The 1,153,433-nt window shown below is 44.0% G+C and overlaps 3 protein-coding genes and 1 pseudogene across 10 annotated transcripts; 2 read left to right on the top strand and 2 right to left on the bottom strand.

The window, feature by feature from the left end:
* The first annotated feature begins 155,072 nt into the window (after nucleotides 1–155,072).
* LOC138672280 (transcription factor Sp5-like) lies at nucleotides 155,073–162,122 on the top strand (annotated as a pseudogene).
* Nucleotides 162,123–270,500: 108,378 nt separating this feature from the next.
* ARHGEF25 (Rho guanine nucleotide exchange factor 25) lies at nucleotides 270,501–811,259 on the bottom strand. Of its 3 annotated transcripts, none has more exons than XM_069758578.1 (17): nucleotides 810,959–811,259; nucleotides 699,155–699,398; nucleotides 424,297–424,616; nucleotides 389,564–389,662; nucleotides 345,205–345,338; nucleotides 338,899–338,965; nucleotides 333,656–333,759; nucleotides 329,061–329,130; nucleotides 325,839–325,928; nucleotides 323,991–324,083; nucleotides 298,786–298,836; nucleotides 296,779–296,856; nucleotides 296,431–296,622; nucleotides 284,482–284,662; nucleotides 275,630–275,850; nucleotides 275,381–275,530; nucleotides 270,501–271,489 (listed from the first exon to the last, which is right to left on the bottom strand). In XM_069758578.1, the coding sequence occupies exons 1-17, from the start codon at nucleotides 811,061–811,063 to the stop codon at nucleotides 271,385–271,387; spliced, it is 2,304 nt and encodes a 767-aa protein (XP_069614679.1). In that variant the 5' UTR covers nucleotides 811,064–811,259; the 3' UTR covers nucleotides 270,501–271,384. The 3 variants fall into 3 exon arrangements, with proteins under 3 accessions (XP_069614679.1, XP_069614680.1, XP_069614678.1); XM_069758577.1 differs by having other exon boundaries at nucleotides 271,245–271,486; nucleotides 810,959–811,191; XM_069758579.1 differs by lacking the exons at nucleotides 699,155–699,398; nucleotides 810,959–811,259 and adding an exon at nucleotides 577,426–577,789.
* Nucleotides 811,260–1,049,792: 238,533 nt separating this feature from the next.
* DTX3 (deltex E3 ubiquitin ligase 3) lies at nucleotides 1,049,793–1,153,141 on the bottom strand. 6 transcript variants are annotated; one of them, XM_069758572.1, is made up of 5 exons: nucleotides 1,153,041–1,153,141; nucleotides 1,130,270–1,130,330; nucleotides 1,073,929–1,074,680; nucleotides 1,065,062–1,065,279; nucleotides 1,049,793–1,056,638 (listed from the first exon to the last, which is right to left on the bottom strand). In XM_069758572.1, exons 2-5 carry the CDS (start codon nucleotides 1,130,280–1,130,282, stop codon nucleotides 1,056,563–1,056,565), a joined length of 1,059 nt encoding a protein of 352 aa, XP_069614673.1. In that variant the 5' UTR covers nucleotides 1,130,283–1,130,330; nucleotides 1,153,041–1,153,141; the 3' UTR covers nucleotides 1,049,793–1,056,562. The 6 variants fall into 6 exon arrangements, with proteins under 6 accessions (XP_069614673.1, XP_069614672.1, XP_069614674.1 ...); XM_069758571.1 differs by having other exon boundaries at nucleotides 1,152,852–1,153,062; XM_069758573.1 differs by lacking the exon at nucleotides 1,153,041–1,153,141 and adding an exon at nucleotides 1,130,592–1,130,648.
* LOC138671725 (formin-2-like) lies at nucleotides 1,151,973–1,152,842 on the top strand. The gene has a single exon (XM_069759877.1). It carries the CDS (start codon nucleotides 1,151,973–1,151,975, stop codon nucleotides 1,152,840–1,152,842), a length of 870 nt encoding a protein of 289 aa, XP_069615978.1.
* Nucleotides 1,153,142–1,153,433: the final 292 nt, after the last annotated feature.

Genomic DNA, 1,153,433 nt, shown 5'->3' with positions numbered 1-1,153,433 from the left:
CATTCTACGTTTATTCGTAGTCAGTTCATAGCTGTTCTCTCTTTGTTTTTAGCTTTTCCTTTTTTTTATTTTATTTTTGATTTGAGAAATACTGCATTGATTAGATACTTTACATGCCCATCACATGGCTATTATTAATGCACAATCTTTAGATTATTTTGTCTAAACTTATTATATTTTTTGTGGTTCACTTATACTGCAGGACAAATGCAATGTCTATTTGTTGTTTATTTAGATAATATTTTACTTCTTAATTAAAAGGACATGTTTTTATTGATCCTAAATTGGCTAATGTAATTTTCTTTCAACAGTTACAGTTATGAGCCAGAGGTGGAGAAATTGTATGGAGCAGCTTAAACTAGAGGTCCATGAAAGCACAGTGACTCAGGCAAATAAGAAAAGGCCCAGCATCTACTATATAATTGTCTGAGGGTCACTTCCGACTGTCTGTCTTTCTGTCTGTCTGTCTGTCACAGATATTCATTGGTCGCGGCCTCTGTCTGTCATGGAAATCCAAGTCGCTGATTTGCCACGACCAATCAGCAACCGTCACAGTCCGGTGGAAAAATGGCCGCTCCTTACTCCCCGCAGTCAGTGCCCGCTCCATACTCCCCTCCAGTCAGCCCTCACACAGGGTTAATGCCAGCATTAATGGACCACGGTGTAACGCACTCCATTAATGCAGCTATTAACCCCGTGTGACCAACTTTTTACTATTGATGATGCATAGTAACATAGTAACATAGTTAGTAAGGCCGAAAAAAGACATTTGTCCATCGAGTTCAGCCTATATTCCATCATAATAAATCCCCAGATCTACGTCCTTCTACAGAACCTAATAATTGTATGATACAATATTGTTCTGCTCCAGGAAGACATCCCGGCCTCTCTTGAACCCCTCGACTGAGTTCGCCATCACCACCTCCTCAGGCAAGCAATTCCAGATTCTTACCGCCTTAATAGTAAAGAATCCTCTTCTATGTTGGTGGAAAAACCTTCTCTCCTCCAGACGCAAAGAATGCCCTCTTGTGCCCGTCACCTTCCTTGGCATAAACAGATCCTCAGCGAGATATTTGTATTGTCCCCTTATATACTTATACATGGTTATTAGATCGCCCCTCAGTCGTCTTTTTTCTAGACTAAATAATCCTAATTTCGCTAATCTATCTGGGTATTGTAGTTCTCCCATCCCCTTTATTAATTTTGTTGCCCTCCTTTGTACTCTCTCTAGTTCCATTATATCCTTCCTGAGCACCGGTGCCCAAAACTGGACACAGTACTCCATGTGCGGTCTAACTAGGGATTTGTACATAGGCAGTATAATGCTCTCATCATGTGTATCCAGACCTCTCTTAATGCACCCCATGATCCTGTTTGCCTTGGCAGCTGCTGCCTGGCACTGGCTGCTCCAGGTAAGTTTATCATTAACTAGGATCCCCAAGTCCTTCTCCATGTCAGATTTACCCAGTGGTTTCCCATTCAGTGTGTAATGGTGATATTGATTCCTTCTTCCCATATGTATAACCTTACATTTATCATTGTTAAACCTCATCTGCCAACTTTCAGCCCAAGTTTCCAACTTATCCAGATCCATGCAGCATCAATAGTTAAAAGATCTAATGTTACAAATAATAATAATAAAAAAAAGGTTATTCTCACCCTCCGCCGTCGCATCCTGTCCTCGGCAGTGCAAGCGGCAGATTCCGGTGGCAAGGATGCCATGCGAGAAGGACCTTCCATGACGTCACGGTCATGTGACTGTGACGTCATCACAGGTCCTGCGCTCATACCAATCCTGGGACCAGAAGCTGCCGCGTGCACCGCATGCAGGCGCCAGGACTACAAGGGGCCCTCGGAAGGTGAGTATATGTTTATTTTTTATTTTAAGTCTTTTTTAACCTGTTACATATGTACTACGTGGCTGGGCAATATACTACGTGGCTGGGCAATATACTACGTGGCTGGACAATATACTACGTGTCTGTGCTGTATACTACGTGTCTGTGCTGTATACTACGTGGCTCTGTGCTGTATACTACGTCGTTGTGCAATATACTACGTGGCTGGGCAATATACTACGTGACTGGCCAATATACTACATGTCTGCTGTATACTACGTGGCTCTGAGCTGTATACTACTTCGCTGTGCAATATACTACGTGGCTGGGCAATATACTACGTGACTGGGCAATATACTATGTGGCTGGGCAATATACTACGTGGCTGGGCAATATACTACGCCGCTGGGCAATATAGTACGTGACTGGGCAATATACTATGTGGCTGGGCAATATACTACGTGGCTGGGCAATATACTACGTGGTTGGGCAATATGCTGCGTGGGCTGGGCAATATACTACGTGGGCTGGGCAGTATACTACGTGTCTGTGCTGTATACTACGTGACTGGGCAATATACTACGTGGCTGGGCAATATACTACATGGCTGGGCAATATACTACATGGCTGGGCAATATACTACGTGGCTGGGCAATATACTACGTTGCTGGGCAATATAGTACGTGACTGGGCAATATACTACGTGGCTGGGCAATATACTACTTGGCTGGGCAATATACTACGTGGTTGGGCAATATACTACGTGGGCTAGGCAATATACTACGTGGACATGCATATTCTAGAATACCCGATGCGTTAGAATCGGGCCACCATCTAATTCATTATAATCTCCTGTTCCTGCAGTCTGTTATAAAAATAAATCTGAAAGTGATTCATTTGTTTATATTTTTTTATTTGATATTTTCTTTTCTTATATTTTTGTTATATTTTTCCAGACTTTTAGACTTTTAGACCTAATTTTAATCAATATGCTAGTCAGAATATTAAGTGAACAAGTTGGGGGTCACTTGAGTAATAGTGATCATTAGTGTTGAGCGATACCTTCCGATACTCAAAGGTATCGGTATCGGATGGGATCGGCCGATATCCAAAAAATATCGGATATCGCTGATACCGATACCCGATACCAATGCAAGTCAATGGGACACAAGAATCGGAAGCTATCCTGGATGGTTCTTAGGGTTTGAAGGAGAGGAAACTCTCCTTCAGGCCCTGGGATCCATATTCATGTAAAAAATAAAGAATTAAAATAAAAAATATGGATCTACTCACCCCTCTGGCGGACCCTGGCTCTCAGCGCTGCAAGTGTCTGCCTCCGTTCCTAAGAATGCAGTGAGTGAAGGACCTTCGATGACGTCGAGGTCAGGTGACCGGTCACCTGACCGCTCACGTGACCGTGACATCATCGAAGGTCCTTCACTCACTGCATTCTTAGGAACGGAGGCTTCCGGTTGCACCGCTGAGAGCTACGGTTCGTCGGAGGGGTGAGTATAGCCATATTTTTTATTTTAATTCTTTATTTTTTACATGAATATGGATCTCAGGGCCTGAAGGAGAGTTTCCTCTCCTTCAGACCCTGGGAACCATACACACCGCACACACCGAAGATGACTGGGAACACTTCCGATTTCCGATATCGCAAAAATACTGGAACTCGGTATCGGAATTCCGATACAGCAAATATCGGCCGATACACGATATTTGCAGTATCGGAATGCTCAACACTAGTGAACATAAAGTAATTTGTTTTCAATAATCCTTTAATAAGATGCATAGTAGATGGGCTGCAAGGACACCAGACTTCATGAAGGCTAAGTAAGTATCTTGTTGTCATAAAGTTGTGAAATGTCCTCAAAACTGAAAATATACAAAAGAAAATGGGACATCTTTAAAGGCATCTTTCGTAGGTCATGTGCACAATATACTATAGGAATAAACAAGTTAGAAATATAAGAATACCACTATCTGAATAAGTGTGGTCGCACAAGTGACTTGTATACAGGTAAAATTATAATCTCCTCATGAGCATCTATGCCTCTTTTAATGCATACCATTATTATATTTGCCTTTCCAGCAGCTGCCTGACACTGGCCACTGAGGCCGGTTTCACACGTCAGTGGCTCCGGTACGTGAGGTGACAGTTTCCTCACGTACCGGAGACACTGACTCACGAAGACACATTAAAATCAATGTGTCTCTGCATATGTCAGCGTGTTTTCACGGACCATGTGTCCGTTTGAAAAACACGGAGACATGTCAGTGTTTGTGGGAATGCACGGATCACACGGACCCATTAAAGTCAATGGGTCCGTATAAAACACATACCGCACACGGATGCTGTCCGTGTGCCATGCAGGAGACAGCACTACAGTAAGTGGTGCTGAAGCCCCCAACGCTGCTGGGAAGAAGGAATGAATTCTGGATTCAGCACCCAAAGCAGGGGACAGCGCTTAACTCTAGCGCTGTCTCCTGCACGGTGCGTGTGGTACCCAGTCGGCACACGAACGGCACATGGCTGCCGCACGTGTGCCACACTGATGTGCCACGTGAGCACACGGACACGGATAACTCCGGTACCGATTTTTCCGGTACCAGAATTATCTGGACGTGTGGGACAGGCCTAAATGTGAGTTTGTCATCCACCCATACCCCCAGGTCTTTTTCAGTGACCGTTTTGCCCAGTGTTTTACAATTAAGCACATAGTTATACATCTTATTACTTCTGCCCAAGTGCATGACCTTGCATTTATCCCCATTAAAGCTCATTTGCCATTTATCAGCCCAAGCTTCAAGTTTACATAAATCATCCTGTAATATAAAATTGTCCTGCTCTGCGTTGATTACTCTGCAGAGTTTAGTGTCATCAGCAAAAATTGAAATTCTACTCTGTATGCCCCCTACAAGGTCATTAGTACATTTTTCTGTTTTTTATAGTGATTACCAATCGGGTTAATTACTTTTATATTTTGTTACATCAGCCTTTTATGTACGTGGCGATTCCACATGTATATAATTTTTAAAAAATTATTAACTTTATTTTTAATAGGGGAAAGAGAAGTGATCTTAACTTTTAATTCATTTTTATATTTTCATATATATATATACAGTATATTTTTTTTACTGTATTTATTAGTCCCCTTAAGGGACTTGAACATGTGATCATCTGATCATTTGTGCTATATACAACAATACTACAGTATTGCTGCATATAGTAAAAATCACAGGCTGGGTTTCAGAGGAGTTCCCTGATGATAGGCATGGAGGTTTTCAACAGACCTCTGGCTGTCATAGCAACCCATCAGAGCCCCATTATCATTTCATAGAATGTGTGCTGTTAAAGCCGCTGTCAGAGTTTAACAATCACGGACTGAGCTCGGCTCCACCCGCAACTGCTGGAGGCAGGTCCTGGCTGTGTCACAGCCGTTATCTGATGGACATGGGTCGGGCTCATCAGATGAGCTCGCTTCATATATCTCCTACCGACTTGCACCCTATATGCAGAGCAGATGTCAGTAAGGGGTTAAAGGGAAGAGTTGTAGTTTTCAGTGATACTCCTTGGGGAATTTAGGACTTATTAAATACATTTTATTTCTATTCTTTTGAGAAAAGAATAAAGAAAATTGCAATGCCACCTTTTTTACCCTGTGAAATTAAGTTATTGCAGCAATAGCAAGTTACCAGCATGGTAATACAGCAACAGAGAGATCAAACTTGTAACTGAAAGCAGTGAACTTGCATGTCGATTGCCTTCCACCCTTCCTATCAGAAGTCACTCCTGTTTTAGTGTTAAATTTTGTGGTCAACCTTGATGTCTCTGTGAGATGGTTGCAATTCCGGGTTTGATTCATTTTATTAGCACTTTTGCTATAGTATTCTGACTAATAAGTTAAAATTTGCTGATCTTCTTGTAGCCTTCACCTTTCTTGGATAATGAAATTACTTTTTTTTTTCTCAGATTTTGTGACATTTCTTTTCCATGTGGTGCCATTACTAACAGCATGACATTGGAAATGGCTTTGTTCATTAATTACACCCATTATTAATCAACTGTCTTCTTGAAACCTGTTTACAGAATAATTAGACTTACCTGTGGTTGAATCCTTGCTAATCAGAATGTTGTAGTTTAGCTTTGCCCCTAAGACTTACATTGGGGTGTCCACCACAATAAAGGAGAAAAAGTGATCCACACCGCTGGACCCACAATAGCCTAGATTGCCAGCTCGGTGTTTAACCCCTTCATGACCTTGGGATTTTTCGTTTTTCCGTGTTCGTTTTTCACTCCCCTCCTTCCCAGAGCCATAACTTTTTTATTTTTCCGTCAATTTGGCCATGTGAGGGCTTATTTTTTTGTGGGACGAGTTGTACTTTTGAACGACATCATTGGTTTTAGCATGTCGTGTACTAGAAAACGGTAAAAAAAATTCCAAGTGCGGTGAAATTGCAAAAAAAGTGCAATCCCACACTTGTTTTTTGTTTGGCTTTTTTGCTAGGTTCACTAAATGCTAAAGCTGACCTGTCATTATGATTGATTCTCCAGGTCAGTACGAGTTCATAGACACCTAACATGACTAGGTTAATTTTTATCTAAGTGGTGAAAAAAAATTCCAAACTTTGCTAAAAAAAAAATAAAAAAATTGCGCCATATTCCGATACTCGTAGCGTCTCCATTTTTCGTGATCTGGGGTCGGTTGAGGGCTTATTTTTTCGTGCCGAGATGACGTTTTTAACGATAGCATTTTGGTGCAGATACGTTCTTTTGATCGCCCGTTATTGCATTTTAATGCAATGTCGCGGCGACCTAAAAAACGTAATTCTGGCATTTCGAATTTTTTTTCTCGCTACGCCGTTTAGCGATCAGGTTAATGCTTTTTTTAATTGATAGATCGGGCAATTCTGAGCGCGGCGATACCAAATATGTGTAGATTTGATTTTTTTTTTTATTGATTTATTTTGATTGGGGCGAAAGGGGGTGATTTAAACTTTTATATTTTTTTTATTTTTTTCACATTTTTTTTAACTTTTTTTTTTTACTTTTGCCATGCTTCAATAGCCTCCATGGGAGGCTAGAAGCAGGCACAACTCGATCGCCTCTGCTACATAGCAGCGATCTACTGATCGCTGCTATGTAGCAGAAATGGAGGTGTGCTGTGAGCGCCGACCACAGGGTGGCGCTCACAGCCACCGGTGATCAGTAACCATAGAGGTCGCTAGGACCTCTATGGTTACCATCCTGATGCATCGCCGACCCCCGATCATGTGACGGGGGTCGGCGATGACGTCATTTCCGGCCGCCCGGCCGGATGCGGTAGTTAAATGCCGCTGTCTGCGTTTGACAGCGGCATTTAACTAGTTAATAGGTGCGGGCAGATCGCGATTCTGCCCGCGCCTATTACGGGCACATGTCAGCTGTTCAAAACAGCTGACATGTCCCGGCTTTGATGCGGGCTCACCGCGGAGCCCTGCATCAAAGCAAGGGATCTGACCTCGGACGTACTATCCCGTCCGAGGTCAGAAAGGGGTTAATACTGCTACAGGCATGTAACCTGAAACGTCAGGTGCTCTCCAAGAAAAAATACAGTACTATAAGTCCAAATATGTAGAAAGCAGAGGTGGCACTCACCAGTCTTGAAAATCCATGCTTTATTGAAGGAAAAAATGGTTAAACATCTTCAACGGGAGAATGGGAGATGGAATATGCGAGTGACGACTGCTAATTCACGCTGTTGTGCTTCTACGGCCCATTACTAACAGCATGAAATTGGAGGTGGCTTTGTTTTAAGTAACACCCATTATTAATCAACTATTTGCTTCACACCCGTTTACAGAATAATTAGACTTACCTGTGGTTGAATCCTTGTTAATTAGAATGTTGTAGTTTAGCTTTGCCCCTAAGCTTTCATTGGCGTGTACTAATCTTTTCAGCAAAGTATTGAATTAGTTTGTTTGGAAAAGTACTTTTTTTGCTATACATATAAGGTGGTGGTGGGGACCCTCGTCTGCCCCCTCTCTCCTGTGTGGTGGGCCTGTGCCCCTTATGCGGTAACCGAACATTGTACCTGTTTATTAATGCTATATTCATGTGATGTCTTTATACTGTATCATTGTAATGTATGTTCTCTGATGCTCCTTGTGTTTTGCATTGTTATTAACATGTACTGTATTGTGCTGTGTTAGCCATGCACATCTTAGAAGCAGGGACAGAATGGGTTAACCCAGCAGGCTGGGCTAGCAGCTTCCAAGCAGACAGGAAGTTTCTGTCTGCAGTTCAGTGCCCAGGCAGGCTTGCCTGTGGCCGGGTGTGTTACCCTGCTGGGAGCTGGCCATACCCCTGGAGGGGAACAGAGATGTCAGTAGACTGTCGGCAGTGGGCACAGGGACTGTGTGTGTGCCCCACAAGAGACTTGCTGCTCCTGAGATCTGCCTGGGAGTTACCCAAGAGACTTGCAGCTCCTTGAATTTGTCTGGAGCTACTGCCTCTGCTGCTGTAGCCATTGCTGGAGATAGGGACAGCTCAGGAATGGTAGCTTCCTTTCTTCATCACTTTTATTAAATACAAGTTGCCACTGTTGGGCTCTACAATGTGTGCGTCCGATGCAGCATGGAAAGGAGCCAGATGTCTGAGGTAACCCACTGTGACCCGGGTGCTCACACACTGTGACCTAGTGGACTTGGCTATGACTACAACCCCATGCCACCTTGTTACATTTGGCGTAGTTGGCAGGATCGACCTCAACCCTGAGACTGATGGAGGAAATGCCTAAGATGTGTGCATTGTGGACCGCCGTGAAAGAATTGGAGATGGCGACTGAAAGTGACTTTGAGCCCAAGATTTGTGATTTGCTGACTGCTATGAAAGAGTCAAAGATGGCAGCTGACAGTGACTTTGAGCCTGAGATTTGCGATTTGTTGCCCGCCATAAAGGAATTAAAGATGGCGGCTGACATTGATTGCAAGATGGTGCCGAACACTGGCCAGAAGATAGAGGTCAGTGGCGCGAAAGTGCAGGAGGGTGCTGCCTTTCATGGCCATCATGCGAGAAAATTGGAGCCAAATGAAAGAAGGCTGCACCCAAATGTGATGGATGCCCGCCCAAAATGGGTGCGGGTGAAGAGAGAGCTCCCGCCCCTGCAGCAGAATCTGGAGAAACAGGTGGAAAAGCAGGAAGTGTCCCCACCCGTGAATGGGTGGAACCCGAAGAGACCAGACAGCATGTATGCAAGAGAGATGCCATTACCTGCTGATATGGAGAGGTGCAGCAGAGCTTTCCGTGGCAACATTGGCCACCAGGAATGGAGGCAATCTGTGACCCGGGAGGATATGGGCCTGCATTTCGAGGTCTGGTGGTTGGAGGAGCTGAGAGAGTGTCATCCTTTCAAGCGGCCAGTGGAGAGTGAGGAACGTTGCATTGTCAGAGAATTGAAGCGCCCCAGCGGGGGAGCTGCATCTGGCCGGATGACCAGTGGAATGGTCCAGCACCTCGACCTGGCCAAAGGATATGGATTCATTCAGGAGACCCAGACATGAGAAAAAGTCTATGTGAATGCTGGGTCTGTGGTCTCCAGAGGTCCCTTTCAACTACGGGACCACGTTACTTTTGTTAAAGAGCAGGGACCCCGAGGGCCATATGCGGTGGCTGTGCAGAAGGCCTTCATACCACAGAGGGCCCCACCTGATGAGCGGCTGGTTGCTGCGGCCGCAGTCTGCAGATGTGCAGGAGAGAGCCTAGACACAGTGGGGCAGCTGCAAATGTCACAGCAGAGCCGAAAGGTCTGGAAACTGTGGGACCGCCGCTGGAGGAGGTGCGGAGCAGAAGGAACAGTGGTGACTCAAGCAGATCCTCATCTCACACCTATATTGTGGTACAAGGTCCGCATGCGGCCCATTACAGTAACCAGCGGCCGTGCATTGATTGACGTGGCCCCTTTAAGGAAAAATGTGAGTTGTGCTGGTTGCATCTGTACAGTGAGAGATGGGATTGTTTTGCATCCCTTAAGAGGGCCGTGAGCCCTGCATGGTGCCAAGGGACTGAGGCATCAGGAGTGGCCACCACGGTCACAGAGTAAGGACTGTATTCGTTTACTTTTCCTTTCCTCCCAGTTGTTCGCGCCAATTGGTGCACCCCTTGCCAAATCACAGGACCGAAAACCCTATGAGAGTTAACTGACTGTGCGAGCGGCTGTTGCAAGGACTATATTCTCTTAAAGCGAATCTGTCACCCCAAAAATCGTATATGAGCTAAGGCCACCGCCATCAGGGGCTTATCTACAGCATTCTGTAGTGCTGTAGATAAGCCCCTGATGTAACTTGAAAGGTAAGAAAAACAGGTTATAATATACTCACCCAGGGGCGGTCCCACTGCTTTCCAGGTCCGATGGGCATCGCTGACCTTTCCCGCTGCCTGCGCACTGCAGTACCTTGCTCTGCCCTCAAAAAGGCAGACAAAGTATGCCTGCGCCGGAGCCGCGGCAGGAAGGCAAGATGAGGACGTCATCGTATGAAGCTAGGAGGCGCTGGGATGACTGTTTGCTGGTCACAGGAGCAAGGAGACCAGGGTCAGGTGGACTCGCTTTGAGCGAGAGACTGGGACTCTGCTACTGATGTTACTTGAAGTTTGTTGCACTGATGTTTATTTTTTATAAATGTGCTGTTTTAAATCCTGTAGGGGTCATCATGGCCGGGGATGGCTATGTTTTAGGGGGGAAGTGTAAGGAGGTGGCGGGGTCACTTGTCTGCCCCCTCTCTCCCATGTGCTGGACTCATGCACCTTATGTGGTACCCGGATGGAGTACTTGTTTATTAATGCATTAATGCTATATTCATGTGATGTTTTTATGCTGTGTTATTGTAATGTATGTGCTGTGATGTTCCTTGTGTTTTGCATTGTTATTAATGTGTAGTGTGCTGTGTTTGCCATGCACTTGTTAGAGGCAGGGACAGAAGGGTTAACTCAGGAGGCTGGGCTAGCAACTTCCAAGCAGACAGGGACAAGCAGACAGGAAGTCGCTGTCTACAGTTTAGTGCCCAGGCAGGCTTGCCTGTGGCCAGGTGTGCTCCCCTGCTGGTTGCTGGCCATACCCCTGGAGGGGAACAGAGCTGCCAGTGGACTGTCGGGCAGCGAGCACAAGGACTGCGTGTGTGCCCCACAAGAGACTTGCAGCTCCTGGGATTTGCCTGGGAGTTACACAAGAGACTTGGAGCTTCTGAAATTTGTCTGGAGCTACTGCCTCTGCTGCTTCAGCCATTGCTGGAAATAGGGACAATTCAGAAATCGCACCTTCCTTTCTTCATCACCTTTGTTAAATACAAGTTGTCACTGTTGGGCCCTACAACATGTGATGCGTAGTGCATCCATTCCAGCATGGAGAGGAACCAGATGTCTGAGGTAACCCACTGTGACACGGGGCTGGGACTAGAACTGTCATTTCATGTGCAAGGGGACAGGGTGCTCACTGACTTTGACCTAGTGGACTCCGATATGACTACCACCTCGTGCCACCTTGTTACATACACTATAGCAAATCTTGCTTGCAATCAATGGCCCACATTTGTGGGAGTATTTTGTAGTATAGTACGGCATAGAAAATGTTGATTCTAGAGGAACATTAAAGGTTTGCTGACACAACTATTTAGGTATTTTAATTTATGCTGAGCACTGTACAATGTATCTGTGATCCGTTACTTCTCTATTGGTTAGTGCTCTATTAGATGTACTTACACATGGCATGCTGATAAATGTACTATCGGAAATAAAATGATTCCTAATCATATGAGCACTATATACATTATCCATAGCCAAACATAGAGAGCCCAATTAATCAAGACCAGCATTGTTCGCATCGGTCTTAATGAGGGAGTGTGCTGGAGTCAGACGCTCATGATTCATGAAGAGGTGCATGCCACATGAAAAGCTTACTCTAGTTAGGGAACGCCACAGCTCATCATGATTATAACTAGACGGATGTCCCACCTCTACCAGTTCTCTGTCCCGCCCCAGCTCCTCCTATTTGTTAGAGCTTGGAGAAAATATTGGCGTAAAACCATTGATGAATTGAGGTCACATTAAAATCATCCTTATTTTTACATCCACGGCATCCCAAAGTAATTTTCTTATGTGAAACAGAGAATTTTTCATGGAATATCTAGTTAAGTTTCAGAGATATTGGAGTTAGGGACCACCCTGATTGGATACACCGTGCTTCGGTGGAATGGCTTTTATGCTCTTTTGATCACAATAGTTTCAACTAAGTACCCTATGTTATTTACATGTACTACCACTATTTCATTATTTAGTGCAGGGCGTTTGCTCATTGTTTTATTCTATGGTTTGTACATTAATGGCCACAGTATGAGTGTGAACCTACACATTGCACTTGTACCAACAGGTGAACCGGCCCATTTTTTTTTTTTGTTTTGCTTTAGTTCCTTGTATTTTGTACATATGAGGGCATGGCAGACCATTTTTTATACTTTGAATCTTGTCCATTTGGCTTTCCACTGGCAGTCAGGTCTAGACCCTGCTCTACCCCCATCTATTTTGAGGCCTACTGGTACATAGTGAGATGAGATACTGGATTTAAGGAGTATCCTGACTGGATACACCTTGTTGCGGTCGTATGTCTTTTACACTTTTTTGATCAACATAGTGCTAGCTAAGTATCCTGTATTTTCTACATGTACTATTACTATTTACTTAATTATTGACTGAAGAGTATTTGCTCATTGTTTTTTTTAGGTTTTATATGTTATCCAAGGAGAAATATATTCATTGTATGTTACTAGGTTTAAATTCATCCCTGTTTGTACATCCAAATTTAGGGATTATTTCCAGAGCATCCCAAAGTTATTTTCTCATGTGAAACAGAAACTGTTCATGGAATAGCTAGTACAGTATCATAAAGAGTTCTCCAAAAAGAAAAAAGCTGATTTTTTTTTTCAGTGGAAAAGAGGTAGAGATTCACTTGAACTTTCCATTCCTTCTCCTTTCTTCTCTCCTCATGGGACAAGGCAGAGAACCTGCTGCTGACTGTGTTTTATCTGTCCTCTGGTGGAATGGTTGAAGATTATTGAGGAAAGCAGGGTTAGCTCTCAGCCAGAGATAAGAAAGCCCAGCCAGTCCCCTATGGTTTTCGGATTGCCATGTCTAATTTGTACACCCATCACTAGAGGAGCCTTTGAAGCTGATTTGGTGAATATAATAAAATGGTTTTGCATTCCAGATAAAAAAGTTAAATAGAGAACCTGTGTACGCAGCTTTCAAAATCATGAAACCTGTCCGATCAACAGGCTGCATTTCAGGGACAAGCATGATCTTCGCCCCTTCCTAATAAAATGGGTATGCTTTTCACTGTGGTGTGAATAATGCTGTAGAATGCTTATATATTCTTAAGCCTGGCTCATGTGTGCCTTATTAATGATGTCATAAATGTATTTCTATAAAGGTGTGTTCTGATATTGTATTATGTAGAACATAGGGACAGTATAAGGCCATGTTCACACGTTCCTGATTTCCCTGCTGTTTTTTCTGCACTAAAAACCGCAGCTCTTGGCAGAAAACGCAGGTGCGTTTTTTGGTGCTTTTTGGTGCGTTTTTTGATGCGTTTTTTGATGCGGTTTTTAGTGCAGTTTCTGTGTGTTTTCTAGGAAGTTTTTTTAGGGTTAAAATGGCTGAAAATACCCTACCCCTACCCCTAACCCTACCCCTAACCCTACCCCTAACCCTACCCCTAACCCTACCCCTAAACCCTAACCCTACCCCTAACCCTACCCCTAAGCCTAACCCTAGTTCTAACTGTAGTGGGGAAAAAAAAAAATTCTTTATTTTATTATTCTTACTACCTATGGGGGTGATAAAGGGGGGGGGGCATTTACCTTTTTTTTATTTTGATCACTGTGAGGTTATCACAGTGATCAAAATGTGCCTGGAACGAATCTGCCGGCCGGCAGATTCGGCGGGCGCACTGCGCATGCGCCCGCCATTTTGGAAGATGGCGGCGCCCAGGGAGAAGACGGCCGGACGGACACCGGGAGGCCCGGTAAGTATAAGGGGGGGAGATTAGGGCACGGGGGGGGCGTCGGAGCACGGGGGGGGTGGCGTCGGAGCATGGGGGGGTGGGATTGGGGCACGGGGGGGCAGCCACACTCCGCCCACGCACTTCCTGTTGCAGCGGTTCTGCACCACAAACCGCAGAAAACCCGCAGATATTTTTTTCATCTGCGGGTTTTACTGCGGGTTTGACCTCACAATGGAGGTCAATGGGTGCAGAACCGCTGCAGTTCCGCAAAAAGAAGTGACATGGTACTTCTTTTTTACCGCAGCTATTCAGCGCGGCTTTTTTCGCGATTTTCCGCAATGTGGGCACAGCAGTTCCTGTTTTCCATAGGGTACATTGTAATGTACCCTGCATGGAAAACAGCTGCGGACCCGCAGCGGCAAAATCGCGGCGGTTCCTCATTAAAAAAAGGATTGTGTGAACATGGCCTAAGGAATAAGGATAAGATTTAGTGATAAGTATTAGAGATGAGTGAGCGGCGCGCTAAAAGGCTCGGGTGCTCGTTGCTCAAACCGAGCAATTCCTAATACTTGAATGTTCATTTCGAGTAACGAGTATAATGGGAGTCAATGGAAATGCCAAGATTTTTTCCAGCAGTCCCTACAAAGAGGCCTGGGGAGCAGTGAAAATGTTCAAATGGATGGGAAAAGTGATGAATGGAAGGAGAACAGCATGGGGAGAACAATGGTGTCACATTTTTAACTCCACTTTATGGAGTGACAGTAAAACATTCCAAACCAACGAAAAAATTGCATTTTATAGGAAATATATGTTAAGAAACATTTTTTTCCTGTACAATGACATATATAAAGCAAAATTGAAAAAAAAATTTAAAACATGTACAAATCAAATTAGCAAAAATTTACAATTTTATGAAAAAATATGACATTTCAGTTTAATTTATGAAGGAAGCGAGAACTGCCAAAAGTAAGGGACTTAGATACACTCTGTATTAGGCCGGTTTCACACGTCAGTGGCTCCGGTACGTGAGGTGACAGTTTCCACACGTACCGGAGACACTGACTCACGTAGACACATTAAAATCAATGTGTCTCTGCACATGTCAGCGTGTTTTCACGGACCGTGTGTCCGTTTGGAAAACACGGAGACATGTCAGTGTTCGTGGGAGCGCACGTATTACACGGACCAATTAAAGTCAATGGGTCCGTGTAAAACACATACCGCACACGGATGTTGTCCGTGTGCAGTCCGTGTGCCGTGCAGGAGACAGCTCTACAGTAAGCACTGTCCCCCCAGCGTGGTGCTGAAGCCGCCATTAATTTCTTCTCTCCAGCAGCTGCATATTCATCACTGTAATGGGCGGCACCACGTGACCGCTCATACAGGAGAAGCTGCGGCGAGTAGAAGAAGCAGCGAGGGAGCTGGGTAAGTATTTTATTAACAGCGGGGGGGGGGGGTGCACAGGGGGTGGGAGGGGGTTGGGGACATGGATCTTTTTTTTAAACACCAAAAAAAAAGAAAAAAGATTTTTCATATCTTCTCTCCAGCGAACGCTGCTGGAGAGAAGAAATGAATGGCGGCTTCAGCACCAGATGCAGGGGACAGCGCTTAACTGTAGCACTGTCTCCTGCACGGTGCGTGTGGTACCAAGTCGGCACACGGGTGGCACACGGATGCCGCACGTGTGCCACACTGATGTGCCACGTGAGCACACGGACACGGATAATTCCGGTACCGATTTTTCCGGTACAGGAATTATCTGGACGTGTGAGACTGGCCTTATACATAAAGGACGGCCTCATACACATACTGTTCAAATTGTCATGTATTGGTGGTACACCTAGACTCATAAAGGCAATGCACTTTTGAGGGTTATATACCAAGGAAATATTCTCCAGACCACAGAATAGTCTAAGGCTGTTTGCACACGTTGCATTTTTTTGCGTTTTTTCAATATAAAAACGCATAAAAAACCGCATACATATGCATCCCATCAATTATAATGCATTCTGCAATTTTTGTGCACATGATGCGTTTTTTTCACAGAAAAAACGCATTGCGGTAAAAAACGCATCATGTTCATTAATTTTGCAGATTTTTCACATTTTTCCTGCTATTTAATGCATTGGGAAGCTCGAGAAAAAAAAGCATCAAAAACGGAAAAAAAAATGCATGCGGATTTCTTACAGAAAATGTCTGGATTTCTTCAGGAATTTTCTGCAAGAAATCCTGACGTGTGCACATACCCTAGGCTATGTGCACACGTAGGAAATGTCGTGCAGAATTTTCTGCACAAAATCCGCATCTCCTGGCAGAATCCGCAGCTGCGGATTTGCCGCATTTTTTATGCGGATTTTGTGCGGATTTGCCGTGGAATTGATGTGGATTTTGTGCGGATTTTCTGCTGTTTTTGCCACTGCGGATTTCTATAATGGAGGGGTGCAGAAATGCTGCAGATCCGCACAAAAGAAGTGACATGCACTTCTTTTAAATCCGCAGCAATTCCGCACTGATTTTTCCGCACCATCTGCACAACTTTTTTTTTTACCCATTGATTTACATTGTACTGTATATCACAGTGCAGCTCTGCAGCGTTTCTGCGCGGAAAAATCAGCTGCGGATCTGCAGCAAATCCGCATCGTGTGCACATAGCTTAAAGGTGAGCAGTATAATACCGATAAGGGTATGTGCACATGTTGAGTAAAAAAAATGAAAAATTTTTGAGCTGGCTTTTGGAGGGTTGAATACCACTGAAATGCACCTAAGAAGACATAATACCCTATGGATGATCAATATAATACCAATACATTTTAACAAGCTTTTGGAGGCTTATATAAGGCTGAAATTTACCCAAGAATACGTAAAAGTCTATGGATGAGCAATACAATGCCGATACATTTTGAGTGTTATATTCCAATGAAATGTACCCAAGAACACATAATACTGTATGAATGTGTAATATAATAACAATACATTTGTGAATGTGTTTTTGAGAGTTACAGTATATACTCGAGTAGTGTTGAGCCATCCTTTAGTGTACGGTTCGGTTCGTCGAATTGGGGCATGTTCGACGAACACCGTCAAACCCCATTAAAACCAATGGCAGGCAAACACATACAAACACATAGAAAACACCTTAAAAGGTGTCCAAAAGCTGACAAACTGCTCAGAAGACACAACAAACACATGGAAAAGTCACAAGTACATATAGTCATGCGAAAAGAAAAGAGGTGGAGGAGTAAAAGGAGGAGGAGACACAGATATAGGCATGTCATGCCCTTCTAAAATCAAGAAAGAAGAAGAAAGGCTGAAGTAAAAATCCAAAATCAGCCTACCAACACCCAGACGTCGTGACAAAAAAATTTAAAAAAGAAATATCTTTAGGTAGAATGGCGGGTCCATTCAGAACACTTTCCTTAGAAGACGTAGTGGTATCCCCTTTGGGAGTCGTGCCAAAAAAGGAACACAACACATTCAGACTAATCCACCATTTGTCATATCCAAGGGGCAGGTCAGTAAACGACAATATAAACGCGGAGCCAAGTACAGTACTATATACTGTACCTCCTTTGACGAGGCAATCAGGCGGGTCAAGAAGTTGGGAAGGGGCACCCTAATGGCCAAAACAGACATTGAGGGGGCGTACCGGTTACTACCTGTGCCTCCGAATAGTGTCCGCCTACTGGGCTGCTTCTGTGAAGGAGCATACTACATAGATCGCTGTTTGCCCATGGGGTGTTCCATATCCTGCTCACTATTGGAGGCGTTTAGTTGCTTCCTCGAATGGGTCGTCATGGACGTTTCTAGGGGGGCACATATTATCCATTACCTCGACAACTTCTTATGCCTGGGCCGAAAAGATTCACCACAATGCGAATACACGCAATAGTCCACCTGTGAGAAGGAGAGAGCTGGAGGGAGAACGGACACCCCAGAGCCGAGGGGATAGATTGAGAAAGGAAGAAGGCGGTGTAGCTTGCTTAATGGGTGGGGTACTCTGCTGAGTAGCAGACACTGCTACTAGGCCTAAAGTATTGCCTGGGCTAGATTCAGTTAAAAATTAGTAATTAGATAAACAGGCGGTGTAGCTTGCTTCATGGGTGGGGTACTCTGCTGAGTAGCAGAAACTGCTTCTAGGCCCGAAGTATTTCCTGGGCTAGATGCAGTTAAAAATTAGTAATTAGATAAACAGGTGGTGTAGCTTGCTTCATGGGTGGGCTACTCTGCTGAGTAGGAGAAACTGCTACTAGGCCCAAAGTATTGCATGGGCTAGATGCAGTTAAAAATTAGTCATTAGATAAACAGGCGGTGTAGCTTGCTTCATGGATGGGCTACTCTGCTTACTAGCAGACACTGAAGCTTTGGAGCAGACCTCTGAATCCCAGGCCAATGAATGAATATGTATGTATGAATAAATAGCTCTGCAGACTCAACCATCAGTGTTACCCCAAGCCATAGTGTATCTAGTTTCTGAAGGTTAAAAGGGGGGGAGCGACCCCACCCACCTGGAAATGAAGATGTCAACGTCATGTAAAACAAAGCAGGGGGATTCCAAAAAGAGTCTCCATTTTTTCCAAAAATTGGGCCACAGACACCAATTAAGTGGCATCAATTTCGCCAGAGTTTCTTAAAATGGTTGGTGAGGTGATTTTCAAAAATCATCAAGCTTTTAGTCTCCCCAGGATGATACAGGGGTAGAAAAGTCCTTGCAGATTCAAGATTTGTTCATCTTGATGAACGTTAGTCTGTCTACATTGTCACTGGACAGCCGCGTGCGCTTATCTGTCAGCACACCACCAGCAGCGCTGATCACACGTTCAGAGAGAACGCTGGCTGCGGGGCACGACAAGATCTCCAAGGCGTGAGTGGCGAGCTCGGGCCATTTTTCCAGATTGGAAGCCCAAAATGAGCAAGGGTCCAGTTCCCCAGTCAAGGCATCGATGTTAACTTGGAGATACTCCTGTACAATCTTCTCTAGGTGTTGGCTATGCGTGAGACTTCTTGTCTCCTGTGGCATTGCAAAGGATGGTCTAAAAAATTCTTGAAGCGTTACGGTTTGAGTGATGACTCGACAGTCCCACGGTTGGCAAGTTAGAACTCAGAGATTCACTACGTGCACCACTGGTGTTTTGTGGAAAAGCAGATGTAAGATTCTGTAACAGTCTCTGCTGATACTGCAACCCTCAACCTACTGTCTCCTTCCCCATAATCCTGTAGAATGTAAGCCCGCAAGGGCAGGGTCCTCGCCCCTCTGTATCAGTCCGTCATTGTTAGTTTGTTTACTGTAAGTGATATCTGTAATTTGTATGTAACCCCTTCTCATGTACAGCACCATGGAATCAATGGTGCTATATAAATAAATAATAATAATAATAATACTCCTGCATGCGTGAATCCCTTTCTATGGCAGGAATTATTTCGCCAAATTTACCTTTGTACTGGGGATCTAAGAGTGTGGCAACCCAGTAGTTGGCATTACTTCGGATTCTGACAATCCGAGGGTCATGTTGCAGGAAGTGCAGCAAGAAGGCACTCATGTGTCTTACGCATCCAGGAGGACCAAGTCCTTGTTGTCTTGGTGGTGGCGAGGTGAGAATCATGCTTCCTTCCTCTGACCTCTCCCCCCAACCTCGCACAACAAAAATTTGATCAAGGTCTCCCTCATCTGATGAGTCTTCCATGCCCAGCGCCAGTTCGTCCTCCACTTCTTCCTCGGCTCCTGCATCTTCCTTAACAAGAGGTAATCCCTCTCCCCCACCCTCCAATGCCAGTCGCCTTGGTGCTGCCGACCGTCTGGACCTTGAAGATATTATCCCTTCTGCATACGACTCCTCCTGTTCCTCCTCCTCTTGTCCCACCACCTGACTCCGAACACTGTTTAAGGTGTGCTCCAGCATGTAAATGTCCGGAATAGTCATGCTGATAATGGCATCATCAGCAATAAACAACTTCATCGCTATTTCAAAACTGTGCAGAAGGGTGCATAGGTCCCTGATCTGAGACCACTCCTGCAGCGTGATTTGCCCCACCTCTGGATCTCGTTGGCCCAGGCTATACATCATAACGTATTGCACCAGGGCTCGTTGGTGCTGCCACAGTTGCTGCAACACGTGTAGAGTTGAATTCCACTGTGTGGCATATCGCATTTCAGCTGGTGAACTGGCAGGCCCAACGACTTCTGTAGAGATGTAAGTCGTTGAGCTGCGGGATGCGAATGGCGGAAGTGAGCACACAGCGACCGTGCCCTCTACAGAAGCCCATTTAGTCTGGGATAGTGGGATAAAAATTGCTGGACAACCAGGTTCAAAATGTGAGCCATACAAGGCACGTGCGTGACATTGCCCCGGCGAAGGGCCACACCCAGGTATGCAGCATTGTCATACACGGCCTTCCCTGGCTGCAGGTAGGGTAGAGACAACCATTGATGGAAGTCGGTCTCCAGAGCTCACAACAACTCCTCAGCTGTTTGACTCACATTTCCCAGACATTTCAAGGTAATCACCACCTGATGGCGTTGAGCCCTAGTGACAGCATAGTAAGGAGGTGTGCACGATTCCTTCTGCGCAGTTAGAACGTGGGTGGCATTACCAGACAGGCTTTGGTCATTTTATGTTTGTGTGTGTGTAGCCCATTCACTATCTCCATCTACACCCCACCCCCTGAAGATGGCTGGATCATCATTGTAAATACATCATTGTAAATACACACCTGTACTTTGTATCTCCCCCACCTCATTGTAGATTGTAAGCTCTCACGAGCAGGGTCGTCTTATTTTGCTTTATTACTGTATTGTTAACATTGTTACCTATGACTGTTGTGTTTGAAACTGTTAAACTGTAAAGCGCTGTGGAATATGTTGGCGCTATATAAATAAAGATTATTATTATTATTATTTGGGTGCAGGTGGAGGACCGAGAGGAGGTTGAGGAGGCAGAAGCAGTGGAGGAACTTCTAGATACAGAGGATCTAGGCACAACCCGTGGGGACGGCAAGACTTGGACAGCAGCCCCTTCTCCTGCTGTCACCATAGTTACCCTGTGCCCAGTCACCGACATGTAACACCCCTGTCCATGTCTACCTGTCCAAGTGTCTGTGGTGAAATGCACCCTGTCACACACAGAGTTTCTCAAGGAAGCGGTGGTGTTGTGTACGACATGCTGGTGTAGCGCAGGCACAGCTTTCTTTGAGAAGTAGTGGCGACTGGGCATCTGGTACTGGGGCACTGCGACGGACATAAAGTCTCGAAAATCCTCTGACTTCACCAGGCGGAAAGGCAGCATTTCTGTAGCCAACAGCTTGCAGATGGTGAAATTCAACCCCTTAGCTTTGCCATGGCTACGAGGAAATGGTCTTTTACTTGTCCACATGTGAGGGACCGAGGGCTGGCTGCCGTGCTTAGACGGGGTTGAGTAGGGTGTCCCCGGCAAACTGCTGGTCTGTGAGGAAGGTGTTGGCGGAGATATTATGCTGCCTTGATCAAAATGTGGTGGTCTCGATGTCAGAGAGCACTCAACACCAGCAGGTGTTTCCACTTGCAAATCTACTGATGACCTGCCAATCACACTGGCTGTTGTGGGTAAAGAGGTGGAAGGTCTGCATCCAAAACCATGTGAGACTGCTGTCCCCACAGTCACAGGATGAAGAGGCCACGGATGCACTTGATGGGGCAGACTGGTTGGCCCGGCCCACTAGGCTGCATTGTAGCACAGTGAGCTTCCCCCTCAACTTATGCCTCATATCCATGTGAAGGTTCATGCATGAAGTACTCAAAGTATTCATTTTTTGGCCTCTACTGAGATTTTGGTGACAAATCTTGCAGACAACATGAGTTGGGTCATCCTTTGCAATCTCAAAAAATGCCCAGGCCATGCAAGGCTTAGAGCCCATGCGACCTGAAGAGCCACCATGACTTGAGGATGCAGTTGTTGAGGTGCTTCCAGTACTCCGTCTCTGTCCAGGAAGGCGCAACCTAACCTCGTCATCACTAGCATCCTCCTCCACCTCCTCTGCTGACCTCATGGACTGGCGAACTGTGGGTTGACAGTAAGTGGGGTCTCCAACCTCGTCATCATCACCCTGTGTGTTCTCACACCCATCGTCCTCAGAGCCAACCTCTTCCTGCCCTGACCGAAAAGTCAAGTTTTCTTTGCAATCAGGTATCTCAGTCTCATCATCATCTTCCTCATTGTCTCCACCAACAGGAGTTACAGTTTGGGAACGAGGGTCTACATTATGCTCAGAACCTTCTTCATCTGGGCCTGGATCTAACTCACAAAGATCCTGGGCATCAGTGCAGATCATTTCCTCATCTGGATTCACAGAAGCTCTGGAGAAGGCTTCTGATTCCCAGGCTATAGTATGAGTAAACAGCTCTGCAGACTCAACCATCTGTGTTCCCCCATACTAAGACGGGCGGCTGGAGACTTGGGAGCTGTGAGGAAGCAAGTGCGATTGGGGTGACACCTCTGAGGACTGGAGTATTTGTGATGTTGAAGTTGAGGTAGAGGAGAGCCCACTTGAACGAGCACTTGATATCCATTCAAGCACGTGCTGTTTTTGTGCCTCATCTGGAATTTGTATCGATGCTCGTAGCGATGGTGGTAAGAAAGGGATCATATCAGATTGTCCACGAAAAGAAGTAGACATCTTACTTTGGCTGGAAGATGGTCTTTCTTCTGCAGATGTTACTGTTGCTTTATCACCTACCCCACGGCACAAACTTTTTTTCCTTTCCAACACGCCTATTCCCCTTTTCACCAGTAGCAGGCCTTTTGCCACTCATTTTGGTGCTTAACTAATTGGCAACTCTGTAGTTGTTGGCACAAAAAACGATGGATGGAAACCGAGCAGAGCTGAGTGGCCAAACTATGGTACTAGCCCAAAACAATTTACTGAGTTAGATGCAGTAAAAATGTGGATACACAGGCGGTGTAGCTAGCTTCACAGGCGGGCTACTCCGCTGACATGCAAACACTGCTCCTAGGCCCAAAATCATTTACTGGGTTAGATGCAGTAAAAATTTAGATACACAGGCGGTGTAGCTAGTTTCACAGGCGGGCTACTCCGCTGATGTGCAGACACTGCTACTAAGCCCAAAATGCTTTACCGGGTTAGATGCAGTAAAAATTTAGATACACAGGCGGTGTAGCTAGCTTCACAGGTGGGCTACTCCGCTGACTTGCAGACACTGCTACTAAGCCCAAAACATTTTACTGGGTTAGAGGCAGTAAAAATTTAGATACACAGGCGGTGTAACTAGCTTCACTGGCGGGCTACTCTGCTGACGCGCAGACACTGCTCCTAGGCCCAAAACGATTTACTGGGTTAGATGCAGTAAAAATTTAGATACACAGGCAGTGTAGCTAGCTTCACAGGCGGGCTACTCCGCTGCCGTGCAGACACTGCTACTAAGCCCAAATGATTTACTGGGTTAGATGCAGTAAAAATTTAGATACACCGCAAATGATTTACTGGGTTAGATACAGTAAAAATTTAGATACACAGGCGGTGTAGCTAGCTTCACAGGCGGGCTACTCCGCTGACGTGCAGACACTGCTACTAAGCCCAAAATGATTTACCGGGTTAGATGCAGTAAAAATGTAGATACACAGGCGGTGTAGCTAGCTTCACAGGCGGGCTACTTCGCTGACGTGCAGACACTGCTACTAAGCCCAAAATGATTTACTGGGTTAGATGCAGTAAAAATTTAGATACACAGGTGGTGTAGCTAGTTTCACAGATGAGCTACTCCGCTGATGTGCACACACTGCTACTAGGCCCAAAACTATTTACTGGGTTAGACACAGTAAAAATTTAGATACACAGGTGGTGTAGCTAGCTTCACAGGTGGGCTACTCTGCTGACGCGCAGACACTGCTCCTAGGCCCAAAACGATTTACTGGGTTAGATGCAGTAAAAATGTAGATACACAGGCGGTGTAGCTAGCTTCACAGGCAGGCTACTCAGATGACTACCAGACAATGCTACTAGCCCAAAAGGATTAGCTGAGCTAGATTACATTAAATGCTGTGACAAACACTTGCACAGTACTGGCACAGACCTGCCTGGCAAAAAGTGCTATGAACTGCTGTAACCTACCCTGAAAAGGGCTGATATTCAGGGCTGCCGCTAAGAAATTTCGGGGCCCCATACTGGCAAAATTTTCGGGGCCCACTTGAGACTCTGCCGAGGCTCCACCCCAGCCTTGCCTCCACCCCTCAAACTGTCCACAGTCCCACCGCTCTCTCTTGAAAAAACTCCACTTCTCACCAATCACACATTAACAGTTCCCATCACCAGATCACACATATAGCCAGCAGCTTTTGTTTTAGCCAAGAGATTTTTCTAATCTGCCACCAGAACAAGGTAGACTCTTTTGGCTGAGCTCTACGCTACGCTAACCTATTAAAAATTTGTTAAAATATGCAATACAATTTAGGTATATTTTTATTTATTTTTCAATTTTAAATATGACCAATAATATCATAGACAAGGGACAAATACACTGCACCATGACCAGATCACATATTACCACCACAGTGACCGAATAATACCAGATACTAGATACAAATACCACCACACCATGACCAGACCACATATTACCACCACAGTGACCTATACCACATACAAGGAACAAATACCACCACACCATGACCAGACCACATATTACCACCACATGGTGACGAATAATACCTCATACAGGGAACAAATATCGCTGCACCATGGCTGGACAACATATTACCACCACATAGTGACTGAATATTCAAATACTGATCATTAATAAAAAAAACACAATACTATCACCAAAAGGGCAATTATACACAGGAGATCTGTACTAAGTATGCAGTGTCTGTGTACAGGTAATACAAAGATTACTGGTGACATTATACACAGGAGCTCTGTATATAGTGTCAGTGTAAAAGTAATACAGTGATCACTGGTGACATTGTACACAGGACCGCTGTATATAGTATACAGTGTATAGTCTCAGTGTACAGGTAATACACTGACTCACCAGTGACATCTCTAGTTGTATTCTTTCAGCTTCGCTTTTCATCTTAATCCAGCACAGACCACCATCACTTCTTCCTGCCAGGAGTCGTCTCTGCAGGAAATAATACAGTTATCTAGAGCTCCGCTTGCAGAACGCATTACTTAATTTTACTTAACATAGTGTCGCTCTGCACAGTAACAGGACCGTCCCCCCATTTAAAACAGTGACCTCAAAAAATAAAATAAATACATCATTGCAGTAATAATATCTCTTAATTAGCCCCTATGGTAATAATATCCCCAAGCCTGGCCCCGTGTATCTCATTCCTGGCTCCAGCCACATGTTTTCCCATTCTGCCCTCATGAGTATCCATCCTGCCCCATCTGTCCCATGATCCTGCCCCATCTGTTCCCATGACCTTGCCCCATCTGTCCCCATGATCCTGCTCCATCTGTCCCCATGATTCTGCCCCATCTGTCCCCATGATCCTGCCCCACCTGTCCCCATGATCGTGCCCTATCTGTCGCCATGATCCTGCCCCATCTGTCCCCATGATACTGCCCCATCTGTCCCCATGATCCTGCCCCATCTGTCCCCATGATACTGCCCCATCTGTCCCCATGATACTGCCCCATCTGTCCCCATGATCCTGCCCCATCTGTCCCCATGATCCTGCCCCATCTGTCACGATGATCCTGCCCCATCTTTCCCCATGATCCTGCCCCATCTGTCCCCATGATCCTGCCCCATCTGTCACCATGATCCTGCCCCATCTGTCCCATGATCCTACCACCCCATCTGTCTCCATCGTATCCATCCTGCACCATGATCCTGCCCCATCTGTCTCCATCCTGCCCCCATGTCTCCCATCCTTCCTCCGTGTATGACATTCTGCTGTCTCCCATCCTGCTCCCGTGTCTCACATCCTACCCCCTGTGTCTCACATTCTTCCCCGTGTCTCACATTCTGCCCCCTGTGTCTCACATTCTGCCCCCTGTGTCTCACATTCTGCCCAGTGTCTCACATTCTGCCCCCTGTGTCTCACATCCTGCCCCCTGTGTCTCACATCCTGCCCCATGTCTCATTCTGCCCCATGTCCCACATTCTTCCCCTGTGTTGTTTCCATTCATTCTCCCTGTGTTTTCATTCTGCCCCCTGTGTTGTTCCATTCCTGCCCTGTGTTGTTTCCATTCCTGCCCCGAGTTGTTTCCATTCCTGCCCTGTGTTGCTTCCATTCCTGCCCCGTGTTTTCATTCTGCCCCGTGTTGTTTCCATTCCTGCCCCCTGTGCTTTCATTCTGCCCCCTGTGTTGTTTTCATTCTGCCCCCTGTGTTTTCATTCTGCCCCATGTTGTTTTCATTCTTCCCCGTTTTCATTCTGCCCCGTGTTTTCTTATTTCTGCCCCCTGTGTTTTCTTCATTCTGCCCCGTGTTGATTTCATTCTGCCCCATGTTGTCTTCATTCTGCCCCGTGTTTCCATTCTGCCCTGTATTGTTTTCATTCTGCCCCCTGTGTTTTCGTCATTCTGCCCCCTGTGTTTTCTTTATTCTGCCCCGTGTTTTCATTCTGCCCCCTGTATTTTCATTCTGTCCCCTGTGTTTTCATTCTGCCTTGTTTTCATTCTGCCCCTTGTGTTTTCTTCATTCTGCCCCCTGTGCTTTCTTCATTCTGCCCCCTGTGTTTTCATTCTGAAAAACCAAATCACAATAATGCGGAATCCCAGAAAAACATATACACCAACTTAGAAAAAACAGAGATCCCTAAAAAATAACCTTTATTAATATAATTAAAAAAGACTATATTTATCCACAATCAATAAAAAAGTATTAAATGTACCTGGTGGACCCTAGACCGAGCTACAATGCACCCTGCCTAACAGTGGAGGTTGGCACCCTACTTTACCGCGGTAGGCGCCCCCACTCCTCGGCGGCTAGCCCTTACAAGCCCTATAAGGACCTATAGTTAGAGAAAGACTAATTAGCCCTACTGAAATCTATACTAATACCCTACCTAACAGTGGAGGTTGGCACCCTAATTTACTGCCGGAGGCGCCCCCACTCAACGACGGCTAGCCCTAGGGTCCCTAACAGTCCCTAAGGTTCGGGATAGACAAAGAGATATGTCCCACAAACACCACTAATACCCGTAATGGAGAAAAAACAAAAATAGAAAAAATATTCAAAACAAAGAATAAATGTATATCACAAAAATATATATATACTAGCACCTTACAATACTAGTGTAGAAAGATGCTATGATGGAAGAAACATATACCACAGGTGCTGTATAATAAAGATACCTTAACCCAAATACGGGTATACTGGATGCAATAATATGTCCAAACAAGATAATACACAGCACTTAGATGAAGTCCATTTTCTGTTACACTTCAATGGTGCAAATGTTTGATGTAAAATAACCAGTAGTGCATGTCCATAAAATATGGCACAATTACAAATGACAAAAAAATGGACCAAAAGACAAAAAAAGAGGAAAATACCTCTAAAAGGCACACAGTCAGAACCACAACCACCACTCGATAATAATATTGCGAGAACTCCTCAGAGTACTTATAATGAGGGTAAAAGGGCTCAATCGTCCTTTTTATGCAAATAGACAATCAGATCCATATTATAACCAATATACTCATCTATTTGCTGAAATCTCATGGTGTGGGTCCGACTGTAGCCAAAATGACACAGGGCGATTATGTGTAGATGAACATCACCAGCGTCTGTCAGATACTTCCCCAGCAATGCCCAACGCGTTTCCCCCCCATTCTGCCCCCTGTGTTGTTTTCATTCTGCCCCCTGTGTTGTCTTCATTCTGCCCCCCTGTGTTGTGTTCATTCTGCCCCGTGTTTTCTTAATTCTGTCCCCTGTGTTTTCTTCATTCCTGCCCCCTGTGTCTCCAATCTGCCCCGGGCTTGCTGCATTCAGTAAAAAAAAAACAGCTTTCTTCTTACCTGGCCGGGCTCCAGCGCCGACGTCCATCCCAGACATTTCAGCGCGGACTCGCCGGCGAATGACAATGACGTCATACGCTGGTGACATGCACGCTGACGTCGGCTGCCAGCCTCCGATTGGCTGGCGGCTTTAACTATTGCGTTGTGGGTCAGGACGGGCCCGCAAAGCAATAGAACCTGCGTCTTGGGGCCCGGGCCCGATGGGCAGATGAGACGGGGCCAGATGCGGGCCCCCTCTGCCCACTGGGCCCCATACGCCAGTCAGGGCAGTAATGCCCTGATGGCGGCCCTGCTATTACAACTAGTACTAGCTCCCTAAAACTATCTATCTCTATCTAACAGCAAATTTGCTCGCAATTCACAATCTGAAAATGTATAGTGCCCAGAGCAGCAGCGGTGCCGTCTAACACTAAGCTGCAGCAGTGAGGAAATGGTGGCGGCGGGGAAATTGGCTGGTTCTTATAGGGCATGTGACATACATAGCCAATGACACATGCCCTTTTTTGTGTGCATCACATGCACATTGCTGTGTGTGTGTGTGCACTGCTGATAGGCTGAGAGACTGCACCGCCCCACTGTAAATGCGGGAAAGATAAAAAATGGATATCGGCATTATTTCAGCACATATCTATTACCCCCCCTGCACACTATACACTGAAACAGTCTATTAACATTGAGAAATAGATACAGAGAAGACAGGAGAGATGTTGATTGAGAAAGGTCCGATGCAGCTCCTGCCGGGTGCCTCAGGAGAGGAATAAACAGTGAGTTGCAGGATACTCCGGTCACATGGGAGCGCACAGGACACAGATGAAAGGATTAAAAGTTTCTTTGTTTATTGAAAACAACGCGTTTCGACGGAACAGCTCCGTCTTCATCAGGTGGTAGTATACAGATTGTACGTCGAACAACTCGAACACAATCCAAAACAGCTCGAATTTGAAATTGGCAAACAGTTCTACTCGAACACCGCTCATCTCTATACTCGAGTATAAGCCAACCCGAGTATAAGCCGAGACCCCTAATTTTGCCACAAAAAAATGGGAAAACTTATTGACTCAAGTATAAGCCAAGGGCAGAAAATGCAGCGGCTACTGGTAAATTTAAAAAATAAACATAGATACCAATAAAAGCAAAATTATTGAGACATCAGTAGGTTAAATGTTTTTTAATATCCATATTGAATCAGGAGCCCCATATAATGCTCCATACAGTTCATGATGGGCCCCATAAGATGCTCCATACAAAAAACATGCCCCATATATTGCTGCACAAAGGTTAATAATGGCCCCATAAGATGCTCCATATTAAAATATGCCCCATATAATGCTGCATAAAAGGTTAATGATGGCCCCATAAGATGCTCCATAGAATAATATGCCTCATATACTGCTCCATAAAGCTTGATGGCTCCACAAGATGCTCCATAGAATAATATACCCCATATGCTGCTCCATAAAGGTTGATGGCCACATAAGATGCTTAATAGAATAATATACCCCATATGCTGCTCCATAAAGGTTGATGGCCCCAAAAGATGCTCCATAGAATAATATGCCCCATATGCTGCTCCATAAAGGTTGAATTCCCCATAAGATGCTCCACAGAATAATATGCCCCATATAATGCTCCATAAAAGTTGATGGCCCCATAAGATGCTCAATAGAATAATATGCCCCATATGCTGCTCCATAAAGGTTGATGTCCCCATAAGATGCTTCATAGAATAATATGCCCCATATGCTGCTGCTGCTATTAAAAAAAAAATGACATACTCACCTCTCATCGCTGAGAGCCGCGAGGACACATCGGCATGCTATGGGGCCAGGTGCCGGTGTCGCCACTTGCTCAGGCCCCCGGCACTTGCGATATTCACCTGTTCCCTGTTCCACCGCCGCACACCGCCGTGTCTTCCGGGTCTTTGCAGTGACTGTTCAGGCACAGGGTGCACACTAAACACGTCATTGTGTTCTCTGATCTGAACGTCACAGCTAGAGGATGCAGAAGACACAGCCCAGCTGTGGAACGGGGACAGGTGAATATAGCATGGCTCACCCTCCCTCATCATACTCACCCCCTCCTGGCGCGGTTTCTCCAAGTCCCTGCTTCTCTGATCGTCTCTCTGGCACCGGCAGCTTGTTCCTGTGTTCAATGAATATGCGCTCCACGCCTAAAGAAGTGGAGGTGCATCCATATTCATTACTTTAATGAGCGGTACCACGTGACCGCTGAACACAGGAAGAGCTGCAGGCGCAAGAGACCATCTGAGAAGCAAGGAACTGCAGAGACCGCATCAGGAGGGGGTGAGTATGATGTGATAGCAGCCACTCCTGCCGCTCCCCCTTCAACGCCGACCCCCTGGGACAATGACTCGAGTAAAAACTGGGCTGAAGATCTCAGCTTATACTCGAGTATATACGGTATATAGAAACAAAATATATCCCAGAACACAGAATAGTGCATTGATGAGAAATTTAACACAGCAAAAAAATGTTTATTCTTTTCTTGAGTGTTATATATCACAAAAGACGTATCCCAGAATACGGAATAGTAATTTAGTGATAAATGTAACCCAGCTGAATTTTTACCACTTTTTGGGAATATTATGTATGCTATAGAAATGTACTCAAGACCACATAATACTCTATGGCTGCAAAATTTAACCCAGCAAAATGTGCAGCTAACGCTTTTTTCTAGTGTTACATATATGACAAAAATGTACCACAGACTCCAGAATGCTGTATGGGTAAGAAATGTAACCCAGCAAAATAGTTAAATAATTTTTTGTAGTGTTATGTATCCAAGAAATGTAACCCAGACCACAGAGCAGTGTATAGGTAAGAAATGTAACCAAGCCAAATTTTTAAAGTTTTTTTTGTACAGTTATAAGCCACCAAAATGTGAAAGAAGGCACATAATAATAAGTAATCTAATACAGAAATATTTTTCAAGCTTTTTATGAGTTTTACATATCACCATAATGCAATAACAATATCCATGTTAAACTGTCTGGATGATTCATTGAATCCATAAGAAAATTTAGAAAATAAATATTTTGAAAGTGTAGTTGATGGACTTAGGACTATAGTCCTAAAGGCTTTGCAGAATGTGCAAAGCTAGGCAAATATTATATGGAGATTCATCTGTAGACCCCTGGAAGGCAGCATCTCGCGGGCCTCATTCAAATATTGAATATTAAAACAATTTATGTTCTGCTGTCATCTGATGGTGTGGAAAAGTGTGGGCTAATCTAGGTTTTGTTAATTTCTATGTGAGTGGGCTTGTCAGCATTTTCAGGCGACAGGCAAAAATGCCTGATTGTTATGCCCCCCCCTTCCCCTCCAAGCGGCACTAAAAACCCTTTCAGACAGGATCCTAGCGGCAGGGCAGGAGTAGGCTGGTTTGGTCAGCCAGGTATTGCTTGACATCTTTAAAAACTTTTCTCTCCTTGTCAAAAATAACCCGTCATGAAGCCCTGGATGCTGGGCTAGTGTCATGAATTGTACCAAGCCTTTGAGAGTGTAACCCTACCTCTGCTATGTGTCTCCCTGATCTCTCCTCTTCCCTTTCCCCTGTCTCAACCATGATGATGACTCTACATTTCCTCCTCCCTCTTTTCCTCCTCATTTCCATCCTCAGCCCATCCACATCAGGGAGACACGATGAAGGTTGTGTGGCTACTAGACTCTGTTGTGCTAGCCACCAGCTCCAGTTCCAACTCCTCAGCTTCTGCCTCCTCTTGTTACCCAATCTGCGCTGAGCAGACTAGATGAGGCTGGGCTGGCTGGGCTGTCTTTCTCCAGCCCCACCTGGTCCACATTCAAAGCTTCACGTTTAATTGTAAGCAGCGACTGTTTAAGTAGGCAAAGAAGCTACTGTGTTCGGTCTATCATGTGTTAAGGCAAATTTATAAGAAAATTAGGTTCATTGATTCTGCCATCATATTCAATTAACTAGCGAATTCACATAACAACAAAACAGAAGAAGGCGCCATTTGTCATTCAGATGCTGTATTGAGTCATTTCCACCTCCACATTTGGAACATCCCATTGTAGAAAAACACCAGATTTTGAGATTAATGTAAAATTCAACTAAAATCTTTATTTCTGTAATATTGAGATAAATCAACTAATTTGTTAATAACCGTATTTTCTGGTGTATAAGACGACTGGGCGTATAAGACGACCCCCAACTTTTCCATATAAAATATGGAATTTGGGATATGCCCGCCGTATAAGACGGGGGTCATCTTATACGCCCAGTCATCTTATACGGCGTGTGGTTCCCAGGGTCTGGAGGAGAGGAGACTCTCCTTCAGGCCCTGGGATCCATATTCATGTAAAAAATAAAGAATAAAAATAAAAAACATGGATATACTCACCCTCGGACGGCCCCTGGCTCACAGCGCTGCTAGCGTCTGCCTCCGTTCCTAAGAATGCAGTGAGTGAAGGACCTTCGATGACGTCGCGGTCAGGTGACTGGTCACCTGACCGCTCATGTGACCGCGACGTCATCGAAGGTCCTTCACTCTCTGCAGAGTCTCCTCTCCTCCAGACACTGGGAACCACACGCCGACATCCAGGATCGCTCCCTGCATACGCCATACCCGGCGTGTAAAACGCCCCCCGACTTTTGGGACAATTTTTAGGGGTCAAAAAGTTGTCTTATATGCCGGAAAATACGGTATATGTATCTGAGAGAAGCCATATAATTTCATCTGCAGTCACTTGTGTTTTTTCCAGAACTAATGGGTCCCCTTTAAAGAAGTTACTATGCCCTTTCAGGTAATATGGATGTCAAAAAAGGAGTTCCTTTGCTTTGTACCTCCTCTATGAACTAGCGCAAAAAGCTGCAACAGGCAGCAACTCTGACCAGTTCAGGCCATCTACACATTACCAAGATGGTAATTATAGTGGCTGCTGCAGGGAAAATATGGCTGACCATGAATTCTTGGTAAAAACAGTTTCTCTCTAAATGTATCCCCAAGCCAGAACTGAAGTGACCAGCTGACTGTCACCATTGCTGCCATTTTAAGGCTAGGGGTTCACTTCGACATTGGCTGTGATATCTGTTGCGCGACCAAGGCTTGCCCAATGGAGCAGCTACATCACAGTGCTATACGAATTAATGGGGTCACATTGAGACCCCAAGTGTACTCTGTGACAAGCAAGTTGCAAAGAGCCCAACCTTGTTGTATTTTTTGCGACTTGCTTGTTTAGGTCTCAGTACCCGACGAGACCCCATTCACTTGTATTACCCTGTGATGTAGCAGCGGCATCAAGTGAACCTTGGTGACACAACAGGATTCATGGCCAAAGTATCCGTAGCCTAATGGTGTCATGTTTGTGCTAGATGTTTTCGAACCCACAAATAAAGGAAATTAAAATATAGTAGCTATGAGAGGATATATGGATGTCACAGTAGAAAAAATTTATTAAAGACTTTCAGACCTTATTATGAATAGCTGGATTGGGGAAAAATGGAAAGGATGACACAAATATTAGGACATAGGATTTTCTAGAATTATCCAAGTCTTTTGTAGTAAATAAGTCTAAAGTACTCATTTATTCCATATATTCGTATTCTCTATATTTTTTTACTTTGTGAAATTCATAGGAAAGGACTGATACAATAATTTACATCTATGAAAGTTGGAAAAGGTATGTGGCTCAATGTTTGGCACTACCACCTTACAGCACCGGATACAATGGGAATATCAGCATGTATATTCTCCCAGTGCTTGTGTCTTTTCTCTGGTTACACTTGTTTCTTCCAAACTCCAGAGCACACAAGTAGTATTAATTGGCTTCCTATAAAGATGTCTCTACTGAGCGTGTGTTTGGCATAAAAAGATGACATTGTGAGACCCCAATGGGAATTGTGTCTGATATGAATGATTACAATTTACTGAACATGGTGGTAAATTGAAAAAGAGAAATTATAATAAGATAATGTTTCCATATATACTTATGAGACGGTGAGCTACAGTGCTTGACTTTTGGATATAAATTGCTCAGGTGGACACTACAGAGAAAATAAAGATCTCATTCTTTGTTTTTGGAGTTTTTAGAAAACACATTTTATTATTTACAGGTCCTTCTCAAAAAATTAGCATATAGTGTTAAATTTCATTATTTACCATAATGTAATGATTACAATTAAACTTTCATATATTATAGATTCATTATCCACCAACTGAAATTTGTCAGGTCTTTTATTGTTTTAATACTGATGATTTTGGCATACAACTCCTGATAACCCAAAAAACCTGTCTCAATAAATTAGCATATTTCACCCATCCAATCAAATAAAAGTGTTTTTTAATAACAAACAAAAAAACCAACAAATAATAATGTTCAGTTATGCACTCAATACTTGGTCGGGAATCCTTTGGCAGAAATGACTGCTTCAATGCGGCGTGGCATGGAGGCAATCAGCCTGTGACACTGCTGAGATGTTATGGAGGCCCAGGATGCTTCAATAGCGGCCTTAAGCTCATCCAGAGTGTTGGGTCTTGCGTCTCTCAACTTTCTCTTCACAATATCCCACAGATTCTCTATGGGGTTCAGGTCAGGAGAGTTGGCAGGCCAATTGAGCACAGTAATACCATGGTCAGTAAACCATTTACCAGTGGTTTTGGCACTGTGAGCAGGTGCCAGGTCGTGCTGAAAAATGAAATCTTCATCTCCATAAAGCATTTCAGCCGATGGAAGCATGAAGTTCTCCAAAATCTCCTGATAGCTAGCTGCATTGACCCTGCCCTTGATGAAACACAGTGGACCAACACCAGCAGCTGACATGGCACCCCACACCATCACTGACTGTGGGTACTTGACACTGGACTTCAGGCATTTTGGCATTTCCTTCTCCCCAGTCTTCCTCCAGACTCTGGCACCTTGATTTCCGAATGACATGCAAAATTTGCTTTCATCAGAAAAAAGTACTTGGGACCACTTAGCAACAGTCCAGTGCTGCTTCTCTGTAGCTCAAAAGTGGCTTTACCTGGGGAATGCGGCACCTGTAGCCCATTTCCTGCACACGCCTGTGCACGGTGGCTCTGGATGTTTCCACACCAGACTCAGTCCACTGCTTCCTCAGGTTCCCCAAGGTCTGGAATCGGTCCTTCTCCACAATCTTCCTCAGGGTCCGGTCTCCTCTTCTCGTTGTACAGCGTTTTCTGCCACATTGTTTCCTTCCAACAGACTTACCATTGAGGTGCCTTGATACAGCACTCTGGGAACAGCCTATTTGTTGAGAAATTTCTTTCTGGGTCTTACCCTCTTGCTTGAGGGTGTCAATGATGGCCTTCTTGACATCTGTCAGGTCGCTAGTCTTACCCATGATGGGGGTTTTGAGTAATGAACCAGGCAGGGAGTTTATAAAAGCCTCAGGTATCTTTTGCATGTGTTTAGAGTTAATTAGTTGATTCAGAAGATTAGGGTAATAGGTCGTTTAGAGAACCTTTTCTTGATATGCTAATTTATTGAGACAGGTTTTTTGGGTTATCAGGAGTTGTATGCCAAAATCATCAGTATTAAAACAATAAAAGACCTGACAAATTTCAGTTGGTGGATAATGAATCTATAATATATGAAAGTTTAATTGTAATCATTACATTATGGTAAATAATGAAATTTAACGCTATATGCTAATTTTTTGAGAAGGACCTGTATATCCATGACTTGTTTTCAAAGTGAATGTTTCTAGACTTTACCATTTGAAAACATAAGAGTGTCTCATATCGACTTATTTTGCAGGCAGGTTCAATCATTACCTGTTTTAAATCTTCCCCCTCAACAGGACCCCTGCTGCCTCATCTGACAGCGGGAGAGGCAAAATCTTACAAGTGGTGATGGACCCTGCTCTACAGTCTCAGCTGGGTGCCTGCAGACCTAGTTTGCTATCCAAAAACAGAACACTCTTTGCATATGATGTGGCAGTGGCAAATATGGGTCCTGAATGATACACAGAAATTATTCCAATGCAGATTTTATCCAACATTATCAAAGTTTCTACTAGTTTTAGATAGTATTTACAATTTTTTCTGTTTTATATTGCATTGCGATAATGTAGGTCAATGATAAATCAGAGTTTTACAAATGTCTTACAGAGAAACACATGTATTAACACAACTTAAAACATACTCATCAATTTAAAAGTGGTTAAAAATGATTGTCCTGTACATGACTCGACATTCCTTGAAATATGTGGCTCGACACAAGGATGGGGTGGAATCAAGCTTTGTAAGGCCAACCCAAGATAATTTTCAAGATTCTCTATACATCATACACCAAAAATATATTGTGACATATCCCTCCTTCAAGTTGGAAAAACATCAATGATAATCAACATATCCACCAGTTTATTACAACCTTGCATGTTACTCGCTTCACTAACAGATAGAAATAGAGAAATGCCCCAAAACACCCTCCTTTGTACTCGCTCTAGTTCCATTATATCTTTCTTGAGCACCGGTGCCCAAAACTGTACACAGTACTCCATGTGTGGTCTAACCAGAGATTTATACAGAGGCAGTATAATGCTCTCATCATGTTGTATCCAGACCTCTTTTAATGCACCCCATGATCCTTCTTGCCTTGGCAGCCGCAGTCTGGAACTGGCTGCTCCAGGTAATTTTATCATTAACCAGGATCCCCAAGTCCTTCTCCGTGTCATATTTACCGAATGGTTTCCTGTTCAGTGTGTAATGGTGATATTAATTCCTTCTTTTCGTGTGTATAACCTTACATTTATCATTGTAAAACCGCTTCTGCCACCACTCGGTACAAGTTTCCATCTTATCCAGATCCACAGAAATAACTTGAATCTAGCAAAAGTAATAATAAATTAAAAATCTATGAAAATGAACAATTGAAAGTCAGAAATTGCATTTCAACCATGCCTCCACAGAATTAAAAAAAAATAAAACTCATGAAATAGGCCTGGACAGAAATGATTTTACCCTTAACTTAATATTTTGTTGCACAACCTTTTGAGGCAATCACTGCAATCAAACGATTCCTGTAACTGTCAATGAGACTTCTGCTCCTCTCGAGGGGTATTTTGGCGCATTCCTCAAGAGCAAATTGCTCCAGTTGTCTCGTGTTTGTAGGTTGCCTTTTCCAGACAGCATGTTTCAGCTCTTTCCAAAGATATTCAATAGGATTTAGGTCAGGGCTCATAGAAGGCCACTTCAGAATAGTCCAATACTTTCCTCTTAGCCATTCTTGGTTGTTTTGGGTCACTATTCTGTTGCAAGACCCATGACCTGCGACTGAGACCAATCTTTCTGACACTGGGCAGCACATTTCTCTCTAAAATCCCTTGATAGTCTTGAGATTTCATTGTACCCTGGACAGATTCTAGACACCCTGTGCCAGATGCAGCAAAACAGCCCCAGAACATAACAGAGCCTCCTCCATGTTTCACAGTAGGGACAGTGTTCTTTTCTTGATATGCTTCATTTTTCCATCTGTGAACATAGAGCTGATGTGCCTTCCATTTTTGTCTCACCTGTCCATAGAACATTCTCCCAGAAACTTTGTGGCTTGTCAACATGTAGTTTGGCAAATTTCAGTCTGGCTGTTTTATGATTTTTTTTTTCAACAATGGTGTCCTCCTTGGTCGTCTCCCATGAAATCCACTTTGGCTCAGACAACGTCGGATGGTGCGATCTGACACTGATGTTCATTGAGCTTGAAGTTCACCTTTAATCTGTTTAGAAGTTTTTCTGGGCTCTTTTGTTACCATTCGTATTATCCGTCTCTTTGATTTGTCATCAATTTTCCTCCTGCGGCCACGTCCAGGGAGGTTGGCTGCAGTGCCATGGATCTTAATTTTCTGAATAATATGTGTAACTGTAGTTACAGGAACATCAAGCTATGTGAAGATGGTCTTATAACTTTTACCTTTAACATGTTTGGCTATAATTTTCTTTCAAATCTCCTGAGACAACTCTTTCCTTCGCTTCCTCTGGTCCATGTTGAGTGTGATACACACCATGTCACCAAACAGCACAGTGAGTATCTGTAGCCCTATATATAGAGGTTTTTTGTATTCTGTGGAAGCATGGTTGAAAAGCCATGTCTGACTTTCATTTGTTCATTTTCATAGATTTTTAATTTATTACTTTTGACAGATTCAAGTTATTTCTGTGACGATTGTGGGTTTTTCTGTCATTAAACGAGGGGTATCAACAATTTTCACCACACGTGTACATGCATGTTATGTAGGCAATCCAGTGACACAGTGTGCCAGCAATCAGAGCACATACAGTGATCTGACAATAACCCAAAAACAATAGAACGAGCTCTGAGACGTGGAATCTCTGCAGACCGCAATACCTGAACCTATCCTAAACACAACTAAAGGCAGCTGTGGATTGCGCCTGACACTACCTATGCAACTCGGCACAGCCTGAGGAGCTAACTAGCCTGAAGATAGAAAAACAAGCCTGACTTGCCTCAGCGAAATACCCCAAAGGAAAAGGCAGCCCCCCACATATAATGACTGTTAGCAAGATGAAAAGACAAACGTAGGGATGAAATAGATTCAGCAAAGTGAGGCCCGATATTCTAGATAGAGCGAGGATAGCAAAGGGAACTTTGCAGTCTACAAAAAACCCTAAAGCAAAAAACCACGCAAAGGGGGCAAAAAGACCCACCGTGCCGAATTAACGGCACGGAGGTACACCCTTTGCGTCTCAGAGCTTCCAGCAAAACGAATAGACAAGCTGGACAGAAAAAGTAGCAACAAAAGCAAAGAAGCACTTATCTAAGCAGAGCAGCAGGCCACAGGAAAGATCCAGAAGCTCAGATCCAACACTGGAACATTGACAAGGAGCAAAGAAGACAGAATCAGGTGGAGTTAAATAACAAAGCAGCCAACAAGCTCACCAGAACACCTGAGGGAGGAAGCTTAGAAGCTCCAGTACCACTTGTGACCACAGGAGTGAATTCAGCCACAGAATTCACAACAGTACCCCCCCCTTGAGGAGGGGTCACCGAACCCTCACCAGAGCCCCCGGGCCGACCAGGATGAGCCACATGAAAGGCACGAACAAGATCTGGAGCATGGACATCAGAGGCAAAAACCCAGGAATTATCTTCCTGAGCATAACCCTTCCATTTAACCAGATACTGGAGTTTCCGTCTAGAAACACGAGAATCCAAAATTTTCTCCACAATATACTCCAATTCCCCCTCCACCAAAACCGGGGCAGGAGGCTCAACAGATGGAACCATAGGTGCCACGTATCTCCGCAACAACGACCTATGGAATACATTATGTATGGAAAAGGAGTCTGGGAGGGTCAGACGAAAAGACACAGGATTGAGAATCTCAGAAATCCTATACGGACCAATAAAACGAGGTTTAAATTTAGGAGAGGAAACCTTCATAGGAATATGACGAGAAGATAACCAAACCAGATCCCCAACACGAAGTCGGGGGCCCACACGGCGTCTGCGATTAGCAAAAAGTTGAGCCTTCTCCTGGGACAAGGTCAAATTGTCCACTACCTGAGTCCAGATCTGCTGCAACCTGTCCACCACAGAATCCACACCAGGACAGTCCGAAGACTCAACCTGTCCTGAAGAGAAACGAGGATGGAACCCAGAATTGCAGAAAAATGGAGAGACCAAGGTAGCCGAGCTGGCCCGATTATTAAGGGCGAACTCAGCCAACGGCAAAAAGGACACCCAATCATCCTGGTCTGCAGAAACAAAACATCTCAGATATGTTTCCAAGGTCTGATTGGTTCGTTCGGTCTGGCCATTAGTCTGAGGATGGAAAGCCGAGGAAAAAGATAGGTCAATGCCCATCCTACCACAAAAGGCTCGCCAAAACCTTGAAACAAACTGGGAACCTCTGTCAGAAACAATATTCTCAGGAATGCCATGCAAACGAACCACATGCTGGAAGAACAAAGGCACCAAATCAGAGGAGGAAGGCAATTTAACCAAGGGCACCAGATGGACCATTTTAGAAAAGCGATCACAGACCACCCAAATGACTGACATCTTTTGAGAAACGGGAAGGTCAGAAATGAAATCCATCGAAATATGTGTCCAAGGCCTCTTTGGGACCGGCAAGGGCAAAAGCAACCCACTGGCACGTGAACAGCAGGGCTTAGCCCTAGCACAAATCCCACAGGACTGCACAAAAGTACGTACATCCCGTGACAGAGATGGCCACCAGAAGGATCTAGCCACTAACGCTCTGGTACCAAAGATTCCAGGATGACCAGCCAACACCGAACAATGAAGTTCAGAGATAACTTTACTAGTCCACCTATCAGGGACGAACAGTTTCTCCGCCGGACAACGATCAGGTTTATTCGCCTGAAATTTTTGCAACACTCGCCGCAAATCAGGGGAGATGGCAGACACAATGACTCCTTCCTTGAGGATACTCGCCGGCTCAGATGAACCCGGAGAGTCGGGCACAAAACTCCTAGACAGAGCATCCGCCTTCACATTTTTAGAGCCCGGAAGGTACGAAATCACAAAATCGAAGCGGGCAAAAAATAACGACCAACGGGCCTGTCTAGGATTCAAGCGCTTGGCAGACTCGAGATAAGTAAGGTTCTTATGATCAGTCAATACCACCACGCGATGCTTAGCTCCTTCAAGCCAATGACGCCATTCCTCGAATGCCCACTTCATGGCCAGCAACTCTCGGTTGCCCACATCATAATTACGCTCAGCAGCCGAAAACTTCCTGGAAAAGACAGCACATGGTTTCAACACTGAGCAACCAGAACCTCTCTGTGACAAAACCGCCCCTGCTCCAATCTCAGAAGCATCAACCTCGACCTGGAACGGAAGAGAAACATCTGGTTGACACAACACAGGGGCAGAACAAAAACGATGCTTCAACTCCTGAAAAGCTTCCACAGCAGCAGAAGACCAATTAACCAAATCAGCACCCTTCTTGGTCAAATCGGTCAATGGTTTGGCAATGCTAGAAAAATTACAGATGAAGCGACGATAAAAATTAGCAAAGCCCAGGAATTTTTGCAGACTTTTCAGAGATGTCGGCTGAGTCCAATCCTGGATGGCTTGGACCTTAACCGGATCCATCTCGATAGTAGAAGGGGAAAAGATGAACCCCAAAAATGAGACTTTCTGCACACCGAAGAGACACTTTGATCCCTTCACAAACAAAGAATTAGCACGCAGGACCTGGAAAACCATTCTGACCTGCTTCACATGAGAGTCCCAATCATCTGAGAAGATCAAAATGTCATCCAAGTAAACAATCAGGAATTTATCCAGATACTCACGGAAGATGTCATGCATAAAAGACTGAAACACAGATGGAGCATTGGCAAGTCCGAGCGGCATCACAAGATACTCAAAATGACCCTCGGGCGTATTAAATGCAGTTTTCCATTCATCTCCTTGCAGGATTCTCACCAGATTATACGCACCACGAAGATCTATCTTAGTGAACCAACTAGCCCCCTTAATCCGAGCAAACAAGTCAGATAACAATGGCAAGGGATACTGAAATTTAACAGTGATCTTATTAAGAAGGCGGTAATCAATACACGGTCTCAGCGAACCATCCTTCTTGGCTACAAAAAAGAACCCTGCTCCCAGTGGTGGTGACGATGGGCGAATATGTCCCTTCTCCAGGGATTCCTTCACATAACTGCGCATAGCGGCGTGTTCAGGCACGGATAAATTAAATAATCGACCTTTAGGGAATTTACTACCAGGAATCAAATTGATAGCACAATCACAATCCCTATGCGGAGGTAGGGCATCGGACTTGGGCTCTTCAAATATATCCTGATAATCAGACAAGAACTCTGGGACCTCAGAAGGAGTGGATGACGAAATAGACAAAAATGGAACATCACCATGTACCCCCTGACAACCCCAGCTGGATACCGACATAGAGTTCCAATCCAATACTGGATTATGGGTTTGCAGCCATGGCAACCCCAACACGACCACATCATGCAGATTATGTAGCACCAGAAAGCGAATAACTTCCTGATGTGCAGGAGCCATGCACATGGTCAGCTGGGTCCAGTACTGAGGTTTATTCTTGGCCAAAGGTGTAGCATCAATTCCTCTCAACGGAATAGGACACCGCAAAGGCTCCAAGAAAAACCCACAACGTTTAGCATAATCCACATCCATCAGATTCAGGGCAGCGCCTGAATCCACAAACGCTATGACAGAATACGATGACAAAGAGCATATCAAGGTAATGGACAGAAGGAATTTGGATTGTACAGTACCAATGACGGCAGACCTATCGAACCGCTTAGTGCGCTTAGGACAATCAGAAATAGCATGAGTGGAATCACCACAGTAGAAACACAGACCATTCAGACGTCTGTGTTCTTGCCGTTCAACTCTGGTCATAGTCCTATCGCACTGCATAGGCTCAGGTTTAATCTTAGACAATACCGCCAAATGGTGCACAGATTTACGCTCGCGCAAGCGTCGACCGATCTGAATGGCCAAAGACATAGACTCATTCAAACCAGCAGGCATAGGAAAACCCACCATGACATCCTTAAGAGCCTCAGAGAGACCCTTTCTGAACAAAGCTGCCAGCGCAGATTCATTCCACAGAGTGAGTACTGACCACTTCCTAAATTTCTGACAATATACTTCTATATCATCCTGACCCTGGCACAAAGCCAGCAAATTTTTCTCAGCCTGATCCACTGAATTAGGCTCATCGTAAAGCAATCCGAGCGCCAGGAAAAACGCATTGACATTACTCAATGCAGGGCGCCAGGAAAAACGCATTGACATTTCTTAATGCAGGGTCTCCTGGCGCAAGAGAAAATGCCCAGTCCTGAGGGTCGCCGCGCAAAAAAGAAATAATAATCAAAACCTGTTGAATAGGATTACCAGAAGAATGAGGTTTCAAGGCCAGAAATAGCTTACAATTATTTTTGAAATTAAGAAACTTAGTTCTATCACCAAAAAACAAATCAGGAATAGGAATTCTTGGTTCTAACATAGATTTCTGATCAATAGTATCTTGAATCCTTTGTACATTTGTAACGAGATTATCCATTGAAGAGCACAGACCCTGAATATCCATGTCCACACCTGTGTCCTGAAACACCCAAATGTCTAGGGGAAAAAAAAGACTGAACACAGAGCTGAGAAAAAAAAATGATGTCAGAACTTCTTTTTTCCCTCTATTGAGAATCATTAGGTTGGCTCCTTGTACTGTTATGTAGGCAATCCAGTGACACAGTGTGCCAGCAATCAGAGCACATACAGTGATCTGACAATAACCCAAAAACAATAGAACGAGCTCTGAGACGTGGAATCTCTGCAGACCGCAATACCTGAACCTATCCTAAACACAACTAAAGGCAGCTGTGGATTGCGCCTGACACTACCTATGCAACTCGGCACAGCCTGAGGAGCTGACTAGCCTGAAGATAGAAAAACAAGCCTGACTTGCCTCAGCGAAATACCCCAAAGGAAAAGGCAGCCCCCCACATATAATGACTGTTAGCAAGATGAAAAGACAAACGTAGGGATGAAATAGATTCAGCAAAGTGAGGCCCGATATTCTAGATAGAGCGAGGATAGCAAAGGGAACTTTGCAGTCTACAAAAAACCCTAAAGCAAAAAACCACGCAAAGGGGGCAAAAAGACCCACCGTGCCGAACTAACGGCACGGAGGTACACCCTTTGCGTCTCAGAGCTTCCAGCAAAACGAATAGACAAGCTGGACAGAAAAAGTAGCAACAAAAGCAAAGAAGCACTTATCTAAGCAGAGCAGCAGGCCACAGGAAAGATCCAGAAGCTCAGATCCAACACTGGAACATTGACAAGGAGCAAAGAAGACAGAATCAGGTGGAGTTAAATAACAAAGCAGCCAACGAGCTCACCAGAACACCTGAGGGAGGAAGCTCAGAAGCTGCAGTACCACTTGTGACCACAGGAGTGAATTCAGCCACAGAATTCACAACACATGCATACATACATTTCCTTGAAGAAGTGTTTACAGTTTTGTTGCATTATGACTTGGAAATAAAATGTTTTTTTGGGGGGGTGTTTTGGTAGGGAGTAGAATGACTTAAGATATGAAAATATGATTTTCTCATCATGCCTACACTTTAAAGGTGTACAATATCTTTAATGTGACAAAAAACATAATACAAATATGAAAATTCTATAATGTACATTCAACCCCTTAAAGTCAATACTTTGCAAAGTTACATTTTACTGCAATTACAGGAACCTGACTATTGGAGTATTAGCTTGGAACATCTGGGCACTTAGATGTTGCCCATTAATCCAGGTAAAATAACTTCCAACTCCTTCAAGTTAGATAGGTTGGTGTATAGTAATCATCACGTCATGCCATATTTTTCTTTGGATTGAGGTATGGGCTTTGACATTTAAGAGTGGCAACATGTTTATGGTCATTGTTATGCTGGGATTTGAATCTCCATCTCCCAGTCCAAATCTCTGACAAACTGAAACAAGATTTCCTCAAGCTTTGACATGCATTAACCCCCATTTGTCTATCATTTAATCCTGACTTTTTCTCTAGTTAATACCAATTGAAAATATGACCACAGCATGATCCTGCCACCACAATGTTGCACTGTGGGAATGATGTTCTTGGGGTGATGGGAAGTGTTAGTTTTGTGCCAGGCATAACTTCTCTTTTGATGGCTAAAAAGTTTAATGTTGCTCTTATTATACCCAACGACCTTCTTTTATGTGATTGGGAAGTGTTTTCTCCCAAGCAATGTCTTTTCTTCTCGCAACTTTTACATAATGGACAGTACTCTATGATTTGCAATCTGTAAAAGAAAGAGCTGCTTGGTGCAGCTGTTGTTAGTCTCATAAATATAATGAGAATTATATTTCTTTCTACAACAGTAGTTGTGAGTAAAAATTGTTGCTTAAAAAGAACTCCCAAAAACCAATAATAAAAATCAGCAATAACTGAAAAGTGTCAAGAAGAGTTGGGATTAGTGCGAATTTGTTCGGAAGAGGATTGCCAAACATAAATTTGGCACGAATATGGCACATTTGGATTCGTGATCGGAAACACGAGCAAAATTTTATAAAATCGGAAAAATCGGTAACAAAGCGCTGGAAAATATTTGCCTTGCCTCAAAAGTATTTTCAGCACTTTAGCAGCGATAATGGTGGTATATCATGAGCATTTCGCACATACTTGATGAGAGGAAGGGGTTTGCAGAGCTCAGAGGCATGGCGTTCTTGTAAACAGTAATTTTGTTTTTCCTAAATTTATGTGTGCACATTGCGTTTGGCCAATCAAGGTGCAGTAAAAACCCACAATGTCCTGACACAACGCCTTGTGTCATTGGCTGCTGAAATCACATGTCCCTCTCCATATAAATATATAAAGAATGGATATCTTGTTTTAGCGCCATTTTGACACTGTAAATGCACAGAGAGGCTGCTCCTGACTCTGGCACTATTAGCAGCAAGATTTTAACTATCGTAGTTAGCTAGGCGGTTGTATATCAGTCCGATACTGTAGCTAGCTAATGTCCAGTGTGGCTGTTAAATTTACCTTCCTGCATTTTGTTGCCATTACTGAGGTCCACAGACAAAGCCAGCAGGGCAAAAGTCCTACAAGCTTGTTGTGCACAAGTATGAAATTGGTGAAATTAATGCCACTTTGGTGGTGTCTGCCGGTAATTTTTAGAAATGTGAAAACTCCTGGTTGGTTGTCCTTCTCCTGGATTGAGTGTAGTGAAAGATTTGTCGGTCCCTATTACAATGGAGAAAAAAAGTAGTTATTCAGCCACCAAATGTGCAAGTTCTTCCACTTAAAAAGATGAAAGGGGCCTGTAATTGACATTATAGGTAGACCACAACTAACAACTATGAGATTCAAAATGAGAAAACAAATCCAGAAAATCACCTTCTCTGATTTGGTAAGATTTATTTTGCAAATTATGGTGGAAAATAAGTATTTGGTTATCTAAATACATGCAAGATTTCTGGCTCTCACAAAACTGTAACTTCTTCTTTAAGAGGCTCCTCTGTCCTCCACTTATTATTTGTAGTAATGGCACCTGTTTGAACTTGTTTTCAGTATAAAAGACACCTGTCCACAACCTCAAACAGTCACACTCTAAACTCCACTATGGTGAAGACCAAAGAGCTATCGAAGGACACCAGAAAAAAAATTGTAGCCCTGCATCAGGCTGGTAAGACTGAATCTGCAATAGACAAGCAACTTGGTGTGATGAAATCAACTGTGGGGAGAAATAATAAGAAAATGGAAGACATACAAGACCACTGATAATCTCTCTCGATCTGGAATTCTATGCAAGATCTCACCCCATGGGGTCAAAATGATCACAAGAACGGTGAGCAAAAATCCCAGAACCACACGGGGGGGACTGTTGTGAATTCAGCTTTTGGGCTCCCTCCGGTGGTTGTAGAGGGTAATGTAGTTGTGCCTGGACTGCAGGAGTGGACATGTGTATCTACTAATTGCAAAACTGACTGGGGTATATAGCTTTGCAGGACTCTTTAGTCAGTGCCAGTTGTTCATTGTTTTTGCAGGATTCACTTCCCTGCTGGTCTCTCCAGTTTGCTGTGCTTTTCTACAAAGATAAGTCCTGGCTTTGTTTTTGCTGTCCACCTGCTGTGGACCTTATAGTTCTGTGCATATTGATGTTTTTGTCTTGTCCAGTTTTGTCTGTGAAGGATTTTTTGCAGCCTAGCTATTTCTCTGGAGATGCAGATATACCCCCCATGTCTTTAGTCAGATGTGGTGATTCGTATCTTCTGTGGTGGATATTTTCTAGTGTTTTTATACTGACCGCATAGTACTCTGTTCTATTCTTTCTTTTTAGCTAGTATGGCCTCCTATGCTAAAATCTGATTTCATATCTGCGTATGTTATTTCCCTCTCCTCTCACAGTCAATATTTGTGGGGGGCTATCTATCCTTTGGGGATTTTCTCTGAGGCAAGATAGGTTTCCTGTTTCTGTCTTTAGGGGTAGTTAGATCTTAGGCTGTGCCGAGGGGTCTAGGGAGTGTTAGGTACCCCCCACGGCTACTTCTAGTTGCGCTGTTAGGTTCAGGGTCTGCGGTCAGTACAGGGACCACCTTCTCCAGAGTTCGTCTCATGCTGCTCCTAGGCCACCAGATCATAACAGGGGACCTAAGGATTGACCTGCATAGAGCTGGGACCACTGTAACAAAGGCTACCATCAGTAACACACTACACCGCCAGGGACTCAGATCCTGCAGTGCCAGACGTGTCCCCCTGCTTTAACCAGTACATGTCCGGGCCCATCTGAAGTTTGCTAGAGAGTATTTGGATTATCCAGAAGAGTAATGGGAGAATGTCATATGGTCTGATTAAACCAAAGTAGAACTGTTTGGTAGAAACAAAACTCGTCGTGTTTGGAGGAGACAGAATGCTGAGTTGCATCTAAAGAACACCATACCTACTGTGAAGCATGGGGATGGCAACATCATGCTTTGGGGCTGTTTCTCTGCAAAGGGACCAGGACTACTGATCCGTATACAGTACAGACCAAAAGTTTGGACACGCCTTCTCATTTAAAGATTTTTTCTCTATTTTCATGACTATGAAAATTGTATATTCACACTGAAGGCATCAAAACTATGAATTAACACATGTGGAATTATATACTTCAGAAAAAAGTGTGAAACAACTGAAATTATGTCTTATATTCTAGGTTCTTCAAAGTAGCCACCTTTTGCTTTGATGACTGCTTTGCACACTCTTTAGAATTGAAAGTTCTCAGTGGTTGATACCTTTTAATGGCTAACTGAAAAGATGGTAACAAATTGCAAGCTTTCGAGACTACACAGGTCTCTTCATCTGGCTAACATGGTACCAAGATATATATCTTTCCTGTTGCACACTCTTGGCATTCTCTTGATGAGCTTCAAGAGGCAGTCACTGGAAATGGTTTTCACTTCACAGGTGTGCCCTGTCAGGTTTAATAAGTGGGATTTCTTGCCTTATAAATGGGGTTGGGACCATCAGTTGTATTGTGCAGAAGTCTGGTGGATACACAGCTGATAGTCCTACTGAAAAGACTGTTAGAATTTGTATTATGGCAAGAAAAAAGCAGCTAAGTAAAGAAAAATGAGTGGCCATCATTACTTTAAGAAATGAAGGTCAGTCTGAAAAATTGGGAAAACTTTGAAAGTGTCCCCAGGTGCAGTTACAAAAACCATCAAGCGCTACAAAGAAACTGGCTCACATGAGGACCGCCCCAGGAAAGGGAGACCAAGAGTCACCTCTGCTTCTGAGGATAAGTTTATCCGAGTCACCAGTCTCAGAAATCACAGGTTACAGCAGCTCAGATTAGAGACCAGGTCAATGCCACACAGAGTTCAAGCAGCAGACACATCTCTACAACAACTGTTAAGAGGAGACTTTGTGCAGCAGGCCTTCATGGTAAAATAGCTGCTAGGAAACCACTGCTAAGGACAGGCAACAAGCAGAAGAGACTTGTTTGGGCTAAAGAACATAAGGAATGGACATTAGACCAGTGGAAATCTGTGCTTTGGTCTGATGAGTCCAAATTTGAGATCTTTGGTTCCAACCACCTTGTCTTTGTGCGACGCAGAAAAGGTAAACGGATGGACTCTACATGCCTGGTTCCCACCATGAAGCATGGAGGAGGAGGTGTGATGATGTGGGGGTGCTTTGCTAGTGACACTGTTGGGGATTTATTCAAAATTGAAGGCATACTGAACCAGCATGGCTACCACAGCATCTTGCAGCGGCATGCTATTCCATCTGGTTTGCGTTTAGTTGGACCATCATTTATTTTTCAACAGGACAATGACCCCAAACACACCTCTAGGATGTGTAAGGGCTATTTGACCAAGAAGGAGAGTGATGGGGTGATATGCCAGATGACCTGGCCTCCACAGCCACCAGACCTGAACCCAATCGAGATGGTTTGGGGTGAGCTGGACCGCACAGTGAACGCAAAAGGGCCAAAAAGTGCTAAGCATCTCTGGGAACTCCTTCAAGATTGTTGGAAGACCATTTCCGGTGACTACCTCTTGAAGCTCATCAAGAGAAGGCCAAGAGTGTGCAAAGCAGTCATCAAATCAAAAGGTGGCTACTTTGAAGAACTTAGAATATAAGACATATTTTCAGTTGTTTCACACTTTTTTTGTTAAGTATATAATTCCACATTTGTTAATTCATAGTTTTGATGCCTTCAGTGTGAATTTACAATTTTCATAGTCATGAAAATACAAAAAAATCATTAAATGTGAAGTTGTTTCCAAACTTTTGGTCTGTACTGTACATGAAAGAAAGAATAAGGCCATGTATCGTGAGATTTTGAGTGCAAACCTCCTTCCATCAGCAAGTGCATTGAAGATGAAACGTGGATGGATCTTTCAGCATGATAATGATCCCAAGCACACCGCCAGGGCAATGAAGGAGCAGCTTCGAAAGAAGCATATGAAGGTACTGGAGTGGCCTAGCTAGTCTCCAGATCTCAACCCCATAGAAAACCTTTGGAGGGAGTTGAAAGTCCGTGTTTCCCAGTGACAGGCCTAAAACATCACTGCTCTAGATGAGATCTGCATGGAGAAATGGGCCAACATACAACCAAGAGTGTTATGACCTGGTGGTCAGGACAATAATGGACCTGGTGGTTAAGAGCACACGGAAAGACCTGATAGTTACTGATAATAAGGACGAGCTCTGGGACGTGGGAACTCTGCTGACCGCAATCCCTAAATCTATCAAACACACTAGAAATAGCCGTGGATTGCGCCTAACGCTCCCTATGCAACTCGGCACAGCCTAAGAAACTAGCTAGCCCTGAAGATAGAAAAATAAAGCCTACCTTGCCTCAGAGAAATTCCCCAAAGGAAAAGGCAGCCCCCCACATATAATGACTGTGAGTAAAGATGAAAATACAAACACAGAGATGAAATAGATTTAGCAAAGTGAGGCCCGACTTACTGAACAGACCGAGGATAGGAAAGGTTACTTTGCGGTCAGCACAAAAACCTACAAAAAGACCACGCAGAGGGCGCAAAAAGACCCTCCGCACCGACTTACGGTGCAGAGGCGCTCCCTCTGCGTCCCAGAGCTTCCAGCAAGCAAGACAACAAATTAAATAGCAAGCTGGACAGAAAAATAGAAAACCAAAGAAATACAAGCTGGAACTTAGCTTCTGATGGGAAGACAGGTCACAAGAACGATCCAGGAGTGAACTAGACCAATACTGGAACATTGACAGGTGGCATAGAGCAAAGATCTAAGTGGAGTTAAATAGAACAGCAGCTAACGAATTAACCTAGTCACCTGTGAAACTCAGAAACACCCACCAGAGGAAGTCCATGGACAGAACCAGCCGAAGTACCATTCATGACCACAGGAGGGAGCCCGACAACAGAACTCACAACACAAGAGTGTGTGCCAACCTTGTGAAGACTTACAGAAAATGTTTGACCGCTGTCATTGCCAACAAAGGATATACAGCTCTGGCAAAAATTAAGAGACCACCACATCAAAACCCTGTCATGGGCAGCCTAATCTCCAGACCTGAGCCCCATTGAAAACCTCTGGAATGTAATCAAGAGGATAATGGATAGTCACAAGCCATCAAACAAAAAGAACTGCTTAAATTGTTGCGCCAGAGGCAGTGTAAAAGACTGGTAGCAAGCATGCCAAGACGCATGAAACTGTAATTAGCACCTTAGTAACAGCCAATTTGCAGCTTAATGACCAGGCCAATTTTTACAATTCTGACCACTGTCACTTTATGAGCTTAAAACTCTGGAACGCTTTAATGGATCCCACTGATTCTGAGAATGTTTTTGCGTGACATATTGTACTTCATGTTAGTGGTAAAACTTCTTCGATATGACTTGTCTTTATTTATCGAAAACCGGAAATATGGTGAAAATTTTTAACATTTTACAATTTTCAAACTTATAATTTTTATGCCCTTAAATCAGAGAGATATGTAACGCAAAATAGTTAATAATGTACATAACATTTCCCACAAGTCTGCATTACATCAGCACAATTTTGGAAACAAATTGTTAGGAGTCGAGTTTCCTCTGCTGCACAGGGGGAATCTCGATCCATGTCTGTTGCGGTCTCCCACTCTGCTTCAGCTGCAGTGGGCTCTGCTCAGCGGAGGCGTCGCTCCCAGCGTCTCGCTGGGACTGATTCTGTGCAGAGGGTTACTGCTGCCTTTTCTGGCTCTCCTGTTGTACCCTGCACTGATCTGCGGCGAGCGAGCTTCTCTGGGACTAAGTCCTTATTTGCACACACTGAGCATGCCCAGGGCAAGATCTCCCGTTGGAGATCGAGGGTCACATGCTCAGGTACTGCAGCACATCCCATTGGTCCTTTTGGCAGGTCCTGAAAGGGCAAAACTTCTGTAGCTGTTTCCTGTGCTACAGCTATATAAACTGCGCATGACCGCACGGCCATGCGCTAGTATTGTCTTGATATAATGTGTGTGTAGATGGATGTATGTCGATGGATGAAAGCTCCTAAGTATCCCTCCCTAGTGTTGTTGACTGCTCGCGGATGATGGTAGCTATCTAGCGCCCGACTAGCCATCTGCACGTAACACACATCACAGCGTCCAGTTGCTGTGTCCGCCAGTACGGCGCCGTGCGCTTCCTCTGCGCTTTCCTTACCCAAGCCTGGGTGGTTAGTGGCGTCCGTCAGTGCGGCACCGCATGCACTCTCGTGCCTTTATATACTATTTAATAGTTTCCTTACACACCCAGTTGTGGTGTTGTGCCAGCAAGTGGTCTAATCGGACTTCAATCCTGAGTTGGGGTTGTGTTCGCTGACTTCTTGCTCGCGCTCTATGTGCGGTACCGCGGTCCTGTGGCGCAACAGGATCGCTTCCTTCACACTGGGTGGAGTTAACCCATGTGTGTGTATTCCTATAGTACCGCCATATAGTCCGTCTTTACTAGCAGCAGGGTTTTTACCTGCACGGTGGACCTCGGACTGCGAACGCACCTGGTTCCATATCATCTTATACTTGGTGCGTTCTGCCAGTCCTTAACATAATACTAGCGCCAAGGTCTGGCTAGTAAATGGCGGACATTCAGCAATCTTTGCGGTATATCCAGCAGCTGGAGGGTAGGTTGATGGCTCTCGAGAGCTCAACCTCGGCTGTGGATGTTACCGCAGTTGCTGTACAGGCTGCTAGCGTGGCTGCAGCAACCTTGTCCACTGCCACCCCTGTTCTGACATTATCTCGCCTCCCGTTGCCAGAAAAATTTTCTGGAGATTGCAAAACTTGTAGGGGATTCGTGAGTCAGTGCTCTATCCACCTCGAGCTCCTGGCTGCACGTTTTCCTACAGAGCGGGCTAAGGTGGGATTTATTGTCTCTCTCTTGTCGGACAGGGCGTTGGAGTGGGCTACGCCGCCGTGGGAGCGTGGTGATCATGTGGTGCAGAGTGCTCCGTTGTTTCTGAGCACTCTGAAAAAGGTCTTTTTAGGACCTCAAGTCACCCATGACACAGCGCTCCAACTACTGGCATTAACTCAGGGTGAGTCCTTGGTCAGCCATTTTTCCGTCCGCTTCCGTACTTTAGCTTCTGAGCTGGAGTGGTCGGATAAAGCCCTTATCCCCATATTTTGGAGGGGCCTTGCTGATCACGTTAAGGACGCTCTGGCCACTAGGGAGATTCCTGCCACACTGGAGGAGTTAATAACTGTCTCTACTCGTATTGACCTCCGTTTTAACGAGCGGAGGTTAGAGCGAGCCCAGTGTAGGCAGAGGTTTCGGCTGACTCCCACCTTTGCCAAACCTTTGGAATCTCCAATCCAGGCATCTGAGTCATATGAGGCCTTAGAGGTGACACGAGCGGGATCCAAATCTCAGTCCGCCCGTGCACATAGGGTCCGTCATGTTTGCCAGCAGTCAGGACATCTTGCCTCCAAGGGTCCTCAGCGGTCGGGGAAACGTCAGCGTCTAGTGGCAGTTGGAGGAGGTACACTAGACACGGCGACGTTTGCCTCAAAGTTGTCCTTCAAGGGGACAATTACCATAGTCCCATCCACTCTTATGGTCGAGCTATGCGTGGATTCTGGGGCAGAGGGTAATTTTATGTCTTCCTCTTTTGCCCAGCGTCACGCAATACCTTTGGTGATGCTCGCCAAGCCTGTAACCGTTCGAGTGGTAAATGGGTCAACACTACCCTCACAGATTACCCACCAAACCATTCCTTTCACGCTTTCTGTGTCTCCATCACATCAGGAGATAATCTCGCTATTAGTCATTCCTGAGGGAATTGATGAGGTCCTGTTGGGGATACCATGGCTTCACTACCATTCTCCTCATATTGAGTGGTCCTCTGGGAGAATATTGGGATGGAGTAAATCCTGCAAGGGTAGATGTCAGAGGGAGTGCGTTCAGGTTGCTACTACACAGGTACCCGCAGATCTTTCCTCTCTCCCCAAGCACTATTGGCCCTATGCAGACGTGTTCTCCAAAAGAGCTGCGGAGACCCTTCCGCCTCACCGCCCCTATGACTGTCCTATTGACCTCTTGCCTGGTGCTGAGCCTCCCCGGGGTCGAGTCTATCCGTTATCTCTCCCGGAGACGGAGGCAATGTCTCAGTACATCCAAGAGAATCTGGCAAGAGGATTCATTAGGAAGTCAGTGTCACCGGCAGGGGCTGGGTTCTTCTTCGTACAGAAGAAGACTGGAGACTTACGTCCATGCATAGACTACAGGGGTCTTAACGCCATCACCGTTAAGAACAAGTACCCATTACCCCTGATATCTGAGCTGTTTGATAGGCTACGGGGAGCGAGGGTATTTACTAAGTTAGATCTGCGGGGTGCTTACAACCTGATTCGCATCCGTGAGGGGGATGAATGGAAGACGGCTTTTAACACCAGGAATGGGCACTATGAATATCTGGTGATGCCCTTCGGGCTCTGTAATGCCCCAGCCGTTTTCCAAGACTTTGTGAACAACATCTTCCGGGATATGCTCACCACCTCGGTCGTAGTCTATCTGGATGATATTCTCATTTTCTCTCCAGATATTGACTCCCATCGGAGAGATGTTCGCAAAGTCTTCGACCTCTTACGGGCAAACTCCCTCTACACCAAGTTGGAGAAGTGTGTGTTTGAGCAGGAGTCCTTGCCTTTCCTTGGTTATATCATCTCTGCCCAGGGTTTGGCTATGGATCCTGCCAAGCTACAGGCTGTAATGGACTGGCAGGAACACAATTCTCTTAAAGCGGTGCAGCGCTTTATGGGGTTCATTAATTACTATCGCCAGTTCATTCCACACTTCTCAACTTTGATAGCTCCCTTGGTTGCCCTCACCAAGAAGCTAGCAAATCCCAAGTTGTGGTCAGAGGAGGTCTCCAAAGCCTTTCTCTCGATCAAGTCACACTTCGCTAGCGCTCCCATCCTACATCGCCCCGATGTTGATAAACCATTTATCTTGGAGGTGGATGCCTCATCCGTTGGTGCTGGAGCAGTCCTTTTCCAAAAGGATGCTCAAGGTCGGAAGCATCCTTGCTTCTTCTTCTCCAAGACCTTCACACCAGCGGAGAGGAATTATTCCATCGGGGACAGGGAGTTGCTAGCCATGAAGTTGGCTTTTTCAGAGTGAAGACATCTCTTGGAGGGAGCTCGCTTTCCCTTCCAAGTATTCACTGACCACAAGAACTTGGTATATCTACAAACGGCCCAGCGGCTGAATTCTCGCCAGGCTAGGTGGTCCCTGTTCTTCTCCCGGTTCCATTTTACTCTCCATTTCCTCTCCGGGGAGAAGAACGTTCGTGCTGACGCTCTCTCCCGCTCCGTAGTGTCATCGGAGGAGGAGGAACCTCGGCTTATTGTCCCTTCTGAGAGCCTGAAAACTGTAGCTCCGGTTTCGCTAGAGTCTGTGCCCCCGGGCAAGACTTTCGTACCAGCTAACTTGCGACCGGAGGTTCTCTCTTGGGCTCACTCCTCCAGAGTGGGTGAGCATTTTGGGACCAAGAGGACATCTGAGCTTTTGGCGAGAACATACTGGTGGCCGCATATGGCCCGAGATGTCAGGGACTATATTCAGGCGTGCATTTCTTGCGCCCAGAATCGGTCTCCTCGGCAACGGCCTGCTGGGTTGCTTTACCCTCTACCGGTGGCAGACAGGCCCTGGGAGATGGTCGGGATGGACTTTGTGGTGAGCTTACCCAAGTCGCGTGGCTGCTCCATTATTTGGGTTGTCACCGACCATTTCTCTAAGATGGTGCATTTGGTGCCGCTTCCTCGGTTACCCTCAGCACGGGCCTTGGCGGTGTTGTTCATTAAGCATGTTTTCCGATTGCATGGTATGCCTGATAAGATTGTCAGTGATCGTGGTCCCCAGTTCGTGTCTCGGTTTTGGAGAGAGCTCTGCCGTTTACTCAGCATAGAGTTTAACCTCTCCTCTGCATACCATCCCGAGACGAATGGGTTGGTGGAGAGAACCATCCAGACTCTGGTGACATATTTGCGACATTTCGTCTCTGCTAGGCAGGATGACTGGGCATCTTTGCTACCTTGGGCGGAATTTGCCTTGAACAACGCCGTAGCCGATTCCACTGGTCAAACTCCTTTTCTCCTTAATTACGGCCAGCATCCACGTGTCCCTGTGCCCATGCCCGTGTCATCCACCGATTCTAGGGTGGCAGACTGGGTGGTGGAGGCACGTGACATCTGGGACCGCACACAGGATGCCATCCTGGCCTCCAAGGAGAGAATGAGGGTTTCGGCTGATACACACCGGCGCTCCGCTCCGGTCTTTGCTCCTGGCGACTTAGTGTGGCTCTCCACCCGTAACATCAGGCTGCGAGTTGAGTCCACTAAGTTTGCTCCTCGCTACATTGGCCCTTTTAAGGTTCTGGAACAGGTCAACCCTGTGGTCTACCGTTTGGCTATTCCTCCACGCCTTGGTATCACCGATACTTTTCACGTTTCCCTCTTAAAGCCCTTTCATTTGTCCCGATTTTCTGAGTCATCTGCTGGGACATCGGGTTCATCCACGGATGAGTTTGAGGTGAATGCTATTGTGGGGTGCAAGGTGGTACGTGACAAGAAATTTTATCTGGTGGACTGGAAGGGTCACGGCCCAGAGGATAGAACCTGGGAGCCTGTGGAGCACATTCGGGCTCCGCTGCTTATTGCAGCTTTTGAGCGTAGTGAGGCTCAAGGAGGGGGGGGCCCTAGGAGGGGGGGTAATGTTAGGAGTCGAGTTTCCTCTGCTGCACAGGGGGAATCTCGATCCATGTCTGCTGCGGTCTCCCATTCTGCTTCGGCCGCAGTGGGCTCTGCTCAGCGGAGGCGTCGCTCCCAGCATCTTGCTGGGACTGATTCTGTGCAAAGGGTTACTGCTGCCTTTTCTGGCTCTCCTGTTGTACCCTGCACTGATCTGCGGCGAGCGGGCTTCTCTGGGACTAAGTCCTTATTTGCACACACTGAGCATGCCCAGGACAGGATCTCCCGTTGGAGATCGAGGGTCACATGCTCAGGTACTGCAGCACATCCCATTGGTCCTTTTGGCAGGTCCTGAAAGGGCAAAACTTCTGTAGCAGCTTCCTGTGCTGCAGCTATATAAACTGCGCATGACCGCACGGCCATGCGTTAGTATTGTCTTGATATAATGTGTGTGTGTAGATGGATGTATGTCGATGGATGAAAGCTCCTAAGTATCCCTCCCTAGTGTTGTTGACTGCTCGCGGATGATGGTAGCTATCTAGCGCCCGACTAGCCATCTGCACGTAACACACATCACAGCGTCCAGTTGCTGTGTCCGCCAGTACGGCGCCGTGCGCTTCCTCTGCGCTTTCCTTACCCAAGCCTGGGTGGTTAGTGGCGTCCGTCAGTGCGGCACCGCATGCACTCTCGTGCCTTTATATACTATTTAATAGTTTCCTTACACACCCAGTTGTGGTGTTGTGCCAGCAAGTGGTCTAATCGGACTTCAATCCTGAGTTGGGGTTGTGTTCGCTGACTTCTTGCTCACGCTCTATGTGCGGTACCGCGGTCCTGTGACGCAACAGGATTGCTTCCTTCACACTGGGTGGAGTTAACCCATGTGTGTGTATTCCTATAGTACCGCCATATAGTCCGTCTTTACTAGCAGCAGGGTTTTTACCTGCACGGTGGACCTCGGACTGCGAACGCACCTGGTTCCATATCATCTTATACTTGGTGCATTCTGCCAGTCCTTAACACAAATTTTGTTTTGTTAGGAAGATATAAGGGTTAAAAGTTGACCAGCGATTTCTCATTTTTACAACAAAATTTACAAAACCATTTTTTTAGGGAACACCACATTTGAAGTCACTTTAAGGGGTGTACATGACAGAAAATACCCAAAAGAGACACAATTCTAAAAACTGCACCCCTTAAGGTGCTGAAAACCGCATTCAAGAAGTTAATTAACCCTTTATGCTTTACTTGCTTCACAGGAACTGAAGCAATGTGGAAGGAAAAAATTAACATTTAACTTTTTTTCACAAACATTTTATTTCAGAACCAGTTTTTTTATTTTCACAAATGTAAAAAGAGAAAATGAACAACAAAATTTGTTGTTCAATTTCTTCTTAATACGCTGATACCCCATATGTGGAGGTAAACCACTGTTTGGGTGCACAGCAGTGTTGGGAACGGAAGGAGCATCGCTTGACTTTTTCAATGCAGAATTGGCTGGAATTGAGATCAGACACCATGTTGCGTTTGGAGAGCTCCTGATGTGCCTAAACAGTGGAAACTCCCAACAAGTGACACTATTTTGGAAACTAGACCCCCCAAGGAACTTATCTAGATGTCTGGCGAGCACTTTGAACCCCCAAGTGTTTCACAGAAGTTTATATTGTAGAGCTATGAAAATAAAAAAAATCATATTTTTTCCACGAAAATGATATTTTCACCCCCAAATTATTATTTTCCCAAGAGTAACAAAATAAATTAGACCCACAGAGTGGTTGTGCAATTTGTCCTGAAAAGCCAGTACCCCATATGTGTGGGTAAACCACTGTTTGGGCGCATGGCAGAGCTCGGAAGGGAAGGAGCGCAGTTTGACTTTTTCAATGTAGAATTGGCTGGAATTTAGATCGGATGGCATGTCGCATTTGGAGAGCCCCTGATGTGCCTAAAGTGTAGAAACCCCCCACAAGTGACCCCATTTTGGAAACTAGGCTCCCCAAGGAACTTACCAAGATGTGTTGTGAGAACTTTGAACATCCAAGTGTTTCACTAAAGTTTATAGCGCAGAGCCGTGAAAAAAAAATATTTTTTTTCCACAAAAATCATTTTTTTAGCCCCTAATTTTGGATTTTTCCAAGGGTAACAGGAGAAATTGGACCCTAAAAGTTGTTGTCCAATTTGCCCTGAGTATGCTGATACCCCATATGTGGGACAAAACTACTGTTTGGGCACACGTCGAGGTTCGGAAGGGAAGTAGTGACATTTTGGAATGCAGACTTTGATGGAATGGTCTGCAGGCGTCATATTGCGTTTGCAGAGCCCCTGATGTGCCTAAACAGTAGAAACCTCCCACATGTGACCCCATTTTGGAAACTAGACCCCCAAGGAACTTATCTAGATGTGTTGTGAGAACTTTGAATACCCAAGTGTTTCACTAAAGTTTATAACGCAGAGCCGTGAAAATAAAAAATCTTTTTTTTCCACAAAAATGATTTTTTAGCCCCCAATCTTGTATTTTCACAAGGGTAACAGGAGAAATTGGACCCCAAAAGTTGATGTGCAATTTGTCCTAAATACGCAGGTACCCCATATGTGGGAGAAAACTACTGTCAGGAATCCCACTGCTGCCACCAATATGTCAGGAATCCCACCGCGCTGCCACCAATATTTGTCATGAACCGGGGTTGTTTGGTTGCCCCTGTTCCCAGTTCCAGTTTGGAACGTAGAGCTCTCTGGCGCCCCCATACCCTCAGGTCAGTCAGGGTACTGCACCTAGGGTAATTAGTCGCCAGAAACCAAGTGGTGGGCCTCTAAGTGTTTGAGGACTTTGAGGACATAGGAATATAGAAGGGCACTTTTTGCTTTCATTGTGGCACATGTTATATAACTTTCGAAGGTATATGAAAAAACTGTGAAGGGATGTGTACTATTGATTTGGTTTTGCCTTATATGTCCTATGTGTTTGATGGGAGATCAAATAAATTATAAGAAATTATATTAAGTCCATTCAACTAATTAGAACCTATTTTTGAGTTCCACATATATGGTCAATTTGTATTTGGTACATGATCTACTGTATTTTTCGGAGTATAAGATGACTGGGCTTATAAGACGACCCCCAACTTTTCGGGGGTTATCTTATACACCGGGTGTTGTCTTATACGGCGTGTGCAGAGAGCGGTACCGGATGGTTCTCAGGGTCTGGAGGATAGGTAAGTATATTCATATTTTTTATTTTTATTCTTTTTTTTACACGAATATGGATCCCAGGGCCTGAAGGAGAGTCTCCTCTCCTCCAGACCCTGGGAACCATCCGGGACCCCTCCCTGCACCATATGGGGCGACTTCAGAGCTCCACGCATGCCGTACCCAGCGTAAAAGACGACCCACGACTTTTGAGAAGATTTTCAGGGGTTAAAAAGTCGTCTTATACGCCGGAAAATACGGCATTTGTAATTTGTTGTTCATTTCTTGCTTTTGACCTATAGGGTCTTTTAAGGAATTATTAAAAGGACCTGTAACTGGAAGCTGTACTGTTCATTTGGAATGACATGGAATGTGATAGGGAGATAGATGGAATATGATGGGGGGAAAGACATGAAATGCGATTGGGGAGAGACATAGAATATGATGGGGAGAGGAAGACATGATATATGGTGAGGAGAGACATGGAATGTGATGGGGAGATACATAGAATATGATGGGGGGAGGAAGACATGAAATATGATGGGGAGTGACATGGAATGTGATGGGGAGAGACATGGAATATGATACAGGGAAAGACACAGAATGTGATGGGAAGAGACATAGAATATCATGGGGAGAGACATGGAATATGGAGGGAGATATGTATTATGAGGGCTAAAGGGACATATTCTCATATTCCATATCTCTCCCCCATCTTATTCCATGTCTTGCCCCTCATACTTTTGCCTATGCACAAAAGCACCATGCCTGGCTCTTTACAACCACAGTCCTGGTATGCACAGTGCCGCAGCCCTAACACTTACCAATGGATGATGTCAACCCCACGCTCCTGTCATCGCTGCTTCTTCGGTCCACGCTGCTCCTCCTCTTGTGATAACCCATAAAGTGCTGCGAGGGGTTAACAGCCAATTAGTTTAACCCCTTCATGACCCAGCCTATTTTGACCTTAATGACCTGGCCATTTTTTGCAATTCTGACCAGTGTCCCTTTATGAGGTAATAACTCAGGAACGCTTCAACGGATCCTAGCGATTCTGAGATTGCTTTTTCGTGACATATTGGGCTTCATAATAGTGGTAAATTTAGGATAATTTCTGCGTTTATTTGTGAAAAAAATGGAAATTTGGCAAACATTTTTAAAATTTCGCAATTTTCACATTTTGAATTATTATTCTGTTAAACCAGAAAGTTATGTGACACACAATAGTTACTAAATAACATTTCCCACATGTCTACTTTACATCAGCACAATTTTGGAAACAAAATTTTTTTTGGCTAGGAAGTTCTAAGGGTTAAAATTTGACCAGTGATTTCTCATTTTTACAACGAAATTTACAAAACCATTTTTTTAGGGACCACCTCACATTTGAAGTCAGTTTGAGGGTTTTATATGGCTGAAAATACCCAAAAGTGACACCATTCTAAAAACTGAACCCCTCAAGGTGCTCTAAACTACATTCAAGAAGTTTATTGACCCTTCAGGTGCTTCACAGCAGCAGAAGCAACATGGAAGGAAAAAATGAACATTTAACTTTTTAGTCACAAAAATGATCTTTTAGCAACAATTTCTTTATTTTCCCAAGGGTAAAAGGAGAAACTAGAACACAAAAGTTGTTGTACAAATTGTCCTGAGTACGCTGATATCTCATATGTGGGGATAAACCACTGTTTGGACGCACGACAGGGCTCGGAAGGGAAGGAGCGCCATTTGACGTTTTTAATGAAAAATTGGCTCCAATCTATAGCGGACACCATGTCGTGTTTGGAGAGCCCCTGTGTGCCTAAACATTAAAGCTCCCCCACAAGGGACCCCAATTTGGAAACTAGACCCCCCAAGGAACTTATCTAGATGCATCGAGAGCACTTTAAACCCTCAGGTGCTTCACAAATTGATCCGTAAAAATGAAAAAGTACTTTTTTTCACAAAAAATTTCTTTTAGCCTCAATTTTTTCATTTTCACATGGGCAACAGGATAAAATGGATCCTAAAATTTCTTGGGCAATTTCTCCTGAGTACGCCGATATCCCATGTGTGGGGGTAAACCACTGTTTGGGTGCATGGCAAGGCTCGGAAGGGAAGGACCGCCATTTGACTTTTTGAATGGAAAATTAGCTCCAATCGTTAGCGGACACAATGTCGCGTTTGGAGAGCCCCTGTGTGCCTAAACATTGGAGCTCCCCCACAAGTGACCCCATTTTGGAAATTAGACCCCCCAAGGAACTTATCTAGATGCATAGTGAGCACTTTAAACCCCCAGGTGCTCCACAGAAGTTTATAACACAGAGCCGTGAAAATAAAAAATAATTTTTCTTTCCTCAAAAAAGATTTTTTAGCCCGGAATTTTTAATTTTCCCAAGGGTAACAGGAGAAAATGGACCCCAAATGTTGTTGTCCAGTTTGTCCTGAGTATGCTGATACCCCATATGTGGGGGTAAACCACTGTTTGTGCGCACGGCAGGGCTCGGAAGGGAAGGCATGCCATTTGGCTTTTTGAATGGAAAATTAGCTCCAATCATTAGCGGACACCATGTCACATTTGGAGAGCCCCTGTGTGCCTAAACATTGGAGCTCCCCCACAAGTGACCCCATTTTGGAAAATAGACCTCCCAAGGAACTAATCTAGATGTGTGGTGAGCACTTTGAACCCCCAAGTGCTTCACAAAAGTTTATAACGCAGAGGCATGAAAATAAAAAATAATTTTTCTTTTCTCAAAAATGATTTTTTAGCCCACAATTTTTTATTTTCCCAAGGGTAAAAGGAGAAATTTTACCCCAAAAGTTGTTGTCCAGTTTCTCCTGAGTACGCTGATAACCCCATATGTGGGGGTAAACCACTGTTTGGGCACATGCCGGGACTCGGAAGTGAAGTAGTGATGTTTTGAAAGGCAGACTTTGATGGAATGCTCTGCGGGCATCACGTTGCGTTTGCAGAGCCCCTGATGTGCCTAAACAGTAGAAATCCCCCACAAGTGACTCCATTTTGGAAACTAGACCCCCAAAGGAACTTATCTAGATGTGTGGTGAGCACTTTGAACCTCCAAGTGCTTCCCAGGAGTTTATAACGCAGAGCCGTGAAAATATAAAATCATTTTTCTTTCCTCAAAAATAATTTTTAGCCCGCAATTTTTTATTTTCCCAAGGGTAACAGGAGAAAGTGGACACCAAACATTGTTGTCCAGTTTCTCCTGAGTACGCTGATACCCCATATGTGGGGGTAAGCCACTGTTTGGGCACACGTCGGGGCTCGGAAGGGAGAGAGCACCATTTGACTTTTTCAACGCAAGAGTGGCTAGAATCAATGGTGGCGCCATGTCACGTTTGGAGACCCCCTGATGTGCCTAAACAGTGGAAACCCCTCAATTCTAACTCCAACACTAACCCCAACACACCCCTAACCCTAATCCCAACCCTAACCACAACCCTAACCCCAACACACCCCTAACCCTAGTCTTAACCCTAATTCCAGCCCTAACCCTAAGGCTATGTGCCCATGTTCCGGATTTGTGTGAGGATGTTTCCGCGCCGTCTTTGAAAAATCTGCAGGTAAAACACACTGCGCTTTACCTGCGGATTTCCAGTGTTTTTTGTGTGGATTTCACCTGCGGATTCCTATTATGAGCAGGTGTAAAATGCTGCGGAATCTGCACAAAGAATTGACATGCTGCGGAAAATACAACGCAGTGTTTCCGCACTGTATTTTCCGCACCATGGGCACAGCGGATTTGGTTTTCCATAGTTTTACGTGGTACTGTAATCATGATGGAAAACTGCTACAAATCCGCAGCGACTAGTGTTGAGCATTCCGATACCGCAAGTATCGGGTATCGGCCGATACTTGCGGTATCGGAATTCCGATACCGAGATCCGATATTTTTGTGATATCGGGTATCGGTATCGGAAGTGTAAAATAAAGAATTAAAATAAAAAATATTGTTATATTCACCTCTCCGGCGGCCCCTGGACATCAGCGGGAGGATCCGGCGTCCGGCACGGCTTCTTTCTTCAAAATGCGCGCCTTTAGGACCTGTGGTATGACGTCCCGGCTTCTGATTGGTCGCGTGCCGCCCATGTGACCGCCACGCGACCAATCAGAAGCCGCGACGTCATTCCTCAGCTAAAGTCCTAGAATGAGCGCCTTCTAGGACCTGAGGAATGACGTCGCGGCTTCTGATTGGTCGCGTGGCGGTCACATGGGCGGCACGCGACCAATCAGAAGCCGGGACGTCATTCCACAGGTCCTGAAGGCGCGCATTTTGAAGAAAGAAGCCGTGCCGGACGCCGGATCCTCCCGCTGATGTCCAGGGGCCGCCGGAGAGGTGAATATAACAATATTTTTTATTTTAATTCTTTATTTTACACTTTAATATGGATCCCAGGGCCTGAAGGAGAGTTTCCTCTCCTTCAGACCCTGGGATCCATGAGGATACATTCCGATACTTGATGTCCCATTGACTTGTATTGGTATCGGATATCGGTATCGGCGATATCCGATATTTTTCGGGTATCGGCCGATACTATCCGATACCGATACTTTCAAGTATCGGACGGTATCGCTCAACACTAGCAGCGACCAATGCGCTGCGGATCCACAGCCAAATCCGCACCGTGTGCACATAGCCTAATTCTAACCCTAATTCCAACCCTAGCCCTAATTCTGACCCTAACCCTAATTCTAACCCTAGCCCTAAGTGCAATCCTAGCCCTAAGTGCAACCTTAGCCCTAAGTGCAACACTAACCCTAAGTGCAACCCTAACCCTAAGTGCAACCCCAACCCTAAGTGCAACCCCAACCCTAAGTGCAACGATATCCTTAAGTGCAACCCTAACCCTAAGTGCAACCCTAAACCTAAGTACAACCCCAACCCTAAGTGCAACCCCAACCCTAAGTACAACCCTAAGTGCAACCCTAACCCTAAGTGCAACCCTAGCCCTAAGTGCAACCCTAGCCCTAAGTGCAACCCTAAGTGCCACCCTAAGTGCCACCCTAACCCTAAGTGCCACCCTAACCCTAAGTGCCACCTTAACCCTAAGTGCAACCCTAACCCTAAGTGCAACCCTAACCCTAAGTGCAACCCTATCCCTAAGTGCAACCCTGTCCCTAAGTGCAACCCTGTCCCTAAGTGCAACCCTAACCCTAAGTGCAACCCTAACCCTAAATGCAACCATAACCCTACCCCTAACCCTAATGGAAAAACAAAAATAAATATATTTTCTGTATTTTATTATTTTCCCTACCTATGGGGGGATAAAGGGGAGGGGGTTTATTTACTATTTTATTTATTTTGATCGCTGTGATAGGTTCTATCAGAGCGATCAAAATGTACAGGGAACGAATCTGCCGTCCGGCAGATTCGGCAGGCGCACTGTGCATGTGCCCGCCATTTTCCAAGATGGCGGCGCCCATGCGAGAAGACCGAGGACACCGGGAGGGACACCGGGACTTGGTAAGTATGGGGGGGGTGCGATCGGACAGCGGGGAGGGGGCGGAGGGGAGGACGGGGAGGGTCAGAGGGGAGAGGATGGCAGTGAGGACATAACGGAGGGGTAGGGAACACTGATGGCGGCTGCAGATCACCACCGTCAGTCGGTGGGGGGGACAGATCGGGGTCTCCAGCCATGGCCAATGCTATTGCAGCATCGGCCATGGCTGGATTGTAATATTTCACCAATTTTCATAGGTGAAATATTACAGATTGCTCTGATTGGCTGTTTCACTTTCAACAGCCAATCAGAGCGATCGTAGCCACGGGGAGGGGGGGGTGAAGCCACCCTCCCTGGGCTGAAGTACCACTCCCCCTGTCCATGCAGAACGGGTGAAATTGGAGTTAACCCTTCCACCCGGCCTGCAGGGACGCGATCCGACCATGACGCATATGCTGCATCACAGGTCGGATTGGCACGGGTTTTCATGACGCATACGCTGCGTCAAAGGTCAGGAAGGGGTTAAAGGGATGGGTTTTTGTGGACAACCATAGAGTGAGCGAGAGGATGTCCACCTTATTTCCACCCCAGAGTGTGGCCTGGGGCTTAAATAGCTGAGCTCCAGAGGAAGTCAGTTCAATAGGGCTGGAGAGAGGATTTTCAGCGGTTTGTGTCCTGTGGAGGAAATACTGAACATGTGGTATCCCTGTGTTGCTCCATAGTGTGCAGCTATTATTATTATTATTATTATTATTTATTATTATTATTATTTATTTATATAGCACCATTGACTCAATGGTGCTATTCATGAGAAGGGATTACATAAAAATTACAGACATCCCTTAGGCCACTTTCACACTATTAGGACTGGTGGAACGCACCAAATGTTCTTCTCCCCGAATAGGAAATGAAGGGTGTGACAAAACACTCTGGGATCGCCTTTGCTGGGGTCAAAGGACACGTGGTTTGTGCATTGAATCTGAGGCGTACAGCAGGTTTCTGAGCAGGCTGACCTCAGGTCAGATTTATTAACGTGAAAGCAACACAAAAAACAAAACATAAAAATAAACCCTAGCCTGTCCGGCACTAACTAAACAAATACGTTGCTATCTCAACAACTGGGGGGGCTTCTCCCACCCAGCTAACATCATACAGATCTTGAGCAGAGCTCTTCACTCACGTTTGTCTCACACAGGCAGGCAATCTGTGTGCCCCAGGCAGACACTGGAAACACCCAGCTGGTCATCTTTTATTCCTGCAATCATTAACCCATTAGCACCCTGAAGATACTGAGTGGCCTAATTCACATAGGACAAACACCTGGGTGAGATATACCTGCCTCCATCTACCACACCAGCATGAGTCTTACATATCCCCCCCCCTTGCTCAGACCACTCCGGTCGAGCAAGAACACTTTTGAAACAGTGCACTCGGGATAGGGCATCGGCTTTCCCCATCTGCACCCCAGGTCGGTGCTCCACCGTAAAAGAGTAAGCCTGCAGGGCAAGGAACCACCTGGTTACCCGACTATTACGGTCCTTGTGGAGGTGCATCCACTTGAGAGGGGCATGGTCTGTGACCAGCCTAAACTTCCTACCAGCCAGGTAATACTTGAGGGAGTCGAGAGCCCATTTAATGGCTAGGCACTCTTTTTCAACCACGGCATACCTCTGCTCATGTACATTCAGTTTCCGACTGAGATAGAGGACCGGGTGTTCGACTCCGTCCCTCACCTGGGAAAGTACAGCTCCGACACCAGTATCAGAGGCATCAGTTTGTACCACAAACTCGCTGCTGAAATCAGGAGTCACTAGTACGGGCTGAGAGCACAAAGCCCGTTTCAGGCTGTGGAAGGCCTCTTCAGCAGCTGAGGTCCATTTTACCATGACGGAACCCTTCCCCTTGGTAAGATCCGTCAAGGGAGTAGCCATGGCTGCAAAATTGGGTATGAACCGGCGATAATAGCCGGCAATCCCCAGGAAAGCCTGCACTTGTTTCTTGTTCACTGGTTGTGGCCAGCCCTGAATTGCCTGTATTTTGTCGATCTGGGGTTTAACCACTCCTCGGCCAATCACGTAGCCCAAGTATCGGGCTTCTTCAAACCCGATGTGGCATTTCTTGGGGTTTGCCGTTAAACCTGCATCTCGCAGGTCATCAATCACGGCTTGTACCTTCTGGAGATGAGTTTCCCAGTCTGCTGTAAATTACGATGTCATCCAGGTAGGCAGAAGCGTACTGTCTGTGAGGCCTCAAGACTCGATCCATCAATCTCTGGAACGTTGCGGGAGCTCCGTGAAGTCCAAACGGCATATAGACATACTGGAACAGACCTTCCGGTGTAGCAAATGCCGTCTTCTCTCTGGCCGCCTCGGCCAGAGGAATCTGCCAGTACCCCTTTGTTAAATCCAGGGTCGTAATGTATCGGGCTTTACCAAGCCGGTCGATCAACTCATCGACCCGGGGCATAGGGTACGCATCAAATTTAGAAACTGCATTCAGTTTCCTAAAGTCATTACAAAACCGGATGGAGCCATCCGGTTTAGGTATCAACACAATTGGACTGGACCAGGCGCTGTGTGACTCCTCAATGACTCCTAAGTCCAACATTGCCATCACTTCCCGGGAGACGGCTTCACGGCGGGCTTCCGGAATCCGGTAGGGCTTCACATGAACAGTGACGCCAGGCTCTGTGACAATCTCATGTTTCACCAACTTCGTCCGGCCAGGTTTTTCGGAGAAAAACTGTCGGTTCTGTAACAAAAATTGCTTAACCTCAGATTTTTGTCGTTCTGAGAGAGTCTCAGCAACCTGCACCTCTGGTACAGTAGGTGAACAAACCGGACGGGGCAGATCCGCCGTTAGGGCAGAGCGGTCTTTCCAGGATTTTATCAGATTCACATGATAAATCTGTTCCGGTTTTCTCTTACCCGGCTGGTACACTTTATAGTTCACTTCACCAACTCTTTCTCGGACCTCAAATGGGCCCTGCCATTTCGCCAGGAATTTACTATCCACCGTAGGGATTAGGACCAACACCCTATCGCCGGGTGCAAATGTACGGACCTTAGCGCCTCTATCATAACTTTGCCTCTGGGCTCCCTGGGCCTGTAACATATGGTCCCTAACAATGGGCATGACAGCGGCAATACGATCCTGCATTTGTGTTACATGGTCGATCACCGTTTTAAAGGGAGTGACTTGACCTTCCCAGGTTTCTTTTGCGACGTCCAGCAGTCCCCGGGGACGACGGGCGTACAACAGTTCGAAAGGCGAAAATCCTGTGGAAGACTGGGGAACTTCCCTAATGGCAAACAGCAAATAGGGTAACAAGTAATCCCAGTTCTTCCCATCTTTGTCTATCGCCTTCCGGAGCATCTGTTTTAAGGTTTTGTTGAAGCGCTCAACCAGGCCATCTGTTTGAGGGTGATAGACAGACGTACGCAACGGGTCTATTTGTAAGAGCCTGCAGAGCTCCTTCATTACCCTCGACATAAAGGGAGTCCCCTGGTCGGTGAGTATCTGTTTTGGAATTCCCACCCGACTAAACACTTGTACCAATTCCTTGGCGATCGTCTTGGTAGCTGTGTTACGCAAAGGGACGGCTTCCGGGTAACGAGTGGCATAGTCCACGATGACGAGGATATGTTGGTGCCCACGTGCGGATCGGGGAAGGGGCCCAACCAAATCCATCCCAATTCTCTCAAAAGTGACCCCGATGATAGGAAGGGGTACCAAAGGGCTACGGAACTGAGATTTAGGGGCCGCGATTTGGCACTCTGGACAGGACTCACAATAGTTATGCACATCACAATGTATTCCAGGCCACACAAAACAATGCAATATCCTTTCTGTGGTTTTCTGTACCCCCAGATGTCCCCCCATTATATGTCCGTGGGCCAAATCCAGTACCTTCCGCCGATAAGGTTTGGGTACCACTAACCGTTGCACTGTGTCTTCCCCTTTTTTTTCTACCTGGTAGAGCAAATCATTTTCAAGAACCATATACGGGTACGCTAGCCTAGTGTGAGGTTCTACGGGTACCCCATCTATCATTTTTACATTTTTCCTAGCCGGAGTCAGGGTAGGATCTTTCATTTGCTCGCTGTGGAAGTCATCCACCTGGACTCCCAAATCTGGCAGGCAGGGTGCCGGATGGCTGTCTGCCTCCGCCTCTCGCTGAGGTTCCTCAGTTTCCTCTGTTTCCCCCGCCATGACGGAGAAGGGGTACTGAAGGTTAGATTCATTAACCTCCCCAGCAACATCTTCCTGTGGGGTCTCCTCTAGGGACTCGGGACCTCCAGATGGCATGGGAGAAGATTCACGGGTACAGCTACCGTGAAGGAGTAACTGATTCTCCCACAACTGCCAGAAATAGGGAAAATCCCTGCCCAGGATTACATCATGTAACAATGCGGGAACGAGTCCCACTTTGTGCTGCACTGACCCATAGGGAGTAGAAATCCATATGACCGCTGTTAAGTACGAGCGGGTGTCACCATGCACACATGTCACAGAAAACTTGTCAGATGGACCAGACGGAAGTGCCACCAGACTAGCTTTCACCAGAGTCACCACACTTCCAGAGTCTAGTAATGCCACAACATTTTTCCCATCAACAGATAATTCACACAGGTGTTTCACTGTATCATTTTGACCCGCATTCACACTCACTAGCTGTGTAACCAAAGACATGCGTTTTCTAGAGTCTATAACGTCGCACTGCATGGGTTCAGCGGTAACAGGACAGTTCGCAGAAACATGACCCTTCTCATGGCAGCGGAAACACCTAACAGGTCCCCTACTGAGACCACCGTCCAATACTCTTGGTCTCGGAGTGCGAGCAGTCCCGGACTCCTCCCCCACAGTTTTAAGCGATTTTCCTTCACCCGTGGTCCCTGGAACAGTCTTACCGGTTCCACGAGGAGGAGGCACAGTCCGGGGTTTGGCGGTGTCGTCGGGAAGTCCTTCTGCCACGGAATAACGCTCGACCAACTCCACAAGTTGATCCGCTGTCGTGGGATTTCCTTGGCTTACCCACCTTTTCAGCGCTGGGGGTAGTACTCTCAGGTACTTGTCCAGGACAACCCGCTGGATTATTTCGGGTATTGTCAGTACCTCGGGTTGCAGCCATTTCTTTGTCAAGTAGATCAGGTCGAACATCTGAGACCGCGCTGGTTTATCTTGCTGGTATGTCCACTGATGTACCCTCTGTGCACGGACAGCCGTCGTCACACCCAGCCAGGCCAGGATCTCAGCTTTCAGCTTCTCAAAGTCCTGAGCGACCTCCGGGTCCAAATCATGGTAAGCTTTTTGGGCCTCGCCGGAGAGAAACGGGGCAATCAAATCGGCCCATCGTGCCTTCGGCCACTTCTCTCTCAATGCCGTCCGCTCAAAAGTTGTCAGATATGCCTCGACGTCATCTTCTGCAGTCAGCTTTTGCCAGTATCGACTCACATGGATCCTTCTGGACTCTGCTTCCGGGTCAGCGTCAGGCATGCTCACCAGGCGCTGCGCCACCTGTTGGAGAAGTTGGCGGTCTGCAACCGTCATGTCCACTAACTCCTTCAGCTGTGCGGCCATCAAGCGATTAGCTTCGTGCTGTGCGGCAGTGGCCTGCTGCTGTACGGCAGTGGACTGTACTAAGGCTTTCACCACGTCTTCCATGCTGTCGCCTGTGCCACGGTTTGCCCGCATTCTCCACCACAATGTGACAAAACACTCTGGGATCGCCTTTGCTGGGGTCAAAGGACACGTGGTTTGTGCATTGAATCTGAGGCGTACAGCAGGTTTCTGAGCAGGCTGACCTCAGGTCAGATTTATTAACGTGAAAGCAACACAAAAAACAAAACATAAAAATAAACCCTAGCCTGTCCGGCACTAACTAAACAAATACGTTGCTATCTCAACAACTGGGGGGGCTTCTCCCACCCAGCTAACATCATACAGATCTTGAGCAGAGCTCTTCACTCACGTTTGTCTCACACAGGCAGGCAATCTGTGTGCCCCAGGCAGACACTGGAAACACCCAGCTGGTCATCTTTTATTCCTGCAATCATTAACCCATTAGCACCCTGAAGATACTGAGTGGCCTAATTCACATAGGACAAACACCTGGGTGAGATATACCTGCCTCCATCTACCACACCAGCATGAGTCTTACAAGGGTGAATTGGAATCGGGAGAAGAAAAGGGACCATCTAGCCTGGCGAGAATTTAGCCGCTGGGCTGTTTGTAAATACACCAAATTCTTGTGGTCAGTGTAAACTTGGAAGGGAAAGCTCCCTCCAGAAGGTGTCTTCACTCTGAAAAGGCCAACTTCATTGCTAGCAACTCCCTGTGCCGATGGAATAATTCCTCTCCGCTGGAGTGAAGGTCTTGGAGTAGAAGACGCTAGGATGCTTCCGACCCTGAGCGTCCTTTTGGAAGAGGACCGCTCCAGCACCGACGGATGAGGCATCCACCTCAATAATGAAGGGCTTATCTACATCGGGACGATGCAGAATGGGAGCGCTAGCAAAATGGGACTTAACAGATAAGAAGGCCTTGGAGACCTCCTCTGACCACAATTTGGGATTTGCACCCTTCTTGGTGAGGGCTACCAAGGGAGCTACCAAAGTGGACAATTGGGGAATGAACTGGCAATAATTAATGAACCCCATAAAGTGCTGCACCGCTTTGAGAGAATGAGGTTCCTGCCAGTCCAACACTGCTTGTAGCTTGGCAGGATCCATAGCTAATCCCCGGGCTGAGATGATATAGCTCAGTCTTTAGAAATACCCTGGTTTAGGGAAAGAGGGGAAAAAAAAAAAAGAGACAAGTGCGGCGCTTCCTCTGAGCGTAATACGTTTTTACCAACAAGTTAAAAACATTTCTTTTATTTGTAGTTATGCTCACCTTCTATCGGTAAGAAATGCACGTTGAGATTCTCAAGGAATCAATTCTTTAGGCAACTCTTCTTCGTATGTTGTATAATCCAATAAGGTGTGCAGCTCACTTTGGAGAACTATGTGTTGATCCTGCTTCAGATCCACATAGGTGGCAATTTCAAAGAGAAAAAAAAAAAAAAAAACTCCAAGTAAATGTGGCGCTAAGCACCTACGGATTTTTTTAAATTCATCCACTTCAAGTGAAAAATGTTAAAAAATTCATTTATTTTCTCAAAATAAAATAAAATATATTTGTAAATTTTTTTAAAAAACAGTACAACGCGTTTCGGCTGCTATTTTTACAGTGCAGCCTTCATCAGGTAGTAAAAAACAAAAAGAACAAACAATACAATAAGCACTTATAGTGCTTATTGTATTGTTTGTTCTTTTTGTTTTTTTACTACCTGATGAAGGCTGCACTGTAAAAATAGCAGCCGAAACGCGTTGTACTGTTTTTTAAAAAAATTTACAAATATATTTTATTTTGAGAAAATAAATGAATTTTTTAACATTTTTCACTTGAAGTGGATGAATTTAAAAAAATCCGTAGGTGCTTAGCGCCACATTTACTTGGAGTTTTTTTTTTTTTTTTCTCTTTGAAAATGATATAGCTCAGGAAAGACAAGGACAGTTCTCCAACTTGGCATAGAGGGAGTTTGCCAGTAGGAGGTCGAAGACTCTGCAAACATCTCTCTGGTGGGAATCTATATCTGGAGAGTAGATGAGAATATCATCCAGATAGACTACCACCGAGGTGGAGAGCATATTCCCGAAGATGTCATTCACAAAGTCTTAGAAGATGCATGGGGCAATACAGAGCCCAAAGGGCATCACCAGATACTCATAGTGCCCATCCCTGGTATTAAAAGCTGTCTTCCATTCGTCCCCCTCACGGATGCGAATCAGGTTGTAAGCACCCCACAGATCTAAGTTAGTAAATACCGTTGCCCCTCGAAGTCTATCGAAGAGCTCAGATAATAAAGGCAGAGGGTACTTATTCTTAATGGTGATGGCGTTAAGACCCCGGTAGTCAATACATGGACGCAGTTCTTATTTTGTACAAAGAAGAACCCCGCCCCCGCAGGTGACTTCCTTAATGAATCCTCTTGCCAGATTTTCCTGAATGTATAGTGACATTGCCTCCATCTCTGGGAGAGACAGGGGATAGACTCATCCCCGGGGAGGCTCTGACCCAGGCAGAGATCAATAGGACAGTCATAGGAGCAGTGAGGCGGAAGAGTCTCTGCAGCTCTCGGAGAATACGTCAGCATAAGACCAATACTGTTTGAGGAGAGAGGTAAGATTTGCCGGTACCTCTGTTGTGGCAACCTGAACGCACTCCCTCAGACACCTGCCCTCACAAGATTTACTCCATCCCAGAATTCTCCCAGAGGACCACTCTATATGTGGAGAGTGGTAACGCAACCAAGGTATCCCTAGCAGAATCTCGTCTATTCCCTCAGGAATGGCAAGAAGGGAAATGATCTGATGGGATGGAGACATGGATAATGTAAACGGGATAGTCTGGTGTGTAATTTGTGAGAGCAGTGTAGACCCATTCACCACCCTTACGGTCACTGGTTTGACTAGCATAACCAGGGGTATTGTGTTCAGTTGGGCGAAGGCTGAGGACATGAAAGTTCACTCTGCCCCGGAATCCACACAAAGCTCGACCGTAAAAGTAGAAGGGCCAAAGGTAATTGTCTCCTTGAAGGACAATTTGGAGGAAAACGCCGCTGTGTCTAGTGTACCTCCTCCTACAGTTACTAGATGCGGTCGTTTCCCCTGCCGCTGTGGAAATTTCTTGGTATAATGTCCTGACTGTTGGCAGACATTACAGACCATGGGTATTCGAGCTGCCCGAGACTTAGGACCCGCTCGAGAAACCTCCATGGCCTCTTAGGGCTCGGATGCCTGAACAGGGGACTCCAGAGGCTTGGCGAAGTTAGGTGCCAGCCGAAACCTCTGCCTACACTGGGCTCGTTCCAACCCCCGCTCGTGAAAACGGAGGTCAGTGCGAGTGGATATGGCTATCAGCTCTTCCAGGGTAGCGGGAATCTCCCTAGTGGCCAAGGCGTCCTTCACATGGTCAGCCAGTCCTTTCCAGAACACAGGGATAAGAACTTTATCCGGCCACTCCAGCTCAGATGCCAAAGTCCGGAAGTGAACGGAAAAATGACTGACCATGGTTGAACCCTGTGTTAAAGCGCCGAATCATGGGTGACATGAGTTCCCAAAAAGACCAGCCTCAGAGGGTCCAGAAACTTTGGAGCACTCTGCACCACATGATCGTCAAGCTCCCACAGTGGCATTGCCCACTCCAAAGCCCTCTCCTGACAACAGGGATACAATAAATCCAACCTTCGCCCGCTGCATGGGAAAATGTGCAGCCAGCAGCTCAAGGTCTATGGCACACTGACTCACGAATCCCCGACACAGCTTACTGCCACCAGTAACCTTATCAAGTAGCGGGAGACGGGATAAGGTCGGAGCAGGGGTGGCAGTGGACAAAACTGGCTGCAGCTATGCTAGCAGCCTGAACAGCGACTGCGGTAACATCCACAGCCGAGGTTGTACGCTCAAGAGCCGCCAACCTGCCCTCCAGCTGCTGTATGTACCGGTGTAGACGCTGTTAGTCCGCCATTACAAGCCAGACCCTGGCGCTAGTGTAATGTTAGGACTGGTGGAACGCACCAAATAATAGAGATGATATAAGGTGCGTTCACAGTCCGGGGTCCACCGTGCAGCTAAGACACCTGCTGCTTGGTAATGACGGACTATATGGCGGTATAATGTGAGTACACACACAGGTTAGCTTCACATGGTATGAAGGAAGCGAACCCTGTTGCATCACAGGGCCACGATACCGCACCAAGACCGCAAGCAAGGCGACACAGAACTCTGCCCCAAGACTCAGGGTAAGAGTCTTTCTAGATCTCTTGCGCTCGACACTGCTACTGCGGTGCAAGGGAAAAGTAAATATTTACTGCACAGGAGTGCGTGCAGCGCCGCTCTAGCGGACGCCACTAACCACCCTAACTAGGCCCAGGAAAACAGAAAAGGAAGGGGTGTGGAGGGCACCACTATATAATGTTGATTTAAATTTTAAGAATGGGGTTCACCCATGGGCAACAAGGGTTGAGAACATACAAAAACACAAGAAAAAGAATGCCCATATATATAGGGAACACCCAAACAAATTAAACACTCAATTTATTGTAAAAAAAAGTCATAACACTAAGGACACAACAGTTTAAAAACATTTAAAACAATTATGAAAATCCAAAAGAGCCATGCCCAATAATGTGGATCATGGACACCCCGTAACTACCTAAACATGCTCGATGCTGTAAACATGGACTCAGAAATAAATATCAAGATACAAAAAGATATATAGATGTGAGCGGCCCCTATCTATTCACAGTACCATATAGAAAAATATGTGGTGGAAAAAAGCAAAAAAATTGCAAAAGAGGTTTTTATATATGCCTGTGCAAAAATCAACGTACATAGACATATATATCAACAGGTTTTAGCAAACAGTAATGACCATATCCGGGCAAATGGGCAATATAATATCAACAGTAACAGTGACGTAACTACAAAGTTATGGGCCCCCGGTGCGAACTTCCAAATGGCCTCCCCCCTGCAGCCCTGCCATACAATTTAATGTAACCCCGATAGAATACAATGCAGCCCCCCTCATAGTATAATGCAGCCCCTCCATACAGGGGCAGTGAGAAAGACACGAGCAAATGGTGACGAGGGGGCAGGGGAGAGGGCACAAGGTTAACATAGGGGGGCTAGGGAGCAAGGAAGACAGGCACAAGGGGACACATGGGGGCTAGGGGGCAGGGGAGAAGGTTACAAGGGGACTAGTGGGCAAGGGAGACTGACACAAGGGGATTAGTGGGCAAGGGAGCCTGACACAAGGGGCACACGGGAACAAGTGGGCAAGGGAGACTGACACAAGGGGGACACGGGGACTAGTGGATAAGGGAGACTGGCACAAGGGGACACAGGGACTAGTGGGCAAGGGAGACTGACACAAGGGGACACACGGGGACTAGTGGGCAATGGAGACTGGCAAAAAAGGGGACACACGGGGACAAGGGACAAGCACAAGGGGACAAGGGAGACAGGCACAAGGGGACACACAGGGACAAGTGGGAAAGGGAGACTGACACACAAGGACTAGTGGGCATGGGAGACTGACACAAGCACAAGGGGACAAAGGAGACAGGCACATGGGGACACACAGGGACTAATGGGCAAGGGAGACTGGCACACGGGCACAAGGGACACAAGAATAAGGGGACAAGGGAGACAGGCTCAAAGGGACACACGGGCCCCTGACCTGCCAGAGCCGCTTGCAGCGGTGTCCACTGCGACTGTTGTAGTTACGCCCCTGCCTCAAACACAGACACACACTACAGATATCACACACACACACTACAGATATCACACACACACACACACACACTACAGATATCACACACACATTACGATATCACACACACACGCACACATACTACAGATATCACACATACTACAGATATCACACACACTACAGATATCAGACACACCAGATACCAGCTCATAGACACAACTCACAATCTCCTCTCTGGTACAGGGGTGGCTGATGTAAACCGGCTGCAGCTCCTCAGCTTCTCCTGATTAAGTGGCTCTGTCCCGCACCTCCCCCCCTGCTCTGTCCCAGGGGTTATTTTGGTTTTCTCTTAAATACGATCTCATTCAGACATACATGAGATGTATGAGGGGGGAAAAATACAGACTGAGAAGCTGTCTCACCATGATGACTGGAGCTGCTTCCTGTCTCTCACGTGCCCCGGCTGCCCCCTCCCCCTAGATACGCCTCGGACTGTTGCCATGCAGGAGGAATCTCCTGCACTGCAACATGGTGTTGGGTGCCTCTGACCTGCCGGGCCCTGACCGGCTGGGCCCAGTCGCACTGGCGACTGCTGCGACCGCGGTAGGTACACCACTGAACAGTAAAAGCAGAATCCTAAAGTACTAGAGTACAGCCATATAATAAACCCAGCTGTGTATACCTAGTCAAATGCTCCAGTCATGAACAAAAATATAGCATGTAACCTGGTCAAGGAGACGTATATATCTGCTGCTATACAAAACCTGTAATCCACCTAAGGGCTTGTTTCCATTTGTGAGAAACACGTCCGTGTCTCGCATGTGGAAACAAAGCTCTGGCGCCGGCACTTGGGAGCGGAGCGTGCGGCCGCATAGCAACACATGGAGCCGCACGCTCCGCTTCGGAATGCCGACGCCAGAGCTTCGTTTCCACATGCGAGACACGGACGTATATCTCGCAAGTGGAAACAAGCCCTAAAGGTAAGGAAAGAAAAAGGTAGGCCAGAGCTCAAATCCCACAAATGGGGCATGCAGATATCGAACAGAGCCATGTGAGCAAGGGGTAATGGCGGGTGAACCCCACGCATATCGCCACTAAAAATGTGGCTTCTTCAGGGGACCACGTTCATGTGCACTGTGTCAGACAAGTGTTTTATATATACAGTTATATGAAAAAGTTTGGGCACCCCTATTAATCTTAAGCTTAATGTTTTATAAAAATTGTTTTTTTTTGCAACAGCTATTTCAGTTTCATATATCTAATAACTGTTGGACACAGTAATGTTTCTGCCTTGAAATTAGGTTTATTGTACTAACAGAAAATGTGCAATCTGCATTCAAACAAAATTTGACAGGTGCATAAGTATGGGCACCCTTATCATTTTCTTGTTTTAAATACTCCTACATACTTTTTACTGACTTACTAAAGCACTTTTTTTGGTTTTCAAACCTCATTGAGCTTTGAACTTCATAGCCAGGTGTATGCAATCATAAGAAAAGCTACTTAAAGTGGCCACTTGCAAGTTGTTCTCCTGTTTGATTCTCCTCTGAATAGTGGCATCATGGGCTCCTCAAAACAACTGTCTAATGATCTGAAAACAAAGATTATTCAACATAGTTGTTCAGGGGAAGGATGCAAAAAGCTGTCTCAGAGATATAACCTGTCAATTTCCACTGTGAGGAACATAGTAAGGAAATGGAAGAACACAGGTACAGTTCTTGTTAAGGCCAGAAGTGGCAGGCCAAGAAAAACATCAGAAAGGCAGAGAAGAAAAATGGTGAGATCAGTCAAGGACAATCCTCAACCTCCAGAGAGCTGCAGCATCAACTTGCTGCAGATGGTGTCACTGTGCATCGGTCAACTATACAATGCACTTTGCACAAGGAGAAGCTGTATGGGAGAGTGATGCGAAAGAAGCCGTTTCTGCAAGCACGCCACAAACAGAGTCGGCTGAGGTATTCAAAAGCACATTTGGAGAAGCCAATTTCTTTTTGGAAGAAGGTCCTGTGGACTGATGAAACCAAGATTGAGTTGTTTGGTCATACAAAAAGGCGTTATGCATGGCGGCCAAAAAACACAGCATTCCAAGAAAAACACTTGCTACCCACAGTAAAATTTGGTGGAGGTTCCATCATGCTTTAGGGCTGTGTGGCCAATGCCGGCACCGGGAATCTTGTTAAAGTTGAGGGACGCATGGATTCCTCTCAGTATCAGCACATTCTTGACAATAATGTTCATGAATCAGTGACAAAGTTGAAGTTACGCAGGGAATGGATCATTCAGGCTATGTGCACACGTTCAGGTTATTTTTGCGTTTTTTTCGCAGTAAAAACGCTATAAAAACTCATTAAAAACGCATGCATTATGCATCCTATCATTTAGAATGCATTCTGCATGTTTTGTGCACATGATGCGTTTTTTTCCACACAAAAAAGCGCATTGCGGTAAAAAAAGCAGCATGTTCATAAATTTTGCAGATTTTCTGCGTTTTTCCCGCTATTTTATGCATTTAGGAAAAAATGCACAAAAAACGCACCAAAAACACGTAAAAAACGCATGAAAAAACGCGAAAAAAACGCATGTGGATTTCTGGCAGAAATGTCCGGTTTTTGTCAGGAAAATTTCTGCAAGAAATCCTGATGTGTGCACATACCCTCAGCAAGACAATGATCCAAAACACCGCTCCAAATCTACTCAGGCATTCATGCAGAGGAACAATTACACTGTTCTGGAATGGCCATCCCAGTCCCCAGACCTGAATATTATTGAACATCTGTGGGATCATTTGAAGAGGGCTGTCCATGCTCGGAGACCATCAAACTTAACTGAACTGGAATTGTTTTGTAAAGAGGAATGGTCAAAAATACCTTCATTCAGGATCCAGGAACTCATTAAAAGCTACAGGAAGCGACTAGAGGCTATTATTTTTGCAAAAGGAGGATCTACTAAATATTAATGTCACTTTTCTGGTGGGGTGCCCATACTTATGCACCTGTCAAATTTTGTTTGAATGCAGATTGCACATTTTCTGTTAGTACAATAAACCTCATTTCAAGGCAGAAACATGAAAGGCAAATGGATAAGTTCCCAAGAGTAATCCAAAGCCGGGTAGGGGACTTCTGTGGTGATCCATTCAGATAAGTACAGGCTCCTATACACAGAGAAGATGAAGGGTCGATAACCATCCTAGACTTCAGGAGTAGAAGACGACCAATGATGGACATATATATGTATCAGGTGAAAATCATAGACCGGAGGATCTTAGGTGTAATTTTGGATAGAGAAGAGGCTCGTAGCATGAACGGATGACCTACAGTAAGAAAGAGAGGGAGACCAATAATAAGTTATTGCCAAAAAAGGGTCTTTATCCAAAAGTAGATTTTGATGTATTTTTTCTCAGATATTTTCATTTTTTCAAGAAAGGGAAGCAGGCAGGGGGAACGGGGGAGATAGCCAACAACAGTTATCCATAAAAACCAGAGAATGACAGTTCTTCATTCAAACCATTGGGTGTGGTGCTTTTCAAATCATAGATCCAACGTGATTCTTGGCGGAGTAACTCCTTTGTTAGATTTCCACCCCGGATATTACCCTGCGCTTGACCTACCACCATCACACGTAAACCCTGTTGTCTACTCCCATGGAATTCCAGGAAGTGAGAAGCCACCGAAGGGATGGGCTTACCCTTCTCTAGGTCTCCTTTTGCTTTTCCAATGTTGGATATGTGCTGCTGTATCCTTCGACAGACTTCCTGACTGGTCTGGCCCACGTAAATCCTAGGACAAGGACACACCAGAAGATAGACCACGCTTCTTGAGCGGCAGTTTGCATAGAGCTTGGTCTTGATGGTTTCTGGGAAAATAGGGAGGGTGATGTTGTCACTAGCAATCATATACATGCATATATTACATCCTCCGCAAGGAAAAGTACCTACAAGCCGACTGCCTGTGCCCAATCTGGTAGTAGTCCTCCTAAAGTAGTCACTTGTGAGATGGTCTTTGAGATTTCTTGCTTTTATCGCTATCATCCTGGGAGTGTCAGAAATAAAGGGCCGTAGCTTCGGTTCACTGAGTAAGATACCCCAATACCTACTCAGTACATCCCTACTCTCTCTCCCTCTCTCTCCTCTTTTCCCCGGAACAGGAAGTCCAAACTCTATCCCCTGGTTCATTAAAAAAAAAAAATGGATCCAGCAGAAAATGCATCCATTGCATTAGTTTTTCACAATTTGCAATGGATACGGTTTTTTACAAATTTGCCGGATCCTCTCTGATGGCAAAAAGCTCATGTGTGAAAGTAGCCTTACAGTAAGGCTACTTTCACACTAGCGTCGGTACAGGTCCGTCGCTAAGCGTCGTACGTAGTGATGCACATTGTGAAAATGTGCCACGACGTGGGCAGCGGATGCAGTTTTTCGACGCATCCGCTACCCATTCTAAAGTCCGGGGAGGAAGGGGCAGATTTCCGGCGCGCATGCGCAGTAGAAAGTGGCGGAAGCGACGTACAAAAAAAAGTTACATTGACCGTTTTTTCACGCCGATGGTCCGCCAAAACGCGACGGATCCAGTGCACGACAGACGGGATGTATGGCCATACATACATTTGCAGGATCCGTTTTTTGCCCAAAACCATGGATTGCGATGGATTGCTAAAAACGTAAGAGTGAAAGTAGCCTAAGCAAACTAACAATGACAGACTGATACAGAGAGGAGAAGACCCTGCCATTGCGGGCTTACATTCTACAAGATGGTGGGGAAGGAGACAATGGGTTGGGGGGTTGCGGCAATTTGTTTGTTTCCCTGTTTTGCCCAGAAGTGATGTGTTTATTTTTCCCTTCATGTTGGTTTATGGCAGCTATCTAATAAACCAACAGAAGATTTAAAGAGACATTGTTCCTGTATTCTACCTCCATGTACTGCTGAGTGAGCTGAACTACCACAGTGTTATAGAGCAGCACACACACTAAGGGTTATGCTCACCACTTAGCTGGTAGGTAAGGAATAGCTTTGTGGCTGGAGTTTGGGGTACAAAACTGCTGCAACCATGGTTCATAGACTAGTCAGACTCACTACCGGTGTTGAGGGAGGATCTAAATTGATCCTTCACGGTTGACTCAGTGATTTCCAAATTAATCTATAGGGCATTGCCGGCAACTGAAAATGACCAGACGGAGATGTATGCCTCTGTATGGGGGATCGAGCAGATCTCTGGCCCCCCGTTTATTGTGTAAGACTTTTCATAGTCATAGAAATTATACTTCAACCAATCAGCATAAGAACACGCTCACAGTTCTTAACCTATAAGAATGCAGGAAAAACTTAACCCATGAGGATACAGGAAAAATGGAAACTACAGATATGGTCATGTCTTTTTGGCATAAAAAACATATTAACAGATGCCTCAGTCTTGTATAGCGATACACCCCCGAGTCTCTTATCTGGCTCGGCTCAAGTTAGAACACTCAAGGTCTTTATACCAATTATGAACCATAGCCTAGTTTAATAACAGGCTTGTGAAAAACAAGATAAAATTAATTCATGGCAGCTGTAACCTTCTACCTAATTAAATAGCAGAATTTATCTTTGACCAACAAGAAAATGGAGTCAAAGCACAAAATGGAGAATCTACCACAAAATGGAGAATCTTTCATAATTTGTTCCTTCACATTCCCCCCTCAGATAAATTTTGTTAAGTAATGTCCAGCATCAGAGATACTATCCCAAGCTATAAGCTCGAGGGGTACTGGTCTTCACATGACTGGTGCCATGTTACCAGCCATGGCTGTTGCTGCGTACCCATCCCCCTGTATACTAGAATTTACGAATAACAATTATTGGTGAAAGTGGTGGGGATCTTTTGAAGATAGCCATGCGCTTGGCTTCAACATCTTCATCAGGTAACTTTATAAAATCGGTGTAGAGAAGAGCAGGGGTGGCAACGCTTTTGGTATCATCATTAGTTGTCTTAGTGCAGAATTTCCTAATACATACAGAAATACACCAAAGAACAAGTTTTAGTATTACATACATGACAAGGATAAAGGCAGCGATGTGTAACAAACTTTGCAAGATTCCAGCTATCCAGCCCCAAGTCCCTCAAACCAATTGGCTCGATTAAGAAAGGAGAAGGTGTCTGCCCACCAACTGTCCATATTACGGTCATTGTCTTTATCATATTAATCTCTGAGTCTTTGAATGTCTTCTAACTTTAACTTTAGAGTACTATTGGGATCTGTATAATGACGGAAAGCGGGTCCAATAATCTGACACATGCTACCCTGTGCTGCTGTTAAGTAGTCCAGTACTACAGTGTGTTGATTAGTGACTATGATAAGTTGGTTTTGGACAGCAACAGTAGTATTAAATATATCCAATATATCCCAAATTTGATCATCTAGATAGTCTGTAGCCCTAAGCAATTTATCCCACATTTGTGTAATCATAGGGTAAATGAACTGACAATTTTATTGGCTATACCCATCTGTACTACTAATCTTTCATAATATTGTACAAACTTATTCAAGGATGTTGGTGAATTTAGGCTGTCCCATGCGGTTACCAATATTATTATGGGAAATACGAAAAACTAAAACATTATGTCCCCTTATTTGCTACTAGTCTGTTTGACCAGCTTGCATTGCGATGCGTGGATCCAATCAGTGGAAGAAGCTGCTGACTGCTAAATCCAAGGAGCAGCCATTCCACTTAAAACCACCGGAGGGAGCCCAAGAGCAGAACTCACAAAAGTGCCACTTACAACCACCGGAGGGAGCCCAAGAGCGGAATTCACAACAGTACCCCCCCCCCTTGAGGAGGGGTCACCGAACCCTCACCAGAGCCCCCCAGGCCGATCAGGACGAGCCAAGTGAAAAGCGCAAACCAAATCGGTGGCATGGACATCGGAGGCAACAACCCAAGAATTATCCTCCTGGCCATAACCCTTCCACTTGACAAGATACTGAAGCCTCCGCCTCGAAAAACGAGAATCCAAAATTTTCTCAACCTCATATTCCAACTCTCCCTCAACCAATACCGGGGCAGGAGGATCAACTGAGGGAACAACGGGCACCGCATATCTCCGCAACAAAGATCTATGGAAAACATTATGAATGGCAAAAGAGGCTGGAAGAGCCAAACGAAAAGACACCGGATTGATAATTTCAGAAATCTTATAAGGACCAATAAACTGAGGCTTAAACTTAGGGGATGAAACCTTCATAGGAACATGACGAGAAGACAACCAAACCAAATGCCCCACACGAAGCCGGGGACCAACACACCGACGGTGGTTAGCAAAACGTTGAGCCCTTTCCTGAGACAACGTCAAATTGTCCACCACGTGAGTCCAAATCTGCTGCAGCCTGTCCACCACAGAATCCACACCAGGACAATCAGAAGGCTCAACCTGCCCAGAAGAAAAACGAGGATGAAAACCAAAATTACAAAAGCAAGGTGAAACCAAAGTAGCCGAACTAGCCCGATTATTAAGGGCAAACTCGGCCAACGGCAAGAAAGCCACCCAATCATCCTGATCAGCAGACACAAAGCATCTCAAATAGGTCTCCAAGGTCTGATTAGTTCGCTCAGTTTGGCCATTAGTCTGAGGATGAAACGCCGAAGAAAAAGACAAATCAATGCCCATCCTAGCACAAAAGGCCCGCCAAAACCTAGAGACAAACTGAGAACCTCTGTCAGACACAATATTCTCCGGAATGCCATGCAAACGAACCACATGCTGAAAAAACAATGGAACCAAATCTGAGGAGGAAGGCAACTTAGGCAAAGGTACCAGATGGACCATTTTAGAGAACCGGTCACAAACAACCCAGATAACAGACATCTTCTGGGAAACAGGAAGATCCGAAATAAAATCCATGGAAATATGCGTCCAGGGCCTCTCAGGGACCGGCAAAGGCAAAAGCAACCCACTAGCGCGGGAACAGCAAGGCTTGGCTCGGGCACAAGTCCCACAGGGCTGCACAAAAGCACGCACATCGCGCGACAAGGAAGGCCACCAAAAGGACCTAGCAACCAAATCTCTGGTACCAAAAATCCCAGGATGACCAGCCAACACTGAACAATGAACCTCAGAAATCACCTTACTTGTCCATCTATCAGGAACAAACAACTTCCCCACTGGACAGCGGTCAGGCCTATCAGCCTGAAATTCCCGAAGCACCCGCCGCAAATCAGGGGAGATGGCAGAAAGAATCACCCCTTCCTTAAGAATGCCAGCCGGCTCAAGGACTCCAGGAGAATCAGGCGAAAAACTCCTAGAGAGGGCATCAGCCTTAACATTCTTAGATCCCGGAAGATACGAGACCACAAAATCAAAACGGGAGAAAAACAGGGACCATCGAGCCTGTCTAGGATTCAGCCGCTTGGCCGACTCGAGGTAAATCAGATTCTTATGATCAGTCAAGACCACAATGCGGTGCTTAGCTCCCTCAAGCCAATGTCGCCACTCCTCAAACGCCCACTTCATAGCCAACAACTCCCGATTGCCGACATCATAATTGCGTTCCGCAGGCGAAAACTTTCTGGAAAAAAAAGCACACGGTTTCATCAAAGAACCATCAGAATCCCTCTGAGACAAAACGGCCCCTGCCCCAATCTCAGAAGCGTCAACCTCAACCTGAAAAGGAAGAGAAACATCCGGCTGACGCAACACAGGGGCAGAAGTAAATCGGCATTTAAGCTCCCGAAAGGCCTCCACAGCCGCAGAGGACCAATTCGTCACATCAGCGCCTTTCTTCGTCAAATCAGTAAGGGGCTTAACCACACTGGAAAAGTTGGCAATGAAACGGCGATAGAAATTAGCAAAGCCCAAAAATTTTTGAAGGCTCTTCACAGATGTGGGTTGAATCCAGTCATGAATAGCTTGGACCTTAACAGGATCCATTTCCATAGTCGAGGGAGAAAAAATAAAAGCCAAAAAAGAGACCTTCTGAACTCCGAATAGGCACTTAGACCCCTTCACAAATAAAGCATTATCACGAAGGATCTGGAACACCATCATGACCTGCTTCACATGAGACTCCCAATCGTTGGAAAAAATCAAAATATCATCCAAATATACAACCATGAATTTATCAAGATAATTGTGGAAAATATCATGCATGAAGGATTGGAACACAGATGGAGCATTAGAGAGCCCGAATGGCATCACAAGGTATTCAAAATGGCCTTCGGGCGTATTAAATGCAGTTTTCCATTCGTCACCCTGTTTAATACGAACAAGATTATATGCCCCTCGGAGGTCAATCTTAGTAAACCAACTAGCCCCCTTAATCTGAGCAAACAAATCAGAAAGCAAAGGCAAGGGGTATTGGAATTTGACCGTGATCTTATTAAGAAGACGATAATCTATACAGGGTCTCAAGGAGCCATCCTTCTTAGCAACAAAAAAGAAACCCGCTCCCAATGGTGACGAAGACGGCCGAATATGCCCATTCTCCAAAGACTCCTTAATATAGCTCCGCATGGCGGCATGCTCTGGCACAGACAGATTGAAAAGTCGGCCCTTAGGGAACTTACAACCAGGAATCAAGTTAATAGCACAATCACAGTCCCTATGTGGAGGAAGGGAACTGGACTTGGGCTCATCAAATACATCCTGGAAATCTGACAAAAACTCAGGGACCTCAGAAGAGGGGGAAGAGGAAATTGACATCAAAGGAACGTCACTACGTACCCCTTGACAACCCCAACTAGTCACATAGTTTTCCAATCCAGCACCGGATTATGTTCCTGTAACCATGGAAAACCCAGTACAACATCATGCAGATTATGCAACCAGAAAACGGCAATTTTCCTGATGTGCAGGAGCCATGTACATGGTCATCTGCATCCAGTACTGAGGTTTATCCTTGGCCAATGGAGTAGGATCAATGCCCCTCAAAGGATTAGGGCTCTGCAAAGGCTGCAAGGAAAAACCACAGCGCCTGGCGAATTCTAAGTCCATTAAGTTCAGGGCAGCACCTGAATCCACAAATGCCATGACAAAAAAGGACAACAATGAGCAAATCAGGGTCACAGATAAAAGAAATTTAGGCTGTACAGTACTAATGGTAACAGACCTAGCGACCCTCCTAGTACATTTAGGGCAATCAGAAATAACATGAGCAGAATCACCACAGTAAAAACACAGCCTATTCTGACGTCTGAATTCCTGCCGTTCTGTTCTAGTCAAAATCCTATCACATTGCATAGGTTCAGGACTCTGCTCAGAGGACACTGCCATATGGTGCATAGCTTTGCGATCGCGCAAACGCCGATCAATCTGAATGGCTAGAGACATAGATTCGCTCAAACCAGTAGGCGTAGGGAAGCCCACCATAACATCTTTAAGGGCTTCAGAAAGACCTTTTCTGAAAATAGCAGCCAGAGCATCCTCATTCCATTTAGTGAGCACAGACCATTTCCTAAATTTCTGGCAGTATAATTCTGCCGCTTCCTGACCTTGACACAAGGCCAACAGGGTTTTTTCTGCATGATCCACAGAATTAGGCTCGTCATACAATAATCCGAGCACTTGAAAAAATGCGTCTACATTCAGCAATGCCGGATCCCCTGATTCAAGGGACAATGCCCAGTCCTGAGGGTCACCACGCAGCAAGGATATGATGATTTTAACTTGCTGAATGGGATCACCAGAAGAACGGGGTTTCAAAGCAAAAAACAATTTGCAGTTATTTTTAAAGTTCAAAACTTGGATCTATCCCCAAAAAACAAATCAGGAGTAGGAATTCTAGGCTCCAAAGCTGGAGTCTGGACAACATAATCTTGGATACTCTGTACTCTTGCAGCAAGTTGATCCACACGAGAAAACAAACCCTGAACATCCATGCCAGAGCATAAATCCTGAACCACCCAGAGATCAAGAGGAAAAAAAAGACAAAAGAGAGCACAGAAAAAAAAATGGCTCAGAATTTTTTCCTTCTTTTGAAATGCATTTAATTCATTTTTGGCCACTTGTACTGTTATGATCTGGTGGTTTAGGAGCAACATGGGACGAGCTCTGAAGGAAGTGGAACCTGTACTGACCACAGTCCCTAAGCTCAACACAGCACTAGAAGTAGTCGTGGGATGCTCCTAACACTCCCTAGGCACCTCGTCACGGCCTGAGAACTAACTACCCCTAAAGATAGAAACAGGAAAACTATCTTGCCTCAGAGAAAATCCCCAAAGGATAGATAGCCCCCCACAAGTAATGACTGTGAGTGAAGAGGGAAAAGACATACACAGAATGAAACCAGGATGAGCACAGGAGGCCAGTCTAGCTAGATAGATAGGACAGGATGGAATACTGTGCGGTCAGTATAAAACACTACAAAAAATCCACACAGAGTTTACAAAAATCTCCACACCTGACTAAAGGTGTGGAGGGTAAATCTGCTTCCCAGAGCTTCCAGCAACACTGAATTAATTCATACTGACAAGCTGGACAAACATAGAAAGCACAGAACAGATAAGTCCACAACCTGTGGACAGAAAAGAGCAAGCAAGGACTTAGCTTTGCTGAACTGGTCAAGATAACAGGGAAATCCAAAGAGATGTGAATCCAACCAGGAACCATTGACAAGTTGCACAAGCTGAAGGAAAGAGCCAGGCTAAATAGCCGAGCAGAATAGACAATCAGTGGAAGCAGCTGCTGACTGCTAAATCCAAGGAGCAGCCATTCCACTTAAAACCACCGGAGGGAGCCCAAGAGCAGAACTCACAAAAGTGCCACTTACAACCACTGGAGGGAGCCCAAGAGCGGAATTCACAACAGGCAGGGTCCTCGCCCGTGTATCAGTCTGTAATTGTTAGTTTGCTTACTGTAAGTGATATCTGTAATTTGTATGTAACCCCTTCTCATGTACAGCACCATGGAATCAATGGTGCTATATAAATAAATATTAATAATAGCAGTATAATGCACCCCCATAGTATAATGCAGCCCCATAGCAGTATAGTGCACCCCCATAGTATAATGCAACCCCATAGCAGTATAATTCATCTGATAGATGAATGCAGCCCCATAGCAGTATAATGCACCCCTATAGAATAATGCAGCCCAATACTAGTATAGTGCAGCCCCATAGTAGTATAATGCACCCCATAGTAGTATAATGCACCCCACAATATAATGCAGATCCATAGTATAATGCAGCCCCATAGTAGTATAATGCAGCACCATAATAGTACAATGCACCCCATAGTATAATGCACCCCATAGTATAATGCGGCCCACAGTATAATGCAGCATCAGAGCACTTTAATGAACCCCATAGTATTATAATGAACCCCTATAGCATTATAATGCACCTCATAGTATAATGAAGCACCATAGCAATATAATGCATCCCCATAGTATAATGCAGCCCCATAGCAGTATAATGCACCCCATAGTATAATGCAGCCACATAGTAGTATAATGGCCCCCATAGTATAACGCAGCCCCATAGTAGTATAATGCACCCCCATAGGATAATATGCCTCCATAGTAGTATAATGCAGCCCATAATATAATGCACCCCCATAGTATAATGCAGCCCCATAGCAGCATAATGCACCCCCATAGTATAATGAAGAACCATAGTAATATAATGCACACCCATAGTATAATGCACCCCATAGTAAAATGCACCCCCATAGCAGTATAATGCACCCTCATAGTATAATACAGCCCATAGTAGTATAATGCAGCTTTACAAAAAAATCTAAAAGTTTCTCCTTACTTGGCCAAGATTCAGTAGTGTACTCCCCTTGATATATCTGAGTGGACCTTCGTTCTGGCGTATGACAGTGAAGAATATGCTGGCAACATGCCTGCTGACATCAGCTGCCTGCCTGTGATTGGCTGGCGGCTGTTAACTTTTGCCATGCGGAAGGAATCTCCCTCACGGCAACAAATTTTAACTTGCCGGTGCATCTGAGGAAACACGGGCAGTTACTTAGCCAGCAGAATCCTGCCGCTGGGGCCCACTGATCAGAGGAGAGGGGGTCTGCTGCAAACCCCTGTGCTCATCAGGCCGCTTATGCCAATAAGGGCATTAATGCCCTAATGGCGGCCCTGGTCAAGCTGCATCTAGGCACTTCAGCAAGTTCTCTGAACTGCCGTACGAAGATCCAGTTAGAAGATGCAAAATGGTGTAATCAGTGCTAAGAATTGCAAACAGGAGCATTTTTAACCATCCATAGTGCAAACATTTTGGAGATGGGCATTGTGGAGGAGTATCGCATTTGTTCAGAAGATGAATGGACTGTTATTACAGACAGAGAATGAGAGTGGTGAGGTAACAACAATTAAATTGGATTAATGACTGTAAATGTAATGGGTTAGAATAGCTCCATGTGTTTATGTATAGTTATGTATCTACTGTGCATGGCTTGTGTATTCGTCTGATAGGAAAGTTTAATTGGTCCATGAGAATTAAAGAATATCCTCCATTGAGCGCAGGTAGACCAAAATGATCCAGTAAAAAATTACACCATTTGGAGCTGACTGTAAGTCAAACATTTTGCTACTAAGCTGTGTTTGGATGCTTGATTGATTCTCTTCCTCTGGTATGATGAAGAATCATTGTCTGGCTGTATAGGAAAGATGTATTTGTATACAAGGAAAGGATCGACTTCTTTTAATGACCTGTACTTTGAAAGAATTAATACATTGCAGATTTTACATAGAACTTTTTTTTACTGTTTTTGTTTTGTTTGTTTTTTTAACAGCCGTCTGCTCATCTCAAGTCACAACCACTTGATGGATGAATGATCTCTAGGAAGGTCTTGTGGTAGCCTAGATAGCTCCACCAGGGTCTTCTTATCTTGATTGCGTCAAGCCATGGAATTGGTGGTCTTCCTCTTCGCCTTGTTCTTTCTAGTTTTTTACTGTACTTGAATAAAATGTAACAGATCATTAAATGCAACTAATTCTGAGATTAAAGGTACCGTCACACTAAGCGACGCTGCAGCGATACCGACAAACAACGATCCGGATCGCTGCAGCATCGCTGTTTGGTCGCTGGAGAGCTGTCACACAGACAGCTCTCCAGCGACCAACGATGCCGGTAACCAGGGTAAACATCGGGTTACTAAGCGCAGGGCCGCGCTTAGTAACCCGATGTTTACCCTGGTTACCATCGTTAAAGTAAAAAAACAAACACTACATACTTACCTACTGCTGTCTGTCCTCGGCGCTGTGCTTTTACTGCACTGACTGTGAGCACAGCGGCCGGAAAGCAGAGCGGTGACGTCACCGCTCTGCTTTCCGGCTGCCCGGCGCTCACAGCCAGAGCAGAGAAGCAGAGCGCCGGGGACAGACAGCGGTAGGTAAGTATGTAGTGTTTGTTTTTTTTACTTTAACGATGGTAACCAGGGTAAACATCGGGTTACTAAGCGCGGTCCTGCGCTTAGTAACCCGATGTTTACCCTGGTTACCAGCGAAGACATCGCTGAATCGGCGTCACACACGCCGATTCAGCGATGTCAGCGGGAGAGCCAGCGACGAAATAAAGTTCTGGCCTTTCTGCCCCGACCAGCGATATCACAGCAGGGGCCTGATCGCAGCTGCGTGTCACACTGGACGGTACCTTAAAGGTACCGTCACACTTAGCGACGCTGCAGCGATACCGACAACGATCCGGATCGCTGCAGCGTCGCTGTTTGGTCGCTGGAGAGCTGTCACACAGACAGCTCTCCAGCGACCAACGATCCCGAGGTCCCCGGTAACCAGGGTAAACATCGGGTAACTAAGCGCAGGGCCGCGCTTAGTAACCCGATGTTTACCCTGGTTACCAGTGTAAAAAAACAAACAGTACATACTTACATTCAGCTGTCTGTCCCTTGCCGTCTGGTTCCTGCACTGACTGCTGGCCGTAAAGTGAAAGTGAAAGCACAGCACAGCGGTGAGTCACACAGCGGTGACTCACTGCTGTGGCTGTGCTCTGCTTTCACTTTATGGCCAGCAGTCAAGGCAGGAACCAGACGGCAAGGGACAGACAGCTGAATGTAAGTATGTAGTGTTTGTTTTTTTACGCTGGTAACCAGGGTAAACAGCGGGTTACTAAACGCGGCCCTGCGCTTAGTTACCCGATGTTTACCCTGGTTACCAGTGAAGACATCGCTGAATCAGTGTCACACACGCCGATTCAGCGATGTCTGCGGGGAGTCCAGCGACGAAATAAAGTTCTGGACTTTCTTCCCCGACCAGCGATCTCCCAGCAGGGGCCTGATCGCTGCTGCCTGTCACACTGGACGATATCGCTAGCGAGGACGCTGCAACGTCACGGATCGCTAGCGATATCGTCTAGTGTGACAGTACCTTAAGGGTACCGTCACACAGTGGCATTTTGATCGCTACGACGGCACGATCCGTGACGCTCCAGCATCGTAACAATATCGCTCCAGCGTCGTAGACTGCTGTCACACTTTGCAATGTACGACGCTGGAGCGATAATTTCATGACGTATGTGCGATGTAGAAGCCGTTGGTTACTATGCGCACATCGTATACAATATCGTGCACACCTTTGTTACACCATGCGATCATGCCGCCACAGCGGGACACTAGACGACGAAAGAAAGTTTCAAACGATCTGCTACGACGTACGATTCTCAGCGGGGTCCCTGATCGCAGGAGCGTGTCAGACACTGCGATATCGCTGGAACGTCACGGATATATCGCTGGAACGTCACAAATCGTGCCGTCGTAGCGATCAAAATGCCACTGTGTGACAGTACCCTAGCACTAGGAGCGAGATAACTAGTAATGAAGCATGATATATGAATAGAAATCCTCATGACTACATATACAAAAAAAAGATGTCAATGATAAAATCTGGAGCAGACAATGAGCCATATGTCATCCTCACTGTCCATTGTGTCTCATAGACACCTATTTATTATCTGTGACTGAAACTGTCCTGCAAACTATTGGAGAACAATGAAAGTAAATGTGTCTCTCTGGTCCTGCAGATAAAGAGTTTCTGGAGCTCTCACAAAGCTCAGGATCTACAGTAACCCTGGCAGAGGGTCACATTAGCAGAACAATAAAGTAAAAATTAGTTCTGGCTATCTGTAGTGTTGGGTGTAATTAGCATGGGAACAAAAACTCAGAGGGGGTCTTCAATGGACCAAAGATAGAAGTGCATTCAAATTACTACAGTAATTCAAGGGGCGATATAGCCATGTGTGAACTGTTCCAACATAAAGGCCAGAACTACACAGACATATATTTAGACTTTCTGAGGCTGGCGCAACAATTTATTATATCTATTTCTATTATATTAATGACTCATTTATATGCATCCCATTCCGTAGTGTCAATGTTGGGCATCCTAATCAGAGAGACTCAGGAGGATGATAGTGACCTTAAATGGTCTACAGTATGTAAATGGATGGAATAATTACCTTTTTTTGCATGGAGAAAGGTATATCCATTGTAACAGTGAATATTTGCAAAATGATGTTCATGTTGTTAGCACATCAAAGAACCCAGCTGGGCAATGCCATGGAAGACAGGAAGCTAGTACTCAGAGCAATTAACAACTTCTCCCCAATAAAACACATTAAAGAGACTCCCAGCAGCCTCCTTAAAGAAACACAGATGCTTCTCTCTATCTTATTTAATAAAAACCCTTTGATACAGTTTAGCCCTCCTCCTGATTTGCGGATCCTAGGAGACTTAACTCTTTCACTAGTGGTGCAGCTTCTCAACTTCTACTATAGAGCACGTTTTCCTAGTCTAGGCTTTCATGCTGCATCAGTGTCTGAGGTTTCAAGAACATCATGGGAATTTCCAATTAGACGCTGATAGAGCTCGGCTGAAATGTTAAAAATCCTAATGTGATTAATCAAGCAACCTGTTTAATAAGATGGAAAGTAAGTTACGGGTTTTTGTATATGATCTACCAAATAGCATTTGTTTTCTTACGCACACAGTCAAGGATGATGGAGGAGCTATATAGAAATGAGTTACAAATGAAAAAGGCCAATTAGAAATAATTCCATATAAATAAGAAAGTAACATTATTTATCATAAATAATAAACCTTTATAAGGGAGTGGATCATTGTGAAATCTAAAGAATGGGAAGAAAGCTTATTTTTCTTAAGATCTAGTAGTTAATAATGAAAGTGCCATAAAGAAAATCTTACAAATCATATAATAAATGCATTTCATTCTGCAATTTTATTGGAATTCATAAATGTGTCACTCTCCCATAGAAAAGTATATAAATTCATACCCTGCCTTGTAACGTGAGGCTCAATATATATATATATATAAATATATATATATATATATACTGTATATTCCTGTCAAGATGACAAAGATGTAAACTGTTGGTTGGTTCCCATTATACCTGATATTTTGTCCGCACATCTAATATAATTATATAATTCTGTGTAGGAGCTATTCACATATCTGCCTTTCATATATTCTTATTCCTACAGGCATTTTAGATTTCATTAATATTCAGCATATTCCATCAGATGTCTTATAACGGGAAATCCTCTGCAGAACTCTTTGGAGCCTAAAAGATATGAATACGTATTTCTATCTGCAAATTATTTCGAATTGAGAGTCCTCTGCAAATTGACGCTACAGATAAAAAAAACCTGAGAAAAGAAATGCAGACTTTTTTTGTATTTTTGTCAGTATATTACTCTGCAGAATAAAGTGAATGACATATTAGGATGATGAATGCACATGATTGTGCCAAAGCTGTGATAAGATTGTGCTACAGTCCAAAGACTACTTTTACAGATAATCTATAGAAACACCTGAACAGCTAATAGTTACATATTTTTTAGGTACTTTTTGAAGCAGAGTGAGTAATAGATCAACCCGTGTCTTGGAAAAAATGCAGCATGGCGTAAGGAACACATGATTTGTAACAAGAGAGTGCAAATACTTTCTGCGACTATTTCCATTTTTTAGTTGCATTTTTATATGAGAAATATTCTATCAGAAAAATAGAGAAATCTGATTAAACTCTGGTAGTATAACACTGCTGAGGGTTCTCTTTCATGTTTTCTCTTATATATCTGCATGTGCTAATAAAAACCATTTAGTTGCCAAATACAGTATTAAAACTCTAAAATGAATAATATTTACATGACAATGTATCCGAGGAAAGGTAGTCTAATACATATATTATTTTTTCTGTTATTTAGGAAGTGTGTGACTTTATGGAGAATCCAGATATTCACTAACCTCATGAAACTGTCATTTTACAATGGAGAGCGTAACATTTGAAGAGTTGATTAATGCACCAGGCATAATAAAGATGCAGTGATGCTCGGAGGAGCCATGCAGATCCTCTTGAGTTTTAATAGACAATCTTCAATTCTCACTCAGTGATGGATTGGCATTTCCTAAAAAATATCCTTTCTGATGGATTTGTCTGTCTTCATCAGGTTCATAGATTTGGACTATGGAGGCAGCACAGATACTTTACTGCCGCTCCATCCAGACTTCGGCTATTTTCACACATCAGGTTTTTGCCGTTAGGCAGGATCCGGCAAATTTTTGAAAAAACGGATCTGTTGCAAATTGTGAAAAACTGATGCAACGGATCCATTTTCTAGCTGGATCTGTTTTTTTTCCAATGAACCCTGGGATAGAGTTTGGACTTCTTGTTCTGAGGAGAGAGAGAAGACAGAGAGGAGAGGAGAGAGACCCCAGAACGGAAAATCTGCTTTATATGGAGAATGCATGAAAAAACAGAATCGGAGGCCGGATTCATCATTCCACATCTCAGTTTCATCCGTTTATCACTAGAACCATCGCTGGGCATTTTTTCGCCGGACAGAAAAAAAACGTTCCTCTGGACGTTTTCTCCGGCCACCGGAAAACTAATTTTTGATGGATCTGGCAAAAAACGGATGAAATGTGTGGCCATCAGGTGCAATCCAGCGCTAATACAACTCTATGGGGAAAAAACGGATCCGGCAGAAAAGAAAACGGATCTGTTTTTTTCAAAACTTGCCGGATTGTGCCTGACGGCAAAAACCTGATGTGTGAAAGTAGCCTTCTACTCACTGCTGTCTTGAGGAGCGAAGTAGATTCATTGCTCATAATTAGTGGTGTACTGGTAGAAATACATAAGGGGACTTCTCATTTCTGGAGTTCAAGGATCACTTAAAATTATTTCATTTTGGTTAATGTGTATCTCATAAAAATATACAAGATTTTGGCCTAATTCAGACTTTCATCACGGTGCGAGATCAGATTTTCAACTGTTCCGATTTTCAGTGTTTGGTCAGTGTGTTAGTTTTTACCATCAGTGTTTTGTAAATTTTTCTCATATCCTCCAAAAAATTATCAATTGTATAACGTGGATATGCTTCGTCCATGAAAAACATAGATATAACTTGTACGTGAAAAAACTGACATTTTCATCAGGTCTTAGGGTATGTACACACGTTGTGGATTTGGTCCTGCGGATTCACAGCAGTTTTCCATGCGTTGTACAGTACCATGTAAACGTATAGAAAACCAAATCCGCAGTGCACATGCTGCGGAAAATACAGCGCGGAAAAGCTGCGGTTTATTTTCTGCAGCATGTCAATTCTTTGTGCGGATTCCGCAGCGTTTTACACCTGCTCCATAATTATAATCTGCAGGTGTGAAAACGCAGGTGAAAAATGCACAAAACCGCGTAAAATCCACAGTAAATCCGCAGGTAAAACACAGGGCAAACAGCTTATTTTTCAGGCTCATCCTCTCGAGAACTCACCTGAAAAAGTTCAAAAGAACGAATAGGAACGAATAAATGCACGGCCATTTTGAGCTTCTTTTAACTACTTCATTCTTCCAATGCCACAAAGCAATTGAAAGAAGTGACCTGACCATTCTGCTGACTTCCAATTTGCGAATACAATAAAAAAAAGTCTGTGATTTTCAGTGTTGGAAAAGACGTAAAACGAAAAAAAGATGCTTCAGGGAAATCACTGCTTGAATATTCTTGAAAAACTCAGCAGGTATACCGGTGTCTAAGGGTATGTGCACACGTCAGGTTTTTTTCCTGACAAAATCCTGAGAATTCTGCCAGAAATCCGCATCTTTTTTCGCGTGGATTTCTCGCGGAATTTGCGCATTTTTTGCGCGGATTTTGCGCAGATTTTTTTGCGGAATTTTTGCGGATTTTTTTTTTTTTCCGGAATGTCCTTTTTGATAGGGAATCCGCAAAAAATCCACAAAAAGAATGAGCATGTCCGTTCTTTTTGCGGAATGCGTTTTTTTTGCGGAAAAAAACGCTAACATATGCACAAAAAATGCGGAATGCATTCTAAAAGATAGGATGCATAATGTTAGCGTTTTTTTACCGGATTTATAGCGTTTTTATAGCGAAATTCCGCAAAAAAAAAACGCTAAAAATCCGGACGTGTGCACATACCCTCAAAGTGTCGTGTGCACATACTCAGTATAAGTTATCACAAGTCATACATTGTTTTTAGACTAAAGAAAGCCCATCTGTTCCACTATAACCCCAATAACCATGGAGTAGACAGAATAAACACAAAGTCCAAAATTTGTCTTTAGAATTAACTAAACAAATTTTATTGACAATAAAATTTCATTACAAATCTATGAAAACCTCAAGTAATGAGGGACTCTACATGCTAAGAACTCTTTTAAACACACCATGGAGTATATGGAGTGTAATAAACACTGTTGTTCTAGGGCTAATTATATTAAGTTCATTAAATAACAATTTACATAGAGGAGCCACATGATACTATATGTATATCGCGTCTTTTTACAAAATAACGCCTATATACTGAAGGATATACAGTTCAGTGGTTCCACTTATTTTTATACATAAGCCACAATTATAGATATAAACAGAGTTTCACAAAACATTACTTACTCTTGTGTGTGTTGTTAGTGCTGTGTCCCTCCACCCAAACGCGCGTTTCGTCCACACTTCTTCCAGGGGCGAATTTTGTGAGATTCTGTGTTTATTACACTCCATATACTCCATGGTGTGTTTAAAGGAGTTCTTAGCATGTACAGTCCCTCATTACTTGAGGTTTTCATAGATTTGTAATAAAAAAATAAAGATTATTATTATTATTTGTAATGAAATTTTATTGTCAATAAAATTTGTTTAGTTAATTCTAAAGACAAATTTTGGACTTTGTATTTATTCTGTCCACTCCATGGTTATTGGGGTTATAGTGGAACAGACGGGCTTTCTTTGTTGAATTGTGCACAAAATAATTTTTAGGAGGACATTGATTGAGATAATTGTTTTTAGACTGTGGCAATTAAAGTCCTTTGAATTTTTAAAAGACAAATATGGACTTTGTGAATCTGGACATTTTTAATACGGGATATGCAAATATAACATACTGTGAACTCAATGAACAGTGTATTTTAGCCCCTTCCTAAAATACTAAAATGTATCTAAGCCACAAAACTTGCAATTATTTCGGAACTGCTATATTTCGCTTGGTGTCTTCTCCCTGGTGTCTCATTACGTGGTAGTTACATTATCATACTTTCATGCCCTGCATAGACAATACAACATATAAAGATACAGAGGATATCTACAGATTAGACACTAGGGTGCACACATACTGTTTACCTTCTACTTATTCCTCTGTAGTAATACAATGATCTTATTGACTGCTGATCATTGTGTTTATTTTTGCTCTTGTTCTCAGCATTGTATTTTAATGAACACTTGTTTTCTATTACTTGTCTGTACAGTTCACATTGTTTAGGGTTTGCGCGAACATCTTATGCATACAATATGTCTAGTAAAGAAACCTTATTTCAGTCAAATGGATGATTTCATAAAGCTCAAGGGCTGATACTTGGCAAATAAGTGTTCTTTAGCCCCCTTGTTCTTGAACATGGGCCTCTTTAAACATGCTGACAATCACAAAGTTAATCATCATTGTTGTCAGCGCAGCTTCCAATATCAACAAGGATTTTGTGGATGGACAGAACATATTTTTTTAAATGTGTTAATGTACCATAATTTTGCAGAGGTCTCGGGGCCCCACATACACATTAGACTAATGTCGGATTAACCCGCAGATATCAATAGCCCTGCAATAAGGTGTATTGGGAACCCCCAAGCACCGGATAGTTGTCGATCGCCCATGTCCGATTTCAAACTGCCACTTGCATTGTTCTCCTTCAACTTTCTCATAGAAAACACCAGAGTTCTCGACCGCGGGACTGCTCCTATGTGAGTCAGCTGAGATGGCTGTAGCCCAAACAATCGGCCAAAGCATCCTTCGCCTGGCAGCCATTTAAATGTATATGGACAGCTTGAGTTAAGAAACAAAGCTTCTACTCACCCTTTCCTGGTCCAGCGCTGCCTCTCCGTTACTGCTTCAGTTTATTCTGATCGACTGCAGGGGTGACATTATGCCTACAGTGCTATTATCCTTTGTAGCTAAGCTGCTCTGCCCATGTAGACGGCATTAGCCAACGGCACCCAGCAATTGGCTGTCTGCAGATATGGCAGCATATCTACTACAGTCCTCATAACTGCTGCAGCCAATCAATGGGCACAACAAAACTGCAAATGTGGATCGCATGAGCCACTGAACCCAGTGATTGGCTGCAGTAGTTACGAGCACTGTAGACTTAAAAACTCTAGTGCAACCTATCAATAAAGACTGGAGCAGATGCAGAAAGGTAGCGCCGGACTAGTGAGGTGTGAGTAACAGCTCCATTTGTTAATTTAGATTTCTACCATAGTAACATAATATTTTAACAGGGATAACCCATTTAATGATCATTCTGTTCCAATACAGTTTTGTTGGTCTGTGTGAACAAGGCTTAAACTAGCATCAATCAACTAGTAGATCAAAGCTTATTTAAGACAGATATAGCCCTTTGTAAGTAAAACAAAATTCTTAATGCAAAACAACCGTGGACTCTAACACCTTGGTAATATATATGGCACAACCATTTTTCTATCTTACAGAACAGAGAGATTCAAGCTGACCATTTCCAGCAGTCACTTTGTAAAGTCCATTTACAACATTTGGTCAGTGAATAGGCTGAAAGGCAGATGGTTTATCTACTCCCCCACCCCTGTAACTTCCCTCACATTCTACCAGATTTTTATCACCAAGCAGCCATAGATTTTCACAGAGCCTACATATATGACCACACATATGTTAAGATAATGATTTTTATTTCATCAATACATAAAATGTACATATGCGATAAAAAGTGGGTGATAACATTACAAGTAAAACAAACATAGCATGTATTATAGCATATAATATATAGAGAGCATATATTGTATACTATATTCAAGGGCAATAAAAGAGAGGTGTCAACATTACATTTCAATTATCGCTTTCCAAAGGTACTTATGAATAGATACAATCTTGACTCATGTGACCTAGGCAAAAATAATAATACATAAAATTCATATAACCTAGGCAAAAAATAAATAAAAACAGATTGTCACGGGGCTACCGTGACAGAGAGGTTCCAGTGAACCGCAGCGCTCTGGGCCTCGTTCACACACAGTGAACAAAAGCTCTTCTCCTGTATTCTGACCTGGCTGCTTTGTGCCAGCAGTGCAGGAGTTAACCTTGTTGCTGAGTTGCTCTGAGCTGGGTCTCTCAGCTGAAGAGTATTTTGTAATCTTCTCCTCTTTATAGACCCAGCCTTGACTACAGCTATTGTCAGTGACCAGTTCTGCTGCCTGGTTTGGAAGTTGAAGGAGCATAGTGTTGGAGCTTGGAGGTTTATTTACAGAGATTGGTGTCTGCAGTTTTGGTTGCATGTTAAACCTGTTTTCCTTCCTCGTTTTTTTCCTTCTCTTCCCATCTCTGTGTTTCCTCTGTGGTTGTGTGAGCATTTGGTGAGTTTGAGACTTTTAGTTACCTTGTCTGTATACCCTGTTTATTGTTGTATTTATACACTGGTGCAGTCCACCTCCTTGGGGGGGAGAGGGAGCCACTGATAGAGCCTGCACAGGAGACAGGGATACGCTGGCGGCTCAGGCCTCCTAATCATCATAGGTACCCCTGAGATAAGGGAAAGCCAGGGCCCCATTATAGTGGCAGGGACATGTGCGGGTCCCAGTACGCCGTCCTGCCCTTATCGCCGTTATCGGCGTGACAGTATCACTGACCTATTAAATTTTCTTGGTCCAACATGGACCCAATTGCTGTTTTAGCTGGACAATTACAGCAGCTCAGTCTAGAGGTGGCTGACCTTCGCTCGGCGGTTGTACAGCGCACTCCAGTGGCCACTGCAGGGGTTGTTACACCACCACAAGCTTCTCTGGAGCCTAAGATTGCATTACCTGACAGATTCTCTGGGGGGTGTGACAAGTTTGTTACATTCAGGGAAGCCTGTAAATTATACTTTAGGTTACGTCCTCACACTTCAGGTTCAGAGGAGCAGAGGGTTGGAATTATAGTATCACTTTTACAGGGTGATCCCCAGACGTGGGCATTTTCACTTCCCGCTGACGCTTTGCCGTTACGGACTGTGGAGGAGTTTTTTTGAGCCCTAGGTAAAGTGTATGATGATCCTGACCGCGTCTCCCTTGCTGAGTCCACAATACGCCATCTTACACAGGGAGACCGGCCAGTAGAGGAGTACTGCTCTGAGTTTCAGAGATGGGCTACTGACACAAAGTGGAATGACCCTGCACTCCGCAGTCAATTTTATCAGGGTCTATCTGATAAAATAAAAGATGCCTTGTCCCTACAGGAGACACCAACCACACTGGAGGCAGCTATGTCTCTTGCGATCCATGTGGACCGCCGCCTGCGCCAGAGACTTAATGAATCGCCGCTATTCAAGGGTAATTCAGTTTTGGACTCACCAGAATCTGAGTCTCTAGGAGAACCTATGCAGTTGGGTGGCGCTTCTCATTCTAAGGGGGCGGCGGTGGTACGGCGTAAGGGAGGTACATGTTTTTTTTGTGGCAGAAAGGGTCATTATGCGAATGTGTGTCCATCTAGAAGACAACCGTCGGAAAACTATCGAGCCTGGGTTGCGGGGAGGTTGGCAACTGGGGTGTACTTGTTTCCTCCATAGGTAAGCCACAATTTTTCTTACCAGCTGAGATTCGTCTTGGTGATAGTAGGCTCAATTTACTTGATGCTGGGTTTGTTCAGGCACACGGGCTTAAGACTCAAGAGTTGTCTAGACCCATACCTGTAATTGCTATTGATTCTGCACCTTTGAGCCAGGGGACTTTCACTCAGATCGTCCGTGGGGTGAGTCTACAAATAGGGGCGTTGCTCTCTGAGTCAATAGATTGTTATGTGTTGGGGGATTGCCGTCGCCTGTAGTACTCGGTTTACCATGGCTCACGTTACACAACCCGGTGTTAGACTGGCAGACTCGGGAGATTACTAGGTGGAGTGAGTTTTGCCAGGAACATTGCCTGGGCACTCGGTTGGCCGGGTTGAGTTCTCAGGTTCTGCCAGAGTTCATCTCTGATTTTGAGGATGTATTCTCTGAGAAGGGGAGTCAGGAGCTACCTCCACACCGCCCTTATGATTGCGCCATACGTCTCATTCCTGGTGCTAAACTGCCTAAGAGTAGGCTATACAACATCTCTGCCCCAGAGACACATGAAGGACTATATCACGGAGAGTCTGGCCAAGGGTCATATCAGACCCTCGTCATCACCCATTGCTGCTGGGTTCTTCTTTGTAAAGAAGAAGGACGGGGGTTTACGCCCATGCTTAGACTTCCGTGAATTGAATCAAATTACGGTCTGGGATTCTTTCCCGCTCCCTCTTAATCCGGACCTCTTTAATCAAATTGTGGGGGCTAAGTGGTTCTCCAAATTAGACCTCAGGGGGCATATAATCTCATTCGGATGAAGGAGGGGGATGAATTGAAAACGGCGCTTAATACTCCAGAGGGACATTACGAGAACCTGGTCATGCCTTTTGGGTTGTGTGGTGCTCCTGCGGTGTTCCAATATTTTGCCAATGATATACTTAGTCATCTGATAGGTAGGTTTGTGGTGGTATGTCTCGATGACATCTTAATTTATTCCCCTGACCTCGAGTCCCATCAGGTTCATGTAAGGCAGGTCCTTCAGGTACTCAGGGACAATATACTATTTGCCAAACTTGAGAAATGCATGTTCGCGGTCAAAGAGATTCCGTTCTTGGGTTATTTCTTATCCTCCACAGGATTTCGTATGGATCCGGCTAAGGTCAAGGCGGTCCTGGAGTGGGAGCGTCCTGAGGACCTTACAGAGGTTTTTAGGTTTTGCAAACTACTATCGCAAATTTATTAAAGACTTTTCAGTAGTAGCCAAGCCTTTAACAGATATGACCAAGAGAGGCACAGACTTCTCTGCCTGGTCCAGTGCGGCCTGCCAGGCTTTTGAGACATTGAAGAAGTGTTTTTCCACTGCACTTATACTAATACAGCCTGACATCACGCAGCCATTTGTGGTAGAGGTGGATGCCTCTGAGGTGGGGGTGGGAGCTGTATTGTCACAGGGGATTTCTCCGAGTAAGTGGCGTCCATGTGCATTTTTCTCGAAAAAATTATCTCCTACTGAGAGGAATTATGATATTGGTAACAGGGAGCTGTTGGCAATTAAATGGGCATTTGAAAAATGGTGCCATTTTTTGGAGGGAGCACTTCACCCAGTCATGGTGATCACAGATCACTAAAATCTGTTGTATTTAGAATCTGCGAAGCGTCTCACACCTAGGCAAGCTAGGTGATCTCTGTTCTTCGCCAGGTTCAATTTCTACATTACGTATAGGCCGGGAAGCAAGAATGTCAAGGCCGATGCGTTATCCCGTTGTTTTCCAGGGGGTGGGGATAACTGTGAGCCAGGTCCTTTACTGCAGAAGGGTGTAATTGTCACCGCAATTAATTCGGATCTTGAGAGAGAGGTGGTAGAGGCGCAGGGGGACACCACAGCAGCCTGTCCTTTAGGTAAACTGTACGTTCCTGCTAATCTTCGTCTTAGAGTCATCAATGAACATCATGATTCGGTTTTGGCCAGACACCCTGGAAGTAAGGTTACCGCGGACCTTCTCTCTCGGCGTTTTTGGTGTGCGCATTCCAAGATGCCTCGTACTCGCCCGTCTGGGTCTCTTCAACCTCTGGAGATTCCCAATAGACCTTGGACCCATTTGTCAATAGACTTCATCACTGACTTACTGGTTTCTGAGGGTAATATAGTTGTTTTAGTCGTAGTTGACAGATTTAGCAAAATGTCACATTTTATTGCTCTTCCCGCGTTACCTAATGCCAAGACTCTGGCACAGATCTTTATCAAGGAGGTTGTGAGATTGCATGGTGTTCCTTCAGATATTGTATCAGACCGTGGGGTGCAGTTTATTTGTAAGTTTTGGAGGGCTTTTTGCAGCCGGTTGGGGATTCATTTGTCATTTTCTTCAGCTTTTTCATCCTCAATCTAATGGTCAAACAGAACGTGTAAATCAAAATCTTGAAACTTATCTCAGGTGTTTCATTTCTGAAAATCAGGAGGACTGGGTTAAATACTTACCGTTGGCAGAGTTTGCTATTAACAACCGTACTCATGAGTCCACTGGTAAGTCCCCATTTTTCGGGGCATATGGTTTTCATCCTAAATTCAGTTCTTTTAATAGGAAGGATTCCTCAGGGGTGCCTGAAGAGGAGAAGTTTTCTTCGTCCATCACATCCGTTTGGCAAGGGGTTCTTGATAAATTAAAGAGGATGGGTTCCAGGTATAAGAATGCGGCTGATCGGAGACGTGTGGAAGGTGAGGACCTGTGTGTGGGTGATTGGGTTTGGTTGTCCTCGAAAAATATTAAGCTGAGAGTTCCCTCGTGGAAATTGGGCCCTAGGTTCATTTCATTGGCCCTTATAGGATTATGGCCGTCGTGAATTCTGTTGCTTCTGGGCTGGCTTTGCCTCAGTCATTTAAGATCCATAATGTTTTTCATCGCTCCTTACTCAAGAAAGTTGTGGCGTCATCCAATCCGTCCTCTTCACCTCCATCTCCGGTCCTTGTTGATGGAAATCTTGAGTTCCAGATTTCCAGGGTTATGGATTCTCGTTTAGTTCGTCGGTCCCTACAATATCTGGTACACTGGAGAGGGTACGGTCCTGAGGAGAGGACGTGGGTACCTGCTGCCGATGTCCATGCGGTTAGGTTGGTTCGTGCATTTCATACAGCTCATCCTGAGAAACCTGGTCCTGAGGTTCCGGAGGTCCCTTGTAGAAGGGGGGGTACTGTCAAGGGGCTACCGCGACAGAGAGGTTCCAGAGAACCGCAGCTCTCTGGGCCTCGTTCACACACAGTGAACAGAAGCTCTTCTCCTGTATTCTGACCTGGCTGCTTTGTGCCAGCAGTGCAGGAGTTAACCTTGTTGCTGAGTTGCTGTGAGCTGGGTCTCTCAGCTGAAGAGGATTTTGTAATCTTCTCTATATAGACCCAGCCTTGACTACAGCTATTGTCAGTGACCAGTTCTGCTGCCTGGCTTGGAGGTTGAAGGAGTGTAGTGTTGGAGCTTGGAGGTTTATTTACAGAGATTGGTGTCTGCTGTTTTGATTGCATGTTAAACCTGTTTTCCTTCCTCGTTTTTTTCCTTCTCTTCCCATCTCTGTGTTTCCTCTGTGGTTGTGTGAGCATTTGGTGAGTTTGAGACTTTTAGTTACCTTGTCTGTATAACCTGTTTATTGTTGTATTTATACACTGGTGCAGTCCACCTCCTTGGGGGGGAGAGGGGGCCACTGATAGGGCCTGCACAGGAGACAGGGATATGCTGGCGGCTCAGGCCTCCTAATCATCATAGGTACCCCTGAGATAAGGGAAAGCCAGGGCCCCATTATAGTGGCAGGGACAGGTGCGGGTCCCAGTACGCCGTCCTGCCCTTATCGCCGTTATCGGCGTGACAGTATCACTGACCTATTAAATTTTCTTGGTCCAACATGGACCCCATTGCTGTTTTAGCTGGACAATTACAGCAGCTCAGTCTAGAGGTGGCTGACCTTCGCTCGGCGGTTGTACAGCACACTCCAGTGGCCACTAAAGGGGTTGTTACACCACCACAAGCTTCTCTGGAGCCTAAGATTGCATTACCTGACAGGTTCTCTGGGGGGCGCGACAAGTTTGTTACATTCAGGGAAGCCTGTAAATTATACTTTAGGTTACGTCCTCACACTTCAGGTTCAGAGGAGCAGAGGGTTGGAATTATAGTATCACTTTTACAGGGTGATCCCCAGACGTGGGCATTTTCACTTCCCGCTGACGCTTTGCCGTTATGAACTGTGGAGGAGTTTTTTCGAGCCCTAGGTCAAGTGTATGATGATCCTGACCACGTCTCCCTTGCTGAGTCCACAATACGCCATCTTACACAGGGAGACCGGCCAGTAGAGGAGTACTGCTCTGAGTTTCGGAGATGGGCTACTGACACAAGTGGAATGACCCTGCACTCCGCAGTCAATTTTATCAGGGCCTATCTGATAAAATAAAAGATGCCTTGTCCCTACAGGAGACACCAACCACACTGGAGGCAGCTATGTCTCTTGCGATCCATGTGGACCGCCGCCTGCGCCAGAGACTTAATGAATCGCCGCTATTCAAGGGTAATTCAGTTTTTGGACTCACCAGAATCTGAGTCTCTAGGAGAACCTATGCAGTTGGGTGGCGCTTCTTGTTCTAAGGGGGCTGCGGTGGTACAGCGTAAGGGAGGTGCATGTTTTTTTTGTGGCAGAAAGGGTCATTATGCGAATGTGTGTCCCAGGTTGCGGGGAGGTTGGCAACTCGGGTGTACTTGTTTCCTCCATAGGTAAGCCACAATTTTTCTTACCAGCTGAGATTCGTCTTGGAGATAGTAGGCTCAATATCTCTGCCTTTCTGGACTCTGGGGCAGGGTTTAATTTAATTGATGCTGGGTTTGTTCAGGCACACAGGCTTAAGACTCAAGAGTTGTCTAGACCCATACCTGTAATTGCTATTGATTCTGCACCTTTGAGCCAGGGGACTTTCACTCAGATCGTCCGTGGGGTGAGTCTACAAATAGGGGCGTTGCACTCCGAGTCAATAGATTGTTATGTGTTGGGGGGATTGTACTCGGTTTACCATGGCTCACGTTACACAACCCGGTGTTAGACTGGCAGACTCGGGAGATTACTAGGTGGAGTGAGTTTTGCCAGGAACATTGCCTGGGCACTCGGTTGGCCAGGTTGAGTTCTCAGGTCCTAGTACGCCGTCCTGTCCTTATCGCCGTTATCGGCGTGACACAGATGCATCCTAAATGTAGATTATACATAGTGCTAAGTAGCAGGGATAAATGTTAAGATAACGCTAAAATATAGTGATCATAGGCCCTATATAGTACAGACCCTAGTAATAGCCATATGTGTTTGTCATGGATCAGCACTATAGTGGAAATATATATTACCTTGTGGTGCCCGACACGTGTTTTGCCATCGCTTCTTCCAGCATTTGCCCCTTGGGGGAAATCACCTAAGTAGTTACTCCCCAAAAAATATTTTTGCAAAAAATGGGGAAGAAGCTGATACATAAAGAAAATTGTGAGTAATTGAAGCTAATAATCTTTCTTAAACAATTTGTACCTTTTGTGCTTATCGTTGCGTAGGATTCTACTGGAGGAATTCACCCTAGATGCTGGTCCTCAAAAAATTAATTTAATAAGAAATTATCTAAAATCAGAGACATATTCAAAAATTTTATTCATGGAAGCCAATCAATCTTGTTTTGAAAACATTTCCACATTTTATGCCCTGACTTATGCAGGGGTCCAATCCCGCATAGGGTTCTATTGGGGGAATTATGATGATGTCCTTAGAAAATGTAATTTCATTTTAAATTATCAAGAATCTCAGACATACCAAAAACTGAGCTATGGCGGTCAAAGAATTTTGGTTTCAAAAATTGCTTTTTTGCATTTTGTGCCCACACCTAGCAGGGGCTCAATCAGCATGCCGTAGATGATGAGGCTGACACCAATTAGTTCCGAGAAAATTTAGAACTGCAAAGTCAGGAAACAACCTCTTAACCCCTTCCCGAACTGTGACACCACGTAGGCATCATGAAAGTCGGTGCCAATCTGACCTATGATGCCTATGTGGCGTCATGGAGGGATCGCATCCCTGCAGATCGGGTGAAGGGGTTAACTTCAATTACACCCAATCTGCAGGGACAGGGGGAGTGGTTCTTCAGCCCGGGGGGGTGGTTTTGCCCCCACGTGGCTACGATCGCTCTGATTGGCTGTTGAAAGTGAAACAGCCTATCAGAGCAATTTGTAATATTTCACCTATGAAAAGTGGTGAAATATTACAATCCAGCCATGGCCGATGCTGCAATATCATCGGCCATGGCTGGAAACCCTGATCTGCCCCCGCCACTGCCACCGATCTCCTCCCCAGTCCTCTGTCCTGTCCCGTACTGTGCTCCGCTACCCTCCGCCCTCCTGTCCGCTACCCCGTCCTCCTGACCGCACCCCCCCTGCTCCGATCCCACCCCCTCATATTTACTGAGCCTCCCAGTGTCCGTCCGTCTTGTCCATGGGCGCTGCCATCTTCCAAAATGGCGGGCGCATACGCAGTGCGCCTGCCGAATCTGCCAGGTACATTTTGATCACTGTGATAGAATTAGGGTTTGAACTAGGGTTAGAGTTAGAGTTAAGCTATGTGCACACGGTGTGGAGGGTTAGGGTTAGAATTAGGGTTACAACTAGGGTTAGGGTTAGAGTTAAGCTATGTGCACACGGTGTGGATTTGGCTGAGGATTTGTAGCAGTTTTCCATCAGGTTTACAGTACCATGTAAACCTATGGAAAACCAAATCCGCTGATTCTTAGGAAGGAAGGCTGCTGGAAAGAAGCAGGGCGCGTCCGAGGGTGAGTATATACCTAATAGGAATATACTCACCCTCGGACGTGCCCTGCTTCTTTCCGGCAGCCTTCCTTCCTAAGAATCATCGCTTGAATGACCTTCGGTGACGTCGCGGCTTGTGATTGGTCGCGTGAGCGGTCACATGGGCGGTCGCGCGACCAATCACAAGCCGCAACGTCATCTAAGGTCCTTCACGCGCTGATTCTAAGGAAGGAAGGCTGCCGGTTAGTACCAGGGCGCGTCAGAGGGTAAGTATAGCAATATTTTTTATTTTAATTCTTTATTTTACACTTAAATATGGATCCCAGGGCCTGAAGGAGAGTTTCCTCTCCTTCAGACCCTGGGAACCATAGTATCCCATTGCACTGCATTGGGTTTCGTGTTTCGGCCGACCCCGACTTTTCTATAGGATCGGCCGATTTCACTCGACCCGACTTTTGAGAAAGTCGGGTTTCGTGAAACCCGACACGATCCTATAAAAGTAAAAGTCGCTCAACCCTAGTTTCGGGCATTACTAGGTTTTCCTGTTGTAGCAAACTTGGAGTCATCCTGAGTGACATTTAATACAATGTTCTGCCCTATTGTTAGCGTGAACTAAGAGATGTCCATTGAGGTGGATCTGGTGAAAGTACATAATCTTCACCTGGTGTGGAGATATCACCTCTAACTAACAATGAGCCCGCTATGGTCGTGCATCACCCCCAAGCAAAACATTGTCTCAATAGTTCCTAAATTTTGACCCAGAGGAAGGCAAAAATCCCATTAGGCAGACACTAATAGCTTAATATTAGTGAAAAATTCCTTCTCGATTCTATATACAGGAATCAATGGGCAATAAAATACTTTTAAATTCACTGGCTGTAATTGCTGTTGTTGATAACAATGTCAATTCCAAGGAAAAGACCACGTCCCACGCATGTGAAGGTATATAGCGTTTTTTTCAATACGTCGCAATGCGTTGTTTAGGGGAAAAAACGCATCCTGCAAAGTTGTCTGCAGGATGCGTTTTTGCCCCATAGACTAACATTAGCGACGCATTGCGACGCATTGACACACGTCGCAACCGTCGTGTGACGGTTGCGCCGTGTTATGGCGGACCGCCAGGAGCAAAAAACATTACATGTAACGTTTTTTGCTGCCGACGTTCCGCTTTTTCCGACCGTGCATGCGCGGCCGGAACTCCACCCCCACCTCCCCGCACCTCACAATGGGGCAGCGGATGCACTGGAAAAATGCATCCGCTGCCCCTGTTGTGCGGTGCTTTAGCTGCTTGCATCGGTGCGCCGCAACGTCGCATAGCAACGTGCAGTGCACGACGCAAGTGTGAAAGTAGCCTTATACAATGTGATTTTCTGGATTTTGTTTTTGATATTCTATCTCTCAATGTTAAAATTAACCTACCCTTAAAATTATAGACTGTTCATGTCTTTGTCAATGGGCAAATTTACAAAACCAGCAAGGGATTAAATAATTATTTCCTTCACTGTATTTGAGAGACTGAGTGCCACCTTTGATACCTCAACAGTCTCAGAATTAAAAATGCAGATCATTTGCAGAAAACAGCAGTTTAATGAGTCACTCCTTTTGCTCTTTGCTTGCAAGAGACACTGAATGCAGATAGACCCTCATGAAGCATTGAATGCAGATACCGTTCTAATGAACCAGTTTGTAGAGGAGGCAAGGACAGATTCTATCAAGACTCAACTGAGAACACTGTCAGTACAGAACCCAGATGACTAGAGGAGTGAAGGTCATGAAAGAAAACCATCAAACCTTCAGTAAGCATTCCATGGTTTTTGGGAAAGTGGAGATCATCCAGCACACTATCCTTACTCGTTCACACCCACCTATCTGGCAAAGACACATGCCCATCCCTCCATCAACGTACCAGCCAGTGAAAAAGTTAATCCAGGACATGAAGAGCATTGATGTTATCAAAGACAGTCACAGTTCTTTGGCGGCACCACTTGTCCATGTGAGGAAGAAAGACAGGAACATCAGCTTCTGTGTGGACTATAGAAAGCCGAATACTGTCACCCACAAATATGTCTATCCCATGCCACGTATTGAAAAATCCTTCACAGCCTTAAAGTAGGCTGCATTCTTCTCAACACTGTACTTGACCAGCGGGTGTTAACAAGTGCCTGTAGCCCCAGAAGACCAAAAGAAATCCTTCATAACACAGATGGGCCTGTCTGAATTGTATTGTACGCTATATGGGCTATGCAATGCACCAGGGACTTTTCAAAGGCTAATGGAATACTGCCTAGGACAGAACTTAGGGGCGGTCCTGATTTTTATGGATAACGTGATCGTGTTTTCCAGACCTTACACAGAACATCTCGAGTACATGTCAGATGTCTTCAAGACACTCATCAACTATGAGTCAAGCCCTCCCTTTAGATACAAAAGGAGATAGCTGGAGTGTGTAGCACAAGCTGCGCTCCAGCTATGGCAATGCAAAGTTTCCCAACCGACTATCTTCTAACTTACTACCTGGCCTTCAATAATCAGGACACAATGCTACAGCATCCTAGATAAAGAAGCCTACTCTACAGTCTAACACAGTTAACACACAGTTCTGTAGATTTAGAAGAAAGCATGGCAGCTGTTACTTGGTCCTGATGCAGATACCACAGTGTTATTTTCCTCTCAGGTTACAAGTGTTTCAGGAAAACTGTCCTGGATGTACGATGTGTCTGTTTCCCTCTTTGGACACGGTCCTGGTGATGATTCATGTAGTGGATCGGCACCATCTTCTACCTTGAAGCAGTTAGTTCACTTTTATCAGAGTCTCACAGCAAAAACTCATCTTGTCAATCTCTCTCAGATATGAGGTCCTCTTCACTTCCTGCTTCTTGTCAAAAACTAGCACACATCAAACTGCAGAGGAGAAAGGACTAGTGTTCTGCCCATCTTAATGTGCAGAAAGTTAATTATCTTGTTATTCAAGTTGTGGCCACTGGAGGTCATCAGTTACCTACTTTTCATGTTGTTTACCAACCTTTCCCTCCTAGAGCAATGTCTTCTGGGTTAGTTCCGCCCACATTCTTCTTGTGAAGACAAGCTTCAGTAGCCATTTTTCCTCAGATCTGAACAGAGGCACACGTGCTCCTGTCTCGCTTACTTCCTTACCCCTGTCCTAACGGATCTCGGTACGTTTATAAAGGTTTAATGCATCTTATGTTTTGTGTTAGAATTTAAGCCTTATGCAGCTCCTATAGTCAGATATAGTTAGGCAGATGTGCTTTGCAGCTTGCAGTTAGGTTCAGGTGTACTCTGCATGTAGATAGATGCATTCTTGTATAGAATAGGGCAGTGCTGTTAGAATTACTGTGTAATGCTCTCTGTATAATTCTTGCTGTAATGTCCCAGTTATTTATGTGATTGCACCCTGTATGTGCATATACTGAAATGCTGTTATTCTTTACAGTTTTTCACCAGTCATCCACAATGATCAGTCATCCACTATGATCAGTCATCCACTATGATTATTCACTGAACATCCACCTTGTACATCAACATCATTCACTATTCGATCATCTACTATGAATACTGTCCACCATTGTTGTTCAACGTTATAGTTTTGGTTATCATCACCCTAATAAATAAGACTTAAGCGTCAACACAGTCTGTTTACTGGGATGTGGATGAAGGTTTAGCCGTATGTTGGAATCCACACAGCATCCTACGTGGAGCAAGACAGAACAACTAGTCCAAGTGCAGACAACTCAAAGGGGAGCATCGACTCTTAAAGCCACAGCATCATTCAGTACCTCCTACAGTTTCATCGATTACATGCTTTATTATCTGATATTTGGTCGACAAGGAAGGCTACCAACAGATGTTGCCTTGGAATAGTTACACCAGAGGTGACAAGTACCGAGAGTGGACCCACTGGACCGTGATACCGACCCTCCCCCGAGTGAGTGCACCAGATTTGACCAAGAAAACTCAGGTACCTCTAGAACTATGAATGCCGGGACCAGGTATCCACTCAGGGAAAACTAACGAGAGAAATTGAGAGAAGGCTAGGTGGGAAGGAGCGAAGAAGGCCTGAGCAAGTGGGAGCCAGAGAGGTATGGAGGCTGAGGAGAACCTAATGGAGAGGTAATAGGGCAGAGGGCAGAGAAGGTGGAACCGGTAGCTGACTGAGGAGGGCGGAAGTTGAGATGGTAGCTGCACTGTGGAGAGATGAAAGGCAGGTACCAAGGACACACAGGAGCGAACTCTGGAAGAAAAAGCAAGAAAAACTAGCGTTAAGTAGCAAGCTGAGCAGCCAAAAGCAAGCCGCATCTAGATGACCTAACTAAGGCATTAACAACACGATAATCAGGCACCTCCACTAAGGGAGGGCGGCCTGAAATACCTGACGCCTGTCTTCTATTGGACAGGAAACATTGTCAGGTCAGGTCACTCAGGAGCAGAAGAGTGGGGAGAGCGCACGCGGTTGGGCCCTAAGGCGCCTGCGCAACCACAGGAGCGCGTGGCCGGCAGCAAAGGAATAGTGCTCCGGAGTGCCCATGCAGACTCTCGGCGGGGAGCACAGGCAAGAAATCGGGACAGCGAGGGAGAAGCGGCTCAGGAGGCAGCCGACCCGGACTCGGCGGCGGTAAGCAGAGAGCACGGGGAGCGAGGAGAGGTAACAGTACCCCCTCTCTTACTCTCTCCTCCTCTACCCTTAGACAAAAACCTTTTAAGAATGCGGGGAGCATTAATGTTCTCCCGGGGCTCCCAAGACCTCTCCTCGGGACCAAAGCCCCTCCAATCTATTAAAAAGAACATCTTACCCTCTTGGAAGCTAGTTATCCTTAACCTCAAAAACATTATCTGCACTGACCAGAGGAGGAGAGGAGCCAGGAGCAGGATGGAAACGATTCAGTATGACTGGCTTCAGGAGAGAGGCGTGGAAGACATTTGAAATGCGGAGCGAGGCAGGCAACCTCAGCTTATAGGCTACATTGTTGATGCGTTGGAGGACTTTAAAAGGGCCGATGTACCGAGGTCTTAATTTGTAAGAGGGCATTTTCAATCTAATATATTTAGAGGAAAGCCAAACCTTCTCACCTGGAAGATAAGTTGGAGCATCTTGTCGGCATGCTTCTTCATTCGTTCTCTGGCTTTCTCGAGTACCTCCTTAGTCTCTAGCCAAATTTTGCAGAATTCCACAGTTACGGAGTCAGCTGCATGCAACCCTGAGGTGGCAGAGATGGGCAAAGGAATACCGGGATGCATGCCAAAAACTACAAAAAATGGAGGAGATTTGTTTGAGGACTCGTTGGGATGGTTACTATAGGCGAACTCGGCCCATGGGAGAAGGCCGGACCAGTCATCATGTTGTGCGTTGGAGAAACGAAGATAGGATGCCAACACTTGATTGACACACTCCACTTTGCCGTTGGTTTGAGGCTGATATGCAGAAGAGAAGTCCAACTTAATCTAGAAGAGACCACACAAGGCCCTCCAAAATCGAGACGTAAATTGCACTCCATGGTCAGAAACAACATGTAGCGGGAATCTATGAAGTCAGAAGACATGCTGGACGAAGACCCTTGCGAACTCAGGAGCGAAAGGCAGCCCTTGTAGCGGGACAAAGTGCGCCATTTTAGAGAATCGATCTACTACCACCAGGATTGTTGTGTAACCGGAAGAGCGAGGCAGATCTGTGATAAAAATCCAAGGCTATGTGTTGCCAAGGGGTCAAAGGAACAGGTAAGGGAAGCAGAAGCCCCAAAGGCAATCTTCTGGGAACTTTGACCATAGCACAGGAGGAACATGAGGCAGTGAAGTCAGCCACATCTTGGCAGAGAGAGGGCCACCAATAAAACCGGGAGATGAGATCAAGAGTCTTTTTAACCCAGACATGACCAGAGATCTTGGCGGAATGTCCCCAACGCAACACCTCTGTCCTATCAGCAGCAGGAACAAAGGTTTTACCTGGCGGCAGGGTAATCAACCTCAAGGGAGCCACAGTGATGATCTTGACCAGCTCAATGATGTGAGAGGAGCCCTCTTCCAAGTCTTGGGGCTGAAGAGACCATGATAATGCATCTGCCTTGACATTTTTCTGACCAGGACGGAAACGTAACTCAAAGTCGAAGCGAAGGACCACCTAGCCTGTCAGGGGTTGAGCCTCTGGGCTGACTAAATGTTGACCAGGTTCTTATGGTCAGTACAGATGGTAAAAGCATGGACAGCCCCCTCCAGCAAATAACGCCACTCCTCCGGGGCCATCTTAATGGCTAACAACTCCCAATCCTCGATAGAATAGTTGCACTCCGCTGGAGAAAAGGCCTTAAAAAAAGAATCCGCAGGAGACCAACTGACCAGAAGAGGACCTCTGAGACAACACTGAGCCGGTCCCAGTGGAAGATGCGTCCACTTTCAGGACAAACGGTTTGCTCGCCTCAGGCTGATGTAGCACAGGCGCAGCTGCAAAAGCTTGTTTTAGGCTAGAAAGGCCTCTTTGGCCTCAGGGTACCAGGTAGCGGAGCTGAATCCCTTCTGAGTGTGGCATGAGATTGGCTTGATTGTAGATGAGAAATGCTGGATAAACGGTCGATAGTAATTGGCAAATCCAAGGAAACGTTGGATAGCCTTTACCACTACTAGACGTGGCCACTGGAGGATCGCAGACATAATTTCTGGATCCATCTCTATTCCATACTCAGAGACGATATACCCTAAAAAGGGCAAGGAAGACTGCTCGAAAAGACATTTCTCCATCTTAGCATAAAGACGGTTCGCCCGCAGACGCTGCAGGACCAAGTGGATGCTCCTTCTGTGAGACGACAAATCTGGGGAGAAGACGAGGATGTCGTCTAGGTAGACCACAACGCACGAGTAAAGCAGATCCTGGAAGATGTCATTGACAAATTCTTGAAATACTGTGGGGAGCGTTACACAGACCAAAGGGCATGACGAGATACTCATAGTGTCCATCCCGGGTGTTAAAAGCAGTCTTCCACTCGTCCCCGGAGTGAATACGAATGAGGTTGTAGGCTCCACGTAGATCTAACTTATAGAAAATCTGAGCCCTTCTCAGGCAATAAAAGAGCTCCGGAATTAGCAGCAGGGGGTACTTATTCTTTATCGTGATGTTGTTCAGGCCTCTGTAATCGCATGGCTGAAGGGAGCCATCCTTCTTTTTTAAAAAGAAAAAACCGGCACTGTCAGGCGAGGAGGATTTTCGTATAAAACCCTTGGCAAGATTCTCTCGGATATATTCAGACATGGCAGATGTCTCAGCTGGAGATAGTGGATAGATACGGCCCCTGGGAGGGGTGGTTCCTGGCGTAGTTTGACTGGGCAGATAGGGCCGATGTGGCGGAAGGATCTCAGCCTCCTTCTTATCAAAAACATCTGCAAAGGACCAATAGGCAGAAGGCAATCCCACAGGACCGGAAGACGGTTGAGAGGTGGAGTCAGAAACCCGGGATGATACCTGCAAGGAAGCAGACTGCAAGGAAAGCAGGTGGTCATCCACTGAGGCCATATAGGACAAGATATGAGCCTGGGTATCACGCTGCTGGAACAGCTCCTGCTGGAGACTGGCTAGCTGGGAGGCATTCCCGGGATCTGCGGTCTGTAAGGCAGACAATCAGGAATCCATTGTCTTCATAAAAGACATGATACGAGTCTGGTTTTCTCGCAAGTATACCAACTCCTTCTGGGCAGAGGTCCCGGCGGGGTCCATGGCCTGATTTTGCTGTTACACTGGAGGTGGCAAGTACAAAGAGAGGACCCACTGGACGGTGATACCGACCCTACCCTGTGCGAGCGCACCAGATTTGATCAACCCCTATACAGGGATCGTTTGGGAGCAAGCTCTGGGACCTCTAGAACCACGGATGCCAGGACCAGGTATCGGCTCAGGGAAAACTAATGAGAGAAATGGAGAGAAGGCTAGGTGGGAAGGAGCGGAGAAGACCTAAGCAGGTGGGAGCCAGAGAGGTATGGAGGCTGAGGAGAACCTAATGGAGAGGTAATAGGGCAGAGGGCAGAGAAGGTGGAACCGGTAGCTGACTGAGGAGGGCGGAAGTTGAGATGGTAGCTGGACTGTGGAGAGATGAAAGGCAGGTACCAAGGACACACAGGAGCGAACTCTGGAAGAAAAGGAAGAAAAACTAGTGTTAAGTAGCAAGCTGTGCAGGCGAAAGCAAGCGGCATCTAGACGGCCTAACTAAGGCATTAACAACACGATAATCAGGCACCTCCACTAAAGGAGGGCAGCCTGAAATACCTGATGCCTGTCTTCTATTGAACAGGAAACATTGTCGGGTCAGGTCACTCAGGAGCAGAAGAGTGGGGAGAACACTTCTGAGGTTCGCGCAGGCGCCCTAGGGCCTGAGAGTGCCGGAGTGCCCGTGCAGACTACCGGCGGGGAGCACAGGCAAGAAACCAGGACAGCGAGGGAGAAGAGGCGCGGGAGGCAGCAGACCCGGCGGAGATAAGTGAAGCGATGGCCGGGGGACCACCACGGTGCAGGAAGACTACCATACACAAGATGATGTTCAAACAACAAATGGTAGATTTATTGGAAGGGAAGGAATTAAGTGGATGAGGAAGATGCAAAAAGGGGTATGCAATGGCAAAAGATAATTTACAAGAGTTATATTCTTTAGCTTGTCCGTAAATAGCACGGTGCTCCAACTGTTACACAATCAACATACGTCATACAAGTAAATGCAAACATTAAACAAATAATGATGCTACGTATAACCTCCCTGGCCTTTACTAAGCAGGCCACATGGCTCCTGTGTACTGACTATTGAGACTATTGAAGCCTACACTAGGCCCTAACATGAGCACAAAACAGAAACAAACTCACAGTGATGTTGTGGACTGAGATCCAATCCCGGAGGGTCCCCAACAGTCTAGTTCTGTGGTGTGCATGGCTTTCTGCCAGCTCAGTGAAACATGGTCTTCTCCTTGCTTCTGGGTCCTGGAAGTGCTCCTGGAAACTGTAAATCCCTTTCTCGGTATCTTCATGGCTTCTCAAACTCACACAGGACAGCCACATGAAAAAGTCTGTCAAATTTCACATGTTCACTCTGTTACAGGCTGTGGGTCCTCTCTTGCAGAAAACAGCACAAAGTTCTCTCTGCAGCAGCTTCAGCTCACACAAGCTGTTCAGGCTTCACCCCCACCCTCTGCACAGTCCAGTTCATTCACAGTCTATTGCAGGGGAGAAGCAGAACTTTCCATCACACCAGACAAGGGGGTGACAGCATGTTCCTTACTGTCCATAACAGCACCACCCTCTACATGCCTCCCTTCTTAATGATGCTCGTCCTCAGCCATCATCACAGCATCAAGGTCAAAGTGTAATTAAGGAAAGTGCAATGCAGAAACAGCACCTATAGAAGAGGCAACAATGTTGGAGAAACAGACAGAGCACACTGTTCTACATATCGGACTGGTGGAACCCCTGCATTAGACCTCTGGGATCTCCCAATGTGGATCTCCACATTGGGCGTGCACTAGTGATGTGCCGTCATTTGAGTGACAGACCGCGAACGCTGCAAGCAGCGTTCGCGGTCTGTTCCTCGCTAGCGCAGATCGGGGATCTGCGCTAGCGGGATCGGCTAACGCGATCCCTTTTGTGACATTGCATTAGCACAGGCCGTAGCGCTATGCGCTAGACGGACTGCCCTAACGCAATGTGACCCTAGCCTAACTTCCGCACACTAAATGGTACATGGCATGACAAAGACATCCAGGATAATATGTGACTGGTGTAATATCTGATGTAGTCTTAAGGTACCGTCACACATAACGATATCGTTAACGATATCGTTGCTTTTTGTGACGTAGCAACGATATCGTTAACGAAATCGTTATGCGTGACAGCGACCAACGATCAGGCCCCTGCTGGGAGATCGTTGGTCGCTGGGGAAAGTCCAGGACTTTATTTTGTCGCTGGATCTCCCGCTGACATCGCTGAATCGGCGTGTGTGACGCCGATTCAGCGATGTCTTCACTGGTAACCAGGGTAAACATTGGGTTACTAAGCGCAGGGCCGCGCTTAGTAACCCGATGTTTACCCTGGTTACCATTGTAAAATTAAAAAAAAAAACACTACATACTTACATTCCTGTTACGTTCCCCCGGCGTCAGCTTCCCTGCGTCCCCCAGTGTCAGCGCAGGCCGGCCGTAAAGCAGAGCACAGCGGTGACGTCACCGCTCTGCTTTCCGGCCAGCGCTTACACAGTGCAGGGAAGCTGACGGCGAGGGACGGGACAGGAATGTAAGTATGTAGTGTTTTTTTTTTTACTTTTACAATGGTAACCAGGGTAAACATCGGGTTACTAAGCGCGGCCCTGCGCTTAGTAACCCGATGTTTACCCTGGTTACTGGGGACCTCGGGATCGTTGGTCGCTGGAGAGCTGTCTGTGTGACAGCTCTCCAGCGACCAAACAGCGACGCTGCAGCGATCGGCATCGTTGTCTAGATCGCTGCAGCGTCGCTGAATGTGACGGTACCTTTATTGTAATATATTACTATCCTGTGTACACTATCTGATTTGTGAAGTCATAATATATCATATTCCAGTAGAGATGAGTAATAATAATAATAATAATTTTATTTATATAGCGCCAACATATTCCGCAGCGCTTTACAAATTATAGAGGGGACTTGTACAGACAATAGACATTACAGCATAACAGAAATACAGTTCAAAACAGATACCAGGAGGAGTGAGGGCCCTGCTCACAAGCTTACAAACTATGGGGAAAAGGGGAGACACGAGAGGTGGATGGTAACAATTGCTTTAGTTATTCGGACCAGCTATAGTGTAAGGCTCAGGTGTTCATGTAAAGCTGCATGAACCAGTTAACTGCCTAAGTATGTAGCAGTACAGACACAGAGGGCTAATACTGCATAAAGTGTATGAGAACATGATGCGAGGAACCTTTTTTTTTTTTTTTTTTTATTATAAATAGGCCACACAGGGATCGTTAGGTTAATGCATTGAGGCGGTAGGCCAGTCTGAACAAATGAGTTTTTAGGGCACGCTTAAAACTGTGGGGATTGGGGATTAATCGTATTAACCTAGGTAGTGCATTCCAAAGAATCGGCGCAGCACGTGTAAAGTCTTGGAGACGGGAGTGGGAGGTTCTGATTATTGAGGATGCTAACCTGAGGTCATTAGCGGAGCGGAGGGCACGGGTAGGGTGGTAGACTGATACCAGGGAGGAGATGTAGGGTGGTGCTGAGCCATGGAGTGCTTTGTGGATGAGGGTAGTAGTTTTGTACTGGATTCTGGAGTGGATGGGTAGCCAGTGTAATGACTGGCACAGGGTAGAGGCATCGGTGTAACGGTTGGTGAGGAATATGATCCTGGCTGCAGCATTCAGGACAGATTGGAGCGGGGAGAGTTTTGCAAGAGGGAGACCGATTAGTAGAGAGTTACAATAGTCCAGACGAGAATGAATAAGTGAAACAGTCAGAGTTTTTGCAGAGTCGAAATTAAGAAAAGGGCGAATTCTAGAAATGTTTTTGAGATGCAGGTAAGAAGAGCGAGCCAGTGATCGGATGTAGGGGGTGAATGAAAGGTCAGAATCAAGGATGACCCCAAGGCAGCGGGCATGTTGCTTTGGAGTAATGGTGGAACCGCACACGGAGATGGCAATGTCAGGCAAAGGTAGGTTAGTAGAGGGAGAGAACACGAGGAGTTCAGTTGAGTAAATTGATTCTCGGAAGTAAACATGTTAAGGATGGGCCGCTATTCATGGGCCAGTGCTCTGTGCTTGTGCCCCAGGCAAAAATTTGCCAGTCAGCACCTGGCCGGAACAGCTGGTGGCAGCAGTACCAATGGAGCTACTGCTAATGCTAGCAGCTCTCAGTTTTAGCAGTGACATTTTTTTTCTATTACACTACCACATCCTTTTTCCTCTGCCATGCATTTTGGACACAAGTATGCAGTTTACAAAAAAGTTTAATAACACATTACACCCTGGAAAAATGTAAAACAGAAATGGTAATAGGGTACATGTGATGGCAAAAATGCTGACAGAACAACAGCAGAATTGGTATGGCATGTATTTTCTGCCAATTGGCAACCTTAACCTCTCTCTGCCATCCGACGTACTATTCCATCCATGTGACCTGGGACTTACTTCCCATGGACAGAATGGTATGTCATCGCTGCTAGGTGTCAGCTGATTCTCACAGCTGACACTCGGCACTAGGTCACAGACCGCTCCCGGCACTTTAACCCCCGAAATACTGCCATCAAACACGATGACAGCATTTGGGAAGCCGGCGCAGGGGCTGACAGCCCCTCTGCCTTTGCATCAGAGACCCCGCAGAGTGACGCGGGATCCTCATCACTGCCATAGTAACCCGATGTCATCATGATGACATCTGGGTTACCAGAGCTAAGAAACTTCCTGGTCATACGCAGTGCATGATCAGGAAGTCTCAGTGTCAGTGCACTGAGTGCAGCGCTGACAGCTTCTAAAGCATGCAGACGCTGCTTCAACTGCATGCTATAGAAGCAATCAGCCTGCAAAAAATGATTGTCCCATAGTGGGACAAAGTGTAAAAGTAAGAATGATGTAAAAAAAATAAAATAAATTAAATAGTTGTAACAATATTTAAAAAAATAAAATAATAATAATAAAATCAATATTTATTCTATCACTAAATAAATATTTGAATGATAAAAAATCTAAACAAATAAAAGTACACATATTTAGTATCGCCGCGTCCGTAATGACCCGATCTATAAAACTATCCCACTAGTTAACCCCTTTAGTGAACACCATAAAGAAAAAAGGCAAAAAACAATGCTTTATCATCATACTGCCGAACAAAAAGTGGAATAACACGCGATCAAAAAGACAGATATAAAGAATCATGGTACCGCTGAAAACGTCATCTTGTCCCGCAAAAAACAAGCTCTGATACAGCTGCATGAGCAGAAAAATTAAAGTTATAGCTCTTAGAATAAAGGGATGCAAAAATAATTATTTTTTATATAAAATAGTTTTTATTGTATAAAAGCGCCTAAACATAAAAAAAGATATAAATGAGGTACTGTTGTAACCATACTAATCCGAAGAATAAAACTGCCTTATCAATGTTACTACACATGGAACGGTATAAACGCCCCCTCTAAAAAATAAATTCATGAATTGCTGGTTTTTGTTCATTCTGCCTCCCAAAAATCGGAATGGAAATGATCAAAAAATGTCATGTTCCCGAAAATGGTAACAATAAAAACGTCAACTCGTCCCGCAAAAACGAGACCTCATATGACTCTGTCGGCCGAATATAAAAAAAAAAAAAGCTCTCAAAATATGGCAATGAAAAATCTATTTTTTTGTAATAAAAAGCGTCTTTTAGTGTGTACAGCAGCCAAACATAAAAACCCGCAATAACGTCTCTTTCACACTTCCTGATATTTCCGGTACCGGAGATGTCAGTGTCCGTGTGTAATACTTGCGACACATGTGTGGCATGCATGTGCTGCATCAGTACCACAAGGATGGGCGCCAGGGAAGAAGCGTTACAGTAAACGCTGTTCCCAGGCGCTGGGTGCTGAACACGGCTCTCCTTAATCTTCCCTGCTGTTCCGGCGATCGGCACGAGCAGGGGAGAACGATGAGTTACATTTAAGTAATAAAAGAGACAGCAGGCGGCTGCTGATGGGACTATTACTCCTATCAGCCTACCTTTGCTGCTGCTAATGACAGTATGGGCAGCATGGTGGCTCAGTGGATAGCATTGCAGCGCTGGAGTCCAGGGTTCTAATCCCACCTTGGACAACATCTGCAAGGAGTTTGTATGTTCTCCCTGTGTTTGCGTGGGTTTCCTCCGGGTACTCCGGTTTCCTCCCACATTCCAAAGACATACTGATAGGGAATTGTGAGCCCCATCGGGGACAGGGATGATAATGTGTGCAAAACTGTAAAGCGCTGCGGAATATGTTAGCGCTATATAAAAATAAAGATTATTATTATTATAACAGCAGGAGCGGTGGATGCGATTATTCATCTGCCGCTCCTGCGCTGTACATAAATACGGTAATTTAAAAAAGTCGGCGTTGGTTCCCTCCTATTTTTGATAACCAGCCAGATAAAATTCACAACTGGGGGCTGCAACCCTCAGCTGTCAGCTTTAGCAAAGTTGGATGTCAAGAATAGAGGGGTCCCCACGCCATATTTTTAAATCATTTAAATAAATAATTTATTTAAAAAACGGCTTGGGGTCCTCCCCATTTTTGATATCCAGCCTTGCTAAAGCTCACAGCTGGGGGCTGGTAATCTCAGGATGGTAAGGCGCCATGGATATTGATCCCCTCAACCTAAAAATAGCAGCCCGCAGCTGCTCAGAAAAGGCCAATTCTGCGCCAATTCTGGTGCTTTGCCTGGCTCTTCCCAATTCCCTTGTAGCGATGGCAAGTGAGGTAATAGTTGTGGGGTTGATGTCACCGGTAAGACAACTATCCATTACTAATCCTACGCTATAAACTTCTGTGAAGCACTTGGGGGTTCAAAGTGCTCACCACACATCTAGATAAGTTCCTTAGAGGGTCTAGTTTCCAAAAGGGTGTCACTTGTGGGGGCTTTCCAGTGCTTAAGCATCAGGGACTCTGCAAACGCAACATGGCGTCCGATCTTAATTCCAGCCAATTTTGTGTTGAAAAAGTAAAACGGCGCTCTTTCCCTTCTGAGCTCTGCCATGCGCCCAAACAGTGGTTTACCCCCACATATGGGGTATCAGCATACTCAGGACAAATTGCGCAACAACTTTTGGGGTCCAGTTTCTCCTGTTATCCTTGGGAAAATGCAAGATTGGGAGCGAAAAATCATTTTTGTGAAATAAATGATATTTTATTTTTGTGGCTGTACGTTATAAACTTCTGTGAATCACTTAGGGGTTCAAGGTGCTCACCACACTTCTAGATAGGTTCCTTAGGGGGTCTAGTTTCTAAAATGTTGTCACTTGTGGGGGGGGGGGGGTTTCCATTGTTTAGACGCATCTTAATTCCAGCCAATTTTGCATTGAAAAAGTCAAACTGTGCTCCTTCCCTTCCTAGCTCTGCCATGCGCCCAAATAGTAGTTTACCTACACATATTGGGTATGAGCGTACTCAGGACAAATTGCACAACAACGTTTTGGGTATAAATTCTCCTGTTACCCTTGGTAAAATACAAAAAAAATTGGTCTGAATCAAATGTTAATTTTTTTTTTTTTTTTTTTAAACATTCAAAAAATTCCTGTGAAGCACCTGAAGGGTTATTAAACATCTTGAATGTGGTTGTGAGCACCTTGAGAGGTGAAGTTTTTAGAATGCTGTCACTTAGAAACTACCCAATCATATAGACCCCTCAAAGTGACTTCAAATGTGAGGTGGTCCCTACAAAAAATGGTGTTGTAAAAATGAGAAATCGATGTTTAACTTTTAACCCTTATAACTTCCTGACAAAAAAAAATTGGTTCCAAAATTGTGCTGATGTAAAGTAGACATGTTGGAACTGTTATTTATTAACTACAGTTAGGTCCATATATATTTGGATAGAGACATTTTTCTAATTTTGGTTATAGACATTACCACAAGGATTTAAAAAAAAAAACAATTCAGATGCAGTTGAAGTTCAGACTTTCAGCTTTCATTTGAGGGTATCCACATTAAAATTGGAGGAAGGGATTAGTAGTTTCAGCTCCAAATATAGTCTCTGTCCAAATATATATGGACCTAACTGTATTTTGTGACATATTTCTCTGTTTTAAGGGCATAAATATTCAAAGTTTGAAAATTGCAAAATTTTCCAAATTTCAGTTTGTTACACAAATTAACGCAAGTAAGATCGAATAAATTTTACCACTAATGTGAAGTACAATATGTCACGAAAAAACAATCTCAGAATTGCCATGATCAGTTGAAGCGTTCCAGAGTTATTACCTCATAAAGGGACAGTAGTCCGAATTGTAAAAATTGGCTTGGTCATTAAAATGCAAACCACCATTGGGGGTAAAGGGATTAAACAGGTGTGCCAATACAGACCTGTGAAATCAAATGTCTTAATTTAATTTTTTTTTTTTTAAGATTGTAGCAAAGCAAATGAAATCCCCCTGGTCACAACTTCTAAGTGTGGCAGCAGCCCACAGTATAGTTGTGAGGTACTCAAATGCCAAAAATAAGTAAAACGTGTATACATTTTTAATTTTCTAATTGTAAACACTATTCCTCACCTCTGACAAAAAAAGGTAGTTACTAGAGTTGAGCGACTTTTACTTTTTTCGGATCGAGTCGGGTTTCGCGAAACCCGACTTTGTCACAAGTCAGGTCGGGTGAAATCGGCCGATTATTGCGAAAAGTCGGGGGCCGACTAAATCACGAAACCCAAAGCAAGTCAATGGGGAATCAAAGTCGGCAGTGAGTGGAGAGCAGGAAAACACCTACAGTGCCCATTTTAATGCCAAAAACATCAATCATTATTACCTAAGCTTGTCAATCTTAATTTACTTTATAATAATAGTTAGGCATTGAAAACTAGGAGTCATTTGGCTAAAATTGTGGAGGGGTAGGGCTGGCTCAAGATTTTCGTGGGCGCAGGAAACGCGGAATACGTCACGGCTGTGGAGCAGGGAAAGGTAAGTATTTCAACTTTTCAAGTGCTGTGATCCTGAGCAAGCAGGGGGGCCCACTAGTTGGCACTGGCACAGGGCCCCTCATAGTACGGCGGTGTGTTTGACGGTGGGTGGCGCCTCCCAGTGGCAGAGACACTTTTGCGTACTATGAGGGGCCCTGTGCCAGTGACGTCGCCAACGAGTATGACACCCACCTGATGAAGGAACCTGCACTTTCATCTGCACCTTCCTCTTTGCCCCCATGTAAGGTGGTATAGTATGCGGGAAGGGGAACCTGACTTTCATCAGGGTCAGATTCTGGCTGCGTAGAGTGCAAGGGGAATGTAGTGGTCTGGGTCAATGTACTAGCAGACTCATCTAGCAGTGGCTGGGCAATGGGCAGGATGAGGAGGAAACACAGATATAGGCCCAAATAATAAAGTAGGCTAAATGCAGTTCAAAATTGGTAACAGAACTAAACAGGTGGCATTGCTTTGTTCAGTGGAGGACAACTGTAATGAGTGGCAGACACAGTTAGTAGGCCCAATTACTAAAGTAGGCTAAATGCAGTTCAAAATTGGTAACAGTACTAAACAGGTGGCATAGCTAGGTACAGGGGTGGGCTCCTCTGCTGAGTAGCAGACAGTGGTAGTAGGCGCAAAGTATTAACTGGTCTAAATGGAGGCCAGGGCCCCAGTATATTTTAACTATCACCTATCATTTCAACAAATTAGTATTGGCAGTGCCATTGAAGGATTTAACAGCACAGACTACACTGTGGTGGAGCAGGGAGAGGCAAGTATTGCAAGACATGTCCTTTTTTCGGTCAGTATTGAACCAGCAGCACTGAAGACTCTTTCTGATAGTACGTAGAAAAGCCGCGGAGACACCATCACGTGTTTCTCAATGCAAGCAATAAATAGCCAGGTCTTTCACCGGGAAGGAACAACCACGGGAAGGGCAGCATCCCAAAAGGGAAAACCACCTATGCCAAAACATGGTATCCATCCACAGACAGCTGTTTCTTTTTTTTTTTTTTTTTTCCCTCAGATGGGAAAATCCACGGTCCAGAAATCAAAGACCAAAGAAAAATCCCAAACAGCTGCGTCAAATCCAAAACACAAAAGCTGTTCCCATCATCATCTGAAAATTTCAGTTTAATACAACATCAGAAAAAACAAGTCAAGACATATTTACAAGGTATCTCCACTTCTTCACCTTCCAAATCCCTTCGGCATCCACCTCCCCCCTTCTTCTTTTATCCCATAGAAAACACACATACATCTTCCCCAAAATCACTTTTAGACTATTCTTTACTACAATTTCCTTTCTCTTAAAAACATACACATTCCTCACATCCCATAATACTTCCTTTATACATGCAACTATTAACCACAATACTCTCTTCCTTCACTCCATCACACATTCCCAAGCCAAACATGAACAACTCGAATGATAACAACCTCACACCACACAATTCTTTACACAACGATCCCATTCTTCCAATCACCTCCCTAGCATAATGACAATTCCAAAACACATGTATTACACTTTCCCTTCCACCACACCCACCTCTTGGACACATATCACTTCTCCCCAACCCACGATTCTTCTGAAATTCTCTAACTGGTAACACTCCATGCAAAGACTGCCACACAATCTCACTCTGCCTATTCGTAATACCGTCCAACCGCACTTTCTTCCATACTTTTTCTATATCATTCCGTCTAACCATGTTTATTCCACACTCTGTCTCTCTACATTCAATCATCCTATACACAGCCTTCTTATTACTCAACAACCTAACATCCACATCACACAACTCATACTTCACCAAAAATTTATAAACCCACACATACCATCTAGGCACGTCAAAAGCAACCGGATACCTCAGATCCCTCTCTCGCCACCTTAAACGAAATAAATACGCCCCAAACAAAAACCTACACAGACAAGAAAACTTCCCATCCATCCTAATCACCCTCAAAACAAAAAAACACAATATTTACACCAAAAAGCACCTCAAGGTTTGGAAAACCCAACCCACCTTTTTCTAAACGTTTCACCAAAACCTCCCTCCTAGCCCTCTCCATTCTAGAATTCCACAAAAACACAAACAGAATCCTATTTAACCCTCTCATACACATATACCCCGGCGGAAAGACCACTGCAATATATAAGAAAATAGGCAAAATCACACTTTTAATAACCAAGATTTTTCCAAAAAACGAAAGACTTCTCATCTTCCAAAAACATAACTTCCGCTCAACCTTTCCTTTCGCATCATCCCAACTTTCTTTCCCATCCAAACTCTCTGAAAATTTCACACCCAAAACCTTAATAGACCCAGTCACCTCATTCACTCCTACATCCTTACTTAAAACCCCTCCCCCAAAAACCTTACACTCACTCTTCTCCCAATTCACCTTAAATGCTGACGCACCACAAAAAATAGACGCTAATAACTTCACCCGCCTCACAGAATACTCTGAATCACACAACACACACACGTCATCCATATAAGCACTAACCTTCCATTCCCTCCCTCCACCTCCTGGCACTTGTACACCTCTAATCACTTTATCTTTCCTCAACATACAAAGCAACGGTTCAATCGCACAAATAAAAACCACAGGAGACAAAGGACAACCTTGTCGCACACCTGAAAAAACATTCACTCTTCTACCCACAGAACCATTCATCAAAACACAACTATAAATGTCTTTATATAAGCTCCTCACCCTCCAAACAAAATCAGGCGGAAACCCCATTCTCAATAATACCCGGAACAAAAAACTATGTGCTAACCGATCATACGCCTTTTCAAAGTCCAAACTCAAAACAAATACACTCTTCTTCCGACTCATACAGTCCCACAAACAATCTCTCAACATACACACGCACTCATGTATACGTCTCCCAGGCACCGCACAACACTGTTCATCCCCAATCACACTCTCTATCACATCACGCATCCTATTCGCTATTACTTTCGCATAGATCCTATAATCGCAATTCAACAACGTTATCGGTCTTCAATTTTTTAAACTCTTCAAATCTCCTTTTTTAGGTATTAACACAACCATCCCTGCACGCATACTCTCAGCCACCTCCATACTAGACCACATATACTTACACATATCCACAAAATCCTTACCAATCACATGCCACATCACCCTATAAAACTCTATAGGAAGACCATCCTCTCCTGGAGTCTTATTTAACGCCATGCTATTCATTACCTTCCATACCTCATCACCTGTCACCTCACTCATCACTCTCTCTCTCTCTCTCTCCATCTCACTCAATTTATTTTCTAATACACTTAGTACATCCTCCTCCAAAGCCTCATCCCTCCACTTCACTGCATACAGCTCCTCATAAAACTTAGCCCCATGTTCACACATATCCTCCCCACTTACCTCTCTTCCATCCACTGCATTCAAAACACCCATACTCTGCTTTTTCCCAAAAACCTTGTTAAAGAAAAACCTCAAACACCTTTCATCTTGCTCCATTCTATCAATTATTGCCCTAAAAATAATACTCTTCCCTTTCTCTTCCAAAAACTCTTTAATTTCTTTTTTAACCTTTTTTATCCCCTCCTCCACCTCCATTCCTCCTTCCCTCAATTTATACAATAAACATAAACGGGCATTCAACTTAACAAACTTTTCCCTCTTAATTGCCGCAAATTCATACCCCATACTTTTAAAAAACTTTTTGTCTGCCTCTTAACCCAATCCCACCACTCACAAACATTCCCAAAACTTTCCTTACTTTTACACCACTGTTCATACTTTCTCACATACTCCTTCCTCACAGCTTCATTTTCCAACAATTTCACATTTAATTTCCACAAACCCTTTCCAAACACACCACTAACATTAATATCTAACTCGCACAACACACAAACATGGTCCGAAAAAACGACCCTATCCTGCTTATATCCAACAGGAATAATATTTTTAGAAATAAAACAATAATCCAACCTGGACTGTGCTCTTCCACTATCAGAAAAAAAGGTATCTAACAAAGGGTTAACCTTACACACACGCTGCATATCACTCAAATCAAAGTCAGTAACTAAAGGTACCGTCACACTAAGCGACGCTGCAGCGATACCGACAACGATGTCGATCGCTGCAGCGTCGCTGTTTGGTCGCTGGAGAGGTGTCACACAGACAGCTCTCCAGCGACCAACGATCCCGAGATCCCCGGGTAACCAGGGTAAACATCGGGTTACTAACCGCAGGGCCGCTCTTAGTAACCCGATGTTTACCCTGGTTACCAGCGTAAAAGTAAAAAAAACAAACACTACATACTTACCTACCGCTGTCTGTCCCCGGCGCTCAGCTTCTCTGCACTCCTCCTGTACTGGCTGTGAGCACAGCGGCCAGAAAGCAGAGCGGTGACGTCACAGCTCTGCTTTCCGGCTGACCGACGCTCAAAGCCAGTGCAGGAGGAGTGCAGAGAAGCAGAGCGGGGGACAGACAGCGGTAGGTAAGTATGTAGTGTTTGTTTTTTTTACTTTTACGCTGGTAACCAGGGTAAACATCGGGTTACTAAGCGCGGCCCTGCGCTTAGTAACCTGATGTTTACCCTGGTTACCAGTGAAGACATTGCTGGATCGGTGTCACACACGCCGATCCAGCGATATCTGCAGGGAGTCCAGCGACAAAATAAAGTTCTGGACTTTCCTCAGCGACCAACGATCTCCCAGCAGGGGACTGATCGTTGGTCGCTGTCACACATAACGATTTCCTTAACGATATCGTTGCTACGTCACAAAAAGCAACGATATCGTTAACGATATCATTATGTGTGAAGGTACCTTAACTCCAGCAAAACTTTTCCAGACACATCCACATTCACTCCCCCCACATCACAATTCATATCACCCACAATCACCACAGGCACTCTTCCTGGAACAAAAAGCTTCACTTTTTCAAATAATAACTTACGCTCATTTTTTTCTACTGGCGCATAAATATTGATAACACAAAACTTAGCATTTTTATATTCAAAATTTGCTAAGATACACCTCCCCACCTCCACCACCAAATAATTATTCAAAACAACCTCCTGCCCCTTAACTAAAATACCCACACCATCATTTCTATTATTTGCACTACCAGACCATACAGACGCACCATAAGACCACTCATCCCCTTTCACACCATCCACAATCCCACATTCTTGCAAACAAAAAATAGATGCACTCTGCATAGCTAAAAAATCCAAAATTGCTGCTCTCCTCCTCGCTTTCTTAAAAACTCTCACATTTTGAGAAACTATAGAAAAACCCATACTATAAAAAAACACAATGCAAAAATTACCACAAAACTACACACATTACACAAAAAGCCCTTGACAAAGGTCAAGACTCACAGAAAGGAGAGAAAAAAAAAACAACAGATCCACTGAGCTTTTATTTTACCCAGTATCACCATTGTCCTCTGCCATTCGGACTGAACAGCAAGTCTCTGAACCACTAACCCCTTCGTGCTCACTCCATTTTTTTTAGCTGGCCCAATTTTCCTCTTAGGCATACTACTGCATGCCTCATCACTTTCCCCATCCTCCTCCCTCTGACACTTATTCCCACCCCTGTCCTCATCTGAAGAAAGCCCTCCAATATTCTGAGGATCTGAGGGGTGCACAGGGCTCTCAGCTTCAGAAATGCGCACGTCTTCTTCCGTTGCATCCATTGCTTCCTCAAGAGAAAACATTTCAGGCACAGTAGAGTCATCATCTTCTTCCTCATCTTCTTCCTGATCTTCTTCCTTCTTCATAAACCCCTTCTCTACTTTTTTTGCCGCCAACCAAAACTCCTTATCTTCCTTCTGTGCATCACTCATAGCACCACGGGGTGCTAGCACAATGTCATCTGGAGTCACAGAGCGTCTTTCCCTCTCCCTCTCCCTCCTTTCCTCTCTCTCCATTCTTTCAGATTCCTTTCTGCTAATCGCCAACCTCCTCCTTCTCTCCTCCTCCTCTCTCCATTCACTCTCTGAGCGTCTAGGCGCCCTCCACGGACAATCCTTATACATGTGGTCACTACTACCACACACGTCACAGGTCTTAGCCATCGGGCAATCACCAGCCATATGCCCCTCCTTCTTGCAGTTTCGGCAACACTGGCCCTTCTGGCAGTCTGGCTGGACATGTCCAATGAGAATGCTTGGTCTGGGGGAAAATGTGTGTAAATGGGTTAGTAACTGGCTTAGTGATAGAAAGCAGAGGGTGGTTATAAATGGTATAGTCTCTAACTGGGTCGCTGTGACCAGTGGGGTACCGCAGGGGTCAGTTTTGGGACCTGTTCTCTTCAACATATTCATTAATGATCTGGTAGAAGGTTTACACAGTAAAATATCGATATTTGCAGATGATACAAAACTATGTAAAGCAGTTAATACAAGAGAAGATAGTATTCTGCTACAGATGGATCTGGATAAGTTGGAAACTTGGGCTGAAAGGTGGCAGATGAGGTTTAACATTGATAAATATAAGGTTATACACATGGGAAGAAGGAATCAATATCACCATTACACACTGAATGGGAAACCACTGGGTAAATCTGACAGGGAGAAGGACTTGGGGATCCTAGTTAATGATAAACTTACCTGGAGCAGCCAGTGCCAGGCAGCAGCTGCCAAGGCAAACAGGATCATGGGGTGCATTAAAAGAGGTCTGGATACACATGATGAGAGCATTATACTGCCCCTGTACAAATCCCTAGTTAGACCGCACATGGAGTACTGTGTCCAGTTTTGGGCACCGGTGCTCAGGAAGGATATAATGGAACTAGAGAGAGTACAAAGGAGGACAACAAAATTAATAAAGGGGATGGGAGAACTACAATACCCAGATAGATTAGCGAAATTAGGATTATTTAGTCTAGAAAAAAGACGACTGAGGGGCGATCTAATAACCATGTATAAGTATATAAGGGGACAATACAAATATCTCGCTGAGGATCTGTTTATACCAAGGAAGGTGACGGGCACAAGGGGGCATTCTTTGCGTCTGAAGGAGAGAAGGTTTTTCCACCAACATAGAAGAGGATTCTTTACTGTTAGGGCGGTGAGAATCTGGAATTGCTTGCCTGAGGAGGTGGTGATGGCGAACTCAGTCGAGGGGTTCAAGAGAGGCCTGGATGTCTTCCTGGAGCAGAACAATATTGTATCATACAATTATTAGGTTCTGTAGAAGGACGTAGATCTGGGGATTTATTATGATGGAATATAGGCTGAACTGGATGGACAAATGTCTTTTTTTGGCCTTACTAACTATGTTACTATGTATGTTACTAAAAGAGAAACATCTCCTGCAAAACAGAGGCTGCCCAGGGTATGTGAGGAAACCCCTATGCCCTGCCACAGAGAAGTTCGCCGGAGGGTGTCTGAACCCACCCACACTGCCAGGATCTCTTCTGAACCTTACACGATACTTGTATCGACAATTGAAGATTCCTAAGCAGTTCACTTGCTTCTCTCCCTTTGAAACAAAGTCACAATACTGTGAGAGGAAGCTCTCCAACAATGCAGGTTCAGTAAAGGGGTTATAGACAGTGATAGTCACCTGCCTTTCCTGAAGACCAAACAGTGGTTCACATTTCACTCCCTTCAAACAGGGATCTCTGGCATGATTCCGGAACCACTCATAGATATTCAGGCAATAATGCTCTGACATAAAAGTAAGGTCGTAGTTACCTTGATTAGGGAACTCATTGATACTATAGATGTTTTCCCGCTTTCCTCCAGCCTTTTCCTCAATAAGGTCACGAACAATAAAGACCACACTGTTCCTTGCCCGGATAGATGGCTCCAACGACACTCGGATGGTGTTCTTCACGTAACTCATCTTCAAAGCTGTCGGTACAAAATACCACAGAAAAAAAAACAGAATTCTCTGCAAAAGGGTCTGGATTCCTCCAGAAAACCTCACTCCTGACACCTGTTTCGGGGTATTTGCCCCTCCTCAGTGTGGAGTAGGAAACTGGCTATTAGGAGCAGTGCCTAGTAAAAGGACTATAAACATAAGGATGAATGACCTCGGGGAGATCAAAACATCCAACACCGCGGAGACACCATCACGTGTTTCTCAATGCAGTGATCCAGAACACTGCCCCCATCCCTTATGGTCATTCATCCTTAGACCTGGCTATTTATTGCTTGCGTTGAGAAACACGTGATGGTTTCTCCGCGGCTTTTATACATGCATTTGCATCTTTCCCATAATGGATGGGGGAAGTGTTCTGGATCACTGCATTGAGAAACACGTGATGGTATCTCCACGGTGTTGGATGTTTTGATCTCCCCGAGGTCATTCATCCTTATGTTTATAGTCTTTCTCATAGTACACTAGCACCAGGGCAAGCGAGCTCCTGTAATGCATATTCTGCCAATTCTGGCCACGTGTCTATTTTAGATGCCCAGTAATCAAAGGGGAATGACCTGTGAGGGAGAACATCGATAAGGGAGGAAAAGTACTTTGTAACCATACTGGACAAATGCTGTCTCCTGTCACTTTGAATCGATGCAGCAGTACCTGTCGTGTCAGCGGTCATTGCGAAATCACTCCACAAACTGGTCATAAAACCCCTCTGTCCAACGCCACTTCGGATTTGTGCACCTCTAACACCTCTGCCATGTTGCCCCCTATGGCTCGTGTGAGAACCATCGCCGCCGCTGTGTACTGGGAATGCCTGAACCAAAAGGTCTACAAGAGTTGCTTGTTTGCTAGCCAATATTTTCTCAAGGTTCTCATGTGGCATGATATTTTGTAATTTTCCTTTATATCGTGGATCCAGGAGGCAGGCCAACCAGTAATCGTCATCGGTCATCATTTTGATAATGCGGGGGTCCCTTTTTAGGATACACAAGGCATACTCAGCAATGTGGGCCAATGTTCCAGGTGTCAATTCACTGCTTGTGCTGGGTTGAGGAGCACTTTCTTGCAAATCAACATTACTTGTGTCCCGCAAAAACCCTGTACCTGGCCTTGCAACGCCACCAGTTTCTATTGCCCCCCAAGAAGCATCCTCCTCCCGTAAATATTCATCCCCATCATAATCCTCCTCCTCTTCGTCCGCCACCTCGTCCAGGAGAGTTCCCTGAGCAGACAATGGCTGACTGTCATCAAGGCTTCCCTCCTCCTCGGCTGCAGACGCCAGCTCCTTAATTTGCGTCAAACTTTGCATCAGCAGACGCATTAGTGGGATGCTCATGCTTATGATGGCGTCGTCTGTACTTACCAGCCATGTGCATTCCTCAAAACACTGAAGGACTTGACAGAGGTCTTGTAGCTTCGACCACTGCACACCAGACAACTCTATGTCTGCCATCCAAGTGCCTGCCCGTGTATGTGTATCCTCCCACAAATTAATTACTGCATGCCTCTGTTCGCACAGCCTCTGAACCATGTACAGTGTGGAGTTCCATCTTGTTGCAACGTCGATTATTAGGTGGTGCTGGGGAAGATTCAGCGATTGCTGATGGTTCTGCATACGGCTGGAGTGTACGGGCGACCGGCGTATGTGCGAGCAAAGTCTTTGCACCTTCAGGAGCAGGGCTGGTAACTCCAGATAATTATTGAGGAAGCACTGCACCACCAGGTTCATGGTGTGAGCCAGGCAAGGAATGTGTTTCAGTTCTGAAAGGGCTATGGCAGCCATAAAATTCCTTCCGTTATCACTGACTACCTTGCCTGCCTCAAGATGTACACTGCCCAGCCATGACTGAGTTTGTTGCTGCAAGTACTTGGCCAGTACCTCCGCGGTGTGTCTGTTGTCGCCCAAAACACTTCATTTCTAACACAGTCTGCTGACGCTTACCACTAGCTGTTCGATAATGAGACACCTCGTGTGCAACACTGGCAGCTGCGGATGGAGTGGTCGTGCGACTGCGCTCTGTGGATGAGCTTTCGCTTCTGGAGGAGGAGGAAAGGTGGCGAACGCCTACAGCCAGCTGTTTCCTAGACCATGGGCTAGGCAGAACTGTCCCACTATGGCTGTCCCCTGTGGACCCTGCATCCACCACATTACCCAGTGTGCCATGATGGACACGTAACGTCCATGGCCATGCCTACTGGTCCATGCATCTGTTGTGAGGTGAACATTTCCACTGACTGATTGCCTCAGTGCATGGACAATGCGGTCTTTGACATGCTGGTGGAGGGCTGGGATGGCTTTTCTCGCAAAGAAGTGCCGACTGAGTAGGTCATAGCGTGGTACTGTGTAGGCCATCAGGTCTTTGAAAGCTTGGCTTTCAACCAACCGGTAGGGCATCATCTCTAAGAAGATTAGTATAGCAATGTGGGCGTTCAAACCCTGTGTACGCGAATGAGAGGATGAGTACTTTTCCTAACGAGAGTCTCTTGTAGGGTGAGCTGGACTGGAGAGCTGCATAAGGTGGAACTAGCGGTGGTGGTGGACATGGCGGATTGAGAGAGGGTTGGTGATGGTATTCTTGATGTTTACCTACATACAGTATTTCCTACCAATAACCTTATGATTCCCTGACTGCTTTGGCCTTGCGACGATACCTCCACATTTGCTGCTGGTGGTGTCCTAACCGATGGCCTTACAGTGAGGGAAGCAATGTAGCGTTGCTGACTACCTTCATTCTGAGCAGGTGCACCAACAGTACGGGACGTTTGGTAGTTAGTCCAGGCTTGCAAGTGCATGCTGGTTAAATGTCTAAGCATGCACATTGTATTTAAAAATTGAAGATTCTTCCCTCTGCTAAAGGTCTTTGAGCATTTCTTACAGATAACTTTTGACTGATCATTCGGATCTTGGTTAAAAAATTGCCACACTACACTCTTCCTACTATGGAAAACTTTTTCAGGCATTGCACGCTGTGCTACTTTCACCGGATGGCCACACTGTCCTAAAACTGTTTTTGGTTTTTGACACACGTTTTTGGCCTGATACGGGCCTGCCAGATGACAGCTGTTGCAATGTAGATGGCTGCTGCAGATCATCCTCCTCCGCTTCAGAGCTACTGGCAGCGGCACCCTCTTCCCCCAATGGCTGCCAATCTGGGTCAACAACTGGGTCATCTATCACCTCCTCTTCAATGTCATGTGCACCTTCCTCGGTGTCACCGTGTAGGGTGCTATAGTGTTCGGGACAGGGCACCATAGTCTCATCAGGGTCAGATTCTGGCTCAGTACACTGCGAGGGCAATGTAGTGATCTGAGTCAATGGAACAGCATAATAATCTAGCTGTGGCTGTGCACTCCATGTCCGATTCATCTTGTAATGGGCAGTTAACAATTTCCCTTTCTAACCCAGTCACGGTATGTGTAAAGAGCTCCATGGAGTAACCTGTAGTGTCGCCTGACGCATCCTTCACTTTTGGTTTGGGTGAAGGACACAAGGAAACGTCTTGTTCCTGACCGGGAGCATCCACTCGCTGCATTTATATTTGGAACTTTCTGAAGAGGAGGCGAAAGAGCTAGAGGCTGAGTCAGCAAGGAAAGACAAATTTTTTTCCTGCTGCTCCGGCTTTAAAAGCTGTTTTCCTACTCCCAGATAAGGGAGCCTTCGAGGCCTTGTGTAGCCAGACGATGACGCTGGCTCAACACCTCCAGCCTTAGGTACTATTGTGCTTTTGCCACTACCACCAGATGCTGCACCCCCACCACCATCAGTACCAGCTGGCAACCACCGCCCACGGGCTCTTCCACCAGACTTCCTCATTTTTTGGAAAATCTAACCAAAATAACAACTGTTATATGGTACTGTAAAACAAGGTAGAAGGTGTATATAAACTAGTTGAGAATTTAAATCTCTCTTTTCGGGGGGGGGGGAGACTGAACCAAAACTCAAGCCCTGTGCATAAAACAACACAATGTAAGTGGTAGAAAGTAGCTGACTGACATACGACAAACTAACAGGACTGCAGAATATCCACTTTGTGAGAATTTGAATCTCACTTTTTTTGGGGGGAGACTGAACCAAAACTCAGGCCCAGTGTTAGGAGTCGAGTTTTCTCTGCTGCACAGGGGGAATCTCGATCCGTGTCTGCTGCGGTCTCCCATTCTGCTTCGGCCGCAGTGGAGCCTGCTCAGCGGAGACGACGGTCCCAGCGTCTCGCTGGGACTGATACTGTGCAAAGGGTTACTGCTGCCTCTCCAGTCTCTGCTATTGTACCCTGCACTGATCTGCGGCGAGCAGGCTTTTCTGGGACTAAGTCCTGCTTTGCACACACTGAGCATGCCCAGGGTAAGATCTCTCAGTGGAGATCTAGGGTCACATGCTCAGTACTGCAGCAACTTCCATTGGTCCTTCTAGGAAGGTCCTGTACGTGCTGCAACTATTTAAGGCTCGCATGGCCGCACGGCCATGCGCTAGTATCTTCCTATGTTATGTGCTTTGCGCCAGTATGGTCATGTGTTTGTATGTGTTCAGGGACCTGGCTGAAATAAGCCCTTAGAATGCTGGCACCTCTGGCGAGGTGATTGTGTTTGTGTATTCAGGGACCTGGCTGAAATAAGCCCCTAGAATGCTGGCATTTCCGGTGAAGAGTTTTGTGTGCATGCATGACCACTGACTGCTCTCGTTTGGGTAGTTAGCCTGTGCCTCTGTGAAAGTCTAAGGCTAGGGTCACATGGCACGCGCTAGTGCTGCGCGTTCCCATTGCCGTGAATGGGCGCGCTAACGGATGCGTTGCACGGCGTTAATTTCGCAGTGCAACGCTGTCCATTAGCGCGTTCCCATTAACGCAATGGGAACCTAGCCTAACAGGGCACAGAGCTTTGCTTTCTTGGCTGCTCTGTGAAGCTAACAGAGCTGGTTCTTACCGCCATATAGTGCCGCCATTTACTTAGCAGCAGGTTCTCTCCTGCACGGTGGATCCCGGGTTGCGAACGCACGAATCCCATCTAATAAATATATTCGGTGCGTTCCGCCAACCCTAACACCCAGTGCATAAAACAACACAATGTAAGTGGCAGAAAGTGGCTGGAAGATATATGAAAAAATACAAGGACTGTAGTACAATTTCAATCTCCCTACAATGATCTCAGGAAAAGTATGGCAGCAATAAAAAGGACTGCTGCACACAAAAGGATTTTTGCTTTTTAAAAAGCAGTTGCAAACAGCAATGCAGCTATCAGGGAGCCTTATAAGGCAGCTTAATAAGCTACAGAGCTGATGCACAAAAATATAGCCTCCACTGTCCCTGCAAAAAAATGGTGGTGTTGGACAGTGGAAATCGCTACAGCACAAGCAGTTTGGGGGTTAATCTTCCCTCCCTAACTATATCCCTTCTTCTGATGAAGCTGTGGCAACCTCTCCCTATGCTAAGATCAGCAGAAGTAAGATAGCGGCCGGCGTGCACGCCCCTTTATAGCCCCTGTGACGCCGCAGAAAGCAAGCCAATCACTGTCATGCCCTTCTCTAAGATGATGGGGACCGAGACCTATGTCATCACACTGCCCACACTCTGCGTCCTCCTTCATTGGCTGAAAAATGGCGCTGAAAGCGTCATACGAAACGTGACTTTTGCACGCAGATCACCGACTTCATGGCCGATCCCACACTAGGGTCAGGTCTTATGAAACCTGACTTTGCCGAAAGTCGGCGATTTTTGAATTTGTCCGATCCGTTTCGCTTAACCCTAGTAGTTACACATCCATAAAGGAAACTGCGGGAACCGCTCACAGTATTGTGGGAAGGTGTACTGTTGCTGAAATGGATTAGGCCAGGTTCATATTGCATTGGTGCAGTCAATGAATGCGTTAAACGGACTGGACCAATGCTACTGCCTTTTTAAGATCGTGTTGTGTGATAGCGCAGATGCTCCACCTACGGTAGCGGTGACGGACCTGGAAAAGCTGCAGACCGCATCCAAGGGTCCATCACAGAATGACGGCACTTCGCTAACGCATGCTGATTATGACATGCCTTAGCGATGCGCTACATAATGGAAGTCAAAGGGTGCGCTGAAGCATCCGTAACATTGCATTAGTGCCGCTGTGTAAAGGATGCCGTAAGCACATTGCCATTGACGCAATGTGAGCCCTGCCTTACAGGTATGCCAAAAGGAAAATGTGTGTATAATTTTGTTTTTCTTTTCATTTGAAACATTATTCTCCTGCCCAAAAAAGCTTAAACAAGACAGGTAATTGTTTGGTAGATATATGCACGAAAACTAAGATGCGGCAACTGACTGCAGTATTGTTGTGGCTCTAAGGAGAAGACCCGAACCAGGCAGATCTTTTCCGTGAAAAGTCTGGAACCAACTGGACTGTCACCCAGGTTATACAGGGAAGAAGGGAGTATGGGAAAGCTAATAGGGCTGCAGTGTGTGAGAGACCAGGAAGATTTGGCGGGAAGGCAGAGCACCCAGTTGGGGAGAAAAGGGGTGGAGCTTGGTTAACAATTAAAAAGAAGGACGTGCGTCAGGTTGAGAGGAGGTTGTGCTGACAGGATGGGAATGAAACGCTTGCTGGACTGAGGTGGTTCCCGTTACATCGAGGTACCAAACTGACAAAGATAACTGGGGCTGTGCGTGTGCCTTTAGATAGAGACTACCGACCACAACGTCCCGGGTTTCTGCTGACACCGTGTACCATGAGTAAAAGATCCCAGAGACAGGACGTAAGCGCCCACACGCTTAGATGGGGGAAATTAGATATCGGCTTTGAGGAGATTTCTTCCGCGACAACGGAGACAGGTGACACGAGATCTCGGTATTCTGAGGGGAAGAGAAATTGTGTGATACCCGGCTCATCACATCCTCATCGATTGCACACCGACCGTACTCCGGGAAATCCCCAGGAGGATATACGACAACGTTAAGAGAAATACTCCAGATCCCAAAGGATTAACACCATCACCAGGATCAGAGATGTCATCATTCTGACGATCATAACAGAGATCTATGCGTCATAGTTTTAACACCAATGAACTCTCTGTAACAAACCGGTTTCCTGAAGTCGACGATAATTGAAGAATTTATTTTTGTTTTCCTTTATCTTCTCCCCTGGAACTTTTTTTTTTTTCTTTTCTTTTTTTTTTCCCCCTCCACACCCATTTTTTCCTTGCTCCTGATTCCGTGTCCTGCTAACCTGTTATCCCTGTTGTGTTTTCTCCCAGAGGGGAGTAGTTATTGTAAATAATTAAATTTTGTGTTAACCCTTGCTCTGCCTCTGTTTGTCATTGCATCCCGTAACCTGCTTACATGGCATGTAGGATTGTTAAATTGGGCTAGTCAAACAGGTATGCAAAATGCTAAGTTACTTTATTTGTTAATTTATTTACTTTAAACTCGCCCCTGTTGCCAAAATTTCTGCAAACAAAAAAAAAAAATCTACATTGCTAAGTCACTACATGCTCAGAAAGGAGCCTGGCAAAATGCACACAATCTTGTTAGGAGGAGTACAATACCCCTCTTTCCGGCCGGCGTCACACTCAGCGTATGCAAATACGGTCCGTATATTACGGCCGTAATACGCTGAAAAGTCCCGAAAATAGTGGTCCGTAGCTCCTCCGTAGGCAGGGTGTGTCACCGTTTCTTGCGCATGGCATCCTCCATATGTAATCCGTATGGCAGCCGTACTGCGTGTTTTTATCGCAGGCTTGCCAAACCGACATACGGCTATACAAGGGATCCATGTGTTAAAAAAAAATAAAAACATATATACTGTATATATATATATATATATATATATATATATATATATATATATATATATATATATATATATGTCAGTAGACACATATATATATATATATTATTCCTTCATACAGCGCGAGATAGCAAAAAGCCGGTAATTCAATTACCGGCTTTTGCTTTCTCCTTCCTAAACCCGACATGATATGAGACATGGTTTACATACAGTAAACCATCTCATATCACCAATTTTTTTGCATAATCCACACTACTAATGTTAGTAGTGTGTATCTGCAATATTTGGCCGTTCTAGCTCTTAAAATAAAGGGTTAAATGGCGGAAAAAATTGGCGTGGGCTCCCGCGCAATTTTCTCCGCCAGAGTAGTAAAGCCAGTGACTGAGGGCAGATATTAATAGCCTGGAGAGGGTCCACGGTTATTGGCCCCCCCTGGCTAAAAACATCTGCCCCAGCCACCCCAGCCACATTGAGCAGGCACTGGTAAGCCTCCAGCAGTGCACGTCAGATCGCTGATATGACACAGTGCACTGCAAAGTGTCAGATCAGCGATCTGACCCTATAGTATCATGTCCCCCATCCTGGGACAATGCAAAAAAAGTTTAAAAAAAAAAATTCACATGTGTAGAAAAAAAAATTATAATAATTCCTAAATAAAGAAAAAAAATTGTTCCAATAAATACATTTCTTTATCTAAATAAAAAAACAATAAAAGTACACATTTAGTATCGCCGCGTCCGTAACGACCCCACCTATAAAACTGTCCCACTAGTTAACCCCTTCAATGAACACCGTCACAAAAAACGAGGCAAAAAACGCTTCATTATCATACCGCCGAACAAAAAGTGGAATAACACGTGATCAAAAAGAAGGATATAGGCTACGTTCAGACTAGCGTTGTGCACCGCTGCGTCGGCAACGCAACGCACAACGCACGCAAAAACGCGGCAAAACGCACGCAAAAACGCTGCGTTTTGCGACGCGTGCGTCGTTTTTTGCCGAAAATCGGACGCAAGAAAAATGCAACTTGTTGCGTTTTCTTGGTCCGACGCTTGCGGCAAAAAAGACGCATTTGTCGCAAAACGCAACAAACAAAAACGCATGCGTCCCCCATGTTAAACATAGGGGCGCATGACGCGTGCGTCGCCGCTGCGTCGCCCGACGCTAACCCGACGCACACTAGCACAACGCTAGTCTGAACGTAGCCATATATAACCATGGTACCGCTAAAAACGTCATCTTGACCCGCAAAAAAAACTATGTGCCATACAGCGTAATCAGCAAAAAAATCAAAAAGTTATAGTCCTCAGAATAAAGCGATACAAAAATAATTATTTTTTATATAAAATAGCTTTTATCGTATAAAAGCGCCAAAACATAAAAAAATTATATAAATGAGACATCGGTGTAATCGTACTGACCCGAAGAATAAAACTGTTTTATCAATTTTACCAAATGCGGAACGGTATAAACGCCCCCCCCCCCTTCCCCCCCAAAAGAAATTCATGAATAGCTGGTTTTTGGTCATTCTGCCTCAGAAAAATCAGAATAAAAAGCGATAAAAAAATGTAATGTGCCCAAAAATGGATCCAATAAAAACGTCAACTCGTCCCGCAAAAAAACAAGACCTCACATGACTCTGTGGAGCAAAATATGGAAAAATTATAGCTCTCAAAATGTGGAGACGCAAAAACTATTTTTTTGCAATAAAAAGCGTCTTAGTGTGTGACAACTGCCAATCATAAAAATCCGCTAAAATACCCGCTATAAATAGTAAATCAAACCCCCCTTCATCACTTCCTTAGTTAGGGAAAAATAATAAAATTAAAAAAATGTATTTATTTCCATTTTCCCATTTGGGTTAGGGTTGGGGCTAAAGTTAGGGTTGGGTATAGGGTTAGGGTTGGAGCTAGGGTTAGGGTTAGGGTTGGAGCTAGGGTTAGGGTTGGGGCTAGGGTTAGGGTTGGGGCTAGGGTTAGGGCTACAGTTAGGGTTGGGGCTAAAGTGAGGGTTAGGGTTGGGGCTAAAGTTAGGGTTAGGGTTTGGATTACATTTACGGTTGGGATTAGGGTTAGGGGTGTGTCAGGGTTAGGGGTTTGGTTAGGGTTACCATTGGGATTAGGGTTAGGGGTGTATTTGGATTAGGGTTTCAGTTATAATTGGGGGTTTCCACTGTTTAGGCACATCAGGGGCTCTCCAAACGCGACATGGCGTCCGATCTCAATTCCAGCCAATTCTGCATTGAAAAAGTAAAACAGTGCTCCTTCCCTTCCAAGCTCTCCTGTGCACCCAAACAAAGGTTTACCCCCAACATATGGGGTATCAGCGTACTAAGGACACATTGGACAACAACTTTTGGGGTCCAATTTCTCCTGTTACCCTTGGGAAAATACAAAACTTGGGGCTAAAAAATAATTTTTGTGGAAAAAAAAAAAGATTTTTTATTTTCACGGCACTGCGTTATAAACTGTAGTGAAACACTTGGGGGTTCAAAGTTCTCACAACACATCTAGATAAGTTACTTTGGAGGTCTAGTTTCCAATATGGGGTCACTTGTAGGGGGGTGTTGTGAATTCTGTGGCAGAGCTCCCTCCTGTGGTCACAAGTGGTACTTCGGCTGATTCTCTCTGTGAGCTTCCGTTGGTGGAGGAGAGTGGTACTGCGGCTTCTGAGTTTCCTTCCTCAGGTGATGTGGTGAAGTCGTTAGGTGCTGCTCTATTTAACTCCACCTAGTGCTTTGATCCTGGCCTCCAGTCAATGTTCTAGTATTGGACCTGTTTCCTCCTGGATCGTTCCTGTGGCCTGCTGCTCTGCATAGCTAAGTTCCGCTTTGCTATTTTGTTTGCTGTTTTTTCTGCCCAGCTTGTCTATTTGTTTTATTTTGCTTGCTGGAAGCTCTGGGACGCAGAGGGTGTACCTCCGTGCCGTTAGTTCGGTACGGAGGGTCTTTTTGCCCCCTTTGCGTGGTTTTTTGTAGGGTTTTGTGTTGACCGCAAAGTTACCTTTCCTATCCTCGCTCTGTTCAGAAAGTCGGGCCTCACTTTGCTAAATCTATTTCATCTCTACGTTTGTCTTTTCATCTTAACTCACAGTCATTATATGTGGGGGCTGCCTTTCGATTTGGGGTATTTCTCTGAGGCAAGGTAGGCTTATTTTCTATCTTCAGGCTAGCTAGTTTCTCAAGCTGTGCCGAGTTGCATAGGGAGCGTTAGGCGCAATCCACGGCTGCCTCTAGTGTGGTTGGAGAGGATTAGGAATTGCGGTCAGCAGAGTTCCCACGTCTCAGAGCTCGTTCTATGTTTTTGGGTTATTGTCAGGTCACTGTATGTGCTCTGACCTCTATGTCCATTGTGGTACTGAATTACCTTATCATAACAGTACTGGAGGCCTAAAGTACTAATGATTCTCAATAGAGGGAAAAAAGAAGTTCTGAGACCATTTTTTTTTCTCTGCACTGTGTTTTGCCTTTTTTTTCCCCTAGACATTTGGGTGGTTCAGGACACAGGTGTAGCGATGGACATTAAAGGTCCGTCTTCATGTGTGGATCAGCTCACGGCAAGAGTACAAAATATTCAAGACTTTGTGGTTCAGAATTCTATGTTAGAACCGAGAATTCCTATTCCTGATTTGTTTTTTGGAGATAGAACTAAATTTCTGAGTTTCAAAAATAATTGTAAACTATTTCTGGCTTTGAAACCTCGCTCCTCTGGTGACCCAGTTCAACAAGTTAGGATCATTATTTCTTTTTTACGTGGCGACCCTCAGGACTGGGCATTTTCTCTTGCGTCAGGAGATCCTGCATTAAGTGTTATCGATGCGTTTTTCCTGGCGCTCGGATTGCTGTACAATGAACCTAATTCAGTGGATCAGGCAGAGAAAAATTTGCTGGCTCTGTGTCAGGGTCAGGATGAGATAGAGGTATATTGTCAGAAATTTAGAAAGTGGTCCGTACTCACTCAATGGAATGAAGGTGCGCTCGCAGCTATTTTCAGAAAGGGTCTCTCTGAAGCCCTTAAGGATGTCATGGTGGGATTTCCTATGCCTGCTGGTCTAAATGAGTCTATGTCTTTGGCCATTCAGATCGGTCGACGCTTGCGTGAGCGTAAATCTGTGCACCATTTGGCGGTATTACCTGAGCTTAAACCTGAGCCTATGCAGTGCGATAGGACTTTGACCAGAGTTGAACGGCAAGAACACAGACGTCTGAATGGGCTGTGTTTCTACTGTGGTGATTCCACTCATGCTATCTCTGATTGTCCTAAGCGCACTAAGCGGTTCGCTAGGTCTGCCACCATTGGTATGGTACAGTCAAAATTTCTTTTGTCCGTTACCTTGATCTGCTCTTTGTCATCGTATTCTGTCATGGCATTTGTGGATTCAGGCGCTGTCCTGAATTTGATGGACTTGGAGTATGCTAGGCGTTGTGGGTTTTTCTTGGAGCCCTTGCAGTGTCCTATTCCATTGAGAGGAATTGATGCTACGCCTTTGGCCAAGAATAAGCCTCAGTACTGGACCCAGCTGACCATGTGCATGGCTCCTGCACATCAAGAGGTTATTCGCTTTCTGGTGTTGCATAATCTGCATGATGTGGTCGTGTTGGGGTTGCCATGGCTACAAGTCCATAATCCAGTATTAGATTGGAAATCCATGTCTGTGTCCAGCTGGGGTTGTCAGGGGGTACATGGTGATGTCCCATTTCTGACTATTTCGTCATCCACCCCTTCTGAGGTTCCAGAGTTCTTGTCTGATTACCGGGATGTATTTGATGAGCCCAAGTCCGATACCCTACCTCCGCATAGGGATTGTGATTGTGCTATCGATTTGATTCCTGGTAGTAAATTCCCAAAAGGTTGACTGTTTAATTTATCTGTGCCTGAGCACGCCGCTATGCGGAGTTATGTGAAGGAGTCCTTGGAGAAGGGGCATATTCGCCCATCATCGTCTCCATTAGGAGCAGGGTTCTTTTTTGTAGCCAAGAAGGATGGTTCGCTGAGACCTTGTATAGATTACCGCCTTCTAAATAAGATCACGGTTAAATTTCAGTACCCCTTGCCGTTGTTATCTGATTTGTTTGCTCAGATTAAGGGGGCTAGTTGGTTCACCAAGATAGATCTTCGTGGTGCGTATAATCTTGTGCGTATTAAGCGAGGCGATGAATGGAAAACTGCATTTAATACGCCCGAGGGCCATTTTGAGCATCTAGTAATGCTATTCGGACTTGCCAATGCTCCATCAGTGTTTCAGTCCTTTATGCATGACATCTTCCGAGAGTACCTGGATAAATTCCTGATTGTGTACTTGGATGACATTTTGATCTTCTCGGATGATTGGGAGTCTCATGTGAAGCAGGTCAGAACGGTGTTTCAGGTCCTGCGTGCTAATTCTTTGTTTGTGAAGGGATCAAAGTGTCTCTTTGGTGTTCAGAAGGTTTCATTTTTGGGGTTCATCTTTTCCCCTTCTACTATCGAGATGGACCCTGTTAAGGTCCAAGCCATCCATGATTGGACTCAGCCGACATCTCTGAAAAGTCTGCAAAAGTTCCTGGGCTTTGCTAATTTTTATCGTCGCTTCATCTGCAATTTTTCTAGTATTGCTAAACCATTGACCGATTTGACCAAGAAGGGTGCTGATGTGTTCAATTGGTCTTCTGCTGCTGTGGAAGCTTTTCAAGAGTTGAAGCGTCGTTTTTCGTCTGCCCCTGTGTTGTGTCAACCAGATGTTTCGCTTCCATTCCAGGTCGAGGTTGATGCTTCTGAGATTGGAGCAGGGGCTGTTTTGTCGCAGAGAAGTTCTGATTGCTCGGTGATGAAACCATGCGCCTTCTTTTCCAGGAAGTTTTCGCCTGCTGAGCGAAATTATGATGTGAGCAATCGAGAGTTGCTGGCCATGAAGTGGGCATTCGAGGAGTGGCGTCATTGGCTTGAAGGAGCTAAGCATCGCATGGTGTTCTTGACTGATCATAAGAACTTGACTTATCTTGAGTCTGCCAAGCGGTTGAATCCTAGACAGGCTCGTTGGTCACTGTTTTTTGCCCGTTTTGACTTTGTTATTTCATACCTTCCGGGCTCTAAAAATGTGAAGGCGGATGCTCTGTCTAGGAGTTTTGTCCCCGACTCTCCGGGTTTATCTGAGCCGGCGGGTATCCTCAAAGAGGGAGTAATTGTGTCTGCCATCTCCCCTAATTTGCGGCGGGTGCTGCAAAAATTTCAGGCTAATAAACCTGATCGTTGCCCAGCGGAGAAACTGTTTGTCCCTGATAGGTGGACGAATAAAGTTATCTCTGAGGTTCATTGTTCGGTGTTGGCTGGTCATCCTGGAATCTTTGGTACCAGAGAGTTAGTGGCTAGATCCTTTTGGTGGCCATCTCTGTCGCGGGATGTGCGTTCTTTTGTGCAGTCCTGTGGGATTTGTGCTCGGGCTAAGCCCTGCTGTTCTCGTGCCAGTGGGTTGCTTTTGCCCTTGCCGGTCCCGAAGAGGCCTTGGACACATATCTCTATGGATTTTATTTCAGATCTTCCCATCTCTCAAAAGATGTCAGTCATTTGGGTGGTCTGTGATCGCTTCTCTAAGATGGTCCATTTGGTACCCTTGTCTAAATTACCTTCCTCCTCTGATTTGGTGCCATTGTTCTTCCAGCATGTGGTTCGTTTACATGGCATTCCAGAGAATATCGTTTCTGACAGAGGTTCCCAGTTTGTTTCGAGGTTTTGGCGAGCCTTTTGTGGTAGGATGGGCATTGACTTGTCTTTTTCCTCGGCTTTCCATCCTCAGGCTAATGGCCAGACCCAACGAACCAATCAGACCTTGGAAACATATCTGAGATGCTTTGTTTCTGCTGATCAGGATGACTGGGTGTCCTTTTTGCCTTTGGCTGAGTTCGCCCTTAATAATCGGGCCAGCTCGGCTACCTTGGTTTCGCCGTTTTTCTGCAACTCTGGGTTCCATCCTCGTTTCTCTTCAGGGCAGGTTGAGTCTTCGGACTGTCCTGGTGTGGATACTGTGGTGGACAGGTTGCAGCAGATTTGGACTCATGTAGTGGACAATTTGACCTTGTCCCAGGAGAAGGCTCAACGTTTCGCTAATCGCAGACGCTGTGTGGGTCCCCGACTTCGTGTTGGGGATTTGGTTTGGTTATCTTCTCGTCATATTCCTATGAAGGTTTCCTCTCCTAAGTTTAAACCTCGTTTCATTGGTCCGTATAGGATTTCTGAGGTTCTTAATCCTGTGTCTTTTCGTCTGACCCTTCCAGATTCTTTTTCCATACATAACGTATTCCATAGGTCATTGTTGCGGAGATACGTGGCACCTATGGTTCCATCTGTTGATCCTCCTGCCCCGGTTTTGGTGGAGGGGGAGTTGGAGTATATTGTGGAGAAGATTTTGGATTCTCGTGTTTCAAGACGGAAACTCCAGTATCTGGTTAAGTGGAAGGGTTATGCTCAGGAAGATAATTCCTGGGTCTTTGCCTCTGATGTCCATGCTCCCGATCTTGTGCGTGCCTTTCATATGGCTCATCCTGGTCGTCCTGGGGGCTCTGGTGAGGGTTCAGTGACCCCTCCTCAAGGGGGGGTACTGTTGTGAATTCTGTGGCAGAGCTCCCTCCTGTGGTCACAAGTGGTACTTCGGCTGATTCTCTCTGTGAGCTTCCGTTGGTGGAGGAGAGTGGTACTGCGGCTTCTGAGTTTCCTTCCTCAGGTGATGTGGTGAAGTCGTTAGGTGCTGCTCTATTTAACTCCACCTAGTGCTTTGATCCTGGCCTCCAGTCAATGTTCTAGTATTGGACCTGTTTCCTCCTGGATCGTTCCTGTGGCCTGCTGCTCTGCATAGCTAAGTTCCGCTTTGCTATTTTGTTTGCTGTTTTTTCTGTCCAGCTTGTCTATTTGTTTTATTTTGCTTGCTGGAAGCTCTGGGACGCAGAGGGTATACCTCCGTGCCGTTAGTTCGGCACGGAAGGTCTTTTTGCCCCCTTTGCGTGGTTTTTTGTAGGGTTTTGTGTTGACCGCAAAGTTACCTTTCCTATCCTCGCTCTGTTCAGAAAGTCGGGCCTCACTTTGCTAAATCTATTTCATCTCTACGTTTGTCTTTTCATCTTAACTCACAGTCATTATATGTGGGGGCTGCCTTTTCCTTTGGGGTATTTCTCTGAGGCAAGGTAGGCTTATTTTCTATCTTCAGGCTAGCTAGTTTCTCAGGCTGTGCCGAGTTGCATAGGGAGCGTTAGGCGCAATCCACGGCTGCCTCTAGTGTGGTTGGAGAGGATTAGGAATTGCGGTCAGCAGAGTTCCCACGTCTCAGAGCTCGTTCTATGTTTTTGGGTTATTGTCAGGTCACTGTATGTGCTCTGACCTCTATGTCCATTGTGGTACTGAATTACCTTATCATAACAGGGGGGTTTCTACTGTTTAGGTACATTAGGGGCTCTGCAAATGCAATGTGATGCCTGCAGACCATTCCATCTAAGTCTGCATTCCAAATGGCGCTCCTTCCATTCCGAGCTCTCCCATGCACCCAAACAGTGGTTCCCCCCACCTATGGGTATCAGCTATCAGCGCACTCAGGACAAATTGGACAACAACTTTTGGGGTCCAATTTCTCCTGTTACCCTTGGAAAAATACAAAACTGGGGGCTAAAAATAATTTTTGTGGGAAAAAAAATAATTTTTATTTTCACGGCTCTGCGTTATAAACTGTAGTGAAACACTTGGGGGTTCAAAGTTCTCACAACACATCTAGATGAGTTCCTTAGGGGGTCTACTTTCCAAAATGGTATCACTTGTGGAGGCTTTCAATGTTTAGGCACATGAGTGGCTCTCCAAACGCAACATGGCGTCCCAACTCAATTCCTGCCAATTTTGCATTGAAAAGTTAAACGGCGCTCAATCCCGTCCGAGCTCTGCCATGCGCCAAAACAGTGGTTTTCACCCACATATGGGGTATCAGCGTACTCAGAACAAATTGTACAACAACTTTTGGGGTCCAATTTCTTCTCTTACTCTTGAGAAAATAAAAAATTGTGGGAGAAAAGATAATTTTTGTGAAAAAATATGATTTTTTATTTTTACGGCTCTGCATTATAAACTTCTGTGAATCACTTAATGGGTCAACGTGCTCACCACACATCTAGATAAGTTTCTTAGGGGTTCTACTTTCCAAAATGGTGTCATTTGTGGGGCGTTTCAATGTTTAAGCAAATCAGGGGCTCTCCAAACGCAACATAGCGTCCCATCTCAATTCCAGTAAATTTTGCATTGAAAAGTCAAATGGCGCTCCTTCACTTCCAAGCTCTGCCATGCGCCCAAACAGTGGTTTACCCCCACATATGAGGTGTCGGCGTACTCAGGACAAATTGTACAACAAGTTTTAGTGTCTATTTTCTCTTGTTACCCTTGGGAAAATAAAACAAATTGTAGCTGAAATAAATTTTTTGTGAAAAAAAGTTAAATGTTCATTTTTATTTAAACATTCCAAAAATTCCTGTGAAACTCCTGAAGGGTTAATAAACTTCTTGAATGTGGTTTTGAGCACCTTGAGGGGTGCAGTTTTTAGAATGGTGTCACACTTGGGTATTTTCTATCATATAGACCCCTCAAAATGACTTCAAATGAGATGTGGTCCCTAATAAAAATGGTGTTGTAAAAATGAGAAATTGCTGGTCAAATTTTAACCCTTATAACTCCCTAACAAAAAAAAAATTTGTTTCCAGAATTGTACTGATGTAAAGTAGACTTGTGGGAAATGTTACTTATTAAGTATTTTGTGTGACATATCGCTGTGATTTAAGGGCATAAAAATTCAAATTTGGAAAATTGCGAAATTTTCAAAATTTTTGCTAAATTTCCATTTTTTTCACAAATAAACCCATGTAATATCAAATAAATTTTACCACTATCATGAAGTACAATATGTCACGAGAAAACAATCTTAGAATCAGTGGGATCCATCAAAGCATTCCAGAGTTATTACCACATAAAATGACACTGGTCAGATTTCTAAAATTTGGCCTGGTCATGAAGGTCAAAATTTGCTTGGTCACTAAGGGTATAAAACAAACCTGCTAAATGATTCAAGTTGTAGACACAACATCTTTTGGGCCACGTGCACACATTGCAGAAAGTGGTGGGGATTTTTCCGGACTGATTTTGGTAAATCTGCAGGTAATCTTCACTGCGGATTTCCTGCGGATTTACCGCGATTTTTTTGCGGATTCCACCTGCGGTTTTACGCCTGCGGATTCCTATTATGGAGCAGGTGTAAACCGCTGCGGAATCCGCACAAAGAATTGACATGCTGCGGAATAAACAACGCTACGTCTCTGAGCTGTATTCTCCACAGCATGTGCACTGCGGATTTTGTTTTCCATAGGTTTACATGGTACTGTAAACTCATGAAAAACTGCTGATCCGCAGCAAAATCCGCAACGTGTGCACATACCCTTAGACTTTGGTGTACTTCCTTAGTTTTTGCAGGCGAAGATACTTCAGGAAAATGCTGACTGTTTTTAATGAAGTATCTTCGTTGGTGTATGCTCATATACCCAGCAAAAAAAAACACCAGTATACAGGCAAAGATGCTTACCTGTTCAAGGCCTCCAACAATTGCACTAACCAGGGTGCAGCGGACCCAAGTTAAGATGGCAAATACACAGGTGCAATAATACTGATAATGCAGCCACCCTACAATGAGGAATTGGCTGCTTGGTGCACCTGTGCAAACAAACAGTCTGTATGTGGCGTGTTCACACAGCAATGCAAAGTATATGGCTCAAAGCCTATTAATGACGCCATATAGCGGGCTTACCATAATGCATCCTGTGCGAACAGAGGCCACAGTGTACAGAGCCATCTAGGGCCCAGCCGCACCCTGGAAAAAATATACAGTGCACCAAAAACATAACAATGTATGCAAGGTATTGGTCGATATTATGGCCACAATATTTAAGCTGCCAACCCACGTCAAGGGTCCTTACATATTGGCAGTCAAGCAGCCAATTCCTCATTGTAGGGTGGCTGCATTATCGGTATTATTGCACCTGTGTATTTGCCATCTTAACTTGGGTCCGCTGCACCCTGGTTAGTGCAATTGTTGGAGTCCTTGAACAGGTAAGCATCTTTGCCTGTATACTGGTGTTTTTTTTTTTTTTTTTGTTTAGAATAGTGGAGGTCTTTCCTCTTATGGTGTTTTTTTAGATTAGGACTGCCAATATGTAAGGACCCTTGACGTGGGTTGGCAGCTTAAATATTGTGGCCATAATATCGACCAATACCTTGCATACATTGTTATGTTTTTGGTGCACTGTATATTTTTTCCAGGGTGCGGCTGGGCCCTAGATGGCTCTGTACACTGTGGCCTCTGTTCGCACAGGATGCATTATGGTAAGCCCGCTATATGGCGTCATTAATAGGCTTTGAGCCATATACTTTGCATTGCTGTGTGAACACGCCACATACAGACTGTTTGTTTGCACAGGTGCACCAAGCAGCCAATTCCTCATTGTAGGGTGGCTGCATTATCGGTATTATTGCACCTGTGTATTTGCCATCTTAACTTGGGTCCGCTGCACCCTGGTTAGTGCAATTGTTGGAGGCCTTGAACAGGTAAGCATCTTTGCCTGTATACTGGTGTTTTTTTTTTTTTGTTTAGAATAGTGGAGGTCTTTCCTCATATACCCAGCAGCCATTTTCTTGGTGCCTTAGCAGCCGCGTATTTTTTTTAATAACCTGTATATATAAATTAGTAGCAAAGACAACATATGCACAGCAAGTAGTTTTGACATTACAATGCATATGTTCATCAATTTAGCATTTTTTTAAAGGGAATAAGTTCTCAAAGCAAAATTTTTCAAAAAATTGAAAAAAATCTAAAGTATTAATATCTTCTCTTTTAAAACATATTTGACTTTTTTAATGATAGGCACTATGAAAAATTATTCAAGTTTAGTTTTTGTTTTCCATTTTTAAAGCAAACCTGTCAGCAGGATTGTGCTCGGTAACCTATAGGCAGTTTCAGGTTGGTGCCGTTATACTGATTAGGCCATGGTCACACTAGCGTAGAATACACAACCCCTCATTTCATGACCCCCTGCACTGCCCCTAATTTCATGGCCCCTGCAAAGCCACTCATTTCATGGCCCCACCACACTACCTCTCATTTCATTCCCCCCTGCACAGCCCCTCATTTAATGCTCCCCTGCACAGCTCCTCATTTTATTCCTCCCCTCTGCACAGTGCCTCAGTTTATTTCCCTATCTGCACAGCCCCTTAGTTTATTCCCCCATCAGCACAGCTCCTCATTTTATTCCCACTCATCAGCATAGCCCCTCCCCTCATTTTATTATCGCCATCAGCACAGCCCCACCCATCATTTTATTCCCTCATCAGCACAGCCCCTCACTTCACTTTATCCCCCCCATTAGCACAGTGTTTCCTCTCATTTTATGCCCCTTTGCACATTAAGAATGAAAAGAAAAAAAGCTCATACTCACTTAATCCCGGCTCCCACCTACAGTCTCCTCTTTTGTAAAGTGCAGAAGGACACGCGATGAAGTCACTCCAATACTCACCCAAATACAATGACTGACCTTCATGCCTGCGCCCTGACTGTCACTTTACTGAATGTCTGTGGCCGCAGTAAGATGTAAGGCGACCACAGACATTCAACATTTTTTTTTTTCAAAGTGCGCCTCCCTTGGGTAGGCAGGAGGTATCCCCCCAGGCAGGTGCCCGCCTATCCCTCGTCCCAGCCCTGGCTACAAGGCATTATGCAAAAATACACACAGCCATGCTTCACATCATGTGAGTTGTTCTCTGGCTTCGGCGAGAGACTCGTGCGAGTTTCTTGCATTGCACTCACAAGTGTGACCCTGGCTTTATTCTATCTTCAGCAATGTGTCAATTGGCATGTGCAAAAGAGAAAAGAACAGCAATCCATACAGCTAAAATGTCCATCCTAATGTGTAGAGCACATTTATTGTCAAATTTAGACACCATGGAGAACTTATTTTATTACCGCAATGGTCCACTTTTGGAGATGAATGTATCGATCTGCTGCAAATTGACTTTGAATCACATTTATGAAATTTACAATTGCGAATTGTTTGAATTTGCCGGGACGTATAAACTTAATTTAGAGGAAGATTTCTGCACCTCGAGGCCAGACTTGCGAGAACAGCTGATGTGACATTAGGGTGGGGCTTAGAGAGGACACAACAATAGTAGTCCATTTCAGCTGAATGTCTAGAACAGGCCGGCTGTTATGGGTGTGGAAATAGATAAACACATAAAGGGGGCATTCTTTGCGTCTGGAGGAGAGAAGGTTTTTCCACCAACATAGAAGAGGATTCTTTACTGTTAGGGCAGTGAGAATCTGGAATTGCTTGCCTGAGGAGGTGGTGATGGCGAACTCAGTCGAGGGGTTCAAGAGAGGCCTGGATGTCTTCCTGGAGCAGAACAATATTGTATCATACAATTATTAGGTTCTGTAGAAGGACGTAGATCTGGGGATTTATTATGATGGAATATAGGCTGAACTGGATGGACAAATGTCTTTTTTCGGCCTTACTATCTATGTTACTATGTTACACCAATGAGCTAAATTAGAAAGCCTACAAAAATGCAAAAAGCCAAATGGGTGTTATAAATATAATTCTTTATTGGGAAAAGATTATGAAAAAGGTTTAAAATGGCGGAACATGAGCTAAGTTGTAGATTCCGCTCATGTATGAGAATGTAGGAGTGAAAGTCTGAACAGCTCAGGGACGAAAGAGGTGCCAGGTGATAAGAGCCAAAAAACCCTCAAATCAGCAATGTGAAAGTGTGACTCGGTGTGAGAGGCCTGCAACATCGCCAATCCAATGACCATATCCATGGAGTTTGGTTGGAGAGGGCCACGTGATCGGTGGTACAAGAGTGAGGACTAGTGAAGTGCCATTGTGTGCGGATGCAGAAGGAGACTCATTGCCGAGATGGTTCCGTTCATTTTGGCAAATTTTTGATTAAGGATTGTGCCACTAAGCAGAACATTCAGTAAATCAGGAAGAAAGGAAACAGTCTCCAGTGTTTGGCTCCACTGACCTGTCCTTGGTAGGGAATCCCCAGATGAGGCCGGTCCTGTGCATCGTTTTCTAGTTTTAAGTTTAATGAGAAAACTACTAATAACATCAATGAAAATGAGATATGAAGAGGCTGACAGTATTGTTAAGTGGCCATAGAGGTGAAAGGAACCTTACCAAATAAACCAGAACCTTTGTAATTATGATCCAAGGTGCAAAGAAAATACCCGGCACAAGGCCAAATAATAATGAGACTTGTTGAAAGAAGAAATTCTTAATGCTATTATGCATGTGGTTAATAAACTGAATGGACAGAGTGCAAAGAATCATTGTCCTTATTTTTCCTTGCGTTCGATTATTACTCAAAAATTGCAAAAAATATTAGGTTATTCATGTGATATATTAGAAAATGTACCTTGCTCCACCACGGACGCCTCCAGTATGAAGGTATTAGAGACAGATGTTTACTGCTGCTCTCCATTGTTATTAGGATTCAGAAAAGAGATGTACTCACTTATTAGCCAGGGGAATGATGCAGCTTTTAACCTCTGCTTTGCCAGTGCTAGACAATATAACAGACTTGTGGACAGTAATCGCATGCCTTTTATGCTTTCTTTCTTACAGAGCATTCAATTAATTGTGACAAACCTGCTCTGGACCCTTAAAAAAACATTAAATGACAAAAAAAAAAAACACAAAATCCTTAACAAAACCAGTATATACATCCTGATCTGAGCAGAGTCAGCCTTCTGCATACATAACAGAAACCCCCAGCAGGAGGTCTGCGCATAAACTAGACCCCACTTTGAAAATGGTTCAATCTATTTTAATGATTGGTTAGCTTCCTCACTTCAAAGACAATACAAAAACACACTCCTGATTGGCTGATAGGCAGTCCAAAAAAAAAAAAAAAAGTTTGCACAAGGGTGATCAAACAGTGTAGAGGAGTTAGGAGAGAGGGAAGTAGTGTCTCTTCTGCTCTGAGGATGATCTGATCCTGAGAATCCGTCACCTACCATGGATCAATCTCATGGCCACTGTGGTTGCTCTGCACAGAGACAACACCTTACCAGCTCATTTACAGGTATGTTCAAGCCTATATTTTCTCTTTATGCTTTGCCGAAAACATGAATTGTCACGCAATATTCCATCCATCAGCTGCAATGATTACAATAATATATGGAAACTGCTATTGTACATATGCATGAAATAACTATCTAAATCATCATCAGAATCAAAGTGTGTATATATATATATATATATATATATATATATATATATATATATATATATATATATATATATATATATTGCAAAAATCAATGTGATTGTGCTTTACTGCCTTTTCTTCTCCCTGGCACTGAGCTAGGTTTTCCCAAAACATTTCAGGAGGGGTAATTCTTCTTGAAACAGCAAAAGGTTCAGTGAAGCTCTATTATATAGTCCTCTCAGTCGCTGTAGAAATGTATTAAGTGTAATACAATTAACGGTTATAAGGGAAGACAAGAAAAAAGTTACAGTAATTAGATATATGAGTAGTTTAATAACCCATCAGAACGTGTTAAAAAGCTTTTTCCAAGCTCATTTTAATCAATAGATTTTGGAATAATAAGAGTATGTGCACATGTCCAGGAATTGGAAGTGCTTTGGACGCAGCACATGTCTGCTGCGTCCAAAGCACTGCAGGCTATTGAACGCAGGTGAATCCGCATGTGTTCATTGAAACGAGGAGTCACCACATCCAATACATTGTATGGGTGAAATTTCTGTTGTGGAGGCTTGTCTCCCAAGAAAAATAGACATACTGCGGTCTGGAAAGATGCGCCGCATGTCCGTCTCCGCAGGTGAGCCACGGGCATCTGTGAACGCATAGTGGGCATGGGATGTCTTGAAATCCCAGACATAATTGTGTAACATTTGGACGCTGCACATGTAAACAACGTCCAACCCACAGCGTTTATTTATTGTGTGCACATACCCTAATAAGTTCCACAATTGTGGTAAAAAAAATGTGCCTGTCCTGAGATAATCTTATAAATGTGCCCCTGCTGTGTACTGTGTAATTGCTTTGTGTGACCCTGCAGGGACATGGTCTGATCATACCACATCTCCTGGGCATGGGATCACAGCTGATTCTTTCTGTGAGGTAAAATATGCTTTTAAACAGGCAGTAAAATGTTTTCACTCACAGAAAGCAGCAGCTGTGATCCCCTGCTGTCCGATCTGTTTAGGGTATGTGCACACGTCCGGATTTTTAGCGTTTTTTTTGCGGAATTTCGCAATAAAAACGCTATAAATCCGGTAAAAAAACGCTAACATTATGCATCCTATCTTTTAGAATGCATTCCGCATTTTTTGTGCATATGTCAGCGTTTTTTTCTGCAAAAAAAAGCATTCCGCAAAAAGAACGGACATGCTCATTCTTTTTGCAGATTTTTTGCGGATTCCATATCAAAAAGGACATTCCTGAAAAAAAAAAATGCAAAAAATCAGCGCAAAAAAATGCGCAAATTCCGCGAGAAATCCGCGCGAAAAAAGACGCGGATTTCTGGCAGAATTCTCAGGATTTTGTCAGGAAAAAAACCTGACGTGTGCACATACCCTTACTCTCTTGCTTCCTCCCTACTCAGGAGCTGTGGTATGATCAGACCATGTTCCTGTACGGTCAGACACGGCCATTACACAGCACATACACATTTATAAGATTATCTCAGTACAGGAACTTTTTATCGCATCCAATTGTAGTAATTATTATTATTCCAAGATCTAGTAAATAAAATGTACTGTGTTCATGGGAAAACTCCTTTAAGGCTATAATCACATGTCCATTGTAATTTTCTGTGTGCTGTCCATTTTTTAAATGGACAACACAAACCCATAGAGTTTCTTTGAAACATACACACATCAGTTTTAATACCAGATTTGTGTGTCCAATCCATGAGGCTCAGAGCATGTTGTCCTATTCGTATTCATTTTGCAGATCAGATTCGGCCATTAAAGCAAATGGAGATCTGATTAAAAAAAATAAAAACCAGAAAACATTATTTCGACTTCAGAGTTCCACCCGTGTTTCATCTGTATTTTTAACTGATCTTTTGTTAAAAGGAATCTGTCAGTTGGATCAACTCTCCTAAGTTCTCCATATGAGCATGTAGGTCATAGGAATCTGAATAAAATTATACCTTGATATCTGTGATCCGATGTTTTATTTGAGATAAATCAACACTTTTTTTGTATGTAAATTAGCCGTTAAGATCTATGGGATGGACACTGATCTGCATGAAAATCTGCCTCCAGAGGTTATTTTTAGTAAAAGGGGGATTTACCCATGTGGGACCAGTAACTAACACAATACAGTAGAACTGAACTTTGTCTCACTACAAACACACTTGCTGTAGCTCTCACATCTCTGCTGTATTGCAGCAATATTGCAACATCGGCTGCCTGCGAGATGGAAGCTGAGAGGAAACTGCAGATATGTCACACACCACTCTGAGGTGAGATCAGGAAAGCAGAGAGCAGCCATTATTATTATTTATTTATATAGCACCATTGATTCCATGGTGCTGTACATGAGAAGGGGTTACATACAAGTTACAAATATCACATACAGTAAACAAACTAACAATGACGGACTGATACAGAGGGGCGAGGACCCTGCCCTTGCGGGCTTACATTCTACAGGATTATGGGGAAGGAGACAGTAGGTTGAGGGTTGCAGGAGCTCCGGTGTTGGTGAGGCGGTAGCTCCGGTATTGCATGTCATTGCATGTGACACTGGAAACTCCCCCTTTTATTTATTATAATCTTTGCAAGCAAATTCTCATGCAGATCAGTATCCGGCCCATAGCCTGGAAGAGGTCATTTACATATAAGAAAAAAAGTGGATTTCTCTGAAATAAGAATTCGGATCACAGATATCAAGATATCATTTTATTCAAATTCCTATGCCCATATAGAAAACTTAGGAGAGTTGATCCTACTGAGAAATTCCCTTTAAGAGTCAATAAATAGATGAACTTTCAGACCTGTTTCAGTTTTTTAAACAATGGATGAGGAAAACTCAGATGCAAAATACACGAGAGATAAATGGTCTGTTTAGCATGGATATAAAAATAGACAAGGATGTATGAATGCAGCCAAAAACTTGTATCAGGAGCTGCAAGGTGTTTTAAAGGGACTCTGTCACCTGAATTTGGAGGAAACAATTTTCAGCCATAGGGGCGGGGTTTTCGGGTGTTTGATTCACCCTTTCCTTACCCACTGGCTGCATGCTGGCTGCAATATTGGATTGAAGTTCATTCTCTGTCCTCTGTAGTACATGCCTGCACAAGGCAAGATTGCCTTGCGCAGGCGTGTACTATGGAGGACAGAGAATGAACTTCAATCCAATATTGCAGCCAGCATGCAGCCAGCGGGTAAGGAAAGGGTGAATCAAACACACCCGAAAACCCCGCCCCTATGGCTGAAGATTGTTCCCTCCAAATTCAGGTGACAGAGTCCCTTTAAAACTGCACTTGTAAAACTATTAAAGGAGTCTTTCACTACTTGGACATCCCCCTTCTCAATCCATATTCTTCCTCCTTTTTAAAATAAGAACACTTAGGCCGGGGTCACACTTGCGAGTGCAATGCGAGAAACTCACGCATGAATACCTGGCACTGCCGCCGGCACTCAGGACCGGACTGTGCGGCTGCATGTATTTCTATGCAGCTGAACGCTCCGATACCTAGTGCCGGTGGCAGTGCCGGGTTCTGAGGCGAGAGACTCGCATTGCACTCGGAAGTGTAACCCCTGCCTTATACTCACCTCTGTTGCTGGTGTCGTTCCAGCAATATCTGCATTGTCGCATAATAGTGTGACGTCCTGTGAACCCTGCAGCCAAGCAGCGGTTGCTTCACTCCTCCTTCCTTTGGACAAATAGCTTACATCTGGAGGAAGTGAGAGCTGCTGTGATTTGTCTGAAGGCAGGGAGAGTGAAGCGGGCACTTGGAGGCCACAGGGTTCACATGACGTCCCGATATTACGCGATCCCTGGGAGAGACCGTGCTGACACCGCTGGAAAGGCGCTGGCACCAGAGGTGAATATAAGTGTTGTTATTTTATAAGGGGGAAGCATACGGATTGAAAAGGGGTTGTCCGAGTAGTGCACAGCTCAAAAACTGTTGTAAGGGTATGGTCACACATTATGGAGATTTTCCAGGCTGAAAGTTTACAGGGTATTTTAATAGCAGCAAAGTGAAGGCGATATTACCAAATCCAATCTCAATCTACTGCAGAAAGTGACCTGTGGTGCCAGTTGCGTAACTTGAAACTCATGAGCTCTGAATATTTTAAATATTTAATAGCAATAGTCTTTTTCTATAGGCCAAAGGGACTTTTATGGCTCCCTAGGCTCCAGGGCCCGGGTGCGATTGGAACCCCTGCACCTGTTGTAGTTACACCCCTGTGTGGTGCGTTTTATCAATCCACAGCATGACAACTTATGTTGTCAAATTTCAATGGAGATTTCGCTCTTTGTAATTCTAAGAGCATGTGCACACGTTTAGTATTTGCACCAGAAATTTCTGCACCAAAAACTCTACAGTTTACATTACCAGCGAAATGAAAGAGATTTCTGAATTCTCTTGCACATGTTGGTTATTTTTTTCTTGCCAGATTTGAAGCCATTTGAAATCTACAGTATATCAATTTTTTTCAGTGTTTTTTGCAGCATTTCACCTATTTTAAAGAACAGGGGGAATAAATGCATCCAAAATGCATACAAAATCATGTGGCACAAAACGCACATGTTCCATACAGTGATTTTCCTGTCAACGCATCAGTATTAGCAGCAGATTTTTCTGCAGCAAATGCTGAACATTTGCACATACCTTTTTGTAGGTTTTGCTGCATTTTTGTGCATTTTTTTTTTCCTGTATTTTTCTCATGCTACATTTCTCTTGTACATGCTAATAAAGTTTAGTACAAAATAAAGTCTCATTCTAGTTAATCACTTCTAGTTAATCAGGTTTTGGCATAAAAGAAGCTGCAAAACCTGATACCTGTTTTTGCTGCGACTTTTCACCCATTACTTTCAATGGGTAAAATAATGCTGAAAGAAGTAACATGCTCCTTTGTGTAAAAAAAAACAACAACAAAAAACATGCAAAGCCCAAAATACTGATGAGAAAAAGATCAATGTGTGTGCATGAGATTTGTGAAATCTCATAGACTTAAAAATAGGATTCCACATGAATTATCCAAGTGGCATCCAATTTTTACGATATACCTAGGAAACTATTTTATCATGTACACTTTATAATGTAGATGTCTAAAAATGGATCGCCCATGGATGTCACACAGAAATCACACACATGGCGCATGGACGAAAATTAGAAGAAAATTGTTTTCTGGATGAAATTTGGACAATTTTTAATGCGTTCATTCACAGCCGCCCATGCCCTCATTTCTTTCTAATAAGCAAACTGATAGTGGTCTGTCTGTCCAAAAAATGTTGGCATTCCTATATTGATTGGTAAAATGATACACATTGCACAATAATTAATTTAATTGATTGGGAGATTTTACCGGTGTAAAAGCCTTCTGATTGTTGTAAATCGCCAATGACATTTTAAAGCAAATCACTAGTCTGTTATCCTTACACGTACGTGTATTTCGATCGTCTTCTTGGCTCTCCGCCAGGGTCTTGGCGTACCCTGGCGGGGCAGATCCAAGGACCTCACTAAACCATCCAATCGATAGTAGCGACGGGCGGTGTGTACAAAGGGCAGGGACGTATGTAGGTGTATTTGTGGCAATTTTTTGTCCAAAATCTACATTAACCTCGTCAGTGACGCCATTATCATGTTAGTATGATTATTTTTTCAGACATCAGTTGTTCATTTTACACTTCTGAAATACAAAGTTTTTTTATTTCTCCTATCGGAAGAAAGAGGTAGCATGTCAAAAGAGACGCTTTGTAAGTAACCTTTTCCATTTGGAGGATGCAGTCATCATTTTCATAGGTGAACATTGAGAATAGCTGTAATTGTAGTGCGAGCAGATCATATCTACTGGTATCAAATTGATATACCGTAGTTGTATATTAACCCATGAACTTAACTTTGTCTTTGTTTATTTTAGGACAGGACTCCTAATTCATCTACGGAAACACGACCTAAACCCTCCCTGAACCTTCTTGCCACATTCTAGTTCCTCGGGCTTCCCATAATCCTGTCCCAATTCTATTGGACCTGCATCAGCTATGTTTCAGCTCTGGAGTAATGAAGTTTCTCCAAATACAGGAATGGGTTCGCATACTGTGGCTTTTGGTGTACCTAAAATGCAGTACACTCACTTGCAGACGGTAGGATCCCATGAACTACCCTTGACTCCTCCAGCTGACCCAACTGTTTATTCATTTGACTTATCTCCAGTAAAAGTATTAGCACCGCAAGTTCCGACCAACACCACATACCATTTCCAGGACCCAAATACTATGACCCAGGACTTCTCCACTTACATGCCAAATGCACCCCCATTGCCCCAAAGACATATGCCAGCTGGACACATGGATGATCAAACTTGGTGGAGTTTGCAGCAGACAACCCCAAATAACCTTCACTCCTTCCACTTGACAAACTCATTGGTAGTTGGACCCCAGCCTCAACTTGCAGCACTTCTTCAGAGCTCCTCTAAAACATTATTAAGCAACACCAGACGTTGCAGAAGATGTAAGTGCCCAAACTGTCAAGCCTCTCCAAGCAATGAGGAACCAGGCAAGAAGAAGCTTCATGTATGTCATCTTCCAGGTTGTGGCAAGGTATATGGGAAGACGTCTCATCTAAAAGCCCATTTACGTTGGCATGCTGGTGAAAGGCCTTTTGTGTGCAACTGGGTCTTCTGTGGTAAAAGTTTCATCAGATCTGATGAGCTCCAGAGGCATATTAGGACTCACACGGGAGAAAAGCGTTTTGGGTGCCAAGAGTGTGGAAAAAGATTTATGAGGAGTGACCACCTTTCCAAACATACAAAAACCCATCAAAATAAAAAAGGGAAGTGGGCAGATTCTCCCGTAGACAGTATTAAGAAGGAATAAATGCTATTTATTGAGCTCATAAACAAAGGACGAAATATCGACAACTAATATTTTTATTTGGTAAAATAGAATTCCTTCTTTTTTCACAATGGACAGTTTATAAGGTTGTATGTTTCCACATTACATTCAATTTCACATGTACAGCAGCATGGAATCAATAATGCTTAAAAATAAATAATAAATAAATATGCTTATTTTTTTTACCAAAGTGGCCTGCAAATTAAAGGGACTCCGTGCCTGAAATAATTTACATAACAAATGTATTATAATATTTATAAACATGTAAAATACAAATGTACAGTGACTTTAATTTTTTTTTTTTTCTTCTATGCTAAAAAGATGTCCTCCTCCTTTTGAAGAATGCCCCTGGTTCCAAACTAAAGCTCTATTTCACCTGTTTGGAATCTGCTGCTAAAATGTGCTATTTAAAAATGAAATCCTGTGTTTTATGTTTACATTCATTTTCATGTAGAGTTCTTTCTTTTTATTTGTTCGTAAAAAAAAAATGTTGTGTTGTAAGAATTGTAATAAAAATGACATGTTTTCTTCACATGAGATTTCTTGTTTTTGTTCCTTAAATATTGAAACAGTATAAGGCCCTGTTCACAAATTCGTGTTGCCAGTACGTGTGGTGTCAGTTTTGGCGTGTACCGGAGGATTGTACTCACGCACACCCATTATAATCTATGGGGCTGAGAATATGACCATGTTTCCACGCGGACCGTGTGTCCATGTGACCCATAAGTAGACATGTCAGTTTTTTCTGGCAGCGCGGATGACAATGCGTACCGCAGACTTGCACATGGATGATATCAGTAGCCTTACGAATGACATCAGTAACATTATCGCTCATTAGAGCGGCAACTCTGATGAGCAGTAACTAATGAAGCTACCCATGTTTGGATCTCGTGCAGCGCAGCATGACTCAGCAGTAGATGTTTGCAAAGACTATGGAACCTCAGAACAAGGCTCCGTAGACTTTTTATGGAGGATTCGATGGACTTCACTGGATTTTCTTGGACTACATAGGATTCGGTGGACTATGTTGGACCTGCATGGGAACTTTTTTTTTTTTTTTTATAAAGTGGTGATCGAGGTAAAGTGTCTGTTTTTATTTCTCTGTTTTGTGTGTATGCTCTTTTCAGGTTTCCTTCACTGAACTATGTCAGGTGTGGTGGACTATTGTGGACATGCGTGGGTTTTTTGTTCTTTTTTTTATTAAAGTGGTGTAATCCACACCTAGGTATATCAATAGAGTTCTGTGAAAGCCAAATACCAGGAAGTATCAAAAGCAAAGCAGCTTAATTTAAAGCATGGCACCAAAAGAGCCAAAAAATACAGAGTCAAAAATTAGATAAAAACGCATTTAAAAAAAAACACAATGAAAAAACGCAAGTAACCTAATTTAAATAATAGGTGTAGAAAGAAATTCTGCAGCTTCTAAAAATCCCCAAAGTTCATCGTGGGAATGTAGCCTAAGTCCACGTGCCCACGTTGAGTATTTATTGAGTTTTTTACATCAGTATTTGTAAGCCAAAATCAAGAGAGGAACAATCAGAGGAAAAAGAGGAAAGGTATAATAGAAACACGTTGCCACATGTATTTTTCACCCTCTCCAGGTTTTGGCTTACAAATACTGATGTAAAAAACTCACCAAATACTGAACATGGGAATGTGGCCTAAAGGTTCCATGTTCTGTATTTTTATGCAGTTTTTCAAGACACACCCAAGAGTGGAATAAATCTCAAAACTGAGATGTGAAATGATGATGTGAAGGAACAAATTATGAAAGATTCTCCATTTTGTGCTAGATTCTCCATTTTGTGCTTTGACTCCATTTTCTTGTTGGTTAAAGATAAATTCTGTTATTTACTTAGGTAGAAGGTTACAGCTGCCATGAAGTAACTCTGTCCTGTTTCTCACGAAGATAACATTTTGTTATTCAACTAGGCTATGGTTTATAATTGGTATAAAGACCTTGAGTGTTCTAACTCGAGCCAGGGAGGGGACTCGGGAGTGTATCGCTAGATAAGACTTTGAGGCACCTGTTAATACATTTTTTTATGCCAAAAAGACACGACCATATATGTAGTTTCCGTTTTTTCCTGTATCTTTATGGGTTAAGTTTTTCCTGCATTCTTATAGGTTAAGAAATGTGAGCGTGTTCTTATGCTGATTGGTGGAAGTAGAATTTGCTAATATGATAAAACTGCAACACAATAAACAGGGGCCCAGAGATCTGCTTGATCCTCCCCATACAGAGATATGAGTCTCCGTCTGGTCATTTTCAGTTGCCGGCAATGCCCTGTAGATTAATTTGGAAATCACTGAGTCAACCGTGAAGGATCAATTTAGATCCTCCCTCAACAGCTTGGCGCCTGTAACGTGGGGCCCCAAACAGGAACGCCTCTGCCCCCCGGAGGACAACCAGACAAGGACCCTCGGAGCGGACACAGGCACTGGAAAATTGGGACTGATCATCCCCCACAACAACCACGGTAAGTTGGCAGTTCTACTGTCCAGACTGACCGTTTGGTGTGGTTTTCCTGTGTTTGTGCTGCAAAGAGGATCTGAGGTTTGTCCCCGATGGTGGGTGATTTTTGGGTGGAATCATATAGAGGTGTAGTTCCGTTGGGAGCCCAGTGATCGAACCATACCTCATAAGGCACGGACACCCCGGATTGACCAGTGATGTAATTCTCTTTATAGTCAAAATATCCTGAATTCCTGATCATTGTTAGAATCAGGTGTGGTGAGGTGATCGAAGATTGGGTAGGATACGTAACTCAGGAATATATAGAAGTATACAGTATATATATCCAGAGGTGTCCGGAGGGATGGTCTGAGACGCCCTCCTCCTTTCACTGAGTACCGCGTTTTTGGGTTGTCCCAGCGGGGGACAGGTAGACCCAGTGGAATAGACTATATACGGCCGCTCTAGTACTATGCACGACAAAGTAAGGATATTTAGCTCTAAAGGAGAATCATGTTTCCATGGAAGTAAGAGAAGACTTTGAATTTGTGTGATGAATCTGATATTGTTAGCCCAAAGATGAGGAAAATATTCTCAATCATTGGTTTTTCTAAGGTGGTCTGGTTTTTCATATGAATTGTGTGCTGAAGGTTTTGTACAAATTAATTAAGTCTGAGAACTGCTGTATTCCGTTTCTGTGTGAAATTTTTAAGATACCCGATGGTAGAGGGGAGTCAAACAGCTGCGTTATTGTTTTCTTTTGTGTTGAGGAATGTTGTGATATTCTTATCTCTGATGTGTCTCTGGTATGGAGGGGGCACGTAGCTGCCTCCTCTCTGAATTTTATGTCCTTGGTGTAGAACACGCTGGGAGATCTGTGTTTTGTTTAAAACAACAATATTGTATTGAATTAGAAAGAAATATTGTAAGTTTAAAGTAAAAAATGGCGCCTAGTTTTAGAAGGAAACTTATAAGAGGTTGTTTGGTTATCAGTGTAATTGAAAGATTGGTAAAATATTCACCTGCTTCAAGTTGAGTGGTTGATATATAGCAAATTAAGGATTAACAGAGGAAGTGAATTCTGAATTGTTTTTGTTACGTGGAAAAAGGAAAGTTGTCTATTACTATGACAAAAACTGGATGTTTGTGGTGCAAGAAGGAACTGAGAAAGTGACTGAGATTAATGTGTTGGGAAAGCAAACAAATAACAATTTGGGAGAGGGGGTCTCCCTGCTAGATAATATGGTCCCTCCCCAGAAAATTAAGTCTCTTCTCCCGACTGTAAGCCCTATGCCCCTTAACCCCAAGGCACCAATATATCCTGGACTGCCAAGAAGTTCTATGGGCGTCTTATGGTAGTATTTAAAGATTTGGCATTTTCACTGTCTAATAAAGCCCATTCACACCTTTTTGTGGCAGCTTTGATGTCCGGCCTTAAACCTGAATTGAAAGAGGCAATAATGTCAGTGAGACCTGATATTGAGATTTCCATTCTGGACGATGCATTGAAAAAAAGTAGTACAAAGTTTTCAGAAGAACACAACCCGCTCTGCATCAACAGGGAAATCAAGGGTTAAATCAGTAGCCGCAGCGACTTCTGCTCCAATCTCAGCCCCCCCCCCCCACACACACACACACAGTTACAAGGACGCAGCTGGTTCCTTATCAGTGGCCCAGACTCCAGCTCCAGCCCTCCTGCCTTACACAAATCCAGTCCCATACTCCAATATCCCTTTTTAACCCTATGTCTGGGAATCTCCCTCACCATGTTAATTCTCAGATCAAGAGCTTGTTTTAATTAGAATAGATGGCAGACCCAATAAATATACTCTCAGAAAACCCATCCCTGTGGGACCTTTCCCTGAAGTTACTGCTCAGTTCGTAATCTCTCCCTCTTGTCCGGTAAATTTACTGGGGGCAGATTTATTATCACAGTTCCGCTCCAGAATACAATTCCAAGATGATGGTCAGATGGTTCTTACGTTATCTAACCCCTATGCAGATGAACATAATGAGATGTGTATCTTACATGCCCTTCCCATGGTTATGATGGCCCTGATAGGCCCAGATTCACCCCAATAATGCTTGTAGGACCAGTAAAAGTGTTTCTCAAACCTGGTGCCCCTTTTCCCAAAGTCCATCAATACCCTTTGAAACATGATCAGGAGCGGGGCCTCAAGGGGCAAATACAAATGTTACTCGATAATGGTACTGTGTTTCCCCATGTAACACGCCTTTGTTTCCCATTAAGAAAAATACCCCACCCGGCTAACCTTCAGGGTGCCAGACACCTCACAGAAGAAAAAAAAATAGCCGTCAGCTCCCTTCCATTCCCAAAAGATGAGACTGAACTCCAGCGTTTTCTTGGACTATGTACTTATTGTTGTCAGTGGATACCGGACACATCCCGCATAATGCAACCTCTCTACAAGGCCCTGAATGACTGTTCAAGATATGCTGATGAGTTTGGCAGATTCCACACCGGATACCCTGTTACTACGGAAGATACTGTAGTGCACGGAGCTGCACTCCCTCCCTCCCTCACAGTCGGCACAAGAAGCAGAACTTCAGGCTCTGTCTACTGCATGTGTTCTAGCCAAAGACAGGCGGGCTAATATTTACACGGACTCACAGTATGCATTTGGTATTGCTCATGGTTTCGGAGCCCTATGGGCTAATCTAGGGTTTATTACTACTGCCGGAACTCCAGTGAAGAATGCTGAAGCTGTTAAAACCCTCATGGACTCAATCAAATTACCTACCCAGGTGGCCATTATCAAAGTTAAGGAGCACGGTCCTAGGAACAGTCCACAGACTGTTGGTAATGCCTTTGCGGATATGCAAGCAAAAGCTGCTGCTCTCCTACCCGTTGAACAGACCATACCAGCTATGATGACCACACGCTCTCAGCGTAAACAGTTACAAGAAACACTGAGTCTACAGGACCTGATGATCCAGGACAGACTGAGGTCTTCTGCCGGACCCCGCAAGACAGCTTAATGATGATGCAGAGAATGTCCCCAAAGGAAGAAGTGAAGCAGTGGAAAGCTAATGGAGCACGTATGGACAATGGTCTCTGGAAAAAGGACCAACTTGTGTGTCTCCGTTAGTGAATGTACCCTGCTATTGCCACGTGGGCACATGGGCCCACACATCGAGGGAAAAAAAAACAGGCCAAAAACAGGCCCTTGCCCTGGTACAAAAATTCTACTGGGTTCCAGGTATTTCTACAGTCCTGACAGCACTCAACCATGCATGTAATATCTGTCAGACCTGCAATCCCGGTCAACTTCAACGTGTACCACCAAAGCATCTTGCAAAGCCCGACTATCCTTTCCAAAGGCTCCAGGTGGACCACATCACGTTGCCTAAGTCTGGAAAGTATGAATATTGTCTGGTGGTTGTCGATATGTTCCCCAATTGGCCGGAAGCATTTCCCGTTACCAACATGACTGCAAAGACCACAGCAAAGAAACTGGTGATGGAAGTTATATGCAGATATGGTGTTCCAGAAGTTGTTGAAAGTGACCAAGGCCCGTCCTTTTCTTCTCGTGTATCAGGAGGTTCTGACAATTCTTGGATCCACTGTAGCTCTCCATACTCCGTACCATCCACAATCCAGTGGGAAAGTTAAGAGGCTGAATGGCACACTGAAGGGACAATTGACCAAAATGATGCAGGAGACTACGGCTCCATGGCCAGGGCTCTTACACATTCGTACTACCCCTATTGCAAAACATGGTCTGTCCCCATATGAGATATTGTTTGGTGCTAGGTTCTCAGTTGCAAATTTTGAGTCTCAGTAGTTGTCAAAAGAAACTGACCGTGCTGTTCAATATGTTATTCAGCTTAGTAAAAATCTTGCTAACACCCATGTTTTAGTTTATTCTTCCCTTCCAGATTTAGCAGAAACCGACACTTGTCACAATTTGAAGCCTTGTGGTTTTATGGTCGTGAAAAGCTATATCAGAAAACATGGACTAGAACCCTTGAATGACGGTCCCTACCAAGTCCTCCTCATCACTCCTATGTCAGTAAAGCTGGAAGGAAGGCCAACGTGGATCAACGTATCGCACTACAAGCTGGTCAAAGAGACTAGTAGCAAATAAGGGAACATAATGTTTTAGTTTTTCGTATTTCCATTTAATAATATTGGTAACCGCATGGGACAGCCTAAATTCTCCAACATCCTTGAATAATAAGTTTGTACAATATCATGAAAGATTAGTAGTACAGATGGGTATAGCCAATAAAATTGTCAGTTCTATTTTCATTTACCCTATGATTACACAAATGTGGGATAAATTGCTTAGGGCCACAGATTATCCAGATGATCAAATTTGGGATATATTGGATATACTTAATACTACTGTCGCTGTCCAAAACCAACTTATCATAGTCACTAATCAAAATACTGTAGTACTGGACTACTTAACAGCAGCACAGGGTGGTATGTGTCAGGTTATTGGACCCGCTTTCTGTTATTATACAGATCCCAATAGTACTTTAAAGTTAAAGTTAGAGGATATTCAAAGACTCAGAGATCAATATGATAAAGACAAAGACCGTAATAAGGACAGTTGGTGGGCAGACACCTTCTCCTTTCTTAATCCAGCCAATTGGTTTGAGGGACTTGGGGGCTGGATAGCTGGAATCTTGCAAAGTTTGTTACACATCGCTGCCTTTATCCTTGCATTGTATGTAATACTAAAACTTGTTCTTTGGTGTATTTCTGTATGTATTAGGAAATTCTGCACTAAGACAACTAATGATGAAACCAAAAGCGTTGCCACCCCTGCTCTTCTTTACACCGATTTCACAAAGTTATCCGATTAAGATGTTGAAGCCAAGCACATGGCTATCTTCAAAAGATCCCCACCACCGCCATCAACAATTGTTATTAATAAATTCTAGTACACAGGGGGGACGGGTACGCCTAAACAGCCATGGCTGGTAACATGGCACCAGTCATGTGAATACCAGTACCCCTCGAGCTTATAGCTTGGGATAGTACCTCTGATGCTGGACATTAATTAACAAAATTTATCTAGGGTGGAATGTGAAGGAACAAATTATGAAAGATTCTCCATTTTGTGCTAGATTCTCCATTTTGTGCTTTGACTCCATTTTCTTGTTGGTTAAAGATAAATTCTGTTATTTACTTAGGTAGAAGGTTACAGCTGCTATGAAGTAACTCTGTCCTGTTTCTCACGAAGATAACATTTTGTTATTCAACTAGGCTATGGTTTATAATTGGTATAAAGACCTTGAGTGTTCTAACTCGAGCCAGGGAGGGGACTCGAGAGTGTATTAATACATTTTTTATGCCAAAAAGACACGACAATATATGTAGTTTCCGTTTTTTCCTGTATCTTTATGGGTTAAGTTTTTCCTGCATTCTTATAGGTTAAGAACTGTGAGCGTGTTCTTATGCTGATTGGTGGAAGTAGAATTTGCTAATATGATAAAACTGCAACACAATAAACGGGGGCCCAGAGATCTGCTTGATCCTCCCCATACAGAGACATGAGTCTCCGTCTGGTCATTTTCAGTTGCCGGCAATGCCCTGTAGATTAATTTGGAAATCACTGAGTCAACCGTGAAGGATCAATTTAGATCCTCCCTCAACAATGAATCTGGCCTCCGAGTCCGTTTTTTCATGCATTCTCTATACAAATCCTTCCTTCTTTCCTTCCTTCTTTCTTTCCTTCCTTCCCACTATTTGCACCGGATCCGTGTTTTTTTTTTTTTTAAATAGCCGGATTATGCCTGAAGGCACAAACCGGATGTGTGAAAGTAGCCAAAGGCCGGGATCACACATACGCGAGATATGGCCGAGTCTCGCAGGTAAAATCCCTCCTCTGGCGCCGACACTCCGGAGCGGAGCGTGCAGCCGCACAGCAGCACATGGAGCTGCACACTCCGCTCCCTAGTGCCGGCACCAGAGGTGGGATTTCACCTGCGAGACATATGTGTGATCCCTGCCTCATAGTGAGAGCGAGTGTACTTGTTTCTTGGGTTTTCCCAAGCATGCTCAGGTGGTCTCTAAGTATTTGTAACAGCTCGGAGATTTAGTTTTTGTTGACGCTGCTGCAAGATTTACGGCTGCTAGCCAGCCTAAGTACATGTGGGGGTTGCCTGGTTGCTAGGGAATCCCCACATATATTCAAGCTGTCTAGTAGCTGTAAATCATTCAGCTGCAGCAATGAAAACTAAATCTCCAGAGCAGTCATAAATACTCGGAGACCACCTGAGCGTATGAGTATACTCGCTCATCACTATTTATTTATCATCCCTGACATTGGTTCAAAAAACTGAATTAAAATCTTTGAAAGAGAAAATCCAGCATAATACTAATACAGCATCCCACATGCTAAAAAGAATCTCATGGATTCCATATTAATCCATTAGAAAAAAAATGTGTCTGCCACCAAAACTAAAATTGGAGCCACACAGAGTCACAGCATTGACTGACTACTTCGTTTTCATGGATGTTATATTTCTGATCCCCTTGGCAATTTGCACGAGACCTAAATACTTTTGGCTCTCCATTTTCTCTTCTGGATTTTCACTTTAGAAATGGAACTGGATACAAATAGAAGCAAAATTCGGGACCTATTTTTTAATTGGAAGGGAAAATGTGGAACTCTAATTGGAACTAGTTCTTATACTTTACATCTGTTAGTAGTAACATAAAAGCAAGGTTGATAATTAAGTTTCCTTTTAGGTTGACTAGCAACCCAATGTGAGAACGCACCTGAGGGCTCTTTTCCATTTGCGAAAAACACGTCCGTGTCTCGCATGTGAAAACCAAGCTCTGGCGCTAGCACTCTGGAGCGGAGCGTGCGGCCGCATAGCAATACATGGAGCTGCACGCTCCGCTCCCAAGTGCCGGCGCCAGAGCTTGGTTTTCACATGCGAGACACGGACGTGTATCTCACAAATGGAAAAGAGCCCTAGCTATCTGTCTCATTTACTTGGTGAGGATGCCCCCAATTCAGACATAGATTTCACTATTTGTCACTAAAGCTACTCTATTATGAAATATTTAAAACGTCTTCCTTAAAGTATAATCCACTTGATGCCTCTTTCACACATCTGTGTCTCTGGTACGTGTAGTAACAGTTTTCACACGTACTGGAGACACTGACACATGTCAGAGTATTTCCACGGACCGTGTGTCCGTGTGCCCCACACGTAGACATGTTTGTTTTTTACCGTCACACGGAGAACACAAATTGATGTCATCCATGTGGCACGCAATGGCACCAGGGAAGAAGCGCTACAGTAAGCACTGTTTCCCGGCGGCAGGTGCTAAAGAATGCTCTCATGATTCAACCCTGCTCTGCCAGCGATTGGCACAAGCCAAAGAGAATGATGAGGTTATATTAAAGTCAGAACGATGATAGCAGGTGGGGTTTTTGGGACTCTTACTCCCATCATCCGACACCTGCTGCCGCTATTAACCATGACAGCAGGAGCGGATGATCAGGGTATTCCTCAGTTGCTGCCTGCGATATAACAAAATAAAAGAATGAAAAACCCGGCGTGGTTTCCCCCTTATTTTCTTGAACCAACCATGCAAAACTTACAACTGTCAGCTTCAGCAAGATTGGCTATCAAGAATAGAAAGTTCCCCACGTTTTTTTTTTATTATTTAAATAAATAATTAAAAAACCGGCATGGGGTTCCAACCCACTTTTGACAACCAGTCTTGCTAAAGGTCACAGCTGGGGACTGGTATTGTCAGGCTGGTAAGGGGCCATTGATATAGGCCCCCCCAGCCTAAAAACAGCAGCCCGTAGATGCCCAGAAAAGACGCACTAATTCCGGCGTTTTCCCGACTCTTCACACTTGCCCTGTAGCGGTGGCAAGTGGGGTTCATATTAGTGGGGTTGATGTCACCTTTGTATTGTCAGTGTTGAGGGAGGATCTAAAGTGACCCTTCACGGTTGACCTTAGTGATTTTCAAATTAATTAACAGGGTGTTGCTGGCAACTGAAAATGACCAGACGGAGACTCGTGCCTCTGTGTTGGGGATCGAGCAGATCTCTGGGCCCCTGTTTATTGTCTGACTTTTCATAGTCATAGAAATTATACCTCAACCAATCAGCATAAGAACACGTTCACAGTTCTTAACCTATAAGAATACAGGAAAAACTTAACCCATGAGGATACAGGAAAAATGGAAACTACAGATATAGTCATGTCTTTTTGGCATAGAAAAACATATTAACAGATGCCTCAGTCTTGTATAGCGATACCCCCACGAGTCTCTTATCTGGCTCACTCGAGTTACAATTACTCAAGGTCTTTATACCAATTATGAACCATAGACTAGCTGAATAACAAAATGTTATCTTCATGAGAAACAGGACAGTTATTTCATAGCAGCTGTAACCTTCTACCTAAGTAAATAACAGAATTTATCTTTAACCAACAACAAAATGGAGTCAAAGCACAAAATGGAGAATCTTTCATAATTTGTTCCTTCACATTCCCCCCTAGATAAATTTTGTTAACTAATGTCCAGCATCAGAGGTACTATCCCAAGCTATAAGCTCGAGGGGTACTGGTCTTCACATGACTGGTGCCATGTTACCAGCCATGGCTGTTGCGGCGTATCCGTCCCCCCTGTATACTAGAATTTATGAATAACAATTATTGATAACAGTAGTTGGGATCTTTTGAAGAAAGCCATGCGCTTGGCTTCAACATCTTCATCAGGTAACTTTGTAAAATCGGTGTAGAGAAGAGCAGGGGTGGCAACGCTTTTGGTTTCATCATTAGTTGTCTTAGTGCAGAATTTCCTAATACATACAGAAATACACCAAAAAACAAGTTTTAGTATTACATACATGACAAGGATAAAGGCAGCGATGTGAAACAAGCTTTGCAAGATTCTAGCTATCCAGCCGCAAGTCCCTCAAACCAATTGGATGGATTAAGAAAGGAGAAGGTGTCTGCCCACCAACTGTCCTTATTACGGTCTTTGTCTTTATCATATTAATCTCTGAGTCTTTGAATATCTTTTAACTTATGTGAATACTGGCAGCCATCTTAAATACAGTTAAATTTGCATTAGCAAGCATAAGGGGAAAAACTTATTGTTTCACAGCATAAGAATATATAAAAGTACAAAAGAGTATACAGATATATATTTTCACCTTGACAATCCCCCCTATACACTAAGTTTTTCCCTAAAAAGAAAGATCCTTCGAGACTGTCCATGTGATGGGGAAAGGGGAGGTGGATTGCTTCATCCAGACACCTCAGAAGCTCTCCCCTTGTGAGAGGCCTCCAGGCAGCTGAACCCTTCACTAGCTTCTCATGAAGTTCTCCCGCTGTCCCTAAACTAAATTTCTTAGCATCATCTGAGAGTAAGGGGTTTTGTCTAATTTCTTGAGGGGGACATACTTGGGGATCTCCCCTGGATCAGTGCCATCGTACTCTGGTGAGTCTACTTCTTGGTTGAGGAAGGTGCCAGTCGGAGTTGCCTCAGTGATAACCTTTTTATACAGGGGAATAACACAACAGAGGATTATCGATCCAACTACAAGAAGGGCAATCAGTACCAGACAAGCTTGTTGAAGGAATCCTTTGAGCCCATCCAACCAACCGGAAAAGAAAGATGTGTCCACTCCAACATTAGATTTTAATTCTGCTGTCAACCCATTTATCTTTTTAAGGGCTATCATGGTCTTTCCATTTACCCCAGAGTTCTGAGGGATATAGGTACAACATTCCTCTCCCACCATCCCACAGACTCCTTCTTTCTCAGCTAAGATCATATCAAGGGCGAGTCGGTTTTGAAGGGTCATTCTAGTATTAGGGCCCAATTCCTCAACTATACCCTGGAAAGCATCACAGGTAAAATTGACAAACCTTTGTTCACTGTAATATATGTAATTGATCCAATCAACATTTTTATTAATCTGCACCTGTGGGATTATGGAAGCAAAGCCAGCATAGATCTGGTTCTGGGCTTTAAATTGGTCAGGCACCCCCCTGGGCACTCCAATGCCGTCGACATATACTAATGGATCTTCTTCATAACTCATGTGGAGCTGATCGAGACTTCTCCTCTTTCTGGTATATTCATCAGGTGTCTCTGGATCCCAAGGTAAAATCTTGAACTGCATAGCTAGTTTAACAAGGGTACATTGACCTGTCCAGGCATTAGGCAACCTAGGACGGAGCTTACCATCTCCACATAACCAATAAATGTCGTACATATACTGTGTATGATTAGCTAGCAAGTCAGTATCCAGGGAACTGTTCTCTTTGCAGAAACCTGTCTCGAAGACCCCTACTGGTGTACCTGTAGTGTCGTGGGTATTATAGCAGGTATAATTATCAGCTAATACAGTTATCCCCCCTGGGACCTTTAGTTTAGGTGCTTCATGAATTAGTGGGACATAATCTGAGCAATCAGTGGACTTTAAACCCTTCAACAGATTCATAACACAGGCAGTGGTATTAAGTATATCCAATATATCCCCAAATTTGATCATCTGGATAATCTGTGGCCCTAAGCAATTTATCCCACATTTGTGTAATCATAGGGTAAATGAAAATAGAACTGACAATTTTATTGGCTATACCCATCTGTACTATTAATCTTTCATGATATTGTACAAACTTATTATTCAAGGATGTTGTGGAATTTAGGCTGTCCCATTCGGTTATCAATATTATTAAATGGAAATACGAAAAACCAAAACATCATGTCCCCTTATTTGCCACTAGTCTGTTTGACCAGCTTGCACTGCGATACGTGGATCCACGAAGGCCTGCCTTCCAGCTTTACTGACATAGGAGTAATGAGGAGGACTTGGTAGGGACCGTCATACAAGGGTTCTAGTCCGTGTTTTCTGACATGCCTTTTCACGACCACAAAATCACCAGGCTTCAAGTTGTGACAAGTGTCTGTTTCTGCTGGATCTGGAAGGGAAGAAGAAACTAGAGCATGGGTGTTAGCAACATTTTTACTAAGCTGAATAACATATTGAACAGCACGGACAGTTTCTTCTGATAACTACTGAGACTGGAAATTTGCAACTAAGAATCTAGCACCAGACAAAATCTCATATGGGGACAGGCCATGTTTTGCAATAGGGGTAGTATGAATGTGTAAGAGCCCTGGCCATGGAGCCGTAGTCTCCTGCATCAATTTGGTCAATTGTCCCCTCAGTGTGCCGTTCAGCCTCTTAACTTTCCCACTAGATTGTGGATGGTACGGAATATGGACGGCTACAGTGGATCCAAGCATTGTCAGAACCTTCTGATACACATGAGAAGAAAAGTCAGGGTCTTGGTCACTTTCAACAACTTCTGGAACACCATATCTGCATATAACTTCCATCACCAGTTTCTTTACTGTGGTCTTTGCAGTCACGTTGGTAACGGGGAATGCTTCTGGCCAACTGGAGAACATGTCGACAACCACCAGACAATATTCATACCTTCCAGACTTAGGCAACGTGATGTGGTCCACCTGGAGCCTTTGGAAAGGATAGTCGGGCTTAGCAAGGTGCTTCGGGGGTACACGTTGAAGTTGACCGGGATTGCAGGTCTGACAGATATTACATGCACGGTTGAGTGCTGTCAGGACTGTAGAAATACCTGGAGCCCAGTAGAATTTTTGTACCAGGGCTAGGGCCTGGTCTTTCCTCGGTGTGTGGGCCCATGTGCCCACGTGGCAATAGCAGGGTACATCCGCTTAGGGAGACACACAAGTTGGTCCTTTTTCCAGTGACCATTGTCCATACGCGCTCCATCAGCTTTCCACTGCTTCACTTCTTTCTTTGGAGACATTCTCTGCATCGTCATTAAGCGGTCTCGCGGGTTCCGACAGAAGACCTCAGTCTGTCGTAGATCATCAGGTTCCTGTAGAGTCAGTGTTTCTTGTAACTGTTTACGCTGAGAGCGTGTGGTCACCATAGCTGGTATGGTCAGTTCAACTGGTAGGAGAGCAGCAGCTTTTGCTTGCATATCCGCAAAGGCGTTACCAACAGTCTGTGGACTGTTCCTAGGACCGTGCTCCTTAACTTTGATAATGGCCACCTGGGTAGGTAATTTGATTGAGTCCATAAGGGTTTTAACAGCTTCAGCATTTTTCACTGGAGTCCCGGCAATAGTAACAAGTCCTCGATTAGCCCATAGGGCTCCGAAATCATGAGCAATACCAAATGCATACTGTGAGTCCGTGTATATATTAGCCCGCCTGTCTTTGGCCAGAACACATGCAGTAGACAGATCCTGAAGTTCTGCTTCTTGTCCTGACAGGGAGGGAGGGAGGGAGTGCAGCTCCGTGCAATACAGTATCTTCTGTAGTAACAGCTTATCCAGTGTGGAATCTGCCAAAATCATCACCATATCTTGAACAGTCATTCAGGGCATTGTAGAGAGGTAGCATTATGCGGGATGCGTCCGATATTCACTGACACAATAAGTACATAGTCCAAGGAAACGCTGGAGCTCAGTCTCATCCTTTGTAGCTGACGGCTATTTTTCTTTCTTCTGTGAGGTGTCTGGCACCCTGAAGGAGACAGTGACCCAAAAATATCACTTGACCAAGGCAGAACCGAAGTTTCGAGGCCGAAACCCGACAGTTCAGATCTGCCAGATACTTGCGAAAACTAACAGTGGCAACAATGGCTTCCTGCTCTGTCTATGCACACAACAAAAAACAAAAAATTACCCACATACTGAAGCAGCGTGACATAAGGATATTCTAACTGCCAGGGTTAGAGACACTATCCCCCCCCCCTTTTTTTTTTTTTTTTTACAAACTGATTGGGAAAGGCGTGTAAGATACACATCTCATTATACTCATCTGCATAGGGGTTATATAACGTAAATACCATTTGACCATCATCTTGAAATTATATTCTGGAGCGGAACTGTGATAATAAATCTGTCCCCAGTAAATTTACCGGACATGAGGGAGAGATTACAAACTGAGCAGTAACTTCAGGGAAAAGTCCCACAGGGATAGGTTTTGTAAGAGTATGTTTATTGGGTCTGCCATCTACTCCAATTAAAACAAGCTCTTGATACGAGAAATAAATAGGGATATCCGTAGGTACATCTGATGACTTGATTATAGAGTTGGCCGCCCCAGTGTCTACCATAAACTTAACAAGAGTGTCCCCGACAGGAAGCGTGACAGATGAGCATGCCCCAGGTTTGGTGGAGGACATTGTGATGGCAGACCCTGGTTGGCCACCCCTTCAGTATGGGCGATTATCAGGATTTTGAGGTTGTCCGTAACTAGAGTATCCCCTAGGGATTCCAGTATTCAGATTGCGACTGGAAGGGGGAACTTGAGGGTAGCATCTGTCAGCAGGGGTGTGACAATCTCTCTGAAAGTGACCGAGTCGGCCAGAGCGCCAGCACTGCGAGAACTGGTGCGGCGGGGCTGGGGAGCGAGATTCCCAGACATAGGGTTAAAATAGATATTGGCGCGTAAGACTGGATTTGTGTAAGGGAGGGGGGCTGGAGCTGAAGTCTTCTGCTTGGGCCACTGATAAGGAACGAGCTGGGAACTGTGTCCTTGCAGCTGTGGGGGGGGTGGGCTGAGAGCGGGGGGGTGGGGCTAGAGAGCGCAGCTGCTGATACAGAATGGGTTAAGTTCCTCTGGAAACTTTGTACTACTTTTTTTTTTTTTTTTCAATGCATCGTCCAGAATGGAAGTCTCAGTATCGGGTCTCATTGACATTATTGCCTCTTTCAATTCAGATTTAAGGCCGGACATGAAAGCTACTGCAAAAAGGTGTGAATGGGCTTTATTACACAGTGAAAACCCCAAATCTTTAAGTACTACCATAAGACGCCCATAGAACTTCTCGGCAGTCTCCCCCTTGTCCTGTGTGACATCTGTGAGGGAGGTAGCGTGGTCCGCTACTCTATCTTGTGCCCAAACCTTTAAAGCATTACAGAAATCAACATCACTCTCATAGGTTCCCCCTCAATAATTTGAAAATACCCCTCCCCAGCCTTCACATGGAGTAAGTGTAACAGATCTCTCCAGGGAGTGGAATAAATCTCTCGATTCGCTGCTATTTGTCTATAGGAGGCCATGGGGGATATTTTTGAATCGGGTAACTAAAGTAGGAGGGGGTGGATACTCATAACCACTAGCAATACTAGGCATACCAGGGACTGGTGCTGGCGGTGGCTGATAATAAGTGCCGTCAGCGTTTAGCAAGGGAAAGGTGGGGACTACGACCCCGGGTCTCCTCGCTCCACAATTGTAACAGACCTGTCTCCACTGAGAATTAGTAACTCCGCATACATCACAAATCCACCCGGCAGGATCATAGGGTGGGGGCGCACTGAGTTTTGGCAACCCAGAATATATTGGTGCTTTGGGATTGAGGGGCACGGAGCTTACAGTCGGGAGGAGAGGCTTGATTTCCTGGGGAGGGACCATATCATCTAACAGGGAGCCCCCCTGTTTCAGATTATTATTTTTTAATTATTTGTCTTTCTAACACATTACCCTCAATCACTTTCTCAATTCCTTCCTTCACCACAAAACATTCAGCCACTTTCTCAGTCTTTGTCATAGTAGTACAGCTTCCCTTTTTCAACGTAACAAAAACAAATCCGAATTCACTTTCTCTGTTAATCCTTAATTTGCTATATATCAACCACTCAACTTGAAGCAGATAAATCTTTTACCAATCTTTTAATTACACTGATAACCAAACTATCATACAAGTTCCTTCTAAAACAAGACACCATATTTTACTTTAAACTTACAATAATTCTTACAACACAAGGAGAGGATGCAGCGACTCGCCCCCTCCATACCAGAAACACGGAACAGATAAGAACATCACAGCATTCCTCAATACAAAAGAAAGCCCCCCTCCCATCGAATATTTTGGAAATCTATACACAGAAACAGAATACAGCAGTTCTCAGACTTAATTAATTTCTACAAAACCTTCATCACACAATTCATATGCCAGAACACCTTAGAAAAACCAATGATTGAGAATATTTTCCTCATCTTTGGGCTAAGAGTATCAGATTCAACACACAAATTCAAAGTCTTCTCTTACTTCCATGGAAACATGATTCTCCTTTAGAGCTAAATATCCTTACCTAGTTGTGCACAATACCGAGAGGCCTTTACGGTTTGTTCCACTGGGTCTCTCTGTCCCCCACTGGGACAACCCAAAAACATGGTACTCAGTGAAAGGAGGAGGGCGTCTTAGACATTCCCTCCGAATACCTCTGGATATATATATATTGTATGCTTCTATACCTGAGTTACGTATCCTACCCAATCTTCGATCACCTCACCGCGCCTGATTCTAACAATGATCAGGAATTCAGGATATTTTGACTATAAAGAGAATTACATCACTGGTCAATCCGGGGTGTCCGTCCCTTATGAGGTACGGTTCGAGCAGTTGGCTACCAACGGAACTACACCTCTATATGATTCCACCCAAAAATCACCCACCATCGGGGACAAACCTCAGATCCTCTTTGCAGCAACAAACACAAAGAAAACCACACCAAATGGTCAGTCTGGACAGTATAACTGCCAACTTACCGTGGTTGTTGTGGGGGATGATCAGTCCCAATTTTCCAGTGCCCGTGTCCGCTCTGAGGGTCCTTTGTCTGGTTGTCCTCTGGGGGGCAGAGGCATTCCTGGTTGGGGCCCCACATTGGGCGCCAAGCTGTTGAGGGAGGATCTAAAGTGACCCTTCACGGTTGACCTTAGTGATTTTCAAATTAATTAACAGGGTGTTGCCGGCAACTGAAAATGACCAGATGGAGACTTGTGCCTCTGTGTGGGGGATCGAGCAGATCTCTGGGCCCCTGTTTATTGTCTGACTTTTCATAGTCATAGAAATTATACTTCAACCAATCAGCATAAGAACACGTTCACAGTTCTTAACCTATAAGAATACAGGAAAAACTTAACCCATGAGGATACAGGAAAAATGGAAACTACAGATATAGTCATGTCTTTTTGGCATAGAAAAACATATTAACAGATGCCTCAGTCTTGTATAGCGATACCCCCACGAGTCTCTTATCTGGCTCACTCGAGTTACAATTACTCAAGGTCTTTATACCAATTATGAACCATAGACTAGCTGAATAACAAAATGTTATCTTCGTGAGAAACAGGACAGTTATTTCATAGCAGCTGTAACCTTCTACCTAAGTAAATAACAGAATTTATCTTTAACCAACAACAAAATGGAGTCAAAGCACAAAATGGAGAATCTTTCATAATTTGTTCCTTCACATCAGGTTGACATCAAGCCCACGGCTTTGTAATGGAGAGGTGTCTATAAGACACCTCTCCATTACTAATCCTATAGTTATATCTAAATGTTTAATATATTTGTCTATATTTGCCCCCTTTTTCACTTGTAAAGTGCCATGGAATAAATGGTGCTATAACAATGTGTAATAATAATAAATAAAGACACAGCCAGAATAAAGTCCTTTAATTGAAAAAGTGACACAGACTCCTTTATTAATCTCAATTAAACCATACTTACAACCTCGCCTAATTCCACCGAAACCCTTGATCTCTTATAATAAAAGTAAAATAAAAAAAACAACAATATACTATACCTGTCAGTAATTCTGTTCCACGCTGTAATCCATGCCAACCTGGCCAGTGCCAAGATTCAACCATCCAGGCTGAGAACCAGTGGTGAATGAGCTGCTGAGAGCGCAGCATCATTCCCCAGTGGTGACATCATCGAGGCCGGCTGAACTGCTGTGACCTCAGGACCGTGGGAAAATGCCAGTGATGATTTCATCGCTGGTGAATGATGCTGCACTCTCAGCAGCTCATTCAAAAGTGGTTCTCAATAATATAACTCTGGATTCCCTCCTGACCAGGATTAAAGCACTCGAAAATTCTCTTTTGTCCTCTCAAGATCCTACGACCCTTTCAGATTTATTGAAAAGTCGGAACCAACTACGCGCTTTCCTTCTTTTGCGAGTTGAGCTCCAACTGAAAAAAACCAAATCCATCTATTATAGCATGGGGGACAGGGCTGGTGCCCTCCTTGCTCGTAGAATTAAAAAAACAGATCCAATCCAGAATTTCGCACATCATCTCCCCCCGTGGAGACACAATTCGTAACCCTATTCTAATCACTGAACAATTCCGCACCTACTATAATGATCTCTATAACCTGTCCTCCTCTCCCTCTATGCCGCAACCCTCCCCTGACGCTATTTCTGCTTTCCTCGCAAGAGCCAAACTTCCTTCGTTGCCCTCAGACCAATTAGAATACCTAAATAAGCCTTTCACCCTCCCTGAAATTCTAGAAGTCATTCGTGCCTCCAAAAAACGCTCTACCCCTGGCCCAGACGGATTCCCCTATCAGTACTATTCCTCCTTCTCTTCCCTCCTTGCTCCTCATCTATTATCTCTTTTCCAGTTCTGGCAACCTGAGGGATGCATCAAACCTGAGGGACTAAGAGCGTCTATCTCTACAATTCCAAAACCGGGGAAGCCCCCCACGGACCCGAGCAGCTATTGTCCGATAGCTTTGCTTAACTCTGACTTGAAAATTTATTCTAAGCTACTAGCGGACCGTCTCAAAGTTGTACTCCCGTCATTGATTGCTTTGGACCAGGTGGGATTCATTCCTGACCGCCAGGCAAGGGATGCCACAAGAAGAAAAATCTCTTAGAGATACTAGAGGGGAGAGATTTCCCTGGCGTGCTCGTGTCCCTGGATGCGGAAAAAGCTTTTGACCGTGTGCACTGGGGGTGCCTGGTGGTGGTACTGGATAAATTTGCCTTTTGTGGTAATATTAAGTCAGCCATTATGGCCTTATACTCGTCCCCTTGCGCCTTTGCTAAAGCGGGTGGCTTTTCTTCCTCCACTTTTTCAATAACCAACGGGACGCGCCAGGGTTGCCCCCTTTCCCCCCTCATTTTTGCCCTTGCTATGGAGCCGCTGGCGGCTATCATTCGCACTCACCCTGATATTTCAGGTATTTCTGTGGGCCCTGTGGACCATAGAATCAGTCTCTATGCTGACGATGTTCTCCTCACTTGCACGAACCCTTCTATCTCTATACCAGCTATCATGTCTGTTCTCTCCGACTTTTCTAACGCTTCTTTCTATAAACTCAACCTTACCAAGTCCTCGATCTTCCCAGTCAACCTCCCCTTCTCCTCTCAACAAGTGCTTTCCGCACAATTTCCCTTTAGCTGGACTCCTGACGGCTTTCGCTACTTGGGGATCCACATCTCCTCCCTTAAAAGCATTATTAGAATTAACTGCGACTCCTTACTTTCCTCTATCCGTTTGTTATCTGCGGAATATTCTGCCCACCAATTATCTTGGGTCGCCCGAATCCAAACTGTTAAAATGATGCTCCTCCCTAAGATCCTATACCTTCTCCACTGCATCCCCCTTCCCTTCCCCAAAAAGTACCTAAACCTCTTCCAATCGGTTCTGAGTCGATTCATTTGGAGTAACAAACCACACCGTGTCGACATGTCCACTCTGACCCTCCCATACACTAGGGGTGGCTTTGGAGTTCCTGACATCGCATGATATCACTCATCAGTTGTTCTAGATGTGGCGAGGATTTGGTGGTTGGAGTCTCCTACTTTGCTACGGTTACAGATTGAGGCGTGTTTTGCTCCTCGTGGATCGACCAGACTTCTTTTGGAAATGAACCTTCTTCGCTTCTCCTCTCCGCCCACCACCGTTCGCTCTATCCAAAGCCTCCTTTTGACTTGGCATAAATTCAAAAATTTACGTTTCCCTTTCCTTTATAAGCATATTTCCCTGCAAGCTGTAGAAACCCTTATGGGGGAGATCTCCTTTGCAACATGGGGCGTCGGACTCACACCCACACTCTCACTCGCCGACCTATTGGATCAGGGTCGTCTTCCTCCTTATTACGCCCTAGCTTCTAAATTTTCCCTCCCTCCCTCATCTCTGTTCTCCTACATTCGGCTCCGACACTTTCTTAACACGGTGTCTATCCCAGTTTGCGATCCCATGGAGATCAATGTCTCGTTACAAGCTCTCTTTGGACAACTCATTCGAGCCCGTCGCGGGGTTTCTATCATTTATAAAGCCCTTCTTGCATCACCTTTTACTGCTAAACTTCCTTATATGCTCAGGTGGGAATCCAGACTTGCCTTCTCAGCTTCTTTAGAACAATGGCAAACAGCCTCGGGTCATGCTTCTCCTTTTACGCGCTGCATTAACCATCTGGAGCAATCAAAAAAACTTATGTTCAATTGGTATTTAACTCCGACTCGAATCGCGAGATTTGGTGGACCGGGATCCTCCCTCTCCCCCTCTTGTTGGAAGGAATGTTCTGAGTCGGGCTCAGAGGCCCATATGTGGTGGTCCTGCCCAGGTGTGAATCAGTTCTGGACTGAAGTGGGCTCCCTTCTCTCCTCTCTGACGGGTCTTCCCATGGTGCTAACGCCCTCCCTAGCTTTACTGGGCTTGGACTTGGAGTCTTTTCCTCTTACTCTAAGACCTATTATAACAAATACCCTCATAGCGGCCCGTCAGACTATAGCAGCCCATTGGAGGACTCCGGCTCTCCCTACTCTACCCGAGACTATATCTCGCTTAAATTTGCACTGTGCATATGAGATCATGCTGGCGCATGACTTGAATCAAAAAATAAAGATTTTGAATTGGTGGGACCCGTGGATCTCCTCTATCTATAACACAGTTGATGTACCTCCCTGATTCCCATTGAGTCTCGATTTATTGTGTACTCTCGGCTTTGCAGTTGGATCCTCTATTTGTGCACCATGTATCTTATATGTGATAAGCTGTATAGCTGCATACCTTCCCTTCCCCTCCTTTCCCATTCCTATTGGTTAAACCAACCGTTCTCTTTTTTGTTTCTTTGGTTTGTATTTCGTAATTGGTGACTGTTTGTTACTTATATTCTTTGAATTCCTTAATAAAAAACAACTGGTTTAAAAAAAAAAGTGGTTCTCAGCCTGGACAGTGGCATCTTGGCACCATCCAGGTTGAAAACTATTTAGCCCCCAGACATGGATTACAGCGTGGGACAGAACGATAGACAGGTATGGTATACTGTTGTTTTTTAATTTTACTTTTATTACAGGAGATCAAGGGCTTCGGTGGAATTAGGCGAGGTCGTAAGGAATTGGAGTATCCTCAAAGAGCACATTGCTCCGAATGTTAGGTTTCACAAGTCTGCAGTCAAATACTAAGGCCGAGCAACCCCTTTGCACATTGGCACAGAGTTTGATACTTGGTACTTTATGCACAAAAATAGGCTGAGACTGAGGGCTCATACTCATTTGTGCAAGAAACGGATGAGTGCAATCCGATAAAAAATCGGATTGCACTAGGACCAATGTTATTCAATGGGTGACATCTCATCTGCGATTTTTTTTTTTTTTTTTCATGCTGCGATTTGCTGCGTATCTCAGATGAGACTCGCCCATGCAAGTCAATGGGTGCGAGAAAAAAATTGCACGGCATACAGTCCATCTGTATGCCGTCCGTTTTTTACAGGTACCTTACCATTCTGTGGCATAGAACACTGTAAATAGTCCCATAAATGATTGTGGAAAAATAGTTGCAGAGAAAAAAAACGCATGGCATACGGATGTCATACAGATGCTATGTGACAAAAATCGCATTGTACTCGCATGACACTCGTCCGTTTTTTTTCGGTCCAGATTACGGACCGTTTTTTTTTCTTGCAAATGGGTATGAGCCCTGAGACAAATATCGGCTCATAACTGTTTCTTTTTCTCTAAGTAAAACAGAACTGATATGAGTCTTTATATTATATTATCTTGGATGTGCAGTTAAGAACTATTCAGCATTGTAAGTATCTAGTACAATGACTTGTTATCAGTGATCTCTTATTTCTGCAAACCATTAAGCTGCACGTATTGGATGCATTGACCAGGGGATTTGTAATACTGGAAGTGTGCTCTTTACTGCAGGGTGCTCTCTAGGCCGGACCTGCACAATATATGGTGCACTGGCCACATGCGGCCCACCGAAGGATATTGTGCAGCTCATGGAGTTGTCCGGAAGACGCAGTTCTCTTCTTCCGGTATTCCATTCAGCAGAGGAGCAGAGATGATGTGTGCACCAGTAAGTGCTCTATCAAGGTACTGAAGATTAAATGCAAATCATTGTGGATGATGGGGTGTGTGACATACTGTTATTTGTGGGGGGACAATGTGAAAGGGGGTGTAATGTGCATGGGGCAGTAACCATGGGCAATGCTACATGGCATGCTACATGAAGATAAGGGTCCTGGCTGGCTGTGTAGGCTTCATCTTCAGGGGAGTTAAGCCCTTGCAGGCCGCATGATGCCGGTGACTTTGGCTGGCTAGGACTAGATGTTGAAAAGTTCAATGAGGGAAACCACCAGTCAACAATAAAGCCTTTTATTGATCAGTAACTTGATGGGGAATATGTACAATAGATGGCGGGTGCTTAACTTCACCAACCTCTCCTTTACAACATAGAGCATCTTCACACACGGTCCTTCTACTTCTTACAGGCTTACTTGCTTCTGTCCCTAAGGTCCTTTGCCTTCACCACCACCCAGTACTGTACTACAATCCATTAAGAGTCCTATACTTCAGCCTTCAGTTCCATGTCCTTGGAACTCCCACCAGGGGCACTCTATTCGTCTCACAATCCCTGTTCCATCCTGGCCCGTTACCTCTCTAAGTTGTAAACTCGGGCCGTACGAAAAGGGAAGTCTTCAGATAGGAGCTCTGGGCATGAAATCCCATCATGGTATCTGTGCTAAATTGAAACAAAAGGGATGGGAATGACTTCAATCAGAAAAAATGTCAAATATAAGGTACCTAGAGGTAAATGTTTATTTGTGATCTTGATTCTTGACTACCTCTCATCAGTGCTGTGGTTCTTGTATGGTCCACAAGCTTATGATGACGGTTATCAACAACTCCAAGTATCTCCTTACCATTGATATAGACATACTGGGAGTTGATCGCTGTAATAACCTGGTTGATTTATTCATGAACTGATGGTGGTTCTGACGCTGGTCTTATGTATTGATATTGATTCTGGCGCTTCATTCACGTACGGACGGTGGTTCTAATGCTGAATTCATGTACTGGCTGTGGTTCTGGAGCTACATTCATGCGCTGATGGTGGTTCTGGCACTGCATTCATCTGCTGAAAGTGGTTCTGATGCTGCATTCATCTGTTGATGTAGTTCTAGCACTGCATTCATGGGCTGATGGTGGTTCTGGTTCTGCATTAATTTGCTAACTGTGGTTATGGTGCTGCATTCATCTGCTGATGGTGGTTTTGGCTCTGTACTCATCTGATGATGATGATTCTGGCTCTGCATTTATCTGCTAATGGTGGTTTTGGTGCTGCATTCATCTGCTGATGTTATTATTAAGGTACTGATGGTTCTGGTGATGTATTCATACCCTTTTAAATTTATTGCAGCCTTTGGGATTGGTTCAGTATGACATTGTGGCCTTTGAACAAAAAAATGTTGTGCACCCCTGCTCTAGGCTAAACTTCGGAGAATTTTCATGCCCATGACAGATTTTGGAAATACACAGCTTGAAGGTAGGGTGTAATCATTTTAGCTGTATGTTACAAATCTCCGAGACTTAGGCTACTTTCACATTAGCGTCGGTGCGGGGCCATCGCGCTGCGTCGGCCCGACGTACAGACGCATACTGTGCAAGCGCCGCACAACGGGGGCAGCAGATGCATTTTTCCAGCGCATCCGCTGCCCCATTGTGAGTTGCGGGGAGGTGTGGGCGGAGTTCCGGCCGCGCATGCGCGGTCGGAAATGGCGGATATAACGCAGCAAAAAACGTTACATGTAACGTTTTTTGCTGCCGACGGTCCGCCACAACACGGCGCAACCGTCGCACGACGGTTGCGACATGTGGCAAAGCTTCGCAGTGCGACGCTAATGTTAGTCAATGGAGAAAAAAGGCATCCTGCAAGCAATTTTGCAGGATGCATTTTTTCTCCTAAACGACGCATTGCGACGTGCAGTGCACGATGCTAATGTGAAAGTAGCCTTAGTAACATCATACTTATATTCATTAATTTTTAAGTCCTGATATTTTATGGAGAGGTTGGAATACAAGTTTTACATACAATATTTTAAGTAGCTACTAACTGTAGACATTTTCATCATTATCAATAGTTATTAACTCCTTTACGACGTATGGGTACGTCATAAGTTGCCTCCTTCTCTTTGATGCGGGCTCCGTTGCTGAACCTTCATCTTTTCAGGCACTGTAAAAAAAATAAAAAAAATAAAAAAAACACAAAATTGTGGAATTGCACTTTTTTTTTGCAATTTCACCACACCTGGATTTTTTTTTTTCATTTTCCTGTACACTATATGGTAAAATAAATGGTGTTGTTCAAAAGTACACCTTCTAACGCAAAAAAACAATCCCTCACACGGCAATGTTTAAGAAAAATAAAGTTATGGCTCTCGAAAGAAGGGGAGCAAAAATAAGAAAATGCAAAAATGGAAAATCCCAAGGTGGTGAAGGGGATAATCCAGTGTCCAACTTGCCAAAATGTTGTCTTTCAATCAGTCTTTATTAAGCATATAAGTTACAAACATACTGCCTAGTTTCCAATTGTCCCAAAGTCAGCAGGACAATCTTGATTCAGAGTTGTAAGTAATAAAAATGTAATGCTGAGTCTGTGTTCACAGGTAGCATAAATGCTACATTTTTTCTGTTGCTTTTTTTCTGTAGGTGTCTGCACCACACTATACAATTACAATTTTCTTAGATTTTTGCTATGGTTTTTTAATGTATTTGATGCATTTTTGGTGCTGAGTTGATGCAGCATTTTAATGTTTTTTTTAATAGCACAGAAAAGCTCTGATTCTGCACTTAAAAATGCAACTGTGTTTTTTTCATGCATTTTTAAGGCTTCGCACAGAAGCTTACAGGGAAAATATATATATCAAAACTGCATAGTTCAACAGCATTTTCAGATGCACAGTGGGCAGGAGTTTTCATTAAATCAGAGGAGAATGTAGGAGAGTCAGCTTACGGGCTCATACTCACTTGCTAGAAAAACGGACCAGCGCAATTCAAGAAAAAAATCGGCTTGCACTTGAACCAATGTTATTCAATGGGAGACATCTCATCTGCGATTTTTTTCTCAGCCGAAATTGGACTGAGAAAAAAATGGCAGCATGCTGCGATTTGCTGCGTATCTCAGATGAGAGTCGCCAATGCAAGTCAATGGATGCGAGAAAAAATGCACAGCACTCGCATCATGCACCTTTTCTGGGGTGGCTGAGTGCTGATGTTTTTAGCCGGGGGGGGGGGGGGGAATATCCATGGTCCCTTCCTAGGTTATTAATATCAGCCAGCAGCTCTCTGCATAGCCTTTGCTAGTTATTAATTATGGGGGAACCCCACGTCATTTTTGGGGGGCTCCCCCATTTTAATAGCCAGTAAAGGCTAAGTATACAGCTGTGAGCTGATATAATTAGCCTGGAAAGCTCCATGGGTATTACCCCCTTCCCAGGCTATAAACATCCGCCCCCAGTCGCTGGCTTTTCCTCTGCTGGTTTTGAAAATTTGTGTGGAAGCCCATACAATTTGGTTTAAAAAAATAACCGTCCCATAATTTGCACACATACTATATGTACTAATTGTATTGATCACACACATATATATATACCTAACTATTCTGCATGGATATACTGTATGTAAACCATGTCTTCTATCCTGTTGGCTCCTGCATTGATTTTTACAGAAGCCGACAAATGAATCAACAGCTAATCTTCTATCTATATCTCTATGGAATATAAAAATATACATATACAGTGAGGCAAAAAAGTATTTAGTCAGTCAGCAATAGTGCAAGTTCCACCACTTAAAAAGATGAGAGGCGTCTGTAATTTACATCATAGGTAGACCTCAACTATGGGAGACAAACTGGGGAAAAAAAATCCAGAAAATCACATTGTCTGTTTTTTTAACATTTTATTTGCATATTATGGTGGAAAATAAGTATTTGGTCAGAAACAAAATTTCATCTCAATACTTTGTAATATATCCTTTGTTGGCAATGACAGAGGTCAAACGTTTTCTGTAAGTCTTCACAAGGTTGCCACACACTGTTGTTGGTATGTTGGCCCATTCCTCCATGCAGATCTCCTCTAGAGCAGTGATGTTTTTGGCTTTTCGCTTGGTAACACGGACTTTCAACTCCCTCCAAAGGTTTTCTATAGGGTTGAGATCTGGAAACTGGCTAGGCCACTCCAGGAACTTGAAATGCTTCTTACGAAGCCACTCTTTCGTTGCCCTGGCAGTGTGCTTTGGATCATTGTCATGTTGAAAGACCCAGCCACATTTCATCTTCAATGCCCTTGCTGATGGAAGGAGGTTTGCACTCAAAATCTCACGATACATGGCCCCATTCATTCTTTCATGTACCCGGATAAGTCGTCCTGGCCCCTTTGCAGAGAAACAGCCCCAAAGCATGATGTTTCCACCACCATGCTTTACAGTAGGTATGGTGTTTGATGGATGCAACTCAGTATTCTTTTTCCTCCAAACACGACAAGTTGTGTTTCTACCAAACAGTTCCAGTTTGGTTTCATCAGACCATAGGACATTCTCCCAAAACTCCTCTGGATCATCCAAATGCTCTCCAGCAAACTTCAGACGGGCCCGGACATGTACTGGCTTAAGCAATGGGACACGTCTGGCACTGCAGGATCTGAGTCCATGGTGGCGTAGTGTGTTACTTATGGTAGGCCTTGTTACATTGGTCCCAGCTCTCTGCAGTTCATTCACTAGGTCCCCCCGCATGGTTCTGGGATTTTTGCTCACCGTTCTTGTGATCATTCTGACCCCACGGGGTGGGATTTTGCGTGGAGCCCCAGATCGAGGGAGATTATCAGTGGTCTTGTATGTCTTCCATTTTCTAATTATTGCTCCCACTGTTGATTTCTTCACTCCAAGCTGGTTGGCTATTGCAGATTCAGTCTTCCCAGCCTAGTGCAGGGCTACAATTTTGTTTCTGGTGTCCTTTGACAGCGCTTTGGTCTTCACCATAGTGGAGTTTGGAGTCAGACTGTTTGAGGGTGTGCACAGGTGTCTTTTTATACTGATAACAAGTTTAAACAGGTGCCATTACTACAGGTAATGAGTGGAGGAAAGAGGAGACTCTTAAAGAAGAAGTTACAGGTCTGTGAGAGCCAGAAATCTTGATTGTTTGTTTCTGACCAAATACTTATTTTCCACCATAATATGCAAAAAAAATGATAAAAAAACAGACAATGTGATTTTCTGGATTTTTTTTTCTCAGTTTGTCTCCCATAGTTGAGGTCTACCTATGATGTAAATTACAGACGCCTCTCATCTTTTTAAGTGGTGGAACTTGCACTATTGCTGACTGACTAAATACTTTTTTGCCCCACTGTATGTGTGTGTCACAGACATTATATATATATATATATATATATATATATATATTTATATATATATATATATACAGTACAGATCAAAAGTTTGGACACACCTTCTCATTTAAGGATTTTTCTGTATTTTCATAACTATGAAAATTGTACATTCACACTGCAGGCATCAAAACTGTGAATTAACACATGTGGAATTATATACTTAACAAAAAAGTGTGAAGCAACTGAAATTATGTCTTATATTCTAGGTTCTTCAAAGTAGCCACCTTTTGCTTTGATGACTGCTTTGCGCACTCTTGGCATTCTCTTGATGAGCTTCAAGAGGTAGTCACCAGGAATGGTCTTCCAACAATCTTGAAGGAGTTCCCAGAGATGCTTAGCACTTGTTGGCCCTTTTGCCTTTACTCTGCGGTCCTGCTCACCCCAAACCATCTCGATTGGGTACAGGTCTGGTGACTGTGGAGGCCAGGTCATCTGACGTAGCACCCCATCACTCTTCTTCTTATAATAGCCCTTACACAGCCTGGAGGTGTGTTTGGGGTCATTGTCCTGTTGAAAAATAAATGATGGTCCAACTAAACGCAAACCGGATGGAATAGCATGCCCCTGCAAGATGCTGTGGTAGCCATGCTGGTTCGGTATGCCTTCAATTTTGAATAAATCCTCAACACTGTCACCAGCAAAGCACCATCACACCTCCTCCTTCATGCTTCACGGTGGGAACCAGGCATGTAGAGTCCATCCGGTCACCTTTTCTGCGCCGCATAAAGACACGGTGGTTGGAACCAAAGATCTCAAATTTGGACTCATCAGACCAAAACACAGATTTCCCCTGGTCTAATGTCCATTCCTTATGTTCTTTAGCCCAAACAAGTCTCTTCTGCTTGTTGCCTATCCTTAGCAGTGGTTTCCTAGCAGCTATTTTACCATGAAGGCCTGCTGCACAAAGTCTCCTCTTAACAGTTGTTGTAGAGATGTGTCTGCTGCTAGAACTCTGTGTGGCATTGACGTAGTCTCTAATCTGAGCTGCTGTTAACCTGCTATTTCTGAGGCTGACCTCAGAAGCAGAGGTGACTCTTGGTTTTCCTTTCCTGCGGCGGTCATCATGTGAGCCAGTTTCTTTGTAGCGCTTGATGGTTTTTGCCACTGCACTTGGGGACACTTTCAAAGTTTTCCCAATTTTTTGGACTGACTGACCTTCATTTCTTAAAGTAATGATGGCCACTTGTTTTTCTTTACTTAGCTGTTTTTTTCTTGCCATAATACAAATTCTAACAGTCTATTCAGTAGGACTATCAGCTGTGTATTCACCAGACTTCTGCACAACACAACTTATGGTCCCAACACCATTTATAATGCAAGAAATCCCACTTATTAAACCTGACAGGGCACACCTGTGAAGTGAAAACCATTCCCGGTGGCTACCTCTTGAAGCTCATCAAGAGAATGCCAAGAGTTTGCAAAGCAGTCATCAAAGCCAAAGGTGGCTACTTTGAAGAACCTACAATATATATATACACACACCTATTCTATATGTATTTAATTGTTCTATCTATTCTATTAAAACCTATTCTATTCTATACTGTACGTGGCAGATCATTTGCCGGCTTTTAATCTATCTAATATTTATATATATTATATGTAAATATATATATACACTGCTCAAAAAATAAAGGGAACACTAAAATCCCACATCCTAGATATCACTGAATGAAATATTCCAGTTGTAAATCTTTATTCATTACATAGTGGAATGTGTTGAGAACAATAAAACCTAAAAATTATCAGCATAAATCACAACCAATATCCCACGTAGGTCTGAAGTTGGAATGATTTTCAAAATCAAAGTGGAAAATGAAGATACAGGCTGATCCAACTTCAGTGGAAATGCCTCAAGACAAGGAAATGACGCTCAATAGTGTGTGTGGCCTCCCTACAACGCCTGGGCATGCTCCTGATGAGCTTGTGGATGGTCTCCTGAGGGATCTTCTCCCAGACCTGGACTAAAGCATCTGCCAACTCCTGGACAGTCTGTGATGCACTGTGACGTTGGTGGATGGTGCCAGACAAGTTGTCCCAGATGTGTTCAATCAGATTCAGGTCTGGGCAATGAGCTGGCCAGTTCATAGCTTCAATGCCTTCATCTTGCAGGAACTGCTGGCACACTCCAGCCACATGAGGTCTGGCATTGCTCTGCATTAGAAGGAACCCAGGCCAACCGCACCAGCATATGGTCCACAAGGGGTCTGAGAATCTCATCTCAGCACCTTATGGCAGTCAGGCTACTTCTGGTGAGCACGTGGAGGGCTGTGCGGCCCTCCAAAGAAATGCCACCCCACACCATTACTGACCTATTGCCAAACTGGTCATGCTGAAGGATGTTGCAGGCAGCAGATCGCTCTCCACGGCGTCTCCAGACTCTGTCACGTCTGTCACATGTGCTCATTGTGAACCTGCTTTCATCTGTGAAGAACACAGGGCACCAGTGGCGAAATTGGCAATCCTGGTGTTCTGTGGAAAATGCCAAGCATCCTGCACGGTGTAGGGCTGTGAGCACAACCCCCATCTGTGGACGTCGGGCACTCAGACCATCCTCATGGTGTCGGTTTCTAACCGTTTGTGCAGACACATGCACATATGTGGCCTGCTGGAGATCATTTTGCAGTGCTCTGGCAGTGCTCCTCCTGTTCCTCCTTGCACAAAGGCTGATGTAGCAGTCCTGCTGCTGAGTTGTTGCTCTCCTATGGCCCCCTCCATGTCTCTTGGTGTACTGGCCTGTCTCCTGGTAGCGCCTCCAGCCTCTGGACACTACGCTGACAGACACAGAAAACCTTCTGCCACAGGTCGCATTCATGTGCCATCCTGGATTGGCTGCACTACCTGAGTCACTTGTGTGCATTGTAGTGTCCGTCTCAAGCTACCACAAGTGTGAAAGCACAACCAACATTCAAAAGTGACCAAAATATCTGCCAGAAAGCATTGGTACTGTGATGTCGTCTGTGGTCCCCACCTGCAGAACCACTCCTTTATTGAGTGTGTCTTAAGGTACCGTCACATTAAGCGACGCTGCAGCGATATAGACAACGATGCCGATCGCTGCATCGTTGCTGTTTCGTCGTTGTGTGGTCGCTGGAGAGCTGTCACACAGACAGCTCTCCGTCGATCAACGATGCCGAAGTCCACTGGCAACCAGGGTAAACATCGGGTTACTAAGCGCAGGGCCGCGCTTAGTAACCCGATGTTTACCCTGGTTACCATTGTAAATGTAAAAAAAAAAACACTACATACTTACATTCCAGTGTCTGTCGCGTCCCCCGCCTTCAGCTTCCCTGCACTGTGTAAGAGCCGGCCGTAAAGCAGAGCGGTGACGTCACCGCTGTGCTCTGCTTTACGGCCGGCCGGCCGGCGCAGACACAGTGCAGGGAAGCTGACGGCGAGGGACGCGACAGACACCAGAATGTAAGTATGTAAGTGTTTTTTTTTTTTACATTTACAATGGTAACAAGGGTAAATATCGGGTTACTAAGCGCGGCCCTGCGCTTAGTAACCTGATCTTTACCCTGGTTACAAGACGCTGCAACGTCACAAATCGCTATCGTTATCGTTCTAAAGTCGCTCAGTGTGAAGGTACCTTAATAATTGCCAATAATTTCCATCTGTTGTCTATTCCATTTGCACAAAAGCATGTGAAATTGATTGTCAAACAGTGTTGCTTCGTAAACGGACAGTTTGATTTCACAGAAGTTTGATGTTTGATTTACATGGAGTTATATTCTGATGTTTAAGTGTTCCCTTTATTCTTTTGAGCAGTGTGTGTATGTACTGTATGTATGTGTGTGTATATATATACCGTATATATATATATATATGTGTGTGTTTTGAAGAATATTTGGTTTTAAAAGGATGTGTACAGTTGAGTATTACAATGCGATTTTAACATGAGCTTTTACTTTCAGAGAACTGCTCTATGTAAAAGCTCATGTTAAAATGGCATTTCAATCGAATAGCAATCGCAAGGCACTCGGATGTAAATCGGAAGCTGGGTGTTAAAACTCGCATTGTACTCGCATAGCTCTCATTCGTTTTTTCGTTTTTTTTTCTCACATATGGGTATGAGCCTTGCCTCAGGTTCCTGGAAAGACCACAGATGATTCCCAGCACGCAAGTGTCAGATCAACACAGGAGGTAACCATCAAGTACAGTATATACTCGAGTATAAGCCGACCCGAGTATAAGCCGACCCCCCTAATTTTGCCACAAAAAACTGAGAAAACTTAATGACTCAAGTATAAACCTAGGGTGGGAAATGCTGCATCTACCGGTAAATGTCAAAAGTAAAAATAGATACCAATAAAAGTAAAATTAATTGAGACATCAGTAGGTTAAGTGTTTTTGAATATCCATATTGAATCAGGAGCCCCATATAATGCTCCATAAACATAACATAGTAACATAGTAACATAGTTAGTAAGGCCGAAAAAAGACATTTGTCCATCGAGTTCAGCCTATATTCCATCATAATAAATCCCCAGATCTACGTCCTTCTACAGAACCTAATAATTGTATGATACAATATTGTTCTGCTCCAGGAAGACATCCCGGCCTCTCTTGAACCCCTCGACTGAGTTTGCCATCACCACCTCCTCAGGCAAGCAATTCCAGATTCTCACTGCCCTAACTGTAAAGAATCCTCTTCTATGTTGGTGGAAAAACCTTCTCTCCTCCAGACGCAAAGAATGCCCCCTTGTGCCCGTCACCTTCTTTGGTATAAATAGATCCTCAGCGAGATATTTGTATTGTCCCCTTATATACTTATACATGGTTATTACATCGCCCCTCAGTCTTCTTTTTCTAGACTAAATAATCCTAATTTCGCTAATCTATCTGGGTATTGTAGTTCTCCCATCCCCTTTATTAATTTTGTTGCCCTCCTTTGTACTCTCTCTAGTTCCATTATATCCTTCCTGAGCACCGGTGCCCAAAACTGGACACAGTACTCCATGTGCGGTCTAACTAGGGATTTGTACAGAGGCAGTATAATGCTCTCATCATGTGTATGCAGACCTCTTTTAATGCACCCCATGATCCTGTTTGCCTTGGCAGCTGCTGCCTGGCACTGGCTGCTCCAGGTAAGTTTATCATTAACTAGGATCCCCAAGTCCTTCTCCCTGTCAGATTTGGTGATATTGATTCCTTCTTCCCATGTGTATAACCTTACATTTATCATTGTTAAACCTCATCTGCCACCTTTCAGCCCAAGTTTCCAACTTATCCAGATCCATCTGTAGCAGAATACTATCTTCTCTTGTATTAACTGCTTTACATAGTTTTGTATCATCTGCAAATATCGATATTTTACTGTGTAAACCTTCTACCAGATCATTAATGAATATGTTGAAGAGAACAGGTCCCAATACTGACCCCTGCGGTACCCCACTGGTCACAGCGACCCAGTTAGAGACTATACCATTTATAACCACCCTCTGCTTTCTATCACTAAGCCAGTTACTAACCCATTTACACACATTTTCCCCCAGACCAAGCATTCTCATTTTGTGTACCAACCTCTTGTGCGGCACGGTATCAAACGCTTTGGAAAAATCAAGATATACCACGTCCAATGACTCACCGTGGTCCAGCCTATAGCTTACCTCTTCATAAAAACTGATTAGATTGGTTTGACAGGAGCGATTTCTCATAAACCCATGCTGATATGGAGTTAAACAGTTATTCTCATTGAGATAATCCAGAATAACATCCCTCAGAAACCCTTCAAATATTTTACCAACAATAGAGGTTAGACTTACTGGCCTATAATTTCCAGGTTCACTTTTAGAGCCCTTTTTGAATATTGGCACCACATTTGCTATGCGCCAGTCCTGCGGAACAGACCCCGTCGCTATAGAGTCCCTAAAAATAAGAAATAATGGTTTATCTATTACATTACTTAGTTCTCTTAGTACTCGTGGGTGTATGCCATCCGGACCCGGAGATTTATCTATTTTAATCTTATTTAGCCGGTTTCGCACCTCTTCTTGGGTTAGATTGGTGACCCTTAATATAGGGTTTTCATTGTTTCTTGGGATTTCACCTAGCATTTCATTTTCCACCATGAATACCGTGGAGAAGAAGGTGTTTAATATGTTAGCTTTTTCCTTGTCATCTACAACCATTCTTTCCTCACTATTTTTTAAGGGGCCTACATTTTCAGTTTTTATTCTTTTACTATTGATATAGTTGAAGAACAGTTTGGGATTAGTTTTACTCTCCTTAGCAATGTGCTTCTCTGTTTCCTTTTTGGCAGCTTTAATTAGTTTTTTAGATGAAGTATTTTTCTCCCTATAGTTTTTTAGAGCTTCAATGGTGCTATCCTGCTTTAGTAGTGCAAATGCTTTCTTTTTACTGTTAATGGCCTGTCTTACTTCTTTGTTTAGCCACATTGGGTTTTTCCTATTTCTAGTCCTTTTATTCCCCCAAGGTATAAACTGCTTACAGTGCCTATTTAGGATGTTCTTAAACATTTTCCATTTATTATCTGTATTCTTAATTCTGAGGATATTGTCCCAGTCTACCAGATTAAGGGCATCTCTAAGCTGGTCAAACTTTGCCTTCCTAAAGTTCAGTGTTTTTGTGACTCCCTGATAAGTCCCCCTAGTGAAAGACAGGTGAAACTGTACAATATTGTGGTCGCTATTTCCTAGATGCCCGACCACCTGCAGATTTGTTATTCTGTCAGGTCTATTAGATAGTATTAGGTCTAAAAGTGCTGCTCCTCTGGTTGGATTCTGCACCAATTGTGAAAGATAATTTTTCTTGGTTATTAGCAGAAACCTGTTGCCTTTATGGGTTTCACAGGTTTCTGTTTCCCAGTTAATATCCGGGTAGTTAAAGTCCCCCATAACCAGGACCTCATTATGGGTTGCAGCTTCATCTATCTGCTTTAGAAGTAGACTTTCCATGGTTTCTGTTATATTTGGGGGTTTGTAACAGACCCCAATGAGAATTTTGTTACCATTTTTCCCTCCATGAATTTCAACCCATATGGACTCGACATCCTCATTCCCTTCACTAATATCCTCCCTTAAAGTGGACTTTAGACAAGACTTTACATAGAGACAAACCCCTCCTCCTCTCCGATTTTTACGATCCTTTCTAAACAGACTGTAACCCTGTAAGTTAACTGCCCAGTCATAGCTATCATCTAACCATGTCTCGGTTATTCCCACTATGGCAAAGTTACCTGTAGATATTTCTGCTTCTAGTTCTTCCATCTTGTTTGTCAGGCTTCTGGCGTTTGCGAGCATGCAGTTTAGAGGATTTTGTTTTGTTCCAATCTCCTCGCTGTGGATTGTTTTAGAAATGTTCTTACCTCCCTTCTGAGTATGTTTTCCTGGGTCTTCTTTGTTCGAGTCTAATGTTTTTCTTCCCGTCCCCTCTTCTTCTAGTTATAAAAGTTATAAAGTTTATGATGGCCCCATAAGATGCTCCATATTAAAATATGCCCCATATAATCCTGCACAAAGGTAATAATGGCCCTATAAGATGCTCCATAGACACATTTGCCCAATATAATGCTGCACAAATGTTTATTATGGCCCCATAAGATGCTCCAAAGAGATATTTGCCCCAATATAGTGCTGCACAAACGTTATGGCCCCATAAGATACTCCATACAGACACTTGCCCCATATAGTGCTGCACAAATGTTGATTATGGCCCCATAAGATGCTCCATACAGACACTTGCCCCATATAGTGCTGCACAAACGTTGATTATGGCCCCCTATAGACACTTGCCCCATATAGTGCTGCACACACGTTATGGCCCCGTAAGATGCTCCATACAGACAACTGCCCCATTTGCTGATGCTACGATAAAAGAAAAAAAAAATCACATACTCGCCTCTCCGTAGCTCAGGCCCCCAGCACTTTCAATATTCACCTGCTCCTCATTCCGGGGCCGCTCCATCTTCAGCGTCTTCTGCACTGACGTTCAGGCAGAGGGCGTGCACTAACCACGTTATCGCGCCCTCTGGCCTGAGCGTCACTGCAGAAGACGCTGAAGACGGAGCGGCGGCTGGAACGGGGAGCAGGTGAATATCACGCAGTGCTGCGCTTCCCCTCTCCACTATACTCACCTGCTTCCCCGCTGCTGCTGCTTCTTCCTGTACTGAGTGGTCACCGTTACCGCTCATTGCAGTAATGAATATGCGGCTCCACCCCTATGGGAGGTGGAGCCGTATATTCATTACTGTAATGAGCGGTACCGTGTGACCGCTCAGTACAGGAAGAAGCTGGGGCGCCGGGCAGCCAGGGACCTGCAGGGACCGTGCCAGGAGCAGGTGAGTATAATTAGACAGCCCGCGCTCCCTCTCCCCTGCCGACCCCTGGGTATGACTCGAGTATAAGCTGAGAGGGGGACTTTCAGCCCAAAAAATGGGCTGAAAATCTCGGCTTATACTCGAGTATATACGGTACTTTGATTTTTTTAATCCACGGGCTTTCCAGCTGGATCTTCAAATTCTTTATTTCATGTTTAAAATCGTGGTACAAAAAATTGAAGTGCAAGCCTACAAATTTCTGCATTAAGCCTTACTAAAAACGCTACATGTGAGCATGACCTAACTGACCAAACAAAGTGGATGTGATTCCATGAAAGGAAGTACTTTTGAAGATGCACTGTACTAATTATATATGTAACTGACATCTTTATATCTATCTATTCTACGTGTATATATTTATTCTATCTATTCTATTCTATTCTATTCTGTCAAGTCACTCTGTTATTTTACTGCACACAGCAGATGAGTTGACAGGCCTTTCAAAGGACATCGGTGTGTAAAAATCGGATAATAATAATAATCTTTATTTTTATATAGCGCTAACATATTCCGCAGCACTTTACAGCTTGCACATATCATCGCTGTCCCCGATGGGGCTCACAATCTAGAATCCTTATTAGTATGTTTTGGAATGTGGGAGGAAACCGGAGTACCCGGAGGAAACCCGCACAAACACGGGGAGAACATACAAACTCCTTGCAGATGTTGTCCTTGGTGGGATTTGAACCCAGGATCCTAGCGCTGCAAGGCTGCAGTGCTATCCACAGTCACCGTGCTGCATTGTCCGAGTGCTGTGCGATTTTTTTTTTCTCACACCCATAGACTCATTGGCAAGTCTCGTCCGAGATTCGAGGACAATCGCAGCACGTTGCAATTTTTTTCTCAGTCTGATTTCAGCTGAGAAAAAAATCGCAGATGAGCTGTCACTCATAGCTTAACATTAGTCAGAGTACAATTTTGTATTGGATTGCACTTGTGTGTTTTCCTTGCAGATGAGTATGATCCATTTTAAAGTATTTTCACATTGCATTCTGGCACACGTTCAGCGGCTCTGAAGGGGCTTGCGTCTGAGCCTCCCATAAAACAGGATTAGGACGTATGCACCAACGGAATCAACTTGCTTGGAGCAACAGCAGCATCAACCTGCTCGTAGAGGGAGGGGGTTCCCTCTCTGCTCCAAACTGCACAACACGATTCCGATGGCCATGTTGACTTCAGGCATCACTCTGCTGAGAGATTCGATTTTCCTGGCTCTGCCAAGTGTAACGAGTCGAGTCATAGGGCAGTAGCCATGGGTGAAGCACTCATTTATTACACACCAGCACGTTGCATGAAAGTGGTGGTCCTGGCTGGGTGTGTAGACTTGTGCTGTGGGTGCGCTATGCCCTTTTAGGCCGCATGTTACCGATGACATTGGTTTGCCAGGACCAGATTTTGAACAGTTCAATGAGGGAGACCGCCAGCCAAAAATAAACCTTTTACTGAATAACTTGGTGGGGATTACTTGCAGTAGATAGCGGGTATGCAACTTTATGAACGTTTCCTTTACAATAAGGAGCATTTTACACACCGCTCCAACTCCTTTCTCGCTGCTCGTTCATTCTCTATCTCCACTGTTTCTGTCATGCAGTACCCTTGCACTGTGGGCGCTAGCCAGGACCCTAGAGTTAGGGGTGCCCTAGTCTATTCCTGTTCCCTGTATTACTCCTGAATGTATAGGCATCAGGTTCAAGTGCCTTGTTATGCTCCTATATCATCCCTTATCTGTCCCCTCTCCCACTCAGGGAGGTGGGAACCCAAAATGTATATGATAACACTAATCAGACAAATAAGGACAGACAGGGATAAATGAAAATAACATACAACATTCACTCACCAAACAACAGAGTGGAGCACAGGGGAGTTAAAGGAAGGAGAAACCAAATAGGAGAGGATGAGGATGTGACCACAAGCAAAACTCCAAGCAACAATCTCCTGAAAAAATCACCAAACGCCAACTCCAACCATGAACTACACCTCAAACTCCTAACCAGGCAGCAAGAACTAATACTGGCAATTCCTAAGTGCCACAGGTGAGCATATATAGCAGAGGGGAGTGGCCAACCCTAAACAGCTGAGACAATCCAGGTAGGAAAGCCCCAAGAGCATCAATTGAACAGATTAACCCTTGCACTGCCAGCAAGGAAAAAACCTGCACTGTGTAATAAGATAGTGAAGTATTTTTAACCAGCGCAGGAGTTCCTGAAACCAGCTGCAGTGATCTTCGAGCCCCTCTCTGTCGCGGTATCCCCATGATTGTTTCACTTTCCTTCACCACAACCCAGCTGAGTACTACAGTCCAGTTAGCAAGAGACCTATCTTCTTTCCTCTCAAGGGAACTATGTTGCCAGTATGGTCAGTACTTCTCTGTCACTGACACCTTGGAACTAATGCCCAGGGCTCTCTCCTTGTCTAAGGTACTCTGTCCTATCTAGTCCCATTACCTCTCTGAGTTATAAACTCTGAGGCATACTGCTAGGTGTCCTCTCCCATGATCCATCTCTGATTCATCACTTGATCTTCCTGTCATTTTTCCTTTTCTCTTTACTCTAGTTCACAATAACCACCGTCTCGGTCTCTCCTCACTTCAGGACACATACAACATGCAGCACTGTTTACTGTCCTGACCTTAGGTCTACTTCTGACACACACTGGGCCCTATCTGATGTTCTGACAGGAAACTGCCTCTTTGTCTTCAACTTAGCCCCTCTCACTCTGGATTAGTCTTCAACCATTAACTCTAATTTTCCTTACCAGTAGCGCAGCTACCATGGGAACAGAGGGGGCCAGCGCCCCGGGCCCCACGCTCTGAGGAGGCCCACACGGAGCTACGCTACTGTAGCTGCAGTTACATTCTGCGACAGAGCAGGGAGAATCAATCTCCCTGCTCTGCCGCTATGGGGCCCCTGAGCAGGCACGGGGGCCCAATGCCAGCAGTGGGCCCCCCGCCGTCATCGCATGGTGAGCTGTATCGGCTACTGCTGATACAGCTCACAGCATTGATGAGGGAAGGAGTGCTGCGCTGCGCTCCTTCCCCCATCATCCCCCTGTCCGCGTCTGACGTCACTCGCAGACGCCGACACTGATAGTGGGCGCAGTGACGTCACCGCCCTGCGCCCTCTGTCAGGACAAGAGCGGGAGCAGGGAGCTCCGCTGGAACAAGGAGGAAGAGAGGGGAGTATTGTGTATTTTTTATGGGGGCTGCCTTATACTCTACAGGATCCGCCTATGGGGGGCTGCCTTATACACTATAGGATCTGACTATGGGGGGTGCTGCCTAATACACTAAAGGATCTGACTATGGGGGTGTTGCCTAATACACTACAGGATCTGCCTAATACACTACAAGATCTGACTATGGGGGGCTTCTGCCTAATACACTACAGGATCTGATTATGGGGGGCTGCCTTATACACTACAGGATCTGACTATGGGGGGGCTGCCTTATACATTACAGGATCTGCCTATGGGGGGTGCTGCATTAGGTTAGGGTCACATTGCATTATGTGACCGCGTTTAACAGACTACGTTACACCGTGGCATAACGCGGTGTAACGTAGTCCGTTAATGCCGCCATTGCCTGTAATGGCGAACGCATCGCTGGCGCACGCCCACACTGGGCGTGCGCCAGCGATGTGCCGTCATTTGAGTGATCGGGGATCTGTGCTAGCAGCATCGGCTAACGCGATCCCTTTTGGGACATTGCGTTAGCGCAGTCCGTAGCGCTATGCACTAAACGGACTGCCCTAACGCAATGTGACCCTAGCCTTATACACTACAGGATCTGACTATGGGGAGTGCTGCCTAATAGACTACAGGATCTGCCTATGGGGGATACTGCCTGATACACTACAGGATCTGCCTAATACACTACAGGATCTGACTATGGGGGGGTGCTACCTAACACACTACAGGATCTGCCTATGGGGGGGGGGTGCTGCCTAATACACCACAGGATCTGACTATGGGGGGTGCTGCCTAATACACCACAGGATCTGACTATGGGGGGCTGCTGCCTAATACACTACAGGATCTGACTATGGGGGGGCTGCCTAATACACTACAGGATCAGACTAAGGGGGTGCTGCCTGATACACTACAGGATCTGACTATGGGGGGGTGCTGCCTAATACACAACAGGATCTGCCTAACACACTACAGGATCTGACTATGGGGGATTCTGCCTAATACACTACAGGACCTGACTATGTGGGGTGCTGGCTAATACACTACAGGATCTGCCTATGGGGGGTGCTGCCTAATACACCACAGGATCTGCCTAATACACTACAGGATCTGACTATGGGGGTCTTCTGCCTAATACACTACAGGATCTGACTATGGGGGGGGCTGCTACCTAACACACTACAGGATATGACTATGGGGGGTGCTGCCTAATACACTACAGGATCTGACTATGGGGGGTGCTGCCTAATACACAACAGGATCTGCCTAATACACTACAGGATCTGACTATGGGGGGTGTTGTCTAATACACAACAGGATCTGCCTAATACACTACAGGATCTGACTATGGGGGATGCTGCCTAATACACTACAGGATCTGACTATGAGGGGTGCTGCCTAATACACTACAGGATCTGCCTAATACACTACAGGATCTGACTATGGGGGGTGCTGTCTAATACACAACAGGATCTGCCTAATACACTACAGGATCTGACTATGGGGGGTGCTGCCTAATACACTACAGGATCTGCCTATGAGGGGTGCTGCCTAATACACTGCAGGATCTGACTATGGGGGTGTGCTGCCTAATTCACTACAGGATCTGACTATGTGAGGATGCTGCCTAATACACTACAGGATCTGACTGTGGGGGCTGCTTAATACACTACAGGATCTGACTATGGGGGGTGCTGCCTAATACACAACGGGATCTGCCTAATACACTACATGATCTGACTATGGGGGATGCTGCCTAATACACAACAGGATCTGCCTAATACACTACAGGATCTGACTATGGGGGATGCTGCCTAATACACTACAGGATCTGCCTAATACACTACAGGATCTGCCTATGAGGGGTGCTGCCAAATACATTACAGGATCTGACTATGGGGGTGTGCTGCCTAATTCACTACAGGATCTGACTATGTGAGGATGCTGCCTAATACACTACAGGATCTGACTATGCGGGCTGCTTAATACAGTACAGGATCTGAATATGGGGGGCTGCTTTATAAACTACAGGATCTGACTATGGGTGGGGGTGCTGCCTAATACACTACAGCATCTGCCTAGTACACTACAGGATTTGACTATGGGGGGCTGCCTAATACACTACAGGATCTGCCTAATACACTACAGGATCTGACTATGGGGGGTGCTGTCTAATACACAACCGGATCTGCCTAATACACTACAGGATCTGACTATGGGGGATGCTGCCTAATACACTACAGGATCTGCCTAATACACTACAGGATCTGACTATGGGGGGGGGGGGGGGTGCTGCCTAATACTCTACAGGATCTGCCTATGGGGGGTGCTGCCTGATACACTACAGGATCTGCCTAATACACTACAGGATCTGCCTCTGGGGGGGGGGGTGCTGCTTAATACACTACAGGATCTGCCTATGGGGGTGCTGCCTAATACTACAGGATCTGCCTATGGGGGTGCTGCCTTATACACTACAGCATCTGCCTATGGGGAGGTGCTGCCTTATACCACAGGGTCTGCCTGTTATGGACCTGGTGGTTAGGAGCACCCGGCACGACCTGATAGTTAAACTCACACAGGACAAGCTCTGGGATGTGGGAGCTCTGCTGACCGCAGGCCCTAATCCTATCACAACAACTAGAAATAGCCGTGGAGCGTTCCTGACACTCCCTAGACGCCTCTTCACAGCCTAAGAGCTAGCTAGCCCTAGAGATAGAAAATAAAGCCTACCTTGCCTCAGAGAAATTCCCCAAAGGAAAAGGCAGCCCCCCACATATATTGACTGTGAGTAAAGATGAAAGTCACAAACGCAGAAATGAAACAGGTTTCAGCAAAGGGAGGCCAGACTTACAAAACAGACAGATAGGAAAGGTATCTTTGCGGTCAGCACAAAAAACTACAAAAGACCACGCAGAGTGTGCAAAAAGACCTCCGCACCGACTAACGGTGCGGAGATGCCACTCTGCATCCCAGAGCTTCCAGCTAGCAAGACAAAATCATGATAACCAGCTGGAGAAGGAAACAATGAACAAATAATAACTATCAGGAACTTAGCTTCTGCTGGAGAAGACAGGTCACCAGAAAGATCCAAGAGCGAACTGAACCAATGCAGGAACATTGACAGCTGGCATGGAGTAACGATCTGAGTGGAGTTAAATAGAGCAGCCAACCAAAGGATAAACCACGTCACCTGTGTAAGGAACCTCAGAAGCAGCAGCTTCACTCACAGCCACCAGAGGGAGTCCATGGACAGAACTCGCCGAAGTACCATTCACGACCACAGGAGGGAGTTCGACAACAGAATTCACAACAGTACCCCCCCCTTGAGGAGGGGTCACCAAACCCTCACCAGAGCCCCCAGGCCGATCAGGATGAACCAAATGAAAGGCACGAACTTGATCAGCAGCATGAACATCAGAGGCAAAAACCCAGGAATTATCTTCCTGACCATAACCCTTCCACTTGAACAGGTACTGGAGTTTCCGTCTCGAAACACGAGAATCCAAAATCTTCTCCACCACATACTCCAACTCCCCCTCGACCAACACCGGGGCAGGAGGATCAACGGAGGGAACCATAGGCGCCACGTATCTCCGCAACAACGACCTATGGAACACATTATGGATGGCAAAAGAAGCTGGAAGGTCCAAACGAAATGACACAGGATTAAGAACTTCAGAAATTTTATATGGCCCAATGAAACGAGGCTTAAACTTAGGAGAGGAAACCTTCATAGGAACATGACGAGATGACAACCAAACCAAATCCCCAACACGAAGTCGGGGACCAACACAGCGCCGGCGGTTAGCGAAACGTTGAGCCTTCTCCTGGGACAATGTCAAATTGTCCACCACATGAGTCCAAATCTGCTGCAACCTGTCCACCACTGTATCCACACCAGGACAGTCCGAAGGCTCAACCTGCTCTGAAGAGAAACGAGGATGGAAACCAGAATTACAGAAAAAAGGAGAAACTAAAGTAGCCGGGCTGGCCCGATTATTAAGGGCGAACTCAGCCAAAGGCAAGAAGGACACCCAATCATCCTGATCAGCAGAAACAAAGCATCTCAGATATGTTTCCAAAGTCTGATTAGTTCGTTCGGTTTGGCCATTAGTCTGAGGATGGAAAGCCGAAGAAAAAGACAAATCAATGCCCATCTTAGCACAAAAGGACCACCAAAACCTCAAAACAAACTGGGAACCTCTGTCCGAGACGATGTTCTCTGGAATGCCATGCAAACGAACCACATGCTGGAAAAACAATGGCACCAAATCAGAGGAGGAAGGCAATTTAGACAAGGGTACCAAATGGACCATCTTAGAGAAGCGATCACAAACCACCCAAATGACCGACATCCTTTGAGAAACAGGGAGATCAGAAATAAAATCCATGGAAATATGCGTCCAGGGCCTCTTCGGGACCGGCAAGGGCAAAAGCAAGCCACTGGCACGAGAACAGCAAGGCTTAGCCCGAGCACAAGTCCCACAGGACTGCACAAAAGAACGCACATCCCGTGACAAAGAAGGCCACCAAAAGGATCTAGCCACCAAATCTCTGGTACCAAAGATTCCAGGATGACCAGCCAACACCGAACAATGAAGCTCAGAGATAACTCTACTAGTCCATCTATCAGGGACCAACAGTTTCTCTGTAGGACAACGGTCAGGTCTATCAGCCTGAAACTTCTGCAGCACGCTCCGCAAATCAGGGGAGATGGCAGACAAAATTACCCCCTCTTTAAGAATACCCGCCGGCTCCGGAACACCCGGAGAGTCAGGCACAAAACTCCTTGACTGGGCATCAGCCTTCACATTCTTAGATCCCGGAAGGTATGAAACCACAAAATCAAAACGGGAGAAAAAGAGCGACCATCGAGCCTGTCTAGGATTCAACCGTTTGGCAGACTCGAGATAAGTCAAATTCTTGTGATCCGTCAAGACCACCACGTGATGTTTAGCTCCTTCAAGCCAATGTCACCACTCCTCGAATGCCCACTTCATGGCCAACAACTCTCGATTGCCAACATCATAATTGCGCTCAGCAGGCGAGAATTTTCTAGAAAAGAAGGCACATGGTTTCATCACCGAGCCATCAGAACTTCTTTGCGACAAAACAGCCCCTGCTCCAATCTCAGAAGCATCAACCTCGACCTGAAACGGGAGCGAAACATCTGGCTGGCACAACACAGGGGCAGAAGAAAAATGACGCTTCAACTCCTGAAAAGCCTCTACAGCCGCAGAGGACCAATTGACCACATCAGCACCTTTCTTGGTCAAATCAGTCAACGGTTTAGCAATACTAGAAAAATTAGCGATGAAGCGACGGTAAAAATTAGCAAAGCCCAGGAACTTCTGCAGGCTCTTCACAGATGTCGGCTGAGTCCAATCATAAATGGCCTGAACTTTAACAGGGTCCATCTCGATAGTAGAAGGGGAAAAAATGAAACCCAAAAATGAAACCTTCTGAACTCCAAAGAGACACTTTGACCCTTTCACAAACAAGGAATTTGCACGAAGGACCTGGAACACCCTTCTGTCCTGCTTCACATGAGACTCCCAATCATCCGAAAAGACCAAAATGTCATCCAAATATACAATCATGAATCTATCCAGGTACTCTCGGAAGATGTCATGCATAAAGGACTGAAACACAGATGGAGCATTAGAAAGTCCGAATGGCATAACCAGGTACTCAAAATGGCCCTCGGGCGTATTAAATGCTGTTTTCCATTCATCGCCCTGTTTAATTCGCACAAGATTATACGCCCCTCGAAGATCTATCTTGGTGAACCAACTAGCCCCCTTAATCCGAGCAAACAAATCAGACAGCAGCGGCAAAGGATACTGAAATTTGACTGGGATCTTATTAAGAAGGCGGTAATCAATACAAGGTCTCAAAGAGCCATCCTTCTTGGCCACAAAAAAGAACCCTGCTCCCAATGGTGACGACGACGGGCGAATATGACCCTTCTCCAAGGATTCCTTTATATAACTCCGCATAGCGGCGTGCTCTGGCACAGATAAATTAAACAGACGGCCCTTAGGAAACTTACTACCAGGAATCAAATTAATAGCACAATCGCAATCCCTATGAGGAGGTAGGGCACCGGATTTGGGCTCTTCAAATACATCCCGGTAATCTGATAAAAACTCAGGGACTTCAGAAGGAGTGGAAGGCGAAATTGACAACAATGGAACATCACCATGTACCCCCTGACAACCCCAACCGGACACAGACATAGATTTCCAATCCAACACTGGATTATGGACCTGTAGCCATGGCAACCCCAAAACGACCACATCATGCAGGTTATGCAACACCAAAAAGCGAATATCCTCCTGATGTGCAGGAGCCATGCACATGGTCAATTGAGTCCAGTACTGAGGCTTATTCTTGGCCAAAGGTGTAGCATCAATTCCTCTCAATGGAATAGGATACTGCAAGGGCTCCAAGAAAAAACCACAGTGCCTGGCAAACTCCAAGTCCATCAAATTCAGGGCAGCGCCTGAATCCACAAATGCCATAACAGAATAGGACGACAGAGAGCAAATCAGAGTAACGGACAAAAGAAATTTAGACTGTACCGTACCAATGGTGGCAGACCTAGCGAACCGCTTAGTGCGCTTAGGACAATCGGAGATAGCATGAGTGAATTCACCACAGTAAAAACACAGCCCATTCCGACGTCTGTGTTCTTGCCGTTCAGCTCTGGTCAAAGTCCTATCACACTGCATAGGCTCAGGCCTATGCTCAGAGAATAAAGCCAGATGGTGCACAGCTTTGCGCTCACGCAAGCGCCGATCGATCTGAATGGACATAGACTCATTCAGACCAGCAGGCGTGGGAAATCCCACCATGACATCCTTAAGGGCTTCAGAAAGACCCTTTCTGAAAATTGCCGCCAGGGCACACTCATTCCACTGAGTAAGCACAGACCACTTTCTAAACTTCTGACAGTACACCTCCGCTTCATCCTGACCCTGACACAAAGCCAGCAAGATTTTCTCTGCCTGATCCACTGAATTTGGTTCATCATAAAGCAATCCAAGCGCCAGAAAAAACGCATCAACATCACGCAATGCAGGATCTCCTGGCGCAAAGGAAAATGCCCAGTCTTGAGGGTCACCACGCAATAAAGAAATAATGATTTTTACTTGTTGAACGGGGTCACCAGAGGAGCGGGGTTTCAAAGCTAGAAACAGTTTACAATTATTTTTGAAATTCAAGAACTTAGATCTATCCCCAGAAAATAAATCAGGAATAGGAATTCTAGGCTCTAACATCGGATTCTGAACCACAAAATCTTGAATGTTTTGTACCCTTGCAGTGAGATGATCCACACAAGAGGACAGACCTTGAATGTCCATATCTACACCTGTGTCCTGAACCACCCAAAGGTTTAGGGGAAAAGAAAGACAAAACACAGTGCAGAAAAAAAAAATGGTCTCAGAACTTCTCTTATCCCTCTATTGAGATGCATTAATACTTTGGGCCAGCTGTACTGTTATGGACCTGGTGATAAGGAGCACCCGGCACGACCTGATAGTTAAACTCACACAGGACAAGCTCTGGGATGTGGGAGCTCTGCTGACCGCAGGCCCTAATCCTATCACAACAACTTGAAATAGCCGTGGAGCGTTCCTGACACTCCCTAGACGCCTCTTCACAGCCTAAGAGCTAGCTAGCCCTAGAGATAGAAAATAAAGCCTACCTTGCCTCAGAGAAATTCCCCAAAGGAAAAGGCAGCCCCCCACATATATTGACTGTGAGTAAAGATGAAAGTCACAAACACAGAAATGAAACAGGTTTCAGCAAAGGGAGGCCAGACTTACTAAACAGACAGAGGATAGGAAAGGTATCTTTGCGGTCAGCACAAAAAACTACAAAAGACCACGCAGAGTGTGCAAAAAGACCTCCGCACCGACTAACGGTGCGGAGATGCCACTCTGCATCCCAGAGCTTCCAGCTAGCAAGACAAAATCATGATAACCAGCTGGAGAAGGAAACAATGAACAAATAATAACTGGCAGGAACTTAGCTTCTGCTGGAGAAGACAGGTCACCAGAAAGATCCAAGAGCGAACTGAACCAATGCAGGAACATTGACAGCTGGCATGGAGTAACGATCTGAGTGGAGTTAAATAGAGCAGCCAACCAAAGGATAAACCACGTCACCTGTGTAAGGAACCTCAGAAGCAGCAGCTTCACTCACAGCCACCGGAGGGAGTCCATGGACAGAACTCGCCGAAGTACCATTCACGACCACAGGAGGGAGTTCGACAACAGAATTCACAACACCTGACCTTGTTAATTTTGTCCAACGACCGCATATTCCTCCAACGCTTTCGCGGCATGATCTCCGACCAAACCACCAATAATCCAGGATACAAAAGCCACAAACGCAACAAATCCTGCTTTATATCCCTAATTAATTCTCTAAAGGGCCTCACCCCCAAATCGTTACCTCCCATGTGTAACATCAATATATCTGGCGACTTATCCAAAATAACAGCGTTATGAATTTTCCTCAATACCCTGTTCCAGGCCATGCCTCTAAAGCCAATCCACCGTACCACCGCCACTGACCGATCGAAACCAAGCTGTCTACCCTCCGACTGTACATCCGCTCGCAGGGCTCCCCAGTATACATAGGAATGGCCGAAAATCCACACCAATAGCGACAAGGAACCTGAAAAATACAAATGCAAGCAATCAAACCCACAGCTAAATCCTTAACTTAACAAAACAACTGATGAAGCCAGGTAACCCGATCACACCCCATTTAACACCTAACATAACTGCGATATCTATTCGACTTCCATCTACCAATACGCTTAATAACCTCGTTATCCAAACCTCCCGCGGCCGCATCCATTGCCGCCCCAATGCGAAACGAATGAGGAGTAAAGTGAGTATCATCCAACCCCAACACGTTAAGCGCCTTTTTAAAAACCATATGAAACTGTTACCACGAAAGAGAGGAACCATCCTCGTGGCAAAGTAACAAACCCGCCCTGTGAGGCACAAGCCCCCAAAAACATCTCAAGCAGTTGACAGGACACATTCCCGAACCGGCGACCGAACCCAGCACGACCTTCCTACCTTGCCCTACCTGGTCAGTCTTAGAGTGACGTAACCAAAACTCTACGCGCCCATCGGACAAGAATATGTCCCACGCCAAAACTCCTCCCACCACTTTTTTGTTGGGGGACACCAGCTCCCCGATTCTCATCGCACCGAAAAATGCAAAAGAAAAGGCTAATCTGAACAGACGATGTTCAAAATCCGACCCACAACAAGCCACCAACACCTCTCCCAACCGCTCCAACATCGCAAAAGACACGGGACGACTTGAATCCAACCGACCATATTTTCTGTGGGAACCTTTTACCGCCTGCCTCACCAAAAACACTTTTGACAAATCTTGCTGCCCCTCAATTTAAAACCAAAGGCCAGCATGGCCAACATACGCGATACCTTCGTCCATGACCAACCTTCCGAAAACCCACGACTCAGCCAGGACAACAATACACCCACTTCCTCATCAGAGCCACCTAAACCCGGGCAAGATGCCAACACCCTTTCCCAAGACAACCAAACAGCCTGGTAAGCCTCCCATGTTTTTGGAGCCAACGACAACTTTATCAACTCTTCTGCATCCCGGATACCACAAGCCAAAGTTTCGCAAGGCATTCCAAACCGACAGTCTCTGCTTCCGGAGCCAAGGACCGAAAACGCTCGAACTGAAAACGAGAAAGAGAGTCATCTATTGAATTACGTACCCCATGAGTCGCCGTAACCTGCGAGTTCAATTCCAAACAAAATAGAACTAACTGTCGAAGAACCCGCACCACGGGCGGTGACGACGCTATGAGACCATTTACTGCACACACCACCCCCATATTATCACTGTTAAAACAAATGTGCCTGTCATGAAATTCATGCTTCCACAAATGAACTGCCACCAAGATAGGAAAAATTTCCAATAGCGCGATGTTACGCACCAGCCCCGACGAGAACCACTCCGCAGGCCAGGGTGCCGCACACCACTGCCCTCTAAAGTATGCTCCAAAACCATATACCCTATGAGCTTCCCCAATAGAGTCCATATAACAAAACAGGCCCGAACAGTTCTCCGGCGCCTTCTCCCCAATCACACTCGTCAAAATAGCAAAAGCCTGCAGCCAATTAATGAAAGTCTGAGGAATCAAACGCCACCTACGTTTTTCTTCCTCCTCCTTCTAACTGTCCTCTTTCTTCCCCTTATCCAGGTTGAATTTCTCCAAAGGGAGCAGCAAAAATATTTCCACATACTCATCTTTCAAAATCTTTTCTGTCACCTCTTTTTTAAGATGCGCCCCCAAAGGGCCCTCAAAACAGACATATACCTCCCCGTGAGCCCTATCATCTCAGTGAATGCGACACTCCTTCTCTTTCTCTGTCTGAACCGAAACTGAAACCGGTGCCAAGGGGCCCACCGCCACTTCCCTTGCACCACCAACCCCCCTTCCTGAACCGATCCAAGCCGCCAAATGCCTTTGATCACTCATACCCCTCTCCAGCCTTGCCAATAAATCCCTCACATTCCTAATACTGCACCTACACTTCCTACATCCACCTCACCCATGACCCCAGCCCCAGGAATAGGACCCACATCCCCATGCAGACCTCGAACAGCAGGAGAGGAGAATAACTGTGAAGATAGCAAGGACAAAGACACATACTCACCAGGCTGCGAGGGAGCTGTGATCCCTCCAGCCGAAGTACTGGAGTCCTGACGCCACTGTCCAGGGAAATCCGATCCGAGGGAGACTGCCATTGGGGTCCTTGGCTTAGATCCTGTTGTAACCCCTGCGGCACTGCAGCAGCCAGAGATGAAGAGGCAGTCACTCGCTGGCTGTCGAATGGCTGCTGTACTTGCGACGATGCTGACGAAGCGACAGGGCCCCCATCATCTAATAGTAAGACCGCCACCGCATCCAGTGACCCAGGCGCAGGGGAAGACCCTGCTGCAGCAAATGGGGCCAGCCCAACTCCTCGTACCCCAGAGCCACCCGGTCTGGAACTGCAACCCCGCCTGCTCGTAGGGGACGCTGAGGCAGGCCGCGCGGCAGGCACATCACCGCTACGGCCTCCCGACATGCTAGGCCTCGCTCGTTGTCCGGCTTGCGCTGGCTCCTCCCCCACAATGCTGCGAGACGAAGGCCTGACAGCCACTGACGGACCCCGCCTGCGATCGGATTCTTCCCTGGCCAGGGCCTGCTGGTGCAGCGCCCCAGAGACCTGGTCATTGCAGTATGGCACTCTGCCGCTAAGGAGAGTGGCGGTACGTCTGATGGCACTAAGGAGTTCTCCTGACCAGGTATCACCAGAACACATTACACTTCACACTCCGGCCACTAGGGGGAGAAAAAGGCTTTATTTATTGGGCCACTCCTCACACTGGTAAAACTAGGGGCTGGGGAGGAAGTTAGTCAGAAGCTGACTGGGTTGGAACCAGGCAACATCCCGTGGCAGGGGGTGTTGCAGGGAGAATGCACAGGGGGGTACCTGTCAGGCGTGGGAACCTGGCAGGTGCCTAGCGAACAGAACGTAACGGAACCACGCCTGCACACCCTGCGGCGGTATCCAGGAGAGAGACATGAAGGGAAGGATATTGTGGAACAGTGTAAACGAGATCAAGCACAAAGGAGAGCCAGTAAGAGTCGTGCCGAGAGAGAGAGGCAACATCTTACTGAGGCGCGTAGTCGGTGGCCGGAACACCGCAGGAGTAACTGACTTCAAGCCTTTCTTTAAACTCCGCCGGACAGTCAATTATAGGTTGGCTGTCTACCTTAAATTTCCTAAGCAGACATAGGGGGCAACATTGGGAGAGGGGCGTCTCTAGAGTCCCGGAAGACCTCCAAGCCTTCCCGTCATACGGGTGCGTCCTAGCCAAAACATACTGGGGGACGAGAAACTAGTAACATCTGGAACTGAAGAGAGAGAGCTGTAGAGAACGAACGAGGACAGCAGTTGTGAGGACTATTCCGAATGCTCAGCAGGGTAGGACTACAACACACAGGCACTAGTGGTAGGCAACGATTTCCATCTGCGAAGGAAACTCTGGATGTGCCCATCGGACCGGCCAGTCTCTGATAGCCCTGTTAAACGTGCTCTGGATTGAGGATCCTGAAGTCTTCAGTAAAGAGACTGCAACCCTGTGTCCTCGTTATTGCCTGCACCTCACACCATCACCATCCACCTTACTGGGAAGCCCTGGGGACACACTTCACCTGTGGGAAGTTATACCATCCAGCTGCCATTCCATCAACCCAGCGGACCCCACAGCAGCGTCGGTCACCCTGACCGAACACCACAGGTGGCGTCACGAACCCCTGACAGACTGTATCACCACCTTCATTGGACGCCCCTTAGCAGGGTCGCGGACCGGGCCTAGCCACCGTGACAGCCTCAGAACCGAACCAGAGAGGCCCAGTACCGAGAACCCGTGGCCCTGTGTCTGGGGGCGATCCACTGGCACCGGGACTCGATGGCGCCCGGCCTGGAGGGTCCCTAGAGGGGCTCCTGCGCTTGCGGGGGGCCCGGGGAGCCGAGTCGGGAGACAGCCGCTCAGGAGGCCTCATCCAGCGTGAGCGCCGTAATGGAGACGCCGCCGCCGCTGGCCCGCCGCTCCCAATTATGCCTGCCACTTGCTGCTCCAGCCAGCCCGGAGGGTGCGATGCCGCTGCAGCCCTCAGGCTCTCTGGGATCCGGTCGACGGTGGCCGTGGTAGGTGCTGACCCGTTACCCAGAGAGCGGGAACTGCTAGGCCATATCCCCCCACCACCAGATAAACTCCTGATTTCACCCCAAGCCCCCACCTATTAACCCTGACCCCTCCCTCCATTCCATGGTCTTGATGTCCTCCCCTTACGCCGTGGGGGGGGGAGGGAGGGGCGGCTCAGCTCCGGCCATTACTTTACACAATACAACAATACACATGTTCTTCAAGGGGGAACGTGGGCAGTATGTCCATCTCAGTGGCTCAGTTGTTAGCACTGTCGCTTTGCAGTGCTGCTATACTAGATTAAAGCCCCACCAAGGACATCTTTAATGAAGTGTCCTCCCACACTCCAAAGACTTACTGATAGAGAATTTAGACTGAGCCCCACATTTATGTAAAGTGCTCTGCAATATATAAATGTAAACTATTAGTCAATTCTCTAAAGTTACTCCATTTTTACTTTTCAGAGGCATTTACATAGCAAAATAATCATGAACATTGTTAAAGATTATCGTTCTTGGTGGTGCATCATCCTATGTAAACAGCACTCACACTGCTGAGAACTACGGCAGCCTTTGTGCACATCTAGTGTACATTTAAACAGACCTTAAAGGGGTGGTCCGAAGGTCAAATACATTTTAATCTAATTCCCAACTTTTTAGTTCCGTAATCTAAACTAATTTCTAATATGCTTGCATTGGAAATTCCCTACTGTTCCCTAACTACACTATCTAATTGCTATTGTATTTTTTCCTTACTGCACTGTTGCACTATTTGAGTATCAGAGTGCATCCTGCGATACTCAAACAAAGCTTCATCGGAGGGCAGAGGCTACAGCCACTGCTGCAACACCTACCCACTAACTGAAACAAAGCTTCATCAGTGAAGCTCAATATAGGGGTGCAGCTCGACCTAGTCCCAGTGTGCTGTGCTCTGTGCACAATCACAGCGCGCTCTGTGTTGATGGCTTATATCAGTAGTAATGATCTGGCTACATAGAGGAAAGTGCACTGTCAGAGCATGGTTTCAGAATAACCAGCATTCAGAGATCAGCAAGTGACGTCAGTGGCCTTTGATCGCCAGGTATTCAGACACTGCGCACTGACAGTGCACGCTGCTCTGTTGCTGGGTCATTACTACTGATCTGAGCTGGCTGCACAGAGCGCGCTGTGATTGTGCACATCGCACGGTGCACAGCGCGCAGACACTAGCCGCACCCCAGAAACAAGTGTCACTGATGACGTTTCATTTCAGGGAATGAGCTGAAGGCGCGACAGTGACCACAGACTCTGCTTCCCCCGATTAAGCTTTGTTTGCATATCCCAGGATGTACCGGGATACTCCAATGAAGTGTCGTCACAGAAGAAGTAGGAACAAAAATGGAATAGCTGTTAGATTGTGTAGTTATGGAACAGTAGGGAATTTGTAAAGCAAGCATATTATAAATTAGTTTAGATTATGGCACTAAATAGATAGGGATTAAAGGTACCTTCACACAACGATTTCGTTAACGATATCGTTGCTTTTTTGTGACATAGCAACGATATCGTTAACAAAATCGTTATGCGTGACAGCGACCAGGCCCCTGCTGGGAGATCGTTGGTCGCTTGGAATGATCAGGACCTTTTTTTTGGTCGCTGATCACCCGCTGTCATCGCTGGATCGGCGTGTGTGACGCCGATCCAGCGATGTGTTCACTGGTAACCAGGGTAAACATCGGGTTACTAAGCGCAGGGCCGCGCTTAGTAACCCGATGTTTACCCTGGTTACCATTGTAAAAGTTAAAAAAAACAAACAGTACATACTTACATTCCGATGTCTGTCACGTCCCCCGGCGTCAGGTTCCCGCACTGACTTTGTCAGCGCCGGCCGGCCGTAAAGCAGAGCACAGCGGTGATGTCATCGTTGTGATGATGTCACCGGGGACTTCGGCATCGTTGGTCGCTGGAGAGCTGTCTGTGTGACAGCTCTCCAGCGACCACATAACGACTAAACAGCGACGCTGCAGCGATCGGAATCGTTGTTTATATCGCTGAAGCGTCGCTAATTGTGACGGTACCTTAAGACTAAAATGTATTTGTTCTTTGGACAACCTCTTTAAGTACATAGTAGTGAATATGAAAAAATAGTGAAGAAAACAAAAATAATAGAGAACTGTTGTTTTTGACAACATTTCACTGTTCGATTCCAATTAATTCTATTTGATCCATTATGGACTCACCTACATATTAACTGGTTTTTACGTACATACAAGATCCTAGAACTGAAAGTTTTATATTGGTGAATTCCATTGTTTTCTACTAATGTGGGGAACAAACCTGGACATGCTCAAGTAATGAGAAAAGAGATGAGACAAGTTGTACTTTTACCAGTCCAATCTTTTATTTTTATAATTATTATTTATTTATATAGCACCATCAATTCCATGGTGCTATACATGAAAAGGGGTTGCAGCAAAATACAAATATCACTTACAGTAAGCCAATTAACTATGACAGACTGGTACAGAGGAGAGAGGACCCTGCCCTTGCGGCCTTACATTCTACAGGATTATGGGGAAGGAGACAGTAGGTCGAGGGTTGCAGTAGCTCCAATGGTGTTGAGGTGGCCGTGTGGTCTTTACAGGTAATCATCAGTTCCTTTTGAGATAAGTGACATCAGTTGACTACTTATTCAACTCCTAAGCTATACAGTATAATGTACATTTTGCCAAACTAAATGGACCTCTTAAGTGGTTGGAGAATGATTAGGTCAAGAGGTGTATGTGTAGGCTAGGTTCATGCTAATACAGTGCTGTACTTTCCACTGAGAAACACAATAGGGTTTCTATCGAAATTCCTGAAAAACAGGAGACCACTTTTGTGTGCATACAAAAAAGATGAATATTGCCAGGTCGGAAGCCAGACAGTGTCTGCAGTGACCACCGTCAGCTTCATTTAACTGATTGGCTCTGTCGAGATTCCCATTGGAACCTTGTGTTTCGGAGAATTCAGACAGAACCTTCACAATAGAGATCATGGTATGTGCCTGAACCTAACAAGATTCATACATATTGACTGACATTGATCTGCTATGGCATTGTACATACTAATATAGGATTGTTTGTCCCCATGGCATTCCGTGATAACTTAAAAGTCTAATAAAGGAGAACTATAATAACCCGAGTTCCAGCCTGTCTTACCACAGGTGCAGTCGCATTAAACCTCATTGCATTTCATAGTCCATTCACAGTTTACTTGTTATGTAATAAGGACCCCAAATGCAATAGGGACATGTCAATTGTAGAAAAAAAAATCAATTTAAGCTTTATCCTGTCTTTTCATACATAAGGATTAGCAGGTTACCTTAAGGTCAGGACACTTTGTAATAGGGTCTTATATTCAATAAAGAAAGGCTGGCATGCTTTGAAATACTTCTGGTAAGGAGGCCTGGTGAGCATTTGTCTGCGGGTGTAATAGTATTGGAAGAGTTAACCTTTATCAGTAACGTGATGCTTCACAGTATGAAGTGAATAAAGGAGCAAATAGACAAACAAAAGAGAAACAATGGAGCACAGGAAGCGGGGCTGCTGGCCCATTTGATGTCTAGGATCCCCCACCAGGCTCAGGCTCAGCTCTTTGGTCTCATCCCTTTGTGAATCTGTTTAACTTCCCAGCACATGAAAAGTCTCCATTCTGCTCTCACTGTAGATTTATTCTTATTTGTGATAAAGGAAATATTCTGCATTAGCCAGTGAAGTAATCATGCCTCCTACAGTGATGTGTAAGACGAACCGGTGACTGACTGCACATATTACCATCTTCCTTACCTGTTCCGAGATTTGTCTGATAGCTTGTAATCATCATTGTAGAATAGTACTAAAGTGATTCACCTTTCTGCAATGTGGGGAGGTTCTATATCGTGGTACCGTGGGAAAAAATGCTGCAAAGTAAAACCATATTTAAAAATAGATGCGTTTTTGGTTTTATTTTATGAGTTCAAAAATTGCAAAGAGAATGAAAAAAGAGAAATCAAAAGTATATTATTATTATTATTTATTATTATTATTTAGCACGTACACTCATCACTTGTGACAATTCTTTGGCATCAAATCAGCACCAATTCTTCTACATTTGTACAAAGACAGGGATTGTGAAGGATTATAATTAGGGCTAGTGCAGTCGACCGTATAAATCTAACCATTGCAATCCGATAAAAAAGGGATTGCACTCATACTAATGTTATACTATAAGCCAGTTCAGATGAATGTATTTTTTTACCGACAATCTGTCTGTGAAGAAAAACCTCAGCATGCTGCAATTTTATGCAGAAATCAGAATGGGTGCGAGAAAAATTGGATGCCATGGTATGGCATCCCAATTTTACTCATACATTACAATTTTGTAGCATAGGAAACTGTAAATGGTCCTGTAAATAATTAATAGCTGCTCAACTGAAAAAAACCATTAGTGATATTTTTTATTTTCACGGCTCTGCATTATAAACTTCTGTGAAGCACTTGGGCATTCAAAGTTCTCACCACACATCTAGATAAGTTCCTTGGGGTTTCAAGTTTCCAAAATGGGGTTACTTGTGGGCGGTTACTACTGTTTAGGTACATCAGGGGCTCTGCAAATGCAACATAACGCCCACAGACCATTCTATCAAAATCTGCATTCCAAAATGGCGCTCCTTCTGAGCTCTGCCGTGCGCCCAAACAGTGGTTTACCCCCACATATGGGGCATCGGCATCAGCGTACTCGGGATAAATTGGACAACATCTTTTGCGGTCCAATTTCTCCTGTTACCCTTCTGAAAATAAAAACTTGGGGGCTACAAAACCTTTTTTGTGGAAAAAAAAATATTTTTTATTTTCACGACTCTGAATGCCCAAGTGCTTCACAGAACTTTATAATGCAAAGTTCTCACCACACATCTAGGTAAGTTCCTTGGGGGGGTCTAGTTTCCAAAATGGGGTCACTTGTGGGGGCTTACTACTGTTTAGGTACATCAGGGGCTCTGCAAACGCAACATAACGCCCACAGACCATTCTATCAAAGTCTGCATTCCAAAACGGCGCTCCTTCCCTTCCGAGCTCTGCCGTGCGCCCAAACAGTGGTTTACCCCCACATATGGGGCATCAGCGTACTCGGGATAAATTGGACAACAACTTTTGGGGTCCAATTTCTCCTGTTACCCTTGTGAAAATAAAAACTTGGGGTCTACAATATCTTTTTTGTGGAAAAAAAAATATTTTTGATTTTCACGACTCTGCATTATAAACTTCTATGAAGCACTTGGGTATTCAAAGTTCTCACGACACATCTAGATAAGTTCCATGGGGGGTCTAGTTTCCAAAATAGTGTCACTTGTGGGGGGTTTCCACTGTTTAGGCACATCAGGGACTCTCGAAACGTGACATGGCATCCAATCTCAATTCCAGCCAATTCGGCATTGAAAAAGTCAAACGGCACTCCTTCACTTCCAAGCTCTGCGGTGCGCCCAAACAGTGGTTTACCCCCACATATGTGGTATCGGCGTATTCAGGAGAAATTGCACAACAAAATTTATGGTTTAATTTCTGTTTTTACACTTGTGAAAATAAAAAAAATGGTTCTGAAGTAAAATGTTTGCAAAAAAAAGTTAAATGTTCATTTTTTCCTTCCACATTGTTTCAGTTCCTGTGAAGCACGTAAAGGGTTAATAAATAAACTTCTTGAATGTGGTTTTGAGAACCTTGAGGGGTGCAGTTTTTAGAATGGTGTCTCACTTTGTTATTTTCTATCATATAGACCCCTCAACATGACTTCAAATGTGATGTGGTCCCTGAAAAAAAAATGGTGTAAAAATGAGAAATTGCTGGCAAACTTTTAACCCTTATAACTCCCCTAACAAAAAAAATTTGTTTCCAAAATTGTGCTGATGTAAAGTAGACATGTGGGAAATGTTATTTATTAACTATTTTTTGTGACATATCTCTCTGATTTAAGGGCATAAAAATAAAAATTTTGAAAATTGCAAAATTTTAAACATTTTCGCCATATTTCCGTTTTTTCATAAATAATCACAAATAATATCGAAGAAATGTTATCACTAACATGAAGTACAATATGTCACGAAAAAAACATCTCAGAATCAGCAGGATCCGTTAAAGCGTTCCAAAGTTATAACCTCATAAAGTGACAGTGGTCAGAATTGTAAAAATTGGCTCGGTCATTAAGTACCAAATTGGCTCTGTCACTAAAGGTACCTTGACACTGAGCAACTTTCCAACGAGAACGACAGCGATGCGTGACGTTGCAGCGTCCTGGATAGCGATCTCGTTGTGTTTGACACGCAGCAGCGATCAGGATCCCGCTGTGACATCGCTGGTCGTAGCTAGAAGTCCGGAACTTTATTTGGTCGTCAGGTCGGCGTGATTTCTCATGTTTGACAGCAAAAGCAACGATGCCAGCAATGGTTTTTCATGGAGCTAACAACCAGCAAGAACGATAAGTACGTCACTGGATCGCTCCTGCATCGTTCTGCTGTTGCCGGTGTTTGACGTCTCCTAGCGACCTAAACAGCGACGCTGCAGCGATCGGCTCGTTGTCTATATCGCTGCAGCGTCGCTTAATGTGACGGTACCTTAAGGGGTTAAACAGCTGATAAGCTGTCACAATAAAGCAAAAGACACAGGATGCCTCTTGTCCTGCTATTGCTTTTCTTTCTTCCAACCTTTTATGATCTGTCTGATAATAAATTCCTTTGTTACATCTCAACAACCCCAAAGTTTTAGCATGAAAGCTACTCCTGCTAGCCTTTTTGGAAGGTAAAACCCGACAAGCCTCTACTCCTCCAAACTTCCAACAACAGAGTAGTTTCTAAATGAGCCCTATCACTCGAAGGAAACTTGCCCCCCCGGCAAACATCATCCACTCACTACACGCTGTACCATTCCACATTGAGTGAGCCACCAACGTCTGCACTAGTGCACCAAATCCGCTCTATGATGATCCACAAGTGGTCTGGGCAACTGAAACCTGTCTCTTCTGGCCATGATTGCAGCTCCCTGAAAAGCTCCATCTGTGAACGAGACAAAGCATCCGCAACTTTATTATCCACGCCCATCTCGTGACGCGCACTAAGCCATATTTTCAGCTGAAGGCACTTGAGAACTAAATGCCTTAGCAAAGCTAACACCAGCAAAGAAGAAGATGATAAGGAATTAACAGCATTGACTGCAGCCAAATTATGGGACCAAAAATGGATCCGTCTATTTTTTAAGACCTGACCCCAAATATCGATAGCCACAATGAGAGGAAACAGCTCTAAAAAAGTAACATTCCTTATTAAAGGCAGGTCATGCCACGCAGATGGCCAATCTGACCTACACCACTGCGAATCAAAAGCTGCATCAAAACCGCAACGACCCGTAACTAACTATAAATTAAAATTTAACACTTCGTCCTCCTGGCATATTGATTTTCCATCAAAAGAGTGTAAAAAGGTTTGCCATGCAAACAAATCCTCCTTTATGGACCTAGAAATTCTGACAAAATAGTTGGGCCTCTCTACATCCTTTGTCGCCAAAAACAAACGTCTAGAAAAAACACGGCCAAAAACATAAAAGGGATTTAATCTGCTTTAACCTGGCTTTGCTCACCATCATGAACTGATCTATAAGAGTTGTCAATCTTACCAATTTCTCATCTGGTACACGAAAAACCATAGCCACTGTGTCCAACTCAATGCCTATGGCTACGTTCACATTGGCGTTCCGCCAATGTGCGTCGCTGTTGCGCCGGCGACGCAGCGGCGACGCGCCCCTATGTTTAACATAGGGGACGCGTGCGTTGTTTTGGTGGCGTTTTTCGCCACGTGCGTCGTTTCCGACGCTAGCGTCAGACGCAAGAAAACGCTACATTGTAGCATTTTCTGTGCGTCCGATTTTCGTCAAAAACGACGCACGCGTCGCAAAACGCGCGCGTTTTTGCGCGCGTTTGCGCGCGTTTTTACGTGCGTCGCGCGTTGCGTCGCCGACGCAGGGCGGCGCAACGCTAGTGTGAACCTAGCCTAAGAAAGAGAGATTTGTAACCGAACCTTCCATCTTTTCACTCGCAATCGGAAACCCTATTATATTAATCAAATGGTGGAAGACATGCAACATATAAGCACAAGTGTTATCGTTGCCTGAACGATATAGAGAAAGCTATTTAGCTAATGTATGATTGATTGGATGCATGACTCAAAACGCACCATCCACTCAAGGAATGAAGAAAAAATCTCCTTCTCTACTCCCCTCTTATCTCCTCTTCCCACAATCGCATACAAGATTTATCTCGCGCATCACCCCTACTCTGGACTCAGTATACTGCATGGGTCCATCCTATACTGTTTGGAGCATTATATGGGGCACATTATATATGGAGCAAGATATGGGGCCCATGATATACTGGAGCTTTATATGCAGCCCTTTGTTTATGGAGCATTGTATGGGGCCCATCATATACTGGATGGAACATTATATGGGGCCCATTATGTATGAAGCAATATATGGGGCTGATGAAACTATATGGAACATTATATGAGCTCATTATTTTTATGGAGCATTATATGGGGCCCATTACACTGTATGGAGCAATATATGGGGCTTATTATACTGCATGGAGCAATACATGGGGCCTATTATATACTGTAGGGAGCAATATATGAGGCCCATTGTTCTGTATGGAGCAATATATGAAGCCCATTATACTGTATGGAGCAATATATGGGACTCATTATTCTGTATGGATTAATATATGGGGCTCATTATATTTTATGGAGCATTATATGTGGCCCATTATTCTGTATGGAGCATTATATGGGGCACATTATTTTGTATGGAGCACTATGTGGTGCTCATAATACTGTGTGGCGGACTATACTGTTCGGTTTCTGAGCTATTGTAGAATGTACAATAGATATCACTCATGTAATGTAAGAAGTAAGTGAAATCTTTGGCATTGTACTACACCTATATTTCTCTGCCGTATCGGTGCATCATGAATAGTAGCATGTGTTAAAGGGGCCCACTGAGATTACTTCCAGACATGCACGGCCTCGCTCAATACAGGTGAATTGAGAGAGTCCACGATGTCTCTTCGGAATGTGGCTGGAAGTATGGAGATCACGTCTTTGCAGTCACAAAACCGCTCAGTCTTGCTGTAGGCATCGGAGAATCCTGATATCATGCGTTGTGCACGCTGTGAGAATTCACAAGTCGGCAGTCACATATTCTTTGCGTCTGGAGGAGAGAAGGTTTTTCCACCAACATAGAAGAGGATTCTTTACTGTTAGGGCAGTGAGAATCTGGAATTGCTTGCCTGAGGAGGTGGTGATGGCGAACTCAGTCGAGGGGTTCAAGAGAGGCCTGGATGTCTTCCTGGAGCAGAACAATATTGTATCATACAATTATTAGGTTCTGTAGAAGGACGTAGATCTGGGGATTTATTATGATGGAATATAGGCTGAACTGGATGGACAAATGTCTTTTTTCGGCCTTACTAACTATGTTACTATGTATGTTACTATGTTACTATATTACACCGCATGTCCAGGACCCCTATATCACATCCTTGTTTTTAGAGAAAATTGATCTTTTGTTTGAGATTGTGGAAAAACCTGCTGATCCCCGCTAACCTGACATAGTATTATTGCGGCCTCATTTGTTCTACGTCTGTAGATAATTAAGCCATAAACAAAGAAAAACAATAAACAATGCACAAAAAGAAAAACGATAACAAAAGAAACAAAAATAAAGCCAAAAGGGAGCAGAATTTCCATCAGATACCAGAGCACTGAATTAGAGGTGTTCACATGCAAAATGGACACATTACAATTCAAATAGATGAGGCACCTTCAAGAAAACAGGAATATTCACTGCTCACAAGTGACTGAAACACAAGGTCATAATTAACTCATTAAGGTCCGAGCTACTTTGTACGATAATGACCAAGCCTCATTTTCCAAATCTGATCAGTGTCACTTTATGTGGTAATAACTATGGTACGCTTTAACCCCTTCACAATATGTGCCGTACATGTACTACGCATGTTGTGTCCCTCCCTTTAATGTGGCCTCTGGCACTGAGCCCACATCTTTCCAGACACTTGTTCCCCTAACAGCTAAGGGTGTAATCGCGATCCACCCGTGGCTTTTAACCCGATAAATGCTGGTCAATCTCTGACAATGGCAATTAATGTGGTTGCGCCGTAAGCGTATCACTAATCCAGTCCATCGGTGCCCGTGTCACATGACCGTGGCTCGCCGATAGGTTGGCATGACAACCTGGGGTCTGCAGGAGGTCCCTGTGGTTGTCATTGCCGGATTGCTATGAGCGCCGCCCGGTGGTTGGCACTCATAGCAAGTGAGTATTTGTGCTACACACAGGCGATCTCATCATCGCTTGTGTGTAGCAGAGGCAATCAGGCAACTGCAGCTTCTAGTCTCCCATGGAGACTACTGAAGCATGCAAAAACTAAAAAAAAATGTTTTTAAAAATATTAAAAAAAATAAACAAAATATAAAAGTTCAAATCACCCCCCATTCGAAATAAACAACAAAAAAATCAAATATACACATATTTGGTTTTGCCGTGTTCAGAATCATCTGATCTATCAAGCTATAAAAAGAATTAATCCAATTCGTAAACAGCGTAGCAAAAAAAAGGTAAAAACACTAGACTTACATTTTTTTAGTCGCCACAACTTTAACCCCTTCATGACCCAGCCTATTTTGACCTTAAAGACCTTGCCGTTTTTTGCAAATCTGACCAGTGTCCCTTTATGAGGTAATAACTCAGGAACGCTTCAACGGATCCTAGCGGTTCTGAGACTGTTTTTTCGTGACATATTGGGCTTCATGTTAGTGGTAAATTTAGGTCAATAAATTCTGCGTTTATTTGTGATAAAAATGGAAATTTGGCGAAAATTTAGAACATTTCGCAATTTTCACATTTTGAATTTTTATTCTGTTAAACCAGAGAGTTATGTGACACAAAATAGTTAATAAATAACATTTCCCACATGTATACTTTACATCAGCACAATTTTGGAAACAACATTTTTTTTTGCTAGGAAGTTATAAGGGTTAAAATTTGACCAGCGATTTCTCATTTTTACAACGAAATTTACAAAACCATTTTTTTTAGGGACCACCTCACATTTGAAGTCAGTTTGAGGGGTCTACATGGCTGAAAATACCCAAAAGTGACACCATTCTAAAAACTGCACCCCTCAAGGTACTCAAAACCACATTCAAGAAGTTTATTAACCCTTCAGGTGCTTCACAGCAGCAGAAGCAACATGGACGGAAAAAATGAACATTTAACTTTTTAGTCACAAAAATTATCTTTTAGCAACAATTTTTTTTATTTTCCCAATGTAAAAGGAGAAACTGAACCATGAAAGTTGTTGTCCAATTTGTCCTGAGTACGCTGATACCTCATATGTGGGGGTAAACCACTGTTTGGGCACACGTCGGGGCTTGGAATTGAGGGAGCACCATTTGACTTTTTGAATACGAGATTGGCTGGAATCAATGGTGGCGCCATGTTGCGTTTGGAGACCCCTGATGTGCCTAAACAGTGGTAACCCCTCAATTCTACCTCCAACACTAACCCCAACACACCCCTAACTCTAATCCCAACTGTAGCCATAACCCTAATCACACCCCTAACCACAACCCTAATTCCAACCCTAACCCTAAGGCTATGTGCCCACGTTGTGGATTCGTGTGAGATTTTTCAGCATCATTTTTGAAAAATCAGCGGGTAAAAGGCACTGCGTTTTACCTGCGGATTTACTGCGGATTTCCAGTGTTTTTTGTGCGGATTTCACCTTTGGATTCCTATTGAGGAACAGGTGTAAAACGCTGCGGAATCAGCACAAAGAATTGACATGCTGCTGAAAATACAACGCAGCGTTTCCGCGCGGTATTTTCCGCACCATGGGCACAGCGGATTTGGTTTTCCATAGGTTTACATGGTACCGTAAACCTGATGGAACACTGCTGCGAATCCGCAGCGGCCAATCCGCTGCGGATCCGCAGCCAAATCCGCACCGTGTGCACATAGCCTAATTCTAAAGGTATGTGCACACGCTGCGGAAAACGCTGCGGATCCGCAGCAGTTTCCCATGAGTTTACAGTTCAATGTAAACCTATGGGAAACAAAAATCGCTGTACCCATGCTGCGGAAAAACTGCACGGAAACGCAGCGGTTTACATTCCGCAGCATGTCACTTCTTTGTGCGGATTCCGCAGCGGTTTTACAACTGCTCAAATAGAAAATCGTAGTTGTAAAACCGCAGTGAAATGCGCAGAAAAAACGCGGTAAATCCGCCATAAATCAGCAGCGGTTTAGCACTGCGGATTTATCAAATCCGCAGCGGAAAAATCCGCAGAGGACCAGAATATACGTGTGCACATACCAAAACCCTAACCCTAGCCCTAGCCTTACCCCTAGCCCTAACCCTACCCCTAACCCTATTCTAACATTAGTGGAAAAAAAAATTCTTTATTTTTTTATTGTCCCTACCTATGGGGTGACAAAGGGGGGGGGGGGGTAATTTATTATTTTTTCATTTTGATCACTGAGATAGATTATGTCTCAGTGATCAAAATGCACTTTGGAACGAATCTGCCGGCCGGCAGATTCGGCGGGCGCACTGCGCATGCGCCCGACATTTTGGAAGATGGAGGCGCCCAGGGAGAAGACGGACGGACCCCGGCAGGATCGGTAAGTATGATGGGGTGGGGGGAGCACGGTGGGGGATCGGAGCACGGGGGTGGATCGGAGCGCGGAAGGGGTGGAACGGAGCACGGGGGGGTGTGGAACGGAGTACGGGGGGTTGGAACGGAGCACGGGGGGTGGAACGGAGCACGGGGGGGTGGATCGGAGTGCAGGGGGGGTTATTGGAGCACGGGGAGGGTGATTGGAGCACGGGGGGAGCAGACAAGAGCACGGGGGGAGCGGAGCACAGGACGGAGGGGAGCCGGAGCAGTGTACCGGACAGATCGGAGGGCTGGGGGGACGATCGGTGGGGTGGGGGCACATTAGTGTTTCCAGCCATGGCCGATGATATTGCAGCATCGGTAATGGCTGGATTGTAATATTTCACCAGTTATAATAGGTGAAATATTACAAATCGCTCTGATTGGCAGTTTCACTTTCAACAGCCAATCAGAGCGATCGTAGCCACGGGGGGTGAAGCCACCCCCCCTGGGCTAAACTACCACTCCCCCTGTCCCTGCAGATCGGGTGAAATGGGAGTTAACCCTTTCACCGGATCTGCAGGGACGCGATCTTTCCATGACGCCACATAGGCGTCATGGGTCGGATTGGCACCGACTTTCATGACGCCTACGTGGCGTCAAAGGTCGGGAAGGGGTTAAAAAGGGGAAAGGTCTTTTAAGGGGGAATTGTAATAAAGTTTGTGTTTGTGACGCCACCTGTGGTTCTCGGTCAGAGGGGACCAACGCTGCTTAAAAGGGTCCTCTGCGGTGATGTTAATGCAGCAAAGATGGTGACGCTTCCCACAGGTGAAGTGGGGTCCCCAGGGCTCCCAGTGTGCTGGGCAGGTATATGCTGGCAAACAAATGGAGGACACAGAGTTGTAACGTCTTTACCTGGTTTACTGGTTGTAAGTAGCTGCAGTTCAGGGTACCAGCAACAAGTGGTGATGTGGTCCGGCCAGCCTGGAGGCAAAGGTGATCCCTCTCCCAGGTGAGGTCCGTAAGCCTTCATACTCGCGCTTGTATGCGAGGTCCTTGCTGCCTGTGGCTTGTTGGCAAAGTCCTCTCTCTACTGTCCTGGGACAGTTAACCGTATGGTGGGCAGTGTGAGCCTTTTTATAGGGTCTCTATCACGACCCGGGCTCTTAGTGTCCTGCTGCACCTTCAGGTGTGGGTGCGGGCAAATTACATACAGTCCTATGCCCTCCGGTTTTGCCGTGTGACCTGGAGTACAACACACCCTCGGGTTCCCGGTGCCCGGTTCCTGCGCTTTGGCTCAGTGTGCCCGGTCACAGTTCCCCTCCAAGCTGTTTCCTGATTCTATGCTTCGTTCTTCTGATGCTCACTGACATGCAACCCTTCAGGTTATCTTCATTTTCCTGGAGCTGCAGCACAGTCCCAGCTGCACGGTTCCACTCTTTGCTCTAACTCCTCTCTCTTCCTCCGTCTGCTCCAGACTGTCTCGACTCCTTGGTCTCCCTGGACCAACTAACTCCACCTCCAAACCAGAATACATAAAGCTGGGAAGCTCCCCTAAATCCGGGTTCAGAGCTCCCCCTTCTTACCTGGATTCAGAATGTGTTGTATGTAGGTGCGTTACCTGGTAAAGGGAATCCTCCTTGCCTCCAAGAATGATATCGCCCTCCCCAAAAGGAAGGCAACATCACTGTAGCAACCAGTTACCTGGGGTGTTACATATGCGTCCTATGTTTCCCTGCGTACCTACCTTTAACATTGGGTACGCAGAGACATGCGTTGTATGCGGATGCGTCCGCATGCGGCGATTTGACGTGTGTGGCGACTGCACGGAAACACAAAATTTAAGGTGTACTAAAAATATATTGATCCATATTACATTATGTTATGAGTTTCCAATAGACTATAATGTTAAAAAATGTTAATGTGCAGTATATGTTTTTGCGACAGGACAGACACATGTAGTATATGTTTTCATGTGTGTTAAAAAAACATATATTGACCAAATGTATGACCATTTAAACATGCGATGACATCCATTCACTTCATAAAAATCTATGGGTGTGTTTAAATATACGTTGGAATCCTTTTGTAGTGGTTTCTAACATATACGTCAGATGGAAAATGCAATGAGAAAACATCCTAAGGCCTTGTTCACACGTTCAGTATTTGCTCAGTTTTTTACCTCAGTATTTGTAAGCCAAAACCAAGAGTGGGTGATAAATACAGAAGTGGTGACGTGTTTCTATTATACTTTTCCTCTGATTGTTCCACTCCTGGTTTTGGCTTGCAAATCCTGAGGTAAAAATCTCACCAAATACTCAAAGTGTGAACGTGGCCTAAGGGAACAGCAATCCTCATAAATTTCCCCAGTGGAGCTGGGGGAATAATAACCTAGAACGTTTTAGTGGTATGTTTTCTGCTTTTCATCATTCATCACTCCAAATGCCTCTTTTACTTGGTATAAAATTATTAGTTTCAGTAAAGGTCAGATTCTATGTACAGCACTGTCTTTCTTATCCAGTTCAAGACTAGGCTATTGGTCCCTGTCCCTAACCCTGTGGCCGACCTTCTGATTTTTACTGTACATGTACAGGGTGGTCCAAAAGTAGGTGGACAGATAATAATAACATTTATTTTGATTTATATTTAAAATTATATTTACTAACACAAGCATAACACTGACAATTACATTTTATTCTGAACAATCATACAAAAGCCCTTAAATTTTATCAACGCAGGTGCTAAAGCTATTTTTCATCACAATTTGCACAGCTTTGAAGTCTGCCTCTTACGCTTCGACAAACATTTTTGCAGAAGTCTCTTTGGGTATTAATTTCTTGAAATGCATCTCTTATGTCATTTTTCAAATCACTGACACTTTTTGGTTTTCGACTATAAACTTTGTCCTTGAGTACTCCCCAAAAGAAAAAATCCATTGGGGTCAAGTCTGGTGAACATGCCGGCCAATCAAGTGGGCCTCTTCAGCCAATCCATTTATTAGGAAATGTTTCATCAAGATACTCGCGGACTACTCTTGAATAATGTGGGGGGGCCCCATCTTGTTGGTAATAAAGGTCATTGATTCATTAGAATTTTGAGATACTTATCTCCTGTGACTGTTCCATAAAAAAAAAAAAATGGTCCAAAAACACCAAAACTTGAAATACCACCCCAAACATTGACACCAGGCTCATTTAGTTGTTGCTCTAAAGGTACCGTCACACTGAATGATATTGTTAACTATATCGTTGCTTTTTGTGACGTAGCAACGATATCGTTAACTAAATCGTTCTGTGTGACAGCGACCAACGATCAGGCCCCTGCTGGGAGATCGTTGGTCGCTGGGGAAAGTCCAGAACTTTATTTTGTCACTGGATCTCCCGCTGACATCGCTGAATCGGCGTTTGTGACACCGATCCAGCGATGTCGTCTCTGGTTACCCGGGGACTTCGGGATCGTTGGTCGCTGGAGAGCGGTCTGTGTGACAGCTCTCCAGCGACCAAACAGCGATGCTGCAGCGATCGACATCGTTGTCGGTATCGCTGCAGCGTCGCTTTAGTGTGACGGTACCTTAATGTTAATTGCATGTTCTCATTATACCAGTAAATACAATTATGTCCAGCTAATTTGAAAGAAGCTTCATCACTCCACATAATGTTATCTAAAATGACTGGATTTTCTTCAATTTCGTTAAGCATAATCTCATTAATGCAGCCGCCTGTCTGGATCATCCTCCAATAAACCATGAATTAGACGTGGACGATAAGCTTTCCACCCAATAGATTTCAGGATTCGCATGATGGAAGCTCGTGAAATTCCCAATTCTAAAGAGACTCTTCTGGTGGACTTTTTGGACTCAGAACAAAAGTTTCAGCAACAAGTTATTATTTTCTGTACAGGCTGTTTTGGGTCGACCAGTTTTTGGAGCATTGAGGTTGAGCCAGTGGCATTGAATTTGTCACGAATGCGGTAAATGGTTTGTCTCTTTGGGGCTTGAGTACCAAATGTTTCAACCCAATTTGCTCTAACTGTTTCAGCATTTTGAAATTTCCAATACTCTTTTAATATCCATTTTCTTTGATCTCTATTTAAATTATTTGCCATTATGGGTTATCTGAATTATCTGAAAAGAAAACAGATTTGTGGGAGATTCATCTGTGAAAACTGGATCTGTGAAACTGATTCCACCTTTCATTTTCCAAAGAGTCTGTGAAGAATGAAAAGTGGAATCTGATTGGTTGCTAAGGGCAACTGAGTCAATTTCACTTTACACCATGTTTGATAAATCTCCCCCTTCATAACCATATTACACATACTGTCCACCTACTTTTGGACCACCCTGTATAATAGATGTATATTGTACAAGCAATCAAACGATCACCGATTCAAGTCCCCTATGGGGATTAAGAAATACAGTAAAAAATCAACAACAAAAACCCTTTACAAAATATGAAAAATATTAAAAAAAACCCATAAAAGTTCCAATTACCCCTTTTTCATCCATTAAAAATAAAGATAATAAAAAATAAAAAAAGCTAAAAAAAAATGGACATATGTGATATCACCGCATCCCGAAAAGCCCACTATATCAGCATATAAAAATGATTGACTCGATCGGTAAACACAGCAGAAAAAAATTCTAAATTCCGAAATTGCGTTGTTTTGGTCGCCGCAAAAAATGTAAGAAACTATCAAAATATCATATCTATCCCAGAATGTAATCAGTAAAAACATTGTCTCTCCCCGCAAAAATAAGCCCTCACACAGCTCCAGCGACCAAAAAAATGAAAACGTTATGGTTATGGGTTTCAGAAAATGGCGTCACAACAAGAAAATGTTTTTTTTTTTTCAAATGTGATGTTTTTCGCAGCTAAAATAATTTAAAAAAACTGGACATGTTTGGTATCGCTGGGGTCATACAGATGAGAATTATATTGCCAGATAATTTTTACCTACGCCGTGAAAACCATTCACAAAAAACACTGTTGGAATTTCATTTTTTTTTTTTTTTTTGCAATTTCACCGCATTTGGATTTTGTTCCCGTTTTCTAGTACACAACTAGGTAAAATAAAATGTCACTCAAAAGTACAACTTGTCCCGCAAAAAAGCAAGACATCACACGTGTCTGTGGACAGAAAAATGAAAATATATGGCTCTTGGAAGAAGGGGAGATAAAAACAAAAAAGAAAAAAACGCTAATTGGTTGGAAGATGTTAAAGAGTCATAAATTTTGATTATATCAAAATGACAATATGCAGACAAATAAGGGATACATTGCTGGAATCAGGGTCTCGGCCCCTACATCATTGTGCAAATACCTAATAACACACTCCCTTCAATGTGATAATGTATTAGTTAGTTATGGATGTCAAAAAAATTTTTTGGGGCCATAATAAATGTATCTTTGCCTATGGGCAGCAGGGTGGCTCAGTGGTTAGCACTGTTGCTTTGCGGCACTGGGGTCCTGGGTTCAAATTCTACCAAGGACAATATCTGCAAGGAGTCTGTATGTTCTCCCCGTGTTTGCGTGCGGTTCTTGGGTTTTGGGACAATGATGATGTCTGTAAAGTGCAGTGGAATATACAATCTGTTCACTGTCCACTTAAAGTTGTGTTCTTTTTAACTTGAAAATTCAGCAATCTGCAAAATATAAAAAGTCATTTGGCTTGCAAATTTTTTTTGCAAAGTCGGTTATAAGTAGAACCAAAAAAAGCACACAAAAATAGACTTCAAAAATTCTTCCTCTAATACATGGTACCTAAGGAGTAAGTTTTTTCTTTATGGAGACTGACATGCTAGGCCTGGCATGTCAGTATTAACACTAGAACGCATATTGGGGGGCCTTTTAGGCCCCCATGCTTACATTTTTGCTATTATCTGCAAAATTACTTTAGTTAGAATTTTGAAACTCCAGATATTCCTCAAGTATGTCGTTGTTGATGATATCCAGTTGGTCATATATTTTTTTTCATAGGCATTATGGTGTAGCAATGCTTGTTTGGTGAAAACTACATCTGTACGAATTGGGGGCCTTTTAGGCCCCCCGCTATTTTTATCATGTTCTCAGTAGTGTTTGTGTCTCAAGTTACTTTATTTGTACTCAGTAATGCTGGTGGAGGGGCCAGGGTGTGGATAATAACATGTGAGGATGTCATGTGATTTTTGGAGGGAGTGATAAAGCCATGACATCACCTCAGGTCCTTCGGAACACAGTAATGAGCTGTGTATAGAGTACTGAGGACAGTATACACTGTGAGCTAACTGCTGAAGGATCTGTGATAAGATAAGCTGCTGAGAGGAAATCTGATTCATTTTCAGTTTCTGTTTCTAAGAAGCTTGCAAAGGCTAGAGCTTGTGAGCCACAAAAATCCAGAGAATTGTACACCACCTAAATGTATAAAAGGTAAGAGCTGCTGAGGGTGAGAGGAAGAAGGGGGGACATTACACTTACAGTGTGTCACACACAAGCAAAGAGTGGACAACCCTGATTCTGTTCATTGTTTTTTCTTTTAGTTTGCTAACATCTAGTCAGCAATGGCACAGTCTTCCTCCAAGTGTCTGACTGACCAAGAGATTGAAGCGATTATGTTTCAAAGCGATGATGAAAGTGAACTCTCTTTGTCTGATGAAGAATATCTGCCACCAGCTAATCAAACATCCTCATCCAGTGATTCTTCTGATGATGAAGAAGTGAATCTAGTGGATCCTCAAGAAGTGATAAGTAGAACATCCAAAACGAATGTTTTTTGGGACAGTAATCCTACATTAGTCGGACGTACTGCAATCCATAATATTGTGAGACAGGCTCAAGGAGCTGTGGGAAGTCCCAGTTACTTTTCCCCTAAAGACGTATTCTGTACTTATTTTTCTGACAATATTGCAGAAGAGGTCCTTTTATGTTCAAACCTAGAAGGAAGACGTATCACTTCTGCAAAAAATAAGTCCTGGAAAAATATCTCAAAAGGGGAAATTTATGCATACATTGGACTTTTACTGCTGGCAGGGAGTCAAAAATCGTATGATGTCCCAATACGAGAATTATTTCTGGACCCACTTTCTGATCCACACTATAAGGCGACAATGTCAGTGGGCAGATATGAGGAAATTAGAAGAATCATTTGCTTTGATGATAAGCGAACTCATGCAGCGAGGTTTGAAACAGACAAATTAGCCCCTATCAGTTATATCTGGAACATATTTATCAAAAATTGCACAAAACTTCTGAAAAAATAACATGTCAGAATTGTTTGGAAGACTAATATAATAGAAAATAAAGTTAGAATAAAAATGTAGCTGCAGCTAGTTTGCTATAGATTTCTATGTGTTTTTGTGTGTTTTCATGTCTTTGTGTGAAATTTGGGAAAAAAAAGATTTTTGGGTGTTTTCTGTGAAAAATTATAAATAAAATTTTGTCCACTATTCATATTTTATTGAGCAATTTTGAAATAAACTTGTGAAAGTTATTTAAGTGTGTTTTTCTATATTATGTGCATGGGGGGCCTTTTGGCCCCCAATACGTTAATATGTATATTTTTAACGTCATGCGTTCTAGGGTTAAGAGACATAAATGCCTTGCCTGCTCCTCTGCGAAATTAAATATGCAAATTGTCTCTTCAGAGAGGAAGAGAGCTTGAACTCTAGCACCACCTATTGGAAGTAATAATCCTTCAAGTCAATAATGAGCCTTACTGTATGACTTCCAATAGGTGGCACTAGAGGCTTCTTCTTCTCGGAAGAGAGAGACAATTCTCTGATACATGAAGTCTAAACTCATGTATAATACAGACAGTTATGTTAATGTCTAAACACTAGAGGGCAGCAGAGTACACACAATTAAACTCTTATTCGAGGCCATAAATGTAAGTTTGCTGCACTTACCTTGTACTGTTTTTTTACATAAATATATAAGTCAAATAAAACGATTTCCCAGCGTATGTAACCTTATAAGCAAACAAACACATTATCTCTATAGCAATTATATTTCTACTATAGGTTTTGTTTGCATCATTACTACTAAAGACTCACCAACAAATGATTATTTTCAATATAGAGCCATTCATGAGGCATTATTGCCCTTCCTAGTATTCCTTAGGCTGAAACCTTAGGAAATTGCTTACAATTAAAACCGATAATGCAATTGGAGCGCAATAAAATAACAGAGATTACTTACTGCGCTCCTGGGAAAACGGAGAAGAATTATGAAATTTGTATTAAATTAGGTCTGAGTCACTGATCTTCTCCTTGTCGCTGGGTCATCTTCCTCCTAGGGGATTGTTACTGTCACTGAAATTACATTAGACCTCTTCTGCCTTGTGCTTGGTGCTGATGTTTTCATGTATCTTTTATATGTCTGGAATTTACAGTATTTTATCATGTCAGACCATAGTTCCATCGCTTTATCATAATTGATAATTATGGTCAACTTCGAGCCAAGTGATTCCTAAATATGTCCTCACAATTTTAAACACAGCACCGAGGGCATAGTGTATCAATTACATGGAAATGATTTGAAGGCATTAGTAAATCTCCATGTAATAAATGTAAAAAAAAAAACTCCACGACATTTTTCCAGCTAGTTCATTCTCAGAGGACACAAAATGCCAACAAGGCAGGTTGCATCAGCCACTCAAAAGTAGTGCCCTCATGTGACATCACTTTTAGGATGGTTTCGCACACGTTTTTTATTATTATCATTATTATTTATTTATATAGCACCATTAATTCCATGGTGCTGTACATGAGACAGGGGTTACATCAAAATACAAATATCACTTACAGTAAACAAACTAACAATGACAGACTGGTACAGAGGGGCGAGGACCCTGCCCTTGTGGGCTTACATTCTACAGGATGGTGGGGAAGGAGACAGTAGGTCGGGGGTTGAAGTAACTCCGATGGTGTTGAGGTGGTCATGTGCTTTTTTGAAGAGGTGGGTTTTCAGGTTCTGTCTGAAGGATCCAAATGTGGTGGATAACCGGACGTGTTGTGGCACAGAATTCCAGAGGATGGGGGATATTCGGGAGAAATCTTGGAGGCGATTGGGTGAGGAGCGAAGAAGCTTGGAGGAGAGAAGGAGGTCTTGGGAGGACCGGAAATTACGGGTAGCCAGGGCCACGGGCTGTTCAGACACTGTGGGCCCCCCGGTCATGTGATGGGGTCATGTGAAAGGGTCATGCGACGGGGTCATCATATACCTGAACCAGATTATTCCAGAAAAATAGTTCCTGTGTGAAACTATAACCTGTCAAACATTCATTGATCTAATCAATTTACCCTTCAGTTAGGAAGAAAAAACACAATACAATCACCATAAGTGCAAGTATTCACAGGAGATCTGTCCTTAGTATGCAGTGTCTGTGTAGAGGTAATACAGTGATCACCGGTGACATTGTACACAGGACTTCTGTATATAGTATACAGTGTATAGTGTCAGTGTATAGGTAACACTGACTTACCAGTGATGTCTCTAGGTGAAGTCCTTCATCTTTCATCCAGCACAGGCCGCCATCACTTCATCCAGCCAGATCTGTCTCCAATCCTGCCCCATGTCTTTCATTCTGCCCCATGTCACCAATCATGCCCCATCTGTCTCCAGTCCTGCCCCCAGTGTGTCCAGCATCTCAGCCCCCAGTGTCCAGCATCTCTGCCTCCAGTGTTTAGCATCTCTGCCCCCAGTGACCAGCATCCTGCCCCCAGTGTGTCCAGCATCTCTGCCCCCAGTGTCCAGCGTCTCTGCCCCCAATATCCAGCATTTCTGCCCCCAATGTGTCCAGCATCCTGCCCCCAGTGTGTCCAGCATATTGCCCCCAGTGTGTCCAGCATTCAGCCCCAAGTGTATCCAGCATTCAGCCCCCAGTGTCTCCAGCATTCTGCCCCCAGTGTGTCCAGAATATTGCCCCGTGTGTCCAGCATCCTGCCCCCAGGGTGTCCAGCATATTTCCCCCAGTGTGTCCAGCATCTTCCCCCAGTGTGTCCAGCATATTGCCCCCCAGTGTGTCCAGCATATTGCCCCCAGTGTGTCCACCATATTGCCCCCAGTGTGTCCAGCATATTGCCCCCCCAGTGTGTCCAGCATATTGCCCCAGTGTGTCCAGCATATTGCCCCCAGTTTGTCGAGCATATTGCCCCCAGTGTGTCCAGCATATTGCCCCCAGTGTGTCTAGCATATTGCCCCCAGTGTGTCCAGCATACTGGCCCGGGCCCCCCGGATTGCCGTTCGCAATAAAAAAAAAAGAGTTCTCCTCACCTGTCCGTGCTCCAGCGGCGAAGCTCTCTCCAGCAGCGCGCACTCGCCGGCGACAGACAATGACATCAGACGCCGGCGACGTGCATGCTGTGGCTGATGTCAGCTGCCAGCCTCTGATTGGCTGGCGGCTGTTAACTATTGACGTGCAGGCGCGCGCCCGCACTTCAATAGCGTTTAACTGCCGCAGAGCCGGTAGGGGCCCAGTGAGCAGATGAGACTGGGCCCGATGCAGGCTCCCTCTGCCCACCGGGCCCATACGCCAGTGGCGGCGGGCAATCTGAGCGGTAGCCCAGGGCCCCCCCACACCACTGGGCCCTGGGCTACCGCCCAGATTGACCCTATCATAATCCACCCCTGTGCGCAAGCATTTTGGTAGAGTGAGGGTTGAGGAAAGCACAGATTCTGGAAATATTTTTGAGCTGAAGGCGACAGGACGTGGCGAGAGCTTGGATGTGCGGTTTGAAGGACAAGGCAGCGGACTCCGTGGCAGCGTATTTCCGGGACAGGGGAAAGTGCGATTTCATTTATTTTGATAGATAGATGAGGTAGGGAAGATATGCGAGATGGAGGAAAGATAATTTGTTCAGATTTGTCCATATTGAGCTTGAGGAAGCGAGAGGAGAAGAAGGAGGATATGGCTGATAGATACTCTGGGATTCTGGAGAGCAGAGAGGTGACATCTGGACCAGAGAGGTAGATCTGAGTGTCATCAGCATATAGATGGTACTCGAAGCCATAGGACTTTATGAGTTGTCCCACGCCAAGGGTATAGATTGAGAAGAGAAGGGGTGCTAGGACAGAGCCTTGAGGGACACCAACAGAGAGGGGCGAGATGAACAGGTAGTATGGGAGTAGGAAACGCTAAATGTGCGGTTGGTAAGGTATGAGGAGATCCAAGATACGGCAAGGTCTTTGGAACTAAAAGAAGAGAGGATCTGTAGTAGGAGGCAGTGGTCAACTGTGTCAAAGGCAGAGGACAAGTCTAGAAGGAGGAGTATAGAAAACTGTCTATTAGCTTAGGCTGTAAGGAAGTCATTAGTAATTTTGGTCAGGGCAGTCTCAGTGGAATGGTGGGGACGGAAACCAGATTGTAGGTTGTCTAAGAGAGAGTTAGATGCAAAGTGAGAGGAAAGTTCAGCATGGATGTGGTGCTCAGGGAGTTTGGATAGCTGGGCATAGCGCTCGGGTCAAGGGATAGCTTTTTGAGGATAGGTATGATTGTAGCATATTTTAAAGCAGAGGGGAAGGTACCCGAAGTAATTGATAGGTTGAAGAGATGGGTTAGGGATCGGATTAGTGTGGTGGTGAGGTTGGGGAGGAGGTGGGATGGAATGGGGTCAAGCGCACAAGTGGTGAGGTGTGATTTGGAGAAGGGAAGTTGTGGGGTTAGGACATTGGTCTGGTATACAAAGGGGTTGTCGTGGTTTGACAACAAAGAATGCCTTGTTTGGTCTATCTTATTTTTGAAGTGTGTGGCAAAGTTCTCGGCAGACATTAGGGAACTCGGAGGGTGCAGTGGTGGGTGGTTGAGAGAGTTAAAAGTTAGAACTAAAGTCTAAAGTGGCATCAAAAGAAATGAGAAACATAAAGGAAGAACTTATACATCTTATTCTTTTCGGACAAACTTCTGGTTTTGCTTCAAAAATGTTATCAAAACCGACTAAACCACAGAGTCCATTTATTACAAGAAACAGATTTTATTACAATCAGCACTTTTTACACCAGTCTTAATTAAAATTACTAAGCCAATATGCAACCACTACACAAAATAAGGGTCTAACAAAATTAACAAATGAAACCTAAAAACGAAAATAAAAATTTCTGAGATTTTACCAATACTAAATACAAAGGGGCGCAGGGACGCATCATCCACATGAAGCAAGCAGGAGATCGGGGATTGTAAGAAGATGGGAGGCGCTGGACCAAGAAGAGCAACACCTATCGGACTGGACCGCCCCCGGGTGAGTATAATATAACTTATTTTTCTTGTCTTTCAGGTTGGACCGGGGGCTTATCTACCGCATTATAGAATGCTGTAGATAAGCCCTGAAAGGGGGTGGACGTAACTCGTATCGGCCAAACCTGGTGACAGGTTCCCTTTAATATTGAGTATGCAAATTAAAACGTAATGACAAAAGTCATACAAAAAGTAGTAAAACTTTGGAATCACCGTAATCGTAGTAGACCAGTTTTCAGGATCACCGGGGGCTGCAGAGATAAGACTCCTAAATATCAGTAAGATAACCCCTATCCTATAAATAGGAGGTAACTTTGAATTCCGGGAATACTCCTTTAATACTATTTTAATGTTAGACAGCATAAAATAAACCAAAAAGCAGAAATTTTGCCATATTATTCACAATGGTGCACAGTGATAAATTTGGCACATTTTGCTAGACACATAATGGTCGACTTACTTTACTACAATATTTTGAGCCTTTTCAAAATCACATTTTTACAATTTGCAATGTCCCCCTTTTCTAGAAACTTTACAAAACGATCTAGTGAGGTATGAAAAGTATTTAAAACATAAAATGAATGTGTTATACAGCATATTTGTCAGTTTTTGATAATATTTCAACTAAAAGTTTGGTGCATTTGCTTAGTAAATCTCCCATCTTATTGGATTAATTTAGCATCTAATTGATGAGAAAACAATGAATAATTAAAAGTATGGGCACAGATGACGGTTACATTGCCTGGCTGGACTCAGAGAAATTTTTACCCCTCATTTGAGGCTTGTATAAAGAGAGCAAAGGGATGATGGATCCGTTCAAGAAATACAGAGTGTCCGTATGGTCATGGTGCACTTTTATAGTTTACATTTTGGCACCCTTTCTCTGGCCCAATCATATGAGACCTGTTCATGAGGAGAGATAACAAGAACCAATTAAACAACACAAACTTATTAAAGCTGTTGCTGAACCCCCAGTCAGATTAACCCCTGATAAACTGAACTCTGATTAATACACTGCCAGGTCTGTGACATCATGCATCACAACCACAAGCTAATGCCAGCTGTGTGGTTTTCCATGCCAGTCGAGATGTGGATGGTACAGAGGAAAGTGCAGTGTGTTCTGTGGCTCGCTAAATTCAAATCCGTGACCAAAGTACTACGTGAATATCGGCACATTTATAACGAAGCGCCACCACATAGGAATAACATTACTCGGTGGGATAAGCAGTTGAAGGAAACTGGCAGTTTGGTGGAGAAACCCCGTTCTGGTAGGCCATCAGTCAGTGACAAGTCCGTAGAGGCTATACGGGATAGCTACCTAAGGAGCCCTAAAAAAATCTGTGTGTGTGGGTCGCCCCCCCAGGGCCATCGGGTTCTAGGTATCGGGTCTGTTACTTAAAGGGGATGTCACGGTGGCGGCGACCCAGTCCGTGGCCCTGGGCGCCCAAGTAAAAGGGAAAGGGGATTTGTAATAAAGTTCATGTTCGTGATGCCACCTGTGGTATTCGGTCAGTGGGGACTGACGCTGCCTAAAGGGGTCCTCTGGGGTGATGTTATGGCAGCTAAGATGATATAACTTCCCACAGGTGAAGTAGGTCCCCAGGGCTCCCGGTGTGTAAGTGAAGATTGTGAGTGGTACGGTAAGAAACGGAGGACACAGATTTGCAGTCTCTTTACCTGATTTACTGAAGGCTTCAGGCAACCGCACTCCAGGGCACCAGATCACAGGTACAGGCAGGGTCTGGCCGGCTTGGAAGCAAGTTCAGAGTCTTCTTTACCAGGTGGAGTTAGAAGCCTTCCTACCAGTGCTTTGGTGTAGTCCCTTGCTGCCCGTGGCTTCTATCAAGGTCCTCACAGATCTCTCTGTCCTCCCTAAAGGTGGGACACATACCCGTATGACAGGTGACTCGAGCCTTTTTACAGGGTCTCTATCATGACCTGGGCTCTATGTGCCACTGTGTCTCCTGGGTATTAGGGCAGACAGGTTACATATAGTCCAGCTGTCCTGCCGGTTTCTGCTGTGCCTCCTACAGTCCGACACAACCCCAGTCTTCCGGCTACCGGGAATCTGCGCTTTTCAGGGAGGTAGCCCAATCGCTGCTGTCCTCCCCTGCACGCTCACTACATGCTGTTCTTCCTTCTCAGTTTATCTGTCAAGGAGCTGCAGCTTTCTCGTGGCTGTGCGTCCCCTCAGTCCTTTTTCTCTCTTTCTGCCAGGAGCTGCAGACTCCCACGTCTGCTCAGCTATTCTCCTTACCAGCTCCGCCTCAGCTAAAGTTCCATGACAAGCTTCTCTCTGGCATTCCCCAACTCTCATCTCAGCCTCAGATGGCTCCAGTCTGCTGTCTGGCCTTCTCTCTCTTCCTACTTACTGACTGACAAACCAGAATGTATATATAGGGAAGTTCCCCTGAAAACCAGGTTCAGAGCTCCCCCTTCTGGCCTGGAGTGTGAACATGTTGTGTGCTTTGTGTTTACCTGATAGAAGAGATCTTCCCTTGTTTTCAAGCGTGACATCACTCTCCCCGTGAGGAAAGCAATGCCACTGCAACAACCAGGACCCTGGGGTGTTACACGTGCGTGTGCTTGACAATTAAACCTAAGCAAGACTACAGTTCATAAGGTGTTAAAGAAACTTCTCTGTTTTATGGGGTACAAATTGCGGCTGTTGCACGCTATCAAACCGGCAGATAGACCCAAACAATGCGTGTTTGCTACAGATATGCTTCATGAGATCAACAATGATGCAAGATTTTTGCAGAAGATTGTGTTTAGCAATGAGGCGACCTTCCATATCTGTGGACATGTTCATCGCCATAACGTCCAAATAAGGGCTGCTGAACATCCTCATGCCTACGTTGAGTACGAACGTAACACCCCTAAAGAGACTGTGTGGTGTGGCCTGATGCATGATAAGGTGGTAGGTATGAAACTGGGAGAGTTTTTCTTTTATTTGGAGCATATTTCACATTTCTATCATTTTTTGTTGCTTTCCAGTGACTGGTCAAAAGTGGACGATGACTTTACGGACACACTGTATTTAACTTTATGGGTACTGTCGGCTTAACCAGCTGCTGATGTGCAGTGCCACCTTGAGATAGAGCTGAGAATTGACTTGAATTAAAAAAGGATTTCCATGTATTGTTATTATTATTTTTTAGAGCATCATTGAATCCATGGTGTTGTATACATGAAAATGGGTTTCCTGATAGTTATAAATGCCCTTTATAAGCTTTAAACCCTAACCACTTTTGTAATTTGCTTTCTTTTATAAAATTCATATACAGCTTAAACTGGGTCAGCATACCTGTGAGTATAAGTGCAAGGTGTAGGTGCACATTCATAGACAAGGTGCACAGCCAAAAGAGGGGTGGCCCTTTCAACAAATGCACCAAGTAGAAGAAACGAAAACAAAACCAAACTCATAGGCCAGCTATTGGTATAAGTGCAATGTGTAGGTGAATATTCACAATGCGGCCCTCAACAAACAAAACCCTATACATCCAGGGTTGGACTGGCCCACCGCGACACCGGTGAAATGCCCGGTGGGCCCTGCCCCAGAGAGAAGGAGGAGGAGGAAGGAAAAAAAAAGGATTCGGGCTCTTTAAATCTTTGGGCGGCGCCGATCGCCGCCACGACCAGGGCCCCCCGTTGCCAGTTCTGACATTGGGCCCCCCTTCTAATACTCACCTCTCCTCATTCCAGCGGCAGCTGTAGATGTCTTCAGCGCCCTCTGACTCTGCGACGTCTCAGGGCAGAGGGTGCGATGACGTCATCACTGCACGCTCAGCCTCTCTGTCCTGAGCGTTGCAGAGTCAGAGAGACGCTGAAGACACTGCAGCTGCCGCCGGAACGAGGAGAGGTGAGGATTTTACTTTTTTTCATGTTTTTTTTTCTATGGGGCCCATAGTAATGTATGGAGGAGCCGGGGGGGTCATAATGCTGTGTGGAGGAGTGGGGTCCCATAATACTGAATGGAGGACGTGGGGGGCATAATACTGTGTGGAGGAGCTGGGGGGCATAATACTGTGTGGAGGAGCTGGGGGGTGTAATACTGTGTGGAGGAGCTGGGGGGCGTAATACTGTGTGGAGGAGCGGGGGGCCCATAATACTGTGTGGAGGAGCTGGGGGGCATGATACTGTGTGGAGGAGCTGGGGAGCATAATACTGTGTGGAGGAGCAGGGGGGCATAATACTGTGTGGAGGAGCTGGGGGGCCTAATACTGTGTGGAGGAGCAGGGACCCATAATACTGTGTGGAGGAGCGGGGGGCCCATAATATTGTGTGGAGGAGCGGGTGGGTCCCATAATGCTGTGTGGAGGAGCGGGGGTCCCATAATACTGTGTGGAGGAGCGGCGTTCTATAATACTGTGTGGAGGAGCGGGGGGACATAATGCTGTATGGGGGAGCGGGGATCCCATGATACTGTATGGAGGAGCGGGGGGTACAATACTGTATGGAGGAGCCGGGGGGGGGGGGGCATAATACTGTATAGAGGAGCAGAGGGGGGGGATAATACTGTGTGGAGGAACGAGGTCCCATAATACTGTATGGAGGAGCGGGGATGCATAATACTGTATGGAGGAGCGGGGTCCCATAATACTGGATGGAGGAGCGGGGTCCCATAATACTGTGTGGAGGAGCAGGGATGCATAATACTGTATGGAGGAGCAGGGTCCCATAATACTGTATGGAGGAGCTGGGTCCCATAATACTGTGTGGAGGAGCGGGGTCCGATAATACTGTATGGAGGAGCGGGAATGCATAATACTGTATGGAGGAGCTGGATCCCATAATACTGTGTGGAGGAGCTGTGGGACATAATACTGTTTGGAGGAGCACGGGGCACACAATACTGTATGTAGGAGCAGGGGGCCCATGATGTGCTGAATGGAGAGCATTATATGGGGCCCATAATACTGTATGGAGGACTATGAGGTGCCCGTAATACAGTATGGAGCACTATGTGGTTTGCCATAATACTGTATGGAGGACTATGAGGTGCCCGTAATACTGTATGGAGCACTATGTGTTGACCATAATACTGTATGGCGCACTATGAGGTGCCCGTAATACTGTATGGCGGACTTTATGTTGACCATAATACTGTATGGAGGACTATGAGGTGCCTGTAATACTATATGGAGCACTATGTGGTTGCCCATAATACTGTATGGCGCACTATGAGGTGCCCGTAATACTGTATGGCGGACTATATGTTGACCATAATACTGTATGGAGGACTATGAGGTGCCCGTAATACTGTATGGAGCACTATGTGGTTGCCCATAATACTGTATGGCGCACTATGAGGTGCCCGTAATACTGTATGGAGCACTATGTGTTGACCATAATACTGTATGGCGCACTGTGTGGTGCCTATAGTACTATATCTGTTTTTTTATCTGTGCATCAGGAATCGTGGCATGTGTTAAAGGGGCCCACTGATACTCTTTCGCCCGAGGCCCGTGAAAACCTGGAGCTGACCCTGGCGACAACGCACATCAAGATGAATGCCGGCTGCAGCTGTGACAAGCCGCTCTACTCTGTGACAGGCCATGTGTTGAAGTCACATAGCAGTTTTGTTAAATGACTCCTGCAGCCTTTGATAGGCCGGCAGCCTTTCAATGTTACTGCTATGTGACGTCACCACGCGGCCTGTCACAGAGCAGAGCGCCCTGTCACAGCTGCAGTTGGCAGCCATTGTAACGACAATGCCGAATATGAAGCCACAAGAGGATGCTGGGGAGCGCAAGAAGGTGAGAAGAATCTCCCCCTCTGTAGTTGGGCAAGGTAGTGGCTATAGGGATGGACATAGGGGCCCAGGGAGGGTACATTAAATAAAGGGGCCCAGTATGAGGACATTTATTACAGGAAGGGACCCAGGATAAGGACCTTATTAAGGTGGACATTGGGGTCCAAGATGGAGACATTAAATAAAGGGGTTAAGGATCTGGCACCTTATTAAATAAAGGGATGACATAATTACTGTATTGAGGTCAGGATGAGGAACATACATTATTGGTTTATGGTGGCAAGTGGGGACATAATTACTGTAGGGGCCAATCAGGGGACATTATTACTGCTGTAATTTACTTTTGAGCTTACTGTCTTCCATGGGGAGAACAAAAGGGGGTCCTACTACTGTGCAGAGTGGCACTATGTCTTTTTTTTTCTTCATCTGACTTAGTATAGAAGTCGAGGAAAATAGTGGGGAATGTGCTCTGGAAGCGATCAGCTATAGCTAACTGTGTTATTTTCTGCAGAGACGAGTCTTTGCTGGAAGAAGTAATGGCGGTCTGCACTGGAAGAAGAAAAAAGACTTCAACTAAAAATGTCACCGGTGAGTCAGTGTGTTGCTTGAACACTTACACTATGTACTGTATACTGTATATAGAGCTCCTTTGAATATTGTCACTGGTGATCACTGTATTATGTGTACGCTATACACCATATACAGAGTTCCTGTGTATAATGTCACTGTATTACCTGTACACTGACACTATATACAGAGCTCTTGTGTATAATGTCACTGGTGATCACTGTATTACCTGTACACTATACACTATATACAGAGCTCCTGTGTATAATGTCACTGGGGGTCACTGTATTACCTGTACACTGACACTATATACAGATCTCCTGTGTATAATGTCACCTGTGATCACTATATTACCTGTACACTGACACTATATACAGAGGTACTGTGTATATTGTCACTGGTGGTAATAACAGTGTTGTTAGTATTGTGGTTTGTATTCATAATCAGTATTGTAGTATTCAGGCACTATGTGTTGGTAATTTGTGGTCTGGTCACGGTGTGGCAGTATTTCTCCTTGTATGTGGTATCATTTGGTCACTATATGCTGGTAATATTTATTTTTATTTTTACTCAATTATATAGCGCTATTAATTTCACAGTGCTTTACAGACATTTTTGCCACTGTCCTCGATGGGGCTCACAATCTAGATGCCCTAGCAGTATGTATTTGTAAATGTGGGAGGAAACCAGAGTACCTGGAGGAAACCCACGCAAACACGGGGAGAACATACAAACTCATTGCAGATGTTGTCCTTGGTGGGATTTGAACCCAGAACCCCAGAGCTGAAAGGCTGCAGTGCTAACCTCTGAACCGTGCTGCCCTAATATGTCATATTATTCGGTCACTATGTGGTGGTAATATGTGATCTGGTCATGGTGTAGCGGTATTTTTCCCTTGTATGTAGTATTATTCGGTCACTATGTGGTCTGGTCATGGTGTGGTGGTATTTCTTCCTGTATGTGGTAATATTGGTCTTGGTATAGTGGATTGTGATGTGTATGGCAGTCATTTGTTCTCTCTGATATTAATTAGGAGAAGATTCTTTATTTCCACTAGAGTTTTAATGCTTTATACACAGCGGCGGAGATGCACTTACAGGGGGTTTCCTGTGGGAAAAAAGTAATCACCTCTCCACAGGATAAGTGATAACGTATTGATTGGTGGGGGGGGGTCTGACTGCTTGGACCCATTCAGCAATATGAGGAACTTTTTGTCCCCATTAGACTGGAGTGGCATGTCCGACTAGATCACTAATCCATTAATTCACTCTGTGGCTGCACTTGTTTTTTTCTGGAAGCCCCAAAGAGAATGAATGGAGCTGCGGTCAGAAATCCCACCTGCCGCTGCATTTTAAAATAGTGATAAAAGTGTCCTGTCAGGGATAAAACTTCCCCATTCTTCCGATCGGTGCAGTTTCTAATGGTCAGACCTAAGCGATCACCTATCCTGTGGAGCCCATGGATCAGTGATAACTTGGTTTAACCAAGAACCCCATTAATGTAAACTATCCTGATTATACATCCCAGTTATGGGGGCGCACAGTAGCAGCAGCCACCTGTGTTTTACAGCTGATGCTCCGCTATAATGACAGATATTTGCATATAGCTGTAGGGTGGGCCCCTAGAGTCCATTCCCCTGGTGGGCCCCAGACACCCCAATCCGACCCTATATAGATCTAATCCATATATCTGACTTTCTTTTCTTTACTTCCTGTGATATTTAATTTGAGGGGAGTTTCAAACAGGACGTCACTGGAAGACAGTCCTGCAGTAACATTCCCACAGCTTATGTCACGCCCATGAAATAAGATGTCATTAGGGGATGACACTGTGGTCACTTACCATTGGCTTTTGTCATAACTGTCCTTTATGTCTTTGTTCAAAAGAAAGGGGGGTGGAGAAGTGACTGCAAGATTTGTCCATACCACCCACATCTTCAGTTGCCGCCTCCACAGTCCCAGCTTCTGGCACCATAATCTCTTTCCCTGAAATGCATTATCATCAGGGGCGGTGATAGAAGCAGTGTGAGTGACAGCATGGGTAAAATCTTATTCAGTGAAGACCGTTTCACGTTACTGAGATAGGAAATGGTAATAATTATAATCTTTATTTTTATATAGCGTTAACATATTCCACAGCGCTTTACAATTTGCACACATTATAGTTGGTGCTTTTAAAATTCTATGGAAATGGGAGCTGAAGCAAGAGCTAGAGTCAGGCACAGACATTATACTGTAAGTTCTTCTAATACGACAGTTATAGTTCTCCATTTTATGACCACCAACTGTCATCAATTATCTCAGTAATAGGAAAAACTGTATTCACTGGTGACAGATTTTGCCCATGAAATGAGTTGTTTCAGAAAGAATGACCAGTCCAGAAGGAGGAAAAAAAGAGATTTCTCTAAGATATATTATAAAGTTTCTTATTTTCACGTGAATCATTAATTTATAAAAAAAAAATGTAAACAACAGTTATTCTTCAAAAAAATAAAAGAAAAAGTGTAAACGTGGGCACATAGCCTATTTATTTGGGTTAAGATAGGATTTTAAAACTCATAAATATGTTTAAAATATTATTTATAATCTATTTCTCTAAAACAAAGTCACAATTTCATTCAAAATGAAATATCTTATATAGATAATGATAATGCAGACTGTAGCAGCTTAATGGATTAACTTCTGACATTTGAACTTTTGTCTCTCATTAGTTGTTGGAAACTCAGACACATTCTTTTGCTACTAATAAGATGGTATTTGCAGAAATACTGACAGTTTCAGACAAGAATACCATGGATTGGCCATTTCAGAGGAATCTATGAAGCTAGATGGGCTCAGACTTGCACCCGTAATACGCTCGTCTGACACTGACCTTACTGTAGCAATATTTAAACCAGAAAGTAAACTTCATTAATATGATTCATATTAAAAGGAGTCGGTCAGCATTAAAAAACTGTTCGAAACCAAGCACAGGATTTCAGTGCATACTTAGTGTGGAAAAACAACTCTGTGCACCGCTCCACTTACCTGTTTTCAGTCTATCTCCACCCTTCAATCAACCATGAAAGTTTTACCGGTAACTGGATTTTTTGGAATAACAGCACAGCGAGAGAGGGGATCCGCCCTTCAGAGACAGGAAATCTACAGTCTAAAAGGACGACACCTCTCCCACGTATCACTACAGAGGACCTCTGATGGTTCATGTAAAAACACAAATTTACCAGCACCACAAATCACAACTTAATATGTGAACTTACAACACTAGTGAAAGAAGTGCTCACCCACACGTGACGGGAAGAAATATAAGGGTCTTGTTATGGGTTCCAAAAAATCCAGTTACCGGTAACTAATGAAGACATTATCAATCACCCATGACAGCACCACAAGAGAATTGCAGAGAAAATTAAGAATTCAAGGAGGGACCACAATAAGGAGCAACGTTCTCCCAAAGGTGGGGACGGAAGAGGAACCCATATTCAGACTATTATGCTTACAGTGGAAAAAGAAGACCAGAATGCCGCCCTACAGATATGCTCGATTGAGCCGTCCGATCTCTCAGCCCAGTAGGTTGCCACAGCCCTTGTGGAGTGAGCCTTCAGACCTTCCAGAACAGCTTGTGGGAGCGGTGCAGCCCTTTTAGCCTGTAGGTTTCCTGTGCGGATTTCCTCTGTCATGGTGCAGTCATGGGTGATCGATAAAATGCAGCCCAATCTGCAGGCACAATGTGATAGAGCAGGGGGATGAGTTGAGCAGATTGATATATACAGTTAAGTCCATATATATTTGGACAGAGACAACATTTTTCTAATTTTGGTTATAGACATTACCACAAGGAATTTTAAACAAAGCAATTCAGAGGCAGTTGAAGTTCAGACTTTCAGCTTTCATTTGAGAGTATCCACATTAAAATTGGATGAAGGGTTTAGGAGTTTCAGCTCCTTAACGTGTGCCACCCTGTTTTAAAAGAGACCAAAAGTAATCGGACAGATTAAATAAAATGTTCATTTTTAGTACTTGTCTGAAAACCCTTTGTTGGCAATGACTGCCTGAAGTCTTGAACTCATGGACATCACCAGACGCTGCGTTTCCTCCTTTTTGATGCTCTGCCAGGCCTTCACTGCGGTGGTTTTCAGTTGCTGTTTGTTTGTGGGCCTTTCTGTCTGAAATTTAGTGTTTAACAAGTGAAATGCATGCTCAATTGGGTTGAGATCAGGTGACTGACTTGGCCATCCAAGAATATTCCACTTCTTTGCTTTACTAAACTCCTGGGTTGATTTGGCTTTATGTTTTGGGTCGTTGTCCATCTGTAGTATGAAACGACGACCAATAAGTTTGGCTGCATTTGGCTGGATCTGAGCACACAGTGTGTCTCTGAATACCTCAGAATTAATTCGGCTGCTTCTGTCCTGTGTCACATCATCAATAAACACTAGTGACCTAGTGCCACTGTCAGCCATGCATGCCCAAGCCATCACACTGCCTCCGCTGTGTTTTACAGATGATGTGGTGTGCTTTGGATCATGAGCTGTACCACACCTTCGCCATACTTTTCTCTTTCCATCATTCTGGTAGAGGTTGATCTTGGTTTCATCTGTCCAAAGAATGTTCTTCCAGAACTGTGCTGGCTTTTTTAGATGTTTTTTAGCAAAGTCCAGTCTAGCCTTTTTATTCTTGATGCTTATGAGTGGCTTGCACCGTGCAGTGAACCCTCTGTATTTACTTTCATGCAGTCTTCTCTTTATGGTAGATTTGGATATTGATGCGCCGACCTCCTGGAGAGTGATGGTCACTTGGTTGGCTGTTGTGAAGGGGTTTCTCTTCACCATGGAGATTATTCTGCGATCATCCACCACTGTTGTCTTCCGTGGGCGCCCAGGTCTTTTTGTATTGATGAGTTCACCAGTGCTTTCTTTCTTTCTCAGGATGTACCAAACTGTAGATTTTGCTACTCCTAATATTGTAGCAATTTCTCAGATGTTTTTTTTTGTTTTCACAGCTTAAGGATGGCTTGTTTCACCTGCATGGAGAGCTCCTTTGACCGCGTGTTTACTTCACAGCAAAACCTTCCAAATGCAAGCACCACACCTCAAATCAACTTCAGGCCTTTTATCTGCTTAATTGAGAATGACATAACAAAGGGATTGCCCACACCTGTCCAAGAAATAGCCTTGGAGATAATTGTCCAATTACTTTTGGTCCCTTTAAAAACTGGGTGGCACATGTTAAGGAGCTGAAACTCCTAAACCCTTCATCCAATTGTAATGCGGATACCCTCAAATGAAAGATGAAAGTCTGAACTTCAACTGCGTCTGAATTGTTTTGTTTAAAATTCATTGTGGTAATGTCTATAACCAAAATTAGAAAAATGTTGTCTCTGTCCAAATATACAGTGGGGCAAAAAAGTATTTAGTCAGTCAGCAATAGTGCAAGTTCTACCACTTAAAAAGATGAGAGGCGTCTGTAATTTAAATCATAGGTAGACCTCAACTATGGGAGACAAACTGAGAAAAAAAAATCCAGAAAATCACATTGTCTGTTTTTTTAACATTTTATTTGCATATTATGGTGGAAAATAAGTATTTGGTCAGAAACAAACAATCAAGATTTCTGGCTCTCACAGACCTGTAACTTCTTCTTAAAGAGTCTCCTCTTTCCTCCACTCATTACCTGTAGTAATGGCACCTGTTTAAACTTGTTATCAGTATAAAAAGACACCTGTGCACACCCTCAAACAGTCTGACTCCAAACTCCACTATGGTGAAGACCAAAGAGCTGTCAAAGGACACCAGAAACAAAATTGTAGCCCTGCACCAGGCTGGGAAGACTGAATCTGCAATAGCCAACCAGCTTGGAGTGAAGAAATTAACAGTGGGAGCAATAATTAGAAAATGGAAGACATACAAGACCACTGATAATCTCCCTCGATCTGGGGCTCCACGCAAAATCCCACCCCGTGGGGTCAGAATGATCACAAGAACGGTGAGCAAAAATCCCAGAACCACGCGGGGGGACCTAGTGAATGAACTGCAGAGAGCTGGGACCAATGTAATAAGGCCTACCATAAGTAACACACTACGCCACCATGGACTCAGATCCTGCAGTGCCAGACGTGTCCCACTGCTTAAGCCAGTACATGTCCGGGCCCGTCTGAAGATTGCTAGAGAGCATTTGGATGATCCAGAGGAGTTTTGGGAGAATGTCCTATGGTCTGATGAAACCAAACTGGAACTGTTTGGTAGAAACACAACTTGTCGTGTTTGGAGGAAAAAGAATACTGAGTTGCATCCATCAAACACCATACCTACTGTAAAGCATGGTGGTGGAAACATCATGCTTTGGGGCTGTTTCTCTGCAAAGGGGCCAGGACGACTGATCCGGGTACATGAAAGAATGAATGGGGCCATGTATCGTGAGATTTTGAGTGCAAACCTCCTTCCATCAGCAAGGGCATTGAAGATGAAACGTGGCTGGGTCTTTCAACATGACAATGATCCAAAGCACACCGCCAGGGCAACGAAGGAGTGGCTTCGTAAGAAGTATTTCAAGGTCCTGGAGTGGCCTAGCCAGTCTCCAGATCTCAACCCTATAGAAAACCTTTGGAGGGAGTTGAAAGTCCGTGTTGCCAAGCGAAAAGCCAAAAACATCACTGCTCTAGAGGAGATCTGCATGGAGGAATGGGCCAACATACCAACAACAGTGTGTGGCAACCTTGTGAAGACTTACAGAAAACGTTTGACCTCTGTCATTGCCAACAAAGGATATATTACAAAGTATTGAGATGAAATTTTGTTTCTGACCAAATACTTATTTTCCACCATAATATGCAAATAAAATGTTAAAAAAACAGAATGTGATTTTCTGGATTTTTTTTTTCTCAGTTTGTCTCCCATAGTTGAGGTCTACCTATGATGTAAATTACAGACGCCTCTCATCTTTTTAAGTGGTGGAACTTGCACTATTGCTGACTGACTAAATACTTTTTTGCCCCACTGTATATGGACTTAACTGTATATATTGTTGTGAGAAGATAACTCGTGTTTTTATCATATAATTGTGAGGGATCTCACAGGGGAAGAGGGGCTCGACGTCGCTCACCTTGGGAGAGGAAAGAGAAGGACCCAGCAGGGGTAGGCTCTCTGGTGCCACCACTTGCCTCAGGCCCATCAGGAAACTGCTCCTAGGGCAAATAGTCACCGGAAAGGCTTCCTTTATAGGTATAAGTTAGTATGGCGCTGCCAGTGAGGGGGGATATATATCACCAGTCCAGCCTGGAGATATACATCTAAACCTCCTGGCCGTCACTGCCAGAGCTCCTCACTAAAACAGTACGGTATTCTACCACCAGTTCCTCATTTAAAATAAACCCCATCCGACAGCAGACTTATATCGGGTCAGGAACCAAACCCTGCGGTAGCGTATAATAACCAACGGAGCGTGTGGATGTGGCAATTCGTGGATCGAGTTAAAAGAGCAGTCCAAGATTAATTTTATATTTAATCGCTGAGGAGGCACACTAGAAAGTACAGCTATACATACAAGAGCAAATATATACAGTCAAGAGTGTAGCGCAAGGATAGGGTATAGATAGGTTGCAATTACCGTGTTATGTAGCCTGTGACCACAGGGAGGCGCTGATCGATCACAGGTCCAAATCTTAGTTACAGGCTTTCCGGGCTGCATCAGCAAACGTATCCTCCGGCCATCAGAAAACTCAGTCCAAAATGAGGGGCTGCCTTATATCTCCTAGACTGCTACCTCACACATCTGCTCCCACCCCTGGGTGGTGCAGCCTCTCTCCTCCCATGTTTGAGAATGATTTTCTACCTAGAACTGTGGTTGGCCCATAACTTGGTTGTGCCGGTACTGGATTTCGCTGGATTTTATCTGTGCATAGAAACTAAATATGACTACCGTATGTAATTACTGTTAGCTATGCTTTATAACTCCATAATCCAGAGTGCTACAAGTGGCTAAATAATATGGGCGTGTGGGGAAAGGAACGCCGATTCGGAATATGTGCTCGGATCATCTTAGAGATATTGCATTCTGTTATTATAGGTCATTTTCCAGATTCCATACCTCAGTCTGCTGTTATGACCTGGTGGTTAAAAAGCCACACTGAAATGACCTGGTGGCTAAAACGCAACATGGAATGAGCTCTGAGAAGGTGGTATCTCTACTGACCGCAGTCCCTAATCCTAACAACACAACTAGAAATAGCCGTGGGATGTTCCTGACACTCCCTAGACACCTCGTCACAGCCTCAGATATAACTACCCCTAAAGAAGGAAATAGAAAGCCATCTTGCCTCAGAGAAACCCCCAAAAGGAAAGACAGCCCCCCACAAATATTGACTGTGAAAGGAGAGGGAAATGACGAACAGAGAAATGAAATTAGATTTCAGCAAAGGGAGGCCAAAACTAAACTAGATAGACAGAGAGCAAAAGATACTGTGCGGTCAGTATTAAAAACTACAAAATCCACGCAGAGTTTACAAAAATGAACTCCACACCAACTCACGGTGTGGAGGGGCAAATCTGCTTTCCCAGAGCTTCCAGCTAGCCTGAATAAGACATAGTGACAAGCTGGACAAAAGAGACAAAATGCAAAGCAATAGAGTCCAAACAAATGGACAAACAAACTAGCAAAACTTATCTTTTGCAGACAAGGACTGGCCATATGAGAAATCCAAGGGAAGAATCAAATCCAACCAAGAACATTGACAGCAGGCATGGACTAAAGCCCAGAGCAGGTTTAAATAACAAACCCAGGCAAGGTGATTAGTGAAGGCAGCTGCTACAGCCACCCAACGGAGCAGCAGTTCCACTTGAAACCACCAGAGGGAGCCCAAGGGCAGAACCCGCAAAAATACCATTAGCAACCACAGGAGGGAGCTCCAGAACGGAACTCGCAACAGTCTGCTGTGACTTGTACCATGTGCTTAGTCACACAAAGAGGTTCAGATTGCTATAGCTGCAGAAGAGTTCACACCCTTGTGTTAAGAGCTTCAAAAGTTTGAATTAAAGGTAAACGCTGCATGGCATTTTATGGCCTTGGGCAACGCCAAGGGAGGGGGCACATTTCAGGAGTGGAGAGACATTTACTTTGTCCCTCACAATAATTTTCTGCTCTTTCTGGAGTTTTGGGTCCAGTGGGCAGTCCTATCAGTGACTAATAGCTATTTGTATGCACAGTTATACAGAAAAGTCACTCATAGGACCATCCACTCTACTGAAAATCCCCTAAGGAGCAGAGGCATAAATGATGAAAACACAGGTTATACTGAATCCTTTCTCACAAACGGTATATCTCCATTCCCCTTGCTCCACAAGTTGGTGCCTGCAGATTGAACAGAATTTTTATTTTGACAAGTTCCCTTTAATCAAGGAAAATTAGGCCAGAGATAGATGGAAAACAAGTAGGTGGGAACGTGCACTGAACCATTTGTCTACATCAAGTGCGCACCGTGCTACAGTGCTTGGTTTGAACAGTTATTTTATGATGACAGACTACCTTTAAGGCCTTCTTCACACACTTTTTTTTATAAACATTATTAATCAATTGTATACAAGTAAAAGCCCATCAAGAATTTAAGTGTTTCTATAACCTTATTTACAAGTGTTTTTAGTTTTCTTTTATTCTGTAACATTTTTTGCATTTTATTTCATCTTGTTTTTCAAGTCTTAAAGAAAAGCTTATGAGAAAAAAATTACACCAACCAAAATATATTCTTTTAGTATTTTTTTGTAGTCCAGAAGCTTTAAAAAAATTGCCAACTTTTATTATGTTATGTTGTATTTCATAAATGTTAATGTAACATGTGACTACAAAAAAAAGCCATTAAAAAGTTTATAAAAATACATGAAAATCATGACATATTGTAGAAGTTGAATTGAAAGTGACTGACTTGTTATTTCCAGAAACGCTAATCATAGGGTCAATCTCTAGGTAAATAGCTTTAAAATCATGTTATTCTGCCTTAGTGGAGCAACAACTACAGGGGGATACCGATCTCATATCCTCCATGCGCTGTTATCCTCCAATTATAGGAGCGGTGCAGGAAGGTATTAGCCATGGCTCACTATATCATAAGCATGACAGTAATCATTCCATGCCACTTTAATTGACAGCCTGCTCTTCACACACACTGCAGGCCAAGCTGTCAATCAAAGTTCCGGGAAGTGATTATAGCCGTGCCGTAACCGCTCCCTGCACTGTCCTGTTGACTGGAAGTATCAGCCACAGGGAGGATATGAGCTCATTTTCTCCCTGTAGCCGATGCACCAGTTAGGCAACCAAGCATGATTTCAACCCTATTTATCTGCAGATTAATCCTATAACTATGGACCCAACAGGAAGAAGCAATAAGCAAAACGCACGTCGGGGTTTTCCCTCCTAAGCAACCTCAATTATACAGGTACTGGCAGCACTTTCACTATTTACCTTATGCCCCTGGATCCCATCGTTGGAATGTCATTATGTATTTGGGTGTCCCCATTTGTTATACACTTGCACTTTAGCACACTGCGCCCTCATCTTGTGTGGATTACTCCCTTCTGACTTTTATATGCAACACTTTATTACTCTCTTGATCCTTGAATACTTTCATCTGCCACTTTAGTGCTTGCTGGTATAATTTTTTATTCATGCGCTACTTTGTTGCCATTATACCCATTTGGTTTGTATTGCCATTTAATATATTGTATGTGGCTACTTTTACTAGATTTCTACTTATGTGCATTTACATGTTTTACTTGGACTACTGCGATTTTGGATGCTTTGAGGTCACTCTGCCTTGTTCTATGCCCTTTTTTCAAGTACCTACTTGTATTATTACCTTCCTTTAATTAAAGATTTGTTTTAATTAATATACTAAAAAAAATTCTTATTTTATCTTGGGTTGTACACCTCTCTTCTTTTGGGTATATTACGAATTTTGGAAGTCTCCCTCTATATATTTTTATGGTCATTACTCAGTATTTTAATCCTATATCTTCAGGCAAAGAGCATTTTTAGACATGACAGGCTCCCTTTAAAGCATTTGCTTACTACTAGACAGTGAGAATAAGTTATCAATTATCTATTCACAAGATAGGTGATTGACTGGTGGGTGTCTGACTGCTGGGACCCCCACTGATCGGCAGTGTGCGTGCTAGACCACTGCTCCATTCATTCCCTATAGGGCTCCACATTCAGCTTTTCCTGGCAGCCCCATAGATAATAAATGGAGCAGTGGTCAGGCGTGTGCATACATACTCCATTCTAACAAGGATAAAAGTGCCCCTTCCGGAGTAAAAGTTCCCCATTCCGCTCATCAGCGGCAGAGCCTAGCAGTCGGACACACATTGATCAATATGCTTTTTTGCTATAATTTAGTACATGTAATTTCATAATACATGCAACAATTATCTTAGAAAGGTAATCAACCCAGTCCCTAACCAGTGAAGAGAAAAAAAGTTATATCATATCTATAATATAACGGTGGGAGCGTCACTCTGTCCGAAGCCTTTATAGACTGCGCAAGCGTGATGCACCTGCGCAGCCAGAACCCCACAGACAGAGTGACGCAGCTGGGGACCCGCACAATTTCCTTATCCTCCCCCAATATACCGGCCATGCGGGCTCCGTGCTCCCCTGCATAACCGCAACATACCGGTCATGGGGGGCTCCTCACACCCCTGTATCCCTCTCAATATACCGGCCATGGGGGCTCCATGCTCTGCAGCTCCGTGCTCTGCAGCTCCAGGACCTTCGATGATGTCACCACCATGTGACAAGTGTGGGCGGAGTCAACCTTCCGCTATGCTGGCTTCAAAGGTGCTGTATCTTATATAGCCACACTCAAGCTGTAAGTATAGCCGCCCTCAGGCAGCACAGGCAGGCACGCTCCGCACAGCCGCCCTCAGGTAGCACAGGCAGGCACGCTCTGCACAGCCGCCCTCAGGCAGCACAGGCAGGCACGCTCCGCCAAGCCGTCCTCAGGCAGCACAGGCAGGCACGCTCCGCACAGCCGCACTCAGGCAGCACAGGCAGGCACGCTCCACACAGCCACACTCAGGCAGCACAGGCAGGCACGCTCCGCACAGCTGCACTCAGCACAGGCAGGCACGCTCCGCACAGCTGCACTCAGGCAGCACAGACTGTGCACTCAGGCAGCACAGGCGCACTCAGGCGATACAGGAACGCTCAGTATAGCTGCACTCAGGCAGTACAGCCATGCTCAGTACAGCCGCACTCAGTATAGCAGCATTCAGGCAGTGCAGGCACGCTCATTATAGCCGCACTCACGCAGCACAGCCGCACTCAGGCAGTAGAGCAGGAGAGAGAGAGATGGGAGCAGAACATGACAGAATGGGGGCGCGGGATGGGAGCAGCACATGACAGAATGGGGGCGCAGGATGGGTGCAGCACATGACAGAATGGGGGCGCAGGATGGGTGCAGCACATGACAGGATGAGGCGCAGCTTGAGAGCAGCACATTAGGAATGGGGGTGCAGGGTGGGAGCAGCACATGACAGAATGGAGGCACCGGGTGGGAGCAGCAAATGACACGATGGGGTCCAGGATGGGACCACCACATGACAGGATGGGAGCACTACATGACAGGATGGGGGTGCTGGATGGGAGCACATGACAGGATGAGGGCACCAGAAGAGTAGCACATGACAAGATGGAGGTGCAAAAAACAGGATGAGGGTGCAGGATGGGGGCTGCACATGACAGGAAGGGGGCGCATGATGGGAGCAGCACATACCAGGATGGAGACCATATACCAATATAAATGCTCGCCACCCGGGCGTAGAACGGGTTTAATAGCTAGTACAGTATGTTGCAAGGGAGACTGGTAATTTCACCCCTACAGTGCCAGGCATCCCATATTTCTGATCAATAAGTTATCATTAGTGAGCGTGCTCGGATAAGGTGTTATCCAAGCATGCTTATGTCCTAATTGCGAATTTTCGGCGTGCTCAAAAAAAAAATGCTCGAGTCGCCACACCTGCATGCCTCGTTGCTGTTCAACATCCGTAACACATGCAGTGATTGCCTAACAAACGAAATCTCTGCATTTGTTGCAGCTGTCAAACAGCCACGCGACATGCAGCCACAGATAGAGATGGGCGAACCTGAACAGTAAAGTTCGTCGTCCTCACCAAACATGGAGTTCACCAGGAAGTCAGTGAAACTGTTTGGATTCGGCTCCCTGAACACTGGGAGTTGTCGCGCTGTCATGTGCATGACAAATTATCTGCTAATCCTAAAACCTTCACATGCATTTAGGCTATATTCCCAAGTCGCATTTTTGCTGCATTTTTTTTTTCCTGCAGGCAAAACCTGCTCTCGTCCATAAAGAAGCTGATTACAAAAAGCATGTTCTACTGTTTTTATTGTCACTTATGCATGTTGATAAAGTTTAGTGCCCCCCCCCCCAAAAAAAAAGATGCAACTTCCTTAGGTTTTTGCACCAAAAATACCGGATACCTGCCTTTTTGCTGCGTTTTTGCACTTACCCATTGTTTTCTATAGGTGATAAAAACGCTGCCAAAACACTGAAATAAGTGGCATACTGCTTCTATCAAAAACACAACACTTTTCCAATTCAGCCAGGGAAAAAAACAATGTGTGTGCACGAGATTTCTTTTGCCGATACTGTAAAACATGGGTTAAAATTTGCGCAGCAAAAATGCAATGTATGAACATAGCCTTAGGGCTCGCTCCTACTTCCAATTAAATCAGACAAATGCAATCCAATTACTTTTTCTGTCTCCTCTGCAGCTGTACTCTGATCCAGTCATGCGAGAGGATCGAAACACAGAACATTGACACTTGGCTCACGCTGTCAGCAGAGCAGGAGTCGAGGGATGTGATTAGTAGTCCCACTGATGTCAGCGCGAGTGCGGTGGGAAAATTTTCTACTGCGCTCACACTGGCGTCAGAAAGGTGGAGTTCATTGGCTGTGAACGCCCAGGACCTGTCAGACGGCACCACGAGCGGGAGAACTTTCTCACACTCGCTGTGCCATCACAACAGGAAATAGGAGTTCACATGGAGACACTGAGCACACGCTTTTCAGTGTATCTGCTGAATGACAGGCTGTATGGTCGCATCAAGCAACCGTGCAGCCTGCCATCTAGATGTAGCAGAGCTAGACCCGTCCTGGGACAAATGAATTATCATCTTCTCTGCAGAAAGGTGAGGGATATTGTTGTTTGTTTTCTTTAACTCTTTTGCAGATGAAAATGGCATTAGTGCAATGGGCGAGGTCGTAAGTATGGTTTAATTAAGATTTATTAAAGGAGTCTGTGTCATTCTTTCAATTAAAGGACTTTATTCTTGGTGTGTTTTTATACGATGTAACTATGGAGTTAGTAAAGGTGGCGTCTTATTGACGCCTCTCCATTACTAACCTTGGGGCTTTATGTCATATGACAGATAATACAAAGGTGACATCAACCCCCCCTCCAACTATCACCCCACTTGCCACTGGTAAAGGACAAGTGGGAAGAGCAAGGCTAAGTTCCAGAAATGGCACATCTTAGAGATGCGCCTTTTCTGGGGAGGCTGAGAGCTGATGTTTTTAGCCTTGAGGGCAGTATCCATGGCCCTTTCCTATCAGCCCCAGCATCTGCATAGCCTTTGCTGGTTATTATAGGGGGACCCTATGTCATCTTTTGGGGTGTCCCACATTTTAATAGCCAGTAAAGGCCAAGTATACAGTTGTGATCTGATATTATTAGCCTGGGAAGCTCCATGGGTATTATCCCCTTCCCATGCTATAAGCGTCAATAACAAAATTACGCTGGAGCCCATGCCATTTTTTTCAGAAAATTAATCTTTTATTAATTAGATACATATACAATAAGGTGCACACTTACTGCACTAATGGTATATGTCACTGACATTTGTATAGCTATCTATTCTATGTATATATACTGTATGTAATCCATCTATTCTATACTGTTGGCTCCTGCTGTGATTTTACACTATGCAGCTGCTGAATTGACGGCTTTTCTTCTATGTCATATATATACATATATGTGTCACTGAGATCTATTAGGCTACGTTCACATTTGCGTTGCGTCGGGCACAACCGCGGCGACGCATGCATCATGCGCCCCTATATTTAACATGGGGGCGCATGGACATGCGTTGTGCTGCGTTTTGCGACACATGCGTTTTTTTTTCCCGCAAGCGTAGGGCGCAGAGGACGCAGCAAGTTGCATTTTTTTTGCGTCCAAAAATCGGCAAAAAAGGACACATGCGTCGCAAAACGCTGCATTTTAGCGTGTGTTTTGGTGCGTTTTGTTTTGCGTTGCGTCTCGGACGCAACATCGCACAACGCAAATGTGAACGTAGCCTAATATCTATGTATTCTATGTGTATATATTCTATGTATTGTATTCTAACCTGTCACTCTGTGATTTTACTGTATGCGGCATATGAATTGCTGGCTTTTATTCTACCTATCTATCTAATCTATATATATGTGTGTTTTGAAAAAAATATTTTCTTTGAAAATGATGTGTAAATGACAGAGAATTGCTGTATGTAAAAGCTCATATTAAAATTGCATTGCAATGGGAAAGCAATTGCACTGCATTCAGATGTAAATGTTGCTAGGTACTTGCATGACACTCATGTGACTCACGGCAGTGAGAATCGCACCGATTTTTTTTTATATGTTTAGTGTGACTCCTAAGTCTGATATTCTTCGCTGATTTGTTTCTCTTTATCTGCTTTTAGAACTTTTGAGAACATCTGATGTACCGTATATACTCGAGTATAAGTCGAGAATTTCAGCCCATTTTTTTAGGCTGAAACTGCCCCTCTCGGATTATACTCGAGTCATACCCAGGGGTCGGCAGGGGAGGGGGAGCAGCAGCTGTGTAATAATACTCACCTGCTCCTGGCGCGGTCCCTGGTTCCCCCGTCACCGCAGCTTCTTCCTGTAGTGAGCGGTCACATGGTACCGCTCATTACAGTAATGAATATGGACTCCACTCCTATTGGGGTGGAGCCGTATATTCATTACTGTAATGAGCGGTACCATGTGACCACTCACTACAGGAAGCTGCGGCGCCGGGGGAACAGGGGCCACGCCAGGAGCAGGTGAGTATAATGCAGTGCGTGATATTCACCTGCTCCTCGTTCCACCGCCGCCGCGTCTTCCCCGTCCTCTGCACTGACGCTCAGGTCAGAGGGCGCGGCGACGTGATTAGTGTGCGCCCTCTGCCTGATCGTCAGTACCGAGGATGGAAGACACAGCGGCGCCCGTGGAATGAGGAGCAGGTGAATATAGCAAGTGCCAGGGGCCTGAGAGGTATGTGATTTTTTTTTATCACAGCAACAGCATATGGGGCAAATTACTGTATAGAGCATCTTATGGGGCCATAAGCAACGTTTGTGGAGCATTACATGGGGCAAATATCTTTATAGAGCATCTTATGGGGCCATAACCAGCATTTGTGCAGCATTATATGGGGCAAATGTATGTATGGAGCATCTTATGGGGCCATAATCCGCATTTGTGCAGCATTATATGGGGCATATTTTAATATGGAGCATCTTATGGAGCCCATCATAAACTATATGGAGCATTATATGGGACGTATTGTGTATGGAGCATCTTATGGGGCCCATCATAAACTTTATGGATCATTATATGGGGCTCCTGATTCAATGTGGATATTCAAAAACACTTAACCTACTGATGTCTCAATTAATTTTACTTTTATTGGTATCTATTTGTATTTTTGACATTTACCGGTAGCTGCTGCATTTCTCACCCTAGGCTTATACTCGAGTCATTAAGTTTTCCCAGTTTTTTGTGGCAAAATTAGGGGTCTCGGCTTATACTTGGGTCAGCTTATACTCAAGTATATACAGTAGGTTTAGGTCAAATTTATTCAGAAATCTGAAAAATTCTGAAGGGTTCAGAAACTTTCACCACCACTGTATGCAATCAGAGTGCGATAGATGGAGGGAAAAAAAGACACCAAACTCAGAGGTGAAAGTTCACCTTTGATATAACAAAAGCTTTATTAGTAAACAAAAACATCTCATATTCTGCACCCCTACCCTGCTACCATCCCCAATCTGAGCCTCCGTTTTATATTTGTACAACATAGTGCTGAGATCAGACAGTATTTCATAAAACATGCATATACAAGATTATGATACAATGACCTGACTCCGGGAGGACAGAGGAGGAGCAGGCGATAGAAGGACAATGAGGTCCGGAGATCTCCCTGTGGGTGCTACTCTGTGGTTTTCCCAGTAGAAACAGCTTTGTTTTGCTTTTTTCAGTTACGCCTAAGTGCAAACACCCCGTGGCACCCGCAAACATTAGGTGTAAGGCCGGGATCACACACAGCGAGATATGGCCGAGTCTCGCTGGTTAAAACCAAGCTCTGGCACCGGTACTCCATGGTGGAGCGTGCGGCCGCACAGCAGTACATGGAGCCGCACGCTCCACTCCGGAGTGGTGGTGCAAGAGCTTGCTTTTAACCAGCGAGACTCGGCCGTATCTCGTTGTAGTGTGACTCCGGCCTCATAGTGAGGTGGCTGTGCAGTGACACCACAAATTACTTTAAGTTCAAGGACAGGTGCATGTAGCTCATAAGTATATTGTCACAAACATGTCTCTGCCGTCACTGTACTCCGAGATGCTGGGGTCACAAATACCAAAATAAATGTACACAGCCAGATTCCATCTTTGTTATGCTGGCACTTATATGAGCACAATTGTCCTAAAGTTCCAGACTGCTATACCCTCTCCTAAAATCCTACCTACATTTATTAGTAATTAAGTACATTCACATGTACCAGGCTAGTTGTTGATTTAATCAAGGTTTTCAAAAATATCTTTAAAAAAATCCTTGCACACCCTATATGCAGTCAATGTTTTACCCCTTAGACAATAAAAGGGAAAATAAAAACTTAAACTACAGTACCAAGAAATGGTACTGCCAATGTGATCGATCTATCTATCTATCTATATATATATATTATATACCGTTTATACTCGAGTATAAGCCTAGATTTTCAGCCCATTGCACGTTTGTGCAGCACTATGCGGGGCCGTAACGTTTGTGCAGCACTATATCGGGCAAGTGTCTGTATGGGGCCATAACGTTTGTGCAGCACTGTATGGGGCCATAACGTTTGTGCAGCACTATATGGGGCCATAATGTTTGTGCAGCACTGTATGGGGCCATAACGTTTGTGCAGCACTGTATGGGGCCATAACGTTTGTGCAGCACTTTATGGGGCCATAACATTTGTGCAGCACTGTATGGGGCAAGTGTCTGTATGGGGCCATAACGTTTGTGCAGCACTATATGGGGCAAGTGTCTGTATGGGGCCATGATCAACGTTTGTGCAGCACTATATGGGGCAAATATCTTTATGGAGCATCTTATGGGGCCATAATCAACATTTGTGCAGAATTATATTGGGCAAATGTGTCTATGGAGCATCTTATGAGGCCATTATTAACCTTTATGCAGGATTATATGGGGCATATTTTAATATGGAGCATCTTATGGGGCCCATCATAAACTTTATGGAGCATTATATGGGGCTTCTGATTCAATATGGATATTCAAAAACACTTAACCTACTGATGTCTCAATTAATTTTACTTTTATTGGTATCTATTTTTACTTTTGACATTTACTGGTAGCTGCTGCATTTCCCACCCTAGGCTTATACTCGAGTCATTAAGTTTTCCCAGTTTTTTGTGGCAAAATTAGGGGGGTCGGCTTATACTCGAGTATATACGGTATATATATACCGTATTTTCCGGCGTATAAGACGACCCCCAACTTTTCCAGTTAAAATATAAAATCTTCTCAAAAGTCGGGGGTTGTCTTATATGGCGGGTGTCGTCTTATAGGGTGGGTGCGGAGCAATCTGCGGTCGAAGTATATAGTGGGGGGGGGAGTGGTCCTGATGACGAGGTGAGGGAGCGCCTCACCAGGAAGGTGTAAGTGAAGCAAACTGTCAGCGTCTGGGATGCCTGGGTTATGCAAAAAAGAGAGAGAGCGGTGCTGTGTCTAGAAAAACACTCCTCTTTCACTAATCTGGCTCACCCTTGTATCCTATTATGTCCTTCTCTGCCTCTGCTTCACTTACACCTTCCCGGTGAGGTGCCCCCTCTCCTTGTCATTGGGGTCGCTCCCCCCACAATATGCGGCGACCGCAGATTACTCTGCACCTGCCCTATAAGACGACACCTGGCGTATAAGACGACACCCGACTTTTGAGAAGATTTTCAAGGGTTAAAAAGTAGTCTTATACACCAGAAAATACAGTATATTATATATATATATATATATATATATATATATATATATATATATATATGTACTGTATATATATCTAAATATATATCTATATATAATTAAAGGGAACTTGTCAGCAGGATTGTGCACAGTAACCTACACAGTGTCAAGTCGGCACCGTTATACTGATTAAAATGATACCATCTTGTGGTTGTTGTTTAATCTTTATTTGTAGTTTTCAGTTAATGATATGCTTGTGTGTATGGCTTCTGACAGGTCACTGATCTCTCACTGACCTGCCCCTTATGAATATAATATGTTTTGAAAAAAAAAAAATTGCATTATCGGTGGAGCATGTCTTGGTGGAGACACATTTTTGTTCCTATTGCAAAATGGCGCCGGTGGCGCCTGCACAGTAGTATCGAATCTGATAGATGCTACTGCACAGACGTGGCCGGCGCCGTTTCGAGAGAGATTTTTTTTTCTGAATACATGTATATCACCAAATAAAATAATTATACGTACATTATACATGAGATCATGCTGCAGTGCCCGCCTACTGAAGGCGACTTTTTTTTCCAAAACATATTATATTCAATACGTAAACTAGGGGGGCAGGACAGTGAGGGATCAGTAACCTGTCATAAGCCATAAAAATGAATATCTAATCAAAGCACCACCTGAAGACCCCCCACGGGCCCGCCCTGGAGCACGAACATATCATTAACTGAAAACTACAAATAAAGAATAAACAACAACTACAAGACGGATTTCATCAACCAAGGTATTATTTTAAGGAGTATAATGGCGCCGTCCTGACACTGTGTGTAGGTTACTGTGCACAATCCTGCTGACAGGTTCCCTTTAAAACCTGTGACCAGACCACATATATTCAACACAGCGCCTACTACTGGTACATGTGAACACAGCCATATACTATACTGACCATGAACTTAATTAGACGGGTAATACAAAACTTCTATCCATAGAGATGTGCTCTCAGGACGTGTCTGCATCACATGAGCTACTTCATCATGGCCGCACATAGAAACAAAACACAGTAAGCAAGACAAACTGAGAATGTTATAGAAATAATCTCCGACTGATCTATTTTACATCTTAGTCCTTTACCATCAGGGTGTTTCCAGGAGGCTGAACAAACTGCTAGCAATAGTAACTGCTTACTCATAGTCAGTGATTTTCTAGTTTACATTTATTAAAGGCCGGGATCACACATGCGAGAAGTACGGCCGAGTCTCGCATGTTAATACCCGGCACTGCAGCCAGCACTCAGGAGCGGAGCGTGCGGCCGCATAGCAATACATGGAGCCGCACGCTCCGCTTCAAGGTGCCGGTTATTAACATGCGAGACTCGGCCGTGTTTCTCGCATGTGTGATCCCAGCCAAAGAGTGACTAAAAATTTTTTTTATTATCATTTAATTATCCTCCTGGCATTGAAGAGTTATGAATTTTTATCTTGATTGCCTTCTTTCTCTCGCAGACACTATTTCACATGCCCAGTTTATGCTCCTTTAGAGGCTGCTTTCAACTGCTTCCCATTAAGCTTCTTACTCTATTTACAATCGGAGTGGGATTTCATGTCTGAGTGGAAAGCAGAGAGGTTCAGGAAGAGGAATTCCCATTCTCTGATTGCTTGTATGTAAAGGATGGATCTTGCTGAGCAGCATTTGAGAGCAGTCTGTAAAGAAGCATGAACTGGGCACATGACTAAGCACTGCAAAATGGTGTTTGGGGAAGTTTTAATAAATTATGGGGGATTTAGAAAAACGGTTTAAAAGAGAAACTAAATCACCAAGGCAATAAATTATAACACTTCCTTTAGTGGTGCATGGTTACAATTGGTATCATAGACATTCTTGCTCTTAAACAGTTTTCTTGAATTATACCCATTGTCTCTTGAATGTTTTTTTTCTTACTACCAATAATTTGTAAACATATTATCATTCATATTCATTGATGGGTTTTTCTGAGCCTCCCTCTGCCACTTCTGACATCGAGTCTGGGCGGGACATTTGCTAAGGGAACCATGGGGTACTTATCTGGTCTTCTCTAATTAATAGTATGTCCAATAGATGATTATTACCTTACCAGCATACACTTGACGCATGTGGAGAATATACAAGCTCCATGTAGATGGTGTCCTCATTAGTTGATTCCATGATCTTTCAAAAGCGACATTTATTATGATCCCATTATGGAATGAAACTGGGACCAATGGTCTAGCATTGACTTTCTGGTATTGCAGGTATACAAACTTACCAACATTAGTGTTTGGCAAACAGGGTCTTAATGTTCTGTCCCATCTAAACACACTTCCAACCCTCCCGGGAACACTCCTGGCCCAACCTGGGACACCCACTTGCGATGGGATTTACTCAAACCCAACCACTTTCAGTCCAAGACTCCTCCAAATTGCCAGGGTGGTATTTGAAGAGTGGAACAGTTGGCGAGCATGGATCCATACTAAACATACCTGATAACATGGCCATTCATAGACCAATAAGCCTCTTCATATGTGAACTTAGTCGCCTATACTGTACCTAATCCCTCACCAACCCCACCTCGGTCAGCCATGGGTATTATGTCGTGTTACTGATGGCAAGCACCTCACTATTATTACTTTTTCTGATTTTCTTGAATCTGAGAATTAAAATGAATCTGTAAAATGTCATTGCATTTCTACAATATACAGTACATGCTATCTCCTATCAATAGTTTCAAAGAATCTACTCTTTACTGATAAATGGATGTCAGCGCTATAAGGGGATAAGACTCGGATTTTGCATGGTCTCCTTTAGTAATTGAAGAGGAATCTCATATTCAGTCATAATCTCATATACGTGACCCGCACTACTACTATAGGTCTATAGAGAAATATACACAGCAGATTGCATATCTTCTACTATTTGGCACAATGCTGCTTATAATATGGCTTTGGATGAGGACACGTAGTAGCGTGTGATGTCTGTGTCATTAAGGGGAGAAGGTCAATTGTAGCAGATACCCCATTATTGCAATCTTAGAGTATGATGGCTATGGCTTATAAAGTTAAGGGAAGCAGCAATCTCATTTTTGTGCCGTCTGCATACACTACACTCCATGACCTATTTAAAAGCAAAACTACCTGCTGATAACTTCTATCATGTGGAGCCCATAGGAAGGTAATTAAAGGGGTTGTACTTGATGCAATCACAGCTGCTTACTTGCACAAACAGCACTACCCCTGTCCATGATGTACTTGCTTTTGCAACTTTGCTCCAATACAGTAATAACCTGTAGACACAGGTGGCACTATTTCTGGAAGAAAGCAGCCATGCTTTTCTAATCCTATACAACCCCTTTAAGGGAAGAATGAATGAATTAGAATCACTCCAACATAGGGGCATTATCTTATAATAAAATGACTTTCTTTGGTTAATCTTTCTTTGGCTGCTATCACTTTTATTATAGATTTTATATGTAGGAAGCATCAGCTGGACTTCCCAAGTCCTCGCTCTGACTACTCGAAATATATTCCTGAACGCTGGAAAAATAGATCTGAAGGAGCTATGCCATACAGATGAGATGAGTCCCTTTCTAGATTATCAGCGACTTCTTTGGGTTTCTCCATTACATTATTTAGCTCCTTTTTTATTAATATGACAACGTTTCCTTTAGAAACAACTATAAGAATTAGGAGTGCGGTAATTTAAGGAAGAAGTATTAGAAATTATAACATTCATACAAAACTTTTGGTCTTAACGCAGATCAAATTTCTAGATTACAATAGTTTAGTAATTACATGGGAAATCTACAGATTAAATGCAGAGTTCATGATCAGAAATCGGGACTATAAGGAAATCTTCGTTTCATACCCAAAGGAGACATCCATGATACCTTTAGGTACAAATTTGTTACAGAGCTCCTGGATGTGACTTATGTCTAAGGCGCTTATTCGGACCACCGTTATTTTTGACATTATTTACCAATGCCAAGTTCTTTGGCAGTCCACAACCATTGACGGCTATAAGTATTTAGTGCTATGCACAAATACCGCAGCTATACATGGCATCTATAACTGTGGTTAAAACATAGCGGAACATTTACCGAGTGACTTGCGTCATTTAAAATTATTCAAATCAAAAACTGGCACAAATCTGCAGATTTTCTGGTACCTGGACAAGCTGCGCCTCTTAATAAATGTATGTCATTATACTCCATCGAGTTCTGGATTTAAGGGGTTCTTCCGGGATCTCTCTATGTGACTTCAAACTTCTGAAACTAACAGTGTGCGCACTGCACACTGTCAGGATTCTCCAGTGTTGCTGGGGATAGCGGGCGTACATATGACTGCATGTATACGATAATCCTGGCCCCATTTGCCTGGATGTGTCCAGCCTCGCTCAATTAAATTGTATCGAGCAAGGCTGAACCCGGCACTTTACCGCATGTATCCAAATTGCATACTTCAGTCCCATGAGCACTGGCTCTTTCCAGCAATACTGGAGATTCCCGACAGCGTGTAGTGAACACTCTGTAAGGATTCTTTAAACAACCCCTTTAAGACTACAGCGTATTGTATATCACACCAGGTTAAGTAAATTCCCCTATAGTTTTTATTAACAGAAACAAGGTCTCATAATAGTAGAAAACCCAGGGTTATAACCTATGTATTCATCCAAAAGGTGTAAGTGTTAATACTGTGTAGAGTAAATTGTCATACATAAATATTGCACGGCTGTTTAGGATATCTGTATCTTTGAAGGACAGTGTACTCCTCCCACAGGTCGTAGAAATTGGTGGGTGTATAGAGTGTACAATTGGAGATCAATTCACTTTAATAGAGCCTCCATAAAAATGGCTTTTCCACAGAGCACAAGGTACCCACTTAGGTAGTTTCAGGCATGGCATTTCCATCACTTCTCAATAACAGTCAACCGTTACTCAGTGTGAGAAAGGTTTTAATGTTTTGCCCAGATTCCTTGATTGTCAGATTGCCAGTAGAAAGCTCTGTATCCAATGATCACTTTCTGCTGAATTTGGTAATGGATGAAATAGTTACACATTTTCTCTTCGGTCTTGAGAAACAAATTGTCCATTTAATGAAACCCATTGTCACAGAGCGCCGTATGTTGGCACCCACAAGTTTCCTTCAGTCTTTCTGAAATTAGAATAAGAAGAATTCTTCTTATGCTTGAGCACATAGTAAACACGGGATATCACCCAAGCAATTCTGGGGCTTGCTTGGCCCTTCCTTAAAGAAGTCATTATATAACTCATCATATAAACAAAGTTTGCTTTTTTCTAGAGTTGACATCGGATTGTAGACTGTGCTGGATATGGAAAAGGCCAAATAAGGTGAGTTCCCTTCCCACATGCTTCCAAGCACAGGAGTACAAGGCTTCTCTTTACTCCTCTCAGGCCACAGATCCGTCCTGATAATCCAGGGAACTACTTTGACCCCATACAAAAAGGACACAATTCACAGTTCATCCTCATCCAGCTTTGCAAGTCGAGGAGTAGGTAAACTGACTTCATCCGAGGGTGAGGCGTAGCCAGGGAGCTCCCGGGACAATGTACTTAGCTTCTGGAGGAAACAGACAAGTCAGGAGGCTCAAAACAAATGTTCAATGCATACAGTCAGAATGTAAAGACTGTCCTAGATTAACAGAAAAAAGCAACACCTATGAAAAGCCGATACACGGTGCTACAGCGAGTGTTGAGGGGCATTTACACTACAAGATATTCGTGAACAAGCCTTGTTAGAAACACAAGTTCACAATTCTTTTGCCATATAAACAGGATGTCAATCACTCTATGAACAAGCCAAATTAGTGGTATCTTCCAGTCGGGTGGTCTGTGTAAACAGACCTTTAGGCCCTAAGTGGCAGAGCAAAACATAGGGATTGTCTCTTTGATATCCTTTAAATCCTTGTGTCATACCCCCTCCTAATGCCTTTAGGTATCTTACATATTTCTCATGTTTGTAGATGCTGCACTTCAGTATGTAGCCTATTAACTTAGAAGAAGTAAGTGATCTTACTCCCACTCTTCCCAAATACTACACAATGTCTAAAGATTAAAGGGGTATTCTCAAGTTTGGAGCTTATACCCTATCCACCGAATGACTTCCCGTTTGCAGGGGGTCCAACCTCTGGATGAGCCACTGATCCGAAGAATGAGGGCTCTGAAGAGCCCTCTGTGAATGTAGCACTAGTTGCGGAGGAAAGACCGGCAATACTGCTCCTGGAGTGTACATGCATGAGGAAAGGACCGCAGTCCTGATTTAATGTAGGCCAAAAATATCAGCACCAAAATGACGATGGAGAACAAAGATCTTGATGGGTCCAGTCTTTCGACCAACAAGTTCTTTATCAAGGATATCTAAAGTGCATGCACAGTGAGTACGGAAAGTGTTCAGACCCCTTTAAATTTTTCATTCTTTGTTTCGTTGCAGCCATTTGGTAAATTCAAAAAAGTTATTTTTTTCTCATTAATGTACATTCTGCACCCCATCTTGACTGAAAAAAAACAGAAATGTAGAAATTTTTGCGAATTTATTAGAAAAGAGAAACTGAAATATCACATGGTCATAAGTATTTAGACCCTTTGCTCAGACAATGATATTTAAGTCACATGCTGTCCATTTCCTTGTGATCCTCCTTGAGATGGTTCTACTCCTTCATTGGAGTCCAGCTGTGTTTAATTAAACTGATAGGACTTGATTTGTAAAGGCACACACCTGTCTATATAAGACCTCACAGCTCACCTCAGACCAAATGAGAATCATGAGGTCAAAGGATCTGGCCAAGGAGCTCAAAGACAGAATTGTGGCAAGGCACAGATCTGGCCAAGGTTACAAATGAATTTCTGCAGTACTCAAGAGCACAGTGGCCCCCTTAATTCTAAAATGGAAGAAGTTTGGGACCACCAGAAGTCTTCCTAGACCTGGCCGTCCAGCCAAACTGAGCAATCGTGGGAGAAGAGCCTTGGTGAGAGAGGTAAAGAAGAACCCCAAGATCACTGTGGCTGAGCTCCAGAGATGCAGCAGGGAGAAGGGAGAAAGGTCCACAAAGTCAACTATCACTGCAGCCTCCTCCAGTCGGCTTTTTTTTAAGCTTCTCCTCAGTGCAAGACATATGAAAGCCCACATAGAGTTTGTACAAAACACATGAAGGACTTCTAGACTATGAGAAATAAGATTCTCTGGTCTGATGAGACGAAGACAGAACTTTTTAGTGATAATTCTAAGCAATATGCGTGGCGAAAACCATGCACCTGCCCAATACAATCCCAACAGTGAAATATGGTGGTGGCAGCATCTTGCTATGGGGGTGTTTTTCAGCTGCAAGAACAGGACAGCTGATTGTTATTAAAGGAAACATGAATGCAGCCACATACAGAAATATCCTGGATGAAAACCTCTTCCTCTGGTGCTGAACCTCTGGTGCTCTGGACCTCAGACTTGGCCGAAGGTTCACCTTCCAACAAGACAATGACCCTAAGCACACAGCTAAAATAACAAAGGAGTGCATTGAGAACAACTCTGTGACCATTCTTGACTGGTCCAGCCAAATCCCTGACGTAAACCCAATTGAGCATCTCTGGAGAGACCTGAAAATGGTTGTCTACCAACGTTCACCATCCAACCTGACGGAATTGGAGAGGATCTGCAAGGAAGAATGGAAGAGGATCCCCAAATCCACGTGTGAAAAACTTGTTGCATCATTCCCAAGAAGACTCATGTCTGTACTAGCTCAGAAGGGTGCTTCTACTCAATACTGAGCCAAGGGTCTGAATACTTATGACCATGTGATATTTCAGTTTTTCTTTTTTAATAAATTTGCAAAAATGTCTTCATTTCTTTTTTTAATTTACCAAATGCCTACAATGAAATAAAGAGTGAAAAATGTAAAAGGGTCTGAATACTTTCCGTACCCACTGTAGGTACATCCTAGATATATGTTAGAACAAACGTGATAAGCACAAGACTAAGCAGAAATGAAAATATGGTGGGGGGAAAGGGTGTTTGAGAAAGGTTAATAAAGCAGGTAATAAATGTTTAAGGACATCGATCCCGCTACCCCTCGCAATATTCACTTATTGCATCAAGATCTTGGTTCTCCATCGTCATTTTGGTACTGAGATTTTTTGGTCTGTCATGCAGAGTGTCACTCCAATCATTCTTAAGAGAGCACTCAGTTGGTCTTCAGCACTCTTGTAAAAATGAATGTAGCAGCAGTGTGCATGATAAACTACCTCTCCATTCACACAGAGATCTCCAATCTCCGGTTGTAGGCATTGTTGGAGGTCCCAGTGCTTGGACTCCCAGCGATCATGACATTATACCATATCCTATTAATAGGGGAGATAACTTCCAAATTTGAGAATACCCTTTTACGTCTCACACATGTGTGAACTGTGGCGTGTGCTTCAAGTGTTGAGTAATAGAAGGGGGACCAAAGAAGTCACTTTGCCTTAGATGATAGGCTATGGTAGAAATCTACACCCATTCCTTGGGTGAAAGAAAGCCTGGATGAAAAATATGGAGGCATATCTAGTAATGGATGCATCCTCATATCATTAATTGTAAAGACCCCTAGTGTGCTCCATCTGCCACTTGGAAGCAATTGTACGGCACAAATAACTGTGATATAGAACATGACGGAGCCTAACAAAAAACATTGTTTTTTATGGATTCTTCCAGAAATGATGTGAAAAAACCTGAGAACTTCCATGAAAGGCTCAGAATAGACAGATTGATAGATGCAGGGAAGATAAGTAGAATGTATTTTTTCTGATGGGAGCCAGGCATGCCAGGATGGGGAAGGGGGCCAATCATACCAGGATATGTATGGGGCCATGCAAACCAGGACGGAGATGGGGTCATTGCATACCAGGATACGGATTGGGGCCAATCATACGAGGGTAAGGATGGGACCATGCATACAAGGACGGAGATGGGGTCCCTGCATACCAGGATAGTGATTGGGGCCAATCATACCAGGATAAGGATGGGGCCATGCATACCAGGATGGAGATGGGGGCCATACATACCAGGATGGAGATGGGGTCCCTGCATACCAGGATAGGGATTGAGGCCATACATACCAGAACGGAGATGGGGGCCATACATACCAGGATGTAGATGGGGTCCCAATGTACCAGGATAGGGATTGTGGCCATGCATACCAGTATGGGGATATGTGCCAATCATACCAGGATAAGGATGGGGCCATGCATACCAGAACAGAGATGGGGGCCCTGCATACCAGGATAGGGATAAGGGAGCCATGCATACCAGGATGGGGAATATTAAGTACAGAATTGACTACATTTTTTGCTTCAGTTTTGTTTTCTAATTTCCTCCTCTAAAACCTAGGTGCGTCTTCTGGTCCGTTGCGTCTTAATAGTCCGAAAAATACGGTAATTTGATTGAACTTAATGAAATGCCCCTAAGTATTGAAGTACTCCTTACCCGACTGGTAGGGTCACTTTGAGGGTTTCCATTGGAGACAGTAGAAGTGGAGGACTCCGGATAATGATTTAAATCAAGATTGATGTGTGCTGGGGTAAGAACCGCTGGGGGGAGGACATCTGCGTGTGAACCCTTACGAGGAGCGTGAGCCTGTGATATTATAGGAAATTGACAGTATAAATTAAATTACTGTTTTTATAATTATGTCAATAATAAACCATATAAGAATTACAAAACTTTAAGACCTACCTTGCTTCCAAGTCGGCTTTCACGGGGGTTGCTAGGCAAGTAAAGGGATGGCAGGGAAGAGTTGTATGACTTGAGATTGGGCACTTTATTTCTATCCATAGATGCAGATGAATGAGGTCTGAGACCCCCACGACTTGTGTCCATCATGCTGCTGTTACTAGATCGACCAAGACTATTAGACTTGCTTTCTCGCCGTTGGTACTCAATAGGTGACTGAAGTGCTGGAAATGGAAATACCATTACATTTAGTGTATTGTAATAAACATCCATTTCTGATATACTTTCTGGTTTGCTATAGTTTATTTTATTTTTTGTTTTCTTATTCTCAGTTTGGATGCACCAAACATGGTGTGCAAAGATCCTTTCTCCCAGGGTCATAAAGTCCTACTGACTCAAAAGATTTCAAGACTTCTCTTACTGTGGGACAGACCCCTTATGCCTTTTAATTATGGCTCTACAATCCATATCTCCGAAGTTGGGAGTGTTCTACATAGTAACATAGTTATTAAGGTTGAAGGAAGACTTTAAGTCCATCTAGTTCAACCCATAGCCTAACCCAACATGCCCTAACATGTTGATCCAGAGGAAGGCAAAAAGTAAGCTCCACATTGGGGAAAAAAATTCCTTCCCGACTCCACATACGGCAATCAGACTAGTTCCCTGGATCAACATTCTAACAAGGAATCTAGTATATATACCCTGTAACATTATACTTTTCAAGAAAGGCATCCAGTCCCCTCTTAAATTTAAGTAATGGATCACTCATTACAACATCACACGGCAGAGTTCCATAGTCTCACTGCTCTTACAGTAAAGAATCCGCATCTGTTATTATGCTTAAACCTTCTTTCCTCCAGACGTAGAGGATGCCCCCTTGTCCCTGTCTCAGGTCTATGATTAAAAAGATCATCAGAAAGGTCTTTGTACTGTCCCCTCATATATTTATACATTAACATAAGATCACCCCTTAGTCTTCGTTTTTCCAAACTAAATAGCCCCAAGTGTAATAACCTATCTTGGTATTGCAGACCCCCAGTCCTTTAATAACCTTGGTCGCTCTTCTCTGCACCCGCTCCAGCTCAGCTATGTCTTTCTTATACACCGGAGACCAGAACTGTGCACAGTATTCTAAGTGTGGTCGAACTAGTGACTTGTATAGAGGTAAAATTATGTTCTCCTCATGAGCATCTATGCCTCTTTTAATGCATCCCATTATTTTATTTGCCTTTGTAGCAGCTGCCTGAAACTGGCCACTAAATGTGAGTTTGTCACCCACCCAGGTCTTTTTCATTGACGGTTTTGCCCAGAGTTTTAGAATTAAGCACATAGTTATACATCGTATTACTTCTACCCAAGTGCATGACCTTACATTTATCCCCATTAAAGCTCATTTGCCATTTATCAGCCCAAGCTTCTAGTTTACATAAATCATCCTGTAATATAAAATTGTCATTTTCTGTATTAATTACCCTGCAGAGTTTAGTGTCATCTGCAAATATTGAAATTCCACTCTGTATGCCCCCTACAAGATCATGAATAAATATGTTAAAAAGAAGAGGGCCCAATACTGACCCCTGTGGTACCCCACTGCTAACCGCGACCCAGTCCGTGTGTGCTCCATTAATAACCACCCTTTGTTTCCTATCCCTGAGCCAGCTCTCAACCCACTTACACATATTTTCCCCTATCCCCATTATTCTTATTTTATGTATCAACCTTTTGCATGGCACAGTATCAAAAGCTTTTGAAAAGTCCATATACCCTACGTCCACTGGATTCCCTTGGTCCAGTCCGGAACTTACCTCTTCATAGAAATTGATTAGATTAGTCTGACAGGAACAGTCCCTAGTAAACCCATGTTGGTATTGGGTCATAAGGTTATTCCTCTTCAGATACTCCAGCATAGCATCCCTTAGAATGCCCTCCAGGATTTTACCCACAGTAGAGGTTAAGCTTACTGGCCTATAATTTCTGAGTTCAGTTTTTGTCCCCTTTTTGAATATTGGCACCACATTTGCTATACGCCAGTCCTGTGGTACAGACCCTGTTATTATGGAGTATTTAAAGATTAAAAATAATGGTCTATCAATGACTGTACTTAGCTCCTGCAGTACTCGGGGGTGTATCCCATCCGGGCCCGGAGATTTGTCAATTTTAGTGATTTTTAGATGCCGACGTACTTCCTGCTGGGTTAAGCAGGAGACACTTAATGGGGAATTTTAGTTATCACTGATCATATTGTCCGCCATGGAATTTTCTTGTGTAAATACTGAGGAAAAAAAGTCATTTAGCATATTGGCTTTTTCCTCATCCTCATCCACCATTTCACCCAGACTATTTTTAAGGGGGCCAACACAATCATTTTTTAGTTTCTTACTATTTACGTAGTTAAAGAATATTTTGGGATTATTTTTACTCTCTCTGGCAATGAGTCTCTCTGTTTCAATCTTAGCTGCCTTGATTTGCTTTTTACAGAATTTATTTAATTTTCTGTATTTATTTAATGCCTCATCACTACCTACTTCCTTTAATTCTCTAAATGCTTTCTTTTTGTCCCTTATTGCGCCCCTTACAGCTCTATTTAGCCATATTGGTTTCCTCCTATTCCTAGTATGTTTATTCCCATACGGTATATACTGTGCACAGGTCCTATCCAGGATGCTAATAAACGTCTCCCATTTTCTTTGTGTATTTTTATGTCTCAGGATATCGTCCCAGTTAATTGCACTAAGATCATCTCTCATCCGTTGAAAATTTGCCCTCCTAAAGTTTAGTGCCCTTGTAACCCCTCTACTACACATCTTATTAAAGGATACATGAAAACTTATTATTTTGTGATCACTACTCCCCAAGTGACACCCAACCGTATATTTGATATGCGGTCTGGCCTGTTGGTTAATATTAGGTCTAGCAGTGCCCCCCTTCTTGTTGGGTCCTGAACCAACTGTGAAAGGTAATTGTCTCTCATAGTTGTCAAAAACCGATTACCTTTGCTGGAACTGCAGGTTTCTGTTCCCCAATCTATTTCAGGGTAGTTGAAGTCCCCCATAATAATGACTTCTCCTTGAGTCGCAGCTTCATCTATTTGCTTTATGAGGATATTCTCCGTTGCTTCCATTATTTTTGGAGACTTATAACAAACCCCTATCAGTAATTTATTATTTTTTCCCCCTCCCCTTATCTCCACCCACAGGGACTCCACATTTTCATTAGATTCAGCTATATTATCACGCAGGATGGGTTTTAAGGATGATTTTACATATAGACACACCTCTCTCCCTCGCTTATCCGTTCGGTCATTTCTGAACAGACTATAACCCTGCAAGTTAACAGCCCAGTCATGGCTCTCATCCAGCCATGTCTCAGATATCCCCACCATATCATAATTATGCTCCAACACCATTAATTCTAATGTGTCCATTTTGTTGGCAAGGCTTCTGGCATTAGTAAACATACATTTTATGTATCTCTCTGCACCTCTATTCTTTCTTAAATTATTAATTGATCTAACCCCACCCTCCATGCCACCGCCACCCCCAACTTCCTTATTTGTGCCCAGGTCTCTATCTGCACTATCTTCCCCTCCTATAAAATGAATACCCTCCCCCCCCCCATTCCTTAGTTTAAACACTCCTCCAACCTTCTAGCCATTTTCTCCCCCAGCACAGCTGCACCTTCCCCATTGAGGTGCAGCCCGTCCCTAGCGTAGAGCCTGTAGCCAAATGAGAAGTCGGCCCAGTTCTGCAGGAACCCAAATCCCTCCTTCCTACACCAATTCTTGAGCCACTTATTAACCTCCCTAATCTCCCGTTGCCTCTCAGGCGTGGCGCGTTCTAGCAGGATAGATATAAGTAAATGCTAAGTCCCGAAGCAAAATAGGGATTTTTGTGTACTCACTGTAAAATCCTTTTCTTCGAGCCAATCATTGGGGGACAGAGACCATCGGTGTTATGCTGCTGCCACCAGGAGGCTGACACGAAGTAATACAAAGAAAGTTAGCTCCTCCTCAGCAGTATACACCCTCATGCTGGCTCCGAGAGAACCAGTTCGGTACAAAAGCAGTAGGAGATCAATAACAACATATACTGTAAGAGTATAGCATGTCAAATTAGAGAACAAGCACAAAGCCATTAATTGGGTGGGTACTGTGTCCCCCAATGATTGGCTCGGAGAAAAGGATTTTATGGTGAGTACAAAAAAATCCCTATTTCTCCTTCGCCTCATTGGGGGACACAAACCATGGGACGTTCCAAAGCAGTCCCTGGGTGGGGACAACATGACAGATCAGGCCTTGCGTAACCACTGCCTAAAAGCGAATTACCATGGCAGGCAGAGTCCGCCTGCCAAGACTCACATCTGTGGAAGTCTGGTTGTGAATATTATAGTGTTTCAAGAATGTGTGCGGACTGGATGAAACCGCAGCCTTGCAGGCCTACTGTGCCGATGCCTGGTGCCTAATGGCCCAAGAATCCTCTATCGACTGAGTGGAGTGTGCCCTGTTCCCCACTGGGATAGGCTGACCTCTGACGTGGAAGGACTCATGGATGGTGGAACGAATCCACCTAGTGATCATAGTTGATAAAACGGCTAAACCCTTTCTGTGACCATCAGGAAGCCCGAATAAAGCGTCCGACCTTCGGAAGGATGCCGTCCTCAACTCATACCTTTTGAGAGCTCTCACTTCGTCCAGAGTATGGAGAACCTGTTCTGCTATGTGGACTTGTGCCGAACAAGATGAGGGAAGAACGATGTCCTCATAACGGTAGAAGTACGATAACACCTTGGCAACAAGGAACAGGACCTGCCCGAGGACAACCTTGCCTTGATGGAAATAAGGAAAGGCGTCTGAAAGGACAGAGCGAGTAGCTCCAAAAAGTCGCCTGAATGACGTGATCGCAGAGAAAAAAGGCGACCTTCCATGACTGTAAACTCAGTCCAGATCAAAAGGAGTCTCCTGTAAGACCCCAAAGACCAATTAAGGTCCCAAAGATCTAGAGGTATGCGATAGGGAAGTACCACATGAGAAAACTCTCTGCGTGAAAGTCCTTACTTGCAGTTATGTTGCAATAAGACCGATCAGGCCAAAATCTGGAAGTGAGCACCTGGCCTGAATCCAGATTGATTTGAAGGAAAAAAGGGGAAGGCATCAGTGATTCCTGCCCCAAGCAAAATGCGTACTGAGGCGGGCTTACAGCACTAGTCGCCCACAACTTGTTGTGAGAGTCCCGCCTGGGTCAGAACTCGAGTACTTTGGCGTTCAGTCTGGATGCCGTCAGATCTACATCAGAGTTCCCTAGAGAAGGCAGATCTGTTGGAAGACTTCTGGATGAAGTTCCCACTCGCTTGAGGTGAGACCCTCATGGTTGAAGAAGCTTGCTGCCCAGTTTCCTACTCCTGAGATGTGCCCTGTCGAGATCATCAGAATTCGGATGGGGTGACCCGCCAGAAGGCAGTGGAAATGCTGTAAGGCTAGCCATAAAGCTCGGATCTCCAGATCATTGATCGGGAGCCTGGATTCCCGAGCTGACTGGCGGCCTTGACCAGTGTGGTGAAGACTGGCATCGGTAGATACTATTAACCATTGAATCAGGAGAAAGGATCTCCCCTAATTTGAGTGAAGAGCTCAAAGTCCACTATCTGAGCGCCTGTCTGACCCACAGAGACAAGTGGAGCGAGGGGGACTGTTTCCATTGAAGCCCCCATTTTTCCCAGAACCCTCATGGCAACTCAGATGGAAGAGGGGACGAGGGACAAACTGCGCAAGCTCACTGTTGGAGGCCCAAAGCCTTGTCTCCAGGGAGAAGCACCAGCCCTCAGGAGGTGTCCAAGACCATCTCCAAAAAGGATATCTGCTGGGCTGGACATAGGGAAGACTTGTTTAAGCTTATGTGCCAGCCCAGGCGAAACAGGGTATCGCAAGTGATACAGACAGACTCAGCGCAGACCTGGAAGTACGGTCCCTTGACTAGAAAGTCATCCAGATAAGATATCATGACCAAGCCACGAGAGTGCAAGATGGACATGACAGCTGCCATGGCCCTTGTGAACACTGCGGAAGCTCTAACAAAGCCAAAGGGCGAAGTTGTGAACTGAAAATGCTGTTCGCGAATTGCGAAGAGCAGACATTTTTGGTGAGGGGAAAAAATATCGGAATGTGGAAGTAAGCATCCCAAATGACGATGGATGTTTGAAACTCCACCTTTTTCCATAGAAAGTAATAACCGAACGGAGGAATTCCATCCGAAAAAGGCGGACCCTGATAAACTTGTTAGAAATTTGAGGTCCAGGATCGGTCTTACTTTTCTGTCCCTTTTTTGGGACCTAGATCCCTTAAATCTAGACTGTCTTGGACAACCCTTCCACTGCTGGTTGGGTCCACAGGAAACATACGATCCTTTCTTCCTGCATGGGGAACGCCCTGATTGGGAAGAAGTAGTGGTCCAGCCTGGATTTGTTCCAACTTCTCGGCGAATAACCGACCACTCTGGTAAGGGAGTGATGTCTTTTTTGGAGGCAGAGTCCTCTTTCCATTCTCTGAGCCATGATGCCCTTCTGATTATTTGGGCATTTGCTGCTGACAGCGTCGCGCAACTAGTTGCATCCAAAGAGGCGTGGACCACATAGTCTCCGGCTTGAGAGATTTGATTGGCTAGCTGTATTGCCTCCGGGAGAAGGTTACTGTTCCCAGTCGGGATACTGGTGGGTCTACTACAGGAGATTCGGCCCAATCTCCCTCAGATCTCTTTTTTTTTTTACAGGTACCCGGAGAAGCTGCCAGGTGGTAGAATGCGCAGCTGTATCCAGCAGGTCAGGATACACCATCTATTGCTGTTGCTGCTGTCTTTAGACGGTACAGAGTTAAAGGTGATGAACCCTCAATCCATCATCGGTGGAGAGGGACCGTTTGCCTCCTTGCATCATCCACTAAACAGTGGTGATGCAGTGGGGGCTGCTCGGATGCCAAAAGGGGGGTGCCTCTGTACATCCACGAAGTTCGAGCCCCCGGGTGGACAGAGCTAGTTGTCTGGCAATGGCCTGGCTGCAGAAGAGGATACATGGAGGTGACACTCCATGTGCTCGTCTGTTGGCTGAAAAAGCATACTGTGCTGGCTTCCCGAGTCAATCGCTTATCCGGACGCACCAGGTCCTGGTGAATGGTAAATGTTCTATGAGGGAGTTTAGTCATTTTGAAGGACACTGTGTGATCCGGAGCAGGACCGGAGTCCTCACCAATCTACAGAGATTGGTTGACGGCCACTGGCAAGACCAGATCCAGTAAACCTCCGAATCATACTCAAAATCATGTTCGCTACACACCTCTGGTGCCAACGCAGGAAAGGGCCAATACGCGCCCCCCACTGCCAGGATGGCCCCCCTTATCCAACACCACCCCAGACTGCCTATATGGAGCCCTCAAGCCATGGCACTTACCCTGAGAAGCTGCCGGTGGCAGGTTAGCCAGCTGTATGATGCAGGTCCTCCTGCTGCTGCTGGTCTTGGATGGTGCAGGGGATAAAGGGGTAACCCTCAATCCACCATCCCTTTAATAGGGAGATGGAGAGGGACCGTCCGCCTCCTTGTACCATCCGCTTTAACAATGGTGGTGCAGTGGGGGCTGCTCGGATGCCAAAAAGGGGGCCACTGTACATCAAAGGGGTTAAATCCCCTAGGATGAGACAGGGCAGAATGTCTGGCATAAGGCCTGGCTGCGGAAGAGGATACATGGAGACTACACTCTATGTGCTCATCCGATAAGGGTGTGGAGAGATCGGTGCCCTTTAAGGGACCTGTCGCCTCTAAAATCAGCTCAGGGATGGCATCCCACGTCACAGGAGAGAATACGGGGAGGCGACACTCTCCGTGCTCACCTGTTGATGGTTTGTGGAGATCAGAGCCGTGGCCCCTTCACTTGAAAAAGTTAAATCAAAAATGTAAAAATGTAAAATTAAAATAATAAAGAGTTTTTGGTCTGTATGGCAGACCCATGTGCCTCCTACGAACACTAAGCAAGAACTGGTTTTCTGAGGGTGTATACTGCGGAGGAGGAGCTAACTTTCTTTGTATTAATTAGTGTCAGCCTCCAGGTGGCAACAGCATACAACCCATAGTCTGTGTCCCCCAATGAGGCGAAGGAGAAACATTAATTTACAAAATTACCCACAAATTACCCATTAACTACTGATACTGATTACGGCCCTTGGATAGAAAAACTTGATTATTACTAGATTCTTGAAACTCCATTTCATAGATCTACAAGTTACAACAAAAAATGAATATATGAAGATCAATGATCTACATTCAAATTTGCACCAAAAACGCAAAGCAGCAAAAACACTGCAAAAAGGCACGTTGCGTTTCTCCTGCCAAGAGATGCAGACATGTTGCAGAAATTTCTGCACCAAATACTCAGTGTCTGTAGATACCCCAAGAGTCTGTGCACACGTTACGTATTTGGTGCATCTCTTGGCAGGAAAAATGCTTTGTAAACATGCGTTTTTGGTGCAGATTTTTCGCCACTTATTAGTGTGGTTGAAATCTGCTGCAAAAACACTGCACTGACATGCTGCAGATTTACTCTACACCGAATCTGCACGTCACAAATAAGTATCGTGTGCACGAGACTTGTGTCGTTCCTTTGTTACTAGTTGGAGATGTGGCCATGCACAGTCTCACAGCGTCCAATCAGAGCGGACAGTATCTCACTGTAGGGACACGCCCCTTTGACAAGGGGAACAGTAAATCCCAGTTGTCACTTTATTAATTATTAGAAGGAAGAACTGAGGTACAATGCAGAATTCTTTTACTGTAATTAATGTGAAATGGATGACATCCTCGGTATACCAGTTACTCACCATTAAGAAAGTTACGCTGGCTCTCCAGTATCTGCCCAATGTCTCGCACCCAGGCCATTCTAATGTCAGCGGAAGAGGCTTGCAATGTGTAACGCATTAAGCTGCGATCTGTACCTCGTGATGTCAGTGCAAATTTAGAGGGGTCATTATCCACAGAATCTTCAATTCCTAGACAGCTTATCTAAAAAACACAGCAGCAAAATATTTCATACTGAAAAAATAATCTTCCAAGTCGGACAAAATTCTGACTCAAGAGGTATCTAGAGCAATGCAAGTAGAAGAAAAATACATTTTTATATATGATATTTGTAATTATAAACAGTAGTTTTATTTTTTTCGCTTCTGGCAGAGTTCCTGAAGAATCTTAGCCCATTTGTTAAAGGTTATGGCTTGCATTTCACTAATAATCTTGAATTGTCAACAAAGTGGTCCAAAAAAGTTAAGGAAGAAATCATTGTCTTGTTAATACAAGGAAGACGATACGAAAAAATAGCAAAGGCATTCATTGTTCCTAGAGATACAACTGGAACATATTTCACAAAGTCAAAGGAATACTGCCTACACAACCTGGACTTGGGAGAAAAAGGCCACCACCGCGTGCCACCAGATTCCTCAAGAGGCATCAAGCGAGAGCTTGTTAAAAAGTTAGAACAAGACGTTGCGTTGATTATTAGGAAAAACTTGATAAGTTTCCTTTAATTCATGTAAAATAGAAATACAAATTGAATTCCTTGGGTATAATTGTGCTACAAGAGACTTGCCATGATTTATCATATGGGTGCAACATACATTTAAATTCGGCAAAATAAATCAATATCCCTAAAGAAGTGGATCCATAGCCAAAAAATTTTTTTCAGTGGAACTTTGCAAAGTGGCACAAACTTTTCAATGCCATCATATACATTATTTATCTACTCTAATGATGGACTTGGAAGATTATCAAAGCACTTAACAGAGTTCCAGAACACAATCCGCAGGAGCGCTCTACATCTGGGGGTAAACTAAAGATTACAGCTTGTTATTCCACTCCGCAGGATATTGCTGCCACTTTACAATGGCGCATGTATCTGCAAAATGTGATAATGTGCAGTGTTATACATTCTGTCCTCAAACTTCTAACCCAGAGAATGGTATTATACATAAAGAGAAAACAAATGGACGAGAATGTTCCTCACACAACCGCCTCCAAGATTTCTCCCGAATATCCCCCATCCTCTGGAATTCCATGCCTCAACACGTCCGACTATCCACCACCCTCGGCTCCTTCAGACGGAACCTGAAAACCCATCTCTTCAAGAAAGCCTACAGCCTGCAATAACCATTCTGCCGCCTCACCATCGCCAGAGCCACCGCCTCGCCATCACCAGAGCCGCCGCCTCGCCCCTACCTTCTGTCTCTTCCCCACTATCCCATAGAATGTAAGTCTGCAAGGACAGGGTCCTCTCCCCTCTGTACCAGTCTGTCAATGTAAACCTGCTTACTGTAATCGATATCTATAACCCTGTATGTAACTCCTTTCTCATGTACAGCACCATGGAATTAATGGTGCTATATAAATAAATAATAATAATAATAATAATAATGTCACCTGACTAATAACAAACGAGCTGGTGGCGAAAATGTGTGTGATTATAGCCTTTAAGAGGAGAAATCTCATACTTTTCAAAAGGTTACTAGTTAAAGGGAATATGTCAAAAAGTATTAGCTATTTAATCTAAGAACAGCATGATGTAAGGGCAGAGACTCTTATTCCAGCACTGTATCTATAATATAACGCTGGGGGCGTCACTCTGTCCGAAGTCTTAATAGACTGCTCAAGCGCGACGCGCCAGCGCAATCTGGACCCCACAGAGTGACGCAGCCCAGGAGATCGCGGTATGCGTAAGCACTGAACGCATACTGCGATCTCTCCGGCACCCGCAGCTCTTCCTGTGTTCAGCGGTCACGTGGTACCACTCATTAAAGTAATGAATATGGACGCATGTTCATTACTTTAATGAGCGGTACCATGTGACCACTCAGCACTGGAAGGAGCTGCCTGCCCGGGTCGATGGAGAAGCAGGGATGCGCCATGATGGGGTGAGTAGGACCGGAAGGGTGAGCCATGCGATATTCACCTGTCCACTTTCCACCGCCGCGCTGTGTCTTCCGCATCCTCTGGCTGTGACGTTCAGGTCAGAGGGCGCGATGACGTGGTTAGTGTGCGCCATCTGCATGAACAGTCACAGCCAGAGGATCCGGAAGACACAGCAGCACGTGGCAGTGGAACGGGGACAGGTGAATATCGCAAGTGCCTGGCCCCCATAGTGCGTCGGTGTCCCCTCCTGCTCAGGCCTCCGGCACTCAGCGATGAGAGGCGAGTATGTCATTTTTTTTTATCGCAACAGCATAGGGGGCATATTACGCCATGGAACATCTTATAGGGGCCATCAACCTTTATGGAGCAGCATGTGGGGCATATTATGTTATGGAGCATCTTATGGGGCCATCAACCTTTATGGAGCAGCATACGGGGCACATTATGCTATGGAGCAACTTATAGGGCCATCAATCTTTATGGAGCAGCATGTGGGGCATATTATGCTATGGAGCATCTTATAGAGCCATCAACCTTTATGGAGCAGCATATGGGGCATATTATTCTATGGAGCATCTTATGGGGCCATCATTAACCTTTGTGCAGCATTAAATGGGGAATATTTTTGCATGGAGTATCTTATGGGGCCCATCATGAACTATATGGAGCATTATATGGGGCGTATTTTGTATGGGGCAACTTATGGGGCTCCCGATTCAATATGGATATTCAAAAACATTTATCCTACTGATGTCTCAATCAATTTCACTTTTAATCTATTTTTATTTTTGAAATTTACCAGTAGCTGCTGCATTTCCCAACCTAGGCTTATACTCGAGTCAATAAGTTTTCCCAGTTTTTTGTGGCAAAATTAGGGGTCTCGGTTTAAACTCAGGTCGGCTTATACTCGAGTATATACAGTACCTATTAGGTATTGCCACGGGGTCTCTTCGGGCCGGGACATGAATCCTCCGTCGGAAATGGCGCATGCGTATAGTGCACTTCAAGCGCCATTTTGTAAGTTGCGCAATCGGGGGTTGAGGATTGTGGCCCACGAGGGTTGTGGCGCCGACGCTTGCGCAGTCCGCGCTTTCCGGCACCATTTTTATATACTGAATCTATATATAAAATACGTCAACGGAGCAATCCAGCCACTTTCTACTGAATATATATAGAAGATACATCAGTGCAGCAAGCCAGTGACTTTTTAATGCACATGACAGAATGGGAGCGCAGGATGGGAGCAGCACATGACAAAATGGGGGCGCAGGATGGAAGCAGCACATGACAGAATGTGAACGCAGGATGGGAGCAGCACATGACAGGGTGGGGGCGCAGGATGGGAGCAGCACATGACAGAATGGGGGCGCAGGATGGGAGCAGCACATGATAGAATGGGGCGCATGATGGGAGCAGCACATGACAGAATGGGGGTGCAGGATGGGAGCACATGACAATGGGGGCGCAGGATGGGAGCAGCACATGACAGAATGGGGGCACAGGACGGGAGCAACACATGACAGGATGGGGGTGCAGGATGGGAGCAGCACATGACAGGATGGGGGCACAGGATGGGAGCAGCACATGACAGGATGGGGGAGCAGGATGGGAGCAGAACATGACAGAATGGGGGCGCAGGATGGGAGCAGCACATGACAGAATGTGAACGCAGGATGGGAGCAGCACATGACAGAATGGGGGCACAGGATGGGAGCAGCACATGACAGAATGGGGGCACAGGATGGGAGCAGCACATGACAGAATGGGGGCACAGGATGGGAGCAGCACATGACAGAATGGGGGCGCAAGATGGGAGCAATACATTACAGAATGGGGCGCAGGATGGGAGCAGCACATGACAGGATGGGGTCGCAGGATGGGAGCAGCAAATGACAGGATGGGGGTGCAGGATGGGAGCAGCACATGACAGAATGTGAACGCAGGATGGGAGCAGCACATGACAAAATGGGGGCGCAGGATGGAAGCAGCACATGACAGAATGTGAACGCAGGATGGGAGCAGCACATGACAAGATGGGGAGCAGGATGGGAGCAGCACATGACAGGGTGGGGGCGCAGGATGGGAGCAGCACATGACAGAATGGGGGCGCAGGATGGGAGCAGCACATGATAGAATGGGGCGCATGATGGGAGCAGCACATGACAGAATGGGGGTGCAGGATGGGAGCACATGACAATGGGGGCGCAGGATGGGAGCAGCACATGACAGAATGGGGGCGCAGGACGGGAGCAACACATTACAGAATGGGGCGCAGGATGGGAGCAGCACATGACAGGATGGGGGTGCAGGATGGGAGCAGCACATGACAGGATGGGGGCACAGGATGGGAGCAGCACATGACAGGATGGGGGAGCAGGATGGGAGCAGAACATGACAGAATGGGGGCGCAGGATGGGAGCAGCACATGACAGAATGTGAACGCAGGATGGGAGCAGCACATGACAGGATGGGGGAGCAGGATGGGAGCAGCACATGACAGGATGGGACGCAGGATGGGTGCAGCACATGACAGAATGGGGGCGCAGGATAGGAGCAGCACATGACAGAATGGGGGCACAGGATGGGAGCAGCACATTACAGAATGGGGGCACAGGATGGGAGCAGCACATGACAGAATGGGGGCACAGGATGGGAGCAGCACATGACAGAATGGGGGCGCAAGATGGGAGCAATACATTACAGAATGGGGCGCAGGATGGGAGCAGCACATGACAGGATGGGGTCGCAGGATGGGAGCAGCAAATGACAGGATGGGGGTGCAGGATGGGAGCAGCACATGACAAGATGGGGGTGCAGGATGGGAGCAGCACATGACAGGATGGGGGTGCAGGATAGGAGCAGCACATGACAAGGTGGGGGTGCAGGATGGGAGTAGCACATGACAAGATGGGGGTGCAGGATGGGAGCAGCACATGACAGGATGAGGACGAAACATGAGAGCGCCACATGACAGGATGGGGACGTAGGATGAGAGTGCCACATGACAGGATGGGGGCGCAGAATTGGAGTAGCACATACCAGGATGGGGGCAGCACATACCAGAATGGGGGTGCAGCATGGGAGCGCAGGATGGGAGCACATGACAGGATTGGGGTGCAGGATTGGAGCACATGACAGGATTGGGGTGCAGGATGGGAGCACATGACAGAATGAGGGCACAAGAGGAGAGTAGCACATGACAAGATGGAGGCGCACAAAACAGGATGAGGGCGCAGGATGGGGGCTGCACATGACAGGAAGGGGGCGCAGGATGGGAGTAGCAAATGACAGGATAGGGGTGCAGGATGGGAGCAGCACATGACAGAATGGGGGTGCAGGATGGGAGCACATGACAATGGGGGCGCAGGATGGGAGCAGCACATGACAGAATGGGGGCGCAGGACGGGAGCAACACATTACAGAATGGGGCGCAGGATGGGAGCAGCACATGACAGAATGGGGGCACAGGATGGGAGCAGCACATGACAGAATGGGGGCGCAGGAAGGGAGCAATACATTACAGAATGGGGCGCAGGATGGGAGCAGCACGACAGGATGGGGGCGCAGGATGGGAGAAGCAAATGACAGGATGGGGGTGCAGGATGGGAGCAGCACATGACAAGATGGGGGTGCAGGATGGGAGCAGCACATGACAAGATGGGGGTGCAGGATGGGAGCAGCACATGACAGGATGAGGACGAAACATGAGAGCGCCACATGACAGGATAGGGACGTAGGATGAGAGCGCCACATGACAGGATGGGGGCGCAGAATTGGAGTAGCACATACCAGGATGGGGCAGCACATACTAGAATGCAGGATGGGAGCTCAGGATGGGAGCACCACATGACAGGATTGGGGTGCAGGATTGGAGCACATGACAGGATTGGGGTGGAGGATGGGAGCACATGACAGAATGAGGGCAAAAGAGGAGAGTAGCACATGACAAGATGGAGGCACACAAAACAGGATGAGGGCGCAGGATGGGGGCTGCAGATGACAGGAAGGGGGCACAGGATGGGAGCAGCATATGACAGGATGGGGGCGCACGATGGTAGCAGCACATGACAAGATTAGGGCGCAGGATGGAAGCAGCACATACCAGGATGGAAATCATATACATACATAGTAACATAGTTAGTAAGGCCGAAAAAAGACATTTGTCCATCCAGTTCAGCCTATATTCCATCATAATAAATACCCAGATCTACGTCCTTCTACAGAACCTAATAATTGTATGACACAATATTGTTCTGCTCCAGGAAGACATCCAGGCCTCTCTTGAACCCCTCGACTGAGTTCGCCATCACCACCTCCTCAGGCAAGCAATTCCAGATTCTCACTGCCCTAACAGTAAAGAATCCTCTTCTATGTTGGTGGAAAAACCTTTTCTCCTCCAGACGCAAAGAATGCCCCCTTGTGCCCGTCACCTTCCTTGGTATAAACAGATCCTCAGCGAGATATTTGTATTGTCCCCTTATATACTTATACATGGTTATTAGATCGCCCCTCAGTCGTCTTTTTTCTAGACTAAATAATCCTAATTTCGCTAATCTATCTGGGTATTGTAGTTCTCCCATCCCCTTTATTAATTTTGTTGCCCTCCTTTGTACTCTTTCTAGTTCCATTATATCCTTCCTGAGCACCGGTGCCCAAAACTGGACACAGTACTCCATGTGCGGTCTAACTAGGGATTTGTACAGAGGCAGTATAATGCTCTCATCATGTGTATCCAGACCTCTTTTAATGCACCCCATGATCCTGTTTGCCTTGGCAGCTGCTGCCTGGCACTGGCTGCTCCAGGTAAGTTTATCATTAACTAGGATCCCCAAGTCCTTCTCCCTGTCAGATTTACCCAGTGGTTTCCCGTTCAGTGTGTAATGGTGATATTGATTCCCTCTTCCCATGTGTATAACCTTACATTTATCATTGTTAAACCTCATCTGCCACCTTTCAGCCCAAGTTTCCAACTTATCCAGATCCATCTGTAGCAGAATACTATCTTCTCTTGTATTAACTGCTTTACATAGTTTTGTATCATCTGCAAATATCGATATTTTACTGTGTAAACCTTCTACCAGATCATTAATGAATATGTTGAAGAGAACAGGTCCCAATACTGACCCCTGCGGTACCCCACTGGTCACAGCGACCCAGTTAGAGACTATACCATTTATAACCACCCTCTGCTTTCTATCACTAAGCCAGTTACTAACCCATTTACACACATTTTCCCCCAGCCCAAGCATTCTCATTTTGTGTACCAACCTCTTGTGCGGCACGGTATCAAACGCTTTGGAAAAATCGAGATATACCACGTCCAATGACTCACCGTGGTCCAGTCTATAGCTTACCTCTTCATAAAAACTGATTAGATTGGTTTGACAGGAGCGATTTCTCATAAACCCATGCTGATATGGAGTTAAACAGTTATTCTCATTGAGATAATCCAGAATAACATCCCTCAGAAACCCTTCAAATATTTTACCAACAATAGAGGTTAGACTTACTGGCCTATAATTTCCAGGTTCACTTTTAGAGCCCTTTTTGAATATTGGCACCACATTTGCTATGCGCCAGTCCTGCGGAACAGACCCTGTCGCTATAGAGTCACTAAAAATAAGAAATAATGGTTTATCTATTACATTACTTAGTTCTCTTAGTACTCGTGGGTGTATGCCATCCGGACCCGGAGATTTATCTATTTTAATCTTATTTAGCCGGTTTCGCACCTCTTCTTGGGTTAGATTGGTGACCCTTAATATAGGGTTTTCATTGTTTCTTGGGATTTCACCTAGCATTTCATTTTCCACCGTGAATACCGTGGAGAAGAAGGTGTTTAATATGTTAGCTTTTTCCTCGTCATCTACAACCATTCTTTCCTCACTATTTTTTAAGGGGCCTACATTTTCAGTTTTTATTCTTTTACTATTGATATAGTTGAAGAACAGTTTGGGATTAGTTTTACTCTCCTTAGCAATGTGCTTCTCTGTTTCCTTTTTGGCAGCTTTAATTAGTTTTTTAGATAAAGTATTTTTCTCCCTATAGTTTTTTAGAGCTTCAATGGTGCCATCCTGCTTTAGTAGTGCAAATGCTTTCTTTTTACTGTTAATTGCCTGTCTTACTTCTTTGTTTAGCCACATTGGGTTTTTCCTATTTCTAGTCCTTTTATTCCCACAAGTTATAAACCGCTTACACTGCCTATTTAGGATGTTCTTAAACATTTCCCATTTATTATCTGTATTCTCATTTCTGAGGATATTGTCCCAGTCTACCAGATTAAGGGCATCTCTAAGCTGTTCAAACTTTGCCTTCCTAAAGTTCAATGTTTTTGTGACTCCCTGACAAGTCCCCCTAGTGAAAGACAGGTGAAACTGCACAATATTGTGGTCGCTATTTCCTAAATGCCCAACCACCTGCAGATTTGTTATTCTGTCAGGTCTATTAGATAGTATTAGGTCTAAAAGTGCTGCTCCTCTGGTTGGATTCTGCACCAATTGTGAAAGATAATTTTTCTTGGTTATTAGCAGAAACCTGTTGCCTTTATGGGTTTCACAGGTTTCTGTTTCCCAGTTAATATCCGGGTAGTTAAAGTCCCCCATAACCAGGACCTCATTATGGGTTGCAGCTTCATCTATCTGCTTTAGAAGTAGACTTTCCATGCTTTCTGTTATATTTGGGGGTTTGTAACAGACCCCAATGAGAATTTTGTTACCATTTTTCCCTCCATGAATTTCAACCCATATGGACTCGACATCCTCATTCCCTTCTCTAATATCCTCCCTTAAAGTGGACTTTAGACAAGACTTTACATAGAGACAAACCCCTCCTCCTCTCCGATTTTTACGATCCTTTCTAAACAGACTGTAACCCTGTAAGTTAACTGCCCAGTCATAGCTTTCATCTAACCATGTCTCGGTTATTCCCACTATGTCAAAGTTACCTGTAGATATTTCTGCTTCTAGTTCTTCCATCTTGTTTGTCAGGCTTCTGGCGTTTGCGAGCATGCAGTTTAGAGGATTTTGTTTTGTTCCAATCTCCTCACTGTGGATTGTTTTAGAAATGTTCTTACCTCCCTTCTGAGTATGTTTTCCTGGGTCGTCTTTGTTCGAGTCTAATGTTTTTCTTCCCGTCCCCTCTTCTTCTAGTTTTATACCAATATAAATGCTCGCCACCCGGCATAGAATGGGTTGAATAGCTAGTTACTTATAAGGGTATGTTTCCACGGTCAGGAAACGCTGCGGGTTTGACACTGCGTACAGCCGCAGTGTCAAACCTGCAGCGCCCAGATGTTACAGCATAGTGGAGGCGATTTCAAGAAATCTCATCTCCACTATGCGTTCGGAGACGCAGACCTGAGTATCCGGACATGCGACGCGTCTTTCCAGAATGCAGCATGTCTATTTACGATGCGGAGATACTCCGTCCCCACAGCGTATATTTCCCATAGACTAACATTAGATGCAGTAAAACCGCATCTAATTATTAGTCACATGCGTAATAACTGTGTAACCGCAGCTTACTACGCATGCAAACTAATTTAAATAATCTTACCTTGTGACTGTCGGAAGTTCGCGTCCATGGCAGTTCTCGCGATCACTGAGCTCACGAGAACTGCCATGCGCATGACCGCCGAGGTTATATCCGGTCACTAGGCAAGTAAGTTCTCCCGGTCAGCTGATCAGCTGATTGTGAGAACTGCAGTACAGCTGACCGCCGGAGTTATCTCCGGCGGTCATCTACAAGCCCTGCTACATCTGGAGCGGGGGCGGCTGTGAGATGGTGTTTTTGGTTTGTAGCCAGGGGGCGGGCAATATCCATGGTACCTTCCTAGGCTATTAATATCAGCCCGTAGCTGTCTGCCCAGCCTTTGCTTGTTATTAATAACAGGGGGACCCCACGTCATTTTTTTGGTGGGGTCTCCCTATTTTAATAGCTAGTAAAGGCTATTAAAGTATTCAGCTGTGAGCTGATATTAATAGCCTGGGAAGCTCCATGGGTATTTTCCCCTTCCCAGGCTATAAGCAAAGGCCCCTAGTCGCTGGCTTTCCCTCTGCTGATTTGGAAAATTGCGCGGGAGCCCACACCATTTAAAAAAAAAAAAATATTTAGTAAAAAAAAAAAGGAAAGAACATTACGTATTCCTGTGTGGTGGGGTCACACTTGCGAGTGTGATGTCAGAAACTTGTGCAAGTCTCTTGTATCAACACCTGGGACTCGGGAGTGTGCGGCTGCATGCATTTCTATGCAGCTGCCCATGTCGGTCTGAGTGCTGGCGGCAGTGCCCGTTGTTGATGTGAGACACAAGATTCAACATATGCAAATTAGTACACATGCGAAGTAAGTTGCGTTCCCGAAGTTATTACGCATGTGACTAATAATTAGATGCGGTTTTACCGCATGTAATGATAATCTATGAGAAATTTACGCTGCTGGGACGGAGCGTCTCCGCAACGTAAATAGACATACTGCGGTCTGGAAAGACGCCCCGCATGTCCGGATACGCAGGTCTGCTGCATGCCTTTTTGAACGCATAGTGGAGATGGGATTTCTTGAAATCCCATCCACTATGCTGTAACAGCTGGCCACTACGGGTTGGACGCTGCAGATGTACGCAGCGTCCAACCTGCAGCGATTACTGACTGTGAGCGCGTACCGTATCTGCAAATAGGAAATCACTTATTTTTCCTTCCCAGAAGTCAACTTTCAATAAGCTTTATTTCAAGTGATAAAAAAATGCATGTAATGAAAAAACGCATGCGGAAAAAATGCATCAAAAACGCAGGTGACCTGCCAGTGACCTCAGATACAGATTTCACCTGCGTCAAATCCTGAGCAAATACTGAGCCAATCCTGACCGTGGAAACATACCCTTAGGCTGCTTCTTATAGCAGCAATAAAATCAGTGTTTTTTCAGAAACAGATTATCACTAGATAAATAATTGTCCTGTGCCTTGTAGTCCTCCTGCTCTAAATAACCCCACCCTCACCAGTGATTGTCAGCTTTCTGCCTATTCACAGTGTACACAGAAAGCTGTCAATCAGTAGTGTGGGCAGGAATAATAATATTCTTCATTTATATAGCGCCAACATATTCCGCAGCGCTTTACAGTTTAACAGTTTCAAACAAAACAGTCATAAGTGACAACGTTAACAATACAATAATTAAAGCAAAATAAGACGACCCTGCTCATGAGAGCTTACAATCTACAATGAGGTGGGGGAGATACAAACTACAGGTGTGTATTTACAATGATGTATTTACAATGATGGTTCAGCCATCTTCAGGGGGTGGGGGTTAGACGAAGATAGTGAATTGGGCTACACACGCACCCTTACACATAAAATGACTTTTATTAGGGAACGTGATAGGCTGCTGCAAACAAATATGTTTTGAGCGAGCGCCTAAAACTATGCAAATTGTGAATGGTCCTAATTTTCTTGGGGTAGAGCATTCCAGAGGATTGGCGCAGCACGGCAGAAGTCTTGGAGACGGGAGTGGGAGGTATGGGTATACAGAGCTCAGCATTCAAAGAACTGGTTGGTAGATCTTCAGCAGATAAAACTGTGATTTTATAAAAATTACACCAAGTAGCCCAGTAAGTGACAGATCGCTGGAATCAGGGTCTCTGTTACTACATCATGCTGCTCTTAGATTACATTCCAAAAGCCTCTTGGCAGATTCTCTGTAAGTCAGTGAGCTTGGTCGAGCACTTTATGCTGAACAGTGGCCAAGTATATATGAATAATGGGAATTGAATTACTGTGAACATCCTGCATAGCAATGAGCACAATGGTCATGACTTTAGTTTCCACACCAAGGCTGGGTGGCAAAGCGAGAGCGAGACCATCTACCAATATCCAACACTTACCTTGATGCTGTTTTTAAAGATGTACCCAGGCAGTGAAAACCCCTTCTTCTTGTCAATGGGTTCACTAAAGATGATGAGCTGCTCAAAAAGGAAGACTCTCCGCTCCTTTCCCCTTGTCAGAAAACTGCATTCCTGTTCTGTTACCATGAAAGTGTCTTGTTGGAGAAGCTTCCCCTGAGCTGTGATTTTCCCCTAAAGTATGAAGATTGATCACATTGACAGAAGGGAAAAGTGTAGATAATATACAAAATGGGAGATTAAAGAATCCAGTTAGTCAAACAAATCAAGCAGACAACATTCCTTGCTTGGCCTGTTTGCATCTGCTATACAGGAGAGGAAGAGCCATACCTCAAATCCTTGCAGCCGGCCGAGGTTCATCATGTCATTGCACCTTTTAGGGACAAAACACATCACTTCCACGGCTTTCTACAAAGAGACAATGGAAGGAAAGACTCTATTAGTCTCATCAATACCTTTATTGCTAGGAGAGCCATTTAACAGCATAGGCCTTATAGTGGTTGTCTCACGACAGACAAGACATATCCGAACTCTTATAGTATTGGGGACGGCTAGAACAATGGATGGAGAGATCCGATGCACGCGGTGCCACCTCTCCTGTCACTGCATGTCAGGCACCAGTCAGAACAGAAATTGGGGGACCCATATTTGAAAGATAGGTTCAAGTCCTATAGGTGGGCCCTAAATCAGTTAGGCATTTATGCCAATCCTGTGGAAATACTAAAAATGTCTGTCCTGATACAACGCCTTTAACACACTTTTTTTTTGTTTGGGCAACTATTCAGTGACATTAACTAATCCTGTAGCTGAAAAAGGGGATCTGGAAGGCTGGATTTTTTTTTAACCTTTGGTTGGACATTGTCACTGTAGACTTACCTGGAAAGCACCGGCGACCATTCAAGCCAATGGGCATGCAAGTATTGGGCATAGAATACAAGTTTTATTAAAAAGTGTAAGGTCGGGAAAATACACTACTGGGACCCCACTGACTCCTTGTTCATCCTCACTTCTTCTAGCAATGAATGGAGTGAAGGTGACGCATGCATGACACTGTCTACGATGCTGATGAAGATATCGGAGTGCACGCTTATATAGACCTATCAACTGAATGGGTATATTTTACATAAAAAACATATGTGAGGTTACAAGTACTGTAAATTGATTTTTAATTTGCCCTTATATTGGCAAGTTTGGTCTTTGACTCTGATTTTAAGTAAATCGGATCCCATTTTCTATCATTACAAGTGATTGGAATTCCACAATCAACAGTCAAAAAGAGATAAAGGAAGACATAAAGCAGTCTGCAGAGCTCTTGAGCATCTCAGGAACGAGACACGGCAGCACACCAGCTATGCGCGGGAGCACCGCTACAAGCATCTACTACACAAGCCTCTGCTTTTTGGCATTACAGGGATCTTATCCCTTCGCACTGCATCCTTTCCCTTTACTTGACATTGGACTAAGCGATTATGTGATTAAGGCTCCGGCGGAGCCGAAACGTCTTCTATAATGATCTGTTACACTGCATATTTCTGTTATGCTCCCTATGATTGTTCACATATTAACATTTATACTATTGTGAAAGATAATTCACAAGAGTGTGCGGTGAACTTTTATTAATCTACGGTATATTTCGACCGTCTGGTCTGTTACACCAGCACCTCATACTTATTTAGACTGAGTGCACACTAAAATCCTTTCTTACTCTTCTTTTCAAACACACTCTTCTCCTCTAGATAAACGCCAACTCTCTAAAAATAAGGAACTAACTCCCATTGCCTACTTACCCCTCCTCAAACCCTGGGCTGGCTCTATAGTGAACCCTGTCTATCCCTGTAACAGGAGCCAATAAAACATTTATCACAAAAATTACATAAAATACACATTCAAGAGTCTTCAGAGAGGGTAGCCTGAATCTTCTCCACTGGCTTTATAGCATAATGTAATGGAATAATATTTTGTACTATTACACGTTATAGTCATTATAATAAGGCAGCAACAACCTCACCACAAATGAAAGGAAAGTCTATGTTTTCTCAGGGTGCGCGCCGAACTATCCGGGCTGCTGCTCTCCTGATCATACACTACAAGGGATAATGGTGCACAGTAAAATTTGTCAGCTACAACACAGGGCTGGATCCTTCACTACAATATATTTAGTCATTTATTTTTAGATATTTTTTGAAAGCTGCCAGAGTTTTTCCATAAAAAACATTGTACTATACAGTACTTCAGATTGTAGCCAACAAAATGGCTGCCAGCCATCACAGCATCCCAAAGTGCAGTAATCATCCTAATCCACATAATGAAGCAACACATTGATATGTCAGCACCAACCTCCAGTTCTGTTGTGTCTTGTCCAGCTTTGCTGAAATATTTGAGGAAGTCCTGGTTTAGAAAGAAATATGCATTTGTTTAACATTTTGATTTTTATCTACATTCTACTTTACCAAAATAAAATGTTTAGCACACCTTTTTTTAATGAAGATGGTGTCACAGCCCTGGTTTGTTGACAATGTACGGTAATCCTAAAGGCCCCGTCACACATAGCGAGATCGCTAGCGAGATCGCTGCTGAGTCACAAGTTTTGTGACGCAACAGCGATCTCAGTAGCGATCTCGCTATGTGTGACACGTACCAGCGATCAGGCCCCTGCTGTGAGATCGCTGGTCGTGTCGGAATGGCCTGGGCCATTCTTTGATCGTTGAGGTCCCGCTGACATCGCTGAATCGGCGTGTGTGACGCCGATTCAGCGATGTCTTCACTGGTAACCAGGGTAAACATCGGGTAACTAAGCGCAGGGCCGCGCTTAGTAACCCGATGTTTACCCTGGTTACCATCCTAAAAGTAAAAAAAACAAACGCTACATACTTACTTATCGCGGTCTGTCCTCGGCGCTCTGCTTCTCTGGTCTGGCTGTGAGCGCCGGTCAGCCGGAAAGCAGAGCGGTGACGTCACCGCTCTGCTTCCCGGCCACTGTGCTCACAGCCAGACCAGAGAAGCAGAGCACCGAGGACAGACAGCGATAGGTAAGTATGTAGCGTTTGTTTTTTTTTACTTTAACGATGGTAACCAGGGTAAACATCGGGTTACTAAGCGCGGCCCTGCGCTTAGTTACCCGATGTTTACCCTGGTTACCGGGGACCTCGGGATCGTTAGTCGCTGGAGAGCTGTCTGTGTGACAGCTCTCCAGCGACCAAACAGCGACGCTGCAGCGATCCGGATCGTTGTCGGTATCGCTGCAGCGTCGCTATGTGTGACGGGGCCTTTAGTCTAAAGGTACCGTCACACTCAGCAACTTTGCAACGAGAACGACAACGATCCGTGACGTTGCAGCGTCCTGGATAGCGATCTCGTTGTGTTTGACACGCAGCAGTGATCAGGATCCCGCTGTGACATCGTTGGTCGGAGCTAGAAGGCCAGAACTTTATTTGGTTGTCAGGTCGGCATGTATCGTCATGTTTGACATCAAAAGCAACGATGCCAGCAACGTTTTACATGGAGCTAACAACCAGCGAGAACGAGAAGTGAGTCGCCGTTACGTCACTGGATCGCTCCTGCATCGTTCTGGTGTTGCTGTGTTTGACGTCTCTACAGTGACCTAAACAGCGACGCTCCAGCGATCGGCTCGTTGTCTATATCGCTGCAGCGTCGCTGAGTGTGAGGGTACAGTAAGGGCTCATGGAGACATCTGGGAATCTCTGCAGACAAGCAATGGCTGCTCTTGGGCTGCTGCCCTCTCACTTCTTCCCAATAGTGCCCCTTTATTGGTTGTGGAACTGACGTGTCGTAACAATGCCATGCAAACCCTTGTGGATCCAGCATCGCTGGACAATTAGGACGGAACATAGAATTCTTTTTAATGGGACTTCTTCTTTAATCAGATGTACCGCAAATGAAATAAGTATTGAACACATCATCAATTTTAAATATAGATGTGTATATATATATATATATATATATATATATATATATATATATACATACACACACCAGATGTCAGTAACAACCCATCCGATCCACAAAGGCAAAGAAATCAAACCACAGATGTTCATAAATTAAGTTGTGTGTAATAATGAAAAATGACACAGGTAAAAACAATTGGACACAAAATTTATTTAATACTTCCTACAAAAAAACTTTGTTGGTGATGACAGCTTCAAGATGTCTCCTGTATGGAGAAACTAGTCACATGCATTGCCCAGGTGAGATTTTGGCCCCACTCTTCCATGCAAACACCCTTCAAATCCTGGAGGTTCAGTGGGCTCCTTCTATGAACTCTGAGCTTTAGTTCCTTCCTTAGTTTCCTTATAGTTTCTATTGGATTCCGGTGAGGTGATTGGCTGGACCACTCAAGCAGCTTTATTTTTTTTCTCTGAAACCAATTGAGAGATTCCTTGGCTGTGTGTTTGGGATCATTGTCTTGCTGAAGTGTCCGCCCTTGTTTTATTTTCATCATCCTGGTAGATTTTTATCAAGAATGGTTCAGTACATTTGTCCATTCATCCTTCCTTCATTTACCGTATATACTCGAGTACAAGCCGAGAATTTCAGCCCATTTTTTTAGGCTGAAATTGCCCCTCTCGGCTTATACTTGAGTCATTCTCGGGGGTCGGCTGGGTAGGGGGAGCGTTAGCTGTCTAATCATACTCACCTGCTCCTGGCGCGGTCCCTGCAGGTCTCTGGTTCTCCGGGCGCCTGCAGCTTCTTCCAGCGTTGAGCGGTCACATGGTACCGCTCATTACAGTAATGAATATGGACCCGACTCCACTCCTATAGGGGTGGAGCCGCATATTCATTACTGTAATGAGTGGTACCATGTGACCGCTCAACACAGGAAGAAGCTGCCGGTGCACGGAGAACCAGGGACGTGAAGGGACCACGCCAGGAGCAGGTGAGTATAACGGGGGCACTGCGCGATATTCACCTGTCTGCGTTCCACCGCTGTGTCTTCCGCGTCCTCTGCAGTGACGCTCAGGTCAGAGGATGCAATGACGTGATTAGCGTGCGCGCCGCCCTCTGCCTGAACTTCAGTGCTGAGGACGCGGAAGACACAGCGGCGCCCAGCGGTGGAACGGGGAAAAGTGACTATAGCGAGTGGTGGGGCCTGAGCGACGAGAGGTGAGTATGTGATTTTTTTTTATTTTATTTTATTTTTTAATCGCAGCAACAGCATTTGTGCAGCATTATATGGGGCAACTATCTCTATGGAGCATTTTATTGGGCCATAATCCGTATTTGTGGAGCATTATGCGGGGCAAATATCTGAATGGAGCATCTTATGGGGCCATAATCAGCATTTGTGCAGCATTATATGGGGCAAATGTCTGTATGGAGCATCTTATGGGGCCATAATCAGCATTTGTGCAGCATTATATGGGGCAAATGTCTGTATGGAGCATCTTATGGGGCCATAATCAGCATTTGTGCAGCAATATATGGGGCATATTTTAATATGGAGCATCTTATGGGGCCCATCATGAACTGTATGGAGCATTATATGGGGCTCCTGATTCAATATGGATATTCAAAAACACTTAACCTACTGATGTCTCAATTAATTTTACTTTGATTGGTATCTATTTTTATTTTTGACATTTACCGGTAGCTGCTGCATTTCCTTCCCTAGGCTTATACTCGAGTCATTAAGTTTTCCCAGTTTTTTGTGGCAAAATTAGGGGCCTCGGCTTATACTCGGGTCGGCTTATACTCGAGTATATACGGATATACGGTATATGAAATTTGAGAGTGACGTATAATGAAAAACAGCCCCACACCATGATGTTCCCACGTCCAAACTTCACTGTTGGTATGGTGGTTTTGGAGTAATATGGGGTGCCTTTTGGCGTCCTAACATGGTGTGTCTTATGGCATCAAAAGAGTTCAATTTTGGTCTCATCTGATCAGGCTATATTCTTCAAGTATTTCACAGGCTTGTCTAAATGTTGTTGAACAAACTTTAAATGTGCTTGGACATGCTTTTTGTTCAGCAATGGAGTCTTGAGTGGTGAGTGTGCATACAAGCCATGGACGTTAAGTGCATTATTTATTATTTTCTTTTAAACAATTGTATCAGCTGATTCCAGGTCTTTCTGTAGCTCTCCACAGGTCCTTGGCTCTTGAACAACTCTTCTGATAATTAATTTCACCCCTCTGTCTGAAATCTTGCACTTGGTTGTGGCTGATTTTTTGTGAAATTATGTTTTTTCTAATTCCGAATTATTGCCCCAACACTGCTCACTGGAACCTTTAGTAGTTTAGAAATGCTTCTGTAACCGATGACATCAGTATGTTTTGCAACATTAAGGTTTGTGACGGTCTTGAGATAGTTCACTGGTTTTACCCATCATGAGATGTTTCTTGTGTGGCACTTTGGTAATGAGATACCTTTCTATAGGCCATCAGTTGAACCAGCTGATATTATTTTTCACTAAGTTGCAGGATTGCTTTCTAATTACTGATAGGTTTCAGCTGCGGTTATGACTTTCCATTTTTGCACCTCTCTTTCTTCATATGTTCAATACTTTTTTTTCCTCATTATTACACACAACTTAATATTTGGCCATCTATGGTGTGATTTCTGTGCCTGTGTTGATTGGATGGGTTGCTAACAATATCTGGTGATAATGTCATGTCATTAGCACCTTTAAAAATTTGGTATATTTACTTTGAAAATTGGTGACGTGTTCAATAATTATTTCACCAGCTGTAAGTCTGTAAAAATAAAGTAACAGCTCATATTTATTGGGGTTTTATATGTCTAAGTGCCCATACACTTATTAGCTTTCTGTCATATCAGGTACATTGAATAGGATGAAGAATGAGGAGAAATAACACGAATGCCTCTTAGAAATCCTAGAAGAAGCATCAAGAGATTACAAAGAAAAGCTTTCATTGAGAAAGTGGAGTACATCAAGGTAAATGTTGCTTTTTTTTCAAATTCAATTTCTTTTTAAAGATTATGACATTTTCATAACAAAAGATAAAAAAGAAAAAAATCTGTCAACAGATATGTACCATATGATAGGATTACAAAATAAAATGAGATAATTGGATAGGGGAAACGAGTAAGAAGGGAGGAGAGGAATTGAAGATATTACATCACCATACACACTACAATAGAAAGGTTATTCAAAATCCTATGTGAATGTTTCTCACTGCAGTTGAGAGTGGACCAATACAGTGCGAGACTAACAAAGCAGTATCATGTCCTGGAGAAGAGAGCATTCTATCCAATTTCTTCAAGTCATACAGTATCTATCTATGTCTGCAGATGATTGGGCATTTTCAGAGAACCATTCCACTAGGGTAAGGGAAGAATTATATTTCCAATGATGAGGAAAAACATTTTTAGCTGCTATTAGGGAGCTTATCAATGATCTTTTATATTGGGAGAGTTAGGGATACGAGTTAGAGCCTCGGGGGAGTTTGGGATAGGAGTTAGAACCTTGGGGGAGTTAGGGATACGAGTTAGAGCCTCGGGGGAGTTTGGGATAGGAGTTAGAGCCTCAGGGGAGTTTGGGATAGGAGTTAGAACCTTGAGGGCGTTTGGGATAGGAGTTAGAACCTTGGGGGAGTTTGGGATAGGAGTTAGAACCTTGGGGGAGTTTGTGATAGGAGTTAGAGCCTCAGGGGAGTTTGGGTTAGGAGTTAGAGCCTCGGGGGAGTTTGGGATACGAGTTAGAGCCTCAGGGGAGTTTGGGATAGGAGTTAGAACCTTGGGGGAGTTTGGGATAAGAGTTAGAACCTTGGGGAAGTTTGAGATAGGAGTTAGAACCTCAGGGGAGTTTGGGATAGGAGTTAGAGCCTCAGGGGAGTTTGGGATAGAAAGAACGATCATCTTTTTAATAAGTATTATTACGCGAGTCCAGAAATGATTTATTACAGGGCAGCTCCACCATATGTTTGCCATTGTCCCCTCCGCCACGCCATACCTCCAGCATCTGTATGACACCACAGCGTACCATTTATAGAATCAATCTAAATTATGTCCTTAATCTCTATAGCTGAATAGAATATGTAGCACAGCACTTCAAGCATTACATTACAGTACTCTGTTGCGTATGCATAAATATCATTGCATGGGGAGGGTAAAAGAAGTGAAACATGAATCCTTAAAATAAAATTTTATTAGTAAATAGTTACCGTAAATAGCATATAAAATATAAAAACATAGGTGCCTCCTGTGATGAGAGTTTCGTCCTACTTCCTCTGAGGGGGAGTGTCACGGTGGGGGAAAAAAAGCATTTTACCCCTTAAGCCCCAAGGGTGGTTTGCACGATAATGACCGGGCCACTTTTTACAATTCTGACCACTGTCCCTTTATGAGGTTATAACTCTGGAACGCTTCAACTGATCTTGGCGATTCTGACACTGTTTTCTCGTGACATATTGTACTTCATGATAGTGGTAACATTTACTAGATATAACGTGCGTTTATTTGTGAAAATAATGGAAATTTGGCCAAAATTTTGATGTGTTTTGACAGCTTTGAACAGTTTATAATGCAGAGCCGTGAAAATAAAAAAATAAAAATTTTCACAAAAAATATTTTTTAGCCCCCCAGTTTTGTATTTTCCCAAGGGTAACAGGAGAAACTCGACCGCAGAAGTTGTTATCCAATTTGTCCTGAGTACGCTGATACCCCATATGTGGGGGAATCAACGTTTGTGCGCATGGCAGAGCTTGGAAGGGAAGGAGCGCCATTTGGAATGCAGACTTAGATGGATTAGTCTGCAGGCGTCACGTTGCATTTGCAGAACCCCTGATGCACCTAAACAGTAGAAATCCCCCACAACTGACCCCATATTGGAAACTAGACCCCCCAAAGAACTTATCTAGATGTGTTGTGAGAACATTGAACCCCCAAGTGTTTCACTACAGTTTATAACGCAGAGCCGTGAAAATAAAAATTAATTTTTTTTCCACAAAAATGTTTTTTTTAGCCCCACAAATTTTTATTTTCCCAAGGGTAACAAGAGAAACTGGACCCCAATAGTTGTTGTCCAATTTGTCATGAGTATGCTGATACCCCATATGTTGGGGTAAACCCATGTTTTAGCGCACGGGAGAGCTCGGAAGGGAAGGAGCACTGTTTTACTTTTACAACGCAGAATTGGCTGGAATTGAGATCGGACGCCATGTCGTGTTTGGAGAGCCCCTGATGTGCCTGAACAGTGGAATCCCCCAATTCTAACTGAAACCCTATCCCAAACACACCCTTAACCCTAATCCCAACCATAACCCTAACCACACCCCTAACCCTGACACACCCATAACCCTAATCCCAACCGTAAATGTAATCCAAACCCTAACTTTAGCCCCAACCCTAACCCTAACTTTAGCCCCAACCCTAACTGTAGCCCTAACCTTAACTTTAGCCCCAACCCTAACCCTAACTTTAGCCCCAGCCCTAACCCTAACTTTAGCCCCAACCCTAACTGTAGCCCTAACCCTAACTGTAGCCCTAACCCTAGCCCCACCCCTAACCCTAGCTCTAGCCCCAACCCTAGCCATAGCCCCAACCCTAACCCTAGCCCCAACCCTAGCCCTAACCCTAGCCCCAACCCTAACCCTAGCCCTAACCCTATTCCTAGCCCCAACCAAAACAATAACCCTAGCCCTAACCCTAATGGGAAAATGGAAATAAATACATTTTTTTATGTTTCCCTAACTAAGGGGGTGATGATACTTTTATAGCGGGTTTTTTAGCAGATTTTTATGATTGGCAGCCGTCACACACTAAAAGACGCTTTTTATTGCAAAAAATATTTTTTGCGTTACCACATTTTGAGACCTATAATTTTTCCATATTTTGGTCCACATAGTCATGTGAGGTCTTGTTTTTTGTGAGACGAGTTGACGTTTTTATTGGTAACATTTTTGGACACGTGACATTTTTTGATCGCTTTTTATTCCGATTTTTGTGAGGCAGAATGACCAAAAACCAGCTATTCATGAATTTCGTTGGGGGGGGGGGGGGGCATTTATACCGTTCCACGTTTGGTAAAATGGATAAAGCAGTTTTATTCTTTGGGTCAGTACGATTACAGCAATACCTCATTTAGATTATTTTTTTATGTTTTGGCGCTTTTATACAATAAAAACTATTTTATAGATAAAATAATTATTTTTGCATCGCTTTATTCTGAGGACTATAACTTTTTTATGTTTTTGCTGATGATGCTGTATGGCGGCTCGTTCTTTGCGGGACAAGATGACGTTTTCAGCGGTACCATGGTTATTTATATCCGTCTTTTTGATCGCGTGTTATTCCACTTTTTGTTTGGCGGTATGATAATAAAGTGTTGTTTTTTGCCTCTTTTTTTTTATTTTTTTTTTACGGTGTTCATTGAAGGGGTTAACTAGTGGGCCAGTTTTATAGGTCGGGTCGTTACGGACACGGTGATACTAAATATGTGTACTTTTATTGTTTTTTTTTTATTTAGATAAAGGAATATATTTATGGGAACAATATTTTTTTTTCTCTTTATTTAGGAATTATTTTTTTTTTTTTTACACATTTAAAAATTATTTTTTTAACTTTTTTACTTTGTCCCAGGGGGACATCACTGTATAGCAGGGGTCAGGAACCTTTTTGGCTAAGAGAGCCGTAAACGCCACATATTTTGAAATATAATTCCGCGAGAGCCGTACAATATGTTTAAAGGGCCATTGACAGATCAATCGCTCCAATGTTCACTTAGTACAGCAAGGAATGCTCCTCCCTGCTGTATAAAGCCACAACTGGACTGAAACAATGGTAATTAGCAGTAAAAAATTAAATAAATAACTTACATTGTGAGCTTGCGATGCATGACATCAGTCCAGCAGTCTGGCTTCTTCTTTTTCCTGCGCATGACTGGAAGCTGGCATTCTTCCCACCTGATGTTGAGAGAATGCCAGCTTTGAGGCATTCGCAGAAGAAAGAAGCTGGAATGTTGGACATGTCACACAACGCATTGTCAGTTATGTCAATTGTCTATTTTATTATTGTATCCATCCTGCCCCATGTCTCCAATCATGCCCCGTGTCTACATTCTGCCCATGCCTCCAGTCCTGCCCCCAGTGTGTCCAGCATATTACCCCCAGTGTGTCCAGCAATCTGCCCCAGTATGTCCAGCATATTGCCCCCAGACAGTGTGTCCAGCAATCTGCCCCAGTGTGTCCAGCATATTACCACCAGTGTGTCCAGCAATCTGGCCCAGTGTCTCCAGCATTGCCCCAGTGTATCCAGCATTGCCCCAGTGTGTCCAGCAATCATCTGCCCCAGTGTCTCCAGCAATCTGCCCCAGTGTCTCCAGCAATCTGCCCCAGTGTCTCCAGCAATCTGCCCCAGTGTCTCCAGCAATCTGCCCCCAGTGTCTCCAGCAATCTGCCCCCAGTGTCTCCAGCAATCTGCCCCCAGTGTCTCCAGCAATCTGCCCCCAGTGTGTCCTCCAGCAATCTGCCCCCAGTGTGTCCTCCAATCTGCCCCACTGTCTCCAGCATTGCCCCCAGTGTGTCCTCCAATCTGCCTCACTGTCTCCAGCATTGCCCCCAGTGTGTCCTCCAATCTGCCCTACTGTCTCCAGCTTTGCCCGCTTAGTGTGTCCTCCAATCTGCCCCAGTGTCTCCAGCATTGCCCCCAGTGTGTCCTCCAATCTGCCCCAGTGTCTCCAGCATTGCCCCCCAGTGTGTCCTCCAGCATTGCCCCCCACTCCCCCAGTGTGTCCACCGATAACTGATCCAAAAAAAAACAAAAAAAAACAAGCAGTCTCCTCACCTGTCCGCGCTCCAGGCGGCGAGCTCCCTGCAGCAGCGCACACTCGCCGGCGACTGACAATGACGTCAGACGCCGGCGACGTGTGCGCTGCGGCCGACATCAGCCGCCAGCCTCCAATTGGCTGGCGGCTGTTGTTGTTAACTATTGATGTGCGGGCGCGCGCCCGCACATCAATAGGAAACCGCCGCAGCGCTGCAAGGGGCCCGGTGAGCAGATGAGAAGGGGCCCGATGCGGCCCCCTCTCTCCGCCCACCGGGTCCGGGGGGCACATAAACGCCGGCGGCGGCGGCCGGCACGGGCCGGCATTCACAAATGATTATCAGAGGGTTAATCTGCGGTAGCCCAGGGCCCCCCCAGACCACTGGGCCCTGGGCTACCGCCCATATTGACCCTCTGATAATCCGCCCCTGGAAGTAAGTGACGGAAGTGTGCGGGAGCAGGAGGCGGACATAGTGCGGTGACCAGGGGCGTCTGACTTGCCGGCCCCGGGCCCCCTGTCTGCGAGCCAGATACGGCCATCAAAAGAGCCATATCTGGCTCGCGAGCCATAGGTTCCCGACCCCTGCTGTATAGTGACAGATCGCTGATCTGACGTGCACTGCTCCTGGCTTACCAGCGCCTGCTCTGAGCAGGCACTTGGTAAGCCACCTCCCTGCAGGACCCGGAAGTAGCCCCGCGGCCATTTTGGTTCAGGGGCCTGCAGGGAGGAGACGCTCAGTACATGGTGAGCACATCGCCTTGTACCGATCGTCTCAGAGAAGCACGCAGGGAGCCCCCTCCCTGCGCGATGCTTCCCTGTACTGCCGGAACTGCGATCATGTTTGATTGCAGTGTGTTGGGGGTTAATGTGCCGGGGGCGGTCCGTGACCGCTCCTGGCACATAGTGCCGAATGTCAGCTGCGATAGTCAGCTGACACCCGGCCGCTCTCCCCCTGTGAGCACGTCCAATCGCATATGACGTACTATTCCGTCACTGGGAATTAAGTCTCAGGTCACCATGATGGGATAGTACGTCATATGGGATTAAGAGGTTAAAGGGAACCTGTCACCCCCAAAATCGATGGTGAGGTAAGCAAACCGTCATCAGGGGGTTATCTACAGCATTCTGTATTGCTGTAGATAAGCCGCTGATGTTACCTGAAAGAGGAGAAAAAGAGGTTAGATTATACTCACCCAGGGGCGGTCCTGCTCCGATGGGTGTCTAAGGTCCGGAACAGCGCCTCCCATCTTTATTCCATGACGTCCTCTTCTGGTCTTCACGCCGCGGCTCTGGCGCAGGCGTACTTTGTCTGCCCTGTTGAGGGCAGAGCAAAGTACTATAGTGCGCAGGCGTCGGAAAGGTCAGAGAGGAATGAAGATAGGAGGTGCCGGAGCTGACCAGAGACACCCATTTGACCGGACCGCAGCGGGACCGCCCCTGGGTGAGTATAATCTAACCTCTTTTTCTCCTCTTTCAGGTTACATCGGGGGCTTATCTACAGCATTACAGAATGCTGTAGATAAGCCCCTGATGACGGTGAGCTTACCTCACCATCGATTTTGGGGGTGACAGGTTCCCTTTAAATAGAGTGAATCAGCCACTAATTGCCTCACTTATGTGTTACGTCACAGGAACGGGTAGAGGTGTAATGTCGGGAAAGGGCAAGCAATGCATTGTTGGTGCATGACGTCAGGGATCAACCTCCACAAATGTTAAAAGACTTCTGGCTCATAGCAGGGGGTTGATTATGATGAACCTGGAGGTCTCTTTCAACTATTATTATAGCGCCATTAACTCCATAGCGCTTTACATGTGAGGACGGGTATACATAATAAAAAACAAGTACAGTAATCTTAAACAATAAAAGTCATGACTGGCACAGGAGGAGAGAGGACCCTGCCCGTGAGGGCTCACAATCTACAAGGGATGGGTGAGAATACAGTAGGAGAGGGAAAAGCTGGTCATGTAGCGGTTTGGTGGTTACTGCAGGTTGTAGACCTGTCAGAAGAGGTAGGTCTACTCTACAACTCTAACATTCTATGATTCTATGAATGCAAGCGAGCCGCGTCCCCATGGTGATCAAGTAGGCAGTGGCTTCGCTCGCAATCCAATGATGCCATGAAGGCGGAATCCCTGTGGGGATAGTCCAATGTCCATGGGCCCAGGAACATCTTTAAGAAGTCTCAATGCGATTATCAAACAGATGGATATTTGGTTGAGTATGAACCTAAGTAGAAAAAGAGAAAGTGGCGGGACCTAGAGTGGATACATTATACACTGGGGGACCCAGAGCGGCTACATTATACACTGGAGGTCCTAGAGCATATACATTATACACTGGAGGTCCTAGAGCAGACACATTATACACTGGAGGTCCTAGAGCATATACATTATACACTGGAGGTCCTAGTGCAGATACATTATACACTGGGGGACCTAGAGCAGATACATTATACACTGGGGGACCAAGAGCGGATACATTATACACTGGGGGACCTAGAGCAGATACATTATACACTGGGGGACCTAGAGCGGATACATTATACACTGGGGGACCAAGAGCGGATACATTATACACTGGGGGACCTAGAGCGGATACATTATACACTGGGGGACTCAGAGCGGATACATTATACACTGGAGGTCCTAGAGCACATACATTATACACTTGAGGTCCTAGAGCATATACATTATACACTGGAGGTCCTAGTGCAGATACATTATACACTGGGGGACCTAGAGCAAATACATTATGCACTGGGGGACCTAGAGCGGATACATTATACACTGGGGGACCAAGAGCGGATACATTATACACTGGGGGACCTAGAGCGGATACATTATACACTGGGGGACGTAGAGCAGATACATTATACACTGGGGGACCTAGAGCGGATACATTATACACTGGGGGACCTAGAGCGGATACATTGTACACTGGGGGACCAAGAGCGGATACATTATACACTGGGGGCCCTAGAGCGGATACATTATACACTGGGGGACCCAGAGCGGATACATTATACACTGGAGGTCCTAGAGCAGATACATTATACACTGGGGGACCTAGAGCAAATACATTATGCACTGGGGGACCTAGAGCGGATACATTATACACTGGGGGACCAAGAGCGGATACATTATATACTGGGGGACCTAGAGAGGATACATTATACACTGGGGGACCTAGAGCAGATACATTATACACTGGGGGACCTAGAGCGGATTCATTATACACTGGGGGACCTAGAGCGGATACATTGTACACTGGGGGACCAAGAGCGGATACATTATACACTGGGGGCCCTAGAGCGGATACATTATACACTGGGGGACCTAGAGAGGATACATTATACACTGGGGGACCTAGAGCAGATACATTATACACTGGGGGACCTAGAGCGGATACATTATACACTGGGGGACCTAGAGCGGATACATTGTACACTGGGGGACCAAGAGCGGATACATTATACACTGGGGGCCCTAGAGCGGATACATTATACACTGGGGGCCCTAGAGCGGATACATTATACACTGGGGGACCTAGAGAGGATACATTATACACTGGGGGACCTAGAGCAGATACATTATACACTGGGGGACCTAGAGCGGATACATTATACACTGGGGGACCTAGAGCGGATACATTGTACACTGGGGGACCAAGAGCGGATACATTATACACTGGGGGCCCTAGAGCGGATACATTATACACTGGGGGACCCAGAGCGGATACATTATACACTGGAGGTCCTAGAGCAGATACATTATACACTGGGGGACCTAGAGCAAATACATTATGCACTGGGGGACATAGAGCGGATACATTATACACTGGGGGACCCAGAGCGGATACATTATACACTGGAGGTCCTAGAGCATAGACATTATACACTTGAGGTCCTAGAGCAGATACATTATACACTGGGGGACCTAGAGCAGATACATTATACACTGGGGGACATAGAGAGGATACATTATACACTGGGGGACCATGTTATGACCTGGTGGTTAGGAGCACCCGGAATGACCTGATGGTTAAACTCACAGGACAAGCTCTGGGAAGTGGGAACTTTGCTGACCGCAATCCCTAATCCTATCACACACACCAGAAATAGCCGTGGAGCGTACCTAACAGGCCTAGACGCCTCGGCACAGCCTAAGAACTAGCTAGCCCTAGAGATAGAAAATAAAGCCTACCTTGCCCCAGAGAAATTTCCCCAAAGGAAAAGGCAGCCCCCCACAAATATTAACTGTGAGTTAAGATGAAAGTCACAAACACAGAAATGAAACAGGTTTTAGCAAAGGGAGGCCAGACTAACTAAATAGACAGAGGGTAGGAAAGGTATCTTTGCGGTCAGCACAAAACTACAAAAGACCACGCAGAGTGTGCAAAAAGACCCCTGCACCGACTCACGGTGCGGAGGCACCACCCTGCATCCCAGAGCTTCCAGCTAGCAAGACAAAATCATGAAAGCAAGCTGGACTAGAAAACCATGAACAGAAAATAACAAACGGGGACTTAGCTTCTTGCAGGAAGAGACAGGTCACCAGAAAGATCCAAGAGCGAACTGAACCAGCACAGGAACATTGACAGCTGGCATGGAGTAACGATCAGAGTGGAGTTAAATAGAGCAGCCAACCAAAGGATAAACCACGTCACCTGTGTAAGGAACCTCAGAAGCAGCAGCTTCACTCACAGCCACCAGAGGGAGTCCATGGACAGAACTCACCGAAGTACCATTCACGACCACAGGAGGGAGCTCAACAACAGAATTCACAACAGGACCAAGAGCGGATACATTATACACTGGGGGACCTAGAGCGGATACATTATACACTGGGGGACCTAGAGCAGATACATTATACACTGGGGGACCTAGAGCAGATACATTATCCACGAAGGGACCTAGAGCAGATAGATTATACATGCGCCCCACATAATTTCTGCAGTTTGCAGATACAGTTTGTATCGTACAACTTTTGACCATGATTGCATCGTATTTCCTCTTTAATTGGAAATATCTTGGTGGTTGTCATTTATACAGTATAATAAATCATACAAAGGGTGAATATAAATTCTATCATGCCAAACCATATTAATCATCAGAATATTATACATAGCAGTTTACATCTCCATTTGATAAAGAATACTAGGACGTATATTTTGACAGCTATATATACAGAATATTCTCTTTAAAGGGAACTAAACTTTTAATATGGGCGTACAGGACATACAATGCTGAAAAAGTCCTACCTGTATGCCTCATATCAGATGCCTTATTGCTGAGAAATCATCTTTTATCACTTTATATAAATGACCTCTTCCAGGCTATTTGGAGGACACTGCCTGAAAAATAACTCTGCCTCCGGAAATTATTTTACATGAAGGGGGAGTTACCAGTGTGAGACAAGTAACTAACAGAACAGGAGCAATTACATTTGTCTTCTTGCAAACGCATTTTTTCTTCTCTCAGCTCTGCTGTATTGCAAGAATATTGCAGCCCTGTCTGTCTGTGAGATGGAAGCTGAGAGGAAACTGCAGATGTGTCCTCATAATCACACACAGCTCTGCAGTGAGATCAGGAGAGCAGAGAGTGGCCATTATATATCACACTGGTATCACTGGTATTCATCCCACTGGTAACGCCACTTCTATTTAAAATAAGCTCTGGAGGCAGAGTTATTTCCAGGCACCATCTGCCCCTGAGCCTGGAAGTGTTCATTTATATAAAGTGATAAAAGATGATTTCTCAAAAACAAAGCATCTGATATGAGACATACAGTTAGGACTCTCCTCTGCAGTCTATAACCTGCATGCCCATATTAATAGTTTAAATAGGTCAAATGAGGTGACAGAATCCCTTTAACCCCTTTCTGACATCAGACATAATAATCCATCCATGTGACCAGGGACGTTGTCATGGTGACCCAATGTCATGACGACATCTGGGTCACTAGAGCTAGGAAACTTACTGATCATGTGCAGTGCATGATCAGAAAGTTTCTCTGTCAGTGAAGCGCTGACAGTTTATACAGCATGCGGATACGGCAGAAGCGATTAGCCTGCAAAAAATGATAGTCCCATAGTGTGACTAAGTAAAAAAGTTTTTAAAAAAGTAAGAAAGTTTTTTAAAAATAGTTTTCTACTATATAATTGTCTAAGGGTCACTTCCATCTGTCCTTCTGTCTGTCTGTCTGTCACGGTTATTCATTCGCTGATTGGTCTCGCCAGCTGCCTGTCATGGCTGCCGCGACCAATCCGCAACGGGCACAGTCCGGAAGAAAATGGCCGCTCCTTACTCCCCGCAGTCAGTGCCTGTCACCCGCATACTCCCCTCCGGTCACCGCTAACACAGGGTTAATGCCCGTGGTAACGGACCGCGTTATGCCACGGGTAAGGCACTCCGTTATCGCCGCTATTAACCCTGTGTGTCCCCAACTTTTTACTATTGACGCTGCCTATGCGGCATCAATAGCAAAAAATGTAATGTTAAAAATAATTTAAAAAAAACCTGCTATACTCACCCTCCGTAGTCGCTCGCGCCGGCCGCCATCTTCCGTTGCAGGTTCCGGTGCCAACGATGGTGTGGGAGAAGGACCTGCCATGACGTCACGGTCATGTGACCACAACGTCTTCACAGGTCCTGCGCTAATACCAACCCTGGGGCCGGTAGCTGCCGTGGACTACAAGGGGCCCTTGGAAAGGTGAGTATATGTTTATTTTTTATTTTTTTAACTGACAAACCTGGCTGGGCAATATACTACGTAGCTGGGCAATATACTACGTGACTGGCCAATATATTAAGTGGCTCTGTGCTGTATACTACGTCACTGGGCAATATACTACGTGACTGGCCAATATAACACATGGCTCTGTGCTGTATACTACGTCACTGGGCAATATACTACGTGACTGGCCAATATACTACATGGCTCTGTGCTGTATACTACGTCACTGGGCAATATACTACGTGGCTCTGTGCTGTATACTACGTCCCTGTGCAATATACTACGTGGCTCTGTGCTGTATACTACGTCACTGGGCAATATACTACATGGCTCTGTGCTGTATACTACGTCACTGGGCAATATACTACGTGGCTGCGCAATATACTATGTCACTAGGCAATATACTACGTAACTGGGCAATATACTACGTCACTGGGCAATATACTACGTGACTGGGCAATATACTACGTGGCTGGGCAATATACTACGTGGCTGGGCAATATACTACGCGACTGGGCAATATACTACGTGGGCTGGGCAATATACTACGTGGACTGGGCAATATACTACGTGGACTGGGCAATATACTACGTGACTGGGCAATATACTACGTGGCTGGGCAATATACTACGTGGACTGGGCAATATACTACGTGGACTGGGCAATATACTACGTGACTGGGCAATATACTACGTGGCTGGGCAATATACTACGTGGCTGGGCAATATACTATGTGGCTGGGCAATATACTACGTGGACTGGGCAATATACTACGTGGACTGGGCAATATACTACGTGACTGGGCAATATACTACGTGGCTGGGCAATATACTACGTGGCTGGGCAATATACTACGTGACTGGGCAATATACTATGTGGACATGCATATTCTAGAATACCCGATGCATTAGAATCGGGCCACCATCTAGTCGTAAAAATATTTACGGTAAAAACAAAAATAAAAAAATCTAAAGATATTGTATCTATAAATATTTGAAAGAAAAAAAATATATAAACAATAAAAGTACACATATTTGGTATGTCAGTGTCCACAAAGATCCGACCTATAAGGCTATGTGCACACGCTGCGGATTTTGCTGCGGATTTTGCTGCGGATCCGCAGCGTTTCTGCGGCTGTGGATCCGCAGCAGTTTCCCATGAGTTTACAGTACAATGTAAACCTGTGGGAAACAAAAAACGCTGTGCAAATGCTGCAGAAAAAAATGCGCGGAAACGCAGAGGTTTACATTCCGCAGCATGTCACTTCTTTCTGCGGATTCCGCAGCGGTTTTACACCTGCTCCAATAGAAAACCGCAGTTGTAAAATCCGCAGAAAAACTGCAGTAAATCCGCGATAAATCTGCAGCAAAAAGGCGGGTTTTTGCCCTGCAGATTTATCAAATCCACTGCGGAAAAATCTGCAGTGGACCATTCTACGTGTGCACATGCCCTAAAACTGTCCCACTAGTTAACCCCTTTAGTGAACACCATAAAAAAACAAGGCAAAAACAATGCTTTATCAACATACTGCCGAACAAAAAGTGGAATAAAACGCGATCAGAAAGACAGATATAAATAAACATGGTACCGCTGAAAACATCATCTGGCAGCCATACAGCTCCATCAGTGAAAAAATAAAAAAGTTATAACTCTTAGAGTAAAGCGATGTAAAAATAATTATTTTGTCTATAAAATAGTTTCTATTGTGTAAAAGCGCCAAAACATAAAAAATATAGAAATGAGGTATCGCTGTAACCGTACTGACCCGAAGAATAAAACTGCCTTATCAATTTTACCACAAACGGAACAACATAATCCATCACCCCCCCCCCCCCCCCCAAAAGAAAAAAAAAAAAAAAATATTGCTGGCTTTTGATCTTTCTGCCTCCCAAAAATCTGAATAAAAAGCGATCAAAAAATGTCATGTGCCCGAAAATGGCACTAATAAAAACATCAACTCGTCCCACAAAAAAGAAGACCTCACATGACTCTGTGGGCCAAAATATGGAAAAATTATAGCTCTCAAAATATGGGGATGCAAAAACGATTTTTTGCACTAAAAAGCATCTTTGACTGTGTCACAGCAGCCAAACATAAAAATCTGATATAAACCTGGTATCGCGGTAATCGCACCGACCTGAAGAATAAAGTCGCCTAATCACTTATACCGCATAAGGAATGACGTAAAAAAATAAATAAAACCAATTCTTCACCTGCTGTTGATTTTTTCATTCTGCCTCCCAAAGATCACAGTAAGGCTCGGCGTACATTTATCCTGCGCTCAGCACTTGCTTCAGGATTTCCATGTAAACCTCTGAAATACGTGATTCAGACAGAGCCTCTGGCAGAATATTCCCTATAATGAGGCAGATGAAGGCACTGTGAACGCCGTCTGATCTGCTATCAGGCGGTGTCCTTCATTTTAGGATTGCATAAAAGTGCCATTGTCCACAGTTTTGTGCACATCTGAAAAGAAGGACACCGCTGAACAGAGGCCAGACAGAGTCCAGAGTAACTCTGCTGCCTCATTATAGCGAATGGATTCCTCGGGGGTTTCATCTGACTCACGTCACTCAGAGATTTAGATGGAAACCCCAAATTAAGTGGTCACCTTAGAGTGTCGGATAAATGTGATCCAAGACGTTATGTAAAATGTTCCCAATAAAAGCTTCACCTTCATCCACAATCCAAAAAGCAAGTCCCCACACAGGTCTGACATCTGTAAATGGAAATATAGGGGGCTTCCACGTTACTGGTAGCACAAAGGCTCTGGAAAAGTGAAATGGCTCCTCACCCGCCAAAAGAATTTCAGCAAATTCTCCGCTCTCAAATCCAAAAGCCCACTCCCTTCTGAGCCCCACAGTGAACTTAAACCAAATATTGTGTCCACGTTTGGCATTTCTGAAGCAATGAGAGCCCGCCTAACTTAAAGGGACACTGTCACCTGAATTTGGAGGGAACAATCTTCTGCCATGGAGTCGGGGTTTTTGGGTTTTTGATTCACCCTTTCCTTACCCGCTGGCTGCAATATTGGATTGAAGTTCATTCTCTGTCCTCCGTAGTACATGCCTGCACAAGGCAATCTTGCACAGCGCAGGCGTGTACTAAGGAGGACAGAGAATGAACTTCAATCCAATATTGCAGCCAGCATGCAGCCAGCGGGTAAGGAAAGGGTGAATCAAAAACACAAAAACCCCGCCTCCATGGCTGAAGATTGTTCCCTCCAAATTCAGGTGACAGTGTCCCTTTAAGTGTGCATACCTCCAGAAGCACGGGCTGGGCAGAACGTACTGGTGACTGCAACATACTGGTCACTACAGTACACCGGTCACTACAACGGCAGTTTGCAATTTTCACTCGGCAACATTCATTGCTTCTGTAAAATACCCATGGAGTCAAAATCGTCACTACACCTATAGATAAATTCCCCAAGGGGTATAGTTTCCAAAATGGGGTCACGTGAGAGGGGATTCTGCCATACGGATTGACTCGGGAGGAATGGGGCAATTAAGGGCTCTGTATATGGAGTCCGCAAACTGTTTTAGGAAAATCTGCAATCTAGGATGCAAATAGAGCTCCATTCTTCCCGAGTCAACCCGTATGGCCAACAGTACTGTACAGCCACATGTGGGATATTGCCACTTTCAGTAGAAATTGTGGGACAAACTTTGGTGCCATTTTTACCCACTTCTTGTGTGAAAATGTAAAATCTGGAGCTAAAACAAAATTTTGGTGGTAAAAATGTAGTTCTTTTTTCTTCACTGCCCAGTGCTATAAAATTCTGTGACACACCCATGGTGTCAATATGATCACAGCATGAATTCATTGAGAGGGGTAGTCAGTTATAAGGAGTTTTGCTGTTTTGGCACCTCATGGGCTCTCCCAGTGGGTCACAGCACCTGCAAACTATAACAGTAAAATCTGGCGCTCATTGCCTTCTGAGCTTTGCACTGTTCCTGAGAAATATATCCCGATTACATGTAGGGTATTGGCGGACTCAGGAAAAAATGGACCTCAGTTTGTTGTAAAAAAAATTCCTATTAGCCCTTAGAAAAATTAAAAACTTGGGGCTAAAACAACATTATACTGGTAAAAATATATTTTATTCTTCCTTCACCACTCAGTGGTATAAAATTTTGTGAGGCACATGTGGTGTCAATATGATCACTGCACCTCTAGATGAATGGGGAGTGTAGTTTGTAAAATGAGTTCACATATAGGGGGTTTCTGTTCTGGAACTTTAGGAGTTCTGCCAATGTGACATGGCACCATCAAACCATTACAGCAAAATCTGAACTTCAATATGGTGCCTCTTCCATTCTGAGCTTTGCACTGTGCCTTAAAAGTAGTATTCCCTCACATATGGGGTATCGACGTACTCAAGAGAAATTGCAAAACAAACTGTTTGGTGAAAATTCTTTTGTTACCCTTATGATACTGCAAAATTTGAGGCCAAAATAACATTTTTGTGGGGAAAATTTGATTTTTTTTATTTTCACGGCTCAATGTTATAAACTTCTGTGAAGCAACTGGGGGTTCAAGGTGCTCACCACGCATCTAAGTACATTCCTTGAGGGGTCTAGTTTCCAAAATGGGGTCACTTGTGTGGGGTTTCCACTATTTAGGCACATCAGGGGCTCTCAAAATGGGACAAGACGTCCACTAATAACTCCAGAAAATTTTATAATCAAAAAGTCAAATGACGCTCCTTCCCTTCTGAGCCTTGCCATGCGCCCAAACAATAGTTTTTCCCTCATATTGGGTATAGGCATACTCAGGAGAAATTGCACTAGAAGTTGTATGGTGCAATTTCTCCTGTTACCTCTTTGAAAATGCAAAATATAATTTTTGTGAGGAAAATATGATTTTATTATTTTCATGGCTCAACGTTATAAACTTCTGTGAAGCACCTGGGGGTTCAAGGTGCTCACCACGCATCAAAATAAATTCCTAGAAGGGTATAGTTTCCAAAAAGGGGTTACTTGAGGGGGGTTTCCACTGTTTAGACACATCAGGGGCTCTTCAAATAGGATATGACATCTGCTAATGATTCCAGGAAATTTTACATTCAAAAAGTCAAATGACGCTCCTTCCCTTCTGAGCCCTGGCGTGCACCCAAACAGTAGTTTTCTCCCTCATATTGGGTATCGGCGTACTCAGGAAAAATTGCACAACAAACTTTATGGAGCAAATTCTCCCGTTACCTTTATGAAAATGCAATATTTTGTGCTAAAAACAGACTTGTGGGGAAAATTTAGTTTTTTTTATTTTTACGGCTCAACTTTACAAACTTCTGTGAAGCACTGGAGGGTACAATGTACTCACCACACATCTAGATCAGTTCCCTGAGGGGTCTAGTTTGCAAAATTGTGTCATTTGTGGGGGAATGTCATTGTTTAGATGCATCAGAGGCTCTCCAAACGCAAAACGGCATCCACCAATTGTTCTAGCAAATTTTGCATTCAAAAAGTCAAATGGCGCTCCTTCTCTTCCGAGCTCTGCCGTATGCCCAAACAGTGGTTTTCTCCCTCATATGGGGTATCGGCATGCTCAGGAGAAGCCACACAACAAATTGTGGTGTCTTTTTTTCCTGTTACCCTAGTCAAAATAAAAAAAAATTGGATCTGAATTTAATTTTTTTGTGAACAAAAGTTAAATGTTAATTTTTTTTTTCAAAAAAATTCCTGTGAAGCACCTAAAGGGTTAATACACTTCTTGAATGTGGTTTTGATTACCGGTGCAGTTTTTAGAATGGTGTCACTTTTGGGTATCTTCTATCATATAGACCCAGCAAAGTGACTTCAAATGTGATGTGGTCCCTAAAAAAAAAAAGGTTTTGTAAATTTTGCTGGAAAAATGGCTGGTCAACTTTTAACCCTTATAACTTCCTAACAATAAAAAATGTTGGTTCCAAAATTGTGTTGATGTAAAGTAGACATGTGGGAAATGTTATTTATTAACTATTTTGTGTGACATATCTCTGTAATTTAAGAGCATGAAAATTCAAAGGTAGAAAATTGAAATTTTCCAAATTTGCTTTTTTTTTTCACGTCATACTGAAGAAATTTTATCACTATCATGAAATACAATATGTCAAGAAAAAACATTCTCAGAATCACCTGGATCCGTTGAAGCGTTTTAGAGTTATTACCTCATAAAATGACAGTGGTCAGAAATGTAAAAATGTGCCCAATCATTAAGGTGCAAACCACCTTCGGGGAAAAAGGGGTTAAATATATGTAGCAGCATCCACAGACTGTGTAATACATCATGCCTATGTAATTACAATGTAGCACACAAATCAAGAGAGCCACTAATAGAACCATATTACACTGCAGATCTGTGTACCACAATAGGAAACTGCATCGAGATTATCATACACCACTAGTCCATGTCCAGGAGCATATCATAGACTCAAAACAGCAAGTAATACCGTATATTGCACATGTGTTGTGCTCTCAATGCAACTAATTGTGATTTAGGTAAATATAGAGTGAGTATCTGCCTATGAAAGTGACAGAGCATAAATTATAGAAATTGAAAAGCTTCATAAATATGAAGGAACCACCTATGTTTTTTTAGATTTTATATGATATTTAACTATGTACTAATACAATTTAATTTTAAGAATTCATGTTTCACTTCTTTTAACCTGGACATGTAAAGATATACTGTATAGGTGCATCTCACAAAATTAGAATATCAAAAAGTTAATTTATTTCAGTTCTTCAATACAAAAAGTGAAACTCATTATATAGAGTCATTACAAACAGAGTGATCTATTTCAAGTGTTTATTTCTGTCAATGTTGATGATTATGGCTTACAGCCAATGAAAACCCAAAAGTCATTATCTCAGTAAATTAGAATACTTTATAACACCAGCTTGAAAAATGATTTTAACATCCAAAATGTTGGCGTATTGAAATGTATGTTCAGTAAATGCGCTCAATACTTGGTCGGGGCTCCTTTTGCATCAATTACTGCATCAATGCGGCGTGGCATGGAGGCGATCAGGCTGTGGCACTGCTGAGGAGTTATGGAAGCCCAGGTTGCTTTTATAGCAGCCTTCAGCTCGTCAGCATTGTTGGGTCTGGTGTCTCTCCTCTTCCTCTTGACAATATGCTATAGGTTCTCTATGGGGTTAAGGTCAGGCGAGTTTGCTGCCCAATCAAGCACAGTGATACTGTTGTTTTTAAACCAGGTATTGATACTTTTGGCAGTGTGGACAGGTGCCAAGTCCTGCTGGAGAATGAAATTTCCATCTCCAAACACCTTGTCAGCAGAGGGAAGCATGAAGTGCTCTAAAATTTCCTGGTAGACGGCTGCGCTGACTTTGGTCTTGATAAAACACAGTGGACCTACACCAGCAGATGACATGGCCTCCCCGAACCATCACTGATTGTGGATACACCTGTCCACACTGCCAAAAGTACCAATACCTGGTTTAAAAACAACAGTATCGCGGTGCTTGATTGGCAGCAAACTCGCCTGACCTTAACCCCATTGCGAATCTAAGGAGTATTGTCAAGAGGAAGATGAGAGACACCAGACCCAACAATGCAGATGAGCTGAAGGCTGCTATCAAAGCAACCTGGGCTTCCATAACTCCTCAGCAGTGCCACAGACTAATCGCCGCCATGCCACGCCGCATTGATGCAGTTATTGATGCAAAAAGAGCCTCGACCAAGTATTGAGAGCATTTACTGAACATACATTTCAGTAGGCCAACATTTCGGATGTTAAAATCATTTTTTCATGCTGCTGTTATAAAGTATTCTAATTTACTGAGATCATGACTTTTGGGTTTTCATTGGCTGTAGAACATAACCATCAATAACAGAAATATACACCTGAAATAGATCACTTTGTTTGTAATGACTATATAATATAGGAGTTTCACTTTTTGTATTGAAGAACTGAAATAAAAACTTTTTGATGATATTCTAATTTTGTGAGATGCACCTGTATATATTTATTTAAAATGGGGAGGCCGGTCCAAATCTTGCAGCGGGGCCCATCTGACTCTAATTACGCCACTGGTGAGCTTGTGGCTGTTTTCAATTTTTATAGTACTTCTCCTTTTCGCAGTTTATGAAAATTAAAGACAAATCTTAATTTTTAGTTGTAAAACAATAGAAAAACAAGAAAAGAAAAACAGAAATTGTTGCAGTGGGATGACAAAAAGTGAATAAATAATAGTATAAACCTGTACAGGAGAGAATATTTTACATTTCTATCCTTCCTTCAATGATACTATGAATATGTGTCCAATATCACACCGTCGTGGGAATGTACAAGAAAGGTGTTTCATTACTGATAATACAGTGATAGTAATACCACCTTTTTGTGCATGTCTGAAAAAGACGAACACTGCCCCAGGGCAGAGGCCAAAAAAGTGTCCATAATGACTCCATTGGGTTTGTTGAAGTGAATGACTTCGTTGGGGTTCCTGCTGGAATCCTCTTTTTTTTAGGAACTACGACGCTCAGTCATGTGTGTGAACCCAGCGTAAGACAAATCTGAGCATTACGTGTTTCGTTGAGATCTAGGGAAAGGCTTTTTTTCATTGTGGTCGCACTGCAGAGAAATCTCTAACCTGCTTATTTTTGATGGAACCTTCTAACAAAAGTTCCTACTGCTTTGTAGCTGCATAGAGATGGTTCTAATAAACGTCTGAGAAGAGATCTAAAAGTAGCTCCATTCAAGCAACTGAGGTTATGGAGTTGGGCTGAATTTCTCTTTATTCTGGTGGTGTGGAGCCAAGCTGAGCAGGGAAAATCTCCATTTTAGGATTAGTGTAGTAGTTCCCTAACTAAGCAGAAAGAGACATTACCTAGCAACATGGTTGATACATCCCTTTAATAGCTTCAGAATCCACATATAGAAAACAATCAAAAATAAACCATTGAGGGTGCCATAGATAGACAATGTATCTTACTTGTCATACTGGAGTGTACAAACCATAACTCATTATGACAGGTCCCTTGATTGCATAATCTGATTTGTAATCTAATGTGCATTGCGCCCTGTGAACAATTCGGGAGGATTAATATGTCCCATACCTTTAGCAGCAGCTGGTACTTCATGATCCTCTGCACGGGTTTGATAAGTAGGTCATTGAGTTGCAGGCGATGTGACAGCTGTTGCCTTAATTCCTGTAAGTAATGGGTAGGACCATATTACGGAATTGGAAAGATGGACATATGTCTTCTAAAAACAATGTAATAGGTTAATTTACCTTGATATACAACATTTTGTTAGAATGAAAGTATTTTTTTTTAATTATAACTAATGAATAAGAATACATTGGGGTGGTTTGTCCAAAACAAGACAAACAGTATGGTCCGCGTATGCTTGTGTCACGAGCCTAAGGGAGCATGCCTCTCTTGTGCATCTCTCTAGTACTTGCCATCAACTTATCATCAGTGGAGGTCAAAGTTGTGTAAACCCCAGTAACCCTGGGAAATAAAAGAAAATACCACTGGTGTAGAGCTCAGTTCCCTTCTACATGAATGGAATGCAGCTTCATTGACTTGCGGTGCTGCGCCCCCTGGTGGCATAAACTCATATGAACTCTAGCGTGAGAAAATAGTCAGAAAAATTCCCACGCTAGAGTTCATATGAGTTTATGCCACAAGGGGGCGCAGCACCGCAAGTCACCGAAGCTGCATTCCATTCATTCCCCAGTTTTTACAGCCAGGGGCAGCTGCATTAGCAGTCTCCTCGTTGTAAAATTATTTAACCCCTTCAGATGGATTTACATCGTGGGACATGACTGTATGGCGGACAGCTATGTGATATTGGCGATTTTTTATTTTTCAATTTTTTTTCAGAAGATCGAGGGTCACAGTTGGATTGAGAGTACAATAAAGATATTAAAACCCATGTGTATTTATTTCATTAAAATACTTTATTCATAATGTGTGTGTTTTTTAACCCTTTATTACTATTGGATTAATAATGGATAGGTGTCTTATTGACAACTCTCCATTATTAACCTGGCTTAATGTCACCTTACAATAGCAAGGTGACATTAACCTCTTATTACCCCATATCCCACAGCTACTCGGGAGTGGGAAGAGAGTGGCTAAGTGCCAGAATAGGAGCATCTTATAGATGTGCATTTTCTTGGGTGGCTGGGGGCAGATGTTTTTAGCCAGGGGGGGGCCAATAACCATGGTCCCTCTCTAGGCTATTAATATCTGCCCTCAGTCACTGGCTTTCCCACTCTGGCGGAGAAAATTGCGTGGTAGCCTACACCAGTTTTCCGTGATTTAACCATTTATTTTAACACCTAGAGCTCCCAAATTTTGCACACACACACACTACTAACATTAGTAGTGAGGAATATGTAAAAATATAACGGATACGAAATGGTTTACTGTATATAAACCATGTCTCATATCCCATCGGGTTTGAGAAAGAGATAGGAAAAGACGGCAATTGAATTACCGGCTTTTAAGCTATCTAGCTCTGTAATAAATATGTGTGTGTGTGTGTCAATGACATATACATACATATATATACCTATACTATGTGTAGACACTTATTTTAGCTATTCTATTCTAACCTGTCAGTGTGATTTTACTGTACACTGCACTGATTTACCGGCTTTTCTATAGGACACCGGTGCGTATTTCTCGCAAGTCACACGCATGGTCCATGTGTAATCCTTATTTTTCTTGCCTCCATAGACTTTCATTGTCGGATTTTTTGCGCAATACGCTGACAAACGCAGCATGCTGCGATTTTCTCAGCCCGTAAAATACGGCCGAGAAATATATGACTGATGTGAGCTGCCCCACAGAGTAACATTGGTCCGTGTGCAATGCGTTGTTTTTGCGCCTCTCATACATCCGTATTTCTCTCTAGTGTGACCCCGGCCTAACACAGAGATTATTCCTTCTCACCTCAAAGTAGGTATCGATGTATTCTGACACAATGTGCTCCGACTTGGGCTTGTTCTGGCAATATACCACATACATGTGCAGCCTGCGCTCCTACAAAAGGAGAAAATAAAGAAATAAAATAAATCCATCCACAAATTATCACGCACTATGCGGTAGAGATGCTTATATTGTCATGTCAACTGGTATACTAAATCACTGACGAAACAGTATGCAAACTCTATTTGTTACAATGGACTTTGACTTTTACATGACAGAGCAAAGCCACCCAACAGGTCCAGTGAAGTCGGAGCAAATCGTAAGCGTGGAGATGGACGTATAGAACAAGAAAAATGTCAGTCATCTGCCGCCTAGCAGGATAGCACCGCTACATCACATTAGGGAGAACACTCCTACAACACTCCTCTAGTAGCTGCTTATCTCCCAGGGGAACAAGATGAGAACAAAATGTTATAAAGTCAACACCACCCAAAATACTGGAGCTGTCCATTCTACCATTGACATTATTAATGATGGTTAAAGGGTTATTCCCAAAATAATAAAGCCAGTGCGATACACATTAGATGGTCATTGACCGATTGTTCAGCCGCCAGGCATGTCAGCCGAGTCTCCCATACACAGGAGCGCTGGCATGTGTTCTTCATGTCTGGAAGTGGCATTTCTCTAGAGAATAAAAAGGACCGATCAGTAGTCAGAAATTGGACATACTAGATCCTTTACTTCCCCCGACAATCAATTGTCCAGAACGCCAGTAAGCATTAGTCTAATGTACCGTATATGCCGGGCTTACGTTTTCCCATATCCATGGGATAATGCAGTGTTCTCCTAATACAGTCTGCAAGAACCAGCAACAAATCATGCTTCCAGGATTTCTTTATTATTGGCCAGGTGATAATTCTATCACCTGTGTAATACTAAGGAAATCCTGAAAACATGATATGTAGGTGGCTCTTGAGGACTGGAGTTGGGAAAATTGCGAAGAGGGATAAATTACTGATCTCTGGAGCCCCCAATAATCCCAGGGCTCTTCTGAGAACTGTGCTCTACAAAGCCCCATCCTGACTGGAGCTGAGATACTCATGCTCAACCTCCATTAATTGTTGATGTGACTGCTGGAAATAGCTAAGCCCAGAGCTAGGCTATACAGCAGTCCCATACACAATAAACTGTGTTGAGGTTGAGCATGAGCATCTCAGCACCAGTTAGGACAAGGCTCTGTAAAGTCCGGTTCCTGGGTTCTTGGGATCTCTGTAGATCCCAGCAGTCAAACCCACAGAGATCAGTAAGTTATCCTGTATCACAAGCATAGCGGAAAACTTATTACCTTGATAACAACCTTTTAATACATGGCTGAAAAATAGATGTCAGTGTGCAAAAACCAAAAGCCGCCTGCCTTGTTGTATTTTTAATAAACTGTAATAATTCCAAGCAAATTAGCTCATAAGATTTCTATCTTCAGGGTTAGACGATTGGCACAAGAAAAGCTTTCTGTTCAAGTAGGTTTAAGACTGTATACATGGCAAAGCAAGCCACATTAGAAAGCAAGATAAGGACTGTTTCACATTGTGCTTATCTTCACATTCGAGGGTTTGGACACAAGCACTAAAGGGGCCCACAAACGGGTGTCTGAAAGCAACGTAAAAGCCCCTAAATCCTGGGCACAAATTTACCATCAAGAGGTTTTCTCACACATACAACCAAACAATATTGCCTTCAGTAGGTCAGACTTCCCCAGCTCATCACCAAGGCTTCCTTGTCTGCTTCCGACCCAGTCTGCACAAGCTGTAGGCTATATCTGATCCCAGCATTTTCATCTGAGCTTAAGGGTATGTGCACACGTCAGGATTTCTTGCAGAAATTTTCCTGAAAAAAACCGGACATTTCTGCCAGAAATCCGCATGCGTTTTTACCGCGATTTTGACGCGTTTTTTCCCAAATGCATAGAATTGCAGGAAAAACGCAGAAAATCCGCAAAAATAATGAACATGCTCATTTTTTTACAGCGATGCGTTTTTTTCGCGGAAAAAAAACGCATCCATGTGCACATAACATGCAGAATGCATTCTAAATGATAGAATGCATAATGTATGCGTTTTTAATGAGTTTTTATAGCGTTTTTACCGCGAAAAAAACCTGAACGTGTGCACATAGCCTAAAGGGAATCTGTCTGCTCCCCAGCCCCTCGTAGACCGCTACCATAACTTTATATAAGACTTCCTGGATTATGTGCCATACACTTATTTCTAAATCTTTGAAATCAAGTTACAAATCTGGATTGTGGTATAGAAATTATCCAGGACTCGTCCGGTGGGGGCGTTGATTTCCCAAGACTAGTCCTGCCTCAGATCTTGTAATCACACCCAGGAGAGCATGATTAATATCCAGCACTCGTCACCATCAGGGCTCAGCAACTGTTCTACCTCACACGCCATAAAGCCGGGTGTACACTCTCCAGCTCTTTAAAATTCCATCAACTGTGCAATACTAAGGAAATCCTGACAACCCAAATTGTTCCTGGGCCTTGAGGACTAGAGTTGAGGAACACTGAGATAAAGAATAGTGATGAGCGAATAGGCTCATTACTCGAGATTTCTCGAGTATGCTCAGGGGTCCTCCGAGTATTTTTTAGTGCTCGGAGATTTAGTTTTTCTTGCCGCAGCTGAATGATTTACATCTGTTAGCCAGCATAAGTACATGTGGGGATTCCCTAGCAACCAGGCAACCCCCACATGTACTTATGCTGGCTAACAGATGTAAATCATTCAGCTGCGGCAAGAAAAACTAAATATCTGAGCACTAAAAAATACTCGGAGGACCCCCGAGCATGCTCGAGAAATCTCGAGTAACGAATATATTCGCTCATCACTAATAAATAACCTTCTTATAATCCAGTTACAGGCTTATATAACGTCATGTTGGCGGTGTAGGGAGGACTGCAGAGCTGACAGGTTCCCTTTAATGAGAACTGATACAACTCCATACTGAAGCGAGAAGGAGTGGTAGTTCTCAATACCAACCCAACTTCCACTTCCGAAAATTCCAGGCTCTGATATAACACTTTACCATCAAACAACCAACAAACTAATTTTGCTGAGAAATAATCTCTCCTGGATTCCTTCATCCAGTTCGCCTGTGGGCTGATCAGATATTACTTATTAAAATCTTTAAAAATCTCTCGATTTTCAAGTGGTTTGTAGCAAACACAACTGTAATCGAAGAACTCACATGTTTTATGAAGAGATGTGCTAATAGGTTTGGATCCTCAAGGCACTTTTGAAGTTCACCTAGGAAATAGCTGTAATGTAACAATACATGAAGAGTCAGTACAAAACTAAATCTACAGATAATACACGTATGCGATATAAAGAAGATTGTCTCCAGGTCAGAAGTGTTCAGGCTTTGCTTTTCCCCATTCTGGTTTGGTGTTTTTTATTTGTTTGTTTATTTATAATTTCGCCTTTTGGCTCCAGAGATTTAGGCCATTTTTATTTAGTGGTACAATGGGGCGTGGTTTCAGGGTAATAATGCAGAGCAGCATAAGACACGTCCCCAGAGAATCCTGCGAGCCACACCCACTTAGTAAAGACCCTAAAGTTTATCACTAAATAAAAAAGCCCACCTCTCTATAACCGTATGATGGATTTAATTTAAAGGAAAAAAAACATCCTGATTACTTAGGGGAATAAAAATAAGGGCAAAAAACATTGGTGCAATGTATACAGGGGCCCAAAGGGTAAGGGGACTCACTTTCAATTCCAAATCAGCAAGCAGGTCCTGTCACAGGCACAAAGAGACGCCCATATAGGCTATGTGCACACATGTTGCGGATTGTATGCGTTTTTGCCACGAACACAACACAACCTACTGAATTCAATGGGATTCCACAATGCTGTGCTAATGCTGCATATTTTTCCGCGGCGGAATCGCATTGCGGAAAAATACACAGCATGCTCATTCTTCCTGCGGAATCTCACATTATATCTTTTACTATTGATGCTGCATAGGCAGCATCAATAGTAAAAAGTTGCTCACACTTGTCAAACACTATGTTAGACAAATGTGACCAACCTGTCAATCAGTTCTCCAAGCGATGCTACAGATCGCTTAAAAAACGCTAGTGTTTAGCGGGAACACGCATGCCAATTCCGCATGCGTTCTACCCGCGGCAGGGAGTTGCAGAATTGCCACGGAAATTTCATAAGCAATTCCGGAACGTGTGCACATAGCCACACTGTTCTTGCGCAAAGGCCCTCTTCTGTCTGTGTTTGCCAGTGGCAGTAGTCAATTTTGACCTCGAGACAAGTCCTCTTTAGGTCAGGGGGCAGAGCCAAGTATTGCCCGAGCTACACAATGGCCCCAATTCATCCAGGTCTTTGCATCTTTAATCTGGAGGAAAAATGGATCTAATAAAGTAACTTTTATGTTTGCACTTATTAAAGATTAATAAACATTACTTGGCTTTGACTGTTGTTTTTTTTTTGTGCATATGAGACTAATCATAAAAACCCCAAATAAATTTTATTTATAAATATCTAAAAGGCCACCAACCTGTGGCTGCCCCAAGAAAAATAAAACAACAAAACACACCGTGACAAAAACTAGTGTATGGGGGAAAGATAATCCCTAGATCGTGTCTAGAATGGTCGCTGCCTACCAGCGGGGGTTGGCACCCTAGGGGGAACGTTATGGCGCCCCCGCTCCGCGACGGCTTGCCCTAGGGTCCCTAGATAGCCCTAGTATTTTCAATGGGTCCCTCTACCCACACAATATAATATATTATATGCACGGTGTTGGGGCTTAGGATTCCCTATACATAGGTGTGTCACTTGTCTAGCTTATTAGGGGTACCTTTAGCACATCATTATTGTGTGGGTAGAGGGACCCATTGGAAATACTAGGGCTATCTAGGGACGCTAGGGCAAGCCGTCGCAGAGCGGGGGCGCCATAACGTTCCCCCTAGGGCGCCAACCCCCGCTGGTAGGCAGCAACCAGTATAGACACGATCTACATAGTAACATAGTAACATAGTTAGTAAGGCCGAAAAAAGACATTTGTCCATCCAGTTCAGCCTATATTCCATCATAATAAATACCCAGATCTACGTCCTTCTACAGAACCTAATAATTGTATGATACAATATTGTTCTGCTCCAGGAAGACATCCAGGCCTCTCTTGAACCCCTCGACTGAGTTCGCCATCACCACCTCCTCAGGCAAGCAATTCCAGATTCTCACTGCCCTAACAGTAAAGAATCCTCTTCTATGTTGGTGGAAAAACCTTCTCTCCTCCAGACGCAAAGAATGCCCCCTTGTGCCTGTCACCTTCCTTGGTATAAACAGATCCTCAGCGAGATATTTGTATTGTCCCCTTATATACTTATACATGGTTATTAGATCGCCCCTCAGTCGTCTTTTTTCTAGACTAAATAATCCTAATTTCGCTAATCTATCTGGGTATTGTAGTTCTCCCATCCCCTTTATTAATTTTGTTGCCCTCCTTTGTACTCTCTCTAGTTCCATTATATCCTTCCTGAGCACCGGTGCCCAAAACTGGACACAGTACTCCATGTGCGGTCTAACTAGGGATTTGTACAGAGGCAGTATAATGCTCTCATCATGTGTATCCAGACCTCTTTTAATGCACCCCATGATCCTGTTTGCCTTGGCAGCTGCTGCCTGGCACTGGCTGCTCCAGGTAAGTTTATCATTAAGAGGATCCCCAAGTCCTTCTCCCTGTCAGATTTACCCAGTGGTTTCCCGTTCAGTGTGTAATGGTGATATTGATTCCCTCTTCCCATGTGTATAACCTTACATTTATCATTGTTAAACCTCATCTGCCACCTTTCAGCCCAAGTTTCCAACTTATCCAGATCCATCTGTAGCAGAATACTATCTTCTCTTGTATTAACTGCTTTACATAGTTTTGTATCATCTGCAAATATCGATATTTTACTGTGTAAACCTTCTACCAGATCATTAATGAATATGTTGAAGAGAACAGGTCCCAATACTGACCCCTGCGGTACCCCACTGGTCACAGCGACCCAGTTAGAGACTATACCATTTATAACCACCCTCTGCTTTCTATCACTAAGCCAGTTACTAACCCATTTACACACATTTTCCCCCAGACCAAGCATTCTCATTTTGTGTACCAACCTCTTGTGCGGCACGGTATCAAACGCTTTGGAAAAATCGAGATATACCACGTCCAATGACTCACCGTGGTCCAGTCTATAGCTTACCTCTTCATAAAAACTGATTAGATTGGTTTGACAGGAGTGATTTCTCATGAACCCATGCTGATATGGAGTTAAACAGTTATTCTCATTGAGATAATCCAGAATAACATCCCTCAGAAACCCTTCAAATATTTTACCAACAATAGAGGTTAGACTTACTTACGATCTAGGGATTATCTTTCCCCCATACACTAGTTTTTGTCACGGTGTGTTTTGTTGTTTTGTTTTTCTTGGTGCAGCCACAGGTTGGTGGCCTTTTAGATATTTATAAATAAAATTTATTTGGGGTTTTTATGATTATTTTCAACTATCCCATTACAGAGTGATAAAACATTAGGTATTCTGCATATGAGACTAACATACACCATTTTATAGGATCATGCATCTGTTTGCACCAAAAAAGCATAAAAAAAATGGTCAAAGATATAAAGAAGAGCAATTATGATTTGGAGCAAAATTCATCAACCTGTGTTGAAGAATTTTGCACAATAAACGGCACAAATAACAGAAGGCAAAAAAAGTATCTATACACAAAAGATGAATTGGGGCCAATAACTGCAGAGTGAGGAAACAAGACTTTAGACTGGCTGTAGTTTTACCCATCAAAACTTTTTGACTGCCGACTTAAAGTGGTATTCCTATCTCCAAGATAATATCCCAATATATAGTAGGTGTAATAATAATAATAATAATAATAATATTACATCTACTACATACATATTATAATATTAGCAAATACCTCCGATTAGAAGTGTAGTATAGTTCTTCTGATTAGCTATGTTGCTTACCCCCATGTACAGGGCATTGCAGTAGCACAGGTATCCATGGTTATGACCAACCATATAGTAATAGCTGGTTAGATAGCCGTTAGTGGTCGTAACCATGGATGCCTAAACTACTGCAATGCCCTGTACATAGGGTAAGTGACATAGCTTATCAGAAGAACTATACTACATTGAAGGTATTTGCTAATATTATTATTACACCTACTACATATTGGGATAGGATCTTGGGGATGGGAATACCCCTTTAAGTATAATTTTGTGTGCATTGGAGACATTTATATTGCCTCCTTTACTAAAATCATACACATATGCAGCCAAATGTACAAGATAACAGGCATTTCAGTAGAGATAGCTGTAATCTAAGAGTCTGTAGTCACTTAAATCTAGGGAAAGCCCGTACTGTGCGGTAAGGCCGGGTTCACATCATATTTTAGCCACACATGCATCCAGTAACAGGGCCATTGACTTTCATGTAGCAGACGGAGTCACTTTATGCCATTTTGACTTCATTTACAGCAATGTCCGTTTTTTCTGCAAAGCACAAAAATATGGTTGATTGCTTTTTTTTTGTTCAGGTCTGAGAAAGGTGGATAGTGCCGAAAATGAATCCCATTATTCGGGGATTCAGACGGAAGCCTCGATGTGACCCAGCCTAGATTGATTATTCTTTTTTGCCTATATATAGTCGAGTTGCTGTGTTCAGGATCATGACCTCCAGGGCAGACAAAAGCCACCTGGGCAACACGAAGAAAGTCTTGTAGCCAGGTAATTTTAATCATGGTCAGTACACCTACTCTTTGTGCCAGTCGTATATCTGGTGAATATTCCCAAATACAATTTTGTCTTTTCCCTTCATGTCCTCAGGAACTCCATGAGCATTCATGGTCGCCATATAACCCTGCAGAAAAAAAAGGTGACACTCGGCATTAACATCACATTGTACCATGATAAGCAGAATCTAAAAGAACCACAACTGTACTTATATGAGAGGAAGCTCCTGGGAATTGCACATCCTGGCTCTAGGGAAGCAAAATACTGATGTGTTTTGGGGCCATTTTTTGAAATATAACTATAGTTTTCGCCTTCCAGACATAGGACTGCAAATGGATGTGTAGAGCTAAGACTAGCCATGTCATTCATGCTATATCAGCAATCATTCTTTCTGAGACTTTGCTGTATTCTGATAAAAACTATTGACGTGATGAAGAGCCGACCGAAAACACAGAATTGTACAGATTATGATTCCTCTAGTGCAGAGTTGTCATCCAATGTCACATGTTATGACTCCGCGGGTCATGCCGTTCCGGAACAAATGAGTATAAATATCCAAGTCCCAGCATGAGGCTACACACATCCCAAAGGGCTTTAGCTGGAGACCCCCGGCCCCCAATGTTCCTGATTTCTATTGGCCCCAGCAGCCCTGTTTCCTGCTTGTGTTATATCAGCTGGGGTCTGTTTATTTCTCTTCTTTTCTATTAGTGTCGCGGTAATAATGAACTATCCTCACAATGAACCTTTCGAGCTGTAGTAAACTTGCACAAGCAATAAACCGCTGTCATATTAGAGACTTTGATGGGAGGATTTCCAGCCCGATGGCCAGAAGCGCGCGTTAAATTCCGCTGTCAGAGTTTGACAGCGGCATTTAACTAGTTAATAGCTGTGGGTGGATCGCGATTCCACCCGCGGCTATTGTGGGCACATGTCAGCTGTTGAAAACAGCTGACATGTCCTAGGAAAGATGTGGGCTCCGTGCCGGAGACCACATCAAAGGGAGGGAAGCGACCTCCGCAGTACTAGTATGGTGGAGGTCGTAAAGGGGTTAAGGGAAAAAGAAATCCAAATCTACAAGGCTCTGTGTGCAAAAACGGATTGCCCCAACCTTCTGAAAACATAAATTAACTGTGGTTTATCACACCTTTAGGAAGCTGAATTCAAATTCCCTAGCCACATGCAGGCCTGATTACTGTCACACATGTTCTCAATCAAGAGATCACTTAAATAGGACCTGCCTGACAAAGTGAAGTAGACTGAAAGTTTCTCAAAAGCTAGACATCATGCAGCGATCCAAAGAAATTCTGAAAAAAATAAGAAACAAAGTAATTTCGATCTATCAGTCTGGAAATGGTTATAAAGCCATTTCTCAATCTTTGGGACTCCAGCAAACTACAGTAAGAGCCATTATCCACAAATGGCAAAATCAAGGAACAGTGGTGAAACTTCCCAGGAGTGGCTGGCCGATCAAAATTATGCCAAGAGCACAGTAACGACTCATCCAAGATGTCACAAAAGACCCCACGACAACATATGAAGAACTGCAGGCCTCACTTGTCTCAGTTAAGGTCAATGTTCATGACTCCACCATAAGAAAGAGACTGGGAAAAAATGGCCTGCATGGCAGTTTCAAGACCAAAATCACTGCTGAGCAATAAGCACATAAAGGCTCATCTCAGTTTTGCCAGAAAACATCTTGATGATCCTCAAGACTTTTGGGAGAATACTCTGTTGGCTGATGAGACAAAAGTTGAACTTTTTGGAAGGTGTATGTACCATTACATCTGGCGAAGAAACACAGCATTTCAGAATAGGAACATCATACCAACTGTAAAATATGGTAGTGTGATGGCCTTGGGCTGTTTTGCTGCTTCAGGACCTGGAAGACTTGATGTGGTAAAAAAAAAACCATGAATTCTGCTGTCTACCAAAAAATCCTGAAGGAGAATGTTTGGTCATTTGTTCGTGACCTCACACTGAATCACATTTGGATTATGCAACTGGACAATGATCCAAAATATACCAGAAAGTCCTCCTCTAAATGGCTTAAACAAAAGAAAAATTAAGACTTTCGAGTGCCCTAGTCAAAGTCCTCACCTTAATCCGATTGAGATGCTGTGGCATGACCTTAAAAAGGCGGTTCATGCTAGGAAACCTTCCAATGTGGCTGAATTACAACAATTCTGCAAAGATGAGTGGGCCAAAATTCCTCCAGAGTGTTGTTAAAGACTCATTGCCACTTATTGCAAACACTTGATTGCAGTTGTTGCTGCTAAGGGTGGCCCAACCAGTAATTAGGTTTAGGGGGCAATCACTTTTTCACACAGAGCCGTGTAGGTTTGGATTTATTTTTCCCTTAATAACAAAGACCTTCATTTAAAAACTGCATTTTGTGATACTTGTGTTATCTTTGTCTCATATTTAAATTTGTTTTGTGATCTGAAACAGTTAAGTGTAACACACCTGCAAAAGAATAGGAAATCAGAAAGGGGGCAAATATTTTTTCACACAAATGTACATTGCTTTTATATTGTGAGCCCTCGCGGGCAGGGTCCTCATTCCTCCTGTACCAGTTATGACTTGTATTGTTTAAGATTATTGTACTTGTTTTCATTATGTATACCCCTCCTCACATGTAAAGCGCCATGGAATAAATGGCGCTATAACAATAAATAATAATAATAATAATAATACAAATAGAGTATGTGGATAATGAGAAGAATTACTGGTTATTCCAGAAAAGGAATCTATCACCTGCAGAGATGACCCTATTTATTCTGAGGTAGAGGTCCTAAGGACACCAGTCTAAAGGGCACCAATGCATTTATTAAAAAGGCCCAGTGTGTCCAGAGTCTGGGTGATAGGCAGTCGTGTGAAGTTGTAGCTGGAGTTGGTGTCCATTTTGGTGGAGTCAGTATAAAAATGGGCTGACTCCAAAAATATATAATACATTGGTACAGTAGTACAATGCATGATGTGCTGTAAATGTTTTTGTAAGAATTTGGGAAAGTTATGAAATGTCCTATAAATGTCTGTTCTGTTCCTCATCAAACTATCTCGGCTTTTAGTTGAGATGAATCTGTGCTGCACTTTATGTCCATGCTCAGTAGTGAGGCAATGCTGTGGAGTCGTAGTGGAGATGAATCTGTGCTGCACTTTATGTACATGCTCAGTACTGAGGCAATGCTGTGGAGTCGTAGTTGGGATGAATCTGTACTGCACTTTATGTCAATGCTCAGTAGTGAGGCAATGCTGTGGAGTCGTAATTGAGATGAATCTGTGCTGCACTTTATGTACATGCTCAGTAGTGACCAGTGCTGTGGAGTCGGGTCAGGGAAATTGAGGAGTTGGAGACGGAGGTTTGGCTTACCGACTCCACAGCCTTGGTGATAGAATGGTATAAATGACACCTCCTTCATCTCTATGATTCCAAGCTAACCCATCAGTAAGCCAATAGGAGGTCACATAATTTACTGTAATTCCTTAGGTAATAAGCACCAGCACCTGCTTGTGTTGATCCACCAATACTGCAATGTTTATTAGATTAGTTGGAGTATGTCCTAAAACAGATTGGGGAATTACAGATCTAGGAAAGGTTAAGGCGCATTCACACTGGCAGACGTTAACGACCCATCGTTAATACACCAGTTCACTGTGCAAAAAAAATCTTGTTCATCTTTCCAAAACTGTGTAATGTAAGTGGAGGTTGTTTGCATGTCCAACGATTACACCAGAAAAAGGAGAATTGGAAATACAAGTCCGGTAGCTGCAGCTGGCTATCTTAGCCTTTAGGCTATGTGCACACGTTGCAGATTATTTGCGGTTTTTTAGCGTTTTTGCGCTATAAAAACGCTATAAAACCGCAAATAATCTGCATACATTAAGCATCCTATCATTTTTAATGAAATCCGCTATTTCTGTGCACATGATGTGCGTTTTTCCGCATGAAAAACGCATTGCAGAAAAATAATGAACCTGCTCATTAATTTTGCGTTTTTTTCGCGGTTTTCCCACTGTTTAATGCATTGGGAAATGTCCGGAAAAAAACGCGCAAAAACCGCGTCAAAACAGCGCAAAAACGCACAAAAAACGCATGCGGATTTTATGCGGAAATCTGGCAGAAATGTCTGGATTTTCACAGGAATTTTCTGCATGAATTCCTGAACGTGTGCACATAGCCTTACAGCGGTTGTGTCTTCACACATCCTTTTCTGTCTGTGTCCGCCATTGGTGGTTCAACCTTTGCTACATCTGTAAATGGTGCCTGGTTCTGCATAGGTGGAAATTAACCCTGTAACTCCCCTAGAGGATTACACACATTACTTTCTATAACATTTGAACTTTGAGAAAAAGACAGCAACCGCCCCCATAAAGCAGGTAGTGGGTGCACAGCCATGTTTTGCCACATAGTCAGTGAGTCTACAGTACACAATAAAGCACCAGGGTAATAATTGTTATAGTATAAAAATATGATGTGCTCAGCAAAAATGACATTTGTAATTAGAATGTATTTGTACAGAGAATCTGAAATAAATGTCTGAGTGAGGGCCAAAAGAGTAATCTCTAGGAACTTCCCATCATCATTTATTTATCAGGATGCAGCCCAAGGGACCACACATTCACTTTGTAGAAACACATTTAAAGATGGGGAAAATAATTAGTAAGGATTTTGCTTTTGTCAGAATATACAAATCTCAATTAATGGTATCTCAAAGGATTCATACATAAGCAATGGCTCATTACTAGTGATGAGCGAACGTGCTGGGATAAGGAGTTATCTGAGCATGCTCGTGTGCTAACCGCGCTCGAACAATATGTTCGAGTCTCCGTGGCTGCATGTCTCGTGGCTGTAGCACATGCACTGATTGCCTAACAAACAGACAATCCCCTCCATGTGTTGCGGCTGTCGAACAGCAGTGAGACATGCAGCCGCGGTGACTAACATATTATTCGAGCACGCCAAAGACACTCGGTTAGCACACAAGCATGCTCAGAGAACACCTTATCCCAGCACATTCGCTTATCAATACTCGTTACACATCTCGGCCATCGGCCCCAGTCCTGTTACAGTGGAACACAGTTATCAAAGAGCGAGACAAGTAATGGCACAGATGTCATTGATATTTGCTGGAAGTGATGAGGCACAGCAGGGTCCGGATGAAGCATTAGAAATATATTCAGTCATTGCTAGATAAGAATAAAAGCTGACTTTTCTGAAATATCCATACACACTGTACACACCAAGATATAGAGAACTTCATCTTACCTCTACTATTTGGCCCAAATCTTCCACATACATCTTTTCCGTTTCTACTAATTCCATTAAGACGTACCTGCAACAAAGCGTCAAAAATGTAATTAATAAAACCTACTAAAAGGCATTAGGCTATGTGCACACGTTCAGTATGTGCAGCAGGCTTTTCTGCTACAAAAAACAGATTGTCAATAGGAAAAATGACTCGTAAAGTCTGAGCGTTTTGTGGATGTTTTTGATGCATTTTTACTTAGGATCATTTACCCCATTCACTTTAATAGGTGAAAAACGCTGCAAAAATACTGAAAAAATTGACATGCTCGAAAATGCTTTGAGGCCATGTTCACACACGTTCAGTATTTGGTCAGTATTTTACCTCAGTATTTGTAAGCCAAAACCAGGAGTGGAACAATCAGAGGAAAAGTATAATAGAAACACGTCACCACTTCTGCATTTATCACCCACTCCTGGTTCTGTTTTACAAATACTGATATAACATGCTGACCAAATACTGAATGTGGACTAATGACTCAAATCTGCAATTAAAAAATAAGCAGCACATGGATGCGATTTACAGAAATCTATTTCACTTTGCTGTTACTGTAAAACAATGTAGGTTTTTTTTCTACTGCAAAAACAAGCAGTGAAAACCGTAAGTGTGAACAAGCCCTTACAGCAGGGGTAGGGAACTTTTTTCTGCCAAGGGCCAATTGGATTTCCATACCATCCCTTGGGGGCTGTACGAATTGTGCGCTAACTCCACCCATAAAGTACATCCTGATGCTGGCACTGGTGCCAGGACAATCCTTCATTGCACGTGCCTCAGCACTCAGTAGTGAACCATGCATGCGCGTACTCACAGTGCCGTTCCAAGCACTGCGGTCCACGGGAATTTGCCCAAGGGACGGATAAAAGGTCATCCAAGGCCATAAGCGTCCCGTGGGGCTGAGGTTCCCCACCCTTGCCTTAGCAGGCTGCAGATGGCAAACGTCACCAAGTAGCCTTAATCTAGACTGAACTGCCGCCAATATGTCAGACCTCAGTCTCTGCAGATATATATATGCCCGCATGAGATTACATTTTAATTACCCTGTTTAGCCGGCCAGTGAATCCTACTCGGTGCAGCCCATGGGGGATGGGAGACATACCGAGCACACTATTAGTGCTGTGCCCGGTATTGTCAAGGGCTACTACGGGACAGACCCAGTGAGTGAGCGGTGTGCTTCCCGTACTGGTCACATGCTGCCTAAAAACTGAGGCGTTATGTACCAGCTGTGCCCACTGCCATTAGAGGAACTTTAGGAAAGAACTAAAACTAACGTCATAAAGCTCCATTCTCAAAGTCCTCAGACAGGCGTCCATGTTCAGCTGGGGAACTTTACTTCCACAGTGAAAGATGTTTGGGCAGTGCCACAAGGATGACTGGCACAACTTACTGACGAAGCGCAGGCGACACTCGGCATTGCCCTTATCCGTTTTTTAACAAAACTACTTAAGTGGTGTACTGTATAAAGTGAACCTGTCAGCTCTGTACATGCTGCCATTTTTGTGAGCTGCAAAAACTAGTGACAAATGTTGATTCCATCGCTCTACGTGGGGGTTGTCCAGCTTTGGATACCATTTTTTTTCTTACTTACATGCATGTAATTAGGGCTAAAAATAATTTTTGCAATTGTGTTTCATTAAAAATTTCACAGCGTTTGCTTCCTGTAGCCGCTGTATTGCACTGTCTATTGCTGGCTGAAGAATGAGTTATCGGGGTTGAGGAAGCAGCCAGAGGCAAACTAATGGCACTAGGTAGGGAGACTATACATGACAAATCTAGAGTCACTTTTCAGTTCAGTGTGGAGGGTCGCTCTAATGAGTGGTCTCCAACTTGGAAAACCCCTTATCATGTTTGGTCTCGTTATAATAAAAAAGCCTATACTCATCTTTGGTTCCGGCGCCGTTCCAGCAGTGTCGGCACTGGTGTTCACGGGGCTCTCATGACGTTGTTATGTTACACTATCCCTGAGCCCAATCAGCACTGACATCACCGTCGCTGCCTTCAGATGTATAAGTAATTAACAGAAAGTGAGTGGCCAGTTGCAGATGTCACCCCTTGTTAATTACGTATATGTCTGAAGACGAGGACAGTGACAATGGGCTCATTAGGCAGAGGGTTCATGTGTTATAACAACCTCACGTGAGTGCCGGGAACACGAGTGCCGACACCGCAGGAACGGCATCGGCACCAGAAGTGAGTATAAACTATTTATTTTAATAACATGTGGAATGAGAAGGGATTGTCCTAGTGGTGGACAACCCCTTCAGGAAACCGTTGTATTCATGATATGCAGACATCCCCTGCCAGGGTTGTCAATTAATCTTTTTTTTTGGACAGCTTCTCAAAAAAATCAAGGACAGACAATAGTTTTTACAGGCACATTGGAAAACCATAATAAAACATTATGATTATAAGTGATATATGTCTACGACCCATAATTCTGATATGAAGACATCAGATGCATTCACTGTAAAATGATAATTACTGTATTTTCTGGCGTATAAGACTACTTTTTAACCCTTGAAAATCTTCTCAAAAGTCGGGTATCGTCTTATACGCCAGGTGTCGTCTTATAGGGCAGGTGCGGAGTAATCTGCGGTCGCCGCATATTGTGGGGGGAGCGACCCCAATGACAAGGAGAGGGGGCACCTCACCGGGAAGGTGTAAGTGAAGCAGAGGCAGAGAAGGAGATAATAGGATAGTTTCCTCTCTTTCAGACCCTGGGAACCATAGTATCCCATTGCACTGCATTGGGTTTCGTGTTTCGGCCGACCCCGACCCCGACTTTTCTATAGGATCGGCCGATTTCACTCGACCCGACTTTTGAGAAAGTCGGGTTTCGTGAAACCCGACCCGATCCTATAAAAGTAAAAGTTGCTCAACCCTACTGGCTGTGTCTTTATTTATAATACAACTATAGGATTAGTAATGGATAGGTGTCTTATAGACGCCTCTCCATTACTAAGCTGTGGGCTTGAGGGCACCTGACAATACAAAGGTGACATCAACCCCACAAAGATGAATCCCACTTGCCACTGCTACAGGGCAAGTGGGAAGAGCCGGGCAAAGCGCCAGAATTGGCGCATCTAAAAAGTGTGACTTTTCTGGGCAGCTGCAGGCTGGTGTTTTTAGGCTGGGGGGAAGGGGGGGCAATATCTATGGCCCCATACCAGCCTGAGAATATCAGCCCCCAGCTGTCTGCTTTAGCAAGGTTGGTTGTCAAAAATGGAGGGGACACCATGCCCTTTTTTAAAAATTATTTATTTAAATAATTAAAAAATACGTCGTGGGGACCCCTCTATTCTTGATAACTAGCCTTGCTGAAGCTGCTGAGGATTGCAGCCCCCAGCTGTGAGTTTTGCCTGGCTGGCTAACAAAAATACAGGGGAACCCACACCGGGTTTTTTTTTAATTATTTATTTACAGCCCAGGAGCGGCAGATGAATACTCCCATCCGCCGCTCCTGCTCTCGCTGTTATTAGTGGGAGCAAGTGTTGGAGCGGTTGTCCCATCAGCTGACACCAGTGACCGCAGGTAAACTTTATACCTCCGATCACACCTGAGCGCTCACGCTGTCTTTTGACAGCGTGAGAACTGTGGCTCTCTGACCGGCAGGGATGATTTCACCGCCGATCAGAAGCGGTGTTTGCCGCGCTGTCATACACATTACAGTGCAGCAAACACTGGATGTTCGGGCCCCCCATTCAAGTGAATGGGGTCCATGTTCGGGTCCAGGTACTGTTCTGGTACCCAAACTTTTTGTAACTGTTCGGCCGAACAAGCCGGACTCAAAAATCCAGGTGTCCGCCCAACTCTAATACTGAGGACTCCTTAGTATGTAAGTTCACTAAAAATGCTACATAGGAACACTTAAAGGGAATCTGTCATGTTCAAAATGGTGTCTGATCTGCAGGCAGGATGTTGTAGACCAGAGCTGATCAGATGGATAGACATTTTGATAGGAAACGTTTCTGTAAAATTTACATTTATTCATTGCAATCCCTGATGTTTGAATGTCTAGTAGTCCATTGGGTGGTCCTACTCAGTGACTGACAATCTTTCCTGTATATCTGTGTGCAGAGGAAGTTGTCATTGAGCTGGACCACCCACTGGATTCAGATCCATAAAAACACTAAGTATTTTAGTAATACAAAAAATACAAGTTATACTAACTATTTTCCTACAAACCTATAAATCACTCTGTTCAGCTTCTCCTACTGAATACCATGCTGCCTACAGATCGGACTGCATGTATGCCATGAAAGACTGACATCAAGGTGTCTATCACTACTGGGTAAATGGCTGTATACTGGGCAATCTGTGGACCTGAGGTTGTAACCCTTTTTTGGGTGTCTTATTGTCTAACAACAGTGGGGTGCTTCCAGTCTGGTAGATCCAAGTATAGCACCACCACTGCCATATCATAATGGCAGTGACGTGTTCCAAAAACATATTTTATAAGAAACTGTGGATGAAGTATTGCATTCAATACGTGGCAGCGCTGCATTTCTCATGTATCTCTTTATGATTTATAATACCTCGATAATGATGTAAGGTAACCAGGTATGCTTACTCCAAATCCAAAGGAAAATCACATATCACAATGTCAAATCCAAGCACGACTACTCCAGCAAAACCCGTCTGTTATATGTAGACTTTTTGCAGGCTTGTGTGTGCAGAACTGATTAATCCCAGCGATCACGAGGATCCCGCTCCCTAGTTCTTAAATTAGCAGCGTTACGTGAATGTCATCACTTACATAACTAACAGGAGAACTCAGGCTGCAGTGACAGCGCCCATTACACACAACGGCTCAGTAATCACCGGCCTAAGCCATAATCTGAATCAAAGGCGGAGGGTGGTGAGGAAAGAGCCACAGATTGGTCACGTTCCCCGGAAGCCACTTCTATTGCCAGGAAGTAGGAAAGTCTGAATTTCTTTTCCGCAGTCACTTATCAGAAGATCAGTCTTTCCCTCCGTGCATATAATCAGCCAAGCTATAGCTATATATACCACTTGCCCCTACATCCTATTTGAAGAGAATCTCCACTCTGCTTGAGCTGTTTTTACTTACATTTGTTTCTGGGGAGGTTGAATGTCAGGCAATATGCTCAGCCATCTCTACCTCAACCTAGCTTTGCTGCCCATCAAATCCAAATATCTGTCAATTTTCCCAATCCCAGTTTTTCAACACTAGAGAACATGAACTAATGGTAAATGATGGCATCTGTGAACAACACAAGAACTCTGATGGTGTGTGCAATCAAAGCGTTAGGAGATTTTCACCTAAAGGCTGGGGTCACATGAGAGAACATTGACTATGGGTAAATGATGGCGTCTGTGGACAGCACAAGACCTCTGAAGGTGTGTAATCAAAGTGTTAGGAGATCTTCACCTAAAGGCTGAGGTCACACGAGAGAACATTGACTATGTGTAAATGATTGCGTCTGTGGACAGCACAAGACCTCTGAAGATGTGTATAATCAAAGTGTTAGGAGATCTTCACCTAAAGGCTGAGGTCACACGAGAGAACATTGACTATTGGTAAATGATGGCATCTGTGGAGAGCACAAGACCTCTGATGGTGTGTATAATCAAAATGTTAGGAGATCTTCACCTAAAGGCTGAGGTCACACGAGAGAACATTGACTATTGGTAAATGATGGCATCTGTGGACAGCACAAGACCTCTGATGGTGTGTGTAATCAAAGTGTTAGGAGATCTTCATCTAAAGGCAGGGGGACACACGCGCATTAAAAAATCGGTCTGATATTCATCTAGAAAAGTGGACGACTTTTTTTTTCACTTGTAATCCGTATGCAATTTGTTTTTTAATTCAGCAGCTATTAATCACTTACAGGGCCATTTACAATTTCCTATGCTACAGTATTGTAATGTATCAGCAAAAAATCAGATGCTTTACTGTGGCTCCGCATGGTATCCCATTTTTCTCTCGCACCCATTCGATTTCGAAGTGAAAAAAAATAAAAGTTCATTACCACTGTCCCATTGAATAACATTGGTCCAAGACATGATAGTACTTATCAAATTTATACGGTAAAGTGAGCGAGTCCTAAAGGTGTCCTCCGAATGACACAAGATATGAACCATGCACAGGATAAGAACTGATTGCTCACTTGTTGCCTAATATATGTCACCCCTTGACAGATGCATTTCTGATGAGATAACATTATTGGGTGTACACACAGTATATAATACAAGATAACAAAACCGATTGTCTGCCCCCATTTACCCAAAAAGGACTCACTTACATACTCTTTTCTAAGGCACTCTTCCTTTCTTCTTCTGTTTCTTCAGGGGGATAGGAGGAAGCAACAGATGTTGATATTTCAGAAGCTATAGACTCGTTCTCCTTGGGGTCTGAGAGGTAGGACATGTGCGGATCCTGAAAAGAAAAGAATCATCTATCTATGTCAATGAAGCATAACACATTCATGATGTTGTTTATCCATTTATCAGAATGATTTACCGTCCTGACTCACTGCCGGGCTGAAGTTTGAGAAAGATAAAATACTTCTTGCAGAGCAGATCGGCTTCAAGAGAAGGTACAGACAGAGCAATCATAGCATTCATGGCTCTTTTTCCCTATTTTTTTGGTGCTGCCTATTTTTTTCGGCCTTTAGTGTCTGCTGTATTGTGGCTCGTTAATGAGCATGCAGTGATTTCTTATTTTGAGATTTAAAGGGGGTTGTCCCCCAATTTAAAAGTTAAACTTAATAGGCCTAGGGTGTTGTATGGAATAAAGACTATACAAACCTCCTGGACCAGCGTTGCCCACCACACTCGGTACTGTGCTCTCTGCCAGTCTCCAGACACTAACACCCGATGTGGGATGACCATTTCACTACTGCAGCCAATTAGATGCCGCTGATCGACTGCAGCCTTCACATTTGGTCCATAATGAGATGTCTGTTGCTGTCTGGATTAAATCTATAGTGGTCACTTAACATCAAAGAAGAATGTTGACATCAGGAATTTGACGGGAGACACAGTACTACAGAATGTGGAGGAGCGACCCAGGTCCAGGAGGTGAGTAGTTTTTTTTTATTTCTTACATGTATCTGGGCCTATTATTTAGCTTTTAAAGTAGAGGACAGCCCCTTTATCAATATAGTACCCGTTCCATATACAAGGCTGGGTTCACTTTTGAATTTTTTATCAATTTACTACTGTAATGAGGTTTTGAAACAAAGTGCAGATTTATTCATTGTAAATCTAGAAAAGGATGCAAATTTGGAAATATTGGTGCAAATCTAGATTTCACTTAGAATTAAAGACAGCACAAATCAAGTAGAAAAAAAGCCCCAACGTCACGAAATATCCTTCAATGCCGTGAACAGAGCAATACTAGGAGGAGAATACTCCGCATGAATTCTGTTGTGTACTACTCAGCGCGCCTCTACAGAAAATAGATAGTGACTATAGACACGTAAGGTAATTGCCTCTCAGTCCTATACATTATTAATCAGCACAAGAAATGCTGGCACTGGAGACATAAAAAGGATCTGTCAATGTCATAATAGCTTCCTTAAAAGAGTATAAACAGAGGAACTCTGGGGACTGAAGAGCTTGCTTTTCTGAAAAAAACAAACCACAGTGTGTAGATTCCAGACCTGGCTGTTGTGTAGATCTCTACATACCATCTGACAACTACAATATAGAGGTATAGTGTCATCACTGACGTGCCTGACGCAGGGTCTCCACATTACATGGTCAATAGGAAATGCTCTGTGGTCCTTTAATAGCTGGTTTACACAGTAATGGATCTTTCAGTGCAGCAGGTTGCCATTGTTCTCAGCAGCATGAGTCCTATTTACACAGGATGACATGCATCCGAGAACAACAATTTGTAGAGCAAACCAAAAAGATCATTTCCCCTAGTGAATGAGTATTTTTCATGTTCATCATCGCCTGTTTACACTACACAATTATTGCAAAAAGAATTATACAAGAATACCAGTTCTACATTGTTAGTACACCTACACTGTGTGCAGAATTATTAGGCAAGTTGTATTTTGATCACATGATACTTTTTATACATGTTGTCCTACTCCAAGCTGTTCAGGCTTGAGAGCCAACTACCAATTAAGGCTACTTTCACAATAGCGTTTTTTGCAATACGTCGTTTATGGGAAAAAACGCATCCTGCAAAGTTGTTTGCTGGATGCGTTTTTGCCCCATAGATTAACATTAGCGACGCATTGACACACGTCGCAACCGTCGTGCGACGGTTGCGCCGTGTTGTGGCGGACCGCCGGGAGCAAAAAACGTTACATGTAACGTTTTTTGCTCCCGACGCACCACTTTTTACGACCGCGCATGCGCGGCCGGAACTCCGCCTCCACCTCCACGCACCTTACAATGGGGCAGCGGATGCGCAGGAAAAATGCATCCGCTGCCTCCGTTGTGCGGCGCATTCACTGCTAGCGTCGGAACCTCGGCCCGACGCACTGCGACGGGCCGAGTCCTACGCTAGTGTGAAAGTAGCTTAAGTAAATCGGGTGATGTGCTTCTCTGTAATGAGGAGGGGTGTTGTCTAATGACATCAAAACCCAATATAAGGTGTGCTTATTAGTCAACTTCCTTTCCTTTGGCAAAATGGGTCAGAAGAGAGATTTGACGGGCTCTGAAAAGTCCAAAATTGTGAGATGTCTTGCAGAGGGATGCAGCAGTCTTGAAATTGCCAAACTTTTGAAGCGTGATCACGGAACAATCAAGCGTTTCATGGCAAATAGCCAACAGGGTCGCAAGAAGCGTGTTGGGCAAAAAAGGCGCAAAATAACTGCCCATGAATTGAGGAAAGTCAAGCGTGAAGCTGCCAAGATGCCATTTGCCACCAGTTTTGCCATATTTCAGAGCTGCAACGTTACTGAAGTAACAAAAAGCACAAGGTGTGCGATACTCAGGGACATGGCCAAGGTAAGGGAGGCTAAAAAACGACCACCTTTGAGCAAGAAACATAAGATAAAACGTCAACACTGGGCCAAGAAATATCTTAAGACTGACTTTTCAAAGGTTTTATGGACTGATGAAATGAGAGTGACTCTTGATGGGCCAGATGGATGGGCCAGAGGCTGGATCAGTAAAGGGCAGAGAGCTCCACTCTGACTCAGACGCCAGCAAGGTGGAAGTGGGGTACTAGTATGGGCTGGTATCATCAAAGATGAACTTGTGGGACCTTTTCGGGTTGAGGATGGAGTGAAGCTCAACTCCCAGACCTGCTGCCAGTTTCTGGAAGACAACTTCTTCAAGCAGTGGTACAGGAAGAAGTCGGTATCGTTCAAGAAAAACATGATTTTCATGCAGGACAATGCTCCATCACATGCCTCCAACTACTCCACAGCGTGGGTGACCAGTAAAGGTCTCAAAGAAGTAAAAATAATGACATGGCCCCCTTGTTCACATGATCTAAACCCCATAGAGAACCTGTGGTCCCTCATAAAATGTGAGATCTACAGGGAGAGAAAACAGTCCACCTCTCGGAACAGTGTCTGGGAGGCTGTGGTGGCTGCTGCACGCAATGTTCATCGTAAACAGATCAAGCAACTGACGGAATCTATGGATGGAGGCTGCTGAGTGTCATCATAAAGAAAGGTGGCTATATTGGTCAATAATTTTGGGGGTTTTGTTTTTGCATATCAGAAATGTTTATTTCTAAATTTTGTGCAGTGATATTGGTTTACCTGGCGAAAATAAACAAGTGAGATGGGAATATATTTGGTTTTTATTAAGTTGCCTAATAATTCTGCACAGTAATAGTTACCTGCACAAACAGATATCCTCCTAAGATAGCCAAATCTAAAAAAAACCCACTCCAACTTCCAAAAATATTAAGCTTTGATATTTATGAGTCTTGTGGGTTGATTGAGAACATAGTTGTTGATCAATAATAAAAATAATCCTCTAAAATACAACATGCCTAATAATTCTGCACACAGTGTATATATTTTAGCAACTCATCTTAATATATGCGGTATATAACTAGAAAGACTAGAGTCAGAATATGCTAAAAAATATATCAACGTTTATTCATTACAATAAAAAGTAACACAAAGAATAATCACAAGATACATAATAATACATAACTATAGGAACAAATGTGATCCCTACGTAAAAAATAGGCCAGGGAATAGGTCAGGACATGATAAATTAAATACCTACAACATGAAATCGTGTTTTACGAGTCCTATGGTATCATGAGAAACATAAGTAATCTGGTGGCCATATTCAATATAGCCCTATAATAGGGAAATAGGTATAAACAATAGGACAATAGTCCAGTGTCCTTTAGAAGGCAACAACAGACTTGTGTTGGATGTACTACGTATTAAAGAAGTAGTAATTAAAAAGAGTATTCACCCATTATGAATGGTGGTCCTCTCTGCTCCACGGCCACGTTCCCCAACGCTCGTTTCGCGTCGATGTCGCTTCCTCAGGGGAAGGGAGCAACATTGTGATGTGATCCCTAGGCCTATCTTTTGCCTAGGGATTACATCACATTTGTACTTATGATTGTGTATTATTATGTATCTTGTGATTGTTATTTTTTGTTGTAATGAATAAACTTTGATATATTTTTTAACACATTCTGACTCTAGTCGTCCTTGTTATAATTATCGTGAAAAGAATGGAATGCTCATAGGGACCATGCAGTGTAAATATACCCTTACAATATCTACTTGTAAACTAGATGAAGAAGATACAAAAGATATTGTGCGCTATATAAATAAAATTTTTATTATTTACGTCATTGGACGTGGTATATCTCGATTTTTCCAAAGCATTTGATACCGTGCCGCACAAGAGGTTGGTACACAAAATGAGAATGCTTGGTCTGGGGGAAAATGTGTGTAAATGGGTTAGTAACTGGCTTAGTGATAGAAAGCAGAGGGTGGTTATAAATGGTATAGTCTCTAACTGGGTCGCTGTGACCAGTGGGGTACCACAGGGGTCAGTATTGGGACCTGTTCTCTTCAACATATTCATTAATGATCTGGTAGAAGGTTTACACAGTAAAATATCGATATTTGCAGATGATACAAAACTATGTAAAGCAGTTAATACAAGAGAAGATAGTATTCTGCTACAGATGGATCTGGATAAGTTGGAAACTTGGGCTGAAAGGTGGCAGATGAGGTTTAACAATGATAAATGTAAGGTTATACACATGGGAAGAAGGAATCAATATCACCATTACACACTGAACGGGAAACCACTGGGTAAATCTGACAGGGAGAAGGACTTGGGGATCCTAGTTAATGATAAACTTACCTGGAGCAGCCAGTGCCAGGCAGCAGCTGCCAAGGCAAACAGGATCATGGGGTGCATTAAAAGAGGTCTGGATACACATGATGAGAGCATTATACTGCCTCTGTACAAATCACTAGTTAGACCGCACATGGAGTACTGTGTCCAGTTTTGGGCACCGGTGCTCAGGAAGGATATAATGGAACTAGAGAGAGTACAAAGGAGGGCAACAAAATTAATAAAGGGGATGGGAGAACTACAATACCCAGATAGATTAGCAAAATTAGGATTATTTAGTCTAGAAAAAAGACGACTGAGGGGCGATCTAATAACCATGTATAAGTATATAAGGGGACAATACAAATATCTCGCTGAGGATTTGTTTATACCAAGGAAGGTGACGGGCACAAGGGGGTCATTCTTTGCGTCTGGAGGAGAAAAGGTTTTTCCACCAACATAGAAGAGGATTCTTTACTGTTAGGGCAGTGAGAATCTGGAATTGCTGGCCTGAGGAGGTGGTGATGGCGAACTCAGTCGAGGGGTTCAAGAGAGGCCTGGATGTCTTCCTGGAGCAGAACAATATTGTATCATACAATTATTAGGTTCTGTAGAAGGACGTAGATCTGGGGATTTATTATGATGGAATATAGGCTGAACTGGATGGACAAATGTCTTTTTTCGGCCTTACTATGTTACTATTATTAAAATAAAAATATGACATTGTAGGTGTATTCTGATCTTAGATATTTATGACATTAATCCACTGGATATGGCAATAATTATTTCTTATCGATGTGACTCCCACCTGTTGAGAACAGGTCTATTTTCAGAACTGCCTTAAAAAAAAAGAAATGGAGAGAAACACAACTGCATGGCCATCTCTCCCATCACAGTGATGAGGTGGGCCGCATCTATCAGACATTTATTGCATATCCTGTGAATATGTCATGAATGTCAGAGATGGGAACAATGCTTTAAATCCCCCTTCAGCACAGTTATATGTACACACTGCAGCCAATGAGATTTTAGATTATGGGGGAACATCTACATTTAAGTGAGTTCAAATGTTTTTTAGAAACTGCACGGCTTTTCATTATAATAAGATTCTGTTCACATCACAGCTTGTCTCCATTCAATCAGGTTAAAGAAAAGCGTAATCTGTTCATGCTGTCAAAAAATAAAAGGGGAAACTGACTGGCAGGAAATTTTAATTGGGATCCAAGACATTTGTTAGTTTCCATTTTTAGAATGACTTAATTAAAGCGGTCATATCACTTTTAGTAACGGAAGTAATGACGCTATTGATCCTACTGTAAATTGTTTACATGCTCACACACGAACACGCACACATATACCGTACATATATACACAGTTACACACAGAAACATACATCATATACAGGGTGGAGCGCGGTAATTTGCTTTTTTGCACTGCATGCTGTGGCGGCACTGTCGGTCGAAGAGAGGGGAGAGTGGGTGTGGCTTACAGTGGCTGATGGGAGATTTGTATTCCTCTGCCTTTCAGTTGCCATCATGCAGTGGACACGTGAGGAGAGGTCATTTTGTGTTGAAGCGTATTTTTCAAATGCCCACTCGATCATTGCAGTGCAGCGTGCTTTTCGTTTACAATTCGCTGTTCCTCCACGCGGACGTGTTCCTGGACGGCAATCAATTGTAAATTGGGTGAATGCATTCAGAACAGCAGGGAATGTGTCATGTGTACGAAGGGGACCTGAGAGAAGGATTACAACACCACAAAACATCGAGAGAGTTAGAGCAGCAGTACTGCAATCTCCGAAACGCTCTGCTCGGAAGCAATCATTTGCTCTTGGCATTTCAAGACGTTCTCTCCACCGGATTCTTCATGATGAACTGAATTTTCACCTGTATAAAATGTGCGTGGTCCAAAATTTGTCAGCATGGGACTATTTGACACGGCGGACCTCTTGTGAAGACATGTTAGCAACGATACCCCGTGACGCAATTGTGTTTTTTTCTGATGAGGCACATTTTCACCTCAGTGGGTGTGTAAACAAACAAAATATGCGTTACTGGAGTGAAACAAACCCCAGAGAAGTTCACGAGAGACCTCTGCATTCGGACCGCGTCACTGTGTGGTGCGCCATATCACGAGTAGGCATCATTGGTCCTTACTTTTTTCAGGATAATGGTCGTGCCATAACTGTGAACTCCGAACGGTACTTGTCTATGATACAGGATTATTTTCAGCCGGCTCTTGAGGCAATGGAACTAGAGGATACATGGTTCCAACAGGATGGTGCCACTGCACACACAGCGAGGGTTACCATGAATTGTTTGAGGCAAATGTTTCCTGGACGGCTTATCTCTTTGAGGGGAGATGTGAACTGGCCAGCACGCTCACCAGATTTAGCCCCATGCCATTTTTTCTTTGGGGTTACCTGAAGTCTAAGGTGTATATCAACCGTCCCAACACCTTGGAAGACCTAAGGAACAATATTGAAGCTGAAATTGGCAGAATACCAGTGGACATGCTTGTTAGAGTTCATGAAAACTTCAGAAAACGTATGCAGCAGTGTGTGGATAGCGAAGGTCGACATTTGCCAGATACACTATTTAAAACCATGTAATTTAAAATTTCCATTACTGTTCAGTATAATTAAAATATAAAATAAATTTTTCTAATGATCATAATTTTTTTATTTCATTCCCAAATCAGCAAATTACCGCGCTCCACCCTGTGTATATATATATATATATATATATATATATATATATATATATATATATATATATATATATATATACATATACATACACACATATATATATATATAGTGGGAGAAATAAGTATTTGATCTCTTGCTGATATTGTAAGTTTGCCCATTGACAAAGACATGAACAGTCTATAATTTTAAGGGTAGGTTAATTTTAACATTGAGAGATAGAATATCAAAAATAAAATCCAGAAAATCACATTGTATAAATTATATAAAATTGTTTGCAGTTTGCAGTGAGAAATAAGTATTTGATTCCCTACATCCATTGAGAGTTCTGGCTACTACAAACCAGTTAGACGCTCCTAATCAACTCGTTACCTGCATTAACCCCTTCACGACATGCAACGTACTAGTTTCAGCTGTTTTGTACAGCTGACATGTGCACGCAATAGCGGCGGGTGAAATCGCGATTCACCCGCCGCTATTAACCTGTTTAATGCCGCTGTTAAACGCTGACAGCGGCATTTAACTACCGCTTCCGGCCGCCGGCCGCGCAGCCGGAAATGAGTGCATCATCAGGCTATTGAAGCATGGCAAAAGTGAAAAAAAATGTTTTTAAAAATATGAAAAAAAAAAATACAAAATATAAAAATCAGCCCCCTTTCGCCCCATCCAAAATAAAACTATAAAAAAAATTCAAACCTACACATATTTGGTAGCGGCGCGTTCAGAATCGCCTGATCTATCAACAAAAAAAGCATTAACCTGATCGGTAAACAGCGTAGCGAGAAATAATTAGAAACGCCAGAATTACGCTTTTTTGGTCGCCGCGACATTGCATTAAAATGCAATAACGGGCGATCAAAAGAACATATCTGTACAAAAGTGGTATAATTAAAAACGTCAGCTCGGCACGCAAAAAAAAAAAGCCCTCACCCAATCCAGATCACGAAAAATGGAGACGCTAAGGGTATCGGAAAATGAAGCATTTTTTTTTAGCAAAGTATTTAATTTTTTCTCACCACTTAGATAAAAAATAACATAGACATCTTAGGTGTCTATGAACTCGGAATGACCTGGAGAATCATAATGACAGGTCAGTTTTAGCATTTAGTGAACCTAGCAAAAAAGCCAAACAAAAAACAAGTGTGGGATTGCACTTTTTTTGCAATTTCACCACACTTGGAATTTTTTTCCCGTTTTCCAGTACAAGACATGGTAAAACTAATGGTGTCGTTAAAAAGTACAACTCGTCCCGTAAAAAATAAGCCCTCACATGACCATATTGACAGAAAAATAAAAAGTTATGGTTCTGGGAAAGAGAGGAGCGAAAAACGAAAACGCAAAAATGAAAAAGGGCGGCGGCGTGAAGGGGTTAAAGACAGCTGTCTTACATAGTCACCTTTATAAAAGACTCCTTTCCACAGACTCAATTTATCAGTCAATCTCTAACCTCTACAACATGGGCAAGACCAAAGAGCTTTATAAGGATGTCAGGGACAAGATCATAGACCTACACAAAGATGGAATGGGCTACAAAACCATAAGTAAGATGCTGGGTGGGAAGGATACAACTGTTGGTGTAATAGTAAGATAATGGAATAAAAAATGACTGTCAATCGACATCAATCTGGGGCACCATGCAAAATCTCACCTTGTGGGGTATCCTTGATCATGAGGAAGGTGAGAGATCAACCTAAAACTACACGGGGGAACTTGTTAATGATCTCAAGGAAACTAGTACCACAGTCACCAAGAAAACCATTGCTAACACATTACGCCATAAAGGTTTAAAATCCTGCACAGCACGCAAGGTCCCCTGCTCAAGAAGGCACATGTGCAGGCCCGTCTGAAGTTTGCCAATGAACACCTGGATGATTCTGTGAGTAATTGGGAGAAGGTGCTGTGGTCAGATGAGACAAAAATTGAGGTATTTGGCATTAGCTCAACTTGCCGTGTTTGGAGGAAGAGAAATGCTGCCTAAGACCCATAAAACACCGTCCCCACTGTCAAGCATGGAGGTGGAAACATTATGTTTTGGGGGTGTTTCTCTGCTAAGGGCACAGGACTACTTCACTGCATCATTGGGAGAATTGATGGAGCCATGTACCGCAAAATCCTGAGTGATAACCTCCATCCAGTCTTTGGTTCATCCAGCAAGACAATGATCCAAAATGTACAGCCAAGGCAACAAAGGAGTGGCTCAAAAAGAAGCACATTAAGGTCATGGAGTGGCCTAGGGAGTCTCCAGACCTTAATCCCATAGAAAACTTATGGAGGGAGTTGAAGCTCCGAGTTGCCAAGAGATAGCCTCAAAATCTTAATGATTTAGAGATGATCTGCAAAGAGGAGTGGACCAAAATTCCTCCTGACATGTGCGCAAACCTCATCATCAACTACAAAAAAGTCTGACTGCTGTGCTTGCCAACAAGGGTTTTGCCACCAAGTATTAAGTCTTGTTTGCCAGAGGGATCAAATACTTATTTCTTACTGCAAAATGCAAATAAAGTTATACAATTTATACAATGTGATTTTCTTAATTTTATTTTTGATATTCTATCTCTCAATGTTAAAATTAAACTACCCTTAAAATTATATATAGACTGTTCTTCATGTCTATGTCAGTGGACAAACCTACAAAATCAGCAAGGGATCAAATACTTATTTCCCCCACTGTATATACAGGTGGCAGGTATTACTAAGGTGGTTTTTATTTTGACTGGATTTGGGGTCTGTGATCTAGGAGCAACCAATAGAGCCTGAATGGCAAAGGTTGCTCCAGTACTTCGGTCTGGGTCTTACTGGCCTAATAAAATGCACCTGGTCTAGCTCAGGTAGGAGTAGTGTGCTATGCTGGAGAAAGACACAGCTGGTGGACAGTCTGTCCTGCAGCCGGAGAGGTTCCTGTAATACCTAGTTGGTGAGACCGTTTTACTTATTAAGGTACCGTCACACTGAACGATATCGCTAGTGATCCGTGACGTTGCAGCGTCCTGGCTAGCGATATCGTTCAGTTTGACAGGCAGCAGCGATCAGGATCCTGCTGTGCCATCGTTGGTCGGAGCAGAAAGTCCAGGACTTTATTTCGTCACTGGACTTCCCGCAGACATCGCTGAATCGGCGTGTGTGACGCCGATTCAGCGATGTCTTCACTGGTAACCAGGGTAAACATCGGGTTACTAAGCGCAGGGCCGCGCTTAGTAACCCGATGTTTACCCTGGTTACCAGCGTAAAAGTAAAAAAAAAAAAAACACTACATACTTACCTTTCGCTGTCTGTCCTCCGGCGCTGTGCTTCTCTGCACTGTGAGCGCCGGCCAGCCGGAAAGCAGAGCACAGCGGTGACGTCACCGCTCTGCTTTCCGGCTGGCGCTCACAGTCAGTGCAGAGAAGCACAGCGCCGGGGGACAGACACCGGAAGGTAAGTATGTAGTGTTTGTTTTTTTTTACGTTTACGCTGGTAACCAGGGTAAACATCGGGTTACTAAGCGCGGCCCTGCGCTTAGTAACCCGATGTTTACCCTGGTTACCAGGGGACCGGCATCGTTGGTCGCTGGAGAGCTGTCTGTGTGACAGCTCTCCAGCGACCAAACAGCGACGCTGCAGAGATCGGGATCGTTATCTGGATCGCTGCAGCGTCGCTAAATGTGACGGTACCTTTAGTCTTAACCAGGAAGAGGACTGTTTTGTTCTTCGTTTGTGCTAAAGAAAGGCACTGCCATTTTTGGACTTGTAAATATGATATGCACCTAAGCGTAGCGCCTACGAGGCAAACTGTAATGAGTCTGAGATGCTAACAACCAGCCAGAGCTCTGATAGTATGGTAAATGCTTATAGAGGACATCACCCATGTAAAATGCATAATGAGTAAAGATTAGGATAAGAGTAAAACATTTAACATGTGTGATAAATCTGAGACAGACAGTCTGCCTAGACAAAAGCTCTAGATTGTGTTGGCCTTGGACCTATGCTCTGAATTATTAATATGCCCATATTACACAAGAACAGAGGGTTCACAGGTGAGAAAAGACTAAGGGATATGTGACAATGTGGCCTCAATAGGTGCGGTTTATGCCCAATCTTTCATTCATATCTGAAACTGATAGACATCACCAAGCACATGCCCCTATATAATATCGCCCACTACGGTGTGACGGAAGGGTCAGTCTTAGAGCCGGGATGAAGGCTTTCGAGACATTCTGTAGTTGCCTGGTTGATTGTACGTGATATATAAAGGTTTGGAAATATTAGTCCCATTTACTTCTAGGTCTTATTTCTGTACATTGTACGCAGTCATGTTATCTCCTGTGCACACCACATTAAGAATACATGATGGATACCGAATATGGACAGTAGCCGTAATACTATAACACATTGCCGCAAATACGATTGTGTCAGTGTGACAGCGCCCCAACCATGGGCAGTATGAATGAGACGCTGGCTCGGTCATTTCAGACAGGTATTTTTTTTTACTCTGCTTCCCTTAGAAGTCCCAACTGCTACAGGAGATTAGTGTAGGTATTCTGTCACCAGCTTTCACAATACAAGCTGTTTTGACAAGGGTGGTGTACTTACTGGGAAATCAATAACTGTATTATCCTGATATTAAGAGGATCATTTGACATTGCAGCTGGACATTGACAAAGGATTGTACAGCCATTCTGACATGGACTGGCAAAGTAAGCACAAAATAAGTATGCCAGTCTCAGCTGGTCTCAATTATTTATTAATATAAGATGGGAGTCTGTCATCGATATCTGAAATGTCCTGTAGAATCCATGTCTTATTATAGTCATAGCACCAACAGTACAGTAGAGAATCACACAGTCAAATTTATGGAGTGGCATAGGACTCGGACTGTCTGCCACGGTTTTGTGCATGACTGACAAAAGATAAATCCGGAAAGAACGGAGGCCAGAGTCCAATGTGACTCCATCGACTTCACTGAAGTGATTGGCTCCGTTGGGGCTCAGTCGAGGTTCCCGTTGAAATCCTGTGTTTTGGGGATTCCGACAGAAACCCTGATGTATAGCTGAGAGGAGACCACTGTACGTGTATGAATCTAGCCTATCTTCATTGAGTTTCGCTTTGAAATCGACCTAGAGGATGTTGAGGAAGAGGAGCCAAGGTAACAAAGATCACATGTTCACAAGAAAGGCAAAATCACCAGTCATCAGCTAAGTATTGCCTCATTTTACTGAAAGAAGCCATACAAGTACAGTAAAATGAGAACAGTGTGGCCATCTTTGTAACCCCCTAATAGGGAAGAGCGGACCCATGGAAGTTCAGGTTCATTGGGTTTGGCCGAACTTGAGTCCAAAGTTCGGTTCGGGTACCAGAACATGTTCCAAACTTGACCCCGGACCCAATCCCAATAGAAGTCAAAAGCGACCCAAAGTTTGTTACTTTAAAATGGCTGTAAAATGGTCATAGTAAGGGCTAGGGGGCTGCAAAAGGAAGCAAAATGGGGGCAAGAGCAGGACAATTACCATGCAAACAAATGTGGATAGAAAAATAATTTAACATAACATAGAATAAAAAAATAATAATAATCTTGAACCAGGAGGTGGAGGTTCAAGTGGAGAAGGTTGAGGAGGAGGTAAACGTGGCGGTGTAGGTGGAAGAGGAGGAGGTAGCCAACACTGTTTTTGAGGGTTTTTTTGGAGGGGGGGTACTCTGAAAACAGGCTCTGCGGGGGCCCTTTAACTACATACAGGCAGTGTAATAATCTGCTGGCCTCTCTGTATGCAGGCAATGTAATACGCTGCACTTTTTGGGGTGCAAAGAATGTGGATAGGTAAATGACTTAAAGGGGTTTTCCCACGAACAAAGCTAATTTTAAAGTTGATTTTAATCAATACATCTTGGAATAATAATAATTTTCACAATTGGATGTATTTAAAAAAAAATGTTACTGTGCTGAGATAATCTTAAAAATGTGCCCTTGCTGTGTACTGTGTAATGACTGTCTGACCGTACAGGGACATGGTCTGATCATACCACAGCTCCTGGGCAGGGGAGATGCAAAAGAGTACACAGACATGATCAGATGTGTATCTGGGGGGCCTAATGCGGCATTCCGAAGTGTCTTCCCCTGGCGGCTGCATTCTGCCGCCCACCAGACTGGGAAACGGCAGTTCTTTGAGCTGGCTGACAACCGGCTTAGAGAAGCAGGAACGCTTCGGCTCCCAGGAATGAATTGTACTCGCGTCTTTGATTAGAGCAATGTCGGCAGGTCATGTGATCACGTTGCTGACATCACTCGCCGACGCGTAGAGCATTGGTGGTAAGTGCTTAGCGGAGCTGGAGACACTGAAGATGGGAGTGAGGTTTAGTGTAATGCGGCTGGGAGGTATTTACAGTGTGGGGGGGTTATTTACTCTGTGTGGGGGGTATTACTATGTGTGTGGGTGTTTTTACTGTGTGGGTTATTTACTGTGTGTGGAGGGTATTTACTGTGTGTGGGGGGTATCTACTGTGTGTAGGGGGTATTTACGATGTGTGGGGTATATACTGTGTGTGGGGGGTATTTACTATGTGTGGGGGCTGTATTTACTGTGTGGGGGTATTTACTATGTGTGGGGGCTATATTTTCTGCATTTGGGAGGTATTTCCTGTATGTGGGGGAAGATTTACTGTTAAGGGACTAGGGGAGATTTACTGTGATGAGGGTATTTAGTGTAATGGGGCTAGGGGAAATTTATTATAACGGGGATGATTTGATGACACAAGTTTCGGTAGCAAACAAAGGGACAGGTGCAGACAATATGAGGAGTGGGAGAAATTTGAAGACACAATATGAGGGGAAGGGGTCAGATGGAGGGCATGTAAGGGTGCAGATACAGTATGGTGACTGTCAGTATGGGTATGGACACAGTATGAGGAATGAGAGAAAAATGTATGCGGACACAGTATGGGGAGCGAGGGTGACGGGATGGGTGTGGACACAAAATGGGGAGTCGGAGAGATGTGTGAGGAGGCAGTATGGAAAGTGATAGGGTAAATGTATGAGGGAGGGGGAAACATGTGAGGAGACTATCAAGGGGAATAATGCGAGGAGACAGTATGGGGGAGAAAAGTTTGAGTAGGCAAAGAATAGAAACTGAGTAGTGTAGGGGGTAGTATGGGGGAACAGTGTCAGGGCACAGCTAAGAGGGCACAGTATACCAAGGAGGGTGGTACAGAGACTGGGCCCTATAGGGGGCCCCAGTGTGAAAAGGGGGACCAGTATGGAAAGGAGAGGACAGTGTGGAGAGCATGTACCAAAACAGGGAAAATGTGGGGATCATATTTTGTGCGGGAAATATAGTGAGGGACAATTATTTATTCAGGGGCTCAGCATAAGGCAGATATTTTTATTCAGTAGATTATAATGACACTACTATCTTTAAGGGCATCGTGTGTGGATGTTCTGCACAAGAACATATGTGCTTGGGTGAGGGGGCTAAACCTAATTCTTGCCCCGGGTGCCAGAAAACCTAGATACACCTCTGGACAGGACAGCATGAGATCACAGCTGATTCTTTTTGTGAGATAAAGCATTTCCCTGCCTGTTTTAAAAAAATATTTTACCTCAAAGAAAGAATTATTTACGATTCCATGCTGTAATGTCTATATACTTTTTTGCTTCCTCCCCTGCCCAGATGTATTATCATTCCATGATGTATTGATTAAAATCAACTTTCTTCATGGGACAACTTCTTTAAAATAACATAGAATAAAAAATAAAACAATCACTGTGTAGGTGGAAGAGGAGGTAGCCAACACTGTTTGTTATTTTTTTTTTTTTTACTTTTTGTTTGGAGAGGCCCCAAAACATTGGGAACCGAAAATAGAATGAACAAACTGCAGTGGAGTATAAGAATGGATGGGTGCGGCAGGTTTACTTCTCTAGTCAGCCAAAGGTAAGGACAATTCCTGTGGCATTCACACACGGTTCATAAATGTCAGCTTGACCACGTTGGCTGTGGACAGGCGGATGTACCTGTCTGTGTTCACACCCCTAGCCTTGCTAGACATAAATTCCGACAGTACACTTGCCTAAGGGCCATGTGTCCAATTTGGAGAACCAGAAGATAAATAGGGCAGACTCATCATTCTGTATGTGGAGACTTGTGAACATGTACTCTTGCACTATGTTGTTGAAATCCTGCCTCCTGCTATTACGGAGCATATTAGATGGTGCCGGATGTTGAGGCATGCTGAGGAAGGTTTTCCACATATCGGCCATGCTAACTCTCCCTTCCGAGGCAGTGCCGATGCCACGGCTGTGCTGGCGACTTCCTCCTCCGCCCCTGCCTTATACTTCCACTGAGCCCCTGTTTTCAGGTAGGAATGCCATCAGTAGTTCCCACCAGTGTACACTTATATTCCTGTATTCTCCGATACTGCTCATCAGTGGTGGTAGAAAATGCGCTTTCCGCCTCAGGCCCAGCCATTACTACATTTAACCAATTTGTGCAGGAGGCACGGTGGCCCCTGACGGCAAGCCTCTCTTTCCCAATATCCGAGCCAGTCCGCTGGTGTGTCGATGAACCCCCGTGGCGAAGGAAGGTGTAAGGCTGACGGAGGCATCTCATAGGCCCCCATGCCCTCGCCCCTCTACCGAGCCACCTTGTGCCTCGCCTTGGGTGCGGTGGGTGACGAAGCAGGGTGGCCATGGTGTCCTCTGGAATCCAGTCGCCTCACCCTCCCCATGCAAGGGTGTTTTTCTGGACACCTGCTGATACAGGGTCTGCCCACACACCGACTTGCTCTCCCTTCCGACAACCCCCCCCCCCCCCCCCCTCCATGCCATACAAGCTCTCTTCCAGGGTGAACACGGATAACGGAGAATCAGAGGTCAATTCTGGACGAAGAGCCTGAGAAATGGCGAGGTGATACAGTGAGTAAAGTGGATTGGATTTGAAAAAGTTTGGAAGACAAGTCCCAATTCTATGACTACTGCATACACAAGGATGGTACAGCGAAACTTTGAATGGTCATTAAATGAGTTTATTTTGTCTCCTTTTCTGAATTTCTGTATACAGATCACCAAAAAAGCATGAATCGGTCAATGAGTGCATGGAAAAAAGCTATTAGTTCTGGACTGTGGAAGAAATATATGTGACCAGTATGAACACTCATTTACAGCAGATGATACTGATATGGGATAAGAAGAAATAGAAAAAGATGCCAATAAGCAAGAACTTGACTTGCCTCTGAAAAAAAAAGAAGAAGAAGAATTTAAAAAGATTGTGAAGTGTAATGGATTTGAAAATGTTTGGAAGATGAAGCGCTCTCCCAAAATTACTGTGAACACACGGCTGGTACAGTGAAACTGCAAATAGTCATTAACCCCTTTCTGCCATTAGACGTACTATCCCGTCTATGTGACCTGGGACTTAATTCCCATGGACGGCATAGTACGTCATGGGTGATGAGCCGCGTTCACGGGGGGAGCGCGGCCAATCGCGGCCGGGTGTCAGCTGATTATCACAGCTGACATCCGGCACTATGTGCCAGGAGCGGTCAAGGACCACACTCGGCACATTAACCCTCGTAACATTGCAATCAAACATGATCATAGTGTTCAGGTGGCATAGGGAAGCATCACGCAGGGAGGGGGCTCGCTGCGTGCTTCCCTGAGACCCTTAGAGCTACACGATGTGATTGCTTTGTTCCGAGGGTCTCCTCCGTTCTCCTCCCTGCAGGCCCCGGATTCAAGATGGTCGCAGGGGTCCTTCCGGGTCCTGCAGGGAGGTGGCTTGTCAGTGCCTGCTGAGAGCAGGCGCCGGCAAGCCCCCAGCACTGCATGTCAGATCGCTGATCTTACACGGTGCTGTGCAAAGTGTCAGATCAGCGATCTGACACTACATAGTAATGTCCCACCCTGGGACAATGTTATAAACTAAAAAAAAAAAAAAGTACACTGTGTAAAAAAATTTTTTTTAAATTCCTAAATAAATAAATAAAAAAATATTGTTCCAATAAATACAATTCTTTATGTAAATTAAAAAAAAAACAATAGAAGTACACATTTAGTATCGCCGCGTCCGTAACGACCCAACCTATAACACTGTCCCACTAGTTAACCCCTTCAGTGAACACCGTTAAAAAATAAATAAAAAACGAGGCAAAAAACAACGCTTTATCATCATACCGCCAAACAAAAAGTGGAATAACACGCGATCAAAAAGAGATATAAATAACCATGGTACCGCTGAAAACGTCATCTTGTCTCGCAAAAAAACAAGCGGCCATACAGAGTCATCAGCGAAAAAAAAAAAAAAAGTTATAGTCCTCAGAATAAAGCGATGCAAAAATAATTATTTTTTATACAAAATAGTTTTTATTGTATAAAAGCGCCAAAACATAAAAAAAAGATATAAATGAGGTACAGTGACTTGCGAAAGTATTCGGTCCCCTGGAACTTTTCAGCCTTTTCCCTCATATCATGCTTCAAACATAAAGATACCAAATGTAAATTTTTGGTGAAGAATCAACAACAAGTGGAACAAATTGTGAAGTTGAACGAAATTTATAGCTTATTTTACATTTTTGTGGAAATTCAAAAACTGAAAAGTGTGGAATGCAATATTATTCGGCCCCTTTACTTTCAGTGCAGCAATCTCACTCCAGAAGCTCATTGTGGACCTCTGAATGATCCAATGTTGTCCTACATGCCTAATGATGATAAATATAATCCACCTGTGTGTAATCAAGTCTCCGCATAAACGCACCTGCTCTGTGATCGTCTCAGGGTTCTGCTTGAAACACAGAGAGCATCATGAAGACCAAGGAACACAACAGGCAGGTCCGTGATACTGTTGTGGAGAAGTTTAAAGCCGGATTTGGATACAAAATGATTTCCAAAACTTTAAACATCCCAAGGAGCACTGTGCAAGCGATCATATTGAAATGAAAGGAGTATCATACCCCTGCACATCTACCAAGACCCGGCTGTCCCTCTAACCTTTCATCTCAAACAAGGAGAAAACTGATCAGACATGCAGCCAAGAGGAACATGATCACTCTGAATGAACTGCAGAGATCTACAGCTGAGGTGGGACAGTCTGTCCATAGGACAACAATCAGTCATACACGGCACAAATCTGGCCTTTATGGAAGAGTGGCAAGAAGAAAGCCATTTCTCAAAGATAGCCATAAAAGTGTCGTTTAAAGTTTGCAACAAGCCACCTGGGAGACACACCAAACATGTGGAAGAAGGTGCTCTGGTCAGATGAAACCAAAATCGAACTTTTTGGCAACAATGCCAAACGATATGTTTGACGTAAAGGCAACACAGCTCATCACCCTGAACACACCATCCCCACTGTCAAACATGGTGGTGGCAGCATCATGGTTTGGGCCTGCTTTTCTTCAGCAGGGACAAGGAAGATGGTAAAAATTGATGGGAAGATGGATGGAGCCAAAAACAGGACCATTCTTGAAGAAACCTGTTGGAGTCTGCAAAAAACCTGAGACAGAGACTGAGATTTGTCTTCCAACAAGATAATGATCCCAAACATAAAGCAAAATATACAATGGAATGGTTCACAAATAAACGTATCCAGGTGTTAGAATGGCCAAGTCAAAGCCCAGACCACAATCCAATCGAGAATCTGTGGAAAGAGATGAAAACTGCTGTTCACAAACGATCTCCATCAAACCTCACTGAGCTCGAGCTGTTTGCCAAGGAAAAATGGGCAACAATTTCAGTCTCTCGATGTACAAAACTGATAGAGACATACCCCAAGCGACTTGCAGCTATAATCGCAGCAAAAGGTGGCACAACAAAGTATTAAGTGAAAGGGGCAGAATAATATTGCACGCCCCACTTTTCAGTTTTTGAATTTCCACAAAAATGTAAAATAACCAATAAATTTCGTTCAACTTCACAATTGTGTTCCACTTGTTGTCGATTCTTCACCCAAAATTTACATTTGGTATCTTTATGTTTGAAGCATGATATGTGGGAAAAGGTTGAAAAGTTCCAGAGGGCCGAATACTTTCGCAAGGCACTGTATCGCTGTAATCGTACTAACCCGAAGAATAAAACCACTTTGTCAATTTTACCAAACACGGAAAGGTATAAACGCCCCCACCCCCCTCAAAAGAAATTCATGAATTGGTGGTTTTTGTTCATTCTGCCTAACAAAAATCAGAATAAAAAGCGATCAAAAAATGTCATGTGTCAGAAAATGGTAGCAATAAAAACATAAACTCGTCCCGCAAAAAACAAGACCTTACATGACTCTGTGGACCCAAATATGGAAAAATTATAGCTCTCAAAATGTGGTGACGCAAAAACAATTTTTTGCAATAAAAAGCGTCTTTTATTGTGTGACAGCTGCAAAACATAAAAATCCGCTATAAATAGTAAATCAAACCCTCCTTTATCACCGCCTTAGTTAGGGAAAAATAATAAAATAAAAAAACGTATGTATTTCCATTTTCCTATTAGGGTTAGGGTTGGGGATAAAGTTAGGGTTGGTGCTAAAGTTAGGGTTGGTGCTAAAGTTAGGGTTAGGGCTAAAGTTAGGGTTAGGGCTAAAGTTAGGGTTAGGGCTAAAGTTAGGGTTAGGGCTAAAGTTAGGGTTAGGGCTAAAGTTAGGGTTAGGGCTAAAGTTAGGGTTAGGGTTGGGGCTAAAGTTAGGGTTGGCGTTAGGGTTTGGATTACGTTTACGGTTGGGTTAGGGGTGTGTCAGGGTTAGGGGTGTGGTTAGGGTTAGGGGTATGTTGGGGTTAGGGATGTGCTGGGGTTAAGGGTGTGGTGAGGGTTGGGATTAGGGGTGTGTTGGGGTTAGGGTTGCAGTTAGAATTGGAGGGGCTTCCACTGTTTAGGCACATCAGGAGCTCTGCAAGTGCAACGTGACGCCAGCAGACCATTCCATCAAAATCGGCATTCCAAAACTCCACTTCTTCCCTTCCGAGCCCCAACGTGTGCCCAAACAGTAGTTTTCTCCCACATATGGGGTATCAGCATAATCAGGACAAATTGGACAACATCTTTTGGGGTCAAATTTCTTCTATTACCCTTGGGAAAATACAAAACTGGGGGCTAAAAAATCATTTCGTGGAAAAAAAGATTATTTATTTTCACGGGTATGCGTTATAAATTTTAGTGAAACACTTGGGGGTTCAAAGTTCACACAACACATCTAGATAAGTTCCTTGGGGGTCTAGTTTCCAATATGGGGTCACTTATGGGGGTTTCTACTGTTTAGGTACATCAGGGGCTCTGCAAACACCATGTGACGTCAGCAGACAATCCTTCAAAGTCAGCATTCCAAAATGGCGCTCCTTCCCTTCCGAGCTCTGCCATGTGCCCAAACGGTGGTTCCCCCCCCCCACACACACACACACATATGAGTATCAGCGCAGTTAGGACAAATTGCACAACAACTTTTGGGGTCCAATTTCTCCGGATACCCTTGGGAAAATAAAAAATTGGGGGCGAAAAGATAATTTCTGTGAAAAAAAATATAATTTTTTAATTTTACGGCTCTACATTATAAACTTCTGTGAAGCACTTGGGGGTTCAAAGTGCTCACGACACATCTAGACAAGTTCTTTAGGTGGTATAGTTTCCAAAATGGGGTCATTTGTGGGGGGTTTCCACTGTTTAGGCACATCAGTGGCTCTCCAAACGCGACATGGTGTCCAATCTCAATTCCAGCCAATTCTGCATTGAAAAGTCAAATGGCGCTCCTTCCCTTCCGAGCTCTGCCGTGCGCCCAAACAGTGGATTACCCCCACATATGGGGTATCGGCATACTCAGGACAAATTGTACAACAGCTTTTGGGGTCCAATTTCTCCTATTACCCTTGGTAAAATAAAACAAATTGGATCCGACTTAATTTTTTGTGAAAAAAGTTAAATGTTCATTTTTTTTTTTTTTTTTAACATTCCAAAAATTCCTGTGAAGCTCCTGAAGGGTTAATAAACCTCTTAAATGTGGTTTTGAGCACCTTGAGGGGTGCAGTTTTTAGAATGGTGTCACTTTTTGGTATTTTCAATCATATAGACCCCTCAAAGTGACTACAAATGTGATGTGGTCCCTAAAAAAATGGTGTTGCAAAAATGAGAAATCGCTGGTAAACTTTTAACTCTTATAACTCCCTAACCAAAAAAAATTTTGGTTCCAAAATTGTGCTGATGTAAAGTAGACATATGGGAAATGTTACTTATTAAGATTTTTGTGTAACATATCTCTGTGATCTAAGGGCTTGAAAATTCAAAGTTGGAAAATTGCAAAATTTTCATCAAATTTCCATTTTTTTTCCACAAATAAACGCAAGTAATATCAAAGAAATTTTACCACTATCATGAAGTACAATATGTCACGAGAAAACAGTGTCAGAATCACCGGGATCCGTTAAAGCGTTCCAGAGTTATAACCTCATAAATGGACAGTGGTCAGAATTGTAAAAATTGGACCCGGTCATTAACGTGCAAACCACTCTTGGGGGTTAAGGGGTTAAATCAGTAGATATTACATTTTTTTGTGAATTTATGTCTACAGATGACCATAAACAGCCAGAATCTGTCAATGAATTAATTGAAAATAGCTATTAGGTTCTGAACTGTGGAAGAGATGTATTACGGACACATTGCACCAGACTGTATTATGGACACGCTACACCAGGCTGTAATACGGTCACACTGGCCCAGCCTGTATTACCAGCATGCTACATCAGCCTGTATTACGGTAATGCTGCACCAGTCTATATTATGGAAACATTACAACAGCCTGCATTACGCTTATGGCACTTTACAGACTGTTATGTCCCGCTACACAAGGCTGTCATGTCCCGCTATACAAGGCTGTCATGTCCCGCTACACAAGGCTGTCATGTCCCGCTACACAAGGCTGTCATGTCCCGCTACACAAGGCTGTCATGTCCCGCTACACAAGGCTGTCATGTCCCGCTACACAAGGCTGCCATGTCCCGCTACACAAGGCTGTCATGTCCCGCTACACAAGGCTGTCATGTCCCTCTACACAAGGCTGTCATGTCCCGCTACACAAGGCTGTCATGTCCCTCTTCACAAGGCTGTCATGTCCCGCTACACAAGGCTGTTATGGCACGCTGCACCAGGTTCTTATGGGACTGTACACCAGGCTGTTAGGGCACCAGGTGTCAGAATAGTGGTGCAAAGCACCATCCAGCCTTCATACAGGCTGAGTCACATGGTGCACTGGCCAATCACAGTCATGCTTATATTCCGCATGCGTGTGATTTGACTGGAAGTGTTCACAACCTTAGAGCTTGATGGCTCGCTGCGCTGCAGCCTTTCAACAAGTTTTATTAGGCTGGTGAACTTGATCAGTAACACAGACTTCCGCTTGGAAGTCCGAGATCGGGGTTCGGTACAGGACAATATGTGTCCGGTATAAACCCCAAATTTTACCATTCGGTTTTGCTCATCCCTGCTGCCTATAAGAAAATGTCAAAAGTATCCATTATGTGATTAGATAACGTTGGCTTTTAGCCTAAAAATTGATAATAGAAACAAATTCTGTTTAAAGAACCTGACAAAATTTTGCCTCAGTCACAGTTGTATGTAATATTCAATATGTTATCTTCAAGGAAAGTTTCCATAGCAACTAAACGGCCGAGTGATGAGTTGTGCAGGAATGGCCGCCTTCTGGATTGTAAGAGTCAAAAGCTATTTTGTTTTCAGCAAGAAAAAGAAAGTCTTATGAAAGGTCTATGGAGGACTAAGGAACTTATGAAAGGTCTATGGAGGACTAAGGAACTTATGAAAGGTCTATGGAGGACTGAGGAACTTATGAAAGGTCTATGGAGGACTGAGGAACTTATGAAAGGTCCATGGAGGACTGAGGAACTTATGAAAGGTCTTTGGAGGACTGAGGAACTTATGAAAGGTCTATGGAGGACTGAGGAACTTATGAAAGGTCTATGGAGGACTGAGGAGCTTATGAAAGGTCTATGGAGGACTGAGGAGCTTATGAAAGCTCTATGGAGGACTGAGGAGCTTATGAAAGCTCTACGGAGGACTGAGGAACTTATGCAAGGTCTATGGAGGACTGAGGAACTTGTACTAGTTTATAAAATTTTAGAGAAATTCACTGAATTATGATGTCAGATATCTGACAATCAAATAAATGGCTTACAATGGTCATAGACGTACAGACAATTTGGCCCGTATGATTGGCTACAAGAATTTAAAGGCATAATCCGCAGCTGTGACAATCTGATCAGTCAGTAAATTCATCAGACGCACCTGACAATATCTCTCTACAGAAGTTGATTATTATAAGGTCCATAGTGATTACAGGCAGATATGTGTACTGGGCCCGGGACTATATGTGTGCCACTTTCTTATGATGTGAAGATCAGATTTAGTAAATGCCTGCGGCTGTGTTAGACATCAGCGTTGTACAGAATTGCAATATGGCACCAGGAGCCTGCTAGGAGTCAATATTCTGATTTTACATAGAGCTGGAACAATTGATGGCAAGTTCCATGACGCGCTGCATAATGCAGGTAGTCTGCACCGGAAACATAGCTATACAGAGGCTGATACCATGCCTATAGGTCTAGGATATGGTTTTTCCGGCTGTACCGCCACTCTCCTCAGCGCATGCGCAGATTTAGATCTCAATTAAATCTCTAACAGACATAATTAAGTTGAGATCTCAATTTGCACACGCACCGCCGCTGGCGTCATTTTACTGAAAACTGCCAAGAGATCAATCTGCACAAGCACAGCCAGCAGTGAGGACAGCGCTGGCGCAAACCTTACAAGAGGAGGCAGGTCACTCACAAAGCACCAGAGGCAGGCGGAGGGGCCAGGGCTGTAACCAAAGACCCTACCCACTGTCCTGCACCTAGGAACCAAAAGCTTATTAAACACAAACTTCAAATGCTGATTAAATATATCAATTTAATAAGTATAACAGCACCATTAAGGCCATAACTTTACTTTAAGGGCTCATTCCCACTAGCGATGAAATCGGAAGAATGCAATCCTATTAAAAATCAGATTGCATTCGGACCAATGTTATTCTATCATTGTGTGTTCATCTGCGTTTTTTTTTTTCCAGCTCGGATCAGATCACGATCAGACTGGAAAAAAGTCACAGCATGCTGCTAATGTAATCAGAAAACAGATTGCATCCCGCAATAGAACTCAATGGGTGTGAGAAAAAAAAAAAAATTGCACAGCACTCAGACCATGCGAATGCTGTCACATTTTTACACACCAATCTCCTTGGAAAAGCCGGAAATTCATGTGCTGTATACAGTAATATCACAGAGTGACAGGTTAGAATAGAGTAAATATATACACATAGAATATATAGATGTCAGTGATATATCAGACATTATCAATGCTGTCCCCGACGGGACTCACAATCTAAATTCCTTATCAGTATGTCTTTGGAATGTGGGAGGAAACCCACGCAAACACGGGGAGAACATACAAACTTCTTGCAGATGTTGTTCTTGGTGGGATTTGAACCCAGGACTCCAGCGCTGCAATGCTAACCACTGAGCCATCGTGCTGCCCCATAGATAGATATGCAGCGCCCCAGAGACCTGGTCGTTGCAGTGTGGCACTCTGCCACTAAGGGGAGTAGCGGTACGTCTGATGGCACTAAGGAGTTCTCCTGACCAGGTATCACCAGAACACATTACACTTCACACTCCGGCCACTAGGGGGAGAAAAAGGCTTTATTTATTGGGCCACTCCTCACATTGGTAAAACTAGGGGCTGGGGAGGAAGTTAGTCAGAAGCTGACTGGGTTGGATTCAGGCAACACCCGGTGGCAGGGGGTGTTGCAGGGAGAAGGCACAGGGGGGTCCCTGTCGGGCGTGGAAACCTGGCAGGTGCCTAGCGAACAGAACGTTACGGAGCCGCGCCTGCACCACTTGCGGCGGCATCCTAAGAGAGAGACACGAAGGGAAGGATATTGTGGAACAGTGTAAACGAGATCAAGCACAAAGGAGAGCCAGTAGGAGTCATGCCGAGAGAGGCAACATCTTACTGAGGCGCGTAGTCGGTGACCGGAACACCGCAGGAGTAACTGACTTCAAGCCTTACTTCAAACTCCGCCGGACAGTTAATCATAGGTTGGCTGTCTACCTTACTACACCTACGAAGACATAGGGGGCAACATTGGGAGAGGGGCGTCTCTAGGGTCCCGGAAGACCTCCAAGCCTTCCCGTCATACGGGTGGCGTCCTAGCCAAAATATACCTGGGGGACGTTAGAAACTAGTAACATCTGGAACCAAAGAACGAGAGAGAGCTGTAGAGAACGAACGAACGAGAACAGCAGTTGTGAGGACTATTCCGAATGCTCAGCAGGGTAGGACTACAACACACAGGCGCTAATGGTAGGCAACGATTTCCATCTGCGAAGGAAACTCTGGATGTGCCCATCGGACCGGCCGGTCTCAGAGAGCCCTGTTAAACGTACTCTGGATTGAGGATCCTGAAGCCTTCAGTAAAGAGGTAGAGACTGCAACCTTGTGTCCTCGTTATTGACTGCACCTCACACCATCACCATCCACCTTACTGGGAAGCCCTGGGGACATAATTCACCTGTGGGAAGGTATACCATCCAGCTGCCATTTCATCACCCCAGCGGACCCCATAGCAGCATCGGTCACCCTGACCGAACACCACAGGTGGCGTCACGAACCCTTGACAGACTATCTCCACCTTTATTGGACGCCCCTTAGCAGGGTCGCGGACCGGGTCTAGCCACCGTGACAGCCTCAGAACCGAACCAGAGAGGCCTGGTACCGAAATGCGTGGCCCTGTGTCTGGGGGCACTCCAGATACATAGAAGAAAAGCCGGCAATTCATTTCCCGTATACTGTAAAATCGCTGCAGGAGCCGATAGGATAGAAGAGAAGGATTACATACAGTACATACACATACAATAGATAGTTATACAGATGTCAGTGACATATACAATTAGTACAGTGTGTGCAGCTTACTGTACATGTATTTAAATTATTAAAAGATTATTTTTCTGAAAACAATGGTGTGGGCTTCCACTTAATTTTCTTAACCAGCAGAGGGAAAAGCTGGCTGGGTGCTGATGTTTATAGCCTGGGAAGGGGGTAATACCCTTGGAGCTTCCCAGGCTATTAATATCACAGCTGTATACTTAGCATCTATAATTAATTACCAGCAAAGGCTATGCAGACAGCTGCGGGCTGATATTAATAGCCTAGGAAGGGGCCATGCATACTGCCCCCAGGCTAAAAACATCAGCTCTCAGCCGCTCCAGAAAAGGCACATCTCTAAGTTGTGCCAATTCTGGCACTTAGCCTCGCTCTTCCCACCTTCCCTATAGCGGTGTCAAGCGGTGTGATAGTTGGGGGGGTTGATGTCACCTTTGTATTGTCAGGTGACATCAAACCCCGAGGTTAGTATTGGAGAGGCGTCAATAAGGCTAATGTGACTATTACTAACCCCACAGTCACATTGTATAAAAACACACACACCCAGAATAAAGTCCTTTAATTGAAAGAATGCTGCTGCAAGGTGTCTCCTTTATCTAATAATTCTACAAAAATTTTACAAACCCATCAGACCTAATGCTCAATTGTAAGAGCTCTCTCTGCTTTCCCCTGTTCTCCTCTCAGAGTAAGGCCACATTAACATGTTCAGTATTTGGTCAGTATTTTACATCAGTAATTGTAAGACAAAACCAGGTGAGGAACAATCAGAGGAAAAGTGTAATAGGAACACATCACCACTTCTGTATTTTTCACCCACTCGTGGTTTGGGATTATAAGTACTGGTGTAAAATAATGACCAAATACTGAACGTGTGCACGTGACCTTAGAGATAGCAGCTCTGTCTCCACAGCATGGAGACGGGATACAGAGCAAAAGTGTTGTAGACAATGAGGAAAGCAAATGAAAAATAAATAAGTGTAGTCTAAAAGCTGTGAGGATATGTGAGCTACTAAAGGCATCAGCACCCTGTATATACACAGAGCTCACATCCAACCTGTATTACTGGGAGAGACACTCTTAACAAATAAATCTGAAACTTATAGCAGGTTGCAATCTGCAGGGGGGTTTAAAATTAATGAATTTGGATCAAAGAATGAATAGCAGTGCAATGTTTTTTTAACTAGATGTAACTACTAACGCTGGGTTCACAATTGCACATTTGAAAATATATGTCTGTGTCGGATGTACACATTAATAAAAATGTATGTACGTGTGTGCCATCTATGCCTGTCTGAAGTTCTACACATACTATAAACGTATGCAATGGGTCCATCGCAGGAAACACTTGAGGTGTGTTATAGCATTCTCCTTTGTTCCCCACGTACAGAGTGCATGGGTTTGTCTAGTGGAGTAAAAAAATCCCACCAAACTAATAAGAACAAAAATATATATACGGTATATACACAAGTTTTAGATGTATTGAAACGTACTGCTACGTATGTGAGAATAATGGAGAAAAAAAAAAACACATATATTTTTAAAACTACTTTTTTTTTAAAACATTTTTTCTTATTATTATATGTCTTGCCCATTTTGGCCTATGGTCGACAAAAACATAGTTTTCCGTGATTTTCTAAAATTAAGTAAAAACGTTGTGGTTTTATCAAGATTGTTGCAAAGAACTGCACCACGGTCGCAACATGGGAACGCAACTTAAGGAAAGCAATAGATTACCATTATGTCACGCCCAGCAATCTCACCACATTTACAAAAATCCCATCCAGAACAGGAGCTGAAAGCTTCTTTCCTGCATTTACATTGGACAGCGCTTACTTATTAAACCTTTCATTACAAAAAAAAATGGAGAAAAATATTGTAAAACTTTTAGTTTGTAGCTTAAAATAAGCATTTTACCTAAAGTGTGTAAATAATGATCACCACGTATGGTATGGAGGTGTAACAGCTTCTACCCACATGTCATAACCACAAACAAAGTAAATCAAATAAGTCAAATTATTGTAGAAAGGAGCTGGGACAGTGTTGGTTGTCCTGCCAAAAAGTGGTTTTATCATTCTCACCCAAGAGCCAACTGTCAGTGATATGATTATTAGCCTGTAAACTGTCAGTATGGCTCTGACCCTGGTGCCGAAGTATATCAAAGGGGAGGTCGGACACCCAAAATATGTTTTCTTACTATCCATCCTTACACCTTAACCACTTTTGTAGCTTGCTTTATTACACAATCTAATCCCCAAATGTGTTTTCTTTTTCTCTAATTCCTGTGACATTTCATTTGAGAGGAGTCTTAAACGTGACATCACAGGAGGCTGGGGCTGCACTCATTTTCCTACATCATCTATCGCCCCTCTTGGAACAAAACTTCATTGTGTTGCAGTTACTCACTAGTTTCTTGCATGATTGCCCCCTCTGAAGGCATCCTGGATACTAGGTGACAGACGCTGTGGAAGAGATGAGCGCAGCACCCTCAAATACATTGTCATCAGAGGGCAATGCTGGTGTCAGTCACTGCTTCTAGCACCACTCTCAAAGAAATCATCAGCAGGGGCCAGTGATAGAAGCAGTGACTGACACAAGTGCCACCACATTATGGCGATACGTTTGAGGGTGTTGCTGGAGATAGTGAGAGATACCAGTGCTGCCCCCTGATGACGATACGTTTGAGGGTGGCGCTAGAAGTAGTGAGAGACACCAGTGCTGCCCCCTGATGATGATACGTTTGAGGGTGGCGCTAGAAGTAGTGAGAGACACCAGTGCTGCCCCCTGATGATGATTTGTTTGAGGGTGGCGCTAGAAGTAGTGAGAGACACCAGTGCTGCCCCCTGATGATGATACATTTGAGGGTGGCGCTAGAAGTAGTGAGAGACACCAGTGCTGCCCCCTGATGATGATTTGTTTGAGGGTGGCGCTAGAAGTAGTGAGAGACACCAGTGCTGCCCCCTGATGATGATACATTTGAGGGTGGCGCTAGAAGTAGTGAGAGACACCAGTGCTGCCCCCTGATGATGATTTGTTTGAGGGTGGCGCTAGAAGTAGTGAGAGACACTAGTGCTGCCCCCTGATGATGATACCTTTGAGGGTGGCGCTAGAAGTAGTGAGAGACACCAGTGCTGCCCCCTGATGACAATATGCTTGAGGGTGGCACTAGACACAGTGAGAGACACCAGTGCTGCCCCCTGATGACAATATGCTTGAGGGTGGTGCTAGAAGTGAGGGACACCAGCGCTGCCCCCTGATGACAATACGTTTGAGGGTGGCGCTAGAAGCAGTGAGATACCGGCGCTGCCCCCTGATGATGATACGTTTGAGGGTGGCGCTAGAAGCAGTGAGAGACACCAGCGCTGCCCCCGGATGACGATACATTTGAGGGCCGTGATAAAAGTTGCTAGAAGACTCACTAGTTGAACCTAAATCATTGTCTAGTTCAATAGAATTTGACATGTATTTTCACCAATTTTGCCATCTTTGTTCTAATGTGTAGATTCTTAAAGCTGAACACAAATTACAGATTTCAGAAAAAAATGTTGTTATTAACCCCTTCATGACCCAGCCTATTTTGACCTTAAAGACCTTGCCGTTTTTTGCAATTCTGACCAGTGTCCCTTTATGAGGTAATAACTCAAGAACGCTTCAACGGATCCTAGCGGTTCTGAGATTGTTTTTTCGTGACATATTGGGCTTCATGTTAGTGGTAAATTTAGGTCAATAAATTCTGCGTTTATTTGTGATAAAAACGGAAATTTGGCGAAAATTTTGAAAATTTCGCAATTTTCACATTTTTAATTTTTATTCTGTTAAACCAGAGAGATATGTGACACAAAATAGTTAATAAATAACATTTCCCACATGTTTACTTTACATCAGCACAATTTTGGAAACAAAAATTTTTTTTGTTAGGAAGTTATAAGGGTTAAAATTTGACCAGCGATTTGTCATTTTTACAACGAAATTTACAAAACCATTTTTTTTAGGGACCACCTCACATTTGAAGTCAGTTTGAGGGGTCTATATGGCGAAAATACCCAAAAGTGACACCATTCTAAAAACTGCACCCCTCAAGGTACTCAAAACCACATTCAAGAAGTTTATTAACCCTTCAGGTGCTTCACAGCAGCAGAAGCAACATGGAAGGAAATATCGTAGTTACTTACCGATAACGGTATTTCTCTGATCCCATGACGGCACTAACGAGAGAGAGGGATCCGCCCTCAGGGACAGGAAACCCACAGGTTAAAAAGGCGGGACCTCTCCTCCACCTCAGTTGGTTTAGAGAGCCTTGGAGGGAATTTCTGCTGTAACTTAATTGGTTATGTTTACACAACAGAATATAACTGTATAACTTATATAAGCTCCTCTATATATATATATACATTTTTTTTTTTTTTTTTTTATGCACACCTCGTGACTTAATTTATAAGTAGTGTGGACACCCATACGTGAAGGGAGGGAATATACAGGTGCCGTCATGGGATCAGAGAAATACCGTTATCGGTAAGTAACTACGATATTCTCTTACCCCATGACGGCACTAACGAGAGAATTTCAAAGAATGAAAATTTTAGGGTGGGACCACTGCCTCAAGAACTCTCCTACCAAAAGTTAAGTCTGAGGGAGAAGATAGATTAAGCTGATAGTGCTTGAAGAATGTAGAGGGGGAAGACCAAGTGGCTGCTCTACATATTTGATCTATTGATGCTCCACCACGTTCAGCCCAAGAGGTTGCCACCGACCTGGTTGAACGAGCCTTAATTGTGTCCGGAGCTTGTTCTCCGGAAGAGGTATATGACATCTTGATGGCATCTCTTACCCACCTCGCCAACGTGGCTTTCGATGCCTTGTGACCCTTATTTGGTCCCTGAAAGCAGACAAACAGAGCCCTCCCTTTTCTACACTCCCTTGTGGCTGATAGATAGTGTGTTAGACATCTCTTTACATCTAGAGTGTGTAGAGCCTCCTCTTTTTTGTTTTTTGGATTGGGGCAAAAAGATGGTAACGCTATCTCTTGAGATCTGTGGAATTTTGACGCCACTTTGGGAAGGTAAGAAGGGTCAGTTTTGAGGATTACTCTGTCATCTAATATTTGTGTTAGAGGTGGGTAAGCTGATAAGGCCTGCAGATCACTAATCCTGCGAGCTGAGGTTAGGGCCACCAATAAACAGGTTTTCCAAGATATTATTTTTAGTGAAGCCTGAGATAAAGGTTCGAACGGCGCCTTAGTTAGTGCTGAAAGGACTAAGTTCAGGTCCCAGGGAGGAGCGGTGAGATGTATAACTGGTCTGGACCTAGTAGATGCTCTAATAAATCTTTTTACCCAGTGATTCCCCGCCAAATCCTGATTATAAAGGGCACCCAATGCTGCAATCTGAACTTTCAGGGTGTTTGTTGCCAGGCCTTTCTCTAATCCTTTTTGCAGAAATTCTAGAATTTCCTGGATTGGCATCTGATCTGATAGAGTAACTGCTGATGTGGATAGGAACTTTTTCCAGACCTTGCCGTATGCTTTGGTAGTTACAGGTTTTCTACTAGCCAGCAGGGTAGAAATTAGATTTGAAGAAAACCCTCTTTTTGTTAACAGTTCCCTTTCAAAAGCCAGGCCGTCATATGTAAACTTTTTATTTGTGGGTGATTCACTGGCCCTTGATGCAGGAGGTCTGGGATATCTGGGAGTACCCATGGATCCGCTATGGACATTAGGCGTAGCCATGGGAACCATACTCTTTTCGGCCAGAACGGGGCTATCAATATCACTTTGGCTCTGTCCTCCCTGATTTTTTTCAAGACTAAGGGAATTAGAGCTATCGGAGGAAACACATAAGCTAGATGGAATTTCCATGGAATTAACAACGCGTCTATAGCCACTGGACTCCCCCGAGGATCTATCGAGCAGAAGGCCTCCGTTTTCCGATTTTGATTGTTTGCAAATAGATCTATATCCGGGGCCCCCCAAAGATCCACTATGCGTTTGAATATTCTTGTATTTAACTCCCATTCCCCCTGTTTTAATTGGGTTCTGCTTAGAAAATCTGCAGTTTGATTTTCTGACCCTTTTATGTGAAGGGCTGTCAGGGAGGACAAGTTGGCTTCTGCTTGTGACATGATGAAATTTGTCACTTTCATTAGGGATTGAGACCTCGTCCCTCCCTGATGGTTTAAATATGCTACTACCACCCTGTTATCCGTCAGTACTCTCACGTGGTGGGAACGGAGGGAAGTTAAAAAATGATTGATGGCGTACTGAACTGCTAAAAGCTCCTTCATGTTTGAAGTAAGGTCTTTTTCTTCTACTGACCAAGGACCTTGGGCAATTTGCCTGTTTAGGTGGGCCCCCCACCCCCAAGGACTTGCGTCTGTGGTCAGGATTATCGAGACTGGCCATACCCATGGAACCCCCCTCCTGAGATTGGACGGGTCTGTCCACCAAGCTAAGGAAGTTTTTGTCCGAGAGGATATTTTTAATTGCTTTTCTAAATTTCCTCCTGCGTGGGATACTGCCTCTAGTATTTCCCACTGGAGATCTCTCGAGTGGCTCTGAGCCCACTGTACCGCTGGGATACAGGATGTCATCGACCCCAGTATGGACATGGCTCTCCTTAGAGTGATCAGAGGAGAGATACTCAACTGATTCACTAGATGTATCATGTTGGATACTTTTTCTTCCGGCAGACGACACTCTTGCTTTGTTGAGTCTATTACTATCCCCAAGTACAACTGTACTTGAGATGGGATAAGCCTGGATTTTTCCAGGTTCAAAAACCATCCTAGATTTGATAGGGTTACCATCACTCTGTTTAGTTGCTGGCTGCAATGTAGAGAGGAACTGCCTATCACTAGGAGGTCGTCCAGATAAGGCACAATCAATATGTTTTGTTCCCTTGTTTTGAAACTAAACCTGTCAAAAACTGAACTCCTCGTGTTTTCTCCCTCTACTAACCTACCTTTGCCTGACATTGCCATCTCTGTTTGCGGTTCCACCATTACTCCAAAGCAACATGCCCGCTGCCTTGGGGTCATCCTTGATTCTGACCTTTCATTCACCCCCCACATCCGATCACTGGCTCGCTCTTCTTACCTGCATCTCAAAAACATTTCTAGAATTCGCCCTTTTCTTACTTTCGACTCTGCAAAAACTCTTACTGTTTCACTTATTCATTCTCGTCTGGACTATTGTAACTCTCTACTAATCGGCCTCCCTCTTACCAAACTCTCCCCGCTTCAATCTGTCCTGAATGCTGCTGCCAGGATCATATTCCTCACCAACCGTTACACCGATGCCTCTACCTTGTGCCAGTCATTACACTGGTTACCCATCCACTCAAGAATCCAGTACAAAACTACTACCCTCATCCACAAAGCACTCCATGGCTCAGCACCACCCTACATCTCCTCTCTGGTCTCAGTCTACCACCCTACCCGTGCCCTCCGCTCCGCTGATGACCTCAGGTTAGCATCCTCAATAATCAGAACCTCCCACTCCCGTCTCCAAGACTTTACACGTGCTGCGCCGATTCTTTGGAATGCACTACCTAGGATAATACGATTAATCCCCAATCCCCACAGTTTTAAGCGTGCCCTAAAAACTCATTTGTTCAGACTGGCCTACCGCCTCAATGCATTAACCTAACGATCCCTGTGTGGCCTATATAAAAAAAAAAAAAAAAAAAAAAATTAATTAACTGGTTCATGCAGCTTTACATGAACACCCAAGCCTTACACTATGGCCGGTCCGAATAACTATAGCAATTGTTACCATCCACCTCTCGTGTCTCCCCTTTTCCTCATAGTTTGTAAGCTTACGAGCAGGGCCCTCACTCCTCTTGGTATCTGTTTTGAACTGTATTTCTGTTATGCTGTAATGTCTATTGTATGTACAAGTCCCCTCTATAATTTGTAAAGCGCTGCGGAATATGTTGGCGCTATATAAATAAAAATTATTATTATTATTATTATTATTCCCTTATATGGGCCATTACTTCCGCCATTAATTTTGTGAATACTCTCGGGGCAATGGCTAGACCAAACGGAAGAGCCCTGTATTGGTAATGTTTCAGTTCCCCTTGTATTATTACTGCAACCCTGAGATATTTCCGGAAATCCGGATGGACTGGCACATGATAGTATGCGTCCTTTAAGTCTATAACAGTCATGAAACAAGACGGGATAAGGGATCTGACACATGATTTTATTGTCTCCATTTTGAATTTTTCTATTACCAGGTATCTGTTTAGTTGTTTCAAATTTATAATTACTCTGAAAGTTCCGTCCGGCTTTGTTCGAAGAAAGAGCGGAGAATAAAACCCCTTTGTCTCTTCCTGTTGCGGAACTTCCTGTAAGACTTTCTTCTCCAGAAGACTGAGAACTTCTCTCTGGATACTCAGCTGCTCGATCTCTGACTTTCTTCGTGGTGTGACCACAAACTGATTGTGTGGCATTGAGTGAAAGATTAGTCTTAGGCCCGTCTTTATGATGTTTAGAGTCCAGGCACTTCCAGAAATTTTTTCCCAGGTTGGAAGAAAGTGGGTCAGTCTCCCTCCTACCTGGGGCACACCCTCATTGTGGCTGTTTTTTATTATCCGGCTTGTTGAACATGAAACCTCCTCTTTTGAATTTTCTGTCTTCCCACCCCTCCTTTTGTTTTTTTGGGGGGCGTCTTTGTGTGAACCTCCTTCCTCGAAAGGGCCGTCTATAAGATTGATTTAGGAATCCCGGAAAGGCTTTCTTTTTATCAACCGCTTTTTCGAGGACATCGTCTAGGGTGGGACCGAACAAATATTCACCTTCACACGGAATGGAACACAACTTAGCTTTAGTTTGCAGGTCCCCCGGCCAGCACTTTAGCCATAGTGCTCTCCTAGCCGCATTTGAGAAGGAAGCCGATCTTGCCGTCAGTCTAACTGAGTCTATTGAGGCATCTGCTAAATACGCAGCGGCACCTCTCATCGCTGACACAGAGTCCAATATAGACTCTCTCGGGGTTTTATTTTTTAATTGAGTCTCTAAATAATCCAGCCAGACCATTAGTGCTCTAGCTGTACACGTAGCAGCTATCCCGGGTTTTAGCCCCCCGCTGGCGGCCTCCCAGGACCCTTTTAGGAAGACATCGGCCTTTTTATCCATAGGATCCTTGAGGGTCCCCATATCTTCAAAAGGCAGAGCGAACTTTTTAGAGGCTTTCGCGATGGCGACGTCTAATTTTGGCGCTTTTCCCCATGAGGCGCAGGCTGGGTCATCAAATGGGTATTTCCTTTTGGGTGTTAACAGTACTTTTTTGTCTGGTCTTTTCCACTCCTTTTTTATAAGGGCTTGAATTTTGTCATTTAATGGGAACACTCTGTACTTCTTTTGTTCCAGGCCACTAAACATAAGATCTTGTACAGATTTTTTGGAACGAGTGTCTGCCAGACCCATTGTCGCCCTAACCATTTTTACCAGCGCATCCGTTTCATCTATTGGGAAACAGTTGCGACCGCTTTCTGAAGATGCGGAGGAGGATGATGAAGCTGTAGAGCTATCAGAATCCTCACTCGAGCTATCTCCCTCGCTGGAGCTGTAATCTGGAGATTTTTCTTTATGTTTTCTTTTACGGTTTTTTACGCTTTTTAATGCGTCCGCTACTTGGGTTTTAATTAGATCTTTTAATTCAGATGTGAAACTTGGTGTCTCCTCATCAATGGTGTTCTTAATACATGTCGCACAGAGTTTTTTAACCCATGAATCCGGCAAATCAGCTGAACAAAGCTGGCATACTCTATTTTTACTTTTCCCCTGGCATTTCTTTCCCTAGGAAACAATAAACCCCTATTAGAATTTCCACTTTCACGGAGGTCACTTACCCTCCTAATGTGAGGAAGATACCGGTTGTGGCTTTGAGGATGCCTCCTCCAGTTGAACCACCGTCTCCCTCCTGGATCCACCAGAGCCTCTGCTACGCTGGGATCCTGAGCTGCTGCGCTGCGTGGGTTTTCTTGAAGAATGGCGCTCCTTCGGGTTCTTTGTCACAGGGGCCTGTGAAATTTCTTCCACCGACTGCTCTATTCCACTCATGGTGGCAATCTCTGAGCAGCGGTATGCCCCTTTCCTTCCGGATATATACCGATGGAGCGGCGCCAGGCAACTTCCGGTTTACCCAGAGGTGCTTTGCGCCGCCCCGGAAGTGACCCCCGCGCCTGCGCAGTAAGTCGCCGGACCTCGCGCGCGCGCTCACTACTTGCCGGCTCACAGGAGGGACGGAGCTTCTGCAGCCGCTGCTGCACCCTGCGTCCTGCCGCTTGTCGGTGACCGGCGTCACCACCCCCTGTGGGATTCTTTACTGTTAGGGCAGTGAGAATCTGGAATTGCTTGCCTGAGGAGGTGGTGATGGCGAACTCAGTCGAGGGGTTCAAGAGAGGCCTGGATGTCTTCCTGGAGCAGAACAATATTGTATCATACAATTATTAGGTTCTGTAGAAGGACGTAGATCTGGGGATTTATTATGATGGAATATAGGCTGAACTGGATGGACAAATGTCTTTTTTCGGCCTTACTAATTATGTTACTATGTTACTATGTTACCTCATGGACCGGCGGAGGAAACCTCCAGGTAGCCGCCGCTACCTATTACCGACCACTCCATTGAAAAGAGAAGAGGCAGGCTCGGTCCTCTTCACTGCCTCCCCTCCGCGCATATCCACGAGGCCCGCCGACCCCGGAACGCGCCTTCAGGGAGGAATCCACCCGTGACCGTGGCAGGGCCCCCCGCTGCCTGAACTCGGCCCGATGGTCCCTGGACTCCTGGATGGTAAGCTGTGGGTCCCCGTCGGGGACAGGAAACCGAACTGAGGTGGAGGAGAGGTCCCGCCTTTTTAACCTGTGGGTTTCCTGTCCCTGAGGGCGGATCCCTCTCTCTCGTTAGTGCCGTCATGGGGTAAGAGAAAAATGAACATTTAACTTTTTAGTCACAAAAATTATCTTTTAGCAACAATTTTTTTATTTTCCCAATGGTAAAAGGAGAACCTGAACCACGAAAGTTGTTGTCCAATTTGTCCTGAGTACGCTGATACCTCATATGTGGGGGTAAACCACTGTTTGGGCGCACGGCAGGGCTTGGAAGGGAAGGAGCGCCATTTGACTTTTTGAATCAAAAATTGGCTCCACTCTTTAGCGGACACCATGTCACGTTTGGAGAGCCCCCGTGTGCCTAAAAATTGGAGCTCCCCCACAAGTGACCCCATTTTGGAAACTAGACGCCCCAAGGAACTTATCTAGATGCATAGTGAGCACTTTGAACCCCCAGGTGCTTCACAAATTGATCCGTAAAAATGAAAAAGTACTTTTTTTTCACAAAAAAATTCTTTTAGCCTCAATTTTTTCATTTTCACATGGGCAACAGGATAAAATGGATACTAAAATGTGTTGGGCAATTTCTCCTGAGTACACCAATACCTCACATGTGGGGGTAAACCACTGTTTGGGCACATGGTAAGGCTCGGGAGGGAAGGAGCGCCATTTGACTTTTTGAATGAAAAATTATTTCCATCGTTAGCGGACACCATGTCGCGTTTGGATAGCTCCTGTGTGCCTAAACATTGGCGCTCCCCCACAAGTGACCCCATTTTGGAAACTAGACCCCCCAAGGAACTTATTTAGATGCCTAGTGAGCACTTTAAACCCTCAGGTGCTTCACAAATTGATCTGTAAAAATGAAAAAGTACTTTTTTTTCACAAAAAAATTCTTTTCACCTCAATTTTTTCATTTTCACATGGGCAGTAGGATAAAATGGATCATAAAATTTGTTGGGCAATTTCTCCCGAGTACGTCGATGCCTCATATGTGGGGGTAAACCACTGTTTGGGCACTCGGCAGGGCTCGGAAGAGAAGGCGCGCCATTTGACTTTTTGAATGGAAAATTAGCTCCAATTGTTAGCGGACACCATGTCGCGTTTGGAGAGCTCCTGTGTGCCTAAACATTGGAGCTCCCCCACAAGTGACCCCATTTTGGAAACTAGACCCCCCAAGGAACTTATCTAGATGCATATTGAGCACTTTAAACCCCCAGGTGCTTCACAGAAGTTTATAACGCAGAGCCATGAAAATAAAAAATAATTTTTCTTTCCTCAAAAATGATTTTTTAGCCTGGAATTTCCTATTTTGCCAAGGATAATAGGAGAAATTGGACCCCAAATATTATTGTCCAGTTTGTCCTGAGTACGCTGATACCCCATATGTGGGGGTAAACCACTGTTTGGGCGCACGGCAGGGCTCGGAAGGGATGGCACGCCATTTGGCTTTTTAAATGGAAAATTAGCTCCAATCATTAGCGGACACCATGTCACGTTTGGAGAGCCCCTGTGTGCCTAAACATTGGAGATCCCCCAGAAATGACACCATTTTGGAAACTAGACCCCCAAAGGAACTAATCTAGATGTGTGGTGAGGACTTTGAACCCCCAAGTGCTTCACAGAAGTTTATAATGCAGAGCCGTGAAAATAATAAATACGTTTTCTTTCCTCAAAAATAATTATTTAGCCCAGAATTTTTTATTTTCCCAAGGGTAACAGGAGAAATTTGACCACAAAAGTTGTTGTCCAGTTTCTCCTGAGTACGCTGATACCCCATATGTGGGGGTAAATCACTGTTTGGGCACATGCCGGGGCTCGGAAGTGAAGTAGTGACGTTTTGAAATGCAGACTTTGATGGAATGCTCTGTGGGCATCACGTTGCGTTTGCAGAGCCCCTGATGTGGCTTAACAGTAGAAACCCCCCACAAGTGACCCCATTTTGGAAACTAGACCCCGAAAGGAACTTATCTAGATGTGTGGTGAGCACTTTGAACCCCCAAGTGCTTCATAGAAGTTTATAATGCAGAGCCGTGAAAATAATAAATACGTTTTCTTTCCTCAAAAATAATTATTTAGCCCAGAATTTTTTATTTCCCAAGGGTTACATGAGAAATTGGACCCCAAAAGTTGTTGTCCAGTTTCTCCTGAGTACGCTGACACCCCATGAGTGGGGGTAAACCACTGTTTGGGCACACGTCGGGGCTCAGAAGGGAAGTAGTGACTTTTGAAATGCAGACTTTGATGGAATGGTCTGCGGGCGTCACGTTGTGTTTGCAGAGCCCCTGGTGTGCCTAAACAGTAGAAACCCCCACAAGTGACCCCATTTTAGAAACTAGACCCCCCAAGGAACTTATCTAGATATGTGGTGAGCACTTTGAACCCCCACGTGCTTCACAGACGTTTACAACGCAGAGCCATGAAAATAAAAAATCATTTTTCTTTCCTCAAAAATTATGTTTTAGCAAGCATTTTTTTAGATTCACAAGGGTAACAGGAGAAATTGGACCCCAGTAATTGTTGCGCAGTTTGTCCTGAGTATGCTGGTACCCCATATGTGGGGGTAAACCACTGTTTGGGCACACGTCAGGGCTCGGAAGTGAGGGAGCACCATTTGACTTTTTGAATACGAGATTGGCTGGAATCAATGGTGGCGCCATGTTGCGTTTGGAGACCCCTGATGTGCCTAAACAGTGGTAACCCCTCAATTCTAACTCCAACACTAACCCCCCCACACCCCTAACCCTAATCCCAACTGTAGCCATAACCCTAATCACAACCCTAACCACAACCCTAATTCCAACCCTAACCCTAAGGCTATGTGCCCACGTTGCGGATTCGTGTGAGATATTTCCGCACCATTTTTGAAAAATCCGCGGGTAAAAGGCACTGCGTTTTACCTGCGGATTTTCCGCGGATTTCCAGTGTTTTTTGTGCGGATTTCACCTGCGGATTCCTATTGAGGAACAGGTGTAAAACGCTGCGGAATCCGCACAAAGAATTGACATGCTGCGGAAAATACAACGCAGCGTTTCCGCGTGGTATTTTCTGCACCATGGGCACAGCGGATTTGGTTTTTCATATGTTTACATGGTACTGTAAACCTGATGGAACACTGCTGCGAATCCGCAGCGGCCAATCCGCAGCCAAATCCGCACAGTGTGCACATAGCCTAATTCTAAAGGTATGTGCACACGCTGCGGAAAACGCTGCGGATCCGCAGCAGTTTCCCATGAGTTTACAGTTCAATGTAAACCTACGGGAAACAAAAATCGCTGTACACATGCTGCGGAAAAACTGCACGGAAACGCAGCGGTTTACATTCCGCAGCATGCCACTTCTTTGTGCGGATTCCGCAGCGGTTTTACAACTGCTCCAATAGAAAATCGCAGTTGTAAAACCGCAGTGAAATGCGCAGAAAAAAACGCGGTAAATCCGCCATAAATCCGCAGCGGTTTAGCACTGCGGATTTATCAAATCCGCAGCGGAAAAATCCGCAGAGGACCAGAATACGTGTGCACATACCGAAACCCTAACCCTAGCCCTAACCCTAACCCTACCCCTAACCCTAGCCCTAACCCTACCCCTAACCCTAACCCTACCCCTACCCCTACCCCTACCCCTAACCTAACATTAGTGGAAAAAAAAAATTTCTTTATTTTTTTATTGTCCCTACCTATGGGGGTGACAAAGGGGGGGGGGTCATTTATTATTTTTTTTATTTTGATCACTGAGATATAATCAATCTCAGTGATCAAAATGCACTTTGGAACGAATCTGCCGGCCGGCAGATTCGGCGGGCGCACTGCGTATGCGCCCGCCATTTTGGAAGATGGCGGCGCCCAGGGAGAAGACGGACGGGACCCCGGCTGGATCGGTAAGTATGATGGGGTGGGAGGGGACCACGGGGGGGGGGATCGGAGCACGGGGTGGGGAATCGGAGCGCGGGAGGGGTGGAACGGAGCACGGGGGGCGTGGAACGGAGCACGGGGGGGCTGGAATGGAGCACGGGGGGGTGGAACGGAGCACCGGGGGGGGGGGGGGTGGATCGGAGTGCAGGGGGGGTGATTGGAGCACGGGGGGGTGATTGGAGCACGGGGGGAGCGGACAAGAGCACGGGGGGGAGCGGAGCACTGGACGGAGGGGAGCCGGAGCAGTGTACCGGCCAGATCGGGGGGCTGGGGGGGCGATCGGTGGGGTGGGGTGGGGGCACATTAGTATTTCCAGCCATGGCCGATGATATTTCAGCATCGGCCATGGCTGGATTGTAATATTTCACCAGTTATAATAGGTGAAATATTACAAATCGCTCTGATTGGCAGTTTCACTTTCAACAGCCAATCAGAGCGATCGTAGCCACGAGGGGGTGAAGCCACCCCCCCTGGGCTAAACTACCACTCCCCCTGTCCCTGCAGATCGAGTGAAATGGGAGTTAACCCTTTCACCCGATCTGCAGGGACGCGATCTTTCCATGACGCCACATAGGCGTCATGGGTCGGATTGGCACCGACTTTCATGACGCCTACGTGGCGTCATGGGTCGGGAAGGGGTTAACTACTTGATGCTTTTGCTTGGTTTTTGAAGATTAATGTTCTGTACTAAATTTCTACATTTGAATATGGCAAACCTCTGATTTGAGATTTGGGCTTACATTGCAATTTGTCACCAGGCTTTTGCCACCCTGTCTGAGGCCTGTTTCACACGTCAGTGGCTCCGGTACGTGAGGTGACAGTTTCCTCACGTACCGGAGCCACTGACACACGTAGATGTTCAGATGTCAGTGATTTTTTGCGGACCGTGTCTCCGTGTGCCAAACACGGAGACATGTCAGTGTTCGTGGGAGCGCACGTATTACACGGACCCATTAAAGTCAATGGGTCCGTGTAAAACACGTACCGCACACGAACGTTGTCCGTGTGCAGTCTGTGTGCCGTGCAGGAGACATCGCTACATTAAGCGCTGTCCCCCCACTGGTGCTGAATCTGCGATTCATATCTTCCCTGCAGCAGCGTTTGCTGCAGAGAAAATATGAATAATAGTGTTTAAAATAAAGATCTATGTGTCCCTCGCCCTCCCACCCCCTATGCGCCCCCCCCCCCCGCTGTTCTGAAAATACTCACCAAGCTCCCTCGTTGGCTGTTGCTGCTTCCTGTCCTGGCCGCATCTTCTCCTGTATGCGGTCACGTGGGGCCGCTCATTTACAGTAATGACTATGCGGCTCTACCTCCCATAGGGCAGCAACAGCCAACGAGGGAGCTTGATGATTATTTTCAGAACAGCGGGGGGGGGGGGGGGGCGCACAGGGGGTGGGAGGGCGGGGGACACATAGATCTTTATTTTAGACACTATTATTCATATTTTCTCTGCAGCAAACGCTGCTGCAGGGAAGATATGAATCGCGGATTCAGCACGATGCAGGGGCAGCGCTAAACTTTAGCGCTGTCTCCTGCACGGTGCGTGTGGTACCCAGTGGGAACACGGGCGGCACACGTGTGCCGCACGTGTGCCACACTGATGTGCCACGTGAGCACACGGACACGGATAACTCCAGTACCGATTTTATACGGTACTGGAATTATCTGGACATGTGAAACCGGCCTGAGAGCAGATAATGTAGGATCAGAGACCTTGATTACAGTGATGATTAAATAAAATCACTGTTTTATCTGCTGAAGCGCTACCAGTTCTCTATATAGCCCTGCCCCCACTGGCAACTTTCTGTGTACACTGTGCACAGGCAGAAAACTGCCAATGAGTGGTGGAGGGTGGAATTACACAGAGCAGGAGGACTACATGGCACGATACAACTAGTCCTCTAGTGATAATCTCCTGGGCAGAACGCTGCCAAACAATGGCGGGGCGCGATATATAGAACTCATGAATTTGGAGAACATCATTACATTGTGTCTGCTGTATGGAGACTCAGTGCACCGGAGACTATGGGGGCTATGTACGGGCTCATACTGCATATAGAGGGGCCTGTGGACGCTTATACTATATTTAGGGGGCTGTGTGGGGGCTCATACTGTGTATTGGGGGTGCTCATACGGTATATAGGAGGATGTCAGCATACTTAATTCTGCTCAATATTAAGTGATATTATTTTATATTAATATTAATTGTAATTATAATTAATATGTTGTTTTCTTCCCTTGGCAGGAGAGAAAGCAAAAGAGAGTATACAGACATTACAGCAGGGGATCACAGCTGATTCTTTTTGAGAGATTTGTGCAATTCGCTACCTATTTTTAAACAATGTTTTACCTCAAAGAAACAATCAGTTGTGACCCCATCCTGCCCTGTCTATACTCTTCCCCCTGCCCAGGAGCTGTGGTATGATCAGACCATGTCCCCGTACGGTCAGACATGGCCATTACACAGTACAAAGCAGGGGCACATTTATAAGATTATCTCAGAACAGGAACATTTTATTTACACACATCCAATTGTGGAAATTATCTTTATTCCAAGATCTATTGATTACAGTGAACTATTGTTCGTAGGAAAACTCCTTTAAGTGATGGGGACACAAACAACACTACGGCTGGAAAAATTCAACAAGTTGGGAATATTTCAAAGACCTATGTTTTCAGGCATATCTGGTGCATTTGTATCACAAAAAAAAGACCACACTTAGGAAAAAGTGCAAAAATCAGAAGAACAAAAAATCACTACAGACAGAAAAAATATGCAAGTATATGGTCAGGAAAAAGTTGTGAATAAAGGCACGGCGAGCTCGCAGTTTTATGGCTTCAGTCACGGCTATAGTATGAGTTAATGTATTCCACAACCATAAAAACCTACTTTTATTTCTGTCAGTATAGTGCAACAATAAAGTCCCAACGTAACAGCTTGTAAAAGATTGAAGTCAATAGCAGAGGGACCAGTATCATACTGGAGATACCCACCTTATTATTGGGTTCTGTGGTCGCCCCTTGAAGCAAGTCACATAGGAAGGATAAGTCGGGCAAGTTATGTTTGTCAGGATTTTCATGTTCTTTCCATTCCTATGAAAGGAAAAGGAGAAATGAGTTGAGAAAAGTATTAATTAAACGGTAAGAAGTGCCAAGTGTATGAGTCACGGTAAGGTTTACAACTAGTTTTCACAGCACACGGTACTGGAGGATTGTGTAAAAATCCCTTGACATGAAACATACGGCGTAGAGGAAAAAGTATGCAGCAGCCTTGGTGTTCCACAATGTGTGGACGAGTCACTGTCTCCCACATGAGGAGAACACTCATCTTCTGCTGCTGTGGACATGATACCTTGCAACATTAACCACTTCCATGACGTATCCAGCAAATTAATGTCTGAGCCTTCACAGAGAATATAGTTATGTCGAACAGTAGCTATATTCTGCATGAAAATACTGATGTGCTCACAATCACAATTATCTGTCAATAAAGTATATATTTCGCATTATCGTGATAGGTTCCTGGGAAGAAATTACGGTAGTTAGAACATGAAATGGCAGTGTCCATGATGTGATGAGGTATGACCATGATGTTATAAATGTTCCTCTTTCAATAAATGTGACTATTAGTAAAGTTTATTGGCAGTTTCCAGTGACAACCAGCAGAATTGTGAATACAGCTCTGGACTATAACAGTCACTAGGATCGGTATAAAACAAGCAATAAATCTAGTTACTCAAGGCAAACATGTGGTTTTAGGTGACTTTTGAAACTAAGCTGTCAGGTGTATTTACACAGAGCCTTAATTGTTATGATACGGTGGTCTAGGAGCAACATGGAACGAGCTCTGAAGGAAGTGGTAACTGTACTGACCGCAGTCCCTAAGCTCAACACAACACTAGACGTAGCCGTGGAATGCTCCAAACTCTCACTAGGCATCTTGTCACAGCCTAAGAGCTAACTACCCCTAAAGATAGAAGAAGGAAAGCTATCTTGCCTCAGAGAAAATCCCCAAAGCATAGATTAGCCCTCCACAAATAATGACTGTGAGTGGAGAGGGAAAAGACATACACAGAATGAAACCAGGATGAGCACAGGAGGCCAATCTAGCTAAATAGATAGGACAGGATGGAATACTGTGCGGTCAGTATAAAACACTACAAAAATCCACACAGAGTTTACAAAAAATCTCCACACCTGACTAAAGGTGTGGAGGGTAAATCTGCTTCCCAGAGCTTCCAGCAAGACAGAATTAATTCATACTGATAAGCTGGACAAACATAGAAAGCACAGAATGGATAAGTCCACAATCTATGGACAGAAAAGAGCAAGCAAAAACTTAGCTTTGCTGAACTGGTCAGGATAACAGGGAAATCCAAGAGATGTGAATCCAACCAGGAACCATTTACAAGTGGCACTGGCTGAAGGAAATAGCCAGGCCTAAATAGCAGAGCAGAACAGACGATAAGTGGAGTCAGCTGAAGACAGCTAACTCCAAGGAGCAGCCATACCACTTGAAACCACAAGAGGGAGCCCAAGAGCAGAACTCACAAAAGTGCCACTTACAACCACCGGAGGGAGCCCAAGAGCGGAATTCACAACACTTAATACTATTTCTGTCCATTACATGACTTATCTTCTGTTTCTCCTTTTCAGGATCTCTCTAAATTTCATTAGTCTATGATTTAGAAAGTCTAAACTTGCTGCTATGTTGCCTCCCAAACACTACCAATAGAGTCGTGAGGGATTCCTGCTCCCCTGTATCTATGTTGCCCATGTTCTAAAGTAGCAATACCAGACAATATCCAGCAGTACTGAGTAGTGTAGCTGTTAATCCAACCCTGGGCTGAGATAAAACACTTACTAGAAGCAGCTGCATGGCCTGTGAGTGTTTGCACCACTCTCTCACTCTGTTTCTCCCTTCTCCACTCTCTCCTATCATAGCAGTCTTCAATAGACAGCTTGCAATATAATATCTCAGCGAGCTGGCAGTCCATCTTGTTTTGACTGATATGAATTTAATTTGTTTTTTTTCAGAGTGCATGATAGGTTCAGATGACAAGGAGTTAAAAGAAGTACATGGAAAGGGTAGAAAGAAACACATTTCACTAGTAAGATATATTATAATTTTTTAGTATTTCTTTCAGGGTGGATTTGATTGATTTAAATCACTAGTCAGTAAGGCTTGATTTAAATCAGTGATTTAAATCAAAGTTTCTACCTAAACTAGTTCTTGCTACTTTAACATGCAAGTAGATGAAGATTTTTAGAATCACTTTTTATATTACTTTTTTCTCCCCAGTTTAATGGGTTAATCATTCATATTTGGACACCACTGTTCTGTTGTACTTAGGAAGGAGAAAAATAATCCTGACCTTAACAATTTAAATAGATTTATTCAACTGAAACAATAACAACATTACAGCATAAGTTATTTGCTTAAACAAACATCCATGTTTGTTAACTAATTTGGCTAAACAAAATATACTGTATATATATTATAAGAAACTTAAGACTGTCAGCCCAGCCAACACATGAAAAACTTAAATACTACTGTCCCTGCTGTCCTCTGTAGCTCACTTGTCGTCATCTTCATCATCATCTTCTTCTTTGTTCCTATTCATAATCTGGAAAAGAAAAACAAGCTTTCCTGCTTTATTGGGTCCCAACCGATTTCTCAATTTAGAATGAATGAGTCCAAAGGAAGAGAATATTCTTTCAACACCTGCAGAAGAAGCTACTGCTGTTAAAAGTGAAATCATTACTTGAACAGTCTCTAAATCCAAGCGCTTAAGTGACTTCCACCAGTTTACTGGTGTGACCTTCCTTAAAATATCTTCAGCAAACATATATTTCTTGAATGGTTCCCCCTTAGCTCTGAAGTTTATTATAGTTGGCATTAAAGATGGATGATTGCTGGATACCCATGTCATAGCTAACTCCTCTTCCTCAGCACTTAGGTTTTGACCCTGATATTGGATATTGACAATATTTGCCAAAAAATGAGCTGGAGTCAGTGCTTGTCCCATTCGTTTGTTTACTGCTTGTAATTTAATTCTGTCCATGTGTAGTTCTGTTTTTAAGTGTTCACTCAGTTCCTTCCAAATTTCAACAGCATCCGCAATAAAACAGCTATTTTTCTGTATTTTGTTTAAAGCTTGAGAGATGGGTTTCAGGAAGCTCAGCATATGTTCAACATTTCTCTTAAGCCCAATGTTGAGGATTTGGGCCGTGACAGTGCCATCTATTTTATCTCGATTTTCTTCACAAAATGTCATCAGAATAGGCCAGTTTTTGATATACTGCTCAAAACAGTCCACCACAGAGTTCCATCTAACATCTTGTGGGAGCGTTAGCTTGGTTCCACCCATCCTTTTCAGAGCTGCTGCAACAAAATGATTATTACGGAAGTATTTAGCAATTTCAACAACATTAGCCTTTATTTCTGGAACACTTAAGTCTTTGGCTAAGAGGTGCAGCAAATGAGCACTGCAACCATATGTTATTAGCAGCTTTGTATTCCCTCCCTGCTCTTCTAAATCTCTTCTCATCTTGGATACGTTTGCAGCATTGTCAGTGACCAAACTGCGTACTAGACATTTGAATTTTTGTTCACATGTCTTTATAGCTTTTACTGCCACTTCTTGTAAGTATTCTGCTGTGTGTGCATTTCCTGACGTATCAGTTGTTTGTGCAAGGAAGACTTTACCTTCTTCTGTTGTTATACAAGCACATACAATAGGATCATTGTGGACATTACTCCACCCATCAATACTTAGGTTAACAATTTAACCCTCCAGAGCTGTTGCACATTGCTCCATTTCTCTGTCATACACTTGATCCAGCAGTTTCCCTGCAACATCAGCTCTGCTGGGTGGACTGTATCCTGGTCTCAGTGACTGAACCATATTAATGAAATGTGGGTTCTCAGTCAGACGGAAAGAAGAGTTTGTTGCATAAATAAACTGGGCAATTTTTTCAATCAATCAACTCTTTTTCTAATCTGCTAGTTCTTATCACAAACCTATCTATGGTGGTTCCAGGAGGTAAAGGTTTTTTCTTCCTTTTGGGTGATGGTGATATGTGGCTGTGGGTGTCTGATGATGATGCTGCTGCTAATGAAGCACTATCCTGGAAGGATAACTCTGAAACTGTAGAACAGGATGATGGTGATCTTGGAGGTGGATAGTTTCCAGAATCCATGAATTCCCCATAAACAAAAAAAGTCAATGCTGTTATTTTATTTTAAACACTGCGGACTACAATAAAGAATCCTTACGCTTATTGGGAGATGAGTGTACATATAAAATACTCAAGGCAGATCCAACTGATAGTTATATCCTCGAAATGCAAAACTTAATTAAAATAGGATTACAAAAAGGTTTTTTAAACAAAGGGGAATATGATTTTATTAATATAATACATCCCAGAGTCCCATGTTTTTACTATTTACCCAAGATCCATAAAGATCTGTCACGTCCGCCGGGTAGGCCTATTATTTCAGCTATAGGAGGCCTCACTACCAATATGTCAAGATATGTCGATTGCCATCTTCAGAAACTTTGTCATTCACTTCCTTCCTACCTAAAGGATAGTGCTCATATATTACGTATATTACAGACCGTTCGGTGGGAGGACCACTATATAATAGGCACACTCGATATTACTTCCTTATATACAGTGATCCAGCATCAGAAAGGCTGTGAGGCCGCTCAATATTTTTTATCTAAGGATGGAAACTTGCCTAGTGACCAAATTTCTTTTATTATTGATTGTATAAATTTTATTCTTACCCACAATTATTTTTGCTTTGGGAGGGACTACTACTCCCAGCAGTGGGGCACTGCCATGGGTACCAGGTTCGCCCCCAGCTATGCCAACCTGTATGTTGGCAGGTGGGAGGAGGACCATATCTATGCGAATGGACTCCTGAGGGCGAACCTGGTCCTATGGCAGCGTTTTATAGATGATATAGTTTTTATTTGGTCAGGGGGACCGGTTTTATTATTAGATTTTATCAATGAACTGAATAAAAATGATTATTTTTTAAATTTTACAGTAAACACAAGCAATAAAGCAATTAATTTTTTAGATTTGAAGATTTTTGTGGAGGACAATGAGATTCAGACTAGCTTGTACCACAAACCCACCGACTCGAATAATTATATTGCATTAAATAGTTGCCACTTACCAAGTTGGCTTTTAAATGTCCCCAAAGGCCAATTCATTAGAGCTCATAGAAATTGCTCCAAATTAGAGGACTTCAGGAAAGAGACAGATATCCTCATAGAAAGGTTTAGTCAAAAAGGATATGACAAAGAAACTCTGATACAGGTGAAGGAACAAGTAGGTAAACAATCTAGAAAAAAACTTCTAAAACCTAAATCTAAAAAAACGAACAACATGGAGAAGGAAATGATACCAATCATAACCTCGTATAATTCTAATAGTTATCTCTTGAGGAGAATTGTCAAGAAATATTGGAATATATTAAAAGAGGATAAAGTGATTGGGGACACAATAGCCGAATATCCCAGGTTCGTTTTTAGGAGGGCGAATAACTTGGGTAATATTATAGCCCCAACTGTGCGGAAACCTGTACCTCCTATGATGCCACTTACATTAAAGACTCGATCGGGCTTTTTTCCATGTGGAAGATGTCTACCATGCAAAAAACTGAACACGAAAAAACAACTGAGTATTACCTATAAAGACAATGAAGTAGAAATCAAAGATTTTATTACCTGTTCCACCCGAGGAATAATTTATGGCATTAAATGCCCGTGCGGGAAATTATATATAGGCCGCACTATACGACCTATGAGCATACGCATTGGGGAACATTTGCGTAATATTAATAAAAAATTTGTGGGTCACCCCCTATCTCAACATTTTGAGAAATTTCATGCGGGTTTAGTTGAAGATGTAGTGGTCACCGGGATAAAAATAGTAAAAAAGAACTGGCGAAGAGGCAATTTTATCCACCAGATGTCGAGGGAAGAAAGCAGGTGGATTTTTGAATTGAACACACTAATGCCGAATGGGTTAAATAGCGAGATTGAGCTTTTTGCCTTCAACCAATAGACTCAGCGCTTCCACTCATGGCCAGATATAAAAGCACCTTTATTCTGCACCGGACCATCCCTGAGGAAGAAGTCTGCCGACTTCGAAACGCGTTGGAGAGACTTTTTGGTCCTAGGTGCATTCCGTTAGCTGATCACGTGGAGTACCACGTGCATGTGACGTCACGCGAGGTCCTGCACCTCGCCGGCAATTCCATTTTCTAAGCGCGACTTCACCGCTGAAGGTCTGGAACACACCGCATGTGAGGTAACGGGTAACTGTCACCGGCCGGGACAGTTTTATACCCACTCCCTCGCATATATATTTTTAAGCACAGCACTTTATACTTATCCGTGAAGATCATCAGAATCAATAGGAAAATACGGTAACCGTTCATATCTGGGAAGACCTCTAGAATTAACAGGAAAACCTGGCAACTGCTTATATGTGGGAAACAGACGCCAAATGCTAAGTAGGTAATTAAGCATAGTGTGAATGTTTTTCTAAAAAGAAAGCTTTTCTTGTTGTATCGGCACCTCCAGCGCGATCACATACATATATATAGTCCTTGTGTTTGCACACCTGGCATTTGACACTTTTGTAGTGGTGTCTGTGTATTTGCTGCAGGAGGGTGACCGAGGAATGTGCAGCGCCTCTGGTTGTTTTGAATTCTGACTGTTATTTTATTGTTTATACAATTTCTGCTTATTGTACACAACACATCACTGCCCCTGCCCCAAAAGGGATATTTGTTTTTCTTCATAACTGTACCAAATGACAGTAACATGCAGCAATAATAAGAAATATAATTTTTCTCACACATGACAGTTCAGTCTTTAGAAATAGGATTCAATAAAAATGTTTACCAACCTGAAGATCCTGCCTGTTCAGAAGTGTTTCTTTGGTCATCTTCATCACCGTACTTCTCATGATGTTGCCTCATTTGCGTCACCAGGCCTTGCATCTCTTTGTTGCATCGTTTGCATTTTGCACGCATGCCTGCCTTACCGATAGGCGAAGGAGCTTCATTAAAATATTCCCAAACTGGGTCTCTTTTACGGCCTGCTGCCATTATAAGGAAATAATGTAATAAACCTCAGATCGTACACACAAACAGATCCAGACTTGTCTGTCTGTGGCTATGCTGCAGTATTGTGCTCAAAGTTTCACTTTCATTTTCTTGTCTGCTTGCCCTTCCTCCTCCTCACACTTAGATTCACATTCTTCTTGTGTTGTGCAGATCTATTCCACTCCAAACAATCAGAAACATATTGTCTTAAGGTACCTTCACACTAAACGATATCGCTAGCGATCTGTGACGTTGCAGCGTCCTGGCTAGCGATATCGTTCAGTTTGACACACAGCAGCAATCAGAATCCTGCTGTGATGTCGTTGGTCGGGGCTAGAAGGCCAGAACTTTATTTGGTCGCTGGCTCTCCCGCTGACATCGCTGAATCGGCGTGTATGACGCCGATTCAGCGATGTCTTCGCTGGTAACCAGGGTAAACATCGGGTTACTAAGCGCAGGGCCGCGTTTAGTAACCCGATGTTTACCCTGGTTACCATCCTAAAAGTAAAAAAACAAACGCTTCATACTTACCTTCCACTGTCTGTCCTCCGGCGCTGTGCTTTCCTGCACTCACTGTGAGCACAGCGGCCGGAAAGCAGAGCGGTGACGTCACCGCTCTGCTTTCCGGCCGCTGTGCTCACAGCCAGTACAGAGAAGCAGAGCGCCGGGGACAGACAGCGGAAGGCAAGTATGAAGCGTTTGTTCGTTTTACTTTTAGGATGGTAACCAGGGTAAACATCGGGTTACTAAGCGCGGCCCTGCACTTAGTAACCCGATGTTTACCCTGGTTATCCGGGGCTTCGGATCGTTGGTCGCTGGAGAGCTGTCTGCGTGACAGCTCTCCAGCGACCAAACAGCGACGCTGCAGCGATCGACATCGTTGTCGGTATCGCTGCAGCATCGCTTAGTGTGAAGGTACCTTAACTTCTTGGACTTGGCACTGAAGGGGTTGATTTTGTATTCATAGGTTTGTAGAACAATAGGATTAAGTGCTTTTTCTCAACTCTGTTCATGTTGTAACATTTTTGCCGTGAAGAAGAGGCTGGGACCTCTGCGGAGTCAAATTCAGTTTTGAGAACTGCGTAAGTAAAGCGAGCGTCTGTGATAATATAGGAGAGAAACTGCCCACTAATTCTACAGAAACCTCTGGAAGAGCATGGCATTGTGAATGTTACACATATACAGCCTTTATTCTACTGAGTTAAACAACTCAGCTTTATCTCATGATGGAAGAACCTTTGGATGGTAAAATATTTTCCTCAAAAAGCAGTTTATTGAAAAAAATCCGATTTAAATAAAAAAAATCTGATTTAAATTAAAAAAATCCGATTTAAATCAAAAAAATTCGATTTTTTTGGTTTTTTAAAAAAAAAAACATTGATTTTTATCCACCCTGATTTCTTTGCATTTTTAATTTATGCAGTTTGCTGAAACTTCAATTAACTATTCAGATAAATTGTATAAGGTCTTTACTATTAAGGGAAAAACAAATCCAAACCTACTGGGCCCTGTGTGAAAAGGGCACAGGATGTCAGGAAAAGAACATCTTGCCAAACATTAAGCATGGGGGAGGATAATGCTTTGGGTTGTGTTGCAGACAATGGCACAGTAAACATTTCAGGGGTAGAAGCAGGGCCGGCGTCAGAACCCGGCACACCGGGCAAATGCCAGGGCCCTGGGAAGAGAGGGGGGCCCACTCACGCTGTCATAGATACAGCTGGGAGAGCAGAGCAGGAGATAACATGCTCTCTCCGCCCACAAAGTCACTGCTGGCTGCGTTCTCTTAACCCCTATGTGCCAGCTCTGACACAAGCATCTTCTCACTCAGTCAGTGCAGCCAAGCAGGCACACATAGGGGTTAAGAGAAGGCAGCCAGTGTGACACTGTTTGTGGGCGGAGAGAGCACGTTCTCTGCTCTGATCTCCGCCCCTGGCTGGCTGCCGTGCTGCTGAAGTTATGAGGCAGATTCAGGAGGAGCTCCTAGTCCTACCAGTGCCTGAGTGAGTGGCGCTGCTATATACTACGTGGGCTGCGCTGCTATATACTACGTGGGCTGCGCTGCTATACACTATGTGGGCTGCGCTGCTATATACTACGTGGGCTGCGCTGCTATATACTATGTGGGCTGCGCTGCTATATACTACGTGGGCTGCGCTGCTATATACTACTGTGGGCTGCGCTGCTATATACTACGTGGGCTGCTGCTATATACTACGTGGGCTGCTATATACTACGTTCGCTGCGCTGCTATATACTACGTGGGCTGTGCTATATACTACATGGGCTGCTATATGCTACGTGGGCAGTGTTATATACTACAGGGCTGTGTTTATATGCGATCATGAATCGGGGTATGTGTTAAAGGGGGGGCCCACTGAGACTCTTTCGCCCGGGGCCCTCAAAAACCTGGAGCCGGCCCTGGGTAGAAGGAACAATGGATTCAATGAAATTTCAACAAATTCTTGATGGAAACATAACACCATCTGTAAAAAAGTTGAAGTTGAAAAGAGGATGGCATTTTACAAATGGGTAATAATTCTAAACACACGTCAAAATCCACAATAGACTTCCTCAAAAGGGCGCAAACTGAAGGTTTTACAATGGCCCTCACTGTCCCCTTATCTGAATAGCATTGAAAATCTGTGACTAGACCTCAAAATAGCAGTGTATGCAAGACGATCAGGAATCTCACAGAACTGGGAGAATTTTCCAAAGAAGAATGGATGAAAATCCATCAAACAAGCATTGAAAGACTCTTGGCAGACTACAAAAAGTGTTTGCAAGCTGTGATACTTTCAAAAGGGGGGGCGACTAGGTACTAATTTTAGGCCTTTTAGAGATAATTCCAACTTCAGCTTGCTTAACTGTTCACAACAACAGTAATTTTGACCGGGGTGCCCAAACTTTTACATGCCACTGTATGTTGTGAAATTGCTATTGATAAGAATACGATAAGCACGGTAGCTGGAAAATATCTTCTAAATTGCTCCCGTCAAGCGAGATGCTAGTGATTTTTGAATTCCTACATGCTAGTATTTTAGAGTGATTGCCATATGTTGTAGCCCCTTTCTTTCTTCCCCCAGTTATATAAAAATATCAAAAAAATTGTATCAGACGCTCAGACTCATAGCGTTCATAGTCTAATCGTGCCTGCATAATGGAAAGATAATAAAATAATGAAAAGTGTAGTAGACGTGAGGGATTTGTCTAGCCATTCATACTGAACACTACACGCTCGAATGGTTAGAGAGAAGAAATAATTATCTCCTGTCACTACAACGGTTCATGACCCCAAGACAGCTTAGCCTGCTATGTTCCTTCAGACAGACTACCTAATCTAAAGTGTCCTGCTCCTGAACCTGGCTGCGCTGTGCCCCTGAGGCCTCTTATACTTTCAGTGCTCATTTCTGCTTTTTACAAGTTGGGTTTTTAGCCTCTTAGAAAGATAAGTGATAATACTGCAGCAGAAGCAAAATGCTTATTAGGAATGGAAAATAAGTTCAGAACTTTCCGCAACCTGTAATATCCAGCAAAGTACTAAGCGCACAAGAGAAATACTGACGTGGCGAGTTGGAGCCCTATGATCTGCCGTGAATATTAAACCCATTTTATTTCACATCGGAAGCCCCTTTAAAGTCGTTTTCCAGTTTTTGATAGTAGTCCTCATATGTTCTCTGTCATGTAAGATATCAAAGCCAGCAGGGACTCAAACTCCCCAGCCCGGCGTCGAATCTCGGGTAGTACTCCAGGTTCTGTGTATTGGCTGCAGCGGTGACGTTACGACCGCAGTGGGCATCACCGATGCAGGCAATCACTGAGCTCAACAGCTCTGTTGATGTAGATGGCATGGGCTCGGTGATTAGCTGTAGCGGTGATGCACATTGTAGACGTGACATCACTCTTAAAATCAAAACTCCGGGCGCTAACGCTGCACCAGAACTGGATTTGTTATTTAACATGATAACAAATGTTTGGCGACACTTTGTTGAAAGTGGGAAACCCCTTTACCCATTTTAGAAGTTAGATGTGTAAGTGATGTTACAGTAAAGAACCAAAACACTGGTTATGCAGCTCAAGATATTATAATACAGTAATTTGTAGTTACCTAGTGCTAGTTAACCAACCACTCCCTGAGGAAGCATCAGCGAAATGTGCGTTGGAGGGTGAGATGGAGGCTTCACGCAGTTATTTGGTGATGGAGACCTCTGATCAGTACTTCTTATAATTATTTCCACACAAATGTTTAGTTATAAATCTTCCCATACTTGTATGGTCTGCATTTTTATGTAACTTTTGAATTGAGGATACTTTCATCTAATTTTGTATAAGGTTTTCATTGCACTCTATAGCACTTATTTTTGTGCCTGCTGTGTCCCAAATATCTTCATACCACATATTTCCCATCGTTTGTTACTTGATATGTAACTCTTTGGGTCTTCACTGACATTTTTGTAGGTTCCATTCAGTTTCATATTGGTGCAGTGGACCTGGTGGAGCATTTTGTTCACTGAAGACTACCCCTCTGATTATTGGTGTTCTAGTTAACCAATCAGCCTGTCTATAGGCCTGCCCATAGACAATTGGTTGGAATGAATGGGCATCTTGATTTCAAATTTATAAAAAATTATAATAGTACAAAGAAGACTTGTCTCCTGGACCATAAAAACTAACCCAACATGTCCAATTCTCATTCCTCCTATAATTTGCTATGGTTGATTCACAGGACCCAGTCCACCAGCCACATCAGTGAAACATCTCTCACAAGGCGGCATCTGTGGCTCCTCTCCTGTGTAACCATCCTGGGGCACGGTCATCGTTACGACATGACACACTTGTAAAGTTGTGCTAGTGGAAAGAAGATTGGCAGATGCCATCAAGTAAGTGGAAGATCTCAGGGCTCCATTCCAAGAAGACTCTGACGTGGCCAATAGACCTTTTCCTGCGAATTAATCGCATCTGAGGCATTTATATATCATAAGCATATGTGAGTAATGCGTGAAAGGTGCCAGTTCCACTTCCATGACTCCAATAAATTAGGAGAATGGGGGTACCGTTATTAACTATTTACACTCCAGAATTATAGAGACCATGCATGCAGTAGGATATCTCCATTGCAGTTACTCCCCTTAAACCATGTTGAAGATAGCTGCCCTGATGTATGGTCACGTCTCCACCTGGTGTATTCTCTTCTGGATGACCACATAGTGCACCATTAGGAATTACCCATCCCAGCTCTTGCGTATACCATTGCTGTTCTCTCTGACATGGAAAATACATGTAGGCAGCCACCAGACGTGTGTTTGTGACCAGATGGTTGAGGGCCACACAGAATGGCATTGTGGGCTGCAAAGATGGCTGGAGATCCCGCCAACATTAATCCAATGTGTTTTCGATGTCCTACACCCATGTGCCAGCTCCTCTCGGAGCCTGAATCACAGTCAGATGCTGCTGGATACACAATGGAATGAATCTTCATGCTGTAATCTTACTACAATATGTTATTGTATTATCATCTAAATTAATGTCACATATCTAGAGCTCGTTTTTCCTATTTGCGCTGTTTCTACATGTGAAGTGTCCTGACATGATGTCACAGCAACATATTTCTACGTATACAAAGTGACACCAGGCAGTGAATGTGTCTTATCTGACAGTATTCCGATTATCTTCTCTTGCTGTGTTCTGCATTTTCCACCTGCCTTCCATAGCCTGTAAGGCTATGTTCCCACTTTGCTTTTTTACTGCGTTTTTTTTTCTGCAGGAAAAACCTGCTCTCTCGGAAGTAAAGAAGCTGCTTACAAAAAGAAGCTTTTGTTGAGTTTTTGCTGCATTTTTTATGTGTTTTTGTTGTCTTTTGCACATGTTGATAAAGTTTCGGCACCCAAAAAAAGCCTTATTTAACTTCCTTAGGTTTTTGAACCAAAAACCCAGCAAAAACTGATACCTGCGTTTTTTGCTGCATTTTTTGCACTTACACCTTGTTTTCTATTGGAGAAAAAAAACGTTACAAATGCGCAGAAAAAAACGCTGAAATAAGTGACAGTCTGCAGTTTGCAAAAACGCAGCAGTTTTCCAAAACAGTCAGGAAAATAAAACAAATGTGTGTGCGTGAGATTTCCGAAATCTCAGACTTTGCTGGTACTGTAAAACGCAGCTTAAAATTTGCATATAAAAGCAGCAAAAAAAAAAAAAATGCTGCAAATACGCAACATGTGAACATAACCTAAACAGAAGAGCAAGGCAAATACAACTGCATTTATGTCAACAGAAACTTATTCCATCCGCCAGTACTTTTTATGTAGTTATTATTATTATTATTATTATTATGCATTGCTTATATAGCGCTGTCATATTCTACAGCTTTACAGACATCACTCACAATCTAAATTCCCTATCAGTAGGTCTTTGGAATGTGTGAGGAAACTGGAGAACCCGGAGGAAACCCAGGCAAACATGGGGAGAACATGCAAACTCCTTGTTGTCATTGGTGGGATTTGAACTGATGAAAAGCAGCAGTGCTAATCACTAAGCCACCATGCTGCCCGTACAGCATGCCATCCTCAAGGTACTTGCCACACATCTAGAATATTCGTTTAACCTCTTAACCCCCGGAAGTATTTTCATTTTTGCATTTTCGTTTTTTGCTCCCCTTCTTCCCAAAGCCATAACTTTTCTATTTTTCAGTCAATATGGCCATGTGAGGGCTTGTTTTTCGCGGGACGAATTGTACTTTTGAACAACACCATTGGTTTTAAGATATCGTGTACTGAAAAATGGGAAAAAAACTACAAGTGCGGTGAAATTGCAAAAAAGTGCAATCCCACAGATGCGCCAACGTCACATAGGTGAAGTGAGCTCACTGGATGTGAATTTGTAGGACCTGTCTAACGGCACCGTGAGAAAGAGAAAGTTCTCACTCTTGCGGTGGCCTCAGATAGGTAATAGGAGTTCACAGAGAGACAATGAGCACACGGTGCTCAGTGTCTGCTGGATGACAGGCTGTATGGTTGTATCATGTAATCATGCAGCCTGCCATCTAGAAGTAGCAGCTAGACCCGTCGTGGGACAAATGGATTATCATCTCTGTGGAAAGGTGAGGAATATTGTTGTTTGTTTTTTTTTTAACTATTTTGCAGATGACGAGGGCATTGGGGGAATGGGCAAGGTCGTAAGTATGGTTTAATTAATAGATTAATTTATACAAAGGACAAAATGTGAGGCTTTACTCAGGACATCATTTATTCTCACCCCACGTGACACTAAATCATGGAGTTTGCTCCCATGCAGCCTGGGATGTTAGATTGTACCATCTGTACCAGTTGTTCCATTGTGGACATCACACAACTCTCATCACTACAAGATTACAATCCCAAAGTGGTCATCACAGACTCAAGACACAATCTCTGTTGGTGAACAAAAACTTGTCAGGTGAAAAGTGGCAGATTTTCTCTTACTGTATTTCCACTGTGCTCCTGAGTAGTCAGCAATCTTTTATTTGATTTAGTGCTCATTTTTATCATCTTTATTAACCCTCCGTCACATACAACTGATCTGACAGGCGCTTCTCTTTTACCTTCATTTCTCCTTCCTCACCAGATTGTGAGGAAACCCCCTCCCTCCAGGTAGTCTCCTGTCTCTTGAAGGTCTGTGAAACCTGATATCACAGTTGGATTTCAGAGCTTCAGGGGAGAGGATATAGCTGCACAGATCTCTCAGGCTCATTGTATGTGAATACGTCACATTCAGTAAGGTTGGTATTTTATGTTTTTATTCATCACAATAGTTTATTTAGCTTGTTTTATGAATGTATAGCACAAAATGTGAGGATATTTCATAGAAATAAGGGAGATTTTATAAAAGAAAGTGTGCTGCTCAGGCATATACAGTAGTTCCCTAACATATTCCTTCTCTTGCTTCAGATTATCTGCTGAAATGGAGAGGAAAATGTACAATTTATCCAAACAACTTGATGTTGAGGAAGTAACAAACATGCTGTTAGATGATAGAGACCTCACACTGAATGAGGATTTAGGAGAGGAAAGTGAGATTGATTCTCATGATGAGGTGGAAGAATGTGTCCTGGATTCTGAAACAGAGCAAGATGGTGACAGTGGTGAGGATGAAGAAGTTGGATCATATTATATTGGAAAAGATAAAAATACTAAATGGAACAAGAAGCCATTCCAGAAAAACGTAGGGAACCTTTAAACATTATTACTCACCTTCCTGCAGTAATAGGAATTGCACGTAATGCAAAAACTGCAGTTGAATGCTGGAACAGTATATTTACCGATGACATTCTGGACTCTATTGGACTCTATTGTCACATATACCAACCAATATATAGACATTATAAAGGACAAGTACATCTGCAACAGAACCATCAAGCCCACAGATGAAATAGAACTGCGTGCTTTTTTTGGATTACTGTACCTTGCAGGAGCTTATAGGGCAAATAGACAAAGTTTGGAGGAACTTTGGGGTAAAGATGGGGATGGAGTTGAAAAATTTAGCCTTGTTATGTCCATAAACAGATTCAAGATTCTAATTCGTTGCCTTCGGTTTGACGACAGAACTACCCGAACCGAACGCAAAACACATGACCGACTTGCTCCAATTCGTGATATATTTCAAAGATTTGTTGCACACATGCTAGCCACCTTAGGGAGAGACCCAAGTTGGGCTAAATGTAGCGGGACGAAAGAGACCGAAAAGCCCTCTACTTAAAGGAAATACATAGTGGATGCTTTCCTGAAACGGAAAGTACTTGCAAGCAGCATAATACAAAGAATAGCAGGTTTACCCAGAATCCTTTGCAGTAGGCGGAGCTATGCAAATCATCTCTTTCCACCCCAGTCTAATCCACAGCGCTTGGAACCGCCAAGCGTGCAATGCTGCGGATTAGTTTCTAAATTTACACAGCCAACCAATTCCTACCTGTGGACACGTGTTTCGGGCTTTAGGCCCTCATCAGCACAGGGCTGGAATTGGTTGGCTGTATGGAGTGGGGCTCGGTGAGCAAGCGATACACACATGCTAGCCACCTTAGGGAGAGACCCAAGTTGGGCTAAATGTAGCGGGACGAAAGAGACCGAAAAGCCCTCTACTTAAAGGAAATACATAGTGGATGCTTTCCTGAAACGGAAAGTACTTGCAAGCAGCATAATACAAAGAATAGCAGGTTTACCCAGAATCCTTTGCAGTAGGCGGAGCTATGCAAATCATCTCTTTCCACCCCAGTCTAATCCACAGCGCTTGGAACCGCCAAGCGTGCAATGCTGCGGATTAGTTTCTAAATTTACACAGCCAACCAATTCCTACCTGTGGACACGTGTTTCGGGCTTTAGGCCCTCATCAGCACAGGGCTGGAATTGGTTGGCTGTATGGAGTGGGGCTCGGTGAGCAAGCGATACACACATGCTAGCCACCTTAGGGAGAGACCCAAGTTGGGCTAAATGTAGCGGGACGAAAGAGACCGAAAAGCCCTCTACTTAAAGGAAATACATAGTGGATGCTTTCCTGAAACGGAAAGTACTTGCAAGCAGCATAATACAAAGAATAGCAGGTTTACCCAGAATCCTTTGCAGTAGGCGGAGCTACTGCAAAGGATTCTGGGTAAACCTGCTATTCTTTGTATTATGCTGCTTGCAAGTACTTTCCGTTTCAGGAAAGCATCCACTAAAGATTTGTTGAAAACTGTAAACAAAGTTATTACCCTGGAGAGAATCTCACTATTGACGAAATGCTCCCTGGTTTTCGTGGTAGATGTGCCTTTCGTCAATATATTCCATCAAAGCCAAACAAATATGGAATAAAAATGTATGCCCTTGTTGATGCCAGTAAGACCTACACTTACAACCTGGAAGTTTATACAGGAAAACAACCAGAAGGTCCTTACTGTGTGAGCAACAAACCCATTGATGTTGTAAAAAGACTGGCTGAACCCTTATTTGGATCGGGTCGCAATATTACAGCTGACAATTGGTTTACAAGTTGTGATATGATTGATTATCTGAAAATTCAGAAGCTGTCATATGTGGGAACTGTAAGAAAAAACAAAAGGGAATTGCCGCCACAGTTTGTAAGTGTGAAAGAGAGACAACAGTACAGCAGTATGTTTGCATTCCATAATGGAAAGGCTTTAGTTTCCTATGTACCACATGCCAAAAAAATCGTACTTCTTCTATCAACACTTCATGATGATGCTGCCATCGATCCTGGGACTGGGGCAGAAAAAAAACCGGAGATAATTACATTTTACAATGCCACCAAAGGGGGTGTGGATACAGCAGATCAGATGTGCTCCACTTTCAACGTCAGCATCAAACGCTGGCCAATGGTCATTTTTTTTGCTATGTTGAATTTGGGTGGTATAAATTCACAAGTAATTTATCTTGAAAACAAGCTTGAACCACTCCGTAGACGATTGTATCTGAAAAAATTGGCTCATGAACTAGTACTTGGAGAGCTACGCAGGAGAAGCGTGAAAACAATCGGTATCCCCTCTCGCCTTCAAGTTCAGCTCAAAAGGTTCCGCCCAGAAGATGATGGTGAAAAGTCACCATCTGCACCACCTCACAAAAGAAGGAGATGCACCACCTGCCAAACGGAAAGCGGAACCAGAAGGCTTTCAAATTATGAATGTCTCAAATGTCATAAAGCAATTTGCCTGACACATGCAAAAATGGTGTGTAATTCTTGCTATTTGCTCTGCAAGTGTGACTTTTCTGGGGAAACCTCAGCATCTACTTCTGATTGAATATGTTTTTAATAGTACTTAAGGTACCTTAAAATTAAGTTTGTGTTCAAAAATTTTCTTTGTACATTTTTTTGAGAGAGTCGAACTGGGGACTATTTGGCGGGAGTTTTGAAAAGTTTGTATTTCATAGTTATTAGTTTTATGTTAACCCCTCTGTGACCTTAGACGTACTATCCCGTCGAGGTGCCCTGGGCTTATCTGACCCTGGACGGGATAGTACGTCATAGCCGATCGGCCGCGCTCACGGGGGGAGCGTGGCCGATCGCGGCCGGGTGTCAGCTGCTTATCGCAGCTGACATCCGGCACTATGTGCCAGGAGCGGTCACGGACCGCCCCCGGCACATTAACCCCTGGCACACCGCGATCAAACATGATCGTGATGTGCCGGCGGTATAGGGAAGCTTCCCGCAGGGAGGGGGCTCCCTGCGGGCTTCCCTGAGCAATGTGATCGCGTTGCTGCGAGGGTCTCACCTCCCTCCCTGCTTCCTCCAGCCCCGGATCCAAGATGGCCGTGGATCCGGGTCCTGCAGGGAGGGAGGTGGCTTCACAGAGCCTGCTCAGAGCAGGCACTGTGAAGGCTGCAGCGCTGCATGTCAGATCAGTGATCTGACAGAGTGCTGTGCAAACTGTCAGATCACTGATCTGTGATGTCCCCCCCTGGGACAAAGTAAAAAAGTAAAAAAAAATTTTTCCAAATGTGTAAAAAAAAAATAAAAAAATATTCCAAAATAATGAAAAAAAAAAAAAATATTCCCATAAATACATTTCTTCATCTAAATAAAAAAAAAAAACAATAAAAGTACACATATTTAGTATGGCCGCGTCCGTAACGACCCGACCTATAAAACTGTCCCACTAGTTAACCCCTTCAGTAAACACCGTAAGAAAGAAAGAAAAAAAACGAGGCAAAAAACAACGCTTTATTATCATACCGCCAAACAAAAAGTGGAATAACACGCGATCAAAAGGACAGATCTAAATAACCATGGTACCGCTGAAAGCGTCATATTGTCCCGCAAAAAACGAGCTGCCATACAGCATCATCAGCAAAAAAATAAAAAAGTTATAGTCCTGAGAATAAAGCGATGCAAAAATAATTATTTTTTCTGTAAAATAGTTTTTATCGTATAAAAGCGCCAAACCATAAAAAAATGATATAAATGAGGTATCGCTGTAATCGTACTGACCCGAAGAATAAAACTGATTTATCAATTTTACCAAACGCGGAACGGTATAAACGCCTCCCCCAATAGAAATTCATGAATAGCTGGTTTTTGGTCATTCTTCCTCACAAAAATCGGAATAAAAAGCGATCAAAAAATGTCACGTGCCCGAAAATGTTTTCAATAAAAACGTCAACTCGTCCCGCAAAAAACAAGACCTCACATGACTCTGTGGACCAAAATATGGAAAAATTATAGCTCTCAAAATGTGGTATTGCAAAAAATATTAGGGCTAGGGTTAGGGTTAGGGTTAGGGTTGGGGCTACAGTTAGGGTTGGGGCTAAAGTTAGGGTTAGGGTTTAGATTACATTTACAGTTGGGAATAGGGTTGGGATTAGGGTTAGGGGTGTGTCAGGGTTAGAGGTGTGGTTAGGGTTACCATTGGAATTAGGGTTAAGGGTGTGTTTGGGATAGGGTTTCAGTTAGAATTGGGGGATTCCACTGTTTAGGCACATCAGGGGCTCTCCAAACACGACATGGCGTCCGATCTCAATTCCAGCCAATTCTGCGTTGAAAAAGTAAAACAGTGCTCCTTCCCTTCCGAGCTCTCCTGTGTGCCCAAACAGGGGTTTACCCTCACATATGGGGTATCAGCGTACTCAGGACAAATTGGACAACAACTTTTGTGGACCAATTTCTCCTGTTACCCTTGGGAAAATACAAAACTGGAGGCTAAAAATTAATTTTTGTGGGAAAACAAAGATTTTTTCTTTTCACGGCTCTGCGTTATAAACTGTAGTGAAACACTTGGGGGTTCAAAGTTCTCACAACACATCTAGATAAGTTCATTGAGGGGTCTAGTTTCCAATATGGGGTCACTTGTGGGGGGGTTTCTACTGTTTAGGTACATTAGGGGCTCTGCAAACGCAATGTGACGCCTGCAGACCATTCCATCTAAGTCTGCATTCCAAATGATGCTCCTTCCCTTCCGAGCCTTCCCATGCGCCCAAACGGTGGTTCCCCCCCACATATCAGGTATCAGCGTACTCAGGACAAATTGGACAACAACATTTAGGGTCCAATTTCTCCTGCTAACCTTGGTAAAATACAAAACTGGGGGCTAAAATATAATTTTTGTGGAAAAAAAAATATTTTTTATTTGCACGGCTCTGCGTTATAAACTGTAGTGAAATACTTGGGGGTTCAAAGCTCTCACAACACATCAAGATGAGTTCCTTAGGGGGTCTACTTTCCAAAATGGTGTCACTTGTCGGGGGTTTCTACTGTTTAGGTACATTAGGGGCTCTGCAAACGCAATGTGACGCCTGCAGACCATTCCATCTAAGTCTGCATTCCAAATGGCGCTCCTTCCCTTCCGAGCCCTCCCATGCGCCCAAACGGTGGTTCTCCTCCCCCCACATATGGGGTATCAGCGTACTCAGGACAAATTGGACAACAACTTTTGGGGTCCAATTTCTCCTGTTAACCTAGGGAAAATACAAAACTGGGGGCTAAAAAATAATTTTTGTGGGAAAAAAATTTTGTTTTATTTTTTATGGCTCTGCATTATAAACTTCTGTGAAGCCCTTGGTGGGTCAAAGTGCTCACCACACATCCAGATAAGTTCCTTAGAGGGTCTACTTTCCAAAATGGTGTCACTTGTGGGGGGTTTCAATGTTTAGGCACATCAGTGGCTCTCCAAACGCAACATGGCGTCCCATCTCAATTCCTGTCAATTTTGCATTGAAAAGTCAAACGGCGCTCCTTCCCTTCCGAGCTCTCCCATGCGCCCAAACAGTGGTTTACTGCCACATATGGGGTATCAGCATACTCAGGACAAATTGGACAACAACTTTTGAGGTCCAATTTCTTCTCTTACCCTTGGAAAAATAAAAAATTGGGGGCAAAAATATAATTTTTGTGAAAAAATATGATTTTTTATTTTTACGGTTCTGCATTATAAACTTCTGTGAAGCACTTGGTGGGTCAAAGTGCTCACCACACCTCTAGATAAGTTCCTTAGGGGGTCTACTTTCCAAAATGGTGTCACTTGTGGGGGGTTTCAATGTTTAGGCACATCAGTGGCTCTCCAAACGCAACATGGCGTCCCATCTCAATTTCTGTCAATTTTGCATTGAAAAGTCAAACGGCGCTCCTTCCCTTCCGAGCTCTCCCATGCGCCCAAACAGTGGTTTACTGCCACATATGGGGTATCAGCGTACTCAGGACAAATTGGACAACAACTTTTGGGGTCCATTTTCTCCTGTTACCCTTGGTAAAATAAAACAAATTGGAGCTGAAGTAAATTTTTTGTGAAAAAAAGTTAAATGTTCATTTTTATTTAAACATTCCAAAAATTCCTATTAAACACCTGAAGGGTTAATAAACTTCTTGAATGTGGTTTTGAGCACCATGAGGGGTGCAGTTTTTAGAATGGTGTCACACTTGGGCATTTTCTATCATATAGACCCCTCGAAATGACTTCAAATGAGACGTGGTCCCTAAAAAAAAATGGTGTTGTAAAAATGAGAAATTGCTGGTCAACTTTTAACCCTTATAACTCCCTAACAAAAAAAAAATTTGGTTCCAAAATTATGCTGATGTAAAGGAGACATGTGGGAAATGTTACTTATTAAGTATTTTGTGTGACATATCTCTGTGATTTAATTGCATAAAAATTCAAAGTTTGAAAATTGCGAAATTTTCAAAATTTTTGCCAAATTTCCGTTTTTTTCACAAATAAACGCAGGTACTATCAAAGAAATTTTACCACTATCATGAAGTACAATATGTCACGAGAAAACAATGTCAGAATCACCAGGATCCGTTGAAGCGTTCCAGAGTTATAACCTCATAAAGGGACAGTGGTCAGAATTGTAAAAATTGGCCTGGTCATTGACGTGCAAACCACCCTTGGGGGTAAAGGGGTTAAGTAAATGGTTTTTTTTGCAACTGATTATGTGTAGTCTCTTTTATTACATCCCTATGAAGGTCACTGATCACTTTTAGAGCACTGAAATTGCAAACATTAGATATTATAGGTATTTTTCCAGCAGGCGCCTGACAGGCACATTGTATGTGAACTCGTTAGTCCGAATATTGTATGTGACGGAGGGTTAAGGGGCCCATCTCACAGTTAATTAAGACACGCCCCAAGAGTATTGTGTCAGCAACGCCCCCTTGGAAAATAAAGATTAGCACTAAATAAAAAGGTCCATATCTATCTCTGGAAAAGTATAGTAGATTTTAAAACACCAATTAACTGCTTACTCGGGACAGGTCTGAATAAAAGAAGAGCAAACACTGGCCACTTCTGTCCGGTCTCTGAGCCTCTTAAGGGATCCAACTTCAACAGCAGCATTAATTGTAGCGGTACAGCACAAGGATCAACTTCAGCTTCACACAGGTCAATGCTGTGTTCACAAAGACCACTTTACCATTGCCATTCGATGCAGCACTTTAAGGCTGTGTGCACACGTTGCAGATTTTTCACGTCCCATTATGCATCCCATCATTTAGAATTCCGCGAAAAAAACGCATTGCGGTAAAAAACGCAGCATGTTTATTAATTTTGCGGATTTTTTGCGGATTTCCCACTATATTATTGCATTGGGAACCTCTCGAAAAATCCGCAAAAAAACCTTACCAAAAACGCAGTAAAAACGCGGTGAAAAATGCGAGAAAAACGCGCAAAAAACGCATGCAGATTTCTTGCAGAAAATGTCCTGTTTTGCTCAAGTGCACATAGCCTTACTCCTCTTTTTACACAGGAGGAGGGATGCTCTTTATTTACTAGGCTTCCAATAATTCATTGGACTTTCCTCACTCTCTAAGATGATGACTAACAGGTCACTAGGGATCGTATCTTCTTTTACTTTAGCTGCTAACTCATTTAAATGAAATCTGTTGCCAGGTTTTTGCAACTTGATGTAGGGACAAAGATCCTGATTCCAGCGATGAATCCCTTACAGAGCTGATCAGCATGGTTTTAATAAAATCACAGTTTTATCTGCTACACATCTAGCAGTTCTCTAATGCTGAGCTCTGTATAACCCCACTGATTGGCAGCTTTCTGTGTACACATTGCATAGGCTGAAAGCTGCCAATCAGTAGCGGGGGCGAAATTATACAGAGCTCAGGGACTATATGGCGCAAGACAACTAGTCCTATAGTGATAATCCCCTGATGATAAAACACTGCATTTATTGAAACAATAAATAACAACAACAGCCCGTAATGGAATCAGAGTCTCAGCTCTTACAAGATGCCGCTCTCAGATTACAAAACAAAAACCTGTTGACAGATTCCCTTTTAGGAGGAAGTACCACACAGCTCACTCTGACCCACCTACAACTTGGCTTAAGTAACAATTCCACATAGTCTTGGAGTAGATCAGTCTACTACAGTACATCGAAGACCATAAGTTGTGCAAGATACATAGACAGGCAAAGTACTACACAATATATATATATGGAGTGGCATATAGGTCAGAGAGGCCCGGCGCCTGCGCACTGCAGTACTTTGCTCTGCCCTCAACAGGGCAGACAAAGTACGCCTGCGCCGGAGCCGTGGCTGAAGATCAGAAGAGGACGTCTTGGAATGAAGATGGGAGGCGCCGCAGCAGACCAGAGACGCCCATCCTACCGGACCAGCAGCGGGACCGCCCCTGGGTGAGTATAATCTAACGTCTTTTTCTCCTTTTTCAGGTAACATCGGGGGCTTATCTACAGCATTACAGAATGCTGTAGATAAGCCCCTGATGCCGGTGGGCTTACCTCACCCGCGATTTTCGGGGTGACAGGTTCCCTTTAAACACATATACCACCCTCAGCACACATTTCATCACACATACACCAACCTTACCACATAAAAGTCGAAACACAAAAGTCGCAAACTACAAGAGCAACAAATGTAACATGTAGGAAATACGGCAGCTGTCAGTCACATGACCTGTCTATTATGTGTATGTGTGAGCTAATATATACTGCCAGGGGGGAGGGCTTCCTGTTGGCTGGGGATTTATCAGGCTGCCAATTTAGCTTACAAATACTGAGGTAAAAATACTGACCAAATAACGTGTGAACGCGGTCTAATACAGGAGGAGATGACATACAGGTACATATTATATACAGGGGAGATGACACACAGGTATATACTACATACAGGAGCAGATGACACAGGTATATACTATATACAGGAGGAGATGAATTACAGGTATATACTATATACAGGAGGAGATGACACAGGTAGATACTATATATATGAGGAGATGACATGCAGGCATATACTTTATACAGGAGGAGATGACTTACAGGTATATACTATATACAGGAGGAGATGACACAGGTATATACTATATATATATGAGGAGATGACATGCAGGTATATACTATATACAGAAGGAGATGGCATACAGGTATATGCTATATAAAAGAGGAGATGACACATAGGTATATAGAGGAGGAGATGACATAGCAGGTATATACTATATACAGGGGAGATGACATACAGGTATATACTATATACAGGAGATGACATACAGGTATATACTATATACAGGAGGAGATGACACGTATATACTATATACAGAAGGAGATGACATACAGGTATCTATATATATAATTGTCTAAGGGTTTTTCCGTCTGTCTGTCCTGGAAATCCCGCGTCTCTGATTGGTCGAGGCCGCCAGGCCTCGAATAATCAGCGACGGGCACAGTATCGACATAGAAATCCCGCGTCTCTGATTGGTCGAGGCCGCCAGGCCTCGACCAATCAGCAACGGGCACAGAAGAGATGACATAAGGTACCGTATATACTATATACAGGAGGAGATGACACATAGGTATATACAATATACAGGAGGTGATGACATACAGCAGGTATATACTATTTACGGGGGAGATGACATACAGGTATATACTATATACAGATGACATACAGGTGTATACTATATATAAGGGAGATGACATACATGTATATACTGAGGGGAAAATGAGAGGTGTGAGGTGAAAATGAGAGGTGTGAGGTGAAAATGAAAAGGTGTGAGTGCAAAATGAGAGGTATGAGGAAAAATAATGGAGTGATCGGAAAATGACAGATGTGAGGTCGAAATGAAAAGTGTTAGGGGGGAATGAGAGGAGTGAGGGGGAAAATAAGAAAAGTGAGGGGGAAAATGAGAGGTGTGAGGGAGAAAATGAGAGATGTGAGGGAGAAAATGAAAGATGTGAGGGGGAAAATGAGAGGCGTGATTGGAAAATAAAAGAAGTGAGGTGCTATAACTAACCACAGATAATTACTATGCCCAGGCAATGCCGGGCTCTTCAGCTAGTTAATGAATAAAATACAAGTTAGGCTGGGGTGACACTTGCGAGTTAAAAGCGAGAAACTCGCGCGAGTCTATCGCCTCAATACCCGGCACTGCCGCCGGCACTCGGGACCGGAGTGTGCGGCTGCATAGTAATACATGCACCCGCAAACTCCGGTCCTGAGTGCCGGCGGCAGTGTCGGGACATGATGCACGAGTTTCTCGCATTGAACTCGCAAGTGTGACCCCGGCCTTATACTGAATACTAGATGGTGGCCTGATTCTAACGCATCGGGTATTCTAGAATATGTATGTAGTTTATTTTTGAAGATTTTAGAATAATACATTGGATACACAGGATTCGGCCATCCTGCACCTGTCGCTGATTGTTCGCGGCCAGCCACGTATTATATAGCACAGCCACGTAGTATATTGCACAGTCACATAGTATATACTAGCACAGCCCATGGAGTATATAGCACAGCCCACGGAGTATATAGCACAGCCCACGGAGTATATAGCACAGCCCACGGAGTATATAGCACAGCCCACGGAGTATATAGCACAGCCCACGGAGTATATAGCACAGCCCACGGAGTATATTGCACAGCCCACGGAGTATATTGCACAGCCCACGGAGTATATTGCACAGCCCACGGAGTATATTGCACAGCCCGAGTAGTACATTGAACAGCCCGCGTAGTACATTGCACAGCCCGCGTAGTACATTGCACAGCCCGCGTACTATATTGCGCAGTCCGCGTACTATATTGCACAGCCCGCGCAGTACATTGAACAGCGTATATTGCACAGCCCACGTAGTATACAGTATAGCACAGCCCACGTAGTATATAGCACAGTCCACGTAGTATATTGCCCAGCCCACGTAGTATATTGCCCAGCCCACGTAATATATTGCACAGCCCATGCAGTATATAGCAATGTGGGCACCATATCCCAGTTAAAAAAAAGAATAAAAATAAAAAATAGTGATATACTCACCCTCCGTTGGCCCCCGGATCGAAGCGGTTACCGACGCTCCTCGCGCGCTCCGGTCTGAAGGGTGCATTGCGGTCTCGCGAGATGATGACGTAGCGATCTCGCGAAACCGCTACGTCATCATCTCGCAAGACCGTAATGCATGGAGCGGTCACCGAGGCGTCACGAGGAGCGGGAAAGGCCGTTTCCTGATTCGGGGGGCCGACGGACGGTGAGTATATAACGATTTTTTATTTTTTTAATTATTTTTAACATTAGATCTTTTTACTATTGATGCTGCATAGGCAGCATCAATAGTAAAAAGTTGGTCACACAGGGTTAATAGCAGCGTTAACCGAGTGCGTTACACCACGGTCAACGCTGCCATTAACCCTGTGTGAGCGCTGACTGGAGGGGAGTACGGAGCGGGCACTGACTGCGGGGAGGAAGGAGCGGCCATGTTGCCGCCGGACTGTGCCCGTCGCTGATAGGTCGTGGCTGTTTTGCCACGACCAATCAGTGACTTGGATTTCCATGACAGACAGAGGCCGCGACCAATGAATATCCGTGACAGACAGAAAGACAGACAGACAGACGGAAGTGACCCTTAGACAATTATATAGTAGATTTGCCAATACAGCTAAACATCATGTTATGCCGTTTGTCCTTCTGTATACCATGATGCCCACCAACCAAACTGCACGTACAATGTGACAGCTGCCTCTGAGGACTTCGTTGCACTCATGGGACATCGGTGCAGTGTTTTACATGGCACCATTTTTGCCCACGCCACAACATATATTTCGCTCAGTAAAGGTGATCCGTCATCGCCTGAGGTGAACACATAATGAATCAGCCGAACTTCCCCTGGTCACATAATGATATGAGAACGTCTGACAGGAAGCGGCTCCTGTGGTAAGCATCTCATCCAACAGACCATAAAATAACATATAATGTGGAAAATATTCTCTTTTAAGCTCCAAGTAACCACATGTTCCATATTTTAGGAATAAAAATGGGAAGTGGAAAAAGTATGAAATTAAAGATAAAATATAGCAGGATTAAGAAGAACGCACAATTTTCGTGGAATAACTGCAGATATATGAGGTATTAATGTACGGTAAGTATTTCTTCCCCAAAGTGCTCTAAACAGATCTTACAACTTGCACTAGTCTGGATCGTCCTTGATAAGGTACATGCCAGTGTCAGAATGGAGGAAGCTTCATGTACTCCAGGGGAGCAGAACCTTTCCCAAGGCCATGTTGTCGCCAATCCCATGGACTGTAACAAAAACTAAAAGGAGTCTCCTCATCTGAGACATTTATGGGCATCAACAGTACATGGATGCAGCGTTTTCTAACATGATGCATATTCCACCATGTGAAAAAAATGGTAATCTTGTCCAGCACTCAATCTCCAAGTTTCCAAGTAAAAAAAGACCTTTATCGATCCATTAAACAGGACATCCTGAGAGAAAACCCTACGCGTTTCAAATCTAGAAGTATGGACGGTTCTTAGTTATCTAGATGTAGAAAAGTGTTTCACAACTACTCAACACCTAACTTTACTAGAAATAAATGTGTAAAACGCAGGACTATTTCTGGGACTCCTACCTGTCAGAAGAATAGGATCGCCATGCTTCCCTGACCAACACTCTACAAAAGAGGAGTCCATATGACTGATACAGAGCAACTCTGAAATTACAATGGAGATAGTCATAAAGCCACCTATCCACCATGTCAACTCATCTATGGAGGGCTGTGCCAATCAGTCATGTATGGAGAAGATATGCCATAAATGTCTGACCTGGGAATAACACTTTACCTGGTCTGCTGCAAATATAATACAATATTTATCAGCCATACAGGTATGCCCCATCTCCTTTACATTGACAATCTGATAATTAACAGCTGCACAGGAAGGCACTGCAGGCCCAAATGGACCCGTTGTGAACCCATAAACTACTCCTATCCCAATTTAGGGGATGTTTGACACTGCTTCATCACTGGCATCCAACAAAGAACTCCTTATAAAAGTTGAAATGGTCTCATGTATATGTGCATAGGAACAGGCTATATCTCTGCTAATGGATGTTGTCAACTTTAATGGGATTCCCTGATAATATAATATGTATACGACAGTCTGTACGTTCCCTGATGACATTTACGGTATACCTGTCCAATGAAGAAAAACTGCACTCTGAAATGCTATAGTATGCAGACATCTTAAAGGGAACCTGTCACCCCCAAAATCGAAGGTGAGCTAAGCCCACTGGCATCAGGGGCTTATCTACAGCATTCTGGAATGCTGTAGATAAGCCCCCGATGTAACCTGAGAGATGAGAAAAAGAGGATAGATTATACTCACCTGGGCTGGCGGTCCGATCCAATGGGCGTATCGGTCCGGTCCGGGGCTTCCCATCTTCATAGGATGACATCCTCTTCTTGTCTTCACGCTGTGGCTCCGGCGCAGGCGTACATTGTCTGCCCTGTTGAGGGCAGAGCAAAGTACTGCTGTGCTCAGGCGCCTGGCCTCTCTGACATTTCCCGGCGCCTGCGCACTGCAGTACTTTGTTCTGGCTTCAACAGGGCAGACAAAGTACGCCTGCGCCGGAGCTGCAGCATGAAGACAAGAAGAAGACATCATCGTAAGACGATGGGAGGCCCCGGACCGGACAGCGATGCCCATCGGACCGGACCGCAGCGGGACCGCCCCTGGGTGAGTATAATCTAACCTCTTTTTCTCATCTTTCAGGATACATCGGAGGCTTATCTACAGCATTGCAGAATGCTGTAGATAAGCCCCTGATGCCAGTGGGCTTAGCTCACCTTCGATTTTGGGGGTGACAGGTTCCCGTTAATATATACTTACCTTGTATTGTCTTCACATCCTGTTCTATCCAGATGTGTCCGGATCCCAGAATTCCAAGCGGCGGAAGTTCACCGACCGCCATATTGGGACACCTAAGTGATGAGTGTCTCAATATGGACACTGCTGGTGGTACCAGCCTCTTGTGCGGTACCACCAGCGGAACACCGTCGCACCACACACACACACACTTTATAGGCCGTACACACCACACACACAAACACACACTGGATATGCCGTACGCACCACACACACACACATACACTGTATACGCTGTACACAGCCTCTTGCGACCACCATCTTTGTACAGGAGGCTAACAAAAGTGGTAGCGGGTGCACCACTATACTAATGGTAAGAATGTATTAAAAGACAGGGTGCTACACTAAGCATGGAAAAAGCAAATGAGACCAAGAAAAAAATAGCCAATGCATATAAATGTGCACACCTGCTACATGATACCCAGAAAATAGTATACATTTTTATTACAATAGCAAAGACAGGTACAGAATATAAAATCAATTAACAACATGTAACAAAGCACAACACCCCTGCCAAACAGCCTGTATAAAGCAATATATAATATAATATGGCGCACACACTGCTAATGCTATAACCAACACACAAGACACTATAGAAATATCACGTATGGTACAAAAGTCACGTGTGAGGCCAACATACAATATATGACAACCAAATGACGTTAAATCATGGCCTGAGAATGACAAGAAATGGGCGTCCCCAATTATGTCAAAGAAATGCCTGTGAGCATAAAGTGTGCTGATGTATAAAATGGAGCAATAACCCTAACAAAATCAGAGGAGGACTGCAAAAAGGATTAACCCAGCCATATGCAGAATTGCAAATGTGACCTGAGAAGTCTTCCAGATTAAGAAACAAGTTCTGGTGTGACAAATAATGATGATGATAATGCATAAGAACCAGCCTAAAGCATGGTGTAACTCAGGGGTCCCCAACTCCAGTCCTCAAGGCCCACCAACAGGTCATGTTTTCAGGATTTCTTTTGCATTGCACAGGTGATGCAATTATTACCTGGGCAAGACTAAGGAAATCCTGAAAACATGACATGTTGGTGGGCCTTGAGGACTGGAGTTGGGGACCCCTGGTGTAACTGATCAGACCTTGGGGAAAGCAGGATCTGTTCAGTGTATGAAAGACAATTACCGCTGAAGTGCAAGTCCAAGAAGTGGTAGGGCAAAGCATGGCTGAAGACGGGGTGTGGGAAGATCCCACGCGTATCGCTGCCAGCAAGCAGCTTCGTCAGGGAGAGTTTGTACAGGAGGAGCGCATTGTCTGTGTCTGAGAGCACATCGGGTACACAGGTCAAAGAAGAGATGAGAGGAGAAGACAGCAGATGGGGAATAGAGAAAGCGCACAGGGGTGAGAGAGACAGAGCACGGGGGAGACAGCTCAAACGGGACAGCAATTGAGGGGAGAACAAAGCACAGGAAGGAGAAAGACAGCAGACAAGGGGGATAGCACATGGGGTAGATACGTCAAAGAAGAGAGCACAGACCGGAGAAGTCATGGGGAAAGAGAGTAGATAGGTGGGTGAGTGTCATGATCCCAATGGCAGGGGATCACAAAAGGACAAGCACAAAAAACAAAACAAGCTCTAGGGTGATGGAAACTGAGCTGACCGCGATCCTGAACCTAACACACAACTAGCTGTAGCCGGGGAACGTGCCTACGATGATTCCTAGACGTCTCGCGCCAGCCGAAGGACTAACTTCCCCTATTAGAAGAAACACAGACCTCTCTTGCCTCCAGAGAAACACCCCACAGAAATAGCAGCCCCCCACATGTAATGACGGTGAAATGAGAGGAAAGCACATACGTAGTTATGAAAACAGATTCAGCAAAATGAGGCCCGCTAAAGCTAGATAGCAGAGGATACAAAAGTGAACTGCGCGGTCAGCGAAAAACCCTACAAAAAACCATCCTGAAATTACTTGAACTCATGTGCCAACTCATGGAACATGAGGAGTAATATCAGCCCACTAGAGCAACCAGCAAAAAGGAATCACATATCTGCAAGCTGGACTAAGACAAAAATTAAGCAAAACGTGGAACAGGAAAATCAAAAACTTAGCTTGTCCTGAAGATTACAGAAGCGGGAAGCAGAGGTAACAAGACACACTGATTACATTGATAGCCGGCGAGGAAATGACAAGAAAGCCAGGTTAAATAGGAAACTCCCATATCCTGATAGAACAGGTGGACACCAGAGACCGCAGAAAACACAAGTCACCCAGTACCATCTGTAACCACCAGAGGGAGCCCAAAAACAGAATCCACAACAGGTGAGCACATGGGGAGAGATTCTCAACGCTACAAAGCCTGCCCCCATCGTAACATTACCGCCCTCCTGATGCGATAGCATCGGGCCTCCATCTAGCTGAATATATGGAATTTGATCTGCATTACTACTATAGACAATACTTAGCGCATAAATTGGCCAATTGTGAGAAACCAACAGCCAGCGACAAGGCATAGCTCTTTTGTTGGGACCATACTCTTAATGTGCCTCTGCCGGGCTGAAACCCTACAAATTAAAGGGCTGTTAGGATCCAGCACTAATTAGAAATGCCCTGGGCTGATGAGGAGTGTGCAGTCAGTGGGAATGTACTACAAATTTAAAAAAAAAAACGGATCGGCACATCCAAACAGAACAAGAGTGAACAGGAGCAAGCTGAGACAACCAAGTAGATACAGTTAAATAAAGTTTAGCTGCGCTCTGAAATAATTAGAGGAGGAGGCAATTCACATTGCACAATGATAATGAACGAGGAGTCGTTACTATTAAAATCTGATGGATTATTATCGCCCAGTGTAAACGCAACTTAAGACCCGAAACTCCTTGTAACCTTGCCCCATAATTGTATCAAACTAAATCTGCTCAGTTTACAGATACTCTAGAACCAAGGTACACAACCTGCCAACCAGGGGCCGCATGTAGCATACAATGTAATTCTGTATATTGAATATTCAAAAAGAAGAAATGCGGCACTCACTGAGTTTAATCAAAATCTAAGTACTTTATTTCACTATGTGAGGCATGGACAATGTGATGGACCTGTCATGGACCTGGTCCCGTTGAAGCAATCACACGCGAAACAGCCGCAGTGCCTCCTTGACCTGCACGTCCATCACATTGTCCATGCCTCACATGGTGAAATAAAGGACTTTGATATTGATTCAACTCGGTGAGTTCCGCATTTCTTCTTTTTGAATATTCACATGTGATTTTTACAGCTGAGCACTAAACACCAGTTGTTGAAAACCTGCGTGGTGTCAGAAATACAGGATCGATCATCTTCTTATGTGGTAGAAGTGTCCCACTGGTGCAGTTCACTTTCTCCTTGTCTTTGAAAAGTCGGCAATGTAATTCTGGGTTGCCATATAATGAGAAGAAAAATGATGCAGCACTCACCCTTGCGCTTCTTCCAAGTGTGCTCTTTATTCAGCAAAACATACTATGCATAGTATGAACCGGCATACGCAGTGATCTGTGAGGGAGCGGGAGTGAGGAGAGACCGGACGACAGCTGTTTCGCGCTACGGCGCTTCTACAGGTCCATGCTCGGACCTGTAGAAGCGCCGTAGCGCGAAACAGCTGTCGTCCGGTCTCTCCTCACTCCCGCTCCCTCACAGATCACTGCGTATGCCGGTTCATACTATGCATTGTATGTTTTGCTGAATAAAGAGCACACTTGGAAGAAGCGCAAGGGTGAGTGCTGCATCATTTTTCTTCTCATTATATGGTCTTGTACAAAACTCTGACGATTGCATAGCACCACCCGCAGCTCACAGCAAGGGAGACCTCATCTGTCCTTCTGAAACAGATCGTTTAAGCGAATCTCCAATTGCGCTATAGTGAAGCTCTGTGCCGATCATCTTTCTGTTTCTTGGTATAACGAAGTTGTTAATTCTGGGTTGCCCCCAGCCATCGTGATACAAATTATTTTCAGTATGTGACTGTTCACATATAGGTTCGGTATTTAGATATAAAAGACTCCCAGCTCGAGAGCAGTAATGGGAAAGAAGTAATGGAGCACTGTGTAGTAATCTGGGTCTCCCATATACCAGGATAATGGCATCCGTTGCCCGTTTTTGGCATTCAAAAAAAGAATATACTGTATAAGAGGGGTGAGCATCTATGCATGGAACTCTGTCTGCTAAAACAACACTCCTAATCTTCAAAGGAAAGAGCCACAAACACGCAAGGTCTCCTCCTCTGGGGAGTTCTAATTTGGGGAGAAGACCCCCATTCCCTGAAAGGCAGGAATCCTTTGATGTGCCATAAATGTAGGATAGTAAAGAACATTTCAGTTCCATTGTGGTACTCTAGTGAGATCGGGGTGGCACAATATGACAGCGCCCTTGCTCTAGAATCCCTTTAGTAACATTATCGAACTGCCTGTAATGAATAATAGTCAAACAAAAAAACCCGCGACAAAACATTCCAAACATATTTAAAGTAACCAAAAAAATAATAATGTAAATCAGTATTGCACAAAGATCAATTGATATCATTACCCGTAGTCGGTCAGAAGTAAGTCCACGAGCGTCCTCCCCGACGCGCGTTTCGGCAAAAATAGCCTTTCTACTGACCGACTATGAGTAATGATATCAATTGATCTTTGTGCAATACTGATTTACATTACGGGAGTTAGATGTTGACTCATTAGGCTTTATGGGAGATGTGCAATATCTGTGATCACATATTGTAGCATTGGAGATGACCTGTTTAGCCTTTTTTGATAATTTGTATAATGTCCTCTGAGTATCCCTTTTGTATATGCTAGTGGGTGTAACCCCCTCTTGTTCTCTGTCTGCTACTGGCTATTTAATAAATTATTTTTTGGTTACAAAGATACAAATATCTTGCTGAGGATCTGTTTATACCAAGGATGGTGACGGGCACAAGGGGGCATTCTTTGCGTCTGGAGGAGAGAAGGTTTTTCCACCAACATAGAAGAGGATTCTTTACTGTTAGGGCAGTGAGAATCTGGAATTGCTTGCCTGAGGAGGTGGTGATGGCGAACTCAGTCGAGGGGTTCAAGAGAGGCCTGGATGTCTTCCTGGAGCAGAACAATATTGTATCATACAATTATTAGGTTCTGTAGAAGGACGTAGATCAGGGGATTTATTATGATGGAATATAGGCTGAACTGGATGGACAAATGTCTTTTTTCGGCCTTACTAACTATGTTACTATGTTATCGGTACTTTAAATATGTTTGGAATGTTTTGTTGCAGGTTTTTTTAGTTTGACTATTATGACTGGCGCGATTTTTCCCGTATAATGCCCACCAATATATGATCACAGCACTATAATATTAGATCAGTTAATACAATTACTGTGATGTATGGTGTCTTCATGAGATGGTTTCATTTCTGTAATGAATAATGGAGACATATGTGTGAAAGCTACTTTTATACCGAACCATCACAGCATTATATTGTTCAACTGAGTTCCCCTTAGAATACAAAATATCTTACTGAACCCTTGTCTTCACCCCGGGTGAAGTCATCCATCTTTCTCAAAACGCCAAGGTCAAAGCTTGCTCTTCCCCCATCATCGGCACTCCTTCTCCGGCCAGGCATGCCTCTTTTTGGCCTGCTTTCAATTTTCTTCTGTCGCTGATCAAGGCGGCTGCCACTGCTTAATTTTCTCACTGGGTTTGTCAGCCATTTCTTCAGGGTGCTCACAGACCTCCTGGATCCTGGGGAACTCGGGGCAGAGCTAGTGGAGGGCTGAGGTTGGATGGAAGCCACCGAAGCTGATATGCTGCCATCACTGCCAGCAATCGAGTAGGATTCTGAGAAAGAAAGAGAATATATACATTAGTGTTCTGGAATAAATAGGTTCTTTCAAGGATTCTGCATCAAGGTTAAGTGAGAAAAATCTGAAAAGAAAACTTTTATCAATAAAATGCTTATGTTTTAGAAAACATTGGAGAATGTGGCACAGCTGGCCACCTAAAGTGTCATGCCACCAATCAAAATACTGGAGATTTTTTTTACTACAAGCGCAAGTGTTTCAGATTGTGACAGATGTAGAGATTTATTTATACAGATATCATAATTCAATTTATTTATCACTCGGTAACAAAATTCATGGTGAAAATCCACAGAAATTCTGGCGAAAATGATACTGTTCATACAATACTCTTAGTTTGTTGTTAATGTCCATAAGACGCGACCAATTGGATTTTCTCACATGCCATAAGAAATGTGCATCAATCCTATGACATCTTCTTTGTAACAATGCAGTTTATAATGACCCACATACACGGGTTTATTTCCTTGCCATGCTGCAAAGACTTGGCATGATCTGCGCCACTCACTAAATCAATGATTATTAAAAGGACGGCTTATTTCTGCATTATTGTTAGTGGAAAAATGTATGAGTGATTGGGAGCTGAATCATAAAACGTGGGACCTGACTTTAGTGAAGTAAAAGAACGGGGTACGAGGCCCGGGTCATATCATGACTGACTCAGACCTGTGTGGGCGGAATTCCACTGCAGGACATGTCACCATGGCAACCCGCGACTACGGAGAAGAACCATGTGTTCATCACTGGTGCGAAAGACAAGAGATGTGTAAGCGTCAAGCCCAGCGTGCCACTGTCATGTAATATTTATCCAGAGATAGATGAACAGACAAGACAGAGAGAGGCTAATAATGTCAGAACGAGAAAAAGACCCACGGAGTGAGCTCTGGAAAAATCATAGACCAAAATGTGGCACAGATCTCACAGTAATAAAGCAATGTCCAATCCAACAGGTGCACCTGTACGGTATTACCAAGCTGAAAGTACTGTGCTGTTTATATACAGTGCAGGCTCGGACTGGCCTACAGGAGAACAGGGGAATCCTCGGGTGGGCCCTTGTGCAAGAGTGAACCACCACTCTCTGATATGAGCAGTACTTGGCACAATATACTTGTATCACTATGAACAGACAAAGGCAACATCTTACTAATTTAACAATCTACACAGTTCATTGCTATATAAATTTGGGATTGAGGATAATGTCACATTTGCATGTAGTTGAAAAGTGGGGCCCTGGAGTTGGTTACTGGAAGGCGCCTGGCACCAGAGTCCGTCACTGAGAGCAGGATATAGCAATAAATGTATGTGAGTAAAGCAGGCCATACATATTAGGCTACTTTCACACTAGCGTTTTCTGCAATCTGTCACAATGCGTCGTTTTGCAGAAAAAACGCATCCTGCAAAAGTGCTTGCAGGATGCGTTTTTTCCCCATAGACTTGTATTGACGACGCATTTGCGACGGATGAGTCGTGCTTCTGTGGACCGTCGGGAGCAAAAAACGCTACAAGTAACGTTTTTTTGCTCCTGAAGGACCGCTTTTTCCGGCCGCGCATGCGCGGCCGGAACTCCGCCCCCACCTCCCCGCACCTTACAATGGGGCAGCGGATGCGCTGGAGAAATGCATCCGCTGCCTCCATTGTGCAATGCGCTAAACGCTAGCGTCGGAATCTCTCTCCCGACGCATTGCGACGGGGAGATTCCGACGCTAGTGTGAAAGTAGCCTGTGATAGCTGTTTACCTAACAGTTTACCTAACAGCTGTTCCTCCTGAAAAACCCCATACGTACGCTAGGCCGAGCGTGCATATGTTCTCAATAAGCAGTGGGATGTAATCCACTGTCAAACCCCCAACGGAATATTATCTCCCATAAAACCAAAATTATTTGGTGTTTCACTGCTCCATTGTGTTCAATATACAGTATAATCTTGAAAACCTTCTTTTCCCCATCACGGGAATCATTAGCTGGTCGGCTGCTCCTGCATAAATTTTTAAAAAGTTCAAAGGACATTCATCTAATATGTATAGTCCCCTTAAGATTGAAATACGGTAAGTATTTTATATGTTTAAAGAGTGACTTAATACTACTTATACAATTATCTTCTAGGCATTGAGCTGTTATGAATTTTTGTAATATAATATATATTTTTGTAATATAATTTATCACCTTATTTTGCTTTATTTTGCTCTAAACTGCAAAGCTGTTTCAATGCCCAGATTATGATATTTTAAAAGCTGCTTTTAACTGCATCTCAGAAAACATTCACACACTAAAACAGGGGTCCCAAACCTCTGGTCTCGTGTGGTCCATGTTATGTGGCTAGCAGCTGTCTGCCAATTTGGTGCATTAGCACAAAGTCTAGCAGACCGCTATGAAGAGAAGCTCTCTAGATTGTGACTTTTGTTCCAGCCGTGTCGATATTCACTTTACCGGGGCTCACATGAGGTTGTCACATCACGTGAGCCCTACACCCAATCAGCGATGCCATCACTGTCCCCACTTTTGGACAAATCGAACATCAAGAAGATTCAGAGTAGCCCTAATTTCCTCTTAATTTTGCACACGTCTAAAGGTGGGGATAGTAAAGCAGACACTGATTAGACACCAGGCTCGCGTAACACAACAACCTCATGTGAGGCCTGGGAATAGGAGTGCCGACATTGCTCAAATGGCACCAGAACAGGAGGTGAGGATAACTGTTATTTTAATGGTTGCAAACATGCAGATTGAGAATGGTTTATTGAACAACATCTTTAAGCTTTTTTCTCCCAACTCTCAACCCTCCTACTCAGATAGGGAATTCCCATGCATAGATTGCTTGAATATGGACCTTGCTGAGCAGCAGTTGAAAGCAGCTCCTAAAGGAGCATGAACTGTCATTGAAACAGGAGTACAGCATAGTGTTTGGGAGCGAAGGAAGCAAAATAAGGTAGTGAAGTATAATTACAAAAATTCTGAACTTAGCAATGCCTGGTGGATAGTGATGAGCGAGTGTACTCGTTGCTTGGGTTTTCCCGACCACGCTCAGGTGGTCTTCGAGTATTTGTAACTGCTCAGAGATTTCGGTTTTGTTGACTCAGCTGCATGATTTACAGCTATTAGCCAGCCTGAGTACATGTGGGGGTTGCCTGATTGCTAGGGAATCCCCACATGTATTCAAGCTGTCTAGCAGCCATAAATCATGCAGCTGAGGCAACGAAAACGAAATCTCCGAGCAGTTAAATACAAGGAGACCACCCGAGCAACGAGTATGCTCATTACTACTGGTGGATAATTGAAAAAAAAAGTTTGGTTAGTCATTAAACCATTTTTATCTCTATATGTGCAAGTTTAGTGCCATTTAGGAAATGACACTATTGCTAAAGAACAAGTTCAAATGAATAAAGTGTACTGAACAGGGAGCTTGTATCTAAGTGAGTATGTACAACACAATATCTGCCAAGAGACGATATGAGAACATTCAATTAGTTAGTGATTCAATGCCCATTTTACTGATGTTATAAAACTGCTCCGTGAAGTAGAGCTCAATCAGAGATGAAAACTGCCAAGCTGTCAGCATGACCAACGATCCTCCTGGGATCCAGAGAGCTCAGAACTGGTCTTCATTATCTCTAATTTCTAAGTGAAGACTTGTAAGGGCATTAGCTTTCATGGTGATTGTTCTTGTATTAGAGACATTCAAAGAGCGAAAATGTTCAGTATTATTGTATTAAGTCATTCTGGAACCTGATGCATTAAAAGCTAAAGCGCAGCATGGATTTTATCACCTTGCAATTGTATGAATGAAATGCATAATGGAGTCTATTTCTGGAAATAATTACCGGTATATGGGAAATTATTAGTAATCCCTTATAGAAAAATCACTCACAATTAAACGTGATTTATAGAGGATTAAAATACACCGCTAAAGGTTTCATAGAAATAAAAAGTCAGAGTAAAATCTCAGCTTATGCACAGTATAAGAATGTCTTAAAGATTCTTAACTAATCAAGATAACCTGCTTCTACACTGCTCAAAAAAATAAAGGGAACACTAAAATCCCACATCATAGGTATCACTGAAAGAAATATTCCAGTTGTAAATCTTTATTCATTACATAGTGGAATGTGTTAGAACAATAAAACCTAAAAATTATCAATGTAAATCACAACTAATACACCACGGAGGTCAGGAGTTGGAATGATAATCAAAATCAAAGTGGAAAATGAAGTTACAGGCTGATCCAACTTCAGTGGAAATGCGTCAAAACAAGGAAATGATGCTCAGTAGTGTGTGTGGCCTCCACGTGCCTGTATGATCTGCCTACAACGCCTGGGCATGACCTGTTGAGGCGGCGGATGGTCTCCTGAGGGATCTAGTCCCAGACCTGGATTACAGCATCTGCCAACTCCTGGACAGTCTGTGGTGCAATGTGACGTTGGTGGATGGTGCGAGACATGATGTCCCAGATGTGTTCAATCGGATTCAGGTCTGGGGAACGGACGGGCCAGTCCATAGCTTCAATGCCTTCATCTTGCAGAAACTGCTGACATACTCCAGCCACATGAGGTTTGGCATTGTCCTGCATTAGGAGAAACCCAGGGCCAACCGCAACAGCATATGGTCTCACAAGGGGTCTGAGGATCTCATCTCGGTACCTAATGGCAGTCAAGCTACCTCTGGCGAGCACATGGAGGGCTGTGCGTCCCTTCAAAGAAATGCCACCCCACACTATTACTGACCCACTGCCAAACCAGTCATGCTGAAGGATGTTGCAGGCAGCAGATCGCTCTCCACGGTGTCTCCAGACTCTGTCCGTTCTGTCACATGTGCTCAGTGTGAACCTTCTTTTATTTGTGAAGAGCACAGGGCGCCAGTGGTGAATTTGCCAATCCTGGTGTTCACTGGCAAATTCCAAGCGTCCTGCACAGTGTTGGGCTGCAAGTACAACCCCCATCTGTGGACATCGGGCACTCAGACCATCCTCATGGAGTCGGTTTCTAACCCTTTGTGCAGACACATGCACATTTGTGGCCTGCTGGAGGTCACTTTGCAGGGCTCTGGCAGTGCTCCTCCTGTTTCTCCTTGCACAAAGGCTGAGGTAGCGGTCCTGCTGCTGTGTTGTTGCCCTCCTATGGCTCCCTCCACATCTCCTGGTGTACTGGCCTGTCTCCTGGTAGCACCTCCAGCCTCTGGATACTACACTGACAGACACAGCAAACCTTCTTGCCACAGCTCGCATTGATGTGCCATCCTAGATGTGCTGCACTACCTGAGCCACTTGTGTGGGTTGTGGAGTCCGTCTCATGCTACCACGAGTGTGAAAGCACAACCAACATTTAAAAGTGACCAAAACATCAGCCAGAAAGCATTGGTACTGAGATGTGGTCTGTGGTCCCCACCTGCAGAACCACTCCTTTATTGAGTGTGTCTTGATAATTGCCAATAATTTCCATCTGTTGTCTATTCCATTTGCACAAAAGCATGTGAAATTGATTGTCAAACAGTGTAGCTTCCTAAGGGGACAGTTTGATTTCACAGAAGTTTGATTTACTTGGAGTTATAGTCTGTTGGTTAAGTGCTCCCTTTATTTTTTGAGCAGTATATATGTCCTATTAGTGCTTATCCATGTAATGTCTTCTAAGAACCTAAGAGCAGCTCTTGCTTTGACAAGCCTGGCACATCCAAATATTTAATTCCTTTGAATGGCTGGAGGGCAATATTACATTTTCCCTGCAGTAGCATCTGCAAGAAAATGTACGGCTGATTGTAGCTTTCAATCGGCTGTAACAGTTGGCTGCCAAGCAGTGCTGAGTAGGATTTGCAGAAAATAGACAAAAAAAGAGACAGTCTTTGTTAGAAAAACCTTTAAATGGAACCTGTCAGCAGGTTTTTGCTATGTAATCTGAAGACAAAAGGAGATAGAGGCTGAAACACAGAATTCAGGTATGTGTTACTTGTCAAAGGTTCGGCAACTAAGCACATCACTGTCTATGCAAATAGAGAGCCTGGTGTGGGCGGGGTTATCTTTCTCAGCTCTGCTTCATTCTAAATCTAAAAGCTCTGATTGTGTCAGAACGGCTGCACCCAGTAATCTAAGTGATACATCATTGCGTTCAGCTCCTCTTTGCCTATCTCATGCTGCTCTCAGATGAGGTAGCAAAAACCTGCTGACAGATTCCCTTTAAGAGGTTTCCCATACTTCTTTTTAATCTGCTAAAAAGAAAAAAAAGGGTCGTTAAAAAAGTAGTCATCAGTTCTGTATTTTGTTTTTTGTTTTATTTTCATTAAAACTTCGTTTCAAGAAAATGTGGAGGTAGTACCAATAGGAGCCAAGTCTGAGACCCCAAATTCCTGGAATGTGGGCTAGAAAAGAAAAAAAAAATCATCTTGCTCTGCGGGCGTAGTATTTTAGTCTTTGTATTTCAATGAATTCCTGAATTTTTTCCTGAAATTGATCTGATGTCAACTGAGGTTTGATTTAAACTAAATGTGCCAGCATTAGGTTTTGGGTTAGCTTCAGTGAATACAAAACTCATTGCCAAAAGGTAGGATTTTTTCCATACTGGAAAACCAGTCAAAGTACTATTCATTAAAAGTTTACATAGCCGTTACTGGGTATAACATAAACTTATGGACTTGATTAAGCTACACAAAAGGTCCAATGTCACACAAAAGTAAAATCAGATGTCAGATCTAACATGGAGAAAAAAAAGACTGAAACTTAATTGGAGGCTTCTTTGCAAAGGGAAAACAAGAAAGTTACCCAAAGATTTCCAGAGAAAATAAAGAGATCATAGGCACATTGTCAATAATGGCTGATCAAGCATCATGATTCTTCGTAAGACATTGTGGGACAGGTCATAAAGAATTATGAAGACATTCCTTGAAATGTGACATTGGAGCTGGTACAGTATATTCTAGCAATGTTTACATCTTTAATCCAATGCGTCCTTGTAGACAATAATCCTTTACAATTCCGAGGGGAAATTACAGTAACTTCATGAATTTTTTTCACTAATATCTATGTCTTCACGGGAAGTTAATAAGAAAGTGGGACTGGTTCCTGCAGATGTCTATCTGTCTCCAGAAGTCTAATGTATCTTAAATGTCCTACAAGATGAGTGGTTTCTTGCCTTTGCTCATATCTATGGTGGGAAAAGAGAAGGATCTGACGGAGCAGGAACTAATGTTAATGTATGGAAATATGAATCATGGATTACAATGAGTAAAAGACTGGATTACTAGTAGTTATCTAAAGTTTAATGTAGGGCTGTGGAGTCGGAGCTCATTTTGGTGGAGTCCGAGTTGTTATGGAAATTGAGGAGTCGGAGGTTTGGCTTACCGACTCATCAGTTCTGGTTTAATGGGAATGAGTCACCCGGTTCTTTCTACCTAATCTATGAGCAGCCTAATGTAGGGGTTGTGCTACTTGCTGTACTTTTGATAAAACACTATTTTATCAGCAGGAGATTATCACTAGAGGACTAGTAAACCTGCCGCCATGTAGTCCTCCATATTCATGAGGTCTGTATAACCCGCCCCCACCACTGATTGGCAGCTTTCCGACTAATCACAGTGTACACAGAAAACTGCCAATCAGTGGTGAGTGTGGGATTATACGGTGAACTTTAAGTTACAATAGTGATTTTATCAAAACCTGCGCAAAGAGCCCAGTAAGTGACATATCGCTGAAATCAGGGTCTCTGCCCCTATCCCAAGCTACTCTCAGATAAAGAAGCAAATATCTAGTTACAGATTCCCTTTAACCCCTTTCAGACATTAGATGTACTATCCCGTCGAGGTGGGGTGGGCCCGTATGACCACCGACGGGATAGTACGTCATATGCGATCGGCCACGCTCACGGGGGGAGAGCGGCCGGGTGTCAGCTGACTATCACAGCTGCCATCCGGCACTATGTGCCAGGAGCGATCACGGACCGCCCCCGGCACATTAACCCCCGGCACACTGCGATCAAACATGATCGCAGTGTTCCGGCGGTATAGGGAAGCATCGCGCATGGAGGGGGCTCCTGCGTGCTTCCCTGAGACCCCTGGATCAACGCGCTGCAAGGGTCTCTTACCTCCTCCTCTCTGCAGCAGGCCCGGATCCAAAATGGCTCGCAGGGCTGCATCCGGGTCCTGCAGGGAGGTGGCCTCACTGCGCCTGCTCAGAGCAAGCGCTGGTAAGCCTGCAGGAGTGCACGTCAGATCGCTGATCTGACACAGTGCACAGCAAAGTGTCAGATCAGCGATCTTACATTATAACATGATGCGGACGGATATAAATAACCATGGTACCTCTGAAAACATCTTGTCCCGCAAAAAACGAGCCACCATACAGCGTCATCAAAGAAAAAATAATAGCTATAGTCCTCAGAATAAAGCGATGCAAAAATAATTATTTTTTCTATAAAATAGTTTTTATCGTATAAAAGCGCCAAAACATAAAAAAAGATATAAATGAGGTATTGCTGTAATTGTTCTGACCCGAAGAATAAAACTACTTTATTCATTTTACCAAACGTGGAACGGTATAAACGCCTCCCCCAAAAGAAATTCATGAATAGCTGGTTTTTGGTCATACTGCCTCACAAAAATTGGAATAAAAAGCGATCAAATAATGTCACGTGCCCAAAAATGTTACCAATAAAAACGTCAGCTTGTCCTGCAAAAAACAAGACCTCAAATGACTCTGTGGACCCAAATATGGAAAAATTATAACTCTCAAAATGTGGTAACACAAAAAATATTTTTTGCAATAAAAAGAGTCTTTCAGTCTTTCAGTGTGTGACGGCTGCCAATCATAAAAATTCGCTAAAAAACCCGCTATAAAAGTAAATCAAACCCCCCTTCATCTACCCCTTAGTTAGGGAAAAATTAAAAAAATGTATTTATTTCCATTTTCCCATTAGGGCTAGGGTTAGGGTTGGAGCTAGGGTTAAGGCTACAGTTAGGGTTGGGGCTAAAGTTAGGGTTAGGGTTTGGATTACATTTACGGTTGGCAATAGGGTTGGCATTAGGGTTAGGGGTTGTGTCAGGGTTAGGGGTGTGGTTAGGGTTCGATTAGGGTTTCAGTTATAATTGGGGGATTTCCACTGTTTAGGCACATCAGGGCTCTCCAAACGCGACATGGCGTCCGATCTCAATTCCAGCCAATTCTGCGTTGAAAAAGTAAAACAGTGCTCCTTCCCTTCTGAGCTCTCCCGTGCGCCCAAACAGGCGTTTACCCCAACATATGGGGTATCAGCGTCCTTCATGGGAGGTGGAGCCGCATATTCATTACTGTAATGAGCGGTACCATGTGACCGCTCAGTACAGGAAGAAGCTGCTGATGCCGGGGAAGCCAGGGACCTGCAGGGACCGGGCCAGGAGTAGGTGAGTATAATTAGACAGCACCCCCCTTCCCTTCCGACCCCTGGGTATGACTTGAGTATAAGCCGAGAGGGGGACTTTCAGCCCAAAAAAGTGGGCTGAAAATCTCGGCTTATACTCGAGTATATACCGTAAACATTCCAAAAATTCCTGTGAAGCACCTGAAGGGTTAATAAACTTCTTGAATGTGGTTTACAGCACCTTGAGGGGTGCAGTTTTTAGAATGGTGTCACACTTGGTTATTTTCTATCATATAGACCCCTCAAAATGACTTCAAATGAGATGTGGTCCCTAAAAAAAATGGTGTTGTAAAAATGAGAAATTGCTGGTCAACCTTTAACCCTTAACTCCCTAACAAAAAAAAATTTTGGTTCCAAAATTGTGCTGATGTAAAGTAGACATGTGGGAAATGTTACTTATTAAGTATTTTGTGTGACATATCTCTGTGATTTAATTGCATAAAAATTCAAAGTTGGAAAATTGCGAAATTTTCAAAAAGTTTTTTTCACAAATAAACGCAGGTAATATCAAAGAAATGTTACCACTATCATGAAGTACAATATGTCACGAGAAAATGTCAGAATCACCGAGATCCGTTGAAGCGTTCCAGAGTTATCTATATATATAATTGTCTAAGGGTCACTTCCGTCTGTCTGTCTTTGTCTGTCTGTCACGGATATTGATTGGTCGCAGCCTCTGTCTGTCATGGAAATCCAAGTCGCTGATTGGTCGTGGCAAAACAGCCACGACCAATCAGCAATGGGCACAGCCCGGAAGAAAATGGCCACTCCTTACTCCCCGCAGTCAGTGCCCGGCGCCCGCATACTCCCCTACAGTCAGCGCTCACACAGGGTTAATGGCAGCGTTGACCGCGGTGTAACGCACTCGGTTAACGCTGCTATTAACCCTGTTTGACCAACTTTTTACTATTCATGCTGCCTATGCAGCATGAATAGTAAAAATATCTAATGTTAAAAATGATTAAAAAAAAATAAAAATAGTTATATAGTCACCCTCCGTTGGCCCCCGGATCGAAGCAGCCGGTTACCGATGCTCCTCGCGACGCTCCATGCATTGCCTTCTCGCGAGATGATGCCGTGCGGTCTCGCGAGACCGCTACGTCATCATCTCGCGAGACCGCAATGCACTCTTCAGACCGGAGCGCGCGAGGAGCATCGGTAACCCGCCGCTTCGATCCAGAGGCTCCGGAAGGTGAGTATGTAACTATTTTTTATTTTAATTCTTTTTTTTAACAGGGATATGGTGCATACCACGCGACTGGCCAATATACTACGTGACTGGGCAGTATACTACGTGTCTGTGCTGTATACTACGTGGCTCTGTGCTGTATACTACGTGACTGGGCAATATACTACGTGGCTGCTGGGCAATATACTATGTGGCTGTGCAATATACTACGTGGCTGTGCAATATACTACGTGGCTGGGCAATATACTACGTGGCTGGGCAATATACTACGTGGCTGGGCAATATACTACGTGGCTGGGCAACATACTACGTGGCTGGGCAATATACTATGTGGCTGTGCAATATACTACGTGGCTGGGCAATATACTACGTGGCTGGGCAATATACTACGTGGCTGGGCAATATACTACGTGGCTGGGCAACATACTATGTGGCTGGGCAATATACTATGTGGCTGGGCAACATACTATGTGGCTGGGCAACATACTATGTGGCTGGGCAACATACTATGTGGCTGGGCAATATACTACGTGGCTGGGCAATATACTACGTGGCTGGGCAATATACTACGTGGCTGGGCAGTATACTACGTGTCTGTGCTGTATACTACGTCACTGGGCAATATATATTATGTGGCTGGGCAATATACTACGTGGCTGAGCAATATACTATGTGGCTGGGCAATATACTACGTGGCTGGGCAGTATACTACGTGTCTGTGCTGTATACTACGTCACTGGGCAACATACTATGTGGCTGGGCAATATACTATGTGGCTGGGCAATATACTACGTGGCTGGGCAATATACTACGTGGCTGGGCAATATACTACGTGGCTGGGCAACATACTACGTGGCTGGGCAACATACTCTGTGGCTGGGCAATATACTATGTGGCTGGGCAACATACTATGTGGCTGGGCAATATACTATGTGGCTTGGCAATATACTACGTGGCTGGGCAATATACTACGTGGCTGGGCAATATACTATGTGGCTGGGCAATATACTATGTGGACATGCATATTCTAGAATACCCGATGCGTTAGAATTGGGCCATCATCTAGTAGCCTCATAAAGGGACAATGGTCAAAATTGTAAAAATTGGCCTGGTCATTAACATGCAAACCACCCTTGGGGGTAAAGGGGTTAAAATATCCATAAAGTTCATATGGTAATTATTACCCATTATAACACATCTAAATGGTTAATACAAGAATTTATCCAGGTATATTTTGCACTCTGGGTCACAAAAGGTTAATTGAGAGCATATGTTTATTTTATGAACAGCAATTTAATTAAAAACTAAGTGAGATATAAAGCCTTTTCATTGTCGTCCTTCTCGATGAACGTTACGTCTTGAATATAGTGAAATGCTGTTTCAATGAAATCTAATATTTTAATTGCAAATTTAATTTACTAGAGCTGAATGGATACATCCTGTTGTGATATGACTGGCCAAACAGGCGTTCAGAGCCGGAGAGGAGATAAATGCTTTTCTTAACACCATCCTCACATAATAGAAACATTGGGACTGACGACCACCACAAATGGCGATTGAATTAGAGAAAAAAAAGTCTTCTACTATACTGTATATAATAATAATAATAATAATAATAATCTTTATTTATATAGCGCCAACATATTCCGCAGCGCTTTACATAGGTAATCATCCTTAATAATTAATAATGACATGAGGGATTAAAGGGGTATTCCCATCTCCAAGATCCTGTCCCATTATGTAGTGGGTATAATAATAATATTAGCAAATAACTCAAATCAGAAATATAGTATAGTTTTTCTGATTCCCTATGTCTCTTCCCTCAAGTGCAGGCATTGCGGGACCTTGGGAATCCTGGCACACTGGTAAGACAACAGTATCACAAAAGTACATTAGCTATTTAGAAGCGTCGCTCTGTAGTACAGAATGGTACCACATGTTCTCTATCAATCTTCATCTGTGCCTAGATGACTATGTTCTTTCATAAAACCTACAAGAAACAAAATGAACAAAAACTCTGCTATACCTAAATAAGTAAAAAGCAAAAGTGCATCTAAATAACACAGAGGTCTTAGTAATACTCTTTTTGATCAAAAATAGCATAAGGGTATGTGCACACGTTGCGGTTTTTGGATGCGTGGAATTGCCTCAAATGTACAGTGCGCTGGGCACACAATGTTAATCAATGGGACATTCAACATGCTGCGGAAAAAACGCGCGGATTCACCTGTATAGTTCATTCTGTACTAATCTATACAGCAAAGCTGAAAAGTGAGCAACAGACAACAAGTAGCACCGGCCTATTATAAATGCTTCACAGGCGAGTGTAAAATTGGGACTAGTTCAAGATTTTTTTACGTGGGTGAATTAAAAGATTAGAAAAAAAAATCCACTGTCACCAAATTCTAAAATCATACCGTATTTAAAATAAAAATGTGATTTGAATTGTTAGATTGCTAGCATGTCGCAGGCATGAGACCTACAAGACGTGGCTAATTTGGAGGATATCCATCACACCCAGGAGAGGCATGATTACAGTATGTGAGGCTGGACCAATCCAAGGTAAGAGATAAAAAGTCCTGACTCATTTGTGTATGAGATGTCATTTTTAAAAGCCAGCAAACTAAGCAACCACATGAAACACCTTAATAGAATCCAGGAGTCACCGTGGATACCGCTAGAAATAGTGGCTGGGAGCAGGGACTCCCTTTAAATGAATTCTATGTCATTTCCATGTTATATACGGTATTTGCTATAAACTGCACAATCCTTAGAGGACAGGATCTTGCAATATGAATGTAGCTGCTCTGACAACACGCAGGCTTGTTCTTCACTAGCACTGTCTTTGATCAACAGTATCCTGATAATACTCACAAGACGACTTCAGGGTTGTACTGGTTACCATGGAAACCTGCAGCTCAATAGAAAGAATAATAAAACTGCACGAACCATCTTGACGGAAAACATATCTCTACAGGGAGATGTGCTGGGGCAATGGTTTTATAATGATAGGTTCCACACAAAAAAATGAAGACTTTAGTGCAAATAAAAAGGTTAGTTGGTAAACAAAGCGGGGCACGTTGGGTGAGATTTCTGAAGACTGGTGTATCGTCTCTGCAGACAGTATTTTTCTGTAGTAATATTGGTTTTTTTACATTTTTATTTGCATTTTTTAATGGGACTGTTGTCATTTGTGTATCCTATGTAGATGAATCAGTAAAGCCATAGGAATTTCTGCAGGAAATATGCCTTGTGTTAATTTACCCTAATAACCAGGGATTTCGTGGAGTCAGTGTCCATTTTGTTGAAGTCAGTTTAAAATGGACCTACTCCGACTCCTAAAACATATAATACATTGGGTACAGTAATACAATGCAGGATGTACTGTAAATGTTTTCATAAGAATTTGGGAAAGTTATGAAATGTCCTATAAATGTCTGTTCTGTTCCTGATATAAGGATCTTGGCTTTTAGTTGAAATGAATCTGTGCTGCACTTTATGTCCATGCTCAGTAGTGACCAGTGCTGTGGAGTCAGAAATGAATCTGGGCTGCACTTTATGTCCATGCTCAGTAGTGACCAGTGCTGTGGAGTCAGAGGTGAGATGAATCTGTGCTGCACTTTATGTCCATGCTCAGTAGTGACCAGTGCTGTGGAGTCGTAGTTGAGATGAATCTGTGCTGCACTTTATGTCCATGCTCAGTAGTGACCAGTGCTGTGCAGTCGTAGTTGAGATGAATCTGTGCTGCACTTTATGTACATGCTCAGTAGTGACCAGTGATGTGGAGTCAGAGGTGAGATGAATCTGTGCTGCACTTTATGTCCATGCTCAGCAGTGACCAGAGCTGTGGAGTCGTAGTTGAGATGAATCTGTGCTGCACTTTATGTACATGCTCAGTAGTGACCAGTGCTGTGGAGTTGTAGTTGAGATGAATCTGTGCTGCACTTTATGTACATGCTCAGTAGTGACCAGTGGAGTCAGAGATGAATCTGTGCTTTACTTTATGTCCATGCTCAGTAGTGGAACATAGCAAATAGATCAATGGCTGCACTCAACTGTACTAAAGCAAGGAAATGTGCGATACATGAAATGTGAATAGCATAATGGTTTGTGAAATTTATGAAAAAACACATGAGATGCTTAGCAAAAGATTTGGCCAAAAAATGTGACCCCATCCACCAAACGTCAAGGTAATCTCAGATCGGATGGGTCCCTGACCTGTCTTCCTAGTGTGAACACTTACCTATGGCTAATAACATGGTAATGCCTGCATTTATAGGAAGGTCGGAACCAACTGTGTTTGGATGTAATTAAAATCACAGCATGGTGAAGGGCGGGGCGTTCAAGTCAGAAAAAATAATACATAGTAAATATAGGTAAACTGACTGAACAGCAATCTAGTCTGAACTGGTGCATAACCATAAAAGACTTACATAGCAAATAGATCAATGGCTGCATTCAACTGTACTAAAGCAAGGAAATGTGCGATACATGAAATGTGAATAGCATAATGGCTTGTGAAATATATGAAAAAACACATGAGATGCTTAGCACATGCTGTGATTTTAATTACATCCAAACACAGTTGGTTCCGACCTTCCTATAAATGCAGGCATTACCACGTTATTAGCCATAGGTAAGTGTTCACACTAGGCAGTCAGGTCAGGTACCCATCCGATCTGAGATTACCTTGACGTTGGTGGATGGGCTCACAACTTTTGGCCAAATCTTGTGCTAAGCATCTCATGTGTTTTTTCATAGATTTCACAAACCATTATGCTATTTACATTTCATGTATCGCACATTTCCTTGCTGCATAGGCAGCATCAATAGTAAAAAGTTGGGGACACACAGGGTTAATAGCAGCATTAACGGAGTGCGTTGCCCGTGGCATAACGCGGTCCGTTAATGCTGGCATTAACCCTGTGTGAGCGGTGACTGGACGGGAGTATGGAGCGGGCGCCGGGCACCGACTGGACGGAATTAGGGAGGGACTAATTCTCGGCCAGGCTGTGGCCATTGCTGATTGGTCGCGGCAGCCAGGACAGGCAGCTGGTGAGACCAATCAGCGATGCGGAATTTCCGGGACAGACAGAAAGACAGACAGATGGAAGTACCCTTTAGACAATTATATAGTAGATCAGAAATGATCTCTTAGTTCTCTCACCTGTGTAATACTAAGAAAATCCTGAAAACCTGATCTGTTGGGGGCCGTGAGGCCTGGAATTTGGGAAACACTGCACTGGTGGAAGAAAGTAGCAATGCTGATAAGGTGTTGATCTGAAGCCTGATCTTCGTTCTCGCACTCACTGATCAGTGGTTTGGGAGTCACCAACTGTCAGCAGCTCTGTAAATTATTTTTTAAGACCGCAGTATAAATTCCCAGTGTGTCTAGAAAATTCTGTAAATTGCTAAGGGTGCCAAAATGACAAATCATAAGAATGAAACATGCAGGTTAGTGGGAAGATATACCACATCACAGCATGCATGGTGATTTATGGAACACAAGAAATTAAAAGGAAACATTACAATTCATTCCACTGAGTACAATTTATGATATGAAAGAGGGAAAGTTAAATAATGTTAAGAGAATCTGTCAGCAGGCTTTTGATACATAGACTGAGAGGAGCATGATGTAGGCAAAGAGACTGTGTCCAGCAATGTATAACTTAGTTTACTTTGAGCAATCATTCTGGCACAATCATAGGTTTTAGATTTAGCAATGCAGCAGAGCTGAGAAAGCTAACCCTCCAACACTAGACTCTGCATATACATTGTATATAGACAGTGAGCTGCTTATCACAGGAGAGGGTGGAGTTGGACGAATGCCTGCATGCCAGATAGTTACAGCAATGATAATCACCAGGTGATAAAACCTTCAGTCTATGTAAACAAAAGCAAACAGCCTGACATGTGGCACATTATTGAATTCTTTGTTTTAAGCCCTACTTCATGCTGTCCTCAGATTATATAACAAAGACCTGCTGATAGATTCTATTTAAGAATAACAAGGTCCACATGTTCATCTGCACACAAAGAAGAAATTCTTCTTCCATGCTGCATGATTATAGTATGGTTTAAAACACGTGCTGAACACAGCAATAGATATACAGTTAGGTCCATATATATTTGGACAGAGACATTTTTCTAATTTTGGTTATAGACATTACCACAATGAATTCTAGACAAAACAATTCAGATGCAGTTGAAGTTCAGACTTTCAGCTTTCATTTGAGGGTATCCACATTAAAATTGGATGAAGGGTTTAGGAGTTTCAGCTCCTTAACATGTGCCACCCTGTTTTTAAAGGGACCAAAAGTAATTGGACAATTGACTTCAAGCCAATTTCACAGACAGGTGTGGGCAATCCCTTTGTTATGTCATTCTCAATTAAGCAGATAAAAGGTCTGGAGTTGATTTGAGGTGTGGTGCTTGTATTTGGAAGGTTTTGCTGTGAAGTAAACATGCGGTCAAAGGAGCTCTCCATGCAGGTGAAACAAGCCATCCTTAAGCTGCACAAACAGAAAAAACCCAACCGAGAAATTGCTACAATATTAGGAGTGGCTAAATCTACAGTTTGGTACATCCTGAGAAAGAAAGAAAGCACTGGTGAACTCATCAATGCAAAAAGACCTGGGCGCCCACGGAATACAACAGAGGTGGATGATCGCAGAATAATCTCCATGGTGAAGAGAAACCCCTTCACAACAGCCAACCAAGTGAACAACACTCTCCAGGAGGTCGGCGTATCAATATCCAAATCTACCATAAAGAGAAGACTGCATGAAAGTAAATACAGAGGGTTCACTGCACGGTGCAAGCCACTCATAAGCATCAACAATAAAAAGGCAAGACTGGACTTCGCTAAAAAACATCTAAAAAAGCCAGCACAGTTCTGGAAGAACATTCATTGGACAGATGAAACCAAGATCAGCCTCTACTAGAATGATGGAAAGAGAAAAGTATGGCGAAGGTGTGGTACAGCTCATGATCCAAAGCATACCACATCATCTGTAAAACACAGCGGAGGCAGTGTGATGGCTTGGGCATGCATGGCTGCCAGTGGCACTGGGTCACTAGTGTTTATTGATGATGTGACACAGGACAGAAGCAGCCGAATTAATTCTGAGGTATTCAGAGCCATACGGTGTGCTCAGATCCAGCCAAATGCAGCAAAACTGATGGGTCGTCGTTTCATACTACAGATGGACAATGACCCAAAACATAAAACCAAAGCAACCCAGGAGTTTATTAAAGCAAAGAAGTGGAATATTCTTGAATGACCAAGTCAGTCACCTGATTTCAGCCCAATTGAGCAGCATTTCACTTGTTAAAGACTAAACTTCAGACAGAAAGGCCCACCAACAAACAGCAACTGAAAACCACCGCAGTGAAGACCTGGCAGAGCATCAAAAAGCAGGAAACACAGCGTCTGGTGATGTCCATGAGTTCAAGACTTCAGGCAGTCATTGCCTACAAAGGGTTTTCAACCAAGTACTAAAAATGAACGTTTTATTTAAAATGATTGAATCTGTCCAATTACTTTTGGTCCCTTTAAAAACAGGGTGGCACATGTTAAGGAGCTGAAACTCCTAAACCCTTCATCCAATTTTAATGTGGATACCCTCAAATGAAAGCTGAAAGTCTGAACTTCAACTGCATCTGAATTGTTTTGTTTAAAATTCATTGTGGTAATGTTTATAACCAAAATTAGAAAAATGTTGTCTCTGTCCAAATATATATGGACCTAACTGTATGTCTGATTAAACAAGGTGATATATACAGACTCTTATAGTGTGGGTAATATACATCTGCTGGGTGGATGAATGGTGGACCATTCAGAAAAATTGTGAGGACCAACAAAAAGAAGCCAAACGTGGTCAAAAGAGAAAACTGGGACAGTTAATATAAGGCTAAAATAGCTTTATTTAGCAAAGAGCGGTAAAGGGTAACACGACAACAAGAGGTGCCCGCACAGTAAAAACCAAACATAGTTATACACAATAAAAGAATACAAACTAAACCACTATGCAATAGGAGAAAACAATATATACAGTCATGGCCAAAAGTTTTGAGAATGAGACAAATATTAATTTTTCCGAAGTCTACTGCTTCATTTTTTCTAATGGCAATTTGCATATACTCCTGAATGTCAGAGTGATCAGCTTAACAGCAATTACTGTACTTGCAAAGTCAATATTTGCCCAGAAAATGAACTTTAACCCCCAAAACACATTTCAACATCATTGCAGTCCTGCCTTAAAAGGAGCAGCTAACATCGTTTTAGTGATTGATCCATTAACACAGGTGTGGGTGTTGATGAGGACAGGGCTGGCGATCAGTCATGATTAAGTAAGAATGACATCACTGGACACTTTAAAAGGAGGCTGGTTCTTGGCATCATTGTTTCTCTTCAGTTAGCCATGGTTATCTCTAAAGAAACACGTGCAGCCATCATTGCACTGCACAAAAATGGCCTAACGGGGAAGAGTATCGCAGCTACAAAGATTGCACCTCGGTCAACAATCTATCGCATCATCAAGAACTTCAAGGAGAGAGCTTCCATTGTTGTCAAAAAGGCTCCAGGGCGCCCAAGAAAGACCAGCAAGTGCCAGGACCGTATCTTAAAACTGTTTCAGCTGCGGGATCGGACTACCAGCAGTGCCGAGCTTGCTCAGGAATGGCAGCAGGCTGGTGTGAGTGCTTCTGCACGCACTGTGAGGCGGAGACTCTTTGAGCAAGGCCTGGTTTCAAGGAGGGCAGCAAAGAAGCCACTTCTCTCCAGAAAAAACATCAGGGACCAACTGATATTCTGCAAAAGGTACAGGGAGTGGACTGCTGAGGACTGGGGCAAAGTCATTTTCTCTGATGAATCCCCTTTTCGATTGTTTGGGACATCTGGAAAACAGCTTATTCGGAGAAGAAGAGGTGAGCGGTCCCACCAGTCTTGTCTCATGCCAACTGTAAAGCATCCTGAAACCATTCATGTGTGGGGTTGCTTCTCAGCCAAGGGAATTGGCTCACTCACAGTCTTGCTTAAAAACACAGCCCTGAATAAAGAATGGTACCAGAATGTCCTCCAAGAGCAACTTCTCCCAACCGTCCAAGAGCAGTTTGGCGCCCAACAATGCCTTTTCCAGCATGATGGAGCACCTTGCCATAAAGCAAAGGTGATAACTAAATGGCTCATGGAACAAAACATAGAGATTTTGGGTCCATGGCCTGGAAACTCCCCAGATCTTAATCCCATTGAGAACTTGTGGTCAATCATCAAGAGACGGGTGGACAAAAAAACCAACAAATTCTGGCAAAATGCAAGCATTGATTATGCAAGAATGGACTGCTATCAGTCAGGATTTGGTCCAGAAGTTGATTGAGAGCATGCCAGGGAGAATTGCAGAGGTCTTGAAGAAGAAGGGTCAACACTGCAAATATTGACTTGCTGCAATAACTCATTCTAACTGTCAATATAACCTATTGGTACTCATAATATGATTGCAATTATATTTCTGTATGTGATATAAACATCAGACAAACACTAAAAAAAACCAGAGGGCAGCAGATCATGTGAAAATATAATTTTGGTGTCATTCTCAAAACTTCTGGCCATGACTGTACAGCTCTGGCAAAAATTAAGAGACCACTGCAAAATGTTCAGTTTGTCTGATTTTTCTCTTCAGAGGAATACTTTTGAGTAAAATGTAATTTGTTCATTTATTCCATAAACTACTGACATGTCTCCGAATTTCCAAGCAATACATTTTGTATTTTTTTTTCTGAAAAGGAGAAATGGTCTTAAAAAAAAAAGGCCAGTGCTTTCAGAGCTAAAATAATGCAAAGAAAACAAGTTCATAATCATTTAGAAACAACAATACTAATGTTTTATCTCAGGAAGTGTTCAGAAATCAATATTTTGTGGAATAACCATGATTTGTAATCACAGCTTTCCTGCGTCTTGGCATGCTTTCCACCAGTCTTTCACACTGCTTCTGGCGCAAGAATGTAAGCAGTTCTTCTTTGTTTGATGGTTTGTGACTATTCATCATCCTCTTGATTACATTCCAGAGGTTTTCAGTGGGGTTCAGGTCTGGAGATTGGGCTGCCCATGACAGGGTTTTGACGTAGTGGTCTTTTAATTTTTGCTAGAGCTGTATATATATGTATATATATATATCCACCTGAATACATAATAAAAATAATGCATAGGTGTCACGTTTATGCCTCACCAAGGCAGAAAGTCCAATGCCCCACAGTGACAGTATAGAATACCAGAGCTGAGACACACCACCAAAGAACAATCAGGATAAGGATAGGTCCCTGATTACCAGGACAGAGATGAGGCCATGAATACCAGGATAGGGATGAGGGGGTAATGCATACCAGGATGGGGGATACTAAGTAATGAATTGACCACATTTTTTGCTTCAATTTTTTTTTCTAATTTCCTCCTCTAAAAACCTAGATGCGTCTAATGGTCCAATGCGTCTTACAGTCCGAAAAAAATACGGCGCTTCCTCTTTTTTTTCTTACATACTGTTAATATAAAAACATGTATCATATTTGGAGAGTAAATTCACTTTATAATTGAAGATGTGACCACAGGGCGAACAGCTGTTTGACTGGGTTCTTCTTCCCAGCACCGTCGCTAAACTTTGATTTTGCCGGGAGGCACAATCAGCTAGGCATTTACTGCATGATATACGTGGCTGGCTCGTGTCACCCATTCAAATGATATCTACTTGCCCTAATAGCACAAATAAATAGGAGCTGTCTTCAAGAGACAACTGCTTTATACGAACTCAAATTAAAGTAGTTCTCCCATTACATTTATTTAGCACTTACCTAGTAAATAAAACGTATAAACTCTGCTAGTTACCCACCAATCCAGAAAATGGTGGACACAAAGTCCCGTGTCAATGGAGCTATAATGTGCATGAATGACCACTCCTCCATTTACTCCTACTGCATGGATGGAGAAGTGATAAAAACCATGGTCACATATGCACTGCTCCATTCATTGGAGACTTAGATCCCCCATTTTTGTGATCTGAAGGAATCTCCGTGATCATACATGTTCATGCGTTAGAATCGGGCCACCATCTAGTGTTCACATATCACCTGTTTAGTTGGAAAGTCCTCTTTAAATACGTGAACCTTTCTCATGAAAAATGGCTTTTACTTTTGAAATGTAGCTGGGTATATTCTCATTTTAGAATTTGTGAATTTACCGTACATTCATTTTCATTTCTTTTTCAAAATTAAGACCCATCCAGCAATCGCTCTTTTATCATACTAACTTAAATAAAAGTACTTTTGTGATGTAATATTTTGGGAGTAATTCAATTCTGCTGCTTTCCCGTAACCCTACAATCCCATTCACATTTAAAACTGACATGCAGGCAAGGCTTAGAAGAGAGCAAGAGGCTAGGCTGTCAATTTGGATGGCGTATATGACAGATGACAAATGGCAATTAATTCCCTAATCCTACCTCTAGCTCAGTGTGCAGTTGGCAAATTATTACATAATTCTCATACAATGCTACTTTCCAGCCAACATTTGTTGACTTCCTTATCCTTCAAGAGACTCACAGCATTTGTAATCCCTGTTATACAAGTAACTGCTCTTGCCTATCTTTTGAATTACCCCTAACGAAGTTTCTAGGTGCTTCCACTCAGATCAGGGGACTGTGAGGGTCATTGTAAAACATTCAGTTTGCACTTTTTTAGGTCATCTATTGTGGATTTTGATGTGTGTTTAGGATCATTAGCCATTTGTAAAAGACATCCTCTTTTCAACGTCAGTTTTTTTACAGGTGGTTTTATGTTTGCAAGAATCAAGAATTTGTTGAAATTTAATCACATCTGTTCTTCCCTCGACGCATGAAATGTTCACTGTGTGCAAGACAACCCCAAAGCATGATTGATCCACAACCATGGTTCTTTTTATGACATTCTGTGCCCTTTTTTCTCCACACATCCCATTGTTCATTGTTGCCAAAGAGTTCTATTTTAACCTCATTGATCCACAGCACTTGTTTCCAAAAATGCATCAGGCTTGTTTAGATGTTCTTTTGCATACTTCTGACACTGAATTTTATGGTGAGGACTCTTCCATGAAGGTCATAATTGTGCAGGTGTCTCTGGACAATAGAACAATGTACCACAACTCCAGAGTCTGCTAAATCTTTCAGCAGGTCTTGTACAGTCAAGCCTCTCCAGAAATCCTATGAGCAGCTCTCATTTTGCTTGGTCTTCCAGACCTTAACTTGACTTCCGCTGTTCCTGTTAACTGTTTCTTAATTACAATTTGAACTGAGGAAAGGGCAACACGCTTTGGCATTTTCTTATAGCCTTCTCCTGCTTTGCAGGACTCCATCATTTTAATTTTCAGAATGATAGCCAGCTGCGTAGAAGAACCTATGACTGCTGTTTTTTAGCACAAAGTTAGAGGAGGCTGGGTTTTTATAGAGCTGGGAAATTCTTATCACCTGACGTTTCCTAATGATAGTGAACAAGCCATAACTCTAAGGCTAGGTTCACATTGTGTTAACAGCAGCCCATGCAACACATGCATTAACGAGCTGCTGTTAACGCAAGTGCCGATGTGTCATCACTCTAGCACAGATAGAGCTAGCAGATACTCTATCTGCGCTAGCAGTGACGGACCTGGAAACGCTGCAGCCCGCGTCCCAGGGTCCGTCACTCAATGACGGCACATCGCTAGCGCACGCCCATTGACACTGGACTCAATGGTGGCGTTAACGGACTGCGTTACACCGCGTTATGCTGCGGTGTAACGTAGTACGTCTAACGGACGCCTGTAACGTAATGTGAACCCAGCCTAACAGGCTAACTAAGGTCTGATACCTTGGTCAAAGTTATCTGAGCACACAAATCTCCAAGGGTGCCCAAACTTTGTATCGGCCCATTTTGTTCTGTAATTTTTAAAATAAAAAAATTACAATGCTTTTTCTTTTTTTTTACCTAAAATCAAAAGTTAACATGTAATCTTTAACTTTAGGCCTTTTAGAGATCATTTCATCTGAAACTTGCTTAACTGTTCACAATAACAGTAATTTTGACCAAGGATGGGCAAAATTTTACATGCCACTGTAATAACTACAACAGGAGGAAAAAAAGAAGGAAAAAACCTCCACTATTCTAGAAAAAACACCACAGAAAAACAGGCAAAGGTGCTTACCTGTCTAGGCCTCAAATCAAATGCACTCTCATGGTGCAGTGGGCCCAAGTAAAGATGGCGACTACACAGGTGTGATAATACCAAATAAGACAGCCAGCCTACAATCAGGGAATGGCTGCTTGGCACACCAAAATTTTACATGCCACTGTAATGTAGCTGTGAACCACCAGACTCCCCCGACAGATGTTGGGGGGGGGGGAGGGAGGAGGATTGGTCATCTTGAAATTCATGGTACAATCGGATCTTCTTCCAGACAAGTCGTTGCCAGAGGTGTCTTGCAGCTACTTACTTCTTTACCCCCAACGCAGAACAACTGAGTATGGGAGTATATGGGGAGGGTTGCAGAAATAGCTGTCAGCCATAAATAATGTATAGGCACTTCAAGGCTCTTGCACTGCACAAATTGTAAAGTACCAAATTATAAGGCGTGAAGAATTGAGGCTGCATAATATAAAACTGAATATCACAATATTCAGTGAGACACTACCAAGCAAAGTGCCTTACTGTACGATCATCTATATTAATGTTAAATACAACTAAAGGAGCAATATTACATTTCAATAAGTAGCCTCTATACTGTAATTTTATTTCAAGAACTTTTAAGTCTACCGACTGAGGAAACGTGCAGGTGTAGCCGTGTTCATATAAAACTACAATCAATTTTATCCTCCAATTATACTTCACTCAATGTTTCAGCTTTGTGACAATTACTGACAAACATTGGAAAATACACGTTCAATGATGGCTAAGCTTCTCATACTGATGTGATGACTTATAAAGAGATAGCACTTTAACTATGGGTGAGGGAATTCATTTTTATTATGGACTAGCTGAAGAGCCCGGCGTTCCCTGGGCATAGTAAATATCTGTGGTTAGTTATAGCACCTCACTTCTCTTATTTTCCCATCACGCCTCTCATTTTTCCCCCTCACATCTTTCATTTTCCCCCTCACATCTCTCATTTTCTCCCTCACACCTCTCATTTTCTCCCTCACACCTCTCATTTTCCCCCTCACTTTTCTTATTTTCCCCCTCACTCCTCTCATTCCCCCCTAACACTTGTCATTTCGACCTCACATCTGTCATTTTCCGATCACTCCACTATTTTCCCTCACTCCTCTCATTTTGCACTCACACCTTTTCATTTTCACCTCACACCTCTCATTTTCACCTCACACCTCTCATTTTCCCCTCAGTATATACAGTGGGGCAAAAAAGTATTTAGTCAGTCAGCAATAGTGCAAGTTCCACCACTTAAAAAGATGAGAGGCGTCTGTAATTTACATCATAGGTAGACCTCAACTATGGGAGACAAACTGAGAAAAAAAAATCCAGAAAATCACATTGTCTGTTTTTTTAACATTTTATTTGCATATTATGGTGGAAAATAAGTATTTGGTCAGAAACAAACAATCAAGATTTCTGGCTCTCACAGACCTGTAACTTCTTCTTTAAGAGTCTCCTCTTTCCTCCACTCATTACCTGTAGTAATGGCACCTGTTTAAACTTGTTATCAGTATAAAAAGACACCTGTACACACCCTCAAACAGTCTGACTCCAAACTCCACTATGGTGAAGACCAAAGAGCTGTCAAAGGACACCAGAAACAAAATTGTAGCCCTGCACCAGGCTGGGAAGACTGAATCTGCAATAGCCAACCAGCTTGGAGTGAAGAAATCAACAGTGGGAGCAATAATTAGAAAATGGAAGACATACAAGACCACTGATAATCTCCCTCGATCTGGGGCTCCACGCAAAATCCCACCCCGTGGGGTCGGAATGATCACAAGAACGGTGAGCAAAAATCCCAGAACCACGCGGGGGGACCTAGTGAATGAACTGCAGAGAGCTGGGACCAATGTAACAAGTTCTACCATAAGTAACACACTACACCACCATGGACTCAGATCCTGCAGTGCCAGACATGTCCCACTGCTTAAGCCAGTACATGTCCGAGCCCGTCTGAAGTTTGCTAGAGAGCATTTGGATGATCCAGAGGAGTTTTGGGAGAATGTCCTATGGTCTGATGAAACCAAACTGGAACTGTTTGGTAGAAACACAACTTGTCGTGTTTGGAGGAAAAAGAATACTGAGTTGCATCCATCAAACACCATACCTACTGTAAAGCATGGTGGTGGAAACATCATGCTTTGGGGCTGTTTCTCTGCAAAGGGGCCAGGACGACTGATCCGGGTACATGAAAGAATGAATGGGGCCATGTATCATGAGATTTTGAGTGCAAACCTCCTTCCATCAGCAAGGGCATTGAAGATGAAACGTGGCTGGGTCTTTCAACATGACAATGATCCAAAGCACACCGCCAGGGCAACGAAGGAGTGGCTTCGTAAGAAGCATTTCAAGGTCCTGGAGTGGCCTAGCCAGTCTCCAGATCTCAACCCTATAGAAAACCTTTGGAGGGAGTTGAAAGTCCGTGTTGCCAAGCGAAAAGCCAAAAACATCACTGCTCTAGAGGAGATCTGCATGGAGGAATGGGCCAACATACTAACAACAGTGTGTGGCAACCTTGTGAAGACTTACAGAAAACGTTTGACCTCTGTCATTGCCAACAAAGGATATATTACAAAGTATTGAGATGAAATTTTGTTTCTGACCAAATACTTATTTTCCACCATAATATGCAAATAAAATGTTAAAAAAACAGACAATGTGATTTTCTGGATTTTTTTTCTCAGTTTGTCTCCCATAGTTGAAGTCTACCTATGATGTAAATTACAGACGCCTCTCATCTTTTTAAGTGGTGGAACTTGCACTATTGCTGACTGACTAAATACTTTTTTGCCCCACTGTACATGTTCGTCATCTCCCTTATATATAGTATACACCTGTATGTCATCTCCTGTATATAGTATATACCTATATGTCATCTCCCCTGTATATGGTATATACCTGTACGTCATCTAACCTGTTGTGAATTCTGTTGTCAAGCTCCCTCCTGTGGTCATGAATGGTACTTCGGCTGGTTCTGTCCATGGGCTTCCTCTGGTGGTTGTGAGTGGGGCTGCGGCTTCTGAGTTTCCTTCCACAGGTAACGAGGTTAATTCTTTAGCTGGCTGCTCTATTTAACTCCACTTAGATCTTTGCTCCATGCCACCTGTCAATGTTCCAGTATTGGTCTAGTTCGCTCCTGGATCGTTCTTGTGACCTGTCTTCCCAGCAGAAGCTAAGTTACTGCTTGTTTTTCTCTTGTTTGCTATTTTTCTGTCCAGCTTGCTATTTTGATTTTTGTCTTGCTTGCTGGCAGCTCTGGGATGCAGAGGGACGCCTCCGCACCATGAGTCCGTGCGGAGGGTCTTTTTGCACCCTCTGCGTGGTCTTTTTGTAGTTTTTGTGCTGACCGCAAAGTTACCTTTCCTATCCTCTGTCTGTTCAGTAAGTCGGGCCTCTCTTTGCTAAATCTATTTCATCTCTGTGTTTGTAATTTTCATCTTTACTCACAGTCATTATATGTGGGGGGGCTGCCTTTTTCTTTGGGGAATTTCTCTGAGGCAAGGTAGGCTTTATTTTTCTATCTTTAGGGCTAGCTAGTTCCTTAGGCTGTGACGAGTTGCATAGGGAGCGTTAGGAGCAATCCACGGCTATTTCTAGTGTGTGTGATAGGATTAGGGATTGCGGTCAGCAGAGTTCCCACGTCCCAGAGCTTGTCCTGTATTATTAGTAACTATCAGGTCATTCCGTGTGCTCTTAACCACCAGGTCCATTATTGTCCTAACCACCAGGTCATAACACTAACCTGTATGTAGTATATACCTGTATGTCATCTCCCCTGTATATTAGTATATACCTGTATGTCATCTCCCCTGTAAATAGTATATACCTGCTGTATGTCATCTACTCCTGTATATAATATATACGTGTATGTCATCTCCTGTATATAGTATATACCTGTATGTCATCTCCCCTGTATATAGTATAAAACTGTATGTCATCTCCCCTGTAAATAGTATATACCTGCTGTATGTCATCTACTCCTGTATACAATATATACGTGTATGTCATCTCCTGTATATAGTATATACCTGTATGTCATCCCTTGTATATAGTATATACCTGTGTGTCATCTCTTCCTGTATATAGTATATACCTGTATGTCATCTCTTCTGTATATAGTATATACCTGTATGTCATCGCCTCCTATATATAGTACATACCTGTATGTCATCTCCTCCTGTTATAATATATACCTTTATGTCATCTCTTCTGTATAAAGTATATACCTGTATGTCATCTTCTCCTATATATAGCATATACTTGTATGTCATCTCCTGTATATAGTATATACCTGTATGTCATCTCCTCTGTATATAGTATATACCTGCTGTATGTCATCTCCTCCTCTATACCTCCTTTATTTGTCATCTCCTCTTTTATATAGTATACACTTGTATGTCATCTCCTCCTGTATATAGTATATACGTGTGCCATCTCCTCCTATATATAGTATATACCTGTAAGTCATCTCCTCCTGTATATAGTATATACCTGTGTGGCGAGGTTTCCATGAGGTGAGTTTTGCAAATGTGGCTAGTTTTGCGTGAGCCTAGTTTTGCATGTGGCTAATTTTGCGCGTGGTGAGTTTTGAGCGGTGACTTTTGTGTTTCGACTTTTATGTGGCGAGGTTAGTGTATTTGTGGTGAAATGTGTGCTGAGGATGTTATATGTGTTCAAGCACGTGGTAGTGTGTGGCGCATTTTGTGTGTGTGTTCATATCCCCGTGTGTGGTGAGTATCTCATGTCGGGGCCCCACCTTAGCAACTGTACGGTATATACTCTTTGGCGCCATCGCTCTCATTCTTTAAGTCCCCCTTGTTCACATCTGGCAGCTGTCAATTTGCCTCCAACACTTTTCCTTTCACTTTTTCCCCATTATATAGATAGGGGCAAAATTGTTTGGTGAATTGGAAAATGCGGGGTTAAAATTTCGCCTCACAACATAGCTGATGACACTCCCGGGGTCCAGACGTGTGACTGTGCAAAATTTTGTCGCTGTAGCTGCGACGGGGCAGATGCCAATCCCGGACATACACACACACACACACACATTCAGCTTTATATATTAGATGACTGCCAGAAAGGCACAGGAGAAAGAGAACACTCTGACTGACAGAGAAATGAGCCTCATACGACTTTATACTATATGATTGACAGTGGTAGATGCCGGAAGCCTAAGACGTACCAGTAAGAATAGTATATGGACTGCACTCAGTTACTGGTCCAGTTCAGATTTAAGAGTGTGCTTAACAACTAAAATGTTTTCTAAATATTCTCTGCTTTCTTCTGTGAAGCCTAATCTTGTTTTGGATTATTTAACATCATCTCGAGGTGAAGTCTTCTGTCCACATAGCCGTGCAGAACATATGGAAGTGATATCGCCACCATACACATTAGGGTAAAGTTTCGACAGAATTTTACACCATCTACTATGTATGGGGCCTCCTGGATCCTAACAGGTGATGTTGGTAGAGAGAAGGATCAGACATGTTGAATTACGTCACCCCCAAAAAATGTCCTAAAAATGTTAGAACTGACTACATAAAGCCCAGACTACCAACCCAAAGAATACAACGAAAAAAGTATTCATGCAGATAAAACAAATTATACCAATGAATATCTAATATATAAAGCGGAGTGTGTGTGTGTGTGTTTCACGGGGCTACCGTGACAGAGAGGTTCCAGAGAACCGCAGCGCTCTGGGCCTCATTCACACACAGTGAACAGAAGCTCTTCTCCTGTATTCTGACCTGGCTGCTTTGTGCCAGCAGTGCAGGAGTTAACATTGTTGCCGAGTTGCTGTGAGCTGGGTCTCTCAGCTGAAGTGGATTTTGTAATCTCTTCCTTTATATAGACCCAGCCTTGAGTACAGCTATTGTCAGTGATCAGTTCTGCTGCCTGGCTTGGAGGTTGAAGGATATTAGGAGCTTTGAGGTTTATTTACAGAGATTGGTGTCTGCTGTTTTGGTTGCATGTTAAACCTGTTTTCCTTCCTAGTTTTTTCCTTCTCTTCCCTTCTCTGTGTTTCCTTTGTGGCTGTGCGAGCATTTGGTGAGTTTGAGACTTTTTGTTACCTTGTCTGTATACTCTGTTTATTGTATTTATACACTGGTGCAGTCCACCTCCCTTGGGGGGAGAGGGGACCACTGATAGGGCCTGCACAGGAGACAGGGATACGCTGGCGGCTCAGGCCTCCTAAGCATCATAGGTACCCCTGAGATAAGGGAAAGCCAGGGCCCCTTATAGTGGCAGGGACAGGTGCGGGTGCCAGTACGCAGTCCTGCCCTTATCGCCGTAATCGCGTGACAGTTTGTGTATGTCCGGGATTGGCATCTGCATCGTTGCAGCTACAGCCACAAAATTTTGTACAGTCACACGTCTGGACCCCAAGAGCGTCATAGGCTATGTTGTGAGGTGAAATTTTAACCCCACGCTTTCCAATTCACCAATTTTGCCCCTATCTACATAATGGGGGAAAAGCGAAAGGAAAAGTGTTGAAGGCAAATTGACAGCTGCCAGATGTGAACAAGGGGGACTTAAAGAATGAGAGCGATGGCGCCAAAAAGTATATACCGTACAGTTGCTAAGGTGGGGGCCCCGACATGGGATACTCACAACACACGGTGATATGAACACACACACAAAATGCACCACACACTACCACGTGCCTGAACACATATACCACCCTCAGCACACATTTCACCACACATACACCAACCTCGCCACATAAAAGTCGAAACACAAAAGTCACCGCTAAAAACTCACCACGCGCAAAATTCACCACATGCAAAACTAGGCTCACGCAAAACTAGTCACACGTGCAAAACTCATCTCATGGAAAACTTGCACAAGCGGAAAAATTGCCATATGCACAAAAGTTTCAACACATGCAAAAGTTGCCTCACACAAAACGCACCACACAAAACTCGCCATGCGCAAAACTTGCTGCACACAACTTGCTACACTAACCTGTCACATGCAATTCGACAAACAAAAAGTTGCTACACGCATGTCGCCACACAAAACTCATCTCACAAAAGTCGCTACATGCATGTTGCCACACGCAACTCAACACACACAACTTGACACATGAAACTCGCCCTAAAAACACAAACAAGTCCAGTATTATCCTTCAAAAATAAAAATCTAATTAATAAGCAGACAAACTACAAGAGCAACAAATGTACCATATATGAAATATGGCAGCTGTCAGCCACATGACCTGTCTATTATGTGTATGTGTGAGCTAATATATACCGCCAGGGGGGAGGGCTTCCTGTTGGCTGGGGATTTATCAGGCTGCCAATTCAGCTTACAAATACTGAGGTAAAAATACTGAGCAAATAACGTGTGAACGAGGTTTAATACAGGAGGAGCTGACATAGGTACATACTATATACAGGGAGATGACACACAGGTACATATATATGCAGGAGTAGATGACACACAGCTATATACTATACACAGGAGGAGATGACATACAGGTATATACTATATACAGGAGATGACATACAGGTATATACTATATATAGGAGATGACATACAGGTATATACTATATACAGAAGAGATGACATACAGGTATATACTTTATACAGGAGGATATGACACATAGGTATATACAATATACAGGAGTAGATGACACATAGGTATATACAATATACAGGAGGAGATGACATACAGCAGGTATATACTACTTACAGGGGAGATGATATACAGGTATATACTATATACAGGAGAGATGACATACAGGTATATACTATATACAGGAGATGACATACAGGTGTATACTATATATAAGGGAGATAACAAACATGTATATACTGAGGGGAAAATGAGAGGTGTGAGGTGAAAATGAGAGGTGTAAGGTGAAAATGAAAAGGTGTGAGTGCAAAATGAGAGGAGTGAGGGAAAATAGTGGATTGATTGGAAAATGACAGATGTGAGGTCGAAATTACAAGTGTTAGGGGGAAATGAGAGGAGTGAGAGGGGAATGAGAGGAGTGAGGGGAAAATAAGAGACGTGAGGAGGAAAATGAGAGGTGTGAGGGAGAAAATGAAAGATGTGAGGGGGAAAATGAGAGGCGTGATGTGAAAATAAGAGAAGTGAGGTGTTATAACTAACCACAGATATTTACTATGCCCAGGCAACGCCGGGCTCTTCAGCTAGTATCAAATAAATGTATTACTCCAAAATACTTATGCTGGCTATCCAGACCTTAAAATGTGGGGGAAAAAAGGATTTAAACCCCAAAACTAAAAGGGCTACATACAAAAGGTGTTTCAAATAAAATACATCTTCACAAATAAAAGTAATAGATACCTTCCCTAGTGGGATATAAGAGGCACAAATATAAGCATAAAAGAGTAGTCATAGGTCAACATCACTAAAAGCATATAACAATGTCCAAATCATCAAAGTAAGTCCAAATAGTACCAACCCAGCGGATTACAAAATCCAGTAGACTCTGATCACATTTTAGAGGGATACTCATTTAGTGGGGTCAGTGGATATATATTAACAGTAGAAGTAGGAAAATAAAGAAGGAGCAGCTGCACTCTCTGGACAAGTGAGCGCTGTCAATCAGAAACAGGGAAATCCTAAAAGTGGAAACTGATCTGGCTACATTTTTTCTGGCACTGAACCACTAAAATGTATAGTGCTAGAATGATTTTTTTATAGGGGATACGTCCCTTATATAACTGTACAGATTTACTTTAAGGCCATGGTTTTCCAGCATAATAATGTAATCATATCAGTTACATATTATGATAACTAAATATTTGCTAGAAATGAAGCACCAATTAAGGCTGATTCAAGTGGTATCAAAGAAAATTAAAATAAAAGCACAATCTCCATTTCTACCCGTTAATTTATTGATCAGCAGTAATTATCCTTTTGAACAAAATGTCATCCTGTAAATACATTTTCCACAATAATACAAATTTAAAAAGTGCATCTAAGTGTGAATTAGGATCAATAGAAATCTGAGGGTTTTTTGTGTTTTTTTTTTTTAATTCATCCTTTTACTAGTCCTGCAAGATGCATTATTCAAAGTAACCATTGCTTTAATATTTATTTCATAAATCAATTGTGCACATAAGAAGTGGGAACTTTGCAGTATATTTATCAGAGAAATCTGTTTCTTTCTCCTCCTGGATTGGTCTATCACTGTCAATTCATTGGTAAAATCTGTATTCAGAGACGGCAGCTATCTGAATTACTGAGATAATAGATGAGCGTTGTTGTTTTTAAAGTTTTATAGAGAGGGCAGGAACTGGAGGCAGACACAGACATGACAGTTACAATCCTCCATAGAACCTTATCAGCACCGACTGTCATCTCCCATCTCAGTTAAGGTACCTTCACACTGAACAACTTAACAACGATAACGATAGCGATCCGTGACGTTGCAGCGTCCTGGATAGCGATATTGTTGTGTTTGACACACAGCGGCGATCTGGATCCTGCTGTGACATCGCTGGCCGGAGCTAGAAGGCCAGAACTTTATTTCGTCGCTGGATCTCCCGCTGACAACGCTGAATCGGCGTGTGTGACGCCGATTCAGCGATGTCTTCACTTGTAACCAGGGTAAACATCGGGGGCCGCGCTTAGTAACCCGATGTTTACCCTGGTTACCATTGTAAATGTAAAAAAAAAAAAAAACACACTCACATTCCGGTGCCTGTCACGTCCCCGGCGTCCGCTTCCCTGCACTCCTCCTGCATCCTGTGTTAGCGTTCACTAAATGCTAAAACTGACCTGCCATTATGATTCTCCAGGTCAGTACGAGTTCATAGACACCTAACATGACTAGGTTATTTTTTACCTAAGTGGTGAAAAAAAATTCCAAACTTTTTTTTTTTTTTTTTTTTTTTTTAAAGCAAACTGTGCCATTTTCCGATACTCGTAGCGTCGTCATTTTTCATGATCTGGGGTCGGTTGAGGGCTTATTTTTTGCGTGACGAGATGATGTTTTTAATGATAGCATTTTGGTGCAGATACGTTCTTTTGATCGCCCGTTATTGCATTTTAATGCAATGTCGCGGTGACCAAAAAAACGTAATTCTGACGTTTCGAATTTTTTTCTCGCTACGCCGTTTAGCGATCAGTTTAATGCTTTTTTTTAATTGATAGATCGGGCGATTCTGAACGCGGCGATAACAAATATGTGTAGATTTGATTTTTTTTTTTAAATTTATTTTGATTGGGGCAAAAGGGGGGTGATTTAAACTTTTACATTTTTTTTTAACTTTTTTTTTTTACTTTTGCCATGCTTCAATAGCCTCCATGGGAGGCTAGAAGCAGGCACAGCACGATCGCCTCTGCCACATAGCAGTGATCTGCTGATCGCTGCTATGTAGCAGAAAATCAGGTGTGCTGTGAGCGCCGACCACAGGGTGGCGCTCACAGCTGCCTGGGATCAGTAACCATAGAGGTCTCAAGGACCTCTATGGTTATAATGTACAAGCATCGCCCACCTCCGATCATGTGACGGGGGTCGGCGATGCCGTCATTTCCGGCCGCCCGGTAGTTAAATGCCGCTGTCTGCGTTTGACAGCGGCATTTAACTAGTTAATAGGCGCGGGCAGATCGCGATTCTGCCCGTGCCTATTACGGGCACATGTCAGCTGTTGTAAACAGCTGACATGTCCCGGCTTTGATGCGGGCTCACCGCCGGAGCCCGCATCAAAGCGGGGCTTCTGACCTCGGACGTACTATCCCGTCCGAGGTCAGAAAGGGGTTGTTATTTAGTTGCTCTTTTCTATCTGGAAATTAATGATATACGGTATATTGTATTACATGGCTTTATGTTCTATGAAGACTAGCCACCATGTCAGTCATCAGAAGTTCCTAAATGATGCAATAGCTTTGACTGAACCATTACAATTCTCCATAGGGGAAACAGAAACTGCTATCACAGATAATGATGATGACTGCATAGTGTCTACCAGCTAATATAACTTAGTAGGGCACAGTTCATCCCCATGCACTTGTGATATATTACTTCACTTAGTGGAATATGGAGTAATTATACTGGCCTCTCAGCTGGCAGAGATGGTTACTGTCTCCAGCATAAATACTGTCCTTTTCTGTGCCCTCATTCTACTTTGTGATATATACAAAGCCAGAACTTAAATTGGTCAAGGGCATATGTCCTTCAAGTTACTATATACAGTTAGGTCCATATATATTTGGACAGAGACAACCTTTTTCTAATTTTGGTTATAGACATTACCACAATGAATTTTAAACAAAACAATTCAGATGCAGTTGAAGTTCAGACTTTCAGCTTTCATTTGAGGGTATCCACATTAAAATTGGATGAAGGGTTTAGGAGTTTCAGCTCCTTAACATGCGCCACCCTGTTTTTAAAAGGACCAAAAGTAATTGGACAGATTCAATAATTTTAAATAAAATGTTCATTTTTAGCACTTGGTTAAAAACCCTTTGTTGGCAATGACTGCCTGAAGTCTTGAACTTATAGACATCACCAGATGCTGTGTTTCCTCCTTTTTGATGCTCTGCCAGGCCTTCACTGCGGTGGTTTTCAGTTGCTGTTTGTTTGTGGGCCTTTCTGTCTGAAGTTTAGTCTTTAACAAGTGAAATGCATGCTCAATTGGGTGGAGATCAGGTAACTGACTTGGCCATTCAAGAATATTCCACTTCTTTACTTTAATAAACTCCTGGGTTGCTTTGACTTTGTTTTGGGTTATTGTCCATCTATAGTATGAAACGACGACCAATCAGTTTGGCTGCATTTGGCTGGATCTGAGCACACAGTTTAGCTCTGAATACCTCAGAATTAATTCGGCTGCTTCTGTCCTGTGTCACATAATCAGTAAACACTAGTGACCCAGTGCCACTGGCTGCCATGCATGCCCAAGGCATCACACTGCCTCCGCCGTGTTTTACAGATGATGTGGTATGCTTTGGATCATGAGCTGTACCACACCTTCACCATACTTTTCTCTTTCCATCATTCTGGTAGAGGTTGATCTTGGTTTCATCTGTCCAAAGAATGTTCTTCCAGAACTGTGCTGGCTTTTTATGATGTTTTTTAGCAAAGTCCAGCCTAGCCTTTTTATTCTTGATGCTTATGAGTGGCTTGTACCATGCAGTGAACCCTCTGTATTTACTTTCATGCAGTCTTCTCTTTATGGTAGATTTGGATATTGATACGCCGACCTCCTGGAGAGTGTTGTTCACCTGGTTGGCTGTTGTGAAGGGGTTTCTCTTCACCATGGAGATTAATCTGCGATCATCCACCACTGTTGTCTTCCGTGGGCGCCCAGGTCTTTTTGCATTGATGAGTTCACCAGTGCTTGCTTTCTTTCTCAGGATGTATCAAACTGTAGATTTTGCCACTCCTAATATTGTAGCAATTTCTCAGATGGGTTTTTTTCTGTTTTCACAGCTTAAGGATGGCTTGTTTCACCTGCATGGAGAGCTCCTGTGACCACATGTTTACTTCACAGCAAAACCTTCCAAATGCAAGCACCACACCTCAAATCAACTGCAGGCCTTTTATCTGCTTAATTGAGAATAACATAACAAAGGGATTGCCCCCACCTGTCCATGAAATAGCCTTGGAGTCAATTGTCCAATTACTTTTGGTCCCTTTAAAAACAGGGTGGCACATGTTAAGGAGCTGAAACTCCTAAACCCTTCATCCAAATATAATGTGGATACCCTCAAATGAAAGCTGAAAGTCTGAACTTCAACTGCATCTGAATTGTTTTGCTTAAAACTCATTGTGGTAATGTCTATAACCAAAATTAGAAAAATGTTGTCGCTGTCCAAATATATATGGACCTAACTAACTATTCGGTATTCCAACAAATGCATATATTTCTGATGTTACAATGAGGAACATTTTGGAACCTTAGCAGCCTTTATAGTAGGGACTTCCATATCAGCAGCTCCCTAAAATATATCTATTATTTCATCTTCCCTTTTAGTTGGGTAATATACTAGGGCAGCTCTATCCTGTGGCCCTTATGGTATTCATTACAGGCTCCATTTAGTGCTATGTTTGTGCCTTTGTGGAGAAAACAGAGAGTCGGTTCCTTACTGCACTCTCTCCACTCACATATAACCATCAGCGTCAAGATAATTTTATATTATAATTAGCACTGCGTCTTTTTGCCAAAATACTGCTATCTGTCAAGTCGGAAAATGCTATTAACTTACAGATATTAGGTTAGTCTGTAGGTTAATAGCTTTAGCAGGTGCCCGGGCACCATACTGAAAGTGCAGCACTCAAGAGAAAATGACCTTTATTTCTATCAGGAGCTGCCGGCTTTCAGTCATGCAGGAATGTCGGCGCAGCTACAATCATCACTCACAGCACTCTAAGCACAGCCAGCACTTTAACTGAGAGCTGACTGAGCTGATGCACTGCAAAGCCTGCTGTCAATCAAAGTGCCAGGGCGGGCTTTCAGATGTCGCTCACACTGCTGTGAGCGGTGACTATAGCAGCACCGCCATGCCCGTATGACTGAAAGTCAGCAGCTTCCTGGAGGATTAAAGTTAATTTTCTCCAGGGTGCCCACACTTTTAGTATGGCTTCTTCCTAGTGCTATTAACCTGCATATGAAACTTATATCTCAGTGGTTAGCACTGTTGCTTTAGAGCACTAGGGTCCTGGGCTAAAATCCCACCAAGGACAACATCTACAAGGAGTTTGTATGTTCTCCCCGTGTTTTCGTGGGTTTCCTCCGGGTTCTCTGGTTTCCTCCCACATTCCAAAGACATCATACTGATAGGGAATCTAGATTGTAGGTTAATTGCGAAGAAATATGATAATGCTATATAAGTAAAGCATAATAATAATATATCGGCAGGATAGTAGCATTATATGACCTGACAGGTTCCCTTTAATAAAATCAGTATGTAGGATGCTGCAGCAGAAATGTGTACGCAGCAGATCTATGTGTATCTACATGCTGCTGTGTCTGCAGCAGTGCTGTGTGTGTGTACTGTGCACACAGCAGGGTTGTCTGTGCGCTGCAGAGCTGTGTGTATCTGCTATGCATGGAACAGTGTTGTACATGCCACAGCATTGTGTGCATTTAGATAACGCACGTATTGCAGAGCTGTGGGTACATGTACTGTTCATGCAGCAGGTCTGTGAGCATATATACAGTATATATAATGTCCATATTGCAGAGCTGAGAAGAGTTTCTGCCTATGACTATGTGGATATACCCCTAAAGGCTGTTATGCCAGGCGGCACTTGAGACACAGATTACAACAAAATTATAACTTGGTAGGATTAGGTATAAGAAAGTGTCCAATAAAAATACTATGTTATGGACTACTTTGTCAAGAAATTGAAGGGAAATATATCAAATCCCAATTCACTTGAAGGCCATGTTCACACAGTGCGTTTTTTACTGCGGAACCGCAGCGTTTTTGCCGCTGCGGTTCCGCAGCTGTTTTCCATGCAGGGTACAGTACAATGTACCCTATGGAAAACAGGAACCGCTGTGCACATGATCCTGAATTTCAAAAAAAAAAAGCCGCGCTGAATAGCTGCGGGAAAAAAGAAGGAGCATGTCACTTCTTTTTTCGGAGCCGCAGCGGTTCTGCACCCATAGACCTTCATTGTGAGGTCAAACCCGCAGTAAAACCCGCAGATCAAAAATATATCTGCGGGTTTTATTGCGGTTTGTGGTGCAGAACCGCTGCAGCAGGAAGTGCGGGGAAGCAGGCGGAAGTGCGTGGGCGGAGTGTGGCTGCCCCGATCCCACCCCCCCATGCTCCGATGCCCCCCCCCGTGCTCCGATGCCCCCCCCCGTGCTCCGATGCCCTCCCCCCGTGCTCCGATGCCCCCCCCCGTGCTCCGATGCCCCCCCCCCCCCGTGCCCTAATCTCCCCCCCTTATACTTACCCGGCCTCCCGGTGTCCGTCCGGCCGTCTTCTCCCTGGGCGCCGCCATCTTGCAAAATGGCGGGCGCATGCGCAGTGCGCCCGCCGAATCTGCCGGCCGGCAGATTCGTTCCAAAGTGCATTTTGATCACTGAGATATAACCTATCTCAGTGATCAAAATAAAAAAATAGTAAATGACACCCCCCCCCCCCCCCTTTGTCACCCCCATAGGTAGGGACAATAAAAAAAATTAAGAATTTTTTTTTTTCCACTAAGGTTAGAATAGGGTTAGGGTTAGGGTTAGGGGTAGGGTTAGGGGTAGGGTTAGGGGTAGAGTTAGGGGTAGGGTTAGGGTTAGGGGTAGGGTTAGGGTTAGGGTATTTTCAGCCATTTTAACCCTAAAAAACTTCCTAGAAAACACACAGACTCTGCATAGAAAACTGCATAAAAAAAAGGATCAAAAAACGCATCAAAAAACGCACCAAAAAAGCACAAAAAAAGGACCAAAAAAAGGACCTGCGTTTTCTGCCAAGAGCTGCGGTTTCAGTCCTGAAAAAAAAAGGATGGAAATCAGGAACGTGTGAACATACCCGAATGGTGCTGTGCTACAGTTCCCTTGAAAAATGGCTGTGATTGCCATAAGCAGTGCGGCGCAGGAAGAACTGATGGGTCCACAGCGGTAAACTTGTCCTACATGGACTGGTAGGAGTCTTATAGGTCAGACTCCACAGATTACAAGGTTAAAGCTTCTCAAATACAGACATAGTTTTCTTTTTCTTTGTCTTTGTCCAGAGCAGGGGCGTAATGACCTCTTCAAACAGAGGCTGGACAGACATCTGTCTGGGATAATTTAGGGAATCCTGCTTTGAGCAGGGGGTTGGACCAGATGACCCAGGAGGTCCCCTCCAACTCTATCATTCTATGGTCGCAGAGGTCGCGACCGGGCTCACGTGAGTAAGGTGCCCACTGGCGTCAGCATGAACTTCAACTGAATGAGCGTTCTCAGGTGAAGTGTATTGTGGCACAGAGACCCGCTGGGTCTGTATGATGCATTACACCCTGCAGGCCAATCAGAGGCCAGCAGCTGAAGCCTGCGTGCATGTGACTGGAGGTATGGCATGGCAGTAACGTCATGTGTTCCCGTCGTTGGCATGCTGAACTCAGCTGACGGCTTCAGAAGAGGACTCCGCACGGAGGGAGAGTGAAGGGAAGGTGAGTAGAATAATTTCCTTTTCTCTATGCACTAAAGAACTGAGGCAGAATAGGGGACATATACCAGGCCGGGGAACATATATACCAGGATGGAGGACATACATACCAGGATTAGGTATATATATATATATATATATATATATATATATATATATACACATACATACCAGGATTAGGTGTATATATACAGTATACCAGGCTGGGGAACATATATACCAGGATGGAGGACATATATACCAGGATTAGGTGTATATATACAGTATACCAGGCTGGGGAACATATATACCAGGATGGAGGACATATATACCAGGATTAGGTGTATATATACAGTATACCAGGCTGGGGAACATATATACCATCTGCTGTATGCAGATGACCTGCTGCTGCTGTCACCAACCGAGAAAGGCCTCCAGGACAACCTGAAAATCCTAGAGAAATTTAGCTCCACCTGGGCTCTACCGGTCAGCCTAAAGAAAACCAACACCATGGTGTTCCAGAGGAGAAAGAGAAGATCAGACCAACACCCATCATTTATCCTCAACAACTGCGACCTCACAGGAACAGACAAATATACCTACCTGGGCCTAGAGATTCACCGGTCAGGGAGCTTCAAACAAGCCATAGAGACCCTGAAAGACAAGGCCTGCAAAACCTTCTATGCCATCCAAAGGAAACTCTACCATCTGAAGCCACCAGTGAGGGTCTGGCTGAAAATCTTCGACTCCATCATCGCCCCAATCCTCCTGTATGGCAGCGAAGTCTGGGGTCCTCACACCTACCCAGACTGGTCAAAATGGGATTCCAGTCCAACAGAAATATTCCACCTGGAATTCTGCAAGCACCTTCTCCAGGTCCATCGGAGCACCTCCAACAGTGCTTGTCGGGCCGAGCTGGGCAGATTCCCTCTACACCTAACAGTTCTAAAGAGGGCGCTGTCATTCCAGGCTCACCTGCATAGGAGCAATCCAAGCTCCCATCACCATAAAGCCCTGATACATGTAGGTGAAAAAGAAAAACCAGAACCCTCGGAACAGCCCAGCCAAACCCAACCGGACCAGAACACCAATCACAACAACCTGACAAAAGCCGGAATTAGGAAGATGGCAGACGAAGGCCAGGAGAGGTATGTCAGTGACTGGAAGAATGATATCATCAGCTCACAGAAACTGACCATGTACCGGAGCCTACAGAGAGACTACAGACTGGCCCTATATCTGGAGAAACTCCCGGACCCCAGAGATCGCAAGATCCTGAGCCGGTATAGACTCAGTGCCCACACTCTGGCAATCGAATGTGGCCGACACAGGCAGAGCTACAAGCCCAGGGAGGAAAGACTGTGCCAACACTGTGACCAGGAGGCCATAGAGGACGAAACCCACTTCCTGCTACACTGCTCCAAATACTCAGCAGTGAGGGACACTCACTTCAGGAGACTCTCACATCTCTTCCCGGACTTCATCACCATGAAGGAGGAAGAGAAAACATATATCCTGCTGGGAGAAGAAGAGAGAGCGGTGGAGATAGCAGCGTGGTATGTGAGCGAATGACATAGACTGCGAGAAAGAGAACTATGATGCCATGGACTATAGCCCCCACAATGGATCTGCCCCATCCACCTCCCCTATGCCATGGACTATAGCCCCCACCCTGGATCTGCCCCCATCCACCTCCCCTATGCCATGGACTATAGCCCCCACAATGGATCTGCCCCATCCACCTCCCCTATGCCATGGACTATAGCCCCCACAATGGATCTGCCCCATCCACCTCCCCTATGCCATGGACTATAACCCCCACAATGGATCTGCCCCCATCCACCTTCCCTACAGCTCCTACCCAACATCCCCACAGTCCCTATCCCTATTGCCTTTATACACTTGCTTTGGCAAAACTGATGTGTATTTGGTCCTGCCAATAAAGCTTCTTTGAATCTTTGAATCTTGAATGTTGGTCATATATACCAGGATTAGGTGTGTATATATACAGTATACCAGGCTGGGGAACATATATACCAGGAAGGAGGACATATATACCAGGATTAGGTGTATATATACACAGTATACCAGGCTGGGGAACATATATACCAGAATGGAGGACATATATACCAGGATTAGGTGTGTGTATCTATATATAGAATTGCCTAAGGGTTTTTCCGTCTGTCTGTCTGTCCTGGAAATCCCGCATCTCTGATTGGTCGAGGCCGCCAGGCCTCGACCAATCAGCGACTGGCACAGCATGGCGACGATGATGTCATAAAGGTTGCCTCGACCAATCAGCGACGGGCACAGTCTGCCGCGAATTCGCCTCGACCAATCACCGACGGACACAGTATCGACGTACATGTCATAATGGTTGCCATGGCGATGATGATGTCATAAAGGTTGTCTCAACCAATCAGCGACGGGCACAGTCTGCCGCGAATTCTGGAATCATCATTGTCCATATACTACGGGGACATGCATATTCTAGAATACCCGATGCGTTAGAATCGCGTTAGAATCGGGCCACAATTCTATCTATATATATAATTGTCTAAGCGTTTTTCTGTCTGTCTGTCCTGGAAATCCCACGTCTCTGATTGGTCGAGGCCGCCAGGCCTTGACCAATCAGCGACGGGCACAGCATGGCGACAATGATGTCAAAGGTTGCTTCGACCAATCAGCGACGGGCACAGTCTGCCGCGAATTCGCCTCGACCAATCAGCGACGGGCACAGTATCGACGTAGATGTCATAATGGTTGCCATGGCGATGATGATGTCATAAAGGTTGCCTCGACCAATCAGCGACGGGCACAGTCTGCCGCGAATTCTGGAATCATCATTGTCCATATGCTACGGGGACATGCATATTCTAGAATACCCGATGCGTTAGAATCGGGCCACAATCTAGTATATATATATATATATATATATATATATATATATATCAGGCTGGGGAACATATATACCAGGATGGAGGACATATATACCAGGATTAGGTGTATATATATATATATATATATATATATATATATATATATATATATATATATACCAGGATTAGGTGTGTATATGTACAGTATACCAGGCTGGGGAACATATACAGGTCCTTCTCAAAAAATTAGCATATAGTGTTAAATTTCATTATTTACCATAATGTAATAATAATAATAATTTTTATTTATATAGCGCCAACATGTTCCGCAGCGCTTTACAAATTATAGAGGGGACTTGTACAGACAATAGACATTACAGCATAACAGAAATACAGTTCAAAACAGATACCAGGAGGAGTGAGGGCCCTGCTCGCAAGCTTACAGACTATGAGGAAAAGGGGAGACACGAGAGGTGGATGGTAACAATTGCTTTAGTTATTCGGACCAGCTATAGTGTAAGGCTCAGGTGTTCATGTAAAGCTGCATGAACCAGTTAACTGCCTAAGCGTGTAGCAGTACAGACACAGAGGGCTAATACAGCATAAAGTGTATGAGAACATGATGCGAGGAACCTTTTTTTTTTTATAAATAGGCCACACAGGGATCGTTAGGTTAATGCGTTGAGGCGGTAGGCCAGTCTGAACAAATGAGTTTTTAGGGCACGCTTAAAACTGTGGGGATTGGGGATTAATCGTATTAACCTAGGTAGTGCATTCCAAAGAATCGGCGCAGCACGTGTAAAGTCTTGGAGACGGGAGTGGGAGGTTCTGATTATTGAGGATGCCAAACTGAGGTCATCAGCGAAGCAGAGGGCACGGGTAGGGTGGTAGACTGATACCAGGGAGGAGATGTAGGGTGGTGCTGAGCCATGGAGTGCTTTGTGGATGAGGGTAGTAGTTTTGTAATGTAATGATTACAATTAAACTTTCATATATTATAGATTCATTATCCACCAACTGAAATTTGTCAGGTCTTTTATTGTTTTAATACTGATGATTTTGGCATACAACTCCTGATAACCCAAAAAACCTGTCTCAATAAATTAGCATATTTCACCCATCCAATCAAATAAAAGTGTTTTTTAATAACAAACAAAAAAACCATCAAATAATAATGTTCAGTTATGCACTCAATACTTGGTCGGGAATCCTTTGGCAGAAATGACTGCTTCAATGCGGCGTGGCATGGAGGCAATCAGCCTGTGACACTGCTGAGATGTTATGGAGGCCCAGGATGCTTCAATAGCGGCCTTAAGCTCATCCAGAGTGTTGGGTCTTGCGTCTCTGAACTTTCTCTTCACAATATCCCACAGATTCTCTATGGGGTTCAGGTCAGGAGAGTTGGCAGGCCAATTGAGCACAGTAATACCATGGTCAGTAAACCATTTACCAGTGGTTTTGGCACTGTGAGCAGGTGCCAGGTCGTGCTGAAAAATGAAATCTTCATCTCCATAAAGCATTTCAGCCGATGGAAGCATGAAGTGCTCCAAAATCTCCTGATAGCTAGCTGCATTGACCCTGCCCTTGATGAAACACAGTGGACCAACACCAGCAGCTGACATGGCACCCCACACCATCACTGACTGTGGGTACTTGACACTGGACTTCAGGCATTTTGGCATTTCCTTCTCCCCAGTCTTCCTCCAGACTCTGGCACCTTGATTTCCGAATGACATGCAAAATTTGCTTTCATCAGAAAAAAGTACTTGGGACCACTTAGCAACAGTCCAGTGCTGCTTCTCTGTAGCTCAAAAGTGGCTTTACCTGGGGAATGCGGCACCTGTAGCCCATTTCCTGCACACGCCTGTGCACGGTGGCTCTGGATGTTTCCACACCAGACTCAGTCCACTGCTTCCTCAGGTTCCCCAAGGTCTGGAATCGGTCCTTCTCCACAATCTTCCGGTCTCCTCTTCTCGTTGTACAGCGTTTTCTGCCACATTGTTTCCTTCCAACAGACTTACCATTGAGGTGCCTTGATACAGCACTCTGGGAACAGCCTATTTGTTGAGAAATTTCTTTCTGGGTCTTACCCTCTTGCTTGAGGGTGTCAATGATGGCCTTCTTGACATCTGTCAGGTCGCTAGTCTTACCCATGATGGGGGTTTTGAGTAATGAACCAGGCAGGGAGTTTATAAAAGCCTCAGGTATCTTTTGCATGTGTTTAGAGTTAATTAGTTGATTCAGAAGATTAGGGTAATAGGTCGTTTAGAGAACCTTTTCTTGATATGCTAATTTATTGAGACAGGTTTTTTGGGTTATCAGGAGTTGTATGCCAAAATCATCAGTATTAAAACAATAAAAGACCTGACAAATTTCAGTTGGTGGATAATGAATCTATAATATATGAAAGTTTAATTGTAATCATTACATTATGGTAAATAATGAAATTTAACACTATATGCTAATTTTTTGAGAAGGACCTGTATACCAGGATTAGGTGTGTGTGTATATATATATATATATATATATATATATATATATATATATATATATATATATATATATATATATATATACCAGGCTGGGGAACATAAATACCAGGATGGAGGACATATATACCAGGTTTAGGTGTATATATATACCAGGATTAGGAGTGTATATATACAGTATACCAGGCTGGGGAGCATATATACCAGGAAGGAGGACATATATACCAGGATTAGGTGTATATATACACAGTATACCAGGCTGGGGAACGTATATACAGTATACCAGGCTGGGGAACATATGTACCAGGATGGAGGACATATATACCAGGATATATATATATATATATATATATATATATATATATATATATACACACCAGGATTAGGTGTATATATACAGTATACCAGGATGGGGAACATATATACAAGGATGAGGGATATCTATACCAGGATTAGGTGTATATATATACCAGGATGGGGAACATATATAACAGGATGGGGAACATATATACAAGGATGAGGGATATCTATACCAGGATTAGGTGTATATATATACCAGGATCGGGAACATATATAACAGGATGGAGGACATATATACCAGGATTAGGTGTATATATACAGTATACCAGGATGGGGAACATAAATACCAGGAAGGAGGACATATATACCAAGATGAGGTTATGGTAAGGGGCATATATAGCAGGATGGGGGACATATATACCAGAAAGGATCCCAAGATGGGAGACATTACTACATAATGGGGAGGTGGTGCAACTCGCATGTCCTTATAGGATTTAGAAAGTTACAAGGGTCCATACATCTGACCAGGCTTGGGCTGACCTACAGGAGAACAGGAGAATCCTCCTATGGACCCCTGTGCAGGAGGGGGCTACCACTCTCTTTTATGAGCAGTACTTGGTAAAATACACTTGATTCACCATATACATACAAAGGCACCATCTTATTAATTTGTGAATGAGGATAAAGTCATATTTACATATAGCTGAAAAGTGTGGCCCTGGAGTTCATGTTACTGATGGGCCCTTGGAACTCCAGTCTGATACTGTATCAGACCAACATGTGGGGTGGGTGGGGGACAACGTCCACATTTTGCACTGGGGCCCATCAAACTCCAGTTATGCCACTGGTCCAGACATTAGTGCAGGCATTTCCTGAGTGTCCCTTTATAAATAATATCATTCCTACAGTCTGCGTTTGTTGGAAAGTTTTATAAAAATTACCATAAGTACAGCTTACGCTGCAAACCACAAACTCCACAGAGTTCTACTATTACCGAAATAAACTGAGCTTTTGCCATTAACATCGACTTTACCATTTTTTTGGCAAGTTTATTCAGTGTACTAGACTAGACTGATAATATAAGAAAGAGGAGACGTGCATTTCAGGCTGGAAAGATGGAATCCATGTGTAGATGTCAAGTCCACAAAAAATAGCCTAAAATTAATTTTCATTTCCAACACATTGGCGCTTTATGCAATTAATCGAAAATCTAACATCTGTGAAATACATTTTGATATCTTTTTTATTGCTTTGCTTCTTTTTCAGTTTGTCTTTACTGACTTTACTTTTGAAATCCCTTTTCATTTAAAAGATCCCATGAAAATAAGCAAATCATAGAATCACTTCTAATCTATGCGGAGAGCCCAGATACAAGCAATCAATTTTCCTGCAGCGCCACCACAGGGGACACTAAGTATTACACAGTGGCCATAAAAATCATTGGAAAAATGTGTAATGCATGAACATGGCGGGTACTAAAGAGAGAGGCATTCTTTGGAGCTGCTTTTCTTCTTGGTGTTGTCCGACTAGAACACATTACCACCTATTCATAAGACAGGTGATAATTTTTAGATCTGTGGGAGCTTAACGATGGCACTGCCACTGATAGCCAAAATTGGGTACTTTCATCCCAGTTAGAATACACTTGCTTGACTGCCACTCCATTCATCCTGTATGGGACTGCCAGAAAAAGGTGAAAACAGCACTACAGCAGTCCTATAAAGAAAGAATGGATCTGTAAAAGTGCCCGGTTTGGCTATTGGTAGGGTTCTCAGTGATTGGACCCCCACAGATCTAAAAATTAGCAGTTATTCTATGGGTTAGTGATAACTTGTTCAAACTGGAACCCTTTTACGGCCGATGCACAAGTCAGTTTTTCATGTACCTGTGCGCTGGCAGTGTTTTTTTTACAGCACACCGACACATAATATTCAATTGGGTAGATGTGAAGAACAAACTCTTCCATTCAAGTAAGTCAGTGAAAAAAAAAGCACACAGACGTTATCTGATTTGCTCAGTATGCTGTCTGATTTTCACTCAATGAATAAAAGGAAGTGTGTGAAAAACCTTCATCTTGAAAGTTTGTAAACTCCTCAGAATAGTGGGTATTTCTTCAAAAATTTGACCATCTACAGATTCTAGAGGGACCCCGAGATTCACCCTTTATCATCTGTACAGTGTTCTTGTCTTTGCAACGGGGGCTACTGGATTGCCTCCATGGAAGGGCTGCCTTCCAAAGAAAGGCTGCCGTCCTGAGAAGGGCTGCCGTCCAGAGAAGGGCTGCCTTCCAGAGAAGGGCTGCCTTCCAGAGAAGGGCTGCCATCCAGAGAAGGGCTGCCATCCAGAGAAGGGCTGCCGTCCAGAGAAGGGCTGCCATCCAGACCATCCAGAGAAGGGCTGCCATCCAGAGAAGGGCTGCCGTCCAGAGAAGGGCTGCCGTCCAGAGAAGGGCTGCCGTCCAGAGAAGGGCTGCCGTCCAGAGAAGGGCTGCCGTCCAGAGAAGGACTGCCAACCAGAGAAGGGCTGCCGTCCAGAGAAGGGCTGCCGTCCAGAGAAGAGCTGCCATCCAGAGAAGGGCTGCCATCCAGAGAAGGGCTGCCGTCCAGAGAAGGGCTGCCGTCCAGAGAAGGACTGCCAACCAGAGAAGGGCTGCCGTCCAGAGAAGGACTGCCAACCAGAGAAGGACTGCCGTCCAGAGAAGGGCTGCCATCCAGAGAAGTGAACCAGAGGCAAGAAAAGTTGCCAAACAGGTTCAAAGCCAATAGGTTACCTGAGAAATTTGTAAAGCAAGTGGTATTCCCAAGTAAAGCTGAGGTCAAAGGATGAGAATAATTAGGCCAAACAAACAGGAGCCCAGCACAGAGGTACACCGGGATAGCAGAGCTATTGACTAGCAGTGTAGTCAGGGCTTCAGGGGTTTAAAGGGAACCTGTCACCCCGTTTTTTCAGATTGAGCTATAAATACTGTTAAATAGGGCCTGCGCTGTGCGTTACTATAGTGTATGTAGTGTACCCTGATTCCCCATGTATGCTGAGAAATACATTACCAAAGTCGCCGTTTTCGCCTGTCAATCAGGCTGGTCTGGTCAGGTGGGCGTGTTCACAGCGCTCTTTTCTTCCCCAGCTTTCCGTTGGTGGCGTAGTGGTGTGCGCATGTCCAAGGTCCGAATTCCCTGCGCCCACGTGAAGACACAGCGCGCGATCTGCGCTGTCATCCCTTTCACCGGTGGGGGCGGCCATCTTCCTGGGGCCGCGCGTGCGCAGATGGAGTGCTCTGCTGCACGGGGCTTCAGGAAAATGGCCGCGGTTTGCATCTCGGCTTTGGGAAAATGGCCGCCGCGATCTCTTGTGCGCACGCGCGGCATCCCGCGATGACAGCGTAGATCGCGCGCTGTGTCTTCACGTGGGCGCAGGGAATTCGGACCTTGGACATGCGCACACCACTACGCCACCAACGGAAAGCTGGGGAAGAAAAGAGCGCTGTGAACACGCCCACCTGACCAGACCAGCCTGATTGACAGGCGAAAACGGCGACTTTGGTAATGTATTTCTCAGCATACATGGGGAATCAGGGTACACTACATACACTATAGTAACGCACAGCGCAGGCCCTATTTAACAGTATTTATAGCTCAATCTGAGAAAACGGGGTGACAGGTTCCCTTTAAGTAGCTGATTGCCCAGTCCAGGGCTCTCAGGAAGGAATGATCAAATCCTAGACCAAAATTAACCCCACAGCTACTTTAAAAAGTCCCAGGTAAAAAAAAAAAATGGACTGGTGCTGTCACTCACTGCATGCAACAAAAACTGTGGCCTTGCCCAGAACGTTTAGGATTAGCAGATAACAAATGAGGGCACAGAGACATGAGCAGAGACACATAGGGAGATATATTGAGGCTATGTGTGCACGATCGGGTTTAGCAGCGTTTGGACTCTGTGCATGTGCGCTGGGTCCAAAATGCTGCGTTCTACATCAGAAGTGCAGTGCCCACTGTGCTTCTTCTATTTACTGCTGTGTAAAATCACCCGTGGCGAATCCGCATGTACTGGCAAGCAAGTGTGGAAATTAGAAAGCAGAGATTTGGATGCAGAGAAAAAACGTTGCTATTCCTGATCGTGGGAACGTAGCCTAACAGTTCTATCAACATCAACTATATGAAAATTTCCCAGTGACAACAAGTTTTCCTAAAACAAATGAAAGACAAATACTGCATATAAAACTAACGGAAAGTGAAAGCTTATAGTTTTTCCTACTGAATCAAATGTTAATTAAGGAATTCAAAATGAAGAATCACCTGTGAATTTCCATCACGCAGTGAGGACAAAGTCGCCTCAGTCAATGGAAAATGTGATATGGCTTCTACAAACAAATCCTGGCTCTTACTCTTGTTTCGGCATAAATTATTTTTTGCCTGGTCCAGTGTACTGTAGGCAAGATTCTGAGAAAACACCGAATTAAAGCTTCTAAAAACATTTGCACAGATTAAAAATGCCCTCCTCCTGAGTCATTTACAGTTCGTAAGTACTAGGAGAAATCATTCCCTTTCTAAATGAACACCCAAATGTTCTTCTAACCTACTCCAAAACCCTGCAGGGAAAAGATTATCGTCCTTACGCCACAAAAGAGATGTGATATTTGATCAATAATTTTATTTATTTTTTGCCAATTTGCACCGATATTTTCAAAAGTGTCGAGGAAAGTGGTTGGGGCTTAGTTGGGTATATTCCCTCTAAGGGCTTAACAGATTTACTATAAAATACACCAGAGAGTAGCATAAATCAGCACAAATTTGTGCCATCTCACAGCTGAAGAAGATTTATTTTCTGAATCACATACAGAAAGATTCACAAAAACCTGGCCCGGGATCCAGGGCAGTATCAATGAAGGCTAACCTCTCTGACTAGCACTTGAATGCCGGCATCCAGGGCTCCTCTGGTAATTACTAGGTTACTGTGGCAGCATGATATTGCGGGGGCCTTATGACGTCTGTAAAGTGCAGAGGAATATGATCGGGGTATATAAGCAAGCATAATAAATAAATAATCACACGATGCTAGCATTTAAGTGCCGGACCAGAAGTTTACATTGCCATGGTCTGCCTGCCATGGAGTACCGAAGTAGAGTCCTGTGAGTCTTTTTGCTTAACCGTAATGGACAAAGATCTCCAAAATTTCTTAGAGGCGCATTTCTCCTCTTCATGTACTGATATTTCTTATAACCAGAAGATACATAAATCAAGATGCTAATGTGAACTGGACGCCTTACAAAGAAAATGACGTAAGTGTAAAATAAGATTTGTCTGACGCCTCAGCATAAAAATATGATTATCCCTTGGGATAGTTAGGAAAGACAGTCTTGTCTTTTATTTCCTGAAACTAACACAATAGGGTCCTAATTTAATGGCGATAATCCACTAATAGTAATAATCATGACAGAACCAGTTCTACTACCTCCGACATCCCAAAAACAATACAAACGTATTTATTCTTCCCTATCGGTCCAAGGGTTAACTCTTCCTCCCACTAGTCGCAGCTCTGTAAAACCTTTGCTTGCGGCCCTGTAGAACAAGCAGCAAACAGCGATAATTTCATGCAGTGCTTCTCCACTTACTGAAGCAGTCAAGGCAAAATTCACATCTTTTGATGTCAAGAGACTTAGAAAAGAACTGTGATTAACTTGTCTGAAATTAGGGCGCAAAGTCAGATCTGACACCAAAAACGCACTCAGCGACTCAGTCGTGAGTATCAGCTCTTTGTCCAAATGAGATGATTACGGTGCGGGTCTATTCTAGAAGGATTAATGGTATATTGACATCCACCGACAAGTCACTGACGAGAGCTGGATCGCTTCCATCACATCGCAATTTAAGACTGGTGTAGATAAGAACCCTAGAACAGCTCCTCCATCAGTACTTATCTCACTGCTCTGTTGTGGTCGACTTGAGTGCTTGACATGTCTAAATCTAATCAGGTATATATTGTCCAGCGACAAGCATCCGAACACTTTATTTCATCCATCTCAATCATTCCATTGAGCAACTAGTGAGTCATAATCTTACGAGAACATGATGGCTTGAGCTGTGCAATTATTTCCCCCCGAAACTACTTGTTTAGTGCTTTCAGGACAGGAGTACAAGAGTCCAACTTTTGTCAATGGCAACATAAATTAAAATGTAATCTGTCCATGTTTTTAATACCCTCAACATTAAGCTGCAGCAGACAATTGGGCCTGAACTCATAACAATCACGTAATGTATAAGGTCAACTCTACACAACCCTGGAATTGATAGATAAATGAGACGTAAAAAATGTGCGAGTCCGAAATGGGTTTCATTTTCAAAATCGGTCATGATCAGTTATGTCCTGTGTTCTATTTGGAGTTCCTAAGTGTAACTAAGCTTTGGTAAATTATACCTTTTTAAGCCCTTAAATTCCCTTGCAATCAATGTGGATTCAGGATCTGAGACCCTTACCGATTGCTCAAAAGACCGCTCAGAACTGCACAGCTCAGGGAGGTGTTGCTCCTGGCTGAGCACACGAGCAGAGTAGAGTACAGAGGCTTCTGTCTTCTAAGTTGTGCACTTCTTAGTGGTCTCCTGATTGTCCTGTAGGGGGTTTCAGGACTTGGTACTCTACCAATCTTAATGGAATTTAAGGCCCTGAAGGGATTGTCCACTTCTCAGACAACTCCTTCTCAATAAATACGTTTCACCACATGCACCCAACGATGCCATTCCAGCGGTGTTTCACGGCTCTCCCATGGCTCATGTGACATTATTATGTCATGGGAACCCTGCGGCCAATCAGTAGAGTACAAATGTTATTATTATAGTGGAGGAAAACATAGGGATCCAGAAGGGGTTGTCTGAGTAGTGGTCAACCCCTTAAAAAATATGTTTTTTAAATTCACAAAGTTCCCTTTATTTTTATGCAGGTCTACAGCTGTAGCTAAAAAATAGGATTTACCAATAATCTAATATAGTAGGCTAGAAACGCAGTAGATTAGTGGTGAGGTGACACCTTACATGATTGTCAGCTGAAGAGATTCCTCCTGACTGCAGTCCATACACTTTTTTGGTGTGATTTGACGAAATGTGTCTTTTTGCCACTTTAGCAATAAGGAGTGATGGACACTTGGTGCTTTACCTGGGTGTTACTTGACCATTCACTTGGACATTTTTATCCACAAAAGCTGTATTTACCCTGCAAAATGCTTGTTCATTGGATGAAGTGATCTTTTGCACAGCACGGAAAAATAAATTGCTGCTCTCGGCAGTGCATCATTCAGCCTATGCTTTATCCCTCGCATTGCTTCCTTTGGTCTGCCTGTGTACGCAGGCATAAACACGGCCACCGACTGGTAAAAGTTTACATTTCGGCAGCTGTATTGTCTGGCGGTGGTGTCACTCTTTCACAATGTTACATTGTTCTTAACCAGAACATTTGATTTCTTTCTTTTTAATTACAAGGGTTTATGGAAACCCACTATCAGCTATTCTAACGTCTATTTTAGTAAATGCTAGTACACTCCATAAAATATTTCTTGAGAACTCACTTTTTTTTAGAAATCTGTGTCCTGGTTTTTCTTCTAGAAATGTATAAATAAATTAAAAAAAATTGATGTTAATATTTCATTATTCAATGGAGCCTGCGAATACACAGTGATGCCAGAGTCCAACCACTGCTGACTGAGAATTTATGGTAGAGTCGTAGGCTTTTTTTTTTTTTACACTGGATAAATATTTTTGCTGCCTCCAGATTGTATCTCTAGACTGTGGCAAAGTCAAAATGTCATTTTGCACCAATTTTCTGGCACTGAACAACACAGGCACATGCCTTCTGGTTAAAGGGTACATCATAATTACAAGCAGAATGGTATTGCTTACATCAAGTTTTATTCATACATTTACCATAACAATAACAGAGGTTTAAGGAAATATGTTCCACTATGGTACTACAGACGTGCTCATTAAATCATATTTCAGAAGATGTTAGGAGGCTCTTTGTACCAGCAAAATCTATTAATCCTGAATTTAAAAGATGTCCGTTGTGGAGAAACGGGGAAGGGTCAGTAGGTGCTCTAGTCTACTGACCTGAGACCGGGATTAGAACAGCTGTGACTTCGAGGCAACGAGGGCTGACTACCCCCACTAGTGGCTCCCCGCTTTTGGTGGGTAACAACAATCTTAGGAAGCTGACAGTCCATTGAGATTCCAGGCCAGGTGACCGAATGGTCTCAACCTTGCTTCTCCAAACGTATCCATAGGTGTCAGGTGACTGGATGGTTCCAACCTGGCAAAAGGACTCCATAGGGCCATGTGAACGGAGGGTCACAATTCTAGGTTACCAAAATGTATTAATGGGTTCCAGGTGACCACAGAGTCAAAAACTAGATTCTCCAAACATCTCCATAGAGCCAGGTGACAAGATGGTCCCAACCTGGCTTTTCCAAATGAATCCATGGGTTCCAGGTGATCAGAGGGTCCCAACCTGGCTTCTCCGAACATATCCATGGTTTCTGTAAAAGTCAATGGAGTAGACCTGTATTCTTCCAGCGAGGACCATGATCCCTTAAGCTGTCATTCTGTACAATCTAAATGTGTGTTCCCCTTCATGGAAATATGTTGCAATGGTAAGAGTGTTCCTTTATGGAATCATTCATAGTGTCTTGGCTGTTGTTCTGTCAAGTCACTCCTGATACAAAGGCATATTTCCCTTATATAGTTCACAAGTGTCCTTCAAGCCATCATCCACAGGACAAGCGGAAGGTGTGATGAGATGAACTCACAGTATTTGAGTATTTAATCAATTTGCCTAGTTTGTCCTCCTCTGTTACGCAGGTGAACAATAATGGGATAATTAAGATTAAATGCTGTGTCGTCACATCCATCTTTGGGGACATTTTTTTATTGCCACAATACAGGAAAAAATGAAATCACAAAAAAAGCACAGTAAAACCCAAAAATACTCTTGCAAAAAAAATCACAGTAAACAGCAAGTGCTAGTAAAAAGATGGAAAAACAGTGTATTTGGTTGATACGTTTTTTGCAAAAAATGCATATTGTGTTTTCAGTCTATTGGTGGTGTGAACATGTCACTACAGGCTTGTTCACTGTGCGCATGGCTCATGTGTTCCTGCTTTAAAAATTGTTTTCTTGTTTCTACAAGACTAGGGAGTTCTCCACCCCTTCTTGTGAGCCATGCGCACAAGAGCCGTTCTATGCAGCGTTGTCCACATTGGAAATTACCTTTCTGAATCCTGCTCATACAGGTGTTATCCATATGACCAGGTTTTGAAATACATCAGATAGGGATTACATACATTAGTTAGGACTGCTCTAATATGGGTATACTTTGACGTTTGGTAGAGCGGCTTAATATACATTTTTTGCAAAAAAACGTATCAACCAAATACCCTGTGTTTTTCCATCTTTTTACTAGCACTTGCTGTTTACTGTGATTTTTTTTGCAACAGAGTATTTTTTGGTTTTACTGTGCCTTTTTTTGTGTTTTCAGTCTCCTGTTGGTGTGAATATGTCCCTCCAGTCTTGTTCACTGTGTGAATGGCTCATGTGTTCCTGCTTTAAAATATAGCAAAAAATGCAATCAAAAGTGATCAAGTTTACATATTTAGGGTATGTGCACAAGTTGCAATTTTGATGCGGATCCGCAGCGGCCAATCGCAACAGTTTTCCATGAGTTTACAGTACCATGTAAACCTATGGAAAACAAAATCCGCAGTGCACATTCTGCGGAAAAAAACGCACGGAAACACTGCGTTGTTAATTCCGCAGCATGTCAATTCTTTGTGCAGATTCCGCAGCGGTTTACACCTGCTCCATAATAGGAATTCGCAGGTGTAAAACCGCAGGTGAAATCCGCACAAAAACCACGGTAATTCCGCAGTAAATCCGCAGTGCGGATTTGCCAAAATCAGTGCGGAAAAATCCGCACACCTTTGCGCAACGTGTGCACATACCCTTACTGGCCCAGAACGATATCAATAAAAACGTGAGCTTGCCATGCAATAAAGCAAGCTCTCATACAACTAAATTCACAGAAAGATTAAAGCATTATCCGCCATGAAAAATAGTGGCAAATAATTTTATTTTCCATACCACTTAAATAAAAATATATACCTGTATATAAGATGTTGGTACTGCCATAATAGTAGTTTGGGGTCATTTTACTGTACAATGAGTGCCATTAATCAAAATCCCCCCCCCCCAAAAAAAAAAATTGAGGAAATGCATATGTTAAATGGTGAAATAAATTTGAGTCATTCATAATCATGACTCCTCTTGCAAAAAATGAGCCCTCGTAAGGCTATAGTCGACGGAAAAATATTATGTCTAGCTTATGGCTCCTTGAAGAAGGGAAGCAAAAAAAAAAAGCAACGGTCGCAAAAACAGAAAATTGCACGGTCAAGGAGGGTTTAAGGAACACAATATGAACCCCATAAAAAATTAAACATGTACAATGTACCAAGAGTAGATGCCCTGCAGCCCTACAATGGGGCACATGTGGCCTCAGTGTCAGCCAGCTCTTATGATGCCAGAGTAAACCTGAAAAAGTAAAACTCCGGAGAACATGGAAGAAATGGTTAATTATAAAATTATAAAAACAAAACTGGCAACAAAACAGAGTAAGTATAAGATTTCTACAGCATTATTCCTGCGGGGTTCCGGCCATTTCCTGTTAGTTATGAATCAATGAGAATGTGGAGCAGATTATGGCTGACGGAAATATAAATCAGGTTATTGTGCTCTTTTCATTTGAAACAATGAGCAATTATGTGCATTATGCGTCTTCTCCTCGGGTTGTATCTTCAGGCAGGGATATTTGACGATTCTTTCTGCTACGAGAGAATGGCAGGAATGACTTAGTATCGTGGCTAAAACTGTTATGGACCTGGTGGTTAGGAGCACCCGGAACGACCTGATGGTTAAACTCACACAGGACAAGCTCTGAGAAGTGGGAGCTCTGCTGACCGCAACCCCTAATCCTATCACACAACTAGAAATAGCCGTGGAGCGTACCTAACACGACCTAGACGCCTCTTCACAGCCTAAGAGCTAACTAGCCCTAAAGATAGAAAATAAAGCCTACCTTGCCTCAGAGAAATTCCCCAAAGGAAAAGGCAGCCCCCCACATATATTGACTGTGAGTTAAGATGAAAGTAACAAACACAGAAATGAAACAGGTTTCAGCAAAGGGAGGCCAGACTTACTAAACAGACAGAGGTTAGGAAAGGTATCTTTGCGGTCAGCACAAAAAACTACAAAAAGACCACGCAGAGTGTGCAAAAAGACCTCCGCACCGACTCACGGTGCGGAGGTGCCACTCTGCATCCCAGAGCTTCCAGCTAGCAAGGAAAAATCATGATAGCCAGGTGGACAAGGAAACAATGAACAAATAATTAACTAGCAGGGACTTAGCTTCTGCTGGAGTAGACAGGTCACCAGAAAGATCCAAAAGCGAACTGAACCAGTACAAGAACATTGACAGCTTGCATGGAGTAACGATCTGAGTGGAGTTAAATAGAGCAGCCAGCCAAAGAATAACCTACGTCACCTGTGGAAGGAACCTCAAAAGCAGCAGCTCCACTCACAGCCACCAGAGGGAGTCCATGGACAGAACTCGCCGAAGTACCATTCATGACCACAGGAGGGAGTTCGATAACAGAATTCACAACAGTACCCCCCCTCGAGGAGGGGTCACCGAACCCTCACCAGAGCCCCCAGGCCGATCAGGACGAGCAAAATGAAAGGCACGAACTAGATCGGCAGCATGAACATCAGAGGCAAAAACCCAGGAATTATCTTCCTGACAATAACCCTTCCACTTGACCAGGTACTGGAGTTTCCATCTCGAAATACGAGAATCCAAAATCTTCTCCACCACATACTCCAACTCCCCCTCGACCAACACCGGGGCAGGAGGATCAACGGAGGGAACCATAGGCGCCACGTATCTCCGCAATAACGACCTATGGAACACATTATGGATGGCAAAAGAAGCTGGAAGGGCCAAACGAAATGACACAGGATTGAGAACTTCAGAAATCTTATACGGACCAATGAAACGAGGCTTAAACTTAGGAGAGGAAACCTTTGAACATGACGAGATGACAACCAAACCAAATCCCCAACACGAAGTCGGGGACCAACACAGCGCCGGCGGTTAGCGAAACGTTGAGCCTTCTCCTGGGACAATGTCAAATTGTCCACCACATGAGTCCAAATCTGCTGCAACCTGTCCACCACCGCATCCACACCAGGACAGTCCGAAGGCTCAACCTGCCCTGAAGAGAAACGAGGATGGAAACCAGAATTACAGAAAAAAGGCGAAACCAAATTAGCCGAGATGGCCCGATTATTAAGGGCGAACTCAGCCAAAGGCAAGAAGGACACCCAATCATCCTGATCAGCAGAAACAAAGCATCTCAGATATGTTTCCAAAGTCTGATTAGTTCGTTCGGTTTGGCCATTTGTCTGAGGATGAAAAGCCGAAGAAAAAGACAAATCAATGCCCATCTTAGCACAAAAGGACCGCCAAAACCTCGAAACAAACTGGGAACCTCTGTCCAAGACGATGTTCTCTGGAATGCCATGCAAACGAACCACATGCTGGAAAAACAATGGCACCAAATCAGAGGAGGAAGGCAATTTAGACAAGGGTACCAAATGGACCATCTTAGAGAAGCGATCACAAACCACCCAAATGACCGACATCCTTTGAGAGACAGGGAGATCTGAAAAAAAATCCATGGAAATATGCGTCCAGGGCCTCTTCGGGACCGCCAAGGGCAAAAGCAACCCACTGGCACGAGAACAGCAGGGCTTAGCCCGAGCACAAGTCCCACAGGACTGCACAAAAGAACGCACATCCCGTGACAAAAAAGGCCACCAAAAGGATCTAGCCACCAAATCTCTGGTACCAAAGATTCCAGGATGACCCGCCAACACCGAACAATGAACATCAGAGATAACTCTACTAGTCCATCTATCAGGGACAAACAGTTTCTCCGCTGGACAACGGTCAGGTCTATCAGCCTGAAACTTCTGCAGCACGCGCCGCAAATCAGGGGAGATGGCAGACAAAATTACCCCCTCTTTGAGAATACCCGCCGGCTCAGGAACACCCGGAGAGTCAGGCACAAAACTCCTTGACAGTGCATCAGCCTTCACATTCTTAGAGCCCGGAAGGTACGAAACCACAAAATCAAAACGGGAGAAAAACAGCAACCATCGAGCCTGTCTAGGATTCAACCGTTTGGCAGACTCGAGATAAGTCAAATTCTTGTGATCCGTCAAGACCACCACGCGATGCTTGGCTCCTTCAAGCCAATGTCGCCACTCCTCGAATGCCCACTTCATGGCCAACAACTCTCGATTGCCAACATCATAATTGCGCTCAGCAGGCGAGAATTTTCTAGAAAAGAAGGCACATGGTTTCATCACCGAGCCATCAGAACTTCTTTGCGACAAAACAGCCCCTGCTCCAATCTCAGAAGCATCAACCTCGACCTGAAATGGGAGTGAAACATCTGGCTGGCACAACACAGGGGCAGAAGAGAAACGACGCTTCAACTCCTGAAAAGCCTCTACAGCCGCAGAGGACCAATTGACCACATCAGCACCTTTCTTGGTCAAATCATTCAACGGTTTAGCAACACTAGAAAAATTAGCGATGAAGCAATGGTAAAAATTAGCAAAGCCCAGGAACTTCTGCAGGCTCTTCACAGATGTCGGCTGAGTCCAATCATAAATGGCCTGAACTTTAACAGGGTCCATCTCGATAGTAGAAGGGGAAAAAATGAAACCCAAAAATGAAACCTTCTGAACTCCAAAGAAGCACTTTGACCCCTTCACAAACAAGGAATTCGCACGAAGGACCTGGAACACCATTCTGACCTGCTTCACATGAGACTCCCAATCATCCGAAAAGACCAAAATGTCATCCAAATATACAATCATGAATCTATCCAGGTACTCTCGGAAGATGTCATGCATAAAGGACTGAAACACAGATGGAGCATTAGAAAGCCCGAATGGCATAACCAGGTACTCAAAATGGCCCTCGGGCGTATTAAATGCTGTTTTCCATTCATCGCCCTGTTTAATTCGCACAAGATTATATGCCCCTCGAAGATCTATCTTGGTGAACAAACTAGACCCCTTAATCCGAGCAAACAAATCAGACAGCAGCGGTAAAGGGTACTGAAATTTGACTGTGATCTTATTAAGAAGGCGGTAATCAATACAAGGTCTCAAACAGCCATCCTTCTTGGCCACAAAAAAGAACCCTGCTCCCAACGGTGATGACGACGGGCGAATATGACCTTTCTCCAAGGATTCCTTTATATAACTCCGCATAGCGGCGTGCTCTGGCACAGATAAATTAAACATTCGGCCCTTAGGAAACTTACTACCAGGAATCAAATTAATAGCACAATCGCAATCCCTATGAGGTGGTAAGGCACCGGATTTGGGCTCTTCAAATACATCCCGGTAATCTGACAAAAACTCAGGGACTTCAGAAGGAGTGGAAGGGGAAATTGACAGCAATGGAACATCACCATGTACCCCCTGACAACCCCAGCCGGACACAGACATAGATTTCCAATCCAATACTGGATTATGGACCTGTAGCCATGGCAACCCCAAAACGACCACATCATGCAGATTATGCAACACCAAAAAGCGAATATCCTCCTGATGTGCAGGAGCCATGCACATGGTCAATTGAGTCCAGTACTGAGGCTTATTCTTGGCCAAAGGCGTAGCATCAATTCCTCTCAATGGAATAGGACACTGCAAGGGCTCCAAGAAAAACCCACAACGCTTAGCATATTCCAAGTCCATCAAATTCAGGGCAGCGCCTGAATCCACAAATGCCATGACAGAATACGATGACAAAGAGCAGATCAAGGTAACAGACAGAAGAAATTTTGACTGTACAGTACCAATGGTGGCAGACCTAGCAACAGCGACGCACATTAGCGTAACGCTAATGTGAACGTAGCCTTAGTGCGCTTAGGACAAAGGCGTAGCATCAATTCCTCTTAATGGAATAGGATGCTGCAAGGGCTCCAAGAAAAAAACCACAGCGCCTGGCAAACTCCAAGTCCATCAAATTCAGAGCAGCGCCTGAATCCACAAATGCCATAACAGAATAGGACGACAAAGAGCAAATCAGAGTAACGGACAAAAGAAATTTAGACTGTACCGTACCAATGGTGGCAGACCTAGCGAACCGCTTAGTGCGCTTAGGACAATCGGAGATAGCATGAGTGGAGTCACCACAGTAAAAACACAGTCCATTCCGACGTCTGTGTTCTTGCCGTTCAACTCTGGTCAAAGTTCTATCACACTGCATAGGCTCAGGCCTATTCTCAGAGAACACCGCCAAATGGTGCACAGCTTTGCGCTCATGCAAGCGCCGATCGATCTGAATGGCCAATGATATAGACTCATTCAGACCAGCAGGTGTGGGAAATCCCACCATGACATCCTTAAGGGCTTCAGAAAGACCCTTTCTGAAAATTGCCGCCAGGGCACACTCATTCCACTGAGTAAGCACAGACCACTTTCTAAACTTCTGACAGTACACCTCCTCTTCATCCTGACCCTGACACAAAGCCAGCAAGATTTTCTCTGCCTGATCCACTGAATTTGGTTCATCATAAAGCAATCCAAGCGCCAGAAAAAACGCATCTACATCACACAATGCAGGATCTCCTGGCGCAAGGGAAAATGCCCAGTCTTGAGGGTCACCACGCAACAAAGAAATAATGATTTTTACTTGTTGAACGGGGTCACCAGAGGAGCGGGGTTTCAAAGCTAGAAACAGTTTACAATTATTTTTGAAATTCAGGAACTTAGATCTATCTCCAGAAAACAAATCAGGAATTGGAATTCTAGGCTCTAACATCGGATTCTGAACCACAAAATCTTGAATGTTTTGTACCCTTGCAGTGAGATGATCCACACAAGAGGACAGACCTTGTATGTCCATATCTACACCTGTGTCCTGAACCTCCCAGAGGTTAAGGGGAAAAGAAAGACAAAAAACACTGCAGAGAAAAAAAAATGGTCTCAGAACTTCTCTTATCCCTCTATTGAGATGCATTAATACTTTGGGCCAGCTGTACTGTTATGGACCTGGTGGTTAGGAGCACCCGGAACGACCTGATGGTTAAACTCACACAGGACAAGCTCTGGGAAGTGGGAGCTCTGCTGACCACAACCCCTAATCCTATCACACAACTAGAAATAGCCGTGGAGCGTACCTAACACGACCTAGACGCCTCTTCACAGCCTAAGAGCTAACTAGCCCTAAAGATAGAAAATAAAGCCTACCTTGCCTCAGAGAAATTCCCCAAAGGAAAAGGCAGCCCCCCACATATATTGACTGTGAGTTAAGATGAAAGTAACAAAGACAGAAATGAAACAGGTTTCAGCAAAGGGAGGCCAGACTTACTAAACAGACCGAGGATAGGAAAGGTATCTTTGCGGTCAGCACAAAAAACTACAAAAAGACCACGCAGAGTGTGCAAAAAGACCTCCGCACCGACTCACGGTGCGGAGGTGCCACTCTGCATCCCAGAGCTTCCAGCTAGCAAGGAAAAATCATGATAGCCAGCTGGACAAGGAAACAATGAACAAATAATTAACTAGCAGGGACTTAGCTTCTGCTGGAGTAGACAGGTCACCAGAAAGATCCAAGAGCGAACTGAACCAGTACAAGAACATTGACAGCTGGCATGGAGTAACGATCTGAGTGGAGTTAAATAGAGCAGCCAGCCAAAGAATAACCTACGTCACCTGTGGAAGGAACCTCAGAAGCAGCAGCTCCACTCACAGCCACCAGAGGGAGTCCATGGACAGAACTCGCCGAAGTACCATTCATGACCACAGGAGGGAGTTCGATAACAGAATTCACAACATAAGACATTCTGCGAGACGTGTCATGGAGAGTTTGCTCTTGTAATTCCAAAACATGAAAATGCAATAGCGCGTGTCGACATCCATCCATAGGCCCACGCGCACTCCGGCACGCCCACAAGCTCTGGATCTCTGATACATTCACAAGCGGGATGCCGACACTTACCAAGGCCTGTGTCCAGCACATAAAAGACAAAGTACAAAATAATATATAAGCCACATCGATAATAGAGGCGTAAACAGGATGTCCCCAAGGAATTCCATATTCTCACTACATACCAGCCGCAGCAACTTAAAGGGAATATATCATCAGAAAATTATCTAGTGTTCAAATCAGGATTTTATGGTAGATGTTTGACAATGTTTTTATTTTTCCTATCCTGAGCTGTTTGGAAAAGAAAAATAGAAATCTTTAAATTTTCACATTGGTCACCGGAACTATTCTAAGCTAGTGATGAGCGAGTATACTCGTTACTCGAGATTTCCCGAGCAAGTATTTCGGTGTGCTCGGAGATTTAGTTTCTGTCGATGCAGCTGCATGATTTGCAGCTGCTAGACAGCCTGAACAAATGTGGGGATTCCCTAACAAACAGGCAATCCACACATGTATTCAAGCTGTCTAGCAGCAGCAAATCATGCAGCTGCGTCGACAAACTAAATCTCCGAGAATACCGAAATACTCAGAGACCACCCGAGCGTGCTTGGGAAATCTCGAGTAACGAGTATATTCGCTCATCACTATTCTAAACTCCTTCTTCCTGTTCTTTTGACCCTATATTTTGTATTGCTTCATCTAATGAGCATGCGCAAAGGTAATTGTGAAGGGAGGAGTCAGGTGTGACATCGCCCATTGTGATTGGTGGATCCTGTGTAATTACTGTGTATAGTACTGTTACCGCTCATTGTAATCCTGCCTGTGATGATAATGAGACTTCTGAAAAGTCTTCTGCATCAGGAATAAGGAAAATATGAAAATCCGATAAAAAAATGTACACAAGAACAAAGTATAAAAAATACAAATTTTATTAAAGAAAAAACACAAAAAACAGTAACATACAAAACAACAAAATACTAAACCTGGTAGGTGTCACAGAGTGGGAAACCAAAAACGGCGCAGGAACCCACCATACTCAATAAAGAGGCACTTCACAGAAAACTAAATGTATAGTTTAGACACAGATTCCCTTTAATGTGTCTAATTACGTAATCGTTTATGAAAAATGGTAAAGAGAAAGGTTCATTTCCAGGAGAAAATCTCAACAAACCGGGACTGTCTCCAGTGACCATATAATGTAAATGACCACGAAAATGTAATTCTCAATAGCTCAAAGGGGGATAGATAGGAGCAAGAAATGGGTGAAGGCGTACTGAGCCCTCCGCTATCAGGACCGACAGATGTGTTATAACCGAGAAATAAGAGCTGTCCGGACTTGGATGCTGGCTATGGAGCCCGCACTGTATGTCCTATCAGCAATTACAGAAAGGAGCACATCCCTCAGTGATACTTACAGGAGACGACTATGAGATTACAGATGTCGCTGGTGTCGTGCTGGGGCAGAACACATATCACAGATAGGGCAGTGCGCACATAATACAGGCCTGCTAGCTGTGTGGGGTCTCTTACAAGACAAAGACTTACACAGTGATAACCTTTGACTCTGGATACTTCTGGGAAAGAACCTCAAGAGCAGGAGGACACTATACGATTATTGTTTTCTTACAATATGTCTGTTACAGGAAGTGTAAACAAAATTACTATTAAAGGGTGTCTCCTTAAGATGACCTAGCGCCTCATGCCCTTTTACAATACACACAGCAGGGTGCCTCGGCTCAGAACCCCCTTTATGTAGTAGGATGGAGAGCAGCTTTGTTGGCACGGCTCCCATTCTGGAGAGTTGATATCTCCATGTGTTACATTGCCGCCATTCAGATGGCCGTCATACAACTCCCATGCAGCATATATGCCAGGATGGCGGTAGCGTACCCTAGCAAAATCAGCTGTTTACTGCGCATCTTCGCAGCAGGGCATTTTTTAAAGAGATTTTTCCTTAATAGAAACATTCCCATGAAGTTTTTTTACCGCCATCTTTTCTGGTATTCAGCGCCGCTCTGCTCCTCTTCTCAGTGACATCACTGCTCTTCAGAGTCTCGGGTCACACATGACTGGGAGGTGGCTTTTACAATGTGAACCCATGGGGCGTCACCATAAGGCTCCAGAGGCTTTCATTGTAAGCAGAGACTCCAGCTCATGCCCAGAGCATAGAGTGATCCGCATAGTCTGAAGAGCGGTGACGTCACTGAGAAGAGGAGCACAACACTGCTGAATACACTACAGTAAATGCACATATACACAGATTTATTGAAAACAAATACGCCATGGGAGTGCATTTTTAATTGAAGCCATAGCATAGCGATACAATCTACTATAAAGCATCGTGAGGTTATTTATGATAAATGAAGCTAGCACCACTCTGGAATATAACCCTTATCTCCATACTTCGCCCCAAGTCTCATGAAGGTACTTTCCTTAAGATCCAGAAATTTATAACAACTACGGTATATATTAACTTTAATGGGCACTGGGTAACAATGGCCAGTGATATTCCAGCAGCCAGATCCTCAGCAATGAGCTTATCAGCGGAGATGCAATAACACTGGTAGACAACCAGAAGAGCCGGCAGACATTAATGAAGCTGTGATGAGGAGTACGGTATATAGACGACACTGCAGGCGGCATGTTATAAAGCAGCAGGGACTGAGAGGTTTCAGCTAGAACAACCTGTCTAATATTGTGTCTGCTCCTTCCCCTGCATTAACCCAAAAACCTTTGATGAGAATACAATTGAGAGCATTAAACCATTTCACTAATCATTTTAATCAAGTAAAAGACAACGAGACGATCCGATAAACACTTACACCTAGTTATTCATCACATCTGAAGCCAATGTTGGCATATTACTGGGAAGACAAATGGTAGGTTAGTGGCCCCGCTGCATATTCTGAACACAACTATTTTTAGCCAGTCCACTTTTCATCTAGACAATGCTAAATTGTGATGGCTCCAAACATAATCCTCATATGGTCGGCCCTGGAAGCGCTGCAATGTCTGCTCTTCATACTCAGTATCTGCTCGGTGTGTTCACTCTGTTACTCTGTCACCTACTGGGAGATGAAAATAAACACGTCTTTCCTTAATCATCATAATCTCAGCTCAATGTTCAGTCCTAATGATCCTCATTTATCTCCACCTCAAAGACTGAATTGTTCAGACCGCAGTTCTGAAAATAGATGTATGCACATACCCATAGGATGCCGGAGCATGGAACAGCTCCGATGCACCATAGAGGCCGACATTGGGTCTAGGGGCGCCACGTCACTCAGAGTCAAGAGGTTTTAGGTAAATCATAAAAAACAAATAGAAGATTTGAGCTGCCACTAAGGCTATGTGCACACGTTCAGGATTTCTTGCAGAAATTTCCTGAGAAAATCCTGAAATTTTCTGCAAGAAATCTGCAAGAAAACCGCATGTGTTTTTTGCGCGTTTTTACCGCGTTTTTGGTGCGCTTTTTTTGCGGATATTTCCGGACATTTCCCAATGCATTACATAGTGGGAAATCTATGAAAAATCCGCAAAATTAATGAACATGCTGCGGTTTTTACCGCGATGCGTTTTTTTTTTGCGGAAAAAAACGCATCATGTGCACAAAAATTGCGAATTCATTCTAAATGATTGGATGCATAATGTATGCTGGATTTTGCGGTTTTATAGCGTTTTTACCGGGAAAAAACGCGATAAAACTGCAAAAAATCAGCAACGTGTGCACACAGCCTAAGGGTCCCAATACGGAGTAACAGAAAGACACATACACGCAATATTTCCAGGTCCGTATCCTTTAGGGTGATACTCGGCTTTTTCTCTGTTAGAGAATCCAAACGGTGCACCATACAGAAGAAATAAGCGGCACTCCCCATTACCTGTTCTGCCAAGTTGCTTTATGCGATAAATGAGTATCATGCTCGCAGCCAGAAATAAAAGGTGATGTCTGCTTAGCGCTGATTGCTAAAGCGAACCTGTCAGCAGGACTTTGCTAAGTAAACTACAGGCATTGTCAGGTTGGTGCTGTTACGCTGATTAAAATGTTACCTAGGGTGAAGAAAGTCTTGTGGTTCTTGTGTAATTAGTGTTAGAAGTTTTCCGTTAATGAGATGCCCGTACTCTGGGGCAGGACTGTAGGCAGAGTCTTATCTTCTTACACTAAGCCAGAGGAACCAAGAAAAGATCTGCCCAGAGGCTGCCCTGGAGCACAAACAGTATGTCTCTCCGTCTCTATGATGAGGAACATGTTTGTGCTTCGGAGCGGCCTGTGGGCCGGCCTTTCCTTGGTTTCTCTGGCCTAGAGTACCAAGATAAGACTCTGCCTACAGTCCTGCCCTAGAGCACGGGCATATTATTAGCTGAAAACCTCTAACCTGATTACACAAGAACCACAAAACAGATTTTTTCACCCCAGGTATAATTTTAATCAGTATAACAGTGGCAACCTGACAATGTCTATAGTTTACTTCATAAATGCCTGCTGACAGGAACACTTTAAGGCCAAACATAAAATGACAGTCACCTTTCAATGCTGCCCGCGCGCGCATGACTCATTTGCAACGTAGTATGCTGTGGAAATAAAACAACTGTGCAAACACACCCTCTGTGCCTAGGACTTTGGTCTAGGGACGGACATACCATTGGTGCAAACTGGGGCCCACTGACACCTCCAAAACGTTTATTATGAGAAGCTATTGGATTGCAAAGGGCCCGTATACTGTTCTTGCAAAGGGGCCTTTTGTCTGTGTCTGCTCATTTAGAGAAGTATAATAGCAGTGGCAAACCCTCAGCTTTGGAAGAAAAACTAAAAAGGTCAAGAGAAATTCAGTATACTAGGAAACTTCCCCAGCTCAGTAATGTGACATATTCGACTACACAAGTAAAGTAAACTACATTAATGTTTAATTATTATTATTATGTTTTAAATCCTTATCGGCCCATTTAAATACCATTATAAATTGTAAGTACCGTACGTCACATACGGCATTATTCTGCCAAAGGTAAGCAGCTGCAAACCCAATGAGCACATAAATGACATGATGCCTATCACCTGGTATCTGGCGAGACGGATCGTGCCTGTAGACAAGCAATAAGAACTTTCCCCGGCAGCCATCAATACTTATTACCAGAATCAATCATGCTTGTGTAGGAAGAAGGGCAATAATAACATTATGGGACAATCATCCGATAGAAACGGGGGATTAAAACACAAACATACAAAGAAAAACCTTAAATGGCATTAAAATAAACATGGCACATAGCAAACAGGAGTGATGACTAGAGTTGAGCGACCTTGACCTTTTTAGAGTCGAGCCGGGTTTTGCGAAACCCGACTATGTCCAAAGTCGGGTCGAGTGAAATCGGCCGATTATGACGTAAAGTCGGGATCGACCGAAACACGAAACCCAATGCAAGTCAATGGGGCAGCATAGTCGGCAGTGAGTGGGGGCCAGGAAAACACCTAGAGTGCCCATTTTAATGTCAAAACCATCCATTCTTCTTAATGAAGCTTGTCAAGCGTAATTTACCTTATAATAATTGGAAGGCATTTGAAATTGGGGGTCATTTGGCTAAAGTTGTGGGGGGTAGGGCTGGTTCAAGTAATTAGTGGGCCCAGGAAATCTGGACCACGTCACGGCAGTGGAGCAGGGAGAGGTAAGTATTTCAACTTTGCAAGTGCTGTGAACCTGAGCAAGCAGGGGGGGCCCACTCGTTGGCATTGGCACTGGCACAGGGCCCCTCAAAGTACAGCGGTGTGTTTGCACGGCGGGGGCGCCTCCCACCGGCAGCAACACTTTTGCGTACTATGAGAGGCCCTGTGCCAGTGACGTCGCCAACTAGTATTCCTCCCCCCACCTGATGAAGGAACCTGCACTTTCATCTGCACCTTCCTCTTTGTCCCCGTGTAAGGTGGTATGGTATGCGGGAAGAGCAACCTGACTTTCAGCAGGGTCACAATGTTGTTGTGTAGCGTGCACGGGGAATGTTGCGTTATGGGTCAATGTACCAGCAGACTCATCTATCACTGGCTGGGCAATGGGCACGATGAAGTGGAAACACAGATATAGGCCCAAAGAAGAAAGTGGGCTAAATGCAGTTCAAAATTGGTAACACAGGAATAACCAGGGGGCATTGCAGTGGAGGACAACTGGAATGAGAGGCTGACACAGAGTAGGGCCAAATCAGTAAGTAGTCGAAATGCAGTTCAAAATTGGCAACCGTAGTAAACAGGCGGCACAGCTTTGTTCAGTGGAGGAGAACAGCAAGGAGTGGCAGACACCGATAGTAGGCCCCAAACCAACTAGTACGCCAAATGCAGTTGTTCCATTTAACCACAATTTAATGAGAGCCTGAAGATAGAAGCTCAGGAAAGGCAACCTGGGGAACACCTTGGAGTGTAACACACCATCTCTCTCCACCCCATACCCATTTTGTATGGCCTAATGCAGTGTACTTTTCTACAACTACTAAACGAGAGTCGGAAGACCGAAGCAATGGCAAGGAAACCTGGGGAACACCTTAGAGTGTAACACACCCTCTCTCTACACCCCATACCCAATTTGAAGGTCTAATGCAGTGTAGTTTCCAAGAACTACTAAACGAGAGCCGGAAGATCGAAGCTCAGGAAAGGCAACCTGGGGAACACCTTGGAGTGTAACACAACGTCTCTCTACACGACGGAAGGGCTGATTCTTAGGAAGGAAGGCTGTTGGAAATAAGCATTGCGCGTCCGAGGGTGATTAGATTCTTATTAGGTATATACTCACCCTCGGACGCGCCCTGCTTCTTTATTTGGAATGAATGTTTATTTGCAATGTGGTGTTGACTTTCTCTATTATTTTGGTAATTAATGATTTTATTATTTTCATTATTTTGCATCTTCTCGGCAATAATATAAAGAAGACGCGACAGGACAACACTCGGTGGATGCCATATGTGTGTTTTCAATTTAAAAAACCTTTCAGTTAACTACTTGCAGGAGAAAGTAATTGTAGCTGGTGGCCATTTTTAGTACTGTACCAGATTTTAGCTGTTTGTTTGTTTTTAATGTCAAAATGTCTGCATTTGATATCTCACCAGTATTTTCTTTTTTATAAGCAAAATCCTTTTTTTTTTATTTTATGATGTTGGTTCAAGGGGTACACGGGCAGCAGTAGACAGGTCAGTGGAGGCCTAGTGGAAGGAGGGACCGCAGACAGGCTTCGAAGCCCTAACATAATAAATTGGGCTGCCTGTAGGCAATTTAAAATTGGTTCCAGGGGAACACGGGCAGCAGTAGACAGGTCAGTGGAGGCCTAGAGGAAGGAGGGACCGCAGATGCGCCAATGTTTCCCCCATACCAAATTTGTAGGCCTAATGCAGTGTAGTTTCCAACAACTACTAAACGAGAGCCGGAATTTCGAAGCTCAGGAAAGGCAACCTGGGGAACACCTTGGAGTGTAACACACCCTCTCTCTACACCCCATACCCAATTTGAAGGTCTAATGCAGTGTAGTTTCCAAGAACTACTAAACGAGAGCCGGAAGATCGAAGCTCAGGAAAGGCAACCTGGGGAACACCTTGGAGTGTAACACACCCTCTCGCTACACCCCATACCCAATTTGAAGGCCTAATGCAGCGTAGTTTCCAACAACTACTAAACGAGAGCCGGAAGATCGAAGCTCAGGAAAGGCAACCTGGGGAACACCTTGGAGTGTAACAAACCCTCTCTCTACACCCCATACCCAATTTGTAGGCCTAATGCAGCGTAGTTTCCGACAACTACTAAACGAGAGCCGGAATATCGAAGCTCAGGAAAGGCAACCTGGGGAACACCTTGGAGTGTAACACACCCTCTCTCTACACCCCATACCCAATTTGAAGGCCTAATGCAGTGTAGTTTCCAAGAACTACTAAACGAGAGCCGGAAGATCGAAGCTCAGGAAAGGCAACCTGGGGAACACCTTGGAGTGTAACACAACGTCTCTCTACACGACGGAAGGGCTGATTCTTAGGAAGGAAGGCTGTTGGAAATAAGCATTGCGCGTCCGAGGGTGATTAGATTCTTATTAGGTATATACTCACCCTCGGACGCGCCCTGCTTCTTTATTTGGAATGAATGTTTATTTGCAATGTGGTGTTGACTTTCTCTATTATTTTGGTAATTAATGATTTTATTATTTTCATTATTTTGCATCTTCTCGGCAATAATATAAAGAAGACGCGACAGGACAACACTCGGTGGATGCCATATGTGTGTTTTCAATTTAAAAAAACTTTCAGTTAACTACTTGCAGGAGAAAGTAATTGTAGCTGGTGGCCATTTTTAGTACTGTACCAGATTTTAGTTGTGTGTTTGTTTTTAATGTTAAAATGTCTGCATTTGATATCTCACCAGTATTTTCTTTTTTATAAGCAAAATACTTATTTTTATATTTTCTGATGTTGGTTCCAGGGGTACACGGCCAGCAGTGCCCTGGTCAGTGTAGTAGTAGTTGAAAGAATGGACCGCAGACAGGCATCGAAGGCCTAAAATAAAAACACATGGCTGTAGGCAATTTTAAATTGGTTCCAGGGGTACACGGACAGCAGTGGTGTGGTCAGTGGAGGCCTAGTGGAAGGAGTGACCGCAGACAGGCATCGAAGGCCTAAAATAATAACACATGGCTGTAGGCAATTTTAAATTGGTTCCAGGGGTACACGGGCAGCAGTGACCTGGTCAGTGTAGTAGTAGTTGAAAGAATGGACCGCAGACAGGCATCGAAGGCCTAAAATAAAAAAATTGGGCTGGCTGTAGGCACTTTTAAATTGGTTCCAGGGGTACACGGGCAGCAGTGGTCTGGTCAGTGGAAGTCTAGTGGAAGGAGTGACCGCAGACAGGCTTCCAAGGCCTAACATAACAAACTTGGGCTGGCTGTAGGCACTTTTAAATTGGTTCCAGGGGTACACGGACAGCAGTGGTGTGGTCAGTGGAGGCCTAGTGGAAGGAGTGACCGCAGACAGGCATCGAAGGCCTAAAATAATAACACATGGCTGTAGGCAATTTTAAATTGGTTCCAGGGGTACACGGACAGCAGTGGTGTGGTCAGTGGAGGCCTAGTGGAAGGAGTGACCGCAGACAGGCTTCCAAGGCCTAACATAACAAACTTGGGCTGGCTGTAGGCACTTTTAAATTGGTTCCAGGGGTACACGGGCAGCAGTGGTCTGGTCAGTGGAAGTCTAGTGGAAGGAGTGACCGCAGACAGGCTTCCAAGGCCTAACATAACAAAATTGGGCTGGCTGTAGGCACTTTAAATTGGTTCCAGGGGTACATGGGCAGCAGTGTATGGTCAGTGGAAGTCTAGTGGAAGGAGTGACGGCAGACAGTCTTCTAAGGCCTAACATAACAAAATTGGGCTGACTGTAGGCACTTTTAAATTGGTTCCAGGGTAACACGGCCAGCAGTGGCCTGGTCAGTGTAGTAGTTGTAGAAAGAAGGGACCGCAGACAGGCTTCGAAGGCCTAACATAACAAAAATGTCAAAACAATGGTATTGTCAGTGCCAGGCATTGAAGGATGTCAGCGCCTAGACTACACATTGGTGAAGCTGTGAGAGATAATTTTGCTAGTGGTAGAGCACTGTTTGAGCTGGGGGGGGGAACTGTCTTGTGGCCGGCGTTACAGGCACAGGGCCCCTCATATTACAACGGTGTGTCTGACGTTGGGTGCGCACCACCACCGCCAGAGACACTTTATTGTACTATGAGGGACCCAGTGGCAGTGCCGTCGACCAAAAGCGGCCACACCCACCTCTTCAGACAAACAGCACTCTCAAGGGTCCAAGCGCAAAGTGGCGATAGCACGGCCCCGTGTGGGGAGTTTGGCCATTTCGTGAGGTGGAAACATGTCGTATGCTGGACAATCAGGTGAAGAAAATTACGAGATTGGAAAAGTCATTCAGAATAGTCCACAGGCAAGACCTTTTCATAGGAAAGCTAGGTGTCAGCCGGGCAGGGTGGGGCAAAAGATTTTGAAATCCAGTTGTGGTTCATTTTAATGAAGGTTAGATCATCTACATTTTGGGTAGCCAGACGAGTCCTTTTTTCTGTTAGTATTGAACCTGCAGCACTGAATACTCTTTCTGATAGGACACTAGCTGCCGGGCAAGCAAGCTCCTGCAATGCATATTCTGCCAATTCTGGCCAGGTGTCTAATTTGGATGCCCAGTAATCAAATGGGAATGACGGTTGAGGGAGAACGTCGATAAGGGATGAAAAATAGTTTGTAACCATACTGGACAAATGTTGTCTCCTGTCACTTTGAATTGATGCTGCAGTACCTGTCCTGTCTGCGGTCATAGAAAAATCACTCCACAACCTGGTCAGAAAACCCCTCTGGCCAACGCCACTTCTGATTTCTGCCCCTCTAACACCTCTGGTCTGCTGGCCCCTGGAGCTCGTGTGAGAACGATCACGGGCGCTGTGTGCAGGGAATGCCAGAAGCAAACGGTCAACAAGAGTTGATTGTTTTGTTGCTAATATTAGTTCCAAGTTCTCATGTGGCATAATATTTTGCAATTTGCCTTTATAGCGAGGATCAAGGAGGCAGGCCAACCAGTAATCGTCATCGTTCATCATTTTTGTAATGCGTGTGTCCCTTTTGAGGATACGCAAGGCATAATCCGCCATGTGGGCCAAAGTTCCCGTTGTCAAATCTGCGGTTGTGCTTGGTTGAGGGGCAGTTGCAGGCAAATCTACGTCACTTGTGTCCCTCAAAAAACCAGAACCCGGCCTTGCCACGCCACCAATTTCCCGTGCCCCCGGGAAAGCTTCCTCATTAAAAATATACTCATCCCCATCATCCTCCTCATCCTCCACCTCCTCTTCGCCCGGTACCTCGTCATGTACACTGCCCTGACCAGACAATCGCTGACTGTCATCAAGGCTTTCCTCTTCCTCTGGTGCAGACGCCTGATCCTTTATGTGCGTCAATCTTTGCATCAGCAGACGCATTAGGGGGATGCTCATGCTTATTATGGCGTTGTCTGCACTAACCAGCCGTGTGCATTCCTCAAAACACTGAAGGACTTGACACATGTCTTGAATCTTCGACCACTGCACACCTGACAACTCCATGTCTGCCATCCTACTGCCTGCCCGTGTATGTGTATCCTCCCACAAAAACATAACAGCCCGCCTCTGTTCGCACAGTCTCTGAAGCATGTGCAGTGTTGAGTTCCACCTTGTTGCAACGTCTATGATTAGGCGATGCTGGGGAAGGTTCAAAGAACGCTGATAGGTCTGCATACGGCTGGAGTGTACAGGCGAACGGCGGATATGTGCGCAAAGTCCACGCACTTTGAGGAGCAGGTCGGATAACCCCGGATAACTTTTCAGGAAGCACTGCACCACCAGGTTTAAGGTGTGAGCCAGGCAAGGAATGTGTTTCAGTTGGGAAAGGGAGATGGCAGCCATGAAATTCCTTCCGTTATCACTCACTACCTTGCCTGCCTCAAGATCTACAGTGCCCAGCCACGACTGCGTTTCTTGCTGCAAGAACTCGGACAGAACTTCCGCGGTGTGTCTATTGTCGCCCAAACACTTCATAGCCAATACAGCCTGCTGACGTATGCCAGTAGCTGCCCCATAATGGGAGACCTGGTGTGCAACAGTGGCAGGTGCGGATGGAGTGTTTGTGCGACTGCGGTCTGTGGACGAGCTCTTGCTTCTGCAGGAGGACGAGGAGGAGGAGGAGGAGGGGGTGCGAACGGCTACAGACAACTGTTTACTAGACCGTGGGCTAGGCAGAACTGTCCCAAACTTGCTGTCCCCTGTGGACCCTGAATCCACCACATTTACCCAGTGTGCCGTGATGGACACGTAACGTCCCTGGCCATGCCTACTGGTCCATGCATCTGTTGTCAGGTGCACCTTTGTGCTCACAGATTGCCTGAGTGCATGGACGATGCGCTCTTTAACATGCTGGTGGAGGGCTGGGATGGCTTTTCTGGAAAAAAAGTGTCGACTGGGTAGCTCGTAGCGTGGTACAGCGTAGTCCATCAGGTCTTTGAAAGCTTCGCTTTCAACTAACCGGTAGGGCATCATCTCTAACGAGATTAGTCTAGCTATGTGGGCGTTCAAACCCTGTGTACGCGGATGCGAGGCTAAGTATTTCCTTTTTCTAACCATAGTCTCATGTAGGGTGAGCTGGACTGGAGAGCTGGAGATCGTGGAACTAGCGGGGGTGCCGGTGGACATGGCAGACTGAGAGACGGTGGGAGATGGTATTGTTGCCGCCGGTGCCCTAGATGCAGTGTTTCCTACTACGAAACTGGTGATTCCCTGACCCTGACTGCTTTGGCCTGGCAAAGATACCTGCACAGATACAGCAGGTGGTGCGCTAAATGGTGGTCCTACACTGCCGGAAGGGATGTTGCGTTGATGACTAGCTTCATTGGCCGAGGGTGCAACAACCTTAAGGGACGTTTGGTAGTTAGTCCAAGCTTTCAAATGCATGGTGGTTAAATGTCTATGCATGCAACTAGTATTGAGACTTTTCAGATTCTGACCTCTGCTTAAGGAAGTAGAACATTTTTGACAGATGACTTTGCGCTGATCAATTGGATGTTGTTTAAAAAAATGCCAGACTGCACTCTTTCTAGCATCGGATACCTTTTCAGGCATTGCAGACTGAGCTTTAACCGGATGGCCACGCTGTCCTCCACCAGGTTTTGGCTTTGCCACGCGTTTTGGGCAAGATACGGGCCCGGCAGATGGAACCTGTGGCGATGTTGATGCCTGCTGCGGCCCCTCCTCCTCCTCTGCTTCAGAACTGCTGCCGCCTGCACCCTGTTCCCCCAATGGCTGCCAATCGGGGTCAAGAACTGGGTCATCTAATAACTCTTCTTGTACCTCCTGCGCAACTTCGTCTGTGTCACCGTGTCGTTCGGTGGTATAGCGTTCGTGATGGGGCAACATAGTCTCATCAGGGTCTGATTCTTGATCAGCACCCTGCGAGGGCAATGTTGTGGTCTGAGTCAAAGGACCAGCATAGTAGTCTGGCTGTGGCTGTGCGTCAGTGCACTCCATGTCAGATTCAATTTGTAATGGGCATGGACTGTTAACTGCTTCACTTTCTAAGCCAGGGACGGTATGTGTAAAGAGCTCCATGGAGTAACCCGTTGTGTCGCCTGCTGCATTCTTCTCTGTTGTTGTTTTTGCTGAAGAGGACAAGGAAGTGACTTGTCCCTGACCGTGAACATCCACTAACGACGCGCTGCTTTTACTTTTACCAGTTTCACGAGATGAGGCAAAAGAGCTAGAGGCTGAGTCAGCAAGATAAGCCAAAACTTGCTCTTGCTGCTCCGGCTTTAAAAGCGGTTTTCCTAATCCCAGAAAAGGGAGCGTTCGAGGCCTTGTGTAGCCGGACGACGAACCTGGCTCCACAGCTCCAGACTTAGGTGCAATATTTTTTCCCCCACGACCACCTGATGCTCCACCACTACCACTACCCTCATTACCAGCTGACAATGAACGCCCCCGGCCACGACCTCTTCCACTAGACTTCCTCATTGTTTTAAAAACGTAACCAAACTAACGTTATTTGTTGCAGTCACACAACTTACACGGTGAGCTATAACTTCAGTATGATTTAGCTACCCCTTTACAGGTTGGTGAGACCACAGCGAAAATCAGGCCCAATGTTACACACTCTTTTTTTGGTGGCTGCAAATTAGAGAGATGCCCCACACGCAGGACTGTCACTGAAGCACAAATGTTAATATTAATGTCACACTATTATTTTTTTTTTATTTTTTTTTTTTTCAGGAACACTTTAGAAACCCCCCCAAAAAAAAAAAAAAGATTTTTGCAGGGAGAATTTAGAAAACAAATGTAACAAACTATATGCTTTCTATGGGCCACTGAGTGAGAGATGACGCACACAGGAATCAGGAGTGGCACACAAGCCCAGAGGCCAATATTTTTCTACCAATGATTGATGGAGTTATTTTCTCTGGTAGATTTTGGAACCCAAATCAAGGAAAAAAAATGTAGGCTTTCTATGGACCACAATTGGAGAGAGAGAGAGAGAGAGAGAGAGAGAGAGAGAGAGAGAGATGGCACACCCAGGAGTCAAGACTGGCACACAAGCAGAAAGGCCAATATTAATCTCCCACTGTTTTTTTTGGTTGTTTTTTTTTTTTTTTTTTCAGGGAGACTTTAGAAAAAAAAATAATAAAAAAAATATGATTTTATCAGGAAGAATTTAGAAACCAAATAAAATAAAATGATTTTTTCAGGGAGAATTTAGAAAACAAATAAAACCAAAAATAGGCGTTCTATAGCCCACTGACTGAGAGATGACGCACCCAGGAGTCAAGACTGGCACACAAGCAGAAAGGCCAATATTAATCTCCCACTGTTTTTTTTTTTTTTTTTCAGGGAGACTTTAGAAAAAAAAATAATAAAAAAAATGTGATTTTATCAGGAAGAATTTAGAAACCAAATAAAATAAAATGATTTTTTCTGGGAGAATTTATAAAACAAATAAAACCAAAAATAGGCGTTCTATGGCCCACTGACTGAGAGATGACGCACCCAGGAGTCAAGACTGGCACACAAGCAGAAAGGCCAATATTAATCTCCCACTGTTTTTTTTTTTTTTTTTCAGGGAGACTTTAGAAAAAAAAATAATAAAAAAAATGTGATTTTATCAGGAAGAATTTAGAAACCAAATAAAATAAAATGATTTTTTCAGGGAGAATTTAGAAAACAAATAAAACCAAAAATAGGCGTTCTATGGCCCACTGACTGAGAGAGAGAGAGAGAGAGATGGAACGCTTAGTACTGGCACACAAGCCCAAAGGGCAATATTAATCTCCCTTTTTTTTTCCAGGGAGAATTTCTAAAACCCAAAAAAAAAAAAAAATAGGCTTTCTATGGCCCACTATTTGTGAGAGAGATGGGACGCTCAGGACTGGCACAGATGGCACGCTCAGGACTGGCACAGAAGCCCAGAGGCCAATATTAATCTCCCTTTTTTTCTGGTAGAATTTATAAAACCAAAAAAAAATTTAAATAGGCTTTCTATGGCCCACTATTTGTGAGAGAGATGGCACGCTCAGGACTGGCACAGATGGCACGCTCACAACTGGCACACAAGCCCAGAGGCCAATATTAATCTCCCTTTTTTCAGGGAAAATTTATAAAACAAAAAAAAAAATAAATAGGCTTTCTATGGCCCACTATTTGTGAGAGAGATGGCACGCTCAGGGCTGGCACAGATGGCACGCTCAGGACTGGCACACAAGCCCAGAGGCCAATATTAATCTCCCTTTTTTTCAGGGAGAATTTATAAAACCCCCAAAAAAAATAAAATAGGCTTTCTATGGCCCACTATTTGTGAGAGAGATGGGACGCTCAGGACTGGCACAGATGGCACGCTCAGGACTGGCACAGAAGCCCAGAGGCCAATATTAATCTCCCTTTTTTTCTGGGAGAATTTATAAAACCAAAAAAAAATTTAAATAGGCTTTCTATGGCCCACTATTTGTGAGAGAGATGGCACGCTCAGGACTGGCACAGATGGCACGCTCACAACTGGCACACAAGCCCAGAGGCCAATATTAATCTCCCTTTTTTCAGGGAAAATTTATAAAACAAAAAAAAAATTTAAATAGGCTTTCTATGGCCCACTATTTGTGAGAGAGATGGCACGCTCAGGACTGGCACAGATGGCACGCTCACAACTGGCACACAAGCCCAGAGGCCAATATTAATCTCCCTTTTTTCAGGGAAAATTTATAAAACAAAAAAAAAAAATAAATAGGCTTTCTATGGCCCACTATTTGTGAGAGAGATGGCACGCTCAGGGCTGGCACAGATGGCACGCTCAGGACTGGCACACAAGCCCAGAGGCCAATATTAATCTCCCTTTTTTTCAGGGAGAATTTATAAAACCCCAAAAAAAATAAAATAGGCTTTCTATGGCCCACTATTTGTGAGAGAGATGGCACACTCAGGACTGGCACACAAGCCCAAAGGCCAATATTAATCTCCCACTGTATTTTTATCAGGGAGAATTTATACACCCCACAAAAAAAAATACAGAAAAATGAAAAGGCTTTCTATGGCCCACTATGTGAGAGAGATGGCACACACAGGGATGGCACTCTAGCAGAAATGCCAAATTGCCAATCTTAATCTCCCACCAAAAAAAAAAAAAAAAAAAAAACAGGGAATGTCCTACAATTACTATCTCCCTGCCTGCAGTAATCTCAGCCAGGTATGGCAGGCAGCTACTATCTCCCTGCCTGCAGTAATCTCAGCCAGGTATGGCAGGCAGCAATAAGGAGTGGACTGATGCACAAATGAAATAAAAAGTGTGGACAAACAAAAAAGATAGCTGTGCAGAAAGGAAGGAACAAGAGGATTTGTGCTTTGAAAAAAGCAGTTGGTTTGCACAGCGGCGTACACACAGCAATGCAGCTATCAGGGAGCCTTCTAGGGCAGCCCAATGAGCTACAGCGCTGAGGGGAAAAAAAAAAAAAAAAAAAACTTCCACTGTCCCTGCACACCGAGGGTGGTGTTGGACAGTGCAAATCGCTGCAGCACAAGCGGTTTTGTGGTTAATGGACCCTGCCTAACGCTATCCCTGCTTCTGACAAAGCGGCAGCAACCTCTCCCTAAGCTCAGATCAGCAGCAGTAAGATGGCGGTCGGCGGGAACGCCTCTTTATAGCCCCTGTGACGTCGCAGACAGCAAGCCAATCACTGCAATGCCCTTCTCTAAGATGGTGGGGACCAGGACCTATGTCATCACGCTGCCCACACTCTGCGTTTACCTTCATTGGCTGAGAAATGGCGCTTTTCGCGTCATTGAAACGCGACTTTGGCGCGAAAGTCGCGTACCGCATGGCCGACCCCGCACAGGGGTCGGATCGGGTTTCATGAAACCCCGACTTAGCCAAAAGTCGGCGACTTTTGAAAATGTTCGACCCGTTTCGCTCAACCCTAGTGATGACTGTACCTAGACTCTTTACAGACAGGACACATCTCATCGTTTAGGTTGTAAGACTGCGGAGACAAGTCCCATGATGGTGACATAGACAGGTGGCAACAAAATTTCCAATTTTATTATAGGCATTTCTAAACGTGATTGATGTGATCGTGCCGTCTTGTTCTGAATTATTAGGATTTCTGTCCTTTTGAACTATTCCTGTGCCCACAGGACTTTTTTACTTGGAAGACAGAAACAATGTGATAATAAAACCAGAACAATAAACAGAAAAACAATACAAATCTTCAGGAGACGAGCGTCACCATGTGCAAAAACATGGAAAAAGAGACAGAAGGGAATAGTGACCAGTGAGCTTTACACAAGCAGAAAGGGATCCATGCCTATTGATAAGCAGGCTGGCACATAACAAGAACATCATGATCCCACCAAACACACGAGCTTCCATCTGTCTTACATTCTGACGGTGAAAAAGAGAACTATATTTTACAATCAGAATGAGAACATCACTGAAGCGTGCAATGTTTTCCATGTGAAGGCTGCTAAACGATCCAAATCATGTTTCAATGGTGTTCTCCAATTAACCCAATATAAAACAAAACACTTCATTCTTTACTTGATGTTCTAAATTCCCTTAAAGGGGGTGTCCAGGGTATAAAACATATGTAAGAGCAGAGAATGGAATAAAAATAAATCATCACGGAGATGTGAAATCTCCTGCTGCTCCAATGCTGGTTCTCTAGTGGTTCCTCTCGGTCTTTGATTATTTTTTTTGCAGGAGTTATGTGCAATACATTCTTGGCAGGTGTCAGTGCTGAGTACAGTGACTGGCAGTAGGGATCACATGCTACACATACCAGCATCACCGCTGAGACCAGTGATTGGCAGCAGAGGCCACGTGCTGTACATGGCAGAATCACCACTGAGTTCAGTGATTGGCTGCAGGGATCACGTGATAAACATGCCAGAATCACCACTGAGTTCAGTGATTGGCTGCAGGCATCACGTGGTAAACATGCCAGAATCACCACTGAGTTCAGTGACTGGCTGCAGGGATCACGTGGTATACATGCCGGCTAGTCCAGTGAATGGCTTAGGGATTACATGCTATATTTGCCAGCATTACAACTGAGTCCAGTGATTGGCAGCAGGGGTCACATGTTATAAATGCGAGCATCACCTCTGAGTACAGTGATAGGCAGCAGGGGTCATGTGTTATAAATTCCAGCATCACTGCTGAGTCCAGTGATTGGCAGCAGGGGTAATGTGCTATTCATTCCAACATCACTTCTAAGGCCAGTGATTGGCAGCAGGGGTCACATGCTATAAATGCCAGCATCACCACTGAATCTAGTGATTGACTGAAGGGGTTACATGCTATACATGCCAGCATTAACTCCAAAACCAGTGAATGGCTGGAGAGGTCAGATGCTATACATGGCAGCATCAACGCCAAGACCAGTGATTGGCTGCAGAAGTTAAATGCTATACATGGCAGCATCAACGCCAAGAAAAGGGATTGGTTGCAAGGGCTACGCGCTATACATGGCAGCATCAATGCCAAGACCAGTGATTGGCTGCAGCAGTTACGTGCTACACATGGCAGCATCAATGCCGACACCAGTGAATGGCAGAAGGCGTCAGATGCTATACTCGCCGGCATCGTGGATCATGTCTGAGTCCAGTAACTCGAACCAGTAATCGTCCCTGCAGTAACATAAGCCAACTCTATTTTATATGTGAAATTGAAGGAAAAAAAAGGTGCCTGCGGAATGTATGCCACAAATGTGACAAAATAGACGACAAAGAAGAACTTTCAGGAAAAACACCGCTGTTGTTTTCCTGAAGCGTCTACTGCATCAAAAACTATGTGGGTACAACCACGTCTATAAGAAGCTGTGTGCACATGAGAATCCAGAAAAATGTATTCAGCTCAGGCGGAGATAAAAGCTCAAATATTTATTTAAGAATCATTCAAATAGTAGTAAGGTCCACAGATTGCCCACAGAAAATCACCCACAAGATGCTGGTGTGTATAGTGCCCTTACTCGGGGTGCTTGGGAGCTTTTGTGAATATTGCCCTTTAAATACCTTTACTTTAAAGTAAAAAAAAACATTTCCATTAGGTGTCCGACAGTTTAAGGCCGGGATCACACACAGCGAGAAACGGCCGAGTCTCGCTGGTTAAAACCAAGCTCTGGCACCGGCACTCCAGAGCTTGGTTTTATACATATACATGCGTGGGGAAATATTCTGAAAAGTTCCCATGCTTGAGTAATGCTTGAGTTCATATGAGTTCATCCAGCAGAGGGCGCATCACCGCAACTCGAGGTAACTACAGTACATTCCCCTGCATTTCATACATTCACCAAGTTTTACAGTCAGGAGCCCAGCTGCATTAGCAGAGCTCCTGGGTGTAAAATGATTTAACCCTTTCAGATGGATTTACTGCGTGGGACAAGACTAACGACGGAACGTATGGAATATTGTTGTTTGTTTTTTTAACTTTGTTTCAGGTGACAAGGGTCTTCAGGTGGATTAAGAGTATAATAAAATATTAAAACACCATGTGTCATTATTTCATTAAAATACTTTTAAATAATGTGTGTGTGTTTTATTAACCATTTACTACTATTAGATTAATAATGGATAGGTGTCATAAGATGTGCACAGATGTGCCTTTTCTGGGGTGGCTGGGGGCAGATGTTTTTAGCCAGAGGGGGGGGGCAATAACCATTGACCCTCTCCAGGCTATTAATATATGCCCTCAGTCACTGGCTGTCCCACTCTGGCGGAGAAAATTGCGCGGGAGCCAGCAACCGGAAAAACGTGAGGTGATATCAGCTTCACTAGGGTCGGACGCAGCAACAGACACAGAGTTCAGCGGTACTCCTGGAGGGGGTAAGCCGATAAAAGGACTCGGGTTGCCCGTCGAACCAGGACCCGGAGGGGACAGATTGGGTCGGCAGCCAGTTCACATACAGCAGCAGGGCCACACAGATATTGCGTACAATAAGAGGCGAAGACCCCGGCAGGGTCAAAGTAACTCAGAGTTCCCATACAGACTCCGGTGACAGGACTGGTTGTAAATCCTTTTTTGTTAAAGTAAACTGGTTAAATTTTTTTCCGGGATTTAACCCTTTAATTTAATAGCATTACCAAAGAGGAATATGTAATAAAAGAAGGTGTACTGTATGTAAACCATGTCTCATATCCTGTCGGGTTTGTGAAGGAGATAGGAAAAGCTGGCAATTGAATTACCGGCTTTTCTGCTATCTAGCGCTGAATGAATATATATATATATATATATATATATATATATATATATGTATATATATATATATATATATATATATATATATTCAACCTCCTGCAGATTTAGCAGGTTTACACATTTGGAATTAACTTGGCATTGTGACATTTGGACTGTAGATCAGCCTGGAAGTGTGAAATGCACTGCAGCAAAAAAGAATGTTATTTCTTTGTTTATTTTTTTTTTAAATTGTGAAAAGTCTTTTCAGAGGGTCATTTATTATTCAACCCCTCAATCCACCAGAATTCTGTTTGGTTCCCCTAAAGTATTAAGAAGTAGTTCAGGCACAAAGAACAATGAGCTTCACATGTTTGGATTAATTATCTCTTTTTCCAGCCTTTTCTGACTATTTAAGACCCTCCCCAAACTTGTGAACAGCACTCATACATGGTCAACATGGGAAAGACAAAGGAGCATTCCAAGGCCATCAGAGACAAGATCGTGGAGGGTCACAAGGCTGGCAAGGGGTACAAAACCCTTTCCAAGGAGTTGGGCCTACCTGTCTCCACTGTTGGGAGCATCATCCGGAAGTGGAAGGCTTATGGAACTACTGTTAGCCTTCCACGGCCTGGACAGCCTTTGAAAGTTTCCTCCCATGCCAAGGCCAGGCTTGTCCGAAGAGTCAAGGCTAACCCAAGGACAACAAGGAAGGAGCTCCGGGAAGATCTCATGGCAGTGGGGACATTGGTTTCAGTCAATACCATAAGTAACGCACTCCACCGCAATGGTCTCCGTTCCAGACGAGCCCGTAAGGTACCTTTACTTTCAAAGCGTCATGTCAAGGCTCGTCTACAGTTTGCTCATGATCACTTGGAGGACTCTGAGACTGACTGGTTCAAGGTTCTCTGGTCTGATGAGACCAAGATCAAGATCTTTGGTGCCAACCACACACACGAGACGTTTGGAGACTGGATGGCACTGCATACGACCCCAAGAATACCATCCCTACAGTCAAGCATGGTGGTGGCAGCATCATGCTGTGGGGCTGATTCTCAGCCAAGGGGCCTGGCCATCTGGTCCGCATCCATGGGAAGATGGATAGCACGGCCTACCTGGAGATTTTGGCCAAGAACCTCCGCTCCTCCATCAAGGATCTTAAGATGGGTCATCATTTCATCTTCCAACAAGACAACGACCCAAAGCACACAGCCAAGAAAACCAAGGCCTGGTTCAAGAGGCAAAAAATCAAGGTGTTACAGTGGCCTAGTCAGTCTCCTGACCTTAACCCAATTGAAAACTTGTGGAAGGAGCTCAAGATTAAAGTCCACATGAGACACCCAAAGAACCTAGATAACTTGGAGAAGATCTGCATGGAGGAGTGGGCCAAGATAACTCCAGAGACCTGTGCCGGCCTGATCAGGTCTTATAAAAGACGATTATTAGCTGTAATTGCAAACAAAGGTTATTCCACAAAATATTAAACCTAGGGGTTGAATAATAATTGACCCACACTTTTATGTTTAAAATTTATAAAAATTTAACTGAGCAACAAAACTTTTTGGTTTGTAAGATTTATGCATCTGTTAATAAATCCTGCTCTTGTTTGAAGTTTGAAGGCTCTAACTTATTTGCATCTTATTAAACCTGCTAAATCTGCAGGGGGTTGAATACTACTTGTAGGCACTGTGTATATATATATATATATATATGGGCAGCACGGTGGCGCAGTGGTTAGCATTGCAGCCTTGCAGCGCTGGGGTCCTGGGTTCTAATCCCACCCAGGACAACATCTGCAAAGAGTTTGTATGTTCTCTCCGTGTTTGCGTGGGTTTCCTCCGGGCACTCCGGTTTCCTCCCACATTCCAAAGACATACTGATAGGGATTCTAGATTGTGAGCCCCATCGGGGACAGTGACGATAATGTGTGCAAAACTGTAAAGCGCTGCGGAATATGTTAGCGCTATATAAAAATAAAGATTATTATTATTATTATTATTATTATTATTATCATCATTATAATATATATATATATATATATATATATATATATATATATATATATATATATATATATATATATATATATATATAGATGGGACAGACACAAAAAGAGGAAGGGGAGGGAAGGCACAGGGATCTGTAAAGGCAGATAATCTAGCAGTTATTTGGTGCCCAGGTCCCAGGGGGCCCACATAGCTTCAAAGCTGTCCACTCTCGCTCCCATTAAAGCCGACATATATTCCATCCTATGAATATCGGCTGTTCTACTCAAACTTTGGTGAGACGGAGGGGAGATCGACAATCTATTTTTAAAAGGGTAAGTTGGGGAGCTTAAAAATTATTGTATTGGCCATGCCTTCATAAAAACTATTAGGATACCATGAATATTGCTGTGTGGGAAGTTACGTCACACATCAGGGGGTGTGGCCTGCACCTGGCTGCTAATACCTGCCTGCTTGTATGCAGTCCGATATTGGAGGTGTGGGGTGGGCATGGCCTGCTGCCTGTACCCTGATACTATCAGCTTGTATGTGGTCAAATATTACAAGGGGACGGCTGCAGCTATTAGCAGCAGAGAGCAGACCACACCCCCATATGTGAAATGTAATATCCCATAAGGGAAGGGGAGCAGTGAGGAGCAGCTGCAGCGTCACATAGAATTACAGGGAGTGACAGGGTGGGATTGTCACGGATCCCCCCGTATATGTCAGGGATCCCACCAATATGTCACAGTTCACAGGGAAGATACCTGTATCATCCCCCCACTCACATCAATTTGTCACTAACAGGGGTTGTTTTGGTTGCCCCTGGTTCCTTCTGAAAGGGAATTTATCTATATCCCACTTCCCAGTCCCGGTTTGGAACTTGCAGCTCTCTGGCACCCCCTTACCTTAAGGTCAGTCAGGGTACTGCACCTAGGGTAATTAGTCGCCAGAAGGGCTGCCTGCTATGTACTGGCTATTGGGCACGCTGCAGCGAGGGCAATATAACTACTCCCACACAGGCGGGAATAATAATTATCAATGCCGCCGGTCGCTGCAAAGACGCCCAATTGCACAGGACAAGGTATGCTGCCACAAGCTCTGATTTTCTTAATTGTTAACGGGTCCGGAGCCAACCCAAATCAGTAGCGTAATTCACCTCAAAGGACACGGCAGGTCGTTCTAGAACAAGGAGACTAGCTAATAAATTGTATATTTTACTCCAAAAAAGGTAATCAGTGTTTACAAAGTATAAAAGATATTATAAAGAAGACAAATCATGTGTACAATACAATTACAAATAAAAAAGGATTAATATTGAAAAGGTCATTAAATTAGTGATGAGCGAATACTCGTTACTCGAGATTTCTTGAGCATGCTCGGGTGTTATGATCTGGTGGCCTAGGAGCAGCATGAGACGTACTCTGGAGAAGGTGGTACCTTTACTGACCGCAAACCCTGAACTAGCAGCGCAACTAGAAGTAGCCGTGGGGGGTACCTAACACCCCCTAGACCCCTCGACACAGCCTAAGAACTAACTACCCCTAAAGACAGAAACGGGAAAACTATCTTGCCTCAGAGAAAATCCCCAAAGGATAGACAGCCGCCCACAAATATTGACTGTGAAAGGAGAGGGAAATAACATACGCAGACATGAAATCAGGATTTAGCATAGGAGGCCATACTAGCTAAAAAGGAAGAATAGGACAGAGTACTATGCGGTCAGTATTAAAACACTAGAAAATATCCACCACAGAAAATACAAAACACCACATCTGACTAAAGACATGGAGGGTATATCTGCATCTCCAGAGAAAGCTAGGCTGCAAAAAAACCTTCACAGACAAAGCTGGACAAAACAAAACAAGAAAATGCACAGACTATTAGGTCCACAGCAGGTGGACAGCAAAAACAAGGCCAGAACTTATCTTTGAAGAAATGAACAACAGACCAGGAGAGACCAAGTATGGATGTGAATCCTCCAAAAACAATGGACAACTGGCACTGACTAAAGGATAAAGCAGGACTTAAATAGCCCAGCCAAAATTGCAAAAAATGGATACACCTGATAAATGCTGCGATCCAACTACTGCAGCACTACCACTCATAACCACCGGAGGGAGCCCAAGAGCAGAATTCACAACACTCGGGGGTCCGAGAAATTTTTTAGTGCTCGGAGATTTTTTCTTGCCACAGCTGAATGATTTACATCTGTTAGCCAGCATAAGTACATGTGGGGATTCCCTACCAACCAGGCAACCCCCACATGTACTTATACTGGCTAACAGATGTAAAAAAAAATACTTGGAGTATATAGAGTATATTCGCTCATCACTAGTCATTATGTCATTGCATCATTATGGCAGCCGTGTGCTCAGGAGAAACATCAAGGTGCATCCGAACAGCTTGCAGAGCTGCTGTTAGCTCGCTTCCTGAGCTAAGACTGATTCACAAATCACCAGGGTTGAGATATGCCCTCTCATTGTGACATCACTGAGTGAGCTGAGTTATGAAATGCACTCCTCTATTCTCAGAATTATGAAAACTATTTTCATGCGTCTTATGAATCTTATACAAAAGACCCAACATTTTATTTGCATATTATGGTGGAAAATAAGTATTTGGTCAGAAACAAACAATCAAGATTTCTGGCTCTCACAGACCTGTAACTTCTTCTTTAAGAGTCTCCTCTTTCCTCCACTCATTACCTGTAGTAATGGCTCCTGTTTAAACTTGTTATCAGTATAAAAAGACACCTGTGCACACCCTCAAACAGTCTGACTCCAAACTCCACTATGGTGAAGACCAAAGAGCTGTCAAATGACACCAGAAACAAAATTGTAGCCCTGCACCAGGCTGGGAAGACTGAATCTGCAATAGCCAACCAGCTTGGAGTGAAGAAATCAACAGTGGGAGCAATAATTAGAAAATGGAAGACATACAAGACCACTGATAATCTCCCTCGATCTGGGGCTCCACGCAAAATCCCACCCCGTGGGTTCAGAATGATCACAAGAACGGTGAGCAAAAATCCCAGAACCACGCGGGGGGACCTAGTGAATGAACTGCAGAGAGCTGGGACCAATGTAACAAGGCCTACCATAAGTAACACACTACGCCACCATGGACTCAGGTCCTGCAGTGCCAGACGTGTTCCACTGCTTAAGCCAGTACATGTCCGGGCCCGTCTGAAGTTTGCTAGAGAGCATTTGGATGATCCAGAGGAGTTTTGGGAGAATGTCCTATGGTCTGATGAAACCAAACTGGAACTGTTTGGTAGAAACACAACTTGTCGTGTATGGAGGAAAAAGAATACTGAGTTGCATCCATCAAACACCATACCTACTGTAAAGCATGGTGGTGGAAACATCATGCTTTGGGGCTGTTTCTCTGCAAAGGGGCCAGGACGACTGATCCGGGTACATGAAAGAATGAATGGGGCCATGTATCGTGAGATTTTGAGTGCAAACCTCCTTCCATCAGCAAGGGCATTGAAGATGAAACGTGGCTGGGTCTTTCAACATGACAATGATCCAAAGCACACTGCCAGGGCAACGAAGGAGTGGCTTCGTAAGAAGCATTTCAAGGTCCTGGAGTGGCCTAGCCAGTCTGCAGATCTCAACCCTATAGAAAACCTTTGGAGGGAGTTGAAAGTCTGTGTTGCCAAGCGAAAAGCCAAAAACATCACTGCTCTAGAGGAGATCTGCATGGAGGAATGGGCCAACATACCAACAACAGTGTGTGGCAACCTTGTGAAGACTTACAGAAAACGTTTGACCTCTGTCATTGCCAACAAAGGATATATTACAAAGTATTGAGATGAAATTTTGTTTCTGACCAAATACTTATTTTCCACCATAATATGCAAATAAAATGTTAAAAAAACAGACAATGTGATTTTCTGGATTTTTTTTTCTCAGTTTGTCTCCAATAGTTGAGGTCTACCTATGATGTAAATTACAGACGCCTCATCTTTTTAAGTGGTGGAACTTGCACTATTGCTGACTGACTAAATACTTTTTTGCCCCACTGTATATCACATTAATAGAACAAAGAGATGCCTGCAGGTTGGAAGTGGCTTTACCAGGAGGAGGGATTGGGTAGTGTAGGGAGACTGGAATTTGCAGCGTAAAGCCATAAAACTTCTTCAGTGATTCTAGTGAGGGTTTTGAATTACACACACAGGCAGCAGGCAGAGTGAGAAGAGGGGGGGTCGGACAGGCCCACAGCATGTCTGTGCTCAGCTTTAAGGTCGGCGTCACAAAATAGTGATCCGTATGTCATCCGTAGGCAGGGTGTGTTAGCATATTTTGCGCATGTCATCCTCTGTATGTAATCTGCATGGCATCCGTACTGTAGTTACCTCGAGTCGCGGTGGTGCGCCCTCTGCTGGATGAACTCATATGAACTCGAGCCTGGGAACTTTTCAGAATATTTTCCCACGCTCGAGTTCATATGAGGACATCCAGCAGAGGGCGCATCACCGCGACTCGAGGTAACTACAGTTCATTCCCTTGCATTCCATTCATTCCCCGGGTTTTTACAGCCAGGAGCACAGCTGCATTAGCAGAACTCCTGGGTGTAAAATGATTTAACCCCTTCAGATGGATTTACAGCGTGGGACAAGACTGAACGACGGAAGGTATGGAATATTGTTGTTTGTTTTTTTTAACTTTGTTTCAGGTGACAAGGGTCTTCAGGTGGATTAAGAGTATAATAAAATATTAAAACACCCTGTGTCTTTATTTCATTTAAATACTTTGTAATAATGTGTGTGTGTTTTATTAACCATTTTGTACTATTGGATTAATAATAGATAGGTGTCTATATAAATCTCGCAGTACGGATGCCATACGGATTACATACGGAGGATGCCATGCGCAAAATACGCTGACACACCCTGCCTACGGATGACATACGTACCACTATTTTGGGGACTTTTCTGCGTATTACAGCCGTAAATAATGGACCGTATTTTCATACGCTGAGTGTGACGCCGGCCACAGTGGATGGGATTTATAGAAATCCCATGCCCACTGTGCTTCTATTTAACACTGTGTAAACTCACGGCAGAGTGCGTTATGAGCCGCAGAATGTTAATTATCTGCCACGCTAGTCTCATCCATAGTCAATCATTAGGTGCGGTAAACCCGCATAATTCAGTGATTAGAAAGCAGCAAAAATACGCTGTGTCCAAAGTTCTGCTATTCCTGATTGTGAGCAGATTGATAGCATAGAAGGTGAATGTATGCATTATTCTGACACAGTGATCCTCCTGAATCTCATAGATTTATCCAAATCAAAATGGCTGTTCAGAAGTAAAACTCCTTAGTATCATTTACTACTATGTAAAACTTCCATGGAAACAGGTCAACATGCCACTATAAATATCAAACCATATGAAAAAATGGTAAAAACAAAAAATGACACATGCAATTTAAAGGCAATCTGTCAGTAGGATCGTCTCTTCTAATTCGTTTATAAGGACATGCAGGTCATAGGAGGCTGAATAAAGTGACACCTTGATATTTGCTTTCAGGAAATTTTTAATGGGTTTTAACTTTAACAGGAACGGGTAAGAAAGGGAGGGGAGGGGGTGGAAAGGGGAGGGGGGAGGGAGAGGAGGTAGGAAAGGAACAACCCCCTGACACCTTGATATTTGCAATCTGATGTCCTATTCTAGAGAAATCCACATTTTTCCTAAGGCTGTGTGCACACGTTGCAGATTTTTCACATTTTTTCGTGTTTTTTCGCTATAAAAATGCGAAAAAAAACACATACATTATGCATCCCATCATTTAGAACGCATTCCGCAATTTTTGTGCACATGATGCGTTTTTTTCCGCAAAAAACGCATCGCGGTAAAAAACACAGCATGTTCATTAATTTTGCAGATTTTTTGCGGATTTCCCACTATATTATTGCATTGTGAACCTCCGGAAATATCCGCAAAAAAACACAGCAAAAACGCGGTAAAAACGCATGCGGATTTCTTGCAGAAAATGTCCTGCTTTGCTCAGGAAATTTCTGCAGGAAATCCTGAACGTGTGCACATAGCCTAAATGTAAATGAGCGGTTAAAACCTATAGGCCGGACATAGATCTCCCTGAAAATCTGCCTATAGAGATTATTTTACATAAAAGGAGGTATTACCAGTGTGATGGCTGCTCTCTGCTCTCCTGACCTCACTGCAGAGCTGTGTGTGGTTATAACTGACATCTGCAGGTTCCTCTCAGCTTCAGCTTCCATCACACAGGAAGACAGGGTTACAATATTGTTAGGGTATGTGCACACGTTGCGGATTTTCTGCGGATCCGCAGCGTTTTTTGCAGTGCAGAAACGCTGCAGATCCGCAATTGATTTACAGTACAATGTAAATCAATGAGAAAAAAAAAAAAATGCTGTGCACACTTTGCGGAAAATCCACTGCGGAAACGCTGCAGTTTAAAAGAAGTAGCATGTCACTTCTTTTTTGTGAATCTGCAGCGTTTTTGTACCCATTCCATTATAGAAATCCCCAGGGGTAAAAAAACGCAGCAAATCCGCAAGAAAACCGCAGCAAAAACGCACAAAAAACGCTGCGGAACCGCACAAAATACGCAACAAATCCGCAGGTGCATTTCTTGCCAGGAGAGGCAGAATCCGCACCAGAAATTCCTAAGCCTAATCCGCAACGTGTGCACATAGCCTTACAGTACAGCAGAGCTCAAGAGCTGCAAAAATGTGTTTGTAAGAAGTAGGGTTGAGCGACTTTTAGTTCAAAAGTCAAGTCGAGTGAAATCGGCCGATTATGGCGAAAAGTCGGGGATCGACCGAAACACGAAACCCAATGCAAAGTCAATGGGAATTTTTTTTTTCCTCTCTCTCTCTCTCCCCACGCTCCTTCATTGGCTGAAAAAATGGAGCCAAGCGCGTCATACGAAACGCGACTTTGGCGCGAAAGTCGCGCACCGCATGGCCGACCCCACGCAGGGGTCGGGTCGGGTTTCATGAAACCCGACTTTGCCAAAAGTCGGCGACTTTTGGAAAATGAATGATCCAATATTGCAGCCAGCATGCAGCCGGCGGGTAAGGAAAGGGTGAATCAAACACCCGAAAACCCCGCCCCTATAGCTGAAGATTGTTCCCTCCAAATTCAGGTGACAGACTCCCTTTAAAGGGAACCTGTCAGGTCCGATAACGCCATTAACCTATACATATTGGGTTAATTTGCAGGTGAATGGCATTAGGAAGTGCGGCAACTGGGAGAAAAGTTATTTTTCTCCCAGGTGCTGCTCTTTCAGTACAGTGGTCGTGCACCTTCATAACGCTATTAACCTGCAGATTAACTCTATACCTACAGGTTAATAGTATTAGGCCAGGATCACACATGCGAGAAATACGTCCGAGTCTCGCATGGTAATACCCGGCATTGCCGCCGTCACTCAGGAGCGGAGAGTGCGGCCGCATAGCAATACATGCAGCTGCACGCTCTGCTCCAGAGAGACGGTGGCAATGCCGGGTATTACCATGCGAGACTCGGACGTATTTCTCGCATGTGTGATCCCGGCCTTATCGGGCCTGACAGATTCCCTCTAAGGCCGAGGACACACACAACGTATAAAAATATGGTCCATTTAACACGGACGAGAATCGCACAAATGTTTACAAAACAGTGATCCGTGTGCACTGCGAGGATGCGATTTCCTCGCATCAAATTATCTGTGTGACATCCGTATGGCATCCGTACGGCGAGATTTTCTCGCCGGCTTCCAAAACGGACATAGAATGGATCCATGGCCTCAAATATTAGTAAAAAGATATATACGGTAATCTAAATATAAATAAATGTCAGTGAGACACATATATATACATGAATATAGTGTTTATGAATATAGTAATATGTATGTGCATACATACAACATACATATAGACATACAGTACATTAAACATAGAGTACATACTCACCATCACTTGTCACTTTGTTCTCCGAAGCCAGTGTCACCTGTAAAAAATATTAAAATAATAAACAAACACTATACTCCCTGATCCGCAGAAATCCAATTAAAACGAGTGTCCCTCACCGATCTCCCGTGGAGAACAGCAGCATCAGCTGATGCGACCGCTCTCCAGGGGCTTCAGGAATACAATGATCGAGGGTATCCTTCCATAATGTATTCCTCACAATGTATTCCTAAGCCCCTGTGAGAAAATAGTCCCTAGTCTCACTTTTGGCATTGCTGTGTGAGAAAGTTCCCACGCAGCAATTGCCATAAAGTGAGACCAGTGAACTACAGTAACCTCTCAGTGATGCAGTGCAGGAGGCATTGTCTCCTGTCAGTGTGTCACTGGAGGTCCTATAGAGCAGTGACATCACCCGATGTCACTTCTATAGGGGAGATCGTCGTGGGACACTCGTTATTAATTGGACTGCGTCGGACAGGGAGTATACGGTTTATTATTTTACGTTTTTTGCAGGCGATCGAGTATGGTAAGTGTGGTGAAATTAAGAATAATAAAATAATTTTTTCTGGCTTTGTCTTTATTTCTTTTTTTAACTCTTTCACTACTCTAGGATTAATAATGGATAGGCGTCTTATTGCCGCCTCTCCATTATTAACCCGGCTTAATGTCACCTTACAATAGCAAGGTGACATTAACCCCTTATTACCCCATATCCCTCCGCTACACGGGAGCGGGAAGAGAGGGGCTAAGTGCCGGAATTGGCGCATCTTACAGATGCACCATTTCTGGGGCGGCTGTGGGCTAGCATTTGTAGCCGGGGGGGATATTACCCCCTTCCCAGGCTACAAATATTGGCCCCCGGCCGTCGGCTTTCCCCCTCTGGTGCAGAAAATTGCACGGGAGCCCACGCCATTTTTTTTTTAATTAAATACTCATTCATAAACATTGGCCTTGCTATTATATATCTACTAGATGGTGGCCCGATTCTAACGCATCGGGTATTCTAGATTCTAGAATATGTATGTACTTTATTTGCGAAGTGGTGTTTAAATCCCGCTGCAATATCGCTGATTGGTCGCTGCCGGCCGCGTAGTATATAGCACAGCCAACACAGATATAGCAGCCACGTAGTATATTGCCCAGACACGTAGTATATAGCACAGCCACGTAGAGTATTGCCCAGCCACATAGTACATAGCACAGAGACGTAGTATATAACACTGCCCATGCAGTATATAACACAGGCCACATAGTATAGAGCACAGCGATGTAGTATATTGCCCAGCTACGTAATATATACCACAGCCACGTAGTATAAAGCACAGCCCACATAGTATGTAGCACAGAGATGTAGTATATAACACAGCCCACGCAGTATCTAACACAGCCCACGTAATATATAGCAATGTGGACACCATATCCCTGTTAAAAAAAAGAATTAAAATAAAAAATAGTTCTATACTCACCCTCTGTCGGCCCCCGGATCCAGGCGAGGCGTCTACCGATGCTCCTCGCGACGGTCCGGTCCAAAGAGTGCACTGCAGTCTCGTGAGATGATGACGTAGCGGTCTGTCAAGACCGCTACGTCATCATCTTGCAAGACTGCAATGCATGGACTGGTCACCGGAGCGTCGCAAGGAGCGGGAAAGGCCTCAGCTGGATCCAGGGGCCGACGGAGTGTGAGTATATAATGTTTTTTTTTTTTATCATTATTTTTAACATTAGATCTTTTTACTATTGATGCTGCATAGGCATCTTATTGACGCCTCTCCATTATTCACCTGGCTTAATGTCACTTTACAATAGCAAGGTGACATTAACCCTTTATTATCCCATATCCCACCGCTACACAGAAGTGGGAAGAGAGAGGCTAAGTGCCAGAATAGGTGCATCTTACAGATGTGCCTTTTCTGGGGTGGCTGTGGGCTTCAATTCAATTATCACCTGTGCAGTACAAGGAAATCCTGAAAACATGACCTGTTTGCTGCCCTCGAGGAGTGCAGTTTGAGACCCCTGGACTAGAGGATCGTATCCTACTACAACTGATGTGGAGCACCAGAATCTATGTAGCAGAGCATCCATCATCTAGAGTAGACTCCAGGCGACACTGCAAGTGCTGGGTTCTGTCTGTACAACTGAACCCTGCAGAGCAGAAGAAGAGAAAACGCTAATCATCCTGGGAGGAGGTAGAAATAAATCCAAACATCTCACATTCATTCAAACAATTGACACCTTCACACATTACACACACAACCATAAGCTCCCTGAGAGGATGCCGCGACGTGACAATCTGAGAAAACATGTTAGCAGATGAGATACTTCAGCAGACTCCTGCTCCTCTTAGGTTTTGCTTATACGGGATCGTTCTGTAAAAGTGATAGAAAGCTGAGCTCAAGCACTATACAAAAAATGTCACGACGCCACAGATTCTACTTCTTGATTTAGAAATGACCCCTATTAGAACTGGAAAATATCTTTTTTACAATTGTGACCATTCAAGAAGGGATAGAACCTCAGCAAAAATACCAGAACTAACAATAATATTAAAAGGTGTATTTTTTGGACAACTGATATAGGCAAATACAGGTTATAGATGTAATAAGAGGAATCCTTTGCTCTGGACCCCCACTAGTAGCTACAACTAAGCAACTAAGATCTGGTATCTGACAATGCATCTAATCTTGCACTATATGATACAACATTGCCACTCCAGCTCCTTCCAGAAAAAAAAACCACATGTATCTGTGTGCAAATTCTTCAGACAATAACAGTTGATTGCAGGGAATTTGAGAGTTCAACAACCTACTTTTGTTGAGCTAACGCCAATTGAAAAGGTTGTCCCATCATATCCACAGCGTATGCTATATATATCCATCAGATGTGTGTCCTTCCGCATCTATCTTGAGAACAAGGCTCTTTTGTATTAGAGTGATCTAGAGTCCTCATGGGCTCTAGAGTGCTCATGTGCTCTTCAGTGGTTGTGTGCTCTAGAGTGCTCTACAGTGCTTGTGTGCTCTACAGTGTTTTTGCGCTCTAGAGTGTTCATGTGCTCCAGAGTGCTCGTGTGCTCTAGAGTCCTCATGAGCTCTACAGTGCTTGTGTGCTCTAGAGTGCTTATGTGCTGGAGTACTCATGTGCTCTAGTGTTCTCATGTGCTCTAGAGTCCTCATGGTGCTGAGTCCTCATGTGCTCTAGAGTGCTCACGTGTTCTAGAGTGCTCATGTGCTCTACAGTGCTCATGTGTTCTAGTGAGCTCATGTGCTCCAGAGTGCTCTAGAGTCCTCATGAGCTCTACAGTGCTTGTGTGCTCTAGAGTGCTTATGTGCTGGAGTCCTCATGTGCTCTAGAGTACTCTTGTGCTCTAGTGTTCTCATGTGCTCTAGTGTTCTCATGTTCTCTAGAGTCCTCATGTGCTCTAGAGTACTCATGTGCTCTAGTGTTCTCATGTTTTCTAGAGTCCTCATGTGCTCTAGAGTAGGGTTGAGCGAAACGGATCGTTCATTTTCAAAAGTCGCCGACTTTTGGCAAAGTCGGGTTTCATGAAACCCGACCCGATCCCTGTGTGGGGTCGGCCATGCGGTACGCGACTTCAAAGTCGCGTTTCGTATGATGCGCTTGGCGCCATTTTTTCAGCCAATGAAGGAGTGTGGGCAGAGTGATGACATAGGTCTTAAGGGCGTGGACGCCTATCGCCATCTTGTCGCTTGTGCGCTGTAGCGATTTGCAATGTGTAACATCAGCTTTTCTGTTCAGGGACGGAGGGGAGAGGGAGAGGGAGAGGGAGAGGGAGAGGGAGAGGGAGGGAGGGAGGGAGGGAGAGAGAGAGAGAGAGAGAGAGAGAGAGAGAGAGAGAGAGAGAGAGAGAAGAAAAAAAAAGTTCCCATTGACTTTGCATTGGGTTTCGTGTTTCGGTCGATCCCCGACTTTTCGCCATAATCAGCCGATTTCACTCGACTCGACTTTTGAGATAGTCGGGTTTCGCGAAACCCGACTCGACCCTAAAAAACTAAAAGTCGCTCAACCCTACTCTAGAGTGCTCACGTGTTCTAGAGTACTCATGTGCTCTAGTGTCCTCATGTGCTCTAGTGTTCTCATGTGCTCTAGAGTCCTCATGTGCTGAGTCCTCATGTGCCGAGTCCTCATGTGCCGAGTCCTCATGTGCCGAGTCCTCATGTGCCGAGTCCTCATGTGCCGAGTCCTCATGTGCCGAGTCCTCATGTGCCGAGTCCTCATGTGCTCTAGAGTGCTCACGTGCTCTAGTGTTCTCATGTGCTTTAGTGTTCTCATGTTCTCTACAGTCCTCATGTGCTGAGTCGTCATGTGCTCTAGAGTGCTCACGTGTTCTAGAGTGCTCATGTGCTCTACAGTGCTCATGTGTTCTAGCGTGCTCATGTGCTCTAGAGCGCTCATGTGTGGCAATACTTTTCAGGGCTCCAAAATAAGTGAATTTAGACAGCCAGGCCTGAGCAGCAAACTCTGCGTTCCCATCGGCACTCGATGGACTATGTTCTCAAGACAGATGAGGGACCCGCATCCGTCAGACATTAATAACATAATCTGTGGAATAACCAAAAATACAAGAATAATTTTCCGATCCCCAGCATAAACACTCACACTGGATACATACATTTTGGAGCATTACAAAACCTACCTCTCCTGTAATTGGCATGCATAAATTAATTGATTTTCTTTAAACATTATTTCATTTTATCTGTCCCAAAAATAAAGTGCTAAAAAGTAAAATATACTTTCGATTAGATTAACATCCTCACAGAACCCATTGCTGCTTGTTCTATTCTTTGTATTTTAGGCTGATTGTTTCACTCCAGTTATTAATATACTTTAGGACTTATGCGAATTACACAGCCGTAAACAAACAAACAAACATGGGAGGCAGTGAAATGTGGCGTCTGTAAAACGGTCTCCAAAATAAATAAAGTAAAATCGTCACATAAACAAAGCAAATGAATAACAATAAACAGGACACAGGAAAATCACATGTGGAGAGAGGTAGGAGATTCACCACACCCCCGGGACAAAACTTGGACATCATGACCACCTAAAGTCGCAATCGAAATCCACCGGCAGTTTAAGGCAAGGTTCACAAGCATTCAGTGCTCTCCGCTGAACACTGCACTGGGGGTTCTGTCGGAAGTTATGATGGCCATAGATATTAGATGGCTGTCAGCTGAACGATGCTTTGGTTGATCATTTAGCTGACAATCCCATATACAGGAGGGCTTGATCAGGGGAGAGCTCCTGTGCTCGTTAAGAGCAAACTGATGGCTGACACTTTGGCCGGAGGCTTATCTCAGGGAAAGTAATGTGATTGGCAGTCCAAAATTCAAATATGTCCAATTGACAGCTCTCCGGACCATAAGCCAGTGTCTGCATAAACATCAGGACGTCGGCCAAAGCCGTTGATATCAGCTGGTTCAGCCGACATTGGCCTAATGTGTATGGCGGCCTTTAGGCTAGAATTTGCCTGAATCCCACAAAGCCCCAACCACCACTAACAACTAAGTCACTTTGGACTGTATCTGGCCTCCACCCCAGCAGTGTTCATCTTTTTCAGACACACTCAAAGTGTTATAGAACATGTATTTTTGCACATATAAAAAGGATGAACAATGCTGAGACAGAGGTCAGACAGTCTAAAGTGACTCAGTCGGCCTTAGAATAGTAAATGGCTCTGTCAGGGCACTGTCGAAGCAAAGTGGATATGATTACATGAAAACTCCTACCCACTCTGCTGTTGAACTGTGCCATTTTGATGCATTTTTTCTCTATTAGCTTCCATGTAGAGCCTGAAAACAAATGCATGCAAAAAAACGCAGTTGTGTTTTAAAGGCAGAATTAAAACGTTTCTATACCGTAAATAAACATTAAAAACGCTGCTTCAAATCTGAACCAAAAAAGCATAAATAAGTGGTATTTTATCTAAGGCAATTTTTTATGGCATTAAAAGAAAGAATCAGTCGTGATTTTTTAAAAATCATTTACTGATCACCGTAACCAATTTGTTCACTGTGTTGTACAGATTGTTACAAATAAATGGATACCAAATACGTTTGGGTTATTAATGCTTATTTAGAAATGGGCATTAAAAATGTCATTGTTGCAATTGTTTTTCATTATTTTTTAGTGATTTCATAGGAAGAAAAACAAATCTGTGATGTTTATTTTACTCCTAGAGTACAGGTTTTTAGACATGCACTGGTATATAGAGATGTATCTGTATGTACCAGTACACTCTGCCTGTAGGGAAGCAAAATACAAGGCACATTCAAGTAGAGAAACTTCGCTTGAAGATTGCAGGGGACAATACATCTCACACAGACTGAATAAAAGTTGGGACGTTGTCCTGATCTTCTGGGATAGCAGGACAACTCAACTAAATCAGGACTGTCCCACTAGGTCCGGGATGTTTGGAAGCTATGCAGAAACCTACAGTTTTGTAAAACACAACTCACATACTGCAGATTTCCGGGTATGAGTTAAAGCCCACAATGTAGCTAAACATTACAGACTTTCTTCTGAATTATCGCATATTTCCAAGCTTTGCACTTCAACTGAAGCAAAATCCACTGTTACACGTGCAAATTACAGGCAATTTTTGCTTCGGAATTTTCCAGTGTGTGAACCTATCTATACTGCCACGTGATAATTGAAGTACAGAGTGACAGATTTTGGATTGGGGCCCAAGAGCTTCAAGTTACACCTCTGTGAGAAAGAATTCCACATGGCCCCAAAATGACTTATTATTTAGTATTATCCAGCGTTTATACTGGTTCATGGAGAGGAGTGTGGACACTTGCTGAGGACTTTGAAGCTGGTTACATAATCTTTTAAAATATAATTAAGGCACAAACATTCATGGCTGGTCTGTATTTACCCGTAGAAACATGCTATAAAGTATTTTGCAGGATCCAGTAACCCATCAATGTACAGTATTTTACATTGCGTGCCTCCTGTTCTCCTGATACCCTTATGGAGCTGGCGCCGGCGTCTCTCTCATTACTCAAAGCTTGATTTTAGGATTACATAAACAAGCTACTTTTAGACAAGGGGGAAAAAAAACAAAAAGTTCCACACAGATCTAAGGCCCAATAGAGAGAAGAAAAGATGTGATTTAAGACATGAAGTAATGTGCCAGCACTGTTGTGGTCTGCGCGGTTCTGCTCATAGGACACGTGAGTGTGTAATAGAGAAAAGGGAGGAATTCTTCATACTTATGTGTATTGCCAATAACATGGCATAAATCAGATCTGAGAGTCACAAAACGAGATCCAAACAGAAAGCAAAGTGAAAAGCAGGGGACAGGGGATAGTCACTATAGAATCATAGAATGTTAGATTTGGAAGGGATCTCAAGGGTCGTCGTGTCCAACCCTGCTCAATGCAGGATTTACTGTCTCAGACACGTGTCTGTCCAGCCTCTGTTTGAAGACTTCCATTGAAGGAGAACTCACCACCTCTTGTCCTGATCAGTTCGAATGAAAACATGTAAAGCAAAGGCGCAGAAGTAGAAAGAAACATAACACCACCCCATTCACTGCATAATGCATGTTGTACAGTAAACGGATCCAGGGTGGGAAATGAGATTTCCTCTAGGCATCAAACGTAAAAGGTTTTTCATCTCAACAGGCATCTCTCCTTGTAAAAGAAAAAATAAAATTGGCCAAAGACATTAGATTTTTTTTTTTATTAGGGAGATCTGTGAATAATCCAACAGTCAATTATCCCACAGGGTTTAGAAAAACTACCTAATATCCATGTCCATCAAAATTGTCCCCTAAAGGGTTGCGGTGAATGAGACATTTCACTACAGACATGCCAGCCTTCAGGCTCCATACATTAGATTAACGTCAGCCGAACCAGGCAAAATCGGTGAGATTGGGTGACCACTTAATGTGCATTGGGCCTTATAGCTCTCTACTCGCTTCCTAGTAAAAGCACATAAATGTTAGGCTGAGCATATTTCTTTGGGGAAGAAGGGAACGATACAATAAAAGTACAGCCAACAGCTATCTCAGGTCTGGGCAGCCATAGAGTAAAGCAGGACTGGAAGGAGATGGGGAGGTGAGATGACCTCAGATGACTTCCAATGGACATTGCACATGAATGGACTCATTGCTTGCAATAAAAACATCTCTATACTGAGCCAGATAACAAAAACAACCAAACATCAATTCCTAATTATAGTGTAGATAATGTTTGTTATTTCTGACAGCTAGCCGCACATACCAGTGAGGCAACATAAAAACGCTGTAGGTTTTAATAACGATTGTGCAATGGCAGTAGAACATGGCCCGTCATCTGCTGAAGCTTTCCTTGGCTCAGACAGGCCCACCACCGTACCTCATTTACTAACTGTCGCAGACGTATATAGAAAGGAGCACCTGCTATTTAAGGATCTACCACTGCTATAAAAAGGAGCCTTTTTATTTTTAACACCAGTAAACTCAGTGGGAAAATGTAAAAACATGTCCTCAACTATTCCTGGAAGTGCTGAAAACAGCCTGAAATGTTCAATATGTGACTCTACCTTCCCAGAGTAAAAGGCACAGTCTTTACCAAGTTTGGTCTCTTTAGTGACTGCAGCCTTCTGAAATGCACAGCGAGATCACTTAGAAAAATAATACGGAGGAAAGGCTCGCCGGCAGCGACAGCCAGTGACCAGCGTCATGCATCTAAAGGGAAGTTATCAAGGACAACACTACTGCTTTAATGTGCTGGAGAGGATACTGGACATATACCGGACAGTAGTCAATCTGCCCCACTGTTTCATGAGATTAGTACCCTAATGTATATTACTGTTTACTTATTTACTTACTGCAGGGTATATGCTCAATTTGTTTGCTTTTCTTGGGTTTTGTCTGTGAAATGACCAGTGTGAATGTGCTCCTACGCTTTGCACATATACCAACTTATGCTCCGGCTCATTTATTTGGTTTTGATATATTTTCTTGTACTCTGTACAAATAGGGACATGTCACCCTTTCTGAGCTAGGCATTTATCTACAGGTCCTTCTCAAAAAATTAGCATATAGTGTTAAATTTCATTATTTACCATAATGTAATGATTACAATTAAACTTTCATATATTATAGATTCATTATCCACCAACTGAAATTTGTCAGGTCTTTTATTGTTTTAATACTGATGATTTTGGCATACAACTCCTGATAACCCAAAAAACCTGTCTCAATAAATTAGCATATTTCACCCATCCAATCAAATAAAAGTGTTTTTTAATAACAAACAAAAAAACCATCAAATAATAATGTTCAGTTATGCACTCAATACTTGGTCGGGAATCCTTTGGCAGAAATGACTGCTTCAATGCGGCGTGGCATGGAGGCAATCAGCCTGTGACACTGCTGAGATGTTATGGAGGCCCAGGATGCTTCAATAGCGGCCTTAAGCTCATCCAGAGTGTTGGGTCTTGCGTCTCTGAACTTTCTCTTCACAATATCCCACAGATTCTCTATGGGGTTCAGGTCAGGAGAGTTGGCAGGCCAATTGAGCACAGTAATACCATGGTCAGTAAACCATTTACCAGTGGTTTTGGCACTGTGAGCAGGTGCCAGGTCGTGCTGAAAAATGAAATCTTCATCTCCATAAAGCATTTCAGCCGATGGAAGCATGAAGTGCTCCAAAATCTCCTGATAGCTAGCTGCATTGACCCTGCCCTTGATGAAACACAGTGGACCAACACCAGCAGCTGACATGGCACCCCACACCATCACTGACTGTGGGTACTTGACACTGGACTTCAGGCATTTTGGCATTTCCTTCTCCCCAGTCTTCCTCCAGACTCTGGCACCTTGATTTCCAAATGACATGCAAAATTTGCTTTCATCAGAAAAAAGTACTTGGGACCACTTAGCAACAGTCCAGTGCTGCTTCTCTGTAGCCCAGGTCAGGCGCCTCTGCCGCTGTTTATGGTTCAAAAGTGGCTTTACCTGGGGAATGCGGCACCTGTAGCCCATTTCCTGCACACGCCTGTGCACGGTGGCTCTGGATGTTTCCACACCAGACTCAGTCCACTGCTTCCTCAGGTTCCCCAAGGTCTGGAATCGGTCCTTCTCCACAATCTTCCTCAGGGTCCGGTCTCCTCTTCTCGTTGTACAGCGTTTTCTGCCACATTGTTTCCTTCCAACAGACTTACCATTGAGGTGCCTTGATACAGCACTCTGGGAACAGCCTATTTGTTGAGAAATTTCTTTCTGGGTCTTAAGGCCCCTTCACATTAAGCGACGCTGCAGCGATACCGACAACGATCCGGATCGCTGCAGCGTCGCTGTTTGGTCGCTGGAGAGCTGTCACACAGACCGCTCTCCAGCGACCAACGATGCCGGTAACCAGGGTAAACATCGGGTAACTAAGCGCAGGGCCGCGCTTAGTAACCCGATGTTTACCCTGGTTACCATGCTAAAAGTAAAAAAAAAACAAACAGTACATACTTACCTACAGCCGTCTGTCCTCCAGCGCTGTGCTCTGCTTCTCTGCTCTCCTCCTGTACTGTCTGGGAGCCGGAAAGCAGAGCGGTGACGTCACCGCTCTGCTTTCCGGCTCACAGCCAGTACAGGAGGAGTGCAGAGCACAGCGCTGGAGCACAGACAGCGGTAGGTAAGTATGTACTGTTTGTTTTTTTTTACTTTTAGCATGGTAACCAGGGTAAACATCGGGTTACTAAGCGCGGCCCTGCGCTTAGTTACCCGATGTTTACCCTGGTTACCAGTGAAGACATCGCTGGATCGGTGTCACACACGCCGATCCAGCGATGTCCACGGGAGATCCAGCGACGAAATAAAGTTCTGGACTTTATTCAGCGACCAACGATCTCCCAGCAGGGGCCTGATCGTTGGTCGCTGTCACACATAACGATTTTATTAACGATATCGTTGCTACGTCACAAATAGCAACGATATCGTTAACGATATCGTTATGTGTGAAGGTACCTTTACCCTCTTGCTTGAGGGTGTCAATGATGGCCTTCTTGACATCTGTCAGGTCGCTAGTCTTACCCATGATGGGGGTTTTGAGTAATGAACCAGGCAGGGAGTTTATAAAAGCCTCAGGTATCTTTTGCATGTGTTTAGAGTTAATTAGTTGATTCAGAAGATTAGGGTAATAGGTCGTTTAGAGAACCTTTTCTTGATATGCTAATTTATTGAGACAGGTTTTTTGGGTTATCAGGAGTTGTATGCCAAAATCATCAGTATTAAAACAATAAAAGACCTGACAAATTTCAGTTGGTGGATAATGAATCTATAATATATGAAAGTTTAATTGTAATCATTACATTATGGTAAATAATGAAATTTTACACTATATGCTAATTTTTTGAGAAGGACCTGTATATAGCTTCCCATGGATGGTTGGCTGAACAGTTGGGGCCCCTGTCGTGCCCAGCCCTTATTCACATTGAGGTCAACTGACACAGGGTAAGGGTTTAACACTAGAGACAGGCTAGGACCGTCCCGACTGGGGACACCTTGTCCATGTGGGATGGCTTTTATGCACTTTTGATTATAATAGCGTTAACTAAGTACCCTATATTATTTATATGACCTATTAATATTAACTTATATACTTACTATAGGGTATATGCTCAATTTAGTTTTGTTTTTTTTTCTTGGATTTTGTCTCATGACCTTAGTCTCCTCTCAAATTCTAATTTTGTGTGGGATCTTGTTAAGTAGTTAAAGGGAAACTGTCATCAGATATTTGATATGTAATCTGATAGCAGTAGGGACAGGGACCCTAATTACAGTGATGTATCACTTAGGTTACTGATTACAGCAGTTGTAACAGAGTCACAGTTTTCTCTGCTGAAGAACTAGCAGAGCTCAGTTGTTGAGCGAGCTGTGTATAACTCTGACCACACCAAAACTCTCTGTGTACATGGTATAGTGGCAGAGAGCTGGAGGCACAAGGCCACATGTCCTGTGGTGATAATCTCCTGCTGATAAAAAACTGATTATATTGAAACTGCAAAACACAGTCCAGTAAAGGTACCGTCACACTAAGCGACGCTGCAGCGATACCGACAACGATGTCGATCGCTGCAGCATCGCTGTTTGGTCGCTGGAGAGCTGTCACACAGACAGCTCTCCAGCGACCAACGATGCCGAAGTCCCCTGTAACCAGGGTAAACATCAGGTTACTAAGCGCAGGGCCGCGCTTAGTAACCCGATGTTTACCCTGGTTACCATTGTAAAAGTAAAAAAAACAAACACTACATACTTACCTTCCGCTGTCTGTCCCTGGCGCTCTGCTTTCCTGTACTGGCTGTGAGCACAGCGGCCGGAAAGCAGAGCGGTGACATCACTGTTGTGCTTACTGGCTGGCCGGCACTCACAGCCAGTGCAGAGAAGCACAGCGGGGGACAGACAGCGGAAGGTAAGTATGTAGTGTTTGTTTTTTTTACTTTTACGATGGTAACCAGGGTAAACATCGGGTTACTAAGTGCGGCCCTGCGCTTAGTAACCCGATGTTTACCCTGGTTACCAGTGAAGACATCGCTGAATCGGCTATAAGGATATTCAGGGTAAGTCGACATTGAGTGGGGGCGTAATTTTAGGGTGCCAACCTCCACGGTCAGGCAGGGTCAGATCAGGGACTTTCCTAGTCTGAACATGGACCTCTTGAGTTCAGGTTTTGCATGTCTCCTGGTTTGTACATTAGCCATGTGAGTGTGTAGGCTCAGTCATAACAACAATATGGGAATAACTGACTTCTGTCCTTGAAGTAGGATGCCCCAACTTCTACCGATGTCTTGTATTTTCTCAGTATAATTTCTTCTAATGCTGCCGACTTTCATTAACAATCAATCTGAATAGTCGGTGCCATTTGTCTTACTCCAATTTAATTAAATTAACAGGGCAGACAGCTTTCTCTTGCTTGATGACTTCACTCAGGACATGACCTTTTCTACATGTAAGACTATTCAATCTTTTTTTATGTGTCTTTCCAAAATGACAAACTCTATATTTCTTCAAAGCAGCAGTCTCACTGCTACTAAATTGAGAGCAGCATCACATTTCCAAGACAGACATGCTTTTATCCAGGCATCATGACTCCAAAGATCTGCTTTGGAGTACCCTCTACTACCTCCTGATGAATCTATATCAAGGATGGGGAAATGTTTTGAGGTCACAGTGAATTGGTAGCTACATGAGGTCCTTTATTTATAAGTGACTTATATTCTTGTTGGGTTCTACAAATTTGGGTTTACCACCTGCTGGATCAAGCAGGGGTTTTCTCTCCAGCTGAACCAGGTGCCTTCACAATCTGGGCACTAGTGGCACTTTTTCTGTGATGCATATATTGTTTGCACTGGCACTTTTATTATGTGGTATCTCCTTGTGGCCCGTTTGGTGCATATGTTTATGCACATGTGTGGGTCATGTATTGCTTCTACATTAATTACGCATACCCTGTTTTTTTAAAGTCATTCTGTCCATATTTATGGATATTCTGTCTATTTGTTCTCCCAAATTCATCCAGATTAGGGTGATTTTTTGTGGGTACAGGGTTCCCTAGGGTCCTCTAGGGTTAGACGACGGTGAGCAGGGGCATCAAATCTTACGTGCTTAATTTAGGGTGCCAGTCTCCAAGGTCAGGTAGAGCAATTCTTAGGGATAGTAATAGGTTCTCCTTTGCCCAATATTCTGACATACTCAGTCCTGTAGTTTGCCTGTAGTTTTCCCAGGCCAACATTATTTGTATATTCCAGGAGCTAGTTTGATATTTTATTTTAATTGTGATTAAGTTATCTTTTACTGGGGTACCTTTTTGTAGTTACATTTTTCACATTTCCACTGTAACCAGTATCATGGAACAGGACAATGTCCAATAAATTGCATCATTTTTCAAAAAAAAAATGATTTATCCAAGATAAACATTATTTAAGGGATTTTCTCAACTCCTTGCCCCAGACAAGCATGCAACAAAAAGATCTAAAACTATTAAAACGTTCCAAAATGATGATATTTGCTTTACTGCAGATATCTCCTTCCTCTTACTGTCTCTGAAAACTTACTTTACTTTTAGAAGATCCTTCATGGAACCCTACATCGGAGTGATTGTATAGAGACACAGAACAAATATTCACTATTGAAATGCATTTTCTTGCTGTCGTCAATCTTGTAAGTAAATCAGGTACTAAGGGCGATAAATCCTAAACCATCCAAAGTCAATGGCATTTTACTGGTAAATAATGGGAATAAACAACCATTTACACTGCAAGAATATCTCAAATTTAGTCAGGAGAAAGAAAAAAAAACAATGTGTGTGCATGAGATTTCAGAAATCTCATAGCTTTTGCTAGTTCTGTTAAAAGCAACTTTTTATTTGCATTAAAAAAACGTAACAAATAATAAAAATGTTGCAAAAACATTGCATGTGAACATAGCCTAAGGACGCTACTGCTTTCCCGACAGCACACCCTAAGAGCACACCCTGGACATTAAGATTCTTCACAAAGATGTCAACAAATCAGGGTCAGTAGTTGCACAATGAGTCTGTTTAGAGGAGTTTCATGTGTTGTCTCCAAAAAAGACCTTGACATCACTGAAGGACAAGCGAAAAGTCATAACGAACAAAATACAGTTAAAACAATGTGGAAGACAGAGAGATTTATTTATGTGTCATTTGACTCTAGAGAGGATTAAGTCTGAGAATTACTTTTCCACTACCCCTTAGGACTCTTTGGCAGCTCCTCAAATGTTGGCCGATTAGCTGCACTCCCACATAAGCTGGTATATAAGAAAGTGACATTAATATTTTGCTCTTACCGTGACACCTTATTAGATTTAATTCCTTGAAATAGTCCAAAAGGTTTAAACATGGAGCCGCAGCCCAGAGATTAGTGATTGCAGAATTATAGATTACCAAATCCAGGTTGGGCACAGATGGATCTGATGCAGCCTGTAGAAGTGTATTATTTAATTATGGCTTTTCCCAAACTGTGTTGTCCACACTTGTCACTTAATGCAGGAGCAAAAGACTGTGGGTCGCCAGCGAAAGCTGCAAGTCAGTGAGGGGCTTACAGGTCTGAACCCCCTGCAATCAGTTGAGGAAACCACAAGAAAACTGTCGGGAAAATTAAAATTAGGGTATACATCACCTATTGAACGAAGACTGGCTATAGTTTGAAAAATATTTAGAAGTGAGAGTCCTCAGTGGTGGATAGCTTTTAATGGCTAACTAAAAACATGGTAACAAATTGCAAGCTTTCGAGACTACGCAGGTCCCTTCATCAGGCAAAGACTAATGCAAAATCTGAAGATTTACATACTTATACACAACACAGCACAGAGAGAAAGAAGGCAACAGATAAGACAAGTGACGTGAAGCAGAATTATCATTATGTGAGAGGGGTAGACATAGTTATTGGAACAGTTCATAGATAAGGAAGTATTTATGTTTTATAGTCCTCTGAATGGGTCTGGTCCTATGTTGTGATGACCCCAGAAGGTCTAAAGAGCAAATTCCTTAATTGATGTAAAAAGACATATCTACTGGCTAACAAAGATAGATATCTTTCCTGTATGGTTATAGTTTGAAAAGTCCTCTCCCCTCATCAGCAGGGTCCAAGGGCATTAAATACAAATCTCCTATGCCATCATCTAAATGGACAGAGGTTAGGACATTTTACTCACTAAAATATTAGAAAACTGGGTATTTTCCTAAGTATTTCATGTAAATAGTTGTTCATATTTTTCCAGGAGCAGAAAAAGCCTGGGGGTCCTGCTTCCCCTGCCCACACACAGTGATTGACAGCTTTTCCTGTTGAAAATACAAAGCTGTCAATTACAGTGTTGGTGAGGGAAGAAGGACTCACAGGTGTTCTCTATGTGTCCTGGAGGAACTGAATATTAAGGCTGCGTGCACACGTTGCATTTTTTCGTGTTTTTTCCCAATAAAAACGCTATAAAACCGCAAAAAAAAACCACATACAATAAGCATCCCATCATTTAGAATGAATTCCGCATGTTTTGTGCACATGATGCGTTTTTTTCCGCAAAAAAACGCATCGCGGTAAAAACCGCAGCATGTTCATTAATTTTGCGGGGTTTTTTTGCGGATTTCCCACTACAAAATGCATTGGGAAGTGTCTGGAAAAAAATGCGGCAAAAACGCGGCAAAACCGCATGCAGATTTCTTGCGGATTTCTTGCAGAAAATGTCCGTTTTTTCTCAGGTATTTTCTGCGAGAAATCCTGAACGTGTGCACATAGCCTAATAAAAATATATAAAAAACAGTATAACACAAGCTCAGCCTTTACTTGCTGGAGGTAAGGCTACTTTCACACATCAGGTTTGTTCCCTCCTGCCCAATCCGACTTTTTTGAAAAACCGGAACCGGCGAAATCAAAAGCTGGATCCGTTTTTTTCTCATTGACTTGTATTAGCGCTGGATTGCACCGAATGGCCTACCGTTCATTCTGTTTTTTCAGAATCCGGCTAAAATTTCAATTCCGGCTTCTGGAAAAAACGTATACAGTAACGTTTTTTGTCTTCGGCAAAAAAGCCGGAAGCACCGGATCCAGCGGATTTTTGCTAGAATGGAAATCTATGGGAGCTGGAAGGTGCCGGATCTGGAAAATGACGGATCCCGGCGCCAGATTCCGGTTTTTTAAACTGAGCATGCTCCAATTTTTTTTAATCCAATTATCAGGATATGCTAGTCGGATCCGTGGAAAAAAAATGATCAGTCGCATCAGTTTTTCACAATCTGCAATGGATCCGTTTTTTTCAACATTCGATGGATTGTGCCTGACAGCAAAAACCTGATGTGTGAAAGTAGCCTTTGGCTACTTTCACATTAGCGTCGGACTCGGCCCGTCGCAGTGCGTCAAGCCGAGGTTCCGACGCTAGCAGTGAAACGGAGGCACAACGGAGGCAGCGGATGCATTTTTCCTGCGCATCCGCTGCCCCATTGTAAGGTGAGGGGAGGTGGGGGCGGAGTTCCGGCCGCACATGCGCGGTTGGAAAAAGCGGTCCGTTGGCAGCAAAAAAACGTTACATGTAACGTTTTTTGCTCCCGGCGGTCCGCCACAACACAGCGCAACCGTCGCACGACGGTTGCAACGTGTGTCAATGCGTCGCTAATGTTAATCTATGGGGCAAAAACACATCCTGCAAACAACTTTGCAGGATGCGTTTTTTCCGCTAAACGACGCATTGCGACGTATTGCAAAAAACGCCAGTGTGAAAGTAGCCTTACTGCGGAAATATGGCCTCCACTGATAAAATTTACGCAAGCCACCTAGCAGATCCCAGAGATACCCCAGCCTTCACCCTTTAAAGGGAACCTGTCACCCCGTTTTTTCAGATTGAGATATAAATACTGTTAAATAGGGCCTGCGCTGTGCGTTACTATAGTGTATGTAGTGTACCCTGATTCCCCACATATGCTGAGAAATACATTACCAAAGTCGCCGTTTTCGCCTGTCAATCAGGCTGGTCAGGTCAGGTGGGCGTGGTGACATCGCTCTTTTCTTCCCCAGCTTTCCGTTAGTGGCGTAGTGGTGTGCGCATGTTGCAGTGATGAATCCACTGCGCGCACGTGAAGAAGCAGCGCGCGATCTGCGCTATTACCCCCTGTCATCGGTGGGGGCGGCCATCTTCCTGGGGCCGCGCGTGCGAGTTTGCATCTCGGCTTTGGGAAAATGGCCGCCGCGATCTCTTCTGCACACGCGCGGCATCCCGCGGCCATTTTCCTGAAGCCCCGTGCAGCAGAGCACTCCATCTGCGCACGCGCGGCCCCAGGAAGATGGCCGCCCCCACCGATGACAGGGGGTAATAGCGCAGATCGCGCGCTGCTTCTTCACGTGCGCGCAGTGGATTCGTCACTGCGACATGCGCACACCACGCCACCAACGGAAAGCTGGGGAAGAAAAGAGCGATGTCACCACGCCCACCTGACCTGACCAGCCTGATTGACAGGCGAAAACGGCGAATTTGGTAATGTATTTCTCAGCATAGGTGGGGAATCAGGGTACACTACATACACTATAGTAACGCACAGCGCAGGCCCTATTTAACAGTATTTATATCTCAATCTGAAAAAACGGGGTGACAGGTTCCCTTTAAGCCTTATACAGGGATCGGAAATTACAATATGAACCCCTGTATTGCATCTAAAAAAAAAAAAAAAAAAGAGTTAAAATACAAAATCAGGAAAAAGAAACGAGGTCAGGAAGTAGTTTGGGTGAGAACCAAGAGGACAGAATCAGAGTCAAATTGGCCAGGCAGTAGACAGGTAAAGTCAGTCCAAGGTCAGAAATCAAATAGGCTGGGTGAGGTAGCTGGATTAAACAGACCAGGGTAGGTATAAACTTATAACTGGCAAATCCTAGCAGTATACTGGGAATTTAAGTAGAGTTTGGTACTGCCCCATTCGCCACAGAAGGGAACAGATTACATTTCTGAGATGCTGGATAGCACATACGTCTATTCTGTGTGGCTGGGCAGCACAACAAGCCCAGTTATACCAGTGCCTGTACCATTCAGTGATACTGACCATGATGTCTCATCCATCACTGTGTGAATACAGCGAAGCCTGGTGATGGAATCGGATGTCCCTGGAGCAAGTCCAGGTAAGGATGTAACACATGACCTCTGATAAGGGTGGACAGGACACGAAAAGCTCTAAAAAAGGCTTGTTCAATCCAATTAATCAAAGTTAGCAATAGAGTAAAGCTAGCCATACACGAGACATGTGATGGCCAGGCTCTATCTATCCTCATACAGATATCTCTTCCGAACTTCAGTACTTATGTGTTTTCCATGATCATATTGGAGAAGACCACTGCCAGACTCTTCTTGTAGCCGCTTATTTCCTCTGAAAACAACTGAATAAGTTGTTTAAATTCCAAATGTTGAAGAGTCACGAGGCCCCCATACACATCGGTTGATTGAAATTGGCAGATTCAAATGACGTTAAGGCCCCCCCTCCATACATGTGAGATTACTGTCGCAGAACCAGCGAATATTGATGGTTTCAGCCAATGGACAAAAGTGTATGAGGTCTCCTGACTGTACCCCAATAGATGATGGTGAGGGATAGAAAGATCTGGTATTTCCAATTTCGGACTGCCGCACCTTTTGTTTTTGAAGGGAAAGGCCGCCACCAAAGATGTCTGACATCATATCTCTTGTAGAGAATGCATGGAGTGGTCGGCCAGCTGAGCACTCTTGTGCGCCTGTATGGGAAAGACAGGGGGTCATTGAGCCGGCAGCGATCTAGTGTCTACGGTGAGGGGCTTTAGTGTAAGCGGGGTCTTATATTGCTTTGCTGAAGCCATAAAAATTCTGATACAGAAAAGTAAAAATACATATGAGCACAGCAGCCGTAAAATCATCAAATATGTAAAGAATACATACATACATACTGCATATACAATCAGTATTGTATACAATATTCCAGCTAACAGATATAGAAAAGCAGTGGATAATAAAACTTTCAGTTTTTCCTTTATTTCAGCAATCGTTTCCTTTTAAGGGGCAAGATGAATCAACACGACGAGATCTGTGCCAAGTTTTAAAAACAGATGTAATAGCATAGACTTAAAACGGAAATAATACTCAAATAAATGATAAATTGAATCATGAAGAGTCATTAAAACTCTTTCAAAATAGAATTAGAAAATAAAGGCAACAACTGGAGAAAAAAAAATAGAAAAAATAGAAAACTGGAACTATTCCAATTCTTTTTAGGATGAAATAAAGTAGTTTTACTGATGTCTGAAGCAAACTTCATTATATATTTTTTTTTCAAAATTGAACCTATAGTATAATGTCTGGTCTAAGAGCGTCATTCATCTGAAATGGTGCAAAGAGTTTTTGTTCTTTGGTAACGCCAGTCAGGCCTAGGTCCGACGGATGTATTTCGTAGTCTGCGTATGAACAGCGTTACCTGGACTTACAGTAGGTTTCCCAACCCGAAATTACAGTCACACAGGCACAAATGAGGGTGTGCGTCTAGGTCAAGAGACCTAAAAATGATCCAACCATTGAAGTCCATAAAAAAGACCATGAAACGTTGTCGTCTGAAGCCTTTTAGAGTCGCAGGTCACCATCATTCTGGGCCCCACTATCCAGCAAATGTGAGCTCCCTCCTGTACTGGAGATTTTGCAACATTTCTCAAGTCCAGTAGAAAAGCCCATTGCAAAAACATCATGTCCACCACATACTACATTTCGTAAAAAAATCTCTCCAAATCTCTCACCACCACCAAAACATGACAAACCAAAATGTATTTTATGTGCTATATCATCTAACCAATTGTCCCCTCCATATATTCATTTGTCAAAAACAGTTCTCAACATAGGGATTCAGGTTAGGGACACTGTTATATTATGACTATCTTCAATTTAGACAGCCTAAGTAAGGCTCATGCAGACATCTGTGGATCTCGATCTGATCACGGACCACAATGCACGGACAGGCCGAGGGTTTCCCAGCCGGAGGATGACAGCCTCATGGAAATACATGAAGCCTTCAATATCTGGTCAGAAGACCCACAGCCAGTCTGTGCAATGTGGTCTGTGATCGAACCGAGATCCACAGACATCTGCATGAGCCCTTCGGGCTTACATTAGTTTTTTTGGGAGGGTTTGCATCATGAATTTCATATACTGGAGACTAGTGATTTGATATCAAAATATATTCACGGCCATTGGCCTCATAAATTTTTAGAAGCCAAAATTTGCAACTTCTATAGCCATAGTGTAGAAGAGATGTCCTTAACCTATGACTCGGGAGCCACATATGGCACACAGGGCCATGAAGCGTGGCATACGGGACCATGAAGCGTCGCTCACGGGGCCATGATGTGTGGCTCATGGCTGTCTGTAGACTTTGTTAATTACACACCAACAACTCCCACCAGTCAGTCTGGACAAGGAGGAAGAATAGAGTGTCTTATACCAAGTAATAATTTTATTTTGATAGAATGCACACAATAATCAATAAACAGAATAAAAAACTGCTGAAGCAGGAGTATTTAATCTGCATTGAGTCTTTGCCTATATTACCCCCATTGATATAGGGATATTTCAGTGTTTAGACTTTGTTAATTAGTATCAGATCTAGCCAACAGGTATGGAGAGCAGGTCTTCATGAGTAGTCCTGCACAGAGGAGCAGATGTGTTATACTTGGGTGTGTTTAACATGGTAGTTTTAAGCTGGAGATAGGATGATACTGCCAGTAGGAGGCTTCCTTAAAGCTAGATGTGTTTGAGAACTTGATGCAAGGAATGGCGATAGTTTCCAGCAGAGAAAAACATTTATAAAGGAACCACACACTGTTCACAGGAGAGGGGGCTACCCTTCCCTGAAATAGTATATGGAGGACGAGGCAGGACTGCTGTCTGCTTAATATCCGTCTCTTATCACCTTACTATGTGCCATGCTCAGCAGACAGGCAGATAAATTCCAGACTCACTGCATGCAGCTCCAGTACAAAGCTGACACCGGATGTGAACAGAGGTTGCTCTCGCTACACCGGCCGCAGTGGGGAAAATGAGGGTATTAATAGACAAGGAAATGAAAGTTGACAATTGTGCTGTGAAATGAAAAAGTAGAGGAAAGCACAATCAGAATTTAATGACTTATAAGTAGAGAAACCTGTATTAATAAATGCCCTAACTATTAAGACGCAATGACCAACCAAGACCTAATGTGATAGGGCGCCAAGTACTCATTACTGACCTATTATTAAGAATTAGAGGGAAGCCCGATGCTGTCACATCGGGAGGGTGGTAATGTCAAGATGAGGTCAGGCTTTGCAGCGTTGACAATCTCTCCCCCCATGTGATCACCCACCTATCCCCTCTCTCTTTCCCCATGTGCTGACTCCTCCGGTGCTCTCTTCTTTGATCTGTCTACCCCATGTGCTATGCGCTCCTCCTGTACAAAGATGGCGGCGGTCAGTGAATCATTCGGCTGATCCCGGCAACGGCGTGTTCGGTGTTCCACTGGTGGTACCGCACAAAACGCTGCGTAAGGCGTATACAGGGTGTGTGTGTGGTGCGTACGGCATATACAGTGTTTGTTTGTGTGTGTGTGGTGCGGCGGTGTTCCGCTGGTAGCATTGCGCAAGAGGCTGGCACCACCAGCAGTTTCCATATTGAGACACCCATCACTTGGGTGTCCCAATATGGCGGTTGGTGAAGTTCCGCCACTTGGAATTCTGGGATCTGGACGGAGCAGGACGTGAAGACATTACGAGGTAATTATATATCAAGATGTCCTTCAAAATATCACAGCCTCTTCCATGAACAAGCAGGTACACCGATATGTTTGTATGTGAGGCTGTGATTGGTACTGCGATCTATGACTGGACCTGGTGGCACCTACTGATGAGTTCGCTACTTGCTGCTGATTGGTGGGAGTCACACACAACTAGTTCGCACATTGAAACTCTACCCTAAAGGCCCATTTAGATGGGCCAATAAACGGGAATGATCATTTGTTACAACACTCATTTGCTGATCAGCTTCTGTTAACAGGCCGGCAATCTCCCGACGAACAAGCACAACGCTCCTTCATCGTGTGACTGGATTGTTCATACCAGTAATTAAATCAAAGTTCTCAGCAGCACATTGTCCTGCTTAAACAAAGCTATGCTGCCGGTAACGATGATGTTCTACACGTTCTATTTATAAATCTTCTCAGCGATTGGCTTGTACATGGCTGATCAGTGTTTTTTATTGGCCGCAGTTGGCTCATCTAAATGAGATTTTTAAGGTTTTAAGAAACTTGATACATTGGGAAATATCACACCAATCAGGAGGAACCATTGTCATTTCGATGGTGCTGTGCACCTATTCCTATGGAAGTGTGTTTTTATGTAACTATTTGCCTCTCATTCCTGTTAATACTAATGTATATAATATATAAAGGAAAACATGGGCGAAGAGCACCCCCATCCCAGAGACAACAGAACAGTAGGGTTGTGTAACCGAAGTTTAGGTGAGTTTCCAATGTAAAGGCCAAAAGTAGCACTGTGGCAGAAGGAGAGGATAACACCAAACTTGTATCTACCTATATGTAGAGTAGAGACAGGTTATGACAAAATGAAGGGAAGGATACACAATGCATCTCTCAAAATTTAAAGTGCACTCCACTCTTTTTTTCACATATATACTACTAATTCACCATCAATATTCTAGATATCTCTTGTTTCATAAAACAGAGAAAAAGTTAAGTTTCAGCTCACCCCCATCAGCAAATCCATGAAGATCCGAGCAAGGAAAACGCCACCGCCCAACGTCCTCTGCTGAGTAAGAAAAAAAAATCCAGCTCCGGAGTAAAAGTCATCAATTTTATTTCCACATATTTAAAATTTGGAAAAAGCTGCTTGCAAGTAACTGCACAACTATGGACAAGCTGCACAGGCTGTGGACAAAGAGCACCATGCGTGCTCGAATCGCGTTCAGCTAACTTATGGCTTCTTTTCTGGAATAGTTGTGCAGTTACTTGCAAACAGCTTTTTCCGAATTTTAAATATGTGGAAATAAAATGGATGACTTTTACTCCGGAGCTGGATTTTTTTTCTTACTTATCTCTTGTTTCATCCCAACTCAGTGGCTAGCAAAGATTTTTAGCCCCTCATTATGGGCATTTGTGTCATGTGATCTACTGTCTTACCACCATAGACAGGAAATCTGTTATGGACTGACCCGAGTTGGAGTAGTGATATTGTAACCACTAGGGGCAGCACCAGCAGGTATCGTAGTCAGGGAATCGGCAGAAATTAGTACACGGAGCAGCAGTGTAGTTGAGCGGATTAGCAGGAATAGTAGTTTGGAAATAGCCAGAGGTCAGTACATGAAGCACCAGTATAGTTGGGAGGATAAGCAGGGATTGTAGTCAGTAAATAGCCACAGGTCGGTACACGGTAGCAGCTGTAGAATCTTGAGGGTAAGCAGCAGGTGGAAAGAAGCTAGACTAAAGACTGGGAGCTCAGTAATATCGCAAGGAAGAAACTGCAGTGTCTGGTTTAAGTAGGGTGTCTAATTAGGAGATCACAGGGTTGAGCCAATCAGGAACTCAGGGTGGAGACAATCAGGAACAACACAAGTACTAGTATCAAGGCAAGGAACTGTCCAGTGAGCTGAATAGCTAAGAGGGAAGAGCTGCCACCTGGTGCACAAGAGCTGCTGGGTTTGAATCCTGACAAAATCAGGAATTATAGAAGGACACTGTGTCCCTATGCAACTAAAGATATATAATTTCTACTTTACATTAGAAAGCAGTGATACAGTGGGATACAATGATTAGCTGATGAAGATTAGAAGACAGTTGAGATAGACTGTATATACTGTACATTGTATACACTGACACTCAGCAGTATACGTCAGGGAACAGCAATTCTATGTCAATGATCTATCACTTGCTGCTATTAGTAAGTACCAAGAGAAGCAATGTGATGAGGCTGCTTCCTCTGAAAGGTTAGAAGCATCATAGGAAATGTACTCCGCTTTAGGGGAACCAGATCAGACAACCCAGAAATTATATGAAATCAATTAAAACAGATACACAAGAAACGCACAAGAGGCCCTACCATATCCTTAAATATTAGCCTACGCAGCATTACATAGGCAAAATGAACAATTTATTAGATACACAAAATACAATAAAAAGTATCTCTCAATACTGTCTGCATCTGAGAAAATACAACTCAGTTCGCTAAACAACCTTTAAATACTTCACTTTCTCTAGTTTGGACCTGCCCTAAGTACTACCAGATCTTATAAGCAGGCTAAAAATTAAACAGTGGAAAATAGAGATAACGAGTCCTTCACTGCGCCTAAAAACCCACGAGCATCAGATAACATCACCTTGTTTCCACATCTAAATCTTTTTTCTTTGGCTTTAAACTATTTTCTTGTTTCAATTCTCTTAGGTTTTCTAAAACAAGGATTTGCCCTTTAAGGAACTTTAACCTCTTTACTGTAGAAAGAAGTGAATTTATCTGTAAAATGCACTGACTTACAAGAGTTCTCAGTAAAACTGAAGGCTGAGTGTAGATGAAGTCATTATGTGTTGGGAATTAGTCTGCAGTACGGAGTTTGATGGGAACTAGAGAAAATCTGTGGTCTTCTGGGAATAAGATATAGTCACAAGGCGCTGCTTCATACTAACAAGCAGCATTATGGGGAAAACGGGTCTCAATATTGCTGCATCTAGACTGCATAGGATGAAGAGAAGAAATCCAAACAAAATTATGTTTTTACATGCCATAGATGGGGGCGCCTGACTGCTGAATCCTGTTACTGCTAATCTCCCATTTCTCAATTTTGGAACAAGTGCAAGTTCTGATTATCATCAGCACCTCTAAAGATAATGGCTTAGACTGTAAAGGGAACCTGTCATGTAAAAATTGCTATTAACCTGCAGATATGAGCCAGCCTTGGGCTTTCAGTCACTGACTGACAGCCGGCTCAGCAGTACATCAATCAGTGTATTACTTAAATACTTAAAACTTAGATGCACTGAAAATTGATAAGTACAACTGGAAATACCGTTGATATAAAAGAGCATGGAAGGAAATTGAGAATATTGGACAATTATTATCTTAAGTTGCACTATGGCTTGGGGGGAACCTAGCAGTGTTACATTATTTCTGACATGTCCTGCTGGTAATGGCTCATATGTGGACACTAGATGGAGGCCCGATGCTATTGCATCGGAGGGCGGTAATGACGCAATGGGGGCAGGCTTTGCAGCGTTGAGAATCTCTCCCCCCATGTGCTCACCCACCTATCCACTCTCTCTTTCCCCATGTGCTGACTTCTCCGGTCTGTGCTCTCTTCTTTGACCTGTCTACCCCATGTGCTATCCCCCGTCTCTCTCTTTTCTGTGCTGTGTTCTCCCATCAAAGACAATACTGACATTACAGCAGGAGATCGCAGAGGATACATTTTGTGAGGTAAAATGTTTTTTAAAAACAGTCAGTGAAACATTTTACCTCACAAAATGTATCCACTGTGATCTCCTGCTGTAATGTCAGTATTGTCTTTTGCTTCCTCCCCTGCCCAGGAGATGTGGTATGCTCCGTACACGGTCAGACACAGACAATTTTTAAAATGAACTTTCGTTCCCCTTTAATGTGACCGGCTTCCTCTGCCTGTAGACACGTCGCACATCTGCCACCAGGATCAGCCGAATGATTCACTGCACCTGCGCGTAATTCGCACGGGCGCAGTAAATCAGACCACCACCATCTTTGTGCAGACAGATAGCGGCGGTCACATTAAAACTGTGCATGCGCGCCTCCTGTACAAAGATGGCAGCAGTCAGTGAATCATGCGGCTGATCCCGGCGGCGTGTTCGTGACAATGTTCCGGTGGTGGTACCGTGCAAGAGGCAGAGTGTGGATGTGAGTGTGGATGTGAGTGTGAATGTGAGTGTGTGAGTGGGAGTGTGTGTGTGTGTGAGTGGGAGTGTGAGAGTGTGAATGTGAGTGTGTGTGAGTGTTTGGTGTGTACGGCATATAGAGAGAGAGCGTGTGTGTGTGTGTGTGTGTGTGTGTGTGTGTGTGTGTGTGTGTGTGTGTGTGTGTGTGTGTGTGTATGTGTATGTGTGTGTGTGTGTGTGTGTGTGTGTGTGTGTGTGTGTGTGTGTGTGTGTGTGTGTGTGTGTGGCAACAGTGTTCCGCTGGTGGTACCGCGCAATAGGTTGGTACCAGCAGCAGTTTCCATATTGGTGTCCCAATATGGCGGCCTGTGAACTTCCTCAGCTTGGAATTCTGGGATACGTTGACATCTGGACAGAACAGGAAATTAAAACATTACAAGGCAATTATATAAATAGATATGACCCCCATGTACCCATACAGCTTTCCTGTGCTCTTATAATTTTGCCCATAGATAAGAAATATTTTAGGACTGAGTTTTACTAAATTAATCCTGAATCCCCCACAAATATCAGGTAGCTGTTAGCTGGTTGTTATCAGCGACAGCCACAGCCTTGGTGTAGCTGGTGTAGAGTTATCTCTTAGAGAACAAACAGATCGGTATTCCAAAATTGTTAAAATAGGATCCTCATCTCCTGGACAAACATCGGTCCCCATACATATCAGACTGTCTGCCGATCCCATTGATATCAGCGAGTGCAGCTGACGTTAGTCTAATGTGTATGGGGGGCTTTAGTCTTATGTAATTTTATAAATTAAATGTGTGACATACTGCGTTTTACTAGCCTCCTACAATGCTAATCACTTTTTATTTTTTTACATAAGTCCTCACCCCTAAGGGTACCGTCACACTATAACATTTCGATCGCTACGACGGTACGATTCGTGACGTTCCAGCGATATCGTTACGATATCGCTGTGTCTGACACGCAGCAGCGATCAGGGATCCTGCTGAGAATCATATGTCGTAGCAGATCGTTTAGAACTTTCTTTCATCGCTGGATCTCCCGCTGTCATCGCTAGATCAGTGTGTGTGACACCGATCTAGCGATCTAGCGATGCGATCTAGCGATGCGTTCGCTTGTAACCAGGGTAAACATCGGGTAACTAAGCGCAGGACCGCGCTTAGTTACCCGATGTTTACCCTGGTTACAAGCGTTAAACTAAAAAAAAACAAACAGCACATACTTACATTCTGGTGTCCGTCAGGTCCCTTGCAGTCTCTGCTTCCCGCACTGTGACTGCCGGCCGTAAAGTGAAAGCAGAGCACAGCGGCTGTGCTTTCACTTTCACTTTACGGCCGGCAGTCAGTGAGTACGGGAAGCAGAGACTGCAAGGGACCTGACGGACACCAGAATGTAAGTATGTGCTGTTTGTTTTTTTTTAGTTTAACGCTTGTAACCAGGGTAAACATCGGGTAACTAAGCGCGGTCCTGCGCTTAGTTACCCGATGTTTACCCTGGTTACCCAGGGACCTCGGCATCTTGGTCGCTGGAGAGCGGTCTGTGTGACAGCTCCCCAGCGACCACACTACGATTTACCTACGATCACGGCCAGGTCATATCGCTGGTCGTGATCGTAGGTAAATCGTATAGTGTGACAGTACCCTAAGGCTGGAGTCACATATGCAGTTTTTACAGTTCTATGAGTCATAGGCAGGAATGGGAAATACAAAGGAAGGCTGTAGGGTACATCCCCAAGTTGCATTTATACTGCGGACCCCCTGCAGAGAAGATGCTGCAGAGATATACAAAACTGTATTTACTGAGGATAATATCAAAATTCTACGGAGTGCCGCACATTTCGCCCCTTGCATTGTAGAGGGTGAAAATTGAACTGACATCAGTGGATCTCAAACCCACAATAATTATCAATTAATGCTGCATAGAATATTCGAGGTATGTGCGTAAGATTTCTTAAAACCTCAGGCACTGCAGCTGCAAAAATGCAGATTTTCCAGAAGAAAATGCACAAATACTTGCTGCATTTTTGCTTCGTGGGGACGCACCCTTAAGTTTCATCTTCTTGCTGGTTTCGTCTTATGGCTTTGACTTAAAAAAAAAAATGCATCAGAAACAGAGTCTCAAAAACTGCAGAGACGAGTGCCCTTTCCATTCATCCCATTTAGATGATATATTTACCCATTTTACTTGTTTGTATATGATATTCCTCTGCAGATCCTGGACCTCCTGTGTCTCAGAAAATATAGAGAAGTTGTGCTAACCTGAACAAAAATAATAAAAGCCTGTGTCTTTCCGTATTTGGACACCTCCTGGGCTTAGTGTCTTAGTGTTATTTTTCGTTTAACGTGGTCAAAGCACTAAGGCTGGACCACGATACACTGTGTTTGTAGTGACTACGAAGATCCTGATCATGTCGAGCCCTAGAACTGTAAAAACAAGGAAGCCACTGTCAACACAATGTATATTCCTGGAACTATAAGTGCATTTCTCTGCACATTACATCCTGATCAAAGCAAATTAGCTATTCTTTCATCACCGCTGGTAACTGGCCGTGGATGATATAAAAGCCACAACTACTTTTGTGTATATCTTGACTTTTCAGCATAATTTCCATCAGTGGGCATTAAACCCTATTTTCAGCAAAATGACATATCAACTAAAGACACAATTGGAAACTGCAGAAAAAGAATCATTTGGTAGTGGTGGTGCTTCGAAGGTCGAAATCCACCTCACTGGTCCCACTGTATGCCATTTTAGGTGTATGGCTTATGGCTTTCTGATGAGCTTTTTATTCTTTTATAGACTGACGAGTTACAATGTTCACATAAAACCAAATGAAAAAAGATCTCAAGTAAGATAAAATAAGCCTAACCCAAATACCGTCCATGCATTAATAACCTTCTGCCATAACAAGCACTCATCCTTATCGGCTGAAGGGCCATTCTCTTCTATGACCATGTATACATTTGTCTGGAGTTAGACAGAAGAGTTATTGGTCCAACGAGTAAACATTGTAAAGAGCGAGTAAAACGCAAATCTGATGAAAAGCAAAGTAAGTAGAAAAGTACGAGGGGATCCACAATACCACTGTCTGTATATACAAGGAAGCAAATCTTCATCTCAAATCTTAAATAACACATGTATAATAAAATCCTAAAAAGAATGTACAGAAGAATTGTCACATCTTTCATTTTCTTGCACGTTTACACTCATTTGTTAGCAATTTTATGAACACTCCAAAACTCTTGGGGGATTTAATTTAGTTCTCTCTTGAGAAGGAGAATAAAATTGTGCCAGTATTGAGATCGTTCAGAGCTCTAGCAGATGCCACCAAACTAATCAATGTCTGAAGATAAAAAAAAATTAAATGAACAGATATGGGGGTGGGCTTAGTTATTGAATAAGCCATTCAGCCAGCCCCCTTGACACACAAAACTGATGATGTTCAGACACAGGAAACTCTTCTTTGCTGAGTACAAGTCGGACCCAGGATTGATGCGGATATTAATAAATGTATCACATTTACATAAGGAACAGATCTAAACTTTTTTTTTTTTTTTTCGAGTGGACAACCCCATTCAAAACCAAATTAGAAGTAACTTTAAAAGGCATATGTAGGGAAAACTATTGTTTGTAAGTTAAATGTGTCTCACGATGATTTTTCTCATCTCTGTCTTGAAAAAAAAAAAATAGAAACCTTGCAATTATCACACTGGCCACAAGATTCATGTTTCCTGCACTTTACAGATGCTTTTTCAGCAGTCTCATTATCAGCACAGACAGAATTACGATGACAGATAACAGCTCTATATGCAGTAGATAACTGCATTCATACGACGTGATGGTCAGAGCTCACCTCACCTCTCCTTTCATAATGATTCATTATTAAATGCTTCAAAACAATTCATTAGGTTTAACAAGGTTTGGGACACGTATATACAGCAAGAGCACAAAGCAGAACAAAACACGTCAAGGGCTTTCTTTAACCTGGAATTTAAATGTACCAATATGTTGGAAACGCAATGTATTTTATTTTTTGCCTTACAGGCAGTTAACCCTAAAATTGGATTAGGATAAACAACTATAATCCAATATCTCATCTCAAGCAAAGCAAACTGCTATGGTGCCACAACTAGGCCAACCACGTCTTAAGTGCCCAATTCCCAGAGTAAAATAAGACAAGTGTACACCGAGACATCCCTCTGACCAAGTACCGATGAGCAGGAGAAGCCGTTGACGGGTGCAGCGCTTATGTGACATAATGTTGTGCGAGCGCCGGTAGATGTGGCACCAACATCGCCAGAACAAGGCCAATGCAGGAGGCGAGTTGTTCAGCCTTTTCCTTCTTATACACTGGATCCCAGAACTGTGCACGGTATTCTAAGTGTGGCCGCACCAGTGACTCGTATAGAGACAAACATCTTGCTTTCTTGTATTCCTCTTTTAATGAATCCCATGATTTACTTGCCTTGGCAGCAGCAGCCTGGCACTGAATTTGAGTTTACTGTCCTCCCATACACCAAAGTCTTTTTTCAGTGATAATTTTACCCAGTGTCTTATAATTTAGAACATAATTTCTCATTGCAGGAAGATTGGACACGATCAACAATAATTAACTATTATTATAATCTAATTCTTGTTCCAGATAGTATGTATACCAACATACTCCAGATACTGATTGCTCCTGTATGTGTGTCTATCTGTGCTAAATAATGCCCCACTACATCAGCCTGTATAAAAGTGCCCTGGCAGGGAGGGCAGTTCCCCAGTCTGCCGATTGGTGCAGGTCCCACCAATCAGTAAGTTAGCACCTACCGTGTGGATAAGTGATGACTTGTTTTCTGGCGATCCACTAGTAGAACAGCTTATCCCCATTAGTACTGACACATTCAGGGCTAAGTAGGTGCAGGGCTTGTATCCTTTACCATCAAGAGATGCTAACATTATAACAGGTGAAATTCGATACAATAAAAAAGGCAAAAATTACATATTTAGGGCCAATTAGCAGCAAGGTGTGAAAAAAAAAACCTCTGGCTTGGTGTTTCTACAAACTTATTCCACTAATTGGACAACCTCTTCCCAATCTGCATGTTTTCCCCTTTTAATATAACAACATTTCTACTCACCTGCGGCCATTCCAGAGGTGTCGGCGCTGTCTCTCTCACATAACAGTGTGATCTCACGCGATCCCTGCGGCCAATCAGCGTCTGCTTCACTCTCCTCGCTTAATAAACTGTGCGTAGCTTTAGACTGCTAGACTCTTAACTGTGAAATTTACATGCCCTAAGCATTAGCAACCTTCACTTGCAAACAAAAAAGTTCTACTAATGATGTCTAAATAAATAGGGCTAGATTGTGCATGTGGTTAAGGCTACTTTCACACTTCCGTCGGTACAGGCCCGTCGCAATGCGTCAGGATGTTGTGAAATTACTGCAGTTTTTCAATGCATCCGCTGCCCATTCTGCAGTCCGGGGAGGAGGGGGCGGAGTTTTGGCCGCGCATGCACGGTCGAAAATGGCGGACGCGGCGCACAAAAAAAACGTTACATTGAACTTTTTTGTGACGACGGTCCGCCAAAACACGACGGATCCGTCGCACGACGGATGCGACGTGTGGCCATCCGTCGCGATCCGTCGCTAATAAAAGTCTATGGGCAAAAAAATGCATCCTGCGAGCACATTTGCAGGATCCGTTTTTTGCCCAAAACGACGGATTGCAACGGAGGCCCCACGACGGAAGCGTGAAAGTAGCCTAACCTTTGTCCATATGTCTGTCTGCAGATGGAGACTTTAGAGCGCGGTTCTTCTAAAGGCCCTCAGACAAACTAGATAAGTCGCCCAAACCCATCAATTTCAGGGGGATAAGCAGACTATCTAATGTGTTTGGGGGTCTCCCAACTCTCCACCAAGTTATCTGTGGAATGATCTGGCCTTTGGAACTTCAACAGCTGGATATTGGTTTGGTGGAAAGATGAGCCCCTGACAGGTAATTCTGGCAGTGGCTCTCTCATACAGAAAACATAAACTTTTGGAAAGACAAGTGTTCCTCTTAATGGTGGGGTCAGGAGACAAAGCTAGACCTGCTTCCATAACATGATTTCACCTGCTACATTTTCAAAAAGAGTAATCTTGGTGAGACAATCACAGTCCACATATGAAACCACTCACTGAGATCTGCTTATTTTTGAGTTCTTCTTGCAATATTCTTTATGTCTGTCTTTTTCTATTGGTTTTTTTACGCATTTTAAAACTCCCTTCATTTACATGCTAGAAGTAAGAAAAAAACTCAGCAGTTTATTACAATTCTTGCATTATTCCTTTGTGATGCAGATTTTTTAATTCTTGGCAATCACTAGAGAACACAAATGACAAATTTTACAAACTGATATCAAGAGACATAGCGCATTTTTTGCATAAATCCACCTTTTCGCCGACCACAACTCCTCTGTTTGATGAAGGGAGCGCTGGCGGATCACTTCGATGTGGGAGGTTCGCGTGTTGTCCGGGTGACTCCAACTGGGAGCTTCCCTGATGCTTTGGAAGAGTTGGCAAGTTTACAAAAGTAACATTAAATCGGTGCAAGTCCAGTCTGCCGTGCAGAGATCATATCTAAGTGATTATTCCGAAAACCTATATTCTAAAAGGGCATTCCCTATAAAAATGCAATAAAGCAATGACTTACAAAAGGCACATACGACAAAGTTATCACACAGATCATCTTTATTTTTGGATCCCTTTAAACTTTCCCAGTAAGGAAAGAAAACTCATTGTACGACCTCCTCTATTTAACCAACTAGCAGTGATTTCCAGCTACAGTCGAACAATACCCAAAATGGCATTTTTATGCAGCTATTATTACATTTTACATGGATGAAGAAAGCAACTCATAACTGAACACAACTGTGTACAGCAGCCCTGGAGGACTTTTCTTCATAAGGACGACATTGCTCTAAATAGAGTTTATAATGAAAAAGGGAACGAGAGCGTCAGTGTGACCATCCGCCGGTAAGACTGAATTTACCGCAAACCCTCCACTTATATACTGGATATAGGCAGGCAACTCGATATGGAAGCAGAAAATGCTCCCCTTCCCTATGGGAGAGCCTGGGGATGCGTAGGGGTTACAAAAACACAGCAAACAGCAGGGAGCACCGGAGAAGAAGAAAGAGAGGAGGAGGAGGAGTGATGAAGAGGCAGATTTGGCATTTTCCCCTAAAACAAATTACAGCAGGAAAACCCCCTCTGCTAAATAGACTACACTCAGTTACTTGTACAATTAGTGCCGGAGCCATTAGCATTATCCCCAGGTCCTGTGCCGCTCTTAACTCCTTAGTCACCGATGCAACAACCAAAAACAGGCCATACTCTCACGCTCCAGTCATTAAGTGGTTAATGCACATACGGTACTTATAGTGATGGAGCAATGTAAGTGCAGACATGGTTGTAACATGGGGAATCCAAAACAGATGTGTTCATATTGCCTGAACAGAGATATTGCTATCTCCTTACATTGGGAATGCGAAAAGAGAGGGCCGCCAGAAGCGAACACAGCGGCATGTTCCCCAGCCACCCCCTGAGATGTGGGATGTGATGTCAGAAGAGAGAGGAATGAGGAGATGATGAATACTACTTTAAATGGAAGGGACTTTATTCACAAGCAACCTAAACACACGATGCACATGATTTACACATTACCCATTGGCCCCAATGCAAACTCCAAAAGCTGCCTCCCCTACCATGTGCCAATTACAATACATGGCAGCAGAGACTATGGTGCCCCCTGATCTGCTATCTCCGCCAACCCTATAGCTGCAGTGTGGCGTCCAGCTGCTGCAGAACTTCTTTATAGATGGAGCACTACATATTAAAACAAATCTGTTACCAGGTTTTGATGCCTCCTCTAGAGGAAAAGAGACCCCGATTCCAACGATGTGTCACTTAGTTTACTGGGTGCAGCCGTTGTGACACAATTAGAGTCTTAGATTTAATATGTAGCAGAGCTCAGAAAGCTGCCCCCCGCCCACACCACTGCTTTCTGTTCACATTGCGTATTGACAGTGAGCTGCTTATCAGAGGAAGGGGTGTGGTTGGACCAGGGCTCACACCAGTATAAATCGTGGCAGTGATAATCTCCTGGTGATAAAAACATTCATTGTATTGAAAAAAATACAGCACACAGCCTAAAAAGTGACATATCCCTGAAATCTGTGTTTCAGCCCCTACCTATTGCTGTTCTCAGATTACATAGCAACAACCTATTGACACATTCCCTATAAGGCTCATCAAAATAAGTGCAGTTATATTCAGTCCGTTTGTGCCATGGACCATGTGCTGAGGGCACACTGACCAATAATAATAATTGTATTCAAATAGCGCCAACATATTCCACAGCACATTATGATTCAAAGGGTACAAGTACAATCGTTACCAGACAGTACAGAGTAACAGCTAGTCACCAACTTAGACAAGAGCGCCCACCTCTCACATTAGGAACAATCAGTAATACAGCAAGACTGTCAACCTTCTCGGAAGCACATGTGCCGTTTACACAGGACTGAGTGCTGCCGAGAAGAAAGATTTTTTAATCAACCTTTTGCTCCTTTGTCGGGTGATTAGCAGCCTGTTTAGACTGTCCGATAATCGGGAAATAAACGTGCCTAGGAACACTCGGTCATGATCATCTGCCAGTGTAAATGCTCATTTTTAACCAGCGGAACAGATAATGGAGTTTCCAGGAACAGCATTTTGCAGCAAATAGGAGCAGCACTCAGTGTCAGTCATCTCTCTATAGCTGGCAGGTTCTGGTATTAAAGTGTCAACCCTCGATTTAACTCCCACAATGCAGAGTGCAATAATTTGATCTTAACAAGGACATGTTTAAATGATCTTTAACAAGGATAAAACCTGAAATGAACCCAGACTGTGCTAACATGATGTCATACTTTCCTTATTAACTCAGCACCTTTATCACAGTGCGGGTACCTGACTGTACTTTGTCTTCCTTCAAACAATGCGCAATAAAAAAATTATATTGTGGTACCAAGTTAGCCAGAAAAATTGATGTACGGTAAATAAAAATCAACAAAAGTATTCTAGGAGTGGTACCTTCATCGGCTAATTAGAAAAATTAAGTTTTCCAGCTGTCTTAGAGCACAAGACTGGTTAGCTAATAAAGGTGTCACTCCTAGAATACTTTTGTCATTTTTGGGCACAGAACTACGTACCTTTCCAACACAATGACACGACACACAACATTATATCATGTGATTGTAGCAGCCAATCGCCAACATATTCCCGCATTGAGAATTCAGTGACAAACCTCAGATGGCTGGCTGTAATCCTCTGACACCTTAGTCCTATATTATTATTAAATATAATATAGGAATGTCAAATCAATATGTCTGAAAAATATTGATCCAAATATTAGTTCATTGAAGGGTTAATCTCACAATGGAATTATTTTTTTTTACAAAGGACATTAGCCACATTACTATTGTTAATATATAGCATAAGCCTGACAAAAAGTTTTTTCTTGTCCTTTTCGGCTTTTTTTTTTCATCATCTTCTGCCTTTCTGTGCACCCATATTCTTATCTGCTACTACTACATTTCCAATCAGAACCCATCTTCCCCTCAGTGCTGCAGGTCCCTTCCTCTGCTCCTCTTTGTGCTTCCTGAGATAGATAGATAGATAGATAGATAGATAGATAGGATTGATTTATGATGTGACCAATGAAAGTCCTGAATGTAGAGATTGTGTCACTTAGTAACCAATATTCATTACTTGTAACAGATTCCACAGCTCAGATCCTGATCATGTTCTCATCCGCATGCATAGCAGGGCTGAGCATAGAATAGCTGATATATTCTACAACATGGTTGTCAAGCCATGAGGATTTTGTGAGAGGGTCTGAGGGATGTTTTAGTAGACAGACTCATAGATGCATCAGTTTTTATTAACAAGACAGGGTCAATATGTCCAAATGCAGCTGATACAAGTGGGATCTTCAGCATTGCATAGCTGAGCTGTGCTTACAACCCAGGTATCAGATGGCATATTCCACAAGGTCATTAGGTGCATCTGGACATGCTCCACTGGCAGCATGATAACTACTGGAGGTCCTATTCCTGGGGTGATTCATCATTAAAGCATATAGTTGCAAATCAGTGTAGATTCAAAAATAAGTCATATTGGCACACGATTGATCATTTTGGGAATAACAGTTTGCGATGCCTGCAAATCGATAAGTTTGCAAGCATTGTGTGCTGCTGGGATTCACTGGTTTCTGACCTGGGACCGGAGGGTTTGTATGAGTTATACATACTCCCGGCCAGTGGATGAGGCCTCGTTCCTTTCACTTGTATGGAGCGAGGCCGTGCCCCATCTAGAGACACGGCAGTGCAGTGGGCATTGCCGACTTAAGGGAGTGGCTCACTCCGAACAAGAGTATGGAATGAGGTCCTTATCACTGGCCGGGGTATGTATAACTCATACATACCCTTTGGTCCCAGGTGAGAAACCAGCGAATCCCTGCAGCACACAGTGCGTGTACTGGGGGATTCATAAGTCTACAATCACAGAAAGTGACAGCAGAATTATCAGTTTGGACGGGACAACCCCTTTAAGTATCTGAAATTGCCCATCTCTAGGCTCAACATTATTGAGCTTTTATTGGACCTCATTTGTGATTACACACAATGTAACCATCTAGATTCCATAACAGCATACCACGAATGAGACTGGTAGTATTACCCAATGGGAACGTCATCAATTAAACCGTCCCCACAGTTTTCCTGTCCTGTACCAGGCAGCTAGTTATCTGTACAGTAAGAGAATGTCAGATGTTTTCTGCTTCTAATTGGCCCTTGATGACACCAATCTATAGTCCATCTGTCTACATATAGCGTGGGAGGAATAGGAGAAGCATACAGTGGGGCAAAAAAGTATTTAGTCAGTCAGCAATAGTGCAAGTTCCACCACTTAAAAAGATGAGAGGCGTCTGTAATTTACATCATAGGTAGACCTCAACTAAGGGAGACAAACTGAGAAAAAAAAATCCAGAAAATCACATTGTCTGTTTTTTTAACATTTTATTTGCATATTATGGTGGAAAATAAGTATTTGGTCAGAAACAAACAATCAAGATTTCTGGCTCTCACAGACCTGTAACTTCTTCTTTAAGAGTCTCCTCTTTCCTCCACTCATTACCTGTAGTAATGGCACCTGTTTAAACTTGTTATCAGTATAAAAAGACACCTGTGCACACCCTCAAGCAGTCTGACTCCAAAGTCCACTATGGTGAAGACCAAAGAGCTGTCAAAGGACACCAGAAACAAAATTGTAGCCCTGCACCAGGCTGGGAAGACTGAATCTGCAATAGCCAACCAGCTTGGAGTGAAGAAATCAACAGTGGGAGCAATAATTAGAAAATGGAAGACATACAAGACCACTGATAATCTCCCTCGATCTGGGGCTCCACGCAAAATCCCACCCCGTGGGGTCAGAATGATCACAAGAACGGTGAGCAAAAATCCCAGAACCACGCGGGGGGACCTAGTGAATGAGCTGGGACCAATGTAACAAGGCCTACAATAAGTAACACACTACGCCACCATGGACTCAGATCCTGCAGTGCCAGACGTGTCCCACTGCTTAAGCCAGTACATGTCCGGGCCCGTCTGAAGTTTGCTAGAGAGCATTTGAATGATCCAGAGGAGTTTTGGGAGAATGTCCTATGGTCTAATGAAACCAAACTGGAACTGTTTGGTAGAAACACAACTTGTCGTGTTTGGAGGAAAAAGAATACTGAGTTGCATCCATCAAACACCATACCTACTGTAAAGCATGGTGGTGGAAACATCATGCTTTGGGGCTGTTTCTCTGCAAAGGGGCCAGGACGACTGATCCGGGTACATGAAAGAATGAAAGGGGCCATGTATCGTGAGATTTTGAGTGCAAACCTCCTTCCATCAGCAAGGGCATTGAAGATGAAACGTGGCTGGGTCTTTCAACATGACAATGATCCAAAGCACACCGCCAGGGCAACGAAGGAGTGGCTTCGTAAGAAGCATTTCAAGGCCCTGGAGTGGCCTAGCCAGTCTCCAGATCTCTACCCTATAGAAAACCTTTGGAGGGAGTTGAAAGTCCGTGTTGCCAAGCGAAAAGCCAAAAACATCACTGCTCTAGAGGAGATCTGCATGGAGGAATGGGCCAACATACCAACAACAGTGTGTGGCAACCTTGTGAAGACTTACAGAAAACGTTTGACCTCTGTCATTGCCAACAAAGGATATATTACAAAGTATTGAGATGAAATTTTGTTTCTGACCAAATACTTATTTTCCACCATAATATGCAAATAAAATGTTAAAAAAAACAGACCATGTGATTTTCTGGATTTTTTTTTCTCAGTTTGTCTCCCATAGTTGAGGTCTACCTATGATGTAAATTACAGACGCCTCTCATCTTTTTAAGTGGTGGAACTTGCACTATTGCTGACTGACTAAATACTTTTTTGCCCCACTGTATGTGTCCGGATGCTATCTGATGTGTCAGGTTTCTGTGGTCCTCTAGGCTCTGTTCACATGTCCAGTAGTTATTTCTGCTTTTCGGATCAGTTTTGTTATCATAGAAATGGAAATAAAATGTTCCAGTAGAACCCATTCATCTGAATGGGAACGGAAGTGTCATATGAGGTCTCCGCTGGCCTTCTTTCCAGCTGCAATCTAATTTTAGCCTAATCAAAGCTAAAGTATGCATAACATTGCTGTCTGGCCCAAAGAAAGGGATAGGAACTAGATTTTTTTTGTTTCTTTTTCAATTGAAGTCTATGGGAGATGGATCATAATGGATGGTTTCCCTTTTGCATCCCCTTTTGCTTCATTTGTAAGAGATCCATTATGATGACAACTGGACATGTGAAAAGAGTCTTTAGCCGTCAGGACTTTTGTCATCTGCCCATGGTTGTTAGGAGCAGCCTATCGCTATGTATGGGGAAAACAGATCCAGATTATTCCCCCTACGGTGGAGATGAAGCCTTGGATGATTGCATCTGCGCAGGTTACGGCAGCAGTATGGCGCACACACATAGCTAAATCCAACACAGGATTTGCAGAAGAAAAGGGCGCTACCTCTTAAGCCATCCTTGGAAAGCTTTTACTTTGAGAATCAGGGCAATCCCAGACAGCGTAGCTCGGTCATAAAGCGGTTTAATTGTATGTTATTATTATTTCATGATATTTGAGCAGATGTTACATTTGGGTCATGCAGGGAAGAAACGCACTGTCTGATCAGGTTTAGTTCTGCAAAAACTGAAAACTGCACGTGGTGTTTCTGACTATGGATGGCGTCGGCACCACCTCACTGCACTGCCCGACCTTACCCTTAGGCTCCTTGTTGACTTCAGAACAGTAAAACTAAACGAGTTTCCATCTGTTGCCGTCTTCTGATTTACCAGTATCCATGAAACAAGAGGTCTTAAAAGAACCAGTTTTTGCTCAGATTTGCTTATGCTGTTCCCGTTAGTATTGTTTTGGGAAATTTTTTGTCCCTTTTAAATCTTCCATTCCAGCAACGCCCTTCAGTAAAGAACATACAAACTATCACTTAACACATTGGCCGCTGCCCACCTACAGCTCTGACAAAAATTAAGAGATCACTGCAAAATGTGCAGTTTGTCGGATTTTTCGCTTTCTAGGTATACTTTTGAGTAAAATGTAAATTGTTCATTCATTCTATAAACTTCTGACAACATGTCTCCGAATCTCCAAGCAATACATTTTGTATTTTTTTTCTAAAAATTAGAAATGGTCAAAATTAAATCAAATAACCCGTGCTTTCAGAGCTCAAATAATGCAAAGAAAACAAGTTCATAATCATTTAGAAACAACAATACTAATGTTTTAGCTCAGGAAGAGTTCAGAAATCAGTATTTTGTGGAATAACCATGATTTGTAATCACAGCTTTCATGCGTCTTGGCATGCTTTCCTCCAGTCTTCCACACTGGTCCTGGTGAAAAAATTTAATCAGTTCTTCTTTGTTTGATGACTTGTGACGATCCATCATCCTCCTGATTACATTCCAGAGGTTTTCAATGGGGTTCAGGTCTGGAGATTGGGCTGCCCATGACAGGGCTTTGATGTGGTGGTCACAATTTTTGCCAGACCTGTATATAGTTAGTTTATAGTTTATTCTTTCAGTGCTGCCCACTGATATATACGCACCCCAATGAATCAAAATTATAGGGTATTATATGAACAATATTAGCGTCCAAGGGACATAGCGCCTCAGTAATGTCTTCAGCAGGTAGTCGCTGATTGGGGGGCAATAATGACGTCAGCGGTCAATGTGTTAACAAAAAGGCCTATATCTCTGAAGCAGTATGGCTTTATAAAAAAATAATACTCGGCAGAAATGGAAAAAAAGAACAAAATCTGCACACTTTTGACCTGGTTACAAAATGGGCTTTTCTACAGCAGGTCATTCCAAGAGATGTCAATTATAGCAATGCTTGAAGCCAACAATTATAGTTTTATACAGCAGTGCCTCCCATTCCTGCAACATGACTGAGTAGATGATAGAAAGTCGCTGCCAGACACCTCAGTCGGCAACTTATTGTACCCAAAAAATTGGGTGTTTAAATTGAAATTGTCGATTCTTTTCTCTCATGCCCATGTTGTTTTTTCCTTGTAGATTTAAAGCACCTCTCCAGTGTAGTGCATTTCCCTGCCCCCAGTATTATGCTCACCAGCCGCCATCTTCAGCTCTTCCTAGTGCCGCCCACAAACCTCTCACTGATCGTAAGTCAGAGATAACGGTCACAAGCTAAGCCTGCCGTCACACTAGCAGTATTTGTAAGCCAAAACCAGGAGTGGGTGATAAATACAGAGGTGGTGCATATGCTTCTATTATACTTTTCCTCTATTTGTTCTACTCCTGGTTTTGGCTTACAAATACTGATGTAAAATACTGACCAAATACTGCTAGTGTGACGGCAGCCTAAGGCCGGCCTCACACTCAGCGTATAAAAATACGGTCCGTATTTTACGGCCGTAATACGACACAAAAGTCAAAAAATGGTGATCCGTAAGTACTCCGTAGTCAGGGTGTGTCAGCGTATTTTGCGCATGGCATCCTCCGTATGTAATCCGTATGGCATCCATACTGCGATATTTTCTCGCAGGCTTGCAAAACCGACATACGGACATACAATGGATCCATGTGCTCCAAAAAACATAAGAACATATACACTGTCTATATAATCTATATATATAAACATTTATACCTATTCTATGTGTACACATTTATTCTACCTATTCTACTGGAAGCTGTCAGTGTGATTTTACTGTACTCCGCACTGAATTACCGGCTTTTCTCTCTAACACCGCTGCGTATCTCTCAAGTCACACGCCTGGACCGTGTGTAATCCGTATTTTTCTCGCCCCATAGACTTTCATTGGCGATTTTTTTGCGCAATATGGTGACAAATGCAGCATGCTGCGATTTTCTACAGCCGTAGCAGACCGTATAATACGGATCAGTAAAATACGGCTGATAGTAGCTGGGCCATAGAGAATCATTGTACCGTATGCAATCCGTATTTTCTGCACCTCTCATACGTCCGTAAAACTCGCCAGTGTGACGCCGGCCTAAGTCTGCGAGACCCTCGTTCTGGCCCTTTCTGTATCTCATAGACTTACATTGAGTAGTGACTGCAAGCTCACTCAGCAAACATTGGAGCGATCCAGCAGGTCACAACCTGCAAAATACTACCGGAGCGGCGCCAATAACAAATGAAGGCGGCGGCTGGTAAGTATGGAACTAGAGGGAAGGGAGCTTATATTTGTGGCACCTATTCCAGTGCACAAATTGAATATTGTTACCTCAGTATTTGTTAGCCAAAATCAGGAGTGAAACACGTCCCCACTCCTCTGTTTTTTCCCCACGGGAAATACTCACCAAATACTTAACGTGTGCACGTGGCCTAATTTGCAGCATTTCAAATCTGTCAACGTTTTTTACCAATTCAAATTAATTGGAAAAATGCATAAAAAAACACTCAAAAGCATGACAAAAATGCACAGATTTTATGCAGATTTCCTGCCAGCGCTTCAGTATATGCAGCAGATTTTTAGGCTAGGTTCACATTGCGTTAGTGCAATCCGTTTAGCGCATACGCTAACGGACTGCGCTATCGCAATGTTCCAAAAGGGATTGCGTTTAGCGATTCCGCTAGCGTAGATGCCCGATCTGCGCTAGCGAGAACGGACCCAAAAACGCTGCAAGCAGCGTTCGAGGTCCGTCCTAAACTAACGGGACATCGCTAGCGCATGCCAAAAATGGCATACGTTAGCGATGCGTTAGTTACATTGCCGTCAATGGCAGCTCTAACGGACCCGTTACATTGCGTTAGTGGCGCTGTGTAACAGATTCCGTTAGCGGACTGCCACTAACGCAATGTGAACCCAGCCTTATTCTGCAAATTCTGAAAGTTTGAACAGAGCCTTAAGGCCACGGTCACACGTTCAGTATTTGGTCAGTATTTTACCTCAGTATTTGTAAGCTAAAACCAGGAATGGATGATAAATACAGAAGTGGTGCATATATTTCTATTATACTTTTCCTCTGATTGTTCCACTCCTGGTTTTGGCTTACAGATACTGAGGTAAAATACTGACCAAATACTGATAGTGTGAACGTGGTCTTATATAGGAAATGCCATTTTTTTCTTGTAAAATTTATTCATTACTTATGTATAAAAATGGATGCCATACAGATGACAATAGGGATAAAAATACAGATGTAAAGTGTTTTCTTTTGGGGATGAAAATGTTAGTCTGAAGTCAGCCTAAGAATTGCAGAGGAACAGCGCAATGTAGAGCTCTAGTCTACTCCATCACATGGAAAGCGAGCATGTACTACTACGGACACGCCAGGAAAACTGACAGACCTAATAGGAGGTGATGAGGTATTGCCAAGAAATGCCAATAGGCACATACCTGTCAGAAATATCTTTTTATGGCCATGATACCTTCTTGCAGAATGTCTTAAGATTTTAAACATAGGCTGTTAATAATACAACCAGTCTTTACTATCAACCCAAAATCTAAAGTGACAATAAAAGCGTCCCAATTAAATGCCTGGTTCAACGAATCTCTGAGATGTAGGACACATGATGCTGCATTTGCCATCTGCTCAATTTCACCTCATCCAGGACAACCCGCCGTGCTACAGTCAAGCACCTTAACTGCCTGAGTAATCATTCTGCTCAATATAGGGTGAAGCTCAGGGAAACACATCGATAAGAAGTAAAAGCTGATCAACACCATTTTTTTCCTAATCCCCGTACAAAGGTTTGCCAACCTCCCCTAATTTACATCAATAAAAGGGTGTTAGAAATATATGTAAATGTAAAGATAAACATATACATATATTTAAGTACTGGCTGTCATAGCACGACAATCCTTAGTGAGTGTTTACCTTACATTAAGCATATATCCTTGTGATGTGTCATCAATATCTGATCGGTAGGGGTCTGACACCAGGCACCCATTGCTGATCAGCTCTTCTGGCACTCATATTACCATGTTCTATTGTTTTCTGTTATCAGCCATGTCAAACAGATGGCAAGCCTAGTGTAGTGATCTAGTGTTGCTCAGAGTAACAGCAGATTTACATGAATTTCAAGAATTCACATCTACTTTTCTGGAGCTCAGGCTGTGTTCACATGGTATGGCCACATTTCATTTTGTCCGCATACACATTGTGTGCTGGCATGCACTACGGAGGACAGAGAATGAACTTCAATCCAATATTCCAGCCAGCATGCAGCCAGCGGGTAAGGAAAGGGTGAGTCAAAAACCCAAAAACCCCGCCTCCATGGCTGAAGATTGTTCCCTCCAAATTCAGGTGACAGTGTCCCTTTAAGTCACCCGTTCCCCCCCACACGCTGTTTTTCCGTCTGCAGCTAGTTCACATTGATTGAGTTTTAGTAAACAGTGATATCGACAATTCCCTTAATTTGCTGCCAAATGAGTCTCCATCGATTTGGCAGTCGTTCAGGTGGTGATTCCTGGATGGCAGTCAGAGTGAGATCAGCAGGAAGCTACTCTCAGATCAATGGCCACTGAGTCAGCACAATCCCACATCTGTGGCTCAGTGCTATTATTCAGACACTATGCTGGCTACGTTAACCTGTTAAGATACCACAGACTCCGGCTTTTAGGATGGCTGAGTACCAGTCCTGGCTATTTAGATGTCAGTTTTCACTCCGATCCTTTCGACTACGTGTCAATGAGACACTTATACAGTCACTATATTATTCCACATACGAGGTTCAATCTCAATGCAAACAGCCATTTTGAGTTGTTCTTTACCAGCCACCCCCAGCAGAAACCCACACACCTCTATATAAAGCAGGATCCCCGACTGATCACTTACATGTAACGCAATAGCCCATGGCCCCCATGTATAATCTGCTCTAACACAGTTACCAGATGAATATGTGGTCGACGGCACAATAGGCGCAATAATGACAACGAGATGATTTACACGTAAACTGTGCAAATGACTGCAGTAACATAAAAGGGTGGAAATGATCTACAACTCACGCGTCTGCTACTTTAAAGGATATATGCATATACGCTGAAGATTACGGGAAGGATATGAGAAGGCTAAGCAACATGTTACATTAGCCCAGAAGAAATAAACGCCCTGATAGAAAACAAACAAAACAGAAGAATATAAAACACTTGTAGGGAATATCCACGTTTAGGCCACGTGCACACGCAGAGTATTTGGTGAGTTTTTTACCTCAGTATTTGTAAGCCAAAACCAGGAGTGGGTAAAGAAAACTACTTTTGCTCTGACTGTTCCATTCCTGGTTTTGTCTTACAAATACTGAGGTAAAAAAAACTCATCAAAAACTCAATGTGTGCACGTGGCTGAAATTAGTCTTTGCGCTTAATTTTTGAAGCAAGAATTCCAAAGTTTTTGAGCAGTTTTGTTTTTTTGAGGAGTAGTTTCTGCTCAGTGGCTATCCGGAGTCTTTTTGATGATTTTTGTTTTAGAAGTAACTGAGCAAAACCTCCTTGAAATCTTCTGTGTGCACATATCTGTACGATGGTGTCACACACACAGCTCTCTACTGTAATGTTTTTCAATGCCACTTAACTGAGTTTTCATTTTTTAGTGTTTTTCTGTGTGGCCAGATGTCACATTAAATAAAAAGTGCAATATGAAATACTTCATTTAAGGCCCTTTATTTGGTGGCATTTTGATACCGTTTGTAGGGATCGAGCGTATAATCGGTCCGTGTGATGTCCGAATTCAAAACATTAATGTTTTTACACCAAAACCGATGGTCCATGTATAAAAAAAATTAGCAGCATGTACTACTTTGATCCTTATTCCTCTACGATTATAAGTCAATGGGTTTGTAAAAAAAAAACAACACATACTGGTTAGGCTAGGTTCACAATGCGTTAGGGCAATCCGTAAAGCGCATAGCGCTAGCGGATTGCGCTAACGCAATGTTTGTTTAGGGTCCGCGTTCGGCGTCCCTGCTAGCGATGGACGGACCTCGGACGCACCTCGGAGCTGCAAGCAGCGTTCGAGGTCCGTCACAAAAGAACGGCACATCGCTAGCGCGTGCTGAAAATGGCATGCGCTAGCGATGCGCTACAGCAAAAAAATCACATTGCTGTCAATGGGGTGCGCTAACGGACCCATTGCACGGCGTTAATTGCGACATTTTTGCCGTGCAACACAGTCCGTTAGCGTTAACCCATTAACGCAATGTGAACCTAGCCTAACCCTCTGTATGTCATGCGCTTCTTATGGATACATTACAATTATAAAGCTAGGAAGCGGTATTTGACCTTCATTATTTATTAAATTGTTCATAAATGTTCACACTTGAAACACTGAAATGTTGTTTCTTTTTCCAGGTGGAAAAAACAGCACCATGGAAAGTTTTCACAGTGATATTAATAGGAGATGTATTCAAAGAATATTTGAAAGGTTTTTTCATGTAGACCTTGGAGCACAATCTGATCTAAAATCCACATCAAAAACCACTTAAAATAACTCTTTAAATAAACCTCCTATTAATTTCATTTTCTGTTCATAGAGTGAGGGTTTTTTTTTAGTGGTTATTTTTTGACATACAGTGGGGAAAATAAGTACCGTATTTAATACACTGCCGATTTAGCAACTTTTCCCACCTACAAAGAAAGGAGAGGTCTGTAATTTTTAAGGTAGGAACACTTCATCTGTGAGAGACTGAATCTAAAAATATAAACCAGAAAAACACATTGTATGATTTTTAAATAGGTACCGTAATTAAATTGCATTTTATTGCATGAAATAAGTACACTGCTAAAAAAAAAATAAAGGGAACACCAAAATGATCAATGTAAATCAAAATTAATATCTCATGGAGGTCTGGATTTGCAATGATACTCATCAATCAAAGTAGAAAATCAACTTACAGGCTGATCCAACTTCAGTGGAAATGCCTCAAGGCAAGGATATGATGCTCAGCAGTGTGTGTGACCTCGACGTGCCTGTTTGACCTCCCTACAACGCCTGGGCATGCTCCTGATGAGGCGACGGATGTTCTCCTGAGGAATCTCCTCCCAAACCTGCATTGAAGCATCAGTCAACTCCTGGACAGTCTGTGGTGCAACGTGACGTTGGTAGATGGAACAAGACATGATGTCGCAGATGTGCATGGTACGTGTGCCATGCTATATTTTTCTCGCACTCATTGACTTGCATTGGCGAGTGTAATCTGATTCTCGAAGAGAGTCGCAGCATGCTGTGATTTTTTTAAATCAGATCCAAGCTGAGAAAGAACTTGCCGATGAGCACTAACTCATTTACTAAAATTGGTCAGAGTGCATTGCGATGTTTTCTCACATTGCACTCGTCCGACGTATACGCCAGTGTGAGTGAGCCCCAACTCCTGTACTCGCCTCCGATGCAGGAGCTGTTCCAGCAGTGTCGGCATCGGCTCTCCCAGGCTTGCGTCACACTGTTATGTCACGCGGACCCTGCGGCTGATCACAGGCTGCTCCTCGCTCCTCTCCTTCGGCTAAATCAGACATCCAGACGAAGAGCAGCAGCCACAATGAAAAATATGAAAGTAACTAGGATGACACCTGAGAAAAAAAATCATCTCTCTTGAATGACAACACATGGATATGTGAATCTAGTCTAGTAAAGATGGATATGAAGACTGGTTAATTTTACTATATGGGATGTGTTTTATTTATCATGGGGGTTTTTTTACACTACACTTTTCTTTCTTTTTCCACCATGGAAGTGCGGCTTCTGGGCAAAAGAAAAATACAGTAAACAGATCCAATTTATATCTGTCACGTCTCATTCCCATGGGCTGTATGACATACGTTATAGCTCTTCAGAGATGCTGCAGATAACATTATTCACTTATAAAAGTGTAAGGTGACAAACATGTCAGCTCTGAGCATTTATAGGTGCACAGTCACTTCTGTGTAGATTGAGAGTTGTGAATATTAACCAGCAGATTATAAAACTAAAAGGCTTCTCCTTTAGAAAATCAATTTTCAAATATCTTATTTGGCAATTTTAAGTTTTGAGTGCCCCATATGGGACCCTCATCTAATACCCAACTAGGAAAGTATCTGCAAAGAGCGTTTCTTACTCTAGAGGTGACAGAAAAACGACTGGCACATCCAAACTAGTGCCAAACTATAGCCAGGCATCCTTGTCTCAAGAAGTCATTGTTCAACCTCTACAAAGGGGTAATCCGCATGGCTGCATTGTGGCTGTATGTTCTCTTGTATTATAGCAGCAATTCTTGGAAGACTCTGGGTCTTGGGATCCCAACACGCAGCCTCATAGGCAAACAGGACTTGATGACATCTACCCTATTTCATAGCCATGTTCTGGAGACGCATTGCTAGCCGACGTAGCCGTCTTGGGGCAGTGGGAGGTGAACGTCTGTAAACAATAATGTTGCACAGGAAACAGATCTGTGTTTATCTGAGGTTTTCATTTCTCGTCCTAAGTTGCTCATTCATATTAGTGGCGGAACTCGTGTCTGATAATCAGGATAATCAGTGCATAGGGTGAAATATATGCCTCTAATTACATACATGTTTGCTACCTGCAGTCCATTTGCAGGAGGCCCCCCGATGTAATACTGGTGTAATATTAGCAGCTGTTTAACCACATACACTTTACTTCACAATGACATCTTTAATAGTCATCATGTCCGTCCATACATGTTGTATGAATAGTGATAGTCCTATCACTATTCCATTATACAGCATTATTCACATAAATCTCAACGTCCAATCCACTATATTCTCCTTATACAGAGACCAAGTACAGCATGTGACGGAGTAATACACCAAGTGAACATATTGGTGGCCTTCCGAAATGAACTAATTATTCAGGCTGTCATCTCTCTGTGTAAAATGGCCTTAAAGGGCTTGTCCTATATTCTGTCCCCAGGAACGCACTACCCCATTGTCTCCTGGCTTCCTGATGACTGACAGCTCGGATGAGAGGTATGGCTTCACCGTTCGCCCAAACCATGCATTCTCTGATGCTGCCAGTAGACACAGCTCTGCCTCTGCAGCATTGGAGGCGTTCATGGGCCATCTGCAGAGCCACTCTCCCAAACTCTATAGAAAAGATCTTGTAAGTGCTGCGCTCCTAGCCCAGACACCGCCCACCACTGATAGACTGCAGCAATAACTGATAACCAAGGTAATGAGTAGTAAACTACAGAGTTAAAACTTCCTCCTTCCTAGAGAAACATCAGTGATTTTTTAATTAAAAGGAAAATTGCAAAGTTGCTTGTTTGTTACAATCCATTTGCAATTTTACCCATTTAAGAGGATGGGACAACCCCTTTAATATTTGGGGGACATGAAGACAAAAGTTGACCTGCGACTGTGATAAAATAGGAGCACAATTTCAACTTTCTTCTTGATATTTACTGCAAATTTATTCCAAGTGATGGACAACTCGACGACGTCACCGGCGAGTATTCTGCGCCTATAGCTAGAGCTGTAAAGCTCTTATATTGTGACCGTCTTGCCTTGGTATCATTTGCCGCTTTCCATTCTCTCATCTCCTTTGATATCTGACCTATAATTTGTTTTTGCATCTATAACAATACACAAGTAAACAGATTTGTTTATGTTGGAAAATTAATTAGAATCATAAATTGCAGCGTTTGCCGTGCACTGTGTGTAGAGTGTAAATTCCCACACTGCTCTAGATTAATTATACATATTAAAATCTTGTATTCACTTTATTCAGCAATGAATTAATAACGGAAATCTCCCATTTAACTGAAGATCCTGTGATTACGAGCGGAGTAATCACATTTAGGGGTCATTCAGACGCCAGTGGTTGTGCTCATTGTTTTTTTTAGGGGGCAAAATATAATGGAGGTTTCTGAAGATTTTCCTAGCACATGGTAAAACGTACAGCGCCACAGATGACAACTGAGAGCTGTACGATATTTTCACTGACCCATAAATTTGCATGGGTGAGCTAGTTGTAATACTTAGGGTACCGTCACACAGTGCAATTTTCATCGCTACAACGGTACGATCCGTGACGCTCCAGCATCGTAACAATATCGCTGCAGCGTCGTAGACTGCTGTCACACTTTGCAATCTACGACGCTGGAGCGATAATTTCATGACGTATGTGCGATGTAGAAGCCGTTGGTTACTATGCGCACATCGTATACGATATATGTTACACCATGCGATCATGCCGCCACAGCGGGACACTAGACGACGAAAGAAAGTTTCAAACAATCTGCTACGACGTACGATTCTCAGCGGGGTCCCTGATCGCAGGAGCGTGTCAGACACTGCGATATCGTAACTATATCGCTCGAACGTCACGAATCGTGCCGTCGTAGCGATCAAAATTGCACTGTGTGACGGTACCCTTAGATTAAAGGGACTCTGTCACCTGAATTTGGAGGGAACAATCTTCAGCCATGGAGGCGGGGTTTTTGGGTGTTTGATTCACCCTTTCCTTACCCGCTGGCTGCATGCTGGCTGCAATATTGGATTGAAGTTCATTCTCTGTCCTCCATAGTACACGCCTGCACAATTCAATCTTGCCTTGCACAGGCGTGTACTATGGAGGACAGAGAGTGAACTTCAATCCAATATTGCAGCCAGCATGCAGCCAGCGGGTAAGGAAAGGGTGAATCAAACACCCCAAAACCCCGCCTCCATGGCTGAAGATTGTTCCCTCCAAATTCAGGTGACAGTGTCCCTTTAATATCGGACAAGCTCCATGCGTTTGAGTGGACCTTATGGTCCAAGATAAAAATCAGACATTATTTACCCACCAACTATCATACTGTCTGAAAAACATAGGTGAATGGAGCCATACAATTGGATATGGAATATTAAGAAGAGAATGTTTGTGTATTAACACATACAGCTAATCATAATGTGTAATATGGTAATAATTCCATCAGACACAAGCAGAAAACATGAGAAAACATTGCTGTTCACAGGATACACATGTGGACGGTACAGAAGACATGTGTTATGCACACTGGGAGGACGTGGACACAAGGATCAGTCACAGATATTCTCCTAATTCTCATTTTCAATTTGTTGCATCACATTGGTTGTCACTATAATCATGTCACACATCCTATGTCTTCACTATCAATATCCATCACACAGAAGTCATCAGACAAGTTACTAAATACTGCTCAGATCTGACATCACACCGGCACCCTGGCATCCCGGCACCCTGGCATACAGGCACTATGGCATACCGGCACCTGCAGCATATGTCATCTTCTACGCCTGGATCCCCTCCAGCCTTACGGGATTCAATACTACAAGTGGAAGTTGGAGGTGTATTCACTAAGGGTGCATGTCCACGGTCCAGATTGCCAGCGCTTTGGACGGAGCAGAAAACCCCAAAGCGCCGCCCCTTTCTGTATGCGCGGTAATTCCGGATGTGTTCATTGCACACATATAAAATCGCCACACCCTATACATAGGACTGTGTTATTTACATTGCGGCAACGGGGAGTCGCCGCAAGGTAAACATACATGCTGCGTTCTAAAAAGACGTGCCGCATGTCAGTAAACGTGAGGCCGCCGGGTGCGTGTTCGCACGCATAGTGGAGACGGGATTTCATAAAATCCCCTCCACTATGCGGTAACATCTGGACGCTGCGGGTTGAACGCTGCGGCTGAACACAGCGTTCAATCCGCAGCTAATCCGGATGTAATCCTGAACACATACCCTAATATAAAACTGGTTTACTCATAGTAAGTATATATACACTTTTATATACTGTATATCTGTATGTATCTATATATCTACACTGTGAGTCTATAGTTGGAATCATGCTGGTGTAAAAGTCTGCAGAAGAACGATTAACAAACACTACAGTTTTGGACAGCAGAAAAAAGATTTAAGGCGGATATGAGTAAAAAAGTCAATTGGATTTTTCAGTTATTCTGAATGTGATCAATTGGTGATTTGTCATTTCAACTTATGATATTGTCGTCCAAGACTACAATATTGAGAACTGATTTTCAGCTGTAGATATTTCTGCAACAAAACTGTCTCATTTTAATACTCCCTTACAATATATTTTCAATGCTTAGGATAGTGCAAACAGATATCTAAAGCTACAGGTACATATTGTGATGCTAGTTTCTACTCAATGTGATGCTAGTCACTAATCACAGACTTACCGTGAGGCAGGATAGTCAAGAGGTCCGGGGACAGTACCAAGAGGGCTCAGAATAGACAAAGGGAAAATACAAAAGTGTAGTCAAGTCACAGTCCGAGGTCAGAGTATCAGGAAGGTAGCAGATCAAGACAAATTGGTAAGTCAAAAAGATGGCCAGAGGTAAATCCAAGGTCGGCAACTGAGATCAGAATACAACTCAGAGCACAAAGCAAACACACACACACCACTTGAGAAAAGCTATAATTGGCAATGGTCTGACCACTGTCAGAGTGCTAAATAGCCCTGTAATCACTCAGAATCAATGACACACACCTGGAGTAGATCCCACAGACCCAGCCAGATTGGACGGCTGAGTAGTCAATCACAATATTCACACCGCTGCCTCAGACTGGGCAGTAGAGCTTGCACTCACAATTAGTGATGAGCAAGTATACTCGTTGCTCGAGATTTCCCGAGCATGCTCGGGTGACCTCCGAGTATTTGTAAGGGTACCGTCACATTAAGCGACGCTACAGCGATATAGGCAACGATGCCGATCGCTGCAGCGTCGCTGTTTCGTCGCTGTGTGGTCGCTGGAGAGCTGTCACACAGACAGCTCTCCAGCGACCAACGATGCCGAAGTCCCCTGGTAACTAGGGTAAACATCGGGTTACTAAGCGCAAGGCCGCGCTTAGTAACCCGATGTTTACCCTGGTTACCATTGTAAATGTAAAAAAAAAAAACGAACAGTACATACTTACATTCCAGTGTCTGTCCCGCGCCGTCAGCTTCCCTGCACTGTGTCAGTGCCGAACGGCCGTAAAGCAGAGCGGTGACGTCACCGCTGTGCTTTACGGCTGGCCGGCGCTCACAGTCAGTGCGGGAAGCGGAGGCCGGGGGACAGACACAGGAATGTACGGTAAGTATGTACTGTTTGTTTTTTTTTACATTTACAATGGTAACCAGGGCAAACATGGGGTTACTAAGCGCGGCCCTGCGCTTAGTAACCCGATGTTTACCCTGGTTACCAGTGAAGACATCGCTGAATCGGCGTCACACACGCCGATTCAGCAATGTCTGCGGGAGATCCAGCGACAAAATAAAGTTCTGGACTTTCCCCAGCGACCAACGATCTCCCAGCAGGGGCCTGATTGTTGGTCGCTGTCACGCATAACGATTTCGTTAATGATATCGTTGCTACGTCACAAAAAGCAACGATATCGTTAACGATATCGTTATGTGTGACGGTACCTTAAGTGCTCGGAGATAGTTTTTGTTGACGCAGCTGCATAATTTACATCTGTTAGCCACCATAAGTACATGTGGGGATTGCCTGGTTGGTAGGGAATCCCCACATGTAATCAAGCTGGCTAGCAGATGTAAATCATTCAGCTGCGATGAAAACAATCTCTGAGCACTAAAAATACTCGGAGGACACCCGAGCGTGCTCAGGAAATCTCGAGTAACGAGTATATTCGCTCATCACTACTCACAATCTGACAGCTCAGTCAGCACTTAAGCCCATAGGGTGGCAGGCCTGTCATTCACAGCATCCCTAGGACACTGAGTGATGGATTCGTGATATACAGTATATAAAGATTATGCCCTATACTAGAGCTAAGCAAAAAGACTCACAGGCTCAGTGGCCGTATCCATAGTCCATGGGAGATGGAGTAAAGCCCGGCAAACTCCTTTCTACCTGCTGACATCCCCGATACCTTTTCTGATTAGTAGGCTTCGCACAACATCATCACACAAATGACATGCACCAGGCCTACTAATCCGAACAGGCGTCCTCTGCTGGATGTCCTTCGAGCGTGGGAAAAATTCAGAAAAGTTCCCAGGCTTGAGTTCATATGAGGACATCCAGCAGAGGGCAACTCAATGCGAATGAAGGTAACTACAGGTCATTGACCTAGTTTCCATTCATTCGCTGGGGTTTTAGGCTATGTGCACACGTTCAGGAATTCATGCAGAAAATTCCTGTGAAAATCCGGACATTTCTGCCAGATTTCCGCATGAAATCCGCATGCGTTTTTTTGTGCGTTTTTTGCGCGGGTTTGACGCGGTTTTTTTCGGACATCACATTTCCCAATGCATTAGACAGTGGGAAAACCGCGAAAAAAACGCAAAATTAATGAGCAGGTTCATTATTTTTCCGCAATGCGTTTTTCATGCGGAAAAAAGCACATCATGTGCACAGAAGTTGCGGATTTCATTAAAAATGATAGGATGCTTAATGTATGCAGATTATTTGCGGTTTTATAGCGTTTTTATAGCGCAAAAATGCTAAAAAAACGCAAATAATCTGCAACGTGTGCACATAGCCTTACAGCCAGGAGCATAGCTGCATTATAGCAGAGCTCCTGGTTGTAAAAAAAATTAACCCCTTCAGATGGCTCTACAACGTGGGACGTTACAGATCCTCGGAAGGTATGTATATTGCTGGTTTATTATTTTTTATTTGTTACAAAGCGAGGGTCTTCAGCGAGTGGATTGAGAGTACAATAAAATATTACAACAAACGGTGTGTTTATTTCATTAAATTACTTTTTAATAATGTGTGTGTGGTTTTTTTAACTCTTTCATGCTACTGGATTAATAATGGATAGGTGTCATAATTGATGCCTCTCCATTATTAATCTGGCTTAATGTCACCTTACAATAGCAAGGTGACATTAACCCTTCATTACCCCATATCCCACCGCTACACGGGAGTGGGAAGAGAGTGGCCAAGTGCCAGAATAGGCGCATCTTCCAGATGTGACTTTTCTGGGGTGGCTGGGGGCAGGTGTTTTTAGCCAGGGGGGGGCCCAATAACCATGGACCCTCTCCAGGCTATTAATATCTGCCATCAGTCACTGGCTTTACTACTCTGGCGGAGAAAATTGCGCGGGAGCCCACGCCAATTTTTTCCGCCATTTAACCCTTTAATTTAATAGCTAGAACGGCCAAATTTTGCACATACACACTACTAACATTAGTAGTGTGGAACATGCAAAAAAAAAAGGGGGATATGAGATGGTTTACTGTATGTAAACCATGTCTCATATCATGTCGGATTTAGGAAGGAGATAGCAAAGCCGGCAATTGAATTGCCGGCTTTAAAGCTATCTAGCGCTGGATGAAATATTAATATATATACATATATGTGTCTCAATGACATATATATATATATATATATATATATATATATATATATATATATATATATACACCTATTCTATGTGTACACATTTATTCCACCTATTCTATTGTAAGCTGTCAGTGTGATTTAACTGTACACAGCACTGAATTGCCGGCTTTTCTCGCTAACACCGCTGCGTATTTCTCGCAAGTCACACTGCTGGTCCTTGTGTAATCTGTATTTTTCGGGCCCCCATAGACTTGCATTGGCGATTCTTTTGCGCAATACGGTGACAAACGCAGCATGCTGCGATTTTCTACGGCCGTAGAAAGCCGTATAATACAGATCAGTAAAATACGGCAGATAGGAGCTGGGGCATAGAGAATAATTGGGCCGTGTGTAATGCGTGTTTTACGGACGTATTTAATGCGCTCATACGTCCGTAAAACTCGCTAGTGTGACGCCGGCCTCAGACGTCTAAAGAAAATCCACTGATGGACTTTTAGTAATCTCTTGACAATGCAAATTCCTTTCAATGGGAATCACTGAGCACAAACATCAAATTGCCTAAATTCCCATAATAAAGAAAAAAAAATGTCATTTTCAGAAGGGGACGCTCAGCACTTAAAATATCATTACCCACAGTGAGAAGTTACATTGTATTTGATCACTTCTCGCTCCTAGCATTTCTTAGAAACTGTTACTTTAGGCAACAATCTTGCCAGACAATATATCGGTCCCTGACAACCAGGACTCCAGAGGGTTCAGTCTATTAGCAGAATCACATTTGAAGACATAAAGGACCGAAACGCGTCAGTAATCATTGTTATAGCTAAATGTGACAAGTCCTACCATTTTGTATCATGCACAGCTGTGATGGCACATGCAAAAGATGCCCAAGAATCAATGTGAATTACCATATGAAAACCATCACAGGTCCTACAGCGTAACCACACATAGGCACTGCCATAATCATCTAACTACCGCATATCATAAACATGATCATTATACCATACATCTGCGAGGAGTCTATGTTCTCCCCGTGTTTGGGCGGGTTTCCTCCCACACTCCATAGACATACTGATAGGGAATCTAGATTGTGAGCCCCGATGGGGACAGTGATGATAATGTCTGTAAACCACTGTGGAATTAATGCCGCTATATAAGCAAGTTTAAACAAATAAACACATTGCGACAATACCAGATAATCACATTCATCTTGTTCTGTGCCCTTACTGAGCAGCGCTAGCTCATCTCTTCTTGCTACCTCCAACACAATGACTTATGGACTGCGCTGTGACCAGAGTGCACTCAGATTGTGCCGCAGCGTACCCCTATATATAACAAGGCCATCTGCATGGGGCATTACAGCTGGCGGGTTACATGATGCATATGATGGGCACTGCCCCATACAGAAGGGTACAGATCAGCGCTCGCACTAACCTACCACCTGGGTATAGCAACAGCTACACTGACTCAGGGCTTTACGTAAGAGGTTTACGCAGGCATGGCCGTGGTGTAGCTGACCCCATTTCATTGCTCCCCAGGAATAGCGAGCATGGTCACTAGCATGCCAATAATGCCGAGATGGCCGCCATACTCACTGTCCTTAGCCCGGAACAGGAGCATAGAGGAGAGGTGTACAGTCTCATCATCGTAGTGCAGGGACAGGCGATGAGAGAGGGGCCAGCCGCTGGCCATAAGCTCACCCGTACCGCGCTCTACACCGCGAGCTTCACCGAGCACAAGCCTCAGACCACCGCCGATCAGAGGGGACACAGGCTCCTCCAGGTGCTACACATCACCCCCTCTGTATATACCTGCTGTATACTCCTCCACCTCACTGTATACCTGCTGTATACTCCTCCACCTCACTGTATACCTGCTGTATACTCCTCCACCTCACTGTATACCTGCTGTATACTCCTCCGCCTCACTGTATACCTGCTGTATACTCCTCCACCTCACTGTATACCTGCTGTATACTCCTCCACCTCACTGTATACTTGCTGTGTACTCCTCCGCCTCACTGTATACCTGCTGTATACTCCTCCACCGCCTCACTATATACCTGCTGTATACTCCTCCACCGCCTCACTATATACCTGCTGTATACTCCTCCACCGCCTCACTATATACCTGCTGTATACTCCTCCACCTCACTGTATACCTGCTGTATACTCCTCCGCCTCACTGTATACCTGCTGTATACTCCTCCGCCTCACTGTATACCTGCTGTATACTCCTCCACCGCCTCACTATATACCTGCTGTATTCTCCTCCACCGCCTCACTATATACCTGCTGTATACTCCTCCACCTCCTCACTATATACCTGCTGTATACTCCTACACCGCCTCACTATATACCTGCTGTATACTCCTCCACCGCCTCACTATATACCTGCTGTATACTCCTCCACCGCCTCACTATATACCTGCTGTATACTCCTCCACCGCATCACTGTATACTCCTCCACCGCCTCACTATATACCTGCTGTATACTCCTCCATCTCCTCACTATATACCTGCTGTATACTCCTCCACCTCCTCACTATATACCTGCCGTATATTCCTCCACCTCCTCACTATATACCTGCTGTATACTCCTCCACCTCCTCACTATATACCTGCTGTATACTCCTCCACCTCCTTACTGTATACCTGCTGTATACTCCTCCACCTCCTCACTATATACCTGCCGTATATTCCTCCACCTCCTCACTATATACCTGCTGTATACTCCTCCGCCTCACTGTATACCTGCTGTATACTCCTCCGCCTCACTGTATACCTGCTGTATACTCCTCCACCGCCTCACTATATACCTGCTGTATTCTCCTCCACCGCCTCACTATATACCTGCTGTATACTCCTCCACCGCCTCACTATATACCTGCTGTATTCTCCTCCACCGCCTCACTATATACCTGCTGTATACTCCTCCACCTCCTCACTATATACCTGCTGTATACTCCTCCACCGCCTCACTGTATACTCCTCCACCGCCTCACTATATACCTGCTGTATACTCCTCCATCTCCTCACTATATACCTGCTGTATACTCCTCCACCTCCTCACTATATACCTGCCGTATATTCCTCCACCTCCTCACTATATACCTGCTGTATACTCCTCCACCTCCTCACTATATACTCCTCCACCTCCTCACTATATACCTGCTGTATACTCCTCCACCTCCTCACTATATACCTGCTGTATACTCCTCCACCTCCTTACTGTATACCTGCTGTATACTCCTCCACCTCCTCACTATATACCTGCTGTATACTCCTCCACCTCCTCACTATATACTCCTCCACCTCCTCACTATATACCTGCTGCATACTCCTCCACCTCCTCACTATATACCTGCTGTATACTCCTCCACCGCCTCACTATATACCTGCTGTATTCTCCTCCACCTCCTCACTATATACCTGAGGTATACTCCTTCACCGCCTCACTATATACCTGCTGTATTCTCCTCCACCTCCTCACTATATACCTGCTGTATACTCCTCCACCTCCTCACTGTATACCTGCTGTATACTCCTCCACCTCCTCACTATATACTCCTCCACCTCCTCACTATATACCTGCTGCATACTCCTCCACCTCCTCACTATATACCTGCTGTATACTCCTCCACCGCCTCACTATATACCTGCTGTATTCTCCTCCACCTCCTCACTATATACCTGAGGTATACTCCTTCACCGCCTCACTATATACCTGCTGTATTCTCCTCCACCTCCTCACTATATACCTGAGGTATACTCCTTCACCTCCTCACTATATACCTGCTGTATACTCCTCCACTTTCTCACTATATACCTGCTGTATACTCCTCCACCTCCTTACTGTATACCTGCCGTATACTCCTTCACCTCCTCACTATATACCTGCTGTATACTCCTCCACTTCCACAGCAGGTATATAGTGACAAAATGAAGGAGTATACAGCAGGTATATATTGAGGAGGTGTATAAGTATACAGCAGGTATATAGTGAGGTGGAGGAGTATACAGCAGGTATATAGTGAGGTGGAGGAGTATACAGCAGGTATATAGTGAGGTGGAGGAGTATACAGCAGGTATATAGTGAGGTGGAGGAGTATACAGCAGGTATACAGTGAGGAGGTGGAGGAGTATACAGCAGGTATATACAGTAGTGTGGAGGTGGAAGAGTATACAGCAGGTATATACAGTAGTGTGGAGGTGGAAGAGTATACAGCAGGTATATACAGTAGTGTGGAGGTGGAAGAGTATACAGCAGGTATATACAGTAGTGTGGAGGTGGAAGAGTATACAGCAGGTATATACAGTAGTGTGGAGGTGGAAGAGTATACAGCAGGTATATACAGTAGTGTGGAGGTGGAAGAGTATACAGCAGGTATATACAGTAGTGTGGAGGTGGAAGAGTATACAGCAGGTATATACAGTAGTGTGGAGGTGGAGGAGTATACAGCAGGTATATAGACCTTCAGACCATGGTGTGATCCATCCCGTTCATTTGTAGCATACACTAAACACATCTCATGGTCATGGTACCATGTAACTCTGTGATACACACAGCCATGTCCACCATGCTTTGCCCACCATGCCCTCCTGTGTGGCATGACAACCATCCCCAGATATTCCTGTGCCACAGAGAACAATATACAACTATGAGGAGAAGACTGCGCTGTCATCAGCCAGACACTGAGCGGTGCGGACACCAGTGCCCACCAGTCCGGAGCCCCCCAGACACCACACATCAGCTGCTGGCATTGCGGCGGGCAGGTGACAGGAGCCATACACAGAAGGGCACAGAGCAGCGCTCGCACTAACCTCTCACCCGGGCGTAGCAGCAGCTGCACTGAGACAGGACTTTACGGAACAGGTTCTGGCAAGCACAGCCGTGGCGCGGTTTGCCCCCTCTCATAGCTCCCCAGGCATGGCGAGCCCGGTCCACAGCATGCCAAAGATGATGAGGCGGCAGCCCCGGTCTCTGCACTCAGCACAGCACAGAAGCACGGAGGAGAGGGAGGGAGGGACGAAGATGGCCGGGAGGAGCCGGCTCACATACTCTGTTATTATTGTACAGACGGGCTATGTAGAGAGGAGCCAGCTGCCGCTGATAAGCTCACCAGACTGCGCGCTACCGGCGAGCTCCAGACTGCGCGCTACCGGCGAGCTCCAGACTGCGCGCTACAGGCGAGCTCCACACTGCGCGCTACAGGCGAGCTCCACACTGCGCGCTACAGGCGAGCTCCAGACTGCGCGCTACAGGCGAGCTCCACACTGCGCGCTACAGGCGAGCTCCAGACTGCGCGCTACAGGCGAGCTCCACACTGCGCGCTACAGGCGAGCTCCACACTGCGCGCTACAGGCGAGCTCCAGACTGCGCGCTACCGGCGAGCTCCACACTGCGCGCTACCGGCGAGCTCCAGACTGCGCGCTACAGGCGAGCTCCACACTGCGCGCTACAGGCGAGCTCCACACTGCGCGCTACAGGCGAGCTCCACACTGCGCGCTACAGGCGAGCTCCAGACTGCGTGCTACAGGCGAGCTCCAGACTGCGCGCTACAGGCGAGCTCCAGACTGCGCGCTACCGGCGAGCTCCAGACTGCGCGCTACCGGCGAGCTCCACACTGCGCGCTACAGGCGAGCTCCACACTGCGCGCTACAGGCGAGCTCCAGAATGCGCGCTACCGGCGAGCTCCAGACTGTGCGCTACCGGCGAGCTCCAGACTGCGCGCTACCGGCGAGCTCCAGACTGCGCGCTACAGGCGAGCTCCACACTGCGCGCTACAGGCGAGCTCCAGACTGCGCGCTACAGGCGAGCTCCAGACTGCGCGCTACAGGAGAGCTCCAGACTGCGCGCTACCGGCGAGCTCCAGACTGCACGGCCTCATATACTGCTGATGGGAAGAGGCACGGGTGACTCTGTACCCTACTACACTGCCTGCTGTATACTCCTCTACCTCCTCACTGTATACCTGCTGTATACTCCTCCACCTCCTCATTGTATACCTGCTGTATACACCTCCACACTATATACCCGCTGCATACTCCTCCACCTCCTCACTATATACCTGCTGTATACTTCTCCACCTCCTCACTATACAACTGCTGTATACTCCTCCACCGCCTCACTATATACCCGCTGTATACTCCTCCACCTCCTCACTATATACCTGCTGTATACTTCTCCACCTCCTCACTATACAACTGCTGTATTCTCCACCGCCTCACTATATACCTGCTGTATACTCCTCCACCGCCTCACTATATACCTGCTGTATACTCCTCCACCTCCTCACTATATACCTGCTGTATACTCCTCCACCTCCTCACTATATATCAGCTGTATACTCCTCCACCTCCTCACTGTATACCTGCTGTATACTCCTCCATCTCCTCACTGTATACCTGCTGTATACTCCTCCACCTCCTCACTGTATACCTGCTGTATACTCCTCCATCTCCTCACTGTATACCTGCTGTATACTCCTCCACCTCCTCACTGTATACCTGCTGTATACTCCTCCATCTCCTCACTGTATACCTGCTGTATACTCCTCCACCGCCTCACTATATACCTGCTGTATACTCCTCCACCTCCTCACTATATACCTGCTGTATACTCCTCCACCTCCTCACTATATATCAGCTGTATACTCCTCCACCTCCTCACTGTATACCTGCTGTATACTCCTCCATCTCCTCACTGTATACCTGCTGTATACTCCTCCACCTCCTCACTGTATACCTGCTGTATACTCCTCCATCTCCTCACTGTATACCTGCTGTATACTCCTCCATCTCCTCACTGTATACCTGCTGTATACTCCTCCACCTCCTCACTGTATACCTGCTGTATAGTCCTCCACCTCATCACTATATACCTGCTGTATACTCCTCCACCTCCTCACTATATACCTGCTGTATACTCCTCCACCTCCTCACTGTATACTCCTCCACCTTCTCACTATATACCTGCTGTATACTCTTCCACCTCCTCACTATATACCTGCTGTATACTCCTCCACCTCCTCACTATATACCTGCTGTATACTCCTCCACCTCCTCACTATATACCTGCTGTATACTCCTCCACCTCCTCACTATATACCTGCTGTATACTCCTCCACCTCCTCACTATATACCTGCTGTATACTCCTCCACCTCCTCACTGTATACTCCTCCACCTTCTCACTATATACCTGCTGTATACTCTTCCACCTCCTCACTATATACCTGCTGTATACTCCTCCACCTCCTCACTATATACCTGCTGTATACTCCTCCACCTCCTCACTATATACCTGCTGTATACTCCTCCATCTACTCACTATATACCTGCTGTATACTCCTCCATCTCACTATATACCTTTTGTATACTCCTCCACCTCCTCACTATATACCTGCTGTATACTCCTCCACCTCGTCACTATATACCTGCTGTATACTCCTCCACCTCCTCACTATATACCTGCTGTATACTCCTCCATCTACTCACTATATACCTGCTGTATACTCCTCCATCTCACTATATACCTTTTGTATACTCCTCCACCTCCTCACTATATACCTGCTGTATACTCCTCCACCTCCTCACTATATACCTGCTGTATACTCCTCCACCTCCTCACTATATACCTGCTGTATACTCCTCCACCTCCTCACTATATACCTGCTGTATACTCCTCCACCTCCTCACTATATACCTGCTGTAGCCTCCTCTATTTTTTTCCTAAATATCTATTGTATGTGGAGTAGTCTACAGCAGATATATACCGAGGAGATGGAGGAGTATACAGTCTGTTTCAGTAGCTCCACAATCATGGGGAAGACTGCTGATTTGCCAGATGTCCAGAAGGCAGTCATTGACACACCTCACAATTAGGGGTAAGCCACAAAAGGTCATTGCTAAAGAAGCTGGCTGTTCACAGAGTGTTGTATCCAAGCATATTAATGGAAAGTTGAGTGGAAGGAAAAGTTGTTGCAGAAAAAGGTGCACAAGCAACCGGGGATAGCTGCAGCCTTGAAAGAATTGTAAAGAAAAGACTTCAAAAATTTGGGAGAGATTCACAAGGAGTGGACTGCTGCTGGAGTCATTGCTTCAAGAGCCACCACATACACACATATCCAGGACATGGGCTACAAGTGTCGCATTCCTTGTGTCAAGCCACTCATGACCAATAGACAACACCAGAAGTTTCTTACCTGGGGCAAGGAGAAAAGGAGCTGGACTGTTGCTCAGTGGTCCAAGGTGTTGATTTCAGATGAAAGTAAATTTAACATTTCATTTGGAAATCAAGGTCCCAGAGTCTGGAGGAACAGTGGAGAGGCCACAATCCAAGCTGCTTGAGGTCTAGTGTGAAGTTTCCACAATCAGTGATGGTTTGGGGAGCCATGTCATCTGCTGGTGTAGGTCCACTGTGTTTTATCAAGACCAAAGTCAGCGCAGCCGTCTACCAGGAAATTTTAGAGCACTTCATGCTTCCCTCTGCCGACAAGCTTTTTGGAGATGGAAATTTAATTCTCTAGCAGGACTTTGCACCTGTCTACACTGTCAGAAGTACCAATACCTGGGTTAAAAAGAACAGTATCACTGTGCTTGATTGGCCAGCAAACTCGCCTGACCTTAACCCCATAGAGAATCTGTGGAGTATTGTCAAGAGGAAGACGAGCTGAAGGCTGCTATCAAAGCAACCTGGGCCTCCATAACACCTCAGCAGTGCCACAGGCTGATCACCTCCATGCCACGCCGCATTGATGCAGTAATTGATGCAAAAGGAGCCCAACCAAGTATTGAGTGCATTTACTGAACATACATTTCAGTAGGCCAACAGTTCAGATTTTACAATAATTTTTCAAGCTGGTGTTATAAAGTATTCTAATTTAATGAGATAATGACTTTTGGGTTTTCATTGGCTGTAAGCCATAATCATCAACATTAGCAGAAATAAACATTTGAAATAGATCACTCTGTTCGTAGTGACTCTATATAATGAGTTTCACTTTTTGTATTGAAGAACTGAAATAAATTTACGCAGCGTCAAACCTTCAGTGGCCAAATGTCACAGCATTGTGGATGGGAATGGATATCTAGAAATCCCATGTCCACTATGCATCCACAGATGCCTGTGGATCACCTGCGGAGACTGACATCTTTCTAGTACGCAGCATGTCAATTTCAATAGCGTCTCCACAAGAGAAATGACATCAATACAAGGCATTGGATGCGGTAAATCTGCACGGTTCAGTGAACACATGCGGATTCACCTGCGTTCAATAGAAGACAGCAGCAAACATGCACTTCGTCCAAAGTGCTGCTAATTCGCACTCGGCCTTAGTCTTCCTCCATCTTCTGCAACCTTCATGTAGATCAAGTAATATACTCTTTTTAGAACTGTTCAGTATATAAAGCACTTGACCAGCCACTGAGCCGAGCCCCTGAGGAAACCACCTCCTGTGGTGATACATGTGGGATCCTTATTTACCTGAGTGACAATGCACATGGCTTTATTGTACAGTGTTTCTGCTTATCTCTTTTATATTAATTTGCTGTTGAATTATTTATACATTATTATCTGCATTGGACATTTTTTTTTGCTTATAGGCTATTTAACTTCACTTTAAGGGAAATATCTAATTATATTATTATATATATATATTATTATTATTTATATTTATTCTTGTGCCATTTTTTTTAAGCTTAGGAAACAGGCACAATGTGCACATTTATAAGTGTTTTTATTTGTCTTGTCTAGGTTATTGTGTTTGCTACATAACAAATAGTTATGTTGTTTAAATTTAGGAAGTGCAACCAATATTTTGTGTGTCTTTTTTTTCAAATTGTGTGTGATTTATACATATTTGCTTAGCACTCCATCAATATACAGGTAGTGCCTACTCCATTGGCAGTTTTTGGTAGTTGATTGGTTGCATGGTTCCCTCTCTTCTTCTAGTCTGTTTTAGTTTTTATTATTTTTGTTTTATTTTTTATTTTCTGCTGATCTGCATTAGGCCGCCGTCACACATGCGAGTTTTACGGACGTAAGAGCGCAGAATCTACGTCCGTAAAACTCGCAAAAAATACGGCACAATTATTCTCTATGCCCCTGCTCCTATTTGCCGTATTTTACTGATCAGTATTATACGGCTTTCTACGGCCGTACAAAATCGCAGCATGCTGCGTTTGTCACCGTACTGCGCAAGAAATACGCCAATGAAAGTCTATGGAAGCGTGAAAAATACGGATTACACACGGACAAGCAGTGTGACTTGCGAGAAATACGCAGCGCTGTTAGAGAGAAAAGCCGGTAATTCAGTGCGGTGTACAGTAAAATCACACTGACAGCTTACAGAAGAATAGGTAGAATAAATGTGTACACATAGAATAGGTATATATATATATATGTCAGTGAGACACATATATGTATATATATTAATATTTTTTCCAGCGCTATACAGCTTGAAAGCCGGTAATTCAATTACCGGCTTTTTCCTTCTCCTTCCTAAAACCCGACATGATTTGAGACATGGTTTACATACAGTAAACCATGTCTTCTCTCCATTTTTTTTGCAGATTCCACACTACTAATGTCAGTAGTGTGTATCTGCAAAATTTGGCCGTTCTAGCTCTTAAAATAAAGGGTTAAATGGCAGAAAAAATTGGCGTGGGCTCCCGCGCAATTTTCTCCGCCAGAGTAGTAAAGCCAGTGACTGAGGGCAGATATTAATAGCCTGGAGAGGGTCCACGGTTATTGGCCCCCCCCTGGCTAAAAATATCTGCCCCCAGCCACCCCAGAAAAGGCACATCTGGAAGATGCGCCTATTCTGGCACTTGGCCACTCTCTTCCCATTCCCGTGTAGCGGTGGGATATGGGGTAATGAAGGGTTAATGCCACCTTGCTATTGTAAGGTGCCATTAAGCCTAATTAATAATGGAGAGGCGTCAATTATGACACCTATCCATTATTAATCCAATACTAGTAAAGGGTTAAATAAAACACAAACACATTTTTTAAAATTATTTTAATGAAATAAAAACAATGGTTGTTGCAGTATTTTATTCAACGCCCAATCCAGTCACTGAAGACCCTCGTTCTGTGAGTAAAACAACATAATAAACCAACAATATACTTACCCTCCGCAGATCTGTAACGTCCAACGATGTAAATCCTTCTGAAGGGGTTAAAACATTTTGCAGCAAGGAGCTGTGCTAATGCAGGCTGCTCCTCGCTGCAAAACCCCAGGGAATGAGGCTAAAAATAGATCAATGATCTATATTTAGCTTCATTTGCGGTGAGGCGCCCTCTGCTGGCTGTTCATAGATCGTGGGAAATTACCTAGAAAGCTCCCAGGCTTTCTAGGCAAGTTCCCACGATCTATAAACATCCAGCAGAGGGCGCCTCACCGCAAATGAAGCTAAATATAGATCATTGATCTATTTTTAGCCTCATTCCCTGGGGTTTTGCAGCGAGGAGCAGCCTGCATTAGCACAGCTCCTTGCTGCAAAATGTTTTAACCCCTTCAGAAGGATTTACATCGTTGGACGTTACAGATCTGCGGAGGGTAAGTATATTGTTGGTTTATTATGTTTTTTTACTCACAGAACGAGGGTCTTCAGTGACTGGATTGGGCGTTGAATAAAATACTGCAACAACCATTGTTTTTATTTCATTAAAATAATTTTAAAAAATGTGTTTGTGTTTTATTTAACCCTTTACTAGTATTGGATTAATAATGGATAGGTGTCATAATTGACGCCTCTCCATTATTAATTAGGCTTAATGTCACCTTACAATAGCAAGGTGGCATTAACCCTTCATTACCCCATATCCCACCGCTACACGGGAATGGGAAGAGAGTGGCCAAGTGCCAGAATAGGCGCATCTTCCAGATGTGCCTTTTCTGGGGTGGCTGGGGGCAGATATTTTTAGCCAGGGGGGGGGCCAATAACCATGGACCCTCTCCAGGCTATTAATATCTGCCCTCAGTCACTGGCTTTACTACTCTGGCGGAGAAAATTGCGCGGGAGCCCACGCCAATTTTTTCCGCCATTTAACCCTTTATTTTAAGAGCTAGAACGGCCAAATTTTGCAGATACACACTACTGACATTAGTAGTGTGGAATCTGCAAAAAAAATGGAGAGAAGACATGGTTTACTGTATGTAAACCATGTCTCAAATCATGTCGGGTTTTAGGAAGGAGAAGGAAAAAGCCGGTAATTGAATTACCGGCTTTCAAGCTGTATAGCGCTGGAATAAATATTAATATATATACATATATGTGTCTCACTGACATATATATATATATATATATATACCTATTCTATGTGTACACATTTATTCTACCTATTCTTCTGTAAGCTGTCAGTGTGATTTTACTGTACACCGCACTGAATTACCGGCTTTTCTCTCTAATATATGTGTCTACTGACACATATATATATATATATATATATATATATATATATATATATATATAGACAGTATATATATATTTTCTTTTCTTTTTGGGACACATGGATCACTTCTATAGCGGTATGTTGGTTTTGCTAGCCTGCGAGAAAACCACGCAGTACGGATGCCATACGGATTACATACGGAGGATGCCATGCGCAAAAAACGCTGACACACCCTGCCTACGGAGGAGCTACGGACCACTTTTTTCGGGACTTTTCAGCGTATTACGGCCGTAATATACGGACCGTATTGTTTTACGCTGTGTGTGACGCCGGCCTTATGGTTTTCACCAATATGGCTTTTGATATGGATACACGGCAGGCTTTGCTGCATAAACAGCCCTCTAGGGGTTTTGTTTGAAGATATGGTGAACATAGATATTATTAGATTATCTATAGAATTAATTGAAGCACACAAACTTGCAAACAGACTGTGGTGGAATATCTGCAGTTTAGAGGATTATAGGTAATGTTCCATGGACTTAGACCCCAATTAATGAAGACTGGTGAATTTCTCGCCGATCTTGATGAAGTCGCGTGGTGGAGTTTTGAAGAATTGCACGGCTCATCATGATCTGGGAGCGTCTGACCATTGGCATGCACCTCTGCCATGACCTCTTAGAGACCGAAGAGTGATTTCTGGTGTAGGAAACGCTACAGCTCATTATGAATTTGATGAGGTGTGTAGTCATGCTCCCGCCATACCCCTGCCCAGCCTATTTCTGCAGAGATAATAAAAATAACTTAAAAAATATAAGGGCCTTTAGATAGAATCCAGGTCAATGCCAGATATAACTTTAAAAAGAAAAAGAGTAATAATGCAGTATCAAATTCAAGTGAGCTTACCAATGATTTATTATAATCGGAAACCAGCAACGCCGAGAGATAAGACAAGGCGGTTCATTCCAAACATAAGAGGCCCGACAACACACTCCAACCTCAACCAAATGCTCTAGAATGAGAAGCAATTGGAAGTAGGGTTGACTTATGATAGGCTACGTTCACACTAGCGTTGTGCGCCGCTGCGTCGGCAACGCGACGCACAACGCACCGAAAAACGCGTGCAAACGCACGCAAAAACGCTGCGTTTTTCGACGCGTGCGTAATTTTTTGACGAAAATCGGACGCAAGAAAAATGCAACTTGTAGCGTTTTCTTGGTCCGACGCTAGCGTCAAAAAAGACGCACGTGTTGGAAAACGCAACAAGCAAAAACGCATGCGTCCCCCATGTTAAACATAGGGGCGCATGACGCGTGCGTCGCCGCTGCGTCACCCGACGCTAGCGCGACGCACACTAGCCGAACGCTAGTGTGAACGTAGCCTTAAATTGATGATTTGTAGACCATCTCCGTACAAATGATTGCACCTTGAAAGGTCTAGGTCTATGCTGAAAAGTAGCCTAACCTTTTCCCCAATGGCGAGGCTGGATACATTAACATTTGTTAAAGATTAGTGATGAGCGAGTGCACTCATTATTCGGGTATTCCCAGCTCGGGTGATCTCTGAGTATTTGTTAGTGTTCAGAGATTAAGTTTTCATCGCCTCAGCTGAATGATTTACAGCTACTACCCAGCCTGAGTACATGTGGGGGTTGCCTGGTCGCTGGGGAATCCCCACATGTAATCAAGCTGTCTAGTAGCTGTAAATCATTCAGCTGTGGCGATGAAAACTAAATCACCGAACACTAACAAATACTCGGAGACCACCGGAGTGTGCTAGGGAAAACCTGAGCAACGAGTACACTCGCTCATCACTATTAGGCTAGTTTTACACTAGCGTCGGAATCTCCCCGTCGCAATGCGTCGGGCAGAGATTCCGACGCTAGCGTTTAATGCACTGCACAACAGAGGCAGCGGATGCATTTCTCCGGCGTATCCGCTGCCCCATTGTGAGGTGCGGGGAGGTGGGGGCAGAGTTCCGGCCGCGCATGCACGGTCGAAAAAAGCGGTCCGTCAGGAGCAAAAAACGTTACATGTAGCGTTTTTTGCTCCCGACGGTCCGCCAAAGCACGACGCATCCGTTGCACGACGGATGCGACGTGTGGCAATCCGTCGCAATGCGTCGTCAATACAAGTCTATGGGGAAAAAATGCATCCTGCAAGCACTTTTGCAGGATGCGTTTTTTCTGCAAAACGACGCATTGTGACGGATTGCAGTTAACGCTAGTGTGAAAGTAGCCTTAAGGTACCTTCACACTAAACGAAATCGCTAGCGATCCGTGACGTTGCAGCGTCCTGGCTAGCGATATCGTTCAGTTTGACACGCAGCAGCGATCAGAATCCTGCTGTGATATCGCTGGTCGGGGCTAGAGGGCCAGCACTTTCTTTGGTCGCTGGCTCTCCCGCTGACATCGCTGAATCGGCGTGTGTGACACCGATTCAGCGATGTCTTCGCTGGTAACTAGGGTAAACATCGGGTTACTAAGCGCAGGGCCGCGCTTAGTAACCCGATGTTTACCCTGGTTACCATCCTAAAAGTAAAAAAACAAATGCTTCATACTTACCTTCCGCTGTCTGTCCCTCGGCGCTGTGCTTTCCTGCACTCACTGTGAGCACAGCGGCCGGAAAGCAGAGCGGTGACGTCACCGCTCTGCTTTCCGGCCGCTGTGCTCACAGCCAGTACAGAGAAGCAGAGCGCCGGGGACAGACAGCGGTAGGTAAGTATGTAGCGTTTGTTTTTTTTACTTTTAGGATGGTAACCAGGGTAAACATCGGGTTACTAAGCGCGGCCCTGCGCTTAGTAACCCGACATTTACCCTGGTTACCGGCATCGTTGGTCGCTGGAGAGCTGTCTGTGTGACAGCTCTCCAGCGACCAAACAGCGACGCTGCAGCGATCCGGATCGTTGTCGGTATCGCTGCAGCGTCGCTAAGTGTGAAGGTACCTTTAATGATGTATACCTCTTTGCAGGCACTATCTTTCAAATTGTTGTATTATCAGCCAAAAGTGACACAAAACCTTTTAGTGGAAGACAGACAAGTTTTCTGGGTAAAGAAAATCTTTAACATAATCCCTCAACCTTTAAGATTAATCTCAAATTGTTTCCAGCTTTGTATATCATCTTTATCTTGGCTTGTAATGATAAGATCATTAGCATTCGAAACAAATGGTGGATTTATCTTGTGAAGAACAAAGTTCTGGAATCCACTACCCCAAGATATAAGGACCATCCACAATTTGCATAGTTTAGGCGCTCCCTAAAAACACTGTTGGAATAAGTTTAAATGCAACAACTCCATTCCTGTTGTAGTCTGCATTGAATGTCTATGAGTGTTCATTTGTCAGCTATGCTGTGATTGTTAAAGTTTGTACAAAAAGGTCAGAGGACTCTCACTGATTGCATCATTCTGCTGCTGTTTCCTTCACAGAGAGACATGTGTTACATGGACTAGATTATATCGGTAGTTACTGTCAAAGCTTTCTTATTTTGTTCCAGTTCAAGCTGCATATATTAAACACAGTTTGCCTTACGTTGGATTCTGCTGCTTATATGAAGTAACACGCGCTGCTGTGGTAATACTCCGGCTAACAGGTTATGGGCCCAGCCACCGGAAAGTAAATGGTAAAAAGCCCAGTCACCGGAATAAGCAGCGAGCCAAGCGCAGACAGCACAGAGGAACCCCCGGAATACAAGGACACCGGAACGCAAAGGTACCGCAGTGTACAGAGCACCGGACAGCGCAGCTTAAAGGGCCAGTAACAAACAAAAAAAAGGTACAAGAGACAAGAATGTCTACAGAAAGGAATGCAGTGAAGTACACAGTGCCAAGTCTCACAAATCACAATTACAGCTCCTGGAAATTCAAGGTAAAGATGTTACTTATAAGAGAGGGTACATGGAAATGTATTGAACAGCCTGTGCCTGACCCAGTACCGGGTGATTGGCTAGAGACTGATCAGAAAGCACAAAGCACTATTTCCCTCAGCATAGATGATAACCAGATTGTACATGTATGCAAATGTGATACTGCAAAGAAAATGTGGGAAGAATTACAGAAAGTGCATGAAAGGTCAAATCTCAGCAATAAGCTATATCTTATGAGAAAGCTGTATCAGTCTAAATTAAGTGATGGCCAGCATATGCAGGACTATATCAGAAACACCCTAGAGATTGTGGAGCGCCTAAGGGGTATTGGTGAAGAAATTAAAGATTTTCATGTTGCTGCATTACTATTAAGTGGTCTTCCAGAAAGTTATGACACGCTTGTGACTGCATTAGATGCCAGACCAGATGATGAACTCACACTAGAATATGTGAAAGGGAAACTTGCAGATGAATACAAGAGAAAGTCAGAGACTATTAGCAATAATATATGCAAAGCAGAAGCAGCATTAAAGACACAGTACTTTTCTAAAGCTCAGAGTCATTTAAAGGAAACTCGTGAATGTTTTGTCTGTAAAAAGCCTGGTCACCTTAAAGCAGACTGCAGAGTGTGGAAAGCAAGAATGAATCAGTTTAAAAAGCAGGACAGTCATCAAAAGGTTAAAACAGCTGTAAAGAAGGAAGATGCATGTATTGCGACTGCATTTGGGGTCAGCACAAGCCCATATGCAAACCATGTTTGGTGTATTGACTCTGGAGCGACTGCTCACATGACACGTGATAAAGATTTCTTCATTAATCTAGATGAAAGCAAGTCTGAAAAGGTAATTTTAGCTAATGGTCACTATATGACATCAGAAGGAATAGGAGATGGTTATCTCCATTGTCAAGTTCAATCCTCAGCACAAGTCAGAAAAATCCCAGTTAAAGACGTGCTGTATGTTCCCAAACTTGAAAGTAACCTTTTATCTGTAAAGAAGCTTGCACAACAGGGAAATATAGTTACATTTAAGGATGACAGATGCATCATTTCAAAGAAGGGTCATACCCTTGCCGAAGGAAAAATCAAAGATGAACTTTATCAGCTGAAATGCAATGAAACTGTTTACAGTGCTAGACAAGATTTTCATAAGGACTGTATTCATGTGTGGCACAGACGCCTAGGCCACAGAGATCCAGAAGCAGTAAAGAAACTAGCTCAACTTGCAAATGGTATTGCAATCAACCAGTGTAATCAAACAATGAAGTGCACAAGTTGCCTAAAAGGGAAAATGTCCAGAAAATCGTTTCCTAAAGTAAGCACTACTAAATCTGCACAGATACTGGATTTGATACATACAGATGTGTGTGGTCCAATGAGTGTTCTTACTCCCAGCAAGAAGAGATATTTTCTCACATTCATTGATGATTATTCCAGATATACTGTTACTTACCTACTTCAAAGTAAAGATGAAGTTCCACAGAAACTTGAAGAATATCTTGCTGCAGTTCTTAACAAATTTGGAAGAATACCAAAGGTACTGCGAGCAGATAATGGAACTGAATATACAAGTGGTAAAGTGCAAACCATCCTGAAAAAGAATGGAATCGTGTTCCAGACAACCGTTCCATACAACCCAGAGCAGAATGGCACAGCAGAGAGAAAGAACCGAACTCTTTGTGAAAGTGGAAGAAGTATGCTATTTGATGGAAACCTACCTACAACATATTGGGGAGAAGCCATCATGACTGCTACCTATCTTCAAAATCGACTGCCAAGTAAAGCTACAAGTAAAACTCCATATGAGCTATGGAACTGTGAGAAGCCCAACCTGAAGCATCTCAGGATATTCGGAAGCAAAACTTTTGTGCATGTTCCCAAAGAAAAACGTTCTAAGTGGGAATCTCATGCAAAGGAAGGAGTTCTTGTGGGGTACAGTGAAACTCAGAAAGGATACAGAATCCTGCACCCACAGACCAACACAGTAACAATCAGCAGAGATGTAGTGATTGATGAAAACTCAGTATCGCTCAAATTTCATGAGGTTACGCAAATAATTCAACCTAAGGAACAAGAATTTCAGTCAGTGATTCCAGACATTGAAGAGAATCTCAAAGAAAATACTGAAGTCTGGATATGCTCTGAAAGTACTGAAAAAGAAACAGAAGAACCAAGCCAACCTCAGGAGATCAGAAGATCAGGAAGATCAAATAAAGGAATTCCAGCTAAACGCCTTTCTTATATGGTCAGATCAATTCCAGAAGAAGAGCCACAGTCATGGCAGGAAATGCAAAAACTGCCTATTCATAAGAAGCAAAAATGGATAAAAGCTGCTGATGAAGAAATGGAATCCCTTCATAAGCTCAAAACATGGGAGCTCACAGAGCTACCTCAAGGCAAGAAAGCAATTGGATGTAAGTGGGTCTTTAAGAACAAATATGACTCCGAAGGTAATGTTCACCGTTTTAAAGCAAGATTGGTCGCAAAAGGATATTCACAAAAATATGGTGAAGATTATGATGCTACTTTTGCTCCAGTTGCCAAGCAAACTACATTCAGAACTTTATTATCCATAGCTGCTGTTCAGCAGATGAAAGTAAGACATTTTGACATCAAAACAGCCTTTCTACATGGAGACATTGAAGAAGAGCTGTACATGACTCAACCAGAAGGCTATGTTAAAAGGGGTAAAGAGAACCTTGTTTGCAGAATGCAAAAATCTCTCTACGGCCTTAAGCAATCAGCAAGAGCATGGAACACTAAGATGAACAAAGTGTTAATCGACGAAGGATTTAAAAGGTCTCAAGCGGATCCATGTTTGTATACAAAAGGTGTATCACAAGATTGGATGTATGTTATTCTATATGTGGATGATGTAATAATAGCGCATCAAGAAGAGAGAGAAATTTCAAAACTAGGTCAAATTCTGAACAAGCATTTCGAGACCAAGGACCTTGGAGATGTGACATACTATTTGGGAATCCAAATCCAGAGAGAGGAAGATGGAAGTTTTCTTCTTAATCAAAATTCTAAAATCTCCACAGTTCTAAACCAGTTTGGAATGTCAGAAGCCAAAGGCATATCAACTCCAATGGATCCATCTTACCTAAAATTGGAAGGAGAAGAAGATCTGCTACCCACAAATGACAGTTACAGACAAGCAGTGGGGGCACTTCTATACATAGCAACCACAACCCGTCCAGATATCTCAGCCACAGTGGGAATTCTCTGCCGACGTGTAAGCAAGCCACGCCAAAGAGATTGGAATGCAATTAAGAGACTTCTTCAGTATCTTAAGGCAACCCAAGAGTTAAGTCTAAAGATTTCTGCATCAGGAGATCTAATTCTCAGAGGATATGTAGATGCAGATTGGGCTGGAGACTCAAGTGATCGAAGATCAACAAGTGGTTACTTGTTCAAGTTAGGACACACTTCAATCTCATGGTCCAGTAGAAAACAAGTGTCAGTTGCATTGTCTTCTACAGAAGCAGAATATACATCAGCTGCTCATGCAAGTCAAGAGTTAATTTGGTTGAAGCAACTTTTGGAAGAATTCGGCAAACCACTAGCTGAACCAACTGTTATCTATGAGGACAACCAAGGATGTATCAAGCTCGCCAGCAGTGAAAGGATAAGTGCAAGAACAAAGCACATTGATGTTAAACATCATCACTTGCGTGACTTAGTAGAGCGTGAAGTTCTAAAGTTCGTTTACTGTGAATCTGACAAGATGTTAGCAGATGTTTTGACAAAGCCATTGTCAAGAGCCAAGTTTGAAGAATTCAGAACTGCAATGGGACTAACAGGATAAGCAGTTGTTGAGTGGGGGTGTTGGAATAAGTTTAAATGCAACAACTCCATTCCTGTTGTAGTCTGCATTGAATGTCTATGAGTGTTCATTTGTCAGCTATGCTGTGATTGTTAAAGTTTGTACAAAAAGGTCAGAGGACTCTCACTGATTGCATCATTCTGCTGCTGTTTCCTTCACAGAGAGACATGTGTTACATGGACTAGATTATATCGGTAGTTACTGTCAAAGCTTTCTTATTTTGTTCCAGTTCAAGCTGCATATATTAAACACAGTTTGCCTTACGTTGGATTCTGCTGCTTATATGAAGTAACACGCGCTGCTGTGGTAATACTCCGGCTAACAAACACATTTGTTCAGAGTGGCTATTCACGTTCCCTAATCAAAGTCATTTTATGTTTGTGTGTAGCCCATTCACTATCACCATCTATCCCCCACCCCCTGCAGATGGCTGGACCATCATTGTAAATACATCATTGTAAATACACACCTGTACTTTGTATCCCCCCACCTCACTGTAGATTGTAAGCTCTCACGAGCAGGGTCGTCTAAGGCTGGTTTCACACTTGCGTTTCAAAACGCATGCGTTTAAAAAAAACGCATGGTGAAAAAACACATGTAAACGCGTGCAAACGCTGCGTTTTTTTGACGAATGCGTTTTTACATGTGGTAAAAAAAACGCAGCGTTTTGACGCATTTACATGCGTTTTTTCATGCGTTTGCGTTTTTTAAACGCATGCTGAGAAATGTGTGACTGCTGCCAATCATCAAAATAAAGTAAAAAACCCACTATAAACAAAAATAGTTAGGGGTAGGGTTAGGGGTAGGGATCATAACCCTAACCCTAAAGGGATCCTAACCCTACCCCTAACCCTAAGCCTAAAGGGATCCTAACCCTAAAGGGGTTAGGGTTAGGATCCCTTTAGGCTTAGGGTTAGGATCCCTTTAGGGGTAGGGTTAGGGATAGGGTTAGGATCCCTTTAGGGTTAGAGTTAGGATCCCTTTAGGGTTAGGGTTATAATCCCTTTATCACCTTTATGGTGGGGGGTGGCATATCAGTGTGTTTTCTGTTTTTTTTTAAATAAAAACGCATGCGTTTTTAAAGCAAACAAACGCATGTGTTTAAAAACGCATGCGTTTCCATTGACTCCAATGTATTTTTTGACACACAAAAAACGCATGAAAACGCATGCGTTTTTATGTGTCAAAAAAAGCCTCTCAAAAATACTACAAGTTGCATTTCTGAAAAAGAATGCATGCAGCAAAAAAACGCATGCTTTTCAAAACGCGACCAAACGCGTACAACAAAAAACGCATGCTTTTTTTGTGCAAAAAACGCTGCAGACAAAAACGCAAGTGTGAAACCACCCTTATTTTGCTTTAATTATTGTATTGTTAACGTTGTTACTTATGACTTTTGTGTTTGAAACTGTTAAATTGTAAAGCGCTGTGGAATATGTTGGCGCTATATAAATAAAGATTATTGTTATTACTACCTGATACAAGAACGTGATGGCCTGATGTTTCCAGCAAATACACTCATTGTAATATGCAATATTGAATTGCTTTATTCCAACATCAAATACAGTCATGGCCAAAAGAGTTGGCACCCTTGAAATTGTTCTAGGAAATGAAGTATTTCTCCAGAAAAAATTGTGTGTAAATATCTTTGTTTCAAGCATGTGATGCTCATTCAAACTCACATGTGGCAAGTAACAGGTGTGGGCAATATGAAAATCACCCCTGAAACCAGATAAATCGGGGAGAAGTTGACTCTTTGCATTCTGTGTTCCACGCTAAGCATGGAGAACAGAAAAAGGAGAAGAAAACTATTTGAGAACCCCAATTTTTGAAAAATATTAACAATCTCAAAATTACAAGTCCATCTCCAGAGATATTGATGTTCTTTGATCCACGATGCGCAACATAATCAAGAAATGTACAACCCATGGCACTTTAGCTAATCTCCCTGAATGTGGAGAAAAATTGATGAAAGGATGCAATGCAGGATAGTCCAGATAGTGGATAAGCAGCCCCAATCAAGTTCCAAAGAAATGTGTCAGGTTGCATCAGTGTCAGCGCAAACTATCTGTCATCATTTGAATAAACACTAAGGGAGGACTCCTAGGAGGATCCCACTGCCGACACAGAGAAATAAAAAAGCTAGACTGCAGTTTGCCAAAATATACATGAGTAAGCCAAAATCATTCTGGGAAAGCATCTTGTGGACAGACAAGATCAAAATAGAGCTTTCTGGTTCTACTGTTTACCGAAAACAGAATGAGGCCTACAAAGAAAATAACACAGTACCTACTGTCAAATATTTTGGAGTTGCTTTGCTGCCTCTGGCACTGGATGCCTTGACTGTGTGTAAGGCATCATGAAATCTTAAAACTAATAAAGAATTTTGGGTGGCAATGTAGTGTCCAGTGTCAGAAATTTGGGTTTGCGTCCTAGGTCATGAGACTTCCAGCAGGACAATGACTTCAAACATACTTCAAGAAGTCCCCAGAAATGAATGGAAACAAAGCACTGGAGAGTTCTGTACTGGCTAGCAATGAGTCAGGATCTAAATCCCATTGAACACTTGTGGAGATCTCAAACTTGCTGTTGGGAGAAGGCGAGAGTCCTGGAGCAATTTGCAAAAGAAGATTGGTCCAAAATTCCAGTTGAGAGGTGTAAGAAGCTAGATGGTTATAGGAAGCGATTGATTGCAGTTATTTATTCCAAAGGGTGTGTAACCAAATATTAAGTTGAGGGTGCCAACAATTTTTTTAGGTCCATTTTTGAGGTTTAGTGTGAAATTATGTCCAATTTACATTTTTTTCTCTGTATAAAGAAATAAACGTGTATAACAAAACGTGTATTTACAATAATTTTCTGGAACAAATTTAAGGGTGCCAACACTTGCAGCCATAACTGATGATATTGAGGCTGTATATTATTTTTTCAGTATACTTTGTCAAGGTGATCACATTAAATTGTCCTTTTTTTCTATCTTCTTCATTTTATTTTGTATCATAACTGCTATTTTGTGTTTCACCATACTTATTACCTGCAGGTATTGGGAACTGCGATGGGTGCAGTTTTATGGCAACTTGTCTTGAAGGGGAAGCACATATACCCAATACAACTTTTCTATCAATTGAATTTTTTGGGGGGACAGGACACTTGGATCTCTGTCAAGAGTTTATTGAGGTAATACATGTAAATTATTGGCAGATCAAATGTACGCAACAGACTTCTTATATCATCGGAGTTCCTGGATCTGGAATTACATCTACACGATGCACGGATGACAATGTAGATATTCCATAAAGCCTCGGACATCAGCAGTTCCAGAAGGTACAATTAAAAGAGACAGGAGAAGGCATGCAATGAATGTTGTGCAGTAAGAAAGAAGTTAACATTGATAGCACAAGGAGGGCCTGACTTGATTTGTGAGAGTGTCTACTGCTCTGTCTGGTGGTAGAGGATGGCTTTTAGTGTTTTATGAATCTGAATAGAGCATGTGAGCTGTACAAGGGAGGAGAGAGAGAGACTGATGTGGATAAAGTGCACTGCATGTGTGAAAGGGCAGTATATTTCAGAGAAAACATCAGAGAATATAGATGAAGAAAATAGATTTAGAAAATTTTACAGCTCAAGTGAACCGGACACTCGTTTAAATATTTTGCCTAGCCTAAGTGTCTCCCACCTGGTCTTAAGGTACCGTCACACTAAACGATATCGCTAGCGATCCGTGACGTTGCAGCGTCCTGGCTAGCGATATCGTTCAGTTTGACACACAGCAGCGATCAGAATCCTGATGTGATGTCGTTGGTCGCTGCAGAAAGTCCAGCACTTTATTTCGACGCTGGACATCCTGCTGACATCGCTGAATCGGCGTGTGTGACGCCGATTCAGCAATGTCTTCGCTGGTAACCAGGGTAAACATCGGGTTACTAAGCGCAGGGCCGCGCTTAGTAACCCGATGTTTACCCTGGTTACCAGCGTAAAAGTAAAAAAAAAAAAAAACACTACATACTTACCTTCCGCTGTCTGTCCCTCGGCGCTCTGCTTCTCTGCCCTGTGTAAGCACAGCGGCCGGAAAGCAGAGCGGTGACGTCACCGCTGTGCTTTCCGGCCGCTGTGCTTACACAGGGCAGAGAAGCAGAGCGCCGAGGGACAGACAGCGGAAGGTAAGTATGTAGTGTTTGTTTGTTTTTTACTTTTACGCTGGTAACCAGGGTAAACATCGGGTTACTAAGCGCGGCCCTGCGCTTAGTAACCCGATGTTTACCCTGGTTACCGGCATAGTTGGTCGCTGGAGAGCTGTCACAGACAGCTCTCCAGCGATCAAACAGCGACGCTGCAGCGATCCGGATCGTTGTCGGTATCGCTGCAGCGTCGCTTAGTGTGAAGGTACCTTTACTGCCATGTTTAAATATATAGCACTTTGTAGATTATGACATTTTGATAAATTCTTCACGAATTGACTTTAGAGTGGTGACGTAGACAACATGCAAAGGTAAACAAGTAAATTTCCAGGCCAGAGGAACGATAAAATTTAAAGCGTGAAAGAGATAACCTTACAGCAATTTGGAAAACAGAACCAGTAACATGAAAATGTACCATTATAAGCTTGCAGAGGTGATTGTCTGGTCTTGTTCTGGATTATTTATGCCTAGACACATTTTTAATTTATGTATGATAAACATTCTTTAGCTGTTATACTACTACAGTTGTATTGGCTACTTATTGAGTCATGTATTGTTAATACTGTACTATTACCACATAGGTGGATACTTTTTTTTTGCAGGTGACCTGTTTCTGGTCTTGATGCTCATCAATGTTCTCACCATTAGAACAATCATGACCAGTTTTGAGTAGAAAACATATATTTAGAGATTGTGGGGATTCTGGGCTAACACCATATATGCTCATTGACTGAGGTTATTTTGAAGTAGTAGAATTTATGTTCATTTAGCATAGCCATTTTGGAATAGAACAAGAAGGCATAAACTTGGCACATAAATGACATTACCTAGAACTGAATGTCCTGAAAAGTTAATGAATAAAAAAAGAAGATTGGTCCAGAAGCAGGGTGGCCAACTCAACTTTTCATTTTTCTTGGCATTGTATAAAAAATCATGGAAGTCTTTTGTTACACAGAATGACATTCAAGCCAAGCTATATTTTGCCAAAAGCTTGTGGGTAAATGTGTCATGGTTTGATGAGATCAAGGTGACCCTTTTGGCCATAATTTCAAAAGGTATGTTTGCCTAAAGCCAACACTATGCATCACCAAAAGCACACGATATCTGCAATGAAGCATTACACTTTGGTGCTGTTTTTCAGCAGCTGGAACTCGGACTTTAGTGAAGGTGGAGGGAATTATGAACAATTTCAACCTTCAGACCTAAAAAGATGAAGAGGAATTTCACCTTGCAGCATAACAATTACCCTAAGCATACCTCCAAATCAACAAAAGAATGGTTTTGCCAGAAGATCACAGTTTTGGAGTGACCCAAAAAGTGCCCAGACCTGAATCAAACTAAAAACCTGTTGGTTTACCTGAAAAAGGCTGTACACAGGAGATCTCACAATCTGACAGATTTAGAGTCAGAGGCGTAGCTAGGGTTTTGGTTCAGGGGGGTTGAAACTTTTGGGTGGGCCCCTAACCAGGTAACCTTGATTACAACTCGGTGACGCCCCCTAATACTGGAGGAGGATCTCAGCAGGTGACAGCGATGTTGCTGAAATAATCTCTATATAAAGACCAATATGGATATTACCGCCATATGGTCAGTGGTAGATACCAGCCCTACAGAACATATAAGAGATCACAACATAGTTACAGATAATAACTTACCACTGACGTTCTTTCTGATGGAATCGTTCATTTTTTCCGTCTTTTCCATCTGGCCCAGACCGACATGACAACTTCTTACACCCAGGACTCGTCTGCCGAGATTACAACAAAGACTCGTTTCACTTCTCACATTCCAGCCCCATCACTATCTATCTCCAACCTGCACAAACTCCTCATCCTGCTGATATTCCAATACTGAGCCTCTGCCGTATGTGTCCCTATTACTGCACCTGATACCCCAATACTGAGCCGCTGCTGCCGTATGTGTCCCTATTACTGCACCTGATACCCCAATACTGAGCCACTGCTGCCGTATGTGTCCCTATTACTGCACCTGATACCCCAATACTGAGCCACTGCTGCCGTATGTGTCCCTATTACTGCACCTGATACCCCAATACTGAGCCACTGCTGCCGTATGTGTCCCTATTACTGCCCCTGCTGTGTGGTTCTCTGTGCCCTCTAAATTCTTAAGCAACTCTCTACTATATAGTAATGCCAGGTGCAAGTGCCCTAGAAAACAGTGCCCATATTTTGCCCCTAGAAAGTAATAATGCCCTGTGTGCCCCTTTGATAGCCACAGTAACCTGAGTTCCCCTATAACAATAAGTGCCCACTTTACATTTAATAATGTCCCGAGTTTCCCCCCTGTACAGCTCCCCTATACACAGCATGATGCTCTCTTATACACAGTATAATGCACCCACACAGTATACTGACTCCTTAGTAGCCCTCAAACTGATGGCTCCAACAAAGTATAATGACCCCCACACTGTAATATCTATACTGTATGATGGCCCCCTAGATAACCTCCATATACAGTAGCATAATGCACCAAATAGTCCACAATATAGTATAATGCACTCCTCATAGGCAGACTCTATAGCATACAGCAGCCCCCATAGGCAGACACCGTAATAAGGCAGCACCCCCTTATAGGCAGACCCTGTAATAAGGCAGTACCCCCATAGGCAGACTCTGTAGTATAAGGCAGCACCCCCATAGGCAGACCCTGTTCCATTGCGTGTGCGGAGTTCGGCACCGGGGATTTACCATCTGCCATTTTATTGCATTTTCATATATTTTGGCCTTATGACTGCTTTCTTCTGAGTATATATTCTTAATGAATGAGCAGTTGGTCTGGTATGGTCCTGTCCAGTCATATAAATATTGCGGCTAATTAATTCACAAATGAGATTAATGTTACTCTATTGACTGGCATGCTTTCCACTAAGTATTCCTGTAATAAGGTGGCAGATCCTGTATAAAGGCAGCACCCCCATAGTCAGACCCTGTAATAAGGCAGCCCCCATAGTCAGACCCTGTAATAAAGCAGCACCCCTATAGTCAGACCCTGTAATAAGGCATCACCCCCATAGTCAAACCCTGAAAAAAGGCAGCCCCTGTAATAAGGCAGCACCCCCATAGTCAGACCCTGTAATAAGGCAGCACCCCTATAGTCAGACCCTGTAATAAGGCAGCCCCCATAGTCAGACCCTGTAATAAGGCAGCACCCCATAGTCAGACCCTGTAATAAGGCAGCACCCCATAGTCAGACCCTGTAATAAGGCAGCACCCCATAGTCAGACCCTGTAATAAGGCGGCAGACCCTGTAATAAGGCAGCACCCCCATAGTCAGACCCTGTAATAAGGCATCACCCCCATAGTCAAACCCTGAAAAAAGGCAGCCCCTGTAATAAGGCAGCACCCCCATAGTCAGACCCTGTAATAAGGCAGCACCCCTATAGTCAGACCCTGTAATAAGGCAGCCCCCATAGTCAGACCCTGTAATAAGGCAGCACCCCATAGTCAGACCCTGTAATAAGGCAGCACCCCATAGTCAGACCCTGTAATAAGGCAGCACCCCATAGTCAGACCCTGTAATAAGGCAGACCCTATAGTCAGACCCTGTAATGAGGCAGCCCCCATAGTCAGACCCTGTAATAAGGCAGCACCCCCATAGGTAGACCCTGTAATAAGGCAGCACCCCCATAGTCAGACCCTGTAATAAGGCAGCACCCCCATAGGTAGACCCTGTAATAAGGCAGCACCCCCATAGTCAGACCCTGTAATAAGGCAGCACCCCCATAGGTAGACCCTGTAATAAGGCAGCACCCCCATAGGTAGACCCTGTAATAAGGCAGCACACCCATAGTCAGACCCTGTAATAAGGCAGCACCCCCATAGGTAGACCCTGTAATAAGGCAGCACCCCCATAGTCAGACCCTGTAATAAGGCAGCACCCCATAGTCAGACCCTGTAATAAGGCAGACCCTATAGTCAGACCCTGTAATGAGGCAGCCCCCATAGTCAGACCCTGTAATAAGGCAGCACCCCCATAGGTAGACCCTGTAATAAGGCAGCACCCCCATAGTCAGACCCAGTCATATAAATATTGCAGCTAATTAATTCACAAATGAGATTAATGTTACTCTATTGACTGGCATGCTTTCCACTAAGTATTCCTGTAATAAGGTGGCAGATCCTGTATAAAGGCAGCACCCCCATAGTCAGACCCTGTAATAAGGCAGCCCCCATAGTCAGACCCTGTAATAAAGCAGCACCCCTATAGGCAGACCCTGTAATAAGGAGGCAGACCCTGTAATAAGGCAGCACCCCCATAGTCAGACCCTGTAATAAGGCATCACCCCATAGTCAAACCCTGAAAAAAGGCAGCCCCTGTAATAAGGCAGCACCCCCATAGTCAGACCCTGTAATAAGGCAGCACCCCTATAGTCAGACCCTGTAATAAGGCAGCCCCCATAGTCAGACCCTGTAATAAGGCAGCACCCCATATTCAGACCCTGTAATAAGGCAGCACCCCATAGTCAGACCCTGTAATAAGGCAGCACCCCATAGTCAGACCCTGTAATAAGGCAGACCCTATAGTCAGACCCTGTAATGAGGCAGCCCCCATAGTCAGACCCTGTAATAAGGCAGCACCCCCATAGGTAGACCCTGTAATAAGGCAGCACCCCCATAGTCAGACCCTGTAATAAGGCAGCACCCCCATAGGTAGACCCTGTAATAAGGCAGCACCCCCATAGTCAGACCCTGTAATAAGGCAGCACCCCATAGTCAGACCCTGTAATAAGGCAGACCCTATAGTCAGACCCTGTAATGAGGCAGCCCCCATAGTCAGACCCTGTAATAAGGCAGCACCCCCATAGGTAGACCCTGTAATAAGGCAGCACCCCCATAGTCAGACCCTGTAATAAGGCAGCACCCCCATAGGTAGACCCTGTAATAAGGCAGCACCCCCATAGTCAGACCCTGTAATAAGGCAGCACCCCCATAGTCAGACCCTGTAATAAGGCAGGACCCCCATAGGCAGACCCTGTAATGAGGCAGCCCCCATAGTCAGACCCTGTAATAAGGCAGCACCCCCATAGGTAGACCCTGTAATAAGGCAGCACCCCCATAGTCAGACCCTGTAATAAGGCAGCACCCCCATAGGTAGACCCTGTAATAAGGCAGCACCCCCATAGTCAGACCCTGTAATAAGGCAGCACCCCCATAGTCAGACCCTGTAATAAGGCAGCACCCCCATAGGCAGACCCTGTAATGAGACAGCACCCCTATAGTCAGACTCTGTAATAAGGCAGCCCCCATTGTCAGACCCTGTAATAAGGCAGCCCCCATAGGCAGACCCTGTAATAATGCAACAGCACCCATTAAAAAAAAAAAAAAAAAAATACTCACCTGTCTTCTTCCTGGTTCCTGCGCTGCTCCCACTGATCTCCTGACAGCGGGCACCGTGCAGTGACGTCATCGCGCCCGCTGTCAGTGTCGGCAATGTCAGACGCCGACACTGACAGGGGGATAATAATAATAATAATCTTTATTTATATAGCGCCAACATATTCCGCAGCGCTTTACAGTTTAACAGTTTCTAACACAAAAGTCATAAGTAACAACGTTAACAATACAATAATTAAAGCTGATGATGATGGGGATGGGGATGATGGGAGAAGGAGCGCAGCCGGTACAGCTGATCTTCCGATGACGGTGGGGGGCCCACTGCTGGCACTGGGCCCCCCCCGCCTGGTCAGGGGCCCCATAGTGGCCGGGCGGCAGAGCAGGGAGATCGATTTTCCCTGCTCTGCCACCGAATTTAACTGTATCGGCGTGCTGCACGCGCCGATACAGTTACAGTAGCGTAGGTCCGGTTGGGCCCCCTCAGAGCACCGGGCGCCCGCACCCTCTGCCCCCCAGTAGCTACACGGAAGGCTGCACGGAAGAGTTGGCAAAATTTGCCAATCCTTGATGTGCCATGAGGAGGATGGTCACTACTCTTTTTATTGAAGGCCTATCTTCAGAATGATGCGACACCTTCCTCCGCTGCTGTTTAGCTGTTACTGGTGGAGGATGGAAGTTCTCAGATGCTGCCGAAACACAGCAGCTCTATATATATCAGAACTACAGTGGCCTTTATTGGGTTTTACAGATCCACCCCTATTAATTTGAATAGGGTGTTGGTCTGCAGCTGAACAGCGAGGGGTGTTGGTGTTGCATCCCAACTGATCAGATATAATAACAGTAATAATAAAAAGTGGTGGCCAACCTCTTTAAGGGTGTGCATATTTATGTAATCAGATTATTTTACGTCTTTTTTTCAGCCTTGCTAACTATGTTACTATGTTATATATAAGGTATATAAAGATATGAACAGAGCCTATACACACAGAATTAAAACTTTTCATGTTGCTGTATTTCACCTAAAATAGTGATTATGATATCATATGAAAGCCGGAAGACTATACCTAGCTAAGCTTTATTTCTAAGGTTCTGCTTGCCACATGTGAAGTCATGACATATTTCATACATTCTTGGCAGTGAAAGTATTCCAACAATTGCAGAAGCTACAAGCTCTTGTGTAAGGTTAGCATTATAACTCTCTGAATTGTTTTGATGTGATACTAAATATACTAATGAATCATGGTACCATTACTTACACTCCAAGTGTCCCATGTTACCTTACCTTGTAGCTAAAAAATGCCAAAAAGCCATGCGGTTCAAATGCAAATCAAGACATGTGAAGCTGAAAAATTACGTATTTTCTGTTTTATAGGAGACATAATCAGTGAAGCCAGTAGCTGGCAAAGCTTCTCAGTCATACTGCATTTTGCACATGGAGACTTTGTAGGCAGGAAACTGGAGCTGGAAGGTGGTGAATAGTGTACCTGCATCTCCCATTGTGTATAAAAGAATTGTGGCTATCACAGAATATATAGGGGGTTATGGAGACACTTTGGCTACAATTCATCAAAGTGCTCTTGGCAGATTTCTGGTGTAAAACATTTAAGAAAGTTGCAAAACTTTTGCGAACTCGAAATTGGGAAAAAATGTGCTTTTCATAGAGCTATAGAATGTTATAGCTGGACGGATCCTCAAGGGTCATCTGGTTCAACCCCCTGCTCAAGGCAGGATTCACTATCTCAGACAGATGTCTGTCCAGCCTCTGTTTGAAGACTTCCATTGAAGGAGAACTCACCACCTCTTGTCCTGATCAGTTCGAATAAAAGCATCTAAAGCAAAGGCACAATGCTGGCTCAATGCAGGAATCACTAAACCATCTCAGATAGATGTCTGTCCAGCTTCTATTTGAAGACTTCTATTGAAAGAGAACTCACCCACTCTCATGCCAGCCTTCCACTCATTGATCATTCTCACTGTCAAAAAGTTTTTTCTAATATCTAATCTTCTCATTTTCAGTTTAATTCCATTGCTTCTCATGTTTCCATGGGCAAATGAGAATAAGGATGATCCCTCTACACTGTGACAGTCCTTCAGATATTTGTAGACAGCTATTAAGTCTCCTCTTAATCTAGCCTTCTTTTTTGCTAGATCCTTTAATCGTTCCTCATAGGAGATACTTTGCAGTCCGCTCACCATCCTGGTAGCTCTTCTGTGAACTTGAACCAGTTTTTCAAAGTCTTTTTAAAAATGTGGTGCCCAGAACTGGACACAGTATTCCAGATGAGGCCTGACCAAGGAGGAGAGGAGGGGGTAATTACTTCACGTGATCTAGACTCTATGCTTCTCTTAATACATCCTAGAACTGTGTTTGCCTTTTTTGCTGCTGCATCACACTGTTGACTCATTTACAGTTTGTGATCTATTAGTATACCCAAGTCTTTTTCACACATGCAGTTGCTTAGTTCTATTCTTCCCATTCTGTAGATGTAATTTTTGTTTTTCTTGCCCAGATGTAGAATCTTACATTTCTCCCTGTTAAATACATTCTATTAGTCGCTGCCAATTGTTCAAGCTTATCTAGATCCTTCTGAATCCTTTCCCTGTCTTCTCTAGTTAGCTATCCCTCTAAGGGTACCGTCACACTGAAACGACGCTGCAGCAGTACGACAACGATGTCGATCGCTGCAGCGTCGCTGTGTGGTCGCTGGAGAGCTGTCACACAGATCCCGAAGTCCCCTGGTAACCAGGGTAAACATCGGGTTACTAAGCGCAGGGCCGCGCTTAGTAACCCGATGTTTACCCTGGTTACCAGCGTAAATGTAAAAAAAACAAACATTACATACTTACATTCCGTGTCTGTCCTCCGGCGCTGTGCTTTCCTCTGCACTGTCAGTGCCGGTCAGCCGGAAAGCAGAGCGGTGACGTCACCGCTGTGCTTTCTGGCTGGCCGGCGCTGACACAGGATGCAGGAGGAGTGCAGAGAAGCACAGCGCCGGGGACAGACAGCTGAAGGTAAGTACGTAGTGTTTGTTTTTTTTACGTTTACGCTGGTAACCAGGGTAAACATCAGGTTACTAAGCGCGGCCCTGCGCTTAGTAACCCGATGTTTACCCTGGTTACCAGTGAAGACATCACTGAATCGGCGTCACACACGCCGATCCAGCGATGTCAGCGGGAGATCCAGCGACGAAATAAAGTTTCAGACGATCTGCTACGACGTACGATTCTCAGCGGGGTCCCTGATCGCAGTAGCGTGTGAGACACAGCGAGATCGTAACAATATCGCTGGAACGTCACGGATCGTGCCTTCCTAGCGATCAAAGTGCCACTGTGTGACGGTACCCTTAGCTTTGCATTGTCTGTAAATTTGATCAGTTTACCTTTTGATAAGATCGGACAAAGTGGGGGGGAGCACGGGTGGGACATGGTGTGGAGAAGCCTGCCCAACATATTCTTCACCAGTTCCTGACTGAAATAACATTTCTGATGAGGTACACATAGGTGCACGATAGTTGTAAGAACCTCCTAATTTATTAAGTTTCATGCAGCTCTTAATAAATTCAATACACTTTATTCCCACACACCTGTCATTAAGACTGGCATACAAATCACCAATCTTAATAAATCGGGCCCATTGTGTTAGTGCAATGTCAGCCACATTCACCTATCTATCAGGGCATGTAACTGACATGATGAACCCTGAGACTACCTGACATTGTGCCTCCTGTGGCTGACATTTTATGGGTGCATGTAGTTGGCACAGCATATGAGAAGCATGTGGGTGATAATTTATCTGGGAACGTTTCTACCACTTTATGAATTGCTTTGACTATCAATATATATACAGCTTATACTTGGCACTTGGTGCCAAAATCAGGCAGGAAAACACAGCACAAAAACGTTGCCATGGAGCACGGAGCACACCACAGACCAGTGTCCGCTTTTCTCTGTCCGAAGGTTGGAAAGCTATAAAACAAGCCTGTCATATTTATCTTCAGTTAAAGAGTTTGGCCACTTCATCTATGTTTAAAAAAATTGAAATGATTTTGCGACACTTTCTAATACATCAGTATTACATGTTCTGCTCCTGCACTTCTTAGTGCCGCCTTCCTCACAGACTGCACAGCTGTAGTGTCCACAAAATGGCTGCTGATGGAGGAGCAGTGACCAGACCTATCCATCAGCCTTCCCTATAAGAAAAAACTTCACATGGCAAAGCCTTTTTGCAATTGGAAGAGTCTGATCACATGCTCCTCCTTCGGCAACCACGCGAGAGCTGTGAGGAAGGCGGCAGTAACAAGTGCTGAAGGCGAAGCTATAATACTTATATATTACTAAGTGTCACAAAATCATGCCCTCAACACATCTATTAAAAGGAACCTGCATGAATCAGAGACTAGCTGCGATTGCAGGTATGTTTTACCTCTGAAACGCTGCAGAGTCTCAGAGACATCATTTGAAGAGCCTTCCGGGGACTATAGGGAGAGGTCTAAAGGTACCGTCACACTCAGCGACGCTGCAGCGATATAGACAACGAGCCGATCGCTGGAGCATCGCTGTTTAGGTCGCTGTAGAGACGTCAAACACAGCAACTCCAGAACGATGCAGGAGCGATCCAGTGACGTAACGGCGACTCACTTATCGTTCTCGCTGGTTGTTAGCTCCATGTAAAACGTTGCTGGCGTCGTTGCTTTTGCTGTCAAACATGACGACTCACGCCGACCTGACGACCAAATAAAGTTCTGGACTTCTAGATCCGACCAGCGATGGCACAGCGGGATCCAGATCGCTGCTGCGTGTCAAACACAACGAGATCGCTATCCAGGACGCTGCAATGTCACGGATTGTTGTCGTTCTCGTTGCAAAGTTGCTGAGTGTGACGGTACCTTAAGTAGTCTGGGGTTGATCCCAGCTGGCTTCTCGCCTCTAGTTGATTGGCAGGTCTCTGCCATTTGTGTCCATTGGAAGCAATCTGTGAATCAACTGGAGCAGTGCCGAGAGAAACTGGGCGGGAGAGGAGATGGTAACACCAGAGTAGTTAGGTCTATTCCTATGGTTCCTGGCCGGCTCGTCAAACTATGTCTTCTCTGAAGCAGTGGAACGTTTCAGAGAAAAAACATACCTGACTGCAGTCGTGAAGCTAAGGCTCATGCTGCCGTGTTTGGACAGCATGAATCAGCTGACGGGTTCCCTGTAAAGTGGCCATCCCCTTTAAGGCTATTCTCAAATAGGAGTCAGATGTCCTGTAATATGTTATGTGCCTTCAGGATGCTCCGAAGCCACATAAAAGCAGATGCTTTTAGATCTAAACAGACCGCTCTGATTTATACTCCATTCACTGCAGTCCTCTATGGTATATATTTGCTTTAGTAACCCTCACAGTGTTAGTGCTTAGAGACATCTGTTCCTCCTGGAGTAGGCCTGGAATCTTAGCTGCACACTGGGATCGGAAAGTTAGGAAATAGTATAAATAGCATGTGACTGTACATCACTAAAAAGGGCCTTCAGCGCACCCATCGTGTCTGTTCAGGCAGGCATCTAGTATTCAGACTAACACACTGAAATAGAGGTACGTTCCCTAAAGTCACCTCTGTGCGTAGAGGTACAGCAACGGTACGGACATTGCATGTTTGTTGTAATTATGTTTACCCCTCCTCACATGTAAAGCGCCATGGAATAAATGGAGCTATAATAATAAATAATAATAATAATAATCATCACGTTTTATGGAATAATCTTCATTTATAAATTTCAATTAACATATTCATCTACGTTCTCCTTCCACTTTTTATCTGTCTCTCAAAATTATTCATAAATTAAACTACTAGTAGTACATCAAAGCACACAAAAAACTACTTAGTGCAGACCTAGGCAAAGTGCGGCCCATGGGCCACATCTGGCCCGCAGACCGAGACAGCAGAAGGGCTGAAATAGTGGCCCACGGGCTGCACTGTCAACTCCCCCGCCCGCCCATTCTCCGCCACCGCTCTTTACAGCCTCTGGATGCAGATAGCAGTGAATACATTGGTGGCGGAGGGATCAATGGCTCTGTCTTCCACAAATCAGTGTGTGAGACAGTAGTCGTAATGACATTATTTCATCACTTCATTTGTGCACTGCGGACAGTCAGTGCATCGGAAAGAGCAAAGGCAGAGTGCCGGGGGAATGGGAGCAAAGTGAGTATGTGTTGTTGGGGACTGTGTGGAGCTCATGCTGTATATAGAGAAGCTTATGCTGTATATAAGAGGCCATGTTGGGCTCATTCTGCATATAAGGGGCTATGTAGGGCTCATGCTGTATATAAGCAGCTATGAGAGGCTTAGACTGGATATAAGAGGCTATCTGGCACTTATACAGTACATAGGGGGCTATGTGGGGCTCATACTGTATATGAAAGGCTATGTGAGTCTCATACTGTACTTGGGGGCTATGTGGGGCACATGATGTATGTAGGGGACCTATATGGGGCACATGCTGTATATAAGAAGCTACATGGGGCACATGCTGCATATAAGGCTACATGGAACAAAGAAAGAAAGTACATGCACCAAGAAAAATGGGATCACCACACCAATAGTTATACTACAAAAAATGCAAAAAAAATGTTATTGATAAACAGCACCACACAAAGACCGTAATTTAAAAACAATTAAAAAGCCTCCATAACAAGCTGGAGGGTTTCAGGTCCATTCAGAATATGAGTTAAATACTCAAGAAAACATTGTACAGGTGTGGACCTTGAGGAAGACGCTTTAAGCGTCGATACGCGTGGGTCTAACATTGCTACAGCCTGCTTTGCTAAATATCTAGATGACCTGCCTGACGGTGTGGGGACACTATACCGGCTCCGATCTTGTTTGAGACTGGTACTATCTGGGTATTTAATCTCTAACATATACTGTGGACGGTGAGGTCTCCCCACCAACTGTGGGAGTTATTGCTGTATGATTTATGCTAACTGACCCCATTTTTTGAATGAGATGCCTGAGATAAAGACCTTGCTTTATTGTTTCTGAAAAGGGGGAAAACAGCATGCATATACTGATTGGTTTACATCATTGTGAGTTTGGTCTCTTTTAGAATTATATATGCATAATAACTGATGCAGACTGTACAATGTTTTCTTGAGTATTTAACTCATACTCTGAATGGACCCGAAACCCTCCAGCTTGTTGTGGAGGCTTTTTTATTTTTTATTAAATTACGGTCTTTGTGTGGTGCTGTTTATCAATAAAAATTTTTTTGCATTTTTTGTAGTAAAACTATTGGTGTGGTGATCCCATTTTTCTTGGTGCATGTACTTTGTCTTTCTTTGTTGCTGGTTGTTATGAATATGCATCAGGTGATCCCCCCTGTCTCTTTCATTTAGGTGGATAGTGCCCGCTCAAATTTGTGTTTTTTGGCTTATAAGGCTACATGGGGCACATGTTGTATATCAGAGGCTACGTGGGGCACATGCTGTATATAAGATTCTACATGGGGCACATGCTGTATATAAGATTCTACATGGGGCACATGCTGTATATCAGAGGCTACGTGAGGTGCATGCTGTATATCAGAGGCTATGCGGGGCACATGCTGTATATCATAGGCTATGCGAGGCACATGCTGTATATCAGAGGCTACGTGAGGTGCATGCTGTATATCAGAGGCTATGCGGGGCACATGCTGTATATCATAGGCTATGCGGGGCATATGCTGTATATCACAGGCTATGCGAGGCACATGCTGTATATCAGAATACGTTGGGCCTATTCTGTATATCGGAGGCTACGTGGGGCACATTCTGTATATAGGAGGCTATGTGGGGCTCATACTTTATATTGAAGGCTATGTGTGTCATATCGTATATAGGAGGCTATGTGGGGGCTCATACTGTATATAGGGGGCTGTATGCCAGCTTATACGGTATATAGGGGATGCTAGTATACTTAAGTGTGCTCATTATTAAGTTATACAATTAATATTAATGTAGAATTATTATAATGAATGTGTTAATATTGAGCAGAATTAATTTTAGTCTATTTGTTAAGCTTTCCACAACACTCAGGGTCTCTTATGTCATCCCTCCGGAAAATTAATTGCACATCCCTGACATAGTGGAACCTGCTAAACTAGTGGGGCACATGCCCCATCCCTGCTGAATCGGGATGTAAACAAACAGAGCTGCAGATTGAAAAGTACTACATGGAAATTTAAAAAAAAAAATACAATTTAAGGCATGTAGGCAGTAAGCAGTGCACCGTAGGTAATAGTATTTTTTGGTTACTTTTAGACATTTTTACACAAACAAAATTAATGTATGAGATTCAAGGGGTGTACACATGGTGCGTAGATGGGTTGCAATGGCAGCTAGGGGTCAGACACTTGTGTCTGCCACCACGGTACGCCTGTGAAGATGACGCGGTGGCTGGCATTCATAGGAGACTTTGATTTTTACTATATAATATACCATATAGCATAAGTAATTACACAAATGGAGGTTCATGCTCCCTAAGGAGACTAAAAAAGTTTAACAAAAATTAAACTATAGAAAAATTAAAGTATATTTGAATCAACCAATTTTCCTCCATTAAAAATAAATAATAAAAAAAATCTGTTATCCTTTAATCTGCAAAGGAAACCCTGATCTATAAAGATAGAAAGCTAACTAGCCCGATCAGTAAGCTCTGTAAAGAGAAAAAAAATGACAGAATGGGTTTTAAAAAAATGCAAGCCCATAGTGGTATCAATAAAAAATGTCAGCTCGGAACGCAAGCCCTCACACAGCTCAATTCACCAAAAACTTTTGTTACGGGTCTTGGAAAATGGTGAAACATACACATTTTGTTTTATGAATTTAAGATTTTTTTTCCCCTAAGTAAATAAGCAAATATGTATTCATTTTAGTATCGCCATTAGTGTACTTACTAGGGGAATCATATTGCCATGTAATTATTTTCCCATGCATTGTTAAATATATGTTATTCAAATCTGCAACTTGTCCTGGAAGACAAGAAACAAACTGTATGGATAGAAAAATGAAACAGTTACAACTCTTGGCAGAAGGGAAATTAAAGGGAGTCTGTCACCCCTTTTTTTCGATTTGAGATAAAAATATGGTTCTATTGTGCATGAGCTCTGCATTACAGCACTACCTTCATATCCCCCACCTTTGCTGAGAAAATACCTTTGCAATCTCTATCCGTTTTCCTATGTAAATTACCCCGGTCTGGTCCGATGGGTGGGGCCTATTCGCCACCTCTCCCCCCTCTCCTCGGCATTCTCGACTTAGGCTACTTTCACACTAGCGTTGTTTGCTGTACGTCGCAATGCGTCGTTTTGGAGAAAAAACGCATCCGGCAAAGTTGCCCGCAGGATGCGTTTTTTTCCATAGACTTGCATTAGCGACGTATGGCCACTCGTCGCATCCGTCGTGCGACGGATGCGTCGTGTTTTGGCCGACCGTCGGCACAAAAAAAGTTGCATGTAACGATTTTTTTGTGCGTCGTGTCCGTCATTTCCAACCGCGCATGCGCGGCCGCAACTCCGCCCCCTCCTCCCCGGACCTTACAATGGGGCAGCGGATGCATTGTAAAACTGTATCCGCTGCCCCCGTTGTTCATTTTTGTCACAGTTTGCATCGGTACGTCGGGCCGACGCATTGGCAACGGCCCCGTACCGACGCTAGTGTGAAAGTAGCCTTAGCGAGATCTGTGAATAGCACAGATCCCGTACAGTTTCTGCACGTGCGCATTGAATTGGCCTCTAGCGCCTGCGCAGTATGCTTTGCCCAACTGTGGTCAAAGCATAAAATCACTATTGCACATGCGCCCAAATTTTTCATTACGTTCTATGCCCCCTTGCATGGCAAGACTTCCGGGGCACAGAACGTAATATAAAATGGTGAGAGGCCACTTCAATGCGTAGGCGCAGGAAAACAACGCCAACGCAGGAAAGAAGAAAAATTAATACGTAGAGCAAGGTAGAAGGTGAGGAGAAACGGCAAATAGGCCCCGCTCATCGGACCAGACTGGGGTAATTTACATAGGAAAACGGAGAGATTACAAAGGTATTTTCTCAGCAAAGGTGAGCAATCAGGGGATATGAAAGGTACAGCTGTAATGCAGAGCTTATGCACAATTGAACCATATTTTTATCTCAAATTGAAAAAAGGGGTGACAGATTCCCTTTAAAGATGAAAGCACAAGTCGGTAAGGGGTTGAGACCTAGTATAATTGGAATTTGTCCTAAACTTAAAGAAGCACTCTCATCAAAGTAATTATCCTCTTAGTGTATTGCAATCATAATATTACCGTATTTTTCGGACTGTAAGGCGCACTCTTTTCCTCTCAAAATTTGGAGAAAAATGGGGGGGTGTCTTAGAGTCTGGATATACCTGCTGTGGCTTTGGATGGGGAGAGGGGAAGCGGCAGCGGCGGAGCAGTGAGTCATTAGAGGCAGGAGCCGCCTCCACGGCTAACACCTGTGCCCACTGCACTCCATGCCCAGCGTCACTGTCATGTGCTGACTGCAAGCATAAATCGGCTGCCGGCATCAGAACAGGATGATGCTAGGGAAGCACAGGGAAGGTAAGTAGACCGGTTTATGGTTTTTTTATGTTTTTCTGATGGGTCCATACTTACCAGGATAGTGATGAGGTGGCCATGCACACCAGAATGAGGATGAGGAGACCATGTATACCAGGATGGGGATGAGGGGACCATATATACCAGGATATATTAGTAAAGAATTGACCACAATTTTCCTTCAATTTTTTTAATATTTTCCTCCTCTAAAGCCTAGGTGCATCTTATGGTTGGCTTATGGACATCATTGTAAGAAGATGGGAGGCCCCGGACCGGACCGCGACGCCCATTAGACCGGACCGCAGCGGGAACGCCCCTGGGTGAGTAAAATCTAACCTCTTTTTCTCATCTTTCAGGATACATCGGGGGCTTATCTACAGCATTCCAGAATGCTGTAGATAAGCCCCTGATGCCAGTGGGCTTAGCTCAACTTCAATTTTGGGGGTGACAGGTTCCCTTTAATTAACAACATACGTGACTAATTAATATGAATATATGGCTCTTCACTAATAGAATATATATACTTTCTAATGGGGTGAGGAAACCTCCCAAAAAATGAAGAAGTCCATGAGGTTAAAAATTATCAATCTTAATTGACTGATTATACACTTTGATTGGTGGAGGTTCTGTATAATTAGGCAACTGCCCCTCACCTTAAGACGCCCCCAGAATAAGCGAGGCAGAACGGGCGTCGGGGTGAAAGCCCCTGCAGCTGACACGCATAGAAGTTTCATATGACATTTGTATTTGGTGTTTTTTTGTTCCTATTGTTGGAATTCCCTTACTTTATGGCACCTTAAGCCATCATGTACATTGTATCATTGTATCTTATCGACTCGAGGACAGACACTCTGCACTGTTTCACTTCATTGTAAGGGATTACTGTAGCTTTATTTTTGTGGGCTATGTGCAATAACATTACTAGTTCTGATATTGACAAATTTTAGATTAATATCTTTCTACTATGATCTGAAATTAACCGCTTGTCAGTACTTGTCTTATACAATCGTTATGATTCAACATTAGGAGACTTTAAACTACTTAGTATTATAATTCTTTCTATATATATTCTTTCATTTTTTCACCCATTATATAAAAATTCTGTACATATATGTAATAGATTACAGCCACTTGAGAATTAATATTGGAATATTAATAGTGGTTTTGTAGTTTATAACTTAGATATTTGTGATATTTATGATATTGTCAGCCTCAGTGTCTTTGAGCATTTCTGTATTTTTAGCATCTTTAATTACTAATTTTTATCATCATAATATTCAATAAAGATTTATAATATTTAACCTCATGGACCTTTTCTTTTTTGGGGGGGTTTCCTTACCCCCTTAAAAAGTATATATGCTGCAAGCCTACAACCTGCAGTGATCCTTAGTCTACTGAACCACCAAATGACCAGCTCTACCCTCTCCTAGTGTATCCTCACCCATCCCCTGCAGACTGTGAGCCCTCGTGGGCAGGGTCCTCCCTCCTTCTGTACCTGTGTGCCTTGTTTTTTTCTCATTTTATTGTATTTTTCTATATTTACCCCCCTTTTTCACATGTAAAGCGTCATGGAATAAATGGCGCTATAAAAATGTATAATAATAATAATAATACTTTTAAAATGTGTATCGGCTGCATTTTCGGCCCCGGTGCTTACTTTTTTTTGCAATTATCTGCAAAATTACTTTAGTTAGAATTTTGAAACTCTAGGTATTCCTCAAGTATGTCGCTGTTGGTAATATCCAGTTGTTCATGTAATTTTTTTGATAGGCATTTTGGTGTAACAATGCTTTTTTGGGGAAAGTCACATCTGTACTGAAACTGAACGGGGGCGTTTTAGGCCCCTGCTATTTTTATCGTGTACTCAGCAGTACAAGAAATGTAGCTGCCTCTAGTTTACTCTAAATTCATATACCGTTGTGTGTTTTTCATATCTTTGTTTGAAATTTGGCAAAAAAAAATTTGGGGGGTGTTTTCTGCTAAAAATTATAATTAAAATGTTGTGCATTATTACTATCTTATTTTGCAATTTTGAAATAAACTTGTAAAAGTTATTTATGTGAGTTTCTCCATATGATTTGCACGGGGGCAAGGTAAAAGTGTAGGTTTGTAACGTCACGCATTCTAGGGTTAAGTAACAAAAACCTGGTGACGGATTCCCTTTAATGTGACTGATTTCAGACTGCATAATATTTAGATGCTAACTATAAAGGGTCATGGGAACTTTTTCTTCCGCGATGTACTCCAGACATGTCTCCTGAATGGGAAATACTCCTGAATGGGAAACCACTGAGTAAATCTGACAGGGAGAAGGACTTGGGGATCCTAGTTAATGATAAACTTACCTGGAGCAGCCAGTGCCAGGCAGCAGCTACCAAGGCAAACAGGATCATGGGGTGCATTAAAAGAGGTCTGGATACACATGATGAGAGCATTATACTGCCTCTGTACAAATCCCTAGTTAGACCGCACATGGAGTACTGTGTCCAGTTTTGGGCACCGGTGCTCAGGAAGGATATAATGGAACTAGAGAGAGTACAAAGGAGGGCAACAAAATTAATAAAGGGGATGGGAGAACTACAATACCCAGATAGATTAGCGAAATTAGGATTATTTAGTCTAGAAAAAAGACGACTGAGGGGCGATCTAATAACCATGTATAAGTATATAAGGGGACAATACAAATATCTCGCTGAGGATCTGTTTATACCAAGGAAGGTGACGGGCACAAGGGGGCATTCTTTGCGTCTGGAGGAGAGAAGGTTTTTCCACCAACATAGAAGAGGATTCTTTACTGTTAGGGCAGTGAGAATCTGGAATTGCTTGCCTAAGGAGGTGGTGATGGCGAACTCAGTCGAGGGGTTCAAGAGAGGCCTGGATGTCTTCCTGGAGCAGAACAATATTGTATCATACAATTAGGTTCTGTAGAAGGACGTAGATCTGGGGATTTATTATGATGGAATATAGGCTGAACTGGATGGACAAATGTCTTTTTTCGGCCTTACTAACTATGTTATGTTATGTTACTATGTTATGTCAGAAGACAGAATCGTTGGAGGCTTTGGCTCAGATATTTCCATATCGCCAAGAAATGATGAGGACGCTCCCTGTGAAATCAATTAGACTACCGTATATGCTTTCTGCTTGCGTCAAAGATGTTCCACAGCAGAGCTGCGCAAAGGCAAAGGGGCAACTGACCAGCAAACTAGCAATGTTCTTAGCTTTCAGACCCCCAGACTTAATAGACCAGTGTCAGAAATAATCTTTTTGGCTTTTCCTTCATTATTTTCCTGGTCCTGTGCTCACAAGTAGTTTTATTTTATACCTTACCCATTACCTGATCTCCAACATCACAGGCTCGGACTGAAATGCGTTGTGTATGTCACACTCACATATAACGCTACACCAGCATACACAGGGGGTTAGGTACAAAATTAAAGTTCCACACTTCTTTAAAAGTAACAGATAAAATCCATCCTAATGATTCTCATCCAGGAATAATGCCAATGAAAGAAAGAAGCAAACTCCAAACCGCAAAATGTACAATTTTCAACTGTGAAACCCTAACCCAATGTTAAAAAAAGCAGCAGGAAGAGAGTCTTTTTATAATGGGCCTTGCTGGAAACTATGCAAGTTCTTGCCAAAGTTTCTGCCTCCAAACAGCATTAGCAAACTTAGTCTTTAACTACTTAGCTGCCAGGCAAAAAAATAAAGACAAGCTGAGTTCTACGATTGAGCTTGAGAAAAACCTTACGCCACACACAAAGCCATCTCTGAACGATGATTTCATAGCAGAGCACTATCCACAAGCCTGGATAGATGATATGTTTAGTGCAATAAGCTCACACTTCTGCAGCAAAATATCTTTAAGAAGGCAGAGACATTCCTTCCCTCCAACAATCCATCTTATTAAACATTGGAATTTTTAGTTATAGGGATTGTTGATGTAAAATGCCCAGCGTCTCATAATCTCTTCAACTGCTAATGATCCTAAAATAGAAGATGATGCACGCTGATATTATAACATTCATAAATGTGTGCGAGAGTTCAGGACTGCCGGCAAGACACCAGAGCATTGCAGGAAAAGCAGATTACTCACGGACACAGGGACAAATGCCAATAATAGATGATGGGCTCTGTGTCATTACATAAGGTTAACTTGCCACCATGAATTATTAAAAACCCTGCTGTTCTGTCCGGTCTGGGGAGACCTATTTTGAACTTTGGTATTTTTTGGGGTGTTCAAGATGCGGTTCTGAAACTTGTGGTTGATTGACTTAAATGAGGATGGGTCGGTCGGCCACGGGTTTCAGAGCCGCATCTTGAATATTTTAAAGAATATTGAAGTTCAAGGTTGGTCATTTTTGACCAACAGAACAGCAGGGTTAAGGCTGCACAAAAAATCGTAAAGTCTAATGGTTCAGAAGTGGTATTTATGCAGTGTTTTTTCGGCACCAAAAATTAGATTGATGGCAGGAGAAACATTGCCTTCAATATGCACATTTTCTTGTGTTTTTCACCCATTCATTTGTATGTGTTCAAAACACTGCAAAAACACTGAAAGAATTGACATACACTACCGTTCAAAAGTTTAGGGTCACTTAGAAATTTCCTTATTTTTGAAAGAAAAGCACAGAAATACACTCTATACATTGTTAATGTGGTAAATGACTGCTAGCTGGAAACGTCTGGTTTGTAATGCAATATCTTCATAGGTGTATAGAGGCCCACTTCCAACAACCATCACTCCAGTGTTGTTATGGTACTTTGTGTTTGCTAACTGTGTAAGAAAGCTAATGGATGGTTAGAATACCTTTGAAAACCCTTGTCCAAGTATGTTAGCACAGCTGAAAACAGTTTGGCTGATTAGAGAAGCTATAAACCTGACCTTCCTTTGAGCTAGTTGAGCATCTGGAGCATTACATTTGTTGGTTCCATTAAACTCTCAAAATGGGCAGAAAAATAGAACTTTCATGTGAAACTTGACGATCTATTCTAGTTCTTAGAAATGAAGGCTATTCCATGCGAGAAATTGCCAAGGAACTGAAGAATTCCTACAATGGTGTGCACTACTCCCTTCAGAGGAGAGCACAAAAGGGCTCTAACCAGAGTAGAAAGAGAAGTGGGAGGCCCCGCTGCACAACTGAGCAACAAGACAAGTACATTAGAGTCTGTAGTTTGAGAAATCTATGCCTCATAGGTCCTCAACTGGCAGCTTCATTAAATAGTACACGCAAAACGCCAGTGTCAATGTCTACAGTGAAGAGGCGACTCTGGGATGCTGGCCTTCAGAGCAGAGTGGCAAAGAAAAAGCCATATCTGAGACTGGCTAATAAAAGTAAAAGATTAATATGAGCAAAAGACCACAGACATTGGAGAGAGGAAGATTGGAAAAAAGTGTTATGTACAGACGAATCCAAGTTTGAGGTGTTTGGATCACACAGAAGAACATTTTTGAGACGCAGAACAACTGAAAAGATGCTGGAAGAGTGTCTGACGCCATCTGCCAAGCATGGTGGAGGTAATGTGATGGTCTGGGGTTGATTTGGTGCTGGTAAAGTGGAAGAATTGTACAAGGTAAAAAGGATTTTGAATAAGGAAGGCTATCACTCCATTTTGCAAAGCCATGCTATACCGTAGTCAATCCAGAAGAAACTCAGCTGACAGCACCACCGTACTAGGGAAATAACTTGTGCCTGCTCACCTGTGATGGGAGTCCTGACCGCCAGATCTGAGGTGCTCCAGCCACTGAACAAGTCCAATATCAAACAACGAAGAAGAAAGGAAAGGCGGCACTCACAGATCCATTCCGAGCGGTTACTTTATTGCTTAAAAAGCCATCACAGCCGGGGGTACTGAACAAACAGTGCGGCAAGCCTGACCATGCTATACCGTGTAGACAGCGCTTGATTGGAGCCAATTTCATCCTACAACAGGACAATGACCCAAAGTACACCTCCAAATTATGCAAGAACTCTTTAGGGAAGAAGCAGGCAGCTGGTATTCTATCTGTGATGGAATGTCCAGCTCAGTCACCAGATCTCAACCCCATTGAGCTGTTGTGGGAGCAGCTTGACCGTATGGTACGCAAAAAGTGCCCATCAAGCCAAGCCAACTTGTGGGAGGGGCTTCTGGAAGCGTGGGGTGAAATTTACAGATTGCCTCAGCAAATTAACTGCTAGAATGCCAAAATGCTGTAACTGCTGCAAAGGGAGCATTTTTTGACGAAAGCAAAGTTTGAAGGAGAAAATTATTATTTCAAATAAAAACCTTTTTTCAAACCTTGTCAATGTCTGGACTAGATTTTAAATTCATTTGGCAACTCATTTGATTAATAAAAGTATGAATTTTCATGGAAAACACAAAATTGTGTGGGTGACCCTAAACTTTTGAACGGTAGTGTATTGCATCTTGGCAAAAATGCAGCAGGGCTCAAAATATGCAAGGAAAAAAACTACAACATGTGCATGAGATTTCAGAAATCCCATTGCTTTTGCTGGTACTGTAAAATGCTGTGTGCTTTCCGCACCAAATATATTCTGCTTCATTTATGCAGCATAAACACACCCTTACAGTGTTAGCAAAGTGGATGTAATTAATAGAAATCTCGTTCCCACTGCGCTTTTTTTTAATACGCACCGTAAACTGACCTGCGGTACATTTTTGAAATCTGCAACATTTCAATTTGTCTTGCAGATTTGATTCATGTGTGTGGATTTTCCCCATAGACTTCCATTAGATGCTGAAAATGCGAAGTTAAAAATTGTCTTTTTTGTGCATCTCCTCTGAGGAAAGGCACTAAAAACAAATGCTCTCCATGCATGACTATATCAATAAAGTTTAGTTAAAACCAAATACCAGGAAATATCAAAAGCAAAGCAGCTTTATTTAACCCATTAATGACTGAGCCAATTTTGACCTTAATGACCAGGCCATATTTTACAATTCTGACCACTGTCACTTTATGAGGTAATAACTCTGGAACGCTTCAACGGATCCCACTGATTCTGAGATTGTTTTTTCATGACATATTGTACTTCATGAGTGTTAAAATTTCTTTGTTATGACTTGCATTTATTTGTGACACAAATGGAAATTTTGCAAAAATTTTGAAAATTTCACAATTTTCAAACTTTTAATTCTTATGCCCTTATATCAGAGAGATATATCACACAAAATAGTTAATAAACAACATTTCCCACATGTCTACTTTACATCAACACAATTTTTGAAACATAATTTTTTTTTTATAGGTAGTTATAAGGGTTAAAATTTGACCAGCGATTTCTCATATTTACAACCAAATTTGTAAAACCATTTTTTTAGCGACCACATTACATTTGATGTGACTTTGAGGGGCCTATATGACAGAAAAAAAACAAACAAAAGTGACACCATTCTAAAAACTTCACCCCTCAAGGTGCTCAAAACCACATTCAGGCCCCTTTCACATGTCCATTTTTTTCCGGTAGTGGAAAAAACGGTACCGAAGATATCAGTGTCTGTATGTCCATGTGTGTACTACGTGCGGCACACGAGTGGCATCTGTGTGCCGCCCGTGTGCCGCATCAGTACCATACGGACAGCCGCTGGGGAAAAAGTGCTACAGTAAGCGCTGTTGCCCAGCGTCTGGCGCTGAAGCCGGCTCTCATCCATTCTCCCCTGCTCTGCTGACGAGCTACTCATGCAGGGGAGAATAAATGAATGAAAAACCCAACGTGGGGTCCCCCTATGTTTTTAAACCAACTCGGCAAAACTCACAGGTGCGGGTTGCTATTCTCAGGCTGTTAAGGGGCCATGGATATGGATAAAAACAGCAGCCCGCACCTGCCCAGAAAAGGCACATCTCTTAGATGTGCCAATTCTGGAGCTTTGCCCGGTTCTTCCCACTTGCCCTGTAGTGGTGGCAAGTGTGGTAATGGGGGGTTAATGTCACCTTCCTATTGTAAGGTGACATTAAGCCTGGCTTAGTAATGAAGAGGTGTCAATAAGACACCTCTCCATTACTAATCCTATAGTTGGTAAAGGGTAAAATAAACACCACACAGTAAGAATAAAGTATTTTACTGAAATCATACATCACACAGTTTTGCCATCTTTATTATACTGCTAATCCAAGCGACGCCCTCGATCTCCTGTAAAAAAAATAACAATAATAAACCAACAATATACCATACCTGTCCGGTTTTCAGTCTCAAGGCGTAATCCATATCTGGGGAATGTACAGTTTACAACCGGAGCGGTGCTAAGATGCCACCGCCCCGGCTGTAAACTAGTGGGGAATGAATAAGAAGCAACGGGCACAGGCTCAGTAACTAGCGGTGACGTCACTGAGTCTGTGCTCGCTGCCGGCATGAACTCCTGTGACCTCAGGACCATGGGAGAATGCAAGTGATGAAGGCGCTGTGACAGAGCTTGAACTGCCATGACCTCTTCACTTGCATTCTCCCACGGTCCTGAGGTCACCGGAATTCATGCCAGCAGCGAGTGTGACACCCCAGGGTCCTGGTCGTCATGGTGGCATTGCTTTCCCCACGGGGAGAGTGATGTCATGCTTGGAAGCGATGAAAGATCTCTTTTATCAGGTAATCACATACGCACAACACGTTCATACTCCAGGCCAGAAAGGGGAGCTCTGAACCCGGATTAAGGGGAACTTCCCTAATATATTCTGGCTGGAGGGGAAGTTAGTGGGCAGTCTGTCAGAGGAGAGTGCAGTGGGACAGTGAATGTCAGCAGGACTGAAGGGGCCGTGTAGCCAGAGTTGCTACAGCTCCTAGAGAAAGAGAATTAAAAAGGATAGGACAGCTTGTGGAAAGTGTACAGGAGAGAAAAGGCACCGGAGAGTGACACCAGGGGAACAGAGCAGTGATTCGGCTACCTCCCTGGCTGAGCGCAGATTCCGGTAGCCGGAGGACTGAGGCCGTGTCGGACTCTAAGAGACATAGCTGAAACCGGCAGGACAGCTGAACTTTAAGTTACCTGTCCACCTTTGCACCCAGGAGGCACAGTGACACATAGGGCCTGGGTCATGATAGAGACCCTATAAAAAGGCTCGAGTCACCGGTCATACGGGTTTGTGTCCTAACCTTTATGGGGGACAGAGAGGAACTGTGAGGACCTTATCAGAAGCCATAGGCAGTAAGGGACTACAAGACCACCACGCTTTGAGGAAGGCTTTCATCTCCACCTGGTAAATGGGACGGATTCACTTCGAAGCTGGCTAAACCCTGCCTGTACCTGTGATCTGGTGCCCTGGACCGCAATTGCCTGAAGCTTCAGTTAACCAGGTAAAGAGACTGCAAACCCATGTCCTCCGTTTCTTTACTGCCCCATTCACCATCTTCACCTATATACCGGAAGCCCTGGGGACCTACTTCACCTGTTGGAAGTTATTCCATCTAGCTGCCATAACATCACCCCAGCGGACCCCTTTAAGCAGCGTCGGTCCCCTCTGACCGAATACAACAGGTGGCGTCACAAACACAAACTTTATTCACCAAAGCCTTTAAAGACTTTTTCCCTTTTAAGTGAGCGCCAAGGGCCACGGACTGGCTCGCAGCCACCGTGACATCCCCTTTAAGTGCGACCGTACCCGGTACCGAGTATCCCCATTGCCAGTGGTGGGCTGGATCGGGTATCAAGGATGCATTTTCCCCCTGGGCCAGTCCTCAGGCAGCTGTTCAGGGCCGCCGGAGAACCAGCACTGTACTTTTGATTGCGGCCACAATATCCTATGTAAGGAGGTGGAATACAAGAAGAGTCCGGGGGCGATTACCTTCTCTGCTCCGTGCCTGGAACCATTGAGCTGGGTTACAGGTTCCCCGGGGGACAGACAGAGACTGGGACAGGAAGGAAGCCGAGCAGAGAGTGGAAAAGGCGCGTGCGCAAGTGGCAGAGCAGCATGAGCAGTGGTCAGGGCAGGATGCAGCTGCGCTCCGGGGAGGAGAGAGGGCTCCCGGTCAGAGGACAAATGCAGGGAGATTGCCCAGAAAGACTGCATCTTGTGAGTAGGGTTGAGCGAAACGGGTCGAAATTGTTCAAAAGTCGCCGACTTTTGGCAAGGTCGGGTTTCATGAAACCCGACCCGACCCCAGTGGGGGGTCGGCCATGAAGTCGGCGATCTTTTGAATCTGGAATCGGAATTCCGATCCCGATTCCCGATATGTTTAAGATATCGGGAATTGGTATCGGAATTCAGATTAAAGTGTAAAATATAGAATTAAAATAAAAAATATTGCAATACTTACCCTCTGACGCGCCCTGGTACTAACCGGCAGCCTTCCTCCTTCGAATCCGCGCTTCTAGGACCTTGCCGTGACGTCGCGGTGACGTCGCGGCTTGTGATTGGCCGCGCGGCCGCCCATGTGACCGCTCGCGCGGCCAATCACAAGCCGCGACGTCACCCGCGACGTCACCGAAGGTCCTGGAAGGGCTGATTCTTAGGAAGGAAGGCTGTCGGAAGGAAGCAGGGCGCTTCCGAGGGTGAGTATATACCTAATAGGAATATACTCACCCTCGGAAGCACCCTGCTTCCTTCCGACAGCCTTCCTTCCTAAGAATCAGCCCTTCCAGGACCTTCGGTGACGTCGCGGGTGACGTCGCGGCTTGTGATTGGCCGCGCGAGCGGTCACATGGGCGGCCGCGCGGCCAATCACAAGCCGCGACGTCACCCGCGACGTCACCGAAGGTCCTGGAAGGCTGATTCTAAGGAAGGAAGGTTCCCGGTTAGTACCAGGGCGCGTCAGAGGGTAAGTATAAGGATATTTTTTATTTTAATTCTATATTTTACACTTAAATATGGATCCCAGGGCCTGAAGGAGAGTTTCCGCTCCTTCAGACCCTGGGAACCATGGAAACCCAATGCACTGCATTGGGTTTCGAGTTTCGGCCGACCCCGACCCCGACTTTTTTATAGGATCGGCCGATTTCACTCGACCCGACTTTTCCAAAAGTCGGGTTTCGTGAAACCCGACCCGATCCTATAAAAGTGAAGGTCGCTCAACCCTACTTGTGAGTACATGAAAGCGGACTCTGCTGTGACTGGAGAGGGGTGCCCTGACACCCGTGCAGAGACAGTGGCCCGTGCAGAGACTGTGGCCCGTGCAGAGACTGTGACCCCTGGTACCCACGGTATCAGTGCAGGGCCCTTGATTCCTGTTAAGAGACTTAATGATAGACTGAGCATCGTTTTCCCGGGATAGGCTGTGCTGCAAAAGTTAAAGACTCAGAGCCTGTGCATATCATATTAACTCCCGAAACCCCAGCCAGCGGGCTCCTAGAGACTACTCAGCCCACGGACAACAGAGGGACGACAAGTGCCGCTGTTTCTCGGTGCCTACATTGGAGAAGACGACCCTTCAAGCAAGTCCTCATCAGACTGATAAGTGTTCTTTTTCTCAAGAAATCCCGCTTAATTCTGTTACACTGTTTGACTCCCATATTTTGCACCGTTATCTTTTCAGTTCACATTCTACTGTTTTCTCCCTGCGAGGAAAATATTGTCCCTGTTAATAAATTGCCCCCCACAGTTGGTCTGTCTGTTCAATGGTGACATACTCAACCCTGCACTCTATTACACCTACACAGAGCATCGCATTTTTTCCCGCTCTGCGGCCTAGCTTGCAGCAGTGATTAGGTCATCATGTTGCGACCTCGTAACACTGCCGCTGCTGGTGACACAGAGCATTTCGGAAGAGTCGGGGACGCGGAACCGGCGCCTGGTGGGAAGAATGGAGCAGCAGGAGCTGTGCTGCTGAAGATTAGAGATGTCATTTGCTGTGCATAGGGTATGGGGCATGAATCCACGGTGTTAGTAGTCCATGAGGGCAGCTGCACAACATTGCTAGCGTGTGTATGAGTATGTGTGTATGTGTATGTACGTATGTATATATATATATATATATATATATATATATCTGTGTGTATGAGTGTTTGTGTATGTGTGTGTGTGTGTGTGTGAGTGTATGAGTGTGTGTATGTATGTATATAACTATATATATATATATATAATCGCCACGAACTGGGTGTCGTTGCTACGCATGCGTGGGAATAGCGGTGACATGTATGTCACTTGCACTTGCGCAAGTGACATTCATGTCACCGCTATTCCTGAGCATGCGCAGTAACAGCCACAACATCAGTACCCCCCCACCGGCCCTCACATCAGCCCCCGGCTCCTACCTCCATGCCTCCCAGCGGCCCCGACCTCAGTGCCCCTCACCGGCCCCGACATCAGTACCCCCCACCGGCCCTGACATCAGTACCCCCCACCGCCCCGATATCAAACCCTGGCTCCAACCTCAGTCCCCGGCTCCAACCTCAGCGCCCCTCACCGGCTCCGACCTCAGTACCCCCCACCGGCCCCGACATCAGCGCCCCCTCACCGGCCCTGACATCAGTAGCCCCCCCACCGGCCCTGACGTCAGTACCCCCCAACAGCTCTGACCTCAGCGCCCCTCACAGTCCCCGACATCAGTGCCCCCACTGGCCCCAACATCAGTACAAAGTATCACACAAGATAGCATTAGATACAGCTAGATAGTATGTATTGCACATGGCACATGGGCCCCTGTCGCTGCATTCATCTACTAATGGGGGTTCTGTCCCTGCATTCATCTACTGATGGTGGTTCTGGCGCTGAATTTATCTATTGATGGTGGTTCTGTCCCTGCATTCATCTACTGATGGTGGTTCTGTCCCTGCATTCATCTACTGATGGTGGTTCTGTCCCTGCATTAATCTACTGATGGTGGTTCTGTCGCTGCATTAACCTACTGATGGGGGTTCTGTCGCTGCATTCATCTACTGATGGGGGTTCTGTCGCTGCATTCATCTACTGATGGTGGTTCTGTCCCTGCATTCATCTACTGATGGTGGTTCTGTTGCTGCATTCATCTACTGATGGTGGTTCTGTCCCTGCATTCACCTACTGATTGAGGTTCTGTTGCTGCATTCATCTACTGATGGTGGTTCTGTCGCTGCATTCACCTACTGATGGTGGTTCTGTCGCTGCATTCATCTACTGATGGTGGTTCTGTCGCTGCATTCATCTACTGATCGTGGTTCTGTCGCTGCATTCACCTACTGATCGTGGTTCTGTCGCTGCATTCATCTACTGATGATGGTTCTGTCCCTGCTTTCATCTACTGATGGTGGTTCTGTTCCTGCATTTATCTACTGATGGTGGTTCTGTCCCTGCTTTCACCTACTGATGGTGGTTCTGTCGCTGCATTCATCTATTGATGGTGGTTCTGTCGCTGCATTCATCTACTGATGGTGGTTCTGTCGCTGCATTCACCTACTGATGGTGGTTCTGTCACTGCATTTATCTACTGATGGTGGTTCTGTCACTGCATTTATCTACTGATGGTGGTTCTGTCGCTGAATTTATCTACTGATGGTGGTTCTGTCCCTGCTTTCACCTACTGATGGTGGTTCTGTCGCTGCATTCATCTACTGATGGTGGGTCTGGCGCTACATTCATCTGCTGATGGTGGTTCTGTCGCTGCATTCATCTACTGATGAGAGTTCTGTCACTGCATTTATCTACTGATGGTGGTTCTGTCGCTGAATTTATCTACTGATGGTGGTTCTGTCCCTGCATTTATCTGCTGATGGTGGTTCTGTCCCTGCATTCATCTACTGATGGTGGTTCTGTCGCTGCATTCACCTACTGATGGTGGTTCTGGCGCTGCATTCATCTGCTGATGGTGGTTCTGGTGTTGCATTCATCTGCTGATGGTGGTTCTGTCCCTGCATTTATCTACTGATGGTAGTTCTGTCCCTGCATTTATCTACTGATGGTGGTTCTGTCCCTGCATTTATCTACTGATGGTGGTTCTGGCGCTACATTCATCTACTGATGGTGGTTCTGTCACTGCATTCACCTACTGATGGTGGTTCTGGCGCTGCATTCACCTACTGATGGTGGTTCTGGCGCTGCATTCACCTACTGATGGTGGTTCTGTCCCTGCATTCATCTACTGATGGTGGTTCTGGCGCTGCATTCACCTACTGATGGTGGTTCTGTCCCTGCATTCATCTACTGATGGTGGTTCTGTCGCTGCATTCACCTACTGATGGTGGTTCTGGCGCTGCATTCACCTACTGATGGTGGTTCTGTCGCTGCATTCACCTACTGATGGTGGTTCTGGCGCTGCATTCACCTACTGATGGTGGTTCTGGCGCTGCATTCACCTACTGATGGTGGTTCTGTCGCTGCATTCACCTACTGATGGTGGTTCTGGCGCTGCATTCATCTGCTGATGGTGGTTCTGGTGTTGCATTTATCTACTGATGGTGGTTCTGTCCCTGCATTTATCTACTGATGGTGGTTCTGTCCCTGCATTTATCTACTGATGGTGGTTCTGTCCCAGCATTTATCTACTGATGGTGGTTCTGGCGCTACATTCATCTGCTGATGGTGGTTCTGTCGCTGCATTCATCTACTGATGGGAGTTCTGTCACTGCATTCATCTAGTGATGGTGGTTCTGTCGCTGCATTCACCTACTGATGGTGATTCTGGCGCTGCATTTATCTACTGATGGTGATTCTGGTGCTGCATTCATCTGCTGATGGTGGTTCTGTCCCTGCATTTATCTACTGATGGTGGTTCTGTCCCTGCATTTATCTGCTGACGGTTTTGTCACGTCATTCTACTACTGGTTCTGATCATGTTCACATGTAGCAAACCATAATGTGCTTCATGGCTATGTTAAAACTGAAAATGATATGGTTCCATATGTGATATCTGAGGTTCTGTAGGCAGGTCCAGGTGTGCCCAGCATAGAGCATAGTTAAAAAAAAATTCCTAGGTAATGATAAGAAGCATAACATATTTTGCTTCACTACATATCTGAAAATGTGTATCCAGTTTAAAAATAATACATGAGCATAATATGTGATTTGTTGATCAGTAGAAACGCTCATGTGAGCTGATCCGCGTACTGTTAGGTTTTTCACTGAGCAGCTCTCAGACAGGCAATACAGTAGTAGGAATATAGGCTATGAAGCAGCCGGAGGTAAACATGTTAAAGTTTTTGCCCAATTTTAAGTTACAAGTCACTCTGTGACTGCAGACTCGTGAATCCTCACATTGCTCGCAGTGCTGTGGTGATTCGGTGGGCGTGTGACTGCAGGTAAGTGTTTGCATACATGACAACTAGCCTTGCTCGGTCTCACTTAATACACCTGTATTGAGCAAGGCCAGAAACAGTCTAGTTGTAATGTGGCTGGAAATATACACATTAGGGCAGTCTCACACGTCCAGATAATTCCGGTACCGGAAAAAATCGGTACCGGAATTATCCGTGTCCGTGTGCCCCTACGTTTTTGTGGCACATCAGTGTGGCACACGTGCGGAACACGTGTGCCGCCCGTGTGCCCACTGGGTACCACACGCACCGTGCTGGGTACCACACGTACCAGAATCTGGTGCTGAAGCCGCGATTCATATCTTCCCTGCAGCAGCGTTTGCTGCAGAGAAGATATGAATAATAGTGTTTAAACTAAAGATCTATGTGCCCCCCGCCCTCCCACCCCCTGTTTGCTCCCCCGCTGTTCTGAAAATACTCACCCGGCTCCCTCTTTGGCTGTCGCTGCTTCCTGTTCTGGCCGCATCTTCTCCTGTATGCGGTCCCATGGGGCCGCCGATGGGAGGTGGAGCCGCATATTCATTACTGTAAATGAGCGGCCCCACGTGACCGCATACAGGAGAAGATGCGGCCAGGAGAGGAAGCAGCGCCGGCGAGGGAGCGAGCCGGGTGAGTATTTTCAGAACAGCGGGGGGTGGGGGGGCGCACAGGTGGGAAGATAGATCTTTATTTTAAACATACTTATTCATATCTTCTCTGCAGCAAACGCTGCTGCAGGGAAGATATGAATCGCGGCTTCAGCACCAGTGGGGGGGACAGCGCTTAATGTAGCGCTGTCTCCTGCACGGCACACGGACTGCACACGGACAACATCCGTGTGCGGTACGTGTTTTACACGGACCCATTGACTTTAATGGGTCCGTGTAATACGTGCGCTCCCTCGAACACTGACATGTCGGTCCGCAAAAAATCAATGACATCTGCACAGATGCATTGATTTTTATGTGTCTACGTGAGTCAGTGTCTCCGGTACGTGAGGAAACTGTCACCCCACGTACCGGAGCCACTGACGTGTGAAACCGGCCTTACATAGTTGATCACATAACTGCCCGCTCCCACCGCCAGCACCAGAGAATCCTCACAGCGCACAGTGCACAGTATGTGAGGATTCACATATAGCGACTTTAGACTTGTACAGTAGCTTAAGATCGGACAACCTTTTTAACGATCGGCCGCTACTCATGGGCCACTGCTGTGTGCATGCCCCCCAGGCTAAAATTTGCCAGCCAGCCCCTGGCCATTGCCCTTGTGGGCGACTCACGAGCACAGACTCATATAATGTTTATATTGTTTATAATATTCTATGGCGCCATTGTTGTTGGCGCTCTGGGTTTGTGTGTAATATTTATCAAAGGGCTGCTATGGCCATATTACTCAAGTCGCATGCAGTCTTGTGTTTATTTTACATACACCAGATATGGTGGGAAGGTTGATGGGTAATAGTTAAAACAACCAAATCCTTTTCTGACTTGTCAGAGAGATCTCCAGTAGAGATGAGCGAATATGTTCGGGTCCCTCCTTATTCGGCAAGCTATAGTGCTTACCGAATGAGCTTTAGAGGGAACCCGGATAGCTGGATCGCTCCACAGCTGCATGTGTCGCGGCTGTGAGACAGTCACAATACATGCATGGATAGCCTGTGTGTTGGGCTCTCCATGCATGTGTCACGACTCTCACACAGCTGCGACACATGCAGGTGCGGTGATTCGAACATATTATTCGAGCAGGCCGAAGTCACTCATTTAGCACCTGAGCATGATGAGATATCACCTTATCTGAGCACGTTCGCTTATCACTATTGCCTGCAGTGCATGTTAGTTTTATTCACCAAAGCTCTGCATTTTTGTCCATTGTTTTCTATGGTTGAAAACACTGCAAAAACGCTGAGGGTATGTGCACACGCTGCGGATTTTGCTGCAGATTTGCAGCAGTTTTCCATGAGTTTACAGTACCATGTAAACCTATGGAAAACAAAATCCACAGTGCACATGTTGCGGAAAAAACGTGTGGAAACTATGCGTTGTTTATTCTGCAGCACATCAATTCTTTTTGCGGATTCCACAGCGGCTTACACCTGCTCCTCAGTAGGAATCTGCAGGTGTAAAACCGCAGGTGAAATCCGCACAAAAACCACGAAAAAACCTAGGTAAATCCGCGGTAATTCCGCAGTAAATCCGCAGTGCGGATTTTAAGTTGAATATGGCTCTCAAGGTAAGAAAGGTTGGGGACCATTGATCTAACCCTACAGCAGACAGTGGACAGCAAGTTACAGAGGAGGGAGGCACATAGTGGCCTGCATTTTAGGCCGGTTTCACACATCAGTGGCTCCGGTACGTGAGGTGACAGTTTTCTCATGTACCGGAGACACTGACTCACGTAGACACATTGAAATCAATGTGTCACTGCACATGTCAGCGTGTTTTCACGGACCATGTGTCCGTGTGCAAAACACGGAGACATGTCAGTGTTCGTGGGAGCGCACGGATTACACGGACCCTTTAAAGTCAATGGGTCCGTGTAAAACATGTACCGCACACGGACGCTGTCCGTGTGCAGTCCGTGTGCTGTGCAGGAGACAGCGCTACTGTAAGCGCTGTCCCCCCCACGTGGTGCTGAAGCCGCCATGCATATCTTCTTTCCAGCAGTGTTCGCTGGAGAGAAGATACGAAAAACCCTTTTTTTTCCTTGTTTAAAATAAAGATCCCTGTTGCCACCCCCCTCCAACCCACTGTGCGCCCCCTTTCCGCCCCCCCGGTGTTAATAAAATACTCACCCAGCTCCCTCACAGTGTCCTGTCCTCGCTGCACCTTCTCCTGTATGAGCGGTCATGTGGGGCCGCCAATTACAGTCATGAATATGCGGCTCCACCTCCCATAGGGGTGGAGCCGCATATTCATTACTGTAATAAGCGGCCCCACGTGACTGCTCATACAGGAGAAGGTGCGGCGAGGACAGGATGCTGCGAAGGAGCCGGGTGAGTATTTTATGAACAGCGGGAGGGCGCACAGGGGGTAACATAGTAACATAGTTAGTAAGGCCGAAAAAAGACATTTGTCCATCCAGTTCAGCCTATACTCCATCATAATAAATCCCCAGATCTACGTCCTTCTACAGAACCTAATAATTGTATGATACAATATTGTTCTGCTCCAGGAAGACATCCAGGCCTCTCTTGAACCCCTCGACTGAGTTCGCCATCACCACCTCCTCAGGCAAGCAATTCCAGATTCTCACTGCCCTAACAGTAAAGAATCCTCTTCTATGTTGGTGGAAAAACCTTCTCTCCTCCAGACGCAAAGAATGCCCCCTTGTGCCCGTCACCTTCCTTGGTATAAACAGATCCTCAGCGAGATATTTGTATTGTCCCCTTATATACTTATACATGGTTATTAGATCGCCCCTCAGTCATCTTTTTTCTAGACTAAATAATCCTAATTTCGCTAATCTATCTGGGTATTGCAGTTCTCCCATCCCCTTTATTAATTTTGTTGCCCTCCTTTGTACTCTCTCTAGTTCCATTATATCCTTCCTGAGCACCGGTGCCCAAAACTGGACACAGTACTCCATGTGCGGTCTAACTAGGGATTTGTACAGAGGCAGTATAATGCTCTCATCATGTGTATGCAGACCTCTTTTAATGCACCCCATGATCCTGTTTGCCTTGGCAGCTGCTGCCTGGCACTGGCTGCTCCAGGTAAGTTTATCATTAACTAGGATCCCCAAGTCCTTCTCCCTGTCAGATTTACCCAGTGGTTTCCCGTTCAGTGTGTAATGGTGATATTGATTCCTTCTTCCTTCTGTGTATAACCTTACATTTATCATTGTTAAACCTCATCTGCCACCTTTCAGCCCAAGTTTCCAACTTATCCAGATCCATCTGTAGCAGAATACTATCTTCTCTTGTATTAACTGCTTTACATAGTTTTGTATCATCTGCAAATATCGATATTTTACTGTGTAAACCTTCTACCAGATCATTAATGAATATGTTGAAGAGAACAGGTCCCAATACTGACCCCTGCGGTACCCCACTGGTCACAGCGACCCAGTTAGAGACTATACCATTTATAACCACCCTCTGCTTTCTATCACTAAGCCAGTTACTAACCCATTTACACACATTTTCCCCCAGACCAAGCATTCTCATTTTGTGTACCAACCTCTTGTGCGGCACGGTATCAAACGCTTTGGAAAAATCGAGATATACCACGTCCACTGACTCACCGTGGTCCAGCCTATAGCTTACCTCTTCATAAAAACTGATTAGATTGGTTTGACAGGCACGATTTCTCATAAACTCATGCTGATATGGAGTTAAACAGTTATTCTCATTGAGATAATCCAGAATAACATCCCTCAGAAACCCTTCAAATATTTTACCAACAATAGAGGTTAGACTTACTGGCCTATAATTTCCAGGTTCACTTTTAGAGCCCTTTTTGAATATTGGCACCACATTTGCTATGCGCCAATCCTGCGGAACAGACCCTGTCGCTATAGAGTCCCTAAAAATAAGAAATAATGGTTTATCTATTACATTACTTAGTTCTCTTAGTACTCGTGGGTGTATGCCATCCGGACCCGGAGATTTATCTATTTTAATCTTATTTAGCCGGTTTCGCACCTCTTCTTGGGTTAGATTGGTGACCCTTAATATAGGGTTTTCATTGTTTCTTGGGATTTCACCTAGCATTTCATTTTCCACCGTGAATACCGTGGAGAAGAAGGTGTTTAATATGTTAGCTTTTTCCTCGTCATCTACAACCATTCTTTCCTCACTATTTTTTAAGGGGCCTACATTTTCAGTTTTTATTCTTTTACTATTGATATAGTTGAAGAACAGTTTGGGATTAGTTTTACTCTCCTTAGCAATGTGCTTCTCTGTTTCCTTTTTGGCAGCTTTAATTAGTTTTTTAGATAAAGTATTTTTCTCCCTATAGTTTTTTAGAGCTTCAATGGTGCCATCCTGCTTTAGTAGTGCAAATGCTTTCTTTTTACTGTTAATTGCCTGTCTTACTTCTTTGTTTAGCCACATTGGGTTTTTCCTATTTCTAGTCCTTTTATTCCCACAAGGTATAAACCGCTTACACTGCCTATTTAGGATGTTCTTAAACATGTTCCATTTATTATCTGTATTCTTATTTCTGAGGATATTGTCCCAGTCTACCAGATTAAGGGCATCTCTAAGCTGGTCAAATTTTGCCTTCCTAAAGTTCAGTGTTTTTGTGACTCCCTGACAAGTCCCCCTAGTGAAAGACAGGTGAAACTGTACAATATTGTGGTCGCTATTTCCTAGATGCCCGACCACCTGCAGATTTGTTATTCTGTCAGGTCTATTAGATAGTATTAGGTCTAAAAGTGCTGCTCCTCTGGTTGGATTCTGCACCAATTGTGAAAGATAATTTTTCTAGGTTATTAGCAGAAACCTGTTGCCTTTATGGGTTTCACAGGTTTCTGTTTCCCAGTTAATATCCGGGTAGTTAAAGTCCCCCATAACCAGGACCTCATTATGGGTTGCAGCTTCATCTATCTGCTTTAGAAGTAGACTTTCCATGGTTTCTGTTATATTTGGGGGTTTGTAACAGACCCCAATGAGAATTTTGTTACCATTTTTCCCTCCATGAATTTTGACCCATATGGACTCGTCATCCTCATTTCCTTCGCTAATATCCTCCCTTAAAGTGGACTTTAGACAAGACTTTACATAGAGACAAACCCCTCCTCCTCTCAGATTTTTACGATCCTTTCTAAACAGACTGTAACCCTGTAAGTTAACTGCCCAGTCATAGCTTTCATCTAACCATGTCTCGGTTATTCCCACTATGTCAAAGTTACCTGTAGATATTTCTGCTTCTAGTTCTTCCATCTTGTTTGTCAGGCTTCTGGCGTTTGCGAGCATGCAGTTTAGAGGATTTTGTTTTGTTCCAATCTCCTCGCTGTGGATTGTTTTAGAAATGTTCTTACCTCCCTTCTGAGTATGTTTTCCTGGATCTTCTTTGTTCAAGTCTAATGTTTTTCTTCCCGTCCCCTCTTCTTCTAGTTTAACGCCCTCCTGATGAGTGTAGCGAGTCTTCTGGCGAATGTGTGTTTCCCAGGTTTGTTGAGGTGTAGTCCGTCTCTGGCGAGGAGTCCATCGTACAAGTAATTCACACCGTGGTCCAGGAATCCGAATCCTTGTTGTCTGCACCATCGTCTTAGCGAGTTGTTTGCATCAAGGATCCTGTTCCATCTCCTGGTGCCATGCCCGTCTACTGGAAGGATAGAAGAAAAAACTACCTGTGCATCCAGTTCCTTTACTTTCTTCCCCAACTCTTCAAAGTCTTTGCAGATTGTCGGTAGGTCCTTCCTTGCCGTGTCATTGGTGCCAACATGTATCAGAAGAAATGGGTGGACGTCCTTGGAGCTGAAGAGCTTTGGTATCCTATCGGTCACATCCTTGATCATCGCACCTGGAAGGCAGCATACTTCTCTTGCGGTTATGTCCGGTCTGCAGATGGCTGCTTCTGTGCCTCTCAGTAGTGAGTCTCCCACCACCACCACTCTTCGTTGCTTCTTGGCTGTACTTTTTGCTGTCACTTGTTGTTGTGTGCCCTTTTTTTTTTGCTTGCTGGTATTGCTTCATCCTTAGGTGTGCCATCTTCATCCTCTACAAAGATTTGATATCGGTTCTTCAGTTGTGTGGTTGGTGATTTCTCCATGGTCTTCTTGCTTCTTTTGGTCACATGCTTCCACTCATCTGCTTTTGGAGGTTCTCTGACACTTTTTTCACCTTCTGTGACCAGTAGAGATGCTTCTGTTCTGTCTAGAAAGTCTTCATTCTCTTTGATGAGTTTCAAAGTTGCTATTCTTTCTTCCAGACCCCGCACCTTTTCTTCTAAAAGGGCCACTAGTCTACACTTCTGACAGGTGAAATTTGATTCTTCTTCTGGTCGATCTGTGAACATGTAGCACATGCTGCAGCTCACCATGTAGGTTGTCACATCTGCCATGTTGCTCCTAGATCCTGCTGACTTGCTGTGTGTTATCCTTCTTGTGTAATCTACTCAGCCAAGCTCTCTTGCAATAATGTCCTACAGGCAAAAATTTGCGTGCCGTAAGGCGCGCGGTTTGGTGATGCTTTCCAAGCAGCTGGTCCCGGCTGTACCCAACGATCTTCTAGCTTAGGAAGACTCTTCGCTCTTCCCAGAAGGCACCTGGAATATGCAAATTAGCCTCTTCAAGCTTGAATCCCTGGTTTGGTGATGCTTTCCAAGCAGCTGGTCCCGGCTGTACCCAACGATCTTCTAGCTTAGGGAGACTCTTCGGGTGGGAGGGGGGTGGGGACAGGGATCTTTATTTTAAACAAGGAAAAAAAAAAGGGGTTTTCATATCTTCTCCCCAGCGAACGCTGCTGGAAAGAAGATATGCATGGCGGCTTCAGCACCAGATGCAGGGGACAGCGCTTACTTGTAGCGCTGTCTCCTGCACGGTCCGTGTGGTAACCAGTTGGCACACGGGCGGCACACGGCTGCCGCACGTGTGCCACACTGATGTTCACGGTAAGCACACGGACACGGATAATTCCGGTACTGATTTTTCCGGTACCGGAATTATCTGGACGTGTGAGACTGGCCTTAGGGAAATTTTGCAGGTGTAAAACAATTGCTGTAAATAAAATAATTTACAATTTTTCTATTTCGGAAGCTATTACATTGAGATATGTTTATTGAAATGTCAGTGACCCTTTGGCATACTTTCAGGGAAAAAATAAAACTTCAGGTGCTCTTAGATAATCATGTTCAGCATTTTACTGGAGCCTTTCACTTCATATCTCAACTGTTAGGCTCTTTCCTAAATATGGGTGTACACCGTCACATCATATAGGATACTCATAGTTTTTAACATTGGTGAATGAATAATCCACTGCCAGACACCTTCAGACATGAAATTAGAAAATGTCCGCATGCTTACTCTTGATCACATTATACTTCCCACATAAAGAGAAACTTCCTTCTTGAATCAGTCAGTACTTGCTGAGAACAGGTCCGGGTATACTAGTGTGGGCTGTTTCTACTGAGTGGCAGAAATCAGAGACCAGCCACAGCACCACATTCTGAATGGGATTTTCTCTGATAGGAACCTCTTTAACACTAGAAATCCCAGAAATTTTGAGGTCCAAAGGTTCTAAAGGTAGAAATGTTAAATGACCCCTCTCTGGGACTTCTAGTGTTAAATCCAAAACAGCACAACCGTAGGGCTGCAGAAGTAGCAGTACACTTTATGTGCTCCCTCTGTCACATAAAAGGACATCAGTAGTCTATAAATGGCACATGCTAGGTGGGGGATCTGTTAGACGATGGTCATACAGAGCATTTTGGCTGCTTTTCTTTCAGCAGCCAAGTCCTGCTCTCTTGGCAGTAAAAACGCTGCGTTTATAACACCAATTTTTCAGCATTTTCGCTGCGGTTTTTGCAGTGCTTCATGTGTATTACATGTGTGCTTTGTCTACTGAACATGTTTAATAAATTAGTTGTATTCATCAAAAACAGTTTGAAAATAGTACGAAAATCGCTGTTGCATTTTTTCACTTCCTCATTGCTTTTTATGTTTGAAAAAAAACACCACAAAAACACTGAAATAGACACGCTGTCGATTTAAAAAAAAAACGTTTCAGTTTTACAATTCAGTAAAAAAAACAAAAAAAACAATCGTGTACATGAGATTTCTGAAATCTCATAACTTTTGCTGGTAAATATCCCATAACCTTACAGGACCTACAGCCGCAAGTTACCTTGTACTGTAACCAAGAAGTATCATTTCTCCTTGCGAAGATTGACATGCTAAGTATGCCGAGATGAGGAGACTTAAAGCCGCAATGCTCCTCTGGGAAATATGCTACTTATGCAAATTGTCTCTTCAGAGAGGAAGAGAACTAGAACTCTAGTGCCACCTATTGGAAGTAGCAATCTTACAAGTCAATGACGACCCTTTAACGAGCCTTGTCACATGATGTAGGATAATAGCTAAACCAGAATCTCAATTTGCAGACACTGTTTTTCGGGGTACTGCCCCTCGTCAGTGCAAAAATGGAGATCTGGTTTGGCTGTGTGACAGAATATCCAAGAAATACTGTTTCTCCTTGCGGAGATTGACATGCTAAGCGTGCTGAGATGAGGAGACTTAAAGCTGCAATGCTCTTGTACTGTAACAGAAGCCACTGCTGACCAATAGTGCCTCCCCAGGACATCACCAATTAATCAGCCTCTAAATCAGACCTATCCCTCCACTGTTGTGACAGCAACAAATCCCCTCTTTTTTATTTTTATTTTAAACAAAAAAGAGGGGCGGTTGGGGGGGGGAGGCAGCTGGATCCAGGGAATGCAAGAGGCGGTAACAATCTCCTCTTCACCTTTTATTGCCCCCATAATCCTGCCCCCAGTCCTTATCCACCAATCAGATTCCCTGTAGGTATCCTACAAGAAGCCCTGCATTTATTTTTAAACTATGTATCCCCTTACCTCCCAGCCTCTAAATTGTTATGAGGCCTGTATGGCCTATAGGGCTCCCCGGCCTTTCTTTTTATGCAAAGCTTATCCTGTATCACTCTCCTGTCCATTTTCTATCTCTGCACCATCCACAGTCTTTACTCCCCACACAGTATTCAGTTAAATCCCTTACCTCCACTTCTGAACGCAGCTCTGCTGCAGAATCCTAATCATCTCTTCAATTCCCCATGTTTAAATGCTGCTATCAGTAGCTCACAGATTTTACTGACAGTACAAGATTGTGTATATTAACACACAGGACATACATTTACAAATGGGTTTGTAACTGAACATTATCGAATGGGGCAGGAACCATAACTATTCATGCTGCTGGCTCTCAGGTAATTTTCTCTACTTTCATTATGACGTCACCTCAATCTCATCTCTGGTCTCATCATGCTACTGTCTGTTGACCTCCATTTTGGATGGCCTTGCACTGAATATGGAAAGGGCCTAGGACTGTGAAGGAGTTATTTGAGCCCTTAGAGGTTAAAATAAAGTGCGGAAAAATAATGGGGCTGCCCTAAGCCTTTAGCGGTGTGGTATAAAGGGAGTTATAATAGGGAGAAAGGGCGCCAACGGCCATTCGGCCAGTTTATCTGAAGATGTCCACCTTGGAAGAAAAACTACAGGACAGGATTGCCCAGGAAGGCATAGGCTGGCTGAGATTCTTATTGTCCCCCCACCGAGAGTCCGGAGGAGCTGTACAGGGAAGGCCCCCCACAGTTATTCGAAATGGCGAGCGAGGCCTCCATCGTGCCTGGACAGTTTGCAACTCAGTGAAGAGGCCGCACCTCCGTCAGGGAGATACAATGGCTGGAGGCGGCAGTGACTCCCACGTTGCAGGAGGGCAATTCAGAAGGTCCTAACGAATAGAGTTGCAGACTGCTGTAGGTACGGGGATATCCTGCAGTGGCCCAGTAGTAGTGGAAGTGGGCTTCTCATGCAGTTAGGAGTCATGGATCAGAGAAGGGTCAGTCGCAAACGCCCATTTAGCCGTTGCTGGTGGGCCTCAGACTGATAGTGAGCTGCAGCTGAACACATCAAGGATGGTAAGAAGAGAGGAATTAGCAAGGGGAAGTCGATCATTGGTAGGTCCAGACAGTACAAAGTATTTTTTGCAGGTTCCAGCAGCAGCATTGGAAAGAAGGTATGGAGGCCTCAGTTTCAGGGGACATCACAGGTCAGGTGGAAGACAACATGATGGGAGAAGAAGGTCACTATCTGACAGTTTTCATTGTCTCAGTCTGTCACTTCAACTTCTTTGCCAGACGAAGGAAGGAACAAGCTGCACACTGTCGTTTCGCAGCACAAAGGTCTGGAGTTTCTGTAGCGACTGACCTTTCTACGCATAGGATGGAGCTGGATTTACAACCAGGAAAGCCAGTTGGTGCAACATTGGGGACACGGACCAGAAGTCATCAGGAGAGTGAGTGTCCTGTGTTACAGACATCATCCACACCTCTTTGAGCACATGATCCAATCAAGAATTTAGTTTCTGCTTTAAAGACTGTTCTAACAGGTTTAGAATAAGAAAGTAGGCAAGGTAACCCACCTTTGATTCTGAGTGGGGAGTTTTCTCCACAGCCTGGGATGGATTCCAAGGCTCAAGGTTTAGTTTTCAGGGATATGTTTGTTTGTGAGTAGCTCTTTTGTGTACCCATGTGGTCTAGGAAACAAGGGAAAAGATTAGACATGGAGAGTGTTTTGATTTTTGGTCCCTTTTTACTAGTTTTGGCTCACAGGATTTGTTGACTTCAGCCAGAGAAATGTCCAAAATTGTTGCTTTTTGTTGATACGATATTTAGTGTTCATGTTACATGGGGGGGTGGCATGGTGGAAATATGATGAGGAGTTCCACTGACGTCTAGCGCTATGACCGGGTGTAGGTTGGCAGCAAAAGCCACGAACGTATGGATTCAATTCATTTTAACCCAACTACCACCACCAATGGTCCTTTCCCGTTAGGGCCTCCTCCACCGGCCATTCCCAAGGGGCAGCATCATCCAGACACAGTGGAACATATTGGTTATACAATGAAGGGGACTGCCGATTCTTTGCCACGTGTAAGTTCAAACATGAATGTACAGTATTTGAATAACCAAGGTTGCTTCTGGAGGTTTTTTTGTAAAGGGTTACAGATACCTTTTCAGTTTTCAGCAGTGTCATTATTTAGATAAAATTTAAAATCTGTTCAGGATCATACAGAGTTAGAGAAAAATTGATGAAGAAGGTGGTACTTGGCAGGATGGCTCAGCTTTTCATCATCCCGCCTTTTGAAAACTTGAAAGTATCTCTTGTTGGTTTAGTGCCTAAGATGGAGTCAGGCAAGTACCATCCCTTATGGATGTAATTGATAAAGGATTGCAATATGGCTTTTCCCAAGGGTCTCTTAAGGATTGTAATTTTTTCTATTTCAGGGTCCACGTCGGCAAAAGTTATGTTTGTTATAGGACATTCATTCATTTTCTGGGAAGAAAGGAAAGCAGGCATCCGTCCTGGTGGACTTAATTTTGGCAATTTGCAGGTTTCAGGTTCTTGGAAAGGGGTTAGAGGCCTCCGAGGGAACTCTCTGCCGTATGATGTTGTAATGAGTGATTCATTACTTAGATTTAAGAGGGGACTGGATGCCTTTCTTGAAAAGTATAATGTTACAGGTTATATACACTAGATTTCTTGTTAGGGTGTTGATCCAGCGAACTAGTCTGATTGACGTATGTGGAGTCGGGAAGGATTTTTTTCCCCAATGTGGAGCTTACTCTTTGCCACATGGGATTTTTTTGCCTTCCTCTGGATCAACATGTTAGGGCATGTTAGGTTAGGCTATGGGTTGAACTAGATGGACTTAAAGTCTTCCTTCAACCTTAATAACTATAACTATGTTACTAGGTTGTCCCGACGGTTGTACAATTTAGCAGTCACTTTGAAGGTAACGTTATATTTGTAATTCATGCAGACGGTAATGACTTGTACAAGATAAAGGTAGGACATTTGTTGGCTTTAATGAAGCATGGTTTTCAAGATTTAAGGATTTATTTGAGAATGCCACTATTGTTTGGTCGAAAATAGTGCCCGGATCAATTGGCGTGAGGCTAGGAGCCAATGAGGGGTTGAAACGACTACGGGATTGCTCAATGTTAGAATTTCAAAGGATGCTCAGGCTATGGGCAGTGTAGTAATAAGACATAGGGAGTTAAAGGGGGATAAATAGGATGTACTTAGGAAGGATGGGGTTCACTTGAATGAAATAGGGATATATATTTTCCTATCAGGTTTGCAAGATGGTTTGGAAAAAGTATCAACATTTTCAAGTTGGGTTGGTTGGAATACAGTGTAGGGTTCAATTACCCTCCGCTGTGGCGGTTCTCATCCATGCCTGATAAGTTTTATTTGCAAGGCCAGATGTACAGCAGTGGTTGCCCTATGGAATTTCGTTTGGTGTAAAGGAACGGTATGAAGAATACAAAATGGGCATGGACGTTGAATGACTTTCTGGCAATGTATGTATTGTATTTTTTTTTTGGTGGGGGGTTAAATAAAAGCTGTGGCCAACCCACTTAACCCAACATTTGGTTTTCTCGTATCATTATTTAAATATACATCTTTGTGATGTTTTGATTATGCAGCCCAATTTATAATGTGAAGAGGTTATTACGATTTATGCTCCTTGCAGTCTGGCCTGTACTGTGCTTCTGTGTGTAAACTACGTCTCCCCCATTACAGAGCTCTTATAAGAATGCAGAGAGGAGGGGATTCTGTTTGGCACTGGTATTTCATCGGTATGACACTAATGATGGACTTTATAGCATGATAAAATTACATATACACTTTATAGAGGATCTTTCACTGGATTTTTTTTATTATTTATAATGAGTACTGCCTCCATTTGTTGCTACCCCCTAAATTCTGGAAAAGCTTTGATTTTTTCTGTGCTCCTCCATTTCAAATATTTACTCCTTTGTAATAAAAATGCTATTTTTTATTTTCAACCAACTGGGCGTAAACCGTAGAACTTCTGTCATTGAGGAGAAATAGCAACCGCTCATAGAACATTTTTCTGGTATCCGACCGGTTGGCTGAAGTGCAAAATTAGCATTTTTAGTGTCAGGTAGCATAACTTTTGAAAGGGGGGGCACAGAAAAAAAGAAAAAGTTCCAAAATCAGTGGGACTCAAGCAATTGGAGGAGATACTCAGGTTAGATTAAAAATCCAGGAACAATTCCTGTTTACGGCCAAGTATTTGGTAAGGTTTTTTTTTTTACGTCAGTATTAATTAGACAAAACCAGAAGTGGAACAATCAGAGGAAAAGTATAATAGAAACACGTCACCACGTCTATATTTATCACCTACTCCTGGTTTTGGCTTACAAATACTGAGGTAAAATACTGACCAAATACTCAATGTGTGCATGTGACCCAAGAGCTTTAGTCTTGTTTCTGTATTAAAGCTGGGATAACTTTCCCCAAAACGTCCTTGCATGTTTTGTAGGTAGAAGTGCAGCAGAAAAATGCGTTTGTAATTATGAGCAAGACACCTGACTCACTTTACATGCTGCTTACCTGAACTCTTCTGAGATCGCATGGACCTCTATTTTTTCTGTAATCACATGCTGAGGGCATGGGGTTCACAGACCTGTCAGGTTCTCCTTATTTCATAATCAGTACATATCCACTTTAACCTAAAATGATAGAACTTCTGCAATTGAAGGTCTGTACATAAATGGGGCTTTGTAAAAGGACTGGAAAGGTAGTCTCCATGTCAGTTCAAATTACATGTATTAAAATGACAGGTCTCATTTTGGTAGCTTAACACTGGATGCGCATATCCATATTCATGTACTGTAGCTGTCTATGATTTAATATGATCGCTCTTTGTAGATAGAACATCATGTTATCGGCAGCATTTTGTAGGTGAGTTGATAATAAGAAAAAAAAGTGTTTTTATGAATGCTTATTTATGAATATATATTAAGGCCCATATATATATATATATATATATTCATAATAGGGAAAATAAGTACTTTATACACTGCCAATTTTGCAAGTTTTCACACATGCAAAAAATGGAGAGGTCTGTAGTTTATATCGTAGGTACACTTCAACTGTGAGAGACCGAATCTAAAAATAAAAAAACAGAAAATCACGTTGTGTGATTTTTAAATAATTACATTGTAGTTTATTGCATGAGATAAGGAAAGCATCAGAGAAAAGGAGGAAGAAAAATTCATAAGACTGTGTACCCACCATATCTTCTATATATATTTTGAAATGGTGGTCTTTCTCATTGAACTGTCTAACCTCTAATCTTGACAAAACAGCTACATTGGTTATATGCGGCCAACACGGGCATAGCGCATTCACAGCACAAGTACACACACCCAGCCAGGACCCTCCTCCTTCATGTGCTTGTTTATAAGAGACAAGTACCTCGCCCACGGCTACCGCCCCACGCCACATTACATGGAGACAGACACTTCCAGTATTCTTAAAGTGCTGACAGGATGGTGCTTTATCTGTTCAGTTTATTTAGCCTTTCCAATTGAATATTTGTCAATGTGTCAGATGGAGCATGATCACTCTGTCCTTAACCCCTCTCTGACCTTAGACGTACTATCCCATCGAGGTCACCTGGGCCTATCTGACCCTCGACGGGACAGTACGTCATAGCGATCGGCCGCGCTCACGGGGGGCGCAGCTGACATCCGGCACAATGTGCTAGGAGCAGTCACGGACCGCCCCCGGCACATTAACCCCCCGGCACACTGTGATCAAACATGATCGCAGTGTTCCGTCGGTATAGGGAAGCATCGCGCTGAGAGCAGGCACTGTGAAGCCTGGAGCTGTGCATGTCAGATCGCTGATCTGACACAGTGCACAGCACTGTGTCAGATCAGCGATCTTACATTATAACATGATGCCCCCCCTGGGGCAATGTTATAGTGTAAAAAAAAAAAGTGTAATAGTGTAAAAAAATTTTTAAAATTTCTTTATCTAAATAAAAAAAAACAATAAAAGTACACATATTTAATATCGTCACGTCCGTAACGACCCCACCTATAAAACTGTCCCGCTAGTTAACCCCTTCAGTGAACGCGGTTAAAAAAAAAATGAGGCAAAAAACAACGCTTTATTATCATACCGCCGAACAAAAAGTGGAATAACACACGATCAAAAAGACAGAAATAAATAACCATGCTACCGCTGAAAACGTAATCTTGTCCCGCAAAAAAAGAGCCGCCATACAGCATCATCAGCAAAAAAATAAAAAGTTATAGTCCTCAGAATAAAATAATTACTTTTTCTATAAAATAGTTTTTATCGTATAAAAGCGCCAAAACATAAAAAAAGATATAAATGAGGTATCACTGTAATCGTACTGACCCGAAGAATAAAACTGCTTCATCAATTTTACCAAACGCGGAACAGTATAAACGCCTCCCCCAAAAGAAATTCATGAATAGCTGGTTTTTGGTCATTCTGCCTCACAAAAATCGGAATAAAAAGCGATCAAAAATTGTCACGTGCCCGAAAATGTTACCAATAAAAACGTCAACTCGTCCCGCAAAAAACAAGACCTCACGTGACTCTGTGGACCAAAATATGGAAAAATTATAGCTCTCAAAATGTGGTAACGCAAAAATATTTTTTGCAATAAAAAGCGTCTTTCAGTGTGTGACGGCTGCCAATCATAAAAATCTGCTAAAAAACCCGCTACAAATAGTAAATCAAACCCCCCTTCATCACCCCCTTAGTTAGGGAAAAATTAAAAAATTTAAAAAATGTATTTATTTCCATTTTCCCATTAGGGCTAGGGTTAGGGCTAGGGTTAGGGCTTGGGTTAGGGTTAGGGTTAGGGCTAGGTTAGGGTTAGTGTTAGGGTTAGGGTTGGGGCTAAGGTTAAGGCTACAGTTAGGGTTGGGGCTTAATTTAGGGTTAGGGTTCGGGCTAAAGTTAGGGTTAGGGTTTGGATTATATTTACGGTTGGGAATAGGGTTGGGATTAGGGGTGTGTCAGGGTTATGGGTGTGGTTAGGGTTACCATTGGGATTAGGGTTAGGGGTGTGTTTGGATTAGGGTTTCAGTTATAATTGGGGGGTTTCCACTGTTTGGGCACATCAGGGGCTCTCCAAACGCGACATGGCGTCCGATCTCAATTCCAGCTAATTCTGCGTTGAAAAAGAAAAACAGTGCTCCTTCCCTTCCGAGCTCTCATGTGCGCCCAAACAAGGGTTTAACCCAACATATGGGGTATCAGCGTACTGAGGACACATTGGACAACAACTTTTGGGGTCCAATTTCTCCTGTTACCCTTGGGAAAATACAAAACTGCGGGCTAAAAAATAATTTTTGTGGAAAAAATAAGGAATTTTTATTTTCACGGCTCTGCGTTATAAACTGTAGTGAAACACTTGGGGGTTCAAAGCTCTCACAACACACCTAGATGAGTTCCTTAGGGGGTCTACTTTCCAAAATGGTGTCACTTGTGGGGGGTTTCAATGTTTAGGCACATCAGTGGCTCTCTAAACGCAACATGGCGTCCCATCTCAATTCCAGTCAATTTTGCATTGAAAAGTCAAATGGCGCTCCTTCCCTTCCGAGCTCTGCCATGCGCCCAAAGAGTGGTTTACCCCCACATATAGGGTATCAGCGTACTCAGGACAAATTGTACAACAACTTTTTGGGTCTATTTTCTTCTTTTACCCTTGGGAAAATGAAAAAATTGGGGCGAAAAATCATTTTTGTGAAAAAATATGATTTTTTATTTTTACGGCTCTGCATTATAAACTTCTTTGAAGCACTTGGTGGGTCAAAGTGCTCACCACACATCTAGATAAGTTCCTTTAGGGGGTCTACTTTCCAAAATTGTGTCACTTGTGGGGGGTTTCAATGTTTAGGCACATCAGTGGCTCTCCAAACGCAACATGGTGTCCCATCTCAATTCCGGTCAATTTTGCATTGAAAAGTCAAATGGCGCTCCATCCCTTCCGAGCTCTGCTATGCGCCCAAACAGTGGTTTACCCCCACATATGGGGTATCAGCGTACTCAGGACAAAATTTACAACAATGTTTGCGGTCCAATTTCTTTTCTTACCCTTGGGAAAATAAAAAATTGGGGGCGACAAGATCATTTTTGTGAAAAAATATGATTTTTTATTTTTACAGCTCTGCATTATAAACTTCTGTGAATCACTTAATGGGTCAAAGTGCTCACCACGCATCTAGATAAGTTCCTTAGGGGGTCTACTTTCTAAAATGGTGTCACTTGTGGGGGGTTTCAATGATTAGGCACAACAGTGGCTCTCCAAACGCAAAATGGCGTCCCATCTCAATTCCAGTCAATTTTGCATTGAAAAGTCAAATGGCGCTCCTTCGCTTCCGAGCTCTGCCATGCGCCCAAACAGTGGTTTACCCCCACATGTGGGGTATCAGCGTACTCAGGACAAATGGTACAACAACGTTTGAGGTCCATTTTCTCCTGTTACCCTTGGTAAAATAAAACTAATTGGAGCTGAAGTAAATTTTTTGTGAAAAAAAGTCAAAGATTCATTTTTATTTAAATATTCTAAAAATTCCTGTGAAACACCTGGAGGGTTAATAAACTTCTTGAATGTGGTTTTGAGCACCTTGAGGGGTGCAGTTTTTAGAATGGTGTCACACTTGGTTATTTTTTATCATGTAGACCCCTCAAAATGACTTCAAATGAGATGTGGTCCTTAAAAAAAAAATGGTGTTGTAAAAATGAGAAATTGCTGGTCAACTTTTAACCCTTATAACTCCCTAACAACAAAAAAAATTTGGTTCCAAAATTGTGCTGATGTAAAGTAGACATGTGGGAGATGTTACTTAATTAATTAAGTATTTTGTGTGACATATCTCTGTGATTTAATTGCATAAAAATTCAAAGTTGGAAAATTGCGAAATTTTTGAAATTTTCGCCAAATTTCCATTTTTTCATAAATAAATGCAGGTAATATCAAATAAATTTTTACCACTATCATGAAGTACAATATGTCATGAGAAAACACTGTCAGAATCACCAGGATCCGCTGAAGCGTTCCAGAGTTATAACCTCATAAAGGGACAGTGGTCAGAATTGTAAAAATTGGCCTGGTCATTAAGGTGCAAACCACCCTTGGGGGTAAAGGAGTTAAAGGGAATCTGTCACCCCATTTTAGGCTTATAAGCTAAGGCCACGGCCATCAGGGGCTTATCTACAGCATTTTGTAATGCGGTAGATAAGCCCCCTATGTAACCTGAAAGAGAAGAAAAACAAGTCATATTATACTCACCCAGGGGCGGTCCCGGAGCGGTCCGGTCTGATGGGCATTGCGGGTCGGGTCCGGCGCCTCCCATCTTCATACGATGACGGCCTCGTCTTTGCTTCCTGCCACGGCTCCTGCGCAGGCATACTTTGTCTGCCCTGTTGAGGGCAGAGCAAAGTACTGCAGTGCGCAGGCGCCGGGCCTCTTTGACCTTTCCCGGCGCCTGCGCACTGCAGTACTTTACGCTGCCCTCAACAGGGCAGACAAAGTACATGCGCACAGGCGCCGCGACAGGAAGCAAAGAAGAGGACGTCATCATAGGAAGATGGGAGGCGCTGCATCCGGATCGCGACGCCCATCGGACTGGACCGCACCGTGACCTCCCCTGGGTGAGTATAATCTAACTTGTTTTTCTTATCTTTCAGGTTACATCTGGGGCTTATCTACAGCATTACAGAATGCTGTAGATAAGCCCCTGATGGCGGTGGCCTTAAGGTACCTTCACACTGAACAACTTTCCAACGAGAACGACAGCGATCCGTGATGTTGCAGCGTCCTGGATAGCGATCTCGTTGTGTTTGACACGCAGCAGCGATCAGGATCCTGCTGTGACATCGATGGTCGTCGCTGAAAGTCCGGAACTTTATTTGGTCGTCAGGTCAGCGTGATTCGTCATGTTTGATAGCAAAAGTAACAATGCCTGCAATGGTTTTCAATGGAGCACGATAAGTACGTTCAATGAGAACGATAAGTACGTCACTGGATCGCTCTTGCATCGCTCAGCTTTTGCCGGTGTTTGACGTCTCCTAGCGACCTAAACAGCGACGCTGCAGCGATCGGCTCGTTGTCTATATCGCTGCAGCGTCGCTAAATGTGACGGTACCTTTAGCTTATAGGCCTAAAATGGAGTGACAGATTCCCTTTAATCATATGCACTCAGTAAGTGTTTTATCCTTAGCTCTTGTGGATCCTTCACATCCCCATCCTACAACATGCTCAATTGAGTGGATCTCCCCTACCTGGTGGGCTGTATTCCATTATCAAATTGTGTGTTGCTGATATTATTATTTTGATAATTGCGTTCTTGAATCATCCTTTATACCTTATAATAAGCCTTCATTTTCTGTCCAATCATCTTTTCCCTTACTAAAGCTGTGGCCCACCTCTAAGTATCAGGGTTTTGGGGGGTTGCTTCAACACCTCCAACCTATTGGGCAGAATAGTGGATAAGTGGAAAGTTTTGGAAGTGGGGAGACTATTGCTTTGTTAGCGTCCGGGCTCTCTAACCTGCAGGCCTTACATTAAGCCCCATAAGATACTTGATTACTATGGATGGATTTTATTGATTTTGGTCTATCCAATGCCTAAAGGTTAGTTACATCCCCACAGACCACAGGCATACCTTATAGAGGTATAGGTAAAAGTACATGAAGCCTAAAGCTTTTGCTCCAAATCTTTGTATAGTTTCTTAAAAGAGATAAAGAGATACGGTATGCACTTAATGCAAAAAACGCCACTTTTATTTATTTTTTTATGCTATAAACGAGGAAAGAGGCTGAGGAATATTGAAGCCTCCTACTCCAGAATTTTCTTTTAAGGATTCTGAAACATAGCTCAGGCAAAATTTGTTTCATCAAGTTTACTTTTCCACTTCCTAAACATCTGAAGAATCTACTTACACTTACACATTGCACAGAAGTTTCCACCATGTGCATAGGTTTTGCAGGACACTTTATATAAGCAGTGTATGTATATATCTATATATATTACATAGACACTTAAAGCTAGGTATTATTTAACCCCTTGACAACCAGGGTATTTTATTTTTTTGCACATCATCCGCAGAAAGATGCGGCGTCGCCTAGTGGCAGAAGCAGAAACAGAGGGGACAGGAACCGGCACGGATGTTATGCTGACCAGGAGAACATTATTCTTACTGTGTGTTTTACAAGATGTGGTCTATTGGAAAAATACAATGTGTGATCGGAAAACACCATGTGTGATAGTGTGATGTGATTAGCACTGCGTGGTCAGTTATGCTGATGTGCAGATCATCCCTATTATTCCAAGTTCATTCATTTGTACAGATGCAAAGAACTTAACCATTTTCCACAACTGTATGTCATTTCAAAAGGCCACAAAGAGGGGGAAAGCATAAACCATGTAGCGCACCAATAATAACCATGGTGCCACCTAGTTTGTATATTTACTTGATGTTTCCGTGAGTCATTAATCATTTATCCATAACTATTCTGTAGTGTAATGCTAACATATTTTTGACTGATTGATGTATGACTTACAAATATGAACCGGGGTTGAAGAACGCGCAGCTCTAAAATAGAAGTGTCTCTGGGTATGTAAAAGAATGATCTCAAGAGGAAGCAAGGGGGAGTCCTCCCAGCAGCAATATTCAGTATTCACCCTGATGGTCACTGACACCATGTGCTGCTCCCCTCTTTATCATGTGGTGAGCTAACGCTTTCTTATGTTAACAGATTATTACTGCGGAGGCAGCACGTGTATGTTACAATATCAAATAATCCAAGGGACCATTTTTTAGCATGCATCAGTATGAATAAATGTAGAGTTGAGAGAAGCGGAGCAATAGTAGCATAGTGGAGTGCTACAGCTACATTACATATCATTTACATTTATAATGATGATTTGTATCTGGCTGCTATGCTGTACTATTATTAGCGGGTATTACAGTGTGCTATATGGTGCTAATTGTTACCATCATGTATACAGCTAATAATTAATGTACAATTCTAAGATATTAGGTTATATTTTAAGCTAAAATGTACCGTGTATCTTTAAACCCAATTTGATCATATATTTTTTAAGGTACATTGATGGTTTATTTAGAAGGGAAGAGTCTATTGGCATTGCTTTGCTGACCTATTTATACAGGCTGATGAATTACTGATGGGAACAGAAAAATATTTAGAATTGAGAGTCCTTGGTGGTTGAGACCTTTTAATGGCTAACTGAAAAGATGGTAACAAATTGCAAGCTTTCAAGACTACACAGGTCTCTTCATCAGGCAAAGACTAAAGGTACCGTTGCACTTAACGATTTACCAACGATCACGACCAGCGTTACGACCTGGCCGTGATCGTTGGTAAGTTGATGCCGAAGTCCCCGGGTAACTAGGGTAAACATCGGGTTACTAAGCGCAGGGCCGCGCTTAGTAACCCGATGTTTACCCTGGTTACCATTGTAAAAGTAAAAAAAAAAACACTACATACTTACATTCCTAATGTCTCACATGCAGTGTGACCATATAATAAAAATTGATCACTACTACGGTACTGATATATAAAAAACAATTTTATTAAGACAATATTTAAAATTCAATTATAAACAAATACAGTAAACAACATGTAAAAAAAAGGGTGTTGAATCCACAAAAAGGGACCTAGCTGCACTTTATTGTTCTACCTTTTGATACATGACATCTTTGTATATGATTTCTCATATCCGTGGGGGGTGCGCATGAATAGAGTGCGGACCTGAGGGATAGCCGGACAGTGGTTTTGTTTGAGGTACGGTATTGCCGAGTCGTACTTATGGACGACCTGGTGCCGCCGACCTCATTACCGCTGTCTGATGTCCCATGGTGTCGGGTGCCTATATATCTGGGCATGCGCCGATAGTCCCACGGATCATGAGTATATGCACACGGTTTCACACGGGCAGTTTTTAACTATGATTTCCGGCTTTCCCCACATTTAGTGCAGACACTAGACGCTTGCGCAGTGTTACCTTGCTCTGCTCCATTTTCCGTAACAGATGGGAAGCTTATTCTTCTCTTCCGGTTTCCGTACACGCTATGCGAGGACTACACGCCTGCGCAGTAGCACATAGTACTGCAGTGTTTACCTATCAGACGGGAAGTACTTCGTGATCACCTCCGGTTTTCGTACATATGACGCGGAGCTTAGATGCCGGCGCAACATTACAATGCTTTGTTCTCTCGCAGCTGATGGCAGTTTTCCATTAGTACGGCCCAATGAACGGCACAAATTGTGACATAAAACCCGGCCTACCCCCTGCCCTGGCACGCCTCCAGAAGAAGCGAACGCGAAACGCGCGTCGGGGCAGAGGGACGCCGAGGCTCTCACACGGGACGCACTCAAGGTATTTTCCCATTTTTCCCACTAGTTCATGTCTTTTGGCGTTAGGCCATTATTTTGTGAGCTTTATGGCTGTTAGGTTCTCCTACTAGGGGATCACATTATAGTAAGGACCATCTGTACATTGCCTATATAGTCCTCACATAGCTATTCATAGACATATCTGGGTGGTATTTTGATATGGGTCCTTTTTATGGATTGATGCTAGTTCAACCCCGGTGATTTAGAGTTAGCCTATGGCAGCTAGGTCCCTTTTTGTGGATTCAACACCCTTTTTTTTACATGTTGTTTACTGTATTTGTTTATAATTGAATTTTAAATATTGTCTTAATAAAATTGTTTTTTATATATCAGTACCGTAGTAGTGATCAATTTTTATTATATGGTCACACTGCATGTGAGACATTACGTTTGGTCGGTACTTCCTCCACCTATGTAGGAGGGATGTATATTACATTATTTTGAGCAATTTTTGTGTATATATACTTACATTCCTGTCGTATCCCCCAGCGTCAGCTTCCCTGCACTGTGTAAGCGCTGGCCGGAAAGCAGAGCGGTGACGTCACCGCTGTGCTCTGCTTTACGGCCGGCCGGAGCTGACACTGGGGGACGCAGGGAAGCTGACACTGAAGGACGTGACAGGAATGTAAGTATGTAGTTTTTTTTTTTACTTTTACAATGGTAACCAGGGTAAACATCGGGTTACTAAGCGCGGCCCTGCACTTAGTAACCCAATGTTTACCCTGGTTACCAGTGAAGACATCGCTGAATCGGCGTCACACATGCCGATTCAGCGATGTCAGCGGGAGATCCAGCGACGAAATAAAGTCCTGATCATTCCCCAGCGACCAACGATCTCCCAGCAGGGGCCTGATCGTTGGTCGCTGTCACACATAACGATTTTGTTAACGATATCGTTGCTACGTCACAAAAAGCAACAATATCGTTAACGATATCGTTATGTGTGACGGTACCTTAATAGAAATCCTGAAGAATCACGTATTTATGCACAACACAGCACCGAAATAATGCCATAGATAAGACAGGTGACGTGAAGCAGGACTACCATTATGTGGGAGTGATAAACAGTTGCGTCTATAAATATTGGAACAGTTCATAGATAAGGAGTGTGAATGGGGTCTGGTTCTGTTATGATGACCCCACATGGTCTGGTCTATCCACTGGCTAACACGGTGCCATGATATATATCTTTCCTGTATCAAGATGGGAACAGAATGATCATAAATGCAATCAGTCATCCTGTGCTGACAGAGTCCCTTTATCACTTCTGTATTAGCTCTGTATGGTGACCTGTACAGGTAGCATAAGAGATTATTGAAAGATTTATGAGTTCTACTTATTCTATTACTGTTGATAAACATCAAGAAAATATATAACTGAGCTTTTCCAATTTTTAAGGGCATAATGCTATAATATTAGAATTTAGAATTCATTTGCTTTTCAGACTTTCACAACGGCTTTTAATTGCTGCTGCTGCCATTTTCCAGGACATTGCCAACTACAGTATATCAAACCGTTGTAGATTATTTCTGTAGCGTTCTGATGTGCAACAAGTAGTGAATATTATGGATCATTCGCATTAGCACATTAATGGATGATTGGGCTCGAATTAATAGCGGAATATTACAACCAAATTCAGTTGTTATCATACTACTAGCTAATACTATTGCCCTTAGGACAGCATGTTGGTGCTCATGATTGCTGGAACAATAGTACTGTTGTTTGTAGTAAAAATGATTTTGATATAAAAACAATGATTACCCTGGTATACAGTGATCTTGCTGCCAACAATGTCTGAACGGTTTTATATTAAGTCTATGGTGCTGATTAAGACTAGAACTTCGGTTTGGGTAGATCGGCTCTAGTTTCTGAGATATTTCATTACATTATCTGATATTTCTGAGATAGTTTATTACAGTCGAATTCTGGCTTCAATAAGAAACTTTTATAGCATTGTAAGCCTACGAATTGAAATACAAAATAATTACATGTGATATTTCTAATCATTACCTAAGACACTGTTAAAGAGTCAAAAGACAGACCAAAAGACCTAAATCTATGGCTTTGTTATCACACATAAATTACATTGTGCTAATGCATTATTTTAATGAATGAATTATCTCAACAACTAGAACCAATTTTTTTTTAATTCAGCACCATCAAAATACCCTACGTCCATTCAAAAAACCTTGGCACCTGAAACATTTTTTTTGTAGACCTGTGTACTATTCACCTAAAGCAGCAGAATGGCATGGATGATATGTACTATATTGGGACCTGTTAACAAATTACCAGATGGTAAATGGACTCAATTTAAGGGATAATATGATTGTAAGTAGTGATGAGCGAGTGTGCTCATTACTTAAGATTTCCGAGCATGCTCGGGTATTCTCCGAGTATTTTGGGTGGGCTCGGAGATTTAGTTTGTGTTGCCGCAGCTGCATGATTTTCTGCTGCTAGACAGCCTGAATACATGTGGGGGTTGCCTGTTTGTTAGGAAATCCCCACATGTATTCAGGCTGTCTAGCAGCCGCAAATCATGCAGCTGAGGCGACAGAAAGTAAATCTCCGAGCACGCCCCAAATACTTGGAGGTAGACAGGCAGTGTGGCGAGCACTCTTGCTGAGATCCGAGGTGCTGGTGAAGTGGGATGGCAATCCCCGTAATAGAGTAATGTTCAATCACCGCAAACTCTTAATAGATGCTTGTGAAGACTTTATTATACAGGTGTGGATGCAGCGATAACACAATTCATGAATACGGAATTGGCGCAGGGATAGAGAAAATGGTGAGGCGACAAGAACATAACGTTTCGACCCTCATAAGGTCTTATTCATATAGTCGCTGTTGGTAAAGTTCACTGAATGGTGTATAGGATATCCTGCTTGCAAAAGGACACCTGGGTCCTGGAGAGGTCCAGCGCACCTGTGCCTTGGATTGTAGGCTGCAATGTCACATTAGACTATATTAATTAATTACAATTAAAGTCAAGTTTTAATCTCATTATCCCTTAAGTTGGGTCCATTTACGCTCAATGTAATCTGTTAGCATAGTTTCTCACCCCTAAAGGGTTTTGTTAGACACTTAATATTGTGGCCCGCACACAGAGTATTGATCCCAACTGCAGGCCAAATCTAATATCCAGCATTAGTGCCAGACCTCACATACAATCTTTTGGCTGAAATGACACAAAGTTCCACTACATAATCTTGTGAAAAGCCTTCCCAGGTGAATAAAGGCTTGTTTAGGTGCAAAGGGGGCCGAACTGTGTATTAACTACCAAAAGTGTGATGGTCAGGTGTCCACATACTTTTAGCTATAGAGTACATACCTATTGCATAGTCACTGTTACTAACAAAAAACTTTATTTAAATTAATATTACAATATATATCGTCAGAGAAATATGCTTCTTTCTCCACTTATGAATCACTTCTAGCCCCACCCACGCCTCATCAACTCATTGTCCAATCTCAAAAACTGCTCATATTTATCTTGATCAAAGCATGACCTGCTGCCGGCACATTGAGGTGTCAGGTTAGAGTTATTATTATACTCTGTGGACAGAGGAGGGGCAAGGAAGAGAGAAGAGCAAAGTGAGAAAACAAGTGAGGAAGATAGTCTAGGCAGACCATCAATGCAGGTGGTGTGGCAGTTAGTAATATGTTTTGTTTATTCCAGAGCTGGATTTACAGTTACACAGCACAGTACTGCTGTATAATGTATTCCATGTTGCTGCTGCTATTTCTGAACATGTGTTTTACAGAGAAAGAAGCAGGCATCCCTCTCCGTGTGCTTTATATATCAGATGCAGGTGGTGTGGCAGTTAGTAATAGCTTTCATTTATTCCAGAGCTGGATTTACAGCTACACAGCACAGTACTGCTGTATAATGTATTCCATGTTGCTGCTGCTATTTCCGAACATGTGTTTTACAGAGAAAGAAGCAGGCCTTCCCTCCTGTGTGCTTTATATATCAGACATCATAGTAGCCGGTCTCCTCCCACTTGATTAGAGAAAACTAAAAGGAGAAAGAGCCTTCAGAAAGGAAAACTGGTGAAAAATGCAGTAAACAATTGATATAGTGTACAGAACTAGTTTTAGTCCTCATGTATACAAAACACAACAGCTGATACTGAAAAAATACCTGAAAAGTTATAGACGTTGCAGGGAAGTGAGAGCAGCCCCAGCTTCCTGTGACATCACGTTTGAGACCCCTCTCAAACAAAACATTACTGGAAATCCAGTAGGAAACAATTAAGGATTAGCTAGATAGGGAAGCGAGTAGGAAATTTTATCATAAAACTAATTACAAAAGTGGTTAGGGTGTAAAGATAGATATTTAGGAAGGACATTTTAGGTGCTGCACCAATTCTTTAACCTTTAGAGGCCAGTGACTTCCTGTTCCAGGGTGCGCAGAGGGTGCCACCATTCCTATTAGGTGTAATTTACCGCAGCGCAGTATTTCTTCACACAGCTGTGAACATAAATCCTATTCCAGTCAATGAGCATGACATCCGGAACAGCTTGTTATGAGCTATGAAACCTTTGTGTATTACTCCCAGTCTCCTGTTTGTATTGCTCAGCCTGCGGGAACACCAAGGATCTGTGTCAATACACAGGAGAAAATCATGTTTGTCCTTTAACAGATTTTTCATTCTGCCACAAAGCAACATTTATCTGACAGTAATTTGCCAATTATTGAAATGAGTAACATGGTATTACTATGTTGAGAGGACTAAAGAAATAACACATGCCTATCAAGACTTCAACGACAGAAAATTTCTCTTGGCAGACTGACTGTAGATCACATCATGATTCACCGCCATCTGAACATTACTGGAAAGACACATGATTTGTATCCTTTGATAATTAATTGAGGATGAAAATTTTACTTATATTAATTAGTAACTATATTTGTTACCAAGAAAGCTTCTTAAAATCGAGGGAGAAAATGTACAGTATCATGGTGGATATCTGCCTTATATCACCTGTAGTGTTAGGTGATCACAGTGACAGTCCACATGTGTTAAAATCAGTGAAAACTTTATATAATCATTCATCTACATAGTATGATGTATTACAGATAATATATAAAAGATGAGAGTTAAGGGTAAACCTGGTGGCTTGGAAATGGGGTGCAATCTATTGGCTTCATGGTATAGAACAGAGGGCGCAAAGAGGATTAATATCTGAGAATGTGGGAAAGTGTTCAGTGTATCTTTCATTTATTTCAATGAAATTTCTGCTCATTGTGGGCTTTGGAGTCCAGTAGGCGGTCCTAATCAGTAACTAACATATCTGTATAAATCCTTATACAGGAAAGTAACTTAATAGGACTGCCCACTGAACTCTGATACTCAAAATAGACAATTACTATATTTAAAGGTGGTCTGACCCCCCATAAATCACTATTTAAAGAGAATTTGTCACCAGGTTTTTGCTATGTAATCTGAGACAGCACGATGTAGGGGCTGAGACCCTGATTCCAGCGATGTATAATTTGCTGGTCTGCATGCTGTCATTTTCATACAATCACAGTTTCTCTAATGCACATATAGAAGTGCTCAGGATGCTGTGCCCTGTATATCCCCACCCACTGATTGCCAGCTTTCTGTGTACACTGTGTATCAACAGAAAGCTGATAATCAGTGAAGGGGGCAGGGTTACACCCATCAGGTTGACTAGGTGGCACAAGACACCTAGTCCAGAAGTGATAATCTGCTGATAAAACACTGATTTTATTGAAACAGAAACACACAGATCAGTGAGTAATACATCTCTGAAATCAGGAGATCTCCCCCTACATACTTTGTGTAAACCTGCCGATAGACTCAACTGAAGCCAAGCCCATAATTCTACAGGGGACTTGTTCCCTAGAAAAAAACACATATTTTTGCCATAGTAAATGCTGCATTTTTGTGGTTAAAAGGCATTTCGTTTCATATGCAAATTAGGGTGTTTATTTGCACCATTGCATTCGGAGACATTCATCAAGGCTTCTGCACCTGTTTTTAGGCTTTAACAAGTTGCACATTTTGTTTCTTCATAACAATTTTAGATTTCACACTGCTTTTGCCATTTTTAAAAAATGGATGGAAAGTGTGTAGTTTTTAGCCAAAGGTGCAGTGGCATAAAAAGTGGAAAAACAGCACTAAATGGACATGTTATATCTAAAGATACACCAAATTCATCAAACATTGCACAAAATCGGCTACAAAATTTTTCCTTATGATACATACCCCCAATATTCTTCACCCAGAATAATCTCAACTCCTAGACCGGTGTCTTTGGAAGAACATATAGTTTTAGAAACCTGGTAAAACCACTTTAAATTCTAACCTTGGGTATTTTTGACAGCAAGGACAGTGGTACAGACTGCTATTCTTTCCACCAAAAATACTGGCAACCCGCAGTGAAAACCGATGCAGTAGTGGTAGTGTGAACAGAGCCTCAGAGCACATATACACTGGACAATTATTGTGAATGAGCATTCATTTCCGGATATAAACAGGCTGCCAATCACCTGAATAATGAGAAAAATGCTGGTTCGTCAGGTGAAATTATTTTTAAGGCTACGTTCACACTAGCGTTGTGCGTCGGCGACGCAACGCACAACGCACGCAAAAACGCGGCAAAAGGCATGCAAAAACGCTGCGTTTTGCAACGCATGCGTCGTTTTTTGTCGAAAATCGGACGCAAGAAAAATGCAACTTGTTGCGTTTTCTTGGTCCGACGCTTGCGGCAAAAAAGACGCATGCGTCGCACAACGCAACAAACAAAAACGCATGCGTCCCCCATGTTAAATATAGGGGCGCATGATGCGTGCGTCGCCGCTGCGTCGCCCGACGCTAACCCGACGCACACTAGCATAACGCTAGTGGGAACGTAGCCTAAGCTTGCTTAAAAATTTTTGTTCATAGGCCGGGGTCACACTTGCAAGTGCAATGCGAGAAACTCACGTGAGTCTCTCGCATCAATACCCGGCACTGCCACCGGCACTCGGGAGTGGAGTGTGCAGCCGCATGTATTTCTATGCAGCTGATCACTCCGGTCCTGAGTGTCGGGTATTGATGCGAGAGACTCACGTGAGTTTCTCGCATTGCACTCGCAAGTGTGACCCCGACCTTAGCAGCACATCGGTCTGTGTAAACAGGTGCCGTGCTGCCGAGAACAATGACAGTCTGGGCCCACAGAAAGATCTCTTACTGATTGTTGTGTGCACACTGCGGTCTGTCTGTCTAAACAGTTATTAAACAACTGCCAAAAATACTGGCAACCCGCAGTGAAAACCGATGCAGTAGTGGTAGTGTGAACAGAGCCTCAGAGCACATATACACTGGACAATTATTGTGAATGAGCATTCATTTCCGGATATAAACAGGCTGCCAATCACCTGAATAATGAGAAAAATGCTGGTTCGTCAGGTGAAATTATTTTTAAGGCTACGTTCACACTAGCGTTGTGCGTCGGCGACGCAACGCACAACGCACGCAAAAACGCGGCAAAAGGCATGCAAAAACGCTGCGTTTTGCAACGCATGCGTTGTTTTTTGTCGAAAATCGGACGCAAGAAAAATGCAACTTGTTGCGTTTTCTTGGTCCGACGCTTGCGGCAAAAAAGACGCATGCGTCGCACAACGCAACAAACAAAAACGCATGCGTCCCCCATGTTAAATATAGGGGCGCATGATGCGTGCGTCGCCGCTGCGTCGCCCGACGCTAACCCGACGCACACTAGCATAACGCTAGTGGGAACGTAGCCTAAGCTTGCTTAAAAATTTTTGTTCATAGGCCGGGGTCACACTTGCAAGTGCAATGCGAGAAACTCACGTGAGTCTCTCGCATCAATACCCGGCACTGCCACCGGCACTCGGGAGTGGAGTGTGCAGCCGCATGTATTTCTATGCAGCTGCACGTTCTGGTCCCAAGTGCCGGTGGCAGTGCCGGGTATTGATGCAAGAAACTCACGTGAGTCTCTCGCATCAATACCCGGCACTGCCACCGGCACTCGGGAGTGGAGTGTGCAGCCGCATGTATTTCTATGCAGCTGATCACTCCGGTCCCTGAGTGTCGGGTATTGATGCGAGAGACTCACGTGAGTTTCTCGCATTGCACTCGCAAGTGTGACCCCGACCTTAGCAGCACATCGGTCTGTGTAAACAGGTGCCGTGCTGCCGAGAACAATGACAGTCTGGGCCCACAGAAAGATCTCTTACTGATTGTTGTGTGCACACTGCGGTCTGTCTGTCTAAACAGTTATTAAACAACTGCCAATCGGCAATTTAGTCAATGCCACATTTTATGCCCCATTTTGGATTCTATTGACCCACAATTAGGCCGCAATGGGAAAATAAGTGTGTGGTAATATATGTTTATGAAAGCAAAGGTAAGCATGAATACTAAACATGAAAATTAATTGAAAGAGTTATCCATGGATGTGATTATTTTTTGTTGTAGGGATCAGAACGTATAGGCTCTTAGCTGGCAGAGATTGGTGCAAGGCAGGTTTTGCTCAGCATCAATCTCTGTTGGCTACGAACGGTCAACGACGATTTTGCAGCTTCAGATGACCGTTGACTCTGCGTCTTCCAGTGATGTCGACAGAGTGACTTCTCTTCAGTTTGACTCAGATGACAGGGCATCTATATTAATGTCATCCTAATTGTCATTCGACACCCCACTGCCTAACTGCGGGGAGCCAGCTGTCAATCAACATGATGTCAGCAGTCAGGCCCTATCAACAGAGCAGAGAGGAAGAGCTCCTCTGTAGATGAGAGGTCAAATTATGCAGCAGTTCGTGACTTCACTGAGCTGGCAAAGATTGGGTCCGGGCAGAACAGACAGGTAGTTATTAACTACCATAGCAAAAAGTAAGCAAAACCCCGGATAACCCCTTTAACGCATTCAATACACAAGTGTACACAGTTTTTTATTCTTGAGCAAGAATATTTCACTGTAATATATTACCATGGATGTAAAAAGCAGCTTTTCACCACTAGGAGGCAGACATGATCATAAAAGAAAAGCTAGGGAACGAACAAGCCAAGGCCTAATTCTGGAATAATCAGGATATGATTACAAAACAGAAAGCAGTTTTTACCACACATAATAATAACTAACCGATAATTATTATTTTTACCTGTCATTATCAACAAGTATACAATACATAAACCTGAAGCATGTCTAACGGGTAAAACCAGTACACAGGACATATATAAATTGATCAAACTGCAGCACAAGAGGGACATGGCCAAAAAGGCAACATTTGTATATCTATTTTCAGATGTTAAATTGAAGGTAATTGATTACAGACACAAACCAAATAAAAATGTAAGAGGTGAATAATAAAAAACAAAACGAGATACAATGTTTCTTTGAAATAGAATGTAACACTTGCATAATAAGAAAAATGACAATACTAAATATAACCAGCAGATTTATTAACCCCTTCATCCCGAAGCCCTTTTCCACCTTCCTGACCGGGCCAATTTTTACTACTCTGACTAGAGTTGAGCGACCTTGACCTTTTTAGAGTCGAGCCGGGTTTTGCGAAACCCGACTATGTCCAAAGTCGGGTCGAGTGAAATCGGCCGATTATGACGTAAAGTCGGGATCGACCGAAACACGAAACCCAATGCAAGTCAATGGGGCAGCATAGTCGGCAGTGAGTGGGGGCCAGGAAAACACCTAGAGTACCCATTTTAATGTCAAAACCATCCATTCTTCTTAATGAAGCTTGTCAAGCGTAATTTACCTTATAATAATTGGAAGGCATTTGAAATTGGGGGTCATTTGGCTAAAGTTGTGGGGGGTAGGGCTGGTTCAAGTAATTAGTGGGCCCAGGAAATCTGGACCACGTCACGGCAGTGGAGCAGGGAGAGGTAAGTATTTCAACTTTGCAAGTGCTGTGAACCTGAGCAAGCAGGGGGGGCCCACTCGTTGGCATTGGCACTGGCACAGGGCCCCTCAAAGTACAGCGGTGTGTTTGCACGGCGGGGGCGCCTCCCACCGGCAGCAACACTTTTGCGTACTATGAGAGGCCCTGTGCCAGTGACGTCGCCAACTAGTATTCCTCCCCCCACCTGATGAAGGAACCTGCACTTTCATCTGCACCTTCCTCTTTGTCCCCGTGTAAGGTGGTATGGTATGCGGGAAGAGCAACCTGACTTTCAGCAGGGTCACAATGTTGTTGTGTAGCGTGCACGGGGAATGTTGCGTTATGGGTCAATGTACCAGCAGACTCATCTATCACTGGCTGGGCAATGGGCACGATGAAGTGGAAACACAGATATAGGCCCAAAGAAGAAAGTGGGCTAAATGCAGTTCAAAATTGGTAACACAGGAATAACCAGGGGGCATTGCAGTGGAGGACAACTGGAATGAGAGGCTGACACAGAGAGTAGGGCCAAATCAGTAAGTAGTCGAAATGCAGTTCAAAATTGGCAACCGTAGTAAACAGGCGGCACAGCTTTGTTCAGTGGAGGAGAACAGCAAGGAGTGGCAGACACCGATAGTAGGCCCCAACCCAACTAGTAGGCCAAATGCAGTCTAACATTAACAACTACTTAACGAGAGGCTGAAAATGGAATTTCAGGACAGGAAACCAGGAGAACAGCAAGGAGTGGCAGACACCGATAGTAGGCCCCAAACCAACTAGTACGCCAAATGCAGTTGTTCCATTTAACCACAATTTAATGAGAGCCTGAAGATAGAAGCTCAGGAAAGGCAACCTGGGGAACACCTTGGAGTGTAACACACCATCTCTCTCCACCCCATACCCATTTTGTAGGCCTAATGCTGTGTACTTTTCTACAACTACTAAACGAGAGTCGGAAGACCGAAGCAATGGCAAGGAAACCTGGGGAACACCTTGGAGTGTAACACACCATCTCTCTCCACCCCATACCCAATTTGTAGGCCTAATGCAGCCTACTTTCCGACACCTACTAAACGAGAGCATGAAGATCGAAGTTCAGGAAAGGCAACCTGGGGAACACCTTGGAGTGTAACACACCATCTCTCTCCACCCCATACCCATTTTTTAGGCCTAATGCAGTGTACTTTTCTACAACTACTAAACGAGAGTCGGAAGACCGAAGCAATGGCAAGGAAACCTGGGGAACACCTTGGAGTGTAACACACCATCTCTCTCCACCCCATTCCCCATTTTTTAGGCCTAATGCAGCCTACTTTCCGACACCTACTAAACGAGAGCATGAAGATCGAAGCTCAGGAAAGGCAACCTGGGGAACACCTTGGAGTGTAACACACCATCTCTCTCCACCCCATACCCATTTTGTAGGCCTAATGCTGTGTACTTTTCTACAACTACTAAACGAGAGTCGGAAGACCGAAGCAATGGCAAGGAAACCTGGGGAACACCTTGGAGTGTAACACACCATCTCTCTCCACCCCATACCCAATTTGTAGGCCTAATGCAGCCTACTTTCCGACACCTACTAAACGAGAGCATGAAGATCGAAGCTCAGGAAAGGCAACCTGGGGAACACCTTGGAGTGTAACACACCATCTCTCTCCACCCCATACCCAATTTGTAGGCCTAATGCAGCCTACTTTCCGACACCTACTAAACGAGAGCATGAAGATCGAAGCTCAGGAAAGGCAACCTGGGGAACACCTTGGAGTGTAACACACCATCTCTCTCCACCCCATACCCAATTTGTAGGCCTAATGCAGCCTACTTTCCGACACCTACTAAACGAGAGCATGAAGATCGAAGCTCAGGAAAGGCAACCTGGGGAACACCTTGGAGTGTAACACACCATCTCTCTCCACCCCATACCCATTTTTTAGGCCTAATGCAGTGTACTTTTCTACAACTACTAAACGAGAGTCGGAAGACCGAAGCAATGGCAAGGAAACCTGGGGAACACCTTGGAGTGTAACACACCATCTCTCTCCACCCCATTCCCCATTTTTTAGGCCTAATGCAGCCTACTTTCCGACACCTACTAAACGAGAGCATGAAGATCGAAGCTCAGGAAAGGCAACCTGGGGAACACCTTGGAGTGTAACACACCATCTCTCTCCACCCCATACCCATTTTGTAGGCCTAATGCTGTGTACTTTTCTACAACTACTAAACGAGAGTCGGAAGACCGAAGCAATGGCAAGGAAACCTGGGGAACACCTTGGAGTGTAACACACCATCTGTCTCCACCCCATACCCAATTTGTAGGCCTAATGCAGCCTACTTTCCGACACCTACTAAACGAGAGCATGAAGATCGAAGCTCAGGAAAGGCAACCTGGGGAACACCTTGGAGTGTAACACACCATCTCTCTCCACCCCATACCCATTTTGTAGGCCTAATGCAGCGTACTTTTCTACAACTACTAAACGAGAGCATGAAGATCGAAGCTCAGGAAAGGCAACCTGGTGAAAACCTTGGAGTGTAACACACCATCTGTCTCCACCCCATACCAAATTTGTAGGCCTAATGCAGCGTAGTTTCCACCAACTACTAAACGAGAGCCGGAAGATCGAAGCTCATGAAAGGCAACCCGGGGAACACCTTGGAGTGTAACACAACCTCTCTCTACACCATGAAAGGGCTGATTCTTAGGAAGGAAGGCTGTTGTAAATAAGCATTGCGCGTCCGAGGGTGATTATATTCTTATTCGGTATCAACTCACCCTCGGACGCGCCATGCTTCTTGATTTGTAATTAATGTTTATTTGCAATGTGCTTTTGACTTACTCAATTATTTTTTTAATTATTGATTTTATTAAATTAATAGTTTAACATCTTATTGGAAATAATTTAAAGGAGACGCGACAGGACAACACTCGGTGGATGCCATATCTGTGTTAACAACTCCAAAAAACTTTCAGTTAACTTCTTGCAGGAGAAAGAAATTGTAGCTGTTGGACCTTTGTAGTACAGTTCCAGATATTTGTTGTGTGTTTGTTTTGATTGTTAAAATGTCTGCATTTGAGATCTCAACACGATCTTATTTTTTATAATCAAATTAATTTTTTTTATATTTAATGATGTTGGTTCAAGGGGTACACGGGCAGCAATAGACAGGTCAGTGGAGGCCTAGTGGAAGGAGTGACGGCAGACAGGCATCAAAGGCCTAACATTGGGCTGGCTGTAGGCAAGTTAAAATTGGTTCCAGGGGAACACGGCCATCAGTGGCCTGGTCAGTGTAGTTGTAGTTGAAAGAACGGGACGCAGACAGGCTTCGAAGGCCTAACATAATAACATAGGGCTGGCTGTAGGCAAGTTAAAATTGGTTCCAGGGGAACACGGCCATCAGTGGCCTGGTCAGTGTAGTTGTAGTTGAAAGAACGGGACGCAGACAGGCTTCGAAGGCCTAACATAACAAACTTGGGCTGGCTGTAGGCACTTTTAAATTGGTTCCAGGGGTACACGGGCAGCAGTGGTCTGGTCAGTGGAAGTCTAGTGGAAGGAGTGACCGCAGACAGGCTTCCAAGGCCTAACATAACAAACTTGGGCTGGCTGTAGGCACTTTTAAATTGGTTCCAGGGGTACATGGGCAGCAGTGGTCTGGTCAGTGGAAGTCTAGTGGAAGGAGTGACCGCAGACAGGCTTCCAAGGCCTAACATAACAAACTTGGGCTGGCTGTAGGCACTTTTAAATTGGTTCCAGGGGTACACGGGCAGCAGTGGTCTGGTCTGTGGAAGTCTAGTGGAAGGAGTGACCGCAGACAGGCTTCGAAGGCCTAACATAACAAACTTGGGCTGGCTGTAGGCACTTTTAAATTGGTTCCAGGGGTACACGGGCAGCAGTGGTCTGGTCAGTGGAAGTCTAGTGGAAGGAGTGACCGCAGACAGGCTTCCAAGGCCTAACATAACAAACTTGGGCTGGCTGTAGGCACTTTTAAATTGGTTCCAGGGGTACACGGGCAGCAGTGGTCTGGTCTGTGGAAGTCTAGTGGAAGGAGTGACCGCAGACAGGCTTTGAAGGCCTAACATAACAAACTTGGGCTGGCTGTAGGCACTTTTAAATTGGTTCCAGGGGTACACGGGCAGCAGTGGTCTGGTCAGTGGAAGTCTAGTGGAAGGAGTGACCGCAGACAGGCTTCCAAGGCCTAACATAACAAACTTGGGCTGGCTGTAGGCACTTTTAAATTGGTTCCAGGGGTACATGGGCAGCAGTGGTCTGGTCAGTGGAAGTCTAGTGGAAGGAGTGACCGCAGACAGGCTTCCAAGGCCTAACATAACAAACTTGGGCTGGCTGTAGGCACTTTTAAATTGGTTCCAGGGGTACACGGGCAGCAGTGGTCTGGTCTGTGGAAGTCTAGTGGAAGGAGTGACCGCAGACAGGCTTCGAAGGCCTAACATAACAAACTTGGGCTGGCTGTAGGCACTTTTAAATTGGTTCCAGGGGTACACGGGCAGCAGTGGTCTGGTCAGTGGAAGTCTAGTGGAAGGAGTGACGGCAGACAGTCTTCGAAGGCCTAACATAACAAAATTGGGCTGACTGTAGGCACTTTTAAATTGGTTCCAGGGTAACACGGCCAGCAGTGGCCTGGTCAGTGTAGTAGTTGTAGAAAGAAGGGACCGCAGACAGGCTTCGAAGGCCTAACATAACAAAAATGTCAAAACAATGGTTTTGTCAGTGCCAGGCATTGAAGGATGTCAGCGCCTAGACTACACATTGGTGAAGCTGTGAGAGATAATTTTGCTAGTGGTAGAGCACTGTTTGAGCTGGGGGGGGGAACTGTCTTGTGGCCGGCGGTACAGGCACAGGGCCCCTCATATTACAACGGTGTGTCTGACGTTGGGTGCGCACCACCACCGCCAGAGACACTTTATTGTACTATGAGGGACCCAGTGGCAGTGCCGTCGACCAAAAGCGGCCACACCCACCTCTTCAGACAAACAGCACTCTCAAGGGTCCAAGCGCAAAGTGGCGATAGCACGGCCCCGTGTGGGGAGTTTGGCCATTTCGTGAGGTGGAAACATGTCGTATGCTGGACAATCAGGTGAAGAAAATTACGAGATTGGAAAAGTCATTCAGAATAGTCCACAGGCAAGACCTTTTCATAGGAAAGCTAGGTGTCAGCCGGGCAGGGTGGGGCAAAAGATTTTGAAATCCAGTTGTGGTTCATTTTAATGAAGGTTAGATCATCTACATTTTGGGTAGCCAGACGAGTCCTTTTTTCTGTTAGTATTGAACCTGCAGCACTGAATACTCTTTCTGATAGGACACTAGCTGCCGGGCAAGCAAGCTCCTGCAATGCATATTCTGCCAATTCTGGCCAGGTGTCTAATTTGGATGCCCAGTAATCAAATGGGAATGACGGTTGAGGGAGAACGTCGATAAGGGATGAAAAATAGTTTGTAACCATACTGGACAAATGTTGTCTCCTGTCACTTTGAATTGATGCTGCAGTACCTGTCCTGTCTGCGGTCATAGAAAAATCACTCCACAACCTGGTCAGAAAACCCCTCTGGCCAACGCCACTTCTGATTTCTGCCCCTCTAACACCTCTGGTCTGCTGGCCCCTGGAGCTCGTGTGAGAACGATCACGGGCGCTGTGTGCAGGGAATGCCAGAAGCAAACGGTCAACAAGAGTTGATTGTTTTGTTGCTAATATTAGTTCCAAGTTCTCATGTGGCATAATATTTTGCAATTTGCCTTTATAGCGAGGATCAAGGAGGCAGGCCAACCAGTAATCGTCATCGTTCATCATTTTTGTAATGCGTGTGTCCCTTTTGAGGATACGCAAGGCATAATCCGCCATGTGGGCCAAAGTTCCCGTTGTCAAATCTGCGGTTGTGCTTGGTTGAGGGGCAGTTGCAGGCAAATCTACGTCACTTGTGTCCCTCAAAAAACCAGAACCCGGCCTTGCCACGCCACCAATTTCCCGTGCCCCCGGGAAAGCTTCCTCATTAAAAATATACTCATCCCCATCATCCTCCTCATCCTCCACCTCCTCTTCGCCCGGTACCTCGTCATGTACACTGCCCTGACCAGACAATCGCTGACTGTCATCAAGGCTTTCCTCTTCCTCTGGTGCAGACGCCTGATCCTTTATGTGCGTCAAACTTTGCATCAGCAGACGCATTAGGGGGATGCTCATGCTTATTATGGCGTTGTCTGCACTAACCAGCCGTGTGCATTCCTCAAAACACTGAAGGACTTGACACATGTCTTGAATCTTCGACCACTGCACACCTGACAACTCCATGTCTGCCATCCTACTGCCTGCCCGTGTATGTGTATCCTCCCACAAAAACATAACAGCCCGCCTCTGTTCGCACAGTCTCTGAAGCATGTGCAGTGTTGAGTTCCACCTTGTTGCAACGTCTATGATTAGGCGATGCTGGGGAAGGTTCAAAGAACGCTGATAGGTCTGCATACGGCTGGAGTGTACAGGTGAACGGCGGATATGTGCGCAAAGTCCACGCACTTTGAGGAGCAGGTCGGATAACCCCGGATAACTTTTCAGGAAGCACTGCACCACCAGGTTTAAGGTGTGAGCCAGGCAAGGAATGTGTTTCAGTTGGGAAAGGGAGATGGCAGCCATGAAATTCCTTCCGTTATCACTCACTACCTTGCCTGCCTCAAGATCTACAGTGCCCAGCCACGACTGCGTTTCTTGCTGCAAGAACTCGGACAGAACTTCCGCGGTGTGTCTATTGTCGCCCAAACACTTCATAGCCAATACAGCCTGCTGACGTATGCCAGTAGCTGCCCCATAATGGGAGACCTGGTGTGCAACAGTGGCAGGTGCGGATGGAGTGTTTGTGCGACTGCGGTCTGTGGACGAGCTCTTGCTTCTGCAGGAGGACGAGGAGGAGGAGGAGGAGGAGGGGGTGCGAACGGCTACAGACAACTGTTTACTAGACCGTGGGCTAGGCAGAACTGTCCCAAACTTGCTGTCCCCTGTGGACCCTGAATCCACCACATTTACCCAGTGTGCCGTGATGGACACGTAACGTCCCTGGCCATGCCTACTGGTCCATGCATCTGTTGTCAGGTGCACCTTTGTGCTCACAGATTGCCTGAGTGCATGGACGATGCGCTCTTTAACATGCTGGTGGATGGCTGGGATGGCTTTTCTGGAAAAAAAGTGTCGACTGGGTAGCTCGTAGCGTGGTACAGCGTAGTCCATCAGGTCTTTGAAAGCTTCGCTTTCAACTAACCGGTAGGGCATCATCTCTAACGAGATTAGTCTAGCTATGTGGGCGTTCAAACCCTGTGTACGCGGATGCGAGGCTAAGTATTTCCTTTTTCTAACCATAGTCTCATGTAGGGTGAGCTGGACTGGAGAGCTGGAGATCGTGGAACTAGCGGGGGTGCCGGTGGACATGGCAGACTGAGAGACGGTGGGAGATGGTATTGTTGCCGCCGGTGCCCTAGATGCAGTGTTTCCTACTACGAAACTGGTGATTCCCTGACCCTGACTGCTTTGGCCTGGCAAAGATACCTGCACAGATACAGCAGGTGGTGCGCTAAATGGTGGTCCTACACTGCCGGAAGGGATGTTGCGTTGATGACTAGCTTCATTGGCCGAGGGTGCAACAACTTTAAGGGACGTTTGGTAGTTAGTCCAAGCTTTCAAATGCATGGTGGTTAAATGTCTATGCATGCAACTAGTATTGAGACTTTTCAGATTCTGACCTCTGCTTAAGGAAGTAGAACATTTTTGACAGATGACTTTGCGCTGATCAATTGGATGTTGTTTAAAAAAATGCCAGACTGCACTCTTTCTAGCATCGGATACCTTTTCAGGCATTGCAGACTGAGCTTTAACCGGATGGCCACGCTGTCCTCCACCAGGTTTTGGCTTTGCCACGCGTTTTGGGCAAGATACGGGCCCGGCAGATGGAACCTGTGGCGATGTTGATGCCTGCTGTGGCCCCTCCTCCTCCTCTGCTTCAGAACTGCTGCCGCCTGCACCCTGTTCCCCCAATGGCTGCCAATCGGGGTCAAGAACTGGGTCATCTAATAACTCTTCTTGTACCTCCTGCGCAACTTCGTCTGTGTCACCGTGTCGTTCGGTGGTATAGCGTTCGTGATGGGGCAACATAGTCTCATCAGGGTCTGATTCTTGATCAGCACCCTGCGAGGGCAATGTTGTGGTCTGAGTCAAAGGACCAGCATAGTAGTCTGGCTGTGGCTGTGCGTCAGTGCACTCCATGTCAGATTCAATTTGTAATGGGCATGGACTGTTAACTGCTTCACTTTCTAAGCCAGGGACGGTATGTGTAAAGAGCTCCATGGAGTAACCCGTTGTGTCGCCTGCTGCATTCTTCTCTGTTGTTGTTTTTGCTGAAGAGGACAAGGAAGTGACTTGTCCCTGACCGTGAACATCCACTAACGACGCGCTGCTTTTACTTTTACCAGTTTCACGAGAGGAGGCAAAAGAGCTAGAGGCTGAGTCAGCAAGATAAGCCAAAACTTGCTCTTGCTGCTCCGGCTTTAAAAGCGGTTTTCCTAATCCCAGAAAAGGGAGCGTTCGAGGCCTTGTGTAGCCGGACGACGAACCTGGCTCCACAGCTCCAGACTTAGGTGCAATATTTTTTTCCCCACGACCACCTGATGCTCCACCACTACCACTACCCTCATTACCAGCTGACAATGAACGCCCCCGGCCACGACCTCTTCCACTAGACTTCCTCATTGTTTTAAAAACGTAACCAAACTAACGTTATTTGTTGCAGTCACACAACTTACACGGTGAGCTATAACTTCAGTATGATTTAGCTACCCCTTTACAGGTTGGTGAGACCACAGCGAAAATCAGGCCCAATGTTACACACTCTTTTTTTGGTGGCTGCAAATTAGAGAGATGCCCCACACGCAGGACTGTCACTGAAGCACAAATGTTAATATTAATGTCACACTATTATTTTTTTTTTATTTTTATTTTTTTCAGGAACACTTTAGAAACCCCCCAAAAAAAAAAAAATAGATTTTTGCAGGGAGAATTTAGAAAACAAATGTAACAAACTATATGCTTTCTATGGGCCACTGAGTGAGAGATGACGCACACAGGAATCAGGAGTGGCACACAAGCCCAGAGGCCAATATTTTTCTACCAATGATTGATGTAGTTATTTTCTCTGGTAGATTTTGGAACCCAAATCAAGGAAAAAAAATATAGGCTTTCTATGGACCACAATTGGAGAGAGAGAGAGAGAGAGAGAGAGATGGCACACCCAGGAGTCAAGACTGGCACACAAGCAGAAAGGCCAATATTAATCTCCCATTTTTGGGGGGGGTTTGTTTTTTTTTTTTTTTTTTCAGGGAGACTTTAGAAAAAAAAATAATAAAAAAAATATGATTTTATCAGGAAGAATTTAGAAACCAAATAAAATAAAATGATATTTTCAGGGAGAATTTATAAAACAAATAAAAACAAAAATAGGCGTTCTATGGCCCACTGACTGAGAGATGACGCACACAGGAGTCAGGAGTGGCACACAAGCCCAGAGGCCAATATTTTTCTACCAATGATTGATGTAGTTATTTTCTCTGGTAGATTTTGGAACCCAAATCAAGGAAAAAAAATATAGGCTTTCTATGGACCACAATTGGAGAGAGAGAGAGAGAGAGAGAGAGAGAGAGATGGCACACCCAGGAGTCAAGACTGGCACACAAGCAGAAAGGCCAATATTAATCTCCCACTGTTTTTTTTGGTTGTTTTTTTTTTTTTTTTTCAGGGAGACTTTAGAAAAAAAAATAATAAAAAAAATATGATTTTATCAGGAAGAATTTAGAAACCAAATAAAATAAAATGATTTTTTCAGGGAGAATTTATAAAACAAATAAAAACAAAAATAGGCGTTCTATGGCCCACTGACTGAGAGATGACGCACACAGGAGTCAGGAGTGGCACACAAGCCCAGAGGCCAATATTTTTCTACCAATGATTGATGTAGTTATTTTCTCTGGTAGATTTTGGAACCCAAATCAAGGAAAAAAAATATAGGCTTTTTATGGACCACAATTGGAGAGAGAGAGAGAGAGAGAGAGAGAGAGATGGCACACCCAGGAGTCAAGACTGGCACACAAGCAGAAAGGCCAATATTAATCTCCCACTGTTTTTTTTGGTTGTTTTTTTTTTTTTTTTTTCAGGGAGACTTTAGAAAAAAAAATAATAAAAAAAATATGATTTTATCAGGAAGAATTTAGAAACCAAATAAAATAAAATGATTTTTTCAGGGAGAATTTATAAAACAAATAAAAACAAAAATAGGCGTTCTATGGCCCACTGACTGAGAGATGACGCACACAGGAGTCAGGAGTGGCACACAAGCCCAGGGGCCAATATTTTTCTACCAATGATTGATGTAGTTATTTTCTCTGGTAGATTTTGGAACCCAAATCAAGGAAAAAAAATATAGGCTTTCTATGGACCACAATTGGAGAGAGAGAGAGAGAGAGAGAGAGATGGCACACCCAGGAGTCAAGACTGGCACACAAGCAGAAAGGCCAATATTAATCTCCCATTTTTTGGGGGGGTTTGTTTTTTTTTGTTTTTTTTTCAGGGAGACTTTAGAAAAAAAAATAATAAAAAAAATATGATTTTATCAGGAAGAATTTAGAAACCAAATAAAATAAAATGATTTTTTCAGGGAGAATTTATAAAACAAATAAAAACAAAAATAGGCGTTCTATGGCCCACTGACTGAGAGATGACGCACACAGGAGTCAGGAGTGGCACACAAGCCCAGAGGCCAATATTTTTCTACCAATGATTGATGTAGTTATTTTCTCTGGTAGATTTTGGAACCCAAATCAAGGAAAAAAAATATAGGCTTTCTATGGACCACAATTGGAGAGAGAGAGAGAGAGAGAGAGAGAGATGGCACACCCAGGAGTCAAGACTGGCACACAAGCAGAAAGGCCAATATTAATCTCCCACTGTTTTTTTTGGTTGGTTTTTTTTTTTTTTTTCAGGGAGACTTTAGAAAAAAAAATAATAAAAAAAATATGATTTTATCAGGAAGAATTTAGAAACCAAATAAAATAAAATGATTTTTTCAGGGAGAATTTATAAAACAAATAAAAACAAAAATAGGCGTTCTATGGCCCACTGACTGAGAGATGACGCACACAGGAGTCAGGAGTGGCACACAAACCCAGAGGCCAATATTTTTCTACCAATGATTGATGTAGTTATTTTCTCTGGTAGATTTTGGAACCCAAATCAAGGAAAAAAAATATAGGCTTTCTATGGACCACAATTGGAGAGAGAGAGAGAGAGAGAGAGAGATGGCACACCCAGGAGTCAAGACTGGCACACAAGCAGAAAGGCCAATATTAATCTCCCACTGTTTTTTTTGGTTGTTTTTTTTTTTTTTTTTCAGGGAGACTTTAGAAAAAAAAATAATAAAAAAAATATGATTTTATCAGGAAGAATTTAGAAACCAAATAAAATAAAATGATTTTTTCAGGGAGAATTTATAAAACAAATAAAAACAAAAATAGGCGTTCTATGGCCCACTGACTGAGAGATGACGCACACAGGAGTCAGGAGTGGCACACAAGCCCAGAGGCCAATATTTTTCTACCAATGATTGATGTAGTTATTTTCTCTGGTAGATTTTGGAACCCAAATCAAGGAAAAAAAATATAGGCTTTTTATGGACCACAATTGGAGAGAGAGAGAGAGAGAGAGAGAGAGAGAGATGGCACACCCAGGAGTCAAGACTGGCACACAAGCAGAAAGGCCAATATTAATCTCCCACTGTTTTTTTTGGTTGTTTTTTTTTTTTTTTTTTCAGGGAGACTTTAGAAAAAAAAATAATAAAAAAAATATGATTTTATCAGGAAGAATTTAGAAACCAAATAAAATAAAATGATTTTTTCAGGGAGAATTTATAAAACAAATAAAAACAAAAATAGGCGTTCTATGGCCCACTGACTGAGAGATGACGCACACAGGAGTCAGGAGTGGCACACAAGCCCAGAGGCCAATATTTTTCTACCAATGATTGATGTAGTTATTTTCTCTGGTAGATTTTGGAACCCAAATCAAGGAAAAAAAATATAGGCTTTCTATGGACCACAATTGGAGAGAGAGAGAGAGAGAGAGAGATGGCACACCCAGGAGTCAAGACTGGCACACAAGCAGAAAGGCCAATATTAATCTCCCATTTTTTGGGTTTTTTTTTTTTTTCAGGGAGACTTTAGAAAAAAAAATAATAAAAAAAATATGATTTTATCAGGAAGAATTTAGAAACCAAATAAAATAAAATGATTTTTTCAGGGAGAATTTATAAAACAAATAAAAACAAAAATAGGCGTTCTATGGCCCACTGACTGAGAGATGACGCACACAGGAGTCAGGAGTGGCACACAAGCCCAGAGGCCAATATTTTTCTACCAATGATTGATGTAGTTATTTTCTCTGGTAGATTTTGGAACCCAAATCAAGGAAAAAAAATATAGGCTTTCTATGGACCACAATTGGAGAGAGAGAGAGAGAGAGAGAGAGAGAGAGATGGCACACCCAGGAGTCAAGACTGGCACACAAGCAGAAAGGCCAATATTAATCTCCCACTGTTTTTTTTGGTTGTTTTTTTTTTTTTTTTTCAGGGAGACTTTAGAAAAAAAAATAATAAAAAAAATATGATTTTATCAGGAAGAATTTAGAAACCAAATAAAATAAAATGATTTTTTCAGGGAGAATTTATAAAACAAATAAAAACAAAAATAGGCGTTCTATGGCCCACTGACTGAGAGATGACGCACACAGGAGTCAGGAGTGGCACACAAGCCCAGAGGCCAATATTTTTCTACCAATGATTGATGTAGTTATTTTCTCTGGTAGATTTTGGAACCCAAATCAAGGAAAAAAAATATAGGCTATCTATGGACCACAATTGGAGAGAGAGAGAGAGAGAGAGAGAGAGAGAGATGGCACACCCAGGAGTCAAGACTGGCACACAAGCAGAAAGGCCAATATTAATCTCCCACTGTTTTTTTTGGTTGTTTTTTTTTTTTTTTTTTCAGGGAGACTTTAGAAAAAAAAATAATAAAAAAAATATGATTTTATCAGGAAGAATTTAGAAACCAAATAAAATAAAATGATTTTTTCAGGGAGAATTTATAAAACAAATAAAAACAAAAATAGGCGTTCTATGGCCCACTGACTGAGAGATGACGCACACAGGAGTCAGGAGTGGCACACAAGCCCAGAGGCCAATATTTTTCTACCAATGATTGATGTAGCTATTTTCTCTGGTAGATTTTGGAACCCAAATCAAGGAAAAAAAATATAGGCTTTCTATGGACCACAATTGGAGAGAGAGAGAGAGAGAGAGAGAGATGGCACACCCAGGAGTCAAGACTGGCACACAAGCAGAAAGGCCAATATTAATCTCCCACTGTTTTTTTTGGTTGTTTTTTTTTTTTTTTTTCAGGGAGACTTTAGAAAAAAAAATAATAAAAAAAATATGATTTTATCAGGAAGAATTTAGAAACCAAATAAAATAAAATGATTTTTTCAGGGAGAATTTATAAAACAAATAAAACCAAAAATAGGCGTTCTATGGCCCACTGACTGAGAGATGACGCACCCAGGAGTCAAGACTGGCACACAAGCAGAAAGGCCAATATTAATCTCCCACTGTTTTTTTTTTTTTTTTTTTTTTTTCAGGGAGACTTTAGAAAAAAAAATAATAAAAAAAATATGATTTTATCAGGAAGAATTTAGAAACCAAATAAAATAAAATGATTTTTTCAGGGAGAATTTAGAAAACAAATAAAACCAAAAATAGGCGTTCTATGGCCCACTGACTGAGAGAGAGAGAGAGATGGAACGCTTAGTACTGGCACACAAGCCCAAAGGGCAATATTAATCTCCCTTTTTTTTTCAGGGAGAATTTCTAAAACCCAAAAAAAAAAAAAAATAGGCTTTCTATGGCCCACTATTTGTGAGAGAGATGGGACGCTCAGGACTGGCACAGATGGCACGCTCAGGACTGGCACAGAAGCCCAGAGGCCAATATTAATCTCCCTTTTTTTCTGGGAGAATTTATAAACCAAAAAAATATTTAAATAGGCTTTCTATGGCCCACTATTTGTGAGAGAGATGGCACGCTCAGGACTGGCACAGATGGCACGCTCACAACTGGCACACAAGCCCAGAGGCCAATATTAATCTCCCTTTTTTCAGGGAAAATTTATAAAACCAAAAAAAAAATTAAATAGGCTTTCTATGGCCCACTATTTGTGAGAGAGATGGCACGCTCAGGACTGGCACAGATGGCACGCTCACAACTGGCACACAAGCCCAGAGGCCAATATTAATCTCCCTTTTTTCAGGGAAAATTTATAAAACAAAAAAAAAAATTAAATAGGCTTTCTATGGCCCACTATTTGTGAGAGAGATGGCACGCTCAGGACTGGCACAGATGGCACGCTCACAACTGGCACACAAGCCCAGAGGCCAATATTAATCTCCCTTTTTTTCAGGGAGAATTTATAAAACCAAAAAAAAAATAAAATAGGCTTTCTATGGCCCACTATTTGTGAGAGAGATGGCACGCTCAGGGCTGGCACAGATGGCACGCTCAGGACTGGCACACAAGCCCAGAGGCCAATATTAATCTCCCTTTTTTTCAGGGAGAATTTATAAAACCCCAAAAAAAATAAAATAGGCTTTCTATGGCCCACTATTTGTGAGAGAGATGGCACACTCAGGACTGGCACACAAGCCCAAAGGCCAATATTAATCTCCCACTGTATTTTTATCAGGGAGAATTTATACACCCCACAAAAAAAAATACAGAAAAATGAAAAGGCTTTCTATGGCCCACTATGTGAGAGAGATGGCACACACAGGGATGGCACTCTAGCAGAAATGCCAAATTGCCAATCTTAATCTCCCACCAAAAAAAAAAAAAAAAAAAAACAGGGAATGTCCTACAATTACTATCTCCCTGCCTGCAGTAATCTCAGCCAGGTATGGCAGGCAGCTACTATCTCCCTGCCTGCAGTAATCTCAGCCAGGTATGGCAGGCAGCAATAAGGAGTGGACTGATGCACAAATGAAATAAAAAGTGTGGACAAACAAAAAAGATGGCTGTGCAGAAAGGAAGGAACAAGAGGATTTGTGCTTTGAAAAAAGCAGTTGGTTTGCACAGCGGCGTACACACAGCAATGCAGCTATCAGGGAGCCTTCTAGGGCAGCCCAATGAGCTACAGCGCTGAGGGGAAAAAAAAAAAAAAAAAAACTTCCACTGTCCCTGCACACCGAGGGTGGTGTTGGACAGTGCAAATCGCTGCAGCACAAGCGGTTTTGTGGTTAATGGACCCTGCCTAACGCTATCCCTGCTTCTGACAAAGCGGCAGCAACCTCTCCCTAAGCTCAGATCAGCAGCAGTAAGATGGCGGTCGGCGGGAACGCCTCTTTATAGCCCCTGTGACGTCGCAGACAGCAAGCCAATCACTGCAATGCCCTTCTCTAAGATGGTGGGGACCAGGACCTATGTCATCACGCTGCCCACACTCTGCGTTTACCTTCATTGGCTGAGAAATGGCGCTTTTCGCGTCATTGAAACGCGACTTTGGCGCGAAAGTCGCGTACCGCATGGCCGACCCCGCACAGGGGTCGGATCGGGTTTCATGAAACCCCGACTTAGCCAAAAGTCGGCGACTTTTGAAAATGTTCGACCCGTTTCGCTCAACCCTAACTCTGACCACTGTCACTTTATGAGGTCATAACTCTGGAACACTTCAATGGATCCTGGTGATTCTTAGATTATTTTCTTGTGACATATTTTACTTTATGATAGTGGTGAAATTTATTTGATATGACTTGCGTAATGTAATAGATAAACCATTATTTCTTATTTTTAGTGACTCTATAGCGACAGGGTCTGTTCCGCAGGACTGGCGCATAGCAAATGTGGTGCCAATATTCAAAAAGGGCTCTAAAAGTGAACCTGGAAATTATAGGCCAGTAAGTCTAACCTCTATTGTTGGTAAAATATTTGAAGGGTTTCTGAGGGATGTTATTCTGGATTATCTCAATGAGAATAACTGTTTAACTCCATATCAGCATGGGTTTATGAGAAATCGCTCCTGTCAAACCAATCTAATCAGTTTTTATGAAGAGGTAAGCTATAGACTGGACCACGGTGAGTCATTGGACGTGGTATATCTCGATTTTTCCAAAGCGTTTGATACCGTGCCGCACAAGAGGTTGGTACACAAAATGAGAATGCTTGGTCTGGGGGAAAATGTGTGTAAATGGGTTAGTAACTGGCTTAGTGATAGAAAGCAGAGGGTGGTTATAAATGGTATAGTCTCTAACTGGGTCGCTGTGACCAGTGGGGTACCGCAGGGGTCAGTACTGGGACCTGTTCTCTTCAACATATTCATTAATGATCTGGTAGAAGGTTTACACACTAAAATATCGATATTTGCAGATGATACAAAACTATGTAAAGCAGTTAATACAAGAGAAGATAGTATTCTGCTACAGATGGATCTGGATAAGTTGGAAACTTGGGCTGAAAGGTGGCAGATGAGGTTTAACAATGATAAATGTAAGGTTATACACATGGGAAGAGGGAATCAATATCACCATTACACACTGAACGGGAAACCTCTGGGTAAATCTGACAGGGAGAAGGACTTGGGGATCCTAGTTAATGATAAACTTACCTGGAGCAGCCAGTGCCAGGCAGCAGCTGCCAAGGCAAACAGGATCATGGGGTGCATTAAAAGAGGTCTGGATACACATGATGAGAGCATTATACTGCCTCTGTACAAATCCCTAGTTAGACCGCACATGGAGTACTGTGTCCAGTTTTGGGCACCGGTGCTCAGGAAGGATATAATGGAACTAGAGAGAGTACAAAGGAGGGCAACAAAATTAATAAAGGGGATGGGAGAACTACAATACCCAGATAGATTAGCGAAATTAGGATTATTTAGTCTAGAAAAAAGACGACTGAGGGGCGATCTAATAACCATGTATAAGTATATAAGGGGACAATACAAATATCTCGCTGAGGATCTGTTTATACCAAGGAAGGTGACGGGCACAAGGGGGCATTCTTTGCGTCTGGAGGAGAGAAGGTTTTTCCACCAACATAGAAGAGGATTCTTTACTGTTAGGGCAGTGAGAATCTGGAATTGCTTGCCTGAGGAGGTGGTGATGGCGAACTCAGTCGAGGGGTTCAAGAGAGGCCTGGATGTCTTCCTGGAGCAGAACAATATTGTATCATACAATTATTAGGTTCTGTAGAAGGACGTAGATCTGGGTATTTATTATGATGGAATATAGGCTGAACTGGATGGACAAATGTCTTTTTTCGGCCTTACTAACTATGTTACTATGTTACTATGTATTCGTTAAAAAATGGAAATTTGGCAAAAAGTTTGAATATTTTGCAATTTTCAAACTTTAAATGTTTATGTCCTTAAATCAGAGAGTCATATCGCACAAAATAGTTAATTAATAACATTTACCACATGTCTAATTTACATCAGCACAATTTTGGAAAACATCATGTTTTTTGTTATGAAATTATAAGGGTTAAAAGTTGACCAGCGATTTCTAATTATTACAACAAAATTTCCGAAACCATTTTTTTAGGGACCACCTCACATTTGAAGTGACTTTGAGGGGTCTATATGACAGAAAATACCCAAAAATGACACCATTCTAAAATCTGCGCTGCTCAAGGAACTCAAAACCACATTCAAGTAGTTTATTAACCCTTCAGGTGCTTCATGTGAATGTGGAATGAAAAAATAAACATTTACTTTTCTTTCACAAAAAATTTCCTTTAGACCTAATTTTTTTTTTTACTTTCGCAAGGGTAACAGGAGAAAATGGACCATACAATTTGTTGTGCAATTTACCCTGAGAATGCTGATACCTCATATGTGGGGGAAATCTACTGTTTGGGCACACGGCAGGGCTCGGAAGGGAAGGAGCGCGGTTTCACTTTTTGAATGAAAAATTTGCTGGCATAACTAGCGGACGCTATGTCATGCTTCGAGAGCCCCTGATGTGCCTAAAGAGTGGAAATTCCCCACAAATGACCCAATTTTGGAAACTAGACCCCTTATGGAACTTATCTAGATGTGTACTGAGCACCTTGAACTTTCAGGTGGTTCACAGACGTTTGTAACGTTAAGCCATGAAAATAAAAACAAAACAAAAAATCACATTTTTCCCACAAAAATCTTTTTTAGCTTCAAATTTTGTATTGTCACAAGGGCAACAGGAGAAAATTGACACCAAAGTTTGTTGTGCAATTTCTCCTGAGTTCACCAACACCCTATATGTTGTCAAAAACTTCCACTGAGACACAGTGCAAAGTTCAGAAGGGAAGTAGCGCCATATTACAGTGCAGATTTTGCAGAACAGCAGAAGACCCCATAAGTGACCCCATTTTACCAATTAAACCTCTCAATATTAATAATAATAATAATCTTTATTTAATAGCGCCAACATATTCCACAGCGCTTTACAGCTTAACAGTTTCAAACACAACAATCATAAGTAACAACGTTAACAATACAATAATTAAAGCACAATAAGACGACCCTGCTCCTGAGAGGTTACAATCTACCATGAGGTGGGTGAGATACAAACTACAGGTATGTATTTACAGTGATGGTCCAGCCATCTTCAGGGAGTGGGGGATAGATGGAAGTAGTGAATGAGCTACACACAAACATAAAATGACTGATTAGGGAACGTGATAGGCCTCTCTGAACAAATATGTTTTGAGGGAGCGCCTAAAACTATGCAAATTGTGAATGGTCCTAATATCTTGGGGTAGAGCATTCCAGAGGATTGGCGCAGCGTGGGTGAAGTCTTGGAGTTGGGAGTGGGAGGTACGGATTAGTGCAGAGGTTAGTCGGAAGTCATTTGCAGAGCGCAGAGGTCGGTTAGGCCGATAGACAGAAATGAGGGAGGAGATGTAAGGGGGTGCCGCACTGTGGAGAGCTTTGTGGGTGAGATCAAGTACTTTGAATTGTATCCTGTAATGAATGGGCAACCAGTGTAACGACTGGCAAAGAGCGAACGCGTTCGAGTAACGATTAGCCAGATGGACAAACCTGGCTGCTGTATTAAGGATAGACTGGAGAGGGGAAAATCGAGTAAGTGGGAGGCCAATTAATAGAGCGTTGCAGTAGTCCAGGCGGGAGTGGATCAGAGTGACAGTGAGGGTTTTTGTTGTTTCCATAGTGAGAAAAGGGCAGATTCTAGAGATGTTCTTTAGGTGTAAGCGGCATGAGCGGGCAAGAGATTGTATATGGGATGTGTAGGAGAGATCGGAGTCAAACGTAACACCCAGACAGCGCGCCTGCTGCCGGGGTGTTATTATGGTGCCACCTACAAAGAGGGAAACATCAGGTTTAGGGAGGTTAGTAGATGGTGGGAGCAGAAGAAGTTCAGTTTTGGAGAAGTTGAGTTTCAGATAGAGAGCGGACATGATGTCGGAGACTGCGGACAGACAGTCACTGGTGTTCTGTAGTACTGCGGGAGTAAGGTCAGGGGATGACGTGTATAGTTGTGTATCATCAGTCTAAAGATGGTACTGAAAGCCAAATCTGCTGATGGTCTGTCCAATTGGGGCCATGTAGAGAGAGAAGAGAAGGGGGCCAAGGACTGAGCCCTGAGGTCCCCCTACAGTGAGAGGAAGAGGAGACGAAGTGGAGCCAGAGAACAGAATGCTGAAGGAGTGGTCAGATAGATAGGAGGAGAACCAGGAGAGAGCAGTGTCCTTAATGCCTAGTGACTGGAGCCTAGAGAGTAGGAGAGGGTGATCAACAGTGTCAAAAGCTGCAGGAAGATCAAGAAGAATGAGCAGAGAGTGGTCACCGTTACATTTTGCTGTCAGAAGGTCGTTGGTCACTTTGAGTGCCGTTTCTGTCGAGTGTAGGGGACGGAAGCCGGACTGTGAATGGTCTAGGAGGGAGTGAATGGAGAGGTAACGGGTAAGGCAGGAGTAGACTAGGCGCTCTAAGAGTTTAGAGATGAAGGGGAAGTTGGAGACCGGTCTGTAGTTATTTGTGCAGGATGGGTCGAGGACGGGTTTCTTTAGTAACGGAGTAATGATAGAGTGTTTGAAGGAGGACAGGAAAATGCCTGAGGAAAGTGAGAGATTAAAGATTGTAGTTAGGTGAGTAGTGACGACTGGAGAGAGAGAGACTGGAGGAGATGAGAGGGAATGGGGTCGGTAGTGCATGTAGTTGGACGAGAAAAAGAGAGTAGCCTGGAGACTTCTTTTCTGTGATGGGATCAAATGTGGAGAGTGAGCCAGGGCTGTTTTACTCTGTGTTTGAAGGTTCTGATGGTGAGGGGAGCTACTTTGTCCAGGGTGCTTCTAAGAGTGTCATTGTAGTGATGTACCGCCAAATCAGGACAGGAAAAAGAGGAGATTGGGGACAGGGATGAGTGTAGGGAGTCTGAAAGTGTATGAGGGTTAATGGCTTGTAGATTTCTGACTGAATGGTAGGTGGGGTGGGCGAGGATTTGTGAGCGTGAAGGAGATAATGTTGTGGTCAGAGAGGGGAAGCTGTGAGCTATTTAGATAGGAGAGTGAACACAGCCGGACATTACCAGGTCAAGGGTGTTACAGTCCTTGTGTGTCTCAGAAGTTGAGAGCTGTGGAGGCCAAGCGAAGTGGTTAGTGATAGAAGCTGGGATGCAGATGTAGAAGTAGGACTGTTTATGGGGATGCTGAAGTCTCCCAGGATAAGGGTTGGGAGTTCTGAGGACATGAAGTGCGGCAGCCAGGCAGACAAATGGTCCAGGAAGTGGGTGGGTGAGCCTGGGGGATGGTATATGATCGCTACTCTGAAGGAGATGGGACGGAAGAGCCCGATGGTGTGGACCTCAAAAGAAGGGAAAGAGAGTGATGGAGCAGGGGGGATGACCTGGAAGGTCCATTGTGGGGAGAGGAGTATGCCGACTGGTCTGTCTGTGGGTCTCAGGGAAGGGGAGAATTGTAGGCCACCATGGGAAATGGCAGCAGGGGAGACAGTGTCAGAATCCTGGATCCAGGTTTCAGTGAGGGCCAATAGATTTAGAGAGTTGTTCAAAAAGTAGTTGTGCAGGAAGGGAAGCTTGTTACATACAGACCGTGGATTCCACAGGGCACAATTAAAAGAAGGAGATAAGGGAGTGCGAGTAATATTAATAAGGTTAGAATGGTTTTGATGTGAGGTAGGGTAGTGGTTGAGGTTGTGGGATGGTGGACCAGGGTTGAGGGAGATGTCTCCTGAAATCAGTAGGAGTAGGAAGATAGAAAGCAAGAAGTTTTTGGAATTGTAAGAAGTTTTTTTGTGCAGTGTGTTTGGGCAAGATGGGCTGAGGTTTTTCAGGAAGGTGAGGAGTGCATGGGAGCTGTACATGGGAGAGGGAAGGAGAGAGGAGCTGATGTGTATGAGTCGTGATGGAGGGGGGATGGGGCAGTGAAAGTGGACTGCAAGGGAACACAGAAGGATAGGAATAAAGCACATGAATAGAAGGGAGAGCAGAGTGTGGGTTACCTCACTCTTGCCCTGACTAACTGCCATAGAATAACTGCCCTTCAACTTGATGCTTGTCTAATGCGATGCTCTCAATTAATTCATCTAGGGGTGCAGTGATTATATTGACCCCACAGGTGTGTCACCAACTTTTATACCAGTTGGGCGGTGAAGAAAAAATAATTTTTACCACCAAGATTACCGTACTTTCCCGACTATAAGACGCACTTTCCCCCCCCCCAAAAAAAGGGGGGAAAATGGGGGGTGCATCTTATAGTCGTAATGCAGGCTTGCCAGCAGTGGTGTGGCGGAGGTGTGGCAGAGGCAGAGGTGCGAGGATGAGGAGGCGGTATGGCGTGAGTGGGTGTTATGATAGGCAATTCAGTAACACAATGTGCATAGCGATCAGAGCACATACAGTGATCTGACAATAACCCAAAATAATAGAACGAGCTCTGAGACGTGGAAACTCTGTAGACCGCAATTCCTGATCCTCTCCAAACACAACTAGAGGCAGCTGTGGATTGCGCCTAACGCTCCCTATGCAACTCGGCACAGCCTGAGAAACTCACTAGCCTGAAGATAGAAAAATAAGCCTACCTTGCCTCAGAGAAATACCCCAAAGGAAAAGGCAGCCCCCCACATATAATGACTGTGAGTAAGATGAGAAGACAAACGTAGGGATGAAATAGATTCAGCAAAGTGAGGCCCGATATTCTAGACAGAACGAGGATAGGAAAGATAACTTTGCGGTCTACACAAAACCCTAAAGAAAACCACGCAAAGGGGGCAAAAAGACCCTCCGTACCGAACTAACGGCACGGAGGTACACCCTTTGCGTCCCAGAGCTTCCAGCAAAACAAATAGACAAGCTGGACAGAAAAAATAGCAACAAATAGCAAAGAAGCACTTAGCTATGCAGAGCAGCAGGCCACAGGAATGATCCAGAGAAACACAAGTCCAACACTGGAACATTGACAGGAAGCATGGATAAAAGCATCAGGTGGAGTTAAGTAGAGAAGCAGCTAACGACCTCACCAGATCACCTGAGGGAGGAAACTCAGAAGCTGCAGTACCACTTTCCTCCACAAACGGAAGCTCCCAGAGAGAATCAGCCGAAGTACCACTTGTGACCACAGGAGTGAACTCTGCCACAGAATTCACAACAGTACCCCCCCCTTGAGGAGGGGTCACCGAACCCTCACCAGAGCCCCCAGGCCGACCAGGATGAGCCACATGAAAGGCACGAACAAGATCGGGAGCATGGACATCGGAGGCAAAAACCCAGGAATTATCTTCCTGAACATAACCCTTCCATGTAACCAGATACTGGAGTTTCCGTCTTGAAACACGAGAATCCAAAATCTTCTCCACAATATACTCCAATTCCCCCTCCACCAAAACCGGGGCAGGAGGCTCAACAGATGGGACCATAGGTGCCACGTATCTCCGCAACAATGACCTATGGAATACGTTATGTATGGAAAAAGAATCTGGAAGGGTCAGACGAAAAGACACAGGATTAAGAACCTCAGAAATCCTATACGGACCAATAAAACGAGGTTTAAACTTAGGAGAGGAAACCTTCATAGGAATATGACGAGAAGATAACCAAACCAGATCCCCAACACGAAGTCGGGGACCCACACGGCGTCTGCGATTAGCGAAAAGTTGAGCCTTCTCCTGGGACAAGGTCAAATTGTCCACTACCTGAGTCCAAATCTGCTGCAACCTGTCCACCACAGTATCCACACCAGGACAGTCCGAAGACTCAACCTGTCCTGAAGAGAAACGAGGATGGAACCCAGAATTGCAGAAAAACGGCGAAACCAAGGTAGCCGAGCTGGCCCGATTATTAAGGGCGAACTCAGCCAAAGGCAAAAAGGACACCCAGTCATCCTGATCAGCAGAAACAAAGCATCTCAGATATGTTTCCAAGGTCTGATTGGTTCGTTCGGTCTGGCCATTAGTCTGAGGATGGAAAGCCGAGGAAAAAGACAAGTCAATGCCCATCCTACCACAAAAGGCTCGCCAAAACCTCGAAACAAACTGGGAACCTCTGTCAGAAACAATATTCTCTGGAATGCCATGCAAACGAACCACATGCTGGAAGAACAAAGGCACCAAATCAGAGGAGGAAGGCAATTTAGACAAGGGTACCAGATGGACCATCTTAGAAAAGCGATCACAGACCACCCAAATGACTGACATCTTTTGAGAAACGGGAAGGTCAGAAATAAAATCCATAGAGATATGTGTCCAAGGCCTCTTCGGGACCGGCAAGGGCAAAAGCAACCCACTGGCACGAGAACAGCAGGGCTTAGCCCGAGCACAAATCCCACAGGACTGCACAAAAGTAGGCACATCCCGCGACAGAGAGGGCCACCAAAAGGATCTAGCCACTAACTCTCTGGTACCAAAAATTCCAGGATGACCAGCCAACACCGAACAATGAAGCTCAGAGATAACTCTATTCGTCCACCTATCAGGGACAAACAGTTTCTCCGCTGGGCAACGATCAGGTTTATTAGCCTGAAATTTTTGCAGCACCCGCCACAAATCAGGGGAGATGGCAGACACAACTACTCCTTCCTTGAGGATACCCGCCGGCTCAGATAAACCCGGAGAGTCGGGCACAAAACTCCTAGACAGAGCATCCGCCTTCACATTTTTAGAGCCCGGAAGGTACGAAATCACAAAGTCAAAACGGGCAAAAAACAGCGACCAACGAGCCTGTCTAGGATTCAAGCGCTTGGCAGACTCGAGATAAGTCAAGTTCTTATGATCAGTCAATACCACCACGCGATGCTTAGCTCCTTCAAGCCAATGACGCCACTCCTCGAATGCCCACTTCATGGCCAGCAACTTTCGGTTGCCCACATCATAATTTCGCTCAGCAGGCGAAAACTTCCTGGAAAAGAAAGCGCATGGTTTCATCACTGAGCAACCAGAACCTCTCTATGACAAAACAGCCCCTGCTCCAATCTCAGAAGCATCAACCTCGACCTGGAACGGAAGAGAAACATCTGGTTGACACAACACAGGGGCAGAAGAAAAACGACGCTTCAACTCTTGAAAAGCTTCCACAGCAGCAGAAGACCAATTGACCAAATCAGCACCCTTCTTGGTCAAATCGGTCAATGGTTTGGCAACACTAGAAAAATTGCAGATGAAGCGACGATAAAAATTAGCAAAGCCCAGGAACTTTTGCAGACTTTTCAGAGATGTCGGCTGAGTCCAATCATGGATGGCTTGGACCTTAACCGGATCCATCTCGATAGTAGAAGGGGAAAAGATGAACCCCAAAAATGAAACCTTCTGCACACCAAAGAGACACTTTGATCCCTTCACAAACAAAGAATTAGCACGCAGGACCTGAAAAACCGTTCTGACCTGCTTCACATGAGACTCCCAATAATCCGAGAAGATCAACATGTCATCCAAGTACACAATCAGGAATTTATCCAGGTACTCACGGAAGATGTCATGCATAAAGGATTGAAACCATGATGGAGCATTGGCAAGTCCGAACGGCATCACTAGATACTCAAAATGACCCTCGGGCGTATTAAATGCAGTTTTCCATTCATCGCCTTGCCTGATTCTCACCAGATTATACGCACCACGAAGATCTATCTTAGTGAACCAACTAGCCCCCTTAATCCGAGCAAACAAATCAGATAACAATGGCAAGGGGTACTGAAATTTAACAATGATCTTATTAAGAAGGCGGTAATCTATACACGGTCTCAGCGAACCATCCTTCTTGGCTACAAAAAAGAACCCTGCTCCTAATGGTGACGATGACGGGCGAATATGCCCCTTCTCCAGGGATTCCTTCACATAACTGCGCATAGCGGTGTGCTCAGGCACAGATAAATTAAACAGTCGACCTTTTGGGAATTTACTACCAGGAATCAAATTGATAGCACAATCACAATCCCTATGCGGAGGCAGGGCATCGGACTTGGGCTCATCAAATACATCCCGGTAATCAGACAAGAACTCTGGAACCTCAGAAGGGGTGGATGACGAAATTGACAGAAATGGAACATCACCATGTACCCCCTGACAACCCCAGCTGGACACCAACATGGAATTCCAATCCAATACTGGATTATGGGCTTGTAGCCATGGCAACCCCAACACGACCACATCATGCAGATTATGCAACACCAGAAAGCGAATAACCTCCTGATGTGCAGGAGCCATGCACATGGTCAGCTGGGTCCAGTATTGAGGCTTATTCTTAGCCAAAGGTGTAGCATCAATTCCTCTCAAGAGAACTAAGTAATGTAATAGATAAACCATTATTTCTTATTTTTAGTGACTCTATAGCAACAGGGTCTGTTCCGCAGGACTGGCGCATAGCAAATGTGGTGCCAATATTCAAAAAGGGCTCTAAAAGTGAACCTGGAAATTATAGGCCAGTAAGTCTAACCTCTATTGTTGGTAAAATATTTGAAGGGTTTCTGAGGGATGTTATTCTGGATTATCTCAATGAGAATAACTGTTTAACTCCATATCAGCATGGGTTTATGAGAAATCGCTCCTGTCAAACCAATCTAATCAGTTTTTATGAAGAGGTAAGCTATAGACTGGACCACGGTGAGTCATTGGACGTGGTATATCTCGATTTTTCCAAAGCGTTTGATACCGTGCCGCACAAGAGGTTGGTACACAAAATGAGAATGCTTGGTCTGGGGGAAAATGTGTGTAAATGGGTTAGTAACTGGCTTAGTGATAGAAAGCAGAGGGTGGTTATAAATGGTATAGTCTCTAACTGGGTCGCTGTGACCAGTGGGGTACCGCAGGGGTCAGTATTGGGACCTGTTCTCTTCAACATATTCATTAATGATCTGGTAGAAGGTTTACACAGTAAAATATTGATATTTGCAGATGATACAAAACTATGTAAAGCAGTTAATACAAGAGAAGATAGTATTCTGCTACAGATGGATCTGGATAAGTTGGAATCTTGGGCTGAAAGGTGGCAGATGAGGTTTAACAATGATAAATGTAAGGTTATACACATGGGAAGAGGGAATCAATATCACCATTACACACTGAACGGGAAACCACTGGGTAAATCTGACAGGGAGAAGGACTTGGGGATCCTGGTTAATGATAAACTTACCTGGAGCAGCCAGTGCCAGGCAGCAGCTGCCAAGGCAAACAGGATCATGGGGTGCATTAAAAGAGGTCTGGATACACATGATGAGAGCATTATACTGCCTCTGTACAAATCCCTAGTTAGACCGCACATGGAGTACTGTGTCCAGTTTTGGGCACCGGTGCTCAGGAAGGATATAATGGAACTAGAGAGAGTACAAAGGAGGGCAACAAAATTAATAAAGGGGATGGGAGAACTACAATACCCAGATAGATTAGCGAAATTAGGATTATTTAGTCTAGAAAAAAGACGACTGAGGGGCGATCTAATAACCATGTATAAGTATATAAGGGGACAATACAAATATCTCGCTGAGGATCTGTTTATACCAAGGAAGGTGACGGGCACAAGGGGGCATTCTTTGCGTCTGGAGGAGAGAAGGTTTTTCCACCAACATAGAAGAGGATTCTTTACTGTTAGGGCAGTGAGAATCTGGAATTGCTTGCCTGAGGAGGTGGTGATGGCGAACTCAGTCGAGGGGTTCAAGAGAGGCCTGGATGTCTTCCTGGAGCAGAACAATATTGTATCATACAATTATTAGGTTCTGTAGAAGGACGTAGATCTGGGTATTTATTATGATGGAATATAGGCTGAACTGGATGGACAAATGTCTTTTTTCGGCCTTACTAACTATGTTACTATGTTACTATGTTACTATATGAATAGGACACTGCAAGGGCTCCAATAAAAACCCACAACGTTTAGCATAATCCAAGTCCATCACATTCAGGGCAGCGCCTGAATCCACAAACGCCATGACAGAATACGACGACAAGGAGCATATCAAGGTAACGGTCAGAAGAAATTTTGACTGTACAGTACCAATGGCGGCAGACCTAGCGAACCGCTTAGTGCGCTTAGGACAATCAGAGATAGCATGAGTGGAATCACCACAGTAGAAACACAGCCCATTCAGACGTCTGTGTTCTTGCCGTTCAACTCTGGTCATAGTCCTATCGCACTGCATAGGCTCAGGTTTAATCTCAGGTAATACCGCCAAACGGTACACAGATTTACGCTCACGCAAGCGTCGACCGATCTGAATGGCCAAAGACATAGACTCATTCAAACCAGCGGGCATAGGAAATCCCACCATGACATCCTTAATGGCTTCAGAGAGACCCTTTCTGAAAATGGCTACAAGCGCAGATTCATTCCATTGAGTGAGCACGGACCATTTTCTAAATTTCTGGCAATATAGCTCTATCTCATCCTGAGCCTGACAAAGAGCCAGCAAATTTTTTTCTGCCTGATCTACTGAATTAGGCTCATCATACAGCAATCCAAGCGCCAGGAAAAACGCATCGATATCACTCAATGCAGGATCTCCTGACGCAAGAGAAAATGCCCAGTCCTGAGGGTCGCCACGCAAAAAAGAAATGACGATCCTAACCTGTTGCGCTGGGTCACCAGAGGAGCGAGGTTTCAAAGCCAGAAACAGTTTACAATTATTCTTGAAACTCAGAAATTTAGTTCTATCTCCAAAAAAACAAATCTGGAATAGGAATTCTCGGTTCTAACAAAGAATTCTGAACCACAAAATTTTGAATATCTTGAACTCTTGCCGTGAGCTGATCTACACATGAAGACAGACCTTTAATGTCCATTGTAACACCTGTGTCCTGAACCACCCAAATGTCTAGGGGAAAAAAAAGACAAATCACAGTGCAAAGGAAAAAAAATGGTCTCAGAACTTCTTTTTTCCCTCTATTGAGAATCATTAGTACTTTTGGCTTCCTGTACTGTTATGATAGGCAATTCAGTAACACAATGTAGAAAACTAAACCACAACAAAAACCTGGATAGCCAGAAAATAGTATCCACACAGAGAGCTATTAAATATAAGCCTTTATTTAAATTGGCAAATAGGCACAAAATTTAATTTCTTTCTTTTAAAAATACATAGTACGCGAATATAACAGGACAAATAAATAAAAAATATATATAAAAAAACAATTTTTTAGGATATAAGCGGGCGACCTTGGTAAAAATACTGAATATAATAAGTATATATATTTCATATGATGATAGCTAGAAAAATGGTTAAAAACCTTACATAGAAAAAATAAAAATATATAATATATATAGTAAGTGCACTAAAAAAACTAAGTTGTAATGAATAATAAATCCCTCAATATATATACCAAAAATTGGGAATGTGCTGCCACAAAAAAATAAAAATAAACTTAATGGAGTGAGAATATAATATACAAAAGTACCAACAGGGCACAATCAACACCACTGAAAAGTGCAAAGTGCTATGTAAAACACCAGATAACAAAATGTGCTACAATTAAGTCAATCAGCAATATCTCAAAAAAGTGCAATGTGCTATGTGCAAAACGCAGTCTCAATGCACAAAATGTATCTTATGTTCCACAGATAAGTGGATAAACCACGCAGCCAAAGTGCAATGTGCACAGTGCAAAGTAATGCTTCCAACCAATTTTACAAGGGGTAAAGTAATTCAATCATATACCTTATACCAAGGGTCCCAGTGTCCCGAGATCGCGCACCCCGACGCGCGTTTCGGAACTCGTCCTTCGTCAGGGGGTAACACTGTGTGTTACATATTAGTAACACAATGTGCATAGCGATCAGAGCACATACAGTGATCTGACAATAACCCAAAATAATAGAACGAGCTCTGAGACGTGGAAACTCTGTAGACCGCAATTCCTGATCCTCTCCAAACACAACTAGAGGCAGCTGTGGATTGCGCCTAACGCTCCCTATGCAACTCGGCACAGCCTGAGAAACTAACTAGCCTGAAGATAGAAAAATAAGCCTACCTTGCCTCAGAGAAATACCCCAAAGGAAAAGGCAGCCCCCCACATATAATGACTGTGAGTAAGATGAGAAGACAAACGTAGGGATGAAATAGATTCAGCAAAGTGAGGCCCGATATTCTAGACAGAACGAGGATAGGAAAGATAACTTTGCGGTCTACACAAAACCCTAAAGAAAACCACGCAAAGGGGGCAAAAAGACCCTCCGTACCGAACTAACGGCACGGAGGTACACCCTTTGCGTCCCAGAGCTTCCAGCAAAACAAATAGACAAGCTGGACAGAAAAAATAGCAACAAATAGCAAAGAAGCACTTAGCTATGCAGAGCAGCAGGCCACAGGAATGATCCAGAGAAACACAAGTCCAACACTGGAACATTGACAGGAAGCATGGATAAAAGCATCAGGTGGAGTTAAGTAGAGAAGCAGCTAACGACCTCACCAGATCACCTGAGGGAGGAAACTCAGAAGCTGCAGTACCACTTTCCTCCACAAACGGAAGCTCCCAGAGAGAATCAGCCGAAGTACCACTTGTGACCACAGGAGTGAACTCTGCCACAGAATTCACAACAAGCGGGGTCCCTTCCACTGGTGAGTTGATGCAGCAGCCCGGTAAGCAGCAGAGCCGGGTTAATTACCGGTTTATCGGTGGCGGCGGCCATCTTCCTGAGGCCGCGTGCTCGCAGATGGAGTGCTCTGCTTCCCGGGGCTTCAGGAAAATGGCCACGGGAGGCCGCGCGTGCACAGATGGAGATCGCGGCAGCCATTTTCCTGAAGCCGAGTTCGCAGATTTAGATCTCGGCTTCAGGAAAATTTCCGCCGCGATCTCCATCTGCGCACGCGCGGCCTCCCGTGGCCATTTTCTTGAAGCCCCAGGAAGCAGAGCACTCCATCTGCGCACGTGCGGCCTCAGGAAAATGGCCGCCGCCACCGATAATCCGGTAATTAACCCTGCTCTGCTGCTTACCAGGCTGCTGCATCACCTCACCTGTGGAAGGGAGCCTGCTCACGCCATACCGCTCATTATCCCCGCACCTCTGCCGTCGCCACACCACTGCTGCAACCCCCCCATGGACACCAGGCCGTGGCGTCGCCCATCAAAGCAGGAAGGGACCCTGCTCAGGTGCACGCCGTACCACATCACCCCACCTCTGCTGACACCATGCCTCCTGTGACCCTGCTCTGGCACCGCCAGCCCTTAGGTAAGATACTGTAAATTCGGACAATAAGACGGACCCCCATCTTATAAAAAAAAAATTCTGCAATTTTCACCCCAAATTTGGGGTGCGTCTTATGGTCCGGTGCGTCTTATAGTCTCAAAAATACGGTATGTGTTATCCCCAGGTTTTACATTTTCACACTGGGAAATGGGTAAAAATGGCAACAGAATTTGTCCCACAATTTCTGCTCAATGTGGCAATACCCCATATGTAGCTGTACAGGACTATTTTGCCATACAGAGAGACTCGGGAGGGACAGAGCGCTATTTGCCTCCTGGAGCGCTGATTTTCCTAGACTAAATTCCGTATAAAGAGCCTCTAAGCGCTTGAAAAAACATAATCCTCCCTCAAATGACCACAGTTTGGAAATTATAACCCTGTGGCAATTTATCTACAGCTGTAGTGACATGGTTGTTTTCCAGAAATATGTGGGTGCTAGTTTAGGCACATTGGGGCTCAGAATGGAGGGGGGCATTTGGATTTGGGAGTGTGGTCAAATTGATAAGGCAATTTTATTCTTCAGGTCAGTAAAATTACAGAGATACCTCATTTATATTGTTTCTTTATGTTTGGGCGCTTGTACACAAAAACTATTTTATAGAAAAAATAATTATTTTTGTATCGCATTATTCTGAGAGCTATAACTTTTTATTTTTCTGCTGATGGAGCTATATGGCAGTATGTTTTTTGTGGGACAAGATGACGTTTTCAGCGGTACCATGTTTATTTATATCTGTCTTTTTTATCTCGTTTTATTGCACTTTCTGATCGGCGGTATGATGATAAAGCATTGTTTTTTGCCTCGTTTTTTATTTTTTACGGTGTTCACTGAAGGGGTTAACTAGTGGGAGGGTTTTATAGAGTGGGTAATTACGATGCCATACCAAATATGTGTACTTTTATTTATTTTTTTTAATTTAAATAAATAAATGTATTTATTGCAAATATGTTAATGTTATTTTTTTAAATATTTTTACACGTTGTAATATTTTTTTTAAACTTTATTACATTGCCTAGTATGGGACAGCACTATATAATGTCAGATCGCTGATCTGACACTCTGCACTGCAGAGTTTCAGAGCAGGATCTGACAGGAAGGAGGCATGCCGACGCCAGCTCTCAGTAGACGCTCACAAGCCACCTTCCCTGCAGGACCCGGAAGGACCCTGCGGCCGTCTTGGTGCTGGGGCTCTCCATTGAGACTATCAGGACATCGTGATTCGATCGCGATGTCCTGGTGGAAGCACGCAGGGAGGGGGCTCTCTATGCCACTGTCAGTACTGATAGTGGCATCAGAGGGGTTAAATGCCCGCTATCGGTGCTAGCACTGATCGTGGGCATTGCTTTCACATACAACTGACACCCAAACCCAATCGCCGCGGCGCTCAGCGTGAGGCCACCTGATTGTACCCCGTACATATACTGCTCTTTGCGGGAACGCACCTGATGCAGAGCAGTATATGTATGGTGCATGTCGGGAAGGGGTTAATGTTTAGCAATTTACAGAGGCATTTAAAAGTTTGGACACCCCTGGTCAAAATTACTGATAATCTGAACAGTTCAGGAAGTTGAAGATGAAATGATCTCTAAAAGGCCTAAGGTTAAAGATAATACATTTCCTTTGCATTTTACGCAAAAAAATATATTTTACATTTTAAAAATTACAAAAAGAAAAATAGGCCGATGCAAAAGATTTTTGTAGCCTGCCAAGAATTGAAATTCTTGTTTGAGAGATTTTCATCCATTCTTCCTTGGATATTTCTTCCAGTTCTGTGAGATTCCTGGGTCGTCTTGCAGGCACTGCTATTTTGCGGTCTAGCCACAGATTTTCAATGATATTCAGATCAGAGGATTATGAGGGCCATTGTAAAACCTTCAGCTTACGTCTTTTGAGGTAGTCTATTGTGGATTTTGATATGCGTTTCGATTCATTATTCAGTTGTAGAAGCCATCCTCTTTTCAACTTCAGCTTTTTTTTTTTACAGATGGTGTTATATTTGGATCAAGAATTTGTCGACATTTTATTGTATTCATTCTTCTCTTTACCCGTGAAATGTTCCTCATGTCATTGGTTGCAACACAACCACAAGGCATGATTGATTAACTCCCATGCTTAAAGGTTGGCAAGATGTTCTTTTCTTTAAATTCTATGCCCTTTTTTTCTCCACACATACCTTTGATCATTGTGGCCAAAGGGTTCTATTATAACCTCATCGGTCCACATGACTTGTTTCCAAAATGAATCAGGCTTGTTTAGATGTTCTTTTGCATTCTTCTGATGCTGCATTTTATGGTTGGGATGTGGGTGAGGTTTTCTTCTGATGACTCTTCCATGAAGACCATATTTGTGCAGGTGTCAGCTTAATCTTTATGAAGGTCTTTTGCAGTCAATCGGGGTGCTGATTTGCCTCTCTTGCAATTTTGCTTGGTCTTCCAGACCTTATCTTGACCTCCACTGTTCCTGTTAACTGTTTCTTAATTACATTTCAGACTAAGGAAAGGACAACTTGAAAATGATTTGTTTTCTTCTTATAGCCTTCTCCTGCTTTGTGGGCCTCCACCATTTTCATTTTCAGAGCGCTAGGCAGCCGCTTATAAGAACTCATGGCTGCTGTTTTGTGGCACTAGGTTAGAAGAGACTGGGTTTGACAAAGCTGAGTAATTTGCATAACCTGGCCTTTCCTAAAGATGATAGTGAACAAGCCATAATCATAACAGACAAATTAAGGTCTGAAACCTTGGTCAAAGTTATCTGAGCACACAAATCTTCAAGGGAGCCCAAACGTTAGCATCGCTAAACATAACTGTTCACAATAACAGTAATTTTGACCAGGGGTGTCCAAACATTTACATTCCACTGTACATTCAGTACACAGCCTCAACTATTTCATATGGAAACCAAACCAGCGAGCTTACAATTTTAGGTTTAAAAAACCGTCTGAAGTGGAAACTTATTTAAAGTACTAGTGAATGAAAAGTTATTAATTTATTTAGAGATTAACAATTAGGCTTTCCCTGACAAGACACTGACTGCCGGCTTGTTAAAACTGCTTGAATCTTATAGACTTCCACTGCGTGGAGGCATTATTCTGTAATGTTGCAGATTTTCAACAGGAAATGGCATTGGCATTTGACACAGCTTTCTGCACTCAATGATTAAGGCTATGTGCACACGTTCAGGATTTCTCGCAGAAAATTCCTGAGAATTCCGGACATTTTCTGCAAGAAATCCGCAAGAAAACCGCATGCGTTTTTGCTGCGATTTTGCCGCGGTTTTGACGCGTTTTTGCTGCGGTTTTGATGCGTTTTTGCCGCGGTTTTTTCCAGACACTTCCCAATGCATTTTGGAGTGGGAAATCCGCAAAAAAAATGGAAAATTAGTGAACATGCTGCGGTTTTTACCGCGATGCGTTTTTTTCGCGGAAAAAAACGCATCATGTGCACAAAACATGCAGAATTCATTCTAAATGATGGGATGCTTATTGTATGCGTTTTTTTTGCGGTTTTATAGTGTTTTTATCGGGAAAAACCGCGAAAAAACCGCAACGTGTGCACACAGCCTAAATGTGCTGCGCCTAGGCTTGCGCCACTGCCTGGGCCCTGCTTCTCTCTGTCTGCATTGCAGCTATTAACCTGTCTCAGTGAGGCATGATTCACTCACACATGGTTTCCTTCAAATGGTCACTATAAAGCTGGCCGCCATACCCATTAGACAGCTGTCAGCCATGTCATATCCTTGGGAATCATACAGACAGTATTATATCATCTTTGAATTGTTGCTGTTACACTGCTATGCAATAAGGTTTGCCCCTTTTAGAAGTTTGTGCTGTCTCTCTCCCTGTCTGCCTCCCCAGCTCTGATGTCAGTAACGCCTTCTTCTTCCTTATTCTCTGAATGTCTGCCATTTTATGAAGCTCATGTCTTGCAGCTCTGGTCCAGAATAGTCTTATTTACTTACTGCAGCTACTGTAATTGTGCATAGCTATAAGGCTATGTGCACACGTCAGGATTTTCTGCAGAATTTTCCTGAATAAAACTGGACTTTTTCTGCAGGAAATCCGCATGCGTTTTTTGCGCTTTTTTTCTAGAGCTTCCCAATGCATTAAATATCTGGAAAAACGCTAATAATCCGCAAAATTAATGAACATACTGCGTTTTTTACCACGATGTGTTTTTTTCACGGAAAAGCACGCATCCTTTGCACAAAAATTGCAGAATGCATTAAAAATGATGGGATGCTTATGTATGCGTTTAAGCGTTTTTCCCACGGAAAACGGCAGAAAAGATGCAAAAAAATCCTGAATGTGTGCACATAGCCTAAGAATTCAGCTTGAACATAAACCTTCTTCTGAAATCTTTATCCGTTCCTCTGCAGTCAAATGAAGCTATCTGATGACATCTCTTTGTGTGAGTACTGGTACATAGAGACAGCCAATAAATGGTGGCTCAAGAGCCCCACACTCGCAGCCTAGTTAAAGAGTCAGAATAGACCATATGATTGCTCTACTGACAGCTGTCTTTCCCGACTTCTTTATACATAGTAATGCTTGGCTCACCCGTCAGGTAAGAGTCAGGCCGGCATACACATTAGATTGGTGGCTCATCCCGGTGAAACCGGTGGATTTGATCAGCTTTTATCTAATATCTTTGTAGGTCATTACACAAAACTATGCAGGACCGCACTTTTATGCACGCCTAGAAAGATGGACACAGCCGCTTCCATCTGCTTCATTATAGGGAATCTTCTGCTGGGGGTTCTGTCTAAATCACATATTTCAGAGCATTACATGGAGACCCCAGTGTAATCGCTCAGCATAGAAAGCAGGAAAATTGTGAGCCTTATTGCGATCTTTGGGAGGCAAAATTAAAAAATTAACAGCAGGTGAAGAATTGGTTTTATTTATTTTTATGCCGTTTTTTGTTGATTTATAAGTGTTTAGATGACATTTTTCTTTGGGTCGGTATGATTACTGAGATGCCAGATTTATACAGTTGTTTTTTATGTTTGACTGCTGGCACACACTAAAAGATGCTTTTTGTTGAAAAAAACAAGTTTTTGCATCCCCATATTTAGATAGCTATAATTTTTCCATATTTCAGCTGACAATAATGTGAGGGCTTGTTTTTTATGGGTCGAGATGAAAATTTTATTGGTACTATTTTCGGGCACATTACTTTCTTATCACTTTCTATTCAGGCACAAAGAACAAAAACTAGCAATTCAGGAATTGTTTTTTGTTTTTGTTTTATGCTTTTCCGCATGTGGTAAGATTGAAGAGGCAGCTTTATTCTTCAGGTCAATACGATTACAGTGATACCACATTTATATATTTTTTTTATGCTTTGGCGCAATTACACAACAAAAACAATTTTATTTAAAAAAGACTTCTTTTTGGATCGTTTCATTCTGAGAGCTAAACGAAAAAAAGTAGTTTTGTAACGTATTAGCCAGTAGAAAAAAAAATATAGAGAGTGCTCTCAGTCTGAGAGCACAACATTCAAGTCAAGTCACAAGACTCCTACTTTGTCTCTCAGACTGAGAGCACTCTGTATATAGTCTGAGAGTTATAACTTTATTTTTCCTTTGACAGAACTGTTTGGCGGTCTGTTTTTTGCAGGACAAGATGACGATTTCAGAGATATGATTTTTATCTAGATTCTTCTTTTTGATCGCGTTTTATTCCACTTTTTGTCAGGTGGTATGACGGTAAAGCATAGTTTTTTGCCTCGTTTTTTTATATTTTTTATGGTGTTCACTGAGAGGGTCATCTGTTGGGACAATTTTATAGGTCAGATCATCCTGGACACGGCTATACCAAATATGTGCACTTTTATTGCTTGGGTTTTTACATACATAATTGTATTTAATGAATTAATATTTTTTTCTTTTTCTGGGCTTTATTTTGTGATTTTTTTTTTTAAATATATTTACAATTTTTTACAACATTTTTTTTTTTACTTTTTTACATTGTCCCTGGAAGGGACATCAACTTTCCCTGCACTGATTGCTGATCTAATACTCTGCATTGCTTTTGCACTTCAGGGAATTAGATCCGTGCATCGCAGGCAGTGAGGAGGTATGTCAGCTACTGCTCGGAGCAGCCATCTTTCAGCACAGGGTCACCATGGGGACCATTGGCACAATGCGATTCTCATCGATGTCGCTGTTGCTATTGACAGGGGCATCAATGGGGTTAAACGCTTGCGATCGGAGCTATCAATGATTGTGGGCATTGCTGCAGGGTATCAATTCTCATACACAGCTGACACTCGCATTTTATCACAATGGCTCTCAGCGTGAACCCACACAAGTGTGGAGCATTGTTTACAGGAATGCAGCCCCCGCAGTGCCATACATATATGGCGCATGTTGGGCAGGGGTTAAAATGGTATCACTTTTGGGGAGTTTTCAATAAAAAAGGCTCCTCAAGGTCCATTGAAATCTTTTTGCAAATTTGTTGAAAAAATGAGAAATTGCTGCTAAACTTCTAACCCCTCTAACATCTTCTTCCAAAATAAAACGACATTTGAAAAATGACTCTGATGTAAAGTAGACATGTGGAAAATTTTATATATTAATTATTTTGCACAGCATGACTAACTGGTTTAAGGATATAAAGATTCAAAGTTTGAAAATTTAAATTTTTGTTTCAAACTTTTTTGCCAAAATTGCAATATTTTATGAAATAAACGCAAGTCATATCCAGCAAATTTTAGGACTAACATGAAGTACAATATGTCACAAAAAAGATTCTCAGAATCACTGGGGTACGTTGAAGGGTATGTTCCCACGATCAGTAAACGCTGCAGATTCCAACAAGAAATCTCATCTCCACTATGCGTGCACCGACGCCTTCGGATCACCCATGGAGATGGACATGTGGAAACGGACATGTTGTGCATCTCTGCAAATATCACCCGTACAATGTATTGCAGGGGTGTCAAACTGCATTCCTCGAGGGCTGCAAACAGGTCATGTTTTCAGGATTTCCTTGTACTGCACAGGTGATAATTTAATTACCTACACAAATAATGAGTTGGTGATTAAATTATCACCTGTGCAGTACAAGGAAATCCTGAAAACATGACCTGTTTGCAGCCCTCGAGGAATGCAGTTTGACATCCCCGATGTATTGGATGCTGTGATTCTGTACGGTTCAATGAACACATACGGAATCACCGGCGTTCAATAGCCGGCAGCGCTTTGGACGCAGCGGACATGTGCTGCATCCAAAGCATTGCCAATTACTGACCATGTGCACATATCTGAAGTGTTCCATAGGTATTACCTCCTAAAGTGACACTAGTCAGATTTCTAAAATTTGGCATTAAGGTCAAAATTAGCTTGGTAACCAACGGGTTAAGTTTACTAAAGGACTTTTTTGTTTGTTTCATGTTGACTACAACTGTGTGAGATAGAGGAAGGAGCAATCACATGGTCTATCACAGGAAAATCCTTACAATTATCGTAACATAAAAATGCAAGTAAAGGAGCCCCATTCGACTTGCTATGTCATAGATCAGCCGTTGTGGACAATTTATCTGCCGTGTAAAAAAAATCTAAGCTATAAAAATTTGAAAAGGAAGAAAAGAAATAGAAAAAAATTGAAATTCTACATGTCATATAATTTACCTTCTTCAGATTCTGAAAGATGTCGAAAATTGTCAGCAAACCATGCACGGATATCTGAAAGCCGTCGAGTCCTACCAATGCCGGGGCATGTGTTCTCAGGAGGTAATAGTGGACAGGTGGCAGACTCGGATAACTCCTCACTTGTTTCATCATCATCCACATCTGGAGTTCCTGGCTCCCCCACATTCTCCTCATTACTGCTACGTTCAGGTCCAGGAGAATCATCTGTGCAATCATCGGCAATCTATGTGGAAAAAGAACCAACTGTGAATATATAGACGTCTGAGAAGCAGGACTTATGAAGAACAACAAGTATATGAAAATATTATTTTTTCATTTGTCAAGAGAAAGAGAAAACTAAATGGCAACTGTTGATTTAAAAACCTTTGCATAAATCAATAGTATTTGTAAAAAAATGAGAAACTTTGTAATATATATCAGCAAAGAAATCTACTTCTTTCTCCAATTTTGAGCCTCTTATTCACCACCCCTTGAACTCAACATCCACTCTGAAAAACAGCTAAAATTCTTCTTGGTCAAAGCAAGATAGACTGCCAGCATAATGAGGTGTCAGGTTATACAGCCTATCATACTTAGTAACATCAGAATGCCAGGCACCCACATGCTGACTACGTCTTATGTCAATACCACAAGACAATACCTCTCCGAGGAGAGCCATATATAAACCCACTCCATAAATACATCAAAATAGGAGAACAATAGAGTATAACGGGTTAAAAACCAAATACTTTATTATTAAATCTGTCACATGACAAGCAATACAAAAATATATATATTAAAACCGGAAAAGGATAGATGGACAATCCACGGCACCATTACCCACCATAGATATAGAAAATGGCTCAATGGTAATACACCAATTCTCCATACAATGCAACAACCAAGTGGTTTACATGAACACAGTAAGTATACCATACATATATCAGAGCAGCGCTTACCAAGATATATAATAAAGTAGCAGAGATGGGTGGCTGATGGTACCGGGTTGGATCTTGCAGACACTCCAACGTACGTTTTGCTTCTTTTAGTACATAGCTTTTTCAAGGGGATACCGCCATAGCTCAAAGAAGGACCTTTGATACGTCATATAGCGTCACATGGGGAAACATCGTGATCTGGCCATGTCACAAATACGAAAAAGAAGCGTATCGACAGTTGAAAGACACTGATACATATACAAAACTGTCATACAATCCAGTGACCTCATTCTCATCTCAGTTGCAGCAAGTTCTAGTAAGAGCTCACGAGGAGGGTATTATAGACAAAAGGATGTTGGAGGGGTTGATGGTCAGGTCCCCCAAGACTCCAACTTTCTACCTCCTGCCTAAAATCCACAAAGACGCCGTCGACCCTCCCGGGCATCCGATAGTGTCCGGCATTGAGGGTCTATCTGACCCTATATGCAAATTTATTGACTACTTTTTAAAACCTTTGGTATAAAATTTACCATCGTATGTGCGTGACACTGCGGACATCCTTACGAGGGTCGACGGTGTCTCGGTGGACCAACAAGTGTTACTAGTCACCACCGATATCCAGACTCTATATACCTGCATAGACCATACACACGGTCTTGAAGCGGTTCGCTTTTTCTTGGGGACCTCTGACCTGGACAGCTCTGTGTGTGAACTGATCCTCGAGTTGTTGTGTTTTGTCCTAACCCATAACTTTTTTGTCTTCAAAGACGTATTTTATTTACAGAGGCGCGGCACGGCCATGGGTGCGGCCTGCGCGCCCTCGTACGCTAATCTCTTCCTGGGGCACTGGGAGAGATTCCTATTTGGCGACGAGGGCGCGGGGGCCGCCGACCATGTGCTGTGCTGGCTTCATTATATTGATGATATTTTTTTCATGTGGGCGGGGACCTCACAGCAGCTTGGGGATTTTATGTGTAGGCTGAACACGAATCAATACAATATCAAGTTGACTTACCAATACAATCCGATTAGGATTGATTTTCTGGACATCACACTGGAACTCGATAATGCTCGGTGTATCCAGACTGATGTATTTCGTAAGCCAACTTCCGTCAATTCCTTGATTCGTGCGGATTCGGCTCATAACCCTGCCAGGCTGCCACAATCAGAGCTGTCCCGGTCGGACAGTTCCTGAGGGTAAGACGGATTTGCTCAACTGACCAGAAATTTTATAATCAAGCGGTTGATTTAAAATCCCGTTTTGAGGCACGCGGCTACAGCCGTAGATGCATCAAACGTGGATTTGATAGAGCAAGGAAAACTCGGCGGGGTGATTTGCTATACGCAACTAGGAAACACAAAAAAGGAGGTGAGAGGGATACCATCAGGTTCATTGGTACTTACAACCATGAATGGTCTAACATCAGGGGCATTCTGAACAAGCATTGGTCTATTTTGAAGACCGAGCCCGCCCTGGGGCTCAGTTTAGGCGACTTTCCTGCCATGACTGCTAGAAGGGCACCAAATATTGGCAACATATTAGTCAGGAGTCATTATATTCCACCTATTAAGAACATTTTTGGCACCAGGGGCCCCCCTTGGGCTGTTTTCAGTGTGGCCATTGCGTGGCGTGCGCCAATGTCCAACGCACCTCTACCTTTGAAACCTCCGACAGGCTGAGACAATTTCAAATTAGACAGCACATTACGTGTGGCACAAAAAATGTCATCTATTATGCCACATGTGCCTGTCCAAAGATCTATATAGGCCTTACGTCTCGGGAGTTCAGAGTTAGGGTGCGTGAGCACGTTCGGGACATTGGCGCAGCCAGAGCGGTGGTCGATCCCTCTGGACTGAAGACGATTCCGCGTCACTTCAGGATTTTCCATGATTGTGACGCGGGGTCCCTTTGGGTCAGGGGGATCGAAAGTCTACACTTGGGTGTTAGGGGTGGGAACTATAAAAAACTTTTAGCCCAACGAGAGGCAAGCTGGATAGTGTGCCTCAAAACAATGGTACCCAATGGGCTAAATGAATCGTTAAGCTTTGCTTCATTTCTGTGACTTAATACATTTCTCTGATGGGTCATTTAATCGTCCCCATTTCTGTGACATCTTGCTCCCCCGGGATCCCGATATGGATCTCCTTGTGTGTTTTTATAGTGTTTTTAACGTTTTGTTTGATTTTTCTTTACATCCTTAGTTATGCTCAAGATTGGGACCTAAATGCGCCTATACACACCGATAGTGACTCTGAAACATGGCACAAATCTGGATCGAATTTGATAATGATACATGCTGTGCGGAGGCATCACATCCACAGAAGGACTATACGCTACAAATATCAAGCCAGAGACTCATCATGACCTATAGAACCTGATTGTGTCAGAGGATTATCTTCATTATGCTGTTGATATTGTATTTCTGCGGGTGTGTATGTCCCTCTGTCATGGTTACCTGGCTGTGCGCATGCGCTCGGCTGCCGCGGTCTCCTCCTTCGGCTGCGGCGTCTCTCTGGCCTCTTGCGCGTGCGCGGTGACATCCCGTTGCCGCGCGTGCGCATCTGGGCCTGACGCCATTGGCCGGAGCAGGACCTGCGAGCTGCGGGACGCATGCGCAGCTTATGCCAACACCATTGGCCGGTTCACAACATGTGACCGTCCCCATGTGACGCTATACGGCGTATAAAAGGTCCTTCTTTGAGCTATGGCGGTATCCCCTTGAAAAAGCTATGTACTAAAAGAAGCGAAACGTACGTTGGGGCGTCTGCAAGATCCAACCCGGTACCATCAGCCACCCAGCTCTGCTACTTTATTATATATCTTGGTAAGCGCTGCTCTGATATATGTATGGTATACTTACTGTGTTCATGTAAACCACTTGGTTGTTGCATTGTATGGAGAGTTGGTGTATTACCATTGAGCCATTTTCTATATCTATGGTGGGTAATGGTGCCGTGGATTGTCCATCTATCCTTTTCCGGTTTTAATATATATATTTTTGTATTGCTTGTCATGTGACAGATTTAATAATAAAGTATTTGGTTTTTAACCCGTTATACTCTATTGTTCTCCTATTTTGATGGAGCCTATCATACTTCTAGCAAATGTATTTCATTTAAGTGCTGGATTCACAGCAACACAGCTCAGTAAGGCATAATGTCCTCCATTCTGCTGCTGTGTGTGAAGAATAGAAACCCATCTCTTTATCTGTATTATCTATTGAAGACAACATAACAACAAGTCCCCACCCACTATGTCAGAGACAAATGAAAATTGGAACCTACAATGGAGAAAACTGATGGAAAATGCAGGATACAGGTCAGATAATAGCCAGAAATAATGTATATGTACAAACATGATTTTTCTGAAAAGTTACCTGAAGTAACAGGTACAATTTAACTGTGTAAAGTGGGTTATACAAAATTTGAGATACGTATCTACTTTATTCCAGTAAGAATAGGGAAGAAAGGGGAGTAGTGCGGTTAAAAAAGATTATTTTAAGTATTTAGAAGTCATAAAGGCTAAGTAGCATTAGAAAGTGCACACATGAAAACACAGTGTTTTCATCATTTTTTAAGCCAAAGATACTACAGGAAAACAGTGGTTGCTACTTTGTCATCTTCACTGTTGTTTTTGCAGCTGATTTTTTCTTACATTTTTTCATATAAAATATTGGCGGCTTCCAAGCTGATGCAGCATGAAAAATGGAATTATCACTTCTTTTATGCGGATTTTAAAACCTGAAGTGGTTAAAAAAAGTTATAAAAGGCAGAATGCACAGCAAGTTGGTTTGACATTGATGTCACATGACCCTCCATCAGCAGCCATTTTTTCATTGCGCTTGAGTCCGGGATTTATTTTTACATACGTCTTTATTGCATTTTTGACACTTTTTTGTATGTCATGTTTTAAATAAAGTCCCTTTGCTTTTGATATTGCCAGGTATTTGTCTTAGAATTTTTTTTTTATTAATATAGTCATGTGCAGATTATATGCCTATGAGATTTCTATACTATGCGCTTTGCTGTAATTATATGGCAACGTTCCCACGATGAGCTTTAGGTGAGTTTTTGCTGTTGCAGAATTTCTGCACCATTTCTGACTTACCGTATATACTCGAGTATAAGCCGACCTGAGTATAAGCCGACCCCCCTAATTTTGCCACAAAAAACTGGGAAAACTTATTCACTCGAGTATAAGCCTAGGGTGGAAAATGCAGCAGCTACCGGTAAATGTCAAAAGTAAAAATAGATACCAATAAAAGTAAAATTAATTGAGACATCAGTAGGTTAAGTGTTTTTGAATATCCATATTGAATCAGGAGCCCCATATAATGCTCCATACAGTTCATTATTGCCCCATAGATGCTCCATATAAAGCTGTGCCCCATATACAATGCTCTGCACCGTTCATTATTGCCCCATAGCTGTGCCATATAGTGCTCTGCACCGTTCATTATTGCCCCATAGCTGTGCCATATAATGCTCTGCACCGTTCATTATTGCCCCATAGCTGTGCCATATAGTGCTCTGCACCGTTCATGTTTGTCCCATAGCTGTGCCATATAGTGCTCTGCACCGTTCATTTTTGTCCCATAGCTGTGCCATAGAAAGCTGTGCCATATAGTGCTCTGCACCGTTCATTATTGCCCCATAGCTGTGCCATATAGTGCTCTGCACCGTTCAATATTGCCCCATAGCTGTGCCATATAGTGCTCTGCACCGTTCATTTTTGTCCCATAGCTGTGCCATATAGTGCTCTGCACCATTCATTTTTGTCCCATAGCTGTGCCATATACTACTCTGCACCGTTCATTTTTGTCCCATAGATGTGCCATAGAAAGCTGTGCCATATAGTGCTCTTAACCGTTCATTTTTGTCCCATAGCTGTGCCATATAGTGCTCTGCAACGTTCATTATTTCCCCATAGCTGTGCCATATAGTGCTCTGCACCGTTCATATTGCCCCATAGCTGTGCCATATAGTGCTCTGCACCATTCATTATTGTCCCATAGCTGTGCCATATAGTGCTCTGCAGCGTTCATATTGCCCCATAGCTGCCATATAGTGCTCTGCACCGTTCATATTGCCCCATAGCTGTGCCATATAGTGCTCTGCACCGTTCATATTGCCCCATAGCTGTGCCATATAGTGCTCTGCACCGTTCATTATTGCCCCATAGCTGTGCCATATAGTGCTCTGCACCGTTCATTATTGCCCCATAGCTGTGCCATATAGTGCTCTGCACCGTTCGTTATTGCCCCATAGCTGTGCCATATAGTGCTCTGCACCGTTCATTATTGCCCCATAGCTGTGCCATATAGTGCTCTGCATCATTCATTATTGCCCCATTGATGTACCATAGAAAGCTGTGCCATTGGTGCTGCAATAAAAAAAAAAAGCCATACTCACCTCTCTTGCTTGCAGCTCCCGGCGTCTCGTCCCGGCGTCTCTCCGCACTGACTGATCAGGCAGAGGGCGGCGCGCACACTATATGCGTCATCGCGCCCTCTGACCTGCACAGTCAGAGCGGAGAGACGCCGGGAAGATGGAGCGGCGCCGGGAAGATGGAGCGACGCCCGGCGTGTGGAACGGCGATAGGTGAATATGCGATACTTACCTGCTCCTGGCGTCCCGCTCCTTCCCCCGGACAGCTGGTCTTCGGTGCCGCAGCCTCTTCCTCTATCAGCGGTCACCGTTACCGCTGATTAGAGAAATGAATATGCGGCTCCACCTCTATTGGAGTGGAGTCCATATTCATTTTTCTAATGAGCGGTCCCACGTGACCGCTGAACAGGGGAAGAGCTGCAGCACCCGAAGACCGTGGGACGGCAGGGTGAGCGCCAGGATCGCCAGGACTAGGTAAGTATGCCTCAGACCTCTCCCCCCCTCACCCGCCGACCGTGACCCGAGTATAAGCCGAAAGGGGCACTTTCAGCCCAAAAATTTGGGCTGAAAATCTCGGCTTATACTCGAGTATATACAGTAATTAAATTTTTGTATTATGTTTTTTTAGCATGCTTTTTTATTGTGTTTTTGACAATGTCTTTTTTGTTTCATTTTGGTGTCATGCTTTAAATAAAGCTGCTTTGTTTTTGATACTTCTTGCTTTGACAAAACTTACCGTAATTGACATACTTAGGTACGAATTACATGCGTTTTTGATACTTTTTCGCCTCGAAAATGCACTTAAGTTGCATATGTGTTATTTACCTGCGGAATTTCTGCACAAATTACAAATCTATGGGGAAATTCAGGCAGAAAGCTCAGCGTACCCGCAAGAGAACTTGACATGTTGTGGATTCGAAACAGGCACCGCAGGTCAGTTTAGGTTGAGTAATAAATAAGAACTGTGGGACGGAGATTTCTATAAATCCAATCTATTTTTTTTGACACAGCAAAAATATGCAGCATCAAAACTGCACCAAAATCTCATCTTGGGAATATAGATGCTGTGTTTCTTTGCACCGCGAAAGTCACAAAAACTGTTTGTAGGAATGTAAGGTTAAGAATAAACTGATAAAATAAATGTGGGGTTTTGTGCCTTCAGGCTCCAGAAATGTTTCTGCATTTTTCTAAGCATGTAAACATTTCAGTTTAAAACATTTCAGTTTAAAACCTAACTGGACTTCCAGTGCCTTAAAACGGAGAAAGCTTATTATTAGAAGTATGGCTTTATCAAAAAGGTCAATTGTTAAAGGAAAGGACAAAAAAGGCTTTTTAGCTTGCATTCAAAAAGTAAAAAGAATTTTTGAAAAACTACTTATGTACTAAAATATTCATACCCCTTTAAATTTTTCACTCTTTGTTTCTTTGCAACTATTTGGTAAATTCAAAAAAGTTCATTTTTTTCTTATTAATGTACACTCTGCATCCCATCTTGACTAAAAAAGAAAACAGAAATATAGACATTTTTGAAAATTTATTAAAAAATAAAAACTGAAATATCACATGGTCATAAGTATTCAGACCCTTTGCTCAGTATTGAGTAGACGCACCTTTTGAGCTAGTACAGACATGAGTCTTCTTGGGAATGATGCAACAAGATTTTCACACTTGGATTTGGGGATCCTCGTCCATTCTTCCTTGCAGATCCTCTCCAGTTCCGTCAGGTTGGATGGTGAACGTTGGTGGACAGCCATTTTCAGGTCTCTCCAGAGATGCTCAATTGGGTTTAGATCAGGGCTCTGGGTGGGCCAAACAAGAATGGTCACAGAGTTGTTCTGAAGCCACTCCTTTGTTTTTTTAGCTGTGTGCTTAGGGTCATTGTCCTGTTGGAAGGTGAACCTTCGGCCAAGTCTGAGGTCCAGAGCACTCTGGAAGAGGTTTTCATCCAGGATATTTCTGTACTTGGCTGCATTCATGTTTCCTTCAATGGCAACCAATCGTCCTGTCCCTGCAGCTGAAAAACACCCCCACAGAATGATGCTGCCACCACCATTTTTCACTTGGGATTGTATTGCGCAGGTGATGAGCAGTGCCTGGTTTTCTCCACACATACCACTTAGAATTATTACCAAAAAAGTCTATCTTCATCTCATCAGACCAGAGAATCTTATTTCTCATAGTCTGGGAGCAGTTCATGTGTTTTTAGCAAACTCTATGGGGGCTTTCATATGTCTTGCACTGAAGAGAGGCTTCCGCCTGACTGGTGGAGGACTGCAGTGATAGTTGACTTTGTGGACCTTTCTCCGATCTCCCTACTGCATCTCTGGAGCTCAGCCACAGTGATCATGGGGTTCTTCTTTACCTCTCTCACCAAGGCTCTTCTCCCACGAATGCTCAGTTTAGCTGGACGTCCAGGTCTAGGAAGGCTTCTGTTGGTCTCAAACATTTTCCATTTAAGGAATATGGAGTCCACTGTGCTCTTATGAACCTTGAGTACTGCAGAAATTCTGTTGTACCCTTGGCCAGATCTGTGCCTTTCCACAATTCTGTCTCTGAGCTCCTTGGCCAGTACCTTTGACCTCATGATACTCATTTGGTCTGACATGCACTGTGAGCTGTGAGGTCTTATACAGACAGGTGTGTGCCTTTCCAAATCAAGTCCTATCAGTTTAATTAAACACAGCTGGATTCCAATGAAGGAGTAGAACCATCTCAAGGAGGATCACAAGGAAATGGACAGCATGTGACTTAAATATGCGTGTCTGAGCAAAGGGTCTGAATACTTATGATCATGTGATATTTCAGTTTTTCTTTTTTAATAAATATGCAAATACTTCTACATTTCTGTTTTTTTTTCATTCAGCATGAGGTGTAGAGTGTACATTAATAAGAAAAAAAAATGAACTTTTTTGAATTTACCAAATGGCTGCAATGAAAGAAAGAGTAAAAAATTTAAAGGGGTATGAATACTTTCCCTACCCACTGTATGTCCACTTTGCTTGGGCAATTAAGCGCAACAGATTTTCCGAACAAAAAATTCAGCTAAAAAAAGTATTTACGCTGCCTAAGAGTTTAACCCCATAGTGACCAAACCAAATTTTGACCTTAATGACCAAGCCAAATTTTACAATTCTGAAAAGTGTTACTTTATGTGGTAATAACGCTTTAACGTATCACAGTGATTCTGTGAATGTTTTTTTCATGACATATTGTACTTCATGATAGTGGTAATATTTGTTTGATGAGTTTTGTTTACATGTGATTAAAAAAACGGTAATTCGGCGAAAATGTTGCAATTTTGAAGCATTTAATTTTTATTCCCTTAAACTGGGGAGTTATGTCACACAAAATAGTTAACAAATAACATTTTCCATATGTCTACTTTACATCAGTGTATCAAATACTTACGGTATTTTCCCCACCGTTGGTACATCACACTTCTATATATTTTCTTTGAATTCATTTAAAAAAATCTGTTCTCAAACTAAGTCAAAAGAACATTTTTCTGACATTTCCTTCTCACGTAAAAACTAAATGAAAACGTTTGACTATATCATTTGCATTGATTTACACCAGCAGTGAACAGAAGTTCATGAAAACTGTTGTATTATGACTGACTTCTCACTGTAAGCAGTGGGATCTTTCACACAAGATGACGTGCTGATGATTGCTTATACAGTAAATTTGACATTAAAACATCAGTGTGCATACTGTAGCAAATAAAGTCTATTAATACATGGCAAATAGAGGCTGCATCATTCTGAAAGCTGGTCACAGATCAGGCATTCTTTTTTTGCAAATAAGACTTGTGTTACCCATGTAGGGTCATAAAACATTTCTTACACTAGTAAGTCGAGTTAGACATAGTTTATACGGTCTGGATTTATTCACTAATTGTATTCATACTGATTTGGTATTTTCAAGGTGTGTCGTGATAAATGACTTTTCTGATACTTTTCTGTACACGTCATAAAGGCTTTTGGGTAAAATATTATTGTGCTGCAAAACACTACAAAAGTGTTGCAGAATTTTTTTTACAAAGATATAAATCATTTTTGGTACAAATTATTGATGTGAACTGGTGTAAGGAGGTTATTCTAAATTTATTATGCAATGTGAGCCATTTTCACAATTTTGTAGAAACGTGCTATTTTTTTCAGGTTCTAAATTCATATCACCAATGACACTATTGACAAATTGGGTGCAAAAAAACACCCTAAATTTGAATTACCGTATCTATCTGGTTTTACCCTATTTCCAACTTTGAAAACTAAACACCACTTATTGGCCCATAACATGTTGAGAGGAGGATTTCAATAGCAGAATCTGCTATCATTCACTTGGTCACTTCACAAGGGAATACTATACAGTAGTGCTGGAAGCTCAGAGTAAGGCCATGTTCGCACATTCAGTATTTGATCAGTATGTTCCGTTCATATTTGTAAGCCAGAAGTGGAATAATCAGGGAAAAAGTATAATGGAAAAACGTTACCACTTCTGCACAAGAGGATGCGGTGTGCATACGCCATTCCAAACCTTCTCCATACTTTCTTCTTCCCATTTTTCTAGTACAGGTTGATCTCAGTTTCATCTGTCCAAAGAATGCTTATCCCAAACTGGGTTAACTTCTTTAGATTTATTTTGGCAAAGCCTAATCTGGCCTTTCTATTTTTAATTCTGGTTAATAGTTTGCATCTTGTGTTGAATCCTCCGTATTTTCTTTATGGTAGACATATATACTGAAACACCTATTTCCTGGAGAGTGTTCTTCACTTGGGTGGATGTTGTAAAGGGATTTGTCTTCACCATGGAAAGGATTCTGTGATCATCCACCACTGTTTTCTTTTGTGGATGTCCAGGCCCTTTTGATATAGCAGGCAATTTTATTTGGCAGAATGTACCAAACTGTGAATTTGACCACTCCTAACATTTCTACTATCTCTTTGATGGATTTCTTCTTATTTTTCAGACTAATGATGATGTGTTTCTTTTCCATTGAGAGCTCCTTTGACCGCATGTTGTGGGTTAACAGCAACAGATTCCAAATGCAAATGTCACACCAGGAATAATCTCCAGACCTTTTACCTGCTTAATTGATGATAGATTATCAAAGAAATAGTCCATGTAGCCTAGTAAAGAGCTTTTGAGATAATTGTCCAATTACCTTTGATGAGGAAGCTACATGTTAAAAAGCTGTAATTCCTAAACCCTTACTCCACTTAGCATGTGTGCATACCCTCAAATTAAAGCTGAGAGCCTGCACTTTAATCCCATATTGATTATATAAGTTTATCTTGAATATATTTTGGTAAACAGCTCAAAGTCATGTCAAAACTTGTGTCACTGTCCAAATATTTCTTGACCTAACTGTATTTGCCATGGTAGCATAGTTAAGATATGTGCACATGTTAAGTATTTACAGAAGAAATTTTGGCACCAAAACTCCTTTACTGCAGTTTACAGTACTAGCAAAATGGATGAGATTTATCAAATCTCATGTACATGCTGCTCACTCATTTCATTTCACCCTTGCAGATATAAAGCAGCAAAAAATCGACAGCAAGTCCATTCTTTCAGCGTTTTTGCAGTGTTTTTCACCCATTCAATGAAAAAGGAAAAAGCACATGCAAAAATACGGAAAAAATAAATCAACGTGCATATTTTACAAAGATTTTTTTCCTGCCAAGAGAGGCATTTTGGTGCATATATTTCTGCTGCAAATACTTAACGTGTGCATAAACGCGTAGGTCTTATTACATTAGACCTGTGGGACATTGAGGCTTCGTTCCCACAATGAGTTTTTGGTAAGTTGTTTCTCTGGGTATTTTCATTGCGTCAAATACGCAGAATCTTACAGTTCCAGTAAACGAGATGAGATTTATAAAAATCTCATGCCCACTGCTTTTTTTTTTAAACTCAGAGTAAACTGATGTGCGGTGTGTTTCAAAAACCCATAGAATTGCATCAGATGCGGAAAATCTGCAAGTAAAAAAATGTGTATGGGTTTTTAATCCACACATTAAGTTTTTCAAAGCCCTATCCCATGAAGTATCGAAAGCAAAGCAGCTTTTCTATATAACATGACATGCTAACAAGAGATAATACCGCAATGTCAAAAACACAGAAATCTTCAACTTCAAAAGCTCACTAAATACTGATTTTGGGAATGTAGCCTTTGGTTATGTGGTGAGGCTGGGGTCCCACATAATGGTTAATATGCAGAAGCTTGTGTCCAAGGTGCGTCTGATAAGCACTCATTACATAAAGGTCACATTGGCTTTCCTCTGCAATTACCGTGAGGCTATTTACAATAAGCAAGCTATTTGCCATTTATTTTTATGAAGTGCTGCCTGACACTTTTCTGTCATGTGGGATATTTTAGAGCTGATATCATATGGTTGCTAACCTTTGGTACTATTAAAAGGGTGAGTGGTCCGGTCAGTCCTACTTTTTTTTTTTACCATCTTGAGGACTCACGGACTCATATTTAGTTTTATGGTCATTATTTTATTGAAGCAATACTTGTTTAAAGGTAAACTGGTTAATTTCTGCATGGAAAAGGAAGGGTTAAATGTATGGCTCTGTTCCCGCTAAACTCTACACCCCTGCCTGGCATACTAAATCTGCTGTCTGGATTTCATGGGAAAAAGTTACACATAGGAGGAGCAATAGTTGAAAAAAACCTAAAAAAAGATGACGTTCATAGTGAAGGAAAAATGGTCAGAAGTAGATAGTCTCAGAATTCTACAACCTTCGATGCTTCCATTTTTTCCACACAGCTTAGGCTACGTTCACATTTGCATTGTTGGGCGCAGCGTCGGCGACGCAACGCAACCAACAAGGCAAATACACAACGCAGCATTTTGCGACGCATGCGTTGTCATAAGACCCTACAGATCAAGAATTTCGGTGCAGGCAAAAACGCTACAAGTAGTGTCTTCTGTGCCTTGTCTTGTGCGTCTGTATGACGCATGCGTCGTAAAACACAGTACAACGCATACCGGCGCATGTCCATGCGCCCCCCATGTTAAAGATAGGGGCGCATGACGCATGCGTCGGTATGCGTCGACAACGCTGCGCCCAGCAACGCAAATGTGAATGTAGCCTTAAAGGGGAATTAATACTAATTATACATGTAAAGCAATAATGTAAAATAAAAGGTCACCAAACACAGACATGTCACATAGGATTACATGGTGTTACATTAAGGAATTTCTGCATAACACATGCATTGCCTCGTATCATGACTATAAGTATTACTTTTGCATACAAGTGCAAAAGTATATCACAAATCCCCAAAAGAAAACATTATAATGCTAAGCAAATGTCATCATTTCTGACTATACAATGTGCATAAAGTCCAATATACTATATATAGAGAGCAGTGTCTTTCACCTCCTTATGTCACTATTGTATCGACCAATAACTTCCATAGCCAAATGCACAAAAAAAATGTATGAAAAATTGCAAAAAACTGCGTCACCACTAAAAAGTCAACTTTTGCATAAAGATTAAAATAGATAAATAGTGCACATAATTGGCATTACCACATCTGGAACATCACAAACTATAAAACTGTTAGGTTATTTATTCCATATGGTCAACGCTGTAAAAAATAAATAAGCATGCAAAAAAATCAGCTTCTCATCATAGTAACATGCAAAAAGAGGAAAAAAAAGTGATCGAAAAGTTATATGTAAAAAAAAAATATTATTATCAATGGAAGCATCATCTCGTCCCACAAAAAACACTCCCTAATATAACTATGTCGGCAGAAAAATAAAAAAGTTACAGCTCTTAGAGTATAGTGATACAAAAATAAATTATATTTTGTAAAATATTGTTTGTAGTCTGTAAAAGTAGCAAAACATCAAAACACCTATATAAATGTGATATCACTGTGATGGTGCTGACCCGAAGAACAAAGCTACCTTATCAATTTTACTGCATGATGAACAGGGTAACAAAAAATAAATAAAATTAATTCCTACATTTCTGGGGTTTGTTTATTCTGCGTCTTCAAAATATGAATATAAAGCAATCAAAAATATTACTTCTCCCAAAATAGTAGTAGTACCATGAAAAATGTCAATGTATCCTGCAAAAATCAAACTCTTACACCGCTCTGTCAGCCAAAAAATTTAAGTTAGAGCTCTCAGAATAACAGTTTTTGATACCAATTTGTTTTTATTGTGCAAAGGTAGCAAAACATAGAAAAACCTATATAAATCTGATATGGCTGAAATTTTACTGACCTGAACAATGAAGCTGTCATTCCACTTATACCACATGGTGTGCGGCTTAAAAAAACCTAAAAGAAAAGCTTGTCTTGAACTGCTGTTTATTTCTTTATTCTGCTTCCCAATAATCAGTATAATGTTCAGCTCACATTTATCCTGTGCTCTATGATGGGCACTTCATTCGGGGGGGGGGGGGGGGTTTGTCTAATTTCCAAAATGAGTTACTAGTGGGGGAATTTCTGCTTCTTTGTCACCTCCGGGACAAGTTATCTATAATTTATTCCAAATTTGGTCTCCAAAAATTAAATAGTGCTCTTTCATTTCTGAGCAAGTTTTCAACCAAAGGTGCGGTATCATGGAATTCGGGAGAAGTTGCGTAATAAATCGAGGGGTCCATTTACTCTTATTACTCCTCCTGAAAATTTGGGGCTAAAATAACATTTTACTGAAAACAGCGTATATTTTTTTCATTTTAAAGTCAGAATGTTATAAAGTTTTGGGAAGCATCTGAGGGTTCAAAATATTCTCCGCACCCCTAGATAAATTCCTTGACAGGTCTAGTTTCTAAAATGGGATCACTTCTGGGGTTCTCTTATGTTTTGACACTTCAAGCGCTCTTCAAGCGTGACATGGCAAAATTCATATCAGACACATTTGCACTTTAAAAATCAGATAGTGCTTCTTCCCTTCCAACCCCTGACATGTGCCCAAACAGCAGTCTTTGACCACATATGAGGTATTGCCACAACCAGGAAAAGCTGTGTAACAAATTTTGAGGTCCATTTTCTCCTATTACCTATTCTAGTTTAAAAAACTGTAATTTATAATTTTTTTTATTTAATTTTTCATTATTTTTGCATTAATCCTTATGAAGCACATGAAGGGATGTATGATTTTATGAAAGCAGTTTTGAATAATTTGAAGGGTGCAGTGTTTAGCACTTTTGGGAGTTCACATCAAAACTGGGTAGATCCATTAAAAAAAACTATGTAAAAATTTCACCAATGTAACATCCTAACAATATGAAAGGAAGTTTAAAAAATAACGCAGACATAAAGTAGACATGCGGGAAATGTTGTGCTTTAAAGACTAGTCAGCCCTCTTTCCATGTTAGCGTGATAACATAATTTGCTCAAGCAGCGTCATTGCTGCTCATGCAAATAATAATAATCTTTATTTTTATATAACGTTAACATATTCCACAGCGCTTTACAGTTTGCACACATTATCATCTCTGTTCCTGATGAGGCTCACAATCTAAATAGTGCATGCGTGCCACTCATTCTGACAGCGTCACAGCATCTCTGAGGCCGGGTGTATGCTTCCTGACTTCAGAGGCACGCACTGCAGATGACCGGGAGCCATCTTCTGAACTTCCGGTCATGCACAGTGCAACTCTGACCCTGGCTGTATGCTTTCCTGCTTCAGAGGAGCGCACTGCTTATAATTAATTGAGGTGTGGGGACGATGTTATTGAAGGACTTAAATTGAATTGGGGGTGGGGATGAGACTACAGAAGGACTTACAATAAACTGGGGGATATGTGAGGACATTATAGAAGGACCTATAGTGAATTAGGGGTTGGAGTGAATGCTACTGTATGAGGGACTTTTAATGAATTGAAGGTGGCCGGGATGCTATAGAAGGACTTGCAATGAATTAGGGGATAGGGTAGATTTTCTAGAAGGACTTACAAGGAATTGTGTGGTAGGGGAGGACGGGATTTGTAAAAGTTGGCAGCATGGAGGAGAACGCTATACAGGGACTAATAATGAATTGTAGAATGGGAGAGGATGCTATCCACCGGATAGGGACTTAGAATAGATTGCGGGAGAGAGTCACAGTGACTGACTAATTTATATTGAGCGAGCTATTGAAATTATAGTAAATGGAGGGCACATGCTGGCTTATCAATTTTATATATTGAATGGTGTTTGGCTAGTTATTCGGTAACGGCGTGCATGGTACATATTTATACTTAGAGACATAGTGTGGAAGATTTTTTATTCCGGAGGTCAAATGTATATGTGACTTTGGTATTCTCCGGGTACGGTGATCAAATCAGCAAGACTAGTCGTGACTGGAAGATGTCGACATGAAAGTCTGACCAAATGAAGAAGAAACAAAGAACAATTCTGATTAGATGAGACGTCTCCGGTAAGTCACTGGATGTAAATATTTATTCTGTATCTATACTGTATAACTTGCTGTAATACTCTTGTTTGTAAAGCAACCTCTCTTAGGCCGGGATCACACATGCGAGAAACACATCCGTGTCTCGCATGTGAAATCCAAGCTCTGGCGCCGGCACTCCAGTGCGGAGCGTGCGGCCGCATAGCAACACATGGAGCCGCACGCTCCGCTCTCTGAAGTGCCGGTGCCAGAGCTTGGATTTCACATGCGAGACACGGACGTGTTTCTCGCATGTGTGATCCCGGCCTTAGACAGCCTTCACACATTCAAATGAAATATTCATCTGCTGTCAGATTTTTTTTATATTAGCACAAAGGCCCATAGAGTTTCATAGATCCATTCACACATCCAAGAAAATCAAAGATTTGAGAAAGAGCATGTCCTATACTGACCCGATTTTCAGGGCCGGACTGGGACTGAAGCAGCCCTGGCACACAAAAACCACAGCAGCCCACATTCTAAAACACTCACCCCCCACTGAAGCAGTGTATATACACAGAATAATACAGATTCTGAGAATTATACCAAGTATACAGGACAGGAGAAGTGGTACTGTGCAGTATATATACAGAATATGGTTCGGAGCTGTGTGTGTCCTATATAGTATAGAGATATGCCTGTGTATAATGTGGATTCAATACTATATACCGTATTTTTCGCTTTATACAATGCTCCAGATTATAAGACGCACTGCAATTTTTTTGAGGAGAAAAATAGGAAAAACATTTTTTTTAATAAAATGGTGGTGCCTCTTATAATCCATGCACCTTATTGCTTACCGAGGGTGGTGGCTGCGGTGAAGCGGGGACCCGAGGTCGCTGCTGGAGGAGGCAGGAGTGGGGTGATGCCGCAACCTGTGATAAAGGGGTGTCCAGCAGTGCTGCTGGTGTCTTGCGCTGCTGTCCGGTGCTCTGCGGGTGACTCCGGTGCTGCAGGTGCCCGGACAGCGCTGCCCGGTGCTCTGCAGCTGTCTCCGGTGCTGCGGGTTCCCGGACGGCGCTGCCCGCTGCTGGTCTCCGATGCTGCTGGGGCTCTGCCGACATTTTGTGAAAGGCCAGAGCACCCGGCAGTGCCATGTTTTCCTGTACGGTGGACTCCGGATGGAGATCTTGGCACCAAGGTCTCAGGAGATGAGATTTCATACACACACATACACTGATACACACACAAATATACACTGATACACACAAATATACATGGATACACACATACAAATATACACACACATACACTGATACACACACAGATATACACTGATACACACAAACATACATGGATACACACACACAAATATACACACACATACACTGATACACATATACAATGATACACACACAAATATACACTGATACACACACACAAATATACACACACATACACTGATACACACACATATACACTGATACACACACAAATATGTACTGATACACACAAATATACATATTGATACACACACAAAGATACACTGATACACACAAATATAGACTGATACACACAAATATACATTGATACACACACATATACACTGATACACACACATATACACACAAAATATACACTGACACACACAAATATACACTGATACACACACATATACACTGATACACACACATATACACACAAATATACACTAATATACACACATACTGTATACACTGATATACACACACATACACTGCTACACACATATATACACTGTTACACACATATATACACTGATACACACACATATACACTGATACACACACATATACACTGATACACACACATATACACTGATACACACACATATACAATAATACACACGTATATACACTGATACACAAACATATACACTGATACACAAACATATACACTGATGCACACATACACACAAACACTGATACACACACAAATATACACTAATACACACATACATATACACTAATACACACAAATATACACTGATACACACACGCATATACACTGACACACAAATATACACTGATACACGCACATATACACTGATACACACACAAATATACACACATACACATATACACTGATACATACACATACAGTACAGAGCAAAAGTTTGGATACACCTTCTCATTTAAAGATTTTTCTGTATTTTCATGACTTTGAAAATTGTAAATTCACACTGAAGTAGCCATTTATGGTTAAAATAGATGGACACAAATCAGCCCAAGAGAACCTGTCACGAGGTCAAAAGTGGCCAGTTTAGTTTTTGCTCTTATTTTATTCCCTATGCTTCCCTGAATACTCTGCTTTTTGTTTTCTTCAACCATACGGTTTCAGAGAATTGGGTGTTCTTATTAAAAGCTAATTTGTATGCTCTTTACAATGGGGTGGCTCATAGGGTATTAATGCAAAGAAACCCAAGACAATCCAACGAGCCACACCACATTGGAAAAAAATAAACCAAAAAATAGGGCTAAACAAAAAAGGCTCAAACATGTGGACCCATATGGAAAAATTAAGAAAACAAATTACACAGGGGAGCAGTGGGAATAAAATATGAGCAAACACTGGTCACTTTTCACCTGGTGACAGGCCCTTAGAGGAAGCCGTTTCCCCGGCGAAACGCGCGTCAGGGATCTCAGAGCAATGTTGGCACATTCTGCCTAACTACGTCACGCTACTTCTATCCCCTCTAGGTCTCTAAATGAGATGCCGGTAATGACTCTTAGGAGCTAGCGTGTTATCTAAAATCCCCACATGGTCGCTAATTTATGAGACACATGAAGTCCTCCTAGGGAGTTAGCGTGCCTGATCAGCAACTTCTCTCCCTCACAGTGTATGTCTATCAGGTGGCTGTGTTCATTCATTCAGCAGCTTCAGCTCGTAGCAACCTAACTGGCAGAGCGGTGAAGCCCTAGTGCCGACGATCCCCGCAGTAAATACCGGAGAGGTTTAATCGGGGATCACCGGCACCATTTCATCTAATTTGAACCTATTTGAGTAGCTCTACAGTTTAACCGATGCTACTGTACTATAACCTACATAGCCTGCTAGTTATTACATCAGGTGAACATTAACCTGCAAGTATAATGTAATAAAAGGGATCTCTATGCTATAAGACTTTTGGAATATGCAAGCCTAATATTTATGGGGTATAAGACACATGGTGTGACAGTTTAATATTAATGGTGTTGTTAACATCAAACCATTCCAACATTTGAGTGCCCAATAGTGAAATTGGAATCCAGCCCCTAATTCTAGGGTCAGTGGTTGGGACTCCGCTTCACATCAATCTATTATAACTCTGAGTTCTAATCACTTGCGATCCTGTGGATCACAGTGGAGCTTATAATATAACCAGCTACACATTGTGATCCAATATAGATCTCTATAATGTATGGCAATTTCATTTAAAATTTGATATTTTATCTTATAATTTACAATAAAGGTTAATTTTTAATTCACAATCCCTTCTCTTTCCCCCTTCCCTATTATAAAAATGGTGGTCTTCACCCTGTGAATTCTGTCCTAGGAGTTTGGACTTTTTTTGCTTTTATGGTCATTACAAGGGTGTGGCTCATAGGGTATTAATGCAAAGAAACCCAAGGCAATCCAACGTGCCACACCACCTTGGAAAAAAAAATAAACTAAAAAATAGGGCTAAACAAAAAGGCTCAAATCTCTGGACCCACATGGCAGATTTCAAGAAAACAAAATACTCAGGGGCGTAGTGGGAATAAAATATGAGCAAAAACTGGTCACTTTTCACCTGGTGACAGGTCATCTTGAATAGATAATTACATAATGTACTGAATGTTACGCTCTGCGCAATAAAGTCAATGCAACTACTTTTTTTGTGTCTGTGAGTCAATTTGCATTGCAGAGAGGTGGCACAATGAAATCTGAGGTTTAGTGTCTATCCATATATCAGGTAACTCTCCCACTTCATGCACTAACATGCCTATGTGCCATCTGAATCATGGAGATCATACACGTACAAGGGCAAGTACCATGCTTCATTGCGCATGCATGGGAACCCAAACTCCGCAGGTTTTAGCATGGCTTCTTATCATGTAGGACATTTTATGTAAAGTTAGACTAGCCACAATGGGTGTAAATATAGACCGGCTTGCATTACTGTTTTAGGGAGCAGCAGATTACTGATGGGCTTTATTCTCACACTGCCGTGGAGCCGGAAGGTTGTGGTTCTGCAGTCTGGATTATATCTGTATGATCTGAACCAAATTTTGGTTTATCTTGATCATTATCAATTTTGTACACATATACAGTAATAGATGACAAATAACTGGGGTCATAGAAACAATTTATCTAATATGCAAATTTATACATTGGTTACTTGCAGACCCTAAAAATTGCTATTGATTTTCAAAATGTCACTCATTGAATCTCATCTTGCTACCGTCATGGCGGGCATGAGAACTGGTGGGTTGCCCATACCCATGTATGTCAGTGTAAATAATGAATGTATGTTCATGTAGACAAGTTAGTATTTACTGATGTCCTTTCACATAAATGATCGGTAAGGCTGTGCAATTTTTCTTTGACAAGTAATATATTAAGATCACGAAGATCCAGATGAATATGTGCATCTCTGCCTAATGTTGGAGACCCAAGGGGCATCTATGAATACAACTTGAGGGCAACAACCTGTAATGTGCACACTGCCATATATTTGGGGATTATAGTAGAACATTTTCCATGGTTAACTACTCTTGAATATCCATAATTCATCTACCCAGTATTACTATAGAGACGATCAAATCAATTTGATGCATTCGGAATTATATGGCTCACGTGATGATGATGTGACCCTCTGTGTGTTTGGCAGAACCCTTCTGGACCTCCTCCAGTGGAAGTGTTGAGGAATCAGATGTGGTAAGGTGCAGTTGGGAGGTGGCGAGTATCGGAAGGGCTGGAGAGGTGAGAAGTAAGGTGAGTAAAAGGATTTTTTTCATAGTACATTTGCAGCGCCCCAGAGACCTGGTCGTTGCAGTAGAATCGCTCTGCCGCTAAGGGGAGTGATGGTACGTCTGATGGCACTAAAGGAGTTGATCTGACCAGGTATCACCAGCACACAGTACACTTCACACTCCGGCCACTAGGGGGAGCAAAAGGTTTTATTTATTAGGCCACTCCTCACACTGGTAAAACTAGGGGTTGGATAGGAAGTGAGAGAGAAGCTGACTGGGTCTTGTCCAGGCAACATCCCGTGGCAGGGGGTGTTGCGGGGGGAAGATTCAGGGGGGTCCCTGTCAGGCGTGGGAACCTGGCAGGCACCTAGCGACAAGGATAGAACGTTACGGAGCCGCGCCTGCGCGATCTGCGGTGGCATCCAAAGAAAGGACGCGAAGGATATTGTGGACAGTGAGAAACGAGATCAAAGCACAAAGGAGAGCCAGTAGGAGTCGTGCCCGGAGAACGGCAACATCCTACTGAGGCACGTAGCCGGTGCCCGGAACACCGAGGAAGTAACTGACTTTATGCCTTACTGCAAATACCGCAGGACAGTTAATTATAGGTTGGCTGTCTACCTTACATCACCTAAGCAGACATAGGGGGCAACGCGTGGAGAGGGGCATCTCTAGGGTCCCGGAAGAGCTCCGAGCCTTCCCGTTAAACGGGTGCGTCCTAGCCATAACAAACCTGGGGGACGGAGAATAGAAAGAACTAGAAAGAACTGAAACGAACGAGAATAGAAGTTGTGAAGACTATCCCGAATGCTCAGCATTGAAGCACTACAACACACACGCGCTAGTGGTAGGCCACGATTTCCACCTGCAAAGGGGACTCTGGATGGTCTCAGATAGCCCTGTTAACAGTGCTCTGGATTGAGGATCCTGAAGACTTCAGTAAAGAGGTAAAGAGACTGCAACCCTGTGTCCTCGTTATTGACTGCACCTCACACCATTGCCATCTATGTTATCGGGAAGCCCTGGGGACATACTTCACCTGTGGGAAGGTATACCATCTAGCTGACATCACATCACCCCAGTGGGCCCCAAGCAGCGTCGGTCACTCTGACCGAATACCACAGGTGGCGTCACGAACCCTTGACAAACTACCATCACTCCTTTTATTGGACGCCCCTTAGCAGGGTCACGGACCGGGTCCAGCCACCGTGACAACCCCAGAACTGAGACAGATAGGACCGGTACCGAGTAACCTGTGGCTGGGGGCGCTCCACATTCATTACACTTTGAGGTCCGGTGAGACTCCAGAGCATAATAAGGGACATTACCAGCGTCGGACTGGAGCACCTTGGGCCCACCAGAGAAAATCATTCTTGGGGCCCACTATGTAGCTACATAGAAATAGATACAAGACCACCAATTGTGCAGTAAAAAGCGCTAATATCAGGGTATAATATAAGGTAGTTCACGTCTTAATAATGTAGCAAGGGTTGGGGTAGCCCCCTCACAGAATATAATGTAGCCCCCCAGGGCCGTATTTAGAGTTTCTGCTGCCCTAGGCACTTTTAGCGCTGCCTCCCCTTTTGGTGAGTGTGACACTATCGGCAGTGACTTTGGCAAGAATCGCTGATGTGAAAGTCACCTGTTGCAGCAGATTGGGCAGTTTTTCTGCATCTGCCGCGTAACAGATCACTTACGGCAACACTGCGTTCGGCCTCATTCATTCCCTATGGGATTTGCGGCACTTGCCGTGATCTGGCAAATGTGGTACCATACCTCCCAACTTTTGAAGAAGGTAAGGAGGTATAAAGTTTGCGGCGCGCGTAGTGCGCCGCGGCAAATTTTAGGCCACGCCTCTGACCAGACCCATTTCACAACTAGTCACACCCATATCCACGTCCCAACCGCAGCCATTTAGCACTGCTGATCACACTGTTTTATATACAATAATTATAAGCAAACAAAAATATGGCCACACAGTGCTCCATACTGTATAATGGCCACACATGATGCTCAATACTGTATAACGGCCACCACACATGATGCTCCATACTGTATAATGGCCACACATGATGCTCCATAGTGTATAATGGCCACACATTGCTCCGTACTGTATAATGGCCAGACAGTGCTCCACACTGTATAATGACCACCCACACATAGTGCTCCATAGTGTATAATGGCCACACAGTTCTCCATACTGTATAATGATCCCACATAATGCTCAATACTGTATAATGACCACAAATGATGCTCCATACTGTATAACGGCCACACACGATGCTCCATACTGTATAATGTCCATTGGCCACACATGATGCTCCATACTGTATAACGGCCACACATGATGCTCAATACTGTATAATGACCCCCCTCCTGTATGCATGGCTCATCTCCCTCCTATCCCATATACATAGCTCATATTACCCCCTCCTGTATGTATGACTCATATCTCCCCATGTATGCATGGCTCATATTCCCCACCCCCTATGCATGGCTCATATCCCCCCCCCTGTATGAATGGCTCATATTCCGCCCCTGTATGCATGGCTTATATTCCCCCCTGTATGCAAGGCTCATATTCCCCCCTGTATGCATGGCTCATATTCCGCCCCTGTATGCATGGCTTATATTCCCCCCTGTATGCAAGGCTCATAGTCCGCCCCTGTATGCATGGCTCATATTCCCCCCTGTATGCATGGCTCATATTCCATCCTGTATGCATGGCTCATGTTCCACCCTGTATGCATGGCTCATATTCCCCCCTGTATGCATGGCTCATATTCCACCCTGTATGCATGGCTCATATTCCACCCCTGTATGCATGGCTCATATTCCCCCCTGTATGCATGGCTTATATTCCCCCCTGTATGCATGGCTCATATTCCCCCCTGTATGCATGGCTCATATTTCACCCTGTATGCATGGCTCATATTCCACCCTGTATGCATGGCTCATATTCCACCCCTGTATGCATGGCTCATATTCCCCCCTGTATGCATGGCTTATATTCCCCCCTGTATGCATGGCTCATATTCCCCCCTGTATGCATGGCTCATATTCCCCCCTGTATGCATGGCTCATATTCCCCCCTGTATGCATGGCTCATATTCCCCCCTGTATGCATGGCTCATATTCCCCCCTGTATGCATGGCTTATATTCCCCCCTGTATGCATGGCTCATATTCCCCCCTGTATGCATGGCTCATAGTCCGCCCCTGTATGCATGGCTCATAGTCCGCCCCTGTATGCATGGCTCATATTCCCCCCTGTATGCATGGCTTATATTCCCCCCTGCACGGCTCATATTCCCCCCCCCCCCCCCGTATGCATGGCTTATATTCCCCCCTGTATGCAGGCTTATCTCTCCGCACCTGCTCCTGCTCGGCGTGCCGGCTTATGTCCTCCTTCATCCCCCCCGTCCACCCGTCCCTCATACTCACCTGTCCCACTGCACGGCCGTGCCGACATCCCTCGCGCTCTGTCCTGACTCCAGGCGGAGGCGCCGGCGCAGCACCTTCTTCCTGCTTGAGCGGTCATGTGACACCGTTCATTAAGATCATGAATATGCGCATATTCATGATCTTAATGAGCGGTGTCACGTGACCGCTCGTTCAGGACGAGCTGCAGTGCAGACGCCGAGACCATCACTGGAGCAGGGTGAGTATTCAAGGCGGGCAGGCGGGCGGGTTTGGGCAGGCGGGCGGGCGGCGGGGCCCTGGAGCGGGGGAGGCCCTGCCAGCAGGTGTCAGTGCCAGGGCCCACCAGAGGATCCTCCGGTTCCCCGGTGGGCCAGTCCGAGCCTGGACATTACTGTAAATTATATGGGTATACCTTGATGATTGGTGGAGCAGCTTAGTATACATTTTTTTGCAAAAAAAGTATCAACTAAATACCATTATTACTGTGATTTTTTTTACAACAGAATATTTTTGACCTCACTGTGCTCTTTTGTGTCTTCAAGTTTCTTGGTGGTGTGTGAACAGGTTCCTACAGACTTGTTCAATGTGCAATATAGCCCATGTGTTTCTGGTTCTATTACTGTAAATTAGCAGAGAATAACTTTTTCCATGAATCAAATTTCCCAGGAAAAAAGCAATTTTTAATTTTGCCTGATCCCCTCATCTCTACCAATATCCCTATCTTTTAAGACAAATACCAGCCACTTTATAGTTTACATGTTCATATACACAGAATGGCTTTCAAACAAAGTGCGTTCTTAAGCCCAGCACGTCTCATGCTTTAGCTATTTTGAAATACCTGGTAGCAACTTAGAAATGTGTAAGAATATACAGTAGGCTGACAAAAAAACTCATGCATTTTCATTAAGTGAGGTCTTGGTCTCAGAACAGGCTGTGATGTAGGAGAACTACCGTATATACTCGAGTATAAGCCGACCCGAGTATAAGCCGACCCCCCTAATTTTGCCACAAAAAGCTGGGAAAACTTAATGACTCGAGTATAAGCCTAGGGTGGAAAATGCAGCAGCTACCGGTAAATTTCAAAAGTAAAAATAGATACCAATAAAAGTAAAATTAATTGAGACATCAGTAGGTTAAATGTTTTTGAATATCCATATTGAAGCAGGAGCCCCATATAATGCTCCATAAAGTTTGATGGGCCCCATTAGATGCTCCAAATTAAAATATGCCACATATAATGCTGCATAAAGGGTAATAAGGGCCTCATAAGATGCTCCATAGAGATATTTGCCCTATATAGTGCTGCACAAGTGTTATGGCCCCATAAGATGCTCCGCACAGCCACTTGCCCCATATAGTGCTGCACAAGTGTTATGGCCCCATACAGATGCTCTGCACAGCCACTTGCCCCATATAGTGCTGCACAAGTGTTATGCCCCATACAGATGCTCCGCACAGCCACTTGCGCCATATAGTGCTGCACAAGTGTTATGGCCCCATACAGATGCTCCGCACAGTCTCTTGCCCCTTATAATGCTGCACAAGTATGGCCCCATAAGATGCTCCTCACAGCCACTTGCCCCTTATAATACTGCACAAGTATGGCCACATAAGATGCTCCGTACAGTCACTTGCCCCTTATAATGCTGCACAAGTATGGCCCCAGAAGATGCTCTGCACAGTCACTTGCCCCTTATAATGCTGCACAAGTATGGCCCCATAAGATGTTCTGCACAGTCACTTGCCCCTTATAATGCTGCACAAGTATGGAACCATAAGATGCTCTGCACAGCCACTTGCCCCTTATAATGCTGCACAAGTATGGCCCCAGAAGATGCTCTGCACAGCCACTTGCCCCTTATAATGCTGCACAAGTGTTATGGCCCCAGAAGATGCTCTGCACAGCCACTTGCCCCTTATAATGCTGCACAAGTATGGCCCCAGAAGATGCTCTGCACAGCCACTTGCCCCTTATAATGCTGCACAAGTATGGCCCCATAAGATGCTCTGCACAGCCACTTGCCCCATTTGCTTTTGCTGCCATAAAAAAAAAAATCACATACTCACCTCTCTTCGCTCAGGACCCCGGCACTTTTACCTGCTCCTCGTGCGGCTCTGTCTTCGGCACTGACGTTCAGCAGAGGACGCGCACTGACTACGCCACCGCGCCCTCTCACCTGAGCCTCACTGCTGAAGACAGAGCGACATCTGGACCAAGGAGCAGGTGACTATCGCGCAGCGCAGCGCTCCCCCTCCCCGTATACTTACCTGGTCCTGGCGCTGCGTCCCTGCTTCTTCCCCGGCGCTGCATCTTCTTCCTGTATTGAGCGGGCAGCGTTACCGCTCATATACAGTAATGAATATGCGGCTCCACCTCTATGGGAGGTGGAGCCGCATATTCATTTCTGTAATGAGCGGTGACTTGTGACCGCTCAGTACAGGAAGAAGCTGCAGCGCCGGGGAAGAAGCAGGGACGTCCAGGGACCACGCCGGGAGCAGGTAAGTATAATTACACAGCCCCCGCTGCCCCTCCCGTGCTGACCCCCGGGTATGACTCGAGTATAAGCCGAGAGGGGGACTTTCAGCCCAAAAAAATGGGATGAAAATCTCAGCTTATACTCGAGTATATACGGTAATAGTCCCTGAAGATCTGTTACTCAGTAACTGTCTACAATTCTACGTGATATAAATTATATTAACCTACATCTTGCCTTCATCTGAAAAGACCTCTAACTAATATCTGGGATTTTCTCCTCTTCTTAAATGAGTAAAATTGTACATGCTTGTAAAAATCTATTATTAAAAATTGAGTGATGTCAAGAAAAGAGTGATTTAAATTCTATATTCCATTGCATTGCTCATTGTTAGTGATGAGCGAGTATACTCGTTGCTCGGGTGGTCTCCGAGTATTTGTGACTGCTCGGAGATTTAGTTTTCCTTGCCACAGCTGCATGATTTGCGGCTACTAGACAGCTTGATTACATGTGGGAATTCCCTGACAACCAGGCAACCCCCACATAAACTCAGGCTGGCTAGTAGCTGTAAATCATGCAGCTGTGTCAACAAAAACTAAATCTCCGAGCAGTCACAAATACTCGGAGACCATCCGATAGTGTTCAGGAAAACCGGGGCAACAAGTATACTCGCTCATCACTACTCATTGTCTATTAGTAGCCATCTCTGCAGTCCATCAGTGTTGGCCAGTCTCCTAGGTAGGGTCTGCAAGTGCTGCTCTTAAGCTGTCCGGATTACTGGATCTGGCCAACGTCAGTGCCTGTGCTGCAGAGAAAAATATCTCTATTCCTGCAGCATTGGAGACTCCTCAGTTTGAGCCACCATTGGTCAGGACCCTACTGCCGCCTGACAAGCCAAAATTTGGGAGGCAGGAGAGAAGTGCACTTCTGAAGACCAAAGATGAGACTTCACAATTAGTGATGAGCGAGTATACTCGTTACTCGAGATTTCCCGAGCACGCTTGGGTGTTCTCTGAGTATTTTTTAGTGCTCTGAGTGGTCTCTGAGTATTTTTTCATCGCCGCAGCTGAATGATTTACATCTGTCAGCCAGCTTGATTACATGTGGGGATTCCCTAGCAACCAGGCAAACCCCACACAGTGGCGTATCTAGGGGGGGGGGCAGCCGGGGCATGTGCCCCAGGCGCAGCCAGCAGGGCAGCGCAGCCAGGCCGCCTAATGTGGCGGTCCGCAGTGTCTCCCCCGGCAGCTGCATTCTGCCGCCTCCAGTCTGGGAGTCAGCTGTTCTCTGTGCTGACTGTCAAGCTGACAGCTGGCACAGAGAAGCTGCAAAGCACCGGCTCCCAACATATGCGGAGGTGGAGGGGTGCCCCTGCAGGGTGGATGCGGTGGGCAGGGAGAAATCCCTGCAGCTTCGCTGCCTACAAGAGAAAATAGCAGCGGCGCTGCAGCGATCTGTCAACCTGCTTCCTGCCTGAGCTTCCTCTCACACAGATGTGCCGCTGGATGGCGTCATCATTCAGCGGCCAGCTGTGTCAGAGGAAGGTGATGGAGATGCTGCGGCAAAGCGCGAGGAGAGGTGAGAGGGGTGTGTGTGTGTGCGTGTGTGTTTTTGGTGCGCTGCAGGGGAATGTGCAGAGAAGTAAATAATGTGTGTGTAGGTGGAGGAGAGGGCAATGATGGGGCTGACGGGGAGAGGGCAATGATGGGGATGGTGGGGGAGGAGAGGGCAATGATGGGGCTGACGGGGAGAGGGCAATGATGGGGATGGTGGAGGAGGAGAGGGCAATGATGGATCTGACGGGGAGAGAGCAATGAAGGGGATGGTGGTGGAGGAGGAAATGATGGAAGTGGTGGAATGGGCAAGGATGGGGATGGTGGGGGAGGAGGAAATGATGGAAGTGGTGGAATGGGCAAGGATGGGGATGGTGGGGGAGGAGGAAACGATGGATGTGGTAGAAAGGGCAATGATGGGATTGGGGGGAGGAAATGCTGGAGGTGGTGAAATGGGCATTGATGGGCGTGACGGAGAAGGCAATGATGGAGGTGGTGAAGAGAGCAATAATGAGGTGGGGTAGAGGACAATAATATGTGTGTGGACAATTTCAGTGGAGATAGGGGGATTTATTATGTGTGGGGAGAATTTGGGGATGGGGAATTTATTATGTGTGGGGTGAGTTTGGTGTGGGGATGGGGGATTTAATGTGTGTGGGGAGATTTGGAGTGGAGATGGGAGGATTTAATGTGTGGGGGAGATTTGAGGACACAAAATGAAGAGCAAAAGGGGAAATGGGGGGCATATATGAGGAAACAGTACAGGGGAATGGGGGCATGTATGAGGAAACAATATGGGAGAATGGAGGGTATGTATGAGGAAATAATATGGGAGAATGGCACAGTATGAGGAGCAATGTGAAAAATGTATGTGGACAGAGTACGGGGAGTGAGGGTGATGGGATGTGTGCAGAAACAGTATGGGGAGTTAGGTGAGCAGGTAGTTTAGAAAGTGAGGGGGTAAATATATGAGGAGACAGTATGGTGAACAGGGGGATGCGAGAGGAGACAGTATGAGTAGGGAGGGGAATAGTGTGAGGAGACAGTATGGGGGGACAAAAGTGAGTGGGCACAGAATAGAAACTGAATAGTGGGGGTGTAGCATGGAGGGACAATGTGAGAGCACAGCCAGGAGGGGACAAAATACCAAGGAGGGGGAGTGTGATGATAGAGTACAGCATAAATACTGGGCCCTATAGGCGGGACACAGTATGACAGTGTGAAGAGGGGGCCGGTATGGAAAGGAGAGGTCAGTGTGAAGAGCATGTACCATAAGAGGGACAGTGTGGGGGTCATATTTTGTGCAGACAATATAGTGAGGGGCAATTTTTTATTCAGCAGCATTTTAATGACACTTCTATCTTTAAGGGTATCATGTGGAAATTTTCAGCAAAAGAGCGGAGAAGATGGAAGTCTGCAGAGGCAAGCTGTGGATGAGAAAACGCATCATGGGATCTGGACAAGATGAAGAAAAGAAGGAGAATGACTCCAGAGACGATGTCATCTGTAAGGTACCTCAATGTAAATGTTATGTGTGATGCTAACTAACTCTCAGGTTTTGATTTATGTTAGGAGCTTTAAAGGGGATGTCCAGGTTTGTGATGAGTCTGCAGTCATTCTTTGTGACTGCAGACTTCTGAATTCTCACAGTGCGCCCTGCACGCTATCAGGATTCTCTCATGCTGGCGATTCAGATACATGCGGTCATGTGCTGACTAGACATGTGTGGCCTCACTCAATGAAAATGAACTGAGTGAGGCCGGGCACATCTAGTCGGAATGTGGCCAGAAGTATACAAATCACATGCTTGTGCTGACATGACTGTCCACAGGCAAGGGAGAATCCTAAAAGTGTGCAGTGCATTAGTTGTGAGAATTCAGAAGTCTGCAATGTCAGGATTCAGCTCTGCAGGTTCCAGTAGTCGTCACATGGACACTTCACTTATATGCGACTTTCATACTTGTGGTCCTGTGGCAACGAGCATTAGGGAGAGGAGCTCGTTGGTACATGACTAAGTGTGAAAATCGCATATATCCTTGGTGGGGGACGCCAAAATGAATTCTTTCCCCAGGTGCCAGAAACCCTAGATACACCTCTGCCCCCACATGTACTTTTGCTGGCTAGCAGCTGTAAATCATGCAGCTACATCAACAAAAACTAAATCTCCGAGCACTTACAAATAGTCGGAGACCCCCCGAGCATGCTCGGAAAATCTCGAGCAACGGGTACACTCGCTCATCACTATTCACAATCAGAGCTTTAACAAGATTTCACAATGCACACTGCTTACATTATTAACTGAACCTCTTGGACTGAGGAGGATGATGTACTTACTTTGATAATATACAGCTCTGGCAAAAAATAAGAGACCACCACATCAAAACCTTGTCATGGGCAGCCCAATCTCCAGTCCTAAACCCCATTGAAAACCTCTGGAATGTAATCAAGAGGATAATGGATAGTCACAAGCCATCAAACAAAGAAGAACTGCTTACATTTTTGCTCCAGGAGCAGTGTGTGAAAGACTGCCGGGGAAGCAGAGGGTGCGTGTGCCCCGGGCCCTGTGCTCTGAGTGAGCCCACCCAGAGCTACGCTATGGAACTGTATTGGCGTGCACAGTGCGCTGATACAGTTACATTCTGCGGCAGAGCAGGGAGACACGATCTCTCTGCTCTGCCGCCGGTCGCTATGGGGCCCCTGAGGAGGTGGTGGAGAGCCCTGTGCCAGCACTGGGCCCCCCGCCCGTCATCGTAAGGTCAGCTGTACCGGCTACATGCCGATACAGCTGACCGCATTGATGAGAGAGGGAGCGTTACATCATTGCCCCTGTCAGCGTCTTACATCACCGACGCCAACACTGACAGTCAGTACTCGGCGCTGTCTGGAGATGAGCGGGCACTCAGAGCATCATGGGAACAAGGAGGAGAGGAGAGGTGAGTATTGGATTTTTTTTTATCGGGTGCATTATACTGTACTGGCTGCCTAATGGGGGTACATTAGACTATACAGGCTGCCTAATGGGGGTGCATTATACTGTACTGGCTGCCTAGTGGGGGTGCATTATACTGTACTGGCTGCCTAATGGAGGTGTATTATACTGTTCTGGCTGCCTAATGGGGGTGCATTATACTGTACTGGCTGTCTAATGGAGGTGTATTATACTGTTCTGGCTGCCTAATGGGGGTGCATTATACTGTACTGGTTGCCTAATGGGGTGCATTATACTATACAGGCTACCTAATGGGGGTGCATTATACTGTACTGACTGCCTAATGGGGGTGCATTATACTATACAGACTGCCTAATGGGGGTGCATTATATTGTACTGGCTGCCTAATGGGGGTACATTATACTATACAGACTGCCTAATGGGGGTACATTAGACTATACAGGCTGCCTAATGGGGTTGCATTATATTGTACTTGCTGCCTAATGGGGGTGCATTATACTGTACTGGCTGCCTAGTGTGGGTGCATTATACTGTACTGGCTGCCTAATGGAGGTGCATTATACTGTACTGGCTCCGGTTTATATGGATATAGAACACTTTTGTTTGCTTTCATAGCAAGTCTATCAAATGTACTGTGCAAACCATATTTATCAAAATGTGCAAAAAATATCACGAAAACCTCAAGGGACCGCTTGTCGAAGTTCATATCTTGCATCAGGCCTGATTTTTCCAGGGTGGTAGCCGTATTTAGAGCTGAGAGGAAAGGACCTTGATAGAACCTGGGTGTAGAGTCCTGAGAACTTCGCAAGACATAAGTGTGTAGTGAGCAGATAAGGAGTGAAGCCTAATTTGTTTTAGTTTCAAGAGAAATGTTATCTTTTGATTTATGTAACTTAAGGCCCCGTCACACATAGCGAGATCGCTAGCGAGATCGCTGCTGAGTCACAAGTTTTGTGACGCAACAGCGATCTCAGTAGCGATCTCGCTATGTGTGACACGTACCAGCGATCAGGCCCCTGCTGTGAGATCGCTGGTCGTGTCGGAATGGCCTGGGCCATTTTTTGATCGTTGAGGTCCCGCTGACATCACTGAATCGGCGTGTGTGACGCCGATTCAGCGATGTCTTCGCTGGTAACCAGGGTAAACATCGGGTAACTAAGCGCAGGGCCGCGCTTAGTAACCCGATGTTTACCCTGGTTACCATCCTAAAAGTAAAAAAACAAACGCTACATACTTACCTATCGCTGTCTGTCCTCGGCGCTCTGCTTCTCTGGTCTGGCTGTGAGCGCCGGTCAGCCGGAAAGCAGAGCGGTGACGTCACCGCTCTGCTTTCCGGCCGCTGTGCTCACAGCCAGACCAGAGAAGCAGAGCACCGAGGACAGACAGCGATAGGTAAGTATGTAGCGTTTGTTTTTTTTTACTTTAACGATGGTAACCAGGGTAAACATCGGGTTACTAAGCGCGGCCCTGCGCTTAGTTACCCGATGTTTACCCTGGTTACCGGGGACCTCGGGATCGTTGGTCGCTGGAGAGCTGTCTGTGTGACAGCTCTCCAGCGACCAAACAGCGACGCTGCAGCGATCCGGATCGTTGTCGGTATCGCTGCAGCGTCGCTATGTGTGACGGGGCCTTTAATTTCCCATTGTACCAAAAAGGTACCAAAAAATACGCAGTTTGCTTAAAAAAAAATCAAGCCCTCGGGCAATTCTGCAAACAGAAAAATAAAAGAGTTGGGTACTAACAATATGAGCCCAAAGAAAATAGATTTTTTAAAGGGATTTTTCTTCTAAAAAGATAGTAAAACATAAAAAGGTATGAAGTGGCTATTGTGACGCCCAGGAGACCGGGATACCCAGCACCGGACCAATGGAGTCTGTCTCTTGAGGGGGATCTCACGGGTGGCTTGACTCGGTGCTGTGGCCTCAGGCAATGCACAGTGTAAGGGGTATCATGAGGGGACAGGCACTTACTTGATCAGCAGCAGGTTCTCCCAGCGGTGACGATCCCGATCCTGGATAGATGGCTATTGTCCAAATGAAAGACTGAGGCACTGAAACGTTTAACCAGTTTACTTTAACATAAAAGGATTTACAACCAGTCCTGTCACCGGAGTCTGTATGGGAACTCTGAGTTACTTTGACCCTGCCGGGGTCTTCGCCTCTTATTGTGCGCAATTTCTGTGTGGCCCTGCTGCTGTATGTGAACTGGCTGCCGGCCCAATCTGTCCCCTCCGGGTCCTGGTTCGACGGGCAACCCGAGTCCTTTTATCGGTTTACCCCCTCTGGGAGTACCGCTGAACTCTGTGTCTGTTGCTGCATCCGACCCTAGTGAAGCTGATATCACCTCACGTTTTTCCGGTTGCTGTATTATATATAATGAATACAGCCACGGATCCGGTATCCGTCTTTGCGCCTGTTCTGGGTAGTGATTAATGCTACCCGGTTCTCACAATGTCCTTTTTCTCTATCCCTCTTCTCCTCAGGCCGGTGATTTAGGCCTGGTAACAGTCACAGGGCTGTTAGAGATTCAACTGTATGACCTCTCACTATCAGCTCCTTAGCCCAACTGCCATTTCTTCTCTCAGACCAGAATGGATCAAGGGGAGTCTCTGGAGCTCCCCCTTCTGGCCGGAGGTGGTAGTGCAGTCTTGCTATTTTAGTATTTGTACTTACTGTCAGTAACTATTTTTGTGGCAAATACCCCTAGGGGTGCCACATTCCCCCTTAGTTAAGAACAGTACTCCGGGACTGTGGGACAATAACATTTTGAAATAACAATTAATATGTACAGAGTCTTAAAAATGAAAAGTTACAAAAACCACTCAAGGAAACAAAAATAGAGTTCTGTAAAAAGTCACTTCAAATAGCGTCCATTAATACAGTTCTATCCTTGAAGGTATTAGGAAAGGCACTGTACTTAGTGTCCAGGAATTTAGTTCCATTTTTCCAACAGAGTTATCAATATAAAGTCTAAAGAAAGTTCAAAAGGAGCAAAAAGCAAAGTTCAAAAAGCAGTCTTTCCGGAGCTTTGATTTAGTGCCTCCGGGCTGATAAAAAGTTCAAGAATATGCAATAAGTTCATACAGACAAGTCTCTGTAGGCACTGGGCTTAAACGTTGCAGACTGATAACAATGACTATACTACATTTTCTGTTTAACTATATACGGCATAACATATATACAATTCACATTATGAGCTTTATAGTTGGTAATCTGCATACCTGGCCGGTAATTGACCCTGGGTACTACGCTGTGATCTACGTAATAGCGGTGTCTCTTCATGTGGTGTACTACTGTCTACTGCGGATGTAGTATCTGCCCGCTCTGCTAAAGATAATTCCACGACTATGGAGTTGGCAAGTCCACCGTGAATGGGATTACTCTGACCAGGAATCTGTTCTTCCTGGCCTGGAACCTCCTGTAGTACGGGGTCAGCCTCTTCCTGTCTTGGGACTTCTGGTATTGGGTTCGGTGTTGGGTAAAAGGCCACCATGGGAACCACTACTGCACCATGGTATGTTAGTAGGGTTTTGGGAAAGTCTCCTATACAGGTGTGATACACTTCCTCTTCTTTTTCCTTTACTGGTTGAACCTGTATGGGTTGAATAACTTCTGGTTCTGGCTGGACAACGTCTGGCTCTTTCAATGTTTCCGGACATAATTTAAGATTGTCTCTTGACACTAGTACAGATGTTAAGCCTCCGTTTTTGCTAATGAGACACATTTTAGGATTATCCACTCTTGTTGGTAAAACTGTGTAGGGTACGGCTTCCCACTGATTGTCCAGTTTATTGGTTCGACGATTTCTCTTGAGCACTTGGTCACCCGGTCTTAATGGGGTCGCTAGAGCATTCTGGTTGAAAGTTCGCTCTTGTCTTTCTCTAGTTTGCTGAAGGCTTCTTTCCACACTCTCTTGCACTTGGCGATACTGCTTTTGCCGTATGATATCCCAATTGGAGTCTTGAACTTCTGCGTCTGGTTTCAGAATTCCCATTTCTAGATCGATTGGTAATTGGCCGGGTCTTGCACACATAAGGTAAGCTGGGGTGCAGTTGGTGGAGCTCACCGGGACATGATTATACAGATCCACCAAGTCAGGCAATTTCTCTGGCCATTGATTCCTTTCTGTCTCAGGTAAAGTCTTTAGTAGGTCTATTACAATATGGTTCATCTTCTCGCATAAGCCGTTTGTTTGTGGATGATAGGCCGTCGTCCGGATCTTTTGGCAACCATACATATTACAGAATTCTCTGAAGATCTCTGATTCAAAGGCTGTACCTTGGTCAGTGAGAACCTGTTCCGGATATCCATGGGGTCTACAAAAGTATGTTTGGAACGCTTTGGCTGCTGTTTTTGCTGTCAGATCTTTTACGGGTACTACTACCAAGAAACGTGAATAATGGTCCACGATGGTCAAGGCATAGACATAGCCGGACCGGCTTGGTGTCAACTTCACGTGGTCCATGGCTACAAGTTCAAGTGGTTGTTTGGTGATTATGGGCTGCAGTGGTGCTCTTTGGTTCTTTTGATCGTTTCTTCTGAGGTTGCACGGGCCACAATTTCTGCACCACTGTTCGATTGATTTTCTCATCCCGACTCAATAAAATCTTTCTCTTAGAAGTACTTCTAACTTTTTCCAACCGAAGTGACCAGCACCATTGTGGTAAGCTTCGAGGACCATCTTCACATCTTGTTTAGGCACAATAATCTGCCAAACCAATTCATGTGTTTTCGGATTGGTGTATCTTCTACAGAGCTTCCCTTGATACAGGAACATTTTGCCTCTCTCTTTCCAGAGTTGATGCGTCTCTTCTGGGGCATCCTCATCGGGATATGCACTTTGCTCAGTCAACAGTTCCTTCACCAACTTCACAGCCGGATTGCTGTCTTGGGTGTCAGCCCATCTATGGTGTGCTAACGGATTAAAATTCACCTCTTGTTGTTTCTGATAGGTACTTGACTGATGATGTTTTGCCTTGGGACGATGGAAGGCTGGTAGTTCAATTTCTTCAAGCTCCCCCGTTTCCTCTTCTACATCTCTCAAGTGTGGCATCCGGGATAGGGCATCGGCATTTCCATTCTTGCGACCTGCTCAATACTTGATTATGAAGTTGTAATTAGATAACCGGGCTATCCATCGCTGTTCTAACGCACCTAATTTGGCTGTGTCCAGGTGGGTCAACGGATTGTTGTCAGTATAGACAATAAATTCTGCAGCGGCCAGATAGTGTTTGAAACGCTCCGTCACAGCCCAAACTACTGCCAGTAGTTCCAATTTGAAGGAGCTGTAATTTTCTGAATTTCTTTCAGTAGGCCGGAGCTTTCTACTTGCAAAGGCGATGACTTTCTCCCGACCTTCTTGCTTTTGTGACAGCACCGCTCCTAGTCCCACATTACTGGCATCGGTGTAGAGGATGAAAGGTTTATGGTAATCTGGGTATGCCAGAACCTCTTCTCCGGTTAGTGCCTTCTTTAGTTGTTCAAAGGAGTCTTCCCTTTCGTCGTTCCACTGAAAAGGAGGGTTTCGGTTTGAAGGTTTCTTCGTCTGCCCTACCAAGGTGTCTTGCAAGGGTGCTGCCAACTTGGTAAATCCTTTTATAAATCTGCGATAGTAACCCACCAATCCCAGGAATTGTCTCACTTCTTTTGCGCTGGTAGGTTTTGGCCAATCCCTTATGGCGCTTATTTTCTCGGGATCTGGTGCTACTCCCTCCGAACTCACGATGTGTCCCAGGTACTGTACCTTTGGCTTGAGAAGGTGACATTTGGATGGCTTGACTTTCATGCCATACCTGGATAAGGCTTCGAACACTTCTGCCAGGTCTATTAAGTGTTGTTCGTAAGTCTTTGAGTAGACGATCACATCATCTAGGTACAGGAGGACGGTCTCGAAGTTCTTGTGTCCGAGGCAGCATTCCATCAGCCGCTGGAAGGTACCGGATGCGTTGCAGAGTCCGAACGGCATGCGATTAAATTCACATAGACCCATTGGTGTGGTGAATGCCGTCTTTTCCTTATCTCTCTCAGCCACAGGGACTTGCCAATACCCGCTTGTTAAGTCTAAGGTGGAAAAATAATTAGCAGATTTCAAAGCAGTTAAGGACTCTTCTATCCTAGGCAAGGGGTAGGCGTCTTTATGGGTGATGTTATTAATCTTCCGGTAGTCTACGCACATTCTCATGGTTCCGTCCTTTTTTTTGACAATCACTAGAGGGGCCGCCCAGGGGCTACAGCTGTCTCTTATTACCCCGGCCTGTTTCATTTCCCTCAGCATATCTTTTGCACATTGATAGTGAGCGGGCGGTATGGGTCTATATCTTTCTTTTATTGGGGGATGGTCACCTGTGGGGATTGTGTGTTCTACCCCTTCTATCCGTCCGAAGTCCAATGGGTGTTTACTGAAGACTTGTTCATATTCCGTCACTAGCCTATACACCCCTTGTTTTTGATGGGTAGGTGTTGAATTTATGCCCACGTGTAGCTGTTGGCACCAATCCTCCATTTCTCCATCTGAGCCATTGCCTTCCACCTGACAGGTTGGTTCTAAGGGCTCAATGGTTGTGATGGCATTGTTGTCAACAGTATATAGCTTTGCCATTGTAGCATACCTTGGCAAAGTGACCTCTTCCTCTCCACAGTTCAAAAGTCGTACCGGCACTCGTCCCCGGTGTACCTCGACTATCCCTCGTGCTGTGAGTATAGTGGGCCTGCTGTCGGTGTACACTGGTTCTATTAAGGCTTGATAATCTCGTCCCTTAGTACCAATGGCTGCTCTACACCATACCAGCATTTCTGTTTTTGGTGGGATTACAATAGACGTTGGATCACTTACCCTCACACTGCCGATTTCTCCACCTGCAACTTCTACCTGTTGCCTTAACATCAATACTTTTATTTCCCTCCGGAGAACTCTCTGCTGGCAGGATTGGGCAGTTTCAGCAATTTGCTGTAAGACAGAAATGACTTCGGAAAAGCAGTTCTCTAACACATTCATTCCTATCAATACAGTTGGTTCACAGTTCCGCCGGTCAACATCAACAACAATTATACCCTGTTTCTTCAGTTCTACTTTACCAATCTTTATGGTCATCTCCCTGAATCCTAGTTTCGGTACCAACTTACCATTACTGGCCCATATATCTAGTTCAACATCAGAGGGCCCTTTATCAATATCTGCATCAGCCCAGTACCTCTTATAAAGGATATACGGTATAGATGAAATCTGGGAACCTGTGTCCAGCAAAGCGTTGAGGGGAATTCCGTCCAGCACGATAGGGATAATGGGTCGTCCTCCGATGTACCTGTCGTGCCAGGGTGTTGGGCCTTGAAAGTTCATTCCTGCGAAGCGGCCCGCATTCCCAGGGGATTCCCGTTTAAATCACAATCTCGTGCAAAGTGGCCCGGCTGCTGGCAACGGCGGCAAATGGGCTGTCCATCCGGTTGGTAGCGGTCGCGGGGTCGTCCTCTCCATGTCGGGTATCTCCGGGGTCTCATCCATGGAACATCCTCTCTACAGTTTGCCAACTCCATCTTGTGTCCTCTCATCTCCTGCATGGTTTTAGCCATTGAAGCAACAACATCAGCTAAAGAGTCAAGCTTTTGTTGAAGAGCCTCATTAGTACTGGGCCCCAGGGGCTTAGCAATGGCCCCAGACATAGCTGATGTCACTGGCACTCCCTGTTGTTGAGGTGCCTCTGCCATGGGTTGCGCAGGATCCTGATCCCGAGGTGCCTCTGCCAGCTGGAGACGTATAGCGCTCTCCTTTAATTGGGCAAATGTCAATTCAGGGTTCTTAAAAACAAGCATGCTCACATGCCCCCGGTGAGAAGGGGTGTAGAGTCCCTCAATAAATTGATCTCTTAGCAGTTTATCCGCTCCGGTGTTAAAAATGGGTTCAGCCAGTGTAAGTGATTTAAGGGCTTCCTGCAGGTTTAAGGCAAAGTCTCTCACGCCCTCATTAGCTTTTTGTTTGCAATTAAAGAATCGTATTTTAGCTTTGCTGCTGGCCGTGGTTTCAAATGTAGCTTTTAATCCAGCAAATATGCGTTCAACAGTGCCTTTTAGATCAGCTGCCCATGCTGTGACTTCTCGCTTAGCATGGCCACTTAACTGCATCATCAGGAGACTAACACGCTGAACTTCACCCACAGGGAACATGTCAAAATGGGCCAGCATCTTTTCTCTGAAATCGTCAAGGGTATTAGGCTCACCTTCATACATTGGAAGCCATGGGCCACCCGGGGTATATGGCATCAGCACCGGCATGATGGGCGCCACTCCTTGCACCGCTGCGCTGCCGGACTCTCTATTGACACTCTGTCTTTCAGCTGCATTAGCGTTGCCGGGTGCTGCGGCGTCTCCGTGCTGCGACATACTGTGCCCCCTTAGTTAATCCGGACCCTTCCGGTCCTCCGCTTCCGTCGGGATAGTGTAGATTCGTTCCGCTGTGCAGCAGGATCGATTTTCCCCTTGCTCTGATGTCAGAGCGCTCAGCTTGGTGCCGCCCACAATGACACGCCCCCTGCTGCTCCCACCCACCGCGCTCTGTAATGGCGGATTCTGAAGTTTTTCAGTTAGACTGGGGCTCAGGTGATGGCGTAGCTCAATTAACAGTCTCGTGCCTAACGGTTATGAAGTGATTACCTCAGGGGATGGCGGCCATCTTTACTCCATTATAACCAATGGGGAAAAGTCACTTTCAATAGTTTTCAATGGGGAATGGATTTTTGTTTAATAAAGTCAATTTTCAAGATTTTTCATCCCAGTTTTCACAGTTTTGGGCTCCAATCACGGCACACAATACCCGGTATACGGGCTGGCTTGATCCTGTTCGTGACGCCAATTGTGACGCCCAGGAGACCGGGATACCCAGCACCGGACCAATGGAGTCTGTCTCTTGAGGGGGATCTCACGGGTGGCTTGACTCGGTGCTGTGGCCTCAGGCAATGCACAGTGTAAGGGGTATCATGAGGGGACAGGCACTTACTTGATCAGCAGCAGGTTCTCCCAGCGGTGACGATCCCGATCCTGGATAGATGGCTATTGTCCAAATGAAAGACTGAGGCACTGAAACGTTTAACCAGTTTACTTTAACATAAAAGGATTTACAACCAGTCCTGTCACCGGAGTCTATATGGGAACTCTGAGTTACTTTGACCCTGCCGGGGTCTTCGCCTCTTATTGTGCGCAATTTCTGTGTGGCCCTGCTGCTGTATGTGAACTGGCTGCCGGCCCAATCTGTCCCCTCCGGGTCCTGGTTCGACGGGCAACCCGAGTCCTTTTATCGGTTTACCCCCTCTGGGAGTACCGCTGAACTCTGTGTCTGTTGCTGCATCCGACCCTAGTGAAGCTGATATCACCTCACGTTTTTCCGGTTGCTGTATTATATATAATGAATACAGCCACGGATCCGGTATCCGTCTTTGCGCCTGTTCTGGGTAGTGATTAATGCTACCCGGTTCTCACAATGTCCTTTTTCTCTATCCCTCTTCTCCTCAGGCCGGTGATTTAGGCCTGGAAACAGTCACAGGGCTGTTAGAGATTCAACTGTATGACCTCTCACTTTCAGCTCCTTAGCCCAACTGCGATTTCTTCTCTCAGACCAGAATGGATCAAGGGGAGTCTCTGGAGCTCCCCCTTCTGGCCGGAGGTGGTAGTGCAGTCTTGCTATTTTAGTATTTGTACTTACTGTCAGTAACTATTTTTGTGGCAAATACCCCTAGGGGTGCCACACTATCACTGTAATTATTTCAACCTGCAAAATAAAGTTAACATGGCAATTATCCTGCACTGTGAGCTCTTTTAAAAATTACAGTTAAAAATAACTCCAGATTTAATATTTTCTTCATTCCGCCAACTGAAAAAAATAATTAAACAATGATCAAAAGGTTTTATGTATTCAAAAATGGTACCATTAAAAACCACACCAAAAACACACCCTCACACAGCTCCATCTACAGAAATAGGTTATGGGCATCAGAATATGGTGACTAAAATAGAAGTAGCAAAAAATATATTTTTTTGGTATTGCCAAATGAAGGAATTAAGCCCCTAAAAATTCCTCGTGCAAGCAATTCCCTTCATAAATCACTTGCTTAGTGAAAGGAAGTCCACCTATATGCAATCTAAGTGTCATATGGTCTATTAGTATATACACACAGCGTCGGACTGGAGCACCTGGGCCCACCAGAGAAAATTGTTCTTGGGGCTCACTATATAGCTACATACCAATAAATACAAGACCACTGATTGTATGGTAAAACGCGCTAATATCATGGTATAATATAAGGTAGTACACATCCTAATTATGTAGCAGGTGTTGGGATAGCCCCTTCATAGAATATAAAGTAGCCCCCTCATAGAATATAATGCAGCCCCCTCATAGACTATAATGCAGCCCTCATATAGTTTAATGAAGCCCCCTCATAGAATATAATGGAGCCCCCTCATAGAATATAATGTAGCCCCCCTCACAACCCTCTCCACTAGGGTTGAGCGAAACGGGTCGAACATTTTCAAAAGTCGCCGACTTTTGACAAAGTCGGGTTTCATGAAACCCGATCCGACCCCTGTGCGGGGTCGGCCATGCGGTACGCGACTTTCGCGCCAAAGTCGCGTTTCAATGACGCGAAAAGCGCCATTTCTCAGCCAATGAAGGTAAACGCAGAGTGTGGGCAGCGTGATGACATAGGTCCTGGTCCCCACCATCTTAGAGAAGGGCATTGCAGTGATTGGCTTGCTGTCCGCGGCGTCACAGGGGCTATAAAGGGGCGTTCCCGCCGACCGCCATGTTACTGCTGCTGATCTGAGCCTAGGGAGAGGTTGCTGCCGCTTCGTCAGAAGCAGGGATAGCGTTAGGCAGGGTCCATTAACCACCAAACCGCTTGTGCTGTAGCGATTTCCACTGCCCAACACCACCTTCGGTGTGCAGGGACAGTGGAAGCTACATTTTTTTTTTTTTTCCCTCAGCGCTGTAGCTCATTGGGCTGCCCTAGAAGGCTCCCTGATAGCTGCATTGCTGTGTGTACGCCGCTGTGCAAACCAACTGCTTTTTTCAAAGCACAAATCCTCTTGTTCCTTCCTTTCTGCACAGCTATCTTGTTTGTTTGTCCACACTTTTTATTTAATTTGTGCATCAGTCCACTCCTTATTGCTGCCTGCCATACCTGGCTGAGATTACTGCAGGGAGATAGTAATTGAAGGACAGTTCCTTTTTTTTTTTTTTTTTGTGGGAGATTAAGATTGGCATTTCTGCTAGAGTGCCATCCCTGTCTGTGTCATCTCTCACTCAGTGGGCCATAGAAAGCCTATTTATTTTTTTGCTTGATTTGGGTTCTAAAATCTACCTGAAAAAATCACTACATCAATCAGTGGGAGAAAAATATTGGCCTCAGGGCTTGTGTGCCACTCCTTACTCCTGTGTGTGCCATCTCTCAGTGGGCCATAGAAAGCCTATTTATTTTTTTGCTTGATTTGGGTTCCAAAATCTACCTGAAAAAATCAATAAATCAATCAGTGGGAGATTAATATTGGCCTTTGGGCTTGTGTGCCAGTCCTAAGCGTGCCATCTCTCTCTCTCAGATAGTGGGCCATAGAAAGCCTATTTATTATTTTTTTTATTGGGTTTATAAATTTTCCCTGGAAAAAAAAAAAAAAAGTGGGAGATTAATATTGGCCTCTGGGCTTGTGTGCCAGTCCTGAGCGTGCCATCTCTCTCACAAATAGTGGGCCATAGAAAGCCTATTTATTTTTTTGGTTGATTTGGGTTCTAAATTCTACCTGAAAAAATCAATAAATCAATCAGTGGGAGATAAATATTGGCCTCTGGGCTTGTGTGCCACTCCTGACTCCTGTGTGCGTCCTCTCTCACTCAGTGGGCCCTAGAAAGCCTATTTTTTGTTTTATTTGTTTTCTAAATTCTCCCTGAAAAAATCATTTTATTTTATTTGGTTTCTAAATTATTCCTGAAAAAAATCATTTTTTTTTTTTTCTAAAGTCTCCCTGAAAAAAACAAAAAAAAACAAAACAGTGGGAGATTAATATTGCCCTTTCTGCTTGTGTGCCAGTCTTGACTCCTGGGAGTGCCATCTCTCTCTCTCCAATTGTGGGCCATAGAAAGCCTATTAATTTTTTTGCTTGATTTGGGTTCCAAAATCTACCTGAAAAAATCACTAAATCAATCAGTGGGAGATAAATATTGGCCTCTGGGCTTGTGTGCCACTCCTGACTCCTGTGTGCGTCCTCTCTCACTCAGTGGGCCCTACAAAGCCTATTTTTTTTTCATTTGTTTTCTAAATTCTCCCTGAAACAATCATTTTATTTTATTTTGTTTCTAAATTCTTCCTGAAAAATTCATTTTTTTTGTTTTTTTTTCTAAAGTCTCCCTGAAAAAAAAAAAAAAATCAAATCAGTGGGAGATTAATATTGCCCTTTCTGCTTGTGTGCCAGTCTTGACTCCTGGGTGTGCCATCTCTCTCTCTCCAATTGTGGGCCATAGAAAGCCTATTTATTTTTTTGCTTGATTTGGGTTCTAAATTCTACCTGAAAAAATCAACAAATCAATCAGTGGGAGATTAATATTGGCCTTTGGGCTTGTGTGCCAGTCCTAAGCGTGCCATCTCTCTCTCAGATAGTGGGCTATAGAAAGCCTATTTATTATTTTTTTTATTGGGTTTATAAATTTTCCCTGGAAAAAAAAAAAAAAAGTGGGAGATTAATATTGGCCTCTGGGCTTGTGTGCCAGTCCTGAGCGTGCCATCTCTCTCACAAATAGTGGGCCATAGAAAGCCTATTTATTTTTTTGGTTGATTTGGGTTCTAAATTCTACCTGAAAAAATCAATAAATCAATCAGTGGGAGATAAATATTGGCCTCTGGGCTTGTGTGCCACTCCTGACTCCTGTGTGCGTCCTCTCTCACTCAGTGGGCCCTACAAAGCCTATTTTTTGTTTTATTTGTTTTCTAAATTCTCCCTGAAAAAATCATTTTATTTTATTTGGTTTCTAAATTATTCCTGAAAAAAATCATTTTTTTTGTATTTTTTTTTTCTAAAGTCTCCCTGAAAAAAAAAAAAAAAAAAAATCAGTGGGAGATTAATATTGCCCTTTCTGCTTGTGTGCCAGTCTTGACTCCTGGGTGTGCCATCTCTCTCTCTCTCTCCAATTGTGGGCCATAGAAAGCCTATTATTTTTTTTAGCTAGATTTGGGTTCCAAAATCTACCTGAAAAAATCACTACATCAATCAGTGGGAGATAAATATTGGCCTCTGGGCTTGTGTGCCACTCCTGACTCCTGTGTGCGTCATCTCTCACTCAGTGGGCCATAGAAAGCCTTTTTTTGTTTTATTTGTTTTCTAAATTCTCCCTGAAAAAATCATTTTATTTTATTTGGTTTCTAAATTCTTCCTGAAAAAATCATTTTATTCTATTATTTTTTTTTCCTAAAGTCTCCCTGAAAAAAAAAAAAACAACAAATCAGTGGGAGATTAATATTGCCCTTTCTGCTTGTGTGCCAGTCTTGACTCCTGGGTGTGCCATCTCTCTCTCTCCAATTGTGGGCCATAGAAAGCCTATTAATTTTTTTGCTTGATTTGGGTTCCAAAATCTACCTGAAAAAATCACTAAATCAATCAGTGGGAGATAAATATTGGCCTCTGGGCTTGTGTGCCACTCCTGACTCCTGTGTGCGTCCTCTCTCACTCAGTGGGCCCTACAAAGCCTATTTTTTGTTTTATTTGTTTTCTAAATTCTCCCTGAAAAAATCATTTTATTTTATTTGGTTTCTAAATTATTCCTGAAAAAAAATCATTTTTTTTGTATTTTTTTTTTCTAAAGTCTCCCTGAAAAAAAAAAAAAAAAAACAAATCAGTGGGAGATTAATATTGCCCTTTCTGCTTGTGTGCCAGTCTTGACTCCTGGGTGTGCCATCTCTCTCTCTCTCTCCAATTGTGGGCCATAGAAAGCCTATTATTTTTTTAGCTAGATTTGGGTTCCAAAATCTACCTGAAAAAATCACTACATCAATCAGTGGGAGATAAATATTGGCCTCTGGGCTTGTGTGCCACTCCTGACTCCTGTGTGCGTCATCTCTCACTCAGTGGGCCATAGAAAGCCTTTTTTTGTTTTATTTGTTTTCTAAATTCTCCCTGAAAAAATCATTTTATTTTATTTGGTTTCTAAATTCTTCCTGAAAAAATCATTTTATTCTATTATTTTTTTTTCCTAAAGTCTCCCTGAAAAAAAAAAAACAACAAATCAGTGGGAGATTAATATTGCCCTTTCTGCTTGTGTGCCAGTCTTGACTCCTGGGTGTGCCATCTCTCTCTCTCCAATTGTGGGCCATAGAAAGCCTATTAATTTTTTTGCTTGATTTGGGTTCCAAAATCTACCTGAAAAAATCACTAAATCAATCAGAAGGAGATAAATATTGGCCTCTGGGCTTGTGTGCCACTCCTGACTCCTGTGTGCGTCCTCTCTCACTCAGTGGGCCCTACAAAGCCTATTTTTTGTTTTATTTGTTTTCTAAATTCTCCCTGAAAAAATCATTTTATTTTATTTGGTTTCTAAATTCTTCCTGAAAAAATCATTTTATTCTATTTTTTTTTTCCTAAAGTCTCCCTAAAAAAAAAAAAAAAAACAAATCAGTGGGAGATTAATATTGCCCTTTCTGCTTGTGTGCCAGTCTTGACTCCTGGGTGTGCCATCTCTCTCTCTCTCTCCAATTGTGGGCCATAGAAAGCCTATTATTTTTTTAGCTTGATTTGGGTTCCAAAATCTACCTGAAAAAATCACTACATCAATCAGTGGGAGATAAATATTGGCCTCTGGGCTTGTGTGCCACTCCTGACTCCTGTGTGCGTCATCTCTCACTCAGTGGGCCATAGAAAGCCTTTTTTTGTTTTATTTGTTTTCTAAATTCTCCCTGAAAAAATCATTTTATTTTATTTGGTTTCTAAATTCTTCCTGAAAAAATCATTTTATTCTATTTTTTTTTTTCCTAAAGTCTCCCTTAAAAAAAAAAAAAATCAAATCAGTGGGAGATTAATATTTACATTTGTGCTTCAGTGACAGTCCTGCGTGTGTGGCATCTCTCTCATTTGTTGCCACCAACAACAGAGTGTGTAACATTGTGCCTGATTTTCGTTGTGGTCTCACTCACCTGTAAAGGGGTAGCTAAATCATACTGAAGTTATAGCTCACCGTGTAATTTGTGTGACAGCAACAAATACCGTTAGTTTGTTTACGTTTTTAAAACAATGAGGAAGTATGGTGGAAGAGGTCGTGGCCGGGGGCGTTCATTGTCAGCTGGTAATGAGGGTAGTGGTAGTGGTGGAGCATCAGGTGGTTGTGGGGAAAAAAATATTGCACCTAAGTCTGGAGCTGTGGAGCCAGGTTCGTCGTCTGGCTACACAAGGCCTCGAACCCTCCCTTTTCTGGGAGTAGGAAAACCGCTTTTAAAGCCGGAGCAGCAAGAGCAAGTTTTGGCTTATCTTGCTGACTCAGCCTCTAGCTCTTTTGCCTCCTCTCGTGAAACTGGTAAATGTCAAAGCAGCGCGTCGTTAGTGGATGTTCACGGTCAGGGACAAGTCGCTTCCTTGTCCTCTTCAGCAAAAACAACAACAGAGAAGAATGCAGCAGGCGACACAACGGGTTACTCCATGGAGCTCTTTACACATACCGTCCCTGGCTTAGAAAGTGAAGCAGTTAACAGTCCATGCCCATTACAAGTTGAATCTGACATGGAGTGCACTGATGCACAGCCACAGCCAGACTACTATGCTGGTCCTTTGACTCAGACCACAACATTGCCCTCGCAGGGTGCTGATCAAGAATCAGACCCTGATGAGACTATGTTGCCCCATCACGAACGCTATACCACCGACCGACACGGTGACACAGACGAAGTTGCACACGAGCTACAAGAAGAGGTAATAGATGACCCAGTTCTTGACCCCGATTGGCAGCCATTGGGGGAACAGGGTGCAGGCGGCAGCAGTTCTGAAGCGGAGGAGGAGGGGCCGCAGCAGGCATCAACATCGCAACAGGTTCCATCTGCCGGGCCCGTATCTTGCCCAAAACGCGTGGCAAAGCCAAAACCTGTTGGAGGACAGCGTGGCCATCCGGTTAAAGCTCAGTCTGCAATGCCTGAAAAGGTATCCGATGCTAGAAAGAGTGCAGTCTGGCATTTTTTTAAACAACATCCAATTGATCAGCGCAAAGTCATCTGTCAAAAATGTTCAACTACCTTAAGCAGAGGACAGAATCTGAAAAGTCTCAATACAAGTTGCATGCATAGACATTTAACCACCATGCATTTGCAAGCCTGGACTAACTACCAAACGTCCCTTAAGGTTGTAGCACCCTCGGCCAATGAAGCTAGTCAGCAACGCAACATCCCTTCCGGCAGTGTAGGGCCACCATTTTCCGCACCACCTGCAGTATCTGTGCAGGTTTCTTTGCTAGGCCAAAGCAGTCAGGGTCAGGGAATCACCAGTTTCGTAGTAGGAAACACTGCATCTAGGGCACCGGCGGCAACAATACCATCTCCCACCGTCTCTCAGTCTGCCATGTCCACCGGCACCCCCGCTAGTTCCACGATCTCCAGCTCTCCAGTCCAGCTCACCCTACATGAGACTATGGTTAGAAAAAGGAAGTACTTAGCCTCGCATCCGCGTACACAGGGTTTGAACGCACACATAGCTAGACTAATCTCGTTAGAGATGATGCCCTACCGGTTAGTTGAAAGCGAAGCTTTCAAAGCCCTGATGGACTACGCTGTACCACGCTACGAGCTACCCAGTCGACACTTTTTTCCAGAAAAGCCATCCCAGCCCTCCACCAGCATGTTAAAGAGCGCATCGTCCATGCACTCAGGCAATCTGTGAGCACAAAGGTGCACCTGACAACAGATGCATGGACCAGTAGGCATGGCCAGGGACGTTACGTGTCCATCACGGCACACTGGGTAAATGTGGTGGATGCAGGGTCCACAGGGGACAGCAAGTTTGGGACAGTTCTGCCTAGTCCACGGTCTAGGAAACAATTGGCTGTAGCCGTTCGCACCCCCTCCTCCTCCTCTTCGTCCTCCTGCAGAAGCGAGAGCTCGTCCACAGACCGCAGTCGCACAACCACTCCATCCGCAGCTGCCACTGTTGCACACCAGGTCTCCCATTATGGGGCAGCTACTGGCAAATGTCAGCAGGCTGTATTGGCTATGAAGTGTTTGGGCGACAACAGACACACCGCGGAAGTTCTGTCCGAGTTCTTGCAGAAAGAAACGCAGTCGTGGCTGGGCACTGTAGATGTTGAGGCAGGCAAGGTAGTGAGTGATAACGGAATGAATTTCATGGCTGCCATCTCCCTTTCCCAACTGAAACACATTCCTTGCCTGGCTCACACCTTAAACCTGGTGGTGCAGTGCTTCCTGAAAAGTTATCCGGGGTTATCCGACCTGCTCCTCAAAGTGCGTGGACTTTGCTCACATATCCGCCGTTCGCCCGTACACTCCAGCCGTATGCAGACCTATCAGCGTTCTTTGAACCTTCCCCAGCATCGCCTAATCATAGACCTTGCAACAAGGTGGAACTCAACACTGCACATGCTTCAGAGACTGTGTGAACAGAGGCGGGCTGTTATGTTTTTGTGGGAGGATACACATACACGGGCAGGCAGTAGGATGGCAGACATGGAGTTGTCAGGTGTGCAGTGGTCGAAGATTCAAGACATGTGTCAAGTCCTTCAGTGTTTTGAGGAATGCACACGGCTGGTTAGTGCAGACAACGCCATAATAAGCATGAGCATCCCCCTAATGCGTCTGCTGATGCAAAGTTTGACGCACATAAAGGATCAGGCGTCTGCAGCTGAGGAAGAGGAAAGCCTTGATGACAGTCAGCCATTGTCTGGCCAGGGCAGTGTACAGGACGAGGTAGCGGGCGAAGAGGAGGAGGAGGACGAGGAGGATGATGGGGATGATTATATTTTTAATGAGGAAGCTTTTCCGGGGCCACTGGAAATTGGTGGTAGCGCGGCAAGGCCGGGTTCTGGTTTTTTGAGGGACACAAGTGACGTGGATTTGCCTGAAACTGCCCCTCAACCAAGCACAACCGCAGATTTGAGAACTGGAACTTTGGCCCACATGGCGGATTATGCCTTACGTATCCTCAAAAGGGACACACGCATAACTAAAATGATGAATGATGACGATTACTGGTTGGCCTGCCTCCTTGATCCTCGCTATAAAGGCAAATTGCAAAATATAATGCCACATGAGAACTTGGAACTAATATTAGCAACCAAACAATCAACTCTTGTTGACCGTTTGCTTCTGGCATTCCCTGCACACAGCGCCCGTGATCGTTCTCACACGAGCTGCAGGGGCCAGCAGACCAGAGGAGTTAGAGGGGCAGAAATCAGAAGTGGCGTTGGCCAGAGGGGTTTTCTGACCAGGTTGTGGAGTGATTTTGCTATGACCGCAGACAGGACAGGTACTGCAGCATCAATTTAAAGTGACAGGAGACAACATTTGTCCAGTATGGTTACAAACTATTTTTCATCCCTTATCGATGTTCTCCCTCAACCGTCATTCCCATTTGATTACTGGGCATCAAAATTAGACACCTGGCCAGAATTGGCAGAATATGCATTGCAGGAGCTTGCTTGCCCGGCAGCTAGTGTCCTATCAGAAAGAGTATTCAGTGCTGCAGGTTCAATACTAACAGAAAAAAGGACTCGTCTGGCTACCCAAAATGTAGATGATCTAACCTTCATTAAAATGAACCACAACTGGATTTCGAAATCTTTTGCCCCACCTTGCCCGGCTGACACCTAGCTTTCCTATGAAAAGGTCTTGCCTGTGGACTATTCTGAATGCCTTTTCCAATCTCGTAATTTTCTGCACCTGATTGTCCAGCATACGACACTAAATGGCCAAACTCCCCACACGGGGCCGTGGTATCGACACTTGGCGACAGCACCCGTGAGAGTGCAGTTTGTCTGAAGAGGTGGGTGAGCCCGCTTTTGGTCGACGGCACTGCCACTGGGTCCCTCCTAGTACAATAAAGTGTCTCTGGCGGTGGTGGTGCGCACCCAACGTCAGACACACCGTTGTAATATGAGGGGCCCTGGGCCTGTACCGCCGGCCACAAGACAGTTCCCCCCCCCCTCAGCTCAAACAGTGCTCTACCACTTGCAAAATTATCTCACAGCTCCACCAATGTTTAGTCTATGCGCTGACATCCTTCAATGCCTGCCACTGACAATACCATTGTATTGACATTTTTGTTATGTTAGGCCTTCGATGCCTGTCTGTGGTCACTCCTTCCACTAGGCCTCCACTGACCACACCACTGCTGCCCGTGTACCCCTGGAACCAATTTAAAATTGCCTACAGCCATGTGTTATTATTTTAGGCCTTCGATGCCTGTCTGCGGTCACTCCTTCCACTAGGCCTCCACTGACCACAGCACTGCTGCCCGTGTACCCCTGGAACCAATTTAAAATTGCCTACAGCCATGTGTTATTATTTTAGGCCTTCGATGCCTGTCTGCGGTCACTTCTTCCACTAGGCCTCCACTGACCACACCACTGCTGCCCGTGTACCCCTGGAACCAATTTAAAATTGCCTCACAGCCATGTGTTATTATTTTAGGCCTTCGATGCCTGTCTGCGGTCACTCCTTCCACTAGGCCTCCACTGACCACACCACTGCTGCCCGTGTACCCCTGGAACCAACATGAGAAAATATAAAAATAAGTATTTTGCTTATAAAAAAGAAAATACTGGAGAGATATCAAATGCAGACATTTTAACATTAAAAACAAACACATACAACAAAAATCTGGTACAGTACTAAAAATGGCCACCAGCTACAATAACTTTCTCCTGCAAGTAGTTAACTGAAAGGTTTTTTCAATTTTAAACACAGATATGGCATCCACCGAGTGTTGTTCTGTCGCGTCTTCTTTATATTATTGCCAAGAAGATGCAAAACAATGAAAATAATAAAATCATTATTTACCAAAAAAATAGAGTAAGTCAAAACCACATTGCAAATAAACATTCATTACAAATAAAGAAGCAGGGCGCGTCCGAGGGTGAGTATATACCTAATAAGAATATAATCACCCTCGGACGCGCCCTGCTTCTTTCCGACAGCCTTCCTTCCTAAGAATCAGCCCTTCCGTGGTGTAGAGAGAGGGTTTGTTACACTCCAAGGTGTTCCCCAGGTTGCCTTTCCTGAGCTTCGATCTTCCGGCTCTCGTTTAGTAGTTGTTGGAAACTACGCTGCATTAGGCCTACAAATTGGGTATGGGGTGTAGAGAGATGGTGTGTTCCACTCCAAGGTGTTCTCCAGGTTGCCTTTCCTGAGCTTCGATCTTCCAGCTCTCGTTTAGTAGTTGTTGGAAACTACGCTGCATTAGGCCTACAAATTGGGTATGGGGTGTAGAGAGATGGTGTGTTCCACTGTAGAGAGATGGTGTGTTCCACTCCAAGGTGTTCCCCAGGTTTCCTCGCCAATGCTTCGATCATCATGCTCTCGTTTAGTAGTTGTTGGAAACTACGCTGCATTAGGCCTACAAATTGGGTATGGGGTGTAGAGAGATGGTGTGTTCCACTCCAAGGTGTTCCCCAGGTTTCCTCGCCAATGCTTCGATCATCATGCTCTCGTTTAGTAGTTGTTGGAAACTACGCTGCATTAGGCCTACAAATTGGGTATGGGGTGTAGAGAGATGGTGTGTTCCACTCCAAGGTGTTCCCCAGGTTTCCTCGCCAATGCTTCGATCATCATGCTCTCGTTTAGTAGTTGTTGGAAACTACGCTGCATTGGGCCTACAAATTGGGTATGGGGTGTAGAGAGATGGTGTGTTCCACTCCAAGGTGTTCTCCAGGTTGCCTTTCCTGAGCTTCGATCTTCCGGCTCTCGTTTAGTAGTTGTTGGAAACTACGCTGCATTAGGCCTACAAATTGGGTATGGGGTGTAGAGAGATGGTGTGTTCCACTGTAGAGAGATGGTGTGTTCCACTCCAAGGTGTTCCCCAGGTTTCCTCGCCAATGCTTCGATCATCATGCTCTCGTTTAGTAGTTGTTGGAAACTACGCTGCATTAGACCTACAAATTGGGTATGGGGTGTAGAGAGATGGTGTGTTCCACTCCAAGGTGTTCTCCAGGTTTCCTTTCCTGAACTTCTATCTTCAGGCTCTCATTAAATTGTGGTTAAACGGAACAACTGCATTTGGCGTACTAGTTGGTTTGGGGCCTACTATCGTTGTCTGCCGCTCCTTGCTGTTCTCCTGGTTTCCTGTCCTGAAATTCCGTTTTCAGGCGCTCGTTAAGTAGTTGTTAATGTTAGACTGCATTTGGCCTACTAGTTGGGTTGGGGCCTACTATCGGTGTCTGCCACTCCTTGCTGTTCTCCTCCACTGAACAAAGCTGTGCCGCCTGTTTACTACTGTTGCCAATTTTGAACTGCATTTCGACTACTTACTGATTTGGGCCTACTCTCTGTGTCAGCCTCTCATTCCAGTTGTCCTCCACTGCAATGCCCCCTGGTTATTCCTGTGTTACTAATTTTGAACTGCATTTAGCCCACTTTATTATTTGGGCCTATATCTGTGTTTCCTCCTCATCCTGCCCATTGCCCAGCCAGTGATAGATGAGTCTGCTGGTACATTGACCCATAACGCAACATTCCCCGTGCACGCTACACAACAACATTGTGACCCTGCTGAAAGTCAGGTTGCTCTTCCCGCATACCATACCACCTTACACGGGGACAAAGAGGAAGGTGCAGATGAAAGTGCAGGTTCCTTCATCAGGTGGGGGGAGGAATACTAGTTGGCGACGTCACTGGCACAGGGCCTCTCATAGTACGCAAAAGTGTTGCTGCCGGTGGGAGGCGCCCCCGCCGTGCAAACACACCGCTGTACTTTGAGGGGCCCTGTGCCAGTGCCAATGCCAACGAGTGGGCCCCCCCTGCTTGCTCAGGATCACAGTACTTGCAAAGTTGAAATACTTACCTCTCCCTGCTCCACTGCCGTGACGTGGTCCAGATTTCCTGGGCCCACTAATTACTTGAACCAGCCCTACCCACCACAACTTTAGCCAAATGACCCCCAATTTCAAATGCCTTCCAATTATTATAAGGTAAATTACGCTTGACAAGCTTCATTAAGAAGAATGGATGGTTTTGACATTAAAATGGGCACTCTAGGTGTTTTCCTGTCCCCCACTCACTGCCGACTATGCTGCCCCATTGACTTGCATTGGGTTTCGTGTTTCGGTCGATCCCGACTTTACGTCATAATCGGCCGATTTCACTCGACCCGACTTTTGAGATAGTCGGGTTTCGCGAAACCCGGCTCGACTCTAAAAAGGTCAAGGTCGCTCAACTCTACTCTCCACCACCTCCATCATTGCTCTCCTCCTCCACCCCATCATTGTCCTTTCCACCACCTCTATGATTGTTTTCTCCCCCACTACCCACATCTTTGCCCATTTCAACACCTCCATCATTGCCTCCTGCCCCACCACCCCATCGTCCTTTACACCAACACTATCATTGCATTCTCCCCCCACCACCCTTATCACTGCCCTCTCTATGTCCTCTATCATTGCCTTCTGACCCCCACCTCATCATTGCCCTCTCCATCTCCTCCATCATTGCCTTCTCCCCACCACCCCCAACATTGCACTTTCCACTACCTCTATCATAGTTTTCGCCCCCACCACCCCCATGATTGCACTTTCCACTACCTCCATAATTGCCTCCACCCCCATTGTCCTTTCCATCACCCACATCATTGCCCTCTCCACCACCTACACACACACCTCTCAATACGTTCCTCCACAGACAGACACACCACTCACACACACAGCACCACTCACCTCTCTGTCCATTCCCCAGCAGCATCTTTGTCATCAGCACAGCCATGTGCTGAATGATGACATCATCCAACTGCGATGCTCTGTCAGACAGGAAGCACCAGGCAGGAAGCAGAACGGATTTCGGCAGCTTTGCTGCCATTTTCTCCTGTAGGCAGCGGAGCTACAGGCATTGCTCCCTGCATGCAGCACATGAGGGCAATCTAGCAAGAGCCCCCCCCCCCCCGAGCCTCGGGGCCGGACAAACAGGCCAGATTGCCCGCAGTGTTAGATGCCTGCAGGGGCCCCTCTCCACCTCTGGGCCCCCACCACCTGGACGTGCGGTATGTTAGCTACAGCCTATAGCTAAAACTGCCAGCTATTACAGTGAAATGAATATTCACCCCTCTCCATGCCCATGGAGGCGTGGGGAAGAATAAATATTAATTTCTCTTTAGCAGCGGGGACAGGCTTCTGCCTCCTGTCTCCCGATGATGCTCTGCTGGCACTAGGTGGGCCCCCCTGACTCACGGGCCCCATAGCAGCTGCATGGTGTGCCGCTATAAACAACACACCACTGGCTGGGGGCTCCTGGAACAATGGGGGCCCTAAGCAACTGCCAGCCCTGTATGACAGCAGGTGTCAGTGTCTGGGTCCACTGTAGAATCCTTTGGTTCTCCAGTGGCCCAGTCCGACCCTGTATACACACACTTTTTTCTGAAATGCCAAAGTGGCTGCAACACCTTTAAGGAAGAGGCACCACTAACCAAACAAATCAGGGACAAAGTTGTTGAGAAGTACAAGACAGGATTGGATTACAAAAAAATATTCCAATCTCTGATGATCCCTCGGAGCACCTCTTCCTTCAGCTCCGCCTATGTCTGCATGCGTCCTGGGTACCCTATCTTTACAGTTGGTTACGCAGGCCATGCGGATGTATGTCGATTCCTCCACATGCGTCGTTTGGAGGCATCCGCATACATCTGCATGGCCTGCGTACCCAATGTTAAAGATAGGGTACGCAGGATGCATGCAGACATAGGCGGAGCTGAAGGAAGAGGCGCAGCAGTGGGCGGGGCTTCAAGGAGGAAGAAGGCTGCCATCCGCAGCCCTGCTGCATGCTAGTCTGAAACCAGCCTAACTTGTACAGTATGTTTGGAAGAAGTGGAGAACATATGTAAAGCAGATCATGGCATGCTGACATATTTATGTGAGGATCATTAGAAGATCCAGCTTAGTTTTGAAGCATCTGTAATTATTTATTTCTTAGAACCACAAACACTGGATTGTCAACAGCTCTCACTATGATCTGCATATTATCCGTGACCAGCTTTTGAAACTAGAACGACGTACATGAACAGACTACATGGGGTTTGTTTGTTGCCTGTCACCATACAAATTAATAGGTCTGAAAACATAAAACAGTAGGATGATTTTTAACCCCTTAGTGACCAAGCCAATTTTGCCCTTAAGGACAAGGCCAAATTTTACAATTCTGACCACTGTCAATTTATGTGGTAATAACTCTGGAACGCTTCAACGGATCCCAGTGATTGTGAGAATGTTTTTCCATGACATATTGTAATTCATGTTAGTGGTAAAATTTATTCGATATTACTTGTATTTATATGTGAAAGAAAATGGAAATTTGGTAAAAATTTTGAACATTTTGCAATGATCAAACTTTTCATTTTTATGCCCTTAAATCAGAGAGTTATGCCACACAAAATAGTTAATCAATATTTCTCACATGTCTACTTTACATTGGCATGATTTTGGAAACTTCATTTTTTTTGTAATCAAGTTAGAAGGGTTAAAACTTGACCAGCGATTTCCAGTTTTAACAACACAATTTACAAAACCATTTTTTTTAGGGACCGCATTACATTTGAAGTGACTTTGAGGGGTCTATATGACAGAAAATGCCCAAAAGTGACACCATTCTAATAACTGCACAAAAAAAGAAGTCCGATTTAAAATTCAACTATTCAAAATTATTATTGTTATTATTTATTTTTAGATCATCGTTGATTCCATGTTGCTGTACATGTGAAAAGGGTTTAGATACAAAATACAGGTGTAAATTAAATTGAACAAAGACAGACTGGTACAGAGGAGAGAGGACCCTGCCATTGGGGCTTACTGTCTACGTGATAATGGGGAAGGAGACAGTAGGTTTGCGGTGTTGGTCAAGTGGAAACTTCGATGGTGGTGAAGTGACAGCGGGGTCATTGCAGGCTCTAAGCTTTCCTGAAGAGAAGAATTTTCAAGCTCTGTTGGATGCAATCGGATGTGTTGGGGCACAGAACTACAGAGGATGGAGGATGCTTGGGAGAAGTCTTGGAGGAAATTGGATGAGGAATGTATGAGAGTGGAGGAGAGAGGGAGGTCTTGTGAGGACCGGAGATTATGTGAAGATATCTAGAGATTAGTTCATTAGTTCAGAGATATATAGAAGGGATCAAGTTTTGGATAGCTTTGTAGGTTACTGTTAATAATTTAAAGTTTATCTATTGGGAAATCATCATCATCCAATGGACTGAAAAACAACAGGAAAAAAAGATTTCTCATTGGGAAAACCCTATAATAAAAGCACCAACAGATAAAACTGTCAGGAAATGACCGAAAAAACATCACAAAAGATGATGCAGGAAAAATATCCAGTTTCCTGAAGCGTCTTCTGCTTGACAAACTCACCAGGTTCATTGGTGTTTCAAAGACATCGTGTGCACATATCCTAACGGTAAGTGCATGCAATGACCTAAATTTTTCAAGACCAGTTTTTCATGAAGATCTCGACCAGGGGGTGGTGTGGAGTGAGAGGCTTTTCTGCGGTAAAAGCTTTGATAAATCAAGCACCTTGTATTTTTCAGTTGGTTATGCTCCATAACACGCCTTAACAAGCAATTAGAATTTGCACAAAAGAATGACATACAACGTCAACTGCAATATTGAAATGACTTGCTTTGCATATGTGTAATCTTTTGAGCTTCTTTTAAAAGCATCGGGTTTTTAAAGATGCAAAGCGATTAAAAGAAGTGATCCGACCATTCTTCCACATAGAAGCCACTCACTAGTTTGGTCAATATAAGTTAATAGAATGTCAGAGACCAAAGATGTTGCAAAAAATGATGCTTCTGGACGACTTCACGGAAAACTCGCCTGGTTTGCAAGTATTTAAAAGACATAGTGTGCAAATACCCTAAGGAGTAACTAGAAGACACTCCACTCCTGTCAGGTCTTAAGGTACCTTCACACTGAGCGACGCTGCAGCGATACCGACAACGATGTCGATCGCTGCAGCGTTGCTGTTTGGTCGCTGGAGAGCTGTCACACAGACAGCTCTCCAGCGACCAACGATCCCGAGGTCCCCGGTAACCAGGGTAAACATCGGGTTACTAAGCGCAGGGCCGCGCTTAGTAACCCGATGTTTACCCTGGTTACAAGCGTAAACGTTAAAAAAAAACAAACACTACATACTTACCTTCAGCTGTCTGTCCCCGGCGCTCTGCTTTCCTGCACTGACTGTGAGCACAGCGGCCGGAAAGCAGAGCGGTGACATCACCACTCTGCTTTCCAGCTGGCCGACGCTGACACAGGATGCAGGAGGAGTGCAGAGAAGCAGAGCGCTGGGGACAGACAGCTGAAGGTAAGTATGTAGTGTTTGTTTTTTTTACTTTTACGATGGTAACCAGGGTAAACATCGGGTTACTAAGCGCGGCCCTGCGCTTAGTAACCCGATGTTTACCCTGGTTACCAGTGAAGACATCGCTGAATCGGCGTCACGCACACCGATTCAGCGATGTCTGTGGGAGGTCCAGCGCCGAAATAAAGTTCTGGACTTTCTGCAGCGACCAACGACATCACAGCAGGATCCTGATCGCTACTGCGTGTCAAACACAACGATATCGCTAGCCAGGACGCTGCAACGTCACGGATCGCTAGCGATATCATTGTGAAGTTGTTTAGTGTGAAGGTACCTTAATGAATGGAATGCAGCAACAGTGAGCTGTAATACCTGATAAAGCTGCTAGCAAAAATACAGAGGTGTGCTGCACTGAATATTTCCAACTGTGACTTCCCCTACCTTTGCTAAATGTGAAGACTTGACTTGTCTTGTTTAATTGTTTGTTTATATTGTTTTATTGTTAAATTAAAAATGATGCAATTGAATATATTATTTTTCACAGTATTTGTACACTAACACACAATAAGAGATGTATTCTAATGAGTAATAGAACAATTATTAAGTCCAAGTGCTTGTTTAAAAGTAAGAAACTTTACCCATCAAGTAAGAACATTGCAAAATTAATTTGACAAGAAATCATTATGATCCAAGATGAAGTAGCTCTAAAAAGACAATTATATAAACAATGTCTAAATTTGTTTAGGACATTTTGTTCGTATCATATATTATTCATTGTGAAGGGATACGTGGAACCTTGGAAATATCCATCAGCATTCCAGATGATCGCATTCACTCAGTGGCGATGAGTACAAAATGTATTATCTGAATGTGACTCACATGCTAACTGATCTAATTTTTTGTGTTTATTTTCTTTAAAGCAGGGGTGGGGAACCTTTTTCTCTGCTAAGGGACATTGGGAAATTTCAAACATCATTCAGGGGCAGCACAAAATATCAACTTGAAAATTACCCTAATCTATTTGTCAAATAATTAATTTACTTGCACCTAATGTTTTGGCTGGAGCTGCTTCTCTTTGGTGCAGTTGTGATGTTAGATGGGATGTTGGGTGGTATTGATGATTGTGACCAGCTGGCCACAGACTATAGACTGTTGGGCCAGTAAACGTAGAGCAGAGTCCGCGGCTCTAAGGGATGCAGACTTTTTCCAGCACGGAGCATCGGTTTCGTCGATCTTAAGGTTCCGTCACACTCAGCGACGCTGCAGCGATATAGACAAGGAACCGATCAAACACAGCAACTCCAGAACAATGCAGGAGCGATCCAGTGACGTAACGGCGACTCACTTATCGTTCTCGCTGGTTGTTAGCTCCATGTAAAATGTTGCTGGCATCGTTGCTTTTGATGTCAAACATGACGATACACGCCGACCTGACGACGAAATAAAGTTCTGGACTTCTAGCTCCGACCAGCGATGGCACAGCGGGATCCAGATCGCTGCTGGGTGTCAAACACAACGAGATCGCTATCCAGGACGCTGCAACGTCACGGATCGTTGTCGTTCTCGTTGCAAAGTTGCTGAGTGTGAAGGTACCTTTACTGTTATGTTTTATTAGAGATTAACTTGCTTGTCAGTTCAACCTCAGAAATCAATGTTTCCATTCAATGACAATAAGCAGGGGAAGACATGTAAGCTGGATCTTATGCATACATGAGGCAGTCCCAAGATCGGTAATCAAAGGAAGCAAACATTCAGGGACCTCAAGCCATTGTTCTCCCAGTCACTAGTCCCATTGTGTGGATGGGGATAGTAGACCCAATGGAGCCGTCACCACAGATGGTCTCACATGCAGTCCCAGCTGATGGGACAGGGCCTGAGAAAAATACCTCCACCAATGCACAGTTACTTGAGGGGGTGTTTTCCCTAGGGCCTGGTGCAATGCCAGGGGGTGGTGTGGGGTATGGAGGACACTGACGATGAAATGGGGTGGTTGTTGCTGGCTGGAGGGTTATCCGCATGCTACAGTCATTATATTTGTTATCTGGAGAAACATCGGCTGTAACTGCATACTACACTGGCAGGAGATACTAAAAGCTGTTGGCCACACAAAAGTTGGGAGACTGTGGGTAAGACCTGGAACTAGGGCCATGAAGCTACCGATTCTGGGTTGGGAACTTGTGGAATGAGGGCATTGTATTTTGGCCATCTACCTGTAGTTGTTGTATGACCATGGATGGAGGAAATAAAGCTAGCTGCATCGTTAACCTGCCCAGGTGATTATTGCAATCCACAAACTCAGATCGTCATAATGATGCTTTTCACAACTGCTTTTCCAGGTTTGCGTCGGTCTGGAGCGCAGTCTACTCTTTGTGATTATAAGTCTGGTAACGAATATGCTTCACATAGGAGAGTCTGGGAGTGTTATATATACATCACATAGGAGACACTGGGACTGCTATATATGCATCACAGGAAAGGCTAGGGGCATATAGATCACTGAAAGGTGTTGGGGGGCATATATATCACTAGGGATGGCTGGAGAGCACATACATAAATGGGGAGGGCTGGGGACATCACTAGTGTGGGCTGGGGGGCACATACATCACTGAAAACGGCTGGGGTCATATACTTCACTGAGGAGGGTGGGGGGCATATACATTACTGGAGGGGGTTAGTGGCACATACATCACTGGGGAGGGCTGGAGGCATAGATATCTCTGGGGAGTGCTGGGGGTCACAGACATTGCTGGGGGCATAGACATCACTGGAGATGGCTGGGGGCATAGCTATCACCAGGAAGGACTGGGGCACATACATCACTGAGGAGGACTGAGGGGCATATACATCACTGTGGAGGGCTAGGGGCACATACACCACCGGGGGAGGGCTGAAGGCATATATATCACTGGGGAGTGCTGGGGGTCGCAGACATCAATGGGTGGGCTGGGGGCATAGACATCACTAGAGAGGGCTGTGGCCACACATATCACTAAGGAGGTCTGAGGACACACATCATCGGGGATGGTGGGACTGCTGCTGCTCTCTTCATCTGTGGGACAGAAGCGCATTTCGCACTATCTCCGCCCACAAAGTATGTCCTCACGCTGGCACAAGCCAGAGTGAGGGCGTAATTCTTCAATGTATGCTCACACAGTGTTCAGTAGTGAACACTGCATGAACGTGCTCGCAGTGCAAGTGGGGGTATAAGACAGGCAGCCAGCAAAAGGTGACTGAAGGCCTAAGCACTGCGGTCCCCAGGAATTTGCCTGGGGGCCACAGAAAAGGTCATCCCCACCACTGCTTTAAAGGGTGATGCTGCTCTCAGATTTCATAGCAAACAGATTTCCATTAACTATTTATGATTCTCCAACATTTTTTCAGCATCCCTATTAGTTAAATGGCTTCAAAATACACTACAGACCGAAAGTTTGGACACACCTTCTCATTTAAAGATTTTTCTGTATTTTCATGACTATGAAAATTGTAAATTCACACTGAAGACATCAAAACTATGAATTAACACATGTGGAATTATATACTTAACAAAAAAGTGTGAAACAACTGAAAATATGTCTTATATTCTAGGTTATTCAAAGTAGCCACCTTTTGCTTTGAGGACTGATTTGCACACTCTCGGCATTCTCGTGATTGAGCCACTGATTGGCTGCAGTACTCATGTGGCATGATAATGTCACGCCAGCCCCAGAGACTCAATGGTGACATTTCTGGAATGGTGCAGGAGGTGATTAGCAGTTATTTTAATTTTTCCCTCTGGAATATATTACAGTATTTAAAAAAGGGGTTGTCTGAGTAGTGGACAATCCCTTTAACGGAGCTCTAACAACTAAAAAAAATCTGATGTGCTGTTTTAAACACATTTGAAAATTAATTTTCCTGTGCTATGTGCAAAGTCAACGTAATTGTTATATTCTGTTATTATGACAGTCTTCATGTCATCCTACACAGTCAAACAATAGATCCCATTCAACATCCAGCAAAAGACTAATTTATAAGGGCATCCTTAGGCCTTGTGGCACTCGTTTGATTGTCCTTATAAGTTCACTATAGCACAAATCACAGCCCTTTTTTGCAGTACTCCAGCTCTGAGCATTCATTTCATTCTTGCCTCATACTATATGACATGGAAAACCACTTGTTTGAACAAAGACTTCTGCAAGTAATTATCTGAAGTACATAAAGGCTGAATATTACTAAGCCCTTGTGTCCTCCCTTAATACACATGCACTAAATCACTAATGTCCAGGATCCATGTTCTATTTTTACTGACTGGGTGAATTTTTTATAACATCAGCTTTTGGTTTTATTATTAATATTATTATTATTATATTATGTTAAGTCTTTGGGCAGCATGGTGGCTGAGTGGTTATCATTATTATTTTACAGCACTGGGGTCATCGGTCCAAATGTCCCAAAGGACATCTGCAAGGAGATCTGTATCTTCACCCTGTGTTTTTGTGAGTTTCTTATCACACTCCAAAGACATTCTGTAGGGAATTTAAATGATCAACCCCTAGGGTGACAATGATAATATCTGTAAAGCCCTGTGATAAGGGTTTTCCTTGTGGAGAGTAACATGCCAGGCATGTCAGTGTAAGGAGGCTTATAAGCCATGCAATGCTGTAATGTGCTGTGAAATATGACAGCACTATAGAAGTTTAATAAGTGAGGATTCCACTGGGAACACTGCCTTTGTTAATGAAAAAATACACATTTCCGGAATCAGATTACTTAATAAGCCACATATGGTTTCATAATTATTATTATTATTATAGCACCATTTATTCCATGGCGCTTTATATGTGAAAAGGATACATAATAGAAAGTTATCTTGCACAAAACAAGTCACCGACTGGTACAGGAGGAAAGAGGACCCTGACCGTGAGGGCTCACAGTCTACAAGGGATGGGTGAGGATAAAACATTTCTTGAATTCAACCTTTTCTTACTTTTAACTCTGCAAAAACTCTTACTGTTGCTCTTATCCATTGTCATCCAGTAACCTTCAGTGTCCTTCTGGTACAATTCTTGAGTAATTCATTGCAGGACACGTAGATGCTGCACTTGGATGATATGCCAGCGGACTGCATAATGTTGTCTTCTTGTATTTTGCCTTGATAACTTGTGTGTGTCAATCAAACAAGTGGCAAATGGTTCCTCCAGTTATTAACTTAAACCTTCATTTTAAAACTTACCTATTGCCTCGCTTTACCTTTTAGTCACATCATTAGGATATGGCATAAGTTTCTGATTGGTAGGATTATAAGTACAGGTTCATCGGGTTAGACTGAACTTTTGTCCAAAGTTCGGTTTGGGTACCATAACTCTGCCCGAACTTGAACATGAACCTCATCCCCATAGAAGCCAATTGGGACCTATGTGCTGTTAAATGGTCATAGTAAGTGCTAGGGGGCTGCCAAAGGAAGCAGAGTAACCACACAGAGTCTCTCTCTACCTTGTTCAGTACTTTTACTTTAGGCACTAGTGGCCTAAGTCCTGAGAGGTCAATTACCGTAATTGGTCAAACCAAGCTTCAAAAACGTATCGCTTATGCTTGAGCCAGAGCAGAGGTGTGTTTGGACCCATAGTCTTTCTAATATGCCCATACATTGCCACACAATTTATTGCACGCTCTTGTCGCTTACACCTAAGAACATCTCTAGAATCCACCTATTTCTCACCATGGAAACAACAAAAACTCTCACTGTTGCCCTGATCCACTTTCACTTTGACTACTGTAATTCTCTATTAATTGGCCTCCCCCTCACTCGACTTTCCCCTCTCCAGTCCATCCTTAATGCAGCAACCAGAGTCATCTATCTGGCTAATCGTTATTCGGACGCTTCTGCTCTGTGCCAGTCATTGCACTGACTGCCCATGCCTTACAGGATCCAATGTAAACTGCTTGTTCTTACCAACAAAGCTTTCTACAGTGTGGCACCCCCATACATCTCCTCCCTCATTTCTATTTATCAGCCTACCCGCTTGTTAAGCTCCGCAAGCGACCTTCAACTGATCCGTACCTCCCACTCCCGACTTCAAGACTTCTCCCGAGCTGCACCAAGAAAACCCCAACTTACACAGTTTTAGGAGCTCCCTATAACACATCTGTTTAGGGCAGGGCGGCCTATCATGTTCCCTAATCTAAGTCCTTTTATATACATAGTGCATTCACTATTTCTCTGAACATAACTTTCCATCAAATTCCACGGCACCCAAAAGCACCACACATACTGGCTGGTGAGCAGCTCATGCAGCCTTTATCTATCCCCCATTCCCTCAAGATGGCTGGACCATCATTGTAAATAAGCACCTGTACTTTGTCCTCCCCACCTCATTATAGATTGTAATCTCTTATGAGCTGGGTTTTCATTATCTTTGCTTTAATTATTATCTTTAACTTTGTTACTTATGACTGTTGTATATGAACTGTTGAATTGTAAAGCGCTGCAGAATATGTTGGTGCTTTATAAAGATTATTATTATTATTACTAGATGGTGGCCCAATTCTAACGTATCGGGTATTCAAGAATATGTAGGTAGTATATAGCACAGGCTACGTACTATATTGCACAGTGACGTAGTATATAACACAACCGACGTAGTATATAACAGAGCTACGTAGTATGTAACACAGCGTACGTAGTATATAGCAGAGCTACGTAGTATATAACACAGCCATGTAGTATATAACATAGCCACGTAGTGTATTGCACAGGTATGTAGTATATTGGTCAGCCACGTAGTATATAGCAGAGCCGCGTAGTATATAACATAGCCACGTAGTATATTGTGGAGCCACGTAGTATATTGCACTGTCACGTAGTGTATTGCACAGCTATGTAGTATATTGGTCAGCGACGTAGTATATAACATAGCCACGTAGTATATGGTAGAGGCACGTAGTATATTTTACAGTCACGTAGTATTTTGCACAGCCACATAGTATATAACACAGTCACGTAGTGTATTGCACAGCTATGTGGTATATTGGTCAGCGACGTAGTATATAACATAGCCACGTAGTATATTGTAGAGGCACGTAGTATATTGCATAGCTACGTAGTATATTGCACAGCCACGTAGTATATAACAGAGCCACGTAGTATATTGCACAGTCGACGTAGTATATAACAGAACCGACACAGCCACATAGTATATTGCACAGCTACGTAGTATATAACACAGAGCACATAGTATATTGCACAGCCACGTAGTATATTGGACAGTCACGTATATTGCACAGTCACGTTGTATATTGCCCAGCTACATAGTGTATAGCACAGAGATGTAGTATGTAACAGAGCCCACGCAGTATGTAACACAGCCCACGTAGTATATAGCAATGTGGGCACTATATGCGTGGTTAAAAAAGACTTAAAATAAAAAATAAACATATACCCACCATCCGAAGGCCTGTTGAAGTCCTGGCACCTGTGTGCGGTGCACGCGGAAGCTTCCGATCCCAGGGTTGGTACGAGCGCAGGACCTGTGATGACGTCGCGGTCACATGACCGTGATGTCATGGTAGGTCCTTCTCGCATAGCATCCTTGGCACCGGAACCTGCCGCTTGCCGAGGACAGCTCGCGACCTTGGAAGGTGAGAATAACCTTTTTTTTATTGTTATTATTTGCAACATTAGATCTTTTTACTATTGATGCTGCATACACAGCATCAATAGTAAAAAGTTGGTCACACAGGGTTAATAGCTGCGTTAATGGAGTGCAATACACCGCGGCATAATGCGGTCCATTAACGCTGCCATTAACCCTGTGCGAGGGCTGACTGGAGGGGAGTATGGAGCGAGCACTGACTGCGGGGAGGAAGGTGCAGCCATTTTTGCCGCCGGACTGTGCCCGTCGCTGATTGGTCGTGGCAATGGTCGTGGGCATTTTGTCACAACCAATCAGCGACTTGGATTTCCATGACAGACAGAGGCCACGACCAATGAATATCCGTGACAGACAGACAGAAAGACAGACAGACAGACAAACAGACGGAAGTGACCCTTAGACAATTATATAGTAGATGCTTACACAGAAGCATAAGCAGTGCTTTTCTGCCACTTGGTTTCAGTGATTTGTGTGGATTTCAGGACCAGCTTCACTAAGATTACGGGTATGTGCACACGTCAGGATTTCTTCCTGACCAAATCCTGAGATTTCTGCCAGAAATCCACGTTTTTTTTGCGCGGATTTCTCGCGGAAATTGCGCGGATTTTTTGCGGAATTTTTGCGGATTTTTTTTTTTTTCCGGAATGTCTTTTTGGCTTAGAAATTCACAAAAATTCCGCAAAAAGATAGAGCATGTTCGGATTTTTAGCGGTAAGCGTTTTTTTTTGCGGAAAAAAACGCTTACATCTGCACAAAAAATCCGGAATGCATTCTAAATGATAGGATGCATAATTTTAGCGTTTTTAATGCGGAATTATAGCGTTTTTATAGCGAAATTCCGCAAAAAAAACGCTAAAAATCCTGACGTGTGCACATACCCTTAAAGAACAATAAGATATTAAAAAAAAAAAAAGATTGAATTACCTGTTAAGGGAATGTGCACACAATGTCTTTTTCAGGTGGATTCTGCCCAGAACCCACCTGAAATATCGCTGGAAACTGCCGCAAAATATGAAAATCATGCACAGCAATGTAATAATGACATTAGTGTGCAGATGTTTCATCTTTTGCTACTTCTTTAAAAGCTCCAGGGTTTGGGACCCATGAAGTGGTGAAGTAGTAACATAATCATCTTCCAGTGGCTTCTTAGCTCTCTAGTTAGGCCACCTTCATATGTTCAGTATTTGGTCAGTATTTTACATTGGTATTGGTAAGTCAAAATCAGAAAAGGAACAATCAGAGTAAGGCCGGGGTCACATTAGCGTATAGCATCCAATGTGATAGACTAATAACACTCGGCTCAAACTCAACTGCGAGCGTGAGCCGAGTGTCAGTGCTCTGTGCTCCGATGTGAGAATGGATCACACGTGAGGAGAAGGAGAGATTTATCTCTCCATCTTCTCCATTGCCTGTCTCGGCCTATAATGTTTTGCATGCACCTATTGACTTGAATGGGTGCGCACCGTGTGTGGTACATTGCCAATCACAGCATGCTTCCATTTTTTTCTTATGCCGAATCAACATCAGAAATAATTTGCAGATCTGTTCTGCTTAACTGAATAACATTGGTCAGAGTGCAGTGTGAGAAAATCTGCACTCCTCTGTATTAGGGTATGTGCACACGTTGTGGAATGGGGTGTGGATTTTTCCACACTGTTTTTGGTAAATCTGTAGGGAAACCGCTCTGCGGATTTACCACGGAATTACCGCGGATTTACTGCGGTTTTTGTCAGGATTCCACCTGCCAGGAGCAAGTGTAAACCGCTGCGGAATCCGCACAAAGAATTGACATGCTGCGGAAAATAAACCGCTGCCAGTAGCATAGCTACTGGGGGGGCAAAGAGGGCCATCGCCCCGGGCCCAGTCACATGGAGGGGCCCACTCAGAGCCGCGGCCACTTTAGTCATTAAGCAATAAGCGGCTGCGGCTCTCTGATGTTTCAGAGTACAGGAGGAGGCAGGAGCGCAAGCTGCAACGTCGCCCCTGGCCTTGTAACATGATGCAGGAGGGGCTCACCCACCCATCCAGAGCCGCGGCCGCTTCAGTGTTAAGCAATAAGCGGCCGTGGCTCTCTGCAGTCCAGACATGGCGATGCGCTGCTGCCTGGTCTCTGCTCAGCTGGAGAGTCTGCAGCACACACCCTGCACAGCAGCCAATAGCAGAGTCTCACTGCGAGCGCACGGTGAGGGCTGGAGCTGGAGCGCTGCTAACCTGATAGTATCTTTACATGACTGGCAGCGCTGCAGATAGCTCCGCCTCCACCCCAGGTCTGCTGCTCCTATTGGTCCGCTGTTCTCAGGTCCTAGTCAGCACTCTGCAGCATCTGTTATTGTGCCAAGAGCCCAAGATAGTGCCTGGCTGCCACCTGGACAAACTGACGGACGGGAGAGAGAGGAGTCAGGAGGACGGACATTTTCATAAATGAAAGGGCTGCTGACTGTGAAACTTAGTGCAATGTTCGACTTCTTTTAAATAAATTAAAGCACAAATGACACTGCACATGATGTTAGTAATGCTACTGTTGGAGTGGGGTGAATGTTAGGGGGAGAGGGGGAGTTGAGTTAGGGCAGTGGGGGTGGGTGGCACTGTAGGGTCCTGCCTGCTGTATTTCTTTTCTTGGAGTATTATTATCTAATAGTTGTCTGGGTGGAGGTAGGGGGCTTATTATATTTACAGCTGTTAGGCTATGTCTCCACGTTCAGGATTCCCTGTGCTTTGGATGCAGCAAATACCCCGCTCCGCCAAAAGCGCTGCCCCCTGTTGTACGCGCGGTGATTCCGCCTGTGTTAATTGAGCACAGGCGGAATGACCGCATCGCATTCATAGACTGGGTTATTCATCTTGTGGAGATGGAGCGTCTCCACGAGATAAACAGACATGCTGCGGTCTATAAAAACGCGCCGCATGTACGGTTACGCAGGTCTGCCACCTCCGTGTTTGTACGCATAGTGGAGACGGGATTTCATAAAATCCCATCCACTATGCTGTAACATCTGGATGCTGTGGATTGGATGCTGCGGCTGTACGCAGTGTCCAATTCGCATCAAATCCGAAAGGTTTCATGACCATGTAAACATAGCCTTGGTATAAAAAGCCCTCATAATAAATAATAATAATCTTTATTTTTATATAGCGCTAACATATTCCACAGCGCTTTACAGGTTGCACACATTATCGTCGCTGTGCCCGTTGGGGCTCACAATCTAAATTCCCTATCAGTAGGTCTTTGGAATGTGGGAGGAAACTGGAGTACCTGGAGGAAACCTACGCAAACACGGAAAGAACATACAAACTCTTTGCTGATGTTGTCCTTAGTGGGGTTTGAACCCAGGACTCCAGCGCTGCAATGCTTACCACTGCGCCACCATGCACCATGCTGCCCCTCATACATTAACCATGGCTCTAGCTGCACTTTATTTAAAGGGATTGTCTGATCTCATGCTGCAAGTTTGCAGGTACTCCTATGTGGCTGCAAAATTGTGACCCTTCCCATCTCACATACTAAGGATTCGCCATTACCCGTATCGACAAGTATGCGATTTGCATACTCCTGGCCATGTTCTAACTGTGCAGCCTCAATAAGGCCTCTTTCACACATCCGTTTATTTCCAATACCAGAAAAAACAGTGCCAGACATATCCATGTTCGTGTGTGTAATACGTGCGGCACACATATAACTGAGATACCCACAAGAGTGTTTAAAACCACCATAATTATGTAAACAAACGTTACTCAGGTTAGGGGGCCCACTCAGATGTGTTTCGCCCCCCCTAGCCTGAACCCTTAGCTACACCTCTGACCGCTGCGTTTCTGCGTGTTTTTTTTCTGCAGCATGTGCACTGCGGATTTTGTTTTCCATAGGTTTATAGGGTACTGTACACCTCATGGAAAACTGCTGCGAATCCGAAGCGTTAAATCCGCTGTGGATCCACAGCAAAATCCTCAACGTGTGCACATAGCCTTATATGCTCGTGTGATTGAGCCCTAAAAGTATCATAGAAACACGTCACCACTTCTGTACTCATCACCCGCTCCTGATTTTGGCTTACAGATACTGAGGTAAAATACTGACCAAATACTGAACATGTGATTTTGGCCTAAAGGTACCGTTACACTTAACGATTTACCAACGATCACGACCAGCGATACGACCTGGCCGTGATTGTTGGTAAGTCGTTGTGTGGTCGCTGGAGAGCTGTCACACAGACAGCTCTCCAGCGACCAACGATGCCGAAGTCCCCGGGTAACCAGGGTAAACATCGGGTTACTAAGTGCAGGGCCGCGCTTAGTAACCCCATGTTTACCCTGGTTACCATTGTAAAAGTAAAAAAAAAACACTACATACTCACATTCCTGTCGCGTCCCCCAGCGTCAGCTTCCCTGCACTTAAGCGCTGGACGGAAAGCAGAGCGGTGACGTCACCGCTGTGCTCTGCTTTACGGCCGGCGCTGACACTGGGGGACACAGGGAAGCTGACCCTGAAGGACGCGACAGGAATGTAAGTATGTAGTGTTTTTTTTTACTTTTACAATTGTAACTAGGGTAAACATCGGGTTACTAAGCGCGGCCCTGCGCTTAGTAACCCGATGTTTACCCTGGTTACCAGTGAAGACATCGCTGAATCGGCGTCACACACGCCGATTCAGCGATGTCAGCGGGTGATCCAGCGACGAAATAAAGTCCTGATCATTCCCCAGCAACCAACGATCTCCCAGCAGGAGCCTGATCGTTTGTCGCTGTCACGCATAATGATTTCGTTAACGATATCATTGCTACGTCACAAAAAGCAACGATATTGTTAACGATATCGTTATGTGTGACGGTACCTTAAGGCTATGTTCACACTTTGCAGATTCCACTGCGGATTTTTCCGCAGCAGAATTCCAAAATCCGCAGTGAAAACCGCAGCGCGTTTTCACTGCGGATTTATCGCGGTTTTTACTGCGTTTTCTTCTGCGGATTTTCAACTGCAGTTTTCTATTGGAGCAGCTGAAAATCCGCAGAAAAGAAGTGACATGCTGCGGAATGTAATCCGCAGCGTTTCCGCGCGGATTTTTCTGCAGCATGTGCACAGCGTTTTTTGTTTCCCATAGGTTTACATTGAAATGTAAACTCATGGGAAACTGCTGCGGATCCGCAGCGGTCAAATCCGCTGCGGATCCGCAGCAAAATCCGCAAAGTGTGAATATAGCCTTAGACTGCCAGCTTTTTCCTGAAGGGTCTTTACCTAGCAAAACCTTGGTGGCTCCTAAGGCATCATAATGCTACCGTGTGCACATACCCTAAGGTAAGCTATGTGCACACGCTGCGGATTTTGCTGCGGGTCCGCATCGGTTTCCCATGCATTTACAGTATAATGTAAACCTATGGGATATGAAATCCGCAGTGCACATGCTGCGGGAAAAAACGCGCGGAAACGCAGCGGTTTACATTCCGCAGCATGTCAATTCTTTGTGCGGATTCCGCTGCGGGTTTACACCTGCCCCAATAGAAAACTGCAGGTGTTAACCTGCAGCGGAATCCGCAATAGAAACCGCGATAAATCCGCAGGAAAAACAGCAGCGGTTTTGCACTGCGGATTTATCAAATCCGCTGCGGAAAAATCTGCAGCCCTCACAGATACGTGTGCACATACCCTCAGGCATCCTTCTTCATACACACTATTTTAGTATTTTTTAATGTTTGTTAAAAGCACTGTAAATTTGGTGCGATTTTTTCCATAATATTTTTCTCAAGCATCTTAACTTCTTTTTTACACATTTTTAAATTATCAATAAATGTAGGTTGTTTTATTTTTGTTTTGCTAAAAGATTACGCTTTTTTCTCTAAGAATATAATAATATTGATAAATGATGCCACTTTGAATGACCTACATTTTACAGAGATAGCTTCTCAATGTTACTGCTTATATACCTAATGTCGATTGCATGATCATTGACAAGTCCCAAACTGTTTGAAGACGGCATCAGATTATTTATGTGCAACAATATGTAACAGTAATAAAAAATAGAATTCTGTAATATTCCTTTACACGCGCCATAAAAATAAACATCCCACCCAGTCTGAGCTTTATGTAATAGCAGGGCACTCCCTGTGCAGCAGGACGAGAGGAGGCTTGGGACGCTGCTTTTATTTTTTGTGCACGACCAAGCCTTTGATACACCCATTACACCAGGCTCACCAACGCCCCGTCAGCACTGCCCTCAGGCGCTAACTTGCTGCCTGTGTGTTTTTATTTTCACACTGAAAAGCCTCATCAATGTGAGATAAATCCACTCCTGAAAATAGCCCCAATGCTCCCAAATTGTAAAACTCTGTCCTAGAGAAGTTTACTATTACTAGTTCAGGAACATTGCTCAACTATACTCAGTCTAAGGCCGGCCTCACGCTCAGCGTATAAAAATACGGTCCGTTATATACGGCCGTAATATGCAGAAAAGTCCCCAAAATAGTGGTCCGGCATGTCATCCGTAGGCAGGGTGTGTCAGCGTTTTTTGCGCATGGCATCCTCCGTATGTAATCCGTATGGCATCCGTACTGCGCGATTTTCTCACAGGCTTGCAAAACCGACATACGGCCATACAATGGATCCATGTGCTCAAAAAATCATAAAAACATATACACTGTCCATATATATATATATATATATATATATATATATGTATATATACGTCAATGAGACACACACACACACATATATATATATATATATATATATATATATATATAATATACAGTGGGGCAAAAAAGTATTTAGTCAGTCAGCAATAGTGCAAGTTCCACCACTTAAAAAGATGAGAGGCGTCTGTAATTTACATCATAGGTAGACCTCAACTATGGGAGACAAACTGAGAAAAAAAAATCCAGAAAATCACATTGTCTGTTTTTTTATCATTTTTTTTGCATATTATGGTGGAAAATAAGTATTTGGTCAGAAACAAACAATCAAGATTTCTGGCTCTCACAGACCTGTAACTTCTTCTTTAAGAGTCTCCTCTTTCCTCCACTCATTACCTGTAGTAAGGGCACCTGTTCAAACCTATCAGTATAAAAAGACACCTGTGCACACCCTCAAACAGTCTGACTCCAAACTCCACTATGGTGAAGACCAAAGAGCTGTCAAAGGACACCAGAAACAAAATTGTAGCCCTGCACCAGGCTGGGAAGACTGAATCTGCAATAGCCAACCAGCTTGGAGTGAAGAAATCAACAGTGGGAGCAATAATTAGAAAATGGAAGACATACAAGACCACTGATAATCTCCCTCGATCTGGGGCTCCACGCAAAATCCCACCCCGTAGGGTCAGAATGATCACAAGAACGGTGAGCAAAAATGCCAGAACCACGCGGGGGGACCTAGTGAATGAACTGCAGAGAGCTGGGACCAATGTAACAAGGCCTACCATAAGTAACACACTACGCCACCATGGACTCAGATCCTGCAGTGCCAGACGTGTCCCACTGCTTAAGCCAGTACATGTCCGGGCCCATCTGAAGTTTGCTAGAGAGCATTTGGATGATCCAGAGGAGTTTTGGGAGAATGTCCTATGGTCTGATGAAACCAAACTGGAACTGTTTGGTAGAAACACAACTTGTCGTGTTTGGAGGAAAAAGAATACTGAGTTGCATCCATCAAACACCATACCTACTGTAAAGCATGGTGGTGGAAACATCATGCTTTGGGGCTGTTTCTCTGCAAAGGGGCCAGGACGACTGATCCGGGTACATGAAAGAATGAATGGGGCCATGTATCGTGAGATTTTGAGTGCAAACCTCCTTCCATCAGCAAGGGCATTGAAGATGAAACGTGCCTGGGTCTTTCAACATGACAATGATCCAAAGCACACCGCCAGGTGTTGTGAGTTCTGTTGTCGGGCTCCCTCCTGTGGTCATGAATGGTACTTCGGCTGGTTCTGTCCATGGACTTTCTCTGGTGGCTGTGGGTGTTTCTGAGTTTCCTTCCTCAGGTGACGAGGTTGATTCGTTAGCTGGCTGCTCTATTTAACTCCACTTAGATCTTTGCTCCAGGCCACCTGTCAATGTTCCAGTATTGGTCTAGTTCACTCCTGGATCGTTCTTGTGACCTGTCTTCCCAGCAGAAGATAAGTGACTGCTTGTTTTTCTCTGGTTTGCTATTTTTCTGTCCAGCTTGCTATTTCGATTGTTCTTGCTTGCTGGAAGCTCTGGGACGCAGAGGGAGCGCCTCCGCACCATGAGTCGGTGCGGAGGGTCTTTTTGCGCCCTCTGCGTGGTCTTTTTGTAGGTTTTTGTGCTGACCGCAAAGTTACCTTTCCTATCCTCGGTCTATTCAGTAAGTCGGGCCTCACTTTGCTAAATCTATTTCATCCCTGTGTTTGTATTTTCATCTTTACTCACAGTCATTATATGTGGGGGGCTGCCTTTTCCTTTGGGGAATTTCTCTGAGGCAAGGTAGGCTTTATTTTTCTATCTTCAGGGCTAGCTAGTTTCTTAGGCTGTGCCGAGTTGCATAGGGAGCGTTAGGCGCAATCCACGGCTATTTCTAGTGTGGTTGATAGGATTAGGGATTGCGGTCAGCAGAGTTCCCACGTCCCAGAGCTCGTCCTATATTATCATATACACACATTCCGTGTGCTCTTATCCACCAGGTCCATTATTGTCCTGACCACCAGGTCATAACAGTACAGGTGGCCCAAAGTACTAATGCATCTCAATAGAGGGATAAGAGAAGTTCTGAGACCATTTTTGTTCTTTGTAGTGTGTTTTGTCTCTCTTTTCCCCTTTACATCTGGGTTCTTTGAGACCTTGTATTGATTACCGCCTTCTCAATAAAATTACAGTCAAATTTCAGTATCCTTTGCCGTTGCTGTCTGATTTGTTTGCTCGTATTAAAGGGGCCAGTTGGTTCACCAAGATAAATCTTCGAGGGGCGTATAATCTTGTGCGTATTAAACAAGGTAATAAATGGAAAACAGCATTTAATACGCCCGAGGGCCATTTTGAGTACCTGGTTATGCCATTCGGGCTTTCCAATGCTCCATCAGTATTTCAGTCCTTTGTGCATGACATCTTCCGAGAGTACCTGGATAAATTCCTGATTGTATATTTGGATGACATTTTGGTCTTTTCGGATGATTGGGAGTCTCATGTGAAGCAGGTCAGAATGGTGTTCCAGGTCCTTCGTGCGAATTCCTTGTTTGTGAAGGGGTCAAAGTGTCTCTTTGGAGTTCAGAAGGTTTCATTTTTGGGGTTCATTTTTTCCCCTTCTACTATCGAGATGGACCCTGTTAAAGTCCAAGCCATTTACGATTGGACTCAGCCGACATCTGTGAAGAGCCTGCAAAAGTTCCTGGGCTTTGCTAATTTTTATCGGCGCTTCATTGCTAATTTTTCTAGTGTTGCTAAACCGTTGACTGATTTGACCAAGAAGGGTGCTGATGTGGTCAATTGGTCTTCTGCAGCTGTAGAGGCTTTTCAGGAGTTGAAGCGTCGTTTTTCTTCTGCCCCTGTGCTGTGCCAGCCAGATGTTTCGCTCCCGTTTCAGGTTGAGGTTGATGCTTCTGAGATTGGAGCTGGGGCTGTTTTGTCGCAAAGAAGTTCTGATGGCTCGGTGATGAAGCCATGTGCTTTCTTTTCTAGAAAGTTTTCACCTGCTGAGCGCAATTATGATGTTGGTAATCGAGAGTTGTTGGCCATGAAGTGGGCATTCGAGGAGTGGCGTCATTGGCTTGAAGGAGCCAAGCATCGCGTGGTGGTCTTGACAGATCACAAGAATTTGACTTATCTTGAGTCTGCCAAATGGTTGAATCTGAGACAGGCTCGATGGTCGTTATTTTTCTCCCGTTTTGATTTTGTGGTTTCGTACCTTCCGGGCTCTAAGAATGTGAAGGCTGATGCCCTGTCAAGGAGTTTTGTGCCGGACTCTCCGGGTGTTCCTGAACCGGCGGGTATTCTCAAAGAGGGGGTAATTTTGTCTGCCATCTCCCCTGATTTGCGGCGGGTGCTGCAAAAATTTCAGGCTGATAGACCTGACCGTTGCCCAGCAGATAAACTGTTTGTCCCTGATAGATGGACTAGTAGAGTTATCTCTGAGATTCATTGTTCAGTGTTGGCTGGGCATCCTGGAATCTTTGGTACCAGAGATTTGGTGGCTAGATCCTTTTGGTGGCCGTCTTTGTCACGGGATGTGCGTTCTTTTGTGCAGTCCTGTGGGACTTGTGCTCGGGCTAAGCCCTGCTGTTCTCGTGCCAGTGGGTTGCTTTTGCCCTTGCCGGTCCCGAAGAGGCCCTGGACGCATATTTCTATGGATTTTATTTCGGATCTCCCCGTCTCTCAAAAGATGTCGGTCATTTGGGTGGTTTATGATCGCTTTTCTAAGATGGTCCATTTGGTACCCTTGTCTAAATTGCCTTCCTCCTCTGATTTGGTGCCACTATTTTTCCAGCATGTGGTTCGTTTACATGGTATCCCGGAGAGCATCGTTTCTGACAGAGGTTCCCAGTTTGTTTCGAGGTTTTGGCGATCTTTTTGTGCTAGGATGGGCATTGATTTGTCTTTTTCCTCGGCTTTCCATCCTCAGACAAATGGCCAAACCGAACGAACTAATCAGACTTTGGAAACATATCTGAGATGTTTTGTTTCTGCTGATCAGGATGATTGGGTGTCCTTTTTGCCTTTGGCTGAGTTCGCCCTTAATAATCGGGCCAGCTCGGCTACTTTGGTTTCGCCGTTTTTCTGCAATTCTGGTTTCCATCCGCGTTTCTCTTCAGGACAGGTTGAGTCTTCGGAGTGTCCTGGTGTAGATACTGTGGTGGATAGGTTGCAGCAGATTTGGACTCATGTGGTGGACAATTTGACATTGTCCCAGGAGAAGGCTCAACGTTTCGCTAACCGCCGGCGTTGTGTGGGTCCCCGACTTCGTGTTGGGGATTTGGTTTGGTTGTCGTCTCGTTATGTTCCTATGAAGGTTTCCTCTCCTAAGTTTAAGCCTCGTTTCATTGGTCCGTATAAGATTTCTGAGGTTATCAATCCTGTGTCATTTCGTTTGGCCCTTCCTGCTTCTTTTGCCATCCATAATGTGTTCCATAGGTCATTGTTGCGGAGATACGTGGCGCCTGTGGTTCCATCCGTTGATCCTCCTGCCCCGGTTTTTGAGGGGGAGTTGGAGTATATGGTGGAGAAGATTTTGGATTCTCGTATTTCGAGACGGAAACTCCAGTACCTGGTCAAGTGGAAGGGTTATGGTCAGGAAGATAATTCCTGGGTTTTTGCCTCTGATGTTCATGCTGCCGATCTGGTTCGTGCCTTTCATTTGGCTCATCCTGGTCGGCCTGGGGGCTCTGGTGAGGGTTCGGTGATCCCTCCTCAAGGGGGGGTTACTGATGTGAGTTCTGTTGTCGGGCTCCCTCCTGTGGTCATGAATGGTACTTCGGCTGGTTCTGTCCATGGACTTTCTCTGGTGGCTGTGGGTGTTTCTGAGTTTCCTTCCTCAGGTGACGAGGTTGATTCGTTAGCTGGCTGCTCTATTTAACTCCACTTAGATCTTTGCTCCAGGCCACCTGTCAATGTTCCAGTATTGGTCTAGTTCACTCCTGGATCGTTCTTGTGACCTGTCTTCCCAGCAGAAGCTAAGTGACTGCTTGTTTTTCTCTGGTTTGCTATTTTTCTGTCCAGCTTGCTATTTCGATTGTTCTTGCTTGCTGGAAGCTCTGGGACGCAGAGGGAGCGCCTCCGCACCATGAGTCGGTGCGGAGGGTCTTTTTGCGCCCTCTGCGTGGTCTTTTTGTAGGTTTTTGTGCTGACCGCAAAGTTACCTTTCCTATCCTCGGTCTATTCAGTAAGTCGGGCCTCACTTTGCTAAATCTATTTCATCCCTGTGTTTGTATTTTCATCTTTACTCACAGTCATTATATGTGGGGGGCTGCCTTTTCCTTTGGGGAATTTCTCTGAGGCAAGGTAGGCTTTATTTTTCTATCTTCAGGGCTAGCTAGTTTCTTAGGCTGTGCCGAGTTGCATAGGGAGCGTTAGGCGCAATCCACGGCTATTTCTAGTGTGGTTGATAGGATTAGGGATTGCGGTCAGCAGAGTTCCCACGTCCCAGAGCTCGTCCTATATTATCAGTAACTATCAGGTCATTCCGTGTGCTCTTATCCACCAGGTCCATTATTGTCCTGACCACCAGGTCATAACAGCCAGGGCAACGAAGGAGTGGCTTCGTAAGAAGCATTTCAAGGTCCTGGAGTGGCCTAGCCAGTCTCCAGATCTCAACCATATAGAAAACCTTTGGAGGGAGTTGAAAGTCCGTGTTGCCAAGCGAAAAGCCAAAAACATCACTGCTCTAGAGGAGATCTGCATGGAGGAATGGGCCAACATACCAACAACAGTGTGTGGCAACCTTGTGAAGACTTACAGAAAACGTTTGACCTCTGTCATTGCCAACAAAGAATATATTACAAAGTATTGAGATGAAATTTTGTTTCTGACCAAATACTTATTTTCCCCCATAATATGCAAATAAAATGTTAAAAAAACAGACAATGTAATTTTCTGGATATTTTTTTCTCAGTTTGTCTCCCATAGTTGAGGTCTACCTATGGTGTAAATTACAGACGCCTCTCATCTTTTTAAGTGGTGGAACTTGCACTATTGCTGACTGACTAAATACTTTTTTGCCCCACTGTATATATATATATTAATATATCATACAGCGCTAGATAGCTTAAAAGCCGGTAATTCAATTGCCGGCTTTTCCTTTCTCCTTCTCAAACCCGACATGATATGAGACATGGTTTACATACAGTTTTTTTGAATATTCCACACTACTAATGTTAGTAGTGTGTATGTGCAAAATTTGGGCGTTCTAGCTATTAAATTAAAGGGTTAAATCGCGAAAAAAAATTGGCGTGGGCTCCCGCCCAATTTTCTCCGCCAGAATGGTAAAGCCAGTGACTGAGGGCAGATATTAATAGCCTAGAGAGGGTCCATGGTTATTGGCCCCCCCCCTTGGCTAAAAACATCTGCCCCCAGCCACCCCAGAAAAGGCACATCTGGAAGATGCGCCAATTCTGGCACTTGGCCACTCTCTTCCCATTCCCGTGTAGCGGTGGGATATGGGGTAATGAAGGGTGAATGTCACCTTGCTATTGTAAGGTGACATTAAGCCAGATTAATAATGGAGAGGCGTCAATTATGACACCTATCCATTATTAATCCAATAGTATGAAATGGTTAAAAAACACACACACATTATTACAAAGTATTTTAATGAAAAAAATACTCAGGTTTTTGTAATATTTTATTAGAATGGTAATCCACCTGAAGACCCTCGTTCTGTAAAAAAGCTAAAATAAAAAAACAACAATATCCCATACCTTCCGATGATCAGTCTCGTCCAACGATGTAAATCCATCTGAAGGGGTTAACTAATTTTACAAGCAGAAGCTCTGCTAATGCAGCTGTGCTCCTGCCTGTAAAACCCCGGGGAATGAATGGAATGTAGGTCAATGACCTGTAGTTACCTTCAGTCGCGGTGATGCGCCCTCTGCTGATTGTCCTCATATGAACTCGAGCGTGGGAAAATATTCTGAAAAGTTCCCAAGCTCGAGTTCATATGAGGACATCCAGCAGAGGGCGCATCACCGCATCTGAAGGTAGCTACAGGTCATTGACCTACATTCCATTCATTCCCCGGGGTTTTACAGGCAGGAGCACAGCTGCATTAGCAGAGCGCTGTATGAAATATTAATATATATACATATATGTGTCTCACAGACATATATATATATATACCCCTATACTATGTGTAGACATTTATTTTAGCTATTCTATTCTAACCTGTCAGTGTGATTTTACTGTACACCGCACTGAATTGCAGGCTTTTCGTTAGAACACCGCTGCGTATTTATCGCAAGTCACATTGTTGGTCCGTGTGTAATCCGTATTTTTCTGGCCCCATAGACTTTCATTGGCATGTTTTTTTTGCTTAATACGGTGACAAACGCAGCGTGCTACGTTTTTCTACGGCCGTAGAACACCGTATAATACGGATCAGTAAAATACGGCTGATAGGAGCTGGGGCATAGAGAATCATTGTACCGTATGCAATCCGTATTTTCAGCACCTCTCTTACGTCCATAAAACACGCTAGTGTGAGGCCAGCCTATGGCCGGAATCACACTACAGTAGTTCTGCAGGTGGGCACCACAGACCACATCTCAGTACCAGTGCTTTCTGGTTGATGTTTTGGTCATTTTTGAATGTTGGTGGTGCTTTCACACTCGTGGTAGCATGAGACGGACTCTACAACCCACACAAGTGGCTCAGTTAGTGCAGCTCATCCAGGATGGCACATCAATGCGAGCTGTGGCAAGAAGGTTTGCTGTGTCTCTCAGCGTAGTGTCCAGAAGCTGGAGTCGCTACCAGGAGACAGGCCAGTACACTAGGAGATGTGGAGGGGGCTTTAGGAGGACAACAGCCCAGCAGCAGGACCGCTACCTCAGCCTTTGTGCAAGGAGGAACAGGAGGAGCACTGCCAAAGCCCTGCAAAATGACCTCCAGCAGGCCACAAATGTGCATGTGTCTGCACAAACAGTTAGAAACCGACTCCATGAGGATCATCTGAGTGCCCGATGTCCACAGATGGGGGATTGTGCTCAAAGCCCAACACCATGCAGGACGCTTGGCATTTGCCACAGAACACCAGGATAAGCAAATTCGCCACTGGCGCCCTGTGCTCTTCACAGATGAAAGCAGGTTCATCTCGCATCGGATGCAATATGCTAGTGTGACTCCAGCCTTGTACTTTTCCTGATTCTTCCTCTCCTAATGGTTTTGGCTTACACATACTGATGTAAAATACTGACCCAATACTGAACGTGTGAGCGAGGCTTTATAGAGAACATGACTGCTGATACTTGCTTCCGGTGGATTGGCTATCTGAACTCAGCCAGGGGAACTTAACCCCTTAACCCCCTGGGCCATCTTCCCTCAGAGCCATAACTTTTTTATCTTTCCATCAATATGGCCGTGTGAGAGCTTGTTTTGTTTGCAGGACAAGTTGTACTTTTGAACGAAACTATTGGTTTTACCATATCGTGTACTGGAAAAAAGGAGAGAAAAATCAAAGTGCGGTGAAATTACAAAAAAGTGCAATGCCACAGTTTTTGGTTTCTTTTTACTACCATGTTTACTGAATGTTAAAACTCACCTCCCATTATGATTCTCCTGGTCATCAAGAGTTCACAGACACCAAACACATATAGGTTATTTTTTATTTAAGTGGTGAAAGATCAGCTGTATGGATCAGCTGTCATTTGCCCGGAAAGTGCGGGCTCCGAGGCAAACAGGGGGAGTCCTACATCGGTGTATTATTACCGCACATTTCAGAAAAGGGTTAAAGACAATGCCCCAGAGTATCCTGTGAGCCACACCACGTTGTCCGTGTGCAGTCCGTGTGCCGTGCAGGAGACAGCGCTACATTAAGCGCTGTCCCCCCCACTGGTGCTGAAGCCGTTTGCTGTAGAGAAGATATGAATAATTGTGTGTAAAATCAAGATCCAGGTCCCCCCCGCTGTGATTAAAATACTCACCCGGCTCCCGGCTCCCTCGCAGTGTCCTGTCCTGGCCGCACCTTCTACTGTATGAGCGGTCACGTGGGGCTGCTCATTTACAGTCATGAATATGCGGCTCCACCCCTATGGGAGGTGGAGCTGCATATTCATGACTGTAGTCGGCGGCCTCACGTGACCGCTCAGTACAGTAGAAGGTGCGGCCAGGAGAGGAAGCAGCGCCAGCCAGCGAGGGAGCTGGGTGAGTATTTTCATCACAGCGAGGGGGGAGGGCGCACAGGGGGTGGGGACCTGGATCTTGATTTTACACACAATTATTCATATCTTCTCTACAGCAAACGCTGCTGCAGGGAAGATATGAATGGGGATTTAGAACCAGATGCAGGGGACAGTGCTAAACTTTAGCGCTGTCTCCGGCACGGTGCGTGTGGTACCCAGTGGGCACACGGGCGGCACACGTATGCTGCCCGTGTGCCACACTGATGTGCCACAGAAACGCATCGGCACACGGACACGGATAATTCCGGTACCGATTTTTCCGGTACCGGAATTATCTGGACGTGTGAGACTGGCCTAACGGACTGCCAAAACTTAATGTGAACCCTGCCTTAGGCTGGAATGACACATGTAGTTTTTGATTCATGTTTTTGAGCAAAAGCCAATATTAAATTTTAAAAAACATAAAATGGTAAAAGAAAGCCTGGTTCCCCTGCTCTCCTTTGTATCCATCCCGGCGTTTGGCAGTGTGCGCCATATAGTACAGTAATTCCTATAATCCTGTTATTGTGTAACAATCAGAAACAATAAACACAGATTCACTAAAATAGCTCATTGCACAATAACAGATTTACAGAATAGCCATTTTAGATATTTTGGCAAATGGAATTTGTTTGTATCCAGGAAAATTAAAGGGGTTATTCATCTTGGAACATTCCTCTCTTCCTAACCCTAGAACAATAGAAGCTGAAATCTGGTTTTCATCAACTGCAGCATCTCACTATTTTTCTAGTAGAAAAGAGACGTATAAAGTTATATCCTGCATCCAGAAAACAAAGAGTTTAGTGAATGAAAGTGGATAAACATGTTTCTTCTGCCCGATGTGCGGTTTCTGTTTCAGCAGATTACTGGTAATTACTATTGAAATCACTGAAAAACTTCTGGAATGGAGACACAAGGTAAACAGGGAAATGGATGATGAAATCCCGGCCTTCCCTAAGAGCCCCCCGGCAGAGTATTTACCAAACAAATCTTACACCCTACAGATGAAACTGTACATGTAGGTCCTTTACCCAACATGGCTCAATAATTTGCAGGATAAGTCTTTGGAATCTCATTTCTATAATGACGTGGCTGCATATGATTTCCCCTGCACATTTCATTGCTGCTTTCCTTTCCAGTTAACTGTCCACAGATGCTTGGTCCCATTGGAGTTTATTGGAGCTTTACTACAAAACCAAATCCTTTAAAAGGCAAAAAAAAATCCAATTACCCAATCAAAGTATTTGGAAAAGATTTTACAATTCTCGATACCGCAGTTCACTTTGCTCTATGGAAATTCTCTCTCCAGTTAATGCTTTGAAAGTGAATTTATGAAGGTCAAAATGATGATCTGTCCAAAAGAAATCCCTCCCCAGCTTTGAAAGGCCATGTGCACATGTTCAGTGTTTGGTACATACTGATGTAAAATACTGACCAAATACTGAACATGTGAACATGGCCCGAGGTTACGTTTACCACATTTTGAGCGGAAAATCTTTCAAAAAGCACTAAAAATATGCTTAAAAGAATGAGCCTATTCATTTCTATGTAAAGGCATTTTGCTCATATGTTCAGACTTTTGATCTTTAAACACTTCTGGATTTCAAAACCCACTAAACATTTAAAAAAAGTAATATGTACATTTCCCAAATGTTAGGAAGACACCCAATACCTACAATGCAAATCAACAGGATGGATAAAAAGACACCCAGATGAAGCTTGGGCATTTTTAGTGAGTTTTCTAGTGTTTTCTGCAAAAAACAACTGGCATTTTTTTGTATGAGAGCTGACACCCTACAGCAATGCCCATGAATGATGGGCTAGCACCGATATCGCGGGCCTTTAACCCCTCTGATGCCACTGTCAATAGTGGCCGCGTCATCGAGGAGATCGCAGACACAGGGAGGGGCTCCCTGGGCGCTTCCATCAGAACAACAATGCCATTGTAAGAGGGTGGTGCTGTTATGGACAGTGAGGAACACGCTGTCACTTTAAGAGGCTGCACCCCCTTGTCTGGCGTGATGGAATGTTCTGCTTTTCTCCTGCAATAATCGTTGTAATGAGCTAGTCTGCGCAGAGTGCAGGTGTGTAGCTGGAGCAGCTTGTGTGAGCTGAGGCTGCTGCAGAGAGGACTTTTTGTGCTGATAGCTGAAAGAGAGAAGAACAGTGTCCTGATATAGCTGCAAGAGAGCCACGAAGATACAGAGAAAGGGATTTACAGTTTCCAGGAGCATCCCTAGGATCCAGAAGCAAGGAGAAGACCACGTTTCACAGAGCTGACAGAAAGCAGTGCGCACCACCGTATTAGACTGCTGGGGGCCCCCCTGGGACTGGACCTGATTCTCCAACATCACCGTGAGTCTGTTCCTGTTTGGTGCACCTGTTAGGGCCTAGTGTAGGCTTCAATAGTCAGTACACGGGAGCCGTGTGGCCTGCTTAGTAAAGGCAATGGAGGTTATACGTAGAGCAGCATCATCACTTGTTTATTGTTTACATTTGCTTGTTAGACATATTTTGAGTCTGCAATAGTTGGAGCACCGTGCTATTATACGGAAAAGATAAAGTTTATTGCTCTTGTAAATTGTCTTTTGCCATTGTATACCCCTGTTTGCATCTTCCTCATTCCCGTCCTTCCTTGCCTTCCAATAAATCTACCCTTTGTTGTTTGCACCTCATCTTGTGTACAGTAGTCTTCCTGCACCGTGGTGGTCCCCCGGCCATCGCTTCACCATCACGATGTTCTGATGGTCTCCTTGGAGACCCCCGGCCCCAAAATGGATGCAGGGTCCTTCAGGATCCTTCAGGGAAGGTGGCTTGTGAGCGCCTGCTGAGAGCAGTTACTGACATGCCTTCTTCCCTGCCTGTCAGATGCTGATATGATGCTCTGCAGTGCAGAAGCATTGCAGAGTATTAAATCAGCGAGCTGATGCTATATACAGTGATTTCCCATCCTGGGGCAATGTACAAAAAATAAAAAGTGTAAAATATTTTTTTTTTTTAAATCCCCAAATAAATAACAAAAAAAAGAAACATATATTTTTTCCAATAAATATATTTATGAAAAAAATAAACAAAAAAAGTATACCTGCATCCATAACAACCTGCTCTATAAAACTGTCCCACTAGTTAACCCCTTCAGTGAACAATGTAAAAAAATAAAAAACGACAGAAAAAACATACTGCTGAACAAAAAGTGCAATAACAATCAAAAATACAAATGTAAATAAAAAAGGTACTGCTGAAAACATCATCTTGTCCCACAAAATACAAGCCGCCATACAACTGTATCAGCAGAAAAATAAAAAAGTTATAGCTCTCAGTATAAAGCGATGCAAAAATATTATTTTTTTCTATAACCTCTTCGTGACCGGAGCTTTTTTCTGCTTTGCGTTTTCATTTTTCGCTCCCCTCATTTCCAGAGCCATAACTTTTTTATTTTTCCGTCAATATGGCCGTGTGGGGGCTTATTTTTTGCGGGACGAGTTGTACTTTTGAACGACATCATTGGTGTAACAGAAAACGGGAAAAACTTCCAAGTGCGGTGAAATTGCAAAAAAAGTGCAATCCCACACTTGTTTTTTGTTTGGCTTTTTTGCTAGGTTCACTAAATGTATAATGTATAAGCCGGGTATGCATTGTCCCCTCATCCCTGTCCTGGTAAGTGTGGCTCCCCCTGTTGTGTGCATGGATCCTCCGTAGTGATGGGCAGTCTGGCTCTTTTTGGTGATCTGGCTCTCATGGCTCCGCTCACCAAAAAGAGCCGGCTCTATTTGGATCCTAAATGGATCCCTATTCACAACGTGTTCAGCTGTACGAAGCCCCGCCCACCTACAGTAGAAACTCTGCCTATTTGCTAGGAACCAATTAAATTGATAAGTGGGTGGGGTTTTATTCAAGTGGGCGGAGTTAAATCTGCTGAACACCATGATTTTAGGCCCAGTGAGAGCCATTCTGAGAATTTAGTGGCTCTTACTGGGGTGCCGGCTTCTATCGTTCACAGCAGGGAGCCGGCTCTTTGTGTTGGATCGTTCATGAATGACACATCACTACTCCCCCGTCCTCCCCCTGTTGTGTGCATGGCTCCTCCGTCCTCCCCCTGTTGTGTGCATGGCTCCTCCGTCCTCTCCATGTCATGTGCATGGCTTCTCTGTCCTCCCCCAGTTGTATGCATGGCTCCTCCATCCTCCCCGTTGTATGCATGGCTCCGATCGGCTCTCCCTATCCTCCTCCGTCCTCCTCACCCTGCTCGCACTGTCGCTGCACGTCCCGGCTCACAGGAGCACCTTGTTCACTCTCCCGGCCATGATGTTTTTATGAGCATTCAATAAAGTCAAGTCATGCTTCAGATCGGTGAGTGCCCTCGTTCCTTTCTTATGCAATGCACTGTCCCGGCATCTCTCTGTTGTCCCGGGACTGGCAGCTCGTTCCTGTGTTTAGCGGTCACGTGGTACTGCTCATTAAAGTAATGATTATGCGCTCCATGCCTATGGGAGTGGAGACGCGTCCATATTCATTACTTTAATGAGTGGTACCACATGGCCTCTGAACACTGGAAGAAGCTGCCTCACCTAGACAACAGAGTGATGCAGGGAGGACTTGCAGGGATCGCGTGAGGAGTGGGTGAGTATGATGTGACAGCCGCTGACACTCTGGGATAATGACTCGTGTATAAGCCGAGCGAGGCGTTTTCAGCACAAAAAAAGTGCTGAAAATCTTGACATATACACGAGTATTTATGGTAAGTTCCTAACCAAAAAAATTGCTTCAAAAATTGTGCTGATGTAAAGTAGACGTGTTAAATGTTATTTATTAACTATTTTGAGCAATATGACTATGATTTAAGGGCGTAAAAATTAAAAGTTTGAAAATTGCGAAATTTTCTCCAAATTTCAGTTTTCACAAATGCGTCATATCAAAGAAATTTTACCACTATTACGAAGTATAGTATGTCATGAGACAAAAGTCTCTGAATCAGTGGGATCTATTGAAGCGTTCCAGAGTTAGTTATGACCTCAGAAAGTAACACTGGTCAGAATCGTAAAAATTGGCCTCATCAGGAAGGTCAAAACAGGATTTGGGGTGAAGAGGTTAATGGATTTTTAAAAACAAAATTATGAAAATGCTTAATAAAAGGTAAGACCTAAAGAACATTAAGCAGAAAAGTCACTGCAGGCTTACAAAACTTTAGTAAAACAGAATTTTTTTCCCTGAAGCATTTTTTAAGCCTTTAGATTGGACAGTTTCTAAATTGGTGCGTTTTCCAGCAAAGAAACACTTCAAAGTAGTGACATGATCTTTTTCTCCCACCAGATATTTTTCCAAACCTGAAGCTGCCAAAAATGCTCAAAAGACAGAACATATGGACATTAAAGTTGTTTTACGATACAAATGAATAGGAACAGACTTTAAAGAAAACTTTCCGGCATTATTTTGGAGAGGACCCATTCCTTCTTATTCATAGTGACACTATTATGGGAGCTGTGACTGACACTGTTATTGGGGTTCTGGTGCCCCTTTTATGTCTGACTGTCTGTGCCATGGTCATGTGAAAACAGCTTGCATTATGCTGGTGCCTGTAAATATGCATCTAGAGCAAGAAAGCATGGAACATGAGGCCCTGGCAGGACTGTGTCATGCCATCGAGCTCATTACTTCAAGCTAATTGTGCTGTGTGAGTAATAAGTTAATGGGGTGGAAGACAGAAATTCATCTGTTATACCTGGAATAACAATCTAAAACAAATAATCTATATAGGCCACAGGGATAATCATGTATAAAGGGGTCCATTCACCAGTTAGACACAGCTATTTCACCTGACCTCCAAATATCTTAGTAGTCACTTTATTGTAAGATATATAAAAACCGAATCCTCCCAACCACCCTACATAAATGCGCCCCACTCGGCAGAGAACATTGACAGGTAGAGAGACAGATGCTACCAGACACCTTGAGCAACAGATTATCTCTCCCGAGAGCAAAATGATGGCAAATGTTAAAATCCTACTGCCATCAGGTGGGAAATTGGGGGGTCCCCAAACAAGTTAGGTGGCTCTCTAATTCTACCCAAATTGGAGGCTTCATCCGACTTTTTTCAAAAATTTTTTGGCACCACCAGGTTACAAAATACTACCCGAACAAAGCACAACCACCAACAACGTAATTACTAATGTATCACACCAGAAAGATCATCATAACAGCCATGTTCCGTATCGCAAATACTGTAAGTCAGTATGTGGTCAAATCCACTTGGTGCAAACACTAATACTGACCAGAACCTGCACGGGATGTAAACCTTGATTAGTGTTGTACAGTGTACGTGTTTTTGATAATGAATATGCCACATATTAATTTAATGGCTGATTTGTCATTTTTGTGGTGATTCTGTGTATAAGGCGCTATACAGTATAAGGGTATTATACTGTGAATGGGTGCTATTGGCCACGGTTCAGATTATGTATACTGGTGGTGGTTTTGGGGATGTATTTCTGTACTTATCGTGTTCTGGAGATGTAATTCTGGGATGATGGCGGTTCTGGTAATGTATTTTTGCACTGATGGTAGTTATTCATGTATTCATGTTCTGTTGGTGGTTCTGATGCTGTATTCCTGTACTGATAATGATCTTCCATCTGCAAATGGCTGGTAATATCCTTTCCATTATTAACAACATACTGGGAGTGTTAGGTTCATGTGATACAAATGTAAATTTTGGGGAATGACCTGACATTGCAAATAATCACTGTAATAGGCTTGGTGTTGTACTCACACACTGATGATGTCCCTGATGCTGTATTAATTTACTGATTGTGGTTCTAATGATGCATTCATGCACGAATATTAATAATAAATATAATAATAATAATTTTATTTATATAGCACCAACATATTCTGCAGCGCTTTACAAATTATAGAGGGGATTTGTACAGACAATACACATTACAGCATAACAAAAATCACAAAAATGCGTTTTTAGGGCACGCTTAAAACTGTGGGGATTGGAGATTAATCTTATTAACCTGGGTAGTGCATTCCAAAGAATTGGCGCAGCACGTGAAAAGTCTTGGAGACGGGAATGGGAGGTTGTACTTATTGAGGATGTTAACCTCAGGTCATTAGCAGAACGGAGAGCACGGGTAGGGTGGTAGACTGAGACCAGGGAGGAGATGTAGGGTGGTGCTGAGCCATGGAGTGCTTTGTGGATGAGGGTAATAGTTTTGTATTGGATTCTTGAGTGGATGGGTAACCAGTGTAATGACTGGCACAGGGTAGTGGCATCGGTGTAACGGTTGGTGAGGAATATAATAATTGGTTCTGGTACTGTAATATTTTACTGTTGGTGGTTCTGTTGCTTTATTCCTGTACTGATGGTGGTTCTTGTGCTGCATTCCTTCATAGGAGACAGCGATTTGTTCTATATACTGCAATACTGTGGTATTGTAATATATAATATAAGGAATCAGATGATCAAGTCCACTAAGGCATTAAACAATAATGAATACTGTAAGAGCAAAACCAAAAAAAAAATGATGGAATTGCCTTTATTCACTGCAGTTTTAAATTGCACTGTGGGGATGGGTGCCATTTCAAATTCACCTTAGGCAACACAAAAGCTAAAATCATCCATGTTGTTATGTACTAATGTTGCACAAGTAGACTTCAAGCAGAGCTCTTTCACATTTGGACTAGTTGTCTCTTGCTTTTTATGTACTGCTGGTGACTCTGGTGCTGTGTTCATGTACTTATGGTGGTACTGATAATGTATTAATTCATTGATGTTTTTTGTCACTGTTTTAATGTACTGATGGTGATTATCATAATGAATTAATGTACTGATGATTACTCTGGTGCTATATTCATGTAATGATGATGGTTCTGCTGATATATTCACATACTGATAGTTGTCCTGGTGCTGTTTTAATGTACTGATGGGGGTTCTTGTGTTGTAGTCATATAATGGTGGTGTTTCTTGGGATTTATTTCTGCACCGATGGGGGTTCTTGTGATATATTTCTGTACTGATGGCGTTTCCTTTGATGTATGCCTGTGTTGATGGTTGTTCAGATTGTGTATTTCTGTGCTCATGGTGGTTCTAGTGATGTAATTGTGTACTGCTGATGGTTCTGGAGATGTATTTCTGTACAGATGGTGGTTCTATTGCTATATTCACGCTCTGTTGATGATTCCGATGCTGTATTCCTGTACTGATACTGATTTGCAGTCTGCAAATCGCTGGAAATACCCTTGTCATTGTTATCAACATACTGTGAGTTGTAGGTTCATGTGATACATATGTAAATTGTGGGGACTGACCTGAAATTGCAAATAATCACTGTAATAATAATTGGTGGTCTATTCACATACTGATTGTGGTTCTGATTATGCATTCATGTTTTAATATTGGTTCTGGAACTGTAATCATTTACTGTTGATGGTACTGATGCTATATTCCTGTACTGATGGTGGTTCTGATGCTGTATTCCTTCATTGCAAACAGTGATTTCCTCTATATGTTGCAATAGTGTGGTATTTTAATATTTAATTGTAATATTTAATATAAGGATTCGGGAGATCAAATCCTCTAAAGGAGCTAAATAATAATGAATGAATACTGTAAGAGAACCCCCCCCCCCAAAAAAAAAATAAAAAAAAATAAAAACAAATCATGGAATTACTTTTGTTCACTGCAGTTTTAAATTGCATGGTGGGAGGGGCACCATTTCAATTTTCACCTTAGGCAATAAAAAAGCAAAGATCGTCCATGATGTTATGAACTAACATTGCAGCCATATGTGCAGCACAAGTATACTCCGAGCAGATATCTCTTACATTTAGACTAGTTGTTTGTTGCCTTTTATGTCAATTGTATGTTTTATTATTTTTGTTTTTGTGTTGCAGCAAAATGTGCTTTACAAGCCTTATATCTACAATATTGATTATAAGATTTATTTCCATCTTGGTCTCATGTCACAGATCCGTGTTCCTATTTGTAGAGGAAATCGGTTGTCACATATATTTGGCCAGTAGTGATCTTTCTACCTGAGAAAGAGTGATCTTTCTACCTGAGAAAAGAGTAAGGGTTACTGCTTATCTTTCCTATCATTTCAAGTCATGTTCCCTTGTTACTTATGACATCTATGACAGCCATCAGCCCTGTGTTTATTCTGAACCAAATATATCCATGTCACACAAGCATGGGAAAACCTCCACCGTGTGAAGCTGTGATACTGGTGTCTATGTGAATAATAGGCATCGGCTCATGAGTAATACATAAAAGAACGTAAACAGTTTAGAGGTCATTTACATTTTTATATAATGACATGTATACATGCACAATATTTACATTTTCACACACAGTTTTATACATTTTGATATAAACAGTCATAGCTCAAAGTGGCACAGATGAACATCCCATTGACAATGTGAATGTGACACTCCGTGCCGGCTCTTTAATGAGTCCATATTGATTTGTAGGATTGCTACTCCAGTAAGTGGCACTGGATTCTTTGTTCTCCCTCTGCTATTTGTATATTTTGTGCTCTAAAATACATTGGGGACCAGAGGACAGATCAGACCGGGTATGTATTGGTGAAGGGTTTTTCTAAGGCTACGTTCACATTAGCGTTGTGCGGCGATGCGTCGGCGACGCAATGCACAACGCATGCAAAACGCATGCACAAAGCAGGGTTTTGTGACGCATGCATTCATTTTTTGCATGATTTTTGGCGCAGAAAAAGCTGCATCATGCAGCGTCCTCTGCGGCCTGACAGTTGCGCCACAATGATGCATGCGTCACAAAACGCAAGACAACACATGTCCATGCGCCCCCATGTTAAATATAGGGGCGTATGACACATACGTCGCCGCAGCTGCGCCGCACAACGCTAATGTGAACGTAGCCTAAAGGGTGCAAGGCTAGCAGTGCAAATCATTTTTTTTACCTTCAGATATAAGGTAAATCTGCAGGTAAGCAGTGTTAAAATCCTGATAGGCTGCATTACCGCAGCAGCGGCGAGAGAGGAAAATAGAGTTATATCATTGCTTTAGCTGCTTACTTCCAGTTATCGGGGCGTGCAGGGAGCTATTAGAGTCATCACGAGAGGTGGTGAGTTCTCCTTCAATGGAAGTCTGGAAACAGAGGCTGGACAGACATCTGTCTGAGATGGTTTGGTGAATCCTGCATTGAGTAGGGGGTTCATACATGATGACCCTGGAGGTCCCTTCCAACTCTAACAATCTATGATTCATTGCGTAACACATTGTGAGCTGTGACTGCAGAGTAGGCTGTCAATCAAAATGCCGGGGAATGATTTTAGCGCCGCTCACTGTGCAGAAAGTAACTGTTCTCTGCACTACCTCAATAACTGAAAGCAATATGCTACAGGGAGAGTATAAGTTCATTTTTTCCTTTAGCCTCTATGCTAGTAAGGCACCCTGACAGGGTTTTTAAGGTTGTCTGCAAATAATCTTATATCTGCAGGTAAAGGTACCGTCACACTAGCGACGCTGCAGTGATACCGACAACGATGTCGATCGCTGCAGCGTCGCTGTTTGGTCGCTGGAGAGCTGTCACACAAACAGCTCTCCAGTGACCAACGATCCCGAAGTCCCCGGGTAACCAGGGTAAACATCGGGTTACTAAGCGCAGGGCCACGCTTAGTAACCCGATGTTTACCCTGGTTACCAGCGTAAACGTAAAAAAAACAAACACTACATACTTACCTTCTGTGTCTGTCCTCCGGCGCTCTGCTTTCCTCTGCACTGTCAGCGCCGGCCAGCCGGAAAGCAGAGCGGTGACGTCACCGCTGTGCTTTCCGGCTGGCTGGCGCTCACAGCCAGTGCAGGGAAGCAGAGCGCCGGGGACAGACACGGAAGGTAAGTATGTAGTGTTTGTTTTTTTTACGTTTACGCTGGTAACCAGGGTAAACATCGGGTTACTAAGCGCGGCCCTGCGCTTAGTAACCCGATGTTTACCCTGGTTACCAGTGAAGACATCGCTGGATTGGCATCACACACGCCAATTCAGCGATGTCTGCGGGAGGTCCAGCGACAAAATAAAGTTCTGGACTTTCCCCAGCGACCAATGATCTCCCAGCAGGGGCCTGATCGTTGGTCGCTGTCACACATAACGATTTCCTTAACGATATCGTTGCTACGTCACAAAAAGCAATGATATCGTTAACGATATCGTTATGTGTGACGGTACCTTAACACAGTTTTGGACTTAAAAGTTACCTTTAATAATATGCAAGTGATAAAAAATGGAAAAAAAATCAGTATGAGCACAACACTCAGAAATTCACACACTTACACACTTTGGCTGTTATTAATGACTGTCTAAGGAATATTCTGCCACACTGAATGCAATTTGCACACAAATCATCAAGATCCTCTGTTGGCAGCTCCCTCCACAATCCCCGACCAATGTTGTCCCAGATGTGATAAGTGGGAGATAAGATAACTCCTGAGTCCCTGCAGGCCATGGTAGCACGGTTTGGCCGCCCAGGCTGCTCACAGTAGCACAAGCAACATGCGGTCTGGTGTTATCTTATTGAAAAACTGCTGCTGGGGCACTTTCTGTTAAGGTACCGTCACACTTAGCGACGCTGCAGCGATACCGACAACGATCCGGATCGCTGCAGCGTCGCTGTTTGGTCGCTGGAGAGCTGTCACACAGACCGCTCTCCAGCGACCAACGATCCCGAGGTCCCCGGTAACCAGGGTAAACATCGGGTAACTAAGCGCAGGGCCGCGCTTAGTAACCCGATGTTTACCCTGGTTACCAGCGTAAAAAAACAAACAGTACATACTTACATTCAGCTGTCTGTCCCTTGCCGTCTGGTTCCTGCACTGACTGCTGGCCTGAAAGTGAAAGTGAAAGCACAGCACAGCGGTGAGTCACACAGCGGTGACTCACCGCTGTGGCTGTGCTCTGCTTTCACTTTACGGCCAGCAGTCAGTGCAGGGACCAGACGGCAAGGGACAGACAGCTGAATGTAAGTATGTACTGTTTGTTTTTTTACGCTGGTAACCAGGGTAAACAGCGGGTTACTAAGCGCGGCCCTGCGCTTAGTTACCCGATGTTTACCCTGGTTACCAGTGAAGACATCGCTGAATCGGTGTCACACACGCCGATTCAGCGATGTCTACGGGGAGTCCAGCGACGAAATAAAGTTCTGGACTTTCTTCCCCGACCAGCGATCTCCCAGCAGGGGCCTGATCGCTGCTGCCTGTCACACTGGACGATATCGCTAGCGAGGACGCTGCAACGTCACGGATCGCTAGCGATATCGTCTAGTGTGACAGTACCTTTAGTGTACCTGGAATAAAGACCACAAGGGTTCTGGATACCCTACATTATGGAACACATTATAACTTGACATCTGACTCGTAGGCCAATGTTGTGTAAAAGCCTTCTGATGGTTTGTGTAGATAATGACATTTAGTTTCACTTGCAGTGCAGAATGAATCACTAAGCGCCATTATTCTAACCTGATGATCTGTCTGTGTAGAGGTTCACCTCTGTTCCCCTCTTGCTGTCATTGCAGTTCATTGTTGTTCTACCAACTACTGGAACACGCAACATTTAACAGTGCTGATATCTTGGCTTAGATGTGTTGTGTGATCTGCCATAGTGATAGATCAAGGTGTCTAAAGTCAAGGATTCTGTCCCTCTCAGTCTGTAAAAAGTGGCGATAACTGGTATGTTGATGAACAGGAAGCATCACACAATTGTAAGGAGGTGGCGGGGACCCTCACGTGCCTCCTATCCACTGGGCGCTGGTCACATAATTATGTGTGGCACCTCATTGTTCACTAATGTTATTATACTTGTTATGAACTGTAATGTGATGTAGTTATCATATACTGTGTATAGGCTTAGGGATAGACTAGGAGATAGTATAGGACAGTAGGGGGATTGGATTAGAATAGTGGGGTGTTGTGAATTCTGTTGTCAAGCTCCCTCCTGTGGTCATGAATGGTACTTCGGCTGGTTCTGTCCATGGGCTTCCTCTGGAGGTTGTGAGTGGAGCTGCGGCTTCTGAGTTTCCTTCCACAGGTGACGAGGTTAATTCGTTAGCTGGCTGCTCTATTTAACTCCACTTAGATCATTGCTCCATGCCACCTGTCAATGTTCCAGTATTGGTCTAGTTCTCTCCTGGATCGTTCTTGTGACCTGTCTTCCCAGCAGAAGCTAAGTTCCTGCTTGTTTTTCTCTGGTTTGCTATTTTTCTGTCCAGCTTGCTATTTTGAATTTTGTCTTGCTTGCTGGAAGCTCTGGGACGCAGAGGGAGCGCCTCCGCACCGTGAGTCGGTGCGGAGGGTCTTTTTGCGCCCTCTGCATGGTCTTTTTGTAGTTTTTTGTGCTGACCGCAAAGTTACCTTTCCTATCCTCTGTCTGTTCAGTAAGTCGGGCCTCACTTTGCTAAATCTATTTCATCTCTGTGTTTGTAATTTTCATCTTTACTCACAGTCATTATATGTGGGGGGCTGCCTTTTCCTTTGGGGAATTTCTCTGAGGCAAGGTAGGCTTTATTTTTCTATCTCTAGGGCTAGCTAGTTTCTTAGGCTGTGTCGAGTTGCATAGGGAGCGTTAGGAGCAATCCACGGCTATTTCTAGTGTGTGTGACAGGATTAGGGATTGCGGTCAGCAGAGTTCCCACGTCTCAGAGCTCGTCCTATATTATTAGTAACTATCAGGTCATTCCATGTGCTCTTAACCACCAGGTCCATTATTGTCCTTACCACCAGGTCATAACAGTGGGGGCATCATAGAGATAGGGAATAGAACAGGATAGATTAAGAGTGTTAAGTAGTTAGCATAGGGGTTTAGCAGTTGGGAGGAGCTATAGTGCAGTGCAGAGCAAGAGGAATATAGTCAGGGCACTTCTTGGTTAGGGAGCAGAGCCCAGGCAGCCTTGGCCCAGGCCAGTGGAAGAGACAGTCTGACGGCCGTGGGGATAGAGCTGCTACAGCAGGAAGGGGCCCCAGGCTGAGGATCATGCAGATGAGCACCAGCTTAGGAAGGACCGTCCCAAGAATAATCCGAAGTCTACAACCAGGGCACGAATAGCTGAGATGGTGTTACTGGCACCTTTCCCTATTGGAACCGGATGAGGGGATGGCAGGGAGCTGGTGATGCTGAAGGCACAGATGAGCCAGAGATTGTCTAGAGATAAGGCAGGGATTGCCGGAAGAAGAAAGACAGAGCTGACAGGAAGGATAGAGGCTGCCTGTAAGGCAGGGAAAGTTCAGAAGATGTCCCTTTGTGAAACCTGTGCTGCAAGTGTGATGGATGCCCTACTGTTCAGTAAAGTTCAACTGTTGGAAAAGAACTGTGTCTCTGAAATGTTTTGTGGAGCTCAGAAACTGGGAGCCGGGGTGACAGAACTTGAGAGGACTCTGACAGTGAATGTAAGTATACTGTTGCGTATGCTGTACATGCAGCAGAAGGGACATGGCCACACAAGACCCATTCATAAATAAAGAAAAACACAAAACATTCTTGATGGAAGAAAATAGGCCGTGATGTTTATTTTGGGTAACTTAAAACCAACAGCATAATACCAAATAAAATACTCAGATAAATGTCCAAATACTCCAAAAACCAATAAAACAATCCACCCAGAGACTGGGCGATTTTCCCACAAACAAAAACATCACAACAAAGAAAATAAATAAAGGGAAGGCGGGATCTTCTTTTCTTCACAGGTACCTCAGAATGGTTTTAATAAGCCAGAACACGGCTTTAAATATCTTTAAAAAAGCCCCCCAACACAATGACCACCAATGAAAAACCGCTAAAAGGGGCGCCAATTAAAACTGGAAAAAAAAACAGTTTTAACTGCTCAAGGAATAAAAAAAAGTATTAACTTGAACAAACCTAAATTTGACCTCAAATTTACAGAAAAGTGAATAAAACACCATGAGGTCTTTGTAGCCATGAGACCCCCCTTTATTTCATGGTAGGGGGGCTACCATTGTGTTTTATCTGTGGGGTGCCAGGTTGTGGGAACACTACAGCCCGTTGCCACTACTACCACCGTGGCCGTCTTACACAATCATCCCACAAGACTTTGTAAGATTTTTGAAATTTCATGTGACTAAACAATTTGCTTTCAATCTGGCATTTACGCCCCTCCCACATGCAATGGATTGGAGCTCGGGCCTTAAATGTTTGATCATTTGCAGATCTTAGTGACACCTGACACTTCTTCGAATTACATAATCTTATGGCTCTTCCTTCTTGTTGCAATTTCAATGTTAAGGAGTCTATGTGTCCATATGCACATCCCACACAGTGATGCAACCCATCCCAACAAATCAGGTACGTTTGTGCAATGTTCTGCAGAAAATCTGTGGCTGGAAGACTGTATATAGGGTATCTGGGGCAGTTTATACAAGAGGTATCTCAAGCATAAGCATTATTGATATCTTTGGCAGTTGTGAATTATTAAGGAAACATTTGGCACATTAACCCCCGACACACTGCGATCAAATATGATCGCAGTGTTCCGGAGGTACAGGGAAGCATCGCGCAGGGAGGGGGCTCCCTGCGGGCTTCCCTGAGACGATCGGTACACCTTGTACCGAGCGTCTCCTCCCTGCAAGCCCCAGATCCAAAATGGCCACGGGGCTACTTCCGGGTCCTGCAGGGAGGTGGCTTACCAAGTGCCTGCTCAGAGCAGGAGCTGGTAAGCCAGGAGCAGTGCACGTCAGATCGCTGATCTGACACAGTGTTCTGCAAAGTGTCAGATCAGCGATCTGTCACTATACAGTGATGTCCCCCCTGGGACAAAGTAGAAAAAAAAAAATTAAAATGTGTAAAAAAAAAAGAAACATTCCTAGGTAAAGAGAAAACAAAAAATATAGTTCCCATAAATACATTTCTTTAACTAAATAAAAAAAAAAAGAATAAAAGTACACATATTTAGTATCGCCGCGTCCGTAACGACCTGACCTATAAAACTGGCCCACTAGTTAACCCCTTCAGTGAACACCGTAAAAAAAAAACGAGGCAAAAAGCAACGCTTTATTATCATACCGCCGATCAAAAAGACGGAAATAAATAACCATGGTACCGCTGAAAACGTAATCTTGTCCCACAAAAAACGAGCCACCATACAGCATCATCAGCAAAAAAATAAAAAAAGTTATACTCCTCAGAATAAAGCGATGCAAAAATAATTATTTTTTCTATAAAATAGTTTTTATTGTAAAAAAGCGACAAAACATAAAAAAATAATCTAAATGAGGTATCGCTGTAATCGTACTGACCCGAAGAATAAAACTGCTTTATCCATTTTACCAAACGTGGAACGGTATAAACGCACCCCCCCCAAAAGAAATTTATGAATAGCTGGTTTTTGGTCATTCTGCCTCACAAAAATCGGAATAAAAAGCAATCAAGAAATGTCTCATGCCCAAAAATGGTACCAAAAAAAATGTCAACTCGTCCCGCAAAAAACAAGACCTCACATGACTCTGTGGACCAGAATATGGAAAAATTATAGGTCTCAAAATGTGGTAACGCAAAAAATGTTTTTTGCAATAAAAAGCGTCTTTTAGTGTGTGACGGCTGCCAATCATAAACATCCGCTAAAAAACCCGCTATAAAAGTAAATCAACCCACCCTTCATCACCCCCTTAGTTAGGGAAACATAAAAAAATTAAAAAAAGTATTTACTTCCATTTTCCCATCAGGGATAGGGTTAGGGCTAGGGTTACGGTTAGGGCTAGGGTTAGGGCTAGGGCTGGGGTTAGGGCTAGGGTTAGGGTTGGGGCTAGGGTTAGAGGTAGGGCTACAGTTAGGGCTAGGGTTAGGGCTAGGGTTAGGGCTAGTGTTGGGGTTAGGGTTGGGGTTAGGGGTGGGACTAGGGTTAGGGTTGGAGCTAGGGTTGGGGCTAGGGTTAGGGCTACAGTTAGGGTTAGGGCTACAGTTAGGGTTGAGGCTAAAGTTAGGGCTGGGGCTAAAGTTAGGGTTAGGGCTCAGGCTAAAGTTAGGGTTAGGGTTGGGGCAAAAGTTAAGTTTAGGGCTACAGTTAGGGTTGGGGCTAAAGTTAGGGTTAGGACTGGGGCTAAAGTTAGAGATAGGGTTGGGGCTAAAGTTTGGGTTAGGGTTGGGGCTAAAATTAGGGTTGGGGCTAATGTTAGGGTTAGGGTTTGGATTACATTTACGGTTGGGAATAGGGTTAGGGGTGTGTTAGGGTTAGGGGTGTGGTTAGGGTTATGGTTGGGATTAGGGTTAGGGGTGTGTTTGGGATAGGGTTTCATTTAGAATTGGGGGTTTCCACTGTTTAGGCATATCAGGGCTCTCCAAACGCGACATGGTGTCCGATCTAAATTCCAGCCAAATCTGTGTTGAAAAAGTAAGCTCTCCCGCGTGCCAAAACAGGGGTTTACCCCAACATATGGGGTATCAGCATACTCAGGAAAAATTGTACAACAACTATTGGGGTCCAATTTCTCTTGTTACTCTAGGGAAAATAAAAATTTGGGGGACTAAAAAAAACATTTTTGTGGGAAAAAAAATCAATTTTCATGACTCTGCATTATAAACTGTAGTGAAACACTTGGGGGTTCAAAGTTCTCACAAAACATCTAGATAAGTTCCTTGGGGGGTCTAGTTTCATATATGGGGTCACTTGTGGGGGATTTCTACTGTTTAGGTGCATCAGGGGCTCTGCAAATGCAACGTGATGCCTGCATCTAAGTCTGCATTCCAAATGGCGCTCCTTCCCTTCCGAGCTCTGCCATGCGCCCAAACGGTGGTTCCCCCCCACATATGGGGTATCAGCATACTCAGGACAAATTGGACAACAACTTTTGGCATCCAATTTCTCCTGTTACCCTTGGAAAAATACAAAACGGGGGGCTTAAATATAATTTTTGTGGAAAAAAATGATTTTTTATTTTCACGGCTCTGCGTTATAAACTGTAGTGAAACACCTGGGGGTTAAAAGTTCTCACAACACAGCTAGATAAGTTCCTTGGGGGGTCTAGTTTCCAAAATGGTGTCACTTGTGGGGGGTTTCTACTGTTTAGGTGCATCAGGGGCTCTGCAAATGCAATGTGACGCCTGCAGACCAATCCATGAAAATCTGCATTCCAAATGGCGCTCCTTCCCTTCCGAGCTCTGCCATGCACCCAAACGGTGGTTCCCCCCCACATATGGGGTATCAGCGTACTCAGGACAAATTGGACAACAACTTTTGGGGTCCAATTTCTCCTGTTACCCTTGGAAAAATACAAGCTGTCAAAACACATCTAGATAAGTTCTAAGGAGTTTACTTTCCAAAATGTTGTCACTTGTGGGGGGTTTCAATGTTTAGGCACATCAGGGGCTCTCCAAACGTGACATGGTGTCCCATCCCAATTCCAGTCAATTTTGCATTGAAAAGTTTAATGGCGCTCCTTCCCTTCCGAGCTCTGCCATGCGCCCAAACAGTGGTTTATCCCCACATATGGGGTTTTGGCATACTCAGGACAAATGGCACAACAACTTTTGGGGTCCAATTTCTTCTCTTACCCTTGGGAAAATAAAAAATTGGGGGCGAAAAATCATATTTGTGAAAAAATATGATTTTTTATTTTTACGGCTCTGCATTATAAACTTCTGTGAAGCACTTGGTGGGTTAAAGTTTGACTTGTTATACTTATCTTTGGGAGTCTGCTTTAACTTCTTAGGCCGGCTTCACACTCAGCGTATGAAAATACGGTCCGTATATTACGGCCGTAATACGCTGAAATGTCCCGAAAATAGTGGTCCGTAGCTCCTCCGTAGGCAGGGTGTGTCAGCGTTTTTTGCGCATGGCATCCTCCGTATGTAATCCGTATGGCATCCGTACTGCGTGGTTTTCTCGCAGGCTTGCAAAACCAACATACCGCTATAGAAGTGATCCATGTGTCCCAAAAAGAAAAAAAAATATATATATATACTGTCTATATATATATATATATATATATATATATATATATATATATATATGTCAGTAGACACATATATGTATATATATTAATATTTTTTCCAGCGCTATACAGCTTGAAAGCCGGTAATTCAATTACCGGCTTTTTCCTTCTCCTTCCTAAAACCCGACATGATTTGAGACATGGTTTACATACAGTAAACCATGTCTTCTCTCCATTTTTTTTGCAGATTCCACACTACTAATGTCAGTAGAGTGTATCTGCAAAATTTGGCCGTTCTAGCTCTTAAAATAAAGGGTTAAATGGCGGAAAAAATTGGCGTGGGCTCCCGCGCAATTTTCTCCGCCAGAGTAGTAAAGCCAGTGACTGAGGGCAGATATTAATAGCCTGGAGAGGGTCCATGGTTATTGGCCCCCCCCTGGCTAAAAATATCTGCCCCCAGCCACCCCAGAAAAGGCACATCTGTAAGATGCGCCTATTCTGGCACTTGGCCACTCTCTTCCCATTCCCGTGTAGCGGTGGGATATGGGGTAATGAAGGGTTAATGCCACCTTGCTATTGTAAGGTGACATTAAGCCTAATTAATAATGGAGAGGCGTCAATTATGACACCTATCCATTATTAATCCAATTGTAGTAAAGGGTTAAATAAAACACAAACACATTATTTAAAATTATTTTAATGAAATAAAAACAATGGTTGTTTGAGTATTTTATTCTACGCCCAATCCAGTCACTGAAGACCCTCGTTCTGTGAAAGAAATAACATAATAAACCAACAATATACTTACCCTCCGCAGATCTGTAACGTCCAACGATGTAAATCCTTCTGAAGGGGTTAAAACATTTTGCAGCAAGGAGCTTTGCTAATGCAGGCTGCTCCTCGCTGCAAAACCCCGGGGAATGAGGCTAAAAATAGATCAATGAGCTATATTTAGCTTCATTTGCGGTGAGGCGCCCTCTGCTGGCTGTTCATAGATCGTGGGAACTTGCCTAGAAAGCCTGGGAGCTTTCTAGGAAATTTCCCACGATCTATGAACAGCCAGCAGAGGGCGCCTCACCGCAAATGAAGCTAAATATAGCTCATTGATCTATATTTAGACTCATTCCCCGGGGTTTTGCAGCGAGGAGCAGCCTGCATTAGCAAAGCTCCTTGCTGCAAAATGTTTTAACCCCTTCAGAAGGATTTACATCGTTGGACGTTACAGATCTGCGGAGGGTAAGTATATTGTTGGTTTATTATGTTATTTCTTTCACAGAACGAGGGTCTTCAGTGACTGGATTGGGCGTAGAATAAAATACTCAAACAACCATTGTTTTTATTTCATTAAAATAATTTTAAATAATGTGTTTGTGTTTTATTTAACCCTTTACTACAATTGGATTAATAATGGATAGGTGTCATAATTGACGCCTCTCCATTATTAATTAGGCTTAATGTCACCTTACAATAGCAAGGTGGCATTAACCCTTCATTACATAGTAACATAGTAACATAGTAACATAGTTAGTAAGGCCGAAAAAAGACATTTGTCCATCCAGTTCAGCCTATATTCCATCATAATAAATCCCCAGATCTACGTCCTTCTACAGAACCTAATAATTGTATGATACAATATTGTTCTGCTCCAGGAAGACATCCAGGCCTCTCTTGAACCCCTCGACTGAGTTCGCCATCACCACCTCCTCAGGCAAGCAATTCCAGATTCTCACTGCCCTAACAGTAAAGAATCCTCTTCTATGTTGGTGGAAAAACCTTCTCTCCTCCAGACGCAAAGAATGCCCCCTTGTGCCCGTCACCTTCCTTGGTATAAACAGATCCTCAGCGAGATATTTGTATTGTCCCCTTATATACTTATACATGGTTATTAGATCGCCCCTCAGTCGTCTTTTTTCTAGACTAAATAATCCTAATTTCGCTAATCTATCTGGGTATTGTAGTTCTCCCATCCCCTTTATTAATTTTGTTGCCCTCCTTTGTACTCTCTCTAGTTCCATTATATCCTTCCTGAGCACCGGTGCCCAAAACTGGACACAGTACTCCATGTGCGGTCTAACTAGGGTAACACATTACCCCATATCCCACCGCTACACGGGAATGGGAAGAGAGTGGCCAAGTGCCAGAATAGGCGCATCTTCCAGATGTGCCTTTTCTGGGGTGGCTGGGGGCAGATATTTTTAGCCAGGGGGGGCCAATAACCATGGACCCTCTCCAGGCTATTAATATCTGCCCTCAGTCACTGGCTTTACTACTCTGGCGGAGAAAATTGCGCGGGAGCCCACGCCAATTTTTTCCACCATTTAACCCTTTATTTTAAGAGCTAGAATGGCCAAATTTTGCAGATACACTCTACTGACATTAGTAGTGTGGAATCTGCAAAAAAAATGGAGAGAAGACATGGTTTACTGTATGTAAACCATGTCTCAAATCATGTCGGGTTTTAGGAAGGAGAAGGAAAAAGCCGGTAATTGAATTACCGGCTTTCAAGCTGTATAGTGCTGGAAAAAATATTAATATATATACATATATGTGTCTCACTGACATATATATATATACCTATTCTATGTGTACACATTTATTCTACCTATTCTACTGTAAGCTGTCAGTGTGATTTTACTGTACACCGCACTGAATTGCCGGCTTTTCTCTCTAACAGCGCTGCGTATTTCTCGCAAGTCACACTGCTTGTCCGTGTGTAATCCGTATTTTTCACGCTTCCATAGACTTTCATTGGCGTATTTCTTGCGCAGTACGGTGACAAACGCAGCATGCTGCGATTTTGTACGGCCGTAGAAAGCCGTATAATACTGATCAGTAAAATACGGCAGATAGGAGCAGAGGCATAGAGAATAATTGTGCCGTATTTTTTGCGAGTTTTACGGACGTAGTTTCTGCGCTCTTACGTCCGTAAAACTCGCAAGTGTGAAGCCGGCCTTATACATACAGATTTTCTTACACAGGCCTATCCATAGTATAATCCAAATTATTAATTTTACTAAGGGCATATTATCCTAATGAAGTGGCCAATTTTGCATTTGCTGTCCCTGGAATATTTTAAATTATTCTTTTAATAATTTGTTGTTTCATAAAATTTAGTAATTTTATGGCATATGGCTTCCTATTCCTTTTTTTAATTTATAGTCACATATAGTGTCTGCAGATTTAGCAATAAAGACCAGACAACGCCTTTAAAGTCTTTGGCCATTATCTAAAACAACAGAACTTATTAATGAATATGGAAGACATAGAGTGGGATTTGGGATCCCCCATTATGAGCACATTACTGCAGACAGCGGCCCTGGCTCTAAACATATTACATGGCATCATAAACTTCTCCACAGCGATCCGGGTTAATCACCAAGAGTTGAAGAGCTAAAACCTGCAGCATCAACTTATTATGTGTGGACTCGGAGCCGCTGTGTCCTGCTTAATACATTGCTTATACCATGTCTGGCTCCTGTATAAGTGGATTTCAGCTAATCAGTGGGGGTGCCGGGTGCCAGACCCTCACCAATCTTCTACTGATTTCTTATCCTAAGGACAAGTCATCAGTTTTTAAATTCCAGACATTATTTTTAAGGAAACTAGGAGTTAGATCACCACCAAGGCACCAATATAATGAAAGGTAATGAAAGGTATTCCCTTTTGTAAGCTGTTATTTCACTATAAGTTCATTTTCTACTTAATGCTGAAATGGACAGTTTATACATGGGCATCTTTATAAAGTCATAGCTCTCTGGTATTCTACAATGGTGGTAGTTTAGTAGTTTAGGGGGCCTCAAATTAAGTGACAGGTTATCGTTAATGCACACATACACACACCCCTTCAGAGCTGGTAACACCCCTCAAGTACTGGAGACCCCCACACACACCCCTTCAGTGCTGAACACACACACCCGTTTACTACTGGGGACAAGCACACAAACATTCAGTTCTGGAGACACACACCTTCAGTGTTTGGGGCACACACACAAATACACACCTTCAGTGCTGGACACACATACCCATTCAGTGCTGGAGACGCACATGCACACACTTTTCAGTGCTTGGGACAAACACACAACTCTTCAGGGCTGTACACACACATCCCTTCAGTTCTGGGGACAGAGATACACCCATTCAGTGCTGGACACACACACACACACACACACACACACACACACACACACACACACACACACACACACACACACACGAGCTAAGAGCAAAAACTGGCTAATTTTGACCATGTGACAAGGCTGTGAGAAGACTTTTAAAGGTCCAGCATGGGGGTGTGTATGTGTCTGTCTCTAGCACTGAAAAGTTATCTGTGTCTCCAGCACTGAAGGGGTGTTTGTGTGGCCTCATCAAAGAATGGTTTTGTGTGTCCCTAGCATCTTACAGATGTGCCTTTTATGGGGTGGCTGGGGGCAGATGTTTTTAGCCAGGGGGGGCAATAACCATGGTCCCTCTCTAGCCTATTAATATCTGCCCTCAGTCACTGTCTTTCACACTCTGGCGGAGAAAATTGTACGGGAGTCCACGCCAGTTTTCTCCGCGATTTAACCCTTTATTTTAACAGCTAGAGCCCCCAAATTTTGCACACACACTCTACTAACATTGGTAGTGAAGAATATGCAAAAAAAAAAGGGATATGAAATGGTTTACTGTATCTAAACCATGTCTCATATCCTGTCCGGTTTGGGAAGGAGATAGCAAAAGCCGGCAATTGAATTACCGGCTTTTCTGCTATCTAGCGCTGTATGAAATATAAATATATAAATATGTATGTGTGTCTCAATGACATATATATATATATATCTCCCTATACTATGTGTAGACATTTATTTTAGGTATTCTATTCTAACCTGTCAGTGTGATTTTACTGTACACCACGCTGAATTACCGGCTTTTCTATAGCACACCGGTGCGTATTTCTCGCAAGTCACACTGATGGTCCATGTATAATCCGTATTTTTCTCACCCCCATAGACTTTCAATGGCGGAATGTTACTGCGCAATATGCTGACAAACGCAGCATGCTGTGATTTTCTACACCCGTAAAATACAGCTGAGAAATATACAGCAGATAGGAGCTGCTCTGTAGAGAAACATTGGCCCTTGTGCAATGCGTTGTTTTTGCGCCTCTCATACGTCCGTAAAACTCTCTAGTGTGACTCCGGCCTCAGATTACGTCCTCTTTATTTAAGGACTGTCTTATTATTTGTCCTGTTATATCTAATAGGAAAAAAATTACGTGTAAAGGTGCCGTCACACATAACGATATCGTTAACGATATCGTTGCTTTTTGTGACGTAGCAACGATATCGTTAACGAAATCGTTATGGGTGACAGCGACCAACGATCAGGCCCCTGCTGGGAGATCGTTGGTCGCTGGGGAAAGGCCAGAACTTTATTTTGTCGCTGAATCTCCCGCTGACATTGCTGAATCGGCATGTGTGACGCCGATTCAGCGATGTCTTCACTGGTAACCAGGGTAAACATCGGGTTACTAAGCGCAGGGCCGCGCTTAGTAACCCGATGTTTACCCTGGTTACCATTGTAAATGTAAAAAAACAAACACTACATACTTACATTCCGGTGTCTGGTCACGTCCCTCGCCTTCAGCTTCCCGCACTGACTGGTGAGCGCCGGCCGGCCGTAAAGCATGGCACAGCGGTGACGTCACCGCTGTGCTTTACGGCCGGCGCTCAGTCAGTGCGGGAAGCTGAAGGCGAGGGACGTGACCAGACACCGGAATGTAAGTATGTATTGTTTGTTTTTTTACATTTACAATGGTAACCAGGGTAAACATCGGGTTACTAAGCGCGGCCCTGCGCTTAGTAACCCGATGTTTACCCTGGTTACCCGGGGACCTCGGCATCGTTGGTCGCTGGAGAGCTGTCTGTGTGACAGCTCTCCAGCGACCAAACAGCGACGCTGCAGCGATCGACATCGTTGTCTATATCGCTGCAGCGTCGCTTAATGTGACGGTACCTTAAGACTAAGGCTGCCGTCACACTAGCAGTATTTGGTCAGTATTTTACATCAGTATTTGTAAGCCAAAACCAGGAGTAGAACAAATAGAGGAAAAGTATAACAGAAACATATGCACAACTTCTGCATTTATCACCCACCCCTGGTTTTGGCTTACAAATACTGAGGTAAAATACTGATCAAATACTGCTAGTGTGACGGCAGCCTAAGACCACAACTATAGGTACATTATAGAAGCAGCAGAGCAGCTTGAGCACCTTCATCTACATAGAAGAACTCCCACTTATGATGATATTTTTCCTTAAAAGAACATTTTGTAAGAATTCATCTTGGATGCTTTCCATAAACTGATTTTTTTTTTGCCACCATGTATTTATATGCACATCTCATAACAGTAATTTAGCAGGGCTTGTTATTCCCAAAGAGAACATTTTGCCCCTAGGTCCTGTCTGTAAAAGTTCATGAGAAGAACACACCTTGGTAAAGATTCCTATGGGAATGAATATGTCTCCTGGAAAAAACGGCTTAAAGTTGAGGCCTAGTGATCTATACCACAAATAACCTCATTGCTCCAAAGATGGGAATGTAAACACAATAAAGCATTGGATTTTATCTCAGAGGCCACAAAAGCTGCCCTCCCCCCACAAAACATTCTCATCCCATCCATAAATCCATAAAGCTGTCAATGTTTCTGCCCTTTACAAGGACTACCCATCGTGTATGTGTATGTGCATGTCGTACTTCTTTACTTGTCCCTTATTAATAGTTTGGGTTATTTTATTATTCAATCATCACAGCTCTGTGTAAACAGGGAAACTTTCAGACAGCAGCCAAGAAGAAGTTAAATTTCAAGAGCCCCAATCCCTTATCCGGATCTCTGCTTCCCCTCCCTCTGATCTAATTCTCTGTTTTGTCTCACTGTCTCAGCTTTGAAGACAGCCAACTACTTAGTTAAAAAAATAAATACACTTTTGGGTGATGCAGCTGGCCTCAGGATGCCTCCTTTTGACTCTTTCAGTACATTGTGCAGAATACAATAAAAAAATAAATACATTAAAAAAAGCTTTTGATATTGCACCTAGAGCAAAAAAATTACAAAAAGTCATTAATAATTTTATTGTACCATAGTGTAGCGGAGATATAAAGCTACAGTAGCCATGAGTCACCCTCCCTGGGTCCAGAGCTGCCTCTCTTGCAATGCTCCAGACTTTGCTGGAGAGGGAACATCACATCTACACCACTCATAAGTGCTGCAGCCAATCACTGTGCCCAACAGCTTGTGCAGTCTACAATCAGTGATTGGCTGCAGCGGTTAGCTGTGATGTCACTGATGTAGCAATTAGCAAAGACTGGAACAGCAGAGGGGAGGAACTCTGCAACCCTCTGGTAGAATAATGTCTCAAAATGGACAATGCCTTTAAGTTTGTTATTGTATGATACATATGATTGCCTTATATCCTAATGCTATTGTGTTTCAAATAAGCCGACTCCAGATGTACTTTCTTTCTCTTAAAGGGGTTGTCCTATAGAAAAAAAAATATTTTTTTGTTTTTCACGTGACTCCCTATCTTAATTACCTGACTACTGCAGCCAATTACTGGCTGCAGCGGTGCTGGGCCTTCTGAATGAGGCAGACACGATGCTATGGCGGAGACCTAGAAGCTGGCTAGAAGGTGACTATGCCTCCATTTATTATTTTTAATCAATCTATGCCTAAAAATATCAATTTGCCTAGTAACTGAAGCGGGGGCACCACAACAAAAGCGGGGATCCAACCAGGTCTATATAGTACTAAACCATGGAAAACAAAAAACAGAAATAGACCATAAACGGGGATCACCCAAGGCAATGGATTAAGTATAAAAAATACAATCTTTATTGAAATAACACTTATGGACACACAGATAGCCACATGGGGCACACAATTAAAAACATTTAAAATTGGTCACACATAGGACCTAAAGACATAAACAAATGGCCCATAATAGAGCCCTCCTCCTAGTACGATTCCTCCCAATACACTCTATAGCAGTTATTATTAATGTGTATAATATAGGATGTCTGCATGAACAGCACTACAAAGATCGAGTAAAATACCCATACCTTAGGACAACATTATGTCCAATAGGAGTTATGCGCCAGTTAACGAATACCTAGTTACAGCAGGCTGCCTAATATGGCATGTAGAACACAGAGAAAAGGCAAGACCTTCTTACTATATCGAAAAAGACAAATGTAAGGAGTAATAGAAAAAACATGCACAATGGGCCACGTTGGTTCTTAACCACAGGTGTGACAGGTAAATCTACTCACTTGGAACATAACAGTATATCTGACGCCAGTTATTTAGCGGTTCCACTGATTAGGTCTGCCATGTAGTAAAGTCTACAGCATGATTGAAACACACACACAATCTCCTATAATGAGGAGAATAGAAGACCTGCTGGAATACTAAGATAGCCGATAACAAAAGCTGGTACGCAAACCCAAATGCTGTTCAAGTCCTATATACAACCAGGGGAGGTGTCGACTGGAGGAGCAGAGACCCGACGCGTGTCACAGCTGTGGCGACACGCGTCGGGTCTCTGCTCCTCCAGTCGACACCTCCCCTGGTTGTATATAGGACTTGAACAGCATTTGGGTTTGCGTACCAGCTTTTGTTATCGGCTATCTTAGTATTCCAGCAGGTCTTCTATTCTCCTCATTATAGGAGATTGTGTGTGTGTTTCAATCATGCTGTAGACTTTACTACATGGCAGACCTAATCAGTGGAACCGCTAAATAACTGGCGTCAGATATACTGTTATGTTCCAAGTGAGTAGATTTACCTGTCACACCTGTGGTTAAGAACCAACGTGGCCCATTGTGCATGTTTTTTCTATTACTCCTTACATTTGTCTTTTTCGATATAGTAAGAAGGTCTTGCCTTTTCTCTGTGTTCTACATGCCATATTAGGCAGCCTGCTGTAACTAGGTATTCATTAACTGGCGCATAACTCCTATTGGACATAATGTTGTCCTAAGGTATGGGTATTTTACTCGATCTTTGTAGTGCTGTTCATGCAGACATCCTATATTATACACATTAATAATAACTGCTATAGAGTGTATTGGGAGGAATCGTACTAGGAGGAGGGCTCTATTATGGGCCATTTGTTTATGTCTTTAGGTCCTATGTGTGACCAATTTTAAATGTTTTTAATTGTGTGCCCCATGTGGCTATCTGTGTGTCCATAAGTGTTATTTCAATAAAGATTGTATTTTTTATACTTAATCCATTGCCTTGGGTGATCCCCGTTTATGGTCTATTTCTGTTTTTTGTTTTCCATAAAAATATCAATTTGTTGTCGGACAACCCCTCTAATGACATATCTTGTGGATATGCCAGAAGTGTCCAAAATGGGACAACCCTTTAAAAAAAAAAAAAAAAAAAAACATCATTTGGAGCCAAGATTTTCTTGAGAGCGGGGCATGTCACTGGGAATGAAGAAGTGCTCGTCCATTTTCAGAACTCTCATCCAAAAGAGAGCCAGAGAGCTACGCATGCGAGGCCACCACTCCATTATCGGCATCACCCTGTCCTCATTATAAAGGGAGTGCCACCACCAGGGCCTCAAATGTCCCACATTTATAGAGAAACTTCAAGAGAAAAGCTCTTTAAATTTCTATATTAAAAAGAAAAAAAAATTGAAAAAAGTTTTGTCCCCAATTAGTTTATTGGGTGTATTACTTGTCCCTTTTTTCTGTTGATAGAAAATATGACCTTTGAACATGAAAAAAAAATAGAAATGATATTGTATCGGATGACACAGCATGAAGAATGAATATGAAAGAAAACTATGTCTGACCCAAGTGTTTCTGATTTGGAAAAGCCTCCACCCCCTCTCCCATAGGCATTATAGAGAAGGATTTGAAGATATGAAGATAGAAGAACAACAAAGATGAAAGCAAAATCTGGGCTGGATATCAGTATATGGAGCGTATACGCAGTACAGCGGCACACACATCCCCCCTCATGTGCATCAGTACACCAGTGAAGTTTGCAATCTGCCCCAGATATATATATACGGTATATATATATATATATATATATATATATATATATATATATGTATATATATATATGTATTATTACATTTATAGATAGATGATAGATAAACAGATAGTCATGTACACAAATACATTCACACCTTCCTTCCCTCCCAGGGCAATACCAAGCTCAAGGTTGCAATTCAGATTATGACCCTCTGCCCCATGCTATAACTATAACTATGGACCCCAAATACATGAGGCATTTACAGCCGCTGTTGCTGTGGTGCACATTTGCTTGTCTATGACAAAAGTACAGAAGCCAATGTTCCTCCCCAGTTTACGAGCAGTACAAGTTTCCTACATGGTACTTTTTTTTTTATTAGATCCATGAAGTCTTACTAATATCTAACTTAGTAAAGTTTGTCCAAATTATAACAAAGCAAACTAGAATTTTATTATACTTTTTATATCCATTTTTTGAGAATACGCTTTAGTTATAGACTAGCACTTTCTTCGCTCTTATCAGATACTATAACACGTAGTAGTCGTTGTAGTATACCATTCTTTATATGTTCCCCCAAAACATTGAGTGTAGAAATGAAATGATAACTGACAGCTGTAGAGATATGTTGGGTAGTAACCTCGATCATTCACTAGATGTCTATATCTGGTTGGCAAAAACTTCAACATTACAAGACATCGTATATTTTAACTCCACATCAACTCACATGCATTTTTAATCACTAACATTAAGAAGAACAGTATGCAATATAATAGATTAATATAAGGCTCAGGTCAACTGGTCATGTAACAAATACATGGAGTTCTTAGTAGATTTTGACCTGAATTGACAATCCAGCACACAGAAAAGACCCATATAGCACATACCCATTGATGACTTGGAAGGACTAGGGAACCCAGGATATCAGCCATAGCACCCAGCATCTGATCTGTCCGCCCCACATGTTTTTGAGGATTCTTCATGTTATACATCCAACTCCTTGAGGAATCCTGCAGTTGATCTTTAGCCCAGTCTCCACTTCTCAGCCACAGCTGGTTCTGCACCCATTTAAGTTGTAAGCAGCAGAAGCTCTGGATTTAGGAAAGTGTTGGAAATGAAAGGTTAGAAGAGTCAATTGGGAAAGTGTCTGTGAGAGTCTAAGTGCTGGGATACAGCAGAGCAGATTGCTGAGAGGCAGGGAGAGGCAGGAGCACAGCAACCTAAACAGTGATAAATCCTTGTTACACGTAGAAAGCCAGTCCCTTTCACCAACTCCCCTCTACAAGCCTCACTGGCCTCCTCGCTCTGTAGTGGAAGGCAGCCATATGTTTGGTGTAAGTTACCGTAACATCCCATGCAACAGCTGGGCTTGGAAGAAGATGCTTAACACTTTCACTGCCAAAAATCTCTTGGATGAAAATGATATTCCCATAATCTGCACTTAAAAGGAATATCGGATCTGATATGTTTGGCCCGTCATTTGTATCACATTCCTGGATTACCAAATCTTGGGATTTTTCATTATTAGTCAGAGGAATCAGAGACCTCGTTTGGGTTGAGTGGAGTCAGTATTCCCCTCCAGGAGCCCCTTATTACAGAGAATTTGTAGGAATCTGGCCCAATAAGTAGATGATCCATGAGCCATTCACTAGGAGAGGTTGCAAAACAAACTTCTTGCCAACATGTGTGCAAGGTTCAAATCCCAGTCAGTGGCTTACTGGTAGTGTTAGTAGACAAGGGCATCCACCTACGTCAGCCTTTCTTCGAATAGAAACATTCGATTTGTGAGGATAATAATAGTCTGTGCAAAAAAAGACATGTGATCATAATCTGTAGCATAATTTGAGGATTGTGGGCCACAGTGCAAAATCTCCAACAGGGCCCCCAACAAAAATGGCTGTTTATTAGTTCTGGTCTACTCATAAGAGCCAAAGAGTCCTTTTGGGCCTCTCTCCAGTGCCAGGGTGTGACTGCAATCCCTGCTAAAATTATACTTACACCTCTGACCATAATGAACTACATGTCTCAGCATCATCAGCTAGGAGCTAAATACCTAAAGGCACTCATTGTGTTGTCAGAGCCTATTCGGCTGCTTTGGTTGGATCTACAGGCCGTGTTCCTGGTTTCAGTGAGTTCAATTATTTACAGGTAATGCTCCATTGGTAAAAGGTATGAATATTAATTCTCACTTCTAGAATGAAGAAAGTTCCGAATATCAGTCAAATCAGAGAGGTATTCAAAAGGAAGAGACACCTATATACAAACATTGTAGAAGTAAATAGTCTGTTCGTACAATCTAGGGAAACAGGAGCTGCTGGCAATGAAGTTGTATGCAGGAAAATGGGTGTTATTTATAATCTAATTTGGTGCTGGCCTCGCACCTTTATCAGTTTTTCAAGTACAAGTGAGGGAAGCCATCAGATGTATATACACCAGCATTTCAGAGCGTCCACAGAACACACTGACATCCAGATGCGGTTAGTGAGGATTTAACCAACCAAACTCCATGCATACACCATGATGGTTACAGTACCAAATACTACATTAGGAATAAGTTAATAACAATTAATATTAAACCTACAGCTTATAAACATTAGAATATTAAAAGCAACATAATTTATCATATGAAAAATAAAAAGAATATAAAATGAAAAGAAGAAAAATGTGAAAAAAGAAGGAAAAAAGTTGAATTAAAATAGAGGAAAAAATGACAATAAACAAAACAGTAAATGTAACTGTAACGGAAATGGTGGAACCACTCTGCCATGGTCCAAGGACAGCCTGGAGGGGCGTGACTAGGTGAACACATGACACTTCATTAGGGTCCCTAATGGTGGGCTTAGGCTTGGCTCCCAATGAACACCAGGTGCTACTCCAGGATAGACCATGGATGCACAGCAGCTGATCCCAAGGGACTGGTAGCCGGAATGGCCCAGAGGGAGGGAAAGTAATTGCAGGCAGGCACTGAAGGAACACAGGGACCACGGATACAGATGGGTCTGGCTGGTATACAGAAGCATTGGCAAGTGCAGGCTGGACCGGCTGTTAGACAGAATGGCACTGGTTGGTGCCGATTGGACCGGATGATATACAGATGAGAACTGGCAGGTGCGGACTGGAACAGCTGATGTACAGATGAACACTAGCATTTGCGGACTGGTCGGGCTAATATACCGATGAACATTGGCAGGTGCGGACTGGACCAGCTGATATACAGATGAGAAAGCCAATAATATTCTTCATACAACACATAATGATCCCTTCATATCATAAACATAAAACTACCATAGTACAAAGAAAAAAGGAGCAATGATCAAACAATATTCATAAATAATTCCAATTTTATTCAACTAAGAAACAATTCTCAAAACATCAAATATATTACTTACTGCTTCATGCACTGGGTGATGTGAGCGCATACCACGCATGCGCTGCAATGCTGCAGAGAGGCGGCGCTGTATTGTTGCTGGGCGTCATCCTGGTTACCTGTCCGGTCATGTGACTGGAACACGTGACGTACGCGCTGATTGCCGCGTTCCCTGTGACGTAGCATCATGGTGGATATGCACCGTTACACATGCGGCCAATTGCATAATCATGGCATTAGTACATAAGATGACTAAAGTCGGCACTACTTTACCTCCCGACGAAGCTGCAGAGGCGGTGAAATGTGCATCGAGGTGTTCTTGTTTGGCAGCATAGTGCATACTCCTCTCACTATGACTACAGGTAGATGTGACTAAGGGGTTATAGTATGGGCGCATATATTTAGCATTTAGCTGATGATTGGTATATTAAGGTTTAGGATGAGTACACCTATGTATTAAATTTTACTGTCCTTAACAGCGTTCATATTTGACAGTAGGCATGATACTGCCTTTTGTACCTTAGTAATTCTTATTGGTCTTGGACAAATTTTTTTTATAAATCATGAATTGCCTGGGGTATTATATATATTGATTTGCACAATACATACCCCATAGTTCATTTTTTGAGTAACCATATATGCCCGAATTATTGAGTGAGCCATGTATTCTAATCTTAGCTAAGCATCAAGTTATAGCAGTTATTCCATGGCAAATAACTAATATCCATCTCCTCTCCTCTCTTCACACAGGTATGCAGTGAATATCCCCAGCTCTCCCTGGATCCTGAATGCTCTGTATTTTGCAATGATTTTCTGTGTGTCAGCTACATAACCTATAACTAACCAGCTACCATAATCCCGCTGTCCTCTTCCTGCACGGGGGGCCTATAAATTTAGATTCATTCTTAGGGGTGCATGCATGTGTGGGGTCGCACGCATTCAGCAATGCATCGCATTAGCTAAGCATCAAGTTATAGCAGTGATTCCATGGCAGTTAGTCAGGGCAGGAGTCAGGTAACCCACACTCTGCTCTCCCTTCTATCCATGTGCTTTATTCCTATCCTCCTATGTTCCCTTGCAATCCACATCCACCGCTCAATCCCCCTTCCATCACAACTCGCATACATCAGCCCCTCTATACTTCCCTCTCCCATGTACAGCTCCCATACATTTCTCACCTTCCGGAAAAACCTCAGTCCATCTTGCCAAAACACATTGCACCAAAACACTTCTTACAATTCCAAAAACTTCTTGCTTTTTATCTTCCTACTCATACTGATTTCGGGAGACATCTCCCCCAACCCTGGTCCACCATCCCACAGCCTCAACTGCTACCCTACCTCACATCAAAACCATTTTAACTTCATTATTATTACTTGCACTCCCTCAGCTCCTTCTTTTAATTGTGCCCTTTGGAATCCACGGTCTGTATGTAACAAGCTTCCTTTCCTGCACAACTACTTTCTGAACAACTCTCTAAATCTATTGGCCCTCACTGAAACCTGGATCCAGGATTCTGACACGGTCTCCCCTGCTGCCATTTCCAATGGTGGCCTACAATTCTCCCATTCCCCGAGATCCACAAACAGACCTGGTGGTGGAGTCGGCATACTCCTCTCCCCACAATGCACCTTCCAGGTCATCCCACCAACTCCATCACTCTCATTCCCTTCTTTTGAGGTCCACACCATCAGGCTCTTCCGTTCCCTCTCCCTCAGAGTAGCAGTCATATACCGGCCCCCAGGCTCACCCACTCACTTCCTGGACCATTTCTCTGCCTGGCTGCCGCACTTCATATCCTCAGAACTCCCAACCCTTATCCTGGGAGACTTCAACATCCCATTAAACAACCCCACTTCTACATCTGCATCCCAGCTTCTATCACCAACCACTTCACTCGGCCTCTCACAGCTCTCAACCTCTGAGACACATAAGGGCGGTAACACCCTTGACCTGGTCTTTGTCCGGCTGTGTTCAATCTCCTACCTAAATAACTCACCGCTTCCCCTCTCTGACCACAACATTCTCTCCTTCATGCTCACAAATCCTTGCTCACCCCAGCACCCTCCTGCCTACCATTCAGTCAGAAATCTACAAGCCATTAACCCTCATACACTTTCAGACTCCTTACACTCATCACTGTCCCCAATCTCTTTTTCCTGTCCTGATCTGGCGGTACATCACTACAATGACACTCTTAGAAGCACCCTGGACCAAGTAGCTCCCCTCACCTTCAGAACCTCCAAACACAGAGTAAAACAGCCCTGGCTCACATCACAAACCCGATTTCTCCAGCGATTCTCTAGGAGTGCTGAACGCTTATGGAGGAAAACTCGCACACCAAAAGACTTCACGCACTTCAAATTTATGTTAAAAACCTATAACTCTGTCCTTCACATCGCCAAACAGACCTACTTCACCACTCTGATCTCCTCACTATCCAACAACCCCAAGAAACTTTTTAACACCTTTCACTCCCTCCTCAGACCAAAAGCTCAAGCCCCTATCACAGACATTTGTGCTGATGACCTGGCCTCCCACTTTATAGAGAAAATAGACAATATCCATCAGGAAATTCGCTCCCAGACACCAAGTTCAGTGACTCCCATCCCTCCATGCATCTCCCCTGGCTCACTCTCCTCATTTGATCCCATCCAGGCTCCTCTCTTCTTCTCGTCCGACTACATGCTCTACCAAACCCATTCCCTCTCATCTCCTCCAGTCTCTCTCTCCAGTCGTCACTACTGACCTAACTACAATCTTTAATCTCTCACTGTCCTCATGCATTTTCCCGTCCTCCTTCAAACACTCTATCATTACTCCGTTACTAAAGAAACCCACCCTTGACCCATCCTGCACAAACAACTACAGACCGGTCTCCAATCTCCCCTTCATCACTAAACTCTTGGAGCGCCTAGTCTACTCCTGCCTTACCCGTTACCTCTCCATTCACTCCCTCCTAGACCCTTCACAGTCCGACTTCCGCCCCCTATACTCGACAGCAACTGCACTCATCAAAGTGACCAACGACCTTCTGACAGCAAAATGTAACGGTGACCACTCTCTGCTCATTCTTCTCGATCTTTCTGCAGCTTTTGACACTGTTGACCACCCTCTCTTACTCTCTAGGCTCAGTCACTTGGCATTAAGGACACTGCTCTCTCCTGGTTCTCCTCCTATCTTTCTGACTGCTCCTTCAGTGTTCTGTTCTCTGGCTCCACTTCATCTCCTCTTCCTCTCACTGTCAGGGTACCCCAGGGCTCAGTCCTTGGCCCCCTTTTCTTCTCCCTCTACACGGCCCCAATTGGACAGACCATCAGCAGATTTGGCTTTCAGTACCATCTTTATGCCGACGACACACAACTCTATACATCATCCCCTGGCCTTACTCCTGCTGTACTACAGAACACCACTGACTGTCTGTCTGCAGTCTCTGACATCATGTCCACTTTCTATCTGAAACTCAACCTCTCCAAAACTGGACTTCTTCTGCTCCCACCATCTACTAATCTCCCTAAACCTGACGTTTCCCTCTCCGTGGGTGGCACCATAATAACACCCCGGAAGCAGGCGCGCTGTCTGGGTGTTATGTTTGACATCTCTAGAATCCGCCCTTTTCTCAATATAGAAACAACAAAAACCCTCACTGTCGCCCTGATCCACTCCCGCCTGGACTACTGCAACGCTCTATTAATTGGCCTCCCCCTCACTCGACTTTCCCCTCTCCAGTCTATCCTTAATGCAGCAGCCAGGGTCGTCTATCTAGCTAATCGTTACTCAAACGCGTCCGCTCTTCGCCAGTCATTACACTGGCTGCCCATTCATTACAGGATACAATTCAAAGTACTTGTTCTCACCCACAAAGCTCTTCACAGTGCTGCACCCCCTTACATTTCCTCCCTCATTTCTGTCTATTGGCCTAACCGACCTCTGCGCTCTGCAAATGACTTTCGACTAACCTCTGCACTAATCCGTACCTCCTACTCCCGACTACAAGACTTCTCCCGTGCTGCACCAATCCTCTGGAATGCTCTACCCCAAGAAATTAGGACCATCCACAATTTGCATAGTTTTAGGCACTCCCTCAAAACACAGTTGTTCAGAGCAGCCTATCATGTTCCCTAATCAGTTATCAGTTATTTTGTTTGTGTGTAGCCCATTCACTACTTCCATCTATCCCCCACTCCCTGAAGATGGCTGGACCATCATTGTAAATACATCATTGTAAATACACACCTGTACTTTGTATTCCCCCACCTCATTGTAGATTGTAAGCTCTCACGAGCAGGGTTGTCTTGTGTTGCTTTAATTATTGTATAATTAACATTGTTACTTATGACTGTTCTGTTTGAAGCTGTTAAACTGTAAAGCGCTGCGGAATATGTTGGCGTTATAGAAATAAAGATTATTATTATTAATATTATTATTCTAATCCATATTTTAATGTTTTGATAATTGTTTCATAATTGAATTAAAATTGGAATTATATATGAATATTTTTTGATCATTGCTCCTTCTTTTCTTTGTACTATGGTAGTTTGATATACAGATGAGCCCTGGCAGGTGCGGACTGGACCGGTTGAAATACAGATGAGCATTGGCAGGTGCAGACTGGACTGGCTGATGTACAAATGAGCACTGGTAGGTGCGGACTGGACCAAGATAGACAAGCAAGTGCGGGCAGACAGGTACAGAACAGGTAGACTGACTGATGGGTACTGGTGACCCGACAACTAGTAAGTGTGCTAAGGGCTAACTAACCATGTTGCTCCGGTGTCTCCATGCTGGAGGAGGTACCTTAATTTGAATTGTCCCTCAGCTATTGGCTGGGAACACTTTAGGACAGCGTGCGGCCCCTTTAAAAAAGAGGAAGCATGCACACGCGCACCCTAAGCATAGTGCACGGGGATCTGCCTGCTGTGCGCTCATCCCAGGCAGCAGCCAACACAGAGGAAGGAGGAAGTGTAAGACGGGGCTGCGGCAGTGAGTAATCTGGCTCCCCTGGCGGGGAAGAAAGGCAGCATGCAGGGATGCCGCCGCTACAGTAACCATGGGTACATATATATATATATGTATAAGATTAGACTTGGATTCATTTATCTTTATATATATGCTGTACATGAGTAAGGCCTTCTTCAGATGTTCGTTTTGCATGTATGTTTTGTGTCTCACGGATACAGCATGCACCCATTATAATCTATAGTACTATTCTGATGTCTGTGTTTCTTCACAAACCTCAAGTCTGTGCAAAACTCACTGAGATGTGTCTGTAGTTTACAATATCATGGATGAAAAGTGCCAATTCAATTCTATGGGTCTGTGAAAAACACATACAGCACACGGATGGCATCCGTGTGTTGTCCGTAATTAACCCCTTAACCCCCAAGAGTGGTTTGCACTTTAATGACCGGGCCAATTTTTACAATTCTGACCTCTGTCCCTTTATGAGGTTATAACTCTGGAACGCTTCAACGGATCCCGATGATTCTGACAATGTTTTCTCATGACATATTGTACTTCATAATAGTGGTAAAATTTCTTTGATATTACTTGCGTTTATTTGAGAAAAAACGGGAATGTGGTGAAAATTTTGAAAATTTCGCAATTTTCCAACTTTGAATTTTTATGCTCTTAAATCACAGAGATATGTCACACAAAATACTTAATAAGTAACATTTTCCACATGTCTACTTTACATCACCACAATTATGGAACCAAATTTTTTTTGGCTAGGGAGTAATAAGGGTTAAACATTGACCAGCAATTTCTCATTTTTACAACACCATTTTTTCCCAGCAATTTCTCATTTTTACAACACCATTTTTTTAAGGACCACATCACATTTGAAGTCCCTTTGAGGGGTCTATATGATAGAAAATACCCAAGTGTGGCACCATTCTAAAAACTGCACCCCTCAAGGTGCTCAAAAATACATTCAAGAAGTTTATTAACCCTTCAGGTGTTTCACAGGAATTTTTGGAATGTTTAAAAAAAAATAAACATTTAAGTTTTTTCACAAAAAATTTACATCAGCTCCAATTTGTTTTATTTTACCAAGGGTAACAGGAGAAATTGGACCACAAAAGTTGTTGTACAATTTGTCCTGAGTACGCCGATACTCCATATGTGGGCGTAAACCACTATTTGGGCGCATGGCAGAGCTCAGAAGGGAAGGAGCGCCATTTGACTTTTCAATGCAAAATTGACTGGAATTGAGATGGGACACCATGATGGGTTTGGATGTGCCTAAACATTGAAACCCCCCACAAGTGACACCATTTTGGAAAGTAGACACGCTAAGGAACTTATGTAGATGTGTAGATGTATTGTGAGAACTATGAACCCCCAAGTGTTTCGCTACAGTTTATAACGCAGAGCCGTGAAAATAAAAAATCATTTTTTTCCACAAAAATTATTTTTTAGCCCCCGGTTTTGTATTTTCCCAAGGGTAACACGAGAAATTGGACCCCAAAAGTTGTTGTCCAATTTGTCCTGAGTACGCTGATCCCCCATATGTTGGGATAAACCCCTGTTTGGGTGCACGGGAAAGCTCGGAAGGGAAGGAACACTGTTTACTTTTTCAACGCAGAATTGGCTTGAATTGAGGTCAGACGCCATGTCGCGTTTGGAGAGCCCCTGATGTGCCTAAACAGTGGAAACCCCTGAATTCTAACTGAAACCCTAAGCCAAGCACACCCCTAACCCTAATCCCAACCCTAACCATAACCCTAACCACACCCCTAACCCAAACATGCCCCTAGCCCTAATCCCAGCCACACCCCTAACCCTAATCCCAACCCTAACCACACCCCTAACTCCAACACAGCCCTAACCCTAATCCCAACCATAACCCTAACCACACCCCTAACCCTAATCCCAACCCTAATTCCAACCGTAAATGTAATCCAATCCCTAACTTTAGCCCCAACCCTAACCATAACTTTAGCCCAACCCTAACCCTAACTTTAGCCCAACCCTAACCCCAACTTTAGCCCCAACCCTAACCTTAACTGTAGCCCCAACCCTAACTTTAGCCCCAACCCTAACCCTAACTTTAGCCCCAACCGTAACCCTAACTGTAGCCCCAACCCTAACTGTAGCCCTAACCCTAAATATAGCCCCAACCCTAACTTTAGGCCCAACCCTAACCCTAACTCTAGCCCCAACCCTAACGCTAACTTTAGCCCTAATGGGAAAATGGAAATAAATACATTTTTTAAAATGCTATTATTTTTCTCTTACTAAGGGGGTGATGAAGGGGGGTTTGATTTGCTTTTATAGCATTTTTTTAGTGAATTTTTATGATTGGCAGCCATCACACACTAAAAGACAATTTTTATTGAAAAAAAATAGTTTTTGTGCCTCCACATTTTGAGAGCTATAATTTTTCCATATTTTGGTCCACAGAGTCATGTGAGGATTGAAAAAAGAAAGGAAAAGTGGAGCTGCACAGCCATATATGTATGCCAGCTGTAATTCATGCGTGGTGGAGGAGGAACCCTTCTTCAGACCGGAGGTGCTCGCATGAAAAAAAGTCCGTTGATGCTCTGTTGTAGGCGCAAAACGGCCGTCATCTGTTATGATTAGGTAATTCAGTACCACAATGGACATAGAAGTCAGAGCACATACAGTGACCTGACAATAACCCAAAAACATAGAACGAGCTCTGAGACGTGGGAACTCTGCTGACCGCAATCCCTAATCCTCTCCAACCACACTAAAGGCAGCCGTGGATTGCGCCTAACGCTCCCTATGCAACTCGGCACAGCCTGAGAAACTAGCTAGCCTGAAGATAGAAAATAAGCCTACCTTGCCTCAGAGAAATACCCCAAAGGAAAAGGCAGCCCCCCACATATAATGACTGTGAGTAAGATGAAAAGACAAACGCAGAGATGAAATAGATTTAGCAAAGTGAGGCCCGACTTTCTGAACAGAGCGAAGATAGGAAAGGTAACTTTGCGGTCAACACAAAACCCTACAAACAACCACGCAAAAGGGGCAAAAAGACCCTCCGTACCGACTAACGGTACGGAGGTACACCCTCTGCGTCCCAGAGCTTCCAGCAAGCAAGAAAAAACCAAATAAGCAAGCTGGACAGAAAAAACAGCAAACAAAAATAACAATAGCGGAACTTAGCTATGCAGAGCAGCAAGCCACAGGAACGATCCAGGAGGAAGCAAGTCCAATACTAGAACATTGACTGGAAGCCAGGATCAAAGCACTAGGTGCAGTTAAATAGAGCAGCACCTAACGACTTCACCACATAACCTGAGGAAGGAAATTCAGAAGCCGCAGTACCACTTTCCTCCACCAACGGAAGCTCATAGAGAGAATCAGCCGAAGTACCACTTGTGACCACAGGAGGGAGCTCTGCCACAGAATTCACAACAGTACCCCCCCTTGAGGAGGGGTCACCGAACCCTCACCAGAGCCCCCAGGACGACCAGGATGAGCCACATGAAAGGCACGAACAAGATCGGGAGCATGGACATCAGAGGCAAAGACCCAGGAATTATCTTCCTGAGCATAACCCTTCCACTTAACCAGATACTGGAGTTTCCGTCTTGAAACACGAGAATCCAAAATCTTCTCCACAATATACTCCAACTCCCCCTCCACCAAAACCGGAGCAGGAGGATCAGCAGATGGAACCATAGGTGCCACGTATCTCCGCAACAATGACCTATGGAATACGTTATGGATGGAAAAAGAATCTGGAAGGGTCAAACAAAAAGACACAGGATTAAGAACCTCAGAAATCCTATACGGACCAATGAAACGAGGTTTAAACTTAGGAGAGGAAACCTTCATATGAATATGACGAGAAGACAACCAAACCAAATCCCCAACACGAAGTCGGGGACCCACACGGCGTCTGCGATTAGCGAAACGTTGAGCCTTCTCCTGGGACAAGGTCAAATTGTCCACTACATGAGTCCAAATCTGCTGCAACCTGTCCACCACAGTATCCACACCAGGACAGTCCGAAGACTCAACCTGCCCTGAAGAGAAACGAGGATGGAACCCAGAGTTGCAGAAAAACGGCGAAACCAAGGTAGCCGAGCTGGCCCGATTATTAAGGGCGAACTCAGCCAAAGGCAAAAAGGACACCCAGTCATCCTGATCAGCAGAAACAAAGCATCTCAGATATGTTTCCAAGGTCTGATTGGTTCGTTCGGTCTGGCCATTGGTCTGAGGATGGAAAGCCGAGGAAAAAGACAAGTCAGTGCCCATCCTAGCACAAAAAGCTCGCCAAAACCTCGAAACAAACTGGGAACCTCTGTCAGAAACGATATTCTCTGGAATGCCATGTAAACGAACCACATGCTGGAAGAACAATGGCACCAAATCAGAGGAGGAAGGTAATTTAGACAAGGGTACCAAATGGACCATCTTAGAGAAGCGATCACAAACCACCCAAATGACTGACATTTTTTGAGAGACGGGAAGATCTGAAATAAAATCCATAGAGATATGTGTCCAAGGCCTCTTTGGGACCGGCAAGGGCAAAAGCAACCCACTGGCACGAGAACAGCAGGGCTTAGCCCGAGCACAAATCCCACAGGACTGCACAAAAGAACGCACATCCCGCGACAGAGATGGCCACCAAAAGGATCTAGCCACTAACTCTCTGGTACCAAAGATTCCAGGATGACCAGCCAACACCGAACAATGAACCTCAGAGATAACTTTATTCGTCCACCTATCAGGGACAAACAGTTTCTCCGCTGGGCAACGATCAGGTTTATTAGCCTGAAATTTTTGCAGCACCCGCCGCAAATCAGGGGAGATGGCAGACACAATTACTCCCTCTTTGAGAATACCCGCTGGCTCAGATAAACCCGGAGAGTCGGGCACAAAACTCCTAGACAGGGCATCCGCCTTCACATTTTTAGAGCCCGGAAGGTACGAAACCACAAAGTCAAAACGGGCAAAAAACAGCGACCAACGAGCCTGTCTGGGATTCAACCGCTTGGCAGACTCGAGATAAGTCAAGTTCTTATGATCAGTCAAGACCACCACGCGATGCTTAGCTCCTTCAAGCCAATGACGCCACTCCTCGAATGCCCACTTCATGGCCAGCAACTCTCGATTGCCAACATCATAATTTCGCTCAGCAGGCGAAAACTTCCTGGAAAAGAAGGCGCATGGTTTCATCACCGAGCAATCAGAACTTCTCTGTGACAAAACAGCCCCCGCTCCAATCTCAGAAGCATCAACCTCGACCTGGAATGGAAGCGAAACATCTGGTTGACACAACACAGGGGCAGAAGAAAAACGACGCTTCAACTCTTGAAAAGCTTCCACAGCAGCAGAAGACCAATTGACCACATCAGCACCCTTCTTGGTCAAATCGGTCAATGGTTTAGCAATACTAGAAAAATTGCAGATGAAGCGATGATAAAAATTAGCAAAGCCCAGGAACTTTTGCAGACTTTTCAGAGATGTCGGCTGAGTCCAATCATGGATGGCTTGGACCTTAACTGGATCCATCTCGATAGTAGAAGGGGAAAAAATGAACCCCAAAAATTAAATCTTCTGAACACCAAAGAGACACTTTGATCCCTTCACAAACAAAGAATTAGCACGCAGGACCTGAAACACCGTTCTGACCTGCCTCACATGAGATTCCCAATCATCCGAGAAGACCAAAATATCATCCAAGTATACAATCAGGAATTTATCCAGGTACTCTCGGAAGATGTCATGCATAAAGGACTGAAACACTGATGGAGCATTGGCAAGTCCGAATGGCATTACTAGGTACTCAAAATGGCCCTCGGGCGTATTAAATGCAGTTTTCCATTCATCGCCTTGCTTAATACGCACAAGATTATACGCACCACGAAGATCTATCTTGGTGAACCAACTAGCCCCCTTAATCCGAGCAAACAAATCAGATAACAGCGGCAAGGGGTACTGAAATTTAACCGTGATCTTATTTAGAAGGCCGTAATCTATACAAGGTCTCAGCGAACCATCCTTCTTGGCCACAAAAAAGAACCCCGCTCCTAATGGCGACGATGACGGGCGAATGTGCCCCTTCTCCAAGGACTCCTTCACGTAACTCCGCATAGCGGCGTGCTCAGGCACAGATAAATTAAACAGTCGACCTTTTGGGATTTTACTACCAGGAATCAAATCGATAGCACAATCACAATCCCTATGCGGAGGTAGGGTATCGGACTTGGGCTTATCAAATACATCCCGGTAATCAGACAAGAACTCTGGAACCTCAGAAGGGGTGGATGACGAAATAGACAGAAATGGGACATCAGCATGTACCCCCTGACAACCCCAGCTGGACACAGACATGGATTTCCAATCTAATACTGGATTATGGACTTGTAGCCATGGCAACCCCAACACGACCACATCATGCAGATTGTGCAACACCAGAAAGTGAATAACCTCCTGATGTGCAGGAGCCATGCACATGGTCAGCTGGGTCCAGTACTGAGGCTTATTCTTGGCCAAAGGCGTAGCATCAATTCCTCTCAATGGAATAGGACACTGCAAGGGCTCCAAGAAAAACCCACATCGCCTAGCATACTCCAAGTCCATCAAATTCAGGGCAGCGCCTGAATCCACAAATGCCATGACAGAATAAGATGACAAAGAGCAGATCAAGGTAACGGACAAAAGAAATTTTGACTGTACCGTACCAATGGTGGCAGACCTAGCGAACCGCTTAGTGCGCTTAGGACAATCAGAGATAGCATGAGTGGAATCACCACAGTAGAAACACAGCCCATTCTGACGTCTGTGTTCTTGCCGTTCAACTCTGGTCAAAGTCCTATCGCACTGCATAGGCTCAGGTTTATGCTCAGATAATACCGCCAAAAGGTGCACAGATTTACGCTCACGCAAGCGTCGACCGATCTGAATGGCCAGAGACATAGACTCATTCAGACCAGCAGGCATAGGAAATCCCACCATGACATCCTTAAGGGCTTCAGAGAGACCCTTTCTGAAAATAGCTGCGAGCGCACCTTCATTCCATTGAGTGAGTACGGACCACTTTCTAAATTTCTGACAATATACCTCTATCTCATCCTGACCCTGACACAGAGCCAGCAAATTTTTCTCTGCCTGATCCACTGAATTAGGTTCATCATACAGCAATCCGAGCGCCAGGAAAAACGCATCAATATTACACAATGCAGGATCTCCTGGCGCAAGAGAAAATGCCCAGTCCTGAGGGTCGCCACATAAAAAAGAAATTATGATCCTAACTTGTTGAACTGGGTCACCAGAGGAGCGAGGTTTCAAAGCCAGAAATAGTTTACAATTATTTTTGAAACTCAGAAATTTAGTTCTATCTCCAAAAAACAAATCAGGAATAGGAATTCTTGGTTCCAACATAGAATTCTGAACCACAAAGTCTTGAATATTTTGTACTCTTGCCGTGAGCTGATCCACACATGAAGACAGACCTTTAATGTCCATCGCTACACCTGTGTCCTGAACCACCCAAATGTCTAGGGGGAAAAAAGGCAAAACACAGTGCAAAGAGAAAAAAATGGTCTCAGAACTTCTTTTTTCCCTCTATTGAGAATCATTAGTACTTCAGGCTTCCAGTACTGTTATGATTAGGTAATTCAGTACCACAATGGACATAGAATTTAGAGCACATACAGTGACCTGACAATAACCCAAAAACATAGAACGAGCTCTGAGACGTGGGAACTCTGCTGACCGCAATCCCTAATCCTCTCCAACCACACTAAAGGCAGCCGTGGATTGCGCCTAACGCTCCCTATGCAACTCGGCACAGCCTGAGAAACTAGCTAGCCTGAAGATAGAAAATAAGCCTACCTTGCCTCAGAGAAATACCCCAAAGGAAAAGGCAGCCCCCCACATATAATGACTGTGAGTAAGATGAAAAGACAAACGCAGAGATGAAATAGATTTAGCAAAGTGAGGCCCGACTTTCTGAACAGAGCGAGGATAGGAAAGGTAACTTTGCGGTCAACACAAAACCCTACAAACAACCACGCAAAGGGGGAAAAAAGACCCTCCGTACCGACTAACGGTACGGAGGTACACCCTCTGCGTCCCAGAGCTTCCAGCAAGCAAGAAAAAACCAAATAAGCAAGCTGGACAGAAAAAACAGCAAACAAAAATAACAAAAGCGGAACTTAGCTATGCAGAGCAGCAGGCCACAGGAACGATCCAGGAGGAAGCAAGTCCAATACTAGAACATTGACTGGAAGCCAGGATCAAAGCACTAGGTGGAGTTAAATAGAGCAGCACCTAACGACTTCACCACATAACCTGAGGAAGGAAACTCAGAAGCCGCAGTACCACTTTCCTCCACCAACGGAAGCTCATAGAGAGAATCAGCCGAAGTACCACTTGTGACCACAGGAGGGAGCTCTGCCACAGAATTCACAACAGTCATCGTTATTCCCTGCTCACCTCCCCTCAGCTTCTGCTCCCTCGAGCCGTGAAGATGTCATTGTTTTAACTGTCTTTAATAAAGGATTCGGACCACACAAGATCGGTGAGTGCTGCCACATTTTCTGTTTTGTGTTATAGAGTCATGTGAGGTCTTGTTGTTTGTGGGACGAGTTGACATTTTTATTGGTAACATTTTTGGGCAAGTGACATTTTTGATCGCCTTTTTATTCCGATTTTTGTGAGGCAGAATGACCAAAAACAAGCTATTCATGAATTTCTTTTTTTGGGGGGGGCGTTTATACCGTTCCACGTTTGGTAAAATTGATAAAGCAGTTTTATTCTTCGGGTCAGTATAATTACAGCGATACCTCATTTATATAATTTTTTTATGTTTTGGCGCTTTTGTACGATAAAAACTATTTTATAGAAAAAATAATTATTTTTGCATTGCTTTATTCTGAGGAATACAACTTTTTTATTTTTTCGCTGAAGAGGCTGTATGTGGCTCGTTGTTTGCGGGACAAGATGGCGTTTTCAGCAGTACCATGGTTATTTATTTCCGTCTTTTTGATCGCGTGTTATTCCACTTTTTGTTCGGCGGTATGATAATAAAGCGTTGTTTTTTGCCTTGTTTTTTTTTTTTACGGTGTTCACTGAAGGGGTTAACTAGTGGGACAGTTTTATAGGTCGGGTTGTTCCGGACGCAGCGATACTAAATATGTGTGCTTTTATTGTTTTTTTTTAGATAAAGAAATGTATTTATTGGAACAATATTTTGTTTTTTCTTTATTTAGGCATTTTTTTATTTTATTTTACACATGTAATTTTTTTTTTTACTTTTTTACTTTGTCCCAGGGGGGACATCATACTATAGTGTCAGATTGCAAAGCAGTGTGTCAGATCAGCGATCTGACAGGCACTGCAGGGAGGCTTCCCGGCGCCTGCTCTGAGCAGGCACTTGAAAGCCACCACCCTGCAGGACCCGGCAGGCCCCCCGCGGCCATTTTGGATCTGATGTGATCACGTTGCTCCGTGGGTATCAGGGAAGCCCCTCCCTGCGCAATGCTTCCCTGTGCCGCTGGAATGCTGTAATCATGTTTGATCTCAGTGTTCCGGGGGGTTAATGTGCCGGGAGCGGTCCGTGACCGCTCCTGGCACATAGTGCCGGATGTCAGCTGTAATAATCAGCTGACACCCGGCGGCAATCGGCGTGCTTCCCCCGTGAGCGCGGCTGATCGCGCTGGACGTACTATCCCGTCACTGGGAATAAAGTCCCAGGTCACCTCGATGGGATAGTACGTTCAATGGGATTAAGAGGTTAACATTGCAAAGTATAGGAGAAGGTTTGTAATTTATTTATTCCTCCTGTGAAAAACTTTGATGACACACTGAAGTTAAAACTGGTCCCAAAAACCATACACTGATCACACACTGATTCAAACACCGATGACACCGATATCATTATTTCACATACATGTTTAAACATGGATGAGTCTGTAAGGGGGTTACCTTCTCTGCTCCATGCCTGGAACCACTTAGCCGTGCAGCAGGTTTCCCTGGGGGCAGAGTTAGAGACCAGGACAGGAAGGAAGCCGGGCTTATGGAGAAAAAAGGTGCGCGTTCCAGGGCTAGAGCAGCGTGTACTGTAGAGAGAGCAGCGTGTGCAGCTGAGAGAACATCAGGCGCAGCGGGGAGAGCAGCGGATACAGCGGCCAGAACAGCATGCAGCTGTGCTCCGGGGAAGAGAGAGAGCTCCCGGTCGGAGGACAGATGCAGGGAGATTGTTCAGAAAGACTGCATCTTGCGAGCACGTGAAAGCAGACTCTGCTGTGACTGGAGAGGTGTGCCCTGACACCCGTGCAGAGACAGTGACCCATGCAGAGACAGTGACCCGTGCAGAGACAGTGACCCGAGCAGAGACAGTGGCCCATGCAGAGACAGTGGCCCCTAGTACCCACAGTATTAGTGCAGAGCCCCTGATTCCTGTTGGTAGGCCCAATAGACTGAGCATCGTTCTCCCAGGATAGGCTGCACTGTTGAAGCAAAAGACTCAGAGCACAGGGGACCCCATTTGCCTAGCATCCCCTCTGCTCACCACAGTAACCCCTTAAATCCCAGGTTGCGGGTTCCTAGAGACTACATAGCCTACGGATAACAGAGGGACGACAAGTGCCGCTGTTTCTCGGCACCTACGTTGGAGAAGACGACCCTACAACCAAGTCTTCATCATACTGATAAGGGTTTTCCCAGGAAATTCCGTTTACTACTGTTATACCGTTTGACTGTCTGGGAACTTATACTGCTTCCCATATATTTGCAGTTATTTTATCAGTTTTTATTCTACTGTTTTCTTCCTGCGAGGAGAATATTGCTCCTGTTAATAACCCCCCCCCCCCCTCAACAGTTGGTCTGTCTGTTCCGTGGTGACATACTTTACCCTGTACTCTACTACAAGTCAATGAAGCCTAAGGCCATGCTCACACATTCAGTATTTGATCAGTATATTACCTCAGGGTCTGTAAGCCAAAACACAGGAGTGGGTGAAAAATACAGTCCTGGTTTTGGCTTACACATACTGTGGTAAAAACTCATCAAATACTGAACATGTGAACGTGGCCTAATAGTTATAGTTTGAAAATCTCTCTGATGCTGTATTGTGATATAACGAGAAACACTATGTCCCAGGTTTAAGAAATCGTCATTCAAATTGGGTAATTTATTTGAACGAATGCTTGTGTGGAAAGGATCTAATAATCATAGGTATGACATCAAGAGAGGTTTTTGGGGGGACAGTGTATCTCGTCATATCATAATACACCATCAAAGAGATTTTAAAACTATAACTATTACTCATATAGGACAAATCCTAACAGGTTTGTAACAGCTATCCACAAACGTGGGTCTCATTCTTTTGGATGAGTTACTAGATTGGTTGATGAAAATGTTCTACTTTCTGACATGATCTGCTGATAGTCTAATAGCAATGGGGACTTTTAGGGTCTTCTGATGGGCAGTATTTCAGTGACCAGTGTATATTATCACCTATATACCTCATGACGGAGTGGGCTACACAGGCAGGTAATAAAATGGCCCCCATGCACATGATATGCCTTCATCTACCATTCTGAATCAAGTGTGGGTAACTCAGTCATTCCTATATTTTAGGCCTCCTACAGATGTTGCAGTTTTATATGGGCATTTTCTGGAGTCAAACTTTGGGTTAATATAATCTTGATGCGATCCTGAGCTTGGTGACCTCTGCTGACCTCTATATTTCTTTATGAATGTGTAAGTGACGCACTGCTTATGTCCTTCAGAATACTATGTACACACTTTCGCTGAAATGTGTCACGTGTCTTGTCTATTTTTAAATTTGTCTGGCAATAGTCTTACCTTTCCCCAGACATTATATTGCAATGACAATAAAATATTTAGCTGAAACAGTATGTCATATATAGAGTAAAATTAGCCGTTAACATAGAAAATGTCAATTATGGAGTAAAAAAATTACACATCAAAATTGCTAATTCTGTTTGGAAAGTCACACGGTTTACATTGTTATACTTGTTAACATGAGAATAAGGATTGTACGTTTGGAGCTATACAGGAGTATTTCTTGCTCTGTATCTGTAAGGGCAATGATTGAATTATTTTGCTTATAAACCGTATAAACAAAACAATAGGCATTTATTGACCTCTTCATCTTTTTTAGATGTGATTCTCTTTATGGATATTTTTTCTGTTCATGCTGGTGCACTACATTATATGTTGTACACCACATGTGTATATGTACTGTATTTGCCCATAACAATTAATACCTAGTTTTCAATAGAATCTAATTTAATCACCAGAACCGTTGCCAGTAGGTGAATATAGCACCAGAACAGTATTAATACATGAATACATTACCAGAATCAACATCAGTACATGAATACAGAGCGATAACCATAATCAGTCCATAAATACAGCATCAAAACCACTATTAGACCTATCATCAGTACATGAATGCATCACCATGGCTATAATCAGTACATGAATGCATTTACAGTGGGTACGGAAAGTATTCAGACCCCTTTAAATTTTTCACTCTTTGTTTCATTGCAGCCATTTGGTAAATTCAAAGAAGTTCATTGTTTCACATAATGTACACTTTGCACCCCATCTTGACTGAAAAAAAGCTGAAATGTAGTAATTTTTGCAAATTTATTAAAAAAGAAAAACTGAAATATCACATGGTCATAAGTATTATGACCCTTTGCTCAATGTTGAGTAGAAACACCCTTTTGAGCTAGTACAGCCATGAGTCTTCTTGGGAATGATGCAACAAGCTTTTCACTTCTGGATTTGGGGATCCTCTGCCATTCTTCCTTGCAGATCCTCTCCAGTTCCATCAGATAGGATGGTGAGCATTGGTGGACAGCCATTTTCAGGTCTCTCCAGAGATGCTCAATTGGGTTTAGGTCAGGCCTCTGGCTGGGTCAGTCAAGAATGGTCACAGAGTTGTTCTGAAGCCACTCCTTTGTTATTTTAGCTATGTGCTTAGGGTCATTGTCTTGTTGCAAGGTGACCCTTTGGCCAAGTCTGAGGTCTAGAGCACTCTGGAAGAGGATATCTCTGTGCATGGCCACAGTCATGTTTCCTTCAATGACAACCAGTCGTCCTGTCCCTGCAGCTGAAACACCCCCCCCCCCATAGCATGATGCTGCCACCAACATGTTTCACTGTTGGGATTGTATTGGGCAGGTGATGAGCAGAGCCTGGTTTTCTCCACACATACCGCTTAGAATTATCACCAAAAAGGTCTATCTTTGTCTCATCATACCAGAGAATCTTATTTCTCTTAGTCTGGGAGTCCTGCATGTGCTTTTTTAGCAAGCTCTATGCGGGTTTTCATATGTCTTGCACTGAGGAGAGGCTTCTGTCAGGCCTCTCTGCCATAAATGACCGACTGGTGGAGGGCTACAGTGATAGTTGAAATGTGGAACTTTCTCCCATCTCCCATATGGGAGAAAGTTGTGGAACTTTCTCCCATCTCTGGAGCTCAGCCACAGTGATCTTGGGGTTCTTCTTTACTGCTCTCTCCAAGGCTCTTCTCCCACGATTGCTCAGTTTGGCTGGACGGCCATGTCTAGGAAGACTTCTGGTGGTCCCAAATGTTTTCCATTTAAGGATTATGGAGGCCACTGTGCTCTTAGGAACCTTGAGTAATGCAGAAATTCTTTTCTAACCTTGACCAGATCTGTGTCTTGCCACAATTCTGTCTCTGAGCTCTTTGGCCAGTTCCTTTGACCTCATGATTCTCATTTAGTTTGACATGCACTGTGAGCTGTGAGGTCTTATATAGACAGGTGTGTGCCTTTCCAAATCAAGTCCTTTCAGTTTAATTAAACACAGCTGGAGTCCAATGAAGGAGTAGAACCATCTCAAGGAGGATCTCAAGGAAATAGACAGCATGTGACCTAAATATGAGTGTCTGAGCAAAGGGTCTAAATACTTATGACCATGTGATATTTCAGTTTTTTTTTATGAAATTTTCAAAAATGTCTACAGTTCTGTTTTTTTAAGTCAAGATATGGGGTGCAGAGTGTACATTAATGTGAAAAAAATGAACTTTTTGAATTTACCAAATGGCTACAATGAAACAAAGAGTGATAAATTGAAAGGGGTCTGAATACTTTCCGTACCCACTGTATATTATTATTTATTATTCCTTGCTTTTATAACGCCATCATATTCCGTAGCGCTTTACAAACATTATAATCACTGTCCCTACTGGGGCGCGCAATCTAATTTCCCTATCAGTATGTTTTTGGTGTGTGGACACTGGAGTACCTAGAGGAAACCCATGCAACCATAGGGAGAACATACAAATTCCTTGCAGATTTAGGAAAATGGCACCATTATTATTATTATTATTATTATTTATTGTTATAGCGCCATTTATTCCATGCCGCTTTACATGTGAGGAGGGGTATACATAATAAAAACAAGTACAATAATCTTAAACAATACAAGTCATAACTGGTACAGGAGGAGTGAGGACCCTGCCCGCGAAGGCTCACAATCTACAAGGGATGGGTGAGAATACAGTAGGTGAGGATAGAGCTGGTCATGCAGCGTAGCACCATAGCCATTATTATTGCATTAATGCATTAGCAAAACCAACATCAGTTTAAGAATACATCACCAGAGGCACCATCAGTATCTGAAAACATATGTTATACCCTGTTCTCCTGTAGGAGCTATAAGTACCACACTGTCCTCCCTTATAAACTATAACCGTCACACTGTACTCCCTTAAGAACTATAACCAATAGAACATTCCCTTTTTGAACTGTAACCATAGAACAGGCATTCTTCCTTATGATCTATAAAGCACACAAGTCCTCCCTTATTAACAATAGCGGCAACACCATCCTTCATTATGAGCTATTACCTTTACTCTGTCCGCTCCTATGTAATATTGTCTCCATACCATCTTTCCTTATGAGCCATAACCACCAAACCGTTCAGCCTTGCAGAGGTGGAGTCCTGGGTTAAAATCCCACCAAGGACAACATCTGCAAGGAGTTTGTATGTACTCCCTGTGTTTTCGTGGGTTTCCTCTGGGTTCTCTGGTTTCCTCCCACATTCCAAAAGACATACTGATAGGGAATTTAGATTGTGAGCCCCTTTGGGGACAGTGATGATGATGTCTGTAAAGTGCTGTGGAATAATTTAGCTCTATATAAGCAAAGTATAATAAATAATGAAAATTAATATCTTTAACCACCACACTGTCCTTTTTTTTTAGCTACAATGGTTTCTATGCTGTCCCTTCTCCACTGTTTCCTCTCATGCTGTGTCCATATCTCTACACTATCATCATCTTCAGAGTGGCCCACACAGGTTCGGACTGGCCCATAGGGTAACAGGGGAATCCCTCGGTTGGCCCCTGTGTAGATCTGGGCCCCACAACCCCACTGTATGGGCAGTACTTGGTATAATTCACTTGATTCACTCTGTACAGAAAAAGCTGCATCTCTTCATTCATTAACCACGCTACCCAGTTTATTATTATATAGGGCAGTACGGTGGCTCAGTGGTTAGCACTGCAGCCTTGCAGCGCTGGAGTCCTGGTTCAAATCCCACCAAGGACAGTGCAGCGCCCCAGAGTCCTGGTCGTTTCAGTGGTGTCGTTCTTCCACTAGGGGGGAGCGATGTTACGTCTGATGGCACCAAAGGAGTTGACCCTGCCAGGTATCACAGCCACACACACACTTCACACGTCGGCCACCAGGGGGAGCAAAAGGTTCTATCTATTAGGCCACTCCTCACACTTGGGTAAAACTGGGGGTTGGTTAGGAAGTTAGTGAGACGGAAGGAGAAGCTGACTGGAGGGAGAAGGAGATAGTCAGTAGGAGAGAAGCAGACTGGGCTCGGCCCAGGAAAGGGAAAGAAGGGTACGGAGCTGCGCCTGCAACCCATGCGGCAGCCTCCTAGGAAAGGACAAGAAAGGAAGTGTGCCGTAGTGAGTGAGCACAGAAGTCGTAGCAACAGGAGTGAAACACCAGTGGGGGACCAGCTAGAAGCAGGCTGCCTCCCACTGAGCGCAGCACCAGTGGCGGGAACACCGAGGGAGTAATAGACTCTACGCTTTACTTCAGAGACTGGCAGGACAGTCGATTCCAAGTTGGCTGTCCAACCTAAGAACCTAAGCAGACAAGGTGGCAACGCAGAGGAGGGGCGACACTAGGGTCCCTATAAAATAGCCTCAGGCCACCACCGTCATACGGGTTTGTCCTATCCATCTGGGGGACAGAGAGAAGAGTAACAAGAGTGAGGACCCTATGGGAGCTAATGCAAGTAGGGACCTACTACGTTACTGTGTGCAAGGGGAAGGCTACTGATTTCCACCTGGATAAGGGGACTCTGGAATTGCCATCAGACCGGCCGGACTCTGCCTACCCTGTCATCTGGCACTCTGGACTGTGGATGCTGAAGCTTTCAGTAAAGGTAAAGAGACTGCACCCATTGTGTCCTCGTTATTCACCGCGCCTTGCACCATCCACCATCAACATCTACACTTTTGGGAAGCCCTGGGGATATACTTCACCTGTTGGAAGGTATACCATCTAGCTGCCATTCCATCACCCCTAAGCAGCGTCGTTCACCCTGACTGAGTACCACAGGTGGCATCACGAACACTACCATTATCTGCAAACTGAAGGACCCGGTACCGATTACCCCATTGCCCTTACGTGGGGGCGCGGCACAAAGCTTGGCATCACGAACAGGATCTACTTAAGCCTGAAAAATTGGGTCATGTGTGCCTAGGAACTGTGCCAGAATCGTATTGGAACTGTGAATTGCTTAAAGAACTGTGTTATGCCATTTGCCGCCGAAAACTCCCACCAAAACCGCCGCCATTGCAGCACCATGTGGCGTGCTGGAGGAGTGGGGCGTGTCATCGTGGGCGTAGCATGGAAGAACGGCGCGAAAGTCAAGCCGGCCCCTCACAGATACTACTATGTCCGGGAAATATGCCCGTCAATGAAGAAGATCCGCCTCCTAGTCTGGGAAGGTGGAGGACGAGGAAGCAACCGCCCTCAGGAGGAGGAGGAACAAGAACCACTGGACGCCATTCGGTCAGAACCAGGCTGGCATCATGGCGAGCGGAGGTAGTCCGGAGGAGAGGGAGAACACCCGTCACTGCTCCAGTCAATGGGAGTCGAGTGGAACCCGGCCAGGACGCACAAACCAGGAGGTTCTGGGGGCGGAAGTCGACGAGCTGTGTCGACAACTCTGGAACTTGTACCAGCGTGCAACCGCCGGCCCTGGGAGTCAACCATGCAGCCAACCGTCCGAACCCCAGCCTACGGCAGAGGAGGTTGGCACCGGAGATGCCGCGGAGGCAGGTAATGACACCGACCCTACCCCGGTAGCCGAGGGATCCCTGCTAGTGGACATAGATTCACCCCCGCCACCACCACCCGGCCGGGTGTGTAGTCGCTTTGAGTGGGAGAAGCCATGGGAAACTATGAAGACCTCGGACGTTCCGCTGCAGCCCCTCAGGCAGCAAGTAGACATCCAGGGAGAGGTGATGACCTTGAAGTGGACCCGCGCCACCACCAACCTGATCGGGTTACCTGAGAGGGACCAGTAAGAGGAGAAGAGTCTGGTAGAGATCGCCCATGAGGAATACCGCCAGCGGCTGCGTCAGCAGGAGGAGGAGTGGGCCAGAAAGAAGGAGCTTCGACGTCAGGCTGACCGTGATAGGGACCTGCAGGCCAAAGCGAAGGCTAGGCGGATGTCCGAGGAGGATTGGGGCCCCCAGTATTATGGGATCGTGGTGACCTTTCGTATGCAAGGGGGTTGGGGCTTCATAAAGGAGCACGGCCTCGCCCTCAAAGTCTTTGTGATGTGGAGTCGCACCTCATTGAAGGTCACCCAGGCCGGGATCTGTACCCAGGTGATCGTGTCAGGTACACGCGGCACTGGGGTGATAAGGGGTGGTATGCCCTGCACGTCTGCAAGTACAAACCTGAAATCACAGTCTCATCGCCCTACTACTCCACACCTGAACAGGTAACCCCTGCAGCGGTCACCATGTGCTCGAAGTGCACGCAGACCTCCGTGGCAAGGAGAACTGTGAGCACCCAGACCCCAATCCAGAGTGAGGACGCACTCTATGTAGTACCCGGTGTTAGCCACCAGTACCCAGCAGGGTTACCCCCACTGGTACAACCGCCAGAACTCGAGTAAACCTCGAAAACCTGAAAAACTGTACATAGGTAACAGTTCTTTCTTTGCTGCTTTGAACCGGTTCAGGGTTAACATTAAAAGGGATCCCTTAGTTTACCCGGGATCCCTATTTTGTTCCAGTTTTGCAAACGTTCATCATGGTTTTAAAGGAACATTGGAATCATGGATGGTGAATGGTTCCCGAACTGTCCTCTGTAAATAGTTTGCACCTTCTTAAGGGTGCTCTCTACTGGTTTTACAAGCAAGAAGACTTTGCGAAGAAACTGTTCCTGATGACGACGTGAAAGTTTCTATGGTCTTAAAGTTTATTACTGACTTGTTGATTGTTTGCACTACCTCAGAAAAGACTAGTTTCTTTCTTAAATTGAATGTTTGGTTGTTGCACCTTAATAATGTTGACGTAGCTGATAATATGTATCTAGATAGTGATAGAATGTTAATGACGTACTTTAAATAAAAGTAAGGCTTTAGGAAGAAAGAAGCAGTAGGCCTGTAGGGGTAGACAGATAGTCCTGCATATGAAAAAGAAAGAATAAGGAAAATGTTAAATTGCACATTAAGGGTTAATAATAGTATAACCGTGTAACATGTTGTCCCCTTAAAAAATTATATTTTAATCAAATAATCTTAAAAATACCACTTCCCAGTGAAAACAGAAAAAATATAAATATATAAACGAATCTGCTAGTGCAGCCCCATATCTGCCTCTGGGCCAGATACATTGACGATATTTTGATTCTTTGGTCTGGCCCAGGGGCAGATTTTGAGAGGTTTGTGAAGGAGATCAACATTAACAATATTGGAATGAGAGTCATGTCCGAATATCAGGAACACACTATTGCTTTCCTGGACCTCACAATCTCAAAAAACAGTAATGGGGGTATTAGTACAAACACTTACCGCAAGCCGACTGCAACAAATAGCCTGCTACAGTGGCACAGCCACCACCCCACCCCCCTTAAACGTGGGATACCAAAAGGGCAGTTTCTGCGTATTCGTAGGAACTGCTCCGAGGTGGACACGTTCAAATACCAGGCTGGTGAGTTACACCGCAGATTTAGGGAGAGATATATAATTAGAAAAAAGGAGTCCAAACGCTGCCAAATAGATCAATAAAATATTTCAAATATTTATTAAATGGTAACATACAATCAACAGAGCAATAAGTAAAATTCTATAATATATGTAGGGTTACTTATGTGAAGGGTTCAGATAACAATCACATACCACACCAACAAGCTAGTGCGACTTAAGGTCCAAGGTTCAAAAAGTAAGACAAGTCTATCAAAAGTGAAAAAAACCCTCATTCAGTCCCACTAGGAGCCTAAGTGAAAATAGCTGTCACAGACGGTACACAGGACTGGACCTTACCCATGTCAGTCGTGGTGTGGATGTGAGGATTGCCAGCCCCTACGCGCGTTTCGCGTAGGCTTCTTCGGGGGGCCGTACAGCGTGTGTCACTACCCGGATTTTATAATGCTACCACACCTGGGAATAATTGCGAAGACGTGTAAATTGCGCATGCGCTACCGTCGTCAGCGCCGGAACTAGCATCATCGCGCGGCTTCCCGAGCACTGCGAGACGCCAGAGAAGCCAAAACCATGGCAACCATTAAAGCCCCGCCTCACCCAATGGGCGCCTGCAAAGATGCACCGTCACGCCGACGTCACAGGCATGCGCACACGTCCCCACAGTACCTACGAACTCAGAAGCAGGTCAGTGTTGCGCTCAATGTGAAGTGATGAGCACTGCATATACAACAAAAGTGCGAAGTGCTGTGCAACCTAATATAGAGATCATAAGAGCAGGTATCTATAATAGAAATGTATGCTAAATATGTAAATAAATCATATAGATTAATGCGCTATATATAGCTCACTAAAGTGCAAAGTGCTGTGCAGACAATATATAATCACAAACAAATTCATATTTTAAACACATATACTTCACATTAAATAATAATAATAACAACACTAAAGCAAAATACAACAACGAATATTAAATACAGTGTATGAAAAACATGCTCCAGATATCCACATATTGATGTAAGGAAATTATTGCTGCTTTCATGGTCATATTCCACGGTGAGGTAGACATTGGTCATAAGATAGTCCCATACTAGATAACTAAAAATAAAGATAAAAAGACAGAATATGAGTATAACACTACACGGACACACACAGACTTAAAAACCAAGTCCAGATACCATGATTAAACGAGACTAGAGGAAAGAGGCAAAACTAATTTGCTCATTGAGCCCAAAGGGAACCAGTGTATTAAGAACTGTGATCCACCTGCATTCTCGCTGAAAGAGAAGGCGTTTAATATCACCACTAGGGTTGAGCGACCTTGACTTTTTTAGGGTCGCGAAACCCGACTATCTCAAAAGTCGAGTCGAGTGAAATCGGCCGATTATGGCGAAAAGTCGAGGATCGACCGAAACACGAAACCCAATGCAAAGCCAATGGGAATTTTTTTTTTTTTTCTCTCTCTCTCTCTCCCCCCCCCCCCCCCTCCGTCCGTCCCTGAACTGAAAAGCTGGTGTTACACAGTGCAAATCGCTACAGCGCACAAGCAACAACATGGCGATAGGCGTCCACGCCCCTAAGACCTATGTCATCACTCTGCCCACGCCCCTTCATTGGCTGAAAAAAATGGCGCCAAGCGCGTCATACGAAACGCGACTTTGGTGCGAAAGTCGCGTACCGCATGGCCGACCCCACACAGGGATCGGGTCGGGTTTCATGAAACCCGACTTTGCCAAAAGTCGGCGTCTTTTGAAAATGAACGATCCGTTTCGCTCAACCCTAATCACCACCTCTTATACCAGCATGGATCCTGTCGATCCCCCACACTTTAAGATCATTCGGATTACAATTGTGTTTCTCACGAAAATGTCTCGGGATAGTTTTCAAATTACCCACCTCACTTTCATCTTTGGCTGCCATAATCTCTCTCACGTGTTCGCGTGTTCTCACACGCAATTCACGTGAGGTCAGTCCCACATAGACTAGATCGCAAGTACATTTTGCGTAGTATATATCATACATGCTTTTACAAGAAATATATTGTTAGGGCTAGCGGAACGCACCAAATAATAAGACAGATAGAGTATGGTGCGTTCGCAGCCCGGGGTCCACCGTGCAGAGATGGAACCTGCTGCCAAGTAATGACGGACTATATGGCGGTACTCATAAGTATACACACGTGGGTTAAACTTCACCCAGCGTGAAGGAAATGATCCTGTTGCGTCACAGGACCGCGGTACCGCACATAGAGCGCGAGCAAGTAGTCAGCGAACTCAAGCCCAACTAGGATTGAAGTCCGATTAGACCCTTGCTGGCACAACACCGCAACTGGGTGTGTAAGGAAACCATATAACAATATTAAGGCACAAGAGTGCATGCGGTGCCGCACTGACGAACGCCACTAACCACCCAGGCTTGGGTAAGGAAAGCACAAAGGAAGTGCACGGCGCCGTACTGGCGGTCACAGCAACTGGACGCTGTAATGTGTGATTCGTGCAGTAGGATAAGTCGGGCGCTAGATAGCAACCATACACCTTCCGCGAACAGACATTCAATAGGGTAGGGGTATCCAAGGACGACTTGCACTCACAACATACACACATTACCAATTGTACACTAGCGCATGGCCGTGCGGTCATGCGCAGTTTATATAGCTGCAGCACAGGAAGTGGCCACAGAAACTTTGCCCTTCCAAGACCTGACAAGAGGACCAATGGAATGTGCTGCAGACCCTGAGCACATGACCCTCGATCTCCAACGGGAGATCTTGCCCTGGGCATGCTCAGTGTGTGCAGACAAGGACTTAGTCCCAGAGAAGTCCGCTCGCTGCTGACCAGCACTGGCTTTAATGGCAGAAGCTGAAGAAGCAGCAGTAACTCTCTGTACAGAGTGAGACTGAGCAAGACGCTGGGACCGACGTCCCTGCTGAGCAGGCTCCACTGCGGCTGGATAAGAATGGGAGACCGCAGCGGAGATGGCTCGAGATTCCCCCTGTGCAGAAGCGGGAACTCGAGACCTAACATTACCCCCCTCCTAGGGCCCCCCCCTCCTTGGGCCTCGCTACGCTCGAAGGCAGCAATGAGCTGCGGGGACCGAATGTTTTCAGCAGGCTCCCATGACCTGTCCTCTGGGCCATAACCCTTCCAATCCACCAGATAGAACTTTTTGCCGCGTACCACCTTGCACCCCAAAATAGCGTTCACCTCGTAATCGTCCGTAGACGAACCCGATTTCCCGGCAGATGACTCGGAAAACCGGGACATGTACACGGGTTTCAAGAGGGACACATGAAAGGTGTCGGAGATACCCAAGCGTGGAGGAAGAGCCAAACGGTAGACCACAGGATTAACCCGTTCGAGAACCTTGAAGGGACCCAAGTAGCGAGGAGCAAACTTAGTGGACTCAACTCGCAACCTGATGTTACGGGCGGAGAGCCACACCAAGTCGCCAGGAGCAAAGGTCGGAGCGGGGCGCCGATGAACATCGGCGGAGGACCTCATTCTCTCCTTGGAGGCCCGAATGGCATCCTGCGTGCGGTCCCAAATGTCCCGTGCCTCCACAGCCCAGTCTGCCACCCTGGAGTCAGCAGAAGACACAGGCATGGGCACAGGAACACGCGGATGCTGGACGTAATTTAGGAGGAATGGAGTCTGGCCGGTGGAGTCGGCTACGGCATTGTTAAGTGCAAACTCTGCCCACGGTAGCAAGGATGCCCAGTCATCCTGTCTGGCAGAAACAAAATGTCGTAAATATGTGACCAAGGTCTGGTTGGCCCTCTCTACCAACCCATTCGTCTCGGGATGATATGCCGAAGAGAGATTCAACTCAATACTGAGTAGACGACAAAGCTCTCTCCAGAATCGAGACGCAAACTGGGGACCCCGGTCACTAACAATTTTGTCTGGCATACCGTGTAGGCGAAAGATATGCTTAATGAACAAGACAGCCAACGCCCGTGCAGAAGGTAGCCGTGGAAGAGGCACCAAGTGCACCATTTTGGAAAAATGGTCGGTGATCACCCAGATAATGGTGCAATTACGAGACTTGGGTAAGCCCACCACAAAGTCCATCCCGACCATCTCCCAGGGCCTGTCCGCCACCGGCAGATGATAAAGCAAACCAGCTGGCCGTTGCCGAGGAGTCTTGTTCTTGGTGCAAGAGACACACGCCCGAACATACTCTGCTACATCACGAGCCATATGCTTCCACCAGTATGTCCTCGCCAGTAACTCAGATGTCCTTTTGGTACCAAAATGTCCACCCACCCTGGACGAGTGTGCCCAAGAGAGAACCTCCGGTCGCAAACTGGATGGAACAAAAGTCTTGCCCGGGGGCACAGACTTTAGTGAAACCGGGGCCACAGTTCTCAAGCTCTCGGTGGGGACAATAAGCCGAGGCTCCTCCTCCTCCTCCGCAGATGACACAACGGAGCGAGAGAGAGCGTCGGCCCGAATGTTCTTCTCCCCAGAAAGAAAATGGAAGGTGAAATGAAACCGGGAGAAGAATAAGGACCATCTGGCCTGGCGAGAATTCAACCGCTGGGCTGTCTGCAGGTACACCAAATTTTTATGGTCTGTGAAGACTTGGAAGGGAAAACGTGCTCCCTCAAAGAGATGTCTCCACTCCGAGAAAGCCAACTTCATGGCTAGCAACTCCCTGTCCCCGATGGAATAATTCCTCTCTGCTGGTGAGAAGGTCTTGGAGAAAAAGAAGCAGGGATGCTTCCGACCTTGAGCATCCTTTTGGAAGAGGACTGCTCCAGCACCAACAGAAGAGGCATCCACCTCCATGATAAATGGCTTATCAACATCGGGCCGATGTAGGATGGGAGCGCTAGCGAAGTGTGACTTTATAGAGTTAAAGGCCTTGGAGACCTCCTCAGACCACAATTTGGGATTTGCCCCCTTCTTGGTGAGGGCAACCAAGGGAACTACCAAAGTTGAGAAATGCGGAATGAACTGGCGATAATAATTAATGAACCCCATAAAGCGCTGCACCACTTTAAGAGAATGGGGTTCCTGCCAGTCCATCACAGCCTGTAGCTTGGCAGGATCCATAGCCAATCCCTGGGCTGAGATGATGTAGCCCAGGAAAGGTAAGGACTCCTGCTCAAACATACACTTCTCCAACTTGGCATAGAGGGAGTTTGCCCGTAGGAGGTCGAAGACTTTGCAAACATCTCTCCGGTGGGAGTCAATATCTGGAGAGTAGATGAGAATATCATCCAGATAGACTACGACCGAGGTGGAAAGCATATCCCGGAAGATATCGTTCACAAAGTCTTGGAAAACGGCTGGGGCATTACAGAGGCCGAAGGGCATTACCAGATATTCATAGTGCCCATCCCTGGTGTTAAAAGCCGTCTTCCATTCGTCCCCCTCACGGATGCGAATCAGGTTGTAAGCACCCCGCAGATCTAGTTTAGTAAATACCCTTGCTCCCCGAAGCCTGTCGAAGAGCTCAGATATCAAGGGCAAAGGATACTTATTTTTAACGGTGATGGCATTAAGACCCCTGTAGTCTATGCATGGACGCAATTCCCCATTCTTCTTCTGCACGAAGAAGAACCCTGCCCCAGCAGGTGACACTGACTTCCTAATGAATCCTCTTGCCAGATTTTCCTGAATGTACTGTGACATTGCCTCCATCTCCGGGAGAGATAGCGGATAGACTCGACCCCGGGGAGGCTCAGCACCAGGCAAGAGATCAATAGGACAGTCATAGGGGCGATGGGGCGGAAGGATCTCCGCCGCCTTTTTGGAGAACACGTCTGCATAAGACCAATACTGCTTGGGGAGAGAGGAAAGATCTGCGAGTACCTCAGTAGTAGCAACCTGAACGCACCCCCTCTGACACCTACCCCCACAAGATTCGCCCTATCCCAGGATTCTGCCAGAGGACCACTCGATATGAGGAGAGTGGTACCGTAGCCAAGGTATTCCCAACAGGACCTCATCAATTCCCTCAGGAATGACGAGCAGAGATATCATCTCCTGATGAGATGGCGACATGGACAGAGTAAAAGGGACGGTCTGGTGTGTTATCTGTGAGGGCAGTGTCGACCCATTCACCACTCGTACCGTTACTGGTTGAGCTAGCATAACCAGGGGTATTGCGTGACGTTGGGCGAAGGCAGAAGACATAAAATTGCCCTCCGCCCCAGAATCCACGCAGAGCTCTACCGAGTGGGAGAATGAGCCTATAGTAATTGTCCCCTTAAAGGACAATTTAGAGGCAAACGTCGCCGTGTCTAGTGTACCTCCACCTACTACCACTAGACGCTGACGTTTCCTCGACCGCTGAGAACATCTGGTGGCTAGATGTCCTGACTGCTGGCAAACATGACAGACCTTGAGTGCACAAGCGGTCCGGGACTTAGATCCCGCTTGTGACACTTCCCTGGCCTCATGTGACTCAGGAACCAGGACCGGAGATTCCAGAGGTTTGGCGAAGGTAGGAGCCAGCCGAAACCTCTGCCTACACTGGGCTCGCTCTAACCTCCGCTCGTTAAAACGGAGGTCAATTTGAGTGGAGACAGTTATTAACTCCTCCAGTGTGGCAGGAACCTCCCTAGTGGCCAGAGCGTCCTTAACGTGGTCAGCCAGGCCCCTCCAAAATATGGGGATAAGAGCTTTATCCGACCAATCCAGCTCAGAAGCTAAAGTGCGGAATTGGACGGCAAAATGACTGACCAAGGACTCACCCTGAGTTAATGCCAGCAGTTGGAGCGCAGTATCATGGGTGACTTGAGGTCCTAAAAAGACCTGTTTCAGAGTGCTCAGAAACAGCGGAGCACTCTGCACCACATGATCCACAGCGGCGTAACCCATTCCAACGCCCTGTCCGACAAGAGAGACACTATAAATCCAACCTTAGCCCGCTCTGTGGGAAAACGTGCAGCCAGGAGCTCGAGATGAATAGAGCACTGACTCACAAATCCCCTACAAAATTTGCTATCACCAGAAAATTTTTCTGGCAGCGGGAGGCGAGAAAATGTTGGAGCAGGGGTGGCAATGGACAGGGTTGCTGCAGCCACGCTAGCAGCCTGTACAGCAACTGCGGTAACATCCACAGCTGAGGTTGCGCTCTCAAGAGCCGCCAACCTACCCTCCAGCTGCTGGATATACCGCAAGGATTGCTGTTTGTCCGTCATTACTAGCCAGACCCTGGCGCTAGTGTAATGTTAGGGCTAGCGGAACGCACCAAATAATAAGACAGATAGAGTATGGTGCGTTCGCAGCCCGAGGTCCATCGTGCAGAGATGGAACCTGCTGCCAAGTAATGACGGACTATATGGCGGTACTCATAAGTATACACACGTGGGTTAAACTTCACCCAGCGTGAAGGAAGCGATCCTGTTGCGTCACAGGACCGCGGTACCGCACATAGAACGCGAGCAAGTAGTCAGCGAACTCAAGCCCAACTAGGATTGAAGTCCGATTAGACCCTTGCTGGCACAACACCGCAACTGGGTGTGTAAGGAAACCATATAACAATATTAAGGCACAAGAGTGCATGCGGTGCCGCACTGACGAACGCCACTAACCACCCAGGCTTGGGTAAGGAAAGAACAAAGGAAGTGCACGGCGCCGTACTGGCGGTCACACCAACTGGACGCTGTAATGTGTGATTCGTGCAGTAGGATAAGTCGGGCGCTAGATAGCAGCCATACACCTTCCGCGAACAGACATTCAATAGGGTAGGGGTATCCAAGGACGACTTGCACTCACAACATACACACATTACCAATTGTACACTAGCGCATGGCCGTGCGGTCATGCGCAGTTTATATAGCTGCAGCACAGGAAGTTGCCACAGAAACTTTGCCCTTCCAAGACCTGCCAAGAGGACCAATGGAATGTGCTGCAGACCCTGAGCACATGACCCTCGATCTCCAACGGGAGATCTTGCCCTGGGCATGCTCAGTGTGTGCAGACAAGGACTTAGTCCCAGAGAAGTCCGCTCGCTGCTGACCAGCACTGGCTTTAATGGCAGAAGCTGAAGAAGCTGCAGTAACTCTCTGTACAGAATGAGACTGAGCAAGACGCTGGGACCGATGTCCCTGCTGAGCAGGCTCCACTGCAGCTGGATAAGAATGGGAGACCGCAGCGGAGGTGGCTCGAGATTCCCCCTGTGCAGAAGCGGGAACTCGAGACCTAACATATATTCTCTGATTTTAAAATTTTGCGACCCGTCCGAGGACGTAAAAGATGTTGCTCTCTGATGATTTTGGCACGCCAAACAATCCATACATGGGAAGAAACCTGTCCTTGGGTTTTTATTCCCAAAAATGGTGGGGGATTTTGCCACATAGTGACTTTTGACCAGTATGTCACGTAAATTTTGGCTCCGTCTGGCCGTCATGAGTGGGTTAGTTGATAGATGCTGACTGAGGACAGGGTCCGTTTTCAAGACTGGCCAGTGTTTGGACAAGACAGACCTTATTTCATCCCAGTTTGCATTAAACGTGGTGATGAACCTAGTTCCTTCTTGCTGTCCATTTGTTCCTGTCCTCTTATTTCCGGACGTGTGTTTCAATTGGTCCTGGGATAAAAGAGAGGTCCTATTTGTTTGCTTGGCTCTTTTGTAGCCTTTTTTAATGCATCTTTTGCTGTACCCACGCTCACTAAATCTCTCCCCAAGGTCCACAGCCTGACGCTCAAAAGCCTCTTCTGAGGTACATATTCTCCTCATCCGGAAAAATTGGCCCACAGGTACAGCTCTGATGGTCGGCCCAGTATGTGCAGATGACGCATGTAATAGTGCGTTTACTGATGTCTCTTTTCTATATACATCCGTACCAAGCGAACCATCAGGCTGTACCTGTATTTTCAGGTCCAAAAAAGAAATTTCACTCCGATGCTAGGAATAAGTGAGTCTAATGTTGTAGTCGTTGCAGTTTAGCCTGGAAACAAAACAATCAAGGTCACCAACTGATCCATGCCAAATGAAAAAAATGTAATCTATGAAGCGGTACCAGCCTAGAATTTGGGGGACGGCATGTGCGTCCTCTGAAAAAATGTCCCTCTCCCAAAATCCCAAAAATAAATTTGCATACGAAGGCGCACATGCCGCCCCCATGGCGGTACCACGCTTCTGTAGAAAAAAACGATCTTTAAATGTAAAGAAATTATGTTCCAGGATAAACCGCAATAAGTCCAACACCAGCTCCCTGACATCCGGGTCCAGATTGCTTGATTCTAAATAGAAACCCGCCGCCCTCAAGCCATCCTCGTGACCGATGCACGTGTAAAGAGTTTCCACGTCAGCCGTCACGAGGAGCATGTCAGGCTCAATATGTAGACCATCTAGACGCCTAAGGACGTCCGTAGTGTCCCTGACATAGGAGGGCAATGTTTCAACTTGTGATCTTAAATAGTAATCTATGTATTTACAAAGTGGTTCATTAAGCCCTCCTATGCCAGAGACAATCGGACGTCCTGGAGGATTCTGAGCGTCTTTGTGGACCTTGGGGAGGAGATAGAAGGTGGGCACACGTGGAGATGCCACAGTCAAACCATCTCGTAACTTCTTTGTGATGACCCCTCTTTCAAAGGCCATTTCCAAAATCGCACACACCTGTGACTGGAAATTCTTAATAGGATTCTCCTTTAGTATAACATAAGTATCCCTATCCTTAAGCTGTCTAAAGGCCTCCCTTTCGTATTTCTCAACCGGCCAGACTACCACATTTCCCCCCTTATCTGCCGGTTTAATAACCACATCAGTCCTGGCCTGTAGTTGCATAAGTGCCTGTTTTTGATTATGAGTAAGGTTGTTTTCGCTCTTATATCTACTCAATTTTCTCAGGTCCTCTGTGACCAGTCTGGTAAATATATCCACCTGTGGCACCAGTGACAAGGGAGGAGAACACGCGAACACGTGTATGTGCAGATGACGCATGTAATAGTGCGTTTACTGATGTCTCTTTTCTATATACATCCGTACCAAGCGAACCATAAGGCTGTACCTGTATTTTCAGGTCCAAAAAAGAAATTTCACTCCGATGCCAGGAGTAAGTGAGTCTAATGTTGTAGTCGTTGCGGTTTAGCCTGGAAACAAAACAATCAAGGTCACCAACTGATCCATGCCAAATGAAAAAAATGTCATCTATGAAGCGGTACCAGCCTAGAATTTGGGGGACGGCATGTGCGTCCTCTGAAAAAATGTCCCTATCCAGAAATCCCAAAAATAAATTTGCATACGAAGGCGCACATGCCGCCCCCATGGCGGTACCATGCTTCTGTAGAAAAAAAAGATCAGTCTCGTTCTCCTCTATATCATCTGATGAGGATAAAGGCCAAACAGTGGAAGGATGGAGACCCTCAATGGAGAGGAGAGATCCCCCGAGAGATAATTGGTTGAGAAGTGGGAAAACATATACCAAACGGAAAGCCTTTACTTCCCCACAGAGGGAGAATAAGGCTAAAAAGAATAATCTTGAGGTAATGAATCTCTCAACTCAACCATTATCTAGGGACCAAATAACTGTTTTACAACTGGGACTGTCTTTTGTACCTACTAATTCCTTTGATTTTTTTACAGTCTTAAAGGATTTGAATTTATTTTCAAGAAAATTGGTACTAAAACGGCTACACTCAAAACATGGTCCTCCTTTGGAGACAACCCCCATATCTGAACAAGAGACTATCCGTATTCTGGAGGAATTGGAAGCTGAGGCATCTCCGGTATTTACAGGTATTTCTCCTCCGCCTATTGCCCCCAGATCTGCCACATTTCCTCCCTTGTCACTGGTGCCACAGGTGGATATATTTACCAGACTGGTCACAGAGGACCTGAGAAAATTGAGTAGATATAAGAGAGAAAACAACCTTACTCATAATCAAAAACAGGCACTTATGCAACTACAGGCCAGGACTGATGTGGTTATTAAGCCGGCAGATAAGGGGGGAAATGTGGTAGTCTGGCCGGTTGAGAAATACGAAAGGGAGGCCTTTAGACAGCTTAAGGATAGGGATACTTATGTTATACTAAAGGAGAATCCTATTAAAAATTTCCAGTCACAGGTGTGTGCGATTTTGGAAATGGCCTTTGAAAGAGGGGTCATCACAAAGAAGTTACGAGATGGTTTGACTGTGGCATCTCCACGTGTGCCCACCTTCTATCTCCTCCCCAAGGTCTACAAAGACGCTCAGAATCCTCCAGGACGTCCGATTGTCTCTGGCATAGGAGGGTTTAATGAACCACTTTGTAAATACATAGATTACTATTTAAGATCACAGGTTGAAACATTGCCCTCCTATGTCAGGGACACTACGGACGTCCTTAGGTGTCTAGATGGTCTACATATTGAGCCTGACATGCTCCTCGTGACGGCTGACGTGGAAACTCTTTACACGTGCATCGGTCACGAGGATGGCTTGAGGGCGGCGGGTTTCTATTTAGAATCGAGCAATCTGGACCCGGATGTCAGGGAGCTGGCGTTGGACTTATTGCGGTTTATCCTGGAACATAATTTCTTTACATTTAAAGATCGTTTTTTCTACAGAAGCGTGGTACCGCCATGGGGGCGGCATGTGCGCCTTCGTATGCAAATTTATTTTTGGGATTTTGGGAGAGGGACATTTTTTCAGAGGACGCACATGCCGTCCCCCAAATTCTAGGCTGGTACCGCTTCATAGATGACATTTTTTTCATTTGGCATGGATCAGTTGGTGACCTTGATTGTTTTGTTTCCAGGCTAAACGGCAACGACTACAACATTAGACTCACTTATTCCTGGCATCGGAGTGAAATTTCTTTTTTTGACCTGAAAATACAGGTACAGCCTGATGGTTCGCTTGGTACGGATGTATATAGAAAAGAGACATCAGTAAACGCACTATTACATGCGTCATCTGCACATACTGGGCCGACCATCAGAGCTGTACCTGTGGGCCAATTTCTCCGGATGAGGAGAATATGTACCTCAAAAGAGGCTTTTGAGCGTCAGGCTGTGGACCTTGGGGAGAGATTTAGTGAGCGTGGGTACAGCAAAAGATGCATTAAAAAAGGCTACAAAAGAGCCAAGCAAACAAATAGGACCTCTCTTTTATCCCAGGACCAATTGAAACACACGTCCGGAAATAAGAGGACAGGAACAAATGGACAGCAAGAAGGAACTAGGTTCATCACCACGTTTAATGCAAACTGGGATGAAATAAGGTCTGTCTTGTCCAAACACTGGCCAGTCTTGAAAACGGACCCTGTCCTCAGTCAGCATCTATCAACTAACCCACTCATGACGGCCAGACGGAGCCAAAATTTACGTGACATACTGGTCAAAAGTCACTATGTGGCAAAATCCCCCACCATTTTTGGGAATAAAAACCCAAGGACAGGTTTCTTCCCATGTATGGATTGTTTGGCGTGCCAAAATCATCAGAGAGCAACATCTTTTACGTCCTCGGACGGGTCGCAAAATTTTAAAATCAGAGAATATATTTCTTGTAAAAGCATGTATGTTATATACTACGCAAAATGTACTTGCGATCTAGTCTATGTGGGTGTCATGTCTCACGACTTGAGAAATCATTAATATTTGCATTGCTTGTGTTCAATCCTTCTTTCTAGGCAGAAGTTTGCCTTTCCCTGTATTTTGGCCCAACTCTCTCACTGTAGTCCTGTGATGTATGTTTGTTCCCGCCCTTATTCTCCATTTTGTTATCATTCCTCCATCTGTATGCATCGTACTGCATGTCCTATGTTGAATATTCCTTTTTACCTGCTACTTTCATCATAATACAAGAATTTCGGTTAAAGCAACTCTCTTTTCCTGGAGTCTTCTTACATGAGATCGTGGCTGAGTTAAGCTGTCTGATTAATCGGTATGAACGTGAGTACAGGTGAATACGGAAGCGCCTAAAAAGAAAGGTTTATCCAGACACCACTACGTTCTACATATCCATGAGTCAGAATAGTAAAAAGGAATAGCCTGCCTTCAGAGACAGTAACTCAAGGTCTGTGCTGAACCTCAGTGGAAAAGGACATTTCCCAGATAGATAGTAACCCAGTTCCCAGCCAGACCCCAGCGTGCATAGAAGCACACACTGCAGATAAACAGGGAGAAGTATAACCCTCATCATCCTCTCTTCCTGCCTGCAATCAAATCATGTCTGAAGCAAGGAATACAATGTCCCTACCAGACTTACAAACACAGGAAAGAGACCCAGATCCCCATCCACCAGCTAGTGAAAGGGGAAAACGTACAGTCAAACCTACATGGAAAGTCATGGAGAATTTAGAGACTGCAAAATGTGTCATATATAGTGAGGTGTCTTCACTGTGGGAGAAAGTGCTGAATCACATAGACACTGTATCAAGGCCTGCTTCTCATGAGTTACCACTTGAGGGAGCCCTAGAACAATTATGCACAGCATACCAAATGTATATGGACAAGACTGACCAATACATTATTCTCCTGAAAAAACTGAATCTGCCAGAGACTTTAATCGAATTGCAAAGTTTCCAGCAGCTTAATTCTGAAAGAGACTGCACCGTACGTGACATTAAAACCAAGTTAGAGGCTAAAATTGCACGGACACCAGATGCATCAACTCGCTCATCTAAACTGTCCAAGCACTCAAAACGCTCATCTAGGTCAAGTTCATCAAAATATTCCACTCTCAGCGAGCAGCTTATAAGAGCACGTGCTAAGGCTGAAACGTCTAAGATACAAGCTGCCTTTGCGCAAAGGAGAGCAGAAATGGATGCAGCCACAGCACAAAAGAGAGCAGAAATGGATGCAGCCACAGCACAAAGGAGAGCAGAAATGGATGCAGCCGCAGCACAAAAGAGAGCAGAAATGGATGCGGATGCAGCACGCAAGGAAGCTCTGGAGAAGGAATGCGAGCACGCGACAGCCATGGCAGAGTTAAGGATCCTGGAGCGAGCTATCAGTGGGAGTCAAAGAGACAGCATCAGTTTGTGTGAAGTGGAGGCAGAAGACCCTATTGAACGCACAAGAGACTACGTCCTAAGCCAAAATGGCGAACCGCAGATCATTACTAACACTCCTGGTGGCGTTCATGCTTCTCCAGGGCACCAGGATGCCGATCCACTTACAGAACCCTGCATTCAAGGTCAGCACAATGCTCCCAAACTTGAACTTCCTTCGTATTCCAGTATGCGCCAAGACCCCGCATCTCACCAAACTCCACAGGCTATTATCTACACACAACCCAATATGCCGGCAGGTCATTATACTCTCGACAACCGCGCAGTGCCAGCTCCGCATGTAGCAGAGACTATACCCACCAAACCGGTTGCTGGACTAAATGCATATGCCACTCCATACTTACCCACGTTTCAAGGCCAGGACGTCTCCACCCCTATGTACAACACTGCTCAGCCTACATTTGTGCATCCTAAGTCAGAAAGAACAGACATGTCCGACTTCGCAAGGTACATGATTCGCCGCGAACTTACTAAAACCGGTCTCACAAGGTTTGACGACCAACCTGAAAATTACAGAGGTTGGAAAAATGCCTTTAGAACCGTAACTAGTGACCTCGGCATCACTGCTACCGAAGAGCTGGACCTGCTAATCAGATGGCTAGGACCACAATCCACAGAGCGTGTCAAGAGACTCAGGTCTGTACATATCAGTAATCCAATGGCTGGTCTCATGGCTGCATGGGAAAGACTAGAGAAAAACTTTGGCAGTCCAGAAGCCATAAAGGATGCACTGTTCAAGCGATTACAGAGTTTTCCAAAGATATCAAGCAAAGACAGTTCAAAGTTCCTAGAGCTCAGTGACTTGCTGTTAGAGCTCCAGCTGGCCAAGGCAGACACCCACCTACCTGGCCTCAGCTACCTGGACACTGCTCGTGGAGTAAATCCCATTATCTCCAAGCTACCGTACAATGTACAAGAAAAGTGGACTACACTAGGGTCAAAATACAAGAAAGACCATCAAGTGTCATTTCCTCCATTCTCCTACTTCTGTGAGTTTATAAAAGACGTGGCAGAGCGTAAGAACGACCCAAGCTTTTCCTACGAAGAATCAAGTGGCCCAGCTTCACCTCCTTCTAAGTACGTCAGCGCACGCTCGAATGACAGAAACCGCAGGGGTCCAGTGTCAGTGAAGAAGACGGATATTCTTCCCTCACCAACATCAGCCCCAGGCAAGAGCAACAAGGGTGAAAAGATAGAGAACCCAAATCGTGAATGTCCCATCCACAAGAAGCCACATCCCTTAAAAAAGTGCATCGGCTTCAGGAAGAAACCGCTCGAAGAACGCAAGGAGCTTCTAAAGAAGTTCGGGGTATGCTACAGATGTTGTGCTTCTACTGAACACCTTGCTAAAGACTGTAAAACTACAATTAAGTGCATGGAGTGTGACAGTGAGGACCACGTACAAGCACTCCACCCATTCCGTCCTGACTCTACACTTACTCCTTCCCTCACCATGAGCCATGGCGGGGAGGACGCAGCTCAAACTGCAAGCCATACCACAATATCTTCTTCATGCACAGAAGTCTGCGGAGAAGACCTCTGGGACAAGTCCTGTGCGAAGATTTGCCTGGTGAACGTGTATCCCAACGGTCACCCAGAGACAGCCGTGAAGGTGTATGTCCTTCTGGATGATCAGAGCAACCGATCACTTGCAAGGTCAGAACTCTTTGATATGTTTAACTTAAAGGGAAATGCTTACCCTTACACCTTAGGTACCTGCAGTGGTGTTACAGAGGTTTCTGGGAGAAGGGCCAGTGGCCTTACAGCGACATCTCTCGAGAACACCGTCGAGATACCGTTACCTACACTGGTCGAGTGCAACCAGATTCCATCCAATCGAGAAGAGATCCCAACGCCAGAGGCTGCTCTTCATCATCAACATCTCAAGAAGATAGCAAACAAGATACCAGCCCTCAACAACAAAGCAGATATCCTGATTCTGCTGGGCAGAGACATTCTCCGGCTGCACAAGGTACGTCAGCAAATTAACGGACCACACGATGCACCATTTGCCCAACGCTTAGATCTAGGCTGGGTAATCGTAGGCAATGTTTGCATACATAAGATGAAGAGACCTAACAACATCTCCTCTTACAAAACACACATCTTGTCAAATGGTCGCAGCACCCATTTCCAACCATGCCCACATCACTACTGGGTGAAAGAGAAAGTGAGCAACACCAAGTGGCAACAGGAATCCTTCAACAACATGAACACGCACCAGCCCAGGGATGAAAACCTCGGGTCATCAGTGTTCGACTCTACAAGTAGTGACAACAAGTTGGCACCCACAAGGGAAGATAAAGAATTCATAAAGGTTATGGATAAAGAATTTGCTCAAGATGACTCCAACAGTTGGGTAGCTCCTTTACCCTTTCGTTTCCCAAGAGTGAGGTTGCCGAACAACCTGCAACAAGCTACTGCAAGGTTCTCATCCTTAAAGCGTACCCTAAAGAGGAAACCAGAGATGGAGAAGCATTTCATTGACTTTATGCAGAACATCTTTGACAGAGATCATGCTGAACCTGCGCCACCACTGAGGGAGGGAGAAGAATGTTGGTATCTTCCATCCTTTGGTGTCTATCACCCTCGCAAGCCTAATCAGATCAGAGTGGTGTTTGACTTCAGTGCTCAGTTTGAAGGCCTCTCTCTCAATAACCTGCTCCTAACTGGGCCCAACCTGAACAACAGCCTCCTTGGAGTATTGATCCGCTTCAGACAAGAACCTGTCGCCATAATGGCCGACATTCAGCAGATGTTTCATTGCTTCATCGTGAAAGAAGACAACAGAAACTATCTTAGGTTCCTATGGCACAAAGACAACAATGTCAACAATCAGGTCATAGACTACCGGATGAAGGTCCATGTCTTTGGCAATAGTCCCTCACCTGCTGTGGCGATCTATGGTCTGAGACGGACAGCCCAGGAAGGTGAGAGAGAGTACGGATCCGATGCTCGGCAATTTGTAGAGAAGAACTTCTACGTGGACGATGGGCTCAAGTCCTTGCCCACAAGTCAAGATGCAATCGACCTACTCTCCAGGACACAGGAAATGCTATCCACATCAAACCTCAGACTCCACAAGATTATCTCTAACAGTCAAGAGGTAATGAACGCGTTTCCATCTGAAGACCATGCCACAAACCTAAAAGACCTCGACTTGGGTTCTGATGTTCCTGCAACACAGCGCAGCCTTGGTCTACTGTGGGATATCAAACGGGACACCTTCACCTTCCAAGTGTCAGCCATAATAAATGCTAGACCTTTGGTTCCAGTATCATCCGACCCCGATGCTCCAATGATCCTTACTCCAGCTACACTTCTTACACAGAAGACTGGAGCTGCTACAGTTCCGCCTGGGAATTTCGATAACAAGGACATTTACAAACGTCAGTGGAGGCAAGTACAACATCTGGTTAACATGTTTTGGCATCGCTGGAAGACTGAATATTTGCACTTGCTTCAAAACCGTCACAAATGGCAGACGCCCAGTCCCAATCTCCAAGAAGGAGACCTTGTTCTCTTAAAGGACAAAGAGGCTCATCGTAATGACTGGCCAATGGGACTTATCGCCAAGGTCCTACCCAGTGAGGACGGAAAGACTCATAAGGTAGAAGTTAAGGTGACAAAAGGTGGCTCTACTCGAACCTTCTTCCGCCCGGTCACTGAACTCGTGCTGCTTCTACGAATGGAGGACATCACATGAACTGAACATGCTCCTGGACGTTGCTCACGGCGGGGAGCATTCCTCCTCGTTCCCCAGTTTATTGAACATTGATATTTTCCATTGGATTGAACTGTTAACATTCCCATTGGATTCTGGGTTGGTGGAAGAGTTGGCTAGTTTGCAGCTTCCCCAATCTGAAGATGGGTTTAATATATTTGGACTTATCTTTCGGTGTGATCTACGGATCGACAACAACGAGTTGGACTTTAAAATCTTTGTTTATTATTGCATGCATGTTTTCTTTCCTCTTGTTTTTTCAGCTTCGAAAGACTTCGAAGAATTACAGACATCGTGAAGTCCAAGGACTTCAGACGGGGAGTGTCATGTCTCACGACTTGAGAAATCATTAATATTTGCATTGCTTGTGTTCAATCCTTCTTTCTAGGCAGAAGTTTGCCTTTCCCTGTATTTTGGCCCAACTCTCTCACTGTAGTCCTGTGATGTATGTTTGTTCCCGCCCTTATTCTCCATTTTGTTATCATTCCTCCATCTGTATGCATCGTACTGCATGTCCTCTGTTGAATATTCCTTTTTACCTGCTACTTTCATCATAATACAAGAATTTCGGTTAAAGCAACTCTCTTTTCCTGGAGTCTTCTTACATGAGATCGTGGCTGAGTTAAGCTGTCTGATTAATCGGTATGAACGTGAGTACAGGTGAATACGGAAGCGCCTAAAAAGAAAGGTCTATCCAGACACCACTACGTTCTACATATCCATGAGTCAGAATAGTGGGACTGACCTCACGTGAATTGCGTGTGAGAAACGCGAACATGTGAGAGAGATTATGGCAGCCAAAGATGAAAGTGAGGTGGGTAATTTGAAAACTATCCCCAGACATTTTCGTGAGAAACACAATTGTAATCCGAATGATCTTAAAGTGTGGGGGATCGACAGGATCCATGCTGGTATAAGAGGTGGTGATATTAAACGCCTTCTCTTTCAGCGAGAATGCAGGTGGATCACAGTTCTTAATACACTGGTTCCCTTTGGGCTCAATGAGCAAATTAGTTTTGCCTCTTTCCTCTAGTCTCGTTTAATCATGGTATCTGGACTTGGTTTTTAAGTCTGTGTGTGTCCATGTAGTGTTATACTCATATTCTGTCTTTTTATCTTTATTTTTAGTTATCTAGTATGGGACTATCTTATGACCAATGTCTACCTCACCGTGGAATATGACCATGAAAGCAGCAATAATTTCCTTACATCAATATGTGGATATCTGGAGCATGTTTTTCATAAACTGTATTTAATATTCGTTGTTGTATTTTGCTTTAGTGTTGTTATTATTATTATTTAATGTGAAGTATATGTGTTTAAAATATGAATTTGTTTGTGATTATATATTGTCTGCACAGCACTTTGCACTTTAGTGAGCTATATATAGCGCATTAATCTATGTGATTTATTTACATATGAAGCATACATTTCTATTATAGATACCTGCTCTTATGATCTCTATATTAGGTTGCACAGCACTTCGCACTTTTGTTGTATATGCAGTGTGTTCTGAAAGGCAATTCAGTACTACCATGGACATAGCTGTCAGAGCACATACAGTGATCTGACAATAACCCAAAATCATAGAACGAGCTCTGAGACGTGGGAACTCTGCAGACCGCAATCCCTAATCCTCTCCAAACAACACTAGAGGCAGCCGTGGATTGCGCCTAACTCTGCCTATGCAACTCGGCACAGCCTGAGAAACTAACTAGCCTGAAGATAGAAAATAAGCCTACCTTGCCTCAGAGAAATACCCCAAAGGAAAAGGCAGCCCCCCACATATAATGACTGTGAGTTAAGATGAAAAGACAAACGTAGAGATGAAATAGATTCAGCAAAGTGAGGCCCGACTTTCTTAACAGATCGAGGATAGAAAAGGTAACTTTGCGGTCTACACAAAACCCTAAAGAAAACCACGCAAAGGGGGCAAAAAGACCCTCCGTACCGAACTAACGGCACGGAGGTACACCCTTTGCGTCCCAGAGCTTCCAGCAACAAATTAGACAAGCTGGACAGAAAAAATAGCAAACAAATAGCAAAGAAGAACTTAGCTATGCAGAGCAGCAGGCCACAGGAATGATCCAGGGAAAAGCAAGTCCAACACTGGAACATTGCCAGGAAGCCAGGATCAAAGCATTAGGTGGAGTTAAGTAGAGAAGCACCTAACGACCTCACCAGATCACCTGAGGGAGGAAACTCAGAAGCCGCAGTACCACTTCCCTCCACCAACAGAAGCTCACAGAGAGAATCAGCCGAAGTACCACTTGTGACCACAGGAGGGAGCTCTGCCACAGAATTCACAACAGTACCCCCCCCTTGAGGATGGGTCACCGAACCCTCACCAGAGCCCCCAGGCCGACCAGGATGAGCCACATGAAAGGCACGAACAAGATCGGGAGCATGGACATCAGAGGCAAAAACCCAGGAATTGTCTTCCTGAGCATAACCCTTCCATTTAACCAGATACTGGAGTTTCCGTCTAGAAATACGAGAATCAAAAATCTTCTCCACAATATACTCCAATTCCCCCTCCACCAAAACCGGGGCAGGAGGATCAACAGATGGAACCATAGGTGCCACGTATCTCCGCAACAATGACCTATGGAATACGTTATGTATGGAAAAAGAATCTGGAAGGGTCAGACGAAAAGACACAGGATTAAGAACCTCAGAAATCCTATACGGACCAATGAAACGAGGTTTAAACTTAGGAGAGGAAACCTTCATAGGAATATGACGAGAAGATAACCAAACCAGATCCCCAACACGAAGTCGGGGACCCACACGGCGTCTGCGATTAGCGAAACGTTGAGCCTTCTCCTGGGACAAGGTCAAATTGTCCACTACATGAGTCCAAATCTGCTGCAACCTGTCCACCACAGTATCCACACCAGGACAGTCCGAAGACTCAACCTGTCCTGAAGAGAAACGAGGATGGAACCCAGAATTGCAGAAAAATGACGAAACCAAAGTAGCCGAGCTGGCCCGATTATTAAGGGCGAACTCAGCCAAAGGCAAAAAGGACACCCAGTCATCCTGATCGGCAGAAACAAAGCATCTCAGATATGTTTCCAAGGTCTGATTGGTTCGTTCGGTCTGGCCATTAGTCTGAGGATGGAAAGCCGAGGAAAAAGACAAGTCAATGCCCATCCTACCACAAAAGGCTCGCCAAAACCTTGAAACAAACTGGGAACCTCTGTCAGAAACGATATTCTCTGGAATGCCATGTAAACGAACCACATGCTGGAAGAACAATGGCACCAAATCAGAGGAGGAAGGCAATTTAGACAAGGGTACCAGATGGACCATCTTAGAAAAGCGATCACAGACCACCCAAATGACTGACATCTTTTGAGAAACGGGAAGATCAGAAATAAAATCCATAGAGATATGTGTCCAAGGCCTCTTCGGGACCGGCAAGGGCAAAAGCAACCCACTGGCACGAGAACAGCAGGGCTTAGCCCGAGCACAAATCCCACAGGACTGCACAAAAACACGCACATCCCGCGACAGAGACGGCCACCAAAAGGATCTAGCCACCAACTCTCTGGTACCAAAGATTCCAGGATGACCAGCCAACACCGAACAATGAACCTCAGAGATAACTTTATTGGTCCACCTATCAGGGACAAACAGTCTCTCCGCTGGACAACGATCAGGTTTATTAGCCTGAAATTTTTGCAGCACCCGTCGCAAATCAGGGGAGATGGCAGACACAATTACTCCTTCCTTGAGGATACCCGCCGGCTCAGACAAACCCGGAGAGTCAGGCACAAAACTCCTAGACAGAGCATCCGCCTTCACATTTTTAGAGCCCGGAAGGTACGAAATCACAAAGTCAAAACGGGCAAAAAACAGCGACCAACGAGCCTGTTTAAGATTCAACCGCTTAGCAGACTCAAGATAAGTCAAGTTCTTATGATCAGTCAATACCACCACGCGATGCTTAGCTCCTTCAAGCCAATGACGCCACTCCTCGAATGCCCACTTCATGGCCAGCAACTCTCGGTTGCCCACATCATAATTTCGCTCAGCAGGCGAAAACTTCCTGGAAAAAAAAGCGCATGGTTTCATCAATGAGCAATCAGAACCTCTCTGCGACAAAACAGCCCCTGCTCCAATCTCAGAAGCATCAACCTCGACCTGGAACGGAAGAGAAACATCTGGTTGACACAACACAGGGGCAGAAGAAAAACGACGCTTCAAGTCTTGAAAAGCTTCCACAGTAGCAGGAGACCAATTGACCAAATCAGCACCCTTCTTGGTCAAATCGGTCAATGGTTTGGCAATACTAGAAAAATTGCAGATGAAGCGACGATAAAAATTAGCAAAGCCCTGGAACTTTTGCAGACTTTTCAGAGATGTCGGCTGAGTCCAATCATGGATGGCTTGGACCTTAACAGGATCCATCTCGATAGTAGAAGGGGAAAAGATGAACCCCAAAAATGAAACCTTCTGCACACCAAAGAGACACTTTGATCCCTTCACAAACAAAGAATTAGCACGCAGGACCTGAAAAACTGTTCTGACCTGCTTCACATGAGACTCCCAATCATCCGAGAAGATCAAAATGTCATCCAAGTACACAATCAGGAATTTATCCAGGTACTCTCGGAAGATGTCATGCATAAAGGACTGAAACACTGATGGAGCATTGGCAAGTCCGAATGGCATCACTAGATACTCAAAATGACCCTCGGGCGTATTAAATGCAGTTTTCCATTCATCTCCTCGCCTGATTCGCACCAGATTATACGCACCACGAAGATCTATCTTGGTGAACCAACTAGCCCCCTTAATCCGAGCAAACAAATCAGATAACAATGGCAAGGGGTACTGAAATTTAACCGTGATCTTATTTAGAAGGCGGTAATCTATACAAGGTCTCAGCGAACCATCCTTCTTGGCTACAAAAAAGAACCCTGCTCCTAATGGTGACGATGACGGGCGAATATGCCCCTTCTCCAGGGATTCCTTCACATAACTGCGCATAGCGGCGTGCTCAGGCATGGATAAATTAAACAGTCGACCTTTTGGGAATTTACTACCAGGAATCAAATTGATAGCACAATCACAATCCCTATGCGGAGGTAGGGCATCGGACTTGGGCTCATCAAATACATCCCGGTAATCAGACAAGAACTCTGGAACCTCAGAAGGGGTGGATGACGAAATTGACAGAAATGGAACATCACCATGTACCCCCTGACAACCCCAGCTGGACACCGACATGGATTTCCAATCTAATACTGGATTATGGGCTTGTAGCCATGGCAACCCCAACACGACCACATCATGCAGATTATGCAACACCAGAAAGCGAATAACCTCCTGATGAGCAGGAGCCATGCACATGGTCAGCTGGGTCCAGTATTGAGGCTTATTCTTGGCCAAAGGCGTGGCATCAATTCCTCTCAATGGAATAGGACACTGCAAGGGCTCTAAGAGAAACCCACAACGCTTAGCATACTCCAAGTCCATCAAATTCAGGGCAGCGCCTGAATCCACAAATGCCATGACAGAATACGATGACAAAGAGCAGATCAAGGTAACGGACAGAAGAAATTTTGACTGTACCGTACCAATGGTGGCAGACCTAGCGAACCGCTTAGTGCGCTTAGGACAATCAGAGATAGCATGAGTGGAATCACTACAGTAGAAACACAGCCCATTCAGACGTCTGTGTTCTTGCCGTTTAACTCTGGTCAAAGTCCTATCGCACTGCATAGGCTCAGGTTTAAGCTCAGGTAATACCGCCAAATGGTGCACAGATTTACACTCACGCAAGCGTCGACCGATCTGAATGGCCAAAGACATAGACTCATTCAAACCAGCAGGCATAGGAAATCCCACCATGACATCCTTAAGGGCTTCAGAGAGACCCTTTCTGAACATAGCTGCCAGCGCAGATTCATTCCATTGAGTGAGCACGGACCACTTTCTAAATTTCTGACAATATACCTCTATCTCATCCTGACCCTGACAAAGAGCCAGCAAATTTTTCTCTGCCTGATCCACTGAATTAGGTTCATCGTACAGCAATCCGAGCGCCAGGAAAAACACATCGATATTAATCAATGCAGGATCTCCTGGCGCAAGAGAAAATGCCCAGTCCTGAGGGTCGCCGCGCAAAAAATAAATAACAATAAAAACCTGTTGAACTGGATCACCAGAGGAGCGAGGTTTCAAGGCCAGAAATAATTTACAATTATTTTTGAAACTCAGAAACTTAGTTCTATCTCCAAAAAACAAATCAGGAATAGGAATTCTTGGTTCCAACATAGCTTTCTGATCAATAGTGTCTTGAATCTTTTGTACTCTTGCCGAGAGCTGATCCACAAATGAAGACAGACTTCTAATGTCCATCGCTACACCTGTGTACTGAACCACCCAAATGTCTACGGGAAAAAAAAGGCAAAACACAGTGCAAAGAAAAAAAAATGGTCTCAGAACTTCTTTTTTCCCTCTATTGAGAATCATTAGTACTTTTGGCTTCCTGTACTGTTCTGAAAGGCAATTCAGTACTACCATGGACATAGCGGTCAGAGCACATACAGTGATCTGACAATAACCCAAAATCATAGAACGAGCTCTGAGACGTGGGAACTCTGCAGACCGCAATCCCTAATCCTCTCCAAACAACACTAGAGGCAGCCGTGGATTGCGCCTAACTCTGCCTATGCAACTCGGCACAGCCTGAGAAACTAACTAGCCTGAAGATAGAAAATAAGCCTACCTTGCCTCAGAGAAATACCCCAAAGGAAAAGGCAGCCCCCCACATATAATGACTGTGAGTTAAGATGAAAAGACAAACGTAGAGATGAAATAGATTCAGCAAAGTGAGGCCCGACTTTCTTAACAGATCGAGGATAGAAAAGGTAACTTTGCGGTCTACACAAAACCCTAAAGAAAACCACGCAAAGGGGGCAAAAAGACCCTCCGTACCGAACTAACGGCACGGAGGTACACCCTTTGCGTCCCAGAGCTTCCAGCAACAAATTAGACAAGCTGGACAGAAAAAATAGCAAACAAATAGTAAAGAAGAACTTAGCTATGCAGAGCAGCAGGCCACAGGAATGATTCAGGGAAAAGCAAGTCCAACACTGGAACATTGCCAGGAAGCCAGGATCAAAGCATTAGGTGGAGTTAAGTAGAGAAGCACCTAACGACCTCACCAGATCACCTGAGGGAGGAAACTCAGAAGCCGCAGTACCACTTCCCTCCACCAACAGAAGCTCACAGAGAGAATCAGCCGAAGTACCACTTGTGACCACAGGAGGGAGCTCTGCCACAGAATTCACAACAGCAGTGCTCATCACTTCACATTGAGCGCAACACTGACCTGCTTCTGAGTTCGTAGGTACTGTGGGGACGTGTGCGCATGCCTGTGACGTCGGCGTGACGGTGCATCTTTGCCGGCGCCCATTGGGTGAGGCGGAGCTGTCATGGTTGCCATGGTTTTGGCTTCTCTGGCGTCTCGCAGCGCTCGGGAAGCCGCGCGATGCTGCTAGTTCCGGCGCTGACGACGGTAGCGCATGCGCAATTTACACGTCTCCACAATTATTCCCAGGTGTGGTAGCATTATAAAAATCCGGGTAGTGACACACGCTGTACGGCCCCCCGAAGAAGCCTACGCGAAACGCGCGTAGGGGCTGGCAATCCTCACATCCACACCACGACTGACATGGGTAAGGTCCAGTCCTGTATACCGTCTGTGACAGCTATTTTCACATAGGCTCCTAGTGGGACTGAATGAGGGTTTTTTTCACTTTTGATAGACTTGTCTTACTTTTTGAACCTTGGACCTTAAGTCGCACTAGCTTGTTGGTGTGGTATGTGATTGTTATCTGAACCCTTCACATAAGTAACCCTACATATATTATAGAATTTTACTTATTGCTCTGTTGATTGTATGTTACCATTTAATAAATATTTGAAATATTTTATTGATCTATTTGGCAGCGTTTGGACTCCTTTTTTCTAATTATTTATGCTATTGTTGGGAGTTTTGTCTGTCCCTGATTGAACGTTTGTGGCTCTGATCTAATTAATTATATGCTGATTTCTGTGTTCTCACAGCTTCTAGTTCGGAGCACATGGATTACCGTGCACGTGAGAAATCATGGTTGACACAACTTGATAAAGTATTCTGTGAAGGATCTGGTAATATTTTAGATACTAAGTCCAGAGACTTTTTTGAACTCAAAAATAAATTTAGAGAAGTACTGAACAAGCGTACACGTATATGGTGGAACAAAGCGTTCCTTGAGAGATATATATCATGTGGATTGTTACCCAGAGGTTTGAGGGTCCAATTGTTCCCCTCGTTTTCTGTGGAAGAGGAATCGTTCAAAAGCAAGTGGGAGGAAATTGCCTCACAGTGTTCGAAAGGCTTCATGGAGTTATTAATAAAATCCAATGAGACGAAACTGCTTGAATTGGATGTAGAACTTAACTCCATACAAGGTGAAATCACTAAGCAAGCCTCAGTGGAGATGGTTACCAAGTTGAGTGGTGAGATGGATGCTGACTTAGAGAAGTAGGAAAATGATATTATTTTGAGAAAAACAAAAAAATACCAGAGAGACTTGGCGGATCTTAAAAATAACAGGATCTATAAATGGAGAAGGAATGTCCCTAATATAAATCCACAAACACATGGAAGATCAGTCTCGTTCTCCTCTATATCATCTAATGAGGATAAAGGCCAAACAGTGGAAGGACGGAGACCCTCAATGGAGAGGAGAGATCCCCCGAGAGATAATTGGTTGAGAAGTGGGAAAACATATACCAAACGGAAAGCCTTTACTTCCCCACAGAGTGAGAATAAGGCTAAAAAGAATAATCTTGAGGTAATGAATCTCTCAACTCAACCATTATCTAGGGACCAAATAACTGTTTTACAACTGGGACTGTCTTTTGTACCTACTAATTCCTTTGATTTTTTTACAGTCTTAAAGGATTTGAATTTATTTTCAAGAAAATTGGTACTAAAATGGCTACACTCAAAACATGGTCCTCCTTTGGAGACAACCCCCATATCTGAACAAGAGACTATCCGTATTCTGGAGGAATTGGAAGCTGAGGCATCTCCGGTATTTACAGGTATTTCTCCTCCGCCTATTGCCCCCAGATCTGCCACATTTCCTCCCTTGTCACTGGTGCCACAGGTGGATATATTTACCAGACTGGTCACAGAGGACCTGAGAAAATTGAGTAGATATAAGAGAGAAAACAACCTTACTCATAATCAAAAACAGGCACTTATGCAACTACAGGCCAGGACTGATGTGGTTATTAAGCCGGCAGATAAGGGGGGAAATGTGGTAGTCTGGCCGGTTGAGAAATACGAAAGGGAGGCCTTTAGACAGCTTAAGGATAGGGATACTTATGTTATACTAAAGGAGAATCCTATTAAGAATTTCCAGTCACAGGTGTGTGCGATTTTGGAAATGGCCTTTGAAAGAGGGGTCATCACAAAGAAGTTACGAGATGGTTTGACTGTGGCATCTCCACATGTGCCCACCTTCTATCTCCTCCCCAAGGTCTATAAAGACGCTCAGAATCCTCCAGGACGTCCGATTGTCTCTGGCATAGGAGGGCTTAATGAACCACTTTGTAAATACATAGATTACTATTTAAGATCACAGGTTGAAACATTGCCCTCCTATGTCAGGGACACTACGGACGTCCTTAGGCGTCTAGATGGTCTACATATTGAGCTTGACATGCTCCTCGCGACGGCTGACGTGGAAACTCTTTACACGTGCATCGGTCACGAGGATGGCTTGAGGGCGGCGGGTTTCTATTTAGAATCGAGCAATCTGGACCCGGATGTCAGAGAGCTGGTGTTGGACTTATTGCGGTTTATCCTGGAACATAATTTCTTTACATTTAAAGATCGTTTTTTTCTACAGAAGCGTGGTACCGCCATGGGGGCGGCATGTGCGCCTTCGTATGCAAATTTATTTTTGGGATTTTGGGAGAGGGACATTTTTTCAGAGGACGCACATGCCGTCCCCCAAATTCTAGGCTGGTACCGCTTCATAGATGACATTTTTTTCATTTGGCATGGATCAGTTGGTGACCTTGATTGTTTTGTTTCCAGGCTAAACCGCAACGACTACAACATTAGACTCACTTATTCCTGGCATCGGAGTGAAATTTCTTTTTTGGACCTGAAAATACAGGTACAGCCTGATGGTTCGCTTGGTACGGATGTATATAGAAAAGAGACATCAGTAAACGCACTATTACATGCGTCATCTGCACATACTGGGCCGACCATCAGAGCTGTACCTGTGGGCCAATTTCTCCGGATGAGGAGAATATGTACCTCAGAAGAGGCTTTTGAGCGTCAGGCTGTGGACCTTGGGGAGAGATTTAGTGAGCGTGGGTACAGCAAAAGATGCATTAAAAAAGGCTACAAAAGAGCCAAGCAAACAAATAGGACCTCTCTTTTATCCCAGGACCAATTGAAACACACGTCCGGAAATAAGAGGACAGGAACAAATGGACAGCAAGAAGGAACTAGGTTCATCACCACGTTTAATGCAAACTGGGATGAAATAAGGTCTGTCTTGTCCAAACACTGGCCAGTCTTGAAAACGGACCCTGTCCTCAGTCAGCATCTATCAACTAACCCACTCATGACGGCCAGACGGAGCCAAAATTTACGTGACATACTGGTCAAAAGTCACTATGTGGCAAAATCCCCCACCATTTTTGGGAATAAAAACCCAAGGACAGGTTTCTTCCCATGTATGGATTGTTTGGCGTGCCAAAATCATCAGAGAGCAACATCTTTTACGTCCTCGGACGGGTCGCAAAATTTTAAAATCAGAGAATATATTTCTTGTAAAAGCATGTATGTTATATACTACGCAAAATGTACTTGCGATCTAGTCTATGTGGGACTGACCTCACGTGAATTGCGTGTGAGAAACGCGTACACGTGAGAGAGATTATGGCAGCCAAAGATGAAAGTGAGGTGGGTAATTTGAAAACTATCCCGAGACATTTTCGTGAGAAACACAATTGTAATCCGAATGATCTTAAAGTGTGGGGGATCGACAGGATCCATGCTGGTATAAGAGGTGGTGATATTAAACGCCTTCTCTTTCAGCGAGAATGCAGGTGGATCACAGTTCTTAATACACTGGTTCCCTTTGGGCTCAATGAGCAAATTAGTTTTGCCTCTTTCCTCTAGTCTCGTTTAATCATGGTATCTGGACTTGGTTTTTAAGTCTGTGTGTGTCCGTGTAGTGTTATACTCATATTCTGTCTTTTTATCTTTATTTTTAGTTATCTAGTATGGGACTATCTTATGACCAATGTCTACCTCACCGTGGAATATGACCATGAAAGCAGCAATAATTTCCTTACATCAATATGTGGATATCTGGAGCATGTTTTTCATACACTGTATTTATTATTCGTTGTTGTATTTTGCTTTAGTGTTGTTATTATTATTATTTAATGTGAAGTATATGTGTTTAAAATATGAATTTGTTTGTGATTATATATTGTCTGCACAGCACTTTGCACTTTAGTGAGCTATATATAGCGCATTAATCTATATGATTTATTTACATATGAAGCATACATTTCTATTATAGATACCTGCTCTTATGATCTCTATATTAGGTTGCACAGCACTTTGCACTTTTGTTGTATATGCAGTGCTCATCACTTCACATTGAGCGCAACACTGACCTGCTTCTGAGTTCGTAGGTACTGTGGGGACGTGTGCGCATGCCTGTGACGTCGGCGTGACGGTGCATCTTTGCAGGCGCCCATTGGGTGAGGCGGAGCTGTCATGGTTGCCATGGTTTTGGCTTCTCTGGCGTCTCGCAGCGCTCGGGAAGCCGCGCGATGCTGCTAGTTCCGGCGCTGACGACGGTAGCGCATGCGCAATTTACACGTCTCCACAATTATTCCCAGGTGTGGTAGCATTATAAAAATCCGGGTAGTGACACACGCTGTACGGCCCCCCGAAGAAGCCTACGCGAAACGCGCGCAGGGGCTGGCAATCCTCACATCCACACCACGACTGACATGGGTAAGGTCCAGTCCTGTATACCGTCTGTGACAGCTATTTTCACATAGGCTCCTAGTGGGACTGAATGAGGGTTTTTTTCACTTTTGATAGACTTGTCTTACTTTTTGAACCTTGGACCTTAAGTCGCACTAGCTTGTTGGTGTGGTATGTGATTGTTATCTGAACCCTTCACATAAGTAACCCTACATATATTATAGAATTTTACTTATTGCTCTGTTGATTGTATGTTACCATTTAATAAATATTTGAAATATTTTATTGATCTATTTGGCAGCGTTTGGACTCCTTTTTTCTAATTATTTATGCTATTGTTGGGAGTTTTGTCTGTCCCTGATTGAACGTTTGTGGCTCTGATCTAATTAATTATATGCTGATTTCTGTGTTCTCACAGCTTCTAGTTCGGAGCACATGGATTACCGTGCACGTGAGAAATCATGGTTGACACAACTTGATAAAGTATTCTGTGAAGGATCTGGTAATATTTTAGATACTAAGTCCAGAGACTTTTTTGAACTCAAAAATAAATTTAGAGAAGTACTGAACAAGCGTACACGTATATGGTGGAACAAAGCGTTCCTTGAGAGATATATATCATGTGGATTGTTACCCAGAGGTTTGAGGGTCCAATTGTTCCCCTCGTTTTCTGTGGAAGAGGAATCGTTCAAAAGCAAGTGGGAGGAAATTGCCTCACAGTGTTCGAAAGGCTTCATGGAGTTATTAATAAAATCCAATGAGACGAAACTGCTTGAATTGGATGTAGAACTTAACTCCATACAAGGTGAAATCACTAAGCAAGCCTCAGTGGAGATGGTTACCAAGTTGAGTGGTGAGATGGATGCTGACTTAGAGAAGTAGGAAAATGATATTATTTTGAGAAAAACAAAAAAATACCAGAGAGACTTGGCGGATCTTAAAAATAACAGGATCTATAAATGGAGAAGGAATGTCCCTAATATAAATCCACAAACACATGGAAGATCAGTCTCGTTCTCCTCTATATCATCTAATGAGGATAAAGGCCAAACAGTGGAAGGACGGAGACCCTCAATGGAGAGGAGAGATCCCCCGAGAGATAGTTGGTTGAGAAGTGGGAAAACATATACCAAACGGAAAGCCTTTACTTCCCCACAGAGGGAGAATAAGGCTAAAAAGAATAATCTTGAGGTAATGAATCTCTCAACTCAACCATTATCTAGGGACCAAATAACTGTTTTACAACTGGGACTGTCTTTTGTACCTACTAATTCCTTTGATTTTTTTACAGTCTTAAAGGATTTGAATTTATTTTCAAGAAAATTGGTACTAAAATGGCTACACTCAAAACATGGTCCTCCTTTGGAGACAACCCCCATATCTGAACAAGAGACTATCCGTATTCTGGAGGAATTGGAAGCTGAGGCATCTCCGGTATTTACAGGTATTTCTCCTCCGCCTATTGCCCCCAGATCTGCCACATTTCCTCCCTTGTCACTGGTGCCACAGGTGGATATATTTACCAGACTGGTCACAGAGGACCTGAGAAAATTGAGTAGATATAAGAGAGAAAACAACCTTACTCATAATCAAAAACAGGCACTTATGCAACTACAGGCCAGGACTGATGTGGTTATTAAGCCGGCAGATAAGGGGGGAAATGTGGTAGTCTGGCCGGTTGAGAAATACGAAAGGGAGGCCTTTAGACAGCTTAAGGATAGGGATACTTATGTTATACTAAAGGAGAATCCTATTAAGAATTTCCAGTCACAGGTGTGTGCGATTTTGGAAATGGCCTTTGAAAGAGGGGTCATCACAAAGAAGTTACGAGATGGTTTGACTGTGGCATCTCCACGTGTGCCCACCTTCTATCTCCTCCCCAAGGTCTATAAAGACGCTCAGAATCCTTCAGGACGTCCGATTGTCTCTGGCATAGGAGGGCTTAATGAACCACTTTGTAAATACATAGATTACTATTTAAGATCACAGGTTGAAACATTGCCCTCCTATGTCAGGGACACTACGGACGTCCTTAGGCGTCTAGATGGTCTACATATTGAGCTTGACATGCTCCTCGCGACGGCTGACGTGGAAACTCTTTACACGTGCATCGGTCACGAGGATGGCTTGAGGGCGGCGGGTTTCTATTTAGAATCGAGCAATCTGGACCCGGATGTCAGGGAGCTGGTGTTGGACTTATTGCGGTTTATCCTGGAACATAATTTCTTTACATTTAAAGATCGTTTTTTTCTACAGAAGCGTGGTACCGCCATGGGGGCGGCATGTGCGCCTTCGTATGCAAATTTATTTTTGGGATTTTGGGAGAGGGACATTTTTTCAGAGGACACACATGCCGTCCCCCAAATTCTAGGCTGGTACCGCTTCATAGATGACATTTTTTTCATTTGGCATGGATCAGTTGGTGACCTTGATTGTTTTGTTTCCAGGCTAAACCGCAACGACTACAACATTAGACTCACTTATTCCTGGCATCGGAGTGAAATTTCTTTTTTGGACCTGAAAATACAGGTACAGCCTGATGGTTTGCTTGGTACGGATGTATATAGAAAAGAGACATCAGTAAACGCACTATTACATGCGTCATCTGCACATACTGGGCCGACCATCAGAGCTGTACCTGTGGGCCAATTTCTCCGGATGAGGAGAATATGTACCTCAGAAGAGGCTTTTGAGCGTCAGGCTGTGGACCTTGGGGAGAGATTTAGTGAGCGTGAGTACAGCAAAAGATGCATTAAAAAAGGCTACAAAAGAGCCAAGCAAACAAATAGGACCTCTCTTTTATCCCAGGACCAATTGAAACACACGTCCGGAAATAAGAGGACAGGAACAAATGGACAGCAAGAAGGAACTAGGTTCATCACCACGTTTAATGCAAACTGGGATGAAATAAGGTCTGTCTTGTCCAAACACTGGCCAGTCTTGAAAACGGACCCTGTCCTCAGTCAGCATCTATCAACTAACCCACTCATGACGGCCAGACGGAGCCAAAATTTACGTGACATACTGGTCAAAAGTCACTATGTGGCAAAATCCCCCACCATTTTTGGGAATAAAAACCCAAGGACAGGTTTCTTCCCATGTATGGATTGTTTGGCGTGCCAAAATCATCAGAGAGCAACATCTTTTACGTCCTCGGACGGGTCGCAAAATTTTAAAATCAGAGAATATATTTCTTGTAAAAGCATGTATGTTATATACTACGCAAAATGTACTTGCGATCTAGTCTATGTGGGACTGACCTCACGTGAATTGCGTGTGAGAAACGCGAACACGTGAGAGAGATTATGGCAGCCAAAGATGAAAGTGAGGTGGGTAATTTGAAAACTATCCCGAGACATTTTCGTGAGAAACACAATTGTAATCCGAATGATCTTAAAGTGTGGGGGATCGACAGGATCCATGCTGGTATAAGAGGTGGTGATATTAAACGCCTTCTCTTTCAGCGAGAATGCAGGTGGATCACAGTTCTTAATACACTGGTTCCCTTTGGGCTCAATGAGCAAATTAGTTTTGCCTCTTTCCTCTAGTCTCGTTTAATCATGGTATCTGGACTTGGTTTTTAAGTCTGTGTGTGTCCGTGTAGTGTTATACTCATATTCTGTCTTTTTATCTTTATTTTTAGTTATCTAGTATGGGACTATCTTATGACCAATGTCTACCTCACCGTGGAATATGACCATGAAAGCAGCAATAATTTCCTTACATCAATATGTGGATATCTGGAGCATGTTTTTCATACACTGTATTTAATATTCGTTGTTGTATTTTGCTTTAGTGTTGTTATTATTATTATTTAATGTGAAGTATATGTGTTTAAAATATGAATTTGTTTGTGATTATATATTGTCTGCACAGCACTTTGCACTTTAGTGAGCTATATATAGCGCATTAATCTATATGATTTATTTACATATGAAGCATACATTTCTATTATAGATACCTGCTCTTATGATCTCTATATTAGGTTGCACAGCACTTCGCACTTTTGTTGTATATGCAGTGCTCGTCACTTCACATTGAGCGCAACACTGACCTGCTTCTGAGTTCGTAGGTACTGTGGGGACGTGTGCGCATGCCTGTGACGTCGGCATGACGGTGCATCTTTGCCGGCGCCCATTGGGTGAGGCGGGGCTGTCATGGTTGCCATGGTTTTGGCTTCTCTGGCGTCTCGCAGCGCTCGGGAAGCCGCGCGATGCTGCTAGTTCCGGCGCTGACGACGGTAGCGCATGCGCAATTTACACGTCTCCGCAATTATTCCCAGGTGTGGTAGCATTATAAAATCCGGGTAGTGACACAGGCTGTACGGCCCCCCGAAGAAGCCTACACGAAACGCGCGTAGGGGCTGGCAATCCTCACATCCACACCACGACTGACATGGGTAAGGTCCAGTCCTGTATACCGTCTGTGACAGCTATTTTCACATAGGCTCCTAGTGGGACTGAATGAGGGTTTTTTTCACTTTTGATAGACTTGTCTTACTTTTTGAACCTTGGACCTTAAGTCGCACTAGCTTGTTGGTGTGGTATGTGATTGTTATCTGATCCCTTCACATAAGTAACCCTACATATATTATAGAATTTTACTTATTGCTCTGTTGATTGTATGTTACCATTTCATAAATATTTGAAATATTTTATTGATCTATTTGGCAGCGTTTGGACTCCTTTTTTCTAATTATTTATGCTATTGTTGGGAGTTTTGTCTGTCCCTGATTGAACGTTTGTGGCTCTGATCTAATTAATTAGATTTAGGGAGAGAGGCTATCCCCCTGAAGTTCTTACTAAATCCTATAGGGAGGCACTTGAGAGTGAGAGGTCGGCCTTACTGAGAACTCGGGATAAATCTAGGGATGTTCCAGACCTGGTCAGACTCATAGGGACCTTCGATAATCAATCTGATAGAATATATCAGATCATTAGAAGGCACTGGGGTGTGCTTCAGGCGGATCCGAACCTTAAAGATTTCATCTCCCCTGCACCCAGTATCACCTATAGAAGGGGGAGATCAATTGGGGATCGGTTGGTACACAGTTTATATCAGAAACCACAGGGAGCAGGCACGTGGCTTGAGAGGAGACCGCTTGGTTTCTTCAGGTGTGGCAACTGCTCTAAGTGCCAATACGTTAGACAGACTAAACAATTCAGGAGTGCGGCTAATGGTAGATGCTTTGATATTAGAGATTTTGGCAATTGTAAGTCAACAGGAGTAGTATATAAGATCACCTGCCCTTGTCCCCTTGATTATATTGGCAAAACCAAAAGGGAGCTCAGAATGAGGTTTGGGGAACACCTCGGGGACATTAGGCATAACAGGGACACCCCTGTTGCCCGGCATGTCAATCAGGTGCATGGGGGTACCCTGGAAGGGATCACTTTCTGTATGATCGAACTGCTGAAACCCAAGACAAGAGGAGGTGACTTTGATCAGGCCCTCCTAAAACGAGAAGCAGAATGGATCTTTTGTATGCAGTCTGTGTCGCCAAGAGGACTGAATGAATCCTTAACTTATACATGCTTTTTATAACATAGCATATTCACTTATTTGTTATACACTTGGAGACTATGTTTTGCCCCTGTCCCAGGGTGCATTGATGAATGGGGTGCCTGAGTTTGGAACCGTTATACTAAGTCCTACAGTTTTTTGTAGATTGTGACTAACATCTATTTTGCATATTGATCATTTCCCTACAATAAACACCGCACGGATACTCCCTGTAACCGTTCCGTTTTTGGTATTTTTGTTTATTTTTTTACACATTCTTTACCCCCATGGGCCACTGAAGTGGGCGTCCCTTGGGGAGTGAGCTCCTCTTATATTATCATATATTTGTAGTGGGCGCTCCCTGAGGAGTGAATTTCCTCCAATACTATACTATCACGTATTTGGAGTGGGTGCTCCTTTGAGGAGTGAATTCCTCTTATACAATGGTGGATTTGCCGTATAGTGCTTTATCTCGCCTATATATTGGGGCTGTTTTGTTGCCAGTCTTGGGCACATCTGTTGTTTGCCCTTATCTTTTGCCCCTCCGCTGGGGGGGCGCCTGGGTGCTCATGTCTGGTCTATCAGATTTCCAGTGCGCGAGCGCCGATCTTTTGTTTCTACGGATGGCGCGTGCGCACTGTTTTCTTGATCCCTTGTGTGCTCAGTGCGCGCGCGCCGCTCCTACGCTCTCTGTGGGACCGGGCGCATGCGCGGTTTGGCAAGTCACATCAAATATGGCGGCGCCCAGCACAAACCATGTGCGCTCTGGCTTCCTGTCTTTTTTGGTATGTAGTGCGCACGCACCGCCTCCCTGGATCTGCCTGTGGGCTGGGCGCATGCGCAGTCTGGCGTCTGATGTCCATGATGGTGGCGCCCAGCGCATACCATGCGGCGGGGAATGGACTCGGGGATCAGTGTCCGGTGCGGTATGTGATTTATCCTTTACTTGATCAATGATCCTTTTATTTGCTTGGGGGTGGGACCCCCATATTAGTATGGACATACGCTTACTTATTGGTCCATATCTGTGGACCATGTTTCTTGTTTTACTACACCCGGTGTTTCCGGAAATTGGGGGGGAGGGGGGGTGGCTCCCTGCTGATTGGTCAGCAGGTGGTACACTTCATTATATAAGCACCCTCTCCTGGGATCTAATCAGGTCTGCCTCGGCATCAGGGCACCTGCATCTTTGACCTCCGGTTCATCATCATCCTTGCCCCCTGAGGAACTGTATGACGGGGAAACGCGTCGGGGCGTTTTGCTGACAGCTAAGTGTTTGTTTTGGGGTTAATACCCTCTTCACTGGCTGTTTCTGGAACCACCTATTTTGGTCTACCTCATTGTGCATGTGTATAGGCACCTACCATTGGCTATCAGTGCTCATTGGCTATTGTCTGCATACTATTTCATCTAGTGTGCAGCTGAGTGTATTCTTCTACTATTTTTTCTTTTCCAGTATGGCATTAGGAAACTACTGTGTGCCTATAGATACCAGTAGCTATACTGAGATATGCAATATTGCTTAATATTTTTGAATGCACTGACTGTAACTACTACTAAACTTTACCAGGGGGGTGCTGTCATGCACATTGTTTAACTTGGACTGAACCAGGTCATTTGTTATTATAGATCTCTCCTCCCACTGTTATCTCGCCATCTATGCACATAGTTGTATCCCCTTTAGGTGTGCAGTAGGATTGCTACACAAAAAACGCTATGAGCATAATTATCTTTTTGCTCTAAATATATCTTTTTAGTGTTTTATCGTCCTATATGGGATTTCAATACAGGAGGTCGATATAATATATATTTTTTGTGCACCTTAGTTTTCTTTACCCTACGCTTTCTTTCATTTCTTTTAATTGCTCATTGTTTTCCCCCCTATAGTTGGCTAGTTACTTAACAGGGCTAGCAGGTGTTAGCCGTCGCGGAGTGGGGGCGCCAAATAATCTATCAGGGTGCCAACCTCCACTGATAGGAAGGGACAGCAGGCAAGCGCAGGGTTACTGTATGAGGACAGGTGCACTAGCAGATTCGTTTATATATTTATATTTTTTTCTGTTTTCACTGGCAAGTGGTATTTTTAAGATTATTTGATTAAAATATAATTTTTTAAGGGGACAACATGTTACACGGTTTTTGATTTTCCCTATTTTGTTTATTTCCTTTGATGCCTTTATTAATCATAGTATACCCTTAGAGGGTAATTGCACTTAGTAGATAGAATACCTGTATGGGTAATTGTATGCCATAGTAAGTTAGTAATTGTTCTTTTTCTACTTTTGCCTTAAAGGGTAATACGCACAATGTAAATATGTTTTTGTTTGCATCGTTCAAGTGTCCTCACCTCCCATAAAGGGAAGCACTGTTAATTTATTTGTTTAAAGCATTTTAAAAATTTTGCATGTCTTTTGCTAACCTATAATTGTTGTGTTCTTTTCCCAGCCCAGGAGTGCTGGATTTAATGGGGAGGGGGGGGGAGTGCAGCGCCCCAGAGTCCTGGTCGTTGCTGTGGTTTCGTTCTTCCACTAGGGGGGATCGATGTTACGTCTGATGGCACCAAAGGACTTCACCCTGCCAAGTATCACAGCTACACACACACTTCACACGCCAGCCACCAGGGAGAGCAAAAGGTTCTATCTATTAGGCCACTCCTCACACTTGGGTAAAACAGGGGGTTGGTTAGGAAGTTAGTGAGACGGAGGGAGAAGCTGACTGGAGGGAGAAGGAAATAGTCAGTAGGAGAGAAGCAGACTGGGCTCGGCCCAGGAAAGGTAAAGGATACGGAGCTGCGCCTGCAACCCATGCGGCAGCCTCCTAGGAAAGGACAAGAAAGGAAGTGTGCCGTAGTGAGTGAGCACAGAAGTCATAGCAACAGGAGTGAAACACCAGTGGGGGAACAGCTAGAAGCAGGCTGCCTCCCACTGAGCGCAGAACCGGTGGCCGGAACACCGAGGGAGTAATAGATTCTACGCTTTACTTCAGAGACAGGCAGGACAGTCGATTCCAAGTTGGCTGTCCAACCTAAGAACCTAAGCAGACAAGGTGGCAACGCGGAGGAGGGGTGACGCTAGGGTCCCTATAAAATAGCCTCATGCCACCACCGTCATATGGGTTTGTCCTATCCATCTGGAGGACAGAGAGAAGAGTAACAAGAGTGAGGACCCTATGGGAGCTAATGCAAGTAGGGACCTACTACATTACTGTGTGCAAGGTGAAGGCTACTGATTTCCACCTGGATAAGGGGACTCTGGAATTGCCATCAGACCGGCCGGACTCTCCCTACCCTGTCATCTGGCACTCTGGACTGTGGATGCTGAAGCTTTCAGTAAAGGTAAAGAGACTGCACCCATTGTGTCCTCGTTATTCACCGCGCCTTGCACCATCCACCATCAACATCTACACTTTTGGGAAGCCCTGGGGATATACTTCACCTGTTGGAAGGTATACCATCTAGCTGCCATTCCATCACCCCAGCGGACCCCTAAGCAGCATCGTTCACCCTGACCGAATACCACAGGTGGTGTCACGAACACTACCATTATCTACAAACTGTTCCCCCTTTTATTTGTGCGCCCCTCATAGGGCCACGGTCCGGGTCGGGCCACCGTGACATCCCAGCTGAGGGAACTGAAGGACCCGGTACCGACTAACCCATTGCCCCTACGTGGGGGCGCACGGCAACAACACCTGCAAGGAGTTTGTATGTTATTATTATTTATTATTTTTATTCTTATAGCACCATTAATTCCATGGTGCTGTACATGAGAACGGGGTTACATACAGGGTTATAGATATCATTTACAGTACACAAATTTATGATGACAGACTGGTACAGAGGGAAGAGGACCCTGTCCTTGCAGACTTACATTCTCTCCGTGTTTGCGTGGGTTTCCTCCGGGTTCTCCGGTTTCCTCCCACATTCCAAAGACATACTGATAGGAAATCTAGATTGTGAGCTCCATTGGGGACAGTGATGATAATGTGTGCAAACTGTAAAGCGCTGCGGAATATGTCAGCGCTATATAAAAATAAAGATTTTTATTATATAGAGATATAGGTAAATTTGTGAACGAAGGTAGTATAATATTTGCATGCAGGTGAAAAGTGGGCCCCCCAAAGTCAATGTTATTGGTGGGCCCTTGTCACCCCAGTCTGACACTGGCCCCACACCATATGCTGCCTCCTCTTCTCCCTACCCCCTCTCCATACTTTACTTCAACCTCACAATGCCTCTCTATACTGCCCCAATCCATACTATCCTCTCACGCTATCTCTATAGTGTACACATCTCTCTCCATTACAGTAAAAGTTCCTTCTGGTTCACTATGGAGCAATTGTCTTTTCTGCTTTCTTCCTCACCTGACATTAAGGCCGGCGTCACACTTAGCGTAGGGAAATAAGGTGCATTTTTTACCGGCATAATACGCAGAAAAGTTCCTGAACAGTGATCTATATTCAACGCGAGGATGCAATTTTTTCTCTAAAAATTATGCGTGTGTCATCCGTATGGCATCCGTACAGCGAGATTTTCTCGCCGGCTTGCAAAATGGACATAGAATGGATCCATGGGCTCAAATATTTGTGAAAACATATATACAGTCTATATATATATATATATATATATATATATACCGGTATATATATGTCAATGAGACACATATATATATATATATTTATATTTCATACAGCGCTAGATAGCTTAAAAGCCGGTAATTAAATTGCCGGCTTTTTCCATCTCCTTATCAAACCCGACAGGATATGAGACATGGTTTACATACAGTAAACCATTTCATATCCCTTATTTTTTTATATATATTCCTCACTAATAATCTTAGAAGTGTCTGTGTGCAAAATTTGGTAGCTCTAGCTGTTAAAATACAGGGTTAAATCACGGAAATAACTGGCGTGGGCTCCCGCGCAATTTTCTCCTCCAGAGTGGGAAAGCCAGTGACTGAGGGCAGATATTAATAGCCTAGAGAGGGACCATGGTTATTGCCCCCCCTGGCTAAAAACATCTGACCCAGCCACCCCAGAAAAGGCACATCTGTAAGATGTGCCTATTCTGGCACTTAGCCACTCTCTTCCCACTCCCGAGTAGCGGTGGGATATGGGGTAATAAAGGGTTAATGTCACCTTGGTAATGTAAGGTGACATTATGCCTGGTTAATAATGGAGAGATGTCAATAAGACACCTATCCATTATTAATCCAATAGTAGTAAAGGTTTAATAATACACACACACATTATGAATAAAGTATTTTAATGAAATAAATACACATGGGGTTTTAAAATCTTTATTGTATGCTTAATCCACCCTTGTTCTGTAAAAAAAAAAACATAAAACATAAAAAAGCAACAATATCCCATACCTCTCCAGTGTTCAGTCATGTCCCACGTTGTAAATCCATCTGAAGGGGTTAAATAAATTTACAACCAGGAGCCTGCTAATGCAGATGTTGCTCCTGGCTGTAAAAACTGGGGAATGAATGGAATGCAGGGGAATATCAGCCCTCCCTCCTAAAACATATAGCAAATATGGCCGGGGTCTCATGTCCCCCATAAACCCTGATTATAGCCTTTAATATTACTGTGTTTAGGTGTTATGGGTTATTTTAGGGCCAGGTTTGCGCTAAGTTCTTTTAATAGATTTGACCGGTTCTGTCTAGTTTTTGCGTGCCTTTTATACCGCATTTTTATTGGCCGTTGGTGCTTTTGGCGGTCTTTTAGAATTATATAAAGCTTCGGATCGTCATTACTCCCTCATTCTGCTGGCGCAAGAAGAACGAAGAGGACTCAACGGGGAATGGAGAATTTACTTCAGGAGCTCCTGTCCAGGGTTGGCGGAGAGGATGGAGTGGATTGGCTAAGGAGCTGCTTAGCTATGAAACCTATAACGGCAGCCTCCGAAGCTATCCCTCCTCCTACGGAATCAGAGTTCCCCCCCTCCTTCGTGTCAAGTACCTCCGGTTCTTCATGGTGTCGACTCCGGGGCAAGGTCCAGGAAGCAGAGGAAGACTTTCTCCCCGTCTGCTTCACCTCCAGCATCCAAGCGCAGCGTCCGCGAAGCAAGCAGAATGTCGCGACGTCGTCCCTCAGCGAAGTCTCGCAGCCCGGCGCGAGACTTCAACCGCCATCATCAGGAAGAGCCCGCGACTTGATCGGAGGCTGCCAGAAAAGCCGGAGAGGGTCGTGGCCATAATAGCGCTGCGGTGCTCTTTTCTGCTGGCTCCTGGGCGACTTCTGCATCGTCAGTTCGTGGTGACAAGTCGATACCAACTACGCTGCAGCAGTCTTCAGACGAAGAAGAGGATCTTCTAGCAAGCTCAGCCACACAGCTGCGCTCGCCCAATTCTGAGGGCTTGAGTGCAGGCGGCTCAGGAGAGCGAATTCGTGAGGAACGTCCTTCCAGGGGTGAGATCTTCAATGTCCCTTTGTCTGTCCCACACAACCAATTGAGAGATTTAATTAAATCTGTGGTTGCTGAAGCGTTAGGTGACATAGCCAGTTCTCCCCTAGCACTAGCTTCTCATTCTCATTCCCCTATGGAAGCTCCTCTGTGTAATCCTGTTCCTGTCAATCCGTTTAAGGAAGCTCTAACATGTGAGCTTTCTCCCCTGGGTTTCCACTTAAGCCCCTCTGTTAAGGAGCTTATTTGGAATAACCAGTATGTCGACCTCTTTTCTTTACTGCCTCGCAGAGATCAACTTCCTAAATTTGATAAAAAGGATGACAAGTCTGAACCAGATGACATGAGACGCAACATTAAATCTTTTAACAGCTGGATTCAGGCCTTTTCTATTTATGCCGCCGTGCTGGGCGAAAAATCCCCTAACTTATGCAGTAGTCTTTTTCAGCATGTAGATATTATTATGGAGGCATACAGAAATTTTGGTGGCTCGGCATGGCTCAATTATGACGAGGCATTTAGACATAAGCTATCCGTTCATCCTGAGGTTAACTGGGGTTCCAAAGACATTGGTCTTTGGATTAACCTCATGCTTCCTATGAGGCATGTTAGCAATAGGCAGCCTGGTACCGCCTTTCCCAAAAAGGAGTTTGTTTCTCCTACGAGTCCTTTTGCAAGTGGAACAACAACTGTAGGTTCCGGCATGAATGCTTTTTCTGCGGGAACCCACACCCTATGTCTAAATGTTTTAAAAAACAAGCAGCCCTTCAATCTTTCATTAAGGATTCTAATACAAAAAGCTCGGACCCCGGTGATTCTGGAAAGAATGGTATGCTGGTTAAACAGGTACCCAGACAGGGAGACCAGTAAAATTTTATTTGATGGGTTTTCTTTAGGTTTTTATGTCCCACAGTTTAAAAGGAATGGCTGTACAATAGTTAAAAATTTGCCCACCTTGTCTCTTTTCCCTGAAATCGCTAGAGATAAAATTTTTGATGAAATAAAGCTAGGCAGGGATGCTGGCCCATTTTCGCTTCCCCCGTTTTAAAATTTTCGTATCTCCCCCCTGGGTATTGTTCCAAAAAAAGATTCTGGCTCTTTTCGTTTGATTCACCACTTGTTGTATCCTCAAGGCAAATCATTGAACGATGAGGTGGACAAGACATTATGCTCTGTCACCTATTCTTCTTTTGATTGTGCCTTGGATATGTTGAGAAAATTTGGCCCTAATGCGTTGATGTCTAAGTCTGATATCAAATCCGCTTTCAGACTCCTTCTCGTACACCCAGAGGGTTTCAATTCACTTGGTTTTTATTTTGATGGGTGCTTCTTTTTTGATAAATGTTTGCCAATGGGTTTTTCTTTGGCTTGTTTCTATTTTGAAAGTTTTTCTTGTTTTTTTACATTGGGTTTTGGAATCCAGCTGTCACGAAGCTGGCATCCTTCACTATCTTGACGATTTTCTTTTTGTTGGCCCTTCTCAGTCCCCATCCTGCAAAAATACTCTGGAAACTTTTTTACAATTATGTTCCCACTTTGGCGTTCCAATAGCCCATGAGAAAACGGTCAGCCCATCAAACTGTATTGATTTCCTGGGTATTACCATTGATTATGTATGGAAGCGATTCTCCCAGGGGATAAAATCTCTAAGCTGCATAGTTCCCTTTCTAATTTTTTGTCTAAGGACAAGTTCTGTTATGATCAGGTGGCCTTGGAGCAGCATGAAATGACCTTTGCTGGAGCAGTGGCAACTATACTGACCGCAAACCCTGATCCTATCACCGCAACTAGAAGTAGCCGTGGGGTGTGCCTAACCAGACCTAGACACCTCGACACAGCCGGAGAACTAAATATCCCTAAAGATGGAAATAGGAAAACTCTCTTGCCTCAGAGTAGACCCCCAAAGGATAGACAGCCCCCCACAAATAATGACTGTGAGTAGGAGAGGAAAAGACACACGCAGACTGAAAACAGGGATAAGCAAAGGAGGCCACTTCTACCTAGAAAGGAAAGGAAAGTACAGGATACTATGCGGTCAGCATAAAACACTACAAAATATCCACAGCAGAAAAATACAAAAACTCCACCACCTAACTAAACATGTGGAGAGTATATCTGCGACTCCAGCGAATCCAACTAGACTGAGAAAAACATCAGGCACAGTCTAGCAGGAACAAAATAGAAACAAGATAGCACAGAAAATAAACACACAGCAGTGTGTCTAAAACAAAATGAAGCAAACACTTAACTTTGCTGAATTGGCAGCAAGCAGGAGAGGCCAGGCAGGACCAACACTTCCAAAGGAACAATGGACAACTGGCAGGGACTAAAGAGTCCTGCAAAGCTATATACCCCAGTCAGCTTTGCAATTAGCAGATACACCTGTCCAATCCTGCAGTCCAGGCACAACTGCATTACCCTCTACAACCACCGGAGGGAGCCCAAAAGCAGAATTCACAACAGTACCCCCCCCTTGAGGAGGGGTCACCGAACCCTCACCAGAGCCCCCAGGCCGATCAGGATGAGCCCGATGAAAGGTACGAACCAAACCAGCGGCATGGACATCAGAGGCAGAAACCCAAGAATTATCCTCCTGGCCATAACCCTTCTATTTGACAAGGTACTGGAGCTTCCGCCTCGAAAAACGAGAATCCAAAATCTTCTCAACAACATATTGCAACTCCCCATCAACCAACACAGGGGCCGGAGGATCAACAGAGGGAACAACGGGCTCCACATATTTCCGCAACAAAGATCTATGAAAGACATTATGAATAGCAAAAGAGGCCGGAAGCGCCAGGCAAAAGGACACCGGATTAATAATCTCAGAAATCCTATAAGGACCAATAAATCGAGGCTTAAACTTAGGGGAAGAAACCTTCATAGGAACATGATGGAAAGATAACCAAACCAGATCCCCAACCCGAAGCCGGGAACCAACACACCGACGACGGTTAGCAAAACGTTGAGCCTCCTCCTGAGACAGCACCAAATTGTCCACCACATGAGTCCAAATCTGCTGCAACCTGTCGACCACAGAATCCACACCAGGAAGGTCAGAAGGCTCAACCTGCCCAGAAGAAAAACAAGGATGAAAACCAAAATTACAAAAAAAAGGCGAAACCAAAGTAGCCGAACTAGCCCGATTATTAAGGGCAAACTTGGCCAATGGCAAAAAAGCCACCCAATCATCCTGATCAGCAGACACAAAGCATCTCAAATAGGTCTCCAAGGTCTGATTAGTTCGCTCAGTCTGGCCATTTGTCTGAGGATGAAATGCAGAAGAAAAAGACAAATCAATGCCCAGCTTGGCACAAAAGGCCCGCCAAAACCTAGAAACAAACTGGGAACCTCTGTCGGACACAATATTCTCCGGAATACCATGCAAACGTACCACATGCTGAAAAAACAACGGAACCAAATCAGAAGAAGAAGGCAATTTAGGCAAAGGCACCAAATGAACCATCTTAGAAAATCGGTCACAGACAACCCAGATAACCGACATCCTTTGGGAAACAGGAAGATCGGAAATAAAATCCATGGAAGTGTGTGTCCAGGGCCTCTCGGGAACCGACAATGGCAAAAGCAACCCACTAGCATGGGAGCAACAAGGCTTGGCCCGCGCACAAGTCCCACAGGACTGCACAAAAGACTGCACATCACGCGACAAAGAAGGCCACCAAAAGGACCTACCAACCAAGTCTCTGGTACCAAAAATACCAGGATGACCAGCCAACACAGAACAATGAACCTCAGAAATCACTCTACTAGTCCATCTGTCAGGAACAAACAGTTTCCCCACAGGACAACGGTCAAGTTTGTCAGCCTGAAATTTCTGAAGAACCCGTCGTAAATCAGGAGAAATGGCAGAAAGGACCACCCCTTCCTTCACAATACTGACTGGTTCCAAAATCTCAGGAGAATCAGGCAAAAAACTCCTAGAGAGGGCATCAGCCTTAACATTCTTAGAACCAGGAAGGTACGAGACCACAAAATCAAAACGAGAAAAAAACAAGGACCATCGAGCCTGTCTAGGATTCAACCGTTTGGCAGACTCGAGGTAAATCAAATTCTTATGGTCGGTCAAGACCACAATACGGTGCTTAGCTCCCTCAAGCCAATGTCGCCACTCCTCAAACGCCCACTTTATAGCCAACAACTCCCGATTTCCGACATCATAATTGTGTTCCGCAGGCAAACAGGCAAAAATTTACGGGAAAAGAAGGCACACGGTTTCATCAAGGAACCAACAGGATCCCTCTGAGACAAAACGGCCCCTGCCCCAATCTCAGAAGCGTCAACCTCAACCTGAAACGGAAGAGAAACATCCGGCTGGCGCAACACTGGAGCAGAAGAAAAACGACGTTTAAGTGCTTGAAAGGCAGAGACAGCCGCAGAGGGCCAATTCGCCACATCAGCGCCCTTCTTAGTCAAATCAGTCAAGGGTTTAACCACGCTGGAAAAATTAGCAATGAAACGGCGATAAAAATTAGCGAAACCCAACAATTTCTGAAGGCTTTTCACGGATGTGGGCTGAATCCAATCATGAATGGCCTGAACCTTAACCGGATCCATCTCAATAGATGAGGGAGAAAAAATAAAGCCCAAAAAGGAAACCTTCTGCGCCCCAAAAAGACACTTAGACCCTTTCACAAACAAGGCATTGTCACGAAGGATCTGAAATACCATCCTGACCTGCTGCACATGAGACTCCCAATCATCGGAAAAAATTAAAATATTGTCCAAATAAATGATCAAGAATTTATCAAGATAACTCCGGAAGATATCATGCATGAAGGACTGAAAAACAGATGGAGCATTAGAGAGTCCGAATGGCATCATAAGGTATTCCAAATGGCCTTCGGGCGTGTTAAACGCAGTTTTCCATTCATCACCCTGATTTATACGAACAAGATTATAAGCCCCCCGAAGGTCAATCTTAGTAAACCAACTAGCTCCCTTAATCCTAGCAAACAAATCAGAAAGCAAAGGCAAGGGGTATTGAAACTTGACCGTGATCTTATTTAAGAGGCGATAATCAATTCAGGGTCTCAAAGAACCATCTTTTTTAGCAACAAAAAAGAACCCTGCTCCCAACGGTGAAGAAGATGGACGAATATGCCCCTTCTCCAAAGACTCCTTAATATAACTCCGCATGGCGGTATGTTCAGGTACAGAAAGGTTGAAAAGTCAACCCTTAGGAAACTTACAGCCTGGAATCAAATCATTAGCACAATTGCAGTCCCTGTGCGGTGGAAGGAAACTGGACTTAGGCTTATCGAATACATCCTGAAAATCAGACAAAAACTCCGGAATTTCAGAAGAGGGAGAAGGGGCGATTGACATCAGAGGAACATCATTATGAACCCCCTGACAACCTCAACTAGTTACAGACATGGACTTCCAATCCAAAACAGGATTATGGACCTGCAACCACGGGAAACCCAGCACGACAGCATCATGCAAATTATGCAATACCAGAAATCGACAATCTTCCTGGTGGGCTGGCGCCATGTGCATGGTCACCTGTATCCAAAACTGAGGCTTATCTTTAGCCAAGGGTGTAGCATCAATTCCCCTTAAAGGAATAGGATTCTGCAAAGGCTGCAAGGAAAAACCACAACGCCTAGCAAAGTCAAAGTCCATCAAATTCAAGGCGGCACCTGAATCCACAAACGCCATGACAGAAAATGACGACAATGAGCAGATCAAGGACACAGATAACAGAAATTTAGGTTGTACAGTACTGATGGTAAATGAACTGGCGATCCTTTTTGTCCGCTTAGGGCAGACAGAAATGACATGAGAAGCGTCTCCACAATAAAAACACAACCTGTTGAGACGTCTGAAACTTTGTCGTTCCGTTTTAGACAGAATCCTATCACACTGCATAGGCTCAGGAATTTGCTCTGAGGATAACGCCACAGCGTGCACAGTTCTGCGTTCCCGCAAGCGCCGGTCAATCTGAATGGCCAAAGACATAGAATCACTCAGATTGGAGGGTGTGGGAAACCCCACCATAACATCCTTAATGGATTCAGAAAGACCCTTTCTGAAAATTGCCGCCAAAGCATCATCATTCCATTTAGTCAGCACAGACCACTTTCTGAATTTCTGGCAATACAATTCAGCCGCCTCTTGCCCCTGAGATAGGGCCAACAAGGTTTTCTCAGCTTGATCCACAGAATTAGGCTCATCATACAATAACCCCAATGCTTGAAAGAAAGAATCAACATTAAGCAAAGCAGGATTGCCAGATTCCAGGGAAAATGCCCAATCCTGTGGGTCACCACGCAGCAGGGATATGATGATTTTAACCTGCTGACTGGGATCACCAGAGGACCGGGGTATCAATGCAAAAAACAGTTTACAGTTATTTTTGAAACTCAAAAATTTGGATCTGTCACCAAAAAATAAATCAGGAGTGGGAATCTTAGGTTCTAATGCAGGAGTCTGAACAATATAATCCGAAATACCCTGTACCCTAGCAGCAAGCTGATCCACATGAGAAGCTAACTCCTGAACATTCATGTTAGTACTAGGTTCCTCAGCCACCCAGAGATTAAGAGGGAGGAGAAGACAGATCAAACTGAAGAAAAAAAGATGGCTCAAGACCTTTCCTCCCTTCTTCTGAGATGCATTTAACTCATTGTTGGCCAGATGTACTGTTATGATCAGGTGGCCTTGGAGCAGCATGAAATGACCTTCGCTGGAGCAGTGGTAACTATACTGACAGCAAACCCTGATCCTATCACCGCAACTAGAAGTAGCCGTGGGGTGTGCCTAACCAGACCTAGACACCTCAACACAGCCAGAGAACTAAATATCCCTAAAGATGGAAATAGGAAAACTCTCTTGCCTCAGAGAAGACCCCCAAAGGATAGACAGCCCCCCACAAATAATGACTGTGAGTAGGAGAGGAAAAGACACACGCAGACTGAAAACAGGGATAAGCAAAGGAGGCCACTTCTACCTAGAAAGGAAAGGAAAGTACAGGATACTATGCGGTCAGCATAAAACACTACAAAATATCCACAGCAGAAAAATACAAAAACTCCACCACCTAACTAAACATGTGGAGAGTATATCTGCGACTCCAGCGAATCCAACTAGACTGAGAAAAACATCAGGCACAGTCTAGCAGGAACAAAATAGAAACAAGATAGCACAGAAAATAAACACACAGCAGTGTGTCTAAAACAAAATGAAGCAAACACTTAACTTTGCTGAATTGGCAGCGAGCAGGAGAGGCCAGGCAGGACCAACACTTTCAAAGGAACAATGGACAACTGGCAGGGACTAAAGAGTCCCTAAGCTATATACCCCAGTCAGCTTTGCAATTAGCAGATACACCTGTCCAATCCTGCAGTCCAGGCACAACTGCATTACCCTCTACAACCACCGGAGGGAGCCCAAAAGCAGAATTCACAACAAAGGTCACACTTAAAGAGTTGCAGGCACTGCTAGGATTGTTAAACTTTGCATTACGGGTCATTCCAATGGGCCGTGTTTTTGCTAGCAGCCTTTACGAAGCCACCAAAGGCCTTTCGTCACCCAATTCTCACATCAGGATCAGCTCTGATTTAAAGGAAGATGCCAAGATTTGCCTTTCCTTTTTAGCAGAATTTAATGGGAGATCAGTACTGCAGTCTTCGTTTGTTACTGCGGAATCTTTTCCTTTTGTTTTTTTCTACAGATAGCACTTCTAGTGTTAGTATTTTATTTATTTCGCATTGGGTCTCTTTACAATGGCCTGATAAGTGGGTCTCTGATAAGGTAAATAAGAGTTCTCTGGTCATCGAGCTTTTTTTCCATTTTTTTAGGCATTCATTTATGGGGCATTGTTTACAGAATTCTAGAATTTCGAACTTCGAACCAAGGGGTAGTTTTTTCAATTCATACCTTATCTTCTAAAAATATATGCGCAGCTAGAATTTTGAGGCAGTTAGTGTTAGAATGCTTAAAACGCAATATTTGGCTGAAAGCAAGGTTAGGTGTCAGCGAATTTAGTTTTTTAACTGAATTTTTATTGAATCGTCAGTGGCTCAATTTTTACCAACAGGTGCCTTTGGCAGACAGAGAAGCAACCTTTTGCCCTTCAGTTTGGGATATAATCTCAACTTAGTCCCTTATTTTATCCAGAATTCTTTATCTAAGAGATCATGGGCTGACTATTCAGCCGCATGGAAAAAATGGACCAATTTTTCTGAGCTTCATGGATTTAATGCAACAGTTTCTAATTCTGTTTTGGCTTTGAAATTTGCAGAATCTTTGGCTGTAAAGGATCTGTCTTACTCTGCTATAGCAAAATGCTTTGCAACGCGTTTCTTTTTTTAAAAAAATTATACGGTGGGACTGCTTTGACAGAATTTTTTCTTGTTAAACAATTTTTGAAAGGCCTTAAGAGGAAGAAATTTTTTCCGGACTCTAGACGCCCTATTTCTCTTTCTTTGTTGAAAAGAATTTGCTCAGCTCTAGTTCATGTCTGCATTAACTCAGAAGAGGCATTATTATTTAGCTCAATATTTTTCCTGTCCTTTTTCGTGGCTCTTAGAGTTGGTGAGGTGGTTTCACCAAAGAAATCTGAACCTTCAGGGCTTTTGCTTTCTGACATTAAAATTTTTGACTCTTCTATCTTGCTGTTTATTAGAAAATCCAAAACGGATCAATTAGGCAGGGGAACTGAACTCAGATTAAATGCGTTTTCTGACCCAAGCATCTGCCCAGTGGCTAACTTATCCAAATGGATTGGATTAAGGCCTGCAGTGCAGGGCCCATTATTTTTGCACAGGGATAACTCTCCGGTTACCATTTTTCAGGTTAATTTGATTTTAAAAAAGTGTTTCAGTTTTCTAGGCAAAGGGCATCTTAAGATTTCTTCCCATTCCTTTAGGATTGTCGCTTCCACAGAAGCTTCCAGGGTCGGTTTATCTGAATCTAAGATCAAAAAATTGGGAAGATGGGATTCAAAAAGATTCAAACTTTATGTTCGGCATGATTTGTATGATGATTAATTCTTTATTGTCTTATAGGTCCAACAATTATGTGGATCGTTGGACATTCCTTTTCCCAGAAGAGGGCCAGGCAGAGATCTAAAGGTACCGTCACACTAAGCGACGCTGCAGCGATACCGACAACGATCCGGATCGCTGCAGCGTCGCTGTTTGGTCGCTGGAGAGCTGTCACACAGACAGCTCTCCAGCGACCAACGATCCCGAGGTCCCCGGTAACCAGGGTAAACATCGGGTAACTAAGCGCAGGGCCGCGCTTAGTAACCCGATGTTTACCCTGGTTACCAGCGTAAAAAAACAAACAGTACATACTTACATTCAGCTGTCTGTCCCTTGCCGTCTGGTTCCTGCACTGACTGCTGGCCGTAAAGTGAAAGTGAAAGCACAGCACAGCGGTGAGTCACACAGCGGTGACTCACCGCTGTGGCTGTGCTCTGCTTTCACTTTACGGCCAGCAGTCAGTGCAGGAACCAGACGGCAAGTGACAGACAGCTGAATGTAAGTATGTAGTGTTTGTTTTTTTACGCTGGTAACCAGGGTAAACATCGGGTTACTAAGCGCGGCCCTGCGCTTAGTTACCCGATGTTTACCCTGGTTACCAGCAAAGACATCGCTGAATCGGTGTCACACACGCCGATTCAGCGATGTCTACGGGGAGTCCAGCGACGAAATAAAGTTCTGGACTTTCTTCCCCGACCAGCGATCTCCCAGCAGGGGCCTGATCGCTGCTGCCTGTCACACTGGACGATATCGCTAGCGAGGACGCTGCAACGTCACGGATCGCTAGCGATATCGTCTAGTGTGACAGTACCTTTATTCTGAAAATTTATCTTTTAATCCCTCTAACATCCAGGTTTATTGGCACAGTATTCGCGGAATGAAATGGTCTTCGCTGGTTTATGAGTTAAAAGGTTGTATGGGGAAATTCCCTTATCCGGATTTGATCATTCTGCATATCCCTGGGAATGATTTGGGAAAAATCAATACTTTAAATTTGTTGGCTGCCATGCGGTCTGATATTATTTGCTTAAAGCAGATTTTCCCATTCTCTAGCCTTGTTTTTTCCAAAATTATCCCCAAGCTTTTATGGCAACAAAGCCAATTTTCTTTCTTAAATAAAATCTGTAAATGGGTGAATCTCTCCATGTAAAAATTTTTACCTCTCGTTAGAGGGTTTTCTTTTAGACATACGGACTTGGAAGGATTTTTACCTGGAATATTCAGGCAGGACTTGGTCCATTTGTCAGACATTGGACTCGATATTTTTAACTTGAATATGGGAAATATCATCGAAAAATGGCTGTGTGGTTTGGGGGGGGGGCCTTGACTCTTTGAGTTTCAGCCTTGTGGGAAATATCACTCATTTATGGGTGGATTTGGTCATTTGGAAGTTTGGAATTTTGGATTTATGAGATTTGGAAGTTTATTTATTGGTAATTTTACAAGTATTTATGTAACCCTAAATAAAACTTCACGGCCATTTTTATTCCATAACTTAATTTGTGTATGCGTATTTATTTATTTAAGAAATGGGTTTTATGGGGACATGTCAGCCCTCCCGCCTAAAACATATAGCAAATATGGCGGGGGTCTCCTGTCCCCCATAGACCCTGATTATAGCCTTTAATATTACTGTGTTTAGGTGTTATGGGTTATTTTAGGGCCAGGTTTGCGCTAAGTTCTTTTAATAGATTTGGCTCAAACCAGTTCTGTCTAGTTTTTGCGCGCCTTTTTTACCGCATTTTTATTGGCCGTTGGCGCTTTTGGCGGTCTTTTTTGAATTATATAAAGCTTCGGATCGTCATTACTCCCTCATTCTGCTGGCGCAAGAAGAACGAAGAGCCCACCCTCCCTCCCGTTATTTAATCTTTCTATTTGTCGTGTGGTTTTATTTGTGGGGAAAAATCACTCATTTATGGGTGGATTTGGTCATTTGGAAGTTTGGAATTTTGGATTTATGAGATTTGGAAGTTAATTTATTGGATAATTTTACAAGTATTTCTGTAACCCTAAATAAAACCTCACGGCCATTTTTATTCCATAACTTAATTTGTGTATGCGTATCTATTTATGTAAGAAATGGGTTTTATGGGGACATGTAGCATTGTAGACTTGCAGTGATGCGTCCCCTGCTGGCATAAACTCATACGAACTCTAGCGTGGGAATTTTTCTGAATATTTTCTCATGCTAGAGTTCATATGAGTTTATGCCAGCAGGGGGCGCAGCACCGCAAGTCTACGATGCTACTTTCCTCTGCATTCCATTCATTCCCCAGTTTTTACAACCAGGAGCAACAGCTGCATTAGCAGGCTCCTGGCTGTAAATTTATTTAACCCCTTCAGATGGATTTACAGCGTGGGACATGACTGAATGCCGGAGAGATAAGGGATATTGTTGTTTTTTTATGTTTTTTTTTACAGAACGAGGGTCTTCAAGTGGATTAAGCGTACAATAAAGATTTTAAAACACCATGTGTATTTATTTCATTAAAATACTTTATTCATAATGTGTGTATTATTAACCCTTTACTACTATTGGATTAATATTGGATAGGTGTCTTATTGACATCTCTCCATTATTAACCAAGCTTAATGTCACCTTACATTAGCAAGGTGACATTAACCCTTTATTACCCCATATAGCACCACTACAGGGGAGTGGAAAGAGAGAGGCTATGTGCCAGAATAGGCTCATCTTAGAGATGTGCCTTTTCTGGGGTGGCTGGGGGCAGATGTTTTTAGCCAGGGGGGGACAATAACCATGGTCCCTCTCTAGGCTATTAATATCTGCCCTCAGTCACTGACTTTCCCATTCTGGCGGAGAAAATTGCGTGGGAGCCCACGCTAGTTTTTTCCATGATTTAACCCTTTATTTTAACAGCTAGAGCCACCAAATTTTGCAAACAGACACTTCTAACATTAGTAGTGAGGAATATGTAAAAATATAAGGGATATGCAATGGTTTACTGTATGTAAACCATGTATAATATCCTGTAGGGTTTGATAAGGAGATAGCAAAAGCCGACAATTGAATTACCAGCTTTTCTGCTATCTAGCTCTGTATTATAAATATATATATATATATATATATATATATATATATATATATATATATATATATATATATATATAGTAGAAAAAAAGGAACAGCACAACACTTCACTTATCTCTGGGTGCAAAGCCTCCAGGAAGCCCGTCCACCGGCTATCCTCAGTCCATAGATTCAAGCAAAAAACAGGCAGCACTCCATTGTATCTTGATCAACTGTGCAGAGTTTAATCAGACCCACATGTCTTTACCACGACGTTTCGGCTCCAAATGAGCCTTTCTCAAGCAGTGGGTAAACCATTCAAGTGCATATATATACATTTTGAGCCATAACCAGCCTTAATTAGCCATTAGTGAAACAGTACATGTGTTTATAATTTACATTAGTATCATAAAGTGCTATAGTGCATCATACAGTACCTCCTGTGTTAGTGCTACTATGTGTCATGATCTTTATCACATATTTCACATATCTTACCCACGGAGCTGTTTACTGGAAATGGAGGACATCTTCATAGTGTTCGGCGTTCTCTAAGCGCAACTGCGCATGTCCGCCGTCCCTAAGGCAAAGGATTGACCTTCTGATGTAAGATGCCACTACAAAGATGGCGATATAGAGCGCTAATGCGCATGCGCTGAAGCCGTTGATTGGTCCGCGGCCTAGCACAGTGATGTGACGTAGCGGACATGCGCAGTTGCGCTTAGAGAACGCCGAACACTATGAAGATGTCCTCCATTACCAGTAAACAGCTCCGTGGGTAAGATATGTGAAATATGTGATAAAGATCATGACACATAGTAGCACTAACACAGGAGGTACTGTATGATGCACTATAGCACTTTATGATACTAATGTAAATTATAAACACATGTACTGTTTCACTAATGGCTAATTAAGGCTGGTTATGGCTCAAAATGTATATACAGGTATATGCACTTGCATGGTTTACCCACTGCTTGAGAAAGGCTCATTTGGAGCCGAAACGTCGTGGTAAAGACATGTGGGTCTGATTAAACTCTGCACAGTTGATCAAGATACAATGGAGTGCTGCCTGTTTTTTGCTTGAATATATATATATATATATATATATATATATATGTGTCTCAATGACATATATATATATTCCTATACTATGTGTAGACATTTATTTTAGCTATTCTGTTCTAACCTGTCAGTGTGATTTTACTGTACACCGCATTGAATTACCGGCTTTTCTATAGAACACCGCTGCGTATTTATCGCAAGTCACACTGATGGTCCGTATTTTTCTCGCCCCCATAGACTTTCATTGGCGGATTTTTTGCACAATACGCTGACAAACGCAGCATGCTGCGATTGTCTACGCCCGTAAAATACAGCTACGAAATATACGGCAGATAGGAGCTGCCCCATAGAAAATCATTGGTCCATGTGCAATGCGTTGTTTTTGCGCCTCTCATATGTCCGTAAAACTCTCTAGTGTGATGCCGGCCTAAAAGTGTAGTGACAAGAACCCATCATCCAGCTGCACATCAGGGGAGGGAACTGATTAGTACTCCTCTGTCCATGCAGTGTTGGCCATCACCTGTGTGCCTGTGCATCCACAATGATTAAGATGAATACAGTATAAAATATATATTTCTAATCGCCCATCAGGAAGTTATGAAGCAGTGCGCTAGGCAGCTGCCTACCTCTGCCTATCCTTCATCCTGGCCCTGTCCATTAGTAATTGCAAAATGATTTATAATAAACTTGTGGAAGATCAATAAAAATGGTACTCTGTGACTTTATTTATGGCTTTGTTATATACTGTATAATGGAAGTCATATGTTATTATATACATGGTATTTGTTCTGCTTTTATTCTGTAAGTTACAGAATAACCGTCATTTTCATTTTTTTTTTAATCAATAGTTCACATGAATATAAGAAACGTTGTAATATATCTTACGGTATTAGATAAATCTGCTTCTTTCTCCTTCTGGACTGTACATTTAATCCCAAAAACATTGATTTAATCTGTATTCAGTGAATTTGGAGATGGCAATCGGTGCTCATTACATTCTATGGATTGTTGTAACTGTCACTTCAGGAGAACTTTTACCTCTTAAAATAAAGTTTTAAAAACACTAAATGTCATCTCCTGTCTCAGTAATGGGAAAAGCTTTCTTCACTAAATACAGATGTTATAGATTGTACTCATAAATTGACAGTGAAAGATCAGTCCAGGCAGAGAAATCAGCAAATTTCTTTAAAAAATATTTTAGATATGAGATCTATTACAAAGTTGCTTATTTTCATGTGTATTAGACTAGGTTCACATTGGATTAACAGCAGCCCGTTCAACACATGCGTTAACGGGCTGCTGTTAACGCAAGTGCCAATTTGATATAGCGCTAGCGCAGATAGAGCTAGCATATGCTCTATCTGAGCTAGCAGTGATGGACCCGGAAGCGCTGCAGCCCGCGTCCCAGGGTCCGTCACTCAATGACGGCACATCGCTAGCGCATGCCCATTGTGGACATGCGCTAGCGATGCGTCCGACATAGGAAGTAATGGCGGTGTTAACGGACTGGGTTACACCGCGTTATGCCGCGGTGTAACGTAGTCCGTCTAACGGACGACCAAAACGTAATGTGAACCCGGCCTTCTTGATTTTTAACTAGAATTTAACTGTTCTGATAATGTTCAGTTGTTTAAATTATTATTATGGAAAACCTTCCCATCACGGTGAAAGATACCAGACAAATGCCCTGACTTTATTTAGCCCTAGATTACAGTTTATCATAGATAAATCTGGAAGACATGGATAAATACCCATAATAATCCTGGGATGTAGAACATATTCCAAAAAACAAACTGTACAAACAGTGTTCCTTTGCTCCCCTTATTATCACACACGTTTCGGCATTCCCTGACCATTGTCAGGGAAAATGTACTGTACATGTAGGGGTACGACACCCCAAAAAACGTTATCTCTGTGTCAATGAAGGAATCAAGGAATCCAGATAGTTTCTTCATTGGAATATGCGCAATATTCTGGGATCAGTCTGTGGGTTTGTCCATGTCTTCCAGACTATCTCCACCCTTCCTGAAGGTCCTTATAGTAGTTATTCCAGTGGCTGCCGCTTTAAAGAATATGAACACCTTTTCTACGGGGGATTTAAATACTGTGGACAAAATTACAAAAATAATTCTACACAAGGAAGTACTTTGACTTTATTTCTTTGCAGTTCATGCTTCAATGTAAAATGTCAGGAATTAAAGGGACTAGGTATTAACAAAAAGCGCTCACAGCTATTAACCAAAGAGCAAACAGTTTTATTGTGTTTTTTGCGCTCACTTTGTGATGCTGTGAGACCACAGCAATTGAATAGTCTTAGGTAGCAAAACCCCAGCTGCTGCCATTCCGCTGGTTGGATAGACCAACACTGATATGTCCAAAAGGGAGAAATGTGGGTGTAGTATGCTGCTGTTAGGAATTCACAGGTTTCAGATAAATATAAATAGACTAGATGGTGGCCCAATTCTAACGCATCGGGTATTCTAGAATATGCATGTCCACGTAGTATATTGCCCAGCCACGTAGTATATTGCCCAGCCACGTAGTATATTGCCCAGCCACGTAGTATATTGCACAGTCACGTAGTATATTGCCCAACCATGTAGTATATTGCCCAGTCACGTAGTATATTGCCCAGTTACGTAGTATATTGCCCAGCAATGTAGCATATGTAGTATATTGCCCAACCCCGTAGTATATTGCCCAGCCACGTAGTATATTGCACAGTCTCGTAGTATATTACCCAGTCAAGTAGTATATTGCCCAGCCACATAGTATATTGCCCAGTTACGTAGTATATTGCCTAGTGACGTAGTATATTGCCCAGTGATGTAGTATATTGCCCAGTGACGTAGTATATAGCACAGAGCCATGGAGTATATTGCCCAGTTACGTAGTATATTGCCCAGTGGCGTAGTATACAGCACAGAGCCACGTAGTATATTGCACAGCGACGTAGTATACAGCACAGAGCCACGTAGTATATTGGCCAGTCACGTAGTATATTGCCCAGCTATATAGTATATTGCCCAGCCAGGTTTGTCACAGGTTAAAAAATAAACATATACCCATCTTTCCGAGGGCCCCTTGTAGTCCACGGCAGCTTCCGGTCCCAGGGTTGGTATGAGCGCAGGACCTGTGATGACGTCGCGGTCACATGACCGTGACGTCATGGCAGGTCTTTCTAGCGCAGGCGCACAGGGCCTGTGAAGATGTCGCGGTCACATGACCGTGACGTCATGGCAGGTCTTTCTAGCGCAGGCGCACAGGGCCTGTGATGACGTCGCGGTCACATGACCGTGACGTCATGGTAGGTCCTTCTCCCATACCATCTTTGCCACCGGAACCTGCAACGGAAGATGGCAGCCGGCGCGAGCGACTACGGAGGGTGAGTATAGCAGGTTTTGTTTTTATTATTTTTAACATTACATTTTTTACTATTGATGCCACATAGGCAGCGTCAATAGTAAAAAGTTGGGGACACACAGGGTTAATAGCAGCGGTAACGGAGTGCGTTATCCGCGGCATAAAGCGGTCCGTTACCGCCGGCATTAACCCTGTGTTAGCGGTGACCAGAGTGGAGTATGCGGGCGACAGGCACTGACTGCGGGGAGTAAGGAGCGGCCATTTTCTTCTGGACTGTGCCCGTCGCTGATTGGTCATGGCAGCCATGACAGGCAGCTGTTTTATTTTTTCGTTTTGCACCAGGGCAATCAGGAACAGCTGAAGCAATGCATCAAATGTGATGCACCACTTCCAGGGCGGTGGTGGGCTGGTATTTTTAGGCTGGAAAGGGTCCAATACTCGGAGGCCTTCACAGCCTGATAAATATAAGCTCACAGCTATCTGCTATAATGCTAGTCACCGCTTACTGACAATGCGTGGGCAGGGTAGTCAAACGTTCGGGATCAGATATCAAGAGATCACATAGTAAACAAAAGGGAATAGACAAAGTCAGGTCACGGTCTGAGGTCAGAATACCAGGAAAATAGCGAATGAGAGCAAAGGGGTTGAGCAAACAGATGGTCAGAATGAGGTCCAAAGTCAAACAGCAATAGATCATTAAACATAGCACAGAATTACCAGGCAAACAGCACAACCAAACGAATATTATGATTGGCAAAGATCTGGGTCTGAGAGCTTAGCTAAGGTAATAATTTAGAAACGGAGCACCTGCAGAAGCTCAGCACCTCACAGTCTCAAATTGGATGGCTGAGCTGACAATGAAAGTACCAACAGCTCAGCTCACCCCTGCACTGGATTGAATGACTGAGATGTCAATCAACACACTGACTGCTCAGCTCGTCCCTGTACCCAATTGGATGACTGAGCTGTCACTCAGCCTATGACACATTTAAGGGAGGAATTGTGACATCTGCCTTACATTTGCTGGTTACTAGTGATGAGCGAATATACTCGTTACTCGAGATTTCCTGAGCACGCTCGGGTGACCTCCGAGTATTGTTTAGTGCTCAGAGATTTAGTTTTCCTCACCTCAGCTGAATGATTTACATCTCTTAGCCAGCTTGATTACATGTGGGGATTCCCCACCAACCAGGCAACCCCCACATGTACTTATGCTGGCTAACAGATGTAAATTAATCAGCTGCGGCGATGAAAACTAAATCTCCGAGCACTAAACAATACTCGGAGGTCACCCGAGCGTGCTCGGGAAATCTCGAGTAACGAGTATATTCGCTCATCACTACTGGTTACCAAAAATATATTTCTTTGTTTATTAACAAACATCTTTTATTTCTATTCTTCATTCTATTCCGATACATGTCTGTCACAAGGGTGTCACGTGCCCCTGGATGACCTGGAGCTAGACGGTCATGTCAGGTAATGAATTGCAGGTCTTCTTTACAGATGGTGTGATTTGTATCCCATATTAAATTGATTTAGTTTCTTCTGACTTTCTATACTAGTCAGAAACATGCAGCTATATTTCATCTACTTCTGATCTGGTCATTACCTCTTTTTATATAAACTGGGCAGACCTTCTTGTCCCTGCCGGTGAAAGATTCTTCTTACTGTGCTGTGTGCTAAAGCTAAGTGGTTGGAGTAGATTTGTTGTAGAAGTGTTCTGCGGTTTGCTGTAGTACAAGTGTGTTTATCTCCTGGTCCCTGTTTCCATTTAGTTTATTCCTCCCTGTCCATATCCTCCTCCCTATTCTTGGTTAGTGTGTTTGTTTGTTATAACTGGGTTTTCTCTTTGTGTCTTGTTTGTGTCAAAATTTCATCTATTCAATGTTTGCATACATCTCAGCGCTTACAGAGTGCTGATATATTCTTTAATACAAGTGTCTGAATGAAGCTTTAGTGTAGTTACATAAAATACATTAGATTCTAAATAATAATAAAAAATAGCAGCAATTCATTATAAATAAACACCAGTTTTAACCAGAAAAAAAGTAATTGGAACACAGCTGATGTAAGTGTATAAATTAGAAGACATGTTGCAGACTCTTTTTCGTAACTTTGTAGTACTGGCTAAGTATTAGAGACATTACGGTAAGTTAATGGGACGGATACATTATTCACCATCCACCCTACTTTGTAAAGTGTAGATGTGTTTCCTGTCTCTTATTTTCCCCTTTGCCTGAAAGCTAAAAACATTCCAGTCCAATCAGCCAAGAGAATATCCATCCTCCCCCAGCACAGCCAACATCCCCCACTGCAGAGATCTTCAGTATCCCCTTCATAGCCTAATCATTCTTCTTCCAGTTCTGCTGGGTGTGGGTGTTATTACGTAGGCAGCCCACGCTCTGCCAGTCTGTGCCCTGGTTTTACTGCTGTACTGAGAAAAAACGCTTGCACACTTATCCAGCATTCACTTCCACAAGGGATTCCCCAATGCATTATTAGCTTCTTGTGTTAAAACACATTTCTTTATATGGTCAAAGGCAGACAGATCATGTATTACTGGCTAACCGCAGAGTTTGTGAGTGCTACATACTACCAATTATTACATCTAGGAACTGGAAAGAGAAGGTACCTGCAATGCAACCTAGGACAATGATTTCATACTTCACAAGAAAAGGATTTTAAAGTAAAAGTAACTAACTTAATTCACATGCATTATACTTTGCAATTTTGACCAGTGTCATTTTATGTGGTAATAACTCTGGAATTCTTCAATGGATCCCACTGATTCTGAAACTGTTTTTCATGACATATTGTACTTTCATGACAGTGGCATAATTTGTTCGATATAACTTGCATGAAATGTGGCGAAAATGGTTAACATTTTGCAGTTTCAAACTTTTAATTTCTATGTCCTTAAATCAAAGAGATATGTCACACAAAATAGTTAATAAATAAAATTTCCCACATGTGTACTTTACATCAGCACAATTTTTTTTATACCCTTTTTTTTTGTTATGAAGTTAGAATGGTTAAACAGCGATTTCTCATTTTGACCAATAAAATTTGCAAAACCATTTTATTTTAGGGACGACATTACATTTCAAAGTGACTTTGAAGGGTTTTTATGACAGAAAATACCCAAAAGTGACAGCATTATAAAAACTGCACCCCTCAAGGTGCTCAAAACCACTTTGAAGAAGTTTATTAACCCTTCAGGTGCTTCACAGGAATTTTTGGAATGTGGAGGAAAATAATGAACATTTAGCTTTTTTCACAAAAGTTTTACTTTAGACCCGATTTTTATTATTTTCGCAAGGGTAACAGGACCCCCAAATTTGTTGTGCAATTTCTCCTGAGTATGCTGATACCTCACATGAGGGAGAAAACTACTGTTTGCGTGCATGGCAGGGTTCAGAAGGGAAGCAGAGTCATATGACTTTTTAAATGTAAAATTTCCTGGAATCATTAGTGGACTCCATGTCCCGTTTGGAGAGCCCCTGATATGCCTAGACAGTGGAAACCCCCAACAAGTGACCCAATTTTAGAAAGCAGACCCTCAAGGAATGTATTTAGATGTGTGGTTAGCACCTTGAACCCCCAGGTGCTTCACAGAAGTTTATAATTTTGAGCCGTGAAAATAAAAAAAATTACATTTTCTCCACAAAACTTTTTTATTTTAGCCCCAAATTTTGCATTTTCATAAGGGTAACAGGAGAAATTGCATCATACAATTTGTTGTGCAATTTCTCCTGAGTACGTTGATACCCCAAATGACTGTTTAGGCGTACGGCACAGTTCAGAAGGGAAGGAACTTCATATGACTTTTTGAATGTATAATTTCCTGGAATCATTAGTGGACGCCATGTCCCATTTGGAGATCCCCTGATGTTCCTAAACAATGGAAATTCCCCCACAAGTGACTCCATTTTGGAAACTGTGCCCCTCAAGGAATGTATTTAGATGTGTGGTCAGCACCTTAAACCCTCAGGTGCTTCCCAGAAGTTTTCAACGTTGAGCTGTGAAAATAAAAAAAATCACATTTTCCCCACAAAAATGTAATTTTAGCCCCATTTATTTATTTTCTCAAGGGTAACAGGCAGGGGTGGATTAAGGGTAGCCAGGGCCCTGGGCTGTTCAGACACTGTGGGCCCCCCGGTCATGTGATGGGGTCATGACGGGTCATGCGACGGGGTCATCATATACCTGAACCAGATTATTCCAGAAAAATAGTTGCTGTGTGAAACTATAACCTGTCAAACATCCATTGATCTAGTCAATTTACCCTTCAGTTCAGTATATAGTATACAGTGTATAGTGTCAGTGTATAGGTAACACTGACTCACCAGTGACGTCTCTAGGTGAAGTCCTTCATCTTTCATCCAGCACAGACCGCCATCACTTCATCCAGCCAGGACTCGTCTCTGCAGGAAATAACACAGTTATCTCGAGCTCCGCTTGTAGAACACATTACTTAATTTTTCCCAACTTCTACATTACACCACATGAAGAAAAAGAGGCAACATAGTGTCCTCAAAAAATAAAATAAATACATCACTGCAGTAATAATATCCCTTAATTAGCCCCTATGGTAATATTAATATCCCCCATCCTGGCCCCATGTATCTCATTCCTGGCTCCAGCCATATGTTCTCCCATCCTGCCCTCATGAGTATCCATCCTGCCCCATATGATCTCCCCATCCTGCCCCATCAGTCTCCATCGTATCCATCCTGCCCCATGATCCTGCACGATCTGTCTCCAATCCTGCCCCATGTCTTTCATTCTGCCCCGTGTCTCTAATCATGCCCCGTCTCTACATTCTGCCCATGTCTCCAGTCCTGCCCCCCGTGTGTCCAGCATCTCCACCCCCAGTGTCCAGCATCTCTGCCCCCAGTGTCCAGCATCTCTGCCCCCAGTGTCCAGCATCTCTGCCCCCAGTGTCCAGCATCTCTGCCCACAGTGTCCAGTATCTCTGCCCCCAATGTGTCCAGCATCTCTGCCCCAATGTGTCCAGCATCCTGCCCCCAATGTGTCCAGCATCTCTGCCCCCAATGTGTCTGGCATCCTGCCCCCAATGTGTCCAGCATCCTGTCCCCAATGTGTCCAGCATCCTGACCCCAATGTGTCCAGCATCCTGCCCACAATGTGTCCAGCATCCTGCCCACAATGTGCCCAGCATCCTGCCCCCAATGTGTCCAGCATCTTGCCCCCAATGTGTCCAGTATCTTGCCCCCAATGTGTCCAGCATCTTGCCCCTAATGTATCCAGTATCTTGCCCCCAATGTGTCCAGCATCCTGCCCCCAATGTGCCCAGCATCCTGCCCCAATGTGTCCAGCATCTTGCCCCAATGTGTCCAGCATCCTAACCCCAGTGTGTCCAGCATCCTGCCCCCAGTGTGTCCAGCATGTTGCCCCTAAAATGTCAGCATGTTGCCCCCAGTGTCTCCAGCATATTGCCCCAGTGTCTCCAGCTTATTGCCCCCAATGTGTCCAGCATTCTGCCCCAGTGTCTCCAGCTTATTGCCCCCAGTGTGTCCAGCAATCTGCCCCAGTGTGTCCAGCATATTGCCCGTGTGTCCAGCAATCTGCCCCAGTGTCTGACTCCAGCATATTGCCTCCAGTGTGTCGAGCAATCTGCCCCAGTGTCTCCAGCATTGCCCCAGTGTGTCCAGAAATCTGCCCCAGTGTCTCCAATATTGCCCGTGTGCCCAGCAATCTAACCCAGTGTGTCCAGCATTGCCCACAGTGTGTCCAGCAATCTGCCCCACTGTCTCCAGCATTGCCCCCAATGTGTCCAGCAATCTGCCCCAGTGTCTCCAGCATTGCCCCCAGACCCCAGTGTGTCCAGCAATCTGCCCCAGTGTGTCCAGTCCAGCACGTCAATAGGTGAAACTGCCGCAGCGCCGGTAGGGGCCCCGTGAGCAGATGAGACGGGCCCCCTCTGCCCACCGGGCCAATACGCCAGCCAGGGCAGTAATGCCCTGATGGCGGCGTGCAATCTGAGCGGTAGCCCAGGGCCCCCCCACACCACTGGGCCCTGGGCTACCGCCCAGATTGACCCTATTATAATCCGCCCCTGGTAACAGGAGATATTGCACCATACAATTTGTTGTGCAATTTCTCCTGAGTACACCAATACCCCATATGTGAAGGAATACTACTTTTGAGGCACAGTGGAAAGTTCAGAAGGAAAGAGGCGCCTTATTGGAGTTCAGATTTTTCTGGAATGGTTTGAGGGTGCCATGTCACATGTCACATTGCTAGAACCCCTGAGGTGCAGTGATCATATTGACACCACATGTGCCTCACAGAATTGTATACCATTGTGTGGCGAAGAAAGCGTAAATTACATTTCTAAAACTAAAATGTAATAGGGATTTTTGTTTTTTACAACAAACTGAGGTCCATTTTTTCCAGCAGGGAGGACCTGTCAGGGGTGGGTTCCTGACAGGGGCCTAGCAGAAAGGATAGAGAGTGACGGAACCATGCCTGCACTACCTTGCGGCGGTATCCCAAGAAAGGACATGAAGAGAAGGATATTGTGGAAAAGTGAGAAACAAGATCAAAGCACAAAGGTGTTATGATCTGGTGGTTTAGGAGCAACATGGGACGAGCTCTGAAGGAAGTGGTACCTGTACTGACCGCAGTCCCTAAGCTCAACACAACACTAGAAGTAGCCGTGGGATGCTCCTAACACTCCCTAGGCACCTCGTCACAGCCTGAGAACTAACTACCCCTAAAGATAGAAACAGGAAAACTATCTTGCCTCAGAGAAAATCCCCAAAGGATAGATAGCCCCCCACAAATAATGACTGTGAGTGGAGAGGGAAAAGACATACACAGAATGAAACCAGGATGAGCACAGGGGGCCAGTCTAGCTTGATAGATAGGACAGGATGGAATACTGTGCGGACAGTATAAAACACTACAAAAAATCCACGCAGAGTTTACAAAAATCTCCACACCTGACTAAAGGTGTGGAGGGTAAATCTGCTTCCCAGAGCTTCCAGCATCAATGAATTAATTCATACTGACAAGCTTGGACAAATATAGAAAGCACAGAACGGATAAGTCCACAACCTGTGGACAGAAAAGAGCAAGCAACGACTTAGCTTTGCTGAACTGGTCAGGATAACAGGGAAATCCAAAGAGATGTGAATCCAACCAGGAACCATTGACAAGTGGCACAAGCTGAAGGAAAGAGCCAGGCTAAATAGCCGAGCAGAATAGACAATCAGTGGAAGCAGCTGCTGACAGCTAAATCCAAGGAGCAGCCATACCACTTAAAACCACCAGAGGGAGCCCAAGAGCAGAACTCACAAAAGTGCCACTTACAACCACCGGAGGGAGCCCAAGAGCGGAATTCACAACAGTACCCCCCCTTGAGGAGGGGTCACCGAACCCTCACCAGAGCCCCCAGGCCGATCAGGACGAGCCAAGTGAAAAGCACGAACCAAATCGGTGGCATGGACATCGGAGGCAACAACCCAAGAATTATCCTCCTGGCCATAACCCTTCCACTTGACAAGATACTGAAGCCTCCGCCTCGAAAAACGAGAATCCAAAATTTTCTCAAGTTCATATTCCAACTCTCCCTCAACCAACACGGGGGCGGAGGATCAACTGAGGGAACAACGGGCACCACATATCTCCGCAACAAAGATCTATGGAAAACATTATGAATGGCAAAAGAGGCTGGAAGAGCGAACGAAAAGACACCGGATTAATAATTTCAGAAATTTTATAAAGACCAATAAACCGAGGCTTAAACTTAGGGGAAGAAACCTTCATAGGAACATGACGAGAAGACAACCAAACCAAATCCCCCACACGAAGCCGGGGACCAACACACCGACGGCGGTTAGCAAAACGTTCAGCCCTTTCCTGAGACAACGTCAAATTGTCCACCACATGAGTCCAAATCTGCTGCAGCCTGTCCACCACAGAATCCACACCAGGACAATCAGAAGGCTCAACCTGCCCAGAAGAAAAATGAGGATGAAAACCAAAATTACAAAAGAAAGGTGAAACCAAAGTAGCCGAACTAGCCCGATTATTAAGGGCAAACTCGGCCAACGGCAAGAAAGACACCCAATCATCCTGATCAGCAGACACAAAGCATCTCAAATAGGTCTCCAAGGTCTGATTAGTTTGCTCAGTTTGGCCATTAGTCTGAGGATGAAACGCCGAAGAAAAAGACAAATCAATGCCCATCCTAGCACAAAAGGCCCGCCAAAACCTAGAGACAAACTGAGAACCTCTGTCAGACACAATATTCTCCGGAATGCCATGCAAACGAACCACATGCTGAAAAAACAATGGAACCAAATCTGAGGAGGAAGGCAACTTAGGCAAAGGTACCAGATGGACCATTTTAGAGAACCGGTCACAAACAACCCAGATAACAGACATCTTCTGGGAAACAGGAAGATCCGAAATAAAATCCATGGAAATATGCGTCCAGGGCCTCTCAGGGACCGGCAAAGGCAAAAGCAAGCCACTAGCGCGGGAACAGCAAGGCTTGGCTCGGGCGCAAGTCCCACAGGACTGCACAAAAGCACGCACATCGCGCGACAAGGAAGGCCACCAAAAGGACCTAGCAACCAAATCTCTGGTACCAAAAATCCCAGGATGACCAGCCAACACTGAACAATGAACCTCAGAAATCACCTTACTTGTCCATCCATCAGGAACAAACAGCTTCCCCACTGGACAGCGGTCAGGCCTATCAGCCTGAAATTCCCGAAGCACCCGCCGCAAATCAGGGGAGATGGCAGAAAGAATCACCCCTTCCTTAAGAATCCCAACCGGCTCAAGGACTCCAGGAGAATCAGGCGAAAAACTCCTAGAGAGGGCATCAGCCTTAACATTCTTAGATCCCGGAAGATATGAGACCACAAAATCAAAACGGGAGAAAAACAGGGACCATCGAGCCTGTCTAGGACTCAGCCGCTTGGCCGACTCGAGGTAAATCAGATTCTTATGATCAGTCAGGACCACAACGCGGTGCTTAGCTCCCGCAAGCCAATGTCGCCACTCCTCAAACGCCCACTTCATAGCCAACAACTCCCGATTGCCGACATCATAATTGCGTTCTGCAGGTGAAAACTTTCTGGAAAAAAAAGCACACGGTTTTATCAAAGAACCATCAGAATCCCTCTGAGATAAAACGGCCCCTGCCCCAATCTCAGAAGCATCAACCTCAACCTGAAAAGGAAGAGAAACATCCGGCTGACGCAACACAGGGGCAGAAGTAAATCGGCGTTTAAGCTCCGGAAAGGCCTCAACAGCCGCATAGGACCAATTCGTCACATCAGCGCCTTTCTTCGTCAAATCAGTAAGGGGCTTAACCACACTGGAAAAGTTGGCAATGAAACGGCGATAGAAATTAGCAAAGCCCAAAAATTTTTGAAGGCTCTTCACAGATGTGGGATGAATCCAGTCATGAATAGCTTGGACCTTAACAGGATCAATTTCCATAGACGAGGGAGAAAAAATAAGACCCAAGAAAGAGACCTTCTGAACTCCGAATAGGCACTTAGACCCCTTCACAAATAAAGCATTACCACGAAGGATCTGTAACACCATCCTGACCTGCTTCACATGAGACTCCCAATCATCGGAAAAAATCAAAATATCATCCAAATGTACAACCATGAATTTATCAAGATAATTGCGGAAAATATCATGCATGAAGGATTGGAACACAGATGGAGCATTAGAGAGCCCGAATGGCATCACAAGGTATTCAAAATGGCCTTCGGGCGTATTAAATGCAGTTTTTCATTCGTCACCCTGTTTAATACGAACAAGATTATATGCCCCTCGGAGATCAATCTTAGTAAACCAACTAGCCCCCTTAATCTGAGCAAATAAATTAGAAAGCAAAGGCAAGGGGTATTGGAATTTGACCGTGATCTTATTAAGAAGACGATAATCTATACAGGGTCTCAAGGAGCCATCCTTCTTAGCAACAAAAAAGAAACCCGCTCCCAATGGTGACGAAGATGGCCGAATATGCTCTTTCTCCAAAGATTCCTTAACATAGCTCCGCATGGCGGCATGCTCTGGCACAGACAGATTGAAAAGTCGGCCCTTAGGGAACTTACAACCAGGAATCAAGTTAATAGCACAATCACAGTCCCTATGTGGAGGAAGGGAACTGGACTTGGGCTCATCAAATACATCCTGGAAATCCGACAAAAACTCAGGGACCTCAGAAGAGGGGGCAGAGGATATTGACATCAAAGGAACGTCACTATGTACCCCTTGACAACCCCAACTAGTCACAGACATAGTTTTCCAATCCAGCACCGGATTATGTTCCTGTAACCATGGAAAACCCAGTACAACAACATCATGCAGGTTATGCAACACCAGAAAACGGCAATTTTCCGGATGTGCAGGAGCCATGTACATGGTTATCTGCGTCCAGTACTGAGGTTTATCCTTGGCCAATGGAGTAGCATCAATGCCCCTCAAAGGAATAGGGCTCTGTAAAGGCTGCAAGGAAAAACCACAGCGCCTGGCGAATTCTAAGTCCATTAAGTTCAGGGCAGCGCCTGAATCCACAAATGCCATGACAGAAAAGGACGACAATGAGCAAATCAGGGTCACAGATAAAAGAAATTTAGGCTGTACAGTACTAATGGTAACAGACCTAGCGACCCTCCTAGTACGTTTAGGGCAATCGGAAATAACATGAGCAGAATCACCACAGTAAAAACACAGCCTATTCTGACGTCTGAATTCCTGCCGTTCTGTTCTAGTCAAAATTCTATCACATTGCATAGGTTCAGGACTCTGCTCAGAGGACACTGCCATATGGTGCATAGCTTTGCGCTCGCGCAAACGCCGATCAATCTGAATGGCTAGAGACATAGATTCGCTCAAACCAGTAGGCGTAGGGAAGCCCACCATAACATCTTTAAGGGCTTCAGAAAGACCTTTTCTGAAAATAGCAGCCAGACCATCCTCAGTCCATTTAGTGAGCACAGACCATTTCCTAAATTTCTGGCAGTATAATTCTGCCGCTTCCTGACCTTGACACAAGGCCAACAGGGTTTTTTTCTGCATGATTCACAGAATTAGGTTCGTCATATAATAATCCGAGCGCTTGAAAAAATGCGTCTACATTCAGCAATGCCGGATCCTCATATTCAAGGGAGAATGCCCAGTCCTGAGGGTCACCACGCAGCAAGGATATGATTATTTTAACTTGCTGAATGGGATCACCAGAAGAACGGGGTTTCAAAGCAAAAAACAATTTGCTGTTATTTTTAAAGTTCAAAAACTTGGATCTGTCTCCAAAAAACAAATCAGGAGTAGGAATTCTAGGCTCCAAAGCCGGAGTCTGGACAACATAATCTTGGATACTCTTGCAGCAAGTTGATCCACACGAGAAAACAAACCCTGAACATCCATGCCAGAGCATAAATCCTGAACCACCCAGAGATCAAGAGGAAAAAAAAGACAAAAAAGAGCACAGAAAAAAAAATGGCTCAGAATTTTTTCCTTCTTTTGAGATGCATTTAATTCATTTTTGGCCACTTGTACTGTTATGATCTGGTGGTTTAGGAGCAACATGGGACGAGCTCTGAAGGAAGTGGTACCTGTACTGACCGCAGTCCCTAAGCTCAACACAACACTAGAAGTAGCCGTGGGATGCTCCTAACACTCCCTAGACACCTCGTCACAGCCTGAGAACTAACTACCCCTAAAGATAGAAACAGGAAAACTATCTTGCCTCAGAGAAAATCCCCAAAGGATAGATAGCCCCCCACAAATAATGACTGTGAGTGGAGAGGGAAAAGACATACACAGAATGAAACCAGGATGAGCACAGGAGGCCAGTCTAGCTTGATAGATAGGACAGGATGGAATACTGTGCGGACAGTATAAAACACTACAAAAAATCCACGCAGAGTTTACAAAAATCTCCACTGACTAAAGGTGTGGAGGGTAAATCTGCTTCCCAGAGCTTCCAGCATCACTGAATTAATTCATACTGACAAGCTGGACAAACATAGAAAGCACGGAACGGATAAGTCCACAACCTGTGGACAGAAAAGAGCAAGCAAGGACTTAGCTTTGCTGAACTGGTCAGGATAACAGGGAAATCCAAAGAGATGTGAATCCAACCAGGAACCATTGACAAGTGGCACAAGCTGAAGGAAAGAGCCAGGCTAAATAGCCGAGCAGAATAGACAATCAGTGGAAGCAGCTGCTGACAGCTAAATCCAAGGAGCAGCCATACCACTTAAAACCACCAGAGGGAGCCCAAGAGCAGAACTCACAAAAGTGCCACGTACAACCACCGGAGGGAGCCCAAGAGCGGAATTCACAACAAAAGAAGAGCCAGTAGGAGTCGTGCCCCGTGAACGGCAACATCCTACTGAGGCGCGTAGCTGGTGACCGGAACACCGAGGGAGTAACTGACTTCAAGCATTACTTCAAATGCCGCAGGACAGTTGATTATAGGTTGGCTGTCTACCATACATCACCTAAGAAGACATAGGGGGCAAGCGTGGAGAGGGGCGTCTCTAGGGTCCCAGAATAGCTCCGAGCCTTCCCGTCAAACGGGTACATCCTATCCAGATAAACTTGAGGGACAGAGAGAGAGAGAAAGAGCGAACATGAGAGTTTTGAGGACTATCCTGAATGCTCAGCAGGGAAGAACTACAACACACAGGCGCTAGTGGTAGGCACTGATTTCCACCTGCAAAGGGAACTCTGGATGTGCCTTCGGACCGGCCGGTCTCAGACAGCCCTGATAACAGTGCTCTGGATTGAGGATCCCGAAGTCTTCAGTAAAAGGTAAAGAGACTAGAACCCTGTGTCCTCGTTATTAACTGCGCCTCACAGCATCGCCACCTATACTACTGGGAAGCCCTGGGGACACACTTCACCTGTGGGAAGGTATACCATCTAGCTGCCATTGCATCACCCCAGCGGACCCCTAAGCAGCGTCGGTCACCCTGACCGAATACAACAGGTGGCGTTACGAACCCTTGACAAACTATCATCACCCCTTTCATTGGACGCCCCTTAGCAGGGTCACGGACCGGGTCCAGCCACCATGTCAACCCCAGCACCGAGACAGAGAGGACCGGTACCGAGAAACCCGCGGCCCTGTGTCTGGGTGCGCTCCACTTGCTTTGAATTTTTTTCTATCAAACCAGCGACTAAAGTCGTATTGAACCATTTTGAGTTCTATACCGCCAATACAGCCTTAGTAATATCAAACTGACCCCAAACTATGGAAATGAATGGCAACCTGTAGTAACCAACATCCTGTTCAACACCACTCAGCATTAACAAACCTTTTAGACTTATATAATTGTAAAAATGGTCACAAATCACCCTTTTTAGGTTATGTCCGCCTTGCAGTAGTATATACAGAAGGAGCAGAAGATTTCTGACGGGGTGGTTGAGTGGGCGGGTAATTATCCCTGTTTGGAGTGTATCAAGAGGTTTGTTCTTTGTTAAATGTGCCGCACAAGAGGTTGGTACACAAAATGAGAATGCTTGGTCTGGGGGAAAATGTGTGTAAATGGGTTAGTAACTGGCTTAGTGATAGAAAGCAGAGGGTGGTTATAAATGGTATAGTCTCTAACTGGGTCGCTGTGACCAGTGGGGTACCGCAGGGGTCGGTATTGGGACCTGTTCTCTTCAACATATTCATTAATGATCTGGTAGAAGGTTTACACAGTAAAATATCGATATTTGCAGATGATACAAAACTATGTAAAGCAGTTAATACAAGAGAAGATAGTATTCTGCTACAGATGGATCTGGATAGGTTGGAAACTTGGGCTGAAAGGTGGCAGATGAGGTTTAACAATGATAAATGTAAGGATATACACATGGGAAGAAGGAATCAATATCACCATTACACACTGAACAGGAAACCACTGAGTAAATCTGACAGGGAGAAGGACTTGGGGATCCTAGTTAATGATAAACTTACCTGGAGCAGCCAGTGCCAGGCAGCAGCTGCCAAGGCAAACAGGATCATGGGGTGCATTAAAAGAGGTCTGGATACACATGATGAGAGCATTATACTGCCTCTGTTCAAATCCCTAGTTAGACCGCACATGGAGTACTGTGTCCAGTTTTGGGCACCGGTGCTCATGAAGGATATAATGGAACTAGAGAGAGTACAAAGGAGGGCAACAAAATTAATAAAGGGGATGGGAGAACTACAATACCCAGATAGATTAGCGAAATTAGGATTATTTAGTCTAGAAAAAAGACGACTGAGGGGCGATCTAATAACCATGTATAAGTATATAAGGGGACAATACAAATATCTCGCTGAGGATTTGTTTATACCAAGGAAGGTGACGGGCACAAGGGGGCATTCTTTGCGTCTGGAGGAGAGGTTTTTCCACCAACATAGAAGAGGATTCTTTACTGTTAGGGCGGTGAGAATCTGGAATTGCTTGCCTGAGGAGGTGGTGATGGCGAACTCAGTCGAGGGGTTCAAGAAAGGCCTGGATGTCTTCCTGGAGCAGAACAATATTGTATCATACAATTATTAGGTTCTGTAAAAGGACATAAATCTGGGGATTTATTATGATGGAATATAGGCTGAACTGGATGGACAAATGTCTTTTTTCGGCCTTACTAACTATGTTACTATGTTACTATGTTAAATGAAGAAGCTATAGCTGTTTCACAAGCCATCCAAAAATTCTGTTTTAGAATTGGCAGACGTCAACAAGTTTGCTGTTTGGTTTGAAATACCGTAATTCATAGCAAGTTCTTAATGGCACACAATACTATACATATATACTATTTAGGGATCCACCAGACATTTGTTATTCGCACAATGAACAAACAGTGGTGTATAGTCAAATCATGCAAAAAGTTTCCCTTTATTTAGGGAGCAAAAACAAGTGAAGAAGCAATGGCTTCTCACATAGGAGGAAAAATACTGTATGATTGAATTAACAATTGTAATGGCTTTTTATTAACCTTTCCAAAATTATCATTTTGTTTATGAAAAAGGAAGAGGTTAGCAGTTTTCAAAGGGAAAAAGCAATGACTTGAAATAATTCTTATTTTTTTTTTAGCAGATTTATGTTTGTGTAACTTAAGAGGGTATGCTTTCCAGCAGCAATACAGTACAACTATATCACACACTGGGCAAGCACAGGAGAGGTATGTGTGGGTATTTAGTGGCAGAAGAGGCAGTGCCAGGGCCAGCAACTGCACAGTGTAGGATATCATGGAGCAGGCAACCAGTGTAGAGCCAGCTCTGACAGTCCCAGCAGAAACAGTACAGTATTGCACTAAAAAACATAGTGGTTAGCCAGGAGATGTAGGGGAGGCAAGGAGATATCTGGCAGCAAACAGCCATCAACGGCAATATAAATGATATGATGCACAGGGACTAGATGCCCAGTTGGCTGTAGGCCATTGACACTAGCTTCAGCAGAACAGTGTAGAAAACAATGGGCAGGCAAGCAGATGATACTGCTCCATACCTGATTTATTTTGACAAATTAAAAATGTCCTGTTCTTGCAGAGGATAACCTGGGGGAGACATAACCACTGCCCCACTGAATTATCTCCCTGGCAATACAGTGGAGGCTGGAAATGACCCTATTCTCATATTAAAATGGGTCAGTTCATGCGCAGGCGCCACCACCAGCTCCTGAATGATGAATGTATTTTTTCCCCAAACAATAAGATATACAGTAAGTAAAATAGGGGGCAGGTTATGAGGGATCAGTGACCTATCATAAGCCAGACTGATGAATACCGAATCAGAGCACCACAAGAAGCCCCCCCCCACACACACACACACAGGGCCGGCTCCAGGTTTTCATGGGCCCTGGGTGAAAGAGTCCCAGTGGGCCCCTTTAACACATACCACAATTCATAATGCACCGATACGGCAGAGAAATAAAGGTATAGTACAATGCGAAAGATTTCACTTACTTCTTACATTACATGAGTGATATCTATTGTACATTCTACATTAGCTCAGAAACCGGACAGTATAGTCCTCTATACAGAATAATGAGCCCCATATATTGCTCCAAACAGAATAATGAGCCCCATATATTGCCCCATACAGTATAATGGCCCCATATAGTGCTCCATACAGTATAATTCGCACCACATAGTCCTCTATACAGAATAATGAGTCTCATATATTGCTCCAAACAGAATAATGAGCCTCATATAATGCTCCATATAGTATAATGGGAACCACAGAGTGCTCCATACAGAATGAGCCGCATATATTGTTCCATACGGAATTGACCCCATATAATTCTCCATACAGTATATGATTGGCCCCATACAGTATACTGAGTCCCATATATTGCTCCATACAGAATGGGCCCCATATGATGCTCCATTCAGAATGGGCCCATATAATACTCCTTACAGAATGGGTCCCATATAATGCTCCAAAAATAATTGGCCCCATAAGATGCTCCATGTATAATGGGTCCCATATAATGCTCCATATATAATTGGCCATATAAAATGCTCCATATATAATTAGTCCCATAAGATGCTTCATATGTTATTGGCCCCATATACTGCTCAATATGTAATTGGCCCCATAAGATGCTCCATATTAAATTGGCCCCATATAATGCTCCCTATAGAATTGGCTTCATAAGATGCTCACTATTTTATTGGCCCCATAAGATGCTCCATATGGAATTAGCCCCATATAATGCTCCATATATGGGCCCCTTCTGATGGTCCCCATATATTGCTCCAAATATTAAAAAATATATGAAATACTCACCTCTCGTTGCTTGACGCTGCTCTGCTCTGGACTTCTCACCATCAGCGTCTTCCTGGTCTCTGTGCTGAGACTGCTCAGGCAGAGGGCGCGCACTGGTGACTTCATCGTGTCCTCTGACCTGAACGTCACAGTCAGAGGATGGAAGATACTGCAGCGCTGGAATCGGGAGAGGTAAGTATCGCAAGTGTCGGTGCCCAGAGCAGGCGGGGGGGTCCACTCATGGGGGCTGGCACTATAGCACGCCAGTGTCCCCGATGGCGAGTGGGCCCTTGCTCAGGGCCCCGGCACTTGCTCAGGTGCGCCGGGTGCTGACGCCGGCCCTGACCCCCCCCCCCCCCACAGGCTCGCCCCCGGAGCACGAGCCTATCATTAACTCAAAACTGAAAATAATGATTAAACGACAACCACAAGATGGATTTAATCAGCCAAGGTATCATTGTAATCAGTATAACGGCGCCGACCTGACACTGTGTGTAGCTTACTGTGCACAATCCTGCCGACAGATTCCCTTTTAATACAATACCTAACTATATGGTAAAATGAATGATGTCATTATAACGCATACATCATCGCCATTCCTGGATCAGAAACCGGCGAATCCTCACTGCCCACAGTGCCTGCTCTGGTGGTATTCATAAGTCTGCATTTACACAGAGTGACTGTAGACTTATCAATTTATACCGGACAACGCCTTTAAGAATCTGCATATACCTCTAACCCTCTGCCAATAGAAAGTTTAGGCTACGGTCACGCTATCAGTATTTTACATCAGTATTTTTAAGCCAAAACCAGGAGTGGAACAATTAGAGGAAAAGTATAATAGAAACATATCCACCACTTCTGCATTTATCACCCACTCCTGGTTTGTGCTTACACATACTGATGTGAAATACTGACCAAATACTGATAGTGTGACAGTAGCCTTATTGACAGACTTCCTTTTAGCAGCTAAAGAGGAAGACTGTATCTGTATAAGGCTGGAGTCACACACAATGCATAAAAAAATCTGTCCGATTTTGTCTGCCGAGAATCGCACAAATGTTCTAAGTATGTTGAGCCGTATCTCATCCGTGTGCAATGCCAGGATGCGTTTTTTTCTCAAAAAAGTATCCGAGTGTTATCCGTATGTCATCCGTATGGTGAGATTTTCTCACACACTTGCAAAATGAGCAAATAATGGCTGAGCCAATTTCCTGTCACCTGCCCAATGCCTGAGAATTTCTCGCAAGTCACACGCATGGTCCGTCTGCTGTGCGATTTTTTCTCGCACCCATAGACTTGCATTGGCGTTTCTCGGCTGAGATATGCGGACAATCGTAGCATGCTGCGATTTCACTCGCAAGTATAATATGGACGAGAAAAAGCAGATGATGGGAGCTGCCCCATAGATTAACATTGGTCCGAGTGCTATGTGATTTTTTATCGCTTAGCACTCGTCCGTATTACGCTGTAGTGTGACCCTGGCCTAAGGCTGCAGTCACACTCTCAGTATTTGCTCAGGATTTTACTTCAGAATTTGCAAGCCAAAACCAGGAGCGGAACTATCAGAGGAAAAGTATAATAGAAACACGTCACCACTTCTGTATTTATCACCCACTCCTGATTTTGGCTTACAAATACCGAGGTAAAATACTGACCAAATACTGATAGTGTGACCGAAGCCTTGTAAGAGGGTGGTGCTCTTATAGACATTAAGGAACGTGCTGTTACTTTAAGAGACTGCACCCCTTTGTCTGGCATGATGGAATGTTCTTCTTCTCCCCTGCAATAGACTGTGTGAATGAACTGGACTGAACAGAGGGTGGGAGTGGAGCCTGGACAGCGTGTGAAAACTGAAGCTGCTGCAGAGTGAACTTTGTGCTGTTTGCTCCAAGAGAGGACCCACAGCCTGTAACGGAGTGGACTTGTGAAATTTGACAGACTTTTCCGGGTGCAGCAAGAGTGGCTGTCCTGTGTGAGCTTGAGAAGCCACGAAGATACCGAGAAAGGGATATACAGTTTCCAGGAGCACCTCCAGTACCTCGAAGCAAGGAGAAGACCACGTTTCACGGAGCTGGCAGAAAGCCGTGCGCACCACCGTACTAGATTGCTGGGGGCCCCCTGCTTTGTGCACATGTCAGGGCCTAGTGTAGGCTTCAATAGTCAGAACACGGCAGCCGTGAGGCCTGCTTAGTAAAGGCCAGGGAGGTTATACGTAGAGTAGCATTATTCTTTGTTTATTGTTTGCATTTACTTGTGTGACATATATTGAGTCTGTAACAGTTGGAGCACCGTGCTATTTTACGGACAAGGTAAAGAATATAACTCTTGTAAATTATCTTTTGCCATTGCATACCCCTGTTTGCATCTTCCTCTTCCACTTAATTCCTTGCCTTACAATAAATCTACGCTTTGTTGTTTGCACCTCATCTTGTGTACGGTAGTCTTCCTGCACCGTGGTGGTCCCCGGGCCATCGCTTCAGCCTAATACTGCATAAATAACCTGAAAAACTCCTTAGATTCTTGCAGTCTGACCACAGGAATGGCGATACTGTTAGAGCAGGGAGCAGTTTGCAGGAGCAGAACACTGTGGTTTCTTTTCAGACAGAGCAACATTAACCTTAGCAGAGAAGCTTTCTAGTGAAAAGCCCTCACAAATGACTTGTTTGTTCTTTTGAGCTGCTGCTTGTGACTTATGACCCTGAAATGGGTCAGTGGGATCAGGACTTGATTTATTAATAAGGCCTTTCAATGCACCAGAACCAAACACTAGTTCAAAAAGGGGTTGTGTTAGCATGAAGTATCATCATTATATGTCTATGATATATGGACCTATTTGAGATAGTTCTGCTGGTTTGGACCCATTTCTATTAGTTAGATCTGAAAGCCGCCAACAAAGCATCCCTAGCCCTGGTGGACCCAGCCTGAACATGTCTTACATGATTGGATATTTATTCAGATTACTAGCAAGCTGCAACTTTCCATAGTGAAAAGTGTTAATTACCAGGCCACTGAAGCTTGACCGCAGTGATCAGTTGATTATTGGGTTAACTTAACCCCTTCACAACCAAGCCTGTTTTCACCTTCATGACAAGGCCAAATTTTGCAATTCTGACCAGTGTCACTTTATGTGGCAATCACTCTGGAACTCTTCAACGGATCCCAATCATTCTTACATTGTTTTGTCATGACATATTGCATTTCATGAGAGTGGTAAAATATGGCGTGCATTTGCCGCCCAAAAGTGATGATATTTTGGAAACTAGACACCTCAAGGGACTTATCTAGATGTGTGGTAAACACTTTGAACCCTCAGGTGCTTCACAAAAGTTTATAACGTTAAACTGTGAAAATGAAATAACACATTTTTCCTGCAAAAATGTTCGTTTTGCACCAAATTTTTCATTTGGACATGAGTAACATAAGAAAATGGACAATACATTTTTTTGTGCATTTTCTCCTGAGTACAGCAATACCCCATATGTGGTCGAAAATTACTTTTGAGGCACAGTGCAAAGCTCAGAAAGGAAGAAGCGCCATATTGGAGTTCAGATTTTGCTGGACTAGTTTGAGGTTGCCATGTCACATTTGAAGAGCTCATGAGGTGCCACAACAGCCGAAACCCCCATAAGTTACCTCATTTTACAAACTAAACTTCTCAGTGAATTCGTCTAGAGGTGCAGTAAGCATATTTGACACCACATGTTTTCGTACAGAAATTTCTACCATTGGGCGTTGAAAAAAGGATAATTAGATTTGTACAGCTAAAAAGTTTTAGCCCAAAATGTTTAATTTTTATAAGGGCTAACAGGAAAAACAAGACCTTTCAATTTGTTCTTCAATTTCTCCTGAGCATGCTAATACCCCACACGTAATCAAAAACTACGTTTGAAGCACGCTGCAAAACTCAGTAGGGAAGGAGCACCATCATATATTGCATAGTTTACTGTTATGGTTTGCGGGTGTCATGACCCACTGGGAGAGCCCCTCAGGTACCAGAACCCCCATAATTGACCCCATTTTACAAACTGCACCTTTCAATGAATTCACCTAAAGGTGCAGTGATCATATTGACACCATGGGTACGTCACGAAATTTTATACCATTGGGCAATAAAGAAAAATAATTATATTTTTCCCACAAAATTTATTTTAGCTCTAGATTTTAAATTTTCACAAGGGGAAATGGATAAAAAGGCACCAAAATTTATCACACAATTTCTGCTTAATGTGGAAATACATCATATGTGGCTGTACATTACTGTTTAGCCACATGGCGAGACTTGGGAGGGGTGGAACGCTGGTTACCTCCTGGAGTGCAGATTTTCCTTCATTAGTTTGCAGACTCCATACACAGAGCCCCTAAGTGCTAGAAGAGCAGAATACTTCCCTGACCCAATTTTGAAAATTATACATGTATCTACAGGTGTAGTGATGATTTGACTTCATTGGTGTTTTCCCAAAACAAGCAGCAGTGGAAGTTACTGAGTTAAATTTGCAAATTTGTAATTGTAGTGCTCAGTACGCTATGCCCAACGACCTCTCATTGCTTCTATTACAAAGTCACTGGCAAAGTTCTGGAGGGGAGATATGTTTCACTGATGCTATTAACTTCAGTGATTTGAAACCAAGAAGTTTGCTCCAGCACACTTTATGTTGAGAGGGGTTAATCGGCCATTTTAAGGGCTGTGTTTTTGTGGACAACCATAGAGCAGGTGGGAGGTTGTCCACCTTATCTCCACCCTAGGGTGTGGTCTGGGGTTTAAATAGTAGGGCCTTCTGAGGCATTCAGTGTTCGGTCGGCCTGCAGAGTGGAACTCCAGTGCTGTGTGTCCTGTCAAGGAATATAAATCACTTTATTTGAATTTCCTGAACGGGCGGATCACCGCAACAGCATAGAGTGTGCTGTATGTTATGTTTTGTTTATTTTTGCTAACCCTTAATAAACCAGTGAGAGTCTTAAAGAGACATTATACCTGTGTCTACCTCCATTTGCAGCCGAGTGAGCCAGTCTACCACAATACCTACAAAAATGCCAAACGTGTTGCCGCTAAATGTAGTTTAGGCACAATGTGGGGCTCAGAAGGGAGGGTGCATTTGGATTTGGGAATGTAGAATTTGCTAGATTTCTTATGGGGGCGAAGAGCCATAGCGCTTTTACAGAGCTTTTGGACTATCAGTAATGTGGAAGCCCCCTATATTTTCATTAACAGACGACGGACCTGAGTGGGGACTTACTTTTCTTGTGGTTTGAGTTGAAGATTTTATTCGAAACATTTGCCATAATGTTTGGGATCACGTTTATCTGGCACTCTAAGCTGGGCACTTACTTTGGGGTTTCTATATAAATCCCCGAGTGACGTGATTCAGATGAAACCACCTTCGGATCCATTCACTATAATGAGGCAGCAGTTACTCTAGGCTCCATCTGGACTCTGTTTAACGGTGTCCTTTTTTCAGAGGTGCACAAAACTGCAGCCTACAGCACTTTTATACACGCCTAAAAATACTAACACTGCCAGATCATAGGCCAGACTACATCCACAGTGCCTCCATCTGCCTCATTATAGGGAATCTTATGCCTGAGGTTCCGTCTGATCTTTGGGAGGCAGAATGAACGAATCAACAGCAGGTCAAGCATTGGTTTTATTTATTTTCTACGCCATTCCTCATGCGGTGTAAGTAATTAGGCGGTTTTATTCTTCAGGATGGAGCAATTACAGCGATACCAGATTTATATTTAGATTTTTATGTCCCTAAAAAGGCTGAGAACAGTAGTGCCTTGAGGGAACTTATCAGGAGATTCATGCTGCTTTTAACATTGGCAGCATGAATCAGACATCTTGGATGACTAGTTTCTGCAACTTCCTTCTGCACTGCACCCCATGAGTGTCAGGTCTCTTCCTATGAATATATATAGGAGAGACCGATCTGTCTAGTCGAGCAGGAAGAGGAGAAGCAGCCAGGGATCGGCATTGGACTTGTTGTCCGAGACACAAAGTCCCTGACTTTTCAAACTATGGTTTATCTTAAATACGACAGCATTTCAAAGTAAAACATAACTTACAGCAATAACGTGATCAGCGTCGGGATTACTGCTGCCCAAGATTGAGGCAACATGAAGCACCTGACGGGTTCCTTTTAAGTAGAAGATACAGGGATATTCATTCAAAAGAGTCCCCGAATATTCTGTTGTAACTCTCTTTAGGATGAAGCAGTCTGAACCACTAGAATACTTTACATATCTACCCTTGACGAAGCTGCACTGCAGCAATAGGCGTGGGGCCTTCCTACACCCTCTTCCTTCCCCACCGCTTGCTCCTTTCCATCTGGGTGCCCCCCTGCAGGCATCTCTGCATCTTTTGAGGATTTTTAGGAAATGTTTTCTAAGCATTTGTTTGGATAACCTCCAGGCTCCTATGTGGCACCGTTGGCTATTTGATACTTCGAATCTTGCTTGCCTTCATCTTTTAATCCTTTTGTTCTATTGTGTCCTTACTTTTTCATAGTGCCATTTTTCTGTCCTCAATCCCTACTACATATAGCAGGGGGTGGTGGATGGATTGGTATTGCCCAACTTGGTTATTGCATGGGACCCTCTCTCTTTTTTTGGGCCTGATATTCACAAGGCTCTAATGGGGACGCCCATCTATTGCCATTCAAGGTGTAATACGCAATTGTTGCCCTGCTGTTAAATAATTAGATGACATTGGTTCTTTATCCATCTTTGTCATTTATATTTTTTGTATGGATATTTATTTATATTGCCATATGCCTGTTGTCTAATTTTGCTGAATGTATTATGTCTTCATAGGACACTTCTATAGGTATATCATCCTTGCATGGATGGGGGTGCTATGTGGTTTTTAAATGTTTTTATAATGTTTTGTGCTATGTTGACAATAAAGTAGTACTTGTTATGTCTCATTACAGGGGTGCACAGTATATATGCTTTTGTTTTTCTCCGTTTTTGTCATTTACTTTACATATCTTGACATATGTGTAATCGATTGCATTTGCATGCGATGCTAGAAATGATCTCCATTTTCTGCCAGACATGTCTCAAAGTGGAGCGCCATGCTCCTCAATGTATTAGCAGGGATATAAGAGATAGTAACAGCAATTTTATGCTCAATGTTTTCCTTAAAATCTAAAGTATTCGGGGCCTCTTTCAAGTGAATCTCCCTGTCTGATCAGTATCACTGTATATACAGCACTAAAATGACAGAATTAGACAGAAAAATCATTGTTATATATTCTGTATACAGTAGTGGGAAAAAAGAGAACTGGGCACTTTCCCAGCATACTATCTGACCCCGCATTTTAAGGGCGACCCACAGACCCAGGCTATTGACAGTGGATAAAGTGGTATTTTTACAATTACGGGATGAAGTTTCAAACCTCTCCACTCTTCTACTTATCCCACAAGCTAGTCTTCTGAAGTCTGACTTGCATTTCCCTGAGTGCTTTATGCGGCTTATAAGATAAACAGTACCAGTCTTCAGTTGGTAATGTGAGTCACGTCTGCCCGGCAGATGGATGATGATAACAACATGGCATACAACCCATACTCCTAAGAAGTGCCTCTAAGCACTGATAATTAGGATCTATAATTACTTCATACAGATTGGCAGTGATTCCACTATCAAGTTATTTAGATGAATTCTGAATCTTAGCCATCAGCTCTGTTTTATTGAAGCCTAGGCCTCTAATTTAATCTGGTTTCTTGGAACTATTCTCTTTTTCTAATAAAGATATTTAATTTATAATACCATATTCCCATAGTACAAGCAGTGTAGCTACAGATGGTGCAGAGGTAGCAGTCTGATCTTAGACCTGGAGACTGAGCGGAGCCCAAAGACCTTTTTGTCATTTTAGAAAGCTCCATTATTAGTTTTTTGATGCTACCTGCATATGATCGGAATATGTGCCAATCATTTCTATAGTGGAGAAAGAAGCTCTGAAGAAAAACGGAAACAATAGGGTGACCATATTTAAGGAAGAAAGAAAAAAAGGGGACTACATGGTGCCCCTGTCTGGAATTCCATATGTTGCTCATATGTTAATGGGGACTGTGGGAGCCTGCAGGTAAAAAATCTCCGCATAGGGAATAAAAACTCTTTGAAGATAGGCTGCGCGGATTAAAAAGAGTCTCTTGCTGCAAGGTAATTCAATGAGTAGTCTTTTATTCTGACTAAGTGTTTCAATGCCGTACTGGTGTCTTTTTCAAGTCATAAAATAATGACAAAGGCTTTACAAGTACAGAGGGATTTTTAAAGACTGAAATGGGGACCTACTTACATGTGGACTACCCATTTAAAATGTTAAAAAAATAAATAAAAACAGTTATGACAAACATGTTTATAAATTGATGGGAAATAAAAAGTTGCTAATGAACAAATTAAAGTCGGTACAAAATGCAAGAACACGTAGTCTGAATAAAAGAACCCTCATTGAACTAACATGCGGCAACAGACTCTTTTCCATCGAGACCACGGAGCCTATCTTCAAAGCGCTTTTATTCCCTAGACGGAGAATTATGTCTATAGGACTATATTGGTATGCAACATAATATACATTCTCTTTTTGATGAAGAAGCTATGGTCGACACATGCTCAATACATGCTTATACAGGGCATGCGTCAGGACATTCTCATTGCAACACGTCAACTTAGGCTGTAGAACAGGGTATCTTAGAATAAGTTCTAATACCTGGGTCACAGCTCAGGCACATTGCTGCTGTTTTGTATTTTTCTTTTTTTTTTTTTGAAAGAAGAGGAAAGTGGATTACAAGCTGTCTCTGTTTTCAATCCATTTTTAATATACTATTCAGTAAGTTTGTAACAAAGATCAGTTATGCAGAACATCTGTTGGAAATCCTGTCTATTAAATCATTTTCTATGTCTTTTTATTCCTAGAATTTACAAGATGAACTGAAATTAAAATAGAACAACAACATAAAATCACAGGATGAAAACATACTGCTCTTTATAAAGTACTGACTTGACAATAGCAGGAAAACAAAAAGGAGTCCAAGGCACCCATGTACTCATCATATTTAGGGCTCGTTCACACTGGCGAGTAGCATCCGATGATTCTCTACAGAATTGGATACTATATGCAAATGACCCTTGGCTCAAACTCTGCTACGAGCATAAGTCAAGTGACTCCATTCTGTGAGTCGGCATTTATTGGACTTCGGATGACATCTGAGTGAAGTCCGATGTTTTATAAGCACCCATAGACTTGTATGAGAAAATAAGTGCTAGTCGGCACTGCTCCATAATATAACATTGAAGCGAGTTCTCTCTGATGAAACATCGGATATACGTAACTCGCCCGAGTTATAAATTGGCTACTCTCCAGTGTGACCGACCAATGAAAGGTATGGACTGTATTATTAGCCAATCTTCTATCCACCTAAAATATATAAAGTAGTCATAAGGCTATTCCAAAATAAAGGAGAGGAGTCATAGAGTGATGAGTGAGCACTAAAATGCTCGGATGCTCGAATCGAGGACATCAAAGTGCTCTACTCGAGTAACGAGTAAAATGGAAGTGAAGGGGAAACTCAAGCATTGTCCCAGGAGGTCTAGGGGCAGTAAAATTGCTGAAATGGATGGAAAAAGTGCTCAAATGGAATGGGAACAGCATGAGAAAGATGCCTGGATGCACCTATGACTCCCAGGTCGCAGCTGGGAACAATGTGGTCAGAGTATTACGCCACTTTTACAGACTGAAAATAGAACATACTAAACCAAAGATTAAACAGATTTTACAGGAAAAAATGTTAGGAAACATTCTTTCCTGTATAATGACTTGTATATACTGAAAAATTAAAAAGAGAGAAAAGCTGCCTTCTCCACCCCTTAGGCTATGTTCACACATAGCTGCAAAATACTATGCTCCTTGTTTAAAAAAAATGCAGCAGTTTTACATTTCAGCTACGAAAAAAAGGAATGATGTGCATGAGATTTCTGAAATTGTTTCCCATTTGTAAGGAGTGGGACTCCCAGACTGGTGAAGCCTAAGTGCAAGGCCTATAACAAATTTAAAGGAAGGACTGTATTACACCATGGAATAAACATAGAAAAGGACCTCAGAAAACATTTTTTCCACGTTTGGAAGGAGTGGGACCTCTAGACTAGTAAAGCGCATTCACCACATGCAAGGGCTTCCAAAAGTTACAAGGAGGCACTCCAATACACCCTGGAACACACGTAGAGTGGGGTCTCAGAAAACATTTACATTTAGAAGGAGTGGGATTTCTGTGGCCAACAACAAGGAGTCCCAGATTCGAGGTCACTACTCAGGGTACAACAGGCACAATAAGGACCTTCAGGCGTCTGACTCCGATTTTGCTCCAGCTAGGGTGGGTGGCAGTGCCTCATGTGCCCAGTCAGGGCTTCAAATAGATTGAAGCAGGGGTTTCAAAACATTTTTTTTAGTTCCTTGGAGACCTTTACCAAAGAAAATTCATGAACCTTCTCCTACCCATCCCAGGGAAAGCACACCACAAGTCCTTTGTCCATTTATTTATACAAGAGGTGCTTTTGGACCTTTCTCGCATTGTATGAATGCACCTTTATTTTTATTTTACATGGACTTGACGCAAATATGAGGCTCGCAGGTCACAGTCACTGCTCCGTCCCTGCTTAAGGTGATCCGTGGGTTTTTTGTGCCACTAGGGGCATAATATAACTATTAGACGCATCCGCCAGTCAACTGAAAATGCCGCTAAGCTGTTTGTTGTCAAAGTTAACAAGGCCTGGATTTCTCCAAGACATCTCAACCCCACTAGATGACTACATAGGAACATAAAGGCAATTCAAATGTTCTTTTTTTTTCCAGATGAATTACCATGCACCCCTTCCCTCCCAAAAAGGGTATACTATTCATGGTTTCTTCTTTTTCTTGTTGTCCTCAAATCTGAAATTATCCCTCTTCCATCACCTATCCATACACAAAATTCAGTTAACAGCGGTATTAATAGGGAATAGAAAAGAATAGATGTATCACTGAAAATGACTGTTGGTTTTAGGTTGCAGCAGCAAGGACTGTAAGACTATAAACTCTGCCTATACGCCTCTATCAAAGAGCCACTGCCAGACATCTTTGGCGGTGGCTTATCTCAGGGAGAATCAAAGAATCAGCAGTCCAAAATTGAAAATCAGACAATCCAGATTCTTAACTCCCCCCTGAGAATCATTTGTCTTGGGCCCTTATATACATTAGACTAATGGCTGAACCCATTAATGAGTTTGGAATATGTTAGTGAAATGCAGCAGTCCCCTACCTTTCTTACTCTGAGAGCCACATGTAACTCAGAGAGATGGTCGTCAGCCACATCCGAGCCCACCCTCCTACAGTAATGATACTCAGAGCCCTCCATTACCGGTATGAAGACAGCCAAAGCTTCCCCACAGAAAGCACACTGAGACTTTGTGGCAATATAGGCAGAATAATTACTTTCTTTACTCTCATATCAAGCACACCCTTGACACTGTCACATCACATCCAACTTCAAGCTTCTTTCTAGTTAACAGCAGGAGGAAAAAGGACCATTCACACCAATATGAGGTCAGTCGTCCACATATGGCTTGGAGGAGGGGTTCCTGTACCAACAGTGGCAAGATATACAACTGCTCCGCCAGGGGACAGTTTTGTAGGATGAGGAGGATGAGAAACAACTGGATTCATAGCAGGGTGGCAAAGCAGCTCATGGGCATCACTGGAGCATGGCTGGGAGGATACAAAGGATAGAGATGATATAGTTGACCCAGATGATACACCTCGGCTCCCACCGAGGATAGCATGTCGTTGCCTCTGGGCAGCCTAGCACATTCATCCTAGTACCCAATGATGTAATTCATTTGGACCAGGAGATTTAAATTAATTTAAATTAGCTAAGGGTTCCCTCACCATCTCTCTGTTTATAGATATAGACAGTAACAATATAATTATAAAAACTACTCAACCTCCCCATGCTACCAATACGCTGATCCAGTCTGTGAAGTGTGCTGACTGCTGAAGTGTGCTAACTGAGACTAACATGCTCAAGCTAAATGGTGCTGAATGGTGCAGCATAGAGCTGAGGAGCTGAGAGCTCATTGTTATACCATTCTATTCATGCCTTTCAAATTGTCAAGATGGGTGGTAGGGGTGGCACAATCAACCAGCACTGGTCCTCTCTGCTCATTGGCCCTGTAGATCCCACATAGTCTGATGGTATGGCAGGAATGCATATAGAGATCATGGGACCCCATAGAAGAAGTTTTAATTGGCCGCCCCACTAACAAAAAAAATAATTAACATTTGAGGTCACAGAAGAGCATATCTCAATAATTTGCAGTCCTTATGAAGTAATTTTCCTCCTACTGAAGCCCTAGTTACCCCTTTTATTGCATCCACAAGGTTTGATGTCATCAAAAGTGCCCCCAAACAAAGTGTGATACCCCCACAGTGAATTCCTCCACAGTACCTTCCACACACACATTATGAGGACCCTATTGTATCCCACTTCAACTCCCCCAGCAAAGAATGATCCCCCAACTATGACCCCCCACTCAGCCCTCCATTCTGTATAATGGGCCTACATACAGTATAATGGCCTCACACCTCACCACACTGTATAATGGCCCCCACTAGCCCTACAAACAGTATAATGGCCCCCATATAGCCCCAACACAATATGATGGACCCCACACAAACCTTTATACTATATAATTGCTTGCATACAGTGCAATGTTCCCCACATAGACATCCATAAAGTATACAGGCTCCGACATAAGCTACAAAATATTATAATTATGAATGATTGAATAGCTAGATTGAATAAGTGCTTATCTGAATAGCTATAGCGCTTCCCTGTTTGTTGGGCTATCCATGTATGTATTCTGTTATGATTGTGAAACAGCCACGACACATGCAGCTGCGGAGCCGAGCAGCTGATTATCGGGAGCGCTCCAGGTATCCAAGTTACCGATGTAGCTATTTGGGAAGCACTATAACTATTCGGATAAGCACTTAACCAAAGCTATTCGATCATCCCTAACTATAATTGCCCCACATAGCCCTCCAAATATTATAATGGCCTCCACATAGTCCTAAAAGTATAATGGGCCCCATAGTCCTTGATATAGTACAGTACAGACCAAAAGTTTGGACACACCGTCTCATTTAAAGACTTTTCTGTATTTTCATGACTATGAAAATTGGACATTCACACTGAAGGCATCAAAACTATGAATTAACACATGTGGAATTATATACTTAACAAAAAAGTGTGAAACAACTGAAATTATGTCTTATATTCTATGTTCTTCAAAGTAGCCACCTTTTGCTTTGATGACTGCTTTGCACACTCTTGGCATTCTCTTGATGAGCTTCAAGAGGTAGTCACCGGGAATGGTTTTCACTTCACAGGTGTGCCCTGTCAGGTTTAATAAATGGGATTTCTTGCCTTATAAATGGGGTTGGGACCATCAGTTGTGTTGTGCAGAAGTCTGGTGGATACACAGCTGATAGTCCTACTGAATACAGTAGACTGATAGAATTTGTATCATGGCAAGAAAAAAGCAGCTAAGTAAAGAAAAATGAGTGGCCATCATTACTTTAAGAAATGAAGGTCAGTCAGTCTGAAAAATTGGGCAAACTTTGAAAGTGTCCCCAAGTGCAGAGGCCAAAACCATCAAGCACTACAAAGAAACTGGCTCACAAGAGGACCGCCCCAGGAAAGGAAGACCAAGAGTCACCTCTGCTTCTGAAGATAAGTTTATCCGAGTCACCAGCCTCAGAAATCGCAGGTTAACAGCAGCTCAGATTAGAGACCAGGTCAATGCCACACAGAGTTCTAGCAGCAGACACATCTCTACAACAACTGTTAAGAGGAGACTTTGTGCAGCAGGCCTTCATGGTAAAATAGCTGCTAGGAAACCACTTCTAAGGACAGACAACAAACAGAAGAGACCTAAAGAACACAAGGAAAGGACATTAGACCAGTGGATATCTGTTCTTTGGTCACATGAGTCCAAATTTGAGATCTTTGGTTCCAACCACCGTGTCTTTGTGTGACGCAGAAATGGTGAACGGATGGACTCTACATGCCTGGTTCCCACCGTGAAGCATGGAGGAGAAGGTGTGATGGTGTGGGGTAGCTTTGCTGGTGACACTGTTGGGGGTTTATTCAAAATAGAAGGCATATTGACCCAGCATGGCTACAACAGCATCTTGCAGCGGCATGCTATTCCATCCAGTTTGCGTTTAGTTGGACCAAGTATATAATTCCACATGTGTTAACCCTGCTGTTTTGTTCGCATTTACTATACACTTGTAGTGTTCCGGGTCACTATGACCCGGCTTATTAAACCTTGATTTTAGACACTCTAACTCCATTTTTTTATACTTTTTGCTTACTAGACTGTTTGTGAACATGTTTGGTAGTAAAAAAAAAAGAAAAATGAACTAGAAATCTTTTTTTTTTTGTTTTTATTCTGAAAAAACAGATCCATCCAATGAGCAAAACGAAAATAGAAAACTACACATATTTTGTAAAAAAAAACCAATCAAATCAAACATTTGGTGATAAAAAATTAAAGATAATAAATATTACAATGTGAATATATTTACATGATCATATAAATTTACGGATTCTTGCATGAAAAACAATACACATGATTTTTGCATAGAAATGTTTTACAGCCAGAACATGTTATACTCGTCTTGTTGTCACAAGTAGAAGGGCAATAGCTGCATGGTACCCCCAGCTGCTCTCCAAAGAAACTGAAAGGTAACATGTCTGGGCTAGCATATGTGTACTGATAAGAGCAGAGAAGATAAGAACCCTTCTGAAAACAAGCAGATAAGCCAGGAAGACAGACTTACTTAGCAAAAAAAATTATTTGCAAGACTTTACAGCTCAGCTTTACAAAAAAAAACCGTCTTAGACAGCGCGTTCTGAGCAGTCCGTTCTGCGCATAATATACACGTGTAGTGCACACCTAGTGATCTCTCCGGATGCACTCTACATTTTAGAATAGACTGCGCACCAAAAATAATCAATATAAAGCCATTTTTATGGTGCGCAGATCTCAATGCATACCCCCGGTAGAACGTGTGTACGACCCCATTGAAATAATTTAGGAAATAAATCAATTGATATACAATAGTAGATGCAATAAATAGACCCAACTGAGGTTATAACTCTTTTATTTCACTGAAAATATGGCCTCACAGCTGTAAAAAACGATGTCAGGTCACTATGACCCGAACACAACAAGTGTAACTTTTTGCGTGTAGCAAAAAGTAAACGAAAAAAAAAAAAGAAAAATACTCATAGGTAGGTCCCCCCAAATGAGGAAAAGTCAAGGAGTCTCAAGTTTTAGAGACTTACAGAAAAAAATCTACAGGGCCACAAAAAGTCTGTTCGGGTCACTATGACCCAAACAAAACAGCAGGGTTAATTCATAGTTTTGATGCCTTCAGTGTGAATGTACAATTTTCATTGTCATGAAAGTACAGAAAAATCTTTAAATGAGAAGAGGTGTCCAAACCTTTGGTCTGTACTGTATACTGCACCCCATAATCCTCCATATAGCACACTGCACCCCACAGTCCTCTATATAGTATAATTCACCCCCACAATCCTCCGTATAGTATAATGCACCCCACAGAGCTTCATATAGTATGATGCACACCCCATAGTCTTCCATAGAATATAATGCACTCCATAGTCCTCTGTACAGTATGGTCCTCAATATAGTATAATGCACTCACCATAGTATTGCATACAGTATAATGCACCCCATAGTCCTACATACAGTATAATGTACCTCATAGTCTTCCATAAAGAATAATGCACCCCATAGAACTCCATAAATTATAATGCACTCCCCATAGTCCTTCAAACAGTATAATGCACCTCATAGTCCTCCATATAGTATAATGTACTCCACATAGTCCTCCATATAGTATACTGCACTCCATAGTCCTCCATATAGTATTAGTATTATTATTATTTATTGTTATAGCGCATAGGTACTTACCTTGTTATAGGTAAGTACCGGGAGACGAGGTCACAGATGTATGGAGGAGACAGGTTGTGGATGGCTTTCTACGTCATGGTTAGGGTTTTGTACTGAAGTCTCTGGGCAATGGGGAGCCAGTGAAGGGATTGTCAGAGGGGAGAAGCTGGGGAATAGCGGGGGGGACAGGTGGATTAGTCGGGCAGCAGAGTTTAGAATAGATTGGAGGGGTGCGAGAGTGTTAGAGGGGAGGCCACAGAGCAGGAGGTTGCAGTAGTCAAGGCAAGAGATGATGAGGGCATGGACTAGGGTTTTTGCAGATTCTTGGTTGAGGAATTAACGGATTCGTGAAATATTTTTGAGTTGAAGTCGGCAGGAAGTGGAAAGGGCTTGGATATGTGGTTTGAAGGAGAGATCAGCGTAAAGGATTACCCCGAGGCAGCGAGCTTGTGGGACTGGGGAGAGTGGGCAGCCATTTACTGTAATGGATAGATTCGTTGGGGGAAGTCACGTGAGATGGAGGAAAGATGATGAATTCTGTTTTGTCCATGTTAAGTTTCAGAAATATAGCGGAGAAGAAGGATGAAATAGTGGACAGACATTGAGGGATTCTGGTTAGTAGGGAGGTGATATCTGGTCCAGAGATGTAGATCTGTGTGTCATCAGCATAGAGATGATACTGAAAGCCATGAGAATCTATGAGCTGTCCCAGGCCAAAGGTGTAAATGGAGAAGAGCAGGGGCCCTAGGACTGAACCTTGTGGGACTCCGACAGATAGGGGGCGGGGTGAGGAGGTGGTGTGTGAGTGGGAGACGCTGAATGTCCGGTCTGTTAGGTATGATGAGATCCAGGATAGGGCCAAGTCTGTGATGCCAAGGGATGAGAGGGTCTGTAATAATAGGGAATGGTCCACTGTGTCAAAGGCAGCCGACAGGTCCAGGAGGAGGAGGACAGAGTAGTGTCGCTTGCTCTTGGCGGTTAAGAGGTCATTGGTGAACTTAGTTAGGGCAGTTTCAGTGGAGTGGTGTGACCGGAAGCCAGATTGTAAGCGGTCGAAGAGGGAGCAAGAAGAGAGATGGGAGGACAGTTCAAGGTAGACGTGTTGTTCCAGTAGCTTGGAGGCATAGGGGAGAAGTGATATAGGGCGATAGCTAGATACAGAAGATGGGTCAAGAAAGGGATTTTTGAGGATAGGTGTGATGGAGGCATGTTTAAAGCTTGAGGGGAAAACACCAGTTGTTAGTGATAGGTTGAAGAGATGGGTTAGGGTTGGGATGAAGACTGTGGTGAGGTTTGGGATGAAGTGGGATGGGATCAAGTCAAGTGCACAGGTGGTGAGATGTGATCTTGAGAGTAGAGTGGAGAGTTGATCTTCTGTAATGGTGGAGAAGTTGGTTTTGGAGGTGGAGGGCTGGGAAGTCGGGAGGAAGGGCTCTAGGGGTTGTTGACCAAAGCTGTCTCTGATGTTATCAATCTTCTGCTTGAAAAATGAGTCTTCAGCTGAGATGAGTGGGGAGGGAGGAGGTGCTGGGGGATGGAGGAGAGAATTGAAGGTGTTGAATAACTGTTTAGGGTTGTGAGACAGGGAGGATATGAGAGATGAGAAGTAGGTTTGTTTAGCTGTGGCGAGTGTGGTCTTGAAAGTAGTGAGGGACTGTTTGAATGCGATGAAGTGCTCATTGGAGTGGGATCTTTTCCATCTGCACTCAGCAGCCCTGGAAGCTCGCCTCAGTTCTTTGGTCAGGCTGGTGTGCCAGGGCTGTCTGTTGATTTTGCGATCTTTGGTGTGTGTAAGTGGGGCAGCAGATTCCAAAGCTACCTCCAGCTATTGTGGTGTTATATAGAGCGGCAGCGTCATCCGCATTGTGTAAGGAACTTATATCTGTGAGAGGGAGGAGGGATTCAGACAATGAGTGTAGGTCAAGGTGTTTAAGATTTCTGCGAGGGTGTGAAAGTTTGTGGGGTGGGGATTGTAGACATGGAGTGGAGAGGGAAGAGAATGTGAGAAGGTTGTGGTCAGAGAGAGGAAGAGGTGAGTTAGAAAGGTTAGATAGGGAGCAGAGGCGGGTGAAGATGAGGTCCAGTGTGTGGCCATCTTTATGGGTGGCTGTAGAAGACCATTGAGTGAGGCCGAAGGAGGAAGAGAGAGATAGACGTTTAGTGGCAGCTGAGAGGGAAGTGTCAATGCGGATGTTGAAGTCACCCATGATGATAGTAGGGATGTCCGCTGAAAGGAAATTAAGTAGTCAGGTGGTGAAGTGGTCAAAGAAGGTGGTGGCTGGCCCTGGGGGGTGGTAGATGACAGCCAGTTGGAGGTTGGAGGGGGAGTAGATGTGCACAGAGTGCACCTCAAAGGAAGGGAGGGTAACAGAGGGTGGCAGTGGGATTGGGGTGAAGGAGCAGGTATCTGACAGGAGAAAACCAACTCCTCCGCCATGTTTGCTGCTGGGGCGGGGGGTGTGAGAAAGGTGGATGCCACCATACGAAAGTGCAGCAGGAGAGGCTGTGTCAGAAGGGGTGAGCCAGGTTTCGGTGATGGCGAGGAAGGAAAGTTTGGTAGTAACAAAAAGATCATGGATGTAGGAAAGCTTGTTGCAGACAGAGCGAGCGTTCCACAGAGCTCCTGTTAGTGGGACTGGGGAAGCAGGGGCTGGGTGAATGGGTATAAGGTTAGAGAGGTTACGGAAGGTTGTGATAGAGCGTGGATGGGAGGTAGAAATGACTGTGGGAATGTGGTGAGGAGGACCAGGATTTGGAGAGATATCACCAGCAGCGAGAAGGAGCAGATAATGTGTTAGCAGGTGGGAGCAGGAGAGGGCATGAGGGGGCTGTCTGTGTTTGGAGACAAAGGATTGTATGTTAAGGAACAGTTTTGAGGAGGAGGTGAGGTTCATGGGGAGGATTGAAGAGGAGATGAACAGTTCCTTACTTGGTGTAGGGATCAGGGGTTTTAGCAGAAAGTGAAGGATTATAGGGGTGAAAGTGAAAACAAACAGAAAAATTGTTTACAGTGACTTGCCAGTTACCTTCAGTTTCCTTCTGGTTAAATTCTGGTTTTAATTCTAAAATTAATCTTCACACTTTTAGGACACACTTATAGGAATCACACTGCAGACTGAAGTCATTGCAGACTTGAGCTATGCAATATATGTAAAACTAAGTGCGTTCAGGTGTGAGGCAGAGACGAATGGTCTCTGTTCATCTTGGTCAGAGAATTAAGAGTGGACCAGATGCATACAATCAAGCATTGAGTAAACAAGGTCATAAATAACACTAGGGTAAGCTGGGGTTAGCTGAAAGGCATACCATGAGAATGCTAGGAGCAGAGGAAAGTCTGTGTGCAAAGCTGGGTGATGTACTATGTGCACTGTTATGACCTGGTGGTTAGGAGCACCCGACCTGATAGTTAAACTCATACAGGACGAGCTCTGGGATGTGGGAGCTCTGCTGACCGCAAGCCCTAATCCTATCGCACACACTAGAAATAGCCGTGGAGCGCTCCTGACGCTCCCTAGGCGCCTCATCACAGCCTAAGAGCTAGCTAGCCCTAGAGAAGAAAATAAAGCCTACCTTGCCTCAGGGAAATTCCCCAAAGGAATAGGCAGCCCCCCACATATATTGACTGTGAGTAAAGATGAAAGTCACAAACGCAGAAATGAGATAGGTTTCAGCAAAGGGAGGCACGACTTACTAAATAGACAGAGGATAGGAAAGGAATCTTTGCAGTCAGCACAAAAACCTACAAAAGACCACGCAGAGTGTGCAAAAGGGTCCTCCGCACCGACTCACGGTGCGAGGTGCCACCCTGCATCCCAGAGCTTCCAGCTAGCAAGACAAAATCAAGATAACCAGCTGGACAAAGAAACAAGAACAATAATAACAATCAGGAACTTAGCTTCTGCAGGAGAAGACAGGACACCAGACAGATCCAGGAGCGAACTGAACCAATGCTAAAACATTGACAGCTGGCGTGGAGAAATGATCTGAGTGGAGTTAAATAGAGCAGCCAACCAAAGGATAAATCACGTCACCTGTGGAAGGAACCTCAGAAGCAGTAGCTCCACTCACAGCCACCAGAGGGAGCCCACGGACCGAACTCACCGAAGTACCATTCATGACCACAGGAGGGAGCTCGACAACAGAATTCACAACAGTACCCCCCCCCTTGAGGAGGGGTCACCGAACCCTCACCAGAGCCCCCAGGCCGATCAGGATGAGCCAAATGAAAGGCACGAACTAGATCGGCAGCATGAACATCAGAGGCAAAAACCCAGGAATTATCCTCCTGACCATAACCCTTCCACTTGACCAGGTACTGGAGTTTCCGTCTCGAAACACGAGAATCCAAGATCTTTTCCACCACATACTCCAACTCCCCCTCGACCAACACCGGGGCAGGAGGATCAACGGAGGGAACCATAGGCGCCACGTATCTCCGCAACAACGAACTATGGAACACATTATGGATGGCAAAAGAAGCTGGAAGGTCCAAATGAAATGACACAGGATTAAGAATTTCAGAAATCTTATATGGCCCAATGAAACGAGGCTTAAACTTAGGAGAGGAAACCTTCATAGGAACATGACGAGATGACAACCAAACCAAATCCCCAACCCGAAGTCGGGGACCAACACAGCGCCGGCGGTTAGCGAAACGTTGAGCTTTCTCCTGGGACAAGGTCAAATTGTCCACCACATGAGTCCAAATCTGCTGCAACCTGTCCACCACAGTATCCACACCAGGACAGTCCGAAGGCTCAACCTGCCCTGAAGAGAAACGAGGATGGAAACCAGAATTGCAGAAAAAAGGAGAAACCAAAGTACCCGAGCTGGCCCAATTATTAAGGGCGAACTCAGCCAAAGGCAAAAAGGACACCCAATCATCCTGATCAGCAGAAACAAAGCATCTCAGATATGTCTCCAAAGTCTGATTAGTTCGTTCGGTTTGGCCATTAGTCTGAGGATGGAAAGCCGAAGAAAAAGACAAATCAATGCCCATCTTAGCACAAAAGGACCGCCAAAACCTCAAAACAAACTGGGAACCCCTGTCGGAGACGATCTTCTCCGGAATGCCATGCAAACGAACCACATGCTGGAAAAACAATGGCACCAAATCAGAGGAGGAAGGCAATTTAGACAAGGGTACCAAATGGACCATCTTAGAGAAGCGATCACAAACCACCCAAATGACCGACATCCTTTGAGAAACAGGGAGATCAGAAATAAAATCCATGGAAATATGCGTCCAGGGCCTCTTCGGGACCGGCAAGGGCAAAAGCAACCCACTGGCACGAGAACAGCAGGGCTTAGCCCGAGCACAAGTCCCACAGGACTGCACAAAAGAACGCACATCCCGTGACAAAGAAGGCCACCAAAAGGATCTAGCCACCAAATCTCTCGTACCAAAGATTTCAGGATGACCAGCCAACACCGAACAATGAACCTCAGAGATAACTCTACTAGTCCATCTATCAGGGACAAACAGTTTCTCCGTAGGACAACGGTCAGGTCTATCAGCCTGAAACTTCTGCAGCACGGGCCGCAAATCAGGGGAGATGGCAGACAAAATTACCCCCTCTTTAAGAATACCCGCCGGCTCCGGAACACCCGGAGAGTCAGGCACAAAACTCCTTGACAGGGCATCAGCCTTCACATTCTTAGATCCCGGAAGGTATGAAACCACAAAATCAAAACGGGAGACAAAGAGCGACCATCGAGACTGTCTAGGATTCAACCATTTGGCAGACTCGAGATAAGTCAAATTCTTGTGATCCGTCAAGACCACCACGCGATGTTTAGCTCCTTCAAGCCAATGTCGCCACTCCTCGAATGCCCATTTCATGGCCAACAACTCTCGATTGCCAACATCATAATTGCGCTCAGCAGGCGAGAATTTTCTAGAAAAGAAGGCACATGGTTTCATCACCGAGCCATCAGAACTTCTTTGCGACAAAACAGCCCCTGCTCCAATCTCAGAAGCATCAACCTCGACCTGAAACGGAAGCAAAACATCTGGCTGGCACAGCACAGGGGCAGAAGAAAAACAACGCTTTAACTCCTGAAAAGCCTCTACAGCCGCAGAGGACCAGTTGACCACATCAGCACCTTTCTTGGTCAAATCAGTCAACGGTTTAGCAACACTAGAAAAATTAGCGATGAAGCGACAGTAAAAATTAGCAAAGCCCAGGAACTTCTGTAGGCTCTTCACAGATGTAGGCTGAGTCCAATCATAAATGGCCTGGACCTTAACAGGGTCCATCTCGATAGTAGAAGGGGAAAAAATGAAACCCAAAAATGAAGACTTCTGAACTCCAAAGAGACATTTAGACCCCTTCACAAACAAGGAATTAGCACGAAGAACCTAGAACACCATTCTGACCTGCTTCACATGAGACTCCCAATCATCCGAAAAGACCAAAATGTCATCCAAATATACAATCATGAATCTATCCAGGTACTCTCGGAAGATGTCATGCATAAAGGACTGAAATACTGATGGAGCATTAGAAAGCCCGAATGGCATAACCAGGTACTCAAAATGGCCCTCGGGCGTATTAAATGCTGTTTTCCATTCATCGCCCTGTTTAATTCGCACCAGATTATACGCCCCTCGAAGATCTATCTTGGTGAACCAACTAGCCCCCTTAATTCGAGCAAACAGATCAGACATCAGCGGCAAAGGATACTGAAACTTGACTGTGATCTTATTAAGAAGGCGGTAATCAATACAAGGTCTTAAAGAGCCATCCTTCTTGGCCACAAAAAAGAACCCTGCTCCCAATGGTGACGACGACGGGCGAATATGACCCTTCTCCAAGGATTCCTTTATATAACTCCGCATAGCAGCGTGCTCTGGCACAGATAGATTAAACAGTCGGCCCTTAGGAAACTTACTACAGGGAATCAAATTAATAGCACAATCGCAATCCCTATGAGGAGGTAGGGCACCGGATTTGGGCTCCTCAAATACATCCCGGTAATCTGATAAAAACTCAGGGACTTCAGAAGGAGTGGAAGGCGAAATTGACAACAATGGAACATCACCATGTACCCCCTGACAACCCCAGCTGGACACAGACATAGATTTCCAATCCAACACTGGATTATGGACCTGTAGCCATGGCAACCCCAAAACGACCACATCATGCAGATTATGCAACACCAAAAAGCGAATATCCTCCTGATGTGCAGGAGCCATGCACATGGTCAATTGCGTCCAGTATTGAGGTTTATTCTTGGCCAAAGGCGTAGCATCAATTCCTCTCAATGGAATAGGATGCTGCAAGGGCTCCAAGGAAAAACCACAGCGCCTGGCAAACTCCAAGTCCATCAAATTCAGGGCAGCGCCTGAATCCACAAATGCCATAACAGAATATGACGACAGAGAGCAAATCAGAGTAACGGACAAAAGAAATTTCGACTGTACCGTACCAATGGTGGCAGACCTAGCGAACCGCTTAGCGCGCTTAGGACAATCGGAGATAGCATGAGTGGAGTCACCACAGTAAAAACACAGTCCATTCCGACATCTGTGTTCTTGCCGTTCAGCTCTGGTCAAAGTTCTATCACACTGCATAGGCTCAGGCCTATTCTCAGAGAACACCGCCAAATGGTGCACAGCTTTGCGCTTTGATCGATCTGAATGGCCAATGACATAGACTCATTCAGACCAGCAGGTGTGGGAAATCCTACCATGACATCCTTAAGGGCTTCAGAAAGACCCTTTCTGAAAATTGCCGCCAGGGCACATTCATTCCACTGAGTAAGCACAGACCACTTTCTAAACTTCTGACAGTACACCTCCGCCTCATCCTGACCCTGACACAAAGCCAGCAAGATTTTCTCTGCCTGATCCACGGAATTTGGTTCATCATAAAGCAATCCTAGCGCCAGAAAAAACGCATCAACATCATGCAATGCAGGATCTCCTGGCGCAAGGGAAAATGCCCAGTCTTGAGGGTCATCACGTAATAAAGAAATAATGAATTTTACTTGTTGAGCGGGGTCACCAGAGGAGCGTGGTTTCAAAGCTAGAAACAGTTTACAATTATTTTTGAAATTCAGAAACTTAGATCTATTTCCAGAAAATAAATCAGGAGTAGGAATTCTAGGCTCTAACATCGGATTCTGAACCACAAAATCTTGAATGTTTTGTACCCTTGCAGTGAGATGATCCACACAAGAGGACAGACCTTGAATGTCCATCTCTACACCTGTGTCCTGAACCACCCAAAGGTCTAGGGGAAAAGAAAGACAAAACACAGTGCAAAGAAAAAAAAATGGTCTCAGAACTTCTCTTATCCCTCTATTGAGATGCATTAATACTTTGGGCCAGCTGTACTGTTATGACCTGGTGGTTAGGAGCACCTGACCTGATAGTTAAACTCATACAGGACGAGCTCTGGGATGTGGGAGCTCTGCTGACCGCAAGCCCTAATCCTATCGCACACACTAGAAATAGCCGTGGAGCGCTCCTGACGCTCCCTAGGCGCCTCATCACAGCCTAAGAGCTAGCTAGCCCTAGAGAAGAAAATAAAGCCTACCTTGCCTCAGAGAAATTCCCCAAAGGAATAGGCAGCCCCCCACATATATTGACTGTGAGTAAAGATGAAAGTCACAAACGCAGAAATGAGATAGGTTTCAGCAAAGGGAGGCACGACTTACTAAATAGACAGAGGATAGGAAAGAAATCTTTGCGGTCAGCACAAAAACCTACAAAAGACCACGCAGAGTGTGCAAAAGGGTCCTCCGCACCGACTCACGGTGCGAGGTGCCACCCTGCATCCCAGAGCTTACAGCTAGCAAGACAAAATCAAGATAACCAGCTGGACAAAGAAACAAGAACAATAATAACAATCAGGAACTTAGCTTCTGCAGGAGAAGACAGGACACCAGACAGATCCAGGAGCGAACTGAACCAATGCTAAAACATTGACAGCTGGCATGGAGAAATGATCTGAGTGTAGTTAAATAGAGAAGCCAACCAAAGGATAAACCACGTCACCTGTGTAAGGAACCTCAGAAGCAGCAGCTCCACTCACTGCCACCAGAGGGAGCCCACGGACCGAACTCACCGACGTACCATTCATGACCACAGGAGGGAGCTCGACAACAGAATTCACAACAGTGCACTTCATAGACAGACAGCAGGAGAGCAGGAGAGCTGGGTGGATGAATATATCATGAGAATGCTAGGAGCAGAGCAAAGTCTGTGTGCAAAGCTGGGTGATGTACTATGTGAACTTCATAGACAGACAGCAGGAGAGCTGGGTGGATGAACATACCTGTAGGAAGAATAGACATGCTGGTTAGAGTGCGATGGTGGCAGGTAGCAGGGCACAGTCTGTATACATCTATCTGGTTTTAATTCTAAAATGAATCTTCACACTTTTAGGACACACTTATAGGAATCACACTGCAGACTAATAATACACTTCTCATAGTCCTGCATACATAATAATGTTCCCCATTGTCCTGCATACAGTATAATGCACCTATAGTTCTGCATAAAGTATAATGTACTCCCTGTAGTTATTCATACAGTATAATGCACACAAAAGTGCTCCATATAGTAAAATGCACTCCCTTTAGTCCTCTACACAGTAACATGCAACCCATAGTCCTCCACATAGTATAATGCAGTCCCCATAGTCCTCTTTATAGTATAATGCACCTCATAGTCCACCATATAGTATATTGCACTCCCCATTGTCTTCCATATTGTACAATGCACTTCCCATAGTCCTGCATACATAATAGTGCACCCCATAGTCCTGCATACAGGATAATGCACCCCATAGTCCTCCATAAAGTATCATGCACTCCCCATAGTTCTACATACAGTATAATGTACCCATTCATGCTCCATATAGTATAATACACTGCCCTTAGTCCACCAAACAGTATATTGCAACCCATAGTCCTCCATAGAGTATAATACACCCATAGTCCTCCATATAGTAAAATGCACCCCATAGTCTTCCATATAGAGTAATGCATCCCATAGAACTCCATAAAGTATAATGCACCCCATAGTCCTCCATATAGTAAAATGTTCTTCCTGTACTCTTCCATACAGTATAATGCACTTCATATTCCTCGATATAGTATAATGTACTCCACATAGTCCTTCTAATGCACTGCCCTTAGTCCGCCATACAGTATAATGCAACCTATAGTCCTCCAAATAGTATAATACACCCCATAGTCCTCCATACAGTATAAGGCACCCATAGTCCTCCATATAGTATAATGCACTCCTCATAGCTCTCCTTATAGTATAATGCACCTAATAGTCCCCCATATTGTATAAAGTAGTCCCCAAAGTACTCCATATAGTATAATGAACTCCTTAGTCCTCCATACAGTAGTATGGCCACCACAATGTACTGAATGATTAAAAAAATATAATACTGGTCTGCCGCCATTGGTAGTATGCCACTGTGCTATAGGTATTGCACCCTTTCATCAGATATTGATGACCTTTACTGAGGAAGTTCAGAAATCTCTGAATTTTGGCAAACTCTTTTAAAGAAGACCTGTCACCAGGTCAAAAGTGTCCAGTGTTAGCATTTATTATTTTCCTGCTGTTCCCCGGAATATTCCATTCGTTGTTGTTTTTTTAAATTTGCCATTAGGTTCCAGAAGCATGAGCCTTATTTATTTAGCACTAATTTTTATAGTCTTTATGAAAGAAGTGTGGCTCATAGTGTAATAATACATAGCAGCCTAAAGACACTCCCCAGATAATCATGTCAGCCATGCCCCGATAAAGACTATAAAAATAAGCAACAAATAAAAAGGTCCTAATCTCTGGAACCGTATGGTGGACCTAAAAGAAACAAAATCTGAATAGTCAGAGGAGCAGTAGGAATAAAATGAGAAAATGAAAATGTAAATTTTTGACCTAATGACAGGTCTTAACCCTCAACTGGTGAGGTGGGGTTTGCCACACCCCAGGGAATTTTTGTTCGGCTGCCATTTATTGAAAAATGCTGGTATGAGGATACGTGTCTCACTAGCTTCCATCCATTTCCTTGTCAACAGGATGTCGCCAAGGCCTCTCTCTTCTGGCCACGCATAACAGAGCTGTCGCTAAGTGCTGTCTTGGCTTTGCTGAACCCCACATCACCACTCAAGTAATTCTTTTTTACACATTTTCAAATTTTGAAAACTTCTTTATTTTTATCAAAGTATTACATTTTCCGATACTTGTGGGTGTCAAAAATTTGTTACACTCATGTGTAATCAATCGTCAATAAGAAAACGATTAAAATAAACGTGATCTTTGCATTTTCTGTAAAAATAAGAGATTTCTAAATATTGGGGTATAGGAAACCTCACGTTACCAGTTGCGTGACAAAAACCCCACCTCACCAGATGACAGTTAAGCCCTTTCATCAAAATATCACATACATATGTGACTATTATATACCTTTAATACAAAATCTGCCCATGTCACAGACAAATACTGCTGCTAAAAATACTGTACATATTCATAAACATTTTCATCCATTTACAAGCCAGACATTCAATGGTGGTGTCAATTGGTCTTCCTCCTCTCCTAACCCTTACTGTATCTCTCCAATGTGCAGTTCATATTGAACTGACCTGAACTCAACAGCCTCATTGGCATATATGGAATTGTTGTGTTTGGGTAAAAGAGACCCATGGCTCCTGAAGAAATCAGTCTGTACATGGACCAAGAAGCCAGTCTTAGTTCTAAGCTAAGCTTGTGTCCTTTGTGATGAAAATTCATGCATTCATATTGTGATTTAAGAACACCGTCTGCCATCTAGTGATCATTCTAAGATAATTATTATTTATTATTATAGCACCATTTATTCCATGGCACTTTACATGTGAGGAGGGGTATACATAATAAAAACAAGTACAATAATCTTAAACAATACAAGTCACAACTGGTACAATAGGAGAGAGGACCCTGCCCGTGAAGGCTCACAATCTACAAGGGATGGGTGAGGATACAATAGGTGAGGTTACAGCTGGCCGTGCAGTGGTTTGGTCAATCGGTGGTTACTGCAGGTTGTAGGCTTGTCGGAAGAGGTAGGTCTTTAGGTTCTTTTTGAAGGTTTCGATGGTAGGTGAGAGTCTGATATGTTGTGGTAGAGAGTTCCAGAGTAGGGGTGATGCGCGAGAGAAATCTTGTATGTGATTGTGGGAAGAGGAAATAAGAGGGGAGTAGAGAAAGAGATCTTGTGAGGATCGGAGGTTGCGTGCAGGAAAGTAGCGGGAGACGAGGTCACAGATGTATGGAGGAGACAGGTTGTGGATGGCTTTGTTTGTCATGGTTAGGGTTTTGTAGTGGAGTCTCTGGGCAATGGGTAGCCAGTGAAGGGATTGACAGAGGGGAGAGGCCGGGGAATAGCAGGGGGACAGGTGGATTACTCAAACAGCAGAGTTTAGAATAGATTGGAGGGGTGCGAGAGTGTTTGAGGGGAGGCCAGAGAGCAGGAGGTTGCAGTAGTCAAGGCGGGAGATGATGAGGGCATGGACTAGGGGTTTTGGAGATTCTTGGTTTAGGAATGTACGGATTCATGAAATATTTTTGAGTTGAAGGCGGCCGGAAGTTGAAAGGGTTTGGATATGTGGTTTGAAGGAGAGATCAGTGTCAAGGATTACCCCGAGACAGCGAGCTTGTGGGACTGGGGAGAGTGGGCAGCCGTTTACTGTAATGGATAGGTTCGTTGGGGGGGGGTCGCGTGAGATGGGAGAAAGATGATGAATTCTGTTTTGTCCATGTTAAGTTTTAAAAATCTAGCGGAGAAGAAGGATGAAATAGCGGACAGATATTGAGGGATTCTGGTTAGAAGGGAGGTGATATCTGGTCCAGAGATGTAGATCTGTGTGTCATCAGCATAGAGGTGATACTGAAAGCTGTGAGATTCTATGAGCTGTCCCAGGCCAAAAGTGTAAATGGAGAAGAGCAGGGGTCCTAGGACTGAACCTTGCAGGACTCCGACAGATAAGGGGCTAGGTGAGGAGGATGTGTGTGAGTGGGAGACGCTGAAGAGATCCAGGATAGGGCCAAGTCTGTAATGCCAAAGGATGAGAGGGTCTGTAGTAATAGGGAATGGTCCACTGTGTCAAAGGCAGAGGACAGGTCTGGGAGGAGTTGGATAGAGTAGTGTTGCTTGCTCTTGGTGGTTAATAAGTCATTGGTGACCTTAGTTAGCGCAGTTTCAGTGGAGTGGTGTGACCGGAAGCAGAATTGTAAGCGATCGAAAAGGGAGCAGGAGAGGAGACAGTTCAAAATGGACGTGTTGTTCGAGTAGTTTTGAGGCATAGGGGAGAAGTGATATAGGGCGATAGCTAGATACAGAGGATGGGTCAAGAGACGGCTTTTTGAGGATAGGTGTGTTGAGGCATGTTTAAAGCTTGAGGGGAAAACACCTTCTGTAATGGTTGGGCAGTTGGGAGGAAAGGCTCTGGGGGTTGTTGACCAAAACTATCTCTGATGTTATCAATCTTCTGCTTGAAAAATGAGGCAAAGTCTTCAGCTGAGGTGAGTGGGGAGGGAGGAGGTGCTGGGGGACGGAGGAGAGAACTGAAAGTGTTGAATCGCTGTTTAGGGGTGTGAGACAGGAAGGATATGAGAGATAAGAAGTAGGTTTGTTTAGCTGTGGCGAGTGCGGCCTTGAAAGTAGTGAGGGACTATTTGAATGCAATAAAGTGCTCGTTGGAGTGTGATCTTTTCCATCTGCGCTCAGCAGCCCTGGAAGCTCGCCTCAGTTCTTTGGTCAGGCTGGTGTGCCAGGGCTGTCTGTTGATTTTGCGAGCTCTGGCATGTGTGAGAGGGGCAACAGATTTCAAAGCTACAGCTAATACAGATAATACAAATGATGTCTCAAGTTGTTTAGGCAGGTGCTTTATATGTATGTTCATATACCAAAGTTTGACCTACATGATCAATTTTCAGATGACCATATAGCTTTAACCTCTTAAAACTATTTTAACCTTCCTGACCAGGCCAAATTTTTCAAATCTGACATGTATCACTATAATTCTGCTATTGTTTTTTGGTGACACATTGTAAGTTTAACCCCTTAATGACAGAGCCAATTTGGTACTTAATGAGGAGCCAATTTTTACAAATCTGACCACTGTCACTTTATGAGGTTATAACTCTGGAAGGCTTTAACGGATCCTGCTGATTCTAACATAGTAACATAGTAACATAGTTAGTAAGGCCGAAAAAAGACATTTGTCCATCCAGTTCAGCCTATATTCCATCATAATAAATACCCAGATCTACGTCCTTCTACAGAACCTAATAATTGTATGATACAATATTGTTCTGCTCCAGGAAGACATCCAGGCCTCTCTTGAACCCCTCGACTGAGTTCGCCATCACCACCTCCTCAGGCAAGCAATTCCAGATTCTCACTGCCCTAACAGTAAAGAATCCTCTTCTATGTTGGTGGAAAAACCTTCTCTCCTCCAGACGCAAAGAATGCCCCCTTGTGCCCGTCACCTTCCTTGGTATAAACAGATCCTCAGCGAGATATTTGTATTGTCCCCTTATATACTTATACATGGTTATTAGATCGCCCCTCAGTCGTCTTTTTTCTAGACTAAATAATCCTAATTTCGCTAATCTATCTGGGTATTGTAGTTCTCCCATCCCCTTTATTAAGGGGATTCTGACATTGTTTGTTCGCAATATATTGTACTTCATGGTTGTGGTAACATTTCTTTGATATTACTAGCGATTATTTATGAAAAAAACTGAAATATTGCGAAAATTGTAAAAATTTTACAATTTTCAAACTTTGAATTTTTATGCCTTTTAATCAGAGAGATATGTCACACAAAATAGTTAATAAATAACATTTCCCACATATCTAATTTACATCAGCACAATTTTGGAAACAAATCTTTTTTTTGTTAGGAAGTTATATGGGTTTAAATTTGACCAGCGATTTCTAATTTTTACAACAAAATTTACAAAATCATTTTTTTTGGGACCATCTCACATTTAAAGTCACTTTGAGGGGTGTATATGACAGAAAATACCCAAACTTGACACCATTCTAAAAACTACACCCCTCAAGGTGCTCAAAACCACATTCAAAAAGTTTATTAACCCTTTACGTGCTTCACAGGATCTGAAACAATGTGGAAAGAAAAAATGAACATTTAACTTTTTTTGCAAACATTTTACTTCAGAACCAATTTTTTTATTTTCACAAGTGTAAAAAGAGAGAATGAAGCACAAAATTTGTTGTGCAATTTCTCCTGAGTCTGTCGATACCCCATATGGGGGAGTAAACCGCTGTTTGGGCGCACGGCAGAGCTTGGAAGAGAAGGAGCGTTTGACTTTTTCAATGCTGAATTGGCTGGAATTGAGATCGGATGCCATGTCACGTTTGGAGAGCCCCTGATGTGCCTAAACAGTAGAAACCCCCACAAGTGACACCATTTTGGAAACTAGACCCTTTAAAGGGAACCTGTCACCCCGTTTTTTCAGATTGAGATATAATACTGTTAAATAGGGCCTGCGCTGTGCGTTACTATAGTGTATGTAGTGTACCCTGATTCCCCACCTATGCTGAGAAATACATTACCAAAGTCGCCGTTTTTGCCTGTCAATCAGGCTGGTCTGGTCAGGTGGGCGTGGTGACATCACTCTTTTGTTCCCCAGCTTTCCGTTGGTGGTGTAGTGGTGTGTGCATGTCCAATTTCCGAATTCCCTGCGCGCACGTGAAGAAACAGCTCGCGATCTGCGCTGTAATCCCTTGCATCGGTGGGGGCGGCCATCTTCCTGGGGCCGCGCGTGCGCAGATGGAGTGCTCTGCTGCACGGGGCTTCAGGAAAATGGCCGCGGGATGCCGCGCGTGCGCAGAAGAGATCGTGGCGGCCATTTTCCCAAAGCCGAGATGCAAACTCGACTTTGGGAAAATGGCCACCGCGATCTCTTCTGCGCACGCGCGGCATCCCGCGGCCATTTTCCTGAAGCCCCGTGCAGCAGAGCACTCCATCTGCGCACGCGCGGCCCCAGGAAGATGGCCGCCCCCACCGATGCAAGGGATTACAGCGCAGATCACGCGCTGTTTCTTCACGTGCGCGCAGGGAATTCGGAAATTGGACATGCGCACACCACTACGCCACCAACGGAAAGCTGGGGAACAAAAGAGCGATGTCACCACGCCCACCTGACCAGACCAGCCTGATTGACAGGCGAAAACGGCGACTTTGGTAATGTATTTCTCAGCATAGGTGGGGAATCAGGGTACACTACATACACTATAGTAACGCACAGCGCAGGCCCTATTTAACAGTATTTATATCTCAATCTGAAAAAACGGGGTGACAGGTTCCCTTTAAGGAACTTGTCTAGATGTGTGGTGAGCACTTTAAACCCCCAGGTGCTTCACAGAAGTTTATAACGTAGAGCTGTGAAAATAAAAAAATCGCATTTCTTCTACAAACATTATCTTTTCGCCCCAAGATTTTTATTTTCACAAGGGTAACAGGAGAAATTAGACCGCGAAAGGTGTTGTGCAATTTTTTCTGAGTACGCTGATACTCCATATGTGGGGGTAAACCACAGTTTGGGCGCATGGCAGTGCTTGGAAGAGAAGGAGTTCCGTTTGACTTTTTCAATGCAGAATTGGCTGGAATTGAGATCGAACGCCATGTCGCGTTTGGAGAGCCCCTGATGTGCCTAAACAGTAGAAACCCCCCACAAGTGACCCCATTTTGGAAACTAGACCCATTAAGGAACGTATCTAGATGTGTGGTGAGCACTTTGAACCCCCAAGCGCTTCACAGAAATTTATAACGTAGAGCCGTGAAAATAAAAAATCCTTTTTTTCCCCTCAAAAATGATTTTTTAGCCCACAATTTTTTATTTTCTCAAGGGTAACATGAGAAATTGGACCCCAAAATTTGTTGTCCAGTTTGTCCGGAGTACGTTGATACCCCATATGTGGGGAGACCACTGTTTGGGCACACATTGGGGCTTGGAAGGGAAGTAGTGACGTTTTAAAATGCAGACTTTGATGGAATGGTATGCGGGCGTCATGTTGCATTTGCAGTGCTCCTGATGTACCTAAGCAGTAGAAATCCCCCACAAGTGACCCCAGTTTGGAAACTAGAGCCACCAAAGAGCTTATCTAGATGTGTGGTGAGCACTATGAACCCCCAACTGCTTCACAGGAGTTTATAATGTAGAGCCATGAAAATAAAAAATCATATTTTTCCACAAAAATGATCTTTTCACCCCAAAATTTTTACTTTCACAAGGGTAACCGGAGAAATTGGACGCCAAAATGTATTGTGCAATTTATCCTGAGTATGCTGATACCCCATATGTGGGGGGTACCACTGTTTGGGCGCATGGCAGAGCTCTGAATGGAAGGAGCGCCGTTTAGGAATGCAGACTTTGATAGAATGGTCTGCGGGTGTTATGTTGCGTTTGATGTACCTAAACAGTAGAAACTCCCCAAAAGTGACCCCATTTTGGAAACTAGACCCCCCAAGGTACTTATCTAGATGTGTGGTGAGCACTGTGAATGCCCAGAGTCTTCAAAATAAAAATTATTTTTTTTTCCACAAAAATGATTATTTTAGCCCCCAATTTTTTATTTTCTCAAGGGTAACAGGAGAAATTGGACCCCAAAAGTTGTTGTGCAATTTGTCCTGAGTATGCTGATATGTGAGGGTGACCACTGTTTGGGCACACATCGGGGCTCGGAAGGGAAGTAGTGATGTTTTAAAATGCAGACTTTGATGGAATGGTCTGCAGGTGTCATGTTGCATTTTCAGAGCCCCTGATGTACCTAAACAGTATAAACCCCCACAAGTGACCCCATTTTAGAAACTAGACCCCCCAAGGAACTTATCTAGATATGTGGTGAGCATTTTGAACGCCTAAGTGCTTAGCAGAAGTTTGACACAGAGCCATGAAAATAAAAAATCATTTTTTTCCACAAAAATTATTTTTTAGCCCCCAATTTTTTTTATATTCGCAAGAGTAACAGGAGAAACTGGTCCCCAAAAGTTGTTGTCCAACTAGTACTTAGTATGCTGATGCCCCATATGTGGGGGTAAACCACTGGGCGCACGGCAGAGCTCAGAAGGGATGGAGCACCATTTGACTTTTTGAGCGCAAAATTGGCTGTCTCGTTTGGAGACCCCCTGATGTACCTAAACAGTTGAAACCACCCAATTCTAACTCCAACACACCCCTAACCCTAATCCCAACCCGATCCATAATCCTAATCACAACCCTAAACATAACCCTAATCATAACTCTAACCACAAAATACCCCTAACCCTAATCCCAACCCTAATCATAACCCTAATCAAAACCCTAAGCCCAGCACACCCCTAATCCTGATCTCAACCCTAACTTCAAACCTAACCCTAATCCCAATACACCCCTAACCCTAATCCCAATCCTAACCTTAACCCTAATCCCAAACCTAACCCTAATTCCAAATGTAACCCTAATGCCAACCCTAACTCTAATCCAAACCCTAATCCCAACCCTAACCCTAACTTTAGCCCGAACCCTAACTTTAGCCCCAACCCTAACCCTAGCCCCAACCCTAACCCTAACTTTAGCCCCAACCCTAACCCGAACCCTAGCCCTAACCTTAGCACTAACCCTAGCCCTAACCCTAGCCCTAACCCTAACCTTAACCCTAACTCTAATTGGAAAACAGAAATACATACTTTTTTCAATTTATTATTTTTTCCTAACTAAAGGGGTGATAAAGGGGGGTGATTCCCAATTTTTTTTTATTTTGATCACCGTGATAGGATCTCACAGTGACCAAAATAAAACAAGAGGAAGGATCTTCCTCTGCTGACCGGCAGGTCACAGTGGGCGTACTGCGTATGCGCCCGCCATTTTCTTACCGAAGCAAGAAGCCAGTGGCCAGGAGAGGAAGCAGGAGGACCCAGGGACACTGGTAAGTATAACAGGGTCCCCAATCCCCCTATTTCTCTATCCTCTGTTGTGCGATCACATCAGAGGACAGAGAATGCTACACCACATTTTTTTTTGCGGTCGCCGGTAAACGGTTAATTACCAGCAATCACAAAATAGGGTCGGTAAAAACCGACCCTGATCATGTTCTTTGGGGTCTCGGCGAGCCCCAGCAGCCGAGACCCCAAAGATCTGCCGGGTGCCGGTCGGCGGGCGCAATGCGTATGCACCCGCCATTTTTTTGCTGGAAAAAGATGGCAGCACCCATGGGGAACCCCGAGGAGCACTGGGGGAGACGGGTGAGTATCGGGAGGCGATCGGGGACCCCATTTCTCTGTCCTCTGATGTGTGATCACATTGGAGGACAGAGAAATTAAATGGCACATCGCTTTTTTTTTTGCGACCGCCGGTAAATGGTTAATTACCGGCGATCGCAACTTGGGGGTTGGTAAAAACGGACCCGAATCATGTTCTCTGAGGTCTCGGCTACCCCTGGCAACCGAGACTAGAGAGAAAATCCATCGCTGGGCGGCACTATACACTTTTTCCACAGCGCTGTTAATTAACGGCGCTGTGGTTTAAGTATCTTTAACTGCCGCCGTTAAAAGGCGTATCGGCGGTCGTTAAGGGGTTAAGTCGATATGATTTATTTATATAAATATCTGAAATTTAATCAAAATATAGAAAAAAATCACCATTGTTGAACTTTGCATTTTTATGCCCTCAATCAGATATTAGTCATATTTTGATAAGTTATTAGAAGGGTGAAAAGTTTATCAGTATTTTTTCATTTTTTCAATGAAATTTACCAAACCTGTGTTTTTTGGCCCCATTACACTTTTGAATTGCCTTTGAGGGGCCTATATGTCTGAAAACCTGCAAACAGGAAGACCACCTTTTAAAATCTGTACACTCCTCATTAGTCATGAGCAAGTATACTCGTTGCTCTGGTTTCTTCGAGTATGCTCGGGTGGTCTCCGAGTATTTGGATGTGCTGGGAGATTTAGTTTTTGTCATTATGTGGGGGTTGCCTGGTTGCTAGGGAATCCTCACATATGTTCAGGCTGTCTAGCAGTTGCAAATCATGCAGCTGCGTCAACAAAAATGAAATCTCCGAGCACGGAAAAATACTCGGCGGACACCCAAGCGTGGAGCATGCTCGGAGAAACCCGAGCAACGAGTATACTTGCTCATCACTGTCATGATATGTACTTTTGCCCTGTCCTGTATTTGAATAATATGCCATTTGATGTATGTAACTGTTCTCTGGTTTCTATTAGCTGTAATTTATGTATTTTCTTGGCTGGGAGTTCACCTGTAACAATGTCTCCTTCCCCCAATACTTGCAGCCCTAAGCTCTAATGTAATTAAGCTTTGTCAACATCACTAGTGGAGGATTAGCCATTCTTCCTCACAGCAGGTGGCTAGTCATATGTACATATTACATAGACTGCCTGGAGCCCACCAGTCTAGAATCTTCTGGTGGACTGTTATGGCTGGCAATCAGGCAACACAGCGTGCAGTAATCAGCGCACATACAGAGATCTGGCAATAACCAAAAACAATAGGACGAGCTCTGAGACGTGGAATCTCTGTAGACTGCAGTACCTGATCTATCCTCACACAACTATAAGCAGCAGTGGATTGCGCCTATCACTACCTATGCAACTCGGCACTGCCTGAGGAGCTGACTAGCCTGAAGATAGAAATACAAGCCTGACTTACCTCAGAGAAATACCCCAAAGGAATAGGCAGCCCCCCACATATAATGACTGTTAGCAAGATGAAAAGACAAACGTAGGAATGAAATAGATTCAGCAAAGTGAGGCCCGATATTCTAGACAGAGCGAGGATAGCAAAGAGAACTATGCAGTCTACAAAAAACCCTAAAACGAAAACCACGCAAAGGGGCAAAAAGACCCACCGTGCCGAACTAACAGCACGGCGGTGCACCCCTTTGCTTCTCAGAGCTTCCAGCAAAAGTTAATAGCAAGCTGGACAGAAAAAACAGAAAACAAACTAGAAGCACTTATCTAGCAGAGCAGCAGGCCCAAGGAAAGATGCAGTAGCTCAGATCCAACACTGGAACATTGACAAGGAGCAAGGAAGACAGACTCAGGTGGAGCTAAATAGCAAGGCAGCCAACGAGCTCACCAAAACACCTGAGGGAGGAAGCCCAGAGACTGCAATACCACTTGTGACCACAGAAGTGAACTCAGCCACAGAATTCACAACAGTACCCCCCCCTTGAGGAGGGGTCACCGAACCCTCACCAGAACCCCCAGGCCGACCAGGATGAGCCACATGAAAGGCACGAACAAGATCTGGGGCATGGACATCAGAGGCAAAAACCCAGGAATTATCTTCCTGAGCATAACCCTTCCATTTGACCAGATACTGGAGTTTCCGTCTAGAGACACGAGAATCCAAAATCTTCTCCACAATATACTCCAATTCCCCCTCCACCAAAACAGGGGCAGGAGGCTCCACAGATGGAACCATAGGTGCCACGTATCTCCTCAACAACGACCTATGGAATACATTATGTATGGAAAAGGAGTCTGGGAGGATCAGACGAAAAGACACCGGATTGAGAATCTCAGAAATCCTATACGGACCAATAAAACGAGGTTTAAATTTAGGAGAGGAAACCTTCATAGGAATATGACGAGAAGATAACCAAACCAGATCCCCAACACGAAGTCGGGGTCCCACACGGCGTCTGCGATTAGCGAAAAGCTGAGCCTTCTCCTGGGACAAGGTCAAATTGTCCACTACCTGAGTCCAGATCTGCTGCAACCTGTCCACCACAGAATCCACACCAGGACAGTCCGAAGACTCAACCTGTCCTGAAGAGAAACGAGGATGGAACCCAGAATTGCAGAAAAATGGAGAGACCAAGGTAGCCGAGCTGGCCCGATTATTAAGGGCGAACTCAGCCAACGGCAAAAATTACACCCAATCATCCTGGTCAGCGGAAACAAAACATCTCAGATATGTTTCCAAGGTCTGATTGGTTCGTTCGGTCTGGCCATTAGTCTGAGGATGGAAGGCCGAGGAGAAAGATAGGTCAATGTCCATCCTACCACAAAAGGCTCGCCAGAACCTCGAGACAAACTGGGAACCTCTGTCAGAAACAATATTCTCAGGAATGCCATGTAAACGAACCACATGCTGGAAGAACAAAGGCACCAAATCAGAGGAGGAAGGCAATTTAACCAAGGGCACCAGATGGACCATTTTAGAAAAGCGATCACAGACCACCCAAATGACCGACATTTTTTGAGAAACGGGAAGGTCAGAAATGAAATCCATCGAAATATGTGTCCAAGGCCTCTTCGGGACCGGCAAGGGCAAAAGCAACCCACTGGCACGTGAACAGCAGGGCTTAGCCCTAGCACAAATTCCACAGGACTGCACAAAAGCACGCACATCCCGTGACAGAGATGGCCACCAGAAGGATCTAGCAACCAACTCCCTGGTACCAAAGATTCCTGGATGACCGGCCAGCACCGAACAATGAAGTTCAGAGATAACTTTACTAGTCCACCTATCAGGGACGAACAGTTTCTCGGCCGGACAACGATCAGGTTTATTAGCCTGAAATTTCTGCAACACTCTCCGCAAATCAGGGGAGATGGCAGACACAATGACTCCTTCCTTGAGGATACTCGCCGGCTCAGATAACCCCGGAGAGTCGGGCACAAAACTCCTAGACAGAGCATCCGCCTTCACATTTTTAGAGCCCGGAAGGTATGAAATCACAAAATCAAAACGAGCAAAAAATAACGACCAACGGGCCTGTCTAGGATTCAAGCGCTTGGCAGACTCAAGATAAGTAAGGTTCTGATCAGTCAAAACCACCACGCGATGCTTAGCACCCTCAAGCCAATGACGCCACTCCTCGAATGCCCACTTCATGGCCAGCAACTCTCGGTTGCCCACATCATAATTACGCTCAGCAGCAGAAAATTTCCTGGAAAAGAAAGCACATGGTTTGAACACTGAGCAACCAGAACCTCTCTGTGACAAAACCGCCCCTGCACCAATCTCAGAAGCATCAACCTCGACCTGGAACGGAAGAGAAACATCAGGTTGACACAACACAGGGGCACAGCAAAAACGACGCTTCAACTCCTGAAAAGCTTCCACGGCAGCAGAAGACCAATTAACCAAATCAGCACCCTTCTTGGTCAAATCGGTCAATGGTCTGGCAATGCTAGAAAAATTACAGATGAAGCGACGATAAAAATTAGCAAAGCCCAGGAATTTCTGCAGACTTTTTAGAGATGTCGGCTGAGTCCAATCCTGGATGGCCTGAACCTTAACCGGATCCATCTCAATAGTAGAAGGGGAAAAGATGAACCCCAAAAATGAAACTTTCTGCACACCGAAGAGACACTTTGATCCCTTCACGAACAAGGAATTAGCACGCAGTACCTGGAAAACCATTCTGACTTGCTTCACATGAGACTCCCAATCATCTGAGAAGATCAAAATGTCATCCAAGTAAACAATCAAGAATTTATCCAGATACTCACGGAAAATGTCATGCATAAAAGACTGAAAAACAGATGGAGCATTGGCAAGTCCGAACGGCATCACCAGATACTCAAAATGACCCTCGGGCGTATTAAATGCCGTTTTCCATTCATCTCCCTGCCTGATTCTCACCAGATTATACGCACCACGAAGATCAATCTTAGTAAACCAACTAGCCCCCTTAATCCGAGCAAACAAGTCAGAAATCAATGGCAAGGGATACTGAAACTTAACAGTGATCTTATTAAGAAGGCGGTAATCAATACACGGTCTTAGCGAACCATCCTTCTTGGCTACAAAAAAGAACCCTGCTCCCAATGGTGACGACGATGGGCGAATATGTCCCTTCTCCAGGGACTCCTTCACATAACTGCGCATAGCGGTGTGTTCAGGTACGGACAAATTAAATAAACGACCCTTAGGGAATTTACTACCAGGAATCAAATCGATAGCACAATCACAATTCCTATGCGGAGGTAGGGCATCAGACTTGGACTCTTCAAATACATCCTGAAAGTCCGACAAGAACTCTGGGATGTCAGAAGGAATGGATGACGAAATAGACAAAAATGGAACATCACCATGTACTCCCTGACAACCCCAGCTGGTTACCGACATAGAGTTCCAATCCAATACTGGATTATGGGTTTGTAGCCATGGCAACCCCAACACGACCACATCATGCAAATTATGCAGTACCAGAAAGCGAATAACTTCCTGATGTGCAGGAGCCATGCACATGGTCAGCTGGGCCCAGTACTGAGGCTTATTCTTGGCCAAAGGTGTAGCATCAATTCCTCTCAACGGAATAGGACACCGCAAAGGCTCCAAGAAAAATCCACAACGTTTAGCATAATCCAAATCCATCAGATTCAGGGCAGCGCCTGAATCCACAAACGCCATGACAGAATACGATGACAAAGAGCACATTAAGGTAATGGACAAAAGGAATTTGGACTGTACAGTACCAATAACGGCAGAGCTATTGAACCGCCTAGTGCGTTTAAGACAATTAGAAATAGCATGAGTAGAATCACCACAATAGAAACACAGTCTGTTCAGACGTCTGTGTTCTTGCCGTTCTACTTTAGTCATAGTCCTGTCGCACTGCATAGGCTCAGGTTTAATCTCAGACAATACCGCCAGATGGTGCACAGATTTACGCTCGCGCAAGCGACGACCGATCTGAATGGCCAAGGACATAGACTCATTCAAACCAGCAGGCATAGGAAATCCCACCATTACATCCTTAAGAGCTTCAGAGAGACCCTTTCTGAACAAAGCCGCTAGTGCAGATTCATTCCACAGAGTGAGTACTGACCACTTCCTAAATTTCTGACAATATACTTCTACATCATCCTGACCCTGGCATAAAGCCAGCAGATTTTTCTCAGCCTGATCCACTGAATTAGGCTCATCGTAAAGCAATCCCAGCGCCTGGAAAAATGCATCAACATTACTCAATGCGGAATCTCCTGGTGCAAGAGAAAACGCCCAGTCCTGTGGGTCGCCGCGCAAAAAAGAAATAATAATCAAAACCTGTTGAATAGGATTACCAGAAGAATGAGGTTTCAAGGCCAAAAATAGCTTACAATTATTTCTGAAGCTCAGGAACTTAGTTCTGTCACCAAAAAACAAATCAGGAATCGGAATTCTTGGTTCTAGCATCGATTTCTGATCAATAGTATCTTGAATCTTTTGTACATTTACAACGAGATTATCCATTGAGGAGCACAGAGCCTGAATATCCATGTCCACAGCTGTGTCCTGAAGCACTCTAATGTCTAGGGGAAAAAAAAGACTGAAGACAGAGCTAAGAAAAAAAAATGATGTCAGGATTTCTTTTTTCCCTCTATTGGGAATCATTGGTATGGCTCCTTGTACTGTTATGGCTGGCAATCAGGCAACACAGCGTGCAGTAATCAGCGCACATACAGAGATCTGGCAATAACCAAAAACAATAGGACGAGCTCTGAGACGTGGAATCTCTGTAGACTGCAGTACCTGATCTATCCTCACACAACTATAAGCAGCAGTGGATTGCGCCTATCACTACCTATGCAACTCGGCACTGCCTGAGGAGCTGACTAGCCTGAAGATAGAAATACAAGCCTGACTTACCTCAGAGAAATACCCCAAAGGAATAGGCAGCCCCCCACATATAATGACTGTTAGCAAGATGAAAAGACAAACGTAGGAATGAAATAGATTCAGCAAAGTGAGGCCCGATATTCTAGACAGAGCGAGGATAGCAAAGAGAACTATGCAGTCTACAAAAAACCCTAAAACGAAAACCACGCAAAGGGGCAAAAAGACCCACCGTGCCGAACTAACAGCACGGCGGTGCACCCCTTTGCTTCTCAGAGCTTCCAGCAAAAGTTAATAGCAAGCTGGACAGAAAAAACAGAAAACAAACTAGAAGCACTTATCTAGCAGAGCAGCAGGCCCAAGGAAAGATGCAGTAGCTCAGATCCAACACTGGAACATTGACAAGGAGCAAGGAAGACAGACTCAGGTGGAGCTAAATAGCAAGGCAGCCAACGAGCTCACCAAAACACCTGAGGGAGGAAGCCCAGAGACTGCAATACCACTTGTGACCACAGAAGTGAACTCAGCCACAGAATTCACAACAGTGGACCCAACCATTGAATAGAAGGTGTAACCCCTACCCCCTTCATGGGCGGATCCCAGGAGCTCAGACAATCCATTCTTATTTTGAGATCAGATGTGAGTTGATCCTTGAAGGAGAAGGAGTGGGGATTCTTAGCTGAGGCAAGACCCCATGTCCATCTGTGACTGCGGAAGCGAATGGGGCGAGACTTGAGCTGAGGACATATCTCGTCGCTCGTGGGATTGTTTTGGGATCCCTTGGACTCGTGTGGACTATTGCTTTGTTAGCTGGCACAAGGATTATCGGGAGGTGCCCCCGAATCTGTTCTGTTGGACTAATTGTGGACTCTGTAGATCTACCTGCATGTGTTGTTCCAGCGTTCTTGATAATAAATCTGTTGAATCATCCCTCGGCCTGTTGTCCCTTCTTGCTCTGCCGTACACCCCGTCACAATCACTACATATAGAGACAAAGAGAAACCGAACATCACATTTTAGTGTGCAATTTTTCCCGAATACATAGATACCCCATATGTGGTCAGAAACTATTTGTTGAGCACAAAAACAGAGCTCGGAAGGTAAGGAGTGCTATTTCATATTGGATCATGAATATATTGCAGACCCCATGTCGCATTTGGAAAGTTGCTGATGTACCAAAACAGCAGAAATCCACCATAAATAACCCCATTTTGGAAACTTAACCCCTCCAGGAATTTATCTAAGGATGCCTAAACCAACAGATAATTTGCTATAACTTCAGGCCATGAAATTAAAGTTTAATTAAGTTTTTACATTGAAAATGTTCCTTTGGCCCCAATATTTTCATTTTCACAAGAGTAACAGAAGAAAATGGACCCCAAAATGTATTGTACAATTTCTCCTGAGTACACTGATACCTCATATGTGGTCAGAAATTATGGCTTGGACACAAGGTCAGCGTTCAGAATGGAAGGAGTGCTGTTGCTATGTGATGTTGGGAGAGCCTTTGAAATATTGAAACAGTGGATGCCCCCCACAAATGAACCCATTTTTAAAACTACACCTCTGAAAGAATTTATCTAGGGGTGTGATGAACATTTTGAGCCTACTGGTAATTCGTGGAATTATATAACGTTGGATTGTGAATATGAAAAATTATATCCTTACAACTAAAATGTTGCGTTAGCCCCAAGTTTTTAATTTTCTCCTGAGTACGCTAATATTTTATATGCGGTTCGAAATTACTCTTCAGCCACAATACAAAGCTCAGAAGTGACAGAATGGGTTACGGATGCAACGTCATATTAACAGAGCCCCTGAGGTGCCAGAACATCAAGATCCCCAACAAGTGACCCAATTTACACACTACACCGCTCAATCTAATATATAAAGCTGAATGTGTGTGTGTGTGTATGTGTGTGTGTGTATGTCCGGGATTGGCATCTGCACCGTCGCAGGTACAGCCACAAAATTTTGCACAGTCACACGTCTGGACCCCGAGAGTGTCATAGGCTATATTGTGAGGCGAAATTTTAACCCCGCACTTTCCAATTCACCAAACAATTTTGCCCCTATCTACATAATGGGGAAAAAAGTGAAAGGAAAAGTGTTGGAGGCGTCGCAGCTACAGCCACAAAATTTTGCACAGTCACACGTCTGGACCCTGAGAGCGTCATAGGCTACGTTGTGAGGTGAAATTTTAACCCCGCGCTTTCCAATTCACCAAACAATTTTGCCCCTTTCTACATAATGGGGAAAAAAGTGAAAGGAAAAGTGTTGGAGGCGTCGCAGCTACAGCCACAAAATTTTGCACAGTCACACGTCTGGACCCTGAGAGCGTCATAGGCTACGTTGTGAGGTGAAATTTTAACCCCGCGCTTTCCAATTCACCAAACAATTTTGCCCCTATCTACATAATGGGGAAAAAAGTGAAACGAAAAGTGTTGGAAGCGTCGCAGCTACAGCAACAAAATTTTGCACAGTCACACGTCTGGACCCTGAGAGCGTCATAGGCTACGTTGTGAGGCGAAATTTTAACCCCGCGCTTTCCAATTCACCAAACAGTTTTGCCCCTATCTACATAATGGGGAAAAAAGTGAAAGGAAAAGTGTTGGAGGCGTCGCAGCTACAGAAACAAAATTTTGCACAGTCACACGTCTGGACCCTGAGAGCGTCATAGGCTATGTTGTGAGGTGAAATTTTAACTCCGCGCTTTCCAATTCACCAAACAATTTTGCCCCTATCTACATAATGGGAAAAAATGAAAGGACAAGTGTAGGAGGCAAATTGACAGCTGCCAGATGTGAACAAGGGGGACTTAAAGAATGAGAGCGATGGCGCCAAAGAGTATATACCGTACAATTGCTAAGGTGGGGCCACAACATGGGATACTCACCACACACGGGGATATGAACACACACACAAAATGCGTCAAACACTACCACATGCTTGAACACATATACCACCCTCAGCACACATTTCACCACACATACACCAACCTCGCCACATAAAAGTCGAAAGACAAAAGTCGCCGCTCAAAACTCGCCACGCGCAAAACTCGCCACATGCAAAAACTAGGCTCACGCAAAACTCGCCACAAGTGCAAAACTCACCTCATGGAAAACTCGCCACACGCAAAACTTGCACACGCGGAAAAATTGCCACATGCACAAAAGTTGCAACACATGCAAAAGTTGCCTCACACAAAACTTGCACATACTCAAAAGGCACCACACATAAAACTCGCCACGCGCAAAACTCACCATGCGCAAAACTTGCTGCACACAACTTGCTACACTAACCTGTCACATGCAACTCGACACACAAAAAGTTGCTACACGCATGTTGCCACACAAAACTCATCTCACAAAAGTCACTACATGCATGTCGCCACACGCAACTCAACACACACAACTTGACACATTAAACTCGCCCTAAAACACACACAAGTCTGGTATTATCCTTCAAAAATAAAAATCTGATTAATAAGCAGACAAACTACAAGAGCAACAAATGTACCATATAGGAAATACGGCAGCTGTCAGTCACATGACCTGTCTATTATGTGTATGTATGAGCTAATATATACTGCCAGGGGGAGGGCTTCCTGTTGGCTGGGGATTTATCAGGCTGCCAATTTAGCTTACAAATACTGAGGTAAGAATACTGAGCAAATAACGTGTGAACGAGGTCTAATACAGGAGGAGATGACACACAGGTATATACTATATACAGGGGAGATGACACACAGATATATACTATATACAGCAGAGATGACTCACAGGTATATACTATATAGAGGAGGAGATGACATACAGTTACATACTATATACAGGAGGAGATGACATACAGGTATATACTATATACAGGAGGAGATGACACACAGGTATATACTATATACAGGAGCAGATGACCTACAGGTATATACTATATACAAGAGGAGACAACATACAGGTATATACTATATACAGGAGGAGATGACACACAGATATATACTATATACAGGGGAGATGACACACAGGTATATACTATATACAGGAGGAGATGACATATACAGTGGGGCAAAAAAGTAATTAGTCAGTCAGCAATAGTGCAAGTTCCACCACTTAAAAAGATGAGAGGCGTCTGTAATTTACATCATAGGTAGACCTCAACTATGGGAGACAAACTGAGAAAAAAAAATCCAGAAAATCACATTGTCTGTTTTTTTAACATTTTATTTGCATTTTATGGTGGAAAATAAGTATTTGGTCAGAAACAAACAATCAAGATTTCTGGCTCTCACAGACCTGTAACTTCTTCTTTAAGAGTCTCCTCTTTCCTCCACTCATTACCTGTAGTAATGGCACCTGTTTAAACTTGTTATCAGTTTAAAAAGACACCTGTGCACACCCTCAAACAGTCTGACTCCAAACTCCACTATGGTGAAGACCAAAGAGCTGTCAAAGGACACCAGAAACAAAATTGTAGCCCTGCACCAGGCTGGGAAGACTGAATCTGCAATAGCCAACCAGCTTGGAGTGACGAAATCAACAGTGGGAGCAATAATTAGAAAATGGAAGACATACAAGACCACTGATAATTTCCCTCGATCTGGGGCTCCACGCAAAATCCCACCCCGTGGGGTCAGAACGATCACAAGAACGGTGAGCAAAAATCCCAGAACCACGCGGGGGGACCTAGTGAATGAACTGCAGAGAGCTGGGACCAATGTAACAAGGCCTACCATAGGTAACACACTACGCCACCATAGACTCAGATCCTGCAGTGCCAGACGTGTCCCACTGCTTAAGCCAGTAAATGTCCGGGCCCGTCTGAAGTTTGCTAGAGAGCATTTGGGTGATCCAGAGGAGTTTTGGGAGAATGTCCTATGGTCTGATGAAACCAAACTGGAACTGTTTGGTAGAAACACAACTTGTCGTGTTTGGAGGAAAAAGAATACTGAGTTGCATCCATCAAACACCATACCTACTGTAAAGCATGGTGGTGGAAACATCATGCTTTGGGGCTGTTTCTCTGCAAAGGGGCCAGGACGACTGATCCGGGTACATGAAAGAATGAATGGGGCCATGTATCGTGAGAGTTTGAGTGCAAACCTCCTTCCACCAGCAAGGGCATTGAAGATGAAACGTGGCTGGGTCTTTCAACATGACAATGATCCAAAGCACACCGCCAGGGCAATGAAGGAGTGGCTTCGTAAGAAGCATTTCAAGGTCCTGGAGTGGCCTAGCCAGTCTCCAGATCTCAACCCTATAGAAAACCTTTGGAGGGAGTTGAAAGTCCATGTTGTCAAGCGAAAAGCCAAAAACATCACTGCTCTAGAGGAGATCTGCATGGAGGAATGGGCCAGCATACCAACAACAGTGTGTGGCAACCTTGTGAAGACTTACAGAAAACGTTTGACCTCTGTCATTGCCAACAAAGGATATATTACAAAGTATTGAGATGAAATTTTGTTTCTGACCAAATACTTATTTTCCACCATAATATGCAAATAAAATGTTAAAAAAACAGACAATGTGATTTTCTGGATTTTTTTTTCTCAGTTTGTCTCCCATAGTTGAGGTCTACCTATGATGTAAATTACAGACGCCTCTCATCTTTTTAAGTGGTGGAACTTGCACTATTGCTGACTGACTAAATACTTTTTTGCCCCACTGTAGGTATATACTATATATAGAAGGAGATTACATACAGGTATATACTATATATAGGAGGAGATGACATACAGGTATATACTATATACAGGGGAGATGACACACAGCAGGTATATACTATATACAGGGGAGATGACATACAGGTATATACTATATACAGGAAATGACATACAGGTGTATACTATATATAAGGGAGATGACAAACATGTATATACTGAGGTGAAAATGAGAGGTGTGCGGGGAAAATGAAAAGGTGTGAGTGCAAAATGAGAGGAGTGAAGGAAAATAGTGGAGTGATCGGAAAATGACAGATGTGAGGTCGAAATGACAAGTATTAGGGGGGAATGAGAGGAGTGAGGGAGAAAATGAGAGGTGTGAGGGAGAAAATGAGAGATGTGAGGGGGAAAATGAAAGATGTGATTGGGAAAATGAGAGGCGTGATGGGAAAATAAGAGAAGTGAGGTGCTATAACTAACCACAGATATTTACTATGCCCAGGCAACACCGGGCTCTTCAGCTAGTAAATTAATATAGGTGCAGTGAGCATGTTGGCACCAAATTTAATACCATTGGGAGGTAAAGAAAATTACATTTCACCACTAAAATGCTGTTTTAGAACAATATTTCACAAGGAAAAAGTGGTTAAAATGGCCATTTCTCCTGAATCCGGTAATGTGACTGTATAGAAACTTGAGTCATTTTTCCTACCATTGTGTGTAACCATGTACAATACCATATCCTTCATGTCTTGGGATTGAATCCAATCAAATAGAATATCTGTACTGTGTTTGTATGCTCTTGAAGTGATTTTGTTGTTCTTTTCTATGTACTGTGATTTTTTTTTCCAACATTCTGAAAACATACTGGTAGGTGACTTTTCATAGAGAGCCACCTATCTCATTGACTTTTACTCTTTCTGCTGGAACAGGATCAATACAATACATAACTATTAGATTTAGCTCGTATATGTCTGAAAACTGCTAAACCAACCTGTCAGCCAGTTTACCTCATGCAAGCGTATTTATTCCCAGAATGCCTGGCTTGTGTAATGTATTGTTTTCCCCATGGTGATATCTTAAGAGAAATATGTCATGTTACACAGAAGAATAGAGCACAACTAAGGTTCAATTATCATGGCGGTGATTCCATAGAAGATAGTGCAGAGTGTTGAGTCTTTTGACTCGATAGTTTATCCTGTTTGCAGTAATGGAAGTTCCTGTTTTTATGTTGTCGGCTTGTACAAGACGTTTCATATCTGTCATAGACCAGGAATAGTAAGCAGTTGTGTGCTGTGCTTTCACGAGCACTGGAATGCTTTTATGTGGCTTTGTGGTCTTCTGGAAAAATGTTCTACTCTCATGAAGAGCATGGTGAAAGCCGACACTTTGGTCATCCGATGAGAACACGTGCCACTTACACCTGAGAGGGCAAAAAAGAATAAAAATAAACTATTTATACTTATTGGGTGTCTTCAATATCATTGGGACATTACAGGATTAATTCCGATAGTGGAACAAGTAGGCTACAAAAACAATCCATACATCACTGTACCAAATTTATTTTACAACAACTAATGTCTAATGCGCCACAGGAAGAATTTAGGTTGCCCATAACATCATCATAATACCATGACTGTGACTAAAAAGGACCAAGAGGCCCAATAGCCATTCCAATACATACAATCAGGGCTGGCGTTAGGGCAGGCAGACCAGACAGCTGCCTAGGGCCCCACTCCTCCAGGGGCCCCCAGCCAGTGGCGTGCCACTAATAGCGGCACACCACATGGCCGCTATGGGACCCGTGAGTAGGAAGGGCCCGGCATCGCCCCCACCCATCGCTCATTCAACTTATCAGCATCATAGACGCCGATACAGTTGAAAGCAGTGATGGTGGAAAGAGCGTCAGACGACACTCCCTATCCTATCACGACCCTTTGCTTGTGACTCAGCGGGCGCACAATGATGTCACTTCATCATGCGACATGCTGTGCCAGCAGTGGAGCCGATGAGACTGGAGCAGAGCCTGGAGAAGCGTGGGTACTGGGACATCCAGTTTTAGGTAATGTTACTGTTGTGCGAAATTTAAGCCATTTCTTCATGACAGCCTTCACAGTGTTGCATGGCATCTAATGCATGGTAAAACATTTTGTACCCTTTTTCACATTGATAACTTTAACTAACGAGATCCCTTTGCTGAGTTGTAAGCTGTTTACTGACCATGGCTTTTGCTGTAAAAAGCAACTATGAAAATGTCAGGAAAATCCTACTAGAACAATTAAACTTTGTATGGTATTATTCAAAATCACTGTAGATGATGGCAACTGTGTACTGACTACTCTGTAGCATGATTTTATATATGATTGGCTGATTCTGAGCCCAACCACTTCCTCAATTATGACAGGGCGTTCACATTTATACAAACACATTACTTTAGTTTTATTTATACCTCCCCCCTCCAAAATGATTTCAGTTCATTTCTCAATAGATGATTTTAGATTTATGAGTGACTTTGAAGGTGGAAAATGTTTTGGTGGCTGGTTCACAACCTTTTATGTAACATTCGAATCTGGCCTGGACAAGCACTGAGAGGTAAGTCCCAAAAAAGCCTGATGGCAAATGAAGCATTGTTTCATCCCTTTTGCCATCAGTTTTGATCTGTTGAGTTACATTAGGCTCAAACAACTGAACCTGTGTGAACCCAGCCACAACCTGGAATAACAACAGCACCACTTTTGTTTTATTTTAAATGTATTTCCACATCAATGTATTTAATATGCTTTAATATTCTTATGGAGGGATATTATTGTGTACATTCCACAAATCTATGACATAAATATAAAAGTTAGGCTATGTCTACATGTCAGCTTCTGTCATGCAAGTTACGTGGCCAAAAAAGGGGGCCATTTGTATTGTGCAAATATGACCCCCTACCAAAGACCAGCAGGGTTCAATTGTATGTGATTGCTATGTCACAGTTGTGTTATGTCTTGTTGCAACACAAGCACATTAACAATCAATATGTCCTGATCAATCAATTATCCTCATGTTGCAAAAGCTGACAAGCCATTAACCCTTGCTGTATTCTTGTGCAGTGACATCACTTTTTGCATTTTTGGGGTATAACGTAAAACATACAGAAGCTGGAGCAGCACCAGGTTTTTGGATAAGGCCTTATTCAAGTCAGAATTTCTGTTCTGTATTTCATTAGTATTTGTAAACTAAAACAAGAAGTAGCTCCAAAACACATAACGGGTGGGAATCTTTCAGTTAAAGGATTTTCTTTTGTAGGTTCCATTCCTGATTTTGGTTTGTAAAAACTGACCAAAGACTGATGTCGGTAGCTTAGCTACTGGGGGGTAGAGGGGCAGTCTCCCAGGTCCACTCTGAGGGGCCCATTCAGAGCTATGCTACTTTAACCTTCGTCCGGCTGAGTAGGTACAATTGTAACTATTCCGTTTTAAAATTGCAATAACTTTTTTTTTCGAAAAGCCGTAGAGGGCTGAAATTTCGTGACATCTCTGCAGTTTTGGTCCAGAATATATTGGCCAAATTTCAATAAAATATATATGAAGGTACAATTGTACCTCTGCAGCCTGTTAATGTTGTAAAATTATGCAGCCTGACGAAGGTTAAACTGAGTCGGCGTAGCCCAGACCAGAAGAAAAAAAATAAGAAAAGTTAAAATAAACACAGAGAAAATGTAGCTTGTGTAATTTGACTTAACAGTACTATATTCACTTTCACAGTATGTAGAGCATTGCTGTGGAGGGTGCATGGCTGAAATATCTGTGTTTCTGTAGTTTCCATGACCGAATGGTAATATTATTCAGTCTCCTATATAGTCATCAAATGAGTTGGTAATTTTTGGACCTTGTAAAGTTTTTTCATTGGTAATATGACACAATTATATCATCACACTATTTGTTTCAAAACCATGTCTGAGGGGATCCAGCCAAGCGACAACCAAATTTTCCATAATTAATATAACACCAAGATTAAGATCCTCATAGCTCCAATACACATCTAATGAACTCTAGAGTAACTGCCTCCCACGAATTTGACCCAGCCATGGGCTGCCAAGACAATGAAATACCCCAAAACTCATGGACAGGCTCATAGGGGAATAGGGGAATCCCCCGGCAGGCCACTGTGCAGATATGACTTCGCCCTATCCTGGATCTCCTCATACCTTTCCAACCGCACATTCAGCATCTCCCACTCCCACACTACCTCCTCATCCCACCCCCTCTCTGTTGGAGTCCCCCAAGGCTCTGTTCTAGGAGTCCTACTCTTCTCAATCTGTACACTTGGCCTGTGACAACGCATAAAGTCCCATGGATTCCAGTACCACCTTTATGCTGATGACACTCAGATCTACCTTTCTGGCCCAGACGTCACCTCTCTGCTGTCCAGAATCTAAGAGTGTCTATCATATCCTCCTTCTTCTCCTCTTGCTTCCTCAAACTCAATGTGGACAAATCTGAACTCATCATCTTTCCTCCATTTCATAGATGTTTCTTACCTGACCTATCTATCGCAATTAACAACATCACGCTTTCCGCTGCCTTGGAGTAACCCTTGACTCTACCCTGTCCTTCAAACCGCACATCCAAGCTCTTTCCACCTCCTGTCGCCTCCAGCTCAAAAATATCTCCAGAATCCATTCTTTCCTCAACCGTCAATCTACTAAAATGATGCTTGTGCATGCCCTCATCATCTCCCGCCTTAACTACTGCAACATCTTTTCTGTGGCTTCCCTGCTAACACCCTTGCACCTCTCCAGTCCATCCTTAACTCTGCTGCCCGACTAATTCATCTCTCTCCTCGCTATTCCTCCGCTTTCCCCTCTGCAAATCTCTTCACTGGATCCCATTCCCTCAGTGTATCAAATTACTAATACTGACCTACAAAGCCATCCATAACCTGTCTCCTCAATATATCTTTGAACTAATCTCCCGATATCTTCCCTCACATAATCTCCGGTCCTCCCAAGACTTCCTTCTCTCCTCCACACTTATTCACTCCTCACCCAACCGCCTCCAAGATTTCTCCCGAATATCCCTCATCCTCTGGAATTCTTTGCCCCAACACGTTCGACTATCAACCACATTTGGATCCTTCAGACGGAACCTGAAAACCTACCTCTTCAGGAAAGCCTACAGCCTGCACTGACCCCGCTGCCTCCTCACCACTACCGTAGCTACCACCTTACCCACATCGGAGCTCCTGCAACCCTCAACCCATTGTCTCCTTCCCCACCATCATGTAGAATGTAAGCCCGCAAGGGCAGGGTCCTCGCCCTTCTGTATCAGTCTGTAATTGTTAGTTTGCTTACTGTAAGTGATATCTGTAATATGTATGTACCCCCCTCTCATGTACAGCACCATGGGATCAATGGTGCTATATTAATAAATAATAATAATAATAATAATATGGGCCCCCCACCCCACTATTTGGGCAGTACTTGACATAATTCACTTGATTCACTCTGTACAGAAAAAAAGCAGCATATCATCATTCATTTACCAGGCCAGAAGGGGGAGCTCTACACCCGACTTGAAGGGAGCTGCTCTCTCTGGTCAGGAGAAGGAGTCAGTTGCTAGGCAGTTGCTAGACAGTTGACAGTTGGTAGCAGACAGTGAAGGAGCGCAGAAGGATTTAGGAGCAAGAGGAGGCCTGCAACTGGGCCTCTCTAAGCTGAGCGCAGAAACCAAGCACCGGGAGCCCGAGGTTGTGAGGAACTACAGGTCCCACGGCAGATCCGGAGGGCAGGAAACTAAAAGGGACTTGCCCACATAATACCTAAGGTACAGCAGCAATCAGAGTCCGGAGTCACCGTGGACAGAGACCCCAAACAGATGGCTCAAGTTGCCTACCATGCAGGTACTGTACCTGGATAGGGGAAGAAAGAGGACCTTGTTAGCTACAGGCAGCAAAAGACTACAGACCAGCGCATAGTGGAAGGCTCCCTAACTGACCTGAAGGGGATTTCCACCTGTCTTCAGGCTGCCTGTACTCCATCTATACCTGTTGCCGTTACCCTGGACTGAGGCTGCTTAACACCAGTAAACCAGGTAAAGACTGCAACCCTTTGTCCTCCAATTGGCATTCACCATCTCTGCCAAATACACCAGAAGCCCTGGGGACACCGCTTCACCTGTGGGAAGTGACACCATCTTTGCTGCAGCACCATCGTCCCCCAGAGGACTCCTTTAAGCAGTGTCGGTCACCTCTGGCCGAGAACCACATGTGGTATCACGAACTTTCCTTATTTCCACAACCCCTTTAACCCTGCTGTTCTGTTGGTCAAAAATGACCGACTTTGAACTTCAATATTCTTTAAAATATTCAAGATGCGGCTCTGAAACCCGTGGCCGACTGACCCATCCTCATTTAAGTCAATCAACCACAAGTTTCAGAACCGCATCTTGAACACCCCAAAAAATACCAAAGTTCAAAATAGGTCTCCCCAGACCAAACAGAACAGCAGGGTTAAAGACCGTCCCTTTTACTTGGGCGCCCAGGGCCACGGACCGGGTTGCTGCCACTGTGACCACCCCTTTAATTGCGACCGGATCCGGTACCGAGTACCCCACGGCCCTGACGGGTGACTCAACTTGGCATCACGAACAGGATTGACAGACCCAAAAAACGGGTCTTGTGCGCCTAAGAGACTGTGCTTAAAAGAAAGACTTTATTAAGTTCTATGCCAGGGACTTTAATGGGTTTCTAAAACATCGCCATCAAAACATCGCCATAACTGCATCACACCTTAACTGCCGCCATCACTATGTCACATGGTGCATGCACTTTGTTTTAAAAATAACCGCCAACAGCTAGAGAACAGGAAAGAGGGGTGTGCCATTGTGGGCGGAGCCTGAAGTGAGAGCCGCAAGTGAGGACACCGTGCAGAAGAACAGCAAGGGAAGACCCTGCAATGCCCTGGATGGAGGACAGGGAGAAGCACCCGACCACACACAGATGAACCGCTGCAGACTGCGCACCGGAGGGACCGCTACAGACTCCGAAGGAGAGACACTGGGCTCCAATTAGGTTAGTAAGGACATGTCTGACCCGGGAGGAAAATTGGTGGTGGTCTCAGCCACAGGCCCCGCGATGGACGCAGCCGCAGGTCCCATAATGCCACTGGGCCCCGCAGTACCCACAGCTCCTGCCAGCCAGCCGGACCCCCAGCGCAGTAACTGCTCCTATAATGCCGCTGTTCTTGCCTTATATACCAGGAGCGGCCTGGCTGCCACAATATTCTGGGGAGTCCCATACACTCAGTGACTTTAAGGAAAGGCTCTGCAGCCTATTTGAAGTATATCCTCTGAGAGAGCATCAAAAGGTCAGCATCCTAATTGGCGCAGCCCTAACAGAAGTAAAATCCTTGCCGGATATGGAGAAAGGAACTGTTAAGCAGATATTTGCCAAACTTAAAAACACTTTTGACACCCGCACCGCTGCAGAAATCAAATTGAGGTTTTTCGGGTGCAAACAACGAGCACAGGATAGCATATGGGACTATGCCCTTAATCTGCAAGAGGCACTATGTGCCTTCAAACAGGTTGACCCTGACAGCATGCAGGATGGGGACAGGCTCTTAAAGGAACAGTTAATTGAAGGGCTCCTGTCCAACACCCACAGGACTCAGTTACGTATCCTGGCCTTGCAAAACCCTGACCTGCCCTGGACTTTGCACAATTTAAAGACAGGGCAATCCGAGTGCTGCATGAACCTCAGCCCAGCCGCACAGTGCCCCCTAGCGCCCCGTCAGGGCAAGGGGTTACTCGGTACCGGGTCCTGCGGTTCACAGGGGGGTGTCACGGTGGCTGACCCGGTCTGTGGCCCTGGAACATCCATATAAAAGGGAAAGGTCTTTAAAGGGATTAAGTTTATGTTCGTGACGCCACCTGTGGTATTCGGTCAGGGTGACAGATGCTGCTTTAAGGGGTCCGCTGGGGTGATGTTATGGCAGCTAGATGGTATACCTTCCCGCAGGTGAAGTATATCCCCAGGGCTTCCCAGTATGTAGATGGTAGAATGGTGAGAGGTGCAGTGAAGAATGAGGACACAGGATTGCAGTCTCTTTACCTTGTTTACTGTTGGCTTCAGCAGTCACAGTCCAGGGCATCAGATCACAGGGCAGGTAGAGTCCGGCCGGTTTGGAGGCAAGTCCAGAGTCCCCTTGTCCATGTGGAAATCAATAGCCTTCCCTTGCGCTGTAGTGGTGTAGTCCCTTACTGCATAAGCTTCAAATAAGGTCCTCACAGATGTCGTGTTTCTCTCTCTGTCCCCCGTCGTCGGATAGGACAAAACCAGTATGACTGGTGGCTTGAGGCGGTTTATAGGGACTTTAGCATGCCCCAGCCTCTAAGGGGTGCCACTGTGCCTCCTGGGTGTAGGTGCGGACAGGTAACGTGCAATTAGCTGTCCTGCCGGTCTCTGAAGTAAGGCGTAGAGGTCCTTACTACCTCGGTGTTCCGGCTACCGGTTATCTGCGTCTCAGAAGGAGGCAGCCTGCCCGGGGCTGGTCCCCTTCTGGTATCCTCTCCCGTGCTTTTCTTTCCTGCACGCTCACTGCAACGTATTCTGCTTTTTATAATGTCTCCTTCTGGGAGCTGCAGCCCTTAGGGCATGCACAGCTCCGTGGACCCTCTGTCCTCCTCAGACGGATGTCTGGAACTTTTCTCCCTCTCCCTACAGACTACCAGTTATATAATAAATAGGGTCAAAAGCTCCCCTTGGTGGCCTGGAGTGTGAATGTGTTACATGCTTGTGGTAACATAGTAACATAGTAACATAGTTAGTAAGGCCGAAAAAATACATTTGTCCATCCAGTTCAGCCTATATTCCATCATAATAAATCCCCAGATCTACGTCCTTCTACAGAACCTAATTGTATGATACAATATTGTTCTGCTCCAGGAAGACATCCAGGCCTCTCTTGAACCCCTCGACTGAGTTCGCCATCACCACCTCCTCAGGCAAGCAATTCCAGATTCTCACTGCCCTAACAGTAAAGAATCCTCTTCTATGTTGGTGGAAAAACCTTCTCTCCTCCAGACGCAAAGAATGCCCCCTTGTGCCCGTCACCTTCCTTGGTATAAACAGATCCTCAGCAAGATATTTGTATTGTCCCCTTATATACTTATACATGGTTATTAGATCGCCCCTCAGTCGTCTTTTTTCTAGACTAAATAATCCTAATTTCGCTAATCTATCTGGGTATTGTAGTTCTCCCATCCCATTTATTAATTTTGTTGCCCTCCTTTGTACTCTCTCTAGTTCCATTTTATCCTTCCTGAGCACCGGTGCCCAAAACTGGACACAGTACTCCATGTGCGGTCTAACTAGGGATTTGTACAGAGGCAGTATAATGCTCTCATCATGTGTATCCAGACCTCTTTTAATGCACCCCATGATCCTGTTTGCCTTGGCAGCTGCTGCCTGGCACTGGCTGCTCCAGGTAAGTTTATCATTAACTAGGATCCCCAAGTCCTTCTCCCTGTCAGATTTACCCAGTGGTTTCCCATTCAGTGTGTAATGGTGACATTGATTCCTTCTTCCCATGTGTATAACCTTACATTTATCATTGTTAAACCTCATCTGCCACCTTTCAGCCCAAGTTTCCAACTGGATGCAGTTATCCTTCCTTGCCTCCAAACGTAACATCACTCTCCCTATGAGGAAAGCAACATTAATTTCCTCCCGCCACACTTCCCCCGTTAAAATCCAGTACTCTCGGACTGGGAAAAAAAAAAGAACAATACATGTTAGCAAAAAGACATACAATTTTTAAAATGCTATAAAACAAGTTAATAACAATTAATAATGGAAATGGAGCTTCCCTTTATGGGAGGTGAGGACAGAGGTGTATCTAGGGTTTCTGACACCCGGGGCAAGAGTTCAGTTTGACGCCCACCCCATCCTCGGACATATGCGTTTTGCACACTTAGTCATGTACCCACAAGCTCCTCTCCCTAATGCTCTCAATGTTCAGTGAAAAATTGAGAAGCAGAAGAGAAGCTCGTTGTCACAGGACCATAAGTATGAAAGTCGCATATGAGTGAAGTGTCCATGTGACAACTACTGGAACCTGCAGAGCTTAATCCTGACATCGCAGGCTTCTGAACTCTCACAACGCATGCACTGGACACTTTTATGATTCTCCCTTGCCGGTGGATGGTAATGTCAGCACAAGCATGTGATTTGTATACTTCTGAACACATTCCGACTAGAAGTGCCCGGCCTCACTCAGTTCATTTTCATTGAGTGAGGCCACACATGTCTAGTCAGCACGTGACCACATGTATGTAAATTTCCGACACGAGAGAATCCTGACAGCGTGCAGGGTGCACTGTGAGAACTCAGAAGTCTGCAGTCACGAAGAATGAATGCAGACTCATTACAAACCTGGACATTCCCTTTAGTGCTCCTGAAATAAATAAAAACATGAGAGTTAGTTAGTATCACAAATAATATTTACATCCAGGTACCTTATAGATGATGTCATCTCTGGAGTTGTTCTTCTTTTCTTCATCTTGTCCAGACCCCATGATGAGTTTTCTCATCCACAGTCGTCTCTGCAGACTTCCATTATCTCCACTCTTTTGCAGAAAATATCCACACGATGCCCTTAAAGATACAAGTGTCATTATAATGCTCCTGAATAAAAAATTGCCCCTCACTATTATTGTCTGCACAAAATATGACCCCCACGTTGTCCTGCTTATGGTACATGCTCTTCACACTGACCTCTCCTTTCCATACCGGCCCACTCTTCACACTGTCCTCTCACACTGTGTCCCCCCTATAGGGCCCAGTATTTATACTGTACTCTCTCATCACACTCCCACTCCTTGGTATACTGTCCCCTCCTGGCTGTGCCTTTACACTGTCCCCCCATGCTACGAACCCACTACTCAGTTTCTATTCTGTGCCCCCATCTCCCCCTTTGCTGTTCATTTTGTGTCCTCAAATCTCCCCCACACATTAAATCCCCCATCTCCACTCCAATTCAACCCCACACAATAAATCCCCCCATTCCCCACACAGCCCCTCATCACCCCCATCTCCTGATTCCCCACACAGACCCTCATCAACCCCATCTCCCCCTCAGCCCCTCATCACCCCCACACAGCCCCTCATCATCCTCCCATTCCCCACAGGCCCTCATCATCCCCCATTCCCCACAAAGGCCTTCATCACCCCGCTTCTCCACAGAGCCCCTCATCATCCCCCCCATTCCCCACAGGCCCTCTTTATCACCCACACAGCCTCTCATCCCCTCATTCCCCACACAGCCCCCCATCACCCCCATACAGCCCCTCATCACCCCCCTTCTCCCCCAAAGCCCCTCATCACCTTCTCCCACACAGCCCCTCATCATCCCCCCTTCTCCCCACACTGCCCCTCATCATCCCCCCATTCCCCACACAGCCCCTCATCTTCCACTACACAGCCCGTCATCATCATTCCCCACACAGCCTCTCATCATCCACTACACAGCCCCTCATCATTATCCCTCCATTCCCCAAACAGCCTCTCATCATCCACTACACAGCCCCTCATCATTATCCCTCCATTCCCCACACAGCCTCTCATCATCCACTACACAGCCCCTCATCATCATCCCCCCATTCCCCACACACCTCGGTAATCTCCTCACACGGCTGCATGCTGCAGACCCTCAGTCCTCTCCTCACACGGCTCCAGCAGCTTCCTGCTATCTGTCTTCACTGGACTGAACGAGGCCCTGCCCATTCCGGTGACATCATTACCTCCATTTTAGTCACTGCAGTCAGATGTTCAATTGTACTCATGTCTGTAAGATACGAGTACAATTGAATACTTGGAGCTGGAGCGCTGCAGCTTCTCTGTGCCGGATGTCAGCTTGACAGTCCGACACAGAGAACAGCTGACTCCCAGTCCAGGGGCAGCAGAATGCAGCTGCCAGGGGAGACACTGGCGGCCCGACTGCGCCCCCCTGCCAGCTGCGCCCGGGGCACATGCCCCGGCTGCCCCCCCTAGATACGCCACTGGGTGAGGACACTTGAACGTTACAAAACATATTTACATTGTGGATCCACTTTTAAACATAGAACAAATTAATGGAACAATGCAACAATTGACTAACTATGAAATACGATGACCCTTATGGGTATACTATCTCTTAAGTGCAAAGTCTTCGTTCAACCTCTGCGGGTTACTTTATTTTCTCCATTTTATAAAAAAATGCATCATCTACTTCTTTCATATTTTACTATTTAACTTCAACTCTCAATTTTATTATTATTTACAATATTAACTCTGTAATATATTAACCTTCTATCTTGCATCATACAATTCTAACTTGCAAGGTGCAACAAGTAAACATTCCCTTTAAGGGTTCAAACAGTATTCAAGTCTTTCAATGAGGTAGTGCAAATGATACTCAAGTCAATCATTAACTCTAAAACAGCAGCAACGATGAGAGGGATCCGTCATTAACCACCAACGTTGGTCTTGGGCGGGCTACAAGGCGTGTATCCAGACCTGGAATTCTGCCGAGCCAAATGGGTTTTTCTTCAGGTCTCTGGAAAACAAGTCTGAACTTTAAGTGTTCTGTCCTCACTAGCTGAGGCAGGCTCATACGTAGCTATACAGTCAGCTAAACCGCTATACCGGGGTCCAATAAGGAGACTGTGGTTGAGTCTGTGCTTTATTAAACGTAGTGGTATATTGATGCGGTGAAACTGTGAACAATGATATACATAGAATCAGTGCATGGCATAGAACAGATACATAATACACATGATATACATTATGCATAACATTTAGAAAGCTAGTGACTAAACTGGGAGTACAACTGGTTAAACTAAGCTAATATAGAGCAGGAATATCTATAGGAAGCATAAAGACATACCGGCAATGCAATCGCAAGGGGGATGAAGTGAAGCGTCTTTCCTTGAAGGCAAACTGAAGAAAGTGAAAGGAAAAATGGAGGGAAATGGAGGCTGAGCTACCATAATGCATTGCAAAGCAGGAGGAGAATCAGACATGGATAATACAAAAACAAGATTGAACTGCCAACATAACTCTGACCGCTAGAGGGAGCCAACGCATCACAGATGAATAAAGGCATGAATATATCAATACTGTATACTGAGGAAACTGCAATTATGCAAGCAAATAATCAGGGTAACAATATTAGATGGCGGAGACAGAACACTCCCCGTCTGGCATCAACGGATGTCACTACTCCTTTCTTCCGAAGGCAACAATAGGACCAATTCAGATACCGGTCTGGAAAATGTCTTAGGTTCATTCCCTTTGGTCATCCTTAGCTCAACTTTGCGGACGTTGCTGTCCTTGCTCGGGAATGTTGCGGTAACTAGACCAAGTGGCCACTGGTTCCGGTGAATCTGACAGTCTTTCACAAGAACAAGGTCACCTATGTTCAGATTAGGTTTAGTAGATTGCCACTTCGTCCGTGGCTGCAGGGTAGACAAATATTGTTTGCGCCACCTGTCCCAGAAAGTATTTGCAAGACTTTGTACCTGTCTCCATTGGCGCTTGTAGAGGTCCTTCGCGTCGAATCCTCCTGGAAGGGCACTGGACAGTCCTGTTTTCTGGGTAAGTAGAGTAGCTGGAGTCAATAACAAGGGCTCCTCCGGGTCGTTAGGAACTGGAACCAGGGGTCTTGCATTGATTATTGTTGCAGCTTCAGCCATGAAGGTGATTAGGCTTTCGTGAGTGAGCCTTGCTGCTCCTTTACATTTTTCCATGTCACGAGTTCTGGTGGTCCTGAATCAGCGAGCTATATGAGTCAGGCAGGTAATGGCTCGAGTAAGTGACTTCCAACTTGAGAATCTGTCGAACCTGCAAGATCCAAGCTGGATAACAGAGGTCACTGTATGAAGTGTAGACACCTGAGGGCAGATTTCAGCATCTGAGTCCTCTCCTACTAGTTCGAAGGTGTCTGGAAAACATTCCTCAATGTACAATAGTTTTGGTCCAGAGAGCCACGTTGTGCTTCCTAGTCGACTTGCGTCAACTGCTCTAGTTGCATGATCTGCGGGATTCTGGTCTGTGGGTATGTAATGCCACTGCTGTGGGTGAACTGATCTCCTGATTCGTAGCACTCTGTTATTGACATAAACGTAGAATCGCCTGGTTTCGTTGTGGATATATCCCAGGACTACTTTGCTGTCTGAGTAGAACTTGGCTTGTGTCAGGTCGATATCCATTTCGGATGCGATGAACTCCGCTAACTCAACGGCTAAGGCTGCGGCACAAAGCTCTAACCTGGGTATAGTGTGCTCTGGATGTGGTGCGAGTTTGGCCTTTCCCATGACGAAACCAATGTGGCACTGACATTTGGAGTCTACAGTTTTGAGGTAGGCAACAGCGGCAATTGCTTTGACAGAAGCATCTGCAAATACGTACAGTCTTTGGCTCTGTATCTCAGTAGATGGCACAGGGGTGTATGGTCTTGGCATATGCAAGTTGGAGAGTGCCGCTAACGAGTTCTTCCACTCTTCCCACTGGATCCTCTTATCAGGTGGCAGAGGTGCATCCCAGTCAGATGTTTCCCTAGTTAAGTCTCTTAGTAGGGCCTTGCCTTGTATAGTAACAGGAGCTGCGAAACCCAAGGGGTCGTACAGACTGTTGATGGTAGACAGGACGCCTCTACGTGTGAAAGGCCTTTCTTCCTGGCTGACCTGAAAGGTGAAAGTGTCTGATTGTAGATTCCAGAGAAGCCCGAGGCTGCGTTGCATTGGTGCGGGGTCTGACCCCAGGTCCAGGTCTCTGAGACATAGGTCTTGAGAAGGGAACGCTTCCATGAGTTCTTGGCTGTTTGAGGCTATTTTATGAAGCCTAAGGTTCGAGCAGGCAAGCATGTCCTGAGCTCTCCTGAGAAGACTGATGGCAGTCTCATTTGAAGGCATGGCTTTTAGACAGTCGTCGACATAAAAGTCCTTTTCTATGAATTGTCTGACATCTGCTCCGTATTCTGGTTCTCCTTCCTGAGCTGACCTTTTGAGTCCGTAAATGGCGACTGCAGGTGAAGGACTGTTGCCAAAGATGTGCACTTTCATGCGATACTCTGTGACTTCTTTAGTAGGATCATTGTCTCTGTACCAGAAGAATCTTAGGAAGTTCCTGTCTCTCTCTCTCACAAGGAAACAATGGAACATTTGCTGGATGTCAGCGATGAAGGCAATGGAATCCTTACGGAAGCGCATAAGTACACCCAGCAGTTTGTTATTGAGGTCTGGTCCTGTCAGCAGAACGTCATTCAGGGAGACATCATTAAATTTAGCACTGGAATCAAACATGACTCTGATCTGGCCTGGTTTCTTAGGGTGGTATACTCCGAACATAGGTAGGAACCAGCATTCTTCAGAGTCTTTGAGAGTGGGAGCTAGTTCTGCGTGACGGTTTTCAAAAATCTTTGACATGAAGGAGAAAAAGTGATCTTTCATCTCTGGTTTCTTTTGCAGATTACGAATGAGAGAGGAGAAACGTTGTAATGCCTGATTTCTGTTGTTCGGTAGACGTGGTCTGTGGGTTTTGAAGGGAAGAGGTGCGACCCAGCTGTTGGTCTCATCTTTAACGAGTCCCTTGTCCATTACCTCTAAGAACAACTTGTCCTCTACCGACATTGCCACTTGGTTGTCCTGCTTAGTTCTCTGGAAGACTGTGCACCCTAACTGCTCCTCATAGCTTCCCGACACTATATTGCTGTCGTGAGTAAAGTCTATTAGATGGTTGGGCAGTTGGATGCTGTGTGGCAGTTCCCTGACATGGAACTCATTGTTACAAGGTTGAAACAGAGATGGACGTCCTTTCTCCAATGTATTTGTCAGCATGCTTGTCACAGAAGATGGGGCGTGCATGCGTCCCAAGCATACGTTGCCAATTATGACCCATCCTAGGTCTAGCCTTTGGGCATAGGGAGCATTGTGAAGTCCATTGATATGACGTCTCACTTTATGAACCTGCAGGATATCTCTCCCCAACAGCAGAATTATCTGGGCCTGATGGTCGAGTTCCGGTATGAGGTGTGCTATTTGTTTTAAGTGAGCGTGATGGATTGCTACATCTGGTGTAGGGATTTCAGATCTATTGTCTGGGATCTGGTTACATTCGATGATCGTAGGTAGTGGTAGGCAGAATTGTCCGTCTAAAGACTCGATCTGGTAGTCAGTAGCTTTCCTGCCTGCTGTTGTCACAGTACTTGCACACGTCTTTAAGGAGTAGGGAGTGCTTGGCCCTTTGATGTTGAATAGGTCAAAGAACGTTGACCTAGCCAAGGATCGATTACTTTGATCATCCAAGATAGCATACAGTCTTACAGCTTGGTCTCTATGGCCCTTCGGGTATACTTTGACGAGGCATATTTTTGAACAGGACCTACTGTCTATTGTCCCTTTGCAGACCTCGGTACATTGTGAAGTGATCTCTGGCATAGCTGTATCAGTGTTCCTTTCCTCCCCGCCATGCTCACTGTCAGCTGGCGTGTTTTGTGTACTCCATGGAGCTGGGCCAGGGTGTAGAGCGGTGTTATGGTCTGTGGTGCCACATTCTGTGCATTTTACACTGACCTTGCAATCCTTGGCGAGATTAGCTGTGGACGAGCAGCACTTGTAGCAGATACCGTTTTCTTTCAGGAAGCTTCTGCGATCTGGCATAGATTTTCCTCTGAAGGCTCTGCATTTCAGGAGAGGATGTGGCTTCTGATGAAGTGGGCACTGCTTGTCAGGGTCCTGCACCTTTGTCTCTGATTGGGAGCAGCCAGCAGACCTGTAATTAGAACCTGGAGAAGAAACATAAGTCTTGTGTACTTCCACAGATGTTCTGCGTGGATTTGCAGGTGGTGATGGTGTGGCATATGGTATTGCAAAGTCAAAGCTGGGATTGTTTCTAATTCTTGCTTGTTGGTGTATGAAGTCTACAAAAACGGAGAAGGGAGGGAATGGAACGCTGTGTTTGTATTTGTACGTGGAACCATGTGTGAGCCACCTCTCCTGTAGATTGTAGGGCAACTTCTGGACTATAGGGTTAACACCTCTGGCTGTGTCGAGAAATGCAAGTCCCTGTAGGTCGTCCTCGTATTTGGCAACTTGGACTTCCTTTAGCAAGTCGCTTAGCTCTCTAAGTTTCTGGAGACCTTTGTTAGATATTTTAGGAAAGTCATCGATTCTTTTGAACAAGGCTCTTTCTATTACTTCTGCTGAGCCATAACACTCATCCAGCCTTTTCCAGATCTCTTTGAGGCCAGTCTCAGGGCGGTTTATATTAATGTCTCTGATCCTTACTGCGTGTTTGACTGACTCTTCTCCCAGGTATTTGACTAACAGGTCTATCTCTTCCCTGTGTTGTAGCCCCAAGTCTCTAATGACATTTTGGAAGGAAGCTTTCCAAGCTCTGTAACCTTCAGCTCGGTCAGTGAATTTCATGAGTCCCTTGGCAACCAGTTCACGTCGTGTGAAGAACTTGGCAAATTCTGTCGTGAACCGGTTGTCAGCAGAGTATACTGGTGATGGGTCGCCCTGATAGTGATGTGAGGTGCGTTCGTACCTGTTAGTGTCCTCATGGTGGCGCCAGCCGGTGTCGGATTGCTTCGGCCTGATGTACGGTGCGTCAGCAGGGTGATCCACGTTGGTTACCTGATGAGGGGCAAGGTAGTCATTAGCAGAGTTGTTTTGCCTCACATTTTCGAGTTTGTTTCTGTCCTGAGCCTCGTGACGACTCTCGCTCACTTCGCTGGAGGTGTCGTATTCTGGTTTTGGTACTGGTTCAGGGTTATAGTTTGGATTAGGAAGGTCATTAACATACTGAGATGTGCGTTGTGGTGAGTCTTGCAGTGGAAACTCCAGACTCGACGTACTGCTTTGGCTATGTAGCTTGGGATTTTGCGCGGCTTCTAGCGATTCTGCTTCGGCGAGGGCTGTGGCAGCTTCCCTTTTTGCTGCTAGGCTTTCTAAGGCGGCATCCACACGTGCCTTCTCTAACTGCGACCTTCTCTTTTGATCGGCTCTCTCTAAGCGCGACCTTCTCTCTTGATCGGCTCTCTCTTCATCTATGCGTGCTTTTTCTAATTTAAGTTGCATCTCTTGGTCAGCAAAGCTCGCTCGTATTTTGGCAGCTTCAGCATTTGCGCGGGCAATGGCGACAGCGCTGCTGATGGATGTTGTCTTTGAGGAGACGGAAGTAACAGATCTTGTCCTATGCGATTTGTGAGACATGGTGTCTTGGGAAAGTGCTTGGCTGTGCAGAGATTGCTGTAGCTGTATTTAGTCTCTGAGTAGCCGGTGACTTGAATCCCACTAGTTGGATGGCTGCCGTTTCACTGATGAATCCCACTAGTTGGATGATTGCCGTTTCACTGTTCTGTCCTCACTAGCTGAGGCAGGCTCATACGTAGCTATACAGTCAGCTAAACCGCTATACCGGGGTCCAATAAGGAGACTGTGGTTGAGTCTGTGCTTTATTAAACGTAGTGGTATATTGATGCGGTGAAACTGTGAACAATGATATACATAGAATCAGTGCATGGCATAGAACAGATACATAATACACATGATATACATTATGCATAACATTTAGAAAGCTAGTGACTAAACTGGGAGTACAACTGGTTAAACTAAGCTAATATAGAGCAGGAATATCTATAGGAAGCATAAAGACATACCAGCAATGCAATCGCAAGGGGGATGAAGTGAAGCGTCTTTCCTTGAAGGCAAACTGAAGAAAGTGAAAGGAAAAATGGAGGGAAATGGAGGCTGAGCTACCATAATGCATTGCAAAGGAGGAAGAGAATCAGACATGGATAATACAAAAACAAGATTGAACTGCCAACATAACTCTGACCGCTAGAGGGAGCCAAAGCATCACAGATGAATAAAGGCATGAATATATCAATACTGTATACTGAGGAAACTGCAATTATGCAAGCAAATAATCAGGGTAACAATATTAGATGGCGGAGACAGAACATTAAGGCAACATGAGAACAGTCCCTTTAAGAATTCATATGTAAAACCAGTAGAAAGCACCTTTAAGAAAGTGCAACTATTGACAAGTGAAAGTTTTTGAGCCATTCACTGTCCATGACTCCATTGTCTTTAAATGAAAGGTAACAACGAGCAACTTGTGCAACACATAGGATCCCTTGTAACATGGGACCCCTTTAAGTGGAAACCAGTTTAAGGGACAGGCCCAGGAGAAGAAACAAAGATTGTAGATCAGTCCAAATATCAGCATTTTTCTGCAGAACCTTTCACTGATCCAATCAATAAGAGCGTCCTTAATTTATCCCTTTCATTTTTGGACCATGTCTTTTCGTTATTTCATCTTTTTGCAATTTCTGTATTCCACCATTGCAGCTAGGGGGATTGTATGTTAGATCCACCCACTGCTATCTTTGAAGCAAACAGGTCTCTGCTGCCTCCTATTTTCTGGACAATTACGCGATTGAACGACGATCAACGGAGGAGGCTGTTTCCAGTAATAGGCTGGTTATTGGGATACTAACAGGTAGTATGTGGCATATACATCTCCAATTCCAACACATGATATATATGTATATAGCCCCGATACAGTCACTGCGAACTCCACGATAACCCCAGACTACTCGCTGCCACCATCAGTCGTTTATACAGCATATACAATTACAGAAAATAAAATGGATTAACAAAAGACTTACTATGCCGATCACAGAGATGATTCAACTGCCCTGGCCAGGATCCTTCCATTTCAGTGAAACTGATCTCATACTATCCTTGTTGAAAAAATTACCAAGTATGGGATTGACAAGGCTACAGTTAGGTGGATTCATAACTGGCTCAGTGATCATACCCAATATATAGTGTCAATAAATGCTTGCATATCCAATTGGAAGAGTGTTTCAAGTGGGGTAACACAAGGCTCTGTTCTGGCCCCAGTGTTGTTCAACTTTTTTTTATAAATGATCTAGATAAGGGAACTGAAGATAAACTAATCAAATTTGCAGACGATTCAAAGCTAGGAGGAATAGCTAGCACTAGAGAAGACAGAGAAATTATACAGAAAGATCTAGATAAGCTTGAACAATAGCCAGTGACTAATAGAATGGTATTTAAAACAGAGAAATGCAAGATTCTACATCTAGGCAAAACAAAACTCACATCTACAGAATGGGATATACTAATGGATCACAAACTCACATGAGTCAACAGTGTGATGCAGCAGCAAAAAAAAGGCAAACATACTTCTGGGATGTATTAAGAGAAGTACAGAGTCTAGATCACGTGAGGTAATTATGCCTCTTTACTCCTACTTGGTCAGGCCTCATCTGGAATACTGTGTCCAGTTCTGGGCACCACATTTAAAAAAGACAATGAAAAACTGGGGCAAGTTCAGAGAAGAGCTACCAGAATGGTAAGTGGACTGCAAAGTATGTTCTACGAGGAATGGTTAAAGGATTGGGGAATGTTTAGCATGCATAAAAGAAGACTAAGAGGAGACTTAATAGCTGTTTACAAATATCTGAATGGATGTCACAGTGTAGAGGGATCTTATTCTCATTTGCATATGGAAACACAAGAAGCAATGGAATGAAACTGAAAGGGAGATGATACAGATTAGATATTAGAAAAACTCTTTGACCAAGAGAGTGATCAATGAGTGGAACAGGCTGCCACTAGAGGTGGTGAGTTCTTCTTCAATGGAAGTCTTCAAACAGAGGCTGGACAGACATCTGTCTGAGATGGTTTAGTGAATCCTGCATTGATCAGGCAGTTGGACACGATGAACCTGAAGGTCCCTTCCAGCTCTAGTATTCTATGATTCTATGATACCAGGTCGATAGTATACAAAAATATAGCAAATTTAATTAATAATAGTATAAACACAGGTGCAAGGGAATGAATGTACAGGACACCACTGCCACGTGTGTGACGTGCAAGCGCGCAACTCCAAGGTTATTTGCAGCAATAGTAGAGTTAAAGGGAACCTGTCACCGCCAAAATCGAGGGTGAGCTAAGCCCACCGGCATCAGGGGCATATCTACAGCATTCTGTAATGCTGTAGATAAGCCCCCGATGTATCCTAAAAGATGAGAAAAAGAGGTTAGATTATACTCACCTGGGCGGGCGGTCCAATCCGGTGGGCGTCGCGGTCCGGTCCGGTGCCTCCCATCTTCATAGGATTGAAGTCCTCTTCTGGTCTTCACGCTGTGGCTCCAGCACAGGTGTACTTTGTCTGCCCTGTTGAGGGCAGAGCAAAGTACTGCAGTGCGCAGGCGCCGGGAAAGGTCAGAGAGGCCGCAGCGTTTTGACTACATAGCTAGGGGGATGGCATTGTATAATTAAATCTACTATTGCTGTAAATGATCTTGGAGTTGCGCGCTTGCACGTCACACACGTGGCAGTGGTGTCCTGTACATTCATTCCCTTGCACCTGTGTTTATACTATCATTAATAAAATTTGATATACGGTACTTTTGTATACTATCGACCTGGGATCATCTATTCTTTGTGTATGTGGATATCGTTCAGTGATGATTGGTCGCTATAGTCCTGACATACATACACATGGTGGTTTACTGTGGTTTGCGATGGTGCACCATGTGTAGTGGTCTTATAGGCTGTCTTCTTATGATTCTATGATGCAAAGTGTGTGAAAACGCTAAAAGATACAACATTTTTGAACAACTTTTTAAAGCATTTCCGCTTGTTTTGTGATGTAAATGTTTTGATGAAATCAGACCCTTCATGTTACAGTTGCCTAAGCTTAGGCCCAGTATTTAAAGAGCATTTTTATTTAAGAAAACAGTGGGAAGCCACAGACTGATGATTTTACTAAATAAAACCTATTACCAAAAATGTGCTATGTTCCTAATTAGTGATGAGCGAATGTACTCGTTGCTCGGGTTTTCCAAAGCGGGATAACACAAGTGTTCTTTGCGAAATTGCGCCATTAGTGACACTTGGCAGCATTTTTGGTAATTCAAGTTATTTAGTAAAATCGTCAGCCCGTGGCTATACATTGTTTTTTTTTAATGAATAAAAAGGACAGCCCCAGGCCAGTAATAAGTACTATTTTCTATTTTAAAGCTTGTTTGAATCTGTCTGTAAAGGAATACTTAAAGGGAAGCTGTTACCAGTTTTTGCCACTTAATCTGAGAGACGCATGATTTAGAGACCCTTATTTCAGTGATGTGTCACTTACTGGGCTGATTTCTCTAGTTTTGATCAAATTCCTTTTATCAGCAGGAAATTATCACTAGAGAACTAGTAAACTACTAGTCCTCCATATTCAAGAGTACTGTATATCCCCACCCCCACCTCTGATTGGTAGCTTTTTGCCTATGCACAATGTACACAGAAATCTGCCAATCAATAGGGTGGGCGTGGTTATACAGAGCTCAGCATTCAGAGAACTGCTAGATCAGATAAAACTAACAATACTGCAACAAGCAGCCCAGCTAGAGACACTACTGGAATCAAAGACTCTGTCCCAACATCATGCTGCTTTCAAATGGGGTAGCAAAAACCTGCTGATAAATTCTCTTTAAAGGGATGGTCTTAAGTTTCTATCTTCAGGAGCATACCAGTCCACTGTCTTTTGGCGTATCACATGCCAGGGGACAGTGGTCTCCTGAAGTCGGACAGTGTGGGCCAGCAATATGGTTGGGCAGCTGGCAAAAACTGCCAGCTTTCCAATGCTGCTAAGAGAGGCCTTGCAGCATTAGAGGAACACGGTGACACTAAAGTTGGCCAGATCCAGTGATCCATCCAGCTTCAGAGCAGCGTTTACAAGGCGCTAAGCAAATAGCTTTAAAGTACATGCTCCATACCTAAGGGACCAGCCACCTCCGAGGGGGCCAGTAATGTTGGCAATGAATAGTGCACTACAGGATTAAAAACCCCTCAGTTATTGAGAACAGAGAGAATTTATAATGAGGTTTTACCCATTTAATAAGATGAGAAAAACCTTTCATTAACACACAAAACCCTTGTAGCTCCTTGTCAGCAGTAACACCATAACCAGTTACAGCTTCTTGGCATGTGTCTGACTATCTGCTCATACTGTAATTCATGCCAGATTTAGAATAAACACAAACTAAAATTGAAAGATTATACTTTAGACCACAAAATATGTCCCATAACGTAGTTTACATGATGTTTTTATTAGGGATCGGCAGGTTCATCGCGGTACCATTATGGTAAAAGAATGCGAAAATGATTACAATGTACAGAACGACTCTTCATTGCACAACTGAAGTGATGAGTTGACCATAAAACAGTGACTCACTTTGTTCAGAATTTTAGGATGATCAAGTATTTTTTGTAATAAAATTAGGAAATAAAGTACAATGAGAACTTTTCAGTGACAGTGGTGTCCAGAGTTGACCCCGAAGCCCCAGTATGGCTAGAAAGTTGCACTAGCCAATGTCAATCTGTAAAATGAACCAGCCAAATTAAAATAGTTTAATTGTCTCTGCTCTACATGTCTGTGGTAACCGGACTAGTCCAGGATTGCCAATAATCAATGTTATTGTATAGTGGAAGCACGCTCACAGCAGCATAACTGATATCATGAGTGTGTGGGGAGAGGGTATTAAGAGGCTTTAAAATACTCCTAATTCCTTCTAGGGGTAAATCCTGATGACAGGTTGCCTTTAAGGATAGGTGCACACACATACAGTGCTATCCTGGGATCACTGGATTGGTGTTTCCAACAGAATCACCAAAAAACAAGATTCTGATGGAAACCCTGACAGAGTCCCGATGGGAAAGTTCACTATTATGAGGATAATTGAGTAACTTGGGATATTGTCTAGCCTCCTGCCATTCAGTGCAGAACAACATGGTCTGCCACATTTTTGTGCACATCTAAAAAAAACTTGCACACTTCTGGGGTGCAGGCTGCACAGTGTCCAAATTGACTGCCGGCCTCACAAAGTGGCTTACTTGTGGTCCTGTTTTCCAGGGATTCCAACAGAAGCACCGGTGCAATACACATGGAAGAGTCATCTTAACCCCTTTCTGACATGTGACATACTATCCCATCGAGGTGAGGTGGGCCCGTATGCCCACCGACGGGATAGTACGTCATAGCGATCAGCCGCGCTCATGGGGGGAGCGCGGCCGATCGCGGCCGGGTGTCAGCTGACTATCATAGCTGACATCCGACACTATGTGCCAGGAGTGGTCACGGACCGCTCCTGGCACATTAACCCCCGAAACACTGTGATCAAACATGATTGCAGTGTTCCGGGGGCGTAGGGAAGCATCGCGCAGGGAGGGGGCTCCCTGCGGGCTTCCCTGAGACCCTCGGTACAACTCGATGTGCTCTCGTTGTACCAAGCGTCTCCTCCCTGCAGGCCCCAGATCCAAAATGGCCGCGGGGCTGCATCTGGGTCCTGCAGGGAGGTGGTTTACCAGCGCCTGCTCAGAGCAAGCGCTGGGAAGCCTCTCTGCAGTGCACGTCAGATCGCTGAACTGACACAGTGCTCTGCAAAGTGTCAGATCAGCGATCTTACGCTATAACATGATGCCCCCCCGGGGAAATGTTATAGTGCAAAAAAAAAATATTCAGATTTGTAAAAAAATTAAAAAAAATTCCTAAAAAAAAAATATATATTGTTCCCATAAATACATTTCTTTATCTAAATAAAAAAACAATAAAATTACACATATTTCCTATCGCTGCTATAAAACTGTCCCACTAGTTAACCCCTTCAGTGAACACCGTAAAAAAAAAAAAACAAGGCAAAAAACAACGCTTTATTATCATACCACCGAACAGAAAGTGGAATAATACGCGATCAAAAAGACAGATATAAATAACCATGGTACCGCTGAAAACGTCATCTTGTCTCGCAAAAAACGAGCCACCATACAGTACAGCATCATCAGCAAAAAAATAAAAAAGTTATAGTCCTCAGAATAAAGCGATGCAAAAATAATTATTTTTTCTATAAAATAGTTTTTATCGTATAAAAGCGCCAAAACATTAAAAAAAAATATAAATGAGGTATCACTGTAATCGTACTGACCCGAAGAATAAAACTGCTTTATCCATTTTACTAAACGCGGAACGGTATAAACGCCCCCCAAAAGAAATTCATGAATAGCTGTTTTTTGGTCATTCTGCCTCACAAAAATCAGAATAAAAAGCGATCAAAAAATGTCACGTGTCCGAAAATGCTACCAATAAAAATGTCAACTCGTCCCGCAAAAAACAAGACCTCACATGACTCTCTGGAACAAAATATGGAAAAATTATAGCTCTCAAAATGTGGTAACGCAAAAAATATTTTTTGCAATAAAAAGCGTCTTTTAGTGTGTGATGGCTGCCAATCATACAAATCCACTAGAAAACCCGCTATAAATGGTAACTCAAACCCCCCTTCATCACCCCCTTAGTTAGGGAAAAATTAAAAAAATGTATTTATTTCCATTTTCCCATTAGGGTTAGGGCTAGGGTTAGGTTTAGGGCAAGGGTTAGGGCTAGGGTTAAGGCTAGGGTTAGGGTTAGGGTTAGGGCTAGGGTTAGGGCTAGAGCTAGGGTTAGGGTTGGGTCTGGGGTTAGGGTTGGGGTCAGGGTTAGGGTTTGGATTACATTTATGGTTGGGATTAGGGTTAGGGGTGTGTCAGGGTTAGGGGTGTAGTTAGGGTTATGGTTGGGATTAGGGGTGTGGTTAGGGTTGGGATTAGTGTTAGGGGTGTATTGGGGTTAGGGGTGTGGTTGGGGTTAGGGGTGTGGTTGGGATTAGGGTTAGGGGTGTGTTTGGGTTAGGGTTTCAGTTAGAATTGGGGGGTTCCACTGTTTAGGCACATCAGGGGCTCTCCAAACGCAACATGGTGTCCCATCTCAATTCCAGTCAATTTTGCATTGAAAAGTCAAATGGCGCTCCTTCCCTTCCGAGTCCTGCCATGCGCCCAAACAGTGGATTACCCCCACATATGGAGTATCAGCGTACTCAGGACAAATTGCACAACAACTTTTGGGGTCCAATTTCTTCTCTTACCCTTGGAAAAATAAAAAAATTGGGGGCGAAAAGTTCATTTTTGTGAAAAAAAATGATTTTTTATTTTTACAGCTCTGCGTTATAAACTTCTGTGAAGCACGTGGTGGGTCAAAGTGCTCAACACACATCTAGATAAGTTTCTTAGGGGGTCTACTTTCCAAAATGGTGTCACTTGTGGGGGGTTTCAATGTTTAGGCACATCAGGGGCTCTCCAAACGCAACATGGCGTCCCATCTCAATTCCAGTCAATTTTGCATTGAAAAAGTCAAATGGCGCTCCTTCCCTTCCGAGCTCTGCCATGCGCCCAAACAGTGGTTTACCCCACATATGGGGTATCAGCTTACTCAGGACAAATTGTACAACAACTTTTGGGGTCCAATTTCTCCTGTTACCCTTGGTAAAATAAAACAAATTGAAGCTGAAGTAAATTTTTTGTGAAAAAAGTTAAATGTTCATTTTTTTTAAACATTCCAAAAATTCCTGTGAAACATCTGAAGGGTTAATAAACTTATTGAATGTGGTTTTGAGCACCTTGAGGGGTGCAGTTTTTAGAATGGTGTCACACTTGGTTATTTTCTATCATATAGACCCCTCGAAATGACTTCAAATGTAATGTGGTGCCTAAAAATAAATGGTGTTGTAAAAATGAGAAATTGCTGGTCAACTTTTAACCCTTATAACTCCCTAACAAAAAAAATTTTGATTCCAAAATTGTGCTGATGTAAAGTAGACATGTGGGAAATGTTACTTTTTAAGTATTTTGTGTGACATATCTCTGTGATTTAAGGGCATAAAAATTCAAATTTGGAAAATTGCGAAATTTACAAAATTTTCGTAAAAATTTTTTTTTTTTCACAAATAAACGCAGGTAATATCAAATAAATTTTACCACTATCATGAAGTACAATATGTCATGAGAAAACAATGTCAGAATCACCGGGATCCGTTGAAGCGTTCCAGAGTCATAACCTCATAAAGGGACAGTGGTCAGAAATGTAAAAATTGGCCAGGTCATTAACGTGCAAACCACCCTTGGAGGTAAAGGGGTTAAACAGCGTAAACACAAGTAGAAAGTAATTTTCAGATCTCAAGCGATATTACGTTTATTTTGTGTAATCTCCAAAAGACAAAGGATCACATTATTGTTTATATGATCAAGACAGTTTTGATATTGCATGTTTTAATATATTTTTTACACTATTTTTTTATTTGTTTTCTAACTGAAAAATTAACTTTCTATATGTTCATCATTAAACATATCCTAGTATTTTGCTTCTATAGAGACTGTATAACTCTTATACAGTGGGGCAAAAAAGTATTTAGTCAGTCAGCAATAGTGCAAGTTCCACCACTCAAAAAGATGAGAGGCGTCTGTAATTTACATCATAGGTAGACCTCAACTATGGGAGACAAACTGAGAAAAAAAAATCCAGAAAATCACATTGTCTGTTTTTTTAACAATTTATTTGCATATTATGGTGGAAAATAAGTATTTGGTCAGAAACAAAATTTCATCTCAATACTTTGTAATATATCCTTTGTTGGCAATGACAGAGGTCAAACGTTTTCTGTAAGTCTTCACAAGGTTGCCACACACTGTTGTTGGTATGTTGGCCCATTCCTCCATGCAGATCTCCTCTAGAGCAGTGATGTTTTTGGCTTTTCGCTTGGCAACACGGACTTTCAACTCCCTCCAAAGGTTTTCTATAGGGTTGAGATCTGGAGACTGGCTAGGCCACTCCAGGACCTTGAAATGCTTCTTACGAAGCCACTCCTTCGTTGCCCTGGCGGTGTGCTTTGGATCATTGTCATGTTGAAAGACCCAGCCACGTTTCATCTTCAATGCCCTTGCTGATGGAAGGAGGTTTGCACTCAAAATCTCACGATACATGGCCCCATTCATTCTTTCATGTACCCGGATCAGTCGTCCTGGCCCCTTTGCAGAGAAACAGCCCCAAAGCATGATGTTTCCACCACCATGCTTTACAGTAGGTATGGTGTTTGATGGATGCAACTCAGTATTCTTTTTCCTCCAAACACGACAAGTTGTGTTTCTACCAAACAGTTCCAGTTTGGTTTCATCAGACCATAGGACATTCTCCCAAAACTCCTCTGGATCATCCAAATGCTCTCTAGCAAACTTCAGACGGGCCCGGACATGTACTGGCTTAAGCAGTGGGACACGTCTGGCACTGCAGGATCTGAGTCCATGGTGGCGTAGTGTGTTACTTATGGTAGGCCTTGTTACATTGGTCCCAGCTCTCTGCAGTTCATTCACTAGGTCCCCCCGCATGGTTCTGGGATTTTTGCTCACCGTTCTTGTGATCATTCTGACCCCACGGGGTGGGATTTTGCGTGGAGCCCCAGATCGAGGGAGATTATCAGTGGTCTTGTATGTCTTCCATTTTCTAATTATTGCTCCCACTGTTGATTTCTTCACTTCAAGCTGGTTGGCTATTGCAGATTCAGTCTTCCCAGCCTGGTGCAGGGCTACAATTTTGTTTCTGGTGTCCTTTGACAGCTCTTTGGTCTTCACCATAGTGGAGTTTGGAGTCAGACTGTTTGAGGGTGTGCACAGGTGTCTTTTTATACTGATAACAAGTTTAAACAGGTGCCATTACTACAGGTAATGAGTGGAGGAAAGAGGAGACTCTTAAAGAAGAAGTTACAGGTCTGTGAGAGCCAGAAATCTTGATTGTTTGTTTCTGACCAAATACTTATTTTCCACCATAATATGCAAATAAATTTCTAAAAAAACAGACAATGTGATTTTCTGGATTTTTTTTTCTCAGTTTGTCTCCCATAGTTGAGGTCTACCTATGATGTAAATTACAGACGCCTCTCATCTTTTTAAGTGGTGGAACTTGCACTATTGCTGACTGACTAAATACTTTTTTGCCCCACTGTACATAGCTGGCTGTGCTGCTGCTACTGACATATTTACATGTCAACAAGAAAGCCTAAGGGTACCGTCACACTATACGATTTACCTACGATCACGACCAGCGATATGACCTGGCCGTGATCGTAGGTAAATCGTAGTGTGGTCGCTGAAGAGCTGTCACACAGACAGCTCTCCAGCGACCAACGATGCCGAGGTCCCTGGGTAACCAGGGTAAACATCGGGTAACTAAGCGCAGGACCGCGCTTAGTTACCCGATGTTTACCCTGGTTACAAGCGTTAAACTAAAAAAAAAAAAAACAGCACATACTTACATTCTGGTGTCCGTCAGGTCCCTTGCCGTCTGCTTCCCGCACTGTGACTGCCGGCCGTAAAGTGAAAGCAGAGCACAGCGGCTGTGCTTTCACTTTCACTTTACGGCCGGCAGTCACTGAGTGCGGGAAGCAGACGGCAAGGGACCTGATGGACACCAGAATGTAAGTATGTGCTGTTTTTTTTTTTTTAGTTTAACGCTTGTAACCAGGGTAAACATCGGGTAACTAAGCGCGGTCCTGCGCTTAGTTACCCGATGTTTACCCTGGTTACAAGCGAACGCATCGCTGGATCGCATCGCTAGATCGCTAGATCGGTGTCACACACACCGATCTAGCGATGACAGCGGGAGATCCAGCGATGAAAGAAAGTTCTAAACGATCTGCTACGACGTACGATTCTCAGCAGGATCCCTGATCGCTGCTGCGTGTCAGACACAGCGATAAATGTTATAGTGTGACGGTACCCTTACACAGTAATGCCACATCAAAAATTAGGAAAGAGGTAAAGAGGTAAAGTTTCCAGGAAACACAATCAAAAATTGTTTTTCAAATGAACTATTTGTCACCGTCAAGTTTCTGTAGGACGCAATCGAAAACATTTTTGCTTTACAAATTTCCAATTTTTTTCACCACTAAAATATTGAAAAAACTGGACAAGTTTAGTTTTGCTGGAATAGTGCTGAGAGGGACAGTCATTGAGTAGGACATTTTTAACACACAAAATTCATAATGAAAACAATCCCCCAAAAATTTTCAGATTTTTTTTTTTAAATTTCACCGCACTTGGATTTTTTTTCCATCTTACAAGTCGTCCCGCAAAATATGGATGGAAAAATAAGAAAAAAGTCATGGCCTTTGGAATAATGGGAAGAAAAAAACAAAAAAGCAAAAAAAGAATTTGGCCATGTTGGGAAGAGATAAATTATCCAGAAGTACACTTTTTTTTACTTGATTTTTAGTAAAGTATATTTCATGAAAAACAATTTTGAAGAATCTTTTCTTTGTGCTCTAAATTATGCTTTTACTCTGTTATTCCTTTTGCAAATACAGCCATGGCCGAAAGTGTTGGCATTCCTGGCATAGAAGATTATTATTATTATTATTATACATTTTTATAGCGCCATTTATTCCATGGCGCTTTACATGTGAATACGAGGCAAATATAGACAAATACATTAAACATGAGCAGATAACAGGCACACGGGTACATAAGGAGGGAGGATCCTGCCCGCGAGGGCTCACAGTCTGCAGGGGATGGGTGATGAAACACTAGGAGAGGGTAGGGCAAGTTGCGCGGCGGTTCAGTAACTTCAGGGTCACTGCAGGCTGTAGGCTTGTCGGAAGAGGTGGGTCTTCAGGTTCTTTTTGAAGGTTTCTATGGTAGGCGAGAGTCTGATGTGTTGGGGTAGAGAGGTTCAGAGTATGGGGGAAGCACGGGAGAAATCTTGGATGCGGTTGTGGGAAGAAGAGATGAGAGGGGAGTAGAGAAGGAGGTCTTGAGAGGATCGGAGGTTGCGTGTAGGTAGGTACCGGGAGACCCTGTCACAGATGTATGGAGGAGAAAGGTTGTGGATGGCTTTGTATGTCATTGTGAGGGTTTTGAACTGGAGTCTCTGGGCAATAGGAAGCCAGTGAAGGGCTTGACATAGGGGAGAGGCTGGGGAATAGCGGGGAGACAGGTAGATTAGTCAGGCAGCAGAGTGTAGGATGGATTGGAGCGGTGCCAGAGTGCTAGAGGGGAGTCCAGAGAGTAGGAGGTTGCAGTAGTCGAGGCGGGAGATGATAAGGGCATGCACTAGCGTTTTTGCGGTGTCGCGGTCAAGGAAAGCACGGATCCGGGAAATATTTTTGAGTTTGAGACGGCAGGAGGAGGCAAGGGCTTGGATATGTGGCTTGAAAGAGAGGGCAGAGTCGAGGATCACCCCGAGGCACCGGGCGTGTGGGACTGGGGAAAGTGAGCAGCCATTGACATTGATGGATAGGTCTGGTGGAAGGGTAGAGTGAGATGGGGGAAAGATGATGAATTCTGTTTTGTCCATGTTCAGTTGTAGAAAGCGAGCAGAAAAGAAGGCTGAAATAGCAGACAGACAGTGCGGGATTTTGGTAAGTAAGGAGGTGAGGTCAGGTCCGGATAGGTAGATCTGCGTGTCATCAGCGTAGAGATGGTACTGCATACCGTGGGATTCTATGAGCTGTCCCAAGCCGAAAGTGTAGATGGAAAAGAGTAGGGGTCCTAGAACAGAGCCTTGATGAACACCGACTGACAAGGGGCGAAGTGAGGAGGTGGTGTGGGGGAGGGAGACACTGAATGTTCGGTCTGTCAGATATGACGAGATCCAGGAAAGGGCCAAGTCTGTGATGCCAAGAGATGAGAGAATTTGTAGCAAAAGGGAGTGGTCCACAGTGTCAAAGGCAGAAGACAGGTCCAGGAGAAGGAGGACAGAGTAGTGTCGCTTGCTCCTGGCAGTTAGTAGGTTAGTAGGTTAGAAGATGAAGTATTTCTCCCAGAAATTATTGTAATTACACGTTTTGTTATACACATGTTTATTTCCTTTGTGTGTATTGGAACAACACAAAAAAACTGAGAAAAACAGGCAAATTGGACAAAATTTCACACCGCCACGCATGCAGGACCTCCCCGGGGATTTACCACAGACACTGCCTGACCTTATCTTATTTGCGCCTCCCGCAGAACGTTGGATTAGAAATTGCCAGTGGCATCTGTTAATCCATGCCTGCCTGCCTGTCTGCCTGTCTGCCTACCTGTCTACCTGCCCGCAAAATTCATCTGAGGATGGCTCTAATTTATTAGGTTAATTAAATTCAGGTATGTGATGGTCACCGTGAGGTGAATGTGAGAGTATGGGGGTAGTATGGGAACTGAAGTGGTGGTGAAGAGAGGACAGTGCTCGGGGCCTTACTATTATACTTATTATTATACTGTGTAGCATTATGAGATTGTATGCACTCACCGCATGTAATAAGTGCTGTTTGGGGAGGGTGGAGATGGGAAGGTGAAGGGCTTATTATTCTTATGGGTAGAGTCTTATTATAAGCCTCCATACAGTAATACAGTATGAGCTGTTCTGTATCTAATAATTTCATAGTCAGCAACGTATTATTTTAGAAATATCCTGACAGGTGATACATGCTGCCCAAACCATGAGCAGCAGGTATCAGCCACTGGCTGTATGAACTCAGCCAGGTACGTTAACCTCTGTAAAGCTGTGTTGTTTCTGAGAAAAAAGCATATTTTTAATAGCCGTGCTGTTAACTAGTCGTACAAGCGGGTCTCCGCGGCCTCTCCCCCCCTACTGACAGTGACTGGCAGGATTCTGCCTATATGCGCACGTGGAAAGAGGCTTGTCAGTCGCTGTCAGTGGGAGGGGAGAAGCCGCGGAGACCCGCCTGTACAACTAGTGCACATCGCGGCTCTGACCCTGGCAGCTATTAAAAGTATGTTTTTCTGTCCAGAGAAAAATATGCATGACTGGGATAATGCATGGGTGAGAGCACAGGGTATTATGAATTGGGATGGGGATGGGTGAGAAGATATTACTCTACAATGAATTGGAGTGGGGGTGTAAAAGAGGACGTTGCATCCTGAATTGGGAATATGGAATTATAATGAATTGGGAGCATGTTATTTTCATTGTGGGGTATATAATTATAATGAATTGGGGGAATGGGAGGAGCACAGTGGGGGGTTAAGAATAAAGTAGAGTGACTGTAGAGTAATAAATTGGGAGAAAGAGCTCAAAGGCTAATTTATTTATATTTTTATTGGGCAGGGAAAGTATTTAGTAGGGGCAAAGTGATGGTTTATTAACTTAGGTTTTGAATTGTGGGTTGGACAATGGCTAATTATATATTAATTGTGGATGCGTGTCTGTATTCAGCGACAGTGTGGGGGATTCTTTTTCAGAAAGAAATGTATATATATTTATATACCATGCGGGACATATACAGGTCCTTCTCAAAAAATTAGCATATAGTGTTAAATTTCATTATTTACCATAATGCAATGATTACAATTAAACTTTCATATATTATAGATTCATTATCCACCAACTGAAATTTGTCAGGTCTTTTATTGTTTTAATACTGATGATTTTGGCATACAACTCCTGATAACCCAAAAAACCTGTCTCAATAAATTAGCATATCAAGAAAAGGTTCTCTAAACGACCTATTACCCTAATCTTCTGAATCAACTAATTAACTCTAAACACATGCAAAAGATACCTGAGGCTTTTATAAACTCCCTGCCTGGTTCATTACTCAAAACCCCCATCATGGGTAAGACTAGCGACCTGACAGATGTCAAGAAGGCCATCATTGACACCCTCAAGCAAGAGGGTAAGACCCAGAAAGAAATTTCTCAACAAATAGGCTGTTCCCAGAGTGCTGTATCAAGGCACCTCAATGGTAAGTCTGTTGGAAGGAAACAATGTGGCAGAAAACGCTGTACAACGAGAAGAGGAGACCGGACCCTGAGGAAGATTGTGGAGAAGGACCGATTCCAGACCTTGGGGAACCTGAGGAAGCAGTGGACTGAGTCTGGTGTGGAAACATCCAGAGCCACCGTGCACAGGCGTGTGCAGGAAATGGGCTACAGAGAAGCAGCACTGGACTGTTGCTAAGTGGTCCCAAGTACTTTTTTCTGATGAAAGCAAATTTTGCATGTCATTCGGAAATCAAGGTGCCAGAGTCTGGAGGAAGACTGGGGAGAAGGAAATGCCAAAATGCCTGAAGTCCAGTGTCAAGTACCCACAGTCAGTGATGGTGTGGGGTGCCATGTCAGCTGCTGGTGTTGGTCCACTGTGTTTCATCAAGGGCAGGGTCAATGCAGCTAGCTATCAGGAGATTTTGGAGCACTTCATGCTTCCATCGGCTGAAATGCTTTATGGAGATGAAGATTTCATTTTTCAGCACGACCTGGCACCTGCTCACAGTGCCAAAACCACTGGTAAATGGTTTACTGACCATGGTATTACTGTGCTCAATTGGCCTGCCAACTCTCCTGACCTGAACCCCATAGAGAATCTGTGGGATATTGTGAAGAGAAAGTTGAGAGACGCAAGACCCAACACTCTGGATGAGCTTAAGGCCGCTATTGAAGCATTCTGGGCCTCCATAACATCTCAGCAGTGTCACAGGCTGATTGCCTCCATGCCACGCCGCATTGAAGCAGTCATTTCTGCCAAAGGATTCCCGACCAAGTATTGAGTGCATAACTGAACATTATTATTTGATGGTTTTTTTGTTTGTTATTAAAAAACACTTTTATTTGATTGGATGGGTGAAATATGCTAATTTATTGAGACAGGTTTTTTGGGTTATCAGGAGTTGTATGCCAAAATCATCAGTATTAAAACAATAAAAGACCTGACAAATTTCAGTTGGTGGATAATGAATCTATAATATATGAAAGTTTAATTGTAATCATTACATTATGGTAAATAATGAAATTTAACACTATATGCTAATTTTTTGAGAAGGACCTGTATATATGTGACTTTTTATTTTTAGGGGATGGGTGAACAGTGCGGCAAACTCTACAGCGATCACATCACAAGGAGGTCTGACAAGATGGATAAGTAACAAACAAAATAGCTGTAATCAGATGAGACATCAGTGGTAAGAAACTGGCTGTATATATTTTTTCTGTATCTTCACCATTGATCGGTAAACCATAATCATTGTTCTCGGCAGTGCAAGCCTTGGTTACAGAGGACGATGATCTTTTTATGCTGCACAAAAAATCATTTCACCTGATGAAAAATATTTAGAATTGAGAGTCCTCAGTGGTTGATACCTTTTAATGGCTAACTGAAAAGATGGTAACAAATTGCAAGCTTTCGAGACTACACAGGTCTCTTCATCAGGCAAAGACTAAAAGAAATTCTGAAGAATCACATATTTATGCACAACATAGCACAGAAAAAAATAAACATGGATAAGACAGGTGAAATGAAGCAGAATTACCATGAGTGATAAACAGTTATGTCCATAAATATTGGTCCAGTTCTTAGATAAGGAAAGTTTTATTGTCCTCTGATTGGGGTCTGGTTCTGTTGTGATGACCCCTCATAGTCTAAGGGGCAAGTTCCTTAGTTGATGTAAAAAGACATAAATACATGCGACACATTCATTCCTGCACTAAGACTGTCAAAGGTCGTCATCTATAATATAACGCTGGGAGCGTCACTCTGTCCGAAGCCTTTATAGACTGCGCAAGCGCAAGCGCCGGTGCAGTCTGGGCCTCACAGAGTGACGCTCCCAGGAGATCGCGGTATGCGTAAACACTGAACGCACACTGCAATATCCAACAGAGAAGCAGGGACCGCCAGGAGGGTAAGTACTTACTATATTCACCTGGCCCCGTTCCACCGCTGCGCGCCGCCATCTTCCCGGTCCTCGGCCTGTGACCTTCAGTTCAGAGGGCGCGATGACGCGCTTAATGCGCGCCGGCGCCGCCCTCTGACTGACCAGTCACAGCCAGAGGACCGGGAAGATGGTGGCGCGCAGCGGTGGAACGGGGCCAGCTGAATATAGTAAGTGCTGGGGGGCCTGAGCTGGCGGCGATACCGGCACCTGACCCCCACAGCGCGCCAGTGTCCCCGCCTGCTCAGGCCCCCCAGCACTCGGCGCTCAGCGACCATAGGTAAGTATGGTATTTTTTTTTTATATATTGCAGCAGCATACGGGGCATATACAATGGAGCATCTTATCGGGCCATAAACCTTTATGGAGCAGTGTACGGGGGCATATACTATGGAGCATCTTATGGGGGCCATAAACCTTTATGGAGCAGTGTACGGGGCATATACTATGGAACATCTTATTGGGGCCATCAACCTTTATGGAGCAGTGTACGGGGCATATACCATGGAGCACCTTATGGGGGCCATAAACCTTTATGGAACAGCGTACGGGGGCATATACTATGGAGCATCTTATGGGGGCCATAAACCTTTATGGAGCAGTGTACGGGGGCATATACTATGGAGCATCTTATGGGGGCCATAAACCTTTATGGAGCAATGTACGGGGCATATACTATGGAGCATTTTATGGGGGCCATAAACCTTTATGGAGCAGCGTATGGGGCATATGGATGGGAGCAGCAAATTAAAGAACGGTGGCGCAGGATGGGAGCAGCACATGACAGAACGGGGGCGCAGGATGGGAGCAGCACATGACAGAATAGGGCAGCACATGACAGAACGGGGGCACAGGATGGGATCAGCACATGTCAGAATGGGGGCGCAGGATGGGAGCAGCACATGACAGGATGGGGACGCAGGATGGGAGCAGCACATGACAGGATGGGGGCGCAGGATGGAGCAGCACATACCAGGATGGAGACCATATACCAATATAAATGCTCGCCACCCGGGCGTAGAACGGGTTCAATAGCTAGTCAGCTTATATTCCCATATTCTACTTTCTCTCTTAGATTTGAAGCTTCCTTTTAACACAAGTAATTTCATGTCCATAATGTTATGATTTGGGAGACAAAAATATATTGCCACAGGTAGATCCATTCTTTTTTCTCTTATTGTGTGGCGTGAGAATTCATTCTTGTTCTAAGCTTTTGCCCTGTCTCCCCCACATACAGACCCCCAGTTGGACATTTAGTACAAATAATTAGGTACACCACAGTAGAAGTGTCGCAGCTGAAAGTACTTGGTATCTTGTAGTCCTTATGAGAATTGGGGATCTTTATCTTGTCCGTGGTCATTATAAATGGACAGGTTTTACATTTTTTCTGATTGCAAGGAAAGGTACCAGCAGCTGCTGGAGAGGACAGGGAGCTCTTGACAATGATTCTTCTTAGATTTGGGGGCTGCCTAAAACATACGAAGTAGTGGGGGGTCTAGAAAAATGGATTGTAAGCGGGCATCTTTTTGTAGTAAAGGTTGTAATTTCTGTGAGCTCCCCTTAGCACCTCCAGATTTGGATTGTAGGTAACTACTAGAGGTACCCTGTAATTTTCTTCTTTAGCTTTGTAATGTAGCAGGTGATTCCTTGATATTCTGGTGGCTCTTGTAATCTGGTTTTCAATTATTCTTGGATGGTAGCCCTGATTCAAAAAGGTCTTTCTGAGGAGACCAAGGTGTTCATCCCTGTCTATTGGGTTGGAACATATACGATTGTATCTGATGGCTTGGCTGTAGACAATAGAGTTTTTTATGTGTTTTGGATGGAAAATTTATGGTATGTTGGACGTTTTTTTTTTTCTGTGCTACGTTGTGCATAAATATGTGATTCTTCAGAATTTCTTTTAGGGTATGTGCACACGTTGCGGATTCTCTGCGGATCCGCAGCATTTTTTTGAGGTGCAGAAACGCTGCAGATCCGCAATTGATTTCCAGTACAATGCAAATCAATGAGAAAAGCATGTCACTTCTTTTTTGGGAATCTGCAGCGTTTTTGTACCCATTCCATTATAGAAAACCGCAGGGGTAAAAAACGCAGTAAATCCGCAAGAAAACCGCAGCAAAAACGCACAAAAAATGCTGCGAAACCGCACAAAAAACGCGACAAATCCGCAGGTGCGTTTTCTGCCAGGAGAGGCAGAATCCGCACCAGAAATTCCTAAGCCTAATCCGCAACGTGTGCACATAGCCTTAGCCATTAAAAGGTACCAACCACTAAGGACTCAATTCTAAATATTTTTCTATTTACTGGCTAACACGGTACCAAGATACGTTTTACTCATTCATAGGGTGATCTGCAGCTTCTTCACACGGAAAGGATATATCATATGAAGACTTCTTCAACGATTACCTTTCAGGATAAATGTAGATTTATTTGCAGAGATATGATCGGAGTATAGCTTTCTGTAAATGAGCTCATTGCCATCTACTGGATACTTAAAGGAACAGCTTTATGCAACATGCATATTCTGCTGCACAGTCCAGATATGGGATAAAAGAGGAATTTAAGCACAAAGATGTATATTTATGCTGAGCCCTAAATACTGTTTATTGCTTACACACAAAAAAGAAAACTAATTATGAGTAGTGTCATCCTGACAACCCTTTCCTTTCTCTGTTAGGACTGATCCAGTCTGATGTTTGTCTATGTTCGCACTGGTTGACATGATATACTATAACAACAGAATATTAGTAAAATTTCAGATTGTAGTCAGTCCTTTACTGTATGTGTTGTTCTTTTGCATTTACAATTTTTCTTTAGTTTCTTATTAATTTTCTTTGTATCCATAAAAGCTCAATAAAAACTACAGTAAAAAAAGAGGCTTCTGTGATAAAACAAACAAACAACCCTTTTAAAGCTATTAACCCCTTAAGGGCAAAGGCGTCAAGGTGTACCCAAATCGGGAAGGTCCAAACCTCTAGTATTACAATCTTACCATGTGTCAAAGTGACGTCAGCGTGAATAACCAAATTGTTTATGTGTGATGGTGCGATATGTGAGCATTTGGGGCCCCACTTTAAACTTTTCTCCAGGGCCCCACTTTGTCTAAGGCTATGTGCACACGTTGCGGATTTTGCTGCGGATCCGCAGCGGATCTGCAGCTGCGGGTCCGCAGCAGCTTTCCATGCGTTTACAGTACAATGTAAACCTGTGAAAAATGCAATCCGCAGTGCCCATGATGTGGAAAAAAACACCCGGAAACGCTGCTGGTTACATTCCGCAGCATGTCAATTCTTTGTGCTGATTCCGCAGTGGTTTACACCTGCTCCATAATAGGAATCCGCAGGTGTAAACGGCAGGTGGAATCCGCACAAAATCTGTATAAAATCCATGGTAAATTCGCAGTAAATCCGCAGGTAAAACGCAGTGCCTTTTACCTGCGGATTTCTCAAATCCGCTGCAGAAAAATCCGCAGAGCTCAAAACCATACCTCCCAACTTTTGAAGCTGGGAAAGAGGGACAAAGTTTGCGGCGCGCCACGCGGCAAATTTTAGGCCACGCCTCTGACCGCACCCATTCACTAGCCACACCCATATTCACGTCCCAACCACACCGATTTAGCACTGCTGATCACACTGTTCATAAAGAATAATTATAAACAAAAAAATATGGCCACACAGTGCTCCATACTGTATAATGGCCACACATGATGCTCAATACTGTATAATGACCGCATATGATGCTCCTTACTGTATAATGGCCACACATGATGCTCCATACTGTACAATGACTGCACATGAGGCTCCATACTGTATAATGACCGCACATGATGCTCAATAATGTATAATGGCCACACATGATGCTCCATACTGTTTAATATCCGCACATGATGCTCAATACTGTATAATGACCGCACATGATGCTCCATACTGTATAATATCCGCACATGATGCTTCATACTGTATAATAGCCACCACACATGATGCTTCATACCGTATAATGACCGCACATGATGCTCCATACTGTATAATGACCGCACATGATGCTCCATACTGTATAATGACCGCACATGATGCTCCATACTGTATAATGACCGCACATGATGCTCCATAATGTATAATAGCCACACATGATGCTCCATACTGTATATTGGCCGCATATGATGCTTCATACTGTATAATGACCGCATATGATGCTCCATACTGTATAATGGCCGCACATTTTGCTCCATACTGTATAATAGCCGCACATGATGCTCCATACTGTATAATGACCACACATGATGCTCCATACTGTATAATGACCGCACATGATGCTCCATACTGTATAATGACCACAGATGATGCTCCATTATTGTGAATTCTGTGGCAGAGCTCTCTCCTGTGGTCACAAGTGGTACTTCGGCTGATTCTCTCTGTGAGCTTCCGTTGGTGGAGGAAAGTGGTACTGCGGCTTCTGAGTTTCCTTCCTCAGGTGATGTGGTGAAGTCGTTAGGTGCTGCTCTATTTAACTCCACCTAGTGCTTTGATCCTGTCCTCCAGTCAATGTTCTAGTATTGGACCTGTTTCCTCCTGGATCGTTCCTGTGGCCTGCTGCTCTGCATAGCTAAGTTCCGCTTTGCTATTTTGTTTGCTGTTTTTTTCTGTCCAGCTTGTCTGTTTGTTTTTTCCTGCTTGCTGGAAGCTCTGGGACGCAGAGGGTGTACCTCCGTGCCGTTAGTTCGGTACGGAGGGTCTTTTTGCCCCCTTTGCGTGGTTTTTGTAGGGTTTTGTGTTGACCGCAAAGTTACCTTTCCTATCCTCGCTCTGTTCAGAAAGTCGGGCCTCACTTTGCTAAATCTATTTCATCTCTACGTTTGTCTTTTCATCTTAACTCACAGTCATTATATGTGGGGGCTGCCTTTTCCTTTGGGGTATTTCTCTGAGGCAAGGTAGGCTTATTTTCTATCTTCAGGCTAGCTAGTTTCTCAGGCTGTGCCGAGTTGCATAGGGAGCGTTAGGCGCAATCCACGGCTGCCTCTAGTGTGGTTGGAGAGGATTAGGGATTGCGGTCAGCAGAGTTCCCACGTCTCAGAGCTCGTTCTATGTTTTTGGGTTATTGTCAGGTCTGTTATGTTTGCTAATGACAGGTGTTATGAAGGCAATCCAGAAACACAGTGTGCTTAGCGATCAGAGTGCACACAGTGATCTGACAAATACCCAAAAATACAAGAACGAGCTCTGAGACGTGGAAACTCTGCAGACCGCACACCTGATCCTATCCTAAACACAACTAAAAGCGGCTGTGGATTGCGCCTAACAACTACCTAGGCAACTCGGCACAGCCTAAGAAACTAGCTAGCCTGAAGATAGAAAAATAGGCCTGACTTGCCCCAGAGAAATTCCCCAAAGGAAAAGGCAGCCCCCCACATATAATGACTGTGAGTAAGATGAAAAGACAAAACGTAGGGATGAAATAGATTCAGCAAAGTGGGGCCCGATATTCTAGGACAGAGCGAGGACAGTAAAGCGAACTTTGCAGTCTTCAAAAAACCCTAAAGCAAAACCACGCAAAGGGGGCAAAAAAAAAAACCCACCGTGCCGAACTAACGGCACGGCGGTACACCCTTTGCGTCTCAGAGCTTCCAGCAAAACAAAAGACAAGCTGGACAGAAAAAAAGCAACAAAAAAGCAAAAAGCACTTAGCTATACAGAGCAGCAGGTCACAGGAACAATCAGGAGAAGCTCAGATCCAACACTGAAACATTGACAAGGAGCAAGGATAGCAGCATCAGGCGGAGTTAAGTAATGAAGCAGTTACCGAGCTCACCAGAACACCTGAGGGAGGAAGCTCAGAAGCTGCAGTACCACTTGTGACCACAGGAGTGAATTCAGCCACAGAATTCACAACAGTACCCCCCCCTTGAGGAGGGGTCACCGAATCCTCACCAGAGCCCCCAGGCCGACCAGGATGAGCCGCATGAAAGGCACGAACAAGATCGGAAGCATGAACATCAGAGGCAAAAACCCAGGAATTATCTTCCTGAGCATAACCCTTCCATTTAACCAGATACTGGAGTTTCCGTCTAGAAACACGAGAATCCAAAATCTTCTCCACAATATACTCCAATTCCCCCTCCACCAAAACCGGGGCAGGAGGCTCAACAGATGGAACCATAGGTGCCACGTATCTCCGCAACAACGACCTATGGAATACATTATGTATAGAAAAGGAGTCTGGGAGGGTCAAACGAAAAGACACAGGATTGAGAACCTCAGAAATCCTATACGGACCAATAAAACGAGGTTTAAATTTAGGAGAGGAAACCTTCATAGGAATATGACGAGAAGATAACCAAACCAGATCCCCAACACGAAGTCGGGGACCCACACGGCGTCTGCGATTAGCGAAAAGTTGAGCTTTCTCCTGGGACAAGATCAAATTGTCCACTACCTGAGTCCAGATCTGCTGCAACCTATCCACCACAGAATCCACACCAGGACAGTCCGAAGACTCAACCTGTCCTGAAGAGAAACGAGGATGGAACCCAGAATTGCAAAAAAATGGAGAAACCAAGGTAGCCGAGCTGGCCCGATTATTAAGGGCGAACTCAGCCAACGGCAAAAAGGACACCCAATCATCCTGGTCTGCAGAAACAAAACATCTCAGATATGTTTCCAAGGTCTGATTGGTTCGTTCGGTCTGGCCATTAGTCTGAGGATGGAAAGCCGAGGAAAAGGATAGGTCAATGCCCATCCTACCACAAAAGGCTCGCCAAAACCTTGAAACAAACTGGGAACCTCTGTCAGAAACAATATTCTCAGGAATGCCATGCAACCGAACCACATGCTGAAAGAACAAAGGTACCAAATCAGAGGAGGAAGGCAATTTAGCCAAGGGCACCAGATGGACCATTTTAGAAAAGCGATCACAGACCACCCAAATGACTGACATCTTTTGAGAAACGGGAAGGTCAGAAATGAAATCCATCGAAATATGTGTCCAAGGCCTCTTTGGGACCGGCAAGGGCAAAAGCAACCCACTGGCACGAGAACAGCAGGGCTTAGCCCTAGCACAAATCCCACAGGACTGCGCAAAAGTACGTACATCCCGTGACAGAGATGGCCACCAGAAGGATCTAGCCACTAACTCTCTGGTACCAAAGATTCCAGGATGACCAGCCAACACCGAACAATGAAGTTCAGAGATAAGTTTATTAGTCCACCTATCAGGGACGAACAGTTTCTCTGCTGGACAACGATCAGGTTTATTCGCCTGAAATTTTTGCAGCACCCGCCGCAAATCAGGGGAGATGGCAGACACAAAGACTCCTTCCTGGAGGATACCCGCTGGCTCAGATAAACCCGGAGAGTCGGGCACAAAACTCCTAGACAGAGCATCCGCCTTCACATTTTTAGAGCCCGGAAGGTACGAAATCACAAAGTCGAAGCGGGCAAAAAATAACGACCAATGGGCCTGTCTAGGATTCAAGAGCTTGGCAGACTCGAGATAAGTCAAGTTCTTATGATCAGTCAATACCACCACGCGATGCTTAGCTCCTTCAAGCCAATGACGCCACTCCTCTAATGCCCACTTCATGGCCAGCAACTCTCGATTGCCCACATCATAATTACGCTCAGCGGGCGAAAACTTCCTGGAAAAGAAAGCACATGGTTTCATCACTGAGCAATCAGAACCTCTCTGTGACAAAACCGCCCCTGCTCCAATCTCAGAAGCATCAACCTCGACCTGGAACGGAAGAGAAACATCTGGCTGACACAACACAGGGGCAGAACAAAAACGACGCTTCAACTCCTGAAAAGCTTCCACAGCAGCAGAAGACCAATTAACCAAATCAGCACCCTTCTTGGTCAAATCGGTCAATGGTTTGGCAATGCTAGAAAAATTACAGATGAAGCGACGATAAAAATTAGCAAAGCCCAGGAACTTTTGCAGACTTTTCAGAGATGTCGGCTGAATCCAATCCTGGATGGCTTGGACCTTAACTGGATCCATCTCGATAGTAGAAGGGGTAAAGATGAACCCCAAAAATGAAACTTTCTGCACACCGAAGAGACACTTTGATCCCTTCACAAACAAAGAGTTAGCACGCAGGACCTGAAAAACCATTCTGACCTGCTTCACATGAGACTCCCAATCATCTGAGAAGATCAAAATGTCATCCAAGTAAACAATCAGGAATTTATCCAGATACTCACGGAAGATGTCATGCATAAAAGACTGAAACACAGATGGAGCATTGGCAAGTCCGAACGGCATCACTAGATACTCAAAATGACCCTCGGGCGTATTGAATGCAGTTTTCCATTCATCTCCTTGCCTGATTCTCACCAGATTATACGCACCACGAAGATCTATCTTAGTGAACCAACTAGCCCCCTTAATCCGAGCAAACAAGTCAGATAACAATGGCAAGGGATACTGAAATTTAACAGTGATCTTATTAAGAAGGCGGTAATCAATACACGGTCTCAGTGAACCATCCTTCTTGGCTACAAAGAAGAACCCTGCTCCCAGTGGTGATGACGATGGGCGAATATGTCCCTTCTCCAGGGATTCCTTCACATAACTGCGCATAGCGGCGTGTTCGGGCACGGATAAATTAAATAATCGACCTTTAGGGAATTTACTACCAGGAATCAAATTGATAGCACAATCACAATCCCTATGCGGAGGTAGAGCATCGGACTTGGGCTCTTCAAATACATCCTGATAATCAGACAAGAACTCTGGGACCTCAGAAGGGGTGGATGACGAAATCGACAAAAATGGAACATCACCATGTACCCCCTGACAACCCCAGCTGGACACCGACATGGAATTCCAATCCAATACTGGATTATGGGTTTGTAGCCATGGCAACCCCAACACGACCACATCATGCAGATTATGCAACACCAGAAAGCGAATAACTTCCTGATGTGCAGGAGCCATGCACATGGTCAGCTGGGCCCAGTATTGAGGTTTATTCTTGGCCAAAGGTGTAGCATCAATTCCTCTCAATGGAATAGGACACCGCAAAGGCTCCAAGAAAAACCCACAACGTTTAGCATAATCCAAATCCATCAGATTCAGGGCAGCGCCCGAATCCACAAACGCCATGACAGAAAACGACGACAAAGAGCATATCAAGGTAATGGACAGAAGGAATTTGGACTGTACAGTACCAATGACGGCAGACCTAGCGGACCGCTTAGTGCGCTTAGGACAATCAGAAATAGCATGAGTGGAATCACCACAGTAGAAACACAGACCATTCAGACGTCTGTATTCCTGCCGTTCAACTCTAGTCATAGTCCTATCGCACTGCATAGGCTCAGGTTTAACCTCAGGCAGTACCGCCAAATGGTGCACAGATTTACGCTCGCGCAAGCGTCGACCGATCTGAATGGAAAAAGACAAAGACTCATTCAAACCAGCAGGCATAGGAAATCCCACCATGACATCCTTAAGAGCCTCAGAGAGACCCTTTCTGAACAAAGCTGCCAGCGCAGATTCATTCCACTGAGTGAGTACTGACCATTTCCTAAATTTCTGACAATATACTTCTATGTCATCCTGACCCTGGCACAAAGCCAGCAAATTTTTTCTCAGCCTGATCCACTGAATTAGGCTCATCGTACAGCAATCCGAGCGCCAGGAAAAACGCATCGACACTACTCAATGCAGGGTCTCCTGGCGCAAGAGAAAATGCCCAGTCTTGAGGGTCGCCGCGCAAAAAAGAAATAATAATCAAAACCTGTTGAATAGGATTACCAGAAGAATGAGGTTTCAAGGCCAGAAATAGCTTACAATTATTTTTGAAACTTAGAAATTTAGTTCTATCTCCAAAAAACAAATCAGGAATAGGAATTCTTGGTTCTAACATAGATTTCTGATCAATAGTATCTTGAATTTTTTGTACATTTATAACGAGATTATCCATTGAAGAGCACAGACCCTGAATATCCATGTCCACACCTGTGTCCAGAATCACCCAAATGTCTAGGGGAAAAAAAAAAAAGTGAACACAGAGCAGAAAAAAAAAAAAAAAATGATGTCAGAACTTTTTCTTTCCCTCTATTGAGAATCATTAGTTAGGCTCCTTGTACTGTTATGTTTGCTAATGACAGGTGTTATGAAGGCAATCCAGAAACACAGTGTGCTTAGCGATCAGAGCGCACACAGTGATCTGACAAATACCCAAAAATACAAGAACGAGCTCTGAGACGTGGAAACTCTGCAGACCGCACACCTGATCCTATCCTAAACACAACTAAAAGCGGCTGTGGATTGCGCCTAACAACTACCTAGGCAACTCGGCACAGCCTAAGAAACTAGCTAGCCTGAAGATAGAAAAATAGGCCTGACTTGCCCCAGAGAAATTCCCCAAAGGAAAAGGCAGCCCCCCACATATAATGACTGTGAGTAAGATGAAAAGACAAAACGTAGGGATGAAATAGATTCAGCAAAGTGGGGCCCGATATTCTAGGACAGAGCGAGGACAGTAAAGCGAACTTTGCAGTCTACAAAAAACCCTAAAGCAAAACCACGCAAAGGGGGCAAAAAAAAAACCCACCGTGCCGAACTAACGGCACGGCGTTACACCCTTTGCGTCTCAGAGCTTCCAGCAAAACAAAAGACAAGCTGGACAGAAAAAAAGCAACAAAAAAGCAAAAAGCACTTAGCTATACAGAGCAGCAGGTCACAGGAACAATCAGGAGAAGCTCAGATTCAACACTGAAACATTGACAAGGAGCAAGGATAGCAGCATCAGGCGGAGTTAAGTAATGAAGCAGTTAACGAGCTCACCAGAACACCTGAGGGAGGAAGCTCAGAAGCTGCAGTACCACTTGTGACCACAGGAGTGAATTCAGCCACAGAATTCACAACACAGGTCACTGTATGTGCTCTGACCTCTATGTCCATTGTGGTACTGAATTACCTTATCATAACAGTACTGGAGGCCCAAAGTACTAATGATTCTCAATAGAGGGAAAAAAGAATTTCTGAGACCATTTTTTTTTCTCTGCACTGTGTTTTGCCTTTTTTTTCCCCTAGACATTTGGGTGGTTCAGGACACAGGTGTAGCGATGGACATTAAAGGTCTGTCTTCATGTGTGGATCAGCTCACGGCAAGAGTACAAAATATTCAAGACTTTGTGGTTCAGAATTCTATGTTAGAACCGAGAATTCCTATTCCTGATTTGTTTTTTGGAGATAGAACTAAATTTCTGAGTTTCAAAAATAATTGTAAACTATTTCTGGCTTTGAAACCTCGCTCCTCTGGTGACCCAGTTCAACAAGTTAGGATCATTATTTCTTTTTTACGTGGCGACCCTCAGGACTGGGCATTTTCTCTTGCGTCAGGAGATCCTGCATTAAGTAATATCGATGCGTTTTTCCTGGCGCTCGGATTGCTGTACGATGAACCTAATTCAGTGGTTTAGGCAGAGAAAAATTTGCTGGCTCTGTGTCAGGGTCAGGATGAGATAGAGGTATATTGTCAGAAATTTAGAAAGTGGTCCGTACTCACTCAATGGAATGAAGGTGCGCTCGCAGCTATTTTCAGAAAGGGTCTCTCTGAAGCCCTTAAGGATGTCATGGTGGGATTTCCTATGCCTGCTGGTCTGAATGAGTCTATGTCTTTGGCCATTCAGATCAGTCGACGCTTGCGTGAGCGTAAATCTGTGCACCATTTGGCGGTATTACCTGAGCTTAAACCTGAGCCTATGCAGTGCGATAGGACTTTGACCAGAGTTGAACGGCAAGAACACAGACGTCTGAATGGGCTGTGTTTCTACTGTGGTGATTCCACTCATGCTATCTCTGATTGTCCTAAGCGCACTAAGCGGTTCGCTAGGTCTGCCACCATTGGTACGGTACAGTCAAAATTTCTTCTGTCCGTTACCTTGATCTGCTCTTTGTCATCGTATTCTGTCATGGCATTTGTGGATTCAGGCGCTGTCCTGAATTTGATGGACTTGGAGTATGCTAGGCGTTGTGGGTTTTTCTTGGAGCCCTTGCAGTGTCCTATTCCATTGAGAGGAATTGATGCTACGCCTTTAGCCAAGAATAAGCCTCAGTACTGGACCCAGCTGACCATGTGCATGGCTCCTGCACATTAGGAGGTTATTCGCTTTCTGGTGTTGCATAATCTGCATGATGTGGTCGTGTTGGGGTTGCCATGGCTACAAGTCCATAATCCAGTATTAGATTGGAAATCCATGTCTGTGTCCAGCTGGGGTTGTCAGGGGGTACATGGTGATGTCCCATTTCTGACTATTTCGTCATCCACCCCTTCTGAGGTTCCAGAGTTCTTGTCTGATTACCGGGATGTATTTGATGAGCCCAAGTCCGATACCCTACCTCCGCATAGGGATTGTGATTGTGCTATCGATTTGATTCCTGGTAGTAAATTCCCAAAAGGTCGACTGTTTAATTTATCTGTGCCTGAGCACGCCGCTATGCGGAGTTATGTGAAGGAGTCCTTGGAGAAGGGGCATATTCGCCCGTCATCGTCGCCATTAGGAGCAGGGTTCTTTTTTGTAGCCAAGAAGGATGGTTCGCTGAGACCTTGTATAGATTACCGCCTTCTAAATAAGATCACGGTTAAATTTCAGTACCCCTTGCCGTTGTTATCTGATTTGTTTGCTCGGATTAAGGGGGCTAGTTGGTTCACCAAGATAGATCTTCGTGGTGCGTATAATCTTGTGCGTATTAAGCGAGGCGATGAATGGAAAACTGCATTTAATACGCCCGAGGGCCATTTAAGGTATCTAGTAATGCCATTCGGACTTGCCAATGCTCCATCAGTGTTTCAGTCCTTTATGCATGACATCTTCCGAGAGTACCTGGATAAATTCCCGATTGTGTACTTGGATGACATTTTGATCTTCTCGGATGATTGGGAGTCTCATGTGAAGCAGGTCAGAATGGTGTTTCAGGTCCTGCGTGCTAATTCTTTGTTTGTGAAGGGATCAAAGTGTCTCTTTGGTGTTCAGAAGGTTTCATTTTTGGGGTTCATCTTTTCCCCTTCTACTATCGAGATGGACCCTGTTAAGGTCCAAGCCATCCATGATTGGACTCAGCCGACATCTCTGAAAAGTCTGCAAAAGTTCCTGGGCTTTGCTAATTTTTATCGTCGCTTCATCTGCAATTTTTCTAGTATTGCTAAACCATTGACCGATTTGACCAAGAAGGGTGCTGATGTGGTCAATTGGTCTTCTGCTGCTGTGGAAGCTTTTCAAGAGTTGAAGCGTCGTTTTTCTTCTGCCCCTGTGTTGTGTCAACCAGATGTTTCGCTTCCATTCCAGGTCGAGGTTGATGCTTCTGAGATTGGTGCAGGGGCTGTTTTGTCGCAGAGAAGTTCTGATTGCTCGGTGATGAAACCATGCGCCTTCTTTTCCAGGAAGTTTTCGCCTGCTGAGCGAAATTATGATGTGGGCAATCGAGAGTTGCTGGCCATGAAGTGGGCATTCGAGGAGTGGCGTCATTGGCTTGAAGGAGCTAAGCATCGCGTGGTGGTCTTGACTGATCATAAGAACTTGACTTATCTCGAGTCTGCCAAGCGGTTGAATCCTAGACAGGCTCGTTGGTCGCTGTTTTTTGCCCGTTTTGACTTTGTGATTTCGTACCTTCCGGGCTCTAAAAATGTGAAGGCGGATGCTCTGTCTAGGAGTTTTGTGCCCGACTCTCCGGGTTTATCTGAGCCGGCGGGTATCCTCAAAGAGGGAGTAATTGTGTCTGCCATCTCCCCTGATTTGCGGCGGGTGCTGCAAAAATTTCAGGCTAATAAACCTGATCGTTGCCCAGCGGAGAAACTGTTTGTCCCTGATAGGTGGACGAATAAAGTTATCTCTGAGGTTCATTGTTCGGTGTTGGCTGGTCATCCTGGAATCTTTGGTACCAGAGAGTTCGTGGCTAGATCCTTTTGGTGGCCATTTCTGTTGCGGGATGTGCGTTCTTTTGTGCAGTCCTGTGGGATTTGTGCTCGGGCTAAGCCCTGCTGTTCTCGTGCCAGTGGGTTGCTTTTGCCCTTGCCGGTCCCGAAGAGGCCTTGGACACATATCTCTATGGATTTTATTTCAGATCTTCCCGTCTCTCAAAAGATGTCAGTCATTTGGGTGGTCTGTGATCGCTTCTCTAAGATGGTCCATTTGGTACCCTTGTCTAAATTACCTTCCTCCTCTGATTTGGTGCCATTGTTCTTCCAGCATGTGGTTCGTTTACATGGCATTCCAGAGAATATCGTTTCTGACAGAGGTTCCCAGTTTGTTTTGAGGTTTTGGCGAGCCTTTTGTGGTAGGATGGGCATTGACTTGTCTTTTTCCTCGGCTTTCCATCCTCAGACTAATGGCCAGACCGAACGAACCAATCAGACCTTGGAAACATATCTGAGATGCTTTGTTTCTGCTGATCAGGATGACTGGGTGTCCTTTTTGCCTTTGGCTGAGTTCGCCCTTAATAATCGGGCCAGCTCGGCTACCTTGGTTTCGCCGTTTTTCTGCAACTCTGGGTTCCATCCTCGTTTCTCTTCAGGGCAGGTTGAGTCTTCGGACTGTCCTGGTGTGGATACTGTGGTGGACAGGTTGCAGCAGATTTGGACTCATGTAGTGGACAATTTGACCTTGTCCCAGGAGAAGGCTCAACGTTTCGCTAATCGCAGACGCTGTGTGGGTCCCCGACTTCGTGTTGGGGATTTGGTTTGGTTATCTTCTCGTCATATTCCTATGAAGGTTTCCTCTCCTAAGTTTAAACCTCGTTTCATTGGTCCGTATAGGATTTCTGAGGTTCTTAATCCTGTGTCTTTTCGTCTGACCCTTCCAGATTCTTTTTCTATACATAACGTATTCCATAGGTCATTGTTGCGGAGATACGTGGCAACTATGGTTCCATCTGTTGATCCTCCTGCCCCGGTTTTGGTGGAGGGGGAGTTGGAGTATACTGTGGAGAAGATTTTGGATTCTCGTGTTTCAAGACGGAAACTCCAGTATCTGGTTAAGTGGAAGGGTTATGCTCAGGAAGATAATTCCTGGGTCTTTGCCTCTGATGTCCATGCTCCCGATCTTGTTCGTGCCTTTCATATGGCTCATCCTGGTCGTCCTGGGGGCTCTGGTGAGGGTTCGGTGACCCCTCCTCAAGGGGGGGTACTGTTGTGAATTCTGTGGCAGAGCTCTCTCCTGTGGTCACAAGTGGTACTTCAGCTGATTCTCTCTGTGAGCTTCCGTTGGTGGAGGAAAGTGGTACTGCGGCTTCTGAGTTTCCTTCCTCAGGTGATGTGGTGAAGTCGTTAGGTGCTGCTCTATTTAACTCCACCTAGTGCTTTGATCCTGGCCTCCAGTCAATGTTCTAGTATTGGACCTGTTTCCTCCCGGATCGTTCCTGTGGCCTGCTGCTCTGCATAGCTAAGTTCCGCTTTGCTATTTTGTTTGCTGTTTTTTTCTGTCCAGCTTGTCTATTTGTTTTTTCCTGCTTACTGGAAGCTCTGGGACGCAGAGGGTGTACCTCCGTGCCGTTAGTTCGGTACGGAGGGTCTTTTTGCCCCCTTTGCGTGGTTTTTGTAGGGTTTTGTGTTGACCGCAAAGTTACCTTTCCTATCCTCGCTCTGTTCAAAAAGTCGGGCCTCACTTTGCTAAATCTATTTCATCTCTACGTTTGTCTTTTCATCTTAACTCACAGTCATTATATGTGGGAGCTGCCTTTTCCTTTGGGGTATTTCTCTGAGGCAAGGTAGGCTTATTTTCTATCTTCAGGCTAGCTGGTTTCTCAGGCTGTGCCGAGTTGCATAGGGAGCGTTAGGCGCAATCCACGGCTGCCTCTAGTGTGGTTGGAGAGGATTAGGGATTGCGGTCAGCAGAGTTCCCACGTCTCAGAGCTCGTTCTATGTTTTTGGGTTATTGTCAGGTCACTGTATGTGCTCTGACCTCTATGTCCATTGTGGTACTGAATTACCTTATCATAACACTCCATACTGTATAATGACCACACATGATGCTCCATACTGTATAATGACCGCACATGATGCTCCATATTGTATATTGGCAGCACATGATACTTCGTACCGTATAATGGCCACACATAGCTTCTCCTACACATGGCTGCTCTCTGTAAACTTTGCACACACGGCTCCGCTCCGTACACACGGTTCCACTCTATATATCTCATACACACACGGCTCCGCTCTGTACACCTCGTACACATTCAGCTCCGTTCCATACAACTCACACACACGGCTCCTCTCCATACATCTCGTACACATGGCACTACTCCACACACCTCGTACACACACCGCTCCGCTCCATACACATTGCACACGCTGCTCCACTCCGTATACCTTGCACACACGGCTCCGCTGCGTACACCTCATACACATACGGCTCCTCCTCACACATCTCGTACACACACGGCACTACTCCGTACACCTCGTACACACACGGCTCCGCTCTATACACATTGCACACGCTGCACCGCTCCGTATACCTTGTACACGCATGGCTCTGCTCCGCAAACGTGGCTCTGCTCTCTACACCTCGTACACACGTGGCTCCGCTCTGTACACCTCGTACACACGTGGCTCCGCTCCATACACCTTTCACACTCTGCTCTGATCTGCACACCTCTTACACACACGACTCCGCTCCGTACACCTTTCACATGCTGCTCCGCTCCGTAGACCTCGCACACACGCGGCTGTGCTCCGTACACCTCGTACACACGGCTCCATACACCTCTTACACACGGCTCCATACACCTCTTACACACGACTCCGCTCCGTACACCTTTCACATGCTGCTCCGCTCTGTACACCTCGTATACACGCGGCTGTGCTCCGTACACCTCGTACACACGGCTCCGCTCCATACACCTCGTACACACGCGGCTGTGCTCCGTACACCTCGTAGACATGCGGCTGTGCTCCGTACACCTCGTACACACGACTCCGCTCCGTACACCTTTCACATGCTGTTCCGCTCCGTACACCTCGTACACACGCGGCTGTGCTCCGTACACCTCGTACACACGCGGCTGTGCTCCGTACACCTCGTACACATGCGGCTGTGCTCCGTACACCTCTTACACACAACTCCGCTCCGTACACCTTTCACATGCTGCTCCGCTCCGTACACCTCGTACACACGCGGCTGTGCTCCGTACACCTTGAACACACGGCTCCGCTCCGTACACCTCGTACACACGGCTCCATACACCTCTTACACACGACTCAGCTCCGTACACCTTTCACATGCTGCTCCGCTCCGTACACCTCGTATACACGCGGCTGTGCTCCGTACACCTCGTACACACGGCTCCGCTCCGTACACCTCGTACACACGCGACTGTGCTCCGTACACCTCGTACACATGCGGCTGTGCTCCGTACACCTCGCACACACGCGGCTGTGCTCCGTACACCTCGTACACATGCGGCTGTGCTCCGTACACCTCGTACACACGACTCCGCTCCGTACACCTTTCACATGCTGCTCCGCTCCGTACACCTCGTACACACGCGGCTGTGCTCCGTACACCTCGTACACACGCGGCTGTGCTCCGTACACCTCGTACACACGCGGCTGCGCTCCGTACACCTCATGCACACGGCTCCGTACACCTCTTACACACATGGCTCCGCTCTGTACACATCGTACACACACAACTCCGCTCCATACACCTTTCACACGCTGCTCTGATCCATACACCTCGTACACACACGGCTCTGCTACATCCACACTGTAAACACCTCCTGACCTCACACCACACACATACACATACCCTCCTCCGGCGCCCATAGCAACCAGCAGAGTCCTGTACAAGGATGTCCTCCCGATCATGTGACCCCTGACCCCTCCCATCCTGTGACCTCATCACAGGTCCTGTGCGCACAGAGCAGCCATCATGTGGTTTGCTGCTGTGCGGGCCGGGTGCAGGGACTCGGAGCTCTCAGCTGACCGGGTAATATCACATACCTCCCAACCAGTGCGGGACAATTAATGTCCCGCCCGGGATCGCGGGGCTGACTGTCAAAATCAGGACAGTCCCGCTGGATCTGGGACGGTTGGGAGGTATGCAAAACTACGTGTGCACATACCCTAAGACCGACTTTGCCTGCAATAGGAACCTCCTGGCATTAAAGCATAAATTGCATTATCCTTCTATATTATTTCAAAACACTCTTTTTCGGTGATTATTTTGTATCTCCGTTCATACTGCACCCACACATACAAATGATACACCATTTGAAAGGTAAACCTGCCCCCTTCAGCAAGAAAATAGCCAAACAAACCACACATCCACAATGTGATCACAAAATACATTTTCATAAAACTGCAGTAAGGAAAAATGACATGCAGGTGGCACCACACTACCCAAAAGCACAATACCACAAAGCTGAAACAAATCCTAACATTTGCCTTCGGGGCTTTCCAGCTTGCCGAACTCCTTGTCCAGCTGATTTCAGGCAGGAACATATAAAATATTTGCTACATATGTGGAAGTAGAATAAGAGTAAGACTTTACCTGTTTAAAACTTCAGCTTTAAAACTGAAGATATAAATGAAAGCAGCCTAAAAGGGACCGGACAGGTTCTGAACCATCAGAAAAGTAAGATTGCTTTTGAGCAATTTGCTGGATCATATTATCACCCATGTCCATTTTTACCGTAATTGGTTTAATTATGCACGAAAAAAATTGCAAAGCATATGAAAATACTACAAATGGACCATATATGGATTACACGAGGATGACATAAGTGTACTGTTTGTGATTTTCTCGGACACATAGACTATAGGGGATTTTAATCAGTGACCAGGATCAATAATGGACGTGTCTCTGTGATTTTTTTTTTTTTTGAACACTCGGTTCGCAAAAAAAAAACCACGGAAATGTGTACAGCACCATAGACTATAATGGGTACTAGCTCTACCTGATGACACACGAGCAGAACACGTACTTGTAAAATGGACATCTGAATGCGCCCTTAGGGGTGCAGGTACCTTTGAGCGAACCTGAAAGTACAATCTTATTTATTATTGCCTACAGGGTATGTGCTGAATTATGTGTTCCATGGAGTCGGGAAGCTGAAAAAAATATTCCAGAGCAGTCGCTATTTATTAGGAATATATAACCCTTTTATGAAGATAATAATTCTCTATTAATAACTATAATAATGACATGAATAGTGTAGAACATTGACATTAGCATTCCAGATACATATCTGCTTTCATATCTTGGTTTATAAGAATCCACTATGTACAATGTAATAATGGGAAGCAGCGCTCTATATAACTATGCCTGGATCACATACTGTACACTCACATATAAGTGTGTTACACATATACTTACACATATAAATCCAATTATAAGGACGTAGGTTCAGGACATTCAATGTCTTTCCTAGAATTCAGCTTGCATAACCTCTAACCATATTATGCATAATTCTTTCCTATAATTATGGCATTTTTCTTTATGTCAAGGAGAACATTGGGCATTCTCTCCATGTAGGTAGTGATCAGTATTTTCTGCGATACCCATGGAGAAACAGCGTGAATTGGTAATATTCCATTCGTAGCCTGTAAAATAGCATTGTGCACATAAATCATTGTAATGAATCATAGCGGAACAATAAATAAACCCACACAGTGTTCCTATTAAGATGAAATGCAGTGTACCTGAAAACATATTTATTATAACTGGTCGGGTCCATTTCCTGACTATCTGATCCATTACCAGCTGATACAGTTCTGGTGATGTGCCATCAAGATCATATAAGGTTGTTATTGGAATCACTCCCCTTAAAAACAGGATGACTCTGAAATGACCTGCAGGACTTTGTTGAATTTCACATTTTCCAGCAGGAACCATCAGCAGAATGTAGCTTCTGTCTTCAGTTGTTCAATACAAAAGTGATTCTCATATATTATATAGAGTCATTAAAAACAGAGTGATCTACAGTTAAGTCCATATATATTTGGACAGAGACAACATTTTTCTAATTTTGGTTATAGACATTACCACAATGAATTTTAAACAAAACAATTCAGATGCAGTTGCAGTTCAGACTTTCACCTTTCGTTTGAGGGTATCCACATTAAAATTGGATGAAGGGTTTAGGATTTTCAGCTCCTTAAGATATGCCACCTTGTTTTTAAAGGGACCAAAAGTAATTGGACAGATTAAATAATTTTAAATAAAATGTTCATTTCTAGTTCTTGGTTGAAAACCCTTTGTTGGTAATGACTGCCTGAAGTCTTGAACTCATGGACATCACCAGACGCTGTGTTTCCTGCTTTTTGATGCTCTGCCAGGTCTTCACTGCGGTGGTTTTCAGTTGCTGTTTGTTGGTGGGCCTTTCTGTCTGAAGTTTAGTCTTTAACAAGTGAAATGCTGCTCAATTGGGCTGAAATCAGGTGACTGACTTGGTCATTCAAGAATATTCCACTTCTTTGCTTTAATAAACTTCTGGGTTGCTTTGGCTTTATGTTTTGGGTCATTGTCCATCTGTAGTATGAAACGACGACCAATCAGTTTGGCTGCATTTGGCTGGATCTGAGCACACAGTATGGCTCTGAATACCTCAGAGTTCATTCGGCTGCTTCTGTCCTGTGTCACATCATCAATAAACACTAGTGACCCTGTGCCACTTGCAGCCATGCATGCCCAAGCCATCACACTGCCTCCGCCGTGTTTTACAGATGATGTGCTATGCTTTGGATCAGTGGCGTATCTAGGGGGGGGCAGCCGGGGCATGTGCCCCGGGCGCAGCTGGCAGGGGGGCGCAGTTGGGCCGCCAAATGTCTCCCCTGGCAGCTGCATTCTGCCGCCCTGCACTCGGAGTCAGCTGTTCTCTGTGTCGGACTGTCAAGCTGACATATGATCCGGCACAGAGACGCTGCAGCGCGCGGCTCCCAGTGTTCAATTGTACTCGTATCTTACGGACATGAGTACAATTGAACATCTGACTGCAGTGCCTGTCTAGAATGGAGCTGATTTTGGGAGGTAAGATGTCACCGGAAGGGGCGGGGCCTCCTTCAGTCCAGTGAAGACAGATAGCAGGAACCAGGAAGCTGCAGGAGTCGTGTGAGGAGGACTGAGGGTCTGCAGCATGCAGCCATGTGAGGAGATTACCGAGGTGTGTGGGGAATGGAGGGATAATGATGAGGGGCTGTGTAGTGGATGATGAGAGGCTGTGGGGATTGGAGGGATAATGATGAGGGGCTGTGTAGTGGATAATGAGAAGCTGTCTGGGGAATGGAGGGATAATGATGAGGGGCTGTGTAGTGGATGATGAGACGCTGTGGGGAATGGAGGGATAATGATGAGGGGCTGTGTAGTGGATGATGAGACGCTGTGGGGATTGGAGGGATAATGATGAGGGGCTGTGTAGTGGATGATGAGACGCTGTGGGGAATGGAGGGATAATGATGAGGGGCTGTGTAGTGGATAATGAGAAGCTGTCTGGGGAATGGAGGGATAATGATGAGGGGCTGTGTAGTGGATGATGAGACGCTGTGGGGAATGGAGGGATAATGATGAGGGGCTGTGTAGTGGATGATGAGAGGCTGTGGGGAATGGAGGGATAATGATGAGGGGCTGTGTAGTGGATGATGAGACGCTGTGGGGAATGGAGGGATAATGATGAGGGGCTGTGTAGTGGATGATGAGACGCTGTGGGGAATGGAGGGATAATGATGAGGGGCTGTGTAGTGGATAATGAGAAGCTGTCTGGGGAATGGAGGGATAATGATGAGGGGCTGTGTAGTGGATGATGAGACGCTGTGGGGAATGGAGGGATAATGATGAGGGGCTGTGTAGTGGATGATGAGAGGCTGTGGGGAATGGAGGGATAATGATGAGGGGCTGTGTAGTGGATGATGAGACGCTGTGGGGAATGGAGGGATAATGATGAGGGGCTGTGTAGTGGATGATGAGAGGCTGTGGGGAATGGAGGGATAATGATGAGGGGCTGTGTAGTGGATGATGAGACGCTGTGGGGAATGGAGGGATAATGATGAGGGGCTGTGTAGTGGATGATGAGAGGCTGTGGGGAATGGAGGGATAATGATGAGGGGCTGTGTAGTGGATGATGAGACGCTGTGGGGAATGGAGGGATAATGATGAGGGGCTGTGTAGTGGATGATGAGAGGCTGTGGGGAATGGAGGGATAATGATGAGGGGCTGTGTAGTGGATGATGAGAAGCTGTGTGGGGAATGATGATGGGCTGTGTAGTGGATGATGAGACGCTGTGGGGATTGGAGGGATAATGATGAGGGGCTGTGTAGTGGATGATGAGAGGCTGTGGGGAATGGAGGGATAATGATGAGGGGCTGTGTAGTGGATGATGAGAAGCTGTCTGGGGAATGGAGGGATAATGATGAGGGGCTGTGTAGTGGATGATGAGATGCTGTGGGGAATGGAGGGATAATGATGAGGGGCTGTGTAGTGGATGATGAGAGGCTGTGGGGAATGGAGGGATAATGATGAGGGGCTGTGTAGTGGATGATGAGAAGCTGTGTGGGGAATGATGATGGGCTGTGTAGTGGATGATGAGGGGCTGTGTGGGGAATGGAGCATGATGAGGGGCAGTGTGGAAAAAGAAGGAATGATGAGGGGCTGTGTGGGAGAAGGGGGGTGATGAGGGGCTTTGGGGGAGAAGGGGGGTGATGAGGGGCTGTATGGGGGTGATGGGCTGTGTGGGGAATGGGGGGATGAGAGGCTGTGTGGGTGATAATGGGGGGCTGTGTGGGGAATGGGGGATGAGAGGCTGTGTGGGTGATAATGAGGGCCTGTGGGGAATGGGGGGATGATGAGGGGCTCTGTGGAGAAGCGGGGTGATGAGGGCCTTTTTGGGGAATGATGAGGGCCTGTGGGGAATGGGAGGATGATGAGGGACTGTGTAGGGGTGATGAGGGGGAGATGGGGTTGATGAGGGGCTGTGTGGGGGATCAGGAGATGGGGGTGATGAGGGGCTGTGTGGGTAATGGGGGGATTTATTGTGTGGGGTTGAATTGGAGTGGAGATGGGAGATTTGAGGACACAAAATGAACAGCAAAGGGGGTGATGGGGCACAGAATAGAAACTGAGTAGTGGGTTCGTAGCATGGGGGCAGTGTAAGGGCACAGCCAGGAGGGGACAGTATACCAAGGAGGGGGAGTGTGATGAGAGAGTACAGTATAAATACTGGGCCCTATATGGGGGACACAGTGTGAGAGGACAGTGTGAAGAGGGGACCGGTATGGAAAGGAGAGGTCAGTGTGAAGAGCATGTACCATAAGAGGGACAGTGTGGGGGTCATATTTTGTGAAGACAATATAGTGAGGGGCAATTTTTCATTCAGGAGCATTATAATGACACTTGTATCTTTAAGGGCATCGTGAAGATGAAGAAAAGAAGAACGACTCCAGAGACGACATCATCTATAAGGTACCTGGATGTAAATGTTAATTGTGATACTGACTAACTCTCATGTTTTTATTTATGTTAGGAGCATTAAAGGGGATGTCCAGGTTTGTAATGAGTCTGCAGTCATTCTTCGTGACTGCAGACTTCTGAGTTCTCACAGTGCTCATTGCACGCTGTCAGGATTCTCTCGTGCTGGCAATTTACATACATGTGGTCATGTTCTGACTAGACATGTGTGGCCTCCGTCAATGAAAATGAACTGAGCGAGGCCGGGCACGTCTAGTCGGAATGTGTTCAGAATTATACAAATCACATGCTTGTACTGACATGACCGTCCACCGGCAAGGGAGAATCCTAAAAGTGTCCAGTGCATTCGTTGTGAGAATTCAGAAGTCTGCGATGTTAGGATTCAGGTCAGCAGGTTCCAGTAGTCGTCACATGGACACTTCACTCATATGTGACTTTCACACTTATGGTCTGGTGACAACGAGCTTCTCTTCTGCTTCTCAGTTTTTCACTGAACATTGAGAGCATTAGGGAGAGGAGCTTGTGGGTACATGACTAAGTGCGCAAATCGCATATGTGCTGAGGGGGGGGGAGAGGGAGGGGGCGCCAAAATTAATTCTTGCCCCGGGTGCCAGAAACCCTAGATACGCCTCTGCTTTGGATTATGAGCTGTACCACGCCTTCGCCATACTTTTCTCTTTCCATCATTCTGGTAGAAGTTGATTTTGGTTTCATCTGTCCAAAGAATGTTCTTCCAGAACTGTGCTGGCTTTTTAAGATGTTTTTTAGCAAAGTCCAGTCTAGCCTATTTTTTCTTGATGCTTATGAGTGGCTTGCACTGTGCGGTGAACCCTCTGTATTTACTTTCATGCAGTCTTCTCTTTATGGTAGATTTTGATATTGATACGACTACCTCCTGGAGAGTGTTGTTCATTTGGTTGGCTGTTGTGAAGGGGTTTCTCTTCACCATGGAGATAATTCTGCGATCATCCACCACTGTTGTCTTCCGTGGGCGCCCAGGTTTTTTTGGCATTGATGAGTTCACCAGTGCTTTCTTTCTTTCTCAGGATGTACCAAACTGTAGATTTTGCCACTCCTAATATTGTAGCAATTTCTCGGATGGGTTTTTTCTGTTTTCGCAGCTTAAGGATGGCTTGTTTCACCTGCATGAAGAGCTTCTTTGACTGCATGTTTACTTCACAGCAAAACCTTCCAAATGCAAACACCACACATCAAATCAAATCCAGGCCTTTTATCTGCTTAATTGAGAATGACATAATGAAGGGATTGCCCACACCTGTCCATGAAATAGCCTTGGAGTCAATTGTCCAATTACTTTTGGTCCCTTTAAAAAAATGGTGGCACATGTTAAGGAGCTGAAACTCCTAAACCCTTCATCCAATTTTAATGTGGATACCCTCAAATGAAAGCTGAAAGTCTGAACTTCAGCTGCATCTGAATTGGTTTGTTTAAAATTCATTGTGGTAATGTCTATAACCAAAATTAGAAAAATGTTGTCTCTGTCCAAATATATATGGACTTAACTGTATTTCAAGTGTTTATTTCTGTTAATGTTGATGATTATGGCTTTCAGCCAATGAAAACCCAAAAGTCATTTTCTCAGTAAATTAGAATACTTTATAACACCAGCTTGAAAAATGATTTTAAAATCCGAAATGTTGGCCTACTGAAATGTATGTTCAGTAAATGCACTCAATACTTGGTTGTGGCTCCTTTTGCATCAATTACTGCATCAATGCGGTGTGGCATGGAGGTGATCAGCCTGTGGCACTGCTGAGGTGTTATGGAAGCCCAGGTTGCTTTGATAGCAGCCTTCAGCTCATCAGCATTGTTGGGTCTGGTGTCTCTCATCTTCCTCTTGACAATACTCCATAGATTCTATATGGGGTTAATGTCAGGCGAGTTTGCTGTCCAATCAAGCACAGTGATACTATTGTTTATAAACCAGGTATTGGTACTTTTGACAGTGTGGACAGGTGCCAAGTCCTGCTGAAGAGTGAAATTTCCATCTGTAAAAAGCTTGTCGGCAGAGGGAAGCATGAAGTGCTCTAAAATTTCCTGGTAGACGGCAGCGCTGACTTTGGTCTTGATAAAACACAGTGGACCTACACCAGCAGATGACATGGCTCCCCAAACCATCACTGATTGTGGAAAATCCACACTATACCTCAAGCAGCTTGGATTTTCTGCCTCTCCACTCTTCCTCCAGACTCTGGGACCTTGATTTCCAAATGAAATGCAAAACCTACTTTCATCACCTTGGACCACTGAGCAGCAGTCCAGTTCTTTTTCTCCTTGGCCCAGGTAAGACGCTTCTGGCGTTGGGCCACTTGGCATTGTGACATTTGGACTGTAGATCAGCCTGGAAGTGTGAAATGCACTGCAGCAAAAAAAGAATGTTATTTCTTTGTTTATTTTTTTTAAAAATTGTGAAAAGTCTTTTCAGAGGGTCATTTATTATTCAACCCCTCAACCCACCAGAATTCTGTTTGGTTCCCCTAAAGTATTAAGAAGTAGTTCAGGCACAAAGAACAATGAGCTTCACATGTTTGGATTAATTACCTCTTTTTCCAGCCTTTTCTGACTATTTAAGACCCTCCCCAAACTTGTGAACAGCACTCATACATGGTCAACATGGGAAAGACAAAGGCCATCAGAGACAAAATCGTGGAGGGTCACAAGGCTGGCAAGGGGTACAAAACCCTTTCCAAGGAGTTGGGCCTACCTGTCTCCACTGTTTGGAGCATCATCCGGAAGTTGAAGTTTTATGGAACTACTGTTAGCCTTCCACGGCCTGGACAGCCTTTGAAAGTTTCCTCCCGTGCCGAGGCCAGGCTTGTCCGAAGAGTCAAGGCTAACCCAAGGACAACAAGGAAGGAGCTCCGGGAAGATCTCATGGCAGTGGGGACATTGGTTTCAGTCAATACCATAAGTAACGTACTCCACCGCAATGGTCTCCGTTCCAGACGAGCCCGTAAGGTACCTTTACTTTCAAAGCGTCATGTCAAGGCTCGTCTACAGTTTGCTCATGATCACTTGGAGGACTCTGAGACTGACTGGTTCAAGGTTCTCTGGTCTGATGAGACCAAGATCGAGATCTTTGGTGCCAACCACACACATGACGTTTGGAGACTGGATGGCACTGCATACGACCCCAAGAATACCATCCCTACAGTCAAGCATGGTGGTGGCAGCATCATGCTCTGGGGCTGTTTCTCAGCCAAGGGGCCTGGCCATCTGGTCCGCATCCATGGGAAGATGGATAGCACGGCCTACCTGGAGATTTTGGCCAAGAACCTCTGCTCCTCCATCAAGGATCTTAAGATGGGTCGTCATTTCATCTTCCAACAAGACAACGACCCAAAGCACACAGCCAAGAAAACCAAGGCCTGGTTCAAGAGGCAAAAAATCAAGGAGTTGCAGTGGCCTAGTCAGTCTCCTGACCTTAACCCAATTGAAAACTTGTGGAAGGAGCTCAAGATTAAAGTCCACATGAGACACCCAAAGAACCTAGATAACTTGGAGTAGATCTGCATGGAGGAGTGGGCCAAGATAACTCCAGAGACCTGTGCCGGCCTGATCAGGTCTTATAAAAGACGATTATTAGCTGTAATTGCAAACAAAGGTTATTCCACAAAATATTAAACCTAGGGGTTGAATAATAATTGACCCACACTTTTATGTTTAAAATTTATAAAAATTTAACTGAGCAACAAAACTTTTTGGTTTGTAAGATTTATGCATCTGTTAATAAATCCTGCTCTTGTTTGAAGTTTGAAGGCTCTAACTTATTTGCATCTTATTAAACCTGCTAAATCTGCAGGGGGTTGAATACTACTTGTAGGCACTGTATACAGTTAGGTCCATATATATTTGGACAGAGACAACATTTTACTAATTTTGGTTATAGACATTACCCAATGAATTTTAAACAAAACAATTCAGATGCAGTTGAACTTCAGACTTTCAGCTTTCATTTGAGGGTATCCACATTAAAATTGGATGAAGGGTTTAGGAGTTTCAGCTCCTCAACATGTGCCACCTGTCATGATCCCAATGGCAGGGGATCACTAAAGGACAAGCACAGATACAAACAAGCTCTAGGGCGATGGAACCTGAGCTGACCGCGACCCTGAACCTAACACACAAATAAAAGTAGCTGGGGAACGTGCCTACGATGATCCTAGACGTCTCGCTCCAGCCGAAGATCTAACTTCCCCTATTAGAAGAAACACAGACCTCTCTTGCCTCCAGAGAAATCCCCCACAGAAATAGCAGCCCCCCACATATAATGACGGTGAAATGAGAGGAAAGCACATACGCAGAATGAAAACAGTTTCAGCAAAATGAGGCCCGCTAAAGCTAGATAGCAGAGGATACAAAAGTGAACTGCGCGGTCAGCGAAAAACCCTTCAAAAAACCATCCTGAAATTACTTGAACTCATGTGCCAACTCATGGTACATGAGGAGCAATTTCAGCCCACTAGAGCAACCAGCAGCAAGAATCACATATCTGCAGGCTGGACTAAAAACCAAATAAAGCAAAACACCAAAACAGGAAAATCCAAACTTAGCTTAACCAGAAGATTCTAGGAGCAGGGAGCAGAGGTAACAAGACACACTGGATACATTGATAACCGGCGAGGAAATGCCAGCAAAGCCAGGTTAAATAGGAAACTCCCATATGCTGATGGAACAGGTGGAACCCAGAAACCCAGGAAAGACAAGTCATCCAGTACCATCAGCAACCACCAGAGGGAGCCCAAAAACAGAACTCACAACAGTACCCCCCCCTTGAGGAGGGGTCACCGAACCCTCACGAGAACCACCAGGGCGACCAGGATGAGCCCTATGAAAAGCGCGAACCAAATCATCAGCATGAACATCCGAGGCAACCACCCAAGAATTATCCTCCTGACCATAACCCTTCCACTTGACCAAATACTGGAGTTTCCGTCTGGAAACACGAGAATCCAAGATCTTCTCCACAACATACTCCAATTCTCCCTCCACCAGCACTGGAGCAGGAGGCTCAAGCGAAGGAACAACAGGTACCTCATACTTCCGCAACAACGACCGATGAAACACATTATGAATAGCAAACGATGCCGGGAGATCCAAACGAAACGACACAGGGTTAAGAATTTCCAAGATCCTATAGGGACCGATGAACTGAGGCTTGAACTTAGGAGAAGAGACCTTCATAGGAACAAAACGAGAAGACAACCACACCAAGTCACCAACAAGAAGTCGAGGACCCACGCGGCGACGGCGATTAGCAAACTGCTGAGCCTTCTCCTGGGACAACTTCAAATTGTCCACCACATGACTCCAAATCCGATGCAACCTATCCACCACCATGTCCACTCCAGGACAATCAGAAGGTTCCACCTGACCAGAGGAAAAACGAGGATGAAACCCCGAATTACAAAAGAAAGGAGAAACCAAGGTAGCAGAACTAGCCCGATTATTAAGGGCAATTTATGGCAGGCAGTGAAATTACTCCTGATATATAGGATTTACAGTTCCTTCCTGTCAGGACTAATACAAAATAATACCTCGTCTTGTATAGGGGGGATACGGACCTGTACATACCCATGAGCAGGGGTGTCAAACTGCATTCCTCGAGGGCTGCAAACAGGTCATGTTTTCAGGATTTCCTTGTACTGCACAGGTGATAATTTAATCACCTACACAAAAAATGAGTTGTGTCATGATCCCAATGGCAGGGGATCACTAAAGGACAAGCACAGATACAAACAAGCTCTAGGGCGATGGAACCTGAGCTGACCGCGACCCTGAACCTAACACACAAATAAAAGTAGCTGGGGAACGTGCCTACGATGATCCTAGACGTCTCGCTCCAGCCGAAGATCTAACTTCCCCTATTAGAAGAAACACAGACCTCTCTTGCCTCCAGAGAAATCCCCCACAGAAATAGCAGCCCCCCACATATAATGACGATGAAATGAGAGGAAAGCACATACGCAGTATGAAAACAGTTTCAGCAAAATGAGGCCCGCTAAAGCTAGATAGCAGAGGATACAAAAGTGAACTGCGCGGTCAGCGAAAAACCCTTCAAAAAACCATCCTGAAATTACTTGAACTCATGTGCCAACTCATGGTACATGAGGAGCAATTTCAGCCCACTAGAGCAACCAGCAGCAAGAATCACATATCTGCAGGCTGGACTAAAAACCAAATAAAGCAAAACACCAAAACAGGAAAATCCAAACTTAGCTTAACCAGAAGATTCTAGGAGCAGGGAGCAGAGGTAACAAGACACACTGGATACATTGATAACCGGCGAGGAAATGCCAGCAAAGCCAGGTTAAATAGGAAACTCCCATATGCTGATGGAACAGGTGGAACCCAGAAACCCAGGAAAGACAAGTCACCCAGTACCATCAGCAACCACCAGAGGGAGCCCAAAAACAACTCACAACAGCCACCCTGTTTTTAAAGGGACCAAAAGTAATTGGACAATTTACTCCAAGGCTATTTCATGGACAGGTGTGGGCAATCCCTTCGTTATGTCATTCTCAATTAAGCAGATAAAAGGCCTGGAGTTGATTTGAGGTGTGGTGCTTGCATTTGGAAGGTTTTGCTGTGAAGTAAACATGCGGTCAAAGGAGCTCTCCATCCAGGTGAAACAAGCCATCCTTAAGCTGCAAAAACAGAAAAAAAAACATCCGAGAAATTGCTACAATATTAGGAGTGGCAAAATCTACAGTTTGGTACATCCTGAGAAAGAAAGAAAGCACTGGTGAACTCATCAATGCAAAAAGACCTGGGCACCCACGGAAGACAACAGTGGTGGATGATCGCAGAATAATCTCCATGGTGAAGAGAAACCCCTTCACAACAGCCAACCAAGTGAACAACACTCTCCAGGAGGTTGGCGTATCAATATCCAAATCTACCATAAAGAGAAGACTGCATGAAAGTAAATACAGAGGGATCACTGCACGGTGCAAGCCACACATAAGCATCAAGAATAAAAAGGCGAGACTGGACTTTGCTAAAAAACATCTAAAAAAGCCAGCACAATTCTGGAAGAACATTCTTTGGACAGATGAAACCAAGATCAACCTCTGCCAGAATGATGGAAAGAGAAAAGTATGGCGAAGGCGTGGTACAGCTCATGGTCCAAAGCATACCACATCATCTGTAAAACACGATGGATGCAGTGTGATGGCTTGGGCATGCATGGCTGCAAGTGGCACTGGGTCAATAGTGTTTATTAATGATGTGACACAGGACAGAAGCAGCCGAATTAATTCTGAGGTATTCAGAGCCATACTGTGTGCTCAGATCCAGCCAAATGCAGCCAAACTGATTGGTTGTCGTTTCATACTACAGATGGACAATGACCCAAAACATAAAGCCAAAGCAACCCAGGAGTTTATTAAAGCAAAGAAGTGGAATATTCTTGAATGGCCAAGTCAGTCACCTGATCTCAACCCAATCGAGCATGTATTTCACTTGTTAAAGACTAAGCTTCAGACAGAAAGGCCCACAAACAAACAGCAACTGAAAACCACTGCCGTGAAGGCCTGGCAGAGCATCAAAAAGGAGGAAACACAGCTTCTGGTGATGTCCATGAGTTCAAGACTTCAGGCAGTCATTGCCAACAAAGGGTTTTCAACAAACTACTAAAAATGAACATTTTATTTAAAATTATTGAATCTGTCCAATTAATTTTGGTCCCTTTAAAAACAGGGTGGCACATGTTAAGGAGCTGAAACTCCTAAACCCTTCATCCAATTTTAATGTGGATACCCTCAAATGAAAGCTGAACGTCTGAACTTCAAGTGCATCTGAATTGTTTTGTTTAAAATTAATTGTGGTAATGTCTATAACCAAAATTAGAAAAATGTTGTCTCTGTCCAAATATATATGGACCTAACTGTATATTGTGGCATAGCGACTGGTCATGTGAATAATGGGCGGTATGTATCGCAGAGGTGGGTGGCCCTGTAATGGAAGCCTTGGTATGTTTTGCTCAGCAGATCTACTGCTGAAGGATTTGTTTTACATTGGGAAGGCTTCTAGGTGGCTTGGAGAGCTGGGTGGGTCCAGTCACCTGCAAACCCACCCAAAGGGATGTGTCTGAATACCTAAGAAGGTTGTGTGTTTGAGGACCTGTGGTGATATTACGATCACCTGACTAGCCATGTGATAGATACCTGGGTGTGGTTACACCTATGTAGTGGAGGTGTGTTTGGCACATGGGAGCGAGTGCTGGCTAGTGTGTGCCAGAGCAAGGAGGTCTGTGAGATACCTCCGGAGTGGACGGTCTGATAACCATGAGTGATACTGTCTGAGATCAGTGAGGAACTGTGGTTCCACTGTAAACCTGAATGTGTAGAGACGGTGTTCAGGCCGTTGCTTACTACCAAGTTCCTGAGGTTGCGGTTTATGCTGATGTGAAAATAAACCTAATAGACTGTTTTTATAAAAAAAATCGTGCCTGTGTGCGTTTATACCGTTGCCAAGCGAGTGTCCCCCAAAACACGCAGTAAGCGTTATCTTACTTTACTATATATATATATGTATATATATATATATATATATATATATATATATATATATATATATATACAAATTTTCAAATTATAACATATAGACAGCATTATCTTGCCAGGAAGTAGCACCCTGAGGGGAAAGAAAATACTTTGTAAAAATATCACGGACTTTGAATCCAGAAAATGGACGACGCTGAGGGATAACATGTGGTGTAGACCTACCCACATTGGACAACACACCTTCAGCACCATCAGATGAGGAGCACTCATGTAGTCTAGTGAAGTTATGTAATACTACACAAGCTTTTATAACTTCATTGACGTTGGCTTCACTCAACTGAATTGCAGACTGGTGGACCCGCCATTTGGCACAAAGAATGCCAAAGGCACACTCCACCAGTCGCCGTGCCCGTGATAACCGTAAGTTAAATATCCTCCGCCGGTGGTCCAGGTTTCGATGGGGATATGGCCTCATGACATGCCTTGTTAACTGGAAGGCCTTATTTGCCACAAGGACATACGCACTTCTACATTGGAGCCTGGAAGTTGACGTGGTAGTGGTAGGTCCAAATGGTTATCACGCAGCCGCCGACCCATAATGGAAGAATTGAAGACTCTAGAGTCTCCAGTTCTCCCATGGGCCCCAATATTTACAATTATAAACCTGTAGTGACTGTCAACCACAGCTAACAACACTACCGAAAAAAACTGTTTATAATTATAGAACTGGGACCCTGAGTTCGGCAGCTTACGCACACGGATGTGTTTCCCATGAAGGACTCCAATGCAATTTTGGAAATCACAATGCTCCTGAAAGCCACACACAATCTTCATCCAGTCTGCCATCTTGGGCACAGGCATGACTAGTTCATGTAGTCGGGAACACATTTCAACACACATAGCCCGCACTTTGCCGGAGATAGTTGACCTCCCAATTGAAAATTCCAGATGTAGGCCAGCATAAGATATTCCAGTTGCCAGGAAGCTGAAAGCAGACAAAAATCTCAATTATTAACAATGTTTTAATACTTAGGAAAAATCATATACAACACAAGTTATGTGTGGAACTAAAAAGGCAGGATACCAGTACCTTACAAAATTTACACTGGCTATAGAAATTTAACATTAACTACATATTGTAGGTTACATTTTCTTTTAATTTTTGCATATAATATTAATCAATTTACTTCAGCTGCTAAGCCAAACTAAATAACACATTTATGTTATAAAAACATCATCAACATAGAGTATGTGAGGATGGTGAATACATACCGTAAAGTAAGAAGAAGACGCTCCTCTGCGGATATACATTTCCGCATCCTGGTGTTCTGAAATGTCATTCCAGGTCGCACTGTCTCCAACAAAATATCAAATGTGGCAATACTCATGCGACAGTAATGGAAAAATTTTTCAGGATGAAAATGGCCTTTAGTGAGGCGTTGCCTCAAAAGCGGATGGACCCACATTCTTCTCCTCCTCCGCGGATGCACTATCACTGGGTATGGCTGGCCAAAGTGACGTGACAACACCCAGTTATATAACACCCGCCAACAGAACAGCAATAAAATGGCCAGGTTGGAGGCTGCCACCTGTTGTAGAGACCTTAAATAGGGTTGCTGCTGATGATTTAAATTAATTTCAGGCCTCAAAACCGTTAAATGTCCATTTTGGAAGGTTGTGAGAAAAAAACGCAGTACGGATGCCATACGGATTACATACGCAGAATTACATGCGCAAAATACGCTGCCACACCTTGCCAATGGATTACATATGGAAAACTGTTTAGGGAACTTTTATACGTATCTCGCCCATACAAAACGGACCGTATTTTCCCGTGCTTAGTTTACCGCAGGGGCTTATTTTAGTTATCCCAATGCTCTGCAATATAACACGAACTCCAGGGATTTATGTATATCCCGCTTTACAGTTCCGCTTGAAAACTTGCAGCTCTCTGGCACCCCCCTTACCCTCAGGTCAGATTAGGTACTGCACCTGCTATGTACTGGCTATTGGGCACGCTGCAGCGAGGCGATATAACTACTCCAACTCAAGCAGGAACAATAATTATCAACACCACCGTCGCTACAATGACTCCCAAAAGCGCAGGACAAGGTATGCTGCCACCAGCTTCGATTAACGGGTCTGAAGCTAACCCAAAACAGTAGCATAATTCCCTTCAGAAGACTTAGGGTATGTTTTAGAGCAGGAGAACAAAACTAGTAATTTAAATATTTTACTCCATAAAAAAAAACAGGCAGTGTTTATAAAAAGGTATATAAAGATGTTACAGTATGAGACAAAGTATAGTATGTACAAAGCAATTATAAAATAACATGGATTAAAGAAGAAAGATAAAACTCACATGTGCTCAGATCATCTCAGGCAAAACCTTGCTGGTGTCATGATCCAGTTCTGAGATTATGTTCAGCTCTCTTGTCTCTGGACTGGTCAGGTGGGAGTTAATCCTCTCTGCCTCACCCTGGAGCTGGCTGAACTATTTAAGTCCTCTGCAGCCTTTGGGCCAGTGTCAGCTACAGTTCATGCTGCACGGTTTGAGCTCCTGACCTGATCCCTGATCTAGTGTTCCTCTTTGCCTCTGACTGCCTACACCCGTTTATGACTTGTTCTGACCTCTGGCCTGTACCCCGACTCCGTCTCTGTCTCACGTTTTGGTTACCACGTTCCCGGTAGGTTCTGACGTCTTGCATGTCCCCGACGATTCTCTGCTCGCCCCTTCTGTACCGCGCTGCTATCTCCATGTATGACCTTGGCTTGTTTCATGTCCCTTTCATTACCTGTGACACCTGTGTTGTTGCTCAGTGTTGCTGTGCTGTGTGTGCAACCTCCTTTCCTTAGCCAGCACCCCCTGGTGGAGATTGCTCTATACTGCACTGCAGCAGCACATCACAGCTGGTAGGCGGAGCCAAATATCCCAATTCATGAGAGTCTTTCTATAGTGAGATCCCAGGCAAAAACTGAAGGCTGGGTGAAGTGCAGAAACTTATACTTGGTCGGCTGTGACATCACTAAAAAGGCTGATTTCCCTGGACCGTCCCCTTTCCTCAGACTACAACTTTTAACAGCAATTCTTATAATTCTCATATCTTCGCTCCAGAACATGTCAGAATCACAGCACACCCCTCATTCGTCTTCTTTTACAATTGGCTTTCTATTCGTACCAAATTCGGGCTAGTTGAGACACACAGTTCCAGAGAATTCCGTACTTTGTACCTGTTGGGATTAGAGGCTCGTGCTTACAGTGTTTGACAGATCTACCGATGGAAGTTAGCAATATGTACTTATTATTTTCCTAGCCCAAATCAGTGGCCCAATATCTTACTATGTTAGAGCAAAGAACCTCCTGTCTTGAGAGAGATCAGACCAGTTTCAGCTGGAGGGAGATTTGTGCCTATGCAAGCGCAATAAAAATTCTTGTGGGGGGCCATGAGGGATTTGGGATCCACATACACACATCTCAGCAAGCAGAAACATAGAGAGAAGGGGGGTCAGAGCCCACGGTGTGCTAACAGGGAAAACCAATAATCATATTACATTTTATACATTATTGTGACAAGCGGTATCAACAACATGGAGTTAAGTTGACCCCAAAGAAGTGTGAACTGTTCAAAAGGCAAGTCCGATTTCTAGGGAAAATTGTGTCCCAAAAAGGATATACCATGGACCCAGCAGAAATCACTCCAGTACCGGCCTTAAAAGACAAGAGGCCCTCTACTGTCAGGGAGGTGAGGCAGTTTATAGGATTCCTCTCCTACTATCATCCTTATGTCCAGAACTTCTCCATGATTGCTGCTCCACTACATCTCCTCTTGGGGGGGACGACAGAATCAGCAACACTCATGGAAAAAAAGAAGAACACGGGCAGGACCGGACTTAAAAGAAACAACACTGTTTCATCCCAGCAACCAATTCTCTGGATATCAGACCACCATGAGGTATTGGAAGAACTAGTGGATTACCTGGTAAAACCACCCATATTGGGATATCCATATTTCAACTTATAATTTGCTCTTCATTGTGATGCTTCTCAAGTTAGACTGGGAACTGCCCTGTATCAGCATCAAGATAGGAAATTGAGTCATTGGTTATGGTTCCAGAACATTGACAGACGCTGAGAGGAATTACCATCTAGATTCTGGAAAATTGGAGTTCCTGGCATTGGAATGGGCTATTATCTCTATTACAGCAAAGAGTTTGAGGTTTACACGGAGAACAACCCCCTTGATCTATGTTCTGACTACAGCCAAACTGAATGCAATGGGTCAGAGATGGGTAGCTGAACTAGCTGACTGCAATTTCAGTATTAAGTACAGGCCAGGGAAATGCAATGCAGATGCTGACGGATTGTCAAGAATGCCACTAGAGCCTGAGGAGTTCATGCAAGAATGCTCAGAGGAAGTCAGTCTGGAAACTATTAGACACCGGACCAGCGGTGGACACCGCGTTCATTAGCGCCACTGCCACTTGCAGCACCATGCCCATCACCAGGCTTTAAATACTGCCACATCTTACCTCTTTAAAAGGTTTCTGATTTTCTGATCTTACTGAATACCACTGGTGTTTTTTCAGTGACCTCGCATCACCTCACACTGTAACTGATGAAGGTCTGAAGCAAGACCGAAACGTTATACTACAGTGAATCACATTAAATATCCTGTTTGATCACTTAAGTTGAGTGCTGGGTCTATTTAATATATGGAAACTATTTAGAGCACTACCCAAGCAGTAGAAGCTCATGAAGAGGAACACACATCGTTCTGGTGTCCGTTGACAGTGGAAAACACCATAAAAGCGAAAGAACGAGATTACCCCAGGTCCATTCAACAGCTACCAAAAGGAACAATCCACAGACCACAACGGGAAGATCAGATGATTGGCAGAATACTACATTATGTGGACCAAAATTGGTTTCCAAGTAAACGGGAGAGAGATAATGAGTGACCAGTAGTATTTGTTTTAGTTAAAGAATGGACGAAGCTCTACCTCAGTAAAGACGGCAACCTGCATCATAAAGGAGGTCAAAAGCAGCAGGTGGTACTACCCAGAGTATTCTGTAGGTTGGTCTTCAAAAAACTCCATGAAAACATGGGACACCTGGGAGTGGAAAGGACAATAAACTTGTTCAGTGAACGTTTCTTCTGGCCATACATGCAGTGAGATATTGAGAGGTACGTGAATTGTATTGTATCATACAATTATTAGGTTCTGTAGAAGGACGTAGATCTGGGTATTTATTATGATGGAATATAGGCTGAACTGGATGGACAAATGTCTTTTTTCGGCCTTACTAACTATGTTACTATGTTACTATGACCAGGGAGTGTGGGTGTCTGAAAGATAAACATCCCAACACATCAACCCAGGCACCTATGGGCAGCATCCAAACTATGTATCCATTTGAGATGGTCTCAATAGACTTTTTACATCTCGAGACGTGCAAGGAAGGTTACGAATACATCTTGGTGGTGATGGACCGTTTTACTTGATTTGCTCAAGCATATGCCACCACCACTAAAACTGGTTGAACAGCGGCAGTGAAGATCTTCAATGATTTTGCTTTGAAGTTTGGGTTCCCTACAAAGTTACACCACGACGAAGGAAGAGAATTTTAGGACCAGCTCTTTGCCAAGTTAGGAAAGTATTGTAGATTTCAGAGATCCCATACAACAACCTATAACCCATAGGGTAATGGACAAGTGGAACGTTTTAACCGGACATTATTGTCAATGTTGCGCACTTTAACAGCTGCTGAGAAGAAAGACTGGAAGAGTTCTCTGTCAAAAGTGCTACATGCCTATATAATTGTAGAAAGAGCGAGGCAACGGGTTACTCACCTTTCTTGCTATTGTATGGACGATCGCCAAGGAATATATTGAGTCCCATACATGGGTAAGCAATAGATTGACAGCACTATGTTCAGCACTTTATATAGTAGGACTTTGTTTGGGTCTATCTCCTATATAAGCCTATTAGTGATATGAGGTTTAGTCCCCTTAGGTCCATCCCCCTTTTTACGCTTTTTTTGAGGGAATTAAATATGGATCGGTGTATATGTAGTAGATATGATCATGTTTTGCCCTATAGTCTGTCTTCTTATACATGTCACCTGACAGTTGCTGTTACTCAGTAGTCCTGTTCCTTGTTTTTCACCATCTCCACTCATCTAGATTAATTTATGATATGTATTTTATATGTCTGTTCTACTCTGTAATAAATAAAGATCCTTTTGACTTATTGATTATAACAGACAGTGTCTGTCTATTTCATAAAGTATGTATATTGATTGTGTCTCATTGGGGCATTTAACTCAATAGTTCTTTGTAGGTTTACATGCCTATAATTGTACAAATAGCAAGGCAACGGGTTACTCACCTTTCTTCCTACTGTATGGACGATCGCCAAGACTGCCAATTGACAGCATGTTCAACACTCCAGTGTCATTACAAAACGTATCCGGAGTACGTTCGGAAATGGAAGGAACGGATGAAAGAGGCATACAACATAGCATCCAAAGTGGCTACCCAAAGGCAGAGCAAGAGTAAGGAGTACTATGATCGAAAATGTTATGGAGCAGAATTAACACTAGGAAGTCTGGTGTTAGTCAAGAATGTACGTAACAGAGTGGTCCAGGAAAACTTTGTTCATACTGGGAAGACAAGGTGTATGTGGTCATAAGGAGGAAAGCCGATGATAGTCCAGTGTATGAAATCCGATTGGAAACGATGGACAAAAAAAACAGAATAGTCCATCAAAAATGACTACTACCCTATGGTTATATCCCACCACAACAAGACTTCCCAGAAGTAGACCGACATCGACCGAGATCGACTTGGGGACTACCACAGACTGAAGCTCCGAAGATGGATAGTGACCTTGAGAGTTCCAATGAAGACGAGCACACTGTTGTATCTCTCGGACCGGCAAGAAGAGGGATATACTATCCTCAGGAGAGTGAACTAAGTCCCAAGGCTCCAGAGTTTTTACCAAGGAGTACAAATGAAGTCTAATTCAGTTCTGATGATCGAACACTGATCACTGAAGAGATCGATTCACACTCTGGAGGAGCGGTATTACCAGACTGTGCAGAAACAGATGATTTAGGAGAAGTACAGGAACTAACAGAGGCAGTTCCAAGAGCATCTAAGGAAGTACAAGAAATGAGTGCGGCCGAAGAAACTCCTGCAACCGAAGAACCCATAGTATCTGAGGAACAGCCCACCAGGAAGATATCGACTCGGGAAGTGAGGAGGTCATGATGCTGACATATGAGACACTTGGTGAACCAAGTCAAGTGCCAAGGACTGGCAACTGTAAACAGGTATCCCTGCCTACGGACCAGGTAAGCCCACTTGAGTGTTATTCACCACCAAGAGGCACTATGGAAAATGTTGCCTGGTGGAAAACATATTTTCACGCTCTGATTTTCCTTAAAAGACTTTGTAGAAATAAAGAGCTATTAAGGCTGTGTGTGAGAGAGAGAGAGAGAGATAGAGAGAGCTGTTTGTTTTAATTGTCCTTTTCTTACAGGAGTCCTACAAGTAAAATGTCATAAGAATAGGTTGTTATTAATGTTTATAATTGTAATGCCAATATGCATATAAAGTGACACAACTCCCACCACTGTCTCAGAATTGGTCAGATCGATCAATTAAGGCAAATGTTGAGGACGACATTCAAAAAGGAGGGAAGAGTGTGACAAGCAGAAGTAGTGCTGGGAGCTGTTGCTTCAAAAACATTCATAACTAGAGGGGTTAACATAGTCACAGGAGACAGGGGGTGGTTAGCAGAGCCCCAGGGGAATTGTGGGGAACATGTTAACTATTCTGGCAGCAGCCAAAGGGATGGGTGGTGTGTGAACTGTCTCTCACAAAAGTTCAGGCAAGTGAACCATAGGGACACAGGATTCCATTAAAGAGTGAAGCTGTGCTAACCCCTGTACTGCTAGTTGAGAAAGTCTATCATAAGCAGAAAGATAAGGACTGGAAGGAATTCTGTGACAGGGATCATCTCCCTTAGCAAACTTCCCCCTTCCCCCTCCATCTCACTGTGCTAGAAGGAATGCTGTGTACTACTGTGCCTTTTTAAAGAGTCTTGATCTATGCTAAATTGTGCTATCAAAAGAGACTGATAGTTAATGCACCTTTAAGAAGCAGCTGTACTGTTGATGAAACCTGTACTTAAGAGACTTGAATTCCACTGGATGTGCTGTGATATTAAACTACACTGTTCATCTGTTCATGAGGACTATATCAATTGTGTCTGTTTGAGCAAGTGGATCCATTTTGTGCCTAAGGAAGCTGCAGTGCATGGTCATCCTGAGTAACGGTTCCCCCAGAGTTCCAAAGAGTTCATGAGACCTGTCCCGCCCCTACCTGAACCTAGCGGCGTTCACGTAACACTATTCTCACCTCTGGTGCTGGCGCCGTTCCAGCGACATCAAAGCTGGGTCTCCTGGGGCTCGTCTGACGTTATGTCACGTGAGCCCTGCAGTCAATCAGCGCCCGCTAAAGTGCCACTTCACCTTCATTTTCTTTGGATGACACTGACATCCAGAAGAAGACAGAGAGCAGCAGAAGTTCTCATTTCTTCTGGATGTCAGTTTTGTTGGAAGGAAGTGAGAAAGAACCAGCCTATTAGCGACCACTGATTGGCTGTAGGGCTCGTGTCACACAACAATGCCACCCAGCATCAGGATCGGAGATGAGTACTTGCTGTTTTTTAGTTTACATGGGGGAGTATGGTAATTGAGAAGGGGTTGTCCGAGTAGTGGACAGCCCATTTAATAACTCATTCTGCAGGCAGCACTTTGCAGGGAAATAGCCTGTAAAGTACGAACAGAGCAACAGTCTTCACCCTTTAGAGACAGAACCAATTTTGACCTTAATGATCAAGCCCCATTTTTTAATCTTGCCCAGTGTCCCTTGTTGTGGTAAAAACTCTGGGATGTGTCAACATATCCCAGTGATTAGGAAATGTTTGTTTTGTTGTGCTTCATTTTTAGTAGGGGTAACAGGAGAAAACAATTTTTTGTGCAATCCAAATTTTGGCATTAGGAAAGCTCAGAAAGGAAGGTATGCAAATTGCCTCTTCTGAGAAAAAGAGGACTTTAACTCTATAGCACCACCTGTTGGAAGTAGCGATCCTACAAGTCACAATCAACCCTTTAACGAGTCGTGCAATATGACTTAGGATAAAAGCCAAATCAATATCTCAATTCGCAGACACGGTGTTTTGGGCTATTGGCTCTCGTCAGTGCGAAGCATGAGAACTGATTTGGCTAGGTGAGAGGCTCTGGACTGGGGTCTAAGGGGTATCGTTTCTCCATATAGAGAGTGACATACCATCTCTGGCTTGTCAAGGTAAGGAGGCTTATTCGCCGTGCAATGCTCCTCTGGGAGAAACAATATGACTTAAGGTACCTTCACACATAACAATATCGTTAACGATATCGTTGCTATTTGTGACGTAGCAACGATATCGTTAATGAAATCGTTATGTGTGACAGCGACCAACGATCAGGCCCCTGCTGGGAGATCGTTGGTCGCTGAATAAAGTCCAGAACTTTATTTCTTCGCTGGACTCCTGCTGACATCGCTGGATCGGCGTGTGTGACACCGATCCAGCGATGTCTTCACTGGTAACCAGGGTAAACATCGGGTAACTAAGCGCAGGGCCGCGCTTAGTAACCCGATGTTTACCCTGGTTACCATGCTAAAAGTAAAAAAAAACAAACACTAGATACTTACCTACCGCTGTCTGTCCTCCAGCGCTGTGCTCTGCTCTCCTCCTGTACTGTCTGTGAGCCGGAAAGCAGAGCGGTGACGTCACCGCTCTGCTTTCCGGCTCCCAGACAGTACAGGAGGAGAGCAGAGAAGCAGAGCGCAGCGCTGGAGGACAGACGGCTGTAGGTAAGTATGTAGTGTTTGTTTTTTTTTACTTTTAGCATGGTAACCAGGGTAAATATCGGGTTACTAAGCGCGGCCCTGCGCTTAGTTACCCGATGTTTACCCTGGTTACCGGCATCGTTGGTCGCTGGAGAGCGGTCTGTGTGACAGCTCTCCAGCGACCAAACAGCGACGCTGCAGCGATCCGGATCGTTGTCGGTATCGCTGCAGCGTCGCTTAATGTGAAGGGGCCTTTAGGTATGTCACTCTCCACAAGGAGAAACAATACCCCTTAGACCCCAGTCCAGAGCCTCTCACCTAGCCAAATCAGTTCTCATGCTTCGCACTGACGAGGGCCAATAGCCCGAAACACCGTGTCTGCGAATTGAGATATTGATTTGGCTTTTATCCTAAGTCATATTGCATGACTCGTTAAAGGGTTGATTGTGACTTGTAGGATCGCTACTTCCAACAGGTGGCGCTATAGAGTTTAAGTCCTCTTTTTCTCAGAAGAGGCAATTTGCATATTATATTTCCCAGAGGAGCATTGCACGGCGAATAAGCCTCCTTACCTTGACAAGCCAGAGATGGTATGTCACTCTCCATAAGGAGAAACGATACCCCTTAGATCCCAGAAAGGAAGGAGCGCTATTTAATTTTTGGAGCGCAAATTTGCCTGAGATGCCAAAATGGCAGAAACTCCCAAGAGACCCCATTTTGGAAAATAGACACTACAATGAAATCATCTAGGGTTGAGGTGGTCATTTTCAACCCACAGGTGCTCTACTAAATTTAATAAGTTTGGGTCAGGAAAACAATAAATGATGTGGGTTGTTTTTTTTTTTCCAGTAAAATGTTGTTTAGCCCCAATTTAGTCATAGGTAATAGAAAAAAATAAACTTCACATTTTGCTCTGCAATTTGTTTGGTCATATGTTATAGGGTATCATTGTGTCTGGTAGAAATTGTGTAAAAAATTGTGGGGACCATTTTCTCTTATTACCTCTTGTGGAAATAAAAAAATTGATGGAGCTGTTATGACATTTTAATGGCAAATATATATATATATATATATATATATATATATATATATATATATATATATATATATATATATATACATATATTATTTGCATGGCCCATTTTTAGTACTAAAATGTTATATTAGATGCAAATTTTTCATTTTCACAAAAGGTAATAGGAGAAAATGGGCCATACAGTTTGTTATACACTTTCTACTGAACACAATGATATCCCATATGTAATTGAAAACTATGGTTTTGCAACTCAACTGGGTTCATAAGGAAGGAGCACCATTTCACTTTTGGAATGCAGATTTTTCTGGAATAGTTTGTAGGCACCATTTGTAGAGGTCCATAACTCCCAAAGTGGCCCAATTTTAGAAACTAGACCTCTCAATTCATCGACAGGTGAAATTACTATTTTGGCAGCAATAGTATTTTCCAGAAAAAAAGCATACAGTGGATGTTGCAGAGTGAAAATTGCACATATGCCAGCTTAGTGGCCAACACACTGTGTCCAACTTGTGCTTCTGGCGACACACATTTCATAAATTAAGTGGGCTCTCTCCCCGCTACAGTAATGCCAAAAATGTGGACACTAACTGTAGTTTAGGCGCATTGTGGAACCCAGCAGGAATGGGCACATTTGCATTTTGGAACACAGATTTCAGTGCCTTTTATTTTAGAGCAGCTATGTCACATTTCTATAGACTTTGTCCTATGAGTAAAGTTGAAACCCCTTATTTTACTGTTGACAGATGAGTTGATGTTTTTATTGGAAGCATTTTAGGGTACATAACTTTATTCTCTCTCTTAGGCCGGGGACACACACAACATATAAAAAAACGATCCGTTTTTGACGGACGAGAATTGCACAAATGGTACCAAAACAGTGATCCGTGTGCAGTGCGAGGATGCGATTTTCTCGCATCAAATGATCCGTTTGACATCCGTGTGACATCCGTATGGCATCCATATGGCGAGATTTTCTCACACACTTGCAAAATGAGCAAATAATTAACATTGGGGCGAGCGCTATGCGATTTTTTATCGCATTGCACTCGTCCGTATTACGGTCTAGTGTGAACCCGGCCTTAGTCTGGGGTCACACTGTCGTCGATTCTTTAATGCGAGAGAATCGGAAACCAATGATACTAATGACACTCTGCTCAAACTCTGTCAGAGATTGATCTGAGTGTCATCTTAGTGTGATCTGACCCTATCACATGAGAGAATCGCAGCACAGCTGCGGAGAAGACAGTGAACTTAAGTTTTCCATCTTCTCCATTCTCTGTGTCCTCGGATGTCGGACTGCTCTTGTATGACATCCGAGTGTAGTCTCACACCCACTCATAGACTTGTATGGGTACTCGTGATCCAATCATCGTATGCACCCGCAGCATGCTGAGATTGTTTTCTCATGTCGAATTTCCATAAGAAAAAAAATTGCTGATCAGCACCGCCCCATAGTATAACATTGGGCCGATTGACATCTGATAAAATATCGGATAGCACTCAGCCGTGTTATATGCCACTGTGAGTGAGCCCTTGAGGGTTGGATGACATTTTCTTGAGCTCAATGTTGAGCACTTATTTTGGTGTTTCTGCCTTAATCCACAAAAAAATGAGATTGAGACAAAACCCCCAATGAAACAGGGCCTCGATTTGTGCTAAAATTGGTCATGTTTGATGCAGTAAGGTATCACCAAGGGCATTTTCATACATATATCTATTACTAATGACTTCTACAAAACCCTCCACTTCTAATAATAATAATAATAATAATAATCTTTATTTATATAGCGCCAACATATTCCGCAGCGCTTTACAGTTTAACAGTTTCAAACACAAAAGTCATAAGTAACAACGTTAACAATACAATAATTAAAGCAAAATAAGATGACCCTGCTCGTGAGAGCTTACAATCTACAATGAGGTGGGGGAGATACAAAGTACAGGTGTGTATTTACAATGATGTATTTACAATCATGGTCCAGCCATCTTCAGGGGTTGGGGAATAGATGGGGATAGTGAATGGGCTACACACAAACATAACATAACTTTGATTAGTGAACGTGATAGGCCGCTCTGAACAAATGTGTTTTGATCGAGCGCCTAAAACTATGCAAATTATGGATGGTCCTAATATCTTGGGGTAGAGCATTCCAGAGGATTGGCGCAGCACGGGAGAAGTCTTGGAGTCGGGAGTGGGAGGTACGGATTAGTGCAGAGGTTAGCCGAAAGTCATTTGCAGAGCGCAGTGGTCTGTTAGGCTGATAGACAGAAATGAGGGAGGAGATGTAAGGGGGTGCCGCACTGTGGAGAGCTTTGTGGGTGAGAACAAGTACTTTGAATTGTATCCTGTAATGAATGGGCAGCCAGTGTAACGACTGGCGAAGAGCGGACGCGTCCGAGTAACGATTAGCCAGATGGACGACCCTGGCTGCTGCATTAAGGATGGACTGGAGAGGGGAAAGTCGAGTGAGGGGGAGGCCAATTAATAGAGCGTTACAGTAGTCCAGGCGTGAGTGGATCAGGGCGACCGTGAGGGTTTTAGCTGTCTCCATGGTGAGAAAAGGGCGGATTCTAGAGATGTTCTTTAGGTGTAAGCGGCACGAGCGGGCAAGAGATTGTATATGGGAGGTGAAGGAGAGATCGGAGTCAAATATAACACCCAGACAGCGCGCCTGCTGCCGGGGTGTTATTATGGTGCCACCCACGGAGAGGGAAATGTCAGATTTAGGGAGGTTAGTAGATGGTGGGAGCAGAACTTCTACACTGCACCAGATGAAAACAAAGAGTGCAATAGTACTATTGTAGTAACAGTGACATCCTTTTCTTCCCCCGATATTAACAGTAACTGCAAAAATAAAATATATTACAGTACATCTCCCTTTGTGATCACCTCACAGTAGAAATGCCTCCTGCCCAGTGGCAATAATACAGTAATAAAGTACACCATTTCTTCCCCCAAACAGTAATAGCTTCCACCTAAAAGGACTCAATAATTTTGGAACATCTCAAATTGTAGCTCCATAAATTAGTAATTGATAATGTATGGGCAAAATTGGAGTAACAGATTCACCTATTCTGGCCCACATACAGTAATATTGTCCCTTAATTGGCCCCATATAGTAATAATGTTACCTAATTAGCTTGTTACAGTAGATTATCCCTCACTTGTTGCCATAAATTAATTTTGTATGTTCCTCATTCTGGCCCCCATACAGTAATTATATCACCCATTTGAAATAATGTCCCTCAATCTGTAAAAATGTTCTCTGTCCTATAATAATGTCCCCCATCCTCACCTTTATCCTGCAATAATGAACCTTATCCTAGCCTTTTCCTCTAATAATGACCCCCCAATATTCTGGTCCTCCTCCTGTAATAATATGCCCCATGCTGTAATAATGTTCTCCATCATGTCCCTATCCTATAATAATATCCCCATCCTGGCCTCCATCCTGTAATATTGCCCCTTGTCCTGTAATAACATCTTCCGTCTTGACCCCCATCCTGTAATAATGATCCCAATGCTGTAAGTGTCCTTGTTCCTGGCTCCCATCCTGTAATGATATTCCTCGTCCTGCCCCCCATCCGGAAATAATGTCCCCCATACTTGCGCCTTCCTGTAATAATGTCCACCATCCTAGACTCTTTCTGTAATAATGTCTCCCATACCAACTCCTTCCTATAATAATGTTCACGGTCTTGGCTGCTTCCTGTAATAATGTACCCTGTCCTGTAATAATGTTCTCCAATCCAATGCTGCAATAATGTCACCCGTACTGGGAATCTTCTGAAACACATTAAAAAATAAATTATTTTTCATACCTGTTGTGCAAGAGCATGGTAGTGATGTCTTGCGCCACCCGCAACATGATGGCCAATGTCACCTGCTATTCATTGATAGACCAGTGACCTTTTTAGCCATTGAAATATAGGGAGCTGAGGTCTAACTGCGCCACAATACAAACAGAACTAGCATCAGCGGGCCCCTTCCTTAATGGACCCAGTCGTTGTTACGTCACGTTCCTGCAAAAATGGCTAAAATTAAAATAACAACCTTCAAAACAACAGAGGCTGTCACATAAACCACATGTACACATTGCATTTCACCTCGACTTATCTATCTAGTCATCTAACCTCAATGAGGCGTGAAGAAACCTATCTATGCCTCAGTGATGACATTTGTTCTCACCAGGTTATAAATTGCAAGCTTGTGGGAAATCTTTGTGATATAAGGCAAATATTTAATATACAACTCAAAAACTTGTTTTGCAATGTTGTGTAATATTCATCATACAAAACAATTACAGAAGAACTACATCTACTGATGTAAATAATTAGATCATTTGAGTATATATATGTTTTTATAGGGTTTTATTTTTGAACGTTTGCAAACAACAGCCAATCACTGAGCTCAAAGGCTGTACACGAGTCGACAGCTCAAGCCACTCAGAACCGCTAATTTCACTGATTGGCTGCAGCTCTGTCAAGGTAACATCAGCGCTGCTGACAATTACATACCAGGAGCAGTGGTAGAGACTCAACGCTGGACTCCGGAAGGGTAACTAAAGTCAAGTTTAAAAAAAATAAAATAAATAATAATTTAGAAAAAGGCAGCCGAAAAACAGAGATTTTTCAAAACTGGGAAACCTATATGAGACAGCAATTTAAAGTTTGAGGTATGCAAGTAAACCTTTTTCAAAATTGGTCAATCCTGGACCCAAGGACTCCAGCAGACAAGCGAACAAATCAGACAGCCCACTGACCCATGTATTCAAGAGAGCTGTTCAGATGAAAATGTTTTCTTTGTCTGACAGTCCGTGAGAAAAAAAATCGTAGCATGTTTCTTGTATATATCTGATGAAACTCATCCATCAAATCTGCAAGTGTCCCAATAAGTGGAGAGTGGAAAAAAAAACTTTTGATGCATTTCCGCAGCTATGCCAAAGTAACTAGATGTGGAGCATTTTATTATTTTGTTCCAGGAGAAGCGTGTCCTGCCTCTACTTAGAATATACCAGCAGAAATTCACATTCAGCAAAGCATTCACACCACACAATTCTGGCGTAAGAGCCTTGAAAAGTTTTAAAATGTATGCACAAGTTGAAGTTGCATAAAAATTTTTCAACTTTTGGAGTACAGTTTCCCCCAGCTTTGTTGAAATGGGCGAAATGTTCTATTATGTGCCAAACCCACCAATGTATGTGTGAAACCATGATCAAGACCTTCTTAATGTGTCCAGCACTAGGAGCCACTTTTTCGTCAAACAAACCCAGGTTCCTCTTATGCCACCTCTCATCCTCCATGTCTTCTACTTGCCAAACACATCACACCCTTGAAAGATCCAGCTTTCCCAGCAGGCCAAACCCTTCTACACTTTCCCTATTTAGGTATTACAATTATTAGTTCTCTGAGTGTTTAACCCCATTTTTTTGTTGTCGTTTGATACTGTAAAGTAACAAACCGCCCCCACCACTCCACCGAAACTGCCCTGACAAAAATTACTAATGACTCACAGCCAAAGCTAACAGACAGTTCTCCATCCTCCTCCTTCTTGACCTGTCCTCTGCTTTCGACACAGTCGATCACTGCCTACTGCTACAGATTCTTTCTTCCCTTGGCATCAAAGACCTTGCCCTGTCCTGGAATGCCTCATACCTTTCCGACCGCACATTTAGCGTTTCCCACTCCCACACCACCTCCTCACCCCACACTCTCTCTGTTGGAGTCCCTCAAGGCTCTGTCCTAGGGCCCCTACTTTTTTCCATCTATACCCTTGGCCTAGGACAACTCATAAAGTCCAATGGCTTCCAGTACCACCTGTATGTGGATGACACTCAGATCTACCTCTCTGGCCTAGATGTCACCTCTCTCCTGTCCAGAATCCCGAAGTGTCTGTCAGCTATATGCTCCTTCTTCACCTCTCGTTTCCTAAAACTCAATGTAGACAAAACCGAACTCATCATCTTTCCCCCATCTCACATATCCCCCCTACCTGATCTATCTTTTATGGTAAACGGCATCACCCTCTCTCCCGCACCTGAAATCCACTGCCTCGGGGTAACTCTCGACTCTGCCCTGTTCTTCAAATCGCACATCCAAACTCTTGCCACCTCCTGTCGCCTCCAACTCAAAAATATTGCCAGAATCCGTTCCTTCCTCAGCCCACAATCTACCAAAACTCTTGTGCATGCCCTCATCATCTCCCGCCTCGACTACTCCAACACCCTCCTCTGTGGCCTCCCCGCTAACTCTCTTGCACCACTCCAGTCTGTCCTCAACTCTGCTGCCCGGCTAATCCACCTCTCTCCTCGCTACTCCCCTGCTTCTCACCTCTGCAAATCCCTCCACTGGCTCCCAATTCCCCAACAAATCCAGTTCAAACTACTAACACTGATCTACAAAGCCATCCACAACCTGTCCCCTCCCTATATCTCTGAGCTAATCTCCCAATATCTTCGCTCACGTAATCTCCGATCCTCCCAAGACCTCCTACTCTCCTCCACACTTTTTCGTTCCTCACACAACCGCCTCCAAGATTTCTCCCAAATATCCCCCATCCTCTGAAATTCCATGCCTCAACACGTCCGATTATCCACCACCCTCGGATCCTTCAGACGAAACCTGAAAACCCATCGCTTCAAGAATGCCTACAGCCTGCAATAACCATTCTGATGCCTCGCTATCGCCAGGGCCGCCGTCTCGCCATCGCCAGAGCCGCCGCCTCACCCCTACCTTCTGCCTCTTCCCCACTGTCCCATAGAATGTAAGTCCACAAGGACAGGGTCCTCTCCTCTCTGTACCAGTCTGTCACTGTAAACTTCTTTACTGTAAACGATATCTATAACTCTGTATGTAACCCCTTTCTCATGTACAGCACCATGGAATTAATGGTGCTATATAAATGACTAATAATAATGATAAGGTACTAAGTTGTATTAATGATGCGGATGGTGTGTTTAATGTTGTACAAGCATCAAAAAAACAAGATGGACCTTTTATTTGGTTAACTAAATGTTTTGAGGAAGTGGAAAACATAACAGATTGCTACAGTGTAATTTTTTAATGTACTGTAACACATTTCATACTCAACTGAGCCAACCAAAAATACTCATACCCAAATAACATATGTGAACAGAATAAAAAACAAAACATACAATTATGCATCCGTGGAAGCAGTGACATCCTGCCATGACACTCTGCTTTCAGGAGTGCAAAATAAAATGCATACTGATTTTGATCCCTCAAACCAGAGCATCACGGTCTAGCTGAGCTATCCCGAAATACCGAGGCTTGTGAAAGTATTAACCCCCTTGGCATTTTTCGTGTTTTGCTACCTCACAACCTGGAATTTCACTGGTTGTTTTGAAGGTTTGCATCAGTTCATGTAAAGAACATGCCTACAACTGTGTACATTTGCTTTTCTTTTTATAGTGAAGCAACAACAAATAGGACAAAATTACTGAAACCTTCAGTGTTCATGACTATTCACCACCTTAAAGTCAGTACTTTGTAGAGCCTTCTTTTATGGCAATTACAGCTGCAAGTCGCTTTGGATAAGTCTCTGAGCTTTCCACATCTTGCAAATGGAATTGTTCCCCATTCCTCAAGGAAAAACTGCTCAAGCTCTTTCAAGTTAGATGGTTTCTTCTGTTGAACAACAATTTTCAAGTTTGATCACAGATTCTCAATTGGATTAAGGTCTGGGCTTTGACTAGGCCACTCCAAAACATTTCTACTTTTCCCGTTAAACCACTCAAGTGTTGCTTTGGCAGTATGCTTTGGGTCATTTTCCTGTTGGAAGGTGAACCTCTGTCCCAGTCTCAAATCACTGACAGACTGAAACAGGTTGTGTTTAAGAATATGCCTGTATTTTGTACCATTCATCTTCCCCTTAATTCAAACCATTTTCTCTGTCCGTGCTGTAGAAAAACATCCCTACAGCCACCAACAAGTTTCATTGTGGAGATGGTGTTCTTTGGGTGATGTACTGTCTTGGTTTTGCGCCAGACATAGCGTTTACCTTGTTGGCCAAAAAGTTAAATTTTAGTCTCATTTGACCACAGCACCTTCCTCCATACATTTGAGGAGTCTCTCACACATTTTGGCAAACCCAAAATGAGCCTTATTTTTTTTGTAAGTAAAGGCTTTTTCTACCTACTCTTCCATAAATTCCACATCTATGAAGTGTACGACTTATTATGGTTGTAGGAACAGATATTTCAGTCTCTGCTTGGGAACTCTGCACCTCCTTTAAGGTCACCTTTGGTCTTTGTACTGCCTCCCTGACTAATGCCCTCCTGGCTTGGGCTGAGAGTTTTGGTGGGTGGCCCTCTCTTGGCATGTTTGTTGTGGTACTGTGTTCTTTCCATTTAATGATAATGGATTCGATGGAGCTCTGGGGGATCATCAGAGATTGGGATAATTTATTTTATAAAAAAAAACCTAACTTGTGCTTGTCAACAATTTTGTCCTGACTTGTTTGGAGTACTCCTTGGTATTCATGGTGTTTGGTTAGTGGTGCCTCTTGCTTAATGGTGTTGCTGCCTCTGTGTCCTTTCAGAAAAGGTGTATATGCTGACAGACCATGTGACACTTAGATTGTATACAGGTGGATGAAAATGTCCTAGTTTTTCAGGATGAAACTCATACGCTTATCTGTAGTCAGGATAACAAAGGTTCAATCCACATGGCACAGAGCCTATCAGAATTTTGTGGGCATTTCCTAGAGGAGCTTGAAAAAGGGGGTATTTTTATTAACTAGGTTATATCAAAGTGCAAATGAGGTAATAACAGTTGATTTCTATGCCATAGTACTCAACTGCCTTTTCCCAACCTTTGGTGCCGATTCCTCAAAGCCATTATGTTAGAATTCTGGAGTAAATTGGTTTGAAAAATTGCACTAATTTTGTGCAACGTGAAGTTGTGCAAACATTTAGCGACTTTTAACGTTTTTACGCTAGTCTCCCCAACTTCGCCAAAATGGATGAAATGACTAGCTGTGGCATACTTTATACCAGAAATCTTACTCCAGTGACTCACAAACACATATAGAACACTGAGGAAGCTACAGCGAAACGCGCATCGGGTGCTACATGGCAGAGTGCAATCTATATGTAGCTCAGGTAATTTTACATGCTCTTTCTACCTTGCCTGTGAGTCTTCTGTGCCTGGTTTGATGACAAACATGATCCATATCAAACAAACAAATAAATCAGCACTCTGTAGCGCCATAGCGTGCAAATATGAAATATGAAAATTTAATTACATTACTGCACTAGAAATATGAGAAATTGAGAAAGCTTACCGCATAAATTGGCCAATTCCTGTGTACCTGGAAGCCACGTTAAGGCGTTTCTTGCTTCCAGGACCTAAACAATGCCATTCCTCTATTAGAATAAAGTCTTTATCTGTATGGGAATCTGTGAGTCCTTAGACTGAAATCTGTATCTCTGTGGAGAGGTAGGGTACAGTGGGGATTAAGGGGCCTCCAGCCAGAGTGAGGTGCTACTAATAGTGGCAAACCACACAGCTGCTATAGGGCCCGTGATTCAGGGGGGCCTCGTGCCAGCTCCGGACTATGGGGTGTGCATTATGCTATATGGGGGCTGCATTTTACTATATTTACTATATGGTAGCTGCATTATATTACAGCTCTGGCAAAAATTAAAAGACCACTGCAAAATGTTCAGTTTGTTGATTTTTCTCTTTATAGGTATATTTTTGAGTAAAATGGAAATTGTTCTTTTATTCTATAAACTTCTGACAACGTCTCCGAATTTCCAAGAAATAAATTTAGCATTTTTTTTTCTCACAGAAAAATGTTCAAAATTAAAAAATACAGTGCTTTCAGACCTCAAATAATGCAAAGAAAACAAGTTCATAATCATTTAGAAACAACAATACTAATGTATTAACTCAGGAAGAGTTCAGAAATCAATGTTTTGTGGAATAACCATGATTTTTAATCACAGCTTTCATGCGTCTTGGCATGCTTGTCTCCAGTCTTTCACACTGCTCATGGTTTAAGCAGTTCTTTATTGTTTGATGGCTTGTGACCATCCATCTTCATCTTGATTACATTCCAGAGGTTTTTAATTGGGTTCAGGTCTGGAGATTGGGCTGCCCATGACAGGGTTTTGATGTGGTGGTCTCTTAATTTTTGCCAGAGCTGTATATGGGGGCTGCATTACAGTATATGAGGGCTGCATTATACTCCATGGTGGCTGTGTAATACTCTATGGGGCTGCATTATACTCTATATCAGTTTTTCAATGATGACATACTGACATTATTATATTCTGTGGTGTTATTCATGTCTCTTATTTTTGATGAACAATGGTCCAGAAACATGTCCCATTTTGGTTTGATATGTGGACCAAACTTGCTTTTTCAATTGAATGGGTTAGTGAGAAAACCGTGGGGATGCCATTCTAGTTGCATCCATTTTTCACTGCCTAATGCTAGAAGCTGGAAGAACCTCCATTCAATTTTATTTTTTTCAGCACATCGATAAAAAACGTGAAAGATCACTGACGTGTTAATTCGATAAAATAACGTGGAATCAGTCTGAGGCCTCCTACAGACACTGTGTTAAAATTATTGCTGTTTTTTACCTTGTGTTATCCAAAATAAGCCATTGCACTTTTTATTTCACGGTGTCTGTAATGTAATAGTCACATATGGTATATTATCTGTTTATGACAACTAACTGCACATTTCTCTCTCCATTAACAAAGCAAAGCATTGTGATTCTGAGATTTGGCAGTGGCATTCCATACCATTCCCCATTAAATGTATAAGCGAACTCGGACGATCTCATTGTGCATACTTGCAAGAAGGTGAGTCGTCAAGATTCTGATGTTTCCTTCAATTGCAGAGCTCAGCATGTGTTCTCAATGGTTAGGAAACAGTCTATTCAATGGTGTATGAACTGAGTTCTGTTCTTATGCATGAGAGGTTTGTCTCCTAAACAACATTTATTGCCTATTCATAGGACAGATGATAGATGTATGGCTGCTGGAGATCTGGCTGCTTAGACCCCCACTAATAATAAGATGTGGGAGCCTGAGATCCCGTGTGTATAAAGCTGTAGTGAGCATGTGCGACCAAGACTTCCATTTACAGTGAATGGAGCAATGGTCGCACATGCTCACTTCCACTCTACTCAGATAGGAGAGCCCTTTTCACGTGACTAGTTGGACCCAAGTGGTCTGACCCTGATCAATCATATATTTTATCACCTGTCCAGTGGATAGGTAATATATATTTTTTTTGAGATAACCACTTTTAGTATGCAACCCCCAACTAACATATACTGTCAGCTTCAAGGTTTTGAATCTTCATTTTCATACCAGCAACTCAGAGAAATATAACCTATATGAAAATTACTAAAGATGTTCCAATAATTTTAGGAAATCTAGAATGACCACATTGAAGTGTAGTCCACGACATAAAACGTGATGTTTTTACCAGGAGTACAAGCTCACAAGAAATATATTATTAGAAGTACTGTTCAAAATAATACAGAAAAATGAACATAAATTCTTAAGTGCATTCATGAAATATGGAGACCAGGTTTTTGAGATATGTCTTTTTTATTACAGCATAAGTGAATACATCAAAACCATACCTACAATGTCCCGGTAAGCGACCCGCAATTATGTACATTATTGTACAGTACAATACAATGCACACAGGTAGGATCTAGATGCAGTTCTCAAAAGCCCTTCTGTATTTCAGTGGAACTCTCCCCTTCCCTGCCAGCCAGGCCAACATCACTCCATCACTTAGTCTGGCATTCAAGGGTTTTAAATACAATATATATAAAAAAAACAACCTAGGAAATATTTTTTTTCTACAGAACACATCCTATACATATATATTGCGACATCATTTGTGGCCTTTTAGCACGGTCCCTTTGACTAGAATGTACCAAGCAGTTGTGTAACTCAAGGAGTATACCCCTCGTATAAAAAAATGCAAAGGAACCAGTTTGTGGGTGAAGCTAAAACTAAAGTATATCTCCTAGCATAAACTAAGAATTCTCCTTTAATTTTCAAAATGACTGATCTTCATACCAAGAACCTCCCTGAACTCCAAAAATGCAGAGCTCTTGGGGGTTCCACTGGCCTCCTTACTCCACAAGTTTCTCGTAGCACCTGGTATAAAGAGCAGCGTGGTCAATTCTATTTCGAAATACTCTGCAGAATCCTGCAATATCTATGATTGGATGTATTTTTCTTATACAGGTGACCAAGTGTCCATAACTCCAGGTAAGAAGCAGGAACAAAAGTTTTTGTATTTGCATAAAATGTGACAATTAAGACTTTACAGCAAGTCTATGGATTTCTTGACCAGATAGTTGAACAATGGCAGATTTTGATGTGTGCCGGTAACCAGCCCACTTAATGTTTTCTATGAAGAACATTTAGTTTGTGCCCAAGAAAAATATTTAGAAAATTGCATATACAAAGCTTTTACTAAGGAATTACAGTTTGACATTCTACGAGTAATAGTACCACACTTATGCAAGGCAGCTCCTCACATAGTCTACACAGCTGGATATACATTACATGTTCCATATTAATGTATTTGTTAAATGTCCACTTTATAATAATAGTATTTTGCCCTGAATGCATTGATCTGGTCTTCATTGATCTTGTCTGTAGTGCAAAGAAGAACTTACAGGTAAAAGCCATTAAAATGTAACTTGTCATGTATAGATGGACCACATACCGCAATCAATATTGGTAGTTAGGGTTAGAAAATAGGTAATGGCCATGCCTGTGAGATCTATGCCCTTGGATGTCCTTCGGTAAGGTCTTCGGGGATTGCGTCTGTTGTTGGCCACATAAAAAGCTCATTGATAACCAGCAATGAATCTCCCAGAGACCCCAAGGAGAGACGATGACGTTTAATGTAGAATACCACTAAGAAATGTGCAATATAGTACCAGAACTAGGACAACAGATTTCTTCGGCTGAATTCTGAGCCATGAGATTTATTACAAAAAACACCTTATTCTTCAATATCTGCATAAAGGGATTCTTTGGGACTTTGAACGTGTCAGGATAGGTAATCTAGTATTAGATGGGTAACATCTAGTGTGTGACACTGGGAATGAAGCTGATCGGCAGGTCCCCCTCACTGGTGGCTCGGCCTGGTACTGCGGTTCATCCCAGTACGTGTCCCAGAGGTCAGACCTCCACTGTTCATTGATTTGTGGCTTATCCTAAGAATAGAGGCCATTAATGTTACATTGGAGAACCCTTTAAAAAGATAACTACATTTTAATAAAATACTACATTCTGAATGGTTGACCGTGTAACCTCTAGGCTGTAACTCTAAACATATCATCCTTTTTATTTAGTACATGGAAAAACATTCTTAAAAAATAATCATCCATCACGGGACAATAAAAATGTATTGAAGAAACCTTGTGTTTTCAGTATGTCCGCTTGCAGCCAGTGAACTGAAGAAAAACAAAACACATTTCAAAATTTAAAAGGTTGCCATTTTGAATCCCTGTAGCAAAGGCAATCCCTCATGAGTCCAGCACATCAGCAAATTTCTCTAGTCCCAAAACCCTCTATGCACATTAGATAGTTGTCGGCCGACATCTATCTCGCCCGAATCCTCCATACTCAGGAATACTATGCCACCATATGCGGGGGGAGTCAGGTTGTCCCCATAAACATTAGACTGTCGTCCGATCCCGTTGATACCGTCTAGTCTAGTGTGTATGGGGGCCTAAGCAGAGGATTAGCTAGGCCGTACACAGTGCAGTTTTTTCCATTCAATGTCCTTTTTTTCCCCAAAAGAAAGTGTGATCATTGTAATAATCAAGTATTATTCAGAATAATATAAATTGTTAGCCATCGTTTCCAAGGCAAATGATGTATTACATGGTGCTCACATTATAGTGGCTTGTTGCTTAGCTTATGGGTACAGGTAATAAAACTTCAGTATTGGGGCAACCCCTTTAAAGAACTATTTGATTTTTTTTTGCTTCCGGTTCTGCACTCTTCAGATCACATTGAATAAAATGCTGTTTATTATGCTGTGTGTGGTATCACACTTCAGTCTGGATTTCGCACTTCTTTACTGGAACCTCAGGCACTTGAAAAACTATATACTTTCTGTTATCACCTTTCCTGTTGTTAATATGAAATAACACACTGCTTTACCACCTGTCACCTACGTCCGGCTCTATGGAAATTCCAACAAGATCACATAAGAGAATCAATAGCTCGGAGCTTCCATTAGTCATCTTCTTACTACGCAGCAATGCTGCCCAACCTGTTTCATCATATTACTGGGAAATTCCAACAGCGGCAGCAAAAAATAGGCACAAAAGCTCCTAATAAACCATGCAGACACCCCGGTGACGTAATACAGGATGGTTTTTTCGGAGGATAACTAATATGGTCATAGCAGTAATAAATGAATCTCCCATTTGTTAATGCAGGAGACAAATATAATAAATCATAAATGAAGGAATAAATAAATCAAGACTGGTATAAAATATGAATAAATGAAAAATGCAGAGGGAGTGAAGGGGCTAACATTAGAGGAATCGGCCTGTGATATCTGCCTCCCAGTTATTGATATTTTACTGTCTGTTGAATGGTATGAAATCTGCAACATCGAAAACTCACCAAAAGCTCATTGTGGGAACTCAATTTTAAAATGCCGCCATCAAGGATCTGTGTTTTCGGATCTCCTGACACAAAGCAAGCGCTAAAGCATCAATGATTTTAACAGCCTAGTGCAAGCTCAAAGCCAACATTTTTACCGATAGGATTGATAAATTTGTAAATCACCAAGGATCTGGGCTAACATATCTAAAATGTCTATGTAACTCCACAGAACATATATTAATGACAATTTCCCCTATAAAGTAAAATTATTTACTCAAACACAACATATTGCAGCTTCATTATGTACAGTACAAAGTATCCATGTGCATCAATTATGCAAATGTAAGTAGAGGGGCTTCATTGATTATTATGAGGTCCGTTTGGTTCTATGCTATGCAAGATTTTAGAAAGAAAGCACATGTATTGAGTGCAGGACCTCATGGTCACCAGTGGAACCTCTCGGCTTTCGTTTGCATGATTAAAGGCATTGTCCACTACTCGGACAACCCCTTCTCAATCCCTATGTTTCCTCCAAGCAAAATAATAATACCTACACTCACCTCCGATGCGGGAGCCATTTCAAGGGTGTCAATACTGGCTCTCCCGGTGTTTACGAGACCTTTCTTTATCATACGATCCTTGCGGCCAATCATTCTTCCCTTCTTTGGAAAAATCAAATATCCAGAAGACGTGAGAGGGCAGTCGCAGCCCTCACTTTCTCTGGATGTCAGTTATGTCAGAAGGATTGGAGATTGAAGTGGCCACTGATTGGCTGCATGGATCATAAATATGGATTATACTGGTCATGGGAGGGGTCCAAAACTTAAAGTCCCATAAAATTTGTTGCAAGAGGCATCTCCCCCCTTCCCCACTGCTCCTGGCATATAAAGATCTCCACTGCTGTACAGGGCACCATAGGTGCCAATAGTAATATGGCAGCTCTAAATGATTCATAACCCAGCAGTATTGCAAATCTAATGATATTGCCGGGGGTTTCTTGCCTTTTTGCAGTATAATCTCTGGATCTGAATAGAATGAGCTGCAAGATATTTAAGAAATGCTGTAGGTTTATATCTAGCAAGTATCAGGTATAGTAGTAGCGGGGGAAGACAATGATCTCAAGCTCAAGAACTTCATCAACTCTTGGCCACCTCTCTGATCAAATATGAAAGAACTCATGAAAAAAACTCACATGCTAATCAGTACGTAGTATGCCTTCAAGGGTTTTATCCTGCCTAAAACATTGTGTATATAGGCTGACAAGCTTCTACTGTTAGATGTTACAACTTTTTTCCTGGAGCAAAAGAAGGAAAAGGAAGGAGATTGCTGTGTAAAGATGCCTCACTCATGTAACCAATATACAAAAACAAAAAAAACGAAAAACGTTAGCAGAAAAGCTAAAATGAGATTTAAAACACATTTTAGCTGACAATTTTGACATTATCCAAAGGAAAGGTCCTTCTCCAGGCATGGTCACAAGATCGTGTTCTCGGTCTGCTGTCCGAGTGCAAAAAGGACAGTGAATGGACCAACTGTAGCCTGTGTGCTAGGGCACATGGGCAATTTTCCACATGGACCTCAGGTCCATGCAGAGAAAAAAAACACAGCATGTACAAGTTTAGTCTGACTTATGGAGCAGCCATCACCTGTATATAGATGGCAGCTCCTGCACCTGTCCGCTCTGTTATTGAGCCCGCAGAGCTGTTCATGGAACCAGTCACGTACCAAGCAGAGCTTAGCTAAGTTTGGGCTTAGCCTACATTTCCCTTCTGTGAAATATTTCAACAACAGGGCTTCAAAATAAAGTCAGCCTGTAATACTCTGTTACATAAAAACTTGTAAGTTCAATTTCACATGAGCTTAAGGTTGGCCAAACAAATTAGATTAGACATTTGGTCTACGGTTCTCTTCTCAACTACAGGATGACTACAGCAGGAAAAGGAGAATAGTTAAAGTTTACGTCTGGAGAACATTTTAGTACAATGGTTACTTGTCTATGATAAAATGTATATGGGTAGTAAAAACACTTGTGCCATTTTAAAGGGAACCTGTCAGCAAGTATTTTCCATACAACGTAGAGCCACCACCTTTGAGCCCTTTGTTATAGCATTCAGTCTCCAAACAAAACAAAAGCCCTTTTAATATATTCACCTAAGGGGTGGTCTGGTCTGATGGGAACTGCTGGTCTTGGTCAGGTGCCTCCTATAGTCTTGTGATTACCGTGCTCCTTCTCTGCTTCGTGTGGATAACGCATCCTACATCATCCACACAAAATTCCCATCGCGCTCCTACGCACTTCTCTCCTGCTGAGGGAAGCAAAGTACTGTTCTGCGCAAGAGCGGGGAAAGACCAAAGATTGCCGGCACATGCACACTAGAGTACTTTGTTCTGCCCTCAGCAGGTCAGAGAGAAGTGTACCTGCACAAGAGCATGATGACGGGGACACTGTGTGGATGAGGTAGGATGCATCTTCCACACAAAGCAGAGAAGGAAGTCGGCGATCACAAGAAGAGAGGAGGTGCCGGACCAAGGCCAGCGAAGCTCAACGGACGAGACCGTCACGTGGGCGAGTATAATAAAAAGTTTTTTGTTTTTGTAGGGCGGCTTGGAGACATATATACAGCATATTAAAATGCTATAACACAGGGCTGAAAGGTGGTGGCCGGAGGTTACATGGGAAAAACCTGATGACAGGTTCCCTTTAATAGTTACTGAAAGGAAACTCCCGAAAATGGAAAACCTTAATGATACAGTAATATCAACCAGAACTCTCTAGTTTCTTACATTCCTGGGTGACACATTATAAAAACAGGCAAAAAAATACTTTGGTCATTTTTTTTGTCTATTGAGTAACTAAATATTCCCATCATGTTTTTTTGTAAATAGTGACTAGTATCTAGTGTCTGAAATTCCCTTTAGTACACTTTATGGAAAGATATCAAGAAATCCCATTCTGTGGAGATATATCTGCAATAACACTAAGAAGCAACAGAAAAGAAATTGGTATAAGATAAGAAAAACCAAGACTGTAGGAGGATGAGCTTCGCAGCATCTACCACAATGGGCAAAGGTGGGTAAAATGATGAGACCAGGATGCACTGCAGCTCTGTGGCTAAAATCTCAGGGCTATGGGATCCAGGATGTGCTGAAACTGTTATGCCGGCCTTTTCTAGGGGCTTTTTTTACTATAAAGCTCAGAATATGATGTAATGCCACAGAAATGGATTATCAGAACTGCAGGAATCGGAATGCACTGTAAGATCACAAACATTTGTCTTCTCATTCTCTGAACAATAGCCAAACACTAGAGCAGAAGAGCGATGACTAACTGGACATCCAGCTGACGGACGCACCTCCACCAGTTACTCATCAATGGTTCAGCAAGCGTTCTGTCTGTAAATGTTTCATAGTCACAATCAATTCTCAGTCTATCTTCAGGTTCACCAGCTTGGCGAATCCACAAAGTCAATAACATTGAACGCGACACAACTTTGTCGCGTGTTCTGTACGAGTCTCCATATAAGTTATGGTCTTCTTATTCTGATTCAATATCCAATCAGCAAAAAAGCTAAAGTGGGGGAGGGGGGAGGGAAAAGGAAAAAGGAAAGATGCTGAGGTTTCCCCCACTGAAGGTGAGAGTTTGGTCCATATAGTCATGAAAGTCTCCTTCAATTTCCTACCGATCTATCACAAGCGTCTTCCTCCTCTAGTCTGCCGTGATGCCTTTGGCTCGCAATTCCTCTTGAACTCTCAGCAAGTAAGTGGGGTCTGGGTACCCGAACCTGAAGGCAATAAAGAATATTTTTTTAGGATTAGATCCAGGTGGAAGAACATATTTAGATGAACTTTAGATCAAATAAATCTGATTCTTTCTCTGATTGAATTGAATATTCATTTTCACAATTCCCAATGCCCTGTTAAAATATTTATTCAATGAAGACAGATTGTTAAATTACTAGATAAAGGGAGGAGGTGACAGATGGTTTTTATAGGATTCCATGTAAAAGGGAGTGTCTAGCTCCTCCATCCTCTTCCTCTCTGCCTTCTACATAGAGTTGATACCAGAAGTTTTCATACACTATATAAAAAGACACACATGCATGTTTTTCTCCATATCTGACATGAAATCAGAAAAAAACCTTTCCCGTTTTAGGTCAATTAGGATTGCGAGACCAATTGTAGTTTTGAACGACACCACTGGTTTTACCATATCGTGTACTGGAAAATAGGGGGAAAAAAATCTAATTGAGGTGAAATTGGGAACAAAACGTGAAATTCCACAAATTCCACCTGGTGAAAGATTCCCTTTAAAACTTATGCAAAGAAAAATTTAATTAGTAATCCATAGCAAGCAATCAAATTTGAACTCAGTTTTCAGAGACTGAAAATGAAAATCAGCGACCTCAACAGCTGTCATGAGCAAATACTTCACTTTATTTCTGCACCATTTTAGAAATAAATGTATCAGTGTAGTTTATACATTTATACAAAAGAAATATAAGCTGAGAAACGAATCCTAAACTGTATAAAATAATATGAAACATTCAGTCTCAAATCCAGAGAAGTACCTGCATTCAATGGGTTAAAAAATACTAGCTGACATATCTGCGTTATAGTGTGGGCACCTGTACAATGGGCATTCCTGTCATAAAGAAAGTCATAGCTGAGGAATTTGTGCTTATTTTATTAAGGCGGTGATCACATATGCAATTTTTTGAGTCAAAGTTCAAAGTGGATGCAGCAGGAAAGACAGATGATTCACAAAGGATGAAGCAAAATTGCAACGTCAACATTCATAACCAAGAGAACATGCAAGAAAAGACATAGTATCTATCCACGTTTTATCCATAGGTGGCATGCCAGATGTCTCGTAGTCCCCTTGTAGTCCAGTTCCGTAGACATGTGACAGCAAATCCTCGCAAATGGACTCCACTGTTTCAGTGATGAATCCTCTTAGGTCATGTGGTTGGAGGGAGTGGGAGGAAGATACACAGACTCCTTGATGTAGCCCCACAGACATAAATCGAAGGGTGATGGATCTGACAATCATGGAGTCCAGCGTAACAATGGTGAATCATTGTTTCCAGTGTGGCCTCTAACTTTCCAGTAGAGTTTCATTCACGTATTGGAGAACATCCACATGGAAATATGAGGTGCTCCATCCTGCCAATAGACTACATTGCCAGAGCGTCCTTTAACTGTGGCACAAACCATTCCTACAACATGTGGGTAAAAATGAAGGGACTTTAGCACCAAATCATTGAATAGAAGACAATTACTTTGGATGGGTCCCTCATGTGCCTGATGGAAGGGCACATATTTTTTCTAAACCCCAAATTCTAAGACTGTTGTGACTGACCTTCCCAGTGAGATAAAAGGTTCCCTCATCGCTGAACTTAGCCCTGCAAGTCAGTGCTAAATCCTGCTCACTGCCTCTTATGAAGTCTTTGGGAAGCCCGGACTTTCCCATGACATAAAACACCATGCAGCTTCAAAATACTGTACTTCACCCAACACAATAACCAACTAAGCCAGCTTTACTTTGATTTTCAGTCACTGGCTATCTGTTTACCACTGATGTTACTTTAACTATGAGCTTTTACTTTTTCACCATCCTTTTAAATCATTTTGTGTAAGGCCTTCCTTTATCCATTATTTTTCAATCAATTTCGAGCTATTGTTCAAAAAATGCATCAAAAAGCTGCCATAAAAACTACATGTGTGATATCAGCCTTAACATTCCTTTTGGCTTTTTATGGTCAAAGTCAGTTTGCAGTTCCTATTAGCAGTCAAATTATTCAGGACCTAATGAGTTAACTGCTCTAAGTTAATTTAGGGGCGTGTTCTTCTTTCTCCTGAGTGTTGTAGCCTGTTTATGATTGGTTAGCATCACACAGGGAGAAAAATTACACGCCTCCAGTGAAAACTATCTGATAACTCCCACTTGGACTTCACAAAACTGAACTCAATAGGTGTCAAATACTTTGATAGCTTATATCTCAGCAATGGAGAGGCGAAAATAAAAAAAGCAAAAACATTTTATTCCGCTCTGCAGCCATTATTGCATGGTGTGTCTTAGGGTACCGTCACACAGTGGCATTTTGATCGCTACGACGGCACGATTCGTGACGTTCCAGCGATATAGTTACGATCTCGCAGTGTCTGACACGCTCCTGCGATCAGGGACCCCGCTGAGAATCGTACGTCGTAGCAGATCGTTTGAAACTTTCTTTCGTCGTCTAGTGTCCCGCTGTGGCGGCATGATCGCATGGTGTAACAAAGGTGTGCACGATATTGTATACGATGTGCGCATAGTAACCAACGGCTTCTACATCGCACATACTTCATGAAATTATCGCTCCAGCGTTGTACATTGCAAAGTGTGACAGCAGTCTACGATGCTGGAGCGATATTGTTACGATGCTGGAGCGTCACGGATCGTGCCGTCGTAGCGATCAAAATGCCACTGTGTGACGGTACCCTAATTCAATACGAAACATTTGGTGAAAGGTCATCTTTAACTGGGGAAGCATCAAAGTACGAACTGTTGTGTGCAAGTCTGACAACAAAATCAGTAAAACTGACTGTACTGCCTTTTCAGGATTGTCTCTGGTCTTCAGCCAACTTCATAGATTTTAGCATGGTCAAGGCAGATTTATTGTTGTTGTTAACCAAATATATAATACCGTATATATATAGTGATAGTCATTGCATCTTTCTCCTCATTGGTACTTTATCAGTAATGGTCTGATATCTTTTACCTTTAAGAAGTCGATTCTTCATCAAAGGGATCTTCCGGAAATACTTATATCTATATTTCGATCATTCAGTCACTGGAAACAGCTAGCCAGCACACAATTTTTCCGCATTTAACTAGAGTATATAGGACTTTCATAACCAATTAATGTACCTGTTCCACTGATGATTTTAATATCACATTATTAGGACTGAGTAATATTGCATGTAGTTATTTTGCGTTTAATCAATGTAATGAACATAGATTGCCTTGTAGAGATTGGTTTTCTCACAGACATTATTCTTTCTTATTGATCAGTGTTAAAAAATACTTACGGTAATTACATGAACTTAGATTCAACACTGTGATAAATAAAGCAGAACAAAATCCAAGAAATTGTTTAGTGCCGTGGTTTTTGTTTAAGAATGTTCAGAAAAAAAAGTAATATGGAAGAGACAATCGGGAAGTGAAATGTAAGTATACGTAAACTCAAAAACCACATATTGTATTTCAGACTAGAAATAGAGAACATGCCTATTAAAAGGAATATGTCAGCAGATTTCTCCATGTCTGTCTATGGGAAGTATGAAATAGGGACATTCTTCCTCATTACAAAGAGCTATTGTTGGTAATCATCAAGTAACTGACATTAAAAAGTAACACATTTTTAACAAAATAGAGCAAAATGTAGTGATCTTTGGTGCTACTATTTTTTTCCTAGTTCCACCAACTTTCTTAAGTGTATGTAGAGTAATGGAAATGGCCATGGCCCAGCACGGACTCACGTTTTCACGACATTTATGCTATAAAAGTGGTGTAAATTATATACACTGTTAGGACTGGAGTACATTTCTGCTAAAATTTACACACTTTTTCTGTGTATGTTATAGTAGATTTGTCAGGCTGTGCTAGCCTATGCCCCCCTTTTGCTAAGCTACACACACTTTTCAAAAAGTTGGTTTTGGAAAAATTAGCTATTTCTCTACCACAGTTTTCTACTGAAATTAATAACTGGAATCCCCCCATAGTCCTGGAAAAAATAGGGTACAAGTAATCGTGTCTGCTGGGTAGCTCCTCACTGCCTTCTCCCCACCTGGCACAGCTTGATCCGTTAGATACGATACAGCAGTAATCCTTTTTTTTTTTAACTGATCTCTGCTGGATCTGTTTTTCTAACATTGAAGTCTATGGAAAATGGATCCGTTATCCATCTGTTTTGCCCATTTGTAAAAAATTCTGTAAGGAAAAAACGGATCCTTTACAAGTGAAAAGAGAAATGAATGACTAATAATGGATCCATTTTCCATAGACTTCAATGTTAGAAACATGGATTCGGCATGCACAACTATTTTGCCTACTGATTGCTGCAGGATCCATTCCAAGGGATGATTACTCGACATGTGAACCTAACCTTAGACAGATTTATTCTTCTAGACAGATATAGGAATTGGTCCCTGCTCCAGATTTTCACTCTACTGCAGAGTTGCTTACAAAGAGGAGCTCCCCGATTAAGTGTTATCGAAACGCGCGTCGGGGCCAGGGAACACCGGACTAAACCCTTGGCTTATGTCTAGATACCACTAAGAGGTAATGCAATTTATTTATACTGGCCATGTATGTGCTCTAACTCTCCTGCGAGCACTGTCACTTTATCTTTTGACCTATATATTGGCTACTTCCGTGCACTTTTGCACTTTGTTACTGTTTGCTACTGCCTGTATGCTATGCAGGGACATATACTGTGGACAGCCACACATTCCTTGTTTACAGGTTTTATTCCTTTTACTGGTATTTGTATTTTATTATTATTTTTATGGTATGAGATCATAACCAGGCCCTCTTTCTGTCAGGCCTTCATCTATCTTGTGAGCCACAGTTGCTTTTGCTTTTCATTTTTTAGTTATCATTTATATTTTCCCTTAATAAGAATTTTTTTTTATGCTCTAAGTGTTTATCTTGCTTGCCTTCCTTCACAAGTGTAAATAGGTATTGTTGGCAACTTTTGATTTGCTACTGTCATAGTAACACTATTAATTGCGATTTAGATCATATGCTTATGATTTAATATCTGTGGTTAAGGCAGCATAAACTACTTGACAGGTGACTCCCTTTATTAGGCAGCACACCTTCACCTCCCTTATTTTTGGTCAGTTGCCTATTGTCATGATGGTGACCTGCAGAGCTCTGTGTTCATGTATAGGACTAAATCATTCAAAAAGCACTTTTCCCGATATTATTGGTCATGCTCCATACTTGGTTATCTAATTAATTATGGTATTCCTTTTTTAGGACAACTTATAAAAAAAAAAATCAAGGATAGCTAATATTTTTACAAACAAATTGGAAAACCCTAACAAATCATGAGTAAATAATGAGTAAAACGTATGAGTACAGTGCAGATTGCACAACCTTCAGGTCCTTCATGTTGCTTCTCCAAAGCCGTGCTTCACTCAACAATTAAGAGAAATATTACAACTTTTAAGAAAACCATACATCAAAAAAGGGGCCCAGTGAGTCTATGAGTGAAGACATTTAGTTCATGCTCACATAAAGAGTTGCATCTACTATATAATCGTCTAATTCTGTCTGTTTGTCTGTAATGGAAATCCCGAGTCGCTGATTGGTCGCGGACGGCTGGCGCGACCAATCAGCGACAGGCGCAGTCCGGCCGTAGTTCAGTCACGTTTACTGAACAAGTTCTCTCAGTCACAGTGCTACGTTGTTCACTCACATTTACTGAATACGTTCTGTCAGTCACAGTGTGATGTAGTTCACTCACGGTTAGGCCTCTTTCACACTTGCATCGCGGTAGATCCGTCGTTATGCGTCTTTTTTGGGAAAAAATGGATCCTGCATATGTGCCCACAGGATGCGTTTTTTCCCCATAGACTTATATTGCCGACGGATCGCGACGTATGGCCATACGTCGCGTCCGTCGTGCACTGGATGCATCATGTTTTGGCATCACGTCACGTAACGTCGCGTCCGCCCCCTCCTACCTGGGACATAGAATGGGCAGCGGATGCGTTGAAAAACTGCATCTGCTACCCACGTTGTGCCGAATTTGCACAACGTACGTCGGTATGTTGGGCCGACGCATTGCGACGGCCCCGTACCGACGCAAGTGTGAAAAAGCCTTACTGAATAAGTTCTGTCAGTCACAGTGCGACATAGTTCACTCACGTTTACTGAACACGTTCTGTCAGTCAGAATATTCTAAAGCACCCGATGTAGGTGAATCGGGCCACCATCTAGTTGGGTTATAAACAGGCAGACAAGGAAGCTGACCCTCTTGCTAGCTGAAAAAGGAGCAGAGATGAAAGCGCGTTGGCCACCATATTGGGCAGAAGCTTTCCTTTTAATTGCTAAATCTTATTGCTGTTTGCTTGGTTAGGCTGGAGTCACACTACAGCGAGATACGGCCGAGTCTTGCAGGTTAAAAACAAGCTCTGGCACCGGGACTACGGAGCAGAGCGTGCGGCTACGTATATTGCTATGCGGCTGCACGCTCCGCTCTGGAGTGCGGTGCCAGAGCTTGGTTTTAACCTGTGAGACTCGGCCGTATCTCGCTGTGTGTGATCCCGGCCTTAGAAGAACACTATAAGCAATCTGCAGACCATACTTACACCTATTTCAAATTTCTACTGCACAGATGGCTTATATGGGTAATGGAGAACTGAAATGTCAGGTCAAGTATATCATTTAGTAATGAGTGCTCAGCTTTCCAGCCAACAAACTGTCATCTGCTTTCTCTGCCTGTAGACACGTTGCGCATCTTCCGCCGGGATCAGCCGAATGATTCACTGCACCTGCGCGTAATTTGCGCAGGCGCAGTAAGTCAGACCGCGCCATCTTTGTGCAGACAGAGAGCGGCGGTCACATTAAAACTGTGCATGAGCTCCTTCTGTACAAAGATGGCGGCAGTCAGTGAATCATTCGGCTGATCCCGGTGGCGGCGTGTTCGCGACAGAGTTCAGCTGGTGGTACTGCGAAAGAGGCTGCGTGAGTGTTCGAGTGTGTGTGTGGTGCGATGGTGTTCACCTGTGGTACCACACAATAGGTTGGTACCAGCAGCAGTTTCCATATTGAGACACCCATCACTTGAGTCTCCCAATATGGCGGTCGGTGAACTTTCTCCGCTTGGAATTCTGGGATACGGTGACATCTAGACAGAACAGGAAATTAAAATATTACAAGGAAATTATATAAATAGACTAGATGGAGGCCCGATGCTATCGCATCGGGAGGGTGGTGACGTGCCGATGGGGGCATGATGCAAAGCCTGCCCCAATCGGCACATCACCACCCTCCCGATGCGATAGCATCGGGCCTCCATCTTAGTATACGGTATTTCCTCCTCTCCTCTAACCATCACCGCAGCTCTCCGCTCCTTGCACCTCCGCACACAGGAGCCCCGAGATCAGCAGCGCGGAGAGCAGCATCTCCAGAATCTATCTGCCGCGCCTGCTCTCATCCATGTGAGCCCCGATCAGCACTTTGTCCCGCCAACATGGCCGCCGCCGCCGCCGCTAGGATTGTCGGCGGGAGGAGTGCTGGGAGACAGGGGGCTGCAGAGAAGAGTGAGGGGAGCGATGGAGAGGAGCGAGGTGAGACGGGGAGCGACGGAGAGGAGAGAGGGGAGACAGGGAGCGACAGAGAGGAGCGAGGGGAGACAGGGAGCGACGGACAGAAGAGAGGGGAGAGGGGGAGCGACGGACAGAAGAGAGGGGAGATGGGGAGCGACGGACAGACTGGTACCACCAGTGGGTGACATATTGGAATACCCATCACTTGGGTATTCCAATATGGCGGTCAGTGTACTTCCGGAGCGGCGTGGTGGATTGTGGGATTCGAGGACGTCCAGACGGAAGTGGATGACAGACAATTTAAGGTAATTATATAAATAGATACTCTCATAGAGGCTGAATAGTCATATTCAGCATGACTTTCTGACAGAAGCTGTGTAATCATCATCAGTAACTGTGCTAGGTGCTAGGAGTTTCTATCCCCTTCCTGTGCAGAACTTCTGTTGTATGGCACATACAATTTCATCATTCAGTAGTTCTGTAGCATGTAATTCCAAAAGGGTCACTAAAAGATCACATGACCAATTTAGGAAAAGGAATCCATTAATTCTCAAATAAAAAGGAAGAAATTAAATAACGCATCACTATCTGAATTATATCTATAATAGGGAACTAATAATACTAAATAAAAAAAAAATCACTGCTACTTTAACTTGTAAAAATCCATGAAAACAGTATCAACAGAGACACTAAAAATACCAGCTTGCACCACAGGTGGCTTTAGTATACAGTGAGACATAGTGGTCAACCAAAATGCTGGTACTGAGCATTAAAATACAATAGACGGTCAAATGTCAAGTACCTAAAAAAAGACCTAAGAAAACCTAAATGTAATCCCAAGTGTAAGCCGTAAGGAGTAAAATCAATAAATGCTAATACTTACAACTGTGGTCCTCCTGTGCAATTAGTCTTGTGGTGAATGTCATTCCACGTTATGACATTAGGTCTTCCTGTGGTCATTGATGTCCCAATGGTGAAGGTCAAACGTTGGTCGAATGCTTTCTTAAAGAGTGTCAGCACTTTATTTCCTTCTGGACAATCGGGTAAATACGCCACACGAGTTGTTCCTGGATACCTCACCCCAGGATTTGGGTGCTCTGACTGCAGGAACAAAGTATGAAATGAAGTCTAAAGTGCTATGAACAGTACAACATATTGGTTACCTTTCCAAAATACCTACTACTGATTATAGACATTTATTTTACTTACTCATATATCACTATCATATTCTGCTGCACTTTACAAACATCGTCCCCGATGGGGCTCACAATCTACATTCCCGATCAGTATGTCTTTGGAGCGTGGGAGAAAACCGGAGAACCCGGAGGAAACCCACCCAAACACGGGGAGAACTTACAAACAGAAGATGTTGTAATGGTTGCATTTTAACCTAGGACCCCAGCTTTGCAAAGCAGCAGTGCTAACCACTGAGCCAATGTATTGTACCCAGGATGCTCTAAGATATTCAGCTGGCATTCAAATCACCTACACAGTGTAAGAAGATGCTTCTAGGGAGAGTACATTCATAACATTTTTTTTTTAAAATGGCGCTGCAGTGTTTGATGCAGTTTTTCAGCCTAAACGATAAGTGGATTCAAAATGTATGGGAAACATAGAAAAGGACTTGCTCTGTTCACCTCTGGATTTGGCTCAAAAACTGCATAAAAACTTCAGCGAAATTGTAGGTTAGTGTCACACAGCAATACCAGGATTCACAGAGGCTTTACTGTACTAAATTACGGTACATCACAATTCTTAACACATTTGTTGTACAGCAGCACCAATACGAATTGTCACAATTAATTTAGAAGTCAGATTTATATATGACTTAGGTCTTGGTTACGTGTAAGGTTCCGCACATGAGTAGGCTACTTACAGTACTTAAAGACACATGTTGCTCACCACTTCCTACTACGAATGTCACACTACAAAGACTGGGAATAGGTCTGGCCCCAAGCTTACAACATCCATTAAACTAGAGTTCTAGTCCTCTTCCTCTCTGAAGAGACAATTTGCATATTTCCCAGAGGAGCATTGCGGCTCTAAAGGCCCCGTCACACATAGCGAGATCGCTAGCGAGATCGCTGCTGAGTCACAAGTTTTGTGACGCAACAGCGATCTCAGTAGCGATCTCGCTATGTGTGACACGTACCAGCGATCAGGCCCCTGCTGTGAGATCGCTGGTCGTGTCGGAATGGCCTGGGCCATTTTTTGATCGTTGAGGTCCCGCTGACATCGCTGAATCGGCGTGTGTGACACCGATTCAGCGATGTCTTCGCTGGTAACCAGGGTAAACATCGGGTAACTAAGCGCAGGGCGGCGCTTAGTAACCCGATGTTTACCCTGGTTACCATCCTAAAAGTAAAAAAACAAACGCTACATACTTACCTATCGCTGTCTGTCCTCGGCGCTTTGCTTCTCTGGTCTGGCTGTGAGCGCCGGGCAGCCAGAAAGCAGAGCGGTGACGTCACCGCTCTGCTTTCCGGCCGCTGTGCTCACAGCCAGACCAGAGAAGCAGAGCGCCGAGGACAGACAGCGATAGGTAAGTATGTAGCGTTTGTTTTTTTTTACTTTAACGATGGTAACCAGGGTAAACATCGGGTTACTAAGCGCGGCCCTGCGCTTAGTTACCCGATGTTTACCCTGGTTACCGGGGACCTCGGGATCGTTGGTCGCTGGAGAGCGGTCTGTGTGACAGCTCTCCAGCGACCAAACAGCGACGCTGCAGCGATCCGGATCGTTGTCGGTATCGCTGCAGCGTCGCTATGTGTGACGGGGCCTTAAGTCTCCTCATCTCGACATGCTTAACATGTCACTCTCCACAAGGAGAAACGATACTATTTGGACCATCCATTAGAGCAATAGAAGTGGACTCAGAAGCCAAACCATCCCCTGATATAAGCCATTAGGTCACACAAGTATAGAGAATGCTGGATTCAGGCCTGGACTAGATGGAAATGCAACTGATCAGATGAAGTCCAAAGGAATACATAGGCCTGCAGGATCCTGTGGTTGTGCTGCTCCAAAAAGTCTCCATGTAGTCAAGGACTAAAGTCGCCATACACATAAGATGTCGGCCAAGCAATCGTTCGCTGTCAGCTCCCCTCACGAGTCCTCCATACACAGAAATACTCAATTTGGTAGAACGTTCCTGTGTACTCTATGAGACAGCCAGAGACAGACTTCTGGCATCGGCTTATCTCCCAGAGAGAAACAGGATGGATTCTTCCCTCCCCAATATAACGCTATCTGTTTGTGGAAAGAAGCTACAATAAAATAGGGCAGAGATCAGCAACTTGCTGCTGAAAACCTATAACCTGAAACTGTCATAACAGCCGCCTGACAGGCCGTGGCAGCCTCAGAGTGGTTGTCCAACTGCTGGGAACGCTGAAGGTTGCTGATCCATTTTATAGGAGATATTCCAAGTCAGAAATGAGAGCTCAGATTACTTTAATCTGGCATCTAATAGTCTAGAAATTTTCACCATCCCGAACAAAATAAATCAAATAATTTTAAACATTTGAAGACAAAATATAATACTGTACAAAGGGACTATTTGCTTGCGGCGATGTTCCATAGACGAAGGTTCGCAGAATCCAAGTATGAGTTAAAAGATAACCACTTTATTGTAAAACACACGTATAACGCATTTCAGTTATAATGAATGAGCCTCCCTCAGATTCCTTCATCATTGGTACCTAATTGAAGCTTCGTTTACAAGAGCTGAAATGCGTTGTACATGTGATTTCCGATAAAGTGGTCATTTTTCACTCCCATTTGTATTCTACGACCCTTCTTCTTACAGCATTGCTGCAAGCGAATAGTTCATTGTTTCCCATAAGAGTATGCTCAGACTGGGGGTCGAGTTGGATGATTTTGCTTGTCAGACTACGATGGCTTGAAGCTCCTGGAACTCACACCGTGTTTTGGTGCTACATAGAGATGAGCGAACTCTCTGAGAGAGGGAATGAGAGAGAGCGTTTTCCAGCTCCAAAGTTCGGGTCCCCATTGATTTCTGGGATTCGGGTTCTGGTTCAAGTTCAGGTACAGTTCTGGAGCCCGAACCAAACATTGCACTAAAGTTCTACTGAACCTGACGAACCTAAACTTCCACGGGTCCGCTCATTCCTAGTGCTACATCTGAAGTGAAAGTTGTGCCTACTTACTGCACAAGGTTAAAAGGTGAGTGGAGGACCACACTGTCTGTATGAAATTATTTATGTTCTTTGCAAACTACACTTAGCAGAACCCAAATGGCAGAATTAGCTGAGTAAAGCGGACCAGTTATCTCTCCTGGCATGTCTTCACTAGGGTCTATTCATATTCTCCCTGAAATATTAATACTCCTCCTTAATTTATGATAGAAATCCATGAATATTTGTCAACTATCCTTATTGAAAAAATAAGCAAGTATGGATTGACAAGGCTACGGGTTAGGTGGATTCATAACTGGCTCGGTGATTGTACTCAAAGAGTGGTAATAAATGGTTGTACATCCAATTGGAAAAGGGTTTCAAGTGGGGTACCACAAGGCTCTGTTTTATTCACAGTATTGTTCAACATTTTTAGAAAATTACCGTATCTAAATAGGGGAACCAAAGGTAAACTACGGTAATTAAATTTGCAGACGATGGAAAGGAGGGATAGCTAACACTAGAGAAGACTGAGAAAAGATTCAGAAGGATCTAGATAAGTTTGAACAATGAGCAGTGAATAATAGAATGGCATTTAACAGGGAGAAATGCAAGATTCTACATCTGGACAAGAAAAACGAAAACTACATCTATAGAATGGGAGGAACAGAACTAAACAACAGCACGTGTGAAAGACACTTGGGTATACTAATAGATCACAGACTGCACATGAGTCAACAGTGTGGTGCAGCAGCAAAAAAGGCAAACACAGATCTAGGATGTATTAAGAGAAGCTTAGAGTCTTTATCACGTGAAGTAATTATCCCCCTCTATTCCTCCTTGGTCAGGCCTCATCTGGAATACTGTGTCCAGTTCTGGGCACCACATTTTATAAAAGACATTGAAAATCTGGAGCAAGTTCAGAGAAGAACTACCAGGATGGTAAGTGGACTGCAAACTATGTCCTACAAGGAACGGTTAAAGGATCTGGGAATGTTTAGCTTGCAAAAAAGAAGGCTAAGAGGGGAATTAATAGCGGTCTACAAATATCTGAAGGGATGTCACAGTGTAGAGGGATCATCTTTATTCTCCTTCACACATGGAAACACGAGAAGCAATGGAATGAAACTGAAAGGGAGAAGATACAGATTAGATATTAGAAAAAACTTTTTGACAGTGAGGGTGATCAATGAGTGGAACAGGTTGCCAGGAGAGGTGATGAGTTCTCCTTCAATGGAAGTCTTCAGAGGCTGGACAGACATCTGTATGTAATGGTTCAGTGAATCCTGCTTTGAGCAGGGGGTTGGACATGATGACCGTCGAGGTCCCTTTTAACTCTAACATTCTATGATTCTAACTGGGCAATTCTATTCCCCTTTTAAACAGTGTGCATCCCTACATAGTCTACTCTAAGGCTTCATTCAAACGTCAGTTTTTCACGTGTGTCACATTCACTATTGCCTATGGTTTTCGTTTAAAAAAGTGGACAGTACACAGATGCCCACCATGTGCGGTCTGGTTTTTACAGTTTAGGGCTTGTGCACACGTTGCACATTTGGTGTGTTTTTGCCATTCAGATTTGCTAGTAAAACCTGAAACAATCCTGATGCCAGCAAAGTGAAAAAGAAACCTGACGTGCCATGTACACGTTGCTTACTTGTGACTTGCAGATTTGGTGGAGAAAATAATCTGCAGCAAGTCAATTCTCGGCACATTTTTGAAATGCTTTTTTCACCAATGACATCACTCAAATCAGTCAAAAACGCAGGGCAAAAACGTGCCTTTTCCTTTTGCGTTTTTCATGCCAAGAGCTGCAGAAATGGTGCAGAAATTTCTGCATCCATTTACTCATCGTGTGCACATAGCCTCATGTGAGAAAACTGGCTGCCACACTGTCGGTAAAAATGAACTGTGACCAAGCACTGATGACAATCTCATCCAAAGCACTGATAGATGAAGACATACACTGCGTGCACTCGAGTCACAAGAACCATGGAGAGATGGTATTAAACGCTAATTGTTCACGACCTTGGCCGGAGGATGAGAGTGAAGTCATCTCAACGTTAACCATTTCAATCCCGAGGGTGCGTCGGCTTCTGTGGCTCTCAGTTGTCATTACAAGATCTCGTGAAGACGACCGTAAAAATCAGACAACTGCTATCAGTCATTTTGACGGACAGCACTCGTCCCCATGTTATTCAACGAGTATGTGCACATGTCCAATTTTTTCCTCAGACCACTTGGTCCGAGGAAAAAAATCACAGCATGCACAATTTGACTCCAATAATAATTGGGTCACTCGCTGATCAGAGCGTCATTAGCATAATCAGAACGATTTTCTCGCATAACAGAAAAATGGTTGTGTGGCCCCAGCCTTATCAATATGTAAAAGGTTTAAAAACTCACTATATTCTGATTTTGCTTATACAGTGGGATACGTCTGCCCTTGACAATAAAAGGGATATATACCCAATGTGCCCCTGTTTTGCCACTACAGTCTATGGGCAGCTTGACAACGCACCAGAAACAAAAGAACAACAAGATGTCTCGCAGATATCACACTATACTAGTGTAATGTATGTGAAAGCGGTCACCCTGTGATCTGCAGGCTGTCGTGGCCATGTCAAGCAAGATGCAAAAACAAAAAGTCAGTTGGATTTTTTGCAAGTTGCTTGTCACAGTAATTATGGTGCGATGTTGAAGTGTCATTGTTTGTCCTTCAGATAAAACTGTGTTTAAGGATAACCTATCAGACAATTTATAAAGTTGGGAGGCCCAAACACATCAGATAGTGCTCTGTAGTTGGCAAAATAGAAGACAGAAACAGTAATAAACCACTTCTGTCTTCTCCCCGGGATCTGCTCCTGCTATATGGGAGATGTAAGAGCTTTAACCCTGTTCTGTAAAGTTACAATAGTCTGGGCTTAAGGTTAGACTTCCATGTTGAGGTTTTTTATGCAGTTTTTGAAGTCATAGCCAGAAATGGATCATAAATGGAAGTCACTTCTGATTTTTAGCTTCAAAAACTGCATCAAAATCCTAAAGATCAAACCCTAGAGGCCAGAAACAAGTACTGTAAATACAGTGGGTATGGAAGGTTTTTCTTTGTTAATAAATTTGCAAAAATTACTACATTTCTGTGTTTTTCAGTCAAGATGGGGTGCAGAGTGTACGTTAATGAGAAAAAAAATGAACTTTTCTGAAACTACCAAATGGCTGCAATGAAAAAGAGTGAAAAATTTAAAGGGGTCTGAATACTTTCTGTACCCATTGCATATGGTGCTTGGTCATTTTCAGATTTTAATAAAATTCAAGCAGCTGTTTGCTATTTTGAAGTGATAGCGACACTTATGATCTTGCTGCCAAGAAAAGGAAGAAACAGGCCAAAAATCAGTGGGTGAGTGAGAACATTGATAACATGTTTTTTATGTAATTTTTTGCATTCGGTAATTGATTGTCCGGGCTAATCCTTGGGATAGGTCACTAATATCGAACTGGTGCGGGTTTGATCAGCTGTTATGAGCACCGGTGATGGCCAGAAGTAAGCAGTGAACAATGCTGAACAGCACAGCTCCATAACAGTAGATCGGTGGAGGTGCCAGGTTTGGTGGACCCCTTCTAAATTAAACGCGACAGGCTCTGAACTTTGCTTTTCTCCTTATACGTTCCCATGATGAGCTTTTCTTGAGTTTTTAATGATGCAGATTTTCTGCGCCCATTAAGTAAAATAGGTTCCTTGTAGTTTTTCTAAAATACACAGCGTAAAAAAAACTCATCCTGGGAACGTAGCCGTAGTATTTTTTTTCAACTGTTTGCTACTAGAAAAAAAATAAATTGATCACTGAAAATGAAAATAACTTCATACTTTGCAGCCAATCTATTAAACTGAAAGACCAATTGCAATGAGCCCAAGCATCATGGATAGCTAGTGACCAAACCATTACAGAAATGGATTTACCAGCTCCAATTAATAAGTAGTGGATAATAGCAACGAAAAGGTCATGTTGTTTTTGGGGCCTTGCATTATGTATCATTTGTTTGCAAACACTCAACCAACTAAGCACTTGACATATCTGAGCAGACACAACTGAGATCAGTCCTGGAAGCGAAGAGCATGTATAAGTCATCACGGAAACACTCAGCCAGAAGGGCATTTCCACTTTAATCAACTTGATCAAGTGAATTAGTTTCGCAGCACGAATATAGACTGCAATATTCATCAAAACACCAGAGCTATACAATTATACTGGAGAACCCATTGCTTTACAGAAAACTAGTCAGCCAGCCTGGTTCCCCTAAATCGCCACCATGTCTCTACTCCATCCTATTTCTCCATTCTTACCATCCCCTTCCTGTAACTTTACGACATTTATAATCTTTTAAAAACTAGCTTCCTTCTGTGCTTTTGTTTTGTAAATGACTCGAGATGTTCTGCCTCCCTGGGCATACGCAGAGAAGAGCGTCCACAATGGTGACCAGTCTGCAAACCATGTCCTATGAGGAACGGTTAGAGGATTTGGGATGTTTAGCTTGCAAAAGAGAAGACTTATTCTCATTTGCAGAAGGAAAGACTAGAAGCAATGAGATGAAACTGAATGGGAGGAGACAGATTAGATATTAGAAAAAAATTTTGACAGTGAAGGTGATCAACGAGTGGAACAGGCGGCCAGGAGAGGTGGAGAGTTCTCCTTCCATGGAAGTCTTCCAACAGAGGCTGGACAGACATCTGTCTGGGATGGTTTAGTGAATCCTGTACGGAGCAGAGGGTTGGACCAGATGACCCTGGAGGTCCCTTCCAACTCCATCATTCTATGATTCTAGGGCAAAGTCAGTCAATCCAGGCAACTAGCATATGTATATGCAGGCCTAAAGGCTCTCCTCCTGACAGATGTGTATTGACTTTCGTCAATACTTCTGATCAGAGATGTTTGGCAGCAGCTTGCTCCCCTCTCCCAATTGAGAACATATATGCAGACTTTGTTAAACTGAGTGTGCATGTACAGGTCTGGCAAAAATTAAGAGACCACCACATCAAAACCCTGTCATGGGCAGCCCAATCTCCAGACCTGAACCCCATTGAAAACCTCTGGAATGTAATCAAGAGGATGATGGATAGTCACAAACCATCAAACATAGAAGAGCTGCTTACATTTTTGCGCCAGAAGCCATGTGGAAGACTGGAGGAAAGCATGCCAAGACGCAGGAAAGCTGCGATTACAAATCATGGTTATTCCACAAAATATTTCTGAACTCATCCTGAGTTAAAACATTAGTATTGTTGTTTCTAAATGATTATGAACTTGTTTTCTATGCATTATTGGAGGTCTGAAAGCACTGGCTTTTTTGTAATTTGTCCATTTCTCCTTTTCAGAAAAAAAAATGCAAAATGTATTGCTTGGAAATTCAGAGAAATGTTGTCAGAACAGTTTATAGACTAAAAGAACAATTTACATTTTACTCAAAAATATACCTATAAAGAGAAAAATCAGACAAACTGAACATTTTGCAGTGGTCTCTTAATTTTTGCCAGAGCTGTATATGGGGGGTGTTACAGCCATTTTTTATTTATTTATTTTTTTCATAATATATCTACAAAAATAAGTAAAACTTCTCTTACCCCTTGAATGCCTGGTGGGAAGACATACTGAATGATAATCGTTCCATATTTTTCATAACTAGGAAGCAAAAGACTGGAGTCCTTGGAAACTAACATTCTACCATTCTCAGGTTGGTTGCCCACAAGTTGCCCATAGAAGCGACCACACATTGGGCATGCTTTCTTTACTTGCAGAGCCCTGGTGATGCAATCCTCACAGAATGAATGCTGGCATTTCTCCAGGGTTTTTATGTTTTGGATCTCACCCAGACAAATGGGACACTGGTTCTCTCGGTCATCTTCTGCCTCTTCTCTTCGGTGGTCACGTGAATTCCCATGACTCCCACTTGCTCCCCCACTGGAACTTGGTAATCCCCGGCTGCTGGTACTTTGCTGACCTCTGCTATACACATTGCGGAGATGGAGCTCGCCCGCATGCTCACTGTTTTTATCCGTGTAAGCCATGCAACTTGAAATCTGATGCTGTTTGCAGGATTTCTTTAATTCTTTCTCAGTATCTTTTAGTAAAGATTTTAGAGCCTTTCTGACAAGTGAAATATTATGGGCAGTAACGTGGCTGTCAAAAGACAACCGCAGTACGTAAATCTCAGACGTTTCACCGTCAATCAGGATGCGAACTCCACTGTCCTCTCTGAGTCGGTTCAGTTTGGATGGAGTCTCTTTGTTGAGGAAATCCCAAACTGGTTTATGAACTGTGACTTTGTTCTTCGCGTTCCCTCCGCAGGCTGCCATTCTGGACCAGACAAAGGAAACTTTAAGAAAGAAGAAGAACAAGAAATTAGCACAAAGCTGAAAAAAAGGACCACAAAAGAACCCACAACGCTTACCAGTAATAACACTGACTTTACTGGTTTTACATGGGTTTATACTAATCACTGTATTTCACAACAAGAAACCCACTACTGATACATTATCATGGTTTGTTTTCGTGGATTTAAGATATATTGCCCCATATTACCTCTCTATGTGACTGCAGACCTGTGAATGCTGACACTGCGCACATTGCATGCGGTCAGGATTCTCTGGTGCCATCGCTGGGAGTGGCAAGCATGTGATTTGCATTCATGTGGTCACATGCCAACTAGGCGGGCACGGCCTCGCTCAATGCAACTGTACTGAGTCAGCTCGGATACGTCTAGTTGGAATGTGGCCAGGAGTATGCAAATCACATACTTAAGGTCAGAAGACTGCTCGTTTCCGATGCCAGAGAATTCGCACAGCACTGAGTAAGTACAAAGTGAGGATTCACAGGTCTGCAGTCACAAAGTGACTGCAGACTTGTAGCTTAAGACGGACGGAGTGACTGCAGACTTGTAGCTTAAGACGGACAACCCCCTTAATAATATGTATTACAGATTCTCCTCCGACACTTGTAAGTACAGCCGCCCTCAAAGACGGCACAGCTCTCCTGACCACCAATGGCCATTGGTGAAGGAGTGACCAGACCTGTCCATCAACCTATTTCAATTGGAAAATAGGTTTCCTGCTGTGTGAATAATGCTTTATAGTTTCCTAAGGTGCCCATAGAAATTAGATGAATGTTGGCTCAACCTAACAATTGAGGAAGGGGTGGATGACATGACGACCACGTTTATGGGGGAAGGAAAGGTCAGGAATGTTGGCTTTCGATATGTCCGAAACATTGTGCAAGGGAATGGAAGGGTTGGGCGTGTTGAATTTCAGTATGCTTGGTCCTTTGTTCTCAGGAGAGATGTCATTGTCAGAGAAGTCTGGCACCAGCACCTGACGCTCTCTCCAAGCGTGCAGGAGTGTGAGGATCTTGTCAGAACCCCACTATAATCAAGCTGGAATGGTCTCTTCAGATAGTATCGCTCCCATCACGAGCCATCATTGTACAACAGGCCATTATGCAGGGCTAATGTGGGGGTTCTGACTACACCAAGGAACAGATAATGTAGTCAGAGCATTCTTTTCTTTCTGATATGAAGAGCAAAGCAGCAATGATAAGCAGATGAAATATATGAGAAATAAGCCTCTCACACTGTTCAGTACTCTTACTGAATACTAATACCGTGGAGAAGGTAAGATAGAGGAAGGTTCGTCTAATATGTCAGAATAATGCATACAATCTTCACCAAGTTACATTCATTAACACATTATAAATGATAATGACCTTGCTCTGTGTTGATTAAAAAAATGCTGGATCAGAAAAATGTGTAATGCCAGAAGGATAAGAATAATGAACACATAATTCAGTGCCGCTAATGATCTACTAATCAGCTAATACTCTTTACAGGACTTGGCGTTTCTTAATAGAAACTACAGAATTGTATGAAATACCTGACCTGCATTCATGTCTGTCCCCTCGGGGTGAGAAAAACTGCAAAACCGGCCACTTCATGTGGGTAGAGTCCCGGTGGCAAATCGCAGTCTCACATTTACGCTACATTCACAAGACCTTACTCTCGGTGCAAGTGCCGTCTGTGGGGAAAACTCGGACCAATGACATTAAATTGGGCTGATCAGATGAGCATTTAATTCACACGGATGTGCGACTCATTCAGTTTAATGGTGACCTTTAAAAAATAAAAAAAGCAGATCCCAAAAGCATCCCACTTTTATGGCATTGCAATTCTTACCATTGGAATCTGTATTTGGTCCTGTACATTTTATTAACTGCTGATGTAAAGAAACAGATGCCATACGGATGACAATACAGGTGAAAAAACGTTCATTTTTTTTTTCCAGGATGAAAATTGAACAATTTTTTATACGCTCATGTGAACTTAGCCTTACAATAATGATGGATAGGTGTCCATTTTCATTCCTTGGTACCACCTATAACATGTGGGAGCAGGTCATCTACAGAAGATAATCTATGGTTTTTGTAAGGATCAGGATGCACTATTTCCTCTATGGCTACGTTCACATCACGCTGTAGCCACAAATTTGTGACTCCGGAAGGGCTTCTGTCTGAATCCCTGAAAAATCACATTCAGGAGTATCTGCGGACAGGGCCACTGACTTTTCTGGAGCAGACCTAGTCTGTCTGATCTCATTTTTGACAGTGTGCACCATTCTGAGTTGGGCACAAAAGTGCAGTGGACCACCATGTCTTTGTGCCAGTCTCAAAAAGGAGGACCTAGCCCAAAATAGGGACAGCAAGAGCGCAAAGTGACACCTCAGCTTCACTACAGTCTATGGACTCGTTCTTGAATCCTGCTTTTCAGGGCTTCAGAAGAAAGCCACTGCTAATAGGTGATGTGAACCTTGCCTAACATGTGAACATGTCCCATCATCATCAAAAAAACTGGATCAGTTTCAAACTGATAGAAAATTACAACATTTAAAACTGATGCGGATTTTTTTCAGCCAGACAAAAAAGTTGTGTCTGCATAAAACTGATTGCTCCTGGATCTGATTGTTATTGCAGTCAATGTGCAAGGATGGCTTCTAAATGTGCCAGTGTTCAATGAGTTTATTTGTTTATCGGATCTGATTACTAGACATGTGAACGCGACCTGAGACCTCATTCAGATGTCAGTTTTACGTACGAGAGCTATACATTTTTCACGGACAGAAGCCCTACCTCACTTATAGTAGATGGGGCTGTTCACAAGACTGTGCATTTTTGTAGATCGAGTGGTCAACACAAAAACACAGAGACACGTCCGATTTTGATCTGAGCCACAGATGCAAGTCTATGGGTCCGTGGAAAAAAAAATCAGACAGCACTCAGATGCCATCCACGTGCTGTTAATTTCTCACTAACTGATGGGATAAGCTTGAGAAACCCTCAACAAGCTTTTTTTGCATACGGAAAAAAAAAACCAGATGAAACTGCTGGTAAAAACTGACGCAATCACCAAACTAATGAAAATCTGATCCAAAATAGTGAAGAAAATTGGTCAGTTTTTTTTGCGTGCAAGAAAAATCAGTGACACCTGAATAAGTCTTAAGTAGTGTGATTTGGAAAGGATAGGGAGGATAAAAAATCCAATAACAGTTCTACTTGTCTACAAAGTTTACAAGGTTTAAAGGGATTGCCCACTACGCTATCATTGATGGCCTATTCTTAGTATAGGCCATCAATACCTAAATCGGTGGGGGCATGATACCCTGTACCTGCGCTGATCAGCTGCTACAGGTGGCGACCATAAGTTGTCGGATACTGCCAGGAAAGCAGAGGTTCCGTCATTTCTATAGTTATAGTATTTCCAATGACTGTCCATGGCCACTATTGTTTTGACACAGCTGCTGTTTTCCGGCAGCATCGGAGACCTGCCAGCGGCCACCACTGGTAACAGCTGAATGGTGGAGGTGCTGGGTGTTACACCCACACTGATTAGATATTGATAGCCTATACTAAGGGATTGGCCATCAATAAAAATGTAGTGGCCAATCCCTTTAACTCTACAATTTCCATAGTGCATAGCTGAGAGGGAAATATAAATGATTACGAACATGTAAAATGATTATTTTCAACCATTTCCTCCAACTTGGCCTATTTTTACCGACACTGTTCTGCGACATTAACGGAAGGTTTACGCATGCTAATTACACCACATTCCCAGCACTATATTATTTATATAATATTTGCTACCCCACTGATTAATGCAAATACATTATGTAAATGTGCTCTGAGCTCATTTAAAACCCAATAGTATTTATCTTCACAGGAGCCAGAGAAAGGTTCATTAGCAGCAGAAACATTGTGCATGATGGATGGCTAGTGGCTACCAGGTCATTGTTCACTCTCCATGCTCACTGCTCTTTTCCTACATCCTCTGTATTAGTTGTCACTTCACATACTAGAAATGCTAGCACTTGACTAACACTTGCCAAACCCCTCTGTGATAATGTAGGAAGTTCAATTGTTAATCAAGTTTATTTGCCAAGCGCAATCACAAATCAACCAGGAAGTTGTCCACATTTGATAAATACTGTCCCAACCTGAAGATTGTGGCAGAACAGGACGAACATATAATTTGCATCAATGTGTCCCAACTATACTCCAAAAGCAAATGTTGGTAGTAAGAAAGATTTTTTTGTCTTTTTAAGGGCCTTCAGATCGATCTCGAGTAATGGCAACTTGCTGAACAATCTGTAGGAATATTGATGTTATGTATGCCTAGATAGGTCCACCAGGGTCTTCTCCATCGTTATCTTCATAGTATCAAGCCACTGGATTGCTGATCTTCGCCTTGTTTCAACTATTCTTCGGGCCATGATGTCTTGCTCCAGTGATTGCTCTCTTCATATGATGTATATAAAGTAGGCAAATCAGAGCTTGGTGATCCGTGTTTCAAGTGACATATCTGGCTTGATTTGTTCCAGAATTGATTTGTTCGTTCGTCGTGCCATCCATGGTATTGATAGCATCCTTCTCCAACATCACATTTCATAGGCATTGATTCTTGCTCTCTCTTATTTCCTTAAAGCCAAGTTTTCACATCAGTATGTCACCACACAAAAGACCAAACTAGTGAAATGTTCCTCAATTTGAAAACCTTGTCCAATGACTTCATTGTAGATTTGCCCCTAGCTATTCACCTATTAACTTCTGCTGTCATTGCTGCATCTTGAGTGATCATCGATTCAACGTGTTCTGATCGTACCTGGCAGTAGTCAATATATTTGTCCTCTTTTGTCACGCTCACGCCCTGACTGGTGGGTGTGAGCTCGGGGGGTTTGTGGCCCCACTGTGCCACGAACCAGACTACCCTGGAAGGGGCGTGACTATGACAGCTGCCTTGGTCTTCACTGGAGCCTCTGATGGTGAGGTCAGACTTGAGCGGCAGGCAGCTGCCAGGTGCTACTCCAGGGTGGTGTCTGGCTGTGGCTGCTGATCCCACTTGGGAGACAGGAACATTAGGACAGGTGCGGGCGACTGGCAGATGAGCACTGCTGAAACTATCTGCATCTATAGAAGGTAGTGGTATCTATTGTTTCAGTATGGGGCAGTCACATCTTCACCAGGATCTGCTGAATGCAATGTTTGATTCTGTCACCATGTGCCGCTGTATTCATTCTACGGGAGGTGCTGGTGCTAGAAGAGATGTCGGAACCAGAAGCTCTGGATGGCTCTGTCCAACCACTACGTTTAGGGTGGCTGGGACATGCAGTGTCACCCTGTCTGGCAGGATGAGTGTGTGCTGTCCAGCTGGAGTTATCGGCTCCCTAGGGGCTCCAGCCAACCGGAGAGAACAACACCCTACTTAAGTTTTCAGCTTACTGCTGGAAGCTGCCAGGTATAGCTCTGTGCTTCTCTAGTCCTGTCTGTTTAGCTCTTGTGTAGTATCATTGTGTCCTGTTTTGACCTCGTCTTGTTTTACTGACTATTCTTACGTATTCTAATTTGGTAATTTTCCTGCCCTTTTGGTTCTGAACAAGCCACCTGACCACTCCTGCCAGCCTGCACCTCCGAACGGCAACTTATTCCGTAGCCCCAGCCCAGGGGTCCCAGCTTAAGTCCAGATCCCTGTAAAGGGTTAAACGGGGAAGGTCAGGGCAACCCCTGGGATCTGGTAAGCGGAGAGGCTTGCACTAAGCCTCTCCATGGTAGTTATTTCGGAGTTGATCACTGACAGAGCCACATTGCAGAGCCACCCTGCTTGGTGTAAGAGGTTGTTTAGCGCAGACACCCATTAGATAACCATCTTGTCAATGTCTGCAATCATTACTTAGTATTTGAAACCGTCAAACACCCCGATTTGTGAATGTTTGGAGGATATCTGTATTTTAGGTTTATCTCTATTGAACAGAACGGCAAACTGACATCTCAGTAAATACTAAGAAAATCCGATTTTTGACATAAATAATAGTTTGGCTGTAAACAGCACAGAATCACGTTGACTATCCAGCTGGTACTATGTGTCAAGTAATATTACAAGTATTGAGTTTTGGAAAGAACTGTCATGAAAAGAAGTCCTTTGAGGTATCAAGTGAACCATAACATATCTACCATCTATCTGATCAAAGCTGTCATATTTTATAAGACACGGGCAGACTCGTTGGTACAATATAAATAAATGAAATTGCGTTGTTCCAACCTAGAGCCCCAGCTCCCAGCAGTTCACCATCGGCCTCATGTTTGACATGATAAATAGCCTGCCTTTCAATCAATCACTACAAGTGTCCACACAACATGGCAGAGCTGACATTTCTCATGAGAGCTTGGAGACGGCCCAAAAAATGTTAACCCTGAAAAAAGAGTGAGAATGAAATAATTCAGTGTTTTTTTTTATTATTAAATGAAGTTGGTGACATCAGTCAACATTGTCTACTCTCCATTCCATCGGGATGACTTTGCCTATGTGAGGACATGATAGACTGAAGCCAACTAGAATAGCAAGAACTTTAACCCCTCTGTGACCTTAGACGTACTATCCCGTCCAGGTGCCCTGGGCCTATCTGACCCTGGACGGGATAGTATGTCATAGCGATCGGCAGCGCTCACGGGGGGAGCGCGGCCGATCGCGGCCGGGTGTCAGCTGCTTATCGCAGCTGACATCCGGCACTATGTGCCAGGAGCGGTCACGGACCGCCCCCGCCACATTAACCCCTGGCACACCGCGATCAAAGATGATCGCGATGTGCCGGCGGTACAGGGAAGCACCGCGCAGGGAGGGGGCTCCCTGCGGGCTTCCCTGAGCCCCCCGCAGCAAACGCCTCCCCCAAAAGAAATTCATGAATAGCTGGTTTTTGGTCATTCTTCCTCACAAAAATCGGAATAAAAAGCGATCAAAATATGTCACGTGCCCGAAAATGTTACCAATAAAAACGTCAACTCGTCCCGCAAAAAACAAGACCTCACATGACTCTGTGGACCAAAATATGGAAAAATTATAGCTCTCAAAATGTGGTAACGCAAAAAATATTTTTTGCAATAAAAAGCGTCTTTCAGTGTGTGACGGCAGCCAATCATAAAAATCCGCTAAAAAACCCACTATAAAAGTAAATCAAACCCCCCTTCATCACCCCCTTAGTTAGGGAAAAATAAAAAAAATGTATTTATTTCCATTTTCCCATTAGGGCTAGGGTTAGGGCTAGGGTTAGGATTAGGGCTAGGGTTAGGCCTAGAGTTAGGCCTAGAGTTAGGCCTAGAGTTAGGGCTAGAGTTAGGGCTAGAGTTAGGGCTAGAGTTAGGGCTAGAGTTAGGGCTAGAGTTAGGGCTAGAGTTAGGGCTAGAGTTAGGGCTAGAGTTAGGGCTAGAGTTAGGGCTAGAGTTAGGGCTAGAGTTAGGGCTAGAGTTAGGGCTAGAGTTAGGGCTAGAGTTAGGGCTAGAGTTAGGGCTAGAGTTAGGGCTAGAGTTAGGATTAGGGCTAGGGTTAGGGCTAGGGTTAGGGCTAGGGTTGGGGCTAGGGTTGGGGCTAAAGTTAGGGTTAGGGTTTAGATTAAATTTACAGTTGGGAATAGGGTTGGGATTATGGTTAGGGGTGTGTCAGGGTTAGAGGTGTGGTCAGGGTTACCGTTGGAATTAGGGTTAGGGGTGTGTTTGGATTAGGGTTTCAGTTATAATTGGGGGGTTTCCACTGTTTAGGCACATCAGGGGCTCTCCAAACACGACATGGCGTCCGATCTCAATTCCAGCCAATTCTGCGTTGAAAAAGTAAAACAGTGCTCCTTCCCTTCCGAGCTCTCCCGTGTGCCCAAACAGGGGTTTACCCCAACATATGGGGTATCAGCGTACTCAGGACAAATAGGACAACAACTTTTGGGGTCCAATTTCTCCTGTTACCCTTGGGAAAATACAAAACTGGGGGCTAAAAAATAATTTTTCTGGGAAAACAAAAAGATTTTTTATTTTCACGGCTCTGCGTTATAAACTGTAGTGAAACACTTGGGGGTTCAAAGTTCTCACAACACATCTAGATAAGTTCATTGAGGGGTCTAGTTTCCAATATGGGGTCACTTGTGGGGGGTTTCTACTGTTTAGGTACATTAGGGGCTCTGCAAACGCAATGTGACGCCTGCAGACCATTCCATCTAAGTCTGCATTCCAAATGGCGCTCCTTCCCTTCCGAGCCCTCCCATGCGCCCAAACGGTGGTCCCCCCCCCCCCCCCACATATGGGGTATCAGCGCACTCAGGACAAATTGGACAACAACTTTTGGGGTCCAATTTCTTCTCTTACCCTTGGAAAAATAAAAAATTGGGGGCAAAAATATAATTTTTGTGAAAAAATATGATTTTTTATTTTTACGGTTCTGCATTATAAACTTCTGTGAAGCACTTGGTGGGTCAAAGTGCTCACCACACCTCTAGATAAGTTCCTTAGGGGGTCTACTTTCCAAAATGGTGTCACTTGTGGGGGGTTTCAATGTTTAGGCACATCAGTGGCTCTCCAAACGCAACATGGCGTCCCATCTCAATTCCTGTCAATTTTGCATTGAAAAGTCAAATTGCCCTCCTTCGCTTCCAAGCTCTGTCATGCACCCAAACAGTGGTTTACCCCCACATATGGGGTATCAGCGTACTCAGGACAAATTGTACAACAACTTTTGGGGTCCATTTTCTCCTGTTACCCTTGGTAAAATAAAACAAATTGGAGCTGAAGTAAATTTTTTGTGAAAAAAAGTTAAATGTTCATTTTTATTTAAACATTCCAAAAATTCCTATGAAACACCTGAAGGGTTAATAAACTTCTTGAATGTGGTTTTGAGCACCTTGAGGGGTGCAGTTTTTAGAATGGTGTCACACTTGGGTATTTTCTATCATATAGACCCCTCAAAATGACTTCAAATGAGATGTGGTCCCTAAAAAAAAATGGTGTTGTAAAAATGAGAAATTGCCTGTCAACTTTTAACCCTTATAACTCCCTAACAAAAAAAAATGTTGGTTCCAAAATTATGCCGATGTAAAGTAGACATGTGCGAAATGTTACTTATTAAGTATTTTGTGTGACATATCTCTGTGATTTAATTGCATAAAAATTCAAAGTTTGAAAATTGCGAAATTTTCAAAATTTTCGCCAAATTTCCGTTTTTTTCACAAATAAACGCAGGTACTATCAAAGAAATTTTACCACTATCATGAAGTACAATATGTCACGAGAAAACAATGTCAGAATCACCAGGATCCGTTGAAGCGTTCCAGAGTTATAACCTCATAAAGGTACAGTGGTCAGAATTGTAAAAATTGGCCTGGTCATTGACGTGCAAACTACCCTTGGGGGTAAAGGGGTTAATAACTTTAACTTTCCAGTCCCTAATGGAAAATTAGTTAAGACCCCCATACACTTTAGATAGCCATCATTCGGCCAGGACCTATCTCGCATGACTTTTTTGAGCGCTACTGGGTTCTCCATGAGAGAGCCGCTGCCAGACATCTCTAGTGGCAGCTTATCTATTAGAGAACAAAAAGATCAGCAGTCTGAAATCAGACATGCCATATGATGTGGTGTAAGAATCGCAGGTCCCCATACACATCAGACTCGCGGACATACCCATTGATATTGATGGATTCGGCCAATGTTAGTCTACTGTGTATTGGGCCTTCACATGAATCGTATTCCACATGCATCATATCCCTATGTGGCAGATAAACCTTCGCCATTCCAAGCACAAGTTACCAACCTCTACACCTCAGATGCAGTTGCAATCAAAATCATTAAAATCCTATTGTTATTATTTTTTATTAGCAAAATTTACAGACTTCCTGCTACTTGCAATAAATCAAGGAACTTGGTTTATTGGAGTGGCCATCGCAGTTGCCACATAAAAAATGTCTGATGGTATTTGAGCAAGGCAGGTGCACTAGTGATCTGATGGCCATTGCTCATGAGGACTTTGCCAAGATTCCTCAGGAACGCTGCTAACAGCTGGTGTCTGGCTATAAATCACATTTGGAGCAGGTCATAACAGCCATAGGGGCTCTACTAAGTGCAAAATACAATTGTCATGAAGGTGTCAGATAATTCTGAGATTAGAGTGGTCATTAAAAATGGCATTTTAGCGTTGTATTTGGAGAAAATACTTGATAGATTTGTTGTGCTACTTAAATTGTTTTTGTCTAATTGGTTTACTGCAAAGCAGAAAATTTGTAAATTTTGCTAATAAAACATAATTGCAATGGGGGTTGAATATTTTGATTTCACCTGCACTTTTGGCACCAAAAATAACTGTGCAGGAGTAAGTTTACTAATTACAGGAGTAGATATCCCATCCCATGAAAAAAAAAGTTTATTGATGTCAGGATACTGTAAATGCTGTCCCCGTATCTCTGTGCAGGAAAAATAAAGATAGAGATGTCACAACACATAGGCAATGACCAAAATGGAGAAATCACACATGAATAATATTATAATGTCATGTCACAATGTAGGAATGATGCACACAGTAACGTCACGGAACTTGGATAATAACCACTATAAACTCATATTCAAGGGAATCTGTCAGTAGGATCAATCCTCCTAAGCCATCAATATAGGAATGTAGGTCATAGGAAGATGAATAAAATGATACCCGAGGCAGCACGGTGGCGCTGGAGTCCTGGGTTCAAACCCCACCAAGGACATCTGCAAAGAGTTTGTATGTTCTCTCCGTGTTTGCGTGGGTTTCCTCCGGGCACTCCGGTTTCCTCCCACATTCCAAAGACATACTGATCGGGAATTTAGATTTTGAGCCCCAACGGGGACAGCGAGGATAATGTGTGCAACCTGGAAAGAGCTGCGGAATATGTTAGCACTATATAAAAAAATAAAGATAAAGAAAAGAAAAATAAAATACCCTGATATCTATAATTGTAACTGACATCTTCCAGACTATGGGGAGGATGTTGCCTGGAAGATAATTCTGCCTCCAGATCTTATTTTATATAGGAGGGAGAGTTACCAGTGTGAGACAAGTAACTAACAGAGGATAGGAGATATCAACCTTGACAAACCCGTTTTTTGCAGGTCTCTGAGCTCTGCTGTACTGCAACACTATTGCAACCCTGTCTGCCTGTGAGACAAAACCAGGAGAGGGTGAAAAATGCAGAAGTGATGCACATGTTTCTATCACACTTTTCCTGTGATGTAAAATACTGACCAAATACTGAACATGTGAACATGGCATTATCTGCATTGAGATCAGGAGAGCAGGACAGAGAAGTACGCCTGTGCCGGAGCACGATTCCAGGGAGCCTGTGTGGATGATGTTGAGATGTGTCATCCACATGAAGCAAGGATGGCATCGCAAAAAGATGGGAGGCGCCGGACCAAGACCAGTGACACTGATCAGACCATACCGCCCCCCAGGTGAGTATAATAAAAGTTATTTTTCTTCTTTTACAGGTCAGATCGGTGTCTTATATGATGTTCAAGGTAAGCACACGGACACGGATAATTCCGGTACCAATTTTTCCGGTGCCGGAATTATCTGGACTTGTGAGACTGGCCTTATGGCAAGAAAAAAGCAGCTAAGTAAAGAAAAAGGAGTGGCCATCATTACTTTAAGAAATAAAGGTCAGTCAGTCCGAAAAATTGGGAAAACTTTGAAAGTGTTCCAAAGTGCAGTGGCAAAAACCATCAAGCCCTACAAAGAAACTGGCTCACGTGAGGACCGCCCCAGGAAAGAAAGATCAAGAGTCACCTCTGCTTCTGAGGATACTTTTATCCAAGTCACCAGCCTCAGAAATCGCAGGTTAACAGCAGCTCAGATTAGAGACCAGGTCACTGCCACACAGAGTTCTAGCAGCAGACACATCTCTACAACAACTGTTAAGAGGAGACTTTGTGCAGCAGGCCTTCATGGTAAAATAGCTGCTAGGAAACCACTGCTAAAGACAGGCAACAAGCAGAAGAGACTTGTTTGGGCTAAAGAACACAAGGAATGGACAGTAGACCAGTGGAAATCTGTGCTTTAGTCTGATGAGTCCAAATTTGAGATCTTTGGTTCCAACCACCTTGTCTTTGTACGACGCAGAAAAGGTGAACGGATGGACTCTACATGCCTGGTTCCCACCGTGAAGCATGGAGGAGGTGTGATGGTGTGGGGGTGCTTTTCTGGTGACACTGTTGGGGATTTATTCAAAATTGAAGGCATACTGAACCAGCATGGCTACCACAGCATCTTGCAGTGGCATGCTATTCCATCCGGTTTACGTTTAGTTGGACCATCACTTACTTTTCAACAGGACAATGACCCCAAACACATCTCCAGGCTGTGTAAGGGCTATTTGACCAAGAAGGAGAGTTATGGGGTGCTATGTAAGATGGCCTGGCCTCCACAGTCACCAGACCTGAACCCAATCGAGATGGTTTGGGGTGAGCTGGACCGCAGTGAAGGCAAAAGGGCCAATAAGTGCTAAGCATCTCTGGGAACTCCTTCAAGATTGTTGGAAGACCATTCCCGGTGACTACCTCTTGAAGCTCGTCAAGAGAATGCCAAGAGTGTGCAAAGCAGTCATCAAAGCAAAAGGTGGCTGCTTTGAAGAACCTAGAATATCTACTATATAATTGTCTAAGGGTCACTTCCGTCTCTCTGTCTGTCCTTCTGTCACGGTTATTCATTCGCTGATTGGTCTCGCCAGCTGCCTGTCATGGTTACTGCGACCAATCAGCGACTGGCACAGTCTGGAAGAAAATGGCCGCTCCTTACTCCCCACAGTCAGTGCCTGTCGCCCGCATACTCCCCTCCGGTCACCGCTAACACACGGTTAATGCCGGTGGTAACAGACCGCGTTATGCCGCGGGTAACGCACTCCGTTACCGCCGCTATTAACCCTGTGTGTCCCCAACTTTTTACTATTGACGCTGCCTATGCGGCATCAATAGTAAAAAATGTAATGTTAAAAATAATAATAATAAAAAAAACCTGCTATACTCACCCTCCGTTGCAGCTCGCGCCGGCCGCCATTTTCCGTTGCAGGTTCCGGTGGCAGAAGGACCTGCCATGACGTCACGGTCATGTGACCGCGACGTCATCACAGGCCCTGCGCGCCGAGGACCTGCCATGACGTCATGGTCATGTGACCGCGACGTCATCACAGGCCCCACGCGCCTGCGCTACAAAGACCTGCCATGATGTCACGGTTATGTGACCGCGACGTTATCACAGGTCCTGCGCTAATACCAACCCTGGGACCGGAACCTGCCGTGGACTACAAGGGCTCCCTCGGAAAGGTGAGTATATGTTTATTTTTTCACCTGTGACAAACCTGGCTGGGCAATATACTTTGTAGCTGGGCACTATACTACGTGACTGGCCAATATACTACGTGGCTCTGTGCTATATACTACATCGCTGTGCAATATACTACGTGGCTGGGCAATATACTACGTGGCTCTGTGCTGTATACTACGTCACTGGGCAATATACTACGTGACTGGGCAATATACTACGTCACTGGGCAATATACTACGTGGCTGCGCAATATACTACGTAACTGGGCAATATACTACGTCACTAGGCAATATAGTACGTGGCTGGGCAATATACTACGTGGCTGGGGAATATACTACGACACTAGGCAATATACTATGTGGCTGGCCAATATATTACGTCACTCGGCAATATACTACGTGGCTCGGCAATATACTACGTAACTGGGCAATATACTACGTGGCTGCGCAATATACTACGTCACTAGGCAATATACTTAATCTTAAGCTTAATGTTTAATAAAAATAGTTTTTTTTGCAACAGTTATTTTAGTTTCATATATCTAATAACTGTTGGACACAGTAATGTTTCTGCCTTGAAATGAGGTTTATTGTACTAACAGAAAATGTGCAATCTGCATTCAAACAAAATTTGACAGGTGCATAAGTATGGGCACCCCACCAGAAAAGTGACATTAATATTTAGTAGATCCTCCTTTTGCAAAAATAACAACCTCTAGTCGCTTCCTGTAGCTTTAAGTGAGCTCCTGGATCCTGGATGAAGGTATTTTTGACCATTCCTCTTTACAAAACAATTCCAGTTCAGTTAAGTTTGATGGTCGCCGAGCATGGACAGCCCTCTTCAAATGATCCCACAGATGTTCAATGATATTCAGGTCTGGGGACTGGGATGGCCATTCCAGAACAGCGTAATTGTTCCTCTGCATGAATGCCTGAGTAGATTTGGAGCGGTGTTTTGGATCATTGTCTTGCTGAAAGATCCATCCCCTGCATAACTTCAACTTTGTCACTGATTCATGAACATTATTGTCAAGAATCTGCTGATATTGAGAGGAATCCATGCGTCCCTCAACTTTAACAAGATTCCCGGTGCCGGCATTGGCCACACAGCCCCAAAGCATGATGGAACCTCCGCCAAATTTTACTGTGGGTAGCAAGTGTTTTTCTTGGAATGCTGTGTTTTTTGGCCGCCATGCATAACGCCTTTTTGTATGACCAAACAACTCAATCTTGGTTTCATCAGTCCACAGGACCTTCTTCCAAAAAGAAATTGGCTTCTCCAAATGTGCTTTTGCATACCTCAGCCGACTCTGTTTGTGGCGTGCTTGCAGAAACTGCTTTTATCGCAACACTCTCCCATGCAGCTTCTCCTTGTGCAAAGTGCGTTGTATAGTTGACCGATGCACAGTGACACCATCTGCAGCAAGTTGATGCTGCAGCTCTCTGGAGGTGGTCTGAGGATTGTCCTTGACTGATCTCACCATTCTTCTTCTCTGCCTTTCTGATGTTTTTTTTGGCCTGCCATTTCTGGCCTTAACAAGAACTGTACCTGTGTTCTACCATTTCCTTACTATGTTCCTCACAGTGGAAATTGACAGGTTAAATCTCTGAGACAGCTTTTTGTATCCTTCCCCTGAACAACTATGTTGAATAATCTTTCAGTAGATCAACTTCAGATCAGTAGACAGTTGTTTTGAGGAACCCATGATGCCACTATTCAGAGGAGATTCAAACAGGAGACAACTTGCAAGTGGCCACTTTAAAGGGAACCTGTCACCCCGTTTTTTCAGATTGAGCTATAAATACTGTTAAATAGGGCCTGCGCTGTGCGTTACTATAGTATATGTAGTGTACCCTGATTCCCCATGTATGCTGAGAAATACATTACCAAAGTCGCCGTTTTCGCCTGTCAATCAGGCTGGTCTGGTCAGGTGGGCGTGTTCACAGCGCTCTTTTCTTCCCCAGCTTTCCGTTGGTGGCGTAGTGGTGTGCGCATGTCCAAGGTCCGAATTCCCTGCGCCCACGTGAAGACACAGCGCGTGATCTGCGCTGTCATCCCTTTCATCGGTGGGGGCGGCCATCTTCCTGGGGCCGCGCGTGCGCAGATGGAGTGCTCTGCTGCACGGGGCTTCAGGAAAATGGCCGCGGGATGCCGCGCGTGCGCACAAGAGATCGCGGTGGCCATTTTCCCAAAGCCGACTTTGCATCTCGGCTTTGGGAAAATGGCCGCCGCGATCTCTTGTGCGCACGCGCGGCATCCCGCGGCCATTTTCCTGAAGCCCCGTGCAGCAGAGCACTCCATCTGCGCACGCGCGGCCCCAGGAAGATGGCCGCCCCCACCGATGAAAGGGATGACAGCGCAGATCGCGCGCTGTGTCTTCACGTGGGCGCAGGGAATTCGGACCTTGGACATGCGCACACCACTACGCCACCAACGGAAAGCTGGGGAAGAAAAGAGCGCTGTGAACATGCCCACCTGACCAGACCAGCCTGATTGACAGGCGAAAACGGCGACTTTGGTAATGTATTTCTCAGCATACATGGGGAATCAGGGTACACTACATACACTATAGTAACGCACAGCGCAGGCCCTATTTAACAGTATTTATAGCTCAATCTGAAAAAACGGGGTGACAGGTTCCCTTTAAGTAGCTTTCCTCATGATTGCATACACCTGGCTATGAAGTTCAAAGCTCAATGAGGTTAGAAAACCAAAAAAAGTGCTTTCGTAAGTCAGTAAAATGTAGGTAGGAAAATTTAAAACAAGAAAATGATAAGGGTGCCCATACTTATGCACCTGTCAAATTTTGTTTGAATGCAGATTGCACATTTTCTGTTAGTACAATAAACCTCATTTCAAGGCAGAAACATTACTGTGTCCAACAGTTATTAGATATATGAAACTGAAATAGCTGTTGCAAAAAAAACTATTTTTATTAAACATTAAGCTTAAGATTAATAGGGGTGCCCAAACTTTTTCATATAACTGTACTACGTTGCTGGCCAATATATTGCGTCACTGGGCAATATATAACGTGGCTGGGCAATATACTACGTGGCTGGGCAATATACTACGTGGACATGCATATTCTAGAATACCCGATGCATTAGAATCGGGCCACCATCTAGTAAGACATAATTTCAGTTGTTTCACACTTTTTTGTTAAGTATATAATTCCACATGTGTTAATTCATAGTTTTGATGCCTTCAGTGTGAATGTACCATTTTCGTAGTCGTGAAAATACAGAAAAATCTTTAAATGAGAAGGTGTGTCCAAACTTTTGGTCTGTACTGTATATATATATATTTTTTTTTTTACTTTTTTACATTGTCCCAGTAAGGGACACCACTGTGTTATATCAGATAACTGATCTGACACTCTGCTCAGCGTAAGGCCGCGCGATTGTGCCGCCATGCATATACTTCACTTTGCGGGAACACACCTCCTACAGAGCAGTATATGTACGACGCATGTCAGGAACAGGTTAAGAGGTGTCCGATTTTTTTGTCCACATAGTATTATTACAATAGAAACCAAAGCATGTCCCCATGGCAGCCTAAAAGAGAACAACCTCTGATGCTGAATCACAAATGCGACTACTCACAGACAAGCAGTGAAACAGGGTAGTAGTCAAGAGGTCTGGGGTCAGATACCAAGAGAGCTCATCATAAACAGAGGGGTAAAACAAAGATGTAGTCAGGTCACAGTTGGAGGTCAGAATTCCAGGAAGGTAGCAGATCAAGACAAAGGGGCAAGGCAAACGGATGGTCAAAGGCAATACCCAAGGTCTGGCAGCATAAGATTAGAGACAGAGCACTGGTAAACAAGGCACACACACACCACCGAGCTAAGGCTACAACTGCCAATCAGAAACTGACAGCCAGCTAAATAGCCAGGTAACCACCCAGAATGGGAGACACTGGAAGAAACCCAGCATGCCCCTGCCCCGACTATCACTCACAATACTTACAGCTTGGCATGCCCCATCCTCTGATAGGACTGGCTGACCTGTCACTCACAAGACTGACATCTCAGCTCACTCCTGCCCCAGATTGGATGGCTGAGCTGTCACTCACAACACTGACTGCTCAGAAAGACCCTGAATCTATAGGGCAACTGAGCTGTCACTCGCAGCGCCCAGGAAACAGTGATTGGTGGAACAGTGACACAACCATTCTTCAACATTTTCTCTAAATCCATCTAAATGAGTCGTTAATCATCTAATGGGCCATATACAGAGAGGTTGTCTTGATGCGACGACCTCATTGACATAGCTAAAAATATTACACAACTGATATATTGTTTACTGATGCACAAGTGGAACCATGCCCACACCATGCAATAAATTCTATCCAACTTTTTGTGTTCCATTATATATAACACCAAGAATGCTGTAATCTGCACCTCTGTTTTCTTCTAATCTGGGGAGAGAACATCTCCCATGTAACGTGCGAGTTTCTGCTTTATAATAAATTGTGAGCAGCCAAATTTAGCTGACATTTAAAATGTTCTAATATAACCAAACTGAAGAAATCCAAAATTGAATTAGCTCCACAGATAAATATTTCAGTTTTCATCCTTCGGTTCTCACAGTCCACAATGAATGGATAAATAAATTACTGGTGTCGAAAAGGAATCCATCCTGCTGTAATGTGGTTTCACTGCCAACATCTTGGGTTATTTTCCATCTACAATTACTTTGAAAAGATTTGGAAAATCTTAATAAACAGAATAAAAAGAAGTAATTTCTGCACATATGAATCAGCACAAAGGATTTCTACTTGTGCAATAAACCTGGGGTATACGGCCATACATGCTAAGATTTCCTGCTGGGAACACATCAGAGGAAAATTATTATCTGCAAAAAAAAGTGTTTTATGTTAAAGCAGATCTGTTGGCTTAATATGCTACCCTATGCGAAGAGGTTACCAGCCCATATGCCGAGCCAAAATAGCACAAAAAAGTTCTGCATTAAGCTAAAAGGAGCATTAAAAGTATATCAGATAGTTCTAAGTTTGCTTTATTCATGAGGGGAGTGCTCCTGTTCTGCCTGTATTGGATTCCATTGCTGGTTCCACTCCGACACGATTCGGTAAATACCCTCGTCCGGGCTTGACATTTTTTGTGCATTATTTAATCACTGCCATATGTATATATATATATATATATATATATATATATATATATATATATATATAGCCCCCACAGAGTGACGCTCCCATGCGTAAACACTGAGCGCACACCGCGATCTCCACTGGAGAGGCAGGGACCGTGGACGCGCGCAGCGGTGGAACGGGGGACAGGTGAATATAGCAAGTGCTGGGGGGTCTGAGCTAGCGGCGATACCGGCACCTGACCCCAACAGCGCGCCGGTGTCCCCGCCTGCTCAGGCCCCCCAGCACTCGGCGCCCAGCGACGATAGGCGAGTATGGTATTTTTTTTTTATATATCGCTGCAGCATACGGGGGCATACACACTGGAGCATCTTATGGGGCCATCAACCATAATGGAGCAGTGTACGGGGGCATATATTATGGAGCATCTTATGGGGGCCATAAACCATAATGGAGCAGTGTAGGGGGGCATACACACTGGAGCGTCTTATGGGGGCCATGAACCTTTATGGAGCAGTGTACGGGGGCATACACACTGGAGCGTCTTATGGGGGCCATAAACCTTTATGGAGCAGTGTACGGGGCATACACACTGGAGCGTCTTATGGGGGCCATAAACCTTTATGTAGCAGTGTACGGGGGGGCATACACACTGGAGCGTCTTATGAGGGCCATAAACCTTTATGGAGCAGTGTACGGGGGCATACACTATGGAGCATCTTATGGGGGCCATCAACCATAATGGAGCAGCGTATGGGGCATATGGATGGGAGAAGCAAATTAAAGAATGGTGGCGCAGGATGGGAGCAGCACATGACAGAATAGGGCAGCACATGACAGAACGGGGGTGCAGGATGGCAGCAGCACATGACAGAACGGGGGCGCAGGATGGGAGCAGCACATGACAAAATAGGGCAGCACATGACAGAACGGTGGTGCAGGATGGCAGCAGCACATGACAGAACGGGGGCGCAGGATGGGAGCAGCACATGACAGAACAGGGGCACAGGATGGGAGCAGCACATGACAGTAAAGGGGAGCAGGATGGGAGCAGCACATGACAGAACGGGGACACAGGATGGGAGCAGCACATGACAGGATGGAGGCGCAGGATGGGAGCAGCAAATGACAGAATGGAGGCGCAGGATGGGTGCAGAACATGTCAGAATGGAGGCGCAGGATGGGTGCAGCACATGTCAGAATGGGGGAGCAGCACATGTCACAATGGGGCGCAGGATGGGAGCAGCACATGACAGAATGGGGCGCAAGATGGGTGCAACACATGACAGAATGGGGGCGCAAGTTGGGTGCAACACATAGCAGGATGGCGGCGCAGGATGGGTGTAGCACATGACAGGATGGGGACGCAGGATGGAGCAGCACATGTCAGAATGGGGGTTCAGGATGGAAGCAGCACATATCAGAATGGGGGTGCAGGATGGGTGCAGCAAATGACAGGATGGGGACGCAGGATGGGTGCAACACATGACAGGATGGGGACGCAGGATGGAGCAGCACATGACAGGATGGGGACGCAGGATGGAGCAGCACATACCAGGATGGAGACCATATACCAATATAAATGCTCGCCACCCGGGCGTAGAATGGGTTCAATAGCTAGTATATATATATATATATATATATATATATATATATATATATATACATACACATATACATTGCATTGAGCACTTTCTCTTCTTTTTTTCAGCTACCATGCTATAGCAGATATCTGGTACATATGGGACTATATGACCAGTATAATTATTATCCTCATACATATGTACCTTACAGATCCCCCCGTACTTGTTATTTTTTATATTTTGAAATTTGTTTTTAGACATTATGTGTGTGCGTCTGTCTCACACATTGCCACTGCACTGTCTGCATATCTACTTGTATTTTCAATAGTTTTTTTGTGTATCATCTTTGCATGACTATGCCAGTTATTGACCACATATCATGCAAATTGCCTCTTCTGAGAAAAAGAGGACTTAAACTCTATAGCGCCACCTGTTGGAAGTAGCGATCCTACAAGTCACAATCAACCCTTTAACGAGTCGTGCAATATGACTTAGGGTACCGTCACACTAAGCGACGCTGCAGCGATACCGACAACGATGTCGATCGCTGCAGCGTCGCTGTTTGGTCGCTGGAGAGCTGTCACACAGACAGCTCTCCAGCGACCAACGATCCCGAGGTCCCCGGTAACCAGGGTAAACATCGGGTTACTAAGCGCAGGGCCGCGCTTAGTAACCCGATGTTTACCATGGTTACCAGCGTAAACGTTAAAAAAACAAACACTACATACTTACCTTCCGCTGTCTGTCCTCCGGCGCTCTGCTTTCCTCTGCCCTGTCAGCGCCAGTCAGCCGGAAAGCAGAGCGGTGACGTCACCGCTGTGCTTTCCGGCTGGCCGGCGCTGACACAGGATGCAGGAGGATTGCAGAGAAGCACAGCGCCGGGGACAGACAGCGGAATGTAAGTATGTAGTATTTGTTTTTTTAACGTTTACGCTGGTAACCAGGGTAAACATCGGGTTACTAAGCGCGTCCCTGCGCTTAGTAACCCGATGTTTACCCTGGTTACCAGTGAAGACATCGCTGGATCGGCGTCACACGCTGATCCAGCGATGTCAGCGGGAGATCCAGCGACGAAATAAAGTTCTGGACTTTCCTCAGCGACCAACGATCTCCCAGCAGGGGCCTGATCGTTGGTCGCTGTCACACATAACGATTTCCTTAACAATATCGTTGCTACGTCACAAAAAGCAACGATATCGTTAACTATATCGTTATGTGTGACGGTACCTTTAGGATAAAAGCCAAATTAGTATCTCAATTCACAGACACGGTGTTTCGGGTTGTTGGCCCTCGTCAGTGCGAAGCATGAGAAATGATTTGGCTAGGTGAGAGGCTCTGGACTGGGGTCTAAGGGGTATCGTTTCTCCAGTCCAGAGCCTCTCACCTAGCCAAATCAGTTCTCATGCTTCGCTCTGACGAGGGCCAACAGCCCGAAACACCGTGTCTGCGAATTGAGATACTAATTTGGCTTTTATCCTAAGTCATATTGCACGACTCGTTAAAGGGTTAATTGTGACTTGTAGGATCGCTACTTCCAACAGATGGCGCTATAGAGTTTAAGTCCTCTTCTTCTCAGAAGAGGCAATTTGCATATTATATTTCCCAGAGGAGCATTGCACGGCGAATAAGCCTCCTTACCTTGACAAGCCAGAGATGGTATGTCACTCTCCATAAGGAGAAACAATGCCCCTTTGACCACATATCGGAATTTTTCTTTTGGTTCTACCGAACTACTTTTGTAAACCACATTAAACTAGCAGAGCCCCTCCCAAACATGTTTCGCCAAACTACCAGCATCTTCAGGAGTATATGAACAATAGTCATGACATAACCAGACATATTAAACCATATTTACTACCCACTAGCTTCCCATTCATTATAATAGTTTTCTGCTATCTCCCATCAGCTTTAGTCTACCATCATGATTGCAGAAACTATTGGCTGCCGGCAGTAGCTCTGGTAAATACAAATATGTCCCATGACACTTTGTGTAAGTATTATTTATAAATGCGTAGACAGGCTACATCAGAAGTGAAAGTTTATGGATCACTTAAAAACTAGAGATAGCAGTGAAGAAACCCCAGGTCTATACAGGGAAGGACAGAGGCGATTGGTTGAAAATGGCTTTGCATAATCTACAGGCAGACTCAAACTGGCCAATAGGAGAGTAGGTAAATCCACCAGTGGGCCACCCACACAAGTAAATTAACATTGTTTGGCATAATACACTTGATTCACTATGAACTGTCCTAGCCAGAATCTATTAATTGATTCAACAAATGAGCTGTGCCAAAATGGTGAAGTTGGGGCGTGACGGGGCATGACGCCACAGCTCATCTAACTCATGACGAACTGTGGCGTTCATTATGAAGGACCCGCTACTTGTCAAACACTCTTACTCCATTGATGACACGGGAGCTTCTGTTTCCAACACCCCCCTTCATCAAGATGGGCAAGAAAATAACCGGTCTTGATAAATCAGGGCCATAGTCTACATTTAATCTAAAAGGTCAGGATGGAATTGTACATCAAATTTGTATTGCGAATGGACAACTGTAAAGATTTTTAAAGATTTTATAGAACCAGGAGACATGAATTTATTTGAACATTGAAGAAGGGTAAAAATGGGATTAAGAATTGAATTATTTCGAGTCTTACATAATAATTATTCCAGTAGTGATGCCAATCTAAGGGCATTTATTGATAGTGTTTCATCTGATCTTTTGTCTGCTCAAGCGTTTAGCATAAATTTGCACGGCACGATCTCAGGTTGTTTAACGAAGGCTGGTCGGCTACTTAGAAGCCAATTGGCGGTTGTTTAATAGACTATTTAGACACCTCCCATGGGCACATCTGGATCGATCAGCAATAGATCATTTTCTGAGCACAGACCGTCTTTATTCTCCGCAGCACAGCTCCTGTTTACACCGGACAATGTGCTGTTGAGAACAATGATTTTGTTGGGTGATTTGATGATTTGACAGCCGGTTTACACTGCTCGATTACCAGGAACGAGCAATTATAGAAAAGCTTGTTCACAATAATCCTGATAGTGTAACTGTAACCTTAGTCTTGCACCTTGAAGACATTTATATTAGAATGTGCAAGTAAAAATCTATTCTAACCAGTATGGTGTACAAGGGGCTTTTCTTTTGACCAAGAGGGTTATAAAATCCTTTTATTTCCCTGGAGCCTCAAGTCAAAAGTCAATGTTAAAGTTCTACCATAGTAAATTGTAGAGCTCTGCCATTGGAGCACACTCGGACTGGGTCGCGGTTAGCGGTGGAATACCACAGAGGTCAGTATTGGGCCATTTTCTTTTTAACATATTTATTGATGACCTTGTAGGGGGCATACAGATCCGAATTTCAATATTTGCAGATGACACTAAACTCTGCAGGGTAATCAATACAGAGGACAATTTTATATTACAGGATGATTTATGTAAACTAGAAGCTTGGGCTGATAAATGGCAAATGAGCTTTAATGGGGATGAATGTAAGGTCATGCACTTGGGTAGAAGTAATAAGAGGTATAACTGTGCTAATTTCTAAAAATCTGGGCAAAACTGTCAATGAAAAAGACCTGGGTGTATGGGTGGATGACAAACTCATGTTCAGTGGCCAGTGTCAGGCAGCTGCTACAAAAGGAAATAAAATAATGGGATGCATTAAAAGAGGCATAGATGCTCATGAGGAGAACATAATTTTACCTCTATACAAGTCACTAGTTTGACCACACTTAGAATACTGTGCACAGTTCTGGTCTCCGGTGTATAAGAAAGACATAGCTGAACTGGAGCGGGTGCAGAGAAGAGCGACCAAGGTTATTAGAGGACTGGGGGGTCTGCAATACCAAGATAGGTTATTACACTTTGGGCTATTTAGTTTGGAAAAACGAAGTCTAAGGGATGATCTTATGTTAATGTATAAATATATGAGGGGACAGTACAAAGACCTTTCTGATGATCTTTTTAATCATAGACCTGAGACAGGGACAAGGGGGCATCCTCTACGTCTGGAGGAAAGAAGGTTTAGGCATAATAACAGACGCGGGTTGTTTACTGTAAGAGCAGTGAGACTATGGAACTCTCTGCCGTATGATGTTGTAATGAGTGATTCACTACTAAAATATAAGAGGGGACTGGATACCTTTTTTGAAAAGTATAATGTTACAGGGTATATACACTAGATTCCTTGTTAGGGTGTTGATCCAGGGAACTAGTCTGATTGCCGTATGTGGAGTCGGGAAGGAATTTTTTTCCCCAATGTGGAGCTTACTCTTTGCCACGTGGATTTTTTTTGCCTTCCTCTGGATCAACATGTTCGGGCATGTTAGGTTAGGCTACTTTCACACTAGCTTCGGACTCGGCCCGTCGCAGTGCGTCGGGCCGAGGTTCCGATGCAAGCAGTGAATGCGCCGCACAACGGAGGCAACGGGAGGAGGTGGCGGAGTTCCGGCCGCGCATGCGCAGTCGGAAAAAGCGGTCCGTTACATGTAACGTTTTTTGCTCCCGGCGGTCCGCCACAACACGGCGCAACCGTCGCACGACGGTTGAGACTTGTGTCAATGCGTCGCTAATGTTAATCTATGGGGCAAAAACGCATCCTGCAAACAACTTTGCAGGATGCGTTTTTTCCCATAAACGACGCATTGCGACGTATTGCAAAAAACGCTAGTGTGAAAGTAGCCTTAGGCTATGGGTTGAACTAGATGGACTTAAAGTCTTCCTTCAACTTTAATAACTATGTTACTATTGTGAGAAGGTTGGCGGAAAAAGTAATCAAAAAGTAGTTAAAATGTTTTGTTTTCTTTATGTGGAAGATGATGTCTCTTGGCATCTTGAAAGAGTTTTCTCATAATCACAACCTACCACCTATATCCAATTATCTGATTGCCTGGGGTCTTATATGGGTGCCGCAGTGCCCATGTGTAACCACTGATACAGATGTGAATGGGACTGACAGGTAGGCGAGTACAGCACATCTGTCAGTCCTACAGACAGTACAGCTTATGGCCTCGCGTGGGCTCTACCACTCCATTCATACAGTAATAAGAAGTGATTGCTGAGAATCAGAAACGTGTCTCCTATCCATCTGATAGGTGATGAGCTGTGATTATGGGAAAACGCTTATAACTGGAAATATACTGGCTTTGCTTATAGGTGGTCCGATAACAAATATATTGGAGCCACAGTATTTACAGGGGCAAGTATATGATTTCTGTACAGCAGAGTTTAACCCCTCTGTGACCTTAGACGTACTATCCCGTCGAGCTGCCCTGGGCTTATCTGACCCTGGACGGGATAGTACGTCATAGCGATCGGCAGCGCTCACGGGGGGAGCGCCGCCGATCGCGGCCGGGTGTCAGCTGCTTATCGCAGCTGACATCCGGCACTATGTGCCAGGAGCGGTCACGGACCGCCCCCGGCACATTAACCCCTGGCACACCGCGATCAAACATGATCGCGATGTGCCGGCGGTGCAGGGAAGCACCGCGCAGGGAGGGGGCTCCCTGCGGGCTTCCCTGAGCCCCCCGCAGCAACGCGATGTGATTGCGTTGCTGCGGGGGTCTTACCTCCCTCCCTGCCTGCTCGAGCCCCGGATCCAAGATGGCCGCGGATCCGGGTCCTGCAGGGAGGGAGGTGGCTTCACAGAGCCTGCTCAGAGCAGGCACTGTGAAGCAGCCTGCACTGCTATCAGATCGGTGATCTGGCAGAGTGCTGTGCAAACTGTCAGATCACCGATCTGTGATGTCCCCCCCGGGACAAAGTAAAAAAGTTTAAAAAAAAATTTCTAAATGTGTAAAAAAAAATTAAAAAAAATATTCCAAAATAATGAAAAAAAAAAAATATTATTCCCATAAATACATTTCTTCATCTAAATAAAAAAAAAACAATAAAAGTGCACATATTTAGTATCGCCGCGTCCGTAACGACCCGACCTATAAAACTGTCCCACTAGTTAACCCCTTCAGTAAACACCGTAAGAAGAAAAAAAAAAAAAAAAAAACGAGGCAAAAAACAACGCTTTATTATCATACCGCCGAACAAAAAGTGGAATAGCACGCGATCAAAAAGACAGATATAGATAACCATGGTACCGCTGAAAACGTCATCTTGTCCCACAAAAAACGAGCCGCAAAACAGCATCATCAGCAAAAAAATAAAAAAGTTATAGTCCTGAGAATAAAGCGATGCAAAAATAATTATTTTTTCTGTAAAATAGTTTTTATCGTATAAAAGCGCCAAAACATAAAAAAATTATATAAATGAGGTATCGCTGTAATCGTACTTAACCGAAGAATAAAACTGATTTATCAATTTTACCAAACGCGGAACAGTATAAACGCCTCCCCCAATAGAAATTCATGAATAGCTGGTTTTTGGTCATTCTTCCTCACAAAAATCGGAATAAAAAGCGATCAAAAAATGTCACGTGCCCGAAAATGTTTTCAATAAAAACGTCAACTCGTCCCGCAAAAAACAAGACCTCACATGACTCTGTGGACCAAAGTATGGAAAAATTATAGCTCTCAAAATGTGGTATTGCAAAAAATATTTTTTGCAATAAAAAGCGTCTTTCAGTGTGACGGCTGCCAATCATAAAAATCCGCTAAAAAACTCGCTATAAAAGTAAATCAAACCCCCCTTCATCACCCCCTTAGTTAGGGAAAAATAAAAAAAAAATGTATTTATTTCCATTTTCCCGTTAGGGCTATGGTTAGGATTAGGGCTAGGGTTAGGGTTAGGGTTAGGGCTAGGGTTAGGGCTAGGGTTAGCGCTAGTTTTAGGGTTAGGGCTAGGGTTAGGGCTAGGGTTAGGGTTGGGGCTACAGTTAGGGTTGGGGCTAAAGTTAGGGTTAGGGTTTAGATTACATTTACAGTTGGGAATAGGGTTGGGATTAGGGTTAGGGGTGTGTCAGGGTTAGGGGTGTGGTTAGAGTTACCGTTGGAATTAGGGTTAGGGGTGTGTTTGGATTAGGGTTTCAGTTATAATTGGGGGGTTTCCACTGTTTAGGCACATCAGGGGCTCTCCAAACACGACATGGCGTCCGATCTCAATTCCAGCCAATTCTGCGTTGAAAAAGTAAAACAGTGCTCCTTCCCTTCTGAGCTCTCCCGTGTGCCCAAAGAGGGGTTTACCCCAACATATGGGGTATCAGCGTACTCAGGACAAATTGGACAACAACTTTTGCGGTCCAATTTCTCTTGTTACCCTTGGGAAAATAACAATTTGGGGGGCTAAAAAACCTTTTTTTGTGGGAAAAAAATATTTTTTTTATTTTCACGGGTCTGCGTTATAAACTGTAGTGAAACACTTGGGGGTTCAAAGTTCTCACAACACATCTAGATAAGTTCATTGAGGGGTCTAGTTTCCAATATGGGGTCACTTGTGGGCGGTTTCTACTGTTTAGGTACATTAGGGGCTCTGCAAACGCAATGTGACGCCTGCAGACCAATCCATCTAAGTCTGCATTCCAAATGATGCTCCTTCCCTTCCGAGCCCTCCCATGCGCCCAAACGGTGGTTCCCCCCCACATATGGGGTATCAGCGTACTCAGGACAAATTGCACAACAACTTTTGGGGTCCAATTTCTCCTGTTACCCTAGGGAAAATACAAAACTGGGGGCTAAAAAATAATTTTTGTGGGAAAAAAATGTTGTTTTATTTTTATGGCTCTGTATTATAAACTTCTGTGGGTCAAAGTGCTCACCACACATCCAGATAAGTTCCTTAGGGGGTCTACTTTCCAAAATGGTGTCACTTGTGGGGGGTTTCAATGTTTAGGCACATCAGTGGCTCTCCAAACGCAACATGGCGTCCCATCTCAATTGCTGTCAATTTTGCATTGAAAAGTCAAACGGCGCTCCTTCCCTTCCGAGCTCTCCCATGCGCCCAAACAGTGGTTTACTGCCACATATGGGGTATCAGCGTACTCAGGACAAATTGGACAACAACTTTTGGGGTCCATTTTCTCCTGTTACCCTTGGTAAAATAAAACAAATTGGAGCTGAAGTAAATTTTTTGTGTAAAAAAGTTAAATGTTCATTTTTATTTAAACATTTCAAAAATTCCTATTAAACACCTGAAGGGTTAATAAACTTCTTGAATGTGGTTTTGAGCACCTTGAGGGGTGCAGTTTTTAGAATGGTGTCACACTTGGTTATTTTCTATCATATAGACCCCTCAAAATGACTTCAAATGAGATGTGGTCCCTAAAAAAAAATGGTGTTGTAAAAATGAGAAATTGCTGGTCAACTTTTAACCCTTATAACTCCCTAACAAAAAAAAATTTGGTTCCAAAATTATGCTGATGTAAAGGAGACATGTGGGAAATGTTACTTATTAAGTATTTTGTGTGACATATCTCTGTGATTTAATTGCATAAAAATTCAAAGTTGGAAAATTGCGAAATTTTCAAAATTTTCGCCAAATTTCCGTTTTTTTCACAAATAAACGCAGGTACTATCAAAGAAATGTTACCACTATCATGAAGTACAATATGTCATGAGAAAACAATGTCAGAATCACCAGGATCCGTTGAAGCGTTCCAGAGTTATAACCTCATAAAGGGACAGTGGTCAGAATTGTAAAAATTGGCCCGGTCATTGACGTGCAAACCACCCTTGGGGGTAAAGGGGTTAAGTTTTCAAACACTATAAATATGTGTAACCATGTTATGTTTGGTGCGTACGTGTCGGGCAAATCTCCAGGTGCAAACACCACACATGTACACCATACAGCTGCGTACATACATATATCATGAACTAGTTGTGAAAAAATGTTATTTTTTCAAACTGCTCCTTTATTGGAAAGCGTAAATCAGACCTGACATCAGGTTTCACAATAAATCTGTATAAAGTTATAAATAGATTTTAGACCTGATGAGACAGGCGTATTTATTTTGAAAATCCATGTCCAGCTAAACAGAGAAAAAGTTCTCGAGTCTAAGTGAATTCAGTGTCTTTCCCCCTTGAATGATATATGCAGCTTGTACTGAACAGGGTAAGATCTCAGCAGAAGGAGGGACACTGAGGAGCTGACAATCAGACTAGATGGTGGAGACGGCGTTAATTGTCACACAAAATTATAAAGTCATTATACAATGAATTATAATCGTAAGCAAACCAGACTCATCAGGTCTTAGAGATCCATTTAGTAATACAGTTAGGTCCATATATATTTGGACAGAGACAACATTTTTCTAATTTTGGTTATAGACATTACCACAATGAATTTTAAACAAAACAATTCAGATGCAGTTGAAGTTCAGACTTTCAGCTTTCATTTGAGGGTATCCACATTAAAATTGGATGAAGGGTTTAGGAGTTTCAGCTCCTCAACATGTGCCACCCTGTTTTTAAAGGGACCAAAAGTAATTGGACAATTGACTCCAAGGCTATTTCATGGACAGGTGTGGGCAATCCCTTTGTTATGTCATTCTCAATTAAGCAGATAAAAGGCCTGGAGTTGATTTGAGGTGAGGTGCTTGCATTTGGAAGGTTTTCCTGTGAAGTAAACATGCGGTCAAAGGAGCTCTCCATGCAGGTGAAACAAGCCATCCTTAAGCTGTGAAAACAGAAAAAACCCATCCGAGAAATTGCTACAATATTAGGAGTGGCAAAATCTACAGTTTGGTACATCCTGAGAAAGAAAGAAAGCACTGGGGAACTCATCAATGCAAAAAGACCTGGGCACCCACGGAATATAACAGTGGTGGATGATCGCAGAATAATCTCCATGGTGAAGAGAAACCCCTTCACAACAGCCAACCAAGTGACCAACACTCTCCAGGAGGTCGGCGTATCAATATCCAAATCTACCATAAAGAGAAGACTGCATGAAAGTAAATACAGAGGGTTCACTGCACGGTGCAAGCCACTCATAAGCATCAAGAATAAAAAGGCTAGGCTGGACTTTGCTAAAAAAAAACATCTAAAAAAGCCAGCAAAGTTCTGGAAGAACATTTTTTGGACAGATGAAGCCAAGATCAACCTCTACCAGAATGATGGAAAGAGAAAAGTATGGCGAAGGCGTGGTACAGCTCATGATCACAAAGCATACCACATCATCTGTAAAACACGGCGGAGGCAGTGTGATGGCTTGGGCATGCATGGCTGCCAGTGGCACTGGGTCACTAGTGTTTATTGATGATGTGACACAGGACAGAAGCAGCCAAATGAATTCTGCGGTATTCAGAGACATACTGTGTGCTCAGATCCAGCCAAATGCAGCCAAACTGATTGGTCGTCATTTCATACTACAGATGGACAATGACCCAAAACATAAAGCCAAAGCAACCCATGAGTTTATTAAGGCAAAGAAGTGGAATATTCTTGAATGGCCAAGTCAGTCACTGGATCTTAACCCAATTGAGCATGCATTTCACTTGTTAAAGACTAAACTTCAGACAGAAAGGCCCACAAACAAACAGCAACTGAAAACCACAGCATTGAAGGCCTGGCAGAGCATCAAAAAGGAGGAAACACAGCGTCTGGTGATGTCCATGAGTCCAAGACTTCAGGCAGTCATTGCCCACAAAGGGTTTTCAACGAAGTACTAAAAATGAACATTTTATTTAAAATTATTGAATCTGTCCAATTACTTTTGGTCCCTTTAAAAACAGGGTGGCACATGTTAAGGAGCTGAAACTCCTAAACCCTTCATCCAATTTTAATGTGGATACCCTCAAATAAAAGCTGAGAGTCTGAACTTCAACTGCATCTGAATTGTTTTGCTTAAAATTCATTGTGGTAATGTCTATAACCAAAATTAGAAAAATGTTGTCTCTGTCCAAATATATATGGACCTAACTGTATATGCCGTTTGTGAAATTTGTTGGTAGATCTGCTTTGACTACATCTTACAATACAGTAGAAATATGCATTTGGCATACCTCGCGGTCACCAGAGGTTTATGGAAACGTCTGGTGTATGTGTTTGATGATTCTCCTCTCTGGGTGTACATACTAATTGGAAATGATCACTAACAATGATATAAAAGAGTCTATCTAATAGAGACCTTCCACCCAGACACTGATGAGTGACTCTACATTTGTAATGTATAGTAAGGCTACTTGGGGCTTTCCATTTGCCTCCTGCTGCCCCCTTCCACTGGGGTCAGCATTCTCCTGCATCAAAGATGGCCACTACAGTAGTATAGGGAGCAGTACAAAGGCTAAGCCATGCCTCCGCACCACGGGAAAGAACGGGAAGGCTTGGTTCAGACTTACCATCCTGCTGCCCATGTCACTGCAATGGTCAAATTGCATACAGGAGGACGGGAATGGGGTCTCAGCAAAAGGGGCAGACGGAGGCAAATGGAGGGCGCCAGATAGGACTACTTAGCATGACAAATGTATGGACATATGCTCTGGCTGGAGGATCGCTTTAATTCAACCATTCTTGTGAGTAAGGACGTGGATGAAATATTCAGAGTAGTTTCCAGTCGTAGTATTATAGGCGAAAACAAAACAAAGTATAACATAGAAATACGATATATAACAGACATCAGCCATTATTGTCCTCTTTTATGCTTTAGCTATAATTGAATTATCACTAATATTTGTCACATAACTTATTTAAAAGTGTTCACGGATGATGGACTGTAATGCCCTTTAGCAATAAATGTCTTGTAGTGGTAACAGTTAAGAATCACCGCAAATAGAGAATTTATACAACACTTCCCCAAAGGGGGTTGTCATGTAAAAATACAATTTACAAACCACGGGCAGCATGAATCATGGACAGGCTAATCATAAAAATACTAGTTTGAAAAGCCGGCCAGAGACTAGTCTACTCTTCTCCATATGGTCTCTCCCATGGGTGTACATGGCGATGCGGCACATCCTTTCATAGCGGTTGTCCACTACTTTGACAATGATGGCCTATCCATAGAGATGGTCATCAATGTCTGATAGGTGGGGGTCCGACACCCTGCACCCCTGCCGATAAGCTGTTCTCGATGCCGGCAGCGGATGGAACTGCTCAGCTGCAGAGCTGCTCCGTCTACTAATAGTGGCCATGGCCGGGTACTGCACCCTCTATACAAATCAATTGGGGGCGGATATGAAGTACCCAGCCTCGGCCACTAACAATAGCACCGAGAACAGCTGATCGGCAGAGGTGACACCTGGCAGAGGTGACGGGTGTCGGATCTCCACCGATCAGACATTAATGACCTATCCTTAGGATAAGCCATCCATTTTAAAGTAGCAGACAATCTCTCTAAGAATTTCTAATCTATTACAGGGTTCCGCTCTCCTTGCAGAGAACACAAGCCAAGGCTGTCTGCGGTGAATGTACCTACACGTATATCCCCAGAACCCTAGAGGGATGTGACATTGAGAAATGTTTCGCTGACAGATGAGGGTCACGTAGGTTCAGGGTCTCCATGACAACAGTAAAGTAAAATGTTCCGTATGTGAAGGTGTTATAAAGGCATCAGCTGCCGCACAATAACAAGTTCTGAGAGTTTTTCAGAACAGAATATTTCATGACACAGCCCTGGTGTGTACGAGTGATGAGAAAACCCATCTGCTGATACTGGGAATTTATAACACATACATATTTTCAATCATTTACCGGTCAACAAGTTTTTAACCTACGGCGGTAGTGCAATGGCTGTATAGGAACATTCCCCAAATTAAAAGTCATAACTTTTTTGTAGCAATCCATTGTGCCAGTCATGATAAAGAAAAGTGGCATTCAAGCGTTGTCCAAACCCATCTGGAAGTGCACTGGGGGTGTCAGTGCACTTGGATTATTTGACACTTCCTCCTTGCTAGATTTCTCATTACTGGAAAAAAGTATTCGTCCAAAACGAACTTAGCAACATCCAATAGGATTTTTAAAATGTGACCATGCAACATGTACATGTTGTCAATATGTCACAAATTCTACCAATTTTATTTCATTAATTACAAACAAGCCATATAGAATATGTAATTTCATTATTTGTAATTCATCATATGTGGTTTATTTGATTACGTGTCAGAGTTGTTAAGGCTATGTTCAAACATAGCGTTCTGTCCTGCATTTGATAAATCTGCAGGGCAAACCCGCTGCGGTTATCCCTGCAGATTTATCGCGGTTTGTCCTGCGGGTTCCACTGCGGGATTTTACCCCTACTATTGATGCTGCATATGCAGCAATATGCAGCATCAATAGTAATGTTAAAAATAATAAAATAATTATATACTCACCCTCTGACGTCCCGATCTCCTCGGCGCTGCAGGCGGCGGTCCGGTTCCAAAGATGCTGTGCGAGAAGGATCTTCGTGACGTCACGGACATGTGACCGCGACGTCACCGCAGGTCCTGGTCGCATAGCAAACCTGAGACCGGACGGCCGCGTGCAGCGCTGAGACTTCCAAGGGTGAGTATACATGATTTTTTATTTTTATTCTTTTTTTTTTAATACAAATATGGTTCCCGGGGCCTGGAGGAGAGTCTCCTCTCCTCCACCCCGGGTATAACCCGCACATTATCCGCTTACTTCCCGCATGGTGGGCACAGCCCCATGCGGGAAGTAAGCGGATCAATGCATTTCTATGGGTGCAGAATCGCTGCGATTCTGCACAAAGAAGTGACATGCTGCGGGTTGTAAACCGCTGCGTTCCCGCGCGGTTTTTCCCGCAGCATGTGCACAGCGGTTTGCGGTTTCCCTAGGGTTTACATGTCACTGTAAACGCTATGGAAACTGCTGCGGACCCGCAGCTGCAAAATCGCCGCGGTTCCGCGGTAAAAACCGCAATGTGTGAACATAACATCCATGATGTAGGCTGTACAACTGGCCCATTAAAAAAAATCAGACCTTCTAGCTTACGTCCAAATGTTGGGCAGCTACCAAGCATTTCTCGATCCATCATGGAGAAGATACTGCCTCCTGTTCTATCATGGGTATATCGCGTGCTAATAAACCACATAGGGGAGGAGACCATTGCAGGACTGGTGGATCTGTACATTACAAACTAGAATGCCACGAGGAATAAATGTAACATACGATTTAATATATTATTATGATTGATTCTCTCCCATTTTTCTTAAATGTTCTAGTGTTTTGCCATCTCTGTACAGTATAGTGTTTTTATTCCATGATGTATGTTTTTACTTTCTTTGCTCTAATCCTGGACCTCCTCAACACATCCCCACTCTCATTTCTAACCCCCTGCCACAATCCTCTACACGTTTTCCCAACCATGATAACCTCATACCCATTCATCCAGCCCCCACTCCCCCCGGTCCCGCTACCTGGATCACTATGGAACGCCCGCTCCGTCTGCAACAAACTGTCATTTATCCATGACCTCTTCATCACCAACAAACTCTCCTTCCTCGGCATCACTGAAACCTGGCTTACCCCCTCTGACTCGGCCTCTCCAGCTGTGCTTTCCTATAGCGGATTCCACCTCTCTCACACCCCTCGCCCCAGCAACAAACGTGGTGGAGGAGCTGGCTTGCTCCAGTCTGACTCCTGCTCCTTTACTCCAATTCCACTACCACCCTCCGCTACTCTTCCCTCGTTTGAGGTGCACTCCATCCGCATCTATTCCCCCTCCAACCTCCAGCTGGCTGTCATCTACCGCCCCCCAGAACTAGCCATTTCCACCTTTCTCGACCACTTCACCACCTGGCTATTTCATTTCATCTCTGCTGACATCCCCACTATCATCATGGGTGACTTCAACATCCCCATTGACACTTCCACCTCAGATGCCCCTAAACTTTTATCACTCACTGCCTCCTTCAGCCTCACTCAATGGTCCTCTGCAGCCACTCACGAAGATGGTCACACACTTGACCTTATCTTTACCTGCTTCTGTTCCCTTACTAATCTCACTAACTCACCCCTCCCACTTTCTGACCACAACCTACTGAGTTTCTCTTCCCTCTCCTCTCCTAGTGTGCAACCCCCACTCCACAAACTCACTCACCCTCGCAGAAATCTCAAACACCTAAATTTACAATCTCTCTCTGATTCCCTTCTCCCTCTTACAGACATAGCCTTCCTTCATGACACAGATGCTGCTGCCACTTTTTATAACACCACAATAACAGCAACACTTGACTCGGCAGCCCCCCTCACACATAGCAAAACTCGCTCGGCCAGGCCAAAGAACGGAGACGGGCTTAAAGGGTCGCTGAGCAGAGATGGAAGCGAACCCACTCTTCCGACCACTTAATTGCATACAAGCAGTCCCTCACCAGCTTCAAGTCCACGCTCACTGCCGCAAAACAAACTTACTTCTCATCTCTCATATCCTCCCTGTCTGACAACCCTAAAAAGCTTTTCAACACTTTCAATTTTCTACACTGTCCCCCAGCACCTCCTCCCTCTCCTCTCATTTCTGCTGAAGACTTTGCCTCTTTTTATAAACAAAAGATTGATGCGATTAGAGAAAGCTTTGGCCCGCAGCTCCCAATGTCCCTCTTAGCCGCTCAACCCTGTAGCTCCAAAACCAGATTCTCCACCACGACAGAAGATCAGCTCTCCACCCTCCTGTCAAGATCACATCTCACCACTTGCACGCTCGACCCGCTCCTGTCCCACCTCATCCCTAACCTCGCAACAGTCTTCATCCCAATCCTAACACACCTCTTCAACCTCTCACTCACAACTGGTGTATTCCCCTCAGCCTTCAAGCATGCCTCAATCACACCCATCCTCAAAAAACCCTCCCTCGACCCATCCTCTGTGTCTAGCTATCGCCCGATATCTCTTCTCCCTTATGCCTCAAAACTACTGGAACAGTATGTCCATCTTGAACTCTCCTCCCACCTCTCCTCCTGCTCCCTCTTTGACTGGTTACAATCTGGCTTCCGACCCCATCACTCAACTGAAACTGCCTTAACTAAAGTCACCAATGCCTACAAACTGCCAAGAGCAAGCGACACTACTCTGTCCTCCTCCTGGACCGGTCTTCTGCCTTTGACACTGTGGACCACTCCCTCCTGCTACAGATTCTCTCATCTCTTGGCATCACAGACTTGGCCCTATCCTGGATCTCGTCAAATCTAGCAGACCGAACTTTCAGTGTCTCCCTCTCCCACACCACCTCCTCACCTCGCCCCTTGTCTGTCAGAGTTCCTCAAGTCTCAGTTCTAGAACCCTTACTCTTCTCCATCTACACATTCAGCCTGGGACAGCTCATAGAATCCCAAGGTTTGTAGTATCATCTCTATGCCAATGACATGCAGATCTACCTATCCGGACCTGACCTCACCTCTTTACTTGCCAAAATCCCATAATGTCTGTCTGCTATCTCAGCCTTCTTTTCTGCTCACTTTCTAAAACTGAACATGGACAAAACAGAATTCTTCATCTTTCCCCCATCTCACTCTACCTCTCCACCAGACCTATCTATCAATGTCAATGGCTGCTCCCTTTCCCCAGTCCCACACGCCCGGTGCCTCGGGGTGATCATCGACTCTGTCCTCTCTTTCAAGCCACATATCCAAACCCTTGGCTCCTCCTGCCGTCTCAAACTCAAAAATATTTCCCGTATCTGCATTCCTTGAACATGAAACCACAAAACCACTAGTGCACGCCCTTATCATCCCCCACCTTGATTACTGCAACCTCCTACTCTCTGGCCTCCCCTCTAGCACTCTGGCACCACTCCAATCCTTCCTACACTCTGCTGCCTAACTAATCTACCTGTCTCCCCGCTATTCCCCAGCCTCTCCCCTATGCCAAGCCCTTCACTAGCTTCCTATCGTCCAGAGACTCCAGTTCAAAACCCTTACTATGACATACAAAGCCATCCACACCCTGTCTCCTCCATACATCATGACCAGCTCTACCCTCTCCCAGTGTATCCTCACCCATCCCCTGTAGACTGTGAGCCCTCGCGGGCAGGGTCCTCTCTCCTTCTGTACCTGTTAGTGCCTTGTTTTTGCTCATGTTTATTGTATTTCACATCTAAAGCGCCATGGAATAAATGGCGATATAAAAAATTTATAATAATAAAAATAAATAATAATTGGACACACCGAGACCATGTGTTTCAAACAGGATATGAAATAAAACAATGCTTGATCAGCGATTTTATACATACAAAGATTAAAGACCTGTCGGTCTGAAACGCGTTTCCCCCAAAGGGGTTGAGACGTCTCTGATATATTGTTTTTACATGGATTTAATAAAGTGAATGATTTTATGGAGTTTCTGGATGCTAGATTTACTCTACTCGATGGCAAAAAAGGTTATCCATTTTATTAGGGGACGAGCACGTATACAGTCATATCACCACTTTTATATGACAGGTACCTTATATGATAAATGGGATGGAAAATACAGCAAAACAAGTTATGTCATACATTAAACTATTATTTAGGACAATCATTTGTCTTAATAACTGTTTTAAAGATAAACTAGAAAATCTACTTACCGTATATACTCGAGTATAAGCCGAGATTTTCAGCCCACTTTTTTGGGCTGAAAGTCCCCCTCTCGGCTTATACTCGAGTCATACCCAGGGGTCGGCAGGGTAGGGGGAGCGGGGGCTGTCTAATTATACTCACCTACTCCTGGCGCGGTCCCTGCACGTCCCTGCTTCTTCCAGCGCTGCAGCTTCTTCCTGTAGTGAGCGGTCACATGATACCGCTCATTACAGTAATGAATATGCGGCTCCACCTCCCATAGAGGTGGAGCCGCATATTCATTACTGTAATGAGCGGTAACGGTGACCGCTCAGCACAGGAAGAAAATGCGGCGGCGGGTAACAGACGTGCAGCGACGGCGCCAGGAGCAGGTAAGTATGACGGGGGCAGTGTGCGACACTTACCTGCTCCTCGTTCCACCGTCGGCGCCGCTGTGTCTTCCGCAGTGACGATCAGGTCAGAGGGCGCGGTGACGTGATTAGTGCACGCCGCCCTCTTCCTGAACATCGGCGCAGAGGATGGGGAAGACACAGCGGCGGTCAGCGGTGGAACGGGAAAGGTGAGTATAGCAAGTGCCGGGGGCCTGAGAGGTGAGTATGTAATTTTTTTTATTTTTTTAATCGCAGCAACAGCATATGGGGCAAATATCTGTATGGAGCATCTTATGTGGCCATGGGCAGCATTATATGTGGGCAAATATCTGTATGGGGCATCTTATGTGGCCATGGGCAGCATTATATGGGGGAAAATATCTGTATGGGGCATCTTATGTGGCCATGTGCAGCATGATATTGGGGCAAATAGGGCAAATATCTGTATGGGGCATCTTATGTGGCCATGTGCAGCATGATATGGGGACGAATATCTGTATGGGGCCATGTGCAGCATTATATGGGGCAAATATCTGTATAGGGCATCTTATGGGGTCATAATAAACATTTGTGGAGCATTATACGGGGCAAATAACTGTATGGAGCATCTTATGTGGCCATGTGCAGCATTATATGGGGGCAAATGTCTGCATGGAGCATCTTAAGTGTCCATGTGCAGCATTATATGGGGCATTTATCTGTATGGAGCATCTTATGGGGCCATGTGCAGCATTATATGGGGCATTTATCTGTATGGAGCATCTTATGGGGCCATGTGCAGCATTATATGGGGCAAATATCTGTATGGAGCATCTTATGGGGCCATGTGCAGCATTATATGGGGCAATTATCTGTATGGAGCATCTTATGGGGCCATAATCCACATTTGTGGAGCATTATATGGGGCATATTTTAATATGGAGCATCTTATGGAGCCCATCATAAACTGTATGGAGCATTATATGGGGCTCCTGATTCAATATGGATATTCAAAAACACTTAACCTACTCATGTCTCAATTAATTTTACTTTTATTGGTATCTATTTTTACTTTTGACATTTACCGGTAGCTGCTGCATTTCCCACCCTAGGCTTATACTCGAGTCATTAAGTTTTGTGGCAAAATTAGGGGGGTCGGCTTATACTCGAGTATATACGGTATATATTATATATATATATATATATATATATATATATATATATATATACTGCATATATCTTTTCACAAATATTTGAGCCCATAGATCCATTATATATATTGGATCTATCCATTATATGTCCATTTTGCAAGCCAGCGAGAAAATCTCACCGTACGGATGTCATATGGATGATGTCACACGGATGCTTACATGTGAGAAAATTGCATCCTCGCACTGCACACAGATGACATACGGATCACTGTTCAGGGAACATTTCTGCAATTCTCGCCCGTGTAAAAGGGACCGATTTTTTATATGTTGTGTGTGACTCCAGCCTAAAGGAGATCCCCCAACATTAAACATAATGGTATTTTATTTAATGATCAGAAGGGGTCTGATTGTCAGGACCTTGCAAAAGAACAGGGGCAGCAGCATTTTTTTCCCCTCCACAGCAGCACTGCCATCTATCTGCAGTGTAGGGAAGTGCAACACAGCCCTATGTATGTGAACAGAGCAGCTCCTTGTACAGCAGTGCCACTTTGACAGTAAAAATGATGAAGAAGAATTGAACCCATAACTGAGCATATTTACAACATTGTATAATAATTGGGAATATCCCGTTAAAAACAAAAATATCTGCAGATTATTTTACCCCTTTTTTTCCCCTACGATTGGATTTGTTTTTTCAATTTTTGCAAGGTTGTTTCCATCAATCTCTCCCATCGGGAAACAATGTACAGTCTGAGTTATGTCAACGCTGCAGTTTTTTACTTGGAACCAGAGGTGACTCCAGGTCACCAATAAGCTGCAACCTTAGAAGGAAGATAGACTTATCAATGACTGTCCAATAATACGGAAAATCTGATGGTTCAGAACCTGTCCGGTCCCTTTTAGGCTGCATTTATTTATATCTTTAGTTCAGCTTTGTGGTATTGTGCTTTGGGGTAGTGTTGTGCCTCCTGCAGGTCATTTTTCCTTACTGCAGATTTATGAAAATTAATGGTTAAAGTGTATTTTGTGATCTTTTCGTGGATGTGTGGTTTGTTTGGCTATTTTCTTGCTGAAGGGGCAGGTTTACCTTCCAAATGGTGTATCCTTTGTGTGTGTGGGTGCAGCATGAACGGAGATACAAAGTAATCACCGAAAAAGAGAGTTTTGAAATAATATAGAAGAATTGCAGGAGGATTTTTTCTTGTCCTTCCGTTCTCCCTGCACTCTTGTGGTGAAGGATCACCAGCGGGTTTTGTCCCTTTGTATCTAGATATGCAAAGAACCAACCATTTATGTCCTTCTGTAAGGTCCACTCTTAATAAACTATCATTTAGTGTATTGGGCAGAAATATCCACCACTCAATGGAGATTTGTTAGCGGTGGAGCACCATACAAGAGTGGTGGCCTCTCCCCAGCATAAGACATTCATCAGGACTAGGTCTCCAACATTTGTCTTATATCTTTGATCAAATGATCCACACACAGGCAATTATAGAGCCTTTCTGTATGTGAAGGAAAAAGAGGCCCAATGACTTAACCATAGACTAGGTTACATCTGAGGGTATTTTAGTCCACAAATATACACAGATATATCGGACTCACTGCTTTTAATAAATTTTAATGCAAAGTAAAATCTCAATTTTGGTCTTATAACTGGAAATCATCTTTCCCCATGTATGATAAAGCAAACTTCTAAACTTCTGCATGGGACAACTGCTCAAACAGACCGCCGCAGATATGAAAGAAAATCTATGATTTTACATATTTGCACATGATATCCATTGGTACATGACATCAGTGGATAAGCTTGTTGTCAGATACACCACTAAAAGAGGGTGTCAGCAGATCAATAGTGGGCAGTATTTGCTCTTATTTTATTCCCGCTGCCCACGAGTATTTCCGTTTTTTGTAAATCCCCTATACGGTACCAGAGATATGGGCCATTTTATTAGTGCCATTTTGTGGTCCTTGCAAAAGGGGTGTGATCAGGGTAATAAGGCAGGGCAGCCTAAAATCACACTCTCCAGAGAATCCTGTGAGCATCGCCCCATTGGCAGAAAACCATAAAAATTTACTCTAAAAAAAGGCGGGTATCTCTGGAATAGCATTGTAGATTTACAAAAAAAAAGCAAAATATTCAGGGGAGCAGCGGGAAAAAAATAAGCAAAACTGGCAAATTGTGACCTGGTGATAGGACCTTTTTAAAGATAAGCAGACCCCTCATTCATTGGATTATGCTATCCTCTCTATGGAGAGTGTGTGATAGAGGCAATGATGAAAGCGATGGTGTCAGGTAATTCATGCTGCCCAAACCGCGGGCAGTGTGAATTAGAAACCAGTTGCGCTACTGAAATGTTGCAGCGTTTCAATGACAACATACCGTACTTTGAAAAGCCGTCCGGAGACTGTGGCTTAGATTACTAGTTTCAGGCAGATAGGGTAGGTGCACACGACCGCTTTCTCTCCATCCAAGAAAAACAGTGCAATTATTCTGATCAGAATTTGATCACAGTGGCATCAGCTTTCCTCGGAGGTGGAGAGAAAAAAAAAAAATCTCCATTCAGTCAGTCCCTGAAAATCAGATGTCATCAGAGTGTGGTCCGGTGTTTTCCATGGACCCCAAGACTTGTATCGCCGATTTCAAGCTGACACTTGGATCAAAATTGGACATGTGCACAGCCCCGTAGAATATCATGGGTACGAGTGCTATCTGCGAAAACCATGGATAACACCCATCCACCATAATCGGCTGTGTGCATGAGCCCACAGGAAGAGAGAGGGACCGGTCAGTCATGGGGATCGGATCCATAGGGGACCTGATCCATAGAGGACCTGCCGTAGACTGGGCATCCAAGACACATAGTCCCCGGCAGACTTTTCACAGTTTGTTTTCTCTGAAATGTCTGAGCTGCAATAACTGAGACGATGTCTGATTCATTCTGGTTTGGCGGTGTGAATCAGGTGACAGGTTCCCTTTAAATAATTTTAAAGTGCAAAATGAAAGAGAAACTTATAAATTAGTGTGCTAATGTTGTTTTTCTTGTGATTGACATCCTTCCGTGCACAGATGCTCATAGAGACAGCTGTCAATCACAGCTATCCATCAGGGTGGGAGAGTCTGGACACAGGTCTCCATGCACACTGATAAGCACAGCATGAACGAGTAATTAAAATGCTAATTCCATATTTCCCCTGCAAGGATTTCTCCAAAACTATTTATGACAGTCAGCGTACAACCCCCCCGATACGTCTGTACCGAGTTATGCAATGCTTTGTGCTACACTGCATCCCGGATCATTTAGGGCGATTTACACTGGCAGATTATCATGAATGAGCGTTTCTAGGAATAATCACTCAGACTATAAAACACCCGAAGAATGGATCCTGCAGTCCTATAGGTAATGACAGGAGCGGACTAAGAGGATGCCAACCCCGCTGCTCCATTCCAGAATAGGCTCTGCGCAGCCCCATTTTCAAGGTCACGGAGCCCCGTTCTCAGGATCACTGGGGGTCCGATGAGTCGGACCCTAAGCATTCAGCAAAGCAACGGGGAGTGCTGTATTGCCTAGGATAGCCTTCATTACAACCAGATGTGGTCTGTCATATAGATTATGTTAAATAAAAAGTTGGGATATGCCAAACTGGAGGTAAAGTTAGTGAAGCAAAGGGTTAAACCATTTAATGATCAGTGCCTTAATGACTAGTCAATTTTTGTTTTAGTTTTTTTCCTTTCCACTTTTTCAGCAGCCATGACTTTTTTTTTTTCACTGACATTTCTGCTCTAGGCTTTATTTTATGTCTGACAAATTCATTTTTTAGCTGTTTTGGGGTAAATCCAGAAGGGTCAGATACCGAGGTCAATACAATAAGTTCAACTTGGTAGTAAAGCAATATTGTGTAATTTACATACCGCTGCAGCTTTCTTTGCAACTAAACGATCGAAAAAAGTGGTTTGTATTTTCACTGTTCATATTTCACACCAAACAAATTGTTGAATGAAGTGTCCAGATTATTAATGTTGCGTAGATATCTAATGTGTGTTGGATTCTGGTTTTTCCTTATATGTATGTAATAAACTGTATTTTTTATGAAAAAAAAATCTATATTTTTTTATTTTTTGGGACAAGATTTGTACGCATATTTATTTACGTAACTTTTTTGTTACATTTTTTTTTACTTTATTGATTTTTTTCCATTGTAACTAGGGCATCGAAAGACGCCCCAGATACAAGGGAGAGTAGCAAACGACGGTAACATGAGTCACTGGCAGATCTCATGTGGGAACCCTGCAGCTCCGCAATGCTGGCAGACACATGTCGATCCTGGGATTACCAGGTCTTAGATTTCTGTACCCAGGTATCATTTTAATCAGTATAACAGCGCCAACCTGACAGTGTCTGTACAATCCTGCTGACAGGTTCCCTTTAAACTTGAATTCATACATTTAACATTTTTATTAAAATTACTTTTTCAATTTTTTCTGCCACATTTTATATAAAAAAAACCTGTAGATAAAACTGAATCCACCATTCACTATAGGTGATATCACAACACACCTTCTCCCTTCCCTGCGCATTGGACCTCTGCACAAATCACAAAGCTTCCCACCAGACTTTCCCATATAAGACATTAACATCTTCAGTATCCTGTGTCCTATGGCTCACGTGGCTACTCTAAAGAAAAATTATACAGAATAAAGATGGCCACCCCAATAATCACATACAGACCCCAAAAAAATCTATAATGAGAAATAAAAACGATTTGACAAAATATGCATTATTAAACAATAATATAAGTGAAACATTCCCTTTAAAAGATTTGTCCAATAACCACCACTTTTTATGTTTATGACCCCTCAAATAGGCCTTTTTGACCCCCACTGCTGCGGAGAACGCTGTGCTTAATTCAGAATCATTAACACTATAGACAAGTGTAAGAAGTATAGGATACTTAGTTCCTTCCTAAGGGTGGACACTTGTGGTGGGTTACCATGGCTGCTATACATATATTGTTATTACAACCACTGTTGAAAGTCTGTACAGTAAATATAAAGTGGATATATTTCTGTGGCAGTCAACATTTTCATGTCTAGTAATTCACAAAAAAGTTATAAAATAAAGCTGCTTTCACACCTGATAAAACATTTCCTTGCAAAACAGGATACACGCCAAACTAGTTTGATAAAACAAAGAAACCAATAGTGAAGCAATGTTATCAAGCCAAGCAGGTGAAGGATTAATGGCAGAATGAAGGGTTTATTATACTGCTTGACCAAGATAAATAGCTACCTCACTGTCAATAGCACAGGGTACATAGGTACAAGGTAAACAGGCACAGGTACAGGGTAAACCGGTACAGGGTAAACAAGTACAGGGTAAACAGGTACAGGGTAAACCGGTACAGGGTAAACCGGTACAGGGTAAACAGGTACAGGGTAAACAGGTACAGGGTAAACAGGTACAGGGTAAACAGGTACAGGGTAAACCGGTACAGGGTAAACCGGTACAGGGTAAACCGGTACAGGGTAAACAAGTACAGGGTAAACCGGTACAGAGTAAACAGGTACAGGGTAAACAGGTACAGGGTAAACAAGTACAGGGTAAACCGGTACAGGGTAAACAAGTACAGGGTAAACAGGTACAGGGTAAACCGGTACAGGGTAAACAGATACAGGGTAAACAGATACAGGGTAAACAGTGGACACCAAGCTAATAAGAATTATGTTATTACGGCTGGCTGGTCATATCAGTGAAAGAAGGGTGCAGGGTAATCAGGTACAGGGTAATCAGGTACAGGGTAATCAGGTACAGGGTAATCAGGTAAAGGGTAAACAGGTACAGGGTAAACAGGTACAGGGTAAACAGATATAGGGTAAACAGGTACAGGGTAATCAGGTAACGAGTAATCAGGTACAGGGTAATCAGGTAACGAGTAATCAGGTACAGGGTAAACAGATATAGGGTAATCAGGTAACGAGTAATCAGGTACAGGGTAAACAGGTACAGGGTAATCAAGTACAGGGTAAACTGGTACAGGGTAAACAGATAAAGGGTAATCAGGTACAGGGTAATCAGGTACAGGGTAATCAGGTACAGGGTAATCAGGTACAGGGTAATCAGGTACAGGGTAAACAGGTACAGGGTAAACAGTGGACACCGAGCTAATAAGAATTATGTTATTACGGCTGGCTGGTCATATCAGTGAAAGAAGGGTGGAAGCAAATACATTGTCAGCCACTAAAATACAATAAAGGGAACATGTCATATCAAAAAACGCTATTAACCTGCAGATATGGGGTTTACTCTGCAGGTTAAGGCCGCCGTCACACTTGCGAGTTTTACGGATGTAAGAGCGCAGAAAATACGTCCGTAAAACTCGCAAAACAAACGGCACAATTATTCTCTATGCCCCTGCTCCTATCTGTCGTATTTTACTGATCCGTATTATATGGCTTTCTATGGCCGTAGAAAATCGCAGCATGCTGCGTTTGTCACCATATTGCGCAAAAAAAACGCCAATGAAAGTCTATGGAAGCCCCAAAAATACGGATTACACACGGACCAGCAGTGTGACTTGCGAGAAATACGCAGCGCTGTTAGAGAGAAAAGCCGGCAATTCAGTGCGGTGTACAGTAAAATCACACTGACAGCTTACAGTAGAATAGGTAGAATAAATGTGTACACATAGAATAGGTATATATATACAGTGGGGCAAAAAAGTATTTAGTCAGTCAGCAATAGTGCAAGTTCCACCACTTAAAAAGATGAGAGGCGTCTGTAATTTACATCATAGGTAGACCTCAACTATGGGAGACAAACTGAGAAAAAAAAAAATCCAGAAAATCACATTGTCTGTTTTTTTAACATTTTATTTGCATATTATGGTGGAAAATAAGTATTTGGTCAGAAACAAACAATCAAGATTTCTGGCTCTCACAGACCTGTAACTTCTTCTTTAAGGGTCTCCTCTTTCCTCCACTCATTACCTGTAGTAATGGCACCTGTTTAAACTTGTTATCAGTATAAAAAGACACCTGTGCACACCCTCAAACAGTCTGACTCCAAACTCCACTATGGTGAAGACCAAAGAGCTGTCAAAGGACACCAGAAACAAAATTGTAGCCCTGCACCAGGCTGGGAAGACTGAATCTGCAATAGCCAACCAGCTTGGAGTGAAGAAATCAACAGTGGGAGCAATAATTAGAAAATGGAAGACATACAAGACCACTGATAATCTCCCTCGATCTGGGGCTCCACGCAAAATCCCACCCCGTGGGGTCAGAATGATCACAAGAACGGTGAGCAAAAATCCCAGAACCACGCGGGGGGACCTAGTGAATGAACTGCAGAGAGCTGGGACCAATGTAACAAGGCCTACCATAAGTAACACACTACGCCACCATGGACTCAGATCCTGCAGTGCCAGACGTGTCCCACTGCTTAAGCCAGTACATGTCCGGGCCCGTCTGAAGTTTGCTAGAGAGCATTTGGATGATCCAGAGGAGTTTTGGGAGAATGTCCTATGGTCTGATGAAACCAAACTGGAACTGTTTGGTAGAAACACTACTTGTCGTGTTTGGAGGAAAAAGAATACTGAGTTGCATCCATCAAACACCATACCTACTGTAAAGCATGGTGGTGGAAACATCATGCTTTGGGGCTGTTTCTCTGCAAAGGGGCCAGGACGACTGATCCGGGTACATGAAAGAATGAATGGGGCCATGTATCGTGAGATTTTGAGTGCAAACCTCCTTCCATCAGCAAGGGCATTGAAGATGAAACGTGGCTGGGTCTTTCAACATGACAATGATCCAAAGCACACCGCCAGGGCAACGAAGGAGTGGCTTCGTAAGAAGCATTTCAAGGTCCTGGAGTCAACCTATAGAAAACCTTTGGAGGGAGTTGAAAGTCCGTGTTGCCAAGCGAAAAGCCAAAAACATCACTGCTCTAGAGGAGATCTGGATGGAGGAATGGGCCAACGTACCAACAACAGTGTGTGGCAACCTTGTGAAGACTTACAGAAAACGTTTGACCTCTGTCATTGCCAACAAAGGATATATTACAAAGTATTGAGATGAAATTTTGTTTCTGACCAAATACTTATTTTCCACCATAATATGCAAATAAAATGTTAAAAAAACAGACAATGTGATTTTCTGGATTTTTTTTTTCTCAGTTTGTCTCCCATAGTTGAGGTCTACCTATGATGTAAATTACAGACGCCTCTCATCTTTTTAAGTGGTGGAACTTGCACTATTGCTGACTGACTAAATACTTTTTTGCCCCACTGTATATATATATATATATGTCAGTGAAACACATATATGTATATATATTATTACTTCATACAGCGCTAGATAGCTTTAAAGCCGGTAATTCAATTACCGGCTTTTGCTATCTCCTTCCTAAACCAGACATGATTTGTGACATGGTTTACATACAGTAAACCATCTCATATCACCTTTTTTTTTGCATATTCCACACTACTAATGTTAGTAGTGTGTATATGCAAAATTTGGCTGTTCTATCTACTAAATTAAAGGGTTAAATGGCGGAAAAAATTGGCGTGGGCTCCCGCGCAATTTTCTCCGCCAAAGTAGTAAAGCCAGTCACTGAGGGCAGATATTAATAGCCTGGAGAGGGTCCACGGATATTGGCGCCCCCCCCCCCCCCCCCCTGGCTAAAAACATCTGCCCCCAGCCACCCCAGAAAAGGCACATCTGGAAGATGCGCCTATTCTGGCACTTGGCCACTCTCTTCCCATTCCCGTGTAGCGATGGGATATGGGGTAATGAAGGGTTAATGCCACCTTGCTATTGTAAGGTGACATTAAGCCAAATTAATAATGGAGAGGTGTCAATTATGACACCTCTCCATTATTAATCCAATAGTAGTAAAGGGTTAAAAAAACACATACACACACACATTATTAAAAATTATTTTAATGAAAAAATCACAAAGGTTGTTGTAATAATTTATTCTACGCTCAATCCACTCACTGAAGACCCTCGATCTGTAACAAACTCAAAATAATAAACCAACAATATCCTTACCTTCCGAAGATCTGTAATGTCCAACGATGTAAATCCATCTGAAGGGGTTAAAATATTTTGCAGCCACGAGCTTTGCTAATGCAACGTTGTTCGTGGCTGCAAAACCCCGGGGAGTGAAGGTAAAGTAGGTCAATGACCTATATTTACCTGCATTTGCGGTGAGGCGCCCTCTGCTGGTTGTCCCTAGATCGTGGGAACTTTCCTAGAAAGCTCCCTGGCTCGATTTCATATGAGGACAACCAGCAGAGGGCGCCTCTTATGAACTCGAGCCTGGGAGCTTTCTAGGAAAGTTCCCACGATCTAGGGACAACCAGCAGATGGCGCCTCACCGCAAATGCAGGTAAATATAGGTCATTGTTTTACAAAAACCGAACTTGTGGATATAATGACCAATATAACAATCCCTTGTATCTGGAGTGCCCATTACACTCCAACATGGGAAAACAGGGGCATAACTCCCATTCAAATAGAATCCTATCAACAACCAAGAGCCTAATGCCCCAAAGCAATTCATGTCAGAAAGTACAAAATATATATTTTATTAAAGCAAGTACACAATACAATAAAAATACGATACCTGCCCGAGGAAGCGCAGTGCGCGAAACGCGCGTCGGGGCTTTTCTGTGGGATACCGATCGCCTGGGAGTGCACACATGGGTGAGTTCAACTGGCGGCACGCCACATAGGCGCATTTTTAGTCACTTGCACTTTATGGTCATTGCTTGAGTAGGGATGGGTGTAAATAAGGGATAGGATGTAGCAGTTATTCAGCCACTGGCTATTTGCACTTTAGATTCTTATGCCTTTCCCCTCCCACTAGCATTTGGGTTAATACCCGACCTTCTGTGGAGATATTTATTTCCTTTGGGCTGCCTTTTGATAGCACTTGGTTATGCTTCAGGTGTGTTCTCCCATGTGATTGGTGTTCCACTGTAGTCGTTCACCCTACCCTCATTTTGTATCGTATTTTTATTGTATTGTGTACTTGCTTTAATAAAATATATATTTTGTACTTTCTGACATGAATTGCTTTGGGGCATTAGGCTCTTGGTTGTTGATAGGATTCTATTTGAATGGGAGTTATGCCCCTGTTTTCCCATGTTGGAGTGTAATGGGCACTCCAGATACAAGGGATTGTTATATTGGTCATTATATCCACAAGTTCGGTTTTTGTAAAACAATGACCTATATTTACCTGCATTTGCGGTGAGGCGCCATCTGCTGGTTGTCCCTAGATCGTGGGAACTTTCTTAGAAAGCTCCCAGGCTCGAGTTCATAAGAGGCGCCCTCTGCTGGTTGTCCTCATATGAACTCGAGCCAGGGAGCTTTCTAGGAAAGTTCCCACGATCTAGGGACAACCAGCAGAGGGCGCCTCACCGCAAATGCAGGTAAATATAGGTCATTGACCTACTTTACCTTCATTGTGTACTTTAATAAAATATATATTTTGTACTTTCTGACATGAATTGCTTTGGGGCATTAGGCTTTTGGTTGTTGATAGGATTCAATATAGGTCATTGACCTACTTTACCTTCATTCCCCGGGGTTTTGCAGCCACGAACAACGTTGCATTAGCAAAGCTCGTGGCTGCAAAATATTTTAACCCCTTCAGATGGATTTACATCGTTGGACATTCCAGATCTTCGGAAGGTAAGAATATTGTTGGTTTATTATTTTGACTTTGTTACAGATCGAGGGTCTTCAGTGAGTGGATTGAGCGTAGAATAAATTATTACAACAACCTTTGTGATTTTTTCATTAAAATAATTTTTAATAATGTGTGTGTTTTTTTTAACCCTTTACTACTATTGGATTAATAATGGATAGGTGTCATAATTGACGCCTCTCCATTATTAATTTGGCTTAATGTCACCTTACAATAGCAAGGTGGCATTAACCCTTCATTACCCCATATCCCACCGCTACACGGGAATGGGAAGAGAGTGGCCAAGTGCCAGAATAGGCGCATCTTCCAGATGTGCCTTTTCTGGGGTGGCTGGGGGCAGGTGTTTTTAGCCAGGGGGGGGCCAATAACCATGGACCCTCTCCAGGCTATTAATATCTGCCCTCAGTCACTGGCTTTACTACTCTGGTGGAGAAAATTGCGCAGGAGCCCACGCCAATTTTTTCCGCCATTTAACCCTTTAATTTAGTAGATAGAATGGCCAAATTTAGCATATACACACTACTAACATTAGTAGTGTGGAATATGCAAAAAAAAAGGTGATATGACATGGTTTACTGTATGTAAACCATGTCACAAATCATGTCGGGTTTAGGAAGGAGATAGCAAAAGCCGGTAATTGAATTACCGGCTTTAAAGCTATCTAGCGCTGTATGAAGTAATAATATATATACATATATGTGTCTAATGACACACATATATATATATATATATATATATATACACACACAGTTAGGTCCATATATATTTGGACAAAGACAACATTTTTCTAATTTCGGTTACAGACATTACCACAATGAATTTTAAACAAAACAATTCAGATGCAGTTGAATTTCAGACTCTCGGCTTTCATTTGAGGGTATCCACATTAAAATTGGATGAAGGGTTTAGGATTTTTAGCTCCTTAACATGTGCCACCCTGTTTTTAAAGGGACCATAAGTAATTGGACAATTGACTCCAAGGCTATTTCATGGACAGGTGTGGGCAATCCCTTCATTATATCATTCTCAATTAAGCAGATAAAAGGCCTGGAGTTGATTTGAGGTGTGGTTCTTGCATTTGGAAGGTTTTGCTGTGAAGTAAACATGCGGTCAAAGGAGCTCTCCATACAGGTGAAACAAGCCATGTTTAAGCTGCAAAAACAGAAAAAAAAACATCCGAGAAATTGCTACAATATTAGGAGTGGCAAAATCTACAGTTTGGTACATCCTGAGAAAGAAAGAAAGCACTGGTGAACTCATTAATGCAAAAAGACCTGGGCGCCCACGGAAGACAACAGTGGTGGATGATCGCAGAATAATCTCCATAATGAAGAGAAACCCCTTCACAACAGCCAACCAAGTGACCAACACTCTACAGGAGGTAGGTGTATCAATATCCAAATCTACCATAAAGAGAAGACTGCATGAAAGTAAATACAGAGGGTTCACTGCACGGTGCAAGCCACTCATAAGCATCAAGAGTAGAAAGGCTAGACTGGACTTTGCTAAAAAACATCTAAACATGCCAGCACAGTTCTGGATGAACATTCTTTGGACAGATGAAACCTAGATCAACCTCTACCAGAATGATGGAAAGAGAAAAGTATGGCGAAGGCGTGGTACAGCTCATGATCCAAAGCATACCACTTCATCTGTAAAACATGGCGGAGGCAGTGTGATGGCTTGGGCATGCATGGCTGCCAGTGGCACTGGGTCACTAGTGATTATTGATGATGTGACACAGGACAAAAGCAGCTGAATGAGTTCTGAGGTATTCAGAGCCATACTGTGTGCTCAGATCCAGCCAAATGCAGCAAAACGGATTGGTCGTCATTTCATACTACAGATGGACAATGACCCAAAACATAAAGCCAAAGCAACCCAGGAGTTTATTAAAGCAAAGAAGTGGAATATTCTTGAATGGCCAAGTCAGTCACTTGATCTCAACCCAATTGAGCATGCATTTCACTTGTTAAAGACTAAACTTCAGACAGAAAGGCCCACAAACAAACAGCAACTGAAAACCACAGTAGTGAAGGCCTGGCAGAGCATCAAAAAGAAGGAAACACAGCGTCTGGTGATGTCCATGAGTTCAAGACTTCAGGCAGTCATTGCCAACAAAGGGTTTTCAACCAAGTACTAAAAATGAACATTTTAGTTAAAATTATTGAATCTGTCCAATTACTTTTGGTCCCTTTAAAAACAGGGTGGCACATGTTAAGGAGCTGAAACTCCTAAACCCTTCATCCAATTTTAATGTGGATACCCTCAAATGAAAGCTGAAAGACTGAACTTCAACTGTATCTGAATTGTTTTGTCTAAAATTCATTGTGGTAATATCTATAACCAAAATTAGAAAAATGTTGTCTCTGTCCAAATATATATGGACCTAACTGTATATATATATATATACAAATATATATATATATACATACATTATATATATATATACATACATTATATATATATATATATATATATATATATATATATATATATAGACAGTATATGTATATATATTTTTATTTTAACACATGGATCCCTTGTATAGCCGTGTGTTGGTTTTGCAAGCCTGCGAGAAAAACACGCAGTACGGATGCCATACGGATTACATACGGAGGATGCCATGCGCAAAATACGCTGACACACCCTGCCTACGGAGGAGCTACGGACCACTTTTTTGGGGACTTTACAGCGTATTACGGCCGTAATATACGGACTGTATTGTCTTACGCTGAGTGTGACGCCGGCCTAAAAGTGGTCTAAAGCTGTGTGGCTGATGCACTAAAAGCCGCCAGCTTTCAGTCATAGAGGCGTGGCTTCAATCACCGCTGAGTACATAGTTAGCGGTAGCTGTAACCACACCCCAACACTGACTGACAGCCAGCTTAGAAGTGTATCAGTGTACTGTACCTGTGGTATGTACTAAGCGGTGACTGGAGCCACGCCTCTATGACTGGGTAATGGTGGAGGATGACGGGAGAAATTTTCCCCTGGTATCCAGGCTTGTGGAGGCTGCACAACTTTAGATCGCTGTTCACCTGTAGATTAACTCCATATCTGCAGGATAATAGCATTTTGGGATATGACAGATTTTCTTAAAAGACCTGAAGTGCGGCACACAAGAATAGCCCTGATTAGGATCCTATTGGTAGATTTCGCATCTACAATACCAAAATATTGGAGACCAATTTTCATGCTTCACTTTTCACAGTGGTAATTTGATTAACTAAAATTGTTATGAATAATGATAAGATAAATTGCAAAAAAATTGCAAGATTATTCCTTGCAATAAAAATTAACCTAATCACAAAAAAAACAATTTCCACAGAATTTTAGCCCTACAATAAAATGACCTGCTTTCATAATTTCAGTTATCTTCTCATTAGATCAGAAGTGTCAACAAGGACAAGGAAACTGATGTCACTCTGCCATGCTAACTGACATATGAGAGCAGACTGTTTGCTTTAACCCCTTCGCACGCCCTGCTGTACATGTAGGCTATGGCCAGGGTGCGCGTGTAATGAGCGGGCGCTCAAAAGCAGACCCACTTCATACAGGAACCAATGGGCATGTTTCTGCTGTGATGCCACTCCCCCTGACGAAGGCACGTCGCCGAAATGCGCATAGGGGCTGTGGCATCGCCATTTGGGTGTTGGTGAGCTCTATCTGAACTCATTTTGTAATTTACTGCATGTATTATCTTGGTTATGTATTGAGGATCTATGGACTTTAGTATCAGGGGCCTTCTTTGGTTTAAATGACGGCACTATTGTTTATATGCAGCCTGTAACACACTTTTAACCCCGTAGTCTATAATCCATATACATACTACCTTACTTATGCACTGGGGACCTATGGATATGAGTATTGGGGGCCTATAAAGGTACTACTGATTGTATATAGTCTGCAATTTACGTTATACCCCGGAGCCCATGATCCACGTACTGATATTTTACCCATCCAATGGTGATGCCTTTTCTGTTTCTTTGGCTCACCTTAGCACTGTTGGCTATTTTTTAATACTTGTTTTTATACAATTTAATAACGTTTTCTACCATTGTTCAGAAATACGTGCTTTTCTATATGTTTATACCACTTCATACAGGGCAGATGCCGGCTCTAATACACAGCCGGCATCTGCCCGTAATAGTAATAACTGGCACAAGTCACAATCGCTGCTGTTCACACTCCAATATCTAGTGGAAAGTATTTCCTAGAAGAGTGGAGGTGGAGAAAGGTGCAAGCGAGGTCCCAAATGTCATATTAATATTCATAGTTTTGGAGTTACATGTCCTACATGCTCATGTGATGGTCGAATAGTCACATACTTTTGGCCATAAAATCTATAAATGTAACATAACCGTAAACAAATAACTATAGCATTATTGATAATACATAACATTTATGGACTTTTACCTTTCCAAACTCGCCTCCAGCAAAGTCATATTGACATACAGCTCAACGTCCTTCCTTCCAATGAGCGTATGACAAGACAAAGGCTCAGTTCCTCTAAAACCTGCAATTTTACAGCTTTGTAAACAAGCATTAATCCATTTCCTTCAGATCAAGCAATCCCTGCACTGTAATTAACTACGTCAAAGGGAGAACTCCGTTAAGACAGCAACGTAAATGCTTCTATCAACCATACAATGACATTCGGCTCTAGTAATGTAATTTATTGAAGAAAAAAAAAAAAGTAGCGTCCACATGACGTATATTATTCTGTAAGATTTCACTAGTCATTAACACATTGGTCCGGACACATTTGGGGATGAGACGTCTTGCAAATGAGTATATCACCGCGTACAGACATATTGGTCTATTTCAATGTCCATGGGGTCACATGAGAAACGTACATCACGCGTACAACGCCACCCTACTCCATACACAGCCAGACCTTAGGGACAGACACTCACCCTCAGACTCTCCCACTGAGAAATCAGGCCCAACTTTCAGAATTAATCGAATTCAGGAGACCAAAATGAAGGGCACTATCTGCAAATGGAGAACAAAGACTTAACCTCTATGGTAGCGTACAATGCAGCCCGGTAGCATTACACGGTAAGAGCACGGATACGAGGCTGGAGGTGATAATGACAACCCCAATGTACAATGCACTTCCTCTAACCTTTCACCCTACGATCATTGCGGACACCCTGTGACAAGTACATAAGCCAGACTTACAGGATCTATGGGATATCAGTATACATGGGTAAAAATACATTTTTTATTCTTCCTTATTCGCTGGATTTGTGTCGAGTTTTTTTTTAAAGACCTACCGGTGTCATATTTGTTTGTGATCTGCTGAGGAAAAAACAGATTGCGGGTCCTAAGCCTAATGGACTGCACCCGGATGTCACCCGCACGATATTTTAGCGAAGCCCTTCGCTCGAATCGCCGAGTTTGATCCATAAACTGGGTAGAAATCAGATATGTCTCCATTTTTTGGAGGCTCACAGAAAAAAAACACGAAAATGAATGAACCCATTAACTATAATGGGCAAATATTCCGCACTCACAAAAATATGGATAGATCGCGTTCACAAAACTCGGACGTGTAAATGGCTTCCTACTCTACGTTAGCTCCTCAATGGAAATAACACTGAAAAACACAGGTCCCTTCCCACGGTGGCTGTATACACGGCCAGCACTGTTCAGCACCCACTCATCTGATAAAATATGTCTGACTAGCCCACAAGAATCTCCGGCAGAGAGTAGAAAATGTCAGTGTTAACGGCAGCGTCACCTCTGTAACGCCTTCATCTCGGAAATGTGAAGGATGCACAGAACCTGGATGAATATTAAGAGCAGCCACAATAAAAATGCCATTGCTTGTACGACTAGAAGCAGCAGCTGCGCCCGTCGCCTTCACTCCGCAGCCTTCTGGAGGAAACCTCAGCCTTAATGTAGTTATCCTCCTCCAGCCTTCCACTCAATTGTCTCACGTAATGAAATGAGGGCTTCTTACCTGGAGACCCCATGGGCTGATTCCACAGCGAGAAATCCCCACAGCTCCTATGTTAAGTGATCTGCAAAATAGAAAGGCAGAGAAAAGGGAAGAGTTAGGGTGAAATGAAGGCAGCGGATCCATCCATGTCATGCACTCTCACAATACACAGGCTGACAGGGGCGGAGGCATGGAGGCTGACACCAAAACAAGGGCCTGCTCTCTGCTAAAGTGAAACTGCTGTGGGAGAACAGGGCGATCCAGAGTCCCCCACAGCAGCCTGTGACGCACACAATGCACAGGACAGGGCACTGCCAGCCATAGGACACAATGTCTTTGTTACCTAGGCCCTGCATTACTGTACTGACTGGCTTTTCCTGTCATGTGCTCGGGGTTCTCTGGCCTGCCCACAAACATCTCTCCTGCCTCCTTCCAGCAGACATCATCTTTGCTAGAAAGCAGATACTTCACAGCGCACTAGTCCATGGTCTCCCCACAGCAAATAAGCCCTGCACATTAGTGAATGCGAATAATCCTATTCATACAGCAACGTGTGATATGTTATGGCTCCATCACGGCTCTAATGGAGAAATGATTCAATGTTTGGGTTGGCCCCACTGACTTTAAAGCGGACCTCCACTATTGCACTGGAAGCGACAACATATTTCTCATGTATAATTGCCCTACCTGCACTGGCGGACACAGCCAGAATGCCGTTAACAATATATGGGCCCTTTGTACGGCCGGGTTCACACTGCGCCAGCAGCAGTCCGTTCAGCACATACGCTAAGGCCAGGTTCACATTCCGTTAGACGGACTACGTTACACCGCGGCATCCGGGTCCGTCACTCAATGACGGCACATCCCTAGCGCACGCCCATTGTGCTAGCGATGCGTCCGACATTTCAGTCAATGGCGGCCGTAACGGACTACGCTACACCGCGTTTATGCCGCGGTGTAACGTAGTCCGTCTAACGGACTGCCTTGACGCAATGTGAACCTGGCCTAATTGCTCCTCATAATGCACAATTCCACATTACCTCTTGGGCCCCTATGTGGCTACACAGGTTGCCCCAATGATATGTCCATCCCTGCCTCTCTGGGGCCCTTTTTGCCTCTTGCTGCCTCCACTGCTGAGATTGGAGGTCCAGTACATCTCAGAGGGCCATCACAATGGTAAATCTGAACCACGTGCCCACAAAAGGCAGGGAAGGCATAGTTCAGATATACCATGGGCTCTCCATGCCACTGCCGCGCCAACTGGGACACGGGACAATTTTAATACCAACTGGGACACGGGAAAACCGGAAAGCTGGTCTCACTGGAGGAGGTAGCAAGAGGCAGAGGGCACTAGGAAGGGTGACTACAAAAGACAAACATATAGTCACTTTTCAGTCCCAGGGTGAGTGGTTTTGGTATAATCGTTAATTTGCCTTTTTAACTAGTCATGAATAACTATGGCTTCTATTTCTGAAACAATGATAAAACCCTCAACTCCATCATTGATCTTATCTCAGAGCACTCAAGTTGATATTTTTTAGGTTAGACTTCTCCCCCACCATTCTCCAATGCCTTTAATGCGATCTGCCAGGTTTCTGTATTCACCATTTCCCACCTGAATAACATTTGGAAACACATTTCACTGAGGGATACAATCAATTACGAGTATTTGTAGGATCTTTAGGACAACTGCTCCCTCACAATCAACAAGACATGTGTGAGTCGGCAATTGTTGAGACATCTCCATATCTGATGCTCTACAGCTCTATGGACCATTATAACTCTTTACACTGACCAACACATGGGCTCCGATACATCATTTGTGATGGGTTTTTAAGTCACTTTTCCTGTACGGACTTGTGGTATTCATTGTATGAATGAATATCATACACATGAATATTATACATGGTTCATAGATTTTGCGCAAAATCAAATATGGTTTTTATTTGGAAAAATGACTATGGTTCAAATGAAAAACAGGCAAAAATCACCAAAAACTGGACAAAAAAACAAGTGCAAACACAATAATGAATTGGATCCATGGTCTAGAAAAGCCTGTCTCATCTTACAAAGGGCACTAACAATCAAGTTCTATTCTAGTCCCCCTCCTACTTTACATATAGGATGCGGCTCTCTTCACAAAAACTGCAGTGTATCAGGGGGTAAAGGAATTAAAATGTTTAGATACTTGAACTAAAGCCAATCCAAACGTGGAGCGGAACTGCAGGAAAAGGCAGTCGGTCTGGTTTTTTTTTATCTGGGAGCCTGTCACTGCTGTCTATTGTCTTCATATGGAAAGTTCTACCAGTATGACATGGGCACAATTACTGATGGCAAGTGTGACTGGTGCTAAAGCCAAAACTTGCAGGCTCCAAACCACTGGCCAGGAGGTGTAGACGGATGCTGTAATCCGCCACTCCTAGTCATGTGCCGTCCCCTTCATGTGCGCCTACAACGGAGACCTCTTGATCAGGTTTTGACTTTCCTGAAAATCAAATAGTGCTGATTTCCAACACAGGCATTTTCTACTAATACTGAACACAAGGTCCCGAAAAATGTTTCCTACCATAATTTCCCAATTTCATGCTTCTAGTGTTTGGACAAGAAAGGAGTGACAGTTTGGGAAGTTGATTATTTGCTAATTCAGAGCAAACTCTGAACAAAACCTAAAGGACTCTCATGGGGATCAGATCTGACATACACTTTTTGTTAGTCTACGTTCATCAAGTTCTTTTCCATAAATTCTGACAATCTCTTATAGCCAAAATAACACAGAATGCTTATTCCCTGTAATTGTTATCTTACCTACAAACATAAATTTGTAGGCATTTTTTTAAAAACATTATAGGTTGACAAAGTTGCATGAAGTCGGCCATAACTTCCTAATGGCATTTTCACGATGGACCAGGTATCTGCTTTCTGCCAACATATTGCTAACGGGTATAATAAGACTTTTTATTCTATAATTTGTTTTATTTCATGTATAATTTAAATTTGTGAATCATGACAGAGTCTAGGCAATCAGCCATGACGGCATAGCAGTGACAATGAGCATATTCGCATCCTGAGCACGGCATGGTGGTTCAGTAGCTGGCCCTTTTTTACTTGTAGCACTTGGGTCCATTCAGCCGGTGCTTAGCTGCAGTGGTCAGATCTCAATAATGCTAGAAAAAGATGAACGTAAGACCGTTGGGGAACCTGGGCCATGTAAGGCCTTATTCACATGGTTTTTTTTAACCTAATAAATTAGACCTACACTACCTATGCCCATGCTACTTGTGGCTTTTAAAATTGGTTTCTTTTACTAGACTGTGCTTATATACTGTATGTTCTAGCCATTGCAGGCTTTAAATTGGAGAAACCCCACTAGGTAAACATTTTAGTGGGTTCTTAATCCTATTTGTGGGACTCAAGTTCCATCGGACTCCGTTACAGCACATAGAAGATATGGGACTGAATATGGACATCTGTAAGTTATGGACACTGCCAGCCTACTGACTCCCTAGACCTCCAAAGAAAAAGCCACATGTAACAATAATGATATACCGTAATATTATAATTTTATAAAATATATAATACCAATTATAATTATAATGTTGGGGACCTATACAGAGAAAACCTTTGTGAGAGTCAGCTGGGCCTTCATGAGATCCATTTTAGTATGAATCAGATTTCCACCATCTTTTCCCTACACTCACTCCCTACAGCCAGTCATGGGTGCCCCCTTTCCAATACCTTTTTTTAACTTGGTGATTTAAACATTTATACAAAAAGCCATTGGACCGGACTGCAATGAATAGCATACAGTAGGAGAATTATGTAAGATATTTTCTTTGTTCTGCAGAGAAGCGGGGGGCTTCTACACATGCTGCTGGACTGTTGTGGAGGACTTCAAGGAAGTATTAATAGTTTATTTGGAGAAAACCTAGATATAGGTTCCTTTTAAGACAGGCTCTCCATTCAAGTGGCCACCATAGCCATTAAATATCTTGGAATCTCACTCCACAGAGACCCAGCTCAGCTATTTTCTCTGAACTATTCCCCCACTTCTGAACCAGTGTAGGTCTTCATTGAATGATTTCCAACTCCTGTTTTTATCATGGATGGGAAGGAAAAATTAGTTGACAACATATATCCTGCTCAAAGTCTTATACTGTACAAACATCACTATCTACATTCACCTGTCTGGCCTAAACAGGATTAATCAGCTGTTCCTTCTGGGTGGGACACCATCCTCACCTACCATAAAACATATCAAGGAGGGCCGAGTCTACCTTACCCACTAGCATAATACCTTGCATACCACTTAAGCACATGGGTGGTCCTGAACAGACAACAGGATTAACCACAATATGATACATATTGAAGGACACTTTTTAAGGCCCCTACACATCTCCTATGGGGTCTCATTCTACAACACACAATGTCTATGCCGCCGCTTCTCCAATAAATTCTCTTCAACACCTGACCTCTCTTGGTTAGACAATACCAGATCCCTCTTGGCTGGACACACTGCAGAGGTTCCCATCTATGGCCACCAAACTTCTCTCTAATAATCTATTCTGACCTCGCCAAACCAAGATTAATCGTTGCCTGGGAGAGGGAACGGGTTCTTTACTGAAGAAGAGCAGACAGCTATCCTACACATTTGCATGGTTTCATTAGATGTTTCAAAATTCAAGAGAATTCCTAGAAGACCCCTACCAGATGGTATAGGAGTCCTGATCTCATTCATAGAAGGGGACTAATACCAAATAGCTAATACTGCCGATGTGGAGAATCCACCGGTATGATTTCCCATATCTGGTGGGACTGCCCCATCATTAAAGCACCACTCCAGCATTTTTTTTTTATTTCCCGCTGAAGTGATATCACTAATGTAAGTTTGCTTCCCCAAGTAATATACTCACTAGCCGTTGTCTTCATCCGCCAGAACGAGGCATTCATAGATTCACATTCGAAGCTTGTGACTAAAGGTACCTTCACACTGACCAACTTAACGATATCGCTAGCGATCCGTGACGTTGCAGCGTGCTGGATAGCGATATCGTTGTGTTTGACACGCAGCAGCGATCTGGATCCCGCTGTGACATCGTTGGTCGGAGCAGAAAGGCCAGAACTTTATTTCGTCGCTCGATCTCCCGCAGACATCGCTGAATCGGCGTGTGTGACGCCGATTCAGCGATGTCTTTACTGGTAACCATGGTAAACATCGGGTTACTAAGCGCAGGGCCGCGCTTAGTAACCCGATGTTTACCCTGGTTACCAGTGTAAATGTGAAAAAAACCAAACACTACATACTTACATTCCGGTGTCTGTCGCGTCCCCCGGCATTCTGCTTCCCTGCACTGTGAGCGTCGGCCAGCCGTAAAGCAGAGCACAGCGGTGACGTCACCGCTCTGCTTTACGGCTGGCGCTCACACAGTGCAGGGAAGCAGAACGCCGGGGGACAGAGACCGGAATGTGAGTATGTACTGTTTGTTTTTTTTTTACATTTACACTGGTAACCAGCCCTGCGCTTAGTAACCCGATGTTTACCCTGGTTACCCGGGGACTTCAGCATCGTTGGTCGCTGGAGAGCTGTCTGTGTTACAGCTCTCCAGCGACCACACAGCGACGCTGCAGCGATCGGCATCGTTGTCTAGATCGCTGCAGTGTCGCTAAATGTGACGGTACCTTAACGATGAGCGAACTTGCTTGGGTAAGGTGTTATTTCAGCATGCTCTGGTGCTAACAGAGTGTCTTCGGCGTGCTCAAAAAATATGTTTGAGTCCCCGCACCTGCATGTCTCATGGCTGTTCGACAGCCACAACACATGCATGGATTCCCTGTTTGTTAGGCAATCCCATATATTGCAGCTATTGATCAGCGGCGAGACATGCAGGTGCGGGGACTTGAACATATTATTTGAGCACGCCGAAGACACTCGGTTACCATACAAGCATGCTCAGAGAAAACCTATCCGAGCACGTACACTTATCACGACTTGTGACCATTACCACTGAATTTCAGTAATTCAGGAAATGTGGTCACAAGATGGTGTAGAGGGACCGAAGCAGTGCAAGAAAAATCAGAGACCATTGCTGGTAAGTACAGTGGGTACGGAAAGTATACAGACCCCTTTACATTTTTCACTCTTTGCTTCACTGCAGGCATTTGGTAAATTCAAAAAAAGTTCATTTCCTTTCTCGTTAGTGTACACTCTGCACCCCATCTTGACTGAAAAAAACAGAAATGTAGAAATGTTTGCAAATTTAAAAAAAAGAGAAACTGAAATATCACATGGTCATAAGTATTCAGACCCTTTGCTCAGACACTCATATTTAAGTCACATGCTGTCCATTTCCTTGTGATCCTCCTTGAGATGGTTCTACTCCTTCATTGGAGTCCAGCTGTGTTTAATTAATCTGATAGGACTTGATTTGGAAAGGCACACACCTGTCTATATAAGACCTCACAGTGCACGTCAGACCAAATGAGAATCATGAGGTCAAAGGATCTGGCCATGGGGCTCAGAGACAGAATTGTTGCAAGACACAGATCTGACCACGGTTACAACAGAATTTCTGCAGTACTCAAGGTTCTTAAGAGCACAGTGGCCTCCATAATACTTAAATGGAAGAAGCCAAACTGAGCAATCGTGGGAGAAGAGCCTTGGTAAGAGAGGTAAAGAGGAACCCCAAGATCACTGTGGCTGAGCTCCACAGATGCAGTAGGGAGATGGGAGAAAGTTATACAAAGTCAACAATCACTGCAGCTCTCCCCAGTCGGGCCTTTATGGCATAGTGGCCCGACATAAGCCTCTCCTCAGTGCAAGACATATGAAAGTCCGCATAGTTTGCTAAAAAACACGAAGGACTCCCAGACTATGAAAAATAAGATTCTCTGCTCTCATGAAACGAACATAGATCTTTTTGGTGATAATTCTAAGCGGTATGTGTGGAGAAAACCAGGCACTGCTCATCACCTGCCCAATGCAATCCCAACAGTGAAGCATGGTGGTGGCAGCTTCATGCTATGGGGGTGTTTTTCAGCTGCTGCGACAGGACGACTGGTTGTCATTGAAGGAAACATGAATGCGGCCAAGTACAGCGATATCCTGGATGAAAACCTCTTCCAGAGTGTTCTGGACCTCAGACTTGGCCGAAGGTTCACCTTCCAACAAGACAATGACCCTAAGCATACAGCTAAAATAACAAAGGAGTGGCTTCAGAACAACTCTGTGACCATTCTTGACTGGCCCAGCCAGAGCCCTGACCTAAACCCAATTGAGCATCTCTGGAGAGACCTGAAAATGGCTGTCCTCCAACACGCACCATCCAACCTGACGGAACCGGAGAGGATCTGCAAGGAAGAATGGACGAGGATCCCCAAATCCAGGTGCGAAAAACTTGTTGCCTCATTGCCAAGCAGACTCATGTCTGTACTATCTCAAAAGGTGCGACTACTCAATACTGAGCAAAGGGTCCGAATACTTATGACCATGTGATATTTTAGGTTTGCAAAAATTTCTACATTTCTGTTTTTTCCAGTCAAGATGTGGTGCAGAGTGTACATTAATGAGAAAAAAATGAACTTTTTTGAATTTACCAAATGGCTGCAATGAAACAACGAGTGAAAAATTTAAAGGGATCTGAATACTTTCCGTGCCCACTGTATGTTACTAGGGTCAGGGAACTTACATTAGTGGCACCACTCCAACGCTGAAATAGAAAAAAAATGTCATTCTGGGCCTCAGTTAACTCTCACATCAAAGAAATCAGTGGGAAATTTCACGATTTCTCTGCTCCATTAGTACATCATACATATGATTATAAAAGCTAAACTCCTCACCCCAGTAACATGGAGTTAAACTTCCACCTCCATAAAAGAATGGAGTGACGAAATTATCAATACTTGCAGAATGGAGGAGCTGTCTAGTTGAGAAGCTAGAAAACTTTCTACTTTTGCAAGGAACTCGCCTCTTTGGCGCTCCAATAGGGGATCACTATGGCCCAGACTCCCCCACCCTCACTCACTCCAGCATCCCCCGTTACCATCGACACCTCACACACTTGACTTTTTATTCTCAAAATTTGATGAAATGATAATAACGTTCTTATTAGGTTTCAAATTATGCAGCTCATCCGCCTCCTATTCCCCCATCCCACTTTCTAATGGGAATTAAAGGGAATGTGCAATCGGAAAATGACCTATTGTTTAAATCAGGTTTTAAATGTTTTTTTCTTTATTAATTTTGAATAAACTTACTTGAAATTATGCGATTTGGCTTTTTTCTCTCCATGTCATAATAATAATTTGTATTTCTATAGCGGCAATATATTTCACAACACTTAATATTTCCTATAATAATCTTAACTAAAAATAAAAATCTGAAAACTTGCAATTTTTTTAGATTCTAACTTCCTGTAGTTTTTTAAATAACACGGGCACATAGAGACATTGGTCATATCTACGCCCTGTCTTTTGTACCAGAGTCTATTGTGAGGGAAGGGGGGCTGGGTCAGCAGTGACATCGCCTATTGTGATTGGTGGTTATCAGCCTTGTATAGAGCTGTTACCTGTCACTGTAATCCTGCCTCTGATGATAAGGAAGCTGTTGAAAACGCTTCGTGAATAGACAGGAATGATAACACTAAAAAAGCCCCAGTGGCCACTGTGAGAATTGGAAAACCCCTTTATAATGACATCACACAATTTACAGGCTAGGCTGGACAAACAACATTTTGTTAGAGCTTTAAAAGCAGTTTGTGCCCTTATCTACATGTATTTTTTCAGTATGAGCATCATGTGCAGAAATCCCCGCACTTACACATGCTATCAATGAGGTTATAAATGGCCATTTATCAAATGTGTCCCAGGAATTGTTTTTCAACATGACAATGCCGGGCCGCTGTCCCATACGTGTCTGAACATAGTGCTGAAACGCCTGCCCTGGCCACTAGGCGGCACCGCACTAAAACAACTGTCACTGTTGGGCGTTGGGCAGTGTGTGGGTGCTCAGGTTTCAGATAGACTAGTTCCCCCTTGCTATACTCTTGTGTTTTGCTGCAGTTAGCTGGTAGGTAATTAGCTCTCTGCTGGGAGCATCGGTGGGCCTCCCTTCTATAGAGACCCCAGCAGACTGGCTCTAGTCGCCAGGTATTAGTGTGTTTAGCTAGTAATATTCTCTCTGACTTGGCTCCTCCTTTTTTTATTATTATTTACCACGTTCTGACTTCGGTTTGTATTTTGACTATCCTGGACTAGTCTCCTAATTTTATCCTTTACGTGACTTCTCGGCTTTGACCCTACTTGGCGACTCTTCCTGCCTCATGCCCACTCGTCCAGACGGCAGCCTTTCTATGGAAGCAATCCAGTGTAAGACCAGATCCCTGTACAGGAGTTAAAGGGTGTCGGGGTTTCTCTGGAATCCGCTTGTGCCAAGTCTGTCCGAGATAACCTGTTTGAGCCTATGATCTTTGACAGACGTAACAGCCACACGTTATTTATGCTACTGTGAGCAGGCTGCTTGGCCTAAAAGTGCTACCATGGCCTGCAGCTTCCACGGACCTGTCTCCCATCAAGCACATCTGGGACGTCTCTACTCAGCACTTGCAACGGGTGCTGCCAACAGTGAATCTTGATGATTTGTGAGCCCAAGTGCATTCACTGTGACACAACATACCTCAGACAACCATAAACAACTTCACTGACAGCAGCCAAGGCTGTAAGTGCCGGTATTTCTGCATGTGGTGCTCATACTTGATACTGAAGGAATCAAGATGTTTTGAAAACATTTTTCCAGCATTTACATATCATTAACCTGTCTATCGATCCTGTGATTTCCATAATTTCATGACTTTTTTTCATTTATTGGGGTTGCAATTTCCATTTTGAGGAGTGTAAAAACAGTAACGAGAGAATGCTAGGCTCCATAGGAAATGAGATACAGAACATTATGATAATTCGGCAAAATAATCTGGAATCTCACAAACTAAGACCAGAAGAAGGAGCAGAAGAACCAGTAAATAATCCACAATATGTGATATTCTGGATAAGCCGAAAGTACACCAAATATGTTCCTACTGTAAATTACTGAAGATGAAATACGTATGAAGAGATTTCTGCTACATGTCGCATAGGAATACCACAGGGTGAGCCGTACGCCCGGTAATACTGGACACATGTGCACTATTATCCCCCATGACGTCACCACTCTCCCCCACCATCATCTGACAGCCTGCGGACCACGCCACTGTACACACAATGCAGCAGCAGCAACAGCACAGAGGCCTATCTGCCCTCAGACACATGTTCATGGTAATCTTAACCCTTTCATCGCCCCATACTGTTCATTTTCTTTCCTCAGCAGAAATAATGGGAAGTTCTCATCAGTCCATGCTCCTATCTGTGCCTCTCAGCCTCAGTAGACATTCGTGTAGATGATAAGCGTTAACCCACTAGTCACCACAGAGGTGAACAATTCACTGTACCGTATGCAATGCTACACCAAAAACTGATCTTAGGCGAAGTATCAAGTTACAGTCATCAAGTTCATGATTAATATGGAGGCAATATCCTGCTCACAAGGAACACAAAGAATGACGCCCAGCTCCCCTACACATGGCATTCATTAATAATGCTCTACTGGACGCATTCACACTGGCAGAGAAAGCAATGTAATGCAGAGAGGGCTACACACAGGACTAGTGTACAGGTTACCCAACAGTCTGGCAACTGACACAGTATGGGCCGGGTAACTACACATGCATGTGCGGAGTCATCATCTATGGATATACTATAGATGCATTGTCAGGTATGTCACGCATACATGGTGTGCTATATGGATATACAGTTAGGTCCATATATATATATTTGGACAGAGACAACATTTTTCTAATTTTGGTTATAGACATTACCACAATGAATTTTAAACAAAACAATTCAGATGCAGTTGAAGTTCAGACTTTCAGTTTTCATTTGAGGGTATCCACATTAAAATTGGATGAAGGGTTTAGGAGTTTCAGCTCCTTAACATGTGCCACCCTGTTTTTAAAGGGACCAAAAGTACGGTAATTGGACAGATTCAATAATTTTAAATAAAATGTTCATTTCTAGTTACTCCAGTAACGTTGCAGCTCTGAAATATGGCAAAACTGGTGGCAAATGGCATCTTGGCAGCTTCACACTTGATTTTCCTCAATTCATGGGCAGTTATTTTGCACCTTTTATGCCCAACACACTTCTTGCGACCCTGTTGGCTATTTGCCATGAAACGCTTGATTGTTCGGTGATCACACTTCAAAAGTTTGGCAATTTCAAGACTGCTGCATCCCTCTGCAAGACATCTCACAATTTTGGACTTTTCAGAGCCCATCAAATCTCTCTTCTGACCCATTTAGCCAAAGGAAAGGAAGTTGCCTAATAACTAAGCACACCTTAGGCCGGTTTCACACGTCCAGATAATTTCGGTACCGGAGAAATCGGTATCGGAGTTATCCGTGTCCGTGTGCTCACGACTGAGGAACACACGGACCATGCAGGAGACAGCGCTACTGTTAAGCGCTGTCCCCTGCTTTTGGTGCTGAAGCCGACATTCATTCCTTCTCCCCAGCAGCGTTCGCTGGGGAGAAGGAATGAAAAATCAAGGTTGTTTTTTTGTGTGTGTTAAAAATAAAGGTTGGGGTCACCTCCCGCCTCCAATCCCCTGTGCACCCGCCCGCTTGCCGAGAAATACTCACCCAGCTCCTGCGATGTATGCTCTCAGCGTCGGCAGCCTGTCCTGTGTGAGCGGTCACATGGTACCGCTCGTTACAATGATGAATATGCGCATATTCATCACTGTAATGAGCGGTACCAAGTGACCACTCACACAGGACCTGCTGCCGGCACTGAGAGCATACATCGCAGGAGCTGGGTGAGTATTAAAAACCTTGATTTTTCATTCCTTCTCTCCAGCAAACGCTGCTGGGGAGAAGGAATGAATGCCGGCTTCAGCACCACACGCAGTGGGGACAGCGCTTACTGTAGCGCTGTCTCTCCTGCGGGCGGTATATGAACACGGAGGAGAGTGCACACTGTTCTCCGTGTGCACGTGTGCGGGATGCGTGAAAACACGGAGACATATATGCATAGACCCATTCATTTGAATGGGTCTACGTGTGTCAGTGTCTCTGGTACGTGAGAAAACTGTCAGTACACGTACCGGAGACACTGACGTGTGAAAGAGGCCTTATATAGGGTTTTGATGTCATTAGACAACACCCCTCCTCATTACACAGATACACATCACCTGATTTACTTAATTGGTAGTTGGCTCTCAAGCCTGAACAGCTTGGAGTAGAACAACATGTATAAAAAGTATCATGTGATCAAAATACAACTTGCCTAATAGTTCTGCACACAGTATACAGTCCTGTATGTGACGTATATATGTGTTCTGTCCAGTATATATAGTCCTGTATGTGATGTATATGTGTGCTGTACAGTATATATAGTCCTGTATGTGACGTATATGTGTGCTGTACAGTATATGTAGTCCTGTATGTGACATATATATGTGTGTGCTGTACAGTATATATAGTCCTGTATGTGATGTATATGAGTGCTGTACAGTATATATAGGTCTGTATGTGACGTATATGAGTGCTGTATATATAGTCCTGTATGTGATGTATGAGTGCTGTACAGTATATATATAGGTCTGTATGTGACGTATATGAGTGCTGTATATATAGTCCTGCATGTAACGTATATGTGTGCTGTACAGTATATGGCTGCCGTCACACTAGCAGTATTTGGTCAGTATTTTACATCAGTATTTGTAAGCCCAAACCAGGAGTGGGTGATAAATGCAGAAGTGGTGCATATGTTTCTATTATACTTTTCCTCTGATTGTTCCACTCCTGGTTTTGGCTTACAAATACTGATGTAAAATACTGACCAAATACTGATAGTGTGACGGCAGCCTATATAGTTCTGTATGTGATGTATATGAGTGCTTTATATAAAGTCCTGTATGTGACGTGTATTTGTGCTGTATATATAGTCCTGTATGTGACGTACATATGTGTGCTGTACAGTATACATAGTCCTGTATGTGACGTACAGTACAGACCAAAGGTTTGGACACACCTTGTCATTTAAAGATTTTTCTGTATTTTCATGACTATGAAAATTGTAAATTCACACTAAAGGCATCAAAACTATGAATTAACACATGCGGAATTATATACTTAACAAAAAAGTGTGAAAAAAATGAAAATATGTCTTATATTCTAGGTTCTTCAAAGTAGCCACCTTTTGCTTTGATGCCTGCTTTGCACAATCTTGGCATTCTCTTGATGAGCTTCAAGAGGTAGTCACCGGGAATGGTGTCCCCAAGTGCAGTTGCAAAAACCATCAAGCATTACAAAGAAACCGGCTCACATGAGGACCGCCCGAGGAAAGAAAGACCAAAAGTCACCTCTGCTTCTGAGGATAAGTTTATCCGAGTCACCAGCCTCAGAAATCGCAGGTTAACAGCAGCTCAGATTAGAGACCAGGTCAATACCACACAGAGTTCTAGCAGCAGACACATCTCTACAACAACTGTTAAGAGACTTTGTGCAGCAGATCTTCATGGTAAAATAGCTGCTAGGAAACCACTGCTAAGGACAGGCAACAAGCAGAAGAGACTTGTTTGGGCTAAAGAACACAAGGAATGGACATTAGACCAGTGGAAATCTGTGCTTTGGTCTGATGAGTCCAAATTTGAGATCTTTGTTTCAACCACCGTGTCTTTGTGCGACGCAGAAAAGGTGAATGGATGGACTCTACATGCCTGTTTCCTACCGTTAAGCATGGAGGAGGAGGTGTGATGGTGTGAGGGTGCTTTGCTGGTGACACTGTTGGGGATTTATTCAAAATTGAAGGCATACTGAACCAGCATGGCTACACAGCATCTTGCAGCGGCATGCTATTCCATCCGCTTTGCATTTAGTTGGACCATCATTTAATTTTCAACAGGACAATGACCCCAATCACACCTTCAGGCTGTTACATATTTTGGCTCCTTTTCTGTACATGCGTTTAACGAATCCGTTTAACGCCATGTACTTGACGCAATGTGAACCTAGCCTTAGGGCTAGTTGACCAAGAAGGAGAGTGATGGGGTGCTACGCCAGATGACCTTGCCTCAGTCACCAGACCTGAATCCAGTCGAGATGGTTTGGGGAGAGCTGGACCGCAGAGAGAAGGCAAAAGGGCCAACAAGTGCTAAGCATCTCTGGGAACTCCTTCAAGATTGTTGGAAGACCATTTCTGGTGACTACCTCTTGAAGCTCATCAAGAGAATGCTAAGAATGTGCAAAGCAGTCATCAAAGCAAAAGGTGGCTACTTTGAAGAACCTAGAATATAAGACATAATTTCAGTTGTTTTACACTTTTTTGTTGAGTATATAATTCCACATGTGTTAATTCATAGTTTTGATGCCTTCAGTGTGAATGTACAATTTTCATAGTCATGAAAATACAGAAAAATCTTTAAATGAGGTGTGTCCAAACTTTTGGTCTGTACTGTATATATGTGTGCTGTACAGTATATATAGTCCTGTATGTGATGTATATGAGTACTGTATATATAGTCCTGTATGTGACGTATATGTGCTGTATATAGTCCTGTATGTGACATATATATGTGTGCTGTACAGTATATATAATCCTGTATGTGATGTATATGTGTGCTGTACAGTATATATAGGTCTGTATGTGAAGTATACAGTGCCTACAAGTAGTATTCAACCCCCTGCAGATTTAGCAGGTTTACACATTTGGAATTAACTTGGCATTGTGACATTTGGACTGTAGATCAGCCTGGAAGTGTGAAATGCACTGCAGCAAAAAAGAATGTTATTTCTTTGTTGTTTTTTTTTTTAAATTGTGAAAAGTCTTTTCAGAGGGTCATTTATTATTCAACCCCTCAACCCACCAGAATTCTGTTTGGTTCCCCTAAAGTATTAAGAAGTAGTTCAGGCACAAAGAACAATGAGCTTCACATGTTTGGATTAATTATCTCTTTTTCCAGCCTTTTCTGACTATTTAAGACCCTCCCCAAACTTGTGAACAGCACTCATACATGGTCAACATGGGAAAGACAAAGGAGCATTCCAAGGCCATCAGAGACAAGATCGTGGAGGGTCACAAGGCTGGCAAGGGGTACAAAACCCTTTCCAAGGAGTTGGGCCTACCTGTCTCCACTGTTGGGAGCATCATCCGGAAGTGGAAGGCTTATGGGACTACTGTTAGCCTTCCACGGCCTGGACAGCCTTTGAAAGTTTCCTCCCGTGCCGAGGCCAGGCTTGTTCGAAGAGTCAAGGCTAACCCAAGGACAACAAGGAAGGAGCTCCGGGAAGATCTCATGGCAGTGGGGACATTGGTTTCAGTCAATACCATAAGTAACGTACTCCACCGCAATGGTCTCCGTTCCAGACGAGCCCGTAAGGTACCTTTACTTTCAAAGCATCATGTCAAGGCTCGTCTACAGTTTGCTCATGATCACTTGGAGGACTCTGAGACTGACTGGTTCAAGGTTCTCTGGTCTGATGAGACCAAGATCGAGATCTTTGGTGCCAACCACACACGTGACGTTTGGAGACTGGATGGCACTGCATATGACCCCAAGAATACCATCCCTACAGTCAAGCATGGTGGTGGTAGCATCATGCTGTGGGGCTGTTTCTCAGCCAAGGGGCCTGGCCATCTGGTCCGCATCCATGGGAAGATGGAAAGCACGGCCTACATGGAGATTTTGGCCAAGAACCTCCGCTCCTCCATCAAGGATCTTAAGATGGGTCGTCATTTCATCTTCTAACAAGACAACGACCCAAAGCACACAGCCAAGAAAACCAAGGCCTGGTTCAAGAGGCAAAAAATCAAGGTGTTGCAGTGGCCTAGTCAGTCTCCTGACCTTAACCCAATTGAAAACTTGTGGAAGGAGCTCAAGATTAAAGTCCACATGAGACACCCAAAGAACCTAGATAACTTGGAGAAGATCTGCATGGAGGAGTGGGCCAAGATAACTCCAGAGACCTGTGCCGGCCTGATCAGGTCTTATAAAAGACGATTATTAGCTGTAATTGCAAACAAAGGTTATTCCACAAAATATTAAACCTGGGGGTTGAATAATAATTGACCCACACTTTTATGTTTAAAATTTATAAAAATTTAACTGAGCAACAAAACTTTTTGGTTTGTAAGATTTATGCATCTGTTAATAAATCCTGCTCTTGTTTGAAGTTTGAAGGCTCTAACTTATTTGCATCTTATTAAACCTACTAAATCTGCAGGGGGTTGAATACTACTTGTAGGCACTGTATATATATATATATATATATATATATATATATATATATATATATATATATATTGTATAAATAGTCATGTATGTGATGTATATATGTGTGCTGTACAGTATACATAGTCCTGTATGTGACGTATATATGTGTGCTGTACAGTATATATAATCCTGTATGTGATGTATATGTGTGCTGTACAGTATATATAGATCTGTATGTGACGTATATATGTGTTGTATAAATAGTCCTGTATGTGACCTATATGTGTGCTGTACAGTATAAATAGTCCTGTATACATGTGACGTATATATATATATATGTGTGCTGTACAGTGTATATAGTCCTGTATGTGATGCATATGAGTGCTGTACAGTATATATAGGTCTGTATGTGAAGTATATATATGTGTTGTATAAATAGTCCTGTATGTGATGTATATATGTGTGCTGTACAGTATAAATAGTCCTGTATAAATGTGACATATATATGTGTGCTGTACAGTACATATAGTCCTGTATGTGATGTATATGAGTGCTGTACAGTATATATAGGTCTGTATGTGACGTATATATGTGCTGTATAAATAGTCCTGTATGTGACATATACATGTGTGCTGTACAGTATATATAGTCCTTATGTGACGTATATGTGTGCTGTACAGTATATATCGTCCTGTATGTATATATATTTTAGTCAGCCACCTATTGTGCAAGTTCTCCCACTTAAAAAGATGAGCGAGGCATGTTATTGACATCATAGATAGACCACAACTATGAGAGTCAAAATGAGAAAACAAATCCAGAAAATCACCTTGTCTGATTTGGCAAGATTTATTTTGCAAATTATGGTGGAAAATAAGTATTTGGTCATTAACAAAAGTTCATCTCAAAATTTTGTTATATATCCTTTGTTGGCAATCACAGTGGTCAAACTCTTCTGTAAGTCTTCACGAGGTTGGCACACACTGTTGGTGGTGCGTTGGCCAATTGCTCTATGCAGATCTCCTCTAGAGCAGTGATGTTTTGGGCCTGCCGCGGGCAACACGGACTTTCAACTCCCTCCAAAGGTTTTCTATGGGGTTGAGATCTGGAGACTGGCTAGACCACTCCAGGATCTTCATATGCTTCTTATGAAGCCACTCCTTCGTTGCCCTGGTGGTGTGCTTGGGATCATTATCATGCTGAAAGATCCATCCACATTTCATCTTCAATACCCTTGCTGATGGAAGGAGGTTTGCACTCAAAATCTCACGATACATGGCCCCATTCATTCTTTCATGTACACGTACCAGTCGTCCTGGTCCCTTTGCAGAGAAACAACCTCAAAGCATGATGTTGCCACCCCCATGCTTCACAGTAGGTATGGTGTTCTTTGGATGCAACTCAGCATTCTGTCTCCTCTAAACACGTTAACTTTTGTTTCTACCAAACAATTCTCCCAATACTCTTCTGGATAATCCAAATGAACTCTAGCAGACTTCAGACAGGCCCGGACATGTACTGGCTTAAGCAGGGGGACAAGTCTGGCACTGCAGGATCTGAGTCCCTGGTGGCGTAGTGTGTTACTGATGGTAGCCTTTGGTACGGTGGTCCCAGCTCTATGCAGGTCATTCACTAGGTCCCCCCGTGTGGTTCTGGGATTTTTGCTCTCTGTTCTTGTGATCATTTTGACCCCACTGGGTGAGATCTTGCGAGGAGCCCCAGATCGAGGGAGATTATCAGTGGTCTTGTAGGTCTTCCATTTTCTTATTATTGCAGCCACAGTTGATTTCATCACACCAGGCTTCTTGCCTGTTGTAGATTCAGTCTTCCCAGCCTGGTGCAGGGCTACAATTTTGTTTCTGGTGTCCTTCGACAGCTCTTTTGTCTTCACCATAGTTGAGTTTGGAGTGTGACTGTTTGAGATTGTGGACACGTGTCTTTTATACTGATAACAAGTTCAAACAGGTGCCATTACTACAGGTAATGAGTGGAGGACAGAGGAGCCTCTTAAAGAAGTTACAGGTCTGTGAGAGCCAGAAATCTTGCATGGTTTAGGTGACCAAATACTTATTTTCCACCATAATTTGCTAAATAAATCTTGCCAAATCAGACAAGGTGATTTGCTGAATTTGTTTTCTCATTTTTACTCTCTTAGCTGTGATCTACCTATGATGTCAATTACAGGCCAACTTACACAATTGGTGGCTGACTAAATACTTTTTCCCCCAATGTATATATAGTCCTGTATGTGATGTATATATGTGTGCTGTATATATAGTCCTGTATGTGACGTATATGTGCTGTAAATACAGTCATGTATGTGGCGTATACATGTGTGCTGCATATATAGTCCTGTATGTAACGTATATATATGTGCTGTACATATAGTCCTGTATGTGATGTATATGTGTGCTGTACATATAGTCCTGCATGTGAGGTATATATGTGTGCTGTATATATATAGTCCTGTATGTGACGTATATGTGTGCTGTATATATAGTCATGTATGTGACGTATATGTGTGCTGTATATATATAGTCATGTATGTGACGTATATGTGTGCTGTATATATATAGTCATGTATGTGACGTATATATGTGCTGTGTGTATATAGTCCTGCATGTGACGGATATGTGTGCTGCATATAGTCATGTATGTGACATATATATGGGCGCTGTATATATAGTCCTGTATGTAACATATATGTGCTGTATATGCAGTCCTGTATGTGACGTCAGGGGCGTAACAACTTCGGTCGCAGGGGTCGCGACAGCGACGGGGCCCGCAGCGCTTTCAGGGCCCGCGCAGTCCAGAAAACAAGTAGCAGGGGAAACAAAGGACTAGGAGACAAGTCACGCACGCATCCTGCTGGCCACGCCCACAGCTTCCCCAGACTTTCAGCAGTGTGGGGCGAGTGGGCGTGTCCGTGAAGGACATGTGACCTAGCAGAACGGCTGGGCTGTCACTGACTGAAGCTGGAGAGATGGAAGAAGGCAGCAGCTGGTGAGTGATGTGCTGCTTACACCTGACACACACACACACACACACACACCCCTACCTGTTCTATGTGCACAGGACCTATGATGAGGTCACAGGAGGGGAGGAGTCAGGGGTCACATGATCAGTGGCCTCAGTGTATGCACTATGCAGGACTCTGCTGTGCTTGATTGTCATGGTGCTGAATGAGGGGATGTTTATGTAACAGAGCCGTGTGTGTACAAGGTGTTCAGAGCGGAGCCGTGTATGTGCGTAGTGGAGCAATGTGTACGAGGTGTACGGAGCGGAGTCAGGTGTGTACGAGATCTACAAAGCTGAGCCGTGGGTGAAAGAGGTGAGCGGATTCGTGTATGTATGGGGTGTATGGAGTGGTGCTGCGTGTTTAACCCTGCTATTCTGTTCGGTCTGGGGAGACCTATTTTGAACTTTGGTATTTTTTGGGGTGTTCAAGATGCAGTTCTGAAACTTGTGGTTGATTGACTTAAATGAGGATGGGTCGGTCGGCCACGGGTTTCAGAGCCGCATCTTGAATATTTTAAAGAATATTGAAGTTCAAAGTCGGTCATTTTTGACCAACAGAACAGCAGGGTTAAGAGGTGTATAGAGCGGAGCCGCGTGTGGACGGGGTGGACGGAGCGGAGAAGCGTGTGTGTGAGGTGTATGGGGCGGAGCTGCGTGTGTACAAGGTGTAAGGAGCGGAGCAGCGTGTGTACAAGGTGTACGGAGCAGAGCCGCGTGTGTACAAGGTGTAAGGAGCGGAGCCGCGTGTGTACAAGGTGTACGGAGCAGAGCCGCGTGTGTACAAGGTGTACGGAGCAGAGCCGCGTGTGTACAAGGTGTAAGGAGCGGAGCTGCGTGTGTACAAGGTGTACGGAGCAGAGCCGCGTATGTATAAGGTGTACGGAGCAGAGCCGCGTGTGTACAAGGTGTACGGAGCAGAGCCGCGTGTGTACAAGGTGTACGGAGCAGAGCCGCGTGTGTACAAGGTGTACGGAGCAGAGCCGCGTGTGTACAAGGTGTACGGAGCAGAGCCGCGTGTGTACAAGGTGTACGGAGCAGAGCCGCGTGTGTACAAGGTGTACGGAGCAGAGCCGCGTGTGTACAAGGTGTACGGAGCAGAGCCGCGTGTGTACAAGGTGTACGGAGCAGAGCCGCGTGTGTACAAGGTGTACGGAGCAGAGCCGCGTGTGTACAAGGTGTACGGAGCAGAGCCGCGTGTGTACAAGGTGTACGGAGCAGAGCCGCGTGTGTACAAGGTGTACGGAGCAGAGCCGCGTGTGTACAAGGTGTACGGAGCAGAGCCGTGTGTGTACGGGTTCTCGGAGCGAAGCCGTGTGTGTACAAGGTGTATGGAGCAGAGCCGTGTGTGTACAAGGTGTACGGAGCAGAGCCGTGTGTGTACAAGGTGTACGGAGCAGAGCCACGTGTGTACAAGGTGTACGGAGCAGAGCCGTGTGTGTACAAGGTGTACGGAGCAGAGCCGTGTGTGTACGGGTTCTCGGAGCGAAGCCACGTGTGTACAAGGTGTACGGAGCAGAGCCGTGTGTGTACGGGTTCTCGGAGCGAAGCCACGTGTGTACAAGGTGTATGGAGCAGAGCCGTGTGTGTACAAGGTGTACGGAGCAGAGCCGTGTGTGTACAAGGTGTACGGAGCAGAGCCACGTGTGTACAAGGTGTACGGAGCAGAGCCACGTGTGTACAAGGTGTACGGAGCAGAGCCGCGTGTGTACAAGGTGTACGGAGCAGAGCCGTGTGTGTACTGGTTCTCGGAGCGAAGCCGTGTGTGTATGGGCTGTACACGGCTGTGGGCAGAGCCCAGCATGTGCACTGTGGGGGAGTATTGCGTGTACTCGCCAGCATCAGAATGTGCAGTGCGCATGCTCCGGAGCCGACCAGTACACCGAATACACCCCCACACTGCACAGGTCTGGAAATGACGCACTGCAGCGTCATACCAGGAAGAAACAGCACACAGAGTTCAAACGCCGGGAGTGCGCTTGGAATTAGAGCGAGGGAGGACATATTACTATAGGGACATGTTAGTTATAAAATCATTTTTCTCAGCGAGTACAGGGCAGTATTAGGTCAGACTACACAACATTGCAACACAACTATAGTGTGCGAAATGAATAGGGAAAATGTGAATTTCGGTGGGAAATATTTTGGCGAAGGGGGGGGGGGCCCATTTGAAAGTTCGCATCGGGGCCCCTCACTTTGTAGTTACGCCACTGTGTGACGTGTGTATATATATATATATATATATGTGTGCTGAGTATATATAGTCCTGTATGTGATGTATATATGTGAGCTGTATGGAGATTATATATATATATATATATATAATCCCTTTATGTAATATATGTGGAGGGCAGACACAGCTGTGGCCTCGGATCTTGTGACAGAAGCGTCTACATATGGTGAATGTATACAATGTCTGGGTCACTGATCCATAACCTGTCCTTCAGCAGCCAGCTGCCCGGCGCCCTCCCCGCCTCTGCCCCGCGCCCTCCCCGCCTCTGCCCGGCGCCCTTCCCCGCCTCTGCCCGGCGCCCTCCCCCGCCTCTGCCCGGCGCCCTCCCCCGCCTCTGGACGGCGCCCTCCCCGCCTCTGCCCGGCGCCCTACCCCGCCTCTGCCCGGCGCCCTCCCCCGCCTCTGCCCGGCGCCCTCCCCCGCCTCTGCCCCGCGCCCTCCCCGCCTCTGGCCGGCGCCCTCCCCGCCTCTGGCCGGCGCCCTCCCCCGCCTCTGGCCGGCGCCCTCCCCCGCCTCTGGCCGGCGCCCTCCCCCGCCTCTGGCCGGCGCCCTCCCCCGCCTCTGGCCGGCGCCCTCCCCCGCCTCTGGCCGGCGCCCTCCCCCGCCTCTGGCCGGCGCCCTCCCCCGCCTCTGCCCGGCGCCCTCCCCCGCCTCTGCCCGGCGCCCTCCCCCGCCTCTGCCCGGCGCCCTCCCCCGCCTCTGCCCGGCGCCCTCCCCCGCCTCTGCCCGGCGCCCTCCCCGCCTCTGCCCGGCGCCCTCCCCCGCCTCTGCCCCGCGCCCTCCCCGCCTCTGGCCGGCGCCCTCCCCGCCTCTGCCCGGCGCCCTCCCTGCCTCTGGCCGGCGCCCTCCCCCGCCTCTGCCCCGCGCCCTCCCCGCCTCTGGCCGGCGCCTTCCCCGCCTCTGCCCGGCGCCCTCCCTGCCTCTGCCCGGCGCCCTCCAGGCCTCCGGCCATCCCTCCTCCCCAGCCTCGGTACACGGCTGACTCCATACAGCCCGGTGCCCGGATGTGCGATCGCTCATTTTTCATGCTAATAGAAGCTATGCAGTAGAATACGCACCGGTGCCAGGATGATGAGTGCCCAGGCCGGGCGCCTCCAGCGCGTCCTCCTCCTCACAGCTGTGCCCGGCCCCTTAACACACGCCTCTCCCATACCAGGCGCCCGTCCTGCCCGCGGCCTGCATGCTGCCCTCTGCTCTAGCCTGCCTGTGTCAGGGGCTGCACAGCACACCGCGGTGAGATGACATACCTCCCATCACAGCCGCCATCGTACAGCAGGTCACATGGGTGTTGCGTTGCAGCAATGGTCATAGCCATAGCAACAGCGAGGAGCCGGGAATATGGAGAAATCCCTGCACTGGTGGGGAGGAGGACGTGGCATTACCGCCCCTACCTCAGTGTGGGATCACAGGGCCTCACCTCACACACCCTGCCAGTGCCATGGCACTCACCTGCCGGGAGTCCTGTAATATAAGTCTACGTTCACATTAGCGTTACGCTAATGTGCGTCGCTGTTGCGTCGGTGACGCAGCGGCGACGCGCCCCTATGTTTAACATAGGGGACGCGTGCATTTTTTTTGTCGCGTTTTTCGACACGTGCGTCGTTTCCGACGCTAGCGTCGGTCGCAAGAAAATGCAACAA

The sequence above is a fragment of the Ranitomeya imitator genome, chromosome 3 (assembly GCF_032444005.1).
Source record: "Ranitomeya imitator isolate aRanImi1 chromosome 3, aRanImi1.pri, whole genome shotgun sequence".
Lineage (NCBI taxonomy): Eukaryota > Metazoa > Chordata > Amphibia > Anura > Dendrobatidae > Ranitomeya > Ranitomeya imitator.
The sequence above is the reverse complement of the archived record's forward strand: the minus strand, read 5'-3'. Positions and strand labels throughout refer to the sequence as shown.

Bases quoted from the DNA above. Each gene is read 5' to 3' on its own strand.
- ARHGEF25 (XM_069758578.1), bottom strand. From the start codon at position 811,063: ATGTATAACATGAAGAATCCTCAAAAACATGTGGGGCGGACAGATCAG. The intron at 324,084-325,838 runs GTGAGAAGGAAT...CATTACTTACAG, and splicing joins ACATCGATACCTACTTTGAG to GAATTAAGGCAACAGCTGTC. The intron at 271,490-275,380 runs GTAAGGAGTACT...TGTTTCCTCCAG, and splicing joins AAAGTGACCCTACCAGTCGG to AAGCTAAGTACATTGTCCCG.
- LOC138671725 (XM_069759877.1), top strand. From the start codon at position 1,151,973: ATGTCTGGGTCACTGATCCATAACCTGTCCTTCAGCAGCCAGCTGCCC.
- DTX3 (XM_069758572.1), bottom strand. The intron at 1,065,280-1,073,928 runs GTAAGAGAAGTT...TTGTTCCTGCAG, and splicing joins TCCCACCAGGCATTCAAGGG to TCAGAGCACCCAAATCCTGG. The intron at 1,056,639-1,065,061 runs GTAAGTATTAGC...TATTGCCTTCAG, and splicing joins TGCACAGGAGGACCACAGTT to GTTCGGGTACCCAGACCCCA.